Source organism: Chlorocebus sabaeus, chromosome 11 (genome assembly GCF_047675955.1).
Source record: "Chlorocebus sabaeus isolate Y175 chromosome 11, mChlSab1.0.hap1, whole genome shotgun sequence".
Taxonomy (NCBI): domain Eukaryota; kingdom Metazoa; phylum Chordata; class Mammalia; order Primates; family Cercopithecidae; genus Chlorocebus; species Chlorocebus sabaeus.
In genome coordinates this window covers 26,756,544-27,817,779 of record NC_132914.1, presented here as the reverse complement: position 1 = coordinate 27,817,779, position 1,061,236 = coordinate 26,756,544, and the positions used below count along the sequence as shown (strand labels likewise).

Here is a 1,061,236-nt window from a genome sequence, read left to right as displayed (position 1 = left end):
AAAGGGGCATTATCAGTGGCCACCTTGTTAGGGAAAAGGGTTATGGTTGCCAGATAATACATGGGGTCCTTGCAAAGATCCCACTCACAGTAGGTCCACTGGTCCACTGGTTTCATGACCCATCACTGATTATTTCCCTGGTCACTAACTTTGTAGTTAGCACAACCCCCACACTGGTTTCTTAACCAGTGGTGTAAGAGTTATGGAAGTAGGGAAAGTCAAGTGGAAACCCTGAAACTGTCCCTCTCATGCTGTCTCAGCCAATATAGTAAATTTTAAAAGAATTCTGCATTGACAATATTGTACATAAAAGACAAATATTATAATAATTGTAAAAATGTAAAAAAAATTATAATATATTATAAATTAAAAACAATATTGCCTGGGATTATGGTAGACATTAAAGTCATCCTTAAAGACCCAAAAGTTGCAGGCACTGTGATCCCCATCACATGCCTACTTAATTCACTGGTCTGACCCTATAAAAACCAGATATGTCTTAAAAAGGATGATACTGGACTCCTGCTCATCTATAAACAGATTTACCTTCCATAAAAATGCCATGAGTTAGTTACTAATATTATCCTCATTTTACAGTTGCACTGAAACATAGGTAACTTGCCCAAGGTCACACAACTCAGTGGCAATGCTGGGGCTGGGAGGCACAAAAGCCTGTATTATTAATCATATTTTTATACTGCATTTCCATATAGGACTGTCCTTCGGCTATGAAGTGGCAGATTTCTGATGTGTGGTCTGTCAACACACACAACACATGCACATGCACATAGAAGATAATTTATCATCCAGAGAAGGTGCTCACACAACTTTCTTTGTGGTTGATGCCAGTGCTTCACTTCTTTATGGTGGGCCTAAATGGACACATACCACGAAGTTGTGTCCCTAATATTTTGTTTTGCTTTCAGATGAAATAAACATTTGGTCATCATATTCATGTTACTGGCTCCAGGTATCTTCCTGGAACTAGAATCATAACACCAGCTTTGATTGGATTCCAGGGTAATCTTAATTTGTAGCTGCTGCTACCAAGCTAGCTAATCCCCAGTAGTATTTGAGTCAGGAAACATCCTTTCCAACCATTTCCTCCAACCACTTCCTGTATAAAACCAAAGTTCATGCCTGTAATCCCAGCACTTTAGGAAGCTGAGGCGGGCGGATCACAAGGTCAGGAGATCAAGGCCATCCAGGCTAACACGGTGAAACCTCCTCTCTATTAAAAATACAAAAAATTAGCCGGTGTGGTGGCACACGCCTGTAGTCCCAGCTACTCGGGAGGCTGAGGCAGGGGAATCACTTGAACCCAGGAGATGGAGGTTGCAGTGAGCCGAGATTGCGCCATTGCACTCCAGCCTGGAAGACAGAGCGAGACTCCCTCTCAAAAAAAAAAAAAAAAAAAAAAAAGTTCAGGGTCAAACTGCCCTCTTGTGGTGAAATATTGCTATCTGGTCTTCAACACTTGCCCTTTGCATGTAAGTTTTCGATCCGCCTGGCATTTATTTTTATTTTATTTTATTTTATTTTATTTTATTTATTTTATTTTATTTTATTTTATTTTATTTTTAAATTTTATTTTATTTTATTTTATTTTATTTTATTTTATTTTTGAGACAGAGTCTCGCTCTGTCACCCAGGCTGGAGTACAGTAGCGCGATCTCGGCTCACTGCAAGCTCCGCCTCCCGGGTTCACGCCATTCTCTCGTCTCAGCTTTCTGAGTAGCTGGGACTACAGGCATGCACCATCACGCCCGGCTAATTCTGTGCTTTTAGTAGAGGGTTTTCTCCATATTGGTCAGGCTGGTCTAGAACTCCCGACCTCAGATGATCTGCCTGCCTCGGCTTCCCAAAGTGCTGGGATTACAGGTGTGAGTCACTAAGCCTGACCGGCATTGATTTTTTATTTCCCCACCCCGCTCTGTCGCCCAGGCTGGATGGCGAGCCAGTGGCGCGATCTCGGCTCATGGCAGCCTCTGCCTCCCGGGTTCAAGCGACTTTCCTGCCTCAGCCTCCTGAGTAGCTTAGATTACAGGCACGTGCCACCACATCCGGCTAATTTTTGTACTTTTAGTAGACATGGGGTTTCGCCATCTTGGTCAGGCTGGTCTCGAACTCCTGACCTCATGATCCACCCACCTCGGTCTCCCAAAGTGCTGGTATTTTAAAAATTTTTTTATAACAGTTTTATTGAGATTTTATTCACACACTATGCTTTAAAAATATGCAATTCAGTGGTTCTTAGTATATTCACAGAGTTGTGCAACCATCACATCTAATTCCAGAACATTTTGATCACTCCTCCCAACTCCACAGGTATTGACTTTAATGTAATGGCATATACATATATACAAATACATATATAAACCAATTATTCTAGCACCATTTCCATTCTTTCCCCAGGGACTGCAACCTCATCTCTCATAAATCAACTTTTCATGTCTGTGTGAATTTGGTTTTGATCTATTTAGAGACTGGTGTACAGTATTTGTCTCTTCCTGCACAAATTATTAAAGCAAGCTTTGCCATTCTGTTATCCTTCCTCATGAGTATCTTGATTACTATTGGCCCTAACTCATCAAGTTCCACAGAAATCCCAACTGGAATCTTAGTTAAAATTGTGTCATCTATGGACCAGTTGAAGAAAACTGACACATTTACAATACTGACTCTGTTCCACAAAGATGGTATCACTTTCTACTTATTTTGTTTAAAAATGTTTTAAATGAAGTTTTATAATTTTTTTGTTATATGCATCCCTAGATATTTTACATTTTTGTTATACTCGTTGTATTCCTGAATCCTTATTATTTAATGTCACTGAAAATGTGGTTAAAAAAAAAAAAAAAACACCTGTTTTTCTTACCATTTGTTGCTGGTATTTACATACTGTTTTTATGTCCAACGACCTTCCCAAAACCTATCCATGGAATCTTCTTGATTTTCTATGTAATTATATCATCTTTAAGTAATGAGAGTTTTGTTTCCTCTTTCTCTTGCAATTTTTCTTTCTTTCATGCTTAGATGTGTCGGTGAGAATCACCACCTCAAAGATGAGTAGATGTGGTGGTCTTAATAGGAAGCTCTGTCTTATTCCCAAGCTGAAAGGGAACAAATTTGACCTTCCAGTAAGATGGTTACTATAGTTTTGTACATACCCTTTATATTTTAAAAATTCTTTGCTGTTTCTCCTTTGTCAAGAGCTTTTTCATAAATGGATTTTGAATTTTATCAAATGCTTCTCGCAAATCAAGATAGATGATCATACTGATTCTGATTTTGATCTGTTAGAATGGCAAATTACCTTACTATATTTGATCAAATCAAAGATTCTATCAAGTTTAAAACACATCATTATTTATGTTTCAGCAAGGAAGAAAATAAAACAGCTGCCCTTTGAATATTCCAATTTACAATGTTTTTTAAAAGGGCATCTCTAAATTGATAAAAATACAAAAACTACATTTTCTAAAGATAGAACTGCCATGCATTCCTGAGATTAAACACACATTTATTGGGATATATGTAATTTTTAATACCCACTGTCTCTAATTTGCTATTTTTCCATGTTTAAGAGTGAGACCTGGTTGTTATTTTTAATTTTTGTACTGATACTGTAAAATTTTGGCAAGAGTTTTATACTTTCTATATAAAACTGGAATTCAAAGAAACATGGCATATTTAGCAAAACTAACTCACTAACTCACTATTCTCATTAATAAAACTCTCTAGGCTCGGTAGCTAGAAAGTTTTATTGCCTTTTATTTTTGTTTTGAGACAGGGTCTGTCGACAAGTCTGTCACCAGGCTGGTGTATGGTGTCATGATCATGGCTAGCTGCAGCCTGTACCTCCCAGGCTCAAGCGATCCTCCCAACTGAGTAGCTGGAACTTCAGACATGCACTACCACACCGGGCTAATTAAGCGTTTTGACAGCCGGGCACAGTGGCTCATGCCTGTAATCCCAACACTTTGGGAGGCCAGGGGCAAGCAGATCACCTAAGGTCAGGAGTTCAAGACTAGCCTGGTCAACATGGTGAAACCCTGTCTCTACTAAAAATATAAAAATTAGCCAGGCATGGTGACTGCTGCCTGTAATCCCAGCTACTCAGGAGGCTGAGGCATGAGAATCGCTTGAACCCAGGAGACGGAGGTTGCAGTGAGCCAAGATCACGCCATGCACTCCAGCCTGGGAGACAAGAGTGAAACTCCATCTCCAAAAAAAAGAGTTTTGACCATTGAGTCAAATCAGGTGTGGTGGCTCATGCATGTAATCCCAACACTTTGGGAGGTCGAAATGGGCAGATTGTTTGAGCCCAGGAGTTTGAAATCAGCCTGGGCAACACTGCAAAACCCCATCTCTACTAAAAATACAAAAATTAGCTGGTGGAATAAGCCTGCCATCCCAGCTACTTGGGAGGCTGAGGTGGGAGGATAGCTTGAGCCCAGGAGGTCAAGGCTGCAATGAACTGTGATTGTGCCACTACACTGCAGCCTGGAAGACAAGAGTGAGACCTTGTTTAGCAATTTAAATTTATTTATTAAATTATGTATTAAACTTTTTTTTTTGAGATGGAGTTTCACCTTTGTTGCCCAGGTTGGAGTGCTCGGCTCGCTGCAAACTCCTCCTCCCAGGTTCAAGCGATTCTCCTGCCTTAGCCTCTCAAGTAGCCAGGACTATAGGTGCCCACCAACACGCCTGGCTAATTTTTTCTATTTTTAGTAGAGATGGGGTTTCACCATGCTGGTCTTGAACACCTGACCTCAGGTGATCCACCCGCCTCAGCCTCCCAAAGTGCTGGGATTACAGGCGTGAGTCACCGCGTTAGCCAAATTTAAACTTTTTTTGAAGTTTAAAGGATTAAGTTTGAAGGATTTAAAGGACAATTTAAATTTTAAATAATTCAATCAATAGTCAAAACTCTCTTTTTTTTGACCATACTCTTCTTGAATCTCAACTTTGGGCTTTGTTTATTCTATGGTATGGTTGTTTTCTTAATTTCTGCTGTTATCTTTATTGTTTCTTTCTCTTTCAGTTGGACACTTACCTTGTTAATTTTCAGCTTTTTATCCTAATATAAGCAAGAAAGGTAACACTTGCATTTTCTCCTACATGCTGTCTTGACCGAATACCACAAGTTTCTATGTATAGTTTGTTTTCATTACGTTCTGAATTATGCTCTGATCATTCTCATTTCTTCTTTTGACTCCTGAGTTATATCTTAGTATTGGATTTTTAACTCTTCACCTTTATTAATTTTATCCTGAATTGCGTACAAGGTGATCTGAAACAGATTTCTTACCTCACAGTAAATGAGTGCCTCTGCTCTCTTTGCCCCAGCCTTACCCCTGGGGCTATTAATGAGAGTCTATGAGATTTTTTTCCTACCCAAGTGAATGAGGTCAAGCAAAACAAACAAAAATCCAGACTAGGTACAGAATGACTATATTTGAAATGATTATTAAAATAGCGCTATGCTCTGAATGCTTGTGTCCCTCCCAACCCCACAAATCTGTATGTTGAAATCCTAACATATGAACGATGATGGGTCGAGCCTTTGAAAAGTGACTAGGTCAAGAAGGTGAAGGCCTCATGAGTGGGATTAGTACCTCTAAAGAGGCCCAAGAGTTTCCTTTGCTTCTTCTACCATGTGAGGACAGTGAGAAGGTGCCCACCAGACATGAAATCTGCCAGTACTTTGATCTTTGACTTCCCAGGCTTCAGAACCATGGGAAATAAATTTCTATTGTCTATAAGCTATTGGCTTATGGTATTTTGCTATATATAGCAGCCCGAATGGATGAATACAAACAGGGAGAGAGGAACTATTGCAATAGGGTCAGGGAGACTGTTGCAATAAGGAGAACGCTTCAAAGGTAAGATCTGCAAGCATCTCAAAGATCAGATACAAACAGGTTTTTTCTCTTTTTCTCTTACAGGGAGGAATAAACAGGCTAGAAAAAAACTAGTGTGGAGGAGAGGAGCAGGTAACATTAATGGGACAATTGAACAGGAAATGTCCTTCCTGGTGGCTAGCCAATTTTCAGGAGGGGCGGTTAAGGGGGGACTATTCCACAGTCCAGTGCTGGCTCAGGCTGAGGGTGGATCAAAGTCCAGCGGTTTACCGGGAAGGCAGAAGCATAAAATTGGGTCAAGTTAAAGGGCATTTTGTTCAGATTAGTCTATGAGGAGAAATAGTTCAACTAATTATTCTGAGGCAAAGAATGGGATTTGGAGGGTCTGAGTCTGGCTTAATCATAGGTAAATGAAGGGGTTATTCACAGTTCTAGTGGTTCTTTGCAATAAGCCATTTCCTGAAATGTAACAAGAGGGAGAGATTTCTTAACTATCACTGTTTTCCAGGAGCACAGGGCTCAAGTAAAGGTTAATACTGTAGTCAGAGGCCAGGTACCACATAAGCAGGAGACAGGGAGACAGGTTGGGGACTGTTTTACATGTCATACTACTACCGCTCTACATTTAGCATGTCCTCAATGGGACTATTCTCACTGGCATTTGTGTTTAGGGGAATAAGAATTATATCTATTCCAGCAACACATATGAAGTATAAGCCATGATCACAATGCATCAAGTCAACCTGAAGGGTCTTAGCTACCAAGTAATATTCATCTCCCCACCTCACTGGTTACCTTGCCCAGCCCCCAAGTTGAATTCAGGTGCCCCTTCTCCTTACTGGACCAGTTATGATAGTAATTTAGGCACCTGTATTAAGAAACCATGAAGCTTTTCGTTCCTCCTTTCCCATAGGCTTCCAGAAAATTTCAGCAGGGGTATAGAGTCTGTGGTCCTTCAAGAGTAGAGAGAATATGGCTTAAACCTAAGGATCTTTCTCCTTTAAACAACTTAGATATGGGTAAAAGAAGAAAGAGGGACCAGGGAATGCAAGACACAAACACCGTTTTTGGTCCTCTCGAAGCTGGGTACCAGGCAGTAAGGTCATTGCAGATAAATCCATTTTGGCTTTGAGAACCCCCTAATCCAAGTCGTATCACACAGTTTTCCAAGTGGGGCCAAGGGGTATGTCTTGGGTGACCTGGACTTAACTGGCACTACAATAACCTTGTTTAGCAATAATGGCTTTAGAGTGATGTGGTTAGTGAATTTTTTTTTATTCCTCTTCTTCTTTCATTCTTTCACTTCCCTAACTCTTCCCGTATTTTGTGTAAATGCTAATTCCTTGATCAAATTCCTTATTCCTGTAATGTTTGTAGGAGCATTTTTTCTCATGGCTACATTGCATTAAGTCTACCTCACATTGACACGTTTTGCTACCAGAAGTGGTAGCGGAGACACAGAATCTTAGGGATGGAAATCTGGAATTTGTTCTCTGATCTGACTGGATCAAAAGGCAGTAACGTTTCCATTGCCAAGGTAATTGACAGTCTGTGGTAAAAGTTACTTATCACTTGTAGTCACTTGGTTTGTTAACTAATGCCTAGACACAGGATTTACTTATATTAAATCAAAGTGAAATGCCAGAATATCCTTCCTTGGTATACAGGGAATGGTATCAAGGAATGGTATCAAGGGGTGAAATTACACATAACTTACTCACTCACATTCTATCTTCTCTGAAAGGACCCAGAGGACACTCTCTTCACTAAGGCTTTAAAAAAAAGTCATTGGCAGGGGGTACTATTCTTGAAAAGTTCTAATGGCTATTATCACAGGTCAGGAGTGATAAAGGATACGCCCATTGAAATTGGCTTCTGGCCAGGGGCAGTGGCTCATGGCTGTAATCCCAGCACTTTGGGAGGCCGAGGTGGGTGGATCACCTGAGGTCGGGAGTTAGAGACCAGCCTGATAAATATGGAGAAACCTCGTCTCTACTAAAAATACAAAATTAGCCAGGTGTGGTGGTGCATGCCTATAATCCCAGCTATTCGGGAGGCTGAGGCAGGAGAATCGCTTGAACCCAGGAAGCAGAGGTTGCGGGAAGCCAAGATCGTGCCATTGCACTTCAGCCTGGGCAAGAAGAGTGAAACTCCATCTCAAAAAAAGAAATTGGCTCCTTAAATTCAATGGAGATGATGGGAGTTAGGATGTAGTTAAAGCACAAGCGGAAAGATTTAACATCCAGAAACAAAGAGTTTGGTTACCATATCCGGCAGCTGAGCAAAATGGTAATCAAAATGGTTTCACCCACAAAAATCTTTAGGGTTAACTGACAGTGGTGCCTAGAACTGAAATAGAGAAGCAGGATATTAAACTTTTATCAATTTACATATGAAAAAAGCAAACTGTAGGTCTAGTGAATAAATTTCTATCTTTAATTACAAGCCACAGCTTCTTATCCAGTTTTTAGATTTAAATCAGCTTAGATCATTGACATTTAATTATTGCTGTATTAATGAAATAAAATAAAATTTAGGTTTACTATTGTTTTATTCTGTTTCTTGTTCCTGGGTTACCTGAATCTTTTTTAGTATTCCACCTTAATGTACTGATGCTTTTGAAAATAATCTGTGTAGGTTTTTAGCGAAAAATCTGTGTTGCTCTAGGGATGATACAAATACTTAATTTCTTACAGTCTACTGTATAGTATCAATATCTTGAGGTCAGGAGTTTGACATTAGTCTGGGCAACAGAGTGAGACCCCATCTCTTAAAAAAAAAAAAAAAAAATGAAAGAAAAAAAATTAGCTGGACGTGGTAGTACATGCCTGTAGTCCCAGTTACTGAAGAGGCTGAAGTGGGTGAATCACCTGAACCTAGGTTGAAGCTGCAGTGAGTCATGATCACAGCACTGCACTTCAGCTTGGGTGACAGAGACTTCAACTTAAAAAAACAAAACTGTATATGCTCTACAGAGAATCACATAAAACAATGTTAATTTTTTTCTTTCAATTAACAAATGTAATTTTTAAAACCTCAAGAGAAGTCTATTTACCCTATACATTGTGCCTTCTTTATTCCCGCCATTCTAAGTTTCCTTCTGCTATAATTTCCCTTCTAGAAAGAAGGGAAATCTTTTTAGCAGCTTTTTTTTTAGAATTTTTTTTAGAAAAAAACTTCCCTTGACAATTCTTTTAGAGCAGGTTTACTAGTGATAAATCCTGTTAGTTCTCCTTCATTTGAAAAATGTCTTGACCTTTTCTTTTTATTTGTACCTTTTTGACTCCTTTATAACACTTAGGTACTTTGAAAAAGTTTTCTGATCAAATCTTCTCTCCCCCCAAAACTATAATGAAGAGTACAGATTTATGCCAAATGTCTGTGACAGCAAAGTGTTTTTAATAAACATCAATGAAAATACACAGTTAGAAGTTCAAAAAATGTCTATGACTAGCCAATAAATTGCTGCCACTTTTACAGCTAATGCTGGTGTTCCTGAAATTTGAAACATAGTACTTTTCAAGAACTGTGGACAAGTTTGATTACCACAAAAATAACAGGCAGAGTGTTCTATTGTTTTTGTTTTCTCCTGAAACTTAAACTCTGAATAGCAACAGATTGCAGCAAATGTAGCTCAGGATATTCTGAAAAATACAGCCCCAGGAGATGGCCAGTTAAAATGTGGACCACATTTCAATTCCACCTTTCCAGTGGAGATAATCAGTAGACTCAAAGAGATCCAAGGGATGGATGAGTAACCATAGTTGAAAATGCTGACACAAAGTATTATTTGGCAATAATAAACTGAGGTGAAATGGTGCCAAGTAACTGATGTAGTGGAAGTTATGTTCTGGTCTGACTAGAATACAGCAATAAAAGTTGAGAGGTTAATAAGGGTAAAAGACAGAACCTTCAGATAAATGAACAGAATGAGAAAGAATTGATTCAAAAAACATACTTCATTGTGATGACAAGCAAATTAAGGAGAAGGATGAAAAAAAGCAAGGTGAAAAGAAATAGGAAAAATAGTTCAGGCTGTAGAAAAATTTTTTCACAACAGCAAGGAAATTCTCTTGACAGAGAAATTTCTTGGTAAAATAAACATGGAGATGAACTAGAACAGGTATGAGGTTCTGGAAGAGGAAACATTTGCATAAATGTGACTTTCTTATCCAGCCACACTAACTCTATTTCTTAAGAGCAATACAATTTCCAAAACTTTCTTGTTCAAAGCTCAGATTTACACAATGCCACCTCTAAGAGGCAGGACACTAGCCTAAACTAAAATGTTCCTTATGTCTGTTCTTACTGTCTTCTCCTCTGGCTTGAGAGATGTTTTGATTTGCAAAAGTACTGGCCAATACAACACAATAAAGACATAAATTAAGTCATAATAGAATTTTACATATGTTTCCTTATATTATGTTCATTAATGCATTACCTGCCGTAATAATTTCACTCAGTTAAAAAATGAGTATGATGGTTTAAAGCTGGTTCAGTCATGATTTTATAAGCTTATTTATCAAGAGTGAAAATAGAAGACTATTAAAAATAGTTAAAAAGGTAACGTGTCATAGTGTTTAATGTTTCTGTAATTGTTGATAAGGCTTGTATCTAAGTCTGATGCAGAATTATTAATGGCACTCAAATTGTTCTTTTCTCAGCCACATAGTATCCACTGGTGCTATGAATCTGGAAGAGACTGGCTATGGCTACCACTTCTTGTCTTCAGTTGTGACTGTGCAATATCAGCAAGTGCGCTTTGTATCTTTTCCAGAAGCATGTCTCCTCGATAAACAACATCCTCCAGACATGTAGCAGCTTCATGGTTTTCTTCTTCTAGCTTATATAAGCTAGCAGCCTTTGTAAAACACAAATTTTAAAATCTTTAGAGTTTAGAAGGAGAGAAGCTGTCGCAGATGTACTTATTTTTAAATCTGGATGACTTTGCAATCATTGTGACATATTTTTCAGTAAAAAAATTCTAAAAATCAGATAACTTTTAAGAATTTTCCCCATGTGAATTATTAAAAAGAATGAATTTTCAATTAGAGATCTCTAGATATCTGTAACTCCCTTCCACACTACGTTTGGACACCATTATTCTACTCCACATCTAGAATGCTACCCTCCTCTCATTCTTCACTAGGAAAAGAGACAAAATTGAGGAAAATAAGAGGTTTTCTTATCAGGGAAAATTGAATATTATCACAAAAGGTACTATGATTTGAATGTGTCCCCTCCAAAATTCATACATTAAAATCTAATCCCCAATGTGATGGTACTAAGAGGGGGAGGGGCCTTTAAGAGGATATTAAGTCATGAAGGCAGAGCTCTCATAGATGGAATTAGTACCCTTAAAATATGGCTTGAGGTTGAAGAGGGAGCTCTTGCTCTTCTGCCTTCTGCCTTCAGCCATGTGAGGAAACAGGAAGAAGGTCCTCAACATGGTCCTAAACATGGTACCATGTTTAATAAAAATTCATTACTCATGCACAATGAGTAATAAATGCCTTGATCTTGGACTTCCCAGACTCCAGAACTGTGAGAAAATTAATTTTTGTTCTTTATAGATTACTGTCTCAGGTATGTTGTTATAGCAGCACAAATGGACACAGACAAAAGGTATTAAATCTACCTCCTTTAATTCAAAATTCTCTATTACTGGTAAAATTCTCAAAGGAATAGAGGCTTACCTGTAAAGCAGCTGTAGATTCTTCACTGGGTAAGGAATCTATCAAAACATCAATGTCTTTTGCTGTTCGGGCAATCAGTGCTGCAAAAAGCTGGGCATACTCTAGAGATAAAGATACTGCTAGATTAGGATATTACAAAATCTCAAGTTTTCAGAAACAAATTTTAAGTTCATGAAACCAGCAACTTCATATAGCTTTTTCTGCCCTAAGATTCTAATGCTTCGGCCAGGCGTGGTGGCTCACACCTGTAATCCCAGGACTTTGGGAGGCCAAGGTGGGCGGATCACAAGGTCAGGAGTTTGAGACCAGCCTGACCAACATGGTGAAATCCCATCTCTACTAAAAATACAAAAATTAGCCAGGCACGGTGGCATGTGCCTGTAATCCCAGCTACTCAGGAGGCTGAGGCAGGAGAATCCCTTGAACCTGGGAGGAAAAAGTTGCAGTGAGCCAAGACTGCATCACTGCGCTCCAGCCTGGGTGACAAAGCGAAACTCCGTCTCAAAAAAAAAGATTCTAATGAGTCTAATGATTAAATATACACCAATCCTGTTATACATTTAGCTCAAATTGGGAATTAAGCATAATGTATGTCATTTCATTTATCATGACAATATAGTGGTCACTTGAATAAAGAAATTTATAAATGGGATGCCTTCCTTGTTAAGGTCCCTCACTCAGCTAAATTAATACAAATTCTCCTCTAAAGGAGTAACAATCTATTATCTGACATGAACCAGAATTATGAGATGTTAGGTGAATTGACTAAGTTTTTTACAACAAACAAAACTTGCAATATCCTCAAGTAACAATATTTTTAGAAACAAAATAAGCTGAATTTCTCAAGATATCTAATTTTAAAGGATAACAAAAAATGTGAGTCAAAATAAGAGAAGCTAAGAAAATCTGTTTACCTTCTGTAGGGTTAGCAGGCTGGTCTTTGTTAATTGCTGTCTGAATATTACTGAAAGAGGCAGGAGGACCACATTGCTGCAATACTCCAATGGCATTACAAAACTGATCTGCAAGCTTAGGCCAAAGAAAACACGTCAAGGTTAGAAAGGACTTATCAGTTTTAAGGACTTTATTGGTAACAGCAACAACAACAAGTTTCTGTAATGATAATCTCTGAGCAAGGGAATAAAACAGAAAGGAGTAATTGTTGATAAAATAAGCCAGTTGATTACATGTTTTAATTCTGCAAAGAAACTAAGTTTGGTATCAATCTAGGTGAAGTTAAATTTGATATAAATCTAGTTGGAACAGTTGAAATACAAAACAATCTTTCTCTTCTTGTGATAGTAAAATGGTAAGAGAACACTGGCCAATACTTATTGTAAGCCACAAGTAAAGACTTTTTGGGGACAGTGATGGAAAAGAGCAAATTTGACTTGTAAATATCTAAGTATGGCATCACGTTTAAAAAAAATTTATTACTCATGCACAAAGTATATGATTCCTTTTCTGAGAGTGGAGTAGTTATAAGTGTAAAAAAAATAGTGGGGAAAAGGCTGCTCAGAAAAGCACCTTGAGTAATCAGAAATGTATCTGTTCAAGACTCAATTTTTAAACTCTTGTACTCTAAAAGTACTCTGTAAGTACTTTTAAAGATGGAGAATATCAATTCCTTACCATTTCCAAATTAAATACACCTATCCTCCCCACCAATTTCTCTCACCTAGTCTTGACCTCTCAAACCTCCTATTTCAAATAAGCATTTCCTTTGGGTTTCTCTGCCATTGTTTCAATGACAGAACTCAAAGGCAACTGTTTCCTCTGTTTAATATTTAATTTGTATTGAAAGTCTCCTAGTCAACCAGTCTAACTTCAGATTCTTACTTTCCTTTGATCTTCAAATTATGCTAATACTACAAATCTTCCTCTTTTCCTTCTATCATTATTGTTGCTTAGTTCAACCAATTATCTCACACCAGAATTATTACAATAGCCTTCTTGTTGTTTGCCAGTTCACCAGGTGATTTATTTTACCCTGATAAAAACATTTGAGCTTACTCCACCACTGTCTTCAAGGTAAATCTCCAACTCAGGCTGTTTTGAAGCTTTCAATAATCTAAGTCAACTCTACTGACTTGTTTTCCACTACTCCCTCATATTTACCTAACTAGTCATAAAGTCACTTATGACTAAATGACTTTGCCCAGGTTTTAATAATAGTAATGGAGCAATAAGTGCTCAGACGCTATACAAACCTAGATCCCAGCTCTATTAACCCAGGTAGCATTTTTCATTTTTAAATTGGATAGATTCTCCTATTACAGCATTGTTGTGAGGAAGAGGAAACACACAAAATATTCAACACAGTGTCTATCTGTTCCATCCTTCAAAAACTTTTAGGCCGGGCGCGGTGGCTCAAGCCTGTAATCCCAGGACTTTGGGAGGCCCAGACAGGCGGATCACGAGGTCAGGAGATCGAGACCATCCTGGCTAACACAGTGAAACCCCGTCTCTACTAAAAAATACAAAAAACTAGCCGGGCGAGGTGGCAGGTGTCTGTAGTCCCAGCTACTGGGGAGGCTGAGGCAGGAGAATGGCTGAGGCAGGAGAATGGCGTAAACTCGGGAGGCGGAGCTTGCAGTGAGCTGAGATCCGGCCACTGCACTCCAGCCTGGGCGACAAAGAGAGACTCTGTCTCAAAAAAAAAAAACTTTTAAGATCCATTTAGTCAACAAAACTTTATGGAAAATAACTATGACAAGTACTACATTTAAACACTATAGAGACATAGTGAATGTGACATAGCTTCTGCACTCATGGTTTTCAGAGGGTAGAACAAATGTTAAAAGTTATACAAATCTGATTAGGATAAATGCTAAGATTCCCCCTATTTTGGTTCACATCACTCCATATTCCAATTTACTTCAGAACCTAAAGCTGAAAATACTCAATTCATTATAACTCCCTAACCACATACTGTTTTTCCATCACTTAAATGTCTCCTGAGTATATGACATTTTTTTAACCTCCTTAAGGAGTATCTCTTTGCAAACATGATAGTGCTTATACACAGTAGGCACTCATACTAGTTATCCTAAAGGCTTTTCTCCAAAATCCAAGTATCAGCATGCCTAACCTGGAGTTAAGGCCATATTCACTCTGTCCTTACTATCCTTCTAGTTACAAGATATGTATGAATATGCAAAAGTTTCCCTAAAATAAGATTTCTATCCAGCAGCATCATTACAATTTGATTTTGTAAAATCTCAAAGGAGTAGTTCCCTGAGGAAGGCTGACTGGCAGCTCAGGCAAGTCCCTGCAGGGCAGACTTTATCTTGGTGAATTCAACATTTAGAAGCTGGTCCTCTCAGCCTTAAAAACTAGTGTTATTCACCCAGGGTAGATCAGTTTATCACAAGTAGATTCACACTCTTCAAGTGTACAAAGCCTGATGTATTAAGAATAATGCCAAGTTATTAGCTTACAGTGAGGAAAAAAAACTGGCAAAGAAACCAGGTACTTAGGTTTTCATCTCAGCATGTTTTCTCTCTAGCCCCTTATCTAGGACGTTAAATCACAATCAGACAATGAGAAACATAACTATCAATGGAAAACTATTTAACAGAAAACTATGTAACTGGTAATGGTAATAAGTATACCCATTGCCGCATGAGAATACCCACTGACGTCTTGGTCAACGGGATGCATATATTACGTCGGTCCCCTATGGTTATAACAACGCTGAAAAATTCTTACTGCCTAGTGACATCATAGCGGTGTGTGCTTGTGGTGACGCTGCTGTAAAGCAACCTACCGCACTGCCAGTGTATGAAAGTATAGCACATACAATTAAGTACAGTCCATGATACTTGATAATGATACTAAATGACTCTGTTACTGGTTTATGTATTTACTGTTTTATCGTTATTTTACATTGTACTTCTACTTATTAAAAAAAAAAAGTTATCGCCAAAACCATGCATTTCTCAGAACATAACCCCTTCGTTAAGGGCCCATGACTGTATGCGCAACCTCTGGCTTTGCTTCTGCTTTCCACTCCGGCATAGCGTGGAGGAAAAATAACCAGAAGGAACAAAGTTGGGGAGCTACTTACAAGACTTGGCCTTTAATAGAGAGTAGAATTTGGGAGAGACGTTAAAAAAGACTTGTAAGCCGGGCACGGTGGCTCACACCTGTAATCCCAGCACTCTGGGAGGCCGAGGCGGGAGAATCGCTTGAGGCCAGGAGTTCGAGACCAGCCTGGGTAACATGGTGAAACCCCGTCTCTACTAAAAATACAAAAACCAGTCGGGCGTGGTGGAGGGTGCCTGTAATCCCAGCTACTTGTTTGGCGGAGGCAGGAGAATCGCCTGAACCCGGGAGGCGGAGGGTGCAGTGAGCCGAGATCGCACCACTGTACTCCAGCCTGGGCGAAAGACACTGTCTCCAAAGTAAAAAAAAAAAAAAAAGAAAAGAAAAGAAAAAAGAAAGACTCAAATAAACGGAAAGACATACGAGAATCAGATTTCCTATCATAAAGATGTCCCCAAACTGATGTATTCTGAGGGGTGACCAAGAGACAAGAGATGGAAGGAGGCTCTGGGCCCACAGGAAGGAGCGAAGATGAAAGAAAATCTCTCACCTCAGCGTCGCTCCGCACCAACCTGAAAGCGCTGGTGAAGGAATACTCTCGGCTGACATTTCATTACAAAAACCCAGTCATCCACAGCACGAGATCTCCATTGATGGATTCAAATTGATGAGGAAAGAGCTCCTGCTTCTCCTCCCAACCCCCAAAAGAGATCCCGTAAGCACCGCTGACAAGAAAATAAAACTGTCCTCAGGGAATACGACAGGACCGCGCAGCCGACAAGCCTTGGCGGCCTCACCCGGACAAGAGCAATCTCCCCGGTCTCCTCAAGCGAAAGAGGCTGCTCCCTCCCGCACCTTCGAGCACCGCCCGGCAGCCGGCCTCAAACCTCCGAGTTCGCGGTGGCGCCTCCCGAGAGAGCGCTTTATGCCGAAGCCCTGTTTCTCAGTCCGCTTTCCACTTCCAAGTTTTGCCTCTTGGGCCCCTTTTCTCCCTTGCTTTACCTCAGGAAAGAGAAAAACAGAGGCTAATCGAATGAAATTCCTCACCGAATTCACAGCGTCTTGAAGCTGCGTGAGCCGATCCGCCATGTTCCTCCTCCAGCAAACAGACGCCAAAACAGCTGCTCTTCCGCGACTGGGCAGCTCTGGTACGCGTCATGGCCAATCCCAGCGCTGCCTTCTTGGAAGGGGTGGGGTCAGAGAGAACTCCCCGCCCCGTCAGGAGTGGGTGGTACTGCCGAGGCGGCCTTAGAGCGGGCTACAGCGGAGGAGAGGGTGCGTCTTTTGAGCGGGCTACAGCGGAGGAGAGGCTGCATCTTTTGAGTAACTGGGGAGTGGTCTGGGGTCCATCGCTTTGAGGGGCTGAAATACTCTCTTTGAGGTTGTTAGGTGTTAAAGGCTTCAGAGATTGTTGGATTCAGCGGGGATTTTTTTTTTAGCGATTTCTCCTATCCTCTCATGTGTTTACTTATTGACTATATTGAAGAGTAATATATTTATTTATTTTTATTTATTTATTTACATATTTATTTATTTATTTTGAGACGGAGTCTGGCTCTGTCGCCCAGGCTGGAGTGCAGTGGCGTGATCTTGGCTCACTGCCAGCTCCGCCTCCCGGGTTCACGCCATTGTCCTGCCTCAGCCTCCCGAGTAACTGGGACTATAGGCGCCCGCCACCTCGCCCGGCTAAATTTTTTTTTTTTTTTTTTTTTTTTTTTTGTAGTAGAGACGGGGTTTCACCATGTTAGCCAGGATGGTCTCTATCTCCTGACCTCGTGATCCGCCCTCCTTGGCCTCCCAAAGTGCTGTGATTACAGGCATGAGCCATCGCGCCCGGCCAAGAAAAATCAGCTGCACAGTTTAGATTTAGAGTTGGGACTAGTGTGAAGAGTGATAATAGAAACTTGGTATTTAAGGAAATTTAGCCTGAGGATAGTCTGGCAAGAAATGAGTTTGGAGTCGGCAAATAACAGGTTTGGAGACATCAAACAAACTCTCATATCCTCTTTCTCAGGCTGATTATCCGTGATTACCTTCCTGCGGCGCTTGGATAGGTGGTGGACACAGTCCCCGGGGAACTCAGCTTGCTGGATTTACCCCAACCCTTGCTGGGAAGCACCACTTCTGCTTCACACCCATGCCCCACCCTCATCCCCAAACAGTCTATAGACTTACTGGGGCCTCATTAAGAACGTGAATGAGGCATGTTCCCTATAATGGGACTAATGAGAAATCACTCTATAATTTGTTCTAACTGTAACTTGGGGGGAATCTACAACCTTCTCCTCCCACCCTCACTTGAGAGTGTACCTTACTGAATGCCTGCCACATGCCAGGAAGTATATCCAGTGCTCAGTGTGCAAAGATGAATAAGCCAAGGACTCACCAAGAGGAAGGTTTTGCAGTTGTCCAAGATTAAGGTGAGCTGGGCCTAGAATAGGGTGTTGACCCTGATAAGAGAGGAAAGAAAGACTAAAATATATTTTTGAGAAAAAAAATTAATACGGATTGGTGACTGGTTGAATACAGTTTAGTCCACTCCGTAAGAATACTAAGTTTTGCAGCGTAATTGAAGGGAACTTGGGCACTTGAAGTAGAGAAGTCACTTCAAGACAACTCATATTGTGACACGGTTTTTGTCCTGCCACTATCTTCCTAGTAGGTCTTCCGTGCCTCCACAGAGACCTCAGGTTGATGTCCAACTATCTCTGCCTGGTTGTCAAGGTTTACTATAATCTGGCTCCAGCAAACAGACCCAGCCTCACCTCTTGATAGTTTTCTGAGTGAAATAATCCTCTGTTTCAGCCACGGGCCCTGACCCCTTGGTTTTCCTGGTTCTTCAGCCTCTTTTGGCCACGGATCTTCTTAAGAATCAGATAAAAGCTGTGGGCCCTTTCCCCAGACCAGACTCTCAACTTAGCCTACATCTGAAAAGGGGTTTATGAAGCTCTTGAAGCTGTAGACTTCAGGAATAACTCACCTGCCAAATATAGTCTGTGCATCTAGCTCAGGATTTCTCAATGGCTGCACTCTTGACTCTTTAGGCTAGATTATTCTTTGTTGTGGGATGCTGACCTGTGCATTGTAGGATGTTTAGAAGCATCCCTGTCCTCTACCCCTGAGATGCCAGCAGCATCCCCCCAATCCATTTATGACAACATGAAGTATCTCCAGATAGTCCCAAATGTCCCTGGGGGTCAAAATTGCCCCCAATTGAGAACCACTAGTCTAGCTGTTTCCTCATTCTTTACCTTTCCCAAAGCAATTTCTTTCCTGCTATTTAATCCTTACCCTACCTTTTTAAGTTTTACACTTCTCATATACATTTTATGAATTGCAAGAGTCCATAGGGACCTCTCCTTTCTTCCTTTCATAATTTGGACCCTTTCTCATATGCTTTTTCATTTGCTTCTCTGGCATCGCCAACTGGATTATATGGTTTTAGGAGCAGGAACCCAGTATTACAGATCTCATATTTTAAACACACAATTTTGGTGAATACTTTCTTTGAAACTTTATATTATTAAAAGTTTCAAAGATATAGAAGAGTAGAGAATATAGTGAACCCTCACATAACCTTCACCAGCTTCAGCAGTGAGCCACTCAATAGTCAATCTTGTAAGTGCTTTGGTTTTTATGACTGTAGCAACTATTTTTTCAGAAAAACACCTTTAACAATTTTTAAATACCTTTAATACAGTTGTAATTTATTAAATATCTAAAATGTTCCTAGTGCCGGGATGAATAACTATAAATAAGCATTTTTCTACACCACACTCCTTGAAATTCCCTAAACATGTTCTGCTGTTTTACAAAAATGCACACCATATAAAAACACCTATAATTCTTTCTCCCATGTATGAAATGCCCACACTTCCATCCACATCTCCACTTTGCTCCCTTGGTGATTGTCCACACAGTCCTAAAACCTTATTTTATTATTTATTTACTTATTTGAGACAGAATCTCACTCTGTCACCCAGGCTGGAATGCAGTGGTGGGATCTCGGCTCACTGCAACCTCTGCCCCCAGGGTTCTAGTGATTCTCCTACCTCAGCCTCCAGAGTAGCTGGGATTACAGGCGCCCACCACCACACCTGGCTAAGTTTTTTGTATTTGTAGTATAGACGGGGTTTCGCTATGTTGGCCAAGCTGGTCTTGAACTCCTGCCTGAGGTGACCCACCCTCCTTGGCCTCCCAAAGTGCTAGGATTACAGGCGTGAGCCACTGTGCCTGGCCTATTATTATTTTTTTACTCACCACTATACTAGTGAACAAAATCTTATTTTAAACATACCTTTATAAAAGCCTTTCCTGAATTCTGAAAGTAAGTTAAATGCTCCCAATCTTTAACACAATTGTTCCTTACACTTCTGTTATTGCACTTAGCACACTGAGGTATAATTATCTGTACCTCACGCTAATTCACCCACCAGTCCACGGGCTACTTGCAGGCAGAAGACATATCCTGTTTCCATATTTCCAGTACCTAGCACCTAACATTTAGCCTGGCACATATTTATCAACCAAATGAATGAGTTTCCTAGCATAATAATTTCCATATAATAGCTACTAAATAAGCTATTTTATTGAATAAGCTATTATTCAACAAGCTATTTTATTGAATTTAACTTAATGAACAGTCAAATAATGTAAATCACTACCCACAAAAGAGCACACGAATTAAAAAATACAGGATGAAGGTGAGATTAGAGTGGGAAAGAATGAACGGGCAAATTTCACAGAGGTTCAATCCTGCCTTTTCCCTGGATCTCCACTCCCAGCTCCATTTAAGGTATCTTAGGTTTTATTTAAAAATCTAGGGTAAGTTTTTTCCCTTCCTCCTTCTCTCCCTCCTGCCCTTCCTTCCTTTTCTAAATTTTAACAGACTTTTGTTTTATTAGATACAGAGTCTTGCTCTGTCACCCAGGCTGGAGTACAGTGGCATGATCATGACTTGCTGCAAACTCAAACTCCTAGGCTTAAACAATTCTCCTGCCTCAGCCGCTTGAGTATCTAGGACTACAGATGTGCCCCACCACGCTCAGCTAATTTTTTTTTCTGTGTGTGTTTTTTTTTTTTTTTTGTAAGAATGAGGATCTCACTATGTTGTCCAGGCTGGTCTTGAACTCCTGGACTCCATAGATCCTCCTGTCTCGGCCTGCTAAAGTACTGGGATTACAGGCATGAGCCACTGAGTCTGGCCTAAACAGACTTTAAGGCTCTAGTAATGCGTATCTTGGATTTGGGAATCTTTTCAGTTTCTGCATTTCCTTTCAATACACAGGAAAAATGAACTCATCTGCAAAGTTGCTAAGCTTGTTTGCTTCTCAGCTCTCCAATGGAACTCTGACATGAGCATGGAACCCCAGCCAATCATCCTCCCAAGCTGTCACAATACCGTACTTAGAAGCCAAGGTAATGAGGCCCTGTTCTGACTGCTGACACATCTGTGATCAGCTGTCATGCATGCACAGGCAACTGCAGGCCTGGGGAACTGCGATGCAAAGGTATGGAGGAGAGAGAATAGGCTCAGTTCAGGAAATTGAAATTAATTCAATGTGGCCAGCATGTAGCGGTCTGATTTTAGTTGCAGCAAGAACCTAGGGAAATGAACAGGAGTTGCATCACAAAAAGCATTTATGTGTCATACTCAGGAAGACGTACTTATATCTTGAATGCTTTTACAAGAAAACCTTTAAAATTATATGTATCTTTTACAAAATCATAATTTCTTATTCAAAAATGATACACTTCAATGTAGAATTTTTACACAGAAATGTGCAAAGAAAATCATTCTTAATTTAACCACCTAAAGATAACTATTTTAAACATTTTGGCATGTATTTTTCAACCTTTTTTTCTATGCACATAACCAGGAATGCATACTACAAAGAAAACAAGGCAGGCACAGTGGTTATGAGCCTGCAGTCCCAGTTAGTCTGGAGGCTGAGGTAGCAGGATTGCTTGAGTCTGGTGACAGAGCAGGAGCATCGTCATCTTGGACAAACACCGCCACTTTAAGTTCCAGCTCCCTTTCTAGCCTCATGCATTTCAAGGAAATCACTTCTCTTCTAACTATAAGCAGCCAGAAAGAGGAGACAGTAAAACACAGATAAGACAGCTCAGGCACAAAGGGAGGTGAGGGGAAAGTCTCTTGGGTAACTGCCAAACTTCACCCTCATACAATGGACCCCAGTAAAACAGTGGGCCTTAATAAGTACATTCCGTTCCCTTCAGATGCACTAAGATAGGGAAGGTAAAAGCAGACTCAGGGATATGCCTGCAGCTGCAAAAAGATGTATGGGAACAGACACACAACTCTCCCTCCCAAATAAGCACAACAGACACAGAAGCAGTCTAAGCCTCTGATAAACACTCCCACCCTAAATCCTTAAAAACTCTTAGTCCGTAAGAGAGTGTGCCTCTAACCTAACTGGCCAGAAGCCCCTCTCAGGTTTGTTTTCTCTACAATAAAACCATCCTTGACTTCTAAGTCACCTTTCCTGTTTCTTTCCTCTTTATTTAATTCTTACATCTGGGAGTTTGAGGCCAACCTGGGTAACATAGTGAGATCTTGTCTTTTAAAAAAAATTACAGGCCGGGTGTGGTGGCTTGTAATCCCAGCACTTTGGGAGGCCAAGGCAGGCAGATCACAAGGTCAGGAGTTCGAGACCAGCCTGGCCAACATGGTGAAACCCCATCTCTACTAAAAAAAAATACAAAAATTAGCTGGGCATGGTGGTGTGTGCCTCTAATCCCAGCTACTTGGGAGGCAGAGGCAAGAGAATTGCTTGAACCCAGGAGATGGACGTTGCAGTGAGCCAAGATTGCTTCACTGCACTCCAGCCTGGGCGACAGAACAAGACTACATTTCAAAACAAACAAACAAACAAACAACAAAAGTGTATCCATTCCTCTGAGTCAATAAAAGATGTATGTTAGAAAAAAAAGAAAAAACCACATACTATATATACGTATTGCATCATCAGTTGCCTTTCCATAAAGACTTCAATCAGAATATAAATGAAGGGCTGCACAGGATCCTATTATAAAGCTGTATCGTAGGTTATTTAATTCCTAATTGTTGGGCATTTAGGTTGTTTTAGATGTTTTTGCTACTCTAAATAATACCTTCATGAATAGTTTTGTACACTAAATTTTTTTTTAAGAGATGGGGTCTCACTATGTTGCCCAGGCCGGAGGGCAGTGGCTATTCACAGGTGCAATCATAGAGCACTGCCCCCTTGAACTCCTGGGCTGAAGCAATCCTCCTGCCTCAGCCTCCTGAGTATCTGGGACTACAGGCATGTACCACTTCCCCCAGCTTATACTAATTTTTATATGTGTATTTAATTAAGTACTTAAATCTAAAAGTGGATTATACCAAATCTACAAAAATAAGATTTTTAAACATTTTTGATGCAGATTATTAAAGTGTATATTCCCACTATCCCTACCTACTAAAAATGCCTCCTTCTCAGCTCTTTTATCCATACTGGATGTTCTTATACTTTTAAAATATTTACATAATAATTTCTTAATTTGATTTGTTTGTTTACTAGTGAGATTGAACTTTTTTCATGTATTTACTGGTAATTTGTATTTCTTTTTTTTTGGGTGAAATTCCCTATTCGTGTCCTTAGCTAATTTTTATTTTTTTGGTCATCAACTTCCCTTTTCATATTGCTTATGTGTTTAATAAAATTTAAATATTTATGTAAAAAGTATTTATGTAGCCAAGTCTACCAATCTTTTCCTTTATGGTTGTTTCCTTTGCTGTTTTGCTTCTTAGAAAGCCCCTCCCATTTTGAGATCAATTTATTAAAAAAAAAAAAAGGGAGAGCCCTCTTCTGCTAGTTCTTTTATGGTTTATTACTTTGCGATTTTGTTTTCACAATTAGTGTGAGATAGAGTTCTGATTCTCTCTGCCCATAGTGCAGCTAATCAGTAATAACACAATTTATTGAATAATCCATCCACTGATTCAGATGCTACCCTTATCATAATTGTCCCTTTCATGTTCCTTGGATTTCATCTACTGGGGGTTATAGGAATAGGGGCATGTGGGAGAGTGAATAAGCACTACAGAAATAGATACTGGTACCAAAGTTGTGAAAATTTGGATCGGGCAGTGGGAGAGCAGAAAAGGAACTGTGCCTGTGGCAAAGATTATTTGCTTGGCCAAACTTTAGTACGGCTTCTGAGTCTTCTGCTAGGTCCATCTGTGCACTTCTTTGTAAAAATCCAGTTTTAGCGAAGAACCCCTCTTTCCTCCATATCTAATGTTTCCTCACCCTCCACCATCCCCCAGGTGATGTTCTGTCTTCAGGATGAGTCCTGTTAGGTCAGTTTCACCAAATGCCCCTTACCTCTGATGTTTCCTCTTAGTAATTTTCCATCCGCTGAACTCCATGCTGCTGGTTGGCTACCAATTCCCTCTTCCCCGTGCTGTATTCAGAGTTGAGCCCAGTCCCTCTTCCCCACTGCAAAACCCAGTTGCAGTGGTCCTTATGCCAATTGAGACAGTCCTCAATAGTCTTCGTTCGGTGCTTCAAGTATCATTGAATAATTTTGTCTTTAACACCTCTTCACATTATGGTCACAGCTATAGATGGTTAGTAGTGGGTTAACTGAACTTGTAATTTCCAAGCTGTAAGTTGCTCATCAAAATATGTAAGTGAAAAAAACTAAAACCAGGGAAGGAAAGCAAGACAATCCTCCCCAAATAACTTTAAGTCTATGTGTCTAATTCCACATCATCAATGAGCCATCTGTCACATGGACTACTGTCCCTTAAACAGCACTCAGGTATGAGACTTGAGAGGAAGTTCAGACCAAGGCCGTGTCTTCGAGGATATTTCGCTTAGAGAAAACAAACTGTTTTTAAATGTAGTGCTCATGACTAGTGCGGTAACTACTACACAAACAGCATTCTCCTGGCGTTGTTATACTAACATAAGCCTCAGCAGCGAAGACAATTGCTACCGGGGGAAATAACCTTCGACTGTGTTTTTCGCAACCGATTCCTCTTTTTTTTGCTGTTGTAAAGGACCGTTAAAGACGGAAACAGAAGGTTGGTGACGTTAGTCCGCAACAGAAAGTTATTTTGTACTATCACAGTGGCTTGCCTATTTGGTGAGATAAAAGTGGGAAGACTGGAACTCAAGCCAGGACGTCCTGGGGGCTCCCGGGAGCGTCGCGGGCTGCGTGTTCCCCGCGCGCCGGCAGGAGGCGCGCGCTGCCTGGAAGCGCCCCAGCGCCGCCCGCGCCCGGAGACCCGCCGCAGTGACGCAGCGAGAGCCCGGGAGGAGGCGCGGGAACGCGCGCCTGGGGTCAGGTGCCGGAAGAGGAAACCTCTTACTGGCGCTAGGAGTGCGGCGGGGCGCGCGCCGGCGGCTGCGGAGCTGGCAGGTGCTAGGCGTCTGCACCTGGCAGGCGATGGCGCCCGGTGCGGGTGCCCCAGGATAGCGCGGGCGAGGCTGCGGGGCCCCGGCGCGCACGCCCGCACCCCTCCCCGGCCCTGGCGTGGGCCCAGCCCGGCCCAGGCAGCAATGGGGCTCCTGCAGCTGCTGGTCGTAGCGGTGCTGGCATCCGAACGCTGGGCGGCGGGTGCAACCGAGGTCTTCGGGAACTCCAGCGAGGGTAAGGTCGGGGCACCTGGCTTCTGCATCCCAAAGTTGCTTTTGCATTTCTTGCAAGGTCAAAATCCGCCCGGGGTCTGTCAGCCTAGCAGGGCGATGGTGCTGGGGGCGTTGGTACTTGCCGGGTGGTGAGTCCAGAACGGGCACTAATGGTGTTTCCTGCAGTGGAAACACGCATTGCTAAGGAGGCCTTATTATTCACCTCCTCATTTAGCGGAGAAAATGGGAAGAGACAAATAATTCTCTTTCTTTTAACGCAGTATTACCTCCCTTAGGGAGCAGCCATGTTTGTGGCTTTAATTTAACTTACTAAAGCGCCTCTTTACTCCCCAGTGGACTGAGCTTCTGGACAGCAAGACTTGGGGTGGAACTAGGGGCTTAATGACTGATGGCTCTCAAGCTGCATGGAACTTTTACACCCCCCAAATCTAGAGGCTTTTCAAATTGGTTATGTTCTACAGAGTTTGAGAGGAAAAATGAATCCAGAATGGGGCTTTATTTATTTTTAAAGAGCCTTTACCATCTAATTTATTAATACCATCTGGAGACAGGAAAACATTACATACTCACAATGAGAAATAAAGGACTTTCTGAATTACAGATACATAGACATACAGATAGAGAATGTACACCCTCAATTCTACAGGTTCAGCCACAGATGAAAAATAAACACAGAAACACAAAAGCTTGCCAGTCCAGGTATCAGAGTTGTTCTCCTTACTTGAGGGCAAGAAATTTCTAATCGATTTGACCTCAAAAAAGACAAGTGAACAAAAACTGTGTTCTCTGTTGTCTCATATCCAACAGGAAATAGGTCTCTATGAGATATTAATTCGTTTACAGATCACAAAATTCCCAATCATTGCAGCTACCAACAGGAAATAACTTGTCATCCATAAATGAACTGTAAAAAGTAACAATTTAATAGAGAGTAAAACTAAAATGAGAAAAACAAGAATCAACGAAGTTCTCTTGCTACTCCAAATTCACCTGTGGGAGCCAAGAAGAAACATGCCTGGGCTTGGCTCCCTATGAGTACACCATTTTCGATGATTTCAGGTGCCTTTTTTTTTTTTAGCCGGAGTCTCGCTGTGTCACCCAGGCTGGAGTGCAGTGGCATGACCTTGGCGGACTGCAACCTCCGCCTCTGGGCTTCAAGCGATTCTCCTGCCTCAGCCTCCCTGGGTAGCTGCGATTACAGGTGCCCGCCACTACACCCAGCTAATTTTTCTATTTTTAGTACAGACGGGGTTTCACCATGTGTGCAGGCTGGTCTCGAACTACTGACCTCGTAATCTGCCCGCCTTGGTCTCCCAGAGTGCTGGGATTACAGGCGTGAGACACCGCGCCCGGCCGATTTCAGGTGACTCTTGCTCATCTCAGTGAGAACTCAGAATGGAATGTTAGATTGTAGGTCTTGTGCTTGGTGAATGAGTTTGGGCAACAGCTCATGGTTTGTTAATATAAAATGTCAAAGGCACTAGTTGTGCCAGGCAGATCGTCATGTGCTTTTCCATGAAATTAAGCGCATTCTGTTTTGTTGTGAGGTTTATAGACTAGTGGTAGTTCTGAAACATAGTATTTTCTGAATAATGTGATTGTGTTCCTATGCACTTACATTTGAAAAACCCTTGTGCAAACTGAATTCTAGGATCTTTGTATAGGACTGAGGCCAAAGTTGAAAAGGGCAATTTTTTTTTTTTCCCAGAAAAACCTTGGTTATAATAGAGCACTAACATTCCCTGTGTATAGTGTGTGCCAGGTGCTTTCCATGTGCAGTGTTACTTAATCCCCACCACCCTACAATATAATGATCTTCCTCACTTCTCAGAGGAACAAATGAACAGCAGCTAGGGTTACAGATGGGACTTGGACCCAGGTGAGTCTCCCTGCAAATTTCGTAGTCCTTCCACTTCAGTAAAGCTGCCTTCCAATAAGAATATCTTACATGGCATGGTGCTTTGTACTTCATCCTTCTGTGAATCCTCATTCTTCAAAATAGCTTTATGATGGAGGTAGAAGAGATGCTATCTCCATTTTAACAGGTGAAGAATTTGAGATACTAGAGTTTTTACTTGATCGAGGCCGGCCCCTGAGTCAGAAGAGCAGGCATCCAGACCTTTTTCTTTCTAGTTGGCGTTTTAGTATTTCATACCTAGAAGTTTTTATACAAAAGTTAAAAAATATGAATAAGTTGAGAAATTAATATTTTTTCAGACATTGTTTTTTTACCTCTTTGCTATGATTAATAGCACTGATATTCCTCAACGTTATTCTTTTTGCCTTGCATTGGTATTGTCATTCTGTGCAAAAGAAGGACAATGTGGGGACTTAACTGCTGAGTGATAATAAAAGCTGATATTCTCCACATCTGTCAGATAAAAATCAGTATGGAAAGGTAGAAGGATGTAGTTCAGGATTTGCATAATCTTCCTAGAAAATGGCTGGATTGATGTTTGATGATGATGATTCTGATAACCATACAAACTGAAGAAACTGAGCATCTGCTGTAATTTAGGAGGATTTACCCATCTTTGGCAGGATGAGCTAACTTGCATGACTTCGGTAGTGGCCTGAATGCTAAATAAATCTTGGAACATGGCAGATGGAGTTCCTAGAATGTCTGAGGAGGGTGCTTTCTGTGACCAGTGGGCACATGAGATGGATCATACTTTTAAGCAGTTTTTCCTTCTCTTGGAGTCCCAGTTCACTGCTGCCTTTAACATCTTTCATGCGTTTAGATTCATATCCAGTAACTCCCCTGGAATTTCATAGTAATTGGACTTGAGCACCATTTGGGCCTTGCAGTCTTCGTGCTTTTGATGGTGCTTTACCAAGGTAGCAGGCCATTTGTGGTTAGTTGCAAGTGCTGTCTTTCTCTAAAAAGTGTTTGATGCTAATATGTTTATTTTTGTGTTTCCTTTCAACCTTTAGGGCTATTGAACATTTGTAAGAAGATAACAGTGAGAAATTGGGAGGGGCAGTTGACAGCCGATCAACTCAAGTAGCTGAACTGTTTTTGTTTTTAATGTGAAGAGAAGACTAGGCTATGACAGATTTCTCTTAGAATTTGGTTGTTGTGTTGAAACACAAACAGTGGAAGTAAATTTTAGTAAAATAGTAAAAAGGAGGAGTTGGAAATTTTTATGGTTGCCAGATTAGGATCTGATTCAGAAAGAAAAAGGGAAAGGTTAGGATTGGGCAGCACTTTTTAAAGTGGAATTATTGGAAAGAAAAAGTGATTCTGAGTAAGAATGGAAGATGGGTGTGAAAATTGTTTCAAGTCCCTTCTATAGGTCAGATAGCAAAAAAAACCATTTCTTTTTAGAGGAAAGCTAGTGGAAATGCCCCAACTTGATGTTAGCCATTTGCTTTGTAATATCTTTTGATGTGCTGTCTTTTTTCCTCCTACTCTCCAAGTCATAAGATCTAATTATGCCTCATAAAATGCTTCTAATAAATCCTTTTCCATATGACTTAGAGGTGAAATTAAATTCCTGTTAGCTTCTTCAGGATATCTTTTGGGTATGTGTCTTCTTTTGCTAAATCTGTTTTTATGAGCAGAAATTGTATGAGTTTCTAACAGACTGAGCTGTTTAAGTTGCCTTGACTTTCAGTATGTTTTGTTGTCACTCTGTGGAAGTCTGTTTCTCAACGTAATGCTTATGATGTGCCTGGAATTTCTGTGACTGCCCTGTACATGTTAGTCCCCTTCTTCCCGCTAATTTATTTGTAGGGCTGCTTTGAGTGCCTGATTCTCTTTCTTTCTTTCCTTTTCTTTCTTTTTTTTTTTTATTATTATACTTTAAGTTCTAGGGTACATGTGCACAACGTGCAAGTTTGTTACATATGTATACTTGTGCCATGTTGGTGTGCTGCACCCATCAACTCATCAGCACCCATCAACTCGTCATTTACATCAGGTATAACTCCCAATGCCATTCCTCCCCGTTACCCCCTCCCCATAATAGGCCCTGGTGTGTGATGTTCCCCTTCCCGAGTCCAAGTGATCTCATTGTTCCGTTCCCACCTATGAGTGAAAACATGCGTGTTTGGTTTTCTGTTCTTGCGATAGTTTGCTGAGAATGATGGTTTCCAGCTGCATCCATGTCCCTACAAAGGACATGAACTCATCCTTTTTTATGGCTGCATAGTATTCCATGGTGTATATGTGCCACATTTTCTTAATCCAGTCTGTCACTGATAGACATTTGGGTTGATTCCAAGTCTTTGCTATTGTGAATAGTGCCGCAATAAACACACGTGTGCATGTGTCTTTATAGCAGCATGATTTATAATCCTTTGGGTACATACCCAGTAATGGGATGGCTGGGTCATATGGTACTTCTAGTTCTAGATCCTTGAGGAATCGCCATACTGTTTTCCATCATGGTTGAACTAGTTTACAATCCCACCAACAGTAAAAGTGTTCCTATTTCTCCACATCCTCTCCAGTACCTGTTGTTTCCTGACTTTTTAATGATTGCCATTCTAACTGGTGTGAGTGAGGTGGTATCTCATTGTGGTTTTGATTTACATTTCTCTGATGGCCAGTGATGACGAGCATTTTTTCATGTGTCTATTGGCTGTATGCATGTCTTCTTTTGAGAAGTGTCTGTTCATATCCTTTGCCCACTTTTTGATGGGGTTGTTTTTTTCTTGTAAATTTGTTTGAGTTCTTTGTAGGTTCTGGATATTAGCCCTTTGTCAGATGAGTAGATTGCAAAAATGTTCTCCCATTCTGTAGGTTGCCTGTTCACTCTGATGGTAGTTTCTTTTGCTGTGCAGAAGCTCTTTAGTTTAATGAGATCCCATTTGTCAATTTTGGCTTTTGTTGCCGTTGCTTTTGGTGTTTTAGACATGAAGTCCTTGCCCATGCCTATGTCCTGAATGGTATTACCTAGGTTTTCTTCTAGAGTTTTTATGGTATTCGGTCTAACATTTAAGTCTCTAATCCATCTTGAATTAATTTTCGTATAAGGAGTAAGGAAAGGATCCAGTTTCAACTTTCTACTTACAGCTAGCAAATTTTCCCAGCACCATTTATTAAATAGGGAATCCTTTCCCCATTTGTTGTTTTTCTGAGGTTTGTCAAAGATCAGATGGCTGTAGATGTGTGGTATTATTTCTGAGGGCTCTGTTCTGTTCCATTGGTCTATATCTCTGTTTTGGTACCAGTACCATGCTGTTTTGGTTACTGTAGCCTTGTAGTACAGTTTGAAGTCAGGTAGCGTGATTTCTCCAGCTTTGTTCTTTTGGCTTAGGATTGTCTTGGCAATGAGGGCTCTTTTTGGGTTCCATACGAACTTTAAAGCAGTTTTTTCCAATTCTATGAAGAAACTCATTGGTAGCTTGATGGGGATGGCATTGAATCTATAAATTACCTTGGGCAGTATGGCCATTTTCACAATATTGATTCTTCCTATCTATGAGCATGGTATGTTCTTCCATTTGTTTGTGTCCTCTTTTATTTCACTGAGCAGTGGTTTGTAGTTCTCCTAGAAGAGGTCCTTTACATCCCTTGTAAGTTGGATTTCTAGGTATTTTATTCTCTTTGAAGCTATTGTGAATGGCAGTTCATTTATGATTTGGCTCTCCGTTTGTCTGTTACTGGTGTATAAGAATGCTTGTGATTTTTGCACACTGATTTTGTATCCTGAGACTTTGCTGAAGTTGCTTATCAGCTTAAGGAGATTTTGGGCTGAGATGATGGGGTTTTCTAAATATACAATCATGTCATCTGCAAACAGGGACAATTTGACTTCTTCTTTTCCTAACTGAATACCCTTTATTTCTTTCTCTTGCCTGATTGCCCTAGCCAGAACTTCCAACACTATGTTGAATAGGAGTGGTGAGAGAGGGCATCCCTGTCTTGTGCCAGTTTTCACAGGGAATGCTTCCAGTTTTTGCCCATTCAGTATGATACTGGCTGTGGGTTTGTCATAAATAACTCTTATTATTTTGAGATACGTTCCATCAATACCTAGTTTATTGAGAGTTTTTAGCATGAAGGGCTGTTGAATTTTGTCAAAGGCCTTTTCTGCATCTATTGAGATAATCATGTGGTTTTTGTCTTTGGTTCTGTTTATATGCTGGATTACGTTTATTGATTTGCGTGTGTTGAACCAGCCTTGCATCCCAGGGATGAAGCCCACTTGATCATGGTGGGTAAGTTTTTTGATGTGCTGCTGGATTTGGTTTGCCAGTATTTTATTGAGGATTTTTGCATTGATGTTCATCAGGGATATTGGTCTAAAATGCTCTTTTTTTGTTGTGTCTCTGCCAGGCTTTGGTATCAGGATGATGTTGGTCTCATAAAATGAATTAGGGAGGATTCCCTCTTTTTCTATTGATTGGAATAGTTTCAGAAGGAATAGTACCAGCTCCTCCTTGTACCTCTGGTAGAATTCAGCTGTGAATCCATCTTGTCCTGGACTTTTTTTCGTTGATAGGCTATTAATTATTGCCTCAATTTCAGAGCCTGCTATTCGTCTATTCAGGGATTCAACTTCTTCCTGGTTTAGTCTTGGGAGAGTGTAAGTCCCCAGGAAATTATCCATTTCTTCTAGATTTTCTAGTTTATTTGCGTAGAGGTGTTTATAGTATTCTCTGATGGTAGTTTGTATTTCTAGGGAGTTGGTGGTGATATCCCCTTTATCATTTTTTGTTGCATCTATTTGATTCTTTTCTCTTTTCTTCGCTATTAGTCTTGTTAGTGGTCTATCAATTTTGTTGATCTTTTCAAAAAGCCAACTCCTGGATTTTTTGATTTTTTGGAGGGTTTATTGTGTCTCTGTCTCCTTCAGTTCTGCTCTGATCTGTTATTTCTTGCCTTCTGCTAGCTTTTGAATGTGTTTGCTCTTGCTTCTCTAGTTCTTTTAATTGTGATGTTAGAGTGTCAATTTTAGATCCTTCCAGCTTTCTCTTGTGGGCATTTAGTGCTATAAATTTCCCTCTACACATTGCTTTACATGTGTCCCAGAGACTCTGGTATGTTGTATCTTTGTTCTCATTGGTTTCAAAGAACATCTTTATTTCTGCCTTCATTTCGTTATGTACCCAGTAGTCATTCAGGAGCAGGTTGTTCAGTTTCCATGTAGTTGAGCGGTTTTGATTGAGTTTCTTAGTCCTGAGTTCTAGTTTGATTGCACTGTGGTCTGAGAGACAGATTGTTATAATTTCTGTTCTTGTACATTTGCTGAGGAGTGCTTTACTTCCAATTATATGGTCAATTTTGGAATAAGTGTGATGTGGTGCTGAGAAGAATGTATATTCTGTTGATTTGGGGTGGAGAGTTCTGTAGATGTCTATTAGGTCCGCTTGGTGCAGAGTTGAGTTCAATTCCTGGATATCCTTGTTAACTTTCTGTCTCATTGATCTGTCTAATGTTGACAGTGGGATGTTGAAGTCTCCCATTATTATTGTATGGGAGTCTAAGTCTCTTTGAAGGTCCCTAAAGACTTGCTTTATGAATCTGGGTGCTCCTGTATTGGGTGCATATATATTTAGGATAGTTAGCTCTTCCTGTTGAATTGATCCCTTTACCATTATGTAATGGCCATCTTTGTCTCTTTTGATCTTTGGTGGCTTAAAGTCTGTTTTATCAGAGACTAGGATTGCAACCCCTGCTTTTTTTTGTTCTCCATTTGCGTGGCAGATCTTCCTCCATCCCTTTATTTTGAGCCTATGTATGTCTCTGCATGTGAGATGGGTCTCCTGAATACAGCAAACTGATGGGTCTTGACTCTTTATCCAATTTGCCAGTCTTTGTCTTTTAATTGGACCATTTAGTCCATTGACATGTAAAGTTAATATTGTTATATGTGAACTTGATCCTGTCATTATGATATTAGCTGGTTATTTTGCTCGTTAGTTGATGCGGTTTCTTCCTAGCATTGATGGTCTTTACATTTTGGCATGTTTTTGCAATGGCTGGTGGGGTTGTTCCTTTCCATGTTTAGTGCTTCCTTCAGGGTCTCTTGTAGAGCAGGCCTGGGTGGTGACAAAATCTCTAAGCATTTGCTTGTCTGTAAAGGCTTTTATTTCTCCTTCACTTATGAAACTTAGTTTGGCTGGATCCTTTTCTTTCAATAAGGAGATGAACCTGTGAAGCACAGGAAAGCTCATGGAAGTTAATAAATGATACTTTATTGTATAGCCTTGGGCAGTTTAAAAAATTGTTTCCCATTTGTTTGAAACTTTCAGCAGCCAACTGATGGCAGCACAGTTACCTCAATTTTACTTTGAGGGAACTGAAGCCCAGAGGAAATACATTACTTGCCTGAGGTCACGTAGTTCAGCCATCATTTAACAAACATTTACTATCTGCCAGTTAGGTGACTATACTGTGTTAGACGTTGGAACATCAAAAATGACAAAATCCTGCACAGCCAAGAATCAAACCACAACTGGTTTGGTTAAAGCGATCTTCTGATAAAATTGTGCAATGGATGTCGGATTGCCAAGGTTACACTGCCAAAGTATTTTCACACAGAAGTTAGGTTAAAGATAACTAAGACTGGGAAAAAAATACATATATATCCTTTGCTTGTTTATCAAACACTATGTTAGGAGTTCTCAAACCTGGCTAAGCATTAGAATTATGTGGAGAACTTTTTATAAAAAGTATATTGGTGAAGAGACAGCTAGAAATAGAAATTTAAAAGAAAAAACAGGGCCAGGTACTGTGGTTCAGTCTGTAATCCCAGCACTTTGGAAGACTGAGTGGGGGAGGATCTCTTGAGGCCGAGCGTTCGAGACCAGTCTGATCAACATAGCAAGACCTCGTCTCTACATAACGTTAACAAATAAAATTAAAGAAAAGAAAAAGTACATTTAAAATAGCCTCAAGAAACATTACGTATTCTGGGATGATTATCATGGGATATGTAAAGACCTCTACAGAGAAAATGACATAATACATCTCAACATTCTTTAATTAAATTGAGAAACTAAAGAGAGGACTATCACAGATTCATAGATTACAAAATTCTAAAGATAAAGATATTTTAAAGATATCATTTCTCCCTAAATTAATGTATATAGTCAGGGCCATCCCAATCAAAATCCCAGCAGGTTTTTTTTTTTTTTTTTTGGTGGATATTGACAGGCTAAAGCTTATATGGAAATGAAAAGGATCAGAAATAGTCAAGATAAATTTGAGGAGGAAGAACAAATTTGGAGCAGGAGTTAAGAGAGTTGTAATATTTGTGTTAGGATTGGTGTCTATAGCTAGACAAATAAGCCAGTAGAATACAATTGAGACTCCAGAAGCAAACACATACATTCACTTGACTTATGTGAAAGGTGGAACTGCAAAGCAGTAGGGAGATGGTGGTATTTTTAAATTATTTTATTTGTATAAACTTATGGAGCACAAGTGTAGTTACAGGATATATTGCGTAGTAGTGAAGTCAGGGCTTTTAGTGTATCCATCGCTGGAATTACGTACATTGTACTCATTAAGTAATTTCTCATCTTCGGCCCCCTCCCACCTTCCTCAGTCTTCAGTGTCTATCAGTCCACAGTGTAGGCCCCTGTGTACACATTACATAGCTCCCATTTATCAGTGAGAGAACATGCAGTGCCTACAGGGTGGTATTTTTAGTGAAGGTTGCTGTCAAGTAGATAAACATATGAAACAATGAACTGTGACCTCTATCTTACACCATGTATAAAAATCAATATCAGACTGATTTTTAGCTCTAAATGTGAAAGATGAACTTCTAGAAGTTAACATGGGACTGTATCTTCATGATCTTGGTATATGTTGGCAAAGATTTCTTTAAAATGACACAAAAAGGACTAATCATAAAGGAAAAATCTGAGAAATTGTCTGCTAAAATGAAAACTCTTAATCTAAAGGTAACAAGAGAGTGAAAAGACAAGCAACAAGAGTAGGAGAATATATTTGCAACATATCTGTCAGAATACTCATATCTATGATGTGTTAAAAACTCCTAAAATTGAAGAAGGGCAGACAGTTCCATTTTTACTATATGTAAAAGACTCGAACAGAATGTTTTCACAAAGAGGATATCCAAATAGCCAATAAGCAAAGCAAAGGGTTCTTAACACCCATGAGTAATGAGGGAAGTGCAAATTAAAATCACAGTCAGACACCACCATCTACCCAGCAGATAAATGAATGATACCAAGTGTTGGTGAGACTGTTGGGCAGTTGGAATACTTTCCTATAGTAAGTTGATGAGGTATACATTGGCAAAACATTGTTGGAAGACTGGCAGTATCTACTGAAGCTGAAGATGAGAATACCCTATTACCTGATAATTCTACTCATAGATTCCACCCAACAGAAGTGTGTATATGCATGTACCAAAAGACATGCACAGAAAATGTTTAGAGTTATTTATAACTCTAAACCAGAAATACAGATGTTTATTAACAGTAGGACAGATAAGTACATTGTGGCATGCTCATTTCATGAAGTATACAAGAACAGTAATGAGTTATGGCTACTTATAGCAGCTGGATTGAATTGCACAAACATAGTGCTGATTTTAAAGAAGCCAAACACACAAAAATTGTGCGTAAATTCTATTCAATTGAATTCCCCCAACTAAATTCCTAGTGTTTGAACTTAGGACCCTGTTTCCCTCTGGAGGAGGAAAGAAGATGTGATTGGGAGGGGCCACAAGGGGACCCCTAAGGTGCTAGAATGCTGTTTAGGTGCTGGTTAATTCATGGGTGTGTAAACTTTGTGTATTTCTCTGCATAGTATTTAATGAATATTTGTTTTTTAATTGATACCTGGACCTTAGCCCCAGTGATTTTGTTTTAACATCTAGAGAGGGTCCCAGGCAGCAGTGTTTTGTTGTTTTTTTTTTCTTTTTTAATCCACTGCAGATGATTGTAATAATGTATAGCCAGAGCATATAATCACTGTATTATAATTTCTTATGAAAAGGACACCTTATGGTCACTATAGAAAATTTTAAAAATAAGGAAATGTGTAATGAAAAGAAAAAAAAAATCACTTAAAATACACTCCCAGAGATATTTCCTCTTAACACCTCTACCTATTTTGTCAAGTGATCAGGTTTTAAATAATGTATACAATGTCCCTCCCTTTTATCATCTGGCTTCTGCCTGGTTCCCACTGTAGGCATTTGAGGAAAGGAAGATGATGAGGCATCATTTTCCTGTAGCTTTTGGGAAATCCAGGAAGTAACAGCTGAAAGTTATAATTATTCCTGAAATGGAGGTATATTTCTTGAAGAAGAATTCAGAAGCAAAGACTGCAGATTAATTTTTGGTCCTAATCGTTATGTATTCTCACATGGTCTGTTTGTTTTTATTTCTGGATTTCTTAGACTAAAACAAGACTTTTTAGGTACAGTTTAACCATTTAAGATCAAAGGTCATCTGTTACACTGTCAAAGCAAAAACTCTCTCAAATAGATTTCTTGCCTGACACATATGCTTTCTGGAATAGTCTTCCACAAAATCAGAACTATTTTATTTCTTACTAACTTATTATTCATGTTGTAATGGTAACAGCCTAGATGTTCATTGATAGGAGATTGGGTAAATGATTACGGTACATACCCAGAATGGAATACTCTGTAGCTTTTAAAATGGTAAAGCTAGAATTATCTGTGGTGTTATGGAAAGATGTATTAGACCTGTTAAATGGGCAATATCAAACATACATATATCTTTTTCCATCTGTGTGGAAATATGCATGCTGATATCTGCCTAAGCCCTAAAAGATATATCCCAACTGTTAGCAGTGATGATTTCTGTACAGTGTGCTTGCTGGAGGAGTTGACTTTCTGTTTATTTTGCACCTTTTATAAGGATTATATATTTTCTAGAAAAATATTACCATTTTAAGGGAAAACAAAACAGTGACAGAATGTTAACAGAATGTCCCATTTTGTCTTTTTTTTTTTTTCCAGTATATGTTCCTATTTTATAAACATTTAAAATGTAGAGTTGGCCTGGCGCGGTGGCTCATGCTTGGAATCCCAGCACTTTGGGAGGCCGAGGTGGGTGGATCACAAGGTCAAGAGATTGAGACTAGCATGGCCAACATGGTGAAACCCAGTGTCTACTAAAAATACAAAAAATTAGCTGGACGTGGTGGTGGGCACCTGTAGTCCCAGCTACTTGGGAGGCTGAGGCGGGAGAATCGCTTGAACCTGGGAGGCGGAGGTTTCAGTGAGCTGAGATTGTGCCACTGCACTCCAGCCTGGCGACAGACCCAGACTCTGTGTCAAAAAAAAAAAAAAAAAAAAAAAGAAAGGAAAAGAAGGACATGTGTGAAAAAAAGAAAAGTCAGCCAGGAGGGGTAGCTCATGCTTGTAATACTACCACTTTGGGAGGCTGAGATGGGCGGATCACATGAGGTCAGGAGTTCGAGACTAGCCTGGCCAACATAGTAAAACCCCGTCTCTACTAAAAATACAAACATTAGCCAGGCGTGGTGGCACGTGCCTGTAATCCCAGGTACTCAGGAGGCTGAGGCAGGATAATTGCTTGAACCTGAGAGGCGGAGATTTCAGTGAGCTAAGATTGCCCCACTGCACTCCACCTAGGTGACAGAGTGAGACTGTCTCAAAAAATAAAAATAAAAATAAAAAATTAAAAAAAGAATCAGTTAAAATATGCTCCCAGAGATACCTGCTTTTAATATTCCCCTACTTATTTTGTCAAGTGATCAGTTGTTTAACAGTGTATTTTAACATGGTTCTGTGTTTCCGTACTGTCTTTCCAAAGTTTTGTTTCTCCAAGTATTTTTGAGTTGTGATTCATCCTCATCCTGGGTGATAGGTTAAGGGAAGGTTAAGAAAAGTTTACCATGAAGCCTTCTCTAGTTGATAGCTTCAGTCTCTTCCAGGGCTTTTAAAGGCTCTGTATACTGTTCTGATGGAAGGCCCATGTCATGGGAGATAGACATAAGGATTATTAAAACATTTTCTAAAATATATCAAAGGGCAAATTTAAGTGATAATTACAGAAGTCTTGGATAACCTTTATGAATTTGTTTGTATCAGTTTTGATAATGGTGCCCAACAACTAGAGTGCCTACTCCACAAGTACCTTATAAATATTTGCCAGATAGAGAAAATGAGAACAAAAGGGAAAAACAGAAGATGTAGACTAGAAAAGGCAGGGTAGTGAGTGAGTTGAGTGCTGTGAACTGTGAAAGGATAGAAATCTTATTAATTTCTAGGAAAACAGACTGACACTGCCAAAACGGGTGGGAATTTTTAAGACTTGGAGGATGCATGATGGATGGAACCAAACTTGAAGGGCAATACGTGAAACATTTTTAGTGTAATTTACTGAAATCCATGTCGTTTTATGTATAATTTGCTTTTCTAATAAAATAATCATGATGATGGGAAGGCCTGGAAAATATAAACATGTTTTTCTTGTTTCTCTTTAAAAAGAAAAAACACACGCACACAATTTTTTTCAGACTTCCCTACCCAGATTCTATTGACCACTCCTTAATATTTTAACCTCTGTTCCAGCTGGAGTTTGGTCCATATAAGATGTAAAATGTCTTTCTGGTTCCATAAATAGGAAATATACTATCTTCATTTGTCATTGTTAAAACTACTAAAATTTTCTCTAGAGTTTTAGAAATGAAGTTGTAACAATGAGTAACCTTGTGTTCTATCATAATTTTTTTTTTTTAAAAAACATTAAGTTATGAATGTAATATAGCATCACAGAACTTAGGGAAAATACATAGAGGTTAACATTATTCTAGTCTTAGCACTATTTGTGTCTTCTTTATGGCTCTTCTTCCACAGGCTACTCATTCTTGATTTTTTTTTTTTTTTTTTTTTTTTTTGGTTCTGTTTGGTTTTAAATCATCCAGTGGAGCTATTGTACTAAAAAAACAAAGTGTTGAAAATTGACCTTCTTGGGACATGGTATATAAGAATGTGTTATTAAGTTATTTAGTATCTGAAATGTTTTCTTTTGCCACCCACTGACTCTAATTTCCTTCTAAAACAAAACATGACAGTTCCACTGTGGGACTCGGGTGAATTACAATCTTTTTTTCATCAACTCCTTTTCATCTATATTTAATCTAAATCTTCTGTTTATTTGTTTAGAATTGAACCCCGCAAGACTGCTTATGTGAAGCTTGGGATCTCTTCTGCTTTTCATGCAGACAGATACTGACTGTAGGATGGGGGGTGAGGTAGGAATCCAGGACTACACAGGAGTAAAAGCAACCTAATTAAAGGAATATTTGAGAGTTAGATCGAAAAAAGACAGAGCTGCTGTGCAGCTGGCAGAAGCACACCACAGAGAAGTGGGGACAGAGTCAGTGAGATGCAGGCCATGGAGGAAGTAGACAGATGGGACAGGCCTGGAAGAGGTGTTGAAAAACTGTCCTTGTTATAACCTATCTTTTTTATGGACTCTGAGCTTGATCCTTAAGCAAACAAAAGCTCTCTTTTCCAGGATGCCTGTGGTTCACAATAGTATGTGCAGTGCCTGGTGTGGGCCCTCAACAGACATTTTTGTCAGTACTCATGGCACCTTCCTTTGCAGTCTCCATTAGACAGATGAGGAAATTGAGGCTTAAGGGTATTTAGGGAACGTGCCTAAAATCACACAGCTGGTAAACGCTGGTATTAAATTGCAGCCACCTGTGTCTCTTCAGGCTATGCTGACTTCAGAATTCACTAGACAGTTCTAGTTCTTTAACACCAGCACATTCATGATTGTTAGTAGCCCCACAGGATTGTCATCTTCAAATTCAAGGACTCTGTTCTGAAGATGATTGTTATAGCTGCTGCCAGAGGGGAAGTTTCTCTGGGCTCCAGGAGCCTGTCTTCAGCATATCTTTTGAAACACATCTTGCATTTTAGTTCTGAGCTCTATCGTTCACTGGCTGGATGACCCTGGGTGGGTTGCATCACTTTTTAAGCCACATTGTCTTTAGCAGGGAAATAGGAGCAATAACCGTATTTACCTCAAAGAGTTTTTCTGAGGATTAAATTCCACATTCATTTATGAATGTGATTTCTGCAAATTGATATGAGAGTACAAGTGTTGTAATGAAAAGTTTATCTCGTTGTAGGTCTTATTGAATTTTCTGTGGGGAAATTTAGATACTTCGAGCTCAATAGGCCCTTTCCAGAGGAAGCTGTTTTGCATGATATTTCCAGCAATGTGACTTTTCTTATTTTCCAAATACACTCGCAGTATCAGAATACAACCGTTTCCTTTTCTCCGGTAAGTACAAATAATTATTTTAGTAAAAATCATTTCTATATTTTGGGGTCTGGTATTTAGTATGAGCGTTAGAATTTGGTATCGCTCTCTCTCTGTTTATGACCTTATGTCTTAAATTTCAAAAAATCAAAATAGGATGTTTTCAAGTTAGTGATTGAGAGTATCTCAGGCCTTTCTTGAATGTGGCGGTCTCTGACCTAAAAAGGGGTAATGGAGAACTGAGTTGGGGTTAAGGGCACCCTGTGCCAAATGTCACCACCATGCAGGCAAGTTTTTTTCGTGATTTCCCACCTTTTCATTTTCTTACTTTAGTGGGGCCTTAATAATTTTTACCTGAGAATATACATTTTAATGAATTTTCATTGTTGTTTAGCTATAGTATTGAACTTTACCAAGAACCCTATACTATCAACTTTATTCTTTGGACTCTGTCATGCAAACAACAAGAAAATTATAGTGCTCAGTTCATCCAGCCCTGTGCTATGCCTCCAGCAGTGTTAAGGACTTTATTGTAGATATCATCACTAAACCCCTTAACCTCAGCCTCAGCTTTAGAAAGTTTTTAAAATTCCCTGGGTTAGCTTAAGCTATGAAGAATCTGCCATTTATGTAATCTTTTACACATCTATATTTAGTCTCTGTGGTGCCCTAGACCAATACATGCATTTCACCTTGTATGAAGTTATACTTCATTTTATTTGTCCTAAGCCTATCTTATAATATTCTGGAATTTGGTAAACAAATCTGTCTTAATCCAATTCATATGTAATTTTTAAAAATTTTTATTTTTATTTTTTTAGAGATAGGATCTCGCTTCATCACCCAGGCCGGAATGTGCTTGTGTGATCATGGCTCAAATTCCTGGCCTTAAGTGATCCTGGAACTACCGGCACGTGTCACCACACTTGGCTAATTTTTAACATTTTTTTTGTAGAGATAGGGTTTTGCTATGTTGCCCAGGCTGGTCTTGAACTCCTGGCCTCAAGTGATCCTCCTGCCTGGGCATCCCAAAGTGCTGGGATTACAGGCATGAACCACTGCACCCCAGCCTATATATAATAGTATAGGCATTGGTCACACTACCTTTCTTACTATTGTATTTTTTTATTCCTGCCTCCTTGCCCCTACCATAGAGATTTGGAAATTGTGTGCATGTGGTTGTGCATGTGTATGCGTGTGTATTGTGGGGGTGTGGGGGGGAGTAGTTAATAGACTGGAAATGGAAGAGTTCAGCTGAGGAAAAAAGGAAAGGAATAAATAGTATTGATTACAAGAGATACCGATGTCACGCATACGTTGAATTTGCCCAAGTTCTTTGCAGCTAGAGCAGAAGGTAAAGCATGTTAGATTTCATAACTTCCTTAGAAAGGAAGGAGCATGCCAGTTCCTCAGGGGAGGCAAGTTTTTTATGGCACTGAATTCAAAAGACAGCTTCCTATGCAGGCTCTTACATAGGAGACTTAGTAAAATGGCACATAGATGAGTTCTTTCTTCTTCTTTTTTAACTAGATCTATTTAAAACAATTTTTAATTGACAAACAGTATGATTTTCTTCCTAATGACATTACAGCAAGACAACATTTGAAGGAAGAGAGAGAGGATGGGGGAAATAAGGATTTATATTTGTTGAATGCCTACTATGTGCTAGGCTAGTGGTTCTTAAGCTTCTGGAGCCATAGACTGCTCAAGTCTGTGGACTCAAATATAAATATATAATTTCTTGGGGCCCTTCAGAAACCCTCAGGCCCCCAGTTAGGAACCCCTGTGTTTGGTTTCCATATGGTTAATTCTCATTAAAACTCAACAAAGTAGTAGTGATACCTGTTTCTACATCTGAGGAAGCAGAGCTTGGATGAAGAGATGCCAGCATCACCAGTGATAAAATAGACCTGGATGGCAGCATCTTGGGCCTTGATTCCTATGCAGAAAGGGTCTTAATTGTCCTTAATTATCATTTCATTTCTTGGACTGCCTTTAGTTCCCACTGTTATATTACTTAGAATATGATGGCCAGAACTGCACATGGCTCAGGAAGTGAGTGGTCTGTGTGAAGAGAAGTGCTTCTGTTTCCTGTGCCCTTCCTGATAAAGTGTGGTACTTTTGGTTTTTTTGGGTCGTGAGGGCAGTTGGCTCTTTGAAACTGTTGACTTGATCATTTATCAATTAATATTTGAGCCATTCTTTCTTATGCTTACCAAATTGAAACTGCTCTGCTGCCTTTTCCTTCCCATTTCCTTAACTTTGATAGAACCTCTTGAATCTATTACCTCTTAACTTAGCATTTTATTATTCAAAAAGCTTTCCAAGCAGATGGGAGTGGGGGATGGTAGAGAGGAAGTGTGTGAGGAAGGATTAGGAAGGGGCACAAGGAAACTTGGGGTGATGGATACATTTACTATTTTGATTGTGGTAGTGGTTTCACAGGTGTCTATGTATATCAACACTTAAAAGTATACTTTATGGGCCAGATGCGGTGGCTCTTGCCTGTAATCCCAGCACTTTGGGAGGCCAAGGCGGGCAGATCATGAGGTCAGGAGATCAAGACCATCCTGGCTAACACGGTGAAACCCTGTCTCTGGTAAAAATACAAAAAATTAGCTGGGCCTGGTGGCGGGTGCCTGTAGTCCCAGCTACTCGGGAGGCTGAGGCAGGAGAATGGCGTGAACCTGGGAGGCGGAGCTGGCAGCGAGCCAAGATTGCGCTGCTGCACTCCAGCCTGGGTGACAGAGCTAGACTCTGTCTCAAAAAAAAAAAAAAAGTATACTTTATGTACAGTTTATAGTATGTCAGTTATAGCACAATTTAAAAGGTACTTCAAAAACTGAACTCCTTGGGGCCAGGTCTCATGTTTTTGTCTTCATGGTCTTAGACACGAAGACAAAACATTATTTGACATAGTAAATCTTAATTCAAGTTAATTGAAACACTTGGGAATTTCACTGTGCATCTGCTATTCCTGATCAAAGATTATTTTTACAGACAGAATGTTTGTGTCTTCACAAAATTCACAGTTGAAATCCTCATCCCCAGTGTGTTGTATTAGGAAGTGGAGTCTTTGGGAAGTGATGTGGTTCAACAAGAACAGGTACAAGAGGTTATTGTATCCTGAGTCTTCAGCCTATAAGAGGGCCCTCATCAGAACCCAGCTGTGTTGGCATCCCTATCTTGAACCACCAGAGTCTAGAATTGTGAAAATAAATTTATGTTGTTTATAACCACCTAACCTGTGGTACTTTGTTACAGCAGCCTTAACTAAGACAATCATATATTTTTCAAGAATGCTTTTTCCATGTATATGTGTGGGCATGTGAACATAGAGATGAAAAGAATTCCCTGGATATTTGAGGAAGGTTTTTTTTTCTATTTTGAGAAGATTTGGAATAGGACATGTGCACTGGATCAGCTCGGTAATTTATATATTTTGCTCAACTTCCTATTCATGACGATGTTTCTTCTTGACTACAGACTCTCCTCTCCAATGCCTCGGAGACAGGCACTGCCAGTGGACTGGTTTTCATCCTTAGCCCGGAGCAGAGTACATGCACTTGGTACTTGGGGACTTCAGGCATAGAGCCTGTACAGAATATGGCTATCCTACTCTCCTACTCAGAAAGAGGTAACCCTTCTGTCTTCTCCTCCCTCTTTCTCTTTGGAATATGGAATGTGTTCATGAAACTGTAGGGAAAATGATCCTATTAAGATTGTTTGTTGCAAGTATAATTTATATAATCAGAAATATTTTACAGTAAGAGAATTAGCATGATGACTGAAAGCTCAGGTAGTAACTAGGAGAACACATTTATTCATTCAGAAAACATGTAGGGAGCCCTTGGAGAAGCAGTAATAGTTAAGACAAGACATAGTCCTAACAGTGTAGTTATTCTGAGCAGAAGCGGTAAGCTCTACGTCATGAAGAAGAATGATTTGGAGAATGGCGCGTTGTGGGTGTGGCTGCCGCTGGAGTGTGGAGGGCCTTGCGTACAATTTGAGGTTTGTACTTTATTTCGAGGTAGGTTCTAAGGTGGCATAGAGTTTTTAAGCAGAGGAATGGTGTGGTCCATCTCATCTCTTAGAAAACCAATGCTAGAAGCAGTGTGGGGATGGATAGGAGAGGGCACAGCAGAGTCAGGACTCAGCACAAAAGGAGAAATGAGGATCTGAACAGAGGCCATGAGAGGCAGAATGGAGAAGAGGAGCTGGATTTGAGATATCCAGAAGGTGGAATTAATAAACACAGTGACTGGTGGTCACGGATTATAAGAGGGAAGCATAGGTTTCCTATTTGGGCAGCAGGGAAATAGTGATACAAAATAGGTGTGGGAACAGGGTTCTGGTGGTGCCAGATGTTTTGGGAGGTGGGATGGAGTAGATGATGACTTCAGTTTGGGACACAATCTGAGATGCTTGTAGGACATTTGGATGGAAATGCACAGTAGGTAATTTAAATGACGGCCTGGAGTGGAGGGATGAGATTAGATTCCCAACTAAATAGCTGCTATTAAAAGCTGTGGCAGTGAATGAGATTATCCAAGCATGTACTTGGATATTTAGGGCAAAAATCATAGCAAATACTTTCATAGTGCCTACTGTGTGTCAGCTACTCTTTCTAGCAGATAATAACTGCTGAGGAATAAGCACAAGACTATGTAGTAGTCAAGTAGGTAGGAAGAGAGCCTGGAGGTTCTGCCTTTAAAAGGGAGCAGGCCGGGCATGGTGGCTGACACCTGTAATCCTGTAATCCCAGCACTTTGGGAGGCTGAAGCTGGTGGATTACCTGAGGTCAGGAGTTTGAGACTAGCCTGGCCAACATGGTGAAAGCCTATCTCTACTAAAAATACAAAAATTAGCCAGGTGTGGTGGCGGGTGCCTATAATCCCAGGTACTCAGGAGGCTGCGGCAGGAGAGTTGCTTGAACCCGGCGGGTGGAGGTTGCAGTGAGCTGAGATTGCGCCACTTCACTCCAGCCTGGGTGACAGAGCGAGACTCCATCTCAAAAAAAAAAACCAAAAAAAAAAACCAAAAAAAACGGAAGTGGTAAGTTATACTCTACAGAGAGGTCAAGAGAACTAACTGAAGGTGTCCATATGCTAGAGCAAGTAGGAGTCAGCGGTGGCCCTTTACGAGAGTCACTTTAGTGGCACAACAGGGATGGAAGAGTGAAGGTGAGGTGAATAAATTTAGACTACTCTTAAAGCTTGGGGGTAAAGGGAAGGAGAGGGAGCACTAATTAGGAAAGGAGGTAGAATCCAGAAGATTACTAGAGTAGAAGATAGGAAATGTTAGCTGTAACAAAAGGCTAATTACCTGATAAGAAACCATAGACTTAATTAAGGCTCTCATCAAGGGCAGTGTACACAGAAAAATTATGAACAGAGGAGCTTCATACCATTTGTGGTGTGGTAAAGATCCATAAATGCAGAAAAAGGAGAGTATGAAAGAAGAGCATAGAATTTGGAGGAAGATTCCAATATGATACTGAAACTTATATACACACTGTGTATCTGCATTCCAAACCTGGCCAGAAGTAGTCAACCAATAGCCGATCATTTTAACTCTAGAGCAGAGGTTGGCAAACTACAGACCATGAGCCAGATCCAGCCTGCTACCTGTTTTTATACTTTTAAAGTTTTACTGAAACACAGCTATGCCTCTTCCTGTACGTATTGCCTGTGGCTGCTTTCTTGCCACAAGGACAGGGGTGGGTAGTTACTGCAGAGACCATCAGACTGACAAAGCCTAAAATACTATCAGGACTTTTATGGAAAATGTTTGCTGTGCCCTGCTCTAGGGCCCTGAACTTCAGTTAACTCTACCCTCTCTAACCTCAGTTCATGAAATAGTATAAGACTAGAAGCTCTACATTTATATTTAACTTCTATTTGGAAAGTTCTTCTAAGAATAGAGTTCTGTTTTTCTGAGTATGATTTGGATATGTAAGAATTGTTTTTTTTGGTAACTTCCCTATTTCTTATCCAGATCCTATCCCTGGAGGCTGTAATTTGGAGTTTGATTTAGATATTGATCCCAACATTTACTTGGAGTATAATTTCTTTGAAACGACTATCAAGTTTGCCCCGGCAAACCTAGGCTATGCGAGGTATGTCTGTCTCCCATCTCTGAGAAATGCTTTTAGAACATACATGACGACAGGTGTGTAGATTTGACCAGCTCTCTCAAGTCCCTAGTTCTCTGTAGTAAAATTGAGTTCTTTAATTTTGGGGGGTAATTGATGTAATTTAAACTTCATTATTAATCTTTGGGCTGTCATTTACAGTTAGTATTTTCCCACTTCATTCTTGTGAACTCTTTTTATTTGAAGAGCCAGATGTGAGTCTATTATGAGCTTGAAAGTACATCCTGGTTTTTATAGAGCACTTTAAATATGGATAGCGCTCAGTAGCCCTGAAACATCCTTATATTTTTATAAAGATTCATTGTTTTAATTAAAGCTGTGCCTCAGTTTCTGCTTTAATAGTAATGATAGCTAACATTTGAGAACACTTGAATGCTTCCTGTGCATTGTCCATGGTGCTGAGCATTGTTATATTCTTTGCCATTTAATCCTAACGATTTTATGAAGAAGGGCAATTGCTGTTATTTTACAGAAAGGTTCCCTAGGGGTTATGGAGGTTAAGCGACTTGCTAACAAATGACAAATCTGGTATATTCTTTTCTTTTCTTTTTTTTAAATCAGAGATGAGGTCTTCTATGTTGCCCTGGCTGGTCTTGAACTTCTTAGCTCAAGCAATCCTCCTGCCTCAGCCTCCCAAAGTGCTGGGATTACAAGCATAAGCCACTGTACCCAGCTTTTTTTTTTTTTTAATTTTTTTTGTCTCCCCAAAGCTGTAGTATTACTCTAGGCCTGACTGTTATCAGAATCCAGTGATGTAATCACCCTTGCCTGTTGGTGTTCGTCTTAGTTTGTGGTGCTGTAACAAAGTAGCACAGACTGAGTGGCTTATAAACTTCTTTCTCACAGTTGTAGAGGGTAGAAGTCCACGATCAGGATGCCAGCACAGTCGAGTTCTGGTGAAGGTTCTCGTCCAGGTGACAGACTGCTGGGTTGTCATTGTGTCCACACATGACAGAAAGAAGGCTAGAGGGCTCTCTGGGATCTCCTTTATGGGGGCAGTAATTCTATTCATTAGGGCTTCACCTTCATGACCTAATTACCTCCTAATATCATCACATTGGGAGTGAGGATCTCAGCATATTAATTTTGGGGAGACACAAACATTCAGTCCATAACAGTGCGTTACTTGTCTTCAGAATACCAATTGTTGCCACTGCAAAAAGTGAACTGTTAAATTGTAATTATTGTTGCAAGTGTTGGAAATTAGGGCTCTTGGTTCCTTTTTATAGATGGGACTTGCACCACAGGAGATTGATGTTTCATTTTGTTGGTTGACTTTAGAGGTGTAGATCCCCCGCCATGTGATGCTGGGATGGACCAGGACTCCCGGTGGAGGTTGCAGTATGATGTCTATCAGTATTTTCTGCCTGAGAATGACCTCACTGAGGAGATGTTGCTGAAGCATCTGCAGAGGATGGTCAGCGTGCCCCAGGTGAAGGCCAATGCTCTCAAGGTAAATCTGAGTCCCATGATTTGTGTGGCTGGATTGTGACACCTGTGTCAGAGTTGAGACAGGGAGAAGATACCAGGATCTTATTTCTTTACTCTTTTCTCCTTTACTGGGAACACTCACTTTATTCTCTTTTATTTTGTTATCATCTTGGGAGTCTTTGCTGGTGATACCTCAAAATGATGTTGGCCTTTGAGGAGATGCATGTAAATTATGTTAAGTTTTAGTTGCAGCCACATCTGTGACTTGGTAATCTGAAATGTGAATGGAAGGAGGTGGTAATTTTCTATGTATTCCCATGACTACTGGGTAAATATTTTTGGCAAGTATGAAGATTACATTGTTTTGAGAAAAAAAAAATGAGAAACTGCTTAAGGATACACACATTGGCATTCATATTTGAACCCAAACTCAAAGTCTCTAACTTGGAGCAAAATTCTTCTCTGAGCTTTTGAATCCATGGACCAGTGGCATTGGCATCACCAGAGAGTTTGTGAGAATTGTAATTCTTAAGCTCCACCCTGGAACTACTGAATCAGAATTTGCATTTTATGAGATCCCTCCAGTGATTCTGGCTGGGTGCGGTGGCTCACGCCTGTAATCCCAGCACTTTGGGAGGCCGAGGTGGGTGGATCACCTGAGGTCAGGAGTTCGAGACCAGCCTGTCTAACATAGTGAAACCCTTTCTCTACTAAAAAGACAAAAATTAGCCAGGCGTGTTGGTAGGTGCCTGTAATACCAGCTACTCGGGAGGCAGAGGCAGGAGAATCATTTGAATCCAGGAGGTGGAGGTTGCGGTGAGCCCAGATCACGCTGTTGCACTCCAGCCTGGGTGACAAGAGTGAAACTCCATCTCAAAAAAAGAAAGAAAAAAAATATCTCTCAGGTGATTCTTATGCATATTAGATTTTGAGACTCACTCACTGCAATAGATCATTTTTGTGGAGGGCAAGATTTTATCTTTATGTCTTGAAAAGTGCCTAACTGCAATGTAACATTTGAGGTCATCCTTCAGTCTAATGGTTGACGGGTGGAGTTTTTCTAGACAGCGTCATTGTGCTTATTCACAAAATAAGAAGCTCTGTTAGTAAGGTTTATTAGTTGCTTTATTAGATATGACATACTATTATTATTTTTATGAAGAATATAAGAACTTGTTTAATAGGCTCCTTTTAGGTTACTTTTTAACTTTTCGTTAAAAGAATATTTTGTTCCAGAATGTGGGGAAACCCTCAAAGACTAATGAAAGTGTGTCAGAGATTCAGGAGCCTGTTTGAAGGGCTTACACTGCCAAATTTGGGGCAATTCAAGAATCAAGAAAAGAAAAAGATTGTGGTTGTCAGCCTTGAATAAATACAAATGAAACCTTCCTCAGTTGCCACCACTGGAGGAAACTCTTACACCAAATTACTCCAAAAATTGATAAAAGAATTTAGCCTGCCTTTTTAAAGGAGGAACTGATTCTTCCCCAGGTGATGAGAGAAAGCTCTTTGCAGAAGAGTGCCAGCTAATATATGTAGAAGGAATAATAGAGAATTAGATGATCACCATTTTGTGACCCTCCATGAAATAAATCCAGCAAGGATCAGCAGGTGAAGGCTTTTAGGGGACAGGATATTTCTAGGGTGTCTAAGTAGCATCCTTCGATTAATTCTCATTGTAAAAGGAGAACCGCTTCAAAATGGAGTGACCTGATGGTCTCCACCTATTCCAGGTGGGCAAAGCTAGTTTCACTGAAAATGGGTCAGCCTGTACTGTGAGCTCATGTAGTGCAGACTGACATTATCACCATCGCCTGTGGTATAGTCTAGCACAAAATGTCTAACCTGAATTTAGTCCATTGGATTCCCTATTTACAGGAAGTATGGGGGATAGAAGAATAAGTTAGACACAAGATTGTGGAATACTTTGTGAGAATACTGACTTCATCTCTTCTGCAGTCATTGGGTGGCTGAGAGAGAAAGGTGAGACAGACTGCTCTAGATTACTGAGATTGGCCATAAACAGCATGCATGGAACTTGGTTTGATCTTGGGTAAGAAGGAGAAAAGCTAGAAAAGATGTTAGGGGTCAGGAACAGTGACACACACCTGTAATCCCAGCACTTTGGGAGGCTGAGGTGGGCAGATCGCTTGAGCTCAGGAGTTCGAGACCAGCCTGGGCAACGTGGCAAAACCTCATAGCCACTAAAAAAAACCAAAAAGTCCCGAGTGTGGTGGTGCGTGCTTGTAGTCCCAGATGTTGAGGAGACTGAGGTTGGAGGATCGCTTGAGCCTGGGAGAAGTTACAGTTTGCTGAGATCACGCCACTGCACTCTAGCCTGGGTGATGGAGTGAGACCCTGTCTCAAAAAAAAAAAAAAAAAAAAAAAGGAAAAGACATTAGGGAAAATCTGGATCATGTATTAGCTAATAAGAAATTATTCATTTTCTTAGGTGAGCTGAGGTATTGTGTTTATATAGGAGAATATTCTTGTACAGATGGTCCCTGACTTATGATGGTTTGACTTACGATCTTTTGATTTGAGTTTTGATCATTTCCTAGGCTAGCAATATGATACTCTTGCAACACTGAGCAGTGGCTGTGAGCCATAGCTCCTGCTTAACCACATGGGTAAACAGCTAACATTCTACAGTGTACTGTATTCAATAAATTACATGAGCAATTAAACACTTTATTATAAAATAGCCTTTGTGGGCCGGGCGCAGTGGCTCATGCCTGTAATCCCAGCGCTTTGGGAGGCCAAGGCAGGAGGATGAGGTCAGGAGATGGAGACCATCCTGGCTAACATGGTGAAAACCTATTTCTACTAAAAATACAAAAAATTAGCTGGGCGTGGTGGTGGTGGCGGGTGCCTGTAGTCCCAGCTACTCGAGAGGCTGAGGCAAGAGAATGGCGTGAACCTGGGAGGCAGAGCTTGCAGTGAGCCAAGATCGCGCCACTGCACTCCAGCCTGGGCAACAGAGTGAGACTCCATCTCAAATAATAATAATAATAATAATAATAATAATAATAATAATAAAATAGACTTTGTGTTAGATAATTTTGTTCAACTGAGTCTGATGTGAGTGTTCTGAGCACATTCAAGGTAGGCTAGGGTAAAACCGTGATGTTTGGTGGGTGAGGTATATTAAATGCATTTTGACTTTACGATGGGTTTATCCTGATGTAACCGCCTTGTCAGTCTGTACTTAGACTTAACATCTGTACTGAGTACCTTGTTATTCAGAGTGTGGTAGGTGGTTGCATAGCATTGGCATCATCTGAGATGATGTCTAGATCTGCTTTTTAACAAGACCGCCCCTCTGCGCATTAAATTTAAGCACATTAAATTTGAGAAACACTGTGGTAGGACATGCACAATGAAGTGTCATGATATCTGTAACTTACTTTCAGCAGGAAAAAAACAGAGATGGGGAGAAAGGAGTGATAGAGAAGCTAATATGGTAAAATACTAACAATTGTTGATAGTAGGCAGTATATAGTCTATTTATTGTGTTATTCATTCAACTTTTCTGTGTGTTTTAAATTTCTCATGATAACTTGGGAGTAATATTAACAGTTTGTTGAACTTGATCAGACCTTTGCCCAGGAAACAAGTTATTGAAGGCTAAGCAGTATTTTTAAACAGTGGTACTCTGATGTAGTAGGGCTTGTAATTATTTACTCCTGAAACCCTAATATTTATTTTTCTGCAATTAGTAGGAACATAGGTATTATTGTTCTATAAAGCATTTGTTTCTTCTATTTTATAGTTTACAGTGGAATTTCTGAAGTTAAGAACTACTACTACATAGCAAAACCTTATGTAATATTTTCTTGTTTCAGAGACTGTTAGACAAAAATAAGTGGGTACTGTCTGTGAGATGTTAACAGACTGTCTACATTAGTCTGTGGCTAACATTGAACACATCCTCTGTGTTAGGCATTGGGCTGTACACTGAGGAAAGAGCAGTGCACAAGAGAAATACAGTTCCCATCCTTGTTTATAGTCTAGCAGAGGAGAAAAAAACCTTTTTACGTTGTCCTAACTAGCATTTATATATTATTTGTATCTCATTTTCCTTAAACTATTAAAAAAAATCTTTGGAAGCATTTTGTGTAAGAGCTTGCTTACATTAGCGCATACAAACCATGTAAGATGGCCTTTTGACCATATTAAATGGGTTGGTGAATATTTTAAACAAGAATTATAATTTATAAATATACCATTTAATATTACACGTAGGTGGGATTATCACAGAATAGCTTAAAAAAAAATCCCCTAAACACTCATCATGTGTTATTTTTGGCTGCAGGTGGTTACCCTAACAGCTAATGATAAGACAAGTGTTTCCTTCTCCTCCCTCCCGGGACAAGGTGTCATATACAATGTCATTGTTTGGGACCCATTTCTAAATACATCTGCTGCCTACGTTCCTGCTCACACGTATGCTTGCAGCTTTGAGGCAGGAGAGGGTAGTTGTGCTTCCCTAGGTGAGTATATGGATTTAAACTTTTACAAATTCTCCTTTGGCCTTGCAGATAATGCTTTTGTCTAGTTCTTGTTCATTCATTTAACACATAACCTTTTGAGCCCCTACATTATTCCGCTCTCTGTTCTAGGCAGTAGTACATAGCAGTAAACAAAACAGCAAAAATACTTGTTCTCCTGGAGCTTATATTATAGTGAGGGAGATGAGACAGACAATATAATACATGAGAAACTGGTGAGTGCTAAGAAGATAAAGTAGGAAAGGGAGAGAACATGTGCCAGTAAGAGGAAAATTCGAGATAGATAGAATGGCCAGGGCAGTCCTTGCTGTGCCACGCATGTACCTGGATGTGGCGTGTACCAGGCAGAGGGAGCAGCCAGGATGAGGGCCTGCACCTGGGAGCCTGCCTGAGGGTGTGAAGAGCTCTAGTGAGGACAGGGGTTGCAGGAGAACGAGGAGGGCAAGGGGAGTAGAGGTGAGGCGAGAGGTGCGGGGGCAGGCAGCTCGCGTGTGGCCTTGTAGATTGTAGTATGGGCTTTAGCTTCTATTCTGAACAAAAGGGAAAGGCATTGGAAGGTTTTGAGCAAATGGTGCCATGATCTGACATATTTTAACGGGATCACTGGCTGCTTTTTGAGAAAAGATGGAGGCAAGAGCAGACATGCAGATTGGTTAGGAGGCCACTGAAGTAATCCAGGGGAGAGAGAACAGTGGGTTAGGTAGAGTGGGGGCAGTGAAGGTGTTGTGAGGTGCGTGTGTGTGTGTGTGTATGTGTATTTAGCAGTTTATCTTGAAATAGTTTCTCAGAAAATATGCAAAAATAGTATGAAGAATTTCTGTATAATCTTCATCCAGATTCCTCAAAGCTTAATGTATTAGGCGATTTGCTTTTTATTTTCTCTTCTTCTCTCTTTCTTTCTATATACAATTGACCTTTGAACAGTGTAGGGTTCGTGGGGGCTGACTCCTGTGCAGTGGAAAATCTGTGTATAACTCTTTTCTTTTTTTCTGAGACAGGGTTTCACTCCTGTCTGGAGTGCAGTGGCGTGATCTTGGCCCACTGCAACCTCTGCCTCCCAGGTTCAAATGATTCTCCTGCCTCAACCTCCCGAGTAGCTGGGATTAACAGGCACACACCACCATGCCTGGTTAGTAAAGTTGGGGTTTCGCCATGTTGGCCAGGCTGGTCTCAAACTCCTGGCCTCAAGTGATCCACCCGCCTTAGCCTCCCAAGGTACTGGGATTACAGGCATAAGCCACCAGACCTGGCCCGTGTATAACTTTTGACTTTCCCAAAACTTAACTACTATTAGCTTAGTGTTGATCAGAGAAGCCTTATTGATAACGTAAATACTTGATTAACACATATTTTGTATGTTATATTTGTCATAGACTATAGTCTTACAATAAAATGAGCTAGAGAAAAGTAAATGTTATTAAGGAAATCATAAGGAAGAGAAAGTATATTTACGATTCATTAAGTGAGAATGGATCATCATAAAGGCCTTCATCTTCATCGTCTTCACATTGAATAGGAAGAGGAGGAGGAAGAGAAGGGGTTGGTGTTGCTGTCTCGGGGTGGCAGAGGTGGAAGGGGAGGCAGGAGAGGCAGGCACACTCAGTGTGACTTTTACTGAAGAAACATCTGTAAGTGGACCTATGTTGTTCAGGGGCCGACTGTGTATGTATAGATATGTACACACACACACAAACACACACTACTCTTCTTCTCTGAACCATTTGAGAGTAAGCTGCAGACATAAAGACCTTTTTGCCCTTAAATACTTCTGTATTTATGTCCTTACATACCCATAGTAAAATTATCAAAATTACAAAGTTAACATTGATATGGTTGTTATTTAATTCGCACGTTACCACATTTGCTAGTTGTTCCAATAGTGTCCTTTATAAGCAAAAAAAAATTTTTTTGTCTGGGTTCAGTGGCTCACGCCTGTAAGCCCAGCACATTGGGAGGTCAAGGTGGGCACATTGCTTGAGCTCCGGAGCTCAAGACCAGCCTGGGCAACATGGCGAAACTCTGTCTCTACAAAAAATACAAAAATTAGCTGGGTGCGGTGGCACTGCCTGTGGTTCCAGCTACTTGGGAGTCTAAGGTGGGAAGATCACCTGAGCCCAGGAAGGTCGAGGCTGCAGTGAGCCATGATTGTGCTCCCATACTCCAGCCTGGGCAACAGAGCGAAACCCTGTCTCCCCATCAACAAAATTTATTTTTTCCTCTCACCAGAGTCCAGTTTAGGATCCCACATTGCATTTAACTGATGTATCTCTTTAGAGTGCTATAATCTGGAACAAGTCTTTTTTTTTTTTTTTTTTTTTTTAATCTTTTAAGATCCTGACCTTTTTGAGAAGTACAGAATATTTATTTTTTTAGAGTGTCCTCAATTTGGGTTAGTTTGATATTTCCTCATAATTAAATTTTGATTATGCTTTTTTGGCAGGAATACAAAGGAAGTGATGTGTCCTTCGCAGGAGACACTTGTCTCTTTATTTATTTGTCTCTTTACTGGTGGTGACACCCTTCATAACTTGGTTAGTGGTGTCTTGCCAAGTTTCGCCACTGAAGTAACTGTTCCTTTTCTTTTTTTTGAGACGGAGTCTCGCTCTGTGGCCCAGGCTGGAGTGCAGTGGCGCGATCTCGGCTCACTGCAAGCTCCGCCTCCCAGGTTCATGCCATTCTTCTGCCTCAGCCTCCCGAGTAGCTGGGACTACAGGCGCCCGCCACTACACCCAGCTAATTTTTTTGTATTTTTAGTAGAGACAGGGTTTCACTGTGTTAGCCAGGATGGTCTCGATCTCCTGACCTCGTGATCCACCCGTCTTGGCCTCCCAAAGTGCTGGGATTACAGGCGAGAGCCACCGTGCCTGGCCAACTGTTCCTTTTTTTAAGTGTCTTTAGGGAAAATACTTTGCGTGTCAGTAAATATCCCATTCTCAAACTCTCACTTGCTAGTTTTGGCATCCAGTGATCTTTGCCTGAAACATTTATTACTAGGTGGTTGCAAAATGGTGTTTTTCTAATGTATCACTCCTTCTATGTTTATTTGTTGCCATTCTACTCTAAGGAAGAGTTTTCTCTCCCCTCCCATTTATTTATCCATGTATTTATTTTAAGCCTGGACCCATAGATTCCTATTTTATTCTCTGGATGAAATCCTTTACTGTCATTTATTTTCACGTTCAAATTGTCCCAGATGTGGCTCATGAGTGGCTGGATATGTTTGGAGTACAGTGTACTGATGGATTGGATGAGGGGTTTGAGAGAAAGAGGTGTAAAGGACTTTGTAGTTTTTGGCCTGAGCAACTGGAGAGAGAGAGCAACCATTCACTGAGGTGGGAAGGACTGTTGGAGGAGAAGGTTGGGAGGATACATTGAGAGTTCAGTTTCAGACAAGTTCAGTTTGAGAACCCTGTTGAACGTTTATGTGCAGATGTTTAACTGATGGTTGATTATATATATGTATAAGCCTGGAATTCAGAGGAAAGTCTTAGCTGGAGAGCATCTTGGAAGTCTTCAGACTTTAGACTTCCAAGTCTTTATATGGCATTTAAAGCCTCATGCTAGATGGTGTTATCTATAAAGGGGTGGCAGAGTTGGAAGGGGAGGCAAGAGAGGCAGGCACACTCAGTGTGACTTAGAGAAAAGGGAGGGGTCTGAGGACTGAGCCCTGGGTGCTCCAGTGTTTAGAGCTCAGGAAATTGAAGATCCTACCAATGGGCTGAGCCAGACTGGTAAAAGGAAAGTGATGTTTGTTGAAGCCAAGGGGAGATGGTATTGCACGGAAGAGAGAGCGATCGACTTTGCGGATGCTGCTGATAGGTCAGCTAAGAAAGAGGCTGAAAATGACCCTTGGATTTAGCAACATGGAGGCCATTGGTACCAGTGAGAGCTGTTGCAGTGGAGAGGTGGGATGGGAGCCTGACAGGAGCATGTTCAAGAACAAATGGGAGCTAGGAGCACAGAAATTGGAGAAAGTTCAAGTAGCGCTTTCAAGGAGCTTTGCTCTGAAGAAGAAAGTCTATTAGTTGTGTTCAAGCCAGAGAGTATGGTTCTCTCCCTCTGCTAGAGCCATACCCCACTGTTAAAGAAAAAAAAAAAAATCAGTGACACTAGTTAAAACACAGTGAGGAAGATTTTATTTAAGGTAGGGGGTAGTATTACAATAGGCACGGGGACCACTGTGATGGAATTTTGCAGTGGGGAAGAAAGATTGGGCTCAACTCCTGAGTACAACATGGGCTAGTGGGAATTTGTAGCCACGGAGCAGGGTGGGAGTCAGTGGATGGAAAATTTCTAAGGGGAAACATGAGGGGCAAGGGGGCATTCTGTCTGCACTGACCTAAGGGGATTCTTACTGAAGACAGACCACGGTGGTCAGACATCACCTGGGGGATGGATGGTGGAGGGTGAAGAACTCGATTAGCTATCGAGGGTGATTTGATATCAAGCATAGGGGATTCTTGCTAAGCTGGCTTATCAGAGTTCTTGCTGAAGCTGGATTTTACAAAGATGTGCTCAGATGGGTCTAGGAGGGGGTTCAGGAGACTGACTGAAATTTAGCCAAACAAAGACTCTTTGTCACCACTCAGTCTTCCACTCTAGACAATCTTCCACTCAAGATCCATGAGGGATACAATGCAAGACACCTAGGCAGATGTAAGTTTGTGTGTATGTATATATATGTGTGTGTGTGTGTGTGTGTGTGTATATATATATTTTTTTTTTTTTTTTTTGAGAGAGTCTCACTCTTGTCACCCAGGCTGGAGTACAGTGGCATGATCTCGGCTCACTGCAACCACCGCCTCCTAGGTTCAAGTAATTCTCGTGCCTCAGCCTCCAGAGTATCTGGGATTATAGGCGTGCACCACCATGCCCTGCTAATTTTTCGCATTTTTAGTAGAGACCTGACCAACCATGTTGGCCAGGTTGGTCTTGAACTCCTGACCTCAGGTGATCTGCCCTTGGCCTCCCAAAGTCCTGGGACTACAGGTGTATGCCACCTCGCCTGGCTAATTTTTGTATTTTTAGTTGAGACAGGAGTTTACCATGTTGGCCAGGCCGGTCTTGAACTCCTGGACTCAAGTGATCCACCCGCCTCAGCCTCCCAAAGTGCTGGGATTACAGGTGTGAGCCACTGCGCCTGGCCCTGTATTTTTAACCCATGAACTGAAGTATGTCTCGGTTCCCCCATTTCTTTTCCTTGAACCCTCCATACAAAAGCCGCTTCTAAATAGAAAGCCGCCCAGGCCTGTCTCTCTCTCTTAGGCTTAGGAGACAGAGAGGTCTGAGCCAGTTGTTCTTCCCGCCCAAAGTCGAACCTTCCTAGTGATATTGGTTCTATTTGTACTCTCATTTTCACAATTGATGAGTACTTGGGTGCTTTTCCTGAGCTTGGAGTAGGAAGGCTATATCCATATTGCCTCCTAACTAAAACCTTGCCTTGTGGTTCATAACCCTTAGCAATACTGTCATAGTTAAAGACACTTTAACCTTCGACTTGCTCCTGTCCTAGTCCATTCACTCCTTTCGTTCCCCAAAGTGACTGCCTGTTTTATGTCTTGTTTTATCGTAGATTCTGCTTTTGATGAAACCTTCCGTACCCTCTCACTTTACTTGTATAATTGTTTCTCTCCTTCCTTCCTGGTATTGTGATAAGGGATTTAGTTCCCCTGTAATGTTATGGAAGAGTATCTAACTGTGTCTTAGTTTTTATTGGGTTGGAAGACCTTGCTGTCTTGGTGATTATACTTGCTGAAGAGTTCCACGGGGTTTTCGTTTGAGAAAATCATCCCAGCGAATTTAATGGTTTTGGTGTAAAAATTAAATTCTAGAATGATAGTCAACCACAGGTCTGAAATAAACAGAATGTGGTGTTTTTATCTTTCGTTTAATGTTTCTGGGTTTTTGTTTGTTTGTTTGTTTTTTGTTTTTTGAGATGGAGTCTGGCTGCGATACCCGGGCTGGAGTGCAATGGCCTGATCTTGGCTCACTGCAACCTCTGCTTCCCGGGTTCAAGCAATTCTCCTGCCTCGGACTCCGGAATAGCTGGGACTACAGGCGTGTGTCACCAGGCCTGGCTAATTTTTGTATTTTTAGTAGAGATGGGGGGGGGTCTCACCATGTTGGCCAGGCTGGTCTCCTGACCTCAAGTGATCGCCCACCTCGGCCTCCCAAAGTGCTGGGATTACAGGTGTGAGCCACTGCATGCAGCTCTTGTTTAATCTTTCTTATGGGCTCCTTATTCTCAGAAAAGCTGATATGTAGGCATATACTATCCCCTGTGAACTCTGCTCTTCTGTCCTGTGTTTCTTATTTTACTGTATGTCTTCATGGTTTCTCCATTCTGAACACTGTTAGGCATTTTATGTATTTTGATTTGTAGCAACCTTGTCATATTTTAGCATGAGATTGTATAGATGTTTTGGTTTTTCATTCAGGGATTATTTTCTTGCATTTATCTCTGAGGAGTCATGATGGTGGGTGATGAATTTAGTGAGCATATTTTTCTCTTCAGTAAACTACATGATACCATGCTTCATCACTGGTTGTAATGCACCATGTTTCTCCAAGGCAGTATCTATAATTGAGAAGACTGGTAGTAGTTTGTGTATGTGTGACTTACACGTGTAATACACGTTTTTAAATTGTGGGTTTTGGTTTAAATTTTTTATTGTGAAAAACTTCAGCGAACCTCCATATACCAATTATCCAGCCTTAACAATTTTGATTTTTGGCCATTATCTTGTTTCAGCTGTGCTCTACCTCCTTCTCTGCCTCTCCACCTCATCACCCTCCTTTATCACTTGATAATTTTAAAGCAAATCCCTGGTCATCATGTTACTCACAAATATTTCAGTATGTATGCCTTAAAGATAAGCACTTAAAAAATAGAACCACAGTGTCATTAACATAATTTTCATTTTAAAATATTGAAAATATTTCATTAATAGCATCAGATTAATAGCCCGAGTGTGCTTCTGGAGTCATCTCAATTGTTTTCCACAGTTTGTTTGAATTGGGTTTCAGATGAGATCTATACATAGTATTTAGTTGATGTGTCTTTTAAATCTCTTTTAACCTGTATTTTCCCTCCATCTCCCCCACCGCCTCCTCCCCACTCCCCGCCACCTTTTGTCCATGCAGTGTATTTGTTGAAGAAACAGGGTTATTTGTTTTAGGAACACTCTCTCTCTGTTTCTCTCCACTCTACCCAGGAATATGTCATAAGAAGTGTTCCATACCTCTTTCAGCAAGCATAGATTGTCTGGATTCTCTTTTTGTTATAGCAGCAGTTGTTGATATTGATTGTCTACATACGTTCATTCATTAGGGGTGGCAAGGGTATTTTAAAGATAAATTTGTAATATACATGTATGGGATAAATTATGTCAGTTCACTTAGCTTTTTTGATGAAGGCGTTCTATAAATATTAATACAAAGTATCAAATTGCATGTATTATCCACTAAATTTTCATTATTTTGTAGGAAGAGTGTCTTCCAAAGTGTTCTTCACTCTGTTCGCCCTGCTTGGTTTCTTCATTTGTTTCTTTGGACACAGATTCTGGAAAACAGGTATTATGTCCAATGTAGTTGCTGTTTCCATTTTGCGGTCTTTTCTCTTTAATGTTGCCGGGGAATGACCTGTGAGGAGAGTAAGCACTTATTTATCTCTATTATCTTCATAGGTTTGTAGCTGGGGTCTGTAGTCATGCGTCTACTGAGTTGTACTGCATTTTTATTTTTTTCTCTTCTCCCTACAGTGGAGTATAACCTTCTCATTAACAGGGGAATACAATTATGCAGTGAATTTTATCAGCTGCTAGATCTGTTAGTTGACTAAAGATAACCAAGATTAGATATTGGTTGTCAGGGCCAGGCTCAGTGGCTCATGCCTGTAATCCCAGCACTTTGGGAAACTGAGGTGAGAGGACTATGTGGGGCCAGGAGTTTGAGACCAGTCTAGGCAACATAGTGAGATGCCTTCTCTACCAAAAAAAGAAAAGTTGGGGCTGGGTGTGGTGGCTCACACCTGTAATCCCAGCACTTTGGGAGGCTGAGGCAGGCAGATTACTTGAGCTCAGGAGTTTGAGACCAACCTGGGTAACTCGGTGAGACCCTGTCTCTCCCAAAAATACAAAAAAATAGCCAGGCTTGGTGGTGTGTGCCTGTAGTCCCTGCTACATGGGGAGGCTGAGGTAGGAGGATTGCTTGAGCCTGGGAGGTGGAGGTTGCAGTGAGCCAAGATGGTGCCACTGCACTCCAGCCTGGATGACAGAGTGAGATCCTGTCTCCAAAAAAAAAAAAAAAAAGTTGGTTGTCTTTGTAAAAATATGTGTGGATTGTGGTGATGGCAATTGACTTGGTTTCACACGAATCAGGCTATGGGGCTGCAGTGTACAGTGAGTCTGAAATGTCTGCTCAGACCTGAGAGATTCAGATGCCAAAGGGAACGCCAGCATCTACATCCGTGAAACACATTGAAGAACTGGGATGTAAATCATGCTCACTGAATTGGTTTGAATTATTTGGGCTGCCTTTTATATAAGTGATGTTTTTGATTACTAAAAAATCCTTATTTAATCAACAAGGTGTATAACTGAGAATCAAGTTAGCTCAACTGTAATCCTGATCTAATAAAGCTCTTTAAACTTGTGTCAAATTGTTTGAAATAGCAACTCCTTTCCTGCTGACACTTTTTTTTTATTAATTGGGAAGAGAGTATTGTGAAGAATATATAATATCTCAACATGTAGATTGATTCTGTAACAAAGAACTTAGTTGCTAAGCTGTGGTCTCAAAGTTATCACTAGCTTTTTTTTCTCTTTTTGAAGAGATGGAGTCTCACCGTGTCTCCTAGGCTGGAGTGCAGTGTAGTGGCTGTTCACAGGTACAATCATAGTGCTACAGCCTCAAATTCCTAGCCTCAAGTGATCCTCCCACCTCAGCCTCCCAAGTAGCTGAGACTACAGGCACAAGCCACCATGCCCCACTCTGGATTTTTTTTGATATGTTGATATGTATCATTTTATATTTATTGAAACTGAGATACAGTACAAGTATTACCAAGAACAACTGTGAAGAATTTAAGAAAATAGGTAGAGCTATGGCCTCCATGATCAGGATTAGGCTTATTTGTGGGAACAAAGTTATCTGTATGCTTGCATTACCAGCTGTTTTAATGGATGAAGGTAATGATTTTTAATGGATGAAGGTAATGATTGATCATTCTAAACAGGATAGGATTAAAAGAAGATATAAAAGTTATATTTTGCTTTGGAACAGTTTGGGTTTCTTTTACCTTTTACGTTTTGTTTTTACTTACAAAACTATTAAAATGTAGTGTGTAATTTCATATCAGACACAGTGCTATTGTTTTAAGCGGAAAAAATAAATACATTAAAATGAGCTATGAAATGAACAAATAACCATTTAACAATGGAAACTGACCTATATACAAGAAAGTGTATCCTGTAGTTAGTACTTTAATATTGTATCTGTTTAATAATAACTACTCCCATGACTGCTGAATTTCTTCTGCCTTTCAGATGTTTTTTTTCCTCTGAATGCTGTAACATGTAAATTCCAAGAGCTTAAGCATGTATTTGTAGATTAACTATTTAAATTGCACTGTAAAAAGAGTGCCTAACCACAGCTTTTGTTGTTTTGCTTTTTTCCTTTCCCGCTGGTTTGCCACTTAGAATTATTCTTCATAGGCTTTATCATCATGGGATTCTTCTTTTACATACTGATTACAAGACTGACACCTATCAAGTATGATGGTAAGTGAAAATTATACAGTTTAACTGAGTATTCAAGAAGGCAGGTGCTGTGTTTTACTTTACCTTTCCTTCTACAGTGTGGCCTGCATTGTGTGTGACAGCCTGTTACATGTATAAAATAATGGTCCACCTAGGCTCTGAACACCTTTTCTGAACTACTCATTCAGACCTTCTGGGTTTTTAATCTGTATGGTGAATTCCTTGGTACTTAGGGAAAGGAGGATCCATGTTGATTACAGACCTGTGTTCTGGCTATGTGATATGTTAAAGATATGAGATGTACAGCAAGCAAAATGTTGAGGTTTTCTTGACCGGAAAACAGACACCCGCCTGCCCCATTACATTTGACAGAATGCTTGTCACCTTTTCCTTCTCAATCCCAATTTATTGACAAGCCAAGCCTGTCACTGGTTCCGTGAGCTTTAGCTCCCTGGCTAATTTCCTTGTCTCAGCCCAGACCCCTCCCTAGAGAGAGTTGCTCAATGCTGGCTTCATGGCGCCACTGAAGAGCCCTCAGTGCCTGACCTACAGAAAGCTGAAGCTGGCATTGGTAACGGTATTGTATGTCTAAGGCACGCAGTTGGAAGCACTGCCGGTGATCCAGCAGTTCACCCTCTCTCTGTACAGTGCATCTGATTCTGACAGCTGTCGCTGGAAGCGTCGGTGGGATGTTCCTGGTAGCTGTGTGGTGGCGATTTGGAATCCTCTCGATCTGCATGCTCTGTGTTGGACTAGTGCTGGGGTTCCTCATCTCATCAGTGACTTTCTTTACTCCACTGGGTAAGCGATAAGTAACTGATGTTTTGTGTGTTTGAGTCACTGTTTGAATACTGCCTAATTGGATTTGCATCCTGGAGTGGCGTTGCATGTCAATGCTGCTCCTGTGGAGTTCTGCAAATGCATTGATGGTGTGACACTTTCAGACAGCACCCATACCAGTAAAAGTCCCTCCTTCCTCAAAGGCACATTAGATGAAATATAGAATGTCTTTAGAGGTAGCTTTGTATCTATTTGTTGTGTTAAGGGGTGTGTGTTTATTAGAAATAATGGAGGTAAAGGGGCACTGCTCTGATGGCAGCTGAGTTGGGGAACCTGGTACTTTGTTTCTGGTCTTGTACCCTCAACTTCCACTCCCACCCTTTGCTAAACCCCAGGTGTCCCTGAGGTACTTAATCACCCTGGGGCAGTAGCACAGGGATGGTTCTGGGGTTTTTTGGTGTTTTTTAAAAAAGTAATTCAATTGCTATCAGTTTTTAAAATCTGGTTAACTTATAAGTTAACTCTCTTTGCCATTGTTTAATAATTTACATTTCGTGATTGTTGTCAAAAACAAACAAAGTATCTGTACTCAAAAGTATTCTATTTGGCTGTTTCCTTTCTGTGACAGTGTTCTAGAATAAAGTTGATGAGACTTTAGATATAAAAATAGCCATTTCATGAGACTGTCAACTCTATAGAGAATGCAGGATATAATAGAGTACAAGTCATATGTCCCTTATCTCCCTGAAGATTTTTTTTTTCTAAGACTACAGAGAATTGACAACCTGTGTTTACTGTCTAAAGCCCTTTGTTCTGACTGTAGCAAACCTAGAGGCAAGCATATTCCTTCTGGCCCTGCTACAGGTAGCCTTTTATCTGGATAGTCTGATGAAAAGCAGTGTTGTGTAGGCTCGGCTAAATGACAGATTCACATGGGGATGTTTTGGAAAATACAGATTCAAGGCTCTACCCAAGATGTGCTAAGTAAAATACTACCTAATGACTGGGCATGGTGGCTCATGCCTATAATCCCAACACTTTGGGAGACCAAGTGGGAGGATTACTTGAGCTCGAGTTTGAGACCAGCCTGGGCAACATAGTGAGTCCCCATCTCTACTGGAAAAAAAAAAAAATATAGCCAGGTGTTGTAGTACATGCCCGTGGGCTCAGCTACTCTGGGAGGCTGAGGCTAGAGGATTGCTTGAACCCGGGAGGTTGAGGCTGCAGTGAGCTATCATGGTGCCACTGCACTCTGGCCTGGGCAACTGAACAAGACTCTGTCTCAAAACAAAACAAAAAGACCACAAAAACCAACTATTACTTAATGGGCTTCCCTCCTTTCATTAATGCTTAGAGGATGGAGGGATGATAGGTTAGAATTTCTGTTAATTTAATGTACTTTTCATGAGTAGAATGAGCATAAATTGTACAGTCAGGAAAAAACCCTCTATGTGCATTCTGGCTCTGTCACTAGTTCCCTTTCTAGCTTATAACCTTGGACAAGGTATTGAAACTTTGTTCCATCATCTGTGAAACGATCTGATAGGATAGATATGAGGAATGAGAAAACAGAAGTAAAGAGGTCTCTTAATTTTCATCTTTATAAAAGTCTAGAGCAGTTGTCTCTAAACTTTTTGACATACTATTCCTATTGTTAAAAATTATTTTAGCCTATGCCCTTTATATATGTTTATTTATGAACTATCTCATAGCTCAAGGACAGAGTGATCATCTCCTCACTGCTAGTGGGTGCAAACCTATATTTTTATTTTTTAGAGACAGGATCTCTTTATGTCACCCATGCTGGACTGCAGTGACACTGTCATAGCTCACTGCAACCTCAAACTCCAAGGCTCAAGCCATCCTCTTACCTCAGCCTCCCAAGTAGCTGGGACTACAGGTGTGTGCTGCCATACCTGCTGATTTTTTATTTTTAGTAGAGACAGAGTTTCACTGTTGCCTAGGGTGGTCTTAAACTGGGCTCAGGCAGCCCTCCCACCTTGGTCTCCCAAAGTGTTGGAATTACAGGCTTGAGCCACTGCACGTGGCCTACATACACACACACACACGTGAAAAAAAATATATATATATGTGTGTGTGTGTGTATGTGTGTATGTGTGCATATATATATATATATATATATATATATATTTTTTTTTTTTTTTTCCCTGAGACGAAGTCTCACTCTGTCTCTCTGGGTAGAGTGCAGTGGCGCAATCTTGGTTCACTGCACCCTCCACCTCCCGAGTTCAAGTGATTTTCCTGCCTCAGCCTCCCAAGTAGCTGGGACTACAGGTATGCACTACCATGCCCAGCTAATTTTTATATTTTTAGTAGAAATAGGGTTTCTCCATATTGGCCAGGCTGGTCTCAAACTCCTGACCAAGTGATCTGCTCGCCTCAGCCTCCCAAAGTGTTGGGATTACAGGTGTGAGCCAACATGCCCGGCCAAGAGGCCTATGCATATTTTTAAGCATAAGCATTTGAAAAATATTTGGCTGACCGCTACAATCTGATTAGATTGTTAGTTTTCACCTTACGTGGGAAGCAATGAGCTTATTCTCTGAAAGGGTCCGTTCTTCATATGCATGCATCATAACTGTTTTTAATACCTAGATTTCTTGAAAGCCTTTAAAAAAAAGCCATATATGTATTTTGTGAAGGTGAATATAAACTAGAGAATATAATCTGTAAGTTCACCTCAATGGCATGTTGCTGTTGGCTTCAGAGAATATGGAGTCTCAAGGTCCAATCCTGTAGCCTAGGGACTCCCACTCTTCCACTCTGACCTGGATATGTAGGTCTTGAGGCATGGGGCCATTTACGGATGGACTGAACGGTGGTGCCAGTGTCAGTATTAAACAGCAGTCAGGCTATTCTTGCTTTTAAACTTAATTTATAATGAGGAGTTCTTATATATTTGTTCTGGGTCAGCCTAAGTTGTGCAGCATTTTAGAGTCCAGCAGCAGGAGAAGGGTTTAGGAAGAGCAGATAGTTGGTTGGTTCCTCTTTCCTGATACGTGAGGAAATCACACGTCACAGTGTGCAGTGGCATGACAGGACATGCTTTGATGGTAAAAATCTGTTAAGTGGATTTGCTGTTTACATTGGGTTCATGGCTTAACTTTGAATGCCTTTTATTTATATTTTTTATTTTGCAGTACGAAATCATGAAGTCAGAAATGTAGAGCTAACGGGTGATTTAGAACTTGGAGATATAATTCAATGTCATTTTGAGGGTTAGGAAACTGAGGCTCAAGTTCATAGAGCTAGTGAATGGAAGAGCTTGGACTATTCCAGTCTCTTCTAAATGATTGTTAATAAATGTGCAGAGCATTGAACAGCTTGATTCCCCCCACCCACTTTCTAGAACACATCCTTCAAAGAAGATTGTATTGACAGTTAAATGAAGAAAATTAGAATTCATTTCTAGTTGCCAGCATATTCCCTGGTTGTTACTTTAAGCCTTTGATGTATATCTGTGTTCAGATGTTCCAAGAAACTAAATCTAACTTGGTAAAGCTGTTGTTTACTCTTAGTTTCTTTTTGCTTTTTCAGGAAACCTAAAGATTTTTCATGATGATGGTGTATTCTGGGTCACTTTCTCTTGCATAGCTATCCTCATTCCAGTAGTTTTCATGGGCTGCCTAAGAATAGTAAGTGTTTCATCAAAAGTTAGATTTATTCATTATGTTATCCTGTGTTCAGCTGATCACTTATTTCATCATTTTGCATGTTTACTGGGGAGGGCTGTGTTATCTGTATCAGATGATTGCTTCTAAATAGCCTTGTTACTATGAAAGCAAAGGAAATTCTATTTATGATTACCACATGGTGTTTTTTTTCCCCCCATCAAATGGAGCATCACCGTCAGTATGCTTTTAAGTGGGAGCAGAGAAGGTAGTGCTTACTCTAGTACCCCAACCTGATGGGTCATTAGTTTCAGCTGGCTTCAGAAGAGTGATTCTTCCTCTAATTAGATTTTATTGTTGAAGTTCCTTCACAGGGAAGATGTTTTCCATAGTATTTGGATAAGCTGAACTGTGTTTTAAGAACTCATATGGATGTTGAAGGTTGTTTTCAGTTTATCTTCCCAGGGAACTTCTGTTCAGCTCTGAGTGGGTCTGGTCCCTTTTCATGCCTGAGGGAGCAGATGTGATTTCCTGTGACTGAAGCCAGTGGAGGGTTAGAAACTATTTTTGTTCTACCATGGATGATGCCTAAACTCTTCCACTCTTCCACAGCTGAACATACTGACCTGTGGAGTCATTGGCTCCTATTCGGTGGTTTTAGCCGTTGGCAGTTACTTGTCCACAAGCCTTTCCTACATCACTTTGAATGTACTCAAGAGAGCGCTCAACAAGGATTTCCACAGAACTTTCACAAATGTGCCTTTTCAAACTAATGGTAAGACTCTTAAATCCAAAAACCAGTGTGACAGCACGGTAGGAGTCTTGACCCACCTACGCTAACCAGAGCACTTGGAGACTAAATTTAAAGAAAGTCAACTGGGACAAAAGGAGGGAACACAGCATAACAATGCTGTGAGAACCCTCTGTTATGATAACTTAGGATCGTGGGAACAAAGCATTTAAAATTTTAAGATGAAGATAAAAATCTACTACATGAATTTCCTGAAGAAATTTCCAAGATTATTTAGGTTTACCTGGTCATTCTCAGTGGGGAGAAAAATGCTGACAGTAAAGACATTTGACACTTACGGGTGGGGATGGAATGAGGGATGAGAATGACAACCTGATTGAATTTTAAGTTATTCCCTTGTTTCCCTCCTTTAATGAAGCATGCAGTTTGCTAGTTGAAAGAGTTTTTAATTAGTAAGCATGTAGTTTCCCTCACTTGTAAGATTCTATCCATTACAGATTTTCTATAAATTTTTTGAAGAAAAAAATAACTGCCACATGAATTGTTCAGATTGTAAGACACGTTGACTTCAGAAATGTTGAAGTGTGGAGAGTGAAAAAGCATGTCTTAGAATTGAAGATACATTGCATAAGCACAATTGTGACTGTTGCGATTTTATTTTAGGGCAAGTCTTTCCCTCTACCATCCAGAGTAGGGGATAAGAGGTTGATGGTAGAGACCTCGAAATCCTTGAAAACCTTAAAACTCTTGCAAATTTTAAGTACCAGACAGTGTTTTGCCGAGCCTTTTACTAGGAGCTGAGTACCGGCCGGGCGCGGTGGCTTAACCCTGTAATCCCAGCACTTTGAGAGGCCGAGACGGGCGGATCACGAGGTCAGGAGATCGAGACCATCCTGGCTAACACAGTGAAACCCCGTCTCCACTAAAAATACAAAAAATTAGCCAGGCGTGGTGGTGGGTGCCTGTAGTCCCAGCTACTCGGGAGGCTGAGGTAGGAGAATGGTGTGAACCCGGGAGACAGAGCTTGCAGTGAGCCAAGATCGCACCACTGTACTCTAGCCTGGGCGACAGAGCGAGACTCTGTCTCAAAAAAAAAACAAAACAAAAAACAGTACAATTGGTTGAATCTTTTCATGCGCTCCTGTACCTACACTGTGAGTGCAGTAGGGCCCCATATGGAGTGGAATGGGAAAGAAATGAGCATGGTGGCATCTGATGTTCCATGATGTACATATGTGAAGTATAACTAGATCACTGCCTTCCTCCCTGAACTCCCTCTGAAAAAACACACAACCAACTGTGGGTACTTGTTACATAATGTTGGGAGGCCAAGGATCCAAACAACTGATTTTTTTACAACCTGTCTGGACTTTCAAATGCCTGTAATAGAAAAATCCTAGTTTCAAAAATAAGACTGTGGCTTCCCCACTGATTCCTTGGTTTGTAAGTGAGGAACTACATATGTGTTTGGACTAACTCACCAGAAAGTCTATTAGAAAGGAAGATACAGATTTAGTCCATGAAGGGTTGTGTTATTATGTTAGATTTTAAAATACTAGAGTTCAAACTGTACTTTTTCTACTGTTTTTTAGACTTTATTATCCTGGCAGTATGGGGCATGCTGGCTGTAAGTGGAATTACATTACAGATTCGAAGAGAGAGAGGACGACCGTTCTTCCCTCCCCACCCATACAAGTTATGGAAGCAAGAGAGAGAGCGCCGAGTTACGAACATTCTGGACCCTAGCTACCACATTCCTCCACTGAGAGAGAGGCTGTATGGCCGATTAACTCAGATCAAAGAGCTCTTCCAGAAGGAGCAGCCTGCTGGAGAGAGAACGCCCCTGCTTCTGTAGATGTCCAGGGGTTTGGTTAGTGTGCCTCAGCTTTGGAGTTCATGCCTGGAGTGATTCAGCAGTCTCTGGTGCAAGTCTAATAAGAGATCAGGCATATAGATCTGTGCTTTGCATAATATTATGGTGCCCTTATTGATATATGGTAAGGGTATACTAGGGGATTAGGATGATTCTAAGAGAATGAGAAAGATGGCCAAAAGGTTGGTGATAGGGAGGCTTTTCCTTATTTCCAAATACTTGAGAAATTACCTTTTGGTTTACAAATCTATGATCAACTTATTCCATTAAATAGATACATTTAAAAAATTAAAAACTGATTCTCCTGCAGAGCCCTGGTGTTTCTTTTTATAACCCCTTGAAACAAGTCTCTCACCTGAGTTTGTCTGAACTTTTGGAGGGAGTTTATTATTGAGTCTTTATTTGTGACGGTATTTGGAGATTTAGGGATTTGATACTTAGGCCTTTGAATTTTAGAATACAAAAAGAGAAGCAGGCCAGGCATGGTGGCTCGCACCTGTAATCACGATTCTGGGAAGCCAAGGTGGGAGTATCGCTTGAGTTCAGGAGTTTGAGACCAACATGGGCAACATGACAAGACCCCATCTCTACAAAAAAATTAAAAAATTAGCCAGGCATGGTGGCATGTGCCTACTCTCAGCTCCCAAGGAGACTGAGATAGGAGGATCTCTTGAGCCCTGAAGATTGAGGCTACAATAAGCCACTGCACTCCAGCTTGGGTGACAGAGACCCTATCTCAAAGAGAAAGAGAAAAACAAAAAAAAGCAACTTATTTTCTTAGTAAAAGCAGTCTGATTACTTAGTTGCATGTCCTTCTTAGTATCATACATTATCCAAAAGTTACCCTTTTGTTTAAAAATTTTTAAATTGTGATAAAATACACATAAAATTTACCTTCTTATTCATGTTTAAGTGTACAATTCAGTAGGTTCCCTTTGTTTTTGCCTTTTATGGCTTAAAATGGTAATTGAAATAGCTAAATTATTATTTGAAAATAGGCCAATTTATATAGATAATAGAATTTTACAAGGGTGATTTATTTATATTCCAAATAAAGGTGCCCCCTTTTTTTCAAGGCCTTTTAAAATACTGTCAACAGGTGCTCTTTAACTGCATTAGATGACATATGGCTTATGTTTGTTTTTAGGAAATAACCCCCACCTTAATCAATATTGCCTACTGGGTGCGGTGGCTCACGCCTGTAATTGCAGAATTTTGGGAGGTCGAGGTGAATGGATCACCTGGGGTCAGGAATTCAAGACCAGCCTGGCCAACATAGTGGTCTCTACTATATTCTAGTATAGTAGAATATATACTCCTATGCCCCATCTCTACTAAAAATACAAACATTAGCTGGGCATTGTAATGCAGGTGCCTGTAATCCCAGCTACTTGGGAGGCTGAGGCAGGAGAATTGCTTGAACCCAGGAGGCAGAGGTTGCAGTGAGCCAAGATCATGCCACTGCACTCCAGCCTGGGCAACAGAGTGAGACTCTGTCTCAAAATAAATAAATAAATAAATAAGTCTATATTGCCATTAATAAGAAAACCTTAGAAAAATTTGTACTTCATAGTTCTTTCTGCTCAGTTAGCTGTGTTAGCATTAGTGTAAAATATAACTCTTAATAATTTCTTTTCTGTACAAAGCCTTTGTACAGAAAGGCTTCATCCTTAAAGTGATGAGGGTGGAATCAAAAAGGATTCAGGCGTTTAGAGGAGCTGCTTTTCATTAGGACCTTGGAGAGTCCCCTCAGTTTTGACATCCTTGTTTCACCACAAGAAAGCACCCGACACCCTGGGTTGCATACTTACTACTCAGGGGCTTTCCCCCCAGCTTTCAGAGCACTAAATTATTGTGAGCTGGTGCCTCTGCAGGCCTGAGTATTAGGGTTGGTGAACGCTGTTGCATACACATTTGTGAGTTAACCACTATTTAAATGATGCTGCTTTTTAAAGTTTTTTCAAAGTACAATAGATTTTTGAAGTTTCAGGTAACTGGAAAAATCTTTAACTTTTACTTTAAGTGTTTGGGGCAGGATAAAACAACATACAAAATATAAAACAATTTTTGTTTTGAAAAATTCAATGCAGGTGACCATTTACTGCTTATTCTGTAATGCTTACTGTCTATAACTAACTTCAGTAACACTGAAACTTGATGAAAAGTTTTTTTAAATTATTTACTGTAGGGACAAAGTTATATGGAATGCTTGTGAGTTAGTTTCTATACCATCTGAATGTACTGCCAGTGAAGACTGTAAAGACACAACACACTATTTTGGAGGAAGGATACAAATTGTTTAAAATTTTTCATAATTTGTGAATGATAAAAACTTTGTATAGTTTTTATAATAAATCCCTATTTTGAAAAAAATGCTAAAAAGCTTCATTAAATACTTTCATAAATTTTTTCAGATTATATTTGTACAATAGCAACAAGACACAAGGAATTTCATAGCTATTAAAAAGTTATTTAATATGGGCAAACAATATAGTTCTTCATTTTTAAAAAAATCACAAAGATAATTAACAGGAAGTGAAACCTGGGGCAATGTGTTAAAAGATTAATTTGGTGTTATTAGCACTTCAGGTGTGTCAAACTAAAGAAAAGTAGTAGTTAACAGGAAACGCTGTTGAACTGTTCTTTAAAATGTTTTCAGAAATTTCTGAAAATTTTATCTGTTATAGGTTAGCTACCAGATTGCCAAACCATACTAGGTATATTGTACCACAGACCAGTTGAGTTTTCTGTAGCAGGTGAAATAGAAAACTGATTCCAACAAAGAAATTGCTAGAATATTAAACCTTCAAAGGACTTTAGAGATCATGTTCACTGACCTCTTTATTTAATACCTGAGGAAATTCTTAAATTAATGATATGAAGTCACAGAGTTATCAAGAAGTAACAGTGCTCAGACCAAAACTGGGATGCCTGACTCCCTATCCAAATGTGCTTTACACTCGTCATGATGAAGATGTAAAGCACCAGGTATTTTCTATTTTCTTCTGCTGACGAATTGATAGGATGTTTCTAATATAAATATTGCTTTTTATTCTTTTTGAAAATTATTAATTTTATACAGTGATAGCATGTTTTTCCAAGTTAATTCTCTGAAGTAATGGACCATTTATTTCAAATGATTGGTACATAATATTTAAAATTTCCAATATCCGTATCTCCACAGCATCATCTGTAGAAACTTGGTCCAAAGTTCACTTCTAGGTGATGTACTTAATAACTGTTAGTAACATTTATTCAAACCCAGAGTTCTTGGCTCTAATTTCCTGAGAACAGGGACTTGCCCTAAGGCACAGCCCCTCATTGTACCCCAGCCCTTGTTGGGAGGGCAGCTATCTATGGTTTTCTGATAAACTAAGCTGTGCCCCCGAACAAATTTATATGTCGAATCCCTAACACCCAGTACCTCAGAATGTGACCTTATTTGGAGATGGGGCCTTTAAAGAGGTTCCAAATTGAATTGAGACTATTAGAGTGGGTCCTAATCCAATCTGACTAGTGTCTTTGTAAGAAGGGGAGATTAGGGCACAGAAACACCAGGTGCATGTGCTCACAGGGGAAGGACAGTGTGAAGAACAACAAGAAGGTAGCCATCTGCAAGCAGAGGAAACCATCCCTGCTGGCACCTTGGTCATGAACTTCCAGCCTCCAGAACTGCAAGAAACGTATTTCTGTTGTTTAAGCCATTCAGTCAGTGGTATTTTGTTATGTCAAAAGAATTCATGTTGCAAACCTTTTTACCCTGATTGTTGATTGAAATGCCTCTTGGCAATTTGGCCATTGTATTTGCAAGGACCACTCTTTATGAAATTGACACAAAGAGGGGCTTAAGTTAGTGGGAACTCTGGACTTACCCAGGGACTACCATGTAATCATTACACTGGAGAGGCTGGTAGGTCTGGATCAAGCTTAAGATTTTTTAAAAAATTGTTATACAGGAGTGGTGTGGTGGCTCACACCTGTAATCCCAGCACTTTGAGAGGCCGAGGCAGGCAGATTGTCAGAAGTTCCAGACCAGCCTGGCCAACATGGTGAAACCCCATCTCTACTAAATATATATATAAATGAGCCAGGCATGATGGCACACACCTGTCAGCTACTTGGGAGGCTGAGGTGGAAGAATCACTTGAACCCAGAGGGTGGAGGCTGCAGTGAGCCAAGATTGCACTGTTGCACTCCAGCCTGGGTGACAAAGCAAGACATGTCTCAAAAAATTCCATAAAAATTATATATATATGATAGTGAGGCTTTGACTTATATCTCACATTCACTCATTAAATATTTGTTGAGTTCCTGTATGCCAGGCAATGCCTTAGGCACTAGGAGATGGAACACACAGGCATGGTCTTTGCTGTCTGGGACTGGAGTGAAGTGAGACAGATACTAAAACAGTTACACAAGATGTATAATATGCAATGAAAATGTATAATGGGGTAAGGGTAGAAAGTGGGATGCCAGGGAAGGAGTCCTTGAGGAAGTGACATTCCAGCTGAAACTTGGAGGTTGAGTAGGAGTACCCAAAACCAAGTATGTCCCGTGTAGGAGGGGGAGTATTAACAGAAGCCTCAAGGCCTCCCCTTCTCATTGTGGAGAGCTATAAAACCAACACACACCAATTGTAACCTTGGGTCTGCAACCTAAGTTTAACTCTTAAAACCAAGTTTTGTTAAATCTCACACTGACAATGCTGATAACAAGGTTATCTTCCCACGTACAGAATAAGGATGAGACAAGATCAACCACTCTTCTGCCTACCCTGAGACAGATGGATAAGTGAGTCTTTACTACCTTTTTTCAGTTTACCTTATCTTATATGAAACAGATTTACTGAGCATTAATCAGAGCCTCACAAGTAGGTAATCATTTGCCTCACTGCCTAACCCCTCTCCCTTTTCCCTCCTCACTCTCTCCCGTAAATAATGAGTTTCCAAAACCCTCTTTAGAAAGCTCAGGTCACAGATGCTCATGTGACTTGCATTTTTTCCCTGGCATGTCTTTAAACTTTGGCTCAATAAACCTGATTTATCAAAGACACTGGCCTCAGTCACTTTTTTTGGTTAACAAGTTTTCTGATTCACAAGAAACTTATGACCTCTGGGAAGACAGAGGCTGTAGGAAGAGGTTTACTCTGAATTGCAAATTTTTTACTGTGCTAGATTTTTAAGTGTACATTTATTTTTTTCATTTAAAAAATAAAACGACCTAACAAACTTCTGGGAATTTGCACGCTAGAAATTACAATAAAGGTATGTATATGGATGTTTACTGCAGCATTATTTTGTGTTAAACTTTGCAAACTAAATAGCCATCAATTGGGGGAATTGATGAATAAATTACAACTCCATAATGGTAGCTACAAAATGCTTGATTTATAGGCATCAGAAACTGACTGGCTAAACCATACAATTAGCTGGAAGAATACTGATGCTATTTGTTTCAGGACATTTCCCTGTATGCATCTGATTTTTACATATTTGTAATTATATGTGTAATTTATGTTAAGCTTTTTAATGCAAATTTAGGTACTTTTTTCTTCCTGTTGCTAGCATCTTCAAGCCAGAGTGTAATCAACGGTATTGAGTGGATACTGATACTTAACTATTCCCCTACTGTAGGATATTTAGGTTGACTCCAATTTGTATACCTTAACACTACCATAATGTAGCTTTGACCAGGGGTAGCAGTGGAGGAGAGAAATGGTTGGATTCTGATATATTTGGAAGGAAGAGCCAACAACAGGATTTGCTGATGAATAGGATGCATGATAGGAGAAAGTAGAGTCAAAGTTGCCTCCTAGGTTTTTGGCCTTAGCAACTCAAAGGATGGAGTTGTCATCAAGCAGGATGGGAAAGAGTGTGGAGAGGTTCTGGGAGATCTGGAGTTTGGCTTTAGACATCTTAAGCTTAAAATGTCTCTTTGACAGTCACAGCTGCATGAATCCGGGATGAGAGGTCTATGCTGGAACCGAATTTAGCAGCCATTAAGCATAGAGGTGGTATTTAATCATGAGACTGGGGGAGATCACCAAAGTGAGTAGAGATACTGCACAGAATAGGTATAAGGACTGAGCGAAATGGCTCTCTAATGTTAATGAAAATAGATTTACAAACTTAGAAACCTTTAGACTTTTAGACTTAGAAACTTAGAAACTTATAGACTTAGAAACTTAGAGACTTAGAAACTTAGAAACTTAAAAAAGCCACACCAGGTGGCTATCTAAAAGCACCCACCCAATGACCAGGTGGCCATCTAAAGCACCCGCCCGATGTCCATGTGGCTATCTAAAACACCCACCCAAATTCCTGGAACTCAAACAGAAGAACAAGTCCAGGAAATACCCCACGTGGGTTCAAACCAGGTTCAAACCAACCAATCAGAGTAAGACACCTTGCTCAGGCCATAACCTGCTCCAATCATCTTGCGCCTCAAGCTTTGTGAATTTTTGTGGTTTTTGCCTTTATAAACTGTCTGTAACAAGCATTCGGGGTCCTGTGGCCAACTTTGGACATAGGACCCTAGCGCACTAGCAATAAATCTCTCCGCTGTGACTTCCGTGTCAAGTGGTCTCTCGCGGCGACCCCTGCCCAGGAAGGAATCTAAAAACTAGGTTCCAACATTAAGAGGTCAGAGAGAAGAAACAAAGGAGACTGAGGAGCAGCCAGTGAGGTAAAAGGAAAATGTCTCCTCAAATTCCAATTAGAAATTATCTTCATCAGTATTTTACTAAAAAGTGTTCTATTTCACTCTGACAATGAAAACAGGTAGTGACCACCAAGATTAAGTTACGGATCTATGATCTTCCATTTTTCATTGAAGCAATTTCTTTTTTTTTTGAGATGGAGTTTCACTATTATTGCCCAGGCTGGAGTGCAATGGCACAGTCTCAGCTCACTGCAACCTGTGCTTTCCAGGTTCAAGCGATTCTCCTGCCTCAACCTCCCTAGTAGCTGAGATTACAGGCACCCACCACCACCCCCAGCTAACTTTTTGTATTTTTAGTAGAGACAGGGTTTACCATGTTGGCTAGGCTGGTCTTCGAGATCACTCCGGACCTCAAGTGATCCACCCCTCTCGGCATCCCAAAGTGCTGGGATTACAGGGAAGCAATTTATTTCTATAAAATCTTAGAAGTCACCTTGATATTGAAGAATATAAAATTACAGCAGAAATTATCTGTGCGGTTATAAATAATTGGTTTTTAAGAGCTGTTCTTTCTTACATAAAATAAAAAATATAGTTGATAAATGGTAAATAAATGATGTCTTAAGTTTCCTAGGGTTACTGTAACAAATTACCACAGGCTGGGTGAATGAAAACAAAAGAAATTTATTTCCTCACTGTTGGGGTCCGCGTGTTTCCTAAACAAAGGAATCAACACACAAGACAACACAAGACAAGACAAACATGGCGGCCGCCTCGAATGGCGCGCTCTGCTTTATTTTATACAGTCGTTTGTGGAATGTTGCCAAGTCACAAGACACATTGTTGTTTTTCTGACCTTTCCCTGACTTTCTGGATTTTCAAGATGTTTACATATAAACAGGCCCCCAACGCCCTGCTTCATTTGCAAGAGCAGGACTTATTGGGAACGCCCTGCTTCGTTTGCCAGAGCAGGACTTATGGGGAACGGCCCTGCTCCGTTTGCGAGAGCAGGACTTATCGGGAACACCCTGTTTGTGAGCACATAGTCCTCTACACCTCACAGTTCTGGAGGCCAGAAGTCTGAAATCAAACAGGCTTGGTCCTTTCTGGAGGCCGTGAAGAACCCATTCCATGCCTCTTTGCAGCTTCTGGTGGTGACTAGCAGTCCCTGCGTAATTCACTGCCTCTGTCCTCATGCAGCTATGTCTGTGTTTCATATTTCCTTCTCTCTTATTATAAGGACACTAGTCATGTAATGCCCAGACCGTTTGTTCCCCAAAGAAGACCACCAGAGTCCAGAGTCAAAGCCAAGCGGCAAGGATCTTTTACTGCAAGTTCGAACTTGGTCCCTCCATTCCACAGCATACAAGAGGGCCCCGAACAATGCGAGTGCTTGCCTTTTATAGCCCGAGGTAGATGGGATAGTAAAGTTACAGAGGAACAAAGGAATTCTTTTGGTTACAGCATTACAGTTGGTTTACATTTTAAGTTATACATTTAGTAGTTTTTCTATTGGTTCCCGCGCTTTCAAACGGCCGTGTCCTTATCGGAGATTTTCCAGGTGGTGTTTGTACTGGGCTCAGGAAATTGAGAGATATATGTGTTTGTACTGGGCCTGTTTGTGTTGAGAGATATATGGTGGGATGTGTTTGTACTGGGCTCAGGAAGTTGAGAGATATATGGTGGGATGTGCTTCTACTGGGCCTGTTTGTGTTGAGCCCGGGGCTGAGGAATGTGCCTGATTTCTTTCAGTCACTGGGTTTGGAGCCCACCCTAAATCCAGGGTAATTATATCATAAGATCCCCTAATGACATCTGTAAAGACTATTTCCAAATATGGTCACCTTCCCAGGTGTATCAGGTTAGGACTCAGACTTGACCTTCTAGGGGACATGACTCAACCTACTACAGATCGTAAGAAATTCTGCAGGATCCCACACTAAGAAGCTGCTAATTCCTAAGGCATACAGATAGAGGTCGCTGTTTTGTAGTAAGAAGAGACAAAAGACCTTAAAATTAAACCATATATAAGAATAAATGTAAGCACTTTTCAAATTAAATTGGGGACCATACCAATTTTAATCACTCATCTTTAATAATAAAATAGGTTCCTGTACAGTACATACCTCAAACATAAACTTAAGGTTCTGTTTAACAATAACCAAAAAGAAAAGATGGAAAAGTGTCACTAAATAACAAAGTAAATGTCTTTAAACATGAAGACCTTAAATTCATATCCAAGCAAAAAGACCAGTAAGTTAATCCAACTTGTTTACAAAAATAATTATTTATCAAGCAATCTTTTATAGCAGAGCTGCCTCAATGAACTGCCTCAGACTTAATCTCAATTGTGTAGCTTATTTCGTTTCTTTATTACCAGGGATAAAAAGTATCTGAATGAATGTGTCATTAAATTAAGGGATACTTTCCCAAAAACAATAAAAAAGTTTCAAAATAAAAACTTGTCATTTATTTATAAAATATCAAATAAGGCCTCTGACTGAAAAAAGAAATCTATGTCATGTTTGGGCCATTAGCCCTTTTCTATTCAATCAGTCTCATCGACCCCACTCACCCCAAACTTAAGATAAAAAAATTCTAAAGTGTAGTTTTGAATTTTACCAATATACGAAATTATACATACAATTACCATATAAAGTAATATTTAACAAATTATATACTCAAAGTATAATTTTGTCTTAATATGTATTCAATATAAATAAGTACAATATATTTAATCATGTTTGACACTCTTATCCCTTTTTAATACAATCACAACATAAGAAAATTTAGGTTTCAACTGATGTCAAAGCACATTTCTGCATCTGGTGGTTTTTTTAAAATTTACATATTTGACATTTTAAAAAACAACAGAAACAAATCCACAAATTACTCCACCTCTACCCCACTTTCAGCTGAAAGGTTTTAAGAAAAAAGTTACAGGTTATGAGGACCAGATGGAGCTTAAAAACAGATCCGGAATTTTTTTTTTGAAATCTTAATTTACCTTTTTTTTTGTATCTCAAGAATACTTAAAGAAAAAAAAAGGGTTATATGAGCCAGAGGAATTCCCAATTCACTTTGAAATTACCATATCTACCTTGCTATATCAAACATTTCGAGTCTGTTGACTAAATGAACTACATAATATCCTTAAAAATCAGCCAGAGAAGAGAAAAACAAATCTCATCTTCTTTATCAACTTTGAACCAAAACTTATCCTTTTAAAGTAGTTTAACCTACTAAATATATCTATTATACGATCTTCTTTCTTAGAAAGTAGTATTCCTTCTTTTTCATTCCTGAAATGATATTTCTTACACTTAAACTAAGTTATGGACAATTGTTAGCTAAGTATCAGTTATGGTAAATTGCTAAAATTAAATTATCTGTTTAAGGTACATACAACACATTCCTATAGCCTTTAAAACTAAATTTTCTTTCACAAAAATTTAAATAAATGTGAAAGTAGGCAATCACTAGAAGTCTCATGGTACATAAACTTTTTATTAACTTTGACGCCGAATAAGGAGGATGAAATTTAGGATACAAATCTTCCGTTCACAAAACAGGGGCAAAAATTTATATTTTTAAATTGGTATAATTTTATGAATTCTCAAACATTTATTGGGAATATTCAAGTTTACCTAATTAATCACCCAGAAAGCCAGCAGTACTGCCAAAAGCTCTTGGTATATTCAGTAGTCACTGTGAAAACCTTTCATTTCTCTACCAACTAGCAATGGCTCAGTTTCTATTTTCCAATTATGTTTTGGAATAAAGTCTATGACCATTAACTATGCATTTTTTGTTGCTATCTCATAGCCAGTGCACTGTACAGTTATTTACAGAGAAAAAAATAAAGGATTGAATTTTCTGTCCATTCATTCATTCATTCACTTATTTGACCATTTGGAGTCACGTAAGAAGCTCACAGACTCAGAAGCTCTTCAGCTCTTCCTCAGACTCAAGTCACTGTTGGTCACTAATGCTGACAAAGAAGTACTTTCCGATGCATCGTCTTTCCTTAGGTTCAAAAATGATTCTCGAGTTATTTGAAGGATCTCTCTCAAGCCTTTGTTTTCTTGCTATAAGAAGGCAAGCAAAAACAAAAATGCAGTCACCATCTACGAGGTAGCTACAACAGCACAAACATATGTTAGGAAAAACTAAACATATGAAAGTATAACAAATAAGCAAGTTCTGTAATTGGCATTAATCTACTCAATGATATATGCAGTTGGCAACTTGAATCTAAAGAACACTTATGTAGCTAGGAATCGTGTTCAACATCTTCCACCACTGCAAAGCCTTCTAATTAAGCAGCTACAATTGTAAACAGAAGCTCAGAAATTGCCTTATTTTACAATCACATTAGAGATGAAGACAGTAACATCTAGATTTATTTTTATTTAAACTTATAAAGCCAGTGAATAGGCTAGAATCTCTCAGTACTTTTTGGTATTTTTATTACTTTCCATGATAGCACAGAATGCAGGACAAGTTTATCTCACTGGTATCTGAGAGCAGCAGAGTAAGGGTAGCTGATGATATTTTTCAAGAAGGAAAGTAAGTGACCAAATCTGGCACTGGTAAATAACTTTACTTTCCGGCCTCCTTTTGGTTACTGTAAAAAAATTTGTAGACATTTAACAATAACCTTTCATAATTTATTCTCTATCACTGTCTTTCTAAATTTTAGTACTCACTTTCTAAATTCAGTCTCACTTTCTAAATTTTAGTACTCTAAAACAGATTCCCCACCATGATTTCAAAATGAAGCTCTTAAAGCATAAAAGTCTATTGTACTGATTTCAGTTATTCAGAGACTGGTACTTTCACTATCACAAAATAAAGGACAGATGAGACAAAGGTTTTTAGAATCCCCAGAAAAAGTAAGAATGCCCTAAATATTTGTGGATTAAAAAAAATTTCCCTATATCACTATGATCTCAAATAGAATAAACAAAATTTTAAAAATTACTCAATTGAAGAAGTACATTCACTTCATAAGATAAGCAATATAGGATCAAACATCAATTTTCTACATTACTGATATATTGTAAATTACTAATAATCCTAGATTCTTGCATCACCATATAAATGGTCTTGCATAATATGCCCACATAAACAGCATCCAGGAGACCATTACCAGTACCCAAGAAAAGTAAATATGTATTTAAAAATGGGATATATTTTCTGGCATAAATCTTTGCATGCACAGTTTTCATCTACATTTGCAATGTAAAACTTACTTCAAGTTGAAATATTCGTTCTTGTTCCTTGCAACCCTGTTGCTCGTCAATTTCAATGGCTTTCCTCATTACTGCTGCCATTTCAGTTATCTGGTCAACATGTGCTTGCAGTTCCTGAAAGAGAGGGATGGGAGTTGGAAATCAGCAAAATACTTTATTTTTGGATCCTCTCCTTTTTATAAAATCTGCAGTACCACTTAACATGAATATTCTTACATTGTCACTTAATATGAATAAAACAAATATTAACAATGAAGTTGGTTGACCACAGATGGGCTTTTGAAATCAGATTTGTCAGGACTAGAATTAAGAATAAGCAGCACAATAAAACTAAACCTAGCAGCAAGAAAAATATTCATATTTTACATTCCTCTCACCACAATGATCAACTTTGTCTTTTTTTTGCACTTACATACACTATTGTTCAAAGTAATGTGAAAGATAAAAATTGCCGACGCATTCAATCTCTTTTCCTCGCTGAAGTCGTCAATGATTTAGAAATCTTTTCTGTATTTGTTCAGGCCTATAAATTTATCTCAATCCAATCTGTAACCTTTTCTAGGTCATAATCCTCTCTGACAGCAGGAACTGCATCTTTACATCTGCCTTCTATTTAGTGTATGGTATATGATAAATACTGAATAAAATGAGCACAATTCTGCTTTTCAGTGTTAAAATATTAAATGGCCTTCTTTGCCAACTGTTGAAAATATAGTATCACTATAATACAGACATCCACATTTGTTAGGCGCAGCAAGTAGCATAAATTCTTCCAATCTCATTTTCTTATTTTGCACACCTATGATGTGCCAGCACTATGCTAAACAACAGGAATACAAAGACTGTTAAGACATGTTCCCTGATCTGAAGAAGCTTACAGTCTAGTGAAAGAGACAGACAAAAAAAAGGTTTAAAATCAACAGAAACTTGAGAATAATCATTTTCTCAATGAACAGCTTCTATAGACCATTATTCACTGGCAATTGAGAGATATTTTATCATATTAAGCCCAAGACTTAAATATAAAAGTAAATAACTCCCCAAATAAACATTGTCTCTTCAGTAATTGTATATATATTTTTTGTAAAAAGGATTTTACAGTACTCCAAGAAACCCACGGAACTAATAAGCTGGAAGAAATGACAATAGTAGTATCTTTAGCAAACCACATTTAATAACCTCTTAACCAACAAAAATGTAGGCCCTTCTAATGGGGAAACCTAAACACTGCTAGTACTCAGCAAGAAGGTACTAGAAAAGGCTAATCTGTGCTGTCCAAAACAATGTTATTTAAACTTAATTAAAATCAATACACTTTTAAAAATTAACAATTCAGTCCCTCAATTGCATTAGTGACATTGCAAGTGCTCAACAGTGGCTACTGGCTTCCACACTGGACAGCACAGAGAAAAAACATTCCCATCATTTCAGAAAGTTCTACTGGATAGTTTTGAATTAGATTATGGTAGGAAGACTGATATGAAGAAAAATATGTCATATTCTGCATGTTAATCATTAAAATTCCTCCCATTGTCAAGGAATATGTAAAAGCAGGTAAGTACAGATCATTGCAGCAGCAAACTGAGTAAGGGTAATGAGTAAAAATTTTGAATACCAACAGCATCCTCAACTTACGATTTGGTCAGTCCTATGGCACTGACCTAAGTTAAAACTACACAGAAAACAAGTATTTCTTTCCCTTTTTTTATGAGATAGTCTTGCTCTTGTTGTCCAGGCTGGAGTGCAATGGCCAGACCTCGGCTCACTGCAACCTCCCCCTCCCAGGTTCGAGCAATTCTCTTGCCTCAGCCTCCTGAGCAGCTGGGATTACAGGAACCCGCTACCACGCCCAGCTAACTTTTTGTATTTTTAGTTTCACCATGTTGGCCAGGCTGGTCTCCAATTCGTGACATCAGGTGATCCACCCACCTCAGTCTCCCAATTACAGGCATGAGCCACCAAGCCTGGCTGAAGCAAGTATTTCCTTGCCTTTAAAACAGAAGGAAAAAAACTACTGATTGTTTCAGTACCAAGTCTAACAAAGCTCATCATGAGAAAAAACCCAATACTTCAAATAGGACAGCATTTTTATAGGCCAGGGTAATGATTCACTTGTTAACTATAAAATCTTCAGAGAAGTATCACAGACTTTATAACAAGCACAAGAGGCAAGATCTGTGCTTTCAAAACTGTCTGGAAGACAAGAAGTATCACCAACATAACCCTTGAACTGTCTTGAAATGTCTTTCGTTTCTAACTCCCTGTCTAGGTTTATTCCTCCTTTATTCAATAAAGACCTCCCACAAGTGAGTTAAAAAAAGTCGAGACACAATGGAGAGAGCACTACTATACTTAATCCTAACATCTAAACAAAGGCATTTTAATTTCATTTGCAAAATCAAAGGACTACAAACTATCCACAATCTGAATTAAAACATTTAATACTTTGACCAAAATTTTTATGAAATCAGGTTAAAACTAATGCCAAGAAAACATCTTTGATGTCCAGAAAGGAAATGACTGTTTTACAGCAACAGCTAACAAGAGCAAATAAATAAAGAGTTAGACTGAATAACCTATAAAACCTGCAAATATCTAACAGGCTGTACATAACACACAGAAAATTAATGAGAGATTTAAAGTTTCTACACTGAACAGCATGGCTATTAAAGACACAACATTCTTTTAACGCATCTCATTTATTTGCTGATCTAATCTGGGAGGGAAATTCAACGTAAAAGAACTTTTGAAATGGACCCCCCCTTCCATCCACACCCCAAAAGTTGACTTTTTATTTAGTGTACATTCTGATTTGCTTCCAAGTGCCTTCTCTCCAGTCCATGTTGAGGTGCTTCAAGGATGTGTCGAGATGCATCAAGGAAGAATCCTTCGGACTTGTTACGATGTACCATGTCAATCTGTAGTATAGAGTCATTATAATGTTAATACGGATATCATCCGTAATTTAAAAACTGAATGAGTGTTAGTTCATGCGTGTTAGCCAACTGTTTGAAATGTTTGCTTTTTTAAGATTTCCAAAAAGGCATCTGTTCAAAAATAACATGAAAATCATTATTCGGGTAAAAATGAGCTCTCAAACTTTCTACCGATTTTTTAAGTATGTGCTCAAAAACTTCTAGGTAAGGGCAAAGTTCTGTAATTACAACAGTCTCGAAAGGATCTCTTACTCCAATCCAAAATGCTGTTATCTGTAACTCTGTTTCTTAGCCCTAAATGTGTTGTAAAATTACTTTTGTGTTTAGGCATATCAGAGCACTAGTACCTAAACACATCCTAGAATACCATACTTTTTGTGCTTTTATTATATACAAGTTTCTCTGCCCATTCACTTCTGCTTGTTTACCTACCTGCCCATAATTAATTCAAGGCTGGACTGAGACAGATTTTCTTCCCTTCCTTGACACCGTTCCAGATTTTCCTTATGACAGTTAATATTGCTCCCTCTAGCATTCCAGTAACAATTCATATCTCTACTTTGGGATTCATCAAACCCTCCCTTATACAGGTTGTTATGTTTGTGTCTGCATCTCCCACTATACTGCAAGCTTGTACATTCATCTTATTATTACCCATAACTAATCCAGTGCAAGTATTAATGTTTGTTTAATTAAGTCAAAGTGTCTCCTTTTTGGGAAAAATCAAAATCACAAACATTAATATGTATTAGTGAGAATTAATAACAAGTAACTGAATAGTCATTTTATGGGAGGCAAGGATCATCTGAACTTAGATGAAGAATTCAGTCTACATAATAAAAAAGGATGGCTTACAGCTATCTTAGGAAATGTTTAACCTTACTAATTAATAAACCAGCTCTGGTGAATAGTAAAATCTAATGCATTTTAGAAAACATTTGCTTCTGTCAGAGTTGCTACATAGATGAGATGGTATTCTTCCCTTGAGATCCTTAACATTTTATTTTTAGGTTATAAAACATACAAACCTTTTAGAAATTCTCAAGATTACATTTATTTTACTAATAATACTAAGTCAACTCCTCTTAGTGCCTTTAAAAAAGTCTTAGTTATTATAGTTATTATTATACCTTTAAATTTAAATGATTTTAGAACGGTCTCATTAACAATAGTTACATTTTGTATTCAAAAGATCACCACTTAAACATCAACGGATTGCCATTTGATTAGGAGATGAATAGCATAATTAGAAAGCTTTGTTTTTTAATTAAACACAGATTTTTAATTTATTATTTTACTGGTTGACATAAGAGGTACCTATCATTAGGTTTTCTAATATATAAAGGCATATAAAGAGCTATTTGATAGGTATTTAATTCTAATAGAATTAATTACTAATAAGTGAAAAACACCTACAAGCACCAAAATGGAAGAAATAGTTTAAAGAATCTAAAATGTGTTTCAATAATAGAGAAATATAAAAAGACGTCCTTTCCTATTTCTGCTGTAACAAATGGGGAAAAGAAGGCTCATAATCACTATTTCTTAAATAATATTGATAATAATAGTCAGATCATCATTATCTAATACAGATAACAGCTTAGTTTCCATAATCTAGTTTAATATTTTTATTTCATATCAGCAGCTAAAACTCAGTTTAAAATAAATATAAGTGAGAAAGGATTATTCTACTTGTCTTCATAGCAGTTGCCATAAAATATGCCATAAAATATGGGGACATACCAAAGGGAATAGACACAGGGATGACAAAGGGATGAAAAGCAGGTAAAACACTAATTTCTAACTACTTCAGCTTTGTGTCTAAAAAATGATGTCAATTGGTATATAATACTGGGGCAAGGGAGCAAAATTTTAATATGTTGGTTCTTCTCCTCAACCCCATGTTTTTTCCATTATAATAAACAAGATGATTTATAGTCTGGATGAATTAGCCTTATTCAGAAAATAGTCCTAAGAAAAACAAATCTACATTAAACTGCTTTCAGGTTTTAAAAAAAAGTTTTCAGTATTTTTTGCTTATGCAAGAGAAGTCAATACACAAATTTATTAACAAAAAAAATTATTTAAAAATTATGTTTTTTAAGAGACAGGGTCTCACTCGGTGTCTAGATGGGAGTTGGCATGACCACAGCTCACTGTAACCTCAAACTCCTGAGCTGAAGTGGTCTATCCACCTCAGCCTCCTGAGAAGCTAGGACTGCAGGCATGTGCTACCACACCCAGCTAGTATTTTTACTTTTTGAAGAGATGGAGTTGCACTATGTTGCCCAGGCTGGTCTTGAACTTCTGGCCTCAAGCGATCCTCCTACCTTGGCCTCCCAAAGTGCTGGGATTATAGGCGCGAGCCACCATGCCCAGCCTTTTAAGAAGTATTTCTTAAAAGCATATAGCCCTACAAAAATAATGTTGAATAGAACAGACTTACCTTTATATCCAAAATAAAATTTATTTTTCAATGTACAAATTAAAGTTTCTAAGAAACAGTGAGAGTTATAAATCAAACAGAAAATGATATATAACAAGCAAGAAATGGAAAAATAAGAAAAAGGAGAAAATGGCAATTAAAAAGATGAAACATTCAACATCATGTTAAAATGCCATTACTAGATACCTGTGATTTTTTACAAAAAAAATCTGAACACAGGATAATCAATCGTCTCTCTTTTCCATTTCAGGTCACATTTATAGAATGGATTACCTTGGAGTGCTGCTCTTTTAACTTCATTATTATACCTGGATCATCTTTTTTGCTAGCCATTAGCAATCTGAACATTTGTTCTCGATACTTGCTCATTATAAGTTCCAAGGCCGACTGATGTTCTTCCAGAGATGTACGCAATTCTATCAAGAATAATATTGTACTTTATTCCAACTTGAGTTAAAAGTACATAAAATTTTCCACTAAGCAACTTATGAATAGGACATTTTAAAAAGAAAACACAATGCACAAAAATCTAGCCATATAACAATAAGAGACACCAAATGAAGTCCCTTATTAGATTTTTGAATGAGCATTTTAACCTTATTTTTTGAGAATCATTTAAACAAAGATGTACTAAACAGCAATTAAATACCAGCCCAGGCTCTCTCTATATTAATACCAAAGGGCCACAGACCTCAAGAGTCTAGCAGAGAAAACAAGCATGTGGTTGGTGCAGAGTGGAGTGTCAGTCAAATAGATTTAAGAGATATCTGTGGGAAAAAATTGGTGGAAGCTTTGTAAAAGTACAGTGTGAGTTCCCTCAGTTGAAAAGTGAAGGAATGGACCTTCTAAGCAGGGAGGCATGAAAACAGATGATGTGTTTAGGAAGTGATTTGTGTTGGCAAGAGCAAAGAGTTCACGGTGAAGAAAGCTGTGGGAATAAGATTAAAAAAAAAAAAGGCTGGGAATTGATTTTTAGGGTCCCTGTAAAAGGTAATACATATACAATGAAAGTTCTTAGGCAAAAGAATTATATGATCAGGGCCAGGCGCAGTGGCTCACACCTGTAATCCCAGCACTTCGGGAGGTCGAGGAGGGCGGATAACAAGGTCAGGAGATTGAGACCATCCTGGCTAACACGGTAAAACCCCGTCTCTACTAAAAATACAAAAAATTAGCCGGGCGTGGTGGCAGGCGCCTGTTGTACCAGCTACTTGGGAGGCTGAGGCAGGAGAATGGCATGACCCCAGGAGGCGGAGCTTGCAGTGAGCTGAGCTAGCACCACGGCACTCCAGCCTGGGTGAAAGAGCAAGACTCCATTTCAAAAAAAAAAAAAAAAAAAGAATTACACAATCAGATTGATTTTTGAAATATCAATCTGATGGTCATATTGAAGACAGACTGGATTGGAAGGGGGAAGAGAGACCGTAATCAGGGAGATAAGTTTGGACATTTCAGGCAAGAGACTGAGCATCTAATCTGGGGGCCAATGCAGTGAGACTGCAGAGAATGAAGCTGAGTTATTTCATAGCTAACAACAGCAGTGCTAACTGGATTACTGTGGATGAGAATCTAAGAGGATGTCAAGCAAGGCAGACGTTCAAATGTGGGACAGGATAAAGAGCAATAAATATGATTCAGGAATACAGACTAGAAACAGGATTAATGTCAAAAAGTAACGTATCTTGCCTTTGTTTTCTTGTTGCAATTCTCTGATTTGTCTATTTTCTTGCTGGATTCCCATAACTAATGTGGACCGTGGCCGATGTCTTGCGACTTCATTAAGTTCTTGAATTTCTTCCTGATACTAATGGGGAAAAAACATGCAGGATGAAAATATCTGCAAATATATATATCTGATATATAAATACAAATATATCTGAAATATACATATAAACAAATATCTGATAAGAGCTTAGTATCCAGAATGTATAAAGAACTCTTACAACTCAACAAAATGAAAATAACCCCATTTTTAAAAGTGGCAAAGGATCTGAATAAACATTTATCTAAAGAAGACATACAAATGGTCAATAAGCACATGACAAGATGTTTAATTAAAATAACTAGTCATTAGGAGAATGCAATTCAATATATCCCACTAGGATGATTATAATGAAAAAGACAATAACAATTGTTGGAGAGAATGTGAAGAAATTGCAACCTTCCATACATTGTTGATGGAATGTAAAATGATGTAGCTCAGGGGTGTCCAATCTTTTGGCTTCCCTGGGCACACTGAAAGAACTGTCAGGCCGCACATAAAATACACTAACACTAACGATAGCTGATGACCTTTTTTTTTAAAAAAAAAATCTCATAATGTTTTAAGAAAGTTTGCAAATTTGTATTGGGCTGCATTCAAAGCCATCCTGGACCATATGCAGCCAGCAAGTTACAAGTCGGACAAGCTTGGTGTAGCTGCTTTGGGAAGCAACATGCCAGATCCTCAAAAAATTTAACAGAGTTATTACGTGACCCATCCGTTCTACTTCTACATATATACCCAAGAAAACTGAAAACATATGTCCACACAGAAACATGTACACAAATATTCATAGTAGCATATATTCTTACCAGCCAGAAAAGTAAAATAATCCAAATGCCTATCAGCTGATGAATGGATAAGCACAATGTGCTGTATCCTTACAATGCAATATTATTTGGTAATAAACAGGAATGAAGTACGGATAACATGCTACAACATAGATGAACCTTAAAAACATTATGTTAAGAAGCCAATCACAAAAAGCTGCATATTTTATCATTTCATTCATATAAAATGTCCAGAATAGGCAAATCCATACAGACAGAAATATTAGTGGTTGCCAGAGACTGAGGAAAGGGGAAACTAGAGAGAGACCACTGATGGATGTAAGGTTTTGTGGTGATGAAAATGTTCTGGAATCAGATAGTGGTTATACTGTAGAACCTGCAAATGTGTACTAAAATCCAATGAACTGTACCCTTCAAAAAAGTAAATTTTATGGTATGTGAATATCTTAATAATAATAATAGCACATGTACAAAAGAAATGCAGAAAGACTTTCCATTAAGAAAATGAGAATCTTATTTTACAATTGCACTAATTTATTTTCAAGGCATTCTCACGAGACACTTAGTAATATATTCATTATAACACTCCTGGTTCTTAACTTCAGATGTGAAACTCCCTTTTTAACAACTCAATACCAGATATATGTTCACTGAAGTGCCTGAGTCTAGCTGGACAGTTGGTTAGGGATGCAGGTAATCTGTTTAGGGCAACACAGTTGTAAAACCAAATAACTAAACTTGCTCCACTATTCTCAGTAGCTTTGTTAAAAATACTATCCCAGAATTGCTTCCTTTTACAAAACAGATGAGGAGAGTTAGCTGTGAATATACATTCTCCCCCTCTGATTTCCATCATAATGTCAAAAATTTTATAATTTTTTTAAATGACTTGAAAATTTTTACCAGAAGAAGGTTAAAATAGTGTCTAAACTCCGTGGCCCATGGGAATATTCTGTTACACAACAGTAAAAATAGCAAGAAGAAAGCCCTTTTTATGTATTCTTTAATTGGTAGCATTGAATGAAAAATAAGGCAGCAAGTATAGGTATAGTAACTGCACAGAGTGTAAATCACATATTACCTTGCATCATTTTCAAAAGCTATTTTGTTGTTAAACAGCATCACCTTAAGTACTTTTATAAAGAAAAATATGAACATTTCCACATTATACAAGACAGAACAAAATGTGTACCAACATTAGTAAAAAGTATTATCTGGTCTTTGCCAAATGTTTCTAGATCTAACAAATCCATTTATTTTCGAAACTCAAATGCGCAACTTTGTCAGCAAAATAAGTGATCAAATCTAGGGTTTAGAAATTTATGTCCATGTATGTCACCTGAACACGACAAAATTAAAGTAAATCTGAAATACACAGGTCAAGCTACTTTAAAATTTTAGAGAATGTTGAAAAAATTAGATACTAATTAGCCAGCAATACATAAATGTCAATGACTGCTTTTGATAAATGGAATGAACAAGAAAAATCAAACCTGTTTCATGGCTTCTACTCGCTTGTTGAGAGCTGTGGTTTGCTCAATCAGAGATTCTGCGGCATCGTCATGATCTCTTAATCTTTCAACAAGAGCTTTAGCATCAGCAAGTGCCTTCTCAATTGTGCAACTCATTTCTAAAGATATATCTATAATTAAAATTAAAATCAAGACTCAAAGTCAACATATCTCTTTATTTTAGTTTCAGGTCAACACAGATATGCTTCTTAAGACACATTTGTTACAGTATTGTTCATTGTCCAGGGAGGAAAAAACACCTAAGAACACTGTGGTTTTGCTTCTGTTAGGATGGTACAAACTTGAAAGTAAATTTACACTGCTACAAAAGAATTAAAAAACAGTTAAAAGATTTACAGATGGAACTAGAGTGTATTTAAAACACTCAGAACTTACAGTGGGGAAAAAAGTACATGTTCAGTGAATATAACGTTATATAGAAATTTGCCCTTTATGAGGGCATTCCCTATCTTGTCACTTTTGAGAAAGATCATTTGGTTCGTTGTTCTGTATTCTGGGGTCAATGACCATCAGATCTCTGACTGTAAGAATGCCTCCTAACCTCTGCTTGGTCAGGGGACTTGAGACACTGTTCACAAACACTGCTGACCAGCCAAAGTGGCCTCAATGTGTCATGCTACATCAAAGTCTCAACCTCCTCTTGGAAGAACTTTTGCTTCTTACATAAAGTTGCATTATAATTCTAACGCTTGCATCTTCCTTAGTAAATTGCAAAAAAAGAGTTTTGACTTAGGACAAAACTGGTTAATTATAGGAAACTTCCAATATGTCAAAATCAGTAAGTAATATGTTTAAGAGTAGCTGAAAAAATTATGAGACAAAACATGAAACAGTCAACTGTCAGCTTCTTCAACTGGTAAGCAGAAACCTCAAACAAAATTTTAATAATTTTAAACAGTCTCTTTCCAAAACTTAAGTTTCTTCTGAAAGTTACCCTCCTTGAAATCTTTTATCTTTCTTTTTTTCAATTTGAAAGGGAGTCTCGCTCTGTTGACCAGGCTGGAGTGCAATGGCATGATCTCAGCTCACTGCAAGCTCTGCCTCCCAGGTTCATGCCATTCTCCTGCCTCAGCCTCCCAAGTAGCTGGGACTACAGGCACCCACCACCACACCTAGCTAATTTTTTTTTTAATTTTTAGTAGAGACGGGGTTTCACCATGTTAGCCAGATGGTCTCAATCTCCTGACCTCATGATCTGCCCACCTTGGCCCCCTCAAAGTGCTGGGATTACAGGCGTGAGCCACCATGCCCGGCCGAAATCTTTTCTTTTTTTTTTTTTTTTTTTTGAGACGGAGTCTCGTTCTATCGCCCAGGCTTGAGTGCAGTGGCCAGATCTCAGCTCACTGCAAGCTCCGCCTCCCAGGTTCACGCCATTCTCCTCCCTCAGCCTCCCAAGTAGCTGGGACTACAGGCGCCCGCCACCTCGCCCGGCTAGTTTTTTGTACTTTTTAGTAGAGACAGGGTTTCACCGTATTAACCAGGATGGTCTCGATCTCCTGACCTCGTGATCCGCCCGTCTCGGCCTCCCAAAGTGCTGGGATTACAGGCTTGAGCCACCGCGCCCGGCCGAAATCTTTTCTTTCTATTAAGTTTTACCTAACTTTCAATGCAAGCCACCCTTTCTTCAGAGTTTTCTCAAAAAATAAAATCACACTAAATTACCAGGCCAGAAGCCTGGTCTACAGAAGTTAAATTAAAACTTTGGTGCAGATCCAAGTGAAGGGTTATAAACAAAGATTTTCATTAACTTTAGTAAAACAGCGATTTGCCACAGAATTCAGGACTCTGTTATGTAACACTGCCCTGGACTACAGATCTGTACTAGTTCAATTAATGATTATCCCCTCCAATACACACCCACACACACACCCACACACACACAAAGCAACAAGTAGAAAAGAGAAGATTTAAATAACTCAACAGTATAAAATATTTCATAAAACATATTAGGCAATTTCAGAAGACTTTCTCCTGTTATTTAAATTGCCAATTTAGAAAATGTCCAATATATGACCAGACATTTCCATGGAGCTTTAAGAAGTAAACAAGCTGGAAATTAATGTAACTCCTGGCTCTCTAGAGAAAACAACCACAAGATTTGTCTTGTAAGATTCAGGAGGTTTAGATAAGGATACTTGAAAATATGACAAGTAAAAGGGCCATTACAGGAACCAATATTGTCTGATACTGGCTAATACCCAAAAGGACAACTACCCAAAATCTATCCAAAGATGCTGCTCTGAGAGAGCCATTAGCGCCCAACAATACCCTGTACTTCCTCTAAATTTCCAAAGGGAATTATCTAAAATTGTAGATAGACAACTTTCTTACTTGTTAAGAAAGTTAACATAAATGGGTTAAATGGACATCACTACAACTCCATTAATCCCATTACTATAGAACATCAGATCCTTCTTAGTAAGCTTTTAAAGCTGTCTGTAAAGCAAAATTAAAAAAAAACAAAACACAAAAACACAGGATGGGCGCTGACTTGTAATAAGAAAAATGAAATAACCAAAAAAAAAAAGGTTTTATAGTAAAAATAATAGGTTCTAACAGATGGTGAAAATAATAAAAGACAAATCTGAAATTCTACAACAAATTATAAAAGATTTGAGAGAAAATAAAGTTTATCTTGGTTTAATATAACTCTCTTGGTTTAATAGAACTCTCTAACGGTCCTAATCTGTAAATGATATTGCTGGGACCACAAGAAGAACCCTTCTTTATTCACTAAAGCGTAACATCTACAAATGCAATACATAGGATCTGTTTCCAAAAAAAATGCAGTAAGGTCCTATATATGATCAGATAGCTAGACAGCCCTCAGTCTAGACAGTCTTCCTACATAATCATAGATCTTTTTGAGTACAAAAATAGTACACTGTGTTCTGGGAGCATTAACAACATGACATCAAAAACCCCACCTGCCTATTATATTGTGTACCTTAGGCTGGGTGCAGTGGCTCACTCAGCACTTTGGGAGGTCGAGGAGGGCAGATCACTTGAAGTCAGGAGTTCGAGACCAGCCTGGCCAACATGGTGAAACACTGTCTCTACTAAAAATACAAAAATCACCTGGGTGTGGGGGCACACGCCTATAATCCCAGCTACTCCGGAGGCTGAGGCAAGAGAATCGCTTCAACCTGGGAGGCAGAAGGTGGGAGGTTGCGATGCGCCAAAATTGCACCACTGCACTACAGCTTGGGCAACAGAGACTCTGTCTCAATAGATAAATAAATAAATACATACATACAAAAATTAGCCAGGCTTGGTGGGGAGCGCCTGTAATCCCAGCTATTTGGGAGGCTGAGGCAGGAGAATCGCTTAAACCTGGGAGGTGGAAGTTGCAGTGAGCCATAGTACCACTGCATTCCAGCCTGGGCCACAGAGTGAGGAGCCGTCTCAAAAAACAAAAAACAAAAAAACAACAAAAAAAAAAAGAAAGAAAGAAATCGTATACCTTAATTCAGTAGCTACGGTTTAGCTTCCCTGCCTCAGAGTAATTATAAACTTCAACTGAATTAATCAAAGCATCTTCAGAGGTTATACTAGGTCTTTAAACCTCATGTTACCATGCATAGTAAATCCCTGTTGCTAAAGGAAACCACCCAAAATTTCTGTCACTTGAGTAATTATGAAATATTGTTACTCTCTCTTTTTCACATTACCATCCACTGGTAACAGTGTTGTTAATTCAACAACCTTTACCTACTGCAAGGAAAATCTCATGATTGTGATTCCATAACTCAAGAAGTATTCAAGTCCAAAACAAAACTTTTGAATTTTCTAGTACCAAATCCTGACTTTACTGTTTGTTAATGGGTTTTATCTTAAAAACAAAAATCAGCAATATCAGGCTTGATATGCAACAGGTACATCAGTTACTGTGGTAAAATTCAATTTCTTACCAGAAGCTAGACTGATCAAGTGACTTAACTGTAGTCCACTAAGATAGAGCAACTTACTAAAAGTAAATATATACACGAATAGCTGATACGCTTTTAGAATAATTCACTTCTCTGAAACGCTGCAAAGAAAAGAGGTTCCTCCAATATCCTTTAAAAAAAACAATGAATACATTAACTACTTGATGGCTTGATGGTAGCTGCCTAACATAACTGCTATCATAAAGGTAGAAACAATATTGTAGATACCACAGAAATACCTTAAAGTTCATTACTATAAGCGGGATGCTTTGACTAAACATCGTTATGCAAAGGCCTCATATGAAACTGTAAAATAAATCCATGAAGAAGTTCAAAGATTCCATGACAGATACACAAAATTTGGCCTGTCAAGTTTCAAAAGAACCATATGACCATCAAGTTGTAAGATCCATGAAGATAAAAATTGTCACAACCAGAATGGCTACTTGATAGTACCACATAACACCTCAAACAGGGTCAGGCGTGGTGGCTCACTCCTGTAATCCCAGCACTTTGGCAGGCTGAGGCAGGTGGATCACCTGAGGTCAGGAGTTCGAGACCAGCCTGACCAATATGATGAAACCCCATCTCTACTAAAAATACAAAAATTAGCTGGTGTGGTGGCATGCGCCTGTAATCCCAGCTACTCAGGAAGCTGAGATAGAAGAATCTCTTGAACCCGGGAGGCGGAGGTTGCAGTGAGCCGAGATCGCGCCATTGCACTAGCCTGGGCAACAAGTGCAAAACTCCATCTCAAACAAAACAAAACCTCAAATAGATACTACTCTATGAAACATTTCATTTAAGTAGAAAAAAATGGCCACAATATTAAACACAGATGGGAAAACTTACCTTGCATAGCATAGGATATTGGTCAATTCATGCTTCACTTGTAAATAAATTTAATCTGGAAAAACTGTAGGCCAGGTGTGGTGGTGCACGCCTGTAATCCCAGCACTTTGGGAGACCGAGGTGGGTGGATCGCCTGAGGTCAGGAGTTTGCGACCAGCCTGACTAACATGATGAAACCCCGTCTGTACTAAATACAAAAATATTAGCAGGGTGTGGTGGCACAAGCCTGTAATCCGAGCTACTTGGGAGGCTGAGAAAGGAGAATCGCTTGTACCTGGGAGGTGGAGGTTGCAATGAGCTGAGATCACGCCATTGCACTCCAGCCTGGGCAACAAGAATGAAACTCCGTCTCAAAATAAAAAAAGAAAAACTGTAATGGTGAATTAAGGACTAAAACCATTCCTAAACAACTTTCTGAACATCTCTAAGATTTTATAGAGTTGCCTCTATCGTTTAGAAATATTTATTATTATTTTTTAAATTTTAATTATTTTTAGAGATGAGGTCTTGCTGTCACCCAGGTTGGAACTCCTGGACTCCAAAGACTCTCCACTTCAGTCCCCTGAGCAGCTGAGACTATAGGTGCATGCCACCATGCCGGGCAATATTGTTAAATATACTAGTATGTTTATGTTATGAATCCCTTAGAAGAGTCCCCTATTGAAAAGACACAATATTCACAATCACTGAAATACTATATTTTGTGTATTTTCCCAAGGGCATTCTAACTTGTCATCCAATAATATAAAAACATATTTAACTGCAATAGTTGAAACTTATACATTTCGATGATATAACACTTTGCTTCTTTCTAAGAAACCTTGTCTTCATCATTCCCAGTCCTCAGGAAACCCCAGCAGGAGTTTCCAACAAGATCTTAGTCCAGACACATTGTCATCACATTTCTGAAAACTAAAGACAAAGAAAAAAATCTGGAAAGCAGCCACAGAAAAATGATACGTTACTCATACAGAACAATTTGAGTAACTGTAGGTTTCCCATCAGAAATGAAGACCAGAAAAAAGTAGAACAACATTTTCAAAATGCTGAAATAACAGACCTATCAACCCAAAACTCTATATCCAGCAAAAATGTTTCATATATGAAGGTAAAATAAAAATCATTCTCAGCTGAAGAGAAAGAAGAATTTATTTCCAGTAGACTTATAAAGAATAATCTTCAGTTAGAAGCAAAGCGTTGTCAGAAGGAAACTTAGAACCATCAGGAACAAAGGGAGATCAACGGAAATTATAAATATCTGGGTAAATATTTTCCTCTTAGTTCTTTTAAACGTCTAATGTTTAAAAACAAGAATTATAATATTTATCTAACGAGATTTTTAATTTATGCAGGGAAATATATAACTACAACAAAAAGGGAGGAGGCTAAAAAGGCTTTTATAGTGATCAGATTTCTACATTTCACTTGAAGTTGTAAAAATAACAATTTTATGTAGACTTAAAAATTTACATATATTGTAATTCCTAAGAAATCCCTAAAATAACTGTACAGAGATAATAGTCAAAACTACAATAGGTTAATTGAAATGAATTAAAAAGTGTTCAATAACCCAAAAGACAGAGAAACGGCAAAACAAAGGAATATCAAAGGAACAAAAAGAAAACAAATGGTAAGATGGCAGAACTAAATCCAAACATGTTAATAATTTCACTAAATATAAATGTCCTCAACACATGGATTAAGATAGATGATCAGAATTTTAAAACAGGACCCAACTATGCATTATTTATATGAAATTCACTTTAAACATGATACGGGTAGGTTAAAAGTAAAAGGACAGGCTGGCCGTAGTGGCTCACACCTGTAATCCCAGCACTTTGAGAGGCTGAGATCGGAGGATCGCCTGAGCCCAGGAATTCATGACCAGCCTGGGCAACATGGCAAAACGCTGTCTCTACAAAAAATTTAAAAATTAGCTGAGTTTGGTGGCACATGCCTGTAGTCTCAGCTACTTGGAACAGTGAGGGTGCAGTCAACCCTGGCTGTGCCACTGCATTCCTGCCTGGGTGACAGAGTGAGACCTTGTCTCCAAAAAAAAAAGTTAAAAGGATGGAAAATAGGATATATTATACAAATACTAGTCAAAAGAAAACCAGAGGGCTAACAACATGAAAACACGCTCAACATAACTAGCCATCACTGAAATGCAATTCAAAACCACAATGAGATATACCTACTAAGATGGCTATAATAGAAAAGAGAAGTATTGGCTAGGATATAAAGAATGTGAAATGGTATAGCCACTCTGGAAAAGTCTGACAGTTACTCAAAAGGTTAAACATGTGATCCAACAATTCCACTCCTAGGTACACACCAAGAAAATGAAAGTATGTCAATGCAAAAAACTGCATGTGAATGTTCACAGCATTATTCAACTGATAAATGAATAAATACGATGTGTTCATACAGTGGAATATTTGGCAAAAAAAAAAAAAAAAAGTAGGGGGGAATAATGTCCTGAAACAGGCTACAACATGGATGAAAACTGAAAAAATTATGCTAAGTGAAAGAAGTCAGTCACAAAGACAATGTATGATGCCATTTATGTAGTGTCCAAAAGAGGCAAATCTACAGAGGCTGAAAGTAGATTAGTGGATGTTTAGGACTGGGGGAGTAGGAAAAGGTAGGAGGAATGGGAAGTGACTGTTAATGAACATATGGTTTCTTTTTGTGTGGGAAAAATGTTCTAAAATCGATTTTGTTGTGATGGTTACACAACTCTGAATACACTGAAAACCCTAAAAGTGTATACTTTAAATAGGTGAATAGTATGGTATGTGAATTATATCTCATAGAGGCGTTATATTTAAGAAAAGAGCTAGAGCGGCTATATAATATCAGACAAGGCCAGGCGCAGTGGCCCACGCCCATATAATCCCAGCATTTTGGGAGGCTGAGACTGGCGGATCGTGGAGCCAGGGGTTCCAGAACAGCCTGGGAAACATGGTGAAACCCCATCTCTACTAAAAATACAAAAAATTAACCAGGCATGGTGGTACACACCCGCAGTCACAGCTACCTGGGAGGTGGAGGTAGGAGGATCACCTAAGCCCAGGAGGTTGAGGCTGCAGTCAGCCACGATCATACCACTACACTCTAGCCTGGGCAACAAAGTGAGACTTGCCTCAAAAAATAAATAAGTATCAGACAAAGTAAACTTCAGAGAAAAGAAAATTACTGGGACAGAGGAACATTACATGATGATAAAAAGCCCAATTCACCAAGAAAACATAAGCAACCTAAATGTATATACAACTATAATTAAAGAGCTTCAAAACACAAAAGCACTAACTCAAACAACTGAAGGGATATACAGGCACATCCCACCCTTACTGCTGAGAAATTAAACACTTCTTTCTCAGTAACTGGCAGACCCTGTACACAAAAATCAGCAAGAATATAGACAAAATGAACACCATCCACTAAATGGCTTGAATTGATATTTATGAAATGCTACAACCAACAACAGCAGAGTATACATTCTTTTTAAGTGCACAAGACATTCACAAGGATAGATCATATCCTGGATCACAAAACAAACCTTAACAAATTTAAAAGAACTGTAATCATACAAATTATGTTCTTTTTTGAGATGGAGTTTCACTCTTGTCACCCAGGCTGGAGTGCAATGGCACAGTCTCGGCTCACTGCAATCTCTGCCTCCTGGGTTCAAGCAGTTCTTCTGCCTCAGCCTCCTGAGTAGCTGGGATTACAGGCTCATGCTACCATGCCTGGCTAATTTTTGTATTTTTAGTAGAGACGGGGTTTCACCACGTTGGCCAGGCTGGTCCCGAATGCCTGACCTCAGGTGATCTACTCGCCTCGGTCTCCCAAAATGCTGGGATTACAGGCGTGAGTCACCGCGACCAGCCAGTACAAATTAAGCTCTTTGATTACAATGAAATCAAACTAAAGTAAGTAATTAAGATATAACAAGAAAATCTCCAAACATCTGGAAGTTAAACAATGTACTTCTACATAATAAGTCAAAAAGGAAGTCTCTGGAAATTAGAAGATACTTTGATCTAAATAAACATGAAAATACAAAATATCAAAAATTTTGGCATGTATGTAAAACTCTACTTTGAAGCAAATTTATAGCATTAAATGCTTATATTAGAAAATTAGATCTCAAATCAATTATATAAGCCTCAACCTTTAGGAACTTGGAGAAGAAGAGCAAAATAAACCTAAATTAAATAGAAGGAAATAATAAAGAGTAAAAATCAATGAAATTGAAAACAGGAAAGCAACAGAGAAAACCCAATGAAATCAAGCCAGTTCTTTGAAAAAAGTAAAAATTGAAAAACCTCCTGCAAAATTAACCAAGAAAAAAGACAGCAGACATAAAGTACTAACGGAAAGAAGGAACAGGAAAGAAGGGATATTAGGAAAGACGAGATATCACTACAGACCTCTAATTCATTCAAAGGATAAGTGAATACAATAATAAATTCCATACACATGAATCGGATAATTTAAATGAAGTGGACTAATTCTTCAAAAAACACCAACTACATAAAGTCACACAAGATGTAACAGACAACTAAGAATAGTCCTATTATAACTATTTTAAGAAACTGAATTTGTAATTAGAAATCTACAAAAAATCTCCAGACCTGGATGGATTCAAGGACAAATTCTATCACACATTTAAAGTAGTAACACCAATTATTATAGAATTTCCTAAAAAAAGAATAGAAGAAAAGGAAATACTTGTACTTTTAAACTCGTAAAATCATGTATTACTGATACCAAAACCAAAGAGAATACAAGAAAATCACAGACTAATATCCTTCATTAACATAAACAAAATATCCTTAAGGAAATATCTGTAACTCAAATTCAGCAACTCATAATGAGAGTAATATACCCTGACCAATGCAACTTTATCCCAGATTCAAGGCTGTCTCCAGTGTAATCCACCGAAGATGAAAATCACTTAGGCATACCAATTGGAGTATTATTTTAAAATTCAGCATCCTTTCATAATAAAAATTTTCTGCAAGCTAGGACTAGAAGAGGATTTTTTTAAACTGAGAAAGGGTATTTTCAAAAAACTTATAGCAAACATCATACTTCATAATGAAAGACTGACTGCTTTCCCAATAAAATCAGAAACAAGGGAAGGATGTCTCCAGTCACCAGTCCGGTTAAATACATTAGTGCAATAAGGCTAGGAAGGGGGGAGAAAGCATATAGGTTGCAAAAGAAGAAATAAAATGGCCCCTTTTCACAGCCAACATTGATGTCTATGTAGAAAACCCCAAAGAATCCAAAAAAGAACTTCTAAAACTAATATATGATTTTAGCAACGTCACAGGATACAAGCACAAGAATCAACTGTTTTTCTATATACTGGCAACAAACAAATGGAAACCAAAACTTTTTTTTTGTTAAACACACATTTACAATAGCAAAAAAAAAAAAAGAAAAAAAAAAAAGAAGAAGAAGAAGAAGAAGAAGAAAGAAAAGGAAAAAAAAAAACAAAACTGAGATTCCCGGGCATAAATTAAAACATATGCAAAATCTGTGCTGATAACTACAAAACGCTAATGAAAGAAACTAGAGAGGATCTAAATGAATGGAGAAACATACTGTGTTCAAGGACTGGGAGACTCAACATAGTAGAGAAGTTTTCTTTTTCTTTTTTTTGAGACAGAGTCTTAGTCTGTCGCCCAGGCTACTGGAGTGCAGTGGTTCGATCTCGGCTCACTGCAACCTCCGCCTCTCGGGTTCAAGCGATTCTCTTGCCTCAGCCTCCAGAGTAGTTGAGATTACAGGTGTGCGCCACCACGCCAAGCTAATTTTTGTATTTTTAGTAGAGGCAGGGTTTTGCTGCCTCTCCATGCTGGCCAGGATGGACTCGAACTCCTGACTTCAAGTGATCCTCCTGCCTCAACTTCCCAAAGTGCTGGGATTACAGGCGTGAGCCACCGTGCCCAGCCGAAACGTCAAGTTTTCTGTAACTGTTCTACAAACAGTACAATTTCCAATCAAAGTCCCAGCAAGATTTTTTTAGAGAAATTGATAAGCTAATTCTAAAATTTCTATGGAAATGCAAAGAAACTAGATAAAACAACTATGAAAACAAAAAAAGTTGAAGAAACTATTTTTCAGAGTTTTTTTCACACTATCAAAGTTTAAGACTTACTATAAAGCTACTGCAATCAAGGTGGCATAGAGCTGAGAGACAGAATAAGTTTAGAAACAGGGCCATACAAAAATGACCAACTGATTTTTGAAAAAAGTGCAAAGGCAAGTCAAAGGAGAAAGGTTGGCTTTTTCAACAAATGTTGTTGGAAGAACTGGACATCTATATGCCAAAAGTTTAATCCCAATGTAATTCTTACACTTTATACCAAAATTAACTCAAAATGGACCATAAGTCTAAATGCAAAATTAAAAACAATAACACTTCCAGGAAAAAATTAAGAGAAAATATTTGTGACCTGGGGTTAGGCAAAGGTTTTTGTAAACATGACACTAAAAGCATGATTCATAAAAGAAAAATTTGATAAACTGAACCTCATCAAAACCACAAACTTTTGTTCTGGGAAAGACACTGTTTAGAGAGTTTGAAAAGACAAGCTACAGGCTGGGAGAAAATATTTTCAAATTATTTATCCAACAAAGGACTTGTATCTAGAATACATAAAAACCTCTCAAAACAGTAAGAAAATAATCCAAATAAAAATGAATAAAAGACTTTACTAGTGAACCAAAAAGATATGGACAAATAAGAAACAAGAAAAGATGTTCAACATCATCAGCCATTAGAGAAACGCAATTAGAACCATGATGAAACCTGCCCTCTTAAAATGACGATTTATTTCTGCATCAATACCACATTGCCTCAAATGTAACAGCTGTAAAATAAACTCTTGCTAATATGTATAAGTCACTGTTTTCTTCTTTAAAATTGTTTCACCTATTCTTTGCCTTCTCTCTAACCTAATTCTATTCAAATGGATCTCTAGAGTACCCTAGAGGAAAATCAAACTGTTAGGTAATAATTTTAATTAATTCAAACTGTTGGTAGCCTTCTGAATCTGAGCAATAACTACTTTATACTGTCATTTGGGCAAGAGGACAAGTGTTATTCCCATTTTACCAATGAGGAAGTAGACCCAGGAATTCCAAATCTAAAAAGCTGAGTGGCTCACGCCTATAATCCCAGCACTCTGGGAGGCCAAGGCAGGCGGATCACAAGGCCAGGAGATCAAGACGAGCCTGACCAACATGAAACCCTGTCCCTACTAAAAATGCAACAATTAGCCAGGTGTGGTGGCGCACGCCGGTAATCCCAGCTACTCGGGAGGCTGAGGCAGGAGAACTGCTTGAGCCCGGGAGGTGGAGGTTGCAGTGAGCTGAGATTGCGCCATTGCACCCCAGCCTGGGCGACTGAGCGAGACTCCAACTCAAACAAAAAAGCCAAATGACAGCGCCACAAAGAAAGGAAGGAGCCAAACTACTAACAAAAATAGAACTTCTGATCCCCAGTCTAGTGTCCTACTCTTAAGTCACACTGGATTCCCAGGGTCCTGTTTGCTCTTCACCTATATAGAAATCATTTCAATCTCATTAGGTGGAAAACAAAAAAAAAGTAAATTCTCTGACCCTACCCCACAAATGGAACATCCAAGATATTTTTAAAAATTTTCAAGCCGCCATAGAAAAGAAATGGGAATGTATATGAAGACAAATTTTAAAGAATAAAAAAAATTCAAATATTTTCCAGACTTAACAGCCTAGCAAGCAACCATTTTAATTAGGTGTCACAGTTAATTACAAGATTAATGAATGTTTACTGATTGGCTTTTTAAAATTGCAATTAACATCCACTTTATGAAAAACACTCTCTCCTCTCCAGATTGCATAATGAAATACTACTATCAAAATGAACTACATTTATAAAAACCTACCTATTCAGGGAAAGGAATTATAAACAGTAGATAGCTCAAAGCATAATTTTTTTAGCATTTCAGAAACACAGTGACAACAGTTTCTAAGAATTTGCATGTTCATTTCCTGTAAGTGAAACCACACAAAAGTTTAAAATATTTTTTAATATGCTTTTACTTTATCACCTTTTTTGTAGACCATTATGCTTCCCCTCTTTTTTGGCCAGGAAGTGGAGTGGGAGGAAGAAGACTATTTTCCAAACTCTCTAACAAGTTTCAAATTTTAAAAAACAGACTTCATTGGGAGGCCGAGACGAGCGGATCATGTGATCAGGAGATTGAGACCATCCTGGCTAACACGGTGTAACCCCATCTCTACTAAAAACACAAAAAATTAGCCGGGCGTGGTGGCGGGTGCCTGTAGTCCCAGCTACTCGGGAGGCTGAGGCAGGAGAATGGCGTGAACCCGGGAGGTGGAGCTTGCAGTGAGCCGAGATCGCACCACTGCACTCCAGCCTGGGCAACAGAGCAAGACTCCATCTCAAAAAAAAAAACAAAAAAAAACCAGACTTCAGTAAAAAAGGAATATTCTAAACTTTTTGACCTATTTTTATAGTGCCTATCTTAACTGGCCATAATACACTTACTTACATTATTTTCTCTAGGCAGGTCCAAATTACAGATGAATCTTTTTTTTTTTTTTTTTTTTAGCAAGTTAAAAAAATTATTTTTTTCTTTTCTGCATTAGTCACATTCTCGCCCACTTTACCACCCAAAGACTTTTGCAGTCAGACTCCTGGCAGAAGGCTCAGAACATTCTGCTGCTGATAAAAGAGAAACCACCACCCACCCAAGACAGCAATTGCCAGCTGTTTACTTTCAGATTTTGGTTAAGAAAAATTTAAGGAAATTCAAATCATATTTTTCAAGCCAACCTCAGAAAATAAATGGGAATATATATGAAATGTAAGAGAAATTTTAAAGACTAAAAAAAATTCAAGTATTTTCTAGATAATTAATAAAAGCCTAGCAACCATTTTAATTAGGCATCACATTAACTATAAGATCAATGAATGTTTACTGATTGGAAACTTTGTTTCCCTTATCGGCCAATCCACTACTCCTACCACTACATCTACACAGAAATACTGTGGCTACTGATACACCACAGATGTGTCTTTAAATGTCAACAATTTAGTTTAAATTTTTTCATGTTCAGGTTTATGTCTCTAATATTATATGAACTGACCCATATGAAAATAAAAAAACTAAAAGGTATAGTCGTGATTTTCATATAAACTTATAATCTTAATGCAAGAAAGAATGCATGTAAATTACATATAAAAATAAGCATTTACACAGACATATCGCTGTATCTGAAAGCAAAGAAAATTTTCACTGTTCTTGAAAATACTGGAATGAATATATGTTTGTAACTGTATAAAGACACTTTCTGAAGAAAATTAATTTTTAAAGTTGGAAGAAAGATTTTGGAATTAATGACACTAGAGGATTTTTTAAAAATTACACGTTCCCTTTGAATTATGGCTGAATATAAGTTTCATATACATATGTTTAAACAGTTATGACAATTCAAGAAGGAACCTAATATAAACCAGCTATTTCTAACCTACAGGCGAAGGAGTCAGTGGAAGAGTTGCCTGAATGCACATACTCCAAGCACTGTCTGTAGTCAATGGAGATTTCTGCTCCATTTCTCAAATATAAAGATATTACAAAAATAAAATACAAAATCATTTAAAAGCATAGTAGTTTTCTGTCATTATACGTAATTTCAATCAACAATTACTAAAAGTACAATTGCGTGTGTATTAGAAGTGCAGGGTTTCTCACATACAAAACAGGTCAGGAGCCTTTAAGCCAATGTACAGAGTTCCTTCTGGCTCCAAAATTCTATGATTTTAAAGGATGAAGAACTCTTATGGTGAATTCTTTAGAACTATTCAATTTCAATAAATATACATATGTATATATAAATAATGCTTGCTACATGTCAAGTATTGGACTTTTTCTCAGAGATGAATAAGACCTGATTCCAGACAGACCCAGGTTCAAATTGGCAGGAGAGACAGATACAGAAACAAATAATACAACCTAATAAATACTGCAGAAGAAATGTTTCAAATGCGTAGGGAGCACAGCGGCATCAATGTCACCTGGGGGAGTATGAGAAGACAACGATTTATGAATTGGGTTTTGATAGGCGGTAAAAGAGAGGAACAGTAAATATCCTAGACAGATGGTACCGCACGTACAAAAGTACAGAGCTGTCAAAGTGTATGGCATGTTTGGGGAAACAGCCAGTATAGTCTGGTATGGTCGGATATTAAAGTAAGACTAAAAGGTAAAATGGATTGGGGCAGACTGTAAAAGATCCTGAATGATGATGTGCTTAACAATTAGGATTTGATTCTGTCAGCAATACAGTTACTAAAAAGTTTAAAGAAAGGACAGAGATAAATATGTATTTTATAATAACTCTATGGAAGGATTATAGCAGAGAAACCAGTGGAGGGCGAGGGGCGGGAGGGCAACCGCACTAATTCTGGCGAAAAAAAAAAAAAATAATACAATGCAGTGTGAGTGGAAATGAAGAACCAAGGATGATTCCTGGTTTTCCAGTTCGGATAGCAAGACAGATACTGGAACCGTTATCAGAGATGGGATACAGAAGAAAGGCAAGAAGAAAACCAGAAAAGAGTAATACCCTTGGAGAGCAGTTTCAAGAAACAAGTTATCTCCATTAGACGCTGCAAACAGGTGACTGAAAGCGTCCCCCGTCCGGTGGTGAGCCCGCAGGTGGCCAAGGCAGGATGAAAGTACACACGGAAGGTGTGTCCAAAGCGTTAGGGCCAAGGCTTTTCACTAAACTTTCCGCACCCCATCTCCATTATGAGGAGCTCGGAGCCGGAGGGGTGCGGAGAGGAACGCCGGTTCCCAGGAGCTGGGAACCTGCGGCGGGAAGCGGCCGGGGGCGGGCGCCGGTGGTTCAAGAGGCGCAAGGCACCGGCCCGGGCGAAAGACTGCCCCAGCGAAGGACGCCTCCGTGTCGCCCACCCCTGCTCCCGTCCCTGGATTTAGTCCACTTACTCTGCTCTTAGTCCCTCGCAGCCGTCAGCTGTGGCGATGCGGGCTCAAAGCCCCTACTAACCGGGACCTAGGCACTCAAAGGAAGAGACTCTGCGCCCCTAATCCGCCTCCTCAGCAAGCAGACGCAGAGCCGCACGGAGGCAGCGTAGGGGTGTCCGGGAAGACAGTGGCGTTCAGCCCCATCACCGGATGGGTAGACACCTCCGCCGACCGCCTCCGACCGGCTCTCCCGGAGGACTCCAGCCTCGCGAGATTTCCTTCCTCGCGTTACAGTGGGGCAGAACTGACCACTCTCCGCTTTGCGCGAGAAGGCGGGGCGGGGCCCTTCTATGTCCCTCCCTATTCCTCCCCTCCCAGGCCTTCGCTCGGCCTCTCGCAAAATCTCGCGAGTTTTTCCAGGGGAAACCGGCCAGGGTGGAGAGACAGAGAAGGGGAGACCGGGTGGGTGGGCCGTACGCTTAGGGGGCCGTGGTTGGTACTTCGCTGTTGGGGACGCTTTCAGGCCGCCCAGATCCTGCTTCCCAATGGGTGACTGGGAAAATTAGTAGGTGGAAAATCTCCAGGGGTGGAGGCTTTTTTTTCTCTTTGGCCCCGCCCTCTTCCTGTTCGGCGACTGGGAAGCCTGGCCCTCCGAGGGGGAAGGGAGACTTGGCGGGGCTGTCGGAGAGCGCTGTGCGCACGCGCGAGCCCGAGTGTGTGAGTGTGCACGCGCACGCGCGCTCTTGCTCTTAGGAAGCCTGGGAAGGACCGGTGTGCTAGGAGATGATCGGGGAAATCATAGTCCCCTGTCTGTGGCACCAGACACTCCCGACTGTGCGCTGACTCTCCCCACCCAGCCAGCAGCCTTTTCCAGAGAGGCTGTGGTCCATAGCCTCTTCGTTTTCACTGCAGGACCAGGCACGAAAGTAAGCGAACCTCGATCCTGAGGTCTTCTTATCCACTCACCTTGTATTTTTCACCCCCCACCCTGCAGCAAAGTGGGTCTAGAAGGTTTCTCAAAGAGAGTTTTGCGTGAAGGGGAGATGCGTCTTGAAAGCAGGAGGTGAAAATAGCTGGATCGTAAGAAATCAGTTCGTTTTGATTAACACTTTGGCTCTGCTTGCCATGTGCTTTTCGAATGTGGATTGTCTATTCAGTATAAGATTTTGTTAGCGAAGCAGGGGAGTACCATATGCTCTGTTTTAATAAGTAAAAGTTTTAAAAGTTTTAAATTTGCTCTTCCACACCAGTGTGATGGTAACAACTAAGTTTTTCTGCTCTACCTTGTAAATTACTGTGATGTTTCAAAAGCTAAGGGGAGAGTGTGAAGTTGGGGTCCTCATCCTAAGGCGAAGACCTGATGTGCGGTTATCTTAGGAGATGTTTATCTTTGTTTTGGCCTTTTCTTTTGCTGTCACTCCACTTTCCTGTTAATTCCGCACCCCTACCCCCCAGTCCCCCTTTTTCAGAAATCTTCAAACGTTTTTCTAGGAGGGAAGTCCAAAAATACTGGCTTGGGGTTTATATGTGACGAACGTCAATTAGCAGGGACCATAAAGGTGTATTTCAAGAGTATTTGTCACTTACTATGTTTCGTATATGTAAGGGAATCAAATACAATTAAATGTCAAAATGTTTCCCTCTGACAATTTTAAGTTCATTTTAAAAGGAAAACCAAAAATGTATGCACTAGCAATTTTGTCTGTGCCTGGTAGAGTAACAGCCTCATATGGTGTATTGATACCGTTGCTTTCTGGTCATGACCTCATTAAACTGTCCTTTGTTGGACAGATTTCTTTGAACGTATTACTCATGTTCCCTATCAAGTCGTCTTGAGGAAAAGAATCTTCTTGAGAAAATAAGAAAAAATTTAAGATGCTAGATGTTATGTATAAATATTTGGCTAATATGTTTTTCCCTTTACAGGTCAAAACAAAATGAAGATTTTTTCTGAATCTCATAAAACAGTGTTTGTTGTGGATCACTGCCCTTATATGGCAGAATCATGCAGGCAGCATGTCGAGTTTGATATGCTGGTGAAGAATAGAACCCAAGGAATCATTCCTTTGGCCCCCATATCTAAATCATTGTGGACTTGCTCAGTAGAATCTTCCATGGAATATTGTAGAATAATGTATGATATATTTCCTTTCAAAAAGCTGGTGAGTGTGAAGTACAAACAAAATCATGATTTTGGGGATGTACTTAACTGCATAAATGAATTTTTTGTATGAATTTGCTGTAGATTATGACTGTGTTTATTACTTAAAATGTGGTACATAATGCTGCCCTTTGGGATGAATATATAATGGATGTTTAATTGGGGCCAGTAATAATAACAGCTAACAATTATTGAGCACTTACATGTGCCAGACATATTTCAAAGTGCTTCATACTTATTAATTTCTTTAATTCTCATAACAGTCATCTTAGGTAGGAACTGTAGGTGTTGAAGCAATAGTCAAAGTATGTAACAACCAGTATAGAACACAGACTGACCATTGAGAGCTGTTGTCAAACTGTGCTGGCATGTAGCAGCTGAGTGTCAGTCTTGTTTGTTGCTTCCCTGTTGTAGATCCGGAAACTGAGGTAAAGAGAAGAAACTTGTCCTGAGTCACATAGTTACTTAGAGGCAGAGCCAGAATTTGAACCTAAGCTGGCTGGCTGCTTGCAAGTTTAGCAAATATATACTAAACTGCTGTAATGTTTGGCCATATTAGAAAGAAATACTTTTAAGAACGCTGAGTGGAAATGGTTTATCAGTAAGAAGAGAAATGGATGATTGATAGAAATTACAGGTATTAAAGTTTAGTCTTAGAATTCAGTATCTTAAATGTCTTATTTTGGGGAAGTCATTTGGTTAGCCACAAGTGGAAGGCTTGCTTTCTGTCTTACTTGAAGCAGCCTAGGCTGGGACCTAGCCAATTCTTAGACTGAGGAAGGTAGGGCAGTAGAGTAAAGGTGAACATAGACTGATATTATACATTCAGATATATTCCAAATTAAAATATAAGCCCTTCTTAAAATTTGTGTGCATTCTGTGTATGATAAAAATATATAATGAGAGGGAATATAACTGATGTAGAGCACAGGCTTTGGTTCAGACCTTGGCATGGTTAGCTACCAGCCATGTGACTTTGATCATATTTCTTAATCTCTCCAAGCCTTAGTTTCCTCCCATGTCAATATAACACTTACTTCCTTGATGTAAGCTTTAAAAGAGATAAATCTAAGTGAAGTGGCTTGCAAAATATGTCCCTGTCAGATAAGCCTTGGAAGAGAAGACCAATTATCAGACTTCTTGGGGGAGAAAGGAAAACTAGTATTTCATCGATATATAAGGAAAAAGATCATAGATTAGATCGTGTTGTCCAGAGTAAAGAGAGAAATCTAACCCTCTACCCAAAAAGGAACTTGGGTCAGAATCATCATTTGATAAGTTTTCGAAAATATTCCTTGTCATTATCTTACCTGATAGCAGGTAATTTTAAATTTTCAAACTTGCTTTTTACTTTAAAACTTAGTGTAAAGTCCGTATACATTATTTTGGCTTTCAGTGCCCTATATGATACAGCTCCTGCCTATTTCTCTGAGTTTGTCTCCTCTCCCACTGCCTGCTCTGACTTTCGCCCTTTCCAGTGTATGTGCTTAGATGCCTTTGCATTTGTTGTTTGCTGTACCCAGATTATCCCTGATTTATAGTGGCTGGTTTTGGATTGCCTTCAGTTGCCACTGCTATGGAGAGTCCTCCTCTGATCACCCAATCTAAAGTAGCTAATTAACTTATTTTTCATAACATTTATCACTCTCTGAAATTATCTTGTTCATTTATTTGTTTGTAATCTTCCTGCAATGCCCTTTGTCCTGGTAGACTCCCCTCCCCTGACTTTCCCCACATTGTAACAGAACTTTTTTATTCATCACTCTATTCCCACATACTCAGTGCCAGCAATGACACCTGGCATGTACTACACATTCTGTAACTATAAAATGAGTGAATAAATGAATCAGTGAAACAGTGTTAGAAATTGCATGTTACTTGAAAATATGTTGGTAATTGAGTGAAATTGGAGTTGAATACTAATTGTTTCTTTGGAATCTATTAGGTGAATTTTATTGTGAGTGATTCTGGAGCACATGTTTTAAATTCTTGGACTCAAGAAGACCAAAATTTACAGGAGGTATGGTTAGATTTTGAGATGTGGCCATTTGTAAAAATTATCTAAATGTAGTAATACTTTTTTAAAAAATGACCAGTTTTTTAAATCACTCTAGGATTTGCATATAGTGTTAAAATGCCAAGTTATATGAAAAGAAAACAGCTATCTCCATTCTAGTCATTCCCTACCCCGAGCACCCCCAAGCAAACTTCCATGTTTTAGCGGTTGTCGTATTTACTTGCAGATTTCTAAATAACGTGTTTTTATTCCTGTTTATTGAGTTTTCTGTTTATTTATCTACTTATTTATTTATTTATTTATTTTGAGACGGAGTCTTACTGTCACCCAGACTGGGGTGCATCGCGCCATCTCAGCTCACTGCAACCTCTGTCTTATAGGTTCAATAGATTCTCCTACCTAAGCCTCCCGAGCAGCTGAGACTACAGGCATGTGCCACCACGCCCGGCTAATTTTTGTAGTTTTTAGTAGAAATAGGGTTTAGCCATGTTGGCCAGGTTGGTCTTGAACTCCTGACCTTCATGTGTCCAATGCCTGCCCCCTTCCCTTGTGTTCTCAATATAAATATGTCAGTTTTCAAAGTTTCATGTTTGTATTATAACATCTACATAAAGTATTATTCACTGTTAAGCCAACTAATATATATGGTTAGTTCCTTATATAGCTTTTTGTTTATTCCTAGAATTATTTAGTATCTCCTTTTTGTCCCCTTCATGTGTTTTCTTTTCATAATATCCATTGCTGCTTTTCCTCATGCTTCTACAAAACCGCCCAATATTGTGATCATAAATGTGTTAGATAATTCAGCTGTTTGGTTTTGTCCCCTGAGGAACTTCTTGGAGCACAGTCTTCTGCTCCAGTTTGAACTGGCTGCTTTCTAGGCCCACTGCGCTGCTGTCATCCTCCTCTCCCTATTTTTCAGATCCCACTTTTTTCCTCTCATTTTCTTTGTGTAATCTTTTGTTTTGGTAGAACATAACCTCTGGGATGCCTGTAGTTTACCTTGCCCTTTGCTGATACTTTGGGGGTAGCAAATCCGTGTTGGAAATAACTTTTTCCTCAAAATTTTGAGGGCATTATATACTCCACAAAATTATATGTTAAGCCTCCAGTGCTGAGAAACCTAACACCATTTTTCTTTATAATTTCCTTCTGAAAGCTGTTAGAATTTCAGTGATGTGCCTTGGTGTTGATCTGTTCTCATCCATAGTGCTAGGCTTCATATTTTCCAGTACAGGGAAATTTCCCTGCATTGTTCTTTGATAATGTTCTTGTCTCTGTGTTCTGTGTCTTTCTGGAATATCCATTCTTGGGATGTTAGACCTCCTGCATTAAATTCCTTACTCTTTTTCTCACTGATCATCTCATTGTCAGTCATTCTGCTTTTTTGAAGCTTTTAACCCTTGTATAGAACTCTATTTGGTTGTACTTTTAATTTCCAAGAACTTTGACTTACACTCTAATTATGTCTATTTTTGGCATAACCTTTTCTTGTTTTATGGGTGTAATTTTACCTGCAGGTATTAACATTAATTTATTTGAGGTTTTCTTTTGTTCCTTCTGTGTTCTCAAGTTCTTTTCATGTTGAGGCTTTTCTTAAATGCCTGCTGATACTTAGGTAGGCAGTCTTATTTAAAAGCAAGGCACTAAATTGCAGATTAGAAAATCTACATATTGTGGAGTAGGTATTGCTGACTATACTTCATTGTAGTTTAAGCCGATTGTTTGCACTAGGGAACCTCCAAACATTGGAGTTGACAGATGGTCTCTCTGGGACTGTTCTTCTACTCTTTTATCTGTATGACAACTTGGTTGTCAGCTCTCTGGGAGACAGGGGAGAGGGTAAGTTATACCATTTCCCCTGTAGCATTAGCCATATTCAGATGCACAGTAAGCCTCACATAGATAGTGGCTACTGTATTGGACAGCACAGATAGAGAACATTTCCATCATCACAGTAAGTTCTATTGTGCAGTAGTGATTTAGTATCTTACCTTTACTCTCTCATGTGCTTTTGGTATCCATGTTTGATACCTTTCAGTTTCAGTTCTTCCAAGGAGTGTGATTCTGTATCTTGTCGGGTAGGGGAGAGGTAGTCACTTACACAGGTAGGGTGTAAGTAAGATCTGGGAGTCAAGTTGTTCTTTAAACTGACTTCAAGCTATTGACATTTTTAGTATCTTGCCTTACCCCGCTGTGTTTGGTAATTGGTGCCTCCAGTTCTTGAACTTCTCCTGGATTCTGCAGGGTATATTATTTTGCCTTTTACCTTCCATGGGCACTTAGATTTCTGCGTATTCAGTCCTATTAAGTTCATCACCGCTTCTTCATCCATTTTTATACATTCTTGTTGATTTCTATCTTGTTTGTTCTTGTCTCTTCCACTCACTTCATGCTTGTGGGTTTATGCTTTCTTTTTTGGTTTCTGTGTTGTTTTTGTTTGTTTGTTTTGAGACTGAGTTTCGCTCTTGTTGCCCAGGCTGGAGTGCAGTGGCGCGATCTAGGCTCACTGCAACCTCTGCCTCCGGGATTCGAACAATTCTCCTGCCTCAGCCTCCTGAGTAGCTGGAATTACAGGCACCTGCCACCACGCCTGGCTAATTTTTGTATTTTTAGTAGAGACGAGGTTTCATCATGTTGGCCAGGCTGGTCTTGAACGCCTGACCTCAGGTGATCTGCCCGCCTCGGCCTTCCAAAGTGCTAGGATTATAGGTGTGAGCCACCACAACCAGCCCTGGTTTATGTTTTTTAAAAAGTAAAATCTTTTACTTCGATTTTAGTGGAGGAAGCAGAAACCGACTCATGCTCAACCAGTTAGGTTTATGTTTTAACATTGTCTAAAGATACTGAGTTACTAGTAGCTTATGTTCTTTGCTGTTATTTAGTTGGATAGAAGACTTCAGTCTATGAGGTCCTTCACAATGAATATGAACAACATGAGAAACAAGGCTTTAGTGAAATAATTGAATACATTATTTGAATTATTTAATGTCAAAATTTTTTTGTGAATGGGTGCTATACAGTGGTAACAATCCCATCTGAGGTGTTTTTTTTTTATTATTACTATTTTTTGTTTTCCTTTTTGTTTTTTTGAGACGGAATCTCGCTCGGTTGCCCAGGCTGGAGTGCAGTGGTGCAATCTCGGCTTACTGCAACATCCGCCTCCCTGGTTCAAGCGATTCTCCTGCCTCAGTCTCCCGAGTAGCTGGGACTACAGGTGTGCGCCACCACGCCTGGCTAATTTTTTGTGTTTTTAGTAGAGATGGGGTTTCATCGTGTTAGCCAGGATGGTCTCGATCTCCTGACCTCAAGTGATCTGCCCGCCTCGGCCTCCCAAAGTGCTGGGATTACAGGTATGAGCCACCACACCCAGCCTCTTTTTCTTTTTTTTAATTTAATGTAATTTTATTTTTCTCCGAGGTTAGTTTTAAATAGAACACTTTTAAAGAAAATGTGTTTTATCATACTGTTTGGTCTTAAAATGTGATTAGTATAATATATGTAAACATAGCTAATTTTTCATTCTTTTGAGGGAATTCACTCAGTAGGCTTTGATTGGCTTGGCTTTGCACTAATATCATTACAGAATGTTCTTAATATACTATTACCTGAAAAAACAATTTTAAGAATTCCATACATTTCCACTGTACTTCTTTTTTAAATACTGTGAAAGAAATGTTTTACCTTTTTCAAGAGGTACTATGAAAGAAGTGTGAAGGCTTTCTAGCAGTATATGAATAAAAATAAGTACAAATCTACGCAGATTTGTACCTACTGTACCTATGCAGTTCAGTAAAAGTGTGCTTTTGATGGACAGGTATGCTGGTCATAAAGGAATTATTACTTTTTTCTGCTTTCCCAAGGTGAAGATACATGATATCCCATTCATTGCTTTTAAATTTTGAATGGAGGGGGAGACTCCACTTGTGAAAGCAACTGTATAGCAAATCACTGGTGTTCAAGAATATGTAAAAGAATTTACATTTTGTATAAATTATGTATAATCTTGTCTCTATTTAATGTTTAGCTTTAGTTATCCATTTCACACCTTCTCCCTATGTTAAACCTTTCTATGTCTTTGTATCTATCCTGTGCCAGTACCACACTATCTTGATTACCATTGTTTTGTAGTAAGTTTTAAAATAGGAAGTGTGACTCTTCTTACCTTGTTCTTTTTGAAGATTATTTTGGCCAGTCTGGGTCCCTTGCAATTCCATATGAATTTTAGAATCACCTTATCAATTACTACAAAGAAGTTGGGGATTATGTTGACACTGTAGGCCAGTTTGGATAATATGGCCATCTTAACAATATTAACTCTTCCAATCCATGAGCATGGTATGTTTTTTCATTTTTTAGATTTTTAACTTCTTTCAACAATGTTTTGTTGTTTTCAGAGTGTAAGTTTTATAGTGCTTGTTAAATTTATTTCTAAGTATTTTATTTTTGATGCTGTTTTAAGTGGGATTTAAAAGAAAATTAGTCTTCAGATTGTTTATTATAAGTATATAGAAATACAGTTGATTTTTGTGTATTAATCTTGTATACTACAGGTTTGCCAAACTTGTATATTAGTTGTAATAGTTTTTTAGTGGATATCTTGGGATTTTGTAAATTCAGCATAATGTTCTCTGCAACATAGAAATAGGTTTACCTCTTTCCTTTCAATCTGGATTCTGTTCATCCTCTCTCTCTCCCTTCCTTTCTTCCTCTTCCCTCTCCTTCCTTCCCTTTTTCCTTTCTTCCTTCCTTTCTCTCTTTCTTCCTTCCTTTCTTCCCTTTCTTTCTCTCTCTCTCCTTCCTTCCTTCCTTTCTTCCTTCCTTTCTGTCTTTCTGTCTTTCTCTCTCTCTCATCTCTCTTCATCAATTAGGCCAGAGTTCAGAGGCTGACCTCCCGGACTCAAGCAATCCTTCTGCCTCAGCTTTCTAAGTAGCTAGGACTATGGGTGTACACTACCACACCTAGCTGATTTTTTAATTTTTTTTTCTTTTCTTTTTGTAGAAACGGTGTCTTGCTTTGTTGCCTAGCCTGGTCTTGAACTCTTGGCCTCAAGCAATTGTCCTGCCTTGGCTTCCCAAAGTACTGGGATTACAGGCATGAGCCACTGAGCTTGGCATGGATTTCTTTTATTTCTTTTTCTTTCCTATCGCCCTGGCTAGAGCTTCCAGTACAGCGTTGAATAGAAGTGATGAGAATAAACTTCTTTGTTACTGATGTGTAGGGAGAATTCATCCAATCTTTCACCATTAAGTATGATGTTAGCAGTGGGTTTTTCATAGGTGTCCTTTGTCTTCTTGAGGAAGTTCCCTTCTTTTCCTAATTTTTTTAATTATGAAAAGGTCTTGGATCTTGTCAACTGCTGTTTCTGTGTTTATTGAGATGATCATGTGAGTTTTATTTTATTGATGTATGATGTATTGTAATAATTGATATTTGTATATTAAATAAACTTTGCATTCCTAGAATAAATCCCACTTGTTCGTGGTGTATAATTCTTCTTTGTGTGTTACTGGACTTGGTACTATTTTTTTAAGAATGATCATGTCCATATATGTAAGATACATTGGTGTGTAGTTTTCTTTCTTGTGATATTTTTATCTGAATTGCACATACTCTTGTCAACATAATTGTTTTCCCTTTTACTTAGCTAATGGCGGCATTAGCTGCTGTTGGGCCTCCTAATCCTCGGGCAGATCCAGAGTGCTGCAGTATTCTGCATGGTCTTGTTGCCGCAGTGGAAACTCTCTGCAAAATTACCGAATACCAACATGAGGCTCGTACTCTACTCATGGAGAATGCAGAACGTGTTGGAAATAGAGGACGAATAATCTGCATTACTAATGCAAAAAGGTGAGGTGTTGATTATAGCAATTCTTTCACTGTGGGAATTTTTAAATCCTATTGTAGTTTTTCAGAAAACTAGAGACAGCATGTTCACATGTTTATGTTCAAGCATATTACAAGTGACCTTTCTGATTTTTTTCCTTTTTTTTTTGTTTTGCCTTTTAATATTGAGGCTGTGTTCCATTCTAAAATAAAGACTTATCTCATTGAAAATGGTTTAGATTGCCATCATGTAGATAAGTTTAACATTTTTCCTCAATGGATTTTCAGCTAGTTGTTTAGTGGTATGGCTGAGCACACTAAAGATAGTCCTTATTGAAGTAACTTTAATGTCTATAACACAGTAATAGAAGAATATAACACAGCAGAAGAGTGTTTTGAACTTTTACTGTTTATTCCTTTAAATTTGCTACATCTTTTTTATGCCATAGTGATAGTCATGTGCGAATGCTTGAAGATTGTGTCCAGGAAACGATTCATGAACATAACAAGCTTGCTGCAAATTCAGATCAGTGAGTATAATTCATAATTCATAAATGAAATAAATATGTTCACATTGATAGATATATGTTATAATTATTTCCAATAACTTAAAAGTGACTGGTAGCATTTCCCTAAATTCTCTACTGACTCAACAAATTAGTCAAAAAACGTATGTTTGATCAGAAACTTTTTTTTTCATTTTCCCTTTCACTTTAATATTTTACTTTTCTCCCACAAGATAGGTGATCAAAAGGATAAAATAATACATAAATTTATAATGTGTATTTGTTTTGATGGTTTAGTCTCATAGTTGTGTTTCAAATTTGTAAAATGTGCTGGGTGTAGTGGCTTATGCCTGTTGTTCCAGCTCTTTGTGGGGCTGAAGCAGGTAGATAACCTGAGCTCGGGAGTTGAAGACCAGCCTAGGCAACATGGCAAAATCCCGTCTCTACACTATGAAAAATACAAAAATTAGCCAGACCTGGTGGCATGTGCCTGTAGTCCCAGCTACTCAGGCCCCTGAGGCAGGAGAATTGCTTGAGCCTGGGAGGCGGAGGTTGCATTGAACCGAGACTGTGCCACTACACTCCAGCCTGGGCAGCTACACTCCAGAGCAAGACCATGTCTCAAAAAAAAATAAATAACATTTTCATTTTAATTTTTTAAAGATTGTAAAATATGCAAGTTGTTAGTGGCATTATTCAGTATGTACCACATCTAAACATAACAAGTAGTTCATTGTGTGATTTTTCAAAAATCTTTTTCTGTTTCTGAAAAGGAAAACAGTTTTTTTTTTCCTCTATACTCACACTAGTACTTTTGATCAAATGTGTGGGTTTTTCTTCCATACCAATTAATTCTCCAACTCTGTGGATACCAACTGTGTGTCCTACAATTCAATTGTGACACTCCTTGGAGTTAATACAGACCCCACAGATTAGTTATTGCAGACTCAGTTCCACAAGACTGTACCCCACTTAGACACAAATCTTGACTAGTGGTTCCCCACACTTTTGTCTGACTTGGCTACAAATTAGGTGTTTCCACAATCCCCTCCTCACGTTCAATACTTTGTTCTGATGGGCTCGTAGAACTCAGGGAAACATTTCAGTTTTCTGATTTATTATAAAGGATACAGATGAACAGCCACATGAAGAGGGTGAGGTTGGAAGGATCCCAAGTGCATCAGGTTCTGTCCCTGTGGAGTTGGGGTGTACCACCCTCCCAGCACATGGATGTGTTTACCAACCTAGAAGCTCTCTGAGCCCCATACTTAGGGATTTTTACGGAGGCTTCATTTGGGTGTGATTGATTATTAACTCACTATCTAGCTTCTCTGCCCTCTCTGGAGGATAGCAGAGTGGGGCTGAATGCTGCTGAGCTTCTAATCATTGCTTGTTCTTTCTGGTGTCCAGACCCCATTGGGGAGCTGTCCAGGATCCCACTAAAGTTGCTTCAGTAGAAGAAAAGATGTTCCTGTCACCCAGGAAATTCCAAGGAACTTAAGAGCTATGTGTCAAGAACTGGGATCAGAAACCAAATGCTAGAGCAAAAGATGCTCCTAGCGCCCCTGTCATTTAGGAAGTTACAAGAATTTCAGGAGCTCTGTGCTAGGAAGCATGAGCAGAGACCAATATGTATATTTGTGATTGTGTCACAGCTAGTAAAGACATGTTTGGAACTATTGCAGTATGGACTTTTTTAGAGTGATTATTAATTTTCTTAGGTGCAGTCATAGTATTGTTATTAGTAGGATTGTCCTCACTAGGAGAAGCATGCTGAAGTGTTTAGGACTGCACGTCAAGCCCTCTGCAACTTACTCTCAAATAGTTTACTTAAAAAGTGTGTATCTATTTAGTTGTAGTATATAGAGAAAGCAAATATAGCTAACAGTGACTCTAGGTGAAGGACATATGGTTGTTCATTTAATAGTACTTTTCTTTCAACTTTCCTATAGGTCTGGAAATTTCAAAATAAAAAGTTGGGGGAAATTTTTAGCATTACCAATCCTATATTCTTGGAAATAACTAATTGTAGCTAATGGTTAGTATTGCCTGATTTTATCCTTAAGAAACATTAGTATAAGGGAAATTAATACAATATTTATTCATTTTCGCTGTTGCAGTTATCTATTGAAAATTATACTTAATTATAAGAGTTTTATCTTTATTTTATCCTTCAAACACAGCAAATTATTATTTTTTGCATTTAAATTAAATGTGTATACTCATTAAGTGTTCATACTGGTATAGCAATTACATATACTGCCTATCTAATATTTAGCTTTTGGGTTAAGAGTAATATCTGATTGTAGCAATATGCTGTTTTAATACGTTAAGGTTTTAATAGTTCACCTGCCTGAATTCATTACGTACTATGTATTCTTATATTTTAAGTCAAAAATTTCTCTTTAAGTCTCATGCAGATTCAAAAATGTGAGTTGGTCTTGATCCATACCTACCCAGTTGGTGAAGACAGCCTTGTATCTGATCGTTCTAAAAAAGAGGTGAGTGTTGAAATAATGAAAGAAAAGACCATTGTGGTTAATAATAATAAATACTGAGAAGGGTTATTATTAAAATGATCCATTACCAATATTTTCTGCCAAGAAAATATTTTGAGTTTTCAAAGTAAACCTCTATGGCAAGACATCTAGGGTGGTTCTTTATGGTCTAATTGTAGATTTTAAAGTGTTTTCTATTCTGCTTGCCTCTTGATGTTTATCAAAAAGTGTTACAAACCATACATAGTTTGTATTGCTCCTAAAATTTTAATTACTTTAGTGATTATTTTTATTGTATAAAAATATTTTTCCTTATTAGAGAAGCAATACACTCTTTAACAAAAATATATTCCAATAAAAAATTAATTTTACACATTCAGAGGGAAAAATCTTATTTTCCAATGTTAGTTTTACCTTTTAAATAAGTTTGAACACTTTTAAAGGAAAAGATGATCCTGTTGATTGTTAAATGGATCCACATCATGATATTCTCTATCAGTAATTTATGTTTAGAAATGTAGATATATTCTATATATCTGATTTTTCATTTTGCATTATTTAATATAAACATCGCGAGGATTACCTTAGTCCATGAAGTTTTGTAGTTAAGTGGTATTTTTAGTCATTATTGCTATCATTGTGTTTTTAAGTGGTTTCCAGTTAAAAACTGGAAACTGTTTTTAAGTGGTTTCCAGAGTAAGCCTCTTTTTTATTAACTTTTTTCTGCCTCTTTTGATAATGTGGCAATGTTAGTTTTATTTTATGATAATGAAAATTTATTTGTAATTAATATTGCCCTGGAATGAGTAAGATTTTGTGTTATCTTGTTGTACACCACTTCTAGCTGCCTTATTTATTGATGACAGAAAGACATTTTTGTAGTGATTTCTACATTCTTTCTTTTAGTTTTATCTGCAGGGTTTTGTCCTCTCAACAAAATAAATTATTTTTTCTACAGTATCCTTCAAATCCATTTTGCATATAGATAAAAAGTAATAATTATAAAGAAATCTATTTAAATATTTCACTGTAAATTTCAGGAGGACAGGGATCGTGTCTATTCACTGCTGTGTTCAATATACTCACAGTTTCTGGTATCTAGCAAAGTGATTAATACATATGTGGTGAGTGAATGAGTGCATGAAAATTTATCGCTAAAATAGTTGTCATGGTTAATTTATGGACCTTTTTTTTCCAACTTCTAAAAAGTTAAAAATACTTAATTTTAATGGATTTATAGTAAAATAGCAGTAGGTTACAATGAATTAATATTTTGTGGATAATTTTTCTTGCATATTTTTCTGTAGTTGTCCCCAGTTTTAACCAGTGAAGTTCATAGTGTTCGTGCAGGACGGCATCTTGCTACCAAACTGAATATTTTAGTACAGCAACATTTTGACTTGGCTTCAACTACTATTACAAATATTCCAATGAAGGTAGGCAGTTCTTTTTCCTGCTGTTTTGAAAGCACTGCTTTGCTTTTTAAGTATTTGTTTGAGGCCAGGAGCGGTAGCTCATGCCTGTAATTCCAGCACTTTGGGAGGCTGAGATGGGAGGATTACTTGAGGCCAGGAGTTTGAGACTAGTCTAGGCGACATAGTAAGATCCCATCTCAATATAAAAAAATAAAAATAAAAAATTGTTGGACATGTATTATTTATTTTAATTGAACCTTTACCTTTTCTCCCCATATCATGTTTTCTATTTTGCTAGCCCACATTCAATGTCTTTGACCAGGTCAGTAAATACTGAAAAGCAACCAGAAAGGATCACAAAATAAAATGCTATATTTTTGTTTTCTAAAAGAACATGTTATGTGAGCTCTCTTAAAAAAAACAAAAACAAAAAAAAAACGCTCTCATTGTTTTCATCAAAATACAATTTCTATTTTAAATTATTATTCTGTGATTCTTTCCCTGACAGCTGTGTTATTAGATTTTGCTTACTTTGTGTATTCTAGTGGATCTTTTATTCTCTATATTTTTGTTGTTGCCCACTCGGTATAAAGGTGTCTATAGCTAATAGGTCTAACTAGGGGAAAATAACTCATAGTTTTAAATTAGTTTATTACTCTCTAACTGAAAGACTGTAGATGTGAGCCCTGTGATTTTACTGGTGAATTTTTTAAGGAACGTATTGCTACCTGTTCCTTTTCATCATATTAACGCTATCATTAAGTTGTTTTAGGGCTCGCACAGTGGCTGGCCCGTAGTAAGCTTCAAATGAGTTTTTACTGAGTGAAATTGAATTTAATTGTATTGATTGTGTTTACAAATATAAAGTAGCCACTATATCTAAAAATTCAAATTTTTTTTACATTCCAGTTTCTATTTTCTGCCACTATATTATGAATAATAAATAGCATGAGAAATATAATCTTTTCATTATTTCTTAATGCCATTGGCTGGTTTTTCACTATAAATTTTAGGCTTACCCTGTAGAACCTTTTGGATGCAGAAGTAAATAGCATAATAGGTACACTTTAATATATATAATGTCACATGTTATAAGAAAAATACTCTGATAGCTTGCCTGTTAATTTTGATCATATTTGTGTGCTACTGGTGTGACTCTTCAATCTTTGTGTTTTTTGGTAAATAGATAATGTTGAAATTCCTATTTCCTATTACTGAAAACAAGTTACTAAACTTGTTTGTTAGTTTGTATTTTATATAATTGATGTTTGCTAATTCACTGTAGGTATTTAAAGATGCTATTTCCTCTTTTTAACAATGATTTCACTTTAAATTTATGTAAATTATTTCAATTACATTATATTTGCATATTAAAAATATTGGCAAGACAATGCATTTGGAGTAAAAAAAATTCAAAATTTCTGAATTAGTCATCTTTGTTAATTCTGACATAATGTAAAAAAATCATTAAATACTGTAATTACCTGTATATGGCCAGTTGTTTTTTAATGGAGTTTATGTTGCATGGAAAACTTGCATCTTTAAATAGATTATCCCATTATTTTAGCTAATTATTATTGAATGTATTTGACCTCATTTTAAACAAAAAGCAAAATGAATAATTAATGATTTTAGTATTTTGAAAGCAAAACCATGTTTTTTTAAATGTTTGAAATTTTGCTTCAAGGAAGAACAGCATGCTAACACATCTGCCAATTATGATGTGGAGCTACTTCATCACAAAGATGCACATGTAGATTTCCTGAAAAGTGGTAAGAGACATTTGAAAGTATTATTTTGTATGATCTAACATATGAAAGCATATTACAGTAGCCCCCATATCCTCAGGGAAGACATTCCAAGAACCCCAGTGGATGCCTGAAACCTCAGATGGTCTTGAACCTTATACTGTATATACTGTTTTCTCCTATACATACATACCTATGATAAAGTGTAATTTATAAATTAGGCAAAGCAGAAGGAGATCAAGAACAATAAGAATAAAATAGGACAATTTTAGCAATATATTATAATAAAAGTTATATGAATGTAGTCTCTTGGTCTCTCCCCCTCTTTCTCAAAATATCTTATTGTACTGTACTCATCCTTCTTGGGATGATGTGAGATGATAAAATACCTACATGATGAGATAAACTGAGATGAATGATACAGGTACTGTGACATAGCGTTAGGCTACTATGGACCTTGAACACAAGCACCATGATACCTCGACCATGGGTCTGATAACCAAGAAGGCTACTAATGGGCTCTTAGCATTTATAGCATGGATATGCTGGAAAAGCAATGATTCACATTCCAGGCAGGACAGAGTGGCCTAGTGTGAGACGTCATCATGCTACTCAGAATAGCATGCAGTGTAAAACTTATGAATTGTTTATTTCTGGACTTTTGTATTTAATATTTTTGGGCTGCAGGCTGGGCGTGGTGGCTCACACCTGTAATCCTACCACTTTGGGAGGCCAAGGTGGGCAGATCACTTGAGGTCAGGAGTTCGGGACCAGCTTGGCCAACATGGCAAAGGCCCACGTCTACTAAAAATTTAAAAATTAGCTGGGTGTGGTGGCACATACCTGTAGTCCCAGTTACTTGTGAGGCTGAGGCAGGAGAATCTCTTGAACCTGGGAGGTGGAGGTTGCAGTGAGCCGAGATCATGCCACTGCACCCCAGCCTAGGCAACAGGGTGAGACTCCATCTCAAAAAATACATGTGTATCTTGGGACTGCAGTTGACCACAGGTAATGAAACCATGGAAAGCGACACAGCAAAGTTGGGGGACTACTGTAACAGCTTTGAGAAGTTCTTCAGTACAAACCAGACTGACTGTCGTTCATCCCTGTGCAAATTTATCTGTCAATATCACCTATTAATGGCCATGGAACTAGTGTCCTGTGGAATTTACTTCAGAAAAGACTGGGCTACTACAACAAATACTGAGAAAGATAGCCATGGCTTTCTCAAACTCATTCAGTTTCATTTGCAGGCAAACAACCTTGAGGAAGGGAGAAGAATAGGAGCAAACTCGAAAGAGTGATAGACTTTCAACTTGGCCTAGAAATTAAATTTTGAGATTTAAATTAGTTTTTTTTCCTCTAAAAATTATTTCAGTCCATAGATCTCATCTCCCAAACTGATTTCTGCAACTGTATTGGCTTAGTTTAGGGGAAAAGACTCTGGAGTTAGGAAATAAGTTTTAGCTAAAGCTTTGCCACCAACTGGCAAGTCCCATATGTTTCTAGATGTATGTTTTCGTGCTTATGAATTAAAGATGCTGGATTAGATGAGCTGTAGTATTCCATTCAATTCTAAAACACAATGAAAATTGTAAGACTTTGAAGGTCATTTTAAAAGCCTTTAAGCTTTGACATTTGGTTAAATTCTTTAGAATGTTTTCTAGTAAATTGATGCTGCCAGAGAAACGGTTGACTTTGATAATGTTGTATGTATCTTCTGAGGCATAATCATGAGCCAGTCCTGACATTTGTTACATATCTGAGGAATCTTAGAATAAACCTAATGAGTTGCTAACTTGAAAGAAACTATTATGATACAGGGATATATGAACATTTAACAAAGGAATATAGAGAACTTGTTTTTGAAAATATATTACATGGAAATTGCTATGAACCTGTGATGTTATATCAATTTTTAAAATGTTATTTTAAAAACTTACAAAAATGGGCCAGGCATGGTGGCTCACGCCTGTAATCCCAGCACTTTGGGAGGCTGAGGCAGGAGGATCATGAGGCCAAGAGATTATCCTGGTCAACATTGTGAAACCCTGTCTCTACTAGAAAATACAAAAAATTAGCTGGGCATGGTGGCACGCACCTTAGTCCCAGCTACTCGGGAGGCTGAGGCAGGGGAATCGCTTGAACCCGGGAGGCAGAGGTTGCAGTGAGCTGAGATTGCACCACTGCACTCTAGCCTGGCAACAGAGTGAGACTCTGTCTCCAAAAAAAAAAAAAAAAAACTTACAAAAATGTCAAAAATATCCTTTGTAACACAAAATAGTTCTTTAAAATAGTTGTTGACTTGGCCTGTAGTTATATGCATTACGTGTGGACACTATGTGTCAAATTTATTTTAATAATGGGAACAGAGCACTGTGGGAGCACACAGGAGGCTGCCTGTGGTGCCAGTAAGAGTTAGGCAGGTTTTATTGAGGTGGTAACAGTGTAGCTGGGTCTTGGTGAGAAGGCTTATACTTTAGCCCGAATACCTTCCCTAAGTTCCAGGTCTTTTTTTTTTTTTTTTGAGACAGTCTCACTCTGTCTCCCAGGCTGGAGTGCGCAGTGGCACGATCTTGGCTCACTGCAAGCAAGCTCTGCCTCCCAGGTTCATGCCATTTTCCTACCTCAGCCTCCCGAGTAGTTGGGACTACAGGCGTCCGCCACCACGCCTGGCTAATATTTTGTATTTTTAGTAGAGACAGGATTTCACTGTGTTAACCAGGATGGTCTCAATCCCCTGACCTCGTGATCTGCCCGCCTTGTCCTCCCTAAGTGCTGGGATTACAGGCGTGAGTCACGGCACCCGGCCCCTAAATTCCAGATCTTTATATTCTGCTGCCTAATTGTCTCTCTTAGATGTCTCTCAGGCACCTACATCTCAACATGCCCAAAACAACTTAGGAGCTTTGCCACCTGAACTAGTCTCCTTTTTCAGTGAATGGCCCTGTTGTCTATTCATTTATGTAAGGCGGAAACCTCAGAATCACTTCTGAGGCATCTAATCCATCATCACATTTTCTTGATTTCATCTACTAATATTTCTCACATACATCAAAATCTCCATCTCAGCTACCAATAACATTTCCCTAATCCGGCCTTTCATTTTCTTACCTGTTATCTCACAGTAGCCTCCTAAATGGCCTGTCCCTATCTACTCTTTACCCTCCAGCTACAGTAACTTTCAGAATGCTAATCCTGACCACGTTCTCATGACCTTAAACCTGCCCCCTGCCCATGCTTTTCTGTTGCCCTTAGGAAAAAACAGAGCTGTTTAAATGTCTTACAAGGCCCTTCATTGTCTGCCCCCCTCCCCGTTTTTATTCTCATCTCAGAACATATTAATCTTCTCTGTTTCAGCCACACAGATCTAATATTTTTCATGCTTCCTCCTGCCACAATATCTTGGTATCTACTCTTCTTTTGCCTGAGTAGTCTTTCCTCTGTTTCTTTTTTTTTTTTTTTTTTTGAGACGGAGTCTCACTTTGTTGCTCAGACTGGAGTACAGTAGTGTGATCATTGCTTACTGCAGCATCGACCTCTTGGGCTACCAGCAGTCCTTCCACCTCAGCCTCCAGAGTAGCTGGGACTGCAGGTGCAAACCACGAAGCCTGGCTAATTTTTGTATTTTTTCTATAGAGGCAGGGTCTCACTCTGTTGCCCAGGCTGGTTTCCTGACCCCCTAGCAATCCTCCCACTTAGGACTCATAAAGTGCTGAGATTTTAGATGTGAGGCACTGCATCGGGTCCGTTTCTTTAGTTAATTTCTACTCATCCCCTTATAACTCAGACCAGTCTTCACTTCTCAAGGAAACTTCTCCTGGTGTCTTGGAATAGGACAGATCTCCCTCTTTAGGCACTCATAGCTCTGTAGATACTTCCTTCAAAGCCTTGTCAGCTTTATGGTTGCACATTTGTTTATTATTATTAGATTAATATCTCCTTATGTATTTACTTTCCAGATCCCTTGGTTTGTGTTTCTTCTAACTAAACTTACTAGAATTCAGTATAGGTGTGCATTTTAGATTCCTTAATCTTTTTCTGAGTACTTAACCATGTCATTTTATCATTTAATAGTGTGGGCAGGGAAGAGCAGTTGTAGATGCTTGAAATTTTTTAAATTTTCGCTATTGACTTTCAGTGCAGTGACCAAAATGATTGGTTTAATAACGAATGTGGAGGAAAATTACGATTTATTTTAATTATAGATAATATCTATACTCTATTTGGTATTTGTCCAGGGGACCTGATAAAAAGATGTTGTCTCAGAGATCTTTTCTCTTACAGAGTTTAAACTCATTTGGAAATCTTGGTAAACAATTTGAAGCCTGTGATCTACTTGATAATGTTAGTGTTTCTCTGACATTTTTTTCATTGCTGTTTTTAAATGAACTTTTAATTTTAGAGTAGTTTCAGATTTACAAAATAATTGTGAAAACAGTACAGAGTTCCAGTTACTCCATACCCAGTTTGCTCTATTACTATTTTTTGCTTTTATTATTACTATTTTTTTTTTTTTTTTTTTTTTTTTGAGGCGGAGTCTCACTCTGTTGCCCAGGCTGGAGTGCTGTGCCGCAATCTCGGCTCACTGCAACCTCTGCTGCCCGGGTTCAAGTGATTCTTCTGCCTCAGCCTCCCGAATAGCTGGGATTACAGGCACCTGCCACCGCGCCTGGCACATTTTTGTAGTTTTAGTAGGGACAGGGTTTCATCATCTTGACCAGGCTGGTCTTGAACTCCTGACCTCGTGATCCACCCATCTCAGCCTCCCAAAGTGCTGGGATTACAGGCGTGAGCCACCATGCACAGCCGCTTTTATTATGTTTTAAATTAACACATAATTGTACATATTTATGGGATACAGTGTGATGTTTTGATACATGTATACAATGTGTAATGTCTCTGACATATTTTTAAAGGTGATTCACACCTAGGTGGTGGCAGTCGAGAAGGCCCGTTTAAAGAAACGATAACATTAAAGTGGTGTACACCAAGGACAAATAACATTGGTAGGTATTTAAGAATAACTGAAAAAGACTAAATCAAAAGATTCTTCAGGTATTATGTGGGGGTCAATTAATTGATTCTGTTTTGCATTTTCGTTTTTCGTTGTTTCAGGACTGAATGAACTCAGTGAACAAGTTTTTTTTTTCTTTTAATTGTGGGAATATTTCTTTATATTCTTTCAAATCAGTGTTTTCTTCTATTTCAGAATTACACTATTGTACTGGAGCTTATCGGATTTCACCTGTAGACGTAAATAGTAGACCTTCCTCCTGCCTTACTAATTTTCTTCTAAATGGTAACTTTCATCATTTAATGGTTTTGCCTGAAATTATATTATTTGAATTATTTATATTATTATTAAATTATTATTTGAGTGAAATTATTAAGAGTATGAACTCTGGAAAGCTATTTTCATCACTGTAGCTTTGCCATTTATTTGTGAAAGCTATTTTAAACTTATGTAATTTGAAATACCCTTTAACAGTTTTTACTAACATTTAAAAGATGACTTTAGGTTTGGCTTTCAGGCTATTATATCTAAGCAAGTTTTATTTAATAAAATTGTGAGTATTTCTATTTTAAAAATTTGATCTTTAGAGTCTAAATTGATTTGTTTTAGAAGCTATAATTAGAAAATAGATTTAAAAAATAAAATAGAAGCTGGAATAATGTAGACTATTTATCTTGGCCCATTGAATTTTAAGTCAAAGCAAAGATGGACTTACTTGAACATGATACCTTTATCATAAATAAATATTATGTTTTTAATATTATACCATATGATTCTTACCTATGACCTTAAATCTGTGGTTTCATTGTGTGAAATTTTTTTTACAAGTCTAAATTATTGGATTCCAAATTAAAAGCTTCTCTGGTAATTCTTATGATCATCTCAGGTTGTGGAACTAGTGATCTAAAGAGTCAGTCTGTCTTTATCATAAGGTTATGTCATTGTTAATTAAGCATAATTTGATTATCAGACTAGGTGAAATTCAGATTAACATTTGGACATGTAGAATAGAAAGTAGTTATGATTACAGTGTGGATGAGGAACTGTTATGTAAGTGAACTGGGACTGTGCCTTCTCCCCAAATGTTCTGTAGCATTAATAACCTGAGGATTATGGAGCAGTTGTCTCACTTTTCTTCTTGAGGTCCAGGAGAAAAATTCAATATGTACATGTAAATTGGATGAACCATATAGCCAAATGTATTAATGTATTATTTCAGAGACCACTATAGTTGTTGTGGGAAACTGTGTAACTATGTAACCTTGGAGTAACTAAGATATAGTTAAGGCTAGAATTCAGATTTTTAGTCATGGAAGAGTAGATACATTAAATTAGCAATGCAGGTTAAAATACGGGGATCAATAAATAAAATGAAAAAATCTAGATGTAAATCTCAAGGAAATAAATGAGAGCCCGTTTGAGTTTCGTTACTGATAGTGTAATCTTATTTTTGACAGGTCGTTCTGTTTTACTGGAACAACCACGAAAATCAGGTTCTAAAGTCATTAGTCATATGCTTAGTAGCCATGGAGGAGAGATTTTTTTGCACGTCCTTAGCAGTTCTCGATCCATTCTAGAAGATCCGCCTTCAATTAGTGAAGGATGTGGAGGAAGAGTTACAGACTACCGGATTACAGTAAGACTCTAATATCTATAAATTTTAAGTTTTGAATGTGTCATCATTCAGCAAGTAGTTATCAAGTGCTCGTTAAATGCTAAGATCTGTGGAAAAAAAGAGATTTGGAAGTTGATTATTATTTTAATTAGGTGAATTTCCTGTAATATTTGCTCAAAAGTTCTATTTATCATTGTTTAATCTTATTTTATATTCAGTGTATAGTGAAATGTATCTGAATTGCAATGACATGCTGGAATTGTAGGAAATAATAAATTGATTTGAACTAATATTTTAGGTGAAACTTAATTTCTAGTAATTTAAATGGCAAACAGAAACCTGGAATATTTGGATTGCTGCTACTTTGAAATAACATAAACTTTTGTATTATTGGGAAGAACATAAAAGGAAATATATGTCCCTTTTTGGTAGAAATTCTGTTCTAATTTTGATTTTTTATTCTCCCTCCTCTCTTTCCTATTTGGTATTTCATAGCTGTTTACTTCTTGAGGTGGTTGTAAAAACTAAGTGTGATATATGTATATGAATATACTTTGTAAACCACAAAGTGTTATATACTGTAAGTAACTTTTTAATTAGGATTTTTTAAAAAACATAATATTTAAATAAGGAGAAGCCTAATCAATATTTATTGTAGAAAATTTAGAGAATATAGATGTCTTAAAAAAACACCCACACCTGTAAATTACCTATAATTTCATCATTCACAGATAACTATTGTTAACATGTTTATGTTATATCAAGGTAGTTTGTTTGTTTGTTTGTTTTGAGACAGAGTTTCGCTCTTGTTGCCCAGGTTAGAGTGCAGTGGTGCAATCTTGGCTCACTGCAACCTCCGCCTCCTGGGTTCAAGTGATTCTCTTGCCTCAGCTTCCCGAGTAGATAAGATTATAGGTGTCTGCCACCACGCCCAGCTAATTTTTGTATTTTTAGTAAAGACGGGGTTTCACCATGTTGGCCAGGCTAGTCTCAAACTCCTGACCTCAGGTGATCCACCTGTCTCGGCCTCCCAAAGTGTTGGGATTACAGGTGTGAGCCACCGTTCCCAGGCTCAAAGTAGTTTTAAATAAGCAAATGAGTCTTCTAATATGATTAACTGACTCTTTTATCTATATGTGATAGAAAAGTTAAATTATAGAAGGGGGAAAAAAGTGTTTCTTGGTTTTTACAAAAGGTGGGGAAAACATACCATGAATGCATTTATGTTTGAGGCTTTCTTCATTTTCACCGTATAAAGGCTGATAGGTTTCAAGTTCAGAAAGGATAAAAAAGTAGTGGAGTTGAGGGATACTGTTAGAAAAAATGTTTTGTTGCACATCACAGGACAGAAGACATCAGGGAAACAGACTAGTACATGTAATCCATACTGAAACATTAGACATAGTTTCTAATTTTATCTTATTTGGTTATCATTAGGATTTTGGTGAATTTATGAGGGAAAACAGATTAACTCCTTTTCTAGACCCCAGATATAAAATCGATGGAAGTCTTGAGGTCCCTTTGGAACGAGCAAAAGATCAGTTAGAAAAACACACCCGTTACTGGCCTATGATCATTTCACAAACCACCATTTTTAACATGCAAGCGGTAAGTGTTAAGTATCTTCAACTTTTCTTATAGATTAGTTATATATTCTTTATAGAAACAAATTAGAAAATTTGTAATTTATACCATTTCTTAAGCAAAGAGTGAAATACATGAGCTTGCTAAAGTTAAAGAATTAATAATTAAAAATTGAAGTGATAGTTATAGATTTCTTCACCATGATAGTCTTTAAAATCCTTTCAAAAATCAAGTTCTGCCTAGATGTTTTGATATTTATTTTTCAAGACAGATTTTCTTTTTTCTTTAAAAAAATATCTAACAGGTAGTTCCATTAGCCAGTGTTATTGTGAAAGAATCTCTGACAGAAGAAGATGTGTTAAACTGTCAAAAAACAATATACAACTTAGTTGATATGGAAAGAAAAAATGATCCTCTACCTATTTCCACAGTTGGTACAAGAGGAAAGGGCCCTAAAAGGTAGACTTTTTTTCTTATTTTCTTTATAGATCACATTTACTTGATACATACTGTTTCTCAAGATAACTTACTCTATATGTAAATTTTATTTGAGGACTTGTGTGTGTGTGTGTGTGTGTGTGTGTATATATATATGTTTGAGATGAAATAATACAAAATCATAGAAATTGATATATTATAGCTTAGAATTTCACTGTTAACTACCAAGTAAGAGGAAGGAAGTCCACATTTCATTTCTTTTTACTTTACCAGTAGAAAGTGACACTTCAATATCAAAGAGTATTTCCAAATCTTTACTGCAGAGATGAACAATACCGTATCATGTGGAATGAATTAGAGACCCTTGTCAGAGCCCATATCAACAACTCAGAGAAACATCAAAGGGTCTTGGAATGTCTGATGGCATGCAGGAGCAAACCCCCGGAAGAAGAAGAACGAAAGAAACGAGGAAGAAAGAGGGAAGACAAAGAGGACAAGTCGGAGAAAGCAGTGAAAGATTATGAACAGGAAAAGTCTTGGCAAGACTCAGAGAGGTGACTTCTTGGCACTGATAGAGCACCACGGTGCCTTTTGTTATATCACATTCTGCATAGAGCATTTTCATACATTCTAACCTGATTTAATAGTAGTTCATTTAATACATGTTTATTCATTTTCATTACTGTAATTTTATCATTCTTAAAATCTAAAGGATCTTTCTTGGACGTAAAAAAGTGTGAATTTTTACTGTTGGGGCAAAGTTAGTGTTAGTTTTTCCTAATTAACTTCTGAAATCATAATGCATGATGTTTGGTATCAGTATGTGCTTTACGTGTTGTGAACTTCACAGATGTAATTTTATTCCTCTGTTCACTAAATATTTATTGAATGCTTAGGATGTGCCAGGCATTTGGCACAAGATCCCTACCCTTGAAGAACATACAGTGTGATGGTAGAGACAGACAATTAAATTAGTGATTGCAGGCTGGGCGCAGTGGCTCACACCTGTAATCCCAGGACTTTGGGAGACCGAGGCGGGTGGATCAGTTGAGGCCAGGAGTTTGAGACCAACCTGGCCAACACGGCAAAATCCAGTCTCTACTTAAAAGAAATACAAAAATTAGCTGGGTTTGGGAGCACATGCCTGTAATCTCAGCTACTCAGGTGGCTGAGGATGAGAATCGCTTGAACCTGGGAGGCAGAGGTTGCTGTGAGCCGAGATCACTCCACTGCACTCCAGCCTGGGCAGTAGAGTAAGACTCTGTCTCAAAACAAACAAACAAACAAACAAACAAAAATAGTGATTGCAGCAAAGTGTGGAACGTGCTATTTTAAAAATAGCCATAGGATGGCCTTGGAAGCACAGAAGAGCATACAGTCTATTCTGAAAATGTTCCTTAATAGTATACTCTTTTCCTTTAGTTTGTGATTTATATTATGATGTCAAAGTTAAATCTGAAAAAAACATAAAAATAATAAAGGCTTATAAATAGAAATAGCGTATCAGCTGGCTATATCTTCTGTCCCCTTGCCAGAAATCAGACCAACACCAGGTAACTTTTTTTAAAATTAATTAACTTTTATTTATTTTTTTGAGACAGAATCTCGCTCTATCACCCCGGCTGGAATGCAGTGGCATGATCTCGACTCACTGCAGCCTCTGCCTCCTGGGTTCAAGTGATTCTCATGCCTCAGCCTCTCAGGTAGCTGGGATTATAGGTATACACCACCATGCCTAGCCAATTTTTTGTATTTGTGGTAGAGATGGAGTTTCACCATGTTGCCTAGGCTGGTCTCGATCTCCTGACCTTAGGAGATCTGCCCACCTTGGCTTCCCCAAGTGCTTGGGATTACAGGCATGAGCCACTGCGACTGACCAAAAACACATCTTTTTATGATGGAAAATTTCAAACATATGTAGCAATAGAACAGATACTTACTCATCATCTACCTTCAATGATTAACAATTCATGGCAGATCTCATTTCATATATATCTTCATCCACTACCTTCACCACTACCCCATAGGAATACTTTGAAGCTAATTCTGGAAATCGTATAATTTCATCCATTAATAATAGAATGCTTTTATTCTCTTTGACTTTAGAAGCTCATGTTTTCCTTAGGGCTACTGAGCTTCTGAAACAAAACTGGCTCACCGTAAGAGGGAAAAAGTACTATCATTCAGATCCCACTGAGCTTCAAGTACACTCTTGTATATTTTGCAAGTGTTTTTGTTCTCTAATGAAACTCTATAAAAGCTTAGAGTTAAGTTTCTGATTTGCAGAGCATAAATACATCTGCACAATACATAGACTAGAGAATAAATGGGGATAAACTTATTAACCTTATTTGTAATTTGAAATTCGGTATTATTTTGTTCATATCTTTAAAAATCAAAATTGTGCAGTTTCTTCTCAAGATCACATCATTTCCTGCCTTTTAAATTTTAATTTAAGTATTCTTTTTTTTATATTTTACAGCTAATTCCTGAATTGTTACGTTATTATTATGAAGGAAAAGGGAAACTTGTATTTAATTGATTAATTTCTATTACTGGTTTTAGATTGAAGTTTTTGATTAGTCCCTAGGTTTATTTTATGAGATTAATCATCTTCTATAAAGGTTGATATGCAAAGGTAGTTTAATTATTAGACCATTTTTAGACTTCTAAAAATTTAAACTTTACATTTCATTATTTGTCCCTCTAAAAGATTAAAAGGAATCTTAGAGCGTGGAAAAGAAGACTTGGCTGAAGCTGAGATTATAAAAGATTCGCCTGATTCCCCAGAACCTCCAAACAAAAAACCCCTTGTTGAAATGGATGAAACTCCACAAGTGGAAAAATCAAAAGGTAAGGTACAGCTGTGGTAACTAGGTTTATAAAAAGTTTTCCGGGCTGGGTGTGGTGACTCACCCCTGTAATCCCAGCACTTTGGGAGGCCGAGGCAGGCAGATCACCTGAGGTCAGGAGTTTAGACCAGCCTGGCCAGCATGGTGAAACCCCACCTCTACTAAAAATACAAAAATTAGCTGGGCGTGATGGCACACACCTGGAATCCCAGCTACTCAGGAGGCTGAGGCAGGAGAATCACTTGCACCTAGGAGGCAGAGGTTGCAGTGAGCCAAGATTGCACCATTGCACTTCAGCCTGGGCGACAGAGCAAGACTCTATCTTAGAAAAAAAAAAAGTTTTCCAATGAAGCTCTGTTTTGTACAGTGTTATTTAATATTGTTGTGTATATGTGAGGGAGAGTTCTTAGGTATTCGTGGATGCTGTTTAGGAGATTCTCTGTTTACAGCCTGTATTAGTCCAGTCTCATGCTGCTAATAAAGACATACTGGAGACTGGGTAATTTTTAAAGGAAAGAGGTTTAATTGACTCACAGTTCCATCATGGCTGGGAGGCCTCAGAAAACTTACAGTCATGGCAGAAGGAGAAGCAAACACGTTCTTCTTCACGTGGCGGCAGCAAGGAGAAGGACAGAGCAAAGGGAGAGGAAGCCCCTTATAAAACCATCAGATCTAGTGAGAACTCACTCACTGTCACGAGAACAGCATGGAAATTTGGGTGGGCACACAGCCAAACCATATCACAGCCTTAGAGAATGTAGGCAGTAAATATGTTTGTCAGTGTGAAAAACAAAAACAAGTAGTGTCATACTTTCATTAATGAAGCCTTTGGAAAATAAGCATATAAAGTTTGTGTTTTAAGAAATTTTAAATATGTACATTTGAATCTGTTTATGTTCCTGATACTATAGTAAGAGCTGGGATATTGAATACAAACTCTTTTACCCTAAACTCTTACTAAACCTAGAAATAATGTATTATAACTCATTTATTGCTATATTAAAATGTGTTTGAGTTTCAGTATAGTTGTAATTATAAACAATATTTTCACTGTAAAGCCTCTTAATCTCTTACTTGTAGGTTAAAAGTTTAGTTTCCTCTTGAAATTCTAGGCACCAAGGATATGATTTGGGATTGGCAGCTCCTGAAATCCTTCTAGGCCTTAGTTATCTTGAAGGCAAACTAGATTTAGTCTTTTTAGGATACATGTGTAATGGTATGCCATCATTAGACTACCTGATGTCCTGCCACTGTGCCTCTCCTAAGGCAGTAGAACCAACTTGTGAATATTGGCAGCTCATCCTAGGGAGAAGGCAGCCTTGTTTGCTTTTGATATGCTTGTTATAGTGTATATATATAGTGATACATATTATATTCTTCAGTTCACTAGTTTCTTTGAAGCCAGAGATCACCCTTGAGGTGATCTTATTATATTTGCCTTTCAGGCATTTGCTAGAGGGCCCAGAAAATAATAGGATTTAAATAGATGTTTTTTGATAAATTGTTTCTCATATGACAAAATACACCACTGTTCATTAGGATGAGAAATTTAGGTATACTCTAAACAGTGTTTCAGCATTGCTTGGCAAATAGAACTCTCAAGGAGTATTACTGAGGCGGAGATTGCAGTGAGCCAAGATTCTTGCCACTGTACTCCAGCCTGGGCGACAGAGTAAGACTCAGTCTCAAAAAAAAGAGTATTTATACTGGCAAAAATTGCAAGCAACTAAAAGCCACATTAGTAAGAAAATGACTGAATAATGGTGTGTCCATAGGGTGGTATGTATGTATGTATTTATTTATTGAGACGGAGTCCACTCTTGTTGCCCAGGGTGGAGTGCAATGGCACTGTCTCAGCCCACTGCAGCCTCTGCCTCCTGGGTTCAAGTGATTCTCCTGCCTCAGCCTCCCTAGTAGCTGGGATTACAGGTGCCTGCCACCATGCCCGGCTGATTTTTATATTTTCAGTAGAGACAGGGTTTCACCATGCTGGCCAGGCTGGTCTCGAACTCCTGACCTCAGGTGATTCGCCTGCCTCAGCCTCCCAAAGCGCTGGGATTACAGGCATAAGTTACCACGCCCAGCCCCCACAGGGTGGTATTTATATAGCCCAAGAATAATTATTGAATGAATATGTAAATGAGTAAGTTTTTTTAAAGCAGATTACATAAACATATGTACTGTGATCTCAATTTTAAGTTTTCATACACATATGTACTAACTTGTCACTTAGATGAAATATCAGCTACCATTAAATTAAATGGATCCCTGATGCTTTTCACCATAGAAATATATGGAATAGCTCATATGAGAAGCAACTTGATTGCACATTACTGCCTTTCCTTGTAACTTTCTGTTTGAGCCTGATATTTGAAAAGTGTGTGTTTTTTCTTTCATTCTATTTTATAACCTAAATTGCATATCTCTTCTGATCAGCAACTTATCTGGGCGTTTTATTATACCTCAGTTTTATCTGCTTTGGAAGATGACTTCCCAGGCCTCCCCAAAGTGAATTTTGTGCCTGCTGTATACACTGCACTTAAGGTTGGGCTATTCCAAATGTGCCATCTATATTTGGCAAACGTCTATTCAGCTGTCTTTGTAAGATGCAGTAACAAAACAAAACAAAAAATTTGTTGATATAGATTGGCACTGGAAAAAAGAGTAAAATTTTTAGTTGTTAGAGCAGTGGCAATAGGATGATTTTATTTCCTTCTTTATGTGTTTTATTGTTTTCTAAATTTGTTCTTATGAACACGTATTAGTTTTGTAATAAGAAAAATAAGAATTTTTAAATATATATGACAATATTAGCTCTTTTTGATGTACAGTTCTATGAGTTTAGACAATGCATACCACCATCACAATCAGGGTACACAACAGTCTGTCACCTGAAAAGATTTCCTTGTATTGACCCTTTGTAGTCATCCTTCACTCTCCTTCTCCCCAGTCCCTGGTAACTACTGATATGTTTTCTCTTCCTATAATCGTGCTCCCTATAATTTTTCAGAATGTCTTATAAATGAAAGAAAATGTCATGCCACCCTTTGAGATTGACTTTTTTCACATAGTATTATAATGACTAATTTTATAAGAAACTGCCAACTTATTTTTCCAAAGTGGTGGCACCATTTTGCATTCCCACCACCAGTGTATGAGAGTTCTGGGTGTTCTGCATCCTTGTCCACTTACTGTTGTCAGGGTTACTGTTTTTGTTTTGTTTTTGTTTTTCATCCTATAAGGTATGTAGTGGTATTTCATTGGTGTTTTAATTTACGTTCCTCTCATGATTAATGATGGTAAAACTCTTTTCCTTTGCTTATTTTTTGTCTGTTTGTCTTCTTGGGTGAAAGGTTCATTAAAATATTTTGTACATTTTTAAATTGGGTTGTTTGTTTTCTAATTAGTGGATTTATTTATCTGGATACAAGTTCTGTGTTGGATATGTGATTTGCAAGTATTTTCACCCAGTCTGTGACTTGTTCTTCTCTTAAACAATGACTTTTGCACAACAGAAGCTTTGTATTTTGATGAAGTCAAATATATCCATTTTTGCTTTTATGATTATGCCTTAGGTGTTACATGTTAGAAATCTAACCCAAGGTCACAAATGCTGATTTTCTTATAGGAGTTCTGTAATTTTAGGTTTACATTTAGGCCATGATCAATTTTTGAGTTATTTTCTATAAGGTACAAAGTATGGGTCAATATTAATCCTTTTGCATACAATGTCCTAATGTTCCACCAGCGTTTATTGAAAAAATTATCCTTTCTTCATTGAAGTATTGTACATTTATCAGAAATTTGTTGACTATGTATATGGGAGTCTGCTTCTGGATTCTCCTTTATATTCTATTGGTTTATGTGGCCATCCTTTCACCAATCCAGTACTGTCACAGTCACTTCAAATTAAGTCTTATAATGAGGAAGTAAGAATCTTCTTTTTTCTTCTTTTTCGAAATTGTTTTGGCTCTTGTAATTCTTTTGCCTTATCGTATTGTGCAGGAAACAGTTAACATAGCAGGCCTGAGACTATTATAATTAGAAAAGCCTGCTTGCAGGTTTGGCTCTTGGCTGGCATCTGGGAACTTGGCTTTTGAGATGTTGCCTGGATAATGAACTGAACACCTGCTTCCCTTCTGAAAGTCTGGAACTTTGGTCGTTGTGGTTAGGCAGAGAATACCCACCTGATCAGCCCCCAGTAAAAACCGTGGACTCTACTCAAACAGACTTTCCTGGCAGAAATATTGTGCACGTGTGGCTGCATGTTTGCCTATGGAGGTAGTATGCACTCTGCATAAAACTCATTGGAGAGAGTGAGCATGGGAAGCCTGCAAATGAATTCTGCCAGTCTCCACCTCATGTGATTTTTCTGCTTACCGACCTGGCTGTGTCTCCTTACTGTATTGCTGTAATCATTCTTAACCAGGAGTATAACTTTACACGTAGTCATTTGAGTCCTTCCATCAATCACTGAACTAGTGGTTGCTCTTGGGGACCCAGAAACACATTAATTTCAGAATAAGAGGAAAATGATTGCCTTAATTGTGTAAAATGAACTACAGAATTAACTGCCTTAATTGTGTCAAATGAACAACAGAATTAAAGGTAAGTGTAAATTTGTAAATTCGGAAGTAATAAATTATTCTATCTTTTTTTTTTTCTCTCCTTTTAAATGTAACACCAGGGCCAGTGTCCTTATTATCGTTGTGGAGTAATAGAATCAATACTGCCAATTCCAGAAAACATCAAGAATTTGCTGGACGTTTGAACTCTGTTAATAACAGAGCTGAACTGTATCAACATCTTAAAGAGGAAAATGGGTTTGTGTTATTAATTGTCAAAATTGGTTTTGTCAGTTGCCTGTACAGTACCTTAACAAACATTGCTTATTTGCAATAATCAGCAATTTTTTATTACTAATATTATGAACTAATACATGTTCCCTATAAGGAGAAAAAATTAACCTCTTTGATTTTTGCTTGTAAAAGGCTCAATTGTATTGATTGTAACCCTGAAAGTATTTACTCCTTAGAGCATTTCTTTTCAATGCTTAGTAAACATTATAGAGGGAAAAATCATACCACTTAGGGTATAATACCAATCTCTGTATAATAACAGAGGGAAATGTTTTCCTATTAAGGAATACAATATTAAGAATATTGATTATAATAAAATAAATCTCAGATCTGATTATTTTGATTTTTTTTTTTCAGAAGAAATCCTCTTAAAAATTTGTTGGTAGAAATATATTTATTTAGTGCAAAAGGAAGTAAATTCTTGACTAAATCGTAGAGATTTTTTCCTCAGTTTTGCTTGGAAAGGGAGAGTGTGGTATAGTCAAACAAACAAAAAACAGTAGCCTTTGACATGTGACCTTGGGAAAGTCACTTAGTCTCTCAGGGCCTCAATTTTCACTATAAAATGAAGTTGGCCTAGCTAGAGGAACCCTAACGTTAGTCTTTTCCTAAAATGCTGATGTTCTGTTCTGTGAATGTATTATTTTAAGTTTCATGTGAAAGGTAGATAATTAAGGAGACAAAAATGTTAATGAATATTTATTTTATCAACTCATTTTTTCCTCCTATTTTCAGGATGGAGACAACAGAAAATGGAAAAGCCAGCCGGCAGTGAAGAGTGACTTGAAGAACTGAATTTAGTATATTGCAAAAATATTTTGGGTGGAATTCGATATAAGTACTTTTACAGCAAGATTGTATAGTTATGTTGCCTGGACTGGTTTTTACATTTTTAAAATATTTCAACTATCGTTTTTGTACTAATTATAAAATTGGCACATAATTCAAAAATATACATTTGAGATGATTTGCCCTCCCAAATTATACAAGTTTATTTTATGGTATAAAGTGTTCTCTCTGGAAATGTTTTTAAAAAAATTCGTAGGCTTCTCTTTGCCAAATAAAACTATTAAAATATTTGAAATGCAAAACATTTGAGAATTCCTTTAGAAAATACGTTAGTCATTTAATGACTGAAAACAACCTGTAGGAATTTTTAAAAATTTGATGAGAGTTTAAGATTTGCAATACTTAATATAAAATCTTTCCTATTAAGCTGCATCTTATATTGTGCTTTTCTAAAAAAGAACATTGTTTTTATTTTGTTTTAAGTTATTTTGCATATGTGTTCTTATCCATTTAAAAGTAGAGTTTTCAGGTAGGTTGTGTAATTTTATATTTACTAGTATTGGGTAGTTTTACTCTTTATGTTTTTCTGCTAAATATTTTCCATCTATTTGCTTTTCTTACTGAAAGAGAAGCATAAAGGAAATCACTTCACAGATTTAGAAGCAAGGAAAGTTACTAGGTTGTTTTTATCTCTGGATGAATCTTAGTCTCATTTTTCAGAAATATCATGGTTGTATGTTATATGTTTCTTGGGCCTTTTTCCTGTGCTTCTTCATCTAGAAGTTTATAACGTGTTACAAGAGGTAGGTTATTTCAATGTTAAATGCTAATTGTAAGTTTGCCATTTTTTTCCTTGAGTGTTTATTAGAGAAAGGAAGCTCTTTATACAGACTCAGTATTTTCTACTGAAAAAAAAAAAAAAAAAACTGGTCTGTACACAGGGGTTCAGCAGCCTTCCAGGTCAGCCTGGTGAAATTGACATTACTCTCCTTTATCAACTCCTGTCTCATTCTCAGCCCTCTTCCCTAAGATAGAGCTACTTTTACTCAATTCCACTGTGTTTAGATATACATTGACACAAACCATACACAGGCAGGGCCAGGCCTAGTTAGCATCTTAGACTTGTGGGGTTTAAGGAATTGTATTTCAATAGCTAATTAATAGATCATATTTACATTTGAATGAGCTCTGACCTTTTATTTATTTATTTATTTACTTATTTATTTATTTATTTTACTTGAAGTTCTGGGATACATGTCCAGAACATACAGGTTTGTTACATAGGTATACGTGTGCCATGGTGGTTTGCTGCACCCATCAACTTGTCATCTGCATTAGGTATTTCTCCTTGTCCCTCCCCTTGTCCCCCACCCCGCCAATAGGTCCCAGTGTGTGATGTTCCCCTCCCTGTGCCCATATGTTCTCATTGTTCAACTCCTACTTATGAGTGAGAACATGCAGTATTTGATTTTCTGTTCCTGGAAACCATGGATGGTTTCCAGCTTCATCCATGTCCCTGCAAAGGACATGAACTCATCCTTTTTTCTGGCTGCATAGTATTCCATGGTATATATGTGCCACGTTTTCTTTATCCAGTCTAACATTGATGGGCATTTGGGTTGGTTCCAAGTCTTTGCTATAGTGAATAGTGCTGTGATAAACATATGTGTGCATGTGTCTTTATAGTAGAATGATTTTTAATCCTTTGGGTGTATACCCAGTAATGGGATTGCTGAGTCAAATGGTGTTTCTGGTTCTAGATCCTTGAGGAATCGCCACACTATCTTCCACAATGGTTGAACTAATTTACACTCCCACCAACAGTGTAAAAGCGTTCCTATTTCTCGACATCCTCTCTAGCATCTGTTATTTCCTGACTTTGAATGCTCGACATTCTAACTGGTGTGAGATGGTATCTCACTGTGGTTTTGATTTGCATTTCTCTAATGACCAGTGATCATGAGCTTTTTTTCATGTGTTTGTTGGCCACATAAGTGTCTTCTTTTGTGAAGTGTCTATTTATACTCTTCGCCCACTTTTTGATGGGGTTGTTTTTTTTCTTGTAAATTTGTTTAAGTTCCTTGTAGATTCTGTATATTAGCCCTTTGTTCAATGGATAAATTGCAAGAACTTTCTCCCATTCTGTAGGTTGCCTGTTCATTCTGATGTAGTTTCTTTTGCTGTGCAGAAGCTCTTTAATTAGATCCCATTTGTCAATTTTGGCTTTTGTTGCCATTGCTTTTGATGTTTTAGTCATGAAGTCCTTATCCATGCCTATGTCCTGAATAGTATTGCCTTGGTTTTCTTCTAGGGTTTTTGTGGTTTTAGTTCTTACGTTTAAATCTTTAATCCATCTTGAGTTAATTTTTGTATAAGGCGTAAGGAAGGGGTCCAGTTTCAGTTTTCTGCATATGGCTTGCCAGTTTTCCTAGCACCATTTATTAAATAGAGAATCCTTTCCCCGTTGTTTGTTTGTATCAGGTGTGTCAAAGATCAGATGGTTGTAGATGTGTGGTGTTATTTCTGAGGCCTCTGTTCTGTTCTGTTGGTCTGTATATCTGTTTTGGTACCAGTATCATGCTGTTTTGGTTACTGTAGCCTTGTAATATAGTCTGAAGTCAGGTATCGTGACACCTCCAGCTTTGTTCTTTTTACTTAGGATTGTTTTGGCTATACGGCCTCTTTTTTGGCTACATATGAAATTTAAAGTAGTTTTTTTCTAATTCTGTGAAGAAAATCAATGGTAGCTTGATGGGAATAGCATTGAATCAATAAATTACTTTAGGAGGTGTGGCCATTTTCACAATATTGATTCTTCCTATCCATGAGCATGAAATGTTTTTCCATTTATTTGTGTCCTCTCTTATTTCCTTGAGCAGTAGTTTGTAGTTCTTCTTGAAGAGGTCCTTCATATCCCTTGTAAGTTGTATTCCTAGGTAATTTATTTGCTTTGTAGCAATTGTGAATGGGAGTTTGCTCATGCTTTGGCTTTCTGTTTGTCTGTTATTGGTGTTTAGGAATGTTTGTGGTTTTCGCACATTTATTTTGTATCCTGAGACTTTGCTGAAGTTGCCTATCAGCTTAAGGAGTTTTTGGGCTGAGGCGATGGGGTTTTTTAAATATACAATCATGTAATTTGCAGAGATAATTTGACTTTCTCTCTTCCTATTTGAATACGCTTTGTTTCTTTCTCTTGCCTGATTGCCCTGGCCAGAACTTCTAATACTCTGTTGAATAGGAGTGGTGAGAGAGGGCATCCTTGTCTTGCACCGAATTTCAAGGGAATGCTTCCAGCTTTTGCCCATTCAGTATAACATGCATGGGCTGTGGGTTTGTCATAAAGAGCTCCTATTAATTTTGAGATAGGTTCCATCAATACCTACTTTATTGAGTGTTTTTAGCATGAAGGGGTGTTGAATTTTATCAAAGGCCTTTTCTGTATCTATTGAAATAATCATGTTTTTTGTCATTGGTTCTGTTTATGTGATAGATTATATTTATTGATATGTGTATGTTGAACCAGCCTTGCATCCCAGGGATGAAGTCTACTTGATTGTGGTGAATAAGCTTTTTAATATGCTACTGGATTCAGTTTGCCAGTGTTTTATTGAGGATTTGCACATTGATGTTCAGCAGGGATATTGGTCTAAAATTCTCTTTTTTTGTTGTGTCTCTGCCAGGTTTCAGTATCAGGATGATGCTGGCTTCATAAAATGAGTTAGGGAGGAGTCCCTCTTTTTCTGTTGTTTGGAATAGTTTCAGAAGGAATGTTACCAGCTCCTCTCTATAGTAGGATTCAGCTGTGAATCCATCTGGTCCTGGGCTTTTTTTGGTTGGTAGGCTATTAATTACTGCCTTAATTTCAGAGCTTATTGGACTATTCAGGGATTCAACTTCTTCCTGGTTTAGTCTTGGGAGGGTGTATGTGTTTAGGAATTTTTCCATTTTTTCTAGATTTTCTAGTTTATTTAGATAGAGGTATTTATAGTATTCTCTAATGGTAGTTTGTATTTCTGTGGGATCAGTGGTTCCCCTTTATCATTTTTTGTTGTGTCTATTGGATTCTTCTCTCTTTTCTTCTTTATTAGTCTGGCTAGCGGTCTATCAATTTTGTTGATGTTGTCAAAAAACCACCTCCTGGATTCATTCATTTTTTTGAATAGTTTTTCATGTCTGTCTCCTTCAGTTCTGCTCTGATCTTAGTTATTTCTTCTGCTAGTTTTTGAATTTGTTTGTTTTTGCTTCTGTAGTTCTTTTAATTGTGATGTTAAGGTGTCGATTCTAGATCTTTCCTGCTTTTTCTTGTGGGCATTTAGTGCTTTAAATTTCCTTCCAAGCACTGCTTTAGCTGTGTCCCAGAGATTCTGGTACATTCTGTCTTCATTCTCGTTGGTTTCAAAGAACTTATTTATTTCTGCCTTAATTTTGTTATGTACCCAGTAGTCATTCAGGAGCAAGTTGTTCAGTTTCCATGTAGCTGTGCGGTTTTGAGTGACTTTCTTAATCCTGAGTTCCAATTTGATTGCACTGTGGTCTGAGAGACTGTTTGTTATGATTTCCATTCTTTTGCATTTGCTGAGGAGTGTTTTACTGCCAATTATGTGGTCAGTTTTAGAATAAGTGTGATATGGTGCTGAGAATAATGTATATTCTGTTGATTTGAGGTGGAGAGTCTTGTAGATGTCTATTAGGTCCAGTTGGTCCAGAGCTGAGTTCAAGTCCTGAATATCTTTGTTAATTTTCTGTCTTGTTGATCTGTCTAATGTTGACAGTGGGGTGTTAAAGTCTCCCACTATTATTGTGTAGGAGTCTAAGTATCTTCGTGGGTGACTGAGAACTTGCTTTATAAATCTAGGTGCTCCTGTATTAGATGCATATATATTTAGGATAGTTAGCTCTTCTTGTTGCATTGATCCCTTTACCACCATTATGTAGTGTCCTTTTCTTTTTTGATCTTTGTTGGTTTAAAGTCTATTTTATCAGGGACTAGGATTGCAACCCCTGCTCTTTTTTGCTTTCCATTTGCTTGGTAAATCTTCCTCCATCCCTTTATTTTGAGCCTATGTGTGTCTTTGCATGTGAGATGGGTCTCCTGAATACAGCACACTGATGGGTCCTGACTCTTTATCCAGTTTGCCAGTCTGTGCCTTTTAATTGGGGCATTTAGCCCATTTACTTTTAAGGTTAATATTGTTATTTGTGAATTTGATCCTTTCATTATGATACTAGCTGGTTATTTTGCCCATTAGTTGATGCAGTTTCTTCATAGTGTTGATGGTCTTTACAATTTGATTTGTTTTTACAGTGGCTGGTACCAGTTTTTTCCTTTCCATATTTAGTGCTTCTTTCAGGATGTCTTGTAAGGCAGGCCCACTGGTGGTGACAGAATCCCTCAGCTTTTGCTTGTCTGTAAAGGGTTTTATTTCTTCTTAACTTATGAAGCTTAGTTTGGCTGGATATGAAATTCTGGTTTGAAAAATTCTTTTCTTTAAGAATGTTGAATATTGGCCCCCACTCTCTTCTGGCTTGTAGGGTTTCTGCGGAGAGATCCACTGTTAGTCTGATGGGTTTCCCTTTGTGGGTAACCGAACCTTTCTCTCTGGCTGCCCTTAACATTTTGTCCTTCATTTCAACCTTGGTGAATCTGATGATTATGTGTCTTGGGGTTGTTCTTCTCAATGAGTATCTTTGTGATGTTCTTTGTGTTTCCTGAATTTGAATGTTGACCTGTCTTGCTAGGTTGGGGAAGTTCTCCGGAATAATATCCTGAAGTGTGTTTTCCAACTTGGTTCCATTCTCCCTATCACTTTCAGGTACACCAGTCAAACAGAGGTTTGGTCTTTTCACATAGTCTCATATTTCTTGGAGGGTTTGATTGTTCCTTTTCATTCTTTTTTCTCTCATCTTATCTTCATACTTTATTTCATTAAGTTGATCTTCAGTCTCTGATATCCTTTCTTCTGCTTGATCGATTCGGCTATTGATACTTGTGTATGCTTCACAAAGTTCTCGTGCTGTATTTTTCAGCTCCATCAGGTGATTTATATTCTTCTCTAAACTGGTTATTCTAGTTGGCAGTTCCTCTAACCTTTTATCAGGGTTCTTAGCTTTCTTGCATTAGGTTAGAAATGCTCCTTTAGCTTGGAGGAGTTTGTTATTACCCACCTTCTGAAGCCTACTTCTGTCAGTTCATCAAACTCATTCTCCATCCAGTTTTGCATCCTTGCTGGCGAGGAGTTATGATCCTTTGGAGGAGAAGAGGCATTCTGGTTTTTGGAATTTTCATCCTTTTTGTGCTGATTTTTCCTTATCTTTGTGAATTTATCTACCTTTGGTCTTTGCTGTTGGTAACCTTTGGGTGGAGTTTTTGGGTAGTCATCCTTTTTGTTGATGTTGATGCTATTGCTTTCTGTTTGTTTGTTTTCCTTCTAACAGGCCTCTCTGCTGCAGGTCTGCTGGAGTTTGCTGGGGGTTCACTCCAGACCCTGTTTGCCTGGGTATCACCAATGCAGGCTGCAGAACAGCAAAGATTGCTGCCTGCTCCTACCTCTAGAAGCTTTGTCCCAGAGGGCCACCCATCACATACCAGTTGGAGCTCTCCTGTATGAGGTGTCTGTTGACCCCTGCTAGGAGACGTCTCCTGGTGAGGAGTCATAGGTGTCAGGGACCAGCTTGAGGAGGCAGTCTGTCCCTTAGCAGAGCTCGAGCACTGTGCTGGGAGAACCTCTGCTCTCTTCAGATTCGGCAAGCAGGAACCTTTAAGTCTGCTGAAGCTGTGCCCACAGCTGCCCCTTCTCCCAGGTGCTCTCTCCCAGGGAGATGGAAGTCTTATCTGTAAGTCCCTGACTGGGGCTGCTGCCTTTCTTTCAGAGATGTCCTGCCCAGAGAGGAGGAATCTAGAGAAGCAGTCTGGCTACAGTGGCTTTGCGGAGCTGCGGTAGACTCTGCGCAGTTCGAATTTCCAGGCAGCTTTGTTTATACTGTGAGGGGAAAACCACCTAGTCAAGCCTCAGGAATGACAGACACCCCTCCCTACACCTAGCTTCAGCATCCCAGGTCGACTTCAGACTGCTGTATTGGCAGCGAGAATTTCAAACCAGTGGATCTTAGCTTGCTGCGCTCCGTGGGGACAGGATTCACTGAGCTAAACCACTTGGCTCCCTGGCTTTAGCCCCTTTTCCAGGGAAGTGAATGGTTCTGTTTTGCTGGCATTCCAGGTGCCACTGGGGTATGAAAATAACCTCCTGTAACTAGCTCACAGTCTGCCCAAACAGCCGCCCAGTTTTGTGCTTGAAACACAGGGCCCTGGTGGCGTAGGCATCTGAGGGAATCTCCTGGTCTGTGGACTGCGAAGACCGTGGGAAAAACATAGAATCTGGGCCAGATAGCACTGTCCTCATGGCAGGGTCCCTCACAGCTTCCCTTGGCTAAGGGAGGGAGTTCCTCGACCCCTGGCACTTCCCAGGTGAGGCAGTGCCCCAACCTGCTTCTGCTCGCCTTCCATGGGCTGTACCCACTGTCTAACCAGTCCCAATGAGATGAACCAGGTACCTCAGCTGGAAATGCAGAAATCACCTGCCTTCTGCATTGGTCTCCCTGGAAGCTGCAGACCGGAGCTGTTCCTATTTGGCCATCTTGCTCTGATCTTTTATATCTTATTCTTGTTATACAGTTTTCATCTTGTGCTGTCCATTTCTTTCATTTGGGGTCCCTGGTTTATTTCTTGATCCAGAGTTCTTTCCTTCACAACCCATCTTCAAAGACTGGGATCTTGTTTTACTCTGAGTTTATGTTCCTTCCTTTTCCATGGTCTAAGGCCATGCTACTGGTTGACAGTCATATCTACTTTTCAGCCTCCATTTGTATATACTATTTATGAACTCCTGTTACTTTGCTCTACCGACTGGGAGACTATTTCTATGGCTGGATTTCAAACTGTGCCAGTAGCTTTCTATATTACTCCATGTTGTTGATTGATAGGCTCTCCAGCTAACAATTATTATTATTATTATTATTATTATTATTATTATTTTTTGAGATGGAGTCTCGCTTTGTCACCCAGGCTGGAGTGCAGTAGCGCAATCTCAGCTCACTGCAAGCTCCGCCTCCTGGGTTCATGCCATTCTCCTGCCTCAGCCTCGCGAGTAACTGGGACTAGAGGTGCCCACCACCATGCCTAGCTTATTTTCTGTATTTTTAGTAGGGACAGGGTTTCACCGTGTTAGCCAGGATGGTCTCGATCTCCTGACCTCGTGATCCGCCCGCCTTGGCCTCCCAAAGTGCTGGGATTACAGGCATGAACCACCATGCCTGGCCTCTCCAGCTAACAATTCTGCAGGATTAACTAGATGTTCTTTGGACACCCCCCTCACCCTCCAGAGATGGTTCATATTGAGGATTTAACTAATCAAGAGAAGTGGACAAAATGTAAATTATAAAATACTTATCACTCATGGTTTTATTCCATTTTCTGCTGCTGTAACAATATCACAGACTGGGTAAATTATAAAGGAAATAAATTTATTTAGCTCAAAGTTTTAGAGGCTGGGAAGTCCAAGATCAAGGGGCCACTCCTGGTGAAGGCCCTTGTGCTGTGTCATAACATGGCAGTTGGGCGGGTGAGCATGAGAGACAGAGAGAGGAAATTGGGCCAAACTCCATTCTTTTATCAGGAACCCACCCCTGCAACAATTAACCCAGTCCTGTGATAATGGCATTAATGTATCCATGAATGGGAGCTCTCATAGACTAATCATCTCTTAAAGACCCCACCTCTTCATACTGTTACAATGGCAATGAAGTTTCGACACGAGTTTTGATAAGAACATGGAAACCATAGCACTGATCTATACTGGAATCTTAAGTCCAGACTTAATGATTATGGGAATCAAAGTTACACTAACAGAGAATATATGTACTTTCAATTATATTAAAACATTCTACTGACTGAAAGTTATTTTTATAACTATAATGTAAGGCAAAATTTTTACAGCACTTTATCACATGGTATGTTTGACAAACGATTACACACAATCATAAATACAGTGAAATTTTTCTCCAGAAAATTCCAGTGTATTGGAATATTGTTCAGAATCACCATATGGACGTGCAACCATCATTACAACTTGCATAGAATTATCAATACGAACATTGACATTAATGCTTTGGGCAAGAATTAAGAATCAGCTTGAACGATACACAGCTTGGTTTTGGAGGACTATCAATTATTTGAATTCTTTAGTACTGGCATTCTTTACAGTGAACTAAGGTGCTCTTATCTCAGAGCAAAACAAATCACAGTACTTTAAGATTGTTTTATGAAGCACTGAGTTACTTGCTTTGTTATTTCTGGCACATTTCAATTAAAATCATTAGCGTAATTTCACATATGTGGAGAACAAAAGCATCCAAATGGTAATTTTGTTACAGAGGTGCTGCTAAATGTGAGCAAATCTAAAAATTTCCATATCATAATGATGGGAAGCATTAGACTTAATTTAGGAAATTCCAGCATCTGAATTTATTCTTAAGATGTTTGGTTTCATCGAGATTTCTATCTCAGTGATTAAAATGAACATCTTAGCTTGAATAATGAAATTACCATTTTTATATGCAAAGTATATTGAATATTGGCAATTTGTTATGGTACAATATATATGTTTGTCTTTATATCCTGTCTGAATATTCAACAGAAACTAAATTTAGCAGCTTGTGTATATTGAAACAAGTTCCTCCTAAAGAAAGGTACAAATTTAATTTAGTGTTTAATTAGAAATTTTCTTATTTGTAACATTTTAAATTAATTCCACAGCTGTTTTGAATCAGTTGAAAGTGAAAAGACCCAAAGGAGATAAGGTGATATTAAGTGCCCCTATAATTTCTTAGTAAGAAATGGGGTAGTAAACAATAAACTCTTTAGAAGATTAAAAAGAAAATATTGTCTTATTTTAAAATAGATAATCACCGTAAGTTTGTGTACTTACCAAGTTCAAGAACAGGCCTTGGGGATCAAGTTTAAAGGGACAGAAGAGAAAAAAAAAGGTCACAGAGGTGGGCATAAACTGCCACGGGAGCTGCAGAGATGTTCGGAAGACACACTTAAAATAATGCATTTGGATATGCCAACCAAGATGCTGGTAATGACTTCCAAAAGGCCATTTCCATGGAATGGTGGGAATAGAAACAATTGTAGCAATTGAAATGTTACTTGAATGAAGTTAAAAGTAGAGGGTGATGAATGTTGTCAGCTGTTTAGAAATACGGTAACAAAAAATGCTCTTGCCTATTGTGGTAGCTTGGTAGAAGAGAATTGAGAGAAGTTTTGTTATTTTTTGGTAGTCTTTTTATATCATCCAGTGTGTGGACTTTTAGAACAGTGGCATGAGCTTGTTTGTAAGCGAAAGGTAAAATACAACAAAGAGGTAAAGATTCCATAATTCTTTGCCCATACATAGTAGGACATCAACCTATTCGTGTATTTATTATTATTAAATTAATCATGCCTTTATGTGGAGGGTTGTAATGAGTGCCTTGCATTGGTGGTTTATAGCACTTCTCACATTTGGAGATGGGATTGCCAGTGGTGGCATTGCTGACCATAATGGATGAATCATTACATGAATTGTTTATGGTAGTGGTGGCCTGGGTGACGGCCACCAATTTGTAATTGATAGTCAATTATAAATTGACTATCCAGGCTTTCAAGGGGATATAACTGATATAATTGACTAGGCTTTCAAGGGGAAATAACTGATTAGAATTCACTGGGAGTATGTTAATACAGTTAACACAGAGGACAAATTATTGCTTATCTTTTGACAATCTGATTGTTGATTTTACCTAATTTCCATATTGATTAGTCCTAGTTCTTGAACAGTAGTTGATGCATTTAGATTTCTGATGACAAATTTATTTACTCTTCCTCTGACTAATGAGATCCATTTCATAATGAAATAGGGATTGATATTTTGGAGGCAGGAAAAATATCTGCTCTTGTTTCCATGCCAGGGATCACCTTTTCTCTGTAAGCTTGATGTTGAGAAGACAGTGGTAACCCTCGCCATAACTGAGGGGAAGGTGGAACTTCACACTCCAGAATAGGTGGCTTTCGGGGCCTTAGCACATCCATTTCTTGGGCAGTGTTACTTGTTAGCGCTGTTCCTTGAAACACCAGGGACTGAGGAACAAAAAAAGTCTGACAACTCTTACGGAAATGGTAAGCTACACTTGCTGCTGCCACTACCACAACTAGTAGACCCGTACTTACCAGCAAGGCCATGAGAACATTTCTAATCTGGGGACTATTTTCTGTGTTAGATGAAGCTACAGTGCTGTTTCCAGTTAACCCATTGTCTAGCTCCAGAGGAAGGCAGATTCCACTATATGTGATGTTCTCAACTGTGCCAATTTTGTATTCTGGCAGCATAGCATATACAAAGTTTGGATGGACATTTCCATCAGGCCTCCTTAGTTTAAACATTGTTTCCTGGATTTCTTTGTTAGGACACCATTTCAGAGAACTGCTGTTGACTAAACATAAGGCCCTGTTATACCAGGATATAATAGTAGACCCTGGTCTCAGAGTAATTAATACAATCTGTTCAGGGTTACTAGAGTTTAGATAGTCAGTGAGTTTAGCAAAAAGTAAACCAATCCTCTCTCTCCTTTTAAGGAATGAGTAGAAACTGTTTTTTGTGCGCAGAGTGTAAGCGTGGCAGGGAGTACTTCTGGGTAGTTTCAGTTCAATAGTCAAAGGCATCTGAGCAACCAGGCCCCCGGAATCAGTGGCACAGAGAAGGAATTCCTGAGGGGAGTATTGGAAATCCAGTTCTAGGGGATACCCATACAGTATTTGATGAGTCACATTAAATCGCAGCCAGCTTTCTGGGCCCGAAGGATACTCATTTGCTGATTTTATTTCCAGTGTCAAGTGAGTTGAGTTGCCATCTTCCTGGTCATAAAATGTGTCAGGAGGGATAGAAATGTGTGCCCAACAGTTGCTGTTATCAATTGGATTGAATTAACAACTGTTGGAAATGTGTTGGGTTGACCTAGAAGAAGCGAACAAGAAATACATTTCAATAAATACTACTATTTATTTAAATGCTTAAGGTTGTCTTGATGGTTAACTTGTTTCCTCCCTTAGTTTTGCATAGGGAAGTAGGAACACTTCTATTGATCTCCTCTCTGTCTCTCTCTCTCTGTATACACACACAAAAATATATACACACACACACACACACAAAGATACTAGTATTACCAACTAATCAAATCTGGTTTAGGGGACTTCAGAAAAACAATATTTTGGCAAAGAGCCTAAATTCTTAAAACTGACTTTTTTGTTTGTTCGTTAAAAATTGAACAAGAAAAGTTTTGTGTTTTTGTTTTTGGGGGTTTTTTTTGAGACGGAGTCTCGCTCTGTCTCCCAGGCTGGAGTGCGGTGGCGCAGTCTTGGTTCACTGCAAGCTCTGCCTCCCTGGTTCATGCTATTCTCCTGCCTCAGCCTCCTGAGTAGTTGGGACTGCAGGTGCCCGCCACCATGCCCGGCTATTTTTTTTTTTTGTATTGTTAGTAGAGACGGGGTTTCACCGTGTTAGCCAGGATGGTCTCGATCTCCTGACCTTGTGATCCGCCTGCCTCGGCCTCCCAAAATGCTGGGATTACAGGCGTGAGCCACCACGCCTGGCCCAGGAAAAGTTTTAAAGATCAGTACATACAAGTTACATAATGGTACATGTAAGTTACATAATTGAACAGAATCATAGTAACAAACTAGTGCTCAAATTTCAATTAACATTTAAATTGCAAACTACAAAACATTTCAAGCTCTGCATAGATACATTTTGGTGTTTTCTGAGCAAGATGAGATAACATCACAAAAATGGGGCTATGATGCAATATAACAGGCAGGTAGCTCTAGATATTGTGGGGAGCATTAAGTTGGAAAGAAGAGGAGTATCATGCTACTGAAAAAAAATGAATCAAGATAGAGTAGTGCAATCACCTGATAGACTATTTGAAAGTGACATCTAAGTACTATTGCATATTTAATGGGATTGATTAACAGTATAAGTCCTAACTACTAGGGAGATCTGTTTCTACTGAATTTCAAACAGCATCAAGCTCCATCAGCCTTACCATTCCATGATGATAGAATTGCTTACCTGGGTGTGACATGGTTTCAGGTTTCTGAGATTCAGAATGCAGAGCACATGTTGTCAGCATCTATGTTACTTGAAGCAGGTCATATTTAGTGACAGACAAACTGGTTGCACCTTGTCTAATGTTTCTGTAAACTTTGTAGTTACTCCAAAGGAACCTATTTTTGTTGTTGATGTTTTGTTTTTGTTTTTTGAGACAGGGTCTCACTGTGTTGCCCAGGCTGGAGTGCAGTGGCACAGTCATGGCTCACTGCAGCCTCAACCTCCCAGGCACAAGTGATCCTCCCACCTCAGCCTCCAGAGTAGTTGGGACTACAGTCATGCGCCACTACACCTGGCTAAATTTTTAAATTTTTAAATTTTTGTTTGTTTGTTTTTGTAGAGACAGGCTCTCACTCTGTTGCCCAGGCTGGTCGCAGATTCTTGAGCTCAAGCAATCTTCCTGCCTTAGCCTCCCAAAGTGCTAGGAGGATTCAGGTGTGTGCCACCATACCTGGCCCTTAATTTAGACATTTAATTTAAACAAAGAAATCTCCCCCAAATTAAAGATCAATGAAAATTTCCATGGAAATTACCATACAAGTATGTTTCAATTTGAAACAAGTTCTAAAGCAATCACTCTGATATGAGTTAGCTAGTTCAGAGAAGAGAAGATAGCAAAGATGATGGCTTGCATTTAATGAACCATGTGTCAGGCACTGTGCTAAGTACATATTTCATTTTATCTTCACAAACTTTTGGAATAATTATCCTCAGTTTATAAATGATAAAAGTAATATACTAATGTGAATACCTAATATTACACATATAGTACATTATACAGCTAGATTTCAAACCCCTGTTTCACTATAGATACTGAGTTCTTAATCATCATACTGCCTGTTTGCAGTATATCATAAGATAAATAAACTAAATGAAAGAGGATGGTTTTAACTTTAGTTGTAGAGTTTGAATCTGTTAGCAAGCATTTTTCTAACTGTAGTGGTCTGTAAGACTGCAACAGGGCCGGGCACCGTGGCTCACGCCTGTAATCCCAGCACTCTGGGAGGCTGAGGCGGGTGGATCACCTGAGGTCAGGAGTTTGAGACCACCCTGGCCAACATGGTGAAACCCCATCTCTACTAATAATACAAAAAAAAAAAAAAAAAAAAAAAAAAAAAGCCAGGCATGGTGGTGGACACCTATAATCCCAGCTACTTGGGAAGTTGAGGCAGGAGAATTGCTTGAACCCAAGAGGCAGAGATTGCGGTGAGCTGAGATCACATCATTGTACTCCAGCCTGGGCAACAACAGTGAAACTCAGTCTCAAAAATAAAATAAAGACTGCAACAGATGAATCATTTAGGAATAATAATAACTGGACAGAGTAATGGCTTGAAGTTCCTTCCAGGTTTGTGAGTCTTTGATCAATCTATTGTAAACACAGTACGGATTAAATAATGTGTATAAGGCATAAGATGGGTACTGTATTTTGTTACTGAGTTTTTCTTTGTTTTTTTTTTTTTGAGATGGAGTTTTGCACTTGTTGCCCAGGCTCTTGCCTGATCCTCTGGAGTAGCTGGGATTACATGAACCTGCCACCACGCCCGGCTAATTTTTTGTACTTTTAGTAGAGATGGGGTTTCACCATGTGGGCCAGGCTGCTCTCGAACTCCTGACCTGAAGTGATCCTCCTGCCTCGGCCTCCCAGAGTGCTGGGATTACAGGTATGAGTCACTGCACCCCGGCCTGTTGTTGACTTTTCTTACATGATATGTTCTTAAAGTTTTTTCTCCTAAAAATAACTCTGTTCCTTGAAAAAGTTGGAAAATATAGACAAATGTAGACAATAAAATAAAGCATATGTAGTCTCATCACATGGTTACCACTAGGTTATTCTGTTTTAATTATTTAGGTGGTTGCTGCTGGTTAGTGTGAAGATTCTCTGAAAAATATGGCAAAGAGAAAACTCAACAACTCCCACAATCTTACCTTGTACCTTGTTAAAGTCAGAAATAGTCCCGTATCTTGTTGTTAATATGTTTTTGGAGGTATGTGGGTAACTTACAACCATTTCAGTGGAATCCAGGTTAAGTACTGTATTGCCTGGCAAAATCTGGCTAGTTCTTGAGAATCCACTGAAAGCTAAATGTTCTGTGCCTGAGAACCAGTCACTAAGAATATGCATCATAGTTTTTGAGCCCATATTTCCGGGTAACTCAAATGCATTTGAAAATTTAGACAGCTCAGAAAGAGACAGTTCAGATAAATCATGTCATTGAGTATAAGACGGGGTCTCCTTAGAATATGATTGAGTTTTCATTATCACATCACTATCACACAATGAGCCTTCATCTATGAGGTTGCTGGTGAAACAATCCGTTTCCATGGGCAAAAGAGTTGAGTCAGATGTACTATTCCATACAAATTTTGTATTTATGCTCATGCCGGGAGCTGAAATTATTTCTGTAGGAATGGTGAATGAATGAATCTGTTGAGAAACTTCAGGAGTGTCAGATGTATGATTATGCTCATGAAGGTGCTGTTGACTTAGCTGATTTGACAGGGGTACTTGACTGAACTCAAGGGGAAAACGGGAGGCTGCCAGTGTCTCCCTTGCTGATGCTGTAGGTGTCAAGAGACTGTCAAGTGAATGTACAGATTTTTCCCGGTGGACTGGAACAGAGCCACTCCATTTGCTGAGAAATGTTGTCATTGAAGACAGTACTTCTGAAGGCATGACTGTATCCTGCATTACTGAGGGCTTAAGAAAATGAGAGTACTTGGATAATGAAAGGAGAGCTTGTGAATACCGGGCTTGACTGATTCTGAGACAAGGTCGGGTAAAATAGTGTGCTTTTGTATTTCTGTCCTGTGGATTAGGGTGTGCCCTTTTAGTCCCCACTCTGGAGAGTCTAGTTTTTCTAATAACATTGACACAGTAGAAGTTCTACCCTGAAGGAAGTAAAAATCTGCGAATGCAGTAGCTGTGAGTACCATCGAAGGAGTGACTTCAGGAAAAGCAGGTGAATATTCAAGGTTTGTAGTCAAGGACATTTCCTGTAGTGAATTCTGCGACACTGCTGTATGCTGTGGCCTTTTAGCCTTTGTACACTTTTGGAATAAACTCCTTGCAGTATTTGGAATAAAGTCGGGATCAAGGATAGGAGTGATCTGTCTTAAGGCAGCACATAAGCTGGGAACTGGCGATGCCTCATCTTTGGGCATCCAGTGAGTCACTGAAGTGGGTAACAAAACAGAGAAAGGTTTGCTTAGCTTTGTAGTCAGTTCAGTTGACCCCACTGTTGAAGTGGGGATTGCTGTTAACTGCCTGGGTCTTCTTGTTTGAGATTTTTGAAGTAATCTCCAACCTTCAATTGTATATCCTAAAACTTGGGCAAGATATTTAGAGGAAGCTTGCTTTTGAAACCCTTGCATTTGCTCTGGCAGTACTGTGGAAACCTTATATCCTATAGGCCAGTGGAATTGTACAAGGTCACCTTGTGAAGTAATGACATGCCTGGGATCTTCAGCCATCACTGGAAGATTCCACAGATGCTTGTTTATCTTGCTTCGGAATGGGCTCATCGTCACTGAAGAAGGATCTAAGTGGACATAGTCGGCCAGTGTGTATACCAAAAAGAGACGCTCTTGGACACCAAGAGCTTCAGCAGCTACTTTAAGAGTAATTTCAGCTATAATGGCAGAAAATTCCCTTGAACCTCCTTCGGCCCTAATGCTGAAGATTTAAAACAAAAACACAGCATGGATTACTGCTTGATTAGCAATCCCTTATTTTTATGTATTCCTTCAGAGTTTATATGGTATTCTCACATACATCATCTCATTGCTACATCCAACAACTAGGAGGGAAGAGAGGGCAGCTATTATTGTTCTTAGTTTATCGTTGAAGAAACTGAGGTTCAAAGTAGCTAAGTACTCAAAGATGTAGAGTAAGCACCTGATAAATCCAGGTATTCTAACTTCAGATGGGAAAGCAGGGGATTTCAATGGAAAAACTATGGGTGTTGGAGTTTAAACGTTTAAACCCCAATTTGTCACTTAGACTGGCATTATTTTGAGGTATTTAACCGATCTGAGTCTCAGTTTCTTCAAATAAAAAAGGGGAATAGCATTTAACTTGCAGGGATGTTCTGAATATTAATTGAGGTAAGACACTTTGCACACTGATGAGCCTTTCACTCTCCTGGGCCTTTACTGTTCCTTTCTTTCCTTTCTCTTCCCCTCCCTCTGGCCTTCCCTATCCTTCCTTTCCTCATGCCCCTCCCTCTGTCTTTCCCTTCATTATTCCTTGTGTCCTTTCCTTCCCCATATCCTTCCTTCCTTTCATCTTTATCCCTTCTGCTTGGCTTGTTTATATGTTTAACAAGCACATTTTATGTGTATATATATATACTTTGTTATATATATATATACTTTTTTATATATATATACTTTTTTGTTGTTGTTTTTTAAGATGGAGTCTCACTCTGTCTCCAGGCTGGAGTGCAGTAAATGGTGCGATCTCGGCTCACTGCAACCTCCACCTCCCGGGTTCAAGCAATTCTCCTGCCTCAGCCTCTGGAGTAGCGGGGACTACAGGCGTGTGCCACAACGCCCAGCTAATTTTTGTAATTTTAGTAGAGTTGGGGTTTCACCATATTGGTCAGGCTGGTCTTGAACTCCTGACCTCAGGTGATGCACCTGCACTGGCCTCCCAAAGTGCTGGGATTACAGGCATGAGCCACCGCTTTGTTACATTTCTTTATCTCTCATCTTTTTTTGCAGCTAGAGACAGTGGGTCCCCTCTCAGATACAAATACTGGTCAGTGGCCCCTGCAGTGACTGAATGTGCTCTTTTCAGTAACCCCATGGTGGGGCTGCAGTTCAGAGCTGGAGTCGGAAGCCGGCGGCTCTAGAAGAGTGTGACTTCACTGAATGGAAACCAAAGTAGTAATTCTCACAGGCCCAGAAAGGTTCTGAGGGTGGGACAGCCCAGTTGAAATGAGCAGGCATGCTAAAAAATAAGCATATGATAGTGTAAAAACAAGTCTAGGTTTTTCAAGAAAAGCAAAATAGGGTTAAATGAATCGATTTTTAGGGGTGAAATGAATAGATTCTGTACTTAATCCATTCTTCCATTTTGTTCTTCCATCTCCGACTTTCGAATACAGTAATTGTCACAGAGTCCACATGGTCTTCCAAGATCCAGGTTCTGCTCCACTCTCCAGCCTCATTTCCTGCCACTCCCCAACTCATACCATGTTCCAGCAATAGCAGATTTTATGTAGCTTGCCAAGCACACCATGCTATTTAATGTTTCTGTGACTATTGGAACAGGCTCTTCTTTGAAACTATAATGCATTTCCTCCTTTTCTGGCTAACTTTTTCAACTTTAGAAATCCTTTATGGGCTGGGCGCGGTGGCTCACACCTGTAATCCCAGCACTTTGGGAGGCCAAGGCGGGTGGGTTGCTTGAGGTCAGAAGTTTGAGACCAGCCTGACCAACATGGTGAAACCCCGTATCTACTAAAAATACAATTAGCCGGGCACGGTGGCAGGTGCCTGTAATCCCACCTACCTGGGAGGCTGAGGCAGGAGAATCACTTGAACCTGGGAGGTGGAGGTAGCAGTGAACCAAGGTCACGCTACTGCACTCCAGCCTGGGCGACAAAGCTAGACTCCCTCTCAAAAAAAAAAAAAAAAAGAAAAGAAAAGAAAGAAATCTATTATGGGCATTCTGTTTTTGCCAACACCCTCCACCCTCCATCTTCATTCTGTTTTTGCCAACACCCTCCATCCAAATTAAAACAACTATATTAGTTAAAGCTACTAATTTAGTCTCTGTATCTTATATATGGTTCTGTTATTGTGGTCATTATACTTTTAAATATTTTTATATATTTTTAAATTTTATTTATAAAATAAATTTATAAAAATATTTAAAAATTTATAAATAATAAAATAATAAATAACAATTTAAAATTTATTATAAAAATTTATAAAAATAGAAAAATCCTTTTTTAATTTTTATATTTTACATTTCTGTATACCCTACTGGAATACTACACTATGAGTTGCTTGACAGCAGCTTATTCATATTATCTTCAACTCCTATCTCAGGAGTCTTGTATAAAACAGGCACTCACCAAATTCTTATTGAACAAATGAGTGAGTCAATGAACAAAAGAATGAAAACAGATGGAATGACATATGTGAAAGTACTTTATAAATTGTGAATTGCTGTGTGGGAGTTAGTTATTATTGGCCTGATCTATAATTTTCACAATTTTGCATAAAAATTCTTTTAGAAGATAGAGGTAACTTTCTAGAGAGAAAACTTCAAAGTTTAGGTTGAGAGAGTAAATGACATGGTTATGTCTATATTTGAAAATAATTTGAGGAAGATAAAAATACTTGAATGTGAATTGTTAAGCTATGTACAACTGCCTTTTAACATCTTAAAAATAGATAATACATGACCACAATATAAAAATTCAAAAGGTAAAATAGGAGATTAGTTGCACAATCTCCTAGTTTCTTTCACTTATGTTACCAGAATATTCAGATACGTTCTATGCTTTCATAGACGTATAGGTACGTAAGAAGCTGCCTTTCGAAAGAGAAAAAGAGAAAGGACTGTTTTCAGCTAGTGCCTGGGCCATGAGTGTAAAATAAAATGATATGAGAAATAAAAACTAAGTTCTCCAATTTTCATTTACTTGGGAGTTATTTTCCCATTCAAGGGATTATCGTAAGAAGCTTTGTTTGAAGGTCTTATTGTTTAGCAACATTTGAAAACATCTCTATGTCTTCTGTTCTTCATTCTTTTTTAAATACAAGATTTTATTTCTTCAAATCCTACCCTTGCTTTTTTACTACACTCATAAACTGAGCATTACACACAGCTACCCTGGTACTTACCCATTTGGAGAAGGAACCAAGCTTCCCCTCACCTCATTGCCAGCCAGCACATGAAGGGTAAAGATGAAAGTTGTTTGTGTTTGCTGAAAACAGAGATCCCCAGATACTAGCACCATGATTTGGTAATTTCCTCCCTCATCTTCTAAGGGCAGTCCTTGCAAGGTCTTGGTGGGAGAATGATATTCCAGCCATCTTGGCAGTTTGACATCATCAACCAGTGTAACCTGTTCAGGTATACAAGAAACAAAGTCTGAACTTGCCTTTAGGAAGTGGTTTGAAACTTGCTTGCTCTGTCCCTGTGGCAGCGCATTAATACTGAGTTAGGCTGGGTGCAGTGGCTCACGCCTGTAATTCCAGCAGTTTGGGAGGCTGAGGCGGGCAGATCACAAGGTCAGGAGTTTGAGACCAGCCTGACCAACATGGTGAAATCCCGTTTCTACTAAAAATACAAAAATTAGCCGGGCGTGGTGGCACGCGCCTGTAATCCCAGCTACTCAGGAGGCTGAGGCAGGAGAATTGCTTGAACCTGGGAGGCGGAGGTTGCAGTGAGACGAGATCCCACAACTGCACTCCAGCCTGGGCGACAGAGCGAGACTCCGTCTCAAAACAAACAACAACAACAAAACCCCTAAGACCTGTGCTGAGGTATGAATGTCAAGTTTCCTTACAAACCCGTTTTTTTATTTTTGTTTTTATTAAATTCCTAGAAACAGACATTTTTTCATCTCAGGTTTATAAAGTTCTTATAAAAAATACAAACTTTTACTAGAAACCACAAAATAATCACTAGGCTCATTAAAATATTTGGCTAAGTATTTTTCTTAAAATTTTTTTTACCAAAGCCTAACAACTACCTAATATAACTGACGATTAAGGTTTGTGTCTTAAAAATGCTATATTCTATTAAGGTATTAAGTTCCTCTTCCCAAATTGGGTTCCCCATGATCAATTATTATTTATGAGCCTTTAAAAGTACTTTTATTTTCTCAGTTAATGCTCTGAGACACCAACATAAAAATTATTATGAGAGTAACTTGAAAAATTTGGGTTCTATTTATTTTAATATCTATGAGAGCACAATGCTGAACAGATAGGTTAGAGATACATAGATGCTTACCTGCAACTGACTTATGTTCCCATGGAAGGCACAGGGAGAAATTGGATAAGAGAATAATTTTCCAGTAATAGCAACCGTGTCTGGCACACCGTGATGAACTTGGATCTCTTCACATGAGTAGTGGATAGTCACAGCTAGCATATTCATAAAGAAAGATGTCAGCACCAGCACAAGATATGGTATTGCTGAAACTCTTCTGATCCATTTCAGGGGCAAATGGGTGCCAGCGATGTCTGCCCCCATGCTTTTCTTACCGGTATCCATTGCCTCAGTATAGTTAGCTCTCCTTGGGTAACTGGATATCACTTTACTGAACCTTACACTGCTTAAAAACAAAAGCAAAAACATTTGAGCTCAATTAATTAGCACTGATTTCTTTTGTTTTCATATATCATTTGCATCAGCTAATGGAGAGTTAAAATAAAAACCTCTACTACCTCCAAACATCACTGCTCTGTGGTGACTATGAAACGAGTAAGAGAAACCATAGATGCATTTTGACCTGGTGTCCGCCTTGCACTGCTCCTTTAGGGATGATCATGCTCCTGTATCCAGCTCTACTTGGAGTTTAACATTGACTCTTAAGAGGACAAATGAATTAATGTAATAATACATTGAAAATATTAAACAAACATAAACAACAACAAACAAAAGCCTTTCTCAGCATTGGCCTTATTCCCATTTTTCCTCTGTGACCCTGTGAGAGACATTAGAGGTTTCTGCCTTTCAGAAGCTTTTTTTTTTTTTTTTTTTTTTTGAGATGGAGTCTCGCTCTGTTGCCCAGGCTGGAGTGCAGGGGCGTGATCTTGGCTCACTGCAGCCACCGCCTCCTGGGTTCAAGCAATTCTCCTGTCTCAGCCTCCCAAGTAGCTGGAACTACAGGCGCCCGCCACCATGCCCGGCTAATTTTTGTATTTTTAGTAAAGATGGCATTTCACCATATTGGCCAGGCTGGTCTTGAACTTCTGACCTCAGGTGATCCACCCGCCTTGGCCTCCCAAAGTGCTGAGATTACAGGTGTGAGCCACCGCACCCAGCCTAGAACCTTTTCATCTATGTTCCCTTTTTAGTAGTAACAGCTTTCCTTTGGGAAAATGTCCCTCTCCTACCTCATGATGAGCTGACAGCTGCCAATCAGTCACCCGTCTTTTTGGTCGAAGAAGTGAGCAAATGATTTAGGCCTGCTCAATCATAATACTCAGCATCTCTTGCTAGGGGAAATGACCCATTTGAGTAGGAGACCCAGGCTCAGCTCACCAGAGTCTTTTACTGTTTTCTGTGATTTTATATGGAGACGCTGGGGCATTAAATCTCTCACTTTCTCTCGGGTTGCTCTGATGTTGCCATGTTAACGTACACCATCACTACTACTATTACCACAGTGATGACTATCACTACTGTCAGTACGCATCTCTACCTCCTCCTACCTATCTCCATTTCCTCTGTCCACTCTATCCTAGCCCTTTCTCAGTCCACCAAGTCCAGCTTCACTGGTTTCTGTTACTTGCTATGAAAAAGCTCAGCGATACACAGGTACCTTTGAAAATGTCGAATAACCACTTGTTTCAATTGTCAATTTATTTCCTCTTAGCTCCTGTATCCTCTATGATGGGCTACCCTACAGCATTTGTCCCTCGTAGTGAGCACAATTTTCAGACTTGTCAGTAGAGGGCGATAAAGAGACACTGCGGAGGAAAGAGGCGCTCTTGGTTTCAGTCCACGTTGTGTGTGAACCGGTATATCCAGTGGCACTCCGCTGCAGCCACTCTGCTCCCTTGGTGATTTGTATGCAGCCCAGCCCAGGCCTACTGACCCACTTCATCATGACTCTCCTGACAAGGACACTGGCATGTTCCAGACCTCCCGTTGGCAGTGGCACCCCAACTCTGTGTACCTGCCCACCGGCCTTTGGCTCATCTGTGCCCTGGAGGGCTGTTTCCTGCTGCCTGGTGGATGTGGACCGGCGCTGGCCCAGGCAGCCCAGCTGACTTCTCTGCATAAAGTGGGCTGCATCCATACTTTCTCTAATGAAGTCTAAATCTCACTCGTGTGGGGGTGGACTTTCCTCCAGGTTTTCCTTTCCTTGGGTACTCTCTATTACCCTTAAGACACGCTTTTCCTTCCTTCCTTCCTTCCTTCCTTCCTTCCTTCCTTCCTTCCTTCCTTCCTTCCTTCCTTCCTTCCTTTCTTCCTTCCTTCCTTCCTTTTCTTTCTTTCTTTTCTTTCTCTTTCTCCCTTTCTTTCTTTTTCTCTTTCTTTTTCTTTCTTTCCTTCCTTCCTTCCTTCCTTCCTTCCTTCCTTCCTTTCTTCCTTCCTTCCTTCCTTCCTTCCTTCCTTTCTTCCTTCCTTCCTTCCTTCCTTTTCTTTCTTTCTTTTCTTTCTTTCTTTCTCCCTTTCTTTCTTTTTCTCTTTCTTTTTCCTTCCTTCCTTCCTTCCTTCCTTCCTTCCTTCCTTCCTTCCTTCCTTCCTTCCTTCCTTCCTTCCTTCCTTCCTTTCTTTCTTTCTTTCTCTTTCACCAGGTCTCACTCTGTCACCCAGGTTGGAATGCAGTGACTGCAATCATGGCTCACTGGAGCCTCCAACTCCCAGGCCCAAGAGATCCTCCCCCATCAGCCACCTGAGTAGCTGGGACCACAGCCACCACACCTGGCTAATTTTTTAATTTTTGTAGAGACAGAGTCTTGCCATGTTGTCCAGACTGGTCTCAAACTCCTGGGCTCAGTGATTCTCCCACCTCGGCCTCCCAAAATGCTGGGATTATAGGTGTGAGTCACTGTGCCTGGCCTCTAGTTCCCTTTCCATCTTTTTTAGTTTAGAAGTGGAATATAAATTGCTAAATCTTAGTTTAGCAATTTATATTCCACTTCTTCTGTTCAAGTTACTGAGTGGTTTCTGTCTCCTGATGGGACCCAGACAGATTAACCCTTATTCTTACCATTGCTTGACTCCTAGTTTCTGTGACCAGCTTGATTTTTGTCTTACCTTTATATCATCACCATCATCATCATCATCATCATCACCATCATCATCATCGTCATCACCATCATCATCATATCTCTGAAGTCTGTAAAGTAGGAGAAACAATGCCTCTCTTACCTAATGCTGCATGTATGGGAGAGTTTGTAAATTATAGGATGATATTTTATGTTTGCTGTATGTATTACCAAACAACACTTCCTTATCTTTGCTGGATTTTCTTCCATCCCTTCCTCTCTCTAAACATTCCCAGGAGGCTGGTGCTTGGCTTTTGCCTTCTCTCTGTTCCTTGGCTTTCCCAATCTATTGCTTCATCCAAATCTCTTGCTTAAACTCTCCCCGTACTCCACCCTGCCCCCCGTCTCTACTACTATCATCACTTATTCTCCATGGTCTTCATGCTGGAAGATAATGACCTAAATTTTTAATTTTACGGTCAAACTTTATTCATTCAACACACATGAGGGCCTATCATGGACACACAGTTGTAGGTACTGAGCACAAAGAATTGAACAAGACAGGCAAAGCACCTGCTCTTACGGAGTTTACATTCCACAATGTAACCCTACTCTAATCTTCCAGACTTCTCTCTCTACATTAACTTGTGCTCCAGGGAAAGTGAATGTCTCAATGTTATTTTTCTGCCTTTCTACCAATTATCCCACCTGGAATGACCTCCATCCCCTCTGTCTACCCAAACCCTGTGCTTTTTCCAAGACCCAGTTTAAATCCATCCATGAATCCTCAGTAGAAAACTCCAAATCACTTCTTACAGCAGTGATTCACAACTATTTCCAGTAGCAACATATCTGAGAGATAACACTGCTTTTTTGTAACAGTGACTCCATATGCATTGATTCTCAATGAGTAAAGGGAGATTTTTACCAGAATCTCAGCACTTAGGTATGGAGAGCATGCAGAGTTTCAAAGAATCTCTCCGGTGATTCTGATATGTCTCCATAGAGGGCGTCCTTCCCTCTACGGAGTTCCTTCCTTCTTCTCTACGCCCTGTTGAGAATCACTGGTATTAGTTATACGTGTCAGAAACATGAGTCAATTGGACCATTCTTCCTGGTGGCAATTGCAGGAAAAGTAACAGAAGCAACTACCCTTGCTTGCTTGGCTTTCAAGAGGGAAACTGTTTTAGTACATTGGAGCTGCTATAACCAATTACCATAGACTAATTGGCTTATTAACAACAGAGGTTTTGTTTGTTTGTTTGTTTTGTTTTGTTTTGTTTTTTTGAAACAGGTTCTGACTCTGCCACACAGGCTGGAGTGCAGTGGCATGATCTCGGCTCACTGTAACCTCCACCTCCTGGGTTCAAGCGATTCTCCTGCCTCAGCCTCCTGAGTAGCTGGGATTACAGGCGCATGCCACCACGCCCAGCAGAATTATTATATCATTTATTCTTACACTGATGACGTAGCCTTTTGGGACCTCAGTTTAGATTCTTCCCTTTTGTGGGTCCCTTAGGCTTTGTTTCCTGTCCCCCATGTCCCATGTAGCCATTTAAGTAGGGATGCAGTCTTCAAGGTCACTCAGGAATGCTCAAGGGCAAAGCCTGCTTACCTCGTGAGGTGCCTGCCTTTACTGGGTTTGGAGAGTCGAGTATTTCTTGCTTTCTGCTGTCTCAAGAGTTTAAAAAGATACTTTTATCCAACATTTTATTTGTTTCTATTGGGAAAGTCATTTAGGGCATCTAATCTGCATTACTACTGAAAATGGAAAAGTCTGGTAAAATTCCAACTTGAATGAAATTTATTTTTATCAATAGGATTTCTTTTTTGACACAGAGAACCCAGTGACTAGAAAGCCTCCAAATTTGGATTCAGTTTAGCAGACAGAGCAAAGGAAAATTTATTACAAGGTAGAGGAACTGTAGTTCTAGCTATTTTCTTTGGGCCTTTGTGGCTGCCAGGGCACCCAGAACCTGTCATTTGCTGGCTTTCAGATTTGACTACTCAAGATCTGTATCATTGACACTGAAATGTGAAATGTGAGTTTTGAAAGAGATGTGGATGAAATTCCCCCTAGTAACTTACTGTTTATAAACAAGTTATATGGAGGTAAGTGAGAGATTCACTCTGGGAGTGGTGAGTACTTGATACTAGATAGGATAATGTAAACTCCACGGATAGATGTAGCCAGGTGTGCTGTACTGACACCCAGAGAAAACAGTTCTCCTTGCCTTACCTTTTTTCCTTTGACTTGCTCAGTTGTCTCGGGATCAAAACAGATATTGTTTTCTGAGAACATTTCTGAAAAATAGTTTACTTTTTAAATTCATGTGAGCGAACTACTCTCAACACCAATAGCAAGATGAATAAATGCTGTGTTCTTTAAAAAGGCAAATGACTATCTTCCTCTTTCTTCCACTCTAGGGACAATGAAGCCTGGTATAGTGAGAGTTCCTGGAGCAAACCAACAAAATGAGGCACACTCCATGCTCTACTTCTGCTGCCTGGAGCCCACATTGACCCAAGATTTCTTCCAGCTTAAAAGTGCTATCATTTTAAAGAAAATGTGGCACATATACACCATGGAATACTATGCAGCCATAAAAAGGAATGAGTTCATGTCCTTTGTAGGGACATGGATGAAGTTGGAAACCATCATCTGCAGCAAACTAACACGGGAACAGAAAACCAAACACTGCATGTTCTCACTCATAAGTGGGAGTTGAACAATGAGAACACATGGACACAGGAAGGGGAACATCACACACCAGGGCCTGTCGGAGGGTGGAGGGAAAAGGGAAGGAGAGCATTAGGACAACTACCTAAAGTATGAGGGGTTTAAAACCTAGATGGTGGGTTGATAGATGCAACAAACTGCCATGGCACATGTATACCTATGTAATAAACCTGCATGTTCAGCACATGTATCCCAGAACTTAAAGTAAAAAAAAAAAAAAAAAAAAAAAAAAAAAGCTGTCATTTCCCTGATGTACTGCAGGCTGCTAATAGAAACTTCCATGATCGGTCAGAAGCAGTTAGCTGAATGTGGCTTCTCAATATATGGTGAGCAGCTCATGGCCAGTTACAAGACCATCCGCTTCCCCTACAAGTCTTGTTCACTGGCCAAAAAGACACCGGTAAGCAGTTTAGAATGCCTGAGTAAAAGCTCCCACAAACAGCAGATTATTCAATAATTTTATAAACATTTCTTGGCCAGATGTGGTGGTTCACACCTGAAATCCCAACACTTTGGGAGACTGAGAGGCGTGTGGATCACCTGAGGTCGGGAGTTTGAGACCAGTCTGACCAAGATGGAGAAACCCTGTCTCTACTAAAAATACAAAATTAGCCAGGGATGGTGGCACATGCTTGTAATCGCAGCTACTCAGGAGGCCGAGGCAGGAGAATCGCTCGAACCTGGGAGGCAGATGTTGCAGTGAGCCGAGATCATGCCTTAGCACTCCAGCCTGCGTGACAGGGCATGACTCCATCTCAAAACAAAACAAACAAACAAACAAACAAAACACATTTCTTGAGTGCCCACTGTGGTCTGGTTTTGTGTTGAGTGCTAGAGATAAAACAGTGGACGAGACCAATCCCCTCCCGACTTGCACAGCTCGTAATCCTCTAGTGGAGGACGTAGACAAGAAAGGAGGCAATTCTGTTAGAGTCTGGCGATGGCCAGGATAGGGCCGACTCGCACAGCTCGTAATCCTCTAGTGGAGGACGTAGACAAGAAAGGAGGCAATTCTGTTAGAGTCTGGCGATGGCCAGGATAGGGCCGACTCGCACAGCTCGTAATCCTCTAGTGGAGGACACAGACAAGAAAGGAGGCAATTCTGTTAGAGTCTGGCGATAGCCAGGATAGGGCCGACTCGCACAGCTCATAATCCTCTAGTGGAGGACATAGACAAGAAAGGAGGCAATTCTGTTAGAGTTTGGCGATAGCCAGGATAGGGGTGGTAGACGCTGCTACCTAAACCATCTCTGTGTCTACTTTACTGAAAGGAGTACTGGCTGCCCTTTGAGATTTTTAGTCAAAATTATAATACACATCGTAACAACACGTATACTATGGTATGCTGGAAATGAACTGCCATGCATAAGAGAGGAGATTTGGAGGATAGGGGAGGGTGGCAAGAAATGATGTTGGAAATATTATAATTATTTGACTTTTTTTTAACCTTTCAGAGGGTTTTCAAACACATTATATCAAGAGAAGTTGTTTAATAAATGACACATTGGTACATTTTCCGGGCATGTACAACACGTAGAAAAGAGTAGGGAAAGGAAATAAAGAACATTTCTCATTTGGAACTAAGATATCAAATTTTAGCATTTTTTTCATCACCGCAAAACTCTTTATTTTTAAAATTAAAATCCTTATGTAAAGAATATTCGACATCTTCATTGTGAGCTCTGAGCATACCTCTTTTCTAAGGCAGCCACGTAAGCAAATCAGACATTAATATACCAAAAAGTTCATCAACACACAGGCTTGTCAATGAACAGGAATGGCACGAGCACCAGAATGTGCTGGTGTCTTCTCAGGAATAAGAGTTAAATAAAGCTTGACTCTCTCAGTGGCACACGGCACCAGCACGCTGGCCCACAGACACTTCATGGTCCGGTAGTTCCTGCTTGTCAGCACCTGTGCTTCTCTGTGCTTCTTTTGCTTGAGCTCTGGGCACAAAAGTGGAGTCTGATAGTTAAGTATTTTAGCAACTGTCTCCATGGTGACTGGGCCAGGAAAGGAGCTTTGACCTGACTCTATTGCATGTAGTGGGAGCCCGGCTCCAGGCCCTGAGCCGCCTTCTGCACCTTGCCTGGAGAAGCTACAGCTGGCATCCTTCCCCTTGGGCCCTGGCCAGCTGGCCCACTTGCCAGGGATTGTTTTCTCCACATCAGGAGATCTGGGGAACCACTCCCCTCTGAGAGGCAGCTGCGAGGGAGGGTGTGGGAGTGGAAAGCCTATTTTAAGTAGGGAATAATGGGAGACACAAGGCTTCCCAGGACAGCCTGGTGTGGAAAGAAAATTTTATTTCAGTTTTTTGATATCTTCAACAACATTCTTCTGTGCAGAATGTCTTTCTCAGTACTAGTTCTACCTGGAATGTTTATACTTATTGTCTCTTATTGAGCAAAACATCTTGATTCAGTTAAAAACATTCCATTATTTTAGAGGGCTAAGTTTTCAGTACTGGGCTCTTTGCCTCACATTGTCAGGTCACGAAGAGAAGTTGTCTTAGCGAATGGGACATAAAAGACAGTGTGGTTTGATGTGTTCCAGGAAAATGAAATGCCATCTCCTGGGACACAGTCTGTGGGTGGGATCCTGTGTGGGAACCCTGCGTGCCAGTGACTGTTAGTGTTGGTGGGAGTGAGTTAGGCATCTAGAGGGGAGGGATGGAACAGGAAAGAAGGTTAACTTGCCCTACCTTATTCATTTTGCTTAGGGCATAATTAGCATCATAGCATAGATTCATCCAGAGGTAATTTTTCTAATTATCAGAGGGGGACCTGGCTGACTATAGTTGGGTGATTGTATTTTTTTTTTTTTTTTTTTTGGAAACGGAGTCTGGCTCTGCTGCTCAGGCTGGAGGGCAGTGGTGCGATCTCGGCTCACTGCAACCTCTGCCTCCTGCGTTCAAGCGATTCTCCTGCCTCAGCCTCCCCAATAGCTGGGATTGCAGGCACCTGCCACTGTGCCTGGCTAGTTTTTGTATTTTTAGTAGAGACAGGGTTTTACCATGTTGACCAGGCTGATCTCAAACTCCTGACCTCAGGCGACCCACCCGCCTCGGCCTCCCAAAGTTCTGGGATTACAGGCATGAGCCACCGCGCCCGGCCTGCATTCTGCACTCTACATCTAGAGAAGGAAAACCAACTGGTTTTCAGGATGAATTGGGGAACTTCAGCTTTTCAGATAGCTGTTAAATCAGATGCAACTTCATGCTTTATGTGGATCCTTACTGGCAGATTAAAAAGCTTGATTAGATTGAGGTGGTGGTGGTTGTTTATTCCATGATGGCTTCCATTTTTACTAAATTTTTAAAAAATATTCACTCAAGTTTCTGCACACCTGTAGTCCCAGCTAATTGGGAGGCTGAGGCAGGAGGATCCCTTGAACCCAGAAGTTTCAGACCAGCCTGGGCAACATAGTGAGACCTTGTTTCTAAGAAAACAAACAAACAAACAAAAAGTTATAAGAATTCAAGTTTCCCTTTTTTTTTTTTTTTTTTGGTCTGGTTGGTTGGTTTCCAAGACTACAGTATGTATGTATGTATGTATGTATGTATCTTGAGACAGAGTTTCACTCTGTCACCCAGGCTGGAGTGCAGTGGCGTGATTTGGCTTACCGAAACTTCTACCTCCTGGGCTGAAGCAATTCTCCTGGCTCAGCCTCCCGAGTACCTGGGATTACTGGGGCCCGCGACCACGCCCAGCTAATTTTTATATTTTTAGTAGAAACAGGGTTTCGCCATGTTTGCCACCTGGTCCTGAACTCCTGACCTCAGGTGATCTCTCTGCCTCAGCCTCAAAAAGTGCTGGGATTACAGGGGTGAGTTACACACCTGGCCCAATTGGAGTTTTTAAACCCACCCTCAGGCACATTTCATCCATTCCTGTGAGATTCCAACTGATTGTGGCTGGCAAAGGAATCAGATCTGACCCTTTTATCTCATACGCTACATCCAAATCCTATTGGTTTAACTTTCAGGATAGAGTATATTTTTATTCCAAGTACATCTCAAGATTACCATCTTAGTTCAAAGCACCATATCTGTTTCCTGGACCACTGCAAAGTCCTGTAATGGTTTCTTTTCTTCCCCTACCCTTCTCCCCGCAATGGTCTGTTTTCAAAACATCAGTCAGAATGATATTTTAAAAATAGAAATCTGACCACAACATTCTCCTGCCCTGTAATGGACAGGTGAGGGAGGCAGGCAGGTGGGGGGAAAAGACTCTTCCGTCAGTGTCTCACCACATTTAGAAAATGCCTTATCAGGTCTCACCAAACCCTCCAGCATTTGGCCCGGGCGTCTCTGCCAGACTTCACCTCCCATCTCCTTTCCCTCCAGGTACGCTGGGCTTCTTTATGTCTGAAACAGATGCTCTAACATTTACAGTGCCCTCCGTCTGGTGCATTACTTGCCCAGATTTTACATTTTACTTCTTCATATCACTCAGGCCTGTGTTCTGACTTCCCCATTTAAAGCATCATCATCCTCCCTCTTTATCCCTTGGTCTGTTTAATCCATTTATAGATTATTATTGCTGTAAGCAATTTTTTTTTTTTTTTTTTGGAGATGGAGTCTTGCTCAGTCGCCCTGGCTGGAGTGCAGTGGCGGGACCTCGGCTCACTGCAAGCTCCGCCTCCCAGGTTCACGCCATTCTCCTGCCTCAGCCTCCTGAGTAGCTGGGACTACAGGCGCCCACCACCACGCCCAGCTAATTTTTATATTTTTAGTAGAGTCGGGGTTTCACCATGTTAGCCAGGATGGTCTCCATCTCCTGACCTCGTGATCCATCCGTCTCGGCCTCCCAAGTGCTGGGATTACAGGTGTGAGCCACCGCGCCCGGCGCTGTAAGCAATTTCATCTTCTTTTTACTTCTTTCCTTATGTATCATTTTTCTCCCTTACTAGGAGAAAAAACGTCTGCCTCTGCCTTGCTAACTGGGGGCTCAGGGGGAAGAGGGGGTGATAGGGGTGAGGGATAAATGACTACACATAGGGTACAGTGTACACTGCTCGGGCAATGGGTGCACCAACATCTCAGAAATTGCCGCTAAATAACATCCATGTAACATACAAACCACCTGTTCCTCAAAAACTATTGAAATTTAAAAATATATTAAAAACTAAAACCTGTCAATCCCCAGCACCTAAACAGTGCCTTGCACAGAGCAGACACTGAATACAAATATAAAATAAAGGAACCTAACAAACTTACATCTGGCAGATACATCTCCTCATGGGTTCCTCCTAGCACCTCTCCAGCTCTTCCTTGCTTAATCCGAGAAAAGTTTCCATTTCTCCAGATTGAACCATCTCATCACCCTATTCCTTCACATACTTTCATCTTCTCCTCCTCTTTCCTTCTCTCCCAGGCATTAGTTTGCTAGGATTCCACTGATTGCAAACATCAGACATTGTGCTAAGGACTTGACTTGCATCGTGCTGTGTGTCATCCCTGACAGTCCTATGAGTTAGAAGCTATTATGATCCCAGTTTTGCAGATGAAGAAACAGCAGCTCAGAGAGGCTAACCAACTTGACCAGATTCTCATGGCTCGGTGAGTGGCAGAGCCAGAATCAGACCTGGTCTAATGCCAGAGCCCATGCTCTCAATCTTTTTGCTGTCAGGAAGGTGCTTTTGTAGAAAAGAAATCTTAAAATCATCACTGGTAAATATAATATTTACAGATGGAAACAGTACAAAGAAGAAGCCTAGGTTAAATATATCAATTCAGTAAACATTTTTCCAGTTCCTACCATGTGCCAGGTATAGTTTCAACACATAAGACTGGGTAATATGATAATTTCAAAATTAAGTTTATGTATGATTCTACATCCTTTGTTGTCATTTCAACAGTATTCACAGCAACTACACCAAGAGTAGATTCCATCTCAAGAAACCACTTTCTTTGTTCAACCATAAGAAACAATTCCTCATCTGTACAAGTTTTATCATGACATTGCAATAATTCAGTCACATCTTTAGGATCCATTTCTAATTTTAGCTCTTGTTGTTTCCACATCTATAATTACTTCCTCCACTGAAATCTTGAACCCCCCAAAGTCATCCATGAGGGTTGGAATCAGCCTCTTACAAACTCCTATTAATGTGGATATTTTGACTTCCTTCCACGAATTACGAATGTTCTTAGTGGCATCTGGGCCATGCTTGGTGGCTCACACCTGTCATCCCAGCACTTTGGGAGGCCAAGGCAGGTGGATCACTTGAAGTAAGGAGTTCCAGACCAGCCTAGCTAACATGGTGAAACCCCATCTCTACTAAAAATACAAAAATTACCTGGGTGTGGTGGTGCATGCCAGTGATCCTAGCTACTCAGGAGACCGAGGCAGGCAGGAGCATTGCTTGAACCTGGGAAGCAAAGGTTGCAGTGAGTTGAGCCTGAGCAGCAGAGTGAGACTCTGTCTCAAAAAAAAAAAAAAAAAAAAAAAAAAAAAAAAAAAAAAAAAAAAAAAAAGTGTTCTTAGTGGCATCTGGAATGGTGAATCCTTTCTAGAAGGATTTCAATTTACTTTGTCCAGATCCATCAGAGAAATCACTATCTGTGGCAGCAATCGCCGCAGAAAATGCATTTCTTTAATAAGACTTGAAATTCAAAAGGGCTTCTTGATCCAAGAGCTGCAGAGTGGATGCTGCATCAGCAGGCAAGAAAATAACATTAATCTCCTTGTATACCTCCAACACAGTTCTTGGGTGACCAGGTGCATTGTCAATAAGCACTAATATTCTGAGAGTAATCTTATCTTTTTCTGAGCAGTAGGTCTCAATAGTGGGCTTAAAATATTTTGTAAACCATGCTACAGAAGATGTGCTGTTATCCAGGCTTTGTTGTTCCATTATTCAGAAATCACAGGCAGAATACATTTAGCATACTTCTTAAGGGCCGTAGGATGTTCAAAATGGTAAATGAACATTGACTTCAGCTTAAAGTCACCAGCTGCATTAGCGTCTAACAAGACAATCTGCCTGTCCTTTGAAGCTTTGAAGCCAGGCATTGACTTCTCCTCTCTAGCTCTGAAAGTCCCGGGATGGCATCTTCTTCCAATAGAAGGCTGTTTAATCTAATTGAAAATGTGTTATTCAGTTTAGCCATCTTCCAACAGTGATCTTAACCAGATCTTCTTTTTTTTTTTTTTTTTTTTTTTTTGAGACAGAGTCTTGCTCTGTTGCCCAGCCTGGAGTGCAGTGGCACGATCTTGGCTCACTGCAACCTCTGCTTCCCAAGTTCAAGTGATTCTCCTTCCTCGGCCTCCTGAATAGCTGGAATTACAGATGCCCGCCACCATGCCCAGCTAATTTTTGTATTTTTAGTAGAGACGGGGTTTTGCCATGTTGGCCAGGGTGGTCTGGAACTCCTGACCTCAGGTGATCTGCCTGCCTCGGCCTCTCAAAGTGCTGGGATTACGGGCATGAGCTACCGCGCCTGGCTTAACTAGATCTTCTGGATAACTTGCTACAGCCTCTCCATCAGCACTTGCTGCCTCAGCTTGCACTTTATGTTATGGAGACAGCTTCTTTCCGTAAACCTCATAAATCAACCCCTGCCAGCTTCAGACTTTTCTTCTGCAGCTTCTTCACCTCTCTCAGCCTTTATAGAATTGAAAAGAGTTAAGACCTTCACCTGAATTAGGCTTTGGCTTAAGGAAATGTGTTGGTTGGTTTGATCTTCCACTAAAACCTTCTTCATATCAGCAATGAGGTGGCTGTATTGCTTTCTTATCATCAGTGTGTTCACTGGAGTAGAATGTTTAATTTCCATCAAGAACTTTTTCTTTGCATTCACACCTTGGCTAACTGTCTAGCACAAGAGGCCTAGGTTTTTTTTTTTTTTTTTTTTTTTTTCCCGATCTGTCTTAGCTTTCCACATGCCTTCCTCACTAAGCTTAATCATTTTTAGCTTTTGATGTTAAGTGAGAGACTTGAGACTCTTCCTTTCCTTTGAACACTGATAGGCCATTGTAGGGTTATTAGTTGGCCTAATTTCAATATTGCACATTGCTATGTCTCAGGAAAGAGGGAAGCTAGAGGAGAGGGAGAGAGATGGGAGAATGGCCGATCGATGGAGCAGTCAGAACACACACAGCATTCATTGATGAAGCTCACCGTCGTATATGGGTCTCGTTCATGGCACCACAAAACAATTCCAATAGTAACCATCGAAGACTACTGATCACACATCACCACAACAGATACAATCATTTAAAAGTTTGGGCCAGTTCAGTGACTCATGCCTGTCATCCCAGCACTTTGGGAGGCCGAGGGAAGAGGATTGCTTGAGCCCAGGAGTTCGAAACCAGACTGGGCAATGAATGTAGTGAGACTTCATCTCTAAAAATATATATATTTTTTTAGTTTGAAATACTATAGGACTTACTAAAATGTCAAACAGAGATAGAAAGTGAGCACATGCTGTCAGAAGAACAGTGCAGATAGATTTGCTTGATTGAGGTTGCCATAAACCTTCAATTTTTTTTTTTTAAACACAGTATCTGTGAAGTGTAGTAAGAGAGGTGACAATAGAACTAGGTACACCTGTACAACGTATTTGCTCCTGATTCCCTTAACCTAAGTTAGAAAATCATCTAACATGGCTGGTGTGGTGGCTTATGCCTCTAATCCCAGCACTTTGGGAGGCTGAGGCGGGCAGATCACCTGAGGTCAGGAGTTCAAGACCAGCCTGGCCAACAAGGTGAAACCCTATCTCTACTAAAAATACAAAACTAGCTGGGTGTGGTGGCAGGTACCTGTAGTCCCAGCTATGCGGGGAGCTGAGGCACAAGAATTGCTTGAACCCAGGAGGCAGAGGTTGCAGTGAGCTGAGATTGCACCACTGCACTCCAGCCTGGGCGACAAAACAAGACTCCATCTCCAAAAAAGAAAAACAGAAAATCATCTAAGAATCTCCTTTCCCCAAGTGACACACCTCTATCTTTCTCTCCTTTGGACCCAGGGATCACATCAGCTGTTTTCTATTCTTCTTGGGCCTATTTTCTCTTGGGCCTTCTGCTGAACTGAATTTAGCTCTTCAACCTCTCTTCACATCTCTTCATTCCCCTTTCAGACACTCCCCCTCAAAACTCTTGACTTTAGAAAAATATTTGTAGTCTTTAGGAACTATATTGAAGTGAACACATGAAGGTAAAAATGAAAAAATAAAACCAAACATCAGAAAGTTACTAAATTTAAGAAAAGAAGAATGAAAGCTGAAAAGTATGCATCTGCAGTTCCCAAATGGCTGTGCAGTGAAATTTGTTTTGCTGGTCAGGAGTAAGCAGGCAGGAAAGTGTTTTGTATTCAAAGCTTGGAAACTCTGGCTTAAACAAAGTTATGTCGGTTTATTTGTTGCAGACCTTCTCAGCTCCTTTAACATGCCATAATAATTTTGAGTTTCCATGAGGAATTTTAGGCCTTGGTGTTCCTAACTTCTCTGACCATTTTATGGCATGGTGATAATATTTCTTGCAGCGATGGCTGTCCTTCGCCAATTGTAGATGGGGCGGAGCCTGGTCTGTCCTATGTGCAATTGTCTTCCACTTATACTCACTTATAGTGTAGGAAATTCTTCTTCTAGGAATTGGCGCTATTCACTCTCCTCTCCCAATCCACTCCCCATTTCTGAGACTGGTTTTCCCTGCTTGGGTCAGCAAGACTTGTCCTTGGTCCTTTCTCCTTTTGCCTGACAACATAAGTCAAAGAGGTGGAACAACAGCTGTTGTTAGGCCGCTGAGTCTCTGTTCAAGTGGCAACATTTCCTCAAAGAAATTGGCTGTGTGGTCAATTTGCTTTTGTCTCTTTGGGGAGGGTCATCTCCGGATCATTCCTGCACAGGTGATACATGGGGAACTGGAAACTATTAAGTAAGACTGAAGGAGATGCTGTGGTGTGTGCTGCACAGAGAAGAGCCATACACATACTATAGCGTGTGTTGGACAGGAGGACTCTTGCAAAGGATTCAACCAATAAATGACTCTCATCAAAACAACTTCTGCTTCAAACTAAACAAATCCCAGGGTGAAAGTTTACGACCAGAGACTGAAGAGTATAAGCAGGGAAGTCCTGTTAACTCACCAGGAATAACATGCAGGCATTTTCATAACCCCAAAGATAAACTTGGGGTTCTACAAATAGGATGACCTCAGCGAATATGATGGCTTTAAAAGCAGCGGACAAGCTGAAAGGGACATTTTGTCCCTAATGAGTTTCTTTTCTCCCCTGGATTTCCATTTGTAAGCCTCACATACTGTTCCCTCCTTGGACTGTTCTATCTGAAGTAGGACTATCTACTGCAGGTACAACTGTAGTGATATGAACGCCAGGCTGCATATGTAACTGTACAAGAAATCTATATTTATTTTCCTGTAACGCAATCTAATTTTTGTTTGCCTCCATCCCTTCAATGTAGCAGAAATCCATCTCTGTCAATTTGGGGACTTCCCCCACCCTTCCCAGGGTTGCACCTAACTTCTGGAGGATGTTCCCAGTGACAAAAGGTGGCACATGGAGGTATAGGATATGAGTCTGGTCTCTGGCCATTCTCTGGTCTAGGGCATTCACTGTGACGGCCAACACTAGGGTCACAAAAAATCTCCCACCACTCCAGCTCCCATGGAGCCCACACCTCAATATTAATCTCCTGGATGCACCTCAAAATCATTTCTCTTCCAGGATATTCTTGCTTTATCTCTTTGATCTAGGAATCCACAGACCTGTCTGAAGCTTGAGTAATTTCCCCTTCCCTTCTGATACTTGAATGGGTGAGGGAGGGAGGGAAGGGCCCTTCTCAGTGGTCACCTTCACATCCCTGTGCTCTTGACTTCCAACCCCTTCCTTCCCCCACAGCTGGGAAATCTCTGTGTAATCTTGCGTGAGATTTCTTCCTCTCGCTTAGCAAATAGGCTTCTAAATCTTATGTAGGCCTGTATCTTTCCCATTCCCCATGGGGACTTGAGTTTTGGAGACTCAAAAGTCAAAAGAAGCTCATTTTTTCTCTACTTTCTGTTAACCTACCCTGCCTAGGGGTAGGGGAACTCAGAATAGTCTATCTGCTATTTGAAAGATGGTAAGAATGAGGGCAGAGAAAATATTACAGGAAAACAGTGACTAATGCTTCAAAAGTATGTCGTACCTCATTGATTAATTCCCTAACAGAAGTGGCTGGAATGGCATTTGGAACAAAGATGAAACCTTTTGATATGTGCTAAATGGCACGTAGAAGCTCTAATATAATACATAGGAGATCTTAAGAAAAATATTATTTGTAACAAATAGAAATTATTTAGGATATTCATGGATTATATGGAGGTCCCTCTCTGCTGTGAGTTGGCTGTAGGACCTGAGGCTCATTGCTTCTCCTTCTAAGTACTGGTTTTCTCGTTTGTTAAGTAGTGATAATAACCCTGACTTCACAAGATTTTTGTGAGAATTAATTTCAATGAAATCATCAAGGAGATGCATGATAGCCATTTAGCAAATGCTTGTTTGCCCATTTGCTCTTTCATCCATTCACGTTTATCTTTTCTCATCAGATATGCACACCTTACTCCTCCATAGCAAGACCACAGCCACTGTTAATAAACCTTGTGTAATACATATAATAGGTGGTTGGGTGGGTGTGGCTCCATCCTACCCACTTATCTCATCCGTTACAAATGTACACCCTAAGTAAAATCCATAAAGGTGAGCCTTGGGTTCACTATTTCCATAGAGCTGATGAAACAATATTTATGACTAAGACCTCCCCATGGCCCTTAGTGGTTCCTAATGAATGAGTTTTGAGCAGAAACCTTATCTTTAATGACAGCCTTTAAGCACGCACAGCACCCGCCTCCCTGCATCTCTAAGTGAACATTATCAGTGATATTTTCCAGGCTTCACATACAGCATTGGAGGAGATAAAATCTTAGATCTAGAGTGGAATTCATAACTGCTATTTTTCTTTTTAAAACTGAGGTACAGATTTCACACAATAAAGTGCACAGGTCTTAAGTGTTCAATTTAGTGAGTTTTGACAATTCCATACAGCCATGTAACTGCTACCCAAAACAAAAATTGAACATTTTCATCACCCCAGACATTTCCTCATGCTCCTTTCTGGTCAACCCTCCCCCAAGTATGGCAGCATTTTTCAGTATGAGAGCTCCCGCATGTTCTTAGGGGTGTGCTTTCTATTTTATTTAACATTGAAACGCTCACAACTGCCTTCTGTTGGAAGTAGGCTAATAATGAGAGCCCACACTTGCTAAGAAGAGATTTGCATGCATCATCGCACTTAATATTCATAACTATCCTATGAGGTAGGAACTATTATTTCTTCATTTTACAGATAAGAAAACTGAAGCTTAACGAGATAAAGTTGCTCATGGGTCAATGAGCTCTTCAGTAGCAGAGCTGGGATTTGAACCCAGATTGGTCTGATTTCAGAGCTTGACTTTGAAACCACTATGCTACTGTGCTAAGGAGCAGAGGCACCCCAAGGTTTAGATAATGAGTGCAATTTTACCAGGTCTGGATTTTGTGAGAAAGGAAAAAAAGTGTAAGTGGTCTGATATATATATGTATATGTATGTATATACACACTCACAGTATAATCCCATTTCATTTAATATCCTTATGAGACTTGTTCCCCTTTCATTAAATTGTGCCAGCAAGATTTTTACCAGTTGACTCTTAAGAACGGGTAATAATAATAATGATCATAATAATGATGACTTTCATGAGAGCAATCATTTTTAAATGCTTACTATGTGTCAGGTGCAGTGTGTCAGGTGCTGTGTGAAACACTGCACCTAAATTTCCTTATTTAGTTCTCGTAATCACTCTAATCACGTAATCACGTAAACAGGTAGTGTCTGTTACTAACATCTTTTTTTCTTTTTTTGAGACAGGGTCTTGCTCTGTCACCCAGGCTGGAGTGCAGTGGCAAAATCATGGCTCACTGCAACCTTGACCTCCTGGGCTCAAGTGATTCTCCCACCTTAGCCTCCTGAGTAGCTGTGACCCACCATGCCTGGCTAATTTTTTAGTTTTGTGGAGATGGGGTCTCGCCATGTTGCCCAGGTTGATCTTGCACTCTGGGGCTCAAGCAGTCCTCCCACCTCAGCCTCCCAAAGTGCTGGGATTACAGGTGTGAGACACTGCGCCCAGCCCATTTTTACAGACTAAAAGTGTGAGGCTTAGAGAGTCTGAGTGACTTGTGAGAGCTGCACAGCTAGAAAGTGGTGGAGCCGATTTTGAATCCTGGTAGTCTATACCCCGAGAGCCTCTACTTTCAACCACTACATCCTCTTGATCCTCTGCGTATGCCCTCAGTCCTGTTGATCAAGAACGGTCTTGGTTCCTGCCTGAACCAGCTTTCATCAGAATTCAATGTGTGCGTGTGAATTCTGCCAGCTGGCTCTCTTTTAGATAAGATCCTGTTAGTTCCAGACACTTAGGTCCACCTGGGCTTCAGGACTTGGAAAATAGCCAGGCTGGTCCTGGGCCCAGTTGTGAAGTAGAGGAAGTGCGTCTGGGACATTTTATCCTCCTCTGCACGCTGCTATACCCTCTAACGATCCTATCAACCAGAGACTGCTCGCCTTTCAATTCCTGGAGCCCAAATCTTGCCAGAGGGACTGAGTCCTGCAGCTGTGGACTTGTTGAGAGCCCTGCTTTTGCCCCTCCCTCGCCCCAGCCTATGGTGGCTTTTCCCATTTATATGGAAGCCAGTTTCACTCTAACTTTCCTGTCCAAGCCTGTGCTGATAGCCTTAGGAAGGGAGGCTGGTAGAGGCTCTCCGGACATCCAAGGCTCTCTAGAAATAGGGCCTTTATTAATTTTTGGCAACCTCAGAGGTGTGTCTTCCAGTACTGATAGGAAAGGCAGGCAGGGCAATCTTACTAATAACAACAGCTCATCTGCAGGTTGCATTGAATCTGTGCACTGTGCTGTTCTGAGTGCTTTATAATACGTATTGGTTTATTTAATCCTCACTACAGCCCCAGGCAGTGTGTTTGTCAAGGCCCCGGCAAGAGACGGGGGTCACACAGGTGGAATTCCGAAGAGAATTTAAGGAAGGGACTGTTTACAGATGAGTAGGTAGATTTAAGTGAATCCATGAGGGATGGGGAGGCATCCAGGAAACTAGCAGCAGTGGGCAGCTGTTCCCAGCCCTGGGCGGAAGGGGCAAGCCAACGACCTCCTCGTGTAACCGGAACCTGAGGAGGAGCTGCTGTAGGAAGGGCAGCTCTGCGGAGCTGTGTCTAGAGGGATGTGGCCAGAGCCCCAGTGGTGTGTGGGCAGGTGAGGAGTGAGGGAAACACTGACGCTCTCTCTTTCCTGTTTCCTTCCCATTTCCCAATTGGCTGAAACAACCAAAAGCCTGAGGTCAAGGGGTCAGTCCAGGTGATACAGGCTTGATGTGTCAGTCCCCAGAGGGCTCAGTACAGGGCCTAAGGGCACACCAAGAATAATCAGCCCATGAAGGAACTGAGGCAGAGACAGGCTGAGTCATGGGCCCACATTCAAGGAACTGGGAACTGGTGGAACCAGGATCTGAACTGAGGCTGATTAATCTGCTCTTAACCACTCCACCACAAAGGCTCTAGTATTTTCTTTCACACTTACATAGTGTCTTACAGTTTTCAGATTGGTGCCAAAAGACCTGAGGAAAGTATTTTGGAAGATGCCCCAGTCATATTATTCCCATCGAACTGATTCTAGGATCAGATTTTTGGTGTCACTATTAGGTAGAACTACTGGGATGAATGCAGTCCAATCTATGTAAGTTGTAAATTAAAAATAATATCCTAAGTCCCCCACCAACTAAGTGGAACTGTTTTGGCCAAGAGGACCCCAGAAAAGCCTTAAAAACTGAGTTGCCAGGCTGGGCTCAGTGGCTCACATCTATAATCTCACCACTTTAGGAGGCTGAGGCAGGCGAATTGCTTGAGCTCAGTTCAAGACCAGCCTAGGCAACAAAGTGAGATCCCCATCTCTACAAAAAATACAAAAGCTAACTGGTCGTGTTAGCAAATGCCTATGGTCCTAGCTACTTGGGAGGCTGAGATGGGAGGATAGCCTGAGCCTGGGAGGCAGAGGTTGCAGTGAGCTGAAATCACGCCACTGCACTCCACTGGGCAACAGAGCCAGACCCCGTCTCAACAAAGTTGCCAGCCATGATGGGACAGGCGGCCAGACATGCCTTACTATGTCCCCTCTTTTTTGGAGTTTAGACAGAACAACTGACCAACATTAATGTCAAAATAGAGATCATAAGACTGACAGAACAGACTGAGGCAATAAGATATTAAATGATAAACAAGACCTTAGACCATGCCAGGCAAAGGTGAAGTCAGATACCGCTACACTTAAAGAATAGACTATGTTCTAACTGCCACAGAGCTTTTTTCTTTTTCTGTAACAGCTAAACAAGCACTAGCCTCCAGATAAGCATTATTAAGACAATCAGTAGCTCCACCAGATGCTGACTAACTAACCCCCAGTCACTGTTCCACCAGCCGTCACAGCAGCTCTGACTGGACAAGAGACTGATTTCAGTCAGTGATCTGCTGGTAAGAAGACCACCCACCGTGAACTTGGTCCTGGCTGGCTTACAGGGACTGTGCACTTGTATGCCTTCATGTCCTGCAGAAACCTTTTGACATATAGAACCTGATTATAATACGTATAAATGTTGAGTCTCCTCCCGAAGTGAACATGGGATGTACGTACGTTATATGTGTGCTTGTCTTGGGACCAACTTCGTGAATATTCATAGCTCCTCATGTGACCTGTTGAATATGTATGTTTAGTCAATGATTCAGCATAAAGCTCTTATTCCGACCCCTCCTCCTTTGAAGCGCCTATCTTTGGTCTTGGCCTGAGGCACATTTCCCAGCCTGTGGGATGGCCAGCCACCTTGCAGGCTGTAATTCTTTCTTTTCTTTCTTTTGTTAAAATTATACTTTAAGTTCTGGGGTACATGTGCGGAACGTGCAGGTGTGTTACATAGTTATACATGTGCCATGGTGGTTTGCTGCACCCATCAACCCGTCATCTGCATCAGGTATTTCTCCTAATGCTATCCCTCTGCTAGCTCCCCACCCCCTGACAGGCCCTGGTGTGTGATGTTCCCCTCCCTGTGTCCATGTGTTCTCATTGTTCAACTCCCACTTACAAGAACATACGGTGTTTGGTTTTCTCTTCTTGTGTTAGTTTGCCAAGAATGATGGTTTCCAGCTTCATCCATGTCCCTGCAAAGGAATTCCATGGTGCATAGTATTCCATGGTGTGTATGTGCCACATTTTCTTTATCCAGTCTATCATTAATGGGCATTTGGGTTAGTTCCAAGTCTTTGCTATTGTGAATAGTGCTGCAATAAACATATGTGTGCGTGTGTCCTTATAGTAGAATGATTTTTAATCCTTTGGGTATATACCCAGTAATGGAATTGCTGGGTCAAATGGTATTTCTGGTTCTAGATCCTTGAGGAATTGCCACACTGTCTTCCACAAGTTGAACTAATTTACACTCCCACCAACAGTGTAAAAGCGTTCCTATTTCTCCACATCCTCTACAGCATCTGTTGTTTCCTGATCGCCATTCTAACTGGCATGAGATGGCATCTCGTTGTGGTTTTGATTTGCATTTCTCTAATGATCAGTGATGATGAGCTTTTCTTCATATGTTTGTTGGCTGCATAAATATCTTCTTTTGAGAAGTGTCTGTTCACATCCTTTGTCCACTGTTTTTTTCTTGTAAATTTTGTTTAAGTTCTTTGCAGATTCTGGATATTAGCAGGCTGTAATTCTTTACAAGAAATAGTCTCCTTTCTAAATTTATAAATTACATTTTTTTTTAAGTTAACAAAACACATGTGTGTCTTAAAATGGTTCCCACCAGTAACAGAGATCCTAGTGATGGAGGAAAAAAGCTTTATTCATCTGTTTAAAAAGTCCTTGTAAATAGCAGGCCCTAAACAGAAATTACTCATAATAGACACAGGTGACGTTGGTAGGCCTTGGCCAATTCAGTCAGTTGATAACTAAGATGGTCAAGTTTATGAAACAGAAACATCACAAACTACTAAATGACGGAAGACTGCTGGTAAGACGGGGAGAATCATTTTGTTTCAAGTTAAGAAAGACTGACACTTGTGGTTTCCGTGTGAGAGGAGTCAGTATTCAGTTTGAGCAACTTCTGCAAAAAAAAAAAAAAAAAAAAAAAAAAAAGGTACCCTCGTGGGTTGAATCCAGTTGAGGCAAGCCAACTGATTAAAAATACAAGCATTGTGTGGAAAGGAGGTATTAAAAAGTACTCTTTTGGGAAAAAGATACAAACTTCAATCAAGATAAATAAAAAGATTAGAATAAGCTCTTCTTATATTAAAGAAGTAAAGTCTAGTGATAGTCTTTTATAGTTTATTATTTCATTTCTAATTAAGGTTTATTCTAATAAAATTTTATTTCTAAATAAAATCTTAATTAGAAATAAAATATTAATATTTAATAGAAATAAAATAAAATTATTGCTGGAATAATTAGCCAGCAAGCTTACTAAAGTACAATTTTTTTCTCCTTTTTGAGACAAGGTCTTGCTCAGTTTCCCAAGCTGGAGTGCAATGGTATGAACATAGCTTACTGCAGCCTTAACCTCCCAGGTTCAAGTAATCCTCCCACTCCGGTCTCCTGAGTAGCTGGGACCACAGGCGTGTGCCACCCTACCTGGCTAATTAAAAAAAAAAAATTTTGTTTTTTTTTTATAGAGACAGGAGCCTCACTGTGTTGCCCAGGCTGGTCTTAAACTCCTGGGCTCAAGCAGTCCTACCAACTCAGCCTACCAAAGTGTTGGGATTACAGATATCAGCCACCTCACCCAGCTAAAGTACACCTTTAATGTTAGGCAGACAATAGTTTCTAGAAAGAAAAAGGATGAGAGAGCTGTGTGTGGTGGCTCATGCCTGTAATCCCAGCTACTGGGGAGGCTGAAGTGGGAGGGTTGCTGGAGTCCAGGAATTTGAACTTGCAGTGAGTGAGCTATGATAGTGCCACTGCACTCCAGCCTGGGCAACGGAGTGAGACCTTGTCTTTAAAAAAAGAAAAAGTAAAAGGGTGAAATTGGGAAGGAGAGTAGAATAAAGGAGACAGAAAACAGAGATTAAAAGTATGTTTTGTCTCTCGTGTCTTACCTTGGGAGGTAAGGAAAAAAAATATGTCTGTTGGGGTCTGACAACACATTATCACCATTTACATTTTAGTTGTCCCTGAGTGCTGGTGGAAAGGCAAAGTTATCCTTAATGGGGGGATTACTTCTAAACTGCAGGCTGTAATTTTACGACAGTTCTCCCCTGTAGACTCATGTGCCTGCCAGAAAAGTAGGGCTTCCATGAGGTAAATCCACCCTTTCTATCCACCCAACTGCCCTTCTCTGGAATCTGGGGCCCACCTTTGGGAACTGCATGTCTCCTGGCATTGATTCATCCTCAGTAGACAGGTACCCCCCACCCCTGCAGCCCATACTCTTTCCTGTACTTTCCTTGATTTAATTGCCTGGACCCTCCCTGCCCTAGGTAACTGGTGTCTCTTAAGAGATGATAACACTATCAAGGATGAGTGTTTCCAAATGTAAGAACACACCTAGGGAGACAATTTTAAAGTAAGGGAGGTTTAGATATTAAAAAACAAGTATTTTTGTAAATACCAGCTTTTTGGACATCTAACTCTCAGTGGGTCATTGAAAGTTTCTCCCCTCCCCTGTCTTACCCATCCCCAGAAACTGGAGTTTTAGTTAAGAGGGGACTGGTGAAGCAGGAGAGGGATGAGGCAGCATCTGCGGCGGCCACCACTTGCTGAGCTATTGTGCTGCTTCTCTACCTGCCTGTCCTCATCTTTAAGTTAAATTACAGACATCATTAAATATCACCCATAACCACGATACTATTATAATACCTAACCCAATTAACACCAGTTCTCCAAAACCCAGACCATATGCAAATTGTTCCTGTTAACAGGGTCTCAATATTTTGCCCAGGCTGGTCTCAAACTCCTAAGCTCAAGTGATCCTCCCACCCCGGACTCCCAAAGTGCTGGAATTACAGGTGTGAGCCACCACACCCAGCCTCTATCATCCATAAATTGGAAAGAAAAGGGTTATTATCTCACAGGATTTTTATGATTATTTAATGAGTCAATACATGTGAAGAAATTACATTGCTTCTGGCATATCGTAATGGTTCAATAAAAGTACTTGTTATTTTTTGAGAGATTTGAAGATGAGAGGGAGAATCAGAGCAATAAGATTATGAAATGAGATAAAATACAATGACTCTCACAATATAATTACAATATTTTTATTAAAAAGATATGATTCAGTATATGACAGCCCTGAAACTACTTTCAGCATTTTCTTTTCTGGTAAAGATGTCAGTTTCTCATCACACTGGCTTGGTTGAAGTTACCTTCATGCATTTCATGATTTGCAGAGATGAACGAGAAATTAATATTAAATCAAAAAATTCAAATATTAATTTATACATGTAAATATATATAGACAGAGATGATGGAAATAAGGCTCAGAGAGGTTAACACTCCCAAGAATAGACAAACTAGTAAGAAGAGAACAGGGATTAGGTCCCAGAAGGTTAGGTCCCAGGGCCCAAACACTCAACCACTAACTTCAAGTGACTCTGTAGATTTTTTGATGAGTTACACTGCAGAAATGGTCAGCCTACTTCTCGTCTTTGTTCTGATGCATGCTGCTTATAAACATGGCTGACGGCTTAAGGCGCCATACACATGTCCTCTTCACTCCTGCCCTGTGTCCTAATTTCCTGTCATCCGTGTTCCTTATGTTCTCCTTGAGGTCCCCTCATCTGATGCCATAGTACTCTGATCACTATGTCCAGGGAAGCTTGCCTCTTAGCTGGTTGGTGGATGTATTGTTGATCATCCTCCCTGTCTAGATATCTGAATCATTAGGAAATCTCATGTCAACCAGAGATGCAGGAAAATGGGAAGACTGGGTCTCCAGGATCTGATTATTCTCTGTAGATAATGGAAAAGGGATTAGCCTTCTAAGAAGAGCCACTTTGGATTTCTTATGAAGCTGTGGCCCTCAAAATTCTTGATCACCACCGTAAGAAATAGGTTTCTGGCCGGGCGCAGTGGCTCACGCCTGTAATCCCAGCACTTTGGGAGGCCGAGGTGGGTGGATCACAAGGTCAGGAGATCGAGACCATCCTGGCTAACACGGCAAAACCCCATCTCTACTAAAAATACAAAAAATTAAGCGGGCATGGTAGTAGCACCTGTAGTTCCAGCTACTCGGGAGGCTGAGGCAGGAGAATGGCATGAACCCGGGAGGCGGAGGTTGTAGTGAGCCGAGATCACACCACTGCACTCCAGCCTGGGCGACAGAGCGAGACTCCGTCAAAAAAGAGAAATAGATTTCTATTGCAACTTACAACACATATATTTACATACATATAATTGAAAAAACATGTCATAAAACAACACTTACTATGTAGAATGTGCTCTGAAAGTTTCTATTCTGTTCTATTCTTTCTTTAAAAAAATACTGGTGGAAATCCAGTAAATTGACTTCACAATTCCCTGATGGGTCATGATCGGCAGCTTAAAACCACCACCATAGGTCAGGCGCAGTGGTTCATGCCTGTATTCCCAGTACATTTGGAGGCCAAGGCAGGAGGATCACCCGAGGTCAGGAGTTGGAGACCAATCTGGCCAACATGGCAAAACCCCATCTCTACAAAAAATACAAAAATTAGCCAGGCGGGGTGGCGCACGCCTGTAATCCCAGCAACTCGGGAAGCTGAGGCAGGAGAATCACTTGAACCTGGGTGGGGAAGGTTGCAGTGAGCTGAGACTTTGCCACTGCACTCTAACCTGGGCAACAGAGCGAGGGGTTCTGTCTCAAACAAACAAACCAAGAAAAAAAAATGCTACCATAAATATTTATTTCTAACTCAGCATACAATGATTTTTCATGAATGATAGATTTAGAGCAAAATATGAATTCATTGTTTAGATTTGAAAAGGTTTTTCAAATGATTAGTGCTTTCCTCTGTTCCATGTCCTTGCTAGAGATCAGCGTGGCCATCGGGGGAGCAGTATGTGGGAAAGATGTTAATTAAGATTAGACGTAAAGGCTGAGGTTGTGTTCATATGTGGACACGTGATTATGGCCTTTCTTTACATGTCAGCTAAAGATTACCCCTACAGTGCTAATATAATCCTTTAAAATATGAAGATTTGGTCCCTTACATCTTGGGGTCAACAGGAACAATTTGTATATGGTCTGGGTTGTGGAGAACTGGTGTTAATTGGGTAGGTATTATAATAGTATCTTGGTTATGGGTGATATTTAATGATGTCTGTAATTTAACTTAAAGATGAGGACAGGCAGGTAGAGAAGCAGCACAATAGCTCAGCAAGTGGTGGCCGCTGCAGGTGCTGCCTCATCCCTCTCCTGCTTCACCAGTCCCCTCTTAACTAAAACTCCAGTTTCTGGGGATGGGTAAGACAGGGGAGGGGAGAAACTTTCAATGACTCACAGAGAGTTAGATGTCCAAAAAGCTGGTGTCATGGTTCTGGTTCCAGGATAGATGGAGTAAGCGCACTGCTCCCTGTCTCTTGTCTCTCTTAAAGTGTGCAGCTATAAAATCTGAAAAGAACCCTGGAACTAGCTCTCTGAGGACTCTGAAAAGTAATAGAATCAGGCAGGTTGGGAACAAAGACTAGAATTCGAAGTAACATGAGACTGGCAGTGAGTTTACTTTTTTTTTTTTTTTTTTTGAGACCAAGTCTCACTCTGTTGCCAAGGCTGGAGTGCAATGGCACCATCTTAGCTCATTGCAACCTCTGCCTCCCAGGTTCAAGTAATTCTCATGTCTCAACCTCCCAAGCAGCTGAGATTACAGGTGTGTGCCACCATGCCCAGCTGATTGTTGTTGTTGTTGTTGTATTTTTAGTAGAGACAGGGTTTTGTCATGTTGGCCAGGCTGGTTTCAAACTCCTGGCCTCCAGTGATCCGCCCACATCAGCCTCACAGAGTGCTGGGATTACAGTCGTGAGCTACGGCACCTGGATGAGTTTACCTTCTTTTTAAAAAAAAAAAAAAAAAAGAAAACAAAACTTTAATATTGCCCAGCCTAGATTCAAGGCTGCCTGCAATCTGGAACTGAACATCGGTGTGGACAGAGAGAGAGAGCTCCACGAGAAGCCTCTAGTTCAAGCTTGATGAGCAGGAAACAGGTTAGACAACGGCACAATCTGTAAAAGAAAACTTTTGTCAATTAGACTCCATTAACACTTAAACCTTTTGCTCTATAAAGACATTACTAAGAGAATGGAAAGACAAAGCACAAACAGTGAAAAATTTTATAAATCACACGTTCACCAAAGGACTTATATCCAGAAAACTGTAAAAAGGCAAATAACCCAATTAAAAAGCATGAGCAAGGCCGGGCGCAGTGGCTCACACCTGTAATCCCAGCATTTTGGGAGGCCGAGGTGGGTGGATCACTTGAGATATGGAGTTCAAGACCAGCCTGGCCATCATGGTGAAATCCCGTCTCTACTAAAAATACAAAAATTAGCCAGGTGTGGTGGTGTGTGCCTGTAATCCCAGCTACTCAGGAGGCTGAGGCAGGAGAATCGCTTGCACCCGGCACGCGGACGCTGCAGTGAGCCTAGATCGTGCCACTGCACTCCTGTCTGGGCAACAAAGTGAGACTCAACAACAACAACAACAACAACAACAACAACAAACCATGAGCAAAAGACTTGCACAGATCTACTTAAGAGGATATGCAGAAGACAAATAAACACATGAAAAATGTCCATCTTTAGCCCTTAGGGAAATGCAAATTAGAAGCACAATGAGGTATGAATATACACTTATAAGAATGACTGAAATCTAAAAAAAAAAAATAGTAATAATACCAAGTGCTAGCAAAGATGTGGGGCAATTAAAACTCTCAAACATTGCTAGTGAGAATGTAACATAGTAATCCCCACTCTGGGTTTTCAGTTTCTTATAAAGTTAAACAGTTACCATGTACCATGGAAACACTGCTACTGGGTATGTACCCTGGAAAAATACAACTATGTTCACATAAAAACGTACACATGAATGTTTGTATCTGTTCCATTCGTAATTGCCCCAAACTGGAAACAGGCCAACTGTCTTTCAATGGGTGAATGGATAAACTGTGTGGCATTTTTATTTTGGAATATTAGTTCTGCAATACCTTGGAGAGATCTCAAAGGCATTACTCTGTAAAAGATGCCAGTCTTGGCTGGGCATAGTGGCTCACACCTGTAATCCCAGCACTTTGGAAGGCTGAGGCAGGCGGATCACCTGAGGTCAGGAGTTCAAGATCAGCCTGACCAACATGGTGAAACCTCGTCTCTACAAAAATACAAAAATTAGCCGGGCATGATGGTGGGTGCCGAAATCCCAGCTACTCGGGAGGCTGAGGTGGGAGAATCGCTTGAACCCGGGAGGCAGAGGTTATAGTGAGTCGAGATTGCGCTGCTGCACTCCAGCCTGGATGACAGAGCAAGACTCCGTCTAAAAAAAAAAAAAGATGCCAGTCTTAATAGGCTACATATTACATGATTGCGTTTATAGCACACTCTCAAAAAGACAAACTCATAGTGACAGACGCCAATTCGGTGGTTTCCAGGAGTTACAGGTGCGAGGAGAGTGTGATTACACAGCTATTCTGTGAGAAATTTTTTCGGGCAATGGAACTACTGTATTCTGATTGTGATGGTGGTTACATGAATTTATACATGTATTAAAATTCATGGAACTGTACACCAAAAATATGAGTTTTACTGCATGTTGGTTGAAAAATCAAAGTTATAAAAGATGAGTTAAAATTGCTAAAATATTAACAATTTTTAAATATAGAAAATGGGTAAAGGAATATGCATTGTACTCCTGCCTCTATTTTTCTGTATGATTGAAATTTTTCAAAATGAAAAGTCAATTTAAAAAAGTTTAGTAAGAATAGTAGTTTACAGCACAGCATGACACATCAGACAGCTTCTGATGTTTTTATTCTTTAGGTTTAAGTTCTGTCTCTGCATCTAACTAGTTGTGCTAGCAAGTTAGTAAACCATCTGAGGCCTCAGTTTCTGAGTCTGTCAAATGGGAATAGCAATAGTATCTACCTCTTATGGCTTTTGTAAGGATTAAGTGACTAAATAGTTACTACATACATATAGTAACTACTGATACATGTTATCCGTTATTGTTTTATTACCTTCAACTGTTGATATAAATTGGAGGTTTAAACATTAACTGTTTAACAGATTTAATAAAAGTCTGTCTCTGATTCTTATTCTAGAACATAAGTCAAATATGACATAGAACATCACTGTTTTTCCACTATTACAGAAATTCTTTACTTGATTTCCTTCCGGTCTCAGGAAAAGGAAAAGTTGATTAAGAAAGTACTTGGATACTGTGTTGGGAATTGTTGTTTTCTAAGATCATTATTAGTGTGCTAGTATTCTAGAAAATCTTCAAGAGAAGAGAAGGTAGATTAAAATTAGTTTTAATATAATTTAAATTAATTCATTAAGTAATTTTTGAGATGAAGTCTTGCTCTGTCACCCAAGCTAGAATGCAGTGGCACAATCTTGGCTCCCTGCAACCTCTGCCTCCCAGGTGTAGGCAATCAATCAGCCAACCTCAGCCTCCTGAGTAACTGGGGCCACAGACACTTGCCACCACACCTGGCTAATTTTTGCATTCTTTGTAGAGATGGGTTTTTCTGTGTAGCCCAGGCAGGTTTAGAACTCCTGGGCTCAAGTGATCCGCCTGCCTCAGCTACCCAAAGTTTTGAGATTACAGGCATGAGCCACCATGCCCTGCCTTAACATAATTTTTAAAAAGGACAAACAATAGGCCGGGCGCGGTGGCTCACGCCTGTAATCCCAGCACTTTGGGAGGCGGAGGTGGGCGGATCACAAGGTCAGGAGATCGAGACCATGGTGAAACCCCGTCTCTACTAAAAACAGAAAAAATTAGCCGGGCGCAGTGGCGGGCGCCTGTAGTCCCAGCTACTCGGGAGGCTGAGGCAGGAGAATGGCGTGATCCCGGGAGGCGGAGCTTGCAGTGAGCCGAGATTGCGCCCCTGCACTCCAGCCTGGGCGACAGAGCGAGACTCCGTCTCAAAAAAAAAAAAAAAAAAAAAAGGACAAACAATATACATATATTCTGATATCTCCTGAATATTATGCAATCATTCTGTTTTTGAAAAGAAAAAAATAATTTATATTCATCAAACTGAAGCCTATGAACCCATTATTGGTCATGCATGAGTTACTAGATCAGATTTGAAAAGTAATGGTCTATGAATGACTAGAAAAGAAAGCTGTGATTATCAGAAACCAGCACAGATTAACAAAGAGCAAGTTCATTGTATTAACTTCATTTCCTTTTTTGATGGGGTTACTACCTGGAAAGTTTGGACTAGTTCAAGGCATTTTGTGAAAGTCTTATGATAATCTTTTGGATGTAATTGAATAATACACACTGGCATGGTGGCTCACGCCTGTAATCCCAGCACTTTGGGAGGGCAAGGCAACAGGATCACCTGATGTCAGGAGTTCGAGACCAGCCTGGCCAACATGGTGAAACCTCATCTCTACTAAAAATACAAAAATTAGCCAGGCATGGTGGCATGTGCCTGTAGTCCCACCTACTCAGGAGGCTGAGGTAGGAGAATCGCTTGAACCCGGGAGGTGGAGGTTTTCAGTGAGCTGAGACCACACCACTGCACTCTAACCTGGGCAACAGAGTCAGACTCTGTCTCAAAAAAAAGAAAAAAGAAAAAATTGAAAAATGTAGACTAAATGAAATATAAGGTCACGAATAAATGATGGTTCACCAAACCAAGAGGAAGATCCATCTTTCTTGGTTTTTCTCTTTGTCCTCCCTTATTCAACAATTTGATGATTTAATTATTTACACAGGAGGACATGCTTATAAAAATATCAGAAGATTCCATGAAGAACTAAAGGACTGTGCACAGTTGGATATCAGAAGCAGTTTTAAATTAATTCTTCATAATTGAAGGGAGAGATGAAGCAAGCAAAATAAAATTAATGGCAATAAGCATTAAGATTTTGTTCTTACGTCCAGAAAACCAACTATATACATGTAATATGTAGTTTAGCTAAAATATATATGAGTAAGACTTTGCAACTTAAGCTAAATATGAGCATATTAGCTTCTTATTTCTGCTGTAACAAATAACCACACCCTTAGTGGCTTAAAGGAACAGAATTTATTCTTTGACAGTCCTGGAGGTCAGAGGCTAAATGGGCCAGCAGGGCTGGGTTCCCTCTGGAGGCTCTGGGGGAGAACTGGTTTCCTTGCCTTTTCCAACTTCTAGAAGCCGCTCACATTCCTTGGCCTATGGTCCTGCATCACTTCAGTGACCACTTCGGTTGTCACATGTCCTTCTCTGACTCTGACCTTCTTGCCTCCTTTATGTAAGAACCTTGTGATTATATTGGCCCATCTAGATAATCCAGGATAATTTTCCCTTCTCAATATCTTTAATTTAACCACATCTGCAAGGCCTTTTTTTGCCACATAAGTTAACATATTCACAGGCTCTAGGGATTAAGACGTGGACCTTAATAATGGTCCTTTGGGGGACCATTATTCAGCCTACTACAGTGAGTCAATAGTGTGATGTCATTGTCATGAAAGTTATGGAATCATTGAATGCATTGATATTTTTAATGAAATATTATTTTGATAACATGTAATAAATAATATAGCAAACAATAAATATATTTATATAACATATTTATAATAAATATAACATTTACATAACATAATATTTTTATAACATAGTATATATTATATGTAATAAATATTACATATATAAACACAATGCTCAAATTACATATATATAAATATAATACTCAAATAAGAGATTATAGTTTCACTCTACCCATCCTTATCAGAGAATACTGAGATAATTATCTTCAGCTCTGGGCACTACACTTTAAATTATAATCATACTGAGATACAACCAGATAAATATTATAAAAGGACATAAGAAGGTGAAAATAAAAGAAGTTGAGATGTGTACTGGAGAAAAAAGTTGGGTAAGTGTATGATAGCTATCTTCCTTCTTTGAAGGGTGAGCATGTGGAATAAGCATTAGTGTTGTTGTGACAAATTTTGATGGGGTAAATCCGGAATTGCTGGAAACAGCAGGTAGATGATTTCAGTGGAATGGAAGAAAGAGCCTTCCAACCTGGAATGGGTTCCCTTCATAGCTATTGAGTTCTCTGTCACTGGAGACTGCACAGACTCCTTGTGATTTATTTTTAAAAAGTGATAACACTTGGAGAGTACTGAGCTAGATCAACGTCAACACCCCTCCCACATTTCAGGTTTCATGATTGGAATGACTAAATGTTCCTGCGTCAGGGAAGGCAAGAGAAACAACCAGAGCAGCAGAGTCAGGCAGCAGATAAGGCCTTTGTAATGGGCTGAATGGGCTGTTTTGATGACTGACAGTTTTACGATGGAATAACTTCCTCTGTTTGTCCTTTAATGAGTGTTTGTACCTTGAGTTTGCAGCAAACTCCTTGCCCTGTGAACATTTCCAGATGGATTTCAAAGAAAGGAAATGGTTTTGCTTAAGTGACAATCTAACAGAATTCCTGCTGATTAATTTTTTTTCCTTATTGTTTTTATCACAGGCAATAGGTAGCTATTTGTTTCAGGGCAATAAATCTGAAGTCTTATGATTTCAAGATAAAAGTTCACATTAATTTTATTTACACAGTCTGTAATGTCCTTCATGCCTAAACTTTGTGTGAATTCTTTTATTTTGAATACAGAAATATGAACGTTATTACTCCAGAAACATCTTAACACCCTCTCATAGAAAGTGTGGCTTTCCGAGGAAGTTGTCGATCTATTCACTTTCTATTTTACAAATAAGAATTTTCCTCTCACCCTTTTTGGTTATTTTGCACATTTCCCTCTCTCTCTTAACCCTACCACTTTCTCTTACTGTTCCCTTTGCTTTGTCCTAGTTCATGGAGAAAAAAAGGTGTTAGACTGAGCTCTCCCATTTTTCCCACAGCAATCCTGTGAACATTCCCGTTTCTGCACCTATCATCTTCCTGCTCCTTCTATGTCAATGGAAGAAGTGTCCCCCCTTCTTGAAGGGTCAGTCCCATCATTTGCTCTCTGGATCCCCTTCCATTTCCAAGGACTTCACCAAAACTGTTCTTGGCAAGCTCATTAGTGACTTCCAAATTGCCTAATTCAAAGGACACTTTTCAGTTCTTATCTTAATTTATTGATCAGTAGTGTTTGATACAGTTTTATATTTTTAATCTCATCATGTCTAGTGAGTTTCAATTTTATATATTCCAGTTAATTTACAAACATTACCAATTGGATGTGTCAAGCATCTGGAACTTCAGTCGTTCAAAAACCGGACTTTTATCTTCCAACTCTTCCAAGGGAGCCAAACCTATTTCCCTCCTGTTTTCCACACCTCATTTCGTAGCCCTATCATTTTCCCCATTGTCCAACCCATATGCTGGAAGCCATCTTTGGTTCTTTCTCTTCCTTTCCACCTCCATCCAATCCATCAGTAAATCTTTTGATTCCACCTAATTTTAAGCAAATCAACTTCTTTCTTTTTCTATCACCACCATGGGCATTCATACCAATAATATTTCTTGCCTAGACTACTACATTAGCCTTCTCACTTGTGCACCTACATTAATTCTTATTCTTTTGGGGTCCCTTCTTCACACAGCAGACAAAGCAATCTTGTATCATATGTTGCTGAGCCTGCAAGGTGTCCATTAGACAGACAAACAAGTACAGATGTCTAGGCAGTTGGATATAGACTTTGGGGTTCTAGTTGGAATGGAAAATTTGTGAGTGAAGGTAGACTGAGAAGAGAGAGGTCCAATGTCTGAGACCTGGGGCACTCTATTGTTTAAATGTTGAAAATATAAAAAAAGAACCAGCGAAAGAGACTGAGAAGTAGTGTAGTACAAGGAAAACCAGGAAAGTGTGGTGTCCCTGGAAGCCAAGAAAATGTATCAAAGAGGAGGGAGCCATCAGCTGTACAAAATGCTGGCAGTAGATCAAGTAAGATGAAGACACATAAATAACTGATCATTCTTTAGCATCATGACGGTCACAGGTGACCTTGACAAGAGCAGCCTCAGTGGATTCATGGGGCAGAGCCACAGTGTTTAAAAGAAAATGGGCGGGGAAAAACTAGAGACAGTAAATACACACAGTTCTTTGTGAGAGATTTTCTGTAAGGGGATTAGCTGGGGTGGGGGAGAGTTCATAACAGCAGGATGAGAGGCATAGAAAATGGCACAGATGCATTGGCAGGTGCTTGTGGAAATTCCGTTTTGATTGCTTCTATTTTTTCCTTAAAACAGGAAGCAAGACTAACAGCAGGTTGAGAGTAAGGACTGGAGAGAAGGTGTTGGCATTTGAGGAGGCGAGGAAGAAGGTATGAAGTAGTCATCTAAGAGAAAGAATGGATTAAGATAATATATTATGACTCCCACACTCACTTGAGGTTCAGTAGTTATGAATTCAGAATGAGACTGGCCAGTGTCATTTTATATTTTTCTCTAGTCATATGAGTCGGGGGTACAGGAATAGAGTAGGCCAAACATTGGACTTAACCAGGGTTGGAGTTTATCAGGTGAATAATACAAAGAAGGAAAGGACAAAGAGAGTTGAAGGTAGTGCATGGGAATGATTATAATAATTAACTGTAATCCAAGTGAGTTAGAAGGGAAAATAGGGCATGTGAGAGGCAGGTTACCACGTAATAGTGGGGATCAATGGGATTTTGGGGTTGAAAGCTGTTGGAGTTAGGGTATTTAGGGGGTGCAAGTAGAAAGACAGGATGTAGATGCTAGTAAGGGAGTAAGCTGCTTGAAAATGATTTTGGGCCAGGCGCGATGGCTCATGCCTGTAATTCCGGAACTTTGGGAAGCTGAGGTGGGCAGATTGCTTGAACCTGGGAACTCAAGACCACCTGGGCAATGCGTGGACACCTCGTCTCTACAAAAAATTAAAAAAAAAATTAGCCGGGCATGGTGGAATGCACCTGTGGTCCCAGTTACTTAGGAGTCTGAGGTGGGAGGATCACCTGAACTCAAAAAGAGGAGGCTGCAGTGGGCTGTGATAGTGCCACTGTACTCCAGCCTGGATGAGAGAGTGAGCCCCTGTCTCACAAAAAGAAAGGAAAGAAGGAAGGAAGGGAAAGGAAGGAAGGAAGAAAGGGAAAGGAAGGAAGGAAGGAAGGAAGAATGGAAGGAAGGATAGAAGGAAGGATGCAAGGAAGGATGCAAGGAAGGAAGGAAGGATGGAAGGAAGGATGGAAGGAAGGATGGAAGGAAGGAAGAAAGGAAGGAAGGAAGGAAGGAAGGATGGAAGAAAGGAATGAAGGAAGAAATGAAGGAAGAAAGGAAGGAAGGATAGAAGGAAGGAAGGAAGGATGGAAGGAAGGAAGGAAGGAGGGAGGGAGGGAGGGAAGGAAGGAAGGAAAAGAAAGAAAGAGAGAGAGAGAAAGAGACAGATATTATGAGTTGTAACTATAGAGTGACGGACTAAAGCAGAGAGGAGGAATTGGGACTAAGCGAGAAACCAGGGTAGAAGATAGGTCATTTATATAGATATTGAAAGTATTGTGAGTTATGACCAGAGAACTGTTGGCAAGAGTAACAGTTAGCTAGGAGCTAAATCTGCAAGGAATTGAGAAGGATGATTCAGGGGTCGATAGGTGACTGCGGCAAGGATGAACCATGTATATTTATAGTCTGATGACATCAAATATTCAAACCTGGGAGCTGCAGGACAGTAAAACTAAAAAAAAAAAAAAAAAAAATTCCAGAATGCAATAGATCTCATAGAATAGCACGAAGTGCTCTCAGAGTACTTGTTAAATGATTTGTTAAAATATGGATTACTGGGCCTTACTCCTCAGAGTTTCTGCTACAGTAGTTCTGGGATAGGATCTGATAATTGGCATTTCTAACATATTCCCAGGTGATGCTATGATGATGGTCCAGGAACCACACTTTGAGAGCCTATGTGCTAGGAACATTCAGAAGAGGAAGGGGTTGCTTCTGGTTGGAGAGATCAAGGAAAGTTCCTGGAGAGTATTTTTTATTTATTTATCTGCATGTGGTTAGAAACAGTGGCTTGACATAATCAAATATCATACATTGACTAATTAGAAGGAAAGTTGTACTTTTATGTTGGGTTACATATTTCCTGGCTCTGCAAGTCAGAAGAGCAGAGGAAATGTAGTTCCGTCATTTGTCTAAAACTTCATTGTCTACTGCTGATCTGATCAATGCATGGCTCCACCTGCTGGATGGCCAGGAAACCTTCTTTAACCCTTCTTCAGTCCCTTCTTTAAAATTTGATTCAGTGACAAAAACGCAATCTCTTGAGGTAAATATCTACTCTCTTTCAAAGAAAATGTTTCATCTTTCAGATTTCACCTGGTAGTATGTGGTTTTGTGACCTTGTGGCTGTGGGGGGCTGGGGTTCCGAGGTCCGTTTGATGTCCTCGTTCTGTGCTCTGGCCTCTCTGGGGGCAATGTCTCTTGTCTGCCAGGTTGCTGCCCATTCTGTTGGCGCTCCTGGCTGAGGTCCACCAGAGGTTTAACTCATGGCTGGGCCACTTTCTCAGTGTGATGGAACCCAGTGGTTCTCCTTGACTGACTTGGCAGTACGTTCCTCACTGTGGTCCCTTCTGAGTTTCTGCCCTGTTCTCTATCTGGCCCCTGGCCCAGTGGATGATGGGATCATCTCACCCTTTGCCACAGAGTTGCCACTGGGTCTCAGTTAATGTGCCTTCACATTCTCACTCTCGGGACCAGCACTTTGGCTCCTATCTGAACCATATAGGAGTAGAGGTAAACTTGGGGACCTGGCTTTCACCTCCCTTTCTGCCCCATTACACCGAGTCACTGCTTTTTCTCTGACATGGCACCCCACTTGTCCGCATTAGTGTGAGGAGTGCCCAAGAGGCAGCCTCCCCTCCAAACCCTACTGGAAGCAGGGCAAGACCCCTGTCCCCAGCGGGGGCTTCAGCTGAGCTTTAAAGCCCTCAAGTGGGCAGATCAGAGCATCGCACCTGGCCTTCTTGCTTCCTTTTTTGTCCTTTCTTTTACTCTATTTCATGCATTCTAAGATGCACTCTCCAACCCCCTCCATATTTTCACATCTTTGAAATGGGGTCTTAGAATTCCTGTCATGTCCTAGTTTAATGAGCGGAATGTTTTTCTTTGTTGGTGGTATAGTGGTGCACCTTGTAATCAATGCTCTCTTAGACTCTATCAAATGCAGCATGTCTCCATTTCTCCCATATCACATTTTCCTACTTTTCACTTTAGCCGCAGAGCTGAGTGCATTAATGGCACCAAAGGCACCTTCCCTACCCTGTAGCAGATGGTCTTTGCTAAGTGGGAGACAAAGGATTTAGTAAATTCTTTTGCCACCAGCCTGGATTTCTAGCTTATTGTCTTGATCAAGAAGCCCCCAAAAGTCCATTCTAGCCATAGTACAATAAATCTGCAGGGCTTGATATCTGAGGTAGAAACCTGATTTAAGGAGTTGGGAGGTATAAAATAGGTCCATTTAATATTTGCAAAATGAATACAATACCTGTTACACATTTAAAAATCAGAGTAAAAAATACTTTCATAAAGGTATTTGCTGATAGTGATGGCAACAATTTCAAATATGTGGTCATCTCAATAAATTTTAATTGTTAATAACAACTAAATTTCTAAAATTAATTGGAAAGTATTAATATAGATTGAACTATCTTTAAATTCTTTATAACTGAAGTAAGCATTTGAAAAACAAAGCACATAAAATGTATTCATAATGGAAATCTAGGATTGTCCCATTTTTGTAAAAGAATATATTATCTGTATAAATACACATAAATAACAAATACTAAAAGGGGCCAGGTGCAGTAAATCCAGCACTTTGAGAGGCTGAGGCAGGTGGACCACTTGAGGTCAGGAGTTCAAGACCAGCCTGGCCAACACAGTGAAACCCCATCTCTACTAAAAATACAAAAGTTAGCCAAGTGTGGTGGCATGCACCTATTGTCCAAGCTACTCAGGAGGCTGATGCAGGAGAATCACTTGAACCCGGGAGATGAAGGTTCCAGTGAGCCAAGATCACACCACTGCACTCCAACCTGGGCTACAGAGCGAGACTCCATCTCAAATAATAATAATAATAATAATAATAATAATAATAATAATAATAATAAATGCTAAAAGAGTACACCATGACGATTAGAACACTTATCTCTGGAAGGATAAATGGGTGTTTTTTCCCCCTCTAATAAATCTTTATTTTCTATTTTTCTATTAAAGCATGATTTATTTGTATATTATTTTAAAATTAGGCATAGTTACTACAATTAAGATTAACAATGAAAAGACAGATTTGAAAAAGAAAGTTACGATTTAATTTCTAATTTATGGATGAGTCACACAATTTATTTGGTCCTTAGTTTTTTCATTTCCACATTGGGAAAAAGATGATATTCATCTAGGTGTGGAGATGTTACCAAGTCTGGGAGTGTACTGTTTGCAAAATCAACGGAAAATTGAGTTCAAACAAAACAACAAAATAGAAAGAAAAGCACATACCTAAGCTTAAACTCAAGAAGTTGGCTATTTCATAGGGCATGAATCATCCAGAGAACTGCTTCAGTTCTCCACCTTATTTTGCACTGTTAGTAAACACCAACAGAAACATCCACAAAACTAAGTGTTTCTACTTACCTACAAAATCTTAAGTAATTTAAAAATATTAACTGAAGGTTATCTATAGAAATAGTCACCTTATTATTGCTATTTTAGGGACATTAAAGATAATTAATTTTGTTGATTCAGTCATTTCTCATATACTTGGATCGAGTAATATAAAGTTCATGATCATTGATTCCTTTCACTTCTCTCAGGCACACCCTCTACTCCTATAATACATCTTGGAGTATATAGTATGTTGAACAAACTGATGAATAAGGAATTTGCTGTTTGTCTGGAATAGTCAAGTGTTACAGTGAGATAAAAGAATTTTCACTCTAAAGTTAATGGCGACATTATAGAGTATCTTCCAGGAATAGAGATTTGATCTTTACAGAATTTGTTGCAAATTTATACGGTAATTTTCTCCAGGTTACATGGAATTTGACAATATAAACTTCGGCATTGTCCCACATAGAGAACAGTTACATCTTCTGCTAATGAAGTCCAATTTGAGAAATTCCTCTATTAACTCAGAATGAAGATAAAAAATCCAATGGTGGACAAGCTAAGTACACAGCTGGAAGCTCTTCGGGTGTTTTTCATTAAAAATTAGGAGATTGATAATAATCGAGAAAATACTATTCATTTTTGTTTGCCCAGAAAAGTCACCAAAGAAACAAATTCTAGTAATTTAAGTATATACCTCACAGTCTTGCTTGCATTTACTCTTATCCTTCTTATTTTTGGACCTATAATGCCGGCATTTCCCCCCTTTCTTCACTGTACCTATTTGAGTATAATTCAATTAAGTATAAAAGTAATTCTGAAAATTCTAAAAATTATTAAAATATGTGATAAGTGGCAAAGTTGTTCTAAGCAGTCCTTATTAGGTTAGGCTAAGATAATTTTGTTATTAGAATTTATATTTCATATTAATATTTACACAAGCCTGTGTCTTTATACATAGACCATGTTGTTGAGAAGGGATTGTGATATGGAGGTTTTTTTCCTTGCTGGGCTTCGATGAGTCCAGGTGAGTTGAAAATTGCCAATGAACAATAGGTAGTTGATGATAAGTGGTATACGCTGATTTGATAACTACTACAATTTTCTACTTTGTTTTGGCTTTGCAAACACTTCTTTATTATCCACATTACTACGTACTAACTTTAAAAAGGCATAAGACCAACTGTGTACCCTCAACTGCAACTTTTGCAAATATGACATGAACCCAAAATATACCATATATTTGATTAAAATTAATATGCAAATTCTGTCTGTAAAACTTTTTAGAAATTCATAATTTTGCCTTCTTTAGAAGTTAAAAAACACATTTGCAAGTGTCATTATACTTATATTAAAGATACACTTCCAAAATAATGTTTGATTGTAAGATGTTCACACACACAAAGCAAACACAATGCATCTATTTCAATTTGGGATAAATGATGAAAACAGATAATAAAAAAATTTGGCTTTTGTAAGTAGAAAATACTGTTCACAGAAATGCTGAACCTTATTGCTTAGCTATTTTGTTGAGCTTATATATACATATATATATAATCTCTATCTCTATCTCTATCTCTATCTCTATCTCTATCTCTAGCTCTAGCTCTAGCTCTAGCTCTAGCTCTAGCTCTATCTCTATCTCTATCTGTATGTTTTGGAGACAGGATCTTGCTCTGTCAGCACCCAGTCTGGAGTGCAGTGGTGCCTGGTCCCATCATAGCTCACTGCAGCCTCAAACACCTGGGCTCAAGCCCCTACCCTCTGAGTAGCTGGGACTACAGGCACATGCCACCATGCCTGTCTAATTAAAAATTTTTTTTTGTACAGACAGGGTCTTGCTGTGTTGCCCAAGCTGTTAATATATTTTGTGATTGAAAATATTTAACATTCTTCTATTGTCATACAAATAACTCACCTACCTTTTCTATAATTAATAGTCTCTATAATTAATAATTATCTTAACATACTATGTTTTGAAGGTTTTTTTGGCATGTATGACTTGGAGGACATGTGTCATTATGCTTATTGTTTATGAATGACCCTGTATGGTTTGATTCTTTTTTCCCCCCTCAGATTATTGGTTTTCTAAACCCTTATTTCCCCCACCCCACCATGTGCTTTTTAACAACACATATGACCATATCTCCCTGATACTGGAATGTGGCAGCTCAAGAAATTCAGGGGCTTAATTTTTATTATGTGAAGTTGAAGCACAGTCCAGTTTAATTTGGCTTAACCTTTTGTTTAGAAAATAAAGAGGAAAATAACCATTTTAGTAGTGGAGGAGACTTTGCCTGCTTCTCACTAGGGTTAGCTCCTGGGAAGAATGTGAGAAGGGAGTTGTTCATTTGCTACTTTGTCTCAGTAGGCACCATGCTTTTGGGAGAGTGAGTAATCTGACGATTCTTGATGAGATTCCAATGTTTAAAAGCTAATTTTTTCAGCCTGGGCAGCATGATGAGACTCCATCTCTACAAAATATATAAAAAAATAACCAGGCATGGTAGTGCACACTTGTGGTCCCAGCTACTTGGTAGGCTGTGGTGGGAAGATCACTTGAGCCAGGGATGTTGAGGCTGCAGTGAGCCGTGATGGTACCACTGCATGCTGGCCTGTATGAAAAGTGAGACTCTCTCTCTGAAAAAAAAGTTTTGTTCTTTAGTTAATTCAGTTTTTACTTTAATTCTGATTTTAGATGTCAATCTTCAAACAAGATGTAACTGGACTGTGTAATTCATAAAAAATTAATATTAATTTTTCCCTAAGACTATTTTACATGGCTTACAAAAACGGCCTGATGTTTTATAAGGGATAGTTAGGTCCAACTCCTTGCTGGATCTTGTATAACTACCACTTAACATAATGCTTGCCACATAGTAGGTGCTCAATTAATATTTGCTGCATGAGTAAAATGACTGCCAGTATATCCCATTAACTTTCAATAAACAGTTACTATTTATTTAATTTATTTTTGAGACAGGGTTTTGCTGTATCCCTCAGGCCGGAGTGCAGTGGTGCGATCTCCTGAGTAGCTGGGACTACAGGTGCACTGCACTATGCCAAGCTAATTCTGTTCAATTTTTGTAAAGACAAGGTCTCACTATATTGCCCAAGGCTTGGGATTACGGGTGCGAGCCACCACAGACCAGTTACATTTTAAAGTATTAACATGTTCATATCTGCTTGCTTTATAAATAGAACGTTGTCAGATGACAACATCGTTTTTTCCGCCCAAATCCTATACCCGATTGGCTACAAGTTGACCCAGTCATGGTGCACACCAGTTTAGAGAAAAATGAAAGCTCATATTTTTATTAGTGTGGGGGAAGAAACGGGTGAATATTAAGAAGTGGAGGCTGGATGTGGTGGCTTACACCTATAATCCCAGCACTTTGGGAGGCTCAGGTGGGAGGAGTGCTCAAGCCCAGGAGCTTGAGACCAGCCTGGGCAACATGGCCAGACCCTGTCTCTAAAAAAAGAATAAAACAAGTTAGTTAGATGTGGTGGCGTTATGCTTGTGTGCCTAGCTATTCAGGAAGCTGAGGTGGGAAAATTGCTTGAGCCCAGGAGGTTGAGACTGCAGTGAGCCTTGATCACACCAGCCCGGGCAACAGAGGGAGACCCCGTCTAAAAAAAAAAAAAAAAAAAAAAAAAAAAGGCGGGGGGTGGGGGAGCTAGGTGAAAGCATCTATGCAACACTGACTTACACAAAAGCTATATTATTAAGTTAGTGCAAAAGTTGTGGCAGTTTTGCTATTAAAAGTAACTGTTGTACCAACCTAATAGAAACAACCATGATGGCTGGGAATAGTGGTGTGCACCTGTAGTCCCAGCTGCTCAGGAGGCTGAGGCACAGGATCGCCTGAGCACAGTAATTCAAGCCTGCAGTGAATTGTGATTGGGTCACTATATTCCAGTCTGGGCAACAGAGTGAGACCTTGTCTTTAAGAGCAAAAAACAAACCAAAATCATGAATGGTGCCTGATGACTGATGCTGTTTGGATTGACGGGATGTGTTTTAGCAGGGTGAGAGTAGAGAGAAAGAGATCTCTCTCCCAAAATACTCATCTTGGGAGAGAAGAATAGGCTGACAAGAAGAAAATCTGTAAGGAAAAAAAAAAGTTAGATAAACATCAAGCTAGAAGAAAATACTAATGACTAACAACCAGATGATAATTTTAAACTTTAAGAGTGAAAGTGAAGTTAATGTAGCTTTTTAATATAGTTGCTGAAAAACCAATATAATAGAACTTTACATGGATGTGTGTATGCCTGTGTGTTGGAGGAATGACATATATTAAGAATCCTTAGTATCAGAGATACAGGCAATTATGGAACAACTCTAGGAGAAAACATCCCGGACAAGTGGGAATGGAGAAATTGTGGCCTATGGGTAAAATAGCATGCTTTTTGGAAGCAAACAGAATGGTTACTGCTGGCCAGTTTTCTTAATCTACCTGCCTACCCTTTAGTTCCACACATTGCCATTTACACATTCTTTCAGAAATTCCACAATACAGATGCTTAAGCAGTCTCAAGGAAGTGAGCACATATTCAAAACCTGGTGTCCTGTTATCTCCGTTTACATACAAATGTGGGTAGGAAGTGACGTATGGAGCAGGTGTCTATCATTTCAGGGAAATGAAAGTCCGTGTGAAGCAGCTGTGCTGGGTATATTCATACTATGTGAAAAAAATGTTGAGTTTTCTCTAGTGTAAACCTATTTCAATGGAAAAATACTGATTAGATTCACACCTGTCTTAGAACATTCTTCAGAGTAGATGGAAGCTGATTTGGAAGAGTTCGGGGAGCTAAGTTTAGATCCATATATTTGACTATCTCTGAAAAGCTCCTATTGAAAAGAGTTTAGCATCTTACCTCTCTGTCGGTGTCTCTGTGTCATTTATTGCCAGCTTTATTCGATGCAAAGCCTGCTCCAGTTTGATAAGCAGAGATTGTAATGGTGAGCGAGGCCAGATCTGTGCTTAGCCGGGAGCTCATAGCTACCGCAAAAATGGTAACAAGTTTAGTTGCAACACTTTCCTGGAACATGGTACTCAGAAATAAGCAGACACCAGACGCTGATAAGGTTGTCATGGAGAACTACATTGCAGTCTCCAGAAATCTATTTCTGCCAAGAAGGGTGGATTCAAATTCTACTGGCTTCTTGAATTTCCACATGTACTTCTTCTCCTCATATGCCAGGAGATACTGGCCCAGGAAAAATGAATTACTAAAACGTCACGAAGCTGTATGTGCTGTCCTTATGATTTCACTACAAAGAACATGATAATCATTTTCCTAAAAATATGCACCAATAGGAAAAGATCAATTAAAACACCAAGAGGGAATTTCCCATCATGTCTTCTGCACAGCAGAAACTGATGATTCCATCTTTTATTGCTCTGCCCTCACTCTACTGTGCCATGATCAGATTTTGCTGGAAAAAGCCTTCCTTATAATTACGGGGGGAATTTTTTTCCCTAAGAGCAAATGTCATTTATTGTGGAACAGTTTATATTTTTCTTTAAAAAATAGATCCTCCCTAAAACATTAGGAAAGGAGAAAAAATTACCATAGTTTTATTATAATAGTCTTTTTTGTTGATTATTGTTTTTTCCCTAGTGATTCTATCTTGCTTCTATTTATTTATTTATTTATTTTGTTCTTTTTTTTTTAACAAATAAATTTTATTTTGTATATTTGAGGTTTACAACATTATGTTACGGGAACTATAGAAATAATAAAATAGTTACTATAGTGAAGTAGATTAACATAGCAATCACTTCATGTAGTTACTTTTATAAGCTTTTTTGTTAAATTTATTTAACAAAATCTCTAATAAAGTTTTATCAGCTATAATTCTCACGTTGCACATCTGTAGATGTCTAGACTTGCTCACTCTACGTATCTGCTACTTTGTATCCTTTGACCTGTATCTCCCTATTTCTCCCCTCTCCCGCATCCCACTGTTCTCTATCTCTGTATACAGTCGAGCATCAATAATGATGTTTTAGTCAACAATGGACTGCTTATACAACAGCGGTCCCATAAGATAATAATGGAGCTGGACATTTTCCATAGTCTAGTGATGTTATAGCAGTCACAATGCATTCATTACTCAAGTGTTTGTGGTGACGCTGTTGTAAACAAACTTACTGTGCTGCCAGTCATGTAAAAGCATAGCACATTCAATTATGTGTCACACATAATACCTAATAATGATAACGAATGACTGTTACTGGTTATGTGTTTACTGTATTATATATTTTTATTGCTAGTTTAAAATGTACTCCTATGTATTCAAAAAAAGTTAACTGTAAAGCAGCCTCAGCCAGGTCTTTCAGGAGGTATTCCAGAAGAAGGCACTGGTATCACAGAAGATGACAGCTCCACGAGTGTTACTGTCCCTGAAGGCCTTCCAGTGGGACAAGATGTGAAGGTGGAAGACATGATCCTGACCTTGTGTAGGCCTAGGCTAATGGGTGGGTCTGTGTCTTCGTTTTTTTTTTTTTTTTTTTTTTTTGTTATTATACTTTAAGTTCTAGGGTACATGTGCACAACGTGCAGGTTTGTTACATATGTATACATGTGCCATGTTGGTGTGCTGCACCCATTAACTCAGCATTTACATTAGGTATATCTCCTAATGCTATCCCTCCCCCTTCCCCACCATAGGACCCAGTGTGTGATGATCCCCTTTCTGTGTCCAAGTGATCTCATTGTTCAATTCCCACCTATGAGTGAGAACATGCGGTATTTGGTTTTCTGTTCTTGCGATAGTTTGCTGAGAATGATGGTTTCCAGCTGCATCCATGTCCCTACAAAGGACACGAACTCATCCTTTTTTGTGGCTGCATAGTATTCCATGGTGTATATGTGCCACATTTTCTTAATCCAGTCTGTCACTGATGGACATTTGGGTTGATTCCAAGTCTTTGCTATTGTGAATAGTGCTGCAATAAACATACGTTTGCATGTGTCTTTATAGCAGCATGACTTATAACCCTTTGGGTATATACCCAGTAATGGGATGGCTGGGTCAAATGGTATTTCTAGTTCTAGATCCTTGAGGAATTGCCACACTGTCTTCCACAATGGTTGAACTAGTTTACAGTCCCACCAACAGTGTAAAAGTGTTCCTATTTCTCCACATCGTCTCCAGCACCTGTAGTTTCCTGATTTTTTAATGATTGCCATTCTAACTGGTGTGAGATGGTATCTCATTGTGGTTTTGATTTGCATTTCTCTGATGGCGAGTGATGATGAGCATTTTTTCATGTGTCTGTTGGCTGTATGAATGTCTTCTTTTGAGAAGTGTCTGTTCATATCCTTTGCCCACTTTTTGATGGGGTTGTTTGTTTTTTTCTTGTAAATTTGATTGAGTTCTTTATAGGTTCTGGATATTAGCCCTTTGTCAGATGAGTAGATTGCAAAATTTTTCTCCCATTCTGTAGGTTACCTGTTCACTCTGATGGTAGTTTCTTTTGCTGTGCAGAAGCTCTTTAGTTTAATGAGATCCCATTTGTCAATTTTGGCTTCTGTTGTTGTTGCTTTTGGTATTTTAGACATGAAGTCCTTGCCCATGCCTATGTCCTGAATGGTATTACCTAGGTTTTCTTCTAGGGTTTTTATGGTTTTAGGTCTAACATTTAAGTCTCTAATCCATCTTGAATTAATTTTTGTATAAGGAGTAAGGAAAGGATCCAGTTTCAGCTTTCTACTTATGGCTAGCCAATTTTCCCAGCACCATTTATTAAATAGGGAATCCTTTCCCCATTTCTTGTTTTTGTCAGGTTTGTCAAAGATCAGATGGCTGTAGATGTGTGGTATTATTTCTTTTAAAGTCATCATATAGGCAGGGCGTGATGGCTCACACCTTTAATCCCAGCACTTTGGGAGGCCGAGGTGGGTGAATCACCTGAGGTCAGGAGCTCGAGACCAGCCTGGCTAACATGGTGAAACCCTGTCTGTCTCTACTAAAAATACAAAGATTAGCTGGGCATGGTGATGGGTGCCTGTAATCCCAGCTACTTGGGAGGCTGAGGCAGGAGAATTACTTGAGCCCAGGAGGCAGAGGTTGCAGTGATCCAAGACTGCGCCATGGTACTCCAGCTGGGGTGACGAGCAAAACTCTGTTTCAAAAAAATAAATAAATAAATTAATTAATTAAAATAAGTCATCATATAAATCATTTTACATATTATTACATATTCTTAGTAAGAATTGCTTTCTATATTCCCTGTCAGCTGCTACGGTGTAATCACTAATTTGCTACTGTTCAATATTTATTTTCTTCTCCATTCTTATTATTATTACTATGATAAACATAATTGTGAATAAAGCACTTTTCATACACAGGATTATTTCTTTAGGTTATATTCCATATGTCCACATTGCCATTAAAATGGGTGTATAAAATATGAGATTGGTTGTTTGACTAATAGCATTGGTTATAATTAAAAACTTTTATTTTGCTAATCTAATGCATGAGAAATGATATCTCACTATTATACATTTTTTGCCTATAACCAACCTTAGTCTATAGTATTTGTTGCAAACTATTCCCACTTTGTTGTTTTACTTTCATCTGAATTTTTTATTACATTTTAAAAATAGAAGTAAAATGTACATATATAATTTACCATGTTTAGCATTTAAAGTATGCAGTTCAGCGGTAGTAAATAGATTTATATCCCTTTTTGTTCCCTTCACGCGCCTTTCCCCTTCTCTTACTGGTGTTAGAATTTTTACATAAAAATTTAAAGTTGTAAGAATTAAACTGACTTGATAATTTGCTCTATGTTTTCATATTAATGCATACGTATTTCTAAGCATAGATATCCCTTGTTCTTAAGATGGCAAATATCCAATTCCCTTTATTTTGGTGAATTTTAAATTCAGGTGAATATATTAAGTCATTAAATATAAAATTAAATAATTAATTTATTTTTGAGACAAGGTCTCACTGTGTCACCCAGGCTGGAGTGCAGTGGCATCATCGTGTGTCTCACTGAAGCCTCAAACTCCTGAGCTAAAAAGATCTTCCTGTCTCAGCCTCTGAGTAACTGAGACTATGGGTGTAGTTTTTAAAATTTTTTTAATTAAATTTTTTTGAAAGATGGGGTCTGGCTGTGTTGTCCAGACTGGTCTCAAACTTCTGACCGCAAGTGATCCTTCCACCTTGGCCTTCCAAAGTGCTGGGATTACAGGCGTGAATCACTGCATCTGGCCCTGGATTTATTTTTAAGATATGTGATAGTTTAAAACTGCTAAACTGGTATCCTCCATATAAGTAAATAACATCATTTCTTGCATAATCTTATGCTTTCCCATTGATTTCTGATGCTTTCTTTTTTATATATTGAGTTCTTACATATAATCAGGGCTGTAGACTGTGGTACTGTGCCTATAGGTGCAAAAAACAGGTACAAAACAGCTTCCTCCACGACTAGGTGTTCACTCTGAAACAAAAAGTACAGCACAGAGGTCTTGCCTTAAACAAATTGATGCTAATTAGTTGGGTAATCAGGATGTATACATCCGAAATAATGCACTAAAGTAGACCCACATTACTGCATCTCAAACTAGATTCATAAATGAGAGAAAACAAAGGTAAACTTGGGGGAACCACAGGCGTGAGAAAAAGGACTCCAGGAAGTTTCCCTGGATTTATCCTCCCTGGTTTTGCCCAACTAAAGCATTATGTTTTCCCAAAAATCAGGAACCACAAGCACGACAGCACTCTCTGGTGTTAGATGGCAGTTTTCTCTGTGGGTTTTATCTGCTACCTTCTTTGAAGAGATAAAAAGCTGTCAGCTTGTGGAAGGCAGTGTTCTCATGTGACAATTGTGGGTGGTTTTATAGCACCAGGCTGGAAATTTAGCCATTCTGTTTCTTTTGTCTCAAAATTTGCTTTTCCCTGCTGTCTGAAATGTGTCTGTTAAAAACATTGATGTCTTTCTCTTACACATATTTTTTAAAAAATTCAAATTCCTTGAAAGAGAAAAATTTAATAATTATCAAGCATTTTGGCCTGGCTCAGTGGCTCATGCTTGTAATCCTAGCACTTTGGGAGGCAGAGGCGAGTAGCTCACTTGAGGCCAGGAGTGCGAAACCAGCCTGACCAACATGTGAAACCCCATCTCTACTAAAAATACAAAAAATAGCTGGGTATGGTGGTGAGTGCCCGTAATACCAGCTATTCCAGAGGCTGAGGCAGGTGAATCACTTTAACCTGGGAGGTGTAGGTTGCCATGAGCCGAGATGGCACCACTACCCTCCAGCCTGGGCGACAGAGTGAGACTCATCTTAAAAAAAGCACACAAAAAACCCCAAAAACCAACAAAAACAAAAGAATTTACTACTGTTGATGGAAGGGATTGATCTGTAAATGACAGAGCTGGTGGCCCAGAGGCTCTGGAGACAGCTCTGGTGTGGGTTCAGTCACTGGCATGTCTTATTTCACAGACAGCAACACCTCCGATGCTTGGTTTTATTTAATTAATTAATTAATTTATTTATTTATTTTGAGACGGAGTCTCGCTCTGTCGCCCAGGCTGGAGTGCAGTGGCTGGATCTCAGCTCACTGCAAGCTCCGCCTCCCGGGTTCACGCCATTCTCCTGCCTCAGCCTCCTGAGTAGCTGGGACTACAGGTGCCCGCCACCTCGCCCGGCTAATTTTTGTATTTTTTGTGGAGATGGGGTTTCGCCATGCCGCCCAGGTTGGTCTCCTGGGCTCAAGCAATCCACCTACTTTGGCCTCCCAAAGAACTGGAATTACAGGTGTGGGCCACAGCACCTGGCTCATTTTTATCTGAAAACTCCCCATTCTTTTCTGTTACAGAGACTGGGCCATTTTCTCTTTTCTTCAATATTTTGATGATTCTCAGTTCTAACTGATCATGGTTCTTAGAACCAAATGGTATCAGCTGTATCAGTTCTTCATAAAATACTTCTAATCACAACATCTCTCCTCTTTTTCATTTCCAAGCCCTTATAGAATTGGGACATTAGGGTCAGATCAAGCCATAAGTGATTCAGCAGCAAGTAGTGTAAATACTTCTAAGAGCCGTGACCCTCGAATAGGTCAGAAGAATATTTTAATGGGATGTTAAGTTGGGAGTTTCAGTGGAGGCATCGAAATACCATCAATAACACCAAGATGCGAATTTTGAAAGGAAATATTTGACCACAAGGGATACAATGTTTAAAAATCTTTCTCCCAGACCAAGGATATAAAACAGTTGCGCTTTTGGAGATGTGAGTGTTTTGGAATGAGCTACTGCTCTGTTGGGTCCCATGCCGTACATACCCAGTGCAGGACAGAAGAATGTGTGCACGCATGTGTGTGTGTGTGTTAGTCATGGGGAGGGAAATCTTTTGACTCTCAGAGCTAATCTAGTGAGAAGAACTTCAAAGGCACCACTTGGAAGGCTTATATTTGTCTCCTGCAGGTAGGGAAACACAGTAGATTGATATCAAACTCTGGCTTTGGAAACAGACCGGGTAAGGGTCAAAAGATGCGTCAGACAATATTTTTGAGATGAATGTCAGACTTTTTGTGCCTGGAGATTGGCCTGCAATTCCAGAGTTTTCCCAGGCTAAGATTATTTCTTCTGGGCTACATCTTCAAAAGAGATCTGGTTTGGGATAATTCCCAAATTCTTGTCCACTAGACAACACTCTGAGAGTGATCAAAACTAACACCATCAACAAAGAGCAGGTATAGATATACATCGTGTGCCTAAGGTGAGGGTGCCCTGGGAAGAACACATAATCACTTTTGTAGTATTCTGGCTAGAAATGCTTAACCTAATCTAATTGTGAAATACAAGACAAATCCAATTATGGAACAGCCTATAAGTAAGTGGCTTGTATTCTTTTTTCTCTTTTCTCCTTCCTTCCTTCCTTCCTTCCTTCCTTCCTTCCTTCCTTCCTTCCTTCCTTCCTTCCTTCCCTCCCTCCTTCCTTCCTTCTCTTTCTCTCTCTCTCTCTCTCTCTCTCTCTCTCTCTCTCTCTCTCTCTCTCTCCTTTCTTTCTTTTTGAGACAGTCTTGCACTGTCACTCAGGCTGGAGTGCAGTGACACGATCTCGGCTCACTGCAACCTCCACCTCCCAGGTTCAAGCAATTCTCCTGCCTCAGTCTCTTGAGTAGCTGGGACTACAGGCACCCGCCACCACACCCAGCTAATTTTTGTATTTTTAGTAGAGACGGGGATTCACCATGTTGGCCAGGATGATCTCGAACTCCTGACCTCCAGTGATCTGCCCGCCTCGACTTCCCAAAGTGATGAGATTACAGGCGTGAGCCACTGTACCTGGCCAAATGGCTTGTATTCTTAAAAAATGTCAATGTCACTGAAGCAAAGTGTGGCTAAAGAATTGTTACAGATTGAAAGAGACAAAAAAGACATGAAAACTGAATGCTCTATGTGATTCTAAATAGCATTCTGAACTGGAAAAAAAAATGATGTAAAAGACACCATTGGGACAGTGGTATATCAGAGTTAAATTTCCTGAACTTGATGGTTGTTCTTCGCTATATATTTGTTCTTAGGTATACATGAAGTGTTAAAAGGCAACAGGGCATGACGTATGCAACCTACACTCAAATGGTTCTGAAAATAAATTGCATGTGTACGTGTGTAAAGGCAGTGATAAAACAAACGTGGCAAATTATAAAAATTACTGAATTTAGGTCACAGTTAGGTATTCTTGTAACTTTTTTGTAAATTGGGGGTTATTTCTGTAAGTTTGAGGTTCTTTCAAAATAAAAATTAAAAACAAATCATTTTCTTAGCCACTAGTGAGGGTTTGTTTCAGCTTCCTCTCCCCAACCCCTGCCCACATACAATCACCCGCTTCAGGAATGTTAGTAAGTCCCCCCCAAGACCAGCTAAATCAGAATCTCAGGAGATAAGGCCCAGGCATTTGTGTTTTAACAAGTTCTCCAGATGGTTCTTAGGTGTACTAAAGCTTGAGAAGCACTTGTTTAGACTAGTTAAGAACCATGCTTGGAGTATGGGGTGGGGTTAACCCCACTGGGATGTTACACTATGGGGGAAAGGTGGCTGGGTATAGGGGAAATGGTCACAGGATCTGCCTCACAGGAGTGCTAAGATGATAGTGGTTGAGATGGTTACATTCTCCCCTATCCCGTCCACCTTTTTCCTTTTAGTTTTGACCCAGAGGCCTTAAGGACACATTTTTAGTCCAACATTTCACAACGGGAGATATACGTGACTAATGTATATTTATTAGAGAGCAGATTCACAAAACTCTCCACACTGAATACAAATTGATTATGGTGAATTAGCAGAGTTGTCTATTTTTGGCCTAGTGAGGAGTAGTAGAGATTTTCCCTTGTCTAATTAGAGGATATTTCAGAAGGAAATTTGTAAAGAGTGGTAGTGCCTACAAGAGCCTGCCCTTGGATGTTCTAATTGGAAGTGATTTGGTATGTCAGATTTGTTGATCTGTCTGAGTAGGGAAAAAGGAATTGGAGATTGATAGAAAGATTGATGGAATGAGGGGGATCAGTGGAACAGTTTACACGCCCAGTCTCTGGCATGGTAAGGATGCTTGTATCCAGAACTACCTACATAAATTTTCATGGCTCAGCACAAAATAAAATTGTGGGGCCTCTTATTAAAAAATAATCAAGAATTTCAGGATGACACCAACAAAACATCAAACCAATCACCAGGCCCTGTGCTATTGCATGGGTTGCAACACCATGAAGCAGACCCTGCCTAAATCTCTTACGGTCAAAAGGAGGCCAGACTTGCTAGAACCCTCCCAAGAGGTTGGTTGGCCTGCGGATGATAGTGTCGGGGTGGAGCTGAAGGGGTTGAGAAGTCAGGCTGGGGCAAGCTCTCCCACTTCGAAGAACTGTGCACTGCTAGGTCTTTCAGAGCTTTTAAAATCTTCACCCACGTGCCCAGCATAGAACTGCCATTTGACAACCACCTGACAAGAAGGCCCCTGCAACCAGTCAGAGTTTACTAGATGAGCAGTGGAGTCCTGAGGACTGAAATTGCAAACCAGAATGATACGTTTGATCATTTCATCCTGATCCTGCGTTCTCTTCCCAACACCCAAGTAGCTCAAATGTGAAGATGTATGGGAAGGAGTAAGAGAGCAGACCACATCCCTCCCTGATGCTGGCCTATTGATCTAAGGAAGTCTGGAATGTGTGTGTGTGTGTGTGTGTGTGTGTGTGTGTGTGTATGTTTTGAGACAGTCTCACTCTGTCACTCAGGCTGGAGTGCAGTGGCGTGATCTCAGCTCACTGCGACCTCCACCTCTTGGGTTAAAGCGATTCTCATGCCTCAGCCTCCAGAGTAGCTGGGATTACAGGCATGTACCACTACGCCCTGCTAATTTTTGTATTTTTAGTAGAGATGGGGTTTCACCATGTTGGCCGGGCTGGTCTTGAACTCCCTACCTCAGGTGATCTGCCCACCTCGGCCTCCCAAAGTGCTGGGATTACAGGTGTGACCCATCGCACCCGGCCATGTGTGTGTATTTTTAATAACTGAAAATAACAATGACTCTAAATCTAAGGGCTCTCCTTGAAATATTATTAAAAGACAGAACATATAGATTTGATAGAACATTTCCCTTTGTTGAAACGGAATGATTTAAAACCCCATGTTTTATTTGCACCTCATGAAGCAGACTGCTCAATAAACCAGTTACTATTAAAAATTATATTTAGGCCAGGCACGGTGGCTCACGTCTGTAATCCCAGCACTTTGGGAGGCTGAGGTGGGCAGATCACCTGAGGTCAGGAGTTCCAGGCCAGCCTGGCCAACATGGTGAAACCCCATCTCTACCAAAAATACAAAAATTAGCCAGGCATGGTGGCAGGCGCCTGTAATCCCAGCTACTTGGGAGCCTGAGGCAGGAGAATTGCTTGAACCCAGGAGGCGGAGGTAGAAGTGAGCCAAGATTGTGCCACTGCACTCCAGCCTCGGCAACAAAGAACGAAACTCTTTCTCAAAAAAAAAAAAAAAAAAGATTATATTTATTACAATACAGGGAGTAAGAAAAGGAATTCACAAAACACTCAGTTGACAGATAATAGATTGCAAACCCTTTCACTTCTAGTATTGATCTGAGGATATCCAAATGAACACTGAATGTAAATTACCCTGAGAACATCTCCGCTAGAAGAACCGGTTACTGAAACCTTATTTTTAATATAGGCAATCCTTTGGGAGTAAACATTTCAAATATTACACTGTGCTCTATTTATTATCTCTCCCTATGGGTTTTTTAGGGCATGATAACTTGGGCTTTTGCTGAAGTGACTCATAGTCTCAGCACAGGAGACTTTTTGAATATCATTTGGTGGACTATTCTCATCATCTAAAGTAATAAAAATATTTAAGCATTCAAAAATTCTACATTAGTTATTTCATTTATCTATTAAATATTTATTGAAGTCATAAATGGGTACTGCAAGGCCCCATGAGGGATAAAACATGAATTAGACACTGTTCTCATTTTCAGGATGTTTCTAGTTTGGTAAGACTCAAGATGTACAGATATAACAAGAAGGCAAGGTGGAAAGTGTTGAGAGGTACCTTTAAAGGGATGTGCCCTTAGACCAGGCAACCGAGTTCCTGACCTGGGCTCTGAGTTTTACAGGATCTTCTTCTGGATTAAGGGGACATGCTCACCAGGAGCCTGAACTTCCTCCTCCTTCTAAACTGTGTTCTGAGTGTCCAAGATCCCAGAATCTCATGCATAAATTCATTTTCTCAAGTGTAGAGACAGAACCTGGAAACGTGGGCCAACTCTCTCTACACTACACCACCTTGTACAGTTTATTAGCCAGTTAGCAACCTTTAATATTTAGATTATGTAATAAGGGCCTCTGATACTCTTGGCATGGAAACCCACGAATGTTAGGCGGCAAGTTGGCCTGGCTATGGGAATTCAGGAGGACGTAGAACTGTGCCTTGGCAGTATATGGGATGTTCCACTGGGGAAGTAGAGCTTGGGCATGCAGAGGTGGGAGAAGGGAGAAGAGGGACTTCTGGCAGAGGGAACATCACACTCAAAGACATGGAGACTAAAAGTGCCAGGTTACATGTGGGAAGTCTGGCTTTCCTGGATACCAGGAATGGAAGGGCAGAAACTCAGGTTGTAAAAGGAGAAGGAGACCAGATCATGGATGGTGTGGAATATAGGACATGGTGAGAGAGGGTTTGGCAAACTGTCTCATATTTTCAGCACAGGAGAATCTATTTAGAGTGACTGATGTTCACATCTAACACTCACATCAGCAGGTAGGCCTTACTGTAGACAATAAGCTGTCATTAGAGGTTTGAGCAGTTTTGAAGAGATCAACTTTATAAGTATAAAGCTCTGGCTTGCTATGGAATAGCACATGGGAGAGACTGGAAGGGTAGAAACAGGCAACTGTGTGGAAGAGAGTAATGATATAGGGGAAGGTAAAAAAGAGACATATTTGAGATAACAGAAAAGAAGAACTAGGTAGAAAAAGAAATAAAAAGTGATCCCAAGACTTTATATGAATCCCTTGGCCATCCCTTAGGCCACCCCTGTGTGGCCGGCTAACCGTCTTTGCCATGCCAACACACAAGAGTGACAAGCTCCAGTCCCCAGACGATGTTGGATGCCTCTGTGGGTGTTGAGTGGTGGGGGGTGGGGACAGGGTAAAGAGGAAGGAAGACATTGGATTTGGGTACATGGTTTGAAGTTTGCACCTGTTCAGTAGCATAAACAACCACTACTCATTTTGTTTTGTTTTTTGAGATGAAGTTTCGCTCGCTGCCCAGGCTGGAATGCAATGGAGCAATCTCGGTTCACTGCAACTTCCACCTCCCAGAATCAAGCAATTCTCTTGCCTCGGCCTCCCAAGTAGCTGGGATTACAGGCACCCACCACCACGCCTGGCTAATGGTTTTATATTTTTAGTAGAGACAGGGTTTCACCATGTTGGCCAGGCTGGTCTCAAACTACTGACCTCAGGTGATCCACCCACCTCCGCCTCCCAAAGTGTTGGAATTACAGGCGTGAGCCACTGCGGCTGGCCAACCACTACTCATTTTGTATGTGTTGGCCACAGATAGTTTGTGACTTAAAACAAAGATCATTCATGATGTTGATCAATAATTGAGCATTCATTGGATGTATAGCACAGTAGTGCTGTCAATATGGGGAACAATAGAATGTAATGCATAGCTCTCCTGGATAAACAGAAACTTCCATTTCCAGGGTCATTATGTTGTTCCGTCTCAAGCTTTTTAATAACTCCTGTGCCCAATGTCTTGATGGCCCCCAACAGTGATATGTGTGTAGACAGAGCAGGGCTGGATCGTGTAACAGGCATTTCTAAGTTGTCAAGTAACTTTTTACAAAAGAGGACACAAAAAAGGAGATCTGTCAAGTGCATGCTATTACAATGACTGGGTCTAGTTTATCTCAACACACACAGGCTTTACACTGGTGTTTCCTGGATTCAGTGTCTATTCTCTTCTAACTAGCAGGCTTTTTTTTTTTTTTTTTTTTTTTTTCAAGGCCCACCACAGAGATGTTTTTATTGAAATGCATGTTACGAGTAACACATGAACTCCCTCTGGCCCAGGTGGGACCTCTTCCCTTATAGGTGGGTCAGGCCTAGTGGGACAGTCTTGGTGGTGGTAAGAAGGGAGCCAAGTGAGAGAAGGCCTCCAAGGCATAGGAGATGGTGTCCGGTGAGTCTGCGGAACCGAGGATTATGGAGCCTGCTGGAAGCCTGGTATGGTGTGGTTCTCAGCTGTGGCTGCAGATTTCTCTTCATTGGCTGCCTCCTCTGAAAACAGACTCCTCTTTTCTGCAATTAATCTTTTAACTCCTACCATCCACTGACTGACCTCAGTCACATAGTCAACCATGAGTGAGCGGTGGATGTCATCTGCTGCGTCCCACCGATGGCTTGAAAGCTCTTGCACCAGTACAGCCATTCTCTTCTTTACAGGTATTGACAACTTTCCTCCAGCCCACTGTTCCTGCAGCAGTGCCAGGCGTCGGCTGATGTCATCACATACCTGCTTCCTTGTGTGGCCACGGCAGTCTTCCAATGCCTGTTCCAAAGGTCTCAGCACATCCTCCATCAGAGCCTCAGACTCGACTGGGAAACTTGTGGGCTCCATACCAGAGGCAGGACCACTCCCCACAGGTGGGGACCTGGGAGCCTTACTTGAAGGAGGTGGAGGCCCCATTGGGGGAGGCCCAGGAGAAGTCTCTGATGCGGGGACTCTGGGGGATCCATCCTGGGGTGCGGCGACTCTCTTGGTGAGCAGCGAGCGCCTGTGTCCGCCGGCCTGGGTCTGCAGCCCGTATGAGAACTGCGGCGGGTCGTTCCAGCCGCGCTCCTTGTTGCCCGGCTTCACGTACAGCTCAGCCATCTCCCCTAACTAGCAGGCTTTTTAAACACAAACTTTTGTTTCTTTGAGACGCAGTATTGCTCTGTCCTCCAGGTTGGAGTGCAGTGGTGCATCTCTGCTCACAGCAACCTCTGCCTCCTGGCTTCGAGCAATTCTCCTGCCTCAGCCTCCGGAGTAGCTGGGATTATAGGCCTGTGCCAACATGTCCGGCTAATTTTTGTATTTTTAGTAGAGACGGGGTTTCGCCATGTTGTCCAAGCTGGTCTTGAACTCCTGACCCCAAGTGATCCTCCCGCCTCAGTCTCTCAAAGTGCTGGGATTACAGGCGTGAGCCACCCCGCTTGGCCTTTTGAATTCTGGGCTAATTCTTTCATTTTCTATTATGTGATTATAAGTCTCAATGTAAACCATCTTTGAACTCTAAGACATGTAAGACATCTGACTGTAAGTTACATTTTGGTCAGTTGCACAATTTGACACAACATGCTTCTGCACACCTCCAGTTCCTCTGCCTTTCTGCAAACTTTGCTCTGTGGGGATTACTTATGTAGCACTTTTAAATTAGGTGGCTGGTATCAAAACCGCCACACAGTTTGCCACCAACATGTCTTCTAGAAGGGAAGGACAAAAGGTTTTTAAAATCATGTTCTAAGAAGAGGGCTACAGAAGCAACAGAGAAGGCGTGGAAAAGTGTCTAGCCGCGTTTTGTTTATAACGGCTGGAGCTTTAAGAGTCAGCAGCCTTAAACGTAAACAAGCTAGGGCCGTCTTGAGCAGACCTTCGGCTGATGGGGGTGGAAGGTTAACCTCGGCTTGGAGTTAAGGAAGCGCAGGAGGCGCGGCCTCGGAGGCTTAAAGCTCAGTTCCACTGAGCCCTCGCCGCCGAAGGTTGGCTACAAAAACTGCCTCGGCCAAGTGACGTTTACCTCCCTGGAGGTTCGCGTCCACCTGGACATCAGCGGACGGGTCGAGTTTCATTAACGCCGCATACTTGAGAAAAGAAGAGTTTGAAAAGACCACCCAAACTACATAACTAAATCGAGATCATCTTCCTTCCCTCACTCTCTTTCTTCCTCTCTTCTACTTTCTTTATCATGCATTTTTTTTTAAAATTTGTATTTTTTTCCTTTTCTTCAACGCCTACCTCTTCCTTGGCCAACAAATTAACCACCCGGCTCGGGCTCCACCTTTTCGTCTCCAGCGGCTCCGGGGCTCTCTCCACTGTGCCGGGGTCCTACAGTGCGCTCGCCCGGCCGCCAACTCTCACCCTCCCTGCCCCCATCAAGCTCCTTCGCTTTCCCAGACAGCGGCTGTCGCGCCCCAAGTCCGGCCTCTCCAGGGCGGCCGCACGCGCCCGCTCCCCGGTCCGGGTACCCCGTCACCCCTCCAGCGCCGCCCAGCGTCGCGTCCCCTAGCGGCCCGGTGCGGCGGCAGCGGTTTCCCGGGTGGCCCGGCCTCCCGAGGGTCGCCCCGCCCCGGCCCAGCTCCGCCCCTGGCCGCCGCTCCCTGATTGGCCGCCCCCCCACCTCTCCCGGGCTCCTCTCCTCCCCCTCGCCCAATGGGCACCCGCACCTGGTCCAAAAATTCCCCCGAGGGGACCGAGGGGGCTCTGCCACTTCCAGCTCCCGCCCGGCGGCTGTGACGGCCCCGGCGAGTCGCAGAGCGGGGAGTGGACACGGAGTAGGGAGCGGAGAGGGAAGGAGGAGGAGGAGCAAAGGTGTTGGAGAGAAAACTTAAGAAAGGAACAGGAAACCTGCCGGGGAGGCGGCGGCGGCTGCGGCTTCTCTGGGCGCCCGGGCTGCGCTCTTCGCGGAGTGTCCGCAGCTGCGGCTTGGCCCCTGCCTGGCTTCCCCGGCGCGCACGCACGGCTGAGCCGCGACGCTCGGTGGCTCGGGCCGTGCCCTCCGCCGCGACTCTTGGCCGCTGCCGTCCCGCGCTCCGATCCGCTCGTGCCTCGGCGACTCCCTGGAGAGAGAGCGGCGAGGGCTCAGGGAAGAGAGGGACGTCCACTGTGGAACATGAAGCAGCATGACTGATAAAATGTCCAGCTTCCTCTACATAGGGGACATCGTGTCCCTGTACGCGGAGGGCTCGGTCAACGGCTTCATCAGCACCTTGGGGTAAGCGGGAGACGCGGGCTGGGCAGCGCTCGCGCTCCGGGTCCTGAGAACCCGTCCCTGTCCCTCCTCCGCCTCCAGGTCCTCCCGCTGCCGCGTGCGGTGGCCCGGCCGGGCAGGGTCGGCGCCCGCGGACAGCGCCGTGCGCTCGGCTCTCTCGCTCGCCCGCTCGCAGGAAGCTGCCCTGAGAGGCAAGACTTTCTCAGCAACTTCGTAATCTCGAGCTCAGAGACACATCAGAAAGGAGGAAGTGATTCAGAAGCCCGGAGACGGGCCCGGCGAAGAGGTCTTCGCTGGCTTCTCCCTGGGTTGTTTTGATTAATATGTGTGCTTGTTTTCCCTGGAAGGTAAAACAAAACACCCCCCTTTTCCACCGTTTCTCGCTACCGTTCTCAGCCCCTGGTCTCTCAGTGCCGAGTTTGAAAGAGCAGTCGATAAAAGTCCGTGGCCTTGGACCTGAAATTCAAGCGATGTGGTGAGCCGAAGTGTGGCGTTGTCCTGCGGGAGGAGCTCACTGTCCCCTCTTCACTGGAGCAGTTTCCTTTTGGCCTTGCCGAACGAGGACTCGCCCCACCAGCCTGGGCAGCCCTAGGGGCATCCGCAGCGCTAAGACCCTTGGACATGTCTGAGGGCTTCCTGGGTTCTAGAACTCAGACCTGCTATCTCCCCTTCCCAGGCCTTGGCCCACTGAAATGCTGAGCCTCTCTTGGAATTTAGCCAAGTGAAGAGTTCTTGAGATTCGAGTTGGATGGGGAAAAAGAAAATATATACACACACACACGTATATATTTATGTTTATGAATGAGGGAAATATATAAATATATTTATATATTTTATGTATATGATACATATATATATAAAAACAGTGTGCTAAATGGTTAAATAGGACTTCCTTGTTTTCTCTCTGTTCTAATTGGAAATAGCAGTGTGCAGTTTAATTGCACGCTGCAGTATATTTTGATGCACAGGACATTTTTTGTTACCTAATTTGAGCACTTAGATCCCCCCGCCCCACATTTCAGGCTGTGGAACTGGTGTTTCCACTCCTGTCTGGCTATGGTTTTCAGCTGTTAAGCTTTGAGGCAGATGACTTAACCTGCAGTGTCCCTGGACAGTGACTTTGAGCTGTGTTATAACGGAGTGCTGCCTACTAAACACTGGGACATGGAAATCACCAGTGCTTCCACAGTTCCTGTTACCTGTGCATTCCCCCTAATGAGTGAAAGAAGGGAGGTAGATTTAATTCAGTCCCTTTTCCATCAGTGTTACTTTCTTATGCAACTAAAGTGTGGAAGGAAAACCATGTTAGTGCCAAGTGCTTTTGCTGGATTTGTGAATCATGAGTTACCACTGTTTTTGAGATCATTCATGATACAAGTTCAGTTTCTGGGCCCCCTGCAACATTTTGCAGGTGGACTCTGCTGCTCTTCACCCTCCGTAGACTCTCCAGGTGTGTGTGTGATGTAGTGGTTAAGCAGAGGGGGTTCCATGGACAGAATACTTGGGGTTTGAATTCTGGCCCTTCCACTTGTAAACCTTATGACCTTGGGAAAGTTACATAATCTCTCTGTGCCCCAGTCTCCTCAATTCTACAAATGGGAATAAGCATGGTTTCTACCTCATAGGGTTGTGGTGAGAAAGAAGAGATGAATATATGTAAAGTGCTTAGCACGGTACCTGGCGCATTATAAGCACTTATGTGTTAGCTATTGTAGTAATTATCATTGCCTTGGTGACTGTGAGCCGTAGTGTGGACAAAATAATAACAAGGACTAGGAATAGAGTACAAAACCTAGACAAAGAAAAGAACTTTTTTTAGTGTCTTATTCAGCAAAGGTATGCTTATGGATAACTTATAAAACAAATACCAGAAGGACTATAGATGGCAAATCAGGAAGCTACAAGTTTAACAGTTATGGAGTCGACCCTGATCATTTTAGAGATTAGGAATTGAGGTTAAGAGAAACGAAGCTACTAACCCAAGAAACAGAGGGCATTGATGCCAAAAGCTGTCTCCAGTCTCCAGATAACCCTGTCTCCAGATTTCCAGCCAAGAGTGCTTTTCTTTGGTTATATATAATAATCTTTAAACCTTGAGAAAAATAAGCTAGAATAACCTTTAATGTACAATATACATTTGTGTAAATATTTCTGATTTGTATTCAACTTTCTTGTTGGTGTTTTGAAGGTTGAGCTTCCTTAGTATGTTTTTGTGCAATATATTATTTTTCTGTTAATGAACTGAGTCTTGTTAAAGTTAATATGACAAAGTCTTCGGGCTGCTAGATTCTAAGGTGAAGAAGGGTCTTTAGAAATGCTGCCACTGGACTGGGCGTGGTGACTCATGCCTGTAATCCCAGGACTTTGGGAGGCCGAGGCAGGCAGATCAGTTGAGGTCAGGAGTTTGAGACCAGCCTGGCCAACATGGGTAAACCCCATCTCTGTTAAAAATACAAAAATTAGGTGGGCATGGTGGCGGACGCCTGTAGTCCCAGCTACTTGGGAGGCTAAGGCAGGAGAATCACTTGAACCTGGTAGGCAGAGGTTGCAGTGAGCCGAGATTGTACCACTGCACTCCAGTCTGGGGGAAAGAGCGAGACTCTGTCTCAAAAAAACAAGCAAAACAAAACAAAACAAAACAAAAAGAAATGCTGCCATTGGTGAAACTTGGTGCTTTGATTGGATATTCTTTTCCTGAGATAGACTGCTCAGAGTTTCTTTTTCTAGTACTTTAGAAGTCAGGGGTTGGATATGACCATGCCTCCCTCCTGGTACTTGCTTCTGAACATCTTTTCAAAGAGCAGTTATAGTAAAAGTCATTGCTGATGTGCCCTGATGCAGTTTCCTGGCTTTCACTGGAATAGTGTCCAAAGGACAAGGGAAGCATGGTGAGCCTAGGACTTAAATGGGTCCTGGGTGGAGTGAATCTATTTATAGAACAATTAAGACCAACTGTAAAATTAAAAATGCTGTGATCCAGCCTGGGCAGCATACGAAGACCCTGTCTGTACAAAAAATATAAAAAATTAGCCAGGTGTGGTGGTGCACTCCTGTGGTCCCAGCTGGCCCCAGCTACTTGGGAGACTGAGGTGGGATGATCACTTGAGCTTGGGAGGTCAAGGCTGCAGTGAGCCACAATCACATCATTGCACTCCAGCCTGGGTGACAGAGAGCCCCTGTCTAAAAAGAAAAAAAAAAAAAAAAAAAAACGGTGCTGTGAAATCTCACTTGACAAATGTGCATCAAGTTTTAATGATGCATAAAAATATAGCACTTTTCGCCGGGCGCGGTGGCTCAAGCCTGTAATCCCAGCACTTTGGGAGGCCGAGACGGGCGGATCACGAGGTCAGGAGATCGAGACCATCCTGACTAACACGGTGAAACCCCATCTCTACTAAAAAAATACAAAAAACTAGCCGGGCGCGGTGGCGGGCGCCTGTAGTCCCAGCTACTCGGGAGGCTGAGGCAGGAGAATGGCGGGAACCCGGGAGGCGGAGCTTGCAGTGAGCCGAGATCCGGCCACTGCACTCCAGCCTGGGGCACAGAGCCAAGACTCCGTCTCAAAAAAAAAAAAAAAAAAAAAAAAAAAATATAGCACTTTTCTACTTTGCAAACACGGCAGTGCAGAAAGCATTAATTTTTTATAATAAAAAATTGGGAATATCAAAAAATTAAACCTGAAATTATTATTTTATTAATGAACATTTCCAAATTCTGCTGTATGTGAGCTATGCAAATAATGTTGCAAACACTTGAAAGTTGCTTTCAGAAAGCATCTGGCACCTCATTGAAAAAGGCTCATGTAATTTCTAACGAAACCATGCTGTTCATTTGCTATTCTTCTAAATATTAAATTTAAAATTCATATAAGAGAGAAGAGGAAACTTAGGAAGAAAGAAATGAATTGATTTTCCTGACCATAAGTCTCCCATCTCAACAGAACTTTGTGAGCTCTTGTGCCCAGAGATGTCGGTTTGCCCACAACTCCTTGCAGTCCTCTACTCTGGACCTCCAGCCATCAGAGTGTGTATTTCTGTGGCAGTTGTTAGATAAGATGCTAAAACTGACTTTTGGCTTTGATAACTACACCAAAATACTTTATCCTAATTTAAACTGAAGTATTTTGTGCTAAAAATCTCATCGATTTTTATTAACATGTGGGTGGTTTTCAAAGTTGGGGATTCCGTAAATAAAATAGTTTCCTAAAATTCAGGGGTGAAAAAGTTTTAGCTGTTGAGAAATAATCCCATTTAATTTCATAATGACTTAATGAAGGCCATTTGATGCTTTTATCCTGAGAAGTCAGACTGATTCATGATTTTGTTCCTTCTGCTTTCTGTCTGTGACATTGCAGTTTTTTAATGGTCGGTCGTGCTTGGTTTTAGTACTTTCTCAAGGCTGTAGACTCACATTGGGCTCAGATTTTTAGGAGTTGTAAAACTCATGGGAACATATGTCTGTGCCACATGAAATCTTATCTAGGTACATGTTGGGGTAGCACCCCCTATTTTTTACCTCGGAGTACAGTTGGTAGATATTTTATTTTGAAGTTGATTTTAGGGCTATGAAACCAAAGCAGAGTGGTAGTTGTAATTTCTCATTGTCTTGTTGTGGGGTCATTATATGTACACTTCCTGCGTCAAAGCCACAGTACATCTCTCTAGCTGAATTTTCTTTCTCTTCTGTTGGTTGGAGGTCTGTTGTTCCAGGTCTGCTGCTAATTAGCCATGTGGCCTTGTTCCTATCGTTTATTCTTTTTTCATGTCAGCATGTCTTCCTGAAAACTAAGAAGGGGAGAAGATGCTGTTGCCCATACCCCGGGGGTATTATAAAAGCAAGTGATAGAGACAGAAAGAAAAGATTTCTTTTTTAGAAAATTGCTAGGAAAATCTACATTATGCTTATATTTTTGCATGTCAAATTGCACATTTTCTTCAAAGGCGTATGAATTGTTAAAGTGAATCAGATTGGAGACATTGACACTGTATATATTTAGCCGAAATTTATTCCACTGTCATATTAAAAACACAACGGGGGAGCTAAAAATTAGACTAAAAGTTTTTGATTTCCATTTTAGCTCTTCATCCATGCATGATGGTTAGTAGCATGATGCTTTTTCAAAGTCAGCTTAGCAAGGTGTTTAATGAGAACTGAGTTTACACAGTATTTCAAGATAATGAATAGACATTTATTTGCAAATAAATCTTGTTTGATTTTAATGTTTAGCATGTAAATATGTTTTGGATGATATACATTTTTCCTATGTAGTTGCTGGGTATTTTTGCCATAAGGTAATGAATTTTTCAGCTGGAAAAGTCATGGAGTTTCACTATATTTGAGTTTACCAGGCCCCTCTTGGAGACCCCTCTGACTGGAGATGTGGGAGGATTTTCTTAGGCTTAGTGACCCAGCTTCTCAGGTTGATTTATCAGTCTGTTTGTGCAAAATTTGAATGCCCTAGTTGCAAAGATTGGCATTTCTCCTTTTTTCCCCCATTATCCTTTACCTGTATTTACTAGATGTTTCTGAATCTTGAATTGTTGCAAGCCAAGTTACAGTTATTGTTCTTTTCTCTGTGTAAGTACAAAGGGGCCTGGTTTGTATTTCCTAATTTAAAATTTCATCTAAAGAATCAATGTAAGAAATACTTGTATTGACTTATGGACAGTTGCTTTAAATCCCATTGGATGAAGATGGTGAATATATTTTAAATCAACTATTTTTATTTTCTACTGGCATGTCTTAAGGTTATAGTTTTTGTGTCTCTTTTAAAGGTGAGGGAGGGAGTCTTGGGATATGCTGTCCAATTTCGAATGTAGTGTTGACTGTCCCTTTCCCCTCCTTCCGTTTTTTCTATACTAGGATTTGTCTTTCTTGTTGCTGCCACATCTGATGACAACAGATATTCACATTTCTGTGTACATCAACTTGACCAATGGTCAGGTACCACAGAGTAGGAACTGAGCATAGCAGAATTCTTGGGATACTGGGATAGTAGAATCAGTGAAAGGTGCATCAATCCTTCCTTGGCTGTTCTCGGCATGGTTGAGGGTTAGTAAATGATAAGTATGTATATGTGTGTGTGTGTGTGTGTGTGTGTGTGCGCGTGTGTGTGTGTGTACATCTGTATATGTATGTTTAAGTGATAGCTACCTTTGCCTTGAGGTTTCTTCTCAGGATCGCCTCAGAACCAACATCTAGGGGTTAAGGTCTCAGTAACTATCCGGTGACTACCAATTGATATGCTGACTTCAAAGCATCATAAGCATCATTATCATAGTCTCTTAGTCAGAGTGACAAAGGATTGGAGTCCTTATTTTTACTTCCTGCTTGATTTTGGCCAATGCAATTAACTTTTCCATTCTTTTGTTTCCATGTTCAGGGATGGATGTCTGGTAGGGTGATGGGGAGGGGGAGTCACACAGTTTGTAATTCTGACTTAATTCCTTAGATGAATGAGATCGTGTAACTGTTTACATTTTACTATTCCCAATTGTGGTCCCTCAGATTTCTCTTCCTGATCTTTTTTCCTGCTAAACATTTTTGAGGTTTAACTAGTTGTAGAGTTGGTTTATTATCTTATTTAATTATGCTGTTTTTATTATAGTTTTAAAAATATTTTCCTCAATAGGGCTTTTTTTTTTTTTTTTTTTTTTTTTTTTTTTGAGGTGTGACCACGGCTCACTGTAACCCTGAACTCCTGGGCTCAAGTGATCCCTCCACCTCAGCCTCCCAAAGTTCTAGGATTACAGGTATGAGCCATGACACCCGGCCTCAATAGGACTTTTTGATCAGTGGGGAGTTGTAGATGAAGCTTGGAATGGTTATAATTAACTTTTATTTTTGTATAAGATGTTTAGTATCTTCCAAACAGAACCCTTCCAAATGACGGCTGTTGTTTCCTGCCATAACCAGGCATATAAGCTTAGCATTGTTTTGGCTAAGGCATATGATAATGTGATAAATATATCTAAAAGTCCATTGGACATTTGCATGTGTGTTCACTGTGGAGGAAGAAGATGACAGAAGCTTGAATACTGAGTTGTTTTGGAAAGTCTAAGTGTTAGAAGTGTAATGTTTTGGAACTTGAAATTAACTCAAGTACAAAGAGAGTTTCTGAAGTGGTGAACATTAAGTATTTAAAGCTGAAAGGGCGACTATTTCTTAAACTTAAAAGTCATTCTATAAATACCATTGCAGCTTTTCAGCCCCCTGTGGCAATGAGAGCTCAGTCAAGTAAACCACCACCCCTCCTCAAGAGCCCTGATGGCTTGACTTTGATAGAAGAGAATTCAGAGGCAACTGCTGGGCTTCATTCTAGGTGTAACAGGGGCATTTTCTTTTTGCACAGGTAGTGCTTTTCACAATAACACTTTTTTTTTTGTAACTGTTCTCATGCAGATAGTGTGTAGATAGCTTAGAGAATATAGGCAGAATACTATAGACTCAAACTTTAAAACTTACATTCCAGGCAGAGGGTCTTCATATATAAATATAAAACAAGTAACAGTGGACTTTTATGACCAATTTATATTCTAATAACAGCGAATTTTATGGTTTTTTAGATATCAGAACTTGGTAATAGATCACTGCATTTTAATCAGATGTGAACTTTTAATGATCGTTCATTCATTCATTCACTTATTTTTATTTTTTATTTTCTTCGGAGACAGGGTCTTGCTCTGTTGTCCAGGATGGAGTGCAGTGGCATGATCTTGGCTCACTGCAACCTCTGCCTCCTGGGTTCAAGTGATTCCTGTGCTTCAGTTTTCAGAGTACCTGGGATTACAGGTGTGCGCCACCATGTTCGGCTAATTTATTGTATTTTTAGTAGAGATAGGGTGTTGCCGTGTTGGCCAGGCTGGTCTCAAACTCCTAACTTCAGGTGATCTACTTGCCTTGGTTTCCCAAAGTGCTGGGATTACAGGCGTGAGCCACTGCGTCCAGCCCATTTGCTTATTTAATGAATAAAACTGTGCCTTTTGAATGTATTGATGGCATTTTTTGGTGTCATGTTTCTACTCCCATGATGACTTAGATGGGAATGTTTAAAAATGTAAGCTATATAAGCTTTAGAAATATAAACCATATAAGCTTTAGAAAACCACAATTTTAATAAAAAATTTTCAAAACGATATATATGGAAACTAGAACAGCATATTAGCAGTGGTTGACTCTTTATGGTGAGTATGTAGATGATTTTAATTCCAATTTTTATTTCTTCTGTATTTCCCAGTTTTATGTATGTTTTTAAAATTAAACATCTATTACTTTTATAGCCAGGAAAGTTAACTAAAATGGTTTTTAGGGACACTTCAATTTCTTATTACTGTTAATCAACAATATTTACATTAAAAAGCATAAATAAATTATTTTCCTAGTTATGGTCAGTGGAGGAAAACCACCAACTGAGAAACTGTTATCACTGAAATAGACAGTCATATATTTCCCATGAAAATTTTTTTCCTGGTTATTATTGGTATTTTAAAGTGTATTGTGGAAAAAATGTTTGATCAGTAATGCTGAGCAATTAAGTGGGTTGATTTAACTCATGTAGTAAATGTATACAGATGATAACGATTTACAATGGTTTGATAGTTTGATTTACAATTTTTCAACTTTATGATGGTGCAAAAGTAATATTCAGTAGAAACCATATTAGAGTACTCATATAACCATTCTGTTTTCAACTTTCAATATATAGTGTTCAATAAATTACATGAGCTATTCAACACTTTTATTACAAAATAGGCTTTGTATTTGCCCAGTGTAGGCTAGTGTAAGTGTTCTGAGAACATGTAAAGAAGGTTAGGCTAAGCTATGTTGTTTGGCAGTTTAGGTGTATTAAATGAATTTTTGACTTAGAATATTTTCAACTTACAATGGGTTTATTGGGGTGTAACCCCATTGTAAGTTGAAGAGTATTGGTAGTCTTTTATTTTAGAAGTCTATTGACACATGTAAGAAGGATCCATTTTAGCATGGCTGACTTGTTCATTTTAGTAATCTTAGTACTCACTATGAAACTTTTATTGCTTGAGTCAACTTCTATAGTATTAGTTTTTGAGGAGTTTTGTGTGTGTGTGTGTGTGTAATTGAAATTTAATCAACTGTTTTTGTTGACTATCTTTGAGAACAGATGGATTAGCTCTCTCAAAATTCAAATCAATAATGGGTTAACAATAGCTATTATATAGTTTATACCAACCTATCCAAAGATTTCCGACCTTGAATTAAGAATAAGTTAAAATATCAGGTTATTTAGACAAAACTTTAATCATACAATTTAAAATGTGAAAATGTGTCCACATTAAGACACATGTGACTATCCTGGCGATGTGGTTTATGTCTGAAGCATGCTGCAGAATGACTCATTAATTCATTCAGTAGATATTTCTTGAGCCCTTTCTGTGTGCCCGGGAATATGTGTAAAGAGATGCCAGGTATAAAGCTGTTTTTAATTATTATCTCAATGGATTAATTAATTAATTAATTAATTTGTTGTTTTAATTGTTATCTGAAAAGCTTACTCTTCCTTTGCGAATTTGTAGTATGGCTCTTGGCTACGATCTGTGGGAAACATCAAGGCATTTAACACTTTTTTGCTCTCAGCGTTACAAATGTTGCCAGGTCAGGAATGGACACTGTCTTAATCTTGTATGCTCAGCACCTGACAAAATTGCTGGTATATAGTAGGTGTTTAATAAATATTTGTGCAATTATTGTAGTTATTATTTAGCAATGGAGATAACACTGGTATTGAATAACTGCAATATCAGGCAATTTTTTTTCAAATGCCCAAAAAGATGATTAAAACAGCACCATAGAAAGTCAGAAGAGTCAGATTCTTTCTCTCCTGATTGGGATGACCTGGCGGAAGCTTCAAGGAGGCGGCAGCATTTTCGCTGAACTTGGAAGAATTATTAGAATGGATATTTGTCTCAGACCTATGCCCATGATTGATCATGTATTCTTGGTACTTTTTTCTTTCTTTTAAAAGAATTGGTAAAATTTTACTGTCCATTTTAATAGCTCCAAAAAACTAAAGCAAACAATTCAATATTGTTGAGATATGCAAAGACAGAAGAAATTATCTGAGAACCTATTTTATGCTTATTTTCCAAATGCGAGAGGTTTAAGCTTGGTTCAGATCCTCTGAGATTAAGATGGCATTTCATCCTTGTCACATATGGTGAATTTACTGAGACCTGAGATAATGAGGCTAGGACTATAAAGCCCAGTCGGGAAGAAACTTGGCAGTTGCTTGGGAGAAATTTATGTGACATACCCAGTGCCTTTGGCTATAATATTTTTACTTCCTTTCCCGTATTTGTTTCTATCCCTAGTATTTCATAGTAGTTTTTCTTCATGAATCACGAACTTAAGTAGAATTGTATAAATGCCTGGAAACATTGGCAATATGGACATCTTTTCATCGAATATTAAGAAATATTTTAATGGTTCTTAATATAGCACACACATACATGAGTTTCCCACTTGGTATAGAATACCCTGCTGGTATGTATCGAGTCCGTCATGCTCTGTTTTCCTTTTGGTGTTTTAACATGTTTAAAAAGCCATAGATGGATTCCCGTGAATGTAGGGAAGACTAAAAGAAGTGAACAAAGCAAAATCTGAGTTCTTAGACTTCAACTATGTGTTAATGAGTTTCTATCTATTACTGAGATGTTTGAGTCACTGTACAAATATCATCATAAAAATTTCTTTGTGCAGATTACAAAATGCTGGACTTTTATTATATATTAATTATCCCAGAGATTTCCTCGACAGAGTCCTAGAGAAAACTTAGATTTTTAGTGAAGTAATATCTAGTTCTCTAGCTCTCTGAGATCCTGGAAGGACTAATTATGAAATAATCACTAAGGAAAAGAGGATTCTTCTCATTATGTAGGGAACTTATATGGATCATCAGAGCTAAAGATAAGAGCTCAAATGACCAGAAAAGCAAACAAAACCCAACAAAAACCCAATAAACAAAACTGGTTTAAAACCTGTTAATTTTCTAATGGCAAATCAAAATGTGTTATCTGTAAAAATTTCAGAAAATAGAGTACTCACGAACTCAAGTTGTAGCTCACATTTAATTAAATTATTTGCAAACCTTGTAGTGAATTGCCCTGGAACTCTTGAAAACAATTTTTAGGCATCCCTTATTATCCTCATTCTTACTATTTGATCTCAAAAGCTCTAAAGATTTGGAAAGCAAGGGATGCTTGAATATCACTTTGCCCACATGGATGAAGTTTAAGAATTGAAAAACTCTATTAGAAGTAACGTTCTTTGTTGGTAAGGAACAGAAACCGTCTCTGACTAGCTTACAGAAAGAAGGAAATTTATTGTGAGAATACTGGAGGAGCTCCAAGAAATAAAATGATGCGCTCAACAACTGAGCATCAGGAGAGGCAGGGACCTAGGGCTGCTGTTGGAATCTCATAGCAGGACCTACTCTCTGGGTCCCATCATATCCACGACTTGAATCTAGCAATTTCTGTATTCAGTGTCCCTCTCTTTAAACTTCAAATCATGAAGTGACAGAATTTGGCCCCACTTGGATCAGGATTAATCATTAATATCCATAAAGGCGAGTGGCAGTGCCCAGATCTGGCTATCGGGGGAATCACTGTGACCAGAGCACTGTGACCATTTCTGCTTGCTGCGGGGGCAGTGTGGTATGGGGGACAGAGAACAAAGACACTGGGTGTGAGCTGGATTTCACTGCTTACTAGGCACCTTAATAGTGAGATTTTAGTGCCTTTTAAAGTAAATCGTGATAAAATATACATAAAATTTATCATTTTAACCATTTAAAAAGGTACAATTCAGTGATATTAAGGACATGCACAATGTTGAGCAACCATCACTGCTCTCCATTTCCAGAACTTGTTTTTACTATGCCAAACAGAAGCCCTGTATCCTTTAGACAATAAATTCCCATTCTTTCCTTCTCCCAGCCCCTGGTACCTCTAGTCTACTTTCTGTCTCTATGAATTTGCCTATTCTAGGTACCATGTATAAGTAAAAACATGCAATATTCGTCCATCCTTTTTGTGTCTGGCTTGTTTTACTTAATGTTTTCAAGGTTCATCCATGTTGCAGCACGTGTTAGTACTTCATTCCTGTTTATTGAGAATACTATTCCATTGTAGACATATGACTCATTGTGTTTATCCATTCATCAGTGGATGGACATTTGGGTTGTTTCCACTTTTTGGTTATTATGAATAATGCAGCTGTGAATATTTATGTACAAGATGTTGTGTAGACATACATTTTTAAAAATTCTTTTAGGTTTATACTTAGCAGTGGAATTTCTGGGTCATATGGTAATGCTATGTTTAACACTTCACCTTGGCCTTTCCTATTTGCTTTACCCTGTGTTACCTTTCTTTCCTCCATATAATCTTATTACATACAATATAATTTATTATTTATTGTATCCATTGGGTATCTGTCTACCTCGATAGACTGTGAGTTCTTTGTAGGCAGGGATCTTTTTGTTTTGCCACTGAATATCTCAAGCGCTTGGCTCTATAAATATTAATAAATATTTGTTGCATTACCATATACATATTTTATTTTAAAATCTCTAAGTAGCTGTTAACATCAGTCCCACTCTGGAAAAAAGTCAATATAATTTTTCGTATTTCTTAAATACTTTGAGATTCATGGGCAATTCTTTTAAAATGGTTGGAAGTTGTCACTGGGTTTATGGTATCATTAAATCTTGCCATTATCAGTCTTTTAATAATCTCTTGTGTCGTGTCTCTCTACACACTCAGATCAATATTGGTAAAACTTACACTCTGAAAAAGTAATGTACATGGCCTTTTCTTTTTTTGAGACTGAGTCTCACTCTGCTGTCACCCAGGCTGGAGTGCACTGGCACGATCTTGGCTCACTGCAACCTCCGGCTCCCGGGTTCAAGTGATTCTCCTGCCTCAGCCTCTGGAGTAGCTGTGACGACAGGCTTGTGCCACGATGCCCAGCTAAATTTTTTTGGTATTTTTAGTAGAGATGGGGTTTTGCCATGTTGTCCAGGCGGGTCTCCAACTACTGGCCCCAAGTGATCCACCTGCCTTGGCCTCCCTACAAGGCCTTTTTTGATGATTTGTATGCTATAGCCACATTAAAGAAAGGTTGATATTTCTGTAAATTCAGTTTTGTTTTTGCATGCTCAAAGAGTAAATTTGTAAGCATTTTGTGAAGCCATTTCTTAATTTACATGGGCCTTTTCTCTTAGTGGGTAGTACCTTGTACGTGCAGGGAGACATTTTATACTTTAACTACTATTGACAGAAAAGTTTATTTAAAAAGAATTTGCTGATAAAAATGCAGCGAGTAGTTGGGAAATTGATAGTACTTTAGAAAAATAGAATAGAGCATATGACACTTTGTAATTTTCTTTTTAAAACTCAAGAATAAGTGTTTGGAAAACGATAAGCCTTTAAACACAGATTAAGGAGAACAAATGGGCAGTATTTTGTTCCTCGTTAATTTATATCATATCTATTGACTAAGTCTGTTGTAATGAGCTTTGCCTTAAGTCAATACCAAAAGATACAATATCCAGCCAATTTCTTCAAGAATTTGAAATTCTCCAATGTTATTATTGACTCATGCTAGGAATCTTCATTGGCAGCAGTGTTACAAATGAGGACTTGTTTGAGAGTTATTTGCATATAGGACAGAGAAATAAAGTGAGCAATATAGATATGTACAAATTACAAAATAACTTGAAAAATAAAACAATATATTTTGATTTCTTCTGGTTCTAACATCCTATAGTGCTCTTTGCTGGTATTTAAAAATGTAATATCTTTAGAAAAGCAATTTTGAGGTGAAGATACCAAATATTATCAGAGTTTTGTTTCATTTCTATAACATCCAAGCTAATCCAGTTTAAGTATATCATACCAATAAAGATAGTGACTTAAAAAAAAATTCTGTTACCCAAATCACGAAACACAGTTACATGAGGAATCCAAAGTAAGTTAATAATTTAAGGAACAGTTACTGTGTTTGGCTAAAGTTTCAAGGTCATTGCTAATATCGGGGACATAACTACTTAAACATTTGCATTTCAGGTAGATCTTTGACTTCAACCATATTTTCAAAGACGATGATTTCAGTTCTGGTTCTTTACAGTAGCAGGGAAGGTAAAGAAAGGAATTTTGTTGTACTCAGAGTCCTATACTTGTGGCTAGGAATGATAAATATTAAGTGACCTTTTAAGTTAAATCAAGATTTACTGTCAGTGAAAATGTTAGTTATTAAAAACTTGACCACTAATCCATGTGCAGGAATATTAATAAATGAGAAAAGGACTTTTATTTACCTTTCTTCCTTTATTTACCCGACAGGCCATGATTTAATAGTTGAGTTCCAATTTAAAACCCATGCAAAGAATGAGCCTCCTTTCCTGGTCAGTACAAACGAAGTCATTGTTATCTGTTAGGGGAGAAACCAAATGGATCCTTTCAAAAAGTCTCAGTGGCTAAAGAATCTCTCAGAAGGTCTTTCAAAGTATTACCACATTGCAAATGTAAAAGCACTTTGTTAAGAATGGGAGAATCTGAATGAAGAACTATTTGGGTAAGTTGTCACATAGGAGTTCTGAGAGGCAATCATTTCTTTGGCAATAGATACCCATAAAGTGATTCTATAAACATTTACTAAAGATTAGATCAATATTTGTATCACACATTTTTTTCAAAATGGAAGTTATAATTAATCCAAAAAATTCTAAACAATAACCACATTATTTAGTTTTAAACATATTTAATTTAACAAAATGCATGCTAATTTTAGTTTTTGTATCATAGACTGCTAGTGATTTCTCCAAATTCATTTTTCCCTTCTTCCATACTAATAGAAGTACTTGAGTTTGTAGGTACTCAGAATAAAGACCACATTTTCTAGCCTCCCTTGTAACCAGGTGTGGCCACAGACTATACTTTGCAGTCAGGTCTTTTAAGGAAGTATTTATTGCCTCCCCCACCCTCCCTCTGCTCCTACCCCATTCAACTGTTTGAAATATGGACGTGGGAAAATGGCACCTTGGATCATACAGACGAGGTCAATCACTAGGGATAACGGAGCATCAAGAAATGAACCAGTTCTCCAGATGCCCTCAAATCCTGGCTCTACTATATATGGTCTAAAAAGATGAAACTAGGTGGGTAGACAAAAGCCAGATTATGTATTCCCTTTCAGGTGATAGGAAGTTATTGAAGGATTTTGAAGCAGGAGAATGAAATAATCAGACTTTGCTCTAGAAAACTCAGTCAGTGGTAAAAAGGAGGAATAGAGAAAGGCTGAAAATGGCAGGCAGAGGAGGACTTGATACACAGCAGCCTGCACCAAACAGCTGTAGTGGGGCTGAAAAGCAGCTTGTCAGCCGAAGCACTGAAGGACAGTGTGTTTAGTGTTTCACTTTAGGCCTAGAAAAAAATGTATGAATTAAGATAGTCACCTCTGCTGTTGAGGCTTTATTACTTTTGAAAACTGAGCATACAGATTTGAAGTTTCTCTTTAATTTGCTCACATTTGAATAACATGTCATTATACCTAGCATTACTGCAGGCTTTTGAGGTTTCTGAGATACAAACGTCATCTTGTGTCATTTCTCCTTCCTCTAGCTCTCTGCTTTGTGTGTACTGCGTTTTTTTCAAGGGGACTCTTGCTCTGTCGCTCAGGCTGGAGTGCAGTGGCGTGATCTCGGCTCACTGCAACCTCTGCCTCTCAGGTTCAAGCAATTCTCCTGCCTCAGCCTCCCCAGTAGCTGGGACTACAGGCGCATGCCACCACGCCTGGCTAATTTTTTTTTGTATTTTTTAGTAGAGATGGGGTTTCACCATGTTAGCCAGGATGGTCTTGATCTCCTGACCTCATGATCTGCCCGCCTCGGCCTCCCAAAGTGACCTTTTTTACCTTTCTAGTTACACAAACATTCTGAGTTCCCTTTTACCACAGTGCCTTTTTACATGCTTTTCCCTCTGTCTGGTCAATTTCCCATCTTACCTGCACACCTCTCACCTGTTTGTTATGTAGATTTCCAGTTCTCTGACTCATCTGTAATGAACTGTTCCTGATCTCCCAGACTATGTGAGGCCCCTTTGCTATATCCTCAGATAGCACTATATTCTTTTCCTTCACAAAACTTATTGCGATTGTGGTTTTAATTTTGCTTCTGTTTCTGTGAATATTGGATTCTATTTGTTTCACCCACTATACTTTAAACTCTGTAAGGGCTGTGACTATGTCTGACTTTGCTAATAATCATGTCCTTGGATCTTTCACGAGATCTCTCACATAGTAGATACTCAAGAAGTATGTTGACGGAATGAAAAATGTTTTAGCATATCGTTAACACGGGCTTTTGGTTCCGACAAACCTGGTTTTATATGATGACTCCACTCTCTCATGGTGTGATCTTCAGAAGTTATATTTAATACTGAACACCTCAGTTTCCTTATCTGTAAAGCAGGATTATTGTTCAGTTTGTAGTATCACCATGACATTAATGGCAACTAACATATGTAAAACACTTAGTAAGTGTCAGTCTCATAGCATCAGATACCTAAAGTATTAAATACAAGGAAGCTATTATTATTTATATTACTAGTAGTATATCTGAAAAATCAGCATGAGTCTCTTTTTGGAAACTTGGCTAAGTTCATATTACATTGATGTTAAAAGTTCTGCTGTATTATGTTTATATCATTTTTGCAGTACACTTTTTTTTTGTGTGTGTGTGTGACAGAGTCTCACTCTGTCGTCCAGGCTGGAGCGCAGTGGCGCAATATCGGCTCACTGCAAGCTCTGCCTCCCAGGTGCACGCCATTCTCCTGCCTCAGCCTCCCGAGTAGCTGGGACTACAGGTGCCCACCACCACGCCTGGCTAATTTTCTGTGTTTTTAGTAGACATGGGATTTCACCATGTTAGCCAGGATGGTCTCTATCTCCTGACCCCGTGATCCGCCCGTCTTGGCCTCCCAAAGTGCTGGGATTACAGGTGTGAGCCACTGCGCTCAGCTGCAGTACACCTGTTTTTAAGCTGATATTTGTTTAATAGGCTGTTCAAAGGCATATTGCCTTATCTATTATTTATTTTGGTTTTGGTCTTTTTTTTTTTCCTCCCTTACTTTGATAATGCATGCTACTCAATTGCAGGTACTTGTGTTTATCTTTTGTTAATGGTTTGATGCATGCTATCCTTTTGATGTAATGCAAACACCTGAACTATATCAACATTAACAATAACATTAGAATTGCTTGGCATATATATATACAATATCTTCCTTGACTAGAATTTTCAACTTTTTAAGTATTTTAAAGCCAGCATGTTATTTTAGTTGCTAATATTTCATCCCAATTAGAACATAGTAATAGAAAGAAACAATTTAGTTTTATTTGTTGAGATAAAATGAGTGTTTGTTTTGGAGCCATTAGAATAGCTTTTGCATGTTTTCACTGGACAGATGGTGCTACTGTCCCTTCTCTGAGACTTCCTTTTTTTTTTTTTTTTGAGACTGAGTCTTACTCTGTCACCTAGGCCAGAGTGCAGTGGCACAATCCTGGCTTACTGAAACTTCTGCCTCCTGGGTTCAAGTGATTCTCCTGCCTCAGCCTCCTCAGTAGCTGGGGGCTACAGGCATGTACCAACACACCTGGCCAATTTTTGGTGGAGATGAGGTTTCACCATGTTGCCCAGGATGGTCTCAAACTCCTGACCTCAAGTGATTAACCCATCTCGGCCTCCCAGAGTGCTGGGATTACAGGCATGAGCTACTGTGCCTAGAGTCATATTCTGTTGGCTAAGAATTCTGATTAAACTTCTGTGACTGTTAGAGGAATTGGCAAAAACACTTATCTAGTTTGGATAATTAACCATTTTACAGATAAACGAATTTATTTAGGAAAATATTGTCAAATTTTAAATAGTAACCAAATTATTATACTTACTTCTCTTGTAAATATTAATGATTTTTAGACAAGCCATTGGGATTGAAAAGGTGTAGAATATATTTTATTTCTGCTTCTTAGATCTACCTAATGAATAAAAATTATTCAGGCCCTAGCCTTCTTTTAGTTGTGCCACAAAAGGAGATTTTACTGTTTATTGGAAACTTAGTATAGACATGTATACAAAATATTGAAAAACCTTTAAAAAAATTAAAGCATTAAAAAACACTTTGAAGAATAAACCACTTTATAAACTCTTATTTGAAAATTTCTCTGTGAGAAAATATTTCTTTTTAGCTAACATAAATTCCTGATGGTGAAGTCTGAGCTAGTTTGCTATTTCTAGGGATTCTGGAGTACCTGGTGATGGAGAAGAGCTTGCAAAGTGCCACACTCCTGGATGTGACAAAGAACTGGTGTATCTATTTTGTAACTCTTAATTTATTTTTATTTTGAATTTTGAAATTCATTCCTTCAACAGAACTGGTGTATCTGAAGACACTAGTTTTATTAGTTAGGGTGTTTTTTGGTTGCAAAAGTGAGAAAACCCAACTGAAGCAATTTTCACCCCAAAAGAGGACCTTGTGATCAAGGTAACTGAGAAATTTGGCATAATCTCCTAAGTTCCTTCATTCTGTGTCATCATTGGTGTTAGTCCTGACCTTTGGCAGGTCTTTTGTTTATGGCATGGCTGCTAGCTGCTCCAGCCTTACCTCTGTCCTCTTACACCAGAGCTGAAAAGAGTGCCTCATTCCCCTAAACTCCACAAAAAAAAACCACTATAGTTATTACTGTTGCAATGGCTGGCTCGATGATGGTCCAGCTGCTCTGATGGCAGAGATGACGTCATCATGAGTGGGAGAAGAGCAGTTCTCCATTCTTCAGGCTCTGTTGCCAGAGGAAGGGCAGTGGATGATGGATAGGCAGAGACAACACATGTACACTGTGGCCAAATAAAATCGCCCCTTTACCTTCATGAAGCCACATTTCCTAAGTCCTTACACTCAGGATATAAAAATTGGAAGCCTTTAATGATTTTGGTATTGATACTATTCTTATTTCCAGTTCACTGCTCTGGGGCTTTATTTTAGGACTCTTTCAGGTGGCGTACCCTTCCTGATGGAAAGGAGAATTATCTGAGCCTTTCTGCATGCCACAAAGCCTTAATGCTCTGATCTGGTCTAAACTTCACCTTGACATCAGCTAATGAAAAACAGGATTCTAAGGAAATCAAGGGTGGGGGTAATGGTGAGGGGTCAAAGAGGAAAGGCAGCAGTTCAATGTGGCTAAATTATACCTCAGTAATGCTGCTATGAGATTTAAAAAGGGAGGGGAGTTTCTGAAACAAACTTCCCAAATAAGCACATTATTCATAATAACAGAACTTTGATAAATGAATCTCATTCATGGAAGCATATGTTTATGAATATTTCTCCCAGTAAATTTGTGAATATTCCCACTTTTAGCGTAGATGCAAGTAGCTTATCTTGTGTCTATGAATAATTGTGGCTCTTTATGTGTACACAATAAGCATGAATTAATTATTGTGATGGAGATGAACACAAAGCAAGGTGTAATATAAGCAGGGTTTACAATTTTCAAAATTTAAAATTTAAATTTTATAAGTAAGGAATTGTTAATTTAGATCTCAGAAATTAGAAAATCTTACTGCTAAAATGCTTTTTATTAAAAATTCCCTACTAGAACAAATATAATTTATTTTATGCTACAACTAAATAGGAATTATAATTAACATAATATTTGAAATGTGATCTTTATGTAACTTTTTTGAAAAGTCAAAGTAAAGTTTTTGCATTCTTAAAAGTCAATATCTTCAACTCATTTTTGTTTCTTTTGTTTTAAGTATTTAAAACTCAGGTCCATGTTGTACTATTGAAGACATTGGTTGGTTATGACATGACTATCTAGAAAATCAAATTTAATTTCAAGGTTGAAGTTAAATCATTGAATAAATAGATGTTTCATAGTGGCTTTTTAAAGGCAGTGTTGTTTGCAGAGAGAGCTGCTCAAGCCCTTGGGTCTGAATTCTGTTCTGTCCTGAAGGAATTCTGAGAAATTGAACACTTCATTTAACGTCTGAATTCAATTCTTCATCTTTATATTGGGAGTACTAATAACACTTCTCTTGTGTTCCTCAGTGGTCCTTTGGAGTTAAGAAATGACATTATACCTGTTTGAGTATCTGGAAAGCTGTAAGCTGTACTGGTACAGCTAGACATTTAAAAATTAGTATTAGTTTGCCTTTTTTTTTTTTTTTTTTTTTTTTTGAGACAGAGTCTCTCTTTGTCGCCTAGGCTGGAGTGCAGTGATGCGATCTCTGCTCATTGCAAGCTCCGCCTCCCGGGTTCATGCCATTCTCCTGCCTCAGCCTCCCGAGTAGCTGGGACTACAGGCACCCACTACCACACCTGGCTAATTTTTTATTTTTATTTTTAGTAGAGACGGGGTTTCACTGTGTTAGCCAGGATGGTCTCGATCTCTTGTTCTCATGATCCGCCCACCTCAGCCTCCCAAAGTCCTGGGATTACAGGTGTGAGCCACCACACCTGGCCGTATTAGGTTTTTTTTAAAATGATAAAATCATAAGGTTACCTAAACCTATTTATTAGCAGGAATTGAATCATATGACACATTTCAGTGCCAATGGATTATTTTCCTATATTTCTGTACCTTTTTTTTTTTTTTTTTGAGATGGAGTCTTGCTGTGTTGCCCAGGCTGGAGTGCAGTGGCATGAGCTTGGCTCACTGCAACCTCTGCCTCCTGGGTTCAAGCGATTCTCCTGCCTCAGCCTCCCGAGTAGCAGGGACTACAGGTGTGTGCCACCATGCCCAGCTAATTTTTTTGTATTTTTAGTAGATACAGGATTTTGCCATGTTGGCCAGGCTGGTCTTGAATTCCTGGCCTCAAGTGATCCACTCCTTGGCCTCCCAAAGTGCTGGGATTGCAGGTGTGATCTATCACGCCCAGCCCTAGATTTTTTTTTTTTTTTTTTTTTTTTTTTTTAGATGGAGTCTTGCCCTGTTGCCCAGGCTGGAGTGCAGTGGCGCGATCTTGGATCACTGCAAGCTCCACCTCCCGGGTTCACACCATTCTCCTGCCTCAGCCTCCCAAGCAGCTGGGACTACAGGCGCCCGCCACTGCGCCAGGCTAATTTTTTGTATTTTGTTAGTAGAGACGGGGTTTCACTGTGTTAGCCAGGATGGTCTCGATCTCCTGACCTCGTGATCCGCCTCAGCCTCCCAAAGTGCTGGGATTACAGGCGTGAGTCACCGCGCCCGGCCGCCCGGCCCTAGATCTCTATACTTTGAAAAACAGAACAATATTTCCTCTTCTGCAGTGATGCAAATAGGAAGAAAATGTTGAATTAGTTTCATATCCAGGTATTTTCTTGATTTTATTTTGTGTTTATTGATGAAGAAACATATTTGGAAAACAGAAATAATTTAGGTTCTATACAAAATTAAACATCTTGTTTTAGGCAGTCATGTTAAAACTACATTCCAAATATCTAACTACAATTCAGCAGGTCTGTCATGATATTTTGAGTGTCATTAGAGTATCCTTCCTTTTTTTTTTTTTTTTTTTTTAACTTAAAACACAAGAGAGGAGATGAGACATGAATTTAAACTTCGCTGTTGTTTAAAAAAACAGAACAGGCCAGCTGTGGTGGCTCATGCATGTAATCCCAGCATTTTGGGAGGCTGATGCAGGAGGATTGCTTATGCCCAGGAGTTTGAGACCAGTCTGGGCAGCAGAGTGAGATCCTGTCTATGAAAATAAATAAATGAAACCAAACAAAAAATGAAACTGGTTTAACTGTTTCTTCAAACTCCAGCAGCATTCAGGGAAGTTAAAGGGCGAAATACTAAACACAATTATGTGTCTAAGTCAAGATGTCCATCCGTGAAAGGAAATGTAACATTAAGGGAGAGAAAACATTTCCTATCACATCCTTTTTGTTCCTGTTTTTAAATCCCAAGTCCTTTGAAGAAAACTGCTGCTGCTTAGCAAGTCTTCAGGCAACGCTTGGAATGCTCCTGCAGAGACTGGCCCAGCGACAGCCCTGGACTGCCAAGTTCTTGGAATGGAGACAGTCAGGGAAGAGGCTTTTGATTGGTCTGTGAAAAGAAGGGAGGCTGAATGTCCGAGCGGGGCTGTGCTGAGCAGAAGGGAAGTAGGAAAAAGGTTGGACACAGGGATAATAGTGAGTCCCCACTTTATGCCTTTTTTAACATTTCGAACATTGAATAAAGAGGTAACTGATGAGATGTCATTTCACTGATTTAACACTGAAATATAGGACACTATGAAAAAAAAGCTCTAAGGATTTGGGGCAACCATTCACCATAGGAACTATCCGCAAAATTACTTTATAAGAAAACTAAAAAAGGAATGGGGTAGTTCTACTGACAATACTAAATCTCCTTCCAGAGTGAACCTTTCAGTCATGTGCCCATCACAGACCCTCTTCAGACTAGACAAAAGCATGGGCAAAGTGAGATTGCAAAGTTATTTTATTCTTTTATGATTTAGGATAAGTCTTACTTCCCCTGGCAGGAGATACCATCATCTTGCGTGGATGTGGCCTTTCAGTGACAAAGCCCTTAGTGTAAAATCCAGAAACAACACACAGTTGAAGAATTGTTTGTCTTCTAATGGATGTATTTTTCCATGTAATTTGTATTTATGAATGGCATTATGACTTAATGTGCAAAGCTAAGAAAACTGAAAAAAGAAAGGCTGAAATCTGTATTGGAGTGTGGGACAGAGGGAGTCTATTATTAAATCTATGCTTGTTATTTATAGCATGCCCAACAAGATAAGGTAACTGTGGAGGTTTGTCTCTCTCATGATTAGGTTTGGTTGGAAATCATCAGATTGGCAAGACCATCAAACCCTAAGAACAGCTGCTAAACTACCCACCCCCACCAAGCCCCTGAAAACCAGTTAAAAATATTTTGGGTAAGTTTTACTCAAAATATCTTTAAAGCCTGACATTATAAAAGAGAATGAGAAAGGCAGATATGGATAGAAGGTCATACCCACTTGGGCAGAGCTGGTAAAATCTTACCAAAATGTCAAATGAGATTGCCTGTTCCTAGGGAGATATTTCATAGGGAGGAGTGAGGTAGTGGAGATTATGAATTAGTGAATTATTTGGGCAGGATAAAAAAAGTCATTGTGTACATTTGATTACATAGTCTTCAGTTTCATTCCATAGGATAGCAGAAGGTTGAGAAAGAAGTTGTTTTGCGTTGAAAAGGAATCTGCTTTTGGGAGTCTATAAGTAGGAACAGCCAGAATATAAGCCACTGAGTCACATTCTTAGGGGAAGTTTAGGGACAAAATAATTATAATGAAATTAGCTGCTGTTTAGACAACTCTGGAAGGCATTTTTTGAATAAGGAAAAGCAGCAGCCCTGGTTCCTGTTTTTCCTTTTAACCAGAGAGAAATCTGATCAGTATCAGTTTAGAAGAAAACCATTTTGCAGGTGAAAGGAGATACCCTTTCCTTTTGGGTCCAGGAAATGCAAGATGTGAAACATATGCTTCAAAAGGAATAAGAAAGTAGAGACTGAGATGTTCACCACCCACTCAAATGAAGGGCAGAACACAGGTGGTTAAGGCTCCAGTTGTTAGCTGTTAGTTTTGTTTTCATAGGAAAAAGGATTATTAAAGGAGTTAATCTCATAATGTATTGTAAAGGCCTGTAGTATTTCTGTGAAATGCCTGTTAAATAGAGTGTGTTCTCTTTGAACACACCTCTGTGTTAGGGTTAAGAGATCAGAATTTCCATAATCATTTTGAGACATATTGATGCCAAGGCATGCTTATGTTCTTAGGGTTTTTCTTAATGTTTTCTGGGGTCGTAGGTGTCTTTAAGATTCTGAGAAAATTTAATGTGCAGCTTCCCATAACTATGCCTAAACACAAGATTTTACATATATTTGAGGGTCTTCAAGATTCCCTGAAGCCTACCCCTTGGACCCAAGCTTGGGAGTACTTGTGCTAACACTCAATAATGGCTCTAACATTAAAATTTAAGTTCTAGATTTGATCTGTCGTGTATACTGCTCTGTCCCCAGTGCTTAGAACAGTGCCTGGTTCATAATCAACACTCAATAAATATTTGTTGAATGAAGAAATCAATGACAAAAGGAGCATTTTATTTTTTTAGTATGTGGCAAGTGTGGATTTTTTTGGTTACTTATATTTTATCAGTTCTTTACTAGCTGTGTGACCTTCATGGCTACATTTACTTCTCCTGAAAGGAACAGAAACCCACATAAGCAAAATAGAAGCTGGTTGGTTTGCATTGCTGGGAAGTTCAAGGGAGGGATCTGGCTTTAGGTACAACTGGATCCAAGGGCTCCATTGATGACACCAGGATTTTGCCTCTCTTTCTTGACTTCTCTCCTTCTTGTAGGCTTTGTTCTCTGGCAGATTTTTTCCCAGCCATGGTGGGGAAGAATGGTTTCTAGGCCTATACTTTTCCTGTTGATGCTTGATCTTAGAAGAAAGTAGAACCTGTGTGGCATATCTGCTTCTGTAAAAGCACTTTGGCCCTGCTTGGGTTAAGTACTTGTTCCTTTGGATCAAGAACTGTGTCTGGGGGTAATGGGAGAGAAAGAAGCCAGCTTAGGTCTCATACCTTTCCTTGGGTGGTGGAGGAATTCTGTTGATTCTTCACGCCATGTTAAGAGTTGTACCTGGGAAAAAGAAGTCTCTGAAAGGGAAAGACAAAGACTAAACTGTAACTGATATCCATGGTTCCTTTCATGAATAGTTTAATTTGGGGTTGATATTATGATCTTAAGATGTCAGCAGGTCCATTGAGTGTCACTTACCAGGCAGCTGGTTTTCTGGATGCTATCACCAAAGACACTTACATTCTGAAAGTAAAGACTGTCTTTCTTGCAGAATTTTTAATAATTAGGAGAATAAATACCGACATCTGTACACAAGAAAAAAACTAGGAGAGCATTATAGGAATCTTGTAAAACCTGTTATAAAACACGGAGAGCTGCTGTCTTCAGACTACAGAGGCAGTGATTTGGATTCCTCACATGTGACGTTGTGTTCCAGCTTTGACTTCTCACCTGCCCTCTGATGCCTCCAGCAGGACATTGACATGGACTGAACACATTGTACTTGGCTGGGTTCATAAGTGGAATCAGTGCAGGTTGATTTTGAGTGGGGAAGGAAATACTTTGCAATGTATGGGTATTGCTGAAATACTTTTCTATGTGTTTTATTATAGTGGAACATAGTATCAATGACCAAGATTTCAAATGACTACAATTTCAATTATTCTTTTTTTGACACATATTTCATTTAACATGGATTTTTGAATAATGCATATATATGTATATATGTGTACATATTTGTGTGTGTGTGTATATATATATATCTTCTTTTTTAATTTTTTTGAGACTGAGTCTTGCTGTGTTACCCAGGCCCGAGTGCAGTGGTGCAATCTCGGCTCACTGCAACCTCCACCTGCCGGGTTCAAGTGATTCTCGGGCCTTAGCCTCCTGAATAGCTGAGATTACAGGTACGCACCACCATGCCTGGCTGAATTTTGTATTTTTAGTAGAGACAAAGTTTCACCATGTTGGCCAGGCTGGTCTAATAGTACACATATATATATATATTTCTTAAAGAGAAGAGGGATATTTTCTTTGTATAATTATTGTGAAAGTTTGAGAATAACACCCTTAGGATGATTCAAATGCATTTAAATCTTTCACATGTATTTTGATAAATTGAGATGGTTACAATGGGCCGGGCATGGTGGCTCATACCTGTAATCCCAGCACTTTGGGAGGCCGAGGCAAGAGGATTGCTTGAGCAAACATGCTTGAGACCAGAGTGGGAAATGTGGTGAAACCCTGTCTCTACAAAAAGATAAAAATTACCCAGGCATGGTGGCAAGTGCCTGTAGTCCCAGCTGCTACCACTCAGTAGTTCCATATCCTTATCCTGAAGTTCTTTTCATGTTTAGTAATGAAATGTGAACTTACCCAGAATATTCCCACACATTTATTCTTTTATTTCCCCTTAAGACGTAGTGAAGGGATTCAACTAGAAGGTAATGTGGTACTTGACACACAGTGGGTGGTCAGCTATATTTGTTTAAAAAAGGATGAGCGAATGTAAATTAAGGTTTAACCAACAGTGTAGTGTCAGAGTAGAGGGTACCACAGTCTCTTGTGTTTTTTTTCAAGGCTTTTTCTATGTCTTGATTTTTCCTATTAAAATTCATGTTTGAATAACATTTTCCACTAAGAAGTTGAGTCCATTCATATTTACTGAACTCAGTAAGTGAATATTCAGTGTTTACTCTGTGCCAGGCAGGGTCTAGTTTTTGGACTCTGAAGTACTTAACTGCACCATATTTATGGTCATTACTGTCTTGCCATATGTAATTCCACTCCAAAATCAATATAACAGCTCTCAAAGAAAGAGCAACTGTTTGTATCTCCACTGAAGTTTCCTGCTGTGCTCCCTAGTTGGGAGATTGATAGCTTTTGACAAACGTATTTATGGACCCTCACTTTTCTTACCTGGATTGCTCTGCTGGTTTCCAAAGCCGTCTTCCCACTTCTGTCTCTCTCTTCCCCACCAGTCTATCTATTCTCAACTCAGCAGCCAGAGGGATCTTTTTAGAAATAAGCCAGATCACGTTGACCTATCTGCGCTCGCAATGCTCCTGTCTCACGCAGAATGAAAACAAGAGTGTTTCCTATGACTTGGGAGGCCCTGCAGGTCTGGCCTTCCATTCCTTGATGGTTCGGATGTCCTTGCCGATCACCTCCTTCCTGGCTCCTGCCAGCCATATTGGCTTTTTTGCAGATCTTGGAACATGCTGAACATGGTCCCACTGTAGAGTCATTGCCTGGGAAGGCAGTTCTCCTACATGTCTCCCTCACCTTCTTTAAGTCTTTTTACTATGTTTTCTTTTTTGTTGTTTTTTGTTTTTTGTTTTTTGTTTTTTTTTTAAACAGAGTTTCGTTCTTGTTGCCCTGGCTGGAGTGCAATGGCATGATCTTAGCTAACCACAACTTCCACCTCCTGAGTTTAAGCAATTATCCTGCCTCAGCCTACCGAGTAGCTGGGATTACAGGCACCCGCACCATGCCCAACTATTTTTTTTTTTTTTTGTATTTTAGTAGAGACTAAAATACAAAAAACACTGTTGGCCAGGCTGGTCTTGAACTCCTGACCTTGTGATCCACCCGCCTTGGCCTCCCAAAGTGCTGGATTACAGGCGTGAGTCACGTGCCCAGCCAGTTTTACTGTGTTTCCTTTTTTCTATAGTGTTTATCCCTTAGCGTGCTATGTAATTTATGGATTTACTATGCTTATTGCTTGTGATTTGTCTCCTCCCCACTCCCTCCTGCAAGAGTATTAGTTTTGTTTGCTCTTAGATCAATGCCTGGCACAAAGTAGCTGGTCAGTAAATATTTGCGGAATGAATGCATTTCTTTGTGAAGATATTTAAATTCATTTTTTTCTGAAGTTACTATCTTACTGGTGAACTTCTTTCAACAATTAAGCAGTAATAAATAATGATGATGAAAATGGCAATAGCCAATCATTTTTGAGTATGTACTTGGTGTCAGGTGTTGAATAAATAACATTAATAATGATAATAATGATGACTAACCTTTATTGCATATAACTTTGTACTGAACATTTTGCTTTATTAAATCAGTTAATTTTCAAATAAACCCTATGAGGTTAGTACTAGTATTATCTCAATTTTGTAGTTAGGCCAGAGAAATGACTTTTCCAACATTACAGATTTAGCATGGAACAGATAACAATTGTGATATTAGACTCTTAAATAGAAAAATATATTGTTAAATTTATATTTTCCCATTTTAGTCCTATTAGGTTAGAAACCAGTATGTCTCTTTAGGAGTTTTTATTTGTGGTGATGATCACTGTCTGAAGGATTTGGGCTTAGAATTAGGGGTCTCTGGCCTGGTATGGCAGTTTACGCCTATAATCCCAGCACTTTGGGAGGCTGAGGTGGGTGGATCTCTTGAGCCCAGGAGTTCAAGACCAGCCTAGGCAACATGGCAAAACCCCATCTCTACTAAAAGTACAAAAATTAGCCAGGTGTGGTGGTGCATGCCTGTAGTCTCAACTAATAGGGAGGCTGAAGTGGGATGATTGCTTGAACAGGGAGGTCGAGGTTGTGGTGAGCCGAGATTGCAGCAGTGCACTCCAGCCTGGGTGATAGAGTGAGACCTTGTCTCAAAATAAAAAATAAAATAATAAAATAAGACGAATAAATTAGGAGTCTGTTGTATTTAGAGATAAATTCATTATCTATTATTAATTATAAATTCTACTTTAAGAGTGCTACTATTTCTGCCTCTAGGGGTTGGAAATAATATCCAGCCTATAAGCGAAGGAAATGATTTAATTTAATGCATACAGATGTAGCTCTTTTCAGCCATCGGACTTTTCTGCTTGTTTTTGTTTCCTTTTGATTTTCCCCTTGGTTGGCTCAGCTTTCAGAGGTCATGTGGGTTGCTTCATTATTTTCGGGTAAGGACTTATTCACTCCCTCCCAGAAAGAGAGGTCTCTGTACTTTAATTAAAATGCTCCAGAAGAAGGTGTATCTGTCATTCTAGCCACAATTAGTCCCTTGCCAGTAACTTCATAAATCTGAGAATATTTTCTTTGTGCACAGAAATGTCTTAAAAGAGGGATTGTATGCCCATTGAGTCCATCCATACCAATTAAAGGTGTGAATTTGGAGTGACAACTGTATTTTTCTTCTAAAACCCATATTTATTCATATTTAGCCAATGTCAAATGTTGGAAGTTCTGTCTGAAGGAATTACCTGGGAATGGGAAGTCGTTTTGTTTTTTAGCTTTTTTCTTTTCTGGTAGTTCTCAGAAAGATTCTAGTTTTTAGTTGACTCAGAAACAACAGTCATCTGCTTGTAACTTTCACAAGGTAACTTAAAATTATTTCTTTATTTTTTATTTATATATCATTGCACGTATTTTGAGAGTACATGTGATATTTTGTTACTTGTGTATAGTGTATAATGATCAGATTTACACCCTCAAGTTTCTGGTAGTATGAGTCTAGTTTCTCATGCTGTAATGACTCTGGGAATTGGTCTACAGTTGCCCGACGTTTTTCTGGCCAGGGAAGTTCTCTTGCCAACTATTTCCTCCTAGGAATGTTCCTCTTTTATGTCTGATCAGTCAGGAAGTGGTAGTTGGTTCTCATGTTCATCTCTTTTTGAAGAAGGAGGCATAAAGGAACAGGGAAGAGGCAGGTCCTTAGGCTACAGAACGAATCACTGACTGCATTGTAGTCTGAAGATTTCAAAGGAAAAAAATGTTTTGGTTAACTGATGTTCTGTTCTGTGTAGGAGCTCTTACTAACTGGATTATTTTCAGAGGTCTCCTCTAGCCATCCACTTCTAGAATATGTAATTAAATGTTACTTTATGGTTTGCTGAGGGTATGAGCCAAGGACAAACAGCTATATCATTATTACATACTTGCTTCATCTTTCCTTCCTATAATCTTTCTTTCTTTCAGCTCTATCATCACTTGCCTCATTTTGTTTTCTGCGGTTTGTTTTCTTTACCTTTAAAATATCAATGGATTCATTTAACCTTTTTTTTTTTTTTTTTTTTTTTTTTTTGCACTTACTATATGCCAGTCACTGTGCTGGGTATTGAGGAGATAAAGATTAAAAATATACTGTGCTGTCCCCAAGGAGCTCATTGTTTGCTGGAGACATGTAGTTAGAGGTATCATACAATAAGATAACAGCTTGAACTATAATACAATAAGATAACAGCATGTCAAATATGGTGGGATCCTAGGAGACCCTAAGCCCCTGGAGGATGGGTGAGCGTGGGGGTTTTTAGTTAAACATAAGTTCAGTGTAAGCCAAGAAAATAATAGTTTTTTAAAAGCCAAACCCGTAAATTTAGGCTATATTTTAGAAATAGAATGGAGATATGAAAACCATATGATGAAAACAGTTAAGGAAACTGGCATGTTAATATTCCATATATGCTCAAAAAGAATATATTTTCTATTTTATGTGCGTCCATTAGATCAGGCTTGTTGATTATAAGTTTCAAAGCTTATATCCTTACAAATTTTGTCAGTTTGCTCTATCAATAATTAAGAAGTGTGTTGAAATCTCCCACTAAGATAGGGTATTGTTAATTTCTCCCTGTAGTTTTGTAAATTATGTTTATTTTGAGGCTGTTGCATATACATTTAGAATTTGTATATCTTCTTAAAGCAGTGAAACACTTCTCATGATGTAATGGCTCTCTTTATTCTGAATAAAGATTTTTTCTCTTTTTTTGATTTTTCTGATCTGTAGATATCTATATCTATCTAGATAGATATATATATCTCCTCTGCAGTTTATTGAGAAACATTTCTAGGAGGAAATAGTTGGATATATATATAAATTTAAAGAGACAGGGTCTCACTATGTGGCCCAGGCTGGTCTTGAACTCCTTGCCTCAAGTGATGCTCTCACCACACCTTCCCAAAGCACTGGGATTATAGGCATAAGCTACCACCCCTGGCCCATACCTTCCATTGGCTAGTATTTTCCTGCTTTGTTTTGTTCTGTCCTTATATTCTAGGTATGACTCTTGTAAATAGCCGATGGCTGGAGTTTTTCATCCAACTACAAAATCTAGCTTGTTTTCTTAACATGAGGTATTTTTATTTTGTTAAATCCTTACAACAGTTTCATTTTGCAGATGAGAAAGCTGAGGCCCAGAGTTTAAACAATTTGTCCAAAATTATACAGTGAGTAACTGGCAAAGAGCTGGGATCTGCAGTTTAACTTCTGGCACATGTACAACCAATACCAGAGTTTATTATCTCTATTGTCCAGAGGAAAAAAACTAGGGGTATCTTAAAATGTCTCAACAGAGCCAGACTCCATCTCAAAAAAAAAAAAAAAAAAAAAAAAAAAAATCTCTTGACATCTCTAGTTAGTACCTGATAACTGAGGGAGAGGTCAGGGCCTGAGAACCAATGATACGAAGACCCAGAGGGATCTATTTTAATTCTTCTTCATTTGAGTAGAGAGAGAGACAGGCATTCTCCAAAGCAAATCCAACCCTAGCGTGACGTCAAGGAAGGTAGCAGTAGGTGGTATGGTCAGCATCTTGGTTCCAGGGATCATGCCAATCATATCATATCTCTCATCATCCTTATGGAGGAACCGAAGCCCAGAGAGGTGAAATGATGAGGGCAGTCCTGATGCAAATTTTCCTTCTGGATCCTGTTGTTCAAGGCATGCATCTCCCATGCTGAAGGTTAAATGGAGGTCATTTGCCAACAAATTTTGGGGGTTGGTTCTCTGTGCCATGTTTCCAGCCAGTCCCAGGTTGGAACGTTCTGGGCATAAAATATCCCTTAAGTGGCCATCCCTGATGCAGTGTCCACGTCCATGCCTTGGTCAGTGGCTACGTTGCCCAACCACATGGCAGTGGGAGACTGGGGCAGGACCTCCTGGGCCAGTGCTTGCGCCCAGTGGTAGGCGACATCACCTTCCTTGTTTTGGGCCACAGCGTGATTCACCAGCCCCAGTGCCCACTCAGTTGTCAGCCTGTGAAGATGAGCTCCTTCACCAGGGTCACCCCCAGGCAGCGTGGCAGCCTCTGAGTGCCTCCTGTCCCTGGGAGGAGCCCTCGAGTGGTCTCTCAATCAGTCCTGTGACTTTCGAGGAAGCTGCCACTTGGATGTCGCAGGCCAGGGCAAGCTCCAGGCCTCCACCCAAGGCGAACCCATCCATAGCCACAATGGCTATGGATGCTAACTATATATGTGTGGTAACCTTCTCATCTAGTCCTTTATATATCTTAAACTTCTTTCATATTTTCTGTATCCTTGTTGTCCTCTGCTTCATTCCAAGTAATTATTAAAATCTTTCTTCTAACATGTTAATTAGCTGTGTCTGATTTACTGTCTTCAATCGACCTGCTTATTCAATAATTATTTTTCATTCCTAGGAATTCTTTACTAAATCTATCTGGCCATAGTTTTTAAGGTGATGGGGTCTTGCTATGTCGCCCAGGCTCAACTCAAACTCCTGGGCTCAAGCAATTCCCCTGCCTCAACCTCCCAGGTAGCTGAGACTACAGGGGTGTACTACCATGCCAAGCTATCTGACCATTTTTGATGTATTCTTCCTCCTTGCCCTTTTTATAAAATTTATCTTCCATTTCTTCAAACATTTCATAATAGTTATTTTATATATTTTTAGTTGATAATTACAATATTTGTTGTTGTTTTTAGTGACTCATGCATAGTAACTTGTTTCCTTGTCTTATTAGTAATTTTAAAAATATTCAAGTTCATATTTCTTTGAATTTAATCTGTAGTATATCAAGTATAAAATTTTTTTTGGTCTTTTTTTCTGAACGGAAAGTTTTTTCTTCATCACAACTGTAAATTCTGGACAAAATATAAAAAACAACTATGTGTAGATCACTGAGAGTGACCAAAAGCAGACAGAAACCTGGGGTGGTGGAGGTGTCTGTACTTGGAAGAAGAGAGTGAAACTAGGTGGGTTTCTGATTTTTATGGCCCTTTTTCCCCTGAGAGCACCTGCAAATTGGTGTCACCCAGGTGGTGAAAACTCAGATAGGAATGACAGTGTAGTGGTGGTAAAGATCTGGACTTGAAGTTGTCTAGTGAGTCACTTTTACTAGCACCAATGATTTTCTGGCTCTTTGCAGGTGATTGAGAACTGGTAGTAGTTAAGGTCAGCTCAGCCACCACTAAATAATTGACCTCAACTGGTAGAGATGCCTGTTCATATTCTGAGAAAGGTACTTTGCAGATGCTTTGACTTTCATGAGAACTGTAATGGACAAGCTAGGACAAAATGCTTCACAAACTGACTTGCAGTAACTCTGGGTTCAAAGAGGTTGAGGAGGCAGGGTCAAGAGGATCAAGAAAAGGAAGATATTAGATGGAGAAAGAGAAGCCCAGAAGAAAAAGTCATGATTATTTTTCTTTGGCTGGATTAGGACTATAAGCTTTCAAAATATATGGGCAAATCCTCTCTGAAATCATTGTCAGATAGATGTTTCTCTTTGAAAGGTTGTGTGTAACTTTTTAAGTTGCTTTTCCCCGTAGTTTCACCAGTACTGATACTCTGAAGATAATCGCTTCACAAGATGATGGCTTCTTGCAGTGCTTTTTTTTTTTTTTTAAATTATTGAGACGGAGTCTCGCTCTGTCGCCCAGGCTGGAGTGCAGTGGCAAAGCGATCTTGGCTCACTGCAAGCTCCGCCTGCCGGGTTCCCGCCATTCTCCTGCCTCAGACTCCTGAGTAACTGGGACTACAGGTGTCCACCACCGCGCCCAGCCAATTTTTTGTATTTTTAGTAGAGACGGAGTTTCACTGTGGTCTTGATCTCTTGACCTCGTGATCCGCCTGCCTCGGCCTCCCAAAGTGCTGGGATTACAGGCGTGAGCCACCACGTCCGGCCCTGCAGTGCTTTATAAAAAGATTAATATGTCAGAAACAGCATTCTCTTTGTAGTCATGTGATACCCATATTTTAAAAAGGTAGTTAATAGTTAAATCATTTGGTCAGGGTGATAGCATTCATCAAAAATTTTAAATTTATGGATTCATCCAGTATTTTTAGTAGTACTTCAAAGTTTAGTGTTTATGCTGTAATTTATGTGTGGGTATAGGTTAATTATGTCCTTCATGGAAAAATAAGTGGGAATATTTTGAATACCTAAGAGCAAGCACAATGCTAACTCTGAGTGAAACCAGTTTTAGAAATATTGGCAGCAACAAACCTATGCTTGATTGAAAAACATGTATATGGAATTAAACATACTTTTAATGTTTAAGCCAAAGTATGTGTTAGTCAAGAACATTATTGAAATTAGACATGTCTTAAAAGAGGAGATAATGCTACATTTATTTGTTTAAATTTAAAAACCATTGAAAACCACACATTTCAAATGGCAAACAAACGTGCACTTAACTCCTCTTGTCATCATAGACAGGCAAAATATGAGTGTAGCTGTGAGGGAATGTGGCATGTTGCATCTGTTTTGCATTTATAAGTTAGAAACATTTTGGCAGAAAGTTTTGCAATGAAATTACTTCCTTCTTAGCATGATTTGAATTATTTATGGTCTTGTACAGGAGTGTCCATAGGACCTGTCAGATGTAAGGTGGGAAACTGGACATTTGTAGAACCTTGCATTTCTTAAGTTATTCTGGATTATGAGAAAAATTAATTACCATACAAACATGAATTAACATCCTTGGGATCGACTTCTTATTTGGGCAACTTGAGTGTTGGCTAAATTAAAAAATGTACATATTACTAAATGGCAAGATATTACATTTTAAAAATAATGTGTTCTAAGACGATGCTGAATGAAGGGAACAAAACCACTTAGTGCTAGTATTTAGCTTGTAATGATAAAATAATTTGTAAGCTTCTAAAAAATAGATGCTAAACACTTAAACTTTCAAACTACAGTGTATAAATTATGATACATGTCAGAGGGTGCTAGTGAAGGATGATAAGCCAACTCTAGTCACAAAACAGGAGCAGAGAAACAAGAAACCACAGAAATACGAGGAACGTGTGGGAACACAGCTGCCCCATTTGAAAAATGCGGCACAGTGAGGTTTAGTAACTAGCATAAACACAGCTGGTCGAGGATGAGAAGTCAGGTATTTTTCTTCTCTTCTACGGCTGCTTCTAAATGCAGGTGAAGGAGGGAGTTGAATGATGTGCCAGAGTTGTGGGGGCCTGTGGTAGATTGGTGGGGTGGAGGGACAGTTTAGGTGAGAAGCCAGAAGATTGCAGCTGAGGGAGAAATTCATGTAGTCAAGCAGAGTGAAAATTCCAGCGTTGGGGAATCAAGTTATTTGTGATAGAGTTCTGAAAGTTCTTTTAAAGACAATTCTGCTGGGCGCAGTGGCTAACGCCTATAATCCCAGCACTTTGGGAGGCTGAGGTGGGCGGATCACCTGAGGTCAGGAGTTCGAGACCAGCCTGACCAAACTCTACTAAAAATACAAAAATTATCTGGGCACGGTGGCGTGCGCCTGTAATCCCAGCTACTCGGGAGCCTGAGACAGGAGAGTCACGTGAATCTGGGAGGCAGAGGTTGCAGTGAGCCGAGATCGCGCCGTTGCACTCCAGCCTGGGCAACAAAAGCAAAACTCCATCTCAAAATAAAAATAAAAATAATTCCATGATGCTTATGAACCTGGCCACATCTTAACCCCCTCTCTAGTAAAAGCTTTTAGTAATGTCAATTGTGGATGCCCCACCTTCTCTCTTTCCCCAAATTCATTTTATTTAAATGCATTTCAGAGTCATTTTGTTAGAAATGAACTATATCACTTAGTGGTAAATGGATCAGATATATGTGGTAAACAAACATCAGGAAAATAATATGCTGATTTTATAATGTATGCCAGATGGAAATAGCATTTATGGCTTCATCAGAGAAAAGATATAACTAATATTTTATCAGTTATGTGGCATTTTCTTTGTAGTTGTTGGAATAATGAGGGACTGGAGACAAAGGAATTATTTGCTTTCTTTCAGAAATCTATTTAAAAATCTGATAGCCATACATTTTATACATTAATTTTTTATATCCCGTGTGTATTCCTAAAATATATGCTGTTTAGTATAGCCTATATATGCATCTATACAATGGAATTATATAACATTTATTATTTTTGGACTTGATTTTTTTAAAGCTCAACTTTATGTTTTTGAGATTTTTAGTGTCATTGCATGCAGTACAATTTATTCATTTTTTTGGTAGTTATCTATTGTATGAAACTATTCATTTAGTCATACCTTTTTTTGTTTTGTTTTGAGACGGAGTCTCAGTCTGTCGCCCAGGCTGGAGGGCAGTGGTGCGATCTCAGCTCACTGCAACCTCCACCTCCCTGGTTCAAGCAATTCCCCTGTCTCTGCCTCCTGAGTAGCTGGGATTACAGGTGCAGGCCACCAAGCCCAGCTAATTTTTTTTTTGTATTTTTAGTAGAGACAGGGTTTCACCATGTTGGCCAGACTGGTTTCGAACTCCTCACCTCAGGCAATCAGCCCGCCTCAGCCTTCCAAAGTGCTGGGATTACAGGTGTGAGCTACCACGCCCGACCTAGTCATAACTTCTTTATCCATGTTACTATTGATGAAAATTGTGTTTTTTTCAGTTGTTGCTATCATAAACAGTTTTGCCTCGAACACTCTTGTTCATACATGTCTTCAGATGCAAGTTTGTAAGATTTCTGTAGAGCATATATGTGTCTAGAAATACAAATGGTGAATAGAAGGGCAAGCACATGTTCAACTTTTAAATGTCACATTTTTTCCAAATTGCTTGTTCTAATTTCTACTCCCTATGGCAGTGAATGAAAATTTGCATTCATCCAAAACCTTACTAACATTTAAATTTTTTCCTACCTTACTTTTTACCAATTTGTTGGATATGTAGTAAGATTTTAATTTGACTTAAATTTTTTTCTGATTACATGTGAAGTTGAACATTTTGTCAGACTTCTAAAAGATATTAGTGTTTCCTCAGGTTTGTTCATGAGTTATTTTGCATTTTTCTGTTTGGTTGTCTTTTTCTTATTGATTCTTAGGCATTCCTTATAAATTTCTGATACTAAACGTTTATAGCAAATATCTTCTCCTAGTTTGTAACTTATGTGTTAAGGGATGCCGTCAGTATTTATGGCTTCTTTGTATGAATGAGAAAAAAGGCCTCTGTTGGCTGCACAGGCTGTTCTCTTGTGCAAACATACGATTACTTGTGGGCAGATGCAGCTTGTGCCACGGTATATGGCTTCAACAGTGGAACATAGACCACATTTCAGAACTGATTTTGTGTACTGCCACCTTTTTTTTTTTTTTTTTTGAAACAGAGTCTCACTCTGTTGCTCAAGCTGGAGTGCGGTGGCCGTGATCTGGGCTCACTGCAACCTCTGCCTCCTGGGTTCAAGCGATTCTCTCACCTTAGTCTCCAGAGTAGCTGGGATTACAGGTGCGCACCACCATGCCCTGCTAAGTTTTGTATTTTTTGTAGCGACGGGGTTTCGCCATATTGACCATGCTGGTCTCGAATTCCTGACCTCAGGTGATCTGCCCACCTCAGCCTCCCAAAGTGCTGGGATTACAGGCCTGAGCCTCTGTGCCCGGATGCTACCACCTTTTTAATAATATGCTTGTACAAATGCACAAGCATAGCAGTGGCCTTGTGAGTCTTCTGTCTTTATATTGTCCTTGGGTGGATGGAAGTCTTACTTTTTTTTTTTTTTTTTTTTTTTGAGACGGAGTCTCGCTGTGTCGCCCAGGCTGGAGTGCAGTGGCCGGATCTCAGCTCACTGCAAGCTCCGCCTCCCGGGTTCACGCCATTCTCCTGCCTCAGCCTCCTGAGCAGCGGGGACTACAGGCGCCCACCACCTCGCCCGGCTAGTTTTTTTGTGTTGTTTAGTAGAGACGGAGTTTCACCGGGTTAGCAAGGATGGTTTCGATCTCCTGACCTCGTGATCCGCCCGTCTCGGCCTCCCAAAGTGCTGGGATTACAGGCTTGAGCCACCGCGCCCGGCCGGAAGTCTTACTTTTAATGTAGACAAACTTATTGGTCTTTTACGTTTTGTCCTTTTTATTTAGTCTGGCTTAAATAATTTTTTCTACTCTCCTGTTCATAAATATCATCCATGTATTCTAAACGTTTTATAGCTTTACTTATCACATTTGAGACTTTAATTCATGTGGTATTAACTTTTTATGTGAAGAAGGGATTGTGTCATTTTTCCCCAAATAGACAACTAATTATCCTAACATCATTTAATAGTTCATCCTTTCCTTACCTTAATGTGTTTTGGTGTTGAGTTTCTAGATATGGCACAAATCAGGAAGGCATTATGCAAATTAATGATGTTTATAAAATACTTCAGTATACAATTGTGCTTTCTAATTTTAAATACTATAAAAATGGAATTATAGAATTATGAGATGTTAAAGCTGGAATAGACATCAATGAAAGTCAGTTAGCATTTCAGTAAAAAATATTGGAGTGTCTACTACATCTCCATTATTGTAACATGCATGTATACTTGGAAAGCAGAGTATGTGGATATATAAGAGAATACAAGTTCAGCCTGGTAGAACAGAAGGAGGGAGCCAAGTCTTTGGTCTTGCAGATCTGGGTCCAAATCTTGGCTTTGCTCATGAGCTGTCATCACCATTATCATCTGATCTCTCTAATCTGCAAGAGAAAATATTTTGCAAAATTGTTTTGAAATTAGTAATTATGTTTATAAACATATAGAGCAGTACTTGGCATGCAATTAGTGATTGATAGATTATAGTTGTTATTTGGTTGGGAAGATAAGACTAATGTGTATGTTGTACTTATATCTTGTAAACTAGAAGATACTCTAAAATTGCTATGAGATTTCAGAGAAGATTCTCCCATCAGGGGGAATATAGCTTCAATGAAGAAATGAAACTTGAAGATGTGTTCAAAGGATGGATTTCAGGTAATTTCTGTAGATTGAAGCCAGGTTGGAAGGATGGATTTCAGTTATGTTTCTGGACATGGACAGCAGTAGAGTGTCTTTTTTTTTTTTTTGAGACAGAGTCTCGCTCCGTCGCCCAGGCTGGAGTGCAGTGGCGCCATCTCCGCTCACTGCAAGCTCCGCCTCCCGGTTTCGCGCCATTCTCCTGCCTCAGCCTCCCCAGTAGCTGCGACTACAGGCGCCCGCCACCACACCCGGCTAATTTTTTGTATTTTTAGTAGAGATGGGGTTTCACCGGGTTAGCCAGAATGGTCTCGATCTCCTGACTTCGTGATCCGCCCGCCTCGGCCTCCCAAAGTGCTGGGGTTACAGGCGTGAGCCACCGCGCCCGGCTAGTAGAGTGTCTTAAACAACAAAAACCTAGAAATCAGATAAGAAAACAATGCATTTTCTCTTGACTGTTGGCATTTGTGAAAATAATTAATAGTGTACTTTTTTTTTAACGAGGTATCAGTGGACTTGAATTTAATGCATAAACATAGCTTTTTCATGTAGATATTATACTTCTCACAGAATTTTTAAGACTCTTGTTATGTCCAGTTAAAATTCCATTCACATTTACAAAATTCATACTTATGTATAAAATCAAAGCAGCTATTAAATTTTCCTTATACTTTCGAAGATCTAATCGTTGAGTGATTTTTTCTTGTAAGTAAATTTGAACAAATAATTTACAGTTATGACCATATGAAGAGAAAAATAGGTAGAAAAAACAACAGGTTTTATGTTATATGAGTTTTAGTGAAAAATTGAGAATTTTAGGCTAGTGCTATAAATCACTAGTTAGTTCTAAGAAAAATAAATGTAGCCCATTAAGATGTGCACTGATGGATTGGATTGAAAGGTGCTACCTGAGATATTGTTTTTTAGAGCAGGCTCTTTTGGCCTTTTTCAGGATATGACATTTTTGATAATTTTCTGGGACATACCTACATAGGGAATATTTCCAAATCGCTCTTCCATCTCCTATTAGTCAACCGTTTATTGCTTCTAGTTATTTTATTGTTTATGTTAACTATCAAAAATAGCATCACTGATTTTAAATGTCACTTTAATCATCAATTAATTATTTAGCACCATCTATATTTTAAGCATAATGCTTAAAGATGGCCCTATAATGGTGAGTAAGACAGAAATGGGCTGACTCTCTTGGAGCTTATAATGATGTTGCATATATATATGTGTGTGTGTGTGTGTGTGTATATGTATATATGAAATTATAAAGTTATACTGGACTGTGATACAGTCTATTGGTAGAGGATAGCCTAGAGTATTGTAGGAGTGCAGAGCAGATCCTCCTACTCCATTTAAAGAGGGTTAGAGAGCTTTTTAAAACACACAGTCCTTGTCCCCAGAAAGTTTTATTCTAATAGGTCTAGACAAAGGAAAGATTTTTTTTTTGGTTATCCTTACTATTTTTAACTCCCCAAATGATTCAGCCAAATTTGGGGAACATTGATCATGAGTGGTTACAATGGACAAAATCATGACATGGTCTAAATGAGTACTAGGGATGGAATAGATCAATGTTTTTCAGATGATTTTCTTCTCATGGACCAAAGGTCAGTCTTTATATTTATCCCTGTTTGGTTGTAAATTCTGGTCCTTAGGTTATAAAAGTTAACTGCCCTACTGGTGGGTGGGAGAACCTGGCTTATCAGTGGTACACATGTAAAGGACCTGGAATTATTGTTTACTATAAACCCAGTGAAAGTCAGAGGGGAACCTTAACTGCCACAGGAGCTACTAAAATTGTAGGGTGCATTTCTGTAAGTTTAGTATCAGAAAGAAGGAGGTAATAGTCCTCTGTACTCTGCCCTTGTTGGGGCGCATCTAGACTCATGTGAATAGTCTCTAGGATCACAGGTGAGGGGATGCTGACACTTGGGGTGTATGAAGAATGTTGAACTCCTGGTAAATATCCACATGGGAAAGGACTGGAGAGAAATCAGTTTGCTCATCTCAGAAAAAGAAAACTTAGTCTATATAGTTCCAGAAGAAAGAACTGGGAACAGACAGGGAGAGTTAGTTGGGAAGCAAACATCATTTATTCACTGACTCATTTATTTATTTAACAAATATTTATTTAGTATATATTGCACTTCATTCTAGTAGATGCCAAGGATATAATGGTAAACAAGATGGATTCAATCTCTGACTTCATGGAGCTTAAAATTTTTTGGAAGACTCAAGACAATTAGGCAAGTAGATAGAAGAAAATGGGATAAGTACTGGGAAAGATAAGGTACTATTTCACCTCCATATAAAACACATTTCTAGTATTAGTGCTGTCAGAATGATGGTAAGTGATAAATACATTGGCCTTGGAAGTGTTCAAGAAGAGGCTATTGGGGATATTGTAGAAGTTGTTCTAGGATTTTGGCATTAAAAGTCAAACAGGATTCCAACTACCATTAAAATCCTGTTTGACTTTTAATGCCAGTATCATATATGTCTTGTAACAGATTCAGACTCCTTCCTTCTTCTTGTCCTTTCCTTCCTTCCATTCTCTTCAAATTCAGTTACAATTCTTTGAGTCTTCAGGATGAAATGACTGCCTTTGTGATTTTCACAGACGTTTTTGTGTAAGGAATAGGACAAATTTTTAGAACTGAAGTCATTCTTAATTATTATGTTTTTATCTGGGCTATCAGATAATTGAGGATAGATATTAGCGTTCACATAAATACACTGCCATCTGATTTATAGCTTCAGTTCCCATTCCTCTTGATGGCTGGTCCACACAGGCAGGGACTCAGTGACATTCATAGGAGTCTGTTTTTGTGGGAATGCACAGGTACAAGGAATGAATAGAATGTCAGTGTCATTTGTAATTTTTACATTATCAAATTTTTATGTGCTCTAAATAAGACCATTTTGACCATTGTATTCAAATTCTTAACATGTCTTGACCAATTAGAAAAGCCAACCTTTCCCTCACAGCCCTTTTATTTACATCTTATGTTGTAATATTCTCAGAACTATTGGAGCCTTTCAGATTCAATGTTACAGGCTGAAGTTGGACATTGTGGAAGTTTGGGTTTGCTTTCTCTTGACCCAATGTGACTTCCTGTTTCTAATAAATCAGTTTTTAGAGACTCTTAAAAGGCATTTCTTGCATGCCTGGCAGCTCTTGTAAAACCACATTTTAGTAAACCAGTGTGAATGAAGGATATATTAAAAAAAAAATCAAAGAACTGTATTTCTTGACCAAATCAGCATTTTGTTTTATGGAAATTGAATCCCACAGAAAAATCTGTTGATTTAGGAAGTGTCTGCTTCCAGTAACTAGATAAACTAGGAACCAAAAGTTTCATTTTGATTAAGTCAGTCATCCTAGTTCAACTCCTGTGGTGGAGTTGATGCATGCTAGTGAGTCTGGTTAATACTTCTTCTTCTTCTTCTTTTTTTTTTTAAACCACCAGATTGCAATTTGGACATCTCCCTTTCAATGAATTCATATACATGTAATTAATTAACATGCATTCTCACAATATTCTGGAGAAAAACCTGGGTATTCGCATCACGTTAACCGATGGAGAAATGAACGTTAGTGAGTCTCGTATTAACAGATCTTTCTCTTTGAGCAAGAGATTCATGTCTCCTGGCTCTCAGTTCAGAGATTCAGCTTCTCTGTCTTGAAATTGTCCTACAAATTGTCTTCTCGTAAATATTTTAATAGAGATTAAACATGTTGTTGTGGCTACAAAGGCAGTTTATTCATTTGACTTATATTTGTTGAGCACTTGTAGTGTGTCGGACACTCTTCTAGAAGCAGAGAATATGTGAAGACACAAGGTTCTTGATTTTATTTGTCCATTGAATGGAAACTGCCAGAAGTCGTACTAGGTACTTTAAAAATACTAAGTCATTTAATCTTTCTAACAATGCAGTGAGGTAGATATTTTTATCCTTATTGTTTAGGTATAAAGAAGGAGGCCTGAAGTCACCTAGCTAGGAAGTGGCCAAGCCAGAGATTGAATGCAGGCCAGGAAGGCATAACCAACTACTCTATGGGCACTCCAGAAGCCTGATCTCATAAGCTTACACATTCCCTGTAAAACACACATACATGCAGGAAAAAAAAAAAAATAGACAGGAAAATAAAAACTGTGGGTAATCTGACCACTCTTAATATTTTGCTGTGTTCCATTTCTTACATATGTATGTGTAGAAGTGCGTGTGTGCGTGTTTAAGCATACATGTATCTTATTGATTGGTTACCACTACATTCACAACATACTGTAAACATTTTGCAGGCCAGTGCATTTTGTTTAATGTAGTTTTAAACAGCTCTACAGTGTTCCATGTCATGAGTTATCTAACTAGTTTCCAACTACTTAACAATGTTTCCTGTGTTTCAATTTCATAAACCAGGCTTTAATTAATATCTCTACAACCAAATCTTTTTACAGACCCATGATTGTTAAAAAAATTACTTAGTGAAGAAAGGTATTAAAACTTTTGGTAAATATTTATGCAATATCCATGTGCAGTCTACAGTTTATGAATATGACAAGGATGTTAACAATGTAAACATGCTTTTCCTTCTAGGCTAGTGGATGACAGATGTGTGGTGCACCCAGAGGCTGGGGACCTTGCCAACCCTCCCAAGAAGTTCAGAGGTAAGAAATATGTATTTTTTTTTATTGTATGAGCTAAGAGGGAGGATTATTTTTGTGTCTCAAAGTAAGTAATGTTAAAACTTTATTCAATGTGAAACTTTCAGATATAAATATGTTCACTGAAAATTCTTTCAACAATTTTTCCATTGTTTTTCTTTTACATATTGAGGGATTTGCAATGAAAGAATAGTTTTAATTTTTGTTTTGCCAGACAATGGTCTATCTGTTAAAAGGAAATCTTGGTAATTAACTGTGAAAGGCTACTTGTCAAGCCAGTAAATGCAGCTGAACAGTATTTATTTATATACTTCTCTGACAATTATAAATGTTATAGTGTTTCATTGTTAGCTTTTTAATTTATCTTTGTAAACTCTCCAGGAGTGTAGCAATGATGTGTTAGCTTACTTTTTAAAATAGCAGTTTTGATGGTGTGTAATAACTGACAATTGTCTTAGAACCCCTAAGTATAATTTTAGAAATAGCTTGATAATTTCCTCAAATGAGAAATTGATCCTAGTAAGAGATTGATTATAACTCAACTCTTACAAAAGGAGGATTAATGGAATCTATAATCACAGAAAACTAAAACTAGTCATTGAAAGCTTGCCCAAATCAATTTCATAATTGATACATACTTATAATAATAAAAATAATTTTAAAACAGCATTTATTTTGAACAATGTATAACCATTCATTCTCATAATGGTGAAAAACGGCCTTAATAAAGGATTAAAAACTGGAGAGAGACGGAGGGATTCTCAGAGCCACCAGCCCAAGTGAAGGTTGCTGCTTACTGCAATGGAAAAGGGAGACAATTAGCATTGGGTTAATGTTTACCATGTTTTACTCTCTGGGATAGGCATTTTATTTACACTATCTCTTATGGGAATATTTTATTTATTTCATTTTCTCTAGACTGAGATCCTTGCAGAGAAACTGACGTGCACAAAAAATGTCCTTTGAGTTAAATTGGTCACTTTATCCAGATTTCTCCCCAAGTAGAGAAATTTGCATTAGACAGGATGTGGAAGACAAACTGCCCATTGGAAACATCTGCAAAACCACTCAGTAGGGATACTCTCCTAACCCTGGGCAAGTGAGGTCTTCCTGCAGTAAACAGTTTCCACTGAGGATGGACTTAGAATGAAGTTACCTTGAGGGTAACATGTAGGAACAACCTGCCAGAGACAATGCAGGAAGTGTGTGTGAAATGACCCAAAAGATAAGAGGGTAGAGAAACCCTAATGGAAGGACAGATAGTGTGAATAAAGGTAGATTCGGAAAAGAATGAGCTAGCACATTGTGTAAAGATGAGGAGAGAATTAGGACTCTGGAGGAGAGATCTGAGGAAACTACCCAGAATGTCGCACAGAGAGATACAAAGAAGGAAAATTTGGATGAGTCATGAAAAGCTTGGAGGACAGGCTGAGAAGTTCCCACAGTATCTAACTGAATTCTAGAAGGAAAGACTAGGGAGATTGGGATAGAGGCCATATGTGAAGGAATGTGGGTGAGAACTTGCTAAACTGAGGAAAAACACTCTTCCCCAGGTGGAAGAGGCACATTGAGTTCAGAGCAGTGATGGTAAATACAACCACATCTACCGCTAGACACTCTTTGGTGAACTATAGGGTATTAAAGACAAAGAAAAATTCTAAAAGCAAACTGGGACAACAAATCTGTATTTGTAGCAGGAAAAAGCATGAGGTTCAGGTTTTGACTGTACTGCTTGCTGGCTGTGTCATCTTAAGTAGGTCACTTGCCTGCTTTGAGCCTCAGAGGACCTCTGTCATTGGCTAATGGGAGTAGAAGTGGTTAATAACAAGAACAATGACTACCACACAAGGTTTTGTGAGCCTTGAAATATTTCCAGAGAATAAATATAAAAGCATTTTAAGTCATTATACAAATGGGCCGGGCACGATGGCTCACACCTGTAATCTCAGCACTTTGGGAGGCCGAGGCGGGTGGATCGCCTGAGGTCGGGAGTTCGAGACCAGCCTGACCAACATGGAAAAACCCTGTCTCTACTAAAAATGCAAAATTAGCTGGGCGTGGTGGCTCCTGCCTGTAATCCCAGCTACTCAGGAGGCTGAGGCAGGAGAATCACTTGAACCTAGGAGGCAGGGGTTGCAGTGAGCCGAGATCACGCCACTGCACTCCAGCCTGGGCAACAAAAGCGAAACTCCATCTCAAAAATAAATAAATAAATAAATAAATAAATAAATAAAGGATAGTTACCTTATGATAGAAAAGCATAATGCATTTCTATTAAGCATATTTGACTCAACCCTTACATTATTGCCTCTCCAAGAGCAGGATTTTATTTACTTCTTTTTGTGTTTTCCAGGCATAGTGCTCTGCCCATAGTCTGTATCCCTCAAAATAGCCATTAGGTGCTTTTGGATGAGACACCCAAACTTTTTCTGGGATCATGTGATAAAACTTGGTTTCCAGGGGTGCCCACATTTCACAGGCATGAGCCTGGGCAGCCTTGCTCCTCTGTTGGTCAGGGAGAATTAATCTTTCAAAGACAAACATTTACGCTTCATGGGTGCCTTTCTTCTTTTCCTCTTTCAATCCACAGTGAAGTGAATTGTTTTAAATTTGCAAAGATTATTTTAGAGTGTTTAAGGGAACCTGGGATAACAGCTCTGTACCCACTAGGTAATTATATGCAGATACTTGGTCTCATATTGTTCACTGGGCACTGGTTCAGAGCATGAATCACTTTTTCAGACACTCCATCCTTCTGGTGAAAGGCTGGCTTTTCCTGTAATCCAGTCATTGAGGTCATTATCCTTGCTGGTTTACTCTCATTTTCTACCTCCAGTTTTAGATTAAACCATTTATCTTACTACACTCATCATTGGAAAAGGAGGGCTCTTTCCTATTGGGAACTCAGGGTTCTCTTTTATCTTAAAGCCCCAGCCTTTCTTCCGTGATGCATTGTTTATGCAGCTGGATTCTCAAAGAATTCCCTGAACTGGGCTTGCCTCTGCACTGGACTTCTTAACAGTAAAGAGCAGACAGTGCCTGACCAAATGCCTCATCCTTTTGCATAGCTTGTCTTTACGGCTCTTGCCTTAGGCCATTCTCTGCATGAATATATTTCCCCCATTTTTTTTTTTTTTTGGCTTTAAAAGCTATTGCTGTTTCATAGATTTGCCTCCCAGAATCACCATCCCAGCATTTCCAGACTCCCCTGCCAAGTTTCCTGAGCACCCTCCCTTATTGTTACTTTTTAGATAACGTGAAGAAACAATAGCATATCAACAGTTCAGCGGTACCTCAGTTCCTCTTGCCTCAGCCAGACACATGATATTCTCAAATTAATTTTAAAAGATTTTTGTTTTTCATACTCATGCTATAATTTGTTCAAGCGAATCATAACATTTTAGAGCCAGTAGGTAATTAAAAGTAAATCTAGTACAACTCCAATTTTTTTGACTGTGGCAACCAAGTTCCACAGTGAAATGTTCTTTTGACTGTGTCGCATTACCTCACTTGTGAACAGAGGAAACTAAGTTTTACCAAATAAACAATTTCTAAAGGGTTATTTCAAACCTGGTGGACAGCCATTTTTCTGTAGAAACCATACAATAGATTGATATTAACAGAAACATAGTAGCTTTTTCTTATGTGAGTAAAATTTCTTTAATGATCAACTATTCTCCATTTTTAAGAGAAACCGTAAACATTGGAATATATGTAGCTGTACCGAAGAGTTGTGAAAACGTACAGAGAATTCTCTTCCACACTGTTTCCCCTGTTATTTGCATCTCACTGGGGACATTAATCTAAACTAAGAATTTACCATTTGTACATTACTACTGACTGCATTTCCAGACTTTAGTCGTATTTCACCAGCTTTTCCACTAAAGTCCTTTTCCTGTTCCTGATCCCATCCATGATCCTGTGTTGCATTTAATCATTGTGTCTCCTTAGTCTGCTCTATTCTGTGACCCGGTCTTAGTCTTCCCTGGTTTTTCATGATCTTGATACTTTTGAAGAGTACTAGCTAGGTATTTTATAGAATGTGCCTTGTGTGTCTGTCTGATGCTTTTGTCATGGTTGGACTGGAGTTAAAATTTTGAGACTACCACAGTGGTTATGCGCTCTTCTCTCTGCATCATACCAGAGGGCATATAATACCAACAGAGTTCATCACAGGTCTTATTTTTCGATGTACACTTTAATCCTCTTCCCTTTAATAAAGGCAGTTATTTTAATTTTTGATTTTATATTCTTTTGCTTTTTCCTGTTCCTTTCCACCCTTCTCCCCCTTCTCTAGAAAACTCTTCTTAGTATTATTTTTCTAAAAGTCTGCGTATTTATGTATGTGCCATTTCTTTTAGGAGAAGTCAATTTAAATCAACTTAAAGAGAGGTTTATGTCCTTCTCTTACCATCAGGGTGATCAAAGATGGAAGTACTGGAGAACCCAGGGACCATTTCCTGGAGGATGGAGGGAAGAGAAGACAGCCCCTTCTCCTGGTTGATTAGGTATTTCCCAGTGTTGGGCCATTTGGTCTTGAAGTTTCCAGTTCTGAGATTCTCCGATCATCTGTCACTTGCCTATTTAATAATGTACCATGCCTACCTTGGGGCCACTTGTAGCAAACAACAATCAGTCATTTTGAAGTAATAAGTCAGAATGCTTCAGGAATTGGAACTAATATAGAGAATTTCTTTGCTGTGCAATGAACACTAAAGCAGGTAGTAAAAATTAGGGACTTGGGGGAAAACGGGCAAAATCTCTGCTTTAACTCAGTTCCTTTTCTTCAAATAATTCAGGGAAGCGCTTTTGAAGGCTGGACCTAACATTTTGCCTCTGCTCATGGAGGTTGCACACTCACATGCATAAACGAAAGTGTGTTCTTGCTAGGCAGTTGCTTTGACTTTATATGGAGTCGAACATGTCAAGCTTGTCTAACACAGTGATTCCCCACGCTCAGCCCATGATGAATATTTGCTCCATCAGCTTAACAATTGCTATATTGAATTTCTTCAGGTTTGGTGTTAGAATACTTTCAGTTGTTATTGTCAAAGACTGAAACTATTTCAGATTTGAAATCAACGAAGATTTATTGAATATGTAATACATGCTACACTGTACTTGAGGCTTCCCGTGCATTATTATTTAGTCATCACATGAAGAAGAAATTATTGCTATCCTAATTTTGCAGTGGAGAAAGTAAGTAAAAAGAAGTTATGCAACCAACTTAAAGTTGCTGAGCTCCTTAGTGGTAGGACTGGGGCTTAAACCAAGTTCTATGACTCTAGAACTGTTTGTTTTTAACCACTGTGCCATACTATCTATTGAATTAGTCCCACCTATAAATTCTACCTGTTAGTCCTATAAAGCCAGATGGATTGAATCTAATCCTTTTTCCACACAATAGCCCTTTAAGTATTTATTTAGAATGACCATATTCCTGTGCCTCTTTTTCTTCTAGTCTTACTTTTTTTTTTTTTTTTTTTTTTAGTTCTTTTAACTGTTGCCAGCTACAAATTCTTTAGGGATTTTTCTGTCTTCATTATACTATTTTGTTTGTTTTATGGTTAGGCTCCTGTTTGTCAATTTAATTCTGAGCCATGTAGAAAGAACTGAACATAGTGCATTTGAGTTTTGTCTAATGAGAACTCCTCACATTTTTGGATGCCACATTTGCAGCCTCTTTAGTCAGGGTTCTCTAATAGGGGCAGAACTAATAGGATATAGTTCTGTATAATAGGATAATAGGATATAAAGGAGAGTTTATGTTATATATATGAATTTATTAAGAACCTGTTAAGAACTAATAGGATCTCTCTCTCTCTCTCTCTCTCTGTGTGTGTATATATATATGTGTGTGTGTGTGTGTGTGTATATATATACATTTAAGTAGTATTAACTCACGTGATCACAAGGTCCCACAATAGGCCGTCCGAGTCCCAAAGCTGAAGAACTTTGAGGGCAGGAAGCATCCAGCACAGGAGAAAGATGTAGGCTGGGAGGCTCAGCCAGTCTAGCCTTTTCACAATTTTCTGCCGCTTTATATTCTGATCATGCTGGCAGCTGATTAGATGGTGCCCACCCAGATTAAGGGTGGGTCTGCCTTTCCTAGCCCACTGACTCAGATGTTAATCTCCTTTGGCAGCACCCTCACAGACACACCCAGGATCAATACTTTGTAATCAAGTTGATCACTTTAATCCAATCAAGTTGACACTCAGTATTAACCATCACAAGTCCACCCCTTGTCAACTTGAACCCATAAACATCTCCTGAGATCATACATAATCTTCAAATAAAGACAGTAATAAGGTCATAATTATGCCTAATATGATACAACTATCCTTTGTACAACTGGAAATGCACCAATCCCCGACCCAAATACTATTACATAAAGTTAACAATACTTAAATGCTGATGTAAAGTCAATAAATCTTATGCCACATAATAAACGAAAAAGAGAATAAAATGAAGATATTTTCTTAGTACAAGTTTATACACATATGTACATGCTAAAAATATGTTTTTAGCAAAAGGAGGAGGAAATAATCATGGCAATTACAGTCCTAATTTTTGCAACTAATCATGTGGTCATAACTGGTACTAATGACTACCTTCTTCTACAACCCATTCTGTATTCCTTTTGCCTTCAGCAAGCACCTCAGCAGGTCGTGGTTTTTCCCTGGTGAAGTGACCCAAACCTTCATTCCTGAAGGGTCTGGGCCATTTGTAATCCTGCCTGAATTGGGCTGTCATAGTTTCTCATTGACTTTAATCACAGGGCATGGTAATACTAACAGATGCCCCAAGGGATCTCCTGTATTTCCTGCATACTCTTCCTTACTTCTATTGTGGAGTAGTAGACTGATTTCATCTTGATAGCCTTGGTCAGTCACCCCAGCTAACACTGTAACTCCCTTCTTAGCCTGTTGACTTAAAGGTAAGAGGAACCCAGAGTGTCCAGGTGGCAATCTTAACTTCCAGTTTAATGGAATTGTTGCTGTGTGTCCTGGTGGCAGTGTTCCTTCCTCTGGAACTAAGACCTCTAGGCCAGCAGAACATAATATTCGAGTGAACAGAAAGCAAAAATTTTGTTAGTGGATCACTATGGGTGGTATTGAGTGGTGCCTCTTCCATTTCCACCACTTGATTCCTGGACCCGTGAATCCTGGCTATGAGAGAAATAGTACCATATATTGGAGGTTGATTCGGAACATATAGAGCTTTCTGGAGAACTTTGCCCCAACCCTGCAAAGTATTGTCACCTAGTTGGCATTGTAATTATGACTTCAAAAGGCCATTCCACTGTTCTGTCAACCCAGCTGCTTCAAGATGATGGGGAACATAGTAAGACCAGTAAATTCCACGAGCATGAGCCCACCGTTGCACTTCTTTAGCTGTAAAGTGAGTGCCTTGGTCAGTGGCAATGCTGCTGGAATACCATGATGGTAGATAAGGCCTTCCGTGAGTCCACAGATGGTAGTCTTGGCAGCAGCAGGATAGGCAAACCCATATCTGGAGTAAGTGTCTATTTAAGTGAGGACAAACCTCTGCCCTGAGCTGCAACATTAAATGCAGAGTCCCTACTTAGTGGGCTCAAATCAATAAATTCAGCCTGATCCAACTCTGTGTTCCTTCCACCATTATTCCATACCCTTAATATCTATTCCCATGTATTTTCTCCAGATTTCTGCTAATATAAATTAGAAAACTCAAGCAATTCTTTTCGAGTGTAGTGCACCTCCTCATGGGTCTCACTCTGAACCTCACCTCTAGGGGCCTGCTAGGACTTTAGTCTAGTTATAGGTCTAGAAGCAAACAGGGGTGTTAAGGATGGCTCCTGAGGAGAATCTACATTATCTTGCCTGGCAACTGCCTCAGGGGAGCCTTCACTGTTGCTTCAGGCAGTGCAGGGTTTATCAACTCAGACAAAGATGGAAAGGTTGGTGGCAACATGAGTTGGGGAAGGGATGTTGCCACTACTGGGGATGGGGAAGATGTTTCTTCTGGCAAACATGGTTCATCAGAGTTTAAAAGCTCAGTGTCCCCAGCTTCATCAGGGTCCTCCCACACATCCCCATTCCTAGTTGCAGGGTCCCGTTCTTTTCCAGTCAATGCCCTCACTTTAGCAGTAGATACCTGGCAAGGCTGTGCATGCACTTTTTGTTGCAGGTCAGCCACTTGCATGATAAGAGCTTGTGTCTATTTTTCTACAGTTTCAGCTCTTTCTCTACAGGAGATAAGACTCTTACTCAGGGCAATCTTAGCAGATTTGAGGCTCAGTAGCTGCTTCTGAAGCCAGGAGTTAGAATCCCTGAGTTCCTTATTTTCTTTCATCACTTTGTCTGGTGAACTTAGGAGCAACCAACCAACTTCATTAGGTTCCTTGGTTCTCTACCTATGATCAAAGGTATTATGTATAGAGTCACTAAACTCCTTGCTTCTCATGAGTGGTGAGTCAGGAGTGTCAAATGCATTTATTTTGCATAATTCTCTAAACAGTTCATGCTAAGGACTATCAGTGTTCTCCATACTATTAGAAGTAGAATCCTTAGCATTTTTGGGTCTAATCATGTTAAGCAGCCAGCTCCAGAAACCCCCAAACCAATGAAAGAACTCCATCCTTAATATTCTGTTCCTCTAGAATCACTCCTGGTACCAAAATCTGTATTAGTCAGGGTTCTGTAGCGGGACAGAACTAATAGGATATATATATATATATACTGGAATTTTATAAATTACTCTCACTCATATCTCATATGTATATATATGTAGAGGGGAGTTTATTAAGTAGTATTGACTCACGATCACAGGGTCCCGCAATAGGCCCTCAGCAAGCTGAGGAGCAAGGAAGCCAGTCCAAGTCCCAAAGCTGAAGAAGCATCCAGCATAGGAGAAAGATGTAGGCTGGGATGCTAATCCAGTTTAGCCTTTTCAGGTTTTTCTACCTGCTTTATATTCTGGCCGTGCTGGCAGCTGATTAGATGGTGCCCGCCCAGATTAAGGGTGGATCTGCTTTTCCCAGCCCACTGACTCAAATGTTAATCTCCTTTGGCAACACCCTCACAGACATACCCAAGATCAATACTTTGCATCCTTCAATCCAGTCAAGTTGACACTTAATATTAACCATCACACAGCCCAAGAATCTTGGCCCAAGAATCTTGGGCCAGAGTCCCTGACTCTCCTCTGCTTTTAGTCAACCCAGACTCCTGATGCTTTTTCATTTGCATCTCTGGATTCTGTTTCGTTCCTCCTGTGCTGTGTGATTGGTTCTTTGGAATCAAGTGGAGAACCTGTTACTTTTCACCTTGTTGCATTGGTTCATTGTTCTAGGTTTGTTTTAGCCTAATAAACTTGGGTTTTATTCTTTTTTTTTAATCTTAACTCTCATTCAAATTATTTATTCTAATTTCCAACCTCATGACATCTTGAAATTTGTAAAGTTAATAAAAGGTACATATTGTGATAATCTCATTTCATGTTATTCTGGTGTTATTGAATATATCTGAGGAGAAATAGATTGGATAGTATAAGTTGGGGTACCTGTGGATCAGACCCTGGAAGACTTGGTAGAGGTAATCTATTTGGGAGGTGATCCCAGGAAGCACAGATGAGGACTTGGGGGAGAATGGGGTGAAAGAAAGGAAAGGCAAGACGGTGTGCATTAGTGAAGCTCAATCCTGGTGGAAGCAACTGAAGTTCAGTCCCGCGGGGCCTCTGGGAATCCATGCAGAACATGCCTTAGAACCTCCTACCCAAAGACAGGAAGGCTGGGGCCAACTTCCATCCATCAAAGGTTTTGGTTTGCACCAGAGGGTGTTGTCATTTCGTTCCATAATACGCTTCTGCACTGTTCATACTGTTTCTCCATGTGGCAGGGAGACTCTCATGCAGAGAAAAAGAGAGATCTAGGAAGTTGAGATGGGAAGCTGTTCGCATGTTGGAAATTGTCTACTACACTTGTTGGTGAACTTGGGTCTGAGGACGCATGTTCACATTCTTGTGGATCATCAGAATTTTATCTGTTTCTTTAACTGAAAGACCTGTGATTAGACTGTAAACTGTATGAGGGTCAGGACTGTGTTAGCCTTGTGCTCTGCTCAGTCACCAAGATCAAGCACAGTGTTTAGCATATTGTTGGTGCTGACTTAATTTTTGTTGAATTAATGAATAAAGTTCTAGAAAAGAATTAATTAATTAATTAATTTTTCTATAAACAAGGTTTCACTATGTTGACCAGACTGGTTTCGAACTCCTGGCCTCAAATGATCCCTTCACCTCAGCCTTCCAAAGTGCTGGAATTAGAGGCATGAGCCACCACACCCAGGCTAAGAACTATAATTTTTAAAGGCAATATAGTTTCAGTTCTGTCTCCAGATGCTTTTTCAGTGTCTTACCACTATCCAGCATGTAACATAGTTGTTTGACTAGTTGTTTTATGTTAAAGCAAGGTGTAGACCTATTAGTTTGTTATAGTCTTAAATTCTACACGTTTAGATTTAAGTTCACAGGTGTCAGTTTGGATTCTAACAAATCTTTAGTGTAAATAACAGAAGACAAAAACTTCTCCATGTATTAAGTGAAGATGTTTTTAGTAGTTTGTAATTTGCCGCTACTCAAAGAAGTTCAGAAAATTGCAGTGGATTTCCAAGTCAGTAGTTACATGCTTTATACTAAAAGAAAAAAAAAATCATGAAAACTCTCCAGTTGAATGTTGTTGCTATGTTTATCCTGTGTGTTTGTGGTGAGTCATCCTGTTTATAACCCTTACTGCTAATGCCATATTATTAAACTCTTAAGTGGCAGTGGAAATTGGATAATAAGTTTATTCTCCTCCATGAGGTTTCGGAGAAGGGCCAAAGGATGAAATGAGAACACATTGCTTTGCCTCTTTGCCTCTCCTGTCAAAGCTAGTCAGGATTGTAAAAGTGCTTATGCTTTAAAATACTTTAGTCTCCGTATTGGGAAGAGGGAAGTTGCTGTGGTTCTGAGTGATAGTAAGACTGTTTTGGAAGTCTCATGAACCACTGTTTAAGGCAGCACTCACACAATTAATTGTGTCTCTGAGTTATGAACAATGTGTGAATTTTGAGTGATTTGTGGCTTTAATTGTGAGATTCAATTCTCTCCCTTCAGAATAGGAACTGATGGGCAGAAAAGGAACAATCGTGGTGCATGTGGTGTAGTGGGATAGGAACAGCTCTCCAGTTCCCTCACTTACCCATCCTGTGTCCTAGGGTTAATTTTCCTGAGCTGCAGGCTCATGTGTAAAAATCTCCCTTCCCGTGGTGTATATGAAGTGAGTTGCGTGTCTAAATTCTTAATGAGTGCTGAATAAATATCTTTTTTTTTTCTGTGAGAATTTTAACAGCCAAGACTATTCAAGAATAGAAAGTCCTAAATATTAAAATTCTTAACTTGAGTACTTATAACGGCCTTTCTCCATATTAGCCTACTTAATCCTGAATAGCCTTGTTTTACAAATGTGGAAACCACAATTTAGAGAAGCAGCATGCTTAAGTCACATAGGTGGTAGGTGGGAAGGTAGGCTTGTTTTTCAACACCGTAAGATCTTGGGCAGCCATAAAAAAGCATGAGTTCATGTCCTTTCCAGGGAATGGATGAAGCTGGAAGCCATCATTCTCAGCAAACTAACACAGGAACAGAAAACCAAACTCTGCTCGTAAGTGGGAGTTGAACAATGAGAACACATGGACACAGGGAGGGGAAAATCACATACTGGGGCCTCTTTGGGGGTGGGGGACAAGGGAAAGGAGACTATTAGGACAAGTACCTAATGCATGCGGGGCTTAAAACGTAGATGATGGGTCAATAGGTACAGCAAACCACCATGGCACATGTACATCTATATAACAAACCTGCACATTTTCCACATGTATCCCAGAACTTAAAGTAAAAAAAAAAAGAAAAAAAAAGAAAAAGAAAGATCTTGGATACATGTAGCAGATTTATGGAATATACACCATGTGCAGTGCAGCGTATGAAGTAGTTGCTACAGCTCAGACGAGTCAGAAACGAATGCTGCTCTCAAGGAATTTATAATCTAATGAGGAAGATAAGATACATATATGTAATATAACACAAGGTAGAAAGTGATAAGGGCTAAATCAAAAGATACAATGACGTGTTGTGGGAGGATGAAGATTTTAATTTCCTGTTTCGAGTGATGAGGAAAGCTTCTTAATTAAGATGGCATTTGGCCTGAAAGATTTGTGCCCGTGGGGAAGGACAGGTAGATTTGTTGGGCCCAATACGCATCTTTATGAGAAATTAGTTCCTAGGATGATGTTTGGTGTGCCAAGTTCGGTTGCATTTCTTCTTTAAACAGTAATGGAATGGTTAGTATTCTTTTGAGTATAATACTGAGATGAAAGTGCCAAGCCTTTGTCCTAATCCATTCGACCTTCTGCAGGTGTTACACAGTAAATCAATGACAACTAAATGTGACAAGGGTACCACTGCTATAAATAACTAATATTTATTTAGTTCTTACTACAGGTCAGGTAATGTTCCAGCTGCTTTATATTCTATTAATGCATTTAATCTTTTGCAGCAATATGAGGTATATATTATTATTAAATATTATCTCCATGTATTAAAGTGCTGTGACATAAATGCCCCCAAAACCCAAAAAACAAACAAACAGGCTGGGCGCGGTGGCTCACGCCTATAATCCCAGCACTTTGGGAGGCCGAGCAGGAGGATCACGAGGTCAGGAGATTGAGACCATCCTGGCTAACACGGTGAAACCCCGTTTCTACTAAAAAATACAAAAAGTTAGCCGGGTGTGGTGGTGGGCACCTCTAGTCCCACCTACTCAGGAGGCTGAGGCAGGAGAATGGCGTGAACCTGGGAGGCGGAGCTTGCAGTAAGCTGAGATCGCACCACTGCACTCCAACCTGGGTGACAGAGCGAGACTCTGTCTAAAAAAAAACAAAAACAAAAACACCACAAACAAAAAAATAAACAACCCACAATGACTTCTATGTGTAGTAGAAATATATTTCTCTTTCATCTAATAGTCCCTAGGTGAGTGGTCCAGGACCATCTTGGCAACTCTGTCATTCTCAGCACGTGGCTTCCAAGGTTGTTCAGTAGTCAGCATTTCCTAGTTGGTAGACAGGAGGTAAAGGGAATACAAGGAAAGTAGATTCTTCCTTCAGGAGGGCTCCCGGAATTTTATAAATTACTCTCACTCATATCTTGTAGTCATGTAGCTTATTGAATCGAATGGTGGCCCTGCAAACTATATGTCCATGTCTTTATGTATAATGTCTTTTTATATAATATCTGGGCACTGTAAGTGTGATGTTATTAGGAAGAATGGTCTATGGAAATTAAATTAAGCATCTTGAGATGAGATCACCTTGGATTGCCCAGGTGGATTCTAGATCTTGTACAAGACATATGAATAGAAGGCACACACAGAAGACCACATAAAGACACAGTGAGAAAAGGACTTTTGCTGCCATAAGCTGAGGAGGCCTTCGAGCCACCAGAAGCTGGAAGAGGCAAATGAGAATTTTCTCCTAGAGCCTTCAGAGGGAACATGGCTCTGTGTACACCTTGACTTTAGACTTTTGGCTTCTAGAACTATGAGAGTGTCAATTGCTGTTGTTTTAAGCCACCGATTTTGTGTTGATTTGTTGTGGCAGTCACAGGAAACTAATAAACTTGACTCCCTGTTGCTGCAAGGAGCCTGAGGAACATGGTGGTTAGTAGAATGGTCATGTGCCAACCTAAAACTACCTAAAGGAAGAAAAGAATGGATATAGGGTGGGAGGAGGAGTAACATTCTCTATCATATCTCATTTTATAGATGAGGAAGCTGAGGCACAGAGAAGTTAAGTAACTTGTTCCTTGTCATACATCTAGGAGGAAGCAAGCAAAGTTGTGATTGAAATCTAGACCCTTAACTACCAACTATACTGTCTTTAAACCCAAGAGACTGTAGAAACAGAGAAGAGAATTGTGATTGGCTTTGGAATTCAGAGGAAGAATGGCCAGTTGTTAACCAGGCAGAGAGGAGGGGATGATGGAGAAAGAGGCATTTCTGGCTGAGGCACAGAGGTATGAAATAGCATGACCAGTTTGTGGGGGTAGTTAGAAGCTCAGTTGACCCAGCAATACCCCTTGACTTCACTGAAAAAAGAATAAGCCTCCCCAGTCTACAGTTCTGTGACTTTTTTCACCTCTAAGGCTGGCTGTGTGGGAAGATGGAGAAAGACCTTATTTATTCAATCCTTGCCTCTCTCAACCCATATAGGAAGGTCCTTGGTGAAGTCTTCAGATATTTATATGATACAGACCTACTTTTGGAGAAAAGGATGATCCTTATAACAGTACAACAGAGTACATTTTAATCATTTTTTATAGGATGTTGCTCTCCTACATGATGTGGAGGTTATAGGGTTAGAGTATTTCTATCTATGCTATATTCATTATTAAGTTTGTATTCTTTAGGAAGTTATTCCCAATCATGTTACACCAATAGAATTTCCCTTGGAAAATGCATTCTTTTGATAATGTATTTCTAGGAACATGCTGTGGCGAGAAGCATGGACTGTTTGTGGAAATGAAACTTTGGCTCACTCAAAATACTTTTCATCAATTAAATATAGCTGTTTTAAAGTAAACCATTCCCCCATCTGCTCTTCTCTTGTGTCATGTATTAGGCATATTAAAATATCAAATCAGTTCCCTTTTTACCTATTCTCTAGTATAAAGTGTCTCCACTGAGAAGGAGGGTATTATATACATATTTATTATTTTATGTGGAAATACGTGTGCATTAATATTAATATTAATATTGGTAGGTGGACCTTACTTGTTTTTCTCTCTTCTGAGTATTAAACAGATTAACAAAAGTTATATTTTGTTTATGGAAGTCTCTGTGTTGCTCCATAATCTTAATAATCATTAACTTATTCAAGCTACCACCAAGAGTTTTAGATAAAAGATTGATTTGTACACTGTGTATTCAAGCCCAAGTCAACTGCCTTTCCTTCCCAGGTGTTGATTTAGTGAGTGAGCAGTTTGAAGATCTTCTCTGAACAGGTGCCCTTGTTTACAGTTTGTGGTTTTCAAGGTAAATACGGCAATTTCAGAATAAAGCAAACATTGCTGGTGGGTGGCAGTGTTTGTTTTACAAATGCTTGGAAGTGGTTTAGAAATTGTCTTTTAAAGAATAAGGTGGATAATAACCCAATAGAGCAGCCCACATGAATAGAGATCAAGTCTCAGTTGGCAAGGCACCACTGACTCACCCTTGTTCTCCTGGAGCCTTGCTTGCCCTTTAGCTGGCACCCCTGTAAGAGAGACTTATGGCCTGAAGATGAAAGTGATGGCTCCCCAGGAACCCACTGAGTCCTGGTGCGTGCGTGTGTGTGTATGTGTGTGTGTGTCTGTGTGTTCTACTGGATGACTTGGAGGTGGTCAAACTTGCAGAGACTCTGAAGGGCCATGAAGAACTGGAGGATAACATGCTTACCCAGAGAGTGTCCTATCTTGGAAGAACCCTAAAAATGGTTTTTACTAGCATTTTTGAAAGAGCAGAAGCTTCAGGTCTGTTTAGAAATTGGACTGTGGACATTTGTCCTTGCTTCAGCTCTGTTTAGAAATAGGGCTGTGGACATTTGTCCTTGTGTTTCTATTTAGACAGGCTGCATGAAACACAAGTGCAGTTACAAATTGTTGTAGGAAGCCTCACAGTTATGCAACTTGAACTCTGATTATATCTGCATAATTAAATACCCAGATATGGGTCCTTAATAAGTTTTAAGAGTGCGAAGGGGTCCTGTCACCAAAAAGTTTGAGAAATGCTTGCTAGAGGAACAGTCAGGAAACAAGAGTGTTTTTTGTTTTTTTTAATACTTTAAGTTCTGGGATACATGTGCAGAATGTGCAGTATTACATAGGTATACATGTGCCATAGTGGTTTGCTGCACACATCAACCTGTCATCTACATTAGATATCCATAAGCTTAGTTCAGCTATAGGGAAAAAGCACATGTTAAAAGCAGTAGATAGGCAAGGATTAGGTAAGAACCATGGTCAGGGAAAGTAATTAGAAATCAGGAAATCAGCGGGTATACCAAGGAGGCAGCATGAAATAAGGGAGCAAGAGAAAGCCTATTTTCTGTGAGCTTTCTGAGGGTCCACAGTGTATCCCTACCACTGAGCTTATAGCAGGATATTTGTCAATGATTGACTTGATAAGTATAAATAACGTTGAATCAAACATATGTTAAGAAACAGATGAGATGTTTACTGCAGGATTATTTATAATGGAAGAAACAAATATATAAAAAGAAAAAGATTTAATGCATTGTAATTTATTCTAGGAGGGAATTAATGTTTTCAGGTAATATTTAATGACATTACAAAATGTGAAATGGAAGAGAGACTTCTTGTGAAACTGTGTATATAATACATTTCTGGTTATCTAAAATATATATGCATGTGTAAGTGTACACTTTGGCAAATTTGTCTGTCTCTCTAAAGATACATAACAAAATGATAATCATGTTTAACTCTGCGGCATGAAAAGAGGTGTGATGTTTTCTTTATAGTCTTTTGATTTTCCAAAATGTTTTCAGTGGTGATACATCAATTTTACATTTAGAAAAAAGTCCAGGTTTTTCACACATACATACATGCTTTTTCTAAGCCTCTAGAGAAAGGTTCAAGTCAAGTTTCTATATTGAAAGAGCTTTCTGCCCTAGACTCAGAACTTTATTTGTTTGCCGCCTGTGTGAAGCCGCTCTGAACCTCTGGAGGGAGCAGAGGCAGGTTAGAGTTCCAGGCAGAGGTGGGCATTGGCAGCCAGATACTGCCTACACTAGAGGAAAGACACAAGTATAAGAAGTTGCTTTAATTTGAACTGCAATACTTGATGCTCCATGTGAAGAACTTTTAACAAACTCCAGGCTCAGAAGGAGGCCAGCATGCTGCAGGGCCATCAAGGAAGGCACAAGAAAGCTTGTAGCAGTGAGAACAAAAAAGGAAAGAAGGAATGACTGGGGGACTGGCAGCCTTGCTTTCCCTTTGCCATTTGGAAGGAAAAAAACCTAGGCTTATTATAGGAGGAAAAAATAATAATTAAAAGTATGTATGATATATATTATATATACACACACATGCACATGCATTTATACATAGTACTAGCTAATGTTTTCAGTGGTTTGCATTTTCTAGTGCTATAGAACACAAATGGTCCTATATTGCCTCAATTTTACCTTTTTTCCTTCTCTCAAAGTGGATCATAGACCTCAGTGTAAGAACTAAAACTATATGACAATCAGAAGCAAACATAGGAGTAAATCTGCATGACCTTGGGTTAGGCAGTGATTTCTTAGATACAACACCAAACCATAGGCGACAACAGAAAAAAATGGATAAACTGGACTTCTTAAAAATTAAAAACTCTTCTGCTTCAAAGGACACCATCAACAAAGTGAAAATGCAGTCCAAGGAAAGGGAGAAGATATTTCCAAATAATTTATCTGGTAAGGGATTTGAATCTAGAATATATAAAGAACTTTTAAAAATCGGTAATAAAAAGACAACAAAAAGACAACCCAATTGAAAAATGGGCAAATGATCTGAATAGTTATTTCTCAAAAAATACATAAAAATGGTCATTAAACACATGGAAAGATGCTCAACATCAGTAAACATCAGGAAAAATGCAAATAAAAACTGCAATGAGATATCACTTGAAATCTAGTCCTTATCATTCCCTCATTTCTGAAGGAGAGTCTTGCTGAGTGTAATAATCTTGGTTGGCAGTCCTTTCTTTCAGCACTTTGAATATATCATCCCACTGTCTCCTGGCCTGCAAGGTTTCTGCTGATAAATTTGCTGATAGTCTTATGTAAGTTTTCTTAATTGTGATGAGTTGCTTCTCTGTTGCTGCTTTCAAAATTCACTTTGACTTTTGAGAATGATTTAATGTGTTTTAGTGAAGATCTCTTTATAGTTAATCTATTTAGTGTTATTTGGAATTCAGGAATCTGAATGTTCATTTCCTGTCCAAATTAGGGAAGTATTCTGTTATTATTTCTTTAAATAACTGTTCTGCCCCCTTTTCTTTCTCTATTCCTTCTGGGACCCTGTACGTAATTCCTATATCGGTTCTCTTGATGATATCCTATACTCATGTAGGCTTTTTTCAGTCTTTTTAAATTCTTTTTTTCTCACGTTTCTCTGACTGACTAGTTTCAAATGACCTGCCTTTGAGCTCACCTTCTACAGCTTGATCAAATCTGCTGTTAAAGCCCTTTATGGAATTTTTTAGTTAAGACATTGTATTCTTTAGCTCCAGAATTTCTATTTAGTTCTTTTTATGGCTTCTGTTTCTTTGTTGAACTTCTAATTTGTGTAATTGTTTTCCTGATTTTTGTTTGGTTGTCAGTCTGAGATCTTACAGTTTACTGAACTTCTTTTTTAGAGACAGGATCTTGCTTTGTTGCCCAGGCTGAAGTATGGTGGCATGATCATAGTTCAGTGCAGCCTTGAATCCCCAGATTAAAGTGATCCTCCTGCCTCAGCCTCCTGAGTAGCTGGAACTACAGGCATGTGCCACTATGCCTGGCTAATTTTTGAAAAGTTTTCTGTATAAATGTGTTCTTACTGTGTTGCCCAGACTGGTCTCAAACTTCTGGCCTCAAGTGATTCTCTCACCTCCACTTCCAAAGTGTTGGGAATTACAGGCATAAGGCACCATGCCCAGCCTCACTGAACTTTTTAAAGAAGATTGTTTTGACCTCTTTATCAGAAAATGTTTAGCTCTCCATTTCTTTAGGGTTGGTCATTGTTGCTTTGTTTTGTTTCTTGTTGGTGATTTTGTGTTTCTCTGATTATTTGTGATTTTTGTGACCTTGTGTTGGTATCTGCACATTTCAAGAATTAAGTGTCTAGTCTAGTCTTAACTAACTTCAGCGAGGAAAGTCCTTCACCAATCAACCCGTCCAGAGATTCTTGATGAGCTGTCTGGTGGATTTATCAGGCAGGATTGCTGATAGAGTCCTTGAGCAGGCTGGCCTGGTGCCTGGGTCAGTAGGTATATGAGTCTGGTGCTTGAGTCTATGGGGTTGGGCCTGGAGCCTTGGTCCACTGGGCTTGCTTGGCACTTAGGTCCATGGGGATGGACCTGAAACCTATACCATGGGGCCTGGCCTGAAGCCTGGCTCTACACAACTTGCCAGGTGCTGGGGTGGGCCTTAAGCCCGAACCTGTGGGAGCCAGGTTAGAACCTGGGTCCACAGGGGTGTTCCTGAAGGCTGGATCTGTGGATGCCAGCCTGGTGTCTGGGACCATGGAGGCTAGCCTCATTGCCTTCAATTATGAATGTAGATAATAAATTGTTATTCTGGGAGGTTCCATCAGCTTTACCAGAGTACCATGGCACATTCCTAATAGAGTATTTTCCTAGGAGTAGCTTTGCTGGATCATTTCAGGGAATGTGTTTTCACACTCTTAATAGGAAACTATCATACTCTTCATTCTAGTCCTTCTTGCCAGGATTCCTAATCTATCACAGAACACAGATAATAATGTGTACAACTGTTTTATTAGTTCTCCAAAGGATAGTATATAACCTTCCTTTTCATTTTGAATGGGTAGGAGAGAAGTTCATTTGTTATATACAAGGGATTTGTTAGGACATTAGAGCTTACTTCTCTCCTGGAACCACACACAGTTTTGGTATCAAGTTCTTTATTGGTGCCATGAAACTTCTCTTTCCAGCCTTGGGGTATGATAGGGTCAAACTGATTTGTACTTAGACCCTGGCACTGCCACTTACTGGGAGTGTGACTTTGAGTGGTTATTTAAACCTATTTCATTTTCAGTGCACACACTGTAAAATGATGGTGATATAGACATCTTGGGGTTATTTAGAAATTAAAATAATTTGTGTAAAGTAACTAGCACATTTATTGGCACAAAATAGAATGGCACTGCCATTCTCTGTATTATAAGAAATCAGAGATGTGTATGTTAATATATATAGTTGGCCCTTTGTGTCCGTGGATTCTACATCTATGGATTCAGCCAACTGCAGATTGAAAATATTTGAAAAAAATTCTGCCAAATTCCAAAAAGCAAAACTTGGATTTGCTGCACCCTGAGTACTGCATTGAATCTATATGAATAAAGTGATGGATAGGGAGTATTAGGTGTTATAAGTAATCTAGAGATGGTTTAAAGTGTACAGGAGAATGTGCATAGGCTGTATGCAAATACTACAGCATTTTATATAAGGGACTTGAGCTTCTGTAGATTTTGGTATCTGCGGGGGGTCCTGGAATCCATTCCTCAGCAGATACCCAGGGGTGACTAATTATATCTTCCATCTCTTTCTTTCTTCCTTGAAATGCCGAGAGTTATTTTTAATTTTATTTTTGTTAATCCAGTGAAATCAGATTTGATTCTGTTGGCTTCCATATTGCTATTAGTTTTTTTAGTTCAGACTTTGCTTGGGCTTAGTGGAAGAGTTATCACTAATCACTAGAAACTCTAGAAAAGATGATGTGGAGGTCATAAGGAGCCCTTTTTGTTGACTTGTCAAAAGCTGCTATTTCAGTGTCATTATTACACCCTGCTTTAGTTGTGCTCTGCTACGTCTAATTGCTCTTTAGTCTTTGAAGTAATTCTTGTCACTTTGCCTTTGTAAGATTGTGTCTTCCAGCTCCTACTATCAGTAACTCTGTATTTAATTTGGCTAGATTTGCTTCGTATTTGCCAAATTAGTGCAATTTCCTTAGGTAAAATATAATTTACAACAGGATGACACCTCATAATTTAAATAGCAGCTGTTGAAGGAAGGCAAACAGTTACAAATTACTCTTTCTCTTCCTTTGAAAAAGAGCTGTGCTATGGTGCTGTGAGGAAATGAACAAAGTGTTTTAGGACATTCTTGGGCTTATGTTGTTTGATTTACATGGACAAAGGAAAAAAAAACTACTCATTTGAATTTGCTTTGAAATGTTAACACAACTTAGATTCCTGTAAGATAATTTTGAAAGAACAACTCTTGTTACTAAGAGAAAGAAATTCTTCGTGTTTGCTAGTTCACGTAATGGATAATGGCCCAATTCACCTACATCTGGGGAGGGGAAGGGGTGTTTCTTTTTTGAAAGGTGAGAATTTCTGTGCATGTACCATTCATTTATTTCTGAAGTATTTACTGAACACTTTTTATGTGTTAGGTACTTTGATAGACATTGGAGATATAATCGTAGGCAGTATGGATACTGTTTCTGCTTTCCAGGTCCATGATGTCTAGAAGGTTTAAATTTGATCTCTTGATCTCAGTCATGGAAGAGACTGTATGCAGGAGGATGTGATCCACAGAGGATCAATAACCTGTTGTTTGAAAAACTATAAGTTTAGTGTATATTTCCATTTATATTTCCTTTGGCAATTAAGAACGTTTAAAAGAAAGTGCTGGCGGATTTCATTTGAGCTAAGTAGAACATAGGAAATTCTTCTGCCATCCATATGCCTTGTTCTATGTAGGCAGCCACAGACCAATGAGGGAAGAGTATGTAAGTTGCATCAGGTGAAACAGCCTTACTGGAAATTGACACTTATTAAGGCAATCTGGCTGCTGGGTCAGATGCCCTGTCCTGCCTGGAGCTTCTCATTCCAGTGCCTCATCTGTGAAGGCTTGAATATCCTGTGTTCTAGTAAGAGGCCTTATATACTAGACATGCAACTTTTAACAGTAACATTATAAAGTTGGAGTTTTGGGGACCATTATGGCTAGAAAGACTGTGCAATGGAGAAAGGCTAGCATTAAGATGGGGAGTCCTGTTTTCTCCCCATTAAGAGCCATTGATCCTGACAAAATTAATCAAAGGCCAATTGTAAGGCAAAAATATACAACAAATAAACTAAATGAGTGAACATTAACAAACATCTATTACGTACTAGGTAGTATTTCATTATTTCTAAATTTTTATATTCAACTAATCTTTTATAACTTAGAAAAGGAGACATCCATGTGTATTAAATGAATACTTAAAATATGCTTTTATGTATACTATCTCTAGTTAAGGAAGTAAGAAGGTTAGAAATGGGGGATGGAGAGTGAGAAAGGTGAGAGAAAAGGATGGGGATGACACTGACTCAGGTGAAATTGACAGAGACAGAGGAGAAGCTACATGGAGGGAAAAGGAAGCAGGTGGAGAGGTTCTCACCCAGATTAGTAATTTGGGCAGTTACTTCAGAATCAAATTTTAGTGACTACTACTATTCTTTAGAATTCAAATTAATGCTTAAGCAATTACTTTTTTAATGCTTCTAGAACTATCGTTGAATTTCTAGAAATCATCAAACAGGAGTCACAGCAGCCATCTCCACCCTTACTTTCCCATATTCCACATCCCCAAGAGGATATTTTGCTAAGGACTCTGCCTAAAGCACTATCACAGTATGAGATATTTCCTGAGAGTCCAGTAAAATTAAACAGAGATAGACTTGGATCAGATAGAGAAAGAATGACAGTTGAATTAAGTATTTTCATGTATTTGAAAAGTCATGCAAAGTATGAGAACCAACCACAGTTGTCCCTCAAATTACAATGGGGACATGTCCTGATAAACCCATCACGAATCAAAAATATTGTAAGTCAAGCTGTTTCAGGAAAGGGGTCCCAAACCAGAACTCAAGAGAGGGTTCCTGGATTTTATGCACAAAAAAATTGAGGGCGAGCCCATAGAGTAAAGTGAAAGCAAATTTATTAAGAAAGTAAAGGAATAAGGCTGGGTATGGTGGCTCATGCCTGTAATCCCAGCACTTTGGGAGGCTGAGGTGGGCAGATCACCTGAGGTCAGGAGTTTGAGATCAGCCTGAGCAACATGGCAAAACCCTGTCTGTACTAAAAATACAAAAATTAGCTGGGCATGGTGGTGGGTGCATATAATCCCAACTACTGGGGAGGCTGAGGCAGGAGAATCGCTTGAACCCAGGAGGCAGAGGTTACAGTGAGCCGAGATTGTGCCATTGCACTCCAGCCTGATGACAGAGTGAAACTCCATCTCAAATAAAAGATCCCAGCACTTTGGGAGGCTGAGGCAGGCGGATCACAAGGTCAGGAGATCGAGACCATCCTGGCTAACATGGTGTGAAACCCTGTCTCTGCTGAAAAATACACAAAAAACAAAATTAGCCAGGCATGGTGGCAGGCACCTGTAGTCCGAGCCACTCAGGAGGCTGAGGCAGGAGAATGGCGTGAACCCGGGAGGTGGAGCTTGCAGTGAGCCAAGACCATGCCACTGCACTCCAGCCTGGGCAACAGAGCGAGACTCTGTCTCAAAAAAAAAAAAAGAAAAGAAAGTAAAGGAATAAAAGAATGGCTACCCCATAGACAGAACAGCCCTCTAGGCTGTTGCTTGCCCATTTTTATGGTTATTTCTTGATAATATGCTAAACAAAGGGTGGATTATTCATGCCTCCCCTTTTTAGACCATATAGGGTAATTCCTGACATTGTCATGGCATTTGTAAACTGTTATGGCACTGGTGGAGGTATAGCAGTGAGGATGACCAGAAGTCACTCTTGTGGCTATCTTGGTAAAGGCTTCTTTACTGCAACCTGTTTTATCAGCAGGGTCTTTATGACCTGTGTCTTCTGCTGACCTCCTATCTCATCCTGTGATTTAGAATGCCTTAACCATCTGGGTATGCAGCACAATAGGTCTCAGCCTCATTTAACCAAACTCCTATTTAAGATGGAGTTGCTCTGGTTTAAACACCTCTGACATTTCCTCCCTCCCTTTCATAAGAGAACCCTTAATCCTAAGGGTTGCAGAGGGATGAAGATCCATCTCTGTAACTTCTTCAGGCCGTATAGGGGCGATGGTATTTCTACCTATTTGTGTCTCTTGTGTTCAGGGTAGGGAGGAGCTCAGTCAGAAAGTATCAGTATGGCGAGGGCTATCCATGGCTCTTGAGTTCCAACACGAGGCAATATCTGAGAGATTAATAAGTGTTCAGTTTAAGAAAACATTCAGAAAGCTTGTCCTGCATTTCTACACAAAGACTACAACAGCAATATATTCCACAACAGTAAAGCAACAAAAGTAAAATTACTCCAAGAAAACTAAGTAAGAAGGCTTTCCATGAACTGGGCAACTGTTGGAACCAAGCTGAAATGGGGTTGCTAGCCAATTCCAATATATGCACAGAATTAGAATACGATCCAGATTTTTCCAATACCCATCCATTTTGTTTTCTTCTGAGCAGCAGTCAGAGATCACTGGTTGGTTCACAGGAATAAGCAGCATTAGCCTAAGTTGCAGAAACAAACTTAAAAACAACTGATGAGTCTAGAATCTGATAACAAGTGTACCAGAGTTCTTGAAACATATTTTTTCTCTCTCCAGTTTCCCATTTTTACTAAAGACAAATCATGATAAGACTGATTTGCTTTATTATACTTGGCCTGATTATTTGTGTAAAGTGCAGCAAGAACAATTATTTTTCATATATACTCTTTCAAATTGGTTTTGATGGAACTCTGTTACGTAGAAGGAATCTTAGATAAGACTTTTTTAAGAGCTGAGTCCTGCTGTGGGTTTGTACTCTCAAATACCAAGAGTTGGGTAAATTCCTTTCCTTTTGAGGTCCCAAGATAACTTGGGGCTCCTGGACTTGTTGGAAAGTGACTTCTTTACTTACCACAGGTCAGAAACTCTGTACAGGGACTGTTGTAGACAAGGTCTAATGCCAGTTCCACAAGTGGCTTTCATTGAGTTTACAAGTCAAGTTTGATTCCTTAAAGGCAAGCACACCATTCCAGTCAAAGCCTTGGTAAAATAACCAGTTTCTTCAATTGTGTCTTAGTATTGCAAAAGAAAACAGATTTGTATTGCACTTATGCAAGTTACTATATCACCATAAATTAAGAGTACTTACAACTACTTTCCAAATTCTGGAGAAATCAGGTAGAGAGAAACAAATATGCTCCAAATTTTGTTCACAGGAATTTGCTCAATTGTTACAAGCCTTAAATAGCTCAAAACAAAAGTCTTTTTGACTCTGAAAAACAAAGGATCAGCAAAATTTTAAGCACAGTTAAAGAGATTACTTTAGACTTCTGTTGGTTCAGTCAATTCAGTTAACTCCTGTTTTGCTTGATATTCATAAACATTTCAGCTTTCCATGAATCCTGAAAGTTTTTCCCTTTTTTTCTGATGTCACAATCTCCAAAGTTATCAGAACCCTGCATTCAAGAACACCTGCTAGAAGTTTATAGTTAATTGTAAATCAACTTCTGAAGAGGACCAAAACAAGACAACAATTATTTGTGGATGACAAAATATCTTGGGACAACCACAGTCAGAAAACACGATTGATAAAGAAATTTGGTTACCTTTGTGGCATACAATGATTTTATGTAACAATTATTAAAAGCATACACTAAGTCATATTAGAATTATAGGAGTTTCCCATAATTTTGGAACATAGACCAAAAACCCATTATACAAATACATCCCAAAGGGAATGAAACACCATTTTGTGTTTGACAATGCTTCTTGTAGGATTTTAAAATCAAGTAAGCCAAATGTCACTGTTGCATTAGTGCACTACTGATGTTAAACCCAATTTTTAATGAAACCTTATAGACAAATGTATTCAATCTTAATCAGTTTGATTATAAGTTAAAATTTTAATAAACCTTTTATAACCCTGTACAATTTTTGTTAGAGCAGATTGTAAGCAGATTTTTGCTCTAAGAAAAACCTATTATGCTTTTATTCCAATATTTAATTTATGAAAAACAGAATAATACCCCTTTAACTTTAGCCAATATGTTCACAAACATAATTTGTTTTACAAGATTAATTTTTCACAAACTTTCCACAACTAGCTTAAAACTTCAGCTTTCCCTATCTTACTTAAAACAATCTTTTAGCCCTCTAAACTTAGGCAAAAAAACTCCACATTCCCATGGCTTCTTATAATCTTTTACCAAAAACACATTTCACTTTCTTTATACACTTTGCATGTAAAACTGTTCCTTCAGTAGTCTCAATTACATGTAACAGTGTTAACTCTTAGCAACTTTTACTTTTGATGAAAACCTTGGTAAGTTTGGGATTTTAATTATGTGCCAGGTGTGGAGCCTAGGACAGCAGACAGAAGTGCAGATAAGGCTGACTTTTTCCAGCATAGCTAGGGGTGTGGCTAACTCCACATGTCCCTAGCTGTATCTAGAATGTAATGCTCCAAAATCAATTGAACGGTTTTCAAAAGTCAAAGAAGCAGTTTATGACCTTAAAGCATTCAGTAAACTTAATATGTAACCAGCATAATTTAGACTAAATGTTTGCATTTCTGAAGATATTTTTATTTTACCAATAATCTTTTACAACTATCTTTATTTCCCAAAGATTACTTAAATCACATGAACTAAATAAAAGGCATTATGCCTTTTACTTTTCTCACAAAATATTTTATTTAACCTCTTATTATTAAACCAATTAATTAAAGCTCTTTCATATATAAACATCACACACACAATACATATAAATATGCAGACAAAATAAGATAAAGGACTTATCCCCTAGGCTGGGAATCGAACCCTGAACCCAGGCTGCCATTGTGAAAAGAGAAAACATGGCCACATGGTTACAAGGCTAAGCTCCCAAGGACATACAAGACAAGAGGGAAACCTCATCCATTTTTTTTCAGGGACCTGCAGCAAAGTTTGTAACTGACCAGTTTGTTGAGTCATCTTGAACAGCAGGCTTATAGATGTCCAAAGCCTGTGTTTTATCCTAAGGTACCCCTCTTGGTGACAGAACAATACAGAAAGACATACTGGATTCATTACTGCTTAAGACTAGCCTCACGAATCCTTTTTCCCATGAATCAAAACTTTACAGGAGATAAACAGTGATTTTTACCATTCATTCAACCAGTTTGTGCAAAGAGAGAGAGAGAGGGAAGCATTGCCTGAAGCAGGGTGGGGAAGACGAGTCACTTAGGGAGGCCAAGGAAAGATCCACCCATTGCAGCGACACTGAAAATTTCAGGTGGCCACTTGTCGGTAATGAAGGGATATTTTCCAGCAGTCCCATCAGCTCTCAAGTTTCGAGCTTTCTCGCGAAAAAAGCTGCCCATGTCCCACAATCCTGTACATGCCTAATTCTGTCACCCATAGCTGTCAGCAAAGAGTACAAGGCAGATTATTCCAAACAGAATAGCAGTTAACATCCCATAGTGTCAAATCTGTTCTTAGGCGAAAGGGCCTTTACCAAGAGGGACTTTACTGAGCGAGGCCTTTAACCCCCTAAGTCTTAGAAGGGACTTTAACCCTCCTAAGTTAGGGGCTTTTAACCCAAGGTCATTCAAGTGTCCTTGCCTTTTATTAAGAGTGTCCTCTAATCCACTCTGTCTTAGGAAAGACTCTAATTCCCCTAAGTTGGGCCTCTAACCCAGTCCCATTCTTTACTCAGCTACGCCACCACTTACCCAAAGTCATCGAATCAGTGCTGCAGTCTGTTTCGTTTGGGTGGGGGGTCACCTCAGTATCATCCATTCTGTGGTTCACCAGAAAGATGTTACTGGATTTCCGCACTATACCAGGAAGATGTTATAGGACACCACCACTTACCCAAAAGTTAGCCTTTGGGTCAGGGTTTCCTCACTGTAGTCCCTTGGTGGTCGCCAGAATGATGTTACAGGAAAGGGGTCCTGATCCAGACCCCAAGAGAGGGTTCTTGGATATCGTGCATGAAAGAATTCAGGGTAAGTCCATAGAGTAAAGTGAAAGCAAGTTTATTAAGAAATTAAATGAATAAAAGAATGGCTACCCCATAGACAGAGCAGCCTCCAAAGGCAGCTGCTTGCCCTTTTTTATGGTTATTTCTTGATAATATGCTAAACAAGGAGTGGATTATTCATGCCTCCCCTTTTTAGACCATATAGGGTAATTCCTGACAGTGCCATGGCATTTGTAAACTGTCATGGTGCTGGTGGAAGTATAGCAGTGAGGACGACCAGAGGTCACTCTTGTGGCTATCTTGGTTTTGGTAGGTTTTAGCCAGCTTCTTTACTGCAACTTGTTTCATCAGCAAAGTCTTTATGACCTGTATCTTGTGCTGATCTCCTGTCTCATCCTGTGACTTAGAATGCCTTCACCATCTGGGAATGCAGCCCAGTAGGTCTCAGCCTCATTTTACCCAGCCCCTATTCAAGATGGAGTTGCTCTGTTTTAAATGCCTCTGACAAAACCATTGTAAGTCAGGGACTGTGTGTATAGTGATTGTCTGAACTGATAATGCAATAGGAGAAACAAACTCAAGTATTCTGAGGAACTTAGCATAGACAATAAGAACTTAATTACTAACAAAGAGGGCTATTAAAATTAAGGTGGGTTTTTAGATGTCTAATGTGAAAATGTAACAAATTTTTGGAAAAGGAGACTGTTTACCCATGAAAATTAATTGTTAATTTTGTATATGCATTGATCCACTTAAGACTATAGACATATCTTTATAATTCTGGGATTATGCATGTGATAAAAATAATTTTATGTCTGGGTATAAAATTATGTGGTTTTAGAGTGTTGATTTTAGGACCTGGAAATTTTTTTTTTTTTTTTTTTTTTTTTGACAGAGTCTCACTCTGTCACCCAGGCTGGAGTGCAGTGGCACCATCTTGGCTCACTGCAACCTCTGCCTCCCAGGTTCAAGCGATTCTCCTGCCTCGCCTCCCAAGTAGCTGGACTACAGTGCCCGCCACCACGCCGGCTAATTTTTGTATTTTTAGTTGAGACCGAGTTTCACCGTATTGCTAGGCTGGTCTCGAACTTCTGACCTTGTGATCCGCCCACCTCGGCCTCCCAAAGTGCTGGGATTACAGGCGTGAGCCACCACACTTGGCCTGTAAAACTTTTTATATAAGATGATATTTTTTATATTTCAAGGTCAGATGATTTGAGTTGATGGGAGTTCATTGTCAGAATACATAGAGTAGTAAGAACATGAATTGATCTCGTTCCCCCTGACCTGGGCCTCAAGGCTACAACACTGGTTCTAGTAGTTCGAGATTAGTCCTGTTTATGCCACAGTAACTGTAAAAGCAGTTCTAAACTCTAGGACAATGACCTTTCAACATTTTTATTTTAACATTTCTTTTAGGTTCGGGGTACTCGTGTAGGTTTGTTATTATATAGGTAAACTCCCTGTGACATGATCTTTCAACTTTTTGGATCATATGTCCCATCAGAAAAAAAGTGAGCATAATTGATACACACTTATTTATAAGTTATGTATGTATGTATTACTATAATACTGAGTTGTGTACATTATTGAACATAAGCAGAAGAAAGTTTTTAAATAGGAGATAAGTAAAAGTAAATCCGATTTCTGGAATTTTCCTCCACATCCTAGTAGATTGTTTGGGTACTCCCCTGAAATGTGCACACCCTTTTTGAACCCTCTGCCCTGGTCCTTTGCCAGTATGGTGACTCAGCCATTTTTGTTGCTTGGGCGGTGTTAACTACCTGCACGATCTTGAGCAGATATCTTTATTTAACTGATTTGTAAAATGATGGTAATTGTACATATCTCATAGCATTGCTTTGGAGATTAAATGCAACCTGATCTCTAAAGTTTTTAGCACAGTGTATGAAACATTAGCTGTTTTTTCCCATTGATGAGTTTCTCTTTATTTTCCTCTATTTCGCAACTTTTCATTCATATACCTATTTCCTTTTCTTCTGCATTAGGACTTTGCTTAGAGCCTTCTGTGTGTTTCTTCTGGTTTCCTTTCTAAGTCTCATGTACAGAGAGGGGATCTGTTTGGGCTAATTGGTTATAGCTGTATGACCCATTTTGTCTGGAGCAATCCTGGTCTCCACCAGTTGTCCCAGTATGACTGTGGTGGTTCTTTTACCTTTTTGAGGGTCCTGAGTTGGAAATAAAGCACAAGATGAACTTCTTAGTAAGTCACCATCAAGTATAGATGACTTATTTAGGGGGCAGATATCTTGTATGAAGGATGCCTCCTTATCATTGCACAACTTAGAGATGGCTCTCTGGCTATCTTCAGATGATGTGTTAACCAGAAGAGGAGGGTCCTATCTGTAAGGACATGATGGGGTGGCATGGTGAGTGTGACATGATCTCAGAGAGATATCTAGTACTAGAGGTGACAATTAATCCACAGAACAATAGATGACTTTAGGAGAGGGCTGGACAGTTGGAGTCTATAACCATGGTGGCTGTCTACCCAGATTGCAAAAATGAAAATCCAGAATTTATTGGGTATTGAACTTGGAAATCTGAACCTGCAATCTGAGGCTCAACATCATGGTGAATATTTTCTAAGTTGAGAAAATGTTCTTTTGATTTGGAATAAAATGTGCTACTCTTATGTAAGGTTACACTCACACTCATAGCAGGAATTAGAAATAGGTCTTCTTGTTCTGCACCAGGTGCTCTAGAAAGAGCAGAATAGCTTCTTGTTCTCCTAATGTTTACTAAAAACTTGTTGCTACTTGTCTTGTAGGTTTTTCAATTCTGGCTTCATGTTTTAACCCTACTAGACACTCATCAAATATGAATTAACAATTGTGAAGTTTATTCTAACAGTGTCAGCAAAAAAACCCCCCCCAAAACCCATATATGATTGCTGAATAATGCACATTTTCTTCACTTTCAAGTAATTTCTATAACTGTGTTATTGAGGCATAGTATTTAAAATTACTACTTTACTTAGGAAGTCATAGATAGGGGACACATGACACTATGAAGAAAATGGAATATTAAGGTGTTTTGGTTTTTAATCCTATTTCATGACCTTTATTGGAATTGGTAACATAAGAAACTAATGGAGAAGTTAACTTTTATCTTTCCTGAGGTCTGTAGGCTTGGATTTCTAAAGCAAACATAATCCTGTGATCATCAACCTGAAATTTTACAAGTCTGACACAATACTTGAAAACAAAGTTTTTTTTATTTCCTCTCTTAGAATCAGGAGCTGGTGGTGAATGTATTAGACCACATCAATATTTCGTTGTTTCTTCAGGAGAAAAAAAATAGTGATTGAAACCTTATGATTACTAGAGTTAAAAAATCAGTTACGACTTAAAAGATAGCTGCAGTTCAGACTTTTCCACTAATGCTTGACATTTTACATTATGGAATAAGCAGTAACTTTTCTTTCAGAAATGTATGAGTCATATGTCCGAGTGATTGCTGCTTTGGATCAGAGTTCATTTTTAATGACCTGACTTGGATATTTAAAAGTCAGTCCTAACTAATCATAATCATGAGTTCAATTTCTTCCTCTAGTTTTCATCTTGAACTTTCAAAATGCAGAGTAGAGATAATAACCCATAAATGATTAATAGGGAATCAAGCTAATACTTTTGAAGAAAGGCTGCAGGTATTTGAGTATACCTGATATCACACAGTCAAATCTGAGTAATGAATCTCACTACTTTTAGTCATTGAACACATACATAAAAGGTATGATTTCCCTAGGTTTTGCCCATTTCCTTCACGCTCTTTGTACTTTCATTTTTAAATGTTATCTATTTCTGTGGCTTAAATTACTAAAAACTTGTTGCTACTTGTCTTGTGGGTTTTTCAATTCTGGCTTCATGTTTTAACCCTACTAGACATCTTTGTACTGATGGAAAAATTTACATTTTAAGTTCCTTGTAACTTCCCCAGTCTCCCCCGTGACTCATCACCCATGGGTTTCCTGAAGGAAATGGTATTTTAGAATCCCACCTACTGTTTCACAGTTTAAAAAAATAACTTAAGCAAGTATCAAGGATAACCATCATAATTCTTACTAAGACTAAAATGCAAGTCTGTCTCACATGAAAAATGGGACACCCAGTGGATATATTCTGCAGACAATTTAGAAGTCATCGTACTTCTCTTGTGAGAAGGTAGTTTAAAGATTATATATCTGAAATTCAGATAGGAGCAATTGTCAAAACTATTAGTTTGTTGCAAACATAATTGTGGCTTTTACTATTACTTTTAATGGCAAAAATTGCAATTATATTTGCACCAGCCTAATATTAGAAAGAATGATTACTTTGTAATAGTACAGGATTGAATGAAATAAAGTTAATTAGGAAAGCCTTGGCTGGGTGCTGTGGCTCACGCCTGGAATCCCAGCACTTTGGGAGGCGAGGTGGGTAGATCATTTGAGGTCAGGAGTTCGAGACCAGCCTGGTCAACACGATGAAACCCTGTCTCTACTAAAAATATAAAAATTAGTGGAGCATGGTGGCAGCTTCCTGTAGTCCCAGTTACTTGGGAGGCTGAGGCAGGAAAATCACTTGAACCCAGGAGGCGGAGGTGGCAGTGAGCCGAGATCACACCATTGTACTCCAGACTGGGTGACAGATGAGACTCCATCTCAAAAAAACAAAAAAAACAAAAAAATCCCACAAACTCTTAGAAAACCTTCCTGGAAAAATTATTTCTTCAGGGTTTTGGCGTTAGAAGGGACTTGCATTGGTGGAAGTTGATAGACTGAATTATTCAGATACTGGAGTAGCACACAGAAGTCCCTTAGGAAGGAAGAACAAGCTATTGAGTTTGGGGCAGCGAATTTTGTCTAAAATAGAAATCTGTTGGAGAATAATGAAAAAAGGTTAATGAAATAATGACATGAGGCTGGTGACGTGGTGTAGGATGCTCAAGAAGAGATACATTTGCATTTGATACGGAAGAATTCTTGAACAGGGAAATAGAAGCATTGTTGGAAGAACCTGAACCATTTGTCTCAAGATTGGATTGGAACAGGAGAGTCAAGCAAGGACACTTTCTCAGTTGTTCTGCTGAGAGGTGATGAGTCATGAGCTTCAGTGATGTTTAGGAAGTAGAGAAGTGTGGTAGTAAAAATAGAGCAAGAGACATATAGAATAGAACATATAGACACAAAATAGAACAAGGAAAGACCTTATGGATTTGATTGGATAAATCTTTATAACGTTTGCATGAGTGACATGAAGAGACATCGAAGATGTTGATAAACCTACATTAGGGTTAACCTATATGAAGTTACCAGTATTTTACTTTTTAAACCTACAAAAGTGGTAGTTTTAAATGGTTCCTTGTAATACACACCTGGCTTGGGTTGGAGATGACTACTCTCCAAAATGGCTAATGGCATCAGTGAAGAACCAAGAATTGCAAAGATAGTAGTACTACCAGTTAAATGAGGACAAAAGCCTTAAGTGATTATGGGCATTTTCAGAGCTCTAAGCATAGTGAATTATAGTATTGAAAACAAAGGGAAGGAAGGAAGGAAAGGAGAAAGCAAGCAAGCAAATTTCATGAATACTTTTTCTTTGAAATTTCAAACATGTATGTTTTTATGTACAACAGAAAGTCTCAGATAAAACAATACAGGCTTTGACTATGTGGCATTTAACCAGTGTAGAGAAATTTTGGGAGATTGATTACTTCATCAGACAGTTTGGCCCTGATCTGGTCAATTGCTTAATTTGGAGTTACTTGAATATTTAGCAAGAGAAAAAGTATTGTTGTGCATTTGAAAAGGAATCATGTTTTTGCTTACTTTTCTAGTCATTTTTAGGTAGCCACTAAGAGGATCAGACCCAAGTTAGTTAAGAAAGTAAATGAAATAACACTCCCTAGCATGCTGTCACACACACACACACACACACACACGCACACGCACCCCTGATAAGAGAACACTTGTGCTCTTTGGAGAGAAAGGTAGATACATGCAACAACACACTGTTTTAAGATACCCAATTTGGCTGCATTACCTTGAAAATTCTCTGCACTGCTTCATGCAGATCTGATTGGTGAGCATAAATTAGTCACAAATGGCACATGTGTGCATCAGTAATAAAGAAGATAACAGCACTGTGACACTAAGTTTGTGATACTCTCAACAAGCTGGGGTGGTAGGAGTCTATGGATGAAATCCCCCACAGATTCCTTTGAGAAAGACATGAGTCATGACACCAGATGGCTAAGAGGCAGGACACACTCCGTTAGGACCAAGTCGCAGCTAGGGAAAGTTTACATGTTTTAGAGTGGCAAATTGTCAGGTTGTTTCTGCTCATTTTCTATTCAAACTCACATCCTGGGCTTCCTGAGTACCACAGCAAACACTAGCTCTGTCTTCTCTAAGCTCAGTGAATGTGGGACATGGGGCAAACCAGAATGGGCTCATTCTCCAGGTTCCCTCCATTTGCATGCATATTTTATTAGGTCTTCAAAGAAGCAGCTCGTGAAGAGGCATGCAGGAACATTTGTGTGTGTGTTTGTGTGTTGTAGGAATACACAGCTATTTGTGCTCACGTGGGATGAATGGGGTGAGATGTTTCATATTTATCCTACTCTGTGCCCTCCAACCCCTATTCTTCTGCGTAATTCAGAAGAAATTTAATGTGTGGTCTTTGAATTTGAGGGATTCACAGTCTAGGTGGGGAGATAAAGATCTATACAAAAAATCATTACAGAACAAGAATAGTTTGTAATCATTGGATAGTAAGTATTACAGGAGTCTGAGAAGTGGGTTTCTTGTGAGCTAATTTAATCAGGGAAGACTTCTTGAAAAAGTGAGGTTTCAGTTTTAAATCTCATTAACTTTCAATTAGATTGGCATTTATTGAATATTTATTATGCCAGTGTGCTCAATCATGGGACTAAAATTTGAGTTATGAGTGAGAAACCATTCTGGTATAATCCTCTTTGTATTAGGTGGAGCCATGTCAATGCTTTTTGATAATTGTGTTCCACAAAAAACACATTATAACTACGTCTGTCTCTCTCTTTGAAACCAAGTATTTTCTGATTTTTGCTTCATTAAATTGTGATTCCCCTATAGACTTCTATGCCTTTGGTAAGTGAGGAATTTGTTAGGGAATTTCTTCTTTCTTGAGGCTGTGATTCTGGGAAGGAGTTCAAGCGTGCTTCTTCAAACAATGAAAGTCAGCTGTCTTGGTAGCAATTGTCCTAACAAGCAGATAGTTCAACTTTGTAGTTTGGGCTATAGAAAAATAATGCTGTAATCGGATTGTTAGAGTATTCAGAACTTATTCCTCAAATAAACTTTTATGTCTGTGGTGCAGAGGGTTGCTTTTGTCTTTTGCCTGGATTCAGTCCTACAGAGTGGGAACATCACCATGTGCAATCATTAGAAGTGCAATCGAAACCGAGCATCAGTTGAACCAGCTCATATTTAGTGAGGTCACATCTGCTGTATGTCTGTGTTTGTTCAAGGATAAAAGGAAAGAAGCACCAGGGCTTCTTTATGTTCTCATGTTTTCATCTAGCGGGCAAGGAGCACAGGAGGTCTGTTGTTCGTCATTCCTGGATAACATCAAAGCCCGTTCTGGCAAAGCCGTTGCTAATCTGTGGGCAGGATGACCCTGAGAACACTTATAATGCTGCTACTTGGGAAATATTTCTCATTTTTGCAAAACATTTTATCTGAAAAAGGTTGTACCTACCATCGTTTGCCTAACTTTTAACAGAAAACTTCTGACAATCTGTACGTGCCTAACAGTTTGCCTGCAAAATTGTTGTCTTCCATACTCACATTTTCCTTTTAAAAGCTCACAGTAACCTCTTTCTTTATAAAGCTATGTGTTTGATGAGGCAAACAAGAAAAGAGAGTATATTTCCTTTCGCTTTATGGGTTTTTGTTGTTCTTTTTAGGCAGATCATGAATAGAATCCAGTGAAATTATAGGCTGCTATGACTGTGTTCTCTACTTTCTGTTTGTGATCCAAAACAATCCACATTTGTGATAAAAATTCAAATTGTACCAAGGGTTTTAGGATTTCATTCCATATTCAGGAATTAATATAACTAATGTTTGTTCCTTTTATTCATATATTCATGTCTGTGTTCCTTCAGGAAACATTCATTGAGCACCTACTAAGTGCTAGGCATTTATCAGAGGGTGACATGCTATGTAGAGAAATAAAGCAAGGTGACCAAGAGTGCTAGCTTGGGAAGTGTTGCTGTTTTTGCAGTGCCAGGGCAGTCCTCACTGATACTTGAGTGGAGGCCTGAGTAGGGGCAAAGTTGCCTATGCAGAAATCTTGGGGAACAGGCAGAGCTGGAGAGAGTGTCCAGGACAAAGTCCCTGAAGTGGAGATGTCCTAGATAAGTTCCGGTAATAGCAAGTAGGATGATGTGGCTGGGGTGGAGCCAGTGAGTGGCCAGGTGGTGGTGGGGAGGTCAGGCCGGTCATTAGGAGTGGCAGAGCCAGAGAGCAGCTCATATAGGGCCCTGTATGCCACAGGGAGGCCTTTGGCTTTTGCTTTGAGTAAGGTGGAGCCATTGAAGGGTTTTGAGCAGAGGCTGATGGGCCCTGACTTCTGTTTAACAGGCTTACAGTGCTTGCTGCATGAAGAATCCACAGTCGGGCAGGGGCAGAAGCAGAGGTTTGTTAGTAGGCTGTTGCTGCAGCCAGGAGAGAAATTATGGTGATTTAGATTAGGATCATGAGTTGGTAAGAAATTAGTTGCTAGATCTATTTTAAAGGTAGAATCTATAGAAGTTTCATTGCTTTAGACATGAGGTTTTTTGTTGTTGTTGTTGTTTCTGTTTTTTTTTTCTTTCTTTTTTTTTTTTTTTTTTTTTGAGATGGAGTTTTGCTCTTGTTGCCCAGGCTGGAGTGCAATGGCACAATCTTGGCTCATCTCCTAGGTTCAAGTGATTCTCCTGCCTCAGCCTCCCGAGTAGCTGGGACTACAGGCATGTGCCACCACGCCCGGCTAATTTTGTATTTTTAGTAGAGACGGGATTTCTCCATGTTGGTCAGGCTGGTCTCGAACTCCCGACCTCAGGTATGATTCCCCCCACCTCAGCCTCCCAAAGTGTTGGAATTACAGGCATGAGCCACTGCACCTGGCCTGGACATGAGGTGTTTAATGTAGGCAACTAGTAAAATTGCTAAAATTACTAAAATTGCTTCACTGAGCATATTATATGTTCTAAACATGGTTCTAGGGGTTTATATCTAATAATGCATTGATCCTCATCACAATGCTATGGAAAAAATATTTTTTCTAAAATATCTGCTGAAATACTTAACATTCAATAAAACACATAAATCTTAAGTGTAAGCTTAAGTGTATTAATGTAAGCTTGATACATTTTTATATGTGTGTATGTATATACAAACATATATACATATATAAAATATAAATATAAATATTTATGTAAGTATCACCTAGATCATGATATAAAACATTTATACCCTGCCAAGGTTCCTCTGCCAAAGGCAACATTGTTTTTACCCTCATACCATAGATTGTTTTAGTCTGTTTTCAAATTTCATATAAATGAAACCATACTATACCTATCATTTCTTTAATTGGTTTTATTGACATAATTTATATATCGCAAAATTCATCTTTTAAAGTATACAATTCAGTAGTTTTTAGTGTATTCACAAGTTTTTGCAACCCTTGTCACTTTCTATTCTAGAACTTTTTCATCACTCCCAAAAGATATAGCCATTAGCAGTCACTCCGTTTCCCCCTCCTCCCAGCGAAGCTCCTTTCCATCTATATACATTTGCCTATTCTGAACATTTCATGTAAATGGAACCATACCTTATGTGGCCTTTTGTGACTGGCTTCTTTCATTTAGATAATGTTTTCAAAGTTTGTCCGTGTTTTAGCATGAATCAGTACATCATTCCTTTTTTTTTTTTTTCCCCAAGATGGAGTCTTGCTCTGTCACCCAGGCTGGAGTGCAGTGGTGTGATCTCGGCTCACTGCAACCTCTGCTTCTGGATTCAAGGGATTCCCCTGCCTCAGCCTCCTGAGTAGCTGAGATTACAGGCGCTTGCCACCACTCCCGGCTAATTTTTGTATTTTTGGTAGAGACGGGGTTTCACCATGTTGGCCAGGTTGGTCTCAAACTCCTGACCTCAGGCGATCCACCCGCCTCAGCCTCCCAAAGTGCTAGAATTACAGGTATGAGCCACTGCACCTGGCCACATCATTCCTTTTTAAGGCTGGATAATATTCCAAGATGTAGATATATCGTATTTTGGGTGTCCATCTATCAGTAAATAGACATTTAGGTTTTTCTCTTTTTGACTATTATGAATAATGCTGCTCCTAACATTAGGTTTTGTGTGGACATGGACAGGTTTTCCGTCATACGCTCTTGTGGCTGTTTCTTTGTTCAACATGACATCTATGTAATTCTTTAATGTTATTACATGTAGCAGTTCATTCTTTCTTGTTACTTTCTACAATTCCATTCTGTGACATACTACTGTTTATTTATCGCTTATCCAATCAGTGGGCTGTGATGAATCCTGTGACATGTTTCGCATGTCTTTTGGTGGGCAAACGCACTCATTTCTCTTTGGTAAATACTTGGCCATGGAATTGCTGGCTCGTTCATCTTTTTCTTTATCTGTCCTCTCACAGCGTTCTGTCATGCTTGTTCATGTTGGTGTGGGCACTCCCTTGCAGAGGAAATGTGCTTCCTGTAGACCTGGTCCAGGAACCTCCCTTCCCTGCCTGGGCCCACATTTAGGACTGACTTATCTTCTTTCTACTTCTCTAAAGCATCTTTTAGGAACCCTCTCCGTCCTGATGTATTTCCTCTTCCATTGTTTAACAAAGGAGAGTTTAACTCATGCCTGCTTGCAACTGACTGTGTTTGTATAGTTACTGGCTCGAGAGCCTAAGATGATTTATAATGGCACACTCCCTTTCAGGTGTGATTACTATGGGTTTCTGAGGGGCCTAGATCCCTCTCAGAATCTGATAACAGCATGCATCCTCCCATAGAGAAATGGATCTGTGAATGTGCACACACACACACACAGTTTTTCTTACACGTTCAGGGAATTTGTCGACCTCCATGAATCCCATCCACTGTAGGCTTGTGGTTCCCACATTAAGAATCCTTCTTTTCTACTTTGTAATGCCTTGACATTTTTTTTTTTTTTCCAAATAAAACTTCCCCTGTGTCAGCTGACATGGGCACATGGAAGGACTGTATTTCCAGAGATGTATATAAAACATCTGTGTATAAAACGTGTATAATTGTGTATAAAACTGACTGAAACAGAGGTCCTGACTTGTACCTAGCTGGCAAAGGAGGTAAGAATTATCAGCACTTAGAAAAGTAATTTTAATTGTTATGGAATCCTCATTCTTTTCAGTTCTGCTAGCAGTTGAGAACGTTTCTAATTATATCCTTTGCTACTCCTGTTAAACTTCTTAAGTAGAGATTAAAATGAATGCACTGCCATTGAGCTGGGCCCTCCCAGGCCTGGAAGGCACCGCCTCTGCCACAGAGACAGCTGGCATCAGAGTGGGATGTGCTCACCCCAGGCTCTCCCTATCAATGGGAGCCTCCCCTCCTCAGCCTGAGTTTCCTGTCTCACATGTTTAATGGATGAATAATTGGGTGCCACTCAATTGCTGAGTTCCTTGGAAAAGAGCAGGCGTGGACTAAGTAAAGTAGAAAATTAAATAGATATTTTCTAAATGTTGGTATTTAAAATAATCTGATGACAGTGGTAGCAGAAGTGGAATCATAATGGCCCATTTTCATTCTCTGGTCCATTTCTCCTAAGTCAGAAAGAGAAACAGCAACATTAGAGTAAGCTCTTCTTATTTACATCTTTTGAAATTTGTATTTTATACTTTTTACTCTAAGAACAAATTTGGGCTTCATCCAGTAGGCAGTGCAGCATCATTACAAGGCTTTAACATATAGTTAGATTTTTTTTCCCCTGGGAAAACAAAAACGTTTTGTCTAGAAATTTATTGCTTTAAAATTTTTATAAAAGTGATAAAACATACAAAGTGAAAATCTTTTCTCCTCCTCCACAACATCCATTTCCATATCTTACAGGTAACTGCGGTAAATAGTTTATCTTCCTTGAGTTTTTATTGACGTCTATAAAAGCATTGTATAGATTTGTTTGTTTTTATAACTTTGGGATCACCTTATACGGTGGAGAGAAGCTTACTTTTTCTAACGTATTTCCCTTTATCTTCCAGTTTTTAGAATGAGTTGGTACTCTAACCTCCAAAGATGACTAATATGTGTTTTTAAAAATAATTATGAACTCATGGATTTTAACGTATTTGGTGTGTTTTAATCCAATGTGGCCATTCATCTCAATGCTCAGTAGTCTCAATTTTGTTAGTTGGGACTCTCAGGTATTTTTGGCATGACTCAATAGTCTCTTCCTCTCTTTCAGATATGACAGGCTATTCCAGGCTATTCCAAATTGAAATTAAATTGTGGATTAAATCTTAATTTTATTGTGTGCTGTGTTGAGAAAAATGTATCTCACTAGATTAATTAGATGTACCTGCTGAACCCCTGGGTGTGCCTTATCAGTCAATCACCAAATGATTTTGAGAGCTGCCATGTGCGGGGAAGTCAAGCTAGATCCTGTGATTTAGCAAACAAGTCAACCCAGTGTTCCTCTTCCCTCATACCAAGCAAACCAAACCACAACAACTATTAATACAACAAATCCTTATTATGTCTTTAAAGTTTATCTTTTTCCTTAAAAATATTTATGAGAAACAATTAATCTATAGAAAAGTGAACAATTGAGGACTATATACAACTGTAGTAATTTTATTTTCAACTTGATTGAATAGTAACTTATATACCATAAAACGTACTCCTTTTAAATATTCAGCTTAATGAGTTTTGTTAAATGTATACAGCTGTGAAGCCAATACTTAAATCACTTCCATCACCTCAAAAAGTTCTTTTTTGTCCTTTTGCAGTTAATCCTTTGTTCCACCCCACTTCCAGGTAACCCTTGACCTTCTTTTGGATGCTGTAGTTTTACCTTTTCTAGAATTCATGTAAATGGCCTCATGTGGTATGTAGTCTTTTATGTCTGGCTTCTTTCACTTAATAAGATGTTTTTGAGATTCATCCATGTTCAGGATCAGTACTGCATGTGTCAGTATTTGTTCCTTTGTTTTTGGTAGTAGTATTCCATTGTATGGATATACCACTACATTTGGAGTTGGACATTTGGTTTGTTTTCCCCCATTTTTGGGAAATTGTGAATAATGTAAGTGGACATTTGGATACAATGCTTTGTGTGGACATAGGTTCTAATTCTCTTGGGTAGATGCCTTGGAATGGGATTACTGGGTCATATAATAAGTATCTTTTAACTTTTCAAGAAACTACCAAAATGTTCTCCAAAGTAGGGAACCATTTTGTGTTCATACCACCAATGTATGAGAATTCCAGTTGCTCCACATCCTCATAACACATGACATTGTCATTCTTTTTAATTGTAGCCATTCTAGTGGTTTTGTAGTGGTATCTAATTGTGGTCATAGTTTGCATTTCTCTAATGATCAGTGGTATTGGGCGCATTTTTATGTACTTGTTAGCCTTCCCTGTTTTTGTGAAACATCTGTTTAAAACATATTGGATTGTATGTCTTCTTTTATTGAGTTGTAAAAGCACTTTCTGTATTCTGGATCCAAGTCCTCTGTTAGAAATGTGCTTGTTTTTGCAACTTACTTTCAGGTTGAGTTTTGATAAGAAAATGTTCAACTCATCTAAGTTTTTATTTGAAATAGAAAAGACCTAATCTTATCCAAAGGACATGGTACATTTTTAAAGAGTAATTTTATAATCATGTAAGGGAGAGAAAGAAAAGAAGAAGTTTGGAGAAGAGATAAAAGAAATATTGGGAAGAGAGTGAAATAAGAGAATGTAAAAGGAAGAAAATGAAGAAGAAAATGAAGAAAAGAGAAGGGGATAAAACTACAAAGAGACCCAAGCTCATTCTTGTTGGTAAAAAGAAAAAACAAGAACAACCCCCTTCCCAAAAACCGACAAAAAGAGATGTAATGAGAGAGAGAAGCTAAAAAGTACACAAAGAGAACAACAAACAAATTTACAGTTATGGAGAATAAAAGAATAGGTAGAAAAGGAGGAGACAAAAAAATGCCAAGAGAAGAACACACCACCACCACTGCTTTCATTTCCCATGGCCTGTCCGCCATGTTGTTTCCTCTCTACTCTGTTATCTGGTCTCTGGATTCCCCACTTCTCATGTCCAGTCCACTTTCTGGAAGTCCTACCTTTCTTCCCACATCCCAATTCTTTAATATTTTACTGTTATACTTTCCAAACATACAAAATAGCTGGGTTATGTCCTTTCTATCTTTAGTGTATAAAAGAACAGACTCTGAAGTTAGTTGTTTGGGTTTGAATCCTACCTCCGTGACCCTGGGCAGAATCTAACCTTTAAAATTTCCAGTTTCGTGATCTGTAACATGGGAACAATAGTAATACTGGTCTCAAAGTTTTCTACAGAGATTAAATAATTTGTGTAAAGCTTTTATCATTGTGCTTGGCATAGAGTGCTCAGTCAGTATTATAGCTGCTATTTGTGTAGTGTGTGTGTGTGTGTGTGTGTGTGTGTGTGTTGTGGGGAAGGGGTGTTTCTTGGTTATTATTCCTTCCACCTTTGACTCTCTGTTCATCTTCTTTTAATCTGGGAGTATTTTACCAAACTAAAAACTTAAGTAACAAAATACCACAGCAAGCATCATGCTTCTGAAACTGCAAAATATAAACACAACTGTATTTGTTCATGTGGAATGTAAAGTTGGAAGTAATAATAATACATATTTACATAGTGCTTTAACTTTGAGCATTTTAATGTAGCACTGACAGATATTTAGTAGTAGAAGGCTTATGGGGTCCGGGAGCTGAAATTTCCTGGTTTCTGTAATACCGAGATGCCAAACCAACCACGGTTTTATAAATACAGCTGAGGCAGGTGAGGTGTCTGAACTATTTATGGAAATGCAGAACATGAACTCCTTCCCTTTTTGCCAGTCACCTCTACCACTGTTCCCATTGAAAAATAGAAGGTAGGCCGGGCGCGGTGGCTTATGCCTGTAATCCCGGCACTTTGGGAGGCGGAGGCAGGCAGATCAGGAGGTCAGGAGTTTGAGACTAGCCTGACCAATATGGCGAAACCCATCTCTACTGAAAATACAAAAATTAGCTGGGCGAGGTAGGGCATGCCAGTAATCCCAGCTACTCTGGAGGCTGAGGCAGGAGAATCGCTTGAACCTGGAAGGTGGAGGTTGCAGTGAGCTGAGTTAGCACTGTCCTCCAGCCTGGGCGACAGAGCGAGCCTCCGTATATATATATATATATATAAAGAAAATAAAATTAAAAAAGAAGAAAAATAGAAGGTAGTATTTGGGAAAGACCTCCCCAAGGCAAGATTCCTGCTGCACTGTTTCTCATCTGCCTCTGCCTCAACATGATGAGTATAAGTTTACTTGCCTCTGAGTAATTTGTGTTTTTTGGATTTTTTCCAGTTGCTGGCAAGTTTCCCCTTGCATGGAATGAAAATTTTCTTTGATCCTGGATCAATATAGGGAAAAACTTTCCTCCCTCGTTTACATGTAGAAGTTTAGCTACACAAAGTGGGATTATACCAACGCTTTGTTTTCTCTCTGTTAGGCAACATTTCCCAGTTTGAACTGTCGTTGCTCAAATAACATGACTTGTGTATTTTGCTTGCTTTCCCCCTTGCTAAACTTTGGATACTGGCTAATTGGTTAGGATGCTGCTTAAAATGTGGCTCCTGTAGAACTGGACCCAATATGGATGTGTTCCTTCTTCCTCTACTTAAGGAATCATTCTTCTATGAATCAGCCTAAAATGGCGGCATCAGCTTTTCCGCCGGTTCGGCACAGTATTCACTTACTTATATTTGGAGTGATAATATACTAATCACCCAAAGCAGGACATTCTTGAGAGTGAAAGGGGGACATGGCTAATAAGCTCAGGCAACAGGCATAAATCAGAATTGTCCTGGGCACACAGGGCTATACGGCATTCTAATTATGTTAAGTTGAACTCAAGCCTAAGGTCTAGGCTATTTTCAATTTTTAAAATATTATTTGCTAATAAATAGCCTTGTGCTCCTCTGTATCATGTACCAAAGTAGTTGACTTTTTTCTGACCTTATATTTATGTTTGCATAAAGTTAATTGCATTGATGTTTGGATTAAAAAAAAAATCTAGATTCTAATCTGTCTAATTAGCTGCTACTCTTACTCTGCATCATCTGCAAATTTGATCAACAGCTTTCCTGTGTATTTTTCCCAGTCATTGGTAATCTAAAAGGTGCCTTTCCCAGATGCTCAGTACGAATCACCTCACCCTCATGAAGCTCTCAGGCAGCAGGAGTCAACTGACAACCAAGATCTTAAGGTGTTCCCTTCTTAGGTGTTTGTATTTTAATAGGAGACCTCCCCCGACCCCGCAAAAAGATGGTAAAACCCTTCAGAGCAGAAAGAATAGATACCTAATGATTGTTTCTCAGGTAACTTGGCAGGAACTTTCTTTTGCAAACAGATTTGAAGCATCTTCCATATAGCAGCTAATAGGTGCTGAATATAGAGTCACATATAAACATGTTATCTAATAGGAAGTACTATCTGATAGATGGGTGCTATAGTAAAGGTGGAGGCCAACCAGCGTGGGGCTAAAAAGAGGAAGACATTTTTAAAAGGGCATCTTCCCATTCCATTGTAATTGTCTATATACAAATTTGACAGGACAGTTAATTTAAAAATATAGTTTTTATGTATTTCAGAAGTCATTCATAGAGCAAAGGAAAGTTTCCTGGTCTCAGTTTCCTTTCCTCTTGACCACAGGATATGTTTATATAAATTTGAAGTTCATTTAACCCTAACCTGTACACATGTGCAGACCTCTAGAAGTGTGGCTTTTGAATACTTTCAGTTGCAACTCTCAGTAAGAAATACATTATACATTGTAATTCCACATGTGCATATGTGTGTGTGCACATGCACAAACCCACACACAACCAGAAACAAAAGTTTCTTAAAAGAATACTTGCTACTTTGCAATGTCCTCTGCTTCCCTGCTCTTCTCCTCCCTTCCCCCTCGTTTCCCCTTTTCCCTCTCCTCTCTTCTCCTTCCCTGTCCCCTTCCCTACGCTTCCCCTACCCTTACTCTTTTCCTTCCCATTTGTTTCCCTTGTCCTTCCCTTCCCCTTCCCTTTCTCTTCCTGTTCCATTCCATTCAGAAAGCTGGTTGAGACCAAATACATTGATTTCAAGGCTGGCTAGGCCAGGCGCAGTGGCGCACATCTGTAATCCCAACACTTTGGGAGGCTGAGGTGGGTGGATCAGCTGAGGTCAGGAGTTCGACACCAGCCTGGCTAACATGGTGAAACCCCATTTCTACTAAACATACAAAAAATTAGCTGGGTGTGGTGACGCGTGCCTGTAATCCCAGCTTCTCAGGAGGCTGAGGCAGGCGAATCGTTTGAACTCACGAGGTGGAGGTTGTGGTGAGCTGAGATCGCGCCATTGCATTCTGGCTTGGTCAACAAGAGCGAAACTCCGTCTTAAAAAAAAAAAAAAAAAAAAAGAGCCTGGCTTGCACAGTAACACAATTACAGTTTGCTAAACTTTGCTCTGGAGTTGTCCATTGACTCCTAAATTATCTGTAGGTGCTTTTTGGTACTAATCATAATCAAAAGAAAGCTAGTCTTATTGGAGCATAAATAATAATAATAATGATGAATAAGACTCCATTATCTTTTTGTTATTATGAATAAATCTCTGCTCACGGAGGAACTAGCATAACAAACTGATTTTATTTTAGGTCACCCATATGAGAACAGCAATTAATTCAGTACCAGGGCAGTGAATAGCAAGCAGTTCTTTACTCTAAATATTGATATTACATAAGTGTGACTGCATAAAATACCCTGTGTTAGACTTTTTTTTTTTTAAGTTTAGGACAGGAGTTGTTACAGTCATGCTAAAGTTGGTTTAAAAAGGCAAGCTTACCACTATAATTTACCTGTATTAATAGTTCAATTGTTCACCTATTAGAAAATTATTGCTTTCTGAGTGGAGGGCTTGAAGCCGTGAACTTCTCTGCCCAAGTGTTTCTGGCTTGCTGCTGTGCTCTTCTGTCGTATTTATAGTTACAGGTGTTCAGATTGGCTCTTTTAACACGTTTTTGGGAACTTGTAGGAGTATTTCAGCAAGGAATCTGGGAATTTGAAACCAGAGAACGTGGGCTGTCACATTATGTGTTTTAATTTCAGTGAATGTACCTCAATGTATTTGTTAAAGTTTTGACTTGATAAATATAAAGCATCTTCTATTAAATTATGAAGATGGGCTTTGGCGGCAGGTTGATGTGGACTAAATTTGAAAACTAGTTTTGAAATTTTAGGTTAGAGCTCTAAAACATTCTGAGTTTTTTTTCCCTCATTTATAGAACTAATACCTCAAAGTGTTGGTGAAAGAATTAAATGAGATAATGTATGTGACAAAACCTGATGTAAAAGGAGGCGCTATGAAAGTACATACTCGTATGTAAACATACATAAAATATGTTATGAATCTATAAATGTTACATATGTATGTATCTTATCTGCATATATGTGTATAGAAACATATATATGTAAAAAATCACTTCCTTTTCTTTCAGATCTGACACCTATACAATGAAATTTAGAGGCTTGCATTTGATTTCTGAATCACTCAGCTTATTACGTTTTTTGATTATCAGTGTTAACATGGCACATTGAGAATGGGAAAAATGATTGAAAAATTATACATTATGATTTTCTGTTAGCAGATTTCACTTACATCTAGTGTAGTGGCTTGCTCAATCAATGCTGAAATTCAAATCTTGACATGAATATAAATGAGCATTAATGCATTTGAATTTTACTTTTCCTCCCCACTCCAAATGAGGCAAAAGATAAAGCTTCATTTGTTCTTGAGTGTTTACCTATGAGTGTATGAATCAGGCAATTAATCTCTTTGAGACTAAGATTTCATAATATTTTATTTATGTTTTAGCTTTTATTTAATTATATATACATGTAGTATGTTTCTCATTGAAAACCAATCATTAGTTTCTTTTTAAGTATCATAACTGTGGCACATATGTATATGTATCTTGATAATATTTTTCTAGAGGTTGTGTTATGTTGTAAGACTGTGGTAGGGATGAGAACTGAGGCACATGCATATTTTACTCTCTGGCCAGTGGTTTTCTTTTTTCTTTTCTTTTTTTTTTTTTTTTTTTGAGGTGGAGTCTTGCTTTGTCACCTAGGCTGGAGTGCAGTGGCACGATCTTGGCTCACTGCAACCTCTGCCTCCTAGTTTCAAATGATTCTCCTGCCTCAGCTTCCTGAGTAGCTGGGATTATAGGCACACGCCAAGGCGCCTGGCTAATTTTTGTGTTTTTAGTAGAGACAAGGTTTTGCCATGTTGGCCAGGCTGGTCTTGAACTCCTGACCTCAGCCTCCCAAAGTGCTGGGATTACAGGCGTGAGCCACCATGCCTGGGCTGACCAGTGGTTGTTACCATCTGTATTTGTAAAATAATAGACGCTTTAAAAATTCAGTCTTTAATTGACTAAAATCACATCTAATATGGGAAAGAGGCACTTAGTATTTAGTAGTAAAAATGCTAACTTTTTGAGGAGATCTTGCCATGATGATCAAATCAAAGTTGGGGTAGAGAAGTCCGAAGGATGCTGTCTGAGGATATTTAGGGCTGTTAAGTAGAAGCCAGATTAGATTTGTTCTAAATGGCATTGAGGTATACATGTATAATTACGAACAGCATTTAAACAGAGACAGATTTTGCCTCAACATGACAACCTGTTCCCAATGGCATCTCTGTGTGGCTATAGCACACTGCATTGGGTTCAGAGGATCTTGGTTCATATTTCAGGTCAATTCCTCATGAAGAAAAGTCTCAGTGTCCTTCTCTGTAACATGGAGAAAATAACCCTGGCTGACTCTTGAGGGTCTTGTGAAGATCCAGTGATCTTTATTGTCAATGTGTAGTGTTGTTTATAGTTTACAAAGCGCTCCATGGTAGTAAACTGTATTGAACACACCAAGCATGGCATTGGTGTCCCTGCCACTAAGAGGCCAGGTAGTCACTTGTCAGGGCATTCAAGCATCCTATGTGTGGTTGAACTTGTTCATATTTATAATATTCTAATCTAGAAATACTATCCTGAAGGATCTACGGAACTCGCTTTTTGAGTTTTTGCTTCTTTGCTTCAAAGAAGGGAAAGATAGGATTTTATCTGAGGCTTCTTTGAGTGCTAACATTTTATCAGTCTACAAGTCTGTAATGACAAATGCCATTTCTCTTCCTCTTTCATAGTGAAATAATTGACTTTCAGCTAGAGGAAGTTACATTGCGATCCTCATGGTTGCTAACCCATGTGTTGTGATTAATTTTCATGTTTGCTAACACATGCAATACATTTCCCTGAGCCTTCATAGCATTCTAGAGGGCATTTTTCCCTCTTAGATCCTCTCTTTACAGTTGCCTTAGGCAAGGCAGGTGGGGGGATAGATGTTTAGTTTGAAATTTGTGTTCTTAAAACACATTCCTCTTTAAAACTTCTAAAAATAAAAGAGTTTTATACAAACACTGTATTTCAGGATGCATTTCTTAGAGAAACTGAAAAACAAAAACAACCCAGAGTTGTATTTTCAGCTAATGAATGCATTCCTCTCCTTGCATCAACTCTGAATTCTATTATTTTTAATTTTTAAAGTTTGTATTTTGTAAGAGACAAGCTCTTGCTTTGTCCTCCAGGCTGGAGTGCAGTGGTGTGATCATAGCTCATTGCAGCCTTGAACTCCTAGGCTCAAGTGATCCTCTTGTCTCAGCCTCCCAAGTAGCTGGGACTACAGGCACGCACCATTGCACCCAGCTGATTTAAAAAAAATTTTTGTCGTAGAGACAGGGTCTCGATTTGTCACCCAGGCTGGTCTTGAACTCTTGGCTTCAAGCAATCCCTCTGTATCAGCCTCCCAGAGTGCTGGGATTTTAGGCGTGAACCACTGTGCCTGACATGAATTCTATTTTCTAGTGGCTAGTGGCTCCTTGTCTGCCTGTCCCTTATCCTAAGGAGAGTTTTTATTATTATTATTATTATTATTATTTTATTTTTATTTTTTTAACCATTTCCATTTTTTCATTGGGAAGGTTCTAGCTTGCTTTTCTGTCTCAGAGACCCTTGTCTTCATTGAACTCTCCTGGGTCCACTTTAAGTCAAAAAGAAAGAAATAAAAGTCCCCGAGGCTTTCCCTGCCCCAACTTTCTCCATGTGGGGAGAATAAAGCCCTTGGTAACCATGTTCCCTATGGTTATGAGGTGTTTTTTACAGGCTACCATGAAAGAGCAATTTGTTGAATGCCTGCCTTGTGACAGGCACTTGCATCATTTAAATCTTAAGACATCTTTAGGAGGAAGGAGAAATGAAAAACCAAATTTTCTTTCCACCATTGCCAAACGATACTGCTGGCCAAGATATAACTTGAACTTTACATATGATAGCCCTGAATAGAGTCCTAAAGTCAGTTTCTGGGGTTCAGGAGTAGCCTCAGATACAAATATTGTAGAAAGTACCTTCACAGGTACAAAGCAAAACATTTCAAAACTATTTAGACAGGTATTGTAAGTGGAGGTATAGACTGGTTTCCTGCCAGATTTCCACGGAATCATGGGCAAAGGTTGGCTCGTTGACTTACAGTGTTAACGTGCTGTGGGTTACGTGCTCCATACCGTTTGAATGGCTTTCGTATTTCTTCCCTCTGCTAGCATTTGTAAGTAAGCAGGCTAAAATGCCACCAATGCTATCAGTTTAAAATGAACACTTCTGAGTGGCTTGATTTCCTTCCATAACTGTTCAAAAAATAAATAAATAAAAGTTGTAATTCTAAGCCATTGTTCTTATAATATTGTCTGACTGAACATATGTCTGGTTGGATTACTAACATTTCCTGAACTTTTGTAATTCTGCAAAATTGCTGGCCTCAGGTCTTAAGGTTAAGCTTTTAAAAGAATTAAACAAAAATAACTTCCTTTTATTTGTGTTGTTGATACTCGCTCTATGAGATAAACCTTTCCTTTTTTTATTCCTTGAGTCTTGAAATGCTGAAGAGATTGTTGTTAGAATTAAAAAATGACACTGAGTCTGTTTCTGATTGGACTCCATAAAACATTTTTCTTAACAGTATTACACCTCTACAGATCAAGGAATACTAGAGAGTTTAGAAGCAGGATGAGGAGGTCAGGTGAGACCGGGTTGCTCTGAAATAGCTGTGATCCTGCACACTGAAAAAAAGTAGGCTTGTCAAGGGCTCCGCCCTTACTGATGTTAGTGATGGCATCTGCATTTCTCAAAAGATATTACATAGTAATGAAGATTTAATCCTCTTCTTACTGTATTTGTTCCAAGGAAGTTGAGAAGTTTATACAAAGACACACTGTGGCATCTTAAACCAAAGGAGTGAACACCTTGTCATTAACTGGGCACTCTTGGTGTGTGTTCAGGTTTCATCTGAGACTCTTCTTTTCTCTTCTCTTCTCTTCTCTTCTCTTCTCTTCTCTTCTCTTCTCTTCTCTTCTCTTCTCTTCTCTTCTCTTCTCTTCTCTTCTCTTTTCTTTTCTTTTCTTTTCTTTTCTTTTCTTTTCTTTTCTTGGCTTATTTCAGCTTCCCAGTTGCATGCCTAACTTCCCTCTCTATCCCCTTTTTAAAAAACTTTTATTTTAACTTCAGGGTTACAAGTGCAGTTTTGTTACATAGGTAAACTTGTGTCTTGGGGGTTTGTTGTACAGATTATTTCATCACCCAGGTTTAAGCCTTGTACTCGTTAGTTATTTTTCCTGATCCTCTCCCTCCTCTCATCCTCCACACTCCAAAAGGCTCCAATGTGAGTTGTTCCGCTCTATGTGTCCATGTGTTCTCATCTTTTAGCTTCACTTATAAGTGGGAGCTAAATGTAACTTATTTGATTTTCATTAGCTTGCTAGGGATAATGGCCTCCAGCTCCATTCGTGTCCCTGAAAAAGACATGATCTCATTCTTTTTTTGTGGCTGCATAGTATTCCATGGTCTATATGTACAATGTTTTCTTTATCCAGTCTATGATTGATGGGCATTTAGGTTGATTCCATGTCTTTGCTATCGTGGATAGTGCTGCAATGAACGTATATGTGCATGTGTCTTCATAACAGAATGGTTTATATTCCTTTGGGCATATACCCAGTAATGAAATAGCTGGGTCCAGTGGTATTTCTGTCTTTTGGCCTTTGAGAAATTGTCTTCCACAATGGCTGTACTATTTTACACTCCCACCAACAGTGTAGAAGTGTTAATTTTTCTTCATAACCTCACTAGCATCTATTTTTTTTTTTGATGCTTTAGTCGTAGCCATTCTGACTGATGTGAGATAGTATCTCATTGTGGTTTTGATTTGCATTTCCCTAATGATCAATGATGTTGAGCTTTTTTTTCATATGATTGTTGGCCGCATGTGTGTTTTCTTTTGAAAAGTGTCTGTTCATGTCCTTTGCCCACTTTTTAATGGGGTTGTTTGCTTTTTACTTGTAAATTTGTTTAAGTTCCAGAAGCAATTGCAACAAAAGCAAAAATTGACAACTGGGATCTAATTAAACTAAAGAACTTCTGCACAGCAAAAGAAGCTATCAACAGAGTAAACGGACGACCCACAGAATGGGAGAAAATTTTTGCAAACTATGCATCCAACAAAGGTCTAATATCCAGCATCTGTAATGAACTTAAACTACTTTTCATTACTCTTTGCTGAGAGCTCTGTAAGGATTTAGTCATCTCTTCATCTTAGCGAGGCTATTGCTGAAAGAATGAAGCAATATCAATAATAATGCCTTACATTTATAATAGGACTTTAAAGTTCACAGAGAACTTTCACACAGATTTTCTTTTTGCTCATCTCAGCAACCCTGTGAATTAGGTGTGGCAGGTATTAGCACTTTTATTATGCAGTAAATTTAGAATCAGACAAAATGTGTGACCAGCCCAAGAACAGTAGATTTTAAAAAATGTGTTCTAAAGGAGGCAGAGAGAGAATTAAGCATGCACACACCCTACTGCCACCAAGGAAAGCTTTTAGCAGAAGTCTGTGTGTGCCCCACCTTCCCTCCTATTATCCAGAACAGTCCTGCAAGATTAGTTCCCATGCAGAAACAGATCAATTATTTACCGTAATATAAAATGAGATGTCCCCTGTGGGAGGCTGCTGAGGGGGACTGTAAAACTAAGGCCCTGAAATGAAAAGGGCTTTTGAAACCCAAGACTTTGCACTTCGGATAGAGTGGGTGGAAGCTTGTTCATTTGACTGTCTTCACTTACCCCTCCCTCACCTTTTCCCACCCCTGCATCTAGTCGATTATTAAGCCTCTGGTTTGGCTGCTTTATTTTACATGTATGGCTACCCTAAAACTACCGTACAGTTCCATCGCTACTGTCTTTTCACAACAGCAGCAGGCTTTGGGGATGGCCTTCCTGCCCCTTGCTCATGCCATCTTTCACATGCCCTAAGAGCTTAAAAGTCTGTAGGAGTTCAGCATTTTCCATGGAATAGAGTCCATCCTCCTTAGCCTAGAACATAACACTGTAGATCTTGACATCAGCCTACCATTCCATTTTTATTTTGCTGCCTCATTGGTGGTTTTCCTGCATGGTCAGGGGTCCCTTAGCATTCTTTTCTGCCTTCATACCAGCCACTGGCTCTGTTTGGAATGCCCCTCACCTCAGCATGGGAGCCCTCTTGCCCCTGTGCTGAATGAGTATTGGTTCTTTACAATTTGGCTCTGTTTTCTCCTTTCTTCTCCTTTTTGGAAGTCTTTTCTGACCTCCGTTGCCTGTGAAGTTGGCCACGTGCATCTTTGTGGCTCATAGCATCTTCTCCAGAGCTCCTTTGTGAAGCTTCAAGTAGACAGTGAGCTTTCTGAGGACAGGATCTCAGGCTTAACCCCTGTTCGTGCAGGGCGTGACCCCCTATAGGGGATTACAGTAAACACAGTTTGGCTGAATGTTTGGCTTCACTTCACAGTGACCTCAGCCACCGCTCAGGAGCATTTGGCCTGACAGCCAGTACGCTGACTCCCCAAAGATATCGCTAATTAGGAGTGCTATTGAGGTGGTCTGGGATTTACAAAAATATTTTCTCTGTTAAAGGATCATTTCCAATTGAGCTTAATTAGGAATCTGTAATAATGGAGAGAAACACAATTTTTTCTCTTTCCTTTTTATACATGAAGAAAGTCAGAAGCATAAGCTCCAGATTATGGAGTTCAGTTCCCCTTGATCATGGATTTGTGCTTTTGCTGAATGCAGACAGTGTAGAGTTTTACCACTTACCTAATGCAGGATAGTCATAAGAGTCTGCTGTATTAAATTGGGAGCACTCTTATGGAAGTATTTGTAAACAACCTGTGGATTTGTGCTTCAAGAAATTAGTAAAATTTTCTTTGTAGTTGCTAAGGTACAGGAAATAACTTTTAGGGCTTGTTTGATACGCTGCCAAGAAAAACATTTTCCAGGCTGTCAGTCTTTGGTCACACACGTGCTGCGTGTTGATTCCTGTATCATATTGTAATTGTGGTGGCCTCTCAGCCTACTTTCAGCAGTTTGAAGGTATCTGTTTTCTACTACCTATATTTACTCATCCATATCAGTACCCTTTAAACTAGAAATTAAGGTTAGTTTGCTGTTACCTTGTCTGTGTATGGGAGGTGGAACAATCAATGGAATATGTGTTTGTATAGAAAAAAATAATCATTGTCTTGTTTTTCCTACATTCCTTACAAATTTTACAGCCATATTTCTTGATCATTTATGCCATTAGAACCATGAGAAGGTGATATTTGAAAAGATATCATCTTTTTAAACACAATCAATTTTAAGGAAAATAGTGGAATAAGCATATTGTATAATATAGTCAATAATGTGGCTAAAGTGGCTATTTGAGTTGACTGAATTTTATTTTTGTGATAGTTATTTGTCAAATGAGAATGACCCTAAGTATCAACACATCAGTCAAAATAAAGTAAATTAGTTATTTTGAACTCACACAGTTTTTTTGTGAGAAAAATGAAAATAAGGTTTGAATTTTCTGTATTACTACTCTTTTGTGGTAGAATACTGAGAATTAACCTTTATTCTAGATTGTAATCTATTCCACAGTGTACAAAATCATTAGCATGTGGCTAAACTATTGAGTTCTTCCATTCTCCTCATTGAAAATAAAACATTTATTTTGCTTCTTGACTTAGAGATATCACAACTGTAATATTCCTGTATGATTTTCTATCTCGATGTTTAGTAGTAGAGTCAGGACTGTAATCTTGGTTTACGTGTTTTATTTTGCTTTATGTTTCCATCATATCATACTGTCTTTCAGATTTTCACATCCTATTCACCTGGGTATTTGGAAACTTGGGGAGTGGATGACTCTAATGGTCAGCTGGGATCTACTTCCTGGATCATTTTGGCTGTCAAATATACACAGCACAACTATGTATTAATTGTGCAAAGTCAGATAAGGCAGTGAAAGTCACTAATCTCATTCTATTTGCTTTCTAAGACCAGGTCCCCCATTATAATTAATCCATGCCTTATAATATCACAATTACATGGGTTTGATTTCTTTATACGCTGGCTATAGTAGTCTTTAAAAAACTTAAACTAATGAAGAAGGGGATATTTTAACTGAGTCTAAATAATTATTTGAAAAGGATGTTATAGAGTGAATGGAGAGTTGGCCGGAGGATGGACTATATGACTTTTAACTGTTCTGTATAATAAGGGATTCCAAGATTCCAAAACTGAGCTATAAGGGAAATCTAAGAAATGCTGGTCGCCTTAGTTTCAGTGTTTTTGTTTGTTGGTTTGTCACAGACTGCCTTTTCAAGGTGTGCCCTATGAACCGATATTCTGCCCAGAAGCAATATTGGAAAGCCAAGCAAGCCAAACAAGGGAACCACACCGAGGCAGCCTTGCTGAAGAAACTACAGGTAAGGACCAGGCTTCCAACTGTCTGGCTTAGGCTAACCAAGTACAGCAATAACAATAGATGTATTTGGAGCTTTCTAGCTTTGTCCTTTCACCCAATACACAGAGGTTTAGAATACATATAGCAACACATTGATAGTAGAAGGGCTTTTCAAGTAATAGGGTGTGACCATTTATTTCCTGGCATGTAGGTAGTGCATTATTGCTGCTGTTTTTTAGGGTGTGCCAGACTAATTCAAAGTTTCCCATCAAAATGAAAACCAATTCAGAATCTCTGTAAGAATATTAAATCCAGTTATATTTACTTGACATAATCCTTGATATTTTTCCTGAAAGACTATGGAGAAAAATAATTGAAAGACCATTGTTTATGGTATGTCTGAGTGTAAATTCGATAGAACTTAATTTTGCCTCATTAAAATTCCTGGTATTTTCAGAATTAAGAACTGTACTTCTCGAGACTTTGGAAATTCTCCTATTATCCTGATTGGCTTTTCTAGCAATATATCTTCTTAACATAATTTTATAAGAACAAAGAGCCTAGTACTTTTCTGAAATGTCCAACATAAAAGTGGCCCAAGACATGTTGGAGGGCATTTCAGCGTACTTTGAGAAATCATCACACTGTGTTATAATCATTTATTTAATTACTGCTCCCTTTGGGGAGTCATCCATTCCCCAAGTTTGCAAGTACTTGGGTGAATATGATGTGAAAATCTGAAAGACAATATGATATGATGGAAACATAAAGCAAAACAAAACACCTAAACCAAGATTACAGTCCTGACTCTACTACTAGCCTATTTTATTCCTGGCTATAGTCTTGTTCCTAAAAAAATATGTCTTTGTCAGTTATTGCACTCTGTTTACTATATTTCCACACTGAAGATTTGATAATCATCTTATAGCACGCTGCAGAACTGGAACAAAAACAAAATGAATCAGAGAATAAGAAGCTGTTGGGAGAAATTGTGAAATACAGTAATGTTATACAAGTAAGTATTTTCTCTTAAACGAGGTATTTTATGGGGAGTTGGTCAATAAGTTGGCAGGAAAGCCAAACTGCATTAAAATTTTGAGAGACAATAGTTTGTTCTTTGATGGGAATTATAGATGTTGTGATGTATTGTGATGTATTTAGTTGATATTCAGTGCACTATTCTGTATGTTTAAGAATAAATCTGATATTTACACACAAAGAAGTGATCTTATCTGGATGTATGCACAAGTTATTACATCAAAAAGAAGAGGGTCAGGAAACAATTTCTAAAGGCCTGTTCTAAAATAGTCCTTTAGCTTAATGGGACCATGTTTAACGTACGGAGCTTAGCTTTTCATTTTATGAAGAGAGAAAAGTTTTCACTTTCAGCTGGAAGTCATCCTTGAATTGTTATTCGAAGGTCTTCTATTTCAATTAGTATGCACACTCTGTTTTATCTCAGCTGCATTCCTTTCCTGTGTTTCATTTAGATCTTTTTAGCTTCTTACTTGGTTATTTGCTAATATATGCCCCACCTTTTTCAAAAAAGAATGTCAGGCACTTTCCAAAATGCAGAGCACATAGTGAGATAAAATAGAAATAAATAAAGCAATTGGGTCACAGGGAAAATCATGGTCGGATGAATAAACTGAAATCAGGGGTGAGGCATGTTTATAAAAACCATGTTGTAAAGTCTGGTAAATTTTGACTTGAAGGCTTTTTCTTGCCCACTTAGCCATAGGGAAGCATAGTCTGTTACAGCATTGGCTAGGAGATTGGCAGCACAGAGCCAAATCAGAGGTCTAGAAGCACAGCTGTTCCCAGGAGTAAGACCAGGGAAGTGTTTCTCCTATGTGTCCTCATAAAGAGAACACTGTGTAATATAGTAAACAATAGCCTTGACAACTTCCTTACAGTAAATGCTACAATGAGGCATTTCATAGAGCTGTTTTTTAAAATAATATCCCTGATATTTTGTTATTGGCCAATGGCAAAATGCCAGAGCACAGGGCAGTCAAAGCAGTGCACTGTTGGGATAAGATGAGAGAAGCTGGGTCGGCAGCTCCCTGAATGTATGACTTAATCGAATGATGGATAATGTGAAACCTGCAACCTGAGTGGGCTGGATGTCCCTGGGGCAATCCTTCATAAATAGAGTTTCTCTTAACCGAGTTTTGATTAAATGTCAGCAAGTGGAACTTATGTTCCTTGTCAAGTACATGAAGTGCAGATGTTAGCTTGGTCAGTGAGGGGCTGAGCCATGTTCTTTAACATGGTAGATCCCAAAGGCCAGCCCAGGAGGGTTTCCATTGGTTTATGGTAACATAAGGACCCAAGAGTATAATAATGAGCATTTCAAAATGCTGATTTTTTTTTCATTTAAAGAACTGTCCTTTATTTTGAGATAATTTCTTTCTTATATTGTGAATACTAAAATGACCATTGTTTTTTGAAATGATTGTAATAATAAATGGAAAGAGTATTTTGTTTTGGTTTTGCTACTCAGTAGAATCATGTTTTGGCAAGATTTTGTTCACAAAGTCCAAAAACATCTGAGAAGTGATGCTTTTACACTCATCTGGGAGGAAGTAGGGTCAGCATCCCCTGGCAGAAGGTGTAGAGCCTATTTAGGATGAGCAGCTGCCTCCTTACAGAGGAAGACTCAGGGCTGACTGTGGGCAGGGCTGGTTAATAATACTAAGTGGGCCGGTGCATTATTTGAGTTTCTTGGCCTTTCTTTAGTATATGCTGTTTTGTGGCTGTGCAGGCATTGAAAAAGGATGTGCTTTTGGGGAAACTCAAGGTCTCCTTTGGAAAACCTAGTTTTAGCCAGTATTTATCAGTAGATGAAAATCATTCGGAGGGGTCCCCTCTTTTTGTTTTTGTTTTTTTTGCTCCCTATTATGCCCATTTCATTATGAAGCAGAATTGGGGTGAAGGGGAAGAAGAACCCAAAGAAAGTCAAGTAGGAAAGATGGTGAGTGTGGAGGCTGAAAATATTCCTTTGTTTAACTTTCACCTCAAGCCGTGTTAGATGAATATATATGTATAAAACATATGAATGTAATTATCAGAGGAGAGCAAAGAATAAAGGTGGTAATCTATGTCTTTTCCCTATAGCTACTGCATATAAAAAGCAACAAATATCTTACTGTCAACAAGAGATTGCCTGCTTTACTGGAGAAGAATGCCATGCGTGTGTCCTTGGATGCTGCGGGAAATGAAGGGTCTTGGTTTTATATTCATCCCTTCTGGAAGCTGAGAAGCGAGGGTGACAATGTATGTAATATACGATTAAGAGGGAAATAGTGGGTTCATAAAGAAAATAATTCATAGTAAGTAAGAGGATCCAGAAAGTACAAAAAAGAAAATATAGTTTTTACTCAATACATGATTTTTATGTTAGTATCTACTAGGTTAAACATGTTTATTTATAGTACAAATTGTACTCAGAAATCATAAGACAAAGTTCAGATTCATTTAAAATCTTCCAGCTAGAATTTGTGTGAAAGAACTTAAGCAACCTTAATATTGGCTGAGACTTTTAAAAGAGAAGGAGAATTTACTTTTTTGCCTAATCAGGAGGGAGCTTAGTCTGTGTTTAGGAAATAGTGTGTGCCCTTTGAATGAATGGAGTGGCACCGTGAATCATGACAGGATTCCATTTACTGGCTCTATGGCCAGCTACTGACAGTCTATAAATCTTAAAAGAGATGGAGTAGAGGAGCTGCAGGTTGGCATCTGCTCATTGATGACAACTATGTTTATGATATGTTGTGGACTGGTTGGGGCACTGAAGCAGGAGAATCACTTGAGCCCACCAATTCAAGACCAGCCTGGGCAACATAATGAGACCTTGTCTCTAAAAAAATTTTTTAAAAATGTTGTGGAATATGTGTGTATTGGATGTAAATTTTAGTGGTTGCTAAAATATTTTCTGCTACTTTATAGAGAATAAATTATGAGAAATAGTCAATCAGATCAAGAGTGTGATATTTTTGTGTGTAATAAATAAAATATTGGGTGAGAGTCCATAGCACATGGATGATGCTCAGGAAATGCTGCTAGACACTGAGCGCTGAATAAGTTTCATAAATACCTGCAAATATTGCATCAGGGGATCAGTAGTTAAGATTTTAAAAAATTAACATGAATTCAAAGCATAAAAGTATAATTATTCTGATGGAATTTTTTTTCAGTTGAAACTTTGATTACATTTTAAATGTGTTTTGGATATTTCTTGTCTTAGGAATGTCTTTATAGTGAATCTAATTTTTCCAGTGAATTTTGAAGTACAAATTCAATTCCACAGGATGCAAGCTTCTGGATTTAATTTGGTTAATAAATTATCTGGTGATATCTTCCTTTGGTAAGGTTTGGTAAAAGCATGGCATGCAGGAATGTGATGCACTTTAAGTCTTGTGTTGGTTGGATTTCTTAAAAAAATAAATCCTACTTTTTTTTCTTTTGACATCAGGTGATGTGTGCTGTGAGCATGATACACATTTTAGTTTCATTAAATAGTTCATTACAATCAACTCTCAGTTGTTCAGGGACTGATTATGTAGTTTACGAACAACTTGTGCCTTTGAGGCCCTTTCTTGCAATGCTTGTTCCCATCCCCCGCCCTCCACTGGATAGTGTCCCTGTCTATAGGAGGTCCATGAAAATTAAATATGAAAACAAACAAAACCTGAGCTCAAGCTCAGAAGGAATGTGATGAAATAATTGAATGAATTGGAGTTTTTAGATTAGTTGTGGATTATATTAATTCATCCTATCTGCTTATTTATTCATTTTATCTATTCTTTTCCTTGCTGCTTTTACACAGTCAATAGAGAGTTGAATGTAATGAACTATTTCAAATAATTAGTTGTACTGTAAAAACAAAGTGAAAGAAAACCTACCACCCAAACACTCAATCTTGGTGAAAATGGACAATGTAATTGTTAAGTGCAATACAGGAGTTCTCCTTATCTGGATGTGCTTCAGAAAGCATGGCTGAAACAACCTTCCACACTGCTTTTTGCTGAAACAGCTCACTGTTTTTGTTTGCCACTGTGTAGCTTTTGTGTGTAATTACGGTTGCTGAAAGCATAAGCACACCCATGGCCCTATATTGGTCACATAAATAATTGTATTGTAATACTCATTTTTTCCCCCTAAAATAGGTAGCATATTTCTAAAATATAAACTGACTATGTGAAAGGCAGTTGGAAATACTGTCACTTCATAACCAGTGGTTCAACTACTACTGATTTTCGCTAAAAGCATATTAAATTATAAAGAGGAAATTGCAAGGTTTAGAGGACTTTTAAAATGCTATTTTACTATTTAACAATAGATGAGGCTGGGCACAGTGGCTCACGCCTGTAATCCTAGCACTTTGGGAGGCCGAGGCAGGTGGATCATGAGGTCAGGAGATCAAGACCATCCTGGCTAACATGGTGAACCCCCGTCTCTACTAAAAATACAAAAAATTAGCCAGGTGTGGTGGCAGGCACCTGTAGTCCTAGCTACTCAGGAGGCTGAGGCAGGAGAATTGCGTGAACCCGGGAGGTGGAGTTTGCAGTGAGCTGAGATCGCGCCACTGCACTCCAGCCTGGGCGACAGAGCAAGACTCCGTCTCAAAACAAAAAAAAAAAAAAAGAAAAAAAAAATTAGCTGGGTGTGGCGGTGGACACCTGTAGTCCCAGCTACTTGGTAGGCTGAGGCAGGAGAATGGCGTGAACCCAGGAGCTTCCAGTGAGCCGAGATCGTGCCACTGCACTCCAGCCTGGACGACAGAGTGAGACTCCATCTCAAACAAACAAACAAACAAACAAACAAAAAACCCAAAAACAATAGATGAGGTTTTAAGATGATATTTTAAGATGAGGTTTTCACATCCAGCAAGATGTTCTGTGACCCAAATGAAATGCAATAAATAGGGTCATGATTGGGAGAAAGGAAACCCTATCTTCAAAAGGTAATGGTTCCTACTACTTAAGGGCAACTTTATGATGTATCTTATGGAATTGTGGGATGGATGGTTTTGGTGAGAAAATAGACTCATGGATCCCTCTACTTTCAGCTGTATACAAAGCCCGTGGTTGCAGTTGAATTGCAAAGTCACTAGGGACAGCTATGAGCAGAGAACACAAATATTTCATTTTTCTTTTTTTCTTTTTATGTATCTTCCCATGGTTGAGTAGTTAATTTTTCATTTTCAATTTTGATCTAAGAAATCTTGGGTTCTTTACCTTTATGGTAGGTTTTAAAAGGGAATAAAGGTCTTAAATGAAGAGAAAAATTTAACTCTTGAATAAAGAAACTCTTCAAACAGCAAGTAGACTTCGCCATTTTAGAAAAAGTGTGTACCTTGAATTTCTAGCTACGGTGGAACTAGAACCCTGGGGTTTAGATTCCTACTGTGATGTTCTTTTCACCATACCAGGTGCCACTTCAAAAGAAGGGTAGCTGCTGGTGATGTTATATCCCTCTTTATTTTCAGCAGAATCTCAGCTTGATTCTTACATGGCTCTTACATAGAATCAACAGAAGTGCTTTTGGAATTGCAATTTATAAAAAACATGTTTGTGTACTAGAGTGAATGTGATGGCTGATCCTAGGATGTGGCAGAAAATGTCTTCACCCTCAAATTCTTTTTTTTTTTTTTTTTTTTTTTTTTTTGGAGACAGAGTCTCGCTCTGTCCCCCTCAAGTTCTATATTAAATACATAGCAGAAAGCACCTGACCCCATCTGTGAATCACATCCTGAGCTTCACTATTCTGAAAATATTACCATATTCCATATTTGCTAAATTATCTAATTAGATATGAATTCCGTGAGAATAGGGACTACTTCTTAGACCTTTTTGTTTTCTCCCTGGCACTTCTTAATATTCTTTTTATTTCACATGATTGGTATTTTATCCATTTCACTTGCAAGTTTTATTCAGCTTGCTTAGGCAAGGTAATCATTGTCAAGAATAAGAATGAGGACCTGAAAACTGCTGAATTAATATTAGATTCTACTTATGAATACCATTTTTATGAACCACTGGAAGCTGTTTCACAGATATCAAGGAACATTTTGGCTATATGATTGGTCTCTTAAAAATATATACAATGTTAGGCTGGGCACAGTGGCTCACACCTGTAATCCCAGCACTCTGGGAGGCTGAGGCAGGTGGATCACCTGCGGTCAGGAGTTCGAAACCAGCCTGACCAACACAGTGAAACCATGTATCTACTAAAAATACAAAAATTAGCTGGGTGTGATGGTGCGCGTCTGTAATCCCAGCTACTCGGGAGGCTGAGGCAGGAGAATCTCTTGATCCTGGGAAGCAGAGGTTGCAGTGAGTTGAGATTGTGCCACTGTACTCCAGCCTGGGTGACAGAGCAAGACCCCCATCTCAAAAAAAAGAAAAAACTCTCTCTCTCTATATATATATACACACACACACATATATATACTTATATATACACACATTTATATATATTATATATATTTAAATATATATGTATTTAAAACCATATATATATATATATACAGCTTTATGGGTGGTGTTTTCAAATAAATATATGGATTGACCCAAAACTTACAGACAACTATAGTAAAATAGCAGGACTTAGAGCAGCTAATGTAGGTGCAACCAAAAGTATTCTCAAATTGGAAGGACATGGTTAAAATATGTCATTATATTTAGAAACTTATTGGCTAGGATTTACATGGCACAGATGATAATAAAATAGTAAACCAAATCCAATTGTTCTTTAAGAAATTGGAAGTTGAGAACACATAGACACAGAGAGGGGAACAACACACCCCAGGGCCTGTCGGGGGTTGGGTGGTGAGGGGAGGGAACTTAGAGGACGGGTCAGTGGGTGCAGTAAGCCACCAGGGCACATGTATACCTATGTAACAAACCTGCACGTTCTGCACATGTATTCTGTTTTGTTTTGTTTTGTTTTTTTCTTTAGAAGAAATAAAGAAAAAATGTAATTGGAAGACCAGATGCAGCACTGGCAAAATGGGGTATCAAGCTCCCAGTACTTTAGAGTATGGATGATGACTCAGGCCTCTACATGGCCCTGTGACTTGGAGCTGCCTTGGTGTCATGTGCAACAGCACATGTTTTCCTAGGGAGAAAGGGGATTGGGAATATGCTTATGTCATGTTGACTTTCATTTGTTTTTGCTCATAATTTAATTTTTAAAAGGGATACCAATTCATGGTTCAAAGATAGAAAACAATGTAAAGATATATTGTGAAAAATCTCTCTTCTACTTTTTTTATTTCATTTGCCCAATTTCTACCCTTCTTCTTCCTCAAGTGTGCACTGGAGACATTCCTTTATGCAGATACTCCTATTCTCTCCCTCACATTTTTACACAAATGAGCATACTACATGCCTTGCTCTGCCTATTCATCTTTTCACTTAATACTGCTCCTTAATGATCTTTCCTTAACTGTATATAGAGAGCTTCTATGATGAATCTTTGTGAGTTACAGCATCTGACTACTTATGGACGTGATGAATAGAGACCAGTCCTGTAAACAGCAGGAGCTATTTCCACAAACCAAAGCACAACCATTCTTTGGTTGGTTGGTGAGCTTGAGGCTTCTCTATTATATTTCGATTGCCAGATATAGTTTGTGATAACAGTACCATATGTGAGTGTGGAATCCTCCGTATCATCCATGTGAGGTTATCTGATATTGAAAATATGAAATCATGTTTTTTGAAGTTTGGGTTTAGATTAAGTTACACTACGTGGAGAAGTTCTGTTTATTCGTATCAACTGAATTATGATTTGTTTTTTCATTTATATATCAAACTAATTCATTCTAACATTTACTTGGTATAAAATATACAAAGAGAGGGTTTTGGTTTTCATTTTTGAGATAGTGATCAATTCTTTAAGTGAGATTTTATTTACTACAATAATATGTCTTCTAAATAAATTCAGCAACATAAGTAACTTTAATAATGAAAATTAAACTGTTCTTTGTTATCATGAAGAAAGGATAACTTCGATTCCCCACAATTTGAGTTACGAATAAAAATACTTAAAGATAAGGTGGATATTGCTACAATAGCATACATTTAAAAATCAATTAGACTTACTTTTTTAGAGGACTTTTCCCATAATCAGTTTTTATTAAAAATGAACATCAGGTTTAAGGAGCGATATTAATTTAATGTATTTAAGATATGAGTGAATCAGATGCCCAAGGCTCAAACACAAAACGTATTTCTACAAGGTCATGCCTAATCCTGCATTTCCTGAATTGAGCTGACATTAGAATTTTTAATACACTTCTGAGACTATGGGAAGATCAAATGTACTCATCTCTCATTGCAAAGATGATACAAGTGTATAACATTTTCTGCTTGCTTTTGCAGTGGTTCTAATATTTGGATAGATTGCTTTTTTTTTTTTGGGTGGCAGATGCATTTACTCTCTCTGTTGTGCTTGTGGCATAAGACCTCATGGGGAGGGATAATGGCCTATTTATTGACTTTAAGAAAGCTCTAACTGAAATGGGAGATGAATATGAAAAAGATCCACAGTCACTTTCTCAATCCAGACTGATAGGCACTATGGGACATGCTTCTATGATCATTTATTAGAAGGTATTTTACCTCAAAGAGAAAAAGAATTGAACGAAAATTTGTGTGAAGGATAAAAGAACCAGATGTCAGATCAATAATGCGGACTCTTGTGCAGTTATTTCTAGCTTCAAATATAGCACCAAAGATCCATGTAGTATCTCAATTGTGATTTATTTCTGCTTCCTAGATTGTTGTAGGAGATAAAGTTGTTTTGATGCCTGTGAATGCAGGACAGCCACTACATGCCAGCAACATAGAGCTTCTTGATAACCCAGGGTGTAAAGAGGTAAGTTCAAGTGGAAAAGGAATGAATGTGTTGATTTTTCTCATGAGACAGAGGGAGAAAAAAGTAATATGGTTTCTTTCATTGTTTTCATGAGCATGATCCCAGTTATTCTAATTAATATCCCTAAGGTACATATAGCTATGATTAGCTATTGCTATTTTTGGATGATCTCTCAGAGATACTTGTATTGAGCTATATACTTCATTATCCAAAGTTGTCTTTAATTTCTTGTTACTAGTTGAACTAATAATTTCTGGTAGAGAATGGAATCTGTAGTCTTACAACTTTGAACATTTCTTCATTAATAGGTGAATGCTGTTAATTGCAACACCAGCTGGAAAATCACTTTATTCATGAAATACAGTTCCTATCGAGAGGATGTATTAAAAGGAGTAAGTATGTGCTACATAGGACATTTGCTGGAGAAATGAAGGTAGTCTTACTGAAATGCTAGACGCAAAACCTGTGTTTTCACTGGTGTTCATAATTTAGAATGTGACTACACATGTTAATACTTAATCTAAGTGTTTTACTGAATTTCCCCCCCACCAATATTTTTAAATGTTTAAATAAGCATTAAAAGTCAAATAGCTAGCAGAAGGGCCCAGAGTATCAAAACCAGAAAGAGATACCTTCTTCTCACATGTGTGTGTTCAGATGTCTCTTGACTTTTTTTCTAGGGGGACGTTGTTAGATTGTTTCATGCGGAACAAGAGAAGTTTTTGACTTGTGATGAATATGAGAAAAAACAGCACATTTTCCTTCGTACAACCTTGCGCCAATCAGCTACTTCTGCTACTAGTTCTAAAGCACTGTGGGAAATAGAGGTATGTAAATGCTTTTTGGCACTTAATAAATATGTAGATCAAAAAGGCAAGATTCACTGGGCCGGTTGTTTTATTGTTATAGGCATCATTTATGACAGAATCATAAAATAAAATAATTTTTGTGAACCAACTTGTGCCTATTCATTGCTGTGACCAATTTGAAAGGAAACTATTTCCTAAGCTGTCTTCTCTGTGGTATCTCTCATTTTTTCTCTCTCTCCTTCTCTGTCAAACACACACACACACACACATACACACACACACACACGCACACACATTTTAAGACGGTACATTACAATCTTTTAACAAATCAGTAGTGAAATGTCAAGACTAGTTAGACTGAAGACCATGTGCCTCAAATGGCACTGGAGTCAAGATGGAGTAGGAGGCCTCACTTTGAGGAAGGTTGATGCCAGAACTACTCAGTCCCTGAGGAGAACAATGTTTATTTCTTCTGCAGATGCCATTTCTATTGGAATCAGGAGACCCATAGTTAAGAATTCATTCATCTTTTTAAAAGTATCACTTAAGTGTGGAACATGGTAGAGTAATTAAGGAAATGTAATCTATGGATTTTTCCTTAAAAGATCTTTTTATATGTGGAGGAGATAAGATCTACAGAATTGCCTATGAACAAGAGATTTACTAAACATCTAAGCCACTAGCTATGGTTCTCAACCATTTCAAGTTCTTCACCTGCCCTCAAGTTTTAAAACGTATATTTTGTGATATTCCCTTTAATATTCTAAAATGAAATTTATATGTAATATTATTTATATATTCTAATAGGTAGAATTAGCATAATGCTCAAATTCTAAGATAAAGAAAAAATAAAAGGAAAATACTTTATAATATAATAATATGTATTTCAACATGAGAATGACTATCTAAACAATACAATATTTATGCCAATCTTGGATGGATATGTTTGGATGTGAGAGAAGTGGTTGAAGAAGGGGATCAGAAGACAACCCATCCAAGTACAGGAAAATGAAAAAGCAAAGGTAAATGTGGGCCCTTGAATGATAACCAGTGTTAGGAGACGTAGTAGCGGGACAAACTGAAAAACGGAGATATAACCATAATCAAAGTAGGGATAATACTTTAGGCAGATTACCGACGAGATGCAGAAAATGAGGAAGTACGATGCCTCTGCCAATGAGCTGAGCCTTGTTTATAAATATGACACTGAAAGAGAACTCTCTTAAGTTTATGACATGGTTTAGAATCGAGACGAAATCGTACAAAAGAACTTGTCCTCTATCTGAAACTCCACAACGTATTGAGGAATAATTGCAGTTGCTAGCGTGCAGAAGAACTTTGGAGACCTAACCATCAACAGCTGATGGAACTGAGAAGCTCTGGGGAAAACAGCTATGACGAAAGCGACTAACACACGAGGCTGCATGAAACCCCTCCCGGAAGTCTGCCTCATTCTTAAGAGTAAAACTGAAAAATAACAGGCCATCCTAAAAGAAATACATAATTACAGCATGCATTTTCATACCATAAAGTTCTTAAGATTCTGCTCTTTTTAAAAATTTAAAAAATATAGAGGTAGCAATAAGATGAGATGTTATTTAAAACTCTGTTAATGAAATACAGTGAGTTACCTGCGTTTGATGTGTCTCTGCTTATTTAATATTGGTTCTGAGTCTGTTAAAAGGAGTTTTGAAAATTCTCTCGTATTTTTGCTTTCAGTTTTATAGCTTTTGCTGTAACTGTACCACTGCTGTGAACCCTTTCCATCAAAATGCATAGTTCGAAATGCTGTGAGACATTGAACAGAATAGGGAATGAATAAATAGTTTGATAAGTTTGAGATGTCTTTACTTCATTTAAACGTCCCTCACCATAATGAATTTCATATAACTTGATGTAAAATGTTTTTACCTGCTGATGTACGAAAGTATTGCCAGTTTATATCGATGGTAGACTTATTTCTGTTTGAGATTTGAAAGATGCAGGCTTCAGGACGTTTCTCTATTGTGTGCTGTCACAGTTGGGCTTCAGTGAGGAAAGGACTGTACTTACCCAGCATAAGCATCAGGTGTTTCAAGCAAGAGGGAAATTATGTTCAACGTGATTGGAAGGGCTGGGGAGGAAATGTGGAATGGGGGACATGGGCTTATCTGAATGCAGGTAAGCAATGCAATGACTGCTCCTCCTCTCAGCCTGCAGGCCTCTGCTCACATGCTGAGGGGTCCTTACTCACGCACCTTGTAGGAGCGGGCACTAGTCAGCTGCTCCCACTGTTACTGCAGCCCAAAGAGGAGCCTCTCTTCTACTGTCCTCTGCTTTCCATTCTAATGGGAATGTCCTCAGAGCCCCACTGGGTGAGGCTTTCAGCCCCTGTGATGCAGGAGAGCACTTAGCAGAGTGGGGCTGGTCCTGAGGGCCACACACAGTGTTGATCACATTCTGGAATTCCCTGTAAATTGCAGCATAGATAATATCTTGGTCACTGCATATTAAATGCCAATAGCATCCCTCCAAAATCATCGTGATAAACAAAAACAGCCTCCCTTCCAAATCTCTAGAATATCCCTGCTAGGGAACTGTACTGCCCTTGCCAGACCCACTGATGTATACGAGAGTAGTTCTTGAGATCTTCAGATTTGTTAACCTTAGCAATTATATACAAATCACGAAATGTGTGTGTGTGTGTGTGTGTGTGTGTATTTGAGACAAACATTAGATTTTATCAGATTCTTGCAGATATCTCTGCCTCCCCCAAAGAATTAAGATTTCAAACACTGACAAGATCACAGTGGCCAGTGTGATTAGCAAAGGATTTGTGGGAGAAATGTGATGTGAGAATTTGAAGGCTAGGTGGGCTTTTGGCCACAGAGGGAGTGTTTTGTAAGACCTCAAGGGCTTTGAAGTATTTTCATCATTATTATTTTATCTGGGTTATGAGAGTATGGGAAGACAGTTGCTGGCGTCTAGCAAAAGGCATTAGCAAGTGAAGTATGTTAACATACAGAATTCACGGTTGCAGCAGGAGCCAAAGGGTAGTCAGTACTAGCAAAAAGGACATAATGTGCTGAGGGAGAGTCATGAAAGTTATCCTAGCACTCTGATATGCCTTATGATATTTAATCTTCACAACAATCCTGTGAATCAACCCATTTTGTACACGAAGAAATAAGGCTCAAAGATGTTAAATTCCTTTCTGTGGTCATACCCCAGTAATTGGTGGACCTGGGACTCACATGCCTGAGTCTGAGTGTAAAACCCGAGTTTTCTGCCGCCCCATCCCACCTGTTGCAACCAGGTGTGTCAGAGCTTCTACTGCATTCATTCCCAGTGAGCCTAGGGACTCAGCCTCTGGGCAAGGCCAGTTCAAAGACAGGTATCAAAAGACATGCTGTCAATAAAAAGCATGTATGGAAAGGGCCAAGAATTAAGTAGTTTAGACCTTAGGCCTTGACATTTGTGATTCTCTCTTCCAATCTGCGTGGCTTTCTCATCCTCCAGGTTTCAGCTCACATGACATCTCCAAGTGGCCCATACTCATGATGGTCATATCTAAAGTTGCCTTCCCTAGGTGCTCAATCATGCACTTCCCTTGTGTCATTTCTGGCACTTGTCAAATCTTACTTCTTTGTTCGCTAGCTCTCTCTTTTCCATTAGAATGGAAGCTCTAGCTTTATCCACTGCTGTGCTTCTCTTCTCTTGAAGGTACTTGGCACATAGTGGGCTCTTAATGCAATCTGCCAAGAAAATGTTTGAAAAACAAAGGGAAGAAAATCTCAGTGTTTTCACTTTGGTCTTGGAAACATGTCTTTCTGAGTAAAGCTGTGTTTGCAGATGTAAGGCACGAGTGTCACGCATGCACGAGTTAACAACTGTTATAACATGTCTCTTGCTCATTTATAGGGAATTTTGTTTTTCTGCCACATTATACTCTCATGGAAACTTATATTAGGTTTGACAGATCAGCACTAACAGGAGGGCAGACATGTAAACTGTTAGCATTTGCTTGCCAGGAACATAAATATTGTTTTGCCATTACTATCATTGCTCTCTTTGTAGGTGGTTCATCATGACCCATGCCGTGGGGGTGCAGGACAGTGGAACAGCTTGTTCAGATTTAAACATCTTGCAACTGGAAACTATTTAGCTGCAGAGGTAAGACTAATGGATAAAGTGGTATTAAGTTTCTGACTCTGAATTAGTGAAAGAAGCATTCGGGTTCTCCACAAGACATTATATTTGCAGGAACAGTCATTATACAAATTTGATTGTTGCTTCTAGTATTCTGGATTGGCATATAAATTATTTTTAAAATGTAAATGCTAGTCAAAGTATTACAAATTAAAAGAACAACGATAATAACAACAAAACTCTGCAGTTGGTTTACTGGAAGGTCAACTGGAATGAGGCATCTGATTTGCATATGTATGTGATGTGGCCTAAATTTTCTATTTAGCTTCACCTTTTCAGAATGTCCGCATCAGAGATATGATGAGTTCATTGCTCATGTCAGATAGCCTAGCTAGCTTTGGGTTCATCTGCAGTGGCCTCTTTCACCGTGGGTGGCTTTTATTGTTCAAAACGTTGGGAAAGAAAATGTTTTCTTCCTAAAACTGTCAATAAAAATGGTAAAAACATACAAAAGCTTTTTCTTTATCCACTAAAAATATGTTGACAGACAGATATGAAGGATATCAGAAGATATGAAGGATGGGCAGAAATAACATCATAGAAGTTTTATAAATGTTTTAATTAAAGTTTGGTTATCTAATTTAAAAATAATTTTGAAGCTAGTCTTTTCCAGATGTATGAAAATTTCCATTTATGGAACTGTGCTGGGCACTTAGAAAGCATTTGATGACTACTTTGTGAATGGATAGAGGATGGGAAGAAGGAGATTTCCGGATTTGTATGTGAGAGGCATTTGGAGACATATTGGGCAAATTAATCACACTACACTCCAATTTCTTCTTCTGGAAAATGGGGATAATCAAATTTATTTCTATTTATCTTAACTTATTAGAATTAAATGAGGCAAAGTGCTTGCAGACGTTGTGGCTTATGGTAAGCACAGGGTAAGTGATGCTGGCATGACTAATTTTTTTTTTTTTTAAGACAGATTCTTGCCTTGTTGCCCAGGCTGGAGTGCTATGATGCACTCAATCTGTGCCTCCCAGGTTCAAGCAATCCTCTTGCCTCAGCCTCCTGATTAGCTGGAACTACAGGTTCATGCCACCATGCCTGGCTACGGTTTATATTTTTAGTAGAGAAGGGGTTTTGCCCTGTTGGCCAGGCTGGTCTCAGACTCCTGGACTCAAGTGCCTGCCTCCACCTCTCAAAGTCCTGGGATTATAGGCATGAGCCACTGTGCCCAGCCTAATTTTATGTGATAAACAGGGATTATTTTTACTTTTTAAAGTATTTAACACATTATTTAGTGCTCAACTAGATGAAATACAGCTTTGCAATTTACAGTCTGTTTATAGTATAAATGTTTTAAAGTCACCCTTTTGAAAAACAACTCATTGAAGCAAAAATCATTAGTAAGGTAGAGAATCTTGTCTAAAATAAAAATTACAAAAGCCTAACTAGATATCCTATAAAAGATAAGAAATTAGGATTAAAATCCTCTGGGATCTTATGTTAGTGGCTCTTTTCCCCAATTCACTTTTCAAGCAAATCTACTGATGTGCTGTAGAAAACTGACATGATGTACACGTATATTACTTGTTTTCTTTGTTAATTTATATAATTAAAACATGTATCATTTGATGCATTCAAATGATTAGATTTTTAAGAATTAAATTGTTCATTAACCTTAGTAAAGACCCAAGATTTCAATATATACATGAATTAATTAAAAATGGAGAAGTAGAAAGCAATTCATTCCTTGAAAAGATTTGAAAGACTGTCTTTCACCTGAGAATGCAGCTTTAAATGCCAGGTGCCGTCTCGTTCATTAAAGAGTCTGGTGTATTTAGAGGACCTTTTCTTTGACCTTTAATACTTTAGATAACATCTTTTTTATGGTCTAGTGGGAGGAGGAAAATTAAGTATTAAGTACATATCTGAAAATTGAAAGCTAGGAATTTATTTTCTACTGATTTCAACTAGTGTAACAGAATGGGTACTCTGTGTTCTAATATCAAAATAGCAATCATAGTCTCAAAATCCTGGCATCCATACATTGGTGTTTTGTATCTTCTATGTCAGTTGGGACAAAATCTGGGTGTGCTCATGTCTCAGTATGCTTGTCCTTACTGGTATGAAAGTGTCTAGAGGTGTGGCCAAATCATAGGGATTGCCAGTCTAGGAACAGCTGGTAACTAGCCTCTTGACAGCAGTTGAGAAACAATGATTACACTTTTATCATTTTGCTTTCTAAAAATGCCCAGGTCTTTATTTCTTGTTTAAACTTTTTAATTTTTATGGGTACATAGTGTATGTATATCCTTATGGGGCACATGTGATATCTTGATACAGGTATACAATGTGTAATAATCACATAGGGTATTTGGGATATCGGTCACCTCAAGCATTTATCATTTCATGTTAGGAACATTCCAGTTCTACTCTTTTAGTTATTTTGAAATATACAATAAATTATTGTAAACTGTGTAGTTACCCCATTGGAGTATCAAATTCTAGATCTTACTCCTTTTATCTAACTATATTTTTGTACCCATCAATCATTTCCACCTTTTCGCTCCCTCTCTGCCACCCTTCCTAGCCTCTGGTAACCATCCTTCTACTCCCTAGCTTCATAAGTTCAATTGTTTTAGTTTTTAGCTCCCACATATGAGTGAGAACTTGTGAAATTTGTCATTCTGTGCCTGGCTTATTTCACTTAACATCATGTCCTCCAGTTTTATCCATATTGTTGCAAATGACAGGATCTCATTCTTTTTTATGGCCGAATACTATTCCAGTGCGAACAGGTACTGCATTTTCTTTATACATTCATCTGTTGATGTATACTTAGGTTGATTCCAAATCTTGGCTATTGTGTGTAGTGCTGTAATAAACATGGGAATGCAGGTATCTCTTCCATGTACTGATTTCCTTCCTTTTGGGTATATACCTAGCAGTAGGATTGCTGGATCATCTGGTAGCTCTATTTTTAGTTTTTTGAGGAACCGCCATACTGTTCTCGGTAGTGGCTGCACTAATCTACATTCCTACCACCTATGTGAGAGTTCCCCTTTCTCCACAACATCAGCATTTTTATTGCCTTTCTTTTGGATAAAAGTCATTTTAACTGGGGTGAGATGATATCTTATTGTAGTTTTGGTTGGCATTCTCTGATGATTAATAATGTTAAGCATTTTTTAATATATTTTTCTGCCATTTGTATGTCTTCTTTTGAGAAATATCTATTCAGATCTTTTGCTCATTTTTAAATCAGATTATTAGGTTTTTTTTTTTTTTTTTTTTTTTTTTTTTTTTTTTTTTTTTGTCGAGTTGTTTTAGCTCCTTACATATTCTGGGTATTAATCTCTTGTCAAAAAATGCCCAGGATGGCTGGGCGTGGCGGCTCACGTCTGTATTCCCAGCACTTTGAGAGGCTGAGGATGGTGGATCACCTGAGGTCAAGAGTTCAAGACTAACCTGGCCAACATGGTGAAACCCTGTCTCTACAAACATACAAAAATTAGCTAGGCATGATGGTGGGTACCTGTAATCCCAGCTACTTGGGAGGCAGAGGTGGGAGAATTACTTGAACCTGGGAGGTGGAGGTTGCAGTGAGCCAAGATCATGCCATTGCACTTCAGCCTGGGTGACAGAACAAGACTCCATCTCAAAAAAATAAATAAATAAATAAATAACTCAGGTTTTAAATTTCAAAACATTAGTCATGTCGTTCAAATAGGATGGGGGTTCTCAATATTTTGAGTGACAACCTCCTAGAATTATTTGTTTTATTACACTGCACCCTTATTCTTAGGTGGTAAAGGCTCCATGTCACATATTTATTTTACTTATTCAGTTTTCTCTTTAATATCTAGATATTATTTTTTTTAAAAAAGACACATATTGGGATGTGGGGAATGCGAGCACTGGGAATGATTATTTTTGGAATTCACAAAATTGCAAACATAGTCTTTAAGATTTCATGCAACCTTCAGTATATGTTTTTTCAGTGCCTGGTAAATGCACAGCATGGTAGAATGCTGCAGGTACGGCAAAGGAAGCTGAGGACTCAGTCTTTGCCTTCAAAGAACGGAGCTGCTAGTTCAGAAGACAGCGCTGCACAATCGGGGAGGGTTTATTATATGTGCAGGTAGAATTGGGTCATATTCCCATGAGAGAATCTGGAGTGAGGTTAGTTGAAGATTCTTGCTTGGGGCAAACTGGTTCTGAAAGAAAATAATAGACATGGACTGTTAGAGAAATCAAAGGGCAGTCCTTTGTAAGTTGCTAAGGAGGTGCATCAGAGATATGGAATATTCAAATCATACATAGACAATATGAAAACTGGGGCCCAGCCCAAGGAAGGGGTTGTGAAAGGAATGATTGAGTGATCGGTCTTCTTACTTTGAGATTTTGAATGAAGGGTTTGACTTTTATCTAGTTTGTAACAGGAATGAAGTTTGAGGAAGTTTATCTTGGTAGCTACCTCGAGGCTGGGACTGGTCAGCTACTAGCAGGCCTTTGGTAGAGATCAGTGATGTCATTCAAAAAATCCCAGTACAGTGTGATAAATGTATGATAGCTATATGAATAGTGGCGTGCTTACGAATAGTGGCCCACACGTTTCTCAGGGAGTGTCAGGGATGTGCAAGGAATGGTCAGGAGCTCAGAGGCGTTGCTTTTGATGAATGAGTAAGGCACATGGGGAAGAGGGAGAAAGGGCGTTCAGGCAGTGAGGGCAGCTTGTACACAAGAAAGGAGGTGTGTGGTGCCATACAAACTAGTGTCGTGTATAGGACTTGTGAGTTTGGAATTAATGCTACAAGGTGAGAGGGAAGCGATGGGGCCAGAAATGTAGTGCAGCTGATAGTTCAGGCCATATGTATTAAGGAGAATGCGTTTTATCTTTAAAGTACAGAGGAGTATAATAAATAAATTTATGATTAAAGAAGACCACTCCAGAGTTGTACTGTCTAATATAGTAGTTTCTAGCCACATGTTGGCTATTAAATTAAAATTAATATTACCACAATTAAATAAAATTAAAAAGTCAGTTTCTCATTCACAATAGCCACATTTCAAGTTGCTCAACAGCCATGCCACATGAAATAATGCACATTTCCAAAGAGACTGTTGTAGTGGGCAGCGCTGCTCTGGAGCCTTTGCGAAGTTACTAGAAGAAATTGAATCTAGAGGCAGTGAGGCCAGATAAGAGTCTGAATGATCTGCTGCTTTCTACATTTTCTTTCTTTGCCATCTGGTGGAAGTTTTGCCTATCTACAAACAAATAGGTAGTTGTCTTTAAAAGGGCTATATTACAATCTTTAACAAAGAAAATTATTTTGTGTTACTCGACCTATATTGCTTTGGAAAGGTCATCGGCAGTTTTTGCTTTAGTAATTTTGAGGACTTGAACAAAGGGAGAGCCTTCGGTAATGGTGATGAAGGGAAGGGTTGAAGGCATTCTTGGGAGACAGAACTGATGCAGTGGTAAGCCGTCAGGTGTTAGGGGTTAAGGAATAGGATTCTGGCTTTGGAGAATTAGTGATGTTGTTCACCAAATTGGGAAAATGAGAAGAGGTGCCAAATTGGTGAGGGAAATAATCCATTCAAATTTGATTATGCTTATAAAATGTCTGGGTGAAGTTGTCCGCTAGGGAAGATTTCAAAACATCTGGAAGTTTGGGGATTGACTAGTGTTAGATTTGGGTTTTCAGAGCACAGGTAAGATCATTAGGGAGTAGAAAGAGAGTGGGAGGACGTTTGAAGGTAGAATCATGAGGAAATTATCTTTGAAGGATTAGGGAGAGACTGGGAGCCTGAGAAGCCAGAAGCACCTGGAAAATCAAATGGGCTGAATTACAAATGCCAAGCGAGGGAGGAGAGAGTTGCACAAAAGAGGGAGTGCTACTGAACAGGCCAGAAACAAATCTCTTTACATCATCTGGCAAGAATGCAATCATTTCTTACTTATAGGGAACATTTTTAGTGGAAACCAGAATGCAGGAGTGGAGGAATGATCAGGAAGTTGGGAAGCAGAAGTGGGTGCAGACTGAGTTTTCATAGCGCGGCTGTGAAAAGGGGAAGTGGAGTAGTAGGCCAGGGGAAATTAAGAGTCCTATTAGATGATTTTTATAAAATGTATTTCTTACAATGAGGTGGTTGAGGATGCTGCTGTTTTTGCATCAAAGGGAAGTACCTAACAGTGCGGCTAGACATTGCAGAGTATTAACCTTTTTTCCCATGACCTTTCCAACTTTAACAGACATATTTATAATTTAAAATATTACTTTCATGTGCTGTAGGCATTCCTGGTAAATTGGATTATGTAATTCTTGAATTGCCTTTGAGTTTATGGTGTTTATATTGGCCAGTGTGACAGAGCTTAGCATAGTGGGAAAAAAATCCCATGCGTACTGTTTACAATCTGTCTGACTTTAAGCAAATATTTAACCCCTCTGGACCTGAGTTCCTTTGTGTGTAAAAAAGTTAAGAATGTATATTATATGGTATTATTCTGGAATTAAAGAAGATAGGGGATGTACAGCACCTTGTACATAAGAGGTATGCAGTAAATATTAAGTCCGTTTACTTTCTTGGAGAGGAAGCAGAAAATGCAGAGTAGTGTTTTATTATTAGTATCGTTATTAATAACTGGCATGTCTTAGATAACTTAAGGAGGGTAAGTGTTTAGGGGCAAAGTTTAGTTATTTAACTTGTTTTTCTGGAAAAGATTACTACGATGCTTTGACATAGGAAACACGGCCTCGTGGAGCCACTGAAAATCCTTCCAATAATATCTCCTGATCTCTTGTACAGTTCCCATGTCAGGTATAACACACAGCCAGCCAGTCACTCCCATGATTTATAAATAGACATTTTGGGTGACATTACTCTTAATCAATTGGGCAAAGTATGCTGAGTGCTTATCCAGAACAGCTGAAAAGACTATCTATGCCTTGGATTATTAGAATATTTTAACATATATTGCTTTTATTTCTCTAAGTTCTTTAGATAAATTTTTCTAAAGCAGAAATGAAGTTTCTTTTGAATAACTTGAAATAGTGTTTTTTATTGTCTATATGTTTGAGTTTAACTCAAGCTATTGTGTAATAACTTAAATTGTGGTCTTTCAAATAATATAGCACAGTTAGAATTCATTGAGCATTTTAGAATTTTAAGAGCCTTTGATTCTGGATAATGCCACAGTTATTCTCCATAAACTTGAGATATTGCAGAAATCCCCCACTTAGGGAGGAAATGCTTATAGCATTTCTTTGAGCTTATCACAGTTCGCAGTTAGCTGTGTATTTGTTTGTTACCAGTTGTGTATATTGTGTATGTCTATTCAATGGCTATTTTGTTCCCTGCAATGAAAGGCCTGTATCTGTTTCACTCATCGCTGGATGCCTTGTGCCTAGAAGAGTGCCTGACACTTAATTTGCCTTCAGTAACTGTTGGAAGATGGGATGAATGAATCATAGGGACTATGACTGTTGTTTTAAATCCAGGAATTTTACTTTATAGAAAAAGAAATCCAGGCCCAGAGAGGTGATTTATTTTGTTAAAATGGAAAAAAACCAATGTAATGAAAGTATTAGGAATGAATGCTCTCAACTGAGGGTGATGATGGCAATGTCTAGAGACATTTTTATTTTCACAGTTGGGAAATGGGAGCTGCTATTTATTGTCACAGTTAGGGAATGGGATGTAGCTAAACATTCTACTATACACAGGACAGCCCCTCACAACAAAGAATTATCTGGTTCAAGATACCAGTAATGCTAAGGGTTGAGAAACCCTGATCTATATTATACTGAAAGTATACATTTATATAATGCCTACTAGGTGGAAGTACTTACTTTGACATTGTGAAGAAAATGGAGATGATTAACACATGGTCCTTGTCCTCTAAGAGTTTAGAGGACAATTTAGATTAACTCAATCTCTGGGACATTGAGATCTCTTTTGCCATTGCTTCCACCATACATGCACATCTGAGATAAATGGCTCTAGGTAATGTCTAATTGTTAACATCTGTAGGTGACCATACTATGTCTCATAGTAAGTTTAAAGGACTGCAACCTTAAATCTAAGCATAAATTAGATAAAAAGATCTAAAGTTTACTTATAGATATAGATACAGTGCCCAAGTATGATACTCTATTTTTACCAGCACTTAACTGAATGGTTTAGTTACTCAGAAAAATGTAATAAACCTAATTATTTATGTAGAAGTGAAGGGGGCACTATCCAAAGGAAATTGGACCATTTGATATGCTGGAAATTCTGTAGTTGAATTATATAGAGAAAACACATGTGTTGCAAGCTATTTAAGAATATCATCTTTTTTTTTTTTTTTTTTTTTTTGGCGAATTGTGGAAAACACCTGGGAACTAGGATAATGATACAAGATTTAACACGGTTTAAGTTTTATTCTGCAAGATAGTAAAGCAAACGAGGGTTAGAAATGGTCCCTTATTCAATGTGAAGATATCCAATAGGATAGTTTAGGGATTCTGATTAATTTTAAAGAAATACTCAGTGCTAACCTGTAATCCCAGCACTTTGAGAAGCCGAGGTGGGCAGATCACTTGAGGTCAGGAGTTCAAGACCAGCCTGGCCAATATGGTGAAACCCGCTTCTCTACTAAAAATACAAAAATTAACTGGGCATGGTGGCACACACCTGTAGCCCCAGCTACTCAGGAGGCTGAGGCAGGAGAATCGCTTGAACCCAGGAGGTGGAGGTTGCAGTTAGCCGAGATCACACCATTGCACTATAGCCTGGGCAACAGAGTGAGAGTCCGTCTCAAACAAACAAACAAAAAACCTAAAAACCAAACCAAACCAAAAACCTCAATACTAGAAACCTATGGATAAAATGTGGAACAAAGTATCTAATTATGAAAAGATAAAGATTTTTGATCTCATGAGGTAATAACAGAGCATATTATTAGACCCTTTCCCTTGCAATGTCAGTTTTTTGGGGCATATATGTGGTTAGGTGGCGTGAGGGGAAGGTAAATATACACTGATATTTTTGACACAGTTGTCCCCACACTCATCTACACTTTGTCATAGATGTTTTACTTGTATTACTGTAGTGGTGCAGGTGAGTTCACAACGGTGTCTGTGGGGGAGAAAGTAATTTTACCGTATTTTTCATAGGAAAATATGGGGACCTCAGTAAATGGTTCTTCCACAGTTGTAGGAAGAATTATAAATCCACCTTCACAATTTCTGATATGCTGCTTCCTACATTTTCTTTCTTTCGATATTACTAAAGCAAAAATTTTTGATGACCTTTCCAAAGCAATATAGATCAAGTAATGCGTAATAATGTCATTTATTCAAGATTGGAATAAAAGCCCTTTTAAAGACAACTAGCTTATTTGTTTGTAGATAGGCAAAACTTCCACCAGATGGCAGTAAACACTTATTTCCTGACTACTCAGTAGTCTTTGGATTTAATTAATTAGCTAAAAACTCAGTACTCAAGAGTACTCAAGAAACTGTATAGTAGCATATAATTTTATGACTATTGGGGCTATAGTTTTAAATGTTTAATTCTCTCTCAAATGTATTAGCCATAGTATGTGGAAAGGGCCTGGTTTGTATGCATGTATATGTATACATAAACACAGTAGACGAACATACAGACCAGACCCTATACATACGTATAAAATGTTATATATCAAAATATAGAAACTGTACCTGACACACATATACACCCAGTAAAGGTTATTTTCCCTCCTTTCTTTTCTAGGCTTATCAATCAGAATAATAAACCTGAAACGCCAGTCATTGGAAAGAGGAACATTTAAATATAATTATTTAAAAATACACACATGATAAGTTCATGATTTCAGTATTATATATAATAAAAATTGATCAAAACACATTTCATTGTAAAAAAAAAAAGCAAAGCTCCTCTTTTAAGAAAATAAATAGGTATTATGTACTTAAAAACTTCCGGTCTGCTTCTTCCTATTGTGTTAGATGGAAGGGTGCAGTTGTTTTTCCGTTGATTGTGGTACAATCATGACTTTCACTGCCTAGGTATTTATGATGTTTCTCTCTCTCTATCATTTTGCACCACACCTGACTTCTTTATATTCCTCTTTGGCCATTTAATTGAAGACTTTCTTCAAAGATTAGTAATGGGTCTCTACATTCCCTCTCTGTCACTCACTCCCATGGCGGCAGTGGACCCTGCCTTTGATCTTGAATATGCCATTGCCATACAAAATCAGTAAATTTATCTAAAATTTGTTTCCTTGCAAAATAGTGCTGTTTCTTAGTTCATAGTTAAAGACGTGAGAGTCATGGTTAACAGTTTTCTCTCTGAGTTTACACATTCAGATTCTCCTGATTCTGTCCTGCAAAATCTTTCACATACACTTTCTCCTTTTTATTCTAGCATTATCATCTTCGTTTGGGTCCATCCACCTCTTCCTTGGACCACTGCCCTTAGTTATTTTCCCTCTTTCATCCTCTGTCCCCTTGCATCTTCTGAATATGGATGCAAACTCTCTAGCCTGTGGTTTAAAGGCCTGGATGGTCTGGGCTGACCCTCCTTCCCAGCTTGCATCACACCTCTCCGCTTTATGGAGGCAGGAGGGAAGAGCATGCTACAGGTGCTGAAAGATGTGGCTTTGGAGCCCTTAGACCTGTGCTTGCCCACCCTGCCACTCCCCAGTGGTGTGACTTTGCGTAAAGCACTTCAGTTGATGTGCTCCAAGTGCCTCGTCTGTAAACTGTGTTAAGAATCTTGTCTTATAGTATAATTGTAAGGTTAAATGAATTAACCTTTAAGAGAGTATAAAAAAGTATTTCATAAGTGACACCGATAGGTCTCCTCTATAGAAGTCTCATTTTTCTCATCTATATGGCAGTGGCCCCTCCAGGCTTGCTGCCTTCTTCACTCCCTCGTTCCTGCTCTGCCAGTTAAAATTCTACCTATCCTTCAAGGCTTATCTCAAATGCTACCTTCTCCATGAATAATTTGTGAATAAATTTGCCCACCACAGATCCCTCCTTCCTCTGACCTATATTATTTATAAATTATTCATTCCTGTCTTATGTCCCTTGTCACATTTTATTTTGTATTTCAGCTGACTGTATTTATGTCTTATTTTCCCTCCTAGGTTGTAATGTCTTATGGTCAGGGACCATATTCTCTTTGTCTTTGCTAAAATACCATATGCCGCAAAGCTTTGCCCATTATAGATGCTCTATTAATATTTATTGAATAAATGATTGAATGGCATATTAGCTCTCCAATGCCAAATTTATAATTTATTTTTTTAACATAAAGACTTTGAGTCCTAAAAGACCTCCATATGACCATGTCTTTTTCCTGCTTCTTTAAAAAATAATTTTTTTCCATTCATCTTATAGTCTCTTTGGTAATTACTGCTATTATCCTATTTAGAGATGGGAAGCAGCAGTATAATTTAAAGCATATATTTATTTGGCCTTTAATAGTTAATGTTAGTAAATTTATATGGCCCTGAATTTATTTGGGTGGTTTTTTCTCCTCCTTTCCCTTCTCCTCTTCCTTTTCTTCCTCATCATTGTTGTTATTATTTATACTTTATTGAGTTTACTGAGGTAATCGCTTTATGTTAATTATTTAAAAAATCATATTACAGCCTGAGAGACACAGATGAGGCAAAATCTAACTGATTGGCACCATCTGTAGTTTTGCTGCCAAAGATATGAATATGTAAAATTTATTGACATAGAGTCATGGTTTAGTCATAGTCTTATTCTCATTTTGCAGATGACGACACTGAGTTCCATGGGCATTAGGCCACCTTCCCTAAAGACGCTGGTGTTTCCTTATAGAGCAGAGACTGGAATTCACTTCCCCAGACAGCCAGTCAGGGACGGGTAATCCTAAGTGGGGGAGATACGTAAACACTGATTTTAGAAGGTAACATTGTCTTTGGGGTAGAATATATGATCTAAGTTTCAGAGAGCATAAATTATTTTATTTTGTGTTTGACGTAGGTACATGAATTCCTGTTTTTGTGCATGTTTTAGTAAGGGATATATCATGGTTTCCAGCATGAATTTAAAGCATCTGTAATAACCATTCTAATGTGTACTGAGTGAAAACTTGGGCCATAAGGTACATCCTTGGTTGAACATGTTGCGTATCATTTGGATATAATTTAGCTAAAATTTTAGTATGGATTTTTTTTAATTTAAAAGAAAAGTTGAAATTTTTCAAACAGAAAACAAAGTTTTTAAAAGCTATGGTGAAACTTGACTAAAATAGATGAATAAACTTCTTCTGAACACTGTGCTAGAATTTTCTTTACTACCCAGTGAAAATGTTTTCTTTAATCAGTAGAAAGGAGGCCAGTTAACTCACTCTTTGCCCTCTACCTTTCACTCTTGGATTCTTGGAACTAATTCTGTTACTCATAATTGAAGGGAACTTAAGGAGTCTGAGGGAAAGTCTGGGTCTCTGTAGACAAAGGCCAGCCTCAAGTCCCCTCAATAGCTGTCCCAGGATTAACAGGTGACCTGTATCTTCTTACCTTCCTTGTGTGTCAGTTCTGAAAACTGAAAGACTGCTGTCATGAGACTCTTGGGCTGGGTACTGCTTTCCATCGTTACTCCCTTCCCTCATACCCCTACTCATTTTCTGATTTGTTTCACCATAGTGTAGTTTTGTTTGTTTATTTCATTTAAATGGAATCATGCAGTACATCGTTTTTTGTGTGTGCCTTCCTCTACTTAACGTTTTTGAGATTCATTCTTGTTGTTGCTTGCATGAGAAGCTCGTCATGTTCATTGCTGAGTAGTACTCCATCGTTTGAATATACCACATTTAGTTTATCATTCTTCTCTTACATGACATGCTTTTAAAATCTTAGCCTAATTTCTGGCTCTGTTTTATGTCCCTACCACTGTTTTCTCTGCCTTTTCCCCTTATCATCTTCAAATGAATGTGTCAATCTTTTGTGGTTGATTTCCACGGATAGGGTGACCTCTGCATACACAATTCTTTCTTCAGCTGAGGAAAGGTTTTTGTCTTCTATTATCTTTGATTATTACTTGTGTTCCACTTATTCGCTCTTCATTTTGAGAGGTCTAATGGTCTCCTGTTAGTTGGTTGTCCCTTCTCTGATTGTCTGTGACCATTTTCTTTTTCCTAATTCTCATTTCTGGATACCTTCCTTCTGTATGGAGGGGTAGCCGCTCAGCTGCTCATCCTCTGCATTGCTGATTTTCTGTAACTATGCTTTCTATTAGTGCTAATGTGAATTTTAATTTTGTATTTATGTTTTCATGTATATTGAAATCTTCCTTAACTTCTCTTATATTGTATTATTTATATTATTATTTTATTATCTATATATTATTATTATTATAATTATTTTGAGACAGTGTCTCACTTCATCATCCAGGCTGGAGTGCAATGGCGCAATCCCAGCTCACTGCAACATCTGCCTCCTGGGTACAAGCAATTATCATGCCTCAGCCTCCCAAGTAGCTGGAATCACAGGTGTCCGCCACCATGCCCAGCTAATTTTTGTATTTTTAGTAGAGACGGGGTTTTACCATGTTGACCAGGATGATCTCGAACTCCTGATCTTAGGTGATCCACCCACCTTGGCCGCCCAAAGTGCTGGGATTAAAGGCGTGAGCCACCACACCCAGCAATATATGGTTTCTATACTATCATTTTAACTCTTTATGTTATTTTGTTGCCTTTATGTAGAGGTCATGTTTATTTGTACTTTCCTGAGAATGCCAAACCATTTCCTGAAAATTCGTTTTGCATCATATCATAGGAAATGTTGAGAGAGACTCTGAGAAGGAATTTCCCTTGTTCTAACTTAGTGTTCCATCAGTCCTATTTTGTTTTTCTCTTCCTTTCTTCTTTCCTTGTTATCCTTAGATGAGTGAGCTCTGCGCAGAACCAGAGGGTTGAATGGATTGTCCTTTCGTTCCATATTTAAATTCTCTAGCGTGACAATTCAATCCTCTTTCTAAATGTTCAGCTGCAGGACTGGCTGATGGGTGCACTTGCAGTGCAGTTCCCAGATTGAGCAGACATGGACTCTGTGGATTCTATGGACTCTCCACACCCGGGCTCAACAGCAGTTGCTTTGCCTCTGTGTCCTACCCCTTTGCTATTTCTGTATCATCATGCAATGTCGTTCCAGCATACAACATTCCTTTTCTCTCTTCACACCATGCTTCCCAGAAAGGCCTTGGCCATCATCTTTTCCCTCCACTTTCTGCCCACTTGTTTTCTGGGCATCTCTTTGGTCATGTAAAGACAGAGACAGGTAGCAGACTAGGGAAGCAGTTTTCTGCATAATTTCACGGCAGCTTGCCAGTGATACAGAAACCCTTCTCTATAGGTTTTTGGTTGGTAAATTCTCTGGTTTTCTACGTCAGCGTTCAAACTGACTCGGTATCTTCTTATCTTTGTTTACATGGCCACTAGCTTAAAGAGACGTTGAAGTTTGCCACATGATAAAAACCGGGTCATTACCTGCCTGTCCCCAAGAACTATCTACTTTATAATTAGCATCAGTTCATTGAAGATTTGGAATGAACTGGAATTCATTCCAGTTGGAATTTGGAATTACCCTGCTTATTTTCAGCCTTAGTTCTTAATGAGATTGGGAGTTTTTCCTTTCATTTTGCTTTGCTTTTGGTTTTTCAGAACCCTCGTTGGTATTTAGTGATAAGTTGGAAGGGGCAATTCTCAGAGCTGCTAGATAAATGGTATTATGAGGAAAACTCCTGACCTTACATTTTAAATGATAACTTTATTGGGATTGAGCATTGTGTACACCAGTTGAGTCACATTAAAATGTCAATTAAATTCAATTGGACAACTTGATGTTTCAAGAAACACACCTCATACATCTATTGCTTTACGAGTGATCAACTAGTTCAGAGCAACTAAGAATCGCTTTGAGTCTGAGGACAAGTGGGAGTGAGGAGTCATGGATTTCAACCAGCCAGATGACGCAAGGGTCCGTACTCAACACATCCAGAACTTATCTTTGTCATCAGATTGGCCCCAAAAATGCCACTATCCAAGCCTGAAGATATGTGTTGGTTAGTTTCAGTAGTCTTCATGTATTTGGTCACATACCTGATACGTAGCTCCTTTTTTGCTCTGTTTCGTTTTCCTTTTCTTTGTGTGCATAACATGTAAAGTATGATCTCAAATCATCAATTTCCCTTTTTTTAAATTTCAATTTGTGTCTGAGTTATTGGTAAACGGCACTTGTTGCAAAGGGTAAAATGGTGAACTCTGTTGAATGTTTTTCCAGAGGAGGTTATATGGTCAATTCTTACTTCTTCAAAGATGTCAACAGTTCTGATAGAAACCAAGGCAATGAACTTGGCATGTTAGCTTTTGTCTCCTGCAACTAGGGTTTGATGGTAATATTTTAAATTGTCATGTTTCCTGATAATTTCTTTCTTAGCTTCTTTTTATATTAAATTTAGTTGAGGATAGAATAATTAATTGAATTGAAGATCACTGGTGTTGTTAACATGCCTTTCATAGCAATGAAAAACTAATCTTCCTTTGTTTTTCTAGCTTAATCCTGATTATCGAGATGCCCAAAATGAAGGAAAAAATGTGGTGAGTAGAATTGGCGTTTCTCCAACAAATCTCAAACATATTGTTTGTATTTTATATGGACAGATTGGAATTTTAATAGTAAATTTGAAGAGTAGGAACTCAGAGATTTTCTGAGTAGAGCCTGTGGATCACAGGTAAAAGGTGATACAGTTTAGATTATGAGAAAATGTTCAATAATGGGTGCTTGGGAAGATTTTTGCAATGCAACTTGGAGGCCATTGTTGGTGGAGTGCTGAAGGCAGCTGGCATGTGAGAGATCTGATGGGTCTAGGTTTTGTTTCCAGAAATGCACAGAAATTAAGAAGGATAAATGGAATTATGGTGTGATGATGTTAAAATAGGACAATAGGACATTCCTTTTGGATTCAAAATAATTTGGGTTTTATTTTTGGAGAACTTGAAGCATCTAGCTGACTGATTTTTCTGATTTTCAAACATGTCCTACTCGAAAAACATCTCAATCTTATTTTAACACCAGTTTTCATGACAATCTTTATGATTATTTAGCCTGCTTATTTAGCCATCTGTGAAGAAGAAAGCTTCATGGTGACAACATGGCTTCTTTATTCAATCAAAAATTCAGAAATTGAGGATAATTTGATGTGATGCAGACAGAATCTCTGGATGATGGGCTAGATTTTAAAAAAGTTTTAAAAAGCAATTTAACTAGATATTTTGATATAATCTAGATACAGTCTATAATTCAGTTTTCTTAGAAGTTTAGCAATTCCTTTTGAAATTGGTAGGTATTATTACTGCATCATTCAAAATTCTACCCTTTGACAGAAAGAATTGGAATGTTTCATTAACATGGCCAGTATCTTTGCATTGGTACATAGCTTTAGGTTTTATGAGGATATTGACCTGGGGGAGGTAAATCCGATCAGAATTTCTGTACCTCATTCAATCCCTTCTGTTTGACTCCCTTCTCTGACTGCCAGGCTTACAATAGAAATAAAGCTGTGAAGTATCAGGTAATTGGCCCAATAAAACCTTTAACATATCAAAATGTCTCTAAACATAGAGATAGGTTTATTTGATCAATTGGATCTCCTATTTATAATTCAGTTTTAGCGTACTGACTCTTCTCTTGTTGGTTTTCACATGGCTGCCTCAGGATTGTTGGGTTCTTACTCTCATATGATTTAGGAAAATGTTGTCAGTAACCAGGTTTAAAAAAGCAAGGTGTGAATCATGGCTTCTTTGGTTCTTACTATAAGCTTGTCAATGGCCTCCACCCAAAGACCACCAGGAACACATGGGTAGTTGAACAAGTTGGGTTTATTACTTACGCAGCGGGAAAGGACACCTGCCATGGGGAGCTGTGGGGCATCTCAGAGCATGTCAGAAAGAACTTACTAGAGGATTTGTGTTTGTGTAAGGTGATTTGGGGAGGATTTAAGGAAGTGAGGCTTTGCTGTGGATGAGAATGCTGTCAGGAAGAGGAATTCTGTAATTGGTATCTTAATAAATTTTATAGGGAGGACAGGTTTCTAAGGAAGCAACAGTCACTCATATTAGTTGGGGGAGAGGGATGTTTAGTCATTTTGTGGCTTGGACAATATTCATATTTTGTCTGTGTTTAGACATGATTAGGGAATGGTCTTGTTTTGTCTTGATCCATCACAGTCACAGAGTGGCCTTGTCTGATGACATTCTGTGAAATTGTTCAACAGAGAACAGCATGGCCTTGCTAAGAGGACCAGACCACCTATTGGATGTCAGGGGCTGCTGCTTTTCTCTTTCACAAGGTTTATTTTTGTAATATTCTGTGTGACTTCTTCAGCATGGTGTAGGGCCAAGAGAGTCTTGTTCTAGCACCACCATTAACTTGTGTGGCCTTGGACAAGTGAGATAGCTTTCTTGAGACTCAGTTTCCCCACCTGTGTGATGGGATGAAGATGTTTGTCTTATGTACTTCACCTGCATGCCATGAGGATAAAATAAGATCAGACAGATGGAAACGCTTTGAATTTGTAAGTTATTTCTATTAAAAGAGCATCATATCAAAATTTCAAATTGTACAACTGAATTAAATCTTTGCACATCTCCTTTTTACTACATAATATTTGCTGATACTACTGATGATTTTGGCCTGAACGGAGTGGGAGAATACAGTCTTCCTATCCAGGGGTTTTGCATCTGTGTATTCAAACATCCACAGATCAAAAACACCAAAATATAATAATATAAATTAAAAAACAGTATGATATAACAAGTATTTACCTGGCACTTACACTGTATTAGATATTATGACTAATGTACAGATGACTTAAAATATATAAGAGGATATGTATAGGTTATATGCAAATACTATGCAATTTTACATAAGAAACTTGAGCAGATTTTTCTGTATGCAGGGGGTCCTGGAACCAATCCCCTGCAGATACCGAGCGTTGACTACATAGGGCATGGAGGTTCTATGGAACAGCACAAACTATATAAATAATCGTACATCTATGAGGAAGTTCACTCTTTCTGTTAATCAAACTTTTAGTTAGACTTGATAGTTTTTCTTCTTTTTATTCCAAAACACGACTTCTTCATTGACCTCTAAAGGTGAGAAAGAGTGCTCTTCTATTTAAGCCGTTGTTACTGGCAGCACTTTAATTGCGTTCAACACAGATGGGTCTGCTTTTGCTGTGGATGTTTATGACTGAGTCTCATCTGTCATCTCAGGGAGACATCCAACTGGAGACAGTTGATTTAATTTTTTTTCCTCTCCAGAATACCTAGCTTGAGAGCAAAGAAAATTGGGAATGTGGAGCCATAAAGCTACCAATACAGCTTCCTATTTTATAGACCATTTGCCACAGAACAATAATTATTTTTCTGTCTAAAGAAGAAAACAAAGGAGCTGTTAGAGTTTATCTCCAGCCTGTGAAATATGCAATCAATTTCCCAAAACAGAATACTGTTTCACCTCAGATCTGGGTTCCAGTAACACTGACTTTATTATCACTATGCTGATTTTTTCTTTCCTCGTTCTCCTGATGTTGTCTATTTAATGCCCAGTTAATATTTTTTTTGTTGTAATTTAGAAACCTTTATCAAAATGTTGCCTTCCATATTTGAAGTTTCAAAGGTTTGTGCATGGTGCCGCTGAAATGAGGCGGTGTGTGTCAGAGCTCCCATTAAGACACAAATTGCTGTATTTATTCTACAAAGGAGTCTGTTATTTCCAATCTTACAAATGTACAGCATCCACAGGGACCCTGTAAACATTGGAACCGTATCAAGCCCAGCTGGGAACCTGACAATCATTGGTTTCTTCTTGAAAGGCTGCATCTTTTCAAATGGCTCTTTGAAGGGGCATTTTTTGGAATTAACGCTACCCATCTTAACATTACCATTTTTATGTGGAATGTGATCTGATTTTTCTTGAGAATGTCTGGTTTAGATGTCGGGGTTTCTGGCCATATTGGGCCAGATAATTCTTTGTTGTGGTGGGATGACTTTTGCCTGTAGGATGTTTAGCAGCGTCTGCAGCCTCTACTCACCAGGTGCCAATAGCAGGCCCCCGATTGTGGGGACTAACAGTTGCCCAGAAATTGCCAAATGCCCCCTGGGGGGCAAATATTCCCTGTTGAGAACCACCAGTCTATGTGCATTTATATACATCAACAGAAATGCTCCAGGAACCGGGGAACTTTGTGGAAATACAACTGAAAATCCTATTCCATAGAATGTGGGGGGTGGGGGGTGTACCAGATTCTGACAGACCCTCAAATTTTCCTGAGTACCAGATTCTGACCCCTGAATTTCCTTGTTTTACTATATATTCATCAGTGACAAGGTGATAAGGAAAACACAGAAACAAAGGTTCTATCAGAAATTAATTTGAGAGTAGCAGTTTGTTAAGGAACCTCGGCAAGAGAAGTATTTGCAGCTGTAAATGGCAGTGTTATGTGCGGTTACATAAAGTCAGTAGTGAGAGCCCCGGAGGATGTGAACAAAAACACATGTGCCTGCACGTCGTTACGCTGCTGTGGCCACTCACAGGTCTGAACCAACTCTGCAAATGCAGACGTTTCTTACAGAATGTCTCTGGCTCCCAACAACAGAATTGCAACGTGATGTCTGTGCTAAAAATTCGATGACTCACAAATGAGTCAACAGAGAAGGTGTTCTAGGAGCTGACTGCTTTGCGGATGCCTGCAGGCCCCAGGATGGCATGGGAAGCAAGGAGAGCCATTAGTTGAGTTGACTCAGCTGGCTTTTCATAGCGGATTTTCTCCATGTACAACCTGAGAGGCTGCGTGGCTTTCTTTCTGAGTGAAAAATGCTCGTTTGATTAAGAGCTCAATAGACCAGGTTAACATTCAAGGCCCTGCATTACCCTAAATTGAGAGTGTTTTGGAGAGCTAGCTGAGGTTAAATTTAATACCTGTTTAAGTTCTGTCATACCTTAATGTATTTTCATGATGCAAGAGAGAGGGCATTGCACTTCTGTAATTCTCTGTGGGAAACTAGTGTTTCTGTATCTTTTTTCTTAAAAAAATCAGTATGAGTTTATAAACAAAAGCCACAAGGACACAATTTTAAACTGAATTGTCTTCAGGTTATAAAGATATATTTTTGACTTTTTTCTATTGTGAGGCTTGAGCCATACATTAAAAATTGTATACTTATCACACATTATTCAGATGTCATTAGAGGCTGGCTTGAGGGCACATTCCAAGGAGTGGGCTTGACGTTTACTGTCAGACTGTCTACCAAGAGAGTTTATTAAGCAAATTAACAGAGTACAAGAGAATGAAAGCAGAATGCTTAAGGCTACAGCACAGTGCGCGGTGGCTCACGCCTGTAAGCCCAGCACTTTGGGAGGCTGAGGCGGGTGGATCATGAGATCAGGAGTTCAATACCAGCCTGACCAGAAGGGTGAAACCTCGTCTCTACTAAAAATAAAAAAAATAAAAAAATATTAGCCGGGCTCGGTGGCAAGTGCCTGTAATCTCAGCTACTTGGGAGGCTGAGGCAGGAGAATCTCTTGAACCTGGGCATCAGAGGTTGCAGTGAGCCGAGATCACGCCATTGCACTCAGGCCTGGGTGACAGAGACTCTGTCTTAAACAAAACAAAACAAACAAACAAAAAAATCTTCTAAACATGTTTGAATTTCTTATTCACACATAAACAAGTGTTGTGTGCTATTTATAAATGGAGATTTTCATTTCATTAAAGCCATTTTCCAAGAACCTAAGTTAACTGTTGAAGGGTGGAATAGCACATTCCACTTATCCTATGTAATTAAAATAAAACCACAAGTCTTAAACAGTATAAGTAATTCAGAGTGACCTCTTTTAATTAACCCTAATTGGTGAGTTTTTTCTGTGTTTGGAAGAGAGTCTAATTGTTGTAGCGTGAGAATGTCAAAATAGAGAGGTCCCTGACTACTCTTGTTAGGCCCTTACAGGGAGACATTACCACGGAGGCTAGGGTAGGAGGGCAATCTCTAGGAACCTGGGTCCGATCTCTTCTTATGAGTCTAGAAAATTTATTTCATTAGCATTTTAAAAGAGGAATAAATGCAGGATGATTAACTCCTGCTAAATGAACTCACAAAAGACTGATGAATAAACCACAATGCCAACTTTCAATTGCCAAATAGATCTAAATATTTGGGTCAGTTGGTGCATTTTCCTTGAAGTAGAATATGTATCAAAGGCTAAATTACAATATTGGGGTGCAGGAGACTCAGGAAATTAGATGACACATACTCCTTTTAAGGATATGCTATTTTTCCAAGAAGACTGGCCATTTATTGAATCTACACGAGGCAATGGTGAGAGAAACTGTTTGATTCTCCATTTATTTGGGTTACGTGCTGATCTTCTGTTAATAAGCCTTTATTCAAACATGGTTCAATATGACTGGTAACGTTTTATCTTCGTTAGTTAATATTATGTTTTAATTGTGCCTTCCCAATATTCCACTTAAGCCACTTGTGCCCAAATCCCATTGCCTATAATAGTCACAAAAATCCTTTGGGTTATTTGTATAACTGATTGATCTTGTTCATAATTTCTGTGTCCTTATATTCCAAGGCAATCTTCTCTCACATGTATTAACAACACAGTGTGCTTGTGGCTCTTTCTTTTGGCTGCAATAGGATTGCAAAATCCCTAAAGCTCTTTCCAGTATTTCTTTGTGACTGTAATTCTCCTGGTCTATTTCTCCCCAAGTTTTCATGTTACTGAGGATATCATTAAAAACAAACATCCTTTGCTTTCTTTTAGAATTATCACTTCCTCTTCTAAACTTCCTCCTTCCTTCCTTTTGTATGCCATGTTCTTCGTAATCATTGTCCTCTTCAGTATCAGATGTCACTACAGTTTTTAACCTTGAGAAGGAATTGCTACTTGCACATGGTCTTCTACTGGACCCTGTAAAAGAGGATTGCATAGACCTTGTTCAGGCCTTTTTGCCTCAGCTGTTTGCAGTTGGACAGCAGTGTGGCTTTAGTGTCACTATCAGATTTCAAGGCCTTCAGTTCAAAAACTGTGTTTTTGCCATCCTAATATTATTATAACACCTAGATTTTAATGTTGAGCTACATGATATAGATCAATGAAGCAACGCACTTTTGAGTTTGCCCTTCCCTCCATCCTTCCCTCCATCCCTTCCTTCCCTTTCCTCCCCACCTGCCTCCCTCCCTCGCTTTTTTCTTTTCTCCTTTTTGAGACAGAGTTTTACTCTGTCGCCGAGGCTGGAGTGCAGTGATGCAATCTCGGCTCACTGTAGCCTCAACCTCCTGGGCTCAGGTGATCCTCCCACCACAGCCTCCTAAGTAGCTGAGACCATAGGCATGTGCCACCATGCCTAATTTTTGTACTTTTTGTAGAGGTGGAGTTTTGCCATGTTGCCCAGGCTGGTCTTGAACTTCTGAGCTCAGGTGATCCACCTGCCTCGGCCTCCCAAAGTACTAGGATTATAGGCATGAGCCACTGTTCCTGGCCTCTTTTTCATTTTAAAATTGTATATAGTTAAGGTATATAACATGATGTTTTGATACACATATGTATAGTAAAATGTTACTGTAGTCAAATTAACATATCCATCATGTCACATAGTTACCTTTTATTTTTGTGATAAAAATACCTAAAATTGGCTCTCTTAGCAAATTTCATTAATAATAATAATTAATAAACATAATAATAAATAATAATATTAGTAAATTATTAATTATCATTAATAAATAATAAATTATTAATTATTATTAATAAATAATTAATAATAAATAAATTAATAATAAATAAATAATAATAATAATTAAACACAATTATTAACTATACTCCACGTGCCCTGCATTAGATCTCTAGCCTTATTCATCCTACAGATATGTGACTTTGTACACTGTGACCTCTATTTCCCCATTTTCCTGCTCCTGGTAATCATCGTTCTATTCTGTTCTCTTTATTTCTATGTATTGTGTTTTTCTTTTTTCTGTTTTGTTGTTGTTGTTTAGATTCCACATATAAGTGAGAGCATGTGCTTTTTTTCCTTTCTGTGTATTTTTTTTTTAACTTAGCATAATGTTCTCTAGTTTCATCCATGTTGTCACAAATGGCAGGATCTCCTTTTACAAGGATGAATCATATTTTGTATATAAACATATATTATATATAGTGCAAATTTCTTTATCTGTTCATCTGTTGATGGATACTTAGGTTGTTTCCATGTCTTGGCTATTGTGAATAATACTGCAATGAGTGTGAGAGTGTATGTTTCTTTATGAGGTGGTATTTCATTTCCTTTGGGAATATGCCCAGAAGAGGTAGTACTAGGGCTTATAGTAGTATTATTTTTAATTTCTTTAGGAACTTCCATATTGTTTTCCACAATGGCCATGCCAATCTGTGGTCCCACCAACAATGGAATGCACAAGGGTTTCCTTTTCTTCACACCTTCCTCAGCACTTGTTATCTCTTGTCTTTTTGAAAATAGCAGTTCTAACAGGCGTGAGGTGACATCTCATTGTGGTTTTGATTTGCATTTCCTTGATGATTAGTGCTGTTGGGCACCTTTTCTTATACCTGTTAGCTATTTGAATGTCTTCTTTTGAGAAATGTCTATTCAGGTCCTTTGTCCATTTTTTAATTGAGTTACTTGTTTCTTGGCTGAGTTTTGTGAATTCCTTATATATTTAGTATATTAAATTTTTATCTGGCTTAGTTTGCAAATATATTTTTTTAATTCCTTGGCTGCTTTTTCATTTTATGATTGTTTCCTTTGCTGTGTAGAGCTTTTTAGTCTGATGTAGTCCCACTTTGTTTATTTTTGCTTTTGTTGCCTGTGCTTTTGGTGAGATAGCCAAAAAATCCTTGTCAACATCAATATGAAGAAGCTTTGCTTCTGTGTTTTCTTCTAGGAGTTTTTTGGTTTCAGATCTTATGCTCAGATCTTTTGAGTTGATTTTTATGTATGGTGTATGATAAGGGTCCAGTTTCATTTTTTTTTGCATGTAGATATCTCGTTTTCCCATCACAATTTATTGAAGAGACTATACTTTCCCATTGTGTCATCTTGATGGCCTTGTCAAAAATTTGTTGACTGCATATGCTTGGGTTTATTTTTGGGCTTTCTATTCTATTCCATTGGTCTATGTATCTGTTTTTATGCCAATACCATACTGTTTTGATTAATGTTGTTTTATAATATAATTTGAAATCAGGAAGTGTGATGGCTCCAACTTTGCATTTCTTTTTTAAGATTGTTTTGAAGACTCTGGGTCTTTGGCGGTTCCATACAACTTTTAGGGTTGTTATTTCCATTTCCAATTGAAAATGCCATTGGAATTTTCATAGGGATTGCACTGAATCTGTATATTGCTTTAGGTAGTATGGACATTTTACTAATATTGATTCTTTCAATCTATGAACATGAGATATCTTTCCATTGATTTGTATCTTCTTCAGTTTCTTTCCTCTGTGTTTTATAGTTTTCAGAGTACAGATCTTTCACTTCTTTGGTTAAATTTATTCCTAAATATTTTATTCTCTTTGACGCTATTATAAATGGAATTGTTTTTGATGCTAATATAAATGGAATTGATATCTTTTCAGATAGATTCTTATTGGTGAAAAGAAATGTGACTGATTTTTGTATGTGGATTTTGTATCCTGCAACTTTACTAAATTCATTGATTAGTTCTAACAGTTTTTAGTGGAGTATTTAAGATTTCTACATATAAGATCCTGTCACTTGAAACAGGGATAATTTTACCTCTTCTTTCCCAATCTTTATTTCTTTTTCTTGTCTATGTGCTCTTGCTAATAATTCCAGTACTGTGTTAAATAGAAATGGTGAGAGTGGGCAGTTTTGCCTTGTACTAAGTCTTGGAAGAAAAGCATTCAGGTTTTCCCCATTGACTATGATATCAGCTATGGGCTTTTCATAAATGACCTTTATCATGTTGAGGAAATTTCCTTCTACACCTATTTTGTTGAGAGTTTTTTTTTTTTAATCATGAAAGGATGTTGAACTTTGTCAAGTGCTTTCTCTGCATTGATTGAGATGATCGTGTGCTTTTTATGTTTTATTCTGTTAATGTGGTATATCACATTGGTAGTTTTGCATATGTTTAAACCAACCTTGCATCCTAGGGATAAATCCCACTTAGTCATGGTGTATACACTTTTTGACCTGTTGTTGAATTTGGTTTGCTGGTATTTTGATGAGAATTTTTGCATCTATATTAATAGATATTGGCCTATAGATTTTTTCTTGTGGTATCTTTGTCTGGCTTTGGTATTAGGGTAATGATGGCCTCATAAAATGAGTTTGATAGTATCTTTTCTACTTCTATTTTTTTTTTTTTTTTTTTTTTGGAAGAGTTTAAGAAGGATTGGTGTTCTTTGAATGTTTGGTGGAATTCAGCTGTGAAGCCATCTGGTCCTGGGCTTTTCTTGGCATCTTGGTTTCTTTTGTTTTAAAAAAATAAACCCAGCAACAGGCAGTCACAGAAGTAGAGCAAAACAGGAAAACATGGAGAGTCCATTATGTTTATCTTCTCCAGGTTGTTAGTTGATGGTTTTCTGGGAGCCTTCTTGATGATCAAGGTCTCTCTGTAGCATAATAGTTAACAGTTTAGGACTGTGGAGTCAGCTAGAGCTGGATTTGCTATTCAGCTCTACCACATGAGAATTATGCAAACTTGGCCCCTAAAGCCTCAGTGTTCTCATCTAAAAAATAGGTTAATAATATTAACTCATAGCTCTCACTCCTTAGTAAGCTATACATATTTTTAGACATCATTTTTTTCCCTGCCAATAAAAAGAATATTCAGTGACACTGGACCAGAGGCCATTTTTCTTGCACACTCCTGCTTTTCTTCTAGTGTATCACTCTCACTTCCCTTTTCTTCTTATTCCCCTCTTGCTACCTTTCCATTCAAACTAGCTCACTCTCCCCCACTTTGTTTTTTTTTTTTTTTTTAAGGATCTTACTCACAACCCATTGTGGGAATTGCAATGCAGGATAAAACTGTGAAAGCGCTGTCTAAAGTTTCAAAGAGACTAATTAAAACCCAGGGAATAAATTTCAATAGAATTTTACTTGAGTAACTGCCAACTACCACTAGAGGTTAACTGCTAACTACTACTAGAGATTATTTGGGAAGAGAGTCCATGATCCTAAGCTATTAAGGCCATTGCGCCAGCCATCTCTTCGAACTCATTTGTCTGGACAGACTACTCTCATTACTGGGTTATTTAAAGGCATTTAGACTTTCTTCTTGAGGGACGAGAGGGTGGGTTCCCCCCTCATAAATTTTGTCTCCAATTCTTAGACTTCTTCATCCTTCATGCAAATCACCATGAAAGTGGGTCCCATGACCCAAGGTAACTTTTTCAGAAATCTTGGGGGAGGGGGAGGGTCTTAGCTGTGTGTTCTTATTTACTCTTAGAGGAGTGACTCTTACAGTATTTAAGGGCCTCAGGCCTGGCCTCTGGCTTGGGTTGGCTTGGATTCAGGCCCTGGTCAGTTGAATTTGGGGCTGAGTGTTCATTACCACCATCCACTGCTCCCTTCCGGTTCTCCATCCTTTCTCCCTACCCCCTCTCCTTCCTTCTTTCCCTCTTTTCCCTTCTCTTTCTTCCTCTCCTCCTTCTTCCTCCCCTTTCTTTTTCCCCTTCCCTCATCTTTCATCTCTTTTTAGGTAACTGCACTCATCTCTTTGCTCAATGGAAATTATAATGCTTACTTTTCTCTCTCTTAAATTTTTTCTTGTGGGATTAATGAGAACAACCAAAGGAATGGCTTTGGTATGTGAGAAGCTCTGTATAAATTCAGAAATATCAGCCCGGTGCAGTGGCCCACTCCTGTAATCCCAACCTTTGGGAGACCGAGCAGGGAGGATCGCTTGAACTCAAGAGTTCGAGACCAGCCTCAGTAACATAGTGAGGTCCAGTTAGTACAATAATTATAAAAATTAGCCAGTGTGATGGCACACGTCTGTAGCCCCAGCTACCCAGGAGGCTGAGGTGGGAGGATCTCCTGAGCCCTGGAGAGTGAGACTATTGTGAGCCTTGATTGTGCCACTGCACTCCAGCCTGGGCAACAGAGTAAGACATTGTCTTAAAAAAAATTCAGAAGTATTATTTGCTAACTGTTTCTGCATTTTCTTCGTTCCCACATGCCCATACTCCCTTACGATGTATAGTATGCCAAGTATGCCCTTTTCTAGTCAATAAACAGCGTTTATATTTACAAATAAGGAACTACTGTTATGAGGGTCACCCTTTGTGGAGAGTTTGCTGAATCCCTGCTTTCATTTAACTATGAATTTTGATCTCTGTGGAAGACACAGAAGTCAAAGATGACAAGAGCTACCTGGTGCTGCAAGGCTGTGAGGGTTTTAGCAGATAACAATCCTCCTCCTGTTTAGGAAACCTGGCAGTTCCCTCTGCCCATTCCCATTTCAACGGTGCTACCAATTTATGCACCATTTACAGAAGAGGCCAGAAACAAAACTGCAAGGCTGTTTTGATCCAAGTAAAATGATATTGCCACTCTTTGGGAGGGGGTAGGGACTCCAAGTGAATGTTCTGGGATGATCAGGAGTAATATCTTGTTGCAGCAGCCATTAAAGAAACACTTGCCCATGGATATAGTATGCTGCTTGCATTTGCCTTTTGAGCATCCCTTCCTTCCCTCAGTTTCATTCACCGTCCTGTGATGGTGCAGTGACAGTGTGTCTGTCTTTCTCTCTTCCACTCTCATTTTCAAATTTCACCTGTTTTAATAAATATGTGTAAGTCGCTATTTTTATCTACTAACTACCACGCTTATATTGCATCCCCTGTTTTGGTTTCTTGTGCAACCAGTTCTTCCATGGGGTACTGGGACTTGCGGAAGTTCAAGTAAAAGCACAAACTCATTAATCTCGTGTTGGCGTCTGCTTAAAATGGTAGGGTGGGCTGGAACCTTTGACCAAGTTTCACATCATTATGAAGGTATCTGTTTGTGGAGATCTCCTTTTATTTTGTTTCTTATGGAATCATAGTATGTTCTTAAATCTAGGGCCGCAAGCAGGTGGTGAATGGGACTGTTGCTGTTGATTCTGCTCTTCTCCAAGTATTATTATGGCTGGGGAGTTAGGTATGAACTCCTGCACACATGCTTACTTTAACTTAAGAAATCTAGATGATTCAACACACAGGCTCTTCTCTGTGTTTAACTGTGGAATGGTCAAAATTGCTACTTTGTAAATAGGTGTAAGAGAATGAGGGAAGGGTCCATAACTGTTGGTACCATTAGTGCCTTAATGATGTGGGCAGATCAAGCCACCCCACCCCAGGAGTGTGGGACTCATCCCTATTGACAGTAATTACCTCAATGGCTGTCGGTCTAGAGCTAGTGTTTCTGGGTGATGTGAAATAGACACTTCTCCAATCCAAGGAAGAAATAACATGGACATTTAAACCCTGTCATCTGATTAATTGGAGAGTTTAGCAAGAAACTGGATAAAAGTAAATAACCTTGTACTTCCTCAACAGAGAGATGACCATCCAACTTCAAAGAAAAAACGCCAGGCAGGGGAGAAGATCATGTATACTTTGGTTTCAGTCCCACATGGCAATGACATTGCATCCCTTTTTGAACTCGATGCCACAACTCTTCAGAGAGCTGACTGCCTGGTTCCAAGGTAAAAAGAAAAATTATGGTTAAAAGATGTTTCTTTGAGTAATTATACCAGTAGGTAAGGAATGAAAATAATAATAATAATATATTTTTATGATATCATGGGAGCAAACATAAGTGAAGAAAAAATGTGTAAAACATTGTGCCTCTTCTGTGAGGAGGTTAACATAATTTGTTTTATTCTTATAAATAATTAAAATGTGCAGGAACAAAGAAATTCTGAAAAATTTATAAGAATCCTTTATTCTTATTACTTATCTGGCCTTTGGTTACTAAAATGAAAAATAATATAAAAACATTTCTATTTATATATTTATCATTTATTTTTATTATGTCAGATTTCCCATTTCATTCATCCATTTGTTCATTTATGTAGTCATTCAGTCAACAAATATCTATTGAACATCCATTACATTCCAGGCATTGCCCTTGGCATTGGGAGGACAACAGTGAACAAACTGGTTATACTCTCACATTCAAATAGGGGAGACAGGCAGTAAACAAAACAATAGACATAAAATATTAATAAAAGATCAGGTAATAAAAGTGCTTTGAAGAAAAAATGGAGGGTGTGGAGAGTTCTGTTAGGTAGGAGAGTTCAACTGTGGCCTCTCTGAGTTAGTACATTTGAAGAATGATCTGATTGAATTGAGGAATCAAGTCCTCTCTTCCTGAGAGGAATATTTCAAGCAGCAGGAACACGAAATGCAAAATGTTGAAATTTACTGGGTGTTTTTAAGGACCAGTGAGAAGGCCAGAGTAATTAGATAAAAGTGAGCGAGGGGGTGTGGGATTGGAAATAAGATTGCCAGAACTTAAGGTAAGACAATATCTTACATTCTTTTGCTTGAATTTGACCATTTTATTTTACCTTTCATTTATCTTTTTTGAGACAGGATCTCACTCTGTGGCCCAGGGTGTAGTGCAGAGGCATAATTATGGCTCACTGCATCCTCTACCTCTGGTACTCAGATGATCCTCCCACCTCAGCCTCCTGAGTAGCTGGGACTATAGGCATGCACAACCATGCCCTGCTAACTTTTGTATATTTTTGTAGAGATGAGTCTTTGCCATATTGCCTAGGCTGGTCTTGAACTCCTGGGCTTGAGGGATCCACCCACCTCAGCTTCTCAAAGTGCTGAAATTATAGGCATGAGCCACCATGCCCAGGCTAAATTTTTTAGTTAAGCTTTTTATTTTAGTTAAGCTTTTCTGTCTATAACTGTCCATCTTTCCACCATAAGGCTGTGATGCAGTCTCTAGATGCATCGAGGAGTCTTGCCCATATTATTAGGGTTAGTGGGATGGCTCTAAATCGGCCTTGATGGAGTGGTATTGTGCTTGGCCTTGGCAGATGGCAGTGGTGAAGCCGAAGGCACCTATGCAAAAAGGCAGACGTTGTGTAGGTTTCCTCCAGGGAGGGTAAAAAGTTACTATAATAACACTATTGAGAAACATTGCTAGTAGAGCTTCCCAGGGTGTTTTGTGGCTATTCTCATTCATGAGAAATGTTGCCGAATTTCATACCTTTTATGAGTCCATCTCTCACTCTTTTTTGTTCCATCAATATAAGCCTGTAAAGAGATCCTCTCTGGTTTTACCTGACCCAGGTCTCTGGCTTTCTCCTTCCAGGACTGGGACCTTAATCAATCCTTACTATGACTTGACTTATTTTAGATTTAAGTCAGCAAAAAGGGAGCCCTTCTTGAACTCTAACCAAGAGAGTTTGCTTAAGGAAATGATAAAAGGGTCTTACTAGAAAGTGTATAGAACCACGATGATGGCCACCAAGCCTCCCTTTATATGGAATCATTAATCTATTACTTTTCAGAACTGTGGAAGCCCTATTCAGTATAGTGCAGAATTTTGTATTAACATCAATTCATCTGTCATTAATTGTATTAAAGCCAACATTAATTAATGCTTAATAATAACTACTATTATAATATAACTCTTGAGCACTTTTTATGTACTAAGTCCTGTGTCAGGTTCTTAATAAATATTATCTTATTGAATACTGGCAGTAACCCTTACAGATCAGGAACTAGAGACTGAGTTAGAACAGTGGATCTCAAGTTGACTGTAAATTAGACTCACCTGGGTAATGTTGACACCTTGCCATGCCCTGGCCACACTGAGACCAATGAAATCAGAGTCTCACAGGTGGGGTGCAGGCTTTACTCTTTTTAAAGCATTTATTACCTAAGTGATTCTACTGTGGAGTCCAGTGTTTCTCAAACTTTATAGTCCAGTGCTGCTTAAACTAAATCACTGTACTAAATCACTTGGGGACCTGATGACAACTGAGTACAAATTACATCTCTTGTGTAATTCAACGTGGAAGATGCTAAGTGATAAAACAGAGGCATTTCAGAATTTCTAGATATTTGAACAAAGATTGGAAGACTGCTATTTTAGATTTGTGAAGCTCAGTTTGTATTTTATCTACTTTTGTAAAGGAGCAGAACCAGGTTGTTGAATGAATCTCTTTGCCTGAGGCCCTTGGCATTTTATTTGGTTTTCTTTTCTTGGCCCTAATGCTTTTTACCTTATGTTGTAAGACATATTTATGCCTTATCTTTATACTGATCTGTAAGCAACTTGAAGGCAGAGTACTTATTGTGCTTTTCTTTTTATAGGCACTATACACATATTTGTTAAAGAAATAACAAAAGATTATAAAAGATTTACTAAAAATGGTAATACTTGAGTAGGATGAAGTTCTAGGTGTCCTTTCTTAGGCACTCTGTCACAGTTTGTATCTAGTCAATTTTTAAAGTATATGTTACATGGAATTAGCAAATACTGAACCATTGTTCCTAGGGGAAATACAGAGTTAGATTCCTGTGAGCTTCTGGTCACAACATTTTTGTTGACCAATACATAGCCTTGTTCTATGTGTGCTTCTGTTTAAATACACCTTATTCAATATATGTTGCTGATTCATTAACATTGAATTTGTGGTCAGTAGCACTGTAACTCATGCATGAACGAAGCTCATATAGCACAAGTATTTTCTTTGTAAGGCATATCACAGCTTTCTTGTGCTTGGGAACACTAGACGTGCGTAACTTTAGGAACTTCTACACCTCATGTGGGGGCCATCTTAAACATCAAAATCACCAAAAAAAAAAAGCACAGAAGTGTGAAAAACATGGCACTAAATAGAGCACAAAAAGGACACTTGTTTATAGCATGAGAACTGAGACAAGACGCAGAGCATCACCTTGTTCTACTTCAGCTTGGAAATGTGCCTACTGGGCCACTTAAATTTTTGTCACTCTATGTGTGTCCTGAAATGACCACAAAAGCTCCTTGAATACTGATTGGGGGGTTACAAATAAATTTTAGTGAGCAGGAGAATTCACTAGTACAGAAGCCACAAATAATGAGGATTTATTGTACATTAATACTTTTACATACAGATAATTAAACTACACAAACTACACTACTGTCTGCCAACAGTGTTAGCTGAGTTATTTGTTATTTGATCAATGTTCTTAGTTTAGCATGCATCAGAACTGCCTGGAGAACCTATTAAGCTACTCATTGTTGGGCTATACCCCCAAAGTTTCCGATTCAGTCAATGGGGATGAAGTTTCAGAATTTGTATTAATAACAAGCTCCCAGGCGATGCTGATGCCACTGGTCTAGGGACCACACTTTGAGAACTACTGGCTTAGGTAATAATGCTGCATGCTTTGAAATAGTCTATAATTCAGAATTTCCCCTTAAAGCAGAGGGATCTTGAGTCAATTACTAGTTAATATATATTTATGTTCATATCATATATGAAGCTGTTAAAGATGTCAATATGTAAATGTGCTAATTTTTTATAACTTGTTTTTTTATATTGTTTTGCTTTTAGGAACTCATATGTTCGGTTAAGGCATTTATGCACCAACACATGGGTAACCAGTACTAGTATCCCCATAGACACAGATGAAGAGAGGCCTGTTATGTTAAAGGTAAATGTCACTGAATATGGTTTAATTTTTAGCCAAATGCCATGCGAATAGGATTAGGATAGGAATGCTATGTGACATGTTCCTTGTACTCCATCTTCACCAATATTAGATATCATTGCAATTAATTACATCAAGCATGCATGTCTGCCAGTTGCTTAGGTAGCTGATCTAAATGGGTTGGAGGCAGCAAAGCTGTGATTCAGGAGAATGCTACGGAGACATCAAAAAGAACAGTAGCAGCCTGTGGATGGAGAAGTAGAATCCAGGAGTGCCTTTTCTCTACTGTCAAAACTGGAGCAGAGGGCAAGTGTGAAAGGGAGAGGTTTCCAGTGGGGCTTTGGAACAAGGCAGGAAGTGGGCGCAGGAAATCTCTGTGCTCCTACAGCCTTTCGAGTGGACGAAGCATGTGAGAGTTACTGTGTTTGGATGATCTATTCTTGTCTTATATTTCTTAAACAGTACTAGATGTGTTAGTCCTCAGAATATTGTATAGTTGTTTATAAAACTAATCTTAATGGAAAAACACATTTCAGATTGGAACCTGCCAAACCAAAGAAGATAAAGAAGCGTTCGCCATCGTGTCTGTCCCACTGTCTGAAGTTCGAGACTTAGACTTTGCCAATGATGCCAATAAAGTACTAGCGACCACAGTTAAAAAGCTAGAAAATGGCACAATAACTCAGAATGAAAGGAGGTGAGTATCTTTTTAAATGGGTCTTAAATAATCAAGAGTCAGTTGTCAATTGTTATAGTAAGCCTGATGTGAATGAATGACTCTAAGGGAATATTTATAACATTCTCAATAGCACATCTGCTTCTGAATGAGGTGGGAACTTACTCCGCTTGATCATAGTGAGTGAATGAAATTTGTCAAATTTAAATCTGGTGGAATATTTACTTGTCCCATTTTAGCTTTGCTTGAAAACAGTTGTTTTAAGTTATTTGCTGGTCATTCTTTTTTAAATCCTTTGTGGGAGATTTGCAATACCTTTTGCTGTGCATGATTTGATATTTGGATTTAGAGTTCTAAAGGACCTAAAGAAAGTTTTGTGTTTCTCTGATGTTATTTATTCAAGATGAATTTCTCAGCTCTGGTACCAGAAAACAGACAGATATGTAAAACCAGAAAAATTGTCTGCAGGATGTAGCTCTCTGCCCTTATAGCTTGTTCAGAGAAACTGGATCCTTGATTCTTAAGCTCTGGTTTTGGAAATAAGTAAGAAAGAGAATGATATTGACAGCTAGCGATTATTGCATGCCTGCTTTGTGTCAGTTACTAGGTTGGGCACTGTAAATATATTTTATCTGATCCTTCAAATAGCCTTGAAATAGGTATTCTCATTTTACATAAAGGAAAATTGAGGAGGGTAAGCAAACAAGGTAAGGCTGCATAGTTAATACTAAGGGGAGATTCAGTCATGTATGGTTTAAAGTCCATATGCTTTCCAGTGTGCCCAAGCACAAGCATCCTCTGTATTTCCTCTCTTCATGATCTGCTACATGCCTGTTAATTTAAACAAGAAAAAGCTATTTGCCAATTTCCCAGGCATTCAGACGTTGGAACTCTCATACACAGCTGGTGAGATAATAATTGATATATGCACCTTGGAAAATAGTTTGGCAGTAACTAGCAAAATTAAAGAAGCAAACACCCCATGATTCACCAATTCCACTCCTAGGCTGAGCATTCTTGAACATCTGTCCAAAAGACTCTCCTCCACATGTGTACCAGGACACATGTTCAAGAATGTTCAGCTTTGTTTGAAATAACCCCAAATGGAAAACCATCCAAATGTCCAACACCAGTTGAATAGAGGATGAAAACTGTGTTATTTTCATACAATGGAATACAGTTTTGCGATGAAAATAAATGAACTACATCTATGTGCAATGGCGTGGCTAAATTTAACAAACGGATTCGGTGAAAACTAGACACAACAAATACATTCACTGTAATGCTACGTGTAACATTCAAAAACAAGCAAAAACAAACTCCACTCCATTTCTTTGGGGGCCTTTAAGCAATTAGAAGAACCATAAAGAAATGCAAGGAAGTCATTGTGACAAAAATCAGGATGGTGTTTCTTCTTAGAGGGGAGGGAGGAGTTATGCTCCCTGAAGGTTTGAAAGGCGCCTGCAGGGTTCCATTTCCTTCTCTTGGTGGTGACTTCATGGGATTCACTTATCAGTAGTCCTTAGCTATATGTTTTAGAACTTTTTAGATATACATCTTACAATATAGAAGAACAAAAAATCCAAGTTTGCTTCCCTCCATCCCTGTCAATGAGAAAAAAATCCTAAATATGCAAACAGATGGAATAGCTGTTTCTCAACTTCCTCTCTGTTCTTACCTCTGTTTTTTCCCCTGCCAAACTTACATTTCAAAACAACTATTGTATATTCAGTCACACCTCCAACCCTGTTAGGGGAAATGAATAAAGACCGGAAGCAGAAACAAGTGGCCACTTTTTTGGGCTATAGACAATTAAATATCAGAGCTACATTATGGCAGGAAACGGATTCTAATGTGCAGATAGGAATTTTTATTTGTCTGTTATTGATCTAACTTTTCCTTTCGTACATCTATTTTCTTGTTTCTAACACTCTTATATATGCACAGCAATTTTCTTGGCTTCACTTAAAAAGTCTCCCTTGCTAAGCATTAAGGTATTCCTTGAAGAAAAGGACAGATAAAAATTCAGATTATGGGCTCTCCATCATCACTGGCTGGAATCCTGTGCAAGTCACTCTTCTTCAGTCATGGCTGAAGATGATCTTAACCTCTCAAGATGATTCTAAGGAAGGTGGTGGACTAGGACTAACTAGAGAGCATGCATTTTTATTTCCTATGCTTCTTTCTTTCCCTACTGTTTTGGAGTGAAAAACATCGTATTAATAGCAAAGAGAAGGCTTTGCCTAAGAAATATGAAGGTACAATTATTGATCTTAATTTAGTAATTTCAGAAAAGCCACCGCCTATCAAAATTCATTCAAAGCTGCCTGTCAGTAAGGTAGAGCTTGTTGGCAGAGTTGAATGCATTTGTATTATTTTCTCAGTTTTGGAATTGAATATAAAATTATTTCTGAAAATAACTGACAACTCTGACTTTTTTCCCCCTATGGAAAATGAAGCGATTATTATCTGTGTCAAAAAGCCTGTGTTGTTGGAATTTCTCTCTCTCTCTCTCTCTCTCTCTCTCTCTCTCTCTCTCTCTCTCTCTCTGTCTTCCCTCTTTACTTATCCCAGGAATGAACATGAGCTCTGGAAGTACAGCTCCTGTGTTATGCTTCAAGATCCTCAACCTTAAATATTTTCAGTGGAATTTTCTAATCTTATTCTACATGACCACACCCACAAAATAGAGAGGACTGGGAACATGTCGCCAGAGAGAGAGGAGAGAAGATGGAGGGGTGTTAACTGCCATCCAGAACTTGAGGAAGTGACACAGGCAGTCCTTGACCAGCATTTCTGCACTGTGTTTACCTCTGAGGGTGCACAAAATACTGGGGTTTCTCTCAAGCAGTGAGAGTTCAGAGATGGGATTAATTCAGTATAACTAAACTCCTGGTACGTGCCAGGCACTTGGTCATGCAGCATGGGTATATGTGGTGCTAATGTGGTGGTGAAGGCCACAGACTATCCCATGTCTCTGTGAAACTTACCCTCTTGAGGGATGGTTCTCATTCCCCATGATAGGAGCTCAGGATCTAGAACAGGGGTCATCCACCGTGTGATCACCAGATCAGATGTCGTTCTGATGTTGCTTCTCAGAGCAACGTCATTTTCTCTTAAATTTTATTTGCCAGGTATGACTATCCTGACACCAGCAATCTTTAGTTTAACATTTGCCTGATGTCTGTTTTTCCATATCTTTTTATTTCAGGTTTCCTGGTCATTTTGTTTTATTGAGCAGCAGAAGGTTGATTGTAACAGTCTAATCTGATAGTCTATTTTATTTATTTTTTTGAGGCAGGGTCTTGCTCTGTTGCCAAGGCTGGAGTGCAGTGGTGCAATCATGGCTTACTGCAGCCTCGACCTCCTGGGTTCAGGTGATCCTCTCGCCTCAGACTCCCAAGTAGCTGGGAACACAGGCACATGCCACCACACCCAGCTAATTTTTTGGATTTTTCTAGAGACAGGGTTCACCATGTTGCCCAGGCTAATCTCAAACTCCTGAGCTTCAGCAATCTGCCTTTCTTGGCCTCTCAAAGTGCTGGGATTACAGGCGTGAACCACCGTGCCTGACTGATAGTCTGTTTTCATTTGCAAGTTTAATGACTTTGTATTTGACAAATTTATTTGAATACATTTTTAGTTTTGTTTTTCTTTCTTTAGTGTAGCTTGTTTTCATTTCCTTTACTTCTTTCTTGCTTTCTGCTAGATTAATAGTTTGTATTCCCCTCCCACCATTTTACTGTTTACTGATTTAGAAGCTTTCGATCATATTTTCATTCATTAGCAATTACGCTTGAATTTTTATCATACATTTTGACTGTATGTTCTTCTTGATAAACTTGAAGTTACTAATTTTTTTCTCCCTCCCATAAAAGAAAAGTGTTGCAGCATGCTTTGGTTTTGCCCTGACTTTCTCCCTCCCATCTTTCTTGTAGTAGTTGTCTAGAACCATAGTTCTGTGTTTATTCTCTTCATTTGTAAAATTTTATTTTAATTTGATAAACACAAAAGAATAAATGTATCAACATAAATCATGATGCACCACCTTTTGTTTCTACTGCTAAATTGTGTTCCTTTCTTTTAAAGACAATGAAACATCTTTTTTTTAAAACTTAAAACATTTATTTTATTTCTTAATCTTATTTCAGTAGTTTTTGGGGAGAGAAATTTAGTTTCTAAATTTTTTTTAGTGATTAATTATATTTTTAAAATAATTTTACCTCTTCTTCTGCCCCTTTCTTTACATTTTCTTCCTGTATTTATTATTTGTATCTCACTTATTCGTTCTCTTTTCGTCTTGCTGAAATTTATTCTTTAGTCCATTCAGTGGAGAGGCCTATGGGTTATAATCTTTTTAGTTTTTACATATATGAAAATATCTTTATTTTGCCTTTACTTTTTTTTATTATTATTTTTTAAGACAGAGTCTCACTCTATCGCCCAGGGTGGAGTACAGTGGTGTGATCTTGGCTCACCGCAACCTCCGCCTCCCAGGTTCAGCGATTCTTCTGCCTCAGCCTCCTGAGTAGCTGGGATCATAGACACCCACCGCCACACCCGGCTAATTTTGTATTTTTAGTAGATACGGGGTTTCACCATGTTAACCAGGATGGTCTTGAACTCCTGACCTCAGGTAATCTGCCTGCCTTGGCCTGCCAAAATGCTGGGATTAAATTCCGCACCCAGCCAGAATTTACTCTCTTAGCACATTTTTTTTTAATTTTTTTGAGATGGGGTCTTGCTCTGTCTCCCAGGCTGGAGTGCAGTGGCACGATCTTGGCTCACTGCAACCTCTGCCTTCTGGGTTCAAGCGATTCTCCTGCCTCAGTCTCCCGAGTAACTGGGATTACAGGTGTGAGCCACCGTGCCTTTGCTTTACTCTTAAGTGATACTTTATATATGAGATGTCAGATTGATTATTACTTTCTATCAGTATTTTAAAGCTATAATTTAATTACTTTCTAGCATATCTTGTTGCTGTTAAGAAATCTGCTGTCAATAGACTTGTTATTCTTTATTGATAATTTTTCATGTCTTGGTAATTTTATATATTATTTTTCTTTGCTTTTGATGTCTTAAGATTTCACCATGATGTGTTTACAAAGGAGTTTTATTTTTGTTTTTTCTCAGTTGACACTGAAGGTATACTTTTAATCTGAATACTTATTTCTTCCTTCAATTCTTGGAAATTTTCAGCCATTTTCCTGCAAATATTACTTCTTTGTCTTTTTCTTTCTGTCTTTTGGAACTTTTATGAGATATATGTTGGATCATCTTAATTCATCTTTTTTCTCTCTTAACTTCCCTTTTATTATTTGCCTTTTAATATTTCTCTGTGCTATTATCTGGATCGATTTTTGATACTGCCTGAGTAGCTGGGACAACAGGAGCATGCCACCTCACCCTACTAATTTTTTAATTGTTTTGTGCAAACAGGCTTTCACTCTGTTGCCCTGGCTGATTTTGAACTTGGGCTCAAGCAATCCTCCTGCCTTGACCTCCCAAAATGCCAGGATTACAGGCATGAGTCTCTGTGCTCAGCATATAATTTTTATCTCTCAGAATTTTTTTTGTTTGTATATCCACCTATTTTTCATTTATATTGGCCCTTTTAAAATATGTTGTCTTTTTAATATATTGCTTTCTTTATCTCTTTGAAGACTGAATACACACTCATTTAAAACTTATTTTGATACACACTCATTTAAAACTTATTTTGAAACTGTTTTGTTACTCGGATGTTGTCGGTGGTGGAGTAGCCTCCCGATGCTTTAGTATAGTGGCTATCTTCCTCAATGTCAGCTTTCCTTATGTGCTTTGGACTTTTACTATGTGTGGTTTTCTTAGGTGGGAGATTTTTGTTTTTCCTTTGTCTACATTCACTTGTCTTCTCTGTCAGTTTTATGCTGGCTTCTACCTGGCTTCCCTCAACTAGACCAGAGCCAGATCTGATATCGGGAGCTGAGAGTCCATGTTCTCTGGTAATATGATACTTTAATCATGGAGATAGCTGGTGGCTGGGTCTAGCCCTATCCATGTGAATCCATTGTTTCCTCCTATCACTGCACAGCCAAAGCTTGAATAAGGGCCACTGAATTTTAAGTTTTCTTTAAGAGGTTAGAGAAGCCATATGTTCATCTCTGCTTCATATGTTTAGTTTATTTCCCTACCATGTGTTTTTGGTCCCTCTTACCTTGCAAGAGTTGAACATCATCCCTGTTCCTCACTGTTTTTCTTATTTTGTTCATTTTCCATAAAGCTTAAAAAGCAAACTAGTAAGATTGCGTGAGTTAGTAGGAGCTCACCACTGCCCAGTATAGAATCAGAGTTTGAGCTAAATTGAAAACAAACCAGCTCTTTGTTTTGCCACAAAAGGGATGCTTGAGGCGCAAGGTAAAAAAAAAAAGGTTTCAACAGTTTCAGAGGTCAAAAGAGAAGGTTGCTCTTCCTGGCTTCCATGGCCTTGTCATGAAGAGGTGGGCTTTATATGTAGGGTTGACGTATCATGATTTGCAATCTAGACTGTTAATATTCGTCATGATCATTCCATTAACCATCTCCAATTTTCAGGGCATTTGAATGACTTTGAAACAGAGCGATCTGTAGTTGCTCACAAAACTTTACTTTCTTAGATATCTAAATATTTGATTACAGTTATTGAAACAGTAAGAGAAAAGGAATCTTAATAATTTTAAAAAGAAAATACAAATATTTATGCCCAAACTGGACTTGCATTGGGCATATAGAAACTGAAGTTCAACTTCTTTTCATTGTGCTGAAGTAACCTCAGCTCCAAATTTGTTTTGTTTTGTTTTAAGAGCAACAGAATGATTTGGAGGACATTAAATCACAATTTCAAAAGAAATTCACACCACATTTGGATGCACATGAAACGCGTTTTACGTTTCTGTGGCTGCCTTCAGAGATTCAACGTAACTATGTCTGTGAATTATGTCAGACACAATTTTCCAAAAGAAACAGACTGGGTTAAAATTTAAAATAGGCGTACCAAGAAAACATAGAATCCCAGGAATTTTGGAGGGAAGTTTATGATCCCTGGAAGTATACTGAAATTTCTCTGGGTGACTAAATTATTGATTCTAGGTGTGTCCACTTGGCTTCACGAAGCGCATTCTCTTTCAAGACTTAAATCGGGAGATAAGATCAAGATGTTTTCCAATCAAAAGTATTGAAAGAGAAGAAAAGAGATGTTTTCCAACTGAATACATTCTATACTTTCCTGGAATTGTCGAAGCTCTTAAAATGTAGTTTTCTTATGAATGTGTTCATGATTAGCATCATTGTATTCACATGCTAACAACAGCAAATAAAGATGCTAACACTATATGGATAAAGCTAATTTAACTATTTATTGGTCAGCTTTTGTCTTATTCCAAAAAAATTATGTGTTTATTGAATAATTAAGTTGTACTTTACCACTAATATAATTTAAAAAATGCCTTGACCCTTCCAATACAGATTCCTCCTCTGCTTACCCATTTTTGCAATAGCTTGAACCCCCCTGCCCCCTCCCTCAATTGACTAACACAAATGGAAAATGACAAAGAGCAGGCGGAGGAAGGAGGAGGAAAAAAGTGAAGAGAGGAAGGGCTTTCAAGACACTTCCTGTACTAAATGCCACTGAAGTTCAAGTAATAGTTGTAATAATAACCAAAATATAGATTTAAAAGTGAACATTGGTGTATGGTTTTAGAATTTCGTGAAATTGATAGGTCATTTAATACTTCCAGTATTTTGAGTGTCAGATTGCTTACTCTGTCTCTATTCACAGGTCATTTAAGTTTTTCCTATTCTGTACATTGGGTAAGTTGAAATGTGGGGAGGACTAGGAAATGTAGTTTGAGTTAACAGTAAAAAAATAAAGAAAAAGAATTGAAATTTAGGAATTTAGTATAGCTGTTTTCCCTTAAGCAGAGATATGCTGCTTTGCTAGTCAGTTGTGGAAAGTCATCTGGTGGTGTCATCCTACCTACTCGTGTGTAGTTGCGACTCACATGGCTTTATTTGATAATAGTCTGCAAACACTTGAGAACTGGAGGCACAAGCAGAGGTTGGAGATGCTGGAGAAGGAATTTTCTTTGTAAAGGTTTAGGTAAACAGTAACTGTCTTAGAGACTATTTTGTCAATTAAATACCTTTTTTGTTATAAAATACCTTGTTTTCAAGTGGGTCAGTTCTTATTACTTAATAAAAAGAAATTTCCATGGATTTGAGTTCCACTCCTGAAGAAAAAGTAAAAAAATCTATCTGCCTATCTATCTATCTATCTATCTATCTATCTATCTATCTATCTATCTCTCTCTCTATCTATCTATCTATACCTACCTACCTATCATATATCTATACATTTTCCAAAATTAAGCACACTGTAAAGTAAAATTTCCTTTTCATTTTATAATAGGTTTGTAACCAAATTATTGGAAGACCTCATCTTCTTTGTTGCTGATGTGCCTAATAATGGACAAGAAGTTCTGGATGTGGTTATCACTAAGCCAAACCGAGAGCGTCAAAAATTGATGAGGGAACAAAACATACTGGCGCAGGTGAATTTTTTCATGTACTAAATTTGTATATTTTATTTTCTGAATTGCAGTATCAGGAAAGTACTTGTATTAGTTATCAATTACTATGAAGCAAATGATCCCAAAACTTAGTGGCTGAAAATATGATATTTCCTATCTCACAGTTTCCGTGGACTAGAGATCTAGGCGTGGCTTACATGGGCCGATCTCGCTCAGGGTCTCTCACCAGGCTACAGTCAAGGTGTTTGCTGGGGCTACAGGCATCTCAAGATTCAACTGAGAGAGGACTCGCCTTCCAGTCCTCTCACATGGGCGTGTCTCAGGAGTGCCTCAAGACAAGGCAGCTTGCTTTCCTTAGAACTAAGGGATCCAAGAGAAAACTAGAGGGGACGCTCAAGTGGAAGCTACCATCTTTGTATAACCTAATCTTAGAAGTAACATCAGTTCTACTGTGTTCTATTAGTTAGAAATGAGTTAATAAATCTAACCCATAGTTAAGGAGAGAGGATTCTATGAGGCTGTGAATATCAGGAGGCAGGAATATCAGAGACCATTGTAGAGACAGCCTACCATGGACCTCCAAAAACCCTGTATAGTCAGACTATCTCCAGAAAATATGCTGGAAAAATTCCTAGGTAGAATTTCCAGGTGAACTTGGAAAGTATGATCTCCATCTGCTTCCTACATCTTTCCTTCTCTTCCCTAGGAAAGTAGGGCAGTCTGTTCATCAGCTTACAAGTGCTCTGTACAATATTCTATTTTTTTTTCCCTGAAAGTACAGAACTGGTCATATATTACATCTTCTTGAAATTGTTTGTAACACATCAAATTGATTCACTTCCTAATGCTATGCACATATGGACATACCTATATTTATGTATTATTTTTATTCTATTAATTGCTATTTAAATTAATGAGTTCATTAATGAAGTACAGACTCAAGGAAGATATTTAAAACATAAAAATCATGCTCTTGATACACATAGTCTTATTGATTTGGGAAAGGCAAATAGTAGACATAATATTAGTTATTATATGTAGCTGATTGTCTGAAAATACAAAATCAACTTTTTTCTCCAATAAAATAAAGGTTGCAAATCTAATAGGACTTTTTTCGAGTAATTATTCTATAAAAACATTTGATTTCAAATAATTTTAGGACCTTGGATGATTTATTAATAATATCTGAACCAACATATGTCAAATATTTTATTTTTGTATGATAAATATAAAATTAAAGGCTCAGTGAATACAAAATTATTAAAGAAACTTTACTTCATATCATATTTCATGAATTCCAAAGAATAATTCCTTTCTATTTTGCTTTCATGTATTAATGCTCATGCCCTTGACTCTGCTCTTTCATAGACAATTTCCTCATTCTAGCAGCTCATCTCCAGGTGATCCCTCCTGCTGTCTTGCTGCCGAAAAGAGTTATATTCCTCAGTGCTTTTTAAATGCTTCCTAACTGCTAACCCTCTTACAAGAATCTGGCTTCCTGGGTGCCACCAGCTGCCCATGTGGCTCCTAATTTGTCACATTTGAATGCTGATACGTTCATCGATTTGGTCACATCTTTGTGTACAAACAACAATAAATTAACTCTTTTATAAAGTAGTTTACAAGCAATGTTTGGAAGTCATTTTCTGATGTCAGTTTTAATGAAAAGTAAATGTTTTCTTTATATTATTTTGATTTTGAAAAGTTCTAGAAAACAATAGAAGAAACTATAGAGCCCCTAGAAATCAAGCTACATTTTAGTTCATCTGAATATGTTCATGTAACTTGGTGAAATTAAACATCTTCATATTTCTTATTTTATAAAATATGAGTTCTAAACAAAATTAAGCATTTTATTTAAAGAATGCTTTTGTCACTCAATGTAGGGGACCCTTTTAGCAGTGCTTTTCTGATCCTTGATATGTTGGTCCTGTAAAGTAAATCCTCTTTGTTTTTCCCCTTTACACTAACAATACTCAAATTTATGTAAGTGTTTTTTGAATCAATGTTCTTATTTGTTTAAAAAAAAAGGTTGCAAAACATTTTATTCATCAGAATAGGTGGCTGTTTTTATTCCTGATAGGTATTTGGAATTCTTAAAGCACCCTTTAAAGAGAAAGCGGGAGAAGGCTCAATGCTGCGACTTGAAGATCTGGGGGATCAAAGATATGCACCCTACAAGTACATGCTGCGGCTCTGTTACCGTGTCCTGAGACACTCTCAGCAGGATTACCGGAAAAATCAGGTCGGAGAGTAACCCCCATTTTAAACTGTTCCATATTTAAAAAGTATGGACAAGGTTCTTTGGTTATAATTCTACAGCATAGAAAATATGAATGGGAAATTTCACTTAGAAATTTTATGTTGGACAATACATAAAAATGATTTGTAAATATTTTTGAATTATATTGACCATGGCTTTATTCTTCCATATGAAATTAGAATCACTGGGGGAGGATGTCCTGAGTACTAATATGTGCTTGTTATTGGCTCCTGGTGGCCAGGACATCCTGGATCTATTATGTAAGGAGGAATGGAACATTTTTGGCTTGAGGAACATGTGAGGTACAGCATCCCTGTGTATGGACCAAAGAGGTTATAATTTAATGGAAAAGATATGATGGGAGACAAAGAAAAGACACAGAGAAAAACAGAGTTATGGGAATTCACAAGAGAGAGAGAGCCCAGTGGTGGCTCTGGGAACCAAGGAAGAATTCTTGGAGAAGGAAGCCTTTGGGTAGGAAGAGAATCATTTTCATAAATTGTACGGGAAGAGGTATTTGTGAAGAGAGATCTATGAAGTGAGAATGATAGATGCTAGAAAGGGCATGTTTGCCCTAAGATATTTGCAACTGCTGAGGTCAGGGAACCCAGGTGGATCTAGGGGTACAGCTAACAGTTACCAGTTGCAAGTGAAATTTCTCTTAAGTCTCATTTTTATCTTAAAAATACAAGCCAGGTGTTGTGGCTCAAGCCTGTAATCCCAACACTTGAGGAGGCCACGGTTGGGGGATTACTCGAGGCCAGGAGTTCTAGACCAGCCTAGGCGATATAGGGAGGTCCCCATCTCTACAAAAATGAAAAATAACTGGGTATGGTGGTGTGTGCCTGTAGTCCCAGCTACTAAAGAGGCTAAGGCTGGAGGATAGCTTCAGCCTCGGAGTTTGAGGCTGTAGTGAGTTACGATCACACTAGTACACTCCAGCCTGAGTAACAGACCCTGCCTCATACAAAACAAAGTAATCACAAGCTTAATCTTTTGCAATATGTTCAATAATGTAAATGTCTAACATAAAATTGTGTAAAACTCATCATTGTTTGATAAATTAGTGTTTCTCTTAATCCATTTGAGGACAGAGTGCATCACTGTAAGTTTCATTGACAAGTTTGGTCCATGAAGAAGGATGGTGTGGGAGAGGGCTGGAAGGGCAGGGCGGGCTAAGCCACTAGGGCCTAGGATGTCAATCCTAGAAGGTGGAGGTTATTTGGGAAGAGTTAGTAGTATTTATTGTGTACTTACTTTGTACCAGGCTCAGTTCTACATACTTGTCATGAATTAATTCAGTAACACTGAATTAAGATGAAGGACAGAGGCACAGAAAGGTTAAGTAACTTGTCCGAGGTGATAGTTTAAGAATGGAGCCAGTATGCAAACCCAGGCTCTGAATCATCGCACTGTTGCACCTTGGTAGTTTGAACATTTTGGGGGAAGAGAAAAAGATTTGTTTTAAGAAGACTGTGTTAAAATATTTTGGCTTCATAATTGTGTTTGAAGAGTAAGAAAGGTCTGAAAAGAGTATGTAAAAACATTAGCTAGAAGATAAATCATATGGCAAGGAATAGGAGTAAGAGCAAGGGGACGATATAAACAAATCCTTAAATATTGTCTAATATAATCCTAGTTATAAACACCCTTCTTGCTGGTCCAAATGCTGTCACTAGAATTATTTTTCCCAACTTCATTGGGTTCCTTTAAGATGGCAAGATGAAGTAGATAGCGTTGTTCATATTTTTTTGGAAGAAGAATTAAGTACCAGAACATTAAATGGCCTTCCTTCAAGCACTCAGAGGCAGTGATGGGGCATGCTCCTAGTATCAGACCCTGAGTTCTTAGTGGATATCTGGAGTGGGGAAGGAGAATGAGAGGCTGCTCAATGTTTTCTACTGGCTCTCAGTTTTCTTCTTGGGTTTGGAGAAATACTCTTGTGAGACAGGTCACCACTTCACCCATACGAGCAATGCTGTATTACAGAGATTGACATTAACAGGAAAAAAAAAACCCAACAGGTCTGTAGAGGTTACCCAGGGCCCTCAGGCCCATCAGGTCCCATGATGTGCACCCTGCTTGATGGCTGTTAGCCTTTGGAAGGGTGCTTAGGGCCTCTTCCCTTTTCTGCAGCCCCGGGCTTCAGGATGGCGGGGAGCCAGATCACTTTGGATTTGGTTATTTCGCTAGTCACTAGTAGGTTCCCTGGGCGGCATGTCTTAACTGGTGTCAGTTCTGTCTCTCAAGATCTGGCACACATGGTTCTTTCTCACTCCCCTCTCAGTCTTGGCCAAGGATCAGTGTGTACGTACACACCCCCCCTACACACACACACGTGTGTGCACACCTCCCCCCCGACACACATACCCCTACCTAGTCATATTACTCCTTTCAGGTACATGTTTATGCACTTCAAGGACCTGCTTTCTGGGTTTCTTTGGAGCATAGAGATAGAGCATAGATGATAAAGGGATGAAGAATCCCTAGCCTTTGTTAAGGGTTATATTTTATTTTTCTTCTCTTTCTATTGCGTGTTCTAATTGAATCTCAGTGATAACTGAGAAATGTTTTCTCATTTCTATTGAATTAAGAATGCTTTGTAGAAAGCATAAAACAACTTTCTGATGTTTTTAGAACATGACTTTAAAATGTTCTGTATTATTATGTAGTATAGGTTATATAGTATTATAGCTATAATTACTTTGTTTTTTTATCTTCACCTATATGTTATAGTCCTAATAGGAAGTTCATTTGTGACTTAACACTAACCCATGTATTTAATATTGAATCTCTATTTATTACTATTTATAAAATTTGATGCCACCTCTAATTTCATTTAGTTATTTATTAACATCTTTGGATGTTTGCCTTATACCAGGGTATGACTACAGCAGGCATGAAAGTGTATAAATCAATATGTATCCTTAAAATGATATACTAACAGAAGACATTTACTTTACTTAACTGGCTACCCAATACACAAAACCATCATTCTGAAAGGCCACAAAAATGCTGCTTAGCATGTAATTAGATTTGTGCAATCAATATCATTTTCAAGGAATAGGTACATTCCAGTAAATTTTACCTAAGGCAAAATCACTTTCTAATCAATAAATTCTCTCATCATAGAAACAAAGACACATTTCCAGGGAGAATCCCAGGGAATCAAAGTAAGAACCTTTCATGGTAGAAGAGGGTGAAGCTCACCAGTTCCATGGCAGTGTGAGATGTACTGCTTGTAGACAGAACATGGGAGATGAACAATAGTGGTTTGGGATATAGGAAAATTAGTGTGATGAATAAGGAGTAGATCAAACAATAACATGATTGAACCTCCCCAGTGGCTTTCTCTTACTTTTAGAATAACCTCTTTGCTCTTTACCACGGCTCACAAGGATTCTTTTGACTTACCTCTCCAACTTCAACTTTGCCTTCTGCCCCTTACCACTGCCTAGCTACAGTGGCCACCTTCTGTTGATAGAACACAAGCTTGGTTCTACTACCACAGGGCCTTTGCACTGGCTGCTTCCACTGCCTAGATGACTTCCCTCTAGGTCTTCCAATGGCTGCCTCGTTCTCTTCATTCCCATCCTAGCTCACATGTCACTTCTTCAGCATCCACCCTATCTAACGTTGACACCTTTCTCCGTTCCTCTGTTTGTTTCATTTCACTTGTCAACATGTAATGGAATATAGTAGGCCTTCAAGAACAAGAAACATTTATTGGGCGAATGGATCTAATCAATAAAATGATTAATCACATTGCCCTGCTTGGTAGCTTTTTAAAGATAAAAATTATACGATGGGGGGAGGGGGGAGGGATAGCTATTAGGAGATATACCTAATGTAAATGACAAGTTAATGGGTGCAGCACACCAACATGGCACATGTATACATATGTAAGAAACCTGCACGTTGTGCACATGTACCCTAGAACTTAAAGTATAATAATAAAAAAATTAGATGACATTTTACCATTATTTTAAAGAAAAGATCTTGCATATCATTCTAGCCTGTTCACATAAAAGGAATCAACCCAAGTCCATCTAGGATCTTCAAGTAACAACCCGGATCTCATGTCTCATGAATGAAGTATCAGGCAGTCATTTTCTTTTCTATAATTATGCCCAAATCATTGGCTGTGACTTTAAGTAAGAGATTGAAGAAAAGCCTCTGTTAGACTGATGAAATCCAAAGTTATTGTGTCATAAAAACTTATTTTAATTAGATTTATTTTTTCCACTTAGACTGTAAATGCCTCTCTTGATAATTAGGTCTAGGTGTATAACTTTTTGGTAGAAGTTCAATAATGTATATGTCAGTATGTTTTCATGTCTTTCCTCAAAAAGTTCTATTTGTTGAAAAATTTACTTGCTGTTCTTTTGAGAAAATTTTTAGTGAGCTTTCTGTTATGAATAAATTAATCAATGTTGTTGACCCTAATAGAACGTGTTATTTGTAAACTGTTTGGCGGTGTATTCTGACAGCCTTTCCGCTTTGCAGGAATATATTGCTAAGAATTTCTGTGTCATGCAGTCCCAGATTGGCTATGATATTTTGGCAGAAGATACTATCACAGCTTTGTTGCACAACAACAGAAAACTACTAGAGAAACATATCACAGCAAAAGAAATAGAGACGTTCGTCAGTTTACTCAGGAGAAATCGGGAGCCAAGGTTTGAAATGATTCATGCGGTATTCTTTCCTAGTGGAGACTGTGGCTTTGTGTTTTATTTTTAGAACTTTTAAAAGTTAGAATTCTTTCATGTCACTAACTTTTATGGACAAACTATGTTGGGCTTATTGCTATAATAATTGTATATTATAAAGAGTTACTACCTCATAAGAGATCAAAGCCCTTTATAGACATACTTAAGTATGATTGATTTTCACTCTGAATCCTCATGATTTTATAGACCTTTATGGTTTCTCCAAATACACTCATATTATTTAGATCCTTGCACACGTGTGTGGGATACACTGGTTGTATATTATTACCCCCATTTTAGAGATGAGAAAGTAGAAGCCTAGCGAGCAACTTGCCCAGGCGTACCCTAATAGGAATAGAACGCAAGGTAAATCAAGGGTTTCTGATTCCACATCAAGTTCTTTTTCTGTTGTACCATGCTGCCTTATCTTGAAGAAATGAGTGCAGAAAAGTCAAACCAGTTGGCAGTGTTTCCTTAGCTAATTAGTACAGCAAATAAATGCTAGAAGGTAGAAATGGGCCTCTGACTTGACCAGGTCATAGTAATTTTCATTAGGCGTGTGCTCTATTTCTATTTTATTCAGTACAGCATTAGCTTTGATCTGCTTTTGGTTTGATATTCAGCTCTGGGGAGACTCACTTTAGGGGAGATGAATGATTTTCTAAATATAAGTCACGGTGCTGTGGGAGGAATATCATAAAATAAATAGAAGCAAACACATCGGTTTTGAAACAAGACTTGTATTAAATTAAAAAAATTATATGTTTAATTTGTTTCTAATGATGCAGTAAACAACACATTAGACAAATGTTGCATGGAAATAATATTAAAACATATAATAAGTTTATTTTATTATATTCCAAATTATGTCTTTATTCTGATGCTTTTATAAAATGCTTTGTCTTCATATTCCATTTAGTTTTTTTCTCTTGCCAGGTTTTTGGATTATTTGTCAGATCTGTGTGTGTCTAATACCACTGCTATTCCTGTAACTCAAGAACTCATCTGTAAATTTATGTTGAGTCCAGGCAATGCAGACATTCTCATTCAAACTAAGTAAGCCCAGATAATGGATGCATCATTTTCCTGTTGATTATTTGTAAGCATTGTAGTTCTTTGTCATATTTACAAGTGTACTTTTTAGTAGATTTTTGTATGTGCTATTTATTTGAAGGGTGGTCTCAATGCAAGCAGACAACCCCATGGAGAGCTCCATCCTTTCAGATGACATTGATGATGAAGAAGTTTGGCTCTATTGGATTGACAGCAACAGGGAACCTCATGGCAAAGCTATCAGGCACCTTGCTCAAGAGGCAAAAGAAGGCACCAAAGCTGACTTAGAAGTTCTTACCTATTACAGGTTAAGTATTGTAGACAATCTTACAATAATTCTCAATCTCACGTATTAATTGAGAACCGGTTCTCTGTAGCCACTACAAGTTAGGTATCTATGAAGAGGCAATTTTAAAAGTCATGTCAGAATAAGGTAGCTGAAATATTTAGTAGTATTTAAAATATTCAAAATACAAGTTAACATGTCTATTTTCTGCATACACCACTTGTAATTTCCTGGGTTTTCACCAGCTTGGAATTGTTGTGCAGCCAAAGGCTTTGTCCTCTATTGAGTAGAGTGGAGGCAGATGAGAGACATGTTAGGACCTAGGTGATGGAGTCCAGAGGGATATAGACATGGGGCTAAGGAAATTGATCTGGCCACAAGGGTAGCCAGTAGTTTAGTATAGAGTGGATTATGAATATGTGGTGACCTAGGGCCTAAGAGAAACTGGTGCCTGTAGTTATGAAAGTTCAGCACTGGCATATGGCAGCAGAAGTCCTGAAGGCAGTTCCTGGTGGTCAGCATATTGGGAGCAAGAACCTAGCTGGTGTCTTTGAGTTGCAAGGATAGAAACCCAAGGCAGAAGCCTTGGGGCCAACTTGGGCCCAAATGGCAAGAATCAGACAAAGACAGATGACGCGTTGTGTTCCCTGGTTTCTACAACTATAGCAACCAAATCAAAGGCTAATTCTTAATCTCAAAACTGGGCTGATAAGCCAAGTGCACTCATGCCATTTGGACTGATCATTTTTGGTTTGGGAACTGAATGGGGCGAAACCTGGAGTGTAGACACTAGAGCCTGAAGCTGAGTGAGGCTGAGGAAGGTGGAGAGAGATGGTTTCATGTGAGCTGTTGCCCATAGCCTTCAGCCTGAGTGCAGTGTTTGTAATCCTAGGAAACCCAGACTGGAGTGCCTAGTGACACTCTCCAGCAGACACATTTTGCTGAAACAAGTAAGAGGTATTGTAACTGAAGGGACAGAGAGACAGTTTCGTATATGTCTTGTCATTTGATCTTAATGGTTAACATACTACAATCAAGAGTTTGACTCCAATATCATGAATGCTTGGAAATACAGGTGTCTTAAACATAGATACTGATTGGTACTATGATGTTTAAAGATTTCGTCGAGATAAGACAATAATGTAATATGTTTATCATTTTTAAGGTACCAGCTAAACCTCTTTGCAAGGATGTGCTTGGATCGCCAGTATCTGGCCATAAACCAGATTTCTACACAGCTCTCTGTAGACCTGATCCTGCGGTGTGTGTCGGATGAGAGTCTGCCGTTCGACCTCCGAGCGTCCTTCTGTCGCCTCATGCTCCACATGCACGTTGACCGGGATCCCCAGGAGTCTGTGGTGCCTGTTCGCTATGCCAGGCTCTGGACAGAAATCCCCACAAAGATCACAATTCATGAGTATGTTTGGAAAAAGGTCTTGAGGCTTTGGAGTCCAGCAGATGAACTCCACATCAAATGGCTACAGTTTTGAAATATAACATGTGGAAAGGCATTTGTGTGTCCTGTCGTGGGTTGTTAGTCTTCTAAATGCAAATAAGATACTCGTTTTTGAGGGTGAAATAACTCTCAGTGGGAATAAAGGCATTTTCTAGAAAACAATAAGCAAATAATGTTGCTGTAATTGGCAAGAATTTTAAGTACTTCATGTTGTGGTAGACTGCTACAACTGCTTTACACGTCGCTCATTTCACAACAGCCCCGTTTTACAGATGAGGACCCAGGCCCTAGGAAGCCTAACTAATTTATCCAGGATTATGCAGCCAGGAAACTAAAGCACATATGTTTTATTATTTTTAAATGATTGCAATCAGTTTAACTTGCATTATCTTCTTTCTGTATTTCCAGATATGATTCTATAACAGACTCTTCCCGAAATGATATGAAGAGGAAATTTGCCCTGACAATGGAATTTGTTGAAGAATATTTGAAAGAAGTCGTAAACCAGCCCTTTCCTTTTGGGGATAAAGAAAAAAATAAACTGACATTTGAGGTACTTTTTCCCTCCAATATTTAGGATGTTTTGGTAACTGGGTAGTTTAGTTCATGAAGGTATTATTTTCTCTGCCATTTTTAAAAGATAGTTTTGGTGCTTTAATGTCCAGTAGAAAACATTTTATTTATAATTGTCTATTAATTACTGTTTCCCTTGATTTTTTTTGTTTCATTTGTGTAAGATTTTTTGCATGAAATAAGCACAGGCAGTTTTGCATATTTTGTGGAATGTTTGTATACTTTTTTTTTTGTCTCTATGGAGATGATGTTTTTATTCTCATTGAACTGAATTGAAATATCTTCAGTTTGGGGATGTAGTGACAAAACTAGAGAAAGGATGCTATTACTTGATACCTGGTGTATTAGCTACCTACTGGTGTATAACAAATTACTCCAAAACTTTGCAGCCTGAAGCAACAAACATTATCATAGCTTCTATGGGTCAGGAAGCCAGAAGTAGCTTAGCTGGGTGGTTCTGGCTCAGGGTCTGTGATGGGGTAGCCAGCAAGCTGTTGACTGGGATTGCAGCCATCTGGGGCTGGACAGTCTGTTGCTAAGGTCACTGGAGGGGTTGTTGGTGGCCACACCTCCTTGCTGGCTGTTGGCACCTCAGCTTCCTGCCATGTGGGCCTTTCTGTAGGCTGCCTGGGTGTCCTCATGACATGGCACCTGGCTTCCTCAGAGCAAGCCATCTGAGAGAGAGAGAGAGAGTCCAAGATGGAAGTTGCAGTCTTCTGTAATCTAATCTTGGAAGTGACATGTCATCAATTCTGTTGGTCACTTGGACCAACTCTGATACAGTGTGGTAGGGGGAGACTGTGCACTGGGGGCCACATGTTGGAGGTAGACTCTCGCACTTGGAATGTCCTCTGCAATCCACAAGCCCACAAAGCAGCATAGGGAACATAGATTTCTGGGCAAATTTCTTGGATAATAGCCATTTATTAAAGTAATTAATTGGTGCAACCATTTATTAAGTGGCATCCTGCTGACTTAAATTACTTAAATGTTTAATTAAGATGTAAATAATTCTAGTGTAAATTGTGTTAAGTACCTTAAAGCACTCTGAATCTTACTTGGATTTAATTCTAGACTTGAATAAATCAAAGTTCAAGTGGTTGCTTTTGCAAGTATTTTAATTCCTAGGTGTTAAAGAATTAGGAAGTTTAGAAATAGCTGTGCTAATTTAGATAATAAAAAGCCAATGTTTATTGCAATTCCCAATGTTTTTTCCACTCTTTCACCCTCCCCCTCCCCGCTTTTTTTTTTTTTTTTTTTTTTTTATTAAGGTGGTCCACTTGGCTCGGAATCTTATATACTTCGGATTTTATAGTTTCAGTGAGTTATTAAGGCTAACAAGAACACTTCTGGCTATTTTAGACATTGTACAGGCCCCCATGTCGTCATACTTTGAAAGATTAAGCAAATTTCAAGATGGAGGTAAGAATTTTGAGAAATGTGATAATATCATTGTTATTACTTGGAAGTAAGATAAAAAATAAAACTACAGAGAAGGTGTTGCTATTGTGTACTTGCTAATATATGTGTGCATATGAACACAATTCCTATGACAGGGCTGAGTGATAATAAGGTGGATTTACAAACATACATCTCTGTTTATAATGCTAAAGCTTTGAAAGATGAATTCATAAGGTCAGATTTCATCTTTAGCAACTAACATTATAGCCAAACCACTTGTAAAAATATTATGTGTTAAAAAATGAAAACATCTTGATATTTGTGGTCATGTGGTTCAAGCAATTCTCCTGCCTCAGCCTCCTTTATTTTTACAAATACGGATTAAATTATAAGGTATCAAAGAGAGAATAGATTTGAAGGCTATGCTCTACAGCAGAGCTTAGACAGATGCAAGGAAGACCAGGCACGGTGGCCCACCCCTGTAATCCCAGCACTTTGTGAGGCCAAGGTGGGCAGATCATGAGGTCAGGAGATCGAGACCATCCTGGCCAACATGATGAAAACCCGTCTCTACTAAAAATGCAAAAATTAGCTGGGCATGGTGGCGCGTGCCTGTAATCACAGCTCCTCAGGAGGCTGAGGTGGGAGAATTGTTTGAACCAGGGAGTCAGACGTTGCAGTGAGCCAAGATCGTGCCACTGTGCTCCAGCCTGACGACAGAATGAGACTCCATCTCAAAAAAAAAAAAAAAAAAAAAAAAGAGAAAGATTCAAGGAAAGGGCTGGCGAAGTATCATGCCAGAGAAGGAGCGAATGCCACGCCAGTGTGGGAACCTCTGGAGTGAAGTGGATAAGAGAATGGGCTTTCAAGTTAGAGTGCCTGTATTCAAATCCTGCCTTTACCATTTATAAGGTACTTACCTTCTCTATGATTTTTCTTTTCTCATCTGAGATATGAAGATGATAACAACAATATCCTTCTCACAGTTTCCTTGCAAAAATTAAGGGAATGTATACAATATATTCAATGGGCTTTCAACAGTGACTGTCCCATAAGTCAATACAAAGATTTTATGATGATTGTCTTGGGTTGGATACCCTAAAAACACCCTGAGATTGAGGCTTGTTTGCAGAAGTTATATGGAGGAGTGCACTTGGATATATACCTGTTAGGAAGTGAGGAAGGTAGGACTGGGCAGGCGGAGAAGCTCATCTGCAATGCAGTTATGACTGAGACCTCAGGTCATCCTGTAGGGAGCTCTGGAGCTGGGATGCTCTTTGGAATTGTCACAAATTAAGGAAAAGGGGGCCACACTTGATGTCTTTGCATCAGCCAGCTATTACTACTTGGCTTTGTTCCGGAGGGGGCTGTGTAACATTGGGTAAGAGTCCGTCCTGGCGAGAGGTACAGCTGTAAATAGCAACAAGGATGCCCAGCAGCTGGGGCAGTAAGAGCCTCAGCCCTGAAAAGGGGACACAGGTGGAGCACAGTAGTATCCACTACAGCATCCACTACAGGATTAAAAGGGCAAAAACCAGAAACCTAATTTCAGACATAAAGAAGAAATATCTAGTTAAGAATTATAAATGAGCAACTTACAGTAACCTAAAGTAATTAATTGCTACTGCTCAAATCTCAATTCCTTTTTTAGCTTTCAAAAAACTGTACAAATCATTAAGAAGCCAACTGAACCACATAAATCCCTCACCTTCAGCATAACTAGAAGCGAGGGGACAATGCAAATGCTAGTTACTGTAAGTAGAAAGATAAACATTCATTTTTAGTACAGCTGCCTGATGAGCTCCCATTGCAAACTTTGAGGATGGTGAGCGGTTTTCAGAGAAACTGGAGAAGAGAAAAGGGATCGTGTGCAAAGGGAATGAAATGAAATTGTATGAAAATCACCCTCAGAAAGAGAAAGTCTATCTAGGTGTGAAAACATGGAAAAAGTATCCAGGTAGATAAGAGCACCAACTAAACAGGAAGGGACTTGAAATAGCGTAGGGAGCAGTTGTGGAAAAGCAGTGCTTCTAGGGATGAACAAGTTTGCAGGTAAGGGAAGGGCACCCCTTCGAGTTTTTTGGTGAAGGAAAAAGAGGCAAGATGGGGAGATCTAGAATACCACAAGACAAAAAAACCCTGAAACATCGATGGGCATATCACTCCACCGACCTCCACCAAAAGCCAAATTTTAAAGAAACTGCACTTCATGACTCTGACAGGAGGGGGCGCCCTTGAACCAGAGATCCTGTAAACCCGCTCATTGTTAATCCTGTCTGCTGAATGTGTCAATGTCATCCGTCTCACTATGTGAAACCGCTGTTTAAGACCAAAACAGAATGGAAAAATCTAAACACCTCAGTGGATGGAAATTCCTCCCTGAAAAGCAACTGTGAAGCAGAAGAATATTGTAACATGATACTCTAAATGGAATTAAGTAGCTTCAAGCACAGTGAACTATGGAAAACACTTTGATTCATAAATTCAAAAACTAAGATCAGAAATGGACCAAAACCCAAGAAGAAATGAAATGAAAATTGATTGAACTTAGGAAAGAAATAGAATAAAATGGTTGGCTTTATTTATTCGTTTATTTTTACCAACACAGATTAAATTATAAGGTGTCAAAGAGAGAATAGATTTGAAGGAAAATCAAATAGGTGACATTGAAGAAAGGCAGGAGAACAATGAAGAGAATGACAATGATCCAAAGAAACAAGTGATGCGGGTGAGAGGGAAAGAGGCTGAAATGGAAGAAAGGCAAAGAAGAGCCACCATATGAATAATTGGAGTCCCTGAAGAAGAAAAACAAGAAAATGGAACAGAATTGAGTATTTAAAATTGCAATCCAAGAGAACTTTTTGGAAATAAAAGACAACCTGAATCTACGTGGTATAATTATCCAGAATGGTAATCTCAAAGAGCATAATAAAATTATTATATGTAGTATACATTCAGAGAGAGAATAATAAGGGTTTGAGGGAGGAACCATAAGAGCAAATGGGGAAAAAAGGAAAGCGTATATGAATATTTTTTACTATTATTGCATCTTTAAAGTAAATTGAATGTTTTATAAAAATAAATCTATGAACAACATCTGAATGACAGCAAAGCAAAGGCCAAGAACTGTAGTTGTTAATCAAAGAGCAGGGGCATGCAGGGGTCTATATTAATTCTGCTGCCTGAATCTCACTAGTGAGACTCCTTTTACCACTCCCAGAGGGTACATAATACTTGAACTGTCTGTATTAAAGCTTCTTGTTATGCTTTTACAGTCTTCAGTCTAAACTAAATTAGAAAACTAGAAGTTGATCCTGACTTTTGATCTCAGTGCTTACAGTCTGCCTTCAGTGTTTCACCATGAAGAGTATTTTATTAAAGACTTATTTTTTTTTAGAGCAGTTTTAGGTTTATGGCAAAATTAAGAGGAAGATACAGAGATTTTTTTATTTACCACCTGCCCCCCAACATGCATAGCGTCCCCATATCAACACCCTCCACCAAAGGGGTACATTTGTTACAACTGATAAACCAACATTGACATCATTATGTCAAGTTCGTCCTTGACATTGGGGTTCACTGTTGGTGCTGCACATTCTATGTATTTGGACAAATATATAATGACACGTATCTAACTTTATAGTATCATACAGCATCTTTTCACTGCCCTAAAAATTCTTTGTGCTCTGCATATTCAACCCTTCTCCCACCTCCTCACCACCCCCTGGCAACTGCTGATTTTTTTCTCTCTCCATAGTTTTGCCTAAGGAAAGTTTTTTTTTTTTCTTGGAAAAGTTGTTACCTTGTTTGCACTCTCCACCGTCCTGTTTATATCTGCCCTCAAAGACACATAAATTTAATTTTTATAATTCTCATATTTTTAGTGAATTCCATTGACTTCTAGATACCTTGATTATTTCTTTCAGCAATCTGATAATAATGTATTATTTTATTTAACAAGAATCTATTGAAGAATTACAATATGCCAGACACAGTTCTAGTCACTGGTGATAAGTAATTAACAAGATAACCAAAGTTGTTAGTCACAGGGAAGACAATTAATAAATAGGCAAAATTTCTCCTTTCTCCTATTGAGAGAAACAGCCAGATTATCTATCTGTCTGTCTATCTGTCTATCTATCTATCTGTCTGTCTATCTTGTAACATCTGATAATGCTGTGAAGAAAAATAAAGTAGGTCAATGACATGGAGACTGATGGAGTGAGGGAGGGTAGAATTTTCTTTTAAGTTTGATGGGCAATCTCTGGAGGGATTTGAGAAGGGACTGATGTGATCTGATCATGTTGGCTGCTGAATGGAGAATAGAGAATATCTATGTGGGCAAAAATGTCGAAGGCTGAGAAACTGTTTCAGATTAAAGGAGATTAAAGAGACATGACAACTAAAATTCAATATGCAATTCAGCACTGGATCCTGAATTAGGAGAAATATTATCTATAGAAGATATTATTGGCACAAGTGATAAAATTTGAAAATTAATTATAGGAATATGGATTGCAGGTTATATTTGAAAATCGATTATGTCAGTTAGATTTCCTGACTTTTGTAATTGCACTGTGCTTAGCTAAGCAAATATACTTGTTTTTAGCGAATACATGCTGAAGAATTGAAAGTTGAAAGGTCATGATGTCTGGAACTAACTTTCAAATAGAGCAGGAAAGATGTGTGTGTGCGTGTGTGTGTGTGTGTGTATGTGTGTGGGTGTGTGGAGACAGAGATGCAAATGTGGCAGCATTTGTGAATCTAATCAATCTGGGCAGAGTCTATGTGGGAGTTCTTTGTACTATTCTTGCAACTCTTCCTATAAATTTGAAAGTTTTCTAAAACAAAAAAGTTAAGAACTTAAGTAATTAACTTGCTAGGAAAAGGATTTATGTTATGCAAGGTGACAATTCAAACCTCAAGAATGATCTTACAACTCTACTAGGAGATGTGTTATTAATATTATAGCTAGGTTCTCTATTAGACTATAAATTCCTAACAAAAGTTCTGTTAGACTGTATAAATTCTTAACAGAAGAAGCAAGAAGAAACACTTTTCTGGAATCTCCAAATATGGAGATAGGATTGTCAAGCATGGGAAAAATTCCTGTGGTGCAGGGTGAGACAAAGGTCGATGCCAGAGAGGAAATCCCAGATTGTGGAAAGTACCTAGAGGAAAAAAAAGAACTATTATTTTAAAGATCAACTGCTAGGAGTCATAGCAGTGTTACCACATTACAATACTCTGTATCATCATCTTGGCTCTTCGATATCTAAATGCTTTAGATTGTATTTTCTTCTTCTTTTTTTTCATATGGACTCCTCTCATACTATAAATATTTTTTCTCTTTTAAAGAAACTTTATCTTCAATGGGAAGTCATTTGCAAAGTACAATTTAAAAAAAAAAGTGGTTTTATAAACATTGTTGCTAGATAGACCAGTTCCTTTAAGTAAATGATACAGTTCTGTATGCTCATATCATGTCTGGAAAATTTTATGCACTAGAACTACATCTTTTTTTTATCCCTCTTAGTTCCCACTTACTAACTTTTCTCCAGCACAGTTGGGGTTGGACATGCAGAAAAATGTGTTTGGCAGGTCAGACGCAGGGGAGCGGAAGAGGAGGCATATCTAGAAGGAAAAGGCTTTACAGTTCCTGGAGTTCCATTTTGTGCCAGCCTCAGTGGCGCCAGGCTTAAATGGGATGGGCACGCACAGCATCCATTTGTTTTTTCTGGGAAATCCTGTAGCTTTAGATGCCAGTGATGAGTGTTTGAGGTTGTAGAGATGGCTGGCTTGGAAAGTGGCAATTACAGAAGTTTTCTTCTTCTGCATCCTCGGTCACACAGCAGCCCACTTCAGTGTCACTGTAAGTTGTCCTCATCCCAGATCTGGTTGGGGGTCTGTGTCTAGCTTCCAGGTGGTGGCTGCTCCCTGTCACAATGGCTTATAGTTGGCACACTCGGCAGAAATTGCTAGGTTCAGAAGCAGCTTTTCATAAAGGTGGTCCATTCAGAAAATGATTGAGGCTTGTTCATATGGAGACACAGGGAGCTGGCACTGGCCTTCACTGGGCGTCACTGTAGTGAAATAGAAGATTCAGAAATTCAGAACTATCAATCCAATACCTTTCATTGGCTATACATTTACTTAAGAAATATTGTTTTCAAACAAATGTACCTGCTCCCAGGAGGCTGTGTTGTTGAGTGAATTTGCTTTGCCTAATACTTATGATTTGCTCTCAGTGATTTTAAATGCACAGGCACCATTCAGTGTAATTGATCTTTTGAGTAGAAGGATTATGGCAAGCTGTGTTCTTTTCTGTCGCTTATAGAAGTTAAAAGCAAATGCACATACAAGCTGATGATACTTGCCGAAGGATGTACAATCCACAGCTTTCTATTTCTACTAATAATTAAGAGCCCTTTTTCTTTTACAACAGCATGGGTATATTTTTTTCTACTGGAGAGTCACTTAAATAGTTGAGGGCAAACGTGAATCCCACTTGCGCATCTTCTGTGGAACAGCATGATATGTGTATAACTCTGAATCATTCGAGTATCATCTCCACGTGAATGTGTGTGTGGTTAGAACAGAGAAGTTGACACAGTCTGGGAATGGTTTGGGTCTGGTTTGTTATTTATTTATCCTGTTAATATCCTTCTACCAATCTGTGTTTGCTGTTTGAATGGGACTGGGGTTCAACTTTGACTCTCCACCATGGAACAATAAAGTCTACATCGTTCAGTGAACTTTGGGCATAATTAGTGTGTCTAGGACACTACTACAATGTCTTTTCACTATTGCCTTCCTTCCCATCCTTGATCTCACCATAATTTGAAAAGGCAGTAGATCATAGAAAATTACCAAAGGACTAACCAAGAGCTAAATAGTTTCTTCATAGCTTCTCTCCTTTTGCTTTTTCACAACAATTTCAAATTCTTGGGAGTTTCCATAGCTAAGCACTGAAATGTGGACCTGTTCCCAGTCAGTAACCAGATAATCTCTTTTGTTGGTATCTATGTTATGATGTAGAAAATGGGGAGTCACTAAAAAAAATTAAAGGAGAATTCCATTGACTTGTAGGATTTCTTTTTCTTTGAGGTTTCAGCGTCAAAAATGAAGTGCCTTTGGCTTTAGGGAATAAGATACAGGCAAACTCAACAGCCTGGAATTATCCTCCTTCCCTAAGATAATTCTGCTGTCCCAAGTGAGGTACAGCCCTATGGACCCAACCCAGAGTAGGGCGGAGATAGGAGGCAGGGTAGTGAGATGTGCTTTGAATATATCTATGTCCAAGAGTACCGCTTGCCCTAGGAGATTTGGGGAACAAAGTAAGAGGATGTCAACTTTCCATCTCCTGGCAAAGAACCACTTGCTTCTTCAATTTAAGTTTTTGTTTGTTTGTTTGCCTTTATAGGGACTGCACATTATCTACCTTGAAATGCTTTTTGTGGCAGCATGGTTACTGTTGAAAAGGAGAAGGGAAATTGAGATGAGAGGGGTAGGGCTGAAACATTTTAAAATATTGCTTTATGGGTGAGAAAGGAAGAAAATATTTGCAGACAAAAAAATCTGCCAGGAAGTAATTTCTTCTTTTATAAAACTACGAGGTTAGTCTAAATATGATCTTTGCAATCTCTTTTAGTTCAAAACTGATTCTTTGAAGATTAGTATGTAATCTTCCTTCATTCATTGAATGGAATTCTTTTTTTATGTGTGTTGTAAAACAACCTTTTTAGCAAATATCTGTGAAGCTTATCTTCTGATTAATAGCTATGATTGTTCTTTGTAAGACACCAGCTTGAATGTCTTGAAACTGGAAGCCCTAGTTCACTGAATATACTCAGAGTATCTTACAAAAAAAAAAAAGGAAAGAAAGAAAGAAAGGGAGAAAAAAAAAAGACTTAACTGAGTGTGAGGTGAGACCACGAGGAAGTGTATATGTGGAGATGGGGGATCAGAAAGAACAGAAAAGGGTTTAGTATAAGGATCAAAACCAAAGAACACATGCCTAAGGTACAAGCTAGTGTCCTATTAAAGACTTTTCTCAGTGTTCATCTCTTGAATTTTTCACCAGACTGAATGAACTCTTTTCAGGTCTCTGCAAAGGAGTTAAGTTTGCAGTAGAGTTCACAGTGCTAAAAAGTGTTAGCAAAGTTTACATGCAAAGGGAAGACACACCAATTACCGTTCATCACTTGAAAAACTCGGATGTCTGTACTTAGCTCTTCCCAGGACGATGCTGCCTCTGGGCATTCAAGCTTATTCTTGAGATGGCCCGATTCTGTCTGTCCTCCCTCTGTCCATGCTCTGCTTTCAGTGAGGTCCCTTTGCTTCTGAAAGAACTGTCTTATCTCCATTTTGTACTGTGTTCACCACACTCACCCATCTTACATATGTGGTTCCCTTCTCCCTACACCTTCTTGCCTTCCAAATCATACACTTAAATCAAGAAAAGGCAGGAACATGAGTATAATCCCATTCATAGTGGTAGATTTCCTTCTTGTCCCTTTGTGTCTGTATGTATTGTATCAGATGAGCATGTTCTTCTCATAACATCTTGAAATTCTTGCACTGATTTTTAAATAACAACAGCAATGACCACAATTCTCAGTAACTCTAGAATTACAGATTACCAGTTGTGTACCTCAAGAAGCAGATTCTGGGACAGGATTAACATGAAGAAGACTTATTAGGGAGAGCTCTTAGGATCAACACCAGTAGAATGGGAGGGAAAGCAGGATTGGGAAAGGGAGAATTTGGCTTGTGATGCAGTTTAGTGGAGGCTTCTGGGAGGTTGAAGTTGGGATGTCCTTCAGGGCTGTCTCCATTAGGGTGAGGGGGCTGAGCCTTTTGGTCCCCATAGGCTGCTCTGGAATGGGTGAGTGACCTTGCCTGAAGTACCTGTCTTCAGACTAGTTGTCTTAGTCTGCCTGGGCTACTATAACAAAAATACCATAGACTGGGTGGCTTGTAAACAATAAGCAATTATTTCTCACAGTTCAGGAGGCTGGGAAGTGCAAGATCATGGTTGATACGGTTTGGCTATGTCCTCACCCATATCTCATCTTGAATTGTAGCTCCCATAATTCCCACTTGTCATGGGAGGGGCCCAGTGGGAGGGCATTGAATCATGGGGGCAGGTTCTTCCCCTGCTATTCTTGTGATAGTGAGTAAGTCTCACGAGATCTGATGGTTTTATAAAGGGGAGTTCCCTTGCACATGCTCTTTGCCTGCTGCCGTGTAAGATATGACTTTGCCCCTCATTTGCCTTCAGCCATGATTGTGAGGCCTCCCCAGCCATGTGGCACTATGAGTCAATTAAACCTCTTTGCTTTATAAATTACCAAGTATCGGGTGTGTCTTTATTAGCAGTGTGAGGACAGGCTAATACGATGATGCCAGCAGATTCAGTGTCTGGTGAGAGCCTGCTTCCTGGTTGATAGATGGTGCTTTCTATTGCCTGGGCCCCACAGCTCATCAGGGCATCCTTTGAAATTCAGGTGGAAGCAGCAACTCCTCCCCACTCAACTCCCCCACAGCTTTGCTGGATACAGTGCATGCTGTAATGGGGCCCACTGGAGCCATCCCTGGAGCAGCCCAGGAGCCCAGTCACAGGGCATGGGGAAGTGAAGCCCATGATGTGAGGTGGCAACCCCTCCTTTGAAATCTTTTTGGCCCGTAGCTCCTTCTGTTCCTGTGATGGGAGGGGCATCCCTGGTGATCTCCTAAATATGCTGGGGTCGTTCTTCCATTGTTTCAGACAGTAGGTCCTGACTTCTCTTTAGGTGGCTAACTCATCTCCCCATTGTCATGATAGATAGCATCTGGCTTCCCTTGAAATGCCTGATCCATAGTAAACTCTTTATCAAATGGTCACTTGGCCACACTTCCAAACAGATTTTCTCATTTTTTTCAATATGCATAGGCTGAGGATTTTCCAAAAATTCAAGTTCCGTTTCCTTTTTAATTAGCAATTCCATCTTTAAGCCATTTCTCTTTTCTCATATTTTACTGTAAGCAGTCAAGAGGAACCAGACGTTCTGTTAACACTTTGCTTACATATTTTTCACCCAAATATTCAATTTCATCTCTGGCAAGTTCTACCTTCCATAAATCATTAGGGCATGAATACAATTCAGCCAAGTTTATTGCTACTTTATACAATGATGGCCTCTTCTGTAGTTTCCAATAAGACGTTCCTCATTTCCATCTGAGACCTCCTCCACGTGACCTTTACCATCCATATTTCTACCAGTATTCTGTTTGTGACCTTCTATGAAGTCTTTAAGAATACTCTTAGAGAATTTGAAGCGTGTTAGAGCTACAGGCTTTCTCTGTAGCTCTCTTCCTCTCCTCTGAGACTTCACAGAATCATCCTTAATGATCTGTTTATTGCAATGTTGGCTTTTTCTAGGATGCACCTCAAAACTCTTCCAGCCTCTACTCACTACCCAGTTTCAAAGCACTTCTACATCTTAGATGTTTGTTATAGCAGTATCCCACTTCTTGGTAAGACAGTTTTCTGTCTTAGACTATTTGGACTGCTATAACAACAACAACAACAACAAAAATACCATAAACTAGGTAGCTTCTAAACAACAAACATTTATTTCTCATAGTTCTGGAGGCTGGGGAGTCCAGGATTATGGTGCCTGCAGATCTGGTGTCCAGTGGGGGTCTGCTTTTTGGATCAAAGATGACACCTTCTTACTGTGTCCTGACGTGGGGAAAGGGGCAAGGGGCAAGGGGAATCTCTCTTGGGCATCTTTTAAAAGAGCCCTAATCCCGTTCATGAAGACTCCTCCTCCATGACCTAATCACCTCCAAAAGGTTCTACTTCTAACACCGTCACCTTGGGAGAGAGTATCTCAATGTATGAATTTTGGGGGGGACACAAACACAGGGGCGGGCAGTTGAGGGCTGTCTTCTGAGTAGCACTCCAGCAGCTTCGGGAGTAGTCCTTCACTTCTGAAAGGGAATCTGGGCAGGACCATCACAGCCTCCACCACAGTTATCTTCCTAGAAAATGCCCTGATTGGAAACATTTTGGGTCAAGACTAAGATCTTATCTTGGTCCGTTTTGCACAGCAGGCCTTTTGTGGAATCCTTTTTTTCAGACATTGAGGAATATTTCTATGCCATTGCCATGTTCTGAGTCTGGTTCTCTTATCAGCTTGGTGCTCTGCTGGGTGCACCTCTAAGTCCTTTCTGGATTAATGAGTAACATCTTTTGCAGAATGCCTGAAACTGGGTAATGTATAAGGAACAGAAATTTATTGCTCACAGTTCTGGAGGCTGGGAAGCCAAGGGTTGAGGAGACCAGCATCTGGAAAAATCTTCTTGCTGTGTCATCTCTTAGTGGGAGGGCAAAGAGAAAGCAAGAGTGTGAGAGAGCAAGATGGCACTGAACTTATTCTTTTACAAAAACCCACTCCTGGGATAATGCCATTAATCCATTAATAAGGGTGGTGCTCTCATGGCCTAAACACCCCTTAAAGGGGTCCCACCTCCCAACCTCACGACACTGGGGATCCAGTTTCCAACACATGACCTTTGGGGGACACATTCAAGCCATAGCAGATGTCATAGGAAATAGAGATTATGGAGAAAAATAAAAATAAATTAAAACATTTAAACATGTAACAAAATTTTAGACATGAAAACAATGGCTAGAAGCTTCCTATTTCCAGGTGTCCCGGAATCTCTGGCATCGGAAACCTGCTCCAGGCAGCAAGCCTTTTGCAGGATGCTGTTCCTCAGGAGCTGAGAAAGATTTCTGTGCCGTTCTAATGTTCTGTGCCGTTTCTTCTAATGTCCTGAGTCTGGTTCTCTCACCAGCTTTGTGCTATGCTGGCTGTGCCTCTAAGTCCTTTCTGGCTTAATGTATAATGTCTTTTACTTTTCTGTTTGTTTGCTTGTTTTTTTGTTCCTTCTAAGCTTTTATACGTTTTAGAAAAAGTATCTGTATAACTATCGGACTTTCTTTTAGTTACCAATGGTGTCTAAAAGGACTCTCCTCATTCCACCTCCCAGCTTCTCTCTGTGTCAACAGGGTGTCAAACACATGGTCTACACTAGATCATGTTCCTTTTAAAAATCAAATGCACATAGTAAAATAGGGGGAGAATAACTATGTAATGGATGCCAGGCTGCACATCAGGCAAGCGATTACTATGTAAATGTATCTATTATTTATATAGAATACCTAGCATACCTCTAGGACTTTTGCATATTTTTATTGTTAATCCTTATCACAGTCCAGCGTGTCGGATATTATGGTCCTGATTGTGTCCAGGAAATAAGCTTTTAGACAGGTTGTATAGTTTGCCTAAGATCATACAGCTTGTATGTAGCTTGCTGGAAATTTTGAATTCAGGTTTCTTTTCTTTTTCTTTTTCTCTCTTCTTTAAAAAAAACCTACAGCTTTACAGTTGATGTTCTTTCTATAATTATTTTATTGCTTTCTTTATACACAGATGACTTCCTCACGTGCAGACTCTTTTCTGCTTTTTCCAAGTTTCCCAAGAAAGTTCAGCACAACAGAGTACATATTTATGAAAGAGTTTTGGTTTGGCTGGAAGTTATTTTTCAGGTCATATTAAAGAAGATTTTTTTTTTTTAAACAAAGAATCACTCCTTTGTCAATGGTTGTTTGGCTTGTCTCAGAAAAGTTTCAATCGCAAGTCTTAAAAGTTTTACCAGCTAACAATCTTTTGAAGCTAGATATTCCTCTTCCTTTCCTGAAATAAATTTCTGATTGTTCTCTCTGACTCTGTGTTTTGTCTCTTTCTCCACATTCCAACGTAAGGATCTTTCTAAATCACATACTCTACTTCTTTATTTAGCTCTCATCATCTCCAGAGAATAATAACTCAGCTCTTTAAATTGGTGCCCAAGGGTCTTCATAATCTGAGTTAGACATCTCTAGCTCTGTCTCCTGCTGTTTCCCCAGTAATACTAAGCAATTGTATCTCCTTAGACACCTTTCTGCGAGCTACTCATATGAGTATCTTATATATACTTTCATATCTCACTATCGTTAGGATGAATGTGTGTGACATGCCTTATGAAGCATTTATGCATTTGAAGCACAAAAATATTTAGAGACCCTAATATTTCAAATATATACTTGTATCTTTCTTTCCTTAATTTTATGATTATTTGTCATAAGCTTATCTTTTCCAATAGACTTACAGAAGACTCTATGACTCTTAGAGTTACTACACAGATTATTCAATAACAGAGATTCAGATTTATTAACTGACAGTATCATACTGGTGGGAAAACTATCAAAATAGATTCTATTTCTGGTTCTATGGGAGACCTATACCATGCGTAATGTATTACTCTATACCTAATTGGTTTTCAAAAATATTTATTGAGTGAAATAAATTTAATATATGTAAATTACCTGCTTTATACAAATATGTTTGAATCAAAACGGTATTACTAGATTGTAACATCTAAGCATATGATTTTTTAATTAAATGTAATTTTTTTTGAAGTTCTGGGATACATGTTTAGGATGTACTGGTTTGTTACACAGGTAAACATGTGCCATGGTGGTTTCCTGATTGTTTTTCTACTCACATTAGCTAAGTGAGTTAATAGGGGAGGATCAATCCCTAAGAATGACCTTACAAATAATGAGAATGACTGAAGAGGGTCATGTTGTTCTAAGGTCTCTACTCCAGTTATTTTTCTATAGTTACAAATATTGCTTGAGCCTTAGCATCTGGTGTCTTTAAGGATTAATACAATTGTGTAGGCCTCCCAGTTCTCACAATCTCTGGTGCTTGTTGTTGGAACCCAACACAAATTTATAGAATGCTGGCATAGAAAGGAACCATATAAATTATCTATACAATATATGAGCTTCATATCTTCATGCAGCACCCATTACAAATGGTCACATAGGATCTCCTTGAACACCTGGAGTGACCAAGATTTTACTTCTGCAAAGAGTAGGCCTTTCTTATTTTTAATAGCTCTAATTATTAGGTCTTTTTCGTTTGGTTATCCTATATGTACAATTCCCTCTCACTTCCAGAAAGTAGCCCTACCTCTCTTTGTTGAACTGCACAGAAATCCATCATCCCTTCCACATGTCAGGTTTTTCTGTGCTTGAAAATGGCTAGCACATCACCTGTATTCCCCCACGTTTCTGTGTAGTCCTGTGCAATTCCTTTAGCAGTTCCTGTTATGACTCAATCTAATTTATCACTGATTCGACTGGCACAGAGGCAAAGACGGCTACGTTCGCCTTCATTCTGAACCCTTTTATAATGTAGCCTAGGTGAAAATGAGTGTTTTGTTAACAATGACATAGTATTGATTCCTACTAAACTTGAACTCAACTACAATTCTAATTTGTTTTCTTTTATGTCACATTTTCCACATCATGTACTTCAGTTGGTTTTATTTAGCCCTAAGCATATAGGACCTTTTATATTTTGAATTTACTGTGTTGGATTTAACCTGTCATTTTCAACCTATTTATGTAGTTTTGGAATTTAATAGAGTCATTCACTGTATTAGCCATCCTCTCTTGTTTGATGTAATCTTTGCCTTTGAGAAACATGCTATCTCTGACTTTACCCAAGTCAGTGACAAAAATACTGATCTAGTCAAGGCAAGAACAAAGCAGCAAAGAATTAAAGGCCCTTCTGTGCTTTAACATTGATTAGTTACCCAGTATTCTTTGGCATAATCACTTAACCAAAATCATACCTATGAAACTCTACATTAGCCAATACATGCGTCTGTGGTGTGAGAAATCAAGAGCATGGTTGCCTTTGATGGTGGGGCTGGGGAGAAATTTTGGGGGAAGTGACTGTGAAAGGGCAGAAGAGAGCTTTCTAGGGTGATGGAAATTTTCAGTAACTGGTTTGCGTGTGGTTCATATGGTATATGCCTTTATGAGAACTACTCAAACCTTTCATTTATGATCTGTGGATTTCACTGTAAGTAAATTACATCTCACTTATAAAAACAGCATGCACATTCATTTATTACTGCCATTACCAACTATTAATCATTGAAGATCAGTTCTGCAAATTGAAATATTGAGATTTGGAATATTAAGATGACTTTGTCAATATTTGACAGTGATGAAATCCAAAATAAGATACAGAACACAGCCACTATTTTATGTGAATTGCTTTTTCAATTCATCCTTTGAATAACACTTCTTTAGTGTGTGGGATGTAAAACAGTTTTCTTCTAAGTAGTCTACTTGATATTCAATAGAAGAGGGATAATAACATTACTACACTTTGGTTACATGCTTTTGGCTGGTTTTTGTTTTGTTCTATTTCTAAGCCCTTGGAAACTTGGAATCTGTAAGCAGTCTATTAATACACTGTATTCAGTGGTGTTTTATTTAGAATGAAGAAAATTGGGTATCATATTATCTGCTTCTTCCATTAAGTGTTCTTTATTAAACACTCTTCTGAGGGACATCTACATTTAGTGTCAATATTGTGTTTCAGTCATGCTATATTATAAGACATTATGAACTATAATTATATGATGGAACCACATATTCATTAGTAAGGCAGTGACCACTATAATGGAACATAATTAAATGGAGAAGAGCTGTTTTTCAGAGGTGTAGTGAAAGCATGCAGATGTCCTCTACTTTTCATTTTTAAAGTAATACCTTACAATTACATGGTACTTTTTATTGTTCATAGCTTTTTTTGCACATATTATATAATTTTATTCTTACAAGAAGGCCCAAACTATTTTATAGGATTAAGATTTTGAACATAGGATGATGACATGATTTGACAAAGATCACACTTCTGTAATCTAAACCTTTCACTTCATTCAAAACCTCGTTAAAAATTGTGTATCCTCTGTGAAGCTGTCCTTCACTGCCCTCGCTCTTAAGGTAATTTCCCAGTTAAAAAAAAATCCTAAGCAATTTCGTAGGCTGTCCATACTGTACTATTACCATCATATCTGTCTTGTACATGTTCTTAATTTTTTTATGGACACATTTGATGTTTTCCTGACCATATTGTAAATTCTTCTGCTTTTCTTATGTCTTCCCACCTGAGATGTCCCTGCCAGATGAACATTAGGTACTTTATGAATACTTTCTGAACAAGGGCTGCCCCTAAAATTAAGTTGTATAATATAAGAAAAATACCACTAGTAGTATGTGGCACATCATATGTAATAAAAGCTGGTTGGGTAAAATCACTTCAGAATAATGTGAGCAAATTTATTATATGGTTAATAGAAATTCTACATTTTCAGAACACAGTTTTAATTGGAATCTTTTCTTTCTGTAATTGCATTAGGGCTTTCTGAGTTCTAGTATAAAATTTTTAGAATTTTGTAAAGTCTGTTAGTGAACCAACGTGGTGTGGGAAAACATGATTCATGTTGAGATCAGTTGACCTGTACTTGAGACTCTGCCACTTCCTGGCTTTGTAAACTGGGATTCGCCTCCCAACCCCCACCATGCTGTGAGGCTCCAATGAGGTGTATGTGTCCTGTGGTCTAGCAAGGTACATACAATATGATAAGCCCTTGATAAAGACAGCTTTCATTATTTTCCCTTATCTCATTGGTATCCATTTTATTAAGTTCTTCCTTTTAATACATTTTTAAGTAATATGAAATTATGTATGCTTTTTGAAGAAAGAGAGAAGTATAAAGGAAAGTAAGCAAAAACTCAACTTGATGAAAGATGAAGTACCTTTAATTTAATGAGATCCAACTTTTTATATAAACCTTATTAAAATAAGTCATTCTCATTTTTAATAGTTCATTTTATTATCCAATCTTTGTTATTCATGCATTAATTTGACAAACATTTATTAAATGAGAGTTGGGCATCAGACAGTATTCCAGATGTTGGAAAAAGGTAGACTGCCTGTCTTCATGGAACTTGTGTTCTTTTACGTTGCTGGAGAGGAGGACTACAGTAAACACCCAGACAAATATATGATATGATGTGAGAGAGTGTTAATGCCCTGACCGAAATTTAAAGGGGGTGCATGGATTAAGAGTGATGGAAGCTCTTCAGAGAGGGTGACCAGAAGAGGTCTACCTAAGGAGGTGACATTGCACCACAAATCAGAAAGGAGTGAGGGAGCAAGTTGTGTGACTGTCTGGACACAAGAACGCAAGGCAAAGGTATAGCAAGTTCCCTGTAGGTTTGGCACATGGAATAGAAGCCATGCATGTATGTACTATGTAGAACTATCTAGCTATCCAGCTTTCCAAAATCCTGTGATCTTACTTGGAATTGGGAGGGCTGGTTAGGTAAAATTGCTTTCTCCGGCTGTTTAATCTTGATCTTAACCTGGGTTGCTACCATTTTACCTACTGCTCTGTGGTTAGTGGATTAATTAAGGCTTTGATCTTACGCTAATATTTTTGTTTTCTTTGCATACAGAAAAGTCTTTTTATAACCCAGACCCTTAACCACTGGGAGGAAGCACTGCTCCAGAGAATGTTTGAAATAGAAAACTGCTCTAGTTCTAGAAAGTAAAGACATTTTCCAGCAAGGGCAGGTTTAAAAGGAGCTGCTAAGCTGGGATGGGAAATAGGAAGACTTCCAGAGTCATGTCTTTATGGTGGAACATCATTCGGTTTCAGATGAGTTATTATAACAGCTGATGGATTTATTCAAATCCAACTATAAAAATATGTTTCAGGGAAAATAATAGTTTTTGGATTATCCATTTTTGGCCTCTATTATCATAGAACATTGAGCTGATTTTAGTAGTCACAGAACAATTAAATGGCTGTGAACAATTATTCACAAAACTCTGAATCAAATGTGTCTGTTATCTCTTATAAATGCTGAGAATGTTTCAGAAATGTCTGATATCTAAACAACAAGAAAATTCAAATTACCATTTTCTTATATGTTCATAAGAGAAAAGCATTTCTAATAAAAAGAAAGAATAAGTATAACTTTAAATAAAGTAAATACCAACGACTTAAGTAAATTTCAATCAATATTCTGTTAAATCTCTTACACCTGCTATAAATTCATGTAACTGCTAGTGCTTGTTGAAACCAACAGTGTGATCACCACAATAAAATTATTTCTGAATAGGGCAAAATTAAATTATGGTCAGCACAGCTGTCGTGTTAGGTTGGTTAATTCCTTATTGCTTTTTACTTTCCTGAAATGGGTGATAGAAACTTGGCTCACTGGAACAATCAAAGAACAAAGCAACGTATTCCCCAAGCATTCCCAGTTACCACTCTCAGTATGCATTTGCTATACCTGTCTTTTAGATTTTTTTTCTTGAGGGAATTAAGGTTAGTAAAAATATCTATGTAATCATATAATGAAAGAACCTGAAAAGTTGACCAGTCATTCTTTCTAAGCAGTCCCTTCCTTTTTTTATTTTTATTTTTATTTTTATTGAGATGAAGTCTTGCTCTGTTGCCTGGGCTGGAGTGTGGTGGTGCAATCTCAGCTCACTGGAACCTCTGCCTCCCAGCTTCAAGCAATACTCCTGCCTCAGCCTCCTGAGTAACTGAAATTACCGGCACTCACCACCATGCCCGGCTAATTTTTGTATTTTTAACAGAGACGGGGTTTTACCATGTTGGTCACGCTGGTCTCCATCTCCTGGCCTCAAGTGATCCACCTGCCTTGGCCTCCCAAAGTGCTGGGATTACAGGCATGAGCCACCATGCCCAGTGTTTCCTTTCTTCTTACTTTGTACTAAGCAAAGATGACTTCCATATTTTCAAATTATCTCAATACACTTTGTACACAAATGCCAATTCTGGCTGCTGGGTTTATGTAAAAGACACAGAAGAGCTGAATTTGTAAGCATTAGGTTGTTCAGAGAATTTATAGTATAGTAGGCTTTTTCATTGAATACTTTCTAGTCAATATTAACTAATTATGGTTGAGAAGTAGTACAATTTCTTGTTTTGCAATGTTGAGGATTAATCACCTCTGATTTATCACAACAGTTTAGAATTAGAAGTTTTTCTGTGGAGGAATGGATACTAGAAGCTTTGCATGGCTGTGATTTATGTAGTGTCTGACTACATGTTTTTCAAGCTGTAATAGTTCACAATCTTAGCACTTCTCATCATCACCAAGGAAATCCAGAAAATACAGCATTTTTAATTTGAGGCCTCTGAGCTGGCTGTACATGGAAATGTCAAGTGAGGTTTGTGGCGACCACGTGCCACAGGCATCTGAGAATGTGGTATGACTGAGTGAACCCTCCCATTTCATTGACGACATGTGTTACAAATTACTATGGATCTGGCCTCTGGATTTTAATTCCTTGGTGACAGGATCTATATCTGGGGGAAAAAATTGTCTGGGCTAACTTTCTGTGTAGTAATCATTTGGATTAAATTATTATTTTCCATTCAAATCTAAATAAGATGCAGACACTGTGGGTGCCAAGGATTTGTGTGTGAATCAGGAGTAAGAATAACAAAGGAGCCTGTTCTGTATTAGTGGTGAGAGAGCATCTCTTGGAGGCAAACACGTATACGTACTCGAATCAAGTCTCAGATAAAGGTAGTGGTTGAACATCGATGGCTCAAAACCATTGCCAACAACCAGATGTGCCTCCCTGCAGTCCATGTAAGGAGCAGGGGGAGGGATGTGGAAATACTCAATTGCTGTGATTGTTTAAGAACCACAGACAATGAAGCATTCTGCCTCAAGGCTATTCTGATAGAAAAGAGGGGCTGACTCAAATCCTGTTGCCTCAATTTTGTCCTAACTTGGAAGTTACCCTTATATATACATTTTATCGTGTTTTTTGGCTTATGCAACTAGCAGTGTAATAAAAGGTCTCAGACCTTCAAAATGAAAACTTCTGCCTGGAATATGCCACTTTAGGAAAAATTTAACTTCTTTGTGCACTCTAAGATGTATTATTGAAGCATTACCCTCTTACACTTAAATTGATTCCATATATAGATAAGATAATGAATTTTCAAAGGCATTTTACCTTTCAGCAATGTACAGATAATAGTTGTTACCAGTGGCTTAATGGTAATTGTGGTCTGGACCATTCAGATTCTCTTGTCATCTTTTATATATTTTCTTTTTATTTGTTTGCCTTTCGATCCTGTAGGTATTACCACGGTTTACATTCTTCTCTTAGAGCTGACAGTTTTTTTTTTTCTTTTTTTAATAAAAATCTCATCCCATCTTATTTCCATTTCCCCTTCTCTTGGTTTACGCCCTGAGACACTGAGGGAAAGGAAAATTCTTAGCCAGATTCTTAGGCCTTAACTTAAGGCAGAGCTCCATGAACACCCACGAAGCAAAGGCCACTGTTCGGAAAGGAATGGAGACAGCCATTCTTTTGCATCCTTATTGCTTCTTGTAGGAACTTAGAAGTGAGAAACAGCAGTCAGGCTGGAGAACGTAAATTGTCATAGTGTCAAGGAGGATCCTTGGATACAGCTATTTGTGGTCAGTGTAAGGAACGTGTGCATGATACGAATGATGACATTTTATCAGCAAATAAATAAAGGAGAAGCCAAATTCAGGAAGAGACGGAAAGAGCATGATCCCTCATTGAAAATGATCATGTTTGTCACTAGCTTGTTTCCATAATCACCTCAAACATTATTGCTTTCTGTGGATTTTGAGTAATGGTTTTCTATTCAAATTGGATGAAGGAATGGGAAGTGTATTGCCTAATGTATATGTCTTCCCCAGATGAGACTGTTTCTTCTTAAAATAAAGGTAACAATCCTCCTCACAAGCTCTTTTTATAAGTGTTGTGAAAGGAAAGCTAAAAAATCATTGGTTTGAGGATTGGATTATGATGCTAGAATTCAACATGTAAGTGTTTTTATGCAATCTTTGTATCCCCACTTGCAACTAACTTTATCTTGGCAATTAGTAATCTTCTTTTGCGTTATTTTAAAAGCAAGGGCCTATTGGTATGACAGTTAGTAGGACATACTGTATTACAGAAGAACCTGATTTGGATGCTAGAGCAACCAGCTCACCTTTGGTACATGATTTGAAAGCATTTTCTGAGAAAGGAAAACTTCCATTTTGAAAAGTTGTCATTTTGAAACATATCTGCAGTATCTTAATTTTATCTGTAAAGAAAGAGCCCAAATGATGCTGATGCTATTCTGTCTTATCCTGAATCCTTTTCCTGGCTGCTTTTCAGTGTGTTTGTGACCAACTGAATTTTATAGTTACATGTTCTCCAGGGGTTGTGTGTGTTGACTTACGGCATTTTCTCATGTCAGGAAACAATGTGATGAGAACCATTCATGGGGTGGGAGAGATGATGACCCAGATGGTACTCAGTAGAGGCTCCATCTTCCCCATGAGCGTGCCAGATGTGCCACCCAGCATCCACCCGAGCAAGCAGGGGAGCCCCGCTGAGCATGAGGATGTGACTGTGATGGACACCAAGCTGAAGATCATTGAGATTTTGCAGGTGTGTTGCCTAACAGAAGCTAAGTGACAAAGATGTGATTTTGCTTATTGGTTTAACTTCTTACCCTTTTTGTTCCAAATCACTGTGTAAATATTCTGAAATGCAATCAATATAATTTTATTTTTTTAAAGTTAATGACAAACCTGGTAAGAAATATCACAGACACTATTTAACATATGAATCACATTTGTCCCTTCCCATTAATATACTAATGATAATATCTAATAATTGTGGGGTGCTTTGAGGTTGATAAACTGCTTTCATGTGTATTAAAAAAAATTAGTATTGACCCTGATTGAACTTTACCTTCATTTGAGAAGGATTTCAGAGCAAGCAAAGTTATTGATTCATTTCCAGCTCTTTTCCTATTTGTAATTGAGTTGAACATACGATTCTGTATATCCAGATTTATTGTTTTAGCAAGAAGCACAAATAAAATTTTATTTCTTATTAACAAAAGTTGTTAATCGTTGGTTTTGGTATTTTATATGTGACAATCTCGCTCTGTTTTTGTTTCTGAAGGACAAGGAATAACTAGAAAAAATTAACCTAGTGTAATGCCTAATTTTAAGAATTTAAAGGAGATAAATTATTATTTCATGCCCATTGGTTTAGTGAATAGACTTCCCATTACTATAGCTATGAATTCTTAGCAGTTTGTAAGTTTGAAAATAACTTTTTTGATACCTTAATTATAGCATTTATTCCAGATTTGCAGAATGGAGTTTGACGTTTCCAAGTACCTATTAGGAATCTGGGTACAGTTTACTGTGTCTTTTATCATAATTTAATATAGACCGAGCTACCAGAAGTGGGTTAGTAGTCCTGGAAGGGTCTGTACGTTGTTCATTTAAAGTAATTAGATTTATAATCATAAAAGGTTTCACAGTTCCTCTAGGAATTCCAAAGGCTGAATCCTGAGAAATATTGGCAGGCCTCCCAATGCTGTGTTCATGACCCTGAAAAATCGTTTAAAGTTTTCCTGTTCTTAAACTGAGAAAGGTAGCGATCACCTGACCCGTGGACCTACTGAGCCCCAGCTTACCGTCACCCGACTCATGGGACAAGCTCTAAAATATGTGACCTCATTTTAGCCTACATTTACAGAAAAGAAGCATTAGAAAAACAATCTCCAGCAGCTAAAAAATGATGAGATGGAGCTTCTACGGCTCGGCAGTCTGGGGCTGATTCATTTCTGCAGCGTCTCCTTGAACCTCTGTTCACTCTGATTTTCTGTCCCTGTGTCTGGGCTGGCTTCACCATGCCCGTATGCCTGAATACTGTTTCTGAATGTGTCTTTCTTGGAATGGCTCTTCGAGAATTTCTTTGTAGCCCCACTCCTTGGTGCTACAAGGACTTCAAGGTCCTGTGCCTTGTGCCACCTCCTCTCTTCCCCTGGGTCTTCTTTTTTTTTTTTTTTTTTTTTTTGGTCCCCCATCACTTTGTAGATCTCTCTCAGTCCCTCTCTTTTCATTTCTCTCTCATTCTCTCTCTTTCTCTTCCTGGCCCTCTCTTAACTCTCTTTCTCTGCCTTTGTTTTTATCCTTCACTTTCCTCCTTTCTTTCTACTTTCCACTTGTTTTTCCTGAGTAGGCATATTAGAGAATGAAAGTTTTAATTTTGATTATGTTTATGGAATACAATGCTACATGTAAACATCATCAACTGAAAGTTGTGTTTCATTTGTTTATGATTTATCCTTTACTTTTTAAAGTAGGATTTTAAACACCCTTCCCTGTGAAGCACCTGCAGTCCAGCTCTGCCCCCTGCCTTCTGCTCATGGGTACCAAATCCCATACCCTTTCTCAGTCCTCTTTTCCCATGGGTTATCTCCTGCTCTGCACATCCCTTTGCTACCAAGAATCAGTTCAACCAATATGTGTTGCAGCCCTCACCACACGTTACTAGGAGTCTCTGGTGTTTGCTTTCCCCTCTAGACCGTAAGTTCTTCAAAGGCACGATTGAGATCCTTGGCACCTTTTCATGCCCTTGGTGCCTTCCTCAATACCTTGTTTAACACATGTCTGGTGAATTAACCAGCTGAGTACAGCTGACATGGAGGAAGTTTCTATAAAAAGCATAAAAGTCTAGCTAAGGTGGGGTGGTGAAGAGAGAGAGAGAGAGAGAAGAGAGAGAGAGAGAAAGAGAGAGAGAGAGAAAGAGAGAGAGAGAGAAACTGAGACACAGAGGACAGAGAAAGGGAGGGAGGGAGAAAAGGAGGGAGATTGATTCAGGTTATGACTGGGGAACCAGTGAAAGCTGCATTAAAAAAGAATTTAAACTGGACCTTGGAGAATTTTTTTTTTGGAGACAGGATCTTCCTGTGTTACCCAGGCAGGAATGCAGTGGCACAGTCTTGGCTCACTGTAGCCTTGACCTCATGGGTTCAAATGTTCTTCCACCTCAGCATCCATGGTAGCTGGGATTATAGGCGTGCACCACCATGCCTGGCTAATCTGTTGTATTTTTGTAGAGATGGGGCTTCGCCACATTGCCCAGGCTGGTCTTGAACTCCTGGGGTCAAGCGATCCCCCATCTCAGCCTCCCAAAGAGCTGGGATTACAGGCATGAGTCACTGTGCCCTGACAGAGGATATCTTAACATGTAATTATTATGAAGTGGAGGAGAATATTCAAAGTAAAGTGGACACTGTGAGCACCTGTGTGGAGCCAAGAGTGGAAGTGCAGGCACTCCAGTGCTGTTAGAATGGGAGAGAGGATGAGAGAAGGGGCGTAGGAGGAGGGAGGGATGGGACACAGGTGGTTTGGATAGAGATAAAGTTAAATGATGCCTTGAAATGCCAATCTTCCTAAAACTTGGGTGACCACAAAAATGTGACACTTTTGAGAATGTAGGGGCACCATTAATAATTATGCTGAAACAAAAGGTTAAATAGGGCCTATCTCAGGCAGACAGGGACAGATGGTACCTATGTAAAAACCTCTCCTTTGATCTGCAGCACATCTCAGCTTTTTCTTCTTTGATTTCTGTTGTATTTAGACCACATGATTTAGCTCTCAATAGCTTCCTAATTATGCTAACAGTGCTATATTTTTTTCCCCAACTCGACTGTTGGCTTTTTGAGGGCAGTAGGCTTCACCTGTTTGCATTCCCTGTGGTACCTAGCACAGTCTAGAGCCTTGCTAGGTACTTAGTTTCTGTCCATGCATCCATGAATGAGAACAATGACAGCAACCCAAACCCAAGAAAATGCAAATACCAGTGAGGAAAATCCATAGTATATAGATGCTGGTACTTCAACTGTCCTTTTAGAACCTGGCTTTCGGACTGATCGTGGTATAGTCACAGTCATACTGTTGTAGCTGAATTCTTGCCCTACTGTGTAAGAATGAGGGTCACACCTCCAACAGTCTCCTCCCAGAGACAGTGGCACTCTGCAAAGTGTTCAGTGAAATGACATCATCATTATCTCTTCATCCAGACCCCCACGGTGCCTCTAGCTGGAATATTCAGAGAGCAATCATAGGGAGTCAAATGTTCTTTCCAAAAATGGCTTAGGGATTTTACTGACATTAGCTAGTGGAAATGAGTTCCCTTACTTAGTCTGAAGGCTGACAAGCATGTGGCAACTGGTGTTAAAATCTTCTAACTAGTTCCTTCGAAAGGTTGATACTTCCACTGGTATTGGTGTGTCGTGAATTGCATTTTTAAATACTATGCTAATGAAAGAAATTTATGTTGTTCTTAATCTTTCTTATAGTTTATCCTGAGTGTCAGACTAGATTATAGGATCTCATATATGCTGTCGATATATAAGAAGGAGTTTGGAGAGGACAATGACAATGCGGAGACATCTGCCAATGGATCTCCAGATACTTTACTACCGTCAGGTATCTCTTTGTGACAATATTTATTCTTTGTATTTTGTTCTTCTGAGAACTTGAAAGTACCTATCGTATTTTAAAACATGATTATATTTTTTGTGCTTTTATTTTTTTTATTATAATTTAAGTTCTGGGATACACGTGCAGAACGTGCAGGTTCATTACATAGGTATAGACGTGTCATGCTGGTTTTCTGCATCCATCAACCCGTCATGTACATTTGGTATTTCTCCTAATGCTATCCCTCCTCTTGCCCCCCACCCCCTGACAGGCCCTGGTGTGTGATGTTCCCCTCCCTGTGTCCATTTGTTCTCATTGTTCAGCTCCCACTTATGAATGAGAACATGTAGTGTTTGGTTTTCTGTTCCTGTGTTAGTTTGCTGAGAATGATGGTTTCCAGCTTCATCATATTTTTACGAGACAAAAATGTAGATATAATCTCCACTAATGACATCAAAGAACTGAGACAGATTATGAAATAACTCTCTGAGAATGGTGTGGAAGGTGTTTGCTGTTGTTTGTCGCTAACTCCTATGAACGCCTTTTCCTTTGTAATCTTCAGGACTCTATAAGATAGATGCACTGTTCATTGTGTCATTTTACAGAGGAGAAAACCAAGGTCAGAAAGGTTAAGTTACTTGCCAAAGGTCCTGAAGGTAGAGGCACAAGGATTCTCTCTGAGGTCTCTCCAGCTCCAGAGTCCAAATCTTTCCAGCATCATGATGTTTTGGTGAAAACCCAAGAGAAGTTTTTCTGCCAGGATCAAAGAGCAGTGTGAAATGTAGTTATCAGGACAGGTGTTTTGAAGAGAAGCCATTGCCGGATCCAAGAATAAAGACATGGCATTCCCCAAAGACCTGAATGTGGTTGTTGGTATCATTTTGTGTGTGTGGATTTTTTTTTAAAATTTACTTTGTATGGTTATAAACTGGAGCTATATTTCAATTTTAATATTTAAAAAGTGTAAAAATGCAGCTAATTTATCTCTGAGCATTGGAGCATAACAACAAAAGAGCACAAATATGATTGTAAAAATTTTGTGACTATTGAAAGGACTTTAGAAAAACTAAGAAATATTAAATTACCATTTTTTTGGACAGGTCAGGCCAAGTCATTGTAGGCTGAAAAGTATGTCTTATTGAAGATTTAGCCAGCTAATGGGATTCTTTTCCTGAGAATAGAATTTGTACACAGATGTGAAACTTCCTTCTAACTGCCACCAATGTGCCGTTAGGAACTCTCCCCTATTCTTCGTCCATCAATCAGTTAGGAATGATTCAGTGATTACAAGCATGTAGTTAAAATGGATACTAGACCAACTGTCCTGCTGTCTGAATCATTAGTCCCATCAAAAGGCAGCACACCTCTGCAGAAGGACTTGAACATGCCTAAGCAAGACTTCTCTCCTGGCACGTTTGCAATGGTGTTTTTCTGCTTCTCAGAAGTGTAGAACCCCAAAGGGCTATTTCCAGGAATGATATGGCAGAACCAGAAAGTCTTGCTGGCGGTTGCATTGACAGTAGCATAAAAATCATTGACTCCCAGAGGCCAGGCTTCTGGAAACACGAGCTTTAAGTGTTAGTAAAGTACCAGAGGGAAAGTCTAGGGGCACCCCAGAAAACCCTTTCTCTCTAATTTACTTGATCTCTTTCCTTTTTTTGTACCAGTAAGGGATACCTTTCAGGGAGAATTGTTTTTCCATTTTTATATCTTACTGTGTTTCTTTTTATGCTTTGGAGATGACAAATAAGTGGTGTATTTTATCATTTAAACATGTTACCTTGGCTAGGTATGGTGGCTCACACCTGTAATCCCAACACTTTGGGAGACTGAGGGGGTGGATTGGTTGAGCCCAGGAGTTTGAGACCAGACTGGGCAACATGGCGAAACCCCATCTCTACAAAAAAATACAAAAAAAGTAGCCAGTACTGGAGGCACATGTCTTTGGTCCTAGCTACTCAGGAGACTGAGGCAGGAGGATTGCTTGAGCCTGGAAGGTCGAGGCTGCTGTGAGTTGAAGTTGTGCCACCGTACCCCAGCCTGGGCAACAGAGCGAGACCCTGTTTCAATAACAAACAAACAAACAAACAAATGAAAAACCCCATGTTATCTTAGGAAGGATATCTTCAAAATGTTAGTGGTGTGGGACAGTAAGGAATCATGATTGGTTCACATAGAAAAAAAAAAAATGCCCTTCCCACAAGAAAAAGGGATGGAATTTTAGTACTGGTAAGCTTAGGTAAAAAGACCATGGTGTTTGGAAATAACCATATAATAACAAGGCTTATTGTATGTATATTTTGATTCCTTGATTATCCTCCCATGTTATCACTCATTTAAATTATATGTAAGTATGTGCATATATGTGTATATATGATCTATATATACACACACACTTCTCCAGATAAGAGGCACCTTTGTAACTGGTGCTTTCTGATCTTTTAAACATATTTTTGATTACAGCAATACATTAGTTTAAAACATAGTTTACATTAAAAAATTACATTGATGTCTTAGTGGAACTATATTGTGATTTTTTTCAAACTGTCAATTGACTTAAATTTTTTTAATTTTTAATTTTTGTGGGTATATAGTTGATATATATATTTGTGGGGTATATGGAGTATTTTGATACAGGTATACAATGTGTAATAATCATATCAGGATAAATGAGGTTACCTCATTTATCATCACCTCAAGCATTTATCATCACCTCAAGCATTCATCTTTTGTGTTACAAATAATCTAATTATAGTCTTTTAGTTATTAAAAATGTACAACAAATTATTATTGACTATAGTCACTCTGTATACTAGATCTTATTCATTCTATCATACTATATTTTTATAACCGTTAACCATCCCCACTTCACCCACCCCAGTACCTTTCCCAGCCTCTAGTAACTATTATTCTACTCTCTATCTCCATGAGTTCAGTTGTTTTAATTTTTAGCTCCCACAAATGAGTGAGAATATGAGAAGTTTGTCTTTCTGTGCCTGGCTAATTTCATTTAATAAAATGACCTCCAGTTCCATCCATGTTGTTGCAGATGACAGGATCTCATTCTTTTTTTTTTTTTTTAATGGCTGAATAGCACTTCATTGTGTCTGTCTACCACAATTCTTTATCCATTTGTCTGTTGATGGACACTTAGGTTGATTCCAAATCTTAGCTATTGTAAATAGCACCTCAGTAAACATGGGAATGCAGATATCTCTTTGTTATACAAATTTCCTTTCTTTTGCATATACGCCTAGCAGTGGAATTACTGGATCAATTTTTAGGTGTTTTTGAGAAACCACCAAACTGTTCTCCATAGCAGTTGTACTAATTTAGCTTCCCACCAACAGTGTACGAGGGTTCCCTTGTTTCCAAATTCTCACCAGCATTTATTATTGCCTGTTTTTTGCATAAAAGCCATTTTAACTGGGGTGAGATGATATCTCATTTTAGTTTTGATTTGTATTTCTCTGATGATCAGTGATGTTGAACACCTTTTCATCAACCTGTTTGCCATTTGTATGTTTTCTTTTGAGAAATGTCTATTCAGATCTTTTGCCCATTTTAAAATCAGATTATTAGTGTTAATTGACTTTTGGGAGAATAAAGAAATTAAGACAAAAATATTTTCACAACAATTGGTATTAATATGACTATTATGGCTCCTAATTAAAATAGGATAAAGAAGAGATTTTACCATTTATTTTTGCAGCTATTGTTCCTGATATAGATGAAATTGCAGCTCAGGCAGAAACTATGTTTGCGGGAAGGTATAGTAACATTTATATATCTTTATCTTACTTGTGAATAAGATTTTACTTAGAATTCTGTTGATACTTTGATATTGCTCACTGTATATCTATTTATTTTTAGACCCTCTATTGTTGCTAACATAATTTCTGCCAGAAATGAAGCTGCTAATTTACTCTAGATGAGAAAGCATAGCTTTTCTTTAGGTCAGGTAAAAAAAAAAAGGACAAGAGAGATGAGATCAGTGTATTGAACTTTCCTCTGAATTCTTTGCTTTTCTTTCCTCAAATAATGACAGCCCAAGAATGCCCTTTAACTCCCCTGGTATAAATATCACCGCATCTTGTAAAACATTGCTTCCCTGAATCTTAGATATTTGAGGCAAGAAAGTAACTTCTTTAATGTTATTATCATTAACTTTATATGTGAGAAATAAAGCTATTTTTTGCCAGTTGGAAATACCCATGATTAAATAAAACAAGACACCTTTGACATGACTAGCCTCCTTTGCCATCAGGAATCCTGCCATTTATTGTTTTAATATTGTTTCTTTCTTCTTCAGAAATGAAATTAATAGCAATCAAAAAGAAAAATTAAAACATTTAAGCTACAAATTATTAAGCTTCTGGTGCTCATTTTTATTACAGACCTGACATGAGAACCTAAAAACAATCTGTACAGTAGTCTTTCCTTATCTGCTAGGGATACATTCCAAGACCCCCAGTGGATGCCTGAAACCACAGCTAGTACCAAACCCTGTATACACTGTGTTTTTGTATATATATGCAGACTTATGATAAAATTTAATATATAAATTAGGCATACTAAGAGATTAACAACATAACTAATAATAAAATAATTATAACAATACGCCAGCATCACCACTCTTGCACTTCGGGACCATTATTAAGTAAAATAAGGGTTACTTGAACAAGCACTGTGACCCTGAGACAGTAACCTGATGACTGAGACAGCTACTAAGTGACTAATGAGGGGGGAACACGTACAGCGTGGAGATGCTGGCGAAGGGGTGATTCATGTCCCAAATGGGACAGGCAGGATGGCACAAAATTTAGAACTCGTGAATTATGTATTTCTGAAGTTTTCCATTTCATATTTTAGGACCATGGTTGACCATGGGCAACTGAAACCACAGAAAGTAAAACCACAGATAGAGTTGGCGAGGGTAGTGGGGGCGACTACACTAAGCATCTTGTTGCAGTTTGTGTTGTTGTCATTGGAAAGACAAAGAGGAATTAAGAATTAGGAGCACCAAAAAAGGATTTTTATCTCTAGTGAACATTTAGTTTAGTTTTGTTGTTGTGTTTTCCTATTGAAGAGTTTCATTATTCCCTAGGAGAATGAACCAGTATGATTTCACCTTGAAATAGACGGACCTTCTGTTTCAGTGGAACCTCACCCAGAATCCTCCTACGCCACACCCGTGGCTGCTGTGGTGATGGTTCACGCACATGCGAGCTGGCCTTCCCCACTCCTCCCCACCTGTCATGTAGGGGTCTTGTAGGGCCCCTGGGGAAATCAGTCACTAGTGTACATCCAGCCTAGCACAGCTCCTCCCATAAATGCTTTTGGATTGACGCAGATGCCCATTTTTTGTCTATGCTGAGGTGACCAACTCATCCCAGTTTGCCTAGGAACCGTGAGTCTTGGATAAACCAGGAGGTTCGATCACCCCTGCTTTCATGGACAGACACAAGCTTTTCTTTGTGATTGTTTCCTCATCAGTTACATGAGGAAAACAAAGAAAATCTTTTCCTGTTCACTTCCTAATTTGGAAAAACAAATGATATACTTCTGAGAATATGTATACAATTCTAATACTGAAGTGTAGATGTTATATAAATATGAGTCACTTTAGAAATATTTTTGGTTCTATAGAAAGGAAAAAAACCCAGTTCAACTTGATGATGAAGGAGGCAGGACATTTTTACGGGTCCTCATTCATCTGATCATGCACGACTACCCGCCTTTGCTGTCTGGGGCCCTGCAGCTGCTGTTTAAGCACTTCAGCCAGAGGGCGGAGGTTTTACAGGCATTTAAGCAGGTAAGATTGAAGGGCCCTCAATGCATTCAAGGTAAAAGCTCTGAAAGTGTTAATAACATCCAACCTGACTTCATGGCTGCAGAGGTAATGACACTGTGTGGATTTTCCTGGAGATACTTTCTATTTTTAAACAGAGACATGGCCTTGTCTATGCCAGGACGTGATCTATTTAGAAGGCATTCCCCACAAGTGATTTTTTAGTTAATATCTTTAAAACAAATGAAAGGCACCAAGATTTGGGAAGGCATTGGGAGATAATAACGTGAGGAATTTTGTTACCACTGCTATTATTTTATCCTTAAATTTTACTTATGAATTTGGGTAAGAGCACCAATAGCCCTGAAATAATAATTTTGTGATTGAAAACTGCATAAATCCAAAAGAAAGGAACTGGTATGGATCTAATCTTTTTCTCTGTGGTCTTTGAATAAGACATCAATCTTGAGATTATTAATTAGTAATACTTAAGTGCTTACATATGTTTCACTATTTATTTAACATAATAGGGTATTGATCATTTAGGCAGTTTTACAGGAATATGTTAAAAGAATATGAAATAAAAGGGTAGTTCTATATTAATACATATATGTATATGTCATATAATACATGAAAATTATAAGAAAATAAAAACTTGTATGATGAGGTTTAGATTGTGTCTATTGATATTTTCTCCCACTTATTTTTATTTCTGTCTCTTCTCAAACAGATAGAGTCTCAGAAAAATTAACTTCAGCAGTGAAAATAAAGTTAGGGTGTCTTTTAATATTAAATCACTTTGAAAAGTTTTGCTAGGGCTCACTTAAAAAATTCTAATATGTGAAAATACTGGTTAAAAGTTCACACTTACTTCCAGGTAGGTTTTCATAGTCAATATACATCTAAAATATTCATAAATGTTCTAGAAATAGTGAACTTCAACTAAGAGATTGAAATTGTTCTGTTTTAGGTACAATTACTGGTGTCTAATCAAGATGTAGATAACTACAAGCAAATCAAGGCAGATCTAGACCAGCTTCGACTGACAGTGGAGAAGTCTGAGCTATGGGTTGAGAAGAGCAGCAACTATGAGAACGGAGAAATAGGGGAAAGTCAAGTGAAAGGTGGTGAAGAGCCAATTGAGGTTCGTTTCAAGATCTATTTTGAAATACTCCAAATGATATCTTTTAAGTCAGATGTGTGACTACATGCTCTACAATCAAAATTGTTCATAAAGAAAAATTCTGTTTTGAGCAACAGAGCACAAAATTTTCATTTGCCAGGTTGTCAGTTAACTCCATAAACTGGTACTTTGCTTAGCTCTTGTCAATTTCTACCACTTCTTACTTCATCTATCTAGTGTTTCACTCTGTCATTTCCACTGTAAATTCTATAATCCAGCAATCAGGAAAATAGGAAGGAGTAGAAGGAGAAAAAAGGAGTGGACTCTGAGACCTGTGGGGAGAGGTGAATTTTTGTGGACCCTTTCACTGTGGCCATTTTTTTGCCAGCCAGTAATTAATTCCTATCATTATGCATATCCTTATATAGTATATAAAAATATCTAAATAGAAGACCAATATGCTTTACAGCCTGTATGAAAATACCAAAAGTCTAAAGGGTGACTGTCGTCTTCTGTTGTATTGGCTTTTTTAGTGTGTTAGTTAGTTGCTGTTTTCACATTTCACTAAGTACATATGATCGCTTAAAAAATGTTAAATACTGCTTTAGTAGTCATGCTTAGATAAAGCAGACTAGTACCAATATCATAACTGTTAATACAAAAAGTTTTGTAAATGACTGTCTGGTGTTTTATATAGTTGTTTTTTAATCTGCAGGCATATAAACCCTTTTGATGGGTTTACCTGCCTTAGCTTTTGTGTTTGTTGGAGTACCCAAAATATTGTGAAGTGAAAAGTGAAAACAGAGCAAGAGATAATTAGAGTAATCAAAATGCTTCTGAAATGCTTTGGAAGTTTGTGACAAGCTACTGGAACGTGGGCTTCATTGCACATTCATGTCTACTGGGATTTCCTTTGCAGCCCTTACAGCCACAAGTAGATGCCCTTTATTTCCCTTTTGGTTTTTAAGTTCCACATGAGTTTATCTTATTGGCAGAAGCTGAATTGAATTTAGAACTTCAGCTGCAGGGGAATTTGAGAAACCAGCTCTGTGACACAGAGGGACCCTCAGGGGTGGGAATGCTTGCTGAATGCCAGGTAATAATATGCATCATAGAAAGGACAATGTGTAGGTTATTAGCATGGGTTTTGAAATCAGACACCCCAGAATTTGCCTCTTGGTATATGTGTGACTTTGAGCAACTTATTTTCATTCTCTAAATTTTATTTTTATTGACTATCAAATGGATATCATCATGGTAGTTTGCTCCTGGAATTGCTGTAAAGATTAAATGAGGAAATCCTATGCACGTGGTAAGTGTGTCAGTTAATATGGCTTCAGTGGGAAAATATGAACAACATGAAAATATATATGATAAGATGACATATTACTTACCAACAAGTCAAGAAGTAAGACTCCAGCTTTAATTCCTTGCCTCAGTGTTGTCATCATGGATCAATTGGCTTAGTTTTGAAGCCAGTCTTTCTCCTGACGACATCATGGCAGTAGCGTTCTAGATGTCACATCTGTGCACGACAACATCAAGAAAGAATATCTATTTGTGGGTCTCCTGTTTAGGGGCAAGGAAACATTTCTTAGACATCCCTCACCTTATTTCATGTCTCTTTGGCCAGAACAGGGCCAGATGTTAAAACTCTATACCAGTGGAGTACAGGATTAGTTTAGATTAAGTAAAAGATGTCCCTCAAGCTAGGATACACCACCTTGAGTTACATGGGAGAAGGCTAGATGGCTGAACAAAATTGGATTCTTCTAGCAGAGAAGAATAAGAAAGAATGTTGGTTAGCAACCAGCAGTGTTTTTCAACATTAGCAGTCAGTCAGTGTTTGTTGTAATTATTATTTGTTTTTACATGTATCACACTGTGTTGTTTACTATGGTGGATATGGAATTATGAAATTTTAGAGTTACAAGATCCTTGTAGGGATAATCACCTCCAATTCCCTATGTGATATATGTGTTCTCTATCTCTAAATGTCTCACCTGAGTGACATTATTTCTTCAAACAAAGCAAACTTCTGTGGCTGGAAATTCAGTACCACCTGAGGTAGCATATTCTGTTGATATTAAGGTACAGCTTAAAGAATAGAGTATTGCTAGGAAGAAGTTGATGTGGTCCCTCCCTATATAACAGAGGAAACCACTGTCGTGAATTTATTTTAACAATTTCCTTGCTTAGTAGTTTTATCATGTGTCTGTATTTCTAAAACATAAGAAATATATGAAGAATATTTATTTAACCTATTTTGTACATGTTTTCATTGTTTATCCCTGTTGATGTATAACTGCAACTCATTCATTTTCTCTAATATATATTATTACATTTATGCACATGTTTATCCAGTTAGCTGTGGATGGACATTTGGGCTCTTTCTGGTTTGGGTGTTTTAAAAGAAAATTTGCTACTAAAAGCAGTGCCGCTGTGAAAGCTGTTGTATGTCACCTGGTGCACATGTTCAGGAGATTTTTCGGGATATCTACATAGGAGTAACACATGCAGTATGTTCCCCTCTACCAGACAATGCCAGTTGTTTTCCCTCCACTAGTGTACGAGCGTTCTCCTACTCCCCATCCTTATCATGGGTGTTTTTCTCACTTTCCCACTTTTGATCATTGAGTGCACTTGATATATTATCTCCGTTGTGATTTTCATTTTGCTGAATTAGTTATGAGGTTGAGTTTTTTTATGTTTATTTGCCATTTTACTTCCTCTTCCTGTTTAGATAAAGCTAAATTCTATACAGGCAAATAGTTAATTCCTACCAATTCATGTGTACCTATTAATAAGGTTAAAAATACTCACTTCAAGTCAGGTAATGCTATAAGTTCAAAGTTGAACATGATCTTTTATTTATTTTTTTCTTGCTTTATTGTGTTCATAGGATTTTCTAGTACAAGGTAAAACAGAAGTGGTAATGGCATCCCTGTCTTATTTCTGATTTTAAAGGGAATGGTTCTAATATTTCACTATTGAGCATAATGTTTACTGTACATTCTTTTATAGATACCCTTTATGGAGGAGCACATTCTTTTCCTAGTTTACTTTTTAAAAACTACAAACGGTTATTGACTTTAATTAAATGTAATTTATGCATCTATTAAGATTATGTTATTTTTTATTTAATCAGTTCACCTAAATGACATAAATCTTAAATAGAGCTTCTACCATAGTAACTTTGCATTCTAGGTTTAAAATATCTTGGTGATTTGTTTTTACATTGCTAGATTCTGTTTGCTAATACTTTGTGTAGAATTTTACATCTGTGTTGCCAGTGACATTAGCCTGTAATTTTTCCTTCCTTCCTTCCTTCCTTCCTTCCTTCCTTCCTTCCTTCCTTCCTTCCTTCCTTCCTTCCTTCCTTCCTTCCTTCCTTCCTTTCTTCCCTCCCTCCCTCCCTCCCTCCCTCCCTCCCTCCCTCCTTCCTTCCTTCCTTCCTTCCTTCCTTCCTTCCTTCCTTCCCTCCCTCCCTCCCTCCCTCCCTCCCTCCCTCCCTCCCTCCTTCCTTCCTTCCTTCCTTCCTTCCTTCCTTCCCTCCCTCCCTCCCTCCCTCCCTCCCTCCCTCCCTCCCTCCCTCCCTCCCTCCTTCCTTCCTTCCTTCCTTCCTTCCTTCCTTCCTTCCTTCCTTCCCTCCCTCCCTCACTCTCTCCCTTTTACTGTTCCTATCAAGCGGTAGTATTGAGGTTACACTAGTCCCATGAGCTATAGACTATTTCTTTTTTTGTGTGTAACATTAGAATGATCTGTTCATAAATGTTTGGTAAAACCTGTCTGCAAAACTGTCTGGGCATGATATTTACATTGTGGGAACATTTTGACTACTGATTCAATTTTTTAATGATTATAAATTCATTCAAATTTTCTACTTTGAGTTAATTTGTTGTGGATTTTTCTAGCCATATATTGAAATCTTCAAATTTATTGGCATAAATTTGTTCATATTCTTTTGCTATCTTTTACGTTTCTACTGTATTCATAGCTTTGTACCCCTTTTTCATTCTTTATATGTTTTGCTATGGCTCTCTTCTTTTCTCTAGCTCTATCCAGCTCAATCTTTCTGGAGTTTTATGTACAGTTTACCCTTGAACAGTGTTTGGGGGATGGTTAGGGGTGCCAACTTCCCGCACAGTTGAAAATTTGTTTATAGCTTCTGACTCCATCAGAACTTAAGTACTAATAGCCTACTGTTGACTGGAAGCCTTACTGATAACACAGACAGTCAATTAACATATATTTTCTGTGTTGTGTGAATTATGTAGTGTATTTTTACAATAAAATAAGCTAGAGAAAAGAAAATGTTAAGAAAATCATGAGGAAGAGAAAATATATTTGCTGTCTATTAACTGGAAATGGATCATCATAAAGGTCTTCATCCTCATCATCTTCATGCTGAGTAGGCTCAGGAGGAGGAGGAAGAGGGAGGGTTGGTCCTGCTGTCTCGAGGGGGACAGAGGTAAAAGAAAATCTGTGTGTAAGTGGATCTGCACAGTTCAAATTCATGTCGTTCAAGGTCATCTGAATTTTACTCATGTTTTAAACATAGTCTGTTTTGGGGTTGGTTGAGATTCTGGATTTGTTTGCTATTTTATTATACTTATCCTACTATACTCTATCGTTTTATGTTGACAGACTTTTTGATTTACAAAAAAATTGGTAGTATAATTTCCTTCAAAGGAGCTGCATTCCCTGAGTTTTGACAAATGATATTTTTTATTTTTCAATATTAGATATTAAAAATTTTTCCATTGGGAGTTCTTTGTCTTAGAATTACTTGGAAGTAAGTTTTTAAATTTCTACATGCATAGGCAAATTTTACCTTTTTTGTTAATTGAATTCTTAATTAACTTGTGACAAGATAATTTAGTTATTATGATATCATTTCTCCAAAATTCACTGAGATTTGCTTTCCGATCCATTGTACATCCAGATTTTGTAAGTGTCCAGTGTGGCTTGAGAAGAATGTGAATGGGTGTAGGATTCTTAATAGATGACTGGCAAATCAAGCTTATTAATTATGTTTAAATAATATATTGAATATTATTTTTATTTTCTTGACATATCAATAAGTGAGAGATTTGTTGACATTTCCCACTACAATGGTAGGCTTATCAATTTCCCCTTGCATTTCTATTAATTTTTACTCCATGTGGTGTGAGATTATGTCATTAGATGCCTGTAAATTTGAAATTATTATATTTTTACTGCAGAACAAAAAGGTTTATCAACTGTGAATTATTTCCCCTCACTTCTGATTATTTTATTCCATGTCTTCTGGCTTTCATTGCTGCTGTTGAGAAGTTTGCTCTGTTTAAATAGTGGTGATTTAACTTTGAAACTCCAGTTAGGTGCTTGTTAAACTTTATTAGTGAACATATTATTATACAGTACATATCTGTTCATTTCCTTTTTATATTTTCTCTACCTATGACTTTGTGTGGCATACGGATAATTTCTTTAGACTCATCTGAGTCTCTCTTCAGGTCTGTCTTCTTTCAGTTTTCTCTACCAATTTACTTTTAAACTTCAGCCACTCTATCTTTTTCATACTTGAAATTTCATTTTTTTAAACCTGAAATTTGATTTTTTTCAAATATATTTGGTCATTTTTGATCATGCTTTGTTGTTTTCTATTTTTTTGTGATTCCCTATGACTCTTTTAGGGTCTGTATGTAATAACTCTGAGATCCGATGTACTTGAGATTTTCTTGTGATTCTCACTCATGTTGTGTTTCATTATATTTTTGATCATGTTTGATTATGTGCTCATATCTTTTTTCAAATTGACTTCATTTTTAGAGCAGTTTTAGGTTTAGAGAAAAATTACACAGAAAGCACAGAGTTCCCATATAGTCCCTCTTTTCCTCTTTCTTTTTCTCTGATTGTTAACATGTAGGATAAGTGTGATACATTCATTATAATTGATAAGCCAATATTGACACTGTATTTTTAAACTAAAATTCATTATTTATGAAGGTTCATTCTTTGTGTTGTTTAGTTATGGGTTTTGACAAATGCATAATGTCATGTATCCACCATTGCAGTGTCCAACAGAATAGCTTCATTGCCCTAAAAATTCTCTGTGCTTCACCTATTTGTCACTCCCTATGGACCCCTGAGTCCCTGGAAACCACTGATTGTTTAAAATAATTTATGTAGTTTTGCCATTTCCAGAATTTCATATAATTGGAATTATACATTATGTAGCTTTTTCCAGACTGATTTCTTTTACTTAGCAGTATGTGTTTAAGTTGTTCCATGTCCTTTTGCAGTTTAATGGCTCATTTTTTGTTATTGCTGAATAATAGTCCCTTGTACTGTTTATCCATTCACCTATTGAAGGACATCTTGGTTGCTTCCAGATTTTGGCAATTATGAATAAAGCTGCCACAAACATTTGGGTGCAGGTTTTGAGCGCCTATCTTTTGACATTAGTCCTGGGGCTGACATAGGGTATGTTTTCCTCCTTAGATTATTTGTGATTGCCTTTGCCTATTGGCAGGGGGCGCTGCTAGCCTGAGACCACATTACTCCCTTCCTGTATACCTGTTTTAAGGCAGGAGTCTTGGGTTTAGCTCGCCAAACTAGACACTTGCTCAGAGTTTACTTAGTCTTTGGGTTGCAGATCTAGTATTGTCATTTGCCTTCAGGGAAACTTATCTTGTGCCCTTGTTGCTTGGAGCTCTCTGATCCAGTTTCGGATTACATTTTTCCCTTAGAAGATGGAGGGTGGGGTCTCTGGGAGTTGTCCTTTGTTTTCTATGGGCCCAGAAATGCTGTGTAAAGTGTACATTTCAGTCCCATTGCTTTCATGCTCACTTGCCTTTGTGCACACTTGAATTTCTCCTTTCCGTTCTTAAAGTTTGGTATCTGGACTCAAATCTCATATTCCATTTGCCCTCAGAGAATGAACACACTTCATGAACACCCAAAAAACGGGGTGACAAAGTAGTTGATTAAATACTGAACTATGTGGTACAGAAAAAGGAGAGACCAGCGTGGCCTGATGACTGGAAGAATGCCCCACTCCAGATTCTGCACATAGGCCTATTCTGAAGGATTGGGAGGAGTTAGCTAAAGTATTCAAGAATCATAAGAGAAGTAAAGTTCAAGAATAAGTGATTTGTATTTGCAATGGCTGGAAACAAGGAGCCTGTGAAGATTCCTGGGTAGGGAGGTGGGCATACTATTTTGGAAAATTTAGTCTGACAGAATCCAGAATGCTTCAGAAGAACAAGAGGCTGGCTCTTGTACAAATTCAGGTGGGAGCTTCTGAAAGCGTGCAGTAGTGAGGTAGCAGTAGAAATGTATGCAAATAGGTGGATTGGGAAGCCAGGAGAATGGTATCTATATAATGGATTAATATAAGGGGAACAAAAGTGAGAAACTATGAAGTTACTAATTTACATACAGCCAAATAATCTGTATTATGCAATAACCCAGCAGCCAAAGATAGTGGCAATGTATTGTAAACAGGATGAAATATATCACAGTATCAATGGAAACAGCCAGTAGCAGGCAGCACACACGCTAGCAGGCCAATACAAACAATACTCCTTTGTTGTTTAGTAAATCTTACAAAGGCTGTAAACACAGCACCATCAGCATTGTTCTGAAACAGCTCATAATGGTCTAACTTTGTGCCTGCTTAGATATCAGAAGACCAGATAACTTTAATGTGATTATTCATTTTGAGAATAAAAAATATCTCCATAACATAAAAGTATGAGGGAAAAAAAGTGTTTTGTATTTGGTATACGCTGTTGACAATAAATATGAATTGATGGTCTGTCTACTAATCCTAACAAATCTCAGTTTATAATCCAAAATTATACCATTACCATACTTGATCTCTTATAAATAAGGAGAAGGGGATGGATTTGGTCGTCTATTAAGCCCACTGCGTCCCTAGAGCCTAGGAGCTTTATTGTCTATTGTATAGTATAGTTTTTCCCTTTATTAAACTGATCATCCCCAGCGTTAAAAGACTGTACCATCATTTCTGAAAGCTTAAAGGCTAAAATATAACAAGTTGACAATATCAGTAGCATTAGGAGCAATTACTAATTCATCACTTTCAAATATGCATTGACTTCTAAATATAGGAAGGAGAGATTAACTCAGGAAACCATACCCGAGTAGGTTAAGTCAGGATTACCCTTTACGTTCATCCACCGCTTTATTTAGGGTTGAGAAGCAGGTCACATGGGCATTGCAGTGCTTCAAAGGAAAGTTCCTCCTCATGTTGTTTATTTTGATTGTTAATTTTTCTTACAGTGATTTTGCTTCTATATTTATGTGTATACCTATATTTATCTCTATATCTATCTACTCACTTATATATGGTTGCCAGCTTCTTTTTCTTTACTGTTTTTTAGAGATGGGTCTTGCTCTGTCACCCAGCTAGAGTGCAGTGGCCCTTTTAAAAAATTTGACTTAGACTCTCACTGATGTAAAGTCTCATGTTTAAACTATCTATCTAGTTTTTACTTCAAGGACTATATAGTTCATTTTCAGGTTATTTAATTGGTTCTTTTTCATATTCATCTATTCTAGATTCATATCTGTCTGTTTTTACGTCGTAATTATTTTTGTTCTTTTAATGGATGTGTGATGTAAGGAGCAGAATTAACTAAAAAATGTCCCTAGGGGCTCACTCTGGGTTGTCTGGACAACGAGGTGGCTGGGACTGTTTTTGCAGAATGAGGAGTGCCTCTCTTCCAAGGGACCGTGTACTGATTTTGGCTTCTCCTAGGACCTGTGGCTTCTGCCCCTCAGCAGGGACAGTTCAATTTCTATGGGCCACAGGCTAGTGTTCAAAAGATTCCTGTCAACAACAGGCACTGCCTGGTACTGGAACAGTTTCCGTGTCCCTTTATTGAGAAGGTTACGCTCCAACTTGCCCCATAGGTAGTTACTGTGGCATTGGGGGAGTGGTTGCTTGGAAATCTAGACCCACACTATCCAGCAGGGCACCCAGCACTCCTGTGTGGGGAGATGGGAGGAGGGGGGACCTGTGCCTTCTCTTCTCTTGCTGTTGCCTGACTTGTAGCCTGTCCTTTCCCTGAAAAGGCTATCCTTCCTTATCCATGCTGAGTGATGCTGTGACATCATCCTCAACACTATTGCATGGCACATGGCAACCACAGAGGTGCCCACCAGGCATGAGGGATGCTATTCCTCAGTATTTCTGTAATTATTTTAAACGTACCTACTTACAAGGCCTATCAGAAAAGCTCTTGATTGTTTATATTTCACTGAGTTTTTTACTTGACTTTTTTAGTATTGATGTTCCTCATAGGAGTTTGATTTATAGTTTGCAGATGTATCTTATTATTTATTAATTATATTACTTTATTAATTGTGAATTAATTCCTGCTTTCCCTCCCTCCCCTCTCTTTCCTCTTCTCCATTGATTTTTCACTCATTCTCCCTGAGCACACCTTCCCTATCTGATGGTTTTTCTATTACCTCCACACCTCATTACTTTTTAAAAGCAAAAACTGTATTCCATTCTTTGCCTGCCACTTCTGATCTTTTTTCCTTTGATGAAGCAAGCAAAGTTGCAAATCCCCCTAGCAGGATATATATTAAGAAGCTTCTCCTTTTCCAAGTGTTGGTATGAGATTCTCTGCAGTGGGAAAATAGTTCTACATAAACTTGTGTCTTCAGCTAAACTTGTGATTGATTAGCTGCCTTTTGACACAGTCTGGTAGAATGTCTAACCCCGATGTCCTGGGACAGGAGCAGTCCATGTGTTCTAGACAGAATCTTGCAGCTTGACCTGATCAGTCAGGGACACTATGGTAATTTCATGAAGAGCTTTTATTCATTAGTTTTGGACAGTGCTTTCCTGAATTTTCCTTTTATGGAATCTGTTTTCTTGTCTCCAGTTTCTATTTTTGCCTCCAACCTAATTGTATAATTTATTTATTTGTTTATATCACTATACATATTCCCATACGTATGTCTGAGCTAATTCCACTGAAGGTGATGGTGACAGATGAGTTTCAATTAACAAGCCCCTTCACAGGACAGTCATGTGAAAAATAACTTTCGGTTTATACTAAAATGCTTGCTTTACACATTCTCATCCTATTTGGTTATAATATAAATTCTTAAATGTAACAATTATACTTCCAGAATGTGTTATTTCAATTACTTGGTTATTAGATCTTTTTTATGAGAATTTTTCCCTTCTCGTTTTCTAACCACATTTAAATTGATACTGTTTTGGCATAAGCTTACTATTTCCCTTCATGCTATAAATAAGTTACTATCTTACTTTTTTTTAAACTTTCCCATTTGTTCTTTTTTTTAGACAGGGTCCTGCTCTGTCTCAGGCTGGAGTGCACTGGTGTGATCACAGCTCACTGCAGCCTTGACTTCCTAGGCTCCAGCAGTCCTCTCCTAGCTTCCTGAGTAGCTGGGACCGTATGTGTGCACCACCACGGCTGGCTAATTTTTGTATTTTTTGTAGGGATGGGGTTTCACCATATTGCTCAGGCTGATCTTGAACTCTTGAGCTCAAGCAAGCCACCTGCTTTAGCCTCCCAAAGTGCTGGGATTACAGGTGTGAGCCCCTGCACCTGGCCTCCACTTGTTCTTAATTCACTACAAGTTGTTAGTGAAGATTCTATGTTCTCATGGTTTTTGTTTTTCAGCAAGTGGCTAACAAGGAAATAATAGTGGCTGATTCATTCAAATCAAAGCATACATTTGTTTTTAGATCAGGCAACAACATTTCTGTAATCATTTCTTGCGGAACAAGTGAGTGTAAAAGGCAGTGCTGATTCCTCCCCCTCACACATTTCATATATACACCCCCCTTCTCACAACCATGTCCGACTGGGTGAGCTATAACCCTATTGTGACGAGGGAAGCTTCCTTCATACAATGTATCAGTATCAAAGTCAGTCTCTAAGGGTTCTATTATGTTGCTGTTTTCACTTCCTGTACAGTGCTTTGTATGCCATTCTGTTGATCAAAAGGTTGCCCACGCTTTCTACATTTTATATAATACTGGTGAGTTTTTAGCCATCCCTGGAGTTACATCAGAAAAATTCTGGGACATATTGCTGTATGATAATAGGTTCCTGCTGTGCTTTTTTTTTTTTTTAATTTAAAAGTAAACTTTAATGTCAAAAATGCAAACTTGGGGAGCGCGGAAAGATCACACACAAGGCTACCACTTCACACTTGGAGGGTTGCACAGCGGCAGGGCGGAGGCGCACCTCACTTCCCAGACGGTGGGGGCGGCCGGGCGGAGGCGTACCTCACTTCACAGACGGTGGGGGCGGCCGGGCGGAGGCGCACCTCACTTCACAGACGGTGGGGGCGGCCGGGCGGAGGCGCACCTCACTTCCCAGACGGTGGGGCGGCCGGGCGGAGGGGCTCCTCACTTCCCAGACGGTGGGGCGGCCGGGCGGAGGCGCACCTCACTTCACAGACGGTGGGGGCGGCCGGGCGGAGGCGCACCTCACTTCCCAGACGGTGGGGCGGCCGGGCGGAGGGGCTCCTCACTTCCCAGACGGTGGGGCGGCGGGGCGGAGGCGCACCTCACTTCCCAGATGGTGGAGAGGAAGGGGAGAGGCGCTCCTCACTAGGTTCCTGATGTGTTCTTATGAAAGCGGTTACTAGTTATATTAAACGTTTCCAGTTTTTCCTAATACCTGTCTAAGCAAAGTTCCCCAGTGGCACGAACTTTTTTTGTTAGCTTATTTATCAGAGATGCAGATTGTAAAGGAGATTTGGGTTGTGTTCTAGAACATCAGCTTAAACATTATCAAATACTAACTAAAATGACCTCAAATGAGTCAGAAAAATGCCATTATTTTGTCTTATTATGGAGCGAAAGGGAAAAAGGTTTGGGGTAAAGTTATGAATATGTATGTATTCTCTAGAAGGGTAGAGCTTTGCCTCTGACTTGAGGAAACATCTGGAAGGAAGTTATCTGCAAGTAATGCTGGTCACAGCCTCTTCTGTCCATTGTGGATTTTGAATCAAGCCTTCAAGCAGCCTTAGGTGCTTCCCAGGGAAGCAGAATCTGACAACCATGATACCAGGATGGTCTAAAGTAGCTTTCCAGTTAAGGTCATAGAAGTAGATCTAGGGTGATATCTTCCTAAATGACTAGTACATGATGTTATCATTAGATGGGGGGCGGGGGAGAAAAAAATACCTCCTTATCCCATAGAGGGTTATCATTCAGTTATCTGAAAGAGGCAGTATTTATTCTGAACAGCTTCAACTACATTATAATCTATAATCTGAGTGGCGAATCAAATACAAAAGACTCGTTATTAAAAAATTGTTTTTGTATGTTTTGAAGGGAGATGAGGATAGAAGGAGGACAGCATTTGGCACCTGAAGTTGAGGGGAGGGTGGGTGGTTTATGGTGTCACTGACTAGTTTAAAGAGTGGTTACACCAGAGAAGGCTACCAGTACAGATAGTGAGCGGAAGGCCTTGCAGTCTTGCTGACTTGGCAACTTCACTGAGGATGGACCTCCTTAAACTTCAGTGGGATAGGGATAAATAGAAGGCATGCACCAAGCTATTTTAATCATGCAGCTGCAGATGTAGGCAGCTCTACATTGTAGGATTTGGAAAATTCTATTTTTAAAAGCATGATTGCCCTTGGTTAAATTAAGGAGCTGGATTCCCATTAATTAGTGCCAGTATTTACTTATTTATTGAGATGGGTCTCACTCTGTTGCCCAGGCTGGAGTGATTAGCACAATCATAGCTCACTACAGCCTCAAACTCTTGGCCCAAATGGTCCTCCTGCCTCAGTTTCCTGAATAGCTAGGGCTATAGGTGAGTCCACCATGCCCAACTAATAAATGTTTTTTTTATTTTTTATTTTTTATAGAGACAGAGTCTTTCTGTGTGGCCCAGGCTAACCTCAAACTCTTGGCTTCAAGCATTCCTCCCACCTTGGCCTCCCAAAGTATGGGGGTTATAGGCATGAGTCATCAGACCTACCCAGTGCTAAAATTTAGTTTACCATATAGTTCACATAATATTACTTTCTTATATCATTTTTTACTATTGATATAAAAATTTCCTTACTTGATGGAAAAAAAAAAGAAAGAAACTATCTTCAGAACCAATATTCACTCTTTGTGTCTCTGCCTAGAACCCTGATGCCCACCCAATTTCTAGACTCTTCTTGCTCTCTTGTTTTTGAACCTACTGTTTTATGTTATGGTATATACTATGCAATTAAAAATATAACTACCTCTAAAATCACTGAACTAAGCTGTTTCCCATATTCTGTTAGGGGGAATACATCTAAGTTCTCCAGATGATAGGAAGCAGTTACAATAAAGTGCAAGGACGTTTGGAGCACTGTATTTAGTTTTCATCACTATTGTCAAAAGGATCATTTGGAGATGTGCTACGACCCTGACACTGTTCTAAGTGTCACACTTTTTTCTTTTTTCTGGACCCATTCAGCTCTGGGATGCTGCATAAGTCATACTTCTACATTTTGCACTTTTCTAATATTTTGTCATTAGAATAAATTCAAGGTTTTGTAGATTAGACCAGTGATGTAGGGCTAAAGTTTATAGAATGTAAAGCATTGTATAAGACATAAAGAATACAGCCAATTTCAGCTCTTTCAGAAGGAAAACTTTTGCAGCACCTTTATTTAGACCATTTTGGCATCAGAATTAGAAAACAAAACCTAATTGTAGTTATATAGTTTACATATTTCTTAAATTACCTTGATCACTGCTTTGGAATCATCCAGATGTTCCATGGGTTTTTGTTCAATTTAATTAAATTGAATTATTTTCTGAAATTAAAAGGGGTTGTTTATTGAATTTTCCAATGTTGCTGCCTTTTGTTGACTGCTAGCAGTTTTAAATCAAAATCACTATTTTTCATAATTCCCACACATACAGAGTTTAGCATTGTATATATCTTCACCTGGGCTGAACTAAAGAGCATAACTTTTTGTCATGTAGTACATTTTACCTAAGATTACTTTTGTTAAAACAAGACAGTTGCTTTTTCTTCAGATTATTGCTAGAAAAACAGGCTAAAGGATATCTACCAAAGCTTCGCCTGCCTTTGTAACAGTTTTCTTTAAAGTTGACATGTATCAAAAATATCTCTTTTCTAACTAAAGAGCTTTGTCAATCTTTAGAGCTGGTAATATCTTAATCCTGGTTTATGGTACAAGTGTGTGTGTGTTTGTGTGTATGTTTTAGTATTTCTTCTCTTACAGAAAAAAATGAAATGGCCTTTTAAAAATCCAGCCTTCACCTTTGTGATCAGAAAAAGGAAATGTAATTATATTTCTAGCTTTTGCAGTTTCTACTTCTCATCAATAAATTATTTTTGCTATCAAATGGAAAATCTATTTGTTTCATACTCTGACCTCTAGCCTCTTTTCATCTAAATAGTTTTCATTCATCTTAGCCACTGGGTTGTATTTTCTCTTCTACATTGGTTTTACTTTCATATATAGTTTTACACTTTCTCCTATAATTTTTTTTTTCTTTTTTTTGAGACAGAGTCTTGCTCTGTCACCCAGGCTGCAGTGCAGTGGAGTGATCTCGGCTCACTGCCACCTCTGCCCCTCAGATTCAAGCGTTTCTCGTGCCTCAGCCTCCTGAGTAGCTGGGATTACAGGCACCACACATCACCACACCCAGCTAATTTTTGTATTTTTAGTAGAGATGGGATTTCACTATGTTAGCCAGGCTGGTCTCGAACTCCTGACCTTGTGATTCACCCGCCTTGGCCTCCCAAAGTGCTGGGATTACAGCTGTGAGCCACCGCACCCGGCCTCTCCTATAATTTTCAAGATTCACTTCATGGTTAATGTCTTGCAGGTAATATCCTGCATTCTTTTCTCTCTTTTATTTCCCTGGAGTGGTGGTTGGACTGCTTTCATTTCTGTCTAAATATTCATTATGATAGCTAGGCAATACAGCTCTGGAGTCTAACTTAGTGATGTTTTGAAGGCTTTCAGTGTTTGGATCTTTTACTTTTTGCAGTTCCAATTCTAGTGAGTATGAGTGACAAGTGGTCAGCAAGGTAGAAGCTAAGAGATGAGAAAGAGTCATTAAAGGGTAGAACCTACTGTTGTACCAGAAACAGGGATGAAACAGGGAGATGAGGAAGAGGAGATGGAATTTTTGATTTTATGCATCAAAAAGTTTGTTCTCTGAGACACAGTAGGGAAGATAGACAGGTTTGTGGATATCACTGGAAATTTTTGGATGGAAAAGAGAAAGTGTCCATGTAGAGGAATTTCTGTCTGCTCAGTAAAATGGGAGAAGGAGGTCACTTGTTAAAGTGAAGTTGAGACTGGGGACCTCAGGACAATATTTGCCAGAAAAGAAGCAAAAGAAAAATATAAAGCTGAGTGAGGAGTGTGCTGGCTCAACGTGGATTAAGTCACTCTGCTGCTTGAAGCCTTTCATCAGAACTTCTGATTAACAAGGAAAGCAGTTTTTTTCTTTCTTGATGTTTATTAATTTTGTGATTTGTCCTGGAGCACAGTAGGAGAAGCAACTTGGGACGAATGAATTGTATCCATTGGCTTCCTGTATCTTTGTAACTTTCTCCTGAGCTTAAACTAGGGTCCCCTTTCACGGCAAGTGCCTAACACCATCATTATGGTCAGGAGTTTTGGACCCATGTTGAACTTGACATTCCTTCCAAGTGCAATTTTGCATGGATTGTAAATGAGGGAGGCCATCAGACCCCACTCTGATTGCCCAGTCTTTGCAATGGACCCTGTCAGTTCTTGCCATTTTCCATGTAACTAGTATGCTTGTTCTTGTTGCAGTACCTTTGGCTAGACATCCTTTATGCCTAACTAGACAGTTTTCATCCTTGTAGACCTTGCCGTACACTTGACCTCCTTCATAACGCTTGTATAAAGCTGCAGCTGTTCTCTTTCTGTCTCTCTCTGAAGAGTGAATTCTGCCCAGTTCCAATCCTTATTGATATATTTCTCCCTGTTTTCTTAGGTAGACTGTAATTTTCTTGTGAGAAGGACCATATCTTCTATGCATCTCTTTTAGATCCATTCACCGTAGTCTAGTACCAGGTGTGCATGACATCTTCATAAATGTTCAGAATGGAATTGTCACTGGTGTTTGATTTTCATAAGGTGATGCCAGTAGTTGATGTTTCAAATATGTCCACTCCCCATATTTGCGATGCTACAGATAATAGTTTTTATAATTAAGTATTTTTGGTGTTTCAGGTTTCCTTCATAAGCTTCATTAATTTGATAATTTAAACATTTTATTTTAATTTGCTTTTTGTTTTTCTTTCTTCATTTTCATGGTTCTGTATGTTGGCCCTGAGTCGTGACTCTTTAGGATGCCATGGTGACCTGTCAGAGCATTGTTGCGTTAAGTTGCTCCTTGCTCCCTTCTCTGTGATGTGCTCAGCTATGATCATCTGCTCCGTCACTCTTTTTTTCTTGCAGTTCATTCCTAGTGATTAAATTATATCTTTTATGCCCTGTATTTTCACTGTTTCTTCTCATATAGGCAATATAAAGCCACAGCATGTCTGAGGTATATATGTCTCTTATGGATATGCACTAATAATATGTATGAAAACTTTACAGTTTAACTCAGAATTCTAGGACATTCCAGTTAACTTGTCATTGTGTTCTCACTGGGTAGTGGTAATTTGCATGGCTCAGTCAAGCCAAGGAACATTTTATGCAATAAAAAGGTACAAAAGAACCATTTAAGTTGAATAATAGATTTATTACAAAATAATTACAAAATATATTTATTATAAATTTACCACAAAACTACAAATGGCGTAAAAGTACATATTTGTGTTCCTTTTAGGAATCAAACATTTTAAGTCCAGTGCAGGATGGAACAAAGAAACCTCAGATTGACAGCAACAAGAGCAATAACTACCGGATTGTAAAGGAGGTCAGCAGATACAAAATATTCTTATATAGGTTTATATTTGCATGCCAAATAAGTTTTGCTTATAGATTATACTTAATATTGTTATTTGTTATATTTGATGCTTTCCCTCTTCTTTTTAAAGATTTTGATTAGGCTAAGTAAACTCTGTGTACAGAATAAAAAATGTCGGATTCAACATCAACGATTACTGAAAAATATGGGGGCACATTCAGTGGTGTTAGATCTTCTCCAGATACCCTACGAAAAGGTTAGTCCTGGTTATTTTTTAGCTTGTTATTTTGATACAGTTTAAAATGTTTCGCAAAGTTCCAAGAAATTTTTTCTTTCTTCATTATTTTAGAATACATCACCCACCAGGTGCCCCATCACCCCTGAGCCCTTTTGTGTATGTTTCCGACAAACAAGGGTACCCTACCACATCACCACACTAGAGCCTTCCAAATCAGGAAAGAGCATGGCGCTTTACCACCACCTAGTCCCTACACACTACTCAGGTTTCTCCCATTGTCCCAATTGTTTTTGGCTTGAAAGAAAGATCAACTTCAGAATCACGCGCTGTTCGGTTGTTATGTTTATTTAAATCTCTTCATGTGGGAACTCCCATAACATTGACACTCTTAAAAATAGCCAGTTATTCTGAAGGATGTCCCTTAATGTGGATCATCTGATATTTCCTCCTGATTAACACAATTACGCATATTTGGCAGGAACATAACAGGAGTAATGCTAAGTTCGTCTCATTGCTTCCTATTAGTTGGTGCACAATTTTGATTTGTCCCATGACTGATGATGTTCACTTTGATCAATTGATTGAGGTTGTGTCTGCCAGGCTTCTCTGATTTTCCCTTTGTAATTCCTTTGTAATTAATAAGTATTTTGTGGAGCAGTTCTGTGAAACTAATATCTCATTCTTCATGAAACTTTCAACGTATTCATTTACTGTGTTTATTTTTATCAGTATGGGTTTGTATATGTTCATTTTATTCCATAGGTTATAAAGGGTTCTATCATTATTTATTTTGATTTCCAAAATGTCTCAGATTTGGCCAGTGGAGTTCCTTTGAGCTAGATTATCTGTCTTCTAATATACCCCCACCATTCTTTGAGTACTTCCTTGCTTTCTGGCACAATAAAATGTTCCAGGCTCATCTTGTGTTTTTCTTGCTTCAACTCTAGAATCAGCCATTTCTTTAAGAAGTCCCATTTCTGTTTGGTGGGGAATGGTATTTAGGAGCAAAGTTCTGAGAACTGAGTGGGCTTATTGCTTTGGGGTGTTGTCTCCATAGCCTCTCTAAATAGGCAAAGCTAGGGAATATGCATATGGGTGGGTGCTTATTAACATAAAATTTCACTCAAAACATGAGTCCATCTGAATTTCTAACAATGACCACATGACAAATGGTACAGTCAACTACACAGGGAAATTTTAGGTAGTTTCACTGATATTGTCACAAGACCACTTTTAAGAAGACCGATTTGTTTCTCTGTGAATTTTAAGACTTAAGTTTCTTGTTAAGATTCTTATAACCAAATGATAGTAGCTTAGTATAGGACTTTGGAAAATGGCAACAAATAAGGATATTCATTATTAAGAGTGTTAAGAAACAGGGAGACAAAAAGGAGGAGAAAATAGAAGAGAAAGCAAAGAGGAAAAGAAAAATAAATAGTTGGAAATAAGAGACAAGGTAAATAGCAAGAGGAAGGGACAGAGAGATTGGAGAGAGGAAGAACTGAGATGAGTGAGTAATAAATATATATACAGAGATGACAGACAGAGTGGAGGAAGAGAGGAAGTTTGAATGGAGAGGAAACGGAGTGAGAGCAGAGCAGGAGAATAGGGGATGGGAGCAGAAGAAATAATAGATGGGACAAGAGGAGAAGAAGAGAGGAGATGAAATAGACATGGGAAAAAGAGTAGGAAGGAAGATGTATGAGAAAGAGAGAAATGGAGTAGGGAAAGAGAGACAAAGAAGAAAAGAAGCAGAATGATGGAGATATATAGACATACTGCAAAATGAGACATTTAAAGGAAGGGAAGAATTATGGGGACTGGGGCGTACAGCAGAGAAGGGAGGAGAAACAGAGAAAGATAGGGACAGAGAGGAAAGGAGGACAGAGGGAGTGTAGGGATGAAGCAGAGGAGGAAAATGTGGCTATGTACAGAGATAGGGAAATGTGAACAATTGGAAAGATTGGGGAGAAAGAGAAGGGCTGTGAAACGAAGGGGGCATTGGAAGAGTAGAGCAGAATAGAATCAGGAGGAATAACAGAGAAGGTGAGAAAGATTTAGAGAACAGAGAAGAGGGACAGGAGGGGAAACTGGGAGAGGTGTGAAACATAAAGGACACAGAGAAACGAGAGCAAAGATGGGCAGAGAGAAAAATGGTATGTGGGTGAAAGGACAGATTTTTGCATAATATTTGCAGTCTTCTATGTTTGTTTCTATCATGTGCTATTCTTTAACTTACAGAACGATGAAAAGATGAACGAAGTAATGAATCTAGCCCATACGTTTCTGCAGAATTTCTGTCGAGGAAATCCACAGAATCAAGTTCTTCTTCATAAACATCTGAATTTGTTTTTAACTCCAGGTGTAAGTATTTTAGTGGCTTCTAATATTTCTAGTAAAGTGTGCATCAAATGTGTCTTAGTAACATTCTTGAAGAGAATTTTGTTACACTTCATTGCTTCATTTTTTTTTTCCTTGTGGAAATTCTCTCTCCAAAAGCAAGTATCTTTTTTTTTTTTTCCCATTAAGGAAACTTTTAAAGAAACTTGAAAAATTGCACAAGTTTTACGTGTAAATGACAACGTCTTTTATATGTATATAGTTAAATATTAGGAAAAAGATATAGTAGAACAAAGAACCAACTCACAATACCCTGAGTAAGGTAAATATGGAAAACTCAGAGGTGGAGTTTGCCCTTGTCTGTAAAATGTGTTTGAGCAGATTTTATGGAAGACCTAACTTTGAATTCATAATTAATCTCGAGAATACGGTTGCCAGTATGTTGCACTTTATGATAATAAGCTCCTTTCTCCAACTAAATTCCTCTGTGAACTCAGTTTACTTTTAATGGTTAATGATCTCATTGCATTTTTTGAAAGACTTGCACAGAAAATTCACTGTGGCTTCATATAAAATACAAAACTGATCACAAGCAGGGCAATTAGTCTAGGTACTGTAGAATAGAAAATTGATCTTGTCAGAATTACAAGGGCATGTTCCTCTGTGTTTAGCTCCTTGAAGCAGAAACCATGCGGCACATCTTCATGAACAATTACCATCTGTGCAACGAAATTAGTGAGAGAGTTGTACAGCACTTTGTGCACTGCATTGAGACACATGGCCGCCACGTGGAGTACCTGAGGTTTTTGCAAACAATTGTGAAAGCAGATGGTAAATATGTGAAGAAATGCCAGGATATGGTAATGACAGAGGTATGTTCTCAGTTTGCCTTTTATCAGCTTCACATAAACAGTATGTTCAAATATGTATTTTCTATTAGAGTGAAAAAACCCCCAACCACATAGGTTTGAGAAGTTATTTAATTTAATCATGACTACTCAAGTGCAAATATATTTTGCTTTAATCTAGTGAAGCAACATATCTTAAGTTGGTTTTATGATTTTTGTAATATTTTTCTTTTTGACCTATAACAAATTTGTGTATTTTAAATAATGGGTAAAATCCTATGAAATGTTATCGATTGTTTGGAATGAAAGTGACACAATTTTATATTTTTGAGTTTCCAATGATATAAGAAAGACAGACTGAACTGTGCTTTTCCGGTGCCTTTATTGCTCTGTTTCTGAAATATAGAATGGGTGTTCTTTGCTACTATTTGCAGAAAGGTTTGAAGAGAATCAAACTAAGTAATACAAACTACCCAACAGTGATTTTTTTTTTTTACAACATGTGGAAACTTATTTAGAGTAAGTTGTAAATTTCAGCAAATGAATAGATGAAGGCACTTCATCTATTTATTTGCCTTTTTCATTTTTATGTTTGATGTTGAGCGATATTTATGTAATCAGTAAGTTACTAGGAAGCAAGTATGATACATTGGAGAAGTAGCAGCTTAAAGAGCCCGTTGATTAAATCACCACTCTGTGACCAAATGGTTCTCTAGTGGCCCATATGGACTAAGGGAGCTTCCACCTATGACTACCAAATAGTTACATGGTAGATTTTTATTGGTTTCTGGGCATTTTCATTAGTATATACCTTAAATTTGGGAATGGAGGAAATTTCCATAATGCTTCAAGGAGTCCCTCCTGCCACTTAGAAATCTTAAAATTAATTTAGCTTAAAGCCTTGAATTTTTAAATGTAAATTATTATTATTAAACATTTTAAGGAACATTTTAAGCTTGTAAAATGCACTTTTTTCTTCTCTGCATTTACCTTCACATTAGCTCTTCATTGTCTGGAAATGTGAGAACTAACTGGGTTTTGTGTTATGATCGGCAAGGAAAGAATTAGAATGGGGAAGCAGCAAACAGTGAAACCATCCCTGTGACACTGTTGGGTGAAGTGTTTCTGTGCGCAAAGAAGTATTTGTAATATTATATTATGTTAATATGTAATACATATTTTTGATAAATATACATTCTCTTTCAACAAAACTTTCAAAGTAAGCCAACTAATTGGCTTATAGATTTAAATATATTGTCACTTTAAATATAATACATAGAGAAAAAATTGTATATCCTTAGTTACCTACCAACATGTCTCACACTGGGGTTAGAAAATTGGTACTGATAATAGACAATAAGATAGTGTAGAGTTTGAGCAATAAAACTGCCATCTGATGGAATTTTCTACTAAAATTATATAAACAAAATATGAAGGAAAATTTATGTCCTAAAAGCCCCTACCTATTTATATCTTTGTTTCTCTTGGTTTTTTGGTCCTAGTTTTCTACTTATTTCTCTTGTCTCTGCTTTTACCTTCATTCTCTACTGATGCCTTCTTATGACACATGGAATTTTGTAGGCTTTTGTAGAGCTGTAATTTTAGCTCGATGTACTTGCTTATGTAGTCACTATTACAATGGATGAGGATATTTTACTCTGCTTTAGTAAAATTATGAGATTTCTTGTGCTTTGGCCATAGTCTCCTGGCCAAAAAAAGGTAGAGGAAAATAACTATTTTTTTACAGGTTTAATTTGAGTGTGATGAACAATTTACTATCATCCATATTGTTTCATTCTTGCCCCATCTGCTGCTTCCATGTCACCCCAACTGATTTTGATAGCATTCATAGCTGGTTCCTTAGCATGGGACCATAATCTTTTCACCACCCTCCCCCAGCTTAGCTCTGCTTTTGCCATATTATATGTTTTTACAAAGAGATACATGTGTTTCCAGATATATCAAGCCTTTGGAATTAACTGCAAGGATAAATGTTTGGACTGCTCTGTAGACTCTCGTATTATCTTTTCAGTTGATAAATGGGGGTGAAGACGTGCTGATATTTTACAACGATAGAGCGTCATTTCCAATCCTTCTCCATATGATGTGTTCAGAGAGAGACCGAGGGGATGAGAGTGGCCCCTTAGCCTACCACATCACCCTGGTGGAGCTGCTGGCAGCATGCACAGAGGGGAAAAATGTCTACACTGAAATCAAGTGTAATTCCCTTCTCCCCCTGGATGACATAGTGAGGGTGGTGACCCATGACGACTGCATCCCTGAGGTAAGCCTGGCAAAAGCTTGGCAGCTGTAATAGAATCATTATTAATTTTTAAAGTTTATGTAGGTGCCAGAAGTCCCCCATACTAATATTTATAATGAGATCATATATTAGGCAGGGAATTGTATTTAACGATATAATTTGGAAAATGTAAAGCAGCATAAAAGGTCTGCTTTTTAATAAGAAGTTCTAAAAGAAGTTCTGAAAGATGATAAACTTTTTTTGTTGTTTTTTTTTGAGACAGAGTTTTGCTCTGTTGCCCAGGCTGGAGTGCAAAGGCAAGATCTCGGCTCACTGCAACCTCTGCCACCTAGGTTAAAGCGATTTTCCTGCCTCAGCCTCCTGAGTGGCTGGGATTACAGGCATGTGCCACCACACCCAGCTAATTTTTGTATTTTTAGTAGAGACAGGGTTTCACCATGTTGCCCAGGCTGGTCTCGAACTCCTGACCTCAGGTGATGCACCCGCCTCGGCCTCCCAAAGTGTTGGATTTACTGGCATGAGCCACCGCAGCCAGCCTATGAGAAACTTTTAAGAAGTATAGCCACTGCTCGTTTAGTGGAAGCTACTAGACAGCTCTCTTAAAATTCTAAACATGGCAATATGATCAAACTGAAAGGTTTACTTGAACCTTTAGTATGTACTTGAGCATAAAACAGGTGTTTCAAAAATGATTCATAATCATTGATTGGAGAGGCTAGGATAGTGCTGCAGGATCACATAAAAGACTCTGCAGGTTTACCTGGTTTTATGGAATAGATGCATTCTTGAAAATATGCACACACAGTTTGCTTTATTCCCACATCATTTACCCTCTGTCCTGGTTTGACTCTGATGATAGAAAAGCCTCAGTAGCAGCTGGTTGTCTGCCAATAGGCTTCTATTAATGAGGCATCCAGGAATGTACATTGCAATAATTTCTTTCTTTTCTACTGTTGTATGTTGTTCCAAAGCTTATAAATATGTGATACCCTGGAAAAGATATGGAGTCAAACATTTAAAATCACAGTAACTTAAAAAGGTGTCAGATGAGGTTAACAGAAATTCCCTACTTTTAGATAATCGTATGGTAGTGATGGACTTGAAAGCATATTTTTGTGAAATTTTGTGGAATTGTCGACATGTCACTCCAAGAGTACTTCATGCCTGATTGGTCTGAAATAAGATGACAAAGAGGGGAAGTCTAGTCAAATGATGAAATCCCTGGGTTCTGTCCTTACTTGAGAGCCTGATTCTGGGTATATTTCTTCCTACATGTAGTTCCCTCTGACACTACCACTCTTACCTCTTACATTCATCTGAATAACTCCTCCTTATCCTTTAGATCTTGATTCAAGCCTTACTTCTCCAGGGAAGACTTCCTTGGCCTCCCTTAGTAGAGTCTGTAAGAATATATAATTTGAAATTTGACATTTCCATTTTATTAGTTAGCAAAGACCTGTAACCCTCATGCCCATGCCCAAGATTGTAAGCTCTATGAGAATAACAGCAACTGGATCTGTTTGTTTTCACTGTTTTATTGTTTGAGCCAGAGCCTACACTCAATAAATAAGTTTTGAATGAATACACAAAAGAATTACAGAATATTTTATCCTGGATACATTACATTCTAGTTGTGTGGCTGACTCCAACAGGTTACTTAACCTTTTTAATCTTAAATTCCTACAATTTTAAGGTGGAATAATTATTGTATATACCTGATAGGATTGTTGGAGGATTAAAGTAAATAATTCATACAAGATGCTGAGGGTATTTGGCACTTAGGAAACACTGAATACATTTTAGCTGCTGTCCTGATAGGTGTGAGAATGCACTGAGTGGCCCGCGTCTCTGTACCCTGTGGCCATCCTTGACACGGGCACTCTGCCATTGACAGTTTGTTTAGGATCAGTGAGGTACAAAGAAGCACCAAGGGCATGAAAGCTGTCCCAAATTTTTTATGGTTTCAATTTGGATTCTATGAGTCCCTGAAATTGTTCATATGATTTTTTTATGTATATATATTTTTCCAGAGAGATTTATAGCATTCATCAGATTTTCATAACGAAGGAAACAAAAAAATGCAAAACAAAAATTACAGTCCTATGTTCTTTAGAAATGGTGTATGTTAGTGAAATTCATCCCAATCCTTTATGAAGAATTTCACTAATTCTGGAAAGGAATTTTTACTACATCTGTATCTTAAAATAGTATACATTTTTGGGGATAAACTGTGAGCTTATTTCTTCTCAGAAAAAAGTAATTTAAATATTTTTGAATGGTAATGAAGTATTATTTGGCCAAAATATTTTAATGTTTTATTAGGACTCTCTTGGTTACAAGTGACAGAAACCTAATGTAAACTAGTTTAAATTAAAAAAGGGAATTTTATTGGCTCCAGTATGTAGGAATTTGAAGGATGGTTGTTCAGATGGATCCAGAGGTTGAAAGAGTGTCAGAATTTATTCTATTTCTCATCCGTTTTTCCTTCATCTTTCTGCCTCATTCTCTTCTGGGTGTAATTTTCCTCTACATACCCGGAGAAGATGGTTTTTTGAAGTTAAGGTTTACCTTGTTTCATTTTAGCAATGAGAGAAAAAAGAAAGAGTTATTGAGAAGAAGGAAGAGGAGGAGGAAGAGGGCGGGGACTCATGTATTTAGTCAAGTAATTGTGTTTATGTAATTTGGGAAACTTAAAAGAGCATAAAAGCTCTACTTTTTAATAAATTCTGTAAGAAGTTCTGAAAGATGACAAACTTTTAAGAACTATAGCCACTGCTAGTTTAGTGGAAGCTACTACACAACTCTTAAATTCTAAACATGGCATTGTTATCAAAGTGAAATTTTAGTTGAACTTTAAGTATGTTCTTTAGCAAAAAACAGGTACTCAAGATGGGGAAGGGATTGGGGGGACAGGGAAGAAGAGGAGAAGAAGAAAGAAAGGGAAAGAGAGAGGAAGGAGGGGTTGCTTTTGACTCCTAGAATCTCAAATATGATAGGCTTGTTTTGCGTAAAGTTCTTACAGCAATTGTTGGGCCCAGGGGGATGGAGTACTTGGCCCCATGTTTTCACCCCTAGGTCAGTGAACTCTTAGCAAAAGAAGAGAAATGGGAATGCTTTCTGGATAGACAAAACTATGCTATGATCTACCATGAAAACTAACAGATTTTATATTAACCTTTCATAATTGATATTTCAAAGTCATCAATAAAGAAAACTAACTTTCTTTTGTATTTGAAACTTGCACAGGTTAAAATTGCTTATGTGAACTTTGTTAATCACTGTTATGTTGACACTGAAGTGGAAATGAAAGAAATCTATACAAGTAACCACATTTGGAAATTATTTGAGAACTTCTTGGTGGATATGGCAAGGGTAAGTTAGATTTTGACCACTGAAGGACGTCAATAGATATTTTGACTCAATAGTATTAAGCATCTGGATGAAGACTCACAGTTAAATTCACTACCTTTTGATTTAATGCATTCATTCATAAAGTTATGAATAAATTTCAGAAGATTGTGTATGAGATTTAATGAGTTAATATATACACAGAATGCTTAGTATATTGTAGATAGCAGCAGGTAAAGTGTTCATTTTCACCTTTGTGAGTGACTGTATTTGTCTGTTATTAAATGGAATCTTAGTGGCCTTCTTATATTGGTTAGAGAAGATATTTGGCAGAGGTCAATTTGCATTTAATCTCTTATTCTAAGTGCAATTACAAAGCACAGATCAAGAGACCTGAAGAGGTCTTGACTACTGCTTTCAGGCAGATAGGTACTTGACCAGCCAACTAAGGACTTAGCCTTGCTCACTGTTGACAATTCAAAATCTTCTTTGGAAGTGTACTCCAGTAATTTAATCATCTGGCATTTTCACTCATGTCCACCAAATTATATTCTGCTTGTTGCTGTTTGTTTTATTGGGGGCTGTTGGGGAGGACATGTGGAGCTAGTTGGCATTTTCTAGATACTGCCTGGCATATATTTTTGCTCTGTTAATATTGAGTAAATGAATGAATGAAGAAATATAAGAAAGAAGGAATCTCTTTGATGGACAACACAATTTTCTTTAGCATATCTTAGCCTTTTTTTATGCATACTGAATTATCATAACAGCCAGGGTCTAAAAAAATTCTCTGATTTTCCCTTTAAAGAAGTTATGGAACTTGATGTTCAAATAAGGTTTCACTAAAGAAAACGGTGTATAGGTAACTCCTTAGACCTATTATGAATGATGGTGGCCAGACTCAGCCCCTTTGGTCTTCCAACATTCCTGAGCGCTGGTAGCTTTGTATAGGCCTTATATCGATGTATTTGGAGGAGAAAGATTAGTAAAGTCCATATTTTCATTGTATTAATTACAAGAACAGATGCTGTTATCTATTGGCTCACTGCCTCTCTACACCTTTTTCTGAAAGGAGGGATGACAAGGTACGTCCCTCCTTTCACTGCCTGTAGACTCAGACATGTGAGAGCACCCTTGGATAATACAGTGAATCATGTGTTATTCCAGACCATGGACTCTTTTTATTTAGCCAAGGTTTCCAAGTGAAATGTGCTTAGTTTACTTTTGGTGTGGTGCAGTGTGGTGAGTGAGGTAGTTCTTGTTTTACTTCATTTCCATACAGCTAAAAACTGCTTATTGCCTATCTCAGGTAAATATGCACCTGTAGAGAAATCCTCCTGTTTTATGCAGCATTTAACGTAGTACTCACGTATGTCCCCATTGACCTTGTGAAAACCTTGATCTGACCAGCTGTAGTATCTCCAGAGACCTTGAAGTAATGAGTGACTTCCATGCCAATGACTGAGCTTTAAAACTGCACGTGCAGGAGAATATTAAAGAGATTATAGACTGATTTGCAGAGTTGCACAGTGCTACTGACTAAAGATAAGCTTGAAACAGATCAAGGTCACATTGTAGGCAACATGAGCTTTAAAGCTGAAAGGATTTTTATTTTTTAAACCAAAGAAAGCCAATGATAACTTCCATTGATAATGCTACCTGGGAAATATTGTTTTTACTGATATATGTGCCAGGCAAAGGTGTACAAATTTACATTCTTTTTTTGAAAACAAAACACATATAGCAACAATTTTAACTATTGCTTAATTAGATAATTAATGTTATATTAAAGCTCTAGGGGAATTTCAATATCTTCTTGATCTATTTATTCTTTATGCCTAACCACAATAACTTAGCTATACTACAAAAGGGTTTTTAAAAGTATTTCCCTCTTGTTTATATTTTAAAACAGCAGCTCTCTAATCCCTTCACCAGGGTTGACAGGAATCACCGTGCCTTTTTCAGGGAAGGAAATAGGAACCTGGCTTTTTCATGTCTGGGATTTTTCTCTCTCCCCATGAAGAAAGATCAGAGTCACCACAAACTTTCAAATTCAGGTTATAAAACTAAGTATGGTTAAATGAGTAGAATGTGGCCTTCTAGGTAAATTTTCAGTTCAGTTGGGCAGTTTTTAGGCGTTAGTGAGCATCAGGCTTAGCTGAAGGGCTTTGTAAAATACAGATTGCTGGGCCTTGTCCCCAGAGTTTCTGATTTCCATACATGAGAGACTTTGCATTTTTAACAAATTCCTAGGTGATTCTGCAGATGCTGGTCCAGGGACCACACTTTGAAAATCACTGTAGTAGATAGAGCCTGGTAGCTAAGAGTAGGAATTTCAAAGGATTTAGCCAGACCAGAGTTCAAGTCTAGACTCTGCCTCTCAGTAGCTCAGTTTATCTTGGGCAAAGTACTTAACCCCTCTGGGCCCTGAGTTTCCTGATTTGTAAAATGAATACAATAAGTTCACATTCCCTGTAGGATTAGTGGGAGAATCTAATGAGATAATGTGTATAAAATTCTTAACACGTATTAGCATCAGTAAGAGAGTTGGTAACATGAACCATATCATTGTATCCAGAGGACCATTCAGCATAGGCAAAAACTGGAAATTGTGTCCATAAAGCTGGACACCCCCAACAGTAGTTGACATAAATAGCCATGTTTGAGATAAACCAAATCCAGGTGTTCCAACAAAGTTATGAAATCCTGGAAGAACTGATTTATATCCGTGAGAGATGATGAAGGTCATCTGGAGGAAAGGAATTTGGTAAGTTGAACCTAAAGAATCATAGCATCTTAGGGTTGGAAGAGACTAGTAGTCAAATTTATACCCAGTTCATAGTCTTCGGCACTTACTTAAATATCTGACTAACAATGATCTTACTACTTTTTTCTTTTTCTTTTTGATTTTTGTGGATAAATACTAGCTATATATATTTATGAGGTACAGGAGATATCTTTATACTGCCATATAATGTGTAATGAACACATCAAGGTAAATGGGATGTCCATCACCTGAAGCATTTATCCTTTCTTTGTGTTACAAATAGCCCAATTATATTTCTTTAGTTATTTTAAAATATACAAGAAATTATTCTTGACTGTAGTCACTCTGTTGTGCTATCAAATATTAGATTTTATTCATTCTTTTCAACTATATGTTTGTACCCTTTAAGCATCCCCACTTCCCCTCTGCTCCACTACCCTTCCTAGCCTCTGGTAACCATCCTTTTATTCTCTATCTCCATGAATTTAATTGTTGCAATTTTTTAGTGCCCACAAATAAGTGAGAACATGCAAAATTTGTCTTTGTGTGCCTGGCTTATTTCACTTAACATAATGACCTCCAGTTCCATCCCTGTTGTTGCAGATGACTGGATCTCATTCTTTTTTAATGGCTGAATAGTACTCCACTGCGTGTATGTACCACATTTTCTTTATCCATTCATCTGTTGATGGGCACTTAAGTTGCTTCCAAATTTTGGCTATTGTGAGCCATGCTGCAGCAAACACGGGAGTGCAGATATCTCTTCAATGTACAATTTCCTTTCTTGTGGGAATATATCCAGAAGTGAGATTGTTGGATCATATGGTAGCTCTATTTTTAGATTTTTTTTTTTTTTTTTTTTTGAGATGGAGTCTGGTTCTGTCACCCAGGCTGGAGTACTGTGGTGTGATCTCAGCTCACTGCAACTTCCACCTCCGGGGTTTAACCATCTCCCGCCTCAGCCTCCCAAGTAGCTGGGACTACAGGTGTACACCACTATGCCTGGCTAATTTTTGTATTTTTTTTAGTAGAGATGGGGTTTCACCATGTTGGTCAGGCTGGTCTTGAACTCCTGACCTCAAGTGATCCACCCATCTTGGCCTCCCAAAGTGCTGGGATTACAGGCATGAGCCTCTGCGCCTGGCTATTTTTAGTTTTTTGAGGAACCTCCAAAATATTCTCCCTAGTGATTGTACAAATTTACATTCCCACCAGTGGTGTACGAGGGTTTCCATTTCTCCACGTGCTCTTCAGCATTTGTCATTGCCTCTCTTTTGGATAAAAGCCACTGTAACTGGGGTGAGATGATATCTCATTGTAGTTTCGATTTGCATTTCTCTTGTGATCAGTGATGTTGAGCACCTCTTCATATACCTGTTTGCCATTTGTATGTCATCTTTTAAATGTCTATTCAGATCTTTGCGCATTTTTAAATCGGATTATTCTATTTTTTTCCTGTAGAGTTGTTTGAGCTCCTAATAGATTCGGGTTATTAATCCCTTGTCAGATGGATAGTTTGCAAATATTTTCTCCCATTCTGTGGATTATCTCTTCACTTTGTTGATTGTTTCCTTTGCTGCACTAAAAGCTTTTTCTTTTCTTTTTTTCTTTCTTTCTTTTCTTTCTTTCTTTTTTTTTTTTTGGAGATGGGGTCTTACTCACCCAGGCTGGAGTGCAGTGGTGCTACCTCAGGTCACTGCAACACCTGCCTCCTGGGTTCCAGTGATTCTCCTGCCTCAGCCTCCCGAGTAGCTGGGACTACAGGCACCCACCACCACGCCCAGCTAATTTTTGTTATTTTAGTAGAGATTGGGCTTTACCATGTTGGCCAGGCTGGTCTCAAACTCCTGACCTCAAGTGATCTGCCCACCTCGGCCTCCCAAAGTGCTGGGATTACAGGCATGAGCCACTGTGCCCGACCTGAAGCCTTTTAACTTAATGTCATCCCATTTGTCCATTTTTGCTTTGGTTGCCTGTGCTTGTTGGGTGTTACTCTAGAAATTTTTGCCCAGACCAATGTTCTGGACAGGTTTCCTGTTGTTTTCTTGTAGTAGTTTCAAGGTTTGAGATCTTAGATTTAAGTCTTTAATCCATTTGGATTCGATTTTTGTATATCTTGAGAGATAGGGATATAGTTTCATTTCTTCTGCTTATGGATATTTGGTTTTCCTAGCACTATTTATTGAAGAGACTGTCTTTTCCCTAGTGTATGTTTTTGGCACCTTTGTGGAAAACGAGTTCATTGTAGGTGTGTGGATTTGTTTGAGTCCTCTTTTCTGTTCTTTTGGTGTATGTGTGTCTTTATGCCAGAACCATGCTGTCAAATTTTTCCATATTACAATTTTTACCTAGTTATTTTTTCTCCAGCAACACAAAATAATTCAGTTAAAGATGTGTTTACTATAAACACCTCCTCACTATTCTTGCTAGTGACCTATTTTGAAATGACAAAATTATATAACTTGAAGAAAATGAAGATCATCTTAGTCGGTCTCATAATTTTGCCTGTGGCTTCTACAGAAAGAATTTTCTGGTTGACTCTCCTAGCTAGTTATAGAGTGGGAGGGCTGCTGTAGCATCATCCAGTGCTTTTCCCCAACAGCTGGTCAAGTATTTTATGATAGCCGTCATGTCTCCCATCATTTTCTCCATTTCTTTCAGTGATTCCTCTTCTGATACAGTTTCTGGGATTCTAGTTTCAACATACTTTTGAGATCCCTCTAGTTTCTGTGTTTTGTTGAAAGATATGACATTCAGGATGGAACCCAGTACTTCAGGCAGCAGATGACTCAGCACAGTTTAGTAGACATTTGGAGATATATATATATATATATATATATTTTTTTTTTTTTTTTTGAGACAGAGTTTCACTGTTTCACCCAGGCTGGAGTGCGGTGGGGTGATCTCAGCTCACTGCAACCTCTGTCTTCCAGTTTCAAGTGATTCTCCTGCCTCAGCCTCCTGAGTAGCTGGGATTATAGGCGCCCACCACCACGCCCAACTAATTTTTCTATTTTTAGTAGAGATGGGGTTTCACCATGTTGGCCAGGCTGGTCTCGAGCTCCTGACCTCATGATCTGCCCGCCTTAGCCTCCCCAAGTGCTGGGATTCCATATGTGAGCCACTGCGCCTGACCTGACAATATTTTTTTAAATGCAGATGAAATAGTAATGAAATTACTAATAATAATGAAATTGGCACTCATACCACTTTCCACCATTCTTCTCTTGTTTTTCTGGAGTCAGCACTACCAGGGTCTTTTTGTCTGTCCTTGAGTACGGCTGTCTAAAGTCACCTTTTTTAGTATTTTTCATTTTCCTATTGGCATTTCTTTGTCTCTTATCTTGTTAAGACCCATACAAGAAAATCTTTCCCAAAAGATTATTTTTAATAAACTGGTGCTAGATTGTTTCACATTCTCATTCCATTCTAATATCCTGACAGAGACAGTATCCATGTGCTGTAAGCACACCAGATCTAGGCAGGCAGCAATGCTATTAGACCCATGGAAAGTTGTTACACTGTCTTTCAGAGCATTTAATGACAGCCCACTTTGATCTATGTTCCAGTGCAGCTAAAACTGGTGTTAGTAGCGCAGAAAAGCTTTTCTTTGGCTTTATAACTGATTGTTGTTGATAGTCAGGGGATTTGAGTCATTATTAGAAGGCACATAAAGAGGGTAGACTATGATCAATGTTAGCCTCAGACTATATTTTTTTCTTTGAAGATGTTTCCAATTTTGCTATCAATGTCAGGATCCTATGAGGACCAACAGTACTCTAAGTGATATACTGGCAGAATGAAATTAGACCGAGAAATAATTTAGGAGGCTCACCTAACTCTCTGTCATGCCAGTGTCCCATTAGTCACTGGTTAACAAGACAAACTTGTGTATTTCACTTTCAGGTAGATAACTTGAGCCATTTTTTTGATATAATTGGTTTTATTATTCTACATCTTTAATTGTTAACAACTCTTATATTGAGTCAAGTTTTTACTTAAAATTTTTGCTCCCTTAACTTACCAAATAAATATGTAGGAGGTTGGAGTAAAGATATAAGTTATATGCACATTGAAACACACTTTCCTAGTTCTTTAATTTGGTGACATTAAGTCAATTTAAAAAAATAATTTTCTTGAATTTTTTAAGTCGAATGAGCTATTAAAAAATCTCATTTGAAAGGGCTCATTTTATATGGTCTTCTAACTAACATTTCAGGGAAGTGAAGAAGTATATTCTATAACTTACATAAGGCTTATACAAGGCTTCTTCCCTTGGACCCCAGGATGTCAATTCCATTCTATTTGCCACCCACCACACTGTCCACTCCTCAGTCTCTTGTCTGTTTTCTCTGCATCTTCCCAACTTCTAAATATTGGAGTGTGCCAGACTCAGACTTTGGAACAGATCCCTTCTCTGTCTATAGTCACTGTTTGCTAATCTCATTTACTCACAACTTTCTATGCTTCTCCTGATGTCTAGTTTCACATATTTAACTGTCTACATGACACCTCCACTTGGCTGTCTAACCTCAAACTCTTTATTCATTCCCATGCCCCACTCTAAAATAATCCCTTTTCAAGACTGTGGCATCTCTATAAATGGCAATTCTATTACTCACTGTAGGCATTCAGGCAAACCATTTTGGTGCCATCTGTAAATCTTATTTTCTTCTACCCAAAATCCAGTCCTTCCACAAATTCTGCAAGTTCTAATCATAAAATATTGCAAATTTGACTGCTGCTGAACACTCCCATCACAACTACCCTACCCCAAGGCACCATTCTCTCTCATTTGGATGACTGCGATAGCTTCATAACCTGTTTCCAAGCTTCTGCTCTTGTCCCTCTCTCTGTCTGTCCTTTATCTAGCAGCCATCATGATTGAAGGAAGAGGAAGAGGAGGTGGAGGAGATGGAGGAGAAGGGGGTGAAGGGGAAAGAGAGGGAGAAGAAGGAGAAGATGATTGTTGCTCCTCTGCTCAGATTCCTCCAGTGACTTCCTGTCTTGCTCAGAGTAAGCCCCTGTGTGACTTAGCCTCTACCCTATGACCACCCTTCTTCCCCTTGTCCTCTTATTCTCCACCTAGCTAGCTCTCTGTTCCATCCTGTGGTCTCCTTGCTGCTCCTCAGGTATGCCGAATGCATGCCTATCTCAGCAACTGTACATTTCCCTGGGATGCTGGACTCCCCAGTATCTACATAACTTCTTCCTTGTCTCTTAGGTTCTTCCTTCAAAGTCTCTCCTTCAGAGAGGGCTTTGCCAACCACCCTATGTAAAGTAACTGCCTCTTTTCTCTGTCCTCCATACACTCGCTTCATTTTTCTCCATAGAACTTAATACCACCTGACATTTACATATATATATTTATTTGTATTTGTTTCAGTAGAAACAAATGAAAGACAGGAATTTTATCTCCGTTCACTGATGCATACCTGACCTAGAACAATGTCTCACATATACTAGATACTCAATAAATATTTGTGAAATAAATAAATAAATGTCATATGAAGCTAAAAATCTTTAAAAAGTGGATTTGAAAACAAAGAAAATGTGGTCTGAACTAGAATTAAGTAGGCAAATCAATGAAATGAAATGAATAGCCAGAAATAGCCTTTTACATATATATTAATATATAATAAATTATCACCTATTAGTGGAAAGGGATTGGATATTTCTAGGGATTGGTGAATTTTTTCTGTAAACAGCAAAATAGTAAATATTTCAACTTTGTAGACTAATGTTGCCACTACTATGACAATTACTATAGAGAAAGGAGTCCCAGGCAGTACAAACATGAATGGATCTGGCTAAATTTGATGCATGTGCTGTGTTTGCCCACCCTTGGATTATTAGTAATAGAAACTCCATTAGAATAGTGGTTTTTATATATTTTGTTTACTGATGGATCTCAAGTATGTAGAATATTCTTGGCATGGAATGAACACTCAATAAAAATTATTGATTTGAAGTAAAAATGACTGTTGATGACACTAGCTATTTAGGGTGAAATGAACTCACATAATAGCAATAATTGAAATGGATTTCATAGCTAAATAGAAAAAAACCTGAACCAGTAAAAATGGATGGAAATGTAGATAATATTTATCTGTCTTTAGATGAAAGCAATAGATGAAATTAGCTAAGGAAAATCATAGCCATTTCCTTGTTTGAAAATGTAATGCTTAAGTACATAAAAACATCATAAATAAAAATTAAAAATATCCTCACATTTGTAAACCCAGTGTTTTGGGAGGCCCAGTTCAGGGATTGCTTAAGGCCAGAAGCTTGAGACTCAGCTTGCGTAATATAGAGGGAGCCTGTCTCTACAAAAAAAAGAAGCTAGGCATGGTGGTATATGCCTGTAGTCCCAGCTACTAGGGAGGCTGAGGGGGGAGGATCCCCTGAGTCCTGGAGTTTGAGACTATAGAGAGCTGAGATCATGCCCCTGCACTCCAGCCTGGGCAACAAGCAAGACCCTGTCTCTAAAAATAAATGAATAAATAAAGTAAAACACATCAAAATGTAAATAGCTATGATACAGTTTTAAAAAGGGCAATGACCATCACATGAAGAACTAACATATATTTATAAGAAAAACTCTTAACAATTTAATAGAAAAATGGGAAAAACAAAGCATTCATGATTTATAGAACAGGAAATACAAGTAGTAAATAAACCTCTGAAAAATGTTCAAATATTAATAACTTTTAAAACAACACAAAAAAGAAATAAGATCCAAATTTCTTTTTTTTTTTATTATTATGCTTTAAGTTCTAGGGTATATGTGCACAATTTCAACCATCTAAGTTGCAAGCTTGGAAAGAGCATATTAAATGTCGGTGATGGTTCAGGGTATGTATTTGCATACCCTGCTGATGAGAGTATAGTTTCATGCAGCCTTTGTAAAAAGCATTTAGAAAAACTCTTCATACTTTTCTAATATGTCAAGTAATTTACCCTCCAAAAATCTGTCCTTGGGAAATAATTAGAAATGCTATAAAGGGTCGGGGCAGTGGCTTAGACCTATAATCCCAGTACTTTGGGAGGCTGAGGCAGCCGGATTGCTTGAGCCCAGGAGCTTGAGACCAGCCTGGACAACATGGTGAAACCCCCTCTACGAAACAAATATAAAAATTAGCCGGGTGTTGTGGCATGTGCCTGTAGTCCCAGCTACTTGGAGAGCTGAGGTAGGAGGATCCCTTGAATCTGGGAGGCAGAGGTTGCAGTGGGCCGATGGCATCACTGCACTCCAACCTGGGAGACAGAGTGAGATTCTGTCTCAAAAAAACAAAAACAAAAACAAATGCTACAAGGGATTTATGGTCAAAGAAGCTCAACATACTTTTATGATAATATACAGTAGGAAATAGCTTAAATATTTAATATTTGAGAAATGGTTAAGTAAGTTATGATATATCTATATGGTGGATGTTAGAGTCACTGAGATTATTTTTAAAGAATTTTTAATAATGTGAGAAATACTTAAGCATGAAGTATAAAAGGGAAGATGTGAAACAGATAGTCTAGAATGATTTCAATTATGTAAAATATAATTGGCAGACCAAAAAGATTAGAAGAAAAAATTCCAACATGTTAATCATAGTCTTATCTGAATTATAGGATTATAGATAATTTTCATTTTTTCATTTTATATTTTCTGTATTTTCAGAGTTCCTACAGTTAATATGTATTGCTGTTATGAAAATGTTGTCTGTTTAAAAAAAGAATTTAGAATTCTAAGAAAGCCATTTGAGTGTATGACCTGATGATTCACATAAAAAGGAGATATAGAAAGCAAATGCTTGGAAAAGTTTTGGCCTCACAAGTAACGGAATGCAAATTAAAATAAATATGAGATATCCCCTCAGATATTTAGAGGAACACTTTTTCTGTCTATGTAAAACACTAAAGTGATCTTAGGAGTTGTATTCCTTATGATCAAAAGTATGCAACTGGCTCTAGAGCTGCACTGCCCTGTGAGGTAGCCACTTGCCAACTGTGGCTATTTAAATGTAAATTTTAATTCAGATAAATAAAATGTAGAAATTCAGTTCCTCACTTGCACTAGCCACATTTCAAATGTTCAGTATGCACCTGTGTCTACTGGCTACCATACTGGACATCACAGATATAGACGATTCCATCATTATAGGAAGTTCTGTAGGACAGTGCTGCTCAACATATGGTAACTTATTTACCATAGACAATCATCCTTGGAAGGGTAGCAGTCACTTTTAGAGCAGAAGAGAGGAAGGACATCATATATGCAAGGGGAGAAGTTCAGACACAATTGTATCTAGAATTTCACTTAATATCTGCTTGTTCAACAAATAATTGTAGAATATCTGTTATGTGCTGAAGTGCTGCATGTCCAGTGGTGAGCAAGATAGGCTTGTTCCTGGTGTCCAGGAGCATATATCCTAATGGCAGAGACAACTTTTTACTTGCTCTTCTCACAGAAATGTTGATCGCTGCTTCCAACTTCAGTTCTTTGTGAAATGTTGCCTTATATAGGGATACCACCCAAGCTGTTTAAATAAACAGGAATCCTTGACCATTCCCACCCTGCCTACTGCATTCCCTGTACCACTTGCCCTGCTTTATTTTTCTCTAGTCTGTTATTTTCTTTATTTTTACCACTTAGCATGTTATATATTTATTACTTTGTCTATTGTGTGTCTCTCTTGATTGGGAAAAAGGTTCTAATAGAGTAGGGGTGTTGTTTTGTTTGATTCATTGTTCTAACTTCTAGTCCAATATGTAGCTTCAATTTAATAATTTGTGTCCTTATGTGATAGGGCATTAAATCCGACAAATATATAGTACAATTCATCTGGAAGTAGAAGAAGACAAATATTTCAAAATATGGGTTTTTTTTTTCTTGGAAAAGACAATGATGGTCGACTTGGTTGTTTCAGGTTGTGAAACATATTACAGATTGGAAATCATTTCATTCTGTGGAGTTAGGTTAAAATAGTTTTTAAAAATCCATGGAGTGTATTAGAGATTTGGGGAGAGATTTAGGTAGTCAATAGTGACACACTATAAGACAAACCTCAAGTAACCTAGGAATGAAGCAGGAATTAATATTTAATTAATGTTTTGAGGACAATTGAATATTCATATGGAGAAAAAATAATCAATTCATGAATTAGGTCACCTACAGCAGCAAATTGCAGATGTTTTAAAGAGTTAAAAACTAGAATAAAAATGTATAGACTATTCTTTTCTTTTTAAGAGGGAGTTTTTTCTTCTTTATATTAAATATTAGTAAATAGTAATGAACAAAATAAATAACAGTGCCTGGATATTGAAAAGTAGTTTACACAATGAAATATAATGAAATATTCTAAATGGAATACAAAATTATATATGAAATGACAACTGAAAAGAGCTCATCAAAATATGTTACTCATACTAAATATACAATCATTAGGTTTTGGGAAAATGGTTTACAGGGCTTGAATTGTTTGTGTATGACAGAAGATAGAAATGAAATGATTCCACGGAAAGTGGCCAACCTTGTTAACAGCGAGGGAAATAAAAAATAGCTTTTAGGTATAATTAAATTGATAAAAACAATTATAATTTACTGATGTAGCAGTCAGTTATACTAGGAAACACATGGCACAATTCAAGAAACAAGGGCAGATTTAACAAGAAGGGATAGGAGAGTACTGAGGGATTTTACCACCTCTAGACCCTGAGGGTACGTGGAGCAGGCACTATTACTAGATCCTAAGGAAAGCTTGGAGATGTGGAGGAAGGGCTTCAGTAGCAGCTGTATCCAGAACACAGAAGCCCCTACAAGGAGAGGGAGATGGGGATGGAGGCAGAGGTAGAGTAGGTGCCTGACTTCTTTCTCTTCCACTTTATAATCTCCTGCAAGAACCTCATATTAGATGAATACAACTAGAGCCCCAAAGCAAAAGCTATTTGGTGGTAATAAGGAACATCCTGTGTATCTGTGGATAGTTTGCTGACAGTATTGTAAATTTATTATTTTAGAGGATCAGCCTAGCAAGCAGTATAAAACTGTCTGCATACCCTCATCTGTTGATTCCTCTTTTGGTGAAATATGCCAAAAAAATCTGAAAGTAAATACAGTAATTTTGCACAATTCTTTATAATAGCAAAAAAAAAAAAAAAAAAAAACAAAAAAAAAAAAAAACACACACATCATAAAAGATGAGCAAGAAGGAAATAACTAAGAAGATAAGAAAATGATTTGTAATATTGCTAATGTGTACCTCAACTCATTCCAAAAATGGATTAAAGCATGATGGTGCATTAGAATGATGGAATAAATATAGCCTTTTAAAATAAGTATTTAGATAATGGCAGTACATGAAAGTGTTTTATAGGAAAGAATGTTATGTGAATAATATGTGCAAATGGATTAAAACTTTTAAACTGTATGTATTACACATAAAAATATAATTTGATATGATGTAATTTTATTTGAGCCATGTCCAATCTTTATTGTAAAGAGAAAATAAATAAAAATAAAAGAAAATAAGGAGATGTTCATATGTATGAGGTTCTTTTTCCTGAAAAATTTTAAAAGATTTTCTTAAGTGCTTCCTACATTTCTTGGCTGTCCATGATATTATAAGATGCAAGGTGAAATGTTGTCATTCATAGGGGACAGAAAAAACATCCTGAAAAATTATTTGAATTTCTTGTTTAAATGAACTGAGTAATAGGTTCCACGTAGCTTTGTAAAACACAGACTTTTCGTACCCAGGATTTTGAAAAAAGTCTTGATCCAGAAATAGATTATTTTTATTAATCCACTGACTAAAAAGCAAATTTCTGGATGGCTTTTTGGCAAGTGTCCAGTTGCAGAAAATGCAGTGTGGTATACTCTAATGACTCTAGAGAGCCCCACATAATTCCTTGAAATGTCGCTGAATGAGGGAGGTCTTTTGTTTTGGTTGTGATGGAATTGGTCTGCTACGTCTTCAACTTTATTATATTTTTAACCTATGTGTCAGAAAGTTTCACTGTAAAGCAAGTGTTAGGAAGATGCTAAAAGAAGTAAATCCTAATTCTTATCCATCATAGGAAGATCAATTTTATATTAGATCTGGGACCATGTAAATTAAATTAAATTTTAATCCTAGGTTAGATGTTCCAGGAATATAGCCCAACCTAAAGTTAACCTAAAACAAAATAAGAGTCCTTTATCCCTCTTTCATTTAAAAATTTACTAAATTATTCATTCATTTCACAAACGTTTGTTGAACATCTTGTGTGTGCCAGGCACTAAGTTATATGCTAGAACAATAACTAGAAGATTACATAATTTGATGTAATTTATTTCCGTTAATTGCACTGTGCCTGCAATTACCCTATGAAATTAGATACACTAAAAATCTTTAAAAACAAAGTCAGGTAGGGGTCAATTAATAGATGAGGAAAAAGCAAACTGCTCAGATGGGAGGTGGCTTCGACGCAAAATAAACCCTGTTCTCTTTCTCCCACCTCCATTTGGCAAATGCTGGCATTAGTGTTCTGAGATCCCAAAACAAACGCCCTGGGACACATGGTTTGAGAAGGGAAATTTTCTCTTTTATGAATTTGTGTGAAAGCCTTTTAAACAATATCAGATTAAGTGACATTGACTTATTCTTTTGGTTAAGCAACTTATTGAAAATTTTTAAAAATTACATAAAAATTTGGATGGTCTAAGAACGTCTGGAACATCTGGCCCCCATATTACCCACCACAATTTTGTGAAAATTTAAACTTTCTTTCTCTGCTGCAGTTTTTCACTCTTTTCTCACATTCTCTGCCCACCACTCCCACTTCTTTTTCTTTTTATCTCTATGTTTTTCTGTCTTTTCACCAGCCAACTTTTTTTCGTGTGTTTTTAATTAGGTGTCTTAGCTTTTGCAATTTGATCATGCTGACATCGAAATTTATAGCAAAATGCAAAATGACCAATTACTGCCTCATTTCATCAGATGTAAAGATCACAGCAGGAACCAGGGCTGCTCTTTTCTGGTCTTTCTCCAGCTTCAGCATTGTCTCTTTGGCTGAGTCCACTCTGAGAAGAATGCATGCAAACCTATACTTCCATGCTTCTCAGATAATCCATGGATAAAAACATTGACATTATTGGGAGGGTTTTGATTTATCTTCTCCTACCTATCTGTTTTCCTCTCCAGATGCTTTCTGTGTTTGTGTCCTGCAATTTGAGTGAGGGTTAGGAGTGAAAATGTCTGGAATTACTAACTACCATTAATCACCTTTCTTATACTTAGAATGACTGTTTCATCTTTGGTCACCTTACATTGAGTGGAAAAGTGTTCTCCAGCAAAGCCAAACTTGGAGGCTGAGGGAGAGGTTGGTGTACTAGAGAAGGGAGAAACAAATTAGGAAGAAGAGGCTGGGGGTCTGTGAAAGAATTCTGGTTTCAAGGCTGAAATGACAGGCTAACTTGATGGAGAAGCTACTGAAGAATGATACAGTTTTCATGATTTCAGGCTGAAATGCTTCTCTTCTAAGCAACTTTAAAAAACAGAAGAAATGTTATTGACAACTATTTCAGGTCGATTTTTAGGTGGTTCCAATACTGAGTTGTAGTTTAAAAATGTGATAAAACATACTGAGTTGTTTTGTTTTTCTCACCAGGTTTGCAACACAACTGCAGACAGGAAACATGCAGACATCTTTTTGGAAAAGTGTGTTACTGAGTCAATAATGAATATTGTGAGCGGCTTCTTTAATTCCCCCTTTTCAGACAATAGTACCAGCCTCCAGGTAAGTCAAAGAATTGCAAAACATTCTGTTGCAAAGAGTTTCTCTTATTTGAGTAGGGGAAATTTTTTCTGCTCAGGAAGTTATTTCCTATACTTGAGATGTTTATTCTTCTCTTATATTATTTACTATTATGCCTCTTTCTGAGTTTACCAAACTTTATTTTAAATAAAGAGACCTCATCTTTAAATTGAATTATTTTTCCCCTTTCTCTAAGCAGACTAAGAGCTTTCATATCTGTATGTTGTTTGCCAAGTGTTGAAATAACTGCACAGTTAATTCTTTAAATGATAGACATTTTGCCCCTGAAGTTATACTTATCCTAATAGAATTAACAAAGTTTTATATAATAAAACTTTTAATCCGAGTATTTATAATACTAAAAATTTGATCAATTAAACATCCTTAAAAGGAGGAAAAGCTAAATAAATTATGATATATCTGTAGGATGGTCTATTATATAGCAATTAAAAATCATGTTTTAAAGGAAAAATTGATGACCAAGAAAATAAACATGAAGTAATATTAGGCCACTGAATTCCATTATAGTATCATCCAAATTTGTTTGTGTAAAGACTATATAAACATACATATCAGGGAGTAAATGTCTTCAAATATTGATACTATATCTCTGTGTTGTAGGATTCTTGATGATTTACATTTCAATGGTCCACAGATATTCTACAGTGATTGTGTATTACTCTTCTAAAATATCATTTCAATTATACTTTCTTTAGGGAAAAATTTTAAACCATCAGATAGAACCACAGGAAATTGTTTCTGTAGTTCAAAATGGTTGTCTCCTCTACTTGCCCATCATATGAAACCAAAACAAACCAACCAACCCAGAAACACCTGCTTATTTGCACATGGGAGTAAACCATGGATTATAAAAAATATTCATGTCATTGGCTTCAGGAAATGGCATATTTTTCTGGTTTAGAATATAATTAAAATGAAAATAATCCATTTTCTATAGTGTGTAGCATGTTGCCTCTCCTGAAGAGAGTACCTAATGAATGTTTGATGAATGAGATATTTATTAGCTAGCACTGAAACTTGAAAGATTGTATTTTATGTTATTTTGGTGAACCTTGCTCATAATGCATAGACACTGCATCAGGGCTGTTAATGGTTTAGCATATCTTTTTGCCTACCTTCTTTCTGGTTTTAGACACATCAGCCAGTTTTTATTCAGCTACTGCAATCTGCCTTCAGAATTTACAATTGCACCTGGCCAAACCCGTCACAGAAAGCCTCGGTGGAATCCTGTATCAGAACTTTGGCTGAAGTGGGTAAGTCATGGTTTGAGTTTTACTTATTTTTACATTTCTGGAAGAAATTAGGTTTTTGGCTAATGGGCACCACAAGCAGCTTCCCAATTTACAACTCAATAAGAAAACAGGCATGTTTTCTGTGAAATTGAAGAGCAGCCATCAGCAAATGATTCCGAATGTTGCATATACTTTTTGGGAGGAGGACATAATCATTATATTAAAAATCTTAAATTTAATATTATTGCATATGGAACTTTAATATGGCTCAGTCAGACTTTACAGAATTTTAGTTAATCATTACCTCAGATTTCATTATGGAATTGTCTTGTCTATTAAGTGACCTGACTTAGTAATACCTTCATATGACATAGGACTTTTTGAGGGTCTTGTAGTTTTCCAATTTTGTTTGAAGTCCATCAGTATTTATTGAGGGCCTATTATATATAGAAGGCTTCAGAAATTACAAATGAAATTGAAGGCAAGGGAATTACAGCTAAAGGGAGGTAAGCAGAGAGAGAGAGAGAGAGAGAGAAAGTGAATAAGTTAATTAGGGTCATTCCCCCAATGGTGGAGGGGAGAGGAGAAGAAATGCACACTTGGCTGTACTGAACAAAAAAAGGAAGAGCTTGATCATCCTCTCAACTAATGGTAGCTCTGCAGGCATTGGGAACGACAGCTTATAGCATATTTCATTATCAGTCATCATCACTGTTAACATTTATTGAGTACTTATCATGTGCAATGCCAGCAATTTATATGCATTATCTCACTTAGCATTTAGTCCTTAGATAGGTAAATTATTTACATTTTATAGTTAAGAAAACAGAGAGTTTTATAGGTTATGTAATTTGGCCAGGGTTATAGCATACCTCAACAAATATGTGAGAAATGAATAAATGACTTAATTAATGAATGACTATTTAAAATGTTTTTATTCATTTCTTTCTGTTTGCAGTTTGACCTAGGTTCTTTTATATTAACAAAATTTAGTGACAGCCCCAATTTTAATTTCAATACATTGAAAGGCAGTTATAACCCAAGAGGATCAATTGAAAATTAGTAGAACTAATAGACTAATAATACAGTTGACTTAGGTAATTAATTATAAATGAGTATTATACTTAATAGACTTCCTGTATACCACAAAAGAGAACATAATGTGAAAAGGACATCATTATCAATAGCAACAAAAACATTAAACATCTAAGAATAAACTTAATATAAGAGAATAAAATTTTACTATATTAAAGGATATAAAAGATTTTAATAAATAGAGAAACAAATAATTTCTTGATTGGAAAATTCAATGGATAAAGATGCTAGTTCTCCTCAAATAAACTAATAACTTTAATGTTTCCACACCTGGAACCATTCTTTGCACATACCCTCCTCACCTCAGAGCCCACATGAGCTGGGATGCCCCTTGGTGGGCCACACCCCACAAGGATGCTGTCCTTTTGCAGTTTGGCCTCTGCTACCCTCCTATGGAGGGACGTTGTCTTCATCTCCGGTCTTAGTCTGTTTTGTGCTTACTGTGTTTTGTGCTGCTATAACAGAGTGCCTGAGACTGAGCAATTTATCAAGAATAGAGATTTATTTCTTACAGTTCTGGAGGCTGGGAAGTCCAGAATGGAGAGGCTTGCGTCTGGTGAGGGCCTTCTTGCTGCATCGTCCCATGGGGAAGGCAGAAGGTGGAAAGCAAGAGAGGAAAAGAGAGAGAGAGAGTAAAAGGAAGGGGGTTAAACTCACATTTTTATTAGAAACCCACCCCTGGGATAATTAACCCACTCATAACAGCATCAATTCATTCACAAGGGCTCTTCCCTCTTTAAAAGTCCCACCTCTCACCTCTGTTGTATTGAGGATTAAGTTTCTAACACACGAACTTCGAGGGACACAATCAAAACATAGCACCTCCCTTGGGCTGGTGCTAGGTCAGGCTGCTGCTCTGCAGGGGATCTTCTTCACCTGGCTTGGCCTCTACCTCTCTATCCTGGGCCACTCCTTTGCATGGATACACTCCTTGCCTGTAACCAGGCTGCTCCTTGCATGGACACCCTCCTCACCCCACTTGAGTACTGATTCTCTGCAGGCAGTCCTGCTACATAGACCTTCCACTCCCTTTTGGGCCTCCACATTCTGGAGTGCCATGGCTCCTTTGCACATCTTACCCAGCATGGATACTTTCTGTGCTGCACTCCTCCTAAAGATTTTAGAACTGAATGGTGTGGGAGGGGAAATGACGAGGTACAAGAAGAGGAAGAGGTCACAATTGTATCGTATCAAGAATAAAGAAGGACACACAAAAGTAAAGAAGGAGAAATAAAGAAAGAGAACCTAATTTTTATTTTAAAAGGATACACAGAGGAAAGTGTTCAGAGAGATAAATAAAATTTTAACATTGATTATCTCTGAGTGGTGCATGAATGATGTGTGGATCTGGTTTCTTCTTCACACTTTTATGTAATTTCTGATATTACTTTCAAGTTATAATGAAACAGCAGTAAATGCATTTTTATTTGGGTGAAATCAGTTAGGAAACACATTAACCATTAAAAGATAAAATCCAAAGGAAAAGCAAAAAAACATGATGGTGTTAATTTTTACATAGGAATACACTGTCTTAGCTGCTAAGTATTTTTCTGTATTTCACATATTAAGGCAGTCTCTCCTCTTTTTCCTTCTTTCTCTCTCCTCACTCCTCTTGTTCCTTCTCCTCCACTCCTCAAATTTAGCAAACGTAAGGCGGGGAAATGCCAGTTGGCCCTACACCGGGCATAGCGGGCATGTTGTTGATCATATGTATACATTGAGAGAAAAAACTTGGAGCCACAAGTGAAATTCCATATTGTGACTGCTTTCTGAATTCTGACTTCAGTGATACGCATTGTGTAATCCAGTCAGTTCATGCATAGAATTGCAGATTTGGGGGCTTAATATAGTTACTGAAACTATATTAGTTTAAATACATCTTTTATTTCTAAGTAATAAGATTTCATTTCCTACCATTTCCGTAGTGGCCAAAACATTTTAATTTAAGAGGAAATTTTGGTTTCTTTTTGTATGCTATAAAGACATGTGTTATAAGTCTAAAAATAATTATATGGAAGTGTATAATCCAGATACGTGAAGAGTGAGGTTTCCGTGTCAATCTCAGTTTCCTCTTGGTGAGAAGGCGTGCCTTCTTCATTTTCCTTGTTGGTCCCTTCCATCTGAACAGTTAAAGCTCTGGAAATTCTGTCCCCAGTCTCCCTCTGCATTTGTTCCTCCCCTCCCCTTCCCCCCATTGTGGCCTCATTAACCCTTCATTACTTTCTTCTTGGACCACTGCAAGAAATTAATATTATCTCCTTCTGTCTTCCCTTATTTAAATAAGCCTGATACCAGAGTAGTCTTTCTGAAGTGAAATTATTTCTTTTGGTTTAAAAAAATCAACACTACGTCCCCAACCTTCAGCAGCATCCCTTTACCTAGCACTCTAAGGCTAGATTCCTCACTGTTACATCTAGGATGCCCCCACATGGCTCACACTAGCTTTCTCCAGTTCCCACCACTGCCACTCCTCAACATCTTTCCCATTACTCAACTTGTTTTTCTGTTCAAATTCTTCCATAACCATCCTTGGCTCCTACATCCAAATCTGAACTCTCCCCCATTGGTCCACGTATGCCTTCCTTAGAGTCTGTGATATGGTTTAGGTATTTGTCCCCTCCAAATCTCATGTGGAAATGGGATTCCGATGTTGGAGGTGGGGTCTGGTGGGAGGTGACTAGATCATGGGGGCAGATCTCTAATGAATGGTTTAGTGCCATCCCCTTGGTGATAAGTGAGTTCTTACTTGGTGAGTTCCTGTGAGATCTAGTTGTTTATAAGTTTGGGACTTGCCCCCACTCTTTGCTCCTGCCATTGCCATGTGACCCCGTCTGCTCTCCCTGTGCCTTCCACCAAGGGTGGAAGCTTCCTGAGGCCTCACCAGAAGCCGGACAGGTGCAGAGGCCATGCTTGTGTGGCCCGCAGAATGATGAGCCAGTTAAAACTCTTTTCTTTATCAATTATCCAGCACCTGGTATTTCTTTTTAGCAATACAAGAACAGCCTGATACAGTCTCATTTCATTCTAACTTACATCATCACAGGCACTCTTCTTGTCTCCCATATTAGATTTTGATGGGCAACTATAAAGTAGCTGTCAAAAAGAAATTAATAGAAAGTTGTTACCTAGGATGAAGGTGAAAAGCAGATTCTGCTTAATGATGATTAGACTGTATGCTTTTTGGTTGTTGTTAGATGCTGGTCATAGAAACAGAGAACCAAAGTTGAACACATTCAGAAGTGAACCCTCACAGTCATCAAGGGATCTAAAATCACCTCACTTTAGTGTTTGAAAACATTTGAAATATTTAAACAAAGAAATGAAATCTGAGGAGGAACACAATAATTATTTTTAAACTTTTGAAGGTTAGAATGGGCTGTTTTTTTTTAACAGGTTCCCAAAGACAGAATTATAGCTCATATATGGCAGCTGCAAGAGGCAGATTTCTGTGCTACTTGAAAAATAACTCTTTTGCAGTTAGTACTCTTTCAAAACCTTAGGTGTCACAATGGATTCTTCCCTTTTGTTCACTCTCATTAAACACAGCAGCAAATTCTGTCAGACTCATTTCCAGAATCTCTCTTTTTCCTTCTTTTGTGTCACCCTTGTCCAAATCCACCATCATCGGACATGGATGACAGAAGAGTGTCCTTACTAAATGTGCCACTGCAATCCATTGCGTGTACAGTTGTTAGAGGATCTTAACATGTAAACCAGAGCGTGTCACTCATCCACTGACAACTCCCCATTGCACTTACAAAAGCCCTTCCTCATCTGAGCTGCGTCTAGTCCGATCTTTTCCCATCACCCTCCATCTCCTCCAACTCTGCTCCAACCACACTGACCTTCTTTCCGAATCTCTTATCTGCTTCAGGCATTTCCTCACCTAAGGACATTTGCATATGCCATTCCCTCTGTTTGGATCCTCTTCCTGGAGATTGTCACTTGCTGGTTTCTTCCCATCAGTCAGATCTCAGCTCAAAATATAAGTGCTTGGTGAAGTATTCCTGAACACTTGCCCCCCCATGCAGTGTCTCAGCTTCTTCCTGCTCCTTATCATCTTAGACCATTTCATTTTCCTCTTAGCTCTTGTCCCTATTTGAAAGCAGCTTGTTTGTTTATTTATTGCTTCGTTGTTGTCTGCACCACCCCTCTTTAGAATGTAAGCTGTAAAAAGAGGGACTTTCCTTTCTTCACCACTGGAGCCTGAAAGTGTTTGTTCTTGACTAAGCAGATTAGTAAGTGTTTGTTGACTGACAGTAATCCATAGGCTAGGTGTTTCACAGATAGTGAAAGGTTAAGTAACTTGTCCAATTAATAAGTATTTGAGTTGGGTTTGAAATCCAAGTTTCAACCAGGGACAATAGCTCATGCCTACAATCCCAGCACTTTGGGAGACCAAAGTGGGAGGATGGTTTGAGGCCAGGAGTTTGAGACCAGCCTGGGTAACATAGTGAGACCCTGTCTCCACAAAACAAAAACAAAAACAAAAACAAAATTAGCTGGGCATGGTGGTGCACACCTGTAGTCCTAGCTACTTAGGAGCTTAAGTGGGAGATCTTTTCTGACCAGGAGTTCGCGGCTTCGGTGAGCTATGTTCCCACCACTACACTCCAGTCTGGGTGACAGAGCCAGACCCTGTTTCTAAAATAAATAAATAAATACATGAAATCCAGGTTTCTTTGAGTATGAAGTTTATGCTTTATCATGTTGCCCTGAAAGTCCTATCTTAGGAAGTCCTAACATATAAACTAGAACGATGGACATTTGGCTTACTGGAGTCAAAAGACAAAATTACAACAAATTTAATTTGAAGATCTAATTGCCTTTTACCTGCCACTATTACCATGTCAACCCTGTTTCTACTACGCTCACTAATACTTTCAACATGAAACTAGAAATTTAGATTAAGTCAGACCAAGAACCTTGAAAGCCCTAAGTAAGGAAAACATACTTAATTTATGTTAACTAAAAGTAAGGACTGCAAGATCTTATCTTACATCAGTTGAACGCAAATCAATCACTTTAATTGAGCTAACTCCTTCCTAGATTTGTGGGATCCAACCCCATGAAAATTTAGCCATCAGCTAAATAGCCTAGTCAACTGGCTTCAGTCTACTTAACGATTCCATTCTAGAATAAAGCAGCACCTCAGTTGCTTTTTAGGCAGAAAAGGGCTGAAGAAAGTAGAAACATGGAACAAGAAGCAAATTGGCCTTTTCAAAGTTCCCTTCCTTAAAGGGTTAAAATATCATGCCAAACTAGGCCCCTTTCGATTGATTGCCATGCATCTCCTGTTTTCTTGGATAAGCGGCCCATTTCAGAGTTCTGTTTGATTATGTGACACTTAGCATGAATGACTCCATTCTGGCCTGGTCTGCTGGGGCCTAGTGCAGGAGGCTAGACCAAAACAATGGCCTCCCATAAACTTTGTTGGGTGGGGATCTGTCTGTCATTTTACAACTCAGGTGCAAAATTACTTTTGTGTTTCAGCAATTCTTTAAAAACACATAGAGGCACTAAAGTTTAGCAGAATTCAAATATGCAAGAATTTTTAATATTAAAGAGAACAAGGGATGTGCATATTTAAAATGCAACAAAGTCAAGAGAGTACTTTGTTTACAAGACAGATTTTCAGTGCATTTACAAGTTGGTAAACACATTGCTGTCAATGTAAAGATCAATTATAGTCGTATTTACATAACATTTTATGATTTGTAAATTGCTCTCAAGTACAGTAGCTCAACTCATCTAGCATCAAAAATACTTCGTTCTCTTTCTTATTTGTACATGGAATACAAAAGGTAGTAAAAATCAGCAAAAGCACTCTCTAAGTCAGTGTTTGCCTTGCTGAGAGCAGCAAGCATTTACTGAGTGTTGGAAAATCTAGTAAAATCCATGATGTGGACATAATTCTTAGCTCCATTTTATAGATGGGGAAATGACATTATCAGGGTTTAGCAGCTTTCTGAAGGTCACACAGGTAGGCAGGGCCTGAGCCAGGATCTGAATTCCTTCCGCACTGACACGCTACCTCTGCTATCACAAATCTCTGCTCTGCTGTCACAAATCAGTTTAAGCAGATGCATTACCTGTTTTATACCATTAAGATATGCATTATGGATCAAGGTGGTAATTTAAGCTATACATGAAACAAATATATAGAATTTTCAAATAAAGTAAAAAGAAGGTGAGGAGCTAGTGAACTGAGTTATAAGGGTTTTGGGGAAGCCCTTTATAGAAAAAGAATACTTCCTATCATCTATTGCTTTTTCTCCTTTCCCTGGATTGCTCCAGAAGTTTACTGTAACTTTATCTGTTGCCATTAATGTTTTGAGGCAATGATCCTTTGTGAGTTTACTATGTCATGTCAAATTTTTCTGATAAAACTTCAGAAGTTTTTAAAACTGAAACTGTGATCATTTGTGAATATATCATGTATATCGTGTCAGATTTTTCTGATAAAACGTTTTAAACTTTTAAAGGCTAAAGTGCTTTTGAATGTCTTTTTATATGTAGAAATTACTCATATTTACCTCCATTGCAACACTGTCTTCTAAGATGTAGGACTTGAAATTGATAAGATACAAGCTTTTAAGTGATCATAAATGCAACTTCCCCAGCAAAGTCATTACATGCAGGGGGGCTAACTGGAATGTAAGGGATAAACATCTTTATCATCCTCTGCCCTCAATGAGCTAAATTAAGGGTGATGGTGGGAGCAAGTAAGGATAGAGAACTCTGCAGTAAATGCACACCATGGTATTCACAGAGATTTGAGAAATGTTCAGGCCATTAAGGCTATGCGAATTTTTTTAATGCACTTGGTCAAATGCTGTTCCTCAGTTTATTCATTTATTTAAAGTAAAATAGCACATGGTAGAAATATAGACCTTTGAGAAAAAGCATCCAAGAATTACTTCCATATTATTGCACTTACAAAGGAATTTTGTTCCATGTGTTTCATAATCTTCAAATGATTTGGGGGGATTAATGCTGGGTACTTTGTTGGCAACATAATCTATTTTCCAAGTGGAAATTCCGTAAAATATCTTTTACAAATGGTTTGAATAATAAACATCAATTTTCAAGCCAACTGGTCTCGAAAGATTTGTACATGTAGAAAATGTTAACCCTTTAAGAAGAGAGATTAAGTCTCTATTAAATATACATACCTATTTTAATCTATCTAAGGTATTGTGGTTGATTTCAGAAAGAGCTTGACGTCATACACCCCTGTGATCACAGTTTTTAAAAACTCCAATACTGCTTAAAAAAATTAAATCTGAGTAAGTTATAAAATAGGATAATATCATACAGTTTTTCACATATTTATTAACTCAACTGATTTATAGCGATTCCTCATTATCTGAAAGGCATTATTCTAGTTTTGGAGGAAATGCAATGTGTCAAACCACATTTTCTACCCTCGATTAATTTCCAGTATATTAGGGGTAGACATAACATGTACAGAAGTAATAAAGCAGAATAAAACTAAGTACCCTACCTGTTATAAAATTCTAGAGCCTGATCTTGTCTACAGCACAGTAGGCACTCAATGTATATTTATCACATGAATAAAATAAATGAATACAAATAAATGAATGAGTATCTAATTCTTCTCTTCGGCTGCATAACATCCCATTGCATGACTATTAAAATAGATTTAACCTCACTATTGAATATTTATGTTGTTTTCAATCATTTTGCACATGTGAATAAGGTAAATACCTAGGAGTGGAATTTCTGGGTTATTTCACTTTTGACAGATGCTGCCCTCTGTAGAGATTGTTCAGTTTACACTCCACCAGCAATGTAGGAGAATATCTTTCTTCTTGATAATGCAGTGTGTTCGATTTTTGCCAATCTTGTAAGTAAAAATATTTTTATAGTTTTAATGTGTGCTTCTCTTTTTTATGAGTGAGAGAAAAAACATTATATGATTGATATTTCCTTTTCTGTGAGCTGTCACTTCTTGTGCTTTCCTTATTTATCCTAATGGGTTTTTTCTTAATAATCTGTATAACCATTTAGATATTAAGAAAATTATCTCTTTGCCTATAAGTAACAATTTTTTTTTCTCTTTTCTGATTTTTTTTTTTTTTTTTTTGAGAGAGAGTCTTACTCCATCGCCCAGGGTAGAGTGCACAATCATGGCTGGCTACAGCCTCAACCCCCCTGGGCTCAAGTGACCCTCCCATCTCAGCCTCCTGAGTAACTGGGACTACAGGCAGGTGCTGCCACACCTGGCTAATTTTTGTATTTTGTTATAAAGAGTTTTTGCCATGTTACCCAGGCTGGTCTCAAATTTCTGGGCTCAATCAGTCCACCCGCCTTGACCTCCCAAATTGTTGGGATTACAGGTGTGAACCACTGTGCCCACCAATTTTTTTTTTCTTGCCATTTGTCATTTGAACTTTTAGTTATTTTTTGGCATGCAATATTTTAAAATTTTCTTTTAGGCTTTTTAGGTTTTCTTTCCTCTTCGGAATAACCCTTATCAGTCTAAGATGTTTTTTGAATTCTCATGGAGAATTTTCATAGTTTTGTTTTGTCTGTGTTTTGGGAGTTGCTGTTCAAAATTGTGAGCTATCTGGGATACATTTAGTTATAAGGTATATGGAATCAACTTTATTTTTTCCAGATGACTAGTCAAGTGTGCCAATACTAGTTCTTCAATAACCCATAACAATTACATGCATTATTCAATGTAAGGATTAATTGAGGATTCACCTGGTGTAATTTGAGTGCCAAACTGGAAAGATGCGTTTAATATATTTAATGTTCTTCCTGTTTACGTACACTAGTGCTTCAGTACAGATTTATTTTGGGTCCTTTGACATGATACAGGAAATGTACCATTCTCTGCCCCTGCCATTCCACTCTCCTGTGTTCCACTTGGGCTGTACAGTAGAGCTTGACAACCAACCAGGTTTTCTAATTAATGCTTACACTTTCCGTTGCCTTTCCCCCCTACCTGTCAGTGTATCTACCTAAGCATTTTTCTCCATGGCACCTATCACTGCATTGTATGTATTCTCAGAGATTTTGGTCTGGCAGATACCATCAGTAATTCCATCTAATTAAAACATTTTTACATAATAAGCAATATTTAATAATAATTAGAAATAGATTTTGATTACATTTTAAAATCACTGCAAAGACTTGTCATATTCAGAGAATTTCCCAGATTTATAAACCTAATTAGACAGTTGCCTAATAATAAAAAAAATTGTGAATAAAGATAGCTCATTTTAGAGAACTGGTTATCTCTAGGCAGAGCTCTACAAAAGATAAATGCATTGATAACAACCCATCCTCTCTCTTATTAGTTATTTAAGGGATCCATATACTTACATGCTGACAGTGTATCCTTAAGGTATATCTCAATTGCATTCCAACTTAAAAGTGAAATAGGAACAAGTATTTAAAAAAATATTTTAAACTTTAAAGTGACCCTTTGTGTTAAGGTACATAGTTGGAGTTAATGCTATAGGCCAGAAGAATGGCTAACTGTAGTAAATGTGTTAGCCTTTCCTTATTGAGAGACAGATGGGGCAGAGAATAACTGCTAATCCCAAGAATACATTCTAGTTCACATTTTGACACACTATGTGTATGTGTATATATGTGTATATAGTATATATACAGGCTATATATATACATATATACATATATACATATATATACATATATATACACACATATATATACACATATATACACACACACACCAGAATATATAGACAGCATATATATATATATCATATGTATGTGTATATATATAGAGTATACATATATGTGTGTATATATATGCTGGCTATAGAGGAATGTGTTCCATCAGCAGCTTACAAGAGATTCTGGTAGTGGATGAGATTTCCCTGAAGTCACTAATAAAAAGGTTGCATTGTTAATAACAGAGGTGCTGCCATTGAACTAAATTTTCACTGGTGTCATTTATATATATAGGCTATACACACACACACACACACACACACACACACACACACACACCCCAAAATTTTTTTCTTTTTTTCTTTGTTTTTTTTTTGAGACGGAGTCTCTCTCTGTCACCCAGGCTGGAGTGCAGTGGCGCAATCTCAGCTCACTGCAAGCTCCGCCTCCCAGGTTCACACGGTTCTCCTGCCTCAGCCTCCCGAGTAGCTGGGACTACAGGCACCCACCACCATGCCCTGCTAATTTTTTTGTATATACCAGAATTTTTCCAGCTTAATAAAAGTAAGCTAACTTTGGATTGTGTTTTTGGTTACATTTGAAAAATATTGTTCTAGTTATTAATGTCTTTATAAGTGAAATGATAAATTATTTTCATTTTTTAGACATACATATTTTTCTTTTTTGCTTTTTTCCTCTTTTAATTTTTAAACAATGAACAGCAAATCAGCATTGTTAATTTTGGTTTAGGATTAGTATTTATACTATTTGGACAGTGCAGTGAACTTATTTCTGACTGTGCCTTTATAAACATTTGTGTTTTTACAGTTGTTTGAAAAAACTTTGTCTACAAAGTAGATTTATTTTGACTCAAAAAATGTTTTTCTCGATTGCATAGTTAATTTTCTATTATTGCCTAGAAACTGTCATTTAGCTCTGCGCAAAGTTTACCTACAGACGTGGAAAGTAGTGTGTTTTACCTTGCTAATTCTCATTGTCCGATTCATGTGAAGACAGGAGACTAGATAATATCAATCAAAGTGGGATGGTTTGAGGGAAACAAAAATCATTTCAACAGAGTTTGGGATCGTGGAATCTCCCCAGCCTGGTTTGTCCATGGTGCTGGCTATAGAGGAATGTGTTCCATCAGCAACTTACAAGAGATTCTGGTGGTGGATGAGATTTCCCTGAAGTCACTAATGAAAAGGTTGCATTGTTAATAACAGAGGTGCTGCCATTGAACTAAATTTTCACTGGTGTCGTTAGAAAAATATTCGTTGAGCGCTTCTTTGTGTAAGTCATCTTCATAGCAACAACACTTATTTGATGGTCAATTTCACCTAATGTACCTGATTCCTGAAGGGCAGATAAATCCCAATCTCCTCCCCAATTTGTTTAAATGTCAGTGGAAACTTGTTTTGTAACATGTTTTGAGAAACACTGAAGTTTATAATTTTTGTTATTTTTGTTGCTTAGAAAATAACATAGAAGTAGTATTGTCTTCTGTTTGATTTTTGAATGTTTAGAGCAAACCCAGTTTATGTGTGAAGCAGCCAGAAAAGGATGAAAATCTTGCCAGGATTTGATCATGGTGCAGGATTAAGTATTTATAAAACTATGCGCCGCTTGGCAGAGTTGAGGCCGTCTGTCCTTCAGATGAGACAGAAGTGCAATTGCACTGCTGTGTGTGAAGGACATAAACAGAGGTATTGCATGCTTGGGAAAGAGAAGCTTATCATGAATATTAGGAAAACATTTAGTAGGGAAATTTAAACAGTGGTGAAATTGATTGTTTAAGTTTGCCTTGTAGCTGTTACTATTTCTATAAAACTGCGGCGTGAGTTTTTATCTAAATTGGTACATGTTTTTGGTGTGGCTAGTGAAAATTATGTATTTTCTTTCTTCCTTTCTTTTCCTTTCCTTTTCCTCTCCTCTCCTGTTCTCCTTATCCTTCTCCTCTTTCCTCTCCTCATCCTCCTCCATTCCCTCCTCCTCCTCCACTCCTTCCTCCTCCTCCTCCTCTCCCTCCTCCTCCTCTCCTCTCCCCTCCTCTCCTCTCTTTTCCTCTCCTCTCCTCTTTCCTCTCCTTCTCTTTTCCTTCTCCTCTCCCTCCCCTCCCCACCCCACCCCTCCCCTTCCCTCTCCTCTCCTCCTCCTTCTCCTCCTCCTTCTCCTCTCCTTCTTCTCTCCCTCTCCTCTCCTCTCCTCCTCCTTCTCCTCTCCTTCTTCTCTCCCTCTCCTTTCCCCTCCTCTCCTCTCCTCTCCTCTCCTCTCCTCTCCTCTTCTCTCCTCTCCTCTCACCTCTCTTCTTCCCTCTCCTCCTTCCCCTTCTCCTCCTCCTCTCGCTCTCCCTCTCCTCTCCATCTTCCTGTCCTCTCCCTCTCCCCTCCGTCTCCCTGTCCTCTTTTCTCACCTTTCCTCTTTCCTCCTCCTTCTCTTCTCCTCTCCTTCTCCTCTCCCTCTCCCTCTTCTCTCCTCCCCTCTCCTCTCACCTCTCCACTTTCCTCTCCTTCTCCTCTCCTCTCCTTCTCCTCTCTCTCTCCTCCTCCTTTCCCTCTCCTCCTCCTGTCCCTCTCCTCCTCCTCTCCCTCTCCTGCTACTATCCCTCTTCTCCTCCTCTCTCTTTCCTATCCTTCTCCTTTCCTCTTCTTCTCCCCTTCTCTCCCCTCCCCTTTCCTCTCCTCCCCTCCCCTCCCCTCTCCCCTCTTCCCTCTCCCCTCTCTCTTCTCCCTCTTCCCTCTCCCCTCTCTTCTCTTCTTTCTTTTTTAGAGACAGGGTTTTGCTGTGTTGCCCAGGCTAGATGCAGTGGCTATTCATATCATAGTGCACTACAGCCTCAAACTCCCGGACTCAAGTGATCCACCTGACTCAGCCTCCTGAATAGCTGAGGCTACCACTGCATCCAGCAAATTGTCTATTTTCAAACAAGTTTTTGAGTATCTTTAAGCTTCAGAGAATTTTCACCAGCTGGTAATATTATCTACTGTTTGCTTTCCTTTCATCATGTGAAGCAAGCCAGATTATCTATCTGTCTGTCTGTCTGTCTATCTATCTATCTATCTATCTATCTATCTATCTATCTATCTATCTGTCTATCCATCCAATTTTTCTATCTCTTCCTTCTAAAATAAGTAAGCCTTCTGGGGACTATCATTATAACTTTAAATATGATCTTTATAGCTCTGCTGTAACCATTTAGGACAAAAATGTAGCACTATGATATTAAAACTTTTCCAAGTAGAAGAGAATTTCCTAACCATGGAAATAGCTCATGGATCTTTTTTCATTTGTTTCTAACTTTATTTTCTTCTTTAGCTTCATACTTAGTTGCCATAGTTTCTCATATCCATGTAGACATTTAAAAACTATTTGCTCTTTTTAAAATTTTTTCATGGTGAATTCATTGAAGAATTTCTGAGCCTTTACATATTTTTCTAATGTTTTTGTTTGGGAATTACATTTGATTTTTAGTTTAGATGGACATAAAGTCCTTTCTTCAAAATTTTTCATCTATAAAGGTATTCTATCTTTTAGCATTCAATGCTGATGATAAGTCTGATGCTGGTCAGATTCTTTTTAGGAATCATCTTTTTTCTCTGGAAGTACTTGAGATTTTCTCCATACTGTCAACATTAGTGTAGTTTCTACAGCTGGCTGTAAATTAGCGTAACTGTGTAGCTCAAAACAACAGAAATTTTACCTTCTCATAATTTGGAGACTAGGAGTGTAGAATCAAGGTGTCATCAGCACCATGCTCTCTCTGAAGGCTCCAGGGAAGAATTCGTTCTATGCCTTTCTCTTAGCTTCTGGGGTTTGCTAACAGTCTTTGGCATTCTTTGGCTTGCAGCTGCGTAAATCCAGTCTCTGCCTCCATCTTCACATCGTGTGTGTCCCTCAGGTATTTCTCTGTGTCTCTCCTTCCCTTCTTATGAGGACACCAGTTGAATTGGATTGGGGCCCGCCGTGATTCAGTATGACCTCAACTTAACTTGATTACATCTGCAAAGACCCTATTTCCAAATAAGGTCACAGTCAGAGGGAGTGATGATTAATACTTCAACATATACTTTTTGGGGATGCAGTTCAACCCACAACAGCATTCTGAAGTTCTACCAGAATATGGCCAATATACTTACTTAATCCTGTTTAACATGTTGTGGACCTTTTCAATTTGGAGATGTACATGTGTCTTAAGCTCAAGGAAGTTGTCTTCTATTGTTTTCTTAATAATTTCTTCTCTCACATTGTATTTGCTGTTTCTTTCTGGAACTTATATTTGTTAGATGTTTAAATTCCTGGGTTGACCCTCTTTATTTCGCAATCTCTCTGTTTTATTCTCCATTTTTATATTTTATGCTTAATTTTTAGAAGATTCCTTGACTTCCTTTCCAGATTGCCAACTATGTTTCTATCAATTATTTTTCAGCCAGTTTTTGACATGTTTATGTATGCAATCACATTTTAATTTCTAAGACGTCATTCTTCTTTCTGACTTTCTAATTTTTTGGATGCAGTATGTTCTCAGATTCTCTGAGGACAACACTTAGGATTATTTAAATATTTTTTGCTTTTCCTTGAGTCATCCCTGTTTTCACTAGGATTAGTTATTCTTAATGGTATTGGTTTTCCTTGTGATCCTTGGTGGTGTGTTTGTAGTTAGGAAAGTCCGTAATGACTGGCATAGGTTTCCACTGCAGTTTTAAAGGCCTGTTTCCTTCCTAGAATTCTTGTGTAAATGACAGGGCTGACCTGGAATTCTGTATGAGAGGCCAAAGGCTGACCAAATGACATGCAGACTTTCCTTTAGGCTGTGTATGTGTGTGTGTGTGCACGTGCATGCATATATGCATGTGTGTGTATAGCAGAGGTCAGGCTGGGAACACCAGTAAGTGTTAAAGTAAGGAGGGCTTTGCTCAGGAGTTGGAGAATTTAATTTATTTCCTCTCTCTGCTGGTGCTGCTTCTTCTGTCTCCCCACATTCTACATCTTTTTTTTTTTTTTTTTTGAGATGGAATCTAGCTCTGTCGCCAGGCTGCAGTGCAGTGGCGTACAACCTCCGCCTACTGGGTTTAAGCAATTCTCCTGCCTCAGCTTCCTGAGTAGCTGGGATTACAGGCACGCACCACCACACCCGGTTAATTTTTGTATTTTTAGTAGTATGTTGTCCAGGATGGTCTCGATCTCCTGACCTCGTGATCCGCCCGCCTTCGCCTCCCAGAGTGCTGGGATTACCTGCGTGAGCCACCTCGCCTGGCCCACATTTTACCTCTTACTTGATGATCTCTGGCGTTATTTCAAGCTCCATTCTGCTTCTCTATCAAGTTCTAACGTCTTCATTTGGCATTCTGTCCAGTCAGGTATTCTACTTTCTTGAGAGAACATTTCTTCATTTCTCTGACTTTATCCTCTGGGTAAAAACTGCTTCTGCCAACTGCTCTGTCTATGCCAATCAGAGGGAGGAGGGCCTTAGCTTCCCAGCTGTTCAGCTGTTATTCTTTAATCAGTTGCCCATATCCCTGCCCAACCCTTTGTTTTGGTTGACTGTGCACCTGGAAAGACCTTTTCTAACTCTAATCTCCTGTGGGGCAGTTTCTTCTCTTCTTTCTCTGATGGACTAATCCCATCTTCATTTTGCCTTGCAAAAATGCTTCAACATTACTCCTTTCTTTGTGACAGGCATTCTCAATTTTCAGTATTGATGTGATGTAAACTTGTTAAAATATAAATTTCCGTGGATCTTGGGAAGAAAGACACATATTAAGATGTGCCCTCTTCCAATGCAGATTTTTTACACTCTTCAACTTTTTATTTCTATTCTCAGATGTTTCATCACGTACAATTTTGTGTGCACACAAGCACTACTTAAATTAATGAATGGAGTGGAAGAATTATATCATGTGTTTTATGTCTGCTTTCTTATTTATGTTGGCATCTGGGAAGGTACAAATATGCTGGTTGTTATACAGCGTTTTTCTGTATTGATGCTGTATAAAGTACATTTCAAGCATGAATCATTAAGAAATCAAATAAGTTCTTGAATGTTTCATGTACCCACTTCACTAATTGGTCTTAATAATTGAAATACATTCAGGTTAGAAGCTTTTATAGTTATATAAAACAAGTTAATGGCAGAGTTTAAAGATTTAATATTATTTCCTTTATGTTTATAAGATTGTATGGATAATGTGTAAGAAACTTTAGTCAAATTAAGAGGGAAATATTTTAAATCTTTCTTTTTCAGCAAAAAATCGTGGAATTGCCATTCCAGTGGATTTGGACGGCCAAGTTAATACTCTTTTCATGAAAAGCCATTCAAATATGGTGCAGAGAGCAGCAATGGGTTGGAGACTATCAGCTCGCTCTGGGCCACGCTTTAAGGAAGCTCTTGGAGGGCCTTCTTGGGATTACAGAAATATTATTGAAAAGTTACAGGTACATGAGAGCATGAAATAGCATTCATATTTTCTAAATTACATTTTTTAAAATATGTAGTCACATAAATAAAATATGGCTAAAAATATCAAGTTCTATTTGGGGACCAGGCCTTGCTTTACAACTGTCTACTACTACTGCTCTTTTTAAACACATAACTTACATATGTTGTGAGCTACTTTTTAATAAGTGTATATTAATTACTGTGTTTTGATAGTATGGTAATGAATAGTAGGGCTTAATACCAAAATAATAATCATAATACCAATGATAACACTGGTAAAGAAACTCAATATTCATAGCCTTGCTTCAACTTATGTTTCAGTATTCCCTTCTAATCCTTTGGTCAGAATGATCCAAGCACCTTGCTCCCAAATGACTTGTATAGTATCTCACTCTTGATTTTGGCCTGGAAATTATATTAGTTTGCCAGGGCTGCTGTTGCAGAATGTCACAGACTTGGTGGTTTAAACAACAGCAGTTTATTTTCTCATAGTTTTGGAGGCTAGAAGTCCAAGATCAAGGTATCAGCAGGTATGCTTTCTCCTGAGGCTTCTCTCCTGGGCCTGGCGATGGCTGACTTCCTGCTGTGTCCTCATAGGCTCTTTCCTCTGTGTTTGCACATGTCTGTGTCCTAATCCCTTCTTCTTATAAGGATACCAGTTATGTTGGATTAGGGCCGCTCATATGAACTCATTTTTTCTTAATTACACTTTTGAAAGCCCTAGCTCTAAATAGAGTCACATTCTGAGGTACTGTGAGTTAGGCCTTCAACATACGAAATCTTGGGGAGTTATAATACAGCCCATAACAGACATCTTCCCATTCACATAATAGTGGCACATTACATGGAGTTGAATTGGGATATAGTTTGAAGTTTTTTTTTTTCCTACAAAATGGCCAAGACATTAACTGAAATAAATATTATGAGAAGTCACATGTAGATGAGTGTTATATGGGGTTAGAAACACAAGTTATATTCAGAGAGTATGAGAAACCTAAAGGGTGTGAGACATTAAAAATTTGGGGGAAAATGCCATTATAAGTGGTTCTTGATTTGTAGGATAGGGTTATCAAAAAGAGACTAGAGGAAGAGAGACTAGTGAGAAGTTACTTAAGATCTAAGCCAAGTGGTGATATGGATGAAATGAAGAAATGAGTGTTACAGATAATAATGAAGGCAGGGTCAGCAGACCTAGAGGCTCTTAGATGGAAGTAGAGAGCGGGCATGAGAGGAGTTTAAGAGGCCCTGTTGATTGGAGACTTGATAGTATTATTAAGACTGTTTGTTGTAAGAGCAGAGGAGAAGAGAACGCAATAGGAGGGCAATGGAAAATGCAGTGAACTAGGGTAGCAGGCTACTGAGTATATTGGAAGTTAAGTCTATGTTTGAAGATAATAGTTGGAGCAAGGATAGTGGTTGGTATTGCTAAAAGAGAAAATACAGTGAGAGAAAAAAAGAACACCCTATGCGAGGCTAAGAGTAGCAGAATGGCCCACATAAAGAGTGGGGGAAAAAAAAGCACGTCAGAGAGGAGAAGGGTCAGGAGAGCAAAGGGAGTGGAACATTTCAGAGGAGAGGTATATAGTAGTGTCAACCAGCACAGAGAGGGTGTGCCTTAAACTTCTTTTAGTAAACTTCTTTTGATAGATTGATATCCATTAAGTAAGTATTTATTTAGTGAAAATTCTATACTAGCCACTGTGTGAAGTGCTAAAGAGAGAGCCATGGGGTCTATGCTCTTCTGGGACATGCATTTTAACTCATTAAATAATTGATAAATTGTTGGATAATTAAAACTACAGTGAATAAAATAGAGCAAAGTAACAACATGGTGGAGAATTACTGAAAGAATGACCCTGTAATTGTGAAGTTCATTTCTACCAGGATAACAGTTTTGTTGACACCTGAATAATGAAGATGAATAATCTATTCCAAGATTTGAGTTCAGATAGTTTTATGGGAAGGAAATAGGAAATGCAAAGGTGCTTAGGCAGGAGTGAGGCTGATGGGTTTGAAGATCCAAGGAAAGCCCATTGGGGCAGGAGTTTAGTGAGTAAAGGAAGAAAATATTATGGGATAAGGGGCCAAATCATGTAGAGACTTGTATGGTGCTGTGGCTGTGCCCTGAGTGTTTGTGTCCTCCCCCACCCCAAATTCATATGCTGAAATTCTGACCCCCGTGGTGATAGTATTAGGAGGTGAGGTCTTCTGGAAGTTGAGATTAGAGTCCCTATAAAATAGGCCCATGCAAACTCTTTCAGCCCTTCCACCATGTGAGGACACAGCAAGAGAGGCACCGTCTATGAGCCAGAAAGTGCGTCCTCACTAGACAACAAATCTGCTGGTGCCTGATCTTGGACTTCCCAGCCTCCAGAACTACAAGAAATAATTTCTGTTGCTTATAAGCTACTCAGTTTATGGTATTTTGTTATAGCAGCCTGAACAGATTAAGGCGCATATTAAGGCATTTTAATTGTATTCTATGTGTGATGACAAGTCATTGAAGATTTTCAGCAGAGGAGGGGCTGACTTGGTTTACTTTTTAAAAGATCACTGTGAATTCTAAGTGTATTTCTAAGATCCAGACGTCGAAGCAGTGAATCTAGTTATGTAGCTTTGCATTAATTCAGGCAAAAGGTGATGGTAGCTTGGCTTAAGGAGGTTGCAATAGTAATGCAGAGAAGTGTATTAATTTTGTATATATTTAGTTGTAGAACTAATAGAACTTGGTGGAGGAATCAATTGATGTGTTGTAGGATAATGGAAAGAAGTATCAAGGATGACTCTGGTTTTGATATGATATGGTTGTGTTATTTACTAAGATAGGAAGTAATGGGAGAGAAAGAGGTTGGGGCTGAGTTGAAATTAGGAGTTCTATTTGGGGAATTTTAAAGTTGAGATGCCTATTTAGGTACCTGAGTGTGTCAGCTTGGCTGTTTGATATATGAGTCTGAAGTGGAAAGATGTCCATGCTGGAAATATAAATGTGGGAGTTCCAACATATAGATGATATTAAAACCATAGAATTGGACAAGATTTTTCAGAAGAAAGTGTAGATATCAAAGAGAAAAGGAGCAGAAGCTATCAGGAGTTGATGAAGAAATAGTAAGGACATAGGTGGAAAATAAAGTGTGATGTCATAGACGTCAAGAGCAGAAAGTGTTTCAAAGAGCAGAAACCAGCGTGTAAAATGCTTAGCAGTGATTAAGATGAAGACAAGCAAGTAAACCACCAAGTTTGGGTGATGATCACAGCTAACTCGTGCTCAATAGTAAAGATTACTAGTATTTATAGGGAATAAGTGGCTAGTGTGTGTTAGAGGATGTTCTATGCACTTACCTTTAATCCTTGCAGCAAGCTCTTGTGATTGTTAGTATCATCCTAAGCTTTCACATGGGGAAACAATGACCTAGGGAGGTTGCATAGTTGCCTCATGACCAAAATTAGAGTTAAAGACAGAATTCATATCATAGCAGCCTGAGCGCTATTTCTTTAGTAGATGAAACAAAGAAGAGGTAATCTAAACAACAGGGACATTTAATTAAATATGGTCATATTTGATAAACATACTCTCCCCACTTTTATATAATATCTAGTTTTCCCCTTTATGCTATTTCCCTTTAGTCTCTTTTAATGGTTTTCAGACATTTCTCAGAAAGCTTATTTAGAGTGGTTGAAGTAGAAATAATCACTTTTGCAGAAAGAGTTAAAACACAAATTAACATAATTCTTAAGAAATCAAGAGGGTGACATCCCCATCTGTGCTTCTGTAGCTAAGAGTGACAATAAGCAATTGGCAATGTTCTGCTTAATAAAAATACACCATAGCTATGGGTGAATAAATTGTTCTTTTATGTAAGAAGTTTTTTTTTTTCTTCTAACATAGTTTAAAAATAAAATGGGGGTGCTTTAACCATTAAAGAATGTTTGGGAAATTATAATTACCTGTGGTTCATTTTAGAAACATATCAGTTAAGATGCTTTCAGCTTTAATTAACACAGCACTCAACTAAAAGTGACTTAAATAATAAAGACCATATCATTTAACATAGCAAGAAACCTGGAACTGTGGCTCTCCTTGAGTTTGCTAATTGTAGGCCTGGGTCCCTAAAACCAAAGGTCTGTAGGCATTCAGCTTAATGCTGGTCTCCCAGGGTAACATGAGGGCTGTCTTAGATTTTGGATTCACACCCTCAAGCTGCCTTGAGAGCAGTAGGTGGTTATGAAAGAACCTCCCCACCCGCAACACGTACCCCACTCTCTCAGCTGACTTCACCTGATGTCTCATTGACTGGGACTGTGTCACATAATCATGCCTAGACAGCTTGCTAGAGGTGGAAATGGGATAACCATGCCTGCCTGCCTTAGAGTAATCAACCTCGACCGTAAGCTGAGGGGGCTCATCCCCTGAGAATGTTGTTGCCTGACTCAGAAATGACATTGAGATTCCGGTAGCAAAGAAGAGGGTGAAGAAAAGCTGTTGGGTAGGTGACCAATAGGGTCTCTCAAAAAATATAATTTGAAATTCTGTTGAATGTCATTGAATCCATGTATAGTACTAATATTGCTTCAAATAATATTTCAATGAGTTTCCCCATTGGATGAAATGATTCGTTTTGAATAACCAATGACCTATGGGAGTTTATTTATTTATTTATTTATTTATTTATTTATTTAATTTGAGATAGGTTTTCACTGTGTTACCCAGGCTGGAGTGCAATGGCGCTATCTTGGGTCACTGCAACCTCCGCCTCCTAGGCTCAGATGATTCTCCCACCTTAGCCTCCTGAGTAGCTGGGACCACAGGTGCACACCACCAAGCCTAGCTGATTTTTGTATTTTTAGTAGAGACAGGGTTTCACCATGTTGACCAGGCTGGTCCCCAAATCCTGGCCTCATGCAATCCACCTGCCTCGGCCTCCCAAAGTACTGGGATTACATGCATGAGGCACTGCACCTGGCTGGAAATCTTTTTTTTTTTTTTTTTTTTTTTTTAAAGCTGTTCCCTGGGTATGCCCCTAATTTATTGCAATGTAATGAGTACCTGTCATGTTTCCATTATAATCCTAGGCACTGCAGGGCACATACAGTGGCCTGACTTTTCCTCTTATAGGTGTATATCCTTAGAAATAACTACCTGTCCCTCCCTTATCTTGTAAATGACACACACACACGCACACACACACACCCACATGCACAAATAGACTCAGGCAGTATTCATACATAAAACCAGGCTATAATCATGGCACAGACATGTGGTGCTATGGAATAGAGGGGGTAATCTATAAAATTCCCATTAGTATTCTTAGGCTTGTCTTATCTTCGAAAGATGAAATCTGACTTAGGCCTTCACCTGGGTTCTCCTGTGTTTCATTCCCTAGGATGTGGTGGCCTCCTTGGAGCACCAGTTCAGCCCAATGATGCAGGCTGAATTCTCAGTGTTGGTTGATGTATTGTACAGTCCAGAGCTGCTGTTCCCTGAGGGGAGCGATGCAAGAATAAGATGTGGCGCTTTCATGTCAAAGTAAGTGGATCCAATCTGAGATTCTGCTAGTGTCGTCAAACTGAGATGGCCTCTAACATTTCCGCTTTACACTTCACTGATATAAAGTGACAGTCCACAAAGTATGTGAAAGGTCTAAAATCCGTGTTAAAATATACTGCCAGAATAATTAAATTGAGTCACTTGAAATTTTATTTTGGTGAAGGTCAAGTTATCATATTTTACTAAATTTACTGAAAATAAAGTGTGTCATTATGGGGCACAAAGGATCATGCAAAATAATATTTTGGTCCTAATTCCTTTCCATAATTATATTTTGTGACCTTTTAAAAAATTCTTGTTTAAAGTCACTTATTTTCATTAACATAGGGAGAAAGGAAAAGGAGCTAGCATTTATTGAGGTCTTAATACTGTCATATGTCTTTAACTATTATTTTATCTAATCTGCATAAACACCCAGAGACTGAGAGGTCAGCCTGATTCAGAGAGGAGATTGCTGAGGACCAGGTGTGCTTCAGGTGCAGGGTTAGTAAGACTCAGACCCAGCACGTGGCCATGCTGCCTGGATGATCCTCATCTGCAGCTCTGTCGTTTACTGATGTTTCTCAGCGTTTTTGGTATTGCAGATCTATTATAGCTGATATGTTTACCCTAGAGAATCTTCATCTTAATGGTAAGTGAAAAATTCTCAAGGGAGATGTGCACAAGGAGAAGCAGTTGTGAGAAAAAGCATAACTAGCTCCAGAAAGAAGAGACTTGTCTTTATGTGAAGGGCACGTTATTGAGGGAGATCTGCAGGTCGTCACATGTAGACCCTGGATGACCAGTCAGAAAGAGGGTGCTTGGTCTTCCAGGGAAGAGTACCTGGATGGAGAGTCAGTGAGATGAGCTTGCCAAGCCCCTTGGCCATGACCCATCCCAGTTAATTCCTGTATGGTAGAGGGTATTGCTGAAAGAGATCTGGAAACCTCTTCTATCATCTGTGATGTATCGAGGCAGAGCTTGAAGGACTAGGGCACACAAGAAGTGTGTTCCTTTCTTTCACCATTTAAGGTGGGACCTTGGGAGTGAAAACAAGGCATGGGATGAGAAAAACTGACTACAGGGATCATGCTGAAGAATAGGTGGGGTTTTTATACTATGGCCAGAATCAGGTATTTTTGGCTTTAGACTCATTGCGTCTTAGGGAGATTGGGAAGAATGTATTTGTCCGGACACCTGCCAGTCTTGTGAGTAAGGATTTTAAAGTGAAGAGGCCCGGAGTGTACAACTGATGACTGCTGAGAACATTAGAAAGAAACTTTTAAGTGGAGGTATTGCCTAGTAATTCACTATAAAAATAGGGTGTGGAGCACAGTTCACTATTCAGATGATGGGTACGTTGAAAGCCCAGACTTCACCACTACACATACATGCATGTGAGAACTCTGCACCTGTACCCATTACAGATCTAAACATAAGAACTAAATGAAAATAAAAAAAAGCAAAGATAATAGGATCTTTGATAAATACCCTTCACCTCCTGTGAATATATGTCAATATATGGAATATGGGTTAAAAATTAGGCGATAAACCTGTTAAGTTCAGTAAATTAGTGTAATACAATAGCTATATCCCCGAGTTGTGACAGCCTGGAACAGGGGTTGGCAAGCTCTGGCCCTCAGGCTAAATTGGTCCTGCTACTCATTTCTGTAAATAAAGTTTTACTGAAACACAGTGGTGCCCATTCATTCCTGGATTGTCTGTGGCTGCTTTCATGCCACTGTGGCGGAATCAGCTAGTTGCCACAGAGACTGTGTACCCCACAAAGCTTAAAATATTTACTATCTGATCCTTTAGGTTTCCTGACTCCTTGTCAAGAATTAGGGTGCCAATATGGTAGCTACTAGCCACACATGGCTATTTAAATTATTGTTTAAATGAATTAAAATGAAATAAAAATCCACTTCCTCAGTCATATTTGCAACATTTCAAGTGCTCGGTAGCCACATGTGGCTAATGGCTGCCAAATTTGGCAGCACAAATATGGAACATGTGTATTATTGCAGAGAGTTCTGTTAGACAGCACTGGTCTAGGACTTGGAGATATTGGTCTATGAGAAAGTGATATGAAGTAACTCATGATATCAAGTAAATATTGAGCTGTGCTGCAGATGTAGACAAGCCTGTGGCACCATTAGGTAACCTGAAAGGAGAGAAGCAGAAGTGATATGATAATAGGAATATGTTGCAGATCCTACACCCACATGAAGGAAAATGATGTTGTGTTTACATGAGTGATTCTAGAAGAGATTTTTGTGCTATTGCAATTGTATTACAGCCAGAGCCTCAGGAGTGTCTATTTTCTGCCTTAGTGCTCACCCTACTCCTTCCCCAACTCTGTAAAAAACCAAGGGTTTCCTTTGTAAGAATATCTTACAAAATTAGAATCTGACTTTATGAATAGCCAGGGGTCTTCTTTTTTTTTTTTTTTTTTTGAGATGGAGTCTTGCTCTGTCACCCAGGCTGGAGTGCAGTGGTGCAATCTTGGCTCACTGCAAGCTCCGCCTCCCAGGTTCACGCCAATCTTCTGCCTCAGCCTCCCGAGTAGCTGGGACTACAGGCACCCGCTACCACACCCAGCTAATTTTTTGTGTTTTTTTTTATAGATGGGGTTTCACTGTGTTAGCCAGGATGGTCTCGATCTCCTGACCTTGTGATCCGCCCGCCTCGGCCTCCCAAAGTGTTGGGATTACAGGTGTGAGCCACCATGCCTGGCTACCAGGGGTCTTGTATTGCTGTGCATACCATCCTGGTAAAGCTTAGCTGGAGAATATAAATTTAGGGCCAAGCCCTAAGTAGGGCTTCCTACTTTCTCTAATGAATCTAATTCTTGGAATCTGTTGACTCAGGTGAGTCTGGAGGAGAATATGGGGATAGACTCCAGGACAGCGGTCTACTTAACACATAGAGTGAAAGAGAAGAGAATAGGTCAATGACGCTGTTAACCTTTAAGGCAGCTGATCAGAGTCCATTCAAATCAACACCTACTCCTTCCTTGTGAACTTCAAACTGTGAAGTTTTTTAAATTTTTTAAATTTATTTAATGAGACAGGGTCTCTGTCACCCAGGCTGAAGTGCAGTGATGTGATCATAGCTCATTGCAGCCTAGACCTCCTGGGCTCAAGCTATCCTCCCACCACAGCCTCCTGAGTAGGAGATTTGAAAAATCTGAAAAATTTGAAAAATCCTTTCAAACTGTGGGGTGTGCTCCATTTATAGATTTTTAAACTGACGTAGGTGGAGGCAACCAGCTAATTTAAAAAATGAATTAGAGAAGATACAAATTATCAGAGTGCATCTCATAGTGAGGGTGACATTAGTGTGAGTTTACACACACACTCCCACACAGGTACTTCTTTACTGGGTGGTTTTGTGAAATATATTTCTTACTTTGATCATGGAAAAAATATTTGAAAGTCATCGACCTAACTCAACCAAACATTATGTGAATACCTTTTATAAATCTGTAGCAAGTGGTCATTCAACCTTATGGTTATTTTCAATGTGGTTAATGAATTAAATCCTTTATCTAAGGAAGAGTTAAAGAAAATGGAAATACTTAGCCTGAGAGAGCGAAAAACAAAATCAAGAGAAATTTTTCGTGTCCACCAAAACTGTTTTCACATATTTAAAGACTATTATGTGAATGTATATACCTACTATGTATCCACAAAAATTAAAAATTAGAAAAAGACTATTGTGTGAAAGAAAGAATTAAACAGTGGAAGTTTTAGAAAGGCAGGCTTCATTTTCCTTGCCAGGAGAACTTTTGAAATTCTTCTGCCTGCTAGGCCTGACCTAGCATGGATGTAACACCTTTTCTAGACTCAACATGTCTAAAAGGACATCAGTGTTACTTTCATTGTGTGTTTGCTACTTCTTCACCGTGGAACAGCGTCATTTTAAACAGTCACCATTGGGCTGGGTATGGTGGCTCACACTTCTAATCCCAGCACTTTGAGAGGCTGAAGCAGGGGGATCCCTTGAGTTTGAAACCAGCCTGGGCCACAAAGCAAGACCCTATCTCTGCAAAAAGAAAAAAAAGTTAGCCAGGCATGGTGGCTATACCTGCAGTCCCAGCTACTCAGGAGGCTGTGGTGGGAGGATAGCTTGAGCCCAGGAGGTCTAGGCTGCAATGAGCTATGATCACATCACTGCACTTCAGCCTGGGTGACAGAGACCCTGTCTCATTAAATAAATTTAAAAAATTGAAAAAAACTGATCACCATCCGCATATTAGCCTAGTGTCTACATTTCAGGGGCCTCTGGTCTGCCCTGCTTCCTCTTCCACTTCCCACATGTCATCATTTACAAGTCTCTGCTATGGGTCTTCTCTGTTGCTTCCTATGTCCTCACCCGACCTCTGCCACTGCTCTCTCGCCTTGCTCTGTCTCCTCTGCTTCATCTTTCCCGCTGCCCTCGTTGGTCTCTTTCTCACAGTGGGAAGAGGCATTTAGGTCCTTTAGAACAGTGGTTCCCTATTTTCTCTAGAAAACATTCAAGACTCTTGAGGTTAATATTCCAGCCCCTTCTTTCCAAACCACATCTCTTACACTTTCCTCTTCCAGGTCTTTAAGTGTCAGTGGGCAATTGGCATGCTTCTCATTTCCTGGACATGCTGCCAGGTTTCTGCCTCTGCCCTGTGTTCATACCATTCCCTTTGCAGGGATGTCTTCTCTCCCGAGCCTTCCTTGACAGGTGAAATCTTCGTTAGTTGCATGCTGTCTCTTCGCTGAAACCTTGTTTGATCAGCCCTAGGTAACTGCCCCCAGCAGAATGAAGTGGTTTCAAGTCTGGTTCACAGCATTTGCCAATGCTTCTGTTGTGACACTTGCTCATTCAGGGGGCTGTGTGTAGCCTAGCATGTGTGGGGACTCTGCACAAGACCCCTGAGACTCAGGAGATCAGTGACCTGAGTCCTGTCACCACAGAGTCGTTCTTAAGAATTTGGGCTGAGGTCAGATGGACCTGAGTGCATTTGTGGGTCTCACCACTTAACAATTTATGTAACTAGAGGTAAGTTGCTGTATCTCCCTGGGCCTCTGTTCTGTCATGAGCAAAATTAGTCTGAACCTGTCTCATAGGCTTGGTGTGAGGATAATTTAGGAGAGTCCCTGGGCTGTCCTTACACTTGACCCTGACACCTGATAAGCACTTGCTAGCCATTAACCAGTGAAAGTTCACTTTTTCCCCAGGGTTATGTCCCACAGTACTTATGTTATGTCACTGAAATTGGATCATTTGAGGAAGACATCTCACAGGGTCATTTTGAGGATCAGCTGTTTAACAACATGAGCTATATATGCTATATATATAGCTATATAAGCTCAATTCTGATAATGAAAATTTATTTGCTTTTAAGTTCTTGGGGATGGTGATCCTGAAGCTCTTCTAATAGAGCACCAGTGCACAGTGTACCACTTGATTAAAATGATGGCAGTTTTTGCCCAAATTATACCAAAGCTAGTAAATGGATAGATTGCCTTGATGTCACTTTTTTTGTTTTGTTTTTTGCTTTTAATAAAAAAACTGCTTGTTTCTACCGAACCCTGGCAGTGAAAAATAGCATATTATTATGAATGGAAACTGGAAAGCAGCCTGTTATATTAAGATTGCAGAGTTGTATACAGCCACTGCTACTGTATGCTTAATGTCATACAGTACATAAAAATAATATAGTGTAACATAACATAATAAAATGTAATATATAAATATTTATATTTCTGTACTAATACATTTGTTTTAGTTCATATATTGGGGTGAGAATATTAGTATTTCATTGTTTCTCAGAGTATTGTATCCCACTAAAAGAATGCCACCTGAGTGAGTTTGAGAAGCCCTGAGATATACTACCTGTAAAACAAAAATAATGTGTTGTAATACAAAATTTATAAGCTGAAGTGTAATCTTAAAACTTTTGAAAACATGTAACTGGTTTACTTCATATTCTCAAATAATGGTGTGATTTTTTTCCCCTACAGCCTTTGATGTTTGTATATAGCTTGAAGAGAAATCACTGTCTTTCTAAAGGTTTAATGTTTTGCTTTAAGGTTGATTAATCATACAAAGAAACTAATGGAGAAAGAAGAAAAACTGTGCATTAAAATTCTTCAGACATTACGAGAAATGTTAGAGAAGAAAGACAGCTTTGTGGAAGAGGTATTGTTTTTAAAAAAATTCATTATTTAAAAATAAAGTAGGATTTCCACAATACTGGAACCTATGAATTACAGTAGGCTATTACATACTTACTTGCATTATATTTTAATGGTGCATGTACTTAGATGAATTATGTGATTTGAATTTTTATGGTATTCATCTCTCATGCCTTGTTTTAAATTGGGAAATAACCAAAATTAGAGTGGCCTAGATGTTTGTTTTGTTTTATTATATTCTTGGATCTGTGTTTTTTCCTCTTACGGCTTTAGTGGACCAAATGACCTTTTTAAACAATGAGCAACTGAAATGCATTATTTAGATTTTGCGTAAAGTTCTGCTGCATATTGAGAATGTCTGCATTTTGGCATATGTTGACTTTTTATTATGAATATATATTCATGTTATTTTTTATAATATTCTGCCAAGTATTATAAAATAATACTATTTTAGTAAATGGAATAGTCAGTTTCTATTCTTAACTATATTAACTTGAGATTCACAAATGATTTTCAGGGAAATATCAACCTATAGATAATAAATGTCAGTCTGTTATTAAAAATGACAGCTCAGGTGCTCATTAAGAGATAGCTAGCAGCATGTTTAATACCCAAGGTGATACACTTAAATAGAAAATATAAATCTAGAGACTTTTTTTTGGCTAGCTATCTGTACTTTTATGTTAGATATTAAACAAAATTTGTACCACATACCTCAATAACTTTTTGGTCTGTTTCGGTAAATACTAATCATCTGATATTTTACAACTGGAAGGATTTTATTTACTACTTTATGTATATGCTAAATTCCAGAAAGATTATAGTGGTTGGGTTTTTTTAAGTGCATTCCCAAAAAATGCAATGGAAACTTAGATATTAATAGAAAGAGCATTGCTTCAAAATATTCCATGTGAATCAATGTTTGTTTCAGCAATCAAAATGCCTTCTACTTTGCATTAGTTCTCTGCATCACTTAAATTATATTTGGAAAACAAGTGATCAAAATAAAGGTGGTCAGTGCAATTTTAGCAAATGTTTCTCTAAGATAGGACTCAAAAACACGCTTCTATATTTAAAAAATGATAAAGAGAATTCCTTGGGACTTACTGTTGTCTTTCTCTTAAAATATTGCTCTAGATTGTGTGATATTGACTGAAGTACCAGATTCTGAAGTAGAAAAATGAGGTCAATATACTTTTCTGGCAGAGGATGAGGTTCACAATAAAAATGACTTGTACTTAACAGGAGATACATGACAAGTCTTCCATTTTTATGTAACAGATTTTTATGAATCACTCCAAAGGAAAATCGGAAAGAAATCAGGTTAAGATTTTACTTTGGCTAGTCAAAAGTATTTTTGTGTGTCTCCCAAACCACTCTAAAATAAATCACTTATTTTCTCCTTTCCATTCCCACTGCTACCAGTAGTTCAGGCTTTTATTATCTCCTGTCGAGAAAATTCCAGGAGTGCAATTTCCTGAGACAGAACTGCTCCCTTGGGTGGAGGCAGAGCCGCTGTTTTCCTAACTCCAAGGGTCCCCATTTATGCAAGACGTGATGTAAAGGACACCCCCAGCACACAGCCCTCAGGGAAGAGTTGAGATGAGAAAGGCTAATTGCAAGTTCTTCATTCAGTCACCCAACACATATGTTGTGAGCAAACTATTAAATGGTGATTATTGTGCCTGGGAACTGGTGATACTGAGATGAATGACACAGCTTGCCAAGGGCCATGAATGAGTACAATTCCTGTGCTAGTGGACTCCCTTAATAGTAGTGTAGGGAAGAGATCACTAGAGCCCTTCAGAAACTGTCAGGGGCTCTGCACAGTGTCAGTGTTCCAGGCCCACCATTTGTCCTCTCTACTCCCCCATCTGTCTTCATCCATTAGCCCCCAGAAATCTGTGCTACTCAATGTACCTGTAAGGTACCGCAGGCTTTTCCTGCCCTGAGCTTTGCTTCATCAGGAATCACAGATTGCAAAAAATCCAATCAAGCCTCAATGCCGCCAGCTATCTTTGTAGAAGAGCTACTGGGTAGTAGTTATCAATTGTTCCAGCAAGTAGTGATTACTTTCTCAATAGAATTACCCAAATACCTCATGCTGCTATTTTAGGACACTTTAGACTGTATCCGGATATTTAGTCCAAGCTCCTTATTTTATAGATGATGCCACAGAGTCCCAGAGAGGTGATGTGATTTGACTGAGGTTACACGGCAAGAGCTAGAACCAGAGTTTAAATAGGAACTCCTTCCTCTCTGTCTCATCTTCTTACTCCTTTGATCATAGCCAAGTTTTACAAATGTTTTGCATTGCTGTTAAGAAAGGTTAGTATACTTTGTCTAGCAGGTTTATGGCTCCAAATTTTAAGACATAGGCAGACAGAATATAAAACAGAATAACATCCAAAATAGGTAAAGATTCAGATAAACTTCTAAGAAAATAGTAAAGATGGGGGAAATGAAGTCATTTAAGAAAGAAAAACCTGATTTCATTTTTTTATGGCTGAATAAAATTCCATTGCATATATATCCATCACATTTTCTTGACCCATTCATCAGTCGAGGGACACGTGGGTTGATTCCATATCTTTGCTGTGGTGAATAACGTTGCAGTAAACAGGCGAGTGCAGGTATCCCTTTGATATGTTGATTTCTTTTCCTTGGATAGACACTCAGTAGTGGGAATGCTGAATCCAATGGTAATTCTGTTTTTCATTTTTTGAGAAGTCTGTGTACTGTTTTTCATAGTGGCTCTACTAGTTTCCATTCCCATCAGCAAAGTTTGAGTTTCCTTTTCTCCACATCCTCATCAACGTCTGTTATTATTTTTTTTTTTGGGGGGGGTCTTTTTAATAATAGCCATTCTGGCTGGGGAAAGATAATATCCTGTTGTCATTTTGAGTTGCATTTCTCTGACAATTAGTGATGTCGAGGAGTTTTTCATATGCTTATTGGCCGTTTCTCTGTCTTCCTTTGAGAAATGTCTAGTCATGTCTTTTGCCCACATTCTAATGAGGTTATTTGCTTTTGTCCTGTTGAGTTGTTTGAGTTTCTTGTATATTTTGGTTACTAGTCTCCTGGCAGATAAATAATTTGCAAATATTTTCTCCCATTCAACAGGTTGTCTCTTCATTTTGTTGAGTGTTTCCTCTGCTGTGCAGAAGCTTTTTAGTTTAAGATAGTCCCATTTGTCTATTTTTGTTTCTGTTGCTTTTCAGATCTTAGTCATAAATTCTTTGCCTAGAGCAATGTCCAAGAGAGTTTCCTCTAGGTTTTCTTCCAGTATTTTTATCATTTCAAGTTTTTTGTTTAAGTCTTTAATCTATTTTGAATTGAATTTTTTATATGGTGAGAGAGAGGGATTCAGTTTCTTCTGCATGTGACTATCCAATTTTCCCAGTGTCATTTATTGGAGAGGGTGTTCTTTCCCCGGTATAAGTTCTTATCTGCTTTGTTGAAGATCAGTTGGCTGTAACTATATGGCTTTGTTCCTGGATTCTTCATTCAGTTACATTGGTCTGTGTGTCTATTTTTATACCAACACCGTGCTGCTTTGGTTAGTATAGTATAGCCCTGCAATGTATTATAAGTTAGATAATATGATGCCTCCAGCTTTGTTCTTTTTGCTCAGGATTGCTTTGGCTATTCCAACTCTTTTTTGGTTCCATATGAATTTTAGGATTCTTCCAAAATAATGATATCATGTCATTTGCAGCAATGTGGATGCTGTATGGAACTGAAGGTCATCTTAAGTGAAATAAGCCAAGTACAAAAAAGACAAATACGACATGTTCTCACTTATATGTGGGAGCTAACACATTTGATCATATGAAGGTAAAGAGTGGAAAGATAGATAACAGAGACTGGGAAGGGTGAGAGTGGGAGGAGGAAAGGAACTGGGCTAAAGGGTGCAAACATACAGTATGACAGAAGGAATAAATTTAATGTTTGATAGCAGAGTAGTGTGACTATACTTAACAAAATATATTGCACTTGAGTGATGGACACATCAAATACACTGACTTGATCACTACACATTTATATACATGTAACAAAATCTCCCATTTATTCTATAAATTTATAAAAACAAAAAAAGAAAAAGGAAAAACCTAATAAAAAGCATACATATCTTATTTATTAATTATCCTGTTTCTTAATTTTCACGTTTACCAAGGACAGAATAAAAAAATTATAGCTAAAGCAATTCTAGCTCTTAGACAACTCTTTAATTCTAAGTGTTTTGAAATGAGAAGTATTTCTATCAGTGGAAGCAGAAGACATCTCATCCCCCTCTCAGGAAATCCTAAAGAAAAGTGTATTGGATCTAGAAGGATTCAAACAACCAGTCTGGGAACGAGTCGGGACTACATGATCTCTATATTTTGTCCATTGGTCTTTCTGAAACAGCTGGTGCTCGGTGATCCATGCCAGTGGAGGAGAGCTAAATGGCTCACATCTGGGTGAAATGGCATTGGATAATAGATTCAAAAAGTAGCCAAAGATGCTGTTGTACAACTAATGGTGGGCTCTAATAACAAACTCTAATTATCAGTAGTGGGATAAGAGGTGACTGTGTTTCCATGATTGTATTGTTTCCTACTGACCAAAAACTTCATGGCGTGTAAAACCACACAAATTTATTATCTTACAGTTTTGAAAGTCAAAAGCTTAAAATCCAGCTGTGAGCAGTAGTGTGTTCCTTCTGCAGACTCTAGGGGAGAGTTCATTTCCTTGCCTTTTCTGGATTCTGGAGGCCATTTGCATTCCTTGGCTCGTGGCCCCATCCCCTATCTTTAAAGCCAGTAGTGTAATGCCTTCCAATCTCCACTCCCTGTTTCCCCTGCCCCCCCCGCTCCCACAATTGTCACATCTCCTCCTACTCTGATGCTCCTGCCTCCTTCCTGTAAGAACACTTGTGATTACATTGGAACCACCTGGATAATACGGTATAATTTTTCCATCTCAAGAGCCTTAACTCAAATCACACCTGCCAAATCCCTTTTGCTATGTGAGGCAACATGTTTATAGCTTCTGGTAACTTGGAAAGGGATTGTGAGGGCATGTGCATCTTTGAGGAGGGCCATTATTCTATCTATCACAATAACTCTTTTATTGACAGTGAAAAATAACATCTAGAATGTAGATGTAGTATTTACTTGTGGCTGATTAATATTACTACATAGGGTAATTTAAATGCAAATGAATAGAACAAAAATGCTTGGAATCTGTAGCACTTTGCTGTTTTCAAAATATTTTAGGATATTTTGCTACCTTTCAACAATTCTAACAAGTACACAGAAGAGGCAGTGTTACCTCCACATTGCAAACGTGAAAAGGGAGACTCAGAAAAGTGAATTGCGTTAAGTCACATAGGTTACCTAATACGTGCCCTGTAATGCCTAACCAGCTGGATTTCGACTGTGTATTGAAGCATTCCCAAGAGATTTATCAGAATTAAATCAAAGCAGAAAACACAAACCAGGGTTTTTCACACGAGCTATTCTAATATTACATTTGAGACTCCACTTATTTGAATTTTAAATGTCAACTTAAAAGAAAATTACTATTTTTATTTTCTTGGTTCCTGACACCAGAAGTGGTGTGTGTGTATGTGTATGTCTGTGTGTATGTGTGTGTGTCTATGTGTGAAACTGGTAAAAATTTAAAAATAGGGCAATGAAGCATAAATTTGCTTCGTGGTTGAACCAAATGTCCTTTAAAGCAATTTCCAACCCTGGGATTCTAAATTTCCCGTTTGTTAGCCTTCTCTGTATGATGTATTAAGTAAGTACATTAAGGATATTTAATATAACCAAATGTAACTAGATTTTACCTACTAGTCAATTATTTATTAAAAGCTTATAATTTAGAATACCCTTGAATACAATTTCTAAATTAATTATACTTAGGGATATTCTTCCTTGACCCATGTTTCTAAGTTTGTGCCTAAAATACTGAGAAATAAGGTGTGGGTGGGCAACATCTTAAAGATTCTTGAAAGACTAAAATAAATAAAGGAAAATTTAATTTTCTGTGATGTGCACCTGTATGTGAAATCATCTAGGGATCATATAGTTAGTTAAGCTACAGTATTTATTTTTAATGGAAGGATAAAATGTGAAATTTTTTAATAGAAAGTCTGTAAGGAGAAAATTACCTAAGTGAGTTTTAGGAAAATCCCCCTTAAAATATTGTTTGTTTAGGTGACTGTGATAGAAAAGCAAGAGTTTACAAAGGATATAACTAACAACCCTAACAAGTCGGAGAGCTTAGTATTCCTTTGGGGCTGGCATATTTAGAAGGCTTTTTAAAGGTAACAACAGTAGGCATATTTATTTGTACTTTAAAAAAATATGTGTGTTGGAACATTGGGGGAAGGAAAGAGAAGAGAAGGAATGCTTCAAAATGGCTTGAGAGCAGGTGAATTATTTTATTTTATTTTATTTTTCTTTGAGACAGAGCCTTGCTCTGTCATCCAGGCTGGAGTGCAGTGGCACTCTCTTGGCTCACTGCAACCTCCACCTCCTAGGTTCAAGTGATTCTCCTGCTTCAGCCTCCCGAGTAGCTGGGATTACAGGCACCTGCCACCCAGCTAATTTTTGTATTTTTACTAGAAATGAGGTTTCACCATCTTGGTCAGGCCGGTCTTGAACTCCTGATCTCAAGCAATCCACCTGCCTCAGCCTCCCAAAGTGCTGGGATTACAGACGTGAGCCACCGCACCCAACCTGAGGGCAGTGTGATTTCTGTAATTCTCTATCCTTAACGCCATTTTGTCCTACTCTTATTTCCAAGACCTCTCTCTCTCTCCGTCACACACCCACACACCCACACATACAATATCAGGTAGTATATGTGTGCTGTTGAAGAGAGTAGCTTTATTACACTACCGTGCCTTTGTTCTGTGTATTTAAAGATACTTTAGGTCCAGATCTGTGCAGTGGTGAGTTGGTAATGGAGATAGAAAGAGCTTATGTGGATTGGATAGAGGCGGGCTGATGAGGGGAAGCAGGAAATAAGGACTGTGCTCAGAGGAATGGTTTGGTTTGGTTTCTTTTTAAGGATTTTGTGGGTCAATTTCCTGCATCTTTTACTCTTTAGTATACATTTTCATTAAGATTTATAGAGCATTACAAATTATTTCTCTCATGAAAAGGGAAAAACATATATAAATCATAAAAGTAAAGATGTCTGTAAACTCCAATCCTAAGTATATCAAATTCATAGCTTCTGTACTTTAGAATTGGAGAAGAGAATGAGCACTGAAAATGTTCATGGATCGCCTGTGGAATTGGTAATTTACAGTTACTCTCTTTACATTCTAGTCAAAGAAGTTGACCTATTTAGAATGACAGTCGCAATTTCCCCGTGACTATATTCTAATCTATTAATGTTACACTGACATACATATAATCTATAGGGCAACAAAGATGTTTAGTAAAGTTCAATATTCTTAAAATGATCAGATTTAAAATACCATCTATCCTTGCCATATTGTTGCAAAGATATTGAGAGCTGCCTTTGCAATAGCTATGGTACAGTTTTAAGCAATGCTTTAAAAAATTAATAGCTAGCATTTATTAAGAGCTTACTGTATGACATTGTTATTATCAGACAGTACTATCAGACACTGTTCCTAATCATTTATATATGTTACCTTATTTATTCTTCAACCCTATGTCATCGTTTTATTATCTCCCTTTTACCAGTTAGGAAACTGAGGTATAGAAAGTTTACGGTCACACATCTTAGGAGAAAGACATCTGGGATTCCCACCTAAACAGTTGGGCTTCTGAGCTCACACTCTTAATTGGCATGTTAGATCCAAACAGGTTATAGAACTTCTAATCACAACTCATTTATTTTCTCAGTTATAAAACCAAATAACATGAAAAGTTCTTCAGTTTTATTCTTGATAAAATTTGCATAAGTGCGTACTGGAAAGCATAATCCATTTATTCAGTGAGCTGCCCAGGAAAGGTTTGACACCCACCTTGCGATCATGATCTGAGTTGTTATTAACTAGAGTATTAATTATAAAAGTTCTAAACAGTATTTTGTGAGATGACTACTGGAGATAGCCCCTTGTCGAAGTGTGGCATTCAACAAATAGCATAGCATCTAATTGAGAGCTGTGATCTTTACAAATGCCCAGGTGGGGTAGGTGATATTTATACATTGAACAGTGATAGCAGACAATGGATTCTTGATTTGAAAGTTGATATCTGGAGTGATATGGAACAAAGATCTTTAAGAAATGATGCCTGAATTATTTTTAAGATGTCCTCCTTTTTTAAACTCTAAAATATACTGTCTCCTGAGTTAACAAGAAATTTATTCTTATCCTCAGCAGGAAAAAAATATTTTAACTAATCTTTTACTTCTAATTTTGAGAAGTCACAAAAAGAATGTCGTAATTATACCAAGTGACTTAACTCCTACGTCAAAAATGCATGTGTCAGTCCCAGCAATAATTGCATTGTTGCAGATTTGTAAATTGTATCAAACTCCTCTTATTGTAATAATCTGTGCAGAATCATTCACATATGTGCATAACTCATTTCAGTTTCTAGCAGGCAAATAAATGGATTTAAATGGGAATGCTACATAGACTGCATTGTAGCTTAAAAATTGGATAATAACTGTTTTGCTGAGAGAAATACATTTTAGTTTTAGTATCAGCTGTATTTTAAAATATTTCTTATTAAATACATTTTAGAGGTGAGTGCATTTGTTTTGTAATATAAGTGCTCTAATGTTGTTTTAAATCAAATATTAGTGATGCTGCAAATGTGTGCCATCTTAATCCTTCCCATGTATATTGTGGTTGTGTGCATCTGTGCGTGTTATTTTATTATTTTATTATTTTTTGAGATGGAGTTTCACTCTTGTCGCCCAGGCTGGAGTGCAATGGCACAATCTCAGCTCACTGCAACCTCCAGCTCCTGTGTTCAAGTGATTCTCCTGTCTCAGCCTCCCGAGGAGCTGGGATTACAGGCATCTGCCACCATGTCCAGCTAATTTTTGTATTTTATTTTATTTTTTAGTAGAGATGGGATTTCACCATGTTGACCAGGCTGGTCTCGAACTCCTGACCTATGGTGATCCACCTGCCTCAGCCTCCCAAAGTGCTGGGATTATAGGTGTGAGACACCGCACCTGGCCGTGTTATGTTTTAACACATGTGCTATGTTGCTAAATGGTTGGAAATACAAAAATGAGAATGATGTGTTGTAATAAGAGATCTGCTGTAGTATACATTATTAGCATGCTTTTCCACTTTGGAATTTTTATTGTATATTTTCGCCTAGGCAAAAATAATTTCAACCATTAAAGTGGGCATAAAAGCAACAGTTGCTTTTAGAAATTTACTCTTTTCAGTTGCTGGGCTGGTTTGGTCACTTGTTAGACTATACAAGTGATAAATTTACTGGACGAATTATAGTCATTGTAACCTCATTATTACAAAAAAATTACAAAGTTCTTAACTGTGCCTCACATTTACTTTACTCTTTCAAAATCTCACATAATAACACTCATTGCTTCAAGAGTTTTTGAGATATGCTACGACTCTTTAGAGATCTATGACTAAAAAGTCCTATTGAAAATATTGCCTGTACTCAGAAGGTAACCACCATTCATTGCCTCTAGTAAGTATAGGATGTTTGGTAGCTAATGAATGTAGGTGAAAAATGGCATTGTGATTAAAAAACAAACTTGGATAACATTAAAAGAAAAAAAGGAAGATAATAAGGAACTAAAAGAAGAATCACTAAAATCAATGTATTATTAAGTTATCATGTTCATCATTTCCACCTAAATCTAACCTAAAACCTTTTCCAGGAAGTAGTTCCCATTTAGTTTAATTCCATATCATTCTAATTTGTAATCATTTCTGCACTGATAAAATTATAGTTATCTTCTTAGTGTAGACCTTTTCATATCATGCCTTATGAAGGTTTCCTTTGGTGTACGTACTGCCATTTTAAGTAAGTTAGAAACTCCTTGGGGATAGGTCTGATGCATAATGTAAGGTGAAAAGATGCCTGAAAGGCCTTTCAGTGCTGAGATTCTAGGAGGGTAGAGTACTGGATTTCTCTCCAGTTCCAGCCCACACTCCACAAAATGCTGTACTATTTGAAGGCAGAGACTGTTGATCTTATTCACTGAAGTATTCCCATGTCTAGCATTGTGCCCTGCACTTAGTTGCTGCTCAATAAATGTTTGCAGACTGACAGACTGACACATGGTAGATGTAAATGTTACCAGCTCTCTGCAGTGCAGCACATTGACCTTCCCTAGTCCTATCCAAGAGGTAGATTCTTGGCCGGGTGCGGTGGTTCAAGCCTGTAATCCCAGCACTTTGGGAGGCTGAGATGGGCGGATTACGAGGTCAGGAGATCGAGACCATCCTGGCTAACCCAGTGAAACCCTGTCTCTACTAAAAAATACAAAAAACTAGCCGGGCGAGGTGGTGGGCGCCTGTAGTTCCAGCTACTCAGGAGGCTGAGGCAGGAGAATGGTGTAAACCCGGGAGGCGGAGCTTGCAGTGAGCTGAGATCCGGCCACTGCACTCCAGCCTGGGTGACAGAGCGAGACTCCGTCTCAAAAAAAAAAAAAAAAAAAAAAAAAAAAAAAAGTAGATTCTAGACCGTATCATGTCATGTTATACTTTGCATATCTCTGTTACCCAGGTAACAGCAGGTTTCTTTGATTTGACATACCTGGAAACTTGGGTGGGCAGCAGAGAACCACAGCATAGAGGGCTGAGGAAGAAGACGTCTTGCAGAAAGCACTGGGACCAGTGGACTGCTGTTGTCTTTTGCTCGCTGTATGGCTTAGAAAGCAAAAGGGGATCCCAGACACTGTGCACAATAATGGTGTGAACTCAGCCAAGGGGGATTGGAGCAGATGATGACCAAATCTGAAGGCCAACAAGTGGGGAAGGGGTTCCAGCCATGGGGCTTCTGTCCCAAGAAGGGCACCTTTCCCTAGAAAGGGACCTGATAGGAACAAGCAAGAGACCCAGGCTACAAAAAGAAACCATGTAGGTTTTCAACAAGAAAAACCATGTAGGCTTTGAACCAGGAAAACAACAACAACAACAACAACAACAACAAACTTACCATAAAACCAGGAGAACATGGCAGCAATCGGGACTCATGGAGAGAGGCCAAGGTCCAGTCACCTGAACTGGGACACTGAGTTACATTAATGAGAGCAGCTAGCCACGGAGTCCAAGAACTATTGATCTCAAGCAACATCAGGCTCTCCTGCTACAGGATGAAATTGGTGTTCTGAACTGCTCAATGGTGTTACCATTGAGAGGAGAAGGAATAGAAAGGCTGTGGAGAAGCCTGGGCCTGATACAGTTCACCTTTTCTATCAAATACACTAATTTCGGGATACTGTTTGAACAGGTGCTCACAGAGATTTGCAACCTGGTATAAGAGGCACTAAAACCACACTATTATTGTTGTTATTATTTAACTGCTATTGACTATGCATATCTAGAGAAGCTGTTTGCAAGGTAACAACGTGTCTGTGTCTGCTTGGATCTTCACACTAACTCACTGAGGAAAGAAAGTATTTTAATCTCCAGTTTTTAGATAAAAAGAAAGCCACAGTAGGTAAAATGACCTGGTAAGAATCACAGGCTGTCTGGGCACAGTGGCTTACGCCTGTAATCCTAGCACTTTGGGAGGTGGAGGCAGGTGGATCACGAGGTCAGGAGTTCGAGACCAGCCTGGCCAGCATGGTGAAACCCCGTCTCTACTAAAAATACAAAAATTAGCCTGGCATGGTGGTGAGCACCTGTAGTCCCAGCTACTCTGGAGGCTGAGGCAGAAGAATTGCTTGTACCCAGAAGGCGGAGGTTGCAGTGAGCTGAGATCATGCTACTGCACTCCAGCCTGGGTGACAGAGTGAGATTCTGTCTCAAAAAGAAAAAAAAAAAATGACAGGCTTCATAAATGGCAGAGCAGGAATATGAATCAAGGTTTTCTGATTCTGCTTTCTTTGATGCTTCTCCACATAGTAGGGAATTGAATAATGCTGGTGAAAGTAAATGATAATTTGAATTTGATTTCAGTTTTTCAAGTCACTTCTTTCAGACTTATTTCTTTTGCTAGTTCTAGCAACCTGAAGGTTAAGCAAATCTTTTTTTTATATTTTTTAAGTGTGTTTGTGGGGAATTATTCTTATGTAACTTTCAGGTACATGCCACAAATAATAGTAACAGCTTAAACTTTTATGAGGTTTACTCTGTTTGTTTAACAATCGTAACACATTGAAGACCTGTAGCACACAAAGGTTAAGACACTTGCCCGAGATCGCACAACAAAAGATGACAGAACCAGGAGGAAAATCCAGTCAATCTGGCCCTACAGCCCATGTTTCCAATCACTACATGATACTGTCTCTCATTCTATGATGGTATCAATTTGCAAGGCTGTAGGAATTTCACACATGGCTGCCAGAAGAAACTATTTTCTTATGTAAAATAACAGAAGCCAACTTAAGATACTTCTTATGTATAATGATTTTGAGTATCTACCATTTACTGATTTCTTCAGAGTGGGCCTGGTTCCTGCATATTCCATCTGGTGCTTGAACATCTTAAACATTTTTGGATAAATCTTAGTTTCTTAAAACAAAACAACACAGAACATTTTGAATATTTGCAGATTGCTCGGTGAAGTTGTTAGGTCTATCTTATCTCTGTTATTGCTGGCTTTTGGCTGGGTTTTTAATTAAAACTCAATATAGACTATATTACTTATACAGTCATGGAATACAGAAAACAAATGTGATACGTTAATGAGCACAGCATGGCAGCTTGATAAAATGAATCTGTGGCACAAAATAATTTAAATGAGGACACATGGACTATTAAAATCTAATCAAATGCTTGTAATTAATATCACATAGCTGGAATGATGTTGAAGATATTGACTCAGAGACATGTACTTATGTAATTCCATCCCAGGTATTGAGTTGATTTTATTTTCTCTGACAATGCCGGAGTATAGTAATCAGGGAAACGTTCACCAGAAAGTAAATGATAACTGGGCAATAATCTCACACTTGGGTACGCCTTTGAGGATGCTTCTTTAGGCTTCTTGCCATCTACCACCCTGGCGTTTGCAGCCATGTATTCATTCAACAAATAGACTGTAGCATATGTATAATTGGCAAAGAGTCCCCCATCCTCTTGGCTGAGTTAGGCAAGACTTCTGGCTACTAGGCCAACTGCCCATTCTCTTGAAAGAAACTGTTGGTATCAACTCCACCATGCTTGGACCAGTTAATGCATGAAATGTACAGACCAGACCCTTCCTATCACCCCCATGACGTCGAACATCTCCTTGCTATTTCTTAACACTTCCTCTCCTGCTCTGGAACTGCCACTCAGCAAGCTCTCCTCTATCCTTGTCCTCTTCTTTAAGTGGTCCCTGCAGCTTCTTGCTTTATTTGAAGACTCCCTGTCCCCCAAGGTCAGCCCACTTTCTCAGCAGCTGTGTCAAGTGCCGTCTCTTTTCTCTTTGTCTTCCAGGGGAAGAAGCTTTTTGTCCCTGTGGTTTCCCATTGTTATTTCAAGACCGATTCCTCTGCCTTCTTTTAAAATTCTTAGCTCCTTTGAAGCTAAGACCCTCCAACTATATCACCACAACATCAGCCCACATCCCAGTCAATTCCTCTCATCCATCTAAGACTTTGGAACCTTGATCTTGGCCCTCAGCACTGCCATCATCAGGGGTGACTCCAGTCCATCTGGGCTGTGTAGCCAACACTGGCCTGGTGGATCCTGCCAGCTGTTGGCAGGTGACAGTGTAACTGACACTGGTCTGGTGGATCCAGCCAACACTGGCCTGGTGGATCTGCGCTGACCATCTCTCCTCCACAGTCCACCACCCAGTTCTTGCTGCTACTCCACAATTGCTAATTCAGGCAGTAATTGCTGCTACTCCACAATTGCCAATTCAGGAGTCCCAATGCTCTGACATTTACTCCTTTCCATTCAGTTTGCTTGTTCACTTACATCCATTTTAACTGTCCTTCAACCTGATGAAAACCACTGACCCCTCCAATTTCCCAGTTCTTCAGCTTGCCCCCTTCCTCTACTTATTCACCTCAGATTTCATAGTCACAAGTTCTACTGTTGAGCAGCTGTTTAAGACAGGGGACTAACAAACTGTCCTAATAAAACAGCATAGAAGAGGGAAGGGGCTGTTCCTCCTGAGAAAATTACAGTATTGTTGCCAAAAAATGGGAGCAGGGATGACAGGCAGGCCAGAACCACCAGTGACCACCCTGAGTTCTTCAGCAAAATTTTGAAAGATTGAGTTATTTGGATTATTTAAGTTATTTGGCTGCTTTTCTTTTAATGTTCCACCTAAATGTATATGCTGCCTCTTTCCAAATGAAGCCAGAAATCTTGGCTCAAAGTTCTCATACAAAAAAAGCTTCTACTTTGCTATACACACAGGCACTCTGTGTTCTCCAAAATTCAAATGACTGAGGATATTCTTTCTTAAGGCTGAGAAAACATATGGACAAAAGTATGCTGCTTCTCATCGTCTGTAGCCTCTTGACAAGACATCTGTTGCAACAGTTTTTGTTCTTCGATCATGGACGGTTGTTTGCCAATTGTTTTCATAAATATTAATCTTTGAAATCTTGACTGACATACAAGTTGTTCTTTTTGGATTCCTTTCTCCTTTTCTTATTTATGTGCACCATCTTTAAATGATTGTGCCACAGTACAACAACAAAAAAAGATTTTCTTATGAAAAATTCTTATTTTAAAAGTGGAAGCCATATAATGTCTAATTTGAAAGCTTGTGTTTTTTTTTTTCTTTACATTTGAAATCTCCTTTTTCTTTTGCTCAACTAAATTTATTCCATTGGAATTATGCTTCTGCATTAATTTTGCAAAAATAATTCTTTTACTTCAGCTCTTTCAATTACCCAAGGAAGACATCTAAGCTCAACTTCCACAAGTACTTGACTGATTTAGTCCCAAGGTAGATAACTGTTTCTTCTTTCTGTGAAGCTATAAACTTTAGAACTGAATAATTATTTTGAATTGGACGGTGATAGCCAAGGTGTTCTCCAGTGGTATTTGATGCATCTTAATTTCTAATCACACTTTTTCATGGCAAGATAATTGAAACATCTGTAATGGAACATACACCACTGTCCACCAATGGGTATTATTTAATGACATTGATAAAGTTTTATTGGTCTTCTGCAACCTCTACCATACTCTAAGTAGAACATATGGAGCATTTTAAATACCATATATAGCATTTTTGGAATCATTTTTATTATGTATAGTAGTTCCTGATTTATTTTAATGTTACCTCTAGGAATAAGTAATTCAGCATATTTTAAATTGTTCCAATTATTGCTCAATTAGTAGAACAACTTTTATGGACACGATTGTACATATTATGGGGTACTGTGTGATATTTTGATACATGTTTACGTTACATAAAAATCAAATTAAGGTATTCAGCATATCTATCACCTCATACACATATCATTTATTTATGGTGAGAACTTAAAAAATCCTTTCTTGTAGTTATTTTGAAATATACGGTAGAGTTAACCATAGTCACCTTGCTGTGCAATAGAACACCAGAACTTACTTCTCTTAATAAAACAATTTTTAACCTTAAGAATGAAAAATGCTTCACGCAGATATTGATCTTAACCCTGTTAGCAAAGAATCCTCAGTTCATGTGAAGCTAATGATGCAAAATACAGCAAGTGACTAATTTTGAAAGACTATTTGATTACAGTGCCATAGTGTCTTTTCTTCCTTAGTAAACCACCTGTTCAGCATCTAAATTAGGGACAATTCCTTAAGTGTTCAACATTTAAACTAAATAATGTTCGACATTCCTTAAATCTAGGTGTTCAACATATTTTTTAAAAATTTACATCATAAAATCTTGAGAGGGAAGCTCCATTCTCTGGTTTTCATGAAGCTTTGGGTTTTCTTTTGCTTTTTCTTTATTTTTTTAGAGTGAGAATACTCCATTGTTAAATGAGAGTTAATAAATTGGAAAATATACTAACTCATTGAAAAGTGATGAAATTTCTATGTCTTCAGTTTTATCTAGATCATGTGAAATTTATGTTTAGAATAGAAGAGTTTTTTTATACATCTTTTACTCTCTTCGAGGGCCATATCAGGGATTAGGAATTTATCTCTTAGTTGAGATCAAACCATTTCCTCTGAGATCTATTGGCAAGTGTCATCTCTCTTCCACAGCTGCCATTTTTCTGAAAGCAAAATGAAACTCACATGTTTGCATACCATTTTGCTGATTCTTGCCAAGAATGCTTCCTGGAAAAAGCATGCTGAATATTTCTGCAGTGCTTCAATTTTAGGAAGAAAAGGGAATATTACAAAAATTTGGAGCTATCCCATGACAGAGCCAGGAGCTGAGGAGCAGATGAAGGACCTACTTCTGGAAGGCCACTGACATGATGGCTGGTGTCTCCACGGGGTTAGGAGAATGGACGTGTCAAGCAGTGGCCCTCTGGATCGGGGATTAGATGCCAGGGAGAGGATTACTTGGAGAAAAGGCTGGGCTGACTTGTATGGTTCTAGTCAGATAACTGGCACCTAGGGGGAATCTGCCATGTATTGTATCATCTTCTGTGGGAAGGCACAAAGGAAGGAAATGATGCCACCTGTGTTAGTTTGTAAGGCTGCCATCACAAAGTCCCACAGATCACGTGGCTTAAACAACAGAAATCTGTTTTCTTATAGCTCTGGAGGCTGGAAGTCAGAGATGCAGGGGTCAACAGGTGGTTTCCTTCCAAGGTCCAGGAGGGAAGGATCTGTCCCAGGTGTTTCTCCTTGGCTTGTAGATGGCCACCCTCTCCTTGTGTCTTCATATTATTTTCTTTCTATACGTGTGTCTGTGTCCAAATTTCCTCTTCTTATAGGGGCACTAGTAATATTGAATTAGGGTCCACCCTGATGACTTCATTTTAGTGTAATTACCTCTTCAAAGATCTTATTTCTGAATATGGTTATATTCTAAGGTGCTGCGAGTTAAGGCGTAATTCAGCCCATGACATACCTGAGTCTTTAATTTTTTCATAGATGAGATGTGCAAAGGTTTTCTGTATGCTTCTCTTGTGCTCGTTTTGTTGAGGGCGGCCACAATGCACTGAGCAGCTTGTAGGCATCTACAAACAGATTTAGGAAGTGATTTCTAAACACTATTGGTTAAGTCGGTCTAAACCCACAGAAGAAAAAGAAAAGAGGTTTTTCTCTTGTTTCCTATCTTAGGTTAAGGTTGAAAAAAACCAGTTGATTGGAATAAAAACTCAAGTGACAATTACAACCAAATACATAGGTTTTTTAGCAGAAGGTCAAAACATCGTATAGACCGGTTCCAAGATAAGTGGGAAAATTTGAAAATTTGATAGCAATGTGTTTGTGGTGGTTTTTAGCCTTGGGCTGACTCAAATATAGAGTCCAGTTTCTTACCGAGCACTTTTTGACTGTGTTTCAGCATGATCATGAGGAATGCACATTTTAGATAGGATCTTTGGGGTTTTCTATTTGCTAATTAAATTAAATTAAAATTAAAGAATTAAATTAAAGAATTATTCTGAGCTGGGCACGGTGACTCACGCCTGTAATCCCAGCTCTTTGGGATGCCGAGGCGGGCGGATCACCTGAGATCAGGAGTTCGAGACCAGCCTGGTCAACATGGTGAGACCCCGTCTCTACTAAAAATGCAAAAATTAGCTGGGCGTGGTGGTGGGTGCCTGTAATCCTAGCTATTCAGGAGGCTGAGGTAGAGGATCACGTGAACCCGAGAGGTGGAGGTTGCAGTGAGCCAAGATTCTACCACTGTACTCCAGCCTGGGCAACAGCAAAAACTCTGTCTCCAAAAAAAAAAAAAAAAAATTATTCTGGAATATCATTTCATCAATTCATCATTACAGTCCATTGTGTGCAAAATATACACTTAAAATCTTTTATTGGGGGCTGGGCACAGTGGCTCATGCCTGTAATCCCAACACTTTACAAAAAGTTATTAAAAAAAAATTAGCTGGGCATAGTGGCACACACCTGTAGCCCCAGCTACTTAGGAGGCTGCTTTGGGAGGATTGCTGGAGCTTGGGAGGTTGAGGATGCAGTGAGCCATGATTGTGCCGTTGCACTCCAGCCTGTGCAACACAGTGAGACCCTGTCTCAAGAAAAGAAAAAATATTTCGTTGAAAAATGTCCCTTTTCTGGAGGAGTGTTTTATACTGTTTACACGTTTTTATAAACTACACCTACACAATTTTGCTATTTGTTTTGGCAAGTGGCCAGTTTTTAAAATTTTGGTGGTTGCTTTTAATATCTACCTAAAGATAGAGTGAATTTTACAGAACATAACACAAACAAGAACTCTACTTTTAGCCCGTGATACAGCCAAGCCTCAATGACTGATTCCTTGCACCTGTATGTGAGAGATAACAATGAAATAATAAATTTTCATTATTTTAAGAAAGAAAATGACTCATGTCATAGTATTACTTTTGTAAATATCCTTTTACAAATATCTTATCATTTTAAGATTTGTTTTTAAATCTTAAAAATAGTTATAGAATACTTTTCTGATATTTAATATTTTAAGAAAATATTACCATATTTTCTTATGTGTAAAGTTTTCTACTTCTAGTATATTTTAACCAGTTCTCTTATGCCAATCAAAGGAGAATATGGAGTATTAGAAAAATAAACTTCAAGATAAACTCACAGTAATTCCTTCTGCCCTCAGGCAAGTATCTATTCCATATCTAAATTAAGATGATTGATCATTTTTTGTTTTGGTGTTGGTATAATCTTTCCTGTGAGGTTCTGAGTGGTGGGGTACTTCACTGACTGTACAGGAAAAGGGAATTTTCTTGAATCATTCAGATACACACTTGTATGTGTGTGTGTGTGTGTGTGTGTAAATACAGTAAACATGAAGCATAGAACATGGTAGAAAATCAGAGGTGTATGTGAGAAAATATCACCTGTTAAAAATCTGAGATACATCACCCTGGAAGTGAAGAGGCAATCTAATCTGCACAAGAATAACAGTTGTCAGGGCATTGCTTTAGATAGATCACAAAGCTAAGATGAATGGAAAAATCAAGGAGCATTTTAAAAAGCCACTATTTATACTTGTCTGCTGCCGAATTTCTCTACAATTAGCTTCTGCTCCAGTTTATTACACATGACCGGTGTTATGTGATAAATGAATGGTTAAAAATGAGTTATAGACTTTAATGTGAAAATCTTTTGTCTGATTTTGTTGTTCACTGCTGTTACCCTCAGTACATTTATTGAAATGTCTTACACACTTTAATGCTGTAGTGTGTTATGCGTGTTTGTACTTCTCACTGCCTCCGATATTTCAGTGGGCAGAATACAATGAGGTGCATTAGGAAAGCCCAATGAATATTTATGGTAATCCAAGGGAACCAGACACAGAAATGGACTTGCTTGGTTCCCAGACCTCTATCTTTTATCTTACTCTTAAGGGTATTTAAGATAAAAACAATTTACTGTAATTGATTTATTTTACCAAATCTACTTAGCATTCAGTGGCTATATCCAAATCTAAAAATATTGATAGTTCAGCACTAAAAGTGGGTTTAAATTTAATCACAGAAGAGTTTAATTCTGAAAAGATTTATGATTTATTTTGGGCTTTTATCTATCATCAACTCTTCTTTGCTGAATGTAATTTTTATGACTTCATATTTATAAATTAGACAGTTGCATTAAGAGAACTCAAAATGACAAAATAAAATAGTTCTGGAAAGAATTATTTTTTTTTCTGAATGTATTGGTAAAATCCTATGTAGATATACTACAGTGTTTGAGAAAGCTACATAAACATGGCCTTTCTACCTACAACCACATCCCTAGTATTTAAGAACCCAGTAGGGGAGAATTGAAGGCTGAGGCTGACTTCAGAGAATCCTACACTAGGCAGAGTTCCTGGAGTTGGAGTCCAAAGCAGGATACCTTATGTGTACAAATAATAGCTGTCTTGATTCTAGTAGTTCATAGCCCCAACTGGGGAGCCAGAGAACAATGGTCTTCTTCCTACATTTACTTCTGACCATCAAGAAAGTAAAAATCTCCAGGATTCATGGGGAAAATGATCCTCAGTGAATAGTATCCTCAGAAGATGATGACTGTTGGCAACACAAACAATGAATTTTCCAAAATACAGACGCAGACACAAGAGAATAGTCCAAATAATTTCAAGTATTCTGTGGCTTCTGGGCCTGTCTTTGTGGACTTCAGGTGTAGAAAATTCCAGAATAAGTGTTTGAGATGTTAGCTGGTTTTCTGACCCCATACGAATGAGAAAGCAAAGTATCATCTATAGTTTCTTGACTATATACAATGATTTAAAATGAACTTGGTCAATCTGGCTCTGTACACAGACCAAATATGGCATTTAAAGTAACCTCAGACCGTGTTGAGAGTGCTGATCGGGGACACTGAGGCCCTTGCTACATCACGTATTGGCTGTGGGATCCTAGGACCCTTGGCTCTAACCTGCATCATCTGTTAAATTAAATTAAAATCCCAGTTGAGCCAGGTGAGCTTTTGAGGTCTGTATCCTGATTCTCTGATCTCCTTCTGTCTTACGGATTTAGATTCTTAATGGGACTACAAAGCATATAAATTCCTTTTCAGAAATATAGGAGGTAGACTTAAACTGCAAAAATAAAAATTTGATTCAATGCCTACCATGTGCCAGGAGCTATGCCAGTTACTGAAGATACAGTTGTGAAAGAAAACAAGCCAGAATGAAAGGGCAAGGTCCATTCTTATATTGGAGCTTACATTCTGGAGGGGGAGCAGATGATACGTAAATAGATCAACAAATACACGTCAGGAAGGGGTAAATGCTGTGATGAAGAATGCACTAGCCATCATGTATTGAATCTTTATAGGTACCAGGAATCATTTTAAGGATATTAGACGTGCTTTATATAGAGATTTAATCCTCACATTTCAATGTCCATTTTACAGATGGAAAAACTGAAGTTTAGAGAGGTTTGGTTATTTTACTTGTTCCAGGTTCCACAGACAGAACTAGCCCATGACGCAGCTGGCATTAGAACCCAGGCAGTGTGGTTATAGGATCTTTAATAGAAAACTATTCTGCTACCTGTCTCAGGATAAAAGGAGAGCAAGAAGGCTGAAGAGAAATGGGGTTTGTGTTTTGTATGGTGTGTTGAGAGAATGCCTCTTTGACAGGGTCCTGTGTGGCAGAGACTGAGGAAGGCCACGCAGCCATCCTGGACAGAGGAAGCAGCACACACCCAAAGATCTGCATTAGCAGCTAGATTCCTGGTTTGAGAATCAGCAAGGAAGCCAGTGTGGCTAGAAAGGGCTCAGTGACAGGTAGCACTAGGCCGTGAGATCAGAGCAGTGGGAGAAGGGGCTGGATCATGTAGGCCCTTTGTAGGATATGGTAAGAACTTTGGTGTCTCAGAGTTTCTAAGCATTAGACAGAAAGCCATTGGAAGGTTTGAGTATAGGAGTGAGTGAAATCTGATCTATGATTGGCAAAGACTACTGTGTCAGCTTAAGTGTAGTGAGTACACTTAACAGGGCAAGAGTGAAAGCAGAGATAATTTTTAAGAAGTGATTGCAGTTATCTCGGTGAGACATGATGCAGGCTTAACACTAGGGAGACAGTGGAGGCAAGAAGTTGTAGGATTCTGGATGTGGAGTGAAGTTTGAGTGGACGGTTTTTGAATGTGAGGCTGAATGTGAGATAAAGGAGAATGAGGAGTCCAAAATGTCTCTAAGGATTGCGGCATGAGTAACTGGAAGAATGGAAGTGCCATTTGTTGTAAAGGGGAAGATGAAAGGAGGAACCTCACCCACTCTGTGCCTCCAGTGCACAGCACAGCACAGCAAATGGGTTCAGTATGGAACTGAACTAGTTAGGCATGGAATTACTCCTATTCCTGCCAGGTCTCCTCAAACAAATACCAAAGTCCAGGACAGCGAAGTTTAATGGAGAAACCTTGTCCCCCTTTGCATGATATTCTGAGCATCCCGATGACAGCAACGTCGAAAGGGAAAGTGCACTTTTAATTTGGAGGGAGATTGAATCTCATTTACAATAAACCTGAACATAAAGATGTAATCAACATTTCATTCTTGTACAATGTAAAGAGTTATTTTAAGCACGTTTTCAGTGACCTGTGAAGAAATGCTATTTCATACAACTTCTTCCTTCAGGTTTTCATACTGATGGCCATTGTTATAAGTGGCTAAGAAAGGTATGGCAGAGGACATGATAGGATAGCAACTATTTTTCTGGGATAAGTGCAGTGTTCCTCGAATAAGTGCATTGAATCTTATATTTACTTTTGTAGCCCTAAACAAAAATCCAACATCCTTTGTGGTTCTATTTCAAACAATTTATTAGTGTTAGGGTTTGCAGAGGCCCCAAGGTAATATCCCTCTCTCAGGAGTTGGAACCATTAAAAGTCATAGGAGTCATTCAGGTTGAGATCAAAATGTCAGGTTCATAACTGGAATATGCAACTGGAAAACATGTCTTGAGATCTGTGGGTGTGTTTGCTAATATTTCCCCCCAACCTAATGGCAACCCCAGAGTCTCCAAAGGGGCAAGCCTCTTAGAATATGGCAGAGAGCAGTTCAGAAGTCACCTGCTCTTGGGGTCAGGCAGAACTTGGGGAAGACTTTGCTAAGCATCTCTTATTCCTTCTTTCCAAACCACCAGTCACGTAAGGCACTTCCCTTTTCCAAGGGAGGCATGAGTGAGTGGGCAGAGAGAGGCCAAAGGTATCACTAGCAGAAGTTCCTCCACCCGGAGCACATGAGGTAAAGAGAAGGGCACTTCCCTACTGACCTTTCTCCATTGGGAGCTTTATCTCATTACGTAGTAAGTTGTCATTACCTTTATCCATGTCAGGTTCATGTTTCTGTGGGAAATATTGTACGTGCGGACACCTTGCTTTATTGTATAGGAGAAGTATGTCTCAACTTGTTTTCCCACAGAGACATATCTGATGAATAACAAACCATCAGTATTGGTATCTCGTTAGCTGCTACCACTAAACTGTGCATTACTTCCAGTTTCATTGGTGCCAAATCCATTCTTTTCTCTGTGAGATTGAGAACCATTAATGTAGATATGTTTCAGTCAAGACTAAGGAATGTTTCTATGAAATGAATATTTGGAATTGATTATCTCAACAAGTCTACCAGTATACCTGAACTGAAAGGGATTCCCCAACATGCCAAATATTCAGCTATACCAGAACTCTACTGATTGGTGGTGTAATGTTTTGTAGAATTTTCAGAATTTGAAGACACTTTCTGGCATTCTATCATCATCAACAACAGCAAACATTTATCAAAGGCCTTCTTCCTACAAAGTGCAATGCCAAGTCTGAGGACACACCAAGAAGTATCAGTTGTCTGTACACAAGAAGTCTGTACTCCAATATAGAATATATGCCACATGGGTACATGTGAAAAGTAAATAATATAAATGTACCCTATAGTACCTGCTGAGTGGATTACATCAGCATTACAGGCAGAATGTTAAGCCATGCACCAAAGACATTTTTGACAGGTTTGGGATGACTAAGCCATTTCCTACGAATTGTTCATAAAGCTTGAGACACTAGAAGTGAGTGTTAACTTTTCAGGAATAGATCATTAGGGGCTGTTTGGTACTAGGATATTTCATAAAGAAGGTAGAAATTGAGCCAGGCTTCAAATATCCCAGGACTGAGTGTTTGGTTCCCTTGTCCACTCCATCTGCGTTCCTCTTATTAATAAATAATATCACCATCCATCAAACTGCTCACCAAAACTTTAGGTGTCATTCTTGATTTCTCCTTATCTCTCACCCCTTATGGCAAATGCATCAGCTAGTCTTGTTGATTTTACCTATAAGTGTTTATTGAATACACCCAGCTGCCTGTCTGCCCTGCCACCCCCTTGTCTAAATCCATTATCCTGGTCCAAGAAACCATCATCTCCTGCCTAGACTACCACATGACCTCCTAACTCTTCTTCTTGATTTCAGTATTTGTAACCTCCAATCTTTTTTTTCCATAGAGTAACAGTTGTAAATAGTAAATCAGATAATGTCATTCTTCTTTTAAAAACCCTTTGATGTTTTTCTATTGCTCTTTAAAATAAAATGTACATTTCTTACCAAAATTAGTAGGACCCTGCACAACACAGCTTGGGCCATCTTTTCAACCTCTTTCCCTTATTATAGTATGGTGTAGTCACAGTGGTGTCCTTTCTGTTCCTCAAACAGAATCACTCTTTCTATGTAGAGGTTTTGCATTTACTATTCCTTCTGCCTGGAATGCCATTCCCTTGGCTATTTGTGTGCCTGACTCCTTTTATATTTTTCAGGTCTCAGTCCTAATGTCACATTCTCAGCTTGACAACACTGTCTAACATAACTTCCCCCAGTTCTTCTCTATTACAACATCTTATTCATTTTTTTTCATAGCAAATTTCAGAAAATGTACGTTTTTTCCTTATTTCCATGAGTCTAAGAGTCTTGTTTATTACTCTAGCTGCAGTGCATATCACAGTGTCTTGGACTACCCGATAAACACTTGTAAAATGAATAAATAGTGCAGCTGATATAAGCAGAGGGGAAAGAAAGGGGGCATTCTCATCTGTGTGAGAGTGTGAGCAAAGAGCTGGAGACAGAGTGTGCATAGTATTGTAGAGAGCAATACCCGAGTTCTGCTCAAAGGACTGGAGGAGCCTAGCAGGAATGCTGGCAGTGGTGGCTTGGATTGGAGGTTGGGACCTGGGATTGAATTATAGTGACTGAAAGTGAGACAGTCTAATGGGTAGGTACAAATTGTGTTCAAAGAAGGAAACGGGAGAAGTATTATATTAAGCAGTAGGTCTGATAGGGTGAGCCCAAGGTTGTAGAGAGAAAAGATTAAATACTAAACATCATCAGGAAGGAACAGGGCATAGTAGGGAGAACAAGGGTAAGTGAAAAATGTTTTGTTCAGGATGTGGTTTGTGAACAAGTCATCTAGAGTACTGTTCTTATTGAGAGCAATCCTATTTATATGGTGTAAAGTTTTGTTTCAGTAGTACTGATATATGAATTTGGAGAATAAAAACAAACATATAGAGAGGGTCTTAAAGTTAAAGCTGTATGGATGGAATTCACCTTACAGTCAGTCAACTTGAAGTTACTGAGGAAATATTTTTGGTCAAGGAGTGATTCTATAAGATTAATCCTGCTGTGATATTATTGGTTACAAATGCTGTAGGTAGAGATGCTAGGAGGAAAGGATTGTAGCTGCCCAGGTGAGAGCTTCCGAAATGTATTTCTAAGTCTTTTTCACTTAAAAAGGATATGCTTTATATGTCTGTCATAAATCCCATACTAAAAAGTATTCAAAGGAAGTTGTTACAGAATGAAAGACATGAAGACCTGAACTTTGGGAAGCTTTAGCAACAGAAAGTTTGGCAGGGATATTAGATTATCTCTAATTTGCCATCCCCTCCCTTCCATGCCCACACTCTCCTCATGGTTGTGATATCCATATTTTACAATAAAATATTTGGAAATTTCTTCATCCTGCTTCTTCCCTGAGATGGTGAATGGACGGCCTGTAGAGCTGGGCTGCAATATCACAACTCATCACTAGGTGTCACCCTCTCACCAATGACTTATTTCACTCAGAGTTTCTTTGGTTTATTTTTAAATTATATAAATGTTTTATTTTTATTCCATCTATATTTTGAGTTCTCACTCCATAATTATAAATAATTTTTTGAGTCACATGAAATCAAAGCAAAAATTTTCTAAATCTGGTTACAGTAACAGTCACATTTTGTTTAGAATTCTCTTTTAGTGATATTTTTATACGATTGATAACCTGCTTAATTTTAACTACTGTAGTATTACACTATTTATTTTGATAATATTTTAATAGTCGGTGGAGATAAACAAGTCATGGCATCAGAATATATCTGGTTTGTGTACTTTGTTTTCAGCCCTTGTATAGATGAAACCGATCTCTCTTTTTTTAAAAAAAAAAATCTGCAGACATTGCCATGTACCTGAGTTTAAGATCTTGTATATAGACCTGTTTTTAAAAAATTTTTTAAAATGTGGGTAGGAATTTGTTTAGCATGTATTGTATTTCATTATCAATTTTAGAGATAGTTTTACATTTGGGCAAAACATTAGCAGTAAAATGATAAGAAGGCAAGGGTAAATATTTTTATACATATATAATGGTTCAATATTTATAAATCCAATGGCATTACTTAAAACCCAGATGTATCTAATATTTCATAGTTGTGCATATTTTTTGATTAATCCCTGCAAATAAAATGATGAGTATATGAAGTTTAGAATGTATAGTACCCCCTGTGGCTCATGTTCAGGAATATCTGGCTCATGTTTGTCAATTGGTTATATTCTATGTAGTATCTGAAATATATTATTCCCACATCTTCCCAATTTGAGAACTCATTTGAAATGGCAGAGATACTATTAGATAGCCTTATTCATTTGAAAAATTGAGTATTTGAAATTTGCTTTCTCTGTTGCTTGCTTAGAAGCATCTGTGTTACATATGCCTTCTATCCTGTTATAATCTTGTGTGCTGTGTGACTGGTTTTAATGAACTGTTTCTACCAGTAGGGAAATGGTCCCTGTTTTATTTGCTGCTATGAAAGTCCCAAAACATGTGACAGTACATGTGAACACTCCGTGCAGATTAAAGCTGCGGGGCATGATTGGAGGAGACACAGACTGCCAAGCCACTGAGGCAGCTCTGCCAACAACAGCATGTGATTATGTAACGCCTGCAGTGTCTGGCACTGTGCTCCACTGGAGACACGTCACGTGTTGTGCAATACTCTTGGCCCTGAAATTCAATTAGATTGCTTTGAACGATCCGTGAGTCTGCATGAGATAAGCTTTTACTGCTCTACACTAGAAAGCAAATGGGTTGATTAACTGCACATAAATTGATAAATTGCCATTGTAATTCCAGCAAGGATGTTTGCATTATGTATACATCATCATGCCCCTGAAGAACTGAGTTTAAGCATTATATAACCTGGATAAATAATGTGGGGGTGGGCGAGTACCAACCTTCACAAGTAGAGAAAAATGTTTTCTTACAGACAGTTAGCAGTAGGCTTTTTTAAAAATAAATTTTGCCATTGTTTTTGAGAATCTGCTGAAAAGGCTGCCAGTATTTTATTTGTCAATGCAATTATCTATGAGTGAGATTAAAGAAATTGATACAGTGATAATTTGGTGGGGGAAAGGAAGATTAGTGAGAAAAAGTGTTAAATTGTGAGTTCAATTAAATTAAAACTAAATTGTGAGCTAAAATGGCCTTTTAATATTGAGCAAATTAACTTTTTGTGAGATTATAGCTGATCAATTTAAGGAACCATCAGAAATTAACCCTATATTGTTTGGTTGAGGCTTCCAGATACATTTTTACAAAAAGAAATTTGGGATAAAAGAAGAAAGGTAATAGAAGTTGAGAAATCGGGGCTTGGGAAAGAAGTTGAGGATTATCATCATACTAGAGGTTTAAGAGCCTCTGGGAAACAACCAAAATCAATGATATGAGCTTGGCTATCCAGCTCCCTCTACCTCTGTTTTGCTCCAAATAGGATTACGTTTTTTAACCAAAAGCCCTGGCGAGATGCTCATTAGAATTGTTCAGACACTGAGCTGAAACCGAAGGCATCGAAATGTTATGCAGAATGCTTCCATTTTGTTATATCAACAGGGATTAGGTGTACAATTCTTTTGTGATTTTAGGTAAAACAGTCTTGAACTGTAGCAAAACCGGTGTTGTTGGGGTTTTATTTTCCCTGTGGAAGAATGGCTTTTTTTCTTCTATTCTTTGAAAGTCTTCTCAAGAATTTGCTTAAGGTAAATTCTTATATCCTGATTTTAATGTGAGTAGATTATTTTCTAATATGTACTAAAACCCAGAATTTAACAATTTTTCAATTTAATAGATTATCTAAATGACGTGTGAGATTTAACTTGCACAGGTACTTTCCCATTCAGTTAATTTCCGCAACTATCTGCCCTAGGTATTATTCCATTTAACCAAAGGGAAAACGGATGCATCAAGAAGCATAATGAACTGCTTGGGGTCACGCTGCTCAGAGGTGACTGAATAGGGGTTGCAAAGCAGATCTTAGATGTTTTCTTCCACTATCATAATGGTCCTCAAATACTGACCCACAAACTGGGACAAGTTGGACCATATTTCGAGGAAATCCTGATTTATTATGTCTAATAAATAAGCCTGGGGATATATAGTTTTAAAATAACTTCCCAGGTGATTGTGATATAAGATCAGGATTGGTGGCTACTTCATGTCTAATAGTCTAAGCTACAGAGATAGCATTAGAACATCTCTATGCTGTGTTTCTGATGTGTGTGTGTATAAACAGGATGAACACTGTATAATATCTAAAAAAACTTCAGGTAATTAAATTAAATCAGTATTGTACAGGTTGGTTAACTGAAGTTTTGAGTATTTATACTATATAGCATTCATCCTGTTTATTCAAATCAAATTGTAAAAACATAGTTTATTCTTTTTGGTTCTTAGTAAAACTTTAATAGAAAATATATCTTGCTAGAATAGACATAAAATATTCTGTGTCTGACACTGTAGTATTTTATAATAGTCAAAAGACTATAGTGGGAAATGTAATTCAGTAAATGGCATCTGCTATAAAAAGGCTAGCCTCCAGGTCTTAAATTGATGCTAGCTGGAGTAACTTTGTTAATGAGTGAATTCAGAGTTGGTTTAATGAGTTGGTGATGGAGGGATAACTCATTATCATCAGGGAATGTAACTCGCTGCTGCATCTTTGCAAAATAATAAAAAGGGACTAGCTAATCCCTTACCCTGACATAATTGAGTCTGGCTTTGTTGTTGTTTCCTTTCCTATCTGCATCTATAAAAGATGAGATATGATCCATCACTGTTGGGGATGGGACTCCCTAAGCATCTCTCCTTTCTTCATTCCTCCCCCCCACTCTTTTTACAAAGATCGTCTTGTTTGTACCACAAATATTTGTTTTAAAGGAAAGTGTTTGAAAAGGCCAAATTAAGTCTGTGAACCTACATGCTTCATGACCAAAGCATTCTGGCTCAAGCTTTGGAAAGACTCCAGAGGGGCCCCTGACTGCATATAATGAATCTGAAAAATGTTGACAGTTAATAACAGGGTACATGCAACTTTGCAGAACATGTATTTTCTAGAAACGCATTCTTAATGGTTCAGCTGTCATAGTGCATTACCAAGTATATGATTGACAGCTATTAAGGTATTTTTATCTTAAATTTTAGTATTTATATTACATAATTAATAGAAATTATTTTTCATGCTTTGCACTTACAAAAATAAATAATAATAAAGTATCATGGTTTTCTGAACCTCAGTTAAGAGTGTGTAAACTTTTCTTTGCAAATGAACTAAATATTAATGACAGTTTTATATAACTATTGAAAATACACCACCTCCCCAAAAATATCTTCAGGTAATAAAATAAATCAGCATTATACATGTTGGTTAACTGCAGTTTCTATTTGAATATTTATACCATAGAAAGAAAGCTACTTAGGGGCAAAATCTGAGTCTTTAATGTACTTTCTTTCACAATGACTCATATTGCTACTTCAATGTGATGTTTGGTTCAGGAAATAATTTATCCAGATGCTCTAAAAAAGAACACCTTATATTCCTTACATAAACTAATTCTACTTGATTCCTGACTTGTTCTGCTACAATTTTTCAAAGTTATATCAGCCTATAGAAGATCCACACCCCATAAATATCTAATCAATCAAATTCATATATAGATATAGTATGTGCTTAAAAAATAAAGAGAAAGCTTTGCTTGGTTGGTCTATCAATCAGGTTTGAATCAGGAGACAAAAATCCACAAATCATTTTAACAAAAAAATTAATATGAAGAATTGATAGCTAAGAATGAAGAAATGAAAGATGAAAAGAAAATACTAACGTGACACAAAGATAGCCATTTCATGAAGCGGATCTCACCCCTACATCAGGAGCAAAGAGAAGCAACTTAAAACTTGGATGAGAGGTCCCATGTGGCTGGAACTCAGACTTTGGGGACCACTGGCAAAGGCCAGGAGCAGCTATTTCTGAGGGAAAGGCATGTTGGAAAAACTACAGACTGCGTTACTTGTGGCTTTGAGCAGGAACCACCCTTGCCAGAATAAAGTGTGTTTGGAATGACACTCACAAAACAAGAAGCAAAAACAGGAAGTCAACAGGAAGCCCATAGGAAGCAGAGAAGAGGAACAAGTCTCTTCTTCCTTCCTGGAGTCTCTTCTTCCTCCCAGGATGCACGCAATCTCCCTCTCACACTTCCTGCTGGCAAAGTCTATCCTAGATCTAGCCAGCAAAGCAGAAATGTGATCCATAAAATTTCAGCCCCAAATCACAAGGGCCAGTTTGGAGCTGAGAGGCAATAGCTCAATAACTGGTATGTTTCTCTGAGAACGTTAAGAAAACTATCTCAATTAAAAGTTATTTTACATTTAATTTTTGAATAGGTAATATACTACATAGTACCAAAATGTAACAAGAATAGTTTCTCTCCCCCCTTCATGGCCCTAACACCTTGTTCCCATCCTCCCACCTACCTCCCAGTCAGATAATCACTATTATTGGTTTCTTATGTATCTTTTCAGTTCCTTTATGTATATACAAGCAAACACAATATGTATATTTGTTTCTGTAATATCACTTATCATACCACCATTTCACACCTTGTTCTTTTTACTTAATATATCTCGTTGATTTTGCCATATTAGTTCCTAGAGAACCTCTTTTTTTTTCTAGTTTAAATGTTTTATTTGAATAATTCTTTTTTCTTTTTTTTCCTTTTTTATTATAGTTTATGGGGTATCAGTAATTAGGAGAACATCTTTATGTTTTAAGCCTCATTACCTTAATAAATTCTCTTACTGTTTTCAGTAGTTTTTCATTTTATTGTCTTTGGTGTTCACAGGACAAAATGACATCATCTGCAAATATTGATGGTTTCTAAATATTTTGTCCCTACATCATTTATCTCTGCTAATTGTTTTGGCTTGTACATCCAGCACATGTTAAATATTAATGATAATGAACATCTTTGTTTCTTTCCGGCCTTATTGAGAATGCCTTTAATATTTCCCATTAAGCATGATGCTGGCTTTTGGGACAAGATAAATATATTTTATTTTGTTAAAGAAGCATCTATTTATTATACTCATTTTTAAAATCAAAATTGAAATTAAATTTTGTCAAATGGCTCTTCAGCATCTATAAAGCATAATCATAGGACTTTTGATATTTTATATACATACTATATTTCTATAAACTTTTTATTTTGTTAGCGATTTCCTAATATTTCTAATATTGAGCCATCTTTGCATTCCTGAAATAAATTCCACTGAGTCATGGAATTCACCAACACACACACACAACCACACATGTGTGTGTTTGTACACAATGATACCTATAAAAATATTGTAGTTTTTTTTATTGTTGATCACTATTTGTTAGGTTTTTATTTGTTTCATCAGAAGACTTTGGAAGTTTTTCTTATTTTCTTCTGCTCTGAAACAGTTTAAAAGTGCTGGATTGATCTTCTCTTTGGGAGAAGTTCCCTGTGAAACTATCTGGGCTTGGTGCTTTTTGGGCTGGTTGCTCTTTGACAATTTTCCTTTATTTATTATATGAAAATGGTCCCTTTAGATTTTCTGTCTCATTTGGGTTCAATTTTGATAAATTTTATTTTTCTAGAAAATTATTCATTTTATGCAGTCTTTCAAAAAAGTTTACGTAGTTGAAAAAATTTGTTGATCATAGAAAATCTTATGATCATTTAATTTTTTTCTGTTTCTTTAGTTATTTCCTTCTTGCAATGTTTTACTTAGTATTTCAGGCTTTTCTTCTTTCTTTACTAGGGTTTCTGCTGGTTAATTTGCTCAGAAAGCAAATTTTTTAAAAATGTATTTATTAGTGTTATTTATGTTTCTTTTCAACCTCGTTACACCATGCTTCTATATTTAATAAGTTAGTTTAAAATTTCTCTCTTTTTTATTTTTGGATATGACATTTATTTTTGTTTCTATGGATGTTTTGAGGATACAGATTTTTCTCTCAGCGCTACTTTATTTTTTATTTGTATGTATTCCTGCCCCCCTCCCCGACAACATTTATTTTAGGTTCAGGGGTACATGTGTTTGTTATATTAGGTAAATTGCATGTCGCAGGGGTTTAATGGATAGATTATTTTGTCACCCTGGTAATAAGCATAGTTCCCGATAGCTAGTTTTTAGATCATCACTTCAACCCTTCATCCTCAAGTAGGACCCGGTGTGTGTTATTCCCTTCTTCGTGTTCATATGTACTCAATGTTTAGCTCCTCCTTTTAAGTGAGAACATGGGGTATTTGGTTTTCTGTTCCTGTGTTAGTTCGCTTAGGATAATGGACTCCAGCTCCATCCATGTTGCTACAAAGGACATGATCTCATTCTTTTTTAGGGCTGTGTAGTATTTCCATGGTATACATGTGCTACATTTTCTTTATCCATTCTACTGTTGATGAATATTTAAGTTGATTCCATGTCTGTGCAATTGTGAATGATGTTGTGATGAACATCCTGTATATGTGACTTTATATTAAAATAATTTATATTCCTTTGGTCTTATTCCCAGTAATGGGATTGCTGGGTCAAATGGTAGTTCTGTTTTAAGTTCTTTGAGAAATCTTCTAACTGCTTTCCGCAGTGGCTGAACTAGTTTACATCCCCAGCAGTGTATAAGTGTTTCTTTTCTCTGCAACCTCTTCACCATCTGTCAGTTTTTGTTTTGTTTTGTTTTGTTTGATACAGAGTCTCGCTCTGTTGCCCAGGCTGGAGTGCAGTGGTGCAACCTCAGCTCACTGCAATCTCTGCCTCCTGGGTTCAAGTGATTCTCCTGCCTCAGCCTCCTGAGTAGCTGGGATTGATTACAGGCATGCACCACCATGTCTGGCTAATTTTGGTATTTGTAGTAGAGATGTGGTTTTACCATGTTGACCAGGCTGGTCTCGAACTCCTGACCTCAGGTGAACCACCCGCCTTGGCCTCCCAAAGTGCTAGGATTACAGGCGTGAGCCACCATGCCTGGTCAGCATCTGTTAGTTTTTTACTTTTTAATAATAGCTTTTCTGACTGGTGTAAGATATTATCTCATTGTGGTTTTGATTTACATTTCTCTAGTGATTAGTAACATTGAGCATTTTTTCATACGCTTGTTGGCCACATGTATGTCTTCTTTTGAGAAGTGTCTGTCTGTGTCCTTTGCCTGTTTTTTAAATGGGGTTGTTTCCTTTTTGCTTGTTAATTTTGTTTAAAATCCTTATAGATTCTGGATATTAGACCTTCATTGGATGCAGAGTTTGCAAATATTTTCTCCCGTTCTGTAGGTTGTCTGTTAAGTCAGTTGATAGTTTCTTTTGCTGTTAGCAGTACTTTAGTTGCATCCCATAGCATCTCCCTATATACAGTATTTTAATTATTATTGTTTTTCAGAAAGTCTCTTTATAATTTCTCTCTTCTAACAGTTATTTAAGGAGAGTTTATTTTCTAGATGCAAGGGATCTTTTAAAGTTTAAAAAACTAGTTCCTAGTTTTCTCATTTGTCATCGATGTTATACTCTTTAAATATTCTTACATTTAAGGTAATTCTATTACAGTATATATTTTAAAACTATTTGTTAACTTCCATTTCTTTTGTTTCCTTCTTCAGATCTCCAATTATGTATGTGCTGAGTCTTCCATTCACTGTCTTTTTTCTTTTACGTTCTCTTTTAACTTTTGAAGAGATTTTTGAAATACTCATTTTTTTTCTCATATCTATCCTCTGCATCCCTTTGTTTGCTGTAGTGTCAAGCTTGTTTGTGTCCCTTTCAATTATTGATTCATTTCCAAAGAAATACTTTTTAAGTTTTCATCTCCTACTATTTTTTCCACAATTGCTTCCTGAATTTCTTATCTCTTTGTTATGCAGCATTCCTTTATAGAGGTGATTTCATCATCATGTTAAAGATGCATGTCAAAAATTTGTTATAATGATTTTAATTTGTTTGTATAATCCACGAGTGCTATCTATTGATAAGCCTTGCTCTTGCATCTCTCACCTTTCCCTTCCCCTTTATATCCCTTATATATATTCTTTCCGTTGATACAACCGGTAATTTATGGGAAGTCTTTGAAGACCCCCAAAGTGCTTTTCTTTTCTGCTGTCACAAAGCTGTAGCACATCCTAAAAATATGGCTACTCTGATGGTATCTTTCATAACAGCAGTTCCTCAGCTTCCCTTCCCTTCCCTTCCCTTCCCTCCCCTTCCCTCCCCTTCCCTCCCCTTCCCTCCCCTTCCCTCCCCTTCCCTCCCCTCTCCTCTCCTCCCCTCCCCTCCCCTCCCCTCTCCTCCCCTCCCCTCCCCTCCCCTCTCCTCTCCTCCCCTCCCCTCCCCTCCCCTCCCCTTCCCTCCCCTACCCTCTTCTCCCCTCTCCTCCCCTTCCCATTCCCCTTCACTTCCTTTCCTTCTTCTTTTTTATTTTCTTTTGAGACAGGGTCTTACTCTGTCACGCGGGCTGGAGTTCAGTGGTGCAATCATGGCTCACTGCAACCTCTGCCTTCAGGGCTCAAGCAATCCTCCTGCCTCAACCTCCTGAGTAGCTGGGACTACATGCTCATGACACCACCCCACCACACCCAGCTGTTTTGTTTGTTTGTTTGTTTTTTGTAGAGATGGGATTTTTCCATGTTGCTCAGGCTGGTCTTGAACTCCTGGGCTCAAGCAGTCTGCCTGCCTCAGCCTCCCAAAGTACTGGGACTACAGGCATGAGCCACCATACCCATCCCCTCTGCATTTCTGACATTGCCTTTTATCTCCCTAATTCTGACTTCTGTGGATACAAATATGAGTTGCAGCTTTGGTGTTTCTTGGTGGGCTCCTTTACTTCAGGAGATAGATTTTTGCCTTAACTTCCTGGGGCTGCGGCTGGGCCATGTGGCCACTCTCAGTGCTTCTCTGTACTTTCTCCTGCTTGGCTTCTGCCTGATGGCTGCTGATATGGGCAGCAGCTCTTATATATCTTCTGTAGTTTATGGATTATATCTGTCTCTTCCTTTTGCTGAAAACTGAGTTTTCAGGCTTTTGTTTTCTTCTCCTTCTTTTTGTTGATTTCCACAGAAGTATAATGATACTAAATTCATTAGCCAGGCACATACCAGAAGTCAGTATGGGCCTTAAGGAATAGCAGTTTAGTATCAGGGCTTTGGTAGTTTACACAGGCAATACAAAAATTATAGCAGATGCTGTTCAAATGTGGAAGTAAAATAATGTTCACACTTGCCCCAGAAAATCACTGCAGAAAATGAGAGACATGCTGCTTTTCTCTTTTTTGCCTTTCATTAATTTTAAAGAAAAGTTTTAGTATTAGAATTTGGTGCTAATATTTGAGCATTCCAAGAACATTACTTTCTTTGATAAATGATGCAAAGTTCCTATTTTCTCCCTGTGTCTTTTAACTTATAGATTCTTTTTTCTTGTTATTTTGCTGATACTGGAGTAAACTGGTTCAATCTGAGTAAGATCTTGTAGACCCTGTTTTTCACTGTTCTGTTGGTATTTTGCTACTGAGGTGGAAATTACTCTGTGTATTTGTTAAACTACCTGGAATTTAGGAGGATAATTTTCTATCATCTTACTTTTAACTGATGAGAAAATACATAGATACTATTCTGATTGAAGGCTAATTTCTTGGTCTTTTGTTATAGTTTGAGACAGTAGAAATAATTATGTTTTGCCTGGCTAATTAGTCATAGCTACAATGCAAGTTTTAATTGATATTAAAATAAGAGCTATTTTATAGTCAGCTCTTCATTAAATCGTATTTATTTTTTATTATTATGAGTAACCACATTGAAAATGGTGTGAATTTAGATTAAAGGTGAAGCTTTATACTTAATTTTCCTTTTAACATACAGCTCTTGGCAACAGGCAGAAAACAAATGAAATGAAGTCAGTGTTCCAATAGTGAAACTGTACAAACAGTAGCAAGTTACTGGAGCTGACAGTTTTCAAATGATAGTAGCGGGTTATGTAAGTCACCCAAGATGGCTCAATGTACTATTATTTCCAGACAGAGTTGGAAATAGCACGTGCCAAGGCAACAGGCAGTCAGACAAAAACATAACAATTTACTTTCCAATAATTATCATCACTTCTTGCCAGGCTGGAACTCAATTGATCTGATACAGCAGAATATCTTTTTGTATGGATTTCTTTCAAGCCTAGAAATATCATGACTGCAGTAAATACTCGCCTAAATCATTTTTGGGACTTCATTAAAGGAAACAGCAATACTGTAATCACTTTGTTTTTTGCATATCAAACATAAATTTATACAAATCCCAGCCAGTACTATCCTTCAATTCATTCACCCTTTCTTCTTTTCCCTCCCTGTTTCTAAACTCTTTCTCTTTTTTTAAAAAAAAAATGGCAGCTAATTGGAAGCTTTTAACAAAAGAGCTGATTACACTAAGGAATTTAGCTCACTCTTCTTCCATAGCTGATAAAATATTAAAAAATAAGACCAAAATTATGCATTCTATGGTTTATAAGTATCACATTGTTCTTAAGATACATATTTAATTGACAGATTTCTAAGGAGGCTTATTAATCCTTCAGCCATCATTGTGAAAGGGAAATATTTCCAGAAGTTCAAACATGGGACAAATGAAAATGGACAAATGACAAGTTTGGTGGAAACACAGCAAATGGATGTTAGAGATAATTTTGAAATAGTCGATGACATACATGTGTCCTGAAGTCCGTTGATTTTCCTCCTGGATAGCTTTTATGTATGAGACTTTCGTTCAGGGACTACCATGGGGGGAAAAAAGTAGGGCTGCATGTGTGTGTGTGTGTGTGTGTGTGTGTGTGAGATAATTGCAATAAAAGAAATTTGGAGACAATGGAAAAATTGGATAGAAGACATAAGGCAAAGGTGCTGGAAAGAGGGAATGCTGAGACAAGAGACACCTGAAAAACTCGGGTGTAGATGAAATTATATTCCCAGATGACTTTTCATGGCAGCTTCATGGCTGGCTTGTGCTCAAAGTCAGGGTTTCTGCAGAGAGAGAGAGGTCTGAACAAAGTATCCGAGGAAGAGTCACAGCTGGAGCTGCCCAGGACGGGAAGTAATTGCCCATTCAGAGTGACCCAAACTGGCCTGTATTATTTAAGGTAAACTAGCTAATGAAACAATTAAACCTGAAATTCTCTGTGGCTTAGTATAACAAAAGTTCACTTGAGTTGTATAGCAAAAGTTAAAATTCCAGTGAGTGCTTCTAGTCGGGCAGCATTTCTGTGAGCTGGCTTCCCTGGTAGTTCAGCGTCCTAGGTTGCTTCCATGATGGGCTCGGAATCTCCCTAGGCCACTTTGCTTTTCCGCATTAAGCTACAGCAGAGGAAACGACACAAGATTCCCACAAGGGCCATTTCCATGGCACTTCTGCTTACCTTCAGTTTGCCTAGACTCAGCCACATGGCCCCACCTAGCTGGACAGAAGACTAAGAAATGTAGTCTTGTTGTGTGCCCAGAAGAAAAGGGAGAGGATTTGGTAAGCAGCCAGCCAGCCTTTGACACTTGGCTTCTTGTAGCAGTAAACTAGCGGGTCTGTCTTTCACTCTCTTGTGTTGGTAACTACAGATTTATGGGGCATGGATATCTGATGGTATCTTTGATACTGGATCTTTAGAAAACATTTTACTTTTTCCAGAATAAAAAGAATGTTAATATTCTTTTTTCACCGGGTTAAAATGTTAGTATCATGGCAAAAGCATAATGAATCTTAATTCGAATTTAAGCAGGGGTTTTAAAATGCAGGATGGAAATGGCTTTCATAAATCTGTGAAATCCCCTGGGCATACAGGCAGCATTCTATGTTTCACAATAACTGCAGACTGTCTTACAGTAAAGTGTCTGCTCTGGGCGCAGCGGCTCCCGCTGGTAATCCCAGCACTTTGGGAGGCCGAGGTGGGTGGATCACGAGGTCAGGAGTTCAAGATCAGCCTGGCCAAGATGGTGAAACGCCGTCTCTACTGAAAATACAAAAAGTTAGCTGGTCGAGGTGGTGGGCGCCTGTAATCCCAGCTACTCAGGAGGCTGAAGCAGAGAATTGCTTGAACCCGGGAGGCAGAGGTTGTAGTGAGCCAAGATCACACCACTGCACTCCAGCCTGGGCAACGGAGCAAAACTCTGTCTCAAAAAAAAAAAAAAAAAATGTTTCCCTTCCCTGTCCATTGAGAGGTGTGAACCTCAAAGTATCTGAGACAGGTATCAGTCAATGTAGAAAGTTTATTTTGCCAAGGTTAAGGATGCACCCATGACACAGCCTCGGGAGGTCCTGATGACATGTGTCCAAGGAGGTCAGGACACAGCTTACTCTTATACATTTTAGGGTGACATGAGACATCAGTCAATATGTGCAAGATGTACTTCGGCTAGGTCTGGAAAGGTGAGACAACTCAAAGCAGGGGCTTCCAGATTACAGGTAGATAAGAGACAAAAGGTTGCATTCTTTTGAGTCTTTGATCAGCCTTTCACTTGATATACAATTTCCATGTGGGGGGTGGGTAGAGAAATAGTCACTTATGCCTTAGTCTGGCCCAGTGAATCTGCATTTTTACATAAGCAATAGGGCAGAGGAAGCAATCAGATATGCATTTGTCTCAGATGAACAGAGAGATGACTTTGAGTTATGTCCTGCACCTGTGAAGAAAAGCTGTCAATTTACGTTGCCAGAGTGAAATTCAACAGACTTGTTTTAGGGTAGAGATCTGGAGGCCCACAAGGAATTTTCTTGTAGGCAAATTGTGAGGGAGGTCTGCAGGGTTTTTTTTTTTTTTTTTTTTTAAATCTTTGTAGCTATCTTATTTAGGAATAAAATGGGAGGCAAGTTTGCCTGACACAGTTCCCAGCTTGATTTTCCCTTTGGCTTAGTCATTTTGGGGTCCTGGGACTTATTTTCCTTTCACAGGGGTAAAGCCAAGAGCAAAAGATATTTTTGACTGAGGATGGAAATGAGATGAAGAGTAGATGAGGCAGAGAGGTACCGGGAGGTTGTTTAGGATGACAGACATTGCAGAGCAGATTTTAGTGTCAGGAATAGTCAGATTGTGTGGAAAGGCGTTGAGGAGGACAGAACTAAAGAAACTGATGGGGCCTGAGGGTGAAAATGGCAGACAGAGATGGCTTAGACTTCAAGACTTTATTTGTGGCTATGTTCTACCAGCCTCCAGCTGTCTATGTGTTGGCCTCACACATGTCCCAAACGTGGTCCCACACATCAGTCCCACATATGCTGAGAGTAATTACTTTCTATTCATCAGAGGTCAAAATAGGATAAATAATGTTTATGTCATAGTATGACTTTTTAGGTGATTTTGAAAAGCAAGAATATGAATTCTATGAAAAAAATCTATTAGGAAATTATGGAAATGACAGAATGTAGAGGTATTTGGAAATAGAAAAAAAAAATGAGTGAGACAGTAAATACATATAAAAAAAGTTACTGAATGTCTGCTCAGCCCTGGAAAGGCAATGATGAACAATCACTCCACCTTCTTGGCGTTTAGTGAGAAAATCATATACCAACCAAATTGTTGGACAGGGATTAATTAATTTCTGTTTTAAATTTACTCTGAAGAAGTTCAGAGTGCTGTATGAGTGTGCAACCAGAGGGCACAAACTGGGCTAAGGGAGGGGTGTCAGAAACAGCTTCTTCAAGACAGTGACATTAAACAGACCAGAAGAGCAAGGAGGATTTGGTGGGAAAGGCCCTGGGAGCGGTGGAATACACAGAGGTGTGAAGGGTGCTCCTGTTCCACTGACTGGGTGATCACTTGTGGAGCACTCTGCTACTTTGAAACAATTAGCCACCCAGAAGAAGCAAGAAGGATGGACAGGAAATGATTGGTTACAGCTCGGGAAAAAAGAGACTGAAAAAACAGAATTTGGGGAAGTCAAGATGATAGTGAATTTGAAATAGGGGAGAAGAGTTGACAATAGCATAGAAAATGTTTTTAGAACAGAGATATACTTAATATAAGTATCTTTCTTGGTATAGTTCTTTTTGTGATCTTTCACTATCAACTTCTGCCCCCAACATGTCTAGTGAACATTTTATAATTTTTCAAAAAGCTGTCGTTATTTTGCTTTAAAACAAATGCACACTCCTCAAAAAATTTTGGAGGAGCAGATAATGCAGTTGCCTCTTGCTGCTAAGCTAGGTGTTATTTTGCTATGAGCACCAAATGAGATGACATTTGTGAAACTGTCCTGATACATAATCAAATATTAGTTTAATTCAAATCGAATTGACTGATTCGTTCATCTCCATTATTAAAACAATTTGTGTTCTTTACCTTAGTCCTGCGGGTCCTCCTGTAATGACTAGATTAAGTGGTCCAAAGAAAATGACTGCATCTCTATGCATGCTGATTGCCTTTGGCGTTCTGGGACCTGACTGCTTAACAGTGGAAGTGATTTGGGGACATGGAAAAAGCTGACAGTGTGATCTTCTCACTCCTCCTTCTCTAGCCTGCTAAAGCTGTAAATAAACAGGTGTGTGGTCAGGTCTTGTCAACAAAGTCTGTGGGAAGCGTCTTCTTTTCTTATGGAAGCTACATGTCATCTTCTCATCCTTTATTATGCTTAATTCTGAAATGGTTGGCAAATACCACGATGGCTTTTCTGTCACATCTGGAAGATGTGTAGTCTTATTTCATGGGAAGGAGTAAAAGGATGGTGGGTGGAGTAGCCTGGTTGCAATTATAGTGTACGTTTATTTGGAAAGACTAGCATATTAATATGCAGTGGCTAGATTAATTAAACTCAGCTGGCATAATTCAGTATGGTTAGTTCCTGTAAAAGCAAACTGTCTTTAAACTCTTGCGGTTTGCTATAAAGCTTATGATGAGAGCAACATTTTGGATGTCTCTTCCTCCCTTATGAATGACAAAGGAACTTAAAAACTGTCCTTTTAAAAATTTGTTCCCCTTCTTTCCCCACCCCTACCCACAAAAAAGAAAAAAAAAAAAAACCCTTATCTACTTGATAACAAAATAAATTCCAGGATTATTTTTAGGAAGATGAGGGCTTTTTTAACTAATATACTTTGTGAACCATAATTTCCATGAAGTTGTTTATAATTTTGAGTTTCTACACCTCAAGTAGTGTGAGGTATCCATGGAAACTGTCTAGCCTATATTCAGTGCACTGGACCGCCTTCCCACACAGGTCAAGACTCAAACAGTTCCAGATACTAGCTTGATTTATTGTGCCCTAAACTTTAGACAGTTTTAAAAAGAAATTGGCTCCTAATTGACACATACAAGTTCATGTTTAATTAGCAATTTGAGCCTGTCTACATTTACTAACAGATGTAACATTCAAAACATGTGCCATTATATCTGTTGCACAGATGCTCTTAAATGCAGAACTTTCTGGCAAATAGCAGCTCAGCTGCTTAGCAAAAATTTGGACAGAACTGACATTATTTTCCTTAAGAGATGTACTTCAATATTATTTAAGGAGTGATTTTCCTTAACCAGTCTAAGGGATTTATTTTATATTTTGGTAACAGCTTTATTGAGATATTCACATGCTATAAAATTCACCCTACAAAAGTGTACAATTTAGAGTTTTTTGATATATTTATAGATTTACAACCAATACCACTGTTTAATTTTAGAACATTTTCATCACCCTTAAAAGAAACCCCATGCCTCTTAGAAGGCACTCTCCGTTCTTCCCAGCCCCAGCCCTTGCCTGTCTATTTTCTGTCTAATCTATTTTCTGTCTTTTTCTGTCTCTAAATTTGCCTCTTCTGGACATTTCATGTAAATGGAATCATACAATATGTAGTCTTTTGTGACTGCCTCCTTTCACTTGGCATAATGTTTTCAATGCTCATATATGTTCTAGCAGGTATCAGCACTTCAGTCCCATTTTATTGCCAAAGAATATTCTCTTATGTGCATATACCATGTTGTGTTTATCCAGTCATCGTTTGGTGGACATTTGGATTGTCTCTACAATTATGGATCATGCTGCAATGAATATTCTGTACAGGTTTTTGTGTGGACCTCCGTTTTAATTTCTCTAGGGTAAATACTTAGGAGTGGAATTGCCGGGATGTATGGTTACTCTACATTTAATTTTTTGGAATTGCCAAAGTGACAGTTTTCTATTCCCATTAGCAGTTTATGAGGGTCCCAATTTCTCCACATCCTCACCAACGTGTGTGATTGTTCAGATCACAATGTCAGCTTTTTCCATGTCTCCACATCACTTATTTTAGCCATTCTAGTGGATGTGAGATGGTATCAAGGGGCAACTTTTTTTAAAAGGAGAGAAATGTAATATTGTCCATGGTTCAGAGATTAGTTCCATTTGTGTCTCTTACTTATTTACTTTCCCATTACTCTTGATTTGTAAGATAAATATACCTCTCATCTCTATCAATATTGTCACTTTCCTTACTAGTTTTAATGTAAGCCCACTCGGGGCCTATGATATGAAAATTTACAGTGGTGAATTGGGCTACATGTAGAAAATGTATCATGAAAAAGGGGAAAACACTGAAAAGAACTGTTTGATTGCAAAGGTTAAATCTCTAAATTTCTGTATGTTTTCATCTTACTTTAACTAGAAAACAGATATAATACTGATGCCACATACTGTGAAGCAATGAATATTTGATATGATCCGAGATTAAAAGGTGTACTTATTTTTTCACTCAATATAGTTCATCAATCCATAATTTTATGTATCCCTAAAAAGAAATAAATGCTGCCAATTAAACTAAAGCACACCATTGATTTTAAAGTGACCTGTAATTTAGAAATGTTAAAACATGCGGGAAAGAAATGGGTGCATTAGAATCAATGAAATAAAGCAGAAAAGAGATGTGCTTGCTCACTTTTTTTTTTGAAGGCAACCCAGTCATTTATGCTTACCAACACCCAGGGGAGAAAGCAAGAATCTTTAAAGACCTAATTCATTTTACAAATATGCATCAATATCCTTAAGTACAAAAATAGATATATGTATATATTACACACATACACACTGACATACACACACACACACAGAGAGAGAGAGAAAGAGAGAGAGAGAGAAGAGTAGAGAGATACTCATTGACTCATTCTTCCCCGCCTTAGGAGTATTAGATCAGCATCAGCAACCTGTAGTTCACTGAAATGAGTCTTCCTCTCTTCAAATCACTAATTCAGAAAAGCTGGTTTACCTCAAATCAAGTTTATTAAAGATTTTAAACTTTCTTTTCAGCCTGAGAATGTTTCATCTTGTTTTATCCAGAAGCTCATTTCAATAGGTGATTCATAAACCTGTGAAAATTCACATTTATAATTCAGAGGCTAGCACCACAGTACTACCAAACAGTCATGCTTCCTTACCAGCAAATGTGCTTTTCATGTTATTCAAAATAAAGGTTTACTTTCTTAGTGCCCTGGATTCTAGTTATAGTTCTAAATGCATTAAAATCGTGAAATATCTATCATGGTGTATGCCACAGGGAATCAAACTGATTTCCAAAATAGTGTTCATACCACCGTAATAAGTCTAATAAAGCCTTTCTTAAAAAGACCTTTCTAAGGTAAACATTTGGCACTTGGCCCCTTTAATTAGCCCAGGCATCTCCAGGTTTGTTTGAACTGAGACCTCATAGTAATAATTGTTTTAGTGCTTTGAAATGTTGATGAAAATTTAAGGGATTTCTATTTTTCATTAGTTCTAAATCATTGTCTCATAGTTTTCTCTCTGCAAAATTCTTTGAAAATTATGGTTTACACATAAAACACAATTAGGAGCTCATGGGAGCAGATAATTGCTCCTATTAAAGTAGGCCAAATATGTGGCCTCCTGGACAAATAGATGCAAGAAATGATTAAGATTAGATTTGTATAATTTTTAATGTAGCAATAAACACTATAGTAATGAAATGATTTATTTCATGAGGAAAAATGAGATAAAAGAATTATCTTTATCTTCTATTATAAATTATGACACATTCAAACATAGTATTTTAAAAAGAGAATAGTGAATTTGTATCTCTTCAAATTGACATATTCACATAATATTAGGTTGCTGAGTCAGATCCTTGCATGATGTGCAGTCTTAAGGTGGTTTCTTTGTTTTTTAGTAAAATATGAAAATCCTATTGCAATAGACACATTGTAGCAGGGGGATAACCTGGACTGGACGTTTGGGATATTAGTGTGTTCTCTTGTATTAGGCTACATTTGTGATGATTAATTGGTATTTTACCTTCCAGTCTTTCAGGCTAAATATAGAAATTGTCCATCTTTTAAGTGTTCTAACATTTTGCTTGTTGGATTTCAACACAATTTCCTTCTTTCAGCCAACCATAGGTAATGAATTTTATGTACTTTTTTTTTTTTTTTTTTTTTTTTTGAGACAGGATTCCCAGGCTAGACAGGGTGTCCCAGGCTGGAGTGCAGTGTGCAGTCATGCCTCACTCCTGCCTTGATTTCCCAGGCTCAAGCGATCCTCCCACCTCAGCCTCCTAGTAGCTGGGACCACAGGCGTATGTCACCACACCCAGATTATTTTCCTATTTTTATTAGAGATGAAGTCTTGCTAAGTTTCCCAGGCCAGTCGCAAATTCCTGAGCTCAAGTGATCCTCCTGCCTAGGCCTCCTGAGTAACTGGGACCCTAGATGTATGTTATCACACCAGGCTAATTTTTTTTTTTTTAAATTTTGTAGAGGAGAGGTCTCTCTATATTGCCTAGGCTGGTCTTGAACTCCTGGGCTCAAGAAATCCTTATGCCTTGGCCTCCGAAAGTGCTGGGTTTACAGGCATGAGCCAGTAATACAATTTAATATTTGCATATTAAGTATTTTTAGTACAAGGCTGGGCATCTTATATTTTTAGTACTATGCTAAATATTTAAATTTTTAGTACAAGGCTGGGTACCTTGTAGTTTTAGTATTAATACAAGGCACCCAGCCTTTTACTAAAAATATGTAATGTACAGGTAACATTGAATAAATCTCAAATGTTTTCCAAAGCTATCAGACATGATATACAACATATATCAGCCATCCTTGAATAGGAGGGCACTCAGCATCAACTTTTGTTGATAAATTGAGTGATCTCTATTCAAAATCATTGATTCATACATTCAGTCAAAAATATTTATTGAGTACTTAATTTGCTGGCTTTGGGGCTAGGTGTTGGAATCAATGGTCAGCCAAAAAGGAAAAAAAAGGTACAGTTCCTTTCCTCATGGTACTTATAATCTAATAGAGGGTGATAGAAATCATTGAAAGATTGGTATAAGTAAATATACAGCTAAAGTACATGGTGATGTATATGCTATTATAAGAGGACTTAAAGATAATTGACTTGGTGAGGTTAGAGAGGATGACCCTGAGGAAGTATGGCTGAGCTGAGATCTAAAGGTTAAGTAGGAGTTAAGTAAAGCTAGGAGGACTCAGGGCTGGGGGACAGAAAGCATGGCTGGTGAAAGAGAACATCATCTGCTGATGTCTTAAAGCAAAAGGAAGCATGAAAAGACACTAAGAAGCTGTGTGGCAAGAGGAAGATGTGGATTGTTCTGAGGTCAGTGAGACAGTGGCTCAAATCTATAGGTGTTGCATCGTGTATCATCCCCTAAAATAGTGCTATGGATTTTAGCCAGGATTCAAAGAGAGCTGGAAAGCAACAGAACATCCTATGTAGGAAGCTGTCATCATGATGTCTAATATTTCTTGAGCATTTTCTTTTACTATGATACTGGATTTTTATGAAAAAATATATACAACATAAATTTTAACTATAAAGCATTATAATTATTATAATATAATAAAGACTCATGAATTCATCACCCAATTGAAGAATGAGAACATTACGTGTAACTTGTGTCTACTTATGTGTTCTGGCGTCCCCTTCCAGAGGCCACTGGTAGCTCACATTTTGAATACCATACTGCATGTCTTCTAGGATTTCCCTTTTTTTCCCTGTCATCATTCTATTTCTAACATTCATCAAAGTAGTTGTGTGTTACGGCGAGGCTCTGTTTAATCCATGTTTACTACTGTGTAATATTCCAGTTTGGGAATATTCCATAATTTATTTGTCCATTTTCCTGTCACTTGTTATTTGGGTTGATTCCAGGTGATGTTTTGCTTGTTGTTTGCTTTGCTATTACTATCAATGCAGATCTAAATGTCTAGGATATGATACTATTTGTTTCCATGAGCACATTCCCCTGGGGAGTGAAATTGGTGGCTAAGAGCATATATTGATGTATTTTCCAAAGTAGTTGTACCAATTTGCATCCCACATTCTCTTGATCTACATCTTCTTCAACACTTGATTTTGTAAGACTTCTTAATTTTTGTCAATTTATTGGGTATAAAATGGTGTCTTCACCATTTTATTAGCATTTCTTTGATTACCAGTGAAGGTGAGCATTTTTTTCATGTTTATTGGCCATATGTATTTCTTATATGAAATTCCAGTTCAGTTCTTCTGTCAGCTTTTCTACAAGATTCTTATTGTTTTATAAACACTCTTTGTATAGTCATGTATTTTGAATACCAGTCATCTGTTGTTTTGCAAGGCTCCGAATGTTAAGTGAAGAATGACTTAGAGGGGCACCCTGTGGCTATGGAAAGACTTATAGATATGTGTTAGGAAGCACAGCCTTTCCACTAATGAGCAATTGTTGCATGATAATAACTTTATAAATATACTTAATATGTTTCTTGTGTTAAAACTAAATAGGAGGGAAAATAGCTCTTTTCCCACAGAACATGGAATATTCGTTTTCCTTTTAACACTACTTCCAGGAAAGTCTGTCTAAATTATCCTCTGAAGACTTCTGCTTTGTACATGTAATAGGGGTGATTGAAACCTATCTACAAGTAAGTGTTATTTTTAAGAAATTATGGCGTCAAATTGGTTTCAAAGTAGTCTTTCACAAAATGAATGCTGTTTTTCATTTGCCTTCTCTTGAAAAATTATAGAAGATTGGAGCTGGATATTGATGTCAGCTGTGAAAGCCATGGCTGTCTTGTGGCACTGGGCATTGTAACACCCTCTTTATGTCACCAATTGTACAAGTCTTCCCCAGATTGAAACTTATTAATGCTTTCCTTTAAACACAAAATAAAATATTACAGTAGCTGTTTATTTAGTACTTGTTATGGGCTAAGAACATAAAACTTTTCCTATTTAATTTCCTAATCTTTAAATAGCCTTGCAGTGTAAATACTATTATTCATAGATGGGGAAACTGAGCCTTGGGGCAGTTAATTAAAATTCTTTAGATCACAAAGCCAGTAAGTGGAAGAACCCAGACTCAAGCCAATTACGTTACTCTCTGAGACATCATTTCCTCTAAGGTCCACTAACGTGCATTATCATTGCCAATGCGGGGAGCGTTCATAAACTGAACTTCTTACGTATTAAACTGTGTGTAGATATTATCTCATTTAATTCTCAAGGCTTCCCTTTGAAGTTGTACCATGTACAACTCCTCTATTCCATAGATTCCATAGACTGTCCTATCTGAGGAACTTCTAAATATATTCTGAATTTATTAAAATTTAGCTTCGTACATATTTTGTCAAATATTACATTGATAAGCAATACCAGTGCTAGTTTTCTTCCTCTGTTTTAAGAATAATTTATTTCTAGTATTCTGGGGAAAAATAATGAGGTCTTTATCTCTCACTTACTCCATGTGTGCATGTGTGTGTGCGTGTGTGTGCGTGTGTGTGTGTGCGTGCGTGTGTGTGCGTGTGTGTCTGTGTGTGGGGGGGGTGGAGGTGGGGGTGGGTGGAGGTGGGGGTGGGTCTTCTGCCCCATTGTTTCCTTGCCAGCTCTTCGGAGCCATGCACTCGTCTCACTGCCCTGTGAGCCAGCCACACTCTTTTGTTTGTGGATCAGGAGGTCACAGCTTGAAGATCAAGGGCTGCTGCACTACTGTTGAGAATGCAAGAAATTCCATAGAAACAGGAAGGCCAATATAGGGCAGGATAGTGCTGGTGATACGTCCCTGTATGTATTGTTCCTCATCTTCTGTGACACCACCTTCCAAAGTTGCACCTAACTTCCCTAAATGATTGTGGAAATATAACAGACGTCACAGAATCTGGGGTTAGAACTTTAAAACAGCAAACTAGTTACGACTTTCCCCATTGTCCAGGAGGAAGACCTTTCTCCCACTGAAGTTCATATTGCTATTCAGATCAGTGTCAGTCTTCTCGTTTATTTAAATCTCCTTCCCTCTCCTGCTGTTTCCCGTTGTGCTCTCTGGGATGGACTGTAAGCTGAGTCCATTACTGAGTTATGGACTGAGTTACTCCCATACAACAACATGGTCTTTGCAGAAGCTTTGAAATTACCTCTTGAAGTTCCATTTTCCCCAGTGTTTGGCAAGCTTGCACACGCCTGCACTGGCACCACTGATTTCAGTCTTTTCAGTAACAAATAGTACTCTAGTAGGTTTTTATACTGTGTGCCAGGGGACTATGGGCTTCACTTTAATGATTGTGTGCCACTGTCTTTGAGTGTGATTTTGTGAGGCACTGATTTATGTTATGTGAATACAGTCATTTTCCTTCAGTAAGGAGATTGTATCTAAAGCTTGTCTGCTCATTTCTTACTTACTTACCCTCCTCTCAGCTTTTGTTCTGAAAGTCAGAAGACTGCTTATTCCGAAAACTAAACAATTACAAGCAGTGAAATCCATTCTCAAGTCCTACTGGTGAGGGATTGCGTAAGTTCTCAAACTCTGAATTTCAGCAAACCCTGTATTTAAAATGGTTGAGGTAGAAGGATCTGTTGGGTTTCATGTTAGTTAATATGCTTCCTGGAATTCAAATACTGGGAGGTTTTAATTAATGCCCCAAAGAAAACAAATACAGTTTTCTTTATTCCTTGCTATCTATGGAGTATAGAATAATCTCCTAACAAAACCTTCTCAGCAACCCTGTTTGTCTTGAGGCTAGGCTATTTGATAAACTCAGGGTGGTTATTGAAGTCACTCTTTCATTCAGCAGCAGCAGCATCAAATATTTATACCTCATCATTTACTGTTTAAACATTTAAATTTCACCAATGGAATCAAATGGTCTGGCAAGGATTATTTATATTGGAAAACAGTGCCATGTGTCTCCACTCTACATATCTGAAAATTCTTTCAGCATATGCTGCAGAATTACTTTTTGCATTCACTTTTCTACTTCCTGACACATGGTAGAAATGTAATAAATGTCTTTACAATTAATAAGAACGAGGAAAGAAGAAATTTGGAAGTAGGTTGCCATTATGGTGAACGAATATTTGGATCTAACATTTTCCACAGTCTTGTTTTTTCATAAGGCTCTTTACTAGAATCATTGAGACATCATATATTTTTCAAGATTGTAATGAGTGTGTCATTGTGTTGATGAGAAGAGCATCTTCTGAGTGCACATAACTACTCCTATTGAAATTTGTGTCTCCGATCTTAAGAAAGCTAGGCAAAGGCAACAGGGAGAGAAATTGACATACAACTTCTTGGACAGAGAGACTAAGATGTTCAAATGATTAGACAGCTAGATTATAAGAGATTGACCCATATTTTCCCAAAGGAGTTATCTGAAAATATAGTTGATTATAATGATGGACAGAATATCAGTCCACAAAGATACAGTTGTTACAATAATGTATTGAAATGGGAAATATACCTTTATACCCCTGGGAATTCAAATGAGGAAAATTACCTAATCAGATATATTGTTACTAAACCAAAAGGTTACGGAAACACTAATTATGCTAATCCCAAATTTAATGTTAAAATGGGACTATGGGGAGACCAACAAGTACATATCATCACCTCCTTGTAGATCTCAGCTGATTAGTAGCTAATTATGAATCTTTGAGGGTAAGTCTTAAATCGGGCATCTTTAGTTTGCAGTTTTCATTACCTTTTGAATTTTTAGTTGAGGACTTAGTTTTCTAGGATGCTGGTTGTCATTTTTTCATGATATCTTGATTATATTTTACATAATGAAAAAATATTACTTTATTAAATTGTTTTTCTAAGGGGATGGGAATGAATGTGAGTATCTGTACCTCAAATATCACACATCCTTGAATTCTTCATTCCTAAGGCTATTAATCCCCCATTAAGGCAAACAGAGTTGTGCTTTCTCAAAAATGATACAAATTTTTAGTCCTTTCTAGGAGGCATAAATTTGATTATCCTTTCTATCAGTGAAAGGCAACGATTTCTGAGCTGTTTAATTTTTGATGCATTGGACTTGGTGTAATAGGGAGTGGGCGGGAAACACCCAGTCCTCCCAGATATTCGCAAACCGTCAGCACGACTTCTCTGGCCACAAAAGATGTCTTTTTATGGAGATATTTTGTTGTAATTTCAGAAGGTGGTTGTTAGTTATCTTGGCTACATTACATTTAGCACATCTGGGATGTGTTCACATGAAGACATTGGCTAAAAGTAGTGTCTTGTGGCCTGGAATTGACTCTGATATTGAAAAGGCTGTAAAGGACATTCCTTGCTTGTCCTCACTCAGCAAAGAGACCTTCCATGGGAGGCGTATCAGGAATGCATTTTGGATTTGAAGAACCAGCACAGAAGTCAAACTTCTCAATTGTGGTGAAATTTTTTTCACAATGGCCTAATGTGCTTTTAGTTCTTTCCTCATATCTGCCATGGCAATTACAGCTTGAGACAATTATTTGCAACCCTGACACAAGAATTTCTGACAATGGTTCTACAGTTACTTTTGAATTAAAGTAATTTGGGGAAATGACTCATATTTAAGCTACCACCACTGCACAGATAATGTAAACTATCAAGAATGCCCCAAAGCAAATTGGGACACAGTACTTGTCTCTCACCGCTTAAGTCAGAACTGGATAGTTGTCAAGAGAAGTCAGTTTCTGCTGAACTTGTGATGTAGCAATATCTGAGTTTTATTATTCTTAAATGAAGATTACTAAGACATAACAGAATCTTGTTCTGTTTATACCTATTCATTAATCACTTTTAGCACCAGAGTTTGTCTTAGCACAAAACTATGAAGTTTGAACCAAGACAGAATTTGTTTCAACTTTTAGTTGAAGTTGTAAGGGTACATTTTATATAGTGAAGTATGTTCATGCTTTAGGGTGACTTTGCCATGTTAGCTAATAAGTATATAATTCCAAGGACTGATTAATAGTTAAAAAGCTAGGATTTGGGGGCAGTTTATCATTTATTATTTTTGCCATTTTTTTAATATACTAGAAATTTATTTCACTTTTGTGGGGATGTTTGGTACAACGTAAGAAAGTGTCTACAAAAGCACTTTGCAAGTTGTAGACTGTTCCCATGATCCGGATAATACTAGCAGGGATAACATCAACAATGCACAACTTTTATAGCACTTACTATGTGTTGAAAACTGTTCCAAGTACTTTCAGTAAATTTTAACTATTTAATTATCACAGAAGTCTTCTGAGAGTAGATATTAACAATTTCATTTGACAATTGAGGGAATGAGGCCCAGAGTGATGAAGTAACTTGTTTAAGATCCCCAGTTAGTATATGGTGTAGAGGGGATTTAAACCCAGGCAGAGTGGCTTCAGAGTTGAGAACAGAAAAACAGGAAGCCCCTGCCTTTTCTATGGCAGTCTGAATATTAAATAGTGAGTAAATAGATGCTTCTAAGAGGCTATAATTGAATAAGAAGAGTGTTGCTCATTTGATTTTGATGTCTGTGAATCTGATAGGCACTGTGATTTTATCTGCCAAAGCGAATTTAAAAATAATCACAAATATGATGCTTATTTTGATTTGGTGTGACATAATTCTACTCTTTGGCTGGTTTTCAATAGTTTTATTATTCTAGCAGTATAAAGGGCATTTTAAAAAGTAAATGGTAAAAAAAGTTTTTCTATTTCATCTTTAAAAAAACTCATTGGTTTATCTCTTGGTTGGGTTCTTGCAGCAGTGTGACAAAAAGGTGTGATTAAAAGACTCTCCCAGGGGCAGGTGCAGTGGTTCATGTCTATAATCCCAGAACTTTGGGAGGCCAAGGTGAGAGGATTGCTTGAGGTTGGGAGTGTGAGGTTGCAATGAGCTATGATTGTGCCACTGTACTCCAGCCTGGGCAACACAACAAGACCCTATCTCTAAATAATAGTAGAAATAGTAATACATAAAAGATTCTTGCGGAGACTAAAAGGGAAGCTAGATCATAAGGGTTCAGTCATCTTCACAACAGGTTCCCTTTCAGACAGTGATGCTGACTTGCGCAGTTTCAAGAAAAAGTCCCGGATTTTCACATTGTCAGCTTCAGTTATTACAGGTGGGCCAACTGTCTCCTACAGGGTTAGAGTGAGTGGTCTGTAGAGGCGAGATCCATGAATAGTACAACAAACTGAGCTACCCTTTAAAAAAATTAGTGCTTCAGTTAATATGACCTCACATTTTCCCCCCCAACTTATAACTTTAACCCTGTAGTTTATGGGTCTAAAAGATTTTTCATAGCATCTCCTTCTGCTATAATGAGAGTCACAGTAATTGCTCAAAGGCGTTGACTCCAAAGAAATGCTTTATTTTGTTTTTCCATTCCTTTTGGAAGAAATATCCTTTGCCCAGGTGGATTTAATTCAACTCAAAGGACTTTCTCCTAAAAAAAGAAAAAGTAAGGACTATTTTCATTTCTTATGTTTCTTCTAGGTGCTGTATTTAAGTTTTATAAGGGATAGTGGATAGTAGAGTTGTATTCCTTGGTAGAGTAAGTTCTTACACGTCACTATTTCTTTTGAGACTAGTTACCACTTTTACTTTTACACCCCATTATGAAGAGGTCTTAAAGAAAGAAAACATGAAACAGGAAGCAATAATAAATGTCTGTGTTCTAAGAATTTAAGTACCAATAAATAAAAGTTGTTATAAGGATAAGCAAACTCCAGACACTCCCAGTGTCTATTAGAATTCTTGGCACTGGCCGGGCGTGGTGGCTCATGCCTGTAATCCCGGCACTTTGGGAGGCCGAGGCAGCCAGATTGCCTGAGGTCAGGAGTTTGAGACCAGTCTGGCCAACATGGTAAAACCCAGTCTCGACTAAAAATACAAAAAAAAAAAAAAAAAAAAAAAAAAAAGAAAGAAAATTAGCCAGGCATGGTGTAATCCCAGCTACTCAAGAGGCTGAGGCAGGGGAATTGCTTGAACCAGGGAGGTGGAGATTGCAGTGAGCTGAGATTGCACCACTGTACTCCAGCCTGGGCAAGAGAGCGAGACTCCATCTCAAAATAAATAAATAAATAAATAAAAATTCTTGGCACTGTGACATTTAGGACGTGTTAGTTGAGTGTTAACAGACAGGTCTGTCTGATGATTACATAAGTTAGTAGACAGGCTGTGCCATGTAGAGCCTCCTCACAGTCAATGGCTCCTCTTATGCTTCCGGAAGACTTGGTAGATGTTCCTATTATTGCGCTCATCTCATTGTGAACTCTTTGAGGGGAGGGTTATATCTAATTGACTTAAATTGGTGCCTAAAACATTTGGCACCTAATGAATATTGTAGAATGAAGAGGGAAGATAGGACTGGTTCATAAGTAAGATGGAGGAAGATCATTTCAGGCAATTAATATAATAGGAGGAAAGGAAAGACATGGAAGACTCTGCAGGCGCAGTGGCTCATGCCTGTAATCCCAGCACTTTGGGAGGCCGAGGCGGGTGGATCATGAGGTCAGGAGATTGAGACCATCTTGGCTAACACGGTGAAACCCTGTCTCTACTAAAAATACAAAAAAAATTAGCCAGGCGTGGTGGTGGGCGCCTGTAGTCCCAGCTACTCCGGAATCTGAGGCAGGAGAATGGCATGAAGCCGGGAGGTGGAGCTTGCAGTGAGCCGAGATCACGCCACCGCGCTCCAGCCTGGACGACAGAGCGAGACTCTTCTCAAAAAAAAAAAGAGAGAGAGAGAGAAATGATCACATGGTTGAATTTGGTTAAAATATAATTTAAGAAGGCACTATTGGAAGCTACAGCTGAAAAGGCAGAACGGGCAGGATTTCATGTCATTTGACATTTCAAATCATTGTCGAGTTGGGGTGGGGGGGTAGTAGGTGATTCCTTAAATTTGGAGCTTAAATGACGAGAATGGGTGTGATCTTCTTAAAAGAAATTAAAATTAAGGGGAAAACATTTGAAAGAGAAGGAATATTCTGTTCTGAAAAATTGAGTTTGAGCTTCCAGTGGAACCTCAAGACACAGGTAAGGAAATCTAAATGGAAACAGAATGAGAAGCTTAGGAAAGCAAGGTCCAGGCTGGAGGGAACACATTTGGCAGGCAGACCAGCAGAAGTGATTGTGTAACTAAGGATAAGATGAAATTGCCAAACAGAAGAGGAGCACAACAAAAGAACTGAGGATAATACCTAAAGAACTTGAGAAAGAATAACCAAAATATGAGAAAGTGAAGGGGCAATGAGAGCTACGTGTCACAGCATGAATGTTGGATGCAGCATGACATGAAGAAATGGCTGGATTTTGTAGCCAAGAGTTGAGTCAGGTGTCACCTGTTAGCTGCATGATCTGCAGCCAATTACCTAAGCTCTTGGGCCACAGTTTCCTTACCTTACCTGCAAGGTGGGAATAACACCTCTGAAGTTGTGTTAATATAAATAGTTTAAACAAGTATTCCTTAAATAATGCTTTTAAATCACTCCTTTTATTAAAATAATAATCACCAATAAAAGAGAAGATTTGGAGTTATCTGTGTTTCTTATGTACATGCAAGCAATTATATTACAAAATGTATTATTGTAAAAATGTCCTGTAATGAGTACAAAATTAAAGACTTAGGAAGTTTTGGATTATGTGATTTGTAAAGGAATACACTATCTTTTGCCCACAGTCTTCTGAGTAAAGCATTTTGGAGTTTAAATATAATTCAGTCTGTTTTATCAAGGTTAATTTTTTGAGTACCTGCTCTGTTCCGAACTCTTTTCTTGCTCTTCTGACTAAATTCCTCTACCTAAGCCCTTTGCTTTCCAATTCTTAGGGTGTTTATTATTCTGAGTCTTCTTTAGGTGACTGATACTCCCCAACTCGGAACTATAGCTTTTGAAGCAATCTTAAATTTGTAGCGTTTGTGATTTTTCTAGTACATTCTATTGAACACACTCTTCTTTTTTATTTTTGACAGAATAAAATTATATTTAAAACTGTTTATTGAGTTATGATTAATTGGCATACAAAAAGCTGTACATATTTAATGTCTTCAACTTGATGAGTTTGGAGATAAGTATACACTATGAAACCACCAGCATAATATCTGCCATAAACCTGTTCATCACCTCCAAAAAGCTTCTCCCATCCTCTTTATTTATTATGAGAAGCAAAATTATTATTTTATTGGGATGCATTTGTAAATTTTTGCCTCAGAAAATATTATCTGATATGAAGTTAATTTTTCCATGATTCAACATCATTCACAAAATGCTTTTAAAGCATTTAACATACTGGCATTTTTCACTTTTATTAGAAAAGAAAACAGTAACTCTTTGTTATCCTTCTTATTAGGGTAACACATTAAGAAAGATACTTCTGAATCGATACTTTAAAGGTGATTATAGTATTGGCATGAATGGACACCTATCAGGAGCCTACTCCAAAACTGCACAGGTGGGAGGTAAGTCCTGTCATTTGTTTTCTCGTTTTAGGATTCTCTTGATACATCTCCATGTCATTGTTACTCTTGTATTTTACTGAAATGGCAGAGATATAAAAGAGTCATTTAAAAATCACTATTAAAAACTCATACAATTTGGGGTTCATAAAACAACAGATTTGAACATCAGAATTAATTTTGCTTTTTGACTTTAGAAAAATAGTTAAGTTATAATCTCTTAATGTAGAAATTAAGGACGAAATAAAGCTAGTTTTCTTTTTCTATTTTTAAGCAAAACATTTAATCACATGTGTCAAACATTTAATAAAGAGTTCTATTTTTACAAACTTTGATTTTTTAAACTCAAGCGTTTTTGTTTGTTTGTTTGTTTTGTTTCTTTTTTTTTTTTTTCTTTTTTCCAAGACAGAGCCTCGCTCTGTCACCCAGGCCACAGTGCAGTGGCGCAATCTTGGCTCACTGCAACCTCCGCCTCCCAGGTTCAAGCGATTCTCCTGCCTCAGCCTCCCAAGTAGCTATGATTGCAATCATGTGCCACCACACCCGGCTAATTTTTGTATTTTTAGTAGAATTGGACTTTCACTCTGTTGGCCAGGCTGGTCTCAGACTCCTGACCTCAAGTGATCTGCCCGCCTTAGCTTCCCAAAGTGCTGGGATTACAGGCGTGAGCCACCATGCCCAGCCTCAAGCTTCTATTATATTTAACTTTGTAGGGAAAAATCTCAATGATTAATATTTTTATTAAAATAATAAAATTTAAGAATTTGAAAACCTTACATGTTAATAGTGTCTACAATTAAGATTTATTTATTTATTTTTCCTAATCACAGGAAGCTTTTCTGGACAAGATTCAGATAAGATGGGGATATCAATGTCAGATATTCAGTGTCTGCTGGATAAAGAAGGTGCATCAGAGCTTGTCATCGATGTTATAGTGAACACCAAAAATGACAGAATTTTTTCAGAAGGCATTTTCCTCGGCATTGCCTTGCTCGAAGGGGGAAATACACAAACACAGGTACTTGTTCATCAATCATGGGGATTACATTTATTATTGGTATTTCTTGTTTACTTGTCACAGAAACCAAGGAAAAGTAATGTGTTTCTTTTAGCTCTTATTACTACAAAAAAAAAATCCATGTATCACACTTTTCTTAAATTTATTTGTTTGCTGTAGAAACTACAGAGCTTCACAATTTATTCAGTCAAGCAGAACATTCCTCTGAAACTTCCTTCTGACATTATTCCAGGAATTCCACAACAGTGAGCAATATGGTTACCTGCACACAGGAGATTAGGCCACTGTTTCCAGAAGGCACATGTTTTCTTTTGAAACTTCTGCCAAGTGGCCCGTGGACTTGACTACACCCAAAGGCAAAACATGCTGTATGAGCTGGAGAGCTGGGGAGTGTTCCCAGATGACAGACATTTTCCTCCAGTCTTTTTTTTTTTATCATTATGGTTAAATAGTAATAATTGTACATATTTATTGGGTACAGTGTGATATTTTGATACATGTATATAATATGTAATGATCAAATTAAGGTAATTAGCACATCCTTCACCTCAAACGTTTATCATTTTTTTGTGTTGGGAACACTCAAAATTCACTTTTCTAGCTATTTGAAAATATACAATAAATTGTTAATTATGGCCACCCTACTGAGGATTAGAACACAGGAATTTATTCCTCCCATCTAGCTGTCTGTTTTGCTGCTTGGTAGCCTGCTCTTTCTAGGTTTGCCTTGGTCAGTAAAGAAAACTACCTACTTACAACTAAGTATATAATTAGAAATTCCAAAAGCCATTTTCTCGACTCATGGCCAGCAGAAGCCATGTCTGATTTGAAACTTGGATATTGTGCGTCATTTAACCGTCAAATACATTGAACGACAGGAACATTATCGTCTAACACATCCAATCACAGTGGCTTTAGGAATAAAGGCCTCAAGAGCAGCAAGTGGCATGGTGACAAAACAACGCTAAATCTATAGTACTTAGTTGAGAAAAGAAAGTATTTAAAATTCTCATGATGCTGTAGCTGCAGCATAGATTTCCTCTGCGGGAAGTTGAGGAAGGAGGTGATGGAGGAAGTTGAGTGAATTTTCTTGGAAATTATCTTATCTGAACCAGGTGTTCAGTTGGGGCTTTTTAAAAATTATATTTTATTTTTAATTGACAAATAATCATTGTGTATATTTATGGGGTACAATCTGATGCTTTGAGATATATATATATGTTGTGTAATGATCATATATATATATGATCACATATATATATGTTGTGTAATGATCAAATGAGGATAATTAGCATATCCATCACCTCAAATATTTATCATTTACTTGTAGTGAGAGCATTTAAAATTCTTTCAGCTATTTGGAAATATATAACATATTATTGTTATTAAGTATCATTGCCTTGCTTTGCAGTAGAACACTGAAATTTACTCCTCCTGTTTAACTGAAACTGGACTCTATGACCAGTGTTCCACTGTCTACTTCTATGACTTCAGCATTTTTAGCTTCCACTATTTTACTTATCAATGGATGAATGATTTTTTAAAATGCGGTTTATGAACATGACAAAATACTATTCAGAGTTAAACCAGGAAGGTCTGTCAACTGGGACTTTCTAGAGGAAGTGTCCAGGCAACCACTTAACATTAGCTAGAGACTTTTCAGTGGACAGAAGTGACAGTATTGTTTTTTTTTTTTGGTAGGGGGCATCTCTAGAAGAAATCTTTAGGATTGCAGTCTTTTCTAGATTTCTGTTTCTAGGCCACTAAGGGTCACCAGATGGGATCATCCTTCATCCTTTGCACTTATTTTTGCTTACTTGTATCCTCATATTGCTGCGGAATAAGCCAGCTCTCATTGGAAACTGCACCTTCTACTTATAAATTCCTGGCAAGTTGTTCCCCTAAGATCTCCTCACAACCGAAATATTTTTCAGTCCTTCTTTACATGATTTTCTGTGGCATTTGCCACTAGTGACTTTTTCTTTCTTCTTGAAACCTTTTCTACCTGGGTCTTGGGACACTACCCTCTCCAGCTTGTCTTCTACCTCCTACCATTTCTTCTTAGCCTTCTGCAAAGGTTTTTCTTCCTCTGCTGAACTCTTGAATCCTGACATCTCCCAAGTTTCTTTGCACTCTCTCTTCTCACTCTCTTTGTTCTCCAGCCTGACCTCATTCATTTCCACACCTTTAACGTTTACTGTGTTTAGATGCTTCTGAACTCACTGACGTTCTAGACTCTGTATCCAGCTGTCTTCCAGAATATTTAGTGGGATGTGCACAAATGCCTTAAGCTCAACAAATCTCACATGGAATCTGCTGTTGTTCTCCATACACCCACTGCTCCTTTTGCCATTATCTCTCTCAATGACTGGCACTCCATCTACCCAGTTGTCTGATCAGAAAATGATAGTCAGCCTTGAACTTAACTTCTCCACCCTCACTTACTCTCTTCCTGAACATCCCACTGATGACCAGCTTCTGTGATTCTACCCCTTTAATATCCCTCATATCCATACTCTATTATTTTCAATCCCTGCTTTTCCAGCTCTCACTACAGATCCTCCTTATCTTTTCCTGGACAGTGACAAATAGTCTTATAAGAGGTGTCCCTGCTTCCAGTTTTGCCCTTCTCCAAATCATTCTTCATGTTGCCTTCAAAGATGCCTTTCCAAAAACATGCTATTATTCTGCTTAAAATCTGTCACCTGCCCTATAAAGACAAACTCCCTGCTACAGTCCATAAGATCCTTCCTGTTCTCTTCAAATTTTCCAACTTTCCCTTGTTCTTCCACCCTCTTGCCTCCTGCATCCTTCCTCTTATGCATCAGCTACACTTAGCTCTTTGTCATTCCTCAAATGCGTTGTGTTATTTCTCATGCTGCTTTCTCCTCTTTGAGGATTCAACTCAATGCATTTCTCCTAGAAGCCTTTTCAGGCTCTGTATCTCACTGGGTAGAATTGATTACTGCTTACTGTGTGCCCCTGTTATAACCTGTGAACGTCTTTAATGACATTTCTGCCACTTTTTTTTGTTTGTTTGTTTTTGAGATGGAGTTTCACCCTTGTTACCCAGACTGGAGTGCAATGGTGCAATCTCGGTGCAATCTCGGCTCACTTCAACTTCCGCCTCCCCGGTTCAAGCAATACTCAGCCTCCTGAGTAGCTGGGATTACAGGAACCCACCACCATGCCCGGCTAATTTTTTGTATTTTTAGTAGAGGTGGGGTTTCATCCTGTTGGCCAGGCTGGTCTTCAACTCCTGACCTCAGGTGATCCACCTGCCTTGGCCTCCAAAAGTGCTGGGATTACAGGCGTGAGCCACCGGGCCCGGCCATTTCTGCCACTTTTTTGTGCCTCTTCATGTGTGTATCAGGTGCTATCTAGTAAATTATAAGTCCTTCAAGGTTGCAACTACATTTTATTCATCTTGGTACCCCTTGTGTCTGGACCAGTCTTGGGGTTCAATCAGTGTGCAGGAGGGAATGGATCTGTGAATGAATGGTCCTAATCAAATTCTTTCTTCTTCATAAAGTCTTTCCTAGCTCGTCTGGGGCATTTGGTATCCATTCCCTTATCTCAGCTCCTATGCACTTGTTTCTTTAATACCCACTTGGCATTTTGCACGTGCTACTTTGTTTAGTTGTAATTTGTATTATACCCTGCCTCTCCAGTTGAATTTCAACTTCTTCAATATAGGGGATCATATCCTATTCTTTATGTCTACAGTGCTTTACGGCCATTCAACAAATATTTGTTGATGAAACAGCGTTAAATTACTTTTATATATGAAAATCTTCTTTTAAGATGGATTATGGCAATAGGTACCAGCCTTCCTCTACTCGGATGTCTCACATTGTATAACCCAGATGGCAACTATGTTTTCCTGGTTCTAAGAGGTCTAGTTGAGATTAGCTCAAATCTTATTCCTTGCCCTATAGCAGTCTAAAGCACACTCCTCCCCAATATACTTGCCAGTTCCCCGGGGGTTTTACATTCTGTCTCCTTAGCCAGAAACAGTCTTGCTTTCTCAGCACATAGATTCTTAACGCCCCTGCTTCTGTCATGCTGAGAATTGCAGCCTCTTCCTTAATTTCTTCCTTTCTAACTACATTAAGTCAACGTATGTATGTTCTATACTTTATTAAAGATCAACTGAAGGGGAGGATACAGGAGGTACTTATATTACAGTTTCACATGGAACCTAATGATAGCAATAAGAAAAATCATACCTACTAAATATGAGGCACTGTTCTTTGTGATTTGTATGTTTTACCTTGGCTAATATTCAAACAACCTGCGAGGTAACTGGTGTGTTATCCTATTTTACTGAAGAAGAAACTGAGATAGACCCAAGCTTACGTCGCTAGTTAGAGATAGAGCCAGGTTTCAAATCCATGCTGTCTGGCTCCAGATCTGTGCTCTTAGATGCAAGAAGCATCTATTTTCTAGGAATAATCATCTCCATCCTCACCCCTAGGATATTTCACTTGAGGATTCTCCCTGCATCATGCTCTTGTCTTTCTCCATTCTCACTTCCCTTCCCTTCTCTGCCTCTTCCACTCCCCTGTCACACATATCTGTTTATCCATCCCCCTTAGTTCCAAAACACTTAGAGTCTCTTTGCTCTTACACTCTGTGCAGCTAATGGAGGTAGTTTCCTAAGCAAAAATCATATCTTTAGTGAGAGGAATCCTTATGCTACTTATTGAGATTATATAAATATATATGAAACCTACTTTTCCTTTTTAAAATCGTGGTGTTAAGCATTGTAGATACCTGGTTCTTAAAAGGTGTTATCTGTGTAAATAATCTAGCATTTTGATCGTGAGAGGTTGTTTTATATGTTTAGTGATTTAGAGTCAGAAAATCTAGATTTAAATCCTAGCTCTCCCCCTTACTAGTTACATAATATTGGGCAAGTCACTCGTCTTTACTAAACCTCATTTTATGAATCTATAAAATGGAACTAAGAACACTCTATTCATCACACTGGTGAATTGAAAGTATCTATGAAGTAATGTATACGTAAGAACTACATAAATTATGAAACTTTGTTTTAATAGAGCCACAAAGTTCTCATAACTCCTCATTAATATATTGGAAACTCCTTCCACCTTCTAACCCCATTATATTGAAAAGATTCGAACTTTATCATCTGCTTAATTCATGGGATTGTAAAGGTCTGTGAATGCTGCATTTATTGTTTGAATTAACAAAACCAGCTTGACTGCTTTACTGTGGTTGCTATGGTTACCGTGACTTTTTGGCCTTCTTTCTTGAGGGTTGCTCGCCTTCTGTGTAGGAGCTTACCCTTGTAGGTGTGCAGCTGACATCTAAGGCTTCATAAGACACTCGTGTATATACATTGTGCATAGAGAAAATTGCAGGGTAGGCAACCATTTCAAGACCTGATGTCATTAGAGTCTCGGTTATGGATCCCAAGACCTGTGGGTCATAGTTCCAGGAATTCCTAAAGGAAAGCATATCCTGGAGGCAAACTCCCCAAATTTGGCTATTTAAATGTTCTTATATTGGAATAGGACCAGTTCTGCTTGATCTGGAAATTATTTTTTCTTATGTTTTCTTCATACTATCTCTCCTGAAGCTTATATAACTCTTTTATTCACTACAGTTAGGGAGTTACTCTCTTTATTAATTTACAAATGATATTTATCTTGTCTTGTGTCTATCTCATAATCTTGGTAGTAAGAAGTTATAATTTCCCCACCCACTTCAAATTCTATCTTCCCTGGAATGTGTTATCTTTCCTACCTCCTACTGCTTCTCCTGGACACTTCCATAAGGCATTGAGCAGAATCTTCCCAGGGCTGAATATTTCCACATCTTACAAAGATACATTTTATCATACTTTTGTTTCTGAACCACTTCTGCATCATTATTGACTAAATTTATTTTAAGGTGGATTTTTCTGAGACCCCATGCAAAACAATGTAGCTAATGAGGAACCAAAAGAAGTTGGTACCTGTTTATCAGTGAGATCCCATGAGTGAGGCTACCGTGGTAACACTTTCTAAATTTCTAAAATGTGCTGTAATTTAGATAAAGAGAAAAATCATCCTTTGTAACTTTCCGTAAACTCATGTTTATACAGGGTGATCATTGGGTTGATGGCTATTTTCCACTTTAGACTACAAACTCATGAGAGCAAGGATTGTGGTTGGTTTCCATTTTTGTTCTATCCCTATTAACGGAGGGCTTGACACATAGTAGGCACTCAATACATTCATGTTGAATCAATGCATGACTTTATAATAATATAAAAATCAAAGAATTCTTTCCACACAAATTCTTATAATGTCCCTGTACATTTTTAAAAATATATAACCAGTAAGGATAAATTAAACAGCATATGAAAATATGTTGGAGTTTAGTGGAAAATGCTAAGTAAATACCAACTATTATTAGTACACATTAAATAGTACAAGAAACTGGCAAAGGCTGTCAATTTATGAAATAATAATGGGTAGTGCATTAAGTATGTGCTTTTACCTATAATGCTTATGTTTATTTCAAGCATAAAAACACTATTTGTCTCCCCTTGGGTATTGATGTCTTAAAATATGTTTTCTTGCAGTATTCTTTCTACCAGCAGTTGCATGAACAAAAAAAGTCAGAAAAATTCTTTAAAGTTCTGTATGATCGAATGAAGGCTGCTCAGAAAGAAATAAGATCAACAGTGACAGTTAATACCATAGATTTAGGTAGCAAAAAAAGGGACGATGACAATGAATTGATGACATCTGGTCCACGAATGAGAGGTAAATAAGCATTTGAGTATTTGGGAGAACAGAGTGAGAGAAAAGGGGAATAGTGTTTAAATCTCATTAACATTTGTCATCTCTCTTCTCTTGGTTTAATTATCCCCACTGTGGCTCTGATCATCCATAAAGAATTTTGGTCATGGGTTGACCCTAAAACAGCTCTGCAGGACTAGACTTAAATGAGACATAATCAGTACAAAGCAACCAATGACATGAAAAATGTTTGATTTCACTGTGGCATGCATGGTAAAGAATAACTGCCCCAAATCTTTTAAGTGACCATGAAAATAAAACTTTAAAAACAGAAATTACCACACCAAACTCCAATGAAAGATTCTTGGTATTAGAATGACAAAATCATCCATGTATTAAATACAAATCATAAAGACACTAACATTTTGAAGTTTGTCACATTTTCCTGCCTTCTTGAATATGAAACTCATATATCAGAAATACATGAGTCCTTTTAAAATTTGCTAAGCATTGAGATCTTTTTTATGACCCACTGCAAATTTAACTTTTAAGTGCTATCTCAAATCCTTTTTGGAAATTGTTGCACCTTTTTTCAGATTATTTTTAATTCAGTTGTTAGAGAATTTGGGTACCTGGTTGTTTTTTTTTTTTTTTTCTAAAAATTAGCGAAAGCAAATTGGTTCAGAAATATAAAAGTACTGCTTTGTTTTCAGTAAGAGATTCAACACTACATTTAAAAGAGGGAATGAAAGGGCAATTAACAGAAGCTTCTTCAGCAACATCCAAAGCATATTGTGTATACAGAAGAGAAATGGATCCAGAAATAGACATTATGTGCACAGGACCAGAAGCAGGAAACACTGAGGAAAAATCTGCAGAGGAAGTAACAATGAGTCCTGCAATTGCCATCATGCAGCCAATACTGAGATTTCTTCAGTTACTGTGTGAGAATCACAACCGGGAATTACAGGTATTTGTTCTGTTTTGTGTGAAAGCTGAGAATACAACCTATGTTTGTAAGTAATTAAATTCCAATAAAACCAACAAGTAGTTTTGGAGAGAGTTTTGGAAAGATAATCAATAAAAGCAATAGTCCTCTTCTGAAATGGGAAGAAACTTTGGTATCAGTGAAGAAAAGGAAGAAGAAAATCCTTTTATACAAAAAAAAAAAAAAAAAAAAATCAGCCTCATACAGTATCATCCTCATCAATATTTTTAGCTTCAAATATTTTTAGCCTCAGTGGGCATCCTCTCTTCCTAGTATTCTCTGGTAAGGTTATATTGTTGAGAGAGATCATATTTGTCTCATCTATATCTTTCATAGTTTTATAGTCTTAAGGGGCTTTCATTATTTTCAAGCCAATTCATATTTCTCGGGTGAGAATACTGAGTATATTTGTATGTCTTCATTTGAAACAGAATTAACATAGAAGAGGATGTTTTTAACTAGAGTGAAGGTGGATACATTCAAAAATGAATGTAGTCAGTGTCTTATATCTTCTTTCCTGCATTTTCCTTTGTTAGATAGATGAACTTAGGAGTGCCTATGAATTTTGAATTTTGGCCACTTTTTTGCATTGTTTGTACACAGGTGGGCCAAGGCCAGAAACACTGCTTCTGGAGGGACAATACTGGATCAGTGCCCATGGGCATATCCTAACCCATTTCGTCTGTCAGTGTAGGAAATAGACATATAGGGTATATAACACATTAGATAGTATCTGATTGAACAGTTTACTGATAGGAGTGTGGGATCAGTATAGAAAATACTACTTTTAAAATTGTCTTAAGAAGAATAAATGGTAGATATAAATTGAAATAAACACATTAAATAATAAATTAATAGAAATAAATACTAAATTGAAATATAAAACAAGTTTCCTTCCCAGCTTACCCTTTTACTATGTTTACTCCCCAGAGAAAAATCACTGTTAACAGGTGATTAATCTGGAGAACTTGACTGAATATTGTCAGGGTCTAGGTTTTTTCTTCTAGAAATTTTTATGCATGCATAAGCATGTTGATCTGTGCGGGTAAACATTTTTTAAAAATCATATTCTATGGTATTCCGGCCAGGCACGGTGGCTCACGCCTGTAATCCCAGCACTTTGGGAGGCCGAGATGGGTGGATCACAAGGTCAGAAGATCAAGACCATCCTGGCTAACATGGTGAAACCCTGTCTCTACTAAAAAAAATACAAAAAATTAGCTGGGCGTGGTGGCGGGCACCTGTAGTCCCAGCTAGTCCGGAGGCTAAGACAGAAGAATGGCGTGAACCCAGGAGGCGGAGCTTGCAGTGAGCCGAGATCTTGCCACTGCACTCCAGCCTGGGTGACAGAGTGAGACTCCGTCTCAAGAAAAAAAAAAAAAAATCATATTTTATGGTATTCCTCAACTTACATTTTTCATTTAGTAATATCTGTTATTAGACAATTACTTATTGCCAGGTTATGTTTATTGATACATGTTGAAGTACCAAATTTTTATAGTTTTACAGTATTCTAATGTTTGGATGTACTATTGTTTATTAAGCCAGTCACATTACCATAATTATGATATGGTTTCTGGTGTTTGTATAACAAGCAGTATGCAGGGAACCTGTTGGTGTACTTGTGTACATATATCTAGAAAAGCTTTTTAGAAGTGGAACTGTATGTTAACTGAAAATTTTGATAGATACTTCCAGTTGCCCTTCATAATGGTTATATCGTTTATAATCAATGAACAACGAAGTTGCACTGTTCATATGAAATTATTTATAATTGAAAATTTGCTTCTCTCCCTAATGAACTTCTTTCTACCTAGTTTTTTTTCTCTTTTTCCCACTTCTCGTTACTTTTGCCCTCTGTGTGTAGTTTGATAATGACACTGAGAAATGTTGATTATGAACTATCCTGAGATATATATATATTTTTTATATATATACACACAAAGGCACAATATATTATATATTATATATAGTACATATATGTGTGTGTGTATATATGTGTGTGTGTGTGTGTGCGTGTGTGTATATATATAGATAGATAGAGAGATGCTTGAGGAAAAACCTAAGGCCTAAGGGCCTTTCTCCCTCCTTAAATGGAGGACAATTTTAATAAATGCGAATAATTTTCTTACAAAGAAGAGTTAGAAAAGCGCACATATGGGGAGAACAACAAACAATCAGCACAGTGAATTTTTGTAACCCTTCAGGTTTATTTTCTTTTGCCTTCAGAACTTCTTGAGGAATCAAAACAACAAAACAAATTACAACCTTGTCTGTGAGACCCTTCAGTTTCTGGACTGCATTTGCGGAAGTACAACCGGTGGCCTGGGCCTGTTGGGTCTCTACATCAATGAGAAGAACGTAGCACTGGTCAACCAGACCCTGGAGAGCTTGACTGAGTATTGCCAGGGCCCCTGCCATGAAAATCAGGTAACGAGAAGTATTCATGACTAATTAGTAAAGGGATTAAGTTGGGGAAGGAGCCAATCTTTGTGTGCACTTGAAAGATCTTTCTTCTTGCTGTGCCAGACATTTTTACTTTCCTAATAAAACATACAAAGACTGAATTATAGACGAGGAAATGCTATGCTGCATTTGTATATAATTTCATTGTAAAAACAATTCCCATGAAAATGTTCAAGATAAAAATCGACTTACTGAAAAAAGTGAAATATGTGTCATGACCACCACCCAGTTTTCATCTTTAGTGAACCTTTCCGGGATTTGTGGAATAAACTTTCTTTGGCTGTTTTGGCACCCCTACAAGGAGTAGTATATGTTGTTTCTTTTATATGCACAATACACTTGTGAATAGGTGTCATTATTCCTACTTTGCTGATGAATAGGCTCTAACTCAAAGATTAAGTGACTTTCCAGAGTTTCAGAGTGACAGAATCAGTAAGTTGTAGAGCCACTCTTACAACTAAGGATTTTTGATTCTGAGTCTAAATTGAGTGCTCTTTCGACTATATTACATTCTGGAGGGCACAGTTTCAAGTCTCGTTTCCAGAATGTTTGCCTCTAATTTTGTTTGCTTGGATATCAAGGACATATTATGGGAGTAGAAGGCAGGACACTTGGGTCAATTAAGGGAAGGGATGCCACCTGAAAGTTTGCCAGTTGACTGTATCACCTCCTCTCAGGCATCATGGAGCTACCATCATAGGCATGGATCAGTCCAGAAGACAGAGTTTTCAAGTCATAAACATTTCTGGATATAAATATTAAAGAAGCCATTGAGAGCAAAAACAACAATGATTGATATAGAAAAATGTGAAAAAGAAATTTGCTTTTTTAAAAATTGCAATTTATATGAGATGTACACACACATGCACATGGTGTCTATGCACACACACACATATATTTATGAACATATGCACACATATGTACATGCGTAGGTGTATAAAATAAAAACAGGACAATTTTGGCATAAACAATTTGTTATGGAGGTATTTTCCCTTTCTGTACTGTACATATGAAATACCAAAAGAGTTTGTGGATTTTTCCCTGCATTTTTCTGGGTTATATTTCAGTCTCCCAGAGCAATGATACAAGAAAACCTAGATGTTGATTTAAAGTTAAGGAAAAGCATACAAATTCAAAGATTTGGTTTTGTTGTTGATAAAAACTTGTACATCTATAATAGAAAATAATTATACCATTTGTCTCTTCTGCTGTTTTTGGGAAAGCTTGTGAGAATGTTCCCCAGTTTTGGTCTCATAAGAGAATGGAAGTGAACTTTGAAAGTAATTTGCTAAAACCAAATAAGTTCTAAAAGTAAAAGCTAATTTTCAAATAACACGAACCTCACAAATACTTCCCCATTGCTCTGAAAATGTGTGGGAGGAAAGATTGCTGGCAAATTCTGGAGATGATCTCTTTAAGTTTGGCAAATATTTTAATGAGCAAAAGAACCTCAGGAAAGGTAGGAGATGGGTAGAAAACACCTTTCCTCTATGTCAGAGGAATAAAAACTCCATTGTATGAAGGGAGAAATAAAGCCCATGCTGAAAAAGCAGTCATTTTGAAATTGTCTTGATTTTGTTCTTTCTCATTTAACTTGCCAGGATTTCAGTTTTTCATACCCCTTGACAAGGTGCTACATTGTTAACACATAGTCCTACAAATCTGGCTCACAAGTTCCTGATTTAAGACCTGTAAAATTAAATTCAGAATCCCAGCACAGTTGATCTTAACCTTCAAAATGTGGATGTTTATCTCACAGGATGTTTCATAAATTTTCCCCAATGAAGATCCCTCATGTAAGTTTAAGAAATTCAGTAAATTTTTCCTTCGGCCATCATTATTGACAGCATGTCCCCAGACATCAGGAGAGTCTCTATATTACTTGTCTTCGCTTCCACCTGGCATGGACAGCAGCATCTCTTGTCATCAGTTTAGCATTAAGTAGCAATCAATTTAAATTGCTTCATCAGTACTGTAAAATTTGCCTACAAATCTCAGGTATGAGGGACACACGTCTTTCATAAATGGGAAAATTCTTTTATTGAGGATAATTCAGATCTTAAAATTCTGACCTTAAAGAACTCCTCCGTTGATTGGTATATTAAAGTTTATTGAATGAAAGGATATTTAACTTAACCAGTAGTCTCTGAAATTCTATAAACACAGTATATTTTAAAAGATACGTGCTTCACGCAGTGTCTCTCTCAGTGTTCTGCATACAAGGCCATTTGATCAATACTAATCAATTAATTGCCAGACCCTATACAAAAGAATAAGTCAAATGCTCAAAGGCAAATCTTAGCTATTTTTTAAAGGTCAAAAATTAAGGTTTTTATGTTGCTTTATATCCTGTTAGTTCTGTGCTATTCTGTTGTGAATCAAATGCTGTTCTACAAATATTTTGTTTTCTAGACCTGTATCGCTACACATGAGTCTAATGGGATTGATATCATCATTGCTTTGATTCTGAATGACATAAACCCTCTTGGTAAATACCGAATGGATCTGGTGCTCCAGCTAAAGGTAGAGCGAATCCACTGTTCAGGCCAGAAAAGCTACAGTTTCTATAGTACAGTCTTTAAGCAGCTCTTGTCAAAAGCATACTATCATGTTTTCAACGAATCAATTGACAGAAAGGGATAGTGAAAGTACAATGCTTACTAAACTCCGGATGCAATGTGAAGTTAACTTTGAGGTAATATTCCATGGCAAGGTCCTTTCCTGGAAGTTCTCCAAGCAGCCACTGTGTTTCATGATTTCCCTTTTGTTTTTATTTTTATTTTATTTTACTTGACTTTTTGAGATGGAGTCTAGCTCTGCTGCCTAAGCTGGAGTGCAGTGGCGCGATCCCAGCTCACTGCAACCTCCTCCTCCCAGGTTCAAGCAATTCTTCTGCCTCAGCTTCCCGAGTAGCTAGGATTACAGGTGCCTGCCACCACGCCCAACTAATTTTTGTATTTTTAGTAGAGATAAAGTTTCACTGTGTTGGCCAGACTTGTCTGGAACTCCTGACCTCATGATCCACCTGCCTCGGCCTCCCAAAGTGCTGGCATTACAAACATGAGTCATCGCACCCGGTCTAGTTTTTATTTTATATTTTTCATTATAGGGAGAAGCAAAAGGTGTTGATATATTTTTAAAACACATTGACCACAGAATTCCACCCAGAAAGTCACAAGGAATTAGACAAAGTCAAAGGAGTGCTGCATTTTAGTTTTATGGCTCTCTTCTTTCTAAAAGTTGTTCTCTTTTACATTAAAATACTATCTTTCCCCAAAATACTTTCAGTGATATCCACACTCTAAGAGGTTTCTTTAATTTAAGCCTTGTACACAGTTCCCAGCAGTTTCATTTATAAGAGCTCGGGAGCACAAATTAATATATACAATAAATTATATAAAGCCCAAAAGCTAAGGCATGATATTCAATTGAGATGAGCTAGTAAAGACTACATGATTGTGTTTAGCGTTAATGAGGAAAAAATAATCTTGCCTAAATTACAATTTCTCTGTGAAGCCTGGTCTATCCAAGACTATAAAGAATGTATAATTAAATTTAACTTTGTATGGGTAAATTTGTAGCCAAGAAAAATAGGAATGATATTTTTCTAATTCTGTTTCTAAATTTAGGTTTAGGTATTACAATGGAAAGTACATATGTTTATATGAAGATTGTGCTAAAGGCTCTTAGTAAGCATATGCTTCTTTATCTTTATTTTATTTTTTTGAGTTGGAGTCTCACTATGTTGCCCAGGCTGATATTGAACTCCTGGGCCCATGTGATCCTCCAGCATCCACCTCCTGATAAGCTGGGATTACAGGTGCATGCCACCACACCCAGCTTAACTGCTTCTTTAATAGAAGAGGTGGGTTTGTATTTTTTCATGTTTTCAGTTGTAATATGTATAAGCTGTTCTTTCTGTTCATAGATTAGAAAAGGTGATTCTTACGTAGATGCACTTTTGTGCTTTGATTCATTACCATCATGCTTCAGTTAATGAAACCAGCCTGTGAGATAGTCAGCTTAAATTCAAGTTATTAGAAAAATTTTTGTTGTTTTATCTTAAATTCATCTTTAACCATAATTCATTAAGAAACAACATAGACAGGTCTTGATCTTTGGCTTTTAAAATCCTTCATTAAAGACTATACCTTTAAATTTCTTTTGTAGTTAATTAAACTTAATGGGCAGAAATACTGAATGACTCATCCATGTAAAATAAAGTATAAGCATATAGATTATTTACAAATCAAAGCCTGTGTAAAAAAATTAAGTGAGAGGGCATCACTTAACAGCACAAAGATATTATCAACTATTCAAATGAAAATGCTTTTTAAAAAAAAGTTATTTAAATTTTTGTTAATTTTAGTATGTACAATTGTTACCTTTTAAAAATATGACAGTTGGATAAGTCAAAATACCAAATATAGATTTGACTTGAAATATTTATAGTCTTTTTTTCTTAGGGAATGAGGTATGTGTACTTTTCTAAACAATCTTTGAGGCTTTGTACATGTTGTCCGATATAAGAACAATGTTTGTAAGACAGAATAATATATATTAGAAATTTAAGGGATTTCCATGCATAGTGTACTTTAAATAATAAATTATCTTTAACATTAAAAAGATATCATATTAATAATTATTAAGGTTTTATTTTATGTCATTCATTCCTGAATTTAATTGCTGAATCATCCCTAATTTTAAGTATACTTAGCTTTATATACTCATTTAGTATGAGACTCTATTACTTTTTGATATTTGGTGTCCTTTTTATTTTCATTTGCAAAACTGAGCTGTAAATATGAAGTGCTTCATTTGTAAATAGGTAAATATTTCTGTTTTGTTTTTAAAGAATGTGGCTTCTTTAAGAAGAAACTCCTGCACTAATACTGATATTTCCATTTGATTTTGTGGTATTTATAGACTCTTATACCATCAATTTGATTCATATTTCATTAGGCCATTTATAAGATTTCTATTCTTCTGACATAATATGGAAAAGAAGATTGGCTAGAAAAAATACCATATTGCCAATAGCATTCTGAAATTGGATGTATTTTTAAGCTATCATGTATTGGGCCTGCTGAGGGAAGGTTCATTAGATAACACTGTCAGTGTTGCCAAGGTTTTAGCTTTGAATTCCGTGATCTGTTCAGATTATTCCTAGGATTTAAGCTCTCCACTAATCCTAGAACCTTACTCTTCTAGGTATATTATTTATGTGGGATACTAGATTGTTGAAGAGAATTTTAGGATTGGTTCAAGTCTGCAAAATATGAAAATGGAGCAGAAAAGGATAATACTCCCTTTCCCCCAAAATACTAAAGTCTTTTCATAATGAGTCAGTGACGTTAGTGTCAATCATCATCTTCATCATCGTCACTGTTATTGGTCACTTAAGATGATTTTTAGGCTATACCTCTTGAGGGGGGAAATAGTTGGATAGAATTTGGTGTTAAAACTACCCAGGAGAATTAATTTGCACAACCTTAACAAAATTTGCATGATCGTTATTTATTTAGACCAAACACAATTCATTTTAATTTTCATGCTATGATATGTTAACTTTGAGTCACTTAGAAGCATCTTAAAGCCATGTTAACTCCAATTCTTTTGTACTTCTATCAAAGATTGTGTGTGGAGGTTAAGATTGTTATCTAAATGAATATTATGAGCACACTGTAGAAGTAAATCCTGGATATTTAATTTCATATTGCAATTTGTCAAAATTCTATGCCAGCACTATTAAAAACACAGTATAACGTAACATCTTTCAAAATGTTTAGGATATTGTGCTTTCTTGGCTAAGATTTTCTGTAACTCTGAGTATCTATTTTGGATTGTAAATTGTATCAGAAATATTTTTGATATCTGTAGGTAGAAATGGTTGAGATAATATATTGATAAAACAAATTAGAACACTTCAAAGACAACATAAGCTATTTTCATTTTCTGTTAAGCAAAAATAGAAGATATTCTTTCATAACCCAAAGGGAAACAAGTTGCATATCACCTGCCATATAGTAAGACTAGGAAGCCATTATCAATAAGTTTATATTTCTAACACATGAATTTGTAATTTTATAGATTAATTCTAATTGTTGCTCATATAGTTTTAGATTTCGATTTGCTAATATGTATTAATATTTCATTTTAACAATTGTGCTAAATTCTTTAAATTGTATACCATTTCTGTAAAATATGTTACTGATACCTGTTCACCTTGTTTTTTGAAATGCCTATTTAGGAAACAGTGAGGGAAAATATGATTATGTTTTAGTGCGATATATAGTAAGTCAATTTTGCATTTGAAGTACCTTTTCACCAATATTTAAAATATGTCTTGTAACATAGCTCTCATGATTCATTAGTTATATTTTGTGTTCACAGTGAAGTAAAATGTTCTATTTTAGAATGTTAACAAGACAAATGAAATTAGCAGCTTTAAATTTTGTTTGATTAAAAAAGAGGTCCTAGTAATCTCAATTAAAACAAATGCAGAGAAATTGTTAATCCATGAAATTGACTTTGCATGCACATTAACTCAAACTGTGTCTCTAGAACAATGCATCTAAACTTTTGCTGGCCATTATGGAAAGCAGACATGACAGCGAGAATGCAGAAAGAATTCTTTTTAACATGAGACCCAGAGAACTGGTAAGAAAACTTTTAGAAGCTTGGTTAATATTGAGTAACCTAAAAGGAACAAGTTTAGAGAATACATGTCAGAAAAAAAAGTTGATTGATTTTCATTGCTCTACTGAGACAAATGGAGCATCATGACCTACCATTTCCAATACCTCAGAAGGCCCTGTGTTGGCAAAGGCCTGTGTGATCTGGGCCTTATGACTTCAGTAGTTTTATCCACTCCAAGCGCTTTTCTTAGCCAACTTATCACACTATACTAAACTATATGCAAATGTGTATTGCCAGAAAAAAAGTTGGCTTTAGTTTAATGGTGTATTGGAGCATATGAGGAAGGGATGTAAAAAAAAAATGTTTGTACTCTTCAAAAATTTTATTTATACCTCTTTCTGAAAAATAAAATAAAATTAGTTTTTTTTTGTAGTTGTCCTTCTCAGTAATATGTTGTACAATGCTTGGCCTCAAGGAAACTGTGCAGACTCTAGTAGAGATTCCACAGAGATCATTAGTGTGTCTTCCTATTGTAGAAGTTATCTTTTCCTTTTCACTCATGGCATGCACTTTATGAAATAATGCAGGTGTATTTTAAAAGCATTGGGTTCCAAAAGCATTGAGAACATACTCACATAGTATAGCTCAGTGCCCTGGTGATTAAGCTCCACTCACATCAGGGCCGTTGTTGGTGCTATGGGCATCTCCTATGAAAGCCTGGCACAACACTCTTTTGCTATCACTTTGTTAGTAAAGAATGGAGTCAAGGAGGTCAGGCAAAAAGAGAGATAAAGTGAAGTTTGATTTAATATATATTTAATGAGAGCCCAGTGTCTATCTGCAAGCAGTGAGTTACAAGGACCAACACATTTCCTATCCTATGGTTAAATGTGGCAGTGAATTATATTATTTATTCAACAATGGCACTGTGCAATAGCCCTTTGAAAATACTAGTTCCTCTGTGGACAACACCTTTATCCTGTCATCCCCTTCCTCCTTGTGGCCCACCCTCCACCTCTTGCTTGAGTATATGCCCCTGCTCTGCACTTCCCTAGAAACATACATAGTCCTGGAGTAGGACTGACAGCACCCCCCTGTGTTTGCCTCCTTCCTTGCTTGTCCCATTGGACAGTAAATTCCTTGAGGGTACTCTCTCCCATCCACTGTTGGGAACCTCAGTTCCCAGGGCAATTTCTAGCACCATGTCTGCCTGTTACTTAGTGGGCACTTAGTAAATAATGGATGTTTACTAGGGTTCTCGATTCTCCTAATTCTTGGGAACTTTAACACTATAAACATTCAAATTTCAAACAAAAATTTTGAAGGAAAAGGGGAATATTGTGGGAAAATACTTTCATGTTCATTGAAATAAAGATGGTTTCCAAGGCCATTTTCATTTAGAGTCCTTTTATACTTTTGAGGCTCATGAAGCTGCCCAATTGTTAATTAAACCTCATAAACAATGTAAAGCAGATGTTGTTTCTGGCATTTCAGTCTTCTTTTTTTTTTTCCGATAGGTGGATGTGATGAAGAATGCCTACAACCAAGGATTGGAGTGTGACCATGGGGATGACGAGGGTGGAGATGATGGTGTTTCTCCAAAAGATGTTGGACACAATATCTATATTCTGGCCCATCAGGTGTCACATTTTATATCTTTACATTATTTTGCTCATCCTATCAATCGTGTTTTGTATCCGTGGCTGCTTGTCATATTTTCAAGTTCTGGTCCCTTTATTTATTCAGCACTTACACCTAGGTTTGGGCTAAAGAGAGGAACAGCCTCCCAGAATGCCTGACTATGCACCCCAAGGTATGCTAGGGGACAGTCCACAAGAAAACAGTGCTTGGTACCCAAAACTACTGGGCCAGAAGGGAGGAGAATTCCCATGTCAGCCTGAGCCATGGATAAACCATGGCAACAAATGAGGGTCCTGAAGGAGAGGGGAAGAGAGGCTACTACGGAGACAGGGTATGAAGTGAGGGGGTGCATTCAGTCCTAATCAGGACGAATTTGGCAGGGTAGTCTCTGGCCTCCTTGAATTGTAGGTTGACGTACTTTCTGTAGAAGCCATAAACTGGCAACCTCTGATTGGAAGTGTGAGTCTAAACTTTAAATTCTTTTGAAGGAACTGTTTCCATTTTCTAACTTTAAAAAACAGGTGCCTGATGAGTACTATTCATAAATTTAATACCATTAACATGAAGATCAACATTAAATTGGCATCTTTGCAAATTTGTTTAGAAGGTAAACATTTGAAATGTACATTTGCCAATTTGATTTTGTCTATGATAGCTCCTTTGTTTTTACAAAATGAAGTTCAAACTTTAGAGACTTGCTCTATCTTTCTTTCTCTTCATTTTCTCCCATTGGCGATCATTCCGTTCTGTTTCCCTGTACGTTTTATCAGTTGATTGAATAAACATCAATAGATATAAAGTCAGATTCTCAGAAGATTTTTTTTGAAGGTTGCTCTTTAGACATTTCTTATGCCCTTTTCTACCCTTTCTATAAATGTCTAATATATGTGAACTTGACTATAATTGTTACAAAACCTTCCAGGAGGGAGTTAGATTCTGAAAGATACTAACAAAAGACACCACTATTGTTTTATAATATATCTGGCTCACTGAGAAGATTTTAAGGTCTCTCATAGTGTATCAAAATGCCTATGTAGAACAGAAAGTGGTAAGGGCAGACGAGTTTTAGCTGGACAGATGAGCATTTTAGCTGCTGAGCAACTGAAAGCCAGGATGATGGACAAGTTGAAGGAAGCAGAAAGTGGAGATTTAGGATGTGGAAAAGGTGTCATTTTAGAGAGAAAGAGAAGTCAGGTGACACAAAGTGAGTCAGTCTAGCAAAGGAATGACTAGAGATTGAATGTGAGTAGAAAGAAAAAAATCCCAGGCTGAGAATTAAAATTATATTTGCTATAGAATGAACACAGAAACATGCTGAGCCATATGTGTACAGGGTCAAGGCGTTACTTTAGAGGTTGTAGCACTGTGGAGGGAAGGAGGCAAGGAAGATGAGCAAGGTCAAAAAGGCAAGGTCAAAATGAGCGGTAGTAAGTTTCAGAAGAAAGTAGGGAAGTAGAGCCACCTCTGTTTTCTTGACTGCAAGATAGTCTTGCTGTGTGTGGGGGAGGTTGTCTTCTTGCACGAGTGAGCAGCTGTGAATAAGATCTGACTGTGTAGCTGTTGAGTGGGGAATGAACAACCAGACCAGCTAAGCTTGCCCTGGAGCCAGCAGAGTGACGGACTGACCAGCAGACAATAAATGAACCACCTCACATCCATTAAGAAGTTTAAAAAAGCAATCTCAGATGACCAGTATCTTAGGGGTAACAGTGAACATGTCAAGGTAAAGAAAAGACTTATGTTAGGTCACTTCAGTTTGAAGCAGACCAAGCATAAGAGTAGAGGATGCAGGCCAGGTGCAGTGGCTCACACCTGTAATCCCAGCACTTTGGGAGGCTGAGGTGGGTGGATCACTTGAAGTCAAGAGTTCAAGACCAGCCTGGCTAACATGGTGAAACCTCATCTCTACTAAAAATACAAAAATGAGTTGGGTGTGGTGGCGCATGACTGTAATCCAAGCTACTTGAGTGGCTGAGGCACAAGAATTGCTTGAACCTGGAAGGTGGAGGTTGCAGTGAGCCGAGATCGCTCCACTGTGCTCCAGTGGGTGACAGAGTAAGACTCTGTCTCAGAACAAACAAACAACAACAAAAACAACAACAGCAAAAAACCAGAGTACAGAATACAAATTTTTAAAAGGACATTGTTACATGCTGAGAAGAATGGACAAAGAGGGTAAAGAATGCAAGCACTGCTCAGAGATGGAAAGATGATAGAAAAAGTAAAGCAACCTATATATGAAATAAATTCAGAATGAAGATGGCATAAAGGCCAGTTATTTTAATGAATTTGAGTTTATTACAGTGCTTGAAGAGAATAGACATATGCAAAGAGGATGGTGGAATTGTCCAAAAAGTGGAAATTTAGAAGTGGTAAAAAAAATGTTACAAGGGGTTAAAACAACTTGTTGAAAGGAAGAGAAATCAATGATATGAAAATGTTTGGGGTGGATATATTGAGGTTTTTTGTTTTTTTTTTTAACTTCCCAGAAGAAAAATGTTGGAAAAGCAATGATTTGTAGAGCAATGAAAGTCCTATACAGAAGTACAGAAACAAAGCCAGGCCTCTAGAAGAGAGAGAACAAACATCAGAACAAAAGAGAATAAAGAGAAAAGGAGATTCTGAATTGCTGAATACTTTAAGCCTTGTGATTACACTGTAAAAGATTAAATACTAAGTAAGAGTCCACATGAGTCCCTGTTAGAACCCAAAAAGGGCACAGGTATGGAAGGAAAGTAGGCCAGTTGTATGTAACTGACAGTGTAGAGTTAAGCAATTGCTTGCTTATTCTTTCATAGTGACACAAGGAGTCATTTCCTTGCCACCATATACATGTATTATTTATAGGGTAACCCCTTCGCCAATTTTCCATGAAAAATTACGAGCTTTTACTCATAGAAGGGAGACCAGTGTGCTCTGCTGATCTTTCTGCAAGTGACTCCTTGGCTTTCTCTAGGCTAGGATATCATATTTGGTTTCTTAGGAGGCCAATCCCTAAGATTGTTGCCAAGTTCCTCATAAATCTATTGTGCTCCACAAACTCACAAGGACTGATTGGTTGTAAGCACTGCTTCAGAAGTGGCCAGGTAGCTGTGCTATAAGGATTTGGTAGAGTCCAGTTTCCACTGTTTTCGTTGTGGATATGCAATCACTGGGCTCCTGCAGGCAAATAACTGTGCAAATTGGTTTCTGGCTTTGCACAGTTCAGTACTTCCAAAACCAAGATGCAACTTCCTCTTTGTTTTACTATAATCGTCTTTTGTGCAGACAGTTTATTCTGGTGCTCTCAGACTTTCAATTTTTGTTGTTGTTCTTTTCATGGTAGTAAGGTAGTTCTGCTTTTTCTGCTGTGACATCCCTTTTGGCCTTTCCTGTGGTTGGTGTTACAAGAAACAAATAATGCTTCTTGTAAGTGTCTTGTCTGATCTACATAAAACTATAAATACATTAAAAAGGGAATTTCTTAACTTCTAATACTATAGTGTTGTGCAGAGAATTTCCTTAAAATCCAACTAATTGCACTTTTTGACTTTCTATCTTCTGCATATTTTCCTTATGCCTCTGCCCCGTCTGTCTGCTTTACTCTTGGTCTTTTACATTCTTTTCTTGCTTTCTGTAGAAACAGTCTCTACACACAGTCCAGAGCACTGTTCAGTACTTTGTGTATGTCCAGTGTATATTAAACCATATTGTTTCATTCTCTCCTGAAGCAATTACTGTTATTCTGTCTGAGACCCTGCATTTAATGCCTACCTGAAGTAAGAAGCATATGGAGAAATGTTATATGCTTTTCAGGTTGGGGAGAAGTATTAGATAGCAAGCTGTAGGAAGCAAAAATAACTCCTGGATCATAAGGCAAGAGAGAATGGGTCACTCTGATTGGTTATATTTAATTCTTTTCAAAATGCAGGCTTGAAAATTTTTCATGAGCTTTTTCCTATATCACTAAATGGTCTTTGAAAACATAATTTTAATGCTACATAATTGTTCCTCATTTGAATGTACCATGATTTGTGTAATCACTCCTTATTGTTAGACATTTAGGTTTCTAATGTATTTGATATTATAAATTATGCCATGATTGACATCCTCATACATTAATCTTTGTCTGCCACACTGATTATTTCTCTAGGATAAATTCCAAGAAGTTTAATTACTGGGTCACAGGGTAGTAACTATTTTATGGTTCCTGATGCATACTGTAAAATTGTTTTCCACAGTTTATGATGGTACTTCTCTTACTGAATCCTAAAATTATTACCATTTAAAAAAATACTGGCCACAATGATAGTATTTGGAACAACAATGTTTGCTGAATGAATTAACATATGATAGATGAAAGGAGAATCGCATTTTGATTTATATCTTTTGGATTACTGGTAAAATGGGCTATCTTTTAATATGTTCTTTGGTTATTTGTATTTCTTCTGTGAATTACTTGAAAGTATATTTATCTCTTATTTTATAAGGTTCATTTTCCTTAATGAAGTTTAATTAGGGATAATAACATTTTGTCAGTCATATTAGTTATATTTACTTCTTTCTGATTTACTGGCTTTTATGTTTTCATAATAGTTTTCTTTCAGCACCTCGAGATCATTTAAACACTCACCTAGATTTTCTTCTGGTGTATAATGAATTCAGGTTTTGTATGGAATTATATAATCTTTCTATGTCATAATGCAAAAATAATAAGAAGGAAAGTTCTGATGCTTCATCTATAAAGACATATTCCAAAATTTAGTGTGACAGCAATCCATGAGGGCAGGATTTGCAGGAATTTTAGAAGGGTGCTGTAGAGCGTGGGTCATAGAGAAAGCTTTAGTAGAAGAGATTAGGGCCAAAATCTAGCCACCTTCAGGGCCAGACAGGGTATGTGAATGAGTGATCTAGGGGCTGATGAGGTCGGGACAGTCTGATGTTCCTCTTCCAAAGCAGGGAGCCATTACTCACTTCTGCTGACTTGCCAACTGGGCTCGTGGGCCCTCGATTTCCACTTCTTCCAGTATTTCAAAAGAAGCCTATATTTTGAAATTTTGCAAAAATCTGGAATCTCCTAACTTTTAGAAGTTGGCAGGTCATTAGAATTTTTACAAACACTGAACAGGCCGAAGAAAACTCAGCAGCAAGCTGAATGCGGCCCTCGATCCATCAGTTTACCACTGTGGAGTAAAGGATTTACATTTCTCGTTCTTTCTTTCATTGAGTTTCATAGATGCATTGAGTGCTTACTAGATGCCAAGCACTGTGCCAGATACTAGGAGTGCAGTGGTAAAGAAGATCCACAACAGATCAGCTCTCAGGGAATTTGCATTCTGGCTGGGAGCAGTGAAGAGTAGACAATGAACCAGAAGGATGCCAGATGGTCATATAAGCTATGCAGTGAATAAGAATAGATCATGGTGAAAGACAGTTACTAGAGGCTATTAGAGATTGGTTGATCTGGAGGGTTTTCTGAGGAGCAATTTAAATTAGATCTAAGTCAAAAATCAAAAGCCAGCAGGATACCATGGGGGCGGGGGGGTTTGCAGGGCAACATCCCAGTGGCTTGAAAGTGGCAATGAGCTTGGCATATTTAAAGGAGCAAAAGAAGGCCTGGGTAGCTTGACCCTTCCCCCAGCCAGCTATTAGTACTTGAATATTATACTAATCACCTGCAGTTCACCTCAGGCTTATTTATTGTAAGATACTTTCAACAACATTTATTGAACACCTCTTATGTCAGGCATTGTGCTAGTTTCTAAGATGGAAAGATGACTAAAAATGCAATCAAGAAGCTCACAATGAAGTGTATATAAAAGGAAGAGCGAGAGAGATAAATTATTATAGTTGAATGTGCATGTCTTAACATGGAGGTTATGTACAAGCTGTACTTCCCCTAGGAGTCAAGAGAGCTTCCTGGAAGAGGTGACATTTGAACTGAATCTTGAAAGAGAGGAATGGAGGAAGACAGTCTAGGCAGGCAGAAGAACTTCTGCAAAGAGGAGCCAAAAATATTTTAGGGAGAGAAACGTCTTTTGGTCATATTAGTAGGGATCTTGTGTGGTATCTACATATGTTTTTATGTGAAGTAAACTACAATAATTTGAATTATGTAAACATCTTTGATAACTGTAATGACTCTGCAGGCACTTAACAGATGTTGCACAAATGCATGAATAATTGAAGGATGAATGAATGAGTGTCTAGGACATGATATACTCTAAAGCTTTGATATTTTATAGTTTAAGTATTATAATTTAAAAAACTGAATAAAGATATTTTTCTGTTACTATCATTACCATGATAAAAGTTAATGATAATTTCTGCCACTGGAGCACACATTTCTTGGGTACAGATACAATTATCTTTTTTTTTTTTCCATGTGAAGTACAGTGTCTAGAATATAGCAGACACTCTAGAAGAGTTTGAAGGAATAACTTCTGGCAAAAATGCTTGCATGCTGATAATATTTCTAGGTAATACCTCCACTATGTAAGATTAGTAGACTCCTACAAAGCTTCTAATAGCATGCTGGCAATCCATAATCTTATTCAACTGCTCTGGACTTTCTTTTTAGTTTTATACATTACTCTTTGCCGATATTGTTAGTAAACTCTGTATCAACAGGCCCTATAATATCTTCTTTCTTGCTAGGCACTTTTCTTATTTTTGTTCATGATACCATCTTTCTGTTTTACTAATAGAATATCTCCTCCTATTGTTACAATTCATCTTAGTGTTACCTTCATACCCTTAAGATCCAAACTGAGACCTACCTAACCCATTTCCTAGATAAATTACAGCCAGCAACTATCTATTCTTTGTTTTGATTTCTTACATTTGTTATGTCCACCTAGAACCACGTACTTACTTTTACACTAGGTTATGCTGTGTATCATCCTGGAATTGTTCTTTGTTTCACGTATATCGGATCTGGCTACTAAATTAATAGTGGATCCACAAAATCTGGACACCCAGGAGGCCTTATTTTTACAAAAGAAACTTTCCACAAAGTATAATGGGGAAAAAATGCCTAGGTATTATAGAATAGATTTAAACTCTCTAATAGGCACTTCCGTATCTTTCACTGAGCAACTAAGAACCTTTGGGTTATGGCCATTTAAATGACCTCTCAAATTGATGGTTAATGGGTACAATAAAAAATGCAATCTAGGAAATGGATTGAAATGGGACTCGCTAATTATTGGTTTGGTGTAAAGATCATGAATTGGAAGCAATTATTTGTTTGCTTAACATTCCATGTTTGTTAGATATATATTTATTTCTGAGTGACATAATTATTAGAGCATCAGTCTGAATTCTAGCAATGTAAAATGCCATTGTTCTGTCTTCCACGCCTCCTTCTGCCTGCTTTGACTATCCATTGAATTCAAAGTCTAATGGGAGAGCTGGAGATATCAGGCAAGGCTTTTATGATTAGTTTTTCCAGGAAAAGGAAAATGCATAGCACTCCCTAGTATATTTCAGACCCTTGAATTTTTACATTATCCCTAATCAAAGTCAATAACTCTTTCTTAACTTTGAAGGGGGAGGGGGAGAGAGAGAGAGATTGAGAGAGAATGGTAGGAATGGCCGTGGCATTTTAAGGACAGGGATTCTTTATGACATGCTAAAGAAATTTTCTGGATTTCCTGATAGTCTTCATTAATCCACTTTTTTCTTTAAAAAGTCTGTTTCTAATAACTAACTACAATTGCTTGAGCTATATTCATTTTAAGGGATATGCATGTAAATTACTCCAAATAAAGTTTAATTTATACTGAAACCATATGAAGTGTTACCATATCACTCAGACTGCTTACAGTGTTTTCCTTAGAGATTTATGCTCTTCACCTTTTTGCAGCTTCTATTTTCTTATGCTAATATGTAGTAATCAGCATTGCTTCATTTACTTTATTTGCAGATGCAGAAGGATGGTTTGTAATTGGATACATAACTTCCATCTCTAATATCTTTGAAGGGTTTTAAGTAACTTACCATTACTTCGTCTTTATTATTGCTTGTAGTGCAGAACGTAGAAAACACAGCTGGGTTTCTCAACTCACAGAGGCACTTGTAGTTCAGTAATATGTTGGCTAGAATGTTGTACCAAGAATATTATGCAAACAGCTTAGCTATTATTCCACCCCTGCACCCTGTATTTTCTCTGTGAGCTATTTACATCGCTTAACTTCTCTGGCTTCAGCCTTCTCATCTATAAAAATATGATGGCTGTCAGTGAGCTGCATTTGCAAAGTAAACTTTCAGAGACTTATGAGCTCCAGAGAGTAGTTGGACTGTGATGGCTCTTTTACTGGATTCGATTATGTTTTAAATGATGTAACAATAACTAATCAGCTACTAGATAGTTATGTATTTATTTACATGTCATCAGTTATAAACAGAATTTGAGGTTGAATGAGAAATGCATGTGTATAATTAGCTTGTTAGAATACAAGATCAAAAGCCATGAGAAAGAAAGAGGATCTAAGTACACCAGAGGTCTTGGCTAACATTCTTACAGTTTATCAGTGGTGGCTCTGAGCTTCTTGGTAACCAAGAGTATAGTTGATACCTATAGTATTCTTTAATGACCAACTTTTTACTGGCATTTAATTCAGAAATGAGTTTATGCAAGGATATAGTACAACACAGTGGACAGAACCATTCTGCAGAACACACCAGATGAAATAATGCACATAGCTGTCTTTTGGTCCTCAGAGACAATGATCAACACTTCTGATTTATTAGCAGAAGTGAATGTAATTAATCTTGAAGTGTGTTTAATCCAACAGCCATTATGAAAATAGATATTACATTCACTCTATAGACAGACTTTGATAATGTAGGACTTTTCTAATATGTGAACTTAGTTGAAAAACAACTTTTGTAAACATGAAGAGATTATCATATTAAATCACAGAAAATAGACTTATCCTACTTGCCCAGGTATGTGAAAAGCCTGCCGCTCTCAGGGCTAGAGATAAAGTAGTGAGCAGAGACACCCAAATCCCTTTCCTCTGGGAGCTTACGTGCTAGCAGGGATGTCTCCCTCTTTGAGACCACATGATTCCTTTTGGGGCATGTGCTTTATAGATGCAGTTGTGGGGTGGGTAGGGAATGCATGGGATATGGAAAGGAGGCATTGTCTCTTCCCCATGGAGTATACCTTTATTACGGGAGGGAGACACAAAAACAACCACATTTCATCAAGTCCTAGGAAAAATGTGTATCTGAGGTGCTCTGGGATCTCAGGTTAGGAGTGTGCTTGGGAAAGTGAGTGTGGCAGAGCAAGAGAGAGAGAGAGAGAGCACCAGAGGGAGCAAGAGGAACAGAGAGATATCGCTTTCTGTCTGTACTCCCTCATTTGATGATTTGCTCAGCATTCATGCATGCAAATCTGCTTCTTTAAAAAAACCTCTAGCCCACTGGCTCATAACTTGCTGTCTTTTATAGCAAAAGTGCTCAAAAGATTGTATATAATTGCTGTCTCCTATTCCTCGCTTTCTATTCTCTCTCTAACCCATTTCTGCCAGGCTTTCATTTTCTCTGTGCCACCTAAACCACTCTTGGTGAGGCCACTAGTCACTGCTTCTTTGACCAATCCAAAGGTTGCCCCCATTCCGCATCTTTTGTCCTGTCACTAATATTTGACACAGTTGGCCACTCTACTTTCTGTGAAATATTCTTCACTTAGTTTTTGCCCAGCACAATCTCCTGGTCTTTCTCTCTGCTTCACTGGCTTCTATTTCTTTCTCTGGCTTCTGTTAGAGGTGTTCTAGTCAGATCCATTCCATGGATCTCTGGTCTTCTTAATCGATGCTCACTCCCTGAATGTCACTTAGTCACATGACTTTAAACACCAGCTGTACCATGATAAATTCCAAATGTACATCTTCAGCGTGGGCCTGTCTTCTGAACACCAGACTGGTTCCTCCAACTGCTTGCTCAGGATCTGCATTTGGATGTCTTTTTAGGCATCTCACACTTAACATTATCCGTAATAGAACTCTTGGTCCTCCCACCATGTGTACAACTCAGATACCCCAGACACTCAGACTCCATAGCCTCAGCTCCTTAGCATTGCTGTAGCCCAAGCCTGGGTGGATGTCCCTCCTGCGTGTGCCCATGGCACGCCATGCCTGCTGTTATCATAGAACATATATCACCAAATTCACGTGGCCTATTGACTTGTCTTCACCAGACTCCAAACTTCATAAAGGCAGGAGTTAGGTTTTACTCATGAATGTCACCCAGTGCATAGCACTGTGTTTGATATAGTAAATACTTCTGATTCACTGAGTGAGAGAGTAAGTAAATGAGTGACTGTGATAGTCAACAAGTGCTGTAGGTCAGGGGTTCCCAACCCCCGAACCCCAGATGGGTACCATTCTGTGGCCTGTTAGGAACCGGGCCACACAGCAGGAGGTGAGTGGCAGGCAAGCAAGCATGACCACCTGAGCTCTGCCTCCTGTTAGGTCAGTGGTGCTATTAGATTCTCGTAAGAGTGTGAACCTTGTTGTGAACTGTACTGTGTGAGGGATCTAGGTTACGTCCTCCTTATCTAATGCTTGGTGATCTGTCACTGTCTTCTGTTCACCCCCAGATAGGATCCTCTAGTTGCAGTAAAACAAACTCAGGGCTCCCACTGATTGGTGAGTGTGTAACAATAGTAGAAATAACGTGCACGATAAATATAATGTGCTTTAATCATCCCAAAACCATTCACCCCCATGCCCCGGTCCATGGAAAAATTGCTTTCCACAAAACTGATCCCTGGTGCCAAAAAGGCTGGGGACTGCTGCTACAGATGGCTAGAAAGGAAACAGGTGAAATAGGTTAATATTGGCTGTAGTTACTGTATAAGGCTTTGTGGTGGGGCTTGCATTTTAGATGAATCTTATGGATTAATAAGATTTAGATAAACCGAGGAAAGCATTTTCATCATAGAGAAAATATGCAGAGATGGAGGCAATATTCAGCATGCTGTGTGTGTGTACGTGACAGCCAGCTTCTCTGGGACCTTACATCAAGAAGAGAGAAAGCCGTGTGTTGCAACTGTGGGAGGTAGCTAGGGAGGGACACGTCCTATCGAATTCTGAAGGATTTTAAGTACCAAAAACTAATTACATAGAAATATTTATTGAAATGTGATATAGTATACATTTCTGCTAATAGTTCCTTAGAGTACTTAGTTCTTTATTTATTTTTTTTTTTTTCTGAGATGGAGTTTCACTCTTGTTGCGCAGGCTGGTGTGCAATGGTGTGATCTTGGCTCACTGCAACCTCTGCCTCCTCGGTTCAAGCGATTCTCCTGCCTCAGCCTCCCGAGTGACTGGGATTACAGGCGCAGGCCACCACGCCCGGCTAATTTTGTATTTTTAGTAGAGATGGAGTTTCTCCATGTTGGTCAGGCTGGTCTCAAACTCCTGACCTCAGATGATCCGCCCGCCTCAGCCTCCCTAAGTGCTGGGATTACAAGGCGTGAACCCCCGAGCCTGGCCAGAGTGCTTAGTTCTTACTTCTGTTGCCATAAAATAAATGAGATGGTAATGATTCTATAAAATTCTGAACAGAATAATGCAGAGACAAATAGCACAGAAGTCTGCTTTAGAAAATATCCACCAACCCCAAAAAATATGCAACTTATAACCCCAAATGTTATAAGTCTTAAAATGATTATTTATTGATTGTACTTTTATTCATTTATAACCTGACATTATTATGCAAGTATTTGCAGATAAATCAATTATAAATAAACCCATGAGAAAATGTAATTAGTAAACACATAAGCCAATATAAAAATACTTATGTCAGAGCACTAAGTAATATTCTGTGTATATGGGTTTATGTGCATACTTGCATGTATCTGCATATAATATTTATTGATTAACTTATTTTTCCTACTCAGACATAAATGAAGAAAGCTTAACTATAGCTCAGGCACCATGGCTCACACCTGTAATCCCAGCACTTTGAGAGGCTGAGACAGGTGGATCATTTGAGGTCAGGAGTTTGAGACCAGCCTGACCAACATGGCGAAACCCCATCTCTACTAAAAATACAAAAATCAACCAGGCATAGTGGCAGGCACCTGTAGTCCCAGCTACTTGGGAGGCTAAGGCAGAAGAATTGCTTTAACCCGGGAGGCAGAGGTTACCGTGAGCTGGGATGGCGTCATTGCACTGCAGCCTGGGCAACAGAGCGAGACTCCGTTTCAAAAAAAAAAAGAAAAAAGAAAGCTTAACTATATAGCTGACATTTTATCCTGAAGGCACACTGAGGAAGTATGAGCTAGGACAGAATGTCAGGACAGGGAGAGCCAACTAATTCTCATTTAGTCAGTAGATCCAGTACTATAATATCAAAGTGGTGTATGAAAACAGTTCTTCCCGCCAGGCACAGGGGCTCATGCCTGTAATTCCAGCACTTTGAGAGGCTGAGGTGGGCAGATCACTTGAGGTCAGGAGTTCCAGACCAGCCTGGCCAACATGATGAAACAATGTCTCTGCTATTTTTACCAATGACGAAAACCGCAATCACTTTTGCACCAACCTAATAAAAATACAAAAATTAGTTTGGCATGGTGGCATGTGCCTGTAGTCCCAGCTACTCAGGAAGCTGAGGCACGAGAATCGCTTGAACCTGAGAGGCGGAGATAGCAGTGAGCTGAGATCGCACCACTGCACTCCAGTCTGGGCTGCAGAGGAAGACGTTGTCTCAAAAAAAAAAAAAAGTTAGTTTTCCTTGTGTAGTAGCCTGTGGAATCATGTAGGTATGTAAGTCTTACTATTATGTGATGAGATTGCTCAGCTTTTCTGTTTTATGGCTGTTGGTGCATTTTGAGTTTCAGAATTACTTACAGAGCACAGCAAAGTGGCAGACCATTGTGACAAACTAATGCTGAAAGACGAATTGTTGAGCTAAAAAAAAAAAAAGTCAGGCTTCGGAAAGGGAAATAGTTACCCTTAGCCAGACCAAAAAAAAAAAAAAAAAGAAAAAGAAAAAGTCCCCTTCTATGTCACAACCAAGTGATTGTTTGAAATTATAAGGTAGGGGAAAATTCTGAAAAGTCCCTTGTCAGGATTTATATTATTGACAAAATGTGATCAATTTTATAAATATGAAATTAGCTGGTCTCAGAAAACTTCTAGAAATGTATCTCTATACACATATATGTAACTTTATATATATGTGTGTGTATATATGTATGTATGTATGTATCTATCTATCTATCTATCTATCTATCTATCTATCTATCTATGCTTTTCTGTTTCTTGTTGTCAGCTGTGTGAGACCTGAAAACAATTTGCAGGTTTCTGTTACTATGCCAGGGATTTGCAAAGTATTACATAGCGAATATTTTAGGCTTTTCAGGTTATACTCTCTCTTTTGCAAATACTCAACTCTTTCATTCTAAAGCAAAACAGCCATAGACAATATGTAAACAAATAAGCCTGGCTGTGTTCAAATGTAACTTTATTTTAAAAAACAGGTGGCACACTGAATTCGACCTAGGAGCTGTATGTAGTTGGCCAAACCCTTCTTTAGATTATTTTTATAATCTTCACAGTTGAGAAGTTTCCTGTGTCCCATATCTGAAATATCCTTGTGAGAACTGAGTCATTTATTTTTAAATATTTTTCATGCTTATATTTATAGTGTTTAATTCACTTTGTATGTGAATGTGACTAACACACATAGCCATAGACAGAGTGACATACATGTAGAGGTTCTGACTGCATAAAAAAGAACACTCCAGAGGTTCTTTCTCTGATTGCTGCAGTTCTGTGATTTAAGCATTCTATGGACAGTGGAAGCCTGATCATAAATGAGAATTGACTAGCAATTGACAGGGCAGGCACATGTTCATTCAGTAGATTCAGAATAGGAATGAATCAAGTATGAAACAGGTGTGTGGATGAATCAAGTAGAACAGAGGCAGAAGAAGGGGAAATGAAGGCAGAAGTCATTGAAATGAGATAGATCTAGGCATCCAGGTCAGAGGGCAAACTAAAGAACCCTAGCTGGGGGCAAAGGTAGTCTTCTGCTTCCATCTGATATACAACTTGGGGAACACTATGTATTACAGTTGAGCTCTAAAGCAGTGGTTCTCAAGTTGTAATGCATTAAATTCCGGGACTCTGACCCCAGAGACTCTGATTGAGAAGATCTGGAGTAGGGCCTCCAATTGCTTTTTACCATATATCCTGGATATTTTTATTCAAGTTGTCTGCAGACCACAGTTTCAAAAAAAGCTGCTCCAGACTTTTCACCTTCTCAGCTTCCTTCCCTATTTGTCTGATAGCCTGATCATCTGATCCAGAGACAGCCTCTTCTCATTTCCTTCCCTTCCTTCTCTTTTTGTGCTCTCCACCTTCCTGGTACCAACCTAAGCTGATTGTTACTAACTTCATCTCTGTTAACTCTCCTTCTCAGAAATTAAAGACATTAACCTCTGCCACTTATACACATGAAAATATATGTTGAAAAATAGCTTGCACCAAAACAAACGAGTAAAAACCACAGCACTCTCCTCCATGGGCGTGCACTTCTTGTCCCCATAAGGCCATGTGAGAATCTGGAGTCTCTTACTGCTTTGTATGCAAAGTCCCTAATGACCAAACAATAAGAAATGGCCAGAATAGCTAGGGTGCCGTAAGAGAGAGGACCAGGGGTGAGACACATGAGGGAGGCAGGGCCGGATCAGGAGGACATGCAGATCTTGCTAAGGGTTTTGGCCTGTATCCCAGGAGCAAGGAGAATCCATCACCACTGCCCTTTCCTAAGTCCAAGAACCATTTCATCTCTAGCTGATTGAATGTCTGGGAATGCCTTAGGGTGAGACAAAATGAAGTGAGAGTCTTGGATGGTTCTAGGTATAGAGCTGGCTGGTGGACAGATGATGTTGCATTTCAAAAGACTGGAGACAGAGGAGGCTCGAGGTGAAATGGAAAGAGGAGCAGCTTAGTTCTAGACTTTTGGTATTTAAGGAACTGATGGGACACTGGGATGGAGGTGTACAATAGGCAGTTGGTTCTATGTCCTTGATTCTCAGGAAGGAGAGCCAGGCTAGGAACATAGATGTACGGAGACATTGGCATATAGATGCTGTTTGAACTTGCAGTTGTAGATGAGATTTCCTGGGAAAATCAATTGGAATGAGAGGAGTAAAAGATCAAGAGTTGAATCCTGAGAAATGGCAAACTTTAAAGGAAAGAAGGAGGAACTGAAACCCACAGAAATCGATTGAAAATGAGAGGCCCGAGGGAATGTGATATAAAAGCAAGGGAGGAGAGAGATTCACAAAAGATGGTGGGGCCAAAGGCCCTCAAGAACTCAATAAAGGAGGTGCAGCTGTAAACCAGACCCATAGCTTTGGCCCCCAGCAGGTCACCAGCAACCTTCTAACAACAATCTATTGATGGAGGGGAAGTAAGGGACACAAACTGGACCACAGTGAACAGAGGACGCTGTGGGATTTAGTACCTGCAAAGCAGCCACACGCCAGAATGCACAGTAGAGTCGGAGGAGCAATGACTCAAAGCAGCTCAGCCAGAGTGTCCTCTTCAGATCCCTATCTTAAGCGGAATGAGGGCAAAATATCAGTTCTAAAACCTGGAGAAGAGGGGAGAATCAGAGAAACACTGGTGGCATCACAGCACAGATTGTCTTGCTGTCACTGAGCAAGTGTGTTATTTGTTCCCTAAATAAACTGCAATTGCTCTTCAGCAGAAGTATGTGTACGTTTAAAATGTCCACCCTCCTAGATTTCCTGAGGCTCCTCATATTTGTATTTGTTTCCCCTTAGCACAGCAGCATTGCCTAAAAGCAGTACCAGTAAAGGACTGATAGGAAACATTCACAGACTCCAGTTTGCAAATGCAGCTCTTTATCCACCAGACTAGGAATTTGTTTAGCTTGTGTTGTGCCCACTCTGTGCGGCGCTTTGTAGTTCTCATCGGGGAAGGCCCGCTATGGGATCACAGCGACTGTGCTAATTAAATGTCAGTGGGTTGGGAGCTGTGGCGAGGTCTTCACGCTCAGCTCACCAAGACCCAAGCAGGAAGGAGAGGCACGTCAGCCTTCCTGAAGCTCATTAGGGTAGGAAGTACTCAGACTCAGACAGCTTCAGTGTTCAGATCCTAAATGGATGCTGCAAGAGGGCTCACAAATGAGCTCCAAAAGGAATAAACAAACTCATGTCTATGTAGTTTTCACAGAAAACAATTTTTATTTGGGCAAGTTTTCCTTGAAAATGTTCCCCTCCATCACCCCTCATTTTATTAGCTGTATCATTGATTCTAGAAGTGTCTCATGTTTATCTTGTTTTTATCGTTGATCACGCCCTCATGTTTAACACTGACACAAACCAAGGGAGAACAAAGTAATAAACACACATATCAAGAAAATATCAATGCTTTGGGTGCAGGTGGTGACAGGCAACCAGGCCCTTTCAGGCTTCCCCTGGAGGGCCCTGACATTTTCCTTTCTTGGTTGTTCCGATCTGAGTGTGCTGCATTGCAGGGAAACTGAGTCTTGATGTCATCAGCCTCTCCCTAAAATAACTCAGAGCCCCTTTTCTCCATGAGTGGCACAGTTCTCTAAGCGGCTACCAACTAGAAGTACATTCACCAGGCCCCCTGTACCGTCCTCACCCGGACAGCCTGGCAGAGCTGCTCACTCCTCTCCACTCGTACTGCCAGTGTCTTCCTGCTGCCATCTTCATTTTGTGCGTGGACAACTGCAGTAGCCTCCTGTCTCTGTCTCCGGTTAAGTCCCTCTTCAATCCACTCTCCACAGGGAAGCCAAAATGATTAATTTCACTAAAAGATCAGCTGCTCCTGTCTGTCTCCTCACCAAATATTTCCATAGCTTCTGATAAAACAGAGTATGTATGTGCTCACCAGTATGCTCAGGCAACCCTTAGTGAGCATGCTCCTGGTTACTGTTATTTTTTTCTGTTATTTTAGTTCATATTTATTGAGCATCATACATACTTACTTCATGTCAGGTGCCGTGTCTCATCTAAATATCACAATAACTCTCTGAGGTAAATATTCATAAAGTTCTCTTAGGAACCTCACTTGCAGAAGAAGAAAGTGAAGCGTAGAGAAGCTAAATGATTTCCCTGTGGCTGTTCAGTTAACAAGGAGGATACAGTAGAGTTGAACCCAGGTCTGTCCAGGGCCCGCGATGCTAACCACTGTACAATCTCACCCTCTAGCCATGTCTGTGACTGCCCCTCTTCATTGCACCGTATGTTACAGAATCTGCCCACATCCTTCACTACCACCTGGTCCAAACGAGCACCATCTTTCACCTGGATTATTTGCAGTAGGCTTCTGACTCTTCCTGCTTCTGTTCATCCATGCATTCTGTAGAGTCTTCTCGAACACAGTAGCAACAGTGAACCCTTAAAAATGTAAAACAGATTATGTCACCTCTCTGCTCAACACCTTCCACAGCAAAAGTCAACTCTTGTGTTGGCTTCACAAGTCTCCCAATATGACCTGTCCCTCTTCCCCATCTCCCTTCTCTCTCTGGCCACTTTCCTCTTTACTTATTCTGCTCAAGCCACACTGGCCTCCTGGCTGTGCCTTGGTGTCAATAACCTACTTTGTGTCTATAAGTTTCTGTTTCATAATCCTGCTTTGTATCTAGAAGTTTCTGTTAAAATGGTCTCTAACCATTTGATTTAAAATGGCAGCCTCCATCCCCCAGTGCTCATTACTTCCATCCTCTGCTTAATTTCTCCTTAGCACTTGCACATTTTGATAGATGATATATTTGTTTCTGTCTCCTCTGCCAACAGAAAGTTAGCTCTAGGAGGGCAGGAGCTTTGGTCTGTTTTGTTCACTATTATAGCCCGGAAGCCTAGAGCATTATTTGTTATACATCAGAGGTTCATTAACAATTATAGAATTGTTACCAGAGGCTGGGCACAGTGACTCACACCTGTAATCCCAGCACTTTGGGAGGCCAAGGCAGGCAGATCATGAGGTCAGGAGTTCAAGACCAGCCTGACCTACAAGGTGAAACCCGGATTCTACTAAAAAGTACAAAAATTAGCCAGGCGTGGTGGCACATGCCTGTAATCCCAGCAACTCGAGAGACTGAGGCAGGAGAATCGCTTGAACCCAGGAGGTGGAGGTTGCAATGAGCGGAGATCATGCCATTGCACTCCAGCCTGGGCAACAGAGTGAGACTCTGTCTAAAAAACAAAACAAACAAACCAAAAAAAGAATCGTTACTAGAAAGGAGTCCTGATCCAGACCCCATTAGAGGGTTCTTGGACCTTGTGCAAGAAAGAATTTGGGGCAAGTCCGTAGAGTAAAGTGGAAGCAAGTTTATTAAGAAAGTAATGGAATAAAGAATGGCTACTCCATAAACAGAGCAGCACCGAGGGCAGCTGGTTGGCTGTTTTTATGGTTATTTCTTGATTATATCCTAAACAAGGGGTGGATTATTCATGAGTTTTCTAGGAAAGGGGTCGGAAATTCCTGGAACTGAAGGTTCCTCCCCTTTTTAGACCACGTAGGATAAGTTCCTGACATTGCCCTGGCATTTATAAACTGTCATGGCACTCGTAGGAGTATCTTTAATCATGCTAATGCAATATAATTAGTGTATAATGAACAGTAAGGACAACCAGAAGTCACTTTCATTGCCATCTTGGTTTTGGTGGGTTTTGGCCAGCTTCTTTACTGCAACCTGTTTTATCAGCAAGGTCTTTGTGACCTGTGCCTTGTGCCAACCTCCTATCTCATCCTGTGACTAAGAATGCCTAATCTCCTGGGATTGTAGCCCAGTAGATCTCAGTCTCATTTTATCCAGCCCCTATTTAAGATGGAGTCACTCTGGTTCAAATGCCTCTGAAAGAATGAACATACAAGGCGTATATTATTGTATTTAGCTCATGATGGCTTAGGTCATAGGAGAATTCTGTTTTAGTATTGGATGAGAGAAGTGGGTCTTTATGTTACGTTAATATTGCATATAAAGTACTTCATGTATCTGAAACTATTAATAACATCGTTTTACTTATAGATAATTCATGACCTCATTGTATAATCCCCAAGACACTTACAATGCAGGCAGTAACTGTTCATATACCTATATGTTTATGTTCAATCCCCCTCTTTAAATGGCTTCTTTACCAGTTGGTTATATATTTCTTAAGAAAGGACAATAAGTTTTTCTAAATGAGTTTTTCTTTACATTTTCTCTTTCTTCCCTTCCTCTCCTTACTTTTCATGCCCTCTCTTTGTCTTTTCATTTGCAACCTGGGTCATTTAACTTCTGAATGACTAGATAACATTTAAAGGGTGTTGGGTGTCACAGAATGAACAAGTAACAAAATATATCTGCTCAAAATTCTTTGTCTCTTTTCAGTTTAATTCAATTGATCCGAATCCCTACTTAGAGTTGAAATTCACCTTGCCACCTCATTTCCTCCTTTATTAGGTTTGCCTTTGAAACGCAGAAGTTCATTTGAGCAGTAATTCTCTCACTTTTAAGAACCACTCTATCTCACAAAAGCTGACCCCTTTTTTTTTTTTTTTTAGCAGCTGTTGATTAGACAGTTAAACAGAGAGATAGCAATGGCATATTTCTCAGTCTGACGTAACTCAGAAATAGAAAGCTGAAGAAACCTGAAGTTGAAATGCTTTCAAGCAATTGAGCTTAAAGTTCCTGAAAATTATCTCGTAGTGCTTCTTCTCAGCTCCCCACATTCCACCCCCGATTTTACATCTGGCTAATTTGCGCACTTCAGATTGGATTCCTGAGCGCACACTGGCAGTGTGAGAACTGTTGTGGAACTCATCATTATAATTTCAAGCCTCTAATTAACCCACTTTAAAGTGGCTTTGTCAAGACTATGAGCAACAGAGAAGCAATTGACTCATTCTCGGAATAGGTATATCATAGAGAAAAGTAGAATAGTAAGATTGTGCTCTTCACTAAGCCTCATTGGTTCAGGAACTTAAGGAGCATTAAGAGCACAGATCCTGCAGTAATTCTCTTTGGTATATTATTGCAGGTGTTGTTATTTCACAGTTAGGTAAATTAGACATAAAAAGGTCAAACGACTTGAACGTGCTACCATAAGAGGTCAGTGATAAAGCCAGAAATCATTTCTCAGTGTTGATCAGAAGCCACCCCCCATGCCCCACAGCAATTACTTTGAGAACAGGAACTCTCTAAGTTTTCCCAGTCAACCACAGGTACTAATTTAACATGGTCCAACATCTCAAAAAGATGACTTTCTTCACCTTTTGATGTTTGCCTTAAAAAAATCCGCAGAAATAGTGAAAGAATCAGAATGCTTTTAAAAGATAAGTCATGCTATCATTCCCATTTTTCTTATTGTTGTATATAAATGACTAGGAATTAAAACATTTCTGGCCAGGCACGGTAGCTCAAACCTGTAATCCCAGGACTTTGGGAGGCTGAGGTGGGCAGATCACAAGGTCAAGAGATCTCAAGACCATCCTGGCCAATATGGTGAAACCCCATCTCTACTAAACATACAAAAAATTAGCTGGTCGTGGTGGTACGTGCCTGTAGTCCCAGCTACTCAGGAGGCTGAGGCAGGAGAATAGCTTGAACCCGGGAGGCGGAGGTTGCCGTGAGCCGAGATTGCGCCACTGCACTCCAGCCTGGGTGATAGAGCAAGACTCTGTCTCAAAAAACAAACAAACAATCAAACAAACAAAACACCACATTTCTCATATTTACATATAATATTGTAATTCATCATTTTCTAAAAACTCAATTTATTTCAGAAAATTAAACACATATGCCATTAAAATTGAACTAATAAATAAGCAAAAAATACTCTATGCCTTCCTTCCATCCATCCATCCATCCATCCCTCCATCCGTCCATCCATCTATCCATCCAAAAAGTATTTGTTAAACAACTCTTCTGTGCCAGACACTGGCCTAGATTATGAATACAACAGTAAACAAAACAAAATCCCTGTCCTTCTGTAAACTACATTCTAGGTGGAGGACATACTAAAATCAAATGAAGAATATTTCATACTCACATATTGTCTGAATTATCATGGAGAAAGATTCTTCTGTTCTGCTAGTGTTTCCCAAACCACACTTGAAATATGTGGGAGGGGACATGGATGGGAAATATCCAGCAAATTCATTTCTGGATGCTGGAAGAGGCAACTCAAGTAATATTACCTGGTCGTCTCTGGATCTGAGGAAAGCATATTATTTCCTGTGTGGGAGTAGTGAGACCCAGAAATTTCAAAGACTTGTCTTTAGTTACATCAAAAAGAAATAAGATTGAAGAGATGTCTCTTTTCCATCAGTTCTACATAACGAAAGCAAAAACTCCTAGTGTACCTAATTTCAGGGTTTCCCAGAAATCAGTTTCTATGTCTATCTGTGCTTTAGATAACCCCACTTCACATGTGGAATTAGTTTCTTTTCTTGCTTCCTCACCCTGAAATGTTTTAACTCTTTTGACTAGGACACTACCATAATGATTACTTTAGAATATTTTTGGTGGAATACTGATTTCAGATAAGATGATCTACGTACACATTATTTTGTTTCATTTCATTTTGGTCACTCGGAAAATATTGGTATATATTCTTACGTGGATATCAAAACCAATTAAGAATTATACCTCATTAAATTTCACATGAAAAATACAAAATAGTAAGCATTTTCCATTAAAGTGATGAATTATTTATAAAATCTTAAATCAGTAGCTTCTGAAGTATCAAAGTAGAAGTAGGAGAAGGTATAACCTGTTTTAGTTGAAAATGGAACTAAAGAATAAAATTTGCCTTAAATTACTGTAGGGAAAAATCTTGTTTTAGAAGATAAATTTTTTATCTCTTTTCATGAAAATAAACATATAAATTAATTCATAAACTAATATATTTCATATATATTACATATAATTATACAAACCTTCTGGGATTAAAGTAGTTTTTACTCTTTTAGTACATGTCTTAGTCCATTTTCTGTTGCTATAAGAGAGTAACTGAGACTGGGCAATTAATAAAGACAAGAGATTTATCTAGTGGCTGGGAAGTCCAAGATGCAGGCATCTGTATCTGGTCACCTTCTGGTGAGGGTCTCGTGCTGCATCATCACATGGTGGAGAAAGGAAAAGGAAGCAAACATGTGCTACCATGGCAAAGCCCAAAGCAGCCTTTCTGCATAACCTCCTGCTCTCAAGATACCAAGTCCAGTCCCTTGAGAGCGCAAATGCACTCACTTCCTCTGAAGATTAACCCAGTCCCCTCAGGAGCAGCATTAATCCCTCTTAATGACCTAATCACTTCCCAAAGACCCTACCTCCCAAAATCACCACACTGGGGACAAAATTTCCAACACATTCATTCTGGGTGACACACTCCATGCAAAGCATTATGGAAATTCATGAGCCCAGAAATTAGAAGCTATGGGTGACAAATAACCAATTGTTTAAAATTAAGTGGAGCATATTTTGTACTTCTAATCCTAATCTCAGTTTTTTTGAAAATGTGTTCAGTGAATGTACTGCTATAGAGTATCTACATGTTAACATTTCTCCTGTATGCTTGTAAAGGAAAAAAAAAAAAACAAAAAAACAAAAAAACAAAAAAACTTCTTTAAAAACACTTGATTCTTTTATGTTTAAGTTTGGTTAAAAAAAAAAAAAAAAGCTGGTGGATTTTCACTCAAGAATCCAAATTGCTTATGGTGATAACATCTACTATCTATTAGAACAGTGGTTTACAAATGTTAGCAGGATTGAAATCACTTGGAGGACTTGTTAAAACAGATTGTGGGGTGCAGCAGGAGAGGGGTGTACTCCTTCGTAGTTTCTGATTTAGAAAGCTTGAGGTGGGGCCAGAGAACTTGCATTTCTTATATGCTTCCTGGTAATGCTGTTTAGCTGTCCCAGAAACCCCATTTTGAGAACGATTCTATTAGGATGAGTGTTAGCAATCTGTAGGAAGGTTAGCTCCATCGAACATCACAACACGTTGTTATGCTTGATGAGAAAATCATAGTGCAAAGATATACTTACTAAAAACTGCCTTAAATCATTTTAAAGTGCATTTTTTTTTTTTTTTTTTTGGTGGAACGTTTTCCTCCTTTTTTCTCTCCTGCTTTGCCCTGCTTCAAGGGTTGAGCTGTCGTGAATCATTTATTTATTATCATCACTAAGGTCTTTTATCAATTTTACTATAGTTTAATACAGACCCTAATGAGTAGGAGTCTCAATCATTTGAAATTAGGATATGTTTGCTTCATTTTTTAATTCTGACAAATTTCTTGTTATTTTGCACCTATCTTTGTCTTAGTTTGGCTACCATTATAAAGGAAATAACAAACTGATAGCTAAGAACCATAGTGGATTTTTAAAAAGATAATAGATAAATGTAACTTACAATATTCTTAAAACTCCTTGGGTGAAGGTTGTGTAGTGCAGAGTGATGCTGGTGGCATTCTAGAATCGCTCCTTCAGTACTGCTGGGGAGGGAAGGGATCAGTTCCTTACTTTCCTACAGTGTGTGGGGTTTATGGTATGTGTGTGTGTGTGTTTGTGTGTGTGTGATGAGAGAAAGCTGTCTTGAGAGCTCATGATTTCCCTTAGGTCTGTGGTCCTTTGTTCTGGTTGTCCATGAATCCTCCAGAGCTGTCTTGCAAGGTACTCGAGAGTTTGTGTTGTCTCTTCCTGAGGTTTGTCTGTATTCTTTGGAATGATCACCCGTGCTGTCCTTTCTGTCCACTGCCACATTTTCCTTCTGGCTGTGCTTTCTTTAAGGCTTTCTCTTTAGATTCTCAAAAACCTATTTTGAAAGTTGAGAAACATGAACATTGCTTCTTTCTTTTTCCATTCCAGTTATATACCAAAATCTACTCAAGATGATATGGACAACTCTGTTTGACTAGGGAACAAGGGTGTCTGGGAAAGAAAGAAGGACAAGAATTAACTTTCCAAGAAAGACAGATTTGTTAGCTTTTCTAACTAATCCATTCCATTGTACTATTTGGTGGGGTATAAGGGCTTTCATCTGCTTCCCATGGCCCATCTCATACCCTTTCCCATTTTTCCTCCTGACTTTCCCCTTCCGCTCCACTCTAAGGTTCTCAACCCCTCCGGAAACTACTGTCTCCTCTTTGAGAAAAGAGTGCATACAGCCCTTCATGTGTCTTCTGAATTGTTTAGCTTCAGATTATGCTGGATATTCCTGGTGGTTTCTGGCTGCCTCAATTCTGCTGACTAAAGTGGGGAGAATGTGCTCCTCCCTACTCGGAATTCCTGAAGCTGATCTTCTTCTAAAGTGGTCTAAGTACCAAATATTCACTTGCCATAGAGCCATAGTGAATATTTTCTGACTGAGACCATACAGTTGAGTCTCATGTGGGAAAGCCTTTTCTTCTTTCTCACAGGACTCTGACCTTACTAACGGAGGAGTAATTCTGGCATCAGTATTTGGGAAAGACCAGTTATTTTTTCTTTGGTCTGTGTTCTTTATGAAGGACCTCACAGTACTGCAAGGAACCCTGAGCAGATGGCACCATGCCCAAATGGATCCTGTCTTATTCCCAAATTCCGTATTTAAGAGAAAGGAAAAAAGAGATGAATAGAATCTCAGTTGATCTTGCCATAGTCAAGAGAAAAGTTCCTTGGTGGTTTTTATTAACTTCCTAGGGCTGCCATAACAAATATCCACAACTCGGAAGCCTGCAATGGCAGACCTTTCTTGTCTCCCGGTTCTGGAAGCTGAAAGTCCTAAGCCAAGGTGTTAGCAGGAACATGCTCTCTCTGAAGGCCCTTGAGGAGGATCCTTCCTTGCCTCTTTTCAGTGTCTGGTGTTTGCCAGCAGTTCTTGGCATATGTTGACTTGTATCACTCCAGTATCTCCTGTGTCATTACATGGCATTCTCCTTTTGTGTCTAACTGTGCCCGTATTTCCCTGTTCTTGTAAGGACTCTAGTCATAGGATTAAGGCCCACCCTAATCCAGTGTGACCTCATTTAACTTCATCACAGCTGCAAACTCCTGTTTCTGAATAAGATCACATTCATAGGTACCAGGAGACAAGATTTGAACATGTGTATCTTTTTGGCTTGATTTGGACACAGTTCAACCCACCACAGTATTCTGTGTTTGAACTCACACAGGCATTTAGTGTAGCTCCCAATTCCCTTCTAGTCCTCTTCTCATTGCCCATCCTCCATGGCTTGGCTCATGGGATCCCTCTCTCTATGCAGAACCACTTCCTCATGCCATTCTTTCTTCCTCCTTTCTACCTGGACATTTTATCCATTCTTTAAAACCTTTATCAGATGCACTTCTTACATGGTTCCTTTCCTTGTGCCACCAAATCTAATGTGATTCCTTGTAATTCTGCCCTCATTTTTCCTTGTATTAATTACATGTCTATCATTGTTTTAATTCCTCCAACTAGAAAGTCGGTTGCCTGAAAGAAGAAAATAAGTATTGCTCATCTCTATCATCCCACGGTAGCTAAAACCATGCTTTGCACTTTACAGGGTCACAGAATCAGAGAAAAAAAAAAGTAGATGTTTTGAAAACAAGAGGCTTCCATATTTTGCACACTAGAATAGGTAAAGCCTTAGTTTTTGCCCCCTTCTGCTGATTTTTCTCTGCTTCAAATAGGGGTGGTGTTTGGCATGAAGGCATTGTATTGTAATACAATTGCCTGAATATACAAGGCAATTATTCTGACTTCAGGCTCCAGCTCACTTTGTGATCTTGGGAAAGCCAATTGCTATGTCACAGTTTTACCAATTAATAAAATTGGAACTCACATAAAGAAAATACAGATGAAAAGTAGTAAGGAATAATTATTATTGAATGTCATTGAAGTATGGTTTCTTGATTTTTTTTCTCCATCCTTACTTGGACCCAAACTGAAATGAACATTAAAATCCTAGTGAGAAGAAGATAAATGTGAAATGGATAATAAAGGATACCACTAAAAATAAAAAGCCCAAGTCTGTCATCTTTATTCCCTAATCTTGGATTCAAAAAATACGTGGTGTTGCTCAAAGACCCTGCTGCAGGTTATATATGTTTATGTATAAGGTTTGCACTTATGTGTCTGTCTGTATTTTATGAATATATACATACACATGTTTTTATTCCTATTGAGTGATGCATCTGTATTTAAATTACAAATGTGTCATGCTTGATAATGATATGCATGATTTTCCTTTTGTCTTCAACATATAATGAAAGAATCTCTTGGTAGTCTTTCCTGTGGGGAATGTCTTTATTGTTTCTTCAGGCTGACTATCCACCAATGCTTTGGATCCTCTCCTCACTAATCTGTATGCATGCACTATATCTACCCATGTGTTCATTGCATTGTTATAAAACTTTAATATTATGATATGTAATAAATTATCTCAGGCCTAGTTTTTCTATTTGTAATAAGGACCTAATAAGTGTTCCTTGTTGCTAAAATTCTTTTGAAACTGCATACTAACTGGGTGGGCATCATTTGTGCACCATATATAAAACAATTGCTACCATTTTGGCTCATAAAGATTGTTGTGGAATACAAGTATTTCTAAGACCCAGAGATTTCCCCCCATGGCATTTCCCCCTTTTAACATTCAATGCAGTTGCCCAAATTCAGACTCTCATTATCATTAATATTGATTGTTGGTTGGCTTTCTGGAACATGTTTGTATAGTGACATCAGCTAATTTCAAGTCCTGTTGGGAGCATCTTTGTCAATAGTAAAGTTGGCTATCGTTAAGACAGCAGTCCTTGAATATCTTCATTAGCAGTTTTTCAGTTTTTAATTAGGTTCTAAATTAGATTTCTTATTGTTACAACTCTCCACAGATGTGCCATACTTGTGCAGAAACTTACCAGGTATTTTTACCTTTGGTTTCCAAAGCACATAATAGTAAATGGTGTGATTGCTGCTTTGGATGCTGGGGTTTTTTTCTTTTTTTTTTTTTTTTAAGTCATATGAAAGGATACGTGGCATATAAAAGTGTGGAGTAGACAAATGTGGCTAAAGAGTCCATCACTAAGACAACCGAATATCTTTGGTTGGCAGTGCGTTCATTCTACAGAATATTTTAAATCAGATCACATGTATAGGGCACTAAATCCTTTAAAAACCATTGGGCATATGTTAATTGGCTTCTAAGACATTGTATTGTGCTTTCAGTAAACTGTTAATTTGGACCAGGAAAGCTCTGTATTGATATCAGTCATTTTTATGCATTTCACAATCATCAAGATATTCCTTAATTCTTTTGCATTTTGTCTATATAATAGGAATGCTATCCTTGCTTTATCATATAGGGTTCCATTCAACATTGATTGGGTACCCAATAAAAGTGGAACTCACATTAAAAAAACACAGATAAAAAGTACTAAGAAATAATTATTATTGAATGTCATCAAAGTGTAGTTTCTTGATTTTTTTTTACCTTGTCCTTACTTGGACCCAAACTGAAATGAACATTAAAATCCTAATGGTAAGAAGATAAATGTGAAATAGATAATAAAGGATGCCACTAAAAATGGTTATTTCCTTCCTCCAAATAGCTTATAATCTATCGGAATACATATGAGTACATAAATAACTATCAAACAAGAAAAAATATTAAAATATTTTCTTTCTACAAATACTGGAATTTGTACCATTGTCTGATTTCTAATCAGATTTATTTGCCCTTCTTCTTTACAGAGGATGAAACAGAGAGATAATTCATTGAGGCTTAAGAGTTGTTGTCCACTTTAAATTTATGAATATATGTTACTAACTAGCCCATTTCTTCATTGATTTCAACAAATATTTATTGAGTCTATTTTATGTATCAAGTTCTGTTTTTGGTGCCGAGAACAAAGAGATGAGTAAGACTAGGCCCTTTATTTGAGGATGTCACACACCACTGGAGAGAAATAATAGTTACTCAGATACAATATGAGAAATTTCATAATATAGATATGTGCAGGGCGCTATCAGAACACAGAACAGGGAGGAGCAAATAAGCCTCATTAGTCAAGACCCTCTATTACAAAGAATATGAAAGATTTCCAGGTAGAAAAAAACAGTGAAGTTTTCTCTGTTTTGTTTGTATTGTTCTTTTTCAATTATATATTTCAAATTTTCAAAGATATGTAAAGATGGCTTATCTAATCATGAATGAAAATATTGTTCTAATACTTTGAACATGTGAAGGGAGGCCTAGGTGGGTGTTTTTTGTTTTTTTGTTCTTTTTTTTTTTTTTTTTTTTTTTTTGAGTCCCTTTTAGAATGCCTCTTCTCTGCAATAAAACAAGACAAATGCAGAATCATGTCATTAAGTCAACAGGAGGAAGAGAGGCCCACAAATGTTTCTATTAAGCAGGATATACTAACTGAAAATGATTTGTATAGATCTGTTTACTATTACATTAAATAACATTATTGGTTTCTTAAAATAACTGCAGCAATTTTTGACCCTATGAAGTGATCATAAAGAAGTAAAAGTTTTTTAATAAATAAACTTAGGAGAAATTATTCAAATTACTGTCTCACCTTGGGAGACTATCAGTTATGTAAGATTTAAAGAGTTCCAGTATTTAAGTATCTCTTTTTTATGTGTTGTTGACCTTACCCAACAAAACTATAGATCTCATTATTTACAACTCTCTTTGTACTCCATGACTTTACCCAGGCAGCTGAATATTGCCGGAGAAAAACACACAAATATGGTTCCTGGCCTCCCTTTGACCATAACATAAGGGAGACCCTTAAGGCTTCCTGGCAGTACTACTGTATTTCCAAGTCCATGTACTTTCCCTAGCTATTTTATAGCTGCTTTTCATCAGTTATCCAACACCTCCTCTCTCGTCCTCATTATCAGCTTCCTACTGCACTGAGAAAAAAAGTAACTAGAAAAGAACTTCTCAGTGTTCCCATCATCACAACCACCCAACCTCCTGAATCTGTGCCCATATTCCCTGCTGTCTCTAAGGGTAAATTTATTCCTATCTAAGGCAAACCCCTTTACAAATGTTCTAGATCATTCCACTCTCACCTAGTCAAGATGTTGCTCTAGTGAATAGTCCCTTTCAAAACCAAACAAACACGATGTTCTATTTTCCGTATTTAAAACATCCACCTTTATCCCTGCCCTTTTATCCACCTGCCATCCTATTTCTTGGCTCTCCCTCACACCTGCAGTCCTCAAGAGTTGTTTCTACTCACTCTCCTTGTATATACCTCCTCGCCTCCCATTCTTTTTTAAACTCACTACAATTAAGTTTGGTATCCACCACTTCCTAAAACTGCTGCTGTGAAGCTTTTCAGTGATTTCTGAGTTGCTAAACCAAATGACATTTCCCTGTCCTCATTTGATTGGACTTACCTGCCGCATTTAACGCAGATAATCACTCCCTCCCTCTTGAAATTATTTCTTCCCTTGGCTGCAATACACCTGGCTGCGTGGGGTTTTGTTCCTACCTTGCTTAACCAACTTTCTTAGTCTAATTTGCTGGTGTCTTTTCTCTTACTAACCTATATTGGAGTTCCGTGGAGCTCCTTTCTCTGTCTAAGCTCACTTTTAGGTGATCTCACTAAGGCTCATGATTTTAAGTATCAGCCATATACTGACGACCTCTCCATGCACAGCTCCAGCCCTGACCTCTGCCCAGAATTCCTGACAAACAAATCCAACAGCCCACTCCTCATCTAAAGCTTCACATGTCCACAACCAAAGTCCTGATTTTATCCTGCTAAATGTACTCCTCCTACATTTTTTCTTAGTAAATGGCAAACAAATCCAATAGCCCACTCCTCGTCTAAAGCTTCACATGTCCACAAAGTCCTGATTTTATCCTGCTAAATGTACTCCTCCTACATTTTTTCTTAGTAAATGACATTTCTAAACTATTAATTGCTCAGGTCAATAACTTTGGAATCATCCTTAATTCTCTTTCTTTCATGCCCCAGATCCAATCAGTAAAGAAATCATGCCAGTTTTGTCTTCAAGAACTGGCCACTTCTTAAAACATGCTGAGGTACCTAAATGATTACAGTAATTTTATGCTTTCAAACTCATTGAGATTTTTAGAAACCCCTATAAGTCACAACAAGTTTCATGACTATGGTTTGTAATAAAAATGTGTATAATTCAAATTTAGTTCAAAAAAACATAAATAGAAAATAGGAAATGGTTTTTTTGAGTGATTGATTAATGACCCTGAAAACCAATTCTGAAATAACAATTTTCAAAATGATTTGCTCTAGAGCAACATCAGTGTAATGAATATTTAGCTTACCAAATTATCACTTATAAGGATAATGTTCATTTGGTTTTCTAGGTTCTGAATTATTATTTAAAATTCATCTCCATAATTATAATCACAGTTTGTATTAAGATCTCATGAATCACAGGAAAACTTATCGCTCTATAATGTTGATAAAATACTGGCTCTACCATTTTCTAGCTATGTTATCACAAACAAGTTCCTCACACTCTCCGTGCTTCAGTTTCCTCATCTGTCAATGGCAATAATAAAGAGTGCCTACCACTGAATTTCTTAGTAGGTTCAAGTAAGATCATGTACTTGAAGTACTTAGAATTAGTACCTGGCATGGAGTTGGAGGCAGGCACTGTGCTAGGAGTGAGAGAGTTCTGTGGTAGAGTCTTTGTTAGTAGAAGCCCTCAGGAAATTTAAGCATTAATAGGATATTTGATAAGTGAAAGACATTGCAAGATTTCAGGAATTGCTCGAGACAACCATAAAAGAGACATCTGAAGGCAACATGTATTACTAATGTACACAGTGAGAGAACTAGCCAGCAAATGCTGTAGACATTCAAATGAGAGAGAAAGATGACTTCCACCACCAGCAGTTTAAAATAATTTATGGTGAAATTTTTGCTTTTTTAAATGCCCAATTTCAATGACAATAAAATCAAGATCTATACACAGAAAGCACTAATTTTGGCTTACAAACTTGCAGAAACATAGGACTTTATACCAACTACTAATGTAGAGCTTAGATTACATGCTATAAGAGAAACTCTTCTGAAATACAGATGCCTATTTATGTGTGTGTAGGAAAAACACACATTTATATTGTTCCCACTACTCACTGATCTATTGTACTGTTGATCACATTGTTTTTATGTGTATGTAGTTTAAATTTACTATAGACAGTATCAATTATGTATCACTGGGAACATTTCTTCTTCCTGGTACAATCATATATTTACTGAAGACATAAAGTTAATCAACAAATATTAATGGCTGATCATTGTGATTTCATTATCTCTGCCTTTCAAATACAGACATGCTTTCCTGAAGTGTAACTAATTGTCCTTAACCCTAGGACTGTGAAGCTATGTGTACAAGTAGACAAAGTTATTTCAAAGTTCGACCCCAGGAAAGGGTAAAAAGGGACCTAAAACCTTTATCTTTTCCCCGCTGTAGTTGGCCCGCCACAATAAACTATTGCAGCAGATGCTCAAACCAGGATCAGATCCAGATGAAGGAGATGAAGCCTTAAAGTATTATGCCAACCACACTGCACAGATTGAGGTAAGCATCTATTATTTATTGAAAGGGACCAACTGTGAAAAGTTATGCTTACTTTCTATTTTAGACCATTTTCATATTTTTTTCTAGAGCAATGATGCAGAATTGAGTGGTTTAAACTGAAAAATGTATAGTAAAAGGATGTGTGAGCAGTGATGTATAGGAAAATGAGGTGTACATCTTTCAAAGTTGTCTTTTTACTAAGACTATATGTAAAATTTCTTTTGTAATTAGTAGATTTTTTTAACCATAGAAGCAATTAATCATTGCAGAGCAGTAGTGTTTGAGAGATGGGATTATTATAATAGAAGCCTTCATTCAGGGAAAGGTTTCTTTTTTAAAATTGTGGAAGGCTTATTAAAATAGAGATCTCCAACAATTCACAAGTGGAGTAAACATGAAAGAAACTAATACAGTTTTCATATGATACCATAGCCTTGGAAAGGTTTAACAGTTTCCATTTTCAGTATGCAGCAATTGACCTCCCCCGACCCTCATAAATGAGACATTATTTAATGGTTGGTGGCAGTTCAGGAGGTGTGGGTCAAAATGGACTTGTCATTATGTGTTCTGAGACCCATCTGGCTGACATTTACTAGCTATGGTATCATTTTGACACTGGCTGGCAGAGCTAATCAGGCAGAAGTGAGCAGAGTAGTTGACGCTTGTCACTCCTATAATTTACGTTTATACATTCATTCATTTTGGCAGATATTTTTTACTTTTCAGCAGAGTGTATAATGGGCATCACTGTGTTCACTCTCGGGATATATAACCCCTACACTGTATTGTTTACTGTTGCCAAACCTTTGTGTCACAGAAATGGATACCTTGCTCACATTTGTAAACATTAATAGTACCACAGCTTTGGTGTTGGACTTAACTTAGTGGAACCCATGAGCTGGACTAGCAGGAAAAAAATTTCTGTACAAGTAGAAATAGGTCATCAAACCATGAAGTTCTTAAAGAAGATCCCAGAAGTCAAAGTACCAAGCTAGGAGATCAGAAGAGACCAGGGAATAGGAAATAGAGTGAGCAGGCCATGGAGAGAAGTTTGGTTAATGTCTGTGAGAGATGGGAGCTGTTGTTTGATGTTGTTTTATTGATTCCAGCAGTGAGGAGAGATTTAGCTATAAATACACACATTCAGTAAATATTTACTGAGCACTTGCTCTCTACCAGTTCACACATATAGAAGATAATTCTGTGTCATAAGTATATAAACAAAGGGCCAAGGAAATGTAGAGAAAGTAATAATTAGTGGTGCCTGAGCAATTTCAGGATAGATTTCACTGAGAAGTTACCTTTAAGAATGTATTAAAGATTGAGTATGAGTTTCTCCTTCAGAAAGGGGATTTCAGAAAGAAGAAAGTAAGTGAAGGGAAGGTAAAAAACACAGGAAGGAGATGACTATTTTCAAAAGATCAATCTGGTTGCTGTTTGGAGACAAGACTGGAAAAGAGAGTGGGATCGAAAACACACATAGATCAGATAGAAAGATATTATAATGGTAAATGTGAGAGATGATATTGAAGATGGCTGGACTGGAAAATACATATATATAGATACATGCATGTACATCTCTATATAGTGATATATATATATAGAGAGAGAGAGTAAATACACACATATACATATACATATTGACAGGGCTTGAAGTTGAATTGCACATGTTAGGAGAATGGTGTGCAAAAGGATGTCCTCGGGCTACTCATTTGAATAAATGAGCAAAAGTTGGTGCCATGTATGAGAATGCTAGGAGAGAGTGAAGTTTGGTAGCTAAAAGGTAGAAGAAGATTATTTGTTCATTATTGGATAGATTGAATTCCAGGTGACTTTGAGTCATCCATGGAGTTCGATATACAAGTCCAGGTTTCAAAGGAGTGGTCCAGGCTGATGAACTCATTGATCAGTTCTCATGTTCATCCAAAGCCAGCTCACATGACCTACTCAGAGAGGCCTTCCTCCCTTCTCCAGGCATTCATTAATTTCATCTCACTGTGTATGCTTCCATAGCAGTTTGGTTATTCTGTTAGTTTAATATTTATCACATTGGAATATTACTAGCTTCATATAGGTCACTTCTCCTTTACTTGAGGCAGGGACTGGTCTTGGTCATCTTTGTATTTCCAAAACTGAACCCTGTGCCTTGAACGTAACCACAACAATTCATGTTATTGAGAATAATAGTTTGTCTGCAAGTTATAGACTTAAAGACCCTGGGAAATAGGAAGAGCCTCGTGTCTAATCACCCATCTAAGAAGATATTACCCTGTAATAATCTGCTTCTGCTTTAAATTCTTCCTGCCATAGAGTTCTCACTACATCACAAGGAAACTGATCTGATTTTGAATGACTCTAATAATTAGAAACTTTTTTTTAAATAAAGAATTAACATTAGCCCATTTTAATATTTACATTCAGAACTTTTTTCCCCCTCAACATAATAGCTTGATTCTAACATCTGAAGAGCCATCATGATTACTAAACTACAAGCTCTTACCCATTGGGGTTCGTGTTGTTTTTTCTCCAACATGCCTCACCTAAAGACTGAATAAGCATTTGTTGAATAAATGTATTGAAAAATTATCCATCTCTGGTTTTTTGCGGTTAACACACCTCCATTTCCTTCAGTAATCCCTCCAGTTTGTCCATGCTGTTTGCAAAATGTGGCAACTGTAATCAAATGTAACATTTCATAAAAGGACTGAAGAACTTGGCTTATAATACTCTAGACACGATTTCTTTGATGCACCCTGAGATTTTTAAAATAATATTTGACACTATTGGATCAAGTAAACCTTTTTTCCCCATATGGTTGCCTGTCATACCAAATGTGTCCAATTATTTTGTACAATTGATTTTAGTAACCTATATCCAGGAATTTTCATTTACCTTACTAAATTTCATGTAGTTTGCTTTATGACAGTATTCTAGTATGTAATTGAATATATCACATATCATTTAGGATACCTTCAGTTACAAGCTTAATAGAATACCACACTGACAATTGTTTAGACAGTAAAATTTTATCTGATGGGAAGTCTGGAGTACCAGCAGTTCTATAATTGATTCAGTGACTCAGTGATGTCTTAAAATATGCAAACTCTTCACATATTTGTACTAGGTTCCTTATCATGCTGACACTATCTCACCTCATGGTTGCAAAATGGCTTCTAGAGTTCCAAGCATCATGCCCTTAGACCCTTTTGTTCTAAGCAAGAAGAAAGATGGTACAGGCAAACCAAAGAAACAAAAACAAACAAACAAAAAACTTTTGTTTTTGTGTATTTGGTTTTCATTTTTGTTTTTGTTGTTGTTGTTGCTGTTGTTGTTTTGTGTGTCTCTTATGGCTCTCTGCCTTTACCAATAAGCAAAATCTCTCCTGGAAGCCCTTTCGGGAGATTTCTCTTTATGCCTCACTTTCTAGAGGTACAGCCCATGACCACCACCACACCAATCAGTAGCAAAGGGAACAGAGTTACTCTTTTGGGTTAAGCCAGTCCTTATTCATTCCTGAGAACTGGGCACTGTACGTAAATGTGAACCTTGAAATTTAGGCTATGTGAACCCTTGTTACATAGTAAAGCTGTATGAAAATAGTCAGCCTTTTCTTTTTTTTTTAGTCTAAAGTTAAACAGTCACAAATAACAAATAAGGGAGGCTCAAAATTATGAGTATTTAAATATGGGTATATGTTTACATGGATGTTGTACCTACAAAAATATGTTTTGCCATGAGTAAGAGAACATTTTAATGATATAAAGCACTTTTCTCTGTAGAGTTCAGACACATAATGTTGAATACGTCATTTGTTACCCGAAAGCCCCTTTTAGGACAAAGAGGCTAAGAACAAGATACAAATAGTATAAGTGCTATATTTAAGCCTACCCAGCCAATCACTTTCTAATTAAGACTGTCTTAGTTTTAGGATGTACTTCACAAAAATAAAAATGGGTGGCAGAAGCATAATGCTAACCCAGAAAGAATAAAAGGTTTTTAGTTTTTGTTATTTTAAACAAAGTATAGTGTTTTTGATATATTAGTCAATTAATTTCTCTTTTTTAAGAGAAAAATGCAAAGTAGTATAGTAAAAAGGGTTCTTTCAGATATTTCAAGTTGGCATATTTTTTCACAACTGAGTTCATAAAACATCATCAGTAAACTCATGTTAAAAACAAAAGCAAGTCTAAGGCTGAGGTGTCTAAAAGGCTAAAAACAATGCAAATTAATGTTTTCAGATTGTCCGGCATGATAGGACCATGGAACAAATAGTTTTTCCTGTCCCCAATATATGTGAATACCTCACTCGAGAATCCAAGTGCCGTGTGTTCAATACAACTGAAAGGGATGAACAAGGAAGTAAAGTGAATGACTTTTTCCAGCAAACAGAAGATCTCTACAATGAAATGAAGTGGCAAAAGAAAATCAGGAGTAAGTACAGTAAACTGAAATGGTCAGTTTTGTGCGTAGTGGTAGATAATTTGGTACTTTGGGACACATGATACAGCTCATTTAAATTGTTTTTTAATTTCTTGCCAGTCTGACATACTGAAATCACTTTCAGGCTTAAGGGTGTCCGCTTAGTCTACCACTGGAGCCAAGACACCTGCAGCTTAAGGAAAACAGAAAGCCCTAACTAATTACATCAACTCTTCATGATGATCCTATTTTTTTAAATAAATATTATGAAATGCAGGGTTGCAGCTATACGCTTTCAAATGTTGAACAGCTGCAGGTTTGAAGCCCGTGAGTGGGCCCTGACTGGCCTATCAGTGAATAGGACTGAGAGACATCAGCTCCTGCATACTCTTCCTCTATTGTCCTAAGATTGAGGGGTTTGTTTCATGTTTTGCTGAGAGTAATTCTTTCTTTGAACATATCTTTACCTCCTCTCACCAAAAAAGCTGTACATGTCATGACACTTGTATTTAAATAGAGCAATGTTATAATATTCCAGTTAAAAAATCAGTTTAGTACAGTTCCCATGACTTATCTCTTAGGACCCAAATCTATTAGGAAACACTGACTTTAAAATTTAAAATTTTAGAATTTTTAAATAAACTTTAGTTTATTTTCCAAGATAAGGGATCTCATGAGTTTTTCACAAAAGTCAGTGGGGGAAACTCTTGAGTAGGTCTTTTTCAGTCCCTTGGAGTTTTCTAGACAAACAGGATATGTTCTCAATACTTCTATTCAACAGTATTTCATTATGCTAGTTTTCAGGAACTTTAGTAGGTATGATTTATGAATTCGAGTGGTGCTTGAGAAATATCTTTAGGTATAGGGGTGTGGTATACATTTTCAGGCTTTTAAAACAGAATGTTTTTTAAAAAATCAAAATTATTCTCCCTTAGCAATTTACCATGTAGAGCCTTATGGAATTCAGTGAAAATTTTGGGTGTCTAAAATACATATGAAGACACGATTTCATTTAGAGCATTTAAAAAACATACATTTTCTGGCCAGGCATGGTGACTCATGCCTGTAAATCCCAACACTTTGCCAGGCCAAGGCAGGCAGATCATGAGGTCAGGAGATTGAGACCATCCTGGCTAACACAGTGAAAACCTATCTCTACTAAAAATATAAAATATTAACTGGACGTGGTGGCATGCGCCTGTAGTCCCAGCTACTTGGGAGGCTGAGGCAGAAGAATCGTTTGAAACCAGGAGGCAGAGGTTGCAGTGAGCCAAGATTGCACCACTGCACTCCAGCCTGGGCAACAGAGCGAGACTCTGTCTCAGTAAAACAAACAAACAAACAAAAAACAAAACAAAACAAAAAACACATATATTTTCTCCTTGACAATAAAGTGAATACTGAACTAGTGCTTTGGGGGGGGGGGGGGGTCTGTGCTTTTAAAAATATAAGTATTTTGTCATTTACCAAAAATTAATTCTTAAAATAATTTTCAATGTACATTCTACTTTAAAATTTGGAAACAGCTTATTATGAGGCCATAGGCAGAATCTAATTCACTTGGTGGATTCAATAGTGAGGATTTGTGATTACAAATGCATGCATCAACATCTTCTAATTTTGTCTTAATAGTCTACCTTTAAAAACGAGGACTCCTAATTGAGGAATGATGGAGATGCAGATGTTTACAGTTTATGGTACATTAGTCAATTAAATGGCATAGCTAATCATAGCATATTTCAGCATTGGAATGTTCCCTTCCAAGAGAAGGAAAACAAGATGTACTGAAGAGAAGTACAGTTTGTAAGTAGGCAATAGGCACTAGGTTGAAATTCACAGGATTTATCTACAAAGTTTATCATTACCATTTGAAAATCAATGTGCCTTTCCCCCTTGATTAACTTACACTTTTTAATCCTGGTGTTAAGTTTTTAAAAGTTAGAGAATGAACAAGACCTATAGGAGCCATGTGAGTGCCCAGGGCAGGCTAGTAAGTTTGGCTCTCATTCAAACTTACATGCATTACAAATCTGTTCAGTTATCTAACAGAGGTGGAAAGAACTGATTTTTGGTTAATGTAAACTGTATTCGATTGATGCATTTAGTAATTCATTTCTGATGACAGACACAGAGTCCTTTGTTGAATATATTCAGCAAAGCCTGTTGCACTTATTAGCAGTTTTTATTGTAGTGCTCATTTTCTTCTGCTGTTTCAAACCCAACAAGTTCTTAGGAAGATTTAAGGTTTAAAATGTAGATAATATTATAAATCACTAGTTCCCTATCAGGAGTACTGTGTCTCATGATTAGGTTTCATAGTTTCAGGTAACTGTGACTGTGTCATAGGAATTTTCATTAGAAATATATCTGTGCTATGGGTTTGGAGTTTCTTTATTTGACTTTAAGGCATGGGAGTGGGACCAATTTATCAATACTACCAAATTATACAATGAAGTATATCATTTCATTAAAAGGGACCCCAGGCAACTGCTGAACTGCTCTGTGGATAGATTACAGAGAATTATTACAGAATCACCTTTTCTGACCACCTTTAGCAACTGCAAAATTCCTCACCCTTCTACAGTAGTTTAGGCCTAAACTGGCTGAAGGATGAAAAAAGGAATCAAATTTCACTCCTTTATGGTTCTGATTGTTTTTGATAAACTTACTCAAGTCAAATATTTATTTAAATAGGTTTTTATAATAGTTTACAAAAATGATTCATTTAGTAAAATATTGTTTTGGTAAGCCTCATGTGTTGAAACCAAAATTTATTTTTCTGTTCTGTTCCTTTACGCCTCTCATTTCCTAGATAACCCTGCACTGTTCTGGTTCTCGAGGCACATCTCTCTCTGGGGGAGCATTTCCTTCAACCTGGCTGTGTTCATCAATTTAGCTGTTGCTCTCTTCTACCCATTCGGGGATGATGGAGATGAAGGCAAGTGCTCGTTTTTCCTTAAAAGATAAATATTTTAAAGTTTCCACTTAACTATTTAGAGCTTCAAAATAAGAATAGTTTCATTCCTGTTAAATGGATTTTTCTATACTTATTGGAAGTAGATTATGATAGTAAATAGAATAGGCAGAGAAGTGTGGTCAATAGAATTGTTATTTTTTAAAAAGCTCATATACACAATTGTTATTAGAGCTATATTATATCTTGGCAAATAAAGCAATGAAAAGATTTGTCATTTCTACCTAATTGTTACGACCCCAAACATTTTTATACTGTATCATCTCAATTATGCAAATGACAGCTCTGTGCCCAAATATTAATTGTTGTTACCTAAATACTGGCATTTATATTTTACTCTCGTTGTTTTCTGTCTTGTCTAAAGTTTCTATAGTGAGCGTACATGTAATCTAGAAATAATTTTTAATTCTATACTAAAGTCAGGGATTCTTAAGATAATTAAATGTGTGTCATCTGAGGTTTCAAAAGTGAACAGCATATGACAAGACAATAATAGGAAATAAAGGATACTGAATATGAAACTAATATTATTAAACTAATAATACAGAAGCAAAAATGAGAAAGTGTACCATTTTAGGTGAAATTAGAAATATAAGAGAAATACACTGAATCGTGAGACTTTGGGAAGTAAGTTTTGTGTAAGTTTGGTGGAGAGCATGGGAAGTATGTTACAGGTTTGGGCTACAGTCTGGTAAATAACTTTGGAATGGGCATGGAAAGAATGGCTTTGAAGAAAAGATAGAGAAATCAGCTAATAATAACCATGCAGTGCTTTTGTCTCTCATCATTTCATGGGATTACTGTGAGAATTTAATGAGATGCTGTAGGTAAAGCATTTAGAATAGTACCTGATAAACCTTCAGTAAAGTTCAATGGTGGTGGTTGCTGTTTAAAAGGTACATATTTGTACTACAGAAAGAAGCCTCGAGGAAAGAGAGTATGATAAGAGCAACAGGTATTTCAGCCTATTTCAGATGAACTGGGGGTGGGCAGGAAAGGAAATGGGAGTCCGAAAGTCATTTGCTCTTTTACAGATTCATTACAGGTAACATAGATATCAAAGTTCTAAACTTTAGCTGTAATCTGAGTAGTCATGAATAACCACTGTTTTTGGAAGGCATACCCAGAATAAAAGAAGAATATTAAGCAATGGAGTGGATGTGTGAGTTAAATAGCAGTGAAAATGTAACACATATTTGGCCATCCATTATAGAGCAACTGCACATTCACTAGGAAGTAAAAATGGCTTTCTCTTCACTATGTTTAGTCTCCTTTAGTGATAAACTCTAGCATAGAGGAATATAACTCTTGGGAGGAAAGAAGTCCAGCATGAAATGATAAATCAATATCATCTGCACACAGAATGCGGGCAAGATTATAGAGTCCCAGTTAGTAGAAGCATAAAGTCTTAAAAAAGGAAGCAATTCTGGAAATCATCTAATATCAAGCACTCATTTGACAGATGAACAGATGTAAGTCCAGAAAGCCTAAAAAATGGCAGATCTTAGAGTAGAAGGCTAACCCTTTTGTGTCCAATCTAGAATCTTTCTCCATGGATTAGAAGCATGTCATTAACAGGCGCCCCTTCTTCATACAGGACTTAATTTCCCTTGAGTTCCATTCCATGATCTCCCTTTCTTGACCACCAGAGCCAATGTATGTAGGCTCTGCTGCCACCTATTGTACATGAAATATAAGACTGATGGGAAATGCCACCCCTCTGGGCAGTTGCTCTTTACTCATTCAGGAAAAGCAGAACACATGGTATTTGTAACACTTGCCTGGCCAATAATAGTTATAAAAGTAATACTAATAATAATAACAGCAGCGGATGTTGTTCATCACTTAGACTGGGTCAGGGAAAATGCTAAGCACTTCGCATACATTTCACTTAATCTTCCTGACAAATCTGTATTCATATGAAGGAAGAATATCCTTATGGATGAAGAATATTTTTATGGATGAAGAAACTGAGGCTGAAGATTTGCCTTGTAATTAGAGTTCAAAAATATGTATTTTTAAATAAGCTCACCAGGTATTGCTGATGCAACTGGTCCTTGAAAAAGGACTTGAAATAACAGATTTTCAAAGACATTCTTTACCCATTAATGGTGGGACGGGAGGAGCATTTTCTCTCCTTAATACTTTGTATATGTATCCATTTTCTATAATAAACATATTATTTTAATAATACAAATGTTTTTAAATTTATCCTATATATTTTTAAATCTCAAAAAGTATGAAGTTTATCTTTTATAAAATAAAATCCGGAAAGCAAAATTGCAAACTTCAATCCAGTTCACATCATGGAGCTCTGCTATCTACCTCATGCAGACTCTATAGTTTCCTGCACAGAACATGCTGCTTCTTACTTCCCTGTTTCTCTCCATCCCTCTGCCTCCCAAGTAGCCTTATGAGATCTTTCTGTTTCCTCTACCTCAGTCCAGCTAAAGTAGATATCCACTCAGAAATCCCTGGGTGGTCTTTACTGTTGTGCCTTATTCATTTCTTGGTCCCTTAACTGGACTGTGAACTCTTTGAGGACAAGGACAAGTTTACTAATCTTTGTAATTTTTAAAATACAAAGATGGTAAAATCTTTGTATTTAACAGTGCGTGGCACATAGTGGCACTCCATCAACAGTTGTTGAAGGAATTGAAATCACCAAATTTCAATTTGAAGGAATTGAAATTGAAAATGAAGAACTCATTTTCTTTAACACAAAGCACTTGGCAGAAAGAAAGAATTACACTACAAATTTTAATATAATTTAAAAAAATCACATGCTATCTTGGTATAAGACATTCCCATGGCATCAATTTTCTCCTAGTTATGGGAGGTATAAGTTTGTTAGTCCCGGAAATAGGACTAACAAACGCAAAACTGGAAGACATGGTGCGCTATCATCAGGTGCAGGTGCAGACTTTACTTCTGGAAAAGGACTAGACAGCAGTTAACAGCAGTAACCAAGGTAGAGCCTCAGCTTAGGATATCTAAGTGGATGTGGTGCTTTGAGGGAAGGGAAGGCATGAGCTGCCATTTTGGCAATGTCAAACCCCAAGGTTATGTCTGGGCCATCTGGTTATAGTTCTGGATGAGTTATTTAATTTAATGAGCTCCATGAATAAGGTTAACGTTTTGGTCAGGATTAGCTTAGTCTTAATCTGTTGCACACTGCATAGCTATGAATTCTGAGGAAACAGAGCTAAGACTGTTACACACACTTGGCCATCAGAATTGTCTGGAGGAAGAAAGCTCTGTGCTGGTGGCGAAGGTTCTCTGATGCTGGATTTGGTCTAACAGGCTGAACAACTGTTTGCCAGGGCCACTATGAAGTGATTTAGAGATGGGTGAGATTAAAGATGGATGAAAATTCCTTCAAGAAGTGCTTAAAAATGATGGAGACATGTCAGAGAACCCAGGATCCAACTTGAAAGGTCTCCAGGTGGTCAAATATGAGAAAATTTAAAGAAAAAGATTATTGACAGTGACACATCATCTCCCATAGCATAAAATAAGAATCCAGGAGTTCCTGTTGATAGTGGAAAGAGAAAGCTCTTTTTTAATAATTGTATTCCAATTAATAAAATACAGACAGAATGATGGAAATAGAATGTCACCATTTGGCAAACATCACAGTAGTAAAAATTATCCATGGATGCTAAAATTAATGGGTGACCATATGATGAAAAGTATATAACCTGTGTATAATGTACAAGTCTCTCCCCACAATATACTTAATTATGAAAGGAAAAATAATAACTTTAAAGTGGGGGAAATCGCTTTAACTAAGTGATCAGCATTAATGGCACCAGTAATGAAACCCAGCAACATCACGTGCCTCCTGATACAATCACTGACAAGGATGTAACATCATCTTCCAAAAATGAATTAACTGAGAAAATTTCAGACAAACCCCAAATGAGGGCTATGCTATGACATAATTGGCCAGTACTCTTCAAGGTGTCAAGCTTATGAAAGACAAAGAAAGACTGAGGAACTATCCAAATTAAAAGATATTAAAGAGACATGACAACTGAATCCCATGTGTGACCCTGGTTCAGAAGGACATAAATTGGGCAAATGACCAACTTTGACTAGATAGATGATAAAAGTGGTCTATCAATGTTAATTTCCTGATACTGATCATTGTAATGTGGTTATATGAGGTGTTGACATTTGGGGAATCTAGGTAAAGGATAAAGTTAAAAAAGAAAAAATAATAATAAATGTAAGGATTCTGTCCAACCCTGAAGTTCCTTGACTCAGTGTAGAAGCTGATTATGAAATCAGCTGATAAGTCTTGGACTACAAAAAAAGAGCTCTGCTTAATATATGCCGCCCTTCTGACCCCAGATCCTAATACATGCTGGTACCAATGTGGTGGTGAGAACAGAGGGACTGACAGAAGGAGCCATGTATGCTTCCTCCAAGTATATTTTCCAGTCTGAACACCTGAACTGCTAGGAGTTTCTTGTGCCCAAATATTTGATTCACACTTGGGTTATGATATTAACTGGGAGAGTAGTTTCCCTCTTCAACCAGGTAGTGGGGTACAATAACCAAAAGGAGACATTTAAGGCAGAGATAATTCTCAGAGCACCAGCCTGTTGGACACTCTTCACCCTCTACTGCAGATAGAGAATCTCCTTTAATTGCCAGGCTTTGAAGAGTTTGGTTTCAATTTGTTCAGGAGTACAGGGCCTATTTTTTATGGCTAAAGGTTTTCGGTTGGGTTTCTTTGGCTGATTGGTTTTTGTGGCTGTTTGTTTATCATATGCTTCTCTAAAAAAGAAAAGTGCCAGTGTTGAGGAATGAGGCTACACTGGTTGTGGCTGAAGCAGCAGCTTCTGGTGCTGGGAATGTCCTGGGAGTCCACTCAGAAGCTGATGGCTGCCACGCCAGATACCCCTATCCTGGATTTCATTTGGCAAAGGCAGACTAGTTAGTGGAGAAAATTGATGCCATGGGAATTTCTTATACCAAGATAGCATGTGATTTTTTTAAATTATATTAAAATTTGTAGTGTAATTATTTTTTTCCATCAAGTGTTTTGTGTTGAAGAAAATGAGTTCTTCATGGTGATTTCAATTCCTTCAACTTAACTGTTGATGGAGTGCCACTATGTGCCAGGTACTGTTAAATACAAAGATTGTAAAATACAAAGATTAGTAAACTTGTCCTTGTCTTCAAAGAGTTCATAGTCTAGTTAAGGGACCAAGAAATGAATAAGGCACAATAGTAAAGACCACCCAGGGATTTCTGAGTGGATATCTACTTTAGCTGGACTGAGGTAGAGGAAACAGAAAGATCTCATAAGGCTACTTGGGAGGCAGAGGGATGGAGAGAAACAGGGAATTAAGAAGCAGCATTTTCTGTACAGGAAATTATAGAGTCTGCATGAGGTAGATAGCAGAGCTCCATGATGTGAACTGGATTGAAGCTTGCAATTTTGCTTTCTGGATTTTCTTTCATAAAGGATAAACTTCATACTTTCTAAGATTTATAAATGTATAGGGTAAATTATAAAACTTTTTGCATTATTAAAATAATATCATGCTTATTATAGAAAATAGATACATATATAGAGTATTAAGGAGAGAAATGGGAAAAGAATGGCTTTGAAAATCTGTACTGTCGGCTGGGCGAGGTGGCTCATGCTTGTAATCCCAGCACTTTGGGAGGCCAAGGCAGGCAGATCACCCGAGGTCAGGAGTTTGAGACTAGCCTGGCCAACAGGGTGAAACCCCAACTCTACTGAAAATACAAAATTTAGCCAGGCGAGCAAGACTTTGAGCAAGACTCAAAGAAAATCTGTACTGTCTTTACTCTAGAGTTTGTCAGACTTCAGTTCTCTTTTTAGCATTGAATCTTCAGATAGAAACCAATATGATCATTCTTAAAGAATTATAAACATAGCTGGGTTTTTTTGGTTTTTTTTTTTGAGACGGAGTCTCGCTCTGTCGCCCAGGCTGGAGTGCAGTGGCCGGATCTCAGCTCACTGCAAGCTCCGCCTCCCGGGTTTACGCCATTCTCCTGCCTCAGCCTCCTGAGTAGCTGGGACTACAGGCGCCCGCCACCTCGCCTGGCTAGTTTTTTGTATTTTTTAGTAGAGACGGGGTTTCACCGTGTTAGCCAGGATGGTCTCCATCTCCTGACCTCATGATCCACCCGTCTCGGCCTCCCAAAGTGCTGGGATTACAGGCTTGAGCCACCGCGCCTGGCCGGTCAATAGCTGTTTTAAATAACGTTTGAGTTTATTCATTCAAATACATACTTAGTGTGAACCTATGTGCTAGCTACTATACTAGACATTCTTTGAGTCCTTTTCACAAAGGGATCAAACACCCAATTTTAATTGTATGACTATAATTTCTGTTTGATCAAGGGGAAATCTCAGCAAACCAGATATTGTCTTGAAAAGAATAGTAAAGAGGTAGATAGTTTATCAGGAATTAGTGACAATGCACAATGTGACTATCTATGCCAAATTATTCTAGAATAAGAATGTCACCAAGACATTGCTTATGGATTATGCTGAAAAGTCAGATGTAAATGTGCCTTGAAGATGTTGTCAGTTCTAGTGAACTTAAAACCTAAGCTGTGTGGCTTGGGGAGTTGATAACTGGAGACTATTATTTATTCAAAACAAACTCACAGAATATATTTTTGTTTATTTACTCAATCAACAAATTTTTATTTGTTGTTGTGTAACAGGCATGGCGATAAGCCTAGGGATGGCCCTCATCCTTTTAGAGTTTACATTCTGATGGAGTCTCAAGTCCCAGTAAGCAAGAGAGAAAGTTGAAGGCATTATTTACTCTATGGCTGTTTGAGATCTGTGAGGTCAAGGCAGTTGGTGGTCAGTCTGTATTTTGGTAGATGTAGAGTGCTTACAAGCCGACATCATCGTAAATGCGAGTAGGGTACCTGTATGTTAGCATTGCCAGAGGACAGAAATTGAAGGTAACTTTCAGAGCAGTTTACCCTTTTTCTTTCCCCATCTCCAAATTAATCTTATGAGATTATAAATTTGGTGAGGGGGGGATATCACATCTCTCTTCCCAACCTCCTTTCATCATTATGTGCTTTCAGAGACAGCATAAGAACAAACCTTGCAAAAGTAAACATGTCTAAATGAATGCTGTTCATTATCTGATTTTTTGTTTGTCTTTTAACAACTAGCAGGATCTTCCTGCCTATTTCTGAGATGTTAGCACACACTGTGAACTAAGAGTTTTATACAGAATTCATTAAAGGAGTCAAATAATCCCAGAGTTTTGATGACAGTACAAAAGCTATGCACACCAAGTCCTTGAGGTGTTTTGCATGCAGTAGCAAATTTTATAAATAAAGATAAGAGGTGTGGCCAAAAGAATAAGACTGTTATTGAATATTTACCAGAGGACGTAGTGGAAAATCTCCATTTTGTTGTTTCCTTTCTATGTCAGCCTATAGACATGCATTTGAGGCCCCAGAGTAGATCCTATCAGCCCAAGAATGTTGCCTCTTAATTTACTTCTGCAAATGCAGCACCACATGACCTTCAGGAAAGGATTCCTTGAATGCACATGTCAGCGCAAATGTCAATGAATTGTACTACTTATTAAAGAAAGGATATTTTTGAGCCTCTCTTTTGGGGAGTTTCTAAGAAATCTTATGTGTAACGGAGTTTGTTTTTTAAGACATTTGGAATGTGAATTTTCTGATGATTAAATAGCTAACCATTTTATTTAGAAGTTGAGTTGGCCTTCAAATACACACACTCTTGCGCATATTCATACACATATCTATGCATGTGTGTTTAGCAGTTAAAGCGTGTGTCTACTTTATAAAGGTTATTCTACTAGATTCTTCAGAGGAATCTAGAATATGGAAACTTGATACTAATAGGACAAGACAAGGTATGAATTCAATTTTTTAATGATTTAGCTATATACCTAATGGTCATTAATCATAAACTTTGAATTAAGGTTCCTGAGAGAGATGTCTATCAAAAGTATTTAGAGAATCATCCTCATATGAGATAAAGATGAACAATTGTCTGACTTAATAAAAGGAACATTAGTGAGTATTTAAGTAGCTTGAAAGTAATCACAGGTTTTCTGGAAGTGTAATAATGAGTAACGTGTTCAAAGACATTTCCTTGAAATATGAAGAATGTAGATGGGGTCATTTTGAAATTTAGTGGATTATGGCTTTGACTTAATGATAGCATATAAAGTAGAGCAGCAAATATTTTACCATTTTTTAGTTTTATTCTTAATAACAATACATTTTTTCCACATTTTACAGGTACACTTTCTCCATTGTTCTCGGTTCTTCTTTGGATAGCAGTTGCGATCTGCACATCTATGCTGTTTTTCTTCTCCAAGCCTGTGGGTATTCGGCCGTTTCTTGTATCAATAATGCTCAGATCAATATACACAATAGGTCTTGGGCCTACCTTAATACTTCTTGGTGCAGCTAATGTAAGTACTTTACTTAGCTTTATACTGTTACAGAATTAGTTTAAAAATGTATGAAATATAAAAATATAACTATATGCTTTTCATTCATGTATGCATGGTGAATTCTAATTTATTATAAATCTAAATTAACCAGAGCATGATTTGTACATTTTTAAATTTAATTTAGAGTGAAAGAAAAAATGATAGGTAAAAGACTGCTATATTTAAGAAAGTAACATTTGGGGAATGACCCAGTTCTGCCATCAATTTAATCCAATTCAATTTTAGTGCATTCTGCATCCTGTACCCACAGCTATTGACAAAAATGACTGAGCCATTGTTAATATTCCAAAGTGACATCGTAAATCATCCAAAAAAGATTAAATGATGTTCAATAGAATTTTGAAAGTGAGCACCTTTCATCAAATGACCTAAGAAAAAGGATTTCTATATGAGAAAGTACTAAATTGGGTTCTTTTTATGTGAACAAATTTTATAAACTGATGAAAGTCATAGATATGATGAATTTTTTTACCAAATTTTGAAATATTAGAATAAGGAAGCACATTGTTAAGCTTGAGTTAGGTGAGTTTAGAATAAGTAAACCAGAGTAGTAGTATTTCAAAAAGCAAGTGATACATTTATAGAAATAATTTTACCCGAGAAATACAATTTTGAAGGGACTAGCCAACATTATGCATGGCACAGCCATACAGGGATATTAAAAGGTAAAACCATCAGGCTGACGAAATAACAAATGACCAGGTAAGAAAATAAGTATTGCTAATCTATGTGTTGAATACCTAGGCACTTTTGATCTTTTCCTCGGTTTCCAATGTAATGTCCTATATTCTGGTATCTGTAATTAGGACTAATCTCCCCTACTACATTTTACTATATTTAAGGATTGATCATTCAATATCAAGAACATTATAGGTGCTCAGTAAATATTTCCTAAATAAATAAATTAATGAGTGAGTGAATGAATGAATGAACAATTATCTTTGTATTCTTATATATTTACAGTGGCTTGCACATAAAATATATAGCAAATATTTAATAATAAATATTTAATATTTAGCAAAGATTTAATAATAATTATTTAATATTTAGCAAATATTTGATTAATAAAATGTATTTATTATATTTATTTATTAAAATGAATTAATAAAATAGTCAACCAAACTTTCAAGAATTATAAAGCTGAGCTAATATGGCCAATTCTGTGTTTCTGACCTCTATTTTACTACAATTCTTCAAAAATTAGATATAATGTATTTGACAGCTCCCAATTAGCTACAACATTCAGGCAACCAAATTGCCAATTATCCTCAATCATTGTCAATGAAGGGAAGTGTACTATACCTACAAAGAGGTCTATCAGTAAAGAATTTTGTAAAATTCCAAGTATATTATTCTGTAAGTTTCTTGAGGGGAGAAGTTGTCACATTTATAAATGTAATCCTACCTGCCTTACTCCTTCCCAGCTCCGTGTTTCTCTGCTTTAACAGCTGGCATTGAAACATTCAGAAAGTGTTTACATGAACTGAACATGTACTTTCAATGCCTTGGAAATAAGCTAATTTTACATATTACCAAACAAGCAAATTAGAGAATCTTCATGAATTTGTCTAAATTTTTCTAAGCCTATGTGTTTGACTTTTTTTTCTTTAAAAACATACATTGCATATTGAACTATATTATTTGAAGAAGCAAATAATATTTGTAAACTGGTAACTGGCCCTCAAGAAGACATAAATCCAAGTGAAAAAAAAATATGGGTCTGACAAAGTGAAATAATAGCTAGAGTTGGGCCAAAAATAATAATCATTTACTGGGCCTCTGTTATATAATAGACACTAAAAATACCAAGACGATAAAGGAAATGGTTCTTGCCACCCAGAAGCTGATGTGTCATACTCACCGATTTGCATTTCCTTTGTTTTTGGACCAAGAATATATAAAGAGATAAGGAATAACATTCTAATGTCTATTAGGGGAAACCAAAGACATTTGGTGTATTTTTCCCCCTCATGGGAGAGGATAAGAAGATAGCTTTTGCCAGGTTTGGTGAAAATAATTCCGCTATAGCAAATGACTCTTCATAGAAGAGGCAAGTTTTATATTTCACTTTATTTATGAGAAAGAATATACATGTAGATATGCCACATCTCTCCCTTATTAACTGTAGAAATCTGGGGACTCTAATGACCTTCACAGAATAGAACATCTATTTGCACAATCAAATGATACATTATGGTCTTACCAGCTCAGAGCATTTTTTTTTTTTTTTTTCTTTTTTAGACAGAGTCTCGCTCTGTCGTTCAGGCTGGAGTGCAGTGGCGTGATCTTGGCTCACTGCAACCTCCACCTCCCAGTTCAAGCAATTTTCCTGCCTCAGCCTCCTGAGTAGCTGGGACTACAGGTGCGTGCCACCACGCCTGGCTACTTTTTTGTATTTTTAGTGGAGACGAGGTTTCACCATGTTAGCCAGGATGGTCTCGATCTTCTGACCTCATGATCCACCCGCCTTGGCCTCCCAAAGTGCCGGGATTACATGCATGAGCCACTGTGTCTGGCTGCTCAGAGTATTTTGACCAAAAAAAAAAAAAAAAATCAACTTTAATTTGGGATAAACACATTCAATGGAATAATTGTCATTTTTATATTGTAGATATAGATAGAAAAAAATTTTATCTATAATTTTAATATTATGTGGATTAATAAAAATGTTTTAGGTTGGGTGCTATGGCTCATGCCTGTAATCCCAATACTTTGGGAGGCTGAGGCAGGAGGATTGCTTGAAGACAGGAGTTCGAGACCAGCGTAGTCAACATAGTGAGACCTCATCTCTACAAAAAATAAAATAAAAATGTTTTAGTGAGTATCGTCTACCTTCATTTTAACATAACAAGTTCACTGCTGGGCACAGTGGCTGATGCCTGTGGTCCCAGCACTTTGAGAGGCTGAGGTGGGCGGATCACGCAAGGTCAGGAGTTTGTGACCAACCTGGCCAACATCGTGAAACCCTGTCTCTACTAAAAATATAAAAATTAGTATGGCGTGGTGGTGCACACCTGTAGTCCCAGCTACTCGGGAGGCAGAGGCCAGAGAATCCCTTGAACCCGGGAGGTAGAGGTTGCACTGAGCTGACATCAGGCCACTGCACTACAGCCTGGGTGACAAAATGGGATTCTGTTTCAAAAACAAAACAAAACAAAACAAAACAAAAATTAGCTGGTCATGGTGGCTTGTGCCTGTAATACCAGCTACTCAGGAGGCTGAGGCAGGAGAATCACTTGAACCCAGGAGGTGGAGGTTGCAGTGAGCCGAGATCGTGCCATTGCACTCCAGCCTGAGCAACAGAGCGAGACTCCGTCTCAAAAAGGAAAAAACAAAAACCAAAAAACAAGTTCACTACAAAGTTATCTATGGTTTATTATTACCCAGGAGGTAGGAAATAAATACATGAAAACATCAATTAGTCATATTTTGTACCTTAAGTTTTAGTACATTTATTAACTTAATTTATTTACACTTAAAAGTTTGCATTGTGTAAGAGGTGAAACTATAAATGCTAAAAGTATAGGTATCAGAAATAAGAAAAACAGAAGAAGACATCTACCTGACAGTTTTGCCTTAATGACCATCCGAGTTCTAGACTTTAGGCAAATCAGCAAGACTTTGAATTTCATTCTTCTCATTAGTGAAGGGAAGATGCTAAAGCCTGATCTATCTTCACTGGGTTGTTGAGAAGGTAAGTTGAAAAGATTTAGAAAAGATTAGTAACGGTGATAAGAAGCACCCTTTAATTGTAAAACATTCTTATTCTGATTGTAAAAACATTTGTATTTTGGTTCTCGGGGAGTTTTTTCTGGACTCTGTCTTTCACAATGTTAAGCCAATGCAGAAAGTCTTATTTTTGGAAAAGGAATCAAGAGGGAGGAAAATCCTCAACCTGTGTTATGTTACTCAACCACTTAGTACTGACTTCTTTTTTATTGTCTTTATTCATTTCTAAAACTAGCAGTTGGTCTAGATTTCAACTAGTTTGCCTTGTCACAGAAGTGATCTCAATATTTGAGATATTTTTAAAAATTCAAGTGTGTTTTTCTCAGTTATAAAGCACATCTTATAACCCAGTCTAGTTTTCTTCCCTCTGCACTGCATTGTTGGTTATTGGTAATGGGAATTAATATATTATTCTGAAAAATATAAGCACACATTTTATAAATTCGGGATCACTTAATATTTTTTCATGCCATTAAAATTATTTGTAAATCTCATTTTAATAACTGTTATTTCCAGTCATATGGGTGTTATATAATCTGTTTAACCACTTCATTAATTTTTGTTGTTCAGACTTTTAAATAAATAACAATGTAGTAAAATATCAGCAAAAGATCTTTTAATATCTTCTAAACTTCTTATCTATAATGATTTTTCCTTTCTAATAGTACCTGGAAATGTGTAATTCATTTAATAACTTGGTCTCACCATTTGCAGGGAGAAGAAGCAAATGGAGCTTAGCAGATAGCTAGTCTACTAACAATGAGCCACTGTGTTCAGATTTAATAGGGTAATGTCCCTAGTTACTTACCTGTAGATAGCTTTCTGGGAGGTCTCATGTTACTGCTAATTTGTGAGGTTGAGTTCCACCGTACATTCATTTAACTTACACAAATTCAATGATATATTCAGAGTAAACAAATTTCATTTTATCTCTCCCTCTCTCTCTCTCTCTGTGTCTCTCTCTCTCCACACACACAGACACACACACACACTTTTTCACATAATATGGTCACTGAATGCTCCTAACTACTTCTAGTTGCAGAAACAGAAAACCGCTGCAGTGTTGGGGTTAAAGTAGGATGAGCTGAATTTAGTAAGAGACACTACCATTTACATGACCTGTGCTTGCTGTTCTGTTTTGTCAGCAATTTAAGAGATTTCCAGGGTGATTTTGACTGCATGCAAATTTTGCCTTACACATTGATCTTAGAACCTTGTCTTGCCTTAGATGTAATGCCCCTGAAATGGAGATTTTTGAATCAAACCATCTCATTTTTAGTAAGAAGTTTAACTTACATGGTTGATGAAAATATGGTAATTGAGTTGAAAATCATAAATTCAGTTTTACCTTTCAATAAATAAGTAGACAGTCTTTTTCTTATGCGATTTATTCCTAAAAAATAGGTCATGTTTTCCCATAGAAACAATGTAAGATGGGGATAGAATTCTTGATCAGTGATGGAGTACCAAATAACACCAAATGAATAAAGTAAAGACAAAGATAAAGCAGCTATAAATGTCTGTGATCAAGTAAAATAGTAACATGTAAAGGATATCACACAGAATTCTACAGCTATGAGGGAGCTTAAGGATTATTCCCTTCTAGGCATTTCATTTTAGATATGAGAAAACAAAGTCCTATAGACATCAGGAGGATTTACCAAAGCAAGAAATTAGTGGCAGAGCCAAGACTGGAACCAGATAACCCGCCTTCGAATTCAGTGTCTTTCCACTATACTGTACTGTTAAAAGTCCTGCAAAGACATATCAATAACTATAAAGTATATATGAAAACACTACTTTCTTGAATAACTTATTTAACTAATAAAGTATCTAATTAATTAGTTAAATTATTCAATAAAGTAGCATTTTATTATTATTCAGTAATATCGTTACATTATTGGTTAAATAAGTAGTATTTTCATATACACTTTATAGTTTAATTAGTTAAATTATTTACTAATTAATTACTATATTGTTAACTAATTAAATTAATTAAATATATTAATTATTTAGTAAATAATTAGTAAGTAATTTAGTTGTTTAGTAAATAATTAGTAATGATTTCATAATTCACAAATAGATAATTTAAGTAAATTTAAATAAATGTAATGAACTTACTTTAGTATACATTAATTAAACAAACATTAATTTTGCTTTTTTTTTCAGAAGACCTATTGGTAAATCATTTGGATGGTGTATTATCATTTTTTAAAAACTGTCCCAAAGCTTGCATTGATGCTGTTTCAGTTCCATCCCTTTCCCCACCATCACACAATTCACCTCATCCCCAACGAAAACTGTATCAGGGATGGCTTTGAATAATAGACAGAGTAAGAAAAAATATATATATAGGACAGTTATGGTCCTTCAAATTGACATTTGTGTGTTGACTTGAGGAACCTCTTAGCACCAGCTCAGAAGAGCCTTGTGACCATCTTGCCCAGTTTTCTGGGCACACCATCCACTTTTCGTCACCCACATGGACACTTGCTATAATGGCATTGACAAATGAAGGACTGGTTAGACAATGTCCACTTTTTAATGACATGAAAAGGGAGACTGTTTTAGCAACTTGCTCATTGTTGGCATAAATATTCCAAGCTTTCATGGAAAATTCTGTATGAAAACAATTTGTAAATTTCATGAAGAAAGGAGAATTCACAGTTCAACTTCTTTCCCACCCAAATCATTTATTCCTGCACATATTTCCCCTTCACATGAACACTTTAAAACAAAAGGACACCAAATTCCCTGTTTTTGATCTCAGCAGAAATAGGTAGACGCCACTGTCAGTATCAACTCCACTCCACGTCAAGACTTAGTGAAGAGAACAGGAATCTATTTGTCAAGCTCTAGATCAAGGTTCAAAAATAAAACAAAAACCAAAACCTGAAAACAAATTAGGCAGATCTTTATTTTTCAGGTGAAAATGGTGGAGTCTCTTTTAGGAAGAAATGTAGCCTTGTTTTTGCATTATTTGAGAAATGAAACGTATTGTTCTTTTTGATAATTAAAATTCAGTGTATTTTTTTCTTCAGTATATGGAGCTTATAAATAGGTTTTCTGCATCATTTTTATGATTTCATTTAGAGAATTAGAGATCATATAAACAATGTGTCTTAAACATATTCATCTTTCTGAAAATTCATGACTCCATTTATTAATTTTATTGTTATACAACTTATTTCTATTTCATATTGAACTCTGGTGGGTGAATCAAGGTAAATAGTACAAATTTAAATAATAATGGGCATTCAAAACAATTTAAATAATTAACTACTGAGTAGTCTTCTTCTGGACACTCTTTTTCACCATTTTCAGGGGTGTTTATTGTTAAATATGTCATATAGATTAGCATTTTTATATATTTCCTGGGTTTTAAAATAATAAGTTCTTATAATATTAAACCTGCTCTTGGGCTGAAAATATAAAGGCATCCATTCTGCTACAGCTATCCTTAATAATAGCATAAAATATTGATGATGAAACACTAAACAGTGAAGTAAGACATGAATGAAGTAATAACATTGATTATTGAGAGGATGCTTAATCAGCAGGGGAAAAATTTAGGAAAGTTTTGGCCTTTTTAGTTGCTGTGTTAATTTGGTTGGCTCTTCAAAACATGTAGTAGTAACCCATTTCTCACTTCATCTGTACTGATTTGAACTTCAGAAATGGAAAGGAAAAGGTTTTCCGATCCCCCAAATTTTGCATCTACTTCAAAGTGTTATGGTCCTTCTTATGTTATTTAAAAATCATTCCATAATTTGTTAGTATATATTGAACAAATCAACAATGTTGCAAAGAGCAACCTGTTTTTCCAAAGTTAGGACTGGACATTTAAGGACAAATATGGTTCCATTAGATAACCTAAAGAACTCAGAACAATTAAGAAGAGCAAACTGTAAACCCTTGAAATCTGTAATTCTTTCCTTGATGACTAAGACACAAAATTGGCTCTTTGGTTTATAATTACTGCAGTGATTCTAGAACTAAATAGATGGTGCTAAGTTTATAAATCAGTGCACACACATCGTTGTTATTGCCAAAGGATCTCAGTATAAATTTCTACATTCCAAAATTATGCCACAAAAGGCAATATAAAATGTGGTTTGAATATAAATACTGTACATGGTCAGAAGCGTAATAAACACTCCAAAATGTTTATTGAATTATTATCACACATAGGGCTTAGAAAATATATACATACATTAGTTTGACTCAGGTATGTAAGTATATTTATATTTTCTATGTATATAAAGTAAATTAAATGCAAAAATAATTTTAATCACTTACTTGTTTAAAATACTACTCAGTAGACAAAGTCCAGAATAAAAACATAAAATCAAGAACAGAGATCTCTGGATATTTTCTGAAAAGATATTTTTCTGTTATATTTACAGCACAATAAAAACATTTTACATATTACATTTACTATAAAAATATAATAAAAGTAATATTTTTAGGAGTCATTGTATTAAAGACTTCATACATATTATATCATTTAATCATCTGAGGGGTTCTATGAGGTGGAAATTCTTTTATTCCAGTTTTTCAGAATAAACCATCAAGTCCTTCAACTGCATGAACTAGGTCATACAACAGTAATGGAAGAGCCAAGATTTAAATCCAGACCTGTCTTGATTGCATAGTCTCTTAGTCATTCTCTCTCTTCCTGAAGCTGCAAAGGATGCAAGTTTTGCATGTATAATGTTTACATGCCACTTTGTAAGCAATGCTGAAGAATTATAAAATGAGAAATTATGAAAAAAGTCATGGTCTTTATGAATAACAATTTTCATCCATGTCAAAAAGTCATAGATTTTAATGAATAATAGTTTCATCCATGTCAAAAAGTCATGGACTTTATGAATAATAATTTTCATTCATGTGAGTTTCAGGATAAATAAGACAGTAATAAGACAGTAATCTCTAATCCTTTTCTCCCTTTAGCTTTGTAATAAAATTGTATTTCTGGTGAGTTTTGTTGGAAATCGTGGCACGTTCACCCGTGGGTACCGAGCAGTCATCCTGGATATGGCCTTTCTCTATCACGTGGCGTATGTCCTGGTTTGCATGCTGGGCCTTTTTGTCCATGAATTCTTCTATAGCTTCCTGGTGAGTACATCGCTGTGTGGACAATCACTGCTGAAAAAGTACACAATGCTGCTGCTTCTTATGCCTCTTCCTTTGATTTTTTTTTTGAGCAAAGCCTGACATTTAGGACAAATTATGTTATTTTTAGAATTTCCTAGGAAAAGCATGAATTATTATCATTCGTAGTCTTTTTTTCTTTGGGAAACCACACAGGTGGTGGAGTTCTTTATTTCCTCTCTGAGAAGCAACCAGTCACCCCACCTCTTGACCCAGGCTTCACATGACAAGGGCTGCTTTTGCTTTCAGCCAACTAATATTTCCCTTTACATTTAAAGATTCTCCTACAGAGTGTGGGAGACAAAATAGGAGTATATTTTCTTCGGTACTGAAATCACTGTAATTTATTTATAATATCAAAAATTATGTGTACCTTTAGAATGGCATGTAAGTAAAATGAGGGGAATTAAAAAAAAATCATAGCAAAAAGACAGTTGTTTTAAGAACAGTCTTTTAGTTTTCGGTTTAATATGTCATTGCTGTTAAATTTATCTACATATATTTAACTCACTAAGCAGCTCTTTCAGATTTTCTTTCTAAAGGTTGCTTTTTAAAAAAATTCTGATTTACCTTCCTACATATGTACTGGTTTATAGCCATAAACCAGGAGAGGAGTCAATACACATATGTGATAATATTTTGAAACTTAAAAAGCACTACCAGGTTACCATCATGATGCCATAGGAACAATTTATTTATCTTTCCAGTTCATAGTTGGCATGCAGTGGAGAGCATTTTCCAATGAGATGATCCCTGAAAACAAGTTAAAGATCTAAAAACATTTTGTTGAAAAATTTGCCTGAGTGATGAGGGACAAATCCAGCACCTCCTGCCTCCCTGTTATCTAGCACACCCATTTGAGAAGACTGAAATGAGGCCAATTTTCCATATACCCTCAAACATTTGAAAGAGCCACAGTGAAGAGTAGATTTGTCTATTGTATTTTCATATAAACTTATAGGCAGTTAAGTTAGATTATTCATTAGTAGATATTTTTTCTGTTCTAACAATCTAAATGAATTCTTTTTGCCCTGATTCACCAGAAAAAGTTCATTTTTTAACCTGTTTGTGATATATAAAGTCCTATTATACCCAGCACTTTTACCTGACTGACATGTAATATTCTATAATTTTTAAACCACTTTACTAAAGTATGATTGACATACAGAAAGCTATACCCATTTAATGTATAGGATTTGATGAATTTATAATACTTTTGTGCTCAACTTTCTTGTTTATAAAATGGATAGGGATAGTATGGGAGACTAGGAATATCAAGATCCATTAAACAGAGAATGTGTTAGTCCATTCTCACACGGCTATGAAGATACTACCTGAGACCGAGTAATTTATAAACAAAAGAGTTTTAATTGATTCACAGTTCCACATGGCTGGGGAGGCCTCAGGAAACTTACAATCATGGTGGAAGTTGAAGGAGAAGCAAGGCATGTCTTACATGGTGGCAAAAGAAAAAGAGGAGAGCACAGGGGAAACTGCCACTTTAAAAACCATCAGATCTCCAGAGAACTCCCTCACCATCTCAAGAACAGCATGAGGGAAATCACCCCCATGATCCAGTCACTTCCAACCAGGTCCTTTCCCTGACACATGGCGATTACAATTCGAGATAAAATTTGAGTGGGGACACAGAGCCAAACCATATCAGATAATACGAAAAACATGTGAAATTATGTACTCATGTTTATGTTTTTATTAACCCCATTTTCTAATTGTATTTTCCTCTGGTCTTTTATCTTTCAAATCTTACAGTATTGATGCTAGTTTGTTCTTATTGGGTTGGTTCTGAAAAGGATATAGTCTATTTTGATGTTTAGAGTACTAGAAGAAAATTGTAATATACATAATACCAAAAATCATATGTAAGCATATTTTTTAAAGATTTTTTATATTTGAAAAATATGTGAATATTAATTCCCTGTTGTACCCAAAATTGTCAGTCCTTTATCCAGAATAATAAAAACCACACTCTAGATTTTGTTTTCAGAAATAAATGGAAAGAACAATCAGCCTGCCCAATGTCAACAGCTTTTGTAAGATTCTGATTCCATGGGCCTAGAATGGAACCCAGGCGTATGCATTTTTAGCAAGCATCCCAGGAGCTTCTGAAAGCTATAAACCTTCTCTAGAGCTGAACTACAGCACATTGCCAGATTTTTTTTTCTTTAAACCTCTGCTGAGTTAACTTAAAGAAAAATCTCGACTATGTCAACTTTCTGCTTAAATAAATTTAATAAGCCACAATGTCGACAATTTGGAAGTTGAATGTGCATTAGTTAATTTGTCTGTACTGAAGAATATTGACTTTATTTCTAAAGCTGACTGCTCCTTCCAGGAGGTAAATAGATAGCAAAATAGACTTTAAAACAATTTAACCATCATAAAATAGCAGTTTCCTAAGGTGAGCAAACAAGTTAATATCTAGACAGCAATTATTTGCAAGACTACAATTAAATTGGACAGTAACTGTGTAACCCTCAGTACTCAGAAAAAAAATAGACCAAGGCCCTGAAAGGGTCATAATTGATCATTTCAGCCAGTTCAGAAACTGTAATTACTGCCCACAGATAGAAGACAAACTCCAATTATTCCAATTTTTAAAATACTATTCATTTCCAAACAGATATTTATACCTTTCTAAAAGTGAATGTGATTTTATTGTGTTTAACTAGATTTTAATAATAAAACATGTACTTTCTAATATATAATTTCAACTTTATAATGTAGCAATAAATTAAATTGTCCTTAGTGTCTACTACAGATTGCAAACACAAAGCTTGACTAGTGTGTAGATTTTCTATTACTGAAGACAAAATAGGTAGTAACCTATTAGAGAAAGTCAATTAGCAAAATTACATATTATATTTTTGTTTCTACTTCCATTTCCAAGTATATACTAAAGTAATAGGTTTTTTCCTCGTTATACCCTGTTACTAAGGAAGGGTGTTTGCATTTTCCAAATATTTTTAAATTTCATACTTTTCCCACTGCATCAGACTCATGAAACTGTTCTTACAATTTCACCGGTAATCCCTTGATTAAATAATACATTTAATGAATTTCTCAATTATTCATCACTTACGAGGATCTAATTCAGCATTCTCACTTAAGCCATTTTACATATTCCAGAAGTAACTGCAGAATATCAGTAAGACCAAAAATAAAGAATAAGTAGCTCAGTTGGTAAAGTACAATATAACTTTTCTGAATTCAAATGTAAAACTAAGCTATTTCTATAATGTTTTAGTAAATTGATATTATGTTGGTTATGAAACCCACAGATGCACATTATATGTTGTGCTAGATGTATCTTTACAGAAAAACAGTTAATATATTCTAGCTGGAGAAGAAATAAATACTTTGGTTCATTTTAAGGTGGTTTAGGTTATTTCTTTATATATAAACTAGAATGGTTTGCATTTGTGTTTGTAATTATATTTATGTTTGTTCACCTTTTTCTCCAATGCCTTCTTTTCTTATTAGTGTTTTCTTTATCTTTGTAGCTTTTTGATTTGGTGTACAGAGAAGAGACTCTGCTGAATGTCATAAAAAGTGTCACACGAAATGGCCGCTCTATTATTCTAACTGCAGTCCTGGCTCTCATCCTCGTCTACCTGTTTTCCATTATTGGGTTCCTTTTTTTGAAGGATGACTTCACTATGGAAGTTGATAGGCTGAAAAACCGAACTCCTGTTACAGGTATTGCTATTACCACTAAATGAGGTTTCTCTGATGGCAGATATGACTTGTGTGTAGCTTGTTAACAGGATTACAGATAAACATGAACGGAGGAAATGTTTTCTTTTATTCCTTTGAGAATATGTTTACAGATAAACCCGAATGGAGGAAATGTTTTCTTTTATTCCTTTGAGAATATGTTTCTTTACTACTAAGAGTCAGGAATGTGAAATACTCTGAGGCTGTATATTAGCTGTCAGCGTGTACAGGGAAATACTTACACAAGAAACATCATCCTAGCTCAGTCTCAGTAAAAAGTTTCAATAAAGCTGAGGACACCCCGCCATCCAAAAGATAGTCAACAACTTCAGTGCAGGATAATAACTTTAAAAATCTTTTCTTCCTCTTTTTCCCTGTCTCCCCAAAAGTAACAGCTAGCATCATTCACAATCATTATTCCATACATGTTTGATCATAGTATATAATATTATACTTAAATAATTGAAAATGATAAATGCTTTGATTTGAAACCACCAGATCATAAGAAATTTGCTCAAAATATTGAGCAAAACAAAGAAGACATGCTCAAAATATTGGGATTAATGGGCCAAATCTATCAGTGTGTGACTTTCAGAACTTTTATACTCTCTTTATTTTTGTTGCTACTGGTTAGACACCATCCATCTATAATCAATGTGATTCCTGTGGTGTTAGGCTTTATTCTCTCTGTGTTATTTTGATTTTTTTATTTATTGAGCTTTCTAAAGTGTTTTTCCCCCTTTCCTACCTTGTATTGTTTTGGTTAAGCTTCCGAAGTTTATTATTCTTTTTCCTCCTCTCCTGCTTTGCTGGGTAGAAATCATAGTTCTGCACTTTGCTAATGGTTTCTCTGGGTGATTCTGTTGACTATGGGTTGTAGAGAATGGAAACCAAAATATGACACTCTTTCTCCTCAAGCCATTAAATATAAAACTAGGATTTAATTAGTGATGCCTGGAAAATGGTATTCTTTCTTGCCTTTAACAAACATTTCTTAAATACTAAATTGAGGATATATGGTAGTATATTTCTTAGATTATGGCATTTAAGTCTATTAGTAAGTCTCAGTCACAAAGCACAGAATGGAAACATCATATATGTGGACTGGAAGTTATTAAACTTGAGACTGTCCTGAATTTTATACCTAGGTATTATTCTTTATTCACAAGAACATAAAGTATTTTCTGTTACTGTCTTTCTTGTTCTTCTTCCTTAAATGTTACTTTTCCCAGAATTTTACAGGTATAAATATAGGGACCTGTGTTTGTATGTATGTGTGTGTGTATATATATATAGACTGTCTGCTTCCCAAAACCTCCACATTAATTACATTAATTACTTAACTAGATTTGAGGCATGATGACATTGAGTAACTCAGTACAGATTGAGTCTAAAGCTGAATCATAATTTATGAATTCAAAATGTGTTCAGCAGTTATTGTCTTATGAATCAAGTGGTAAATATTTTGTGCTCTTTAAAAAGTAACTTGGTTATCATTGTATTATGAATATAAATATTTTCCTTGGAGAAATGCCTTTTTTCTTTTTTTTGTTTTTTACAAAATGGACAACAGTAGACCGGAAGTTTCAAGCTCTTTATTAAAAATATATGCACATTCATATAGAATGCTGTTAAATAAGCTTTTATAAATACGATGAAAACCCAGCATATGGGAACAGTTAACAAAGTTAACTGTTAAAAACCCTTGATTATTCATAGATTAAGAGTGTTTGTTTCATAGATTGAGATTATACATGACATGATGCCCTAGGAAAAACACCCTTGTTTTCACAATATTTTAAATTTCATTTCTAATGCCATATATTGTCTCTATTGATACACAGAGCTAAGTTTATTCTTTCATGTATTGAACACTATTTACTTGCAAAGTTGACTATGTATATTGAGTGACATTATTGAGAACACCCCTGGGTAGCCAATGAAATTTGGAGAGAAGTATGCAACTCTTTAACGAATGAGAAGAAAAGATCAGAAAACCAGTTGGTGGGAGCAACGGGGAGAGGTTGAGAGTTCTAAAGCTGAATGGTAAAGCCATCACAGAGTCCTGTAAGAGTAGAGGATGGGTAATTGGCAAATGCCATTGGAAACACAGATCCTGCCTGTAGGACCAGAGGAATCTGGCTTGATAGATGAAGTAGCTGCCACTTGAGCAATGATCAGGAAATTGGTGTCTTAGAAAAGTCTGTGAACTTGGAGAGAAGGATGTGTTGAGAAGTGGAGGTGACAGTTTCTCTCACCCACACCTGTCCCTCTTCCCCATTTTCAGGGCCACTCTCCTGTTTCTCACCCTTCTGTTTCTCACCTTCATTTCCACTCACCCAGAATTCTGCAGGAGCCGCCATGTAGCTTCCCCACCTGCAGCCTCTCTTCTGCCTGCCCAAATTATTCATTCCAACCACAGCTCTCATCGTCTCTCATTGGTTCACAGCCTTTGGATCTGCACTGGATGTGGGGTTCTTGGTTTAAAGTAGTGGCTGGTAGCTGTGGTCACTCTGGCTGGTCCATGCCTTTGTTGACCTCTGCGCCTTTTGTCAGACAAATTGCACCTGGAATCACCCCCTTTGCTCCCTGCCTTACCTTGATGAATCTAAGTCCTATGACTCCTTTAGATGGACCCTTTTCCAAAAGGCTTTCTGTTTTTTCCCCCTCCTAGAATTCACTTCTTCCTCCTCTAATGTATTACATTAAAAAAAAAATCTGTACTTCACTCTCTCCATTCAATTATAGGGTCCACAGATTTATCTCCATGTCCTCTAGTTGACTGTTGTTCTCCCAAGCCTCAGCTCTGGGCCTGTAGAGCCTAGCAGGATGCTTCAGTAAGTAAGGGAATGCTTTAAGTAAGGGAATGACCACAGGGCATACTCCTCTCCTCTCACTTTCTAACCCCCAACACCCACCCACCCTCAACTCAGGGATAATGGGGATGTGCCCACCCTCAGGGGATGGAGGTAAATCTGTAGACCCTTTCTGGGGAGGACACTAGCTCTCTCAGCCTCACTCTGCCTCCCCATGTTTCCTCCAAACTCCAGCTTTCCTTTGCCACTTCTACTCCATCTCAGCTGATGAGTCAGACTCAGGGTAACCATGGTGTGGCATTGCTGGGAAATGCACATCAATACTGCTACAACCTTTGTAGCTGCAACTGGATCCACCCTTGTCTCTCCATCATAAAGATTTCCCTTGATGGCTCTATGTGAAAAATAGGTTTGAGAAGAACCTCTTTACTTCATATTTGTTACTAACAGAAGCATTTTAAAAAATGAAACATTGTTTCATACAAATAGGAGGGTGCCTATTTTCTATTCTGTTCTGGGTCAGGGAAATAGGTGATGAGCCAGGAAGCAGATGGATTTCTGGGGACTATGGAAGAACAGAAGATCCTGAACACAGATCTGGCGGAAGATTCTTGCTCCCCAAGGCATATGATGCCCTTAGTTCCCTAGAACCTGTACCTGACCATTAGAACCACTACCAGCAGCAGTCCCTGCCTCAGCTGTAGGGACCAGTGGCTTAGGGCTCAGGGACTGCCAACTGCGTTGAGGGAATATGTTCCTGGCATCCCAAGTCAGAACCCTGAATGAGTTTGCCCATAGAAACATTGTTACACATGGTTGTAAAGGTCTACAGTATTAATACTTTATCTCAACCACTTAAAAAAGGTATAAAAGGCTTTTAGTGGGTTGGGCTATGACCCTATTCTCCATTTATAAAATTGCTTCAATAGGCAAAACTGTGTTCAGAATTCCATACTAACTTCCTAGGACTTTAGGAACACAGCTAAGTTGTAGTATGAATGGCTTTAATTTACATATCTTTAGAACTGTAGGTTCAGTTTTCATCAGGTGCATATTTGACTCTATATTATGTACTACTTTGTATTTTCTTAGGCAGTCATCAAGTGCCTACCATGACTTTAACTACCATGATGGAAGCATGTGCCAGGGAGAACTGTTCACCCACAATTCCAGCTTCAAATACAGGTTTGTATAAAGGACTCTGGGTCAGTATGAACTTGATATCTCTGAAGTTTTATTTGGTAAATATTATTACGTCTTAGGGAGTTACTCTACAAATTTCATGATGGATTGAAATAGAAGAATAGAGGGTAGAAGAACCAAGATGATTTGAACTGGAGAAAAGATTCCCACATTGGTCATTTTGTACCCCTCTCCTGTCCCTTGTATTGTTTCTATTAGGAGGATTCAGCACATTTACCCTGTGGTATGTGCTGCTGAAGATTCTATTACCATATTGCAAACCACACTGAGTCCCTTTTAGCTGTGTAGCCTTTAACACAGGATAGGGAAGAGCATGGGCTTATAACTCAAAAGACGTGGTAATAATCCTGGTCCTGACACCCCATAGCTCTATGTCTTGGACAAATTATGCAAATTTCCTGGACTTTGTTCAGATGACTTGCCTGCCTATCTCTCTCTCTAGAGAAAGAATGAGAATGAAACTTTCCCTTCCTCCACAGGATCAAATGGAATCATACATACAAAAATAATTTTTTAAACTATGAATTGATCTCATAGGATGTGGCAGTCTGGAAACTATGGCATGTGTGATATTTAATGAACTGTAGAAGAAGTTAGTGATCTGTTTCCTGAAGCACCAAAGATTTAGGGAGTGTATGTCTTCAAATATCTCAAGGGTTGTCATATACAAAAAGGAGCAGATTTAGTAGGAGTTGATGTGTTGTATCTACAGAGGGCAAAGTTAGACTTAGGACAGATAAGGGAAGAAAGAGTTAAGCATAGTGTAGGTGTGGAGTTCCCCAGTTTCCATCTGGGACCACATTGTTTGTCTGGTCATAATGATAGTGCTTTCTTTCCTAAACGTCCTTTTCCTTGAGATGTTGGACTATTGCTTGAGGAATAATGAATAGACCCTTCTACTGACAAATATTTTATGCTTTTTGACCTAAAGAGAGAATTAAGCACCTGAAATACATTCCATCCAGTGTCCCAGCAGCCATAGGCACTATGGGCAGCTGTCACCAGAACTTCTCTCCCCTGCTGCCTGCTCTCCAAGTCAAAGCTCACAATAAGAACCAGCTCATTCTTGACTCGTATAACATTATTGTGCTCTGCAGTTTGTAAAATCCTGTTATTTGCATCCTCCAGTCTAAACACCTCCAATTTCTTCAGCCTTCCTCACATACTGTAACAGTGACTACTGCCATGACACTCCAGGGAAAGCAGTTGAAAGGTGCTATCTTATTCTGGATACTGGAGTTTAGAACCACATCACACTCTTGACCCATATTTGGCTGACCGTTGGCTAAAATGCCATCCTTCACTGGTTCAACTGTCAAGTCATAAACAGCCACCCTGTTCTCATATAATTAGGAGTCTGGGACTTCAAATAGAAGCCCATGCAATTTTTTCTATATATTTTTGCTAGCGCATAATCCCAGGATATCCCAGTTTGACCAGTGAATAGATCAGGAGGTCTTTGCCCAGATGATCTCTAGGTTTCAGGTCCCTTCCAGTTCTAATGTGCCACGAGCCTCACAGTGTCTGTATGGATCTTGATTCTGTCAAGCAATATATTTATTCTCCCTGATGTCCTCAAGTTTGACACACCCTTAGACAGAAGATGGCAAACTATGTCCCTTGGGAAAATATGACTTGCCCTAGTTTTATACATGTAGAGCTAAGAATGATTGTAAAATTTTTATTTTTATTTTTCAAGAAAAACATGTGAGGGAAACTGTATGTAAGCCTAAGATATTTGCCATCTGGCTACAGAAATTTTTTTTTTTTTTTTTTGCCAGCCTCTGTTCTAGAAGATTTCCATTAAAGGTGCCAGAAATGCACCGGGCAGCAGCGCAGTGCTAAGCTCTAGAACATGCTCTCACATGGACACGGTTGCATTTTGCGCAATTCTTCAGTTGCATAGAAATCTCTCTTAAATAAACTGTTAATGTCATTCAGCCCATGTTTCTCTATCTTTTTTGAAATGATATCATGAGACTTTTTATCAAAGACTTTTTTCCAAAGCCCAGATACATGATGTCTGCTACGTTTCTAATTTGAGGTTAGTCTGAACACGTACTGAATGCGCTGATAGCGTGGGTTGGTCCTAACTCACGCTGTCTCTTTAGTGATCCACTTTAGTATCTTGTCTTGGTGTCAAACAGCATTTTTCAGCAGCTTGCAGGGTCTGTCACAGTCTCAAATTCAGCTCTACAGGTGTCCCTCATTTTCCATCATTATCCATGACTTTTTAAAAAATCACTTTTTAAGAAGAGATATTTTGAAAACTTGAACATAGTTGAAATAGCTGGGTAAAATTAAATGACTCTTGGGATCTCTTTGGTCACCTCAAAGTTCAAATGATTGTCATCAGTGTTTATTTCTTTTTCAATTCACCATTTTCCCCCTTAACAGTATGAAAAATAATATGTTAAAAAGTTTATTATTAACTTTTTATTATTTCATTTTAACAACATGGTTCCAAGTATCAGTGGCCCTATGCTTGCATTGGTCTTCTCTCTCTGAATATTTCTTTACTATTGTTTCCTTTATTTTAAAGCAAATATACTTTAACTGTGGTTTGATTTCAAGACAAAATATTGCTTTGCTAGTGAACCAGCAACAAAGTTAGTATTCCTTCTTCCAGAGTGTACAGAGAGGGCTGACCCAGTGGGCCCAGAAGAGGATCTGAGTCTCACCCACAGTGTGGTAGCCAGGGCTCCCAAGGCACAGACAGAGAGAACTGCCAGGGCCACTCTCCTAGAATGAGGTCTTCCAGGTCATTCATAGTGTGAGACTCCCCCAGGATGGTTGACTGCCCAGCTCTGTGTAATCCTGCAAATGTTAGGCTTTATACAGCTCCCCAGTCATGACTGTTGATGCTCAACCAAATGGTCTATTGTAATTATTTCACGTTAATACTACTGTGACATTTTGATCCTAAAATTTAAAAAGTAAATACTTTTAGAAAACAGGAGAGTAGTTAAGTCTACTCAGTATAAACCTTGATGATGAGGATGATAATATAATAAAAGCCTTGTATATTCATTCCTTCATTAATTCTTTCATATAGTTGCATTTGTTGAGCCCCTACTCTGGGCCAGCCACCATGCTAGATGTTGAGGACACAGTGTTGAATAAACAAACATGATTCTGGCCTTTATAGAACTTATAGTAAGGGAAACATAAAAAGTTATAAGATAAGGTGAGTATTACAAGCAGTGCTATGGCTGATCATCACAATAGAGATTGGCTGTTGGGAGATTAGACAGAGAGACCTTTCATTTTCTTTTTGAGATGGAGTCTTGCTCTGTCGCCCAGGCTGGAGTGCGGTGGCACAATCTCGGCTCACTGCAAACTCTGCCTCCCAGGTTCACGCCATTCTCCTGCCTCAGCCTCCCGAGTAGCTGGGACTACAGGCGCCCACCACCTCGCCCAGCTAGTTTTTTTTTTTTTTTTTTTTGTATTTTTCAGTAGAGACGGGGTTTCACCGTGTTAGCCAGGATGGTCTCAATCTCCTGACCTCGTGATCCGCCCGCCTCGGCCTCCCAAAGTGCTGGGATTACAGGTGTGAGCCACCGCGCCCGGCCAACAGAGAGACCTTTCTAAGAGGAATTACTTAAGTTGAGACTTGGAGGATGAGAAGGAACTAGTCAGGGCAAGAGGAGGGAGAAGTGTGTTCAGGGCACATGGGACATCCGAGAGTGAACGCCCTGAGACATGTTCAAGGACGTGGAGAAGGCTTACTCATTTCAGGTACTGTGCTGAGCACATTGTGTGCATTATGTCACTTAATTATCACAACAACCCTGTGAGATAGATAGATACTACTAGTTATCCTTACATTTTAGGTAAGGACCCTAAGGAAAGAGGCATTAAACAGGTTGCCAAGATCACACAGGTAGTTAGTCAATATATATCGACATAGATTTCAAAGCCTAGGTTCCAACCTTCTGTCTTATTGCCTCCAAATTAAAGGATCACTATAAATTATTTCTTCCCTAACCAAAATTTGAGATTATTTCATTTCACTGAGTATGTTTGGATAGATTTTCTTTAAGCCTTTCTTTATACCTACTAAAGGCAATTTCTTGAATATAAATATTCTTTATTACATATTTATGAACTGGAGTTTATTTTGTCCCCACCCCTACCCCAACCCCCCAGGAACATCTGACAATGTCTAGAGACACGTCTGGTTGTCACAACTGGGATGGGGTGCTACTGGCATCTAGTGGGTAGAGTTCAGTGAAGCTGCCAAGCATCCCGCTTTGCACAGGACAGTTCACAACAAAGAATCATCCAGCCCAAAATATTAATAATGTTAAGCTTGATAAACTGTTATTCATGAACCTGAATACAAACTCTTATAAAAGGCTTCCCAGGAAAACCTCTATAACCTGCACTTCACCTAATATATTACACAAAGAACATCATTTCTCCTTCCTATGGACAAATGGTGACTTGTTCCTCCCAGGCACATTGGGGAAAGTCTCCATCTTTTAGGCTGCAGCAGAGCTAGGAGTTGGGGGAAGAGGTGGAGATGATTTTGTAAGGATAGCTGCCAGAGTACGGAGGAAAGCGAGCATTCCATCTGGAGAGTGGAGGAGTTTCATCTCTGGAGGTGTGTCACAGATACTGCTGGAAGCCAGAGATGGTGGCAATAGCTTTTCACAATTGGGGAGTATTCCTCCATCAGTAATGAAAATACAGGAATGCCTGTATTAATCTACTCTTTCTGCCATACACTTTTTGTATTTGACATTGTAAGTGATAAAATTCATCTGTTTGAAAATGTTATGGATTTGATCTGCTAGCCTTTGCCACTTTTAAATTTTGACTGCATGTAGTTAACTGCAAAAGTAGAGTGAAAGCTAGAACCTGGGGTTTGTTGTGCAGCATGTGTCACTTAAATTTAAAAATAACTTCTATGTCTAAGACCAGGATTAAATTTTAACCTGCAAACCCTAGTGTGCATCTGTGACAGCCTTAGTCTGTTACCTTGTGGACAGCAGGTCCATGTTACAAAAGGCGCAGACATACACAGTAGCTTAATAACAAGCCTCACGGTGACTAGGAGGCAGAGTGGCCAGCTCCCTCGGAGGGCTCCTGTGGATGCAAGGAAGGTCATTGTCCCAGTGCCAGAAAATTCACACAGTAACTGGCAACCAACTGTGTTTAAAAAAAAAAAAAAGTTCATATTTCATTTGCTGCAGACCTCCCTGGTTCCTGAACAAAAATATTCACCTTAAAAAAAGCAAGGCCTTTTTGCAACAATTTACAAAACACAATTATAGTTATTTTACAAGTAAAAATCATTTGAATGTACAGAAAAAAGGACAAAGTTCACAGACACTTAACATTTATGAATAATTCAAATTTAATATGTTTGGGTATTTTACTTTAATAGAAAAGATTGATGAATACCGAAACCAGTCAGCCTTAATGCATTCTACATTTTCGCTTCCCACTGGGTCCCCAGTGTTTTACTTTTTTTTCTCGTTAAAATTTTTATTTCTTGTTATTTATTTATTTTTCCAGCAGTACTGACAGTTTGGATCTAGTTGAAATTTTTAAAATCAGCATTTCCACCAATGAATTGATTATAATTAAAGCTTAAGACTAACAAGCACGAGGTTTGTTCTTTCTCTGTCTCTTTCTCTTTTTCTTTCTTTCTTTCTTTCTTTCTTTCTTTCTTTCTTTCTTTCTTTCTCTCTCTCTCCTTCCTTCCTTCCTTCCTTCCTTCCTTCCTTCCTTCCTTCCTTCCTTCCTTCCTTCTTTCTTTCCCTTCCCTTCCCTTCCCTTCCCTTCCCTTCCCTTCCCTTCCCTTCCCTTGCCTCCCCTCCCCTCCCCTCCCCTCCCCTCCCCTCCCCTCCCCTCCCCTCCCCTCCCCTCCCCTCCCCTCCCCTCCCCTCCCCTCCCCTCCCCTCCCTCTTTCTTTCTTTCTTTCTTTCTTTCTTTCTTTCTTTCTTTCTTTCTTTCTTTCTTTCTTTCTTTCTTTCTTTCTTTCTTTCTTTCTTTCTTTCTTTTTTGAGACGGAGTCTTGCTCTGTCATCTAGGCTGGAGTACAATGGTGCAATCTCAGCTCATTGCAACCTCCACTTCCCGGATTCAAGTGATTCTCCTGCTTTAGCCTCCTGAGTAGCTGGGATTACAGGCATTTGCCACCATACCTGGCTAATTTTTGTATTTTAGTAGAGAAGGTATTTCACCATGTTGACCAGGTTGGTCTTGAACTCCTGACCTCAGGTGTTCCACCCACAAGAGGTGTCCATTTGCATTCATACTTTCAAATGAGTCTCAGTGACAATCCCTTGTTTTCTAAGAAACCATAACACTGAATAATTTAATTATTAAAGCAGAAAAATGGCATTATTAAATACTGTTATTCAAGCATGGCCAATATTTTTTGAAATTTATAGATTAACACGTCAGATTAGAGGGAACTATTTCAGAGCCACTAAAATATGTTTGTATTCCTTCCCTCATATAAAAGATTTTATTTGCATTATAAATTAAGAAAAAATACTGTATTTTACTAGTCAACTGAAAATGAGGATTTTATTTAACCTCATAGAATTCAAGCATAGAATTTGTTGATTGTTTTAAAACCAAAACTTTTCATAAGATTTAACTACCATCTCTCAGTAAGAATAATTGCAATAGCTAGAATGTATTGAATCCTAACTATACACCAAGCACTGTTCTAAGTCCTTCATAGGTATATATTTAGTTCTTTTAAATGTCTCCACATTAAAAGTGTATTTTCACTAATTCTTTCCTTTTGTTTGTAAGCAATATGTTCTCTCCCTTCTTCTTTTTTTTAAATTTTTAATTTTTAATTTTTAATTTTTTTTTGAGATGGATTTTTGCTCTTGTTGCCCAGGCTGGAGTACAATGGCACAATCCTGGCTCACTGCAACCTCTGCCTCCCAGGTTCACGTGATTCTCCTGCCTCAGCCTCCTGAGTAGCTAGCATTACAGGCTTGTGCCACCATGCTCAGCTAATTTTTGTATGTTTAGTAGAGACAGGGTTTCACCATGTTGGCCAGGCTGTTCTTGAACTCCTGACCTCAGGTAGTCTGCCCGCCTCAGCCTCCCAAAGTGCTGGGATTACAGGCATAAGCCACTGCACCTGGCCCTCTCCCTTCTTTTATAACTACCCCTGTGTTTATCATTACTTCATGGCCACCATCAACTGGACCATTGTTCTTACCTCTGAAATATTTTCCTTGTCATCATCTGTTCTCTCTCTCTCTCTTCCTACACACATCTTAGGTCCTAATTCAACCTTCCTCTGGGTTTTCTTATTCCCCAAAACTCATATCCTACTAGTCTCCTTTCTTTAGTGCCAAATTTCCCTGTAAAACAGTTGACCGACCTCTCTCCTTTAATTTCTGCACGGCTTTTTCTCTACTATTTGCCTTCTTCCTACTGTTTCCTGATGACCCTATTGTTTAATCCAGTGACCGTTTCTTTGCTTCTCAATACCTTTGACTATTCTGCAATTTTGACATCTTTAAAATTACTGTTTTCCTTAATTTGGATCACAGTATCCTCTGAACTCTCTTGTCCTCTCTGACTTTTAAAAATGTTTTATCGTCTTCTCATTCTATAAACATACAAATCATCTGAGATGCTTTCCTTGCCTTCATCAAAACACCCTACATCCAGTTCTTCCTTCTAAATGGCCTATTTCTATGGTCTAATGGGACGATCCTTCTCCTAAGTCACCCATGGCTGGGAGGCCTCAGAGTTGTATTTAATGCTGCCTTCCCCTTCTGCCTACAGTTCTGTCGGCTTCCCCTTTCATTCATCCTTTGCCTCTTCTCTCCCATTACCCTAGTTGAGGCTCATAGAACATCATGCCTGAATTATTGCAACTGCCTCCTAAGTGGTCCTTCCACCTCCAGTCATTCTTTCCTCTTCAATTCATCCAGTATATCACCCCTAGACTATTTGTCAGAAATCACCGCCTTGAATATTTCCTCCCCTACCCCAACTCAGGCTTTCCATGATGCTCCATTACCTGCCCAATAAATTCCAAACTCCCTACAGCTTCACAGAGAGCTCCCAGTTTATTGCTCCAGCTTCGTCTTCCACTCCTCTCACCCATACTTACTGGTTTATTTGCTGTTCGTCATACAAGCATACATTTTTCTACCTCTGGGGCGTTCTGTCCCTGGCATGTGAAATGCCTTTCTACTCAAGTCTTAGAACATTGACGAGTCAAGGCAAACCCGATTCTACTACTTAATATAGAGTCTACATTAATTAGAGGGACTCCCCTCTAATTATCTGTGTACAGTTTCTCTCCCTATTTCTATCTCTTTGCATCACTGCTACTTCTGCATTTTTGTTTGTTTGTTGTTTGCTTGTTTTTTTTTTCCTTTTTTTAAAAATTTTTTATTATACTTTAAGTTCTAGGGTACATGTACACAACGTACAGATTTGTTACATATGTATAAATGTGCCATGTTAGTGTGCTGCACCCATTAACTCGTCATTTACATTAGCATCTCCTAATGCTATCCCTCCCTCCTCCCCACTCCCCACTCCGCACAATAGGCCCCGGTGTGTGATGTTCCCCTTCCTGTGTCTGAGTGATCTCATTGTTCAGTTCCCACCTATGAGTGAGAACATGCGGTGTTTGGTTTTCTGTTCTTGTGATAGTTTGCTGAGAATTCTTGGGTTTTTTTTTAAGAGACAGAGTCTCTCTGTCACCCAGGCTGGAGTGCAGTGGTGTGATTATAGCTCACTGCAGTCTCCAACGTTTGGGCTCATGTGACCCTCCCCCTTCAGCTTCCTGAGTAGCGGAGCCTACACATGTGTATCACCATGCCTGGCTTCCACTTCTGTGTCTTTTACTGCATGCGAATTTGTCTTGTTCATGTTTTATCTTGTACTGTTTCACCAACTAGCTGGAAAGCCACCTTACCCTGTTGAAAGTCTTCCAGTGCCTCCCCCTAATTTCAGGATTAAGTTTAAATTCTTCAGCTTGATGTATGAGTCTCCTCATGACCTGGTACCCTCTTGCGTTTCTTCTCACACCTCCCACACCCTTCTGCGTTTACCAAAGTCTCAGTCATTCCCAACTTCCTAAGTTTCCCAAAACACCCCGCATGCTTTCGTGCCTGTTTGCCTTTGTTCATCCCATGGATGAACAAAGGCCTGGAATGTCTTCCCTCATTGATTTTACTGGCCAATCATGACCCTCTTTCAAAATCCAACTCAGGTGATACCCCCTTCAGGATACTGATGCCCCCGTCTGTGAGATGTGCATCTGTTTTGCCTCCGCAGCATCCTGTGATACTGCACTGCCCCTGTTCAGCTGCTGACCCACCTTTCCTAGGGACTGTAAATTTTCTGCAGATGGGACACTTCCATCCTTCTCCCATATATTCCTAACACCTCATCCAGCGGCTGCTGGAATAGTGAAAGGAGGCAGGTGTGGCATGGGCAAGGCCAGCTGATTACACAGGTAACCACAAGGTGGCATTTACTAGATGAATTTACCATGACTCAGAGCCTGACTTTCAGGCTGGATGCCTGGGAACTCGGCTTACCATATTGAGAGTGGCTGCATCTCAGGAAGGTAAACCTTATTAACCGAAGGCATAGAGGCTCCTCTATAAAATCAGCGTGCCTGTGTACTGATTATCTTGAACAGGATGATTGCTGGCATTGACCTGACCGGGGTGTTCTCCTCCCATTTACATGCCACACAGAAAACAAATTCTCTCATTATAGATTTTCAGCCAATTCCTTTTATTTCACAATGGCTAATCACATGAATTGTGTGTGGATTTTACTGAGCTCACCTCTTAGAGAACAATCTTATTTCTAAATTCTTGGAGAGAGGTGGAAACCCTCTCCTGTAGCGTTTACGTGCTGATTAATCTGACATTTACTAAGCCTTTAGCAAACACTTGTTGTGACATGACGAGGTAGTTCCTGAATGAATAAATGAATGCAGATCGTGACACTAGATAGACGGCAGTGATGGAAAGTCCAGTTGTGGCAAAGTAGCATGTAGACATGCTCCACATGACCTGATTATTGGAAAATGATTTTCCCCTTAAAAGCTCCTTTTGCTCTCTTACACATTTCTGACTCTTTTTCCTCATATTCTTTTCAGTCATCATGTTGGCATCTACTGCCGTGTATGGGGGAACCTCACTAGCACATTCCAGACTGAGCTTCCCCCACCCTTGGTCTGGCTTCCTTGTCTGTACTGCTGCTCTGATTGCTCTCACCACAGGCCCTACCTCTTCCCCATTTCTCCTTCCTCCAAAGGAGTTCTAGTTCTCCTACTTTTTAAATCAGAATGTGCCTTGGACTCGGTACTAAGGTGAGTGACCAAGCACAGATTCTGCCGACGTCTCTGATGCTGCAGTTTGCACTCGCGCCTTCGTCTCTGACTTCAGCCCTCCTCTCGAGGTGTATCCCAGCATGTTTTGAAAGGAAACAGCTCCAAAGAAAGTAAAAATATCAGGATCCCTTATCCGTAGGATGTTAAAATAAAGTCGGCTCGGAAGAGGACAATTAGCCTTTTCTTAACAAAGTATCAAAGGTACTGTAGGCATGAAGCATGTAGATAAAGTTGGACTGAATTGTTCTTGTTGTTTTTATACTCACGTCTTGACGTGCATATTGTGGCTGCATAATCCCAAAATTTATCACCCCTGTGGTTCTTTAACCTTGTGGTGAGAAAATTACATTTCTGGTCATTTGCCAGTGTTAGGAGTTTCTGATTCTAATATCCAACTTAGTATTAATTTTTCACTATTTTAAATGGCTAAGAAATTATGTTTCAAGTTAGATCCCAATACCTTTAAACAAAATAAGAATAGGAATTTTTCTTTCACATTATATCTTTTTCTCTTTCCCCCTTCATCCCTAAATAAAATTTTTTACATAAGTACATTGTGCTTCTTATCAAGAACTCCAGGTTGGTCCTCAAGAAAGCTTAGACACTTAACCGCAATAAAGAAATAATATCTGCCCCCATTTTTAAGCAACTATTGTGTGTATGCCAATCTTTGTGCAAAGTATAATATTTTACATACCCTAAATGTATTTTTTCTTTTTTCTTTTCTTTTCTTTCTTTCTTTCTTTTTTTTTTTTTTTTTTTTTTTTTTTTTTTTTTTTTTTTTTTTTTTTTTGAGACAGAGTCTTGCTCTGTTACCCAGGCTGGAGTGCAGTGGCGTGATCTTAGCTCACTGCAACCTCCACCTCCAGAGTTCAGGTGATTCTCTTGCCTCAGATTCCCGAGTAGCTAGGATTATAGGCACGCATCACCATGTCCGGCAAATTTTTGTATTTTTAGTAGAGATGGGGTTTCTCCATGTTGACCAGGCTGGTCTCGAACTAGTGACCTCAAGTGATCCACCCGCCTTGACTTCCCAAAGTGCTGGGATTATAGGCATGAGCCACCGCCCCTGGACCCCTAAATGTAATTCTTAAACAACCCTCTGAAGAGTGTAACCCCCAGACAGCTCTCCCCATTTTACAGATGAGGATCCTAATATTGCCCAAGTCCCAGTGCGGGAACAGAGCAGAACTGGAAGCCAAGCACGCTTCCTTGTTCACGCTCTTTCCCGTGCAGTACTTCTGCCTCCTTGGTAACATGGCTGTGTTTCCAGGTTTTGCCACAATCTCTTCCTTTCATAACAAGCACAACGAATGTGAGCCTTATGTTTTGTGCTTTTCATCCTGTTATTTTCCACCTATAGAAGAAACAAAATATTTGAGGACATTATATATGTGGCTTCATTATTATGTGTCAGTCATGTGCTGCCACATATGGAACAGATGCTGTGTGACTTCCAAAAGTGGTTTCATGGCACAATTAGAAATAGCCTGTTAGAAGGAGGTAACAGTGTATTTTTTTAAACGTTAAGTTTGCTACACTGTTTTTAATATTATATTCTTATCTATTTGTATGTATCTTTTATGTATATTTATTTTATGTATATTTACATATGTGTATATATACACATACTTATGTATATGTATGTGTATTTATTGTATGTATATTTCATTTTATGTGTATTTTATTTTATATATTTTTACGTAGTTTATATCATATATTTCTATGTGTTTTTTAGCTGATGAAGAGTATGAAGATGGAATTGAAAGGACGTGTGACACTCTCCTTATGTGCATTGTCACCGTGCTGAACCAGGGCCTCAGGAACGGTGGTGGTGTGGGGGATGTGCTAAGAAGGCCATCAAAAGATGTAAGCCAGAGTAAAAGTATTTTTTCAGGAAGCACATCTTTTTTTTAAACCTTTCTTCACAGCATTTATAATTTGGGTTTGTTTTTCAGGATAATATATTGTACCATTTGCTTTAAAAGTATAGCCATGGCTGTTAAAGCCAATTAATTGTTTACTAGGATTACATAGAAACAGCTAATGTACTATAATTCTTTGTGTGTTTGTAGAGTGGTGAAATGTTTCCAAGTTAATCTGTGTATTGCATTACAGCAATGAAATCATGACTGCGAACTTTATATAGGAGTTGATTGTTACATAAATAACATAAGCAAGGTTTCCTCTTGCCTATCAGGTTTCTTGAGCATGAGGATTTACTCTTTGCTTCTGCATAGGAATAGCCTCCATCATTTATCCATGATAAATACAATTGAGCCAATTCTAACAGGATTTCATATATTAAAATGGCAAAGTGGAAACATTTCTCACTAGCTGGAAAATCTCAAGTGCCAGGCGGGGAGCTTGAAGCATCTTAGGTCTGCTCAGGCCAGTTGTATCATATTGTCAAGTCATCTAACCTCTTAACCTCAGGTTCCTCTTCTGTTAAAAAACTGGATTGCATGGTCTCTAATTTGCATTTTAATACTGTTCATCAGGTAGAAATAAGAAGGAGCTATATATACTTGACACTGTATGGCCGAGAATAAAGCCTACTCCAGAAATTGACAGATCATTAGGTCCTCCTTAGCTCCCTAATCACTGACTTTTGGAATTGGCATTTAACTACCTTTTCTACAATGTCTGGGATAGGAGACCACTGTGCCAAAATGCATTTAGCAGAATGGCATAATAAAGTCATTTCTAAAGAAAGCAAAGTCCCACCATTGTGGGAAAGACATGTGTCACTCCTAGAGAAATTCAAGTGTTCTGGAAATAGGCTAGGAAGTTTTTCTTACAACGCTTCAAGTCAAGATGGAAAGTCAGCCTTATTTTTCCAACTTGGGATACTATTTATATTCATTTCGCAAACATTTATTGAATATATTCTCTATGCTAGACAGTGTGCTCAATCAATATGCCTAGAAATATGTATATATACACACACACACATATATATACATATACATGTATATATCTATATACACACACACACTTTTTTTTTAAATTTTTATTTCAGGAGCCCTTGTTTGCTGCCCGAGTGGTTTATGACCTTCTTTTTTATTTCATTGTTATCATTATTGTTCTGAACTTGATTTTTGGTGTTATCATCGACACTTTTGCTGATCTCAGAAGTGAAAAACAGAAAAAAGAAGAAATTCTAAAGACAACTTGTTTCATCTGTGGTAAGTGTTCTGCAGATGCTAAAATAATAGATGAACAAACTGTTTGCAGGAAAGAGGGGCTAGAGCGATTTTTATTTTTCATGCTTTTGGAAAAATTATTTCAAAATGAAGGCTGGATAAAAATCAGATTATGTAACTGAGCATTAGACTGGAATTCTCTGCTTCTATAAATAGAGAGAGGAATTATACCCCAAAGCTATCCTGTCATTATTTCTGTGATTTACATGATTCTCTGACTATAGAAATGTGATGCAAAATGCCAAAAGGTTTCACCAACTGGCAAACAGGCTTTTAATCACAGTAACATTTATTACACAACAGAATGATATTTAATTTTGTTAGAATATGAATCCGAATATGATTTTCCAGCAGCTTGAACTTCTACTCATTGACATCACTATGTTTTGGATTCTGAACTGAGCCTTCTCTCAGTTTGTTTGTTTATTTGCTTGTTTGTTTGTTTATTTATTTAGAAATGGAATCTTGTTCTGTCACCCAGGCTGGAGTGTAGTGGCACGATCTCAGCTCACGCAACCTCTGCCTCCCGCATTCAACTGATTCTCCTGCCTCAGCCTCCCAAGTAGCTGGGACTACAGGCATGTACCACCATGCCCGGCTAATTTTTGTATTTTCTGTAGAGCCGGGGTTTCTCCATGTTGGCTGGGCTGGTCTCGAACTCCTGACCTCAGGTGATCCACCCACCTCGGCTCCCAAAGTGCTGAGATTGCAGGTGTAAGCCACCGTGCCTGGCCCTTCTCTCAGTTTTTAATTTCTCTCTCTCCTCTCTCTCTCTTTCTCTCTCTCTGTCTCTCTTATACACACGCACATACATACACACACATATACCACTCCCCTCCCCTTCTCCCATCATCATCTCTCCCAGTGCACACAGCCTTCTCCTTCCTTCTCGCTGCCCTCATCATCTCCCTCAGCTCTGCCCTCTTCTCTGTACCCACCACCTCTTTCTGGCTTCAGATGTCTTTGTAGCTGGTCTCTTGGCACCCTAGAATCTATCCTCCTCTTTGGGTGATCACCTACTCTAGGTTTCAGTCACCTTCCTTGTTTCCACATTAGGCTGAAAAAAATCTTTTGGTGGTAGTCACAAAACAAGCCTAAGGGGTTCACTACAACATTGCTCTATGTAACAGATTGGGCCCTCAATACATTTCATTCTCTCCTTGCTTCAACTTTTGTTGAGTGATTCATTCACCTCAGTGGCTCTCCAAACCTTTTCTACCTTCCTCCAACAGTTGAAGGTGTACCAGGTAATAATGTAAAATAATATGCTATATTCAGTGGAAACAAATAGAAAGTAGTCATTCCCTGTTTTGGTGTGTTCACGATCTATTTTGGGATACAAACACAATAAATAGCCTTGCTATCTCATGCATGGAAGGAAATGGTAGAGAAGTTTACAGGAAGCTGCAGGTACCCAGAGGAGGGATACCTCTCCAGGGTGGGGTAGGGAGTGAGAAAGAAGAGTCAGGAAAGCCTTTAGAAGAGATGGGAACTGAGCTGGTGGTAAAAGATGAAAGGGAGAGGTTTCCAGATCAAAGTGAATACAAGCAGAAAGGCCAGGACAAGCAAAGTCATGGAGGTGGAAGAACAGTACAAGGGCCTTCACTTACTCTAAAGCAGCTCAGTGTTTCTGACATAAACTTCAGAGCAGGGCATGCTAAGAGAGGAGATTGGCCAGACCCCGTGTGGCCTTTTATGTTAGGCAGCTTGGACTTTATCATCCGGACTTACAGGGGAAGATGAACCATTAAAGAATTTTAAGTAGAACAGTGCAGGGTCTAATTTTTGTTTTTGCTTTAGAGCACTGTGGCAGCTTTGGGAGGTCATTCATCAGGAAACAGTACCAGAAGCAGAGTCATCAGGTAGGAGGTCATTGCCACAGTCTAAGTGAAAGGTAACGAAAGCAGGAGAGTTAGTGGTGGCAGTATTAAGGGTAGAAGACAAAGTCAAGAAATACTTAGGAGATCACATCTTTAAATCTTGATGGTTAGGAAAGGATATGAAAGATACCTTGGGTGCCCAAGCGGATGGTAATACTAACAAGCGATTGAGCTTGAGAATAGGTGAAAAAAACAATTTAGGTAGGAATATGCTGAGTTTAACTTTGAGAATCCTGAAATTGAGGTGTATACTGACCCACCCCAGAGGGATACAGCACAGGTCAGTTCATGAGTCTGAGCCTCAGAGATTGAGTCTTCACTGGAGACTTAACTGGGGAATCCTCAGCCTATATGTGATAGTGAAATCTGGAGTGTGGAGGAGGGTGTTCAAGTGAGACGAGAAGCAGAGAGACTACAAGTGGAAAGCCCCAGCTTTGAAGAGTTAGAAGAGAAAGAGGAGCACACACCAACAACTCAGAGTACCAAGTCAGAATACTGTGAGGAGAGCCGGGAAGGGGTGGCCTGTGGAAGAGAGGGGAGAAAACAATTTGGAAAGAAATGAATTCATTATCAACTCTCTCCAAGCAGAGAAAGCCAGTAACATGGTCTGAAAAAGCCTTCTGATTTCTTATTTAGGAAGCTTTGGTGAATTCAGGTAGAGTGGATTCTGCAGTTTTGAGTAGAGATTTGCTAGAAGGAAACTGAGAGTGATCCAAGAGTCTTCTGTTTAATGTCTCAATTAGATGGGGAAAGCAAAATTGAGATGTAATCAAGGAAGATGTCATACAATTCGGGGGTTTGGGGAAGAGGCTGAGAGGACACTCCTTCAGCCTTGGAAGATAAATATACCTGCTCCTACCTTTATAGAAAAATAACCCACACCCTGTATTTTTTTCTATTTTTCTCTTCTTTATGTGACAACTATCACCACCTCCATTTCTTCACAATAGATGTATGTGTGTCTCCTTTCTTCTCTTCTCAGCTTTTCCAAGGATGATCCTCTCTTCCCTTGGGTCATCTCACCTGGAGCTCTGTCCCCTTTCAGCCTCATCATAAACATTTTTTAAATGATTATTTATTGAATACTTACTACATGTCTGGCTTTTTACTTAGGTATTTCTTTTGATATTATATATGATGTATATTACCACCCCTTTACAAACATAGGAACAGAGACCTGGCTCCCATCAACATCCAGTTAGTAAGCAGAAGAGCCAAGATTTGAACAGAGGACTACCTAACTCAAAAGTCCACTCAGTTATCCTATTATAAAATGACAAAGTGACAGGTTCTCATTCAAGTATAACCAAGCCTGAGGACAGATCCTGGTGGAAGGGTATAGCGTTATGGGGCCAAGCTGTTGTTTAGAAGAGTGAGTCCCATACAGGAAAATGACGCTGCCCTCGGAAACTTCTCGGTGTATCTCATGGTCTTTCTTTTGCACTGCTTCTTCCTCTATGCCCTTTTCTTCATGGTCGTGATCATCATCATGTTGGTACACTATCTCTGAGAGAGATGCTCTTTGGAAGAATGGACCAGAGGCTGGAAGCCTCATTCTAAGACATGATGTTGTCTCCTATGTTTTAACGAAAAACATGAACAGCAACCTAAGCCCATTGCTTACCCATGATTCCTGCTCCTCTAAGCTTTCCCTTCACAGTCAGGATTCTCTTTGGCTTTCACAGTTATTAAAAAGTCAGTCACCTATAAATTCCTTTAAACATCATAATAACTGTCGTCAACAAACTGAGGTGTTCTTGAATCTCACTGTTAACTTCCCGCTGACCTTTTCTTCTCCCTCTGCTTGCTTTTTCTTGGTCACAGGGTCCTATTCCTTCTCTCAAAACCCCATAACAGGAGGTTTTGATTTTGCCCTTGACTCCTTCTCTCTTCTCTCTGTCCTCCTCTTTGACATCACTTTTATGCAGATTATTGCCAAGTATGCATGCTCAGCTCCAACCTTTTCCCCAGGCTTTCCCCTCTGTTTTCAGTCGCTCACTGGACAGTTAGACAGGCATGTCTTCCTGGCAGCCAAACCGGCCATGTCTGAAGCCAGTGCATCATCCCTTTCCGTCTCCCTCCTCTAGCCTAGCTCTTTATCCTGAGGTGCATATAGCTACTAATAATATCCCACAGTGCCTTCAGTTATCTGAGGGAACCACACCATCATGTTTAGCATCTCCTTTTTTCTCTTCCAGGTGCCCTAGCTACCATGTGCTAATGAATCCACTTTCACAATCTCACCCACATCCTTCCACACATTCCCACAGCCATATCTTAGTTTTTCAGGCTAACCCTGGCTCACAACCCCAAATGGCCGGCTCAGTGTTGCCAGACTAATTTTTCCAGTTTGAATTATTCATTTCCCTACTCAAAAAGCCATCAATAACATTGCACAGTCTATAACTCTGAAACTCTAATTTTCCTGGCATCTAAGCTACCCCACAATCTGGCCCCTTCTTTTTTTGCCTACCTTCTCCCCCACCATTCTCCCATTTATAGCTCAAGTTCCAGGGCAACTACATTACTTACCTTTAACTTCCTAGACTCTCCATGTATTCTTAGTTGTGGGAGAACAATTTCATTTGGAATGCCCCAATTCCTGTGCTCTGAGACGCAGCTCTAATGCCATTGTTCTAGAAGTCTTCTCTGATCTTACACATCTGCCCCTAAATTCCTCACATCCCACTTAGTGATATGGCACTGTACATATTTCTGTTGTCTGGTCACCTCTGCTGGATGCCATGCATTCTCACATCAAAGAAAATGCATGAACTTTATAGTCAAGTAGTCATAGGTCTACACTGGTTCTGCATCCTAGCTATGTGATCTTGGCCAAATTTCTAATCATCCTGAGCTACTGTTTCCTCACCTGGAAAATGAGGAATATAATGCCACAGTTTGGTGTTGTGATAAGTATAAATGAGATCATGTATATCAAAATCTCTAGCAGGAGGCTTAACTGAAGGTCTGCCCTCAACACTTGTTAATTTCTCTTCTTTAAGAGAACCAGATCCATGTCTTACCCATTTTATTTTCACTTTCATAATGTGTATTGGTGAAGATCCATAAATATTTGCTTAATGAATGACTATCCAATAAGTCAGCCTCAGGCTGATACTGTCTCTATACTTGTCTGGCTTATAATCTACAAAAGGAAGATAAAATACTGAGATCGTATGTACTGCAGACAGCAGGTGTGCTGATTCCAGGTTGCTCCAGATTTTGTTACATGCAGGGTATTGTTTCTGTGGAGTGCTGCCCACAAGAATATAGGGTGACATCGCAGGACTATCAAAGAGATGTAAGATCAATATTGTCTGTTTTCTACAAGCTTCACATTTATTCAAAAATCTGAGGGAACACTTAGGTAATTTAACCTAAGTGTAAACTTAAATAGTATTTTTATATTAGAACAAACAGATTATCGTAAAATAGAGCAAATTCAGTGTGAATATTTAAAATAAAATAGAAACTTTTTTAAAAATGGATAATTGGCTTCAGGTACTTTTAGCTGCTACTTTCTGGGACCTCAATAAAAGAAACATATACGTTTTCTGCTCTCTTCCTTTAAAGGACCTTCATCAGAAACACATAAGAAGCATTATGATAGTGTATATCTGATATATATGATAATGTATATTCATTCATTCCTAGAAGCTCCAACCACACAAATGATATAATTCATCTCATATATGTTAGGAGAACTTAGTTAACAAGAATGATTTAAATGGTTGGTATATTTGGGGGTTGTGCTAGTAGGCTATAAAATAGTGACTGGTCTAGAAATGGTTCTTGGTAAAGTTGGATGTGAAGTTGTGATCCGAAGAAGGACATAGTACCAAATAACAAAGGAGAGAATCTCCACAGTAGGAGAGAACTGGCTCCTGGTGTGTGCCAAGGGACACCCAGAGTAGGACAAGAGGATGTAGATTCTGTGACAGGCAGTGGACCAGTTGGAACTTTCCCAGCCTTGAAGACAATGTCCAGATGTTTGAAAGTGAAGCCTGACTCAGAAAAACAATAGCCAGTGATCCAGAAGGTGGCCGTGGGAGGGTGATGATTAGCAGATGACAGAGCTGAGCAGGAAGCAGAGACACAGATTAGCTCTTGCATCCATATTAATTATGAACGTTGAGTTACTAGAGGCAGAAAATCCAGTAAGAAAGAGATGTCGAAAGACCAGGTGTGACAAAACAACAGCATGGAGAAAAGATTGATGACAGGTCAGAATTCCTATTCTGAGGCCAGGCGCGGTGGCTCACGCCTGTAATCCCAGCACTTTGGGAGGCCGAGGCGGGCAGATCACGAGGTCAGGAGATCGAGACCATCCCGGCTAACATGGTGAAACCCCGTCTCTACTAAAAATCCAAAAAAAAATAACCGGGTGTGGTGGCGGGTGCCTGTAGTCCCAGCTACTCAGGAGGCTGAGGCAGGAGAATGGCCTGAACCTGGGAGGTGGAGCTTGCAGTGAGCCAAGATTGCACCACTGCACTCCGGCCTGGATGACTGAGCGAGACTCTGTCTCAAATAAATAAATAAATAAATAAATAAATAAATAAATAAAAATAAATTCCTATTCTAAGGATAGGGTATCTTGCTGTGCCGATATTATCATAAACTCAGTCATTCAAGTATCATAAACTCAAGTCATTCAAGTCAGAAAATTCAGAGTCATTATTGATTTCTCCTTCTTCCTCAATCTATACCTCTGATTGGGCATCAAGTCCTTTCAAGTTTTCATTCCAAAATGCCTCTTCAGTCTCTCTTAATCATTTATTTAATTATTCTGTCCAATTTAGTTGTATGCCTACTGTTCTCCAGACACTCTGCCAGGTGCTGGTAATGCAAAAATGAGTCAGACAGTAAAATGGTAGAGGCTAAGATAGAAACAGACATATTTTCATAGTGAAGTGTTGTGGGCCCAGAAGATCAAACAGCTGGTTGTGTCTGTGGGAGTCGGTGGTGGAAGTGGGGGAGCTGAGTCTTGAAGAAGGAATACTTGGAAGGCAGAAAAGAGAGTAGATGAAGGTGTCTTCGTGTATTTGGCAAATGATGAGAAAGGCAACATTCTACAAGAACTGTGCTGAGTGGAATGTCAGTGCCTGAGTCTAAGAATGACTTTAAGTTCTCTGGTCAATGGGGACTTCATTAACAGAGGCGAAGAAGAGGACTCAAGAAACAAATTTTTGACGAGCTAAGTTTGACATCCCCCACAAGCTATCCAGGTGGATATATCCAGCTGGCAGCTGGAAATAGGAATGGAAGTTGAGAAGAAAGGTCAATACTGGGGAAAAGTATTGAGAAAACATTAGCAAGATGATGCTAAAACCGCAGAATGGATGATGAAGCTTAGAGAGCAAGAACTTATGAAGATGAAGAACAACCAGTTTCCCTCTTTTACATTTCCCCCTCCACTGCCCTGGTGCCTGGGTCTTGCATCCTCAGTCTCTTATCCCAATCTTCCCCTGAATCCTGCCACAGGAATGACTTGAAGTATATCTCTGAATACACTAGTTTCTCCTCAGAAGTTTTCAGAATAGGCTGGGCACGGTGGCTCATACCTGTAATCTCTGCAACTTTGGGAGGCCGAGACGAACATATAACCTGAAGTCAGGAGTTTAAGACCAGCCTGGCCAACATGGTGAAACCCCATCTCTAGTAAAAATACGTAAATTAGTTGGGCATGATGGCACATTCCTGTAACCCCAGCTACTCGGGAGGCTGAGGCAGGAGAATCACTTGAACCTGGAAGGCGGAGGTTGCAGTGAGCTGAGATTGCACCACTGCACTCCAGCCTGGGTGACAGAGCAAGACTGTCGAAGAAGAAGGAGAAGGAGAAGAAGAAGAGGAGGAAGAGGAGGAGGAAGAGGAGGAAGAAGCAGAGGATGAAGAGGAAGGGGAGGAAGAGGAAGAAGCAGCTTTCAGAATAAAATACAGATGCCTTAGCTTTGAGTTTAAAGCTTGCCATTGTTTCTGCCAGATGTACCATTTCATCTGCATCTCCAAATGTTCCTTTCTGCCACACCAGAGTAATTGACATTCCCCAAACAGGTCATGCACTTTCATCTCTGGTTTTTCCATACCATTTCTCCTGCCCAGATGGCAAAAGAACATGGGCTTCAGAGTCAGAAATATTTGTATTTAAATACTGACTGACTCTTCTGCTAAATAGGGGTATTAACTTGAGCAATTTATTGAATCATTCTGAATCTATTTCCTCACATGCTAAAAGGTCAGATTGGATTACTGTAATTATAATAGCATATTTAGACATCTTTATAGTTGTCAGCATCAATAGGTGCACAATAAAAATCAAGTACCTTTTATTACCATCTGCCTCTTCTCCACTTACCATAATCATGTACTGAGGCTGGATTTTTCAAGCTTTACACCTCTTGGAAACCTTTTAAAATGACCCTCATCAGAATTCATTTTGCCCTTCTTTATGCTCCCTTGGCAGTTTATACCTCTTCAGAATGCAACACAAATTGTCTGTTTCCTCTACTGTATTACAGATTAATTGATTGTAAGAACCTTATTTTTATAGCCTCATTACCTTGCAACTGGTAGATGTTTGAATTGAATTCTGGGAAAATCTACTTTAACATCTTCTCTCTTTTGTTTGGTTTGTTTTTCTCTCTTTTGTTTGTTTTTAGTGTTTTGTGTTTGTTATTAATAGCTCTATTGAGATATCATTCACACACCATATAATTCACCCGTTTAATATGTACAATTCAGTGGTTTTTAGTATATTCGGAGTTGTACATCCATCACTATAACTGATTTTAGAACATTTTCATTGTCCCAGAAAGAAACCCCATACCCTTTAGCCATCATCTGATCCCTAACCTTCCATCTCCACCTCCCCCTAGCCATCCACTGATCTACTTTTTGCCTCTGTGGATTTGCCTATATTGGACATTTTATTTAAATGGAACCATAATATGTGGGCTTTTGCAACTGGTTTCTTTCACTTAGTAGGATGTTTTAAAGGTTCATGTTGTAGCAGGTATAGGTGCCTCGTTTCTTTTTATTGTAAAAAATTATCCTGTCATATGAATATACCATATTTTATCCTTTCATCAATTAATGGACATTGGGGTTGTTTCCATTTTTGATTATTATGAATAATGCTGCTATGAACATTCATGTACGAGTTTTTATGTGAACATACATTTTCAGTTCTCTTGAATATATACCCAAGAGTGGAGTATGCTTAGTTATATGATAACTCTATTTAACCCTTTGAGGAATTGCCAAACTGTTTTCCAAAGTAGCAGCTGCACTATTTTACATTTCTGTTAGCAGTGTATGAGGATTCTAATTTCTCCACATCTTCACCATCACTTATTATTATCTGGTTTTGGTTATAGCCATTCTAGTGGAACAATATTTTAGTAGTAGAATGTTCTTAATTCAATCAATCAGTGTTTAATTGAGTGCCAACTATGTACCAAACATCATTCTGAGCTATTGGGACCATTGGTGAAGAAAAGAAACAAATATATCTGCCCAGGTGGCTCTTATACTCTAGTGGGAGGACAAACACAATACTTAATAAACATAATAAATTTTTATCCAAGTTGCTAGATGAAATAACATTTCTTTCTTCTTTGCTGATTATCAGACAGGCTTTTTCTTACACTGTCATTTTACCTCCTTATCTTAGAGATGTAATCCAGTTTAATTTAACAACTTTAGTATGGCTATATTCAGCCTATAAGGAGGTAGTAAGCCCTATAAGAAAAAGAGAGGAAAAGAGAAAAGGTGATCAAGAAGGTCAGCAGAAAGGAAGGGATTAGTTGTGTTGTTAAACAGGGTGATCAAGTTGAAGCACATTGAGATGGTGAGATTTCAGCAAAAACTTGAAGGTGAATGAGTTAGTTAAAGAGATGTCAGTGAGAAGAGTTTTGTAATCAGAGGAAACAACCATTCCAAAGGTCCTGAAGTCCAAAGGCCCTGTGTTTAAAACAAAGCAAAGAAGCCAGTGTGGTTGCATGGGAGGTAGCAAGGGAGAGAATAGTAAGAGGTAAGGTTAGTGTGGCTATGAGGCCAAGTCACATAGGATTTAGCAAATACATATTGCATGGGACTCATACTAAAGAATTATTTATTGTTTATCTGAAATTCAAACATAACTGACTATGCTGTAGCTTATCTAGCAACTCTACTTGTAGGCACTTGTAAGGACTTTGACCTTTGTCTTCAGGGGGTGGGGGAGCCATTGTTGGGTTTGCAACAGAAGAGAGACACTATTTCTTTTAGGTTTTTAAAGGATCACTCTGGCTGCTGTGTTGAGAATGGGCTGTGGAGAGTAAAGATGAAAACAGGGAGGCCTGGGAGTCTACTGCAGTAATACACATGAGGGATGACAATGGCTCAGACCAGAGTGTAGCAGCAGAGCAGATGAGAAGTGGTCAGATTCTGGATATATTTTGCAGGTAGAGCCAAAAGCATTTCAACATGAGTTGGATGTGGTGTGTGAGAGGCAGAGAGGAGTCAAGAATGACGTCTAGGCTTTTGGCTTGAACAATTAGAACAGAGCTGCCATCGAATAAAATCGGAGGACTGTGGTTGAAGCAGGTTTAGTGAAGAGAATTGGAGTTTATTTGGGCATGCTGAGTTGATGATAGGTCAAATAAGATGATGCCTAGCCATCAGCCAGCAGAATTTTATGGTATTTTCCATACAGATATCCAATAATGTAAATAAAAAGTCACCCCTTCACTGGGGACAGATTTTTTACTTTTTGTGCTTTATATCTTATTATTTAAAAAGGGTCTTCAGGCTGGGCAACATTGTCAAACCCCATCTCTACAAAAACAAACAAACAAACAAACAAAAATTAGCCAGGCATGGTGGTGCATGCCTCTAGTCCCAGGTACTTAGGAGGTGGAGGTGGGAGGATCAATTGAACCTGGGAGGTTGAGGCTGCAGTGAGCCACTGCACTTCAACCTGGGAAACAGAGTGAGACTCTGTCTCAAAAAAGTAAATAAATAAAAGGGTTTTCTACATCCCTGAGTGAACTTACAAAAAATGCTTAGAGACAGAATAGCCAGGGTTGGATTTCAGTTTCCTGGTTTCTTCTTCAATATCTGAGCTCTAAAAACCAAACTGAATCCCAACATCCCACTTCACTTGGCATTCGAATTCATGTTTCCATAGATGTTTTTCTTCATCTCTATTCATTTCTTTTCATCTATTCTCTAACTTTGAGAGAAAAGAATTTTATTATCTAGATACTTTCTTTACTGTACTTCCAAAGGCTTGAAAATGTGCCCTGGAAATGGAACAGATCACCCCCTCCCCAAAATGCCTGAAACATGGTACCCTAGAGGGCTGGCATAGTGTGATCCCTCGTTGTCCTCAGTATGTGGACAGCCATCTCCTTTGTGTTCCTTTCACTGATTCCAAGTGGTTGAAAACGGATGACTCTCTCAATTCCTTCCCTCTTTTAATCCAAGTTCCTGGGTAAAATGATGTGTGTGTGTGTGTGTTTTTTTTTCCTGTCCTGATTAGCAAGCATACCTTTTCTTGCATGATCATTTATACCTCTTTTTCTCAGACTTGTGGTACGGTTTAATTTGAAAATTTTGATATGGCTATATTTAAAATTATCTGCAACTTTTTCATCTATTATAGGACTGCACATTTCCAAGGATCCATGGGGAAAAATAAATGTTAGTTGGGAAAAAAATCTATAAACGATGGCCTCTTTTCTGGAGGTCTTGTGTGCTGTGTTGTTTTTAATCATAACATTTTAAATTGGCACACTCTTACTGAAAGCATTTTTTCACAATAATTATTATGTTTTGTTTTTATGCTAAGAAGCAAGTACTGATTAAATGACGAATTACATATATTATGTTGCCTGTGTTTTGCAGGACTTGAGAGAGACAAGTTTGATAATAAAACGGTTTCATTTGAGGAGCACATTAAGTCAGAACACAATATGTGGCATTATTTGTACTTCATAGTCCTAGTGAAAGTTAAAGACCCAACAGAATACACTGGACCTGAAAGTTACGTGGCTCAAATGATTGTGGTGAGTGACCAGAAGATTTTAATTTGTGACTATATTGCATCTTGTAGGTTTTTATCTTTTCTACCCTACCATCCTCCCAAAATATGGAGATTGTAGCATTCATTTTTTGTTAACATTTAAATAGGCCTGTCAATCACTGAAGAACATCTACACTGACTGAATCATTGGTTCCCAGTAGATTCCTTGGTTATTCAAACCAAATTTGAGTCTCCAGTGCACAGATGATATTTCCTGGATTCTCTGTGCAATAACTAGCACCATCTCAGTAATGTCCATCACCTTCTGACTCATACCTTTTATCATTGCTGATGTCCCACTTCCTGAAATCTGGAACTTTCCCATTGTTAAATATGAACAGAAGATTCATACCTTAAGGAATCCCTTGAATTTCAAAAATCAAGAGTTTAAGAAATTGAATTATGTTTGGAGATAGTATGATGTTCAGTCCTAATGGGAGAGCACTGATTTTTCTATCAACACATACTTCGGATTGATTTACCAATGTTGCTGATGAATTTCCACTGATCTTGCCATATCCAGTTGCTTATAACTCCTCAGTAACATCAGGACAGAGGGTGTGGTTGTCCATGATTTGAAGTTTCTTCTGTCTCATAGAAAATTAAAACAAATTGGCCCAAAAGGGAAATTAAAATTACAACTTCAGGGTATACAGATACACATTTAGTATCATTGCATCTTATATAAATGTTTGCATTCTTATAATTAAATATAGCTATAGATTGGATATTCCCCCCCCCCAAAAAAAAAATCTAACAAAATTGTGTTCACCATTTGAGAAAGAGGCCTTAGATGACTCATGATCCTCCTTGCTACTTGGTCCTAAGGAAAACACTTAATAAGCACCAATGTTTGCACCAATGCTGAAGTGTCAGCAAATTTATCATCTACTTAGGAAGAGACTATAGTTAGGGATCAACCAAAGAACATTTTTGGAGGATAACATATTAATAATTATAAGTTCATATCGTAATAATTTACCTTACCTGCCAATATTTATGTCACAAGAGAGCTACATGTAAATTGGATGTTTGTATTTCAGCATTTCATGCTTTGTCATTAATGACTTGCATTCTACTCTAAGTTGTTTTCTCTTCATTCTTCATTTGACAATGGACAAAACCTAACATTGTTTGTCTTCTCCACTTTTGCCTTTCTGCCTCCTCCTCCTTTTAAATCAGAGGAAAAAGGTAATCATTTTAAGGATATATATTCATGGTCATCATTTATACTTTCTTGATCTCATTTGTGAAAAACATTTTGTTTCTGCTTGCTGGGGGGAAAACCATGTAAAACATTATATTTGACCTCACATCACTGTCTTTTATCAAAGTTTGAGTAAGTTTAATCAATATACATTTATTAGACTCCTATTATATGCCTTGAATGAATAGATGTTTGGATATACACTAAAGAGTATCATATATTCCCTCTCTGCCAAGGAACATAGACCTTGGTAAGAGGAAGGGGGGAATAACAAACCCAAAATAGAATATGCCAGGTTTTACAAGAGAAGTCCAAATGAAAACCTGTGAAGGCTTCAAGATGGAGAGTGACATCCAATGAGAGCAGGTGGAAGGAATTGATGGGGGGGGGGTGGCAATATACCCGAGAGAGGAGGATTTCTGTAGATGGGGAGTGTCTGTCTATAAGAGGGAGTAGCCTGAATAAAAGCATAAACATGAGACACTAGGACACTCGGGAGATCGTGAGTTGCCCAGTTTCACTGGCACGTGGTCCACTTATAGGGAAACTCTGAGAGATCTGACAGAAAATGGAGATTGGAACTTTGAATAAAAAAGGTAGGCATTTGGATGTTATTTCATCAACAAGGGGAAACCTCTAAAGGTTATAACTAAGGGAATAATGTGACCTAGGCAAAAAGGCAGGCAGCAGTGTGCAGGTTGGTCTGGAGAGGAGAAAGAGGAAGTTAAAGATGGAATTTGGCAGCAGATGAGATTAAGGGTGAGGATATGTGAGGACCAGGGAAGTCAAAGAGAGCAAGATGAGCCTGAGATGCCAGCCAGTGTGAGCCTGGTCATTGGGAGAAAGGCGGTGGGTCATTTCAGAAGGTATCTTTGTTAGGGAGAGAAGTTGGTCAGAGAAAAATTCTTGTTGATTTTGAGGTGAGACTGGAGGCCAGGAGTCATGGGTAGGAGGAGCAGTGGTGGGGCAATAGCTTGAGCCTTGGAGCCAGGAGTATCAAACCATTGCACTGTCAGTTATCTGCTGGGTGGTCTTGGATTTCATGGATGAGTCTTGAAACCTGCCTGAGCCTCTGCCTCCTCATCTAAATGGAGGAACTGTTGCATTGCCCACAGGAGGGTTGTGCACTCAGTGAGATGATGTGTAGAAAGTGCCTCATAGAGTGCGGAGACTCTCTCTGTAAATGACAGTTCTCACTGTGACAGTTCACATAGAATGACCATGGAAGCCGTCAGATTAGAGAATGGTGGGGAAAGGGAAAGAGTGTAAAGACAGAAGAGAAAACTTGAGACAGAACCCAGGGGATCCCCCATTCAGGAAAAAGAAGAAAGACAAGCAGAGAAGTAAGAAAGGAGACAATAAAGAAGGCATAAGGAGAGCCAGGAAGAGGAGTATGTCCAAAGCCAAGAGTTGAGGATTTCAGTGTCAGAGTCCAACAGCATCAATTGCTGCAAAGAGGCCAGAAAGAAGAGACAGGTCAAAGCCTTTGGATTTTATGATATAGAAATCACCAGGTGACTTTTTACCTTAAAAGAAGACTGCTGTGAAAATGTTGACCCATCTTTAGCCTTAACATTAAAAGCAGCATTTTACCAGGCACTTGTACTTGAATTTTTAAGTATCCAAGTACTTATCCATGTTTCTGCCCAGCCTCTTCTGTCAGAGCTTTCTCCAGAGCCATGACAAGAGGGATGAGAGCTCACAAGCTTATTCCAACATGAAATGTTTCATTTTCATCCAAACAGTGCACATCTAAGAGAACAGGCTCCATTCCTGAATTTTAATGGCCAGGAGAAGGAAGAGTTATATGAACTTAGGTCTGATGGAAATGAAAAGTTGTTTGCATGGAAGGTTATTTATGGAAATAGCCTTTTTGGAAAAGATCTAAAAATCTGTAGCTGAAAAACCCATTTCAGAAAATCTGTTACTCCAAGCTCTGTGGAGATGATGGCCTTCTGACTATCCTCGGAGAGAGAGAAGATTTTGTAGCACATGGAAAGTTGAAGCACATCTACAGTTCAGTTCAAAGACTGTTCTTTTCCCTTGCATTTCTCTACTCCTGAGGTAACTACTCTTCAAACTTTGGTAGGAAACCTTCCAGACATTTTTCTGCCACTCTTATTTTTGTTCCTTAAAAATAGGTTCACTTAACAAGTTTATTTAGGTGCTTGTTTATCAATAGGGCTTTGGAAGAAGTTTCAAATTCTTTATAATTGATGTTGCTTTTACTCTCATGGATTTATGCAAAGGAAAATGTGAAAGGTCCTTCCTCATATTAGTTCACAAAACAACTCATCTGAATCCTGCTACACTGTTTATGTAAATCTAATTTATACCTTGGGACCCTTAGAAAATGCCTCCTACCTTTCGGGGAAATGGGAAAAACAAGAATAGAGGCCGGGCACGGTGGCTCACGCCTGTAATCCCAGCACTTTGGGAGACTGAGACGGGTGGATCACGAGGTCAGGAGATCAAGACCATCCTGGCTAATGCAGTGAAACCCCATCTCTACTAAAAATACAAAATAGTAATAATAATAATAATAAATTAGCTGGGCATGGGGGCGGGCGCATGTAGTCCCAGCTACTCAGGAGGCTGAGGCAGGAGAATGGTGTGAACCCAGGAGGCAGAGCTTGCAGTGAGCCGAGATTGTGCCACTGCACTCCAGCCTGGGCAACAGAGCGAGACTCCATCTAAAAAAAAAAAAAAGAATAAGTTCTGAGAATGTTCCTCCCTCTGTATATTTTTTCACCTTAAATGCTTCAACTTTGTTACCATGTCAGTAGGGAATATTTGTACTGATATTCATTGAAGCACTGTGTTAGTCTGTTCTGCATTGCTGTAAAGGAATACCCAAGACTGGGCAATTTACAAAGAAAAGAGGTTTATTTGCTTTTGAAAGAACAGAAAACCAAATATTACATGTTCTCACTCATACGTGGGAATTGAATAATGAGATCACTTGGACACAGGAAGGGGAACATCACACACCGGGGCCTGTTGTGGGGTGGGGGGAGGGTGGAGGAATAGCATTAGGAGGTATACCTAATGTAAATGACGAGTTAATGGGTGCAGCACACCAACATGGCACACGTATACATATGTAACAAACCTGCATGTGGTGCGCATGTACCCTAGAACTTAGAGTATAATAGTAATAATTCAAAAAAAGAAAGAAAAAAGAAAAGAGGTTTATTTGGCTCACAGTTCTGTAGGCTGTACAAACATGAAACTGGCATCTGCTCAGCTTCTGGTAAGGCCTCAGGAAGCTTTGACTCATGGCAGAAGGTGAAGTGGGAGTAGGCGTGTCACATGCAAGTGAAGGAACAAGACAGAGAGGGGAGGGAAGTGCCATACTTTTTAACTACAAGTCTAGAGCGAACTAATAGAGTGAGAAATCACTCATTACTGTAGGGAGGGTACCAAACTGTTCATAAAAGATCTGCCCCCATGACCCAAAAGCCTCCCAGTAAGCCCCACCTCCAACACCAGGGATCAAATTTCAGCACGAGGTTAGGAGGAGACAAACCATATCCAAGCCATAGCACCTCAGTTTCTTCATTTGTAAAATTCAGATAATAGATAATATTATATCTATTGATGACATTTTAATATGAAATTTGGAGGGGACAAATACCATACTATATCAAACATACATTGTACATAAAGTAATACATTGCTTCTAGGGGTTAGAATTGCAGGAAACACATTTGTGTCTTTGTATCCATCCAATGATAGGATCAGGGGTCTGAAATCAAAACTTAAAACTTTCTTACTTCTGCCTTCAAATTCGTGTGTGTGTGTGTGTGTGTGTGTGTGTGTGTGTGACAAATTCGTGCTCTTTTGCCCAGGCTGGAGTGCAGTGGCACAATCTTGGCTCACTGCAACCTCTGCCTCCCAGGTTCAAGAGATCCTCCTGCCTTAGCCTCCCAAGTAGCTGGGACTACAGACATGCACCACCACACCTTGCTAATTTTTGTATTTTTAGTGGAAACGGGGTTTCACCACATTGGCCAGGTTGGTCTCAAACTCCTAACCTCAAGTGATCTGCCTCCTTCAACCTCCCAAAGTACTGGGAATACAGGCGTGAGCCACAGCACCCAATCGTGCCTTCAGATTCTAAACCAAGCTATTTAAATAGCCACTGTTTGATTATTTGAATTAACATGGAGCATCTTCTTGGATATTGTTCAGGGAAATGTGACTAGATCAAGGTGTTTTGGGGATGTATTTTCTTGTCAAGTAAACCCTCATGTTTGATAAAATAAATGATATTTTGAGGTAGCGTTTACTGGGAACAGAAAGTAAGAAGGGAAAAGGAGGGACCATACAGGAAAGTAAAAATAATAAAAGAAAATTTAGAAAACTAGAGGAAAAGGTATGAAAGGATAAATCCTCCATCCCGTACTGATAATGGCCTTTGAGCACCACTAAGCCCCTTTGCTTCTCCCATTAAGGAAAGGATGATAACTGAGGAGGAACAAACAAAAATAGGCATCATTAGAAAAAAATACCCAAGACTTTTAGATGTTTCTCTAACATTTTGGTGTCATTTTCAGATTACCAGTGTTCATTTGCTGAGGTATATGAAGGGATATTTACTACTTAATTTGACAAATAGCAGGATCCAAACCAGAGGTGTGTATAAGAGCAGGTGCCGTGTGTGTCTGGAGAGCTGCTGCCTCCACAAGTATCCTGATGGCACTGGGCTTCTAGTGAGACCTGGCTGGCCACCCTTCCCATGTCATGGCCATGGGTTTTTTGGGAACCATTTCCTCCTTTTACTGATTCACAGTTGTAAACTCTTCTATTTATTTTTCTCTTGAGTAACAACTGCACCCTGACATTGCGGCAGTGTCGATGAAGACTATTGAACTCATATTTTTGTTAACATAATAATTGTCTGTCTTAACCAAAAAATAAGTTTCCTGAAAGCCATAATCAGGTATAGAGAAGGTCTTTGTTCTGCACAATACCAGGGCAGGTCATATCTGTAATGTGTATTAACAGCAATTCACTAAACATTGAATGTCTCTGTATGCTAGCAACTGTGCTAAAGATTTGCTGTATAAAGATGAATAGGAAATTGCCTCTTCTCCCAGGAAACTCAAAACATTTATTGAATGAATAAATAAAATAATAGGTGCATTAATAAATGAATGGTTTCTTTTTAGCCCTCTGGGAGTTGGACATAATTTACAGGAAGAGATACCAAAATAATGTGAGACATTGCAACACAAATTTCTCATTAGTCAAATGCTATCTGTCCCTTCTTTTAAAACCAAAGGATAAAGATACAGCAGGAAGGGTTATGTCCCCTGACCCAAATTGGAGGGCTGATTTGAAATATGAGGCTGTAGGCGCTTTAATCTGTCTGTGGTCTCTCTTATCGTGTCTCTCCAACCCAGCCTCTCCCTCCCACAAGAGTAGGCCTTCCCCTGCTCTTCTAGCAGAGGGGTGGGGATGACACTGGTGGGGTTTTCAGCTTAACTCACCCTGAAGAATGAATTCTTCCTTGCCATGATCTGTTAAGACCTTAAAAAGAAAGGTCATTCTTTTAATGAGATAGGAAATAAATCTACCCATCTAGTCACCCACTACTTTAGCCAAATAAGGAAGGGAAAGAACTAGCAATTTCCCAAATGTTGTTTTCTGAGTCTGGAAATCAAAATCAGTCTTGTTTAGTTAAAACATATTTTTGAGCAGTAACTGTTGGAGGGGAGATGTTTGGACTCATGAAAGCCATCGAGTCATCTAAGATTTATATGCACCCCTCCTGCTTTAGCACCACTGGCCAACTTAATCTCTGCATTATTGTTATGTGTCATAATTATGAAATTATATGTTCTGTTCTATTACTTCTAATTTACACTAATTTTGTAATTGGATCTCATTAAACCAATTATGTAACTGCTTAATTTTTAACTAAACACTATCTTAAAGACTTTAGAACTTAATTTTAAATGTTTACATTTCAAGGAAAGCCAGGGGGGTCTTTGCAGCTCAGAATGCACAATTAAGAAGTACATTTGAGCATTCAAGGAGATACCACCCTCACTTCCCACATTTTAAGTCCAGACATGTGTCTGTGATTTAAGAGGGATCTTTTAAAATGCCCCTCTCTGGATTTTTATTGTCACTGTGGGATCTGTCCCCTATGTTATTCTCATTTTCTATTTAGTATTCATGTGTAAGATCCATGAATTACTTCATTTTTGCACAGATGTTAACATCTTTCTGTTCCTCTTTTTAGTTTATGAAACAGAAACAGAAGTAGTAGGTACTTAACAGTGTGGCTGAATGCTGTCTTCTTCATCTTAAGGATTCTGGTCCAGTGCTTAGGTTGTTACACTTTGGTGCTGGAAGTGAGGATAAAAGGATTTGGACCAAATAGTGTTTAAATGTTTTTCATGGTGGAAGTGGCATGGAGAATAAGAACAAGGGAAGGCAGGTAAGACACTGAACCTGAGATGTTCTAGGTTACTTCCTAAATTGATCAGAAACTGTAGATCTGCTAGTGTTCGGGTGATTGACCACAGAGTTACAGAACACAAGTGGCTTTTGTTAGCTTTTCTAATCAGTGTTTACGGAGAAGTTCCATGCGAAGGAATAAACCTGAGCATATGAATCTGAAGTTTGATTTCTTAGGATTTCCATTTACAAGATTGGTGACTTTACTTATCTCCTCCATACTTCAATGTACCCATTGATAAAATATGTATAATGGGCCAGTTAGAACTCAGAATAGAAGGCAATGGAACTGAGCTAGGACTCTGGAGGCCTCTGGCTGTACCAGGCATTAACCCTTCAGTTGTTGGATCATGCAGAGGAGGTGTGGTGGGGATCCCAGGGGCAGATTAGGGCAAATAAATCTGCAGGGGGAGGGAGTATTTGGAGGGCTTATGAAAGTGGCTTAGTTGACAATCAGGAGATATTGCAGTATTTTGGCAATTAGTACAGCCATATCTTTGCATACCAGCTAAATATTGGTACTGAGTATAACCGCACTTTTTTTGCAGAGTTGCTCTGAGGATTCAATAAAATCATGCCACTAACAACACTACAACTAATATAACTGACATGGATAAGTATTGCCTATGGATAATAGCCACTAATCATGCCACTAACAACACTACTGCTAATATAACTGACATGGGTGAGTGTTGACTACTTATCCAGCTGACATTAGATAAGTGCCTGTGCTGTGCTAAGTGCTTTATATGCATGATCTCCTTTAAAGCCTCATGACAACTCTAGGAGGCAAATCCTATTGTTCTTATTATCCCCATTGTACACATGAGGAAACTGAGGCTCCGAGAGGAGTGGTAGCTTGCCCAGAATGGCACAGCTTGCACAAAGGGATGCCATGCCCATAATGTGCCAGGTGCATGCAAGTGATCGATAAATGTCTGTTAGTATCCGATCCCATACAGTGTGTAAAGCTAGAAGCTGTGATTCCTTTGGGAACAAGCAAGGCCAGCTGTACCCAGCCTTGTCAGCAGCGCGCATGGCACTTTACAGAAGGACTATAAAAATTCAGTCCACAGGGCAGGGAGTAGACCTGGCTAGGAGACAGGAAGTCAGATGACAATCCTACAATGGCAGGAAGGCCTGAGAGGAATTCAAATAAGAAAAAAAAAGAACTCGTTCAAAGCTGGTTGGCAACTGCATACTTCCTACGAAGATTAGAAGTGTTACAATTACAATTATTACAATTGCAGGCAAGAAAGAAAAAGAGGCTGCAGGATGTTTCAATTTAATTTGACGAGTATTTACTGAGGAGAACTATGCATGAGGCACTGATAAGAATAAGAATAAAATATCCCTGCCCTCCGAGGACCACACTGTAACTAGAAGGACAGCTTTATTCACCAGAAACGATTGTGCAAATCAGATTGAACTCTGGTACAGACATCCAGCAGCAAGAGAAACTTTAAGACAGATCACACCACTGCACCCCTGCTTAAAACCTGTCCATGACACTTAGATTAAAATCCAGAATCTTTCATAGACTGCTTATATAGTCTGGCCCCATTCTACATTACCAGTCTCATTTCATCGCACTTCCCTTAGCCGACTACAGTCCAGCCACACTGGCGCTTCTTCTTTTCTCAAACATGCCATGCTTTTCTCTGGTGGGAGCCTTGGCCCACATGTGCCTTCTGCTCGCGGTCATGGCCCTCTGGCTCTTTGCATGTCTGTGCCTTCCCTGACATCCCCATTCCCGTTACTTCCTAGCCCACCACGCTTTATTTCCTTTAGCATTTATATTGATCTGACCTTAAATTGTTTTTATATTTATTGGTGTGTTTATTCTTTATCATTACCATATACACCCCAGGAAGACATTTACACATCTGCTTTGTTCTCTTCTGTATTCCCAGCACCTAAATTAATGCCCGGCACATAGTAGGCACTCAGCATAAATTGCTGAACAAAATAAATAAGATATAGAGCCACTGGAGCACAGAAGACAGGTTCTTTCTGGCCAAAGTCACTAAGGACAGTTTCACCAAGAAGATTTTGAGGAGAGTTGAGCTAAAAATGAGGAGGATTTTGATAGAGGGATGGAGGGGAATATGTTCCAGGCAAAGTGTGTAGCTTAAAAGAAAAGTGTGAGAACAAGAAAGGAAACTAATTAAGTATATGATATGTGTTAGCAGCTTAGCATGCTATCTTATTTATACCCGTTTTATGTGAATTAAGGCTCAGAAAAATGTGAGTCATCCCAGGTGCCCTGTAAATGAGTTCTTGAACCAGGATGCAAATCCAGATTTTCCTGGGACCAGTGTCTATGATTTTACCTTTAGCTATGCCTTCTTCTAGTAAATAATCAGGTAAAATTTGACAAAGGCTAAATAAATGTAAATCAAGTATTGAAGAACAGGTAGGAAAAACCTCAAAACCAAAAGCCAAATGACATCCTTTAGAAGGAAGAAAGCTGTTTCTGTTTCTCCAGTATTTTTAGGAGTTAGAATTTTTAATCTCTAAGCTGCATTCGTGGAGGTGTGATCTAAAATGCCTTGAAAACGCAGGACAATGAATCATTTTTTATTTTTTAATGATGTGTTTATTCAACAAATGCAGATTGAGTGTCATTGTGTTCGAGGTACTAGGCTTGGTTTAGAGACACAGAGTCGAGGCAGATTCTCTAACTTCCCTTGGGAAGCTTTGGTAAAATAAAGGAAATAGATAAAGGAGTGATGATAACACATGGCAGCAGTGGAGTCTGCCAGAGCCTAGGGCCTGGGAAGGGAGGCTTCATGGAGGTCATGCCTGGATGCTTGAGGCTGATCAGGTAAATGAGGATGGAACACGTAGAGAGAGCAGATAGGTATGTCTGGAAAAACAGTGAGGACATTTGGGAGGGCAGTAACCAGGAGTAGTAACCAGGAGCCAGGTTGCAAAGGGCCTTGTGTGCTTAGAAATTTTTACTTTATCCTGGGCTGGGTGTGGTGGCTCACGCCTGTAATCCCAGCACTTTGGGAGGCCGGGACAGGTGGATCACCTGAGGTCAGGAGTTGGAGACCAATCTGATCAACATGGTGAAACCCTGTCTCTATTAAAAATATAAAAATTAGCTGGGCATGGAGACACATACCTGTATTCCCAGCTACTAAGGAGACTGAGGCAGGAGAATCGCCTGAGACCAGGAGGTGGAGGTTGCAGTGAGCCACTGTACTTATGCCTGGGTGACCAAGTGAGACTCAGTCTAAAAAAAAAAAAACAACAAAAACAAAACAAAACAAAAAGCAAGAAAGAAATGTTTACTTTATCCTCAAAGTTAAGGGAAGTCCTGCAGAGATATTAAACCAAAGAGACAGGAGCAGATTTACATTTTAGAAGACATGTTCTATAGCAGCATAAGAAATGGATTCAAGGGGGCCATCCTGGAAGAAAAAAACAAAAATGAAACAGGTAGAAAGATTTTATTACCCAGCAACAATAATGCGAGCTGGTGCTAAAGAAATGCCACTGGAAATTGAAAAGAAATGATGGCCATGAAAAAATTAAGATAGAAGTTTTAATGAAGGTAAGGGAAAGGCTGTTTAGGTCCCTGGCCTCAGAGAGTCAGGGGAGGGAGAGCTGAGCCCTGGGGAAAGGGAAAGGGTTCCACAGAAATAAGTTGAGGAGTTGTGATCATCTCAGTTTGGGTTATAGGGCCTAAGTGCATATGTGGACTTGGACATTTTCAAGGCATTTTCATGTTCGAGATGTTTTAGATGATACCTCTACAACTGTAAGTTAGAAATTAAGAATTCTAATAAGAAGCTGAATATGTGGGTCTGTAATTCAGATGAGAAATCTAAAATGGACAGTCCACTAAGAAAAGGTTAACTATCACAAGGATAAGATCTTAGTGTCTTTTTTGAGACAGAGTCTCGCCCTGTTGCTCAGGCATGATCCTGGCTCACTGCAGCCTCGACCTCCCAAGGCTCAGGTGATCCTCCTTCCTCGGCGCCCCCAAGTAGCTGGGACTACAGGCACACGCCACCATGCCTGACTAATTTTTCTATTTTTAGTCGAGGCAGGGTTTTGCCATGTTGCCCAGGCTGGTCTCAAGCTCCTGAACTCAAGTGATCTGCCGACCCTGGCCTCCCAAAGTGCTGCCAGATTTTATTTTATGCACTAGGGCATCCCAGGAGAATAGAAAAGTGCCTGGTATATATTAGATACTCAATAAAGATTTCTTAAATGATCACAAAGATTTGTAAGTTGCTGGAGTATACTTGATAGCTGAAATCACAGATCTGGATAAGGCTATACAAAGGAAACTGTATAGACTGAGAAATTCAGAAAAAGCATGCCCTTAGACTTGAAATAGCACAGACCTTTTCCTATTATTTAGTAATAATGATGATAATAATGTCAAAAGTCTACTACTCAGATTTTACTCAGCAAAAAGTAGAACCAGGAGAAAAACAATTTTCATAGTGGGGCTCTGAAAGAGGATGTTAACTTTTCATCCTCTGTGAACCTAGAGGTGGTGTGGTCAGTTTGTGGATATCATGTGATCTGACATTGATTACATTTTAGTATGAGATTATGCTGCAAACCCAAATGTTAAGAGCAAAACAACTTGGACATGTTCAGTATATAGAAGCTTTTTTGAAATGGTAACCCATCCTAAGTCATTTATTTTAGACTTATGAAGGGATGTTCACTTCTTTGATTCTCATAATCTTAATAAAAAGATTTCCTCCTGCTGTGCTGAAGAAAATTCTTGTTTCCCAGTTCTAGTCATTACGGTAAGATCTTGTTCAATTCTCAGTTGGCTTTCTGGAAAAATAATGTCCACATTGTTAGGACTGATATATTTTACTCAGAAACTCTGGCTTTCTTCCAGGGAGTAACAGATGCCATCAAAATGTAAGTTGTGGGAATGAGAACTATATACTGTAAAGCCACACGACTTCTGTGTAATGGTTTTTAATAGGCTAGCATAGCCCGTGTCATATCGTAAGTAATTAGTTAAGATGGCAATTAAGCTGAAATACTACTCTTGGGTTAGATACGGTTATCAGGCAACCGCATGTCCATAGGATTTTGGACTAATTTTATCTAAGGGAATTTCTGAAAAATAATTGCTGAATTTTACAAAAGTGATTCAGCACTTGGATTTCAGAGATTAGTCATTTAATATCAGGTTAGTGGAGTCTGCTACTTTCATGGGATTTAGAGATCAAGATGTTTTGGAAATAATAGCATCTGAGGTAAGTTACCGCAGCCCTCTGAGTCTGTTTCCTCCTCTGTAAGTGGGGATAATACTCCCCTTTACTAGGATTCCTGTGTGGATTAAACACAATCACATCTATCCTAGCACCTAACATGGTGTCTGGCTCACAGTGACTGTTCAACAAACGTTTGATCTCCCACGTCTACTTAAAATATTTGGCTAAATAAATAATACGGCTAACTTTAAATACTATTTTGTGGATTCAAAACATTCTTAAACCATTCAGTGTTCAAACTCTTCACTGATTCTACATAGCGTTTCTTTTATAGGTTAGGCAAAGGTCAACTTCCATTTGTTCAATAAATACATGGCACCTATAATGTCCCAGACACTGCGCCCACACCTGGAAAGGGACACAGAGGAGATAAAGACGGCTATGGCCTGTTGCACAGTTATCTGTTTAGAGCTGAAGGCAGCTCCTAGACAAGTCACCACACGTTTTACATAGCTGAATAGTGAGTATTACCATCCGGCGAAGGTCAGGCAGAGGGGCTTCCTATATTGTTGTCTGACACAACCAAAAGCTGGGAGCTTCCATAAATATTTGCATTGCTGGAACTGTTGAATCCATTTGAGTTTACAAGTGATTTTAGGACAGATCTTACCACAAAGAGGTGTGGTATGATACCATCTGGAGTGTCCCAGAGAGGACACGGGGACAGACGTACTGTGAAAGGGAGTGGTAGGAGCTAATTCTGAGTCAGAACCCAAATTACATAAGAAGAAATGTCATCTAGTTTACTTCTATCCTTACCCTGGGAGGCTAGGGGCAAGTTCTACCTGATGCTAGGTTATATGATGAAAGCAACAAAGGATGTTTATTTCATTTTCCAAAGAACATATTTTAGGCTCCTTCAAGTGAAGAACTCAAGGCATTTTTCACACGTGTAATCAGCTTTGTCATTTTTTCCAACATCTGAAAAAGTTCCAATATAAAGCACGTATTTTTTGCTTTAGAAATAATATTCTGGTCTATGTCCACACCACCCTGAATGTGCCCTGTCTCCTCTGATCTCAGAAGCTAAGCGGAGTTGGGCCCGGTTAGTACTTGGAGAAATAATATTCCAGCCCTCCAAGTTTCCTTCTGAATTGGTGTTCTACTGAGATTGTTAACTCTTAAGAAAGATTTCAAGTGTTTATGCCACTCTGTGAGGTTATTGATAAACCTTCCAAATACAAATGACATAAGAAGCACCAGTTCACCAGAACCTGAAATTCAAAAATGGCCAGATTCAATGGTGGTTTATTTGCAGAGGTACCTGTAACTTTTCAAAGAGGTAATTACTCAGGGATTTCTTTTGACTATCTTGGCAACAGGTTGTGATATAAAGGCCCTGGGTCCCAGATGCACTAGGTAGGCCTGTGACTTTGAGAAGAGACTTGATTGCCACAGATGTGGATTCTTCATTCATAATGAGAATCAAAGTGACTTCCATTATCTCTTCTATCCTGGTTCTCAAATCCTGATAACTCTAAATATGTAAAATATTTCTTTACATAAAGTTGTGGGTATATTAATGTTTATTTTATCTTACAAACCAGAAGCAATTGGGACAGGAGTTTTAGAGTGGTCCAGATTTGGCTATTTCCATTGTGTTCCTTGGGGGAGATCATATGTGGATCAGCTTTCCCTGGCTGTTGTCTGGCCGTTAAGTCCCGATGTTACATAGTCCACATGATTACACCCTTGTGCTGCAGCCTTTCCTGTAGGACAACACTGATTATGGACAGACAATGAATTTTCCTTGAATATCTGGAGCCAGACCCTCTGCAAGAAAATTAAGCTGTGATTCTGGCTGGGGTCGGAGGGCGGTGAGAGGGGTGAGGAATTTCCACTGTCTCAGGCTGCACCTATGCTGAAGGGCCTGTGAGAATTTGTCTCCCAAGCTTAGGAGCCAGTACCATTTGGAAGCATTAAACCCAGTTTGAAAATGTCGTTTTAGAAGACAAAGACCTACTGCCAACAGATATATAATAAGATAAACCATTTTATTGGGGTGTTAAAAGTTATTCTTACTTGAGAGTATCACAATTGCCTCACTTTATTGTCTGATGTATAGCTCACTGTGTTGAAGAATAAAGAATGAAATAAGAGTCTGGATTGTAGAAAGAGCGTTAGTGGAAGGGGTGCTGTGTGTATTAGATACAGTGCAGTGTGGTGGTTTAGACACAGACTCAGGGATTTTGGAAGCCTTGAGCAGGCCTTTAACCTCCCTATGCCTCAGTTTCTTCATCTGTAAAATGCGTAAACATCTGTATCTATAGGGTTTCCTAAAGATTAAACAGTTTAATGTTTTTGCATTATCTAACAGACAGTACATTTTAAATTAAACTGTAAAATATGTATGAGTGTTAGAATAGCATTTCAGAGCTCAAGAAATTATTATTTATTCAACAACTTTTGCTAGTGCCTACCTACCATGATCTAGGGCAATGGATAAGATCCTGCAGGAGAGCACTAGTAAAGGATGAATAAATTCCCTGCTTCAGGAATCTTGGGCCTAATGAGAAATAATAATATATGGTCATAAAGATGAGTTAATAACAGGCAGCAATATTTGATGAGCTAAGATGAGGAGCCATGCTCTAGCATGGGAAGAGGACCTTGTATGTAAGGGAAATAGGCAGATCTGAGTAATTGAAGCTCAGAGAGTAGGTGGACCCACCTGGATTAGGTTGGAGCTAAAGGGTAACAGGAATTAATTCTCAGGATAAGGAGTTCCTGTTTGATCCTTCAAACACAGGAGAGGCGTTGATGACTTTTATGTAGGGGAATTATGTGATTTTTTTAAAAATCAGATTTTAAGGAAGTATCAAAGAGTCTATAGCAGGATTTCATGAAGGGGCAAGAGTCTGGCAGAAGGAAAATCAGTGACCATCACACTGATGGAAAATGTGATGGAAGGAACCGGAAATAGGAAGGGGGGATGGGTGTGGTGGAAAGAAGATTTGACCAAGAGTGACAATCCATAAACCAGAGGGCTCGGTTCCCACACACCCAACCCCATCCCTGCCTCTCTCACTAGGCTCAGCCTTCCCGGTCTTCTTTATGAGGCTTTCAATTCTGCCAACCTTGGCTCCTGCTGTTCGCTTCACCTGGAATGCTTATCTTCAGAAATTAAAATCTTCCTTTTGTGGCCAATCCACCTAAAGACCTCAGGCCCTCTATAAGAGCACTTTGTCATATTCTATCCAAAGCATTTACTGCTATTTTAAATTATTTGCCTTTGGAGTTGTTACCTGTTTTTCACTGTCTTTGTTTCCTTGTGAACTGGACTCTTGATGTCTTCGTAACTATTTCCCCAGTACCTAGAACTATTTCTGAAACCAAAAGGGTCTTAATAAATATTTATTGAGTAAATGAATGAAATAATTGATCTCTAAGGTCCTTTCTAGCACCAGTTTTCTGACTCCCTGATTTTAGGTGAAAGAGAAATTAAGAAAACTGTTTGCTGACAGCGTATTTAGGAGAAAGGAAAAAAGAAGACTAAGGTTTTGAGTTTGGGTGACTTGAAGAATACTTTTAATGACTGAAATATCAGTTTTTATCCTCTTTCCTCAAACATTCAGGGAAACTGATTTTGGTTGCCAGCTCATTCCATGTATGGTGTCAATGGGCCATCCAGAGGGCAATGATATCCTGGTCCCTGGAGACAACAAAACTGGGATGATTCAGGAGAGAAAACAGAATGAAATTGAAGATGAGAGTTTTGGAAATCATACATAAGACTCGTATTTGGCCGGGCACAGTGGCTAACACCTGTAATCTCAGCACTTTGGGAGGCCAAGGCGGGTGGATCACGAGGTCAGGAGTTCGAGACCAGCCTGGCCAACATGGTGAAACCCTGTCTCTACTAAAAGTACAAAAATTAGCCAGTGGTAGTGGCAGGCGCCTGTAATCCCAGCTACTAGGGAAGCTGAGGTAGGAGAATCACTTGAACCCGGGAGGCAGAGGTTGCAGTGAGCCAAGATCATGCCACTGCACTTCAGCCTGGGCAACAGAGCAAGACTGCATCAAAACAAACAAAAACAAACAACAACAAATTCGTGTTTGCCAACTAGTAGTAACAGAGATTGATTTATTTGAAACTGTTAGTGGAGCTAGTTATATTTTAGTGAAAATTCCACATGGGGAAAAATAACCCAAAAGAAAATGTTAAGAGATTTTAGCAGGTAAGTCAATTTTATGTATATTTACATGGATTTGCTCATTGCTTAGGAGAGTGTGGCAGTGGAACTAAAACACTCCCTTCCCATTAAGACCTGGCTGTGGATAGAAATTTCTCCCCAGGTCCATCCCACCTTATGCAGTGACGATGACCTGTAATGCTATCCTGACACCAACTGGTAACATACTGCAGTATAATTCCCAGGCTAACCACCCAGAGTCAGCACAGACCACACAAGTTCCAGGGCATAGTTCCCAAAAAGATGCCCTTACTTCATACACCAACTGCTCTTTGGGTGACCCCAGGCCACTCATACTTCGGACCAAATAGGTACAGATCCAGGGGTTACCATCATCCCATCATCCCTTCAGTTTGCTAATTCACTAGAATGACTCACAGAATTCACAGGAGCACTGTACTTGCCATTACAGTTTTATTATAAAGGACACAGATCAGCAACCGCCAAATAAAGAGACACATGGGGCAAGATTTGAGTGAGTTTTGAACGCAGGGTTTCTGTGCCCTGTCTCTGTGGAATCTGGGCACATCACCCTCCTGGCACAGTGATATGTTTACTAACCAGGAAGCTCCACTGAGCTTCGATGTCCAAAGTTTTCATAGGGGTTTCATTACATAGTCATGATTGACCTAGTCATCTGCCATATAATTGAGCTCAGTCTCAGCCCCCTTGTCCTTTCCAGAACCGGACTGACTCAAAGCTGTCTAATCATGCAGTTGGTCTTTCTGGTGACCAGACTCCCTCCTGCTGAGTCATCCCATCTCTTAGCCTAAACTCAGATGTGATCCAAGGGGCTCATGAATAACACAGAAACTTCTGTCACTTGGGAAACTCCAGGGGTTTTAGAATCTCCCTCCCAAGAATCAGGAACAAAGCTAGTATAATTCTTTATTATACATCAGGCGTACTGCATTTTTCTGCACATTCATTTGTTGCTCTTTAAGCACTTAATTGGAAAGAAATTTTAAATCTTAACTGAAAGCCCTTCTCATTCCTCTATCCCTCTTATACGCGATGTATACTCCGTCAAAATATCTCTTTCACATTATTTAATAAAACTGATTTAATCCACTACTTTCTAAAACTTTTACCATTCTAATTCAAATAGCCTTCAACTTTCACCTAGACCATTACAGGTGCCACTCAACTAGTCTTTTTTCTTCCATACTTGCCCCTCTACTGACTATGCCTCATAGAATAAAGTGAAAAAAATTTTAAATGTAAATCAGAATATGTCACCCTCCCCCTGCTCCAAACCTTCCACTGGCTTTCTACTCTACATGGAATAAACCTGAACCTTCTTGTCCAGGCCTACAAAGTCTGGCACCTGCTGTGCTCTGCCCTTTCCTCCCATTCATAGGCTCCAGCTACCTGGACTTTGCTGTTTCCATAATATGCCAAGCTTGTTTCTACCTGAGGCCCTTTGCAAATGTTCTTCTTTCAGCCTGCAGCACTCTACTTGTTCCTTTACATCCTACACATCTCTGCTTAAATGTCATCAACTCAGAGAGGCTTTCTCTGGTCACCTTTTCTAAAGAGGTCCCTTCTCCCCACTATGTTATTCTTTATCCTCTTACCCTGATTTTTCATTTCCCCAAAACACTTATCATAATCTGACATCGTGTTGCTTTTTATTGTATGCTTCCCTCATTTGAATGTAATCGGCATTAGGGCAACAACTTTGTTTTGTTCATTGTTGTATTATCAGGACTTAGAGCAGTGGCTGGCACATAGTGGGTGCTTAGTAAATATTTGCTGAATGAATAAATGATTGAAAAAGCAAATGAATGAACAAGAAATAAGTAATGATATATCTTGAGTGACTTAGCCTAGATTCTTAATAATCCAGGTGATAGCTAGAGTAAAAATGTATGGCAGCTGAAAGCACAGGTATTAGACTGTCTCAACTCACATGCCAACTTGGCTACTTCCTAGCTGTGTGACCTTAGGGAATTTGCTTAGCCTCTCTGAGCCTTATTTTGTCCCTTAAAAAAAAAGAAAATATAATAACATTATCTACCTTTACATTTAAAACTGTATTCAAAGACCTTTTATAAAAAGGAATTTACTCTCTCCCAATACCTATAATTCTTCAATCTACACACATTCAGTGGAACCTCTGATTAAAGGATCCAACAGATCTAAGATAGACCTTTTAGATATACAAGACTAGATTAGAAACTAAGAAATATAAAAGAATTTGGCCAAGTTACTGCTTCTTTCTTCCTTTTTTGAAAAACAAAGATGTTGAATTAAATCTATCCAAAGACTCTTTGAGCGCTGATATTTTGTGGTGTTATAATTAAAACCACAAGTCTGGACAAACTTGGAAGCCAGAGAATGATAGGGAAATCATATACCAAACTTGAAGAAAAGCAGTGGGCTCCCTTCCTTATTATAAGGTTCTGCTCATTTAAATCGTCACCAAAGAGTCCTACAATGTCAAATAAACTGCTTTGCAGAATAATCAGAAGAGCATGGTTCAGTTGGCTATGATTAGGTTGCCAGCTCTGGTCTGCAGGGGAAAAGCACAAAGAAAATGTAGTCGAAGCTCGAGTTGGATTTAGTCAACAACCCATGTCAGCCATCTCTTTCTCTAATAAAGTACTATCTAAGAAGGACTAGAAATTTGTTGATATCATTAGTGAAATATAGTGCACTGTTTAAGGAGAACTAGAAACAAACAGTGGTGGAAACATGGGCTAACACACATGAATACAATTTCTCTATCTGGCAACCCATGCAAATTATTTGATCTTTTCAAATCATAACAACACAGAAAGTCTTCCCAGAAGAAATAATTTGTTCCTACTGCTCATTCTTATTTGTTCCAAGTTTGTGTATTACTTTGACTCTATTGCCAGATTACTTCTCTTCATGTCACTTCATTGTTCATTTACTTTCCCCATCTGCATTAAAGGTTTTTGTCAGAGTTTTATATTTGGTTGCAAACCTTCTTTGTGAAATCTTAATGTTTACTATCTTCATCTTTGCATCTCTGGTTTTTTTTCCTCGGTAGTTTGGTGGATGTGAAAATGATAGAAGCTAAGATTATATCATCTTTAATAAAGAAAAAAATATAGAATATGTAGAATGCAGGTGAGCCATGGAGAAAGAAAGCATTCAGGTTGGCAAATTGTATCAGTGGGACAAGGTGCAAAATGCTTGTTTCATGCAGTATTTATTGAACAAGCTTGTTGAAATATAGTTAAAATGTTTATGGAAAAGGAACCATTTTGTTCAATTTAAATGACATTGATGTATTTTTTTACATCATAAAGTCTTTCAGTATTTCAAACAACAATCTTTGGCACAGTACAATTTTCTCAGAGGCCCTTCAGAGATAAAAGTACATATGTAAGGTTATAAATTGGGTATATCCAATCTACATATAATAGAAGCCACTATAGGTACTCTGTAGAATTCAATAGATCAAGAATTATATTCAGGGATTATACAGATCAAGTATTGTTCTTGAGAATTTGGGAGAAGTTGAGGTTTTGAATAATCTTCAAAGCCCTCAGTTAACTGTCATTGTTTTCAATCGATCCCAGTTCTAATGGCATCTGGATGATTTTTTTGTAGGACCAAGTAATCAACTCATGCTCTCTTCTCTTCACTGTGGAAAGGAAGTCTTAACATTGTTTTTAGAGAACCAGAAGAATGTATTCTTCCAAAATTAGCAGAAAGGGAAAAATGACTTTTCTTTTCTTATGGTTTTGAAACTACCAAATAGGCATCCTTTCTAGAAGTGACTGCTCTACAGGTTGCTTTTATTGCTATTTCTCAAAAGGGAACATTTGCTTCAAGTACACCCTCCCAGATCAAGGGGGTCCTTCCCTCCTGTGGCAGAGGTAAATAGGGATTTACAACAAGATGAGGAGTATTCTCTTTAAAACATGCATTCCCTTTAGTCTTCCCATCCTGAAACAAATCATAAAACAACAGTGGCGAAGAACTGGGTAGACTGTATTTGAGTTATTTCAACAAAAAGAAAATGTATTTTATTTTGAAGGTAGAGGAGAAATAGGACCACAGTTGGGTGATTCTTGGTAAAGACATCCCTGAAAAATATAAACACAATCTGAAGCTACTTTCTGGAAAACAGATAACTATACACATCAAAATATCAAACTAAAATTAGCAGAAAGAATTGTTGGGTTTTGTTAAAGAACAGTTGCACAGGGCACGAAATTGTAGTGAAAGTCCACATAGCCTTTCATTACTTATTTGTCATTTAGTTGGATTTTCTCACTTGTCCCTCCTGTTGCTATAATTAGCCATTAAGCTAGCAGAAACAACATTTTCTACATCACATGGGCAATGTCTTTAAAGTTTGCAAAGAGAACAAGGAAAGCAGGCTACACTGTTTCACGAAAAGACCAACCGATGTAGGAAAATAAGAATATTTGTTGTATAATCACTGAAAATCTGTCAGCAAGCAGAAGATGTTTAACTGGTAATTACTTTAAAATAGATTTCTCTTCTGGTGCCTTTTTAAAGATATTCTACGTGTTATTTTTATTTTCTAGTTTAAAATAATTTATGGTTTTCATGGTAAATTTGACAATGTGCAGAATAATACTGTAATACTTAAATAAATAATATTCAAAAAGAAATGGTTTCTAAGCAGGCAGCAGCTGTGGGATCAGTGTTTGTGTAAGACTTTTCATTTGCACGCTCATTGGCTTTTGTGTTTGAACACTTTGGCTGCCCTCTTCATTGACATTGTCTTAGTCAGATAGAATTGTTTTAAACAAGCATTCTATTTAAACTCCTTAAGTGATAGATTTGCCTTTTAATTAAAACATTATTCCTTTAACTAGTATGCAAGTATTATCCACAGTTTATTTTCCAAAGAAAACACATTCTCTTTCCTACTTCCTAACTTCTAGAATAAATGCACAGATGAGCAAATTTATTTCAGAATTTAAAATGGTAAACTTACATATATAATGGTAAACAAGCATGAACAATTTAACATTTCTAGGGTGTCATGTGTACTTAATGAAAATTCTGATCTATTACTTCTGAACTCCTATGTCGTGAGTCTGGGGATACAGTACGCCAAGGAGAAAAAAATACAGTTTCAGGGAAAAAAAAAATGATTCATGTAATTAAAGTTGCAGGAGCCATTTCTTGAATCCTAGAATGGGAAATATAAAATGTCCTACTCTTACATTAAAAATATTGTTAGGTACCCAGGTTTCAGGAATCACTAAGCTTCAAATTACATTTCCATGCTTTGTAGTAACACTGTTCATTTTCCTTTCCTCAAGTCCTCTGTGTTCAGGCATGAAAACTGTCTGACTTGCCTAGAGTTTCCGGTTTAACTTTGCTAGTAGACCCTAAAATAAAACTGACTCCTTTCTGTGTTCTACCTGGGCCAGTGTGATACCAGTGAGTCTCGCTTCGCAATTCATGCTCATTACCATCATTCCCCAATTATACCAGATAACTGTAGTCAGAATACTGCTTTGTTTGAAATAGAATACAGCAATATTGGGTTACCACATGGGGAGGCCGACCTGAAGATCACCAGATGGTCTCTCAGGACGGTGCTCCAGACAGTCTCTCTCTTACGGGACAAAGGTCCAGGCCCAGCGCTAAACTTTACAGACTCATCCTAGATGTTGTCAGGGTACACAGAACAAATTGGGGGTAGGAACACACTAACCAGGGTCAAAAGACAGAAATGTGAATAAATCAGAATACCTATGCATTGATTTAACAAGATAAATTGATTTCCAAGCAGGACAGACAAACATGATGGCCGGTCAGTGTATTTTTCCCTGAGAAGCCAGACTATAACGAGAAGGTTGGTTGCTGAATGAGCAGAGGTTGGGAGCAAAGGGAGTTAGTTGGTTGCATGATTTGAATGTTTAGTTGACCAGACTGAGATAAACAGATGTAACTTCCTTGCTGCATCCAGCTGAAGACTAGAGTTTAGACAAGGGCTCGCTTGAATCCTCCATGTGAGTCCTGGCTATCCCACTTCCCAGCTCTGTGACCTTGGGAAACACTGATTAGTATCTACCTTAGGGTTATTGTGAATGTTCATTCATTTATTCATTTATACTATGTATAAAGCACTTATTGTGTGCCAGGAATTATTTTAGGCCCATATCCCAGAGTAGCAGTAAACAAAACAGATAAAAATCCCTACCTTCATGATGTTTACATTCTAACACACAAGCCATCAATATGATTAATAAATAATATAGTCTGCCTGATGGTGATGGGTGCTACAGAGAAAAATAAAGCAGAGGAGGGAAAATCCCCAGGACAGGTGGATTCACTGTTGAATAAAGTAAAATCTTAAATGTAAAGATGACGGTATCTGACTCACCATTTTTTTAATTCTGATGTATTGTTATTATTACGACTTTCATTTTATCTTCTATGAGGAATAGGCAGGGCCTAGCCAAACATTCACAGAGAGTGCCAGACACATAAGCTAGTTTGGTCTCATCCCAACCCATTTGTTCCAAGCTCAGTGCAGTCTCCCTAATTGCCAGTGTTGCCTTTAGATTTGTAAATTCCGTTGATTAACAGTTGGGTCCTTCTTTGTTTTGGAAGATATTTTATCCATAAAGGTGTCGTTGTACACATTTCATTTCCTTTATCATGAGTCGAGATTTTAGGTCTAACTTCAAGCATTTTAGAGGTATCTCCATACTTAGTGCAATTTGTAGGACTTTTTTTTTTTTTTTTTAAAGTTCTGGGATCCATGTGCTGAATGTGCGGGTTTGTTACATAGGTATACATGTGCCATAGTGGTTTGCCGCACCTATCGATCCATCATCTAGGTTTTAAGCCCCACCTTTTCTAAGATCGGTTCACAAAAATGGTATCAGTGCATCGTGATCTCGAGAGAAAGTCTTAGAGCCTGGAAATCAAAAAATCTGTATTCTAGTTTTGCTTTCTCATTAACTAGGTCAGCAGTCCCCAATCTTTTTGGCACCAGTGACCAGTTTCATGGAAGACAATCTTTCCAGGCACTGGGGTCGGGGGTGAAGGGGTGGAGGTGGGAATCGTTTAGGGATGATTCAAGTGCATTACATTTATTGTGAACACTTTATTTGTTATTATTACATTGTAGCATATAATGAAATAAGTATACAACTCACTATAATGTACAATCAGTGGGAGCCCTGAGCCTATTTTCCTGCAACTAGACAGTCCCATCTAGGGGTGATAGGAGACAGTGACAGATCAGCAGTCATTAAGATTCTTAAAAGGAGCATATAACCTAGATCCCTCAAATGCACAGTTCATAGTAGGAGGTTCACACTTCTATGAGTATGTGACAGGAGGTGGAGCTCAGGCGGTAATGCAAGCGATGGGGAGCGGCTGTAAATACAGATGAAGCTTCACTCACTCACCCAACACTCACTTGCTGCTATGCAGCCCAGTTCCTAACAGGCCATGGACTGGTACTGGTCCATGGCCCAGGGTTTGGAGACCCTGATCTACGTGACTCGTGATGCCGTCATAACTATGTAGCTTAGTTTTCCTTCCTGTGTCTTGGGGAGCGTTGGGGCTACCTTTTATAGGGTCCATGAGAGAATAAAATAAGACTTGCCCAAGATCACCCATCAGTAGGTTCCCCATCTTTTATTCCCCAGTTATGCATTCTCTCAGCTACACTAGGAAGAGGCAATGAGGGAGTGTGAAGATGCTGGGATAGAAGAGAAAATACCTGTGAATAGTTTAGGTAACTTGATAATGGTTGGGCTCTAATGTTATTATCACAAGAGACCAAGAACTTTAGATTTGATAGGTTGGAAAATGGTGGTGTCTGAGCAGAAGAGCAGTTTATGAGGATGATGTTAAAGGAGTCCTGGCAGCACTGTATTAGAGAAAAGGGATCTGATTTGAGAGTCATAAGAAAAATATGATTGTAAGTAATCAGTGACTAACTGAAAGTAGCTGTGAGGAAGAGATAGACAGTAAAAAGTCTATCCATATTCTTGCATGTATGCATCTACCTCCAAATATTCGAGTACTTGCTGGGCTTGTGGGCTAGGCACTAAGAGAAAAATCTGAGTGGCCCTCAGGTGCATGTGGTTCTGTTGGTGCTTAGGTCTCAGAAGGCCTATGGAAGTTTTGATTTTGGTATGAAACGTCCTTGTGAGTTCTGGGTTTGACCTTAAGCTCAGGCTGGAAATAAATTGCTAGTGCCCAGCTCTGAGGAAGTGCAGGTTGAACTAGGGCAGGTGACACACTGCCTTGTGGAACGTCAATCTGCAAGTGATTCCATCCTGCTTAATGGAGCTTTAGCACTTTGACCCCAGCTTGAAGCCTGGGAATGCAGCACCCTCTAACCCCTGAACCACAAGCCACTTGCAAGTTGGGCATATCAGAAATACCTTGCTTTGATCCAGTCATCATAAGTGTATTTATTGCAATGGGATTCTACACAATAAGGTGATGTTATTGTGAATTAGAGAATAACAGAAGACTTATATATTCAAAGTGGGATTTGGTGGGTAGAAAATTTACACCATACATTGCATCAACTACTATCATTCTATAAAATTTGACTGTGCAATAAAATGATAGTCAGTATAAATAGGATTTTTCTAAATTGCTGCCTAAACTGATAGTGCACATGGAAATAATTTCAACCTCATGTTATACATTAGGCATATTATTGAAATGTTGCTTATAAATGTATTTTGTGTTGAAAGGTAAATCATGTTTTCAATGTACCTGGGAAAATTGTTAGTTAAAGAAATCTGGTGATCGTTCCTTTAGGAAAGAATCCTTTGGAAATTAATAGTAGATAATCTGTTTTTGATGGATTTTGTAAACTTCATTTTCATGTATCACATTACCCTAAAACCACCTGTATCTTAGGTTAAAATAATTCAGTTACCTTTATTCTTGAAGTAGTTGGTAATTTTGCATAGTCTAAACCAATACAAGCTGGATTGTATAATTGTTTTGCCAAATCTTTCCCCATGTTTTTAAACAAATAAAAAAGAATTATGATGCAATGTGGTGGGGTGGGGGGTGAACAAAGATTACTCTGAGCAGCAGGAATGAGAGGATGTTGTGATAAATCTTATATGATATATAAACCATGACCAGAGATTAAAGCATAACTAGACCACTTAAATAATGCTATGTAGATCTTGCTATGATTTCAATAGATAACATAATTCAAAACCCAACTTCCAGCACAGTTAAATATGAAGCTATTGGTAACTTTTTTTTTTTTTTTTTTAAGACAGAGTTTTGCTCTTGTTGCCCAGGCTGGAGTGCAATGGTGCCATCTCGGCTCACTGCAACCTCCACCTCCTGGGTTCAAGTGATTCTCCTGCCTCAGCCTCCCGGGTACCTGGGATTACAGGCTCCCACTACCATGCCCGGCTAATTTTTTCGATTTTTAGTAGAGATGGGGTTTCACTATGTTGACCAGGCTGGTCTCAAACTCCTGACCTCAGGTAATCTACCGCCCTCAGCGTCCCAAAGTTCTGGGATTACAGGTGTGAGCCACGCACCCAGCTGCTAACATTGTTTTAAGTTCTCAGTAAGTACCCCAATTGCAAAAAAAAAAAAAAAAAAAAAAAAAAAAAAAAAAATAGTAAACTTAGAGGTGATGATTACAATGTATTTTTTAAATACTTACAATGATCTCGCAAAGATGTCATCAAGCTAAATTAACATCTTAGTAGTGGAAAGGAAAAAAGAAATTTTTTGGTGAAATTTACAGGAAGTAACAGAACATCTGTTGAAGAGCTAGGGATAAATTTGAGTTCAACAAGACCTTGGAAATCTTGGCTACTAACATTGGCAAGACCATCCGTTTTCCATTTCTGGTGATAAATTTTAAATCCAAATAAATTCTGTTTGTTAGGGCACTAAAAAGCCTTGTCAGCTCTGAAGTTAAGTAGGCATGTATTCACTGGCAGCATGTGGAAGCCACAAACTGGGCCAAGCTGTAGACATCTCCTATAATCTAATTTTCAAGCACAAAGTATGGCAGAGCCAAAAGCAGCTCTCAGGGCGAGGCTTCCTGGGCTCAATTCATGACCATGGGCTTTGGGACCAGGGAAAGCTAAAGATCATCATCACTTCTGCAAAATAGCAGACCTCGAAGACGGGAAACAACAAGGCCAGGGTGGGAGCGAGAAGAGATGAACTTCCCTCTCGAAGTGGTTCTCTGAGCTCCCCCGGTAAGAGAAATAATGAAGGAGGAAGCGAGAGAAGATTCGTGGTGTGTTTAGTAAAACATGGAAGGGCTACAGATATGCTGGAACAAAGCCTCAGAGCTTTCTTTCCAAGTCGCAGTCCAGATACACAAATGGGTCAGCGCTGACTGTGTGGGCACCACCCCTTAGGAAGCCTGACCACAGACTGCCCTTGCAAAGAAACGGAGACAAAAATAGAGTCCTTCCATCCTGCAGTGGCCTCCTTCTTCTCTTTGTGTGTCAGTGATTTTCAATCAGTACATTACAAAAGCCATGGCAACTTGAGGAATTTACATTTTAAAAAGTGGGCATGTAGAGGCGAAAGTGGTATTTGGGGACGTGGAACAGATGAATGGGTTCCTCATTCCCACAAGGTTACCAAGCAGTAGGGTGGGGCAGAGTGGATGGAAACCCCCAAATTGCAATTGACATGGGAAGGTTTGAAAACTCACATCCGGGTGACGCCATATGCTTGTCCCTGAAAATGTGTTAACTCCGGGGATGTCATCATCCCATGAGGCCAATCACAGATAATTCCTCCCACTCTCCTTGTGCTTTGCCCCAAACCATATGTTCCCTTGTGACACACCTACACTTCCCCACACTGACCCCCTGCCATCGCCTCCCACCGAAAGCATGTTCTAAATATTAGCTTTTTTTTTCCCCACAAGAGAAAAGCTTTGCACTAGTTTCTCTATATCATTTTATGAAATCCTTACAGAAATCCTAAAGGATAGACATTCTTACCCCTATTTTCAGAAGAAGAAACTTTAATACTAATCTGATCACTTGCATAATGAGAGGTGAGGCTGGGATTCAGACTGAGATTGCCCTGCCTCCAAAACCCCTGACTTTTAAATCATAGCCTGCTTTCTTGGTTCCCTGTATATCTGAGCATCCTCTCATTTGAATGATGCCAAGACTGGTTTCATCCTCGCTAGCATTAATATGGTGCACAGACCTTTCCAGCACAGGACAGGTCACTTCACCTTGTACCTGAATATTTTTCACCTCCAGACCTTGGAAAAAATGAAGTAGCGGTGGGGGGCACTTCCTTCCATTTTGACCTCTGTATTTCTTCACTTATTCAGCTAGCATTTAATGAAAACCTGCTATGCACCTGACACTGTTCTAGGCTCTAGAAACAAGTGAAATGAAGCCCTGCCCTCCTAGAACTTGCATTGTATTATTGGAGACAAACAACTATATGATGTAGGCAATGTCAGCTAATGATGGAAAGCAAAGCAAGTTGAAGGAGCAGAGAGGAATGAAGGTGTGCTAGGTAGGGTTGTCAATGGCAGCCTCTCTGAGAAGGAACATTGGAGCAGAGCCCTCTATGGAGTAAGTGAACAAACCATGGAGAGGTCTAGGAATCAGCAGGAGCCAACCCCTGGTGGGAACAGATTGGACATGGCAGAAAACCAGCAGGACAGCTCATGTGGCCGGAGTTAGTGAGGGTGGCAGGTGGCGGCCACAGATGGGGGAGGGGAGGGGGACAGAGACTGGATCACGTAAGGCCCCCTGGGCTAGGAAAGGAGTTAAGAATTTATGCCAGGAAAATATTAAAAACATATCAGTGCCTTTTTTTTTTTTTTTGATTCTGAGATGTGCCTGATGTCATCAATTATTTGTAATACACAGAATTCATTCCTGACAAGGAAATGGGTAGAACATACAAGAATAAATAGTTTAATCCACAAAACACACCCAGGATGATGGATTTCAAATTGTTGCCAACTCTTCAGGCAGAATGGGTAAGAAATAAAGAGAGAATGTATGTAAGATCACAGTCCAACAGCATGCTTTTCATGCTCAAGGCTCAAGGGAAAACAAGGAAAACGACTTTATTCTTTATCCATAGACCCCGGATAAATCTTTTCTGCCTTGCATGATCATATCCTAAATATGTACATAGCTGCAGGTTTCTAGGTGTATTCTAGCTTCTGTAGCTCTCTTTGTAATAGTTCAACCGAATGTCCACTATTTATAGGTCTCCAAGCAGCAACAGTTAGCAAAAGTAAAGCCAGCAACCTGAGCTAGCTGCCCTGCAGCTTCCTTACCTTTGCCACCAAGGTCACCCTTCCCGTCTGGCCATGGGCAGCCGATGGCCACATGGGCCACAACCAGAGGTGTTTAGGGTGGGTACCTTGTCTGACACCAGCTATTCAGTTTCAATCACAACTAGGTGCACTGCAACTCAATTTTGGCACTGCCCACTCAGAGTTAGTGCAGACCCCACAAGTTAGAAAGCATGATCTCCAACAACACTGCCCTATGTCAGATGCCAGCCACACTTTGGGAGTCCCCAGGCTACAGCATTTATGACTGGCTGGATATAAATTTGGGGGTTCCCACAACCCTCTCTTGTCAATAATTTGCTATAACAGCACACAGAAGTCAGAAAAACACTAATGAAGACAGTTTTATCATTATATAAAGCATACAAATCAAGAGAATCGGCCAAATGAAGTGACACGTGCGGTGAGGTCTGAGAGGGAACATGGAGTTTCTATGGCCTCTCCTCATGGAACCAGGGCAGATCACCCTCCCCACACATTAGTGTGTCCACCTATGAAATTCAACCAAGCCCTAGTGTCCAGAGGTTTTTTTAGGGCTTCATTACATAGGCCTGATTGATTGAATCATTAGCCATGTGAATGAACTCAATCTCCAGCATCCCTCCTTCCCTGTCCAGAGGTTGGGCTGACTTGAAATCCCAACCCTGCAATCATGTGTGCTTGGTCTCTCTGGTAACCAGCCCCCTTCCTCCTACTCCATAACCTCCCAACACTATGTAGGGGCCCACCAAGAGCCACCTCATTAGCATAAACCCAGGTGTGCTCTGGCAGCTCATCAATAACAAAGACACTCTGTCACTCGGGAAATAACAAGTGATATGATTGGCCGATCATAAAACATTATGTTATTTCATCAGACTGGCTTCATCATGTATTAGAAACAAGTTTTACATGTAGAAATTGCTTCAATATCTATTTCAGTATTTTAAAGTCTTTTTCTATTAGATTGATAGCCCATAAAACAAATAAGTGAAATGTTTAAAAAATAGAAAAAAATGTATAAAGTGGGCTAGACACAGTAGCTCACACCTGTAATCCTAGCACTTTGGGAAGCCAAAGCAGGAGGATCCCTTGAGACCAGGAGTTGGTGACCAGCCTGGGCAATGTAGCAAGACCCCACCGTACAATCAATCAATGAGAAAAATGTATAAAATGCATATAACCTAAATAGCCTCAGTTTAAAACATGGGGAATTTATTTGTGAAATTGCATAAAAATTAGAAGTGCAGCACCTACTGCATGATCAACAGTTGTTTCCACACTCCATTTGTGTAAAACTAATCTGTGGCTCGTGGCTGTAATTCCTGTTCACCAACACCTTGTGCCTTTTGTGTCTATGCATCTTATAATTATGATCAGACAGAGCCATTATTTGAAAAGAGCCAGCATCTTCTGGAATTAGAGCATATCATATTCTTTCAGTCTCACTTGTCTCCTGGGAATTCCATGGCCAGGCTTCATCATTTTAAGTTTCTTATGCTCACCCTACTTGACATTACTTCGTTTCTTCTCACCATGTAACATCTGCTTGGCAGAGTAGGTGAAGATCTACAGCTGCTGGGTAAAGGTGGAGGTGAAGGTGTGTGCAGGGCCACATGGTCTGGGACCCACCTAGACAGCTGTCAATGCATTGGTGATGACGGTGAAATGCCTTTCCAGCTGTGCACCACCCTGTACTGGGTCCACTTCCCAGAGCCAGCAAGACAGTGGTCACTGCTATATTCTGCAAAGCTATAATCTAACTTAGAGTTGAATCCCATTTTGACATCACACCCTGTTTGCCCCCCGCTCCCAGAATAACATATTGGTCTGTACTCAATTCAGATTTTTAAATTCAGCATCCCTCATGCCACATAATGCCCTGTTTCAAAAATCGAGTGAAGAATGTTTAGGTCTCTGATGCTAATGAGAAAGTTTGGTCTGAGTGCAAGGTCTCTTTAGTGCAACCTGGCACATCACCTTCATCCAACTTTGAATTTTTTATTAGACCTCTGTGTTGTACTGACCCCCAAAAGCCATTCAAGATCTTTAACCTGAGTGTGCCCCAGCCCGTTGGCAATGGACTTTTGGAAAGCTCAGAGACCAGGAGAGAGGCCAGGGATGAAAGACTGAGGGGAAAAAATAGGGATTTTCTAGAAAAAGGTATTTGGAATCTAAGAGGAATTTCAAGGGAATATTAGCAGCTGTCTATTTTTTAAAAAGACTTAAAGGAGAGAATGGGTAATAATGAAGTGGGAGTGGCCAGTATGGACCACTCTCACATAAGAAATACATTAAAACCCATTGTTATAGGCATTTTTTGGGTGACCAGAATGCTTATGACTTCCCAGTAGATAATACCTCAAAATCATGCTCTCATAATGGGACTTTCTAATCTTGAGAAGCTGCCCAATACTGTCACAGAATTATTTCATTCTCTTACTTAGGTGGTCCAGATCCCATAAATGATAGTCTAGGTTTTAATGGAACCCAGAGGAACCACAGTTTTGACTGGAGCAGTCTTTCATCTAATGTCCTTGTCTCTACATAATTATTAGTAGCACTCCTTTTATGCTCCAATGTGTACCTATTTAGCCAACAAATTGTATGATTACCAAATTGACATGTACAATGAGTATGGTTAAGAATTTTCTTTACAGTTCAACCAATGAGTAGTGATGTTAGGAAATCATTGATTAGACCTTAAGCTATCTACAGTGGTCATTCTCAAACTTTAGCGTGCATCACAATCACCTGGAGGTCTCATTAAAACACCAATTGTTGGGCCTTCAACCCTGGAGTTTCTGATTCTGTAGATCTGGAGTAAGGCCTAAGAATTTGTATTTCTAACCATTTCCCAGCTGATCTAGGGAAGACAGACTTTGAGAACCACCAACTTGCCAGGCGTGGTGGCTCACACCTGGAATCCCAGTACTTTGGGAGGCCAAAGCAGGCAGATCACCTGAGGTCAGGAGTTCGAGACCAACGTGGAGAAGCCCTGTCTCTACTAAAAATACAAAAATTAGCCGGGCGTGGTGACGTGCACCTGTCATCCCTCCAGGGGAAAACTGTTGTCTGTCAAGTGTGCATTTTCAAGCACTCAGTTTCTGACTTCAAAGCCCCCTTGGCAGACATTACTGTGGTAGCACTTCTGTGTGTCCCACTCTTGCCACCACTTCTGAAGCCACCGTCAGTGCCCACATGGGCTCGTGCAGTGGTTCTGCATTGCAAACAACAGCAACTGACTCTGGTTATCTTAGGGAGAGAAGGAATTTGTGGAAAGGATTACAACATTCAGAGGAAAGCAGAAACCAGACTCAGTATGAGCAGATTCCGAGAGAAAATCCAAGAGCTGGCCAGAGGTCCCACCTGGGGACAGCCTGGTTAGAGGAAGAGTGCCATTGCTGAGTGCTGGAAGCTGGCTCCAGCACAGAGGGCATCACCACGGCCGGAAGCCACCTCTCCAACCACCGTGAATGGAAAGAATTCTGTACTATTTTGCTTCTTGGCATCCCTTGTTCCATATGAAAATCTCAAGCAAGAGCATCTGATGGGCCACCCTTTGGTCACATGACTGAGCTCTAGCCACCACAGGGAGGGCAGACAGAGTATCAGCCTTTTCAGCTTCTGTCGCAGAAGACTGGACCCAGACTTCCATCAGGACCCCACAGTAATGATTTCCTCAGATACAGGAAGGAGCTTCAGATTCTGGGCAGCCACACGTTGGACGAATGCCCCCTCGAGTATTCAATGCCCTATTCCAAATGTTTTCCCCTAATCTCATCATGAAGAAATCTCTAGCTTTTTTCTATCTCAGCGAGACTTGCAAATGTTTCTACTTCATATTATTTGCAGAAGAAAATAAACATTTATGTTATTTTCGAAGGAGGACAGGAGGTGATAACTTAGATTAAAATATGGAAATTAATAAATAGTAAGATTAAGAAAGGCTTTTAAGGTCCCAAGAAGAAAATATGTAGAGATTCAGTGGAATTCAGAACTGACAGGAAAAGAAAAACACAAGCAGGAAGGGACATGGCTGGCCCTGAGGAAGTCCATTGGTAGGACCCTGGGTTGCTGGTGTCCCCAACAGTCTCTTCCCTTTTTGAGACAGGGTCTCACCCTGTCACCTAGGCTGGAGTGTAGTGGCACAATCTCAGCTCGCTGCAGCATTGACTTCCCAGAGCTCAAGCAATCCTCCTGCCTTAATCTCCTGAGTAGCTGGGACTACATGTGTGTGCCGCCACTCCCGGCTAATTTGCCTCTTCTGATGCCAAAGCTTTACCTAATTATTTTTCCTTTATGGGCAGAATGTTTCCCACTTGACACTTCTGTGGGAAAAACAGCAGTAGGGATCCTGGAGAATGCTGGGCAGGCCCCTTGCTCAGACCTGCTTTTCCATCATTGCGTCATCAAATGTATCTCCAGATTCCCAGAGACCTTTAACAGACTGGGCCCCAGTCCCTGAGTCTGATGCCACTACAGCATCTGGGAATCAGCTGGCCGATGGCTCAAAGCAATTCTGGGAGCTGGACTCCACCTCCCCTCTCTGAGTGTTCCTCACCGTCATGTTGGCTCAACACTGGGACCAGTGCCCATCCCCAGAGCCTCCCAGCAAGTCACTCATCAGAGGTGGTCACTCATCCTAGAGTCCTGCTGCTTCGTGTTCCCGGTTCCTGTGCTAGCAGTGCTGCTAAACTGATTGATAAGAGGCCTGTAGCTTGCCAGTTGTCTAAGCTGCCATTGGATCTGAGCCTTCTTAGACCTCCCCAGTCCTGAGCTACTCCCTCTTCTCTCTGTGGCTGTATCCCTTGGTGCCCTGTTGGCTGGGAATGGGCAGGACCCCACCATGAGCAGATGTAGCTGATGCATTCTGTAGACAGCTAAGGCTTGTGGTTGGCTGGATCGGGGATGAGAAGTCTGGGGCCAAAAGAAGACACAAGTAATTTCACTTCTTTGTGTAGCCTCTGCACTCCTGCTCATGGGGGTCAGAAAGTTTCTAAGAAGGAGAGTTGGGAAGGAGGAAGGAGGAGGAATGGCCAGAGAAGTAAGGTGGGTTCTCGGGGTCTGTGGTCTCTATTCATAGTCCAGGCTTTTTTCTGGGCGGGGTGAGACCCACCACTTGCCACCACAGGAACAAAGCTAAGCTCAAGGGTCCTCATCACACTTGGTATCCACACCTGTTTCCCCAAGTCACTGCCCAGAGCCCTGCTTTCCAACTTGGTGCTATTTCAGGCCACCTGGGAGAGGTCGGTCTTGAAGATCACAGTTCTCTCAATGCCCCCAAACAATTAAGAGCCACCATCTGACATGCAGCCCACCCCAGAGGATGATTTGCAGGTGAGGGCTAGTACATACAGTGCCCCTCGCCCCCAGGATGCCCACTGCAGAAGTCTTTACTGCCATCTGTCTTTCCCCATGCCAACTCCGCCACTGGTCTGGAAACAGTCTAAGGATGGGAATTCTGACCCATGAGTCTTTGAAACTCCAGAGCCCAGTGCTCTTCCTGACACCTCAGAGCATGTTTGAAAATGTTGGTTGAACTATTTGGATCCTCTTTTTGGCTGAGGGGGTCCTCACTTACCTGCTTCCCTCTGCCTCCCTAAAGTCAGGAAGCCAGTAGGGATAGGGGCCTTCAGGCTCACACCTACAGAAGCTTAGAGCCCGCAGGACCATCCATAACATGGTAGTGGGCAGTCCTGTCCTCCTGCAAGCCCTGTGCTGGGCAAGGGTCATGCCCCCTCCCACCATGGCTGTGCTGCCTATAAAGTCAGGGGTGATAGAATCAGCCCATCTCTCAGTACCTTCCAGCTATAGTTTTTTTTATTGTATACCTGGGCCCTGCTGAGATTAGGAGTCCCATGAAGTCATTTTCATCCCGGAACTCTCCTCCTTCATGGGCACTTTCATGGAGCCTCTTTTTCCCTCCGCCTTTGGGAGCAATGACTGGATTAAATAGCCTTGTCCCTGGAAGGCTCCTAGGCCAGGAGCCCCTTCCCACCAGCACACTGAAAATGGTGCCATGAAAAAGGGGCCAGGCAGGAACACAGCAGTGACACCAGCCTTTGTTGGGTGCCATGCACAGCTCTAAGGCGCGGCCTTCAGCCACTCTGCATATGGGCTCAGCTAACCAAGGATGCTTTCTGTTTGTAATATTGCTTTATAATTTTGTAAAAATTCACAAATTTATAATATGTGAATATATAATATAAACCTAAGATTTGAGCATTTAGATTTGAGCAATATTTCAAGGTATGATGATAACACTCTGAAGGGATTTGTAGCTTTACAAAATCTTTCAATCCTGTTTTGCTTTGTACAACTAACACATTCCAGATTTCTCAATCCACACAAATTTGGTACTCACCACATTTACAGGAACCTAACAGTTCACAAGGAAGATCTGGGGAGATCCAGACAGAATACACAGGGAGACACAGAAAGATGGTTCTGGTTAATAAGAGCTTGAAAATGAATCTTCAACTCCTGTCACATGTTTTTCTAATGGAGCAAAATTCACTCTTACTCTTCTTCCCTAACCCTAACCCTCTTTTTAGAATGAGTTGAGGTTTTCATTTATTTGTCAGTCGAAGAATAGTTTTTGTTTTTGTTGTTGTTTTAGAGACAGTGTCTCTGTGTGTTGCCCAGACTAGAGTGCAATGGCATGATCATAGCTCACTACAGTCTCTACCTCCTAGGCTCGAACGATCCTCCCTCCTCAGCCTCCCAAGTAGCTTGGACTATAGGTGTGCACCACCACACGCAGTTAACTTTTTAATTTTTAGTAGAGATGAGGTCTTGCTATGTTGACCAAGATGGACTATAGGTGTGCACCACCACACCCAGTTAATTTTTTAATTTTTAGTAGAGATAAGGTCTTGCTATGTTGACCAAGATGGTCTCAAACTCCCAGGCTCAAGCAATCCTCCCACCTTGGCTCCCAAAATTCTGGGATTATAGGCATGTGCCATCACACCTAGCCTTAGTGTTTTAATTTCAAAGAACACAGCTGTATCCTTTCTCTGTCACCTGCAGTCCCTGATACTTGTTAAACAAGACTGTGTTTTCTAGCCCATTCCTCCTCCCTCATGAATGCAAGGCCCGCATCTGAGCCTCTGTGAGAACCAGTTGTTTTGTTGCTCACAGCCCTTGTTGTATACAGGTGGGTGTTCACTAGAAACTAGATGAGGAATCCCAATGCCAATGTCATGGGTATCTCCTAATTTTTTTAGATAATGCCTAATCTGCCCTCAAGGCCACCATGTTGATGCAAAGGTAAGAAGCTCATCATGCCCTTACTGAAATTGAGCAGAGGTGCTGGGGTCCATGAGACACGCCCCCATAACCATACCCCATAACCAAATGATTACTTCAACTTCAGAAAGAATTCTTGTTCCAGATTATTTTCTAGGTCTAAAGTTCTAGGAAAGAAGAAATGCTGTCTTTCCCTGAGGGCTCTTCCAGTAAGTAGACAGTAGCAGCATGACTTGTGTGGCTTTTGAGAGCCATTTCTGCTGATGTCTTCAGACCAAAAGTGCAAAGAGAGGAATGCAATAGGTCATGCTGAGGCTTTGGGGAAATGCTTATGCTCCTCAGCCTAGAAGGCTCTGTGAATGAATTTTAGAATGGAAAATGCAGTATAAACATAAAGCTCAGGAAAGGATGGTAACCAAGAAAAACCTTAGGAAATGGTCTTGTGACAGCACATTCAAGCATAGCCATCAAGTCTGTGTGCAGAGGTGAAGGTACATATTAAATGGTTTACTGATACTCCATTACAATACATAGTACATTTTGTGGGTTGTTCTTTATTAGCAGTATTTCAGAGCATTCTACAAAATCACAGTGAATGTCAACTGTTGCTGCATTTCTATCAGTACCTGCGTGTGCCTCCATGATACCATGCCTAGAGGATTTGTTTCCGATTTTTAATAAATCAATCTTTAGCATACCCCAGAAGAAGAAATCAAAGGGGGCCCAAGGTATAGTAGCTTCTGTTTGGAGATTTACTATAGTCTTTGTTTTCCTTAGCAAGTTCAGAAGCTAAGCATAGATATCTCCATTCGACATGCAGAGTAGTCTGGTGCAGTGACAGGATACACGCTTTTCAATCAAGTAGGGTGGAAGCCAAAGCCTGGTTTAGCCACTAACACCACCTATATGACCTCGGGCAAGTAACTAATCCTCTTGCCTCAGTATTGTCATCTGCAAAATGGGATGGAAATAGTCCCTACCTTATGGAATTGTGGGTATTGGTCATAGCATGATTAAAATGTGCCTGACATTTGGTAGGCAGCCCACAAGTAGGATATGTTACTATAATGTAGAACCACAATTCTTGCTTTCTGTAGCTTACCCACAGTCAGCTTTTAATATGTACCTAATAGAGCTAAAAAGACCAAGACAATTTCTCCAATGTTTGGCTAACATAAGTCAATCGCATTATTTCTTAATCTCATTCTGATATGGAGAAAAATTATTACATTCTTTATATTTTCTTGAGCCAGTGGACAATTAAGTAAGAATAGGGATAGGCTATATAAGAGCTAGTCCACTATGTAATATGGAAGAACTTGCCCAGAAGTGGGAGTCAAGTGCAGGGATATTTGCTGCTATTGTGCCTTGAGACCTCAAGGAAACCTAAACTTTCTAGGTTTCAGGCTCCCCATTTGCAGTATACTGGGTGTGGGCTGTGTGGTTTTGAGGCTGCTTCTAGCCAAAGTGCCATGTTTCTGTTTGCTCACTTGGCAAGCTCAATCTTCTCTCAACAATTTGGTTTTTAAAGCTGTCTTTACATCATTGTTCACAGAATGATGAGCTGGAAGAGACACAGACACCACCTAGGATGACAGTCTGATTTTACAGATAAAGAAACTGGGACTCAGAGAATAAGGCTTTCTTCCTCCTTATATCTTATTGCCAGATTTTGCTAAGGTAAAACCAGAACCGGGGTGTCCTGACTCATAGATTGGTGCTCTTTCCATTATACCCCCATTGTCTTTTCCCACAGATCAGGTATCACATTTAAGAACCAAATATGAAAACATAACACAGCTGATTTTTTTTTTTTCTTTTTTCTTTTTAAGACAGAGCCTTTACTCTTGTAGCCAAGGCTGGAGTGCTGTGGCATGATCTCAGCTCACTGCAACCTCCACCTCCTGGGTTCAAGCGATTCTCCTGCCTCAGCCTCTTGAGTAGCTGGGATTACAGGCACCCACCACCACACCTGGCTAATTTTTGCTATTTTAGCAGAGACAAGGTTTCACCATGATGGCCAGGCTGGTCTCGAACTCCTGAGCTCAGGTTATCTGCCCACCTCGGTCTCCCAAAGTGCTGGAATTATAGGCAGGAGCCACCGTGCCTGGCCCAGCACAGCTGACTTTTGACACTTGCAAGCTAATCATTTTATTGAATGACTACAAGGTTTCTACACTTCTATCTAATGGTCTTTTAATCACCCAGAGAAATAGATAATTATTAGAATTTAGGGATAAAAGGGTATGGTTGACATAGTGTGTGAGCCCTAAAGGGACTTCTCAGGGACGTGACGGTTCATCTTTGAGTTCTACATTTTAGAATCTTTGAGAAGCTCTGGATTTCCACTCACCCAGTTACTAGGACCATACATTATAGCCTCAGAATCTAACAGTTAATCCACATCTTCCCTGACTTTATAGTACCCTGTGGTCAAATATGTTTATTCCTGGTGAAGTAAGGAGATTATTTCATTTTGACACAAGTCATCATGGGAATCTAATAATCATATGCATGATCACAAGATGTACATAGCATGCATGAGTAAATCAAGAAATAACAAACCAAATCAAACTGCTTTGTTAGATGGCATACATATTACAAGTTGACATGGAGAGGAAGTGGTGTCCTGTTAACTAGTATCTTCTCTGTGTGTCTGTCCTATGGTTCTGGCTCAGGTTAAAGTCGGATTTACCTTCCTCTTCCCCTGCTCAGATTGAGCCTTCTGTGGAAGCCGTAAGAACAGAGAGAGAAACTTCTGAGTGTTTAATTGGCAGCTACTTTCAATGGAAAAGCATATTCACCATTTAAGAATGCTGCTGTATTGGAGTTAATTTTCATGAAAAGAATATACAGTAATCCCCCTTCTCCATGGCTTTGTTTTCTGTGCTTTCAGTTACCCACAGTCAAGTATAGTCCGAAATGGTAAGATATTTTGAGAGAGAGAAAGAGACCACTTTTATTACAGTATATTGTTTTAATTTTACTATTTTATTATTAGTTATTGTTAATCTCTTACTGTGCCTAATTTATAAATTATCCTTTATCATAAATATGTATATATATGAAAAATCATAGTATATCTAGGGTTCAGTACTCTCCACAGTTTCAGATATCCACTAGGGGTTTTGAAATGTATCCACTTCAAATAACAGGGAATACTGTACTTTCTGCAGTAATTTTGAAGAAAAATCAGTTGTGGAACTGATTTTTAAAAGACTGCTTTCTTTAAAAAAGAGAACAGAAAGCAATCAATTTAAGCTGGGTTTTTTTTCCCCCCATTGTAGTGAGAAATGTAAAGCATTCAACTCAGGTCTCTTAAAAATTAAGAAAAGGAACCATAAAATGTCCCATATTAAAACAATTTTTAGCTGTACATTATATATTTGTCTCAGATTAAGATCAGCAGATATACAAGGGAAGGGAGGAGTGAAGCAAGAAGCAGAAAAGTAAGAGAGAAAAGGCTAAGAAACAAACCAAAACACAGACGATACAAGGAGTGAAAGAAAGAAAAACCAGAAGAGGGTTGGAAGACAGGATGATATTTAGGAACGAAGAGAAAGGATGACAGGACTGTGTAGCTTTTGCACTTAAGCACAGCTTCTCATTACTTTTATCATCTTTGTTTGAAGTCTTACTCTCCACCTATGAACTACACGCTCCGTAAGCATGAGAATTGTGCTGGATTTTGCTTACTATTGTTTTCCCAGTGCCTAACAGAGACATAGTAAACACAGCAAGGATTATTAAGTGAATGGATGAACAAAGAAACAAACGAAAAAAGAGAGTGTAGGGAAAGGGAATTCTGTGGCTCAAATGGCACCAGCTATGGTCCACTGAGAGCTACCATTGTTTCCTCAAAAGCAAGAGGCCATGGACTTGGCTTATCCTGGCCCCTGAGATGCTTGCAATAGTGTTTATTTGGAGGCAGCTTTACAAACGCTCACACATTATCTGTGAGAGTTGCAGTCTACTGTTAGAACAAGGTTTTGCATCTGTTTCTTTCGGAAACTTTTTGAAGGTTGATGTTTTCACCATCCCTCCCGTTCCTGGTACCTTCTTACCCCAAGCCCAGTCTGTGATGCTCCCAAATCCTCCTGTCCCAACAGCCCCTCTGGAATCCTTGTCCTGTTGTATGTTGAAAAAATCTCTCCCAGAACGCTGCTTTCTTGGCTCTCCCAAGAGGAGCCCTGTCTTAGTCCGTTTTGTGTTGCTGTAACAGAATACATGAGACTGGGTGATTTATAATGAACAGAAATTTATTGGCTCACAGTTCTGGAGGCTGAGAAGTCTATTTTCAAAGTGCCCTCATCTGGTGAGGGCCTTCTTGCTGCGTAATCACAGAATAGAAGGTGAGGGGGTGAGAGAAAGAGAGGACCGAACTTGCCCTTTTGTTACAGCACCAATCATCACCCCCATGAGGTGGAAGTTCACACATTAGCCTCATGGTCTAATCACTTCCTGAAGGTCCCACATCTTAATACTGTTACAATGCCAATCAAATTTAAAAATTAAATTGAATTTTGGAGCGGACAAGCATTCAAACCATGGCAAGCCCCGTCTCCTTTAGCTCCTTGGTGGTAACTGCCTATTTTTCCCAACCTGTCTGTATTAAGAGCCCTAGAAAAGGGTCAGCACTCTGGGCTCCTCATCACCAAGAAATCAACATACCTCAAACCTCCCATAAAAATGCACTTTTCTAGTCCTTCCCATCCTATCCTTTAATACCTCCTGGTCACTCTTGTTCATTCATACAGATTTTAGCCCTTGGCCACCCACAGCCTCCTCATCTACCCCGACTACTGACCTGCAGGATGACTTCAGGAGTTTTGTGCACAATTCATCTAAAAATTAGCCTCTGCAAATTCTGTGATTTTTTTAAATGGTGGTAAAATATATATAACACACGATTTACCATCTTACCATTGAAGTGTACAGTTTTGTGGCATGAGGCGCATTCACACTGCTCTGCAACCATCACTAATCTATCTCCAGAAATTTCTTATCTTCTCCAGCTAATAGTCTGTATCCGTTAAACACTAACTTCCCAAGTTCAGTGATACTTACTTTTACCAGGCTTAAGGCACTCTCACCTCAAAATTTTTCATTTCATTAAGTTGTTTTACCTTCAGAATTTTAAATTTTGTTATTTTACTTTCTGTCTACAATCTCCTGTCTTGCCAACAGACCTTGGTGCAGACAGATCTGAGTTGGGATCCCAGCTAATCCAGTTACCAGCTTCATTTCTTAATCTGTTTTGTGTTGCTGTGAAGAAATATCTGGGACTGGGTAATTTATAAAGAAAAGAAAGTTATTTAGGGAATGGTTCTGAAGGCTACACCAGAAGCACGGTGCCAGCATCTGCTTGGTTTCTGGTGAAGGCTTTTGTGCTGCATCAAAATATGGCAGAGAAGGGCCAAAGGGGAAGTGGGCATATGCAAAAAGACACCAAACCCTAGGGGCACCCTGGCTTGTAACATCGCACTGTCACGGGAACTAATCCATTCCCCCGAGAACTTATCGAGGCTCCTAAGAGGGAGAACTCACCGGACACGGTGGCTCACGCCTGTAATCCCAGAACTTTGGGAAGCCGAGGCAGGTGGATCACCTGAGGTCGCAAGTTCGAGACCAGCCTGACCAACATGAAGAAACCCCGTCTCTACTAAAAATACAAAATTAGCCAGGTGTGGTGGCGCATGCCTGTAATCCCAACTACTCAGGAGGCTGAGGCAGGAGAATCGCTTGAACCCAGGAGGTGGAGGTTGTGGTGAGCGGAGATTGCACCATTGCACTCCAGCTGGACAACAACAAGACTGAAACTCAGTCTTAAAAAAAAACAGTGATAGCTCACTTACTACTGTGAGAATGGCACCAAACCAATTCCTGAGGGATCTGCCCCCATGACCCAAATACCTCTCATTCGGCCCACTTCCAACACTGGAGATCAAATTTCAACAGGAGGTTTGGAGAACACAGACAAACCATATCTGAACCATGGCACCTCACTTTCTTCAGTTGTGAAATTCACATAATAGGTAATGTAAATTAATTTTAAATTCACATATTAATGTGTGAACTCCCTTAAACCTTGATCTTTCTGATGCTCATCCCAGGGAGACACAGCATGCTGTATTAGTCGAGCTTTCTCTCTCATCTGCGCATCCATCTGGGCTGTGGGTGAGCAGCTGGACCAGCCACACTACCGTGCAAGCATTTCTTGGGTCCCTGTTAGGTTTCCTCTGCTCTTCCCCCACAGGCCTATTTCAGATCTTTCCCCTTTGCTCCATCTCCCTACCCAGCCAGTCTTCCCTGTTTCTATAAACCAGAGTCCTTAACACTTTAATGATTTTAGAACCACACACATTCCCTGAGGTCCTGATTTGGTAAGAGGTGGTGGGGTGGGAATCTGCAGTTTTCAAAAGCAACCAGGGGATTTCGGTACACACAGTGTGCAGCCCACTGTTTGTGGAGGGCTGTCCTGAGCCATAAGCTCCTTGAGAGCAGACACACAGCCTTATCTGACTTTCACCCCTAAATACCTAACAATAGATGCTGAAGGATTGATTGAATGAATGAATCTGTCACTCTGCACTTCAGAGTAAGTTACTGTTCGCCTTTGAAATGCTAATTAGCTACAGCTGTTTAAATGCAGTTTAAAACTCTTCAATATGTTTTATCTTTAGTTCTTTATCAGCCCTTTTCACTGCCATTGGGGGCAGGGAACTATAAAGAACTTGTTATTCTCTGCCTAGCAACAACAACAAAAAGCCAACTCAAGGGCCAGGTAAGATTGAGCCTGCAGTCTAGAGATACACAAATTGGGCCTTGCCACTGTCACTTAGGGAAGAACACTGATGACTCTCATTCTAGGGATTCCACAGGCAGAGGCTGTTGTAGCCATTTCAGTGGACTTTTCTGGAATGGAAAGAGTTTCAAGCACGATGCTCACTGCTAGGGATGTTGGGAGAAGGTGATTTAGAGAAATAGGTGGGTAGACAGAGACAAAGACTGGCACACCCCATCAATGCTGCAGAGGCTTCAAATCCCAGCTTGGCCATTTACTAGCTTGTGACAAGTGTAATGAAACTTAGAACCTCTTGTTTCCTTATGTGTAAAATGGAGACCACATGATTTACCTTGCGGAGCTTTGGGGAGGATGGAAAAATGTCATATAAGTAATATATAGTGATTCTATGATGTTAGACAATCGAGCAGTGTCTTGAAGAAAGCATCTGTCAGTCTCTACCACGATTGGAGGGAAAACACACACACACACACAACACCTACACCCAGGCTGCCTACAGAAACAGAAGTGGAACCAGCTATTGCCCTGTGGGGAAGTCTAACTCTCACCCATTGCAATAAAATATTTCCAAAGGGAGCAGACAGAGTAACCTCGGGCCATGCCCTCCCACTTCCCTCTTCCTCAAGTGGAGCTCGGAGGGAGGCAGAGCTGGTGGGGAGCCTTTATAGAGGAAGTGGGAGGTAAAGTAGTGTGGGTGGCTGAGGCTGAAACATTTCTTTCACCACCTTCCTATACCGTCCCCCGCCTTCTCTTCTGTGCCAGGGGGAAAGAGAAACAGTGCATGCCTATGCTGTACCCACACACACTTGGATCTGCTCCCCCAGCCTCCAGATCTCACCTCATCATTCGTCATCATTCACTGAATGCCTGTAGCCCTCACGGTGCTTTCTAAATGCCTCAGCTGGAACCTCCCTGGGAGCCCGTATAAAGTTTGCTTCAATATTTGGGGTCTTCCCCCAGCCCATGAAGACCAGTGTCTAAGCCCTACTTCAGCCCTTCCCTGTGCCTGGTTTTCTCTCTCCAATTTAAGTGCTAAGAGACTTTGGTTTATATGTTAATAATAATAAACAGCTATAGACGTTCTCCCCTTCCATACTTATTCCCTTATTCCCACACATTTATTTACTTTCAGGAGAAGAATTTGGATTGGTTTCCTCGGATGCGAGCCATGTCCCTCGTTAGCAATGAAGGCGACAGTGAGCAAAATGAAATTCGGAACCTTCAGGAGAAGTTGGAATCGACCATGAGTCTAGTCAAACAGCTGTCGGGTCAGCTGGCAGAGCTCAAGGAACAGGTGGGTGCATTCAGGGAGATGGTGCTGGGTGGGATAAAATCATTCACCACCTCCGGTGAGGGGAGACAGAGGGTCCAGGGAGCCAGGTCATTAGCCATAGAGGATTGCAAACTCCAAGAAAGAAACCTCACATCGTACTGTAGAAGTGCATCCCAGTAAACGAGGACTTCCACTTATCCCATCTCCCTGAGCCTTGTGCGACACTTCTCCTTCTGTGGAAGGGGGAAAGGAGAAAATGCCAAACTACAAGCACCTCTTTGCATTTAAAAAAAAAAAATCATTTTCTGCCATGATAGTAATTACTAAGCCCATGGGAAAGGCAGATCCTCATTAGTATCTGCCATTTCAATGCTATAATCAACCCCTTTATCATATAAAATTGTTAGTATTAGTAAAAATATCAACAGTAACCATGGTAGCTATTAAAATGACTGTGGTGATGGTGACAGCTATGTGACAGGCAAGATCTATTTTCTAAAATGGCTCCTGCTTCCTAACCACAAAGAGGGGTTTGCTCTTTTTCTCTGATTATGGAAATTCACTTTTTTTAAAAGAATCCCTTTTTTGATAAATATATTCTATATGATGCTGGACAGTAGGTAGTTGGGGAATATTAACTCAAAACGGTTGTGGCCCACCAGCACTGGGTAAGAGCGAGAAAATCCGCTGAACACACGCTCTCTCTTTTCCCCCAGATGACAGAACAAAGGAAGAATAAGCAGAGACTGGGCTTCCTCGGATCAAACACACCCCATGTGAATCATCACATGCCACCACACTGATACCATGGGGGGAAGCCGTGACTAGCCTTTCATCAGTGTCCTGCCTGATCACTGAATAAAGAACTGAGATGGAGGGGAGTGAACAGTGCCTATTGTTGAAAAGTTAAAAACAACCAAGTGCCAAGATGTTGAGTGGGTTAGCTCCGAGAACAATTTATAACTGTGTTTTCATGGTTGCGAAGACCTAACCTCAAATGCATCTGCTAGAAAGCGTACATCACACATTCGCAATGCAACAGGAAGAAAAGGCTTGCCCAAAAGGCTGGAGAGGGCAGGGAGCGGCAGGGTGGAAGGAGACACGGGGCAGAGAGAACTATCTTCTGCTAAATCGATAGGAGTCAGTTTTGTCTTAAATGCTGACTACAGCCACTGACATGGTTGGCTGGAATTTCTTTCTTTTAATTGTGGCATATAGGTTCGTGATACAAGAAGTCACACTTTGGTGGCTAAGTTTTCCTAAGGAAAATAACTGAAAAGATGAAAAGTGAGAGTTGAAAAGAGAAATGATAATGCTTCCAAACTGTAGCTGTCACAGGGCAATTTCTTTATTTATAACATGAAGCACAATGGATTTACAGCTCTAGGAACTTAGTACTTTGGAGCTTTTGCCTCTCATGCTGACAACATAACAGAATGTGATTGCCTTCTCCGGATTCAGACAGGCTCTGTCAATGTGGAGCACAAAAGGAGATTTTCGTATAACTTGTTGAAAACATGCTCTAAGTCATGTATAGGCTAAGATTTTTAAAAGATCTGGGGGAATAAAAAGCCAACAGTAAACCCCAGGAAAGGGTTTTTAGAGACCGTGTGTATACTATTAAAATATATTGAGATTAATACATGAACATGCTTAAAGGTGATAGGAATTACTGAGAAACTTATGGTGGTGGCATTGCCTTTTATAAACCTGGGGTGAAAGCTATTTGACTCATGTTTGCTGTGCTTAAAGAACTGCTTCAGGAACTGAGCGTTTTTATTTATGGTATTCCTGCAGTTAGGGAAAAAAAAATGCAAGAAATGTATTGAATACTCAAGAAAATGCCGCATTTCAATTACGTATTTAAAACTGTATCTGAAAGGGCTTTTCAAAATGTAGAAAGACAAAAACCTCTTATTCGAATTGTTTTTATGTTAAATCATGCACTCAGAATTTGTGGAGGGAGAGAACCTGGCATGTTCAGGTTATTCTTAGAGACTACACGTTTGGAATAACAGAGCAAAATGTGGATAATTAAAGTGTTAGGAAAAGAAGCGGTGTGTTGGGACCCAGAGCAATGAATTTTTGAACTGAAGCTACTGGTACTCCCCAGCACCACCTCATACTAAGAATTCCTCACTCTGACATGGTAGTATTTTTTCTGACCAGGAGCTGAAAGACCCTGACATTCGTGATCCAAAGATATAAGAAAGTTTGATATGTCTGCATGCAGCACAGAACTTTGAACCTAACAGGCACTCAATAAATACATGAGAAATTTAGCTGTCATTCAGTTACTCTTAATTCTTTATAAAACTTTAAGCGATAGCACATATTTGTTTGTTTTAAATGGCTTTCCCAAAATCAAAGTAGACTAAAGCAGCCATCTTTAAAATCCAGGATCATCAATGCTATTAACATTATCAGGTTAAAAGTACACTTTAAAATATTTTAATCAGGCAGAGTTTTATGGATAGAGAATAGAAGAGAAAGGTGGTAAATACTGAACATATTCCAATATAGGAACCTATCTCTATTTTAGTACAAAATAAAATATTTCTGACATCTGAACTAGAGGTCAAGAGAATAAATTCATTTGTACACATCTGAGCAACCTGTCTTTCAGATGATAAAGTATCTAGCCTTTTCTGACACCATAATAGTTCATTTTGTAGGGAATAAGCCATTAGGTGTATATAATTGCTATCTAGAAATGACCTAATGTCCCCAACCACTGTGTAGTGGCAGATCACTGTTTCATAGCATATTTTCTCCTAAGGAAAGTATTCAAAAGAGACTGCAACTAACAAAACTCTTATTTCGTCAAAATTTAAATATTTCTTAGTTGTATTTTTAATGCCTCTTTCTTTTCCGCCTAAATGCTTAGAAAAGGCACTTTTCAGAACATCAAATTCCTAATGGAGAAGATAATGGGGAAATTTGACATTTGATATACATTTATATTTGTTATGTGTATGTTTATTAATGCAACTGGAATATTTGACCTAGGTAAGTATCAGTTAACATCCTTGTATTTATATAGTGACATCAAAATAAATGCAATCATCTTGGACTTTGATGTTAAGGGAGATTTTGAAAAAATATTTAGTTATTTAAAATCCATATTGGTTCAAAAATATTAGTTTCTGCTGAATAATATTTTTTAATTTCAAAAGGGTTTTGTTCCCTCTGTACTCCATTCTGAGGCTCAAGAGCTTAATGCAAGTATGTTTTCTGAGTTAACACTTTTAGATGAGAAAATGCTTGTATCATATAGGACTATAATATAAATAAATAATTTATATGTATGCAAAATATATTTTCTACCCCTTAAAAAGTTAAATTAGAAATGAGCTTATTTTCTTACACATCAACATTTTTCTGTTGGTAAAGAGGACACAATTTCTAGGGATTGTTAATAATATCAGGAAGATATTTCATTCATCAGAACTAATTGTGTGCTTCTTCCCATATTCTCAGCTCATAACTCCCTGTTTTGGCTGCTCTTTATTTTACAATTGTTTTATTGCAAACAGCAAGCCAGTATGGCCCACACTCAGCCCCCAGCCCCCAGCCCCCAGGACTGAGAATGAGTGGGGAGGCTGGGGAGTTGGTGAGAGAAGGTGGAGATAGGGATTTCTGCTTCCCAGTACTCTTATCATTAGAGAAAAGGAGGGGTAAATATTACCTAATAAGAAGAAAAAAGCTTATTCTTCAGGGACCCAGTAGATTGGATATAAGCAAGTAAATATTGCACAGGCATCATGATATAACAGTTGATGGACCCCAGAGATACCCCTTACCCATGCAGAGAACAAAGCTGTGTGGAAGAGCAACTGCCATAAGATGGTGTGTTCCCTCCAGTGGCTGTTAAAGCTATCCTGAATCACAAATCAGCGGTTTCGACCTACAGACCCATTCCAATATGCTGTGATACACAACACGGTGCACCGCAGAGGAGACAGACATCTTCAGCACAAACACAGATGCCTGCAGGAGCTTGGCAAGTCACTAAATTGCATGAAATTGTGAGGTGCACACCAAATGCAGGGATGGGGAAGGCCATGGGAAGCTCTGTATTCTCAAAATTTGACAGCTAGTTCTGGTTTTTAGAAAATGCCTGAGGCCAGTAGAGGCCCTGTAGTCACTCATTGCTGCTGTTTCTGATATAATTATTGAGAAAGCTATCTCATTTAATAGAAGAAAACATGCACCATCAAAACCAGAGAGCCTAACGTGCATGTGAAAATCGAGAAATCTGAAAACAAATCCAGGTACCCTTCTCTGAACTGGAGTGTTTCCACAGACTTGAATAATTTATGAAATTATCACACCAGTACTTCTCATATCACCAAGAAGACTTTCTATCCTGCTGTAGAGGGTTACTATATTTGCCTAAAAACACAATTCCAATATATGTCAAGGGCAGATAATTTATGAGTAAATGTTAATAAAATTGGATGTGTATAACTTTTTTGTTTGCAATACTTTAAAGTGTTTATTTCTAAGTAATAATATTTCTAAGTAATATCTGCATTGGTATGAAAAGACATTATGATTGCTATTTTACAGAGCAAGACATTAGTTACAAAAGGTTTGGTGACTTGAACCACACCGATGAGCTAATCCAGATGGACTAGTGTCCCTGAGGCTTATTGGGATTTGGCCAGTTCCCCAGTGTACCAGCTCGTACTGATGCATCACATGGTGTCTGATGGCCTGCTTGAGCTCAGTGGGCACAGACCATTGGGTGGCTTAGGATTTCCTGATTCTTAACACGCACAGCTTTAAATGATACTTCCCCTCAGAAGAGAACCGAGTGTGCAACAGCTGAAGTCAACATGGGTGGCACAAATCACATGCACTCTAGAAATAGAATTCTTTACTCATATGGGTATTTTCCAGTGTGCCACAGTTCCTTGAAGTAGTGTGGAAACATTTGTTTGTTTTGTTTGTAATCAGAGGAAAGGTTGGGGGAGGGCAATTGGACAGGGAGTTCCTCTTCTGGTGAGAGTAATTGGCACGAAGAGCGGGCAGTAGTGTGCATGTGGGGGCAGTGTGGTGGAAGTCCGCAAGTCACCCTTCCTTTACCTGGTCAACTGGGGTGCTTTGAGGAAGTCCTAGGAAGATCTAATGTTCAGAGAACAACTCCAGGCCAGAATGTGTGTACTTCAGCCTCACCTATGTTCCTCACCCACTTCAGAGGTGCTGGCACCTCACACAGAGCCACGTGGCAAACAAAAACAGACACCAAATATGATGCTGGGAGAAAAATGTATAGAAACAGAGATACGTTGTTAAACTCAGTTTGACTCTGTTTCACAGAAAGTGATGGCTTTTACTGCCTCAGTGTGGGTTTCCCCCCAGATTAGCCTGTTCCCCTTTAACTCTGGTCCTTGGGGCAAGATCAGCTCCAGGGAGAGTGGCCGTACTCACAGCTGTGGGAATGTGGCCACAGGCATGGACTTCCTCTACGATCCACCCCAGACATCCGTGCAAAGCTCCCCTCCCCTCAGGTCTACTTGCATAGGACAGAGCTGCTTCGAAGGCTGCTCCCTGCTCTAATGACTGTGCTTTCTGGTTTTTCAGTAATAATTATCTTCACTTTGGACAATTATATCCTCCTTTCTCTATACCATAACCCACTCCCTCTTCTCCTTTTACATGGGTCAGGTGTATCTTTGTGATCTTGGCCTTCTAAGCAGTAAATTCAAATAAAAAGTCTGTAACCACAATACCTTAAAATTAGGCCCTGCAGTATTAAAAATATGAATGTACAACTATCAATTAGGGTTTCTCAGGGAAACAAAATAGGTATTGGTATCATGGGCTGAAGATTTTATTTTAGGCATTAGATACCATGCAGTTACGGTAAAGAACTCTCCGGAAGGCTAATGCTTCTGTGTCTCGTGGTGGGCCTGAAGTCACTATGAGTCAGTGGGGCTGGCAGTCAGGAAGGAAAGCTGGGTATGAAGCAGGAGAGAGCAAGGACAAGCTGGAACGCATGAAGACAAACCAAAATTTGCATCTAGCTCTCACCACCTCCAAACTCCATAGTGTGGATGACCTAAAAACAAAGCTGGCACCCTTCCTCATGGAATTGCATGTGCAACTGGCCCAGGACTCAGACAAGCTGAAGGAAGAGATCTCATGTGAGCTGGAGGACTGTGGGCTAGCTACTGCCCACACCGACAGAGTGAGCCAGGAGATGAGGCTGGTTGTTGCAGCGGCACCTGTTGCCTGCTACTTCTGAGCTTAGTGACTGCATCACTTCCGCCTTCCAAATCTCATGAAGATATCTCCTGTGGTCATATCTAATGTGTAACCCTATCAGTAAGGGAATTCTAGGAAATTCTGTAGTTCCAGGTTAGCTAGTCATAGTTCAGAACCTCTCCACTGAAGTAGACCTCGGTAGTCATACCCCTTTGCCTAGTTTATGCACAGAAGTCACACTTCTCAGCACCCATTGCAATTGAGTGCAATTGAACACATGGCTACTTCTCACCAATGGATTGTGAGGCCAGCTGACAATGTGCGGTTTCAAAAGCCCCTATATGGCCTTCAGTTCTTTTCCTGCCACATCAATCATGGAGGCCAAGATGGAACCACCCTAAATCTCTGAATCATGGAAGGGAGCTACCTTGGAGAACCTTGAGACCTACAGCAGAATTGGTGAGAAATAAACTTTTATGTGTTAAGCCATTAAAATTTAAGGATTTTTATTTCTTTTTGGTTGTTAAATAAATGTATGCGATAACTGGTTACTGCAACATAACCCAGCCCACCTGACTAACACAGACATATGTATTAGGCATCAGGATGTTACTGGCAGAAGAGATCTGAGTTACCCTGAGTTACCAGCAGCGAACCTGTACAGATCTGCAGCAACCTCAACTCCTGCCTTCTCGGAAGAAATAATTCAACTGAGGGGCATAAAGCAGAAAAAGAGACTGAGGCAAGTTTCAGAGCAGGAGTAAAAAAGCTTTAGAACTGTAAGGAAAGGAAGGAAAGAAAAGAAGGAAAGTATAACTTACAAGAGGGCCAAGTGAATGACTTGAGAAACCAAGTACGTAGCTTGACCTCTTGACTCGGGCCTACTTCCAGGATTTGCCTTACTTCTCCCTACTCCTGAGATCTTATTGGGAAGCTGCTGATCAGTTTCAGGTGTTTTCTGTGCATTGGGAAACTGCCTTTCTCTGGCGCTGGCTGTGACCAATTATTACTCTAGAGAAACAGTTAACAACTGCCTGACCATCACCTGATGGTCGCCCAGTGCTTTTGGTGTGTGTGTCAGGCTGGGGGTCCTCTCCTGCCCTGCTCATACATGACTAGCTACCTACTGTAATGAGAAAATCTCTAACTTCTGGGATTTATCCAAGAAAAATGTAAACTAAGAAAAAGATCTATACAGTTGTACCTTGGTATTTGTGGAGTATTGGTTCTAGGACCTCCCCCGCCTCCCACTCCCCCGTCCCCCGCCCAGATATTGATACTGAATTCCACAGACGTTCAAGTCCCTGATATAAAATGACATAGTATTTGTATATAACCAACAAACCTCCTTCTGTGTACTTTAAATAATCTCTGAGTTACTTATAACACCTAATACAATGTAAAGGGTATATAAGTTACTGTTATGCTGTATTGTTCAGGAGATAATGACAAGAAAAAAGTCTGTACATGTTCAGTACAGATGTAAACATTCATTTCTTTTCCCAAATATTTTTTATCTGCAGTTGATTGAATCCACAGATGCAGGACCTACCAATACAGAGGGCCAACTGTGTATACAAAATACTCATCATATTATTATTTATAATTTAAAAATTGAACACAGTCCAAATGTCCAGCAACTTGGGTGTGTTTAAAAATTTATCATTCAGACATAGGCTGGAATGTTATGAAACCTATGAGAAGTATCTAAATTGAGGCAATACTGGAAAATAGGCAGAATAAATGTTTTAAATGGCTACAAAATTGTATATACACTATTATCTTCATGATACAAAAAAGCCAACTTCTCCAAAAACTTGAACAGAATATATTGCAATGATATTCATTGTAAAATAGCTATAGGATATACATTTTCTTTACTTTCTAAACTTTTTATCATTTTAAAAATTGCTTTTATAGTTTAATAATAACATTTTTTTAAAAGAAATGAAGATCCTAATGACTAAAATCCAGCAAGTATTTCCTAAGAACAAGTTCTTCCAAACTCATTTGCATTTTTATAGGATCACTAGAATTGTAGATTAAGTAAATACCGTAGCCACAGTTTAAATTGATTTCAACAAGACATTTAAGAAAAGTTTCCATGATGTTCCTGTTGACAAGATAGAGAAATTTGTCCTGGATGACAATGGAGCTTACCAATTTGCATGCAAGTGAACAATTTCGCTTAATATGAGACTAGAGTAAAATATCCTTGGCCTGCTGTTAGATCTCTGTCCTTGGCTTTTCCCAACCAACATTTATTTAAATGTCTGGAAGAAAGAAATAGCAAAATTATAAAATGTGGAAATGACATAAAGTTGGAAAGTAGATTTAACATGATTGATGACAGAGTAACAATAATATCAGAAAACTGGAACAATGAACAAAGCTGTTCTGAAGAACTTTAACTGAAAAATGCAAAGTTTAGCTCCAAAAAGCTCAGTTTCATAAATATAGGATAGAACAGATAGCCATTCATGTGAAAAACAAACAAATATTGAGATTTTTGAATAGCCTCTACCTCCATGCCTGTATATTTATTTGTCTCAACAACTATTTATTTAGTACTTGTTATATTTAAGGAATTTTTCAGTGGTCCAGGCAAGACAGGATAATGGTTTTATCTTAAGGAGTAGGCTCTAGGGACAGAAAAAGGAGTTGGTTGCAAAAGTATTCAAAATGATGAGCTTATCCTTGGATATGTGAGTTTTAGTTATTTTAGAGACATCCAGGAAAAAATATTTGTTTGACTGTTGGATATATAGGTTTAGACTATGAAAAAAAGGGCTAGAAATAAAAGATGACAGAGTCATCGGGACATACATGGTAATGAGATCAAAGGAACAAATGAATGCTGAAAGAGAGAGTAGATACTAAGAAGAGAAGTTTGAGGACACAGCCCCAAAGAAAATCTAGCAAGAAATAGTCAATAAGAAAGAAAAACCAGAGAGCTAGTGAGAGAAAAAGAAATGTTGTTTCAGAAGTTAAGAGAAGAGTTTCAAAAAGATGTAGAACTTCCAGGCAAGTGAGCAGGTAGACCATCAGAGCCTGATTAGCTCCTCCTAACTCTATTCACAAACATAGAAAACACAGAAAGGAAACCATACCTCATAGCACAACATAAAAATAAAACATTTTAATCATTCATAAACTAAATAACATAATACCATTACTGAAGCTAAGAAAAATCTGTTAAGGAACTTTTCTAACTATATATTTTACAACACACTAGACATTCCATTCTGAGAATTAGTTCATGGATTGCTGAAAGAAAGAAACTAGGAGAAAACTTTGACTGATTGCCACAATTTGTCACTAATTTCAGGACACGGGCCACACGCAACTGGATAGGTGGCCATCCCATTTATTTATTTTTATTTTTTGTTTTTTTGAGGCAGAGTCTTGCTCTGTCACCCAGGCTGTAGTGCAGTGGCAGGATCTCAGCTCACTGCAACCACTGCCTCCCGGGCTCAAACAGTTCTCCTGCCTCAGCCTCCTGAGTAGTTGGGATTCCAAGTGTGTGCCACCACGCCTGGCTAATTTTTGCATTTTTAGTAGAGATGGGATTTCACCATGTTGGCCAGGCTGGTCTCAAACTCCTGACCTCGTGATCCCCCCGCCTTGGCCTCCCAAAGTGCTGAGATTACAGGCATGAGCCACCATTGCCCGGCCAGCCATCCCTTTTAACGTGAGAACTATTTCTGAGTTCTTCAGTTCCAGTGTCAACTTCCCCTTTCTCCCTTGCATTCCCATCAGATCTTCTCATTCCACCTCTAAAGATAAACTTCCTGTACATGACACTACAGGAAGTAGAACAGGTTAGTAGAGAAGCTAGGTGCAGCTTGGCATATTTAATCAATGAAGGAAAGTGTTAGGAGCCTGGGTAAGATTTCTGGAACTAGTACTTGCTGGGCACTGTGGGTCTGTGTATATATATTAATGGAAAATAATGCACTGCCTCTGACTCTAAGAGAAGCTAGAATCAGTGTGGGTTGATGCACTTTGGCTCTGTAAGGATTGCTTATTGGGCACTGCAATTTGGGATGCCAGCCATGCATATCAACCTGCCTCAAGTAAGAAGAGCAAAGAGGAACTCTGCATTCTTCTTCCTTCAGCATTGCTGATTGAGAGCACCCAGAAAGGTGGTGCAGAATTGCTTCAGTGTAGCGGGAGATGCACTAGAGAAGATAGCCTGGCCAGACTTTCAAGTCAACCTTCACACAGTAGGGATGCCACTGAATATCGAACTAAAGGAAGTGGTGGCAGAAAAGCCTTCTCTGCATCTCAATTTTTAAATACCCCTCTAAATTCGATTACAGGAAAACCTACAAATAGTATGACAGAAGATTTTAAATGAGAAGCACATTACTATCGTCAGTTCAAACTCACCTCTATAGGCTCCAATGTTCTGGCTTCAAGATACACAGCAGATGGCCATTTGCCTGTGCTACTCAACAATTTTAACATACTTCTACCGCTTCGACACATGTATTGTAGTGTGTCCCTTTCTTGGCTTAACGCAGCAGGGCTGCGTGTAGGCATGCACACAGATAAACACAAGTAACAAATGCACTATATTACAAAGTGTTGAGACTGATTTTGTTTGCACCCTTCACAAGCTCATTATTCTTTACCCCCTGGGCTGGCTCAGTGAATGAACTATGAAGGCAGCCAACTCACACAGCATGATGGTCGATTCTGGGAGGGCCATGCCCCTCCCCACTTGGCCAGACTCCACTGTCTCCTATCTAATTTGAACTGTCCATTATTCATTAGTCACTTTTTAAAATTCAATGTAATTGTGGAAGAATTGGGGATACAGTGGATAAATGGCTTTAGAAGACACTCTATTGAAAAAGCACTATTGGGAGGAGAACGATGACTGTGATATTCTGTCACTTTTCCATTAGATCATATTGGCTAATAGTCGATGATGTACCCCTAAATTAGGTAATTTATTGAGTGCCAACTCTGTGCCTATATGTTCTAGGGGAGAGTGGCAGGCAGGGAGTGAATCAAAAAGATATGGCATGTCTTAAAATGACATGCTACTGAGAGGTACAGGTGCACCGACAATTTTGAAGCCAGGTGGCAGGTGAGATAAAAGAGGTAGACTGTGGGGCCCAGAGGAAGGAGTTTGGAGGAGAGGAGAGAGAGGCTTATCAATGGAGAATTCATATTCTTATAAAACTAGTAACAGCTAACATTTCCTGTATGCGTCCTCAGGGTCAGGTCCTCTTTTAAAGACTGCACATGTTTGAACTCATTTAATGCTCATACGACCCCATGAAATAAGTATATAACTATCTCTAGTTTAAAGATGAGGAAACTGAGGCATGGGGTGGTTGAGCAATTTGCCAAAAGTTTCACAACAGGTAAGTGGGGATGAGAATAGAGGCAGTCTCATTCCAGAATCCATCCTCTTTGCCTACATTCTGTTTCCTAAAGACAAATAGAAGAAGCAGAATGAATAAGGTTCAAGGAGGAATGGGACTGTAGCTATTATGACTGCATGTTCTTGGCCCCCCACACCAAATTCATATGCTGAAATCCTAACCTGCAGTATGATGGTAGTAGGAAATGGGTCCTTTGAGGAGTAATTAGGTAGAGGCCTCATGTGTGGAATGAGTGTCTTTACCAAAGGACCCCACAGAGCTCTCTCTCTTTCCATCCTGTGACGACACAGTGAGAAGTCATCAATCTGCAACCCAGAAGAGGACCTTCACCAGGAACCGTATCAGCTCACACTATGATCTTGGACTTCCCAGCCTCCAGAACTGTGAGATATAAATTTCTGTTGCTTAAGCCACCCAGTCTACAGTATTCTGTTATGGCAGACCCAATCACTAAGACCACCGCAGTGCTGTTTAATATTTAAAGGATGGTAAAAGCAGGAGGAAAGCTAGGCAGCTCTTGGAACAGGATCATGCAGGATAAACACCTGAAAGAAGGGAAGTAATGAAGCCAAGCTCTGCCTCTTCCTACCTTTATTAACAAACATCCATCAGACCCAGGACCATTCCAGGCACTGAGCGAGGCACTGGGGATACAAAGATAAATAAAACAAGCATTGTTTTGGGGGAGCTCACATTTCAAGGATGTGACAAGCCAAAAATAGATTTTAATACAATGTGGTAAATCTATGGGCAGGTTATAGAAGGCGCTGTGGGTGCTCAAAAGAAGAAGTTGCTATGTCCAAAGTGTTGAGAGAGCTTGTGAAGAACTGAATGGGAATTTAGAAGTGGCCAAGGAAAGGGCTCAGGGAGAGGGACCTGAAGTCATAGGAAGCGTGAAATCAGAGAGGAGAGAAAGAAACAGGCTTAATGGAACAGCCAGTCAAAAGGGCCTTTGTGTCATGGAGAGGTAGCTGTGAAATTGTTCTAGATTATTATCCCGAGGAATAATGCGGGAAGCCCCAGAGCTTTTATACAGGAAGCAGAACACAATCATATTTAGTTTTAGGGGTATGACTGAAGGAAGAAGGAAGGAAGGGGTGTATTAGGGTTCTCTAGAGGGACAGAATGAATAGGATATATATACACACATATATATGTGTATATATGTATATGTATATATATGTATGTATGTATATAAAGGAGAGTTTATTAAGTATTAAATCACAGGATCACAAGGTCTCACAATAGGCCGTCTGCAAGCTGAGGAGCAAGGAAAGCCAGTTTGAGTCCCAAAACTGAAGAACTTGGAGTCCAATGTTCGAGGGCAGGAGGGATAGAGCATGGGAGAAAGATGTAGGCCAATCTAGCCTTTTCACATTTTTCTGTCTGCTTTATATTCTAACGAGGCTGGCAGCTGATTAGATTGTACCCACCGACATTAAGGGTGGGTCTTCCTTTCCCAGCCCACTGACTCAAATGTTAATCTCCTTTGGCAACACCCTCCAAGACACACCCAAGATCAATACTTTGCATCCTTCAATCCAGTCAAGTTGACGCTCAGTATTAACCATCACAGATGGGTTTGAGAGGAAGAAGCCATTAACAAGAAGTTCTGCTCGATTGAAGGTTGTTGCAAAGACCCACCCAAGAGAACAGAAGGTCTGTCCCAGAGCAGTGGTTGTCTGATGAATGAAAGTAAACAGACCCAAGAGACATGAATGAGGTAGAGGATTTTAGATCAATAATCAGTCAGGAAGGGAGAGGTTTTCAGGATTAGCTGAAAGTTCTAATTTGGGAGACAGAGTAAATGTCATTAGCAGGGAGAGAAAATTCTAAAGAGTGGTTATGTTAGTGACCGGTTGAGCTTGAGGAATCTACAAGGCATCCAGATGAATATTATAGTACTCTGTAATTGCCGTGGCAAAATAATATCATCATTTTGATTTCCTAACACCTTATTTGGAATGCCAGACAGCTTCACTGAAAAGATATGACGCATAGTGGATACAAGGTAATTGAATCAGTTCCTTGGATATTCTAGATAGAGAAGCAATGATCACAAAGTACTTTAAGTTCAGTTAAGAACCAAGGTTTGTGTTGAGTTTTATAGTACTATGACATATGTTGTTTCTTTTAATCCCTCCAGCAGTCCTAAAGGCAGGCAATATTTAATATCTTTCCATTTTTATAGATGAGGGATCTGAGTCCAAATCAGTTGTCTTAGTTACCACATAATGAGTAGCAGAGCTCCCGCATGACTACCTCCTTCCTCCTTTGCCTCTAGAGAGAAATCATCCTCCTAAGACTGCAAACCCACTGAGGGCAGGAGGGTGATCCTGTGACCTGACGCCAGGCACAGTGCCTAGTGTATGGTAGCACGGTATCATCTGTTTGCGGAATGAATGAATGGATGCCGCACATCTAACATTCTAGAATTGTTTACCTTATCAAATAACATGACTACATCCTGAGTAAATATCTCCATGGAGATGAAAAATTAAAGACACTAGCCAGGCAGTTTCTACTTGATGTGAAATAGCTGGAAGAGTGAGTAGATTCTATTAGTAAAAATAACAAGTATGGAGAATTAACATTTTAAAAATGAATATATAAAAAGATATTTCCATGTAATATAATTAATTTCCCAAACTACTAGCAGGAAGACCCTTTCCTGTATCTCACCTGAACAAGCGTTTTTGTTGCTTGATTTCCAAGGGTGTGTCTACACATCGACTCTCATCACCTTCTCTGTCTGCCTCTCTCTATTTTATTGCATGACATTTTCATTGAGCTATTGAAATTGGATGTGTCAGACACATTAAAAGCAATGGCAGCTGTGGCAACTTAGTTGATATATTTTAAAATAAACCAAGAGGGCCATGCAGATGTCAGGGGAATAAATTTCTCTGTTTAGCAACAAGTGATTTATTTAACCACTGTAGACAGGGTCCAAGGGAATGCCAAGCTGCATACATTTTGGTTGGGAAAAGCTGAGCTATTTTCTCAGAAATCTCTCCTGTGGGATCAAAATAAGAGTGGGAGAAGTTTATGAGAAGATTAATTAAATTCTTGATTTGGGAATGACCCTGAAGAATGAGTTTTATTTCCCATGTGCTTCAAAATTGACCTCTTAGTGTTTCTGCAGGTGAGACATGTTCTGGAAGCATCAGGTATTGGCAATAACCCTGACTTCATGGGTGTCACTCAAACTGCAGAAGCAGCATTTCTCTGTAGCTTGCCTTTGAGGGAAAAGTGTGATGTTTCCAAGAGTGTGATAAAATAAATAAATAAATAAGGCCGGAGGCTGGGAATTTCACTCTTTCTTCCTCTCGCCATTCAACCTTGGCCGGGGACTGCTAGATACGAAGTAATCAATAAATGTGAATTGATTGGAATCTAAAGTTGCAGACGTGCAGCACAGCAGTGAAAGCACAGGATCTGGAAACAGAAGGTCCAGATTTGCATCCTGGTTCTGTCGCTTAATGACCATGTGCCCATGAGCCAGTTTCTGACCTTTTTTGCTTCATTTTTCTCATCCACAGATGAAGATAGGAACCGTACTCACCACATACAGTGGATGTGAAGTTAAGTAAGTTACTGCAATCACAGAAGGGGTTCCACCTGCAGTGCTGACTTCACCTATCCACATCATCAGTTCTCCTGTCTATTGGTTCATTCCCCCAGCATACATATGTTGTACTCACTCCTTTTAAAAAGAATCTGTGATCCTACATCCTCCTTCAGTTGTGACCTTATTCCCTTTCTCCCATTTACATCAAAACTCCTGGAAAATAGAGAGTAGAAAGATGGTTACCAGAGGCTGGGAAGGGTAGTTGGGGATTGGAGGAAGGTGGGGATGGTTAATGGGTATGAGAAAAAAAATAGAAAAGAAAATGAATAAGACCTACTATTTGATAGCACAATAGGGTGACTATAGTCAATGGTAACTTAATTATATATTTTAAAATAACAGAGAATGTAATTGGATTGTTTGTAACTCAAAGGATAAATGCTTGAGAAGATGGACACCTCATTCTTCATGATGTGCTTATTTCACATTGCATATCTGTATCAAGACATCTCATATACCCCATAAATATATACACCTACTATGTACTACACAATTTTTTAAACATAATTAAAAATTAAAAATACATAAATAATTTTTTTTTTTGAGACACAGTCTAGCTCTGTCACCCAGGCTACAGTGTAGTGGCATGATCTCGGCTCTCTGTAACCTCCACTTCCCAGGTTTAGGCGATTCTCCTGCCTCAGCCTCCTGAGTTGCTGGGATTATAGGCACCTGCCACCACACCCAGCTAATTTTTGTATTATTAGTAGAGATGGGGTTTCACCATGTTGGCCAGGCTGCTCTTGAACTCCTGACCTCATGTGATCCCCCACTTCCACTTCCCAAAGTGCTGGGGTTACAGGTGTGACCCACTGCACCTGGCCCGATAAATTGAATTTTAGAAACAATAAAAGAAATTCCTGGAAAGAATTGTGCGTTTGCTCTTTGATCCACTCAGACTTTTACCTCCAGTGTTCAAATGAAACTGTTCATCCAAATCACCTGTGCCCTTCATCTTGCCTAATCTAAAGGTTCATTCTTACGTCTCATGAGACTCAATGTTTCAGCAGCATTGACCCATTCCTGACTCCCTCCATCATTCTTAAAACACGACTCTTTCCTTTCCTGGTTTTTTTCTCACTCCACTATTTGCTCATTCGCAGTCTCCTTTGCAGGCACCTTCTCACTGTAGTGCCCCTGGATCCAGTCTCTGAAACTCTTCTATTATTTTTCTACACTCCTAAGATCGTTTCATCCAGTTTCATGCAGGATATAGAGATTTAGATACATGGCAATGACTCCCAGATCAGTGCCTCTACCTCCAGCTTTCTCTTCATTTTTCATATCTCTACTTACATGAATAATAGGCCTCTCAACCTTCAGACAGTTCAGTCCTCGTTATTCACAAATTCCATATTTACAAATTTTCTTATTCACTAAAATCTATTTGTGACCCCTAGATCAGTACTCATGGCAATTTCATAGTCATTGCAGTCACGTGCAGGCCTATAAAAATTTAGAGTCACCCGACATGTACATTCCAGCTGAGATGAGACAAGACATTCTACCTTCTTGTTCTAACCCTCACGATGTAAACAAGCATCCTTTTCATGATCTATTTAATGCCACTCTTTTACACTTTTGTGCTTTTTGTTAGTGACCTTGTTTTTTAAAATGGCACCCAAGTCTTCCTTTGAAATTGCCCCACTTCCTACACCTTCATTATGTCAAGCCTAGTCCCAACCACGATTGCCTTGATTGTGGCAGTTACATCCTAGTTGGTTACCCTCCTCTCATCTGTAACCATGCCCACTGCTAGCACACATAAGGCAGATCATGTCCCTCCTTTGCTGAGAACCCTTCAAAGATGAGAGTCTTATTTGAAGCCACACTGTCATCTTTGCTCTGATCTATCATGGCATGCTCTCACCTCAAGGCCTTGCATTTGCTCTTTTCTCTATTTCACGTTTTCTTTTCTTTCTTTTTTTTTTTTTTTTTTTTGGAGACAGAGTCTCACTGTGTTTCGTAGGCTGGAGTGCAGTGGCGCGATCTCGGCTCACTGTAACCTCCGCCTCTGGGGTTCCAGCAATTCGCCTGCCTCAGCTTCCCAAGTACCTGGGATTACGGGCGCATGCCACTACACTCAGCTTGTTTTTGTATTTTTAGTAGAAACAGGGTTTCTCCATGTTGACCAGGCTAATCTCCAACTCTTGACCTCAGATGATCCGCCTGCTTTGGCCTCCCAAAGTGCTGGGATTACAGGCGTGAGCCATCGTGCCCAGCACTTCTTTCCTCTGTTTCAAACATTTGTCCTGCAAGGATGCAAGTGGCTCACTCTTCCCTGCCTTTTTGTCTCTGCTCAAACATCAGTTTATCAGAAAAAAACTCCCCTAGTTACTCTATATAGAACTGCACTTCCTTTCGTCTCTATCCTCTTACTCAGCCTTACTTTTCTTCATATCGATTATCACCCTGTATATTAAAACTCTGCTTATTGATTACTCTCAAAAGAATGTAAACTTCTTGAGGGCAAAGACTTGATCTATTTTGTTCACTGCTGTTTTCCCAGTGCCTGAAACATTACCAAACACAAAGTAGGTGCTCAATAAAATTTATTTTGATGAGGATTCATACTTTGGTTTCTTCTGTGTGAAATGGAGATAATATGACTCTCTTTCACACTGGGGCTTATCTGTTACAATATTAGATTGTACTTCAGACTGCCTGCCAGGCCCTTGGGCCATCTCCAATAAGTCAGCTCAGGGAAGGCTAGTGTCCACTATTGACCTAAGCAAGCCAATGACAGCCTACACCTGAAGCAGAGACCAGGAATGTTGAGATTATCTACTGCCCCTTGGCTTTGGTAAGAGGCATCAAAACTGGCTGTGTTGTTTTAGAAAATATCACCTTGAAAGCTCCATGATGATGTACCAATTTGCTCTGATTGTCTCATAAAGCACCATTTTCCTTCCCCATATATTATGGAGGAGATGGCTCTCTTCTCAAAGGGATCTGTGCCATTTTAAAACTTTTCTTCCCATGCAGGATGAGCCACTGGCTGAAATGGTTAGATCACCATCCATCCAGCCATGCTATTGTAACACAGGACACTCATGTAGGATTGAGGCCTGGAAAGTTAAATGCATGATTCCCAGGTGTTAGGGCTCCTTACCAAGAATGTTTGCTTAACTTTGAAAGGAAAGTTTCCCTGGGAACATACATCCTGGTGAACAGGATCAGGTGTTACTTAATAGATATTATGCAAATACAGAGTAAACGTTGGGCTTACCTAGGGGAGTTGGCTGCCGAGGCAATTTCATTCTTCAGCCTTGGCCAGCAACCCAGAATTTTAGGGAAGAGTCAAGGCTGGAAGCCACGTGCAATGAGGATCTAGGAAACCACCCACAGAGTCATCCTTCTTCCAGACTCAGCCTCCTCAGACAAAAAATCCCACTCTGTTCCCAGGCCGGAGAGCCTCCGGGATTTGAATTGCTCAAGCCTGGGCTCACAGACGTGTCACTGTATTCATTTGCTCCACAGGTAGGTGTGTAGTTTGGCCCCATATGCAACCAAGTTAACAGAAACTCGGGAAATTTCAAAATTGATTTTTATGGCAAAAAGAACACATGACCGTTGTGATAGAAAACATTGGAACATACAGGCAAGCACCATAAATTTTAAAAAGAGCTCATAATCCCCAACCGCATAGATTAAACATCATTAATAATTTCTTGTCTCACGTTCCAGACTTTTGTCTATCCACGTGGGAGTACATACAGTGTAAAACAAATTGGATTACTCTAACAATGTTGTTTTATGGTCCTTCTCTATATACTATCCTACGGTAGACATTTTCCCAGGTCATTGATTATTCTGTTCTAGTGAGTTTTTAATGGCCATACAACATTCCAACATAAAAATGTACCATAGTTTGTTGAACAATGCTTTACAGTTGAACATTTAGATAATTTTCAGGTTTTCGTTATTAAAGATAACACTATGATGAGCATGATTGAACATACATATTTGTGTACGCCTCTGATTCCTGTCTAAGAATAAATTCATTCAAATGAAATCATGCAACCAAAACATATGAGTATTTTCAAGGCTTCAAAAACGTTTTGCTAATTTATACTCCTACACTTGCAGCATGAAACAGGCCCTTTCCCAAAGGTGACTTTTAGGTAAGGCTGCTTTGGTGGCCCAAACTAGGGTCCCCCTGCCTCTGATGAAGCTAAACTGTGCCGCTGGAAGCTGCCCCAGGGCAGCTGTGTGCAGAAGGCTGTTTTTGCCCTTTGGGGCCTTCCGGCTGCACTTTCTCATCTCTACAGCCGGGCCAGCTGAAGCATGTGGAGGTCAGGTGATGTGTGTGGGGTCATGCAGCCAGCGGTGACTCAGCCAAACCCACTCCAGCTCCTGAACCTTGCTCAGATCACAAGGCTGAGAGCACTTGCTTTCCCTGCGGCCCACAATTTCCAAATAATTAAAAGAGGCTCCTTGCGCTTGAGTTTGTAGATATTAAGTTTTTGGAATGAGTGGTTCAGCCCCATGACCTTGTTAATTGGTGACACTAAATGCTGTATAATCCTGCCTTCCTTTTTCTTTCTGGAAACAATCAGAATAATTTGTTGAGCTTCCCTGCACTGTATAATTTGCAATGAAGCTTTGTGATGAGTCTGTTCAGGTGCCCATCTGAGAGTCAGATTCAAAGACATAACTGCTGAGCTGAATCAAAACAACAATTCTGGTACATCTGATTCATTATGACTCATGCATCAAACTCAAGCTGCCTATTAAGGTACTAGAACACTCTCACCAACATAAGAAAACCCCTGATGACAAAGATTGGCCAACTCTTGGGAATGATTGTCTCCTTCATCCATAATTCAGTAAGCCAAATTAAATTCAGGTGACCCATAGTCAAGTCAACCTAACAAGACTGTCTCTTCTCAGTGGCTGGGCCAGCATGGGGGATGACTACAGCTATTCCACAGGGAGTCTTTGCTTCCAGTGGTTTACTATCACTGTATTACTCTCTGGAATGGAGCCTGTGAGCTCAAGGTCCTCTGTGGACATCATACTTTGTTCTGATACTTAGCCATACACAGTGGGAGTTGAATCCCAGATGTCCTCTTATGGCCCAGCACCATTTTCACAGGGTTAAGAGAAAATGGAAGAGCATCAACCCCAGCTGGGAAATGACTCTTGACTCTTTCCCCAGGAGAGTATATCAGTTACATCCTCTGGGCATTCAGAGATGAGCCTAATATGTAAAAATTAAACAAAGTAAACAGGCCAAAAAGACACCTACTTGTAGTATAGCTGCTGTGTTATTTATCTGCTAATATAAATGCACAGTCACATAACCTAGCTGATTCTAAACTGCGCAGGTGAGTGTTTGCAGAACTGGGGGCTGGGAAATTTTCTCAGTACCTATTTGCATGAGACTGTGTTTCAGGAAGGCTTTTGGTTGTTAGCTGAAGGATGATGATGGAATTTAATGAGAAGTCCTTGGGACAGAGACTGAAATGGTGGGATGGCCTGGTACTTGGTTCCTATCAGGACATTGGGGGTGATTTGAGCTCAGAGGAATAAGGGATGACAGCCATGTCCTGGGCTTCGGCACTGCTCTAACGTTCTGAAGGTCAGCAGATTTGAGAGCCTTGCAGGGGAGCTGTTGGCATGGATGCTGGCGATGCTCATGACAGGTTCTGCCAGTCATGGCAGGACTGAGGCTCCTTCAGAAGGTGTTGTGAGTAGAGGATGCTGAGGAGGGAGAGGGGGAGAAAGAGAAAGAATAAGGCAAACACCACATGTGATTATATCTAATAGTCTGACTTATGAGTTCCTGTGGGAGAACTTTGGGGAAGACCAGAAATGCTTGGGGAGACCTTGCAGGAGTCTACAGGGCAGGTTAGGCTAGGGCAGGAAACCCTGTTGTAAATGCTGATGCATCCATCACACCAAGGGCGCCCCCCCCCCCGCCCCCGGTTTTTGCACATCAGTCTTTTATTTCTTGGCATTTAGGTAATGGCTGGATTTTTTTGTTGTTGTTGTTTTTGAGACAGGGTCTCATTCTGTTGCCCAGGATGGAGTACAGTGATGTGATCTCAGCTCACTGAAGTCTTGACCTCCCAGGTTCAAGTGATTCTCACACCTCAGCCACCCAAGTAGCTGGGACTGTAGGTACACCACTGCCCCCACCAAAGTTTTGTATTTTCAGTAGAGATGGGGTTTCATTATGTGCTCCAGGCTGGTCTCAAACTCGTGACCTCAAGCAATCCACCAACCTCAGCCTCCCAGAGTGTTGAGATTACAGGCAAGAGCCACTACCCAGCCAATTTCTGTTTTTTTTATTACTGAAAATAACAATGAGGAGGGGGCAAGATGGCTGAATAGGAGCAACTCCTGTGTGCAGCTCTCATCTAGACCAACGCAGAGGATGGGTGGTTTCTGCATTTACAGCTGAGGTACCCGGTTCATCTCACTGGGACTGAGTAGACAGTGGGTGCAGCCCACAGAGGGCAAGCCAAAGCAGGGTGGCGCATTGCCTCACCTGGGAAACACAAAGGGTCGGGGAACTCCCTCCCCTACCTAAGGGAAGCTGTGAGGAACTGTGCACTCTGGCCGAGATACTTCGCTTTTCCCATGGTCTTCCCAACCCACAGGCCAGGAGATTCCCTTTAGTGCCTTTGCCACCAGGGCCCTGGATTTCAAGCACAAAACTGGGTGGTCATTTGGACAGACACTGAGCTAGCTGCAGCAGTTTTTGTTTTGTTTTGTTTTGTTTTGTTTTGTTTTGTTTTGTTTTGTTTTGGTACCTCAGTGGTGCTTGGGAGCCCAGTGAGAGAACCATTCACTCCCATGGAAAGAGAGCTGAAGCCAGGGAGTCAAGTGGTCTTGCTCAGTAAGTACCACCACCATGGAGCCCAGCAAGCTAAGATCCACCAGCTTGAAATTCTCGCTGCCAGCACGGCAATCTGAAGTCAGCTTGGGATGCTCAAGCTTGGTTGGGGGAGGGATGTCCACCATTACTGAGGCTTGAGTAGCTGGTTTTCCCCTCACAGTGTAAAGATAGCTGCCAGAAAGTTTGGACTGGGTGGAGCCTATCACAGCATGGCAAAGCTGCTGTAGCCAGACTACCTCTCTAGATTCCTCCTCTCTGGGCAGGGCATCTCTAAAAGAAAGGCAGCAGCCCCAGTCAGGGGATTATAGATAAAACTCCCTTCTTCCTGGGACAGAGCACCTGGGGAAAGGAGTGGCTGTGGGCACAGCTTCAGTAGACTTAAATGTTCCTGCCTGCCAGCTCTGAAGACAGAAGCAGATCTCCCAGCACAGCCTTCAAGCTCTGCTAAGGGACAGACTGCCTCCTCAAATGGGTCCCTGACTCCCATGCCTCCTAACTAAGAGACACCTAACCACAGGGGTCGACAGACACCTCATACAGGAGAGCCCCGGCTGTCATCTGTAGGGCACCCCTCTGGGATAAAGCTTCCAGAGGAAGGAACAGGCAGCAATCTCTGCTGTTCTGCAGCCTCCACTGGTGATACCCAGGCAAAGAGGGTCTGGACTGGATCTTCAGCAAACTCCAGCAGACCTGCAGAAGAGTGGCCTGACTGTTAGAAGGAAAAATAACAAACAGAAAGCAATAGCATTAACATAAACAAAAAGGATGCCCACACAAAAACCCCATCCAAAGGTCATCAGCATCAAAGATCAAAGGTAGATAAATTCAGGAAGATGAGGAAAAACCAGCACAAAAATGTTAAAAATTTCAAAAACCAGAAGGCCTCTTCTCCTTCAAAGGATCACCGCTCCTTACCAGCAAGGGAACAAAACTGGATGGGGAATGACTTTGACAAATTGGCAGAAGTAGGCTTCAGAAGGTGGGTAATAACAGACTCCTCCAAGCTACAGGAGCAAGGTTCTAAGGAAGCTAAGACCAATGATGAAAGGTTACAGGAAGTGCTAACTAGAATAAGCCGTTTAGAGAAGAACATAAACGACATGATGGAGCTGAAAAACACAGCATGAAAACTTCGTGAAGTACACAAAAGTATCAATAGCCGAATCAATCAAGCAGAAGAAAGGATATCAGAGATTGAAGATCAACTTAATGAAATAAAGTGTGAAGACAAGATTAGAGAAAAAAGAATGAAAGGGAATGAACAAAGCCTCCAAGAAATATGGGACTATGTGAAAAGACGAAACCTACAATTTATTGGTGTACCTGAAAGTGATGGAGAGAATGGAACCAAGTTGGAAAACACACTTCAGGATATTATCCAGGAGACCTTCCCCAACCTAGCAAGACAGGCCAAAATCCAAATTCAGGAAATATAGAGAACACCACTAAGATACTCCTGGAGAAGAGCAATCCCAAGACACATAATCATCAGATTCACCAAGGTAGAAATGAAGGAAAAAATGTTAAAGACAGCCAAAGAGAAAGGTCAGATTACCTACAAAGTGAAGCCCATCAGACTACCAGTAGATCTCTCTGCAGAAACCTTACAAGCCAGAAGAGAGTGGGGGCCAATATTCAACATTCTGAAAGAAAAGAATTTTCAACCCAGAACTTCGTATCCAGCCAAACTAAGCTTCATGAGTGAAGGAGAAATAAAATCCTTTTCAGACAAGCAGATGCTGGGGGATTTTGTCACCACCAGGCCTGCCTTACAAGAGCTCCTGAAGGAAGCACTAAATATAAAAAGGAAAAACTGATACCAACCACTGCAAAAACATACCAAAATATAAAGACCAATGACACTATGAAGAAACTGCATTGGCGGACTCTAAATCATGGCCACCACGGCCACGATGGCGACCTCGGGCTCGGCGCGAAAGAGTCTGCTCAAAGAGGAAGACATGACCAAAGTGGAATTCGAGACCAGCGAGGAGGTGGATGTGACCTCCACCTTCGAAACCATGGGCCTGTGGGAGGACCTACTGCGGGGCGTCTACACTTATGGTTTTGAAAAACCATCAGCAATCCAGCAAGGAGCAACCAAGCAGATCATCAAAGGGAGAGATGTCATTATGCAGTCTCAGTCCGGCACAGGCAAAACAGCCATCTTCAGTATCTCAGTCCTCCAGTGTTTGGATATTCAGGTTCATGAAACTCAAGCTTTGATCTTGGCTCCCAGGAGAGAGTTAGCTGTGCAGATCCAGAAGGGGCTGCTGGCTCTCGGCGACTACATGAATGTCCAGTGCCATGCCTGCATTGGAGGCACCAATGTTGGGGAGGACATCAGGAAGCTGGATTATGGACTGCATGTTGTTGCAGACACTCCAGGGTGTTTTTGATATGATTCGTCGCAGAAGCTTAAGGACACGTGCTATCAAAATGTTGGTTTTGGATGAAGCTGATGAAATGTTGAATAAAGGTTTCAAAGAGCAGATCTATGAAGTGTACAGGTACCTGCCTCCAGCCACACAGGTGGTTCTCATCAGTGCCACGCTGCCACACGAAATCCTGGAGATGACCAACAATTCATGACCGACCCAATCCGCATCTTGGCGAAACGTGATGAATTGACTCTGGAAAGCATCAAGCAATTTTTTGTGGCAGTGGAGAGGGAAGAGTGGAAATTTGACACTCTGTGTGACCTCTACGACACACTGACCATCACTCAGGCGGTCATCTTCTGCAACACCAAAAGAAAGGTGGACTGGCTGACAGAAAAAATGAGAGAAGCCAACTTCACTGTGTCCTCAATGCACGGAGACATGCCCCAGAAAGAGCGGGAGTCCATCATGAAGGAGTTCCGGTCGGGTGCCAGCCGAGTGCTTATTTCTACAGACGTCTGGGCCAGGGGGTTGGATGTCCCTCAGGTGTCCCTCATCATCAACTATCATCTCCCCAATAACAAAGAATTTTACATACACAAAATTGGGAGATCAGGTCGATACGGCCGGAAGGGTGTCGCCATTAACTTTGTAAAGAACAATGACATCGGCATCCTCAGAGATATTGAGCAGTACTATACCACTCAGATTGATGAGATGCCTATGAACGTTGCTGATCTGATCTGAAGCAGATCAATGGGATGAGTGGAGACTGTTCACCTGTTCTGTACTCCTGTTTGGAAGTATTTAGGTCCAGCTTCTATTTAATGGGGTTTATATGGACTCTCTTCTCATAAACGGCCTCCTGTCTCCCTCTGAAGAGGATGTGGGGATTCTGCTCTCTTTTCTTATTTACATGTAAATAATACATTGTTCTAAGTCTTTTTCATTAAAAATTTAAAACTTTTCCCATTAAAAAAAAAAAGAAACTGCATCAACTAATGTGCAAAATAACCAACTAGTATCATGATGACAGGATCAAACTCACAAATAAAAATATTCACCTTAAATGTAAAAGGGCTAAATGTACCGATTGAAAGACACAGACTGTGGATAAAGAGTCAAGATCCATCAATGGTATTCAGGAGACCTCTCTCATGTGCAAAGACGTACATAGGCTCAAAATAAAGGAATGGAGGGAGATTTACCAAGCAAATGGAAAGTGAAAAAAAAAGCAGGGGTTCCAATCCTAGTCTCTAATAAAACAGACATTAAACCAACAAAGATCAAAAAAGACAAAGAAGTGTGTTACATAAGAAGAGCTAAGTATCCTAAATATATATGCACCCAATACAGGAGCACCCAGCTTCACAAAGCAAGTTCTTAGAAACCTACAAAGAGACTTAGACTCCCACACAATAATAGTGGGAGACTTTAACACTCCACTGTCAATATTAGACAGATCAGTGAGACAGAAAATTAACATCGATATTCAGGACTTGAACTTGGCTCTGGACCAAGTGGACCTAATAGACATCTACAGAACTCTCCACCCCAAATCAACAGAATATACATTCTTCTCAGCACCACATTACTTATTCTAAAATCAACCACATAATTGGAAGTAAAACACTCCTCAGCAAATGCAAAAGAATGGAAATCATAACAAACAGTCTCTCAGACCACAGTGCAATCAAATTAGAACTCAGGATTAAGAAACTCACTCAAAACCATGCAACTACATGGAAACTGAACAACTGCTCCTGAATGACTACTGGGTAAATAACAAAATTAAGGCAGAAATAAATAAGTTATTTGAAACCAGTGAGAACAAAGACACAACGTACCAGAATGTCTGGGAAATAGCTAAAGCAGTATTTAGAGGAAAATTTATAGCACTAAATGCCCAAAGAAGGAAGCAGGAAAGATCCAAAATCGACACCCTAACTTCACAATTAAAAAAACTAGAGAAGCAAGAGCAAATAAATTCAAAAGCTAGCGGAAGATAAGAAATATCTGAGATGAGAGCAGAACTGAAGGAGATAGACACACACACGCACACACACACACACACACACACACAAAACATTCAAAAAATCAATGAATCCAGGAGCTTGGTTTTTGAAAAGATTAACAAAATAGATAGACCACTAGCCAGGCTAATAAAGAAGAAAAGAGAAAATAATCAAAGAGACACAATAAAAAATGATAACGGGGAGATCACCACCTATCCCACAGAAATAAAAACTACCATCAGAGAATACTACAAACACCTCTACACAAATAAACTAGAAAATCTAGAAGAAATGGATAAATTCCTGGATACATACACCCTCCCAAGGCTAAACCAGAAAGAACTCCAGTGCCTCAACTGACCAATAAGTTCTGAAATTGAGGTAGTAATTAAGAGCCTACCAACCAAAAAAAGCCCAGGACCAGACAGATTCACAGTCAAATTCTACCAGTGGTACAAAGAGGAGCTGGTACCATTCCTTCTGAAACTATTCCAAACAATAGAAAAACAGGGACTCCTCCCTAACTTATTTTATGAGGCCACCATCATCCTGATACCAAAACCTGGCAGAGATACAACAACAACAAAAAAAATTCAGGCCAATGTCCCTGATGAACATCAGTGCAAAAATCCTCCATAAAATACTGGCAAACTGAATCCAGCAGCACATCAAAAAGCTTATACACCACAATAAAGTCAGCTTCATCCATGGGATGCAAGGCTGGTCCAACATATGCAAATCAATAAATGTAATCCGTCACATAAACAACCAATGACAAAAACCACCTGATTATCTCAATAGATGCAGAAAAGGCCTTTGATAAAATTCAACACCCCTTCGTGGTAAAAACACTCAATAAACTTTTTAGGTATTGATGGAACATATCTCAAGATAATAAGAACTATTTATGACAAATCCACAGCCAATATCATACTGAATGGGCAAAAGCTGGAAGCATTCCTTTTGACAGCTGGCACAACACAAGGATGCCCTCTCTCACCACTCCTATTCAACATAGTATTGGAAGTTCTAGCCAGGGCAATCAGGCAAGAGCAAAAAGTAAAGCGTATTCCAATAGAAAGAGAGGAAGTCAGTTGTTTCTGTTTGTAGATGACATGACTGTATATTTAGAAAACCCCTTCGCCTCAGCCCCAAAAATTTTTAAGTTGGTAAGCAACTTCAGCAAAGAGTGAGGATATGAAATCAATGTGCAAAAATCACAAGCATTCATATACACCAGTAACAGACAGAGAGCCAAATCATGAGTGAACTGCCATTCACAATTGTTACAAAGAGAATAAAATACCCGGGAATACAACTTACAAGGGATGTGAAGGACCTCTTCAAGGAGAGCTACAAACCACTGCTCAAGAAAATAAGAGAGGACACAAACAAACAGGAAGAATCAATATCATGAAAATGGCTGTACTGCCCAAAGTAATTTGTAGACTCAATGCCATTCTCATCAAGCTACTATTGACTTTCTTCACAGAATTAGAAAAAGCTACTTTAAATTTCATATGGAACAGCATAAAAAGTCTGCATAGCCAAGACAATCCTAGGCAAAAAGAACAAAGCTGGAGGCATCACGCTACCTGACTTCGAACTATACTACAACGCTACAGTAACCAAAACTGCACGGTACTGGTACCAAAACAGATATATAGACCAATGGAACAGAACAGAAGCCTCAGAAATAACACCGCACATCTACAACCGTCTGATCTTTGACAAACCTGACAAAAACAAGAAATGGGGAAATGATTACCTATTTAATAAATGGTGTTGGGAAAACTGGCTAGCCATATACAGAAAACTGAAACTGGACCCCTTCCTTACACCTTATACAAAAGTTAACTCAAGATGGATTAAAGACTTAAACATAAGACCCAAAACCATAAAAAGCCTAGAAGAAAACCTAGGCAATGCCATTCAAGACATAGGCATGGGGAAAGACTCCATGACTCAAACACCAAAAGCAATTGCGACAAAAGCCAAAATTGACAAATGGTATCTAATTAAACTAAAGAGCTTCTGCACAACAAAAGAAACTATCATTAGAGTGAACAGGCAAACTACAGAATGGGAGAAATTTTTACTATCTATCCATCTGACAAAGGTCTAATATCCAGAATCTACAAGGAACTTAAACAAATTTACATGACAAACAACTCCATTAAAAAGTGGGCAAAGGATATAAACAGACACTTCTCAAAAGAGGACATTTATGCAGCCAACAGACATCTGAAAAAGGCCCATCATCACTGATCATTAGAGAAATACAATCAAAACTACAATGAGATACCATCTCACACCAGTTAGAATGCTAATCATTAAAAAGTCAGGAAACAAGAGATGCTGGTGAGGATGTAGAGAAACAGGAACACTTTGACACTGTTGGTGGAGTATAAATTAGTTCAACCATTGTGGAAGACAGTGTGGTGATTCCTGAAGGATCTAGAGCCAGAATTACCATTTGACCCAGCAATCCCATTACTGGGTATATACCCAAAGCATTATAAATCAGTCTACTATAAAGACACATGAACATGTATGTTTATTGTGGTGCTATTTACAATAGCAAAGGCTTGGAACCAACCTAAATGCCCATTGATGATAGACTGGATAAAGAAAATGTGGCATATATACACCATGGAATACTAATGCAGCCATAAAAAAGAAGATCATGTATTTTGCAGGGACATGGATGAAGCTGAAAACCATCATTCTCAGCAAACTAACACAGGAACAGAAAACCAAACACTGCATGTTCTCACTCATAAGTGGGAGTTGAACAATGAGAACACATGGACACAGGGAGGGGAACATCACACGACGGGGCCTGTTGGGGGGAGGGGAGCAAAAGAAAGGATAGCAGTAGGAGAAATACCTAATGCATGTGGGGCTTAAAATCTAGATGATGGGTTGATGGGTGCAGCAAACCACCATGGCACATGTATACCTATGTAACAAACCAGCAGGATCCGCACATGTATCTGAGAACTTACAGTACAATAGTAAAAAATAGCAGTGAGAAACATCCTCAAACATAATTTTTATGTTAATCACTGATTAAATTCATATACATATGTCAACACATTTAATATTGTGTCTATCCACATAAAAATCAAATTTATTGAATTATGTTATATACAATAATATTCACATATGTAAATATACAATTTGATGACTTTTTAATTATCTTAACCTCTATTATTATTCATGCTGATAGAATCATCCTAAAACATGTAGACTGACAGAGCCCATGTTATGTTTTTATGATAATTATTCCAAACACCAACTTCATAATTAAGTAATATAATTGATGAATTAATTAAATCAGTACCAAAAGCATCCCAAATATTTTTTGGCAATAAAAAGACTACATTCTTTACAGTGAAAATGATTTACTGTAGTCAAGAGTACCAGAGAAGGAGTGGGAAGTGAAATAGGGCAGTGAAGGAAACCAATAAGTTGTGAATTATTGTGATTATCCCTAGGGGAAAAAGGCTTAATCCCGTTTCAGAACACTGGGAGACAGTGTAGACCATACTACAGAATTACCCCAGCTGATTGATAGATGAGGAAGCTGGGGTACTTATTTACCTACTGCCTTTTTATCATTGGTGTTGTTTTCATTTTTCTTTTCTTTTCTTTTCTTTTTTTTTTTTTTTTTTTTTTTTGAGACAGAGTCTTGCTCTGTCCTCCAGGCTGGAGTGCAGTAGCCAGATCTCAGCTCACTGCTAGCTCCGCCTCCCGGGTTTACGCCATTCTCCTGCCTCAGCCTCCCAAGTAGCTGGGAATACAGGCACCCGCCACCACACCTGGCTAGTTTTTTGTATTTTTAGTAGAGACGGGGTTTCACCGTGTTAGCCAGGATGGTCTCAATCTCCTGACCTCGTGATCCGCCCGTCTCAGCCTCCCAAAGTGCTGGGATTACAGGCTTGAGCCACCGCACCCGGCCCATTTTTCTTTTTATTGTGATGAGAACACTTGGCATGAAATCTACCCTCTTAATAGACTTTTAAATGTAAAATACAGTAATGCTATCTATAGACACAAAGTTGGGTATCCTGTACAATTGAAATATTGTGGCCAGGCATGATGGCTCACGCCTGTAATCCCAGCACTTTGGGAGGCCGAGGCAGGAGGATCATTTGAGATCTGGAGTTTGAGACCAGTCTGACCAACACGGTGAAACCCTGTCTCTACTAAAAATACAAAAATTATTAGCTGGGTGTGGTGGCACACACCTGTAGTCCCAGCTACTTGGGAGGCTGAGGCAGGAGAATCACTTGAACCCAGAAGGTGGAGGTTGCAGTGAGCTAAGATCATGCCACTGGACTCCAACTTGGGTGACAGGGTGAGACTGTCTCAAAAACAAAAAACAAACAAAAAAAAACCATGGTGCCTATTGATTAGCAACTTTCCATTTTCCCCATACCCCTGCCCCTAACAATAACTATTCTACCCTCTGATTCTATGAGTTTGCCTATTTTAGACACTTCATGTAAGTGAAATTATGCAGTATTTGTCCTTTCGTGACTGGCTCATTTCACTTAATATAATGTTCTCAACGTTTATACATGTTGCTCCATGTCACAGGCTTCCTTGTATGACTAAATAGTATTCTATTACATGTCTATATGACATTGTTAAAAATCCATTCATCTGTCAATGAACACTTAGTTTTTATGTCCACAACTTGACGATTATAAATAGTACTGCAATGAACATGGGAATGGCAATATCTCTTTGACATCCTGATTTCAGTTCTTTTGGACAAATACCAAGAAGTGAGTTTGCTAAATCCTATGGTAGTTCTATTTTTAATATTTTGAAAAATCTTTTTCATAGTGGCAGCACCGTTTTGCATTCCCCTCCAACACTGTATAAGGATTCAAATTTCTTTACATTTTATCAACATGTGTTGTCTTTGTGTGTGTGTGTGTATTTTTATAATAGTCATCCTAACCAGTGTGAGATGATATCTCATGGTGGTTTATATTTGCATTTCCCTGATAACTAGTGACACTGGGCATCTTTTCATAAACCTTTTGGCCATTTGTATGTCCACTTTGGAAAAATGTGTATTCAAGTCTTTAGCACAATTATTTAAGCAGATTATTCATTTTTTTTTTGTTGTTGTTTTTTGTTTTTGTTTTTGTTTTTTTTACTACTGAGTTATTGGAGTTTCTTATATATAAGCCTTCTTACATATTTTGGAAATTAACCTTTCATCAGAAATATGGTTTGCAAATATTTCCCGATTTTATAGGTTATCTTTTCACTCTGTTGACTGTTTCTTTGCTGGTAGAAGCTTTTTAGTTTGAGGCAGTCCCACTTGTCTATTTTGCTTTGTTACCTATGATTTTTTGGTGTCATATCCACAAAATTATTGTCAAGGCCAACGTCATGAAGATTTCTCCCTATGTTTTCTTCTAGGAGTTTTACAGTTCCAGGTCTTACCTTTAAGACTTTAATCCATTTTGAGTTGATTTTTGTGTATGGTATAAAATAAAGGTCCAATTTTATTATTTTGCATGTGGATTTCCAGCTTTCTCAACACCATTTGTTGAAGAGACTATCCTTTCCCCATTTGTATATTGTTGACATCATTGTTAAAGATCAGTTGACCATATATGTGTGGGTTTACTTCTGGATAACTGGTCTGTATGTCTGTCTTTATCCCACTACCACACTCTTTTGATTAGTATAACTTTGTGTTATATTTTGAAATCAGAAACTGTGATGCCTCTACCTTTGTTAGTTTTCAAGATTGCATTGACTGTTCAGGTTCTTTTGTGGCTCTATATGAATTGTAGAATTGGGTATTTTTTTCTATTTCTATAAAAAATGCCATTGGAATTTTGATAGGAATTGCATTGATCTGTAGATCATTTGGGGACATTTAACAATATTAAGTATTCAAATCTATGAATGTAGGATGTCTTTCCATTTGTTTGCATCTTCTTTGATATCTTTTATCAGTGTTTTGTAGTTTTTCAGGATATAAGTCTTTTACTTTCCTACTTTAGTTGTATTCCTAAAAATCTTATTTTTTGATGTTATTGTAAGTGGGATTGTTTTCTTACTTTCTCAGATAGTTCATTATTAGTGAACTATGTTCATCAATGTTTTGTAGTTTTCAGTATACAAGTCTTTTACTTTCCTAGTTAATTTCATTCCTAAAAATCTTTTTTTATGTTATTGTAAATGGGATTGCTTTCTTAGTTTCTCAGATAGTTCATTATTAGTTTACAGAAATGTAATTGATTTTCATATGTTAATTTTGTTTCTTATAGCTTTACTTAATTTATTATTTGTAACAGTTTTTTAGTGGAGTCTTTAGGCTTTTCTATATAAAATAATGTCATCTGCAAATACGGACAATTTTACTTATTCTTTTCTAATTTGGGTACCTTTTATTTCTTTTTCTTGCCTAGTTACTCTGGCTAGGACTTCCAGTACTCTGTTGAATAGAAAGGACTTGGTATCCATGCCTTCTTTCTGATCTTAGTGAAAAAGCTTTCAGTTTTCACCATTGACTATGATGACAGCTGTGAGCTTTCTGTATGTAACATTTATTATGTTGAGGTACTTTCTTCCTATTCCTAGTTTGCTGAGAGTTTTTGTCATGAAAATGTGTTGAATTTTATCAAATTATTCTGCATTTTTTGAGATAGTCATGTAATTTTATCCTTTATTCTGTTAATGTGATGTATCACATTAATTAATTTTCATATATTAAACCATCCTTGCATCCCAGGGATAAATCCCACTTATATGCTGTTGAATTGGTTTGCTGGCATTTTGTTGAAGATTTTTGTATGTATGTTCATCAGGACTATTAGCATATAGTTTTCTTATAGTGTCTTTGTTTAGTTTTGGTATCAAGGTATTGCTGGCTTCATAAAAATGAGTTTGGAAGTGTTAGTTCCTTTTCAATTTTTGAAAAGAGTTTGAGAAAGCTTGGCATTAATTCTTCTTTAAATGTTTGGCAGAATTCACCAGTGAAGCCATCTGGACCTGGAATTTTCTTCGTTAGGAGGTTTTTGATTACTGGCTGCTATGACTTGAGTGTGTACCCCAAAGTTCATGTGTTAGAAACTTAATCCCCAATGCAACAATGTTGAGAGGTGGGGCCTTTAAGGGATGATTATGTCATGAAGCCTCTGCCTTCAAGAATGGGATAAAAGCATTAGCCTTATCACAGGAATGGGTTATTTATCATAGAAGTTGGTTCCTGATAAAGGGATGAGTTTGGCTTCTTTCCATTTACTTTTGCCCTCTTACCCTTCTGCCTTCCATCAGGGGATAATGCAGCACTAAGGCCCACTAAGATGCCAACAGCATGCTCTTGGACTTCCCAGCCTCCAGAATTGTGAGCCAAATAAATTTCTTTTCTTTATAAATTATCCAGTTTCAGGTATTCTGTTGTAGCAACACAAAATGGACTAGGATGCTGATTCAATCTCCTTATTAGTTATAGATCTGTTCAGACTTTATACTTCTTCGTGATGCAGTCTTGGTAGATTATATGTCTAGGAATGTATCCATTTCTTCAAGATTATCCAGTTTGTTGGCATTCATAATAGTCTCTTATGATCCTTTTTGTTCCTGTGGCATCAGTTGTAATGTTTTCTCTTTTACTTCTGATTTTATTTGAATTCTGTCTCTTTTTTCTTAGTCTAGCTAAAGGTGTGTCAACTTAAAAAATCCAATTCTTGGTTGTAATTATTTTTCTGTTGATTTTCTATTATATATTTCATTAATTTCTTCTCTAATATTTATTATTTACTTCCTTCTGTTAACTTTGGGCTTAGTTTGTTCTTCTAGTTTGTTGAGGTGTAAAGTTAGAGATATTTTTTCTTTTTTAATGTAGGTATTTATTACTATAAACTTTTCTCTTAGAACTGCTTTTGCTGCATCTCATTAGTTTTGTATATTGTGTTTTCAGTTTGTCTCAAGATGTTTTCTAATTTTCCTTTTGATTTCTTCTTTGACCCATTAGTTGCTCAAAAGCTATTGTATATTGTCTTGTAGTCTTATAAGTTAAGAACTTTTGACACACACACACCCCCACCCCCACACACATACATACGCACATATAACAAACTTCCCATTTAAGATGTAGACTATTTTCATCTCTTCAGAAAATTATTTTGTGTTCCTTTATGATCTCCTATCCCCTTTCACAGCTCTCAGACAATCACTGATCTGATTTCAGCCAATCACTGATCTGATTTCTATCATCATAGATTAATTTTTGCCCGTTCTAGAAATTCTTAGAAATGCAATCATACAGTATATAATCTCTCATAAGTGGACTATTTTGCTTAGAATTATGTATTTTATATTTATCCATGTTGTTCTATGTATCAGTAGTTTGTATCTTTCTATTGCTAAGAATTTCATTATATGGAAATACCCCAATGTATTTGTTTTATTTATTTGTAGTTGGCAATTTGTGTTGTTTTCCAAACTTTTAACAAATAAAGTTGCTATAAATATTTTTCTATAAGTTATTTATTTATTTATTTTTGCACGCACTTTTTGTCTTGTGGGTAGATATCTAGGAGCAGAATTGCTGAGTGGTTTGGAAAGTTTATATTTCACATTTAGAAATCTGCCAAACTGTTTTCCAAAGTTGCTATACTGTTTTGAAGAGTTCCAGTTGTTCTAAATTCTAACCAACAGTTGGAATTTTCAGTCCTTTTACTTTTAGCAATTCTGATGAGTATAAGATATTTTGTGGTATTAATTTTCATTTCTCTGATGCTTAATGATGTTGAAGATCTTTTCATGTGTTTATTGGCCATTTAGCTCTTCTTTTGTGAACTCTTCGTTCACATTTTGCCTATTTTTTTTTTATCTTCTTACTGCTGAGTTATAAGAGCTTTTAATATACTCTGGTTACAAGTTCTTTTCCAGATATGTGCATTGAAAATATTTTCTCCTAGCTGGGCGCGGTGGCTCATGCCTGTAATCCCAGCACTTTGGGAGGCCAAGATGGGCGGATCACGAGGTCAGGAGATCGAGACCATCCTGTCTAACACCGGGAAACCTCGTCTCTACTAAAAATGCAAAAAATTAGCCAGGCCTGGCGGAGGGCGCCTGTAGTCCCAGCTACTCGGAGGCTGAGGCAGGAGAATGGTGTGAACCTGGGAGGCGGAGCTTGCAGTGAGCCGAGGTCGCGCCACTGCACTCCAGTCTGGGCGACAGAGCAAGACTCCATCTCAAAAAAAAAAAAAAAAAAAAAAAAAAAAAAAAAAATTTCTCCTGTTTGTGGCTTGTGTTTTATTTTCTTTTTTGAAGAACAGAAGGTTTTAATTTTATATAAAGTCCAATTTATAATTTTTATAGCTAATAAAGTTAATATTTGTGTAAATCATGAAGGATAGACATCCATTTGTTTTTAAGACTCTAAATAGCTTAGTATTTATAACTGATTATAGTTCAGGTAATAAAGAGCACAGGACAAAAGCCAACAAATGTGTATTTCAAAAGCTTAATTACAAAACAACATATCTTAAACCAAGAGCTTTGAAGTTTAGTAAATGGGTCACAGGTACAAAGTAATCATTTTCTAAAGCAGAAGATGGCACAGTATATCCTTGTGTCGTATCCATGTTGTTTCACATTTAAAGCCTTGAGAAGGAGTCTTCTAGACGTTTTGCTTAGCATTTGTTTTTCCACCTGTTGACTCCTTCCCAGGAAGAGATTTGAAACCCATGCCGCTCTAGTAATCTGCTTCCATGTGACTGAGGCTGTAGGATAGCAAAGTAACTACAGGTTAACAAAAGTAATTTTGTTGATACTTATTTGAAAATGCAGATGAATGGCAGTTTTGAAAATAACGTAGAAACATGCAGAAAAGTGACCTTCTAACCCTTTTATGTTGGGCAGAAGCATGGTGCTCCTCTACGCCTTGCTATTGTATAGGCAGATTAGGGACAGACAGCATAAGAGATTTCATAAACTCAGCTGGTCATGAATATCATCAGTCTGTGCCCTGGATGTTAGAGGACCTGTGTTTGAATTCAGCTCACTTTGACTTTCAGTGAATAAATTACCCTTTCTGAGTATCTGTGTTTTAGTTTGTAAAGGAGGGATGCTACCTTTGATGTTTGTTGTAATCATTAAATGATATAACACATGAGGAAACACCTAGTACATGGCCTTGTCTTATCTGCACAGGGTAAATACTTGATGGATGTTTGTTGAATCTGAATAAGTTGGATATTCAAGGTTGCTATTTAAACCAGAATATTCTATTAAAGCTACCACAGGCTGTTAGCACCTTATCTCAAGGTAGCCTTTCAGACTTCTCTGTTACCTGGCCAGGATCCTCTGGGAATGTACTACCAGATAGTCACTTTCGAGCAGGGAAAAAAAAAAGTCCTATCAAAAAATGAAGAAGAAAATATCAAAAACATAAGGTATTTCCCAAAGTGGTATTCATCTGTTGGTGGGGTTTCACCTCTGGAGTAGGTTTCACACTAGGTTTCACACTTGGGCAGGCAGAGTAGATTATGTTGGCTGGGTGACCTTGGAGGGAGAGAAAAAAAGCCATAAGGGAAACATTAATGAGAAAGAAGCAGAATGCAAGGTCAAAAAGTCAGTGCTTTCTTATTTCACATTTAGCCTTTATCTTAGATCGTTAATGCTTCAACAGATTTTTCCACGTCACAGCAGGCAGACCTAGCATTCTGCTGGATAATATAGACAATTCAGAAACCAGTGTCTATTCTCTGCAAAGAGTAAGCCAGATAGATATAAAATAGTAATTCAGGACCAAAATGATTGACAGACTATGAGCATTTTAGAGTTCAAAAGGAAGCGATATGGAGAATGGGGCTGCCCATGAAGGGCTTCAAAACAAGGGTTAGAAATATGATAGATATGTGCTCAGGAATGTATTAAACCTGGAAGGACACAAAGGAAACAAGGCTCCCCTGGGTCTTTAGGCCTTCATAAGTCTCAGTTCTAGTGTTACTCTACCGCTGTTACCCTTCTTGCTCTAATAAGTTGCTATCTCCAAAAAGAAATGGGTAAACTTGACATCCAACATTATGATATCTCCAGCTATCATGTGGGTTCTTAAACTTTTTTTTTAAAAAAAGGTACTATATTATTTTTCAAGTTCTCCTTTCCCCTGCAGCCCTGGCATAAGTAATTGGGTATGTGGGGCTGGAGGTAAGATTGAAGGGGTAAATAGGCATGGCATGATTTCAGTATCAAAGACTTCTCTTCACTGAAAATTATGTCTCTCCCATGACACTGACCCTGTGCTTCTGATAAAGCTTATGGGTTTGTCTTCCAAAACTGATGTATTTTCCAGAGGCCTTCTCATCTCCAAATCCATAAACATATTGAAACTTTAAGATTGGACTCTGCTTAGACTAATAACCTAGACCTCCTAACCCACAGGACTGTCTAATAAGTAGCACATCAGCTCCTTCAATATCTACCCGTGGGATCAAAGTAGAGGTTGTAGTGGAGCCATTGTGGGAACATAGTGGGGGTGGGGGATAAAAACACAGGCTTGTATCATCTAAAATGACTAAGCCCAAAGAAGGAATGAAGGAAACAAGAGAGTGTGAACATGAAGGAAAGTTCACTAAAGATATAGACAAAAAGAGCATTTTGTTTTTGTTTTTGTTTTTTGTTTTTTTTTTGAGATAGAGTCTCACTCTGTTGCCCAGGCTGGAGTGCAGTGGTGCAATTTCGGCTCACTGCAAGCTCCAGCTCACTGCAACTTTGGCTTCCCAGGTTCAAGTCATTCTCCTGCCTCAGCCTCCCAAGTAGCTGGGACTACAGGCATCCGCTACCCAAAAAAAGAAGCGTTTTTAAGACAAGAGAATAAAATCTTATTGTTGGCAATACCCGTTCCTTATAGACAGGCTCTTTCAGTTTGCCCACTTTAGGGTGGCATTTGGTTGACTAGCCCCTTGTCCATGCAATACTTTCTTGTTGCTGGTATAAATCACTACTCTGGGCATATTATCTTTTGTTAGTTTCCATCCCCATTGTAGAACCTGAGGGGTCAGATAGAGAACAGCAGCATGGGTAATGGTGTAGAGTTGAGATGAACCGTGGCTTTGGTTGTGAGACAGATTTATCAATGTGGAAGACTCATGGGGAGAAACAATGGAAGATTCATTCATTAAGTTGATACTTGCAAAGCCCTCACATCCACTACATGGAAAGACAGATAATAGAGAGTAAAAGACTGAAGACACTGAAAAGTCAAAAAGAAGATAGAAGTGAATACATTTTCCTCTGGATCTCAGTAGTAAAGGTGAAAGTATACATGTCAAGGAGTAAGTAATCTCAGGCAAACACTGGAGAGTTATTCATGAAAACTTGTACTGAGAATTCACTACCTGGCAAGCAGTTTTCTATGAGCTACAGAGGGGCTGTGCGATGAAGGAGAGGGGAGTGGGAGACAACAAGGAGTGAAATATAAACCCGACAGTCAAAAGGTTTAAAGCTTATGGGAGAATCAGATAAACAAATAAGAAAAGTATAATGTTCCAAATGCCATAGTAAAAACATAAATCCACCGAGAAGTCCCCTTCTCAGTTCCCCCTAATCTGGGTCCTGACGTTGGCATGAGACCTGCTTTGGCTGAGAGTTTGACCACCTTTGAAGTTCAGTCCTCAGATTATCAGGCTGGGCTCTTTCTCTTCTTGCAGCTTCAGGAGATGAGGACTTCTGCATGAAAGCAACAGAACCACTGTTCAATTATCTGTCGCTCAGATATTTGTTGTGTTTCTGCAGAGCATCAATGGCCTTAGCAATCGGTATTGAGGAATATCATTATCCTTTTAGCTATAATTTCCTTTGTATGTCTCAGAAACCTGATACATCATACCCTCTAGTGCATTCTTTTCTACCAGTACACCTTTCCGGTTCACCACCAGTAAAAGTTTAACCATCAGATCAACACACTGGGCCAGGGGCTATGTGTGATCCATCTTCCACCAGCAATGGTATCCAGTACCCTCACTGCCAGCTGGAAATGAGACTGTAACTTACTGCGTATTTCCTAGGACTACTCTTACACTGGGTTCTCTAGAAGGAGACACTAAGACACATTTTGGGGTCAAGCCACTCATTATGGATGAACACCCAAAAAGGAAGAACAAAGAAGCAGGATTAAACAGAGAAAGTTGAAGATGACAGGGAGCTTAAGAGTTAAGATTCCAAGTCGATAATCCTGCAGTGGCTGAAACAACCAGGCCTTTAGACCCACTTTTCTCTGGCATGGATGTGGACCACTCCTGCAAGGATGCAAGACAAGGCAACTGAGGCAGACCCTAAAGAAGATGACAGCTGGACAGTATCAGCTAATCACACTGTCCACAACTGGGTGGCAGGTCATTCCTTGAAAGGGGATCTGGACCACCCACCATAGGCCTGAGCTAAGACAGAATGCAATCAGGAGATGATAGATGATAGACAGACAGATTGACAAATGGATATAGAGATGTGTATATGCATATATACACACACACATATGTATACATGTAGACCAGAGAGAAGAGGAAGGAGGAGGCAGAGAAGGAGAAAAAGAAATTATGGAATAACATTAATATTACCTATAAATCTAGAAGATTAATTTGCAAAGATCAAGGATTATGTGGCTAGATATTTGAAGAAAATAAAGTATTTGGACATACTGGCCAGGAGAAATGTTTTAAGCCTTCTGACAGAATTTTAAAATCTCCCTAATGTTGCAGATCAGTTGGACTTTATAGTGTAAATTTACAGAAGGCCTGTCCCATAAGATTTTGAGTCTTTATCTCACAGCCTCATATTGTCAAAGGCAGGTCCAGAGAACATAGTGGGTGCAGACCAGTTTGGGGGTAGCATGATGGATGTGGCTAAGTGCCAAATGGATAAAGGTGTCTAGGATGATGGGGACATTGTTGTAATTGCTGACCATGGACTTTAAGCTGAATGGAGCATTGAGTGGAGTCAGAAGGGCTGCTGTGTCCTGGTGTGACGGAAAAATGTGATAAGTGATTTAATCTAGCAGAAGGGTAGAAGAGGATTTTTAGTTCTTATGAGTGAGTGGAAGAGAGAACAGATGGAAAGGTTTCAAGAGAAAGATGAAAGGACCAATTTGAAATCTTGATTGGGACATCTCCCATGAAAAGACCCAGGATAAAGCTATGCAGGTGGAAGGCTGGTATGGATTCGAGATGAAGGCTGCTAAAATCATATAAGGCAAGAGAATGTGAGGAATGTTATCATCATTGTCATCAAGATGCTTTTAGCAAAGCCTGGAATAATCAGATTTGAATTTCAGGTTCTGCACAGAGCAAGGTAGTAGATGCCATATCTGGCCACTAGGAATTTACAATCTGTCCCTTCTGGGAGGAGATGAAAACCAGTCTCCCCATTCCTGGAAAAAAGACCTCTCTTGTTTTTTGCAAACTGAGAGGAACCAGGAAAACATTTTGGTGACAGGTATTAGCCTAAAATGCTAAAATATCTTGAAGCCTACTTTGGTGGACTGAGGGACAGAACACATTTTTTAAAACAGACGTCGAATGGCTTCTTCCTCTTTCACTTTCTGCCACAATGTCTGCTAGGCAAGGAAAATGACTCATTAATAAATTTAGCCCCAGAGGCCTGACTCATTCAGAAACCTCTTAACAACCACCTCACCCAATCTTACTCTACTTTAGCTAATGATATTCTCCAGCTTAGGCTGTCAGAATTATGCCTTACACATGGGTAATGGGTTTTATAGCTTGTACTAGAAGTACACTAATAGTATGAATTCACATTTTAGTGATGTTAAAGCTGAATGAAGTGAATCACCTTAGGCTAAACATCGAAGAGAGGATTAGATCGTACTTCTTATCCCCAAAATAGCAAGTGTCCACAGCAAAGCACTTAGCTTTAGAGCAGACACTCCAGTTGATAGGTTAAGGTCTGAACCCAGTGATCTCACAGAAATAACTACTACCAAATTTGAAGAAGTGGTAGCAGCTGTTTTAATGAGCAATTGAAGGGCAGGAATCATTTTTTATGAAATTTTGTATTTTCTGTACCTAGCACAGAACTTGATAATAGATATTCAAAACAGATGTTTGTTAAATGATTGAATAAATGAAGTATCTTAAATATCAATTTTTTTGTGATCACTGTCATCCCAGAGAGGAAATAAGAAAATGCATACTTTCTAGCTAAGGCAAACTGTGCAGTTTCAGCAGTGAAGTGTGCTCAAATCTAAGTATCAAGGATAAAGAAATCTATTGCATTGCAGATCTTCAGTATCCTTGATCTTATTCTTTTGATTCGTGTTGATGCTAATATCCATGTAGTTTCTGGAGCAGAGGTAGGGGAGGAGCTCAACGTGATTTCAAACAGACCTCCAGCTTCCTGGCTTGGACTCCCCAAAGCTTCAACTTTTTATATTTATCATCTAAATCTCAGAAGTTTCTATTGCATCATCTGTGGTGTTAGTCAAGGTAGAGAATCATTGTGTATCATTGAGAAGTCAAATCCAACCAATTCATATTTACTGGCACATCTATAGGAAAGTAATTGAAGAGTTATAAGGTATAGGCTTTGCCTCAGGTCTTTTAATCTACCTGGGAGGAAGCGATATGAAAAATATGAAAAGATGACAATAAAAGGTGTAAATAGCAATTCAAGATAAATACTTGTCACAGGGCAACACATGACATTCATCTCCCCTTTTCTTGATTCCTACCAGACCTCAACTTTATTAAAGTGTCCACTCCTCCTAGGTGATATGGGGGAGGTTCAGGTGTAGGTCCTAATTAGTATAAGACTTAGCATGTGCATTCTGATTGAGCCAACATTGGTGACATGCCGACTGCTGGACCAGTAACGGTAGCAATGCTACTGCCAGCAATAGGCATGTGACCGGTGTTGGCTCAGTCAGACTGAAAGGAGAGACTGAGTCACTGCCTGGGGAGAGAGTTCCTGCTCTCTGCCACTAGGTGTAAACAAAGAAGTGTGTCCCCCTAGCTGCTTTTGACGGCCATCTTATGCCCATGAAGAAAGCAGACATTGGATGGCAGTGTGGAGAAAACATGGATCTCCAACAACTCTTTTAAGTTCCCAAATCAACCTTGGAGCCTGTCCTAACTCAGGGCTCTTGCTGTGTGAGAAAATAAATTTCCCTTCTTGCTTAAGGTGGTTTGGTGGGGGATTTGTTTCCAGTAGGATTTCGAAGAGACAATGACCAATTGCCAAATGCGTGGGCAGATAATAATTACCCAGAGTCCAGAATGAGAAGAGTTCACATCAGGCTAGAGCGGTCAGGACAGCATTCAGAGAAACAGACGTGTTAAGAATGAATAGGGTTTGTACAGAGGAAGCGGCAGGAGAAAAGAATTCCAGTCAAAAATCAGAAGATGGAGGGAGTTTTAGGAGCAGAAAAGGAGTAGGGAGTGCAGAGCTGGGAAGGCAATGTCAGAGAAGATTTCAGAAGACCTTGAATTCTTACCACATGAAAGTCCCTGGAACCTATCTATTTAGGCAGGAAGGCTTTAGGGGATCAAATTTTAACATGAGGTTTGAGGGGACAAACACCCAAACTTCAGCAATGGCTATGCCCCATGGTTATCACTGAGGTTGCTTTAAGGGAAGTCAAATAAGAGGTTGATATATACGCTATACAAAGAGCTGTTTGAAGTTGACAAGAAAAATGCAAACAATCCAATAGAAAAATGAGTAAATGGTTAACCATCATGAAAGGGTGCTTGAATTCCCTAAAATTATGGAACTGCAAATTAAAGAATCAGTGAGGCCGGGCACGGTGGCTCACGCCTGTAATCCCAGCACTTTGGGAGGCCAAGGAGGGCGGATCACAAGGTCAAGAGATCAAGACCATCCTGGCCAACATGGTGAAATCCAGTCTCTATTAAAAATACAAAAATTAACTGGGCTTGGTGGCGAGTGCCTGTAGTCCCAGCTACTCAGGAGTCTGAGGCAGGAGAATTGCTTGAACCCAGGAGGCAGAGGTTGCAGTGAGCCAAGATCACAGCACTGTACTCCAGCTTGGCAACAGAGCAAGACTCCATCTCAATAAATAAATAAATAAATAATAAAAAATTAGTGAAGTATCAACTTCTATGGCAAAAGTTAAAAAGAACTCTACTATCTAGCATTGGTGAGCATGTAGGGAAAACTGTACTTTTATATATTACTGGAGAAAATATGAAGACTTACTTGCAGCCTTATTTAGTGGAGGCAAAATGACAACATCTTTTAAAATTAAAAATGCATATAGCCTTCACTCCAACCATCCACTTCGGGTTTTATGTTATAGAAATCAAATACAGAAAGACATAAGTACACAGATATATATTGCAATGCTGCTTGTATGAGGGGGAAGAAATGGGGAAAAAGAGAAAACTCATCAAAAGAAGAGAGACTGAAGAAATTGCAGAATATTATATGCCATCACAATCAATTGGTGCTGTTGTCAGTTGACATGGAAAGATTTACATGGGAATAATGATGGCTTAGATTTGTCTAGTGCTTACTAGGTGATAGGTGTGATTTCAAGTTCTTTACATATATGGCACACCTCATCTTATTGCACACACTTTACTGTGCTTCACAAATACCACATTTTCACAAGTGGAAGATGTGTGGCAGCCCGGCAAGGAGCAAGTCTATCAGCACCATTTTTCCAACCATGTGCTCACTTCCTGTCTCTGTGTCACATTTTGGTAATTTTCACAATATTTCAAAGTTTTCATTATTATTATATCTGTTATGGTGATCTGTGATCCATGATTTTAAAAAAAATTTACTATCATAATTGTTTTGGGGCATCACAAACTGGACCCGTTTAAGACAGCAAACTTAATCAATGTTGTGTGTGTTCTGCCTACTCCACCAACCGGCTGTTCCCCTATTTCTCTACCTCTCCCCCAAGTCCCTGAGACACAAAAATATTGAAATTAGGTCAATTAATGACTCTGCAATGGCCTCTAACTGTTAAAGTGAAAGGAAGGGTCACACTGCTCTTACTTTAAATCAAAACCAGAAACGATGAAACTTGGTGAGGAAGGCATGTCAAAAATCAAGGCAGGTCAAAAGCTAGGCTTCTTATATCAAACATTTAGCCAAGATGTGAATGCAGAAGAAAGGTTCTTGAAGGAAATTAAAAGTGCTACTCCAGTGAACACACAAATTACGAGAAATTGAAACAGCCCTATTGCTGATATGGAGAATGTTGGAGTGGTCTGGAAAGAAGATCAAAGCAGCCACAACGTTCCTTTAAACCAAAGCCTAATCCAGAGCAAGGCCCTAACTCACTTCAAGTCTATGAAGGCTGAGAAGAATGAGGAAGCTACAGAAGAAAATGTTGAATTTTGCAGAGGTTTGCTCTTGAGGTTTAAGGAAAGAAGCCCTCCCCATAAACTCACAGAGCCCAGAGTTGTAGGGACAGGAAGCAGAGGTCTCCCAAGTGGGTCACTGGGAGTGATGGGAAGCAAGGCCATTCTTATGGCCACACTGTGTTTCCCAGATCCATTTATTCTACCTACTGGGGCCACAGCACAATACAATGGTCATTGATTTATGGTTGCTATTCTTACCAAGGATTCTCCAAGATGATTAATCCTGAATGCACTAAGAAGACATCCATTCTACATAACGGATTAACTTTCTGCCTAAGAGTCTAGGGTAGTGTTAGCTGTGGACCATCCTCGGAAGAAACAGGAGAATGGAGAAAATAGTTATGCAAATCGTTTTCAGTATGCCTTAACTCTCTCATGGAATTCTGATTTAGAAAGACAGAAGGTGTATCCCATATCTTACAAGACAGCATCTCATCTATACAAGTTAATATCTCCAAGTAGGTACTATGCTTCTGAAAGACCATTTCATCATTGTATCTGGCTAGTAACTTCTGGATGATGCATTGTGTGATAAGGCCAGTAGCTTTTATGATCATATATTCACTGCCACATCTTCTTTGCTATAAAACAGTGGTTCTCTAGCATTGGTGTATATTAACATCACCTGAAGAAGGACTGAGTGGGAATAGTGGGCATGGTTAATGGGTACAGAAAGATACATACAGTTGAAAAGAATGAATAAGACCTAGTATTTGATAACACAACAGGGTGACTATAACCAATAATTATTGTACATTTTAAAATAACTTAAAGAGTACAACTGGATTGTTTATAACACAAAGGATAAATGCTTGAGAGAATGGATACCCCATTTTCCATGATACGATTATTGCTTATTGTATGCCTGTATCAAAGTATTTCATGCACCCCATTAATATACATACCTACTATGTACCCACAGTTAAAAAGAAGATCACCTGATGGGCTTGTTAAAACACAGATTTATGGGCGCTGCCTCAGAGTCTCATTCAGTAAGTCTGGGGTGGGACCCAAGAATTTGCATTTCTAATAAGTTCCCAAGTGATGCTGATGCTACTGGTCCAGAGACAACACTTTGAAAACCACTGCTTGACTGCTTGGGTTCCTTTGTCCAGTGCATTATTACACAAGCTGCTAAGTCAATGCATCGAACACTCTATAAGCGTTTGGATAGTACTGCAGGTTGTAGCCCCGCAGGCAGGAAAGACAAACCCATACCCAGAATATGTGCCACTGTTCCTTCCAAGTGGAGGGGATCCAATGTAATCAACTTACCATCAAGTGGTAGGTTGAACTCCTGGAAGGACTGGGTCATATCAGGGGCCTGACGATGGCAGACTGACAATTGTCAGTGGGAGTATCTAGATCAGCTTTGGTGGGTGGGAGCCTACGCTGTTGAACTCATGAATAGCTTCCAATCATGCTACTACAGTACTTCATTCACACACACATTGTGCCAGCACTCTCACCAATGAGAGAGGCTTGCTGGTGTCAACTAGCTAAGTCGTTCTGTCTGCTTGATATTTTAGTGCTCTGTTTGTGGTTAATGCTCTCTGGTAAGTGGATAGTATGGATACAATGATTTTCACATTGTGTGCATTCCAGTAAGACCATTCACATGCCTCTTTCTCAGATTTCATTGTCCAATCTTTCAATCTTTCTCTTTCCAGACCCCTGACAAAGCAGCTGAACCATTTGCTACTGCCTATGAACCCACCTGTATTTCTTACTGCAGGCCACTTTCTTTTCTACATGAAGTAGCTGACCAGGTATACCACCTGAGGCTCTGCCTATTGGGAGGATTTCTATTCACTGCTGTCTTTCAAGGTGTTCTCTGAGTAAGGTAGCAGCACTCACTTTTGGCTTGTACCCACAAGCTCAGCCTTTTTTTTTCTCCTCCATCACTTGGTTATAAGGGACTTTCATGCAGCCATAGGGGTGAGCTGAGAGAAGATGTGGCCAGACAGTGGGGGGTGACACGGGAGTCCAAGTCACCTGCTTGTGTGACTTCCTTGTTCCTTCTGGCCTTGCTTGTGACCTATCCTGGATGTGTTATTTCCCTCTTACAATGGATTGTGGCTGATCCACCTGACTTTATGACTTGGTGAGTCTTCTAGGACCCAGGTCATGGGCAATTCTGACCACATGTTCACTTGCTGTTCCATTGTCAGGGATTTCGTCTGTACCATAGTCGAGCAGCATTCAAGTAGTTATCTTTTGAAAGGTGTATAATTCTCTGCTGTACATGGTAAGCCTTAATCTAAAACCCTTGGAGTCTATATTGTGATTCTCCTACTAGTCTTGCCTGAAACACCACATGACAGCTTTTCTTACTATGGATGTCTCTAATATTATAGTGTCTGCTGGGTCATATTGTCCAAAAAGCAGGGTGGCCTGGACCACAGTCTGGACCTGCTACAGAGCTCTTCCTTGCTCTGGGCCTGTCTCAGAGCTGGACGCCTATGTCACCCAATAAATGGGTTTTATTAGCATTCTCCCATCCTCACAATGCCTAGTTAATCCTTTCACCAGTACATGGCTACCAGAGTAAGTGATGGTAGGACCCTTTGGGGAAGGACTGGGTGACTCATTACCATCTGTTTGCTGTGGTGTTGCAGTGTCCTGTCTCCCAGGAAAGCATCTCCTTCTTATAATGGGTTCTGTGTTTGAAAACTAGTTCAGACCAGAAACTGAGTCATGAACTTACCTTCTTTGTTCCCTTCAGTCTTTACTTCCAATCTTTCAGAAAGTCTGTTGGCTTCATCTACAAAGTGTCCATTTAGGCTTGCTTTCTCTCTCTCTCTTTCTTTCTCTTTCTTTCTTTCTTTCTTTCTTTCTTTCTTTCTTTCTTTCTTTCTTTCTTTCTTTTTCTTTCTTTCTTTCTTTTCTTTCTTTCCCTTTCCTTCCCTTCCCTTCCCTTTCCTTTCGTTTCTTTTCCTTTCTTTCCTTTCCTTTCCTTCCCTTCCCTTCCCTTCCCTTCCCTTCCCCTTTCTCTCCCTTCCTTCCTTCCTTCCTTCCTTCCTTCCTTCCTTCCTCCCTCCCTCCCTCCCTCCCTCCCTCCCTCCCTCCCTCCCTCCCTCTCTCTCTCTCTCTCTCTCTTTCTCTCTTCTTTCTTTCTTTCTTTCTTTCTTTCTTTCTTTCTTTCTTTCTTTCTTTCTTTCTTTCTTTCTTTCTTTCTTTCTTTCTGTCTCTCTCTCTCTCTCTCTCTCTCTCTCTCTCTCTCTCTCTCTTTTTGATAGAGTTTCACTCTTGTTGCCCAGACTGGAGTGCAGTGGCACTATCTTGGCTCACTGCAACCTCCGCTTTCCAGTTTCAAGCAATTCTCCTGCCTCAGCTTCCCAAGTAGCTGGGATTACAGGCACCAACCACCACGCCCGGCTAATTTTTATATTTTTAGTAGAGACGGGGTTTTGCCATGTTGGTCAGGCTCATCTTGAACTCCTGACCTTATGATCCACCCACTTTGGCCTCCCAAAGTGCTGGGATTACAGGCATGAACCACCTCACCCAGCCCACTTAGCCTTTCTATTCTAGGTACTTAGGATTACAGAAGTAAAGAGAAAAACCCCAGAATCCATGTTGCATATATTTTAGTGAGTTACGCAGAGCACAGATATGAATAGGTAAACATATAATATCAGATGACAAGCACATGAAGGAGAATAAATTGGGATAAGAGACTACAGCATGATGGGGGCAGGGAGTGGAAGTGGGGTGGAGTGGACTGTGCTTTTGTAGATAGGGTGGCCAGGGCAGGTCTCTTTGAAAAGGTGACATTTAGGTAGAGACATACCTCAGGTGGAGAACTAAGGCATGTGAGTGAATGGAGGAAGTGTATTCCAAACCCTGCCTAGTTATCTCCATCTACATTCCTGCCATCCTAGCTCGGGGTGCCACTGCCAGCAACCTCCTAACTAGTGTTCCTGTTTTGATCTTCCCATTTGCATAATCCATTCAACATGTAGCAAATGATCTTTCCAAAGCATAAGTTTAATTCAAGCCACTCATCTGCTGAAAACCTTCCAATGCCTTCCTATTGCACTTAGAAAGAAACCCAAACTCCTCACCATTACTCTCAGGTTTCCACATCATCTGGCCCTGTCTACCTTTCTAACCTTATTTCTTCCCACCTTCCTCTCACTGACCACCCTCTAGTCACTCTGGCTTACTTTCTATTTGAAACTGTGGAGGTAGGGTTCTCCCTCAGTGCTATCATGTGTGGCTCCCTCTGTTCGGATTATTTCCGCCCCCCACCCCGCCGCCCCCGATCCCTTAACACTTTGGATTCATCTTACAATTCAGAACTCATCTCCTATGTCACCTTCTCAGAGGTGCTTGTCCTGATATCCTCCCCACCTAAGATTGACTGCATCTCCACTGTCAGTCTACCTTATCACTTTTTCTTCACAGCACATATCACTATATGAAATGTTATGTATTTAATTGCTATTCTGTTCCTATTTTGTCTCTCCCTCCCCCATTTCTCAGTGAGCTCCATCACAGAAAGGCTCTTGCCCCTTTCATTCAGTGCTCTATCCTCTGCACCCCAATAAAATAGTCACTCAACTCATATTTGTAGAAAAAAGAAATGAGTCAATAAGAAACCCCTTCACCTGATGCTTGAGTCTCTCTCCACCAAAATTTTATTGGTATGTGTGAAATTAAACCCAATAATGTGGCCGGGCATGGTGACTCACACCTGTAACCCCAGCACTTTGGGAGGCCGAGGCGGGCGAATCACGAGGTTAGGAGATCGAGATCATCCTGGCTAACATGGTGGAACCCCATCTCTACTAAAAATATAAAAAATTAGCCGGGTGTGGTGGCGGGCGCCTGTAGTCCCAGCTACTTGAGAGGCTGAGGCAGGAGAATGGCGTGAACCTGGGAGGTGGAGCTTGCAGTGAGCCGAGATCGTGCCACTGCACTCCAGCCTGGGCAACAGAGCGAGACTCCATCTCAAAAAATAAATAAATAAATAAACCCAATAATGTGTTTATGGCCCAGTCCTGAACATTTTAAGAAGCCACGCTCCACTCACCACCTCCCACTCTCATACATTAGCCAGTTCTCAATAACCCCTGGCAACCTGGAGAAGATCTCAATGAATGTAATCAATGCAAACCACTCTGGGACCAATTTCATAACCTGTTCCTGCCTCTTAGCCTCCTGGCCTCCTGCTTTATTCCCCGACTTAGGGCATGCACATGCTTTGAAGTGTCCTTAGGCATCAGTAACAGAGGACCAGACGCCTGCATCATCACCCCATCTCCACTTGTGAATTTTCCATACAATATGCACTGATACTGAAGACTGTTTCCCACTTTCACTTGTGAGTTTTCCACCCTGTTTCTTCTTTCTATATTTTTATCTGCTATGCTCTAAGGTAACTGTGTTCCCAGATTTATCTGACTGTTTTTCTCCCCACAACACACTATGCTGAGTTAAAAGTCTAGCCTCTCCCCAGACACATTCTTTCTGTGCATGTGAAATGTAAACCACCCATGGCCAAGAACCTAGTATTCCAGGATTTTAAGCCAGTGGGCCCCAAATCCAAATCCAGTTTGTCAACACCACCTGGGCAGGCAGTCATCGATCTCCCAGCTCTTTCCCTTTCATCTCAAATCCAGATTCTCAGTAGTATTAAGTGATAGAAAACAGCACCTGTGCCCCAAGTTATTTGGTGTTTTTATTCAAGAGTTAATATTCTCTGAAGATACTTTCCTGAGGGCCTCTAATTGTCTGTTTTCAGACCCAAATACTGCTTCTGTTTTCCCTCTGCAACAATCAGGTTACTCGTGGACAGGTTTTAGTTTTGAACGTCTCTCTTTACAATCAGTTCTGATATAGGCCAATAATCTCTTTGTTCGCATATTTCCGTATATCTAGAGCTCTTTCTATTAGATGTATTGAAACTGTTCGTGCCTTAAAAATATAGTTCCGTATGGAGATGAAATCTAGAGTCAAGAGATATGTGCGTCCCACATGAAGAAGAATGGGTAGGAGAAAACAAAAAGGAGATAATAGAGGAAAAATGGACTCAGTTCCTGGCAAGAATTATGATGCCCACGGATACATGAGAACTTCTAAAACCTGCCAATGGAAAAGGAGGAGTCGATGAGTTTACCTCATGTTGTAATTTTTTGCTTTTCATCATGGGCCATAAACTTTGTAGAATAATCAGAATTTTTGCAGGCGTGCCTTCCACATTTAAGTTATAGATCCAATATTAAACAACAATAACTACTGGAAAATGGGAACATAAAGCTCTTTTCCAAATACACTGGCCAGTTTATTCATGTAATTATGAATGTAGCTAATGTTTCAAGCTGCAAAGCTGGAGCATGAAGTGGTTGAAGAAACAAGTAGTTCAAAACAGCCACCACCAGGAGAACAGAATCTAGCAGGGCAACCCAGAATCCCCATGGTTTAGAATGAAACCTAGGTTCCAACGCCAGCTCTCTCAGATATGTGCTCTATAACCTTTAATCTCTCTGGATGTTGCCATACTCCTATGTAAAAATGGGAGTGATGACTCCTTTCTAGGTTATTGTAAGGATGTAATGAGATAATACACAGGACCGCACCAGCATGGTGCTTGGCACCTGAGTACTCAAGAAGTGTGAGTTTACTCTTCTTTTTACTAGACGGCCATCCCAAACTCAGAGATTTTAGACCCCATACAAATATTAGACACTCCTTGCTGTGCCCCTTTAAAAAGTAAGAGGATATAGCTTTGTTCAACCTTCTTAAAAGGCCACTGGCCAGAACAACATCCTTCCATACCTACTTAATAATGGTTAGAAAGGAAAACCTCAAGCTTTGCTACCAGAGGGATGTTTGATATTGGAATGCAGAGAGTGTCATGGTATCCATGTTTCAGCCCAATGGGAATTTCAACTTAGACTGCAAACTAGAGAAATCTTAATTCTGTCAAAAAGCGTATACATGGAAGAGGAGCAATAGAAGCTGATAAGTCAATGAGAACAGAATAATCCAGTGCACTGAGGAAGAGCACCTGATTTGTTTGTTTAGTGATGAAGACCTGGACTTCTGTGTCTTTAATTTGCTGTGGACAATTTTGTTGTCTAAATTAACGTAGAGCAAGGTTTTAAAACCATGGTTTTCATTTCAAATTACCTCAGTCATTCCCAACAAAACATTTAATTGTCTTTGTGAAGTTAAAGAAATCTCCAAGTTAAGCAAAACCTCAGGAAGAGCAAAACCTCTGGCCACTGCCAGTGTGCCCTAACTCTCCTCTTCCTGTTTCTGTGGCAAACTCACCCCGCAGTGCACATTCCCTCTGACATGGGATATGCTGTCAGATTTGTAGTTAAGATTTGGGGCCCAGAACAAGTAAAGGCAGGTGAGCACTCTGATGACAGGGCTCCATTTGTCTAGGGGTACTGCGTGCTGTGTTGGCCATGGGCAGAGCTCCCTTCACAAGGAGGAGGAGGAATGTGTTCTCTTAGATAGTGCCAATGGATATTGACCACTGATTGGCCCCAACCAGCCTCTCTGTTTCTACTCTCCGCTCTTTGTATATCACTAGCTTTGTTCCTGCTTTTCTGAATACCAGGCCTGCTTCCATTTAGCACACAGCTCTGCTTCCTCCCTGGTACCCACTTAGAGTCAGGCCTCACTTCAGATCCTCACTGCTATTGTTCACTGAACACAGGTCTCTAGGTCTTGCCTAGCAACCAGCTGTTTTTTATTACCCCTCCTGGGCAGAGCCTGCGTGGCCTTAGCAGGCAGCCATTCTAGGTTGTCTTCACCTGGTCCGGTTAACCTAGGTCTGGGAAGCTGCCCGTGGGGTCCAGCCTGGCCTGCCCTGGCCTTGTCTGGCCTTGGCACTGTGGGTTGGGGGTGTCCCACCCTTTCCTCAAGGGACAGCCTGTACCTGAGTTGGCCAAAGCCAAAAAGGAGGCCTCCTCTTCCTTTTCTGGATTTGTGGTTCGCTAGTTATTCCCCAACCCTACCACAGTTGCCTTGGCAGCAACACACCCTGGGGCCTGCTGGGAAAATTCCACACTCTAATTTGGCACCTGTTCCTGGTAGCAGACCAGCCTGAGCTGCCAGGGAAGAACACAGGCATGATGAGTTAGATATTGAACTGATTGGGGCAGCAGGGGAGTTCCTTTCTATGAGAATGGCCTGCAAAGCAGAATTAAGGAAATGGCTTCTTTTCTTTCCTCTGTTAGCAATAAATCTCTGTGCCCCAGGATGGCCTCAGCTTGGCAGGTTGATACTCAGATGATTTCTGATGGCCTACGTGCCAACCGCAAGGCAAGCTTGAGCACTGCCAACTCAGCCTCCACAGAGAATCCCTTCTCTGGGGATGAGAGGTGCCGTTCCAAACCCCAGCAAGCTGGAATGTGTCCACTCCTACCCCTTGCATGTCGCTACAGGGCACAGTGGTCAGCTGAATCAGGAGGGCAGGGGAGCGGCCTGTCTGTACGGGAAATGTTAGGCCATGCTCTGAAACCTGAGACATAAAGAGAAATTTGGCCATCGAGGAGCTGTGGTTCCAAAACTGATAAAAATGTTCCAAAATCTTGCTCTGTCATATGCTTGATTGCACCCATCCTCAGAATGGCAAATGAGCTTCCATCTTAATTACAGCTTGGGAAGGACGTGTAGACAGCTCTTTGACTTCTGTTTCATTCTGTCCATTCCAAATGGCTGCTTCCAAAAGGGGGAAAAAGAAGAAGAAAAGAAGAGACATAAATAACACTCCATGGACTGTCTCATTTGCCCTGGAAACTCTCCTAAAAGGTTAATGTTGCTCCTCATGCTTCTGGACATGTGCGGGTAGCACGCTGGGGGCTGGGAAGTCTCTCCAGACTCCTGCTGCTAGAATGCCCGACCAGCCGGAGAGGGACGGGTACCGGGCGACACAGAAACAAGTTTTGGTAAACCATTGTTGCCATCAGGGTTATGTCCGTAACAAGAAATCTCATGAGGAGAGAAATCTGTTTCCTTCCCTGAGAAAAGAAAGGAGCAAGAAAGGGAAGGGAAGAGTGGTTATAATGCCTTCAGGGTGCCCAGAAGAAAGAGAAGCCCTTGGGCAATGAGGAGATCAAATCCCCGTCTGCCTCAGATGATGCTGGGAACATCTGGAGCCCCAAGGAAAGAGGCCTTCACTTCCTGCTTGGAACATGACAGATTTCCGGTGCCAGGTATCCTGACCAAGGCATTTTGTGGCAAAGATAAAAGAGAGGAGGAAATGGGTCGAAACCCCCAGTTTAGACTGTCTTTGGGGAAAGAGCCAAAGAGCCAAGTTATTCTATCTTCATCTAGTCTGAATCCTTAAACGACAAAGCAGGGAGCCCAGCCTCACCCAACTGAATAGGCCATAAGGTGCCAGAAGACGTGGCCAGAATGTAGCTCTGCTGTAAGGGAGAAACTTCCCAGAGTCCTGCTGGAAGGTGTGGGACTCCTTTTGGTGAAGAGAAGGTATCCATGGGGAAGGTATAGAAGTCACCCAAAAGAGGCAGAGATGCAGGATGCCTGTGAAAGTGAGGCAGGAATTCAGTTAGTACAAGTGGAAGGCAAATAGGGCTATAAACAGGGCTGCCCTAAGTAGGCTAATGGAGAAAGAGACCAAAGGCCACAGAGGGCAAAAGCAAGATGCAATGAGTTTGGCCACTGGATTCCCTGGGCCATGAGAATAGCCCCTTTCTCCTGCCACCTCCCAGCCTCATGTGATTCTCCTGTGTTGAGCAGAGGCTGGCGGAGGGCTTTGAAATCAGCTCCCACTGGTGCTGGAGGTGGGCCGCGTGCCCGGATGCCCTATGAATCACCTGCAGAAGGAGGAGCTCATCACTCTCCCATCTGCCATCCCTGCTCTCAGCCTCCAAATCGAGTTGGCAGCAGGAAATGGGCCCAGGGACCTCAGCCTTCTCCCTCTTTCCTGCCCCGCTCACTGGGAAAGGAGTCAGCCTTGAGTCATTAACCTTGAGGCTCCCTGGCTGTCCAGGGTGGGCCTGTTGTAGCTGTGGGGCCCAACCCCCAGCCTGCTAGAGCCGTATAGGTCGGCTTGGGCTGCCATATAAAATACTACAGATGGAGTGGCTCAAATAACAGAAATGTATTTCCTCACCGTTCTGGAGGCTGGAAGTCCAAGATCAAGTGCCAACAGGCTTGGTTTCTAGTGAGACCCCTCTTCCTGGCTTGCAGACACTGGATGTGTCCTCACATAATTTTTCCTCTGTGCAAAGTACCCCGGTACCTGTCTTCTTATAAGACCACCCGTCATATTGGATGAGGGACCCATCCTTATGACCTTATTTAACCTTAATTACCTCTTAAAGGTCCTGTCTCCAAATACGGTCACATTTGGAGTTAGGGCTTCAACATATGTATCTGGGGAGGAGGACACAGTTCGCTCCCTTATGGTGCTCCAGCAAGTGTAATTGCTTATGAGGGGTGCTGGAATGAATTCCTTGGAATCACGAAGCACACAGTCTGTCTGGGGACTTCAGAACCAGCACCTCAGCCCTGTCGGCACATAAGGCATCCAGTGTGCCTCATCTGCTCTTGTGATCTGGCTGGGGATGGGGCACCGGCATGGCCATCTAAAAGAGCCTTTATTGTTGGCTTATTTTTCCACTTGGTGGGGGTGGGGGTTAGAGGCAAATTCCTGTTGTGCTTCTGCTTCTATTAATATTCTTCAACCACACACATTTATTTAGGAAATCACATAATCTTAAAGATGCTAGGGACCTCGAGGGGTCTTCCAGCGTGGTCGCTTGCTTCTGGGTAGCTCTGTGCCATGAAATCATTCAAGGCAGAAGAAGAATGATCCTAGTTGCAAAGATCCATTTTCCTCCCACCTCCAGCATCTGCCAGATGCTCTGAAAATTTCACAGATGAAAGAAATCACTCCATTAAAAATGATAAGTACTCAAACTAAACAAAATTTATAGAGCAGGCTAGGATTGATTTCTTTAAAAAAAAAAAAAAAGTATTGATTGCTTAGTATATATCAGTCACCAGTGAAACTGAGGGTTGGAGGGATTTATTAACTCCCCATAGACCTAGCTAATACATAGGAAGATCAGGGTTAAGACACACATCTTCTCCACTCCCACTTCAGCACCCTTATTATAATGCCATAAGGAAGGGAAGGAAACAAGAAATCTGATTTAAACAATAAAAACTTTAATTATGGAATTTCTTTTAAATAGTACATTTTCAAGAAAATGTATTTGTGACTCGGCAAAAATATCTTTGCTGGCAAAATCCAAAAGCCACCCAAATCCTATATAATCAGGTGATTCTAAGATGTATGAGGAGCCCGACTTGGTTGCTCATACATGTAATCCCGCCTACTTGGGAGGCTGAGGCAGGAGGATTGCTTCAGCCCCAGAGTTCAAGACAAGCTTGGACAAGATAGTGAGACCCCATCTCTTTAGAAAAAAACAAAACAAAACACTACTTATGAAAGCAAGGTTTTCACTAGCAGGGTGAGCATGGCCCTGATCATTTGATTTCTGACACCATGCTTAGCAAAACCCTTCCTTTCAGCCACTCCCATCTTAATGAGTACGAAGTCAAATAATGAGGCCCCCAAGCAAGGAGCAGGCTTACAGAATGAGGGCCATGACTCTCCTAAGGTGAGGCAGGCTCACCATGTGCCGTTTGGTCCACTCACAAACTTTCTGTAAAAGCCAGAGAGCACTTAAAACTTCTCCTGTTGCTACTTCTGTCAGAAGAGATCAAATTGGTCCTTCTCAGCACATCTGCTCCCTCAAGGATGGCAAATTGGGGAAGATGTGTTAGGGCTCTCCAGGGGGACAAAACCAATAGGATATATATATGTGTGTGTGTGTGTGTGTGTGTGTGTGTGTGTGTGTGTGTGTGAGAGAGAGAGAGAGAGAGAGAGAGACAGAGTTTATTGTGTGTGTGTATATATATGAGTTTACTATGTATATATGAGTTTACTATATAAATATGAGTTTACTCTCTCTATATGAGTTTACTATATATAGTAATATATACCATATATAGTAATTTACTATAGATAGTAATATATACTATCTATAGTAATTTACTATAGATATAGTAATATATAACTATATATAGTAATTTACTACACACACACACACACACACACACACACACAGCTAGTACAAGTTGAAGGCAAATAGGGCTATAAACAGGGCTACCCTAAGTAGGCTAATGGAGAAATGGAGAAACTCATATATATATATGAGTTTACTAGGGAGAATTGGCTCACATGATTACAAAATGACATCTCACCATAGGCTGTCTGCAAGCTAGGGAAAGAGAGAAGTCAGTAGTGGCTTAGTCCAAGTCCAAAAGCCTTAAAACCAGGGAAGGCAACAGTTCAGCCTTCAGTCTGTGACCAAAGGCACAGAAGTCCCTGCGAAGCTGCTGGGGCAAGTCCCAGAATCCAAAGGCAGAGGAACCTAGAGTCTGATGTCCAAGGGCAGGAGGGGAGGAAGCAAGCTTCTCACATGGGAAGAAAAAGGGATTCAGAAGACTGAGCAAGCAAACTTTTGCCTGCTTCTGCCTGCTTTGTTCTAGCCTCACTGCCACCTACGTTGAGGGTGGGTCTTCCTCTTCCAGTCCACCGACTCAAATGTCAGTCTTCTCTGGAAGCAATCCCACAGACACACCCAGAAACAATACTTTACCAGCCATCTAGGCATCCTTCAATCCGATCAAGCTGACACTTAATATTAACCATCACAGAAGGTATGCTGGGAGTCTCCCATCCCTCACCAATGCAGTCATAGCTAACCTGGCATGCGTGGCCTCTTTCCCACTGACCTCTGATGTGATTCAGAGTCCCTCTCAACATAGCACTCAAGAGGGAGTTGACATGTGAACTGACACCCAGTTGTCAGCTTGGTTTTTTTTTTTTTACCTGCTGCTTTCGATTCAGAAGGGTGCTGGAAGCTCTCACCCTTCTCTTCAGTTTTCTCTTTATTTACATTCAACCATGGCAGGGTCACAAATTAACTTTATGCCACGAAGATGTCTAGATAAAGTGCTTTTGTATTGCTCCATAACTGCTCTCTGTTGCCCTTATTGGACAGTGGGGAGGGGGCAAGGAAGGGTTCTGTACTTTAGATCAGCACTGCTCAAACCCGAATGTACCTGTGAATCCGCTAGGGGCCTGATCAATATGCAGATTCTGATACCTTAGGTCTGGAGTCTCAGGTCTGGGACCTCAGAGTCTGCTTCTAATGAGTTTCCACCTGAAGCTGTTGGTTTGGGGCTCATACTTTGAGTAGTAAGGCTTTTAGACACTATAAGAAGTCTAGTCTGGTATCATAATTTAAATAGTCTCCTTATGAAACTCTTTATTCTCTCTTACATACAATACTTAGTTGTTCAGAGTTCTGTTCCCTCCCCTTGCTCCTCTCGGGGATGGTGTCTGGGTATATGAAGAGGGAGTGTGTCTTCAGTACCTCCGTGGCAGAATGGGGAGAGGGTATCCATGAGTCTACATGGAGTCTCCAAGGTCACACCGTGGCAGGTCTGGGCTGCTTCGTGGTCTGGTGACCACTAAGTTACCACCAGGCTCCTCTCTGGGCCTGTGTCCAGACTAGGAAGTTAATCTGAAAGAGTGATCTTGTGAAGATATTAATGAATGACATTGACTTCTTGTGTCAACACAGAGAATCTATGAGCATCCAGAGAATTCTAAGCACAATGGCAGCATGGTGTTTGGCTACAGAGGGGATTTCCACTGACTCTCATGTCACATGCAGCTGCATATTCCATCTAGGGGTAAGGCTGAGCTAAGATGCTGGGTGTCTCCAGACCTCAGTTTCTTTTTCTGTAAGTCATATCTCATGGTAGTACTTTTTACTGTCCTCCTTTAGCTGCGGAGAAGTACAATGAATCTACTTTTGGTTTCACCTCAATCCAAATGCAACCTGAACCCTCCTGAAGTAAAAGAGGATGGATGGAAGTTAATATCAAGTATGCCTGAGGATCCTGAACCCCAAATCGTGAGAATTCCAGAGCTAGGGGAAAACTTAACAATAGGTGGACTTTGTACTATGATTTAGCCCCCCATTCATTCAGCTATCTGGCCATCAACATTTGTTAAGCATTTAAATGGGTCACAGAGCAATGCACTAGGCAACAGTCAATCATTTGAGATAAATGAACATATAAAGTTCAAGGCCACACTTCAAAGCATAAATTTCCTGTTGCCTTAATTCTCAACAGGAATGGAGCATAATTTCATTTCTGTGTGAAACTTGCTTCATGGGAGACTTGACGTGAGTCCTGTTGAAAGCCCCTTTAAGGAACACTGTCAAGGGTCCCTGACATTTTCTCTGGACAATTCAAACCAGAGGCTTTTAGAATGCTCCACAGATTGTCGCCAGAGCTCCCATTTACTTGCAAATCCACTTGACTACCAAGAGTGAAATGAGGAGAGCAGCCAGTCTTGTAAATAGAAAGAGGTCATTATTGCGCTGATGGAAACAAGTGGCCCAGACCCTTCCACCAAACTAACGCATGCTCCCAGCCCCTTTTCAGTTTGTTTCACATTTTGGAAAGAAGGAGTGGACAGATTGGGTGACTTGCCCAAGGCCACAAAATGTGCCACAACCGAGGTTTGGAATGAGACATGTCGTTTTTGGTTTGCAGTACCTTTCCCTCACAGTCCTACCTCTCTGTGGCTACAGGAATAGCAGGGCTGCCATGAAGACAAAAAGGAACAAAGTAGAAAGTGTCATGTAGCTGTATTATTTTTATAGCCCTATTGTATGTGACATCTTCCTGTTGTGAATTTGCTCTGTAGATGAAGAAAGCTAAGGATTTCATCACTCGGACAGCAAATAAGGTCTGGTCACCAGTCCTGGAATTTATGGGAAGGCAGCCAGTCCTTGAGACTTTGAAAAGGGAATGCTGATGGGCTTCGCCTCCAGCCCTGCCTCAGCTTGAGCCAACCATGTCAAAGGCAAGCAACTTAGCCATGTACTGTGGAGCAGAAAATTAACTCAAGGTCAGCAGTCCCAAGAGTGGAGATGTGAATGATGCACTGTGAATGCCCAAATGTATCTCAGCCTCAGTACCCTAACCATCCCAAAATACTGACCAACTTCATGAAATGAATATGAATTGTCTTACCTAGCACTCTTGTAATTCACTAAGATGAGAAGGCGGCCCTGAGCCTCAAATTTCTTAACCAACTCTTGCTAACTCCCAACCTTTGGGGTCACAGGGCACTGGATGGATCCTATGCTTCAGCCGGTCAGGACCTGGCTGGATCCAAGTCTTGAATGAACAGACCAACAGAAGCTATGTTTTTCTACACTTCCCTGCACACCACTCATGTCTGGAATTCCCATCTTGACCACAGCCTGGAGGATGGCCTCTCCCCAGCACCTATGAAAACCATACCTGATGTTCGAACACACATCAGATGCCCACTGGATCCTGTCCTCAGACTTTCTGGCTAACCTGGCTGAAGTAGCCTCTGCAACTGGGGTTGTTTGCCTTTCACCTAAGTCTGTTTCTTACATTTTTTTCTTCTTCCCACCAGTATAAGTTTTGGCAAGTGCAGCAAGTGTGCCAGCTCCCATTATGACATACATGGTCAGAGTCAGGGTACAGTTAGGTGCAGGACCATGTATTAGAAAGTGTAGAAGTAGTAAGGGTTTTTTGGGGTTTTTTTTGTTTGTTTTTGTTTTTGGTATAAATGTATGGAGTACAAGTGTAATTTTGTTACATGAATATATTGAGTAAAGGGAAAGTCAGGGCTTTTAGTATATCAATCACCTAAATAACATACATTGCATCCATTAAGGAATATCTCATCATTTACCTCCCTCCCTTATCCTTCCAAGTCTCCAGTGTCTATCCTTCTACACTCTACATCCCTGTACACACGTTATTTAGCTCCCACTCATAAATGAGAACATGTGGTATTTGTTACCCTGTTTCTGAGCTGTTTCACTTAAAATAATGACCTCCAGTTCCATCCATGTTTTTGCAAAAGACATGATTTTATTCTTTTTATGGTTTAATAGTATTCCATTGTGTATATATGTCACATTTTCTTTACTGATCATCCACTGATGGACATTTAGGTTGATTTTATGACTTTGCTATTGAGAACAGTGCCGTGATAAACACATGAGTGCAGTCATCTTCCTGGTATAATGATTTCTTTTTCAAGACAGGAAATAGATGCTCAGTAGTGGAATTTCTGGATCAAATGGTAGTTCTATGCTTAGTTCTTTGGGTAATCTGTAGCTGTAGTTCAGGGATTGGCAGAGCGAGTTATACACGCTCTCTTCCTAGGGCCTGTACCTCAGCTTCCTGGAGAAATGGCCTTGATTACTCTGATGACTATAACCAGCGCAGTACCTCCCTTAAATCTGGCAGCTAGGGCCCTGCCCCATGTCTCATGCTTTAGAAGTTTCTGCTCTGACCTGGCCTGCTCTGATCCTAGCCAGATGAGTGAGGAGCCCATAGGTCTGAGGGGCTTGCTTGCCCAGTCTACACACTGTCTCTTCTAGACCACTCTCTGGAGTCCTGGGGCCCTGTAATTTCCATCCAAAAAGCTCAAGGCCAAATTCTAGGACTTGCCTGATGCCTTTCCTCATGTTTGTCCTGGAGTAGTAGCAAATGCGTGCTTTGTGAGAGGCAGGTGGTAGGGGTTGGGGTCTGTGCACCACTGGGCTGAGGTGTCCAACATCTGTGCATGAGGTCCCCATGATGTGGGTTACAGCCTCTGTGTGTACTCCTACCCAGATGCACATGCAGGCCACAGGGTGGGAAACCCCACATATTCTTTTCTGGAATGCTTTTCTGTTCCCATCAGCTAGGTCAGCTCATCAATTCTCATGGTTTCAAATACCAGCTTCATACTAATGACACCTAAATCTGTATTTGTCTCTGCTGAACTCAAGAATATTTCCTTGATAATTTCCACTTGGATATCACAGATAACCCAGACTTAACACGGTTTAAACAGATTTCTTAATATCTTCCCCGAGATTATTGTGTTTCCACCTCCAGTCTTCACCATCTTAGTAAACAATGTCACCATCCACTCATTGGCTCAAGATGAAGGACCTAGAAGCATCCTTATTGGAACCCTTCCTTTATTCCCTGATATAAAATCCATCATCAAATTCTCCTGGTTCAAGCAAGCTCAAATGTCTTTTCTCTCCCTCTCTGCTGCCATCCCTTTGATTCAAACCACCATTGTCTCTTGCCTGTACTACTGAGATAACCTCCTCAATGGTTGCTCTGCTTCCACTATTGGTCTCCTACAATCCATCCTCCTCATAGTGGCAAAAGTGCTTTTCTGTTCATGTGAGCTGGATCGTGCCCTTCTCCTGTGTGAAAGGGAGAGAAATGACTTCTCACAGCCTTGTGAGCATGGCCCTTGCCTGCCTCTGCCTCCTCCTCTCATGCACTCTTCCTTCTTCTGCATACCTCTTCAGGCTGGCCCTTCAGTTCCTGCAGCACGGAGGCCTTCCCACACCTTGCACAGTCATCGGCATCTCACACGGGTTCTCTGCTGAAACACTGACTTTGAGAGTCTTCCCTGACCCATCTAGCTAAAGATCACTCATTCCCTGCATTCATTCTCCTTCTCAGCCCCTTCTGTGTCCCCAGCATAGCACTTAATGTATTTGAAATTATTACATTGTTTTGTTTTTTGTTCTTTTGAGACAGAACCTCACTCTGTCACCCAGGCTAGAGTGCAGTGGCGCAACCATGGCTTCAAATTCTTGGCTTCAAGCAATCCTCCCACCTCAGCCTTCCGACTAGCTGGGACCACAGGTGCATGGCACCATGCCCAGCTAATTTTTCATTTTTTGTGGAGACAGAGTTCCACTCTGTTGCCCAGGCTGGTCTCAAACTCCTGAGCTCAGGCGATCCTTCCACTTCAGCCTCTCAAAATGCTGGGATTACAGGCATGAGCCATTGTGCCTAGCCAAAATTAGTATTTCAAATCATGTGTGTTTTAAATTGTCTATCCTACTAGGATATAAGCTCTTTAAAGGCAAGAGCTCTGACTGTCTTGTTCACAGTTCTCTCCCCTGTGCCCAAGGCAGTGCAAGGCATGTGGCTGGCACTGGATAAACATTTGTTATGTGTACAATGAATACCAGGGAAGGATTGTTGGGTGTGGCACACAGATAAGTGAGAATGCCATCTTCTATGTCCCTCGGGGACTCAGGCCCACTCATTTTTCCACACGCCAGAGTCAACCACTGATGTTTCAATTTCCCTTTTCTCCTGATCACTCATGTTGGTTTCTAGATCCTCTGAATGTGCCCTCAGAGGGTCCCTGTTAATCTGTGTCTAAGGAAAGAATGTGAGATCCTGGCTAAAGCTTAAGCTAAGAAATTCCACTAGGCCTTAGCTATTGAAGGAAACAGATTCCCACCCAAGAGTGACAGGTTACAGCTCTGCTCACACAGACAGACCCGTCCTCAGAGAGCCCCGTGGGGTTGCTGAGGCACAGAATTTACAGAAAGCCTTTCTGTTTGGGGTGGTGGGTTTTCTCTGCTTTGTTGTCTTGTGTGCTCAGTGGCTTGTTCCTAACTCGCGGCCAATCACCACACTGCCAGATGGTGCAAAAGATTTACCGGAATTTCGTTTTCAAATAAACCACAAGCTTGGATGAGCTAATGTTGTTCCACATAAAAAAGCCACAAAACTGGACAAATTAACGTTGTTTCAAGAAAAGAAACTTGTCCCGGCCATCAGGTCTGCCCTCTCAGGGGGCACCAATAGCTGCACCAAGACACTGCGGACGCCCCTGCTTCCTTTAGCGCTGACTCCACAGAATAACTTAGGGGGAATTTTATTTACCGGTGGAACCGAATCATTTCTGTCAAGTTCATCTCAGTTACACCAAGAGCCTGAGGATGGCAATGCCTCTTCCAGCCTGTCAGCAATGGCTACAGTCTCTCCCAGCACTGCCTGTGAGCGCTCCCCGGACAGGGCCACTAGCCCAGCAGGTCAGCTTGAGCTGCTTAGCAGGGACATTTAGCATGATTTATAAACCACAGTGGCATGGGTGGGAGTGGCTTCCGGGAAGGCCCCACCCTCAGCAGCAGTAGCCATAAAGTCTAATGGAAAAAGCTTCCAAGATTGGGATCCTGGATTCTCACCCCTGCTGTACCACTTAGTGGCAGAATCATGAACAAATTGAAAGACTCTAAAGAACATGATTTTCTCATTCTTAAGATGGAAATGGGCTGGGTGCAGTGGCTCACACCTGTAATCCCAGTACTTTGGGAGGCCAAGGCAGGAGGATAACTTAAGGCCAGGAGTTTGAGACAAGCCTGGACAACATAGCGAGAACACCCCACTGCCCTTCTCAACAACAAAAAAGAGCCAGATGTGGTGGCACATGCCTATTGTCCTAGCTCAGGAGAATGAGGCAGGTGGATTGCTTGTGCCAAGGAGTTCAAGGCTACAGTGAGCTATGATCGTGCCAGTGCACTCCAGCCTGGGTGACAGAATAAGATCCTGTCTCTAAATAGATAAATAAATAAATAAAATTAAAAAGAGAGAGATAATAATATTAAGCCAACAAGATTGTTGTAAGGATAAAACTGAGTTAATAGGTAAAGTCCTTTAGTGCTGTGCTCAACACACAAGAAGGGCTCCTCCCTACATGTGGACACTACATGGGATGATGATGATGACGATGTCAGCCATGTGGCTGCCCCTCATCTTACAGCACTTATCTTGTCCATCTGGTGCTAAGGAGCCAGTCTCAGAGGAGGTATGTCATCTGCTTCCTATGGTCAGCTGAGTTGAACAAAATACCACGAAGTGATTCAAGCCAGGAAGTCAATCAATATAACTCAAGCTGAAAGAGCCCTTCTTTAAAGAATCTAAAGAATTGCCTCATCTTCCCTCCCTCCTTTTCTCAACCAAACAACAAAATGTTTTGCCTTAAGAATTAGATGCCTTAAGAATTTTGTTTTAAATTAGAATTTTATGAATATCCTTCCTCTCTGAAATTTTATATTATAAATATATGTAGAAATACTCTAAAGGGATGTCTGTGATCTGGGTGTTGGAATTTCATCTTGCTACATGGGATAATGAAATATGGAACTTATTTGAGCAGAGATTCAGGTCTATTGAACTGAGAATTTTAACCAAAATAACTACCGCTTACTGAGCGCTTTCTAAGCTAAACGACTTTATATACTTTATTTTATCGAATGCTTACTACAAATGTATATTTTCTCCATTTTGCAAATGAAAATTCTAAAGAAAAATTTTACTAGTTGTAAAAAGGCCATATCTGCTTGACCATAAGAGCTGTTTATGCTAGTCTGTCTCACTAACAAATTTTTAGATAGAAGTCACTAGAGATGAACATTAAGCTAACCTTAAAAGATAATGATGGAGAAAAAGAAAAACATTCAAAATGCTTTACAAGTTTTACTTTAGTCTTCATAACCACCCTATGAGGTAGCAGCTTTTGTTGCCTCCATTTTACGGATGAGAGAACCAAGCAGGGAAATCAGTTGTGTGCCAGACTCACATAGCTGGTGGTGGATAGCAGAGCTGGGATTCAAACCTAGGCAGTTTGACCTTGAGCTTTGTGTTATGCTGTCATAGGCAGGGGTCAGCCTCCTGAAGCCTCGCACAGGGAAGGAAATGTTCCCTACCTTGTGCATTAGGCTAGCTGCCCTGAACTTCTTGCAGCACCCACCACAGTGTAACCCACCAACTCCACAGGAAACCTCGCTTATGCACCCAGATCTGGGCTGTGATTTGCTACAGAAAGACAAGAAGTGGCCTGTGGCTTCTTGCTGGGCATGTTGAAAAGCATGGCGGGTGGGAGTGCAAGCCATGATTAATTGTTTGCTGATGTGGAAAGTCTATAAAGTTTGAACTACATTTCTCAGAAACATGAAGAGGGACAAATAATTTCTGGTCCATTAAACCTTTCCTTACAGGGCTTCATATTGTTTTCTCAGGGGTTTTGTTTGTTTGTTTGACCTCAGAATGTGAGCAATAATGTATCTTTTTTTCCCTTTCTGGCCAAAACCAAACCTTTCGACTTCTCAGTTGATATAAATGTGCCCTTTCTGCCACCCCTCAGACTTGTTTCATTTCTTTTTTTCTCTTTTTTTTCTTTTTTTTTTTTTTTAAGATGGAGTCTCACCCCGTCGCCCAGGCTGGAGTGCAGTGGGGCAATCTTGGTTCACTGCAACCTCTGCCTCCTGGGTTCGAGCAATTCTCCTGCCTCAGTCTACATAGTAGCTGGGATTATAGGCGCTCGCCACCACGCCCGGCTAATTTTTTTTATCTTTAGTAGAGATGGGGTTTCACCATGTTGGCCAGTCTGGTCTCAAACTCCTGACCTCGTGATCTGCCCACCTCAGCCTCCCAAAATGCTGGGATTACAGCAGGGCCACCGCGTCCGGCTGACTTGTTTCATTTCTTACAGCTAAAATGAGGTTGGAGAAAGCTCTGTTCATTTTGAAGCCTCAGTCTTCACCCCAGCACTCCTGGATCCTGGTTGGACCCTGGAAGAGAGCTGTGATTACCCGAGATAGGAAAACCCCGCAGCTCAGCTACAGGCCTAAATAAACAGTGAATCTTCTTGCAAGCAGCCCAGCTGGGCTTCAAATGCCCCCAGAGTCTCCTTCAGCCTGGTGCGTGGGATCTGTGGGGCCTGCATTTCACAGCCTCCTGTGGTGCTTCCCCTTCCAGGGCAGGCCCCACTGGGCACTGACTCAGGGCTTATTCTTTACTAGAAGTTCCGGATGAAGCAATGCAGGGGAGAGAGTCACTATTTCTGCTCCCTAACTCTGACCATGACTCATTATTCAGCAAACACCAAACGGTTCCACATCCTCCTCCCGAGAAGGAGGCACAGAGCCCATTACATAAGCAGCAGTCTACAGCTGCTCTTGGGTAATTGAAAGTGAAGCCCTCGACTGGAGGCCCTGCTGGGATGGCATGACTCTCTCCTCACCCCTTGATACCAATCTTTATGAGCAGAGAAACCCTCTCCAGGAGAGGGCCCCCAAGGCCAGGGGGTTTGTTTTTTGCACAGTAGGCCTGATGTTTGGAATAGCTTGTATTTTCTGCCTTGTTAAAACCTGGCCCTTCCGTAGTGTCTCTGATCTTATCTCTCGATGAGCCAAAGCTGAGCTGCGGGAGGCAGAGTCTGCCCAGCGTGCTGAGCAGAGGAGGAAACATGGACTGGGGTTTCTGTGCCCAGGGACCCACCCAAGAAGGACCACCCAGGAACGATCATCTTAGGGAGAGGATTCACAAGAGCTGTGTTTGTTTAATAAGCTCAGCACTGCGATCATAGAAAATAGAATTGAACTGCAAAGCTCAGAGTAAAGGGGACGGTCGTTGATCTGGTTCAGGGATAGGAAAAGTAACTTTAAATTGATATGAAAAAAACAAAAACAAACAAAAAAACACAGAGGGGTTGAAAGAGATAATCTCTGGGCTCAGTAATCCTGTCTTCTTTTCCAGCCTGCACTACTGCAATTACTTTTCAGGAGTGCCAAACAAATTCTGAACATCCTTACCTGGAATTTGTTTCATGCAGGGAAGGCCTGCTTGTAAACACAACAGGAAGTACAAGCTGATGAAGAGAAGGCTATCTTTTTGAATGCTGCTCCTGGGGGGCTGGGAGGTCTGCTAGCCCTGGCTCCTCAGGCAAGACCACAGCCCTGTAACTGGGCCTCGCTCTCTGCTTTGGCTGAGCTGGGAACGGCCAGCAAGGGAGGAGTCGCGGGTGAGGGAGCACGCTGGCCTCCACCTTGGCAATGCTGCTGTCCCCAAGGGAAATGTTCCAGGAAATGTCCTCAGCACCACAGAGAACTGAGGTCCTGGAGAAAACTGGCCTAAGGAGCTCAGAAAGGCCAGTAAAACTGGGGCATTTGGGTAAGAAGAGGAGATAGAATGGCATTACTGGATGATTCCAATGTGGTGTGTTGCTATGGTTCCCAGTCTTCCTGAAAGTCACAGACATGGTGTATGGGCTGAATTGTGTCTCCCCAAAACTCACATGTTGAATACAGTACTACAAAATGTATTTGAAGACATTCGAGTTACAGTATTACACATTTGAGTTACAGTACTACAAAATGTATTTGAAGACAGAGCCTTTGAAAGGGTAATTGAGTTAAAATGAGGTCGTAAGGCAGTCCCTAATCCAAGGTGATTGGTGTCCTTATAAACAGAGAAGACACCACAGAAGGAAGACCCTGCAAAGATAAAGGGAAGAGACAACCATCTGCAAGCCGAGGAGAGAGACTTCAAAGAAACCAGCTCTACCAACACCTTGATCTTGGACTTCTAACATCTAGAACCATGAGAAAATAAATTTATGTTGTTTAAGCCACCCAGTCTATAGTATTAATACTTTGTTACGGCAGTCCAAGCCAAGTAACGTACAAGGTGACCCTGCTATTCCCTAGATTTGGAGTGCCTGGCTTTTGTAGCTCAAAGACTGTATCTTTTACAGGTAGCTCTTGGAAGACAAGTGAGGGGATACGCAGAAAGGGAGGTCCTTCTTCCCCCACTGCAATTCCTGAGCATGGATGGAGATGGGAGGGCTGGGATCCTCAGTTCCCATCTCTCTCCCAGAAGGGACAGTCCCCCCGAGGCACTAGTAAGGAAGTGACCTGGACCTGGACCTTCCACTCCAGGACATTTTAACCAGCCCTGTGTCAACAGAGCCTGCACAACCCAGAGGACATTTTCTTTGAGCCCCACTTTACAGCCTCGTTTACCTGGAACCTGGCTGGGCTCCGTCAGCCCCCATACAGTTAAGAAACTGCCTTATAGCAGCATAATTTATAATCCTTTGGGTATATACCCAGTAATGGGATGGCTGGGTCATATGGTACATCTAGTTCTAGATCCTTGAGGAATCGCCATACTGTTTTCCATAATGGTTGAACTAGTTTACAATCCCACCAACAGTGTAAAAGTGTTCCTATTTCTCCACATCCTCTCCAGCACCTGTTCTTTCCTGACTTTTGAATGATCGCCATTCTAACTGGTGTGAGATGGTATCTCATTGTGGTTTTGATTTGCATTTCTCTGATGGCCAGTGATGATGAGCATTTTTTCATGTGTCTGTTGGCTGTATGAATGTCTTCTTTTGAGAAATGTCTGTTCATATCCTTTGCCCACTTTTGGATGGGGTTGTTTGTTTTTTTCTTGTAAATTTGTTTGAGTTCTTTGTAGGTTCTGGATAATTATGCTGCTATAAGGACACATGCACACGTATGTTTATTGCAGCACTATTCACAATAGCAAAGACTTGGAATCAACCCAAATGTCCATCAGTGACAGATTGGATTAAGAAAATGTGGCACATATACACCATGGAATACTATGCAGCCATAAAAAAGGATGAGTTTGTGTCCTTTGTAGGGACATGGATGCAGCTGGAAACCATCATTCTTAGCAAACTATCACAGGAACAGAAAACCAAACACCGCATGTTCTCACTCGTAGGTGGGAACTGAACAATGAGATCACTTGGACTCGGGAAGGGGAACATCACACACCGGGGCCTATCATGGGGAGGGGGGAGGGGGGAGGGATTGCATTGGGAGTTATACCTGATGTAAATGACGAGTTGATGGGTGCAGCACACCAACATGGCACAAGTATACATATGTAGCAAACCTGCACGTTGTGCACATGTACCCTACAACTTGAAGTTTAATAATAATAAATAAATTAAAAAAAAAAAAAAAAAAAAAGAAACTGACAAAGGAGCAGTTTATCCATATGCCTGGAGGATATTAAGGGAAATGAATCTTGTGTTCTGGCGGAGAGGGCCTCAGTGGACACTTCCAAAAGGAACCCTGATTCACGGTATTCGATACTTGGTTACTGGCTTCGGTAGAGCTTGGTTTTGCGTTCTGTCTTCTGAGAGGCAGGTACTGGATACCAGAAGCAGCAGGATAATGACCCTGAAGGAGTCCTGACTGCTGCCCCCTGACCACTGCCCCCTGACCACTACCACCAGAGAATTTGTTCCAGCTTTACTCTCTTCTGACTTTCCAGAAATCTGGCAATTTAACTAGCTATTTTGTGTTGGCCTCCTTTCTTCCTTTCTAAAAAGTATGTTTTAATTAAATGTTCTTTGGTTCCTGGCTAAGCTAACCCCAAAGGTTGGTGTCCCTGGTGTGGGCGGGAGAGGTTGAGTTCACACTGCCTTTCAAAGCAGTGCCAGTCCCTTCTGCCCTCTGTGAAGCCCACGTGAAGGGAAGACAATGGGTTACTGAGGGCCACAGAGCCATGTCCCCTCACACTGCTGTCCCCTCAGGGCTGCTAGGTGTGGGTGGGGCCTGAGAAAAGCTTCTCACCTCATTATTCCTTTGGAGACAACACTTAAAACAGAGAGGCCTTCAGAAGGAAACAGCGCAACCAGCGTCTCAGCACATGCGGCAATTCAGACAGGAAGTACGTTCTAGAACAAAAATTAAACCCTAAACCTATAGGTACCAGCTCCATCCTGCCATAAATGCTTCATATGCTTGGAACTTCCAACACAGCCCCGAGAATGCGGCTCGCTCCCACGCGCTGACGGCAGTCCTGGCCCTCCGCCAGGGAGTTCAGTTGCAAAGCTGGAAACTCCCTCACTTAAAACAATGTGTTGGTGTTTTCTGCTTCATAGGGGCTCAGAAGGAAGGTAAAAAGCTCAGTAAATTCGTTGTTTGATGTCTCACTCTGAGTACTGTGTGTTTCATCTGCCTTCACTATCTCACAATTATCAAGTTGCCGGCTATAAAAGGCAGGGGCTACAAACACAGTGAGCCAAATGCCGTGCTTGCTTCCTATCTGTGGTCCATTGCATAGCAGTGTGCTTGGGTGCTACGTAAGACAGTTCCCCCCACCGCCTCCAAAAAAATAGGACATGGTCCATGGCAGGAGTTCATAATCTAGGAGTCCAGAGAGTCCAGGCTCATCATCCCTTCAGGTATGCATTGCTAAAACCCATTTTCTTCTTATTTCTTCATCTTTTTCCTCATCTTTCCCCATCTCTCTGCTTCTTCCCGCTTCATTCCCTCCTTGCTGTCTTCCTCCTCCTGGTCCTCCTCTACTGAGCTAGAGGTAAGAGCGCATAGCTCATCTTTCACTGCTGTCGGGGTCAAGAGTAAAGAGGAGTGACTTGCAGTTGTCTTTGAAGTAATCTTCCCTTCCCAACCCTACTTATCTTAGCTGAAGTTGGGTTTTAGGAGAAGAGGTTGATCAAGAAGGTAAAAGAAATAAATGCAGAAACACCACATCAAAAAGTATTTGCTAGCACTGAAGAATATGGGTGAAGACAAAAATGGTCAGTCATGGAATTCCAGAGCTAACGACGACTTTGGGTGCTGTGAACTTATCTCCTCACTTTACAGATAAGAAAAATGAGACCCAGGAAGTTTGGTGACTTACACAAGGAGACAGAGTAATCGTCAAAGGCTCTAGACTCAGCCCTTCTTGTTTCTAAGTTGGTGCTTCTAAGTCAATGCACTAGATAACAAAAGTCTGTCATTAGGAAGATCATCCACGGGCCTAATCCTACCCCACCTTCACCTTCATTTGCAAGTTCTTTCCTCTTATCCCATTATATTAAAGGAACTCCCCAAGGATGTTACTGTAAGCTGCTATCTGTCAATTACATCTCCATGTAAATGAACCATGTGGGGATGATGGAAAGGAGAGAGCACCTAGTTAGGAGTCCTGCCCTGTCTCCAATGATCCAGATAGTCTTGAAAAGGCATTTAGCAAAACGATTGAAACCACTGCTGTTCAATACAATTATAATTTAGCAAGCCATGAATGTATGCCACTGTGTAATTTTGAATTTTCTTATAGTCACATTTTAAAAAGTAAAATGAAACAAATGGGATTACTTTTAATAATATTTTTTATTGGACCTGATCTATCCAAACTATTATTATTTCAGCATGCCCTCAATAAAAAATGTATTAATGAGATTTTTTACATTCTTTTTTTTTTTTGGTACCAAGTCTTTGAAATCCTGCATGTTTTACAAATGCAGCATACCCCGGTTCAGACTAGCCATTCAAATGCTCAGTGGCCACCTGGGACTAGTAGCTTCTACATTAGACAGGAAAGACCTAGAGCGGCTTTCTCATCTATAAAAATGAAAAAAATGACACTATTAGGTCTTTTCTAACTGTCTCTGCTTAGAGTCCTAAGAATTCTATAGAGGTACCTCAATGAGTGTCTGTGAGTGTGTGTGTGCGTGTGTGTTGGGGGGGTGAATTTTGGTGTGGTCGAGAAAGCCAGCTTTGGTTCATCTACTACCATTTCATGCCAAATACTTCCAGAACTAACTGTTTTTATATATCGGGCTTTGGCCTGAGAGTTTGTTGGGAGATGAGGTTCCATGGCTAAATAAAGAAACTAAAAACCCTTGCACAGCATAACCTGTGACCTGCACTGACAGTCCCAGATTCTGGAGAGCCTGCAAGAGGAATCGACAGTCACTTGCCAGGGCAGAAAAGGGCCAGGTGACAAGCACGGGATCAGCCCCACACTCCAGCTGGCCGTAAAAGACATATGGTCTCATGGCTGTGGCCTATCAACTACACACACCGACTCCCTCCCGCCTGATCAGATTCATGGATAACAGTTTGAGTTATCGGTCTGGGCTTTGCCCAGTGGACCTGTCCTGGGGCCCTATCCAGGATAGAGCGTCTAGAATCTGGGCTGATTGATACACAGAGGTCACAGAAGCCCAGGCTTTCTGCAGAACACAGAGCCTTGGCTCTCTTACTCCCAGAATGTCCCAGCTTGAGGACTCTGCCCATGGGGGTTCTATATGTGGCCCCAAGAGTTTTTCCTGCTCTCGTCATTTTAAACAGTGACATATAAGCAAGAGCACAACAGCTGCAAGATTTAAACAGCTGTATCAGCAAAGGATGCAGTTGTTGGAGGGTATCATTAAAGCCAGCTTCAAGTGCAGCCGCCAGCACACCCACTCACTTCCCGGGGCCAAGCCATGTGAGATGGACCTTGTGGCTGCAGTCCTTTGAAACCCAACTGCTGAGGACAGGCACACATTTCTTTATTATTATTATCCTTTCATTTAATGAGTGATTAAGCAGCTTTACTGAGTTCAGTTAGACACATGGTCCCCACCCTTCTGGAACTTTTACAATATTATGGTAAAACAAAGATGTCCTCCTCATCTACTGGCTAAGGATTCCCAGAGTCTTAGGCCAGCGAGAGACGAGCAAAATATACAGCAGTCCCTGGTGTGTTTATATTACCAAGGAGATAATTAAAAACATAGCCTGTACATTCCCCACTTTCCAACTCTTTTATTTCCCTGTTCTAGTGGTATGTGGGTCTTTAGGTTGTGTATTGTAACATTATGATGTAATAGGAAATATATATTTTGATCTTCATATCTGGTTTCTGGCCAGGAATCTTGAAACCCTTGGAATTTTCTATGTGATAAGAGCAATAAAGGTCTTTTGTTATTCATAATAAGCTCCTTTCAAACACACCTGAGTTTAATAATGAGATGACTTTTGGAAAGCCCCAAAGGATGGGAGGCTGGTTGCCAGGGAAACCAACCCTGTGATTAGAGGATTGCAACCTTCAGCCTCACCCCTCAACCTCTGGGGAAGGAAAAGGGGTGGGAGATTGAGTTAATCATGAATGATCAATGATTTAATCAATCATGCTTATGTAATTAGGCCTCCAGAAAAACTCAAAGAGTTGGGGTTCACAGAGCTTCCTGGTTGCTGAACACCGGGAGGTGCTGGGAGGGCTGTCCACCCAGAGAGGGCATGTAGCTCCATGCCACATCTCCCATACCTTGCTCTATGTATCTGGCTGTTCAGTTGTATCCTTTAACATAGCCTTTGTAATCAACCAGTAATCTAGTAAGTAAACTGTTTTTTTTGGGTCTGTGAGCAGCTCTAGCAAATTACTGAACCCAAGAGGAGGATCATGAGAACTTCTGATTTGCAGCCAAGTGGGACAGAAGTTGTGGTTAACCTGGGGACCTACTGCTTATGATTGGCATCTGAAGTCGGGGTCAATCTGGTGGGATTGAACCCTTAACCTGTGATGCCTGTGCTAACTTGGACTGGTATCAGGATTGTATTGAACTATAGGACACCCAGTTGGTATCTGCAGAGAATTAGAGAATTGCTTGGTGTGGGTAAAAAAGCCCATACATTTTAATGGCCAGAAATGAAGTACTGAGGGTTTTCAGTGACAGTATAGTGAAAAACTATATATATATGTATGTAATGCGTGTGTGTGTGTGTGTAAAGCTGGATTTCCCAATACAAGTTTAAGCAGAAATCTTTAGAGAGAGCTCTAGATGCTTCTCCAGGTATAAGGGAAGATAACACCCAAGTGTCTAGCAATATACAATTCATAATGATAGCCCTTTCAATATGCCAGACACAGGCCTGCGCACTTACTATGACATGTTGTTTCACTTAATTTCATAACAACCTTCATCAGTAGCCGTGATTTAGAGAAGAGGAAAGTGTCTCAGTGAGATTAGGACATTTTTCCAGTATCACAAAGTTAGAATGCAAAAGAACTTGGATTCTAAAGCAAGCTTCAGCGATATGCCAGAGCCCATGTGCCTTATGTCAAGCATTCTTTTGCCATCCTTGAGGTAAGAGAACATATTTTTTAAAAAAGAAAATTCTGGGCCGGGTGCGGTGTTTTATGCCTGTAATCCCAGCGCTTTGGGAGGCCAACGCGGGTGGATCACTTTGAGGTCAGAAGTTCGAGACCAGCCTGGTCAACATGGTGAAACCCTGTCTGTACTGCAAATACAAAAATTAGCCAGGCGTGGTGGTGCAGGCCTGCAATCCCAGCTATTCAGGAGGCTGAGGCAGGAGAATTGCTTGAATCGAGGAAGCAGAGGGTGCAGTGAGCCAAAGCAGTGCCACTGCACTCCAGCCTGGGAGATAGAGCAAGACTCTGTCTCAATAAATAAATAAATAAATAAATAAATAAATAAATAAATAAATTTAATTCAATTAAAAAAAAGAAAATTCTGTAGAAATTCTTTGACCCTAATAGTAGAAGATAGGACAAGTTAGTATGTTCCTGCTCAGTATTTGTTAATTTGGGATGGAGTATTAGTTCAATGATGCTTAGGTTTGACAGACACAGAGAAAATCTCCATAATTATAAAGTAACTATTAGTCTGAAACAACATCTTTCCTTCAGTAGGAGACCCCTTTCCTCCTTTGTAAGAACAGATGTCTCTCCTACCACCACTTACTTGGTGCTCACCAAAGGCCTGGTCTTATGTCTTATTTCTACAGGAAAAAAATTGGGACAAATGGCTTGGTAAGTTATTTTTCTGATATGTGGATTTCACTGTATTAAATCTTGCAAAGCTTTTCAAGTGAATTACATTCAGTTTTACATTTAATAAATTACTTTCCCTGAAACAGATAAGAGAAGGTGAAATTTAGATTTCCCAGTAACAATCAAGTAAGAGCATCAGGACCTGAGGATCTGACTCACACTGCCTCACAGCTCAGACATCCTCTGACACAAATGTGTTAATCAAGAAAACCAGCCGAAAAGCACCTGGGTTCCCAAATATTTGCATTCTAATAGGGGCCCCTTGAAAACCAAACTTTTCCAGACCAAGTACTGAGACTGGAAGGATGGAGTGACCTGTAGTTGGGCAAATGCTTTAGCTGAGAGTCGCCATTTTCCTGGATGTTCATTTCACACCTTCTCTCTTCTGAAAATTCCAATGCTTCCTCTGATCTTCACTGCCAACTTACAACCTTTTATCTAGTCCACTGAAAGATAGAAACAATCTGGAGGGAGTCCCAGTGTCAGCCACATCTCCCTCCATAGCGGCATCTGTCTCCATACATCCTGCTTTCTCTCCATGAACTGAGGATGACTTGTCTCTGCTTCTATCCAAGTCTAAGCCCTCTACTTGATCATCTTCTCTCAATTTTTCATTCACATCCTTTAATTTCCTCTCTCATATATCAATATTTTTCCCCCTTTCTACTGGACCATTTCCACCAGCATACAAATGTGCCATTTCACTCATTCTTAAACCAAAACCAAAAAAAAAAAAAAAAAAAAAAAAAAACCCTCCTGTTCCTATGTTATTCTCTGGCTTCTGCCATATTTCTCTACTTCTTTTTATAGAAAATGCCTCAAAAGAGTTATCTTCACTCACCATCTTCTATTCTCCTCCTCCTGTTTCTTGAAGTAGCCAATATGTAAATTCCCAATTCTTTCTTACATGACCAATTATGACATTTAACACAGTTGCCCACTTCCTCCTCCTTCAAACAGTTTCTTTACTTGGCTTTCAGGATGTCAAGGTCTTTGGCCAATCGTCTGTGTTTCCTGATAGTTTGTCTGCATATTTAAATATTGCATGGCCTCAAGCTTGGTCATTGGTCCTTTCTTCTTCTGCATCTGTTCTCCCTTGGAAATCTCATCAGTTTCATTTTCAAATACCGTCTTTACATAGATGACCACTGAATGTATGTCTCCAGCCAAGACCATTCTCCTTACCAGACTTCTTCAACCAACTGCCCACTTGACATCTCCATGAAGTTGTTTCAGCCATCTCAACATTAACATCAGCCTTAACATATCATCTTGAACCTCTTCTTTATACTGTCTTCTCTAAGTAAATGACAATTCCATCCTCCCAGCTTCTCAGAGCCAAAACCTTGAAGGCAGGAAAATGAGGATAAAGAAATAGTATCTATTGCACAGGGCTATTGCAAAGATTGAGTCAATATTTGTCAAGAACCTGGAACAGTGCCTGCCATATAATTAGTATTACATAAACTTTTGTTAAATAGGTAAAGAAATCATTTTTGACCCTTCTCTTTCTCTCTCACACCCTATATCTAATCATCAGTTACTCTTGTTGGCTTTTCCTTAAAAACATATACAAAACATGATCACTTCTCACTGCTAACACCCTGATCTAAGCCACAACCACCTCTTACCTGGATTACTGCAATAGCATCTTGAGTGGTCTCCCCACTTCTACCTCTACTCTACTATAGCCAACCTCAGCACAGTAGCCAGAGTAATCCCTTTATTTAAAAAGTCAGATTATGTCACTTCTTTGCTTAAAGTCCTTCAATAGCTCCTACTTCACTCAGACTAAAATCCAAAGGCCTTAAAATGCCCTGCAAGGTCCTTCATGCTCTACAAGTCACATCACCTCTGCTTCTTTGAACTTATTTCTACCATGTACCCCTTATATTCTGTGCTACAGCTACATGCTTTTCCTCCTTTCTCTTGCTTGAATATGCCGAGAATCCTCCTGCCCACAATCCTTTGTATTTCCTGTTCTCTCTGCCTGGGTTGCTTTTTTCCAAGTTAGCTGCACAGTTCCCTCCCTCGTTTCCTTCAGATACATTCAAATGTCATTCTGTTAGGAAGGCCTTGGCTGGCCACTCCTATCCAATTGTAACTGCCACTTCCACATTTCCACATTCTCCTTTTCACTTTTCAAGGTTTTCCAAAACTCTCACAGCTTAAGTATCAGTGTCTCTTTGCCTATTGTTTGTTTCTCTCCCAATACAATCTATGCCCCATGAAGGCAGAGACTGTTTTGTACAGTGCTGTGTCTCCAATACCCAGATCAGCACTTGGGTCAGAGAAGACACTGAATAAACATTGGTTGAAGAATTAATACATGAAGCCCCATTGCCTGTGTACGTACCCACTTGCTCCCTCATAAAGTTGGCTTTTGTGTGCACATAGCCCAAGGAGCACACATTTCAGAAAAATTCTGAGCCATGAGATACTTCATACTCAATTTCTGCTGAGAAAGATTAAAAAAAAAAAAAGATTTATCCTATGAGTGTGAGTTAAAGTTGTCTAATTGTATCTGATAAAGACCGTCGCCAGCTTTTGACTTACCCATCTGACATTCTTCACATCTTGTGTCTCCCTCTCTTAAACTACCCTGAAGTCATTCTGGACAGCAACCAGGCTACACAGGCCAAAAGCACCACATAGTGTCTGAAGGGTACAGTATATGCAAAGGCACAGAGATGAAAAAGCAGGTGGAAAAAGCTGCTTTTAGGGAAAAAAAGAGTAGTTAAAAGATAATTAGTATGACAAGGACATGTAGCTACTTGAATGTCATAGTCCATGAAACATGATTAGTTTTTGAAAGCTCAATTGAGTAATTGACTAAAAAATGATTGAGCAATCCTAATGAGCTATGCTCCAAAGAGAACATAATAAAGATCTACTTCTTGCTCATAGTAGCTTCTACTGATAAGAATGAGGGACTTTAGCCATTTTTTATTTTTTGAATAGCTATACAGACGTGTAATTTACCTATAATAAAATGTATCCATTGTAAACCTAAAATTAAATTATTGCAGTAAATTTAGAGAATTGTACAAAAGCCACCAAATCCACAAGTTGAAGAAGTTCCCTTCTACTCTTTTGTTTTTTCTTTTAATTTTTATTTTAAGTTCCAGGGCACATGTGCAGGATGTGCAGGTTTGTTACTTTGCTAAACATGTGCCATGGAGATTTGCTGTACCTATCAACCCATCACCCTGGTATTAAGCCCAGCATGCATTATCTATTTTTCCTAATGCTCTCCTTTCCTGCAACCCACCTGCCAACAGGACCCAGTGTGTGTTGTTCTCCTTCCCATGTGTTCTCATTGTTCAGCTCCCACTTATAGGTAAGAACATAGGGTGTCTTATTTTCTGTTTCTGTGTTAGTTTGCTGAGGATGATGGTTTCCAGCTCCATCCATATCCCTGCAAAGAACATGATCTCGTTCCTTTTTATGGCTGCATAGTATGCCATGGTGTATATGTACCACATTTTCTTTATCCAGTCTATCATTGATGGGCATCTGGGTTGATTCCACGTCTTTGCTAAGGTGAATAGTGATGCAATGAACATATGCATGCATATATCTTTGTAATATAATGATTTATATTCCTTTGGGAATATCTCCAGTAAAGGGATTGCTAGGTCAAATGGTATTTCTGGTTTTAGATCCTTGAGGAATCACGTGCCATCTTCCACAATGGTTGAACTAATTTACATTCCCACAAACAGTGTAAAAGCATTCCTATTTCTCTGCAACCTTGCCAGTTTCTGTTGTTTCTTGACTTTTTAATAATCACCATTCTGACTGGTGTGAGATGGTATCTCATTGGTTTTGATTTGCATTTCTCTAATGTTCAGTGATATTGAGCTTTTTTCATATGTTTATTGGCTGCATGAATGTCTTCTTTTGAGAAGTGCCTGTTCATGTCCTTTGCCCATTTTTAATGGGGTTGTTTTTGTTTTTCATGGAGTTTTTTTTTCTTGTTTATTCTTAATTTGTTGAGAGTTTTTAATCATAAGTGGACATTAGGTTTTGTCAAATACTTTTTCTGTATCTATTGAAATAGGCATTGTGGTATTTGTCCTTCCTGTTTTAGGTTGATTTTCAAATCAGAAAGCAACTTCGCTTTCCTGGGATAAACTTTGATAACTCTGGGATATTTTGTCTTGGTGTATAATTCATTTTATGTTGCTGGATTTAATTTAATAATATTGTGGTAGTAATTATTATGTCTGTGTTCATGAAGGCTATTTGTCTATAGTTTCCTTTTCTTGTGAGGTCTTTTTTTGGCTTTGGTACTGGGGAAATACTGGTTTCATAGAATGAACTGGGAAGTGTTCCCTCCTTTACTTCCTAAACAAATTTGTAAAGGGCTGACAATACGTCTTTAAATATTAGATAGAATTCACCAGTAAAGTTATCTGAGCCTGGGTTTGTCTTTGTGGGAAGATTCTTAATAACTAATTTACTTTATTTATTTATTATATGCCTACTCAAATTTTCTATTTCTTCCTGGGTCAAATGTGTTAATTGTGACTTTTTGGAAATCTGTTCTTTTCATGTAAGTTTCCTAAATTATCGGAATAAAGTTATTAATAATATCCCTTACAATCCTTTTAGTTTAGTTTTTTTTTTTTGATAATTTGTGTCTTTTTTATTTTTTTCTTTATTTATTCTAAAAAAGAAAAAAAGGGATATATGTGCAGAATGTGCAGGTTTGTTACATAGGTATACGTGTGCCATGGTGGTTTGCTGCACCTATTGACCTGTCCTCTAAGTTCCTTTCCTTCACCCCCCACCCCCCACCCCCCAATAGGCCCTGATGTGTGTTGTTCCCCTCTCTGTGTCCATGTGTTCTCAATGTTCCACTCCCACTTATGAGTGAGAGCATGCAGTGTTTGTTTTTTCTGTTCCTGTGTTAGTTTGCTAAGGATGATGGCTTCCAGCTTCATCCATGTCCCTGCAAAGGACATGATCTCATTCCTCTTTATGGCTGCGTAGTATGCCATGGTGTATATGTACCATATTTGCTTTATCCAGTCTATCATTGATGGGCATTTGGGTTGGCTCCATGTCTTTGCTGTTGTAAATAGTGCTGCAATAAACATATGTGTGCATGTGTCTTTATAGTAGAATGATTTATAATCCTTTGGGTATATACCCAGTAATGGGATTGCTGGGTCAAATGGTATTTCTGGCTCTAGCTCCTTAAGGAATCACCATACTGACTTTCACAATGATTGAACTAATTTACATTCCTACCAACAATGTAAAAGCATTCGTATTTCTTCACAGCCTCACCAACATCTATTATTTCCTGATGTTTTAATAATCATCATTCTAACTGGTGTGATTTGGTACCTCATTGTGGTTTTGATTTACATTTCTCTGATGATCAGTGATGTTGAGCTTTTTTTCGTGCTTATTAGCTGCATAAATGTCTTCTTTTAAGAAGTGTCTGTTCATCTCTTTTGCCCACTTTTTGATGGGGTTGTCTTTTTCTTGTAAATATATTTAAGTAAGTTCCTTGTAAATTCCGGATATTAGACCCTTGTCAGATGGGTGGATTGCCAAAATTTTCTCCCATTCTGTAGGTTGTCTGTTCACTCTAATGGTAATTTCTTATGCTGTGCAGAAACGTTTTAGTTTAATTAGATCCAATTTGTCAATTTTGGCTTTTGTTGCAATTGTTTTTCACATTTTTCTCATGAAGTCTTTGCCTATGCCTGTGTCCTGAATGATATTGCCTAGGGTTTCTTCTAGGGTTTTTATGGTTTTAAGTTTTACATATAACTCTTTAATCCATCTTGAGTTAATGTGTAGGGTGTAAGGAGGGGGTCCAGTTTCTATTTTCTGCATATAGCTTGCCAGTTTTCCCAGCACCATTTACTGAATAGGAGATCCTTTCCCTATTGCTTTTGTCAGGTTTGTTGAAGATTAGATGGTTGTAGATGTGTGGTGTTATTTCTGAGGTCTCTATTCTACTCCATTGGTCTATATGTCTGTTTTGGTACCAGTGCCATTCTGTTTTGGTTACTGTTGCCTTGTAGTAGAGTTTGAAGTCAGGTAGCATGATGCCTCCAGCTTTGTTCTTTTTGCTTAGAATTGTCTTGGCTATACAGGGTCTTCTTCGATTCTATATGAAACTTAAAGTAGTTTTTCTAATTCTGTGAAGAATGTCAATGGTAGTTTGATGGGTATAGCATTGAATCTATAAATTACTTTGGGCAGTACCACCATTTTCATAATTATGATTTTTCCTATCTGTGGAGATGGAATTTTTTTCCACTTATTTGTGTCCTCTCTCATTTTCTTGAGCAGCAGTTTGTAGTTCTCCTTGAAGAGGTCCTTCACATCCCTTGTTAGGTGTATTCCTAGGTATTTTATTCTCTTTGTAGCGATTGTGAATGGGAGTTCATTCATGATTTGGCTCTCTGCTTCCGTTGGTGTATAGGAAGGCTTGTGATTTTTGCACATTGATTTTGTATCCTGAGACTTTGCTAAAGTTGCTTCTCAGCTTAAGGAGCTTTTGGGCCGAGACAGTGGGGTTTTCTAGATACAGGATCATGTTGTCTGCAAACAGACAGTTTTAATTCCTCTCTTCCTATTTGAATACACTTTATTTCTTTCTCTTGCCTGATTACCCTGGCCAGAACCTCCAATACTATGTTGAACAGAAGTGGTGAGAGAGGGCATCCTTGTCTTGTATCAGTTTTCAAAGGAATGCTCCCAGTTTTTGCCCACTCAATATGATATTGGTTGTGGGCTTGTCTTCAATAGCTCTTATTATTTTGAGATATGTTCCATTAATACCTATTTTATTGAGAATTTTTAACAGGAAAGGATGCTGAAGTTTATCAAGGCCTTTTCTGCATCTATTTAGATAATCCTGTGGTTCCTGTCATTGGTTCCAGTTATGTGATGGATTACTTTTATTGATGTGCATGTGTTGAACCAGCCTTGAATCCCAGGGATGAAGCCAACTTGATCATGGTGGATAAGTTTTTTGACGTGCTGCTGGATTCAGTTTGCCAGTATTTTATTGAGGATTTTTGTATCAATGTTCATCAGGGATATTGCCCTGAAGTTTTCTTTTTTTGTTGTGTCTCTTCCCAATTTTGGTACCAGGATGACACTGGCTTCATAAAGTGAGTTAGGGAGGAGTCCCTCCTTTTCAGTAGTTTGCAATAGTTTCAGAAGGAATGGTACCAGCTCCTCTTTGTATTTCTGGTAGAATTCAGCTGTGAATCTGTCTGTTCCTGGGCTTTCTTTGGTTGGTAGGTTATTAATTACTGCCTCAATTTCAGAGATTGTTACTGTTCTACTCAGGGTTTCAGCTGCTTCCTGGTTTAGGGTGTATTCATCCAGGATTTTATCCATTTCTCCTAGATCTTCTAGTTTATTTGCATAGAGGTGTTTATAGTATTCTCTGATGGTAGTTTGTACTTCTGTGGGGTCAGTGGTGATATCCCCTTTATCATTTTTTATTGTTTCTGTTTGATTCTTCTCCCTCTTACTCTTTATTAGTCTAGCTAGTCTATCTATTTTGTTAATTAAAAAAAAAAAAAAAAAAAACAGCCAGGGGCAGTGGCTCACACCTGTAATCCCAGCACTTTGGGAGGCCAAGGTGGGCAATCATGAGGTCATGAGATTGAGATCATCCTGGCTAACACAGTGAAACCCCGTCTCTACTAAAAATACAAAAAATTAGCTGGGCGTGGTGGCATGCGCCTGTAGTCCCAGCTACTCAGGAGGCTGAGGCAGGAGAATCGTTTGAACCTGGGAGGCAAAGGTTGCAGTGAGCCAAGATCATGCCACTATACTCCAGCCTGGATGACAGAGCAAGCAAGACTCCATCTCAAACAAGCAAACAAACAACACAGCTTCTGGATTCATTGATTTTTGGGAGGGTTTTCGTGTTTCTATCTCCTTCAATTATTCTCTGATCTTAGTTTATTTCTTGTCTTCTGCTAGCTTTTGGATTAGTTTGTTCTTGCCTTTCTAGATCTTTTAATAGTGATGTTAGGGTGTCAATTTGAGATCTTTCTAGCTTTCTGATGTGGGCATTTAGTGCTATAAATTTCCCTCCTAACACTGCTTTAGCTGTGTCCCAGAGATTCTGGTACTTGCCTCTTTGTTTTCATTGGTTTCAAAGAACTTCTTGATCTCTGCCTTAATTTCATTACTTACCCAGGAGTCATTCAGGAATAGGTGGTTCAATTCCCATGAAATTGTGTGGTTTGAGTGAGTTTCTTAATCCTGAATTCTAATTTGATCACACTGTGGTCTGAGAGACTGTTTGTTACTATTTCAGTTCTTTTGCATTTGCTGAGGAGTGTTTTACCTCCAGTTACGTGGTCTATTTTAGAAAAAGTGTCATGTGGCACTGAGAAGAATGTATATTCTGTTGATGTGGGGTAGAGAGTTCTGTAGACATCTAGTAGGTCCACGTGATCCAGAGCTGAGTTCAAGTCCTGAATATCCTTGTTAATTTCCTGTCTCATTGATCTAATACTGACAGTGGGGTATTAAAGTCTCCCACTATTATTGTATGGGAGTCTGTCTCTTTGTTGGTCTCTAAGAACCTGTTTTATGAATCTGGGTGTTCCTGCATTGGGTGCATGTATATTCAGAATAGTTAGCTTTTCTTGTTGCATTGATCCCTTTACCATTATGTAATGCCTTTCTTTGTCTTTTTTGATCTTTGTTGGTTTAAAGTCTGTTTTGTCAGAGACTAGTATCGCAACTCCTGCTTTTTTTTTTTTTTTTTTTTTTTTTTTTGCTTTCCATATGCTTGTTAAATTTTCCTCCCTCCTTTTATTTTGAGCCTGTGTGAGTCTTTGCATGTAAGATGGGTCTCCTGAATACAGCACACCGATGGGTCTTGACTCTTTAATCCAATTTGCCAGTCTATGTCTTTAATTTGTGCATTTAGCCCATTTACATTTAAAGTTAGTATTGTTATGTGTGAATTTGATCCTGTCGTCATGATATTATCTGGTTATTTTGCACACTAGTTGGTGCAGCTTCTTCATAGTGTCATTGGTCTTTATATTTTGTGTTTTTGCCGTGGCTAGTACCAGTTTTTCCTTTCCATATTTAGTGCTTCTTTCAGGAGCTCTTGCAAGGCAGGCCTGGTGGTAACAAAATCCTCGGCATTTGCTTGTCTGGAAAGGATTTTATTTCTCCTTTGCTTGTGAAGCTTAGTTTGGCTGGATAAGAAATTCTGGGTTATAAATTCTTTTCTTCAAGAATGTTGAATATTGACCCCCCAATATCTTATGGCCTGCAAGGTTTCTGCTGAGAAGTCCACAGTTAGTCTGTTGGGCTTCCCTTTATAGGTGACCTGGCCTTTCTTTCTGGCTGCCCTTAGTTTTTCCTTCATTTTGACCTTGGAGAATCTGATGATTATGTGTCTCGTGGAGTATCTCAATGGTGTTCTCTGCATTTCCTGAATTTGCATTTTGGCCTGTCTTGCTAGGTTGGGGAAGTTCTCCTGGGTAATATCCTGAAGTGTGTTTTCCATCTTGTTTCCACTCCTCCCATCTCCTTCTGGTACTCCTATTAATCGTAAGTTCGGTCTTTTTATAAAGTCCCATATTTCTTGGAGGCTTTCTCCATTCCTTTTCATTATTCTCTATTCTTGTCTGCATGTCTTATTTCAGTAAGGTTGTCTTCAAACTCTGATACCCTTTCTTCCCTTAGTGGATTCAGCTGTTGATACTTGTGTATGCTTCATGAAGTTCTCATGCCATGTTTTTCAACTCCATCAGATCATTTATGTTTCTCTCTAACCTGGTTATTCTTGTTAGCAATTCCTCTAACCTTTTATCAAGGTTCTTACCTTCTTTTCATTGGGTTAGAACATGCTCCTTTAGCTCATCATGGTTTTTTATCACTCATCTTCTGAGGCCTACTTCTGTCAATTTGTCCATCTGATTCTCTGTCCAGTTCTGCACCCTTGATGGAGAGACACTGCAATCATTTGGAGGAGAAGAGGCAGAATTTGTTTAGTTTCAGTCTTTGAGGCTGCTGATGCTCGGATGGGATTTTTGTGGGGGCCTTTTTGTTGTTGTTGTTTTTCTTGTTGCTGTTGTTGTTGTCACTTTCTGCTTGGTGGTTTTCTTTCAACAGTCAGGTCTGTCTTCTGTAGGACTGCTGCAGTTTACTGGGGGTTCACTTCAGGCCTTATTCATCTGATTCACTCCTGTGCCTGGAGATGTTACTCAAGGAGGCTGGAGAGCAGCAAAGGTGGGTGCCTTCTCCTTCTTCTGGGACCTCTGACCTCAAGGGACACCAATCTGATGCCAGTAGGATCGCTCCTGCATAGGGTGTCTGAAAACCCCTGTTGGAGGGTCTCACCCAGTTGGGTGGCATGGGGAGCAGGACCCATTTAACAAAGCATTTTGTCCCTTGGTGGAGAGGGTGTTTTGCTCGGGGGAAACCCACTCATTTGGGCTGCCCGGATTCCTCAGAACTACCAGGAGGAGAGGCTAAGTCTGCTGGTCCACAGAGACTTTGGCTACCCCTTTCCAGGTCCAACCCACAGACCCTGGCTGAATGACAGATGAACAAATGCACTCATAGATACCCAGTGAAAGAGTGGGCTAGGGGACCTGGCCGCCCACAGACACTGATGAGGGTGGTGTAAAGAGTTGGCAGCTGCATCCCAACCAGCTGGCACTACGGGCATTTATTCAGTATAGATTTAATGACAAAGGCCTTGAATCAACACACTTGTAGGCAATTCACATGGACTACCCACCCGCAGAGAGTAGTCGGTTCTGAGGCCTGAGGCCTAAGTAAACTAACTTATCTAGATCAATTCCCTTACACTTCCTTGTTATCTACTCTGAGATAATTCAGCTGCCTTCAGCCAAACCCTCTTCTGAAGCTTTTACAAAACCTTCCAGCCTTCCAAGAAGGTTTGCATCTTTCTACAATTTTCCTACCACCCTGACGGATCTCCTACAACCCCTCCCTCTAGGGACTCAGGCCCAGGGAGATGTGAATTCTGTCCCTGAGCCTCTGACTGGAGTTATTGGAGATCTTGCAGGGAAGCCCCACCCACTGAGGAAGGATGGGTCAGGGTTAGACCTGAAGAGGCACTCTGGCCACTGACTGCCACAGCCCGTGTGTTGGACTGTGGGAACAAGTCTTGGGACCAAGCCATCCAGCCTCCCTGGCTCCAACAGGGGAAAAGTGCAGCCTGGAGCTATAGAAATGGGTGCTGCCCTTCCCCCACCCAGGGACCTTAGCATGTTAGGCAGTTCCAAGTCCCAGTGCTGGCTGCTGCCCCTCCCCCAAGAAGCTCAAAGGGCATAGGCAGCAGGCAACCCCATCTGGTGCTGGTCACCCCTTCCCTTGGGAATTCAGTTGGCTTAGGCAGATTCCAGCTGAGAAGCTGTAAGAATCTGTGCATTCAAGGGTTGGGACACTAGGCCCCGGTGGTGTGGGTTTGCAAGTGGGATCTTCCAATCTGTGGGTTGTACAGTACTGTGGAAAAAGCAGTTTCGCCAGCTCCGTAGTGCGCTCACTTGCCACCTCCCTTGACTAGGGGTGGGGGTTCCTCTTCCCCGTGTGGGTCTCAAGTGGCACCACACTGCTCCTCCTTCTTTCCATGGGTCATGCCAGCCTTGTAGTCAATTTTGATGAGACAACCTGGATACCTCGGTTGCTAGTGATGGATTCACATGCTTATCATGTTTTTTTTTTTTTTCTTGATGGGAACCTCCAGATGGCGCTACTTCTAGTCAGCCATCTTGGCCCCACCCTTTAATTTGTGTCTTCTCTTTTTTTCTTGGTCAGTCTAGCTGATGGTTTGTCAGTTTTCTTGATTACTAAAACACAATTGCCTTTCTTTTTTTAGTTTCTTTAAGTGAAAACTTAGGTTATTGATTTCCAGCTTTCTTCTTCTTGATATAGGCATTTAAAACTATAAATTTGCCTCTAAGCACTACTTTAATTTGGGCATATTTTGCCTAAAATATTTTCTGATTTTCCTTGTGAGTTCTTCTTTGAACCTTGGGTTATTTAGAAGCAAGTTATGTAATTTTCCAATATTCAGGAATTTCTCAGATTTCTTTTTGTTGTTGATTTCTAATTCTGTTGTGATTGGACAGCATACTTTGTATAATCTTAATTCTTTTAAATTTATTGAGACTTGTTTTAGGGCCAAGCATATGGCCTATTATGGTCTAACCATGTGTGCTTGAAAAGAATGTGTATTCTGCAGTTGTTGGATAGAATGTCTTTATATGCCACTTGGGTTGAGTTTGTTGACAGTATAGTTAAAGTTTTCTGTCTTTCTGAAAATTTTTTGTTTAACATTTCTATTAATTATTGATAATGGTATTGAAATTTCTAACTGTAATTGTTGAGTTTTCTAATTCTATTTTAATTCTGTTAGATTTTTTTCATGCATGTTGGGGCTCTACTGTTAGGTGCATTTACATTTATAATTATTATACTTTTTTGATGTAGTGACATGAAAGTCTCACCAATTTCCATTTTTAAGATTGTATTATCTCAACTTCCTATTCATTATCTCAATTTCCTCACAAGTTAAATAGGGTTAATGATATTGGTGGGGTTCAGGACACGTGACCCAAAAATATGATTGTACCGCCCAAAATATGCCTATTTGGAAAATTGATTATTTTGAGCTGGTTATTTAGAGAAACTAAAGACCCAGGAGTAGTCTCTTTATTTGAGATCCACTCTAGAGATTTATTTACTCATTTATCTGGATTTCTCCAATGTATATATGAGATATACATGTTAGTAAACTTCTGTTTGTTTTTGTCTTGATAATCTATCTTTTGTTATGGAGAGTTCCAGTTAAGCATTATTAAGGATAGAGAAAACCTATTTTTTTCTCCTTTACCATATCCACTGTGTTAGATGGTTGTTAACAAACAAGTAAAATGGAAAGAAACTTTAGCACATTGCTGAGCATGTAGTAGCTACTAAATAAATGTTAAGCCCCTTTCCATTTGCTTCTCTCTTCATGCCATGGGATGTGAGCACAAAGTTGGCTTTGAAAACAGTTCTAAAAAGAACAATTTCTAATCGTACTTTTGCTTCCAGTAAATATTGTTATGCCCCATAAGAAAATGGCATAAAAGGGCATCAGACAAGCTGGAAACGGAGCATGGTTTTATTTTTCATCACTATAAGCTGCTGAAGAGCAAACAGTATATCACTTTATTAGTTTCTGTACAGTTTTCACACACTATGTCCCTCAATAAATATGAAATCAATACACCAAACTTTCTTAGGCAACTCAATAAGTTATCTATGGCTTATCTTTAGGTAATAAAACTAAAAACATAGCATGGAAGTATTTACCATATACGTTTAAGACAATTAGAATTAAATAACAGTTACTCTTAAGGTGCAAGGAAGTATTTCTGATGGGGAAGAAGTAAAGGGGTGGAAAGTAGTGAGGGATGATAGCAATGGATTTTTAAAACCTGTTTATTTGCTATCTGTGTATTCATTTTACTATTACTATTATTGGTTAAATAGAATGTTTGCATTTTATACTTTTTCTTTTGTGTTTTATATTCCAGTTAAAAATAAATAATTCTCACTGAATGGGTTAAGTAAATGCTGAAAGGGTGATTAGCTGCAGTCATTGACTAATGATGATTATAACTCCCATTTAGTAAGCATTTACTACATACCAGGTACCATGCACAGGGCTTACACTCACTATCTCATTTAATTTGCCATCTTCAGAATTATCAGACATGTGCTGTTATCATCATTCTAAAGATGACACTGAGGCTCTGAAAAGTTCATTATTTGCCTAAGATCTCCTGGTGAGGAAATGATGAGGTAGGGTTAGAACTCAGGAGTGTTTGACCTCAAAGCTGGTCCTCTTCCTCATGGGACTATTCCAATCCATGATTATCATACTGACAGAAGTTTCCAGGAAAATGTAGTTTTTACCACTATCTTTTTTTTCCTGATCACTAGAAAAGAAGTGTTCAAGTATTTACCAGACAATCTCAGGTTGGCTGCCATTTCACAGCTTAGAGAACTAGTCTAGGTTGGAGCTGAGGGATATTTCCGGAGAGAGAGGAGATTCTTGGAATTTTTTTAAATTCTTAAAAGACTGGATGATTTTGAAGCATTATAAAATAATTTATTTTGTTAGGAAGAGAAAATTTTAAATCTGTACACAACAGTTATTGTTCTATCTAAAATAAGTTAAAATATGGCAAATTTTTGAGAATTGATGACGTTTAAGAAAAAAATAGTATCCATTTTACCTTCATTCTGGAAACATTCTCTTTCAAATAGCTCAGAAGTCATGACAATGGATCTGCAGATAAATACTGAATATAAGCACACCATTTGGCACTGCTATAAAAAATTTACTTAGTGTCATTTAAGTAAATGCAATTTATTACTTTTCAAGTTTTAGAATAAACTAATAGTCCAATCATGAAATACATAAACATAATCTTAAGTTACTATTAATATTATGGGCTAGTCCCTCTTCTAACCACGTTACATACATGGACTCATTTGTTTCTCACAACAGCACTATGAAGTAGGACCTATTTTTCTTCATCTATAAAATACAGATGAAGAAACTGAGTTACAGATAGAGTATCTTGCTTGACCAAATTTAATCAGCTAATGTGAGTAGAACCAGGTTCAAACAAAGCCAGTCTGCTACAGACCCTTCTCATAACCATGGCACTATCATATCTTAGAGAGAAAGTAAATTTTTTTTTTTTTTTTTTTTTTAAGATGGAATCTCACTATGTCGCCCAGGCTGGAGTGCAGTGGTGTGATCTCTGCTCACTGCAACCTCCACTGCCTGAGTTCAAGAGATTCTCCTGCCTCAGCTTCCTTGGTAGCTGGGATTACAGTTGCCCACCACCACGCCCAGCTAACTTTTCTGTAGTTTTAGTAGACACAGGGCTTCACCATGTTGGCCAGGCTGGTTTTGAATTCCTGACCTCAAGTGATCTGCTGGCCTTAGTCTCCCAAAGTGCTGGGATTGCAGGCGTGAGACACCACACCCGGCTAATGTAAATATTACTATCCTTGAAAATATAAAAATAAATGTATAGTGGATAGAAACTAGGATTCAGGAAACAGAGAAGTGATATTAAGGGAACAGTAAGAGTCACGATATCTTCATCCTGTTTGGCTAGTATTTTAGCTTTCTCTTGCTACATAACAAATTACCACAAACTGAGCAGCCTAAAACAACACTCATTATCTCCTAGTTTTCGTAGATCAGACGTCTTGGCATGAACCAGCTGGGTTTTCTGCTCAGTGTCTTGCCAAGCTGCAATCAAGGAGTCAGCCAGGGCTGCACTCTAATCGTAGGTGGGGGCCCTCTTCCCAGTCCGCTGGTTGTGGTAGATTTTCAGCTCCTTGTTGTTGTAAGATTGGTGTTCCTCATGGAATATTCCAGAGGTAGTTCATGACATTGTTGTTTGCTTTCTTCCAGGCCAGCTGGAGAGCATGTCTGTTGCTTCACTTTCTTTAAATGACTCACCTGATTAGGTCAGGCCCACCCAGGACACCTCCTGTTGATTAACTCGAAGTTAACTGATTCGTAACGGGCCCTGCCCACACTTAAAGGAAAAGAATTACACAAGGTATGCACACCAAGGAATCTTGGGGGGTCATCTTAGAATTCTACCTACTATAGTTAGGAATCAGGAAATAGATATTTAACTATACTGTCTTGTTTTTTGTTTTTTGTTTTTTGTTTTGAGACGGAGTATCACTCTGTCGCCAGGCTAAGGTGCAGTGACGCGATCTTGGCTCACTGCAACCTCCGCCTCCCGAGTTCAAGCAATTCTCCTGCCTCAGCCTCCCGAGTTGCTGGGACTACAGATACACACCACCATGCCAAGTTAATTTTTGTATTTTTAGTAGAGACAGGGTTTCACCATTTTGGCCAGGATGGTCTCGATCTCCTGACCTCAAGTGATCTGCCCGCCTAGGCCTCCCAAAGTGCTGGGATTACAGGCATGAGCCACCACACACAGCCTATATTTTTAAAATAAAGATTAATACCATAAAAACACCTAAAAAAAAAAAAGAAGAAAGTATGTAATACTAGTAAATGTCAGGAGGAAGGAAGGAAGGAATTCAGGGGTTGAATGCGAGCCAAATTAGTAGTTCAGTCCTGATTTCACAGCAGAATCATCTGAGTATCTTGAAAAATGACTAATACTTAGAACCTGCCCAAGACAAAATAAGTCAGAATTTATGAGGTGGGGACAAGTTATAGATATGTTTTAAAAGCTCTTCAGGTGATTTTAATCTGCATCCAAGTAGAAAACCTCAGAGCTGAATCTTCATCTTTCTTAATAGAGCGGTCATTGGAATTCTCCCCAACCTAAAGTTGATAATAGAGATATAATCATGTTATTTGGAATTGTGAAAATAACCATCAGAAGCATTGCCTCCAATGAAGAGTGGGGCTGGGAAGTTTGGGAATGTAGAATTAGCCACTTAGTGCCCAGTCCAAATCTGCCTGCACTATTTTTTTTTAAATCATCTTCATGTATTATGTTGACTTATTTTAAAAATATTTCAGTTGGGTGCAGTGGCTCATGCCTATAATTCTAGTACTTTGGAAGGCTGAGGTGGCCAGATTGCTTGACTTCATGAGTTCAAGACCAGCCTGGGCAACGTGGTGAGACCTCATCTCTACAAAAAAATACAGAAGTTAGCCTGGCATGGTGACACGAACCTGTAGTCCCAGCTACTCGAGAGGCTGAGGTGGGAAGACAGCTTGAGCCAAGGAGATTGAGGCTGCAGTGAGCCATGATTGAGCCACTGCACTACAGCCTGGCAACAGAGCGAGACCCTGTCTAAAAAAAAAAAAAAAAAGAAGAAGAAAGAAAGAAAAGGAAAAAGAAAAAAAAATGTTGCAGAACTTGTAGTCCCTTCAGCAAGAATCAATGCTTCCTATATGATTAGTACTAATCAATTATGTACTTTTCCTTAAAAACACGTGCCCTAAACCTAATGAAATAAATACTGGGGTTTGTTACTTTGGTGTAGAAATGCATATAATTTTAATGCTATCTCATTTTTTAAAAATTCTACCTCCTCACCACCCTTTTCACTTCCTTTGTCAGTAAGCATTAATTCAGAATAGCTTTTGTATGCATTTCCTATGGCTGCTGTAACAACTAACCACAAACTGGATGTCCAAAAACAACAGATTATCTGTAGTAGTTTGGTAGTCCATAAATCTGAAATTCGTTTCACCACCCTGAAAACCAGGTGTGAGTTGACAGGGCTGCAGATCTTCCAAAGCCTCTGGGGTAAATCCACTCCTTGCCCCTTCCAGTTCCTGGTGGTTGCCAGCATTCCTTGGTTTGTGGCCACATCACACCAATCTGTGGTCAGATTGCCTTCTTCTCTTCTGTGTCAAACTCCCTCTGTGTCTCTCTTATGAGGATACACATGATTGCACTTACAGCCCTCCTGGATAGTCCAGGATAACCTCCCCACTTCAAGATCCTTCACTTAATCACATCTGCAAAGTCTCTTTTTTCCATATAAGGTAACATTTACAGCATAAGGTAACATTACAGGTGCCCTAACCCCCAGGCCACAAACCAGTACAGGTCCTAGGCCTGTTAGGAACCAGGCCACATGGAAGGAGGTAAGCGGCGGGCAAGTGAGCGAAGCTTCGTCTGTATTTACAGCTGCTACCCATTGCTCACATTACTGCCTGAGCTCTGCCTCATGTCAGATCAGCGGCACCATTAGATTCTCATAAGAGCATGAAGCTTATGGTGAACTGTGCATGTGGGGGATCTAGGCTGCATGCTCCTTATGAGAATCTAATGCCTGATGAGCTGTCACTGTCTCCCATCACCCCCAGATGGGACCATCTAGTTGCAGGAAAACAAGCTCAGCGCTCTCACTGATTCTACATTATGCTGAGTTGTATAATTATCTCATTATCTATTACAGTGTAATAACGATAGAAATAAAGTGCACAATAAATATAATGTGTTACAATCATCCCAAAACCACGACCCTTCTACCCCGTCCATGGAAAAACTGTCTTCCACAAAACGGATCCCTGGTGCCAAAAAGGTTGGGGCCCACTGAACATGGATATTAATGTAGGACTTCAGTCTACCATTATTTTTTACATTTTTAATCATTGAGCTAGCTTCCAATGTCTGTTCAGATGAAGGAAATATATCTGAGGTGAAAATGAAATTTTAAAATCTAATTTATTTGGAGCTCTGGAAACACTATGAAAGGAAAATACATGATAATGGGAAGTGTCCATATTTTTCAGAGTTAAGTATTTTATTTGTCTTGTTTATAGTAGATTCTCCTACTGTTTTATGTAGATTCTCCCTATTTTTTTTACTATTTGATTTCTGTTTTTTAGTCTTAAAATATTTTATTTCGTTATATCTTTCTTTTAAGTTGGTAAAGAGTAAATAAGATCAACTGAATATACCTACAAGTAATTCATGTTTTCATGTATTCTTTGCTAATAACTACTCTGTTCAAGACCATCATAATTTTCTTCAATGTTAACTTTGGTTTTTTAAAAAAGATATTTGTTTGCCTTCTGTACATATTTGCTTTCAACAACAAGAAGCTGTGTGGCTATGGAGTCTGTTTACTTGTAGTCTCAGAGAATACCAGGTTTTTAAAACCCCATCCTTTCAGAAGAATAATATTATGTAATTTTAGCCATATTGGATATACTCACAGTTTGTAATAAAAATAATCCTCTCCTAACTCTTAGATTTGTCTGTATCTCTTTTAAAGTTCTTGACAGAAAATAAAGAAGGAAGGAAAAGAGGGAGGGTGGGAGGGAGGAAAGGAAGGAAGGAAGGAAGGAAAGAAGGAAGGAAGGAAGGAAGGAAGGAAAGAAGGAAGGAAAGAAGGAAGGAAGGAAGGAAGGAAGATAGTCAATAGAAAAGAAGTATTTGAAGGAATTTCATAGGTCAACACCCCAAAACGTTTACTTGCTCCAAGAACTTTCATTGACTGGGTCTTCCAGGGTGGTGCAATGTCTTTGGACAAAGAGAGACCATTGTGGTTAAGCACGAGGGTAAAACTGAAAGTTCTCGTCTGGGTCTCAGAGGGAGGCTTAGTGCTCTGAGCAAATATGGATAAACCACGCCACTTGTAAATTACTGGGTTTTGGTTCCTTAAACCAAGTTGTGCCTTCTTTTAATGGATATGTAAGTCCAAGGGGCTTAGTGAAAAAGCCATCCAGCTTTTTCTTCCCTATTGTGACCCTGTTCTGATCACGAAGAAATATCTTAAAGGCTGACTTTCAATAGTCAATGTCCAGCATGACTTCTGTGTGGATGGTGCTGTTCCATTTCAGGTATTAATTTTATAAAAGGCTTCCAAGAAATACTTGACTTATTTTCTAATTTAGCCCTTCCTTTTATACTTCTGAGAAATTGTTCATCTTTCTAAATATCCAATTTGCAGTAATAGTCAATTATAAAAACATAAAACATTTTCACAACTCAAACTGAGTCTCTGCCCACTCATATATCTTCCCTGTGTTTATGTGTGGGTTTATATGTATGTGTCACATGTGTGAGTGGGAAACACAGGTAATAAACTTCATGTCACTCCACTGCTTGCAAACACTCCAATGGCTCCCAACTTCCTTACAGTGGCTTGTAAACCCCTCTGCAATATGACAGCAACTGGGCACTTCATTCCCGTGTGGTAGTAGCCTGCCCCGCAGACACTCTGATCAAGGGATCCATGTCTTCTTTCTGTTGCTCTGATTGCCCGCCTCATTCCTGGGCTTGGCATTTGCTGTTCCTTCTACCTATAATGCTTTTTCCCCATATCGTTGGCTGGCTATCATTTATTATTCAGGTTAAAGATCAACTGGCATGTCCTTCCCTCACCATCCTTCCCAGTATTGCCCTACCCCTTTTCTCTTTTCTGTAAGAGCACCCTCTTCATAGCACTTGCCCACTATCTAAAATGTTCTATTTATTTTTTCATTGTCTGTCTCTGCTTCTTGGATGTAGTGAGCTTGTCTGTTTTATTGGTCCTATATATCCAACTCCTAGAACAATGACTAGCACAAAATAGGTATATTAAAGCTTTTACATTTCCTTTCCCTCTTGCCCTCATTTCTTATCCTGTGACCAAGAGGAGAAGCTCAGATGACTCAAAGATCTATAGATCCAGTGATAATAAAATATACCTCGTAGCAGAAGACCAAGGAAGGGCTTGGAGTGCTAGGATCTTGACAAAGGCTTGGGGGTTGGTGACACTAACACCTCCTCCTCTACCCACCATGTTCCCACTCAACCACTCCAACCTCAGCTGACCAAGCAATATCTTGGTCACCTCTTCCCCAAATTCCACTTGGACTATGGAGCACATCAATAATTTAATGATCCAGGAGGTATTGGGCATTTCTAACAGAGGCCCTTCAGGCACAGGTGATTAAGGAAGCTGGAGAGATGGTGCACATTCCTCCAGCCTTGGTACACAAGCCCTGCCCTCGCTCACACCCTGGGCTGATGTGGTGAGTCACTCCAGGTAAGGGGTAACACACGGCTAGAGGCGACAGCAGTGAGGCCTGTGTTTTTCTTGCTTCAGAGGAGGAGAGCTGAAATGGAAACTCCTAGCCACACAGAACTGGGAGGCAGGGAGCAGTGAAAGTGGCGGTCCAGTCTCTGCCCAGGCAGAACTACTTTCATTATTGCTCAATTTGAGTTAGGTTAAAAGCAGATGGATTATTTTTTAAGTCTTTTTCTCCTTTCAGTAGATATCCCAAAGTCTAGAAATTGATATAATTTAGAGGTCATGAAAAGAAAGTTTAGCAGCTGCATCATGTTTCATGCTGTCCTTCCCTTCTCCTGGGGTGGGACCTCTCCCCCTTCCTCCAGCCTTCTGTCGTGTTGCCGAGGGCACTGCTCAGAGTGGAGGAGATGGTTCTGAGGCCATGGCAGGCTTCCCTGGGCTCATTTCACATTAGCCACTTACCAAGATAAGCTGGAGCCGGTTCCTTTTTTCAGGTTGAGCTGGTGAAGAAAGTTTCTAACTGTTCCGGCAGCATGACCGATGATGGTGCTTATTTATGTTGTACCTACAGACTCCCACGTCCAATGTGTGTTAGCTTTAAGTTGCATATTTGGTCGCTCTCTCAAATGCAATGGAGAGGGCTAAGACCTGATCATTTTGGAAGGAGTTTACACGATTAATTGGGTTCTCCATTCATTATGGGTGTTGTGTGTTTGCACTGGTGGTTGTAGGAAAGACACAGACAAAAAATCAGAAACATGGGAAGGTTTTCCTGCTGCATGATTTCATTAGCAGGATCAGGGACTCCTAGATCACTGTTTTTCTTTCCAGCATAAAATAGCCTTCAGAATGTTTTGGCGTCAAGCCAATTAATTGCCATTGGCAATAGTCTTTAGATTCCCTCTCTACTTTCCACCTCTTCCTCGTGTGCTAGTAATTACATGATATCTCCTGAGAGTTCCACTGCAAACTCACTGAAAGCAAAAGCACTGACACAGAACTGGAAGGACTGAGGATCTGATGGAAAAGAGAAAGTCCCATTACTTGCTCACTATCCCTTTTCAGGCATCATAGTGAGGTTGGCTCTGAAATCCTGGGGCTTTTTAGAAGTCCCAGCATGTATCTCCCCTGGAGGACCAGCCCATCTTTGAGAAGGGCATCACAAATGGCACAAGAAGAGGGCTGAGCAGAAATATCGAATGCTTATTGGCAATAGGGGCATTAGCAACAGAGTCTAAAACCTAATTCCACTGCTGAAGACTTGGTGGCAGGAGTGTCACTTCCTGTTGTAGATCTGATGCCACAATGAGAAAGCACAGTGCATACTGGGCTAGTTTCAGAGAGGACTCATTATATTAGCCAGAAACTAGACTTTAATGTAAAAGTCTGAAGCCTATCAGGGATTTCTCCAAGAAAGCACACTCTGGGAACTGCTCTCTATTTCAATGTTAACTGCAAGCATGTATGCCTTCATGGTTACAGCTGGGTTTAGGCACAGGAAAAAGGATTCCTCATGCTCTCATCAAGTTGTAACTCTAATGTTCCTGAGCACCTAGTCAAATACAATAAAATAATTCCCCTCTTCTTCCATCTGTAGCCCATAGTTTCCGATTCAAAGATGAGCTGGGAAACAGGGTTGATAACAGGTAATGATAATGATGAGCACAGATTGCGCCCTTAGAATGCTCCAGGCACTCTTGCCAGCGCATTACAGAGACAAACCCATGTATGCCTCACAATGACTCTATGAGACGGGTGCTCTTATTACCCCCATTTTATGGATGAGGGAACGAACTTGGGTATAGAGTAGTTGAGGAATTTGTCCACATATATATATAGCTAGTAAATGGTAGCAAAACCTAAGCTTGGACACGAAGCAATGTAACAGGTCTCAAGTCTGTTTTTAACCACTGAACCACACTGTGGCAGGCGGGCAGCTTCCTTGGGGATTGCAGTCACCAATGTTATATAATCAACACCAAGGGCTCATTCTCAAAGAAAGAGGCTGTTTGGTCTGCCCCGTACTGTTTTCTAGTCACACTTACAGCTATGCTTCTTCAAATAGGTCTCAGGTCCCCCGAATCACCTTTTCCCTTTCTTCACTCTCAGAGAAGATGAGTAACTTTCATTTTACTTTCTTTTATTCTAAAAAAATATATAGAATAAAAATCCTGGATATATTAGCAAAATTAATGTTGACATTTTGCCCTATCCCAGAGAAAAAGAAAAAATAATGAGTTCTTGCTCAGTATCCTTGAGAATACTGGGCAGAGGTTTCAGACCTATTGAAATTGGGGTTTATACAAAATCCCAATCAAATAGGAAAAAAAATTAAATCATAAGACAAAGAGTAAAGGGGGGAAAAAGGAGGGGGAGGAAAACAAATGCTAGTTTTAAGCCAAGAGTTTATGTTAATAAGAAAAAGATTTGAGGTGAGTGAGCCTAAGCGAGTCATCTAACTGGCCTCAGTTTGCTTTTCTGCAAAATACACAAGCTGGACGGGAAGGAATCTTTCCAGCTCTAACACAGTGATTTTAAGATAACAAGTAACTGCAAAGGTGTTCGAATTGGGAGTAAGCTAAAAGAGGTTGCAATAATATTTCCTTTTCTCTTTTCATACTTTTCCTTATTACAGGAAAACAGTGTAACAGATAATTTGTGACTTCAAGTAACAAGATCTAAAATTAAGAGCAGATGATTTTAATATATTATAATAAATATATGACTTTTGACTCTAAGTAACAAGACCTAAACTAAAGAGCAGAAGATTTCTCACCTTTGCTTATGTCAAGGGCCATGACTGCACTGGGGCAACAATGCCCAGAGGTAGAATGTGGATGAGAGTATAATCTGGGGGTGGAAGAAGAGAAGAATCCCTTTAAAACACACTAAAATCCAGTAATTTCATAAAAACCACACCTGAAGCCTAATTCCTCTTACAAAAGAATCCGTGAACCTTCAGTAAATCCTAGGTTTGCCAGAACACAGTGTGAAAACCTTAGTGCCTATCTTTAAGTACCTCATACGTTCATTCACTGTGACCTTCAACTCTTTTTCATCCAGAAACTCTTTTGTGTTATACAAGGAATGAATGTAAAGCCCTGTAGGCAGCTATCCAAGGGTTTCCATGCTAATGTCTCCTTGGTCCTTCGCCCTGGTTTTATTTCTTCTTCTTCTGCATGAAAGAAAAGCAGAGAAAGAATGAACTTGGAGTAGGAGGGGAGGTGGCTTGGGGTTGAGCATAGTGTTGGCCATACCCCTCTTTTTTTTTTTTTTTTTTTTTTTTTTTGAGACGGAGTCTCCCTCTGTTGCCCAGGGTGGAGTGCAGTGGCGCGATCTCGGCTCACTGTAAGCTCCACTTCCCGGGTTCACGCCATTCTCCTGCCTCAGCCTCCTGAGTAGCTGGGACCACAGGCACCCTCCACCACGCCCGGCTAATTTTTTTGTATTTTTAGTAGAGACTGAGTTTCACCGTGTTAACCAGGTTGGTCTCGATCTCCTGACCTTGTGATCCACCTGCCTCGGCCTCCCAAAGTGCTGGGATTACAGGCGTGAGCCACCGCGCCCGGCCCATACCCCTCTTTTGACCTCATAGATCCACTACTTTTGGAGCAATGACTGTGGCTGGGAGTGCCTGTTCATGGTCTGATCAGATCCCATGACATTTCTCCCAAAGGCGGGAAGACATCTCTCCCCCAGCAAGATTATTTGGTCCTGTCTATATTTCATGTCTATTTTTAATTCACCAGGATGCTGCAAATCTAAATCTCATCTATCTTAGCCCTTAAGGGTACCTAAGATGTCAATTTATAGAACTCTACATTTAGGTTTAAACAGAGTAGCCTTGCATTTTAAGCCCACTTCTGACACCACCACATGGAGCCTGGGGCAGGCAATGTGGCCTGGTAAGAATAGCTTTGGAAAAGGCCTCTGAAGGTGTTGTGTCTTGGATTCCAGGGCTGACCTTGACTGTCTGGACATGAATCTATAAAATTTGAGGAAACTAGTTTGCTCTGCACCTTCTTTACTGTCACACAAAAGTCCCTACCAGGGCTTTGCCAAAGTCCAGCTCTTATACGGAACCTGAGTTACTACTGGCGCTGGGCAGGGCTCAGGGACAGAGCTAATGGAGGGGCAGGAAGAACATAACTTGGCCAGCTGGGTTGAAGAAAGAAGCCATATATATCTGTGCAAACACTTAATTCATAAAACCTACCAGAGTCTGAAAAACAAAGGTGGTGGGATTTTCCTTCCCAATGTACACTGCTCGCTACCCTAAGCTTTTGTTAAATTTTTACTCCCTGAAAGGTTGTATAAGGTATTTATTATAATCTGAAGTTACCTGTAGTTATGGAAGTAGGGGAGTGGCCATTGGGATGACTCTGGGCTCTGAAAATCTTATTCTGTCCCTGGCATCATTCTCCCAGGTCGGTGAGCCTCAGGATTCCTAGATGCCCAGACTTGGAAGCCTGACCCAGTTTGCCCATGGAGTAGAGATTATGGCTTGGGAACAAACACAAGAAAATCTTCTTTGCTGCCCTTTCTAATGTTTGCAGAGGGCAGAGGGATTGCTGTTTTGTATTTAGGCTCCAGCAGATACAAACTATTGTCTTATGTTTCTGCAAAGTGTTTTGCTACAGGAATTTTCGGTGCTACTGTTATTTTCCTGATTTCCTGATGTTCCTATGAATTTCTATTTGTTGACAGTTTCTCACCATCACCATCATCATCACTACCATCATCAAACACTTGCATAGCATTGTTCTAATCTATTATATAAAATAATAATCATTCATTCTTCACAAGTCCCTATTTATTATCCTTCAGATGAGGACACTGAGGCAAGGAGGCACAAACAGATTAGTTGGCTTGTCCAAGGGCGTACTGGAATTCAAACCCAGGCAGACTTGTTCCAGAACTTTTCTCTTAGTGACTATAATATGTGGCCTCTCAGATATATGTAAATACTAATTCAAGGGCTCTTTAAAATATTCTGTGGGATTTCCCAAGTCTAGTTAAAGACCATGGTTTGCATGTTATTTTCATGTACTTAAAATATGTAGACTATTCTTAAGGAGTTTTTATTGTTATTGTGATCTTGAAGTGATAATGTATTGATATTTCAATTCTACTCCTTGCTTCAGTCCTTAAACTTCCCCATTTTTTATCTTTTCTCTAAAATTCCCTAAACTAGAAGTAATTTTTAGAGCCAGAAGAGGCCAGGGGACAAATAAGAAGGGAAAATGACTCTATTAGAACTCTCTATTGGCTTGGTAAATTCCCATAATTTCCAGTTGGAAAATTCTTTTTCCTTATAATTTTTGGGTAGCATTTGAATGAAGACACTCTAGAAAGAGAGTGTTATACTATTTTATTAATAATCTTCAGAGAAGATTTGCTTAATATACTGCATAAATAGGGATTATACAAAGATCCCTTGGTAATTTCTTCCATCTCTTACAGATTCATAGTTAGGAATTTTATCCTAATGTCTATTCTAAATTCTTCCTAGTCAGTTAGTGTTGCAAAAGAAAATGGATTTGTAATAACACTTCCATGAGCATTTTGAGCACTGCCTTTTGAGTTCTTGTCCTTGCAGTATAGGTAGCCCCACCCAGTTTGGATGCAGATTGTATTCACATAAAGCAGAAGCAATTTCATTTTCTTATCTGAGGTAGACTTGAACTTCACCTTGTCTCCTGGGGATAATAAATCAAAAGGAGTTGATTTTTTTTTTCACATTAAAGTTAGTGGAGTTTTCAAATTATGTGTTCTAAAATTTTACCCTGTAAAGTAGGCAAGTAGCTCCTTCAAGAAGCTTGGGCCCAAAGACTGAAGAGGTGTCTTCAATGATCCTTGAGGAAATCTCTCTTAAAGCCAGAATGAAAAACCCTTTCTACTGTCAGCATTTTGAAATGCGATGAGCTGAAGATGATGAGAACTGAGCCACATGTATACACAAAACTGAGTATAGCACAATTTCTGGAACTCTCAGTTTGGCAACTGCCGTCCAAAGATCCATGCAGTGAACCTGATGGACTGGCTTTAAGGGAGGTGGGAGGGACAGCCACAGCATGGGTTGGCAGCCTCTCACCTCTCCTTGTGCACGCTGCCCAGGGATACTCCACAAGTCAGCTGGAGATGCCTGTACCTCACCAAGTTCAGGAATCCCTTCTGAAAGCTTGTCGAGGACTCACATGTCACCGAACAGGGAAAGAAATGTGCCTCCACCTGAAACGAGTCACGTAGCTGGTCCCAGATGAGAAAATGTCTGCTGCAGAAAGAAAGAAGCAAAAGACTTGCAGGATCCTTGAAAGACCATGAGGTCCATGGGGAGGAGAGAGCAGGCTGGAGCAGGCTGTCCCCTCTCTTTCTCCTGCTCCTCTCCCCAGGGCTGCTCTGGCAGCAGAAACAGATGGAAATGTCACCTAATGCAGAGTGTTTTATTCTTCCTGGTCTACACCCCTGCCTTAAACAGTGAGAGCTCCTTGGCAACATCATGCAGAGGTTCTTTTCATTTTTAATTAAATCCTAAGAGATATTTTTTTCCCTAAAGGTGCCAGCTTAAAATAATTACTAGAATTCCCAACAGGGCTCATCAAAGACTTATAGAAAATAAAAATGAAGGAGAACGCCCTACCCAATGGGTTTCTGTCATTTTGCTCAGAAGGCTCTTGCAGTCTGGGGCAGCGATCACAGTTCTTGGCATTACGGGCTATTAATAGGAGCCTTGAAATAAATCCCTGTCCAGTGAGATAAGGGAAACTTATTTCACTGCCTGGGTATCTCTCCTCTGATGACCAGACACCTTCCATTTTCATCAGCTGTTTATCAAAATCAGATTAGTAAAAGAATAATCAGATCAGAATTGCTTATGCCTGTCTCAATCTTGAATTACAAATGACTTTCATGTGCTGCTTGGGCAAAGTACCGTGACCTATAGATGAACTAGCCTTTGTATTTCCTGCACCTTGTACTGAACTTATAATTTCCCAAAGACCACAAGTCATTAAGTCTCATTGTTGATTATTGATCTAAGTAAGATAGGTGAGGCTAGCTCCACGGGGGCTGTGGATATGTGGGCAATAGATTCTCTTTGTGATAAGTCATAAGTCACTAATGGGTTATTTTGAGCTCTCCCAAGTGGAAGACAATGGAGCCTTTAGTAGGTTGTGGAGTTACGTAAGACATCTCTTTCCAAACAAAGAGGAGGCAGGACACCCAGCCAAAGGGTTGAGCACAGGAGGCTGTGTGGTCTGGTGGTTCCAGGGAGAGACGTGGGGCCAGGGCTTCCTGGGTTCAGCTACCAGCCGAGACTCTGAGTCAGGGGGGAGCAGAGCCAAGTCTCTTGGCTTGAGGCAGATAGACTGTAAAACCAGGAGAGAGAAAACCGCAGGTCTGTGCTCAAGGACTCTAGGGGAAAAACACATTCTGGAAATTTAAAAAAAAAGAGAGAGAGAGAGAGATCACCCTGTTAAGTTACAATTTGGGACTGTTTCAACAAAAAATGAGCATCTTTCCTGCTGATTGGCTGACATGTCCTCCTCTGGGCAGCACTGTGAAGCCCAGCCAGTGTCTGAGGGTGTTCTGTGTAGAATGAATAGAGAAGCCCAGGGGTCTGAGCAAAGCTAGTCAACCTTGATGAGTTGTCACAAGGAATGCTTACGGAGCCGGGCCCTGGGAGCAAAGAGGTTCTGCATGAATTCTTCCCTTTCACTCATCCTGTCTTCCACAATAAAATGTCCTCTGAAATCATGGGAGGAAAAATCCTTTCCTGCCGGCTTCTTCTGGATACCTCCCTTCCACCAGTCTGAGCACACAGTTGTTCAGACGTAACCAGCAACCTGTTTAGCCACAGATCCACACAGGTTTCCAAGCCACAGCCAGGGCTGGGGCTGATGGTCGATGTTCTCCAAGTCCCACGGGCTCTGAAAGTCTGATAATTCTGGTCAGACAGAGTGGGTGGCCACCTACATGATGAGTTTGAAGGATGACTGGGTGGGTCTCCACTCCTTGGCAGGGTGCCGCGTTTCTCTGGATCTGAAAGTTTTTCTGATTGTTAGAAATAGCCTGTTAAAATGAAAACCATATTTATGAAGAAATCTATGTATTCAGCATTAGCACTTGAGTCAATAATATCTTAATAGAGTCCCATAGAAATGGGACAGGAAATGAAGGAGGGGCAGATTTTGCTGTGGAATAAGGTTAGGGGAGGACGTTTCTTATCGGGAGGAGCAGAGGGAGCCCAGGAGGGGACAGAGATGAATCAGGAGGAGGGAGCCTTTCTAATCATTTCTCCCGGAGTGTCTGGAACAATGTTAAAATCTGGTTATGGGTGGGTGTGAGTTGTACCAGGAGCATTGCTTTTACTCTAATTCAAGCCAGGCCAAATGGAATCCAGGTTTTCACTTGTGGGCACCTTGTCCAGCCACCAAGTACACTTATGATGTCGCTCCTCCCTGCATTTGCCTGAGTGCACGTTCTTTGCCATTGGTTAAATAGCCATGCTCAATGTCCCAAGTCCTAAGCTTCTCCATATTAAAATGAAGCAGCGATCTCTTCTTTTGAAATTTTGTAACCATCCTTTTGTCACTTTGTTGCAATCTAGGGAAAAATTAATAAAAAAGTAAGTCTACTCTTGCCGGCAAAGGTATCTAAGGAAGGAATTTTATCTATTTTGTAAGAATACCTGAGTGAAAGAATGAAGACTAATCCACTGAGGTTAGTGACAGCTTTAATCGCATAATTTTCAGATTCTGCTTCCTCTGCTTATGATAATTCACTAGGGCTGGCGCACCACTTTCAGGCCCTCCCGGGGTAACCAGTGCTCTAACAAACACATGTCTAGGAAAACATAAAGAGACCACTTGGGGGTGGATTTCACAAGATTACTCTCATCTTCTCTGGTCACAGTGCCACTGTCCCCTGTGGTCCTTGAGAGTCCTCCTCCTGCTCTCTACAATCACACCTGGCCAAGCGAGGATAACACATGAGAATTTCTGGGGGGAAAGGTCTCGGTAGGAAGTCAGACAAAGGAAACAAGGCACCCTGCCTAGAAAGAAGTGCCGTTCAAAGTCTCCAGATTTGGGGTCTCTAAAGCGCCCACTGACCTCTCCTTGTTCAGTTGCCTTATTGAGTGTCGTCTAAGTGTCCTTCACAATTCCTGGCAGCAAGGTGGGTCTCGGTCCCATTTGGGGCCCTGCCTTCCTCTCCAGCAGGCTTTCCTGTGGGAGAGGAAGGACCAGCCCATGTCCCACAAAAGTGACTCCAGGCTTCCTCATCCCTCAGTCAGAGAGTCTTGTTAAACAAAAGACTTCACGTCTCACATAAAATCGGTGTTTTAGTATTACTGTTGTAGTATGTTTTAATAATATGTTATACTATATTCATGTAGACATGAATATATCTCCCCCATCCCTTTGATTAAAGGACCTGTCCAATGACACCCTCAAACAATAACAAAAAAACTTCCTTTAAGTACCCATGCTGTGGAAGGGATCAATAAACATATATAAATGTTTGCTGGATATAATGAGTTGCTGTCTCTGAGCTGGCATCCCCATATATTGGTTTTATTTTCACTTACAATCTGAATTTTTAAAAATATAATATCTAATATTAGTCTTATACTTTACAAAGGCTAACTTATAAAATATATGAGTGTGCTAAGTGAAAAATAAAATAACATATCATGACCTATTAAGACAGATAGGCTCCATCAAGGGAAAAAGTCAATTAATGGCTGTTTAATTTCAATAACTAAATCTGCCACAAATTTGAAGGTTCGTGTTAATGTTTTCATGTCCAGTTTGCAGAATGAAGCTCAATTTGGTATTTTCTGATTGTGCTCAAAGTAAACCTTGTATGATTCTTAAATCAGAATCAGTGACCCGCAGGGTCAAGCATACCAAAGGTGCTTGATGGTTGCTTTTAAAATAAATGAGGAATTGTACATTATAACCTAATATATGGTGGACTGATAGTGTACCAAAGATTGGTTTCTAAAAGTTGGGGTACAATATGCTTCTATTACATTAAGTTAGAAGTTATACAAAACACAGGAGAAATATCTCCAGTTCTACTTCTTCCTGGGAGAAGAACTGAGAGAAGACAGTCACATTCAAGGCACATCCAAATATGTAAAACAACAAAGGGATCCAACCAGTACATAATTTTGTGTGCTGTATGTCTATCTTCAAAAGTTGGTGCTATCTTATTTTAAAAGCAGGATTTCTGTTTGAGGCCCATTTCATGTTTCTGGTTTACAAAAAGGAAGTCACGGACAGCAAAGCAGAGCTCCTTTTCTACTTCGATGTGAGGACAGGAGCCTGCAGCAATGAGGAGACCAGTCCCAGGCTATGTGGAACTGGGCTAAGGTAGGAAGAAACCAAATGTGTATAAGCACCATCTAGAAGCCAGTTGCTTTGGTAAGTGCTGCTTCATTTAACTTTCCCCATGATGCTGTGAGGTAGTTATATTTTTCTCCACTTTACACATGAGGAAACTACAGATGGAATGCTTTGCCCAAAGTCACACAGCAGTAAGTGGCAGCCAGACTTGCAACTCAAGGCCCTACCACCTTAACGCGAATGACAGAAAGTCCGGATCATTGAGAAGTGTCTGTTCATATCCTTTGTCCACTTTTTGATGGGGTTTTTTTTTTCTTGTAAATTATATGTTTAAGTTCCTTGTAGATTCTGGATATTAGCCCTTTGTCAGATGGATAGATTGAAAAATTTTCTCCCATTCTGTAGGTTGCCCGTTCACTGTACTGATAGTTCCTTTTGCTGTGCAGATGCTTTTTAGTTTAATTAGATCCCATTTGTCAATTTATACGTCCAAAAAACATATGAATAAAAGCTCATCATGCAAATCAAAACAACAATGAGAAACCATCTTACACCAGTTAGAATGGTGATCATTAAAAAGTCAGGAAACAACAGGTGCTGGAGAGGATGTGGAGAAATAGGAACGTGTTTACACTGTTGGTGGGAGTGTAAATTACTTCACCATTGTGGAAGGCAGTGTGTCAATTCCCCAAGGATCTAGAACCAGAAATATCATTTCACCCAGCAATCCCATTACTGGGTATATACCCAAAGGATTATAAATCATTCTACTATAAAGACACGTGCACACGTATGCTTATTGTGGCACTATTCACAATAGCAAAGACTTGGAACCAACCCAAATGCCCATCAATGACAGACTAGATAAAGCGAATGTGGCACATATACACCATGGAATACTATGCAGCCATTAAAAAGGATGAGTTTATGTCCTTTGCAGGGACATGGATGAAGCTGGAAACCATCATTCTCAGCAAACTAACACAGAACAGAAAACCAAACACTGCATGTTCTCGCTCATAAGTGGGAGTTGAACAATGAGAATACATGGACACAGGCAGGGGAACACACACCAGGGCCTGTTGGGGAGTGGGGGGTTAGGGGAGGGATAGCATTAGGAGAAACGCCTAATGTAGATGACGGGTTGATGAGTGCAGCAAACCACCATAGCATGTGTATACCTATGTAACAAACCTGAACATTCTGCACATGTACCCCAGAACTTAAAGTATAATTTAAAAAAAGAAAAGAAAAGAAAAGAAAGAAAGAAAAAGAAAAGAAAGTCCAGAAAGGGGAGTGTGTCCTGGGCTTGTGTGTCCTGGGCTTTACTAAGAATATAAAAAGAACCACTGTATTTTACAGTAGAATCAACTATTTAAATTGCCTCAGAGTTGGTAAGAGGGAGTCCTTGGGTTCTGATCTGAAATGGAAAAGGCTGTCTGTTTTTCTTTATAATAAAATAGAGAATATGACTGAGTATATGTGCATCCCATTCTCCAGGACAAACTTTAGTTGCTATTGGTAGATATAAAGTAAGAATCAGCATTCCAGGTATGTTTTACAAGACTTTTTCCAGCTAGACTCTCTTTGCCTTGGGAGCAATTACAACCTTGACTTCTAGGATGGATACAGAGTAGCAAAACAGAGACAGTCACTGGAACAAAGGAGTCACAATATAATATTAGTTTTTGTCTTTCCAAAAACAGATTTTTGAAATAAACACTAATGAGAGATTTTATGTGGACCAGTTCATTTGTAACATAAGTTAAAAGCACATCCAAACAGTGTCTTCAAAGATTATGAAAATTTTATTAATAAAGAAAATCAGCATTACACATATCCCCTTTAAAAACAACCACCTCAAACATGTAGAAATGCTTTATTTCGTATTTGCTATTTGATCAATGTCAGAAAAATGAAACCACAACACCAAAGTACAGACCAGTATTTCTGAAGGGGATAATAATCATTTGAGATAATAAACTACTAGAAAATCAGAAGAAATGATTCAAGGTATTCATTTCAAAGGCTAAACCACTAATTCTTCATCCAAACAAATGTTTCCACTGTGAGTCAATACATTTGCCATCAGTTCTTTTTAATGCTATCCTGAATACACAATGTACACCTAAAAACATGACAGAGTGCTCTGAGAATAGTAAGAACTGATAGCCAATATGATTTACAGAAATTTATGGCTATGTAGCAATGGTTCAGAGACAATCTCTAGAAAATATGAAGGTACTCTTCATGATAGGAAAGGATTGGTTTTGCAGGGCAGCTTTGAAGTTCATTTCTGATTATCTTTAAATAACCAATCTACCCTTGTTCCTTGATCTCGCCCTTTGCTAAAATTTTATAAATATATTCCAGACACACTGCATGCAAAAAGGGAAGTACAAGAATATTAAGATTCTCATGCCCTGGACATGAATAGAAAACATGTATATAATGTGTTCTCACTGTCAGAACAACCCATTGAAGTGTAAAGCTGGAAACCCCTCAGTAGAGAGATATACACTTTTAATCCAAAGGAAAAAAAAAAAAAGTGAGGCCTGTTACTTGACTACAGTTTCCAGGGCTCTGGTGTAGCTATATTTTAGGCATAGCTCCAAGGAGCAGCCTACACAAATTTGGATGGAGCGAGGGAGGCACAGATGGTGGTCACGTGAAGGCACAGACCGATCGAGTGGGCTCGGCTACAAAGTCTGTACATTTAGGCTGCTGTACTCCTCCTATTTCAAGTACTGCCAAGTCCCGACTCTTCCCCGTCTTTCCAAAGTCTTGATTCATTTAATTCTCCTGAAGGAGGTGGAAGAGGAGGAGGGTTGCGCAAATCTTACTCTTTCATGGTTTAGAGGAGACAGTCACCATCTTGGCGCCTTGTCAGATTTTAAATGTAACATTTTGCTAAGTGTAAAGCTGTGTATCTGTTCCTTTTCTGTTGCCATTATTGTAACTTCAATATTTGCAAAACACAACATCAAAATACTTCAAATCTAGCCCAAAGCAGTTATTCATGCAACACAATTCTTACACTTATCAATATACAGCGAGCTCATGGCAAAGAAATCTTTTCTTTCTTTCTTTTCTGTTTAGTTCTTTCTATTCACTTGTGACTTTTTTTTCTCTTTGGGACGTAAGAATGATTTAATCATACCACAGTAATATCCCCATTTTATATATGTATAGTATACATATTATACTATTATATGGTTATACTATTATAGCGCTTATTACAATGTCAGCTCTTACAGGTTGCATTATTTAGAAAAAGGAACCACAGAAGCTAAAATGATTCTACCATTTGAAATACCCTGTGAATCACTGGTAAAGCCTAGAGCACCTTAAGGATATACAGAGTCTTAATTTTTAAATATAAAAACTTGCAGTGTTCACTATAGAATGTTGTTCCTAAAGAAATTCAGGATGCGCTTTCCGTGGTGCCTAATTCACGGTTACTAGCATTAAAGTGCTATTTCTTACTCTTTAAAGATTCTCAGTTATTTTCTTCTTTGTGTAGGAAACTCTATCAAAAATCAAAACGGATTCAGTTACTGGCTTTTTTCTTTTTCTTTTTTTTTTTTTTTTTAACAGGGCACAAGGTATTTTACAGGTCCTCATCATTCTTCTTGGTATTCTGTTGGTGTAACTTTTGTGTGTGATCAGTTCTGCTCCGGAGACTTGTCCACTAAGCTCTGCAATGTGTCTTTTTGGCTGGAGCTAATGTGTAGGAAGGCCATTTTTAAAGCAAATCAAAACATTCAAAGGTTTAACATCTGTTAATCGGGTGTTTTATCTAGAGGACATAAAAGATATTTACAATCCTCTAGCTTACCGACTTAACGCTTTCCTTTATACTGGATATTTATATTGTGTAGAAATGGACATCGTTACCACAATCCATGGAATTATTCCACTTTCTTCTAAGACAAACAAGAAAATGTTTTCCTTTTAGGTTAGAATTTCTTGATTAGTAAAGTATATCAATAGGCACTGCGAAGAGGCGAATTGAACTCAATTATTATCTTAATTTCTGCTTTCAACAAAGCATACTGATAGAGAAAGTTTTTGATACTATTTATGTTTCATGAATTTCCATTTTTAGCTCTTTCCTTAAAATATGGGTAGTTCAGAATTTAAAAATAACAATAGTCACAGAGGGAAGTCTCCCCACCTTGGGGCATTTGTGATTTAAACCACAGTCACTTAACAACAAAACAACTAAAACTACCCTCCAATTCAAGGCCATATTGCTCAAATAAGAACTTCAGAATATTATTTTGATTTTCTAGGTTGACTAAGCATACGAATTAATAATAGGATTATGTATCAAATACAGTTTCATGAATGGAACACATCAGCATTACCCAATCTTCCTCAGACATAGGTTTGTTGCCAAGAGAGATACTTTTCAACATATCACAAATGTGCTATTTGTATAAACACTTCCCATTATGAATGCTCTTGTTTTTGTTTAAATGAGTGTTTTTAACCCGAGCTATTAATCACATTTTTTTTTTCCTTGTGGTGCTTGGCTTTCAGAAGAGAGAATCTTCAGGCCTCTGCTCTTGTGAGAGTAATTTCTCTTAACACCGACAGTGTAGCGTAAGTACAGCCAGAGCTCATTAAATAGACTTCTGAGCATAATTATAATTAACAATTAGCTAGAAATTAGTTTTAATGATTTGTTTTAGATGATAGAATAGAAGCATAATGTAATTATTTTTAAACCTTCTACATCATTAAGAATACAACTACCACCACCTTTCAATTATTGAGAGGCAATCATCGAAAGCATTTAGCAAGTGATCTACTTACAGAGCCAAGCTAAGGGAGCTGAAGAGAAGGGGCCGCCGCCCCAACCCAGGTGTTTATAATTATCTAGCCTTTTGCAAAGCCTCTTCCATTTCTATTCTGCTCTTTAAGCTATTTCATGCCTTGAAGACGTCTCTACCAGGGAAAATAAAGAGACTCAGCTCTTCCCCCACCTCCTGCCTGTCTCCAAGACCGTGTGGCGCTGATGACTAGAGAGGTGGGAAGGACCAGAGGAAGATGCCACAAAATTAGCAACTGGGCCTGAAATTCACCATTCACACCATCAAACTGGACTAATAGGAAAGAAGATTATGTAAGTAATGGATAAAATGAGTAACACGAATTAACTCCAGACTGTAAAGATAGAGCTATGCCATTCTTTCCTTGTTCAGTGTTCTGTTAACTTTTAATATTCCAAAATCAGTTTGGATCTTGCTTTCTCTTGAAGAATGTTAAAAAAAATACAATAGAAACCTGAAGAAATGCTATTTTATAAAAATATAAAAATATTCATTTAGAAGAGTGACTATTATTTGTTGTCAATGTTTTTTCCTTTCTTTGTTTAAAAATTTGTTTTTGTTTAACCTTAGCTACTCCATGTGCTATTTTTCTCTTGCAGCTTTGAGCAAGAATGTCAGATCTTTTGCTGGGGACCCTCAGAAGCCGTGAGGGAGCGCATCCTGACACCCACATAGAAGACCTGGTACCTATGTTTCCACATCACAAAGCAGGCCAACAAGCACACAAGGCCGCAGACCAAATTAAGAATCATCTGGATGAGTAAGAACAGTTTGAAAGTGCCAGTGACGCTGGTACAGTCCGTCACATCCCGGTAAACAAAGGTCCTGCTGAGCAGCTCCGAGGAGGGCAGTTTGCACTGGCAAGAGTCGAGTGTGGTCTCACAGGTAAACTGTGTGAGCTGCGAATAGTGGTGGGCAGCAAAGGCCACGGCCAGCACACAGACCGTCAGGCCCAGGGCACTCAGCAGAAAGTATAACAGCTGCAAGAGAGCAGAAGAAAACCTTTCTGGTTACAAAGAACATTGGATGATGATTTGCAAAGCTAATTCATCAAAACTATTCTTTTTCTTCTCTCCCAGAAATTTGCTGATGGAAAGGCTGTCTCTTCTTAGAAACACAGCACCCAAGACACGGAAATAGTTCCATGTTTATTTATTTGCAGGTAGTTCTTAAACCCTGATCGCATTTTCACTTGCCATCCAGATGTTGGGCCCTTTTCAAGAGTTATGACAACCATATTAGCTGTATTGTGGGATGTTTTCGTCTAGATAGTGCCACAGTTTAGATGAATCCCAAACAAGCTAGCCATCCCTGGATGACATGTTGTGCTTATTTTGAACTCAGGAACTTCTGATATTAAGGCTGCAACAAGACTAGGAAGTAAAGAACAGGCTTCTGTAATACAAACACTGTGTGGGCCAAAATTAGCAATGATGGGTCAACTAATAGAATAGGTTCATTTTTTAAAAGACTATATTCAATGTAATGATTGCCAAACTGTATCCATAAACATGAGAATCCCCAGCAAGAGGTTGCTGGGAGAAAACAAATTATGGCTCCAGAAGTTAAGTAACTTGATGTTAGCTTCACTGCCTGTGAAACGTACCCCAAGCCCAACAATGACCATGTGATTCCTGAGCATGAAAATCCACTTCTAAATGGTTCCTCAGTCACCAAGGTTTTGAACTCTGTTGGCCTCCAGGTTAACTTTTGGATTGAAAAAGTCTGGTTAAAGTTCTCACTCTGCTGCTAAAGGGCTGTGAGAACTCTGAATAATTTAGAGGTTTAGCTTACACCTGAAACATTCTGAGCAAAACTTGTGGGTGTTCACTGACATGGCCACAATAAAATCTATGGAACAAGAAATATTTTTGTGATTGAACTCACCCGCTAGAAATGTTGCTCTTAATGGTCCACCTGCTGAGATTCTAGGTAAGGCTCAGAGTCCCCAGTTTTTGAGACTAGCATACATAGTTCTTAGTGCAAGAATTATATTACCACAGTCAAAATTTGCTCTCCACAGAGAACAATTCTGGTGAATGGCCTCTTCACAAAGTAATATTAGTTCCAGCCATTTCCAGGTTCAGATGAAAGTAGCTCTGAAAAGATGATGCCCTTCCCCCACCTTCCCTTATATATAATTCAAAATTAAAACATACATGTGACACTGTAAAATATGTGTACAAAAGTCCTCCAAATGAGTGTTTTCCACACAGTGATGATTTCAAGTGTTTTCAAGTCTTAAATTTGGAATTCTGTATTTACATTTTTACTTTTTTTCTTTCTTGAGTGGTATGTGTGCATGTATATGTGGGTGTGGGTGTACATACTGGTTGCTGGTGCCCTAAGCTTATGTCTGGTTTGCCTGTAAGGGAATCCATCAGGGATTACATACAGCTTGACTGTATATCTAAGGTCACTGGAAGAGAGTAGAATTAGTTAAAGCCATTTATTTTCTTAATACATCTTAATTAGTATCATGGATTCTTTAGATCTTTTCATCAAAGAGATCTTAAACACACATTCTTTTTCCTTTTCAAATCATTTAAAGGATTGTCAGATGTAACCTAAGTATCTTCATCTGTGAAACAGTTTATAGAAACGTCTTATATCTCAGGGACATAACAAGGATTATACTCAATATTAATGTTCCTTGGAGGAAGAGAACCAGATAAATACAAAGTGGTACCATCATAAAACTTTTTTTTTTTTAAAGAGATGGAAGTCTTGCTATGTTGCCCAGGCTGGTCTCAAACTCCAAGCCTCAAGTGATCCTCCCACCTCAGCCTCCCAAAGTATTGAGATTAGAGCTGTGAACCACTTCGTCTGGACCTCAATATTTTCGGTGACTATACTTTATGCAAAAATTGGAGTTTTTAGCCTAAAAATATGGATTTATTTTGTAGGACCAATGGAGCAGAATATTTGAACAATTCTGGGTTGTTCTGAAATATTCAGGCTTGATCACTGACTTCAAACTCTTGGTGCCAAGAGCCAAATTAAACTGTCTTGACCATGCTCTGTGTGTGTCTGTGTGTGTGTGTGTGTGTGTGTATGTGTGTACCCATTGTAGCTGTGTTCCCAGTACAGCCAGCAGAGAACTGGGAACAGTTTGCTCTGGGAACAATGGTATATCTAGGACTTTACTAGCAGGGAAGGCCCAGGTTAAAGTGATCATTTCCCACCTAGTAGTCATCTGCTTAGTAGAATGGCCCCAAATGGAGTTTTCTCTACTTGTTTTATCGCCATCAGTGGATGGAAGTGGGGGTAGGGTTCTTGTGATAACCTTCCTACCTCTAACATACATACATCCTTAGATAGCAATTTCTTCTCCTTTTTTTTTTTTTTTTTTTTTTGAGACAGAGTACAGTGGCTTGATTTCAGTTCACTGCAACTTCTGCCTCCTGGGTTCAAGCAATTCTCGTGCCTCAGCCTCCTGAGTAACTGGGACTACAGGTGCGTGCCACCGCACCCAACTAATTTTTGTGTTTTTTTTGGTAGAGACAGGGTTTCACCATGTTGCCCAGGCTGGTCTCGAACTCCTGACCTCAAGTGATCCTCCTGACTCAGCCTCCCAAAGTGCTGAGATTACAGGCGTGAGCCACTGCATCCAGCTCCTTAGATAGCAATTTTCTGTAACATTTGTTGGGGCAATATCTTGAAGCAATGACAATAATCCCTCATTCTCAATCTGCAAATAATTCAAATAGTTGAAAAATATTTTATTCACGATAGTCACAAAAATCCATTTGCTGAAAATGGGAATTTTGTCTATTTTAAAAGATGACTTTTTGACTCAGAGATTAAAAGATGTGCCCAAGACCATTTAACACGTGTGCAGCAGTACTGGCTGATGATTAACAGCCTGAACCAGGGAGTCAGGTTGCCTGGGTCGGAATCCTGGTTCTTCCCTCACTAGCCATGGTCCTTGGGCAAATTCATCAATCCCTGTGCACCTGTATTTCTTCATCTGTAAACCTGGCATGATCATAATAGCGCCTACTTCACACAAGGATCAAAAGAGTTGATGTCTGTAAAGAGCTTAGAACAGCGTCTGGTATACAGGAGCACTATTTAAGTATTTGTGAAATAATAAGCAAATTAGTAGGGATGGAAAGAGCTGCCAGTTCTCAGGACTGAGGATATTAATTCGACTGCCTTTGTCTTATTTTGTCATGTGGGAGTAACAACGCATTCTTGGCTTGTAGGAAGGATGTAAACATTTACACAAACACAGTGGTTGCTCAATTTTAATTGAACCGTTTATGCTAGAACCCAAGGAGAACACAAAGAAAAACCATGCCCCTTAGCCTCCCTGAGTATGAATAAATTTACATCGTGCATATCTATCTCACACATAATGACTCGGCTTCTCCCAGTCGGGAAAGCATCAGGCCAAGTAAACTAGGAGCCACGGAATCAAGTTTCTTATCCATTTTAAGACATAAATACATACTCGATTCCCCCTAAAGCCTGCGGGCTGCATCTGCAGCGCTGTGGCATTCTTCCTTCATGGCTTTTAACTCATCTGACAGCAACAAGCTTCTGGGTTAGAATCTGTAATTTAAAATCAAGTGGCTTGTTTTACCTACACGACACGAATAAACTATAAGGAAGAGTGTTTACGATGACCTTGGGAATCCGAGCAAATATATCTTGATAAAAGCCCGGCGCCCGAGGCATCTGTCTTGCGGGTGTCAGCCCATCAGCCTGGCGCTGCGCAGCGGGCGGAGGCGCGGTGGCCCCGGGCGCTTATGTAATAGCAGCGCCCGGGCGCGTCTCTGCTCGCTTGCTGCCTTTAATTGGTACCCGGCCTGCAGCTTTCACGTTCGGTGACCTCGGGAGGAGGGTGTTGTTGCTCCAATTTAATTACCTTCCCCGGTGGCCTGAACGGGAAGGGCCCCTCTGCAGCGCGCCGCTTGGGAGGAGGCTGCCGCAGCAGCTCAGGGCCTCCTGGATGTGGACAGGAGGGAACGTGCCCCGGAATGTTTCCGCAGGCACATGCCCCCGACACGTTGCGGAACCTCCAGGGGAGCCCTGAGAAAGTCAGGCCACTAGGAAAGGCAGGAAGCGCGACCTGCGGCCGATGCCCAGCCAAGACCAGAGGCAGAGCCCAGGGAGGAAGAAGGAAAGCGCTGGTGGCATCGAGGGCCTGCAAAAGGACCCCACCCCCAATTCCCGACCCCCCAGAGGACTGTCTCAGCTTGAGAAAAAAAAAAAAAAAAGAACCTGTGACTATTGTCTGTAAGAGAAAGGGAGGGTGTGTGTGTGTGCACACGTGCTGACTACAATGAGACTGTCATCGTGGCCTGTTTGCTTGTCCTGGCTATCTGTGCACTCAACAGGAGGAAATAAATCCTCAAACAAAGCTTAGGCCAGGGTCCAGAGATGGGGGCACCAAAACGCGGCTATGCTGATGAGAAACGCCCTATGAAGATGCATGTTATGCCTCCGTCCCCCCAGTAGTGTGAGAAGCATAAGGGAAGTCAGCTGTCCCCTGTTGTGTCATTGGAAAATCTGGAGATGGGCTGAAGCTCACTTTCAAACTGAAGATAATGTAGCATGCAACTCTAGAGAGCTAGCAGCAAGCATCAAGAAAGGTCATGTTCAGGAGAAGAGAAAAGTGCCTCAGTATTTGTCAATGCCTGTCACGGGTGGAAAAAAGAGGCAGCTAATAGATCTTCCTAGTGGGGAATCCTCAACCTGGCTGACACTGGCAGTGATTTTTTATTCTATTTTTTTTTCTCTTACTCCCTATTTTAACTAAGGTGCAGATGTTGAGATGGTATTGGGGCCTCTCTCAAGCTGATGCTTTTGCCTCTGCTGTTTTCTGGGATCATCTCGGGGGAAAATGAAGGCATTTCACATAAACTAATAAAAATCTAGTTTGAGGTGTTCTTCAGCCACTGGATGAAGTTCTTGTAATTTAACAGGCCATTTCTTACTAAGCTTTCTGGCTTCATTTTTTTTTTTTTTTTTTTTTTTTTTTAAATCACCAAGCCTTGCTGTTTAGTCAAACCTCTACAAAAAAATAGTAAACATAGACTGATGTCTACACTATCTGGCCTTCTTTCAAGGAAAGTCCTCAGACAGAAAAGTATAATTTCCAAATGAAGGCATATCCACCAAAATTCTAACTTCATCATTTAAAAAAGTAGTATCTAGTAATTTTTTACCTAAGAAAGTTACAACTGTTGGAGAACATTTCAAAATTAGAGAAAAACTGAAAAATGCACATACAATCCCACCACTGATAGATAATTGTATTTTCTATGCTCATTAAGAGCTTTTATTTTTTCTGTAAGATAATGTCATATATTTTGTGTAATCAGCTTTTAAAAATTAGTTATTATAATGTAAACTTTTGTATTCTATTAATTACTTTTTATAGCATGATTTTAAAAGATATCATCCCATTGCTTTTTTTATGTCAACAGCTTCAATTATACTGGAATCTTCCAACACATCTTATTTTTTTCACCTTAGTCACTTCCAAATAATGTCATTCACTTACTTTTATGTCTGATGTTTTCTCATTGTAGTGAACAAAAAAATCCAGTTTTTATACGTTTTCTTGTAGAAGAAAAAACAAGTCAGTGGACAAAATTAAAAAAAAAAAAGATTAAAGAAAGCTTTGTATTCTTTGCTACAGTGGTTGAGAGAAAATGTAGGAATTTGCTTTCTACTAGCTCTGATTGCTAAGTTCTGTGTCTATGTCCTCATACTCTGAAAGCGAATGTCTTTGCTTCCCTTTGGGGTAGATTCTGTTGTGCAGTGAAAGTGCTGTGTACTTGAATTGGCTCCAGCCAAATGCACTGTCCCTAACAGAAAAAAGATACACACAAATGAAAGACACACACGCTTGCCAAACCACACATATCCCATCGCCCGTCCCCCACTTTGCCCTGAGAGTCTTGGCACAGAGCATTTGGATGCACCCAATGTACTTTTTCTGTCTCAGTGATCCCACCTACAAGAGGAAATACACTTAGACTGCTTCATTATTAAAAATATCCCAAATAACCCCCGAGATATGGAAGTGGGCACTGAAAGAGACACCTTTTTTCTGGCCAAGTGTTTTGTTGAACTGATGAATTTTCAATATTCCTTTTAAGGGCATTGAAGGACAGACTTCATATCCTCCAGGCCAACCCAGTTCATGGAAATTAAGACTTAAAAAACAAAATCAGCATTACCTTTGAGGTCTGGATCAATGCCCTCTTAAAACATTTTTTGGCGTGCCTAAAAATGCAATTTCTAGACTAATCAGATATGCAACCCCTTCAGAAGGCACTCCCTTATTTTGTACTTGGGTTTCTTTCTATGTGATGATAAAAGAGAAAGAACAATCACAACTTACTTTCATAGAAAATTGAATACATGTCCGTTCGTCAACCTGATATGAGACACAAAGCATAAACAAGCCGAGATAGGCCACTAAGCAGACCTGCAATGGAGAACACAGAAGAAAGGAAGGACGTTATCAGGGCACGTTGTGCTTTCAAATGACATCAGTCTCAGCATCTTGCCCCAGTCACATCCATGTTATAAAGCTGTTCATTTCATTTACTTATCTTTATGTACGTGTTTTTCTTTCAACTGTTGCAAAACCACTTTCAAATTAGTAAAATCAATTGATTTCCACTTAGCCAGCATTTACTAAGTTCTTTTGATACACCAGGTACTATACAAAATCCTTCAGAGTATGTGATGAGGAATAAAGTTTACTCAGTGTTCATCAGTTTACAATCCAGTGAAAGCCAAAATAAATGCACACCATATTCTAAGGCAGGACATTTCACGTTAAATATTATTCAAAGAAGTACAAAAAGAGGAAGAAATTACATTGAGTTGGGCGATATAAAAGGCTTCCATTAAGACATGGATTTGAAATGGTCCTTGAAAGAAATGAAACATGATTACTAACATTAGCTGAATATTTACTACATGCTGGGGCTCTTCTAAGGGCTTTGTATTATATTCCTCCTATAATTGCTTTATATTGTATGCCCTCCTGTAATTGCTATAAAATCCTATAAGGCAGGTGATACTATGATCCTCATATTGTAAGTGAGAAAGAAAAGGCACAAAGCCTTTTCTTTGGAACCAGGATTCAAATCAGGTAGCTTGGGATAAAGCAGCACCATAAGCAATAGCACAGAGAAAGAGCTGCACAGAGAATGTGTTGAAAGAACAGCAAATGCACACCCATAGTTTAAAATAACGACATATAGGCTGGGTGTGGTGCCTCACGCCTGTCATCCCAGCACTTTGGGAGGCTGAGGTGGGTGGATCACCTGAGCTTAGGAGTTTGAGACCAGCCTGGCCAACATGGTGAAACCCTGTCTCTACTGAAAATACAAAAATTAGCCGGGCGTGGTGGTGCACACCTGTAATCCCAGGTACTGGGGAGACTGAGGCAGAAGATTCGCTTGAACCTGGGAAGCAGAGATTGCAGTGAGCTGAGACTGTACCATTGCACACCAGTCTGGGCAACAAGAGTGAAACTCCATCTCAAAAAAACAAAAAAATATATATATAGAGCACAAAGGGTAGGATGAAAATCTGGGGACACAGGATTGATTTAGTATGTAGTGGCACTCCCTTGAAAATTTCTGAGAAGAGAATGACATGATTTGAGAGACACATTTCAGGAAAATTAGCAGTGATGTTGGGTGGGTCGGCAGTGAGAACATCAGGGTATTATTTTGCTAACCTGAGCAAGATCAACATATCAGGTGAACCAGAGCTCAGATAGTAGCATGCAAATTCAGAAAAAGAGATGGAGATGATAGGCACAGTAAAAGCTGAATCTATACATCTTCGCTATTGCATAACTGATGGGAGGACCTGGAGAGGGAGAAACCGGAAGTGACCTCCACGCTTTGGAGCATCAGTGACAAAAAGACGGTGGACGTGCCTACTGAAAGAAGGCTGGCCAGAGAAACAGCAGCATTTGAGGGAAAATATACTCAACCTGTTCATTAAACTGCATTTTCTTTTTCATGAACTAGGCTTTTTAGAACTAGGATTTAGAGTTTCTAATCAAAGCATATCTATTCACATTGAATTTTGGAAAGCTTAAAACATTGATAAATTTCCACACTTTTAAAATAGAAAATATAAGCAACAGAATTGCATTTCCTGATAAGCAAAATTATCCTGGAGACAGATGTTGAAAGAGTGGCTGAGAGTCACCTAGCAAGTCATTAAACAACTGGTTTGCACATACTCATACTTCCTACCCCAGGGTCAGCTTCAAACCATAGGCAGTCTCTGTTAGGGTGGAGAAATCATTTGCAAAGCCAACATGGCATTTTCAGGTAAAACTTCTATCCTCTTCTCCCTTTGATTACACAATAAGCTACCTATGCCCTCATCCATTGCCAAGTTGTAGGTTGTTCAGATTTCTATTGGACCATGAAGTCAAAAGCCAAGCCTTCTCTTACTACAGACTGTTTCCAGGGTTTTCCATCATTGAATGGAAATGGTTGCTTGGTTTAATAGCAGGATATAATATTTGCAGTGGAGAGACACAGCATTAAAACATGTGAGCATGGCATGGACTGGAGAGATCTGGAGAGAAAACAAAACAGATAGGACCCAGGGAGGCAGCTTTTCAGCGGAAGACTTGCAGATACAAAAGTAAAGATACTGAAGTTATTCGTATAGCCCCTAACATGGCATTTTCAAGTCAGGATGAAGCTCTTTTGTAAAGTTTATTTGTAAAAAATACTAAATTGAAGGATAAGTTTGATAAGAACTGTAGGGGTTTACCATTTATTCTCACATTAAGAATTTACAAAACTTGAAACAATCAAAGAAAGACCTACTTTTTGTTTATTGGTGACACACCAGATTGAGGGTTGTAATCCTGCTTATATCCCTAGACACATGCCTGTGAGTTTCTGTCTGCAGGTGCAAAGCGTCAGGCTCTCCCACATAACTGCCTTCTTCCCTAGAGACTACCAGCTGAAGTTGGCAATCGCCAAGACTTTCCTCTTTGTCTTCATAAGAGACACATTCCAGTAATAAGGCCTAACTAGCACCTTAAAAATCTGATTCAGTGCCTCTACTTGAACAAAATTTCTGATTTCAGCAGTAGCTACTTCTTTGTAGCTTTCATTTACCCTGGATTCCAGAAAGAAGTTGCATGGGAACACATGACCTCATTCTAGAGCATTTCACTTATTCAAGTCACAGAATTTTATGGAGGACATACAATAAGCAGGCCCTGTGTTATTGTATGATCCTGGGAAATGAGAGATGGAAAAACAGGCCCTAACACCAAGGACTATCCAGCATCTAAGGATCTCCCAGTCCAGTGGGAAAAGAGAGGATAATGCAGTTGGGCTATTGTAAAAGTTCTAGGACTACATCTGCTATAGGAATACCCAGAAGGAATAACTACCCTGATGGAAACTTGGGGAGACTTCCTGGAGAAAGATGAGTTTTGAGGATATGCAGAAAGTGGCTAGGAGAGTGTGAGGAAAGGTATTCTGTGGAGAGAGTAATAGAGGTGCAAAGGCACGAAGAAAGGCAGAGTAAACATTTGAGGATTCCTCTAGGTCCAGTGCAGAGAAAAAAATAAAAGGCAAAAGACATGCTTGCAGCAATGGACAGGAAGTAGATCACAAAGGACTTTGATTTCAACTAGGACATTTTCAGCAGCAGAAGGGCGTGACTGACTTTGCCTTTTAGAATGGTCCTTCTGGCTATGAAGAATGGATTGGATGGGGGCAATTCTTGGGAAGAGAAGACCACCTAGAGGCCATTCTTCACCTGAGAAATGATGAGTGTCTGAGTTCAGGTAGAAGTAGTGATAGGGAGTGGGTGTGTTTGAATGACAGTAAAAAAACTGAATCCACAGGTTCTAAAGACTGATTAAGGTAAAGATGTAAGAGCTGAGGAGAGGGAGAGGTCAGGAAGGTGCTGCCAGGTGGGTGGTGTGGACATTTAATGAGATAAGATAGAAAAGGAGGGGCAGAATGGGAGTGGGAATGATGATCCCACATGGACACAAAGTGCAGCCATATGGGCTTAGAGCTCAGGAACGAGACCTGGGCTGGAGACAAGGATTTGTTAGTCATCACCATATGTGAAGCAATTGACACCACAGGAAACAGTGGCCCATCCAGAGAGAGTCTGAAAACAGAAAAGGGTCCAGTTAGTTACCCAGTTATGAAGAATCTTTGAATTTTTTGAACAGAAAGCATCTCAGGTATATTTCTTATAATTGTAGTTCTATGTCATGTCATATCTAAAAATTATGAAATGGATTGTCCTTTTAGATTTGTCCTTTTAGATTTTTGAAAGCTTCAATTTAGGTTCTTGTACAGGGTATTTGCTATAAAGCTTAAATGTATTGAACATATTTTAATTTCTTGGCCTTCTGATAGGGCTTGATATGGTCTAAGGTGAGAAGGGACTTTCATGTTTTTTACCTACAGCTTTGCATGTTATAACAAGACTTCTTTATCAAAGAGTTTATTGATGTTCAGTGTAAGCATGTTTTAGAAGGGTAGGCTTTACTGATACTGAACTAAAGGTTTTCTGGCCATGGAGAGAAAACCAGATTTCTCATGCTAGACTAAGGGTTTTGTTTCCTGAGCTGGCAGGATGTGGACGTGCCAGGAAGACACGGCATTCTGGCTTCCCAGCAAGGAAGGGGGAGCTCATGTTAGTGGGCAGTGAGACCCGCCAGGCCTATCTGGAACGACATTCCTAGAGTCCAGGCCAGAGCTCCCATTAGATATGGTGAGGTGAAGCCCACGGCACAGGAAGAAGGCAGTTATGTAAGGATTTCAAGAAGGCGCTTGTTGGACCAGACACCCAGATGGCGGTGTCACAGAGCACAAAGCCAAATGGCACATGTGTGGCACTGGGAAGGCTAGTGCTGAGAGGGCAAAGGGCAACTAGCATTTAAGAGCTTGTTGAGATTTAGTCAATGTGCATGCAAATAAGAAAAGCTTAAAGTTATTTTTAATGGAAAAAAGAAAGACAGTAATCATGACTTTAACTTATTTTCGGATGTGTGTTTCTACAATTGGTTTAGCGTGAAGAGAAAACTGAAGTCCTAAATTCCACATTCTGCCTGAAGATATCTTTTTTGTCCATGCAGAGTGAAGTCTGCATTTTCTCTTGTGAGCTAGAAAGTTAGACAGGGCTGAAATGGTCTCTGAATGTTAAATCCATTTTTGTAGATGTGCGAGTCCTGAGTCTTGTCACACATTGTCTTTGTCTTTGTTATTTGGCCTATTACACCTGCAGTGGTGTCTTTTGAGGGTTTGTACTATGAATAAAAGGCAGATACTGGACCAGTGTCTTGGAGATTTACCTGCTTATTATTTTTTTTTTCCTTTTGATTTTGTCATAGCTGGAAGGTACCACCCTAAAACATTTGGCGAGAATGAGAATTATTGATATTTACTCTCTCCATGTCGTATGTATTTATATTCTGGTCTTGTGACATTCACACAACCTCCAATTTATTTGTTTTCTTCTTTTTGTTGTCAACAGAGCTGCTTGACAGGGTTATCTGGGGAATACAACCTTCCCCTGTCAAATGCCTTTCAATGTTTTTCTTCTCCTTCCTCACCCCTGTTTCATTGTGTACCTGCAATGGGACTCTATTTCTGTTAGTTAATCAACTTTCACCTTTGTATTTAAAGTGCTTTAATCCAATCAATATAGTAACAAGATGAACTCTCATCTAATGTTTACAAAATCAATTGGTCAACAAGAGAAGTAGCAGAACTGTAAATGTTTCTCCGAATATTTCTTAAGAGAATTTCCATGGATTGTCACCTATTTAATAAACATTAAGGTAAACTATTAGAATTCATTTTCAACAAATGATTAATATGTTACAGTCTGTTAATTGAGGATAGTCTTAGAAGGATTGTTTACACATAATAGACCAGAAAATTAAATGGCATGCAACAGAACATTTCACACGGATCTATTAAAGGCTGCTTATCCAATCAAGATTTCAGAAAGACTGGAGAGAATATTTTAGCCCGACTTAAACATTTTTACTGGATTCTCATTGCCACTGCCTTATGGTAAGACAAAGCCTAAGAGAGTGGTTCAGAATCACTTGAAGAGGTGGGTAAATACTGGCCTCATCCTCAGAATTTCTGATCCAATAGGTCTGGGGTAAGGACTGAGAATTTGCATTTCTAACAAATTCCCAGGAAATGCTAATGCTGCCAGTGCTGGGACGACCCTTTTGAGAACCACTAGGCTAAGCTGTAAGCACAGTGCTCTAAATGCTGATGTCTGGGGTGGGGTTTATCGAAATGGTTAGGGGTCCAGAGTGACAGTGACTACTGGAATTTCCTATAGAGAGTTGTTTATTTTAAACAATAATATAATAACAATAGTATACCATTTATGAGTATTTACAGAGTGTTAAGCCCAGTGCTGAACACCTGACATGCATTCTTGCATTTAATCATCTCAAGAATGCATTTTTCAAGGGAGAGAAAACAGTTTTCAGAAATGTAAAAGGCTAGATATACATTCATTGCCCTTGAATTGTTTGTATTACTATTATGTTACAAAGGTGTTGGCTCCATTTGTTTCCCCATAAAGAAATGTAGTCTCTGCTATCATAGGAGTCCTTCAAATTGGGGGAGAAATCCCTCTGTCTTCACTGCTATTTAAATATGACCTCACTGCAGAGCCTGTTTCCTCAGTGTATCTGACTGGTGGTTTGAGGAACATCTCTAAATCTTCGAGTGTGATGTGGCATTCTGCTACTGTTAAAGGGCATCAGCCACTCCAACCCAAAGCAAAACAATCACCTCGAAAATTGCACCACCTCTACAGTGGTGTGATGGCAAATGTCTAACAACCAATTAGAGAAGGGCTATTTGTAGCATTTGCTAATTTCCATGGTATGACTACTTCTACCATGGCTGATTTCAAGATAACCAATACGAAGTCACTGAGCAAAGCTGGGAAGAGGTGCATGTAATCAGCTGTCACAAGTCCATCAGAAATGCTCCAGCATGCTCTTGCACCTCCGTCCCATTTCTGCCTTTTCTGGGTCCCTCTTTTGACAGAAGTATCTGATTAACAAGTGAGATTGGTTTGTATCTAAGTTTGGCATATTACTCATTACTAATTGCTTGGAATCCCTACAATCAGCCTACATAATCTGTATAAAGATACAGGGGAGGGTGCCAAGGAGAAATCATAGTACTTATTTCCTGATTTGTGGGAATAGAGGAAGAATGGTTACAGCATAATCTTTGAGATCTTGCTATCAATGGCCACCCTAATCTAGGTATCACTCTCCAACTGAATTTAGCTCAACCTTTACTGTGGTAGGGACTGGGAGTATAGAGAAGAAGATATGGCCTTCACCCTTTAGAAAATCACAGTTTAATCCCCAGAGGAACGGAGGCACAGGAAAATGTATTGCCATGGGTAATGTCATTTGACCAGTCCATGCCAGGTGTGAATATGAGCAGCAGACAGCAGCTTATACAACCCGCCTTGCTGATCACTTACCAAAATCCCTCATCCATTTTATAATGTAAGAAGCACTGAATCAGCTACCTTTTTTTCCCCCAATGTATTATGTTTTTAAAGGCAAAATTTTTGGTGTTAATCATATAGGGCTTCAATATGGTAGAATTATGAATGATATCCCCTTCCTACATTTGTTATTATTATTACTAATTCTTTTTCATTATATTTTTAGATAAAAGCAAGATAAAGGAACACAAAATGTACTCTTTTCCCTTACTGGATAAGGCAAGAAAGGTGAAAATGGTGCAAAGCATGAAACATCAAGTAACAGTTCATTCAATAAATGATAACTGCTTATTTGGTTCTGTAAAATCAAGTATAGAACTATAAACATAATTAAGGAGACAGGGTTACATAGTGGGAAGAACATGGGCATTAAAGTTTGAATCTTGACTCAATTACTTTGCTAGCCAAATGATCTTGGACAAAGCTGTTTAATTATTTTTAGTCTCAGTTTCCCTATCTATAAAATAGAGATGATAATGTCATGTTCACACAGCAAATATACTGTATATCACAGAATCGATGGCTGTGCTGTCAGAGTGCAGAGCCTGGCTCTTAGCCACTGCATGGCACAGTCACCTGCCTGAAGGAATCTTGACAGCACTATAAGCAAGAACTGCAGAGATCTGAAGAACATTCTACCATCTGCTCCTCTCCTGAATTGCTGAAGCACCAATCCTGAGGCAGTGTGAAAAACAAAGTCTTTGAGGTCCAAATGACCATGCAGGCTGGGGGACCGTGACTTAGTCATTGAGACTCAGTCTTATCACGTAGAAGATGGAGAAAATGATAGTTAGTAATTGACTTTTAAATATCATAAATAACATGTCTGGAATTGTAGTAGGTATTTTTCCCCATCTCACAGGAACTCAAACTGTGCTCAAGTTCAAGCCGAAAATGAATAACAGATGTAAACATAAGCACTCAGTCACATCTTAGAAATAATCTCATTCTGCTCATTTAACAAATATTCCTTGTGTAATTACCATGTGCCAGGTACTCTTTGAGGCTTAGAGATACCACAGTGAAAAGAAGAGAGAAAAATCCCTGCCTTGATGGGGCTAAAGTGGAGAGGCAGACCATAAACAAATAAATAAGTAGATATATAACCTGTCAGCTGTTGAGAAGAGCTATGGAGAATATAGCAACTATCATCATAGTTTCTTTTCCCAACAAACATGACATACAGTGATTAGTAAAATACAAATAATAAATCCTTAAAGTGTTATGTTCTCCCTTAAAAAATGAATTGGTAATGCCCAGCAACCCTTTAAAAAAAAAAGGTCGATGTTTGAGAGCCTTGCGGGCTCTGTTATTTCAACAACATGCATCCACTATAAGTATCTAAGAATTCACAGGTTTCATAGACAACATACGAATGCCCCTGAGAAAGGACAACAAAAGTGAACTGTAAAGTATTATGGCAAAATGGGCCACATACCTAAAGACAGAGAACAAGGTGGTGCATGCATGTTAGTTCTGGGTCTAGTGGAATGGTTCAAAACCCACCTCCACCACTTTCCAGCTGACTGACCAAGTTAACCCTTGGAGCCTCGGTTTCATCACCTCTAGGATGATATTTTGCTTTCGTAGCAAGGACCCACTTTTCAAAAATCTTTCCAACCACGTTGACATAGTTTGCAAATACCTAAGAGTTATAAAACTTCTTTTCCTGCCTCTATTTATTTCTGCCACAAACCTACATATAATCTACTACCCAGGAAATGCCAATCTTAGGAACTACGTCCCATGCCCAGCTGCATGTTTCTCTGATTACACTACTGTGGTTTTACAATGACAATCATTTAATTTCTGGAAAAAAAATGCTGTTCAATTAAAACTATTTTCTGGCCATATGAGATCCTCAAGTTAATATTACTTTTTTAGAAAACACAATTGTTTCAGCCGAACTTAGTGTGCAGATATTCATGGCGAATTCCAAAAATAATAGGGGTGCAAATATCAAGCGAAGAGTTTACGGCAGAACTGATCACCAAGAGGAGGGGAGCATTGTAACAATCTGTCTGTCTCTAAACACTAACATTAGTGGACCAGCATTAAAACTAGAGCACTAATTATAACCTTGAAAAAAAAATGTTTTTTCTTCGTTTTATCTAACCAAGGTCAAAATAGAAGCTTCTTTTTCACTGTGAACAAAACTGTAGCTAGCAACAATTTTTTATGTCTAGGAAGCTTTGCGAATGACTACTTTATTTGGCCTATGATATATCTGGAAGATTTTCAATGCCTTTTCATTTGTCTTAGGAATCGCCAACCCCAGAGCTTCACTGATTTTACTTTTTTTTTTTTTTTTTGCCATTAGAGTAAAAGTTGCCGATGAAAAGCTCTAGTGTAGAAATCCTATTCATGGAAGAACTAAGTTCTGCCTGCCCAGAAGGGGTTTGGGTTTCGACACAGAGCCTCATCTGGTCATTTCCACATCTTTCTGGGGAGTTGGGGGAAACAATTTGTAATATTGACTTTGCAAAGATGACATGTGAGATTACTTTTAAAAGAGGCTGGTAGAAATCCACGTCAAAATTTCTCAGTGAAAAGTCAATTATAGACAAGAAATTCTATCACAGAAAAATATTTCCTTTCAGGATCTAAAGAGAAAAGACACTTGCTCAATCACACCTAAGTTTAGCCATGTTTAACACACACCCCTTTATTATTTTAACTGTCCTTCTACCTGAGGAGTTGATATCTGACAGGTCTACATCTGAATTATTGTAAATGTATGTATTTTTCATATGAGTATGCAAAGACATTCAAAGTAAACAAAAATAAATGCTGATTAATTAAAGTATAATGCAAAAGCAGGGCTTCCTCACCTACAACTTTGTTAAATTTGGATCTCTTTGGAAAACACATTGTGAAAACAAAATATCTAAGAATTTATAGGCAATTTTCTTAAGAAAGTTTTGCTTATGCAATTGCCAGAAATGAGAGTGGATTCACCTGGTATGTTGTGATAAAAGTTCTGATTGGTTGGTAAAGAAGTATGGAATACTTACGTGCCAAGTTGAAGTGCTTTGTATGGCTAGATACATCCTTTCTAATTCAAAGTGGTAGGTTTTGTCATTGTTTGAAACTACTTGAAAACTAGAATTTTATATAATTTTTCCCACCAAAGTTACATTGTAATTTGCATTGCTGTGTAGTTTAGCCAGATCTGTTGTCCAAGCACAGAAAGAGTGGGAAGAAAAATGTGCTTGTTAAGTGACTGCCCTGTTTCTCAGTACCCATTGTGCTTTGCAGATGTTCACTTGTATCTCCTATGTTGCTTTATAGGATATTAGAAAACGACCCAGTGAAACTGATAAAAATGAGTTGGAACTTGTGACCAGCAGCTGGATGAGAGGAGTGTGAATCCCCCAAATCTTATGGATATAGTGTGCTTTCTTTGATGTTCCTGCCAAAATGAGGCTGGAAAGCTAGGAAGATCTGTAAGATGTGTGCCAACACAAAGTACTACATAAGTTCCAAAAACCTTGCTTGAAACAATTGCAAATAGCTCATCATTTTATACCAGTGAACCCAAGGCTGAGTGTTTCATCAATTTACACAAAACCAAGAAGAGAAATTTGACAACTATCCCAGTGTATGACTTACCACGGACATCTTCAAGAAGAATCACTTTGGTTTGGGTCTCGTTTTCATATTATAACACAAATTTGTGTATCTGGGTTAAGATACACATTTGATAGGAACTGCTGGGAATTCTTGCAGTTATATCCTCAAAAGACAAAATAAGCACAACCAACAGAACTGTGAAGCAATAAAGTTGGTTATGGATGAAAACTGGGCTGAACAGTCATAGGACACGAATTGTGCCTTTGACCTAAAATGTGCTTTTCTTTCCTTATCTACCCAGTGTAATGGTGCTACTCTTTCAACCATCTTGAATTCACTCACATTTATTCGTCAAACCCTGCTCAGCTATCCCCACTTCCCAGAAAGTGTATCTTTTTTGTATTACTTACTTTTTATACATTAGCTCATTTTCCCCCAAACAATGCAATCAAGTAAAAAATATTACTCTATTTTATAGAAACTTGCAGCTCAGAGAGGATAAGAAACTTGCAAGTTGATCCAAAATAAATTTCTAAAAAGCATCAAGAGGTTTTATTTCTGCATAATATTAAGGACTAAATTATAGGAAAACTCTCTCCCTGTAAAATGCTGGATAAAACGTAGCATCCCTTATAAGATGAGAAAACAATTAGCCCACTAGCACTGGAAGTCATCGAGAAAATTCTTCTGTCTCAACAGATGCAGGGGGACAGTTTGAGGTTTTTCTACTACTTTCTTAGTCCTGGAACCTGTTAAGATGAGAAGGTAACATGAAAGTGATCCTGAAAAAATAACCCAAAACCTGGCTGTTTCAATAAGTAAATTGTAAGGGGAGAAAGACAGAGAGACAGAGACAGACAGAGAGAGAGAGAGAGAGAGAGAGAGACTAGAAAGGAGAGAAAAAGGGTAACTTTTTGAGTAAAGGAAACATTAGAAATATATGAATCAACTGCAGTGTACAGATCTTATTGAGATCCTGATTTTGACAAACCTAGGAAGAACTATTAATGAGCTAATCATGGATATTTGAACAGTGGTTTGATTCTATTAAGAAATTAACTTGTTAGGTGTATTATTAGTACATTGATTATTTTTTAGTTTTCATCTTTTGACTTACATAGCAAAATATTTATAAATAAAATGATATAAAAGTCTTGGATTTAGTGCAAAATAATCCACTGTGTAGTGTCTGTAGTGTGTGGGTGTGAAGGAAATATAGGAGCATACAGATAAGATAAGATTGAGCATGAGTTGATAGTTATGGAGGCTGGGTGATGAGAATATAGAGGTTCATTATACAATTGTATCTGCTCTTGTGTATGCTTGAACTTTTTCATAATAAGTGAGTTAAGAAAACAAAGTGGCTCTAGGCCTATAACACCACTGGGACACATGGCAAGACAAACCCGTCTGGAAGGGTTGTATTCTCAAATAGGCTATACCAAGTTATCATACCTAAGCCTCTTGGAAGATGAACTCAAAAACCAAAATTAGCAAACACTTGAAGAATTAATTATTAGTGAAGGCCAACTCTTACATGCATGTACATGTACACATACACACACACACACACACACTTTGAAGGGACAAGGATGAAGCCGGAAACAATCATTCTCAGCAAACTATCACAAGGACCAAAAAAAAAAACACCGCAAGTTCTCACTCATAGGTGGAAGTTGAACAATGAGAACACTTGGACACAGGAAGGGGAACATCACACACCGTGACCTGTCGTGGGGTGGGGGAAGGGTGAAGGGATAGCATTAGGAGATATACCTAATGTAAATGATGAGTTACTGGATGCAGCACACCAACATGGCACATGTATACATATGTAACAAACCTGCACGCTGTGCACATGTACCCTAGAACTTAAACTATAATTTAAAAAAAAGAATTAGAGCTATAAGAATTCCAAATAATGGAAGTAATGAACAGAGCCTATAAAAAGTACATTCAAAACAATTAAAGACATGAAGGAAGGAAATGAAAACATAAAGAACAGGGCAATTTTTGAAGCACCAGGAATATATGAAAATAACATCAGTAACAACATCAGTGAGTTCTAGAAATGAAAAATTAAAATTGCTGGAAGGAAGAACTCAATGGACAGGTAAAAGGCAGATTAAACCTAAATGAAGAAGGGAATAGTGAACCAGAAGATCTGAGAAAATAACCCAAGATACAGCACAGAGAGATAAAGAGAGATGAAACATACTAGACAGGATAAGAAATATGGAGGGAGAATAAGAAGATTCTAAATATACATCTGACAGCGATTCCAGGCAAATGGATCAAAGAGAAGGGAGAAACAATATTAGGAAAAAAAAGGCTCAAATTTTTTCAGAATTCACGAAAATCTTAGATTCAGGAAACATAGCCAATCCCTAGTAGGATTAACAAAAGCTGAATCCACTTTTAGACATACTATAGAAACCAAAAACAAAGAGAAAATCTGTAAAGCAACTAGAAGGGGCATATTTCCTCTAAAGGAACAACAATTAGATGTTTGGCGAATGTCTTAGCAGCAATAACTGAAGTCCAGTGATAATAGGATAATATTTTCAAAAAACTGAGAGAAAATAGCTGTCAACCTAGGACCAGAGGAACATTTTATAATCATTAACTTGTATGTAGCTATTAAGTGGACTAAAAATGTTAAATGAAAATGGGCAGAATTATAAGGAGAAATAAAACCACATAATTTTGGGACATTTAACTCACATCTCTCAGTAACCTTTAGATGAAGCAGTAATGATGTAGAAGCTGAAAAAACATGACTAACAAGCTTAATTTTAAAATCGAGTATAGAACCTTAAACCCCAAAATGAGAGAATCCACATTTTTTCCAAGCATTCATGAAAATTAGTCACAAAATAAGTCTAATCAAATATCCAATAATTGATATGAAAAACACATGAACTGAGTACAAAGCAATTAAAGCGAACTCAATAATCAAAAGACCAGATAAAAGACATTAGAGAAGACCCAAATAAATGGTGAGATCATCTTTGGTCATGTATAGAAAGCACAGATCCCAGGAAATTACCAAAAGTAATTTTCTTGGAACTTGAAAAACCCATTCTAAAGTGTATATGCAAGAGAAAATGGCTAAGATTCACCAAGAAAATTTTGAAGAAGAATAAAATGAAGGAGGGTGGATTGGAGTGGGCTGCTTATCCTATCATCTTTATAACAAGATGCATTATAGCATTATTTTAATTTAGACAATCGTATTGGCATAGTGATAGCCAAATAAAACAATAGAACAAAGGAAAGTCACAAAGCAAATCTAATATGGAAACTTGACAGATGATAAATGAGTGTAACAGATCAGTTTGGAAAGGACTAATTATTTATTAAATGGTGCTAAAACAATTATCAATCCATGTGAGAAAAAAATACATAGACCTTTCACATCATGGCAAAAAGTTAAACCACTTATAATAAAGACATGAATGCCCAAAAGCAAACCTTTAACATTTTTAGAAAATGGAATAGAAAAGTATTTTTATGGCCTTGGAGTAGGGAAAAATTTCTTTAAGCTATATCAAACCCATAAAAAAGGAATTGATAAATATAAATATATTAAGATTAAATATTTTTTCATAACAAAAACACCATAAATTAAAGACATGATACCAACCAGAAAAAGATATTTGTAGTACCTAAAACCACAAAGATTAAGTAACAAAAGTAACAAATCCTATAAATAAATAAGAAACAAACCACCCATGGAAAATATTTTTGAATAAATAAATCATAGAAAACAAAATAAAATGGCCAATAAACATAAAATATGTTCAACTATCTGGAGTTGAACATTGGTAAACCCAAAATGCAAATTAAAACAAGATACCATTGCACACAAATAAGATAGGTAAAGAACACTGATTTACCATTGGTAGAGGTGAGGTGTAAGTTAATTCAATTTGGATTTGTGGTAGTGACTTGGCAATATCTAGAAATTTGACAATGCCTATATCTTATGACCCAACAATTTGACTTTGAGGAATATGCCTTAATAAGACTTTAAAACATGTGCACAGGGAGTCATAAACAAGAATATCCACTGTAACACTGTAATTGCAAAATAAAAAATCATTTTTAAAAACAAATTATCTTCAACAGGAGAATGCATAAATTAACTGTTATATATCCCCCCACCACCAGTTTTTTTTTAAACAGGGTCTTGCTCTGTTGCCCAGGTTGAAGTGCGGTGGTGCAATCATGGCTCACCACTGTCTCAATCTCCCAGGTTCACATGATCCTCCCACCTCAGCCTCCTGAGTAACTGGAACAACAGGCACATGCCACCACACCCAGTTAATTTTTGTATTTTTTTGTAGAGACAGGGTTTTGCCATGTTGCCCAGGCTTGAACTCCTAGGCTCAAGCAATCCTCCCGCCTTGGCCTCCCAAAGTGCTGGGATTACAGGTGTTAGCCACTGTATCTGGCCAATGCTGTATATTCCTAACAGTGAAATTCAGTACAGCAAACATGAATGAATGGTATCTGTGTACTATTATAAATAAATCTCAAAAATGATGTTGAGCAGAAATGATAGGATACTATCTGTATAAAAATTAAAATATGATGTGTTGGTTATGGATATATACATATTTTCCAAGTATGAAAACAGGCTTAGGCATAAAAAATACCAAATTCAGGATAGTACATATCTCTGGGGAAGATGGGAGGGGTAGGGGAATTTGATTAACAAACGAAACACAGGGGACTTCAATGCGATATAGTGTTTTCCTTCTTAAAAAGTAAAAAAAGTAATTATTACAAAACATTTAAATTTAGCAAAGCTAGGAATGGATAAATGGGCATTTTATTATTTTCTATGTTATTATGCAATTTAAATGTTTATAATTTTAAAAATCATAGAATTGCACGGAATTACTGACATTTGTTCAAATTCATACAGAAATGAAAATTTAAAAATCATTACCAAACATTTTTTGGAAAATGATTCTACATTGTTAGTAGAGCCAGAATTCCACCCATACTCCTAAGCTGAAGCCACTCCTCAAATTTCAAACCCCCTCTCCTTTCCTTTTCTGATCTTACCCTGAGGGTTCATCACGTTCTTCTCTGTGCTAGCACAGTACATTGTTTAAGGCACCACTTTGGCATTTTGTGTTTAAAACTAAATTGCAGTTCGTTGTACCTGTGTTTCCTCACCCAGGGACTAAGCTCCTGGGGGCACTATACCTGGCGTATGAAAATACAGAGGGAGAGTGGCTAAGGCGTGAGACGGTTCTGTTTCACCAGTAAGCACCCTTTTATAGGCTTCTGATATGTTTCTTCTCAACCTCCTAACTCACTCTTGGGATGACTTACCAGAAACTAATCACCAAGTTCTATAAATACTTATTCTTGCAAAATAATCAATTTCCAAAGAATGTAAGAGAATCAAAGATTGTGTTCCAGCCTTTCTCATGAATCAACAGGAGAGGCAGAGTTGTTATAAACAGTATTTGTGGGAAGAAATAAACAATCTATAGTTTATTTGTTTCACTTGAGGATTTTTCAAGCCCTCAGAAGAGGGAAAGGAATCTTGCTGATGTGGACTGAGCCTACCCCAGTGGCATAGTCATGGGCTGGATTTCATTGCTTAGCCATAATTAAGTCAGTTCTCAAATTAGGTCCCATTCTAGAAATGACTGCAGAGATAATTCTACATTAAACTTCTGGGTTCATATATGTCTAATAGTGCAATAAATATAAACATATTAAATAGCACGGTGCATAGAAATTGTACAGTAAATCAATATAAACTGAATTACGTAATATTGAATGGGAGTATAAATGAGAGAACCATCTTGTTCAACCTTTAAAAATATTATCAAGTGGCTTTTCTCATTGAGAGCACTTTATGAAAAACAGTGTAAGGGAACATAAAGTAATAGATATTATAATATTACTTCTCCTTTGAAAGTGTTTTGTCCTTTTCAACATGAGGAGGTCAGTGTCCCCAAGCAGCCTGCAGCCTCTCCCACGTTTCCCCCTCGCCTCCCATGGCAACACGGGTTAGCCAGACACTGAGCTTTTTGTGATGTGTGTGTGAGGACAGAGAGAAGGGGAGCAAAGCTTCAGGGAGGTCTTGAGGTGGAAAAATTTGTGACGCACACGATTTGGTGACTGAAGAAGAATTCTTTCTTGAGGGTTGTATAACACAATAGTCATGGTCATCCTATGTGCATTTAAAAATTCCTAGTTGGTCTCGAGCCCTTAATGCACACCAAAACCCTTTAAGAGGCTTCTCAAGCTACTTGTTCACGGAAAGATTATGAGATGAAGCCAACCTGTGTGGGTTTGGTCCTTCTATTTCAGAACCTGACTAGCAAAGAGCCTGGGAGAAGTACATAAACCTATTGAACATGTAACTCATAAACTAAAAGATTCAAATTCTGTACACAGAATTCTGTATGCAGTCATGAAGAAATCCTTTCTCATTTATGATCATATATTTGCCTTAGGGAGTCTCAGTGTGCCCTCTTCACTGCCTTGGGTGCCCCACTGTCTTCCTGAGGTAGGCACAGTCCTCCTGCAAGTTTCTCCCTGAGAGAAGAGCACCTCCGTCCTCCCACAGAATTAATGAGGACTGAAATGCTGTTGCCCTTATCTTAGAAAATGCCTCCTTCATAGCTTTCCTGGCATAGCTAAATGTGAGATGGGGCTAAGCCTGTGAGATCAGGCTAATGGCCTGATATGCATGCCACACCTGATACTTCAGAAGGAAGCCAGCCAAGGAAGTGTTTTTCTCCCCACCTAGTAATAAAGCTAAAATTCTCTCCTTTGTCAAAGTCTAGTTAACACATTAGCAGCCCTCGCTCGCCCCCTTTTCTGGTCTCCGGTCATTATCTTCCATACAAAAGAGAGGGCTTGATAATAACATATCTAAAAGGGGTTTTTAATTGCTCCTTACAATGAATGCTGAATCTAACGCTTTAAAAACAACTGAGTGGGATGCCACTTAAAAGCGCATCCTCCAGGTTTCTCACCACTTCTCTCAGTACCATGGCACTCCTAGCCAGGGGAGAGTTGCTCATTTCTGCAAAGATTAGAAGCAGGTCCAACAGAACTTCTTCAGCAGAATCTCAGAACACTCATTTGTGAACAAACTGTTTGCTTTCCAATGTCCCGTCACTTACTGGACTTTTGCCAGCCCTGGGAAACACCGTACTGAAACATTCACATTTATGAAATTCATAATTAGGAGGGGACTGTGGCTCTAGCAACATTAGGTCAGAGAGCATTGACTTTAAATAAGATCAAAAATCAAACTGGAGAGTTTACAGTATCCCATTGTGGCCATGCCTTTTCGTTTTGGAACTGAGATTGGATCAATTGTTACAAAAGGCTGCATGTTTTAATCTTCCCTGGTCTTTCCCTCTTGGGTGACTTGGGTTTCTGCAATAGAGTACTTAGTGAAGGAAAAGCAGAGCCCAACTCAGGACTTCTTAAGTGAGTGAACAGAATCCAATGAGAAGCCCTTAAATGTGTGTCAAAGTGAAGATCTAGCAAAGAGCGAAGGCACCTACTGAAGGCTATTACCTCATAAGGTTCAAAGGGAGGGTAGGGGGTGCCCACAGTGTGCGATCACTACTCCCCACAGGACAGCAGGCTTGATCAATGGCTGAACATATAAGCATTTCCCAACCGTACCACTCAGCCAGCCGCCTTTGCGTCAGAAGCCAAAGCATCCTTAAGCTACATCTTGACATCAGGGTACTCCCTGGAGCATAAAGAAATGAAGGAATTTACAGCATGGAGTTTCCTAAGCCTTAAAGAGTTAATGTAGCAAAGGAAATGCCTAAGTTAACCTTAGAATTGTATTCACTAGCTAGATTTACTTGATTTTATTTTTACAGAAATTTGACAAAAGAAGCAACCTGTAAATGCAATGAAAACAACCTCCTCCATATGTCTCACTACTGGCATGAGCACAGAGCCGCACCACCCCATCGTACCTCCACGTGTCAGTTTACTGGCTCAGAATCCCCATCAGAAACACTCAGACTTCTAGCTGTTCCAAGAAAGCCGTAGGGCTTTCAATAATAAGCTGTGAAACGAGCTTAAGAATCACTGATTCTTAAGGGCAAATGTATAACCCTCACCGGAAGTGCTATGGACTGAATTGTGTCCCCCTAAGTTCATATGTTGAAGCTCTAACCTCAAAAGTAACTATATTTGAAGATAGGGCTTTTAGGAGGTAATTAAGGCTAAATAAGATCTTAAGCATGGGGTCCTAATCCAACAGGACTGCAGGATTCATCAGAAGAGGAGGAGAAAGAGATCTCTTCCTCTCTTCACATGCATGAACTGAGAAAAGACCATGTGAGCACACAGCAAGAAGGCAGCCGCCTGCAAGCCAGGAAGAGAACCCTACCCAGCCCATAACCATGCTGACACCCTGATCTTGGACTTCCAGTCTCCAGAACTGTGAGAAAATGAATGTTTGCTGTTTAAGCCACCCAGTCTACAGTATCTGGTTATAGCAGCCTGAGCCGACTAAGACAGAAAGTAAAATGTATTTTAGTTAATGCCATATGTGTAGGTGTACACATATGAATTTTAAAATTAACCAGGGTGATGGAGTGAGCTGCTTCACTCAGGCATCTGAGAGTTACTCTTGCCAAGTTTTATCTCAATACACAGAGATCTGAGACTGTATCCAAACCATCTGAAAGAGGGTGTGCCTATGGAATAGGTTTTTATATAGCTTATGCTGTAAAGCCTGTTCCCAGCATCTATTTTTTTAAAAGAAGTTCACCGTAAGCTTATGAACTCATCGTGATAAACCTAGACTTGAACATTCACAGCAAATAATAACTGGAAGGTTAAACTATGACATCATGAGGTCCCATCCAACTCTGGATTTTGATGGACTTTTTTTGACCAGTACTTCCTTAGTTTGCCAGGATGGAAGACCTGAAAATGAACTGCATTTTGCAGTGAATTATACCTAATTAAAGTTTAATGACTAGATTACATTCCTGTCTGATATGACTTGGTTCTGTGTGCCCACCCAAATCTCTCTCGAATTGTAATCCCCACGTGTTGAGGGGGAACCTGGTGGAAGCTGGTTTGATCATGGGGGTGGTTCCCCCTATGCTGTTCTCATGGTAGTCAGTGAGTTCTCATGAGATCTAATGGTTTATAAGTGGCAGTTTCCCCAGTGCTTTCTCTCCTGCAGCCATATAAGACATGACTTTCTTCTCCTTTGCCTTCTGCCATGATTGTAAGTTTCCTGAGGCCTCCTCGGTCACGTGGAATGGTTAGTCAATTAAACTTCCTTTCTTTATAAATCAATCAGTCTCAGGTAGTATCTTTACAGCAGTGTGAGAACAGACTAATACACTGTCCTACAGTAACATAGAAACATATATGCTGAACTCTTCAACATAACCTGTGTCTTTCCTTTTAATGTTATCATTAACCCTTTGGGGCACAGTACAACCAAGTGGATCCAGTGAAAGAACACCCTTAATAGAAATGTCTCAGATACAGCTAAAGGCAAAAGCAAGTCTAGAAAACATCCATTTCCTCAGACCACATTGAAAGAGGAGGTCATATTGGCAATTTAGCTATTCAACTGTTAGACTAAACATTAGTGAAATCTATGCCATTGCTTTCTTCATAAAAGGTGAGAGTGGTAATATCAACATCTAGCATTCAGTCACATCAATCCTAATACGTTATATTCTAGTTAGGAGAGTGCAAAATAAGTCAAATGACCTTCCTGAGTTCTGCCATTTTATAACATGAAATAAAAAATCTAAGTAATGCTAAGTTAATATGTTCTGAATTATTCTAGAATCCGGAAGCCAAAATGGAATAATAACACATTCCTTACCATTACCTCATAGTTGTCTTAAATGTCATAAATAAATTTGTCTGTGTTTGAATATACAGCTACAGTCAGCCCTTTGTATCAGTGGGTTCCATATCTATGAATTTAATCAACCACGGATCGAAAACATTTGGACAAAAAAAGGATGGTTGCATCTGTGTTGAACATGTACAGACTTTCTCATGTCATTATTCCCTAAATAATATAGTATGTCAACTGTTTACATAGAATTTACATTGTATTAAGTATTATAAGTAATCTAGAAATGATTTAAAGTATATGGTAGGATGTGCATAAATTATATGCAAATACTACACCAGTTTATAGCAGAGACTTGAGTATCTGTGAATTTTGGTATCAGGAGTCCCAGAACCAATCCCCTGCAGATACTAAGGGATGACTGTAGTTTAAAAATGGGTATATGCATGTTCAAACACAAGCTCTGATAATGGCAAGTATGGAATAAATAGATTTCAATTCAACATTTATTAACTATCCATTATGTGTCAGGGAATATATAGTGGCCCTGAGAATATTACTTAAAGTAAGAGAATGAATTATTTTATTTTTCATTTGATTATCCCAAAATCTATGTGTCAGTATTTCTATCAAAAAATTAAATCCAAAATGATGACTGACATCTCAAAAGCTTCCAGACATTAACTTTCTGAGTTGAATATATCCACAACACAGGATTGAAAAACATCAGAACCTGCCTCTTCTCCTCCTTATTTCAAACAAAAAAAAAAAAAAAAGAAGAAGATTTAGGGACAACTTTGTCATTATATAAGCACTCTCTTGGCCTTTGCATATTAGGCTTAGTATAAGGCTGTAAGCAGAGGTGAAAACACATTCTCCTGCTGATCCTGAACATCTAATGATTTTGCTCAATCTTAACCTATCTTATTCTTTATTCTATTACTGAAATTCTTTCAGGAAACATTTCGCCAAATTCTTTCTTTCTTTCTTTTTTTTTTTTTTTTTTTTTCCGGTTACAGGGTCTCACTCTGTTGCCCAGGCTGGAGTGCAGTGGTGCAATCTCAGCTCACTGCAACCTCTGCCTCCCCAGCTCAAGTGATCCTCCCACCTCAGCCTCCCGATTAGCTGGGACTACAGGCAGGTGCCACCACACCCAGCTAAATTTTTGTATTTTTGGTAGAGATGGGATTTTGCCATGTTGCCCAGGCTGGTCTCAAAATCCTGAGCTCATGCAATTTGCCTACCTTGGCCTCCCAAAGTGCCAGGATTACAGGTGTAAGACAATGTGCCCAGCCTCACCAAATTCTTGAATATTCCATTTTATTTCCATATATATTAAAATTAACTTCTTTTGCCAAAATAATTCAATTGCATTCCATTTTTATACTTACTATGAGAACTTCCTATGCCTATAAGATAATTTTCCTGTCATTATTGTTCTATGTATTCCGTGGAGATGGAGATGGGCCATGTGATTATCCCTCCTCAGTTCCTAACAATCCTGTGGCAGTTGCCATAATAAAAATTATTTCTCAGGGATACCAGGGATGCTACACTATATTTTGGAAGCATAATAAAGTCCCAAAATGAAGAATAATCTGTTACTATGCAGTGTACGCCTAAAAATGTAATTCCAGATTAAAATTTTCAAATGTCAATACACCTCTATAGAAAGTTAACACCACATTTAGCTTCTTGACTTGAGGGTTTATCCCATACCCTAATGCCAAACCTTTCTCTCTTCTAGTTACTTTTTGTAACTATGATCAAACCATTTAGCTAAATTATTAACTTACTTTCTCTACTTATAAAAGCTGGATAACAATCATATTTGTTTGTTATTTGTTATATGTCATATGTCTACTTGTGAGTTTCGTGGTATATTCTGCTTTAAAATAAATAACCACCCAATTTCCCCTTCCATTAAGGCAAGACTTAAAATCAGTTTTTAAAACCTGAATAAACCTGCAACTTGAATTTCTTAGGATAAGTTCACATATGAAAGCTGTTGCTGAAATTTTTGACAGGACTTTTAATCATTACAGATTCGTGTGATGAGTTTTACGAATGGCATTAAATAAAAGAAATATTCTTCCCTTTCTTTTAAGCCCTTGCCTTAAACTTTCCAATCTGATTAATACGGTATTTATCTCAGGGTTTTTAATTCCACTGAGTGGGGTATGGGAGCAATGGAGGGAGAGTGGGGGAAGTTAAAAAGCACAATAAGGCAAAGAAATTCCTACTTTCCAAGGGAATATTCCCTACAAGGGCCAAGAGAATATTGAATACTAAGTATTTTCACTGGGGATGAGACGCAAGAGTTTGCACTTAAATTGACTTTGGAGTAGAGATGACAAAGCAAATAAATCACTGCAAGTGGAATACTTTGAAAGGTAAATGGGTCTTAACAATATTTGTGTAGGTTAAATTTTCTAATCGGAAGTATTCATTACTGTCAGATATAATAAGGGCATGTGTCCATCAGGATCTGGAGATCTCCTCCAGGTAGCTGATTCATTATTTTTAGGCCAATGCGTAGCACAGCAGACACCCTCCACAGATGTTACTGAATGAAGAAGGGAAAACAAAAGGTTAAGCATGCAATGCTTTACCTAAACTAAAACGGTATTCATTTGAGTGAGAAGTAAAATCCTCAAAGTCCTTAGACTACTTCAATCCTTACACACTTTTCATCAATAAGAATTCCAGAAAAATGAGCAAACTTGAATTCCCATCTGACTTAGCTACTAAAGCCATTAACAGAATAAAATGCAGAACAAACTTATCTGTCCTAGGATCCCCTGTACCCAGCCAAGTGAATCCTCAAAAGTTGCTATTTCACTTTGTTTTGTCATTGCAGTATGACTTACATCCCTCAAACCATCTATAAAGAATTATAAGACATGAACAGCACTTTTACAAGTTACATAGTCTCCATAGTGACTCCATTCTGGGGTTTCCCCCCATCCCTTACAGTAATCTTTTGTAATCAAAGTAAAAAGACTTCAGTCATCTTTTGACTGGGGATTGGAGTCACATTTATGGATAGATAAAAAATGACCTATTTGTTTTCCTAAAATTCCACTGGACATAAATTTCTGATCATAGATCACCAACGGCCTCTTTAGTCTGTAACCACACCTTGAATATACATCAAGTCAGTCAGGCATTGGTCAAAGAAAAGTCACCTAAGTGGATTTACCCATATATCCAGGTTCTGTTAAGAAAATGGCAATCCCCAAATTCCAAGTTAATGGGATAGTGGCCCCTGTAAAATTAAGTGATAACCACATGAGAAGAGGCAACCAGAAAAAAGGGAAACGGAAGAGTGGAACATGGAAAGTTGTAGATGGCGTGGGTGCCTCCCTCAGCTTGACTTCGGCCTACATCCCGGGGCTAGTGTGACTCAGCAGCCCCAGCGATGGGCTTGGAGTGCTTTGGTTTGGTGGGGCTCCTGAACAGGGAAAACTGATATAACCCAGCAGGATATACCAGCCCTGAATCACTGCATATCCCAAAGGAAAAATGACCTTGAGGAGGCCACTCTCCTCCAAGTTCCTTTTTATAAACCTCCAGAAAGATTCAGAAAGTACTGGACCAATGAAATACCACTGCGATTGCTAAATAGTGACTTGGCTGAGAACAGAGAAAGGTAAGACAGCCAAACTGATATTTTCTTCAGGGTTCAAACTAGTCTTGGAAATGTAGCAAGTCAAAAATGATAGTTTTGCAAGTCTAGAGATGAAATAAAGCCACCTTTCCTCTGAAGAGTGACACCACCAGTGACTGCTTCCCAAGCAGCTGGTAAGTAAAGCTAACTCATTGAACCATGCCATTTGTTGGCACTATTTTAAGTGCTTTACATGTATTAATTTATTTCATCCTCAAGGCAACCCGAAAAGGTAGGAATTATTATCATTCTGATTTGGTTAGTAAAGAAATGGAAACCTAGAGAAGTCAAGTAACTTGTCCAAAATTATTCGGCACAGAAGTTACGTGTGGCGGCACACGCCTGTAATTCCAGCCACTTAGGAGGCTGAAGCACAAGAATCTCTTGAACCTGGGAGAGGGAGGTTGCAGTGAGCCAAAATCATGCCACAGCACTCCAGCCTGGGTGACAGAACAAGTCTCTGTCTCCAAAAAACCCCCCAAAACCCAAAGTTATTCAGCACACAGTGGCTGAGCTAGGGCTCAACACCAGGTGTGAGTACACATCTGCACTTCGCCATCTGCCTCGCTTCTTTTCCCTTCCCTGAAAGCTTGGAAGAGTGCCCCGTGACCAACCACAGACAGCGTGGTGAGGACAAGCAGACCGTGGTGTCTGTGTGAGACAGTGACACATTGCCCAAATTCTGGCCCAGCTAGGATGACAGTTGCTCCTGGCCTGGCTTCTCAGAGACCCTCCTCACTAGTCTCGGGACATCTCTACTAGCTGCTCTGCTCTACATAGCTTCTCAGCTGAAAGAAAATCTAAGATGACAGATTTCATGAGGGCTATGTACTGAGAGCAAACTTCAAATGAATCCTAGATGATAAAAAAGAAAACCAGAAAGAGCAGAGACCTGGCTGTATATAATGCCCTTTGTGCAACACCCAGGGAGCTTCCAGGGCAATTAGGAACATCATTTCCCCCAGGAGATTTAGTTCATAACATTTCTGGGCTGCATGGTTCATATGTTCATGCCTTAAACCTTAAAATAAGTTTTTTCTCTATCTAATTTACCTCTTTGGTGCTGAGCTTTCTTGAAGTTGCAATAAAGAAACGATGGGGAACACATTCGCAAATGATATTTAAAAACATTGAATGAAAGAGCTTCATTCTTTGTTTTAATTCCCCTGGCATTAAAGGCCAGACATTTTTTCCCCCTGGGTATGTGGATAGTCATTGAGGTGTCTGAAATACCCAGTATATCTTACTGAAAAGCTATTTTTAAAATCACTTGATTTAGAAAACTCCAATCATGATAATTTCATGGGAATTCTTAGCACAAAAATTAAAGTTTTAAATTACTATGCAAAAATTTGTGTATTCAAATAATCTTAATTAGGAAATACCTCCATCAATGCATATATATCAGGTCTCTCTAATGTCTGTCCATGATACAAAATTATTTTGAGGGATGTTTTGTGAGGTATAGTTCCTGTGGTCAGTAATAGCAGTAAGGATGCAATATGAGACTAGGAGTCAAAAATGTCATTTCTAGTCTTTCCTGATTCGACCACATTCAATCTCTGGGCTTGAGAATGTCATCTAACTTCTCTTAGCCTATTTCCTCACATCCAAAAGGAATAACAATTCCCACTTCAAAGTGTTGTTTCATGGGTCAAATGAAATAATGCATGTGAAAGAGTTTAATAAGCTATAACTGTAATATAACATAATATGAAAGTTACAAACCAAATGTGGTGGCAGCGTGGTTCAATGAGGAAAATGCAGATAGAGTCTAGCATAAAAAGCAATCAGCATGGCTGAATGCTTTACTCACTCATGACCCTGGGTGAGTCTGGCGTGGGTTCTCTCATTTGAGAAATGAGAATGATCAAAACGATCCCATCAGGATGATGTGGGGATTAGAAATAATACATATAAGGCCTCTAGCAGGGCGTGCACACAGTAGGTATTCAATAAGTGGCACCCGTTTTACATTAAAGAATTCATTTAACCAAGCCAAGTATGCTATACGTTTCAACACTCACAACAGCTGAGTACTGTTCTACTTAGAACAGTACATCCATCAGGGGAGTCCCAAATATACTTCTGCCATGGCCAGCGCCCTGAGTTTATCCCACTTTAGACTCCAGTGGATCAAGGCTGTGCTTGCTGTATTCGCATTTCCTGCCTTAGCCCATCAGTTCATGAAACTTACTAATGGAGCTTCAGTTTAAAACATAAAATGAATGCTACTCAATGTGGCAACTCCAAGTACAGGCTTTCTCTCCTCTCCTGCTTTTACTAGATGAACTTAATTCACTTTTTGCCACTTGCTTAAGGACAGGGGTGGGGTCTGGTAATAGGATAAGGAAAAAGCCCGAATGAATCTGCTGTTGTTACTGAGGTTGTTCAGTCTGACCAAAATAAGCAGCTTTTGAAATGAACTCCCCCGCTCCAGAGCGTCAGAGTCAGGCCCCGTGCAGGCTCTGGGAGCGGTCAGCAGGAGAGGGGCAGGAGTTCTATCGCGTCCAGCCGTGCCCCGCCCGGGAAAACCCAGTGCCCCACGCATCAGTCAGCAAGCAGAGCGCGAGTTAGAGGAGTGAACCCGGGGAAGGGCACATGCAGCTGGGTTAGTCTCAACTCGACCATGCGACTTCGCATTCCTGTTTGGCAAACGCGCTTAGGCAAAACAGACTCGATGCTTACAATGATCCCAGCCCAAAATGGAGTGTCCCTGACTAGCAGGGAGGAGCTGATGCTCGCCATGAGGAAGCCCACCACGGTCACGGCGATGCCCAGGGCCAGCTGCAGCAGGGCGAGCAGCAGCGGGAACCGGCAGCCGCAGCAGGTCCGGGGCTCCTCCTCCCCGCACTCTTTGGGGGCCCCCGTGCCCTTCTTCGGCTCCATGTCGTCGGGCCCAGCGGCGTCCGCGGCCGGCGGCCCCCCCTGCCTCTGCTGGCCGCGGGGCTGCTTGTTCTTGCCCATGGCGCTGCGAGGCTGGGTGGGTGGGTGCGTGTGCGGCGCCCTGGGCCCTGGAGCGCGGCGCACGGCTGGCTCGGCCTGCCCTGGTATTCGAATTATGGAGGCTGAACAAATATGGAAAACATTTGGAGCCGACTCACCGAGCCTCCAAAGGCCACGGGGAGCCCGCAGCAGAGGGGGATTCGAGGGGGGTCGCCAACTGCCAACGCACCGGGACGCAGCGCCTGCTGGGCCCTAGGCAGGGTTTGCAGGTCCCCCGCGGGAACCGGCGCGGGTCCCTTGGCGGCCTGAGCCTGTGCACTTTAGACAGGCTGCGAGTGCGCGCGTGTGAGAGTGCGGTGTGTCTGTTTTCCTCACTCAAAACTCCAGGATTGTTTTGGTTTTGCTTTCTGTGAGGTGCAATGCAACGTGATGAATGTTGAAATCGTTTGAGCTTAATAAATACACAGTTTAATCCAAAATAGGCATTGCTGGGCTCTAAGCTGCGAAGTCATTTCCAGAAGTTAAGTCGTTGTTACTTTCCTACAGAGGCACAGGCTCTCTTTTCTTCCTACTTTCTATAATCCAGCTGACAAATGAATAAAGACATTTTTCTCATTTAGGTGTTTTTGAATCTTTCTAAAGATGTTAGAACTCTCTAATTGGGAACTCTCTTTCACATACATTATTAATTATTTTCCAAACAGGGGCTCACTGTGTTGCCCAGGCTGGAGTGCAGTGTCACCATCCTAGCTCACTGCAGCCTCGGACTCCTCGACTCAACAGCATCTCTCTCCTCAGTCTCCCAAGTGGCTGGGACTACAGGCAATCGCCAACACACCTGGCTAATTTTTTTTATTTTTTCATAGAGATGGCATCTCATTATGTTGTCCAAGCTGGTCTTGAACTCCTGGTTTCAAGGGATTCTGCTACTTCAGCTTCCCAAAGTGCTGGGATTACAGACGAGAGCCACCATGCACCTGGCCTCTCACGTGTATTTGTTTTTAAAAGCTCTGTTGGCCGCGCGATGGCTCATGCCTGTAATCCCAGCACTTTGGGAGGCCAAGGTGGGTGGATCACAAGATCAAGAGTTCAAGACCAGCCTGGCCAACATGGTGAAACCCCGTCTCCACTAAAAATACAAAAATTAGCCAGGCATGGTGACATGCGCCTGCAGTCCCAGCTACTTGGGAGGCTGAGGCAGGAGAATCACTTGAACCCGGGAGGCAGAGGTTGTAGTGAGCCGTGATCACGGCACTGCACTCCAGCCTGGGAGACAAAGCAAGACTCCTAGTTAGTCTTCACTCATCTCCACAACAGTGCTTAGGGGGATTGGATTGTCCATCTTAGAGACAGACACTTTTACTCAGTCAATATTTAAGAGTTATTTTTAAAGCACCTACAATGTGCTAAGATATAAAGATGTTCAAAATAGACTTGGTCCTGGCCCAAAGTCACAGAAGAAATCAATAAAACTGATTATTCTTATTCCCGCATACCTCTACTCAGTAGCACTTAGAGCGAATTTCAGTGAAACCACTAAAAAATGGTCCCATCACTTTGGGGGTATTTATATCTCCTTTGGTATGGTCATTGTAACATTCAGAAAGCTAGATTCAAAAATAAGTGACGTTGCCAAGATGTTAGGATAAAGGCTACTCCTAGGTTGTTCGCTATCAGCAAATTTAAAGAAAGTCCAACTCCCTGCTGTTTGCTTTAGAATTAGAAACTAATCATCATCAGCTCTTTTTGTAAACTGCCAAGTCCCCACAAAAGTAACTCTGAAGACAAAAAGTACGTACTTCACCCTTACTTATTTTATGATCTTCGATGTTCTCCTTATGCCTTCCTTCTGGACCAGTGAGAAAAATAATGGTTCATGGAACAAATACATTTGCTTAGAAAACAGAATGTAAACCACACATCCCAGTCCCATGCAGAGGCAGTAGAAACAGCACTCACTCTCACCAGAGAAACAGAGTGGCTGAGGCAAAGTTATGGTCAGCTTTGAGGCCATCACACCACAAGGGGTTTCTATTGTGAACAGACAAATAAAACCAGGCATTATACCAAGATACCCACCTGACTTGGGCCTGACTGAGAAGAACCCAAATGACAAAACAAGAAAATGCTTGGTTTTCCCATGTAAATACAGTAAATATTTATAGAAAGTCAACTGACTATCTGGAATCAAGTATGTGTTGTTATTAATTACCTATTGCTGAGTATTCTGTAACAAACACATGACTGGTGCTTTACATATTTTACTGTCACCCCTTATAACCACCTTAAAATTATAGTTTCCACTTTTAAAGATGAAAAAATTCGAGTATCAGAATTATTAAGTAATTGGATTAAAGTCACTAACCTACTTATGAATGGGGGTAAGTGGAACCAGATGTGAACTCCAAAGCCAATGGTCTAGAGGATTAACTGTTTTATTAATTATTTCCTGTATGTATATTGCCTATAGGCAAACAAGTGGCTAGACTGTTTAAATTGTGATTTTAAACAATTTAATTATCATGGGTAGCATAGTATCTATAACACAGTTAATTACAAACTTAGACCTAAAGATGAGTACTATACAAAAATATCTTGATTCATCACCATAATATATATTTAATGGCCAAAGGAGACCATTATTCCATTAGTACTAGTTTATAACTAGATACAAGCTCTATTTGCTGACTATATTGCCAAACTGCCATGTAATTCGAAGTGAAACATTTTTAGCCTTTTCCTCAAAACCTTAAATTATATGTAAGTTTAAATAGTCAAACAAGATAATAGGATATTGCTGTACATTTGTCTTCTGAGTTTCACAACTAGTGGCTTACAGTTATAAAACAGTTGTACATATATTCTTTTTTAAAAAGCTTACTTTTAATTGCCTCACTGAGACACATTACAAATGAAAGCAATGTAAATGAACAACATCCCAGATGTATTGAAATTCTTCTAGTCTGATTACAACTGCAGACTACAATTTTCAGCCTTTGGTGGTCTAGGGAAACTCACACCTGCTCAGTTTCCCAACAGCATGGTTGAGTCTGTGTTTAAGGAGGCCTGGTCTTTGGTAACACCATGAGTTGATAGTGACGAGGATGTCATTTTCACTTAATTGATATCGGAAAGTAAAAACAAAGAAAAGTTACTGTCAAATAGTGATAGAGAGTAATCAAGGCTAAAATAGATCAGACTCTCATTACGGATACAACAAATAAAACTTCCTTTTACACGTACTTTCCACTGAGAAAAAATCATCACGTCTAGCTCATCACAGAGTTTAACAGAAATGAACCAGGTTTTTCAGTATTCATAAATTATGATGTCACTATTTTATAGGTTAAGCAATAACCTCTTCAGATATTTATATTACCGGGAAAAAAGGCACAGTAGGAACAAAGTGTTTTCGGATACTCTTGGCTGCTTCCATAATTCAAAACTGACAAAGATTGTAAATTAGAAATTGCAGAAGAGTAGTTAATATACGGTTTAGATTATTTTGATCCTCTTGGGGGAGAAAACAAAATCAAGCCAGTATCTCTATCTTTGCAGTCCATCTCAAACTTAACATTATTTTCAAGTATTTATGCATCAGAAGTTCAGAACAGGGAAGATGATAACTCTTTAAAACTAGTGTGATTAACAAAATGTCCTTAGGAAACCCAAGTAGAAATAATTTTTAAACCAACATATTCTCAAACACATGATCTTACATTCCCCAAGAACAAAAAGGGATTTAAGAAAAAAATTATTACATTTCCAAGGTTTATATCAAGCCTTTTTCATATGTAACTAAATATATCTAAAGTGTTCAATTAGATTCGATTTAAAGAAGTATCAAATACTCTGCCGAAAACAATTAGGAATTCATTTGTGATATGCAGGACTGCTGCCCTCATATGCTTACCTAAAATGACTCTAGGGATATTGCTGACCTCTGTGTGTGTATTTGTGTGTGTGTGTGTGTAGAACAAATTAAAACAACTCCTATTTTTTTTTTAATTTTCTTTATTTCTATGTCATTAATTCTAAATGTGTCTTTGGGCTCATTTTTTTCTCAGCAGAATTGACCCATTTATAATTTTTGCTTGGCAGTTTGTATTTTCAAGTTGAATATCATATGGACAATGCAATCTTTATGGTCAACAAAGGGCTTATGACTTTCTCATTCTCTCTCTCTCTTTTTTCCCCTGGAGATGGGGTCTCACTATGTTGCCCAGGCTGGACTCAAACCTGTGCTCAAACAATCCTCCCAGCTCAGCTTCCTGAGCAGCTAGGACTATAGACACATATCACCACACCTGGCTTAACTTTTTCATTCTCTGGAGAACTATAGAAATGATAAATCTCAATCATTTAATCATGCATTTCACCTATTTTTAAGGTGCTATTTATAATGCCAAATTTTTCTACATGTAATTTTGATTTTTCCACTGTATATGATACTGTAGAAATAACTAACTGTATTTTAATTGAGAAACACAGGAGAAGAATGGATAAACAAATTGTGGCATATCCATACAGTGGAATACCACTTGCTAATAAGAAAAGGGGTGAACTACTGATGCAGGCAATGACTTGGATAAATCTCATTAACAGTGTGCTGAGTGAAAGAAACCAGACACAAAACAATACATACTGCATAATTCCATTTATATAAAAATTTTAGAAGGCAAAATTTTAGAAGGCGTAATTTAAAAAGTGATCGTGGAGTTGGGATGAGAGAATTGTCTCGAAAAGAGTAAGAGGTGACTTTCTGGGTGATGGAAGTAAGTCTTCTGTATCTTAGGGGGTGATCACATGGGTGTTGTCAAAAGTCACTGAACAACACTTATGATCTGTGCATGTTATTGTATATAATGACATCTCAATTTTTTAAAGTAAAATAAAAGAGAAATACAGGGAGTCACTGGATGTCCCTCAGTAACTAACAATAGAACAAGTAGGAGGTTTTTTGTAAATTTAAGCTATCTCATCAAACTCTCCTAACGCCTCTACTGCCATTCTAGATCCTCTGCATTAATTATCTATTGCTACAATAACAAATCACCCCAACATTTAGTGGTTTGAAACAATAATTATTATTTCATGGTTTCTGTGGGTCAAATATTCAAACAGCACACAGCAGGGATGGTTTGTTTCTTGCTGTTATCTCTTGACTCTCTGCTGAAAGACTTAAAGACTGGAGGCCTGCGATCAGGGGGATCCCGTCTTAGTTGAAGCAGGAAGATCTGCTTCCCAGGCGGCTAGTGCATCTTGTTTCCTTCCCAGATGGCCTATCCACAGGGCTGCTTGAGTATCCTCGCAACATGGTGACTGACTTTAGAATAACTGATTCCGAGATTGAGAAAACAAGGTAAATGCAATTCTTTGCATGATACAGCCCCAGAAGTCACTTAGCAACACTTGAGTTATTCAGCTCTTTAAAATCAAGTCACAAAGCCCAGCCCACATGCAAGGGGAGAATAAGATCCATTTATTGAAAGGAAGCATACCAAAAAATCAAAGGGTATTAAAGGTATATTTTTAAATCATCATATCCTCCTTCTCAAGTTTCTTCACGGATTGTTCTTCTTTTGCTGATCTTCTAAACATTGGTAAACCTCATGATTCCTTTCTTCAGCCTCTTTCTTCTTACACTACATGTTCCATGGCTTCACTGAAGACTCCCAAATCTATCTATCTTAGGAGACCAGACTTCTCTCCTTAGCTCTAGGTCTGCAAATGCAAATACCTATCCACATCTCCATATAAAAGTTCCAAAAGTGCCTCAAATTCACTCTGTCCTTGAACTGTACAGAGAAATCACATGAAATAAATATAAGGTATCCACAGACTTTAATGACAAGGCGGTCATTGGTTACCTTTTCCAGAGCAATCTGGCAGTTTCAAGATTTTGAAGAGTTTAAGAATGAATAAGAGGTGAAAAAGAAGGAGAGTACAGGTAAAGGAATCTATCGAGACACTTAGCTGTGAAGGGTTGGAAAGAGAAAAAGCTGCAGCTAAAGGGACAATATACAGTCAAGGAATGGTTTGCCTTTTTTTTTTTTAATGGAAGACACTTGAGTATGCCTGTGTGCTGAGGTAGAAAGTGATAGAGATGCCTGAGGGAGGGGACATTTGATCAGACAAGTTCCTTGAGGTGGGAGAGTCTGAGAGGAAAGTTCTTCACAGGCTGAGGTGGGAGGAAAGAATGTAAGACTATATAGAATGCAGTTGAGTTTGCAGGGTGGGAGAAAGACAGCTGAGAGTTCCTAGATACGTACATATGAATGCAGGATCAGTATTTTTCTTCTCAATAATGCAGTTTTGGGATATAGAGACATTCTGCTTTCATATCCTATCCCACAGCACATTTTACTGCTATATCTTGAAAGCACAGGTTTTAATAAAACATTTTTGAACAATTCCTCTAAAATAGGCAAAAACATATTTTCTGTAAATTATAATTACAATGACAACTTATTTACAGAAAGGTTTATGTATCTTTATAGGCTACAAAGTACTCTTACTTATTATTTCTTTAAATCTGACCAAAACCATGTGAAGTTGGAATTTCTTCAGAGTGGCTAAGTAACCTTTTCAGGTTACAGTAAAGAAAAAAAAAAATCCTAGATCTTCTTGCTCTAAGTTCAGTGCCCTTTCCACTTACACTTTATCTTAGCTGAATGACTTAGATTTTTTATTGTACAAAAAAATTGCATGAGTACATTGCACATATAGGCAATCAGACAGGTTAAGAGAATACAGTGCTGTGTGGACAGACATCTCTGCCACATACCAGGTTAGTGAGAACAAAGGCTGTCTAGAGTCCTGACCACAAGTCCCATGAGTGTAGAAACAATGCTTCCTCAATCACCATTGGTCCCACGGTGCCTAGCACAGTGCAAAGGTCATAATATGGCTTTAATAAATATTTATAAATTCTAAATAGTCATGGTGTGATCTGGATTCAGATATTTCTGATACAAACAACATTTCTTTAAAAACCTTGAACCGCATATTTTGTCTGTCCATTTTTATCTTGTTTGGAGAGTTGTCTTTAGGAGTAACTCAACCAGGACACAGGGATGAATTATAATTAGGTTTTCTAAGTAATAACATTAAACACCGTGTGTCATATATAAACTATAAGATTTTCATTTTGACCAGTAATCCTCTTCTTTAGTTAGAATAGCTGAGTCATTGTCTGACTCTAAGCCAGACTGACATCTTTGATCATTTGTATAATATGCATGTTTCCATGAACTTACTTCCCTGTATTTGGTTCCATATCTAGTCATTACCACCTTTAAAGACATCTTTGGCCCTATGACAAAGCCTTGTGGGCCATGTTCTTTTTCCCCTACACTTCTATGAATGCTTTCATTTTTATGTGGTTATGAGTACAGATGCTGAGCCCAGACTGCCTGAGTCCCAATCTCAGCTCTAATTCTTACCAGCTGTGTGATTGTGGACACGTTCCTTAACCTCTCTAAGCCTCAGCTTCCTCTCTGCAAAATGTAAATATTACAAATACCTACCTCAGAAGGTTGCTATGAACTATAAGTACAATAGTTGATGCAAACATGGAGAACATTTCCTGATGTGGGTAAATAATCAGTCATTGTTAGCCAGTATCCCAGCCCTGCCCTCTTTTCCTATTCAGTTTTCCCTTCCTATGCATTATCTTTCTGTAAAATTTCTCTTCGGCAATCTTGTTCTCATTCTTTCTCTTCCTATACTCTCCACAAAAACTATCATCCTCCCTGTTCTTCTCTTACACTCACTGCCTGGTATCACTGAAGTTTCAACTGCTGAATTAGTGCTTTGCTTCACAATATCATTTTACTTTTCCTTACCACCACTCTCTGCACTCACACCTAACTCTGTAATTGAGACTTTTCCAGAATGATCCCTAGAGGAACATGGTGCAGTGCTCTTTCTTCTGTAAGTGCACTGTTAGCCCATTCCCCTCATTCTACCTCTGACCCCACCTGCTGGTGCAGGGAAGTGACTATACTCAAATGCTATGTTGCCCACCCCAGCCAATCATAAAAAGTCTGCCGTTTTATTTCTGAGCTTTTGCCGTGCACCTCATGACAGTTACATCAAAATAAGTAGGAAATTCACATTGGATTTCCCCAACTGATTTCAAATTATCTCATAGAAGTCACTGAATTGCTGGTGTATCAAAAACAATGTTTCAATAATCTAACATTAAGCTACATTTAGTCAGATCTTGGCAAGAAAATGTTCACATTTCCCTAGTGTTTTCCTCCCTAAAATCTCACACATGGTGTATTGGACATCGTTTTGGGGGCCTAAAAATCTCTCTTTATATTGTGGAAAGATCCCTCACCCACGCCAACATGATCTATGGGACTGCTGCCCACTTCATGACCGTAACAGCAGGCCCTGGGGCCTGGCCTGGCCAAGCTTGGCATCTCTACCCTGGGGTGAAGGGTTGGGCACAGGGAGGACTAAGCCAGAGCAGGATGAATGAGAACCCTTCCACCCGGCATGAGACAAGGATTCTGGGGTGAAGGGTGCTGGCCCTTCTTCCTTTTGGAAGGGGAGCTACCAATGGTGGGCTTCCTTTCCCACTACTTGAAGATAGTCTTTCTATGACGGTAGAGAATAAGGCCAATGTACAAAGAGAAACAGAGGCTAAAATAACCAAAAAGATGGAGTGGGGAAGGGGGAAAAAAGAGAGAGAGAGGCTTGATGACATTATTTGAGCCTCAGAAAATAATTACAGCTGAAGCAAACTCATCCTGAGCATCCCAAGGCAGGAGACTGTCTCGTTTAGCTCCGCATCACCACAGCTGACACGCACTTAGAGGCTCAATCCTTACTTGTTGAATGGTTAATACATAACCAAGTCAGTAAATATTCCTTTTCTTTAAGTGAGTTATTTCTATCTCTTAACAGTGAAGGTTCCCTGACTTAGGCAGTAACCCAGATGAATCTCACTCAGCACAGCCTATGGGCATCCTCATCTCTACAATAACAGACTTGCAGGAGCAAAAGAAAGCATTTGAAATGACAAGTGAGCAGTGAGTTCATTTCCAAAAAGACAAGAAAGCTGAATAACAGAATGTTTTTGTCAACTTGCGTGGGAAGATACGAAACCATTCTAGGGCAGGAGAGATATTTTATAGGGTGTCTATTTACAATGCTTTTGCAATTTGGCATATGACGAAATGCCAGATGCCTTTTAATAATCGGTACTACTTTTAGCTGATATGTATTTGTATCAGTTAAGTGCCATGCTCAATTATTTAATTATACCTGGAACTTTTGTTGCTCCTTTATTAACCTAAATCATAAAATTAAGTGGTATGTTAATAGATACTTATATGCACCGGTTTTTAGCCAGAGATGCAGGTCAGAAGCACCTGTAAAGCACTTAAAACATGTTTTTTTTTTTTTTTAACATTCCTGATGTAGTTATGTTTGGGGTGTACCCTCATGATTAAGTCCTCTAAAAACCTGCCAGGACACATCCCAAGTTAAGCTCAACACCTGCCGTCCCTTAAGGCAAAAGGAAGCATTCATTTTCTAAAGACTAACTTTTGCCATTTCATTTTATTTCTTCTCAGTAGTAAACTGCTTACAAAGCATTCTTTCTTTAGTTCATTCAAGAAACATTTAGGGAATGCCTGATATTGCCAAGCAACCTGGGAGGCACTGGTGACAAAAAGGCAGGTTCCTGCCCTCAAGGAGCTCACATTCGACTGAAGGGAGACGGACACATCATCAGGGAAGTGTCATAAAACATGACATATGCTGGGACAAAATTGTGTATAAGGCACAGACAGGCACACAGGGCAAAGGCACTCTACTACAGCACGTCAATCTCAGGTACTGTCTGCGTTGGGAAATGTGCTGGGAACTCACATCAGGTGGTCACTCATGGCTTGTGGTTATTTATCCCTGAGGTAACTCTGCTATGTGTCAGGGTGGACCTACTGGTTCGGTCAGGTCATTATCTCAGACTGACCTCAACTTTTCACCTAGCCTACAGTCGCTTCCCTATCCCTAGTCCTTGTAAACAATGCTTCCTAGTGTCACTTATTTTCTCCTCTGCCCAGGGGAGTAAAGGTATAATCAGACCAGTACAAGGTGCTGTGTGAGTGGGGGAAGAGCTGACCGACTAAATACCCAACCCTTTCGTCGGCCCCTGAGAAGACAGCAGACCTCAATACTAAAGAAACAAAGTCTGGCCAGAGTTTAGGAATCCCAAGCCTGTCAATCATTTGCAATCTTCCTCAGCAACTGTTTTTTACTTAACATGATTTTTGTCCATAAGCAAGTTGCTCCTCACGGGCAGGAACCTGCCTTTTCATCACTAGTGCCTACCAGGTTGCTTGGCAGTATTAGGAACTCAATAAATGTTTATTGAATGAACTAAAGAAAGAATGCTGTATAGGCAGCCCATACTGAGACATTCACTATATCATGTAAATTTTGGAAAGGAGTATTTCTTTCCATAGCATGGATTATTTTCAGTTCAAGCATTAGCTTAAGTTCTGTTTCTAAAACCTAAGCAATCCATATTTTCAATCAAAATAATTTAATCTTAGCGTACATTCTGTTTAGAGACAGCAAGGGAAGTATCATAAGAGAAGAAAAGGAAGGATATGTGAAATGTTTATTGAAGCAAGCTGTCTGCGGTTTCTAGCACCTAGAAGAAAACTCACAGAGATGTAAAAATGGTTGCTCATGGGATGTGGATGTTTTCCTTTTCTCCCTATTTTTGTTGTCTTCTAATGAGCACATTACATTATGATGTTAAAAAAAAAAACAACAACAACAACTTAGTTTTCAAAAAAAAAAAAATTCACTTCAGTTGATGTACAGGTTGCATTTTTACTCCCTTCCTCTCTATGAGAGAAATTTTTTTCACTTTATTTACCATTTTCTGTAATGGTCTTTCCTCTGTGGATGCTCATCTAGAAGAGAAATTAATCATACCAGTAAGTGATCTATATATTGACCATATAGACCACTAAAGTTCTTTGGACAGATTTCCAATTTATGTTAACTTTCAAAGTGTCAGCTGATTGTCACTTTCCTCCAACATCCAAAAAGAGAGTCCACAGTCCAGGTCAGATGTATGTAAATAAAAAGTTTACTCTGTGTAAGGGTCTATCCCAAGCCCACTTTCTCTGTGAAGATTTTCCTAACTATCGAGGCCATTGAACTGTGTCTTTCTTGAACTTCTATAGGGTGGCATGTGTCACATCAGTTATTATTTATATAGTTTTGGATTCTGTAATTGTTTTATATGATAGTTTTCATTCATTTATAAGGCATTATGGTTACTGCGTGCTAGGAACTGTGTTAGCACTAAGGAAAATGAGTAGGAGGGATTGCAGAAAACAGACACTTAAAATATGTTGTTGTAAATAACTTCAGTGTATAAATATGCACAGTGCTTTGCAAATCCCAAAAAGGAGTTCCTTACTCTTTGCCCATTCAGATTGTCATCTGCAGGCTTTAGAGGAGGAAAGTTCCATTTTCCACCCCACCGCTTGACTGCCACCCCTCACAAGTAACTGTGGACTTACTGGATTCCAGCATACCCTCTAGCTCATTGGTTGGAAGCTGGGTGAGCGTGCTTGCTCCTTTTCTCCTCAAGTGTCCACGCAGAACCAAAGGTAGCTGGCTGAGTCAGGGGCTGCTCCCTTAGAAGGCTTATGGCTCTCTGGTGCTGTTACTCACTGACAATTTCCTTTTTTTCTGGTTTCTTCCTTTCATGTTGTCATCGAAAGCGCAGTAAAATTTGGGGTGATGACTAGGACTGTGAAGAGGCTCACTATGAGTGTCTAGCCTAGGCTTTGTGATCCAGCTCAGAATCACCCTCCGATCGTCAGTGGTGTCTGGGTACAAAGCCCAGCTAGCAACTTGCAGCATTCCCTGTTTATATCCTCAGGGATTCATAAGGATATTCTGAATGCCCCTTTCATAATACTATCAACATCTTCCCTAATTTCTGAAGTTGGTCATTTTGGCTACAGACTGAATTTTAATTTGCTTTTATAGTCAGTCACCCATACAACAAACACAGAATTGATTACATAATAAATGCTCAATTAAAGAGATGTTACAACTCAGTAGACGGAGAAATTCTCTCTGGATCAGATTTCCATATATTCATTGAATTTAGTTTTGATAAGATGTGCTAAGATAACATTTTTTAGAGGAAAGTTTAGGGCCCGGCACAGTGGCTCACGCCTGTAATCCCAACACTTTGGGAGGCTAAGAAGGGCCAATTATTTGAGGCTAGGAGTTTGAGACCAGCCTGGGAAAAATAGCAAAACCCCATTTCTACGAGAAAGTTTTATGAGAAAAGATAGGTATAATATACTAATATAAAGGTAGAAATTTCTAAAAGTACAAGGGGTTATTATAAACCCGGTTCTTATTCTGAATTGCATGTCCAAGTCACCCATGTTTCTTTTTTTAAATGCCTATGACTTAGACCTTCCGCAGGAAATTCTAATTCAGGAAGAGGGTTGGCATATAGCACCTGTGTGGACTTTTTAAAGTATGTACTCTTAGGCTGGGCACAGTGGCTCACACCTGTAATCAAAGCACTTTGGAAGGCTGAGGCAGGCGGATCACTTGAGGTCATGAGTTCGAGACCAGCCTGGCCAACAGGGTAAACTTCTGTCTCTACTAAAAAAAAAAAAAATACAAAAATTAGCCAGCCGTGGTGGCGTGTGCCTGTAATCCCATCTACTCAGAAGGCTGAGGCTGGAGAATTGCTTGAACTCAGGAGGCGGAGGTTGCAGTGAGCACAGATTGTGCTACTTCACTTTAGCCTGGGTGACTGAGAGACTCCATCTCAAAAAAAAAAAAAAATTAAAAGACTCCACATATTTAAAAGCCTCTACATATTTTTCAGTACTTTTCAAAGATACCATAGATTATTTGCTGCATAACTAGGACTGCAAGCCACTGGAGGGGAGGAAAGGAAAGGAAAAGAAAGGAGGGAAAGGGAAAGGGGAAGGGGAAGGGGAAGGGGAAGGGGAAGGGGAAGGGGGAAGGGATCCAGATACCAAACTAATGCACCTGAAATGAGCCTGGTCCTTCACCTTTGTCAATTAAAAAAGTTGAATTTTTACTTACTAAAACTATAGTCGTTCAAAATATTTTCTTTGGAAAATTTCATCAATGATGATTTAAAAGCCATCCAAAATATATCATTCTTATTGCTTAATGCTAGTGTAAACTTAGTCTGTTATTTTTAATTTTTAAAAAGATTAATCACCAACCTAGGACAGAAATTTAGAGTCAGAGGTAATCACTCCATCCCTCATCTTCTGTTATCCACTCCCCATAGTGAATACTCAGTACACCTCTATGGAATGACTGAGTGACTGACTGAGTGAGTGAGTAACTGCTCCAGTGAGGCTCACATCAGTTGTTTGACTCACCCATGATCTTACTACGAGTAGATGACAGTGCTGGACTCAAATTCAGGAGAGCCCATTCCCAGTACTAAACTCTTCTGATTCTGACACGTGATTTACTCACCTCTAAACAACTGTCTATTGTTCTAAAGCCTAAAGCCATCCTTCAAGAATACTACTGGCTCCCATATAGACTATTCAAAACAATGTGTCACATAGAGTTTAAAAACAATGCTAAAAATAATAACTAACAAAAAGACATGGAGAAATAGCAAGACTGCATGAGTGGAAGGTCTCCCAGAACAACTATCAATACTTTGAAAAGGACAACGTTTATTTCTACATATACATTTCCATTTCTTAAAAGGCAATCTTTGACCTTCTGTTTTTAAGTTGCACAGTGCTATCCTCCATTCATAGGTGTTCTAATGACAGGCATCAATGTGCTGCATTTAGTTTACTGGTTTCTGTCAGGCGATTTATCTCACTAGACAAGCTCGGCTAAGATTATTCTACAAAGCCAAAAAAAAAAAAAAAAAAAAGAAAGAAAGAAAGAAGAAAGGAAGGAAAGAAAGAAACAAAGAAACAAAGAAAGAGCCTAAACTTTGATCTATAATTGGTGTCTGTTTTCACAGTCATATGTTTTTAGATAACATTGCCTACAGAATTGCCTTTTGTAAACTGATCTGTAGCACCAAGAAATTGTGGTCTTAGAATGAGTTCTTACCACGCTCCCTTTTTAAGCCACCACTGAGAAAACAACTATAATATTACATGTTCTTAAAAATAAGACGGTGGAAAACAGCTACCATTGTTGACCAATCTCCCTTCAACAATGAGAAAGTTAACTGATTTTTGTTCCTAAATAATAATTTTGTTTTACAGTAGTAGTTTTGCTGTTCAAGGAGAAGAAAACGCAGAATTCTGATAAAGAGAGAAATGGATCAAATGACAGTTTTTCCAACTATACTGAGTAACTTTATTCAGAACAACTGCTTTGGACCAAAAAAAAAAAAAAAAAAAAATGAGTAGTAAACTTTAAAAATAAGGAAAAAGATTTCCACAGAGATCACAGTTTATCTACTGATACGACCTCAGTGAGAAAGAAAATAGATCTTCTTGTATACATAGCACAAAAGTAAAACTTGTTTGAGATTCCGTGCAGTCTAAGGGAATCATTCTACTTTCTTTCCAGCCTGCTTCTTGTCCTCTAACACTGTCTTCCCTGGAGCACAACTGAACGGGGGAGAACTGGAGTGGCCAGCCCAGTGAATCTCCTAGACACACTGGCAGACAGTAGGAATTGTTGCCTCCTTGAAAATGTTTTATTCTTCCTTTCCAGAGTTGTCACCTATCTGAATACCCCTCCACTTTTCTGCTTCCCTCCATATGCTCTATTTATGTAAACCTTTGATAGATGCTTTAGCTTGGAGTTTCAACATTCTTGAGTCCCTAGCTATGTAGAAGATGCTGTATGATTCTACAGAATATGAAAAGGCAAATATCTGATTGCTTGCTCATTCCTCGCAAAAGATCTCAAATACTGTTCAAGTTTTTGTGTATCTTAAACTTCAGCATATATCTCTTGACTAAAAACCTGCTTAGTTATTTAACAGTGAACTTTAAAGCTAAATTTTAAGATTAGGAAAAAATATGCTATGTGCTCAGAAAGCACAGGGGACAGTTATGGGGGAGAAATCGAATTTCTTAAATGTAGTGGTTAGTTTATATTTTGTGGCATGAGATTGTGTATGTAATTTTGCACGATGGTGGGGCTTTCTGGAGTGGTGTGGGAGGTGAACGGTAAGTTCCTTCCCTTGTTGTCGCCTCAGACTACGTTCTGCAAGCACCTAATGTCTCAAGGCGTCAGGACACTGTTCATCGTGACAAGCAAAAAAATCTCGCTACTGCTATGAGCACAGTCGTGTGAATGAATATTCAGCACCTCCAACTCAGATTTGCGGCTAATGATCTAGATTTTGAATTTGCAAGGTCCAATTGTGCAGCCTCCTTCTTTCATGCTGCCTTTCTCCTTAGCAGTTTCATTATTCGTTCATACCTCCAGGAGAAGAAGTAGAGATGGAAGAAGAAACATAAATTCATCAACTTTTTTCAACTCCATCCTTAGTCCTGCTGGTTTTCTGGTTCTGAGATGGGTTGTGGAAGAGCAGGAAATGCTTGGAGGAACAGTCCTCTACAGTGCCATGAGCAAACAACACAGAGCACATCCTCAAGCCAGGGCAAACCGTATCCTGTTCACACAAAAAGACAGCAGGCTAAGTAAATATTTCACTATGGTACTGAAAACAAAAACAAAAACAAAAAGCCTACCTAAAAACGAAGCCAATCATTTGAGGGTTTCAATTACCAAGTGATGTGCATCATCAGAGACACTGCAACAACGTATGTGTGTGTGTGTGTGTATGTGTATGTGTGAGGGCTGTAGAAAAACTACCCAGTTGGGTCTATTGCCTCCTTCAAGAGGTAGCCCGAAAGTAAGAGAAACATGGAATTGTGTTTGTTTCATTTTAATGACTTTCAGATGGTCCACTGGCATCATTGTTTAGGGCCTCTTAGGAGGCACTTGGAACTAAGGCGGGACAGTAAAATCGGGATTTCTGAGGCTGTATGGGGTGCAGTCATGAAAAACTGAAAACACATCCATGCAGAGATTTGGTTTCCTGGTGGTGGTTTAAGGAATACAAGGCCCCTAAGCAAAATTGTGAAGTCAAAGAAGTTGCTCTTGATGCAGACCCACCTTGCTCTTGAATTCTCCTCTGCCCTGATGGTACCGTGGCCCCTGCTTCCTCTTCAGAGTGCCTGGCTCCTATCCCCAGCAAAACAGAAGAGGGCAAATCCATCAGTATGAGTGAGATCCAGTCATCCAGTCTGCAGGTGGTAAACTCAGTCTCACTGCCCAGAGTATAAAAGCACCAGCCTCTTGGCATGGCCCTGCTGGACCCTCCACCCTCACCTTCTCCCGTCCAGCCACACTAGGATCCTTTCGTTCCTCAAGCACTGCTCTCTTTCTTGCTGTCAGACCTTTCAGCACATAGTTCTCTGTGCCTGAGATGCTCTTCTCCCCTCTCCCACTCCCAGCGTTCCTCTACTCAGCCTTTGTAGTTTCCTCCAGGAAGCCTACTTTGATTGACCCACAGCCTAGGTCAGCTCTGCTCCTCCAGCCCTTTCCCAGGGCTTCAACTTTGCTTCTCCTTTGCAAGTCTTCCTGCCATTGTCCATCCTTCATGGGATATTATGTTCCCTCCTATGCTGTAAGCTGTAGGACTCTGAGCTCTGTTTATGGCTGTACCTCCAGCACAGAGCCTGGCCCATGGTGAGTGCCAAATGACTATTTTATAAGTGAATGATTGAATGAATTAATCTAGTCTGGATATCTACAGTAACATCATATCTCAAGAGAATATAGTATTTTTAAACTCTTCAGGAAGTTTTCAGGTTTTTATCCTAGACCAGCTGCTCTTGCTGGGGGAACAGACCAGGGGCCAGAGTTGCTGAAGGCCCATTTGGAAGATGCTGTGACCATAAGGGCATATCCAAGCTTCCTGTGTGTGTGCTGCTGAGGCACATGTCTGCACCTGAGCCAGACCCACTCTGTTCCTTTTTGCTGTCCTATGTCCCTAACCCCTCCAATATCTCTGTCCCCCAAATTTCAACTGATGAATTCTGAATTCATTCTTACTGTGCTCATGTATTTGCTTTTGTTCCCCACCCCTCTCTACTTTAGCTGAATTTCACCCTCTATCCGGGCAGATATTATACAACTAGTCATCTACAGCCCTTCTTAATTTGCCTTATTCTGTGCTTCAGATTTCCATCCCTATAATGATTGCTAGCACTTATATATATCTTTTACCAAGCATGAAGGGCTTAAACACACACACACACACACACACACACACATTTAGTCCTTACAATAACACTATGATATGGGTACTATTATAATCTCCATTCAACAGATGAGGAAACCAAAGCACACAGAGAAGTTAAGTAACTTACCCAAGGTTACCTGGTGAAGCCAAGTTTGAACAACGTGGTCTGGCTTCAGAGTCTACACTTTTCAGTGCTACATTCTGTTGCTTCTCAGTTATCAGGGATGTGAACTATCGTTGCCGTAGTCACATTGCTTTCTTGAAGAATTCTCACTCTAGTGCCTACTAAGTGAGCATCGAAACACATGACCTTGTATTTTGTGGCCTCAAGTAATTGGGTAACTAGTGAGTACCTAACCCAGGTGACCTGACCCATAGGCCAGTCAGTGAGCTTAGACTTGGGGGTCTTGCTCAAATGACAATTTGGACCATTCATATTGGAATATATGGGACTGGAAATGAACAACTAGGGCTGTTGTTAGTGGACGTTGGAGATGAGCAGTCATGACACGCATGAAAGATATGGAACTGGAAGGGGCCATGCAGGGTCCTGTGCACGATGAGTGAGTAGAGAGCCTGCTGGCATAGAAGAGCAGAGCACCTTGTCAGATGCAGATGTGAGACAGACCATATGACCCTTAGGATCTCCAGACTAGCTCCAGCTGCTGATTTTTCTAGTTCCCAGTTCCTAGGATTTCTGTTCCTTGCATTCAAAGAATTCATGACTAGAACCTATTGCCTCAAGACTTCAAAGGCTTCCACAGCCCTTCACAGTTAGTCCAACAAGAGGAGGCAAAAACAAGGAGCTCCTTGATGGGAGGAGAAGCTACAGGTGGGGCAGAATGGGTCTGAGTCATGTGTGGTGCCTGGGGAACTTCCGCCACCTTCACAGTTCCTCTCTCAGAATGACCCTGACTTACTGAACACTGGGCAGCATGACTGTTCAATGTTACACCTCTAAGCACTGGGGATGCAGACGAAGGTGTCCAGGGGTTCAAGATTTATCTGAGTGTCTAGAGCCATGTAGCAACCAGCCCCATGTCCCAGGGTGTCATGAGCCTAGGCTGGAATAACACACCACCTAAAAGTGAAATTTCTGGTATTCAGTAATCCTCAGAGATTCACTGAGAGACAGGTGGGAATAATAATATGATAGTAGCCTTAAAATAGTGTTTTATGTCTCACAAATCCCTTTTAATTAAATCATCTCACTGAATCCTCACCACAACCCTATATCCATTCAATCATTAAGCTTTGCTCATTTTGTATTCTGAACTTTTTTTCTTTCTATCTCCCTCTCTTCTCCTATTGTTATTACCTTAAGAATAAAGTCCAACAAGGAAAACCTTGCAAAGTCCCACTAAAAAATTTGGACTTTATTCTTAAGGTAATAAAAAGCTATGGCAAATATTTGAGCAGGAAAGTAATGTGTTTGATTTATATTTTGAAAATATCACTTGGCAACAGTGTGAATAATGGACCGATGCAGGAAGAGAACGGAGGTAGGTACATCAAGAGGGAGGCTGCTGTCCTCATCCAGCAGAGGCACGATGGTGGCTTGAACAGGGCGGTAGAATTGGGAATGAGAAAGAAAGAAAACTGTGCCCAAGTATCTATCTGACTTCAGCAACTGGGGGAGACGGTGTTTCCATGTTAGAGGACAAAGTTGCTACTTCCCAAGAGTATCTAGACCATGCACCTCTCAACTATTTTTGGAAGAATATTTTTAACTGGTGCAAGCACTTGAGAAGAGAAGAAACAAGGGAGAAGATTTTTGATAAAGAAGTTACTGAGTAGAGCTGTGCAGTGACGCTCAGCCTCCCATTGACTGCAGAAAAAGCATAAGCAAGTCTAGGGTGCTGGCTTTAACAGAGCGTTTGAACATCTTCATTTACAGTTTGTCTTAATTCCAGAAATAAATTTAGCAGAATGTTGATACTGCTTTAAGGATTTAGAGGGGCTTGTAAAAGGTGTAGGGCCATCTCTCATAGACTTCCCTTTCATTATTACTGAATGTGACTCACATAATCAAATATTCTATGGCAATCTAATGATTGCGAGTCTTCTATCTATAAAAGGTTGAAAGATAGAGAGGCTGAATAAATTATTTCATCGGAATAATGTAGGCTAAAATATCTACATGAAGAGAGAGACAGAGAAACTGAGAGAGCTAGAAGAAATACTACATTTGAAATATTTTTTGCAATTTAAGAAACTCAGAATAGGCCAGAGGCTGTGGCTCACGCCTGTAATCCCAGCACTTTGGGAGGCCAAGGTGGGCAGATCGCACGAGTTCAGGGGTTTGAGACCAGCCTGGCCAACACGGCGAAACCCCATCTCTACTAAAATTACAAAAATTAGCCAGGCGTGATGGCATATGCCTGTAATACTGGCTACGTGGGAGGCTGAGGCAGGAGAATCGCTTGCACCTTGGAGGCAGATGCTGCAGTAAGCCAAGATCATGCTACTGCGCTCCAGTCCGGGTGATAGAGCAAAACTTTGTCTCAAAACAAACAAACAAAACAATCCCTCAAAATAAATTTTTTATACTCAGAATTGAATTTGCTTTTTAAGCCCATTAAAATTATAGTTTTTGTAATTTTTAAATTATTGACAAGTAAGCTCTGTGAATTTCATAGAATTGTATTTCCCATTCTAGATTCATATCTCACAGCTGAAGTGACCTGCTTTTTTCAAATGTTGGTTTATTGAGCTAAAATTTTGGCATCGCCTCAGCTTTTCTGTATAGCTCTCTAAAACAAACAGATTCCTGGATATGCTAATGATAAATATGAATATTATCATTGTTTAAAACATAAATATTCCCATAAAATCACAAAAAAATAAAACTAGCTACATGGCAAGAGAATGAAATGGTGAGCTATAGACTGGGAGAAAATATTTACAAATCACATATTGCTAAAGGACTTGTATCCAGAATATATAAAGAACTCTCCAACTCAGTAATCAGAACACAAATAATCCGATAAAAAATGGAAAAGATTTGGACAGACACTTCACAAGAGAAGATATATGGCAAATAAACACCTGAGAAAATGTGCAGTATCATTGGTCATTAGGAAAATGCAAATTAAATCACAATGAGGTGTCACTTCACAGGTATGAGAATAGCTAACATTGAAAAGAACGGGCATTTCAAGTGTTCATGAGGATGTAGTGAAACTGCAGTTGTCCCACGCTGCTGGTAGGCACACAAAATGCTACACCTACTTCGGAAAAGAGTTTGGTAATTTCTTAAGAAGTTAAAGGCATCTATCATATGACCTCGCCCAGGATAAGTAAAAGCCTACACCCACAAATGAAGATTTGTAGGCAAATGTTCATAACAACTTTATTTGTAATATTCCTAACATGGAAATAAACCCATGGCTGGATTGCAAAATAATCATTCGAGAGAAAAAAGCCAGACCAAAAAAAAAAAAAAAAAAAAATACATCTAATGAGTCCATTTGTATAAAATCCTAGAAAATGCAAACTAATCTATAGAGGCAGAAAGTAGATCAATGGTTTCCTAGAAATGGTAGGGGGAGGCCAGGCACGGTGACTCACGCCTGTTATCCCAGCACTTTGGGAGGCTGAGGTGGGTGGATCACCTGAGGTCAGGAGTTCGAAACCAGCCTGGCCAACATGGTGAAACCCCATCCCTACTAAAAATACAAAAATGAGCAGGGTGTGGCATGTGCCTGTAGTCCCAGCTACTTGGGAGGCTGAGGCAGGAGAATCACTTGAACCTGGGAGGTGGAGGTTGCAGTGAGCCAGGATTTCGCCACTGCACTCCAGCCTGGGCAATAGAGCGAGATTCTGTCTCAGAAATAAATAAATAAATAAATAAACAAATAAATAAATAAATAAATAAATGGTAGGGATAAGGAGATGGGGGAGGGAGGGATTACTAAGGGACACAAGAAAATTTTAGAAGGTGATGGGAAAACTTACCAAACTGTACACTTTAAATATGTGCAGTGTATTATATGCCAATCATACCTCAATAAAGATGTCAATGAGAAAAATAGGTAGATGTGGTCAGTATTTGCAGTTTAAGTGGAGCTTGAAGCATGATCAATATTTAACCAAGGTAGTATTTAGAGATCAGGGGTGTATAAGTGATAATGCCTTGAAAGTGTGAGTTTGACCTTCAAATAATGCCTAATATTTCTCACGGCTACCGCAAAGAAGTTTCCTGATTTTTTTCACCTTTACCGGGTTTAAGCAGGGTGTATTTATCTTCCTGGTGACCAATGAAACCCTGGCCATTTCCTCCCTGAGATGCTTTTAGCCAGGGGAGCTTGCCTTCCATGTCAGTAGGATGGTTCACTTAAAAAATTTATAAACTTAATATAGAAATCTCATGTATCACATATTTCTTTGAGTTTCGGAGATGGCTGCAAATGAATTTTTCCTTGTCTAGTAGTTTTATGGTATTGCTTAAATAAATCTTCATTGCTTCATTCATCCTTGAAGACACTATTTAAGTTTAATCGTCCACATAAATAAGCCACAGTCGACATAATAAACAAAAAGAGATAACAAAAATGGTAGGGGCAATACATTTTAATGTATTGGGATTTAGTTTCCAAATTCCTTGAAATATAAAATTTGAAGATACAAAGGCTTGTCAATCAATGATTAAAATAGCTTTCTAAGATAAATACCACAGGCTTCTTATAAAAGATAATGATTGAACATATGTATTTGCGTACTTTCCTTCCTAAGACCCTATGGAAATGGCCATGAAGTAGTAAAACAGGAAGAGAAAAAAGAAGAAACCTGTAAGAGTAAGGAGAAAGTGAAGAAGATATCAGCATATGAAAGAGATCAGCAAGTATCTGAACACCGGAAAAAGAAAAAGAGCATGTTAGCAGAAGAGGCCCTGGATATCCCCAAAAAGAGAGGGTCCAGAGTAGGGATGCACCAGGGTTCCCAGGAGAGGCTGAATCTGTAGTTACAGAGGGCAAAGTTCAAAGGTGAACCTGAAACCTGGAGACCTCATTAAAGATCTATTTAGAGAACAGTTGCACCCATCACCCCTACTTCCACCCTTAAATGCAGAACAACACCCTTACAGTCCACCCTGACATTTGTCCCCACGCTCTTTTCTAAAGAAAGGAAACACACAGACACTCCTAGAATGGCAGTTCACACCCCTGAGTAAAGTTTCCCAGTTCTGGAAGTTGGAAATCACCCAGAAGCCCGTCAGTCATTATATCTTGTCCTGTGTCTAAGTACGAACAGGCAGTGAAGGCTCATGAAATGTGTAAGTCAAATCAACAACACAAAACAGAAGGATCAAAACGAACAGCCCTCAAAAGGAATGGGGAGAATTCAGCAAACAGAAGAGAGCTTGTTAAAAATTTTTCATTACTCGCCTCGGGACTGTTCATAAAGATATGGTATCCATAAAACAAAAATTGGAAGCTAATCCACATAGAAGATTGGAACAATAGATACATGATTCATGGGGAAAGATAGACAGAGTGGGGGGAGAGAGAGAGAGATCTGTAAAGAAAGTGGATTATAATTGTGCCACTGCACTCCAGCCTGGCGACAGAGCAAGACTCCATTTCAAAAAAAAAAAAAAAATAGATAGCCGGGCACGGTGGCTTAAGCCTGTAATCCCAGCACTTTGGGAGGCCGAGGCGGGCGGATCAAGAGGTCAGGAGATCGAGACCATCCTGGCTGAAACGGTGAAACCCCGTCTCTACTAAAAAATACAAAAAACTAGCCGGGCGAGGTGGCAGGCGCCTGTAGTCCCAGCTACTTGGGAGGCTGAGGCAGGAGAATGGCGTAAACCCGGGAGGCGGAGCTTGCAGTGAGCTGAGATCCGGCCACTGCACTCCAGTCTGGGCGGCAGAGCGAGACTCCGTCTCAAAAAAAAAAAAAAAAAAAAAGAGAAAGTGGATTCTATGTAACAAAATGATTAAAAACAAGCGTTTTTGAGGATATTCTGAAAACACATTTGTATTTTATGCTGGAAACCCTCTCCAAGTGGCACAAAGATTAATCTTGGCTTTGAGCCTATAGAGAAGAACATGTAGGCCACATTACTTACAATGTCATAGCAATGCAAATGCCATTTATTGAAAATTACTTTATTTCTGTTAAAAATCATAGATTAGCATCTAATAGGAGATGATATAATACAAATGAGTTATATCCTCATCTTTCACATCAGGGACTTGTTAGACACAGTCTAAAAATGTTCATCAAGAAATAGAGGAATTAGCCTATTATGCAGAATTGTGATGGTAACTACCTAAGGAACTGAAAACAGCAGTGAGCAAGAGCGTGGATATTTACCTCCAGGGAGCGGGAGCGATGGGGTAAAGGCTAGGAGACTTTTCCACAAAAAGTCCTTCTGGAATATTCAACATTTTTACCATTTAAATGTGTAAAACACACATTTAAAAAATTCTAAGGTGAATGTATACTTCACACTGAATGAGTGGAATCTATTACCCATCAAATATTATGTCCATTCGAGGGACTGAGGCAGGAGGATTGTTTGAAGTCGGGAGTTCAATACCAGCCTGAGCAACAATAGTGAGACTCCTGTCTCAAATAATAATAATAATAATAAAATGAAATTATAAGAGACTCTCATGAATGGGGTGACTTTGCACACATTATTGCATTTGGTCTACACCTAGGAGGCAAGTAGGTGCTGTTATCCTGTCACTGCTGTCAGTGAGAAAATTAAGGTTGGCATGTTTAGATGGCTTCCTCCACATCACAGAGGTGACAAGTGGTAGAGGTGAAGCCTTGGCTGGAGTCTTCTGATGCCAATTCCAGGATTCCTTCTTCTAGTCCACACAGTCCCAAAAAGTTAGGTTTTAGGAACTCTTTATGCTCTTAAGAATTACTAAGGAGCTCAAAGATATTTGGTTTATGTGAATTATATCTATTGATACTTATTGTGTTAAAAGTTAAAACTGAGACCTTGTAAAATATTTATTTATTAATTCATTTAAAAACAAAATTATAAACCCACATAAATACTTTGATGAAAAATAACTATAGTTCTTTGGCAAAAAAAAAAGTGAAAACGGGCATTATTTTAAATATTTGTAAATCTCGAGATTGATTAGAAGATAGCTAGATTCTCATAACCCCTTCAGTATTCATTGTGTTTAGTAGAACATATCAAGCAGCCTCGGGAAAAATTCCACTGTACACATTAGAAAGGGCAAACAATTTTTAGCATTATTAAGAATATAGTTTTGCCTTTGTAAACCCCCTAGAAGGGTCTCAGGGACCTCCAGGGGTCACCAACCATTGTTTGAGAATGGCTTTTCAACAGCACAGCTGCCTGATGAAGTTTGAGATAACTAAAAATTAATAAACCAAAACTATTAGGAAAATGTCAGGAGTGTTATGGCTATTACAATGGCAAAAATGTATACACACACACATTTATTTACATACATACTTATTTATTGAGTAACCCACCTCTGCTTCTGATTCGACCTTACTTTGTAGGCCTAAACTCAGGCTAAAAGTGACCTCTGTATCCTGGAGGACATGAAGGAGAGCCCACAATATCATCCCAAAATAGCAGAAGGAGGCAAAGAACCATGTTAAAGGGAAGGGTTTGAATCTCATCACTATCACTTACTAACTGTATGATTTTTTACCAATTTACTTAATCTCTCTAAGTCTCAGTTTTCTCATTTGTAAAATAAGGATAAAAACAACTCCTATTTGTAGAGTTACTATGTGGCGAAATGTGATAATTTATATAAAGTAATTATAAGTACATACAATGCTTGACAAATGATGAACACTTACATTTATTATTACTTGTATTATTGAATGAGCAAAGCTGTTCCTCTCAATCTCCCCAATTCGACTGCTAAGCAGGGTTACAGATGGGGAGACAAATACCTAACCGGGAAGAAGAACTTGCTCGGTAAGTATTTATTCAATGAATTCCAAAACACAAAGTATCAGATTCTGAATTAAAGCAAATTTCTTCTAGCTTACTTAGAATTAGCAAATCATAGACCACAGGGAAAAATTAGAGTAATGACAATAGATAATTAAAGAACAAGAGGTGAAGCATATAATTCAAGGATGTTTGTATAGATTTTCTTTATAATGCTTTGTTACTTGAAAGGATTTCAATAGTGGCAATCAATCCAATTGTTTGGATCTCAGAAAATACATGAAGACTCTTAAAATAGCACTATATTATGAACTCTGCTTTAATGTCATTGGAGGAATATGGTCTATTAAGGGTTTAGGACAGTTCTTACTCAGAGCCATAGGAATTAATGCCATATGTCCGAAGACAAGTTTCTTAGTTCCGCTTTATTCCAGATCTAGAGTTACACTGAGAAACAGAATAATTTATTGTAGTCAATCTTCATTTAATTCCTAATTTTAACTTTGTATGGTACCGAGAATATTCACTCACATTGTATAAACTTAGGTGCACAAAGAAATGCAGCTTTTTAATTTCACTATAGCTTTTTAGATTTCCTCATGAGTCCCCGTATTGTTGAGAATTGGGGGAGTGTAGGGAGGCCAGTGGGTTATATTTTGTGTAATCTACAAAGCTTAGTCCTGTCTAATCCTTTGTACTGTCTCTTCAGACGATATTTGCTTGAATCTTTGGTGCTCAGAAGTCACCTCTCTGCAAGTTCTCTCTACACCTCTGGAACCCCTCAATAGAGAATTTGGGTCTTTAAGGTCAAATTCATGGTAGGAGGAACCAGTCGCTCTAAGGCTAGAGCATTTTCTAGGGTCCACAGCCTACTCTGCAACCCTCAGAAAAGGAAGACATGAGTCCAATGTCTTTCCACTTCCACATAACTACCTAAATATTTCTAAAATCTTACTTGCTGAATTTTCAAACTTAACATAGGAAAGAAGGGTGAGAACTTTGATATTTGACCTCCTCAAACTCCTTGTCTTCCTTTCCTTGGATCAGAAGGGCCAGACTTAGACCTACTCCTTCCTCTATGTCATATCTTCTTCTCTCTTTCATTAGCCACCCCCATAGCCTGGCTGTCCTAAGAGGAGGAGCTATACTCTCTGCACTAAGAAAAAAAAAAAAAAAATCTATGATTTGAATCCTCCTAGCTTAGTCTTGGTAGCTAATGGTAAAGAGATTTAGAAAACTCTTTCTCAGCAAAATCTGGCTTACATGACTATTGTCTGTTTGAAAATCCTATTTTGATATCAGAGGCTAAATACTAAGCCTCCTATCCCTTTGTATTCCTTCTATAATGTTCCTAAATCTTCTCAAGGCAAATGAGTGCTTCTGGAAAAATAAAGAAAATACAACAGAGACAATCTCATTAGGATATTTCAAAAATATCCCCCATTATGACTGGTTGTCGTTACTCCAAATTCAGGCAATTTGTATGGACAACATCAATTTGCATATTAACTGAGAGCCTTCCAATTGCTTTTGAAAGAGTGAAGCAAAGACACAGCAAAAAAAAAAAGGTTAGTAGAAAGCAGAATCAATTCTTTGGGAGTTTCAAAACTAAAGAAATAAAGAAATACTCAATGAATACAGGAATGCTCTTCAAGCACTCCCCCAGTATTCCAGTCAGCTAGCTAGATACTTGATGTCGGAATGACCATCATTACCTTAAGCTGTTTGTTTTTTGTTTTTTGTTTTTCAAAATGAGGCCCATAATCTTTCTTTTAAAAAATAAAAAAAAATCACTAGCATTATTTCTTTACCTTGTAATCTTGTTAATAGTACCACATTTCTCCCAGCATAACAATCACCTCCAACTCAATTTCATTCAAAGCACATTGGCTACAAACATGGTAGGTACCACATTAACCATTGTGGCATGTCAAGGGCACAGACTCTGCCCCCAGGGAATGTCTAATAATGCCCTCCATCTAACCAATCACTAAGTCATATGGATTTTTCCTTTGAAATGGGTCTCGTGTTTTCCTCTTGGCCCTCTTTTCTGCTGTCACCATCTCATATCTGAATCACAGCCGTGGTGGCATTATGACCCATCCCCTCCACAAAACCTTCTTCCTGCTGCCCAGAATGCAAGTGTCTTCCATTATTTCTTGACCCCACTATTGTTGGTGCTCAGTAAGTATTTATTAGATTTAATTAAGTTCTTCAATCCCCACAGTTGTCTCTGAACAGCCTAACTGTATCCAGAAGTAAAGTGAGAGGATGTCTGTAAAGTCAATGCAACTTTATTCATACAGAGCAACAGTTGATGCTTGCACGCTTGCCCCACCCTCATCCCCAATCAGAGGTTATCCCTGCCTCGCAGCCTCCGAACACTGGGTGGGGTGGATACAGAGCAACAGTTGATGCTTGTACGCTTGCCCCACCCCCTATCCCCAACCGGGGGTTATCCCTGCCTCGCAGCCTCCGAACACTGGGTGGGGTGGATGGCCCATTTGATCATTTTAGCATTTTTAAAACTTCCTTTCTTCATCTTTCCTTGGATGCACTATGTGCGTAACAATTTCTTAGTGCCCTTCCCTTTAGTGTCTGTGCCAATCACATATGTAATCTTACAAATATGTTGCCCTTGTTATTCCTTTTTTGGGGGGGTGGGTGGGGACAGGGTCTCACTCTGTTGCCCAGGCTGGGGTGCAGTGGTGCGATCACAGCTCACTGCAGACTCAAGCTCCCTGGCTCAAGCGACCCTCCCACCTCAGCCTCTCGAGTAGGTAGGACTGCAAGCCTGTGCCACCACATCCTGTTAATTTTGTATTTTTTGTAGAGATGGGGTTTCACCACATTGCCCAGGCTGGTCTCAAACTACTAGACTCAAGCTGTCCTTCCACCTCAGCCTCCCAAAATGCTGGGATTACAGTTGTAAGCCACCATGCCCAGCTGCCCTTTTTATTAATTTCATCCTTCTATGTCTTAAAACATTCAAAAGCAAGGTTAATGAGTGGCTGTACTTTTATTTTAAAGACTGCGATGTAATGTAACAGATGGCATTTTGCTGACTGGGGAGGAACAGGGTGTTCAGTATCTAGGCTGTAGAACCAATTCTACTTCAGAAAAACTCCCACTTCAACCTTGCTCAGGTGTGAGTTACTAAGTCACATGAAGGACATGGAGTACCATTTAAATCTCTTCAAAGAGGGAGAGAAAGAGAGAGAGAGAGAGAGTTGCAGTCTGCTCAGATGGTAAACTGACGGTAAATAAGCTTGTTTATATTTATTGAATGGAGGCAAAGTTTTTCATGCCTGCTGGATCCCTGGGTTGGTCGGGGAAGAAAGCAGAAGAGATTGCAAAGGGAAGCCTGCTCTTCTCTTTTATAAAGATAAACGTCATAAAGGAGGAGACAGAAATTGCTGGAGCAGAACAAGCTGCTATCCTCAGTGTCAGGGACCCTCCGCAAACCTCACTAGACAGTTTCAGTCTTATAGAGAGCTGCTTATTGTCCTTTTATACGCTCTGCTGCTTTTTCCAATCTTTGTCCATAAGGTTTTTAATATGTAGGTAGCACAAACATCATAGAGGAAAAAAATAAAATTGAGATGAAAAAAATCAACAAAATATATGACTTTTAAGCAATCACTATAAACACTTTCTAGGTTTTTAAAAAATCTAACATATATGGTGTATGCCTCAATAATGTTCTAGTTCTCAATAAATGTTTGTTGGATAACTGAATTAATTGACTAATTAAAGGCTATCATCATACAATTGACACAGGTTAGTGCTCTATTTTTCCATTATAATTAACATAACTATTTTATTTTTCAATATTGGTAGATAGTCATTGCCTTCTGTTCTATTGGTTTTGAAAAGCTCCATTGAGTGGGTATTCCAAAACTGACTCAATAATATCTATATACCTGGAAAACCTTTAATGTTTTTCTAATTCTTCCATAATAGATAAAACTACATTGACAATCTTTCTCCATACTGCTTATTCCACAGTTAACGAGCCACTTCCTTGGGTTAGAGTCTCCAGATCAGAGACAGCAAACTTTTCCTACAAAGGGGCAGACAGTAGATACTTTTGGCTTTGCAGGCTATATGATCTCTGTCTCAGTTACCCAGCTCTACTGATGGATTATGAAAGCAGCCACAAACAGTACAGAAATGAACCAGCATGTCTATGTTCCAATGAAACTGGGTATATGTGCAATGAAATTTGAATTTACTTAGTTTCCAATGTGTCATGAAATGTAACTCATTTTCATTTTATTTCAACCATTTAAAAACATAAAAGCCACTCTTAGAGATGTAAAAATAGGCAACAGGGCAGAAGCCGGCAGTTTGCTGATCCCTGCTCTGGGTCAAAGGTCATGAGCAGTCTATGGCTCTCAATATACAATCAGCCAGTTTTTTAGCTGGTAATTTTGATGGTTCCTTTCAACTATATCTCTTAATTGCTACATTTCTGAGTTCAGGCATTTATATAGTGTTTTGATCACTAGACTACATAATTATTAAGGGACTATGCAAAAGAACTACTCTTGCTGCTCATTATCTTTGGCCAGTAACCATGTTATTTTATTATTGTTATTATTATTATTATACTTTAAGTTCTGGGGTACATGTGCAGAACGTGCAGGTTTGTTACATAGGTATACATGTGCCATGGTGGTTTGCTGCACCCATCAACCGTCATCTACATTAGGTATTTCTCCTGATGTTATCCCTCCCCACTAGCCCCCCAACCCCTGACAGGCCCCGGTGTGTGATGTTCCCCTCTCTGTGTCCATGTGTTCTCATTGTTCAGCTCTCACTTAGGAGTGAGAGCATGTGGTGGTTGCCGTAACCATATTCTGAAAGTCAACTTAGAGTGACGGGGCTGTACAAGAGCTGATCTCGTCCAACCTTCTGTCATGGCCATCTGAAGCAAGAGCCTGGTCAAAAGCTGTTCAGAAGGGGCTCTCCAGAATTTCTTCATCTAACCTCAGTCTTTTCCAGTCAAACACATTTCATTCTAATTCTTCATCTGAGCCTGAGAACACCTGGCCAGCTGCCACCTTCAAACACAAAGACAATTATTAAGTTAATTCCTCTGCATTTCTTTCTCTATCCTAAGTTGATAATGATGGACAAAAATTATTTCCTTTTGTGGACTGTGAAACTAACGTATTAAAGTGCCTTATCTCTGATTTGAAGGTGACTAGAGAAAAGGAAAACTAACTCAAAATTTCATGTTCCCTGCCCCTAGGGCTACCCGTCACAATCATAAATTAATATTTGTTCAGCATCTATTGATTGCATGCCACTGTGTGAGGCACAATAGCAATTAGTCCCACTCATTACTGAACATTTTTAATATTTTTTCAATGTATTAAATTGTATTCTGGATGATTAAATTGCTCCAGGCCATAAGTGCAAAATTGAAAATATTCAATTAGGACGCACAGAACAAAGCAGCAGCAGTTAAAACATTTTGCATAGTCCCTTAATAATTAAAACATCAGCTTCACAGCTACCGATCTTAAAATCTGGAAGGCTTAGATTTTACCAGAAGTTCTGATGGCCAGAGGACTTGAACCAGAAAGGGCAGTGAACTCCTTATAAAGAGGAAAACACTTTCCCCAGCTCTGTATAGATCGAATTTGAGACCCGAGCCTTGCAGGTGGCTCATATCATCTGCCAGAGTTTTCCTAAATTATTTCTTAATTTTAAGGTACAAAAAAGGTACACTCCCTGTTCTCATTCCAACTAGAAGTTCAGAAATTTTCGAATAAAAATACTAGTTCAAAAATTCTTCTTTATATCCCACCCCTTATGCTCTAAGCATTTTTTAAATGAGATGTTTGCATAAACCAAACAATATACTACATACAAAGAAAATAGTCATTTCTCTTTATGAGACTGTCCTACAAGCTAAGGCCAATGTTATTCATGGCTGAGAGTCATTAATAGGTAGAGCAGAAATCAGTCTGAAGAAGAGGATTGAGAGGAGGTTTGCTTGTCGTTATCTTTACAGACATGGGTTCAGTAAATTTGTGACTGGTTCTAATCACATGGCGCTGTTAATACTGCAGAGAAAAGAGGTAAATTCAAAATAGCTTTGACCAGGTTTTTTAATGCTTTTACAAAAACAGGGTAAAATTTAACAGCTACAAATATAAAATGGTATAACTAGAAGGAAAAGAAAAGTCAACCATGAATACAAATGCAATATAGAAAAGGGCTGGCTTATATGTGACAATGAACTAAATAAATCAATAATAAGAGCGTCACTGAAATATAAGCCAATATAAATTTAGGATATTTTCATGTCTGTCATCACGTCACAGGTTTATTTGTTTAGAGAAAGAGTCTGACTCTGTCACCTAGGCTGGAATACAGTGACAGCCTAGAAAACAGGGCCTCAAGCAGTCCTTCCACTTCGGCCTCCCAAAGTGCTGGGATTATGTCATAGGTTTAGATGTGTGAAAGTCATTCTGTGTTAGACCCAAACAGCATGATGCTGAAATAGACTAAGAATCACCTGGTGAGATTCTTTAAAACAAAGACTCCAGCGCCTAACACTGTAAATATGACATAATAAGTTCTTGGGAAGGATCCTGAGAATCCATTTTAAACAAGCTTGTGCCATGATTCATATGCAGGTTGGTCTCTGAAGCATGCTTTGAGAAACACTGCTCTCAGGAATGATCAATTCTTTTTAGTCTCTTTAGTCACTCTGTCTGCAGTTCAGGTGATTATCAGTGGTATGTGATGCTGCTGTGACTTTCAGTTGAGTGATCTGCTTATTGGGCTTTGCACAGACCTGAGAATTAAGATAAACTACATTAATGTGCAGGCCATCTACTTCTGATTTTTATTTCTTTATTAAGATAAACACTCAAATGATATGTACTATGATTGAACATTCTTCTGTCCTCTAAGCTTCTTGAGAGCAGGGACTGCTTTTGTTCACCTTGGTGGCCTTGGTGTTTAGCACAGTGGAGTTCACAAATAATTTTAATTTGTTGAATACTAGACAAAATGTAATTGATTTATTAATCTAAATTATATAAGAGATAACATATCAGTATTTAAAGAATTATAAACCCATGGTTTGAATGTCTTTATCTCCTCCAAAATTCATATTGAAACTTAATTCTTTCTAAAATTCAGTTGTTGACAATGTGGCAATATTAAGAGGTGGGGCCTTTAAGAAGTGAATAAGCCATGACGGCTGCTCCCTCTTAATGAGATTAATGCCCTTTTAAAGGAGGCTTCAGGATGCATTCAGCTAGCTAACTACCTTACTCTTTCTGTTCTCACTTGCCCTTTTGCCTTCTGCCATGTGATGACACAGCAAGAAGGCCCTCAGAAGATGCTGACACCTTGATCTTGGACTTCCCAGCCTCCAGAACTGTGAGAAACAAATTTCAACTCTTTATAAATTACCCAATCTTAGGTACTCTGTTAGAGCAGCACAAACAGACTAAAACAAATGGAAAATGTTTACTCACTTATTCTTGTGCTAGACATTCACCCAATTTTACCTGTTCTGGTTCTGAGGTTTCAGAGACATTTCAGATTACCTTAACAATTGATTACTACTTATTATAGAGAAGGTATTAATTGCCTTCTTAAGAAAAACATTGTGTCTTACTCCCCACGCCACATTTAACTCTTAGTCCATTCAGGTGTAAACCTTCCCTCTTTCAATAAAGGACTGCTTTCAGTTCTTCATGGTGTGAGCTGTAGCCATATTTGCATGCAAAGTTCTGAGGTCTCAAGCCTCATGTTTTCTTGTTTTCTTCATTAGCAGACACACACACACACACACACACACACACATGTCTTGAAGCATACTGTGTTTGAATCTGCCTAATCCTCTTCTAACTCCTCGTCAGGTCTAGTTAAACATCCTTCTACCAATTCATCAACTTAATTTGGGTATTACTCTATATTTACATAGTTTTTCAGGCAACATATTAACTTATCTTCCCAAGCTTTCAGATCGTTTTGAAGTTGTATCTTAATGGGATTTCTCCTGCTGTCATGAAAATTTTACTCCTTTAACCAAGCAAAACTCTTTAAACCAAGTTATATTATGGTTTCCTTATAAAGGCAATCCTTGCTCACCACTTTAAATTTGAGCTTTACTAAATTGTTTCATTCACTAAACTGTTGTAGTACACATTTGCATGCCATGTTTTGAAGTTTACTTACTAAAGTTACAGGTTTCAAAATAAAAAGTATGTCCCCTGGTGAAAGTTAATGATATTGGAGCGGTTTCGTTGATAAGACCAAAATGCTGAAGGCTAGCTTTACTTTCTTCAGCTCCATGAAGGGCTTCTGGGGAAGAGATCTCTAGTAACTAGTTATCCATGTCTAGACAGAATAAATAAGGGCTTAAGTTAAAGCGGGAGAGCCACAAGTTTATCAGCAGAAGGAACTCATGTTATTAACAGTATGCTGAGGGTAAGAATAGCAAATGTGTCAGAAAGTTTGGGCCTTCATTGACCTAAAGGAAAGATTGGCTCAGGGGCTGTCTTGAAGCCCTATTGAGCAGAATTATAAAAAGAAAAATGATTAACTGCATAGGTGAATCTTGTAATAATTTTTCTCAAGTTAAAACAAAAAAAAGAGTTTTGATATTATTTGCACATAAGATGATCAAATTAGATAGCAACAGGTACCCAAACAATAAATGAGGAGTTGACCAAATGGACTGGCCAGGGATACGTTTCACAGATGAATGATAAATGTTTGGATGACAAAATATGCACCAAAAACATTCATTTGCTCACTTCTTAATTCAATAATACAGTCTAGGTACTTATTAAATGCCAGATGGTATTCTAGACCACCAGTCCCCAACCCCCTGGCCATTGACTGGTACCCGTCCATGGCCAATTAGGAACTGGGCCGCACAGCACAGGGTGAGTGGCTGGTGAGTGAGCATTACCGCCTGAGCTCCCACTTCTGTCAAATCAGTGATGGCATTAGATTCTCATAGGAGCATGAGCCCTATTGTGAACTGCACATGCAAGGAATCTAGGTTGTGCTCTTTGTGAAAATCTAACTAATACTTCATGATGTGAGGTGGAACAGTTTCATCCCAAAACCATTCTCCACACCATGTCTGTGGAAAAATTGTCTTCCATGAAACTGGTCCCTGGTGCGAAAAAGATTGGGGAACCACTGCTCTAGACACTTGAACAAAAGAGAGACCCCAACCTTGTGTAGTTTACATTTAATTTGGGGAGGCTAACAACAAAAAATAAATATAATAAATAAGTAAATCATAAAGTATGTTAAGAAATGATAAGCAATGAGGAAGAAGGAAAAAAGCAGAGCCAATTAAGGGAGATCAGGAGTACAGTGGTGGGCGCTAAATTGCAGAATTAGATGGGGCAGGGCAGGCAAAGAGTTGAGCAAAGATTTTAAGAGATGGAGTGAACCCAGAGGATGCCATTGGGAAGACTGCTCCAGGCAGAGAGCTAAAGCCAAGACCCTCAGGCATAGGTACCTGGTAGGTTCAAGAAGCAGCAAGCAGGCCACATGGGTGGAATGGAGTAAAGGGAAAGAAACAGAGGAGGAGATTATAGGTAAGAGGGGTAGAAACTGATCATGAAGGGCTGTGTAGACTTCAGTCAATACTCTGAATTTTACTATCAGTAAAATGGAAGCCACGCAAGGTTTGAAGCACAGGGAAGACAGGCAGGACATGACTTTGATCTTTTTTTTTTTTTTTTTGAGACAGAGTCTTACTGTGTCGCCCAGGTTGGAATGTAGTGGCACAATCTCAGCTCACTGCAACCTCTGCCTCCTGGGTTCAAATGATCATCCTGCCTCGGCCTCCCTAGTAGCTGGGACTACAGATGTGTGCCACCACGCCCAGCTAATTTTTGTATTTTTAGTAGAGACAGGGTTTCACCATGTGGGCCAGGCTGGTCTCGAACTCCTGACCTCAAGTGATCTGCACCCCCCTCGGCCTCCCAATGCGCAAGGTTACAGGTGTGAGTCACCACGCCCGGTTAACTTTGATTTTTTAAAATGCCCACTCACACTGCTGTGTTAGGAATAGGCTGAAGAGGGAAAGAGGCCTTCATGAGGCTCTTAGGATAAGATGAGAGATAGTAGTGGTTCTGGTATGGATGGTCGCAGTCAAGATAATAGATAAGGGAGACTAGGATGATAGCAGGTTATGAGTAAGGAAGAAAAACGGTTCAAGAACTACCATAGACAAATTGTATCCCACAAAGGAAAAATGCACACATTCCCTGTATGTTGATATTGTTTATATTGAATATTGCCGCTTGCATACTTTTTCAAAGTGATTGACAGCATTTGATGTAAAGATAAGTTTGCCCTGGCTCTTATTGTAAAATAGCAGAGTGATTTATCTTGAAACCGAACACATTGATGTTATTTGTATGTTCAGATTGCAGTGATTACTTAGACCCGCAAAAAAATATAAATTGACTTTAAAAATAAATTGGAAGCTCATTTAACAGCAAAAGGCCACTTGGAGGGACAGGGGTAAATGAGGAATATAAAATAAGTGTTCACTTGTATACAAGGGCATTTTCCTATTTTCTTTATCTTAATCAAATATTAAATATCATAGACTGAGACACCCTATGCTGTTAGATTCTCTCTTTGAAAATAGAGTTCAACCTATCCCTTGTAGCCTGGACCAACAGTGCAGTGCCTGCTCCAACCAGGACAGATCTGGTTCCAGCTTCTCACCCCTTCTGCACTCCCCAGACCTTTGTGCTGAAATTTCCCAGTCTTGCCCTCAGTGGCTGATAGTGCTTCAAGGAACAGGTTTACCCAGACCTGCGGAATCATCTACAAATGCTTATCAAGAGGCAGATGTCACAGCCAATCCCCTTCATGGTCCAGACTCTTACAGAGAGGATCCCTTCTCTAACAGGGGATCCTGATCAAGGGCCATCCATTCAGTTACCCATTCAATGAATGGATACTGTCTCCCAGGCACTGGGCTTGGTACTCAGGATGCCATTCAGGGAGCATTTGCTGCTGCTGGAATGTTAGAAGTGGGCTTTTTGGGTTTTTTTCATTCAGTCAACATCTGCCTCTTTGTAGGTTCTGCTTCCATTTGGGATTCTGTCCTCTGGAGAGGAGTACTAAAAACTCAAACCTATTCCTGCAACCACTCATCAGCCTTTCCGCCTTTGTAAACATAACCATTCTCATGAACGGGTGCAGACTGAATCCTACTTCTTAAAACATGAGCTACCCTGGAACAGCTTCTGCCATCATCCAGAAAGACAAAACTACTGATGGCTCAGTGGGGCATCCCCCTTGCACTGTTCTACCTGCCCCACCTGTGGGATCTTCACCTGAGTGCACACAACCCATCTTTCCAGACCTCCGGGACACTATGGGCTCCCCTGATGTTCCTCTGGTGGCCAGTCTTTAGTCTGGTCATGCTGCCTAGGTATCTTCCCTGCCTGTTCCAGTTTACTTATTTTTCCCACCATTGTTTCTAGGGTATTAACCAAACTCCTGCCTGCATGACTAAATTAATTCACTGGGCAGAGAGTTTGCCTTGGGGCCCCTCTGTGGCCTTAGATGACCCCTTCTTTCTGCCCAGGGCATGTCCCAGCAGGGTCACACCTCTCAGCCCATCACCCTCTGTCAATCTGTCACAACCCATGGCTGGTTCTGCACTCCAGGCAGCTCAACCTCCCCTCCCCATCCAGCCTGGCCAGGACTGAGTGGAGCCAGGCTCCAGCCATGAGCAGAGGTGCCTTTCCTGACCCCAGAGCTGGTCACATGGCTGCTGTGCCCATGAGGAGACTTAATGAAAAGCAAAAGGGCAAAGGAGAGCATGGCCTAACCTAGCTCCTGACCAGCTGTCTCTGCTGTTGTCAGTCGCATTGGAAGGTATCCTGACCCCAGATCTCCTCCTCTGTGCCTCTGAGCTTGACCACACAATGGACTCTACTGGCAAGAGCAGGCAGTCAATGTCCTGCCCATAGTATGAGGCCAATCTTGTACTAGCGTTCAGCTGAGACTCACAACACCTTGCTTTAAAGGAACCACTGTGTGCAGTGGGCAAGCCAGAGAGTCCTAGACACAAAGCAAAAAGGGGTTCCAGGGGTCTGCTGCAGGAGCAGCCCTGCCCTGAGGTGCTTCAGCTGTGTGTGTGCAGCAACCCTCTACCCAGCCTTCCTCAGCCAGGACTCATCTGCCTCTTCTGGTTATCAAAAGAATTGCTGCAGACTGTTCAGAGTGGACCAGCAAAATCAGAGGGACTTCCTGCAGATCCTGTAATGCAAGTGTTAGGAGTTCCTGTCACTCAGAGCCTGAGGGGCCATGACCAAGCAGTCAAGCCTTCTCGGTTCCTACCAGGTTGTTGTCTGGGGAGATGGATGTGCCCAGGAAGGTTATGAGTCTGTTTACAGAACGTGGGCAGGGTAGGCCCCTACACCAGCATATTATGGGGAGGAAATGCCCATAGTGGGAAGTAAGGATTCACAAATTCAAATGAATTAGAAAGAAAGGGAAAGGAAAGAAGGGAGGAGGAAAAGAAGAAGAGAAAGAAAAGAAAGAAGGATGGATGGGAGGGAGGAAAAGAAAGAAGGATGGATGGGAGGGAGGAAAAGAAAGAAGGAAGGAAAGAAGGAAAAAGAAAGAAAGAAAAATATATAATGAAGCGGGAAAGAGCTGAACAATGCATAGGAGTTGGCATTTAAGATGATCACATCAAGCTACACAAATTAATATCCTACTTGTGTTTTTTGAAATAATTAAAATCAACATATTTTCTGCCTCCTGAAACAAAACCTATTCTCCATTTCTAGTTGCCTTGGATTTGGGAATTTAAGGAAAAAAAGAAAAAGACAAAGTAACTGCTCCTTCATGATGACTTTACCACAGGTCAGAAGGTAGATAATGAGATTTGTGGGGTTTTCCTTATGAAAATATTTTGAATCCTAAATAAAATGTTAAAAGGAGAAATGAGTACATTGCCCATCTGGACCCAAGAAACAGCTGATTTCTTCATAAAGAGGCCATACAATGGTCAAGACATTGACCTTTGTCCCATAGTTTAGGGTTGCCATAGCGTCACTGAGTCACTTAAATCTAATCAAAAACTGGGAAACATTCATTTTGTCAAAGCAGAATGAAGCAAGGGTATAGAATATAGCCATGAACTGTCTAGAGACAATTAACAGGGACTTCAAAGTCACCTTGACCATGATTTCTAGTGTTTTCAGCCTAGCACAATAATCTGGGTATGTGTGAGCATTCTCCCAGATTTTTTTTAAAAGAAGCAAAATGAGTCATCTGAACCGCCTGAGAGTGTCAGTGTGGCATTGATAATTATGAGTACAGTATATCCAATGTGAATTTTTGTGGGCCTGAGGATGAGTTGATCCACTTTGAATGGACCAAAGTTAATTCACTCCAATTTACTCAAAAATGCTTATGTGTGAAACCAAGACTCCAGGGTCCAAGAGTGAGAATGTATTTCCCAGAAGTCAGTTTACTTTATTAATGGTATAGAATTAGCCATCAAAGAACTGCCTTCCACATGATCATTGTAACCTAGACAGTTGCAAACAAAAGAACTTGCAGTAAAATCTGCAATCACTTTGTGAAGTCAGCAGCCACTTTTGTTAATTATTAGCCAATACAAAGTTAAGGTGCTATGAATCTGCACCTGGAAAACACTACCACAAACAAAACAGCACTAACAAGATTGAGCTGCATGCCATTCATCTGGAGAGCAGAGCTGTTTTTACCAAACATGAAAAAGCATCTGAAAAGAGCTACCTGTATAGAACAAAGTAAAGATCCCTGCTCTAAACTTTTTCCCCCGCTATATGATACCTCAAATTTACCATTAGAAATATATTTGTTTAAATGAAAATGGTACAGTATTCAGCACACTAGATTTAGAGTCAGACACCTGGATTCTAAAACTCAGGCACCACAGGCAAGTCCTCAAACGCTATGGGCCAGTTTCCTCATATGCAAAACCGTGATACACAAACCTACGCTACAAACCTCACAGGGTTGTTTTTCATGTCCAGTTATGTCTCGCTGTGTCCTCTACAGCAACCGTACTTCCTGCCAACCACCTTTACAGAGCGTGTCTTCCTGAGCTGCTCTATTTGTCCCTTTTAAAAATTATTTTCTATGAAACTTCTGTCACAGTCAGCAGTGTGTCAATTGTCTGGAATCTTTCTTGTCATTGTCAGGGGTTTCTCCGCATCACATGATTCGCTGTCAGTGAACATTCCAGGCGATGACCAGTGGAGGAATCCGTGGGCCTCTCTGAGCTACTCGGTTGCTTTGTTTGTTACTCAGCCTCCATGAGGGACCTCTTCAGTCAAAGGAAGAACAGGTGGTGTGAGGCTAATTATCACTCTGTGGTCCTCCCTTTCTCATTTCCCTTTTTTGTCTTTCTAGTCATGCTTTATTTGCATCTTTACCCTACCATTCGAGGTAGATGCCATCTCTGCTCCCTCACACCCTGGCTTAGCACTTCCTTTCCCAAGTTCGAATGAAAATACTGTGGGCTTTCTAATGCTGCAGACAGCAGTTCTAATCCTGGCTCGGGTATTTGTGAGCTATGTGATTAACGGTGACTTCTCTGAACTTGTATCTCCTCATCTGTGTAAACGGAAGTCACGTGTACTTCACGGAGTTCTGGTGTGAACTAAAAGGAGATTGTATTCGTGCCTCTTAATCACACAAGGTGGCCAACAAATACTAATTTCTTTACTCCTTTAGATATGCTTTCTTCCTTTTGTTCTTTGCCATGTCTTACTTTCATTCTAAGATTCTTTACCATCAAAGTTCTTTGCACTTTCCTTCTCAATCTGCTCCCAATCTTCTTCATCATCTTTCCTCAGCACTTTGAGCAAGCACTTCAGCTGAATGGTTACACTCAGGAGCTTTTGTCTGAGAGAGGTGAGGTTCAGAACTCAGAACTTCTACCTGCCAGCTCTATCACAAGGAAACTACTGTCTTGCCCTGTTCATTGGGGCTATCAACAGGGCTCACCCCACAGGTTGCTATGGTAACAATGTAATGGTACCTGGGAAAAGCTTAGCACAGTGGGCTTCATGTGCAGTAAGTGGCCATTAATGTTAGCTCTATTTTTTGTGCCCCTGATTCATAATTAAATCTTGCTCTTTCCTTCACATTTATCATGAATGATTTGCCTTCATGTTCTTCTAGCTTCAAATTTCCTCTTTCAGATTAACTCTTCCTCTTTCTGCCAAATTACTCTCTTGCCTACACATATATTAACAAAACCATCCAGTGGTCATCACTCTATTACTGAGGTGCCTGAAGACTCTTTTTTAAAGTTAGTGTACATATTCCTTTTGAGGCTTTCAGGTTGTGTGCCATTACCATTTAAGGGTAAAGTGGGGGTCACATTTATGTTATTGAAGGTTTGATGATCTTTTGCTCTTTTCCTCTGTCCACAACACCATCCCCTTCCATTTCCAGATACGTGCTCCCATCCCTGTCATCTGCAGCCCTCCTTTCCGTGTTGGTAATTGTTTCTTCTTTAATTTTCACCCTCTCATCTTCTAATTCACCTTTCCCTGATCAGTCTGAACAAGTAACTTTAACTTGTGATTCACTATTATTTGATTTACCCAATTTAAGAAGAAAGAGGTGTTACCCAATGGCCTTGCTGTATACCATGAATAGTTATAACTTTAAAAGCAGCCATCTGCCAAGTTCTTCTCATTTGATATTCATAGAACATAGTTTTGCTTTTTTCCCCCTAAAAAGTCAATATTCCATAAAGAATAGATGTTCTCTAGTAATCTGATAGAGATCTAGATATCACTACTAACACAGTTTCCCATTATAAAAATTAATCTATCCTGAGCTCCATAGACTCTTTTATCTGTAATTATACTGTCATGCCCAGCTTCCTCACCATACACTACCATCACCATCCCTCAAACCCCGGGCCCAAACCCCACTACTTCCTCATATAATTCTGGTCCAGGATCTGATGTGGCCCCATGTTCCTGGGCCCAATTCTACTCTGCCCTAGACCTCTCTGCCCCTTAATCTGCATGCTGATCATACACAAACAGAAAACACTCCATGAGATTCATATCAACAATAATTGAATGTACAGAGGATACTGGGTTCTCAGCTGAAATATTTACCTACTCTATCTCAATTAATCTTTATAGGTACCATTTGTTCCCATTTTATAAATTAGAAAGGTTAAGTAACTTCCCCACGGTCACTTAATTAGTCATTCCCTAAGTCATTTAACTAGTGCCAGAACCTGAAGCCACATTTGTCTGATTCCAAAGCCTGCCTCCTTTCTGCTTAGTGCCTCCTTAAGAGGCACTGGTGAAGGAGGCAGGGAGGATCTCCCTGGAACTCTACAGAGTTTCAGCAAGGCCCGGCTGCTAAGATTTCAGGTGCCGTACTCTAACGCAATGTTGTTCTGAACATGGAAGTCTGTCTTGCATCTATAGGTTACTGCTCAGTGCAAGGCTCAGCGCTAGGTACTCGTGTGTAACGATGCATAACACACATGGGCTGCCCTCAGAAAGCTTACTGTAGAGTAAAGCAGCTTGGTATTCCAGATCAACCGAGGGTGACTTACAGAAAATCTTCATGAACCCTGTCATATTTTGACATATCAGGGACCTAAATGAAAAGTGAAAAATATAGAAATGGGCCTTGTCGTAGTGCCTTTTTGAGTGACTGCTCAGGTTCAAGAGAAGTAAGCCCAAGATAAGATTTTTGCCATAGGTTTTTTTGCACATATCTGCTCTAAATGTAACCACTACAAAAGCAAAGGATGGTAGTCTTTCTGAGGCTGCTCCAAGTTTTTCCACAAGGGGTACCCCATGACTGAGTTCTTTCATTGAGCAGAACAAATGTTCAGAGGCACTGACCTTCCTTGCCCTTGGCTGCTTCAGGAATCATAGCTCATAGTTCTTCTGCTTCTGGGCTCCTTATCATTGTTCAGGTTCTAGCTGAAGTATCATCTCCTAAACGAAGTCTGTCCTGACTATTTTATCTAAAGTGAACCCCATTCCCCATACCACCACTCTCCGTCATATTCCCTTGTTCTCAGGAACTCAGGAAAATTAGCCTCTAAACCTCAGTTTTCTCATTTGTTAAATGGAAGTAACTGTAGTGCACATTCCTCATAGGGTTGTGAGGATCAAACGAGTTAATATATGTAAAGCACTTTGAATCCTGCTTGGATCTTATTAAGCACTATCCTTCCATCAGGAGGAACTATAAGCTACTAGTTCTCACAACTTAGACTTCACTATGAGAGCTAAGCATAGCCACAATAGTCGTGATGATTGGGACCACTAGGACATCAGCTATTCAGCACTCAAGAAGGACTAGAAACCAGAATTCGTGGAAGACCTTGCAACAGACATGCAACAGGAGTCCAGAAGTTCCACCACCTACAAAAAAGGTTGTGTCCTTCCAACCACCCTGACTGCAAGCCTCTGTAATCACATTTTCTAAAAATAAACCAAGGCTCAGAATGGTGTCACCAGCAGTTCTTGTGTTTATTCATTTATGCACACATTCATTCAAAAAATATTTAAGTACTTAGTGTGTGGCAGGCACTATTCTAGGTGACGGAACACAGCAGGGCATGAATCATTCAAGGTCACTGCTCTCATGGAGCTCAAATGCCAGTAGAGGAGAAAGGAAATAAGAAAACAAACAAATAGATAAAATATTCTTAGACAGTGATAGATACTTTGAATATTCCAATAACAATGAAGATTATAATAATACTTCAATAAAAATGATGATGATAATATTAGCAGCTAAACTTATATAGATAGTGCTTAAAAGATCCAAGCAGGGTTCAAAGTGCTTTACATATATTAACTCGTTTGATCCTCACAACCCTATGAGGAATGTGCACTACAGTTACTTCCATTTAACAAATGAGAACACTGAGGTTTAGAGGCTAATTTTCCTGAGTTCCTGAGAACAAGGGAATATGACGGAGAGTGGTGGTATGGGGAATGGGGTTCACTTTAGATAAAACAGTCAGGACAGACTTCGTTTAGGAGATGATGCTTCAGCTAGAACCTGAACAATGAGAAGGAGCCAGCCTTGGAATGCTGTGGGGGAAGAGCATTCCTGGCAGAGGGAACAAGTGCTATGGCCCAGAAACAGCTACACAACAGGTATGTTTTACGAGAAGAAAAATGGCCAGCATGACTGGAATGAAGTGCCGAGTCGGACAATGGCAAGATGAAGTTGGAAGGGAGGCTGCAGCCGGGTAAGATGGGCCCTTACTGGGCATAGTAAGAGCTTGAGTTTTCTTCTAGGAACAACAGGAAGACGTTGAAGGGTTTAAGATGGGAAGTGATATGGTACACACATTTTAAAAATATGACTGGCTCCTGTGTGGGAGAGTGGACTATGAGACACAGATAAGGAATGAACTAGGGAGAACAGCTAGAGGCTATTGCAGGGATACAGGTGAGTGGTGAGGGTGATGAGAACTATTGTTGCAGTAGGTAAGTGGTCAAGATATGTTTTGGAGGTAGAGTCTGCATGACTGGCTGTTGGATTAAAATAGAGTGATAAGGGAAAGAGAGACGGCATTTATGATTACCATGGTTTTGCCCTGACATAGTGACTTCTGAGAGCTGATTATTAAATTGTCAGGACTTTTGCAAGCCAGTTGCTAAACATAGCCATTATTAAAAATTAAATGTTATAAATTTACAATTAAATAAATTATATTAGGCAAAAGTAACACATGCCTAAAACTTATCACTTCCTAATTGTTTTACTTATACCACATTTCTATTGTTATCTATGATCTTGAGGTCATTGATGACTACATCTCTGTTTGGTGGAAATATTACATAATGGTAAGCTGGTGCGCATCTTTCCTGCAACCAGTGACCTCACATCGGTTACTTTAAATTAGCCATGGTGGGACTATTTACACCATGGAAATCAGCAAATGTGACAGATCAGGGCTTCACTTACTGTTTTGTGGATTGCCTAGAATGAAGAAAATGATGAGGGAAATGTCAATAATGCAGATTAGACTTAAAAGTGTATTGGGTTTGTAGTCACTGAATTATGAATAGCATAAAATATTGAGAAATTCTTCTTTCAGGATTCACAAGTATTATCTGGTGTGACATCTCTTTCCCCTCCTTCTCTCTTTCAATCTAGGGACTAAACATTATCCAAAAGCAATGGTTACATTACTGCATTGGATGAGAAAAATTCTAGTTGCTTTGTTTTGTTTTTATTTTCTACCACGCAGGGGCACATGAGGAAGATGGATAAAATTCTAAGATATATTTATTTTATCCACATGTAGCATAGTGTGTTAGAAAATTCTGCAGCCCTGTTACAAGAAATTTGTACTAGATCCCCCTGGACCACGGGGAACCTTTAAGCATGCTGAGGGTCTCAGGTCTTGTCATGCATAGGTAAATTAGATCCTCTGCACAGGTAAATTAGATCCTCTGCATGAGCTAAACTGCAAGCTCCATGGGGGCAGGGAGCTTTGTCTGTTTGTTCACTGATTTACTCCCAAGAACTCTGAATAGTGCCTGACACACACTAGGTATTTAGTGTTGAATGAATAAATGATTTTTTTTCAATGCAATAGCGAAAGCTTTCTGTGAAAGGGTGCCTCAGAAAAGCTTAGAACCCAACTGAGGATTTTAAGGGGGCAGTTGTGCTGGGTAACAGCAAGAGAAAAATAACACGAGGTATGTGATTTTTCTTTTATGGTTGAGAAGAGATCTAAATAGGGAAATAATGCCAGTTCTAACCTAAATATTTTGGAATGAACTGTAACTTCCTTCAGTTTATCTCTAGCCTCTCCAAAAGGATTTAGCAATGTTTGGTGGTTTTGCCTAGGTATTTTAACAAAAGTTGATCTCATGCTGGCATTATAGCATAATTGTTTTTTTTTCCCCAAGAAAACCTGTTCAAAAGACTAACAGGGCACTCAAGTGTTCTCTGAGAGAAAGAACAGTCATAGAAATATTAAAATATAGACCTGCTCCTTTTTTTCCTAAGTTCCACCTGAAAAGCCCACCAAAATGTGCGATTCCAGTGCCTGAAAAGCAATGCGGAAGAATTTCTGTATTTCAAAAAATTCTGGAAATGATTATTACAGCAAGTCATTTCTCAACCACTGTTCACACTGGCCGATGAATAGCATTCTTGAGTTCTCCAGTGAGCAGAGCCAAACAAGTGACTTCAGACTTCAAAATCCCAGGAGTGATTTTGGCCTGGCTCTGACTTTCCCAGAGGCAAAATTATCCTTCTGCAGAATACATCACAAATCCCTGTGAGGACTGTCCCTTTCCAGGTCTTGAGAGAGGGCTAAAAAAATTGAAAGCCTTGTGCCTATTTCCAAAATCCACTAGCACTCAGCATTTGGCTTTATGCTGGTTTATGACAAAATATTCTCAACTGTGGGGCCTCAAGGGTTTCCCTTAAAATATTTTTTAGTAAGCAAATACATTATAATGATGCAGATGACTCTCCAAATTAAACATGTACAAGGATTTGCACAAAAATTTTAAAATGCTTCTCATTTGGCTTCCGTTTTAAAAGCACACTTGTAAACAAGCTCTTTTTGAAGGATATATAAATTCTATGTACAGGACAAAGAAACAATGTAGTCATTCCAGGGAAAATAAAATCGTTAGTTTAAATGAAAAAAAAAAAAAATGAAACCAGTTTATAGCATCAGTCTGTGAAACTCAAACTGGGTAAGAGACTGAAATGTGAGGATGCCATATTTGGGAGGGCGTCGCATACACATTAGCGAAGCCTTTTACTGAACTTTGCTGCTCAGTGTCAAAATACCCAGCTGTGCGATGGTGCCACCAGGTGTTGTGGGAAGCCTGCTGTGTGAGACCTGGGAGGCGAAATAAAGCATCCCCGAGCTGCCCCAGAGTCAAACCCATTTCTGCTTTCTCCAAAGTGCTCCCTTTCTTGTGGCTAATGTGAGCTTGACCTTGAGCCCTTCCTCACACAATCAAGAAGAAGCTATAAACTATGGGTGCCCTAGGTTAGGATGGTGTTCAGTCGACCAGAAACATCTTCAAGTTTGAGACAGTCCGCCATATAGCATAGTTATGTGCCCATGTTTCTTCCTACCTTTCAGAAGATGTGAGGAAGTATTGACCTTGAGAGTATGTGTGTACATGTACAAAAGGATTTAAATTCTAGAACTTCTCCTTAAAAATTCAGGTGCATCATGGTTCACTTAAAGGCTCTAAAAAAAATAAATTAAAAAACATTTCAGGTACAGTATGTATGGATGTGTGCATGCACATGTCTACTAATCTACATATGTTAACTGTATAATAAAAGGTGTAGTAATTGAGTAATGGGTTTTCCCATTATTTGGCTAACAAAAATTATAGCATATGCTCCACACAGACTATTTCCAAGGTATTATTATTGTTTTTGTTGCTGTTGTGGATGGTAACAGGCAACAGGTACTGAGTAAAAATTATGCACCAGACACGTACATTTATTGTCTTGTTCAACTCTCACAAGAAACCTATAAGCTAGATAGGATTATTCATAAGAGAAAGATGGGTAGAATGAAGCTGAGAAAGGTGAAGTCACTTGCCACAGGGCAGCACTAGGGAAAGGGGAAACTGGGCTTCAAGTCTGGTGTTTGGCTGCTCTAAAGCTGATTTTTTTTTTGCCCCCAAATAAAGTGAGCAAAATATGGAAATCATTAGGGACAGAATTTGACCTTTCTTTGACAATTTTAAAAATAACTCTTGCTTTCACAGTGCCCCTAAATCACCATTATGGTAGATGTATACAAATAAAAGGAATTGTAGATATATACAAATGCAAGGTAGATGTATACAAATACAAGGAATTAAGAGTTTCTAATCCCAGGAGTTATAGACAAGTAGACTTTTATTGAATGTTTACAAATGCAGCAACACAAGCAAACAGCCATAGTGATGTTGACTTGGAATATAGAAACTCCATCAAATCTATTGCATCAGGTAAAGGGAGTAAGCTCTGTATTCACCAATTTATAGTAAGTGCTTCTCCACATAAGATAAATGTTCCAGAAGAAAAATCTACCATTACTTTAAAATCCAAGATGGCTTGAAGTTTTTCAAGTTGAAAACCTTAAACAGGAATAATGTGTGATGGAGAACAAAGAGAATTTCTGATTTTAAAAAATCCAGGCATTTGTGTGCGTGTTGGGGGAGGCTGGGGGAGGCACCTGGCATGTCTGCGAGTGTGATAACACAGATGAGATCTGTAATTGCACTAGATTAGCCAGTCAGGATGGGCATTTGTCCACTGTAATTCTCATAACATCTTCATTTATTTTCAAGATATTTCTGAATGGAAATGTCACATAGAAGCACAACTAGAGAATTTCATCATAAAGCAAGCTTTTTAAAAAGAAAAATGCACCATGTTACAGTCTTTAGAGTTCATGTTTTCACCTGATATAGACATAGTTTTAGAAAACCATGCCTGAAACAAGATGAAACTGGGTTAAAATATTATAGAATGCAAGATGCCAAAATCGTAAAATGTTAAGTAGAGGAATTATGACCTGCTCCAACCCTTGAATTTTTCACTTACATCCACTCTGTAAAGCAGCATGTTGTGTTGGCCCGTTCTTTATCATCACACAAGCCTGCCTTGTTCATCTTTATCTCAAAAAGTCAGTTCTAAAGCATTCAACAGGATTATTCACTGTCTAGATTTTATTCAAATCAATTTAAGATCTCCTCCCCATCGGTGCCCAGAACAAAAATACAAACTATGCAGCATCTTCATTTCCTTCAGAGTAACACAACTCCAGGCCAATCGCCCAATTCGAGTTTGGGGAAGAAGCTGGTCACCTCAAAATAGCCCCCATGTAAGGCTGCACACACAGCCATGGAGATGGCCTGGCACTCAGCTGGCGGGAGGATGGGAAGGCAGCAGGGCCTGTGCAGATAGGTCCTCAATAAGAGCCCCATGTTAATTCATGGGTTGCTGGCCACAGATGACTTATGTGAGTCCCTCCCTTGAGATAAATTTATAAAACAGAATTCCAGACTATAGAATAAGCTTACCAATTGTCTTAAAAATCCCCAGGCATGTCTATTTTATAAAATTAAGCATTAAACTCATTAAATAAATATTAAGATATATTCTAGAATTCAAAAAAGTTGTCTTAACTACAATATTTGTAACAAGAAGATGCTATTAGTGCAAACGCAGAGGTACAAACATGCACCTGCCCCCTCCCACATACATTTTGAGAGCCTTGCTGTTAACCCCAAACTACAGCAACCTAACCACCTACCCACAGGACTTGTGGCTCTGCACACATTCACTTGACGATAGACAGGGGTAGATCGTGGAAAAGCAAGCACTTGCTCCCTTAAAAGCCTTCTATTGTCAGGCTTGCAGAGTAAGAGTGGGGAGAAAAAAAGTTCTGCATCATTTATAGTTGTTTCTGCTCACACAAAAATTTCTGATGTTGCATTAAGTAGTAATCAAAAAATACCTCCATGCCTTTTTTCATGTGTAAATAGTATGGCTGGGCTGGGGGTGGTGGCTCATGCCTGTAATCTCAGCACTTTGGGAGGCCAAGAGAGGTGGAACACCTAAGGTCAGGAGTTCAAGACCAACCTGGGCAACATGGTAAAACCCTGTCTCTACAAAAATACAAAATTTAGCTGGGCATGATGGCAGGTGCCTGTAATCCCAGCTACTCAGGAGGCTGAGGCAGGAGAATCACTTGAACTGGGAGGCGGAGGTTGCAGTGAGCCAAGATCATGCCATTGTATTACAGCCTAGGCTACAGAGCAAGACTCTGTCTCAAAAAAAAAAAAAAAAAAAAAAAAAGGAAAAAGGAAAAACAAAACCCAAAATTATTGTTTTTATTTTCTTAGATCCTACCTTCATTGCATATTGCTTTATTATATATGTTACAAGATGTCTTGGCTGAGCTAAAGCTCAGATATGGATATTTCCAGAAAGTGGAATTAAGCAAGACTCTTACTTCACCTATCCACTTGTATTTATCAATTTGCTTATGTTTTGAAGAGCATCGTTGGAAAAAGAGTCAAATCCTACCAACCTGAAATCTTTGTTCAGGTACCTGAATCCTTGCTATCAGTCGTTTTAAAACCTGTGGGATAAACTTGCACTGCACATCGAAGCTTTATTCTTATATATTACTTAGCCTTGTGTGTTTGTGAGTAAAAGTATGTAATTTAAGTACTGCTTTTTTGGTTGAATCAATAAAATCTTAAAGTTTAAAGCTTATTGACCTTATTGTCGGTAAATTAAAGGGAAATAATGATTTATTTTATTTTATTTTATTTTTGAGACAGTCTTGCTCTGCCATCCAGGCTGGAGTGCCGTGGCCGATATCGGCTCACTGCAACCTCCTCTTCCCCAGTTCAAGCAATTCTCTTGCTTCAGCCTCCAGAGTAGCTGGGATTACAGGCCTGTGCCACCACACCCGGCTAATTTTTGTATTTTCAGTAGAGACTGGGTTTTGCCATGTTGGCCAGGCTGGTCTTGAACTCCTGACCTCAAGTGATCTGCCTGTCTTCACCTGAAGGCCAAGGTTTGAAGGATCACTCAAACACTGAACTGTTGAGTCTCAGTTGTGGTATGGAGAGGCTGTGGTTCCTATTAACACTAAAGTTTAGGTGAATCGGTATTTTGAGGAATTAGATGACTAAATCAACTCATAGCAAAGAATCACTTCTGGGTGGTACAATTGAACAGCATAAATGTCCCTTACCGCTCTTACATGGAAACGGGCGCAACAGGAGTTAGAATGAGGGTGAGACTGAGGGTGCTCCAAGAAGCCACCCTAAGAACGAGGGTATCTAGTGTAACTGTCCATCTGCACATAACTTGGAAAGTGATGATGAATCCATCCCATCTCAGGCCATCTGCCTCGGCAGGTTGCACACTCTGGGGAAGACTTGATAGGTCTGACTTGGAGAAGGTGAACCACCACCACCTGCCCCACTTTGCTATGTAGGGGGAAAGGCACCACCCTTCTTTCCACTTGTCTCTTGTGGGTGGCAACTGCTTCTCTGGATTTATAGAACAGCACAACTGCTGTCATTTAGCCAACATCAGGGAAGGCTGACTTCCAGCTCCATGGACAACAAAAGGTCAATATCAGCTAAGGTGAGAGGGCAACGGTCAACAGGAACAGGAACAGAGTTTCAGCCTTCCAAGTGGCATGTGGCCAATGGGTGAACATGGGTACATGGGTCCACAAAGTCCTGACCCAGCCAGCTGTAGCACCAAAGCAGTGAACTGTACCATGAGTTCATGGGGCACAAGGAGTCATGTTATGTCTTCTCCTTCCTAGCTCCTAAAAGAAGCATTAGTCATAGGGGCATGAGGACAGAATACCAGTTCTGTCTACATGGAGTTGTATTCATCTCTACCCAATCTGAGGCCATGGTGGTGGTGCCATTCCTGCCTCATAAGAGGAATTGCATGAACACGTCCAAGACTGCAAGAGTCACAGTCGAGAGTGAAAACCAAGACTGAGCCTTGGATACTTGGAGGCACCTTGAGGATGCCCAGAAGTGTTAGTGGCAGAGGCTCTGTATGAGACAGAATGTCCTGCCATCTCCTAACAGGGTACCAATGCTAATGTCCCGGGCACAGTGGACGCCACTGTGTTGCCTGCCCTGCACTTTTCCCCAACTCCATTGACACACATTTCACTCCACCCCCAACCATAAGGGTAGGCCCATTCCTGACAGTGGATGAATCAGAGCCCTTCACCAGCCCTCCCAGGACACAGTGATTGATCAAGTGCCCCAAGAGGAGCTGTGCGGAGTCCTTTCCCAGCCTTTCTTGAACTGAAGGTGGAAGGATCTGGTTACAAAGTGGTGAAGATAGGCCTTAAAGTTGCAGGCCCCCATCCCCAGCCTCGGTTAAGCCTTGAGGAAGAAACTGACTTGAGAAAATAAAGCTCGTTTGCAGAGGTAACCTGACGTGAGAACTGGAGCGAAAGACAGCTCATGATGCTCACATCTGCAGGTCCAGTCACCTTGCCTCCCTTCAGTTGGTTACATGGACCAATCATCTCTCACTGCTTCAGCTAATGTGAATTTGGTTTTTGCCACTTGCGTTGGGGTGAAGTTATAATACAACAATGCTATCTGGCCAGTGAAGTCTGAGTTATTTCAGTTACACAAAGGTAGACGTGATAAGAGTTTGACAGATGTGACAATCCTAATTTTTCCTAACAAACTAAAAAATAGACTAGACACAATTCATAAAATATGGATTTGAGTGGGTAATGTCCCACATTAGAATTCTCTTCTCCAATAATATAATACGATAGCTAATCCCTTCAGTTTACTCTATTATTAAATTAATTGAAATAATAGTTGGAAATATACCTATATGGTGCTATAGAAATGATTATTTTTAGCAAATTTGTCATTATGTTGAATGATCTGGAAAAGTATACTTAATAAACAGAGTTCATACTGCATTGGCAGAGAAGGAGAGTGACCAACTCATGACTTTTGATATGAATTTAGACTATGAATAATATAATCAGAGACCCTGGAAACAGAAAGATTTAGTAGACAATCCATTCTACCTCTCAGATGATATAAAACCATGCTATAAAACCATCTATTTTTTCAACAAATATTTACTGAGCTCAGTATCTGTCTTGAAGAATCAGGTAAACAAAAACGGCAAAGTTCCTACTGTCTTGGAGCTCACATCTGCCTTAGATTGCAATAATTGTCATAAGTTGTATCCTATTCATTGCCTGCTCTTGTTCTGTATTTGACACAGAAAAATGGAAAAACTGAGCTCTATTCTTGAGAGGCTCACAGTCCAAGACAAACTCAGAATGTACGTGTTACATGCTACAATGTTACCATGTCAGGGGAATGAAAACCATGCCTTACCTGGTTGATAAACAGGAAAGAACAGGAGGGATGGTTATTACTAGGGATACAATAACATAAGACATCTTAAAACTCTCCTAGCTTAGGCACCAAACTCTTTTCTGGGTCTTTTACTCCATTCGATTCACTTGTTCCTGCCTTAGAGCCTGGTGGCCAGCATTTGATTTTTGTGCTACGGTAAACTGTGGCAAAGTTCTGCATTCTAAATCACTTGCTGAAAGAACTGATCTTACTCTAGTATTTGTTTAAATCAGCAAGTCTTTGTTTTAAGGCAGCGGTCCCCAACCTTTTTGGCACCAGAGACCAGTTTCATGGAAGACAATTTTTCCATAGACTGGGTTGGTGGCGATGGTTTCAGGATGATTCAAGTGCATGACATTTATTGTGCACTTTATTTCTATTATTATGACATTGTAATATATAATGAAATAATTATACAACTCACCATAATGTAGAATCAGTGGGAAACCTGAGCTTGTTTTCCTGCAACTGGATGGTCCCATGTGGGGGTGATGGGAGACAGTGAAGGATCATCAGGCATTAGATTCTCATAAGGAGCACACAACCTAGATCCCTCGCATACACAGTTCACAATAGGGTTTGCACTCCCCTGAGAATCTGACAGGAGGTGGAGCTCAGGCGGTAATGCCAGCAATGTGGAGTGGCTGTAAATACAGATGAAGCTTCACTTGCATGTCCACCGCCCGCCTTCTGCTGTGGGGGTTAGGGACCTTTGTTTTAAGGTACAGCACAAAAATGTAACTATTTGCTTCACATGCCAATATCTCAAGTATTTCTTTCTAACTGTTCAAAATGTCTACCTGATTCCCGGCAATTAAATTAGCAAAATCCTCTTACAGGCCCCTGAAGTACCCATTCTGCATCCTACCTGCCTCGGCTCAGGATTTCCCTAATGTCACCTAAAAGGCCCTCGAGAGGCACTTAGAACACCAGCTCTGCAGGCACGCTGTCTAGCTTTAAATCTTAGCTCTTTACTGACTGTGTTATCTTGGGCAAGTTGCTCAGCCTCTCTGAGATTCCTATCTTCCATCTGTGAAATAAGAATAATGATGCCCAGCGATAGGTGAAGATTAAATGAAATCACACGTATAAAGCACTCAACAGAATACAATAATAAGCATACAATTAATATTTCTCTATTATGATTACACAGGAGCTTATGATGATCAAGTATATTAAGATGATACACTACCATCATCTTAAAGAAATATTTTGCTTAGCTGTTTGGTGCCCCTTACACTTAATCAAATGACTAGTGTTTCTTTAAAATATGAATAAAGGCTACTTTCCAAAATATCTGCTATATTCAGCGGCCATATTAATTTGTCATAAAGGTAATATGTGTATGATACCCTACTGAGAACTACAAAGAATGATAAGTAAGTCATAGGCCTTGCTTTCAAGAAGTTTACTATCTAGGAGTAGGATAATTAGACCAGCATAAAAAATAGGTATATACAATGTGACAATCATTATAATAAAAGTACAGTAAAGTGAAAAGCAACTGAATCCATTTGAGAGGACCTGGAAGAGGTGACATTGGAAATCTCACTAAATGCAGGTACAGATGAAGGAGCCAGGCATTTCTGTAGATGACAGCACATTCTTTATTCTTTCCTTCTTCTCTGACTATTCCTTCTTGGTCTCACTCTTGGACACACATCTTTCATCCAATGTGTAAAATTCAGTATTCCCCAGGATTCCACCCTCAACCTACTTCTCTTCTCATCTCCATATCCTGAAATAGCTCACTCATATCACATATTCCATTCATTCCAGATATAAATCTCTAGCCCTGATCTTTCCCAAGATTCAGACTTAAATCCAGCTTCCTCTGAGATGCCTCTTCCACCCATGGCACATCACAAACTTGTCACAGTGAAATTTGTTTCATATCCTCCTCCCATATTCCTTATTCTTATTGGAGATACTACTCTCTGTCCAGTCACCCAAACCAAACTCTGAGTGTCTCACACAATAAATTGGTCACCAATCCTATGGAACCTACCTCTAAAATACTTTCCCAGATCTCCCTATCATTCTCCATTTTCACTGTTACTGTCCTACAATCTTTCTTCTTGAAAATGGCCATATCGTCCCAACTGGTGTCCCATCTCCAGCATTACTCCCCTTCAATATACTATCAATAGTGTCATCAGAATACATTTTCTACAATGCAAAACTGGCACTGCTTAAAACCTTTTCCTGCCACCTAGACAAATCCAACGTTTCTTGGTAAGTCATACAAAGTCCCTGTGATAAGATACCTTCTTACCTTTCATTTTAGGCTCTAGAGTAACCAAATCACCTGCAGTTCCTTTAATACCTGTGTATCCTTTTTCACAACCTCCAACATCCTCTGCCTGAAAATCCACCTGCTCCTTTTTACCAGGCTTTTGCTTTCTTACTTTCTCTTCAAGGTTGTGCCGGATAGTCATTCCTCTGGAGAGCCTGCCAAGGTGCTTTTCCTATAGGTGCCTGTGACTCCCCATATGAGTCCCTTTTATAGCCTTCATTATACTTCTGTGTAATCATTGCTTTACTCATCTTCTCTCCCATAGACTGTGCATATCCTGAGCAAGACATCCTGTTTTCATTCATTTTTTTAAAACATATGTTCACTGAGTGTTTACTGGATGAAAATGACACACTAGGTCCCTGACTTCCTGAAGTTTGTATGTTAATGGTATGTGTCTGGTAAGAGGGTATAAAGACAAAAACAAATTCTTAAGACAATTTCATATTCTCACAGAAGCTATTAAGAAAATAAAGCACAGAGTAAAAAGTGACTAGGTGGTGGTGGTGGTGTCTTTTTGAGGAGATTCTGGAAATCTAAATGATGAGTAACCAGCTTTGTGAGGATCTTGAGGAGAAAGTTGTAGGGTCTTGCAGGTTACTATATTAGTTCTCTGTGGCTATGCTAACAAATTACAACAAATTTACCAGTTTAAACAACACAAATGTATTATCTGAGAGTTCTTTGAGATAGAAGTCTTCCATGGGTCCCATTGGGCTAAACTCAAGATGTTCGCAGGGAAGCACTCCTTTTTGGAGGCTCTGGGGAAGAATTCATTTCCTTACATTTTCCAGCTTCTGGAGGCACCCATAGTCCTTGGGTTTTGCCTCCCTTCCTCCATCCTCAAACACAGCAGTGCTGCATCTACCTGGCTCTTCCATTGCTATATCTCCCTCTAATTCTCTTCTGCCTCCTGCTTCCACTTGTAAACATCCTTTTGACTACATTGTGCCCACCTGGATAATCCTGGATAATCTCTCCTTTCCAAGGTCCTTAATGTAGTCACATTTACAAAGTTCCCTGTGCCATGTAAGGTAATATATTCACAGGTTCCAGGGATTAGGACATGGACATTTATGGAGGCCCATTATTCTGCCTACTACAGATTGGACTTTGATCTAACTGAAGTACATTAACTAGTGGAGAGATTTTAAGCAAAAAAGTGACATGAGCTGCTTTATATTTTAAGAGTTCCTTCTTCATACCGTGTGAAAGATCTGTGTGACGAAAAAGGGAAAGCAGGAAGAACAAATACGAGTGTATTCATTCGTTCTCGCATTGCTGTAAAGAACTACCTGAGACTGGGTAATTTATAAAGAAAAGGGGTTTAATTCGTTCACTGTTCTGCAAGCAGTACAAGCAGCATGGCTGGGGAGGCCTCAGGAAATTTACAATCATGACGGAAGGTGAAGAAGAAGGAGTAATGTCCTACATGGCCGTAGCAGGAGGAATAGAGTGGAGGGGAAGGTGCTACACAATTTTAAACAACCAGATCTCGTGAGAACTCACTCAATACCATGAGAAGAGCAAGGGTAAAATCCACTCTCATGATCCAATCACTTCCCCCGCTCCCCAGCCCCTTTTCCAATACTGGGGATTACAATTCGACATGAGATTTGGGTGGGGACACAAATCCAAACCAGGTCGAGTCTCTCAATAGTCCCAATAAGAGATAGTGACTTTGACTAGGGTGACAGCAGTGAATATGGTGAGGACTGTCAGATTTGAGACGTATTTTGGAATAGAAGAAACAGAACTTGCCGATAGGTTCAATGTAAAAAGTTAATAAAAGGACCAAGGATGATTCCTAAAATCAGAGCTCAATTAACTGGTTCATGGTAGTGTCACTGACTGAGAATGATGGAGAGTGGAGGAAGACTACGTGGGTTTGGAGCAAAACATGGACATTAAGATGTACCGGGCTAGAATGGTCATGATTTCATGCAGTCATTTCTAAAAATAACTATATTTCATGAAATAACTATATGAAATCCAAAACGAGTTTTCAGGTAGGAAGTTGAATTTATGAGACTGGAGCTTGCAGTAGAAAAGCAGAGATGGAAACATAAATTTGGGATTATCAGCATAAAGGTGATATTGAAACCACGAGCCTGGATGAGCTCATCCAGGGAGGAAAAGTAGACAAGAGAGGAGGGCAAGAGCATATCCAGGAAAACTCAAATCTTGACAGGCCTTATTCATATTTATAGCCCTAGCACCTAGTGCTGGCAGAGAGTGTCTGCTTCATAAATTGCTGATAAACACAAGACCAACATTCTGGGACTCCATACTATTAGGAATTAAGTTATAAAAATTTACCACTAAATAAATTACAGTAAAAACAAAGGTAATGAATACCCAAAGCCCATCAGTTCCTAGTCGTTTTACCATATTTACTATTATTTTACTGTTTACCACATTTTACTATTATCTTACCATTTACCACATTTTACTATTTGCTCTTGAGATTAGTTATTACATCTATTATATTGTCCTAACTCCACTGTCCGTGATGTCACATTAGTAGTGATGTGAGTATTTACACCATGGAAATTGGCAAGTGCCACAAGTTTATTATTTTGCCAACTGTTGGACTCAAAAAAGAGACAGAGAAAATGTTAATCAGACAGATTCCATTTAAAGTGTCACATTTATAGTTATCACATTGTGAATGGCACACAAAAATGGGGTAATATTTTTCCAGTATGTGAAAATTATTACCTGATTTAGTGAAAACGTTGCTTATATCAGTGATGAATAAATGAGGTTCTAACAAATGTCTTCACTGTTTGGCTTTCACCTTAATCATTAACATAAAGGAAAATTTCCATCAACATTAATGTCAGAATTACACTTGCAAATTAATCACACTCTTAGGTTGGCAAGGGATAAAAGAATTTAGCAAAAATCAATAAAAGCATTCAGTGAAAATCAATTGGTTATATGGCATTCACAGGAGTAATATATATTTTATTCTTATGTGTAAATGTGTGTTTTGCTACACATCATTTATAACAACATGGCATATAATAAACCATACACACACATGCACTTAGGCACACACCTACATTTTTCATAAAGAACCAGTTAAACATTTACCAGCACACCACCGTTTACATCTAAACCTAATTAATCGCTATATGGTATCATATGCAAAATTAAAATTATTATATTACTATTTGTTTTTGGAAGTAGCTAAAATATTCATAGCAAATTCATGATCACTGTTTTAAAATATTGATAAGTTATGTCATTTGAGTTCCAGTAAAATTAAAATGGGTTATAGTTTACCTTTATTGGCCTGAATTTATGCTCGATCATTGACATTTTTTTTCTTCCTACACAGATTCTGAGCACCATAGGCAACTTAAAAAAGAACAGGTTAAAAAAAATGTCTTGGCTTTTGTTAAAGAATTATTTATGGATCGATCAGTATGTGGGCATGATTAAAGCATCCAGGCTTTCCTTGTGCAATGTGATAGTCACTAACATGTGGCTATGTAAAATTACATTTAAAATAGTTAAAATTAAATAAAAATTTAAAATTCAGTACCTTAGTTAAACGAAGCAATTTTAACTACTCAGTAACCACATGTGGCTAGCAGCTACCACATTGGACAGGCCGGATTATAGAATATTTCTATCATTGCAGAAAGTTCTGTTGGATAGCCCCTATCTAGAAAATGCCTTGCACATAGAAGATACTCTACTACTGTTAACTCAGTGATCAAATTTTACCCTATTTTGGAAAGCTGAAAAGTTTAATAAAATCAAAAATTTCTTTTTCAGGAGAAAATAAACCACCAAAATGATTGCGTATTTGGATATCTTTAGATACAGTTGGCCCTCTGTATCTACAGGTTCTACATCCACAGATTCAACCAACCGTGGATCAAAAATATTTGAATCAAAATAAATAAATAGCAATACAAATTTTAAATTTCAGTGTTTATATGGTGTTTATGTCATATTAGGTACTGTAAGTAATCTAGAGATGATTTCAAGTATACGGGAGGATGTGCATAGGTTATAAGCAAATGCTATGCCTTATTTACATGGGACTTGAACATCCACAGATTTTAGTATCATGGGGTGGGGGGAGGTCCTGGAATCAATCCCCTGTGGATACTGAGGAATAACTGTTAATATTCAATGTAGTAGACTGGGTGCAGTGACTCATGCCTATAATCCCAGCACTTTGGGAGGCTGAGATGGGTAGATCACTTGAGGACAGGAGTTCGAGACCAGCCTCGCCAACAGGATGAAACCCGTCTCTACTAAAATACAAAAAAATTAGCCGGGCATGGTGGTGGGCCCCTGTAATCCCAGCTACTCGGGAAGCTGAGGTAGGAGAATCGCTTGAAAACAGGAGGTGGGAGTTGCAATGAGCCAAGACTGTACCACTGTACTCCAGCCTGGGCAACAGAGCAAGACTCCATCTCAAATATATATACATAATATATATATAACATATATTATATACATATACACACACACATATATATGTATGCATACATATATATTCAAGGTAGTGACATATTTATTGGACATCTTCTACGTGACAGAAATACTAGTCACCTCACAATAGGCATATAAGATCCTCATTCTATAAGTGAGGACACTGAGGCTTAGGGAAGTTCAAAACCTTGCCTCTCCCAACTAGGCAAACAGGTATTTGTAAAGCTTAACCTTATGCTCACAGTTTCAGACCCCAAAGCCATGCTCTTTCTGGCATCACGAAGCCTCGCTTCTCTAAACATTACTTAACCTGTGCTGCAGTTTTTTCCTTTTTGGAATGGCATTAACACACTATCTATATCAAAGCGTTGTTGAGCAATTAAATGAGTTAAGACTTGCAAAACACTAAAAGAGAGCATGGCACAGAGTAACTGCCATAAAAAAGTCTTGCTATTATTAAATGTAGAATGGCTGAGATAAAGAAGAAATAAGTCAAGATACCTCCCATGGCCAGCTAACAGAGTTTGAAACTGAATTCACCCATGTCATTCATTTAAGACCTGAACAAAGCTTTAACTTACGACAAAGCATGGGCTAACAGGATTTCCCCCAATTTGTGCACAAATGTGGAACTATGTGACCTCTCAGAGGAGCTGTCTAAATAGCATGATTTAAAAGGATAAGGTTGTGACCAGTACTGCCTATTTCCAAGTAGCACATGAAGTACCGTGGATTCTTAACTACATCTCATTAATGGAAAATCATGTTGACAGGTCTGGCCTTCTGTTTTATTGTTATTCACCTATTACTAGAGGAAAGGGCAATGGAAAGCAATAGGTTTACCTCTTGAACTTAAAATGTTACTCAATTCATCAATTATTTTCATACACCCATATTTTCTATGACACTCATAATTTTAACCAAGCAGCTCAAATGGAAAAAATAATAGCTACCATTTATTGCTCATCTACTAGGATGTGGGTGTTCTCTGTGTATTGTCACGGACACGCAATAAACAGTCAGAGGGAGGTACTGCTATTTCTCTGTAGTTACATTTGAGAAAACCGACTCCTTCATAATTTGTCCGAGGTCACACAGCTACTCAGGGGAAAACAGCATTTAAACTCAGGTCCTCTTGATCTTAAAGCCTAAGTCCATACCAACTCTGCCACCACATGTAGCAACATGAAACACACTCATCTCTTGATATCTGCGGGGTACTGATTCCAGGATCTCCGGTGGATACCAAAATTCTTGGGTGCTCAAGTCCCTGATATAAAATGGCATAGTCTTTTATATATAGCCTACACACATCATCCCATACACTTTAAAGCATCTCTAGATTACTTATAACACCTAATACAATGTAAATGCTAAATAAATAGTTAAACTGTATTGTTTAGAGAATAATGACAAGGGAAAAATGTCTGTACATGTTCACTACAGACACAATTTATTTCCAAATATTTCTATTCCAAGGTTGGTTGAATCCATGGATGGGAGCCCACAGATATGGAGGGTGAACTGCAATATGAAACAAGGACTGAAATATGTGATGTGTCTATTTCATTACCTTTGGTATGTCTGAAGCAGAATTTCTAAAACAGAATAAAAAGCCTGGGTTCCAGAAAAAAAATCAGTAGTCCCATTATCCAATAACAAAATTGACTCAGAATTGTATCTCAGCGGGATCACCACTGGCAATGCAGGAATGTTGAGCAGGTGTGAACTCAGACCCAGGCCTGCTGATGGCTTGTGGTCACCGGGGCTATGTTTGGCAAGCCTAGTTTGATTTTGCAAGAAACCCTTGACCAGAAAAATCAAAACTTTCTTTCTGAATACATAATTAGAGAAATGAGAGCTATGTGTTTTTGCAAGTACGAGTGCCAGGAGCAAATGCAAAGTTGTTTTGAGGGTGAGGGTTGATGCGTTTCTGACCCTATTTCCAGCCTATCAAGGGCATGACTGACTGACCAGCTCCAGGAGAATTCCTCCACATTCGTAGCGCATCCTCCAGACCTGGTCACTGCCTCCCGCATCTTGCCCCAGCTCTCTTTTGCCTGTACTGACCCCTCGCTCCTTGCCTCCTCTGTGCCTACCAGCTTGGCATTCTGATGGATTGGCTTCGCTGGCTCTCAATCCTCCCACTTTGTTCCGGAGTCTGAGGCTTGACTCCTACATCCTGGCACAGTGCTTGCTTCTTTCTGCACTCCTGGTAACCAAGCTCTTTGGCTCTGCCCCAGGACCCCCTCCTGTGATCCACTCAGCCCAGCAAACCTGTAAACACAGCTTGCCAGGCCAAACTCTGTGCCCCCTCCCCACTTCTGGCCTCTGAGAGCCATGCCCTGGATGTTACCTCACCAACCCACGGTCTCTGGAGCACCTGTGGAATTCGATTGGACTGGCTCCAGCTTTTACAGTCTCTCCGATTTGCTAATGTACACTGTGAAAGGAAGTAAAAGTTCTGCAAGTGAGAAACTCAACTTACCAAGGCTGCTAGGGAGCAGAGCTTACTGCCTTCTGGGCACAGAACACATCCATCCTGGTACAATGACAAACAGCAATTCCACAGCCACAGGTCCTACCCCACGACAGAACTTCCCACTACTTCACTAAAGACTGTGCCAGACTACTGGGTTTCCTGCAATATCAGGAGCATTTTATGATCCTTCATGGTACCTACTTTCTAATCTCCATGTGCCTGGTAAAGCCAAGAAGTAAATATGCAGTACTCCAAGTATAGTGAGGGTGTCCCTGCCCGTAAAAGCCACACCAATATGGGAAAGTCCCAGTGGGGGATGGGAGGGTGGGAACCAACATTCTATTCCTCACCCTCAACAGGTACAAGGACACTTCAAATGTTATGTGGCTTGGTTATGACTTGTCATTCAAGTGTTTTCCTGGAACAAAGCCAACTTTGGTGTATAGATGATTTGGTGGAGCACATGTAGGAATCATTCAGAAAAGAGTTGTGTGTCTGTTCTGTGCTCAACACTGTCCTAGACATTGGGGATACAGCAGTAAACAATTCGGGTGTCTATCTTCACGGAGCTTACAAACTAGTGTGGAAGACAGACACTGAAAAGTCATATGAGTCTTTCAGGCAGTAGAAGTTATGAAAGAGAATTACAGGCACAAAGGGAGCTGACAAAAGGAGACAAATCTGGTCTAGGAACTCAGAGGAGGCTTCTTGGAGAAAGTGATGTTTCAGATGACACCTGAAGGTTGAGTAGGAGGAAGAGAAGGGAAAGGCATTGGGGAAGTGGGAACAAAACATTCTAATCAATCAAAACAGTATGAGTGAAGGACCTGAGACAGCAAGAGCAGGGTACGTTAAAAAATATTTTTTGAAAGAAAGCCAGTATGCTGGATTCTAGAAAGGCGGGCAGAGAAATGAGCGATGAGACTGAGATGTAGGCAAGAACTAAATCATATTCAGGCCACTGAAGAGTTTCAAGTTTGATTTTAACTTAATGGAAATAGGAAGCTATTAAAGGGTTTTGATCAAGAGAATGACATGAACAGAAAAATTGCTCTGGCTATGACTTAGTGATTGAATTCAGTGTGGTAGAGGTAGAGAGAAGGCATATACAGGGGATACAGGTGTGAGATATGCCAACTCAGCACCAGCTGCACTGCCTTCTCCACTCTGTCCTCATTACATAATAGAAACCTGGAATCATGTTTTTCCAGAATCCCTTCCCCACCTCTTTCTAACTTAGATTCTGCCTTTGAGAGGCCCTTGTGCAAGATGTGGAAAGTGGCAGAGACACACCGTATTTCTCCCCTGGCAGCTGTGTGCAGATGTGAGGTTTACAGGAGCTTCTGGACAAGCTCCTGCAAGTCAGCCTCTTCCACATGGCCAGCAGCTGAGCTCAATGGGATTCAGGTTTCCCTGAACCAATTGATTGTCAAGATTTCCTGGAAGTCAATAACAGTTTTTCCCAAAACTGATAATCCCAGCCTTTCCAAAGTTTATGATTATGCCTTTAATCTCCTCTGTCAAATTCCTCCTACTTGAAATATCTAGGGTGGTTTTTATCTTCCTTACTAGACCCCAACTGTTAAAAGCGGGGAAGAAGCTCTTGCAACATTTGGTGTGAGAGATTGTGGGGGCCTGGTCTGGAGTGTGGGCAGTTAGGATGAAAGGGGGATGGATTTATAGATATTTAAGAGGTGGAATCTTCAGATATTGTTATTAATTGGATGGGGGAAGTGAGGGAATGAAGGGGTTAAGAATCATCACCGCATTCTTCGTTTAAAGGTCAGGCAGCCTTGCTAAATTTGCCATCCAGTCCCTGCACCTGAAAGTGATGTAGACATTAAGTTGATCAAATTCGCCAGCCCTGTCAGGTCCCTTTCCAGGTTGAACTGCTGAGGTCAAAGAACTGAGGGAGTCAAAGATATGATGATGAGTAAGTTGTCCTTTGCAGGATGTGAAAATCTATGTGTCAGAGGTTATGGGTCATTGTAATGAGTTATCTTCTTGTATGAAACCATTCGTGCCTTCTCTGGAGCAAAGGAAATTAGCTAAGTCTAACCCTATCCAAATCTCCCCCTAAAAGAAACCTGCTAGGGCAATGACCAAGCAACCGGGGTCAGGGCGAGGGCTGAGGGGCTGGGGATGAGAAGGAGCTTCCTAACAGAGACTACAGAGGATGTGGAACACCAAGAAGTAGACCAAATTACAATCCAGAGCAAAATTAGCTTCAAACGCCAAAGAGAGAGAGTTTAAACACTAAGCCATGAGAAGATCATACTTGTCAAGGGAAGTGGCAGAATCCCAGGGGAAGGTGAAGAGAACAGGAGCACATACAGTGAAATTATATATGCTTGGAAGGTGTGGATGTTGAACAGTCATCCTCACCATCAGGGAACTAGGGAAAATTGGGGAGGTAAACATAATGAAGGTCTAGATGGCTCAGGAAAGCAGGGAAGAAAGCATTTTCTCTGCCAGTGGTCTTTACAGGACAAGCCTTACCCACAGACCAAGACCACTGACTACATATTCTGGAATGATTTCTAAAGTGCAATACCAGAGAAGTAGAGCTGTTTAAGTGTATCTCAAATGTACCAAAAAGGAGACTTTTTTGGAACATAAAATAGCTTTAGGATAATTATTTCACTTTCTTAGTGATCTTTTCTCTTAAGAGAAATTTAATCCATTAAATTGTAAACTCATTGAAGACGACATTCACTATTGAATCTCTAAAACCCATCACAGTGCACAGCTCATATAAGCACAGTAAATACTCATTCAATGGATGAAGATTGGATAGGAGATCCCAAGATGCTAGACACGGGGCAGCTTTATTCAGTGAGCTAACCACACACCCTTACCCTTGTGTCCGTCTATAGGGAAATACATGCAGAATTCCCATTCAAACATCAGAAATTCGAAGTCAACTAGAATGGGGTTAAGAATTTCCCCTCCCACCATCTTCCTCATCTCTCAACAACTCCTCTAAACACCAACCCTCCGGCAGGGGCTCCCATGACCTGAAGTAGAGGCTTCACCAAGGGAGGGGAAATGCTTGGATAGGAGATCCTCTCAGGGGCTGAGGGGAGAAGGTAACTGTTAAAACTCAAGACTCTTGCCAGTGACAACACCCAGGAGCACATCTAGGTCCCTATTGCCTGGCTTTGCCATTACTACATGACAACAGACAAGTTACCTAAGGTCTCTGAGCCTGAGTTTGTTCATCTGTAGAGTTGATGGTGCCTAGTTTAAAGAACTGAGAGAACTGGACATTGTTTATAAGACACCTGCCTTAATACCTGTCCATAGTAAAATGCTCCAAAGATACATTCTCTTCCAGCATTCACCTCCCAATCCCAGTCTTAGAAATTAGTCCCTCTTCTCCCATTGCACTGCACTTACTTACCTCTTCTTTCCTCCCTCATCTATTCCAGAACCCAACTGGATAGCATAGCTCTCCCACAATCTTCTGACCCTAAAGCAATTGTATCCTACATAAATGTGGCTAGAAGTGAATGAAGTGCAAAATCCTAGCTGTATTCAAGGAATTATCAGAGAGTGCCTTTCTCCTGGAAGTTGCTCTCTTCAAGCCAACTGCTAGAGGCAGAACACACAGCTGCAGGGACAGGACAACCAGAGGACAGGTCTGCTACATAAAAAGACAGACAATCGTTTCCAAGAAAACATGCAGCTGAAATTTGCATTCTACAGGAAGAAGAGCAAACTCTATTAAATTTCCTCCCTAAGCAGATGTCTACAATTATTAGAACTTAAAAATACAGATGTTAAAGACCATGTGCTTAAGGAGTTAGTTAAGTTTGTGCAATTGCAGATAGGAAGATTGACATTTTTCTGAAATTGGAATTAAATACCCTAATACAAAAAAATGATGCTGCCAACTCATATGGCATAATAGAGGGGAACAGACTCACTGATGAAAAAAGAAGAGGACATGGACAAATCATTTCCTTTTAGTCACATCACGGCCGAGATGGCTAGTGCCAACCCAGTATCTAGTCTACACTTCCCCTTTACTAAAAGAACCCCTATATTGCTGTGGAGTCTCAGCTAGAAAACTACATTTCTAACCCCTTGCAATGGGATTGGACAATGAGATGGGTGGAGCTTGCGCAAAAAAAAAAAAAAAAAAAAAAAAAAAAAAAGCTCCTTAAAGGGACCTTGCTCAGTTGGCAGGTCTTTTTTTTTTTTTTTTTTTTTTTGAGACAGAGTCTTGCTCTGTTGCCCAGGCTGGAGTGCAGTGGCCAGATCTCAGCTCACTGCAAGCTCTGACTCCCGGGTTTACGCCATTCTCCTGCCTCAGCCTCCGGAGTAGCTGGGACTACAGGCGCCCGCCACCTCGCCCGGCTAGTTTTTTGTATTTTTTAGTAGAGATGGGGTTTCACCATATTAGCCAGGATGGTCTCGATCTCCTGACCTCGTGATCCACCCGTCTCGGCCTCCCAAAGTGCTGGGATTACAGGCTTGAGCCACCGCGCCCGGCCAGCTGGCAGGTCTTTCATCCTTCCCTGCAGGAGTTCCTGCAGCCATCTTCTGACCATGGGGTGATCTTGCAGATGGACGCTGGTAGAAAGTGGAAAAGCAGAAGTCTGGGACACTGATGGCACTTTTACCACTTCACATTACTCCTGGACTGCTTACCTTCCTTTTATGTGACCAAAAAATAACTTCCTAATTTAAGTTGCTGTTATTTTGGCTAAAATGCAGATCTTAACTAATATACACATCCTAGATTTCAATCAGTTTCCTTACTAATGGTGATTATAAGTTAACACCAGAACCATAGCACTTTTTGGGTAATTGTTATATACGATTTATTGCTTTAACTGTGAAATAAAAAGTTTTATACCAATAGTTTTGATTGTAAGTCTAGATTTAACCCTCCTTAGCTAGTTTTCTGTTGTTGTTGCTTTTTTAAAGTAGAAGTACCTTTAAAGTTGGAAGAAGTATCTATTACCGACAGCTCTCTGCACCAGGTGGACACCATCTGACAACTGATGTAAGGACCCTATGGAGCCCATAGTGGTGGGGTGAGAGAAGTGGGCATTTAGTGTATCTTATTTCTATTTGAATGTGATTCATATTGTATAAGCATGTTTCTCTTGGAAGATTTTTCCAAGAATTTTCATCAGCAGTAACAAGGGAAACATGCCCCTCTTCAGCAGACTTCCACCATCCAACTAGTCCAGGAGAATCCAGAGAAATGGTGGAGAACACTTTGTGAAAATCCTTACGGGGTTGTCATCTTCTCCTCATGCTACTTTTCCGGTTTCATTATGGATCCACCTCAATCAGTGTGAGAAGCACATGGGCACCATGAGGGACCAGGCAGATACTTAGGGGCAGAAGGGCCAGGGAATCCTATTGTGGTCTTTGGGCTTGGCTCTCTCCTAGTTGTCTTTTGTATGTTAAGAACTCCAGGAATGTTGAGCACACATGAAATTCAGAACAGCCTGCATAAATTGTTTTGATAGCCACATAAATATGAAAATACAAATGATTTCAGCAGGAATAAAATTTATTTCTAATACTCAATATTTATCTGCTCCTTGAAGCTACGCAAAGACTAATAAGTGCATAAACTTCTTGAGCAATGTTACATAAATATAAAACATGATTCATAGATATGTTTATGGCCACAGACACATTAATTGATAGTCTACAGAAAGACTTACGTTCCTTTACAAATTAAAAGGGGACACGTGTGCTGTTTCTGCTCATTTGCTGAGTATGCAACTGGAAAACCCAATCTTCTATTCTGGGATTTAAAATCTGGTACTTTCAGCAAATAACATCATCAATATTTTAAAGTCATACTGGCTTCTGGTAAGTAGCAGTGGAATTGCCGTCCCTCCTTAAATCCTTCTCTGAGGCACTCTTCTCTCTGTGATGCCCCACAACATTAACTCTTCTCCTTTGAGAGCAGGTGTGCATGCCAAGAGCAGAAATTCCTAGGGAAGCTTTTGTAAGTCCAGATCCCACCCTGCCGTCCCCTCCAGGCCTTGATTTTAGCATCAACCCAAAACTTTTTTGGATTTTTGTGGACTCTGCTTAACTTTGATATAGAATGTCTGTAGATTCTTGTCCACTGTCTAAAACAGAGGTGATCAAGAATGGCTTCTGCCCTTCAGATGGGCCATTTTCACAGTATCACAGGCAGGAGACTCTACGCCCCTAAGCAGATCTTGGGCCTTTAAGGCCATCAGAGATGTACAGTTAGTTTGGATCAGACTTCGGTTCCTAAAACACCCTGGAGTTAATTATCCAGAAGGGCAGTAGGGCTTGCAGAACCCTAAAGAGGCAGAAAACCCTCTATTCCCCCATGGAAACTTTAATCCTTTCAGGTGAGTTTTGTTTCTGTTGGAAATCCAAGACTTTGCAAACAGGATAAGACCTTCTAAAGTCACAGGGTGAATATAATGAGTGCAGGACTTAGGATACTTAGGCAGGGGGGAGAATTGGCCTTAGTATTTCCTTTCATTAGCGTCTCTATAGGTAATGATTTCCTTACTTAACCAAAGAAAAGCAATGGAAGCGGCTACCCCTCGCCTATTAAAAGGAGAAAGATGGATATCTTTAATTGAAAGCAAAGCATCACAAAATTCTTTAATTATAAGCTCAAATGGGGCTTTGAGCTCATCTTGTATCTTCTTGGCTTTCAGCAGGATAGCATTAAGCTTTCCTAAAAAGATAAGACTCAATCTATTTTAAAACATATCCAAAGACGGCATTCCAGTTTCTGTTCCTTTGTTAGGGTACTTTTTTCCCTTTCTAACCTCACCACAGGTAAACTTTTCCTGTTGCTAACCTGAAGTCTTCACATTAGAGCTTGGCTCAGTTTGCTCAGCAGAGCTGGTGGATAGCTGGTCGCCATTAGCCTTTTCTAAACTGTACTTCCATCTGTCCATCTGTACAAAATTATAACAATTAATTAGGATATTTGGATTTAAATCAATAAAGTCGAACCCAGATGCCAACTGAATGACTCACTGACATGGCAAAAGACTGCCTCCCTTCTTTTTGTCATAGCTTTTCTTATCTCTGTCATCAGCTCCAATGCTAACATCTCTCCCTTTTCCATCTCTCTTGCAAAACTCCCCACACAAGTTCATTCACACACAGGCACACACAAATGTGCACATTTATACTGGTAAATAGAAAAACATCCCTGAAGCAGCTAGTTAACACTTACACCTTCCCCCTCACTATTCACATTGAGGGGTAAGAGTTCAGGGTCCAGACTCTGGAACCCATTGTCAGGGCCTAAATCCTGGCTCTGGGACCTTGGAAATATTTCGTAATCTCACTTTGTAAGCATTTTCTCATCTGTAGAATGGAAACAATAATAGTATCTACCTTAGAGGGTTGTGGAAATGATTAATGAGTTAATACATAAAAGCTCTTTGAATGCAGTCTGGTACTCTAATCCTAAAGACTATATAGTTGTTAGCTATTGTTACACCCTTCTTGCAGCAAAGGGATATTCAGAGGCATCAAACTATGCCCAATATTCCAGAAGCCAAGAGTTTGAGAAAGAATAGGAGTGGGATTCAAGTTTAAGGGAAGTGGGGGTAAGCAAGAAGAGTCGCCAGGGTGAAAGATCAAAGAAAAATAGGGCAAAAAGCAAACAGGAGATTAACAAAACTACAGAGAAAGGGCAAAAGCTGGCATTTAACCAGGAAAAGGTAGACAGAGAACATCAGGGAAAGGAAGATAAAGAAGAAACGAAAATGGGAAACATGAGTAAAAGGTGAGTACGTAAAGGAAAGACAGAAAAGAACAGGAAAAGGGGACCGAGAACAACAAAGGAGATCAAAAATGGGAAAAGACGGCATTTGCAGTTCGAGTCGGTGTCGCGGGAAATGGGTATGGAAGTAGGGAAGCTTGCAGCAGAAGGGATGGGGGAAAGAGGAGATTCAAAGAGATAACAGATAAAAGTTTCATCTGTCATTTGCAGCTTTTTGTCCCTTTAAATTATGGGGCGCTGCAAGCTTACTTAACTCACCCTTGAGCCTCAAGGCTCCTCCTGATCATGTTCCTCCTATTCCAACTTGCATTTAATCTCTGCCCCAGACTTAGCTTCTAAGGTTTGCCCTGGTCAGATGTCTGCCTTGTGTTTTTAGCCCAACAAGGCCAAAATGCAGTGATCTTGTCTTTATTTCATTTTCCCTAACCAGTCATCCTTTTCAAGTGAAATTTAGCTCTGGAGCAAATGTTTGCATCCCCTTTCTACTCCAAACATTCGGAAATCTAGAAGGGGAACTGGTGTTTTAATTTTTAAATTATTCACCTAACGGCATTCCCATTTTTAATCAATTAAAAAGAGGTAAAAATGATACAGTACTGCAAGAATGGGTCCCTTTTAGGTCTCCAACGTGCCCTCACCATTAAAGGGTCTTAATTACCTAACCTTTTGGAAATAGGACAGAGGTCGGACGGAGGTTTAAAATAAAGTCGGCATTTTAAAAATACTTTTTAAATTAAGAACCATCGTGATTAAATTGCCTGTTCTGTTTGGTGCAAAATACGTCCCCCTATTTGAGGAACTCCAGAGACCTTAAAAGGCCCTCTAAACAGATGAACTGAACGGACCGCGAGCGTCTCCTCACGCCGGGGTGATCCTGGGCCGCCGCCGCCGCCCGAGTCACGAAGCCAGACGCAGTGCGCGTCTCCGCCCAGGACTCCGGAGACTGCAGCAGCGCGAGCGGCCGCCGCGGCCTGGGCTGCTCCTGGAGTCGGGGAGGAGACGCGACTCCCGCAGACACGTGACCTCCTCCCAGCCGCCGCTTCCCGCGACCCAGATCCGTCCCCGGAACCCGTGCCCGGCGGGGCGGGCTGGGGGACACGTAGCGGGCGCCCCAGTCCCTGCTGCGCCCTGGTGCGTGTACCTTCGGCGTTCTCCCCTCGGTTCACTTATCACTGGCAATAATCAGTGTTTCGGAGATCACCCCGGGAAGAATGTAAATATCCCTCTTGGTGCAGGAAAAACCTTGGTTTTATCTCTATGCTTTTATGTGTATCTAGAGAAATATATATATCCCCTCCATCCCACCCCTGGGAGTCCCTCAAGACATGCTTTCCCCTGGACTCGCAGGGCGGCGTGGGCAGTGTGCATCCCCGGGTACCTCCTGGTAACTCTCACTAGCAGTGAGTCAGGCTCCCGGAGTGGCTCTGGGGAAAGGTAACCCGGCTCTTGCTGGCCTGTGCTTCCCAGCGCCGAGCGCCGGGGCAGCAAGGCGAGCGCGCGCGCGCACGGGTTCCCCGAGCAGTGATGTGGCAGCAGCGGCAGGTCGGATCACGTTGCTGGCCCTGTGCTGGTACCCGTTTGAGACAGGATTAAGGAGGGAGGCTTTGGAGGTGCCAGCGGTAGTAAACGTGGGCTCTGCACACTCCGGGCGTCTCTTATCGCGCGGGGGGACGGGGGGACGGGGGGATGGGGAAAGCACGTAGCGTCACCGGAGGCTCGGAACGCGGCGGAGTTGAGCGGGCGGGTGATAAATGCTGCATAGCTTTTCTGTGATAGCCCCTCTCGTGCCACCCCCTTCTCCCTCCCCAGCCCCCACTCAACCCCGGCTCGCTCCCCGCCGCGTTCCTCCAGGAGCACACGCGGCTCCAAACGTCGTCATCTGCTGCTGTGATTAGTGGCACCGCAATTCCGGCTATTGCGGGGAAGTTTAGGTGGCCCAGGAACACCGTGTCACCGAAAGACACTTGGATTGCGACATTCGGACCCGGTGACAACGTTTTCATGTGTCTTAAATCCTTCAAGGAGCGGACTGCAAGTTGCTGCTTCTCGAGGCAACCACTCCGCCCCACTGATCAGTGAGCAAACAAGTCTCCAAAATTTCCTTTGGGACTCAAGTTTACCCACCGCGAATTCTCTTTTTCTTTCCTTTCTATGGTTCAAACCAACAGCACAGTCGGTGGAAAAGCAAAAAGCCACGTTCACATTCCTGCACCGTAATAACGGACGAACCCAGGGAGTCGCATTTCCGAGCCAAGGAAGCTCAGGCTGCCCCGCACCCCCGCACCGCCACTTCCCCTCCCCCTGCCGACTGCATCGCCTTTGGGAAGATGAATAGCTTGGCCGAAGTTGTTTTTCCTTTCCGGTGGCCCTGATCAGGTGTCCCCGCCCCCTCCTGCAGTTCGCCTTCTCTCACCGCCTTCTCCCAACGCCCCCTCCCGGCCCGGCCCCTCCTCCCCCGCCCCCCTCCGGGCTGGACCGCGGATGGTACGTTCCGCACGTGAGCTGGGTGCTGGTCTGGCCGGCGACGCGCGTGCCCTGTGGCCAAACACTGCCTGGAGTGAGAGCAAACTACCAGCGCAGTGGGGCCGGCGCGAGTGTGCGTGTGTGTGCGTGTGTGTGTGCGAGCGTGGTGGAGGGGGGACCAACTGCTTCACACTTTCAACACTGCACTGAAGAGGGAGAGCGAGAGAGAGAGACTGGAGACGCATAGATCCCCCCAAGATCTCCCAAGCCTACCGTCCCACAGATTATTGTACAGAGCCCCAAAAATCGAAACAGAGGAAACGAACAGCAGTTGAACATGGACGAAGGAATTCCTCATTTGCAAGAGAGACAGTTACTGGAACATAGAGATTTTATAGGGTAAGGTGCACGCACCCTTGCGACTATCTGTCTAGGCTTTGGTTTGATTTTTTTCTTCTCCAGAAAGTGGTATGGAGCTGGCGAGGGCAGAGCCCCTCCCCGAATGGGTGCCTGATGCTGATTTCTGTTTTGCAGACTGGACTATTCCTCTTTGTATATGTGTAAACCCAAAAGGAGCATGAAACGAGACGATACCAAGGTAAGTGTAAGTTCCCGATATTCTTCATAACCTGCATGGGTAGTTAATTAGGGCCATTGATTTCACAGCGAAGCTCTGCCTGCAAATATATTCCAGCCCCTGAGCTTCCCCAACTGTGAATTTTAAGTGGCTTGCTGGGTACTCTCAAGGGGATATTAAACATCATACCTGAATTTAAATTGCATTGCAGAACAGTCCAGAGGAAAGAGGTTTCTTGGGTGTAGTTTATCACATAGTATGTTTTATGGTGGTGGGGGGCGGGGAGGGACAGACGAGGGTAATATCCAATAAATGAATGTTTCGCTTACTGTTTTCTCTTTTCCATGACTCTCATATATTAAGGATACCTACAAATTACCGCACAGATTAATAGAAAAGAAAAGAAGAGACCGAATTAATGAATGCATTGCTCAGCTGAAAGATTTACTGCCTGAACATCTGAAACTGACAGTAAGATGCACATTTTCATTCTTTGCTGCTCTCCAAGGGCGTTTTAATAGTCTGGTGCGACTCCCAGAAAATATAAGAATAAATGTAAATATAAGTTCCTGATTTACAACTTGTGCTATACCGTACAGAGTTTCCCGCAAACTGAGTCGGTGCTCCCAGCTGAAGGCAAGAAATCATTTATAACCTGTCTTGTGGAAAGCTCAAGAAGTATAATAATAGTACTTCTTTGAAAGTGTTTGCTTAAATTGCTGTGCTGAATGGACAGCCAATTAAGCCAAATGTGTGCTTTTTAAGTAACCAAGTGCCCCTTTCTTTTTTGCCCTACTGCAGACTCTGGGGCATCTGGAGAAAGCCGTAGTCTTGGAATTAACTCTGAAACACCTAAAAGCTTTAACCGCCTTAACCGAGCAACAGCATCAGAAGATAATTGCTTTACAGAATGGTAAGTCAGTTCAGGGAGGCCAGCCTACCCTGATGAAGCGGGGCAGCCCACAGGGGAGCAGTGTCAGGACTCCTTCACCTGCACCCCACCTCTTTCGGTGGGCTCATGGGTTCCCTCTCATTTGTTAAATTGCTTTATACTTTCCCTTCATTGGAACGAGCCCATTTCCCGAAGCATCCTAGAGGCTTTCAGCAGAACTCGGAGGAATCAGGTTTTAAAGTGGCGGTTGCACCCGCTCCACTTTGGTTTTCAGCTGGGCGGAGAGCGCCCTCTCCCAGCTCCGCACCTCCGCCACCCCCCTTCTCTCGGCAACCGGTGGATTATATCACTTGAATACTGGGGAAAAACCGAGATCACTTTAGTCGATGCAGGGCCCACGTGATAAGCAGATGTTTTAACGTGGGTATGTTTCTTCTTGCCTCCACTCCTCCGTCCCTACCCCCCCATCCCTTCCTCATCCTAGGGGAGCGATCTCTGAAATCGCCCATTCAGTCCGACTTGGATGCGTTCCACTCGGGATTTCAAACATGCGCCAAAGAAGTCTTGCAATACCTCTCCCGGTTTGAGAGCTGGACACCCAGGGAGCCGCGGTGTGTCCAGCTGATCAACCACTTGCACGCCGTGGCCACCCAGTTCTTGCCCACCCCGCAGCTGTTGACTCAACAGGTCCCTCTGAGCAAAGGCACCGGCGCTCCCTCGGCCGCCGGGTCCGCGGCCGCCCCCTGCCTGGAGCGCGCGGGGCAGAAGCTGGAGCCCCTCGCCTACTGCGTGCCGGTCATCCAGCGGACTCAGCCCAGCGCCGAGCTCGCCGCCGAGAACGACACGGACACCGACAGCGGCTACGGCGGCGAAGCCGAGGCCCGGCCGGACCGCGAGAAAGGCAAAGGCGCGGGGGCGAGCCGCGTCACCATCAAGCAGGAGCCTCCCGGGGAGGACTTGCCGGCGCCCAAGAGGATGAAGCTGGATACCCGCGGCGGCGGCAGCGGCGGCGGCCCGGGGGGCGGCGCGGCGGCGGCGGCAGCTGCGCTCCTGGGGCCCGACCCTGCCGCCGCGGCCGCGCTGCTGAGACCCGACGCCGCCCTGCTCAGCTCGCTGGTGGCGTTCGGCGGAGGCGGGGGCGCGCCCTTCCCGCAGCCCGCGGCCGCCGCGGCCCCCTTCTGCCTGCCCTTCTGCTTCCTCTCGCCTTCTGCAGCCGCCGCCTACGTGCAGCCCTTCCTGGACAAGAGCAGCCTGGAGAAGTATCTGTACCCGGCGGCGGCCGCCGCCCCGTTCCCACTGCTATACCCCGGCATCCCTGCTCCGGCCGCAGCCGCGGCCGCCGCCGCCGCCGCTGCCGCCGCCGCCGCCGCCTTCCCCTGCCTGTCCTCGGTGTTGTCGCCCCCTCCCGAGAAGGCGGGCGCCGCCGCCGCGACCCTCCTGCCGCACGAGGTGGCGCCCCTTGGGGCGCCGCACCCACAACACCCGCACGGCCGCACCCACCTGCCCTTCGCCGGCCCCCGCGAGCCGGGGAACCCGGAGAGCTCTGCTCAGGAAGATCCCTCGCAGCCAGGAAAGGAAGCACCCTGAATCCTTGCGTCTCAAAGGACGGAGGTTCAAGCGGAGTGAGAAGTTAAAACACCCTTAACGTCTTTAAGGGAGGAAGTGTAATAGATGCACGACAGGCATAAACAAGAACAACAAAACAGGTGTTATGTGTACATTTGGAGTTCCTGTTTTGCTCATCCCTCACCACCCCACCCTCCACACACTAACATCCCTTTCTTTCCCCCACCAGCTGTAAAAGATCCTCTGCGAAAGATATTGGTGGTTCTTCTTCTTTTTTTTTTTTTTTTTTAATAATCCCCCAAATAAGTTTTGTCCCCTTTTAGGCCATGTTCCATTATCTCTTAAAATTGGAACCTAATTCGAGAGGAAGTCAGAAGGGTCTGTTCTATGGGTAAGCTAGGTGAACCCCGGGGTAGGGGAAACATGTTAACACCTTTGACGTCTTTGACTGAAGTTGACATGGAACAGCAGATAGTTGTTATGTAGAGGTAGTTCTCAAAGTTGCCCTGCCTGTTTTAGGAGACTTTCCACAAACAGATTGAGGATCTTTTAGAATTGAATTTACTCTTCAGTATTTTCTAATGTTCAGCTTTCTAAAAGGCATCTATTTTTCAAAGAAGTGAGGATGCAGTTGCTCACGTTGCAACTTATTCTGAAGTGGTTTAAATGGTATCTCTTAGTAACTTGCACTTGTTAAAGAAACACGGAGCTGGGCCATCGTCAGAACTAAGTCAGGGAAGGTGATGGATGAGAAGGCCAGAATCATTCCTAGTACATTTGCTAACACTTTATTGAGAAATTGACCATGAATCAATGGACTCACCTTAATTTCTTTATCTATACAAATTTCTGTTTATCCATAGATAGGTATCTATACACACAGATCTCGAGTGCATCTATTCCCACTCTCATTAATCCATCATGTTCCTAAATTTTTGTAATCTTACTGTAAAAAAGTGCACTGAACTTAAAAACAAAAGTCCAAACTGATATATCCTATATTCTGCTAAATGACAAAAGTGAACGAAAGCATTTAACTGGTCAATTTTGATTGGAAATGCTGTAAAGATATGGAATGAAGTCCTGTGAGGCCTTCCTATCTCCAAGTCTATGTATTTTCTGGAGACCAAACCAGATACCAGATAATCACAAAGAAAGCTTTTTTAATAAGGCTTAAACCAAGACCTTGTCTAGATATTTTTAGTTTGTTGCCAAGGTAGCACTGTGAGAAATCTCACTTGGATGTTATGTAAGGGGTGAGACACAACAGTCTGACTATGAGTGAGGAAAATATCTGGGTCTTTTCGTCAGTTTGGTGCATTTGCTGCTGCTGTTGCTACTGTTTGCCTCAAACGCTGTGTTTAAACAACGTTAAACTCTTAGCCTACAAGGTGGCTCTTATGTACATAGTTGTTAATACATCCAATTAATGATGTCTGACATGCTATTTTTGTAGGGAGAAAATATGTGCTAATGATATTTTGAGTTAAAATATCTTTTGGGGAGGATTTGCTGAAAAGTTGCACTTTTGTTACAACGCTTATGCTTGGTACAAGCTTATGCTGTCTTAAATTATTTTAAAAAAATAAATACTGTCTGCAAGAAACCAGCTGGTTTAGAAAAGTTTAGTATGTGAAGATAAACTAGAAATTATCTTTATATTCTAGTATTTTCAGCACTCCATAAATTCTATTACCTAAATATTGCCACACTATTTTGTGATTTAAAAATTCTTACTAAGGAATAAAAACTTTAATATACGGTATGATATTGTCTAATAATTAAAAAAGACAATGGATCCTCAATTAGTTTTGAGATATCTATGACTGTAGGGATACAAATCACTGAGGTTCTCAGATATACAGCTTTTTTTGTCATTGGCTTGATGTCACACATTTCCAATCTCTTGCAAGCCTCCAGGCTCTGGCTGTGTCTACCTGCTTGTTTCCACTGTATCTTAATGAAAAGTGCAAAAGAAAAACCTACCAATTAACTTGTGTGATTTGTTTATGTTAGACCCAATTTTCTATTGTTTTAATGATTGACAAGGTTTTCACTTTTTGTCTGTGACATCAGATAGCCTCTCTAGTATGGTCAGGTGTTTCTCTTTCACTGGGTCTTGTATAAATAGATGATCACATAGGGGTGCTTAACATGAGAGTGTTTTGGCTTCTTAATTTTTATAAAATAATTCTGTCATGGGACTTTATCATGGAATTCCAGGATCAGAAATAATTTCTAGATTTTTCTCAAATTTCCATTCAAATCTGTGACAATGATACAAACTGAGTGAAGGATTGTCAGCTTTTAGTTTCAGGAATGTTCTTCACAACCCCCTTGATTTTTGAAAAATGTTTAAATGAGAGTCACATTGTATAAGATGTAGAAAAAGTGCTCCCTCTGCTGACTTCGTGGCAACTGAACTGCAAGTCGTAACAGTGTGGAGCCAGAAGGAGCCAGGGCTCATCCAGTCCCCTGCATTTCCTCATAGGAAAAAAAGAAAGGAAGCCCAGAGATATTAAGTATCTTCCCAAGGTCACAGAGCTACCTAGAGTCAGCACTAGCACTAGCGGCCAGCTCTATCATATCCCTCAGTCAGTCAACTACTTCCCATTGCAGTATCTTGGACCAAGTAAGCTGAACTTGATTGAGCACCCTTCATGAAGCTTTGTAACAAACCATAGAACAAAGGAAATTGAAATTAACACTGGAAAACTATGTAGGATTTTCAAGCATTGTCAATTTATTGAACTTTAGAAAAATTATCTGAATCAGAATGGGAAAAACAGCATTTCAAATATTTTGAGCTATATTTTGATGCCACTACTGTAGTAATATTAGTTTCATAACCAAAAAGGATTAAGAGTGAATCAGAGGATAATACAATGTTTTTAGCATGTGTATAATTTTGGTAGAATGAGATAAACTTCAGAGTTGGGCCAGATTTTATAAGTCAGTTATTTAGTCCAAGTACCCATATGGTAACATGATAAGATAAAGTTAGAACAGAAATGCAAAAATAATATTACCTATATTGCATCTAAAATCTGAAAAAAATGTTATTCTGGTCATTGATTTATTTTAATGAATTAAAAGGCTTAAGTCATTATAATTCACTAAAGAGGCTTCTATACTTGTAGTGGTGAAATTTCAGCTAAAATGATTTTCCAACTTCAGGCAAATATGAATCTTGAGTCAATGTTTTTATGAGCATAGTATTATACTCATAAAAATTTAATTTTACATACATATATTTTACGTAATCTTTTAAAAGATTAATTTTATATACACATATTTCTTAGCAAACTTTATATTGAATTGAAAAAAAGGCCCTTCCCTCCCCTCCAAAGAGCTAACCTTAAGCACGTTTTCAAGGCACTAGAAACAACACTTTAATAGCTATGTAAAATTTGGAGTTTTAGTTCCTATCATTGTGAAACTATTTTTCATTTAGTTCCCTGTTTCTGGCCATCCAGGCCATGACTTTGGTTATTGCCAGTCACCTGAGATTTGTTCAAAAGTTATGTAAAAGGAGGCTCAGCCTGCTCCTTTCGATGTCACAGGTCAATTCTTAACCTTTCCATGGAAAGTGATTGCCAGCAGAGCCTCTGGAGATACATGGCTGGGCAAACACACGAAGGATTTTACATTAGCTAGAAATGAACGGAGCTCTCGTGAATGACTTAAGACCATTATATTGCCAAAAGCTGGCTGTACTGTTGTGATCATGGTATTCTACTTCAGGTAGCAACCTGATATTTTTCATTAAACAAAAATTCTTAACCTATTGGGACCCTCAGCTCAATATATTTAGACCCACCCATTGTTCTCACTGTTATTTTAAACAAGTTCAAGATGGATTTACAGTGCATGCTAAAGTCCCATGGAAGTTCCCGTTTTTCATAGAAGAATTTAAGTAAGGGATTGATGTGGGAAATGATCACATATTTTCTGTGATTAAGATGGGATTTATACTAGAAAACATGCACAGCATGTTCTTTAAAAATACGCTATTCTAGGAGTTCTATGTTTGTTTTAAAATTGGGTTTTTTATGCTCGTTCAGAGACTCCATATTGAAAACTCCAAACAAATATAAAACCACCTTTTAAAAGTTGATATTTTAAAATTCTAAATTCAGTGATGCCTAGTTTGTCTGACACGAGGGACAAACGGTCAATGGTTTAGAAAACTAAAGTTTCTATGTTCGAATGCCAATGCTGTTTTTCATTTTTGAATTTTATTTTAGTGGAACACGTACTAAAATGTATTACACATATCCTCTAAAATGTCTTACCCTGGACATACTTAACCTTTCTCAATAATTCAGGGTCAGCATTGTAAACATCATTTTTGCACTATGCATGACATCTGGGAGTAATTGCACCTGCACCAAATTCTTTTTGAGTTCTACCTGCTTTTTATAGGGTTTTTCAGTCTCTTTACGCACAGCTAGCCTGTCAGCTGTCACGTCTTGAAGCCTCAGAGTGCTTCCTCCAACTCTTATCTAATTTGCTACCTCTGACTTACTGTGGGCTGGGAAACCATTTAAACACACTACCACACCCATTTGAAATGTGCTAAAATTAGAGTAAATAGGCTCTGACAGAGGACCTGAAGGGTGGTTCTACAAGTAAGTTGTGTGAATTTGTAGAATCTGTGACCTTTTCTTCCCAAAGCTTTTTGGTTCCTTTAACTTCCAGATTCTCAGCGATGCTTCTTATAAGATTACTTATGCAAAAGCCTTCAAATACATTATATATTTCGCCATCATTTTATTACATAAAAATAAAAGCAACTTGCTAATGGTTTTAGCCCACAACTAACCACAAAGTAAACAAATTTGCATGTCAGGAATAAGTTACTTGATTGGATGAACACTTCTCTCCAGTTGCTAAGAATAGGGGACGGAGGGCCACTAGTGAAACTGATTCAGCATTTTGATTTAAGGATGACTCTGGCTTCTGCTTCTAGTATGTAACCTCCTCTGCCTCTGGGTGTTGGACCTCTTGGGTGCCCGGTAGAATGCAAAAGTATTCTGGGGAACTGACAGGATGGGTGTGTAGGCCCAGATGCTGCCTCTGAATTTAGACACACCCATGGTGAGAGGTTTCAGACTCCTCATTGATTACAGCATATTCCTTTTTTTGGTTGTTGAGTTTATGTATTCAATAAATGGTGTGGGGATTCAGATATTTGTTTTGCTCACTGTATGTGAGGTGCCATGATAAGTACTAGAGAATCAAAGATTCACCTCTGAAGATCTCAGAGTCTAGTGTGGGTGATAGACCTATACTAAAATAAATTACATTGCAACACAGTAAGTGCTATCCAGGGATGGATACAATGCTGTGCTGGGGGTGGGAGCTACTAATTGCATCTAAGTGAGGAGGCCTAGGTGAGAAGTAGCTGGGTTTTACAGAAGGAACAGCAGCACAATAAGGGCATGAGGCCGTCTCCAAAGAGAAGGCTCTGGCCTACCCTGCTCCCGTGCTAAGCTGCACTACAGTTTATGTATGTTTTTACAGTAAAATTCTCTATATTTAGAGATGACATTATCAGGTACATAAATCATAGGGAATCAATCTACCAAAAAAAAAAAAAAAAATCCTCCTAGAACAAACACACGAATTTAGAAAAGTTACAGAAGAAAACATCAATAAACAAATATACATTGTATTTTTATACACTAGCAATGAAGAACTGGAAATGAAACTTTAAAAAGTGCCACTTAAAATAAGCTGCAGTGCAGTTTAATTGGCTATATTTGACTTGAGGTCTGAGCAAGGATTTCCTAACTTGCCAGTCTCTTTAGAATTTGACTGCTATGCTGGTTCTCACCAAAATCGCCTCCTGAGGATTTGAACCATGGGCTGGGACTAGGGAGTCATGATATTTCCTGCTGCAAAGTGAGACATGATAGTATTCAGAGCATGATCATTATCTCATGTGGTAGGGGAAAAAACAGCAGTACCTCATGAGTAGCTCTGTGTCTCACCTCCTCCATCTGTTTTACAAAAGAAACTAATGGTGACTTCTTTCCCTTCGAGTAAAGGAGTGAGAGAGACAGAGCAGCTCTAGAGGGAAACACGGCATCCTAAGGCCTGACTTTCAAAAACCTTTGGGAGGAAACTGAGGCAAAGAACTAGTCCAAGGTCATATATATAGCTCAGTAACAGAACCAGGATTTTTGGTTCTGAGTCTAGTGCTCTTTATACTTTTATACCATAGTTTTAGTAATGGGGAGGGACAGGCTGAGGTTTTCTCACGGAATGAGCTGAGCTAGTCCGTGTGCGATCCTCAGAGGCAGAGTATACTTGACGGTGAAGAAGGAAAGATGATCAGCATAATAACCTTGCTAAATTATGGCATAGAGTATGCAATAATTTTGAGAGAGATGAAATTCTAGGGAAATAATTTTCAAAGTCTCCTACAAATAACCATACTATTCTATCGTCCACTCACTTCGGAGACATCCAGAAATGTGCCTTTCCTAGTAACGAAGTCTCCACATTATCTGGTGGGCTTTCTACCTCTCTATACCTGTGTGGTCCCGGTTGTGCCCTAGAGGTTCTCTGTAACAGAAGGGATCGCGACCAAAATAACCTATGAAGCTGGTCAGAGAGAACCTCTAGAATCCAGCAAGCTGGAGACAGGGCCATGTGCTACAGTTTTTATACAGAGTATTTTTAGGGCACTGTGAACTTTAGCTAAGGTTTCAATTTTGGAGCCTTTTCCATATGGGTGTGCACACAGAGTATTATGTGCTTCACAACAGAGATATTGAATATCTTCCAAATAGTTTAATACATGTTGCTTCCATATGCGGCCTTGCGGCTTCCTTACTGTGATTCGAAAATTAGCTGTAACAGGGGGGACTTCAGTCTGGACCCAACTCCTGCCGACCTGTAACTCAGAGCAACCAGAAAAACCCTTATAACACAGTATTATAAAGACACAGGATTCTAAGACACCTTAAGCAGGACTTAGTTTTCAAATATATATTACCTTGAACAAGGCTCATCTATCTGCATAGCCATATCGTGGCTGTGTAAACCGCGTATGACCAGAGAGGCACCTGACTGCATGCACCCCCCAAGGTCTCTGCAGACCCAAGTGGGTGCGATAATGGATTGATTTCTAAGCGGTGCCTGTTAAGATCCTCAAGCAAACCAACCCTTGCTCCTTGAATCAACGTTTGAGCGCTGCATGGGGGGCTGGGGGGAAAGAAAGGAGCGGGGAATAATGTCATCAGCCTTGAGCTCTTCAAGGAGCTTTAGGATTGGAGAGAGAGGAGAAGCATTCTTAGGTTGCCTAGCGATAAAGCTGCAGATGATATCATTCTCCCCGAGGCCGGCCTCCCCGCCCGGTTTTCCTTCCTCCCTTCCCCGCTCCAGTCTCCCACGCCTGGGTTCAAAGTACAGCCGCGCGGGGTTAGGGAACCGGGGCCGGACGCGGCGCTGTCACGTGCGTCCGCACATGTCTGGGCGCACGCTGAGCAGCACGTGAGAGGGGGCGGGGAGGGGCGGGACCTGCTCGCAGCCCTCGCGCGTGCGCGCTGCCCCTCTGCGTCCGCACTTCTCCAGACGCTGGCCCCGGGACGGCGGCTGGCGGCGGGGTGGGGGACTGCGGGGACCGTCGGGCCGAGGGCGGAGCCGGGGCGGCCGGGCCCGAGCGCGCTCTCCCGACAGCTGCACCACACCCTTCCCGGCTGCGTCTCCGCAGGCCAGCCCTGGGTAGTCATCCCTCCCGAATTAAAGCTGGCTCTGACTCAGGACTCCTCGAACCATTCTGACACAGCAGTTTCCAAGGGGCCCTCCTGGGCGCGGGTTACGCGAAGGTCGACACCGGCCTCAAAAGGGCCTTGGGGCGGGAACTCCGGTCTAGGGCGGGCCGCGGCCGGGCGGGACCCCAGCAGTCCCTGGGCCAGGACTTGCGGGGAAAACCCCGAGCGGTGGGTGGGGGTGGGGAGAAAGTCCTAGAGCAGAGTTCTGGGCAAACGAGGTGTCGCAGTACCGGTTCTCGGAGGCATTACATCTTTTCACTGCCCTCACATGGAGTTTTGCAAATTGAATTCCCACTAATTAAGCACTAGGCCATTTAATTGTGATGAAATACACTGTGACTTTCCGTTCAAGGCGTAAAGTAAGAGAAGTGATTTTATGGCACTAACGGATTTTGCATGGTGCAGTAAAACGAGGGAAACTAACGTAGCCAGGGGCCGGGGGATGGATTTGTGTTTTGTTTTCTTGTTTGTTTTTTAAGTTACCGTCTAGAAAGTTATTTACAAACCCCTTTTGGGCAAATTGATCATCTAACACTTTCACTCTTGGAAGTAACCACGTCGATTTTGTAACACTTTCTGAAACATGCCTGTTTATAAACAGTCTAAAATGAACAATTAGTTTGGAGAAATTTGGAGTTCATAGTGTCTTTTAGATAACTGAATATACCCAAGGGTGTTGCAAAAGTAGGGAAGTACCACTACCCTCTGCAAATATGGCTTTGGTCATGTGATGGAAAAAGATCTCAGACGTTGCCAGAAATATCTGGACAGGTCAGGTGCCAGTATTTGCTAAGACATTACAGAATGGTTGTAATCTCTCCAGTCTAAATGGCACAGTGAGTGCCACCCTGGAGACAGGCTGCTGGAAGCTAACAGACATTAACAAAACACAAGGCATCCTTTGTTTGTTGTTTGCCTGTTAATGATATGTATGCATAATGTCCTATAGGTTGAGTTTCAATTGCACTTCCTCCCCCTCCCCCAGGCCCTCCACCACGTTAGACTGTTTTTACGAGACAATTTAGTCATTAATATTCTGAAAGGTTGAAAAAGCAAAGATAAACTTCAAACATTCACTCAAATATATATTGAGCTTCTACTATGTGCCAGGCGTTGGAAATACACCAGCGACCATACAGACAAGGTTATAACCCCTCATGATGTTTACGACTCCTAGCAGAGTCTCAAAGCTTCCCAGGCATTTGCCAACACAATGATTATTTATAACAATTAGTCATCCTCTTCCTCAGCACGAAGTTTTTTCGGTTGACCCTTAGGAAGAATGTCAGGTGAAAGGGGTGGATCTCAGTTCCTACTCACTGTCTCCTCTTTCTTCTCTCCTTTCCTCACGCCTTTCATGCTAGCCTCCCTGCTGGTCTTCCAGCAGGACAGGCTTGATTCTTTACCAGAATATTTGCATTTTTTTCCCTTTTCTGCCTGCCAGACTGAGTCTCCAGATATCTGGAAAGCCAATTCCATCACCACCTCTCCCCCACCTTTTGTAAGTCTTTTTTCAAATACCGCTCTTTAGAAAGGCCTTTCCCGAGCAGCCCATAGGCAATATATAAAAATACTTCCTCCCCACCAACAACATTCTTTTATTTTTACTGTTGTGTTTTTCTTCATAGCAGGTATCACCTCTGTCATCGTGTATGTACAACAGTGTTCTGTGTGTGTATGAACACTCATAATCTGTTTATGGCTTGTCCCCCTCACTAGGATAAGCAGGGACTCAGATTGGTTCGTTGCTTTGTGCAATACAAGAATGGTGTCTGGCAATAAATAAGTAAATAAATATGGCCTTTTGTAAATAAATATGTATTGACTCTCAATAAATATATTCTGGATGGATGAATGAACATTTCTAGCAACTAGTTCAGTCTGATCACCTCCAGAGATAACAGGGCACTTCTCAAAGCATCGCATTGTGTGTTACGAATCCATTTCCTTCACTCTTACTGAACACTTGCTATGTCCCAGGCACTGTGTGACCCAAAGAATAAACTACATAGAGAAATCAGCAAGTGGGAAGGAGGCAAAGGCAGTGAACACCTTATACCTGCAAATGGGACAAGATTCAGCCTGATTTGGAAGCTTATGGGAAACAGTGATGAAGCATTAATGGAGTTCCCTTAACAATAGAGTTAATTCAATTTCACTTTAGTCCAAATTATTGCAAGTTACCATGTCTAAAAAATTGCTCATCTAGTGAGGTTCCTTCTGTAAAACTGAAAATTAAAGGAGATTTTGATCATTTGATCCCTTTAGTCAGCAAGAATAACTGTAATAGCCCTGTAGAGGAAGAAGTGAGTTTCAAAACTTGCAAAATAGGTTGTATCTCACCTCTTAGAAGGCCCCAACCCCTGTGTGGAAACAGATCCTCAGAATGTGACCCATAATGGAATGCACAACACATGTGACTAAGGCTTGACAGTCTCAGCTACTTCAGCTCTAGGCTGGCTCTACCAGGTGTCGTCATCTTTGTCCCTTTATCAATGAGTTTCTTCAACGCAGGGCTCAGTATTTGTGTAATCTCAGCACCTAGCACAATGCCTAGCACACAGTAAGTACTCAATAAATGGCTATTGAAATTCAAACCTGCCTTTCCATTCCCACAGTGACTGTTCTAGTTCAAACCCTTATCAACTCTCACCTGGACTGTTGCAAGAGATTACTTAATGGCCTTTGTCCAATCTCCCTTTCCCCAAGCATTGACCACACAGCCAGCACAAATAACTTTCTTCTTTTTTTTTTTTTTTCACCAAAATGGAGTCTTGCTCAGTCCCACAGAGCTGGAGTGCAGTGGCATGATCTTGGCTCACTGCAACCTCCACCTCCAGGTTCAAGCAATTCTCCTGCCTCAGCCTCCCGAGTAGCTGGGATTACAGGCACCGCCACCATGCCCAGCTAAATTTTGTATTTTTAGCACAGACGGGGTTTCACCATGTTGGCCAGACTGGTTTCGAACTCCTGACCTCGTGATCTGCTCGCTTTGGCCTCCCAAAGTGCTGGGCTTACAGATGTGAGCCACCGCACCCAGTCAATTAACTTTCTAAACACAGAAAGTATACCAAAGCATAGTCAGGGACTCCCTTCATAGTCATGAAGACTGTGAAGGCTTAAACCTTCCCTTCTGGTTTCACTCTCTTCTATTTCCTCCCTTGTCCTGTTTCCCCCCGACCGAAAAATGGGCATCTAATGGCCTAGTTGCACCAAACTACTGCAGGTTCCCTGAATATGCTTTGCACTCTCAAATGTTTGTCTTTAGGTAGATTAACTTACATTTGGATACCTCCTACTCATCCTTCAAAACTCAGCTCAAATTGCACCTCCTCTGTGAAAACTTCCATAACTATTTTAGTCAAAACTTAACCTCACCCACTTTTTTACTCTTAGCCCTTTCTTTAAATCTCCATTTTGATGTTTAACATCTTATTCCACAAACGTGCATGTACAAGAAGTGATGGATATTCTTATTTTCTCTCATGAAGTCTGACTTCACGCCACCTCCCCAAGGGCTGTTGGAAAATGATCTCAGTCATTGTGGACTCTCCTGCCCCCCTCCCCTCCCCAAACTCTTTAGGATTTTTCACAAGGACCCGGGATTTCAGGAACCAGGGAAAGAACCCCTTCTTTCTCAGACTGCCCTAGATAATTGTCAGTGTCAGAGCCTGCTGTTTGATATCCTTGCCTTCTCTGCCACTTTCTGGGTAGGAGTCTTTGCTGATGCTGGAAACCCCAGGCCTTAGGGGTGTGGTGTCCCTATCTCCCTCCTGGGCTTTGCCACGCCCAAGGAGCTGCACAGCTGTGCCCCACTGCTTATTGTTTCTGCCTCCACTCCTTCCCCCTAACATAATCTCCAGCTTTCTTTATAGAGGGCTGCAGAGACCAGGGAGCTAACCTGAATGAATGGTATTTGCAGAGAAAATGGTAGGGACCAGAGCGAACTGGAGGTTGCGCCTCCTTTAAAAGGGACAGACATTACTCAGCTCCAAGCAATTGCAGCCTGGTGAAAATGTAGGCCCAGTATTGCGAGATCATCTAATTTTTCCAGGAAAAGCTGAAATCTAGATTTTATGTGAAATCTACTTTCAAAGTTTTGGCAATTATTTTTGAAAACTTCAAAACACTATTCGTTACACATGAAACCTATCTGTAAAAGTATTATTCAATCTGGAGAAGCCTGCTTTGAGACCTCTGCTTTAACAAAGGAAAAAAAAAGGCCCAGCAGGAGGTTTTCTTCAAAACTCCCGTGATATAACTAGCCCCAGAGCCATTCTTGAAAATGGTTGAGGGGGAAAATGCAAGGAGAACAGACACAAAGTAATGTCTCAATAAATTATCTTGTCACATTGAGACTCTTCACATTGTATTGTAATTAATTGTGTATGTCTCCAGCACCTGGACACACTAACACTCCTGTCAGGCAGATTGGCACCACCTCCAGCCTTTGCTTGGCCTGCACTGCTGTCTGTCAGACTGTTTACTTGTTCTTAGCTCCTTCTCGAATTTCCTTATGAACCTCCCAGACCTCTCTCTCCCACTTACGCCAAGACCTCGGCTTATTTCCAGACTCCTCTCTCTCAGGAAAATCCCTATTTCACCAAGAAAATTCTGCCGATGGTCATGCTCTCCCCAACTTTCAGCCCTCCCTACTTTCCTCCTCCCGTGTCCTCACTTTCCTTCCAGCTGCAGAGGAAACGTGACCCTCCTCCTGCTCAAAGCCAAGGCTTCCATTTGTGCCATTGGTGATGCATTGAAACTACCTGTTAAAACTCCCCTATTGCTGCATGTAACACGTCTGGACCCTGTTAAGAGAGATCTGTTGCTCATTCATCATTGCATTCCTGGAGTCTAGTACATTCCCTGGGACAGGGAAGAGGATCAATAAACATTTATTGAATAAATACCTTTTTAAAAACTCTGGAGGCTGGGCCAGTCCTGAAACTTTCTAGAGACACGAGACAACTGTTGAAACCCGAGTTTTCATAGGTTATTGATCTAGGGAGGGTAGTTTCCCTGACACTGTGTGTGGGCTAATTTTGGAGGAGATAATCCAGGAGGGAATGTAGCTGGCAGGCCAGGGAGTTTCTCCTGGGTCAGGTTGGTGCCATCCAGCTGTGAGTTCGCTGTATGAAACCTCCTGTCTGTCTTCTCTAGTTACTGCTGGTGAGGCTGGCCTTCTGGTACTTGCTGAGGGGAGCAAAGGGGAGTCTCCGTGACCAAGGTGTCACATTGCTCTCTGTCCTCTTGCGTTTTTCCCCCATTAAGACACCACTACTCCATTAAAAGATGTGTTTTTGGGGAAAAGACAGATAAGCACCAAGCCCTCTTACTCCTTGTATGTTTTCTCTTCTTTTTTCTTCTAACTTAAACTTTTTTTTTAAGTTTGATGGTATCTTAACATCCGTATAAATCATCTGATTATTTTTATCTTTAATCCTACTCTCACGTAGGATTAAAGTATCTCATGTCCTATTTTAAATCTTACCTTATTACCCTGTTGGCTTTCAACCTTTACTTACTTAGAATATCTGTTGTAAATTATTTCATAACTGACCTCATTTTTAACTTTGACCTTAGTTATTTTAACCTACTAATTTTCTCTTTAAATTTATCTTCTTGCTCCAAACTTTATTCCGTTTATCTTATAGCTCATTTTATACTTCTGTTTTATTAGGGTTTTTAAAAAATAATTTTCTTGGTTCAAAGTTTGCTTTGCTATTTAAAATTTAAAATTAAAAATTTTTTTATTCTTATTTCTAAATTTACAGTTTTTACTTGGTTTAAAGTTCTGTAGCATCATTTAGCATCACATTCTAATCTTTTATTTTTTCTTCGTTTCTTTTTTGGCATCATAACTTTTTTTTTAATCCTTTTCTCTTATTTACAAGTTTGTCATTCAACCTAGCTCAAATAATGACTTTTAAGAAGCCCATTGAATTCAGAAATCTCCTTTGCCCTTGCCCTTCTTTCTGCCAGTCACCACTGTAACTACATTTTTTTTTTTTTTTTTTGCATTAATGTTGTCTTTTGCCACAGCATTCTATGCAGTCTCTATTTTTACTTTTTCTGGTTTAAAATCCATAGTCTTTAATTTTTTTGATTGCAAAGAACAAATCCATTTGATTGTAACAAATGCATAAATAAGGAAACCAGAACCTCAGTCACTAGGTAGGCCAGGCATCCTGTCAGTCCTGTGAAAAGTCCTCAGGAAGAGCTGAAAGTCTTTTAGAGTTAGGCCTCACAGACACAAGAACAAAGAGGGGTTCAGAGGCAAATGCAATATCAATGTGGGAATCTTTTCTTTATGCCTTAACTCATGTAACCTAACTATATCTGAATTTCAAAGATAAGAAGAAAATCATATTAATGTCCAAGAAAAAGAAGCAAGCCACTCAGGAGGGAAACAATGGCCATGTTCGGGTAGCCCCAGATTCCTCCATAGCAATTCTCATTACAGGAGACAGAGGAGCAGGATTTATACCATGGCTACTCAAAAATGTGGTCCATGAACCAGCAGCATTGGCATCACTTGTGAGCTTATTAGAAATGCAGTATCTCAGTTGCCATTCCAGATCTACTGAATCAGAATCTGCATTTTGACCAGATGCAAGGATGATTCCAATGGACCAATGCACATTAAAATTTGAAACGCACCAGTCTATATAGTTGTGAGAGAAAGAAAAAAGTGATGCCATTTTAAAAAATATTCCAAGAAGTTCCTTTAGTATAAAGGCAACAAACTAACATTCTCAAATCAACACTGTGTTTTTGCACTTCACTTGCAACTTTCTTTGGCTTATCTTTGCCCCACTAAGAGAGCCTGTTTGTGTAATTTCTTTGAGATTGGAGATATTCATTTGCATATTAGACTCAGTGGAGGAATTTTTTTTTTTTTTTTTTTTTTTAATACTGTTGCATGGATCTTACCCTCAGAGAACCTGACTGAACTGGTCTGGGATGATGCCCAAAAGTCAGTAGTTTTTCAAAGGTTTTCAAGTTCATTACAATACATGGCCAAGGTGATAATTATGGAACCAAGGGAAACCAAATCCATGAAGCTTTCTTGAAAAAAGTACTGAAAGATGGACACCAGACAATAAAGAAAGGAATCAAAATGCAGTACTCAGAAAGGAAGAAGCTGTGGTAAGAGGTAATAAGTGAGTCAATTTTAAAACAAACTACAACTAAATAACTGGGAGTTTTTGTTAAAGAGATAGCAAATATGCCATTCTCTACCCCCTACATTTCTATTTATGTTCGGTGCACTCTCTTACTAAATCTGTTATTTTCTGAGTTTTACGACGTCGGTTCTCTGGGTTTCAAACCAATGATTCTTGGGCCACGTCCCTCGTTTTACGCACCTTATCACTGGCAGGTTTTCCCTCAGCTAGGAAACTGGACAGTGGAAATGGTGACTTTGCCAGCCTGCTCTCAAACCGGGCTTCTGAAGGGGAGCCAGAAATATGGGCTGGGGGAAGGCTGGGGAAAGCCTAGTGCTATTATATTGGAAGTAGAGGTATTAGTATGAACTCATGATTGTATTTATGTAACCTGCACAGCTCCCATCTCCGGGCCTTGCCTTGCAGATTCTGGCACTTCAGTTGCCCCAACCTCTGATCTCTTCCTCTTCAGTTCAGAGGGACTGCTGTGCTCTGCTTGGATTCTGGATCACTACTCTGCAGTCAGGAAAATTTCTCCAGGCAGGGAGCCAGGCTCATCATGAGGTTCACCTCTTAGGTTTCCCTACCTTCAGGGATTGATTGCAGTCTTGCATTGCCTACTCTGCCTCGTGTTGCTTGTTCTCCAATGTCTGAAAACACTTGCCTTTGATATTTCATCCAGTTTTACAGTTGAGGCAAGAGGACTAGTACCAGATACTCCATCAGAGACAAAAGTGGAAGTGCTGGTCTCTATATTGGATAATAGCATTATATTAATGTTAAATTTCCTGAAATTGGTTACTGTACTATGAAGATGAAAGAGCTGCTTGTTCTTTGGGTATACATGATAAAGTATATGGGATAAAAGGTTATGATGTCTTCAACTTACTCTCAAATAGTTCAGTCCAAATAGTCATATGAATAGCAATAATATGTTTATTTGTAGAGGGAGCTGGAGAGATCTTGATAAGCCACATATGGAAAATGTTATCAGTGGTGAATCTAGATAAAGTGTATATGGGAATTCATTGTAGCATTTTTGTAACTTTTCTAAAAGTTAAAAAAAATTTTGAAATAAGGAATAAATAAAGCATCCCCTTCAGCGTGGACTGGACTTAATGATTCATTTCTAAAGACTAGAGTAGGGAAAAAAATAGTAACTCTACGGTGGAGAAAGTTGACAGACACCACCTTAACCAAGTGTATTAACCGAGTGATCATGGTTAATAACACTAGTAGTGATAAGGTGGATATCATGTACCCATTTATATTAAGTGATGCAAGGGCACCTCACCTCTGTGATTTTCTCACTCACAATTTATAACCTAGATTGACTGGGTGCTGTGGGTCAGCCTGTAATCCCAGCATTTTGGGAGGCCAAGGTGGGCGGATCACTCAAGGTCAGAAGTTCGAGACCAGCCTGGTCAACATGGTGAAACCTCATCTTTACTAAAAATACAAAAATTAGCTGGGTGTGATGGGGAGTGCCTGTAATCCCAGCTACTCAGGAGGCTGAGGCAGGAGAATCACTTGAACCCGGGAGGCAGAGGTTGCAGTGAGCTGAGATTGCGCCAGTGCCCTCCAGACGGGGCGACAGAACAAGACTCTGTCTCAAAAACCAAAAAAATTTATGACACAAATTAAAAACTGAGTGTCCTTAATATACCTTTCCTTAGATACCCTTTCAAACTGGGTACATATTAGCCATTTCATTTTCTTTCTACCTAAATAATACGCATCCATCTCTAGAGAAATGAGGATATGTGTTTATAAATTTTATTTCAATTTTAGAGTCCAGAGAAATTTATGACATTTTTATAATACAGTGATTTTTAAAATGTGTGGTCCCATTTTAATACAAATGTCAGTGTTACTAAATAAATGCCATTCATAACATTTAAAGAAGGAAGAGGAAAGAGGAAAACCTTGAATTGTGAGAGGGACTCACATGTCTGGCTTTGAAGATGGAGGCAGGGGGCCAGCACTAAGGAATGCAGGAAGTCTCTAGAAGCCAGGAGCAGCCTTCAGCTGACAGACAGCAAGGAAACAGGGACCTCTGTCTTACAAGGGAACCTCCCCTAGAGCATTAGAAGGCAACACAGACTGTCCCCTCCGATTATAGCATCATCTCGATTTTAGTTTGATATGACCCACTCTGACTCTCTGACCTACAGAATTATAAGAAAATGAATCTGTATTGTTTTATGCCACATGAAGTGTATGTGGGAATTCACCCTATATATACTAAGCCAGTAAGTTGTGGTTGTTATAGCTGCAATAAAAGATGAATACACTTGGCCTCATTGAGATAGTAGGAAAGTCTTGAAGGAGGTGAGAAAGGGGGCCATGAGGAAATCAGGGGAAAGAGCGTGCCAGGCACACAGAACAGCAAGTGCAAAGGCCCTTGATAGGAGCATGCGCAGCACATCCAAGGAACAGTCAGGAGGCCAGTGTGCATACGATAGAGTGAGCAAGGAATAGATTTGTAGGAGAAGACATCAAAACAGGAGGATTTACCTTCTCTGTTGTGAAATCAGACTGATTGCACTTCCTACCCAAGCTGGGTGGAGGAGAACCACCTTGCCCTTTATCTGATTGAGAAATTGGGTACTCAGCCCTAAATCCTGTCCCCCACTGCCCAACTCTGTTCACTCTAATGGTAGTTTTGAAGCATCCTCGTTTGTTTGGCTACTTCACCAATAAGGACGACTCTCATATCGTTGGTCCTACCAGCCATCTCCAAATCGCCCATTTCCAGGAGATGGTTATCAGACCTGATGAGGTGGCTTGCTGTGGCTCTGCCCACTTTGAAGGTTAGCATGGCCATACTCCTTTCTAAACAGTAATCTTTCTTATACCTGCCTTTCGGAGATTAGGATTCCTTTCCTGAAAGTTGGTTACAACAAGAACCCTGATGTGCTGGTTTTTCTCATAGGATTTAGCATCAGCCTGCAAAACATATGGAATTTTCAATATTCAACTCTTCACATTGTGGTTTTAGGCATTTTATCTTTCTGGTTTTGGAGAATATATATTTTGGCAGATATAAACGTGATTGGCTGTCTCTACATCTGTCAAGCTCCAAAGCACTGTTACCAAGCCTCAGAGGCTGTATTTCAGGGAATATTTTCCTTCTATTTTAACTGAGTCTGTGATAAACTGGATGTGATTTGTCTTAATATTGACAGTTTCTGCCCAAAGCACATGTGATTGGTTTGGGTTGAATGGTCCCCCATTTCTCTCATGGTGGGAGAATATGTGCTCTCCAGCTTGTACAGAGAACAAAGTAATTGAACCAGAATAGGACGAAAGGAATGTCTCCTTGTTTCTATTTTTGTATTCTCCTGAAAGTCCCCAAGTTGAATACTTCTGATGTGCTTACATTTATTGTTCCTGTTCTTGAAATTGATTTCGAGGGTGGGTATTGGGTCCTGGCTAATTATTAGTTTGAGTGCCCCTAGTACCTACCACCATGTCTAGCATCCAGTAAATATTTTAAAAATTAATTCACTCGACCATCCCCTCATAAAATGAATGGCCTTTCTACATTTTTTATGTCTCTAATATTGGAAATTGGTAACATTTGGTGGTATTGACCATTTATTATGTACCTGATACAAGCATTCCATTATCCTTTACTTCATTGGTTGAAAATAGTTTGGAGGAAGTGTTAGCTCATGAGAATAATATACTCTGAATTTATTAAACATTTACAGTAAATTAACAGAGAAACTTAAATAAAATTTAAAAGTGAGCCCAAAGGGATGAATTGATGAAACATTATATCAAGTTTTATAACTGAAAATATGGTCTCCTAGATAGATACATTCAGTATCCTGTGGGTGAGGAGATGTGGTAAAATGGGTGTGAAGTAACTGATCTCAGTGACACTCCTCTTTCTTTAGTAACTGAGGCCTCCATGTGACTGCAGACATCAACCGAGCACTCAGAACTTCCTTGTGATGCCTGGCCAGTGATATGATACTAGGCAACCCAGTGTCTCAGGACCAACAGCAGAATAAACTTTGGCAGAGATCTATGCGGGTTATTTCCTTTCTTACACTGCACAATTTCCTAGACATTCAGCTACCCTCTCATCATCAGACCTGCTGAAATCCATAACAAGCAACAGGCTATTAGATAAAAGTAGTGGAATAAATCTGCAAATAACATTTTCCCCAAAATGCAGAGAGATGTCTGTCCTCTGGGAATATTTTATTCAGCTTGGGCAGCTATAGTGAAATACCATAAACTGGATGGCTTAAACAACAAATACTTATTTCTCACGGTTTCAGAGGTTGGAAGTCCAAAATGAGAGTGTCAGCAGGCTTGGGTTCTTCATGAAGGCCCTCTTCCAGCCGCAGACTGCTGACTTCTCATCGTATCCTCACATGGCAGAAAGAGGGTTCACTAGCTCTCTGAGGCTTCTTATCAGAGCACTAATCCCATTCATGAGGGCTCTACCCTCATGATCTTATTAGCTCCCAAAGGACCCACGTCCAAATACCATCTCATTGGGAATTCAATTTCAATATATGAATTTGGGGGTGGGGAGCACAAACATTCAGTCTATAACATAAAGGATGGAAGATTCTCATCCTGTGATCTCCTTTTTGGACCAGTAGTATTTGCTTATTAAACCGGGACAGATTTCCAAGTGCAGCTAAGTACACTTGACATGTTAATTTAAGGATACTGCTTAAATCCAATTGTTTTATCTCCAATATTCATCTTTAACAGAGAAGACATATCTAGATTATACCAATCTTACATGTCATCTAGAGAAAGGTAATGTATCCAGAATGTACAAATTGCAAGTTATCATCAGATAATTGTATTCATGTAAAAACATTGTCTGGGCAGACAAAGCAAAGGCAAAAATAAGCTAAGGTCCTGACCACAGAACTCTGCTCTCTCAAGCTTTGTGCTCAGTATAACTCACCCCATTCTGCTTGAGTATTCCTCTTGTAAATTCTGCTTAGATTCAGAAGACCAGGGTCTCAAATCCTGGCTCTACCACCTAATTGCATAAACATGGGAAAACCACTTATACATCTTTTTGTCTGTTTCCTTACCTATAGAATGGGAATGGTGATAAGGTAAGGTCCACCCTACGGTGTCCTGGGATTCTGAGCTTGATGAATGTTAAAGTCCTAAACAAACATTAGTTGTAATTGGCTCCTAGAAGGCAATCTCATCGACAGCATGAAATCAGAAATGAGACAGCCTGGCTCATAAGTCTCATTCATCAGCTTTGTGACATTAAGCAACTTACTTCTCGAAATTTATGTTTCTGTAAAGAGGATTATTTTAATGAGAGTAGCGTCTCTGTAGGACAGTTACAAGCATGAAATGACATAATCTAAGACCTCCTGCGTGTCTTTTTGGGTGAGTTCAGTTGTCATGCAATACACTGTGGAGAGACTAGAAGGAAGGCAGACAGGTGTAGTTTCCATTTGGCATCATGGGCCAGCATGCCACAGTGGCATCAGGGTTCTTTCTTTGGCTGCAGAGCTGCATTCCCATGCTATGCTAATGCCCCCTGCAAAACACAGTGGACCTGATCTTCCTGCTCTTTCCAGATAATGTGACCAACCATCAGCCACCACTTGCTCGCTTACCCGATAGGTTGTAAAACCAGTTTTTTTTTTGGCATCTTGCCACCTCATCAGTGCTCACCTGCATATTTTTTTTTCTGGGTTAGAGGATCATGAGTTCTTGGGTTCACTCTGGTCTGAGTCAATAACTGTCTATCAGGAAGTTGCTTTATTAATGAGATAATTCAGAAGTTCTTCCGGAACTTCAATCTGTTGCTGGGTAACAACTTGTACCTAAAATCTACACAGATCTTCCATTATCGCCTAGTTAGGAACATGCTAGGATTGCCCGGCTGTCAAAAACTCTTAATTACACTAGGACTGGTTGGTGTCTCATGCATTTGGAGCACAAAAGCACTGAGCAAAACATATGACTGTCTGGTCAGGTCAAGCCCGCCGTTCCAACATTAGGCAATTGTTCCCATGAACAGTTTTCACGCTTCTGGTATGGAAAAGAGATATGATCATGGCTATTATTTGCTTTGTGCTTCTAATACGCCGAGCAGTGCTTTACGCATATAACACCTGTTAATTCATTTAATTTATGAGGTAAATGTAATCATATAAAGAAACCTATGTGCTCAGAAGTTAAGCAACATGCTCCTAGTCATACAGCCACCCTTCACTAGGCTACTTTGCCTTTTGTTATTGCAAAGGCTGGGGGCAGGGGAAATACCCGCAATAACATTAATTTGTTTCTCGTAATGGCAGAAGACTGTTTCTTTCTGTTACTAAATTTACTGTGAAGAATTTCATTGCAAACTGTTATGCAAAAGACCTTTTACAACTATAGTAATTTAACAGTGGTATAATCTTGATTCTAAAAAATATATATTTGGGTCAGAAAGAGTCTCACCATTTCATTTATTGTATTTTCCCCAATATTAAAATTGTTTTGTGAAGTTTTAGCATTTTTTCCCTTTCATATCAATTCTGATTTGTCTTTTGGGACCTGATTGGCTTTTGGGACCAATATGAGTGACAAATTAGATGTTTTCTAAAATATCTAGTTGAACATTTCACTCAGTCAATTGTTTTGTTGCCTATTGTAATATCTACTTGTTCCCCCAGAGAGAGATTTTCTTCAGTGTAGCAATGATTTTGGTGCTTTTTAGACACCATCCATTTAATAGCAAAATGCCTTACACCTCGCAGGTACATAGTAATACTTAACAAATGAAATAACTCACGAATGAATCTGAACTTTGGACAATCCTATATTTATATCCATATCACATAAGAATGCTCAGCTTACAACTGTCCTTTAAAGAAAATTATTCATCAGAGTATAATTTGCTTCATGGGCCTAGCTCCTGATAATTTATTATTACTGACCATTTCCTTCTTTTAAGTGGTAAGATGGATAGGAAAGAGGGAGGAATAGTGAGGAATTCACAAATGAAAGAGAGACCCTTAGAATCTTGGTTCTCAAGCTTACGAGATCTAAAGGTCCCCTTTTATAACAAATATTTTCTTATGCTCATTTACTAGCTTAAAATGAAATTTATAGAAAATATAGTCTATAATGCATGTTAATTTTTAAAAAACAACATATAGCTATTATATATCAATAACAATATTTTTAAAATATTATTTTTAAATATTACATATTTATATATCAATAGCAATATTTTAAAAATAACATAATGCCTTAACTTTGACATAAAGGAGAAATAAAAGGAATTACATATCTGATTACATATAATAAAATATATAAATGTATATATTTAGGTATGGAAAGGCACAGATGATAGCTATGCTACAAAACATAATGAAGTAGTCAGGTGCTTATACTGATAATATATTGATGCCAATATATTATCTTCAAGTTGACTCTTCTTTTCATATTTGATATTTTGAATAAAGACTAAAAAGTATATTTAAATGTATACTTAGAACCACCATGAATCAAGAGCTACAAACACAGATTGTTACCAATTTATTCTATTGGTGACTCAGTTCCAGAAGTTAAGATGCTCCTGTGACATGAACTTCAAAGATGGTTAACAACTCTGGGTAAAGTTCTGAATTAAATAAAGCATAATCTCCCCTCAACTCAACTGGTAGTTGTATTCTTGGAACACTCAATTTTATTAAAATGATGCTAGGACTGTGCATGGTGGCATGTACCTGTGATTCCAGCACTTTGGGAGGCTAAGGTGGAAGGATTGTTTAAGCCCAGGAGAACAAGGCTGCAGCGAGCCATGATCATGCCACTGCACTCCAGCCTGGGCATGAGATCTTGTCTCTGAAAACAAAAAGGGAGGAAAAAAAAAAACATGCTAAAAACAATTTATGCTTATATGTAAAACAGATAGGGCATTAAACATTGTAAGAGATAGGACAATAATTTTTCATTGTCAGGGGTTGACCTATCCCTGGCTCTCTCCAGCATATTTTTTAAAATTCACATTATTTTAATTGACAAATGATAATTTTATACATTTATGGGGTATAATGTGGAATGATTAAACCAGGCTAATTAACATACCAATTACCTCACTTACCATTTTTTGTTGGGAGATATTCTAAATTTATTCTCTTAGCTATTTTGAAATATACATTATTATTAACTGTATCACCCTGATATGCAATAGATCTCAAAAGATTATTACTTCTGTCTGAAACTTTGTACCCTTTGACCAACATCTCCCTATACCCTCCCACTCCTTCTCCCTTAGCCTTTGGTAGCCCCCACTTTATTTGTATGAGTTCGACTTTCTTAGATTCTACATGTCAGTGAGATCGTGTGGTATTTGCCTTTCTGTGCCTGGCTTCTCTCACTTAGTATAACGCCTCCATGTTCATTCATGTTGTCACAAATGGCAGAATTTCCTTGTTTTTATAAGGCGGAATAGCATTTCCCCGTGTCTATGTACCACATTTCTTTATCCGCTCATCTGTTGATGAACGCTTTCGGTTGCTTCCTTGTTTTGGCACTCACATTCTTGTGAATAATGCTGCAGTGAACACATCTCTTTTCCATGTTGATTTCAACACCTTTGAATACATACCCAGAGGTGGGATTGCTTGATCATGTGGTAGCTTTATTTTTAGTTTTATGAGGAACCCCCATACCATTTTCCATAATGGCTGTACTCATGTACATTCTCACTAACAGCGTAAAGGATTCCCTTTTCTCCACATCCTTGCTAACATGTGTTATCTTTTGTGTGTGATGTAGTATCTCATTGTGGCTTTAATTTGTATTTTCCTAATGATTGGTGCTGTTGAGCATTTTTTCATGAACTTAGTGACCATTTGTATGTCATCTTTTGAGAAATGTCTGTTCAGGTTCTTGGCCCATTGGTAAACTTCTTCGTTTGCTTTTTTTCTTGCTATTGTTTTCCCACCATCTTAAAAGGAGGTAGTTCCTCTAATCACTGAGACCACCAAAAACACCCCTGCAAAATGTCAAAGCTCTCTAGTAGATGGAACTGTCTCAGTTGAGACCCACCACCCTGAAGGTTTATAGTAAGCTGGGATAAAAGGAACTTCTTTATGAAATATTGCCAGAGAATTTGGAATTCACAACAGTGGTTTCTTAGCAAGATTATTTAATGGGACTTCCAATCTACCTTTCATTAAATTTGTATTTGGAAAATTGTGTTGGAACAAATGAATACCATGTTGCAAGCTATATTTGAGCCAACTCAGTTGTAGGACAATGCTATTCTTAGCACAAACTGAATAACTTTCCACATCTTTGAAAATAGACCTATCTTCACATACTCTTTTTTTGTTTTTAAATAAAGTCTGGACTTCTGGATTCTTGTTCATAGTTAGGACACCCTGATTCTTTAATAATTCAAGCCAAGCTGAGTGAGTGTGGATCTGTAATGATTGAGTAATCCCTTGACTCAGCAGTTTCCCTCTAAAATCTGTACTCTTCATGAATTACAAAATTATCACTTGGTATCACTCGATAGCTTAGTGTCCTCAGTGCAATGAGTTGTTCCTTTTGATCAAGTCCATAGTAGATAAAAATGACCAGTTACTACTACGCTGTACAGAGAACCTAAGTTTAAAAAGATCTTTCAGACCATGTTACTCTGTCACTTCAGAAATGAGTCACGGAGTGTGAGCAGATAAAATATGTTCACTGCTATTTCTTTCTTGTCAAAGAAACACCTTAAGTCTTCGGAGCAAGTGGCCCATTCTCTTTCAGAAACACTGCAGCAAAGCAAATTAATATAAAGATAATAAGAAAACTTCTTAGGGAATGTGTTTTCCTTCATTTTCTCAGGATCTGTTCAAGTAAGGGTTCATCTAAGGCGCAGCTTTGGAGCCCTGGAAGGTGGCTGGACGGTAGCTGCTGCCCCCTAGTGTAAGACTCGTTGTTACTGCAGACATTGGATTCTTGAAATAACCAGGGACTCTCCCTACCCCCAGGGCCAAGTGAATGGGAAGTAAATTAATGTGCTTTGTTTAAATGATAGAGGTAATTGAGAAAGTTATAATATATTATTCTTTCAGAATGAATAGTTAGAACACTTTTTGCTGACTCTCTGCAGAAATCGTGGTTTAATATTTTTCTGTCATTGCTTCAAGTTTAATTTTCTCATCATTTTCTGTTTTTCTCGCCTACAGGCTGGCTACAAAATTTGCAGGACCCAGCACTAAATGAAAAATGTGATGCCCTTTGTTCAACAAACAGGAAAAAGTGCCACTAAAGGTACTAAAATACCTTTTCCTTTCTTCCATAGTCTCCCTCCTGACTAGTTACAGGGTTTTAAAATTTGCTATTTAATGCCACTCTAAAGAAAAATGAAAATTTTAATGATTAGCATACATTTTACCATTTATCTTTATGATCTGCAAAGCCTGTAAGCACAAATGTAAGAGCAAATGTAGCTTTCATTACGTACAAATATACCTTGTGCTTTGGTATTATCAAAATTACACAATTTGAATTTTGTAACTCACACATGCATGTGTATTTGATTCTTACCAAAATAGTGAAAATGCTGGGCAAAACTACTTTGTTTTTATGTCACTTCTTGATTCGTGCATATTCAACCAACACTGTCGATGAGTAAGGAAGGACTGAAACGTAAAGGGACTGTGGGTTGCCCTATCTTTTGCTTTCCTTCCATGTCAAATTTTCCGCCTAAGTGCTGGCTGAGGAAGAAAGGATGTGACATAGTTTCTGAGAATGCCATTATTTTTATCCGTGTTAGAAGCAAGTTGTGGTTCAAAAGGAAAGAGTGGCCTCTCAGTGTTCTCTCTTGCTCAGGTATAGATAAAACACGCCTCCTTTATGAACTTTGAGTCTCACTGAACTCCCTTGCACTATGGGTCCCCTGGAATTCTGTGCTCTGGGACACTATGAATTCCGTACGCAGGTGAGGAGGAAAGGCATGGCAGGTAGGCATGTTGCATGCATCTCTTCGCTCACACATGCTCCATTGTCCTATCAGACTTCGCTTACAAAACACAAGTTCAAAAATAAAATTGTTAAACATTTCACGATGGTGAGAGCAGAGCAGTGAACTAAGCGCAGGGCCTTTCTGAATTCTAGGCCCTGTACAACCAGACAGGTTATATACCCATGAAGTTGGCCCTAACTTGAATCAGTTTCACAAAAGTATAACCAAAATTAGTTTTCGCTTGTTTGGGCTTCCATTAGTTCCCAATAGGAATGTATAATTCAGGCTCTTTGGAAGAATGTGGAGGAACTTTTAGTGAACAGCCACTGGTCAGCAGTTACTCTCAGGCAGGCACGGCTGAAACGGGATTCTTTTGCTAGAGTCATGTGCCTGTTTCCTGGCCTCACAGCAGCTTGACTTGCACACCGTTTTGAGTTCAGAGCCACCATTTTGAGGTGGGGATAAAGATTATTAATGTGGATATTATAAGATGTTTTCTACATCTAATGAGATATGTTTTAAAAGACTAGAATACTGAAGGTTATTTGCTATAAAGAAACCTGTGTAAATATGTGACAAGAAGCAAAATCAAGTTCACATTTAAAACTCAGTAGTACTTAAGAGTAGACAAGTACTAGGATTTCTTCAGCTCAGCTTTTCAAAAAGTGTGACTGTGCTAGCTAGGAGGAGTCATTTTAAATTGAAAATTAATAATTTATGAAAGATTCAGTAAAAATGCACTTGTTCTGTGAGTTCCAGCCCTGGGGAATGTGCTGAGGGAACACGGGAAGAAGAAGTCCAAAGGTAGAAGGCAAAGTTCCTGCCTTCCGGGACCCATCTGGTTTGGAAGATCAGGACAATATCTCTGAAATAATAAGAAAAACAGTAGAAAATCCCAATTACATTTTTTACTAGGCTGGTAGTAAAATTTCATTTTACTCCATTTAGGCAACAATCTTTTAAAGACATATCTCAGCTCCCGCCCTGTGCCTTCTCAAATGGTATCCTGAACTTCGGTTGGTCTTTGCTTGATGACTGATTGACATTAGCCTATTAGAATTTTTAAATGATTTCTTTTCTCCTCCCCTCTTTGTCCTCCTTCTCTATGATTAATTTTATGTGCCAGTTTGACTGGATTATGGGTGCCCAAACACAGGCTACACGTGATTTCTGGGAAAGTCTGAAGGGTGGGTCCAGGTGAGGTTAGCATTTGGATGGGCTGAGTAGAATAGTTTGCCCTCCCTCCGTGGGCAGGCATTATCCAATCTGTTGAGGGCCTGATTAGAACAAAAAGACAGAGAAAGGGAGAATTCGTGCTATCTGCCTGACCACTTAAGCTGAGACATTGCTTTTCTCCTGTCTTCAAACTGGGACTTAAACCAACAGTACTCCTGCTTCTCAGACCTCCAGAGCTATGCTGGACTATACACCGTTGGCTTTTCTGGATCTCCACCTTGCAGACAGCAGATTATGGGGAGGTCTCAGCGATTCCTTGTAATAGGTCACTTTCTGGAGACACAGATACAAATATTCATCTCTATCTGTCTGTCTATCTATCTATCATCTATCTATCTATCTATCTATCTATCTATCTATCTATCTATCCATCCATCCATGCTCTTGGTTCTGTTTCTCCGGAGAACCTTTACGAATAAATCTTCCAATAAATTCTCTCTTTCTGGTTCTCTTCCCTGAGTGTAGAGTTGTCATCTGTTCCTTCTCTGAATGATCAGTCTGTCTGTTTCTACCAGATCTCTCTTCTTCATTTCTTCATTTGCTGCCTCAGACCTGCTAATGAAATCTGCAAATGAAATATGTGTCTTTGTGCTTATCATTTCTAGAGCTCTTTCTTCCTTTATATAGATCCATATTTCTAAGTGGGATCATTTTCTTTCTGCCTGAAGAAATTTATTTAATATTTATTATAGTTCAGGTTTCTGGCGAATTCATTCAACTTGGTTTCACCGTGGGTTTTGAAAGATAATGATGATCTTTGCAGCCAGTCGTGAGATTCATTTTTGAATGCATGTACCCACTTCAATTAAGTGAGTTTTTATTCCACTGATTTTGTGTTCTCAAACAGTCAGTAGTCAGTCTCCCACTATGGATCGAAAACAGACATGGCTGGGCATGTAAATACATTTTCCTTTGATGGAAGCTTTAGTAGATATTGCTTCACTCCTACTGGTCCTTATAAAGAAATAAAATTCTACCTCTTAACAACTATTAAAAGCACTATATAATTGGACTATAATTTCAAACCACAGATGTGTAAGAGTTAGAAAGTTTCCTGGAATTGTGTGGCCCAATCCCTGCCTACCTCTGCACATGCAGCTTACATGAAGCTGAGCCAATCATGCTAAGAATTAAGTTCATTTGACACACGTATATAACAGAAGCCACATTTTATGTACAAAGGTCATGTTCTTTGCCTTAGGTTATTTTTTCACATCAGTGAATATAGATTCAGTGTTTTGGGATAGAGAAGGAATAAAAAGGAAGGAGCTGCACATTAACTTCCTTATTTTTTTATTTGTATTTATTTATTTATTTATTGAGACAGGGTCTCACTTTTGTCACCCAGGCTGGAGTGCAGTGGCACAATCTCGGCTCACTGCAACCTCTGCCTCCTGGGTTCCAGCAATTCTCCTGCCTCAGCCTTCTGAATAGCTGAGATTACAGGTGCACACTGCCACGCCCGGTAATCTTTTGTATTTTAGTAGAAACGGGATTTCACCATGTTGCCCAGGCTGGTCTAGAACTCCTGAGCTCAGGCAATCCATCTGCCTTGGCCTCCCAAGGTGCTGGGATTACAGGTGTGAGACACCATGCCCGGCTGCACATTAACTTCTAAATGTACAGGAACATGTCCCCTTAGCCTTAGTTGACAAGGTCAAGGGTTTGTCTGTCTTTGTATTCATAGCAACTAGCAGAATTTCCAACACATAGTAAGTACTCAATAAATATTTTCATTGTTAGACGATGAACATCATTAACTATTATCCCTGTTAAGAAACTAATGCTGAATTTGAAAAAAAGAAAATCTACAGAGTGAAAAAACTATTTATATAAGTTATAAATAATTTGGTAAGGGGACAGTGAAAAAACTCCTTTTTTGAAATTTAAAAATATGACCATAATGACTATGTCATTGTCTTTCATGAACGATCTCTATGTAAAAACACTAATCTCTGTTTAGAATAAAGCAAATACAACAGAGCCATCCATGTGACCATCAAAAACCACAAAAGACATGGTAGGAAATACCACTAATGTGTAAGACTTCTTCCAAAAAAAAAAAAAAAAAAAAAAGCAAAAAAAAAAAAAAAGGCAGTATATCTTCTGGGCCTCCTTCAGAAAAAAAGAAAAGAAAGAAACATTAAAAGGATGAGTTTATGTCCTTTGTAGGGACATGGATGAAGCTGGAAACCATCATTCTGAGCAAACTATCGCAAGGACAGAAAACCAAACACTGCATGTTCTCACTCATAGGTGAGAATTGAACAATGAAAACACTTGGACGCAGGATGGGGAACATCAGACACTGGGGCCTGTCGTGGGGTGGGGGAGGGGGGAGGGATAGCATTAGGAGATATACCTAATGTAAATGATGAGTTAATGGGTGCAGCACACCAACATGGCACATGTATACATATGTAACAAACCTGCATGTGGTGCACATGTACCCTAGAACTTAAAAGTATAATAGTATAATAATAACAATAATAATAAAGATTAAAAATAAAAGCAGTAAATACTAACCGGAAGGGAGGGGTGACCTAGGAGTAAGCATGAAGTGATAATATTCAAAACTGGAAGAAATTTTAGGTATCATCATGGCCAGCCTCTTTATTTTACAGATCATGCTAATTTTCTGCTACTTACTGTGTGGCCTTGAAAAATCGTCTCATGAGCAGGCCAGGTGAAAACACAGAAAGAGCTGCGGGGAAAATAAACCAGGCTGTAGGCCAATTTTCTGCTGCAGTAAGTAGCGACAGTAAGTAGCAGAAAACTAGGCCTACAATCTGGTTTATTTTCCCACAGCTCTTTCTATGCTTTCATCTAGCCTGCTCCAAACGTTTTCTTTTCAATATGGGGGATCAAATAAAAATACAGACTTGGGGTGAAGATCTAGAACAAAAGAAAAACAAGAAGGCAACTAATTGTACATACCAATAATTTTTCTTAAAGTAAATTAAAATCAGAATATTAATATTCCCATCAGAACATGCCCCCCAAATTTGAAAGTCTCCCAAGCACCAGAGTTTCTTAGTAGAGATAGACTTTTTTTAGTGATAGATAGTGGCATGAAAACAAATCCTAAACTTTAAACAGATGAGAATTTGGGGGCTAATGACAGGTAATATTAACAGTGTCACAAGATCAGGTTCTGATTTCGTAAAGATTGAAAGAGCATAACTTCAGGGAGCTCTTGATACAGTAGAGCCAAATCAGAGTCCTCCTGCAGAGGGCATAGGATGACCAGGCGGTGAGGAGAGCCCACATTGCAGTGCAGTGTGTAATCCTGGGAGAGACCCTCTATAATCCTGCTCTGTTAGAAAACTGGAGAATGCCATGGCACTTTGAGCAGAAGGAAAGATTTTCTCCACACAGGAAACTCTATAGCTCTTTTGACAGTCTCTGCACTGCAAGCTGGTTTAAAGAATGTTAAGCTTTTTCTAAATAAATTGTAAATGGAGGTTGAGGAAAGGCTATTGGGAATGCATTTTCTCTGAGTTATGATGAACAGAACGAATCAGGAAAAGAATCATTACAAAGTACTTTGAGCCACTCGATCTTTGAGAATTTGCTCTGATGACATTGTAGGGTGAAGAAAGGCAGTTAAGCTAATTTTTGTTTGGGAAAAAAATGTGTTTATGCTGTTTATCTTAAATGAGAGATATTCTGCTTTATGGATTTTTGAAAAAAAAATTAAGAAGGAGCTGTGGCCATGGAAGAGAGATGGAGGTAAGCAGATGCAGCAGGTGGAGTGCGCATGTTGAGGAACGTAGCTCCAGGCAAGAGAGAGGAAATGGAGGCAAAGGACACCTGGGCTTTGGAAGTGGACCTGCAGCTTCACATGGGCGGATCAAAGGCTGACCACAGGTTACATAGCCCAAGTATCTGGGACAGAGATGGAAATGCTGCCTTAGGAACGAGAGGTGATTCTGAATTGAGTCCCCTGGAGAAATACACATACCATATATCTCCAGCGTGAGTGTTCATGCGCTGGAATCCATGGCATGCATGAAGGTAGATGACAGGTGAGAAGTCATAGTTCTGAATGCTTCAGTACCTCATTCCCCACATAGGGAAAAGGCCACGGAGCCATATGTTAAGACCTTCTGCAAACAGGCAGTCTTCTTCCAAGTAGGCCTGAGTGCATACTCATGAAGCATATACTAAGCACTGGCGAACAGAGGAAGGACATCACATCAGTGTGTCCTTGTCTCTATTCCTCCTTCTCCCTCTCAGCTTCCCCTAGCACCGGTACTATTGCCAGGAGACTGAAGTCTAGGAGGCAGAAGAGGAGGCCACCAGGAATGGAGAATGGATGGGCTGCGGAGCCAGTGAGAACAGATTCATTTTTCTGTTGTCACACTTGTGAGTAATTTGACTCAGGCAAAGAGTTTTTGTCTTCTTATATGCAAGATGGGACTCACACATTCGCCTTTTCATTGAATTCAAATTTGTTGAAGGTATATTATATGCCAGGGCCTGTAATAGGTTCTAGGAATTGAGGGGTGATCAAAACAAACATGGTCCTTGCCCTTGTGCTGCTTACAGATAGGAATCAAATAACCAGAAAAATCACTGTATAATTACATAATTGTGTGATAGAAAGCAAAGAATGCTATTAGCATTTAATAGGTGAACCTAATCTGGTGGGAAGGGAAGGGAGGTTGTTAGGTAAGACTTTTTTTTTTTTTTTTTTTTTTTTTTTAACGGAGTCTTGCTCTGTCGCCAGGCTGGAGTGCAGTGGCGCAATCTTGGCTCACTACAACCTCCGTCTCCTGGGTTCAAGTGATTCTCCTGTCTCAGCCTCCTGAGTAGCTGGGACTACAGGTGCCCGCCACCACACCTGGCTAATTTGTGTATTTTTAGTAGAGATGGGGTTTCACCATGTTGGCCAGGATGATCTCAATCGCTTGACCTCGTGATCCACCTGCCTCGGCCTCCCAAAGTGCTGGGATTACAGGTGTGAGGCACCGCGTCCGGCCCAGGTATGACTTCTCAGTTAAAACCGGTACGGCAGGCTGAGGATTGGAGACACAGAGATCTCTCGGAGCAGGATCAGTCCTTAAGAGCAACAAGCAGCCTGATGTGCAAGAGCACCCTGCCGCCTTGAGAGAGGCCTGCAGGGAGGAGGCCAGTCCAGCCACACAGTGGGGACACTGGATCCCCAGACTAGGGAGCTGTGTTCGGAGTTATTGACCTTTCTTCCATCTGTTGCCTCTTCATTGTTCTGTGGACAATGCTTAGTGAAGAACTTTGAAGAGATTGCATTGACCGACAAATTTAAGTTGCAGCCATGTTTGTGATTTCTGTTCTTCATCGGCGTGATTTTCAAACCTTTCTGTGTTTATTGTCCTTAATACAAATCAGAGAATCGTGGAGTGCTAGCACTGGGAAAGACAGAAATGAGCTCACCTTAGCTCTTTATTTTACACACGTGGGAACTAAGGCCCAGAGAGACTCAATGCCTTGTCCAGTGTTCAATGGCTGTTAGGGAATAAAGATGATTTAGAACTGCTAGGCCTCCAGCCTCCTTTCTACTTTCTAATTTACTATTTGCTTTCTCTTAAAGTACCTGATAGAATCAGGAAATGGGAAATTTAAACAAATGTGAAGTCAACCTATTGGAAACTACTTCCCGTAAAAATCTATCAGAAATGAAGCAACTCTGGCAATAGAGGGTATGCCAGAAGCAAAATGAAGCAGGCATATATCGCTCCACAACACTCAAAGTTAAATATTATAAACTTTATACTTATTTTTTTCTTTTTTTTCTTTTTTTTCTTTTTTGGTTGAGACGGAGTCTCACTCTGTCGCCCAGGCTGGAGTGCAGTGGCCGGATCTCAGCTCACTGCAAGCTGCGCCTCCCGGGTTTACGCCATTCTCCTGCCTCAGCCTCCCGAGTAGCTGGGACTATAGGCGCCCACCACTTTGCCCGGCTAGTTTTTTGTATTTTTCAGTAGAGACGGGGTTTCACCGTGTTAGCCAGGATGGTCTCGATCTCCTGACCTCGTGATCCGCCCGTCTCGGCCTCCCAAAGTGCTGGGATTACAGGCTTAAGCCACCGCGCCTGGCCACTTATTTTTTTCTTAATTAAATACAGCATCAGCTAATTTTTGGCACTTTCCCTATTCTCCTTATGTCTTTATCTTCGGATGGCATAAGAACCCCTGAGCTAATATAATTCAGGGAAAAAGGCGAGCGGTCTGGTTCTCAGCCCCTGTTGAGGGAGAAGCATTCAAAGGTAGCTGATTAAGCCAGCAGCTCTGCTCACCTTCCTCCACACACAAACGCATGCACATACACATGCATGCATACACACACATACTCCAGGCACGCTCAGCATGGGAAACTCCCCCAGGCTGCCATGATGCCTCAGAAGCACTGTGCAAACAGCTTTGCAACCCTCATCCACTCTCAGTCTTGAGCAATACTGTCTCCAGGTGGTGTCTGTCTTCCCTATTCAACCTCACTCCTCAGGTCCAGTGCAGCTTATTCATTTCACTGTGTTGGCTTATTATCTCTAAAACATAAGCATTGTCTGCAGGGCATTCTACTCCTATCTCAAAATTATCTTCACTGACGCATTACCACCCGCATACAAAAAGCAATTTACTACCCTAAGAGGTAAGAAGAGCCCAGATACTTGACTCCCTAATAATCTTCTTTCCTTTCTGGGCATGGGGGCTGGAGAGAAAAGAAAGGTAATGTTGATAGTCTCTAGAAAATCTAGAGTTGCTAAAACCAAAACAAAAGAAACTAAAAACTAAAGAAGACATTGGTTAAATTTGTCCTCATACGGTCCTGTTACCTAAGTACAATTCGGTTTAGACAAGTGTCCCATCCACCTGTTGTTAGATGGTGACTGCTATGGTCTGAATGTTTGTGTCACCCAAAATTCATCTGTTGAAATCTTAGCCCCGTAAGCGATGGTGTTAAGAGAAGAGACCTTTGGGAGGTGGTTATGTCATGGGGGGTGGCCCAAGGGAGCTTGTTTGCCCCTTTCATCATGTGAGGCCACAGCAAGAAGCCAACGTCTACGAGGAGTGGGCCCCTCACCAGACACCAAATCTGCTGGCACCTTGATCTTGAATTTCCCAGCTTCCAGAACTGTGAGAAATAAATTTCAGTTGTTTATAAGGCACCCAGTTAATGGCATTTTTGTTACAGCAGTCCGAACAGATGAAGACACTAACTCTTCTCCTGGTGCTTCTAGCTTCTAATTCCTCCTGGTCTCCTTCTCTGGTCTCTTCTGCCTGTGGGCGTCATAATCGTAGATGTTTGATCTACATAATTGTAGATGCTCCTGTCCTTGGCCCTCTTCTTGGATGACACCAGCACTTATGCCACTTGAATGTCCATGCAAGTAACATGGAATCTCACTAAAATCAATATTCTAGCTCAGTAAGTGGGGCCTGAGGCTCTACATTTACAACCAATCCCCAGGCGACACCGAGGCTGCTGGTCTTATGACCATCCTGGGTAATAAATGCTTACATTTTTCTCTGAGAAAGTTTACCTCGTCTTCATTTTTAAATATATTTGTATGTATTTGGGGGCTGGGCGCTGTGGCTCACACCTGTAATCTCAGCACTTTGGGAGGCCAAGGCGGGCAGATCATGAGGTCACAAGATCGAGACCAGCCTGACCAACATGGTGAAACCCCATCTCTACTAAAAATACAAAAATTAGCTGGGTGTGGTGGCACACATCTGTAATCCCAGCTACTCGGGAGGCTGAGGCAGGAGAATTGCTTGAACCCGGGAGGCGGAGCTTGCAGTGAGCCGAGATCCAGCCACTGCACTCCAGCCTGAGCGACAGAGCGAGACTCTGTCCCAAAATAAATAAATAAATAAATAAATAAATAAATAAATAAATAAATAAAAATAAAAAATAAAATAAAATAAAATAAAATGCAAGATTAGCTGGGTGGGGTGGTTCATGCCTATAATCCCAGCTACTCAAGAGGCTGATGAAGGAGAATTGCTTGAACCTGAGAGGCGGAGGTTGTAGTGAGCTGAGATCATGCCATTGCACTCCAGCCTGGTCAACAAGAGTGAAACTCAAATATATATATATGCATGTGGGTGGTGTTGGGGTGGGGGAGTTCTCCTACATTTTAAACTATTGTCTCTGTGCAGATAGTTTCTATATGTCTGCCTTCAGCTTTGTTTCTTTGTCAAACTTCAGACATGCAAATTCAAACCCTTTCTGGAGATCTCAATGCAGATCCTACCAGGATCTCAACAGGACAAGTATAAAACTTTACTCATCATCTTGTAAATATCTCCTTTCCTAGTGGATCCCATGTCCACTAAAGATATCACGAAGTGATAGAATTTCGGAGTTGATGAGGACAGAGGAAATCTTCCTCCATTTACAGTTGATGAGGACAGAGGGCTTCCTCCATTTATGGATAAGGAAGCAGAAAATGAGAGCAGTTACATGGCCTTTCCCAAATTACACCATGAGTAGATGGCAGAGCTAGAATCAGAAGTAGGCTATGCCGGATATTTCCCCACTAGAGCAGATTGAATCTTCCTCATTACCTCACTCGAAACTCGTGACTATTCTCCCTTCATCCCCATAGGTAGTTGGACAACAATTATATCAGTATTACCCCTAAAAGTGTCTCTTGAATTTATTCAGCAATTTCCATTTCTCTGTCCCTGTTAGTTCATCCCTATCCACTCTTGAGTTAATATTAGAATAATTTTTAAGCCAGTCTCCTCATATCCCCTTCTTCCTTCTGAATCCTGCAGAGAAGTCTCTGGGTTTATCTTCTAAAAGAGATATCACTTCTATTTGCTGATTTTCTCCAACCTCATCTCCCATCACATTTACCCATTCATCTTAAAATTTGAGGCACACCAGATTATGAAAAGTTCATCACACTTTTCCATCTTTGCTGTTTATTTTTTGTAGTCTCCATAACTGATGAAATATTTTTTAAAATGTTGTGAGCTAACTCAAAGGCTACTTCCTCTGTGAAGTGTTTTCTTTTTTCCAGTAAAAGTTAAAACGGTTAAAAAAAGTTACTCTTGGCCGGGCGCAGTGGCTCATGCCTGTAATCCCAGCACTTTGGGAGGACGAGGTGGGCGGATCACAAGGTCAGGAGTTCGAGACCAGTCTAGCCAACATAGTGAAACCCTGTGTCTACTAAGAATACCAAAAACTAGCTGGGTGTGGTGGTGTGTGCCTGTACCAGCTGCTTGGGAGGCTGAAGCAGGAGAATGGCATCGTGAACCTGGGAGGTGGAGGTTGCAGTGAGCCGAGAGTGCGCCACTGCACTCCAGCCTAGGTGACAGTGTGAGACTCCATCTCAAAAAAATAGCAATAATAAATAAAAAGTAAATAAAAAATAAAAGTTACTGTCATCCCAGAATACTGTTTGATTAAATATCTGGGCACCCTATGGCTCAGTCAAGCTGACATACAAAGCTAATCGTCACAGTATATATGTATATGTGTGTATATATAAATAGTCATACATAAATGTATACATAATGTTTAGATTATAATACATATAATAGCAACCAAATAAAACCTTTCTTCTAGGTCTGGCACAGTGGCTCATGCCTGTAATCCCAGCACTTTGGGAGGCTGAAGCAAGAAGATTGCTTGAGCCCAGCAATTTGAGACCAGACTGGGCAACATAGCAAGACTCCATTTCTACAAAAAATAAAAAAATTAGCCAAGTGTTGTGGCACACAACTGTAGTCCCAGCTACTTTGGGAGGCTGAGGCAGGAGGATTTGATTGAGCCTAGGAGTTTGATGCTGCAGTAAGTTATGATCACACCACTGAACTCCAGTGTGGATGACAGCGTGAGATTCTGTCTTGATATGGTTTGGCTCTCTGTCACCATCCAAATCTCATCTCGAATTGTAATCCCCACGTGTCAAGGGAGGGACTTGGTGGGAAGTGATTGGATCATGAGGGCGGTTTCCCCCATACTATTCTTGTGATAGTGAGGGAGTTGTCATGAGATCTGATGGTTTAAAAGTGGCACTTCTCCCTTTGCACTTTCTCTCTCTCTCTCCCTCTCTCTCTCTCCTGCCACCTTGTAAAGACTGTGCCTGCTTCCCCTTTACCTTTCACCATGATTTTAAGTTTCCTGAGGCCATGTGGAACTGTGAGTCAATTACACCTCTTTTGTTTATAAATGTCCTAGTCTCAGGTAGTATCTTTATACTAGTGTGAAAATGGACTAATGCAGAGAATTGGTACTGGGAGTGGGGCACTGCTAGAAAGATAACCTGAAAATGTGGAAGCAATTTTGCAGCTGGGTAATAATGAGCAGAACAGTTTGGAGGACTCAGAAGAAGACAGGAAGGTGTGGGAAACTTTGGAACTTCCTAGAGACTTTTTGAATGGTTTTGACCAAAATGCTGTTAGTAATATGGACAATGAAGTCCAGGCTGAGGTGATCTCAGATGGAGATGAGGAGCTTATTGGAAACTGGAGTAAAGGTCACATATGCTATGCTTTAGCAGACAGACTAGTGGCATTTTGCCCCTGCTCTAGAGATCTGTGGAACTTTGAACTTAAAAAAACATAATTTAGCATATCTGCTTAGAAGAAATTTCTAAGCAGCAAAGCATTCAAGAGATAACCTGGCTTTTCCTGAAACTATTGTCATATACATTCATAAAGAGATGGTTTGGCTGGGTGCAGTGGCTCACACCTGTAATCCCAGCACTTTGGGAGGTCAAGGTGTGTGGATCACAAGGTCAGGAGTTTGAGACCAGCCTGGCCAATATGGTGAAACCCCGTCTTTACTAAAAATACCAAAAAAATTAGCTGGGCGTGGTGGCACATGCCTGTAATCCCAGCTCTTGGGAGGTCAAGGCAGGAGAATTGCTCAAATCCGGGAGGTAGAGGTTGCAGTGAGCCGAGATCACGCCACTGCACTCCAGCATGGGTGACAGAGTGAGACTCCATCTCAAAAAAAAAAAAAGAAAAGAAATGGTTTGAAATTGGAACTTATTTTTAAAAGGGAAGCAGAGCATACAGGAAAATTTGTAGCCTGACCATGTGGTAGAAAAGAAAACCCATTTTCTGGGGAGGATTTCAAGCTGCAGAAATTTGCATAAGTAACAAGAAGCCAAATGTTAACAGCCAAGAGAATGGGGAAAAAGTCTCCAGGCCAGTCCATGTCAGAGATCTTCACGGCAGCCCCTCCCATCACAGGCTTGGAGGCCTAGGAGGGAAAAATAGTTTTGTGGGCTGGGTCCAGGGCCTGGCTACTTTGTGCAACCCCAGGGCTTGGTGCCTTGCATCCCAGCCACTGCAGCTCCAGCTGTGGCTAAAAGAGGCCAAGGTATAGCTCAGGCTGTAGCTTCAAAGGGTGTAAGCCCCAAGTCTTGGTGACTTTCATGTGGTGTTGGGCCTGTGGGTGCACAGAAGATAAGAATTGAGCTTTGGGAGCCTCTGCCTAGATTTCAGAGGATGTATGAAAAGGCCTGGATGTCCCAGCAGAAGTCTGCTGCAGTATCAGAGCCCTCATGGAGAACCTCTCCTAGGCAGTGCAGCTGGGAAATGTGTGGTTGGAGCCCTCTCAGAGTCCCCACTGGGGCACTGCCTAAGTGGAGCTGTGAGAAGAGGGCCATTGTTCTCCAGTCCCCAGGATGGTAGATACACCAACAGCTTGCACTGTGTGCTTGGAAAAGTTGCAGGCACTCAATACCAAAACATGAAAGTAGCTGTGAAGGCTGTACCCTGCAGAACCTCAGAGGTGGGGCTCCCCAAAGCCTTGAGAGATTACTCCTTGCATCAGCATGCCCTGGAAGTAAGACATGGAGTCAAAGAAGATTATTTTGGAGCTTTAAGATTTAATGAGTGTCCTGCTGGGTTTTGGACTTGCATGGGGCCTCTGGCCCCTTTGCTTTGGCCAATTTCTCCCATTTGGAATAGGAACATTTACCCAATGTCTGTACTCCATTGTATCTTGGAGGTGTAAAACTTGTTTTTCATTTTACAGGCTCATAGGCAGAAGGGACTTGCCTTGTCTCAGACAAGACTTGGACTTGGACTTTTGAGTTAATGCTGGAATGAGTTAAGACTTTGGGGGACTGTTGGGGAGGCATGATTGGTTTTGAAATGTGAAAAGGACATGAGATTTGGGAGGGGCCAAGGGTGGAATAATATGGTCTGGCTTTATGTCCCCACCCAAATCTCATATCAAATTGTAATCCCCATGGATCAAGGGAGGCACTGATGGGAGGTGATTGGATCATGGGGGCAGTTTCCCCATGCTGTTCATGTGAGAGTGAAGGAGTTGTTATGATATCTGATGGCTTAAAAGTGGTACTTCTCCCTTTGCTCTTTCTCTGTCTCTCCTGCCTCCTTGTAAAGAAAGTGCCTACTTCCCCTTTGCCTTTTGCCATGATTGTAAGTTTTCTGAGGCCCTACCAGCCATGTGGAACTGTGTCAGTTAATCTCTTTTGTTTATAAATTACTCAGTCTCAGACAGTATCTTTAGAGCAGTGTGAAAGCAGACTAATACATGTCTCAAAAGCAAAATAAACCCTTTTTTCTTATTGAATACCACCAGATTCTCCAATTTGACTCTCAAGTAAACCACTCAAATTGCTATATTGCTATTGCAATATGACCTTATCTCTCTTGCCAGGACCTCTGACACCAAATAAATTTAGAAGATTTAGAGAAAACATAGTGGATAAACTCTTTACAGCGTCCTGTCTAAGCAAATACTCCTGGAGGGTTTGCATCTACCATGTGGTAAATGGAGCTTCCAATGGAAGACTGGGCAAGTTCTTGGAAACCTGTTTTATGGGAACCAATTTGTTTTTATTTAACCATCATAATACACCATAAGTGACTTGTCTTGATAATTTCCTCTTTTTTCTAAAAAAAAAAAAAAAAAAAAAAAAGAAGTGTATCTATTTAAGGTGTGAAACATGATGTTTTGATATACAGAGTGCAAGTATTACTTATAGGTAAGCAAATTAACATATATATCACCTTCCAGAGTTACCTTTGTGTGTGTGTGTGTGTGTGTGTGAGGTCAGATCACCTAAAACCTACCCCCTTAGCAAATTTTCAACATGTAATGCAATATTATTAACTATAGTCCTCCTGCAGGGCATTAGATCTCTAGACTTATTCATCCTACATAACTGCAAGTTCATACCCTTTGCCCTATGGCTCCCTATCCTTCCACCCCTTCAGCCCTGGTAACCACTGTTCTACTCTCTGCTCCTATGTATTTGACTTAAAAATTCCACATATAAGTGAGACCATGCAGTATTTCTTTTTCTGTGTCTGGCTTATTTCACTTAGCATAATGTTCTCCAGGGTTATCCATGTTGTCACAAATGGCAGTATCGCATTTTTTAAGGCTGAATAATGTGTGTGTGTGTGTGTGTGTGTGTGTGTGTGTGTATACACAATTTCTTTATTCATCCATCCACTAATGGTCATTGAGGTTGAATCTTGGCTATTGCGAATAATTCTTCAATGAACATGGAGTGCAGATATCTCTACAAGATGCTGATTCCATTTCCTTTGGGTATCTATTCAGCACAGGGACTGCTGGGTTGTATGATAGTTTTAGTTTTTTGAGAAACCGCTCCAGTGTTTTCCACAATAGCTATACTGATTTACATTCCCACCAACAGTATACAAAGGTTCCCTTTTCTCCAGATCCTTGCCAACACTTGCTATCTCTTATCTTTTTGATAATAGCAGGTGTAACCTAACAGGTGTGAGGTGGTGTCATTGTGGCTTTGATGTGCATTTCTCTGCTGATCAGTGATGTTGAGCACTTTTTCATATACCTGTTGGCTGTTTTTATGTCTTCTTTGGAAAAATACCTATTCATATCCTTTGCCCTTTTTAAAAAAATTTTTCATGGCAGTAGTGCAATCTCAGCTCACTGCAACCTCCACCTCCCAGATTCAAGCAATTCTCCTGCCTCAGCCTCCCAAGTAGCTGGCATTACAGGCGTGTGCCACCACACCCAGCTAATGTTTAGTGTTTTTAGTAGAGACAGGGTTTCACGGTGTTAGCCAGGATGGTCTCAGTATCCTGACCTTGTGATCCTCCTGCCTCAGCCTCCCAAAGTGCTGGGATTACAGGCGTGAGCCACCGTGCCCAGCCTCTTTAACCATTTTTAATTGGATTATTTGTTTTCTGTTAAGTTCTGTGAGTTCCTTACATAGTTTGGATATTAAACCCTTACCAGATAATGGTTTGCAAATATTTTCTCCCAATCTACAGTCCACCTTTTCATTTTGGTGATTGTTTCCTTTGTTGTGCAGGAGCTTTTGGGTTTGATGTAGTCCCACTTGTTCATTTTTGCTTTTGTTGCCTGAGCTTTTGGTGTGATATCTAGTCTTTACACTCCTGCTTATCAGAAAGAATGATGATCCCTAGATAAAACAGAAGAGACATACAACAACGAAAAAAGAGTTGAGGTTGGTAAATTTGTTTTTGTATATATAATCATGATCTTAATAACTAGCTTTAGTTTGGGTCTTTGTCTTTTTGGTTAGAGCCTTGTTTTTTTTTTTTTTTTTTTTTTTTTGAGAAGCTTCTAGAAATATTCATTTAACTTTACAAGAGTACTTGACAATGGATTATTTTTGTTTAATGTCCTGAATTTTAAAAATACACATCTCTAGGTTATAAAGCTGTATTACATTTGGAGGACGATATGTAAAAGAAAGCACCATTAGATCCAATGGTTATTCCTCACCACTATTTGGGAAATAGACTAAACCAAGTTTGTGTCTATTCATAGAAGGACATCTTAGCTATGAATTTAATTTTAATTTGGGAAGAATTAAGGGTAATTCAATTCAGATTTTAAACATTTGTTTATATTTAAAATATCTTCTTCCTGCATTATATTAGATCTGAGAAGACTGGTGAAGTGAGTACTTGGAAGGGGTTACTAACTCGCAGCCAGGGAAAGGCCTATATATTACAAATCTATTGCTTAGAAACAGAAAACTGGACTCTGGAGGCCTCCCAGGCTTCTCAGACCTCTCTCACTGAAGCCTGATGTGGGTTATGTGGCCCAGATTACTACTCTTCATTTCTGCACAGCCTGCCCACACTTCCTTTGCCTTTACTCCAAGGCCATCTTTTAAGAGGAGCCTTCTCAAGCTACCTGTATAAAATCACAAACACTTCCTATACTTCTTTGCTGCTTTTATTTTTCACCTTAATTCTTATCACAATTGAAGATACCAATTTTTTGCTTCTTTGTTCATCATCTGTCTTCCTCTTTAGGATACAAACTCCACGTGGGCAGGGATTTGGTTTTTGTGGTTCACTGCTATATCTCCAGTGTCTACTACACAGTAGGCATTCAATAAATATGACTCAGTGAAAACCTGTTTACTCTTCAAAAGCCTAATTCACCTCCTCATCAGAGTCTTCCTGGATTTACCCAGTTATCACCTGCTTATGCTTCTGTAAAACTCTGCCCTCAACAAAATTAACCTCGATTTTGACCTGACATTAAAGCCCACATCTTCCCTCTTTATTATTTCAGATGTTTTAGAGATAAGTATTTTAACAAAGTGTGATCCTGCATATGCACTCTGAAACTCAATTACATACATACAAGTTATGGAAGATTTCCAGTAGAAAATGTGAAAAACTGGATTTTAATGAACTGTCAGTCCAATGATTCAGTAAGATGAAGTTCTAAAAAAACCAGCCAACCAAACCAGTTTAGTTTGAGCCTGATTCCTACCAATGAGCCAGGTTCCTAGTTTAAAGAGTTTTCAAACTATACTACAAGGTTACAGTAACCAAAACAGCATGGTACTGGTATCAAAACAGAGATATAGACAAAAGGGACAGAACAGAGGCCTCGGAAATAACACCACACATCTACAACCATCTGATCTTTGACAAACCTGACAAAAACAAGAAATGGGGAAAGGATTCCCTATTTAATAAATGGTGCTGGGAAAACTGGCCAGCCATATGTAGAAAGTTGAAACTGGATCCCTTCCTTACACCTTATACAAAAATTAATTCAAGTTGGATTAAAGACTTAAGTGTTAGACCTAAAACCATAAAAACTCTAGAAGAATACCTAGGCAATACCATTCAGGACATAGGCATGGGCAAGGAATTCATGACTAAAATACCAAAAGCAATGGCAACAAAAGCCAAAATTGACAAACAGAATCTCATTAAACTAAAGAGCTTCTGCACAGCAAAAGAAACTACCATCAGAGTAAAGAGGCAAACTACAGAATGGGAGAAAATTTTTACAATCTACCCATCTGACAAAGGACTAATATCCAGAATCTACAAAGAACTTAAACAAATTTACAAGAAAAAAGCAACCTCATCCAAAAGTGGGCAAAGGATATGAACAGACACTTCTCAAAAGAAGACATTTATGTAGCCAAAAGACACATGAAAAAATGTTCATCATCATTGGTCACCAGAGAAATGCAAAGCAAACCACAATGAGATAACATCTCACACCAGTTAGAATGGCAATCATTAAAAAGTCAGGAAACAACAGATGCTGGAGAGGATGTGGAGAAATAGGAACACTTTTACACTGTTGGTGGGAGTGTAAACTAGTTCAACCATTGTGGAAGACAGTGTGGCGATTCCTCAATGGTCTAGAACTAGAAATACCATTTGACCCAGCAATCCCATTATTGGGTTTATACCCAAAGGATTATAAATCATGCTACTATAAAGACACATGCACACCTATGTTTACTGTGGCACTATTCACAATAGCAAAGACTTGGAACCAACCCAAATGTCCATCAATGATAGACTAGATTAAGGAAATGTGGCACATATACACCATGGAATACTATGCAGCCATAAAAAGGATGAGTTCATGTCCTTTGCTGGAACATGGGTGAAGCTGGAAACGATCATTCTCAGCAAACTATCACAAGGACAGAAAACCAAACACTACATGTTCTCACTCGTGGGTGGGAACTGCACAATGAGAACACTTGGACACAGGGTGGGGAACATCACACACTGGGGCCTGTCGTAGGGTGTGGGGCTGGGGGAGGGATAGCATTAGGAGAAATACCTAATGTAAATGACGAGTTAATGGGTGCAGCAAACCAACATGGCACATGTACACCTATGTAACAAACCTGCACGTGTGCACATGTACCCTAGAACTTAAGGTATAATTAAGAAAAAAAAAAAAAACGTTTTGTTATCAGTTCTGGCTGCCACATTTAAGATTGGTGTAGAGTGTGTTCAGGAGAGAGGAGACGGAAGACTGCACTATTTGCAAGAATTGGGAATATGTAGCCTGGGAAAGAGAAGACTAGGCGGCATCATAGATGTCCCCAAATACCTGAAGTGCTGTCCTATCGATGGGAAATTGTTTCTTCTATGTGGCCTTAAAGAAAGTTGAAATTACAAGGAAATCTACTTTGGTTCAATAAAAAGGAGACCTTTTTAGCTTGTCCAGGTGGGCTGGGATGGTGTGGCCCTCGAAGGGTTCAGATGTAGGCTGGCGTTGGTGGGTGATGTAGGAGCAGTTTGTGGCTGTGCCCAATGACTGTCACAGTGCTTTGTCTGGCCAGCCCTTCCCTTGGCTGAGTGAGTTGTTCCTGGTATACATGCCACATTCCTCCCTGTCTCCCCGGCCTCCCTTTGTGTGGTGACTGTTGCTGATTGTTTCTAAAGTGCCTGTGACTTGCTTTATGCTTACAAATATTTTGTTACTAAGTATTCCAATTTGTTTATTTGATCTTCACACTTCCATCATTGCAGCAGACTTGTAAATATTGACTTTGCATACACGGAATTTGTATTGTCCACTTTCTTCACTTCCTTCAATCTGGACCATGTCGGACCCTCTATCACCTTGGACACAAACATATGGCAGATACAAGAGAGTGGTGGATATAGAACATGTAGTCAAGTATAATGCTGGGAAAACAGGATTCCAACATACTGGATGATGGTATTTGGATGGCTAAATCTGGTGCAGAGAAGAGCACTTCTTCCAAATCCATGTCATTCTCACAGGGAACACTGCACAAATACTCTACAAAAAGGAAACCCATCTGAAGGCCCACCTCTTGAATACATATTCTATTCTCCATGTTTTCATTCTTTTTCCTTGCTCCTGTGCCAACCCCTTGCCCACCACCACAAAGAACAGATTTTCTGTGACTAGTCACTGAGAGACCCACAGCATCGTTTCCACCACCCTTTAAGGCTGTGGATAAGTGGTAAACACCTGGATTATCTTTGATTCTTACTGTCTACTTAGGATATCTATAACCTGCTTGGTTCATTTCCTGGCTCAAAGAAGGTGCTCAATAAAAATTTGTTACATGCACAAACTGCTGTCTTAGTTTGAGTTACCATCACCTCTGGCCTGGACTACTATATGCCCCTTAAGTAGTCTTTCTGGCCTCTAGTCTTGACCCTTTAGTCAGTTCTTCACATATCCAGTCAGAATTATCTTCCCAACATGCTAATCACTTAATTTCCACGCTTAAAATTCGCCTGTGGCTCTCAGGATAAAGTCCAAACTCCTTACCATGGCAACCAAGGCCCCTTATGATCAGATGCCTACCTACCATCTCTCTTGGACCTCCCTGGCTCTTCACTGTCTGGCTATAGCTCCACCAGACAGCTCTTTTGGTTTATATCACCTTCTCCAGGATCTTCCAACACACTGGGCTGGGGTAAGCATGTCCTAATGTGTTTGTCTCCATGACACTCTATCCTTGCCCCTATAGCGGTTCTTAACATGTTGTACTGAAGTTGTCATCTCTATTATTAAGACTGTAAACCAGCCGGGCGCGGTTGCTCACCCCTGTAATCCCAGCACTTTGGGAGGATGAGGTGGGTGGAACACGAGGTCAGGAGTTCGAGACCAGTCCGGCCAACATAGTGAAAAAGCCCGTCTCTACTAAAAAAAAAAAAAAAAAAAATTAGCTGGGCATGGCGGCAGACGCCCGTAATCCCAGCTACTCAGGAGGCTAAGGCAGGAGAATCGCTCGAATCCAGGAGGCGGAGGTTGCAGTGAGCCGAGATCGGGCTATTGCACTCCAGCCTGGGCAACAATGCGAGACTCCATCTCAAAAAAAAAGAGTGTAAACCTCCTTAGAGAACAAATATATGCTTCTCAGTCCAGTGTCCGCACAAAAACGGGCTCACTAAATGTCTGTGGAAAGCATAAACACATCCTGCATATTTATGCCCATTTTATAGGATTCCATTGATCTTTCCTAATAGACACAGCACACATATGTGGAGTGGGTGGTGGCTGAAGTTAACAGTAGTTCCTGTTTCTTTCTCTGCCATTAACAAAACATGATTTTAGAGGACAGGATGGATAATTAAAATTTTAAAAGTCCCCCAAATTAGGGCTTATTGGTATTTTGAATGACTTTAAGTTTCTCATTTCATCTTTGTTTTTATAACATACTATTATTCCCATATATATAGAGTGAGACTTTTTCAGAGCAAGACTCTCTCTCTCTATATATATAGATGGGAAATTGTTTCTTCTATGTGGCCTTAAAGTTGAAATTACAAGGAAATTTACTTTGGCTCAATAAATACTGCTTTGGCTAAATATATATATAGAGAGAGTCTCCCTCTTGTCACCCAGGTTGGAATGCAGTGGCTGATCTTGGCTCACTCCAACCTCCGCCTCCCAGGTTCAAGTGGTTCTCCTGCCTCAGCCTCCTGAGTAGCTGGGACTACAGGCATCCGCCACCACGCCTGGCTATTTTTTTCACTTTTAGTAGAGACGGGATTTCGCCACGTTGGCCAGGCTGGTCTCGAACTCCTGACCTCAAGTCATCTGCCTACCTTGGTCTCCCAAAGTGCTGGGATTATAGGCGTGAGCCACCATGCCTGGCCCCCACGTGTAATTTCTAAGTAAACGTTTAACTTCTTATAAAAATATTCCTATAAAAACGAGTTTATATACTTCCACATTAAAAAGTGGCTAAAATGCAGAAACTGGGCACTGTAAAGCTCATGCATCTCTCCCATGGAATACAGAAAAGTGCCTTGAGGTCTGAAACATCTAGGTTCAAATGCTGTGTCAGTTACTTAGGGGTTGTGATTTAGGAGCAGTTCCTTGGATGGCTGTGAATGTTAAAAGTGTGACAAGTACTCCACATTGCACTTGGCATGTGGTAGGGGCTGAAATATTAGTTCTCTTCCTCTCCCTTATGGTTTTGAGGGAAATCTGGGAATGCAGAGGTTCACTAAGATATCATTTCTTCTTTCGCTTTTGAAATAAAAGGCGTATTAGTTTCTTAATTCAGTTTTGCTTTAATAAGCCACCTTTTGAGCAGCAGATGACTCTGTAAGTATACATGAAAAATGTAATTATGTGTAGTGATATGTGCCCCTATTGTCTCCAGTATCTTTTAAGGGAAGTAAAATTGTATTTTAAAATATAAAGGATGTAAGAAACAAACGGACAACTGTAATGTCCCAATGAATCCTGAAAATTTATTATTTGGGAGAATATCCAATACTGATTCTTTGTTTTACAGCTCATAATGATCAGAAAATATACATTTAAAATGAAAGTCAAAGAAAAGAATAATTACATATAATACACATTACAGATTTATTTGTACATAAGCAAAGCAGTACTAAAAGCATATTTATGTGCTCACAATTAGTGAACATGGCAATTTTCTGTTTAAAGCTGCAGCAACTCAAATCCTCCCAGGGTCAATAAAGAAAAACATATTGAGAAATACATTTAGGGCTATCACCATGTCTGGCTGTAAATCTATTTTTTAATCTTTCCCCTCCCCCCTTATATATGTATATACTTTATTGCCTTTATATTTCTGCTGGTTTAATATAATTAGTATACTAAATAGTTTTCTGCATTTATTTGGTTTCTAAAAATATATAAAATGCATTGAAAAGAGCTCCTGCAGCTTTCAGGCAGTCACTGTCCTGGCATCGAAAGCTTATTCTGGAGATGTAAAGCAGCAATACTGAATAAATAGTGATTGTTTTGTCTTTTTGATACAGCTGATGGCCTTCACCCCAAACTTAAAAATACTGTAGCAAATAGTATAAACATGCAACTTAAAAAAAGAACATAATATAAAAGTAACACTTATGAGCTAATTTTAACACAATATAAACCAATAAAGACAACTTTAGGTAGAAGAGGGATGTGAACACAGCACGGGTATATAAATTAAGGCCCAATTCATCAAAGGCAATGCACAACAGGAACTGCCCATCTGCCCACGCACTTTGCACGCCTGAAATCAAAAGTGTTTGTCTTTTCTGTGTTATTTCCTCAATCCATTACAGTTCTGTCTTGGAAGATGTTCACAGAAATGGCTTCAAATGAAGTTTGTTTCTCTAAAGACCATTTTGCTCTTATTCACAGAGAAAATTATCCTTTAATGCAAGTGTAAATGACACTTATGCTGGGGAAGCAAGTGCTTACATGTTCTCATTATATACTGCTATACTTCACATTTCACACCATACATTCTATTTTTTTACTGTATTTATATAGTTTTTACTCTATCAGTCTTCCTGTAGCTCTTGTTTATGACGAATTTGAACTAAAGGAATTGATGGTTAGCTCATTGATGACTGGGAGAATTAAATAGGTAACTCCTATTAATACCAACTGAAGTCTCATATTATAAAACAGTCCCTGTGTATCAAGATAAAAAAAAATAACAAATGTTATCAAACCAAAATATCTCAGAAGGACAACAAAAGGACTAGGGACACTATGTCCACAGGTGACACACTATGGGCCATTCTCTGAGGATGACAGATACTCAAAAGGTCAAATATACCAATGCTATTCCAAATTATTTCTTGGCAAGATAAAAAGATCTTTAAATGTATTTAATACTTATAGAAAATCACAATAAAACAAGTTGCAATATGTTTTTTTTTTAAAAAACCCACAAAATATTATAATCTAATTTAGTATTTAGAACCTGAATATTCCCCCCAGATGAAAGTTTTATATTTGGTATTTTTGTATACCATTGCCCACTCCCCTCCGAAATGTGTCCAAGATGTGGCACTTATCTAAGTCATTGGTATTTGCAATAGATAAAAATCATCACAAATATACTAAAGTATCTTCAGATGTTCCTATGAAAACGAGTTTTTTCCTCTGATTCTTAGAAAATATTCCTTAGATATGTGCTTCCAGAACTAATATAACTAATTAAAAAGTACAGTTTCTCAATGTATTCATCATATTCACATTTCTATACTTTCCTCATCTAGGAAATTTTTAAAAATCTGTAATCAGGCCTATGAAGATTATTTGGCAGCTTGGAAATTCTGATGAGGTTGTCAGAGAGATTAACTGTGACACTATGCTGGGAACCCAAGACTACTGCAAGTTGCTAGGATGCTGCTTGTCCTTCTTTAAAGTTATTAGGTTAATTCTGATAACAATTTATAATAAGTTGGATATTGACAGCGTTTTTCATGGTACGCTAAGGCACCTCTGAAACTTCTAATTGCAAAGTTTAATACTGCCTCCAGTTTAACATTTTGACTTAAATAAAATGTGATCAATTTATAAAATGTTTTTCTTTGTGAATAAGATCTTGATGTCTCTGAACAACAAAATGACTTTATACAGAATGACTTATTGAGAAATAAGGCATATATTGGGCATATGTAAATCACTACTGTCACAAAAGCTATAAAGTATTTTTTAATCATTCTAATTTTAAATATAGGTAGATAGAAAATAATTATTATAAATTGTAAGCAAATGTGTACAGGTTGTGGTTATTTAGGTAAGAATCATTTACTTCAGTTATTTGCAAAGTAACATAATGGCAAGATCAATTTGATAACTCCAAGAACCCAAAGAAAATTATATCTTCAGTTGAGGTCCGCCACTTAGCTGCACTAGAAAAGGCAACTCTGCATTATTACTTTCAGTTCTCTAGAAGCTTCTACACAGTCTCATAGCCATTCTTAAAAGTTTTCATAGGAAACCTAAGTAGAGCAGCATTGTCAGCATTCACTAAACCAAAGTAAGTCAAATGTGTTAAAACATCCAAAGTTGCCTTCATGCATAAGACATCTCTCTATTGTTACCATAGCATTACTATATTAATTCACTTTTATTTTATTGCATGTAAATAATAGAGGATATAATTTCTTCAGAATTAAAACTACTTTAAATTTCAGATTAAAGTCTTAATTATACTGTACCAAATGTAACCAGAGGGAATGTAAAAATGGCTAAGTGGTGTCTGACTGAATCTGTCTAAATATTACTTGTAAATCTTAGTTAAGTCACTACTCATGAAAAAGGTGTTGACTCATTTTCGGTTTTACAAACAAAAAACATCTGTACAAATGGAGATTAATGTCTTGTAAAAGTCAAGCCTAAAAATAAAAACATATGCTGAATTTTACTTTATTTCCTTGCTAAAAAGTACCTAGGGTTTAATCTCCTTTCCATCTAAGTGACTGGAAGAAAACACAATGGTCCATAATACACAGAGTAAATGATGTGCGAGCAATACCTTACCCATGGTGTGTACACCAATAGATCATACACATGAAGCGGGTTATTTTAAAATACATTGCTTAAAGCAATGTTCCTGAAGCAGACCAACCCAGCCCTCAGATACCTATAACTTATGTTAGATCAATTCTGAAGATCCGTGAGTGTAAATGATAAGACAGGGCAGAAACAAAACACATGATGTATCAGGAAACCCCATGCCTGTTTGGATACATACTTAACAATTACATTTTTGTTCAACAGTATCTGAAACACTGCAAATGTTTTAGACATACAATTTACCTCATGAAAAATATCTGTTATGCTATGTGGCCACAAATATACTTGGAAATATTGTAAAGGAAAGACTAAATTCCAGATTTTAAAAAACCCTGAATTCTTTCACCTAATTAAGCACTGGCTAGGACAGTTTCACAAAACAAATGCAAGCGGCTTCCTCTGGAGTTAGTTTTGATGGTGGAGCACCCTAGGACACTTGTGTAGTGTAAATCAGCAATGCATGGATGGAGTCTGGCAACATGCACACAGTCATAATCACACAATATATAACGTAAGTCAGTCACAGGATAAGTCAATAAAAATATTAAAACATCAACATTCACACATTAATTGATTACATGAAATAAATTAAACTAAGCCAGTCACAAATTTCTCTTCACTCTTAAGTCACGGTTTATGTATGTATACACACTATATAATACTTTCCTAAAGCTCTCAAAATACTACAAATAAAAACGAAGGCTTTGCATTACAGCTGCTGGACAAAAATATCAACACTGTTGATGTGTGAAAACACAGTTTCTTTGTTCTTTAGCATCAGTGCACAGGGTATGGCTCCAAGTGGTATGCAATTTAGGAGAGAAAAAGCATACAGCGGCTTGTGGAATAGATCCTCTGTTCATCATTGGCACAAATCAAAAAGGAAGTTTGCTGTCCTTGGTACCTCTTTTGTGTCTCCCCACGAAAGACAGATAATGTCATACATATATGCCTTCAGGATTAAAACCAGATGAGATAGGATTCTGCAGAATGCGGAGATTACTGGGGAGCTGCCGAGATGAACCAGGTCGCTTCAGAGACCCAGACTGGAATGGTGCCTCTAAACAGGAAACAAAGAAAGCCACCTGGTGAACTAGTCAACTTGGAGTACTTAGCAATATAACAAATTAGACTGCTTCCTGCCCCAAAAGAGAAAACTGCACAGAGCAATAACTGCAATCCCCTGTGTGCCCTGGACTGGGGGAGAAGAGGCTAAAACCTTCTCAGGTCTCTTTGATAAACTACTTTTTGGTGATTTGAACAGTGAATGATCTTTACAAAAGGCAAATATTTTGCTTCTTTTTTTGGTTGCTCACGCCATATGCATACACAGGTTTGGAATTGTCTTTTAAGTATCAGTACAAATAAATAATTTTTAGAAGAAAAAGAAGGAAAAAGGGGCATAAGGAACAGAGCCAAAATTCAAATTAACAGACTATGACTCATACACTTCAGAAAAAAATTTTAATAAAGAAGCAGTTTAAAACTAATGATATGACATTTGGTGATTACATGCTCACCTAAGTAAATACATAACCTAAATGTTACTGGTTTTCCTCTAGAAACGGGAAATAAGTTAAAAAAAAAAAAAAAAAAAAAGAATTTTTAAGTGTCCCACTTGAAAATTAGCTATGAATGTGAGGGTAATATTTTGACTGAATACAAGTAGTTTATTCAAAATTAAGCAGATGGTCAGGCATGCTGGTTCATGCCTGTCATCCCAGCACTTTGGGAAGCTGAGGCAGGCAGATTGCTTGAGCTCAGGAGGTCGAGACCAGTCTGGGCAACATGGTGAAACTTCATCTCTACAAAAAAATACAAAAAAAGAAAAGCAGCCAGGTGTAGTGGCATGCACCCGTAGCCCCAGCTACTCAGGAGGCTGAGGTAGGAGCATCACCTGAGCCCAGGAGGTCAAGGCTGCAGTAAGCTGTAAGTTACACCACTGGCGTTCCAGCCTGGGTGACACAGTGGGACACTGTCTCAAAAAGCAAAAACAAAAAAAGTTAAGCAGTGAGAATAAAGGGAAAAGAAACCATATTTCTCAACATCTTACCCCTTTCAATGTCTGCATGTGAGGCCTCTATTTCAATGGGCTCCGCTGGCAAAACGGTAACTTTTGTCCCCGTCTGCTGGATAAACTGCTGGAGATTGACTTGCCGCAACTCCTTAGTCAACTGCTCCAGTTCCTGTTCTTTGTCCTAGATGGAAATTATTACTTTTTAAATTTGAGGATTCACTACTGGACAGTGCAAGACATCTTAGTGACAATCCTTCTGTTAAATGTGGGGTATCTGCTTTCATAAAAGGACATGTAACAAATCTGGTTTCTATGGATACGATGGGCTAAAGAGGTCACTTCCACTCTGTGGTGTAGGCCAAGACATAAGCCAAGGGAAAACAACAGTTTCATCAGTCTGTCCTCTTAAATGCGATGCTTTCCTCTGGAAAACCATTATGCATCCTTATGAAATAAATATGTCTATAAACTTTCATTAAAAAACAAAAACAAAAACGGGTTTCTCAGCCTGTAAACTCATTGGTGGAAAATAAAAAGAAAAAAACCCCACAGGTTTTCACCCATCTCTGTGTTATAGCAATCTTGCTAAGTTGGTCACAAATTTACATAACCACTTCACATTACTATGACTACAAAGTTAACTGTAATTTGGCCCATGGATTTAGAGTTCTTGTTTTTTGTAAGCTGTTTCAATTTTCATGTGATACATTATTGAGATTTATCTTATAGCATAAGGAAAACAAGATTCCCACAAGATTCTCACAATGGAACTCTTAAATCCTTGACAAAGATTAGAGAACTACAGAGCCTTAAAGAAGGAGATCAAGTTTGGACAGCTGGAAAGCTGTATAAGCAAGGAGGGACATCCTATTATTTAAATAGCTTTTTATTTCTTTCTTTCCTCTACTGTATACAAGAAAAAGTACCCTGGCTCTACCCAAGCTGGGTGGGTCTCAAGGATTTGGTAGGGGTTGGGAAGAGATTAGAAGTGAATGGTTGTTTTCTCCACTTATTTGAGTGTAGGGGGTACTTGGGGACATATCAATATTGGATTATCAGACACTTTTCAGTGGGTTAGAAGGATTTACTAGTAATGACTGTGTTGTTGGTGCTTTCTGTAAGTGATATCAAAAGCAACACAACTTCCAATTGTACCTTTTTTAAAATGTCAAAATGAATCTCAATAGTAAAATACTGACAAATTAGAGGCTGCCAACCTTCTACTGCATGAGAAATTCTTGATTTTCAAAATTTGGGTGGTAGTTTTATCTCTTACTACAGATAGTCATGGAGAAAGGAGACCACATCAGTTCTTCCTAAAACCTCAGCTTTCCCTGACTGTGGAACTAACTGTTGATATTCTAAAGCAGCTCTTCTCAAACCTCACTGTACACAGGCACTACTTGGGCATCTTGTTTCAATGTAGATTCTGAATTTCTTACAAGTATACCCTGAAGCTGCCTGGCATGGACTACACTTTGAATAGTAAGCTCTAAACCAGCCAAGTCCAACAGAACCTCCTCCAATGGTGGAGATGTTCTGTGTCTGCACGGCCAGTACAGCAGCCACATGTGCTACTGGGCACTGGAAATGCGATCATGTGTGACTAAAAACAGAAGTTTAAATTATTTAATATTTTAATTGTCTTATTATTTAATCTTAATTTAAATTTAAATAGCCATATTGTTATCAATTGTGTCTCTTTCTCATCTCATCTGATAGAGACTGTTTGATACATCTTTGCAACTTTCGCAACATAATCACAAGGTGTTTTCAAGAATGGGTATATCCAGGAAAAGTAAGTTGAGTGATTAGGGTTTAAGTGGCAAAATATAAATCTTCTTGTACGTGAACTAGAAAGGGGGAAAATCAGACAGAAATCTTTGTGCCTCTCTCAGGAAAGCAAAGGAGGGTACTGTGGAGAGGGGAGAAGACAGGAGGGCTGTTTATGTGTCAGGAAGGAAGCTGGGATTGGCTGGCAACAATGGAGAAGTGACAAAGAAGCAGTCAGCTAGCCACAACAATCCCTGGCCAACCAATCCGTGGACAGCTCTTTCAGCTCTGGTTTCCCTATCTCTGAAAAGAGAAGGTGAGATTCACTATCTCATCACTAGTGTCTGTTCCACCCCATTATCTAATGCTACAACTGCCACAGTAAGACCAGGCTCTTCCATGGAGAAGGATCCGCATGGCTACTGCTCTCATCTAAGCTGTCATAAGTCACAAGAATTCGACAAAACTTTTAAACAAGGCCGGGTTTCTAATTCTTTGAATATAAGGAAAAACTGACAATGATGAAAAGGAGATTCCAAGAAGGTATTATTTTAAATGGGCCAAACATTCTATTTATCAAAATGTGGTTACCTGTAAGCGTTTGGTGGCTTGTCCAAGAGATCTTTCCACAGCTTTAATGCCATTTTCCAACCTCAGACTCTGCTGGCCTTGAATGTCAATTTCCCCTTTGACCTTACCGATCTTTCCTTTAACCTCTTCCTCATTGACCTGTGCCTCCTGAACTTCCCGTTGCAATTTTTCTGCTTCAAGACCACTTTCCATAGTCCGGATCTGTGCCAAATAGTCCTTTAATTTGTTTTCGCATTCTGTTATTTTCTGTCTTATTTCTTGAAGTTGATCCTTCAGCTGTTTTTCATTTTCCTGTTCAATCTGTAATTCATTTTCCCAGAATTCTTCCTCCTCAATTTCTACATCGTTTCTTTTGATCTTTTGCTCTAGACGGACAATTTCCTCTTCAAGGTTGGAATTATACTTTTGCTCCCAAAATCGTATTTCTATTTCATTAGATTCCAGCTGTTTCTCAATGGATTGAAGCTTCTCTGTCTGCAGACGGATCAGCTTCTTCAACTCATCTGCTGTTGTTTTGCAGTTATTCAGCACCTTTTGCTTAAACTCAGTTTCTTTACCTTTTCCAAAAATGTCCATTAATCCTTTGGCACCTCCTGTAAATGTCAGTGATTTCCTTTTCGGTTCTCTCCTTTTGATTGATTTGTCGATCTGAGGCCTCAGTTTAGCTAAGGGGGGCAGACTCTGCCTGTATAAAGTTCTTTCAGGAATTCGAGCCACACTGTCTGAAGTGGGTCGCTCACTGAGTGACGGCCCGGTTCGTCGTAGAATGAGCTGCACATCACTAGCATACTGCCCCCATTTGTTTAAGGATATGATAGGATTTTCATGAGGTGCTAAGTGTCTTTCAGTATCTCTCCATTTCTCTATAAGGGTGTACCTTCCAGTTCGACCTATGTAAAAAAGTTAAGAATAAGTTGTCCAAATGGGATATGTAATAGTTTAAAAATAGAGTAAGAATGCCATTTGATGATTGCGTATTTTTGATTAGCAAAGCATCAGAGGGTCAAGTTTTAGAGTCTAGTCCAGGTTGCCTTTAAAACCTTTACTTGAAGACACCAAACCCCTCACAACATGCAACATAAAATCAGAAGATGTGTATTGCACATACTCTTCAGGCTTGCTTAGAAATTCAACTTTGTACTTTAAACCTGGGTGAGACCCTTACACTCTTGCCAAATACCTGACTGCCTAGAACTTCTCATTTGGGGCAAGACTGAACAAAGTTTATTTTCTAGCTGAAACAAAGGACAATAGAATCGCCATGTGATGCATGAGGGGCTGGTCTAGGAACGAGGTGGAACTTCAAAACTCAAATACATTTCCACTGTGCAAATCCCTTGAATTTTTCCACCTCAGAACTTGGGAGGGCTGGAGGCCCCATTTCTCCTCCTCAAAGGAGACATGGGGACAAGTGGAGAATCTGTGACTCAGCCACAGGAGCTGCCCAGGTCTCCTCTCCATCTCCACCTGAGTGCTCTACCAACCCATTGCTCACACAGCTGACATCTTCCTGGACACCCATGGCAAATAAAAAATCAGCTCGATGAAAAAACTCTTCTAACCAAATTCATATAAAAACAGGGGCCTGAAGAGAAGACTTGTTCAGTTTTGGTAACATGATAGTATCAAAGATTCTTCTTTAAAAAAAAACAAAACTCAGAGCAAAATATTATTAAAAACAAACCAGCGGGCCGGGTGCAGTGGCTCACGCCTGTAATCCCAGCATTTTGGGAGGCAAAGGTGGGCAGATTTCTTGAGCCCAGGAGTTCGAGACCAGCCGGGGCAACATGGTGAAACCCTGTCTCTACAAATAAAATATGAAAAAATTAGCTGGGCATGGTGCTGTGCATCTGTAGTCCTAGCTACCTGAGAGGGTGAAATGGGAGAATCGCCTGATCCTGGGAGGTCAAGGCTTCAGTGAGCTGTATTGTGTCACTGCACTCCAGCCTGGGCGACAGAGTAAGACTCTGTCAAAACAAAACAAAACAAAACAAAAACAGGATACAATCACATATAAATTGAAAAATATACTGAATCTAATAATTATGAAAGTAAGATGAAGTTTCAGAAGAGTATAAGTGTAATGCCATAAGCTTGAACATGCTTCTTAAATATTTTCATTTAAGGTAAGTAGGTCAGATGGATCATTTAAATTTTGTGAAAAGCGTACATAGTTAATTAGAAAGAAGAAAAAAAACCCAACGCTGCCATCCAGCAATTATACTTGTATAAACAGCTATTGATTTACCTTCCTGGCTTTCTTTTTTAAATTTCATGAGCTTCTGAGCCAACAGTAGTATTTTTGCAATTACTGCATCAATAAATGGAAATCTAGATGTATAAATATCAACACCCATGTATGCAATTCATAAGTAGCACATTAAAAAATGATTTCGCTATAAGCATATGGGTATGTTCTCCTTTAGGGAGACCTGAATTTGGGGTGCAGCTGGAAGTTGGGGCTTTGAAGGCAAATAATCCTGCGTGAGTTCCTTACTAGATAAGCAGCACAACTTCCCTTCTAAAATGCTTCGCAGATTCTGAGGGTTAGCACCTACCACACTGCCTGGCCCACAGCAGGCATTCAACACATGGTAGCTATTAAGACATTTTTCCTGTAACAAAAGGGTTGACCACAGAATTCCTTTAAATAGTGATGTGCCATCACAATAATCTTTTATTTATTTATTTATTTATTTATTTATTTATTTATTTTCCCCTCCCTTGCCCAACAACCTGACTTTTAAAAAGCAACTCTTCCAACTATGTAAAGCTAGACACAGTAGACGGGACAAGGGTTCTGGAGTAGAAAGGTCTGGGTTCAAATGTGACTCTGCTTCCTACTGTGCTTACATGATCTGAACAATTAAATTTCCTTTAGCCTCAGTCTCCTCATCTGTGGAATAAGAGTAGTATTTCCTTATCTGACAAGGTTGTTCTGAGAGCCACGTGAGAATGTAAAACATAAAAATGTTTGTGAAATTGAAAAGTGCTAGATGATATTATTTATCAAAATGCCCAGGCTAATAAGGGGGATGTAAAGGAAAACCTTAGCACAATAGATTAGCTTCTTGAAATAAAAAAATGTTTCCAATAATTTTCAGGTTAAAAATTACTCTAATTGCTCCCAAAGAAAAACCACGTGACACATCTGCAATGTTAAAACTGTCCCATGTGCACAAACTGCTTCAAAGGTCACAACACTCTGCCTATCAACTACTTTTAGGAATCTTACTCTTCTCTGAACCTCTGTGTCCTCCTTCAGCAACAGGAGGGGTCAGATAAACCCGTAGAGTTCTTTCCAAGTCTATCAGCCCAGTGAAGTATCTTTAAAAGGAAAACTAAATCATCACATTATATGAACTAAACAAAAAATTTTAAAGATCCTAATTTAGTCATAATTAAAAATAAATCTAATTTTCCAGAGCTTACTGGTACTGCTACCCTCTGAGACTGTCTTAGTAGAAGATTATTTATAATTGCTTTTACTGCCAGTATTTGCTTCTGTTAAATAATGCACATTTAGTACTATTGGGCCAAAAATTCCATCTAGCAGTATAAAAAAGCTTTTTTTTTTAAAAAAAGGTAAATGAATAGATTTGATTTTATTATATAAATTGGGTTTTAAATATTTTATATAGGAATTAAATTCCATAATCACTGTTTTTAATGCCCGTAACTTGGCAGTGCTCTACAAACTCCATTTCCTTCATTTACACAGATTCTGATTCCTCCTGCAGAACTCCTTTTAGTGTATTTGACCACATGGATACATTTAGTTATACCTTGTGTACTATTTTGATGTAATCTTAAAATGAATAAAAAGGAGTATCTATCTGTCTGTCTATCTATCTATGGCATTTGTAGTTGAAGCTGTATTTGCATTGTAGGACTGTGTGACACTGTCAAGTAATTTTGATCCAACATGGGGTAAAAAAATATTAATTATACTTTTAAATACTGAAGCGACTGAGACTAATCCCAAGAATCGTTAAATTTATATACTGAAGAAACTCACAGATTTTAATGCATTAATGAAATCTTACTGAATGACTGATTGACATAAATTAAAAGAAAACAGGATAACAGCTTACTTTCACTTAAGAAAGCAGAATACACAACTATGAAGTAACATAAAATTTTTGAAAATACACACCAAAACTCAAACAAGGGTCACTCAGAAATTTATGCCCTGAATTCAACCATTTTTTAAGACTCTAACAATTTTTATAATTTTAGGAAATTTCTCCTTAGAGTCATAAATCAAAATCATGATTTAAAAGTTACGGCTTGCTATTTAGTTAACAAATATATATTGAACACCACATATTTGTCAGAAACAGTGCCAGGCTCCAGAGAAATAGATTCTACTAAACACCTTCATCACCAACCCTCTGGAGTTTTCATTTTAACTGACATTTGATGTCTTCTTCAGTATCAAATCCTCCACACCCCGAAGATGAATATTGGACATTATTCAAAAGAACATGACAAAGAAATGGCACTAATCTCTTATGAATTTAATGCTAACATATTTTCAGGTTTCTGGACATATGAGAAACAATGTCAGTAACACCTGACTTATTCTTTATCTATGGAGGATAAGCTATCCAACAGCACTGAATTTTTCTGAGTAGATACTTTGCTTCTTATCAACATTTTTATGAAAATTTTGTAAAATATATTACATAGTCCAGGATTCTTATGCAAACTCTAGTGAACACAATTAGCTTTTTCCATAATGACTTAGAATTCTTACAGTGACTGTTGATCTCTCCCTGTAAGATCTCTGTAACAGAACTTACACTTTATTATCTTATAGCCTGTAAAAGGGTTTTGATGCTTTTATATATATCATCTTAGTTAGTTCTGTGAGTTAAGCAATATAGATATTATGATCCTCATCTTATCAGTGAAGAATAAAAGCCTAAAGAATTTTAAGTAATTTTCTGATGACATTTACTTATTTTTTACTATACTATTTAAGTTCTGAGTGAAACTACTAAAATAACTCTTACCTCACAGTATTTCTTAGAATGACAGTGATACAATAAAAATTAGCTGTGAATATACCTGTCAGCCAGTTGTGCATTCAAACCATAGTTACATCATCCACAGTATATTTTCCCAGTGTGTTGATAAGGATATAACGTAATCACAGAATTACTGTCTACTTAGAATTATATGATAAGCTCACTACTACTAAACATAATAAAAACAGTTACAGAGTACCTGTGATTTCCTGGGCATTGTGCTGGTTACATAAAAAAAAAAATAAATCAAAATAAATAGAAGGCACGTATCACTACAAACCAGAAGATTCTGGGAGCTGTTCGTTAACACAGCATAATCTAGCCCATCTTAACTGATGCATGCTATGAATTAACATGTATTTACGTTCATTAAAATAATATTCTATAGATGTGGAAAATACAGAAGCTAATTAAAATAAAAATTAGACTATTGTTATAAATATTCATATTGTAAATGAATATGTGGAAAATTAATTCACAATACAATAAATGAAAAATGAGACAATGAGACTCAAAACTACAAAAAGCATATGAAGAGTATAATTTTTTAAAAGCTTGTCTATGGGTACACAAAAAACATTGTTTATTGCTAGGAAGTAGAATCATGGGTGATTCTCTTGCCGTCTTTGTGTTTTCTAAATTTCAAGATAATCCACAATAAATAATATGACTTTATAAACGTAGAAAACTAATCAATTTTTAAATATCTAACATTGATATTTTACATGTGAAACTAAGAGTTAAATATGACAACATAAAATACATATTCCTTTCCTTGTCTTCACAAGAACACCAAATATCAAAGTACTGTGGATCAGAAATTCTTTCCCTCAATCTCCTTGATTTCTTTCTCTTCCTTCTTTCCTCTCTCATCTTTTGTTAGCTGGACTTTTATTTCTGTGTTAAGCTCTAAGCTGCCTGAGGGCAGAAATACATCCTTGTCATATTTTTGGTTTGAGATACTGTAAAAGCAAATGCATTTTCGCCACTGTAACTTGAGACAGATGATCTGTCAAAGGCTTTCTGTTTCACTTAGATTTGACAAGCAGTTTAGACTCTGAAAAAAATATATTTCCGAGACATTTTACAGGGGAAACAAAGTAGAACATTTAAATTGGGAATGCTTCAGAAAGCTCAGGGTGTACAGTGACAAACTCTGAGTGCACTCTTGCAGGGCAGTTGAACCACTTCATGACAAGAAGAGGTTTCAACTAAGGTTTCACTTTTAGTTATTCTGTCGTCATTTCAGCATGTGTCCCACATCCATCACCTAAATCTAATCTGTCAAGGTTGTCAGATTAGTGTAGAAAAGATTTCTTCCTATAGTAGTAGATAAATTCAACATCTTTCACCAAACTATGTTGTTTTTAGCTCTTTGCTAATACAATTTGATTGATTAGTAGCATGAAGAAAACGTTAGCTGTCATATATATATTTGCAGGTTGACATCTTGTGTGCATATTTTCATAGTAAGTCATTTTGATAGTTTCTATGGTTTCCTAAAAATAATTTTAACTATCCAGAAAAAAACCAGTAACTCCTAATCAAGAATACTCTGTGTGTGTGTGTATGTGTGTGTGTGTGTGTAGTGCCCCTATGAGGCAAAGACGTGCACTTAAACCTAAGAAACCAGTCTACAAGTTGCTTCACTATAGATTCCTGACAGCCACCTGTGGTTCTGTTCATCAGTCCACGCTCTACTAATAATCCAGCTAGCCACTTACTGTGTTAGGCCTTGGATGTTCTGGGGTTGCTTTTCAGAGGGGCAATTTTCTCTAATTAACAAGCCCTCACCACAGAAACCAGAACCCACAGCTTTCGGCTACTTGCCAGTGGAGTCATCTCTAGATGAATTCTGAATTCAATGAAGTATTTATGTTACAGAAAGAGTTGTTTGGCCAAGTTTGGAGGAATATCATAAAACATTTGTATTCAAGTTGTCAACTTTTCAAAACAGCTCCTGGATTGAGTTATTGAGGAAGTAAAAGTGGGAGGGTAGATGAGTTAAAATGTCTTTTTGGCTTATTCACAAGTATACTCTGTAGTCCCAGGGGGCAAGCACATACATGGTACCTCTGGGCCTTTTCCCCTCAAAATTCTGTGTAAAAAGAGTGATTGTGGACAGATGCAGCTTACAGCACTACTCAACTACTTTGACTTTTGCAAAAAACTACTCTTTTTTTAGTACTGTTCATGGCTTAATTCCCAAATATAACAAGGAAAGCCAGGTTTGACAATTAATAAACATATTCTTCACTAAGAAAAAAAAAAAGCTGTATATTTTAATTCAAATACATTAAGTGAAGCTCTTAATAGGGACTATTACTAAATAAGCTTGAAGAATATGAAAAAATTAAATGCCTTAATTTTCTCCTCCTTAATAATTAAACTTCAGTCTACATATATATGATTCCCAAATGCAAAAAGAGTTTCACTGGATGTGAAAGCCCAGAATTTTCAGCATTGCCACAATATATTCGTGTGTGATAGTGTTTAAGGAAAAATCAAAAGATGTCACGATTAGAAGAAAGTCTCTGTCTTGTGTAGGGCACTGTAAACCTCTGACAGTGCATCTGCCACATCACAGGTGGCACAATCTTCTCTACCAAATGCTAAAGTGCCTTGGCAACAGTATGACTCACTTCAGTGCTGAGCTAACTGACATGCTTCCAATATAAACTGGCAAGACATAAAATCAACTTTTGATAAGGAGCTCAAAGACAAAGAGGCCCTGAGCACTTAGCATGGTGCTGGTCACACAGCTTCCTCTTAATACATGTTTGTTAAATGAAAGATTTAAGATGCAAATATAAACTTGGACCCATATTGCTGCTTTTACTGATGTAGGTGTTCACGCCCTCGTCATTTAAGGCAACCAAACATACATAAACTATGATGAAGATAAGCTTAAAATAAACAAGAAGAAAGGGTAAAACATGGTAGGAGAATAACACGAAGCCAAGAGCTGTGCTTCATCTTCACTGTATAATAGGATTTTATTTTATTTAAAATTTTATTTTATTGATTGATTGAGACCGAGTTTCGCTCTGTCACCCAAGCTGTAGTGCAGTGGCATGATCTCGGCTCACTGCAACCTCCGTCTCCTGGGTTCAAGAAATTCTCCTTTCTCAGTCTATAACTAGGATTACAGGTGCATGCCACCACACTTGGCTAATTTTTGTAGTTTTATTAAAGACGGGTTTGACCATGTTTGCCAGGCTGGTCTTGAACTCCTGACCTCAAGTGATCTGCCCGCCTCAGTCTCCCAAAGTGCTAGGATCACAGGCATGAGCCACCGTGCCCGGCCAATCATAAGATTTTAAAAGTATACATTATCTTTCCAGTGAATAACGATGTTATTTCATTTGTTGTATTTTCTAAAAGTATGGAGAAATAAACAGTAAGTGGGATTTTTCCTAATGACGGATTCTGGGAACCAAGAATCTAAATCCTTAATCTGGGTCTAAATTTTGGCTCAAGGAAACATCTGTAGTTTCAGAAGTCATTGTTTGGGCTGAACAACAGGATAGGAGAAGGCAGTGTACGTGCTAACTCCGGGTTAGTAAAATCTAGGGGTGTCAGAGGAGCATCATTATCACAGATTTACCCAAACACTGGCAAACTGTAATAAGTACAAGTGTGCCTGTGAGACGTATTATGGAACCAAATGAACAAAATCCATTAGAAATCCATATTTAAAACAAACACATACAACGAAAGGAAGCATAATGTACTTTTCTCAGATACTCACAGAGTTCACTTACCTATTGCTTGAGCTAAGGCTATGACAACCTCCTGGCAAGTTGTGACTTCAGTGACTCCACAAACAATCCTCTGAACTCCATCCACCCATACTTTAAGTTCCATGGTGCAGCAGCCAGTCACTCAAGGGCCCTGAGAGTGGTCATCAGGGTGTTAGGTCATGTCTCTAGCTGCAGGAACACGGAGTGAAGAAGGTTGAGTCTGTGGAGTCAGCTAAAAAAAGGGCAAAAAATCACTTGTAATAAAATGAATCAACATTTCTTCTAGTAAGCATGTAAGTATTACACAAAACCAATTTTAACATATCATAATCTTACTGAAGTACACAGGCTTATTTTACAGAAATTAATTAAGCAACACAAATGTGACTACAGTCACCTATCATGACACTGTTTCATGTTACAACTACTTTTTATAATAATTTTAATCATGAACTCTTGCTCCATTAGGTTAAAAATTCCTATTTAGTTGCCAAGCCCTATTCGCGCTGTTTTTCTGTCCTGTTTTTTCTTTTGGGATTATTTCATTAGGGTAATTTCTGAGGCAAAAATAAAGAAAAAAAGTTTGTCATTTTAGGAACTATCAATAAAATTGAACCAATCTGCAGTGCTTTGCCAATATTGAGTATTAATAAATTTAAGAACAGTTGTCAAGGTATCTTACTCAGTTCACATTCCTGATTTAAAAAAAAAAAAAAGAAAGAAAGAAACTGCTACCTGCCTGCCTTCCTAATACTTTTTTTCCCTTATTATGTCACTCTCTCTTCTCATGTATGATGTCTTGACAACTGTTTTTAAGGTGTCCCTTGCCTCCCTCTCCTCACAGGACAAAGAGTGTCTTCCCCGCTGAAATGCCAACACCAGGCACAGCATGAGGACAGGTGGGTAAAAAATCTTAGTTGAAGGAAACGAATTCCTTTGATGACCAACAATATCCTCATGTATGAACTGTTTATCCTTTTTTCACTTAACTGGGTTTGACAGTTTTCTTAAATTACAAGAGTTATTCAAAAATTATAAACACTAACCCTTTGTTCTACTTGCTGTTGTTTACCCAGTATTTGATTTTGCATTTGGCTGCATTATATGCCAAGCAGAAATTTTTACTTTGTCATATAGTCAAACCAAATATTCTTTATTTCCTATATTGATAAGAATGTTACTCGCCTGCTAAAAATGATCACAATTCTTTTTCCTGTGGGTTTAAAAAAATCTCAACTCTTCCTATGTAAATTCTCTAATCAATCTACAATTTTTTGTTTGTCCATTGTTTTGTGGTCTTCCCACATCTTTGTTGTTTTTACAAAAGAATGTTAAAATTCAGGAGATGTAATAAACATTGATTTAATTAAGAGAACATTTGGATTTGTTTATAGGTTTACAGTGGCACTGGTATTACAGAATTAATGGCTTATTTAAAAGCTTATTTTAAAAACACTAAAAATTTTTCTTGTAAAACAGTAGTTACTACAAACAGTGGCTTAGTCCTTTGCACATTCTTTTAAAAGACCTAAGACAGTTCTAGGCCATCTGGTCACCTGGATAGATGAGTCAGAACACATGCAAGGGAAAGGAGAATAAACCTAATTACTTTCTCCACAGAAGGTACACAAATCCTTTTTGTCATCCTAAAAACAAGGAAGGCCTGCCTGAACATTAATCTCTTAGCAAGTTGCTTTAGCTCTCGGCATACGACACAGCACAGGTTTCATTACCCCCATATGAAGAAAGAAGGGGCCCCCTTGCCAATGACAAGCTGAATCCATAACTGTGTTCCTCAGTTATAAGGGCCTGCGAGATGTTAAAGTTACTGGGGATAAAAGGCTTCCAAAGTTAAAGAAATGTAAGAAAGCCAGTAAATAAAGTTAAACAAGTTCCTTTACAGCTAGACTTCTCTGGAGACTTTAATAGGCTGGTATGCACTCTAAATTTCAAAGGAGAGTTGTATATGCTGCCCAACCTAGAGAATGTTCAAGAAAACAGAAAAGTTCTGACTTGTTTCCTCTACTGCAAGGCATTCTATTTGCCAAAAATAGAATATGTTTTATTCTTTCTTGGGATAAAATTAAGGTATCAAAAATGGCCAAAGATTAATATATTGCTTTATTAAATTTTTGTGAAAGCTGGATTAAAGTCTATGTAAAGTGCCTTATTATTCATTAAAAGATCTTAAAGTTGGGAAATCAAGCAAGAAAGGGTCTCAGAAACAGACCTCATTAAAGTCCCCCCACCACCAAGAAACCCATCATTTAAAATGATCCTATGGGACTTTTTTTCCCCCCAATTGTGGAAGAAAACATAAGCTCTATCCTTTTAACACATTTTTAAGTACATGATACAGTATTATTAACTACAGGCACCATATTGGACAGCAGATCTCTAGAACTTACTCATTTTGTGTAACTGAAACTTTAGACCCCTTCAACAAGCAACTGCCCATTTCGCCCTGTCCGCAGCCCCCAACAACTTCCATTCTATTCTCCGTTTCTATAAATCTGATGTTAGGTATCTCACAGAAGTTTTACATTCCTTTTTAGACTTTAGCATACTGCCACATATTTTCCTATCTGAATTATCATTGTTTCACTTTGAACTTTTAATCATATATTGAATCATTAATTCAACATAGTATTGGAAATTCAGGCCAAGGCAAGCAGGCAAGAGAAAGAAATAAAGTGTAGTCAAATGGGAAGAGAGGAAGTCAAATTGTCTTTCTTTGCAGATGACAAGATCCAACATCTGGAAAACACTGTTGTCTCAGCTCAAAAGCTTCTTAAGATGATAAGCAACTTCAGTCAAGTCTCAAGATACAAAATCGATTGGCAAAAATCAACAGCATTCCTACACACCAATAACAGGCCAGCAGAGAGCCAAATTATGAATGAGCTCCCATTCACAATTGTTATACAGAGAAGAAAATAACCAGGAATACAGCTAACAAGGGAAGTGAAGGACTTCTTCAAGGAGGACTACAAGCCACTGTTAAAGGAAATCAAAGATGATACAAACAAATGGAAAAACATTCCGTGCTCATGAATACGAAGAATCAGTATCATGAAAATGGCCATTCTGCCCAAAGTAATTTATAGATTCAATGCTATTCCCATTAAACTACCACATTCTTCACAGAACTAGAATAAACTATTTAAAAATTCATATGGAACCAAAAAAGAACCCAAATAGCCAAGACACTCCTCAGCAAAAAGAACAAAGTTGGAGTCATCACGCTACCCAAATTCAAACTATACTACAAGGCAACAGTAACCAAAACAGCATGGTACTTACAGCAAAAAAGACCCACAGACCAATGGAACAGAATACAGAACTCAGAAATGAGACCGCACACCTACAACCAACTGATCTTCAACATACATGACAAAAACAAGCAATGGGGAAAGGATTCCCTATTTAATATATGGTGCTGGGTGAACTGGCTAGCCATATGCAGAAAATTCAAACTGGACCCCTTCCTTACACCTTATACAAAAATTGACTTAAGATGGATTAAAGACTTAAATGTAAACCCCAAAACTATAAAAGCCCTAGAAGAAAATCTAGGCAATATCACTGAGGACATAGACATGGGCAAAGATTTCATGAAAAATGCCAAAAACAGTTCCAACAAAAGCAAAAATTGACAAATGGGATCCAACTAAAGATCCTTTGCACAGCAAAAGAAACTATCATCAGAGTCAAAAGACAACCTATGGAATGGGAGAAAAATTTTGCAATCTATCCATCTGACAAAGGTCTAATATCCCGAGTCTACGAGGAATTTAAACAAATTTACAAGAACAAAAAATAACCCCATTAAAAAGTGGGCAAGGGACATGAACAGACACTTCTCAAAAGAAAACAGATGCAGCCAACAAACATATGAAAAAAGCTCAACATCACTGATCATTAGAGAAATGCAAATCAAAACCACAATGAGATATTTAAAAGTCCAGAAATAACAGAGGCTGGCAAGGTTGTGGAGAAAAAGGAACATTTTTACATTGTTGGTGAGAGTGTAAATTAGTTCAACCATTGTGGAAGACAGTGTGGCAATTCCTCAAAGATCTAGATGTGGAAATACCATTTGACTCAGCAATCCCATTACTGGGTATATACCCAAAGGAATATAAATCACTCTATTATAAAGATACATGCACATGTATGCTCACTGCAGCACTATTCACAATAGCAAAGACATGGAATCAACCCAAATGTCTATCAATGATAGACTGGATAAAGAAAATGTAGCACATGTACAACATGGAATACTATGTAGCCATAAAAAGGAACAAGATCATGTCCTTTGCAGGGACATGGATGGAGCTAGAAGCCTATTATCCTGAGCCAACTAATACAGGGACAGAAAAACAAATACTGCATGTTCTCACTTATAAGTGGGAGCTGAATGATGAGAACACATGGATACATGGAGTGGGGACAACATACACTGGGGCTTGTTGTAGGGTGGGGAGGGAGAGTATCAGAAAGAATAGCTAGTGGTTGCTGGGCTTAATACTTAGGTGATGGGTTGACCTGTGTAGTAAACCACCATGGCACACATTTACCTAGGTAACAAAACTGCACATCCTGCTCATATATCCCAGAACTTAAAAATTGAAATAAAAAAATTAAAAAGAAAAATAGAAAAGCAAGTTTAAACCATGAAAAAAATCATGGCATTATTCATGAAGTCATCTGAAGAGCCCATCTCTCCATCTTCCCAGCAGAAGCCCCCAGTACCCCCCCTCTAGGAGCTGTAACCCTGATCTTTCCTTTATATCAACTCCAACAGTTCTATGTCCAGCCCCAGAACTAGACTACAGAGGAAAATGGAAGTCCTACAATGTAGGTGCGTGTGATGGATCGGTCATCGTTCAGACTAAAGACCTAGGAAGCAAAAGGACATTCCAATTGGAATTTGGAATATATTTTTCCATGGAAACAGTGATGCAGGTAGAAGGAAGGTTCTACTGCAAAGGTTTCAATATAGTTCAGTTATTGTTTTCATTATGAGGTTTCTAGATGCAAGTCACTATTATTTTAATAATTTTTACAATGAAGCACTAGGCTTATTCACTAACATGCCACCAGGGAGTATTCTTTAGCTAAGAACCATTTTTTGTCATAATATCCTCCTGGAACTGGGCATTTGCATCTGTGGAAACCTATTATCTCAAGATCAATGCTTTCTTAAAGGAATTACAGCCATTCTTCATTATTTGCAGATTCCATATTTGTGAAACCTGCCTAGTTGCTAAAATTTTGTTTGCAATCCCAAAATCACTATCTGTGGTGCTTTCAGGGTTATTTGTGGATATGCATAGAGTGTGAAAGTTTTGAGCTGCCTGACACACACACTCCCAGCTGAGACTGAACAAGGTGACGTTGTCTTTGTGTTTCAGCTCTCGTACTGTCAACATGTGTCCTTTCTCAGTCTACTTGGTGCCATGTTTTTTGTGAGTTTTGTTGGTGGGATTTCACCATTTGAAATGGCCCCCAAGCATAGTGCTGAAGCGGTGTCCAGGGTTTCTGAGGCAAGAAGGTGTGATGTGACTCATGGGGAAAAAATACGTATTATGTAAGCTTTGTTTAGGCACAAGTTACAGTGCTGTTGGGTGTGGGTTCAACATTAATGAATCAATAAGCACTCAGTTGAGTGTCTTATTCAAAGCCCATCTCCAGATAGTTTATTGACAATTATATTTTTCTCAACCATATGCAATGTTAAAGCTCCCTGACTGAAACAGAGACTTCTCTCATACCCAGAGGTGTTAATCAACAGTGCATAAAACAGTATTGGAAATCTTTTGGAAGTACAATATTTTGTAGAATAACTAAAGAATAGCATTTATTTCTGAATTAACAATTTGAGTAAATTTTGGCCTGTCAATATTTATACTTATTACATATTAAATATAAATATAAATGTTGATATTTAATGTTTATTAAATAAGTTATCTTTAAACAGAAAAAAACACATAAAGCAAAGTTAGGTATTGATGGGTTACCAAAAATGTTGTGACCAGAAACTCCCTGAAAACTAACAGGAATATTCATTATTAAATTGAACAAGCTCATGTTCTTTCTTCTACTATTCATTACTCTCAGGTGCCAGCATTCACACATGCCCAGTGATTTAACACTCTCAAACATTACACACTTAAGTATTCAACAATTGTGGAAATAAATGGCACAAGTGCTTATTATATGCTAGGCACTGTGCACCATGTTTCCTTTATTCCTCACCACATAATTCATCAAGTTAGATAGGATTAGTCTCATTTCAACATGAGAAATGTGAGTCTCAAGAGAGCTTCAATAACTTTTTCCAGTGTCAAAAAAATCTAGTAATTTGGGACACATATTTGAAATTTGGCTGAATACAGAAACTAAAGAATAAATAAGGTTAGGATTCCCCAAAAGGATTCACTGTACCCAATAAATGTTTTTTAAAAATGTCCTAAACCACCCTAAGAAATCTTATCTTTAATCACCTGGAAACTGGTTTTTGTCAATAAAAAACAATCAGACAATATATACAAACTTGTCATTTCAAAAGAAAGAAAAGAGGTGCTAAATCATGCTAAAAAAAAAAAAAAAACTGCAAAGAATTAATTAAGTCAAAGAATCAATTAATCCAAAGAATCTATGAAAAACACATGCCAGCAAAATGAGCATCTGATGCTCAGGTTCCTTTTTCAGCATCAATGAATTATTCCTTCAGTTTTAGAAAATCACATCCAGCTTTATTTCTACAGAATTCTAAATAAAATACGTCTGAACATACACATTAATTTTAACTCCTGTCTTAAATACAAAGCAAAATTTCTTAGAGATTTCCTGCATTTTCATTAAATTCACATTATTAAAATATATGTTCTGGAATAAGCCATTTTGTTTGAGGCAATATTGATTAGTGGAAACAAGATGCACCAAGGTTCAAATCCCGAGTCTACTACTTCTTGTGTGATTTGAGTCAAGATGCGTATTTTCCCAGGTGGCATTTATAAGAAATGGAATGAAATAATGTCTTTTCAAATTGTACCTTATCTAGTACAGGGCTTGGCGCACAGTTTGAATTCAAGACTTAGGTGTGAGTACGGAAGTGAAAGTTCTAACTTAAAAAGTATAAACTTTTTTTTTCTTTTTTTTATTATTATACTTCAAGTTCTAGGGTACATGTGCATAACGTGCAGGTTTGTTACATATGTATACTTGTGCCATGTTGGTGTGCTGCACCCATCAACTCGTCAGCACCCATCAACTCGTCATTTACATCAGGTATAACTCCCAATGCAATCCCTCCCCATGATAGGCCCCAGTGTGTGATGTCCCCCTTCCCGAGTCCAAGTGATCTCATTGTTCAGTTCCCACCTATGAGTGAGAACATGCGGTGTTTGGTTTTCTGTTCTTGCGATAGTTTGCTAAGAATGATGGTTTCCAGCTGCATCCATGTCCCTACAAAGGACACAAACTCATCCTTTTTTATGGCTGCATAGTATTCCATGGTGTATATGTGCCACATTTTCTTAATCCAGTCTGTCACTGATGGACATTTGGGTTGATTCCAAGTCTTTGCTATTGTGAACAGTGTCGCAATAAACATACGTGTGCATGTGTCTTTATAGCAGCATGATTTATAATCCTTTGGGTATATACCCAGTAATGGGATGGCTGGGTCATATGGTACTTCTAGTTCTAGATCCTTGAGGAATCGCCATACTGCTTTCCATAATGGTTGAACTAGTTTACAATCCCACCAACAGTGTAAAAGTGTTCCTATTTCTCCACATCCTCTCCAGCACCTGTTGTTTCCTGACTTTTTAATGATCGCCATTCTAACTGGTATGAGATGATATCTCATTGTGGTTTTGATTTGCATTTCTCTGATGGCCAGTGATGATGAGCATTTTTTCATGTGTCTGTTGGCTGTATGAATGTCTTCTTTTGAGAAATGTCTGTTCATATCCTTTGTCCACTTTTTGATGGGGTTGTTTGTTTTTTTCTTGTAAATTTGTTTGAGTGCTTTGTAAGTTCTGGATATTAGCCCTTTGTCAGATGAGTAGATTGCAAAAATTTTCTCCCATTCTGTAGGTTGCCTGTTCACTCTGATGGTAGTTTCTTTTGCTGTGCAGAAGCTCTGTAGTTTAATTAGATCCCATTTGTCAATTTTGGCTTTGGTTGCCGTTGCTTTTGGTGTTTTAGACATGAAGTCTTTGCCCATGCCTATGTCCTGAATGGTACTACCTAGGTTTTCCTCTAGGGTTTTTATGGTATTAGGTCTAACATTTAAGTCTCTAATCCATCTTGAATTAATTTTCATATAAGGAGTAAGGAAAGGATCCAGTTTCAGTTTTCTACTTATGGCTAGCCAATTTTCCCAGCACCATTTATTAAATAGGAAATCCTTTCCCCATTTCTTGTTTCTCTCAGGTTTGTCAAAGATCAGATGGCTGTAGATATGTGGTATTATTTCTGAGGACTCTGTTCTGTTCCATTGGTCTATATCTCTGTTTTGGTACCAGTACCATGCTGTTTTGGTTACCATAGCCTTGTAGTATAGTTTGAAGTCAGGTAGCGTGATGCCTCCAGCTTTGTTCTTTTGACTTAGGATTGTCTTGGAGATGCGGGCTCTTTTTTGGTTCCCTATGAACTTTAAAGCAGTTTTTTCCAATTCTGTGAAGAAACTCATTGGCAGCTTGATGGGGATGGCATTGAATCTATAAATAACCTTGGGCAGTATGGCCATTTTCATGATATTGATTCTTCCTATCCATGAGCATGGTATGTTCTTCCATTTGTTTGTGTCCTCTTTTATTTCACTGAGCAGTGGTTTGTAGTTCTCCTTGAAGAGGTCCTTTACATCCCTTGTAAGTTGGATTCCTAAGTATTTTATTCTCCTTGAAGCAATTGTGAATGGAAGTTCATTCATGATTTGGCTCTCTGTCTGTTACTGGTGTATAAGAATGCTTGTGATTTTTGCACATTAATTTTGTATCCTGAGACTTTGCTGAAGTTGCTTATCAGCTTAAGGAGATTTTGGGCTGAGACAATGGGGTTTTCTAAATATACAATAAAAGTATAAACTTTTTTATGGAAGGACAAATCAATAGCAATGCAAATTTTCAGAAACATTTATACTAATAAGAGCATCTGAAAATAAAGACATTTTCGGTTATTAATCCACATACCTAAGAGCAGCAGCACATTCAAAAATTGTAAGTAGATATTAGAAATGGTAATTCATATTTTAAAATTTCAGTCACATCTAGTATAAAACATGCTATAAATTGGCCGGGCGCGGTGGCTCACGCCTGTAATCCCAGCACTTTGGGAGGCCGAGGCGGTGGATCACGAGGTCAGGAGATCGAGACCATTCCGGCTAACATAGTGAAACCCCGTCTCTACTAAAAATACAAAAAATTAGCTGGGCATCATGGCGGGCGCTTGTAGTACCAGCTACTCGGGAGGCTGAGGCAGGAGAATGGCATGAACCTGGGAGGCGGAGCTTGCAGTGAGCCGAGATCACATGCCACCGCAATCCAGCCTGGAGCGAGACTCTGTCTCAAAAAACAAAACAAAACAAAAAAAAATGGTATGAATCAAGTTAAAATTATTGGTATGAGAATACTGATCCTTCTATTAAGAATTACGTCTTTTCCTTAGGATAAACTTTTTAAATGAATATAACTAGTAACTTTAGTTTTTCATTTAGCATCAACTTTAAACTGAGTGCTATAAGGGTACTCAGTTGAGTTTCTTATTAAAAGCCCATCTCCATAAAGCTTATTGACAATTATATTTTTTCAACCATATACTTTGTTAAAGCTCTATGACTTTGAAGTAGAGACTTCTCTCATACCCAGCAGGGTTAATAAACAGTGCATAAAACAGCAGTGAAAATCTTTTGGGAGTACAATATTCTGCAGAATAACTAAAGGATGACACTTATTTCTAAATTAACAATTTGGTAAGTTTTTACCCATCAATTAAAGTTCACCATGGAAATATAAGATTTTTATGTAGTAACTGTAATTCAAGAAAAAGCAAAATCTTTATGTAAAATTACCTGTTTTAGAAAACCAAGAGATATGTTTTCAATAATCAAGGGCTTGTCTCAAAAATTAGCCCAGCTTCAGAATAATTCCTCTAACTAATCTAATCTACTAACCAACACCACTAAAAAAGTCATTTCTTCCCATTCCTTCCAAGTTACGTTTTGTAAAATCATTCTAATACCCCAAGGAAACACAAGAACACGCTTATTAGACTGATTTCTTCTTTGACGTCTATCTGACAGAGGAATACTTACAAGGCAAGTATTTAGCTTGGGATTTTAAGCCCAGAACATCACACCTTAAAAAAGGTGAGGGAGGGCTGGGCGCAGTGGTTCACGCCTGTAATCCCAGCACTTTGGGAGGCCAAGGCAGACAGATCACCTGAGGTCAGGAGTTCGAGACCAGCCTGGCCAATATGGTGAAACCCTGTCTCTACTGAAAACACACAAAAAATTAGCTCTGTGTGGTGGTGGGCACCTGTAATCCCAGCTACTAGGGAGGCTGAGGCAGGAGAATCACTTGAACCCAAGAAGTGGAGGTTGTGGTGAGCCGAGAATGCACCACTGCACTTCAGCCTGGGCAACAAGAGTGAAACTCTGTCTCAAAAAAAAAAAAAAAAAAAGGTGAGGGAGGAAGAAGGCACAGATTCCAGAAAGCCATGAGTGGCATGAAAAAATGGCCACTTGGGAGGCATGAAAAATGAAAACAGTAGAAACGAATGGAGAGCAACACACAGAATGTACAATTCAGTCTCGGTCAGGGCTTCCAATGGCCCCGTAGCCCTTATTACAAGCCAATTCCTGATGGGTCCAATCTCTCCAGTATTAGCAGCTCTGAGCCAATTCTAACTGGAATGCCACCATTCCATACAAATGCCATTATTCTCAGCATATGCATCTTTCTACTCTTTTTTCCCCCTCTTCTACCACTCCAGCTTTGCTATATTTTTCTTGCCAAGTCATAAGCCTACCAACAACACTCAAAAATACATTTGGTTCTACCTGGTGAAGGCTCTAAAGAAGCTGTCAAGCTTCTCATACCTAAAGATGTCAGGGATGGGTCAATGATGGTACTTTCTCCAGGCATGTGAAAGGTTATTCATTTCAGAGTTCACGGAAACCAAATGGATCAGCACAGTGCACAGTGAGTGTTTTTAATTTTATGCTGCCTCAGCATCCATTTTTAAATATAAGTCAGCCTGGCTCAATTGCCCTTGACACAGTTTCCGGTACTACAGCCTACTCAAATGGTTCCAGCCAGTAGCCAGGGATAAAAACTTGGAGGTATCTCTCCTGCCTCATGGACTGGGCTTCCCGCTTTCCAGCTGCTTCCTTTAAATGGATCCTTCAGGCATCTGCCTGTGACTTACATTTCATTAACAAAAATAGAATGCTACTTGCCAGCTCCCTTTCTCTCTCTACCTGCTAGCGACCTGACCTACCTACACGTGGCCTCCAGGCATGCTGTGTACCCCCCAGGGTCTGTAAGTACTACAGATTCTTAAACTTTCACAGTGTGGCTGTCTTTGAAGCCATGCCTGCGATCTGACCCCTGATGGCAGGGCAGCCCTGAAGGGACCCAGGCAGGTGGATCCCCTGCTAGTGCTCTTTTGTCCAGGTCTCTCTGCTGCTGGAGACTGTAGTTACCAGCTAAGTCAACGCAGTTTCCTTCAAAGCATTAATATGTCTCACCTTTCACAGCTGGCAGCCCACTGGCCATCAACTAGTACAGTCATTTCACTGAATGCAGAAAGCTGAGGCCTGGCCAGGTTATACACAGGATCAAGGTCCCATGCACAGGTGACAGCAGAGCCAATCTTTGCACAAAACTAATTTAGATTATTCAGAAAACTGAAATTAAATTATTTTACATATATTTAAATAAATAAAGTGCCCAGTACAGATGTTGAGGGAGTTTCCCCTCTCAAGAATTCTAGTTAAAACAGATCATAAAATGAGTTATTATTGATACAAGAACATTAGCAAGAAAAAACTACGTGTGGTCTGTTCTTGCTAATTTTCTTAAATGTTTATGGAAGGTGGAACAACATGGGACTTTACAATTTGACTTTCCCGGCACAAAATCTCATAAATAAGAAATATAAAAATAATATACCATTGGGCTCCATTTCTTGCCGCAGTATTATAAAAAAGGAACATAAAAAGCCATCTGTTTTGCAATTATACTTTCTGTTAGGATCCCAGACTATTTTGCAACCCTCCAGAGATGGTTTGAGGCATGCGTGTAGTGCCAAGTTCTATGATGGTTTAATTCCTGTTAAAGCTCTCAGAACTGGGATTAGAGACCACACTCTCAAAGTCTTCATGTGAAAATCCCTGAACTCTGCCATCAATTAAATTATGCTTTCTACTACATGTGCTATTTCATGGCTTTCTTTCACAAATCATGAGAAAACTGGCAGTGAGTATAATGCACTCCTACGGAAAAACAAAATTAGTGAAAACTTGATGATATTTTAAGGTAGATTTAAGTATAACTATATCTGTGATATTTCTCTTTAAGCAGGTACACATTGGTACCTTCATCGAACACCAACTAGCCAAATGGTAACCCCTTGCTTTTACTGAATTTGGCAACAAGAATTCTTAACTATGTGAAAGATGCAATGTTGACTGCTTTATTTTTTTTTATTTTTTTTTTTTTTTAAGAGATGGGGTCTCCTTAAGTTGCCTAGCTGGTCTTAAACTTCTGGCCTCACGTGATTCTCCCAACTCGACCTCCCAAAGTGCTGGGATTATAGCCGTGAGCCACTGTGCCCAGCCACTCTATTATTTAATCCTTTAAAAAAAGTTTAAAAATCTTTTAGGTTGTCACCAAGGCAGAACAGATATTTAATCCTTTTAACACTTATCTGTTGCTCTCTGTGATGTGAATTATTAAACAAAAGAGGAAACGGAGGCATAATCAGTAACTTACTCAGGGTTACCCACCCAGTAAGTGGCAGATGCAAATCTAACACAGTTACTTCTATTCATGAAATAAAGTTATTAGCAAAGTTTGCAAGGACATTTGTAATCACTAATTCTAGCTTGGGAGAGAAAGTAATCAAGTAAATGTGATCATGTCAGTTATAATTTCCAACACTACTAAACAAAATGATATAAATTTAGTCAATTATTGCTACAGAAATGAGGAGAAGAAAGAGCTGGTGTTCAATAACCAAATCAGACTTAGGAATATATGTTCCCTGAGGTTCCTGGTGAAAGCTGCTCCTTTCAGTCTCTCTCATCTCAGTAAAGCAGGAATAGAGCTATGGTCCGAATCCAGATGTTATATGATCGCCCAAATCTATGTCCTTTCCATTAAAATCTGTCTGCCAAAAATAGAATCACTTTTCTTCTACCCACTTGAATAGGTATGGGCCACCTGATTAGGGACTTTTTTTCCATGAAAGAGACGGCAAATTAAGTTCATTACCTTTTAGTCACCATTCAGGTATAATGAATCTAATTCCTGAATTTAATATTTAAAAATCAAACTACTTGAATTATTTACATATTTAATATTTAACATTTTGCAATGAAATCCACCATTTTACTTAATAGGGCATAAAAAGACATTTATTTTTTATCCATGAAACCAAGATGACTATGGACTTCTCATTTATGGTATTGTAAATATTGAGCCCATAAATCCTGACAAACAGGAACATTTCTATAGTTACAATAAAGTAAATGTGAAAACTTTTCAACAAACCTTGTCCATTGTTAGGACTACAGTGGTGGCTTCAAAGAGTCAAACCTCACATATCAAAGCATATTCCTTTGCAGGTACACATTTTTAAAGCTAAGTTGGTATGGAAATATTTCAAAGACAAAACAAAATAATTTTGTGAGGAAACGGTAATAAAACAAATATGTAAGACTGAGGAAAATCTGAGCCCCTGACTCATGAGTCAGAGTGGCTGCTAGACTATAAAACTTCTATTGGACTTCAATGTTAAAATTTAATGAGCACAGTAGACAAAGCAGAAAACTTTAATGTTTCTTAAAATTTCTTTACTATACTTATTCAGTTGATAAAGTACTAAGTGCTTTAAGAATATGGAAGCCAAAAATAATATTTGGCAAAACTAACCATGCATGATCCCTATGAGTCTTTGTCAAATTAAGGCTATTTCAGTTAAGAGAGAACAAAAAAAAAGTGTCCACTCAAACAATTTGAAAAGGCGTTAGTTTTTCCTTAATCTCTAAGGGTTAAGAATAATTTCGATTGTTCTATTTGTTTTCTGAAGAAAATCTAAGCCAATTAAATAATTAAGTCCCTAGATGACATGCAAAAATAGGTACATCCTTTGGTGATATTTCAAAGTAACAGGTATCTTTCAGTGTAGCAAAATTTGAAGAGAGGCTCATTATTCAGTGTAATAAAACAAATAATGCTTTTGTTCCAAACAGCTATACTTTATTCTTCACACTCTCTATAGCTGCCATTCTCTTTAAAGAGACATTGTGTGCTGCTCTGCAATTAATTTGGAAAGTTTTGGGCTTCAAATAATCTAGGAGGTACTGTATTGTTTAATGAGCATTTCACACTACTGGAGAAGATAGACACTAAGTTTAAGATGTGCATCATGAAATTCCAGGGCAAAAGACCTGATATTTATTGTAAATATCAGTGATACTGATTAAAGTGGTACTCTGTTTTACAGTATTCTATAAATAGAATTGAGCTTAGGCCTATTCCCTGTCCTTTATTGAAAGTACATCACAAGGTGTAGATGAATGTGACAGTCATCAGCAGTCAGAATGAATGAGCTATACAACCTAACCTAGAGCACATGAATAATATAAATAGCCCAACTGTAGGGTACAGCTACTGAATCAATTAACTGTATAAAATTCTAACATACTTTTCAAAATAAACTGCATGCTTAAGGGGGGAAAAACCCTAGTTTTTGCTATGCTTACATAAATATATTTGCATTTCATTAATATATCTGACTCCTACCATGTGTTTATATTTAAGTCCTACATTTTCATAGTAAAAACTAAAACTCAAGCACTGCTACAGCAGTCATTCTGGCAGAGGTAGCTTGCAGAATCTCTGCCAGGAAACCCATGGAATGCAATGGGTTAAGCAAACTGGCAAAAATCACTTCAGCAGTCATAAAAGTCTCCAGCCTGCCTCAGTGAGTTGCAAAGTGGGAGGAAGTAGCCGCATGGCAATAGTGACTATTTAGATAGAAGTGGGCTGGGAATAGTATTGGGAGAGTGTTCATGCCTAGCAGTTGAGGAAACTAGATTTTTAAAGAAACATTTTAATTGCAGTATAACATACAGAAAAATTCAGAAATCCTGAATTATGAATTTTCACAAAGTGAACACACTCGTGTAATCATCTCAAAGATCAAGAAAAGCCCCTCTCCTAGGCCCAACGCCCTTCCTCGAAGGCAAGTATTAAGATCTTTATCATCACAGACTAGTTTTGCCTGTTTTTGGACTCTATAAATGGACTGCATCATATGTAATGGTGCCTGGTTTCTTTGGCGTTACATTATGTTTGCTGAGCTTCATCTGCGTTGCTGTGCAGAGCAATCGTTCATTCTTTCTCTCTGCAGTAGAGATTTCCATTGTAAAACAAACCACAATTTATTCATCTATTCTACTGCTGACAGGCAATTGGGTTTCCAGTTTTTTGACTATTACAAATAATGTTGCTTTGAGCACTTGTACCTAGGAATGAAACTGCTGCATTCTGCAATTGCCTGCTAACTGATCTCCCTGCCTTCTCATCCTGTCTCCCTCCTTGCACATCCACTTTGCAGATTACTGCTAGAGGTAAATGGTTTTCAAATACAAATCGGATTCCATTCTCTTGGTCAGAATCCTCCAATGGCTCTCCACTGCCTTCAGGATAAAATCCAGACTCTGCATAGGTTACTGACGTGCTACCCTTTAATCATCTTGCAACTCTCCCAATTCCCCTCTACCCTTATGCCAAAACACTTCTGTTCTCTAAATCTATCACTCTCCCAAGCATCTCTGAGCTGCATATGCTGCTCTTTTTCCTTGGTAAATGCTTTGCATTCTTCTCTGCTAATTCTTGCACATCCTTCAACAGGCAGCATACCAGTTTTTTGGTATGGAGGCGGGCACTCTCCCTGTGCTTTCAAAGCATTAGGTGGTTTTGTTTCATATCAAAGTGTTTATCTCGCTACTCCTCTCATTGTTCTATTACCTCTGGAACCCCTCAGCATAGCGGCTGGCACAGAATGGGTGAACCATGTGTGTTTGTCGAATAATATAGGCACTAATTGTACAGGACAGAAACAGTTTATGCTTAACTAGGAGGGGAATGGGCACAATACTAATGAGAACATGTCAGTGTGATCCCAGAGGGAATAAAATTGGCATTCGAGTATTTTCAGCAATACTGCGGAAAAGCCCTGCAGTATTGATTTAAACTCCTGAAATAAATCTTACCACTAATTGATGCTACTGTGAATATTATATCACACTGTAAAACCCTTAAATATATCCCAATGCATTATCTCAAGAAAAAATGCTATTGTTCTAACCTACAATTTGTGGTTTCCATATGATCTTAAATAAAACAGTTAATTGAAATAATTTGTAAATATTTTTAAAAAAGCTCAGTGACAGGAAATGCTCAAGTAAATCATACTTATAAAAGAGGCAGAAAATTACAAAGATAACATCTACTATAGCTTAGAAATGAAAAAAAAATCAGTACAGTATAAAATTATCCTGATACATTTCTTAACACCTTACCACTTAAGCAAAGGCTTTTACTCCCTAAAAACAAATTAATCAAAATAGACTGAATCTCATCAGGAAAGAAGACATGCTCCACCCTACAAACTCAGAAGGTTTTAATAAAAAGAATGTAAGGAATCTAATGAAATCAAAACAAAGGAATTCATAAAGTAAACTATGCAGACTTTTCAAGCCATTTTCAGATTCTGGTTTATAAATTATCTATCTGAATAACTTGCCTTAGATTATGGGAAAAAAAAATCCAGACCCGCAGATAGGCCTGGATAGGCTGTGATGAACATTGTCGCCCACTCCTAGGCTTGGGAATGTATAAAGTGAACATAACACAGCAGGTGCTCTTTCTCTAACCCTTCCTTCAAATGTGTTGTTTTCTCAGATTGCCATGCTCTCCCCTTTAACTGGAGAAATAATAAACCAACCTTTCTGATTTACAACTATATTTCAGAAAAGAATTATATTAAACAAATATACACCTTGTTTCATTTTTAAAATCAGACTGAAAATTCCAAAACATTTACAATCACCAGCAATTCATTCTTTCAGTATGATTCTGTCATAAATAAAACAGTTGTTAGGTTTTGGGTATTTTGAATTTGTAAGGACAATATATATTTCTGTAGAGCTATCCAGCAAAATTTGAAATTTGCATCTAGAACTAAGACAGGCACAATATATCAAATTATCAGAGATGTGACATTATAAAACTCATTTAAGTATACTCTATACTTTAAATAGCATCTCCTTAGCATTATTACACAAATTTGTGTCATATTGTCCTATGTTTCCATTTTAAGACTGATCTAGGCTTGGAATTTAGTATTTTACTGTGTGTGTGTATATATATATATTTATGTATGTAGATATATGTGTGTGTGTATACATATATTTATGTATGTAGATATATATGGGTGTGTGTACGCACACACCCCCTACTCTGCTTCTTCAGCTATCATTTAAGCTAGAAATCAGAGTTTTCCCCACTTCTTTACAATTCCTAGTCTTGTGAACACAGTGCGTACTCATTAAATTAACTGTATTATCCAGTTGATAAACTGTTCAAGTTACACAATTACCCAGTGTCAAAGCCAAGGAGATTCATGCATTTCTGATTACCTAAAATTCTGCAGATTTGAAATAACATTAATCCAACTGAGCTCCTGAAGAAGCAAAACAGTATAGACCTCTAAGAAAGAATGAAAAACTCTAAAAGCTGTACATATGAAAACATCAAAAATCCTCAAAAACTCAGCTTGTGTTTCAACATGATAGACAACAACATATGCAGCCGAAAGGACAGATTAAATAAACTATTAAGAATACTATGTATAATTGTTAGTATAAGAATACTAATAAAAAATAAGAATAGACTATGCAAAAATCATGGTCTAACTAACTGAACTCAAATATTTATGTTAGTCCTATATGAATATATTGAATGCCCAGAAAGGAGGAAAAAGCCACAGTCTAAGAAAGGGTCAGCAGTCACCTTGCTATTAAAATGGGAAGCAAGGATTCAAGGACTAAGTAGGTTACTCCTGAGGAGGCCAGGTGAAGTGCGGTGTTAGGCAAGATGTCAGCAGTGTGGCACGGACAGATGTTTTCACAGTCAAGAGGTATCTATCTGTAACTATTCAACTGAAGCACCTGTAGGAGCTGCAGCTTCTACTGACCTGGTTCTCAAACTTTGTGGCACAAGCTCATCAGAAAAAAACATTTCCTACCCGTTTCTGCCTCTTCCAAACTTTAGACCAAAATACTTTTCCTCCTCCAGGTAAGATGCCACTTCACCACTCCCCTCGGCCACTATTACCCCCCAATAACCTTCACCGCATGTCCCACCTCACTGACACTAGCCCATTTTAGAAGTCTTTCCACTGCTCAAAGTTTACTTACTAGTGGCAGAATGATAAGGGAATGAAGTTGGGAAATTTTTTGGTTCCAATCCAAGGAGCCAATTATTTGTGTTTAGCTATTAAACTAAAAATCTTATGTCAAGGAGATAAACAATTTCCTAATTTCTTTTTTAAAAGTCAAGAATACTAATATATTTAAAGTTATGATTCAACCATTAAAAATGCAAAAAAAAATTACAAAAAATAAAACAAATGAGCCACAGTTTAAGTGAATCTCAATGCTTAAATGGTGTTGAGAGAATGATTAAAGTCAAGAAAATGAAGTCATAATTTAAATACCTGATGTGATTCATAAGCTCTACGTTAATGCAGTATTACCCGGGTCAGACATTCAGTAACATACATGATTATGTAGAAAAGACACAAATGACAAACATTATTTCTCTGTCTAAAGTTATTTATTCATTAAATCCAGACAAATCAATTAATTTGTTTACATTAAGCCATTAGTTATACCTTTTATTTAGACAGATCTACTCAAGAAGTAAATAACAAGTAAAAGCAAAAGTTTTCGCCTCAACTTCCAGGTCACAGGGTGATTCTTTCAAAAGTAACATGGCAGAAACACTGAATGCAAATTCATACTATTAGAAAAATCAATGGAAGATGACATGGGAATCACAAACTACTGGTATTGTTAATGTATCACGAAGTTTATGCAATAGGCAATAGGTTAACTGCAACTCTGAGATAACGCCTTCTGCGTTTTTTTCTCTGAAAAATTCAAAATAGTGTTGACAAGTCTCAGATAATTTATAAAGGCATTTAACACTAACATTTTGTAACACGGACCCCCCACCCCTCTCCTTCCAAAACAGCAAACAGCTGAGATTCACTGATCTACTCAAGAGTTAAGTTACAAGAACTGAATACAGAACTCAAGTCCCAAGCCCTCCATCCTCTAACACCCAGCCTCAATAGGAGTCTACCACTGAAATCAGAACTCTGCCCACCTGGACCTGCTATTCTCCCCCACTGACTCCAAGGGAACTATGAGCAGCAGACAGGGAGATCACGTTCCATCTGCCTAAAAGAATGGGATGAAGACTGTCCTATCTACTTAACAAAAGCTAATTCTTCTGGCAATGCTGTGAAAGTTACCTTAAGAATTCACCTTCTGAGTCTGACCTGAGCAGTATGTCAAATTTCACAGGAGTAGGATTCCCCAATGAAAATCACTGCTGTGGACCTTCCTTTCCCAATCACAAGGAACATCCATGATGTCCCTTCCAGTTCTGTGATTCTAATGCTTCACACTGTGAAACAATTAAAATAGCTTTTTAAAAAGAGAATTCAAAAGCAAACTTTAAAAACATAAACATTTTCTAGAAAAATAAGGGAAAAAGTCTTACACTTACGTAGAAAGAATAAGTATCTGTAATGTACCACAAAGCTCTAAGTAGAAAAAACTGACACAGACCTGAATGATAGGAAGGATTTGTCTTTGGAAACAAAGGAGTAATTTATCAGGGCAATAAAATTCATTGTGAGGACACTAAAGTCAAATTAAATAAAATCAACAAGAGACAAAACAATGTCCTAGTTTTGTGCACTGGGAGCTAAGGCTTCACTGAGCACTAATTACATCTGTTGGAAACCAAGCAAATTAAATATGTCCCCTTTTAAACGTGTGTGTGTGTGTGCGCGCGCGTGTCTTAACAAGAACATTTCAAAAAACAAAGCATTTGAGTTATTTTCCCAAATTAATCTTGGGAATTAAAGAGCAGGTTATACAAGGTTTTTGGATTTTTTCAAATGTGCCCTGGGTAACAGTGATGAATATGTATGCTGAAGATACATTTAAAAGCCAAATGTTTTGTAGTTTTGGCCTTTCCAGTGTGCCTCAAAGCTGAGGTTCTAAACACAAAGTATAAAAACATATAAGTACATTTGCAGGATCTACGGTGCTCATAAATGAAAATGCAAAATACTTTCAAGGAAACAGTCAAAACCACAGTTTTTAGCTTATTTATTTTTGTGATCTTCATTGTATTTCGTCTAGTCAGTTCTTCCAAAGGGACTGAGGTTCTTTGAGACCTTGATCATGAAACAAAGCTTCACTCTAAGAATAAAGGTACAAAACAGTAGGGAAGACCCTATTCTGAGAGCAAACTATTTGATCACGGTGCCATTAGTTCATCCAAAGCATATACATCACGTGCAACACGTGTGTCGACTCCAGAAGTTTACAAGCCCAACTCGATATGACTGTGATGGGGGTGTGTACAAGGTAGAAAGACAACACACCGAAGAGGAGGGGATGCCGTGCAAATACACACAGCACAGGCACTCAGCCCAGTCCTAGAATTGAGCTGGCCTTGGTTAATACATAGCTGCTTTCCTCCCTCTCTCCACCTTAAAATTGTTTTACCCTTAAGCTAGCTGGCTAGGGCACAATTTTCCTTTAGTCTCTGACTAAGAAAACAAGCTTGCTGTGGTGACCCTTTAGGGGAAGCTCTTGGTTTCAGGACACAGCCACTCCTCTGAAGCTTACCCCTGCATCCCATACACGTATCTCTTTAGCACCCACCTCCAAACAAAAACTAGAGGGGCCCATGTCATGAAGGCCCACCAGCCACATAAAGGCTATCCATGCAACGAAATATATTTGCTTGTGAAAATAACTACCTGAATTCACTGTGCTAAGCTTGTTGTTTCTATGCCAATCTGATTGCTAGTTATAAACATCTAATAATAAAAACAAAAATAGTATTAACTAAACACAATTTGGTAATAAAAATGTTTAAAAATGGAATGAAGGTTTTGGGAACAGTATCTAATAAAATGGGATCTTGGTAGTAAAATAATTATAAACTCTACCCCCTTTCTAAATATGCCCTAAGAAGTATACAAAATACAAAAACTATACAAAATAACTTGTATGAAAATTTAAACTTATTTGTATAGCATTTACTTTTAAAAGAGTATACCAAAGGGAGTGAGGGTGGTGTCTGGCAGTGGCAAAGATCCACAGAGGTGACAAAAGAGCATCCATCACTGATACTGCTTATAATATCTGGACCATGGTGATAAGGAAGGTCAGCTTTTAGGAGTCTTAATTTTATTGTTTTCAAATTCTCTACAGACACTGTTTCCCACCTTGCCTCTTCCTACTAACCACTCTGGGTACAGCACTGTCAAGCGGTTATCCGAATTTAATCTTTACAGCTTTTTATAGTCCCTGGGTAGACTTTTTCACACAGTAAAAGAAGGGGATTTCAAACAAATTATTAGGCAACCAAGCAATACTGTTAATAGTAAAATTAGATAAACTCTGAGATATAAAAGTAAAACACCAACTTCCTATCACTTAGATACTACTTTATCATAGTGTAATAGACATACACTTTTTTTTTTGTGATGGAGTCTTGCTCTGTCGCCCAGATTGGAGTGCAGTGGTGTTATCTTGGCTCACTGCAATCTCTCCCTCCTGGGTTCAAGTGATTCTCCTGCCTCAGCCTTCCCAATAGTTGGGATTACAGGCGTGTGCCACCAAGCCTGGCTAACTTTTCATTTTTTTTAGTAGAGACAGGGTTTCACCATGTTGGCCAGGCTAGTCTCGAACTCCTGACCTCAGGTGATCCACTCGCCTTAGCCTCCAAAGTATTGGGATTATAGGCGTGAGCCACCACGCTCGACCAGACATACACTTTTTTAAAAATTCAAGTTACCAGTCTTCTGGGCTATATTAAATATTAGCTTAAATATTAGTCTCAAAGTCATCTTGGCTCTTTTAAAATAAAAATTAGGACACCTCACATTAAAATTTTAAAAATGAAACTGTTCCAAATCACCCATATATAAAAATAATTTTCTAAAAAATAATAAATACTGAAATAAGTATCAAAGTTTTAAGAATAGCTTAAAATTTTGTTAAATGTTTTTCTATTTATTCCTCAGTAAGAATTTTTCAGTTCAAGTAAACAGAAACCTTCTCTTTTTCTTGAAGGGATGGATGAAACAAAACAAAACAGAAACAGAAGTCACTGGTTTCCCCTGACATGACCTCCATTTATAAAGATATGATTCACAAAAAATATTCAGGGCATCTCTGCCATTGCTGAGCTTATCCTGAAGTTAGTGACGAACATGGATTTAAGCAAGAGAGGCCCCGATTTATATAATATTAAAGAGATTAATGAGTGATCATTGGGAGTAAACTAGGCTGTTCTTGGATGGATTTGGGCTGAAGTAAAAAGCTAAAATGAAGAAGCTGTCATGGCATCTGCCCTTTAGACTGAGTTTGGGCCCTTGTGCTCAGAGGAGTGAAATCATGGATGGCTATACACACACACACACATATATAAATTATAAATATATAAAAGAATCAAATATATGAAATTATATAATATATAATGTATAAAATTGTAGATATTATATATAAAATTATATATAATTTCACATATGAAATATACAAAATATATACTTATATATGTGAAATTATATATAATATATAATTATATATAAACATAATTATATGAAATTATTATATTATCATATAATATATAACTGAAATATCATATAATTATATATCATATATAATTATATAGTATATGAAATAATTATTATATGTAATTTCATGTTATATATCTAGTGATATATATCAGATACATAGTGATATATATCACTAGATATATATATTTCATATATTATATATCTAATGATAGCTAGTCCCCGTCTTCACAGTTGGCTGAGAAGAATGCTACTTGGGCTAGAAACCGAAGAACTTCTTCAAGAACAGTTAACATTTATTTAAAGAAAACAAAGGTGTTTATTGTAAGAGAAAACATTTTAAACCCAGGAAATACTGAAAAGGTGAAATTATATATATAATTATATAAAATTACATATACAATATATAATACAAAACACATATACTATATATAATTTTTATATATAATTTCATATTATATTATATAATAATATATATAACTTCATTTTTTCAGTATTTTCTGGGCTTAAAATTTTTTCTCTTACAATAAACCCTTTCGTTTTCTTTTTTTAAAAGAAATGTTAACTGTGTGAAGAAGTTCTTCTGTTTCTAGCCTAGGTAGCATTCTTTTCACTCAACTGTGAAGACATGGACTAGCTATCACTAGACCCTACAACTTATCATACAAGAGTAAAACTGGTTGGAAAGCCATTTCCACAGAGTAGGTGTCAGTGCCTTAGTACAGCCTAGAAGAGAAGTTCATTAACTAACCTTACCTCGAGAGATTAATAATGTTAACCAGTAGTATTGGGCAACTGGAAAAATGTCTATTAAAGTTTATAGGGCAACACCAGAGTAATCATCATAAATACCAAAAATAGGATAGTTCATAGTGACTAATGCACATAGAAATTAAAAACCAAATGCTATGACAAATAGAAAGTACCTAGAAAGGTAAAAGCAGTTTACAACAAACCAATTAGAATGCATCTACACTTGATGAATCTGCTGTATGGTGTTTTTTAATTAGACTTTTTTTAAAATGTAGTTTAAATATCATGAATTTTAACAGGCACGTTACATGGAAAAGATGTAATAAATAATTCTGCTGTTTTTGCATCTTATCCCACTCTTGTTTGATTTCCCCTTATGCATTTTAGCTAAGATGTAAAAAGTAGGAGGTTCCTTAATTTCGAAATATGGGAAATAAACGCTGGAGGAAAAGATATAGGAGTTACTTAGCCTGTCAGAAAGAATAATGATTTATTTTTTCCACTAAGATTATTTGCTTAGTCATTCCCACTGAAAAGAACGAGTTTAATTTTGGAAGTGGTGGGAATGATAGAAATCCTAGATCAAGCTTGTCCAACCCATGGCCTTCAGGCCGCATGCGGCCCAACACAACTGCATGATCTTTCTTAAAACATTAATGAGTTTGTTTGTTTGTTTGTTTGTTTAAAGTTCATCTGCTATTGTTAGTGTATTTTATGGGTGGCCCAAGTCAATTCTTCTTCTTCCAATGTGGCCCAGGGAAGTCCAGGAAACACCTCTGTCCTAGACAGACCATGGGGCTATTTTGTCCTGCCCCTGTGGACTTGGGACATTGACACATGTCCCTTCACTCCTACTCCTTCACCCCTAAATCCCAGCTAATGCTGTGATTATCTTAGTTGATCAGTTTGCGACGTGCCTACCATTTGCCCACCTCACTCCAGCCCGTTCTTCAACTACTCCCCACCTTTGTGAGGCAACCACATCTCCCTGCCCTGCCATGTACTGCGCTTCCTCTGCTTGGAACATCTTTCTCCCCACTCCACCACCACCTCCCTGCTAGCTTGCCAGGGTCTGGTCGACGTGATGGTGGTGGGGAGAAAGCACCAGCAGATCCAAGTGCTTCCTCTTTGCTAGGCACATACAATGACTCAAAATAATCCACTGAAGTTATGTTATTATCCCCATGCCCATTTTACAAATGAGGCCCTGGAGGCTCTGAAAGGTGAACTAGCTAGCTGGAGACAATACAGCTGGTACGAAACGGTAACTGAGATGTGAATGGAGGCTGACTCGAGAGTCCTGGCACTCAACCTTTACCTGGAAGGTGGCAAACTGGATGGGGACAAGGCAGATTTGCATATTAAATGCAAATAAACAGTTTTCACCTCCACAAAGAAATATGCCATTAAAAAATTTCAATACTTCACACTGTACATTTCTTTCTTTCTATGAAGATGGATACTATTCATGTTCATACTATGCCTCTATCATTAAAGAAAGGGAACCCAACAGTGTTTGCAGAACTTACTTCCTTTTTCCCTCCAAAATAACAATCTGGATAATCATATTAATATTATTTTTCTAGTGAAACCACTTACATTCTAGAAAATGGTAATGTGTTTTTAGCATGAAAGAATGAAAATAATACCTAAGCTTTAACACAAATATAGTAGAAAAATATAAAAAGATGTGGAAGATCTCACTATTCTTGTCATATTATATTGTGAAAACAAGAATATGCTACAAAACAATGTGTTGGTTTTCTGTTATGACCTGAAACATCACAATTTTTACTTAGTGCTTCAATACGTACATGAGAAAATACCAAATTCTTTTGCTCAAAGGAGCTCCACCATACCTTGTAACGGCCTGAGAGCGGAGCCTCAGTTTTGGTAAGAATGTGGTCTCCTGCTGATCAACTTGATCCCCTCTTTGGTCTCATTACAGAGTATTCATGGTTCAGCTGAACCATTTAGCAACATTTAAACCATTCTTAGTATTTACCTCAGGGGAAAAGTCACATTTCAAGGATAGCTGAAGTATCTAATATATTTAGTTGCTACTCTAAAGTAGACAGGCCTGCTTGAAAACAAGATCACAGCATACATTGCTCTCTGCAGGACCTCTGTGGGTAGGAAGCTCTTTTTTTAACTGATGATGTAATATTTTAGTTTTGGTAGTAAAGGATTCCAGATGTTTACTCTAACAGCTTTGTAGACACACGGGGATTGATGTTAGACACATAATCACTGGTTTTGGAGCAGGGCCAATTGTGTACATATGCTGTTTAATTATGTCGACACTCCAGGCATTTCAAACATCAACAGAATTTCTCGGCTCATATTCCCATTACGAATCCTGATTTAAATGATTATAGAGGGGTATGGAAACTGGGCATTACACATGCTAATGAAATCTATCTAGCTCTTTTTACTTTTAATAGATTTGGAGGTTTCATGGGTTAAAACTCTCTTAGGCTATAAATAGCAGGTAAATATAAAATAAAAACTGCCAGGAAACATTTGCCTCAGAATTTTTTGCTGCATGCTAATGTGGCAGTTTCAAAAAATTCTTTTTTGTCATTGTTCTCCTTCCTAAAACTTCGCACATCACAAGGGAACCTTTGACTCCACCATGAAACAGTCCCAAGAGTCCTAGAATTTGACTTTGGGATATACTTCTCTATATAAACAGTGCTAGAAGTTAGTTTTGTATCAACATTCCAAAGTTCCTTACCTAGATGATTCTGAACAACCTGCTATGAGTATGAAAAACATACACAGAATTTTGATGTATATTAATGACTCAAATTTCTCCCACTTCCTTTCGGGGAAAATGAAGCAGTAACATATACAATATTCCCACAAACTTTCTAAAAGACATTTCAAAGTTTTATATGTGAAAATGCAAAATGAGTAGCTCATCACAAGAAAGGATAAACTGGGCTAACAAACTGCTACAAACTGAAGGACTTGTTCAAAAGAGCAAGCTCAATGGAAAAATCCCTGATTGGTAAATTTTCCAGATACAAAATTTCCCAGCATCTCAAGATCATAGTTCTCCTAAGTTACTACTTATCCTGGGACATGGGAAGTTTCCTTCATGTACTGTAGGCTGCTGACATCATGCACATAAATTTAAACTACATACATACACCAAAACATATATTTCATCAAAGTAACTAGCATGATGATGAGAAATAAGTTATTTTGGTAAATTTATTTGAATCATATTTATAAGCAACACATATAGGTCAGATCAAGCCATTGCATCTCAGATTTTTTAGATTACTCTGAATAAGAAATATTTTCAAAAATGACGAAAATATCTGTAGTTTTACATCTGTGGCTGCCACTGAAATCTCTATTAAACCCTCTTTTTCTCTCAAGTTCTCCCATTCCCACTCTGATCCCACAGACCCTACTTAACATGTGCCTTTAGAAGCAGGCAAGCATTTTCTAGTCCTTTACTTTCAAGTCTGTCAGACCATCAACTACTTACCATTCTTACGGCCAACAGTGATAGTTCCAAACCTTTATCATCTCATAATTTTATAGTTGCTTATATCTCTCTGTGATCCACCTGGCACACTGCCACCAAATCTGACCCTACCCTCAGCTGGGCTCAAATCCTGTTAGTAACTCTACTGTGCCTGTGGCAGAAGCTTAACAAAGGGCTGCTGATTGAGTTCAAGAACTCTACACTGACTTCACACCATCACAATGAGGATGGATGGGTCTCACGTGTAACGATGAGCCAAAATACACTTTGAGAATCCAAGTAAAATGGCAGTGTTTAAAAAACAAAAATACTCAAACAATCTAGCATCTTGGGGTGTTGGAATTTTAAAGGTTTGACAATTGGCAAAATCAAAGTAATCCAGAAATCTAGCCTAATGTACTGGCAGAGTATCATAAAGTCATAATACCCATAATACCTCAACAAAAAAAAAATGGGGCCGGGGGAGTCTACAAGTTAATTTGGCACCAAGTTACCAGTTGTAAAATAAACCTTATTTGGTTGTTGTCTCAGGCATTATGTAACTGTAAAGAGTCTTCATTTATACTGAAAGCTGCAACAGTAAAGCTGGTCAGAAATCAGACATATTTAAGAGAAAAATCTCGTATTTCCTACTGCTTCAACTCACTGTTCCTGACCATCTTGAAGTGGTCTGCAAGTTATGGCCCGCTACCTGGTTTGTAAATAAAGTTGAATGGAAAACAGTCGGCTTCATTCATTTATGTACTATCTATGGCTGCTCATGTGCTACAATGAAGTTGAGTAGTAACAACAGAGACCATATTGCCTGCAAAGCCTAAAATATTTATTTACCTAGCCCCAAAACCAGCCACTTGTCTGGTACAGCATGGGTGAGGAAATACTTTCTGAGTCCTAACTTTGTTCTAGAAGTTAATCTGGGCTGCTTATCTACTAAAATCTAAGTTTAGGAAAAAAAAAAAAAAGATAATTTCGGGGATGTCTATTTGGTTTGTAAAAGAAAGAAGTTAAATATTATTCACTCGACTAACATGTATTTCTGTGTGGGAATTTCTGTTGCACTGCAACATCTCAGCATTTTTACTATGGCATTAGTAACAGCACTGCAGAGCACCACAGGCTGTAAAAACATTTCCGTGTGTGATAGACAAAAACTCAATATTGGAATAAAAGGAATAGAATACTCCATCTTATCTGGACAAGTGGTTTTTAAAAGTCATCCTACAGAGCCCTGCAGAACTTTCACTGAAAACAAGCACAATTACATGGAATGAATTCATTTCTGCTTCTTAGAGCCCCTCTACCTGGGCTTATAAACCATGAGAAAGAATGAAGATTTACACTGTCACAGAAAATACTTAAAAACCAAGGCTTTTGAACAAAATGGTTTTATTTTCTCCTGAATAAAACATTATTTGGATCATGGAGGGGAGGGGAAACTACTAAGAATTATTTTATCACTAAGTGTACTTAATATAAGTTGCTATAATGTTTATCAATTATATATTAGAAAACAAATGAATTGAAATCAACCTTCAGGCAATTCAGACATATGGCATCATAATCAAAATCCCAAAAGCAAGATACTTTATCTTTTTGCCTCATTTTTATTTCAACCCTTATTTTTACGAAAAATAAATTAGTTGCCCTAAACTCTTTTTAAATAAAGTGATGCACAAATAAGCAAACCAGCAAAGATTGAAATAAAAACAAAACTGACAATTTGGCGGTCATTTACTGGCAGACTAAGCAAGTTCAGAATAAATATCTCTTAGGAAGCAAGCCAATTAAATGTTGGTTTGATGGCTGATTCAAAGATAAATAGTAGCCAGGAGTATAACTCAGACGTCATAGTTTGAGATTGATCTTTTTTTTCCTTTAACCAGTGGGTAAAACTGTTTTTCTGTTATAATAAGAATGGTCAACACTTAACCAACAGAGAAGTTTTAAATTTTAATAACAAAACAGTGCCAAAGAGATGGTCTTGTTCCTCAGAACAAAAAATGTTAAGGAAATATTTTGGATCTTAAATTAAGGCCAATCATGAGTACAGAGCACAGCTGATGATTAACAGAAGATGCTGCTGCATTTAAACATGGTGGCAGAAGACACTGATTTACTTCGAATGAATACATGGTACATTATAAAAAGTGACAAAACGTAAACATAAGAACATAATTTAAACAATGGTAAAAAGAAAGCTTTTTGTTTCTTGAAATTGGGGCTTATGGTTTTAGCCACCAGAGGTCACCCTTCCCCAGAGAGATTAAAAAAGCAAGGCTTCCGAAGCACTGTCACTTACTGTGTATTTGTTAAAGGAATACAATAAAAAAAAACAAGGGTTGGCAATATTCTTCTTTCCCCAGCTAAAACATATGTGAGGCTGGACCTGCCCCACACCTCTCCCTAATGCAGACATGCTGGTAATGGAGAAGAGGAGAGCTGCAAACAGCCTGAGAGGTTAAAGTGATCTACAAGATAGACATGAGACAAATCACTGAGGGTCGGGGGTCAGGATGTAGTTCCCTGGGAGAAGAGACTTGTGGAATAGCACTATGCTAATGAGGGATAATGGAGAGAACTGGAAGAGGTTTCCAGAACTCTTACTGTATTATAACTACAACCATTCCTGAACATTCTTCAGCTAACACTGCAGTAAAATTTTATATGGCTTTTTTTTCAATTAGTTTTGCATGTCAAACCTAGGTATCATGTACCAAATTTGGCTTTTTTTAAAAAAGGCAAATTAGCCAGGGTTCCTCCAGAATTCAACATATACTTTTACAATTGGATTGGAGAGAAAGAGATCTTTAATCTATCATAGTGCCTTGTACAACACATACTCAGCAAACACTTTTCCTCATTCACCCCTCCTTACACATAATACAAGAAGGATCTGACAACCAAAAGTTTCAACCTCTTTTGTTTCAATTCTGTTCGTTAAGAGGGCTCAATTCTATTTACTGCCACTTACTGTAGCTGCAAGAAGTAAAATTCAAAGGTTAGAGTGGTTTTTAATAATTTCATGTACGTGACCAAGGAACATAAAGACATTTATGACTATCAAGAAATTACAACCTTCCAAAGCACAGTGTTTATTCCATGTAGCACCAAAGAAAATCCCAAAGAAAAGGTACTTAGCAGCCTAGAAGTCCTTGCAATTTCTTTGTGAAATACTTGGTTAGAATTCACTGTTTCACATTCCAACATACTGGCAAATAAGGTTATCACACATCCTTATGTCTTTTGATACCTAACAACTTTTTTTCCCAACTACACAGGAAAGGTATGTTCATTTAAAAATACTCAGAAAATGAAAACGGCTCTTAGAAAATAAAATCACCTATACTCCCACAGAGTACACGGAAAGAAAATGAAGTTCTGAGTGAAACATTTTTAAAACACACAAATTAAACTTATACAGTCTCAAATTCTTTTAATTATAATTCATCCACATTATTCCCAAATCAACTATAATCTGTCCCGGGTTTTACCAATAACAGTTCCAACAGGTTCACCAAGAACCCGACACCGCGTGGGCTGTCTTCATACTGCTTCCTATGTCCTTGCACCATCTTTGATGTCCCCAGAGCATCTGCACAGCTGACGTTCCTCACAGCCACTCCTCTGTCCTGACTTCCACATCTCGTTTTCCATGGCTTCTCCCACCCATCTGGTCATTCCCCTGTCATCTTCTGGGCTATTCTTTTTCACGCTAACATTATTGATTTCTGGCTCAGTCCTCTATGCTTCTCATTCTATCCCCTCTCTCCCTAGGTGACCAAAGTCACCCTCATGGCATCAACTACTGAAACTACATGTTGATGTGCCTAACACATAATAGGTGCTTAATAAATGTTTAGTTTTATTAATGGCTTAATGATTAATAACTTTCCAATCTAATATCCAGGAAATTCTCAGCTCCAAGGCCACAACCACACAGCAGAGGCCTCTTACCACAGCAGAGACTGGTAACTGGCTGATTAATCATAAAAGCAGGTTAAAGCAGTGAGTCATGAAAACATGAAAGAATTTTGTACATTTATATTTAACCAGATTCATTCATCTGCCAATATTTTTAACCCATTCATCTGCCAATATTTTTAGAGTCAAGGCCAACCCTTAAGCGAGGGCCTACTGATCCTTGAGTGTCCTTCTTGCCTAAAGCACACCCATGGTGAATTATCCGTGCTATCCAGCTTCTGTTTGTTTGTTTAAACAACAGCTTTACTGAGATATCATTAACATGCCATACAATTCACTTACTTAAGGCACACAGCTTGATAGTTTTAAATATACTCACAAAATTATGGAACTATCACCAGTCACTTTTGGGACATTCTCATTACCCAAAAAGGAACCCGCATACCTATTGGCATTCACTGTCCATTTCCCATCAAATCCCCAGCTATAGGCGATCATTTACTTCCTTTCAGTCTCTACGGATTTGCCTACTCTGGATATTTCATATAAATAATATCATACATGTGGTCAAGAATCATCCAAATTGTAGTATCTGTATTTCATTTTTTTATTGCCAAATAATATTTCATTGTATCATTATATCACATTTATTAATTCAGATAATTTGGGTTGTTTCTATTTTTGGCCATTATGAATAATGCTGCTACGAACATTCATGTAAAACTTTTTGCATGGACATCTATTTTAACTTCACTTGGGTATGTAATTAGGAGCAGAATTGCTGGGTCATATGATAACTCTACGTGTAACATTTTCAAGAAATGCCGGACTCTTTTTCAAGGTAGCTGTAATACTTTACATTCCCACCAGCAGTGTATGAGAGTTCCTATTCTTCACAATCTCACTCACACTCCTTATTATCTGCCTTTTAAAATTAATATCATGCCTGTAATCCCAGCACTTTGTGGGACCGAGGCGGGTGGACCACTTGAGGTCAGGAGTTCAAGACCAGCCTGGGCAACACGGTGAAACCGTGTCCCCTCTAAAAATAAGAAAATTAGCTGGACATGGTGGTGTGCGCCTGTAATCCCAGCAACTTGGGAGGTTGAGGCAGGAAAGCCACTTGAACTTGGGAGGTGGAGGTTGCAGTGAGCTGAGATCACACTACCGCACTCCAGCCTGAGCAACAAAGCAAGACTTCATCTCAAAACATAAAAAATAAACTAATATTACAGCCAACTTAGTATTAAATGATATTTTCATTTTGAATCGCATTTCTCTGAAGGCGAATAATGTCAAACATCTTTTCATTTGCTGATTGGCCATTTGTATATAGATATTTGCCTAGTCTGACACTTTGTCTATGTTCTAATGGAGCTATTTGTCTTTTTTACAATGAAGTTCTTATATATTCTAAAAACAAGCTCCTTATCAAACTATTTGCAAATATTTTCCCATTAAAGTTGTCTTTTCACTTTTTGATGATGTCATGTGAACACAAATGTTTAATTTTGATGATGTCCTGTTTATCTGTCTTTTCTTTTGTTGCTTGAACATTTGATGTCATATCTAAGCAACTACTATTTAATTCAGGATCAAGAGGATGTATGCCTAAGTTTACATCTAAGAGTTTTATAGTTTTACTTCTTACATTTAAGTCTTTGATCTACTTAATTTTTATATACCTGTACATAAGGGGCTAACTTAACTCTCTTGCATGTGGATATCCAACAGATCCATGAACATGAGATGTCTTTTTTTTTGGTCTTTAATTTCTTTCAACAATGTATTACAGTTTTCAATGTATAACTTTTACAATTTTTGTGAAATTTATTACTAAGCATTTTATTCTTTTGATATTAGAAATATTTTCTGAATTTCATTTTTCAATTGTTTACTGACAGTATATAGAAATGCAATTAAATTTTGCATACTGATCTTGTATCCAGCAATCTTGTTGGATAGTTCTAATAGGTTTTTAATGGATTCCTCAAGATTTTTCCACATGCAAGGTTGTATTCTCCGCAAACAGAGGTAGTTCTACTTTTTCCTTTCCAATCTGAATACCTCTTATCTCACGTTCTTGCCTAATTGTCTTGCCTAAAACCTCCAGCACAATGTTGAATAGAAATGGCAAGGGTGGAAATCCTTTTTCTGATCTTAAGGAGAAAGCATTCAGTCTTTTACCATTAACTATGACACTGGTTGCATGTGTGCGTGTGTTTAGGTGCCATTTATCAGGTTGACAAAGTTCCCTTCTATTCCTAGTTTGTTGAGTGTTTTTATCATAAAGAGGTGTTGAATTTTGTCAAATCCTTTTTCTAAAAATTGAAATAATCATGTAGTTTTTGTTCTTTATTCTATTGATGCAGTGTATTAAATTGATTTTTTGTTTTGTTTTGTTTTGAGATGGCGTCTCCCTCAGTTGCTCAGGCTGGAGTGCAGTGGCGTGATCTCGGCTCACTGCAAGCTCTGCCTCCCAGATTCACGTCATTCTCCTGCCTCAGCCTCCTGGTAGCTGAGGCTACAGGTGCCCCCACCACGCCCACCTAATTTTTTGTATTTTTTAGTAGAGACGGGGTTTCACCATGTTAGCCAGGATGGTCCCGATCTCCTGACCTTGTGATTCGCCCACCTCAGCTTCCCAAAGTGCTGGGATTAAGTGAGCCACCGCACCCAGCCTGAATTGACTTTTTATGTGTTTAACCAACCCTTGCATTCCTAGGAAAAATCCCACTTGGTTCCAGTGTACGGTCATTTTTATATGCTGCTAAATTTAGTTTGCAAGTGTTTTTTGAGAATTTTTGCATCTATATTTATTAAAAATATTGCTGTGTCGTTTTCTTGTAAAGTTTTGTCTGGTCTCAGTATCAGGGTAATTCTGGCCTCACAGAATGAGCTGAGACATGTTCGATCCTATTTTTGGAAGAGTTCATGAAGAATTGGTATTAACTCTTGCTAAAATGTTTGGCAGAATTTGCCAGTGAAGCCATTTGGACACAGACGTTTCTTTGTGAGGAGATCTTTATTCCAATGAGATATAGAAATGTTACTTCAGGCTGGGTGTGGTGGCTCATGCCTGTAATCCTAGCACGTGGGGAGGCTGGGGTGGGAAGATTGCTTGAGGCCAGGAGTTCAAGACCGCCTGGGCAACAGAGCAAAACCTCATCTCAATTCAAAATTTAAAAAAAGAAAATAAAGAATTGTTACTCCAGTACAAGTATTTCCTCTTCCCAGTTTTTGTGTCTTTATTGTGATAAATACTATGTAAGACAATATCTATGTGCTTTACAAACCCCAAAATAAACCATTACACATATAACTTTGTAGAATTATTTGACTATCAAATGAGCTGAGGTAAGTAAGAATGGCAGGCATATAGAGAGAAATTGCCATGTTAATCTTATTTACCATGCTTCGTTCTCTTCATTTCTTCCTGTGAATTTATCATGTGGTATAATTTCCTTATTCTGATACATCTTTGCATCACCTATCATCTCCTTTGTGTTGGCATTATGGAATATATTACATTTCCATCTTTTGAAAACTCAACAATTTTATCTATACTTTTAAATAATTTCTTTTAAAATCAGTTACTAGAATAAAAAAGAAACAAACATGCATCTATACTATCTTTTGTAATTAACTAATTAGCTTTCCTGTTTTTTTTTTTTTTTTTAAATGCGGACTCAAATTACTGTCTGGAGTTACCTGCTTTTATCCCAAAGAACTTCCTTTAGTATTTCTTGTTAAGATGCATCTGTTAAATTCAAGTTTAGTTGATATGGAAATGTGTTCATTTTGCATAAAATTCTTAGTTAAAAATTCTTTTTTAGCTTTTTGAAAGTCATCCCACTCACCGACTTCTGATTTTCATTGTATCTGATGAGAAATCAGCTATTAATGTTAATGCTTCCTTTTAAGTAATATCACTTTTCCTATTGCTGCTTTTTAAGATTTTTCTCTTTATCTTTCAGCATTTTTACTATGATGTGTCTCTTTGTGTTTATCTTACTTGGAAATTGTTGAGTTTTTTCAGTGTATAATGTTTTCTATCAAATCTCAGAAGTTTTTAGCTACACCTTTAAAATTTTTTAATTACTTTTTCTTCCCTCTCTCCTTCTAGTACTTCCATTACATAGGTCAGGGCCCTTAATGATGTCCATATTTTTCTCTGAGGCTGTGTTCATTTTACATCTTTGCTTTTTCTATTTTTTGAATTGCATAATCTCTACCGATCCATCTTCAGGCTCATTAGTTATTTCTTCTGCCAGTTGAAATCTACTGGCTGGGCGCGGTGACCCATGCCTGTAATCCCAGCACTTTGGGAGGCCGAGGTGGGTGATCACCTGAGGTCGGGAGTTTGAGACCAGCCTGACCAATATGGAGAAACCCCGTTTCTACTAAAAATACAAAATTACAGACATGTGAAGGCACATGCCTGTAATCCCAGCTACTCAGGAGGCTGAGGCAGGAGAATTGCTTGAACCTGGGAGGCAGAGGTTGCGGTGAGCCGAGATCGCACCATTGCACTCCAGCCTGGGCAACACAAGCATAAAACTTCGTCTCAAAAAAAGAAAAAAAAAAGAAAGAAATCTACTGTGGAGCACCTTTAGTAAATTTTTTTAGTTATTATACTTTTTACTCTAGAATTCCTATTTGATTCTTTTTTATAATTTTTTTAAAATTTCTATCTCTTTACCAATATTCTCAATTTGATGAGGCAGTGTATCACACCTTCCTTTACTTCTGTAAGCGTGGTTTCCTCTGCCCTTTAAGTTCTTCTGTTGAATTTCACATCTGGGTACTTTCATAATTTGCTGTTACTGTTTTTCTTGTGTATGGGGCACACTTTCCTGGTTCTTTGCATGTGTCAGTTTTTTGCTCAAACCTGGACATTTTAGGTAATATATTGAATCAACTGAAGATATTTGTTGCTTATTTGTTGAGTAATTTGACGATTTTGGGAAGTCTATTTCTCCTGCAACGTGAAGCCTTTGGCGCTACTCCTCAGAGGGTCAGTGTTGGGCATGCACACAGTTACCAGGAATGACAGTGTCATGTTAGCAGGACTCTGTCTCTTTCCCTCATCTCTCTTTTGCCTCATCTGGTGTCCCGCTCAGCTGTGTAACTCAAGTAATTGCCAGCTCTATTGTTTTCAACAATGTTCTAGAGTATAAACTGCTTCACAGTCTCATCCAAATAAATTGTGGGGGTAGGGTTCTTTGGCCAGTCTTTGAGGTTTGATCTGATCCCTCAAGAAGGAGGGCTCTTCTTAGCTCCTTCTCTGATTCTCTTTTGAGAACTAGTTGGCCTATGTTTAGCCTGCTGCTCTTAAAAGCTAGCAGTTGGCTCTTATTTGCTTACCACCAAAGCCTCTATTGTTTCTGAAAGCATCCTTAGGCTTAAATTTCCCCACACTGTGCTTCAAATAAAATCAATTCTTTTGGGGAGGGTTTCTGGAGTTCTCTGTTCTTACAGACTGCTTCTCTCAGTGGGCAAAATCTCTCAGCCACTGCTCTGGGGGCTGGGTAGGGGTAGTAGTCTTTGATATTCTTGGCTTGCCTTTCCCAGTGTTGAACTTCTCTCCCTTGCAAGCAAGGTGATGGCAGCTTCAGAAGCTGCACAGACCTGCACCTTACAAGCAAGGTGGGGTGAGGGCGATTGGAGCCCCAGTATTCTAGGCTTGCTACACCTGGGGTAGAAACTCTGCCCTACGCGTAGGGGCTGGGTGGAGGAAGAGAACCTCGGACCACACTGGCATCCTCACCAGGAGTTTAGCCTCTGTAACTTAAAGCTGGAGGGGATGATAAAAGCTAGCAGTTTGCTCTCCCAGTGAAATATGGTATCCCCTCATTGGGATCTGTAGAGCCCTTAAGACCTAATCACCTCACAAAGGTCTCACCTTAATACTGTTGCAATTGCAACTAAACTTCAACCTGAGTTTTGCAGGGGACGAACATTCAAACCATAGCAGAGTGGGTCATAGTTCAAGTGCAGGACTTACTGCTCTGACCAAGTTTTAGATTTTCTTAAATATGTGTTTCTTCATTTGTTGAGTGTCTGTAGGACAATTTCCAGTATTTTATTTTTTTAAAAAAAGATAGGTTTTACCAATTATGTTTGTTTTGCTGTGGAGCAGGTCTGTGCAACTTCTCAAGCTGCCATTTTCAAAGGGGAGCTCCAGTTTCTATATTTTAAGTACAGAAAGAAGGGAAAGTTTTCTGAAGTAATTGGAGTAAAGAATTCTCCTAGATTTTTACATTTTATTCCAACAGTTATGATAAAAAAAAAAAAACCAAATACTGAAACTTTACAAAGTGTTAGGCATTGTCCTGAGTGCTTAGAAAATATTAATATATTTAGTCCTTCGTAAGATACACATGTTGTTTTACTTTCCTCATCTTATAGATGAGAACATAGGCCCCAAAAGCTTCAGAAATTTTCTCAGGTCACACAGCTAAGTGGAAAAGCAAGGTTTAAACAAAGGAAAATTAACTTCACAGACTGTATTTTTTTATTTCACTTTTTTCCCTAGAAATACATACTTAAAATTTGGTTCATAATGTAAGTAATTTTTAAGTCGTTTTCACTTAGTATTAAAAAGTAGTCTTTTTTTTTTTTTACCTTAAATATTGTTTAAATATAATTTCCAATGGCTGAATAATCTTGTTCCATACTGCCAATTTACTTTTCACTTTCACAGCAGATAGCTCAGCTCATGTCTCATTACCTCCTCACCCTCACTGAAAACAATATTCTTTTTTTAAAAAAAGTTTCAATCTCTTTGTAAAGTCTTTTCTCTTATGGTTGGTTTATTTTATATTTACACTCTATTTTTACATTTGTTTCATTACAAAGTGCAGTAGTTCCCTGGAGAGGCAGTGGCAAATTACCACAAACTGGGGGAACATAAAACAACAAAAATGTTCCTCTCATAGTTCTGGGGGCCAGAAGCTCAAAATCACTTTCACTGGGCTGAAATCAAAGTGCCAGCTGGGCCAGGGTCCCTCCAATGGTTCCAGGAGGTAATCCTTTCCTTGTTCTTCAAGCTTTTGGTGGCTTCAGGTGTTCCTTAGCTTGTGACCACGTCACTCTAATCTATGCCTCCACAGTCCAACTGCCTCATCATCTTCTGTCTTAAAAACTCCCTCTACCACTCTAAGGACCCACCAAGATAATGCAGGGTAAGTCCCTCTTCTCCAGAGTTTTAACTGATTTATTTTGCTATATACAGTAATATTCGCTATTTTGCCATACAAAGTGATAAGAATATACTTGAGATATACACCAAATGTGATCCTTAGCATATTCATTTTCTTCCTGTTACATCCTAGACAAATGCCATAAAGCTGCAAATTTTAAGCTGTAGCTCTGAGGCCCCTCAGAGACACACAATTCAAAAATCACCATCAACCAATCAATATCCAGAATAATTAATTCCCCTTTATAAGAGAATTATCTAAGTCACAGTTTAAAATACGGCATTAAAATCTAAGTAGTATGTTTTTGCCTAATCCAAACATTTCTTTAAAAGAAAAATAACTCCTACTGGGGCTACAATGTCACATAATAAAAAATAGTAAGAATTTTTAAAAATAACATGGTACCCTTCTGCAAAATGATAAATCTTTTCTACAATCAGGAATCCTTTTAAATTTCAAGATTTCTTTTAAGTCAATTTAGTTACACACACACACACACACACACACACACACCCCGTGTGTGTGCCCGAACTTCCACACAAGCCTGTGCCTGAAGAACATTTATGTTATTTAGTCTGTTCTGGGAGCCATAAGAAAGTTTAGATTTTGTTGCACCAAAGTTATTTATAAGAATTAATGGTTGTAATGTAATGAGACTACATTTTTATTTAATATATAATTTCATGCATGCAGATGGGTGTTATACCTAATAAGGCAGGCAATTTGGGAAATACATACTTTTTTTTTTTGTTTTTACTCCTTCTCAAAATATATTTGAACTCCTCTTTTAGAAATTGTTTCTATATTACTTTTTATAGTCATATGGTCTTTAAAAACAGCATTCCTACACTCAATCATCAGCAAAACTTAACTCATATGACATGTTTTTGTTATTACTAAGATTATTTTGAAAGAATATACCACAATAGAGTATATTCTGTACTGCCCATACTGGAGATACTCTAAGAGACAGTTATGATCACTCCATAATAACCTGAGCCAACTAACTCCTCAGTCACCTTTGTGCATTCCATCCCCATGCCACCTATGACCCAAAAGACCTCCTCTAAATGCCTGTTTGATTACACGACAGCATACCACACCACTTCACCACTATGGCTGAACCAAGCCAGGCGGAAGTCAATAACCTCACTGAGCCATGATGCATGGGAGGACCAGATTCACCAGAATTTAGTCCAGCTCTTGAGAAGAGCTTACTGGGCAAGTTTGGATGCATCAACTCAAGCTAGTCATGAAACAGTTGTTCTAAATAACTTATCTGATTGCCAAGAGGCCAACATCAGACATTGGGTCTGGGGCCATATCAAATCTGCCAATGTACTTCCTCATTGTAATGACTCCTCTGGTGGGCAGGTAATTATCCCTGGTTTGACCCTGTATTCATCCTCTTTCCTCTGACAGTGGCAGGGGGTACAACAAGAACAACACAGGGTCACCTGCACCCCCTTTCTGCTGGTTCTTGCAACTATGTAATTTCTGGTCAGTGATTCCAAGTTGTAAGTGTTGTTTCCTTACAACTTTATCATCCCCTAAGAAATTAAAATCACATTCTGTGGCTACTAATGCTGGGATCCACATTTGGTTTTATAAAAATTCCTAATGCTAGTTTAGTTTTCTTAGTACATGAATTTTATGTGTCAATAAAAAATGTTAAAGTGACATGTTAGAAAATTTTAGTCTAGTTATATAATGTAAATAATGTTTAAATTTTAAAAATTGATTTAAAAAACAAGGTTCTAGAGCTATTTCAAAAATATTTTAATAAAATCTTCATAGGCAGCTCCAAATTTGCTAAATTTGCTACACAAGTTTAAATGACTTGCATAGCATTTAAATTTATATTCTAATGGATATAGCTAAGAAACATGATTAAATGAAACAATCCTTTCAAAAAGTAAACAAAAACTGGCGTTTACAGTGACACAGAAATTCTCAAAGATCCCTCTCAAGAATACAGATACCCTCCAATGAGAATATTAATAAATGTTAACAAAAGTTAATAAATTAGTATGTCGAACAATCCATATAACTCTTACAGACATTTCAGTAGACATGAAATCACGCAATCTCACAAACTGTCATAGTCAATGGGAAAGGGCAAGTATTTTCTCACCACGAAAGACTTTTCGGGTTGTGTGGGCTACTAGTGATTGCCTCTGTTCCAACTTCAACCTTTTTGCTTGTTTTATGAAAATGGATCTGGACCCTTAAAATACTTTTTCCTAGATAGTCACCCCAGGTGAATTTTGTCAAGAGAGGGCACTAGTGAGACACGGGAAAGGGCAAGAGGAGCGGCTTTTGCTTTCTGGGGTCCTCCTGTGGCATGGGGGCTTCCCCAGTGTTCAGGTCCTGCAGCAAATACAGTTTCTCCTGTGCCCAGCTCCTACAGTGTACAAGAGCCAGCAGCAACCAGCAGGTTCCCTTGACACTCACCTTGGATGGGTTTTTGGTAGAGTGCCCCTGCAAGACACCACCCTAGTAAGGTGGACTGCTGGTAGGTTCCATCAACAAGGTGACTTCCCTGCTTTCCAGTGAGCCTGAGCCAGGCCCTCTCCATCACGATATGGATCTCAGTCCCAGGGGGCCTCTTCTTTGGGCATTTTATCTCAGCCTTAGCAGTAGTAGCTCTCAAGTTTACATTATATAATATTACATCTGCTAGTCTTATATTCTTTAGAGTCTCTTTACCTCTTATCAATCTCTAACTTCCAATCCCTGGTTATATTTATAGTCTTTTATATTAAACTTTCCCTATTCAAATTATCATGCAGTTTCTCTCTCCTGACTGGACAAAGATTGATATCCGATTCTAGCAAATGAATGTGCAACAGAAAGCACTGGTTTCTAATTCTTCTTTGTGTACCTTAGGATAAATATTCCTACTTATAATTAATAATACTGATATAAACACGAAAGCAACCAAATATTTTTGTAAAAATATTTTATTTACTTACAGCTAAATAACTTTTTACTCCCATATGACAAATCAAAGAAAACCAAGTAAGAATGTTTCCTCATTTAATATTATTCACGCATAAGGGGAAAAAATTCCAGTGGAAAGTACTAAAAACATGAAGCAAATAAATTTGTGGAAAAAAATACTTGTCTAGTTTGTACATAGCAGATAAATGAAAGAATTAGGTCAATTTTACAAACCACTAGAAATGAAAAGAAAAAGATCTCAACCAATGAATGAGCTTCAGAAGATATTTTCATTATCCTGTTTTGTTAATGTGAGTAGAAAATCACGTAAACAAACATCTATACAACAGGACAGATGAAAATCAAATAACATTAGGCAAGAAAAAGAGGAAGAAAAAAATATTTTCACACCTTACGAAATGGACTGATGTGGATAACTGCCAACAAACTATAATTTTATAAGCAACTTAAACTCTGAAGGAAGTCTGTTGGTTTTTAGAAATTTTGTATTTTATACTTAGAATTACCTAAAGTTTGAATTACCTAAAGTCACTCAATATAAAATTTGCAATTTATAAAGCTCTTTCGCACAGATTTACATGTAGATAACAATATCAACAAAAAAGATTACTCCCCTTCCTGTACACTAGATCCCAGATTGTGAACTTCTAGAACAGACAGCAAAAATGTGCATATTAAATTAACATGGCAAGAAAAAACCTGGACTTGAGGGCTACAGTTACAGATTATCGGGAGGATCTTAAAATCTCAGGCCAAAGGAGAAGCTAATTCTTTATTTAAAGGATCACTATAACCAAAGCAAAAACAGCAAAAGCAAAAGCACTGGTTATTAGACTTTAAAACCTGGGAGATTCATTATATAATCCAGAAGCAAAACAAAAACCAACCAACCAAACAAACAAACAAAAAAAAACAGCCCTTAATAACTTCCAGATTTTTAAAAGTTTAAAACAAACAAAAATGAATGAATTTCCCATGCATTTCAAGGGAAAATCAGCTCTTCCTGCCTCTAGTTAAACAAACTCTTCATAGGTGAAGGTTCTGAGTCTCCAATTTTAGAGATTATGACTGCTTGACAGGCAAAATACAGGTTAAAAATAAAGATAATTAGTGATTTGGTAACAAATTATAAACTCCAACTGGCCACAAGCACTTGAAAGTAACCATTAGTCAGAGTTAGTGGGGTCTGTGATCATGCGATCACAGTTATAGAGAAGTGCCGCCTTCTGTTCTTAAAGTATGCACAGCTAGGACCTTATCAATAAACAAAAAAGAGAAACGGTATCACTGAACAGGCAAAGTAAAACTGGAAAAAAAAATTACTAATGAGTTATTTTCTTTAATTTCATTTATTTTTCCAAAGCACATCTAAATTAGCATTTCTTACAGCACAATGATAGGTCCACTAACTTTAGGTATTCTGTTTTCTTCTTCTAACAACATCACTACAAAAATAAGTAGGCATAATTTCTACTTCTTTGCAAAATCAGTTAAGTAACTTAACGTATAATCTTGGCGAGGCGCAGTGGCTCATGCCTGTAATCCCAGCACTTTGGAAGGCTGAGGTAGGTGGATCACGAGGTCAAGAGATCGAGACCATCCTGGACAACATGGTGAAACCTCATCTCTACTAAAAACACAAAAAATTAGCCAGGTGTGGTGGCAGGCGCCTGTAATCCCAGCTACACGGGAGGCAGAGGTTGCAGTGAGCACAGATCGCACCATTGTACTCCAGCCGGGGCAAAAAGAGCGAAACTCCATCCCAAAAAAAAAAAAAAAAAAAGTATGCTCTTACTTAACTTTAAAGACAAACACAAAATACAAGCAGTTTTCCATGGCCTCACACATTAATTTGTATTAAATTTCACCTCAATCCTCTTTGCTTGTCAGGTAGCCTATCAATGGAAAAATATTTTGACATAAATTATTTTCTACTTCTCAGCTCTGTGTCTCAGATTTCAGAGGAGAAAACTGAAGACAGCATTTTCTAGAAACATAAACGCTAAGTAGCAGGCAGGAATAACTGATTATTGGCAGTTTTTGTGGTCTTTGGCTCAAACATTCCAACCCTGATCTCCATGACAAAGTGCTCCTCAATAATCTTGCAGTAAGTGTGGCATCTTTTATCAAGCGATCAGTAGAGAGCCTAAAATACCTTTTGACCATATATGGGATTTTGTTTTTGAGATGGGGTCTCATTCTGTTGCACAGGCTAGAGTTCAATGGCATGATCTCAGCTCACTGAAGCCTCAACTTCCCAGGCCAAAGTGATCCTCCCACCTCTGCCTCCCAAATAGCTGAGACTACAGGTGTGCATCATGATACCTGGCTAATTTATTAATATTTTTTTTCGTAGAGACGAGGTCTCGCTATGTTGACAAGGCTGGTCTCAAACTCCTGGGCTCAAGCGATCCTCCCACCTTGGCCTCCCAAAGTGCTAGGATTACAGGCGTGAGCCACCATGCCCAGCCTGTATGTAATTTTTTTTTAATGCTGTTTTCAACTGAAATACTAGTAAGGTTTCAAAGGAAAAAGGACCAAATAAACAAAAGCTATAATCTTAAACTTAACAAGTTTTTATTTCCACAATTACAACCATATCACAGAGTTTTAAATTCAATTCTTAAAGGATTAGTATTTTGTTCCACAATTAGAATTTAATGAAAACTTCACAGGTTCTGCTAATTATATAAAAAGATCTAAGTTCATTATGGTAAACTATGAGTATTGTCAAAATGTGTTTCTTATTTCAAATATCTATTTGAAAATTAATTTTCAAATAAATGTATCCTATGAATCAGTAATCAAACTGAAAAAATTTTGACATGGAGACTTTTACATGCTATTAAAAATGAAAATGACCTGTATTAAGTGCAATTGTCCAAACCAATCAAGACATACAGAAAAATGCTGTCTTCTCTTCCTAGAAAACACAGCAATAATTTATCTTATTTATTATTTCCCAAAACATATTGGGAGAAAGTTAACACAGACACACTTAGAGCCAAGGATAGCACATATGTTTTACTTTGCCTACTAAGCTTGAGTGTCTGACTATAGATGCCAAGAATGTGATGCTTAAAAGGATGATCAGGCTCAGCATGAACACATACCATGATCAACTAATTATGTCTGCCATGGGCATAGGAAACACATACATATGTTTTCATCGCTAGTATGAACGTTATTAGTTAAAACACATTTGCTGAAGTTTGCTGCTGTAGTGAGTGAGCGCCCACTTGGCAAGTCACCGGGCACATGGCACCAGTCAGCTGTGCCTATACCTGCTGTGCAGAGGCACTGGCAGCTCAGGCAAGGCACAAGAACACAACTTCACAAAGCAACAAAGGTCCACACTCTCATAATCCTCAAACCAATACTACAGGTCTGAGTTTTGTCCACAAAATATACAAATGTGCCATTTACTCAGATGGGGTTTAGAAAAATAAGTTTTCAACAGCAAACAAGTTGTAAAATATTATTGGAATTATAACTCCATGATTATGATTTCTAAAGATGAGGCCTGGCTACTACTCCAGGTGTTACTACTATGATTTTACCGAGCCTGCGTGAATTTGATGGAAATAGTAAAACTGGAAGGACACAGGATTTAAAGAATCAGCAGACTTGAGTTCACAGCACTATGTAACCTGAGCTATAACCCTGAACTCCCTTAAGCTCATGGAGGCTTATTTCTTCATCTATAAGAATATCTCTGTTGGTTTGCTGTAAGCAATTAAAATACACTCAGCTATTTAAAAGTGTCTTATGAATTTTAAAGTACTGTCCCACCAGGTGGCTATCACTAGAGAAGCCAAATTTTCCTATGGGTTTACTAGATTACTAGCCTTGGATTACTAGAAATGAGAAAGAGCTGGCAGGGCAGTCTTGCAGACACACCACACAGCGAGAATACAGCCCTTTTTATTGGACAGGACTGCCAATAACAAAGGACCTTGTGGAAAACATGCTGCTAATTACATGGAAACCTGGTCAGTTTTTAATTCTGGGAGATATACTCTCCTTTATTTCGATTCTACAAATTTGAATGTAGGAACAGAGCAAGAAGACAGAACAAACTGGCACAGCTCTTAAAACTCACGTGAGGCCAGGTGCAGTGGCTCACCCCTGCAGTCCCAACATTTTGGGAAGACGAGGCAGGAGGATCGCTTCAGCCCAGCAGTTCGAGACCAGCCTGGACAACAAAGTGAGACTCCGTCTTTACAAAAATAATTAAAAAATTACCTAGGCATGGTGGCCTGTGGTCCCAACTACATGGGAGACTGAGACAAGAGGACTGTTGGAGCCTAGGAGTTCGAGGCTCCAGTGAGCTATGTTCACATCACTGCACTCCACCCTGGGCAGCAGAGTGAGACCCTATCAAGAAAAGAAAAGAAAAGAGAGAAGAGGGGAGGGGAGCAGAGGGGGGGAGTGGGGGGGGAGGGGAGGGGAGAGGAGGGGAGGGGAGAGGAGGGGAGGGGGGGGAGGGGAGGGGAGGGGAGGGGAGGGAAGAGAAGCCTTACATGGAAGGAACATCATGCCCAGAAAAAACAAATCTCGATACTAATCATAGGCCCACATATTTTAAAAACTCAACTCACATAATTAGCAATGATATAAATAATACACGGATATAGTTATGTTTAGGTGTCACGAGTGACATACTGGTGTGAGACTGGATGAGGAGATGCTGTCTATTCCTCCTTTTTCAGAAACACAGGAAGCTGTTTATAGCCACTGAGAAAAGGCTAAATAATGATAGTTCACACAACCAACACTCAAATATTCATTGCCAGTTATACTGCTATTTGAGGAAAAAGAGGAGATTTGGTTTTCTCGCTTTTTAAATATTAAATGCCTGAGAGCTTTTGTTATATCTGTTAAATTCTTAGTATATGTCAGGAGATGTTCTAAGTGCTTTGAATGTATAAATTTATTTAAGTCTCACAATAATCTTATAAGGTAGGTATCATTATTATTGTTTCTGCAACTCAGCACAGAGCAGTTAGAAAACTTGCCCAAGATCACACATTTCATTAGAGGAAGAGCCAAGATTTCAATTCAGAACTTTAACTAACATACTCTACTGCCTAATAAGATAAAGAAAAACAACATACATTGTACCCAACTGTTTCAAAAAACATTTACTACAGGCCTACTACATGCCATGGATATGTTATACATATATCATAGGTACGATATGCATAAAATAACAAAGCTTTAAAGACACTAGATTTAAACTGAAGTTCACGAGTCAGTGTCTTAGTCCCTCTGGGCTGATATAATAAAATACCATAAAATGGGTGGCTTCTAAACAACACAAATTTTCTTCTGACTGTTCTGGAAGCTGGAAAGTCCAAGGTCAAGCCACCGTCAGACTCAGCGTCGGGTGAGGGCCTACTTTCTGGTTCGCTGATGGTGATGGTGCCTTCTAGCTGTGCCCTCCCATGGCGGAAGGGGCAAGATAGCTCTCTGGGGCCTCTTTTATGAAGGCACTAATCCCATTTATGATGGCCCTACTTTCATGACTCCCCATGACCTAATCACCTCCCAAAGGTCACAACTCCTAATACCATCACATTGGTGATTAGGTTTCAACATATTAATTTGGAGGAGGGGATGGGGGAGATACACAAACATTCCAACCACAGCACTCAGTCTCAATTAATTAATAATGTCCAGTTATCATAATTACTTGACTCAGGTGTTTTTGGGACTGGAGGGAGGGAGCAAGCAAGGCTTAGAAGAGTAATCTACCACTATCAAAAATAATATTGCTCATCAGGAAGAGGAAAGTTCTGGGAAACATCTGGCTAATCTTTTTGGAAAACAGGTTCTGAGGAAATTCTTAAAGAGGACTGATTATGCAATCCTGGCTACAGTCAGTACCTACTATTTTCAATGGGGATTTCTTTCCATGAACACATGACTGACTCAGTTCTTAGGCATAACTGGGGCTAACACAAACCAGAATAGCAGCAGGCCTCATCCCAAAGAAACTGCAACATAAACTTACGCCTCGAGAATTATTTTCCAGATGCTGTAGATGTTCCTGTAAGGGTTCCTTTGGTTTCTAAGGTACAAAGATGGACAATTCCTCAGATGGCCTCAGGAGATGGCTCTTAGATCTGCACTGGGCAGAATCCTGGGATTAACAAGGTGAGTGATATCTATCACTTTTGGATTTCAAGGAAGGAAAGACAAAATGATATGAGGGCCCTTACAACACTTAAAAACGACAAGGGTACTTAGGTGGAGAGGAGCTGTTTTTTTCTGGTCTTTTTGACCAGGATTGACCCTCTTTTATCTCCTTTCTATCCCCCAGTTCCCGCTCACCTGCATCTCAGGTATACAGAAGTCTCTCACGTTGTCCCTTTGCTGTGCAAAGGCCCAGAATCAATTCTTCCCTGCCCTCTCCTATCACCAACAACAGAATTGTTCAGCCTAGAAGCATTCCTTTCCCTCTTCACCACGCCCTCCTCTTATTCCTTAAAGTGGCTGAAGTCAACTAAACATAAAGGGGGAAAGGAAATATGATTAAACTAAAGCATAATCAATTAATCTCCAGTTGGTAATATGAGAAGAGATAATTATGGAAAGAGCTTTCCTAGTGTTTCCCTTAAACCACAGTGCCATCCCCAGGGCCGGGGTAATCAGGAGGGGCAGGTTAGGCAGCTGGGGCACAAATGTATGGGAGTTCCGCTCTCACGTGCTGGCGCTGTGCCTGCATGACCCTGAGCGATGCCTCCTTCCGCTTCGTGCCCTCCTGCATGACTCACTTGCTTTATTCTATAGGCTCTGTGCCATCTTGGTAAAGATGGTCCCAGGGGACAAGAAGGAAAAACTTCAGCTGCTCTCAAGTCATTGCCTACAGAGAAAAAGCCATTGGTTCTACCCTCCCTTCTAATTTCTCACTAATTTCTAATTTAATTTCTGACTTAAAACTCAAACGCTTTGCTGGTGCCTGAACAACTCTCCTACATGAAAGAGGAACAAACGGTGGAGAGTAAGGACACCTTCTGGCCCCAAGGCCTCAGAATGGATTCGGCATTCGTCAGCCATTCCTGGGGCATGGCATTCAGGGTCCTGGACACCAGTACTACTGCAAGCACAGGACCCTGTGGGCATCAGGATGCCAACCCCTTGCCCTCACCCCAGGACCACCACTCTCTCCATCAGTTTTTCTTTTTGAACAAAGAATAAATACATGGCTATTTTACCCATCTTAAATGAAACAGTCTTCTTCTGATCCCACTCCACCCACTGATGACATTCCCTTTTGCAGCAGAACTCCTTTCAAGAATTGTCTACACTTGCTTTCATTTTCTCACCTTCCATTCTCTATCAAGCTCATTCCTGCCATGCTTTTACGCCTACCATCTAACCAAACTATTCTTATTGAGGTCACTAATCACCTTCACCTTGCTAAATATCAGGGTCAGTTTGTCACTCCTTCCTCCTGATCTACTTACTTCACTGTCTTCCAGGACACAGCACTTTTTCTTGGTTTTCCCCCTGCTTTACTGGGGTTCCTTCTCAGTCTCCTCTGCTCTAGGAATTTTTAATATTTGAATATCCCAGGTATCAATCATTAGTCCTCTCCTCTTCTCCATTTCTATCCACAGCCTTGGGGATCTCATCTAGTCTCATAACTTGGAAATACCAACGTGGGTCATTTGGAAGTCGTTATGTGGAACAGTCCTGTGCACTACAGGATGCCTGGCATCTCCACCACCACCCATACAATAAATGCCAGCAACAGCCTTCCTATCATTGCAACAACCAAAAATTCCCTCACCAATTTCCCAAACAGCCCTGATGGCAGAATCACTCCTGCTTAGAAACACTACTTAGAAATAAGGTCTACGCTCCTGTAGGTATTGCTTTATTCTATAGTTTGATCAGTAGAAGTGTTAACGACATATTGAAAAGCACAAAATTCCATCTTGAGTGTGGATTTAAAATTTATTCAAGAATATCCTCATATATCCATTGGTTCTCAGCCCAGATAGTCCTTATCCTAACACGTCGATGAGCCTGGATTTCTTGTGAGAAAAGGATGGTGTTATGATAGCTGGCAGCTAAGCATCATATAACTTGAAACTTGGGAATGCTGCTATAGAAATCCATTTTGTGGTAAGAAAAAAGATGGGGAACCAGTGTGCAAGAAAAAACACTGGACTGATTTAGAAGTCAAAAGATCTGGGTTGTAATTCAGGCTCTGTGAATATACAGATATATCTGCTCATTTGGCAGAGCTTTATCTACTGGCTATGCACCAGGACCACCAAGATGAATAAAAGAGTGACGGGACCTAGAAGGGAAGGCTAGAGGGAGCGTATCAGTCTCTAACTGTGTCTTGATTCCTCTAACCTTAAATCTGAATCTCCGAAGTACTTTCCAAGTAAAAAAGAAAATTAAGATTCTATGCCTCAAATCTGAATCTCCAAAGTACCTTCCAAGTAAAAAAGAAAATTAAGATTCTATGCAGATGCTTGCAATATGCCTCGTACAGCACACAGAAAACACAAACAGAAGCAGACACTATGGTACTAGAGCTGAGGTCAAGCCACCCATATGACATTATTTTATGTTCAAATTAGAACACAAATGTTACTATAAGAAATTACTGTTATTAATGTAAAAATCACTGCATTTCTACTTCTTAATATAAGAAAGATTTAGAGTATACACTCAAACGATCCTTTGGAGCAAAATGGAATAGAAATGACAATATCAGCCTGTTTTTCTGAAAGCATTATTTGTTGTACCAAAAATAATGTGATCTTTAATCACTGTATCCCTTACAGAATTCCCACTCCAACAAGGCAAATTTGCAAAGAATTTACACAGTAAAATTGTCTAGTAGCTATAGCAGCTCACAGGAGAACATGCTAAAGGGGATGGAACAACATTACGTCAACTGGCTGGAACCAGTATAGCTTCTAATATCTATATCTAACATTTAAGTGAGAATTATTTTATTTTATTTATTTTATTTTTGAGATGGAGTCTTGCTCTGTTGCCCAGGCTGGAGTCCAGTGGCTATCTCGCCTCACTGCAAACTCTGTCTCCCGGATTCACGCCACTCTCCTGCCTCAGCCTCCCGAGTAGCTGGGACTACAGGCACCCGCCACCACGCCTGGCTATTTTTTTGTATTTTTAGTAGAGATGGGGTTTCACTGTGTTAGCCAGGATGGTCTCGATCTCCTGACCTCGTGATCTGCCCGCCTCGGCCTCCCAAAGTGCTGGGATTACAGGGGTAAGCCACCGCGCCCGGTGTGAGAATATTTTAAAGTAATATCCTTTTGAAGAATGAGGATGTATTAAATATTTAAAGCCTTGAGATGATAAAGAAATGATCAGGAATAAAAAATGTAATTTTCTACTTACACAGATGTGAGGTTTAGGTTACTCCAAATTGTTAATACTTCTGCTTATCCTCCAACTAGAACTTCATGTACTTATATAAATAATTTTGATCCTTTCAATTACCATATGGCCCAGTGCCACTAAAAGGCTGTTTCTATTAAACTAGAGTAAAATGCTGCTTTTAAGTCAGCCATCCCCTGCCCACACTCAGCTGTACTTGCTTTTCCCCAAACACACTATGCCCCTGTTCCTTTCTGGGCTTTGCAGAGGCTACTTCCTGTAAGAGTAGGCCTCTCTAAAGACCCACTCACCTCTACAAACTCAGCTACACTGACATCAAACAAGAAGCCCTCCTTCACCTCTGCACAGATGAAGGAGCTCCTTCCGCGCTCCCAGGCACCTTCTTCACTCTGCTCTTGCAGTATATACAACATGACTATTACCACGTACTACCTACCTGTCCTTCCAATAGATGCTGTAAGCCTCAAGTCTAGGTAATGCCAGGTATGAGAGACAGATTTGCTAGTGAGGAGAACAACTATGAAAGATAATGGTGAAAAGGCTTTGTTCCTTTTACAAAAGATCCAAACTTTGAGGTCTATTACTTCCTTCAGTCTGGTGGTAAGTTGAAATTTGATCCCCAGTGTGGCCGTGTTGGGAGGTGGGGCCTAGTGGGAGGTGTCAGGGTCATGGGGGCGGATTCTTCATAAATAGATTAATGCCCTCCCCTGATGGTGAGTGAGTTCTCACTATGAACTCTGCCAGAGCTGGTTGCTGAAAAGAGCCTGGCACCTTCTCCCTCCGGCCAACCCCTCACTTGCCACCCCTAAAGTATTTCCTCTCTCCCCATGTGATCTCTGCACACACTGGCTCCCCTTCACTTTCCACCATGAGTGGAAGCAGCCTGAGGCCCTCACCAGATGCCCAATTTTGAACTTTTTGAGACATCAGAATTGTAAGCCAAATAAACCTTTTTTCTTTACAAATTACCTAGTCTCGGGTATTCCTCTATAGCAACCCAAAATGAACTAAGTATTGTTAAACTCGATTTATGAGTAAGAACTAAAGCCAAGAAAGATGAATGTGACCTCGTTTTTCCCATGTTCCACTATTCCCACATTGTCCCACTCAATGGACAAGGGCCCTTGTTCTCTGAACATGCACCATGAGTCAGAAACAAGGCGTACAGCTAGAGTGACTACAGATCCTGGTTTACCTGGAACAGCAATGGTTTAAACTGTTATTCTGGTGTAATTACCAATAGTGCCCTGGTTCACTCTCCAAAGCGTCTGGTTTAAACAACTACCCCTAAGTATAAAAGACTGAAAGTCCACTTATATAAACATATATGTAGTCCATGTCTAGAGCGAGACAAGCATTTGGGAAAAACAGTGCTATTTTAATAAAAAGGATGACAGTTATCATTCATTCAATTGTTTACATGCTAAGTCCTTTACATATATAATTTAATCTTCAAACATCTACTAAAGCAGATATCATTATATCCAATATTCAAGTAAGGAGACTGGAGGTCTTAGAGACCTAAAAGAGATCTTAGAGAAACCAAGTACTCAAGGGCACACAATTAATTAACATGAGAAGCTGACTTGCATCCAGATTAATCATTCCAGATGATATATGGCAATTTCTGAAACTACAGAACACAGACACAGTTCCTTGGGACATCCTGAAGGGGTGGGAAGAAGAAAAGATGAGAGATAAGGATAAAGCTAGGGACCAAGAAGAAATTAAGGCTGCCCTTCCTACAATATGAGTATCTTTTTTCTAACTCCTGGGTCTTTGGTAGCTCTACTAAGCAGGGTGTGTGTGTGTGTGTGTGTGTGTGTGTGTGTGTGTCTGTGTCTGTGCACATATACACCCATATTTGTCTTTTAATAAAAACCAATGGAAGAGAAAGGTTTAACGTTTAAAGCTTTAAAGGGCAAAACCGAAGACTACACATTGAAGGAGATGACAAAGACAGATGAAAAGCCATTCAACTGACACAGAACTCTGGACTTAGGAAGATCACAGGGAAACTGTCACAAGTATTGAAATTGGAGGTTCAAGACAAGTTTTCCTAAAATTTCTAAGGAGCAAATATAGTCTAGTTGAAGCCTGGGAGAAAGTAAAAGAAAGTAGGGGAGAGAGAGACAGGGCATTAGCTGATATAATATGGTATTATGTGGCAATAAAAGCTGTATTTTTCCCATCTGATATGAACCTTAACATGGTGAGACTGTATGTTCTTCAAAGGCAGAAACAATGGATTTCATCCTATTCTAATATTATAACTTTCACAAAGCTCACTTTAGAGAAAACAAATAGTCTTCGCAAAATTATCTTAGTAGAGCTTAAAAACAAACAAACAAAAAATATTTTATATTCTAACCTTGTCTTATTTTTACATTTTCTCTACTGCATTCAGGTTAATATAGACACAGTCTCAATATCCAGGTATTAAAACCAGGTCACAGAGAATGACTTGAGTAAGATGACAGTCACCAGTGCAATGAGGAGGAGAATCAGTCGCAGTCTCACACCTATCAGGTAATTACACACTGACCCCATTTTTACAAACTCAGCCAAATTAAAGAATGCAAACCAATAATAAATGGTCACCAAACTCTCACCAATTCAATCTGCAATCTAGTAATCATATCTGCCTTTAAGATTAATGTGGCAATTAAACAAATCAATCTGTAAAACAAAACAAAACAAAAACCTAGTGTAAAACACATACACACACACACAATCTGTAAAAATTTAAAAAGACATAAATACACATGCTATATGTACACATTTCTTTTTCTGCAGAGAAAACCAAGAAACTGCTAATAATGATTACCTTTGGATAGCGGAACAACAATGAGAAAAAAGGAAATCTTATTTTTCATTTCATAACTTCCATTTTTTTTTAACTTTGTAAAGACAGGGTCTCCCTTTATTGCCCAGACTGGCCTCAAACACATGACCTCAGGTGATCCTTCTGCCTTGGCCTCCCAAAGTGCTGGGATTATAAGTATGAACCACCTCATTTTATACCTTTCACTTATTGTATTACTTTTTTTCAATAAACAATTTATACATTGACTCATACTTTGTGCTAAAAACCTATTTTTTTCCAGAATTTCAGAAAAGTAGAAGGTACCAGACACGTCATGTCAGAAGAGCTCCCCTTCCTCCTCCTCCTCTTCCTCAGCCTACTCAACATGAAGACCTTTCTGATGATCTACTTCTACTTACTATATAGTAAATACATTTTCTCTTCCTTATGATTTTCCTAATACCACTGTCTTTTCTCTTACTTTATTGTACAAATACACTATATAATACATATAACATATAAAATATGTGTTAATTGACTGTGTATGTTATTGGTAAGCCTTCTGTTCAACAATAGGCTATTAGTAGTTAAGTTCTGGGGTAGTCAAGAGTTATATGCAGAGTTCTGACTCCATAGGAGACTGGCACTCCCTAACCCCCATGTTGCGTGCAAGGGTCAACTGCAGACTAAGACAGGAACACACTGCTCTTTCTCATTCCCAGAGGTGCTGAGCACCACACCTCCAGGAAGCATGATACTGATAATGTAGGCATACATCTCAGTCAAATCATTCATTAATAACAGCTCAGGAGTTCAGTATATTCAGCCCTGCCTAGAGACTGTGATATGCCCCTTGTTATTCAATTCTGTGTATAGTCCACTCTCAAGAAGTTTTGTTTTTATGTTTGAGACAGGGTCTCAGTCTGTCACCCAGTCTTGAGTGCAGTGGTGCAATCACAGCTCACTGCAGCCTTGACCTCCCAGGCTCAAGCAATCCTTTCACCCTAGCCTCCCCAGTAGCTGGGACTACAGGCATACATCACCACACCTGGCTAATTTTTGCATTTTTTTGTAGAGGTAGGGTTTTGTCATGTTGCCCAGGCTGGTCTCAAACTCCTGGGCTCAAGTGATCCTCCCACCTCAGCCTCCTAAAGATTACACGCATGAGCCACCACATCTGGCCCCTTGATACATTTATCCTTATGGAAAATGTATTTTTTACTGTAAATACATATGTATTTTTAAAGGCATATAATGATATCACAGACATCAGGTCAACCTTAGATTTTTTAAAAATATAATCTGTATTAAAATTTGATTATTAATATGGTACATACTTGCTTTACATAATCTGTATTTTAAATGAACACAGTAATTATTTTCCTATAGTTCTACCACTTGTAGAAAATCATCATTAACACTTTAGCATGTTTTCTCCTAGGTTTTTATCCGCCCATATAGTTTTTTTTTTTTTTTTTTTGAGACTGAGTTTCACTCTTATTGTCCAGGCTGGGGTGCCATGGCGCGATCTTGGCTCACCACAACCTCCACCTCCCAGGTTCAAGTGATTCTCCTGCCTCAGCCTCCCGAGTAGCTGGGATTAGAGGCATGTGCCACAACGCCTGGCTAATTATATATTTTTTAGCAGAGATGGGGTTTCTCTATGTTGGTCAGGCTGGTCTCGAACTCCTGACCTCAAGCGATCCACTCGCCTTGGCCTCCCAAAGTGTTGGGATTACAGGCGTGAGCCACTGCGCCCAACAGTTTTTGTTTTTTTTTAAAGGTTATAATATATTATGTCCTGATAATGTCACTTTTCAGGTTATCATTTTTACATTTCATTGAAGATTTTAAAAAATCTATAGATAGGCAGGTAGATAAACTCTTTTATTGGCTGCATAATAGTCTGCCTTCTAGCTGCACTGTATTGCGCATTCTTATCTTACTTCTCCCACTGCCAAAATTGGGAATTACAGAGGTCTGCAATATCCCTGATGAACACAGATGTGAAAATCCTCAACAAAACATGAGCCCACTGAACTCAACAGCACATCAAAAAGATAATCCATTATGATCAAATGGGTTTTATATCAGGCATGCAAGGATGGTTCAACATATGCAAATCAACAAATGTAATACATCACCTAAACAGAATCAAGGATAAAAACCATATGATTATCTCAATAGACACAGAAATAGCATTTGATAAAATTTAACATCCCTTCATGATAAAAACATCAACAAACTAGGCACAGAAGGAACATACCATACATGGGGAAAGGACACCCTCTTCAATATATGGTGCTGGGAAATTAAATAGCTGAATGTAGATGAATGAAACTGGATCCCTGTCACCATATACAAATCAACTATAGATGAATGAGTTACATTTATGTATACGTTATTTATATGTGTGTCATGTATATGTTTTTGAATCTTCAATAATACAACATGCTAAAATTAATAATGCTCATGTACTATAAATCCACAGCTAACATCATACTAAATGAGGAAAATTGAAAGCATTTTCTTCCAAAAACTGGAATAAGACAAGGATGCCTACTTTCACCACTCCTATTCAATATAGTACTGGAGGTTCTAGCCAGAGAAATAAGGCAAGAGAAATAAATAAAATACATCCAAGGGTGTGCATGGTGGCTCACACCTGTAATCCCAGCACTTTGGGAGGCCAAGGCAGGTGAACAGCTTGACCTCAGGAGTTCAAGACTAGCTGGGCAACATGGCAGAACCCCATCTCTGCAAAAAATACAAAAATTAGTTGGCACACCCCTGTGGTAACAGATACTCAGGAGTCTGAGGTAGGAGGATTGCTTGAGCCCCAAAGGCCGAGACTGCAGTAAGCTCTGAGTGTGCCACTGCACTCTAGCCTGGATGATAGAGCAAGACTCTGTCTCAAAAAAAATAATAAAAAAGAAAAAAAGAAATAAAAGGACAAATTAAAAAATTACAAAAGGAGAAGCCAACTTATCCTTATTTGCTGATATTATCTTATATCTAGAAAAACCTAAAAGATTTCACCAAAAAACTCTTCAGATTTGATAAATGATTCATAAAGTTACAGGATACAAAATCATTGTACAAAAACAGAGTGTTTCTACACATCAATAATGATTGAACTGAGGAAGAAATCAAGAAACCAAACCTCATGTACAACAGCAAGAAAACAAAATACTTAGAAATAAATTTAACCAAGGAGGTGAAAGATCTCTATGAGGAAAACTATAAAAACTGAGGATGACCCAAACAAAAACATCCCATGCTCATGGATGGGAAGAATTATTATCATTAAAATGCCCATACTGCCCAAAGCAATCTACAGAGTCAATGCAATCCCTATAGAAATACCAACATCATTTTTCACAGAACTAGAAAAAACAATCCTAAAGCTCTTATGTAACCAAGGAAGAGCTTAAATAGCTAAAGCAATCCTCAGTAAAAAGAACAAAGCTGAAGGCATCACATTAACTGACTTCAAAACATACTACAAAGCCATAGTAACCAGAACAGCATGGTACTGGTATAAAACCAGACACACAGATCAATGGAACAGAATAGAGAACCCAGAAGTAAAGCCACATATTTGCAGCCAGCTAATCTTTGACAAAGCCAATGAGGACATACATGGGTAAAGGACACCCTCTTCAATATATGGTGCTGGGAAATTAACCAAATGTAGACAAATGAAACTGGACCCCTATCTGTCACCATATATAAAAATCAACTCTAAATGAATGAGTTCCATGTATGTATAGGTTATTTATATTTGTGTCATGTATATGTTTTTGAATCTTCAATAATATAATGTGCTAAATATATTTTTTTTTGTTAAGAATTAAAATTGAACAAATCATTAAGCCTACATCAATATGTATTCTTTTTTAAAATGTCCACTAAGGGTCACAAATTTTTTAAATTAGGTACTGATTTTTTTTTTTTTTTTTTGAGACAGAGTCTCGCTCTGTTGCTCAGGCTGGAGTGCAATGGTATGATCTCTGCTCACTGCAACCTCCACCTCCTGGGTTCAAGTGATTCTCCTGCCTCAGCCTCCTGAGTAGCTGAAATTACAAGTGCATACCACCACACTCGGCTAATTTTTTGTATTTTTAGTAGAGATGGGGTTTCACCATGTTGGTCAGGCTGGTCTCAATCTCCTGACCTCGTGATCCACCCAACTTGGCCTCCCAAAGTGCTGGGATTACAGGCATGAACCACTGCACCCGGACAATAATTTTTTATATAATACGGGTATTAACTCTATTTGGTTTTTGTTTGTTTTTGAGACTGAGTTTTGCTCTTTCACCCAGGCTGGAGTGCAGTGATGCAATCTCAGCTCACTGCACCCTCCACCCAGAGGGTTCAAGCGATTCTCCTGCCTCAGCCTCCCAATTAGCTGGGATTATACGCGCCCGCCACCATGCCCGGCTAATTTTTGTATTTTTAGTAGAGACAGGGTTTTGCCATGCTGGCCAGGCTGGTCTCAAACTCCTAACCTCAGGAGATCTACCCGCCTTGGCCTTCCAAAGTGCTGGGATTGCAGGCATGAGCCACTGTGCCCGACCAACTCTATTTGTTATATATTGTAATTATATACTATGTCATACAGTCATGCACTACATAACAATGTTTTAGTCAATGACGGACTACATATAGCCCCATTAGATTACATTGGATCTGAAAAATTCCTATTGGCCTAGTGATGGCGTAGCCATCATAGCACTGCAGTACAATGCATTCATTACTCAAGTGTCTCTGATGATGCTGGTGTAAGCAAACTCATTGCACTGCCAGTCTTGGAAGACGGCAGCACTGACAATGATGCACAATGCATAATATTTGAAAATGATAATAAATGACTATGTTTCCAGTTTGTGTATTTACTATACCCTCAATCCATACTTTAAAGGGTATTTCTACTTTTTTTTTTTTTAAGTTAACTGTAAAAGCCTCAGGCAGGTCCTTCAGGAGATATTCCAGAAGAAGGCATTGTTATCATAGGAGATGACAGCTCTATGAGTGTTATGGCCCCTGAAGACTTTCCAATACAAGATGTGGAGGTGGAAAGTGATATTGGTAATCTTGACCCTGTGTAGGCCTAGGCTAAAATGTGTGTTTGTGTCTTAGTTTTTAACAAAAAAGTTTGAAAAGAAATAATTTTAAAAATAGAAAAAAGCTTATAGAACAGGAATATAAATAAAACATATTTGCACAGCTGTACAATGTATCTGTATTTTAAGCTAAGTGTTATTACAAAAGAATCAAAGAGTTAAAATTTAAAAGTTCATAAAGTAAAAAAGTTACATAGTAAGCTAAGGTTAATTTCATATTGAAGAATAAAAATTATTAATAGGCAGGGCACAGTGGATAAAAATTTTTAATTTTTAAAAATTAAAAATAGGCCTGTTATCCCACCTCTTCGGGAGGCTGAGGAGGGTGGATTGCTTGAGCCCAGGATTTCGACACCAGCCTGGGCAACACAGTGAGACCTTGTTTCTACAAAAAAAAAAAAAAATTAAAAATTAGCTGGGTATGGTGGAATGTACTTTTAAAAAATTAAATATTAGCTGGGTGTGGTGAAATGCACTTGTAGTCCCAGCTACTTGATAGGCTGAAGCAGGCGGATCACTTGAGCCCAGGAGGTCAAGGCTTCAGTGAGCTGTGACAATGCCACTGCACTCCAGTCTGGGTGACAGAGACCCTAGTCTCAAAAAAAAAAAAAAAAAAAAAAAAAAAGAAAGAAATTTCAAAATAAACATGCAGCTTAAGTACATAGTGCTTACAAAGTCTACAGAAGAGTGCAATAATGTCCTAGGCCCTCACATTCACTAAACACTCACTCACTGCCTCACCCAGGGCAACTTCCAGACCTGCAAGCTCCATTCTAGGCAATACCCCATACGGGTATACCACTTTTAAATATTTTAAACTGTATTTTTACCATACCTTTTCTATGTTTAGATACACAAATATCTACCACTGTATTACAATTGCCTAGAGTATTTAGTACAGTCACATGGTGTAAAGGTTTGTGGCCTAGGAGCCATGGGCTATCATACAGCCTGGGTGTGTAGGAGGCTATACCATCTAGGTTTGTAGAAGTACACTCTATAATATTCGCACCTCAACAACAATCACCTAAAGACACATTTCTCAATATGTATTCCTGTTAAGTGACAGATGACTGTATATTACCAATGTAATTATATATTAATATTATAATGTAATTACATATTATATAAAGAAAAAATCTGAATACACGACTTGAATATTTTCCCCAGGTGACTGCCTTTTTGTGATTTGATATAAACAAAATTAAATTATTTTAATTTTTAATACCATTACACACGAATTGTTCTGTTTTAACCTTTGCTTCTATGTTTTAGTACATTCTTTCTCCCAAGCTCAAGATCAGATATTCATACACACTCTTTTCTAATATATGCATTACTACATTTTTACATTCATTATTTGCAGTGGCACTTTTATCAATACAACATTCTTCTGAGCTTTCCATTCTGCTCCAAGTATTTTCTATTTTATCAACATCATACCATTCTCAAATTAATATCTAGCATTACAACTTTCCCTTCATTATTCTTGTTTACTGTATAAACATTTCTTGGCTCTTATATATTCTATAAAAATGTAAAACAATTCAGAATCACTGATCTATGAGAAATTCCTGAGATTTTGCTTGGAGTTATATTCAACTTACAAATCAATATAAAATACTAAAACTAAAGAATTGTCTTCCTATCCAGAAACATGAGTCTCCTCATCATCTTCAGAGCAAAGTTTACTAGTTTCCTTTCTATAGGCCATTTGCGTTTCTTACTAAGTTTAATCCCTGGCATATTTTGTGTTGCTACTATGAATGGGCTTTTTTTCTCATATTTTTAAACTGGTTATTATCATACACAAAAGATCATGATATTTACATAATTTATAGTGGAACCCTACTAAACTCCATTTTAGTTGATTGCCTTGGGAACTTTTTATTATCTGCAAATAATTTTTAGTCTCCTTTTCAACAGTTCTCTCTGTCACCCAGGGTGGAGTGCAGTGGTGTAATCCTCCCACCTCAGCCTCCAGAGTAGCTGGAACTACAGGTTGCAATTACTGTGCCCAGCTGATTTTTTAAAATTTTTTTGCAGAGACAGGGTCTTGAACTCCTGAACTCAAGTGATCCTCCTGCCTCGGCCTCCCAAAACGCTGGGATTACAGGTGTGAGCCACTATGTCTGGCCCATCAGTGCTACTTTAGACAGTACTGATAACAGCAAGTATGTTGCTAATTCTAATACAATTTTAGGTCAAATTCACCGTTTTAGTATTTTGGCTGAGTTTGACCTGAATTGTTTACAAAATTATAGATACTTCCCGTAAAACACAAACAGTAAATATCTCTAAACATTGACAGGAGTGAAGTTATTTTCCTTCACATTTTCTCAGTAAACAGATTTCTGATTTTCTTTTTATTAATTAGACTAGCCATGAACTCTCCCTATTTATTTTCCAAGTTTCCTTAAATGAATGGACACACATACATGCCCGCACATACTCACTCTTATCACCTTATTTCTCCTAGTGTTCTTTGTTTGAGAATTTTTAACTTCGAATAATCTTGGCTAGCAATCAATATCTTGCAGAAGGCAAGAGAGAATCAAACCTTAAGAAAAGCTTTCTCCGCAGGCGCAGTGGCTCACGCTTGTAATCCCAGCACTTTGGGAGGCTGAGGCGGGCAGATTACGAGGTCAAGAGATCAAGACCATGCTGGTCAACATGGTGTAACCCTGTCTCTACTAAAAATACAAAATTAGCCAGGTGTGGTGGTGTATGTCTGTAATCCCAGCTACTCGCGAGGTTGAGGCAGGAGAATCGCTTAAGCCCAGGAGGTGGAGGTTGCGGTGAGCCGAGATTACGCCGCTGCACTCCAACCTGGGCAACAAGAGTGAGACTCTATCTCAAAAAAAGAAAAAAAAAAAATAGCTTTCTCTTCAGAAACAATATTCTACAGTCCTTTGTGAAAGATAGGACATCTAAAAATGATGTCTGGATACAAATTTCTCAAAGTAAGCTGACTCCACTAATAAAAATGATGCCTCATTCTTTTTACTAAAATATATTTGTACTCAATTAAGACTACAGTACAAAATGCCATAACATAAAAATATTAGCAAACTGATAATAGGGAAGTCATAACATTCTCAAGTCAGAGCTTCATAAAAACCAAATTCCAATATTCTTAATATTAGACTTGCACGTTAACCAATGGATATGGCAATTTCTTCAATCAGTATCAAATCCTGTTTCTTTCATATTTCATTAGGTAATCATCACGCCAAACCTATCTCAAAATCTGAAATAACTAGTTTGCGATACATTATCAGAAAATGTCAATCTCAAATATAAACAGCTGAACTTTTCATTTTTATTCTACTAGGGAAGTTTCAAAGCGCTGAAACATGCAAATTGTTACTCATCTTCTAAAAACAGAAATAAAATAATTAGGTCACAATGGATGGCTCCTTTCTTGGCCAAAAAAAGGATGATGAATGCAACTGGAATGTTTATTGTCACTGAAATTCTTCAGGCCTGGATTCCAAGTATGCGTCTTGATGCAGGTTACTATGACAACTTAAACTACAGAAAATGTCACACTCCCTCCTATCAAGTAGTTTTCTCTGCAAGATCATTTCAAGCCTTCTAAAACTTGCATGCACAAATTATCTGTAACAACAATAAACACCTCATTACAAGTTTTATTCAAAAATGTCCCATCTAAACCTGTAAGAACAGGTATAAGCATATAAAAATAATTCCATTAAATCTACACGGGATAGAAAAACCTGAAAACACACACACTCACATACACATATGTACACATACCCTTTAAAATATAAAATATTGAGAGTATTTTTAAACTACTTTCCATTACCAGAGGCACAGTACATTACTACCATATGTTTCATTCCAGAAACTATGGAAAATTACTTGCAAGGCAGTTTTGAACTATTATAGAACTAAGTCCTGTTTATCATTATTTTCCCTTCACTAATGCATCTTATGGGAAGGTACTAGAAAGGGGGGATGAGGGAAGATTACAGTCCTATCTAGAACAGAAAGAGAAGCAAATAAATAATCTGTAAAAGTTATTGTTTTACCCAATCTGTCTTTTTACACAAAATATGAGCTTTAAAGTTTCTTTTCACACAGCATAACAAATGCTGTGATAAACTGTAAATTATTGTGATAAACTGTAAATTATTCTCTAATATCACATGCTCTAAAAGAAAAATGGCTCAAGAGAAGCTGCATCGTTATGGAAAAAAACGTGAGTCAGTAGAAAGATACTCTGATTGCAAAAAATTAACAATTTTAACTAGCTCCATGAAAAAAAATTAAGACAGTTTTACAGTGTAGCAATTCTGAGACTTCAAAGCTGGTTTTGCTGCCCATCAAAGTTAACATGACTAGAATTGGATGTTTCATTCAGAAAGGTTTAGGGAAGTCCCTGTCCTGTAAACTGGGTTCAGTAGCCACCACAGGCAAACAAATTTTCTAAGTTTCAGATATAAATATACCTCAATGCTAGGCAGACCCTTCATTTATTTAAAACATTTTAAAATAACACTTCATTCAAAAAAGGGAAACGAAGTAGTAAGCTAAAGGAGTCTGTTTGTTCTGTAAGTCAAGGATCAAAATCAAAGGCTGCTGACCTAGAGAATATTGAGTGTTTGAGAAGAACCCGCAAAAAATGAAAATTCTTCAGCAGCAAACTCCAAGCAACTCATACAATCCCCACCTGTATTAGTGGATAACTACTAGTGATCCAGAGGAACAAAACAACTAAAATGTTCAAACCCAAATACACAAAATCCCCAAACATTAAGCCTCAACCACAGTTCCTGTTGGTATAACTTACACATAGATTCTCCTTAATAAAAAATAATGAATGTATAAAAGAAAGCTTTATTGCACAGCTTCATCAGTAATGGTAATCAAAACTAAAATTTAAGTGACTATCAGAGAGAACTTTAGTCAATTGTACTACACAGTACATTTCTTTTTTCTTATGCTTTTCCTTTTTAGGCTGTATTACAAATGGCAGGGCCTTAAACATAGGGTCTGAATAGGCCTTTTTGACTCTCACGTGGATAGAACAAAATTGCCTCATTAGAACCAGGCTATCTTTTGACTCTCAACATTTGTGGCCTTCTAGTCATGGTTTTTTGCTAATACTGTAAGCAACATACCAGGGTCTACAAAAGGGAAGCTGAACTGGTGAGGATATGGATTTGCGGTTTTAGGAGTCCAGTCTCTCCATATAATCTAGCAATTATTAGAAAGCTGTGAAGTCAGTTTTTTATTTCAGGGGGAAATCAGTTTATGTGAGACCTTCGAGATCCAGCATCTAGTTAAAAATGCATGCACATAACTTTTGCAAATGAGAGATTAAGGAATTTATGAGACAGCACGCTGGCTGGTGCCCTCACAGAGTTTATTCACCTGTAAAGTGTGAACAATTTATTCATAAGTGTATTTACCCATTACAAACAAGGTCAAATTATTTTCCCTCCTGGGACCAATAAGTAATTTAAATGCTCAAGGGACAAGAGATGACATAGCAAACATACTAAAACTGAGACGTAATTTAGTTGAATATCCTCACCCAAGGAGATTTTTATGCCCCCCTTGACTTAATGAAGCCAATAATAGACATTATTAAAGAAATGGAAACATAAGCTATAGGATTTTCCAGACTTAACCAAGATTATCATAGAGAAAAGTCTGAAAAATTAGTTAGCCATTAAGATTTTCTAGCCTTTCACTATGAGAAATACTTCTCTACTTTAAAAGAGGTTGCCAATTTATAGCATTAATAGAACAGTCCTCAGAAAGCCCAAGAGTGGTGACACACAGCTTTGAAATATTTTGCTTCAGATTCCAAACTTGAAACCTACGGCATGTTTTATGATGCTTTTAGTGTCGACCCAAATTTGGACCTAGGAATTATACTGTAGTGGCAACAGATACTATCACCAACTATACTTAGTCCTTCTCTGAATAAAGGGCTTACAAATGATGATTCTTAAGAGTTTACTGATGAACATGACCTATGAAAGTCTCCCAAAACTTTGAAAGATTTTTTTAAAAAGCCACTGAAAGTGCTACTCTTCTAGGATGGATGGAATGCATGTAAGGAGTATACCTCAGCACCACTCACCTCAGCACGCAGGAGTCTCCCAGCCAGTGAGAACGAGGTAGTCTTGAGGAAGGACAGCACCACACAGGTATTCTAGGAGGATCTACACAGGCACCTGCAAAGGTACACAGGGTTCTTACAGTCCTGGCTAATTTTTATCTTAAAAATACTAAATCATTCCATTTTAACATACAATCACCAAAGAGCAAAATACAAGTACGTGCCTTCAAATAAATTTCCCAAGAATTTTCCTCCCCTGACCCCACTCTTCCCCCTTAGCCATTTGAATTGCAGTTCTTGTGGGGTGGGTTTGTTTGGTTTGGTTTCAATTAGCATTTTTGTGCTTTTGAAAAAGGAATTTCAGTTGTTTCTATAAAAGGTCATTTGATTGGCCCATGGAGTTCTAGGAGAGACTTTGTGTCTTCTTTTTCTACCCACCCCAGCTCCCTGTGATACCACACTAATTTCTTGAAAGCAGTTTTACATTTGGAAAAATTGCCTAAGGCCAGGGCTAAAACTGAGGTTGAAGGAGACCTCTCAGGTCCTAAAAAATAAAAACAAAAAATACACTGCACTTCTCCTTGGTGAGTACAAATTCCTACTACTGACTAACCTAAGAAGAAAGAGGGTAACTTGGCAGTTTCTTTTGACCATTTTATTGCCTAATGCTGTGAGAATGTGAAACTTTGCCACAACATTAGCTATAAAGAAAGCCCAAGGAAGAAATCTTGGCCACAAGATGGGAATTGATGCAATTCATATGTCTGCCACATTCAGACTATGCCCTTCACAGATGTTTCTGCATTTATTTATAGAAAGATTTACTTTAGCAACAAGACCAGCTTCCATCAACCATTTTTTTTTAAATCTATCCAGACACGAAACTACTTTTATTGTGAATAGAAAATGCCACCCCCAAATGTTAAAATCCTTAAATTTCTTAGTCATGAAAGAGTATGAAATATCAAATTAGAGCACAAGGAGAAAGAGCTGGCAGATCTCAAATCTGATGCAAATGTAAGAAAATATACACATTTCAAACACCATTGAGGAAAGGGGAAGTTAGTCCAAAGTTTCCCCTTTCATAGCTGGGCTCTCCCTGCACAGCTGCTATATCCCTGAATGAAGACTTTGTCTCCAAAGCTGGTTACTACACTCACACTTCATATAACTTAACAGTTGTTACAAAAATGCCAATGGCTTCCTGATTATTTTTTACATAGTGCTAGAGTTGTAACACAAAGCTGCATTAGTGCCCGCTTCCAAATCTTAAAAAGAAGGTAGCAGTCACATTAATTTTTTTTCCTAATAAAAATATATAGGTTTAAGCTAGCTAGATATCACAGAATTTCTACTACATCTTCTTATACCAGATGTTGGGTTAGAGTCTTCTGGCTTCAAGTAGACCTACCTACCTACCTCCTAAAGAAGCTAAAAGAAATATACACATCTGAGGGTGACATGATTTGGCAAAAGAGCCTGTCTGTAGAGGGTGTCATCCAAAAAACAATGAAGGGTCAATCCTGCTGGGAAACAGGACTGGGTGGCAAATTCAAAACCAAGTGAGAAGAGATTAAATGGACTAACAACCACCCTAATTCCCATCCTTGGGCCTGGGAGCTGTCTGGAGTCTAGCCTGGTTGTCAAAAGTATTCTTATTCACCTAAATCAAAACCTCTTCCTAACCAACTTTTCTTCAGTAAAGCCTCATCTCTCTTTTTAGTTGTGTTTTCAAGAAAAACTTTTGAGAGTGGGAAGTGGATAGCTGAGAATGAGTTTCAAAAACTGACATATAATTGTTATCATCTTTGTCCATAAAATAAGGTTGTCACTAGAGCCAGAGATTTAAAGGCCAAAAAGATTATGGTGCTTATTCTCTCATATGTAATTCACACTGACACTAATATATATGCAGAGATTAAAATCTCTCCTTCTTAGATTTTTATAATTGCAAAATTCACTTTGAGATGAGATGAGTGATGCAGGGAGCAGGAGCAGTTCTGTGGTACCCTGGGAATGTAATGTGCTCAGGATGCCTCTGGGAAATGCCAAGCTTGACCAAAGTCAGGGCTTGGGCTCTTGTGAACCTGTATCCCCTCCCTACCTCCTGTCGATTCCTACAACCTCCTAACTACTCAGCCCATTGTTCACTCTTCACCAGGTCACTGGTGAAGATCCAATCCTATCATCCTACTGCTTTTGAAAGTCTCCACAAAAAAGTTCAATCTTCTTTTGTTTGTCAGGTAACTGCAGTGACAAAATGTTCCTAACCACAAATGCAAACATGAGCTCTGGCAGGTGTGGGAGTACTAGGAAGGCAGTGAGAAACAAGAGCTTAAGTGAAGATGGTCTCAGGAAACTGCATGCACTGCGTTTTTTCCACGAGCCCCTTCGCATCCCTTCCCGCGGCTGTCCAGGCCCATCTCCAGTGTCTCCCCTGAAGCCACCACGTGGCATACACGGCCTCACCCCACTTCAGTTTCCCTGCCTGTCCTTCAAGTTGGCATCCCAGGTGCAGGCCTTACCAAATTTTTATGCTGGCCAAACTCCAACTCACTCTCCAAGACTCCACTCAAATATGACCTCATCACTCCCTTATCAAAACTAGTCACTCCAGGTATTCTCAAGTGGCTGACACTTAGTACTCACTGGTACTGTTCATCAAATCCTCACAACAACCCTGAGGCAGGTAATCTGTAATAAGGGAATAATTAGAAAAGAACTGAAAGGTTAAATAACCAGCCCAGGGTCACACAGCTAAACAGGAGAGGCAAGAACTGAACTCAAGCAAATTGACTTCAGAGCCCATGATCTTCAATAACTATTTGAAATGTTTGCCTCTTCTTGAGGGCAGAGACACTTTGCACTGACACCTGCATTCTCGATGCCTAGCACGTAAGTGGGACTCGATAAATATCTGCTGAAGGCTTGATGAATTCAGAGTGTTTTACAGAATGGCAGCAGATTGTACAGTGGTTCTGAGCTTATCCTCAGTGAAAGTTCTGCTTACCTAAACGATTCCTTTTACCTAGATACAATACTCCTATTACCACATGTCTGAAAAACAGGTATCTATTATACTTAAAATGACCATAAATCAATGAACGCCAACATGTAATTGTGGGGAAAAGAAGAGGATAAAAATTGGGGAAGCCTCACCAATAATTATATTATTTTTGGTAAAACTTAAGGTGATTCAAACATTAATTGGACACTTATAAAAATGTGCTAAGAGCCGGGCGCGGTGGCTCAAGCCTGTAATCCCAGCACTTTGGGAGGCCGAGACGGGTGGATCACGAGGTCAGGAGATCGAGACCATCCTGGCTAACACGGTGAAACCCCGTCTCTACTAAATATTACAAAAAAACTAGCCGGGCGAGGTGGCGGGTGCCTGTAGTCCCAGCTACTCGGGAGGCTGAGGCAGGAGAATGGCGTGAACCCGGGAGGCGGAGCTTGCAGTGAGCCGAGATCTGGCCACTGCACTCCAGCATGGGCGACAGAGCAAGACTCCGTCTCAAAAAAAAAAAAAAAAAAAAAAAAAAAAAAAAAAAAAAAATGTGCTAAGGATTAAGCATTCTTTTATTTTGGCAGCTAGCTTCCATAATGGCCCCCAATGATTTTCACACCCTTGTGTATTCTTCTCCTACAATGAACAGAGGTAACCTGGACAGCCCATAGGATATTGTGGAATGATGTCATAAAGACATGGTAGTGTCTATCTTGCTCTCTTCGATCACTTGTCCTGATATAAGCCAGACATTCAAGCAGCCCTATGGAGACATCCATATGGCGAGGAACTGAGCCCTCCCGCCAACAACCTGTGCAAATTTGCGAGGCATGTGAGTGAACCACCTTCGAAGTGGATTTTCCAGCCCCAGTCAAACCTTCACGTAGGCTACATACAAAATGGACTGACACCTGGGTTGCAATCTTATTAAAGATCCAGAATCAAAACCATTCACCCAAGCCATTCCTGGAACTCCGATCCAAAGAAACGAGGTGAGAGTTTAAAAAAAAAAAAAAAAGAAGTTAGGTCTCTAGGCATGGGGCAACATGTTATGCAGTAATACGTAATTAAATTAAATAGTTTATAGTAATGCAAATAGAAGTTATTGATGTTAACACAATATCAGGTTATTGCAATTCCTAAACACTAAACACAAGCAAAATAGAATGCTCAAGAATAACTCAAGAGCAAAATAAATTCCAGTTTCCAGGAGGCTCTGCTTTTTTTTTTTAAACAGAAGAATGCAAACCCCTCAATTCCTTGTAGATGTTTTTTAATGACTGCTGATTAATTGTTGGGTGTGTTCTCTTCCTTCAAACTAGGCCCACCAGGAGAGATAATCAATAGACAATACTGACATTTCTACTACTGTAAAAATGAGAAGAGTTTATTGCTCTGGTTATTTAAGTATTATAGGTCAGATAAAAAGTCTAGAAGTTTTGGAAGAAACCAGCTACTCTCTACTCTGTGATTCCAAGATCCCCAAAATGTTCTTCTGTGTGTGGATTTTTTTTTTTTTATAAAGCACATTTCTTTTCATTGAAAAGAGAAAACCCATTTGAAATTCTAAATATTCAACTACAAATAAACTATGGTAGCACATTTTCATAGGTGATATCCCTGTGCATCCACAATATAAACTATAAATATTATGGAATTCTAAACTACTCCTAAATTTTTGTTGTCCAATAAAAGAGTGGGAACATTTAAGGTGGTTTTCTTGCCTTGTCATCAAAATACATAGACACACATCTCCACATATAATTCAGTTCTGCTAACAGCAAGACACAATGTTAGTAAGGAAGGTATCTTAGGTTTTACACAGTCCCTGTGAAAGGTTAATAAGATGATCACAGAAACAATAAGGTAGATATTCTGTGGAAATAAATCCATTATGATACTATTAAGCTATATTAGCTTGCAAAGCAGAGAGCAATGGTAATACCAAACTTAATTGTTTATATAATAAACCTTTACCAAGCTCTTATGATATTTAAAATACCACAGGGATTACAAAGATGAAGATACAGGTTTCATTCCACTAACTACAATATTTGTGAAATGTAACTAATGTATAGTAACAATAGTATCAAATAAATGTTTGATAAACACCAAAGAGACTTGGAAAAAAGCTACAGCAGAGTTCATACAAGAGAAATCACTAATGGCTGGAGGATATCCAGGAAGCCTTCATGAAATAAGCCCTTTATGCTTATATATGGCTATAATTTTTTTAGCTTTTTCACATTAATATGTCAATATTCCCATTATACAGGTTATACAAAGTTGAGGTTAAGATTAGGTGACTTGATCAGGATGCAGTTCCTGGCATTAAAAAGTAATAATAGGCACTCAACAAGTAAGTGCCAGGCACCACTCTATGCCCAGTTCAGACACTGTTCACAACCTTGTGAAGGTCAATCCTAGTCTCCATTTTGCACATGAAGAAACTAAGATTTCAGATTTAGTACCTTCCCAGGTTCAGGTGGCTAGTAAAGGCGGAGCCCTGATTTGAACTCAGATGTACTTCATTTTAAAACTTCTGCCAGACTCCTACACTGGGTAAATTCACCTATCCCGTGTTGCTCTTAGCAAATGTTTGTACTCTCTACCCTACTTCCTCCCACCCTCACGCCCCACCCCACCCTTGACCTAATAAACTGATCCATAAACCATAAGGAATTGAAATGCATCCTTGTTAGTCTTATGATTTGTTATTAAATGTTATGCAAGAAATCAGAAGAGTGGCAGACGAGAAGAGATAAGACAAGAAAGAGATATGATCAATTGTGCTTTAAATAGCTAAGTAATCATTTTTGTCTAAACCAGTTTGGAAAACGAATTTCATCAACTTTAGTAGACAAGCTATAAGATGACTATTTGAATAAAGTATTCTTCTCCTGGATAACACTTCAATATCTCACCTAACAGAGAGCTTTTTTCAGAAAACCAACTTCAGAGTTTTGATAAGTATTCATCATATTATTTAGGTGTCTTCTATTATTCCAGTTTGAATCAGAAAGAGAGGGATGGGGGGAAAGAAAGACTGTTAAATGCCTATAGATTAAAAGACAAATATAAACCACATTAGTAGTAGAAACTGTGTTTCACTATAAAGCACACATCAGAAAATGTGAAATCAGGACATATTAAAGGTTTACACCAAGGAAGCCCTGAGAAAAGAACAATATGGCTGTGGGTGTGACCAGTGATTGTAAGAAAATGTATGGTTGGGCCTTAGTTTTAGGAGAAACTATTCCGACAGGCAGATGTTGGGAGGGAAAGAAACCTGAAGAATAGACAAGTAGAATTATTCTGCAAAGGAGACATCATAAATCTGTCTTTACTATCACTTGGTAAGTACAAGGCTCTGTTGGACGCACAGTGAGTTTGCAGAAGAATTCCAGCAAGATAAACATATCCCTCAGAGATGCTTTCTAAAATCAAGAAAAATTCAAAAAAGCTAACTAGTTTTTAACTTAAGTGAAGACAATTACAAAGGTAATTAAACAGATGCTGTGAACCATCCTCCAGGAGATACAGTTTCTCTAAACATAGTACAGGAATTCTTGGGAGGTTTTCACACTGTTTTGTGTTACTTGTTTAGACCCATTTCCCTACTGTACCATGGAATCTCATCCCATTTCTTCCTTATGGTCCCACCATCTAGCACAGGATCTGGCAAACTCAATAAATGAGGACCAGAGGAAGGCCAGGAGGGGTTCCTGATAAATCAGGAATTTGACATACTATTTCCTGGACTGGCCGTGCAGGTGGCTAATACAAATCTCTCTTCTTCTCCCCTACAAGAAATGATTGTTTAGTGATGGGGGGAGGGATATTTTCTAAATAAAAGGAAAACATTTTTATTAAAACAAATTGTGACTTTAAGTTGTATTTTTGTACTAACAGAAATGAACCCCAAATAATGATTGCAGTCACCATTCCCCAATCACCCTGGAATTTTTTCTAAATACTACAGATTGCTCTAGTTAACCCCATCTTAGCTCATCGGATTTGATTATCCAGCTTATTGTGTGAATTAGCCATCTGTTCAATAATACTGCTACCAGACAACAAGAAAAGTTTCAAGATTGCTTTTAAAGACCTGACAGTTTTGAGTTGAAGGCTGTCTGCACTGATGTTTTATACTTTTTCCCATTTTGTTCCCTTTATGGTCTCAAAAAAAGTTATCTTAAAAAGAGCCTACTAAAAAAAGTAAGCTCAACTGCTAGGAAGGAATTCATTTTTTAAAAAATAACATTAATTTCGAGCGGGCATGGTGGTTCACGCCTATAATCCCAGCGCTTTGGGAGGCCGAGGCAGGTGGATCATGAGGTCAGGAGTTCGACACCAGCCTAGTCAGCATGGTGAAACTTCGTCTCTACTAAAAATACAAAAAGAAAAATTAGCCGGGCATGGTGGTGCATGCCTGTAGCCTCAGCTACTTGGGAGGCTGAGGTAGGAGAGTTGCTTAAACCCGGGAGGCGGAGGTTGCAGTGAGCCGAGATTGCGCCACTGCACTCCAGCCTGGGCGACAGAGTGAGATTCCATCTCAAAAAATAATAAATAAATAAATAATAAAAAAACAAAAATTAATTTCAAGCAACAATAACCTTCATTCTCTTTTTAAAACAAGAGCTGGTAGAAATTTTTGCATAGAATTTAAAAGGCAAAAAAATATAGAAAGTGAATAACATTCTACTGTTGGATAGAAAATGAATACAATATGTTGGAATGTTCAAGTATGTTTTAAACAACTATTTAATTTCCTAAATTGACCTGTTGCATAATGTATGTTAATTCTGAATATTGTCCTTATTTCAGTTCAAAGAAAAGCATAAACAATAAAGCCACTTCAAGTTGAAGAAAAAATTATCTTTAGGTTTAAACACGACTTAAACCGGGCACTTGTACAGATTATACTATACCTCTTTCTGAAACCTTATCATTTCCTGCCTTAGTGCAGAATTACAGCATCCCAGTTTTTGGCTCAATTTTGGTATACTCTTTCCTCTTAATGAAAGCATATATTGGTTATAATGCTGTGTTAATAACATTCAATTTGGCTCCAGGGTAGACAAAAGAAAGCTAAGAGGCATGACTGTATAGCTCACAAGATGTACTGTGGATTTTGGTCAGTTCATATCATGAACACTCACTGCCTAGCAACAGCTCCAAAAGTCAAGAGTTCAGTCCTGGGCCAGGCATGGTGTCTCACGCCTGTAATCCCAGCACTTTGGGAGGCCGAGGTGGGCGGATCACCTCAGCAGGTTGGGAGTTCGAGACCAGCCTTATCAGCATGGAGAAATCCTGTCTCTACTAAAAATACAAAATTAGCTGGGCATGGTGGTGCATGCCTATAATCCCAGCTACTTGGGAGGCTGAGACAGAAGATCACTTGAATCCGGGAGGTGAGGTTGTGGTGAGCTGAGATGGCGCCATTGCACTTCAGCCTGGGTGACGAGCAAAACTCCGTTGCAAAAAAAAAAAAAAAAAAGTTCAGTCCTGCCCCAAGTTACAAAAAAATGGTAGAAATACACAAGTGACACTGTGTATGAATCCATAAGAGGGGAGGAGAGGATAAAGAAAGGAAATTAAAGCAAAGAGAAGAGGCAGCAAAAGAAGAGAGAGGTAGCAGTCAGTACGTAACTACAAACCTTATCAGGGTTATAAGAAGCCAATAGCCACTGGAAAGAATAGGTAAGACTACAAGAAACATATGAAGGAGTCAACGAATGTCTAGTCCCTACACAATTTAGAGGGAAACTGGGTTAAGAGGAGCAGCCAAAAGAGGTGCTCTAAGAAGAAGTAAGCTGCTCTTGAAGGGCTTGAAAGCTGGGAGCAGCCTGCACATCATAGCCCCCAAAAGGGCACAGAGAACCTACAAGTCTTGATAGTCCAGTGGACCAAGATATGTGAGGTCATCCACCTTGTATGAAATTAAGGCTTCAAAGAGAAAACTGTCCTTTTCCTCTGTACATTCTAGAGGTAACACAGATAACAGCAAACATTCTTATTTTAGCTTTGCTGTCATGTGAACCTGGGACAGTCATAACCTCCCTGAGCTTCAGTTTCCTCATCTGCAGAGCAAGTTCTTGGGAATAAGTACACCTGGTGTGTCTTTTAAAAACTGTTACTGGCAGGTTTCTATAGCCCTGGGAAGTGCAGGATCTTGGAGGAAGAAGATCTAATGAATGTAAATCAAGGCCACGCCTACCCTCTGGGTAGGTCTGAACCCAACTTGGGATGCTGGGAAACTCTACTGCATATACCCCTTTAAGACTGAGGGCAGACTTTGCTACAGGGTCACAGAGAACAAGAGAATCACTTGCTACAAGCCAGCATAGAAATAAACTTCACCAAACACTTCACTTTTATAGCCCTATTTGCCAAGCCACTGTTCAAAGTACTTTATGTATGTTAATTCATTTAATTATCTTAACAATCTCATGAAACAGGGGTTTTCCTTATTTTCTGATGATATAAGAGGCACAGGTAGTTAAAGAACATATGTCCCAGGTGTCCCTGCTAGTAAATGACAGCCCGCATACGAATCCAGCCCTGTCTGCTGCAATCTGTGCTCCTAACCACACCGCATAGTGCCTTTAGCCAGGACTCCACAGCCCCAGCACTGCACTGCTGAAAGCTTGCTCTCCTGTCCTTTTTCTCTCCCATAAATATTAATTTTGGCGACCCCCCCCCTAAATTCCACACCTGTAAGATGGGGATAAGACCACTTCCTTCCCTGTGAAGTGGAATATTTTTATGAGAAAACACCTAACAACAGTTGGCACATTGCAGATCCTCGATAATTGCTGATTTACTCATTTACCTCAAGTAATTATTATCCAGACAAATGCTGCCATCTGCCTACCCCTCCTTGTTTACACAGAGCTAGGGCCCTGGCCAGAAGAACTGCATCCTTGCACTGCCACAGACAGAAAACCATAGGATTTAGTCTCTGAAAGGCACCAAACTAAATTATCCTCATGTATGTCCCTTCGGTGGATACTACCTGAATCTACCGATGCCTTCAGGAGCTATGGACAGCAGAGGATTTGTCTGATCCCAGCAATGAAAGATCCCTTGTTTCTGAGCTATTATTTTATAATACAGTAACATGCCATAGGGTCTATAGCTACAGCATTAGATGCCTCCCTCCCACATACAAAAAAAAAACCTTTAGCAAACCATCACACTACAGAACATTTGTGGAACTTCTTGGAACTCATTTCTGATAGGTGTAGCAAAAAGTGCAATACCCTGGGAGTTAACAAGGTTTGCATTAAGCACTAGCAGACGGACCTGGGGAAGTTAAAACCACCCACAGTGAGAATGCATGTGAATCTGCATCTGAAAAATGAAAGGCTCAGGACCAGGGTGGTGGTTTATATCACCACCCTGGATGCTTTCCTCTGGACACATTCCAGTTTGTTAATGCCCATAAAATTTGGCACCCAAAACTAAAGACAACTTTCCAAAAATGGTCTGATCAGCATAAATGACTTACTGCCTGTGTTAATCCTGCCTTGACTTTTAAAAATTAATTTTACTAAATGTTGAACAGGCAAAAGAGTACTCATAAAATGAGTAAGGTATAAAGAATTGAAACATTCATGTACCCACAATTTTAAGAAGAAAAAGTTATCTCTGAAGCTCCTTTTGTGACCCTTCTTATTCCACCCACTTGTCCTCCACTAAAAGGTAACAATTCTCCTTAATTTTGTGTGTACCCTTGCCTTTTAGGCAGGGCACACTGGTTCGTTCACGCCTGTAATTCCAACACTTTGGGAGGCCAAGGTGGGCAGATGATGAGATCAAGAGATCA

At 39.1% G+C, this 1,061,236-nt stretch overlaps 9 protein-coding genes, 3 long non-coding RNA genes and 1 pseudogene across 19 annotated transcripts; 7 read left to right on the top strand and 6 right to left on the bottom strand.

Moving 5' to 3' along the window:
* Positions 1–8,280: 8,280 nt before the first annotated feature.
* Positions 8,281–16,742, bottom strand: MED21 (mediator complex subunit 21). The gene is made up of 4 exons (XM_007967999.3): positions 16,658–16,742; positions 12,478–12,592; positions 11,564–11,664; positions 8,281–10,728 (listed from the first exon to the last, which is right to left on the bottom strand). Exons 1-4 carry the CDS (start codon positions 16,697–16,699, stop codon positions 10,552–10,554), a joined length of 435 nt encoding a protein of 144 aa, XP_007966190.1. The 5' UTR covers positions 16,700–16,742; the 3' UTR covers positions 8,281–10,551.
* An 8,206-nt stretch (positions 16,743–24,948) lies between these two features.
* On the top strand, positions 24,949–70,881 carry TM7SF3 (transmembrane 7 superfamily member 3). Of its 2 annotated transcripts, none has more exons than XM_007967997.3 (12): positions 24,949–25,255; positions 40,328–40,482; positions 43,948–44,098; positions 46,459–46,579; positions 47,897–48,068; positions 52,362–52,539; positions 60,043–60,129; positions 62,256–62,336; positions 62,964–63,116; positions 66,654–66,751; positions 67,340–67,502; positions 69,071–70,881. In XM_007967997.3, exons 1-12 carry the CDS (start codon positions 25,165–25,167, stop codon positions 69,331–69,333), a joined length of 1,713 nt encoding a protein of 570 aa, XP_007966188.3. In that variant the 5' UTR covers positions 24,949–25,164; the 3' UTR covers positions 69,334–70,881. The 2 variants fall into 2 exon arrangements, with proteins under 2 accessions (XP_007966188.3, XP_037846171.2); XM_037990243.2 differs by having other exon boundaries at positions 25,054–25,255; positions 62,271–62,336.
* A 7,185-nt stretch (positions 70,882–78,066) lies between these two features.
* Positions 78,067–106,824, bottom strand: FGFR1OP2 (FGFR1 oncogene partner 2). 2 transcript variants are annotated; one of them, XM_007967994.3, is made up of 7 exons: positions 106,551–106,824; positions 90,695–90,843; positions 88,335–88,452; positions 86,922–87,064; positions 84,071–84,184; positions 81,267–81,380; positions 78,067–80,099 (listed from the first exon to the last, which is right to left on the bottom strand). In XM_007967994.3, exons 2-7 carry the CDS (start codon positions 90,827–90,829, stop codon positions 79,962–79,964), a joined length of 762 nt encoding a protein of 253 aa, XP_007966185.1. In that variant the 5' UTR covers positions 90,830–90,843; positions 106,551–106,824; the 3' UTR covers positions 78,067–79,961. The 2 variants fall into 2 exon arrangements, with proteins under 2 accessions (XP_007966185.1, XP_007966186.1); XM_007967995.3 differs by lacking the exon at positions 84,071–84,184 and having other exon boundaries at positions 106,551–106,789.
* A 53-nt stretch (positions 106,825–106,877) lies between these two features.
* On the top strand, positions 106,878–140,157 carry INTS13 (integrator complex subunit 13). The gene is made up of 17 exons (XM_007967996.3): positions 106,878–107,455; positions 108,456–108,691; positions 110,636–110,710; positions 116,356–116,558; positions 116,984–117,064; positions 119,451–119,541; positions 120,846–120,974; positions 122,641–122,725; positions 127,621–127,710; positions 127,914–128,003; positions 129,176–129,354; positions 130,771–130,941; positions 131,222–131,376; positions 131,679–131,909; positions 134,069–134,208; positions 138,895–139,030; positions 139,802–140,157. Exons 2-17 carry the CDS (start codon positions 108,467–108,469, stop codon positions 139,839–139,841), a joined length of 2,121 nt encoding a protein of 706 aa, XP_007966187.1. The 5' UTR covers positions 106,878–107,455; positions 108,456–108,466; the 3' UTR covers positions 139,842–140,157.
* A 66,651-nt stretch (positions 140,158–206,808) lies between these two features.
* On the bottom strand, positions 206,809–220,331 carry LOC140712750 (uncharacterized). The gene is made up of 2 exons (XR_012094473.1): positions 220,111–220,331; positions 206,809–208,698 (listed from the first exon to the last, which is right to left on the bottom strand). It is a non-coding gene; the product is annotated as an uncharacterized lncRNA (long non-coding RNA).
* LOC140712749 (steroid receptor RNA activator 1) lies at positions 218,089–219,007 on the bottom strand. The gene has a single exon (XM_073020571.1). The coding sequence runs from the start codon at positions 218,986–218,988 to the stop codon at positions 218,317–218,319; it is 672 nt and encodes a 223-aa protein (XP_072876672.1). The 5' UTR covers positions 218,989–219,007; the 3' UTR covers positions 218,089–218,316.
* A 209-nt stretch (positions 220,332–220,540) lies between the features above and the next one.
* On the top strand, positions 220,541–705,849 carry ITPR2 (inositol 1,4,5-trisphosphate receptor type 2). 3 transcript variants are annotated; one of them, XM_007967992.3, is made up of 57 exons: positions 220,541–221,086; positions 264,262–264,332; positions 319,141–319,256; positions 320,163–320,249; positions 322,355–322,513; positions 329,024–329,122; positions 329,431–329,514; positions 329,803–329,949; positions 333,988–334,083; positions 349,648–349,692; positions 362,690–362,838; positions 366,703–366,802; positions 367,336–367,496; positions 375,901–376,042; positions 378,105–378,266; positions 382,791–382,963; positions 383,933–384,052; positions 384,171–384,356; positions 385,501–385,752; positions 386,200–386,344; positions 387,636–387,786; positions 409,006–409,199; positions 412,921–413,050; positions 416,757–416,814; positions 418,694–418,859; positions 419,806–419,979; positions 436,811–436,900; positions 437,022–437,147; positions 439,371–439,493; positions 440,141–440,341; positions 442,350–442,601; positions 445,827–445,952; positions 461,338–461,466; positions 462,638–462,758; positions 479,749–479,939; positions 485,325–485,467; positions 491,539–491,647; positions 547,454–547,562; positions 548,390–548,577; positions 555,173–555,356; positions 556,046–556,302; positions 558,550–558,750; positions 561,199–561,309; positions 565,351–565,446; positions 566,943–567,065; positions 598,496–598,603; positions 602,842–603,034; positions 605,835–605,960; positions 614,292–614,467; positions 623,195–623,359; positions 626,917–627,112; positions 631,039–631,131; positions 643,242–643,372; positions 644,526–644,691; positions 656,478–656,638; positions 701,235–701,396; positions 702,092–705,849. In XM_007967992.3, the coding sequence occupies exons 1-57, from the start codon at positions 220,995–220,997 to the stop codon at positions 702,176–702,178; spliced, it is 8,103 nt and encodes a 2,700-aa protein (XP_007966183.2). In that variant the 5' UTR covers positions 220,541–220,994; the 3' UTR covers positions 702,179–705,849. The 3 variants fall into 3 exon arrangements, with proteins under 3 accessions (XP_007966183.2, XP_072876671.1, XP_007966184.2); XM_073020570.1 differs by lacking the exon at positions 220,541–221,086 and adding an exon at positions 221,101–221,430; XM_007967993.3 differs by lacking the exon at positions 220,541–221,086 and adding an exon at positions 268,747–268,837 and having other exon boundaries at positions 264,268–264,332.
* On the top strand, positions 660,924–665,028 carry LOC140712748 (uncharacterized). The gene is made up of 2 exons (XR_012094472.1): positions 660,924–664,313; positions 664,882–665,028. It is a non-coding gene; the product is annotated as an uncharacterized lncRNA (long non-coding RNA).
* A 19,503-nt stretch (positions 705,850–725,352) lies between the features above and the next one.
* LOC103218775 (eukaryotic initiation factor 4A-III pseudogene) lies at positions 725,353–726,797 on the top strand (annotated as a pseudogene).
* A 45,253-nt stretch (positions 726,798–772,050) lies between these two features.
* On the top strand, positions 772,051–830,674 carry LOC140712747 (uncharacterized). The gene is made up of 4 exons (XR_012094471.1): positions 772,051–772,216; positions 824,846–824,963; positions 827,040–827,101; positions 830,165–830,674. It is a non-coding gene; the product is annotated as an uncharacterized lncRNA (long non-coding RNA).
* On the bottom strand, positions 809,278–921,595 carry SSPN (sarcospan). Of its 4 annotated transcripts, XM_073020568.1 has the most exons (6): positions 921,505–921,595; positions 864,333–864,490; positions 863,074–863,142; positions 862,375–862,567; positions 819,687–819,773; positions 809,278–813,306 (listed from the first exon to the last, which is right to left on the bottom strand). In XM_073020568.1, the coding sequence occupies exons 4-6, from the start codon at positions 862,435–862,437 to the stop codon at positions 812,941–812,943; spliced, it is 516 nt and encodes a 171-aa protein (XP_072876669.1). In that variant the 5' UTR covers positions 862,438–862,567; positions 863,074–863,142; positions 864,333–864,490; positions 921,505–921,595; the 3' UTR covers positions 809,278–812,940. The 4 variants fall into 4 exon arrangements, with proteins under 4 accessions (XP_072876669.1, XP_072876670.1, XP_007966179.1 ...); XM_073020569.1 differs by lacking the exon at positions 864,333–864,490 and having other exon boundaries at positions 921,505–921,539; XM_007967988.3 differs by lacking the exons at positions 862,375–862,567; positions 863,074–863,142; positions 864,333–864,490; positions 921,505–921,595 and adding an exon at positions 847,065–847,297.
* Positions 917,813–925,348, top strand: BHLHE41 (basic helix-loop-helix family member e41). Its single transcript, XM_007967990.3, has 5 exons — positions 917,813–918,934; positions 919,070–919,133; positions 919,476–919,583; positions 919,914–920,025; positions 920,489–925,348. The coding sequence occupies exons 1-5, from the start codon at positions 918,873–918,875 to the stop codon at positions 921,589–921,591; spliced, it is 1,449 nt and encodes a 482-aa protein (XP_007966181.1). The 5' UTR covers positions 917,813–918,872; the 3' UTR covers positions 921,592–925,348.
* A 43,820-nt stretch (positions 925,349–969,168) lies between these two features.
* Positions 969,169–1,016,693, bottom strand: RASSF8 (Ras association domain family member 8). The gene is made up of 5 exons (XM_037990247.2): positions 1,016,378–1,016,693; positions 985,454–985,621; positions 976,657–977,546; positions 974,329–974,473; positions 969,169–973,335 (listed from the first exon to the last, which is right to left on the bottom strand). The coding sequence occupies exons 2-5, from the start codon at positions 985,554–985,556 to the stop codon at positions 973,214–973,216; spliced, it is 1,260 nt and encodes a 419-aa protein (XP_037846175.1). The 5' UTR covers positions 985,557–985,621; positions 1,016,378–1,016,693; the 3' UTR covers positions 969,169–973,213.
* Between the last annotated feature and the right edge of the window lie 44,543 nt (positions 1,016,694–1,061,236).

What these genes read in the sequence shown, in the direction of transcription:
- RASSF8 (XM_037990247.2), bottom strand. Translation starts at nt 985,556, where the DNA reads ATGGAACTTAAAGTATGGGTGGATGGAGTTCAGAGGATTGTTTGTGGA. An exon ending in AGCCTTAGCTCAAGCAATAG is followed by an intron (nt 977,547 to 985,453) that starts GTAAGTGAACTC and finishes TTTTTTACATAG; the next exon opens with GTCGAACTGGAAGGTACACC. An exon ending in AAGCCACCAAACGCTTACAG is followed by an intron (nt 974,474 to 976,656) that starts GTAACCACATTT and finishes ATTTCCATCTAG; the next exon opens with GACAAAGAACAGGAACTGGA.
- TM7SF3 (XM_007967997.3), top strand. Translation starts at nt 25,165, where the DNA reads ATGGGGCTCCTGCAGCTGCTGGTCGTAGCGGTGCTGGCATCCGAACGC. An exon ending in GACACCTATCAAGTATGATG is followed by an intron (nt 62,337 to 62,963) that starts GTAAGTGAAAAT and finishes CTCTCTGTACAG; the next exon opens with TGCATCTGATTCTGACAGCT. An exon ending in TCATGGGCTGCCTAAGAATA is followed by an intron (nt 66,752 to 67,339) that starts GTAAGTGTTTCA and finishes ACTCTTCCACAG; the next exon opens with CTGAACATACTGACCTGTGG.
- FGFR1OP2 (XM_007967994.3), bottom strand. Translation starts at nt 90,829, where the DNA reads ATGAGTTGCACAATTGAGAAGGCACTTGCTGATGCTAAAGCTCTTGTT. An exon ending in TAAAAGAGCAGCACTCCAAG is followed by an intron (nt 84,185 to 86,921) that starts GTAATCCATTCT and finishes TCTATACTACAG; the next exon opens with ATTGACATGGTACATCGTAA. An exon ending in ACTTGGAAGCAAATCAGAAT is followed by an intron (nt 81,381 to 84,070) that starts GTACACTAAATA and finishes CCTCTCTTTCAG; the next exon opens with GAACTGCAAGCACATGTTGA.
- MED21 (XM_007967999.3), bottom strand. Translation starts at nt 16,699, where the DNA reads ATGGCGGATCGGCTCACGCAGCTTCAAGACGCTGTGAATTCG. An exon ending in TTCAAGACGCTGTGAATTCG is followed by an intron (nt 12,593 to 16,657) that starts GTGAGGAATTTC and finishes CTTTGGCCTAAG; the next exon opens with CTTGCAGATCAGTTTTGTAA. An exon ending in GCCTGCTAACCCTACAGAAG is followed by an intron (nt 11,665 to 12,477) that starts GTAAACAGATTT and finishes CTTTATCTCTAG; the next exon opens with AGTATGCCCAGCTTTTTGCA.
- ITPR2 (XM_007967992.3), top strand. Translation starts at nt 220,995, where the DNA reads ATGACTGATAAAATGTCCAGCTTCCTCTACATAGGGGACATCGTGTCC. An exon ending in CAGAACTTTGGCTGAAGTGG is followed by an intron (nt 462,759 to 479,748) that starts GTAAGTCATGGT and finishes TTTCTTTTTCAG; the next exon opens with CAAAAAATCGTGGAATTGCC. An exon ending in CGGGGATGATGGAGATGAAG is followed by an intron (nt 605,961 to 614,291) that starts GCAAGTGCTCGT and finishes CACATTTTACAG; the next exon opens with GTACACTTTCTCCATTGTTC.
- BHLHE41 (XM_007967990.3), top strand. Translation starts at nt 918,873, where the DNA reads ATGGACGAAGGAATTCCTCATTTGCAAGAGAGACAGTTACTGGAACAT. An exon ending in GAACATAGAGATTTTATAGG is followed by an intron (nt 918,935 to 919,069) that starts GTAAGGTGCACG and finishes TCTGTTTTGCAG; the next exon opens with ACTGGACTATTCCTCTTTGT. An exon ending in GATAATTGCTTTACAGAATG is followed by an intron (nt 920,026 to 920,488) that starts GTAAGTCAGTTC and finishes TCCTCATCCTAG; the next exon opens with GGGAGCGATCTCTGAAATCG.
- LOC140712749 (XM_073020571.1), bottom strand. Translation starts at nt 218,988, where the DNA reads ATGGCTGAGCTGTACGTGAAGCCGGGCAACAAGGAGCGCGGCTGGAAC.
- INTS13 (XM_007967996.3), top strand. Translation starts at nt 108,467, where the DNA reads ATGAAGATTTTTTCTGAATCTCATAAAACAGTGTTTGTTGTGGATCAC. An exon ending in TACTAATTTTCTTCTAAATG is followed by an intron (nt 128,004 to 129,175) that starts GTAACTTTCATC and finishes TATTTTTGACAG; the next exon opens with GTCGTTCTGTTTTACTGGAA. An exon ending in AGAGGAAAGGGCCCTAAAAG is followed by an intron (nt 131,377 to 131,678) that starts GTAGACTTTTTT and finishes TCTTTACTGCAG; the next exon opens with AGATGAACAATACCGTATCA.
- SSPN (XM_007967987.3), bottom strand. Translation starts at nt 846,927, where the DNA reads ATGGGCAAGAACAAGCAGCCCCGCGGCCAGCAGAGGCAGGGGGGGCCG. An exon ending in CATTTTGGGCTGGGATCATT is followed by an intron (nt 819,774 to 846,648) that starts GTAAGCATCGAG and finishes TCTCCATTGCAG; the next exon opens with GTCTGCTTAGTGGCCTATCT. An exon ending in GTATTCAATTTTCTATGAAA is followed by an intron (nt 813,307 to 819,686) that starts GTAAGTTGTGAT and finishes GCTCTCTTGCAG; the next exon opens with CTGTTATACTTTCTGCTGAG.